General features: G+C 39.1%; 3 protein-coding genes, 3 long non-coding RNA genes and 1 pseudogene across 12 annotated transcripts in view; 5 read left to right on the forward strand and 2 right to left on the reverse strand.

Moving 5' to 3' along the window:
• Positions 1-29,630, reverse strand: part of LOC309658285 — a 126,331-nt gene extending 96,701 nt beyond the window's left edge. Inside the window, exon 1 of the long non-coding RNA XR_014262176.1 lies at positions 19,216-29,630. This is a non-coding gene — a long non-coding RNA (uncharacterized lncRNA). The remainder of the gene's footprint in view (positions 1-19,215) is intronic.
• Positions 29,631-62,948: 33,318 nt separating this feature from the next.
• Positions 62,949-650,954, reverse strand: LOC309658266. Its single transcript, XR_014262158.1, has 2 exons — positions 650,872-650,954; positions 62,949-69,056 (listed from the first exon to the last, which is right to left on the reverse strand). It is a non-coding gene; the product is annotated as an uncharacterized lncRNA (long non-coding RNA).
• On the forward strand, positions 87,671-384,046 carry GABRB2 (gamma-aminobutyric acid type A receptor subunit beta2). Of its 6 annotated transcripts, none has more exons than XM_082456481.1 (11): positions 87,671-87,803; positions 89,817-90,045; positions 90,201-90,292; positions 91,297-91,364; positions 189,772-189,992; positions 231,151-231,233; positions 321,909-322,046; positions 323,649-323,801; positions 327,476-327,720; positions 332,168-332,281; positions 378,089-384,046. In XM_082456481.1, the coding sequence occupies exons 2-11, from the start codon at positions 89,969-89,971 to the stop codon at positions 378,434-378,436; spliced, it is 1,539 nt and encodes a 512-aa protein (XP_082312607.1). In that variant the 5' UTR covers positions 87,671-87,803; positions 89,817-89,968; the 3' UTR covers positions 378,437-384,046. The 6 variants fall into 6 exon arrangements, with proteins under 6 accessions (XP_082312607.1, XP_082312608.1, XP_082312610.1 ...); XM_082456482.1 differs by lacking the exon at positions 87,671-87,803 and adding an exon at positions 87,813-88,688; XM_082456484.1 differs by lacking the exon at positions 87,671-87,803 and adding an exon at positions 88,707-89,028.
• On the forward strand, positions 386,061-397,090 carry LOC309658206 (YEATS domain-containing protein 4 pseudogene; annotated as a pseudogene). Its single transcript has one exon. The product of its transcript is annotated as a YEATS domain-containing protein 4 pseudogene (transcript).
• An 84,241-nt stretch (positions 650,955-735,195) lies between the features above and the next one.
• Positions 735,196-965,464, forward strand: LOC309658165 (phospholipid-transporting ATPase VB-like). Its single transcript, XM_082456473.1, is given in 12 exon segments — positions 735,196-735,536; positions 814,272-814,335; positions 910,530-910,824; positions 911,750-911,944; positions 927,938-928,142; positions 950,304-950,389; positions 954,459-954,565; positions 958,537-958,668; positions 962,097-962,224; positions 964,116-964,431; positions 964,434-964,475; positions 964,478-965,464. Coding segments are annotated over 12 exon segments (1,680 nt in total). The 5' UTR covers positions 735,196-735,518; the 3' UTR covers positions 964,570-965,464.
• LOC309658150 (phospholipid-transporting ATPase VB-like) lies at positions 965,464-1,029,498 on the forward strand. Its single transcript, XM_082456413.1, has 14 exons — positions 965,464-965,719; positions 976,635-976,826; positions 978,308-978,908; positions 981,474-981,583; positions 983,555-983,681; positions 986,762-986,946; positions 993,334-993,655; positions 996,485-996,561; positions 997,909-998,034; positions 1,007,207-1,007,407; positions 1,008,813-1,008,893; positions 1,010,209-1,010,313; positions 1,020,028-1,020,215; positions 1,026,228-1,029,498. The coding sequence occupies exons 3-14, from the start codon at positions 978,428-978,430 to the stop codon at positions 1,026,685-1,026,687; spliced, it is 2,463 nt and encodes an 820-aa protein (XP_082312539.1). The 5' UTR covers positions 965,464-965,719; positions 976,635-976,826; positions 978,308-978,427; the 3' UTR covers positions 1,026,688-1,029,498.
• A 117,707-nt stretch (positions 1,029,499-1,147,205) lies between these two features.
• On the forward strand, positions 1,147,206-1,149,116 carry LOC309658289. Its single transcript, XR_014262179.1, has 2 exons — positions 1,147,206-1,147,471; positions 1,147,565-1,149,116. It is a non-coding gene; the product is annotated as an uncharacterized lncRNA (long non-coding RNA).
• Positions 1,149,117-1,153,433: the final 4,317 nt, after the last annotated feature.

Below are 1,153,433 nucleotides of genomic sequence, written 5' to 3' on the forward strand. Positions count from 1 at the left end.
TTTATTTCCATTTCTCTAGGAGGTGGTTCAAAAAGGATCTTGCTGTGATTTATGTCATAGAGTGTTCTGCCTATGTTTTCCTCTAAGAGTTTAATAGTGTCTGGCCTTACATTTAAGTCTTTAATCCGTTTTGAGTTTATTTTTGCTTATGGTGTTAGGGAGTGTTCTAATTTCATTCTTTTACATGGAGCTGTCCAGTTTTCCCAGCACCACTTATTGAAGAGGCTGTCCTTTCTCCACTGTATATTCTTGCCTCCTTTATCAAAGATAAGGTGACCATATGTGCGTGGGTTTATCTCTGGGCTTTCTGTCTTGTTCCATTGATCTATATTTGTTTTTGTGTCAGTACCATACTGTCTTGATTACTGTAGCTTTGTAGTATAGTCTGAAGTCAGGGAGCCTGATTCCTCCAGCTCCGTTTTTCTTTCTCAAGATTGCTTTGGCTATTCGGGGTCTTTTGTGTTTCCATACAAATTGTGAGAATTTTTGTTCTAGTTCTGTGAAAAATGCCAGTGGTAGTTTGATAGTGATTGCGTTGAGTCTGTAGATTGCTTTGGGTAGTAGAGTCATTTTCACAATGTTGATTCTTCCAATCCAAGAACATGGTCTATCTATCCATATATTTGTATCATCTTTAATTTCTTTCATCAGTGTCTTATAATTTTCTGCCTACAGGCCTTTTGTCTCCTTAGGTAGGTTTATTCCTAGATATTTTATTCTTTTTGTTGCAATGGTAAATGGGAGTGTTTTCTTAATTTCACTTTCAGATTTTTCATCATTAGTGTATTGGAATCCAAATCGGAAAAGAAGAAGTAAAGCTGTCACTGTCTGCAGATGACATGATACTATACATAGAGAATCCTAAAGATGCTACCAGAAAACTACTAGAGCTAATCAATGAATTTGGTAAAGTAGCAGGATACAAAATTATATATGAATGATCTAATCTCAGAGAGGAAAAAATAAGTGATGGTGTGGAGGACTATTCAGAGAAGAAGCTAAGAGGTGTTTGATGCAAAATTTTGAGCTAATGACTCATCAGTGACTGATGATATTGCCCCAGAAAAACAAAAAACCCAACTGGTGAAAGCTCTCTAACAAACTCTGACCATCAAAGGAACAAATGGATTATTTAAAAGTACTTTTAACAGGTTTTGGAGAGAACATGCTAGGAGTACAGTATCTGATATGTCAGAATTAAAAGAGCTGTGTAGCTCTGTGGACTTTGTGTGAATTTACTGTTGTTGTTGCTGTGTGCTTTGTTATTATGGCATTGTATGAGTAAGGAATGCAATAGATGTAAAAACAGAAAACCAAACTTGCAGTGGTATAAAGAAAATGGCTTATTTTTTTTTCTTACAGTAGGAAAAGGATGGAGGTAGGCAGCCCCTGGCTTTGGCAGCTAAGTAATGCCAGTGCTGACACAGCAGAATTTCATGTAGCCTTCCTTCATGGTTGCAATATGGCTACCTGGGTTTGTCATCATACTTCCATGCAACAGAAGAAATAAAGGACCAAATCAAAGGGCCACCTCTGGCTACAGAAGAAGCTGAGAATGTTATAAGAGATTCCTTGCTTTCTGAATTAGGAAATGAATTTATACAGATAAATGTTCAGATGAATCCTATAAAAATCCTTTGATACTTACTGTAGAAATCTAGGAATGAACTAATTCCAATAGCAAGGGATATTCTTGTCTAGTTTTGTTATCCTTTATAAGGTAGGTGGCCAAGGAAGATGAGTGAATGTTAAACTGCCTTCTAAGAGGTCTCTCACAGGCAAGGAACCCCCTGTAGGTAGATTAATTACAACAAGATACCCCTTACTCTGAGCTGAAGGCGTAGGGAGAGGAGTGCTGGCTACGTTTCTGTTGCCACTGGCACACTCAGCTGCTGGGCCAGGCACAGTCTGCACAAATTAAGTGCAGAAGCCTGGTGAGAGGCTTGTGAAAAATTTGAGAAATACTTTCTCAATATGTTTCTTAATATCTTTCTTAATATTTTAAGATATTCTGCCTGAATTCCATTGTCATCTGATATGGTTAATCCAGCCACTCTCCAATGGCTAATAGAAAAAGACCTGATGCTCAGTTAAAGCACTCAGGCCATCAAAGGCCTAAATAGTTGAACCACCCTAGTTTAGCTCCTCCCAGAATTACTCTTCCTGGGTTGCATTTCTAAGTTACAAACTGAGATTTTTTTTTAAGTCTCCTACAGGAAAGAAATCAAAATAAATTATACCCATTACCTCAGTTAGTATCTATTATATTATAAGTCCCACCTGGGAAATATCTTGTAAAACTAAGTGACAGGAAAATATTTGCCTTGATAAGAAATTGACACATTCTTCTTTTCACAGACTGTACAACTGAGCATGTTTCTCCTTTTGACCTTGCTGCCTGGAAGCTCAAAGTCAAAACTGAATTATAGCTGACTTTTGTTTGTGTTCGTCTTCTCTTATTCCTGTCCCTGTTTTTCTATTTCTATTCTATACTTTGCATTTTTCTTTTTCTGTGATGCTCCTCAAAACTTTCAGGGAAGAAGATAGGATATAAATAAATATCAGTCAATGAAATAGTTATTGATGACTTTCACTTAGTCATTTGGATCAACTTTATTCACATTATCTATTGATTACTTCATCTGGAGTAGTATCTGATCTAAAACCCAAGATAAAATGGAGTAATACAGAATGGAGAAGGCATGAATTATGAGAGGAGAGTTGGAAGCAGACGATTCTAGCAAAACCAGGAATCAGACACTAAACTGGAGATAATACATTTTATAGGAAAGAGGCAGTTACCGTGAAGCTCCAGCCAATTTATACTTTGAAACTACATTAGCAAAATGCCACATATCTTCTTATTTTTAAAATTTTATTGCAGTATAGTTGAGTTACAATGTTGTGTTAATTTCTGCTGTACAGCAAAGTGATTCAGTTATACATACATATATTCTTTTTCGTAATCTTGTCCATTATGGTTTATCATAGGATATTGAATATAGTTCCCTGTTCTACACAGTAGGACCTTATTGTTTATCCATGCTATATATAATAGTTTGCATCTGCTAATCCCAAACTCCCAGTCTATCCCTCCTCCATCCCCCCTCCCCCTTGGCAATGACAATTCTATTCTCTGTGACTGTGAGTCTGTTTCTGTTTAGTAGATTGGTTCATTTGTGTCGTATTTTAGATTCCACATATAAGTGATATGGTATTTGTCTTTCTCCTTCTGACTTACTTTACTTCATATGATAATCTCTGGGTCCATTCATGTTGCTGCAAATGGCATTATTTCATTCTTTTTAATGGCTGAGTAGTATTGCATTGCGTGTGTGTGTGTATACACACACACACCACATCTTCTTTATCCATTCATCTGTCTATGGACATTTAGGTTGTTTCCATGTCCTGGCTATTGTGAATAGTGCTGCTATGAACATAGGGATGCGTGCATCTTTTCGAATTGTAGTTTTGTCTGGATATATGCCTAGGAGTGGAGTTGCTGGATAGCTTCTTATATTTAAGGTAAGAAGGAGATAGTGTTTTATTTATGTGGTAAAAATATTACACTTTTTTACTTTATTTTTTAAGAGAAATTTTAAGTTCACAGCAAAATTAAGAGGAATGTGCAGATTTCCCACACATCCCCTACTCATACACGTGCACAGCCTTCTCCATTATCAACTTCTCCCACCAGAGGGGCCCATTTGCTACAATTGGTGAACCTACATGGACGCATCACTGTCACCCAAAGTCCACAGTTTACATCGGGGTTCCCTCTTGGTTTCGTACATTCTCTGGGTTTGGGAAATGTAGAATGACATGTATCCACTACTAGAGTATCATACAGAGTATTTTCATTGCCCTAAAAATCCTCCGTGCTCCACCTATGCAGCCCTCCCCCAGCTGAGCCCCTGGAAATTACTGATCTTTTTACTCTCTGCATAGTTTTGCCTTTTCCAGAATGTCCTATAGTTGGAATCATATAGTATATAGCTTTTCAGATTGGCTTCTTTCACTTAGCAAAATGCATGTAAGTTTTCTCCTCATCTTTTCATGGCATGATAGCTCATTTCCTTTTAACATGGACTAATATTTTATTGTTTGGATGTACCACAATATATTTATGCGTTCAATACTGAAGTACATCTTGGTTGCTTCCAGGTTTTGGCAATTATGAGTAAAGTTGTTATAAATACCCACGCACAGGTTTTTGCATCGATGTAAGTTTTCAGCTCCTTTGGGTAAATACCAAGGAGCACAATAATGGGATCATATGGTAAGAGTAGGTTTAGTTTTCTAAGAAACCACCAAACTGTTTTCCAGAGTGGCTGTACCATTTTGAATTCCCACCAGCAATAAATGAGAGTTTCTCTTGCTACACATTCTCACCAGCATTTGGTGTTGTCAGCGTTCTGGATCTGGGCCATTCTAATAAAATGCAGTGGTAACACATTGCTGTCTTAATTTGATTTTCCTGATGACATATGATATGGAACATATTTTCATATGCTTATTTTTCATCTGTATATCTTCTTTGATGAGTTGTCTGTTAAGGTCTTTTTGGCCCACTTAGGTTGTTTGTTTTCTTATTTTTGAGTTTTTAAAGGTCCTTGTATATTTTGGATAACAGTCTTTTATCAGATATATCTTTTGCAAATATTTTCTCCCAGTCTGTGGCTTATCTTCTCATTCTCTTGACATTGTCTTCGGCAGAGCAGAAGTTTTTAACTCAAATGAAGTCTAGCTTCCCAATTATTTCTTTCATGGATTGTGTCTTTGGTATTGTATCTAAAAAAGGCATCACCATACCCAAGGTCATCCAGGTTATCTTCCAGGATTTTGATAATTTTGTGTTTTACATTTAGGGCTATGATTTATCTTGAGTTAATTTTTATGAAAGATATAAGGTCTGTGTCTAGATTCACTTTTTTGCATGTGACACCCAGCTGTTCCAACACTATTTGTTGAAGAGACTATCTTTGCCCCATTGTATTGCCTTTGCTCTTTCGTTGAACATTAGTTGATTATATTTATGGGGGTCTATTCTGGGCTGTCTGTTCTCTTCCATTGATCTATTTGTCTGTTCTTTCACCAGTACCACACTGTCTTGATTACTGTAGTCTTATGTTGTCTTGAAGTCAGGTAACTTCTGTCCTCCAAGTTTGTTCTTTTACTTCAATAGCATATTGGCTATTCTGGATCTTCTGCTTCTCCATATAAACTTTAGAATCAATTTGTCAATGTTCATAAAATAACTTGGTGGGATTGTTATTGAGATTGCATTGAATCTATAGGTTAAGTTAGGAAGAACTGACAAATTGACAATAGTTATTTTATTTTGAAGAGTTTTTCAAATATAGAAATGTGTAGAGAGTAATTCCCATGCATTCTGCCACGTAGCAGGAGATTATAAACGTAAACATGTATTTTCTCTTTAGCTAAAATGTTTTGGACATAGAAAATTACAAATCAAGCTGTAGTTCTGTTTGTGTCTTTCCAGATTCTTTTCTACTCCCTTGAGAAAGTCAAATAATATCTTAATATGTTATATGCCTTTAAAGTACATGCTTTTGTATTTTTACCACATGTGTGTTTGTGCATTAGATAAGTTTATGTTTTTAGTTTACAAAAATGTTATTATACTATATCAATCTGTCATTTGCTTCTTTCACTAAATATCACTTTCTAGACTTTCTGTATTACAATTCAATTTTATATTCACCACTCTACAAACATTTGAGTTGGGTTGTTTCTAATGTTTTAGATTACAAATAATGTTATAATGCATATCCTTTTACATGTCCCTTATTATACATGTATAAAATACCCTTGAAGGATTTTATGCTCGTGCATTTTCACCTTTATTAGAAATTGCAAAATTGTTTTCCAAAGTTGTTTTACCAATACATCAATTCATCAGCCCTAATACATGAAAATTCTTGTCTCCTTTGCACCAGTCTTGATATTGGCAATATTGTCAGCCTTTTTTTTCTTTTTTCTAATCTGATACATTTGACATATCTCATTGTTGTTTTAATTTGCATATCTTTACTATTAAGATTTTAAAAAATATTTTATGGCCTCTTTGTATTTCTTCCTAGTGGAATCACCTATTTACAGTTCTTATCCATTTTATTACTTAGTTGCTCATCTTTCATATTAATTTATAAATTAATAAAATTATTTAAAAATTTCATATTAATTTATATAAATAAAAAATACTTTGCTGTTACATATTCAACCATTGCATTCTCCTAGTCAATTACTTTGTTTCCAGCATATTTTGTCACACACATTTTTTAATTTTAATGTTGTCAACTTTATTTTGTTTTTTCTTAATAGCATCTGATCTTGGGTTTTATCTAATAAATGATTTCTTCCTATAAATAAAAACATCTAGTATATGTTCTTATAGCTTTAAAGTATTTTTCCATTAAAATCCTTTATTATCTGGAATATATTTTTGTGAATGGGTAGTATTAAGGATCTATTTTTTGTTGTAATTGTAATGCAATTATTCCAGTACCAAGCATAAAATGGTTTCTATTTTCTTCACTGCTTTATAAAATCCCCTCTATTGTATAACAGTTTTCCACTTTTGCTTGGGGATATATCTGAGCTCTCAGTTCTGTTCCATTGACTTATTTGCTTATATGCACACCATTGTTTTTCATCTTCTTCCTTAAATACTATGTGTAATGGATGTTGTGGTATGCCTCTTGCTGCAAATCTCCTTTCAAGACTGAAGCACTTATTTCTCTACCTGCTGCGAGTGCTGTGAATCCTTTTCCAAATTCCATCAGCTGAAGATGCTTGTAGCTAAGCACAAATATCTATTGGAGCAGCCAACATTCAGTAACGTGGATACAAATGTCTAGCCCCCTCCCCAGAACTTGAGACAAATATAGAAGGCCATCTTAGCTTCAGAGCTCCCATGGGGTTGGCTGGGGCCATCGTGAAGACTGCAAATTCTCTAGTCCAGTCCCTCCCATTCCACAGGTGGTAATCCCAATAGCACTTCCTAATAAGATGCCTACATGCTAACCTCTGATTCAGAATCTGCTGTCTAGGGAAGGCAGCCCGTGACTCAGTGCAGATTAATTGGCGGCCTGCCAGTTTGTAAACTCTTGTACAAACTTTTCCATATACATGGACTTTTGTATCCTATATTTCTAAGTGGTAAGCTATCTTTTCTTGAGAAGATCTGTAGGTATAGTATAATAGGGAATTAGGCCATATATGTAATTTCAGAAATACCACAAAAGAGTATTTTGAAAAAATCTATTATGAAAACATATGCACTTCACATTTTTTGGAAAATTTTGACAAACATTTAGATCTAGTATGTACTAGACCTTACATATTGCAGATTCCAGAGATCAAATAAAAAGGCTTGGCAGACTGGATTTGGAGACTGCAGTTGAAGGCTCAATTTTATTTCACTTATCAATGGATTATCTATTTTTGTTTCATTTTAAATCATTTCTTCTAGATCACACATTCATATTTTGAAATCTTTGGGAAATATTTTGAAATCTTTATGTTTTATTTCTTCCTCTTCATTTTACCTCTATATTTTCCCCAGTAAAGCAGGCAGCAAAATTCTATCCTCCCTTGCTACGGGGCAGAAAGCAATGAATACACTTTAGTTTTTAGCTTTTGTTTCCAAAAGGTCTGATAGTGATAGGCTTAAACAAAGTGGTTTGAAGAAACATGAAAAAAGAAAGATTTCACTCAGACTACAAGTAAATTCCCCCAGGCTAGGGGAATAGAAAAACATGGAAATATATGTAGGTTGGGAAAGAGCAAGGGAGCTGTGCCATGCTTCCCAGCTCTACCACCTGGGAGGCAAGACACCAAGATAGAAATGATGTTCTGGTAGATTATGCAAATGGGGCTACAAGCAGATGTCTGTCCCCCAGGAATAGCTCAGAAGCTTTGGAGAACCACTAGATCGCACAGGACCATACAGGCAGGGGCAATGAAATTTCACTGTCAACTCTGTGAACTGATGCTTGAGAACAGATGCCCTGTCCCCAGTCCATGTCTTGGCACTAAATTAGACCCTATTTCTATAGCATCAGGAAGGAAGAATTTTCGTATTTTGCAAGCCAGAATTTGTCAACAGAGATTTATGTCTGCAACAAATGTGTAATATTCTGTTTTCCTGTCTATTATTTGCCTTTTGTTCAAATACTTCTTCTTTCACTATTTCATAATCCTTTTTCAGGACCCTCTTGGGGGTCAAAATGAGAAAAGGATTTATGAAGAAAATAGGACCTGGAACAGAGAAATAGAAGCAATAAACTAGTTTTCTTCTCAAAAACATTTTTTGGCCTCAGTCTTCAGCTGCAAAATGATATTTCATCTGTAACGGTGGTAAGGGGTATTGGTAATTATTCACAGACTTGATGCCCAGCTTTCATTCATTATCTAGTCTTTTCTACTGAGGCATATCCCTCAGAGATTTCTGAATTTATAGTCCAAGGAATAGATCTATTATGATGGATATCACTTGTTAATCCTCTTGACCTTGCATCTCATACTCCAAGTTGCAACTTAAATGTCAATTTCACAGTTAAATTTACCTATTTCCAATTTCCTACTCCAAATAAATAGTTTTGATTCTTCAATTAGATATTCTCACAGAACATAGTAGTCTACTGTGCACTTATCATAATAACAAATATTTTATGTAATTCTTTGTTTAACAGTATCCCTCCTCCCACTTAGAATGTAAGCTGATGTTCAAAGAGTTACTTCCAGAGTACTTAGTACAATGTTTGACACATAAAATGTATTTAATACATATTGCTTGAGTGAGCATGTGAATGAATAAACTTCATTTTATTGTTTCCATTCTTCCCAATAATATATATGTATACACACACACACGCACACACACTCATTTGTGTGCGTATGGATGTATACATGCCTATAGTCCATGAACACATGACATTTTTAATAACTGTCATTTTATAATGGATAGAAAAAATTCAGGTGGTAATTCATATGAGAATAGAGTGAAAAACTGCAAATTGAATAAAGGATTTTTTGCATCCATTTCTTCAGCCTCTGCTGTTGGATCAAGCTTGAAGGGTATTCAAATAATGCATATTCAGGGAGATATATGTGACCAGTTAAGAACCATGGTGTCGTGAGCAATTCAAGGTTGTTATTCAGTTATACTTCTCTCCTGGAGTGCTCTTCATGTATTTGCACATCTGAGGGATATTTATTGGGCTCCATATTGGCTCTTTATGCCAAGAAAATCATTGAGAAAAACGTAATTGTGTACCTTCAACACCCACAATGTGCTGGGTGGCAGAATCTGAATGCCAGAAAGCATCGTCAAATGAAGGAAAATGAATATGGCAAAAAAAAAAAGCAATTCCCAAAGTGTCCCAACCAACCCATTAAAAACTACTTGTATTTCGCAAGATCACATCAGTCAGTTATATTTGAAGGTTTTATAAACACAAGTCCCTTAAGACTTTGTGAAAGATAAAAGATGATCTCACTTTAGCCCACAGTACCTTGTTGCTCAAGGGCGGTGGCTTCATTTTAGTCACTAATAAAAAAATATTATTCTAGATGTGAAACCCGGTAACAGTGCATGTCTATATAGTGTGACCTGGATCAGAAACTCTGTAATCATTCTGAAGATGTTGTTCTAGTAAATGTAAAATAATCATTAAGCTAACTTTTGTCATTTCCGTTTTATTTCTGTTTCTGATGCACAAGACTAAGAAACAACTTTTTTTGTTTTGTTTAATGTTCTGTATATTGTGTTCACTTTTGCCCAACATTTTTTTTAACATTTTTTTTTTAACATCTTTATTGGAGTGTAATTGCTTTACAATGGTGTGTTAGTTTCTGCTGTATAACAAAGTGAATCAGCTATACGTATACATATATCCCCATATCCCCTCCCTCTTGTGTCTCCCTCCCACCCTCCCTATGCCACCCCTCTAGGTGGTCACAAAGCACCGAGATGATCTCCCTGTGCTATGCGGCTGCTTCCCACTAGCTATCTATTTTACATTTGGTAGTGTATATATGTCGATGTTACTATCACTTCGCCCCAGCTTCCCCCTCCCCACCATGTCCTCAAGCCCATTCTCTATGTCTGCGTCTTTATTCCTGTCCTGCCCCTAGCTTCATCAGAACCATTTTTTCTTTTTTCTTTTTAGATTCCATATATATGTGTTAGCATACAGTATTTGTTTTTCTCTTTCTGACTTACTTCACTCTGTATGACAGACTCTAGGTCCATCTACCTCACTACAAATAACTCAATTTCGTTTCTTTTTATGGCTGAGTAATATTCCATTGTATATATGTGCCACCTCTTCTTTATCCATAAGAAACAACTTCTAAAAGGCACTCATCTTGCCCTATGTTTTGATATATTATGTTTAAATCTTTTATTTATTGCTTATACTAGGGAAATAGCATAACAATAGTGTTTAATTTGATTATGTAATTTAAAATATATTTAATGTACTATAAAAATGTTTTTATCATTGCAAATAATGTTATTCAAGCATACTAATAAGTGCCAATGTGTGAACAGAATATAAGTATACATAGATATTATTAAGGATACTAGATATTTTATCCATATTTCATATTTTTTCTATAATAGAGACGTGGATATAAATGTGTACCTATTTCTAATGTTCTTCACTTGGGGTTATTTATAAGGACATCTCAATGGGTGTTACACTATTACATTGCTGGAGAAGTGCTTATTTTATTTAGTGTGAATTCTTCTTTTTAGGTAAGTGTGTAGATGAATCAGGCCCCTGTGTACTCTGAGAAACTTCCCAGAAACCTACAGGCAGTGCTAAATTAAAGCTGGGAAAAAAATCATACTTCAAGCATTCTTATTAAATTACAGTTTTGGTTAATACCCACTGAGAGATAGGTCAGAAATTTAATGAAAGAAATAAGGACGTTCTTAGAACTTTCATGAAGATAGAAAGGGAGGGAGTAGGACAGAGATCTATACTGGGGGCAAAAAGACCTACCCAAATTTTGTTACTTCCATGTGTTAGAGTTGTCTAGAGAAATAGAGCCAATAAAGTATGAAGCTATTTATTATAAGGAATTGGCTCACAGGATTATGGAGGCTGAAAAGTACCAGGATCTACAGTCAGCAAGTTGGAGACGCAGAGAGGAAATCATGTAGAAAAAGTCAAATCTTAGTTGCATAGAGAAATGACAGGAAACCTGAAGTCAGCTACTCTCCTTTGAGTGACTTGGCCTTATTCCTTTAGAAACATGATGTACAGCTTTCACCTCCACCAAAACCTCTACCATAATTATGAGATATTTTACTGTTCATGTAACTCCTCATGGATCTTTTTTATGTCAGCAGTGTTCTCACTGAGTCCACTACAGCCACCTATTCCCAGGGACACATCCTGGGAACTTCAGGGCCTGGAAAAACCCCACCTCAGAAACATCTAACAGTATTTACTCTCTGAACACCAGACCCATCAATCCAAGGTCGTCATCATCTTGTTTGCAGTGCTTCAGCTCTGTGTTCTCATGGAGATTTCCGGTCTTTTGATAATTCCTCAGTCTATATGTCTCTTCTTGGTATCTTTTCCCTAAACCTACTAGAACCACAAGCTTGATTGTCTCAACTGTTTTCTCCCCAGTAGCCCCCATTTTATAGCACACTTATCTTACTAACAACATATTTGCCAGGAAAAAGAAGAAAAAACAAAAACAAACAAAACTCTGTTCTGAACACCAAACATCTTATCAGATTGCTGCCTACGATTGGAGAAAAAAAAATTAAACCATCATGATTATAAGCACACTAAATCCATAGTCTCTAAAATTACCATAATTCTCTGTGCATTTATCAATCATTTGACTTATTCTTGGTCAGCTTGAGCCCCCATGTTTTCTAACGCCTATTCTAAGTCTTCATCTCTGAGCCAGCTAAAAAGAATCATCCTCTCTCTGTACTATGGTTGCACAGGAAGTATTTAGTCAGTAAAGATTCAGGAGATTTTATTGAACACATGATACCTTCAAAGACTGAAAAAACAGACGTGCAAGGAGATTCCATAAATTTCAATCATTTGCCAATTCCTCTCTTCTCTTCTAATGAAACACACTCAGGAACACCCTTAAAGCATTATTGAACTAAGATCATGTTTCTGTATATGGATTTCAAATTACATAACCCCCAAATAAAATAGAGTAAGGAAGTCGAATAAACATTTTATTATTTTTTGATTTATGACAGCTTTTGTGGTTTTTAAAAAAAATCCTGTATGAAATTATTTCAATAATTTTACTACTTTGGTGCTCTTGTTTTGCTGGAATCTGTTCAGATGTTTAATTTACCTGTTGGGTAGTACAGAACTGAACACCAGAAACACCCACATGCAAAAGGGGAAGGAAGTGTAAAGAAAAATATTCCTTAGTATTTTAAATAACTCATGAATAGATTTCTTAGCACATCATGCTACACCTAAAAAAATCCAGATTTCTATGGTTATTATATCAGATGGAGAAATGGAGCAATATAGACTTTTTAAGTCTTTCCCACCTTAACCCATGTTCACAGAAGGATGTAAATGTGTCCAAGAAACAGAACTTGTTTGTTTAATAGAGATACTCTAACTCAGTTGGCTGCAAAGGAATAAAAGAAAGTCATTTTGTAGATGTTTGTCCATTGAAAGCCACCCACATCAAAGGCATTCATTAAAGACTGGGTCAACGGTAAGAGATTTAAATTTTTCTGACCAGTTCATTTTCAATTTTGATTTACTGTTAAATCTCCATTTTTTTTTTCTTTCAGTAATGGGCTTAATGATATATAACTTAATTTACATTCTATAAATTTCACCCTCAACGTTATACAATTCAGGAGTTTTTAGTATATTCACATTGTTGTAAGTGATGGAAGGTGGATAATGGCAGCTCCACACTTGCATTCTTCCAGCTCAGTAGCTTCTCTAGGAAATATGACTACCCCTTCATAATAGTTCAAACAGTTTTCCAAGATTGAGTCTTATTTGGCTATCTGGGGTCTAAATAAAACTGCAGTGGTTTCACATTGCACTGAGAATTAAATGTAAACCTCTTTCTATGACCTATGAAACCATCTCTAAAAGATACGGCCTCTCTCTCCCTTCCTCTCTGATCTTATAGCCTAATACTACGCCCGCCCATCCCTCTCCAGACATGCAGAGTTTCTGTCTGGTCTTAGAATATTCTGGTCTTTTTCCTACTCTGTAGACTTTAGGATTCTATACTTGATCTTTCTCTGTTGAGAGTGTGACATTCTGAAAGATGTTAATAGTTGTTGTAGGAAGTATTTATTATTTAGGTGCTATCCCTTTCTTGTTTTATGCAGTTTTGGTATAGCTGTAAAACAAGATAATTTTTTGTCCTGGCCAAGAGGTAGGAATGTTAGCCTTAGCCAATCAGCTTCTTTCTTCTGGAATTTTGTACTTTGATTGAATTTGTGTAAAGACGAACAGAGTTACACTTATTTAGTACACAGGCTCTGATACTGAGGTAACTATTCACTAGTTTTTACAATTCCTGGAGATCACCTTATTTGCATTCTTTCTGAGACTTGGTTGTTCAGTAACATATTTGTTAGGGCTTCCGTAACAATGTACCACAGATTGGGAAGCTTAAACAATATAAACTTATTTTCTCATAGTTCTGGAGGTTGGAAGTCCAAGATCAAGGGTTGGTTTCTTTTTAGGCTTGTGGATGGCCCTCTGTCTTCACATGGTCTTTCCTTTGTGCATGCCTGTGTCCAATCTCCTCTTATAAAGACGTCAGTCATATTGAATTAGGGTCCACCTATAAGACCTCACTTTAATTACCTCTTTAAGGATAGTATTGAATATCTCCAAATACAGTTCATATTCTGAGGTACTGGGGAATTGGGACTTCAGCTTATGTATTTACGGGGAAATAATTCAGTCCATAATCTCTTCGATTTTATGACTAAACTGTAACTTCCAATACACATATATATTTTGTTTAGCTTAGTCTAAATCAGCCTCTGTTGCTTGCAGTCAAAGAACCCAAATGACTAAACTGGACCACAGTTTCAGAGATGGAACTCATTGAACCATTATGCTATTTTATGTCCTATTTACAGAGAATATAAAAATACATGGCCATTTAGCCGTGTGAAAGGAACTCTGTGAGGCATGAGTGAATATGGACACTTTTGCTACCTTTACTTAGGGGCCAATTTATTTAAAATTTTGTATCCATAGCTTTTTTTCCCCTGGAACTGGGGCTTCTTTGCTTGTCCAAGGGGAAGGGAAAGTCATCTGGGGGACAGAGGAGAACCAGCAGCCATGTTTTATTAAGCTTGTACCAACCTAAAATCAGATTCTAAACTTTATACATGGTTTACATATCAGACCTGTTTTGTTATTGAAAATCTTAGCTCCCTAGTAAAATAAAGAATGATTTTTGTCATTATTTCAATCTTTATTAAAGCATCATTATTTTTTTAATTTATTTAAGCTCAAAGAATAAAAAACACTGTCATACTTGCTCTCTGAAGCAACCAATTATACACTGAAACATCTGTTGTACTCTACACAAGGATTCTGATAGCAGATTTTTTATAAACATAATATTTATATAAAGCTCAAAATAATATATACAATTAAATGTACTATATAAACAGAATTTTTTTCACTTGCTAAGCTTTTTACATAATCTATGAACATGTATTTTCTTCTTAAATGATTCCAAGTAATTATCCCAATGCCACCTGAAAGTAAATTGTTCAAAACTGGGTGTTATCCTATTCTTGCCTTAAACTTGCTACTGTTTCTGTTTTCACATTTAGCCATTGTCACTGTTTTAACATGTACTCAGTTTTCCAAACTAAGGAACTTGAAATCACACTTGATTTTTGTTAATATTTGGGCCTTTTTCAATCAATCACCAAGATCCATTGCCTTGAAATTACCACTTCACTCTCAGCCCATGAGGATTCGGTGGAGATGATGCTATCATTCAGGTCTGGGGCATCCTACTATACTTTACAGAAGTGATAAACGGTGACCCCAGATGGCCTGCTAGGACTCAGTCTTGGGAATGTTTTTGAGTTATTAGGTAGCCATATTTCCCAGAGAAGCTTTTGAGCTGGAAGAATGTAAGTGTGGAGCTGCCATTAGCCACCTTCCAGCATAAGGTGGAAATCTGTTTGAGAATAAATGTAACCAGAGTAAATCACTGATTGATTCTAGAGAGATACAGATATTCAATGACATGTTTGAACTCTAGTCTGTTTCTGAAGTTAGCAGATATCTCTGAACTTTTCAGTTCCCTGAGCAAATAAATTCTCCTTTGCTTTAGTCTGAGTTGGGTTCTGTCAACTACAGTAGAAAGAATCCAGAGTCTTATAACAGTGAATAAATGAGGAGCTATTATTTTAATATTTTGGAAGTTATTTTCCAAATATATCAATACTAACACTTATGGGATTCCTTGATTTCACAATCTCTGCTCAATTCCCCATGGCATATTTAGATTATTGTTACAACTTCTATTCTTTTTTACCCTATGACCCAGTTTACATAACAGTATTCACATTTAGGCTTTGGCTGTTTTTTCATGATGCAAAATAAAGAAGATCTGTGTGTGTGTGTGTGTGTGTGTGTGTGATATATGAGCCCACTGGAGCTGTAACAAAATATGCTGCTTTCACTCTTGTAATTGTGGTCAAACTACTCCTGCTTCTTCTAAGGCTAATCTTAACAGATAGATATAAAATCAACACCATTTCACCTTCTCAAGGTTTTCGCTTCTGAAATCATCTCCGCATCCCTCACTACATTTATCAGTTCTACTCTCTGTACTGAGTCACTTCATCAGCGTAAAATATGCCATGATATCCCCCAATTTAAATATATTATATGACCCTTTCCCTATCTCCCTATTCAGCTCTTCTTTCCATATCACTGCATCTCTTTTGGGAAAACTCTGCACATTTTTCTGTCTTCACATCTTATCCTTCTACCCTAATCAAATTTTTGTTTCTACTGCTACTCAGAAACTACTTTTGTTTGGATCAACAGTGGCTCTCAATATTACTAAATTTACTTTCTGAAACTGTCTTATTTCCTTAGTATTTAACCCAGTTGAAAATTTTTCTTTACTAGAGAAGAGGTATCTCAAATTAAGGTAGTCAGCACTGACCTCTTAATATTTCACCAAGCACCCCTTTGCTCCCAGCTATGCTTTCTTAGATTCCCTCTCACTTAATCATATATAATTCACTTAATTATCCAGGTCAAAGATCTAAGAGTTAGTTAGTCTCTCTTTTTCCTCTCCTTTGATATGCAATTAATCAGCAAGTTCTCTTAGCTTCTCCTTCAAAATACATCCTGAATCTAACCACGTCTCACCAACTCTTCTGCTTCTGCTTTGGTCTGAGTCAGCATCTCCCTCATGCCACAATCCTCCCTGTCACACATCTTGCTTTGTTTCCTGCTACACACCTCCTCTGGTATATTCCCAACATGATAGTTATGTTTATCGTTCCTTGTCTGGCAAATATGGTAATCCTCATTTTACAAATACAGCTACAGTTTATAGGGGTGAAGTGATTTGTCCAAAATCATATCATTTCACACATCGTTTCTGAAAGTTAGGTTTCACTCAGCTCTGCCTGCCTAAAGGTTTGGGCTCTTAATCTTACATCTGTGCATATTGTTTGTCCCTCCGTAAAGGATGTGTATGCCATTCTTTTTTTTTTGGATTAGTAAATTGAGACTCAAAATTAAGAACAGACTTGCCTAAGATCCCACAGTTAACTGTCAACAGTGCTCAGGTTATCATCCAATATCTTAAAATGTAGGAAAGTTTTATTCAGTAGAGGATTCTATTTTTAAAATTGAATAGCTTATTCCTATTGTTGTTTATTTTAAATATACTCTTCATGGTTACAAACTATGCTGCAAGCAAAATTGTACTATTGAGGAGATCAAGAAACTCGGAACAGTGCGGCTTGAAGAACAAATAAGGAAATCTTTTTTTTTTTTTAGTTGGTTCCGATAAACCAATTAGTTATTTTTTTCTTACCATGATGATATACAAAAAGACTATAAAAGTATCTTTATTATTGAAAGCACTGGAAAAAAAATTGCTTTTGTAAGTTTAATACTTTACAGTCCATAAATGCTTTCCTCCATTGAAATGATTTAACTGAAAATTGCAATGCAATGTAACTATTGCAATGCACTGTAATACAGCAGATAGTTTCATGAATTAAGTGAATAAAAATTATGTAGACAAATAACCACACTTTCTCTCTTGTATTATATGAAATTATGCTTGAGAAATAGTTATCATTTTTCTTTTTATTATGTTTTCAAAATGAGAGGTTTGAGTGGGTAATATTCTAATTTTGCAAGATTTTAACTAAAACTTTGTAAAAATGGAAAATAATGTTAATAAAATATGAATTAATCATAGCTTTACTTGTAAAATTAAGAATTTATTTCAGGGCTTCCCTGGTGGCACAGTGGTTGAGAATCTGCCTGCCAATGCGGGGTACACGGGTTCGATCCCTGGTCCGGGAGGATCCCACATGCCGCAGAGCAGATAAGACCATGTGCCACAACTACTGAGCCTGCGCTCTAGAGCCCATGAGCCATAACTACTAAGCCCGCGTGCCACAACTACTGAAGCCCGCGTGCCTAGAACCCGTGCTCTGAAACAAAGAGAAGGCACCCCAATGAGAAGCCCGTGCACTGCAACGAAGATTAGCCCCCGCTTGCCGCAACTAGAGAAAGCCCGCGTGCAGCAACGAAGACCCAACGCAGCCAAAAATAAATAAATTAATTAATTAATTTAAAAAAATTTATTTCAGCAAGAGAGAATACATTCATAATTTAAAATTTCCATAGCAACCAAAAAATGTTCATTTACAGTAGCAGCTTTAAGGGAGAATGAAACATTAAATAAACTTATATGGCCTATTAAGATAAAACTTTAAAAGAACCTCAACAGAGGAAAATATTAAACAATGGTTATATTTTTAATCAGTCTTCTAAATCAAGATTATTCTTTTGTATTGATGCAAAATAAAGATAAGCAAATAATAATTATGTTTATATAAATTAATAAAAAGTAATTAAGCATATTCTCGGCATAAAAATTGATGAAAGAAAAAAATGAAAAAATGATAAAGTTTTGCTACTTGATATAAGCATATTTAAATATAATTATAATTAATTATAAAATTGTTTAAAACAACAAATCTATTCACTGTTTGACAACTGAGTGGTTGGATTTTGGCTATTACTTTCATCTTTTTCTATAAGTTTATTTTGCTCTCAATTTACTTAATGAGAAAATAGCAAAAGGATGACAAGGGGGAAATTAATAAAGTTTTAAAAATTCATGTCAAAAGCTCTTTTAATTAGAAAAATATTAAATGTGAATTCTTCCAGCTTTTCATCAGATAATCATTTTGCACATATGATATCCAGATGTGAAAAAAGGAACTACCTCAAACCATTTAGCTGTCCTATATTCCTTGGAAAGTGCTCATGCTGCTAGAAGTAAGATTCAGTTCTTTGATATAAATACTTCGCACAGCTAAAGTTCAAACTTTATTGTTTCTAACATCTATAGTTAAGCAGTAAAATGGAACAGAAACATATTTCCGTTTTGGGTGTGAATTTGTGTTCTATATGTTATAAAATAATTTAATATAGGCCAGATGAAAATTGTTGCATACTTAGAATGGGAGAAGTTTACCCAGTCTCTGAATTATAGATCTTGTCCCATATCCAATTGTAGTGAATACGGGAGTCCTTACCTGTTCAGATTTTTTTTTTTTTTAACATCTTTATTGGAGTATACTTGCTTCACAATGGTGTGTTAGTTTCTGCTTTATAACAAAGTAAATCAGCTATACATATACACATATCCCCATATCTCCTCCCTCTTGTGTCTCCCTCCCACCCTCCCTATCCCACCGCTCTAGGTGGTCACAAAGCACCAAGCTGATCTCCCTGTGCTATGCAGCTGCTTCCCACTAGCTATCTATTTTACATTTGGTAGTGTATATAAGTCCATGCCACTCTCTCACTTCGTCCCAGCTTACCCTTCCCTCTCCCCGTGTCCTCAAGTCCATTCTCTACATCTGCGTCTTTATTCCTGTCCTGCCTCTAGGTTCTTCAGAACCATTTTTATTTTTTAATTTTTTTTAGATTCCATATATATGTGTTAGCATACAGTATTTGTTTTTCTCTTTCTGACTTACTTCACTCTGTATGACAGACTCTAGGTCCATCCACCTCACTACAAATAACTCAATTTTGTTTCTTTTTATGGCTGAGTAATATTCCATTGTATATATGTGCCACATCTTCTTTATCCATTCATCTGTCGATGGACACTTAGGTTGCTTCCATGTCCTGGCTATTGTAAATAGAGCTGCAATGAACATTGTGGTACATGACTCTTTTTGAATTATGGTTTTCTCAGGGTATATGCCCAGTAGTGGGATTGCTGGGTCGTATGGTAGTTCTATTTTTAGTTTTTTGAGGACTCTCCATAATGTTCTCCATAGTGGCTGTATCAATTTTCATTCCCACCAACAGTGTAGAAGGGTTCCCTTTTCTCCACATCCTCTCCAGCATTTATTGTTTGTAGATTTTTTGAGGATGGCCATTCTGACTGGTGTGAGATGATATCTCATTGTAGTTTTGATTTGCATTTCTCTAATGATTAATGATGTTGAGCATTCTTTCATGTGTTTGTTGGCTATCTGTATATCTTCTTTGGAGAAATGTCTATTTAAGTCTTCTGCCCATTTTTGGATTGGGTTATTTGTCTTTTTGATACTGAGCTGTATGAGCTGCTTGTAAATTTTGGAGATTAATCCTTTGTCAGTTGCTTCATTTGCAAATATTTTCTCCCATTCTGAGGGTTGTCTTTTTTTATTTTTAATGAACATGTTTTCTTTCACTATACTAGAAATCTAGAAATTGTTTTGTTCCCCTTTTTATTAAAGGAGTCTGTTGCACCTCCCTGGCTCACCTTTCCCCCCACCTCCTTCTCTCCCAATTACATTGCTAATGCTCTAGCAATGTTGGTGTTGACAATAGCACTGCAAGGGATTGTCCAGTACAACAGATATTCAGTTACAAAGCGTGATTTTTTTAAAATATATTTTTACAACCCATGGCTCTTAAGGCTTTGAAAGCCTAATGGGAAACGTTGGCAACTCCTAAATTCATTACTTTGTACTCTGTGGTGCTTAACTATCATGGAATTTTGCTCTATTAAATTATACTCCATTATCTAAACAAGTATTAGCTCTCTGTCTGATAAAAATAAATGAATTCCCCAGGCAAAAGGCTAAAAGGCTAACAAGAAATATGAATTCAATCAGGGTGTTTAAAGTTGATGACTTCAGATTCTGAAGGCAGAGATTCAGACTTTCTAGAACTTAATTCCAGACACATCACTGATATTTGGATAGCAGAGAAGTAGAAGTGGTAGCCTGTGAATAATTCTTTCACTTGCCCACAAGCTACATGTTATATGTTCTAGAAAACAGATGGATAAAAGATTATCTTTTGTTTCTATATCTACTAGAGGTACATACTCCCTTACAAATACAGCACTTCAGTTGTGAGAACTCAATGTCAAGCCATTTCCCTCTGGCACGTAGAATATATTTTTTTCTCTGTTTTATTTGCAAAATGTATTATAACATGGTGTTCTTTCAGAGTTTTGTGATAAGCATTGCTAGCATCCATGTACTTTAAATTGCCCTCAAATACAACTATTTCTCAAACACTTGTAACATTTTTTCAGGGTTATTCAGTACTCTTCTCACTGATCCTAACACCAAATACAACATTCTTAATTTGGTAGCAGTTAAACTGTTTGTACCTATAACACTGAAAAGGCTTTTAGGGATTGGTTACAATGAGGCAATTCAGGTATATCAGCCTGAAGTATTTTGGCGTATAGACCTTCATTCTGTCTGGATGGAAATCAAATTGGAAGAAAAGAGGCACTTTGGGTCTAGCAGAGAGGTGAGTGATACTTTTGAAATATCTACAAATACCATTTTTCTTTCAAGTTCACAGTACTTTTGGGGAAGATTCTTGCCAATATCTCAAGGAAGCTGCTTGCCTCAGAAGAGAACCCTAGGAAAGGAAAGTTGTGTGAATGAGAGAGAGTGTAAAAGGATGGAAAGCAGGCATTTCTGCAATCTTTTACTTGATTTAGCCTCAATCTACTTTTGAATGTGTTTTGGCTAGAAAACTTCCTGTTTTTGCACTTCAGAAGAGACATGGATTTTTAAAAGACTAGGTTTTTACATGAGAAGAACTGGATCCTTAAGTTCACCAATATAATTCCATCAAAAGAAGTGTCTTAGTAGAGGGTCTAAAACCACTCACATACGTGCCAGTCTCGCCAGGAAGTGATGACATGGGATATTTCAGCACCTTCTGTGTCCTTTCTGTATTCAGAGTGTGAGAATCTCAGAGCTCTTCCAGTTCCTGAAAATGTCATCTTCACAGATCTGTTCAGCCTCACACATGTCACTTGACTTTGGTTTGATCCAAGGATGTTTCAGGGAGTAGTCTTTGATGCCGGACATATGTTCTAAGGATGTATCGCCAGAGTGTAAGTGGAGGCCACTAACTGACTACTGACTTAACACCTACATAAAATTTTAGGAGGACTTTTCTTCACAGCTATCATTCCATTTTCACACCTCAGATCCCAACTCTGGCTTGTCAATGATTATTGTTTGACAGCAAAATGGCAAATTAAATTTTCAAAAAAGAGTATTTCTTTTCTGTAAGTCCTTTGGGAGGGAAGACAAAGGAGGAATTTATGGCTAAGCAATTTCTTAGGGTGTAGATTTCACCATCCAGTTTTACACAGGTAGTGTTCGTATGATTAATTTCCATATAATCTCTTGTAAAACACCACTTTGCACTCGTTGCTTTATATTGACTTTGTTTGTGCTTTTTGTACCTTTGAAGAGAGGAGCTGAAATGTTCAGTAATCAGTGATTGTATTTTTCCTTTGTGTCTTTGACCGGAATGGCCTTTAGTCTCAGTTGATTATTGCTGAAATAAAGAAAAGATGAATTTCACAAGTGTGTGATTTCTCAGGTAAAATTGTTGATGAAGATAAGCTGAAAACACAAAATGAACTGTTGGTATGTTAAAATATTGATTTCTATATACAAATCAAGACAACAGTGCTCAGGCAGGATACTGTTTATGATATACTTCAATGAAGTTATTGAACCAATATAAAAACCTATATGAAACTTATGAATTTAGTTAAATGTGTAAGTTGCTTTTTCTTTACACTGGAAATATTTGAACAATGCCTTGAATTTTGTAACATGAAAATATATGTTGCTGTATTCATAGAAAAAGATGAGAAAAAGTTTAATATTTTTTTCAATAGTACGTATACAAACTTTAATTCAAGGCTTGGATTATAAGTCTACATTGTTCAATTTATTTACAGAACTGATTTAGAACTTTATGAACAACAATGAAAGTGAAAAATTATAAATCATAGGCTTCATCTCCAGAAAAATGAAAAAGTTTAGGTGTCAAAGCAAAAATGCAAAGAAAAGACTATCATGAGTATAGCACAAAATTATTATTCTGTTCTTGGTCTCAGAACTCAAGTTATTATAGTTGTAGTTTCCATACATGTGAACTAAGAAGTAAAATAAGTTCAATAATCCTTTTATTAGTCTGCTCTATCCAAACAATACTATAACCATTTTTAACATATCCATATAACCAAAAAATTAAAACATAGCAGAAAATGATGAATGTGGAACTTAATACACATACACAGGAATGAAGGAAAAAGGAGACATCTTCTTGAAAGAGGCTCATAGTACCAGTGATAGGAAGGATGACACATGCAGAGAGATTAATTCCACCGACATCTATTCCCAAAGCAACAGACCAAACAGAAGTCTTCCTTTTTGCACGTCCAGATCATGGCCCATGTGTGCACACCACAAAACTGTGTCTATGATATGCATACTATACTCCCGGTTATATTTTGAACATGCTTCCAAGATGGAGCAAAATCTGATGTTCAGAACAATTCTGGATATCCAGTGATTTGAGCCATAGAAACAACCAACCCAGGTTAATCATAGAATCACTTCTGTCAGCTGTGTAACAAGTGGTGGGCACTGTTATTCAGACAGTTAGCTCAGTTATCACAGGCAGAATCTAACTAAATGCATCAAGGAGCCTTATTTCATATGGTCAAGCTGTCCAAAGTTTTCAACTTCTTATATTCCATATGGTCAAATTATCCCACATTTTCCATTTCTTCTGTGCATTAGCAATAGCTGTGACAATAACATTTCTAGATGTAAGGGAACCATGAGAGCTATACTATAAAAGCAATTTTATTTTACATGATAATATGGCTATGCTGATTATTGCAGAGAGTTTTTAACTTATTTTTCTGCTGTCTTTATCAGAAACTTTCATATATTCAGTAATTTTCTTAACAAACAACTCAAACACCCACAGATTTAAAAAGGAATAATGCTGTAATGATTGTCATATATGCATACTTAATGGATGTATTGTTTCCTTTTCCAGTTTTACTGAGAAATAATTAACATATCACTTTACTTTTTTAAGTTTGTGTCACATGTTCAGCCATCTTTTCTCCTTAGGGGTTGACAGAAGAAGATTGTTGTGAAACTAACCTGGGAACATTTAAATGTTGGATAATTAATGAAGCAATGATGTCATCATTATATACTATCAATTGGCATTTAATAAATTAGAAAAAGCCCTCTTGAATGTGTTATCCCATACAACAGATACTGATTTTCTCTAAAAAAAAATTCAAACTTCCAGAGTGAAGATTTGAGTTTTCAGTTAGTTTTAAGATTTTGATTATATACCAACTATGAAGAGATATTATCATTTTGGAGGCAGATTTTTATGGTGAAATCTTTTGTTTTGAGGTAAAAATACAAAAGCATCATTCAAAAAAGTTATCTCCATCCAAAATGAAAATAAATAAAGAAACACAAGCTTTAAATGACACATTACACAAGATGGACTTAATTGATATTTATAGGACAATCCATCCCAAAACAAGATAATACACTTTCTTCTCAGGTGCTCATGGAACATTCTCCAGGATACATCATATCTTGGGTCACAAATCAAGCCTTGGTAAATTTAAGAAAATTGAAATCGTAACAAGTATCTTTTCTGACCAAAACGCTATAAGACTAGATATCAATTACAGGGAAAAAAAACTGTAAAAAATACAAACACATGGAAGCTAAACAATATGCTACTAAATAACCAAGAGATCACTGAAGAAATCAAAGAAGAAATAAAAAAATTCTAGAAACAAATCACAATGAAAACACAACTCAAAACCTATGGGATGCAGCAAGATCAGTTCTAAGAGGGAAGTTAATAGCAATACAATCCTACCTCAAGAAACAAGAAAAATCTCAAACAACCTAACCTTACACCTAAAGCAATTAGAGAAAGAAGAACAAAAAAACCCCAAAGTTAGCAGAAGGAAAGAAATCATAAAGATCAGATCAGAAATAAATGAAAAAGAAATGGAGGAAACGAAAGCAAAGATCAATAAAACTAAAAGCTGGTTCTTTGAGAAGATAAACAAAATTGATAAACCAGTAGCCAGACTCATCAAGAAAAAAAGGGAGAAGACTCAAATCAACAGAATTAGAAACGAAAAAGGAGAGGTAACAACTGACACTGCAGAAATACAAATGATCATGAGAGATTACTACAAGCAATTCTATGCCAATGAAATGGACAACCTGGAAGAAATGGACAAATTCTTAGAAAAGCACAACCTTCTGACACTGAACCAGGAAGAAATAGAAAATATGAACAGACCAATCACAAGCACTGAAATTGAGACTGTGAGTAAAAATCTTCAACAAACAAAAGCCCAGGACCACATGGCTTCACAGGTGAATTCTATCAAACATTTAGAGAAGAGCTAACACCTATCCTTCTCAAACTCTTCCAGAATATAGCAGGGGGAGGAACCCTCCGAAACTCATTCTATGAGCCCACCATCACTCTGATACCAAAACCAGACAAAGATGTCACAAAGAAAGAAAACTACAGGCTAATACCACTGATGAACATAGATGCAAACATCCTCAACAAAATACTAGCATACAGAATCCAACAGCACATTAAAAGGATCATACACCATGATCAAGTGGGATTTTTCCCAGGAATGCAAGGACTCTTCAATATACTCAAATCAATCAATGTGATACACCATATTAACAAATTGAAGGAGAAAAACCATATGATCATCTCAATAGATGCAGAAAAAGCTTTTGACAAAATTCAACACTGACTTATGATAAAAACCCTCCAGAAAGTAGGCATAGGGGGAACTTACCTCAACATAATAAAGGCCATATATGACAAACACACAACCATCATTGTTCTCAGTGGTGAAAACTGAAAGCATTTCTTCTAAGATCAGGAGCAAGAAAAGGTTGCCCACTCTCATTGCTATTATTCAACATAGTTTTGGAAGTTTTAGCCACAGCAGTGAGAGAAGAAAAAGAAATAAAAGTAATCCAAATCAGAAAAGAAGCAGTAAAACTGTCACTGTTTGCAGATGACATGATACTATACATAGATAATCCTAAAGATGCTTTGAGAAAACTACTAGAGCTAAGCAATAAATTTGGTGAAGTAGCAGGATACAAAATGAATGCACAGAAATCTCTTGCATTCCTATACACTAATGATGAAAAATCTGTAAGAGAAATTAAGGAAACACTCCCATTTACCCCTGCAACAAAAAGAATAAAATACCTAGGAATAAACCTACCTAGGGAGACAAAAGACCTGTATGCAGAAAACATAAGACACTAGTGAAAGAAATTAAAGATAATACAAACAGATGGAAAGATATACCATGTTCTTGGATTGGAATAGTAAACACTGTGAAAATGACTGTACTACCCAAAGCAATCTACAGATTCAGTGCAATCCCTATCAAACTACCAATGGCATTTTTCACAGAACTAGAACAAAATATTTCACATTTTGTATGGAAACACAAAAGATCCCGACTAGCCAAAGAAACCTTGAGAAAGAAAAAGGGAGCTGGAGGAATCAGGTTCCCTGACTTCAAACTGTACGACAAAGCTACAGTAATCAAGACAGTATGATACTGGCACAAAAACAGAAATATAGATCAATGGAACAGGATAGAAAGCCCAGAGATAAACCCACACACATATGGTCACCATATCTTTGATAAAGGAGGCAAGAATATACAATGGAGAAAAGACAGCCTCTTCAATAAGTGGTGCTGGGAAAACTGGACAGCTACATGTAAAAGAATGAAATTAGAACACTCCTTAACACCATATACAAAAATAAACTCAAAATGGATTAAAGACCTAAATGTAAGGGCAGATACTATCAAACTCTTAGAGGAAAACATAGGCAGAACACTCTATGACATAAATCACCGCAAGATCCTTTTTCACCCACCTCCTAGAGAAGTGGAAATAAAAGCAAAAATAAACAAATGTGACCTAATCAAACTCAAAAGCTTTTGCACAGTGAAGGAAACCATAAACAAGATGAAAAGATAACCCTCAGAATGGGAGAAAATATTTGCAAACGAAGCAACTGACAAAGGATTAATCTCCAACACATACAAGCAGCTCATGCAGCTCAACATCAAAAAAACAAACAACCCAATCCAAAAATGGGCAGAAGACCTAAATAGACATTTCTCCAAAGAAGATATACAGATGGCCAGCAAACACATAAAAGGATGCTCAACATCACTAATCATTAGAGAAATGCAAATCAAAATTACAATGAGGTATCACCTCACACCAAGCAGAATGGCCATCCTCAAAAAATCTACAAACAATAAATGCTGGAGAGGGTGTGGTGAAAAGGGAACTCTCTTGCACTGTTGGTGTGAATGTAAATTGATACAGCCACTGTGGAGAACAGTTGGAAGTTCCTTAAAACGCTAAAAATAGAACTACCATATGACCCAGCAATCCCACTACTGGGCATATACCCTGAGAAAACCGTAATTCAAAAAGAGTCATGTACCACAATGTTCACTGCAGCACTATTTACAATAGCCAGGACATGGAAGCAACCTAAGTGTCCATCGACAGATGAATGGATAAAGAAGATGTGGCACATATATACAATGGGATATTACTCAGCCATAAAAAGAAACAAAATTGAGTTATTTGTAGTGACGTGGATGGACCTAGAGTCTGTCATACAGAGTGAAGTAAGTCAGAAAGAGAAAAACAAATAGTGTATGCTAACAAATATATGGAATCTAAAAAAAAAAAAAAAAAAAGGGTTCTGAAGAACCTAGGAGCAGGACAGGAATAAAGACGCAGACGTAGAGAATGAACTTGAGGACATAGGGATGGGGAAGGGTAAGCTGGGACGAAGTGAGAGAGTGGCATGGACATATATACACTAACAATTGTTAAAGATAGCTAATGGGAAGCAGCTGCATTGCACAGGGAGATCAGCTCGGTGCTGTGTGACCACCTAGAGGGGTGGGATAGGGAGGGTGGGAGGGAGACACAAGAGGGAGGGTATATGGGGATATATGTATACATATAGCTGATTCACTTTGTTATATAGCAGAAACTAACACAACATTGTAAAGCAATTATACTCCAGTAAAGATGTTAAAAGAAAAAACAAATTATTTCCCTCTGGTTCCTGTTTCTAAAGAAAATAAAATTAATGCTTAAATCTAAGAGTTTAGAATGAAAAAGGAAGAAAAAATTTAACAAAGAAATGGATATATAGTGACAAAATCATAAGAGTTTCATAAATGCTGAAAGCAAAGATGTGGGTTTAGAGAATAAATAGAAAGTGATAAAATGATGTTAAGGTAGTGAGACTCACCATTTCAGCAGATAGAGAATGAAGAATGAACCCATACATTGTATTTTTTTCTTCTCAAAAAGCACTATGATAAAATATAAACTAGATTTAACCCAAACCCAAATATAAACTAGATAACCCAATATATTTTTATGTGCCAAATATTTTTCTGACTGATTCTGCATTTTCAGTGAAGTTAAAAATTATGAAATAAATATTTATGTTTTTCATTTACAGAAAATTTTTAAATGTTTAGCCTGTTGTACATTAGGAGTCTTTATGATGTCATGACAGAAACCTCAGTTCTAATTGGCTTTAACTGTAAAAGAAATTTTGGGCCTTATGAAATCAGGCTGACCCTACTTGAAGCTTTATGCATAGGCTCAAAAGAAACCACCTGTGATGGTTAATTTTATATGTTAACTTGACTGGGCAATGCCCAGATAGCTGGTAAAACATTATTGCTGGCTGTGTCTGTGAAGGTGTTTCTGAAAGAAATTAGAACGTAATCAGTTGACTGAGTAAAGAAGATTACCCTCACCAATGCAGGTGGGCATGATCCAACCCACTGAGGTTCTGAACAGAACAAAGATGGTGGAGAAAGGGCGAATTTGCTCTCTGCTCTCTGCAACCTCTTCCCTCATGACTGCAGGATGTCTGCCAGGTAGTCCTTAAACTACATGCTCTTTTTCAAGCAGGAAAGATAAAGTATCTATCTCCAATAGCTATGAACTTCACATACTCACTTTAATTGGATGTCTAGTTTATGTATCTATTCCTGAGCCAATTATGAGGGCCAAAGGAATGTAATTTTGTGATTCATTTGGGACTGGTGAAACGCACCACTCCTAGAAACAAGGGTGTATTCATTTTCAATCAGAAGTACATGAGTAAAGAGTAGGGAAGGGGTGGTGATCCAGAGGAACATCAGGGTATGGTTACTTGTAGTGGTTTCCTGAAACTGCTGCAACAAATTGCCATGGACTTGGTGACTTCAAACAAAACACGTTTTTTTTAACAGTTCTGGAGGCAAGAAGCCCAAAATCAGGCAGTAGGGCCTCACCCCTTCTTTCCACTCCTCTAAGGAAGAATCTCTTCCAGGCTTCACCTAGCTTTCGGTGGCTCCCAGCATTCCTTGGCTTGTGGTTACTCTGCTGTGTGCCTTTGTGGTCACATTGCCTCCTCTTCCTTGTTTCTCTATAAAAATACCTGTGAGTTTTCTTATGAAAATACCTGTGAGTTTATTTAGGTCCCACCTGGAAATCTAGGATAATTACATTATCTCAAAATCTTTAATTACATCTGCAAAGATCCTCTTCCCAAATATAAAATTTACACGTTCTAGGGATTAGGACTTGATATCTTTGGGTCGCTATGATTGCATTACATTTATCAAATAATATGAAATCAGAGCTGGATGACCCTAAACAATAAATGTCCACCACATTCACCAATGGAGACAGTATGATATGATGGATGAGTAGGATTCCAGCCAAGCTTTGGTCATTGGGTTGGAATCTTTGCTGTCCCAATTACAGTCTTTATGTGCTGTACAATTTACCTGAGCCTCAGTTTCCTATACCTAAACGAGAGATAATAAAAGTATCTACCTCATTCGGTTGAGTGGGGATTAAATAAAATGTATGTAAAAACTTAGCGTATATACACTACCAAATGTAAAATAGATAGCTAGTGGGAAGCAGCTGCATAGCACAGGGAGATCAGCTCAGTGCTCTGTAACCACCTAGAGGGGTGGGATAGGGAGGGTGGGAGGCAGGGAGATGCAAGAGGGAGGAGATATGGGGATATATGTATACGTATAGCTGATTCACTTTGTTATAATGCAGAAACTAGCACACCATTGTAAAGCAATTATACTCCAATAAAGATGTTAAAAAAAAACATTTTACCTAATACATAGTACTTTATAAATATTAGCTATTAGTATTTGTTTAACATTTTAAGACTGACATATCAGAATAAAACACCCCTGATCATTTTAATGCCATTTGTTTCCCTCTTTTTTTGCCACAAATAAAAGTAATATAACAGCATGCAAAGAGTGAACAATTGGGAGGTAGGAGATCTGACCTCCCGCCACTGATCTGAAACCAGAGACAAGTATGTCCTGTCTGAACAGCACTCTCTTTATCTACAAATGGAGATGAATGTAGATCAGAGGTCAGCAAACCACACTCTGTGGCCCAAATCTGGCCACATTCATTCATTTAGGTTTTGTCTGTGGCCACTTCTAATGTCCCACAACAGCAGAGCTGAGCCGTCCCTAGGAAGGAAGACTGTCTAGCCCACAAAGCCAAAAATATTCACTATCTGATCCTTTACAGAAAAAAATTGCAAAGCTCTAGTTTAGATGCTTACTTAGGACTTTCTGCCTTAAGTTTCTATAATTCCAAACACCTCACTTTTCAGATTCTGGACCAAGTAAACCAACAGATGATGGGGTTAATTTATCTAGATCATGCACTGAATTATAGAGCCTCATAGAGATAATACATTTATAGGTATAATACATTTCCAAACAAATCAGTTGGTACTTGATGATTTAATTGGAGGAGGGGGATGGAATCAAAACAAAAAGAAACTAATCCTTCTGAATAAATGACAAAGCCTTCTCAAATGGATAAATAACTCAAACATAGTCTTGTTTTCCATGATGATTTTAGCCTAGTAAGGACTCACTTGAGGAATAGATGTTTTAAAATATTAAGTGTTACTTATTAGAAGTACACAAATAATTGCAACACTCTACCCTTCTCTAATTGCCTAATGATGTCTGTTTTAAGGAATAGATAAGAATAGTTATAATTGTCATATCAAAATACCAGTTAAGTAAGACTGGCCTCTACTGGTATCAGTGTTATAATAGGCTAGATTCTAGATTTCCATGAGTCTTTGAGGCTCGTGCAGTGAGAAAACCTTTTCCTTATGATTACCACTCTTTAGCAACTGTGTTAAAGAAACAAAGAGGACATTAAAATAAAATAAAAGCACCTTGCATCAAGTTTAGTCGGCACTCCGTAAGAGATTGTCTTTGCACCTGAGGGAGAGTAGTCTGAATCTAGGGTAGCTGATGCTTGTGTTGGCTGTTGCCAGGCCGCCTCCTCTGCGGATACAATTTTCTGTACGTGCCATGGTGTGAGGAAGGCTGGGAAGCACTCTAGAATCTGAACTGGGACGGTGGGAGGCTATAAATTAATGGGTGAAATTGTTTCAACTTTTGGAGATGTGGTGCCACTTGATCACCCAACCCCTCCTTTCTAAGATTTCTAACAAATTGATAAATAGATGTAATTAGCCAAATGAAGAAGAGTTCTCAGGGTTGCCGTAAGCAGAACCGGAGAATGTGGCGGCTAGAAGTGCAGTGAATTTTATCATGGATTTGAGAAACCTGTTGCTAAAGTTATATCCTTAGATTGATAGTTATTGGCATGGAATGGAGGAAAGGAGGAGGTGAAGGGAGGAAATGTCCATTCAAATATTTCTTCCCTAAGAACGGGAAGTCTCCTCCTCCCTCTAGAAACACAAATGGAAGAGAACAAGCATATCTTTTAACACATTTACATAGAACAATAACAAAACTTTGACCTAAAACCAGGAAATTGGGATACTAGTTCTTTACTAGTATGTTGCTGATTCTAGCATTTGCCTTAATTCCTCTGAGCCACCAGTGCATCTTCTATTATGTATAAGTCAAAATATCTTGCCTTTTAGAAGTCACTGTAATATATTATCATGTGCAGTCCCTTCCCTTCTAAGATCAGTGATAATGTAAAAAGTGACTAATACTCAGTTCTTGGGAGGATCACAAGCTCTGACTTAATTAGAAGAAATTAACGTATCTTAAACATCTTATTCTAAGAAACTATGCTGGGAAGTGGGATGGTATTGTATCACCATATACTCTATTATTTCATGATTCCCTGTTTATAAATGGCACAATAATTATTGCCTATAGGATTAAGTTGCTTAAAATCTTGTGCAGGAAATCTGACTTTTTCTATTGAAGAGGAAGTTTATTAGTAAAAAGAACAGTATCTTCTCTTTTCTTTTTGAATGAAAATTTTAACTGTTCTTATTTTATATTATTTTATTTTATTTTGTTTTCTCACTGGACAAATGTTTATTGATTTCTGATTTTATGCAGAATATTGTGTTAAGCCCCAGGGGGGTGGGGTGCCAGGATTAATACAAGTTTCTGCCACTGAAGAACTGCCAGTGTGTTCGTATTACATGTATGGCATGTGACAGTGATGTGAGGGACAGGAATGTCAGAGAAGCACATAGATGACTCTGTCTGAGGAGTTGGGGAGGCTGCATAGAGGAAATGACCTTTGACCCAAGTTTTAAATCATGAATAGTAATTTACACTTTACCCAAGAAAAAACCTAGTTGATTTTTTTTGACCTTGCCGCTACTCCTCAATGACTGTGCTGATTGATGACTGTTATCCTTAGCAATGGATGTTAAATTATATAGTGCTGAGGAAGATGAAGAGATCAGAGGTATTTTGCTAGAAACGTCACATGTTATAGAAGAACCTTGCAGAATGGAAAGAGAGAAGAAAAGAAGGAAAATATTTGCTTAATATTGTTTCTTCATATAGAAAGAACACTGTCTTTTAATAGAAAAGACACCCTGGGAGCCAATTAAAAATAAACAAATAATAATCTTGGGGAATGAATTAAAAGATATATTTCTACTCTAGACCTGCTAATAATCTTGAAAAAATATGATAACTGCATTATTATTAAACAGTTTCATCCCAGGATGAAATGACTGTAATAAAAAATAATTTTGATTTTACAGAAACATTTTATTATGGAATAATACAATATATGCAATACATAACAACTTCATAAATATACTTATAACATACTAAAATGAAACAATCATTTTTCCCTAATTATTTTCCATGAATTTTATAGTCATTTAGGTGAGTAAATATAGTTAAATTATGAAAAGATGTGAAAAATGCTTTGTATAATGAATGTTGAAAGCACTGCACTTTTGACACAGACTTATGGATGAAATTATTTGTCCTGGAAGTAAATTATAATATAAATCAGTGTTAATAATTTATTTTAGCTCTATTACCTCCAAATAATTACATTTGTATCACAATACAAACTATCTTGAATATAATGGTGCTAAAAAATCATAGCAGAGAATAGAATAAAATCAATTTGTAGTTTTTCAGAAATGTTCACCAGAAGCATAGATATCATCTGCATTAATACAGCATTTTCTATTTATGCAGTGCTTTTGTTTAACTGACTGTGCAAAATTGTTATTTATAAGTGACACAGCATTCGTCTTCTGATCCACAAATTTTGAGATGTTTTAAAAGAAATTACTTTTGAATGTATATTGTTTTGGCAGGAGTAGTGGATAGAGAGGCATGCATATAATGAAAGAAATTTTGACCCTGTAAGATTGGGATGAGGGATAAAATACATAAAGTGTCTAACAGAATTCTTGGAACAAAACAACTGTTCAAATCCTACAATTTTGCCATTGGTGATTAGAACAAGAAGGCATCAGTGTTGAATTTGTAGCAAAGAGTTCACGGTAGAGATGGGTGTTTTAATTCATCTTATCATGCATTTAATCAGCAAAGTTTTATCGATCACCTACTATATGCCAGACATTTAACTATATACTAGAGATACAATTGTGAAGGCAACACTATCCCTGACTATAGTTTAGAAATGAGGAAGCTAATAATTAATTTTCAAAAAGTTTATTCAAGGACTTCCCTGGTGGTGCAGTGGTTAAAAATCCGCCTGCCAATGCAGGGGACATGGGTTCGATTCCTGGTCCAGGAAGATCCCACATGCCGTGGAGCAACTAAGACCGTGTGCCACAACTACTGAGCCTGCGCTCTAGAACCTGCGTGCCACAACTACTGAAGCCCACGTGCCTAGAGCCCATGCTCCGCAACAAGAGAAGCCACCGCAATGAGAAGCCCATGCACCGCAGCGAAGAGTAGCCCCCACTCGCCGCAACTAGAGAAAGCCCATGCGCAGCAACGAAGACCCAACGTGGCCAAAAATAAATAAATTAAAAACAAAAAAGTTTATTCAAGCTTATATACCATGTTAATGGAAAGATACAAGACAAGAAAATAACTGCGGAGCAACACCCAGAACTGTAATATTCTATAAATCCTTTCTTAAACTAAATAAAATCAAATATGTAAAATCATCTAACCTAGTACTTAGCATAGTGTAGCAATAGAAAAATAAAATTATGTTTGCAACTGTGTTGTGACACAAACATCTGCTTTTGTAACTCAAACTACCAGACATAAGATGTCAGGACCATACATAGGCAGTATGAACTGCTCTGATTTCATTTTGTACATAGTTAAATTTTTTCTGACACCTGAAATATTACTTTGAAAACTTTATAAATTTACTACTAGATATACTAGATATTTCTCCAGCATGGAGAGAGTATTTTTTAAAAAATTAAGAATTTGGGGCAACAAAGTTTAACTACACAATTGGACAAAGTAAGGAATCCTACTCATTCAACACATTTTCATTACTTCTAGCACATTCTATGTCTAGTGATACAATGATAAATGGGATATTGTTCTGACCCTCTAGCAGAAGGGTGCCCCTTGGCATTTTTAAGCAGAAACAGCTCCTAGGATTAGGAGAAACAACAGAATGAAAAGACTATTTGACTTAATAAGAATTGATAGATTTTTCCAAATATCTGAAATAACATGTTGAAAAAAGAATTAAACTTTTATGTAACTCAACAAGGCAGAGTTAGAACCAAAGGGAAGGCAATTTGGCTACCCATGGAATTATCCAATATGGGCACTAGCTGCTTTGAGACTACAGCTATTCAATGCTAAGCTTCTTTGTCCTTTGTCAAGACTATTGGAGAACCTCCTGGAAAATGTGCCCTCTATTCCTCATGCCATGACCAGAGCACACAGCACTAATCAATCTTGGTGCTCTGAGCCCAGACAAATCTCAGAAAATGTCTCAACATAGGATTACAGGCAGCCACAGCTATTAGATTAGTTTTTTTAGCTGAAATGTTGCCATTCCTGAGATGTAACAAACTCCTTGATGTATTAGTGATTAGAGTTTACCAAAGATTTTTTTCTAAATGAATTGTTATATCTCCTATTCATTAAAGCTTTTTTGGTCACACCCTTCCTAACTGCTGTCTGGATGGAGTGAATAAATATGACAGCCTTACCTTGTTTCTGATCTTTAAAAGAAAAGTGTTAAATATTTTTCTAAAAGCATGATATAAGTAGGTTCATTCTGTAGATGATCAATTTTAGATTGAATAATATCTCTTCAATTTCGAGTCTGCTACAAGTTTTCATTAAAAGCAGTTATTGAATTTTATCAAAGGTATTTTTTTACATTGATTAAGACAATCATATGATTTTTCATCTTCATTCTTCTTATGTTATGAATTATATTGATTGAGTTTAAAAGTAATACCAAGTTTGTGTTTCTGGAAGAAGTCCAAGAATTTAGTTCTAGAGTAGTATCATTTTTTAATGTATTGTTGGATTTTGTTAATATTTCATTGAAGTGTTTGTATCTATACTAATAAGGGATGCTATCTAAAATTTTTTCTTCTAATATTTATTGCCAGTTTTGGTATCAGAGTTATTGTAATGGTCTCAAAAAACAAGTTGGGGACTTCCCTGGTGGTGCAGTGGTTAAGAATCCACCTGCCAATGCAGGGGACATGGGTTCGAGCCCTGGTCTGGGAAGATCCCACATGCCACGGAGCAACTAAGCCCATGCGCCACAAGTACTGAGCCTGAGCTTTAGAGCCCATGAGCCACAACTATTGAGCCCATGTGCCACAACTACTGAAGCCCACGCACCTAGAACCCGTGCTCCCCAACAAAGAGAAGCCACCACAATGAGAAGCCTGCACACCGCAACGAAGAGTAGCCCCCGCTCGCCGCAACTAGAGAAAGCCTGTGTGCAGTGACGAAGACCCAATGCAGCCAAAAATAAATAAATAAATAAATTAATTAATTAATTAAATTAATTTTAAAAAACCCAAGTTGGTACATGTTCCCTCCTCCTCTGTTTTTGAAAGAATTATTATAAATTGCTATTATTTGATCCTTAAATGTTTGATAAGATTCACCAGTGAAACCGTCTGGTCCTGGAGTTTTCTTTGTGGGAAAATTTTTAGTAATTAGTTCACAGCTTTAATAGTTACAAGGTATTACATTTTTATTTTTTTGTGTGTTACTCTTAGTGAATTGTAATTTTCAAGGAGACTGTCCATGTAGTCAGCATCTACATTGTTGACTTTATTAGACTAAAGTCTTTCATAATAGCCCCATATTATCCTTTCAGTGTCTGTAAGCTATGTAGTGATACACCCTATCTCCATCCTGATATTGTTAATTTGTGTTTCTTCTTTTTTCTTTGTGTCTTGCTATCGATTATATCAATATTATTAATTTTATTTTTTCAAAGAAATCAACCTTTGGCTTTGTTAATTTTCTGCATTGATTATTCTGTATTTAAATCTCTTATGTTCTTATTTTTATTTGTTTTATTCTCTTCTGTTTGAGTTTGTTTATCCTTTTTTAAAAAATTCCTTGAGATATTTGCTTATTTTAAACCTTTAATATTTTCTAAAATATGAATTTAAAGCTAAAAATTTCCCACTAAACAGGATTTTTAAAGTTTTTATTCATTGTCATTGAGTCAACATATTTTTAAATTTTCCTTATGATTTCTTCTTTGGTACATGGACTATTTAGAAGTGGGTCACTTAGTTTCAAATATTTGGACATTTTCTAATTTTCTTGTTATTTATTTCCAATTTAATTCCACTATGGTATGAGAATACAGGCTGTATGTTTTCAATCTTAAATCAGTTAATGCTTAATTTATAGTACAGCACACGGTCTATTTTGAGTAATGTTTTATATGCACCTGAAAAAATGTATTCTGAAATTGTTTCAGGTAGTGTTCAGCAGCGTCAATTTGGTCACACTTGTTACTAATGTTGTACAGTTTTTCTATGTCCTTTCATGATTTTTGTCTCTGTACTCTATTAATTTTTGAGGAAAATAATTTATCATTATAAAATGTTCTTCTTTTGTATCTTGGTAATACTCATTTTCTTAATGCCTACCTTGTCTGCTATTAATTGGCTCTTCTGTGATTACTGCTTGCTTTGTTTATTTTTTCTCATCCTTTCATTTCAACCAGTCTATGTATTTATATATAATTTTAGTACCACTCATCACTAAAACCAGTCTGACAATCTCTTTCTTTTAATTGGTGTGTTTAGTCCATATATAATAAACGCCATTACTGACATATTGGATTTAAGTCTATATTTTGGCTCTTTATTTTCTATATGTCCTGTCTGGTATTTTGTTCCTTTCTTCCTTCTTTTTTACTAAGTATTTTACATTACCTCATTTTATCTCCCCTTTTAAGCTACTAGTTTCATTTCTTTGTTTAATTTCTCAATGGTTGTTTTGAATCATTAACTTTTCATTGTCTAACTTAAATTAGTATTATACTTTAACATGTATAATTTAATTTACCCACTCTGCTTCTATTATCAGATGTTTTATTTCTATGAATATAATTATTTATTCCTTTAAACAATCAATAGACACTTAAAGGAATTAAGAATAATACAATCCTTATATACTCATATATTTACTACTTCCAGTTGTCTTAATCTTTTCTTGCATCTAGGTTTCCTTGGTGGATTATTTTTCTTCACCCTGAAGAAATTCTATTAGTTTTTTTTATGACAAATTTGTTCAGCTTTTATCTCCTCCCTCTCAAATAAAACTGTCAATCTCTTCTCCAATTATGAAAGATATTTGAGGATAGGATCTAGAATTCTAGGTTCACAGTTTTCTTAACACCCTTACTCCCACCAGCACTTAGGAGGTATCTTTCTTTTTTTAAAAATTTTGTTCTATATTGGAGTAGAGTTGATTAACAATGTTGTGTTAGTTTCAGGTGTACAGCAAAGTGACTCAGTTATACATATACATATACCTATTCTTTTTCAAATTCTTTTCGCATTTAGGTTATTACAGAGTACTGAGCAGAGTTCCCTGTGCTATACAGTAGGTCCTTGTTGGTTATCTAAAATAGCAGTGTGTGCACGTCAGTCCCAAACTCCCAATCTGTCCCTCCCCCTCGCCCTTCCCCACTGGTAACCTAAGTTCATTCTCTAAGACTGTGAGTCTGTTTCTGTTTTGTAAATAAGTTCTTTTTTTTTTTTTTTAAGATTCCACATATAAGCAATACCATATGATATTGGTCTTTCTCTGTCTGACTTACTTCATTTAGTATGATAATCTCCAGTTCCATCCATGTTGCTGCAAATGGCATTATTTCATTCTTTTTAATGGCTGAGTAATATTCCATTCTATATATGTAACACATCTTCTTTATCCATTCATCTGTTGATGGACATTTAGGTTGCTTCCATGTCTTGACTATTGTAAACAGTGCTGCAATGAACGTTGGGGTGCATGTATCCTTTCGAAGCATATTTTTCCCTGGATATATGCTCAGGAGTGGGATTGCTGGGTCATATGGTAGCTCTATTTTTAGTTTCTTAAGGAACCTCCATACTGTTCTCCATAGTGGCTGTACCAATTTGGTTGTTTTTTTTTTGATATTGAGCTGCATGAGCTGTTTGTAAATTTTGGAGATTAATCCCTTGTGAGTTGCATCATTTGCAAATATTTTCTCCCATTCTGTGGGTTGTCTTTTCATTTCGTGTATGGTTTCCTTTGCTGTGCAAAAGCTTTTGAGTTTGATTAGGTCCCATTTGTTTATTTTGGTTTTTACTTCCCTTACTCTAGGAGACAGATTGAAAAAGATATTGCTGTGATTTATGTCAAAGAGTGTTCTGTCTGTATTTTCCTCTAAGAGTTTTATAGTACCTGGTCTTACATTTAGGTCTTTAATACATTTTGAGTTTATTTTTGTGTATAGTGTTAAAGAATGTTCTCATTTCATTTCTAATTATATATTTTTTTACATGTAGCTGTCCAGTTTTCCCAGCACTATTTACTGAAGAGACTGTCTTTTCTCCATTTTATATTCTTGCCTCCTTTGTCATAGATTAATTGACCATAGTTGCGTGGGTTTATTTCTGGGCTTTCTATCTGGTTCCATTGATCTATATTTCTGTTTTTGTGCCAGTGCCATACTGTTTTGATTACTGTAACTTTGTAGTATAGTTTGAAGTCAGAGAGCCTGATTCCTAGCTCCATTTTTCTTTCTCAAGATTGCTTTGGCTATTCGGGGTCTTTTGTGTCTCCATACAAATTTTGATAACTTTCTATTATCATCTGTCTTTGATTTTTTTCCAATAAGAAATGAGTCTTCATTCTTATTATTGTTTAGTGTAATACCATGAATCTTTTTTTTTTGTTTTAGCTGCTTTTAACTTCTTTTTCTTTATCTTTGGTTTTCAACAGTCTGACAATAATGTCCATTGGTGTGTTTTTCTTTGTATTTTTCTTGCTTGGGGTTTCCTGAGATTTTCCATTAATTTTTGAAATGTTTTGACTATTATCTCTTAATATATTTGTTTTCTTTCTTATTCTTTCACCTCCACTTAGGGGACCATGATTACATATTACTATTTTGTATTAGGTAATAAGTCTCAAATGCTCTGTTCTGGCTTTTATTTTCATATTTTAATCTTTGTTTCAGTTTAAATAGTTTCTCTTGATCTGTCTTTGTAGTTATTGATTATTTTCTCTGCTCTGTCTAGCCGATCCAAATATCTTTTATATGTTAGATGTATTTTTCTCTTGTAATAATCCCATTTGGTTCTTTTTTAGGTTTTTCCATTTCTTGGCTGTGATTCTCCATTTCTGGTTCACCCAGTTTCACCATATTTTCCTGAGTCTTCCAATATATCTATAATCCATGTTTTAATATGTTTATTAAACCTGGTTTAAAATTTTTATTGCTAATTCCAGTATCTAAGTTGTATATGTGTGTATTTCTTTTGACTTCATTTTGATTTTTGCATCCAGTTTTTCTCTTTCTTCTCATATCTTGTAAATTTGAAGTGCATACTGGACATTATGGGTAATATATTGTCAAAAATCTGGGTTATGCTATCTTCTTTGAAAGAATGTTGTGTTTCATTCCAGTAGAGAATTAGAAAACTGGCAGGTTCACTTGATGTAATTGTAATTTTCTTTTAATTGGTCCCTTAAGAACCTTGGCTTTGCTCTTAGAACTAGAATGTAGCCTTGACTCCTTCTTAAGGCATGGATCTTCTGGGATTTCAAGGGAAATCCAAAGATGTTTACCAAGTTCCTCTAACTTGTTAGGACTTGAACTCCAAATGTCTCTCTAACAATAGGTTGCCAGAATTTCTGCTCAAGTCTTTATTCTAGCAGCCTTTTTCTCTGGGTTCCTTTTGTATCACCTTGCACATGCAAAGGCATCAGCCAATATTTAAGGAGAATTTGTACACAATTTTGGTGCTTTTTCCTCTGTGGCATCCTTCTTTAAAGAATGTTCCCCTCAATTTCCAGCCATTCTAGCAGCTCCAAATTCCTGCCTCTGTCTCTTCGTCCCAGTAAAAACAGATGATTTCAGCTTCAAGTTCTTTTCCTTCTTTGCTACTGGTACCCTTAGGGAAAAGCTATTTAATTGCAAAACTCACATAGCTTATTTCCCTTCCTTTAAAGATTGTTTCTCTTTTAGTTTCTACCTTCTTTTGCTTTTCTCCAGAACTTTAAAATAATTGTTTTGTAACACTTGTTTTAATATCTGTCCAAAGTTTATACTTGTCATTAGCAGAATGTTTAGTGTGTATCAAGCTACTCTACCTTTATTGAAACCAGAAATTTAGAGTATTAATTTTAAAAATTGCTAACATTAGTTGAGCACATTTAATAAAATCCAGGTACTATGTTTTGCATGCATTTTAAGATTTAATTATCAGAAAAGTCTTGTAAGGTATTTACTATTATTATTCTAATTTTTCAGATGAGAAAACTAACAGAATGAGGGTAACTCCCACTAAGCCAATAACTAGTAGGAGGTAGCATAGGATTTTAAATCTAGGCAATCTATTACATATTGCACCTTTAAACTAGTCCCTTCATCTTAATAACAGAAAGTGATTAAAAATGTATCTAGATTATTATTTCCACATCTCAAACATATACTTTTTCTACAATATTTTCTATGAGCTATTTCCTTTGGCTCTGAAAAATTACTATGCAACTCAGTTTTGTACCATGTGATCTGTGGTGTCACTTTTGTAACTTATTCATATCCAATGACTTATCAGACTGTTGCAATCTCTGAAATATATATTCAAAGCCACTTGGATCATGCGTTCACCCAAGGTACATTGGCCCAAAGTGGCTATTAACTGAGTTTACCCATGAATTGGTATTCTCAAATAACCTCATGCTAAACACACATTTTCAACTGGGGCAAGTAGAAAATATGGTGTATTGAATTGACTTACCTTCATATTGACCATAGTTCTGACATATCTACATTATTTCATAGAGTAGGAGATTTTTAGGCCCGAAGTATGTACGGTCTAAGTCTTTCACCACATATGTAAAAAACATGAGGACCACAGAAGTTAAAGTGGTACCATCTAATGTCACACAGCTATATAGTTTCAGACACAGGACCCAAGTAACAAATTTACCTCTCTTTGTAATAAAAAAAAAAAAAATCATTCTTACATTAAAAAGAGAGTAAGTATATCACAGAGTATTTAGTCTTAAAGTGGTAGAAATCCCTTGTTTGTGTCCATAACCTCTGAAATAGTGTTGATTAATCCACTGGGTTTCCACAAAATAGCTGTCGTGGATCAAATATATATTAAATATCACCAGCTAATTCATTTTTCCCTTGGTACACTGGATCCTTAAAACTTTATAATAGCTTTTATTTATTATGACATTTCATATTATTTCAATTGCCCAAATCAGTCTTTTTTTTTCCAGTTGTTTCAGAGACATGCATAGCCAAATCTAAAAACATATGACTGAATAGTAATAAACTATTAGTGCTATATTGAACAAAACTAAGGGAAAAAAATCACTAAAATTCTTCAGATGCCCCTTTGGGAGGGCTGTAGCTCTTTCAGTGAGCTACACCAACTGGATGCTAACCACACCCAACATGTTCTTTGTCCTGTGTTCATAACTTCTTAAGTGCACTACAGTTTATACTTCATCCTGATAGTATTATAAGCATATATCCTCATTCTCAAAGTTGGCAGTGATAGCATCAAGAAATAATAAGGTCTAATCTTCACCATTAGAATACAAATCCGTGGTTATTTCACTTTTGTACAATGGAAATAATTTGGTCCAGAGAGGTAAAGTGACTTTTTCAGAGTTGAACAGATCGTGAGTAAGGGTGAAAACTGATATCCTGATTGTCATCCAAACACGGCATCATCCTCTTATGAGACATCATATCTCCCTCCATGTGTGTATGTCAGAATGTGACAAGACTTTGTAAGCTACACTGAGACAGTGCTAAATCTGACAGGTTTATTTTCCAGAGGGGAATCTATTGGTAACTGGAACAACTGGATGAGAGAGGACATACATAATTCTCCCAGTCAAAAAAGTGTGGGAGGAGCTGGATTAAACAAAGTCAAGCGTGTTTCTTTGGTGCTTGACTTATCTGAACCTTTAGTATGCTAATATGCATGTACATTTCTAAAAGGGGGATAGAAACATTTACCAAAATTATTTGACCAAAGAATTTTTTAAAAAAATTTTTGCAAAGATTATCCATTACAATAAATATCTGATAGAATACATTTAGAAAAATTCTTCTCTAGAGGTTTAGCTATCTTCAGAACATTGTGGATATTTAATAAAATTATATTGAAAGAAGGAATGGACATTAAAATTGTATGTACATTCATAATAATTTATACCTAAGGTCCATCCATTATCAAATCCTGGTTCAGATAATATCACCAAGGGCCATCTTGTGGGAAAAGAAGGTAGTTTATCTTCATGATGGTGACCTCAGTGGATGGAGATATATTCCAAAGACTTCTAACTTCACTCTGTATCCTGATAGGGTACCATGTCTCTTCATCTCATTTAACTGCCATGTCATTTAAAGTGACTATGTTTTAAAGAGATTAATAGAATCCATTATTGTATGTGAAATTTTAACCAAGTTTAAACAGCTACAGGAACACCAACACCTGGGAAAATTGCCAAACTTGCCATGTTGCTTTCAGAAAGAGAAGTCTGTGAACTGACAGCCCTTTTTAAGTCATGCCCAGCTAGAGAGTGAATTAAAAAAATAAATAGGTTAACCAATTTTAATTTCCCTGGAAGCACTGATTTTACTTTCCAATGGAATAAAATGCTGTATTAAAATATGTTAGACAAGAAAGCACAATTAGTAGCAATTGTTTCTTCAAATTTGTTTATAAGAGGAAAAATTCACTCAGAGTTGATGATGGTTTTTAGTATACATTTATAATATATATAACTACATGTATTTGTAATATTTTATGATTTTATTTCAATTACATCCTTGGAAATGAGAATCAAAACAAGCATTACTTTACCTGTTGGAAATTTCCAATTCAATGAGTATTGAATGAATATATTGCAGAGAATCAAATATAAAGTCCCTACTCTCAAAGAGCTTGAAATCTAAAAAGGGAAAATGACAAGTATACAAAAAAATAACTATAATGACAGGCAGAAAGAGGTAAGTCAATTTTAAACAGGACAGAACCCTATTAAGTTTCCATATAGGGAGAAATCACATTCTACTGTGTGGAAATCAGGGAAGGTAACAAGAGGTGGGTGGATTTGGGCTTTTAATCTAGTGTTAAGACTAGTATTATGAGGGATCAATGCAGGGTTTTATGTAAGCATATTGCAGGGATCCTGACAAATACTACTTCTTCCATGATGTTTTTTCTGGCTGTCCATTACTAAATATGATTTCTGTGCATTTGAGCAGAGTAGAGAGTGCATGAATAGAAATACGGAAGAGAAGGCTTTTGGGCTCAACATGAAGCCCTTTGATTGGTGAGTTTATTAAATGGTGAAATAGTATTGAAGATTTTTTTAAAAATCAGAACTGAAGTAATCAGGACTGATCTGGAAACACTGTTTATGAAGGGGAAATGTAAGGGAAGATGAATTGGAAGCAGAGAAATAAGTGCAATGATTCAGGTAAACAGCCTTCAACTTAGGTACTGGAAGTGAGAACAGAGCGAAGGAGTTGGGGACATGGTATTACAAAGTAGAAATGACAAGTAGAGCAATTATTGAGTAGTGGAGGGAGAGGGACAACTGAAAAAAATCAACTCTAGTTTTCAGGCCTGAGTGAAAAGAAAATCATCATGCCATATACCAAAATAAGCACTAGAGGGAAGAAAGCCAGTTTGTGCAGAGCCTACGGTGAGTTCAGGTTTAGTGATTATGTTTGACAGGTTGGCGAGACTTCCAGGTGCAGTTCTTGAAAAGTCAATAGGAAATGTGGGGCATGAGTTGCCCAAGGCAAAGGTGAGAATTAATAACTAAGTCTGGCATGGACAACAGACAATAAGGCATGAGCATTGGGCAGTTAGAATAGCTGCTGGTTATAAGTAGCTTGTATTAGTGAAGACCATTGGAAGGTCCACCCTGCCTGAATAGAAAAGTAATTGAATCCACCCTGTGAGAAAGTATACAACAAAGCGTGTTGGGAGGAAGCCTTGGGGGAATATTTACATAAGAAGCTGTTAGAAGTATAGCCAAACAAAAGTCCAGGGACGAAATTGTTGGAAGAGGAGGAAATAAAATTCAGTAGACATACTCAATGCCTTTAGTTTCTGTGCATATGTAGTTTAAAAGACACCATCGTTCATTGTCTCTCATCTCTGTTTGATTTATGTATGTGACTTGTTTCCAAACTACACTGGAAGAATTTGAAGAAAAGTAACCTATCTTCTATCTAGGTATTCCTCGTAGTGTTTTAGATACTCATGGATGTGGAAGATTTAAATTTTGAATTAGCCAATTAAGTTTACATATCATTTTAACACATTGTATCATTTGTCTAGCATACCCCACATATCACAATAATGTGGGGTAAGCTAGACAAATGCAACAGATTCCATTTTTCAGATAAAACTCAGAGAGGTTAAGTGATTTGGCTAATGTCTTTGACTTAATTAATGGAGGATTCAGGGCTTCATCCTGGGTCTACTGGTTCATTGTTAAGTGTTCTTTTCTAAATACCCTATTGGTTTATATTCTACTTCTATTCTTCTGCTTACCTCGGGTAATCCAAATTTTCCTAGTACCTACCCTATGGTCATCTTCACAATTCTCCTCCCAGTATGGCAGAAACAGCCCCAACTGCCATGCCATACAGTAGACAGCTATTCCAGGGAATTAAGCTTATGCATTCTTCCCTTTAAAATATACCAAGTTCAGATAATCTTCTTGGAAAATAGGTTTCTTTTATGTTTGTTTTTGTTTTATTGTATTTATTTTTTTATCATAGTGTACACTAGAGGTGTCCAATTCTTTTGCCCACTGTGCATAACAGATGATATATATCAGCATTAAAACCAAGTAAACACATCTGCTAGGATAGTAGTTACTTCAGTTGGAGCAGGCAAAAGGCCACTGAGGATTAATATTGCCCTCAAACAACCTTTTAATGAATTTAAGGCTACAAGACCTTTCTGAATCCCCAGCTCTTACTCTGTTTACTATGCTTGGCTCTTCTTTTCTGAAGACTATCAAAAGCATTTGGATTGATCTTGTATTATAGGAAGCATATCCCTTTCAGCTTAGGTAATACCATCAGAATCATACCTGGAAATGGACCTCACTTTGAGTTCAAGATTCCTGAAATGACGACTACACCAACATTGACTCACTGCATCTTTAGGAGTCTACTGTCTACTAAGACACATTTCAGAGTTTTTAGTTGAGGCCAACATTTTTCTGGTAGGCTCACAGAGCTTGAAAGTGAAATCTTTAGAGCCAGGCTTAGAAAATAAACACTTAAACATATTTTGCTTTCTTTGTACACCCACAGGCTTATTTATAGGATTATAAATGTCACATATACATATATTTACACCTAAATGGGCATGTCCATGCTGTAGTTGATATTTACTGTACATGCCTCCATAAAATGCACCACCATAAAATGGAACTATAACACATTTGCCAAATCACCATTTTCATATTCTGATTTAATGCCTGAATATACTGCTTATAACAATACATTTTTTGATGTAACCCTGGACTGATGAGCAAGACGGTGCTTTGCAGAGAGCTCCCCATGTTATCCAAATTACAGAATTTTTTAGTTGGAAGCCAATAGATGTCATTTATGTCATTTTACAGATAAGGAAACTGAAGTCTTGAGGGTAAGCTTGGGGTTCTGGCCCAACCTCAAGCTAACTGTGGCAGAGCCAAGATTGGGACCCTGTTTTCATCCACTCCTGAGACCAACACTCTATCAGTAAAAACTGGTTTTAAGCAATGGGGTCATATGATTGAAGCAGCTTTAAATTAGATACTGGAGATCACTTTTCTGGACAAAATGGATCTGTGCTAATCCTTCTCAAAAGGAATTTGGTTATTACAACATCAAGTCGCTTTTACTGTCATTTTAACAGTTAAATTTATTGAACATTTATTTTGTGCCAATAATTCTACTAAGCACTTAGCATAGATTGTCCCCTTTAATCATCATAAAAATCCTAAGGGATTATACTATTATGATAGAACAGAGGCTTAGAGAATTCAATTTCCTAGGATCCCACAGCTGGTGATGGGGATCCAGGATCAAACAGAAGATCATCTATTTTAAAGGCACTCCCCTTAACTACTACAGTATAAAAACACTAATAGGCATGCACATTAAAAATTTCAAGTTTCCAGTGAATTCAAGTATTTACAAAGAGACATTCCCATAGAAAAGATGCAGAAAAGATAATATGGAGCCATAAAACAGCATTAGGGTAAAATTACATACTATTTCTATGTTCATGAGATAGCTTTGCAGTAAGGACTAAAGAGATAATTTCCTATCATGTAAACACATTAGGTCTGTTAGACTCCACTTTTGACTACTCACCTACAATGAAACAAAAGAAAGAAAACAGAACCATAAGGTTAAGGATTGGACAGGCACATAAACAACTAGAGAATAAGGTCTAAAGTCTTCATTTCTGTAGGTTAGTGGTTGGTATGCTTGCCTCACAAAAGCTGTATCTCTGTCTATAACTGGTAGAAAATATCTTGTCCCTCTGCCTCCATGCCTCTCTTTCATTTTTTATTTATCTTTCGAGGTATGTTCAAACAGCATCTGTGGAGCCCTTCTAAACATCTCCACCTACACCTAGACCTGCCATGTGGCAGACAGAAAAAAATAATAATAATTTAGAACTTCCTCTCTTTTCATGTAGCACGTCACCTGTGTTTCTATTACACAACACATAGCACACAAAATTTTTATTGGCTTATATACACATTTGCTTCCCCAGGAGACTATAAACTGTTCAAAAGTAGGAACATATCTTACTCAACTCTGATACTCAGTCCCTAGCATAGTACTTCCCACAGAATAGTTGTTCACATTAAACTTTTTTGGATTAGTTAATTAAGTAGAATTATTTTGTATTTACTAGAACAGAATAATTTCCCCATGATTATAATTACAACCTCTGAATTTCTTTGGTACAACATCTGTCCCTGACTTTAATCCATGCTCCATCAGAACTCCAGACACACGTATGTAACCCAAGTCCAAGCCAATCTAAAGAATTTGCAGAGCGATTGACTCATAAGTGAGCACATGACCTAAGCTGGTCCAATCAGAGTGAATGTCAGGACTTTCTAGGGAGCTCCTGTTGTGGGGGGGGGTTCCAATATGGCTCTCTATAGCTTTACATCTCCTACTCAGGAGAGAAGAAAACAGAGCTGAGAAATAGAAAGAAACAGTTCTCTATCAATTTCACTCAAGTTCCTGGACTCAGTCATTTCTGAATCCATCACAACAGTCCTGGACTTTCTCAATTTTAAAATAAAAGTTCATTTTACTTTAAGTTAAAATTTCTACCACCTTTAAAAGCAAAAAAAAAAAAAACCCAAAAACCCCCACAAACCCACATCCAAATAACACAATTAATTTATTCAGAATATCTCAGCATCATGCAGGTTGAAGAAAAGGACAAGAAAAACAGAATACATACAGTCTTAAATAGTTCTTCTATCAATAGCTAATTTTTTCCAAGTCCCCCCAAAAAGTTCAATGCTAAAAAAGGAGTAAAACAGAAAAGTTTTCATTTGATGGAAGAAGCCCCAAATTTCTTACTCCAGGGTCTTAAGTCACCAACAACTGTAATCCAGCATTACTCAGGGTTTCATTGCTCTCTAATCCCTTCATCGCCTTGGGATTCCTCTGCAGCCACCATTTTTAACGTCTAACAACCAAGTTTGGTGGTGACATGTAAAGTGCCAGCTGACAGGGAGACTCAGGAGTCTCAAAAATAAAGGCTACCTACACAGACATGTCCATCTGGCATTTCTCATTGGTGAAATGGTTTGTTAGCAAGATTCAGGGCGGATTCAGCAAAATAACTGATTTTTTAATCAGCTATAACTTCTCTTCTCCTCCTTCCTGGTTACATTGAAAGTGGGCCTATTACTGCTTTATGTATCAGTTTCCTAGTACCACAGACTGGGTGGCTTAAAACAATAGAAATTTATTGTCTCAGGGTTATGAAAGCTAGAAGTCCAAAATCAAGATGTTGGCAGGATTGAGTCTGTCTGGGGGCTATGAGGGAAAATCTGTTCCATACCTCTCTCCTAGCTTCTGGTGGTTTGCTGGCAATATTTAGCCTTCCCTGGCTGATATCTGCCTTCATGTTCACATAGTTTTCTTTTGTGTATGTGTCTATGTCCAAATTGCCCATTTTATAAGAACATCATTTGTACCGGATTAGGAGCCCACTCTACTCTGGAATGACCTCACCCTAATTCATTATATCTGCAACAACCTTATTTCCAAATAAGTTCTCATTCTGAGGTACTAGGGGTTAGAACTTCAACATATCAATTTGTGGGGTGTGGAAACAATACAACCTGTAACACTCTGGCATCAGCAATGTTCTCATCTTCAAGACAGAAACTTACGGACCATTATATCTAATGCAATAATGCTAAAGAATAAGAGTTTTTTAAAACTAGTTTAGGAATCCAGGTCTGTTAACATAATTTTGACAAAATTTTTAAAAAGAAGAAAGGTAAATAAATCCAATGACAAGTGAAGTATTATGAAGGTTACAGCTGAGTCATCCAGATTACAACAAAACACAGACACACACACACACACACAAAGTTTTATATTTAATAGATGAAGAACATGGGAAGAAGATTTATCAGATAGAGTATGGCAACAAATTAGATTCTGCAGTTGGAATTATTGTGTTTTGAATAAAATAAGAAAATTAATATTTGGAGTGAAGGTCTGTAGCTTCTTGGTTTTTTTTACATTTTTGCTTTATTTTTTAAGATGGGAGTTTGATTAAAGCAAGGAAAATTGTGATCCAACCCAAAGAGACCTTTCTTGATGAGGACTTGGGATGACTTATCTTTCTTGGACAACCTCCCAAGGAAGAAGACACTGGTCAGGGGAATTTAAAGTAAGGAGCTGGGTCAGCTGATTTTTCTTTCTGTAAGCCTCTGTTAAAATGATTAGGATTTCTAATAGATGTCTCTACTTCCAATTCACTGCCTTTAAGAAAATTGCCTTAAGAAATAAACAGATTCAAATTCCTTCACAAAACTAGTTGGGTTTATATCCCACTAAACATGGCAATTTGCAGAAGACCAGACTGAAATGGTTTTCATTAACAGGCGGTAATCACATCACTGAAACTCTCCGACACTTACTCAGACCATGCACTTCGCACCACAATTCTTAATCTGAGCAGGCGGAGAGTCAGAAATTGGCCTCACCTTCTTTAAGCTACATATTTTTGACTCTGTGCTACATGAACCACACAAATATTGTGAGAATTAAAACTAACACATACCTATTAAAATTCTTGAAAATGGCATCAGTACCTATTGTTACTATAAAACTATTGTTTACTATAGTTTATAAAAATGTTTAACAGAAAATAGAGAAGATCACAGAAACATATTAATTTAACTAACATCTACCAAGCAGATTATATCTGAGAGCACTCTGCCGGCAGTCATGAAGAATCAAAGACGAATAAAACCTAATCCCTGAACATTATAGCATAAAAGGGAAACAGCCTGATTCTCTCCTTCCCTTCTGTTGTGATGAAGAAGGCATCTTCCTGAAATACACTAATTTTAAGTGAATCATTCAATAAGTTTTAGCAAGTGAATACAACCATGAAATCCAAATCCCAACAAAAATATATAGCATTTCCATCATCTCAGAAAAGTTCCCCATGCTCCTTATTAGTCAGTCCTATCCCTGTCACTCTTAGAGGCAACCCCTGTTCTAATTATTTTTCACCATGATTAATTTTGCCTGCTTTAGAATTTCAGATAAATGAAATCATATAGCATATACTCTTTTGGGTAAGTCTTCTTTTACTCAGCATATTGTTTTTGAGATTCATGGTGTTTGAATGTATCAGTTCCTTTCGTTTTAATGCTGAAATTGAATATACAAATGCCAGTTTTGTTTAAGCGTCAGCACGTGTGTGTGTGTCTGTGTGTGTGTGTGTGTGTTTAAGTCACTCTCCTGTTGATGGATACCCAGATTGTTTTCACTTTGGGGCTATTATGAACAAAGATGCTGTGAATACTCTTGTGCAAGTCTTTTTGTGGAATATATTATCATTTCTCTTGGGTAAATATCTAGAAGCAGAATTGATGGAAATAGTAGATGTTTGTTCAGTCTTATATGACACTAAACTTTTTTTCCAAAGTGGTGGTGGTAACATTTTATTTTCACACTTTTAACATATGAGAGTCCTAGTTACTCTAGATTCTCATCAACATTTGGAGTTGTCCATCTTTTACAACTTTACCCATTCTGGTGGGTGTGTAGCAGTATCTCAGTGGTTTAACTTACATTTCCCTGATAACTAATAATGTTGAACACATCTTTGTGCACCAAATGGCAATTCATATGTTCATACTGTTGCTTACTTTTAATTCAGTTATCTATTTATTACTGAGTTTCAGGGGTTCTTTCTATATTCTGGATATAAGTGTTTTGTCAGGTGTGTATTTTGTCAGTATTTCATCCCAGTCTGTGGCTTGCTTTTTTATTTTCTTAACGGTGTTGCTGTATTTTCAAATATTTGGAAATTTCCTAGATAACTCATTGTCTTTGACTTCTAATTTAATTCCGTGGTTTTTAGATAATACAGTCACTGGGATTTCAGTGAATGTGCCACGTGCACTTGAAAAGAATGTATATCCTGAACTTCTTGAGGGTAATGTTCTAAATATGTTACTTGAATCGAAGTGTTTCATAGTGTTATTCAGACCTTCTCACCTTTACTGATTCTTTTGACTCACTGTTTTTTCAGTTACTGAGAGGGAGTGTGAAATCTCCAAATGTATTTGTCTATTTCTCTCTTTAATTCTGTCAAATTTTGCTTCACATATTTTGATATTCTGCATACATAGTAGGATTGTTATGTCTTGCCAATGAATTGACCCTTTTATCATTTAAAACTGTCTTGCTTTGTGGCTGGTGATGCACTACGGTAATGAGGTTTATTTTATCTGATCGTAATATACCTAGTCTAGCCTTCTTTATGATTAGTGTTTGCAAGGCCTATCTTTTTGCATTCTTTTACTTTCAACTGACCTATGTCTTCATATTCAGTATGCAATTCTTACAGAAAACACAGTCCAGTCTTGCTTTTTTATTCAGCTTGATAATCTATGTCTTTAATGGGCATGTTTAGTCCATCAACATTTAATGGAATTATTGATATGGTTGGATTTAGGCCAACTATTTTGCTATTTGTTTTCTGCTTGTCCCATCCTTTATTTTTCCCCCTCTGTCCCTCCTTTCTTTCCTTCTTTTGGTTTGAATACTTTCTAAAATTCTATCTCAATTTCTCTATTGGCTTTTTAGCTAATTCCTCTTTTCATTATTGTTTTTTAGTGTTTCCTCTAGAGATTGAAATTTACATCTTTAACATTCCACAATCTAACTAGAGTTAATATTGTGCTAGTTTATGTAAAATGAAAGATCCACAAATCATATGACTTTATTTATTCCTCATTTTTATAAGTTGTCCTATACATTATGTCTATGTACATTATACAGCCCACAATACAATGATATACTTTCAGTTTAAATAGTATCTGAATTTTGAGCCATTAGGAGAAATATAAAATATAGTGTTTTTTTAACTTACATATTTACTATTCAGAGTGATCTCCATTCTTTTCTGAACATTCAAGTTTCATCTAGGATTATTTCTCTTCAGCCAGAACTTCCTTCAGTATTTCTTTTCGTGCAGGTCTGCAGCTAACGAATATGTATATTTATATATTTTTACTTATCACAAAATGCTGTTATTTCTCCTTCATTCTGGAGTGATATTTTTCTTAGATATAAATTTCTGAGTGACAGATTTTTCTTCTCTTAGAACTTTAAATACATTGTTCTTCCATCTTCTTAACACCATTGTTTCTGATGAGAATTTAGCAATAATTTTTCATTGTTCTCTTGTATATAATGCATCATTTTTTTCTGTACTTTAAAGATTTTCTCTTCATCTTTGTTTTTCAGTAATTTGACAATAATGTGTCAAATGAAGTTTGCTTTGTATTTGTCCTTCTTGGGGTTTGCTAACAAGCTTTTTGAAGAATTTAATTTCTGCCTTTAATCAAATTTTGGAAATATTTTTTTCTTGCCCCATTCTCTCTACCCTGTACCCCTAAGGCTCTAATTTACACATGTGTTAGACCTCTCCATATTGCTCCATAAATCTCTGAGTCCCTTCTCATCATTTTTCAATCTTTTTTCCCTCTGTTTTTCAACTTTATCATCACCAACTCTTTCTTCTGTCATCTTAAATAGGCTATTAAAGGTATCCAGTAAATTTTTTACTTTAGATATTGTATTTTTTAATCCTCAAATTTCCATTTAATAATTTTTATAGTTCATAGTTTTCTGCTGAGATTTGCTAGCTTTTCAATCTTTATGAGCTTATTTTTCCTTACATCTATAGTTATAATAGCTACTTGAAAATGTTTGCTAATTCCAAATTCTGGGTCATCTTGGGTCAGTCTCCATTGATTGTATTTTCTCTTGAATACGAGCCATGTTTTCCAGTTTTTTTATATACTGTACTTTGGGTTATATCCCAAATATTGTCAACGATTTGTTGTAGAGACTCTGGATTCTACTATGCTCTTATGAAGAGAATTTATTTTGTTTTGTTTTATCAGGCTGCTAATTTACTGAATTCAAACTCCATACACTGTCCCAGACCCTGAAATCTCTATTCCATTATTTTAGCCTAGCTAGTAAGATTGGAGTTTCTCCAATTCATGCGTGGTTCATAGCCAGACGATTGGAGTTTATATGCAGTACAGCACATAGTAAAGCTCAATAAATGTTTTAAAATTAATAAATAAAGGAGACTAAATCACACATGAGGCAGCAGAGTCAGGCAGAACTTAGTTCAAATTCCTCCTCTGCACTTTTTTTGTTACTTGATCTTGGGAAAATCACTCAATCTCTCTGTTTTAGGTTCTCTTCCTTCAAATGAAGAGAATAAAAGCTACTTCTCAAGCTTAAGTTGGAGATTGGATTAATTAGGTAGTGTTTGGCATATCAACATGTGAGGACTCTCATTATTATTCCAAGGTTGATTGAGAAAAGTTTCATGAGAAGGGTGTACTGTCGAGCTTTTCAGAGGAGGCAGCAACAATTTTCGTTGGAGGGGAGAATTTTTGGAGGGGTTTAGTATTTGAGGTAGGCCTTGAGGGATGGAAATTATTTAGTTCAAAATACTTACTTCCAGCTTTTCAAATTTATATATTTTGTCCTTATGCATCTCTATAAGTACATATGTGTATATGTGTACATATTTATATCTATGTTTTCTATAGATGTAACTATAGAGATATATATAGATCTAGATATCTATACATCTCTCTATATATGTATATAGCTCTATAGGTGTAGGTAGTATATACATAGATATATGTATATATGCATATATGTATATAGAGAAATCTATAGATATAGATGCAGTTATGGATTTAGATTAGATATATCTATGGATATATAGAGATAAGATAGAAACACACATATACATTTAATAATATACACAAAGAATCAAAATATCATTTAAATGTAGGTCAAGGACAAAGTCAAAAGCCTGAATATAAGACTTTTGCAAAGCTAAAGATGACGAGGAAAGTCATGAAATGTTTGAGTACTTTCCAGAATTATTATACTCCCTCTGTCAGAGATGAGCTAAAATCAGAATTCACATTGTGTCTGACACTTGAAATCTGGATACAAACTTCCTTGTTTCAAAGAATTACAAAATGTGTTCCTCCGAGCTGAGTTTTTGCTCCCTGGAGCTAATCTGATTGTGGCTTCAGATGATGTTTGAAATTCCACTGGTATGCAAAAGGAACAGTCTATATAAAATATGCAGGCCTTCTTCCTCCGTCGTGTCAGATTACACCTTGACAACGTTCTCGGTGGTCTGGTAAGCCATGGTATACTGATATAAGAGATTACTGACCATTTAAAGGCCGTGAAACCCAATGACAGGGAACTGAACTGATATTTTGGAGTTCTGAGTTCTAGCCCTGGCTCAGCTACTTGCTGTGCAAACTTACCCAAGTGAAACAGTATCCCTTGCTCATTTCCGTCTAGTTAAAACGGGGAGCAGGGAGCGGGGGCACTCTCATTTCCCTTCTAAATAATATTTACAGAAATGAATTTGTGAACAGTCTACAAGAAGAATAGGCACTATCATGCTGAAATTTACTTATGATCATGTGGTGCTTTTGGAATTTTTTTCTAAATTGTATCACATTTAGTAACTGAAGGCTAAAGAATTACTTCTAACCACATCATTTAAAAAAAATAATGTGTAATTATTAAAATAAATACTAAATCAACCATATCCTCCATTAGTGACCAATAAATTCATTAAAATAGTTGTTGTAATCAACAACAAGGAGCAAATTGCTGTTTTTAAGTTGAAAGAAATCTAAACTTGTTCACGTAGTAGCAGTTGTATACTGGCAAAAACACAATTTCTCGGGCTTCCCTGGTGGCGCAGTGGTTAAGAATCCGCCTGCCAATGCAATGGACACGGGTTCGAGCCCTGGTCTGGGAAGGTCCCACATGCCGCGGAGCAACTCAAGCCCGTGTGCCACAACTACCGAGCCTGAGCTCTAGAGCCTTCGAGCCACAGCTACTGAAGCCCACGTGCCTAGAGCCCGTGCTCCGCAACAAGAGAAGCCACCGCAATGAGAAGCCCGCGCACAGCAATGAAGACCCAACACAGCCATTAATTAATTAATTTAAAAAAAATAAAAAGGGAAATCTCTTTAAAAATATACAATTTCTCAAATATAAAATGTGTTTGCTTTTACACATAGATCCAGTAATTTTTCTTGACAATTTTAATTTGTTTCTTTTTGATAATCTCTTTTCGAAAGTGATGCTTAAGGATCAGAAATAACCTCTATTAAAGTATTTTCTTTCGGTTCTAGGACTTGGTTTGAGTTACTTTCTTAATCGTGATTATCTTGCAGTCTAAGCCTGAATTGTTCTACTATTTTTATCGCAACACTAATCAGTTCTATTTTTAGAGTTGATTGCAATGAAGAATGATTTGAAAATGTTATCAATGATCCTGATTGCAAAATAAAATTGCAAATTGTTTGCAGAGCTGAGTTTAAAAACAGGCTTCTCTCTACTGTGCCAGGAATGATCACTACCTCTTCAGACCTCCCTCCTGCTGCTGTCATTGGAGAATAATTCATGACTCTGGGACACTCATCCCCGAATTTGTCATTGCCTAGCCATTTGACCTTGAGCGTGTCAACTATTAACTTCTTCGTGTCGTGATTTTCTTCACCTGTTATAACAAGGTAATACCTGTCTTGTCTAAGTCACAGGTTTATCATGAAGATATAATAACTTACTATTTGTGAAAATGCTTTGTAAATCATAAAGAGCTATAGAAGGTATTTTTATTATCTTGGTTTAGCTTTAAAAAGATATTCTGAAGAAACAGTATCACAAACAAGTCTTTTATAGAACCACTAAGTCTAAGGAAGTTCACATAAAAGTAAATGTATTGCAAGCACTAATTCAAGTCCACGGTATAAGCTTAATGGTAAAGAGTTGGGCTCTAAAGTCAGAAAGAATTGTTCAAGTCACAGTTCTTTCTTTTATTGACTCTTTGACCTTGAACAAATCAGAAATTTACTTGAGTCTTCAACTTATGAGTCAAATGCATATAATACCTACTTGATAACCTATTAATTAGGATAGGCTAAGACAGGTGATGCTATGATAAACAATTTCAAAATTTTAGTGGCCTATACAACAAAGGTTTGTTTGCCCTTTCACTCATGCTGTATGTCTTTTGTGGGTCATTTGAGGAACTCTCCTCCACTTCTTTTCACTCTGGAACCTTTTTGGATAGAATAGCTACCACGTAAAATTTTGTTGATAATTAGGGCAGAGGGAAAGTGAGAGCAGGTAATTGTATACTGACTTGGCTATAACTGCATATATTTCACAAACCAAAGAAAGTCACATGACCCCACCCAACTTCAAGGGGGCAGAGAAGTGTAATCCTATCGTAGACCTTGGAGGAGAACTGGAAATATTTGAAGGACAGCCCTAATCATTGTCACAAACAAGTTGTTATAAAATTATATAAATATGAAATGCTTATCACAATGCTTGGACTCAATAATATTTTAGTAGGGTGTACTTTTATCTCAGTTACCTTGTGTTTACACACAGAAATAATTTTGAGATTTCCATCATCTACACTTAAAATACATTGACCGGTGCAGCAGAAAGCTGGAGAATCTAACAGAAACTTTGAGTGTCTAGGTTATTTTGTAATAATAATTTCTCTCCCCCTTAAATATTTGCTTTTCTCCCTTAAAAAATAATCGTAAAGAGAAATATTGTGAGTGTGAAAATATTATATGATATTGCAAAGCAGTTTGAGCTTTTAAGAAGTCCCGGTGTGATATGAACTGAATCTATTTTTTTATTGAGAGATAGCCCAGAGGTATCATTCCTGATGCTTCAAAGAAGGGATAAAACTTGCAAATAGATCCTGCTTTTAAAATGACTTTGCGGTTCTTTCCGTGGAAGCCCTCTGACTGTTCTTCCATTCTGCATGGAGACTGTGATTCAGGTTGACTTTCTGTGATCCCAAAAATATCCCAGCTTCTAATCCTGATGACAATTACAGATAAGCAAGTCAAAGGGAGAAAAATGAAAAACAAAGACACTCATGGAGTGACTAGCATAGTTCCTGGGCATGTACTACACGCACTGGCAATTTCTTTTTAGTTAGACGGTTGGCATATTACCTCTTTAATTTACATTTAGTCCTTCAGTTGTCCATTTTTCTGAAACCTGGTGCCAATTATTCAGGTTATATAAGAATAAATATAAGAATTATATCAGAATAAATATCTAGGCTCTGTAATTTTTTTATGTCAAATGTAAAAGTATCCTGTACAAAATCACAAATGTATAAATTAGTTATATTATATAAAATAATGAATTTATGGAACCATAATGCCCACAAAAGAAGAAATGAGTCATACTTATTTGGTAGCAGCTACTCCCATCCCTCATCCCCCTGCCCCCCTCTGCACAGCTCCAGCACAGGATCAAAAATGTTCATTAAAAAATGAATGACGATGTTTAATGCCCACTCAGGTAGCTGGGTGGTTATGCATGAAACGCTAGACAAGCTTCTTGAATATGGTGCTCCAGATTGAGGTGGCAGCAAGTAGGTAGTATTCTTAACCGGCTTAGAATCAGGACTTATAAAAGAATGGTTGTGAAAATCAGTTCCAGCGAGCGTCTTCATATTTTCTAGCCTACCAGCCCCATGACCAGATGTGTTTAACTACGGGCCTCTTTAGACACATGCACTGGTTTCGAGGTAGCAACTCTCCGTTGCTTTGGAAAGTACTATTTTGGGGGCGTGGGCACAATTAAATATTCAGTTTTATGCAGGTGTTCCATCTCTGACAGGCTTTTCTTTTCTCATCGCCTCCACCCCCCACCTTGTTTCTGTTCCTTTTATTTTTGTAAGTCTATTTGTTGAAGTAGAATTCTGGCCCGGAGAGGCGCAGCATTTGTCAGTGGGAGAAGCTGTGGGTGGGAACAAATGTATTTTTCGAGTCACTGCCTTACTGTGCATTCAGAGCATGACTCCTACTGTCAGGATGGATACCTGTGAGTATTCTTCCCTCGGGGGCAAGCTTCGATACTTAATTTATGGACGAGCTCAGCCTGATTTTAGAAAATACCTGGCGATGTAAGACTAAGAATCAAGGAAAAAGATCAAGTTCTCACAGTAGCTGCTTGCTAATTAATCCCAGTGATTAACCACCTGAGAGAATCATCTCCGAATAGCTGTACTGGGCAGTATTTTGTTTCTATCTTTTTTCCCTCTATCGTTGGCTATCCACAAGCAGGAGAAGACAGAGGATATTTGGAAGTGAATATTTTGACAGTTTTAAAACAATAATCAAGGCTGTAGTGACTTCACCGATTTTTGCTTGGTGAACTGTATCTTTCCAAGAGAAGCGAGACTGCCTTTCTTTTCATTTGCAGCCTTGTTTTCGCTTTGAAATAGTTCAGCTTGGGATATCTTCAGATGTACGCATAAAGCCATATAAAAGATTTTCATAAAACCCAAACTCTGGAGGCAACATAATCAATTCTAGATAGCATAATTCATTTCTTTATAAAGTATGTACCCCGATAAGGACTTAAAAATTTACAATTAATGCTTTCATCATATCGACAAAATCTGAATTAGTCCATTTTACATTATCTAAAGTATGTAATAATTTATTAAGTAGTCTAAAGGGTTCTACTGTATGTATGTTTGTATATGTGCATATTTACAAATAAAGCATTCAAAAATGTACTGAACACCTACTATATGCCAAGCATTATATTATATTTACACACAAACTCTGATGTCTTTATGTATAACATTGTACATTCATATATTTGCCTTAAAACTAATGATGAATGTGTTGGCTAAAATGGTCATAGAATGAACTTTATTGTTCAATAATTATGAGATGCCCTAAAATTCTAACACTCAGAGATCTCTGATAGTATTTCACTATAGGTCACTCTAGGTATTTCTCTCTATATATACATATATAGAAAATTTTCAAAAATGGGATCTACAGACCATTTGGAAATGTAGTATGATTTTAAAAGCCTAAGTATGAATTTTTTTAATAGCATTACTTTTTTATTATCATTACTCTGCAGATGTTTACTCTTAGTGGTCTTGACCTCTAAACGGTCAAGTATACAGGTATTCCCTTTGAAAGGAACTGCCCTGAGGTTCATCATCCAACAGTTCATTAATTCCTTCTGTGGTACAGTCGGAAGATGGAAGAAGCTCAGAAATTCTCCTACTAACTAGACATATGACCTTCAGCAAACATTACCCTTCCCTGGAATTCATTATGTGTATTCATTCAATGAGGGAATTAGAATAAATGACTCCTGAATCTTAATGACTTCATCTAATCTCTCTAGGGAGGTCAAGGCTTCCTCTCAGATATTCACACCATACCCCGCGGTCTGCTAAGATGGGTCCTGGGACAAAGAGGCTCAAAGGAACCCACTCTCATTCTTTCACTCAACAAAAGTTTACTAAGCTCAGCTTCTGCGCTAGGTACTTAAGATATAGGGGTAAACAAGCAGATATGATTCCCCATCTAACAAACTGTATATTCTGCATACTTAAAACTTCCTCTCGTCTAGATTTGAAGGTAATTCAGAAATTCTGGGGGCTTATATTTTGAATATCAGGACAAGAGATCAAATAGGCAGGATTCAGAGTTAAAGCCTAGTTAATAAAGAAAATCCACTTGTTTGGCTTGTTTTCTGTGTATCACTTAGTTTCTGATCTCTTGTGGTTGCTGATGAGATAGCATTCAAGGGTTTAGAGATCCTGAATCTGGTCACGTGCCAACATAGTTCTTTGCAGCTCTAAAAGTCTGTCATATTTTGCTAGGCCTAATATACCATGAGTTTTTGGTTGTTACGTACTTGTTCAAAATCATGATACCAGTCAGCATTTCCAGCACCTGGCACATTGTGAGGGCTTAATATACGTTTATTAAATGAATTAATTACTCAGGTTCCTCTCTTCTCAAAATGCTAAATCCACACACTGGAACACAAAGGTTAGAGGCAGGGGTTCATTTCATCTACCTAGACCTTAGCTAGAAGATACCAATTGCATCCTAGGTATGCAGAAAGTGAAGGCAAATCAGAAAAGGGAAAATGGCCAAAGACTACTGTTCCTTTGCCTTCTAAATCCGGTGCTTGCTTATCATCCATTGAACTGACTGTGAGTGTTCCTGGAGTTGAGGATAGAACAAGGACATTAGAGAATCAGAAAGTTCAGTGCTGTTTCTTTATTGATGCAATCATTTTTATCGAGAGCTTGTTATGTCTTGAGTATGTTCTACATTCTGCAAATTAAGAAGGAAATATATGTTTTCCAATCCCACCCAATTAGATCTTTATACAAAAATAATCCAAACAAATCTCAGTTTAGAATGAGGATAGAATAAGAATGCTATCCCAAAAATCTTTTCTAGGAAGTTAAACACATTTGTGAAATCACATCACTATTTTCAGTATTATCATCTGCAACAAGGGTGTTCTGGTCCTTTATCTCATTGCTATGCTTGTTCTTAGTGCTCTGTTTTTCCAAACCAGTCCCCCCCACCAAAAATAAAAAAGATTATATATATATATGGAGAAAAAATATCAGTAAGGTGAAATTGCTGCAGTATTTTTCTTCTCAACTGTCTGAATTTCGTTTCTTTACCTGTGTGTCAGTTGCCTAGGAAACCTTAGTAGGGTACCATTTGATTGGCTGTCATCCTGGACTTATCATGAGAGTTCTGAGCATAGAAGTTAGAGTGGCATAGCCCCAGATAAGTTGTTTTGAAGCTATAACAATGCATCTCTGTGCTTATTTGCAAGCAGATGCAAACTATACTGAGTTTGAGGTGTCATCATGTTACAGGAAGAACTGTGCATGGAATTTTAAAGACTCTCATAACAGATACTACACAGCACTATTTTCTCAGTACTGCAACCTTGATCTCTTACCAGGTATCCAAGATTTGTTTTCTAACTTGTAGTCTGGGATTCTTAATTTAAGGTCCAAATTTGAGATTCTTAATTGTACTATCCATCCAGACAAGTAGACCTGTCTACTGAGCTAGGGTATTTTACCTGCTCATGGTTGATGATTAAAGTACCTATGATATATTTTCCAGTACTGTTGCACTCATTACATAATGTATTTGATAATTTTAATATCTGTAATAACACTATAATTTATAAACTGTTTATATATACATTACCTCATTCGATTCTTTCTGGAACCTGGGACTTAGGTAGGACAATTCTAATTAGTTCACTTAAAACATGAGATATTAAAGGCCCAAACACATGAAGCTATTTGTGTGTGATCACACAATTGAAAAGTAGCAGAGCTGAAATTCACGTCTGGCTCTGCTGATTAAGTACAGGGCTCTGTCCATAAGAATTTCTAATTGTTCACATCTAATAAAACAGTATGTCCTTGGTGCCTCCAGCTCCAAAATGTATCCCCAATCCATCTATTTTGCGCATTCTCTGTTATATCACTTTTTGTTCCTTCCAGACTTGCACAGTAGACTCCAAAATGGTTTCCTTGATACTATTCTAACTTCCTAAAATTCATTCTCCCCACAGTAGCCAAGTATTTTTAAAATTGTAATGTAGGTGTGTTTGAAGTAAAATTTACATGCCACGAAAGGCACAGATTGTAAAAATACAATTCAATGAGTTTTGATAAATATATTCTTCACATACCTACTACCAAGATTGGAATATAGAACATTTCAGAACTTGAGAAATTTCTCTCGTGCCCTCTTCCAATCCCCATCCCTCAGAGAAAACCACTATTTTGATTTCTTTCACTTGGAAATTATATAAATGAGATCATGCAGTATGCACTCTTGATTCTGGCTTCTTTCCTCAACACAATAGTTTTAAAATGCATCCATGTTGTTGCATGCATGAGGAGTTTGTTATTTTTAGTGCAGTTTAGTAGTCCATTGTAAGCATAGGCCTAAATTTGTTTATTTACTATACTGCTGATGGACTCAAGTTATTTCCTATTTTTTATTATTACACCACAGTAATTTTTTAGTAAAAATTTTATTTTAGAATAGTCTCACATTTACAGAAAAGTTGTGAAAATAGTAAAATGAGTTCCTATATACCCCACACCCAATTGACCCTATTATTAAAATTTTACATTCGTGTGGTCTCTTTGTCACAATAATAAACCAATATTGACATGTTATTATTACCTAAAGTTCATACTTTATTCAGATATCCTTAGATTTTTTTTTTTTTTAGTATGTTCAGTGTACTCTTTTAAAAGAATGAACAGTACATTTTAGGTGTCTAAGCAAATGACTTTGGCATTCTGGAATAGGCTCTTTTGATAACAGAAACTTTTCGGATGGTCTGTCTTAAACAAATTCCTATTCTTTTTTTTTTTTTTTTCACACACACACACTGTATTTTATTTTTACAAGAGATAAATAGACTGACACCAAGCATTGTACATGGATGACCACAACAAAAGCAACAATGATTGCAATTACCAAACATGAAACACACTCATACTATGTCATAATATTGACATTCAGTCCAGTAATCCTCCACTGTAACAGCTCCTTTACTTTGCAGTGAAAATTGATTTGTATATTCTTTGCCTCTGAGTCCTTGTGGAATTTTTTTTTTTTTTTGATATCCTTAGATTTTACCTGATGTTATTTCTCTATTCAGGACTCCATCCAGAATACCACATTAGATTCATCTGAGGTTTCCTTAGGCTTCTCTAGACTGTGACAGTTTCTCAGACTTGTCCTTGTTTTTGATGACTTTGAGAGTTTTGAAGATTAGTAGAGAGGTATTTTTTAGAATATCTCTGAATTGGGCTTTCTTTTTTTTATTATTAAAATGGAGTTATGGGGTTTTGGGAAAATAGCCATAGAGGTAAGGTGCCATTTCATTGCATCATAGGAAGAGTTCATAGTACCAACATGACATCGCTGTGGATATAAAACGTGATCACTTGGCTGAGGCGGTGTTTGTCAGCTTTCTCCACTGTAAACTTATTCTTTTCCTTCTTTCCGTAAGGTAATCTTTGGAAGGAAGTCACACTGTGCACAGCTCACACTTAAGGGGTGGAGAGTTATGCCCACTTCCCCCACCTTCAGGGGGTGGTTTTCTATATAAATTATTTGGAATTCTTCTGCAGAAGAAACTGCTCTTCTCCATTTATTTATTTATTAAATCACTTATTTATATGTAAGTATGGATTCATGCATATTTATTTTATATTTTATGTTATAATCCAATACTATGTTATTTATTTTGCTCCTCAAATTGTTCCAGCTTTGTCCCTCGGGAGCTCTTTCAGTTGGCTTCTGTGCCTTTGCCATACTCTATAGTTGTGTATGGTATTTTATTTTGTTCTGTTTTGTTCTGAGTTCTTCCTTGTTTTCTGGCACTACAGTCTGCCCCAGGCTTATCTTGTATTTACCAACCCCAGTCCCAGAGTCATGCTTTTCTTCAAAGAGTCTTGGCTCCTTTTATTTGGAGAATAGTATTAAAAACCAAGAGCTCCTTTAAGCTCAACTGTTTCTTTCTCAGATTAAAATATTGTAATTTTAATATAGTTTAATTTACCACCCTTTTTTCTTTCCTGAATGTGTTTTTAGTGTTGCATCTAAAAGGTCATCACCCAACATCACATAGATTTTCTCCTGTGTTTTCTTCTATAATTTTTATAGTTCTTCATTTTACATTTACATATATGATCTACCTTAGGTTAATTTTTGTATAAGGTATAATATCTGTGATTAGGCTCATATTTAGACTTCCAAATATTTTTTTTCAGCAGCACTCTTTGAAAAAACTATCCTTTCCAGCACCATTGGTTGAAAAGAATATCCTTTGTCCATTGAATTGCCTGTGCATTTGTTAAAAATAAATTAAATTTGTGTGAGTCTATTCCTGAGTTTTTTAAATTGTCACATTGATCTGTATGTCTATTCTTTCCCCCAAACAAGGTGCTATGATTACTGTAGCTTTATAGTTAGTCTAGAAGTAAGGTAGTTTATTCATCCAATTTTATTTTGCTTCTTACTATCATGTTAGCTATTCTATGTCCTTTGCATCTGCATATAAATTTTAGAATCAGTTTGTCGATATCTATACAATAGCTTGTTAGAATTTTGATTGGGAGAGGGTTGAATCTATAGATCAAGTTGGAAAGAACTGACAACGACACTGAGTCTTCCAATCTATGAACATATATTTCCACTTATTGAGATTTCTTTCATCAGTGTATTTTTAGTTTTCCTCCTACAGATCTTTTGCATATTTTCTTAGATTTATACCCAACTGCTTTTGAGGAGCTAACGTAAATATTTTTAATTTCAAATTCCAATTTCTTATAGCTGGTACAAATAGTAAGCTTTAAAACATAAAGCAATGTCATGTTTAACCACTGCCCTTAAAAGGCAAATTCCTTACTCTGGCCTACAAGACCCTGCCAATCTCTCTAAACTAATCTCAAGCCAGGTTACCTCTTTGATCCTGAAGTTCAAAATGACTCTTTTTAAATTTCTTGACTTATTCCAAGCTTTTTCATGCCTCAGGGGTTTTGCTCTTCATTTTGCCGGGTTTTCTCTTCTCCTAAGTGGTTTTCTCTTTGGTTCTGGCACCTTTCATCCTTCAGGTCTCAAATCAAATTTCAGCTGTCAGAGTGGCCTTCCCTAATCATTCCATCTAAAGTAGCCTCAACTTTTCTTCCTCTGCCCTTCTTCATTTACCTTTCATAGCCTTCATGGTACTTATCACTCTTGGACATTATCTTGTTTATTTGTTACTCTTCTTGGTTATTATCTGTCTTTACCAAAATAGAATATAAATTAGATGAGAATAGAGACTTTGCCTTTTTCATTCACCACCTTATTCCCAGTCCTTATTACCATATCTAAAGTATAGTAGATGCTCATGTAAATATCTTTGAATGAACATATTTTCTTATAACAAGAAAGATTCACCAAAATCAAATGCCTCAACTTCAATGAAATCTTTCTGGAGTCCCTAAACTGGAAGTGATACTCTCTGCTCTGATTTTCCCTAAAAATGTATTCCTTCTTATGTAATAACTTATAGTTCTGCTCGTTTATAGGCATCTTTTATCTCCTGCTAGGCTATAAAATCACTGAGAACAGGGGCAGGAATTAATCATCTTTGTATTCTCCATGTCTTTTAAAAAAAGTATCTTAATTTGAATTTTAAAAAATTAATAGATAGATAGTGAATTAGCTGGTAACTGGAAGACCTTGGATCTGACCCAGACAAATCTCACCGATTAATTACATAACTGTTGGAAAATCACCTCACCTCAGTAGGTCTTATTTTACATTAAGGGAATTAGACTAGATTGGTAATTCTTAAACTATTTTTTTTCTATTGAAGGAGGTATAACAGAAACTGTCAGTGCTTCACCTATACCCCTGGGAACCCTTTACCACTTTCATGAACATCAGATTCTAGTTTGCTTTTACTCCCAACATCTAGAACTTGCCTCTCTTCACTAGAAGACTGCCCTCAGGCTTCCTGAGAAAGCTTTATCTGTAAACTGAGAAAGTCAGAACTATATCCCGCACCTCTGCTCCAGGAAGCCATGAGCCACTGACTAAGGATGCAGAGTATAAATGTTCCAGCTTCTTAAGTCCTGATAACCACAGCTCTGAGTGAGGGTTACACAATCTCCAGAGCTCCCCTATAAAAGGGACCCAACGCTACCCTCTGTAGGACTTTGTTTGATATCTAACCGTTGCTTGGCCCTGTTGCATTCCCAGCCTCACTTCCTCACATGACAACCTGTTTTTCTTGGAGAAATTTCCTCATGCATCACTTTTCCATGAATACTCATCTCAGAACCGCTTCTGGGGAACTCAACTTGAGACTTGAGACAGTGGGTCAGACTTTGAAATTCTGCTAAAAACCATGGCTTCTCTTCAGGAAAAAAAAAAAGCATTATATTATTCATGCAAGGTTATTTATATAATCTATGGATTTTAATTTAAGAATCCCTTGACTAAAAATCCCTAAGGTAACGAACGTCTTGTTCTTAAATTCATTCATTCCTTCAAAAATGTTTATTAAGAATCTACAATATACCTGTCAGCATTGTAATTCCCGAGGACACTGGAGTGAACAAAACCAACCAGAACCTTGCATCTGAGGAGTTCATCTTCACATGGAGGAAGATGATAATAAACTGGGTAAGAAGAAGATGAGGAAATGTTAAGTGTTAAGATAATTAAAATAGATAGAAAGCTAGTAAGCGACTACCTTATGTATGATGAGGAAAGGAGACCTCTGGGAGGATAAGGCATTTAAGCTGCAATTTTAATGACAAGCAGGAACCAGTCATATAAAGATCAAGGGGTGGCAACACAGGCAGAGGGAACAACCAGTGCAAAATCTCTAAGTTAGGAACAAGCTTGGTTAAGTCTGAGGATCCAAAAGGTTTGAGTGTCTAAACCATAGTATGCAAAGCAGAGAACAGTATGAGATGGAGTTGAAAAAGTGGTCGGGCACTTGTTGATAGATGGTAAATAAGGGTAAGGAGTTTGGATTTTGTTCTAGATAAAGTGGAAATAATGATAATCAGTGCTAGTCTTCTACAGGAACATTCTACTGCTAAGTGCTATAGTATGGGGTTTGGACTCTAACTGTACTTTAATCAGTTCCATTGATACCACCCCTTTACTTTTCTTTCCTTACATACCCCTTCTTTGTTACCTGACTATAAGTTAATGGGTCCCTGGTTCCTCCCTGCTAAGTCTTCCCTTACAGGAGAAAAAAGGAAATGACAGGATGAGTAATTGTATAAACTAAAGCCATCTCTGAATGACTCTAACTCCATGAATAATGAGAATCTCCCTGAAAATTTACACTGATCAGATGAACCATCCTTGACCTCTGACTAGCTCTAGAGCTAGGCTTTTGTTCAGAGGATCGTCACATTAAGGTGATAAAATCTTAGAGCATCCAGGGTATATGTTACTGCTATCTTCACTTTTGTTTATGTTGGGTGGGCAGAGATTTGGATTGATGGCCATGGTTAGCATTGATTTCATATGGATTTAATTTCAAAGAAAAAAGCTACAGATGCTCATTTACTTAAGTCCGTAAAATTCGGTGGAAGGTTGTCTAAAAGCACAGTAGATATGAACAGAATTTCAAATTCAAGCAAAAAAAAAAGTCACAGTATGGCTTCTGAAATATTTTTTATTCCAATTCTTTCACTGGCACCATCGTAGTTATTCTGCAACTCATGCCCCCTAACAGGAAAGGAGTCTTTCTGACAAAGCAAGCTTGATAAGACAGCTGGAGTTTCTTGGAGAATGTTGACCAAAGTAATTACTGTATTTCTGACAGCAGCTGTAAAGATTTGTTGCTAAAAATTTAACCCCTGACTAACTGAATTCAAAGGAATGGTCATATTTTGCTGACACATATGAGGATATTACTTTAAAAATATGAGCTATTTAATTAGATTAAGAGCATAATGATTTCTTCCTTGATACCCTGGGTTCAAAAGCTTTGCAAAAATATTTATATAACAGATGAAGGAAAGTGATTCTCTTTAGTGGCCTGCTTTTCCCTGCTCTGGTTTCCATAGTTGTATGAACCCTAACATTTAGCCTACTTGGCAAGCAACAAAACGTAATCTGCTTTTGGATACAGTTAAGCTTGAAGCAATATGGAGGTAATATAGTGTAGAATGCAGTGCCTTCTCTAATCCTAGGTTGCTAAAATTATCTCTAAAATTTCTGTCTCCTATAATTCTCCTAAATTATCAAAACTCATTGTTTTGCAACAACAAGTTGCCACATATTGGCTGAGTACTATTTACAAGATACTAAAAACTAATGGATTACAAAGAAATATAAAACATGATTTCTGCCTTCATAGTTTATGCTACAGGTATGGCACTGAGCTGTATGGAAAAATAACTATCAAGAGTAGGTAATAAATTTACAGGCATCATCATGATCAAAAGTTTATTATTTAGAGCCTGGTTGCTATGCAGGAGGATTCTGAATAATATTCAAATAAATGATGTGCACAACATCGTTTTAGGAATTTTGCTGATGTCAAACTATGAGAATAAAATGCTGCCTTGATTATAGCACAAGTGTTCATGGTAGTCATAACAGCAGTAGGAGAGTAGGTAGTATAAGAATAGCAAACATTTACTAATCAGACACTACATGTCACATGCTCTACATTGATTATTTCTAGCCCACTCAACCATCCTATGAAGTAAGTGCTGTGAGCCACATTTTTACAAATGAGAACTCTGAGACTCACATCCATCCCAAATTAGGAATTCAATCCGAATTACAAGGTCAGGACTCCTTGTCTCTGCCATGATGCCTTTAAACACATCAATTCAGGCTTCAGGGAAGAGACTGGATCGGAAATAAGTTTAGCACATATGAAACTTGATTCAAACATTCACCCCTAAAGGAAGTATCCATTTATTGTCTATAAATCAACCTAAAACCTTTTTTCAGATCCCCAGCATGTGGAACATCACATCGGTTATTTTTATTCCACCTCCGGCCATTTGTACCGAGGTTGTTGAATTTGTTTAAAAATGGGCAGGAAGCAGCTTCCCTCCTTGAATGCTTAAGATTCCGTAGTTTATGTGCTGAACTTGGGGTGCTTGCACCTCTGGCAAGGCTGGGAGCTCTGTTGCTAGGCTTCCAGTGCCCTATATACAGCACTCAGCCATCCCCCTCAGGCATGTGACCTCAGACCTCCATCCCCTTCCCAGGCAGGGGATTCTCCTGACTGCTGCTGTTTCTCAAAGGGCCACTGCCTCCTCCTTCTCAAGAAAACCAGCACAATTCTTCTCAATGGTTTATGCCTCAAGAAAGCAAAAAACAGACTAGGATGTGTCTTGCAGGTCACCTTTCTTTCAGCCCAGAAACAGAAATCTCTCCTGAGACAAGGAGACACACAGGGTCATACTATCTTTGTGAAATGGATAGAGGTGGGAAAGGACCGTGAGGAAAGAAAGCACATTAGGATCTCACTGAACCACTCTGTCACATAACCATCAAAGACAAGTAGGAATGAGACAGGCAAAGAGGACTAGATAGGGCATAGTTCACCTGAGATTTTACTGGCCTCTGTGTAGAGTCTTGCTACCCAAGTGTGGTTCTAGCATCAGCAAGCACTGTATCACATGGGAATTTGTTAGAAATGTAGAACCTCATTGCAATCCCACCCCAGACTCAACACTAATAAAGGTGCTCTGTAATAAATACTAATAAATATATACTTTAACAAGATTCCCAGATGACTTGTATACGTATTATAGTTTGCCCGCCAGTATAGAGGGCAAAAAGCACAAAGTAAGTTCAGGGTACAGTAAGTAGATCATTTGGCTAAAACACAGGGTTAGTGCAAGAGAAAAAGTTTGACATGTCTAGAAATGATGGCTGGTCCAGACAGTCAAGAGACTTGAAAGCCATGTTTAAGGAATTAGAAGTTTTCCTGTAGTCATAGGGAGCCAGTGGAAGTTTTTGTGCTGAAGAATGACATAATTAAAGGGATGGCTTAGGAGGATTTTTCTATCAACTTTGGAAGAAGGAGGACCATTTGTGGAAGAACATGATGATCTGTAATCTCAAATTGTCTCTGTAAGGTACCCCTTCAAGTCCATTAGACACTTTCAGAAATACATAGGCTTTTTCCGGCTGCTGGGAGACTATTAAATGTACTAACATTTTATGATGCAAAGATGTGCCTATTAATAATTTGAAAGAGTAATTTTAGCTTTTGGCGTCACTGGGTTCTGCAAAGAGGCAGTGGTAGCTACAATCCCAGGGATAAGAGAATGTTCATAGCCAGTTAGAAACTAACACCAAACAGACAGAAAATGTAGGGCAAACAGGGCCCTGGGAACACAGTAGATGAATCTTTCACGTTTCTCAGCGCTGCAGTTTGTACCTCCTTTCACCTGCCCTTTGGCGATTTCCCCACTTATTTGAATTCTTACCTGAGGTAGTTCAAGATGCAGAGTGGAGCTAGATGTTGTCATCCTCTAGGTCAGTGGTTTGCAACCATCACTACACATTAGAATCACCCGGGAAGCTTTAAACACTGCAGCTGCCCAGCCATACCCACAGACCAATCAAATGGTAATTTCTGGTCGTTCTAACAATCAGCCAGGTGTAGCTAGAGCCAAGTAAATGCCCTCAAACTGAAAATTACAATAAAAGAGAAAATGTTCTTCTGGTTCAGTGTGTGGAGTACAATATAAGGGTTACCTTTTATTAAGTCTATGATATATGACAAACACTGAGATCTGTGTTTCACGTGCATTATCTGTTTAGGCCCCCACCCCCACCCCAGATAGCTTGTGTGTCAAGTAAGATTTTTACCATAATCCCCAGTTTACAAAACAGTAAACTGAGGCTCAAAGAAAAGAATGCACTTGCCTACACTCAGGAAGCCGTCGAGCCAGGATTCCACCTAAGTGGGCAAGACTTAGAGCCTGATGCTTGGTCCAAATCACAGATTCTGAGAATTATTTGTGAATTCATTCATCCTTCCCACTCTGAACCAAGGCTACTGAATACAAAGTATTTTTTTCAATATTATGAAAAGAGTGTATTCTGTGATTCAGTCTGCGAATGCTCCAATTTGTTTTGGCATGATGGGTCATTTCTAAAAGCCATCAGTATATAGTGTGGTGCCTTGCCTGCGGCAGGCATTCAATAACTGCTTTGTAAGTGATGAAATACGTGAATTCATGGGACTTTTCAAAAGAATACGGAGACATCTGATTAAATCAATCCTATCACTGAAAAATACACATGAGAATGTCTTTTTAACAGCCATTGCCAGTAGCTCCACCTTAACTTGGTTTACCTACCAAATAAGGCCAAGTCTCTGTACTTTCGGTCTCACTTGCTCACTTTCCTCCAGCTACATTGGAGCTCCTCAGTCAGTCTTTTTCCTGTCTCCAAATGGGGGAGACACCACGCTTGCTGTTCTCTCCACTGGACTCACCTCCTCCTACTCCTCTCCCCATTTCCCACCCAACACTGTCTCTACCACTCTATGCCTGGGTAATACCTTCAGATTCCAGTTTAAATGTGATTGTTTTACACAGCATATAATGACTTCTCACCACCCCTTCTTCCCATCATTTTCCCTCACTATTCCCCTTCTTTTCTTAAAACACATTATCACAATTTGTTATTATGTATCTACTTGTAGGCTTATTTATTCAATAACTGATTCCCCACTAAAATATGCCTTCCTTGAGCAAAGGGATAATGTCTTGCTTTCCACTGTATTTCTGTGCCTAAAAGTACCTGGCACACAGTAGGTGCTCAGTAAAAGCATTGAACATTAAGTGTTTTTAAGTAACTGGTTAAATTTCTAAAAATAACATTGTTTTTTTCTTAATTCCCAGTCTTACTAAGGGATCTAAATTATATATACAGTAGTCCCCACTTATCCACGGTTTTGCGTTCAGCAGTGTCAGTTACCCATGGTCAACTGCAGTCCAAGAAAAGTAGATGGAAAATTCCAGGAGTAAATAATTCACAAAATTTTAAATTGTGCCCCCTTTGACTAGTGTGATGAAATCTCGTGCCATCCCGCTCTGTCCTGTCCTGGATGTGAATCTTCCCTTTGTCCATCACATCCCACCTTTCAGTCACTTAGCTTAATGAGTCATTCTTGGTTATCAGATTGGCTAGTACGCTATTGCAGTGCTTGTGTTCAAGTCACCCTTATTTTACTTAATAATGGCTCCAAAGCACTAGAGTAGTAACGCTGGCAATCCCGATCTGCCAAAGAGGAAGCTGTAAAGTGCTTCCTTCAAGTGAGAAGGTGAAGGTTCTCAACTTAATAAGAAAGTCGTATGTGATGTTGCTGAGGTCTATGGTGAGAATGAATCGTATATCGATGAAATTGTGAAGAAAGAAAAAGAAATACACAGTAATTTTAAACTATCACACCTTGGACTATAAAAGTTATGGCCACTATGTGTGATAAGTACTTAGTTACTCTGGAGAAGGCATTAAATTTGTACAATAAGATATTTTGAGAGAGAGAGAGAGAGACCGCATTTACGTAACTTTTATTACAGTATATTGTTTTATTATTAGTTACTGTTGTTAATTTCTTATTGTGCCTAACTTATAAATTAAACTTTATCATAGGTATGTATGTATAGGAAAAAACGGTATATATAGGGTTTGGTACTATCCATGGCTTCAGGCATTCACTGGGGTCTTGGGATGTATCATCTGTGGATACGGGGGTACTACTAGACTTGTTTTTTCTCACTTCAGTGTTTTCAACTGATGCTTAAAAGTAAATCGCCAACTCAATATGTAGTACTTCCATTCAGTAGCCTACTAGTTTTTTTGAAAACCATTTACCTACAGGAAATCAGTAAGGATCAATGTATATTCAGGAAAATTCCCTGGAGGCAGAAAGTAACCAGAGGATGAGTCCATTTTGAGACAGGGGTTTTGTGATATGATCTGTTAATCTAGGGGACAGAATATTTTACTTCAGCCAATTTCCTGGAATTTTTCAATAAACTTTAAAAGAACTAGTTAATTTTCACATATAGATATACTACTCTCTTGCAGTAATTCACCTTAAGATATATGCAATGATGACTCAGACTCCATATTTGTTTGGACAGTAGATTCCATTCAGTGCTGAAACAGTGTGAACTCTCAAGAAGTTTCTGTGGGATTATTTTCTGATTTTTAATCATCTGTCTATTCATTTAGTCAATTTAGTTCAATAAGCATTGATAACATGTTTACAAGGTGACTTACCCAATGTTCCTTGATATTGGAACGTAGAAGAAACCTATAACAAGGTATTCAAAGAACTCCTAACCATATCAAGGTTACAGGATAAAACCCATGATTTGGAGTAGGGGAGAGATTGCAATGGAAAAGCATAGGAGACAGGATGTAATAAAGGGAGATACGGAGCACACAAGGACCTCAGTTTAATATTGCCACATATGTCAAGCCCACAGCTAACATCACATTCAATGGTGAAAGGTTGAAAGCTTTTCCTTTAAGATCAGAAACAAGTGTGTCCACTCTCACCACTCCTATGCAACATAGTACTATAAGTCCTAGCAAGAGCAGTCAGGCAAGAAAAAGAAATAAAAGGCATCCACATAGCTTAACGACAATCAGCTTTGAAATCACCTGACATCTGTTTAAATTCTGGTTCTGATATTTATTAGCTTTGTCAGTTTCCATGGGCATATTAATAGTTACCTCGATGAATAGTGTTAAGGATTAAAATATGCAAAGCGTCTCACATAATATATCTCAAAAATGTGCAGTTTTCTCTCTGATTTGAGGAAGAAAAAAGCAGTATTAAGTCAAGGAAGAAAGATCCATGGAGAAGGAGAAATTTGAAGTTTAGTCATTTATTCAATATACATTTTACTTTAGACCTATTATGTGTCAGATCCTTTGGATACTCTGTCAGAGAAGATAGACATGATTTCTTGAATTTTATATTTTAGTAGGAGAAAGTAGACAATAAGCAGGTTGAATACAGTTCAGAAGAGAAGGCCATTAAAGGCTATACTGTGATAGAAAGAGACTTGACCAGAGCTGGAGAAGCACAGGGATAGCCACTCTGAGCAGGTCCTATGTGAGATGAGACCTGGACATGCAGCTCATCATGGGAAGATCTCGGGGAAGAGTCTTCCAGGCAGAGGGGCAGCAAGGACAAAGCTCAGAGGCAGGAGCCTGCTTGGTGTACACGGCCACTGTCAACGGAGGGAGTGAAGGAGAGAGAGAGTGATTGACATGAGGTTCCAGGAGTAATTCTGGGCTCTAACACAGAGTGCCTGGAAGGCCGTGGAGCAAAAGGATTTGACTAGTTGCACCTGTTGCACCTCCTCAAGTCATGCAGGAGAACACTGCAAGTTAATTACCATAGAAGAAAAAAAAGCGTTAAAGCATAAGAAGGAAAAATGAGCCTGGCTGAAATATAAATTCATCATCTGTGTAAGTTCATAGAACAGTACTTTAGATTTAAGCAAAGGAAATTTGATGCCATAATTACTAGTTTTTCTTAAAAGGTACCTATGACTGTCAACAGAAGTTCCTCACCAATTCTAATGCCTTCCACGGCTTGTTTCTTCATTTAAGGATTCAGTTTTCTTCTTGGTCAAATCTTAATGAAACAGTGCTGACAAATCAAGTTCTTAAATTCCAAATGCATTATATTCTACATGGAGAACCCTCCTAAAAATAAAGTATTAGGAATGCAGAATTTATATTTTTAAACAGCCTGTCTGCTTTGAACTTTTTATATTACTAAGCAAGAGACCTTACATTTTTTCTCTGTTTTTCCTTATCCTTTTCCAGTCGCAGAGGCAGATTCAATGGTTTATGGAATCCACATGCATAGTATTAAAACGTGGTGAAGAATGATATATACTTCTTTCAAGGCAAGTAGACATTATTTAAACAATAGGTGTTTTCAAAACCATGATACTCTGTCCCTTTGCTTTCTTTAAATTGATTTGCAAAAAAAAAACAAAAAACACCAAAATGTTGGAACCTCCCTAAATTATCAGAGCTTTTTCTTTTATAAGCTTATAATACCACCACTTTAGAATGTATATTTTTCTAAGTTTATAGTAGAGTGCCAACATGCTTCCCACTGCTACCCACAGTGTACTCTACCTTCTTCCTTTGTAGTTGCAGAAAAGATGACTGACCTCCCGCATGTTTGTTTCGTATATGTTTGTGAAGAGAAATAAGCTAACATATATTAGTTTAGGGACAGTGCTCAACACAGAGTAAGTCCTTGATAAATGCGGATTCCTTTTCCATAGTTCAGGAAATTTCTGTTTCAGAATCAGGTTCCCTTACATCTTATATGCTAATGAAAGGTAATGGAGTTAGTAGGTCCTTCTACCCTGTTTCTTAGCCCAGATGCTAAGAACATCAGACACCTATCCCCAAATCCCTGATCTCTATGAAGCTTCTAACCAGGATAAATGTTTATTTCTCTAATTACCTTGATGACTGATATTACCAATCTGTTCTTGACCTTGGTAATAAAATTTCTTTACCTTCACCCTGTTGATCTAGATTCATCATAAGGTCTGATCTCTACTTGGCAACCTACATCTTTCTTGATTCACCTTAATATTTGAGAATTTCTATATCTTAACTGTTTGGGTTCTTCTATAGGGTTAAGACAGAAGCAGACTGACCTAAGTTGGAATCTTGATTATAATATTTACTGGTCAAGTGACCTTGGGCAAGTCCCTCAGCTTTTTACAACCTTAGCTTCCTCATCTGAAAATGGTAGATGACAAACCCACCACCAGAGACTAATATGAAGATTAAATGAAGTAAAGCATATTAAGCACTTATCACAGTGGCTAGCACAATTATGTTCTCAGGCATTTAGTTAACAACAGCAATGTAAAACACAGACACACAGAGAGAGAAAGAGGGACAGAGACAGAGAAATCGGTTTAATCATAATGCAGACCCAAACATTACTACAAATGGTAATGTTAGGAGATCTGGCCTGGGCAGAGTAAGGAATGTTACCATCCACTTTACCTATATGAAGAAAGGAGTTAAATTACAGCTATAATGACCAAAACCAGGTATTTGAACCAAGTTCATATGATAAATTAAAGAAACAGGAATTCATATTAGCCACCCCCTACCCCTCCATGATCGAAATCCTACCTGTCATTTAAGGAAGATAAATTGAGAAACGTCTCTCTATCTTCTCCTCTTTTGCATGTTTCCTTCTTCCTCAGCTTACATCAGTATATGAACTTGTTCCATCCAAATAAGAATCCACCTCAGTGGAAAAGGATATACAAATATATTTTGAGGGAATTTATGTCAGTGGGCTCTAAAACAACAACAACAACAAAAAACCCAAGACAGACTCTGCTGATGCTCTGTAACACTGTGGATTGTTCAAAAGTAAAATTGTCTGCCCCCGGCATTGTCATTCATCACGTTGCCTCAGCGGAATTGCAATCTCAGAGGAAGTGGGAAGGGGATGAGAAGCGAGAAGTGACATAAAATGATTAGTTCTGCTCCACAGATGCAGGATGCTGGCATGTGAGGACCAAGTCAAGCATCTTAGTTGTGAATTTGTTTGTGAACGTGACTGTGATTTGCACCATGAGGAAAAGATGAAAAGAACATGAAACCACATTTTAGGACTGCATGTGATGGTGAAAAAATAAGCAGGCTATATTTTATTCTTTGTGTTATTTCCTAACAACTTTACTGAACCTGCAGACACCCTCCCTCTCCCTCTCCTCCATTCATGCTTCCACATGCGTTCCTGTTAATATTAACCCCTCTACTAAAGACAAAATAAACACAACATAGTTACTGTGAGTCAGAAGGATTCAACATTCATTTTCATTGTGGCCTTCTCAAATCAGGGCAGTTCAGCATGGTGGTTAAAAGTGCTAACTCTGGAAGCAGAATGACTGAATGTGAGTCTCAGCTTTGCCTTTACGTGCCCTGTAAACTTGGGCAAGAAGTTACTTGACTGTACTTTGTCTCAGTTTCCTCATCAGACTTAAAAAAAATGTTGAGGATGAAAATAGACCTACTTCATAGGCTACTCAGTTCTGTAGTTGTAGCCTGAAAGTAAGCATAGACAATATCTAAACTAATGAGCATGGCTGTGTTCCAATAAAACTTTATTTATGAAACAGAAGGCAGGGCTGGATTTGGCCAGAGAGCCATAGTTTGCCAACCCCTGACTTAGGTCTTAGAATTTTAGGTCTGGGAGGAACTTTTGAGAGATCACCTAGTTTGACACCCTCATTTTACATATGAGACAACTAAGAGACAGGATGACACTGTAACTTGTCCACTTTCTCCCCGCTCCCCCAATCACACAGCTAGTGTTTTTAAAAAAAATAAAACTAGTTCTTGTTCTTACACAACTCATGCTATGCTCATCTTTAGAGTTCCAATAATGATGTCTGATTTTCTAGAAGTAAAGATTTCCCCCTGTTATGCATCTCAAAGTTCCAGTGGTCTTAGGTTCATTCTCCAGAAGCAGACCAAGAGAGGATTCATGGGCAAATGATAAGCAGGTAGGGGAAATAAGACAAGGGAGGGAGAGTGAGCCCAAACAAGGGTGAGATTTCAAGCAAAAGCTATTCAGAGGATAAACTTGAGCCTCATTCCACAAGGGAACTCTGGAGTGTAAGTTGTTTAAGAACTGTTTTATTTCCCACCTGATAATCATTGATTAATCGGTGCCCTGGGAGGCTGCAAACTTTCCAGGTATTTCCCAGTGGCCCACGGCTGCCACAGTAGCCCAAAAGTAGCATACTGAAGAGGCTGCATGCAGGTACTGGCCACAGAAATCACTCCCCAAAGTATGTTATATGTGTGTGTTGAGGTGGGGTTGGAATACAAAAATGATCTGAGGGAATTTGGGCTGAGCATTTGCATTGTCTCCTGCACGATCTTAATAACAGAGGAAAATAAATAAATGAACTTGTTTGAAGTTATAGACCAGAGATTCCTGCTGCAAACTAGGTATTTATTTAAACTTTCTTGTTTTATCTGTAAAAATTTATATGAATTTGGTATTTTACCTTAACATCTCAATGATTACTGGAAGGTCTTTCCAAATCTATGAATTTGATTTGCTGTCTTCAAAAGCTGTTATAGCTGATACTTGATTTTTTTAAGTTTTAAACTTTCTTTATCTTTTTAAACACTTTATCATCATTCTCTTTCTCTGTCTCCTGGTAGAATGACATTTTTAGTCAAAATAACATCTTAATGGTTTTCTTTTCTAGTGTCCCATTTATACTTCCCTCTCCATATGGAAGGATGGAAAGGGCCAACCCGCTCCTTGTATACCACATAATCCTAGCTCCCAAGAGGGGAGAAAGAACAGGCAAGCATTCATTTTACTATTCAGGTTTCTTACCATAAATTCTTTCTTTTTAAAATTAATTAATTAATTAATTGATTAATTAATTAATTTATGGCCGTGTTGGGTCTTCGTTTCCGTGCGAGGGCTTTCTCTAGTTGCGGCAAGTGGGGGCCACTCTTCATCGCGGTGCGTGGGCCTCTCACTATCGCGGCCTCTCTTGTTGCGGAGCACAAGCTCCAGACGCGCAGGCTCAGCAGTTGTGGCTCACGGGCTTAGCTGCTCCCAGACCAGGGCTCGAACCCGTGTCCCCTGCATTGGCAGGCAGATTCTCAACTACTGTGCCACCAGGGAAGCCCCATAAATTCTTAAGTCCTTTTCTAGTCTAATTTTAAAAGAATCTAGGATATAAGATTTCTTCCCCAAGTCAGTCCAACTTCACGCTAAGATTAAAATGATCTATGATGCCATGCCATTCCTGCCAAATATTCTCGTGCCCCTTTGAATATACAAGACCCTCTCAAATCACTAGTGCCATTTACATGATATGTGAAGTGTTCTGTTTTTTGGCTTGTTTGTTTTCTTTCCTGGTAAAGATCTCACTATATTTTCCTAGTAGTATTTTTCTTTCCCTTCTCTATTACTCCTTAACCCATGACTCACCTTTATTGTTTATGTTTGTCTACAGTTGCTTTAATACTACTGCAAAATTGAGTTGCCTGCAAAGCCTAAAATATTTACTATCAGAAGAAGTTTGCTGATCTCTGATCAAAATGATGTGGCAGCTATAATATCGCTGATAAATGATTAAAGGGTGACTGGATTCCAGGGAACCCTACCTCTATCTACATAATTTGAAATCCTCATCCTGATATCAAGGTTCTCCACATCGTGGCTGACTTTGCCAGCCGTTTATCTCTCTACTTTAGCCAGACACTGATTTGCTGATGAAGAAACTTACCTCAAACTTCCCCATTGCCTGCTAATAACTACAATTATATTTTACCCATCCTTTATGATTCATATCGGAGAGCATCTTGTCAGCAAAGGCTTTCCCTTTAATTCTAACCATGTGATCTCTTTTTCCTGCAGTCTCCTTGGATTATGCTCTTCTAAGTTTATGCTTTTCTTGTAACATTAATATTCTACTGCTTAATCATTTTTGCTAGGTTCCTCACCCTCACCTGCTACAATTTAGCTCCTAGAGGGGAGGAACGTTGTCTAATTCATCTTTTTGTTCCCTGTGAAACTGAGCACATTTCCACGTGAATAGTTGCTGAGTATATTCACTGAATTGCTAAATTAGATTCTGACATCCTATGTCATAGGACGACCCTGTTGTCTAAAGACGTTCAGGTTCACCTCTCATCTCCTGTATTCAGATCACTCACACTAGTAACTTCTGATGATCATAGATTCCTAAGAGTTAGAAGGCCCTCACATCAGTCTAAACTATGACAATTTCTCTTACAGAATGTTGACAGATTGTTCCTGCCCAAACTGTGTAGTCAAAGATTGCCAAATGTTTGCATACCGCCTACATTATTTTTGTCAAATCCACATACCACCTGCTCTGCTATTTTATCAATATTTCCTTTTATTTACTCACCTTTAACTTAAATAAATGTGCTTAAAAGAAAGGTGATATCACTATCTTTTGTGGAATCTAGTATTGTTGACCAAAAATGAAATATAGTCATAATGATAAAAACCAATGATCTGCATCTGAAGACTTACTCCTGTCAGTTAAAATGGATAAGTAACGAGTCGTAGAAGAATGCTGACGGCATCTTGGCATCAAACTGACTTTCTTGTCTATGTCATATCCAAAATCATCTCTTGAACCATCAAGGATCTGCATGCCAACTTCTAGATAAAGTGTATGGCTGGAGCATACCAAATTTCCGAAGTACTCACTGCTTCTTGTTGATATATCCTTGGCCCCAACAGCTAAATCATTTAATTCTAAACTCCTGTTAAGATAAGTTGTATCTTAAAAAGTAAACATTGGGAGCTATTGATTGTTGGACTTTCTGGCCTGAAAGGGACTTTCTTTAGTTTATAGACATGGCTATGCTCTAGGCCACCACATACCGTAACCCTCAGTAGGAACACTTTCACTCACAGCTCGTAATCGCTTATTTGAACCTAAAACTAAATTATTCTTCTCAGGAACTAGGAACAAAACATGTTTTCATGTAGTTTCTATTACAGGAGGATTATGCTAAAACAAATGGAAGGAAACAGCGGTTATTATCACCTACTCTTTAGGTTTCCAGTTAAAGAAAACCTTCACTCTGATAGACATTGACTAGTTTTTCTCCATTCCTCCTTTTCTGGAGAGAAGCTTTTCTTAATCATAATCATAAAAAATCACTTTCAGAATATTGTGAAATGAGGATAATATTAGAACTTACCTCATAGTATTTTGTGATAATTAAGTGTAGTATTTAAATTTAAAAATTAAGTGAAGTGTAATATTTAACTATGACACATAAGTCATTGCTGATAATAAATGACCTTTCCTGATACTTATATTTAACAGTATAAATATAAGTATCAGGAAAGGTCATTTATTATCAGCAATGACTTATGTGTCATAGTTAAATATTAAACAAGGGTGAATTTTAATTATTAAGGAAAATCATACGTTAAAACTAAGTAGGAAGAAAATATCCTATGATTATAAATATGAGAAATATTTTATTTAAATGCTTAATTAGCAAAAAAGGTTGTTGTAGAATTCATTCTTCCAAAAATTTACTTATTTAGCTAATACAGATAGGTCTTACTGTGAATAAGTGGAACTAATGCAATTATTTGACATTAACATTACAGTATTTTTACTAACAGGTCTCAGTTACCCAAATTTTCAGTTACTGAGTATCTTTATCCTTAGTCATTCTTGTTCATAATTTTATTAAATTTTTCCATTGATTCTTACAAGTATTTATTTATGTCATGACTGTTTTAAAACAATTTTCAGGATGATTGTTTCATGCATGACTATGTGAGTTGCTGAAATCTGAGTAGCAATCATCCACCCATCCACTCTTGAAACGAATCTGAGAGACCAGATGTCCTAGACTGATGCCTCCATTCATTGAGCCTTGTCAGCCAGTTGCAAGGACATTCATGTAAGACAGATACCGTGAGTGTGGATCCCTCTTCCATCACATCCAAGTCGCCATGAAACAATTTATTTATCAACAAGATATGCTTAGTAATAACACCTATCCTACCTTTAGTAGACATCGTGGCTTTTATCTGTTCATCATCCATGCTTCCTCTTCCTGGAGAGAGCACATTAGTGACCTTTCTTTGGGTAATCATTCCTCAACCTTTCCCAGTCCACAAGGTTTGGATGTGGTTTACCCCAGCTTCAGGACCAGGGGTGAACACACACCCATCTATCAGAGCAAGTAATACGTTGAAGGTAGAACTGTGATCCAAGTGCACTGAGAGTGTCCTGTCTTGTAATTTTAGGGGAGTTAGTAAATTGCTAATCCTCTCAGGGATGCTAAACCAGAGCAGCTGATGGTCATCTTTGGAAGAGAGCCTGTCTGAGAATGAAGCCAACTTTCGTAAAACAGAATTAGGAGATGAAGTAGTTTAAGCCTCTGAATCCACGTGTAGCCAAAGCTGAACACCCTTAACTTTTTCGGTTACATGACCTAATAGTCACTTCCTGTAGCTAGTTTGAATTTGGTTCCTGTCACTTTCAACCCCAAGGGCACTGAATAATGCACTACTGAATAATAAATACACTTCAAAGAATTAAATGAGTAATCACTGGTGTTTATCACAAAGTGAGCCAGCTAGTAAGCAAGCACTCAATAAGTATTAGCTATCAGTAAGAACTGTAATTACAATTTATCAATTACTGAGTGCCTTATACATGTTAGGCAAATGTACTGAGCTTGGGGAATAATAAAAACAAGAATAAAAAATTTCCTTGTAGAATTAGCAAATGGAGATGTTTCCAAAGGGGATTTAAAGGAAAAAACAAAACCAAAACAGAAACAAAAAAGCAAGACACTACAATTGACATTAGGTGCCTAGAAGTAGGGAGAGTAAGTTTGCCTGAGGCTGGAGACAGCTGGAGCTTTTTAAGACCTTCATATGCCCAAGTTCTTTAACTTTTGGAGGCCCCTTGACACATAACATAAAGCACATTAAAATGTACCTTTCCCATATGAAATGTGAATTTGTGAATAGTATTAAATTTTTATAGACTTTTAATTAAACATTAATTAATTTCAACATTTGCAGCTTTTTAAAATTTGGACCCAATATGTACATTGGAATTCCAACATTTTTTATAGGCCCTCAAAAGGCTTGTAAACCCTAGGCTTTCTAACTCAGGCATTTAGTAGAAAAACAATCCTGGTAGAGGAGCATCAGGAAAGGCCTCAGATTGTGTGACCCACATTCTGGAAAATTCCATTTTGCATACTGGATTATCTATCTTTGGCCATCTCTTACTGGCCATCCCTAAGAAACCAACCTGAGAGGGATGTTGAGAAATTATTCCTTAGGACCGGCAATGTCACTGCTTATACATCACTTTTGCTCATTTATTTATATTGATAAGCACACCTCTCCTCCCCTGCCGGTCTGGAGAAGCAGTTGGTAAAAAGGACTTCTCTCCCACTCTATCCTTTTCTAGGATAAGGGATACGGTATTGCATTGCTTCTGAGACTGTGCATGAATATAATTAGTATCCCCATGGTGTCAGAGCTCAGGTAATTTCCTCATCTAACAATTTCACCTCCATTTGGAGCATCAGTAATTTCATTTTGTATTTTGAGGTACACTTTTCTGTACTCTTGAAGATGGATTCATTTGAGGTGGTGCTAAAAGGCATTTTCCTTCAAAAGGTGTCCAGTAACTCTAGCTCTCAAAATTTCCTATTGGTCATTTGATTGTTAAATCAAATCTCTGTTAGGTGCAGAGATCCTTTGGGCTATGATTTTATTTCTGTTATATTAACTCAATGGGTGAGACAAGCTGAGAACTGTAGACAAATTTGCAGGAGTTTTATATATAAAGTCACATAGGACTCAGGAAGAGCCTGAGTTCATTAATATTTTCTTATAAACTGTGCAATCTTATAGCTACTTAATCTCTGCTTCTGTTTCCTTATATATAAAATGGGGATATTAATTATTAACATTTTATAGACACATTGTGAGGATTAAATATTTTACTATACATAAAGCATTTGGAACAGTATCTGACACTGATATTATTATTTTATTATTATTACTACATGTTATATTTTAGTTAAGTAATTTAAATTGATTTATATGTCATCAGTCTCACTGTGGTCAAAAATTTTATAGACATTCAGGTTTAATGTTAGTGCTACCTGCTGAAGGAGAAACAGCCAGGACTCAGTGGGCATAGAATTCACGTTTCTAATTCTGCAGATCAAAACCTCATTAACCCATAAGCCCATAATTTGGAATTTATGGTAATATAGGAGAAATTTAATTTTCCGGTGTCTGTGAAGGTAAGGTTTGCCAGACAAATAAATAGAGGGTATTTTTGACTAGCATAAGGGAAAAAATATTTGACAAAATTAAACTACTCTAGGAATATTCTTTAGCACATAAAAATAAAGGTGCATTCATAAATAAGATATTTGGAGAGGTTATTTTAAAATGGTTCTTATTGTATATTACAGTAGGTCCAGGAAGCCATATACTTGACAACACTTTATTAGTAATTAGTAAGTTGGTACTGAAAGTAATAAATGTATATTTTCTTTCAGCATATTCTTTCTGACTTTCTCCCCGCTCTTCAGTATTAACGAAATTTCTACACACTATTTAAAAAGACCCCAATCAATATTCAAAGCTAAGAGACTCATTATTCATTTAAAAAAAAAATAATAAATACAAATGTTTAATCAGTGCAGCAAAACAGGTAACCCACGTTCCATGAGAACTTTGTCCATGTTGCACCAGAAGCAGGAGGTCAGGGAAGATGCCCTGGCACCTGTGGGCATATCCTATACTTGTTCTTCAACAGGATAAAGGCTATGGTATGGAATATCACACTACCTTCCCCCCAGCTGAAATGTGTGAGATTCTAGGGAGGGAATCAGGGTGGCAGAGGGACACAATGGCTCAACTTTAGAATTTTATACCAGCAGCATGTCCTATCTATTCAAAAATTTTAAAACTTTTTAAGGATTTAATACAGTTGACTAGTCCTTTTTTATCAGAATATTATCTTTTCTTGGCTTTGATCATACCACAGTGATTTTCCTCTTACCTTTTGGGCCATTTCTAATTTCACTCTTCTGGATGACTGTAATTGCTCTTCTCTGGAAGATTCTCTTCTTAGTCTGTTCATCCTGCCTGCATAAGTCTCATATACTCCCATGACTTCAGTTGTTTGAATCTGCAGGATCATCAAATACAGACTTATTCATTAAAATGTACGTATTAGGTTTCTACTATGGGCACTAGGCACTAGAATACAGCACTTAGCAAAGCAGGCAAAATTTTCTGTTTTTCTGAACTTGCATTCCAGTCAGGAAGATAGAATTACAATGGGCAAAATAAAATATGTTAGACAGTAGTATGTCTTAAAGAGAAACGTTCAGACAGAAAGGGAAGTAGTGTCAGGATGGGATGCAGAAATTTTGTACTGGCCCCACATCAGCCCTCAGTTCTGAGCTTCAGGTACATATATCAAAATGTCCAGTGCACCCTGGATGACTAGCTGGGACCTTAAACTCAACGTGACCCCAACTGAATGTACTATCCCTATCAACTATCTTCTACCACTACCACTGAGATGCTCAAACCAGAATGTATGAGTCATTCTTGAATCCTTCTTCCCCTCATTCCTCATATCCCGTGGGCGACAAAGTTAGCCAGTTCTCCCACATAACTCTAGCCCCTTCTCTCCATCTTCACTGTCACTATCCTAATTTGGACCAACATCACCTCTCACCTGGATTCTTGCAGTAAGAAATCCCCTATAGCCATTACCACCTTCCTCCAGTGTGATTAAAACTCATCTTGTCACTCCTATACTTCAACAGATCAGTGGAACCAAATTGCTCCTGCCCAGCTCCCCAAGCACATCACTCTTGGAGCCACTCTTACCCTTGTCCCCTAGTCTTTGTTCTTCCTTCATTCTTCATTTATGCCATCCTCTCTTGGCCCAGGATATTTTCACATACTATTTCTTCTTCCTGGAATATTCTTCCCCCAACTCTTCGTTAGGCTAACTCATCTTTCAAATTTCAATTAAAACATCACTCTATCAGGCAAGTTTTACCCAAATCCTCAAACTGAGTTATTTGCATCAATTATGCATTCCATAATATCCTATCTTCCCCACTTCACAATACATGCTACATGTGTTATCACTTCTATACTGCTCTTTCCCACACTGGAACGTAAGCTCCAAGAGGATAAGGACCATGTCTGCCTTTTCAACACATCATCCCTAGTGCTCGTCAAATAATGTTTGACGTAGAGTAGGTGCCCAGTACATATTTACTGAACAAATGAATAAATATTATAGCAAAGACAAATAGCATATGATTAGTGACGGTTATTACTTGGCATTTGTATGCTTCATACTCAGACATGATTTTGAATCATGATCTCTTAAGAGTACTTACATATTGCCTGCTCGTCGTACATCTGGGATCATGCAGGATGCTCTCCAGCAACTGACACATTTCCAGCATCCAGCAGTGCCTTCCCTTGCACATTATTGTTCCAATTTTCACATTCCTAGGCAGCATTACCAGCCAAGTCTTCCAGAGAGATGTCCTACTGTTGATTCTGCTGTAAAATAGAGACCCACTTTAGGCATAAATTGATCTCAGATTTTGTAACCAGTAGGACTATCTCTAATTATATTAGTTACAGTTATTATTAAGAAATAACAATGAGATGGTACCACATAAAGAAAATAAATACGATTTTGTCTTTTGTCCTTTTGATTGCTGCTTGGGTCTTTAGTACATTTTCTTCTTACCCTTATCTTAATTCCCTTGGAATATCTGCTCCTCTCTTCTCAGGCTAATCAGTGCCTTCTCAGGATCATTGCACCAAACTGAAGTCCACTCAGTCTTTATAGGCTAATGCTATTAAACCTTGTCTGCTTTCTTGCCCATTCATTATGCCTTCCTTATTCACTAAAAATTGCTAATATTTATTAATCACATGCCAAATGCTACACATATATTTATATCATTCTACAGCACACAGAGAAGGCACTATATTTTAATTTTTAAAGAAGAGGAAGCTGAGCTTTAGAGAAGTTAAGTGACCTGCCCAAGTCCCAAAAACACTAAGTATCTGAACTGGGATTTGAGCCCAAAGGTCTGCCTCCAGTTCCTTTGGACCTGTTGGCACTGTGCTATTGTCTTACTTGCTGAGACGCAGGTTACTTTAGCTCTTCGGCCTCCTTTCCCTTAATTTTCTGTTTATGTTAGGTCTTCAATAAATACTGTTTAACCTTTCCCTGGGCTGTTATTATTATTATTATTAGTGGATGACGACTGATGGTATTCGTGGTTTCTTTCTGTTCACTGAATTCTGTTCTTTCAACCGAAATTGAACTGAGCCTAAATAAGAGGAGCTGGTAGTGCAGCAAGTGCAACGTGGATAACCCTGTCAGAAGGAAAACCCTGTTTCAAGGCGTTTTCAAGAAGAAGAAGAGCTTTCTAGGGCTTCAGGAGTTGGTGTAGTCAAACTGTTTGGGAATCCTTTGGTATAAGGTTAATACGTAATCTAAACTTTCCCCACCTTCAATAGGGTGAGCCTGTGTAAAAGATTCCCATTGTTTTGTGAGTCAAGAGAAAGAGGGAAATAGGCAGTTTTCCTGAGCCATAGGTCTGTATTTTGATTCCTGTAACTCTCAACCCAAGTAATTACAGAGAGGAGAGTTAGATTTCCAATCTCTCTCTCTCTCTCTCTCTCGTTCGTGTGTTCGTGTGTGTGTATCTTTGGAGCGACTCCTAGGAGCTGGGAGACCGCCACGCTCTGAATCTGTACGTCTGCACTGTTGAATAGGCTGTTTTACCGTCTCAAATCCAGGAACTCCCCTCCCGCTCGCCTTCTGTCCTCGGGGAGCTGTCAGATTCCCGCCTAGCAGCCCTCCCGCCTACACACTTGCCCTGGGGTCAGTACCCGGCGGCCCCAGAATGACCCCTGACCTTGGCGGGGGAGCAGGGAGATTCCCAAGAGGTATATATGGGTCAAGAGTGCCGAAGGGACCAGGACCTTGAGGAGTCCGGGTGCGGCGTCAGGCGCCCCCTCCTCTCCGCAGACGGGGGCAGGGGCCGGCCTGGTGCGATGCGCGCGCCCGCGCCTCTCGAGGCCTCCGGGGGCTCGGCGGGAGCAGGAGCTGCGCTGCGAGAGGAGTCCGCGGCCGGCAAAGTCGGGGCGAGTCAAGACCGTCTGTCTAATGGTTAGGGTCGCTGGCTTTCGCGTCCAATCTCGGTTTCACCTCTAGCCACCTGGGTGACCTTGGGCAATTTCCTTAGCTTTAGCGCGCCCGTTTCTAAATCCGTAATGTGGGGAAAGCGAGGTGCTGGCTAAACCTGGGCTTGTAAGAATGAACTAATGAAGCACTCTTGGCACGTAGTAGGCGCTCGGTTACAGGTTAAACTGAGGAGGAGGAGGAGGAGTTAGAAGTTCCGCTTTGGGGTCCGGAACGTAGGTTCCAGCTCTGACTTCTCCTGTATTCAGGAAGGAGAGAGGGAGGGGGGAGCGGGAGCACCTGGCCTCCCCTCCCCTGCTCCTCTGTTGGCAGATAAACTCGGGAGAACCCGGAGAGTCCGTCCCGGGCCGGGGCACCCTCAGACTGCCCGACTGCCGGAGGCTAGCAACGTCTCCGGGCGCCCGCGGCTCATCCCTTTCCCGCGAGCCGAGGAAAGATTTCTGCCGTGTTTCTCCCTCCCTCTCGAACCCCGGAGCTCGCTCGCTGCTGCCTCTGGGTCCCGGCGGCCGCGGAGAGCCGGGTCGAGCCTCCGGCTGGAGGGAAGAGGCAACCCCGGGGTGTGCGAGTCCCTCCTGGCCCCGAGCTGGGGAGCGAGGAAGAGGTGGCGCGGAGCCCGCGGGAGGACGCGGAGCCCCGCGAGGCCCCGAGCCCCTTCCTCATTTCGCCCGCCTTCCGGGGACCGCTCTGATTTTTTGCGTCCCAAGGCACCGCCAGGTGTCTGTCCTCGCCACCCGCCCTCCCCGGCCGGGGCCGAGGGGCCGAGGGGCCGAGGGGCCGAGGGCCCGAGGGCCAGAGGAGCCGGGGACGGCAGCGCCGCGCGGCGGGAGTGGGCAGCGAGCGCAGGCCGGCGAGGTGAGGAGGGGCGCGCGGCGGGCGGGGAGGGTGTCGCCCGTGTGCGCGCGAGTGCGCGTGCTCTGAGGGGGCGTGGGTGCCCGCCAGGCGAGTCCCACCCGGCCGCCAGCCCTTCCTGCACCCGGTCACCGCCGGAGCCTCTCGCCACCCGGCCTCCCTAGGCCCCCAAGTCCTATTACCCCTTCCTGCACACTCCACCCTCCCTACTAATAATTTCCCAGTGCAGAATCAGACCGAAACCTTGAGAGAGAGAGAGCGCTTTCTACTCCCCTCGCCCCCCCCCGCCGCCCGCCCTTCCTGCTATAAATAATCCGGACCAGCGGGTCAGGCACGTCACACGGTGAGAAACCGGGACCCCGAGGTTTTCTTCTCTGGGGATAGGGGGCAAAAGGTGAGGAGGAGGAGGAGAAAGAAATCGCTCGTGAGTAGTGAAGAAAAGCTTGCTCTTTGACTCCTAGAAAAGACCAGGCATCATTTCATTATTATTCTTTTTTTTTCCTTTTTCTTTTTTATTTTAAATTTCCGTGTCTGTCTTATTCTCCATGCTACGTCCCCCCCTCCACTCCCGGCCCCAAATCCAACGCATTGCTCAACACTCCTCCCATCGGTTTCTTTCCTCCCTCCCCCTTTCACTCCGGCTCCCACCTTCCCCTTCCCTCCTCTTCCCTCCGCCCCCCCCCCCGCCCCCGCCTCCAGCACCCATTTCGCCCCAGGCAGGGGATGCTATTTGCCACGGAAATAAAGTTCAGATGTCTCTCCCCCCGCCGCTTGCTGAGACCAGAAGTGGACTCTCAGGCACCCATCTTCCCCCTAGCACTACACACCTGCTCTCCTTTAAATTCCTAATCTGGTTTTGCATATTTAAGAGGACACACACACACACACACACACACACACACACACACACCCTAAAACCCCACAACCCGCGAGGTGCAAAACTGCCTCCTGCAAGTACCAAAACTTACCAGACTCTCTAGTTGTTTTTGTCTTAACAAAAGGACAACAAAGATTTTACTCCGGGTCCTCCTGTGGGGCGACTTTTCTATATTATTCAAATACGCATATATTATACATATATATGTTTTTCCTTTTTCCCCTTTAATTTTTTTTTTTTTTTTCCTCAACAAGGAAATCTTCTCGGTCCCAGGCAACCGCTGCTGCCCCTTTGATGTTTTGGTACGCCTTGCGCATGCGCCTCACATTAGAATTACTGCACTGGGCAGACTAAGTTGGATCTCCTCTCTCCAGTGAAACCCTCAATCCCGTCCAAAACTAAAGGGATGTGGAGAGTCCGGAAAAAGGGCTACTTTGGGATCTGGCCGTTCCCCTTAATAATCGCCGCTGTCTGTGCGCAGAGGTAAGTGTGTCTAGCGTTTCTCTTTCCTTTTTCACTTTGAAAGGCTCTGTCTGCCTACCTCTGTGAGCAAGGATCTGTAGTGAGGATCAGATAGATGCTGAAGCGCTGTGCCTGCTGTCTTATTGATGCCTGTTTATTGTCTTTTCTTTCTTTAGTGTCAATGACCCTAGTAATATGTCGCTGGTTAAAGAGACGGTGGATAGACTCCTGAAAGGCTATGATATTCGGCTGAGACCAGATTTTGGAGGTAATGGGGTTGCCTTGGAAATAAGAAACAGCCCAGCAGCTATAGCCTAAGCTGTCTTTTGAGCTTTGTGCGCTGTCTTCCCTCTCCCTCATTGTGGGTTGCATGTGGTGTACTGAACATGTCTCTGTGTTACAATATTGAGAAACTGATCCAAACTTAAGCTGGTTTGTTACTCTCCAGCACTTAGATGATCTTTCAGAGAGACCCTCTTAGCCTGTACTGGTGACTGCTGTCCTTCAGCTTCACTGTTTAAATCCTTTGCTTCACTGTCTTTGTTTCCTTGAGATACAAACCTCTTAAGTTTAGTTAATGGTGTGCCCGGTGAACCTGGTTTACTGAAGGCCATCGGCAACATTTTTGAGGACAAGATATGCAGACAATTGGTTGAGAAGTCGCATTAACCCCCTGTGCCCACCTACTTTGGAAGAGTTCTAACCATGGTTTAAATTGGCTGGTGTCTGGATATTATCCAGTCCTGGAAGCCTCACTGCAGGGGACAGTGGGGTGGGGGGAGAGGGGCCTGGGGGGCTCGGAGGATAGGGAGGGTAGTGGGAGAAGGGCTAGAGACCTCTCTTGCTGCAGCCTTAGATACACTGATATGCCCATTTAATTTTACTCCAGACTCTAACAAAGCTCAAAGAGTTAAAACCTGCACAGAAGCGGGGGTGGGAAGAATGAGGAGGGGGTTTCAGTGCAATATATAACATTTCGCTTGGGCTAGCCAGATTCTGGTGCTTTTGTGGTTGTGTGTATTCTCATGCTAAGACATCTACATATGTAGACAGAGGAGGAATCCCTCACCCATCGGACACGTGTGTGCCTGTTCAATAGAGCATTTCCCAGAGGAGTACCTGTCACTCTTTAAAAAGGAGCAGAGAATTGAAGAATTTGAGTGTGAGCAGTGGGAAGGGATTTGGGGCAGAGTGTCCCGTGCCCGGGGACTACTCTTGCTAAGAATGCATGAAGTTCTGAGAAATCACGTGGCTGGTCATTTTGGTTTGCAGGTCCCCCCGTGGCTGTGGGAATGAACATTGACATCGCCAGCATCGATATGGTTTCTGAAGTCAATATGGTGAGTATTGAGGTTTATGGCTGTGTCTCTGCAGACCTTCATTTGGGGACAGGAAGGAGAAAGGATCCAACTGGTGAGGGTGGGGTGTGCATGAGTATGTGTAGGAAGTGGGGTGAGGGCAGGGCATTGTGCTTTGGAACCCACTGTCTTTGAGCCTTCAGAGCTGGCTCTTTCTGGTCCCTAAAGATTTTTCCAACCTGGTTTGAAATCGTGGGACTTGGTGAAGAGGGTGTAAAATGCATCACATATTCACGTGCAAAACTCAGCCACATGCAGGAGAACCCCTGCAGGAGTCACATTTCCTAAGGTTTAGGGGGAAACCCACTTCATCAAGTGATTTTTCTGAGTTTGGGGTGGGGTCAGGGAAGGAAAGAAGAGGAGAGAAAAGGGAAGTGTTTTGATTTGACATTTCACAGAGAATATAACCTGGGAACTAAACTGTAGTGGAGAGGCTGAATAAATGACCCTCGGATACTGATATCCACTTGTTGCTTTTGGAGCCGGCCTCTTTACAGCTGATGGCAAGCCCCGCCCCCTGCCCATGGCTCACCTGTTCCTTTAACCCCCAAAATAAATAAAATAAAAATTGGCCACCCTGCTTTCAAAAGGTAAGCTCAGACCTATGTGTCATCTCTGGTCACTTCTGCAGTGGTATTCACCGCGTGTCCTAAGCCTGTGTGATTTATGGACAGCAGCACTCCTTAGTGGCCCCCTCCTTGGTCTTGGGGCAAGTGCTAAGAGAAAAAGCCTCCGTCTTCCCCTCCAGGGAACACTTGTGGTGGGGGGTGGGGCTGGGGGGAGGGTTGCTTCATGCAGGAGCGCCCCCTGCTGCCCATGTTGGGGCACTGCAGACATACAAGACAATAAATGTCCCAGATACCCATGCTTACTTGGGCCATTTCTTCAATGACTTTTCTACTCTGTGTTTTTGAAGTTTTCACCCTTGGAAAAGTCTCTCTAGAAAGGCCACATTTGAATGTAAGATGCCAGGGTTACTTTCAGTCCTAATAGGATACAGCACATTGCAGAAGATTGTATTGTAGTGTAATTTTGCCTGGAAACGGGATGCACTGTTAAAGAAGAGGGTCTAGTGTGTAAGGTTTTATGCAAAACAGTTCTAAGCCAGCCATCAGGACTTGAAAGTTAGGACACTTATTAATTCACTCAAGAGCCAAATACTAGGTAGTGGATATGCTCTTAACATGATATAAATTTTCATCACCCCAGAATTCAAATATAGAGGAAGCTTAAATAACCAGCCCAACCTTGTACAATGTCCAAAGATAGGTGATAATCCTGAGCTATCACAAGCTTATGAAACATCTATGACTACTCCAGAGAATATTCAACTCTTTCAGTGATGTTTTCAAGGACGTGTATCTTGTTATATTCTAATTATTGGGAAGGCTTTTTATGATATAGGATGTGAACACAGACTGAAGACACTATTGGATGATTCAGAACCATAGATTTCCCACACATTGTGAGAATCTCCTGTGTGGGTAGAGAATATTTCTTTCTTGGGAAACTGAACATTTAACTTCTCAGATATACAAATATTCACTTTTGTGAAATTTTAAAGGTCTTTCATCAGTTTATATTTTGAATTTTACCATAAAAATAGAAAATGTCCTCATGTGGGTACCTGCTAAGTCCTAGGTACTTGAATCTAAATTGTGTGGCTAAAAAGAAAGTGATATCGAAATCAGGTGTGGTTCTGTGTGTCCTGTCTTTTGAATTTTGATTTACTTATGCTCTTTTCCCACGTTTTATTCTGTCACCTTCCTCTTCAGAGCATCAGAAAGGTGAGACTTTATGGAAAAATTACGAAATATTTAGAATCTAAAGAGACAATGATGAGATGATCAGAAGTCGCTGCATTAGAACTTAGATGTATAAGTTAGCTAAGAACTTAGACCTATTATATCCCCAAATGGTTTAAGAGTAGTGGCATTTTTTTCTTCTTCTTAAGTTTTGTTCATTTTTCACCAGCATGCAGCATTTTGGAGAGGTGTCAGAGCTGGACACGATGCCAAGACCTGCTAGTCAAAATATAGACCCAGTTAAGGCGAGGTGTCATCTCTTAAAGCTATTTACTGTTGCAGAAAAATCACGGGATGTTGGAAGTGCAGAAACAAACGTCAGGTTGTAAATAGGCCAGTACTGCAGCGTTAATGATTAGAACCAAGCATTAAAAATTCCATGCTCGATTCCTTTCTTAGCCTACTGCTAACACACGTGGACTTGTCCAGACACAGTTTTACTTGTTGAAAAATTAACACTTTTATGATTAACAATCATAGTGACCTTAATCCTTCAAAGAAAAATTTTGTGATATATGCTATTTTTTAAAGTATGGTTATTTGATTTGAAGCAACAGATGGGAAATTCCATCCCTGATGTCTAAATAAAAGAAGATGTTTATGGCATATTGCCCATTGTATACAGGTCTAAAAGGGTTAGAATCTTTCGATTAGATTCAGCTCTGAAAGAATGGTTGATTGATTATTTAAGTGAAACCTCAAAATTGATTAACGCACATGTTTCTGCCTCATTATCCTTTGTGGCCTGCAACCTCTGGTAATTGTAGCTTTCTTTTATTATAGCAAATCTTCCTTTGAAGAATGGTAGGCACCAGACCATTTAGACTGTCATTGACTCATTTGTACTGAAAGGAAAAAAGGCCCATGTCGATGTGGTGCTCCTGGTAAATGACAAAGATAGAAAGACCTGAATACTAGTTCTGCTTCTGCTGTTCAGTCAACCTGAGGGAATTGACAGCCCCATGGGGCTTGATTTCTCTTTTTTAATATATACATATTTATTTATTTATTTGGCTGCACCTGGTCTTAGTTGCGGCACGCGGGATCTTTAGTTCTGGCATGTGAATTCTTAGTTGAGGCATGTGGGATGTAGTTCCCTGACCAGGGATTGAACCCGGGCCCCCTGCATTGAGAGCATGGAGTTTTAGCCGCTGGACCACCAGGGAAGTCCTGGGGCTTGATCTCTTCACCTGCTAAAAGGGAATAATAGTCCCCGTTTACATATTTTAGGTGACTACCAGAATTAATAAAATGATGCAAGTGAAAGTACTGGTGTCCCATGAACATAGCTTATATAGAAGACTGAATATCAGCCTGTCACTAAGGAGACCCAGTGTTCATTATCCAGCCGTTGCCCTAAGTGTACTTGGGTCAGTGATTTACATTACGTGGTCTCAGTTTCCATATGTTTGAAATGAGAGAGACATGCCAAATTGACTTCTAACTCAAAGTTACATGTGTTTCTGCTTTGGTTTATTATAATAGCTCTGTTGGGTGCAAAGAAGTTCCAGGAAACTTGGAAATCCAGCATAAACGTTAGAAAAATGCAGAATTCCTAAATGGCATGCAGTTCTGAGTTCTTAGGAGGGTGATGATGGTATCTTACTCAGCCATGTGACTCAGGTGACTGTGGACCCAGTGGAAGATCTTTGGGAGAACACGATCTCAATTAGAATGTTCCTGAGCAGAAAGCTTGGCTTTAGAATGAAACATTTTTAGATGTCTTGGTTAAATTGGCAGGACTCTTTTTGTTAAGATTCTTTGATGAAAATGCATTTTAAGATCCAAAATTGGCTCTGAGGATTATGGACTGAAATAGCTTTCTCTTCATTTAAAGCAGATTCTTCTCCATCTTGGAACAACACATTTGCCAACCGAAGAGTGAAGCAATATTTCACTTTTGAGGAAAGCGTTCTAGTAAACATATACACAAATTACCTTTTTATGGAATGGCAAATGGTGAAAAGTGCTGCCTTTTTTTTTTTAGCAGATGTTTTCTTGCATCACCAGCTGCACAGTTTAAAATTCAATCCGACACAAATACTTATTTAGCAGCTACTATGCTCCAGCTATGTGTTAGGCCATAGGGACAGAGCAGCGAACAAGAATGACTTGTCCCCTGACCTCATGAAACTTAATATCTAGGTGTTTACTATCGTTAATTCTACTGCAGGCTCCTATCATACTTATGTTTAACATAAGCATTTTCTCTAAAAATTTTTATGAGCAGCCACTTGAGTACCTAGTTGTCTGTATCTCCCATGCGTTCTTTTGTCACTTGTTGATTTCACCATTCATTTGTTATTTCAAATTGCCTGATGTTACATATTTATTGTCTTCCTAATTGATGTGTATATACATGTAGCCAAGGTTATAGTATCTCTCTCCATGTGGTTTTGCTCTGTAAACAACGGGTTGGTTGGAAGTTTGACTACATAGTATCATATATGTGGAGAGACAGAGCATGGACTTGTAGGCCTCAAATTCAAGACACTTTTTAAATTACTATTTAAATCAATGAATGTGGAAAGAATCACAATGTAGGACCACTGAGTTCTTTGAAAGCAGAAATACACGGGGCATATTGGAAATACAGAATTCTGAGGTATTACATAGAAATTACAAGGTAAAGGTGGGGGTTAGAGGTCTCTGGATAAATGTTTTAAGCAGAAAGAGTGGCATATAGGAGAAAAAACAGGAAAAATAAATGGGATTAGGAATTCGCAAGTAGCTTTAAATGGCTGGATTTGGGAGTGGGAGTGAGGAAGTGATAAGATTTGGTATTGAGATCATAAGTGGTGATCAAATTATATAGACCATTTTTGTAGCTTGCAGAAGAGTTTACATTTTGTTCCAAAGGCTGTAGGGACCCATGAAAAGATGTCAGTAGGAGAATCGCTTGAACAGATTCACACTTGAGGAAGATGCTTTTGAAGTATGAGGGGTGCAGCAAGACCAAAGGTTGGGAGATAAGGTGAAAATCCACTGCAAAAATCCAGAAAGAATTGATGAACGGAGACAGGGATGTAAAGGAGAAGATACAAAATCAGGGCTTTTATGAGGCAGAAGTGACAGGACTTGGTGAATCCTAAGTTTCTGATGGTTTCATTTATTGATATGGGGAACACCAAAAGGGCAGCCAGTTTGGTGGTGGGCTGGGGATTGAGGTGTGTGGGAAGACAGTTCATTTTGGGAAACGCTGACTTTTCTCCACACATGGAATCTCCAAATGGAGATTGGAAAATACAGGTCTAGAGCTTAGTAAGAAGTCATGACTAGAGAGATGAACTTGGACATTGTCAGCATATAAGTGGTACTTATAACGGTGTGAATGGATACAATTAAAAAGGGAAAGTGAAAGGACCGCAAAAAATGGGGATCTGGTGAGCACTGTAATTTAAGTGGTGGAATGCTGAAAAGGAGCCCACACAGATTAGTAAGTAACTAAGCAGCAGTCAGATGGTGGGAGAACCCGCAGATAATAATGTCTTCAAAGCTGAGGCACAAGAGAGTTTAAAAAGGAAGGAAATGGTCAGCTGCATCAGATGCCACAACGATCAATTGAAATAAGTTCTGAGACTTGTCTCCCAGCTATAGTAAGTAACAGGAGCATGTTGGTAAATGTAGCGAGAGGAGTTTTAGTGGTTGAAGGCTACACCTTTGAGAAGTGTGGATCTGAAGCAAAGTCGGGAGAGGGCAACTGCTAAAAGAAGTCATATATCATTTGGAGAAGTACCCCTAGAAGGGAGTAGGTTGCAGATACAAAGCAGGAGCTGGGGTGGGTGATGGGATGTGGAGCAAGGTGAAGGGGTTGTGAAGACTCACCGACCCAGGCTTCATTCTAAATAAATAACGCATGAAGCTCTCCTACCCAATTTTAGCAAGCTGTCGTTTTCTTGCCTTCTTTTCCTTCTCCTCCCCCTCAACTCCCCCTCTGTGCAATGCCCAACATTTTCCACCATCACAGCACTAATATAAGAAAATAATCACAGTTATTGCTAATTGGGCCCTTAACTTGTGCAGGTATCCTCTTGATGTGTATTATCTCATCCAGTCCTCCTATAAAAGCAGTGGTATGGCTAGTGTCCACCTTTTTATAAAAGAGGAACCTGAGGCCCAGAGAGGTTAAGTGACTTATTCAAGGTCACCCAGCTAGCAAATGATTGACTTTACATCCCTCAATCTTAGCCCTCTGGTTATACTGCACTTTTTGATGTAGTAAGGCATCATTGAAAAAAAATTATTCTCATTCCTTATGGACCTGTTTTGTTGTAGTTGTTTGTTTTTATTTATTTTATTTTATTTTATTTTTTTGGAAACAGTGGGTGGATCAGATAAACCAATCCTATATGTTACTGTTACTCCTCAATCTCTCCACCTTGAAAAAAATCTTAATTTCATTAAAATGATTTTTTCAAATAGGTACTTTATTCAGTGTGTATTAAATATAAGACATGGTTTCTGTCCTTGAGAAATTTATACTTTATATTACATCTATTACCAGGTAATAAAGGAAGATTTATATAAGATCTTGAAAAGTCAAGGATGTTGCTTGTGTCATGATTTCTTTCATTATGAATGGGTGCTGTTAACTTGTCTAATAATTTTCCTATTGCTCCAACACTCTGTCATATAACCATTAAGGCCAATAGCTGTCACAAAAGTTGGCTGATAAAGTTCAAGCACTGTGTCAGAGGTTTTAAGCTTTGGGTGGACACTATGTGAAAAGACCCTTTCCCTTTTTTTCTTTTATTATTAATTGAATTTTTTCCCTTGAAAACACATTTTTGTGATTTCTGATAAATTACTACTGCAAATAATCTCTTAAAAGTGGTTGAGTGTTTTTCTTCTCTTCCCGGATCTTTACTCGCTCTGCCCCACACAGTATAAATGAGGTTCATTATAAAGATTACATCTCAAGATGATTTATTCATCAATTTTTAAACAATTATTCCACATGATATAGGAGGTTTATAAATCATTTTCTCTGGGTTAACTCTTAGGGCAGGTCCTTTGCTGTTGCTTTGTAGGACCCTAAACAATGCCCTTGCTTGATTGTGACATGAAATAAAAATCTGCCTGTGAGCTTACCCTGCAAGAGAAGGAAGGGGAGGGAAATATCCCAAGTTTCATATTTTAGAAGCACCTCAAAGCGTGCTTTAGTGTGATCCCTCCCACCTCCTTGTTAAATGGTCTTGGGAATTTCTATAAGAATGTAAATCAGAGAAAGTCCTTTTCTTAACACTGTGACAGGGGTACTGACTAATTTCAGGGTGGGGCACTGGCTTGTTTTGAAATCATTCATTCTGTAGCATTTATTTGTGATCAGTGCTCTTGGCATTGCGGCCAGATAATTCTTTGTTGTGAGGGGGCCGTCATGTGCATTGTAAGATGTTTAACAGCATCCCTGGCCTCTACCTACTAGATGCCAGAGGTACCCTCGCAGTTATGAAAACCAAAAATGTCTCCAGATATTGCCAGATGTGTCCTGGGGGATGAACTTGTCCTCAGCTGAGAACCCCCAGTGTAGAATATGGTGTTGTGCTTTTGTCTCCAAACAAGTTGAGAAAAGAAGAGATTTTCTCATTGAGTAATGGCTTTCATACTTAATCACCATTTTCATTTCTGTTTCGTGGTACATTATGACAAAGCCAATTTTAAAAGATCAACAAACATCAAAGGCAAAAATTATCCACATCCCCATCACTTCATTAAAACTGTTTTAATTTGCCTATAATACCTTCTACTTCTTGTCTATTTGCTTATTCATACTTTACACATTACACTTAGTTATTTGTAGAGAGAATTTTATAGTCTATGTTTTCACTTAACAGACCGTGAGTATTTTTGCAGTTTTATGCTTTCTCTAAAAAAAGAGAAAAATGCATACCTTTACTACTACCAGTGTAAACTGATGTGTATTCTTCTATGACTTTTTGGTGATCTTACAAACATGTACAAACATATGAATATATTGACATTTTCTTTTTTATTGTATATTTTTTCAAAAAAATTTTTAAATACATTTTACAGATTATTAGTCATAATTCTAGCTATAGGTTATTTGAAAATAAATATATAATTTACTTTTACTTACATACTATTAACAACTACATAAAAATCATATATAAAATAGAGAACTGGATTTAAATAACATATAAATGGAAACTTTTAAATTTTATATATCAATTTGATTCTCATTTACACAGCTACTCTTTCCTCTATTTTTAGCCTGATATTACTCAGCTTTTCCAAAATCATTTTACATTTTTGGATGACACAAAAATACTTTGAAACAGACAGTTAAAAGAAGAATGAGAAAGTAGATGGTTATGAGTTTTTAAAAGATACAAACACAAGATTTACATGTTCCTTCCAGATATGCATTTTATTTGCAAAATATTTTATTAAACAAGGAGAAAAATGGGTCTATATTATTCTCTCCCTATTTATATGGAAAAATATGGCCATGTCTTTAACCCATTGTCTCTTGCCTAGTGCTCATTTTGTACACATTCTATTGGCATTTTTATTGCCAAGTCTTATTTCCCTTGCTCTATAATTTGGCACGTACTGCCCACTTACCTGCCAAGAGGTCTTAACTTAGAAGTAATTGCTTGGGCAATTAAAGATGAAATAACTTTTCTCCTAACCCAATAGCCAGAATTAGAGTAATGAAGTTTTTAAGGTGAATCTACATGTATCTTAGAAAAGTGATACATGAATAAGCCATGGCTAAATATTAGAGACATTGAGGTGTGCGAATGTACGGACATCGTCTGCATCCCAGTGCCTAGCACGATGCCTGACAATTAGTAGATACTCAACAAATATGTGGTGAGTGGAGTTGTTGGAGGGGGTAGTTGAAAGACTGCAGTATATCAGGCTAACAGGAAGTATTTATATAATGCTCCTTAACCAGCACCATGCCAGTTAGGCTATTTTGTGGAAGGATATGAAATGGTTCTTACACTAGACCTAAGGCCCACTCTAGAGTCAAGAAAGAGTGATCTTCATTGCCTGAAGAGGGAGGTGAGGGTTGATGGAGAGAAGAGTGTTTCAGATCGGTGGGAGAGGAGAGTAGTGTATCCCTGTGGTAGAGGAATCAAAATAAAGGGTTGAGATCCAGGTTTTTACAGTGGTTCTCGGGCTTTACTGTGCAACAGAATCACCTGAGTCTTGTATTAATATTTGTATTTTCAGGGCACATGCCCAGAGTCTAATTCAGGAGGTCTAGGATGGAGTTCAGGAATTCGCATGTTTAAAATCTTTCTATGTGACTGACATAGGTACTGTCTGAGGGCCACTGTTTTAGGAACATTAGTTTTATAGTGAAGGTGGAAGCAATCACTAATAAAGGAATTTGACAACAGAACTGGTCTCTAGTTATCATATGAATTTTTGCAATGATAAAGATCCAAGTGGTCAGAGTAGGTGGGATTTGTAGAAGACTTGGTGGAAGAGGGAGAGCTGGACTGAGCAAGAAGGATCGGTGCAATACGAATGGATAGAAAATCAGGAGAACCGTCCTATGGGAGTCAGTGGGCATGGAGACAGTATGAAGAAAGGCATTACATGTTAGCAATAATAATATTGCAAAAATAAACACTTAGAGCGCATATAACTATCCCACTTAATGTTCACAAAAACCTCATGAGCTAGATAATAATATTATCATCCTCTTTTATAAGTGTAGAAACAAGGACTAGAGGCATTGTATAATCTCTACAATTACAGAGCTAATATACGTGGTCAGGAACGGTAGGGTGCATATGTAGGGTATACCTATGTATGCTGAAGCTTCATTGCATAAGACCTTGGCACCTGTGCAGAGGAGACACTGAAATTTCTGGGGTGGATGCTAGGAATGATGAGTCTTAAGCACCTTCACAAAGAATAAAAGTAAGGGTCACTTACTAAGGGTAAGAATGAGAGAGTAGAAAAACATTTTCCAGATCTGATTTTTATTTTTTTATTTTTTGTTTATTTATTTTTTTATAAATTTATTTATTTTATTTTTGGCTGTGTTGGGTCTTCGTTGCTGTATGCGGGCTTTTCTCTAGTTGTGGCGAGCGGGAGCTACTCTTCGTTGCGGTGCGCAGGCTTCTCATTGCGGTGGCTTCTCTTGTTGCGGAGCACGGGCTGTAGGCACGAGGGCTTCAGTAGTTGCGGCACGCGGGCTCAGTAGTTGTGGCTCACGGGCTCTAGAGTGCAGGCTCAGTAGTTGTGGCGCACGGGCTTAGTTGCTCCGTGGCATGTGGGATCTTCCCGGACCAGGCCTTGAACCTGTGTCCCCTGCATTGGCAGGCGGATTCTTAACCACTGCGCCACCAGGGAAGCCCCCTGATTTTTATTTTTATAAAATGCCCTTTTGAACCTCCATACTAATTTTTTTGACACAAATGATGAAAAGAATCATAGTTCTATATTTTAAAAGGTCAAAGTTTGTGAAATGGGGGGGAGGGATGAGCACCTAGCACAGGGTTTGATGCTATGAATAAATTAATAATAGCTGCATCAGTTATTTAGTTTTAAGAGGTCTGGATAATATCAGAAATACTGATATTTTAACATACGTTTTAGGATAATATGATTTGACTGTTCCTTCCTGTTTAAAAAGATAGCTATTTGGGCTTCCCTGGTGGCGCAGTGGTTGAGAGTCTGCCTGCCGGTGCGGGAGACGCGGGTTCGAGCCCTGGTCTGGGAGGATCCCACATGCCGCGGAGCAGCTGGGCCCGTGCTCCACAACTACTGAGCCTGAGCGTCTGGAGCCTGTGCTCCGCAACAAGAGAGGCCGCGATAGTGAGAGGCCCGCGCACCGCGATGAAGAGTGGCCCCCCGCTCGCCGCAACTGGAGAAAGCCCTCGCACGGAAACTAAGAGACCCAACACAGCCAAAAATAAACATAATAAATAAATAATAAATAAAAATTAAAAAAAAAAAAAAAAAAGATAGCTATTTGATTGGTGGTTAGTACTAGTAGTATTACACATTGGCATGTAGGGAAAATGCCATTAAAGTAGCTTCCTACAAATTATTTGTGGCTGCTTGATTGCATTTCTTGAAGTATATGCTTAAATTTGAAGGTCTCAGTGATTAAGCATCTTGAGGGTGCTCTTCTGCAGATCAGTAATTTAGTGCCTAATTGGTGCAAGACCATCGAATCAAAAATTTTTTTTTAAAGTTTATCTACTGGCTTTTACATGTCTCTCTTTTAACTAAATAATCTCTAAAAGTCACCTTTTATTCTGCTATTTTTTTAAAAATTTTAGATAGAAATGATGCTGTTATCATGAGAATTGAACCTCAGACTACTTGACTTGCTCAATAAATGAATGTCTATTTATCTACGCACTAATATGTAATGTCCATTATAAAACATACCCAAAATAGAGATTTAAAGAGGATGTGATAAAAATATACAAAGATACAATATTTTTATCTCATACTCACCTTGATACTGGCTTAGAGTTTTTTATTTCCCATGGAAATAAGAATATGGCAAATAATGATGGAAAATTACAGGCTGTTCTGTTCTGCATATTAGTCTGTTAATGGGAACTTTTGGAGAGTAGGGCTTATAATATAGATAATTCAGAGGTGACTGCTATTTTCCATGGATACAGCCCCATTTATTCCTACCTTGCAACTTCTAAAGCATCAACATAGAAAAAATAATGTTTTAGAGTGTGTGCTGTTCATCCCTTCCAGGAGGGAGTATTTGTTTTAAAATAATTGTTGAATCTTCCTGCTTCCTAGGACTACACGTTAACTGGATTGACCAAAAAATTATATAATCAGACAGCTGGCTTTTAAACAAATATACAATGATCATCTTTAAAAATTGTTCATTTTAGTGAGGGTATTGACGTTTCATTGACTGTAAATCTTTCAAGAAACATTTTAAATATTAATCTTAAATGATTTATAGGCCATTTAAAAGACTATCATAAAATAAGAGGCAGAAATGTTAAAGAGTTTTAAATGTGAGTGAGTAGGTGCCAGTTATTAGGTTGTAAAATCAAATCACCATTCTGTGTTTTCACTGTTATTGAAGACAAAGTGCTCCAAAACATGAAACTTAAGTTAACTTTTCTCTTTGTTTTCCTTGACCTACAGACAAAGAAATACTTATTTTGTAAATACATATTTCTGGATTTTTTTGGTTTTTTGTTTTGTTTTGTTTTGTTTTGCCAAATGAGCGTTTGAGTTAATAGACTGAAGATCTCTTGAAATGTTCTCTGATCAGTCAGTTGTGTAAACCATTCCTCTTTCAAGCACTGCTAAGCCAGTACTCTCTTGGACACTGGTGGGGCTGATCTGCTAGGCTGTGTAAATTTGCATCTGGCTTATGTGTTGGAAGAATGCTCATTACTTGAATCCCATTAGTATGCCTGTGTGGCAAACCATTTTTCTAACAGAATTCATTAGAGAATGATACCTTTGTCATTCTAAAAGTCATAATATTTTAAGCACTTGCCAGATTTACAGATGAAAGATCTATGGAATTACAGACCACATGAAAAACAAAGAGCTTACTTCCTTCGGAGTTTTTAGATGATTTATTTTAGACTTTAGGTTTTGGAGGCCAATTTTCTATCTATTTAATGAGCCAGTTTTGAGAACCACATTTTAAAATGGCTTTATCTTTTTATTTTACTAACTGAATGTGATCATCATCACCAGGTAGATCACTTAGGTAGAAATTTGTCGTAATGGAATTTTCTTTACTTAGGATGCTTTAGTCAAAGTGGCAAATGTTATAAATGGGTTCTGGTTGTAAAATTCCCAGATTTGGACATAATACCTCTTAAGGGTTTATGCTCTCATTTTAAAAATTAGCCACTGTTATGGAGCTCTGGTTTTCCTGCTTTGTTGTTGTTTTGGTGCATAGTGCAATCATGGCAAGAATAAAACCTGATTAAATTAAATGCTACTTGTGCTGTTGGGCTTTAAAGAGAGAGAGAACGAGAAAGAGAGACCCAGAGAGGGAGATGGAGGGAGAGATAGACAAATGTGGTTCCTGTCCTTGAGGAATTTGTAATTGTTTTCAATAGTTGAGAAATAACAGAAGGCCTTTTTTAAATAAAGTTATCTGGGTTTTGTTTTTTGTTAGCATAAATGAGTATCATATAAAATATGCAACAAGGATTTGCCATATAAGAATGTGTATATAATCAGGGACTGTCCTTTTGAATTTACATGATATGGAATCAACAGTATCAAAGTGCATGTGGATTCTCTTTGTTCTTTTAAGCATTTGATAGTTTGCAAACAAATACTTTTAAAAAGAGTCAATGAAAAACAGGATTTGAAAAATTGCATTATACCTTTTAACTGGGATATATTTTTTTATGACTAATAACACTACTAAGAATCACCACCATTTATTGAGATAATTTTATGAAATGAAGTTTAATTTTTCAATGACTTCACATTTAATTCTCAAAAACCTCTATGAAATAATAAGTGTTATCACAGTTTACAGATGGCTAAACTGAGGGTTAGAAGATGTGTGTGAGTTAGAACCCAGACAATACAGCTTTCCTTTATTTTACAGCTAGAAAGTGCTGGAAGTGGAGTTAGAGCCCAGTTTGTCTCCTATCCTATTTATTTTGTGTTTTTCTCAAGTTAAAGGAAGGGGAAGTTTAAAAAATTGAATGGACCTGCCTCCATTATAATCTCCCAGAATGATTAATAGTCCACATTCCAGTTCCCCAGATAAATTTTGGGAAACTTATAAAAATCAAACAAATAGAACATGAAGGATAAAATCTGTAATATGCAAAAATAGTCTAAGTCATTTAGAAATAAATTAAAATAATAATTATCACTGTTTAGGTTTCATTAGGGTTGGTGGGTAAATTGAAAATTATGATTTACTTTTTTCTTGGTCGTTTTAAATCATCTTTCATCACTAGGGAATGATTTCAATTCTGGCTCAAAACAAAAATCTGCTCTGAAAAAATGTATCTGGTAATCCTGAGAATTAATAACAAAATTAGATTTGACTAAATTTAAGAGAGACTTTTTTAGAACCAAGAAAATATCAGCCCTTTGTATTTTACTTGTTATTTTAATGAGGTGGAACATATCTCAGAATATTCAGTAAAAAATGACGATTAGTATTTATGTGAAATAATAATTGTGATGCATTTCAAGGTCAATTCAAAAGACTTCAGTTTAAATATATTTGTGTTCCTCAAGGTTGGGAAAAATATGTGGCTTAAACAAAATGTTTCTAATCTCTTTTCTTTTTTTCTACTTTCTCAAATGTCCAACTGGGTTGATAAAAATTATGAATAAAATTAAGCCAGATATATCATGTATATCTAAAAACACTGTGTATATATACATATATGAATATGACTATATGAACATATATAATTTAAAAATAATTACTAAGTTCTATATTTCTTTTGAAAGCAAGCAATCCTTGGACTAAAATATGCTATTGCATTTTTTTAGAGATTATTTCTGTAGTTACTGTGGAAAGGTATTTATATCAAAAGCAGGGACTGGGAAGTTCTGAATTTGTCCTGAATTTGTCACTGATGATAAAACTTTGTAAAAATTTCTTAAATTCTAGTTCAGAGTTACTATATTTGAAAATGAAGAAATTAAATGAAAGAGATAACGTTACTTCCAGCTATTTGTTATGTTTGCTTTGTAAAGCAGGTAAGTTTGTCTGTCACATAATTTTCTTAAGAGTCTGCAATTTTTAAATCTGAATTGCTTTTATTACTTATTTCTCTCCATTATAGAAAAATCAGTAATAAACTATAGTGAAAAGTGAAGATCTCTATTAATATCACTCAGAAATAAATACTGTTAGCAAAATGATCGCTAAACCTCAAGACTTCTTGGGAATTCACATGTGTGTACATGAAATAGAATCAGATAGTATATACATTATGGTTTTTTTTTTTTTTTTAGAGAGACATTTAATCTTTATTTTTAACATAGACATTCTTTACTTCTGGTCAATGTGCCATTTTCTTCAATAATTAAAGCAGTTGTACAATATATGTTTCATAGGCCACAAACAACCTATTTGCATAAAATTCAAGTAAACTCATATATAAGCCAGAGTGACTTTTCTATATCACAACATGTAAAAATTTATTTTATCATTCCCCCCCTCTTTTTTTTAACATCTTTATTGGAGTATAATTGCTTTACAATGGTGTGTTAGTTTCTGCTGTATAACAAAGTGAGTCAGCTATACGTATACATATATCCCCATATCCCTTCCCTCTCGCATCTCCTTCCCGCCCTCCCTATCGCACCTCTCTAGGTGGACACAAAGCACCGAGCTGATCTCCCTGTGCTATGCAGCTGCTTCCCACAAGCTATCTATTTTACATTTGGTAGTGTATATATGTCCATGCCACTCTCTCACTTCGTCCCAGCTTACCCTTCCCCCTCCCCGTGTCCTCAAGTCCATTCTCTACGTCTGTGTCTTTATTCCTGTCCTGCCCCTAGGTTCTTCATTACAATTTTTTTTTTTTTTTTTTTTTTAGATTCCATATATATGTGTTAGGATACGGTATTTGTTTTTCTCTTTCTGACTTACTTCAGTCTGTATGACAGACTCTAGGTCCATCCACCTCACTACAAATAACTCAATTTCATTTCTTTTTATGGCTGAGTAATATTCCATTGTATATATGTGCCACATCTTCTTTATCCATTCATCTGTTGATGGACACTCAGGTTGCTTCCAATACATTATGTTTTATAATATGATTTCTGCACTTAACATTTTGTGAACATCTTTTGATGCTATCTAAAATTTTTCTGTAACACAATATCCAATGGTTGTATAGAATTTCATTGTATGGCTGTACCATATTTATGAAATCAGTCCTCTGTTGGTGGTCATTATGATTATTTTGGATATTTTTACTATTATGAACTAAACTGTATTAAACTGTCCTGTGTATTCATATTTGATGCAATTATAACATTTTTCCCCTAAATTCTTAGAAGTAGGATTACTGGAACCCAAAGCAGGGTTGATACATATTTTAGATATTGATACATTTTACATATTTATATATTTAGATTTTGATACATATTACAGATCTATGCTTCCTTTAAAAAATTGCTAATTAATGTTCACACCACCCAGTGTATGGGAGTTCCATTTGCACGCTCCCAGACCAGTCCTGGGTATCTCCCTCAGGATATTCATCCTTTCCATCTTTGCTAATCTCTAAGGTGAAATTAGTAATTTCCTTTATCAGTTAAAATTTTTATTGCCAGGTTACTATCTCAAATACCTTTTTGTATTCATAGGCCATTTGCATTTTTTCATTCTGAATTGCCTTTTTATGTCATTTATTGATTTTTTTTCTATTAGAAGAATTTTTTTGTTAGCGATTTGTTAGAACTTTCTATACATTGGGTTGGCCAAAATGTTCATTCGGGTTTTTCCATAAGATGTTACGGAAAAACCCGAATGAACATTTTGGCCAACCCAATATTAAGATTATAACCCTTTGTCATATATTGCAAACATACTTCTTTGTATAATAACTTTGTGACTACTGTCTTTTGATGTACTAAAGAATGTTATGGATTTTGATCTTGGCTTTTAGACTTTGAAAAGTCTTGTTTGCCATAAGATTTAAAAAAAGAAATGTTCAAATCATCTGTCATTATTTTACGTATTTTTTACCGTAGAAATTGAATCCATTTGAGATGTATTTTAGAGTAAGTTCTGAAGCAGGAATATACATAGGTAGGATAGATAGATAGATAGATAGATAGATAGATAGATAGATGTCACAATAATCTTTAAGGCAATCTGTCATTTGAAATGTTGTCTTCCTCACATATGAAATCTCATGTCCTTAGGTCTTTGCTTTTATTCTGTAACTTATCTCATTAATATTTTCCTATATTGTTGTGCCAACACTATGTGTTTTTAATTATTCTAGCTTTAAATATCAAGACAAATTTCCCACCATGTAGTATTATCTCACACCTGTTAGAATGGCTGTCACCAAAAAGACAAGAAATAACAAGTGTTGGTGAGGATGTGGAGAAAAGGGAACCCTCTTGCACTGTTGCTGGGAATGTAAATTGGTGCAGCCACTATGGAAAACAGCATGGAGGTTCCTCAAAAAATTAAAAATAGAACTGCCATATGATTCAGCAATTCCACTTCTGGGTATTTAGCCAAAGGAAATGAACCACCAACTCAAAAAGATACTTTATCTCTCTATCTACCTATCTACATAAATATCCCCATGTTCATTGCCGCCTTATTTACAATAGCCAAGATATGGGAAAAAAATCTAAGTATCCATCAATGGATGGATAAAGAAAATGTGATATATAAATATATGAAATATATACATATACAATGGAATATTATTCTGCCATAAAAAGAATAAAGTCTCACTATTTGTGACAATATGGGTGGACCTTGAGGGCATTATGCTAAGAGAAATAAGTCAGAAAGACAAATACTGTATAATCTCAGTTATATGTGGAATCTAAAAGCAAACAAAGAACGAACTCATAGATAAAACAGAGAACAGATTGATGGATGCCAGAGGCAGGGGCTGGGAAGTGGGCAAAGTAAGTGACGGGGGTCAAAAGATACAGACTTTTATAAAAATAAATTCAGTGTAAAGTTTTAAAATAAATGTCATGGGGATGTAATTTACAGCATAGTGGCTATAGTTGATAATACTGTTTTGCATATTGAAAGTTGCCAAGAGAGTAGATCTTAAAAGTTCTCATCACAAGAAAAAATTTGTAGCTGTGTGTGGTGATGGATGCTAAGTAGACTTATTGTGGAGATCATTTTGCAACATATACAGATACTGAATTACCCTGTTATACAATGAAACTGATTTAATGTTTTATGTCAGTTATAACTAAAAAAAGGACAAATCTCCCCTCATTATATTTCTACTTAATTGTACTTAACCATTATGAAATAGTTATGCCTTCATAAATCTTTAAGTTTTGGCAAGTTAAACATAATGCTACTAAGGGTAAGCTGGGACGAAGTGAGAGAGTGGCATGGACATATATACGCTACCAAATGTAAAATAGATAGCTAGTGGGAAGAAGTTGCATAGCACACGGAGATCAACTCGGTGCTGTGTGACCACCTAGAGGGGTGGGATAGGGAGGGTGGGAGGGAGACGCAAGAGGGAGGGGATATGGGGATGTATGTATACGTATAGCTGGTTCACTTTGTTATACAGCAGACACTAACACAACATTGCAAAGCAATTATACTCCAATAAAGATGTTAAAAAAAAAATAATGCTACTTGTATTTTGGTTGTAATTGCGGTATAATTTATGAAGGGATTTGGAAGGAAATTTACTTAACTGTATTGGTTCTTCCTATTGAAGAACATACTGTGTCTCCTCATTTATACATATTCTTTTATGTCCTGTAAAATTTTACAGTTTTCTCTGTGTAAGTCTTGCAGATTTCTTGTTAAATTTATTCCCATAGGGCTTACATAATTCTTGTTAAATTCACTGCTTTTCAGTTTTTATGGTTATTGTGAATGGAATTTTTATATCCAGTGATTATTTTTGATTCCTGGCCAAAAGAACAAATGCCATATAACCACCCTAGAAGGGGTGTCTTTTAACTTTACAACTCAGAGCACCATTTCCATTTCAATTTATGCATACACCTTGGGTATCAGTAACATATTTAAAACGTATGCACAGAAACATTGCGCATTTTTTTTGCAGTTTGTTATATTTCTCATCAGTGTAAGCATTTTAAGAGTGATTGTTTTATTTCCACTTCAGTCTTCTACATAGGATTCATTTACTTGTTTTATTTCCGCTTCAGTCTTCTACATAGGATTCATTTACTTGGCCCTATAGAACCAACACAAATTACCACTGAGGGTATAGTCTTAAAGTTTAGATTTAAAGCAGTAGTCTCTGCTTAATATATCCCATTTTTATTTTGTACATAATAACTTTATGAAAACAAGAAATTTTTTTGGATATAGTAAGCCAAATTATCATCATATGCTACATCTAAACTCTGGTGTCTATTACTTGAAGTATGGATGATTCAATTACATATAGTTCAGGAGGGGCTATTTCATGTTGAGAACAGTTACAACCAGAAAATAAAACAGCATAACTGACACACTGTGTGTGAATATTGCTACAAATACTGTTTAAGAGTTAAGACTTGGCTAGATTTAATACTAAATCTGATCATGACTTTTATCCACAGGCTTGATCACCAAAGATTAAGAACTATAAAAGCTCTTTCATTATGGTAAATTATAAATCATAATTGGTTTGACTGTTTTAAATACATTGTTAATCTGAACAATTCTAATTATCATTCTGAGCCTGTCAGCTAGAATAGTTTAGTTATGCATGAGATTTTTAGAAAATATCTCAATGAATGTGATAAAAGTTTGGAGAAAATATACCATATACGTTTTACTGGATTTAGTGACTCCTTAGTTGACTTGTAACTTTTGTGTTGGTTAAATCAGATGTGCCTTCTGAGCAAAAGCTCAGAAGTTGTAGGAGAAAAGAATTCTATAAACTAGCTCCACATTCTCAATAGTATACAGTGTTTGGCTGTCATGCACATAGACACACACACGCATACACATGCATATGTAATATAAAACCAAGTATGAAATAGTTATATTTTTCCTAAGTAATTACTTATTATTTATCACTAAGTAATCAACTTATCAGGTTGAATTATTTAAGACTAGTGAGCTTAAATTAGATGTAGACTGGAATATAATGTGAAATTAACAATGCTGCATACATTGGCTTGAAAAGACCTTGGGCATCCTTAGGCAGGAAGGTGTGCTTCCTGTGACTCAATATAGGGAAACTAAAACAAAGCTGGAATTCCCTGCTATTTTGCATGAGTTTACTGAATATACATTTTTATATGCAAAATGAAATGTCTGTACTAGAATCTTTTTGTATTAAAGTATGGACATGCTACATTTCAGTAAATTCAGACTTGATTGATGTATCAAGAGAGGCTTAAGTCTTTTGAAAACTGTGTCTTGGTTTTGTATATTTTTATAAAAAATACAAATAAAGTACTATCATAAATGGAACACTTACTACAGCACAATTGAAAGGGAATACAGATTTATTTCTCCTTTTAAAAGATAATTATGAAATTTTATCTTCAAAGATATACTTTAGAATATTTTTTAAACTGGATTTTAATGAGACACGCTTTTGACGATTGTGCTCATCTTTTTTCAGCTAGTGTTGGCCAAAAGATTACTGATATTTTAAATTTTATTTATTTATTTATTTATGGCTGTGTTGGGTCTTCGTTTCTGTGCGAGGGCTTTCTCTAGTTGTGGCAAGTGGGAGCCACTCCTCATCGCGGTGCGCGGGCCTCTTCACTATTGCGGCCTCTCTTGTTGTGGAGCACAGGCTCCAGACGCGCAGGCTTAGCAATTGTGGCTCATGGGCCTAATTGCTCTGCGGCATGTGGGATCTTCCCAGACCAGGGCTCGAACCCGTGTCCCCTGCATTGGCAGGCAGATTCTCAACCACTGCGCCACCAGGGGAGCCCTACTGATATTTTAGAGCAGAAGTAAACAAGATATGGCTGGGTGCCTGTTTTCATTTTTATTTTTATGTTTTATTTATTTATATATATATTTGGCCATGCTGCATGGCTTGTGGGATCTTGCTTCCCCGGCCAGGGATTGAACCCAGGCCCTGGCAATGAAAGCTCTGAGTCCTAACCACTGGACCGCCAGGGACCATATGGTCTGCAAAGTCGAAAATATTTACTATGGGGGCAGTACAGAAAAAAAAAGTTATTGTTTGTTTTGGAACAATAAGTATGGCATGAAATATAACATACTCTGGATATAATCCAGTGGAAGGTACAGCATATGAAATTGCATATCATTACTTGGTTTTTATGCTTGTATATTTGTTAGGACTTCACTTGAAAGAGAAATGATTCAAATTAAATAAGAATGTGTTAAAGGTGTAATTTCATGGAGAAATAAATTTTTATTAATTGAGGTTATTAAAGCACAAAAAGGAAAACACCTTTATTAAGATTGGAATAGTTATGGAAAATAGTGTGAGGCTCTTTGTGTCATATTAATTATCTTAGACTGGCTCTTCAACTATCACAGGTAGTTTTAAAAAAGTGATAGCAATTTATGTTCAGATTTGTTTATAGTAAATTATGAAGTTTTATGAACTAATAACATATGGATGCTTTTGAGAAGGTTGATATATTGTTGGTATAAGAATTAGAATCAAGAAAATCTTTTTTACTCTTGAACTTTACAAGTTTTGCTCTACTAGGTAATAATACCATTGATTTGTGTCATGAGGTCAGGACCATATCTGTTTTCTTGACTATTCCAGTCTCAGCCAGGTCTAGCTCAAAAAGGTTCTGACTCATGGGAGTTACATAAGAAATGAATTAAACACATGTTAGAATAACTTATAATTCCTTTTTAGTTCTTTTTGCTCTTAAGAAGTTGCAGTGCAACAAAATTATAGTTTTGTTCAGAAGTTTTTATCCTTTGCTTACATTGGACTTGCAGTTTTTATTCAAGGGTGTTTTCATTGATTTTCAGAATTTGCTCTTGGAAGTCTTGTACAACATTATCACAGTAGTCCTACAGTTATGTAAGGATCTGCATATCAGTAAAGATGACTGTAGAATACACAAATCTCTTCAAAAATGCTTCCCAACTTGACATCTTAAAGGCAGATAGCATTCACTCCTGAAGTTTGGACACTGGAATCATGGCTAGGACTAAAAACTAAACCAAAGAGCAGAGCTAAGCAGGAGTACCAGATTGTACATAAAGTGAGGTATAATTGTTGTGAATTAATGCTTAATAAATATGCCATAATATTTCAGATGTAAGAAGAGAAGGAAAATTAACAATGAATTAATTTAGCCTATCAGATAAATAAAGCCAAATTGTAACCTCGATCCCTGAACATCTTTATTAATATTGTCTTTGAAGTTGGTTGAAGTATTTAAAGAACTGAATGAAACACAGTCTGTTTTTTATTGCTTGATTAGAACTAAATGCATTTGGTTGTTACTTCTCCAACTGGTAGAAATTTAGTTTTCTTTCTTAAAACTGACAAAAGTAGGGATACTTGTGAAAATTTATGGGGTGCATGTTTTCTCTTTGATGTTTTTATAAACACTGTTAGCATTTCATAGCAGTAGTTGAAAATCTAGGCCCTGAAATCTTGGCTCTTTCTACTTATGAGCTGTGTAATTTGGTCCAGATTACTTAATTCATTAAACTATCCCTTTTCTCACCTGTAGAATAGGATTAATAGTATTAGCCTTAAAATATTATTCTAAAAGTTAAGTGATTTAATATGCATAGAAGGGTTAGTAAAGTTCTTTGCACATAATAAATAATATCTAATGATAATATCACACACACACATAAATTAAATTTTATACGATGCCACAAGACCTCTGACACATTCATGATTTCAGTTTATACAGAATGGACACCAAATCAAGGGGAATGTTATCCTGAAGATAATTCTTTGTGATAATTCAGTGTTCAAAGAAGCTATGGGGTAGATAGATTCCTAGATACTAGGGCACTAGACTAGGATTCAGGAGACCTGTATTCTAAATCTGGTTCACCTACGCACTAGTGTGTGATCTAAACTAAGTAATTTTTTCCTCCTCTCTGGACCACAGTTACATTTCTGTTGGGAGAGTGGGGAAGGATTGGGTTAATATATCCTTCCAGTTATGAAATCCTGAAGACTGAGTCTAAAAAAATTTTTTTAACAGATATTTTTTATTTCTAAATTGTTAACTTTGCAGCCAAAGTTGGAAAGAACTAGGGAAAAAAAAGACAGAATTGCTTATTAGGCCAGAAAAAGAGCTGACAAGTAGTAGTTGTGTTGTTTATCAGAAAATGTGCACTCTTTCCAACTGAATATTTTGCAATTGTTTTGCAGAATAAGCACTTTGCTAATTCTGTAGAGCTTTAGGGGTATAATCATCCCAAGGTGTTCCGGCTGCAGGATGAGGCTGTGAAGTTGTTAGATGCTAATATTTCTATGTGCTAATATCTGTTCATATTTCTGAGAAGAATTTTATTGAGAAGCTAAAATATAAAACAAATCACCAATTCTACTGTCAGCTCTTTAGTTTTCTTTCTGAATCAAATGTGTCTTATCTTAAAAGTGTGATAACACACACACGTGTAGGGGGCTATTAAATGTACATGAGTCTAACAAGAGAGTTATCTTCGAAAGACAAAGATCAAAGGTTCATATACAGAAAATGACACCCTTCTTTTTGGAAATAGCATATGGGATTTCACCTTGGGAAATTCAGATGCCCTACAACATGGCTTTATAGCTCCCCTTTGCCTTCTATGATAGAGGAAAATAAAAGAACTGATTGTACAGCTTAGTAATGCTAGAAAGACCACTCAGTCTTCTCTGGTTCATTTGGAAGTAATTGCCAAGGTCATTCTCAGAGTGTGAAAAATAGTAAAATAAAATACAAATGTTGAGAGTACACAGCCTGTCCTACCTTCACAGTTTGATTTACTTGCTTTGCTGAGACAGAAATCTATGACTTTGACATCACAGAGTTGCTCAGATCTCACCCTCCATAGTTTGGTTTAGATACCATCTTTCAACATTATTTTTTGAAATTTAATATGTGCTACCAAAGCTATTTCCTGGTTAAGTATAAATACTTAGAACAATGATAATACCAATGCTAACATTTTTACCACATCTGAGGATTTTAAAAGCACTTTAATATAACCTACCACATTTGATCCTCTCACCATTTCTGAGAGGGGTGAACATAACAAGTGTTTGTATATCTTTCCTTCTCTCCCTCTCTCTCTTTCTCTTTTTCAAAGAAAAAAAAAATATCCAGGGTTGTTAAGTGACTTATTATTACTTAACTCATATGGTTAACCTAATAGCAGAATTTGAACTAGAATCCTGATTTCACAGACTCAAATCCAGTGTTCTATTTACTAATTCAGAAAGCACATGAGTGGAAGTATAATCAAGGAAAAGGTTTTGTCAAGTATTAAGAAAGAGTGATGGAGGTTTTGGTGACCAGGGTTAAGGTACTTGGAGTAAGCACCAAATACATTCCTTTGAAGAGCCGATAAACCTAATAGTTAATCCAAAAGGAGCAGGTTGGATTTGCTAAGCATCGTTTCATTTTAATGCTTTGGGTAATCTCAAGAAACCACTAAAACCAATGGACCTCCAGCTTTTCTGTCCCCGTGAGATTTGTCTAGGTTTGAAGGATTGGTACACTTAATCAAGCATTGTAAAATCATAGATGTTCCTAGTGACAGCCAACAAAGTAGATCTCTTGCAGACAACCACCCAAATCAGTAAGTATGATTTGTTATATCTGTTTTCTGAGGCAGTGTATTGCGTCAGCAGTTGTTTGTCAAGCTTTATTTTACCGTTGAAGTCTAATGTGGCAAGCTGTGATGAGGAGTTCAGCCATGCTCCTTTTTTGTTGATTTCACAAAGACAAATATGCTTTATCTATGGTCGTAGAGCCCCTACAAAAACAACAGAGCTTCTCCCCTGGGATTAGCCAGGTTCTCAGCTGTCATAGGATGCATGCATTCTTGTGAACTAGTTTCATAGTACATGGTCTGGACACAGATGGACTACATTAACAGCTCAAGCACATGTGAACTTAACCAAGTTACTAATTCCTGAGCCTCAATTTCCTCACCTGTACAATGAAGTAAGTCTCCTCCTGGAGCTATTGCCGATTATATATGACGGTTTCTTTAATTTTTTTAGGATATCTCCTGGCAGAGGAAAGCATTCGGCATTCATTAAAAATCAGGTTTAATACATATGAATGTTGGCTATCACAGTATGTCAAAAAAGAGGGACACTCTTCCCAAAGAAGCTAAGGAAAAAAGATGAAATAGTGGTCAGCTGGTAACTGAATATTGAGAATTTGAACAGACTAAAAAAAGTAAAGGAGTCTTTGCATTTTCTAACTCCATAGTTACATAAGGATTTGTTCTTTGTTAAATTAAAGCATGCAAATACATATTAGCAAAGCAAAAAGGCATCTACAGGTCACTATGTCCCAGTCCCCTAATTTTATGATGAAAGAGCTGAGTATCAGTTAGGTAAGTGTTCGAGATTATAGATGACACAAGACAAGTACTCTGACATCCAGCTTTTACAAGCCTGTTCTCCCTACATACTGTTAGAGGCAGCTGCAGAAATAACTTCCTAATTATACAACTCACAAAACCTCATGTCCAGGTGGGAGGCTTGGTTCTTTTTTTTAAGTTGCTAGGAACTTTTTTCTCTTTCCTTTAATGTCCTTACATTGCACTTGGTGGTAAATTATGTTAAAAGCAGGTCGCTAAGGCCCATTTTCTGCTCCATTTTAATGCAAAATCTAACATCAACACTGCTAAAGAGGCAAAAACAATGCTGGAAAAGAGAACTATAAAAAGAAAATATGATCATGGTGTTCGATGCCATCTAAAACAATCAAATGTATTTTCTATCCCACTTTGACCTTGCTTGGCTTGTTGGAAAGATTTCTTTGACTTAACTATTATATCACACAGTTTGCAGATTTAGAGAGCAAACAAACTGCAGAATGACTTGCAAAATTTCATCTTTCTTCACCTTTGTTCACGTTCAAATCATTTTTTTGTCTTCTTAAATTGTGGTATTATATTTTAATTTTAGTTTCCCATAAAAATGTTCCTGGGATTTTTCAGAATTTAGTCCTGTTCTTTTAATCTGCATTTCCTTTAGTAATTATGAACCATTTATTGATTGCATTTATGCTTTAGTTGGTGCCTCAATCTTTGATGAGACTTACATCTAATAAAATTATGATAATTACTTTTGTTGAATCTCAAAAGTTTCAGTGCAAGGCTTCATTGATTTTCCCTTCATTGGTAGATATTGGGTGGCCACTTTTAGTGGTAGAATGATTCGCAGAAGGGTAGGTACCTAGGGGAGAGATCATAAAGCCTCCTGCATACATTGATGATTGTGTTTCTAAAAAAAAGTGTTCCTCTTCAAAAAAGGGTGGTATCTTAGTGTAGGCCAAATATAATCACTGTACTTCAGGGAAAGCAGTTTGGAATTGCAAGGTAATTGAAATGAGCGTATGGAGAGTGCACTCTGTGAGTGTATATGTGTGCATGGGTCAATTACTAGTCTCTTTTTAAAGTGTTATCAGTTCAGCTGTGGCTCATGGTCTCCAGAAGGAAACCTCTGACCTGCTTATTCATCTCTTTTCTAGTATGTGTTAAAGGGCGTAGCAGCTTTCAAAATAGTGACATCTAAACTTAACCTTTCTTTAGAGACTCTGAAATGGCCATCTGAACATGTTCATTACCACTTCATAAATTCTGCCCTGAAGCTACATACTGTTCTTTGTTAACCTTATAAAGCTCAAAGGTAGTTGTTAGATTGGTGCCTAAGAAACGGCCACTACTGCTTTCCACAGTGATTTGTTTCAAGAGTTAATAAATTCCACTTTGAACTCAAATTTGATATTGGAGCTTGGGTCAGTAGCTTGTGCTATAGGTATGACACAAAGAATTCTGATTTAGTTTATAAATTGTAGTTTAATATGTCTTTTATTACTTTTGAAAATAATGTGTATGCTTGAAGATATCTTCTCAAAATACCCAGTGGTACCCAGACACTCTATCAGTGTCTGTTTTTTACTACCTAGTGTGAATCAGAACATTTCTTTGTCATGTGGGTATATTTATAGCAACCTTTAGAAATCTTTGGCTTCTGTGGGATGCAGTGTTTATGAATGGTGTGCTCTCAGTAATCAAGAATAATTCTATGGTCAAGTAGCATCACCTATAAAAGACTGCTTTATGGTGGGGTCATACATATAAAAGATATATTTCCAACTTTCACAATCAAATGTACTTTTACTATAAACTGTTACAGAAGTCCCAGAGGATTTTAACTGATGATTAAAAACGTTAATCCCGACGACCTGTTTTTCAGTGAAGTTATAGCAACAGGGAATGGTAATGTCCCCAGTTGGAGATGTCTGTATGAGGCCTCCTTTTTAGACACATAAAAACTTGGTCTTTATATCCCTTATAATTTATTTTTTAGATCACTGGGATTTTTTTAGATCAGAAACTCCTATTTTCAAGGGGATTCTTTTTGTTCATACTTTTTATTTTGTATAAAATATTGAGAAAATAATAAGCTTTCCCCATGTGGTACAGAAAGTTCTTTTCTTCAAATTTACCTCTCATGAACAAATCAGAAATTTCCAGTTTTATTTTGTCATCTATGAGTTATTTCAGTCACACTCTCTTCTTTCTCACCAAAATTTAGGTAGGATGTGTTCATTAGACTCAGCCCTTTAAACAGACCCCTATGGCATTAAGGCATGATTCTGTGACTTAATAGGACCCACTTGGCAGCCTGAGTATAGAGAGTGATGCAGTCAGTGGGTCACTATAATTGAAGCAATGCCTAGCCAAATTTTACATTAATTCCCCCTCCAGGTTTTCTTGCAGGCCATAGGAAGATGAGTGGCACAGACATAAAAATGTAATGTGTAGCCTTATATTACCCCAAATTGCTTCAACCAAAGTCATTGGGAAAAACAGTAGTTATCCACCATACTTATAAGTCAAGATCAAGGTTAATTAACCCTTTTAAATCTAACTCACATTTTTTTTTGGTAGTGACCTCACTCTTTGCCTGCTGCATAAATTCATCGTCAGAGAGAAACTCAAATTTCAGTTACTCCCAGCCCTAAGGATACAGTGTTATATATCCCATGAGATCTAGAGTCTTTTATGTTGCCTTTGGCAGGTATGACCTTATTACTTCTTGCAGAATGATGTGAGAAGATTTTCTCTCAGGATCACTAATCTAACTCCATGAAGGACATAAGAGGGAAACTTTTATGCCTCTCAAGGACACCGTAATAATAACCACATATACCTGATAATATTCACCTTGTCCCAATTCTGCCTCCATCACAGCTGTCCTTGTGAAACGTTTGGGCACAAACACATAATGAATGTTTCATATAATATCCCTCATCATGCCAGTTTCTGTCCTGTTAATTTATGTATTGTACCATAGTAACTGCCTGACCCATCAAAATGCAGTCACGGAACAGATTAAGGCCTAGTGAAATATCTGGAAAATTGACGCTGCTTTACAGACATGAAAAAGGTGAGAATGTTTACTAAGTGAGATGAGGTGAGCTGTCCTCATAAGTAGAGATTGTTGCTAGGAACAAAAGTAGAGACATCTCCAGGACTAGGAACTAATAGATGTGAATGACCGTGCTTTTCAGTTCCTTGAGTCAGAGGTTCATTTTTATCTTTGGCACTTGGGCTATTGATAGCAGTCTGTTATGCCTTTCTTTTTGTTTTGATTATTTGAACATGGATTGAGCAAAACAATTTTTGGACAAAGTAAATTTATAATTTCCCAGTAAGCGTATTCGGTGAAATGTGCTAGGCAGTGGCACTTGCAAGAATAAAATCCATTGTGTTGAAATCTTCCTCAAAGACAAGAATTAGGTGTTCTCTTTCTTTTGCACACCTACAGCACATGTATCAGAAGAGTGTGCCATATCAGAAACACCACTGCTCTTAACATCATAAAATAGCTGAGTTCAAGTTTGGTCTCATTAATTACCTGTGTTTGGGGAGGTTTCATTGCCTTTCTTATCTCCACTTTTCTCTTCCATAATTTGGGTGCAGAAGTGATTAACTTTGGTTGCAGTGATGAAATCATGTGTCTTCTGCAGAAACCATGGTATCTATAGGGGTTAAGAAGAGGAGTTTGGAAGTCAGGCAGTCGCTTACCAACTGTGAAACCACAGCTGATTCACATAGTTTCCTCATCTGCAAAGCAGGGATAATGATAATATCTACCTCATGGGGTTGTTGTGACGATTAAATGAAAGAATCTATATAAATCCCTTCATACTCGACACTTAATAACTATGAAATATTCAATAAATATTAGCTAAAGTATTGAGAAATATATATATGGCAAAGCAGTTGAGATTAGTCAACAACAGTAAAAGACCTTCAACTTATTTAAGTACCATTAAATGCAGGTGATGCTAATTGGTATAATTTTGCAGATGAGGAAAGTACGAGTAAGAACGTACAGTGCACATGACCGCCCCACTGGTAAATGCTAGGGTCAAAACTCAAAGTCTTGTAAGCAACACTCAGTGCTCATTTACTAAAACTGCTGCCTCTTGACAAACCTCCACGAAGCAGAAGGCAGACAAGCTACCCAGGAATCAAGCCAACCTTTGCACGCCAGGTTAGTCACACCACTGACTTCCTCACATACCTTTTTAGCACGGCATGCTGCTTGTTCTCTTGTTCTAGCGAAATTACGATACCTGTTGATTATTTCATAAAGATGTTTTCTTACCTATAGAACAGATATGGTAATGGGTTTCTCTTGAAGCTATTTGAGAATTACGTTTTTAATGTATTGAAAATAGTCTTAAGGCGTTCCAGCCACAGAGTAGGAATTCATAAATTATTTTTTGTTATTAACAGGAAAAAGGCAAATTCCTTTATCAGCTCTTCTCCATGTGCTTCTAACCTTTAGCTCCAAGAAGCTTAGTTAATACATTTGCATGGTAATTAAAAATCAGTGACGTTTAAAGGAACTTAAATCCAGTGTGGAATTAATGGGATATGTGAAGCATACCAGAACTTAAATATTTTGTTTAGCCAGTTGCAGTGCTTAGGAAAAATAAGAACAGAAAAAACTCTAGTAGAGTTCCTCACAGCTACACTTGTATGTAATAATATACTTATTCATTTCCCAGATTAAAAAAGTCTGTTTTGCAAATTGTCTCCTAGGTAGAATGGAACATATTTTCCAATAATAGACACATTGCTGAAAACAAAAGTTTTATTTTACTTTTGATTTTTTTTGCACTTTAGCTTTCTTTTAACTCATATTTAGTAGAATGTTAAATATGGTTTTAGAGAAATCTTGAAGATTTTAATGTGGAAGTGATTAGGGGGATATTTTTAATGAGAAAAAAAAACGATGTCACTTAAAGAAGAGGTTGATTTAAAGGCCGAGTTTATATTTCCTAACATGGTCCTTTTTCTTATCTTTCTACGTTGTATTTCAAGTGAACTCAGCAGCAGTTGAAATTAACTGGTCTAAATGGATAGAGTATTATTGCATATGGCAGCATCACCAAACATGGATTAATGATATTGTGATGGTTAATTTTATATGTCAACTTGATCCTAACTAATACAAGTATTATAGCTACTCCTTAATGAGCACTTGCTCTGATAAGGCCTTGGGTTAACATACATTTTCTTTTTCTTTTTTTTTTTTTTAAACATACATTTTCTTGTTTAAAAGTCATTAACAATTCTGAGAGTAAGGTATATTTAATGTGCAGAAAGTAGAGATTAGAAAGCATAAGCAATCTCTTAAACTCACAACATCTCCTAAATGAAGGAAACCAGTTTGGCTCAAAATCTAAGCTAATGTTCGAGATGACTGGCGTATGGAGTGGTGTGTGGACATTAATTTTGACTGAGGAATCTGGGAGACCTCAGAGCACTATAGAGTTGTCTAAAAGGCCCAAATTCTACTGTGACTGTGGATCCTCTGTACATAAGTTTCATAATTAGTGCACAATGTTTCGCATGCACACTGAGGGCCATTTTCAGACAGTCAACTTGTAAGAATGACTCCATTAAAATATACATATATATACAATTTAGTGATAGAAAGAAGGCAAAAAAGTGTACTTTCTCATTCTTGGTTTTATTTATTTATTCAACAAATACTCATTAAGCATTTACTCTAGGGCAGACCCTCTTCTCTGTGTTTTATATTTAGGAGATGAAAAGATGAACACGACAGACCAGATCTTTTATATTATGATGCTTCTTCTAGTACAGGAGATAAACAATAGTCAAGTCAAAATGCAAATAAGAATATGGTACATTATTCTGTGCAGGAAATAAACAGGTGGATGATGAGGGAGTAATTTAAGGTAGAGGGACTGTTTTAGAACAGGGGGTGAGCCCTCCCAAGAGGTTGCATTTAAGCGCGTGGTGAAGGATGAGAGGATGCCACCTTTGGGAATAGTTGAGGGAAGAGTGTCCAAAACTCTGGTCAGATAATTAGCAAACACATTTGTGACTGTTTAAGCAAAAGTGTCAGGTGATGAGCACATCATTGTGTTCTCTAGAGCTGCCATCATTAAGTTCTGGAATGAAATCACACTTGGCTAACATTTTTGGCTGGGAAGAGTATAACTATATGAAAAACATTTCCTTTTTTACTTCAAATGAAATATAGCTCCAAATTCCTGACTTTGAAATGAATTTGTCTTTGAAAACACAAATGGTAAGGAACCCACATTTTAGTACTGTTATAGGTCATCTTGAGCTTCATTGCAGTTGGCATTTCCAGTGTGTGTGATTTTTTTGTTGTAATTTTTTTCTATTGATGGTTGATTTTAGTTGAGATATTTGGCTATCTGTTATAGATGAGAGTACTAGAGATTTATCTAAACCCTAATATTTTGATATAAAATCTTGTTTGAAATTCAATTTGTTTGGTTTGGTAATATTAATCCTTAACTTTTCAAAAAAATATGTAATGAACTTACGCTAAAGATAGTATTTGAGTATATTTCCTATTCTAGAATATTATTATTTTGCATTTGTTGGCTCTGTTTGAATCTACTGCTTTGCTTTTCAACTTAAGTGATGAAGTTTTGTTTTAATTAGTGGCTTAGTAAGAATAGCTTATGTATTATATAACTGGATGGTAGGAATTATAAATGTTTAAACTTTGTATGCTTTATATTTTTAAAGTTTTTTTTCAAAGACTTTATTTTACAGTCTGAAGAAGATGTTTTTTTGAACGTAAAATAAAATAGTCACACAGTTTATATAAGAGCAAGATTTTCTAGGTGTGTTGATCTGTCTTTTTAACCTTTCTATGTCTTCAGTTTTGATATAGAATAAATAGTACAATAACCTCAGCCATCAGACTAAATCTGTTCATGAGAAATACCTCTATAATGATGAAGTTGGTACATATTTGAGGTTGCTACTTTTGCAGTCATTGTAGACAAGCCCTTTTACTTTACCATAAAACTAACTGTGGTGTGGTATGAGTACACACAGTCAAAATGCTGATAGTATCGTGTTTGTTTCCATAACCTGATAATCATTATCTTGTCTGTTGTGGTGTAGAAGGGGTATGGTTCTGAGCCTCTAACAATTATGAATATACACTTAAAGACCAAAGAAATACATTAGAAGATGCAAAAATTTAGGGATATTCAAATCATCAGGATAAATGGATTCTTCTTCCTTCTTGCCTTCTTTCCATAATGATTTTTTTAGCGAAGTATAAATGTCAGATATAATATAAAGTAGTTAGGATACACTGATGGATATGCAAATTTAAAGACCCAACTATTGTCCTGGAGGCTGTAGTGGAAATCCGGGCTTAAATAATTAAAATTCACAAATACTATATAATAAAAGTTTTTAAAGAGTGAGAGAACCTTATCTTTTGGATTTATGTTGAAAAATAATTTTCTGAGAAGGTGAAAGCCAAGCTGAATCTTAGAAGAGTAATCAGAATTAGCTCTATAGAAAGATTATGCTAGTCACAGTGTGAAGAGGGAACTCAAGCGGGTGATTTTAGAGGCAGGGAGGCCTTTAGGAAGTAATGCAAGTGGCTAAGCAGAAATGACGGTGGCCTTCCCTAGGACAGTGACAGTGGGGTATGGTGGAAAGTTTCATATGTATGCGCTCTGTACTGGTTGTAGAAGGCCAGTGTCTGTTCTCATTGGTCAGTCTGTATATCGCTCTGAGTATAATATCTTTAGTGTGATTCATGGGAGGAGGTGGTATGAAGAGAGGGTTGAGAAATATTTAGGAGGAAGAGTCAAAAGGGTAGACATGTAAATAAATAATGACAGTGCTGAGTGCAGTAATCAACCTGGGTGTGTGTAAGATAGAACTGATCCTAAGGAAAGAGTGAGGATGTCAGAGAAGACTTTTCAGAGAACGTGATGCCTGAGCTGGTTTTACTCCAGTAATAAATGAAACAGGCTGTTGAGGGAAAAGAAGCAGCACGTGCCCAATTTGCAAGGTAATAAAACAAGAGTGTGACATTCAGGGATGGACACATGGATTGGCATTGCTAACCTATAGTGTACACAGTCAGAAGGTGTGGTAGGCATATTACCGGGAAGCTATTTTCTCTTGCAAGACATCGGGGTGGATGAAAATCACTGAAGTTCCCGTAGCTAATCATATTTAATGTATTTTGTATCTGATATTTATTAGTTGTTGAGGTACTTTAATCAAAGAGTGAATTGTCCATGGCATGTTTTACATCTACTTTTTTGAGACTTAATGCAAAGTGAATGAAATAAGAGCGATCTAGCACTCCGTTTATGTAGTGTTGCCTCATTTCTTTATATAGCTTCCTGTAATGGAGTTAAGTATTGCTGCTTTAAAAAGGAACCACAAAGCCTCTCCGGAGAGAATAGCTTAGAGAAAATTAGGTTAGTCTGGCAAATTCACTCTACCTTAATTATACAATGGTGGTTTACAGATTTACATGCCTTGTTTTTATTATATTAGCAAAAACTTGATGATTCTAGGGCCATGTACCATAAATATGATGTGTGAAGGTAACCGTAAATATGATGTGTGAAACCAAATAAGAATAACTAAGGAGAATAATTTGGCCTACCCTGTTCTGAATTGGTGCTGGGGCCAGATACTGTGTACTTATCTCTTTATCTACTTACTGTATCCCCAGGTCTCTATGTTATTGCCTCTTCTTCATGGAAATCACAGACTTGGTCCTATTTTCTGTTCAGAAACCTGGACCGTTCATCTTCCTTTTTATAAATTTAGTTAAAAGTTACTTATTTAAGTTTGTTTTAATGTCTGTCTACTTGCTAAAGTGTCAACTTGAGAGGAGCGATGTCATCTTGAGAGACAAGAAATGTAATGTGGTATTCTTTTTGGTACGATAGTGTTGTGGTCAGGGTTCTACATTTTGGGTCAGAGAAATTGGATCCAAATCCCAGCCTCCATCTCTCAAGCCTCATCTGTAGAATGAGGACAACATAGTTACCCATGTCAATGTTGTCTTAATTTATCTATCAGCCCTCTCCCCATCCAGAGTGCAAGCTTTATGAGAACAGGGAAATCGACATGCAGTTTGTTATGTGCGAGAGCATTGCTTGACACACTGTAAGTTCTTAAATATTCGTGGAATAAATGAATTAATAGGCAACCTATGTAGCTATGTAGTGCTTTTGTGAGGGTTAGATAAGTTTTTTATCTCTAAAGCTCTTAGCACAGTGCCTATGACAGAGTAGGCATTTCGTGATAGGAAAAAGAATCTGCTTTTATTTAATAGCTAGTATTAAAACAATTTTTCTCTTAAAACAGTCTTTGAACATTTTTGTTCAAGTCATTTTGTGTAGATATGTTTCCATTTATCTTGGGTAAATAGCCAGTACTAAATGGGATTAGAGAGTTTTTGTGTAGTTATATGTTTAACTTTACAAGAGACTGCCAAACTGTTCTCCAAAGTGGTCATTTCACTTTACACTCCCACCAGCAGTGTATGAAAATTTGGTTTGCTCTACACCCTTGCCAACTGTTGGTGGTGTTCTTTATAAATTTAGCCGTTCTAGTGGGGGTGTAGTGGTATCTCACTGTAGTTTTAATTTGCATTTTCTCTGATGACTAATGCTGTGGAGAAATTTTTCATATGCTTATTGACCAGTTTGCATATCTTCTTTTGTGAAGTGTCTGTTTTAGTCTTTTCTTCATTTTTAATTGGCTTGTTTGTTATTTTATAACTGAGTCTTAGCAGTTATGTACACATTCTGCTTTTTAGTCCCTTACACGATATATATACATCTATATGTGAATGTATATATATATATATATATTTTTTTTTTTTTCTCCTGGTCTGTGACTTGTCTGTTCATTTTCATAGCAACATTTTTTTCCTCTCAGTAGTTTTATTTCAGAATAATTTTAGATTTACAGAGGAGTTTCAAAGATAGTACAGAGAGTTCCCAAATACCCTTCATGTAGCTTCCTCTAATGTTAACATCTTATGTAACATTTTTCAAAACTAAGAAATTAACATTGGTACAGTACTATTAAATAACCTACAGTCTTTATGCAGATTTCCCCAGTTTTTCCACTAATGTCCTTTTTCTGGTCCAGAATCCATTCTAGGATACCACATTACATTTAGTTTTCATGTCTCCTTAGTCTCCAACAATGTGTGATAGTTTCTTGGGCTTTCCTTGTCTTTCAGGACCTCAGAAATTTTTTAGGTTCTGGTCATTTATTTTTTGGAATATGCCTCAGTTTGGGATTAACAACTTTTTATAAGCAGAAGTTTTAATTTTTTTGGAGTTCACTTTAGCACTGTTTTCTTATCTAATTAATGCTTTCTGTGCTCTGTTCAAAAAATCTTTGAATATCTAAAGGTTATAAAATATTCTCCTATGTTTTCTTCAGGGAGCTTTATAGTTGTTGCTTTTATGTTTAGGTCTATGATCCAACTTGAATTAATTTTTCTCTGTGGATTGAGATAGGAAATCGAGGTTCTTTTTTATGGATAACAAGTTTTCCAACATTATTTGTTTAAAAAATTGACCCTTTTTCATTGTATTGCTTTAGTGTCTTTGACAAAAATTAGAATATGTGTGAGTCCCTTGCTGGATTCTAGTCTGTCCCATTGCTCTCTTCATCTCATGCCGGTATCACCATCTTGATTACTGTAGTTTTACATCAGGGGTTGATAAACTTTTTCTAAAAGAGGCAAATAGTAAGTGTTTTGGGTTTGCAGGCCATAAAGTCTCTCTTAAAATGACTTGGCTCTGTCGTACGATGATAGCAGCCACAAATAATATGTAAGTGAACGGCTGTTTCTGTGTTCCACTAAAACTTTATTTACAAAAACAAGCAGCCAGCCTGTGGGCAATAGTTTGCTCATCCCTGCTTTAGAGTAGGACTTGAAATCAGATCATGCAGGTCCTCTAACTTGGTTCTTCTTTTTTGCAATTGTTTTGGTTTTCTAGGTCCTTGGCAAGTTCATATAAATTGTGGAATAAAGTTATCAATTTCTGAAAAAAAAAAAACCTGCTGGAAGATTTATTTTGATTGCATTGAATTTGCATATCAATTTGGGGAGAATTGACAGCTTAACAATATTTTGTCTTCCAATCCATGAGCATGATGTATTCCTTCATTTATTTTGGTTTTCTCTAATTTATCTCATGAATGTTTGTGTAGAGGTATTGCACATGGTTTGTTAAAATGGTCCCCAAGTATTTTGTGTTTTTCATGGTTTTATAAATGGTATGAGTTAATTTATTTTACAGTTGTCCTATTGTTAACCTTGCCTTCTGTGAGCTTCCTAAATTCCCTTATCAAACTTAGTACTTTTGCTTGTGGGTTCTTTAGGATTTCCTAGGTACATAGTCATGTCATCTGTGAACAAAGACAGTTTTATGTCTTCCTTTCTAATCCCTTTTATTTTATTTACTTAACTAAGATATTACAATGGCTTCGATTTCCAGTACAATATTTGATAGACGTAGAAGTGATGATAGCAGAGATCCTAGCTTTATTTCTGATCTTAGGAGGAAATAAGTTTCTGAATATTAAATATGATATTATCTGCAGATTTTTCAGAGATGTCTTTTATTAGAGTAAGAAAGTTCCTGTCTATTTCTAATTGCTGTGGGTTTTTTTAAATCACAAATTGGTATTGAGTTTTACGACATGCTTTTTCTGAACCTATTCATATGATCATGTTATTTTTCTTGTCTACTTGGTTAATGAGTAGAGAAATATATGGATTGATTTTAAAATACTAAAGCATGTTGACATGCCTAGGATAAACTCCATTTGATCATGCTGTATTACACTTTTAACGTATTACTAGGTTTTATTTGCTAACATTTTTTAAAGATTTGTGTGCCTATATTCATGTGGAATATAGGTGTATACTTTTCTTGTAATGTCCTTTGCAGGTCTTGGTATTAGGGTTATACTGGCTTCAAGATAAGACTTGGGAATGTTTACTCTTCACCTATTTTTTGAAGTTGTGTATATAAAATTAAAAACATTTCTTCTTTAAATTTGATAGCGCTCACTAGTGAAGCTACCTGGGATTATAGGGCTTCTTTATGTGCAAAATTTTTCATTAGGAATTATTTTTATTTTATAGCTATTGGGCAGTTTATATTCACTCTTTACTCTTGTGTCATTTTTGTAAGTTGTCTTTGTAAATGAATTTGCTACCCTTCAGCTAAGTTGGAAAATGTATGCACATAAAGGCCATAATATTTCCTTATTTTTCTTTTAATGCCTTGAGGCTTTTTAGTGATATTTCCTTTTGCATTCCAGGTATTGGTAGTTTGTATTCTCTGTCTCTCTCTCATCTTTTCTCTCTCCCTCCCCCTCATCAATGTGACTAAGAGTTTATCAATTTCTTTGACATTTTTGAAGAGTCTGCTTTTGGTCTAACCAATTTTTAACTGTTTTCCACCTTACAGTTTCCTTCTCTTATATTTATTATTTCCATCTTTATACCTTGTGTTTGATTTGTACTTGTTTTGATAATTCCTCAAGGTAAATCTTAGATCATTATATTTAAACCTTTCTTTTTTTCAAATATAACCATATACAAGGCTATGAATTTCTCTATAAACACTGTTTTGGGTGCATCCCAGAAATTTTGAAATGTTCTGTTTTTGGTTATCATTCAATTTAAGATATTTTAATATCCCATGTATTCACTTACACAGTCCATGAGGTATTTAAAAGTATTTTGTTTAATTTCTAAATATTGTGTGTTTTTCCAAGGTTGTGTTGTTGGTGTTGTTATTGGAATCTAATTTTATTCTATTGTTATCAGAGAATACACATAGACACACACACACACACACACACAAACAAAACATTAATTCTTATAAATTTTTGAGACATTAAATGCCCTGACATATAATTTATCTTAGTAAATATTCCATGTGCATTAGAAAATTATGTATATTCTTCTGTCTGGGTGTAGTATTCTATAAATATTAACTAGGTTGTCTTGTTTGTATATTCACATCATCAGTGTCCTTCTTGATTTTTTGGTCTACTTTATCTATCAATTGCTAAGAGAAGGTTGTTAACATTTCCAACCATAGTTATGGATTAGTCTTTTTTCCCTTTAGATCTATCAATTTTTTTTTTTTAAATTTTATTATTATTTATTTATTTATTTATTTTTGACTGTGTTGGGTCTTCATTTCTGTGCGGGGGCTTTCTCTAGTTGCGGTGAGCGGGGGCCACTCTTCATCGCGGTGCGCGGGCCTCTCACTATCGTGGCCTCTCTTGTTGCGGAGCACAGGCTCCAGACGCGCAGGCTCAGTAGTTGTGGCTCATGGGCCCAGCCGCTCCACGGCATGTGGGATCCTCCCAGACCAGGGCTCGAACCCGTGTCCCCTGCATCGGCAGGCAGACTCTCAACCACTGCGCCACCAGGGAAGCCCCCAGATCTATCAATTTTTGCTTCATGTATTTCAAAGCTCTACAGTCAGGTGCATACACATCTCGTGTTGTCTTTTTGATGAATTGATGCTTTTACCAGTGTGACATTCTCTGTTTGTGTTTAGTTACATTTCTTATCTAGAAGTCTAATTTGTCAATTTTTTAACTAGCCATTCTAGTTTTCCTATTTTTAGTTTTAGAATTGTGTGTGTGTATTTTATATATATATATATAATTTTACATCTCTCTGGACCTTTATATTCAAAATATATCTCTTGTGAGATATAATTGAGTCTTTCCTTCTTATTCAATTCAACAATCTCTGTATGAATGGAGTGTCTGGTCTATTTATACCAACATTCAATATAATTATTGAGCTGTTTGGGGACTTAAATCGACCATATTGCTATTTCAGTTCTGTGTGTCCCATTTGCTTTTTTTTTTCTTTTTAAAAAATTCTTCCTGCCATATTTTTAATTTATTGACAATATTTCAGTTACATTTTTTCTTTTCTTTTTTAATTCCAGAACTTCTAATTGATTTAAAAAAAATAGTTTTTATATATGTGCTGAGATTTCCCATCTATTTTTTTTTTATATAAATCTTTTCCTTTGAATCCATGACAATATTTATGAAAGCTGTTTTAAAATCCTTATCTAAGAATACTAGAATACCTCCCCCCCCAAAAAAAAGAACCCTGGGCCTTCTTTCATTGAGTATTTTTTCTCCTGTTTATCATTTTCCTCTCCCCCCTAGTCTAGTAATATTTGAATTCATATTGAACTTTTTTTTTTGAAGGCTACGTTGTCAATAGTTTAGATTTTGTTTTCATTTAAATTTTGTTGAGTGTTCTGATAGGTAATTACTAGTAGGTTAGTTTGCTCTTGTTGAGGCTGATTTTTAGGTTTTTTATTTTTTTTGGTGGGGGGAGGGGGGAAGAGCTAGAGTAGTTGGACTCCTAAGGAATGGCTTCTTTGAATCTCAACTAGAGTTTCCCTCTGAAAGTCTTTGTTCTCTGTCTCATTGAAAGTCCAATGCCTGTAATTACTGTCTTATGGAATTCCCATTTAGCTCACAGATCCCCAGATCCATTTCTTCTGCTTACCAGACACTTCCCATTGCTGTGCTTTGGACAGTGCTTCCAGGCAAGAGGTTATGGAGCTTATGAATCTTACTTCCTATGTTTCCTTTCTTCCAAGGATTACAGCCCTGTGCTGGTCTGATGTCCAGTACTTGAACGGAGTTGCTTCATATTATGTCTGGTTTTATAGTTGTTTACAGCAGGCAGTAAAGGGAGGAAGAACATGAGATATGGCAATTTAAGTGTAAAACCCATTAGTCCTCATAACTAGAACCAGAAGTTAGAAATCGATTTTAATCTCATGTTCATGTTCAAGATAACTTTTGATTTGTAGATCATGCAGTTCATTCATTTGCACATGCATGTATACATTCCATATTTATTCTAATAAACTACTTGTCTCTCTTATGGTGAATATATTAAATAATGAAAGTACTGATATATTACACAATCTATATACTTTTGTTTATCATCATTTACACTGGAATAAGTGTATCTCATTACTCTAGTGGAGCTCATCGTACCAAAAAGACAACTCTATTTTTTCACCTTATTTTATATCTTGATTTAGATACACTTGATATCTGTGTAATATTGGATGTGTAGCAGTAACTTAAGATGAAACACTGTAGCTGATAAGTCGCTAAAATTGTGCCATTAACATTGAAAAATAAAAGCTTAATTAGGTTGCTATCTTTTAAATTGTCAAAAGGAAAAGTTACATAGTTCAACATTTTAGAAAATGAAACACTCAAAAGGCCACTGCAATTTAAAATGGATAATGGAAAATCACAACTGTTTGTTTAAAGATTTGTGGTTGAAATTAATTATTATTAATTAATTAATTCCACCTTGCTAACGGCCAATTATTTTCTCATCCTTTGAATACCACTCACAGCACTTTTTTTTTTTTTTGTAACAACAACTTGACACACAAAGATTTTTTTTTTTTTTTTTTTTTAATGTTTTGTTTGTTTGTTTTCAATTTATTTATTTATTTATTTATTTATGGCTGTGTTGGGTCTTCGTTTCTGTGCGAGGGCTTTCTCTAGTTGCGGCAAGCGGGGGCCACTCTTCATCGCGGTGCGCGGGCCTCTCACTATTGCGGTCTCTCTTTGCGGAGCACAGGCTCCAGACGCGCAGGCTCAGTAGCTGTGGCTCACGGGCCTCGTTGCTCCGCGGCATGTGGGATCTTCCCAGACCAGGGCTCGAACCCGTGTCCCCTGCATTGGCAGGCAGATTCTCAACCACTGCGCCACCAGGGAAGCCCCACAAAGATTTTTAAAAAGAAATTCAGACTTCTTTTAGAAAGCAGATCTCATTTATGTGCATAGCTTTTTGTGTTTTCCTCTTTAAGGTGGTTTTATAATTTGGCCAATGTGTTTTTAATGTATGTTTTCTTTATACGACCACTTATTCCAGACCTTTTAAGGGGTTTCACTAAGTACTGAAAATTTATTTATTATTTAAAACATTCTATGTATTAAATGATATAAGCCCATTTTAAAATAAATATATTGGGAAAAACTTGATTAAAAATAATAATTTGCGATTAAAATATTTGGGGAAATTTTATGAACCTACTAGACATGTTTGGAGACATCTTTTAATGGCATAAAACCTGAAGTAGAAATCACTGATCAATAATCTCCTTTAAATTATATGAATTTTTACTTTTACAGTTGAGAGAATATTGTACATATGAGTCTTTAGTTATCGAAGGCTTCAGGGAGACCCACGCTAGTGGTTTGATATCATTCGAAGAGGAGTTACAAAGTAAGAGAGATGGGAAAGGAAAACAGATCAAAGGCAACAACAGTAGCAATAAAAAACAAGTAAACCAAAAAGTCCATTCACCAACTTCCCGTTAAAGGTTACCCAAAATGATAGCCACTTTATATACATTTAGTAGTTAATCCCCACAACAATTGTATGATATCCACTGTACAAATGGAGCCCCATTTGCCAGATCCCTAAGCCCATGTTCTGTTCATTAGTCCCTATTGACTTTAAGATCTCTCAGTCTAGCCCCTTTTTTTATATATGGGGGAGAAAAGGAAAAGAAAAACAATAACCAAACACACAAAGGCCAGAAACTGGCACAGAAAAATAGAAGTACTTAGTTTATTTAATTAATGACACACAGCAAGTAACTAGTAGCCTGGGTATTTAGTTTCAAACCTCCCCACTGCTTTCCTCTGTATCACTCAAGCAATGTTATCCTTAGAATGATAAAACTCACCTTAGGAAATGAACTCTGAGAGAATTTGCCTATTTAAATTCTAAAAATCTGCATCCACAAGATCTACAGATCTTCCACCCTTGGGGACTTTGTACTACTTGTCTTGTTTTATTTTTGAATGACCTTTTTTTCATTGCTCTCGTAGCCAGTAGGCTTGATATTTGAACCATGAAATCAATTTTCCTCATCATAGCATGTGAAGAGCAACAAAATATACTATTTTCTTAAAAAAATTATTAATAGAGATAAGCAAAACAATTAGTGAGTGAACAATTCATGTTCACCAACGTTTGTCTTTCCCTTACCCCACCCCAGGATGAAGACTAAATACTTGGGCTTTTTATGCTTCTCTTTTATCTAATCTATCTGGTGGTCATTGTAATAAATGGCTTGAAAATATTTGCCAGATGGTTCGCATATTAGTAGAAAAAAATATTGTTGTTATATTTGTTTTTGTTATATCTTTATTTTTGTTTTGTTATATTGTTTATTTTTGTTGTATTTTGTTTAGTCAATTATTTTCAAAATGCTAAGGAGTCATTAAAAGTCATGGTATTGGTAATACCTCGAGAGGGGATGATAATTCCATTATTTAAAGATAGTTACACTGCATATATTTTACACATTTCAACTACACATTGAAATGTTGAGCTCTTGAATGTTTTGGCGGAAGGTCATGAACATTCACACTTTACAAGGGCCCAGAGAAGATTAAATAGTCTAGTTTATTCCTCTTATTTTACAGATGAAGAAATGAGCCCCAATGAGAATAATTTGCTCAAGGTCACTCTGACTGTCAGTCTAAGGCCACACTCTACAGGCTCCTAATGTAATTCAATTTCAGGGAAAAAAAAACAACAAAAATACTTACTAAATTCTTTCACTGTTTTCAAAATGAGATTCTGTTCTCCTCATGTTTGCCACTTATTATGGCTTATAATTTGGGCCTCAGGAAGTGATGTGTGCTTTCTCTCTTAAATAAGATTACTGATTCTTATTCTCCTGTTTTGAATTATTTTTAAAATAGTGATTGATAAGCTAGTATTGGAAAAAGGGATTGATGCACAGACTTTGAAAAAGAGTGCCTGCAAGTAGAATCTAGTGGATTACTGTCTTTGATTGGGTGAGTGAAATTTAATAGTTTTCCAACCAAAATTTAAGGTTCTTACAGCTCCGGAATATGAGAGCCAATAGAGATAAAGGAATATGACATTTTGGTTCTTAGTTTATTTAAAAAATGCATTGGCATTGGTGCTATGCTAAGTGCAGCTAGAAGAAATGAAATAAAACTAATTTTAATCTGTCTTAATTCCTTGTTAAAGAAAGAGCAGTGATTCTTCAAAAGATACCAAGGAAAGTGAACTTAATACATTTATATGGCACACACTCTTTGCTATTTGAATGCTTATAAGGATCAGCTATGATATATTTTAAGGCATCCATTTCAGTCACCTTTCTCTTTCTATATTTTTATCCTTTGTGTCTGATGTATGACAAAAACATGCTCAAAGATCCATGCAGAGCCTTCTAAATTTCGTGGTCAAATCAGTATTTCCCATATGCAAGAAAGTAGTATTTTCATGGCTGTACTACTATTCAGTAGCTTTTCAAAGAAAATAAGCTATGTTTACCCTCTTTATTTCCAAAAGTTGATTATTTCCAAATGTTTCTCTAAAAAACATCCCAATATATCACATTGAAGACAGTCAAGAAATGTTTAAATAATCTTGAATTTGACCAAGAGACCTAAGCAAAGAAAATTTTCACCCAAAGTGATTATAGGCAAGGGGTAGCGTCACTCCAAGAAAAGAGGCAGAATCCTGGAAGGCTTTGCGAGTCAAGATCAGTTTGAGGACAGTCCAGCAGCCCTGCTGGACAGGGAATGACATAAGTGACCTTCCATGAGCCCTCTGTCCCCTCTATCAGGTAGAAAGATTGTAATAAACTCAGCTTGTGCTATGCATAGAACGAGTTCAGCTTTGAGGGGACAAAGGGATTTTGTGAAGACACTACTGCGTTAGTATTATTGTCTTGATTATGCTGTCTCATATTCTAGGCTTCACAGGTCTTCATCAGCATCAAAGACGGGCTGCCTTCTGCACAAGCTCACTGGGAAATTCTAGTCATTGTTTAAAAAGGAAAAAGGCAGTACAGTTAAACTTGAGTTCCTATGGAATCGCGTGATTATGCCCTGCTGAGTTCACATTAGATTCTGCCTCTTAGATAGAGCACCTGAGCAGTCTTAATGCCTTGAGACTCAGTGGTGCTTTCTACCTGGTCAGTGCTAATGACCATCACCTTACCTGGGGCTGTGTCCTTCAGGTTTAGTCCTCTAGCAAGCCTCAACGTTCAGGGCTTGGGAGAGGTTTGCCAGATGCTGAGTGAACTATTGCTAAGATTCCCTGCTGCCATATGCACTTAAAGAAGGGTTATAATCATATGGAAAAATCATCTTTGAGCTTGAAGTAATTTTTTAAAATCTAAAACATAATAGAGTTAGAACTCATCTTGGTAGGTTCAATAACTTTGAACTCAGTTTCTAAATATTTCATACATAAGGTTTAAAACTTCCACCTTGGGGGCATCTCCCCTCAAATGTTGGATATTGTTGGGTTATTCACTTTTGAAATAGAACTTTTAAAATTCACCTCTAAGGGCAGCTGAGGGGGCATGAGTCTTACGGAGAATACAGCTATTATTATGTAATAGTTATATCAAATAATAATAATAGATATAAAGTGCTCCCTAAGGAAATATTTTGCTAAGTGTATAAAAAGGAAATATTTAAGAATGCTCCTTGCAAAGTTATTCATATTTTCTTTGAATGTCAATGTAAACATTTTATTTTATAATGTTGGATACATCTAAAAATGTATTTCAAGGTATATTTGTAGGTTTTTTTTTTCACACACACACACACTGTATTTTATTTTTACAAGAGATAAATAAACTGACACCAAACATTGTAAATGGATGACCACAACAAAAGCAACGATGATTGCAATTACCAAACACGAAAAACACACATACTGTGTCATAATATTGACATTCAGTCCAGTAATCCTCCACTGTAACAGCTCCTTTACTTTGCAGTGAAAATTGATTTGTATATTTTTTGCCTCTGAGTCCTTGTGGGATTTTTTTTTTTTTATTCAAACAGAAAGTCACAAAAATTATACTCATCCTCATCAGTTCACTCAGTCCCATGTAATTAATTTTTTTTTCATCTTGATCTTTTGTTAGCACTTTTATGAATTCATCAGTTTTCCATTAGAGTTCTGAAAATGCTTATTCATTCAGTTCAGCAGTATAGTCAGTTAACAGAAACCTGTACTTGTCAGATTCTTTTCCATGAATTCCTTGAAGATGAAACCCTTTTATAGGAACATTTTTGCAAAAGCATCAGAGTACACCCAGAACTGTCTGTAAATGACAAAAGACTTAAAAATGACCATGGTTAAAGATTTGATGAAAGTTCAAAATAATGCAATTGACAAGGAAATTTAGTTATTTCTTAGATATACATTTTAAAGTAATAACTAGAATTATGACTTATAACATACCAGAACATATAAGGTTTTTAGAAATTTCATGTAATGTCTGAAACATTTATATTAACATATTTCCATACAAATAACCCAAAGAAAGTTTAGTATTACTTGTTTAGTTTGTTTTTCTGTTTTTTTATACTGCAGGTTCTTATTAGTCTTCAGTTTTATACACATCAGTGTATACATGTCAATCCCATTTGCCCAATTCAGCACACCACCATCCCCACCCCACTGCGGTTTTCCCCTCTTGGTGTCCATACGTTTGCTCTCTACATCTGTGTCTCAACTTCTGCCCTGCAAACCAGTTCATCTGTACCAGTTTTCTAGGTTCCACATACATGCGTTAATATATGATATTTGTTTTTCTCTTTCTGACTTATTTCACTCTATATGACAGTCTTTAGATCCATCCACATCTCAACAAATGACTTAATTTTGTTCTTTTTTATGGCTGAGTAATATTCCATTGTATATATGTGCCACATCTTCTTTACCCATTTGTCTGTCGATGGGCATTTAGGTTGCTTCCATGACCTGGCTATTGTAAATAGTGCTGCAATGAACATTGGGGTGCATGTGTCTTTTTGAATTATGGTTTTCTCTGGGTACATGCCCAGTAGTGGGATTGCTGGGTCATATGGTAGTTCTATTTTTAGTTTTTTAAGGAACCTCCATACTGTTCTCCATAGTGGCTGTATCAATTTACATTCCCACCAACAGTGCAAGAGGGTTCCCTTTTCTCCACACCCTCTCCAGCATTTGTTGTTTGTAGACTTTCTGATGATGCCCATTCTGACCAGTGTGAGGTGATACCTCATTGTAATTTTGATTTGCATTTCTCTAATGATTAATGATGTTGAGCGTCCTTTCATGTGCTTCTTGGCCATCTGTATGTCTTCTTTGGAGAAATGTCTATTTAGGTCTTCTCCGCATTTTTGGATTGGGTTGTTTCTTTAATATTGAGCTGAATGAGCTGTTTATATATTTTGGAGATTAATCCTTTGTCCGTTGATTCCTTTGCAAATATTTTCTCCCATTCTGAGTGTTGTCTTTTTGTCTTGTTTATGGTTTCCTTTGCTGTGCAAAAGCTTTGAAGTTTCATTAGGTCCCATTTGTTTATTTTTGTTTTTCTTTCCATTACTCTAGGAGGTGGATCAAAAAAGATCTTGCTGTGATTTATGTCAAAGAGTGTTCTTCCTATGTTTTCCTCTAAGAGTTTTATAGATTCCAGTCTTACATTTAGGTCTCTAATCCATTTTGAGTTTATTTTTGTGTATGGTGTTAGAGAGTGTTCTAATTTCATTCTTTTACATGTAGCTGTCCAGTTTTCCCAGCACCACTTATTGAAGAGACTGTCTTCTCCATTGTATATCCTTGCCTCCTTTGTCATAGATTAGCTGACCATAGGTGCGTGGGTTCATGTCTGGGCTTTCTATCTTGTTCCATTGATCTGTATTTCTGTTTTTGTGCCAGTACCATATTGTCTTGATTACTGTAGCTTTGTAGTATACTCTGAAGTCAGGGAGTCTGATTCCTCCAGCTCTGTTTTTTTTCCTTCAAAACTGCTTTGGCTATTCGGGGTCTTTTGTGTCTCCATACAAATTTAAAGATTTTTTTGTGCTAGTCCTGTAAAAAATGCCATTGGTAATTTGATAGGGATTGCATTGAATCTGTAGATTGCTTTGGATAGTATAGTCATTTTCACAATATTCATTCTTTCAATCCAAGAACATGGTATATCTCTCCATCTGTTGGTATCATCTTTAATTTCTTTCATCAGTGTCTTATAGTTTTCTGCATACAGGCCTTTTGTCTCCCTAAGTAGGTTTATTCCTAGGTATTTTATTCTTTTTGTTGCAATGGTAAATGTGAGTGTTTCCATAATTTCTCTTTCAGATTTTTCATCATTAGTGTATAGGAACGCAAGAGATTTCTGTGCATTAATTTTGTATCCTGCAACTTTACCAAATTCATTGATTAGCTCTAGTAGTTATCTGGTGGCATTTTTAGGATTCTCTATGTATAGTATCATGTCATCCGCAAAGAGTGACAGTTTTACTTCTTCTTTTCCAATTTGTATTCCTTTTATTTCTTTTTCTTCTCTGATTGCCATGGCTAGGACTTCCAAAACTATGTTGAATAATAGTGGTGAGAGTGGACATCCTTGTCTCGTTACTGATCTTAGAGGAAATGCTTTCAGTTTTTCACCCTTGAGAATAATGTTTGCTGTGGGTTTGTCATATATGGCCTTTATTATGTTGAGGTAGGTTCCCTCTATGCCCACTTTCTGAAGAGTTTTTATCATAAATGGGTGTTGAATTTTGTCAAAACCTTTTTCTGCATGTACTGAGATGATCATATGGTTTTTATTCTTCAATTTGTTAATATGGTGTATCACATTGATTGATTTGCGTATATTGAAGAATCCTTGCATCCTTAGGATAAATCCCACTTGATCGTGGTGTATGATCCTTTAAATGTGTTGTTGGATTCTGTTTGCTAGTATTTTGTTGAGGATTTTTGCATCTATATTCATGAGTGATATTGGTCTGTAATTTTCTTTTTTTGTAGTATCTTTGTCTGGTTTTGGTATCAGGGTGATGGTGGCCTCATAGAATGAGTTTGGGAGTGTTCCTTCCTCTGCAATTTTTTGGAAGAGTTTGAGAAGGATGGGTGTTAGCTCTTCTCTAAATGTTTGATAGAATTCACTTGTGAAGCCGTCTGGTCCTGGACTTTTGTTTGTTGGAAGATTTTTAATCACAGTTTCAATTTCATTACTTGTGATTGGTCTGTTCATATTTTCTGTTTCTTCCTGGTTCAGCCTTGGAAGCTTATACCTTTCTAAGAATTTGTCCATTTCTTCCAGGTTGTTCATTTTATTGGCATAGAGTTGCTTGTAGTAGTCTCTTAGGATACTTTGTATTTCTGCAGTGTCAGTTGTTACTTCTCCTTTTTCATTTCTAATTTTATTGATTTGAGTCCTCTGTCTCCTTTTCTTGATGAGTCAGGCTAATGGTTTATCAATTTTGTTTATCTTCTCAAAGAACCAGCTATTAGTTTTATTGATCTTTGCTATTGTTTTCTTTGTTTCTATTTCATTTATTTCTGCTCTGATTTTTATGATTTCTTTCCTTCTGTTAACTTTCGGTTTTGATTGTTCTTCTTTCTCTAGTTTCTTTAGGTGTAAGGTTAGATTGTTTAGTTGAGATTTTTCTTGTTTCTTGAGGTAGGCTTGTATAGCTATAAACTTCTCTCTTAGAACTGCTTTGCTGCATCTCATAGGTTTTGGACCATTGTGTTTTAATTGTCATTTGTCTCTAGGTATTTTTTGATTTCCTCTTTGATTTCTTCAGTGATCTCTTGGTTATTTAGTAACGTATTGTTTAGCCTCCATGTGTTTGTCTTTTTTACGTTTTTTTCCCTGTAATTGATTTCTTTTTTTTTTTTTTTTTTTTCACAAAGCACCGAGCTGATCTCCCTGTGCTATGCGGCTGCTTCCCACTAGTTATCTATTTTACATTTGGTAGTGTATATATGTCCATGACACTCTCTTACCCTGTCACATCTCACCCCACCCCCTCCCCGTATCCTCAAGTCCATTCTCTAGTAGGTCTGTGTCTTTATTCCCGTCTTGCCACTAGGTTCTTCATGGCCTTTTTTTTTTTTTCCCCTTAGATTCCGTATATATGTGTTAGCATACTGTATTTGTTTTTCTCTTTCTGACTTACTTCACTCTGTATGACAGACTCTAACTCCATCCACCTCATTACAAATACCTCCATTTCATTTCTTTTTATGGCTGAGTGATATTCCATTGTATATATGTGCCACATCTTCTTTATCCATTCATCTGTCGATGGACATTTAGATTGCTTCCATGTCCTGGCTATTGTAAATAGAGCTGCAATGAACATTTTGGTACATGACTCTTTTTGACCTATGGTTTTCTCAGGGTATATGCCCAGTAGTGGGATTGCTGGGTCGTATGGTAGTTCTATTTGTAGTTTTTTAAGGAACCTCCATACTGTTCTCCATAGTGGCTGTATCAATTTACATTCCCACCAACAGTGCAAGAGTGTTCCCTTTCCTCCACACCCTCTCCAGCCATTTATTGTTTCTGGATTTTTTGATGATGGCCATTCTGACTGGTGTGAGATGATATCTCATTGTAGTTTTGATTTGCATTTCTCTAATGATTAATGATGTTGAGCATTCTTTCATGTGTCTGTAGGCCATCTGTATATCTTCTTTGGAGAAATGTCTATTTAGGTCTTCGGCCCATTTTTGGATTGGGTTGTTCGTTTTTTTGTTATTGAGCTGCATGAGCTGCTTGTAAATCTTGGAGATTAATCCTTTGTCAGTTGCTTCATTTGCAAATATTTTCTCCCATTCTGATGGTTGTCTTTTGGTCTTGTTTATGGTTTCCTTTGCTGTGCAAAAGCTTTTAAGTTTCATTAGGTCCCATTTGTTTATTTGTGTTCTTATTTCCATTTCTCTGGGAGCTGGGTCAAAAAGAATCTTGCTGTGATGTATGTCATAGAGTGTTCTGCCTATGTTTTCCTCTAAGAGTTTGATAGTGTCTGCCCTTACACTTAGGTCTTTAATCCATTTTGAGTTTATTTTTGTGCATGGTGTCAGGGAGTGTTCTAATTTCATACTTTTACATGTACCTGTCCAATTTTCCCAGCACCACTTATTGAAGAGGCTGTCTTTTCTCCACTGTATATGCTTGCCTCCTTTATCAAAAATAAGGTGCCCATATGTGTGTGGGTTTATCTCTGGGCTTTCTATCCTGTTCCTTTGATCTATATTTCTGTTTTTGTGCCAGTACCAAACTGTCTTGATTACTGAAGCTTTGTAATATAGTCTGAAGTCAGGGAGCCTGATTCCCCCAGCTCCATTTTTCGTTCTCAAGATTGCTTTGGCTATTCGGGGTCTTTTGTGTTTCCATACAAATTGTGAAATTTTTTGTTCTAGTTCTGTGAAAAATGCCAGTGGTAGTTTGATAGGGATTGCATTGAATCTGTAGATTGCTTTGGGTAGTAGAGTCATTTTCACAATGTTGATTCTTCCAATCCAGGAGCATGGTATATCTCCATCTATTTGTATCATCTTTAATTTCTTTCATCAGTGTCTTATAATTTTCTGCATACAGGTCTTTTGTCTCCTTAGGTAGGTTTATTCCTAGATATTTTATTCTTTTTGTTGCAATGGTAAATGGGAGTGTTTTCTTAATTTCACTTTCAGATTTTTCGTCATTAGTGTATAGAAATGTGAGAGATTTCTGTGCATTAATTTGGTATCCTGCTACTTTACCAAATTCATTGATTAGCTCTAGGAGTTTTCTGGTAGCATCTTTAGGATTCTCTATGTATAGTATCATGTCATCTGCAAATAGTGACAGCTTTACTTCTTCTTTTCCGATTTGGATTCCTTTTATTTCTTTGTCTTCTCTAATTGCTGTGGCTAACACTTCCAAAACTATGTTGAATAATAGTGGTGAGAGTGGGCAACCTTGTCTTGTTCCTGATCTTAGTGGAAATGGTTTCAGTTTTTCACCATTGAGGACAATGTTGGCTGTGGGTTTGTCATATATGGCCTTTATTATGTTGAGGAAAGTTCCCTCTATGCCTACTTTCTGCAGGGCTTTTATCATAAATGGGTGTTGAATTTTGTCGAAAGCTTTCTCTGCATCTATTGAGATGATCATATGGTTTTTCTCCTTCAGTTTGTTAATATGATGTATCACATTGATTGATTTGCGTATATTGAAGAATCCTTGCATTCCTGGGATAAACCCCACTTGATCATGGTGTATGATCCTTTTAATGTGCTGTTGGATTCTGTTTGCTAGTATTTTGTTGAGGATTTTTGCATCTATGTTCATCAGTGATATTGGCCTGTAGTTTTCTTTCTTTGTGACATCTTTGTCTGGTTTTGGTATCAGGGTGATGGTGGCCTCGTAGAATGAGTTTGGGAGTGTTCCTCCCTCTGCAATATTTTGGAAGAGTTTGAGAAGGATAGGTGTTAGCTCTTCTCTAAATGTTTGATAGAATTCACCTGTGAAGCCATCTGGTCCTGGGCTTTTGTTTGTTGGAAGGTTTTTAATCACAGTTTCAATTTCAGTGCTTATGATTGGTCTGTTCATATTTTCTATTTCTTCCTGGTTCAGTCTCGGCAGTTTGTGCATTTCTAAGAATCTGTCCATTTCTTCCAGGTTGTCCATTTTATTGGCATAGAGTTGCTTGTAGTAATCTCTCATGATCTTTTGTATTTCTGCAGTGTCAGTGGTTACTTCTCCTTTTTCATTTCTAATTCTATTGATCTGAGTCTTCTCCCTTTTTCTCTTGATGAGTCTGGCTAATGGTTTATCAATTTTGTTTATCTTCTCAAAGAACCAGCTTTTAGTTTCATTGATTTTTGCTATTGTTTCCTTCATTTCTTTTTCATTTATTTCTGACCTGATCTTTATAATTTCTTTCCTTCTGCTGGCTTTGGGGTTTTTTTGTTCTTCTTTCTCTAATTCCTTTAGGTGCAAGGTTAGGTTGTTTATTCGAGATGTTTCCTGTTTCTTGAGGTAGGCTTGTATTGCTATAAACTTCCCTCTTAGCACTGCTTTTGCTGCGTCCCATAGGTTTTGGGTCGTCGTATCTCCATTGTCATTTGTTTCTAGGTATTTTTTGATTTCCCCTTTGATTTCTTCAGTGATCACTTCGTTATTAAGTAATGTATTGTGTAGCCTCCATGTGTTTGTATTTTTTACAGATCTTTTCCTGTAATTGATATCTAGTCTCATAGCGTTGTGGTCGGAAAAGATACTTGATACGATTTCAATTTTCTTAAATTTACCAAGGCTTGATTTGTGACCCAAGATATGATCTATCCTGGAGAATGTTCCATGAGCACTTGAGAAAAATGTGTATTCTGTTGTTTTTGGATGGAATGTCCTATAAATATCAATTAAGTCCATCTTGTTTAATGTATCATTTAAAGCTTGTGTTTCCTTATTTATTTTCATTTTGGATGATCTGTCCATTGGTGAAAGTGGGGTGTTAAAGTCCCCTACTATGATTGTGTTGCTGTCGATTTCCCCTTTTATGGCTGTTAGTATTTGCCTTATGTATTGAGGTGCTCCTATGTTGGGTGCATAAATATTTACAATTGTTATACCTTCCTCTTGGATCGATCCCTTGATCATTATATAGTGTCCTTCTTTGTCTCTTGTAATAGTCTTTATTTTAAAGTCTATTTTGTCTGATATGAGAATTGCTACTCCAGCTTTCTTTTGATTTCCATTTGCATGGAATATCTTTTTCCATCCCCTCACTTTCAGTCTATATGTGTCTCTAGGTCTGAAGTGGGTCTCTTGTAGACAGCATATATATGGGTCTTGTTTTTGTATCCATTCAGCCAGCCTGTGTCTTTTGGTGGGAGCATTTAATCCATTTACATTCAAGGTAATTATCGATATGTATGTTCCTATTCCCATTTTCTTAAATGTTTTGGGTTTGTTATTGTAGGTGTTTTCCTTCTCTTGTGTTTCTTGCCTAGAAAAGTTCCTTTAGCATTTGTTGTAAAGCTGGTTTGGTGGTGCTGAACTCTCTCAGCTTTTGCTTGTCTGTAAAGGTTTTAATTTCTCCATCGAATCTGAATGAGATCCTTGCTGGGTAGTGTAATCTTGGTTGTAGGTTTTTCTCCTTCATCACTTTAAGTATATCCTGCCACTCCCTTCTGGCTTGCAGAGTTTCTGCTGAAAGATCAGATGTTAACCTTATGGGGATTCCCTTGTGTGTTATTTGTTTTTTTTCCCTTGCTGCCTTTAATATGTTTTCCTTATATTTAATTTTTGACAGTTTGATTAATATGTGTCTTGGTGTGTTTCTCCTTGGGTTTATCCTGTATGGGACTCTCTGTGCTTCCAGGACTTGATTAACTATTTCCTTTCCCATATTAGGGAAGTTTTCAACTATAATCTCTTCAAATATCTTCTCAGTCCCTTTCTTTTTCTCTTCTTCTTCTGGGACCCCTATAATTCGAATGTTGGCGCATTTAATGTTGTCCCAGAGGTCTCTGAGACTGTCCTCAGTTCTTTTCATTCTTTTTTCTTTATCCTGCTCTGCAGTAGTTATTTCCACCATTTTATCTTCCAGGTCACTTATCCTTTCTTCTGCCTCAGTTATTCTGCTATTGATCCCATCTAGAGTATTTTTAATTTCATTTATTGTGGTTTTCATCATTGCTTGGTTCCTCTTTAGTTCTTCTACGTCCTTGTTAAATGTTTCTTGCATTTTGTCTATTCTATTTCCAAGATTTTGGATCATCCTTACTATCATTATTCTGAATTCTTTTTCAGGTAGACTACCTATTTCCTCTTCATTTGTTAAGTCTGGTATGTTCTGACCCTGCTCCTTCATCTGCTGTGTGTTTTTCTGTCGTCTCATTTTGCTTATCTTACTGTGTTTGGGGTCTCCTTTTCACAGGCTGCAGGTTCGTAGTTCCTGTTGTTTTTGGTATCTGTCCCCAGTGGCTAAGGTTGGTTCAGTGAGTTGTGTAAGCTTCCTGGTGGAGGGAACTAGTGCCTGAGCTCTGGTGGATGAGGTTGGATCTTGTCTTTCTGGTGGGCACGTCCACGTCTGGTGGTGTATTTTGGGGTGTCTGTGGCCTTATTATGATTTTAGGCAGCCTCTCTGCTAATGGATGGGGCTGTGTTCCTGTCTTGCTAGTTGTTTGGCATAGGACGACCAGCACTGTAGCTTGCTGGTCGTTGAGTGAAGCTGGGTCTTGATGTTGAGATGGAGATCTCTGAGAGATTTTTGCCGTTTGGTATTACGTGGAGCTGGGAGGTCTCTTGTGGACCAGTGTCCTGAAGTTGGCTCTCCCACCTCAGAGGCACGGCCCTGATGCCTGGCTGGAGCACCAAGAGCCTTTTGTCCACACGGCTCCGCGCCACACCCCCCGCAGCGCTCGCTCCGCCGCCGCTCCACCGCTCCGGCCACCCGGCGTCCCCAGGCAGCTCCACGCACCCGCACCGGCTACCGCCGCCGCCGCTGCCGCCAAAGAAGCAGCTCCGCGCACGGTTTGTAATTGATTTCTAATCTCATAGCGTTGTGGTCAGAAAAGATGCTTGATATGATTTCAGTTTTCTTAAATTTAGTGAGGCTTGATTTGTGACCCAAGATGTGATCTATCATGGAGAATGTTACGTGTGCACTTGAGAAGAAAGTGTAATCTGCTGTTTTTGGATGGAGTGTCCTATAAATATCAATTAAATCTATCTGGTCTGTTGTGTCATTTAAAGCTTGTTTACTTATTTATTTTCATTTTGGATGATCTGTCCATTGGTGTAAGTGAGGTGTTAAAGTCCCCCACTATTATTGTGTTACTGTCGATTTCCTCTTTCATAGCTCTTATCAGTTGCCTTATGTATTGAGGTGCTCCTGTGTTGGGTGCATATATATTTATAATTGTTAAATTTTCTTCTTGGATTGATTCCTTGATCATTATGTGGTTTCCTTCCCTGTCTCTTGTAACATTCTTTATTTTAAAATCTATTTTATCTGATATGAGTATAGCTACTCCAGCTTTCCTTTGATTTCCATTTGCATGGAATATCTTTTTCCATCCCGTCACTTTCAGTCTGTATGTGTCCCTAGGTCTGAAGTGGGTCTGTTGTAGACAGCATATATATGGGTCTTGTTTTTGTATTCATTCAGCAAGCCTGTGTCTTTTGGTTGGAGCATTTAATCCATTCACGTTTAAGGTAATTATCGATATGTATGTTCCCGTGACCATTTTCTTAATTGTTTTGGGTTTGTTTTTGTAGGTCCTTTCCTTCTCTTGTGTTTGCCACTTAGAGAAGTTCCTTTAGCATTTGTTGTAGAGCTGGTTTGGTGGTGATGAATTCTCTTAGCTTTTGCTTGTTTGTAAAGCTTTTGATTTCTCCATTGAATCTGAATGAGATCCTTGCCGGGTAGAGTAATCTTGGTTGTAGGTTCTTCCCTTTCATCACTTTAAGTATATCATGCCACTCCCTTCTGGCTTGTAGAGTTTCTGCTGAGAAATCAGCTGTTAACCTTATGGGAGTTCCCTTTTATGTTATTTGTCATTTTTCCCTTGCTGCTTTCAATAATTTTTCTTTGTCTTTAATTTTTGCCAATTTGATTACTATGTGTCTCGGCATGTTTCTCCTTGGGTTTATCCTGTATTGGACTCACTGCGTTCCTGGACTTGGGTGGCTATTTCCTTTCCCATGTTAGGGAATTTTTGACTATAATCTCTTCAAATATTTTCTCTGGTCCTTTTTCTCTCTCTTCTACTTCTGGGACCCCTATAATGCGAATGTTGTTGCGTTTAATGCTGTCCCAGTGGTCTCTTAGGCTGTCCTCATTTCTTTTCATTCTTTTTTCTTTATTCTGTTCCGCAGCAGTGAATTCCACCATTCTGTCTTCCAGGTCACTTATCTGTTCTTCTGCCTCAGTTATTCTGCTATTGATTCCTTCTAGCATAGTTTTCATTTCAGTTATTGTATTGTTCATCTCTGTTTGTTTGTTCTTTAATTCTTCTAGGTCTTTGTTAAAGATTTCTTGTATCTTCTCGATCTTTGCCTCCATTCTTTTTCTGAGGTCCTGGATCATCTTCACTATCATTATTCTGATTTCTTTTTCTGGAAGGTTGCCTATCTCCACTTCATTTAGTTGTTTTTCTGGGGTTTTATCTTGTTCCTTCATCTAGTAGATAGCCCTCTGCCTTTTCATCTTGTCTATGTTTCTGTGAATGTCAAAGTTATTCATAGTAAAAGGAAAAAAAACTTTACAGAAGAAAAACACATTAATCAATAAGAGAATATCAGTGGTTTCCAAAATTGAGGACATTAAATATGTTAATTAAAATAATGACATTAAAATGATGATGTAGAGGCTATCTAAGATAGCTTTTAAATTAAAAAAGTTTAAAAATAGCATGTACAGAATGGTTATATAAATGTTTACATTTATATTTGTTTTCTGGAAGGTTATATGCCAGTTTTTTAACAGTGGCTATTTCTAGGTGGTGTGTTATGGTGTATTACTTTCTCCTTTATTATTTTCTGTGGTCTCTAGTTTTTCTAAAATTACTATGGAGTATTTTTATAAGAAAAACAAATCTGTTTTCATTTTGAGAAAAATAATCTTATCTGGAGACAAAATAAATTGAAAAATTAAATGTACTGAGCAGCTACTAAGTACCTTATACTTGTTGGGCATTTTGAATGGTTCATTTATTTAACCCTCTCATAAATCCTCTAAGGTAGGTAGTATGGTCACTATTTTACTAGTAGGAAAAAAGAATCAGAAGTTGTATTGTCCAAAGTCAAATCACATAACTAGTAAGTAATAGAATCAGGAATAGCTATCAGATTTCTCTGAATATATCAGCTGTGCCCACATTGCCTCCCTGAAGACAGTTCGGTGGCCTGTTGTCAATGGCCTATCATCCTTGGAAATGGGAGAGTGGTAGTGCTTGTCACCATTGATGATAGCCTCTGCTCTCCAGTATGGGTTGTAGCATCATTCTAGATGTTCAGTTAGGGATGGAATTGTGAAGTCTTCCTTGATTACAGAAAGTGTAATGTGAAGGTTTACAGCAGTGGATCAGGGGAAGCATGCACAGCTTGTCTGCCTTCATTTATTTTAGTTTTCCCAACTCATTATAGAAGGAAGGCATAAGGGTATGAAATTATAAAATGCATTTCTTGTGTGCTGCCAACTCATGAGGATGTCTCACTCTGTCTCTATTTTAGAGTGGCATATTTCCTTGTGGAGTGTGTCCCTGAATTATTTCTGGTTCAGCTAATAACATGGTTGAAACCCCACTAATATTAGCAGAGAAATCTTCCATTTGTGGCCACAATTTTAATCATTGAGCCTTGAATACCATTCAGCCTCTGGAGTATAGAAACCACTATTTTCAGATGTTAACATTTAATATCTCAAGGGTACATTGATATAGCAGAAATTCAGGGTGACTCAGGGAAGCCATCTTTAAACTTTTTTATAGAAGAAGAAACTGTAAAAGCAAAATCTTTAAAATGAGTGAAAGAAACATTTTTCTTTTTAAAAGTTCTAATGGCATTAAACCATTCATTAGTTTTCAAATTATTCTACTATATAAATCAGTTTTCCCTTTCTTCTCTAGTATTTTGTTATGCAATAATACTTGATATTTCTTTTTATATTATATTTACTTTTGATCAAACTTGTAGAATTCAAACAACAATGAATACCATAAATAATAGATTCTTCTCATGAGCATGTAAAGCAGGGCTTATTCAAGAAAGTGTCCCTATAATAATTTGTTCAATTAATCTAACATTTAATCAGACAATAACAGACTAATACTTGAAAAGTGTATTTTAAAGTATTCAAAAAATGGAGAATATAACTTTAGGAGTAGCTGGATGTTAATTTCTGACTTATCATGTGAGTTGGGACTTTAACTATACAGTAACAGCAATAACAACAGCAAGCACTTTAAATATGGACTATTTTGTAAGCCAATTAAAGTGTTACATGTCAAACTCTTGGGAAAGAGAGAGTTAGGAAGCTAGAATCTTTGTATAAACTAGTTTTCTAAGTTTTTACTACCCATGTGCATACAGAGTTGCTGAGTAATGGATATATTCTCTCTTCCAGGAGGCATTAGGAGAAATGTTTATGGAATATTTGTTTACTGATTTGAATTTTTCTTTTAGCAGGATTTTAAAAGAAAGATACCAAGTGACATTTAAGGTTTGAAAACATACAATATTCTGGCAACTTTGAACATTGCATACTGCGTGGAGAAATATTAAGTACATTATATGGTGCAAAATTTGGCTTCATAGTTAATGTTTTTCCACATAGAAAAGTAAATTTACTCTTTACACTTCAGGAGATACAGGAAAATATTTTCAGTATTCATTAATCCCATTCACACATACGCTCACGCACACACATATGCACACAAAAACATATGTATCAGTAAATTTATCCCCACTGCTTTTGAATTGTTAAGGATTTGTATATAACCATTGGTTAACTCATTTAAATAATATATTGCAAGGCACCATGATTTGCATTCCATACTGGAACTAGGGCAATAGAGGAGAAATTAAGTCAATTCTTACAGTCTCTTCTCATCTACTACATAATCCAGTGGGCAATTCCCAGATTCTTTTTTTGTTTGTTTGTTATCAAATGTAGACAGTCTTAGAATAGCATGTGACAATCATCTGGTAATTGATACAATTTTTCGTTATATATTTCTGATTCTGTTATAAGCTCCTCTAGGAAATAGAGCATGTTCATTCAATTCCATTACCACCTTAGTAGCTAACATGATATTCTATACACATGATAAATCAGTGCTCAATATGTGATCACTGGATAAATGAAAAACAGAGAACAGATACCTTTTGCGCAAAGAACACATACCAAGACATACTGCTATCACTTATTTATTAATTTATTCTTGGTGTCTTTATTTGAAAGACATATAATGAACATGTGTTTTTAAGTACCAGACATCTATTTTTCAGTTCATAACAGCCCTTACTACTCCCTAAGTCTAACTCTGTACTAGTTTATGTCATTTGCTTGGTTCCCATAGACGTTTGAGTTTGAGATTTTGTTAGAGATCATTCCTTATTGTGACTATAGATGTATAATTAGCAGTGTTTTCAGAGAAGCAGTGTTTTCAGGTATATCATATCAAGGAGGGGTTTTTAGCTGAAAATCCTTCCATGTTAGCAAATATATTAGTGCAGTTCATTATATTAATACATTAAAGGCAAAAATTATTATCATCTCCATAGATGATAAAAAGATAGTTTATTATGGTGGTCAGATACCATATAATTATACAAAAATTGGTAGTTTTCCTTTGGGTCAACAGTCATCTGTGAAAATGTGATAGAAATACACCTTGAAATACACATAGTTGTTTATGAAAAGAAAAACAAAACTGAATCTGAATAATTTTACAAACACATTTTCTTGTTGTTGGAACCAATGTTATAAAGACCTCAGTTCTCCCACATTGATCTGAAAATACAACAGAATTTATGTGAAAATCTCAATGGAATTTATTAAAGAGAAAATGAGGCTTTCAGCCCAAATAGTAAATTTCTGAATTAAGTAGATCAATGAAGCTTAGTCTATGAAAAGGTGACATTTAGGATCAATGCGAAAAGGATGAAATATCTAAAATGATTAACAGCTATATGATCAAGCATGGAATTAATAAAATAGAAGATTTTTCTCCTACTTTTCCAGAATTAGGGGAGGGAAAACCACTTAGGATAAAGTGTTGTTATCTATGATATGTAAGCATCTCATTTGTAACAATAAGGAAAGAGTTGAAAAATGAGAAGAAGAGACATTAATGGCAAATTCATATGTGAAATGTGCCTCAGCCTCAGTGATAATTAAAGGAATGATAAGTTAAAGTAATAAGGAGATACCTCCTTATTTTTTGAAGACATTAAAATATCATTAGCACTCTAAACAATTCAAAACACTGTTCCTGGCTACTTGACAGTATGTATCAAAATTAAAAATGCAGCTTGATGGAGCTGTCTTTTCTTGGATATGTATATATTACTTGATGTAGCTATCTTTGATATAGGAATCTATAATTCAGCAATACTAGCATTGGTACAAAAATATATATTTGCAATGACTTTTTTCGACATTATTTTTAATACAAAAAATTGAAACCAACATAGTAGTATCTCAGTGAGAGAATGAATGTATAAATTTTTGTAAATCAATACAACAAAAAATTAGATAGAAATAAAAAAATTAAAGTAAATTTACATATACTCATTTGAAACATGTCTTAGATGTATCATGAAGTGAAAAAAAATGCCTGTTGAAGGTAAAAATGTCTAGTATGACCCAGTTAGACCCACACCAAGCTGTTTGCAGTGGCTACCTTTGAAGTGTGGGCTACCTTGAAATTATACAATTTCATCTTTTTTTGATAAAAAAGAACTTTCCTTTTTATATTGTATACGTTGTTTGAATTTATCACAAGTTATTTGTTATTTTTCTTAAAAAAACAAATGAACAGATTCTAAAAAAGGAAGGAAAAAAGAAGAAAAAAGCAAGAGAAAAAGAAAAGAAGAAATGCGAAGTCATAGACCCTGGTAACCATGTGGAACATGCATGGATTGCAGGGCAATGGGAAGAGTAGCAGGAAGACCTTTTAGGAGCTCTCTGCATTAATCTAAGGGGCGGATGATCCTTTATGGGGTAGGGACTAGAATGAGGACAAGGGACTAGGTTCTATAGATATTTAAGAGGTAGGATCAACATGATTGGATATAGAGAGGAAGAGACAGAGAAGTGCTAACAATAACATCTAATGATAATACCTTGAGCCTTGAGGCTGATTTTTAAAATTAGTAATTTAAGACCTTATGCTGGGATTATAGGGATGATTAAAGGTATTTGGTCAGTCTAGCTACCTCATATAAAAATTAAGAGAATCAAGTTCTTTTTTTAGAGTTCTGAAATACGAATGATTCTTATTTTTCCGAGATCTTTTAGTGAAGGCATAGGTTCTTACTTAATAGACAAGATAGAAATACGGACATGTAAGCAGATAGAATTCATAAACATACTATACTTGTTTGTATTGGGAACATAAATAATTTACTTATTAATCTATTTTTGCATGTGAGTTATAAGGAGTCCCCTCCCCAGCACACCACTTTCTCTATTGACCGCGTCACATGATACTATTACTTGTGCAAGACTTGATATGCCACTGCCTCTCGATACTCATTCTTGTTCTGTTGGTGATGCCAAACACATGGCAAAAGGTAAAACAGCTGCTCTCACGCAGACAGAATGCACTGTGTGTGTAATCAGAATGCCAGCTTACTTAATTGACTCTAAAATATAAGCTCCAGTAATATGGAGTAGATTTCTGAGGCTGAGAATTTTCTAGGCAAATCTCTCTTACCTTACAATGAAGAACTCCTGGAAGACTAATCACCTTTCCTGGTTTTGAGTTCCAGAAACGGATACTGCTCACTACACCCTTGGGCAATTATCTTCCCAAATGAATAGAACAATCATTGTGGTGTTGATGGACCCCTAGAAAAGATTCCAAATGGCATCTACTGTTCCTATCAGAAGATGACAGAAATAACTGCTTTTATTTAATTACTTTAATAGTTTCATTCACATAGTTCCTGTGAATTGCACTTGCACCCAAGAAGTTTTGCATTGAAAACATGAATTGTAAATAACAGCATTCCTTTCTTAAGGAACACTAATGACAAGTAATGAGTTATTGACTTAAATCTCATAGGAAAGAACTTTAGTCTTCCAACTGTTCATTAAGTTTTCATTTTCATTATGCAGATAGTAACCATTTTCTACTTTAAATAATTTGCTGGGACCCTTGTATTGGGAAACTTGTTTTCTCATCTCCTTCTCCTCTTCCTTCCCCTCCCCCTCTTCTTCTTCTCCTCCTTCTCTTCCTCCCCCTCCCCCTCTTCCTCCTCCTTCCCCCTCCTTCCCCGTCCTTCTCCTTTTCCTGACTTTTTTTCTGTGAATTACAGGGGCAACAGTTATATCTTTTTTAAAAGTCTCTTTTCCTTGTCATGGGTAAATTTGGTAAGTATTATTTTCATTTTGCAATGCTGGCTTTATCTACCCCCAAATAGAATTTCCCTTTTATGAAGAAAGATTTACAGATGGGAGAGGGTCTGATGTTTTGTGATGCCATGAAGAACTGTAATGAAATTTTAGCATAAGGGAAAAAAGTTTTAAATAGGTGTTACTCTGACTGCTATTTGGAGATAGACCTAGAAGAAATAACTTTCTAGAAATAACTTAGGATCAGTAAACATGAGGTACAGTTTGAGAATCTTTTAAAGAAAAAGCAATTCGCCAGAAGGCAGATGTGTGTTTTACATTCTATATTATCTCTTTATCAAAATTTATTGTAAACTTACTATGTGACAAATTCAGCCATGGGCACTCTGTCAGGTTACTCATTAATTTTAGACCCATGTTGCCTCTTCTGTAAAATTGAGGTAATTTTTTTACAGCCTAAAGTTTGGGGGTTGAGCAGACAGTAGTAATTCTGTAAGCTTATTGAACACTTACCCTGTGCTGGATAGTATTCTGAATGTTTAATGAACAAGGGTTCTTCCAGGTAGAATTGATCCTCCCCATTTTATAATTCATTGAAAGGGTTTAGGAGGTACATATGCAACTTACACAAGTTCATGTTGTTGATAAACTGTAAACTATCTTTCTGAACCAAGTTTGTCTGGCTCTAAGAACTTTCTACCAGTCCCTACATTGTTTCCACAGATGATTTCTTCTGATGTTTTATTTTGAAGATCTGTGTTTATTATATCTCCCCAAATGCTTAGCCTAGTGCTGGACATATGTACAGTTTATACTTTTAAAACCTGCTTTTAGGCATGGCATGTAGAATCCAAGACAATCTCAGAAATCTTTGTGAAATTGGTTTAGACTCCTAGCCAGAGAGAGTAAGTCTAGGTAAGTGACTTAAATGTTTACACAACTGAACACATCTGCAGCTGAGATAATAATATCCCACCACCCCCCACCAAAACACTGTGGGACAAATTTCATTTTTTTCTGAAGTCTAGCAATCACCTTCCATGCTTAAAGCACAAACTGAATTTTCTGATCTGCTACAAAAAGCATTTTGCTATCTGCTGCCCCATAATCTGTAATTTGAGACCCATGGTATGCTTTAGGGGAAACATTTGACAGAAGTTAGAATTTAAGTCTATAAAAACACTTCGGTCTCATAAAGAGAAGGAGCTTGTATTCTTATAGTCATCAAATGGAGAGATTTTAATAAGCCTAAGGCTAAGCATTTTTGGGTAGCTTTTTTGTTTCTTTTGCTTCTCAAAAGATCAATCCTTGACTGCATAAATCCTTCAATGAAGTTTGTTTAACTTGGTATGGAGAAAAAACTTATATGAAAACTTCAATATTGCTCAAGCATATGGCCTGATACATTTTTTTCTCATTGTAGCCTATGTCAGTAATTTCCCTAAGATGCTGTACTAGTGAAAACTTCAGCCCTTTAGTCAAACTGCCTGGATTTGAGTTCAGGTTCCTTCATTTCCTACCTGTGTGACCTTGACACATTTATTTACACTGTCTGTCCTTTGGTTTCATTGTATGTAAGAAAGAAAGATGGCGATAATACCCACCTCATAAGGTTGTTGGGAAGATTAAATTAGTTGAGATAACTATGGAAATTGCCTGGTCCAGAAAATGTGCTTCATAAATGTTACCTATTATTATCTTCCTCATTTATGGTGTCTTTTTCATGGGTTATAAAAAAATCTTAATACATAATGTTGAGGATTCTTCTATCTTCTACTGTATTAGTATTATTACAAGAAATACAGTTTTCTAAAAAACTGGGCTGATCATCTCTGCAGGGAAGAAACTGTGATTAGAAAGCCTATTACAGCTTTGTTACTCTGCAGCCATCACCTTCAACACTGATCATCTGTTCTTTTGAAGAGTGTTGGCTGTTTCATTAGAGTACACAGTTCCAACCATCAAATAATGATCAACTTGAATTTCAGTGTGTCTTACTTTTCTTTAGAAGGCATTTCTGGTCTCTAATAATCCGTTAACCCCTTGACACATAATCTAACTATAGGCACTTAACATAATGTAAAAAATAATTATCCTCTGCAACACAGCTGTGAACAGATTTCTGATTCATGAGTTTGCTAAGTGCTTTTTCCTAGCTGGGAATAATATCTATTGCTTACTGTACAGTGATGACATCAGTTTATACCTTTTGTAAATATTGTGTTCTGAAGAGAGACTACACAAAATTAGTTACAAAGCAACAGATAAACATGTTTTGCTTTAGGCTGGAAAAGAGCTTTTTTGGTGCTATGCATATGGAATGGATTAGGTAAGAATTTAGAGGAGTAATTAATTTTATCACTTGAGGATAATAAAAAGATAACCGTAATATGAAAAAGACCAGCCATTTTAACAACTGAGAAATTTCCTTAAAACATTCTGTAATCCAAAGCCAATAATCATAAAATAGTAAGAGGCAATAACTTTTTTCCCACCCCAAGGGTTTTATAATATCTCTTAAGGCATAAAACCATATTTATACAATAATTTCTCACCAAAACTGCATAAAGTGAGATAATGAGCTATAGGTAAAGAAGACTAAAGACCAGAGGGGAGGAATTGTATACCCTTCCTCTGAGAGGCTGGGGAACAAAGCTTCCTGGGCCTGGAATCTTGTCCTAGGACAGAACCTCAGTGTCTGCGCTGGCATGTGGCTTGAAGGGTCTCTTGAAGATGTTGGAGTCTTAAGGTCCTTGGAAGAAAGTGAAAAACTAAAACTGAAAGAAAAATCCAAACTGCTGTGCCAAGCCAGCCTTTTCTGTTCTACTCTCTCTAGGGTTCTCCACTTTTCATCCAATCCATTTTGACCTTTGAAGCATTAGTTCCATAAGTGGGAAAAGCCACAGAGGAGGAACAGTGATTAATTTGTTCATTTTACAAAACTGGTCCATTATTCTTGTGCATGAAGGTAAATGGAAAAATGTACATATGCATTTAAATGGAGATGGGTGTGCTCTGTTCTCTTCTAGTTCTTAAGGATTTTTTATTCTTTGCCACTGAATGATCTAGTTTCAGCCAGTAGTTTTACAGTCAGAGGCCTTGCCAGACTCTCCTTTTGAATTTTGGGTAGTAAAAGTATCAGAGTATAAGAATTTAGGAGGATGGCAGTGGGGGAATTCTCTTTACAGCAGTTCCCCCCTTAACTGTGGGGAATACTTTCCAAGACCCCCGTGCATGCCTAAAACCACACATAGCACCAAACCATGTGTACACTATGCTTTTTCCTGTACACACATACCTATGATAAAGCTTAGTTTATAAATTAGGCACAGTAAGAGGTTAACAACATAACTAATAATAAAATAAAACAGTTCTAATAATATACTATAACAAAAGTTATCTGAATGTGGTCCCTCTCTTTCTCTCTCAAAATACGTTATTGTGAAAATTTAATGCCTTTTCCATCTTAACAAAGCAGTTACCATGAACTGTGGTCTAACTTTGCAGCTTGAGGTGCAACAGTAAAACTAGCACAAATCTCTTTTTTCTCCTTCACAGTATCATGGAAAGAAGATTCATTCTTACCGTAGATCTTAGCCAACCCCACATAGAACTTTCTTCTTTTCTTATAAGGTTGAGAAGTTTCACCTTTTTACTTAAAGGAGGGCCTTCACGGCTTCTCTTTGGCATGTCCAAATTGCCAGCATCACTACTCTTGCACTTTGGGACCACCATTAAATACAATAGGAATTGCTTAAATAGAAGCACTGTGATATCTCGACAGTTGAGATGGCTACTAAGTGACTAAAAGACAGGATACCCTGGACAAAGGGATGATTCACATCCAGGCAGGACAGAGCAGGATGGCTGGAGATTTCATCACACAACTCAGAGTGGTGCACAATTTAAAACTTATGAGTTGTTTATTTCTGGAGTTTTCCATGTAAAATATTTGGACCGTTGTTGACCTTGGGTAACTAAAACCATGGAAAGCAAAATAGAAGATAAGGGGGAACTACTGTACCCATTTATAATTTCCATCATCCCAGCTACCATTTGTTCAGTGCTTACTATATATCAGTCACCAGGATAAATGTTTTTCACGTGTTATTTTGTTTAACTCTGTAAATTGGGCATTAATGTTACTAATTTACGGATAAGAAAACTGACTGAAAGGGTAAGTGAGCAGCCAAATTCACACATCTGAAAAGAAGCAGAGCCAGGCCTGAGTTCCAAATCCATGTATGTGCCGTACCTCTTACGACAGACCTTTCATCAGTGCCCTACAGTCAAGGGATAGGGAGTGTTTTCCTTACATTTAAGATCTTTTCCAAAACCTTTCTGTTTGGCTCCATAAGCCAAAAATTTATTTGAATTTTTTTCTTTTCAAAAATTCAAGTTCGACAGCTTTCAACCCAAATAACAGTATATTTACAATTTAATATGATGGCTTTTTTTTTTTTTTTACTGTGCCTCTCCTCTCAAATATCTCTTATTACCTGCCTAAGTCCAATTTTTGTCATTTTCTACCACTTTGGGAAAAAATATTGGAGAACTCTGTGATACTAGGAAAGCAAGAATTTTTCAGATTAGCTTGTCACTCAGAAGAAGAACATGGGACAAAGGACAAATAGTTTTCACCAGGAAAATTTGTGGAGGAACATTTTCAGAACCTGTGGTGCCACTGAGGCAGGCATACCTAGAAAATATATCAATTCCCTGGCTTTTAGACAGCATGAAAGCAAGCTATGGAATGAAGTACTTGTAATCTTCTGGAATTCTGCTTAGGGCCTACCCAATCTTATTACTGAATCAAAGACCTAATTTTTTCTTTCTTCTTGGTAAATTTGGTAAAGATTCCTTGTCTACTGGAATCCAAAGTATGTAGAAAAGTATTGGCACTTGAGCTGTGTTCAGTGACATCCAAAATTTGTATGAAGTAGTTAATCACAGTGACATGTCTAGCACTTGGAAGACAGTAGATTGCCAGTGTTGAGTTGCTGTCTCTCTGAAATTAATATGTGTATCTCCATCTGCAGAGGAAGAGACTTAGAAAGATAGGACTGCATGGGAGGGAAAAGCATATTAGTCTTTTTCAGGGTGGCATTAAGAAAGCCACTGCGTTAGTATATAAATGTATGCATTACACTGCTGACTTAACATGCACACACTAACACACTTAAAATCAATGCACCTTCCTTCCAGCCTAACCTGTTGTGTTCTCAGGCCAAGCTATTGTGATGTGCTTGCATGAGCCAGGCTGGAGTATATTGTAGATGGATCAGTATCTCTTTTAGTGATTTGTGTCGGAGATTAAAATGTAATCCATCATTGTTAAGTGCCTTCATGTGTTCAGTTTCTAGGAATTTAGATTCACTGCACAATATATTTAGTTCTGGAGACTATGCACTGATCGTGGATGCAATGTATAGACCAAACTCTGAGAACCTTGAGGGCAGAGATGGTGGCTTATTAATTTTATGATGCCTATTTCCAAGCAGGTGGCTTGATATAGATAGGGTGGGCATTTAATGAAAATTTGTGTCACTAGTGAGGAAAACCTTTCTCCTCTTTTCTCTGCAAATCCTACCTATTTTTCAAAGTTCAGTGTGGACCTATTTGATTATCCTAACCGTAAGTAAGTTTCCATATATTAAGCATGGTTCACTTACATGGCCAATGACAGAGACAAAACCCAGACAGGCTTATGCAAAGAGGGAATGTAATGTATTATCTTAGTAATTACAATGACCGGGGTTGTTTTGGTTTTAGGCATGGCTGAGCCTCTAGGTGCTCAAACAGTATTACCAGGAATTGGCCTTTCTCCATCTCTTGGCTGTACTTTCCTTTTTGTTGCCTTTGCTCCCAGGAAAAAACGCTTTCCAAATTGTGACCTCCAAAGTTCCAGGGCACAAAGGAAAATAGCTTCTTTTTCCAAATTACTACAACAGAAGTCATGGGATTGAATCCCAATGATATAGCTGGAGTCACACGACCATCTCTGAACCAGAGGGATGAAATAGTCTAGCCAGGTATATCTCACATGAACATCTCAAGAGTAGCAGGTAAATACCATCTGAACAGCATGGACACAGTGGAAGAGAGGGTTTGTTCCCCAAGGGAGAGGTTTAAGTTGCTATAACCAGAACCTGAAGAAGTAGAATTTGGGCAGGCAGAGGCAACAAATGGCAACTCCTCTCTCTTCTAAACTCTAGTATTGTGCATTCCAGCTCTGGACCTTAGCATTTAGTTATGGTGGCTTTGGAAACAGACAGCCCTGAGTTTAAATCCTGCTCTGTCATTTAACTGTGCTCCTTGAATAAGTAACTAAAGTCTCAACTTCCTAATTTTGAAACAATGAGGATAATTTTACATTTTTATGATGATTATAAGTAATTTATATAAAACATGAAACACTGTGTTTTGCACATATTAAGCCCTTAATATTGGATGGTGGTGGTGGTAGTAGTAGTAGTTGTAATAGTAATAGTAGTTATTTCTCTCTCCAACTATAATAACGATAAGCTATCTATTTTCTATCTTCTCTACATCATTGATATCTACAATGACTCTCTGACAAGGGATTTTTGTTTATCCTATTTCTACACTGAACTCCTGCATGGCAGGGTATTCTTTTTATTTTATAAGAGACATCTACATTTTGATAGCTATACTTTTCAGATAATTATGTCTTCTGTTAAGTTAAATTTTGCTCCTTAAATTTCTCCCTATTAGCCCTGTTTTCTAGCTCCAAAGTTATACATAGATGGTGGTCTCTTCCTTCCAGTTAATGGCTCTGTTAATATATGACAAAGTGAACCTACATGAACATTACTCCTTTTCCCCTAGATGTCTTCAAACGATCTCCTTTAACTGTTCCTCATGTTGCAGCGTTTGGGGTTGTATTGTCCTTTTGTTGTTGTATTCAGAAGTGCTTTATCCATCCTTCCATGTGTTCAACCTATATTTTGGGATTTACTACTTGCGCTAGTCCTCAGTGGTGCTAAGGATATTACAGTGAGTAAAATGACCAGGGCAGGGGCAAATTCACAGTTGTATGTATGCAAGGGTAGAGGATGGCAGTAGAGGTGGAGAATCAGTCATTAGAAAAGGCTTCATTGAGGAAGTGGTATATACTTTAGGACCTAAAGAGTTAATAGGAATTCCCCAAATGAAGAGGAGATGGCTACATAGGAGGGGAAGGGAAGATTAATATAGGCAGAAGAAACAGCTTATGCAAAGGTCTAGCTATTGGGTAGCCTAGCAGGTCAAGGAAATTAAATAAGTTGAATGTTCTGAAAAATAACCTCTGAGCTTGGACATTTCTGGAGAGGTGACTGGAAAAATATGCAGGTGCTGATGTGCACACTAAGAAGTTTCGCTCTGTCCTGAGGACTGTAGATGACTATTGAAAGAATTATAAGCAGGGTAATGACATGATCAGAATTGCATTTTGAGAAGCTGTCTCTGGCAAAATGTGGAAAATAAGTGAGAGAGAACAAGTTCGGGTGCAAAGAGACAGTTTTAATAATACAGGGGAGACATAATGATGACCTAAATACAGTTGGGAGTTGTGGGATGGAGATAAGTGAATACATTGTCTACACTGCATTTACATAAAGTAAACTCCTTACTGTGAAAATTGGATGGCCTTTTAGATATTTAGTTTTATACTTAGGCTAGTGTTTCTATAAAATGAACAGTAAAAACAATGAACCTCTTTTTTTTTTAATATTTATTTATTTATTTATTTATTTATTTATTTATTTATGGCTGTGTTGGGTCTCGTTTCTGTGAGATGGCTTTCTCTAGTTGTGGCAAGCAGGGGCCACTCTTCATCGCGGTGCGCGGGCCTCTCTTGTTGCGGAGCACTGGCTCCAGACGCGCAGGCTCAGTAGTTGTGGCTCACGGGCTCAGCTACTCCGCGGCATGTGGGATCTTCCCAGACCAGGGCTCGAACCCGTGTCCCCTGCATTGGCAGGCAGATTCTCAACCAGTGCGCCACCAGGGAAGCCCTGAACCTCATTTTTGAAAAGTTTCCTTTGGGTAGAAATGGAGTAGAAGAAGGATTTTATGGACCAGGAGCTGATTCCTTTGGAGGTCCTTCTCCCAGGCAGGTACTTTTCTCCTCCATGACTCATCTCTGCTTCTCTATTGTACTTTGAAAGGTGGGCCATTCCTCAGTAGATAAGTATCCAGTTATAGTTAGCCACGTGAAGGAGGATCTAGGGCATGGCAGAGAAGGGAGATTTAGTAAGGGATTTCCTATAGGAGAGGAAATGAACACAAGTTGATGACTTCTTTTTAATTCAAGAATGAATGGTATATAAATGTTGATGTCTTCAGGAGATAAATATATCTCTGTAGACATATTTTGGGCTAATGTTTTTAATCCAGTTAGTAGTTGTAAGGAAACTATCCAGGCAGAAATTCGAGGATTGGATCAAATAAGATGGGCATAGTGATAACCAAGTGGACATGGGGCATGCTTCAATGAAATTAAGTTCTGCTTATTTTTGGTCATTTCCTTTGTCTCTGAGGTGTAGTTTGTGACAAAGTTCTCAAGCCACATATCAGCTACATTTTTAAAGGTAGAATCAGTTTTAGTATATCTGTGGGTGGAAATACTAGGTAAGCATATTTCTTATAATTGTCACCATCCAAAAGTGCAAATCCAGCCTTGCCAGGGAGAGATTTTTGTTACTGGACATATCCAAGCAAAATTTGGGTTACCATCTGTCAGGGATTTGGGAGAAAGGATTCTTCCACTAAAGAAAGATGTTGGAATAAGAAAATAAAATCATAATAATCCTACTGCTTTTAACACCTTACTGTATTTTCATCCAGATTTTTTTAGTCTAACTCATAAATATATGTATTTTATGCTACATTTTAAACTAGCAACTACCTTTCTATTTCAATATGTTTGCTCCTATAACATACCATGTTAAAATTCTTTACCAAGTTTTCCTTAACAGGGGGCTTTTCTAAAGCTGAATTCTGAATCCAGGATTACAGCATGCACCTGAGAGTTATTCATCTTAAATCTATTTTAATCCACTCCAATCCCTTTTTCTTAAAATACTGACTCAATAAAGAGATGAGACAGTAATCTTATAGAATATTTAACCTACTGTTTTGTTTTTTTGTTTTTGTTTTCTTGGCTGTATCATAATTTTTTAATACTGGAATCTGTCAATTTGTTCATTCAGAATTATTTTTGAGACATAACTGTGTTAGGTCATCTGTTCAGCCCTGGGAATACAGCAGTAAGTGAGAGAGAGGGGTCTTGTCTTGGTATAGCTTGCAGGCTAAGGAAATAAAAATCGAGAGGTCTTTTTAAAATAATACAAAAACATTACATGTAAAGGGGGAAGAATTAGGAATGGCGCTTCCTGTAATGCGTGATCATTTCTTAGTGAGTTTGCAGAAGTCTAATTCTATTAATACTAGCTCCTATTCATTACATGGTCAATGAGTTTGAAAGATTCTGGATTAAACAAGGTTAATAAGTTTCTTTACTATAGGACTTCTCAGAGCTATTAATAAACTAATATGCATGGTAAATCTCTAAGGAAAAAAAACATGGAATGTATGTAGAGTTTTCCTAATACATTTTTTTAAACATCTTTATTGGAGTATAATTGCTTTACAATGGTGTGTTAGTTTCTGCTTTATCACAAAGAGAATCAGCTATACATATACATATATCCCCATATCTCCTCCCTCTTGCGTCTCTCTCCCACCTTCCCTATCCTACCCCTCTAGGTGGTCACAAAGCACCAAACTGATCTCCCTGTGCTATGCGGCTGCTTCGCACTAGCTATCTATTTTACATTTGGTAGTGTAAATATGCCCATGCCACTCTCTCACTTCGGCCCAGCTTACCCTTCCCACTCCCCCTGTCCTCAAGTCCACTCTCTACATCTGCATCTTTATTCCTGTCCTGCCCCGAGGTTCTTCAGAACCTTTTTTGCCCCCCTAGATTCCATATATATGTGTTAGCATACAGTATTTGTTTATCTCTTTCTGACTTACTTCACTCTGTATGACAGACTCTAGGTCCATCCACCTCACTACAAATAACTCAGTTTCATTTCTTTTTTTGGCTGAGTAATATTCCATTGTATATATCCATTCACCTGTCGATGGACACTTCTTTATCCATTCACCTGTCGATGGACACTTGGGTTGCTTCCATATCCTGGCTATTGTAAATAGTGTTGTAATGAACACTGTGGTACATGACTTTTTGAATTATGGTTTTCTCAGGATATATGCCCAGTAGTGGGATCACTGGGTCATATGGTAATTCTATTTTTAGTTTTTTAAGGAACCTCCATACTGTTCTCCATAGTGGCTGTATTAATTTATATTCCCACCAACAGTGCAAGAGGGTTCCCTTTTCTCCACACCCTCTCCAGAATTCATTGTTTGTAGACTTTTTGATGATGGCCATTCTGACCGGTGTGGGGTGATACCTCATTGTAGTTTTGATTTGCATTACTCTAATGATGAGTGATGTTGAGCATCCTTTCATGTGTTTGTTGGCAGTCTGTATATCTTCTTTGGAGAAATGTCTATTTAAGTCTTCTGCCCATTTCAGGATTTTGTTCTTTGTTTCTTTGATATTGAGCCTGCATGAGCTGCTTTTATATTTTGGAGATTAATCCCTTGTCAGTTGCTTCGTTTGCAAATATTTTCTCCCATTCTGAGGGTTGTCTTTTCATCTTCTTTATGGTTTCCTTTGCTGTGCAAAAGCTTTTAAGTTTCATTAGGTCCCATTTGTTTACTTTTGTTTTTATTTCCATTTCTCTAGACGGTGGGTCAAAAAGGATCTTGCTGTGATTTATGTCATAGAGTGTTCTGCCTATGTTTTCCTCTAAGAGTTTTATAGTGTCTGGCCTTACATTTAGATCTTTAATCCATTTTGAGTTTTTTTTGTGTATGGTGTTAGGGAGTGTTCTAATTTCATTCTTTTACATGTAGCTGTCCAGTTTTCCCAGCACCACTTATTGAAGAGGCTGTCTTTTCTCCATTGTATATTCTCGCCTCTTTTATCAAAGATAAGGTGACCATATGTGCATGGGTTTATCTCTGGGCTTTCTATCCTGTTCCATTGATCTATATTTCTGTTTTTGTGCCAGTACCATACTGTCGATTACTGTAGCTTTGTAGTGTAGTCTGAAGTCCGGAAGCCTGATTCCTCCAGCTCCGTTTTCCTTTCTCAAGGTTGCTTTGGCTATTAAGGGTCTTTTGTGTTCCCATAAAAATTGTGAAATGTTTTGTTCTAGTTCTGTGAAAAATGCCATTGGTAGTTTGATAGGGACTGCATTGAATCTGTAGATTGCTTTGGGTAGTACAGTCATTTTGACAATGTTGATTATTCCAATCCAAGAACATGGTGTATCTCTCCATCTGTTTGTATCATTTTTAATTTCTTTCATCAGTGTCTTATAGTTTTCTGCATACAGGTCTTTTGTCTCCTTAGGTAGGTTTATTCCTAGGTATTTTATTCTTTTTGTTGCCATGGTAAATGGGAGTGTATCCTTAATTTCACTTTCAGATTTTTCATCATTAGTGTATAGGAATGCAAGAGATTTCCATGCATTAATTTTGTATTCTGCTACTTTACCAAATTCATTGATTAGCTCTAGTAGTTTTCTGGTACCATCCTTAGGATTCTGTATGTATAGTATCATGTCATCTGCAAACAGTGACAGTTTTACTTTTTCTTTTCCAATTTGGATTCCTTTTATTTCTTTCTCTTCTCTGATTGCTGTAGCTAAAACTTCCAAAACTATGTTGAATAATAGTGGTGAGAGTGGACAACCTTTTCTTCTTCCTGATCTTAGTGGAAATGGTTTCTGTTTTTCACCATTGGAAATGATGTTGGCTGTGTGTTTGTCATATATGGTCTTTATTATATTGAGGTAAGTTCCCTCTATGCCTACTTTCTGGAGGGTTTTTATCAAAAATGGGTGTTGAATTTTGTCAGAAGCTTTTACTGCATCTATTGAGGTGATGTATGGTTTTTCTCCTTCAATTTGTTAATATGGTTTATCTAATTGATTGATTTGAATATATTGAAGAATCTTTGCATTCCTGGGATAAACCCCACTTGATCATGGTGTATGATCCTTTTATTGTGCTGTTGTTGGATCCTGTTTGCTAGTATTTTGTTGAGGATTTTTGCATCAATGTTCATCAGTGATTTTGGCCTGTAGTTTTCTTTCTTTGTGACATCTTTGTCTGGTTTTGGTATCAGGGTGATGGTGGTAGAATGAGTTGGGGAGTGTTCCTCCCTCTGCTCTATTTTGGAAGAGTTTGAGAAGGATAGGTGTTAACTCTTCTCTAAATGTTTTTTAGAGATAGAAGATAGAATTCACCTGTGAAGCCATCTGTTCCTGGGCTTTTGTTTGTTGGAAGATTTTTACTCACAGTCTCAATTTCAGTGCTTGTGATTGGTCTGTTTATATTTTCTATTTCTTCCTGGTTCAGTCTCGGAAAGATGTGCTTCTCTAAAAGAATTTGTCCATTTCTTCCAGGTTGTCCATTTTATTGGCATATAGTTGCTTGTAGTAATCTCTCATGATGCTTTGTATTTCTGCAGTTTCAGTTGTTACTTCTCCTTTTTCATTTCTAATGCTATTGATTTGAATCTTCTCCCTTTCTTTCCTGTTGAGTTTGTCCAATGGTTTATCAATTTTGTTTATCTTCTCAAAGAACCAGCTCTTAGTTTTATTGAGCTTTGCTATTGTTCCTGTCATTTCTTTTTCATTTATTTCTGATCTGATCTTTATGATTTCTTTCCTTCTGCTAACTTTGGGGATTTTTTGTTCTTCTTTCTGTAATTGCTTTAGGTGTATGGTTAGGTTGTTTATTTGAGATGTTTCTTGTTTCTTGAGGTAGCATTGTATTGCTATAAAATTCCCTCTTAGAACTGCTTTTGCTGTATCCCATAGGTTTTGGGTCATTGTGTTTTCATTGTCATTTGTTTCTAGGTATGTTTTGATTTCCTCTTTGATTTCTTTAGTGAACTCTTGGTTATTTAGTAGTGTATTGTTTAGCCTCCATGTGTTTGTATTTTTTACAGATTTTTTCCTGTAATTGGTATCTAGTCTCATAGTGTTGTGGCTGGAAAAGATACTTGATACGATTTCAATTTTCTTAAATTTACCAAGGCTTGATTTGTGTCCCAAGATATGATCTATCTGGAGAATGTTCCATGAGCACTTGAGAAGAATGTGTATTCTGTTGTTTTTGGATGGAATGTCCTATAAATATCAATTAAGTCCATCTTGTTCAATGTATCATTTAAAGCTTGTGTTTCCTTATTTATTTTCATTGTGGATTATCTTTCCATTGGTGAAAGTGGGGTGTTAACGTCCCCTACTATGATTGTGTTACTGTTGTTCTCCCCTTTTATGACTGTTAGCGTTTTCCTTATGTATTGAGGTGCTCCTATTTTGGGTGCATAAATATTTATAATTGTTATATCTTCTTCTTGGATGGATCCCTTGATCATTATGTAGTGTCCTTCTTTGTCTCTTGTAATACTCTTTATTCTAATATCTATTTTGTATGATATGAGAATTGCTACTCCTGCTTTCTTTTGATTTCCATTTGCATGGAATATCTTTCTCCATCCTCTCACTTTCAGTCTGTATGTGTCCCTAGGTCTGAAGTGGGTCTCTTGTAGACAGCGTATATATGGGTCTTGTTTTTGTATCCATTCAGCCAGTCTATGTCTTTTGGTGGGAGCATTTAATCCATTTACACTTAAGGTAATTATCGATATGTATGTTCCTATGACCATTTTCTTAATTGTTTTGCATTTGCTTTTGTAGGTCTTTTTCTTCTCCTGTGTTTCCTGCCTAGAGAAATTCCTTTAGCATTTGTTGTAAAGCTGGTTTGGTGGTACTGACTTCTCTTAGCTTTTGGTTGTCTCTAAAGATTTTAATTTCTCCATCGAATCTGAATGAGATCCTTGCTGAGTAGAATAATCTTGGTTGTAGGTTTTTCCCTTTCATCACTTTAAATATGTCCTGCCACTCCCTTCTGGCTTGCAGAGTTTCTGCTGAAAGATCAGCTATTAACCTTATGGGGACTCCTTTGTATGTTATTTGTTGTTTTTCCCTTGCTGCTTTTAATATTTTTTCTTTGTATTTAATTTTTGATAGTTTGATTAATGTGTGTCTTGGCGTGTTTCTCATTGGATTTATCCTGTATGGGACTCTCTGCACTTCGTGGACTTGATTGACTATTTTCTTTCCCACATTAGGGAAATTTCAACTGTAATCTTTTCAAATATTTTCTCAGTCCCTTTCTTTTTCTCTTCTTCTTTTGGGACACCTATCATTCGAATGTTGGTGTGTTTAATGTTGTCCCAGAGGTCTCTGAGACTGTCCTCAATTCTTTTCATTCTTTTTTCTTTTTTCTGCTCTCCAGTAGTTAATTTCCACTATTTTTTCTTCCAGATCACTTCTCTGTTCTTCTGCCTCAATTATTCTGCTATTGATTCCTTCCAGAGAATTTTTAATTTCATTTATTGTGTTGTTCATCATTGTTTGTTTGCTCTTTAGTTCTTCTAGGTCCTTGTTAAACATTTCTTGTATTTTCTGCATTCTATTTCCAAAATTTTTGATCATCTTTATTATGATTACTCTGAATTCTTTTCCAGGTAGACTGCCTATTTCCTCTTCATTTGTTTGGTCTGGTGGGTTTTTGTCTTGCCTCTTCGTCTGCTCTGTGTTTCTCTGTCTTCTCATTTTGCTTAACTTACTGTGTTTTGGGGTTTTCACAGGCTGCAGGTTTGTAGTTCTTGTTGTTTTTGGTGTCTACCTCCAGTGGCTATGGTTGGTTCAGTTGGTTGTGTAGGCTTCCTGGTGGAGGGGACTGTTGCCAGTGTTCTGGTGGGTGAGGCTGGATCTTGTCTTTCTGGTGGGCAGGACTGCATCCGGTGGTGTGTTTTTGGGTGTCTGTGATCTTATTATGATTTTACGTAGCCTGTCTGCTAATGGGTGGGTTTGTGTTCCTGTCTTGCTAGTTGTTTGGCATAGGGTGTCCAGCACTGTCGCTTACTGGTCGTTGAGTGGAGCTGTATCTAAGCGTTGAGATGGAGATCTCTGGGAGAGGTTTCATCGTTTTATATTATGTGGAGCCAGGAGGTCTCTGAGTGACCAGTGTCCTGAAGTCGGCTCTCCCACCTCAAAGGCACAGGCCTGACATCCAGCCGGAGCACCAAGACCCTGTCAGCCACACGACTCAGAAGAAAAGGGAGAAAAAAAGAAGGAAAGAAAGAAAAAAATGAAGAAATGAAGTTACTAAAATAAAGAATAAAAAAAACTATTAAAAACAAAAAGTAATTAGAAAAAAAGAAAGTAAGAAAGAAGAGAGCAACCAAACCAAAAAACAAACCCACCAATTATAACAAGTGCTAAAAACTATACTAAAAAACAAAAACAAAAACAAAAACGGAGAGACAGAACCCTAGGAAAAATAGTAAAAGCGAAACTATACAGACAGAATCACACAAAGAAGCATACACATACACACTCACAAAAAGAGAAAAAGGAAAAAAAACATATCATGGCCTCTGCTGTCCCCTTAGTCCCTCCAGTTCTCTGTACTTCAGCTACACTGGACATCTTTCAGGTCCTCAACCACATTAAATTCTTTTCCAGTTTAGAGACTGTGCACTTGCTGTTCCCTCTTCACTCTGTTCAGTGGCCACCAACTGGATCCTTAGTTTCACTTAACTTCTTGGAAAACGCATGTTGTTCACAAAAAGAGCAGGAGGGCAGTGAGGAAATGTATCACTTCTTCTAACTGGGCTCCCAGCACCGGAATCCCTGCCTCACCCTGTGAGGGAGTGGCGGAGGGGGGTGCAGGCGAGTTTTCCTAATACATTTGACCATGGCACACTTTTCTTGAGAAACATCTTAGTGGAACTATTGTTGTGTAGAATACATTTTGGCTAGGCTGATGGTATATGTGAAAATTCCTAGCACAGTCAAGTAGGAAATATTCTACGAAAGTCTAGAGATTCTAAAGTCAAACAGAATGGTTGCTGTCTACTTTTCAGCCTTTGTAAGTGGCAATTAAATATGGAGCAAAATACCCAACTCAAAATAAAATAATCTTCTCGAACTTCTGTGTTCAATAGGGCATATTTCATCAAAGGGCTTGTATGCCAGAGGAGGTATCTTTGAATGTTTATCACATATAGATCTATAAAGTATGTGCTTTAAAAGAAGTAATATGATCATGCCTATGCCTCTGGGGCACCACCTATTTTTAAGGATAGGATGTTGGCTCAACACTATAGAGGGGGAGGTTACTGTGATCTAGATAGACTTGTCAGGGGCTCGAAGATTGACTTAATTTGCATAGAGAAGGCAGCTTCAGTATTAACATACATTAAAGATTCTGCTTTCTGCCATGAGACAGCCCCTGAGCCACGCTTGAGAAAGAAGAATTAAAGTGAGAAGAAATGGTGTTGGACTTTGAAAACTGTCACAGTAACTATCTTGCTGTAAAGTCACCTAAAATTCTGTCTTTCAATCAGGAACCAACCCTACTATGTGGAACCAAAAGAAGACAGGAACAGTACATGGATAGATGTAGCTGAAGAGTTTTGGCAGGTCTTTTTTTTGTAGAAAGCATATAGTTTCATTTTCTAAATCTCTGAAACCCAGGCACAAATGCACACATTGTGAAGGACGTTTCCTTTGCCACCTTCCTGCTCACATCCTCAGAAGGTATTTTAATGTTGAATGAGAAGGTTTGAAAGCAGCAAAGCTTACTATTCATGATGAAGCTGAGAATGGGGAGAGAGTACAGGATAGCATGGTACGGCACCTTGGGATCTGTCTCCACCCAGCCCTTAAGTGGTTATATGGCCGTGGGAAGAATTACAAGTTTCGGGATTTCATTTTTCTCTTTGTAAATTTAGAAGACTGCACTCCAAAGGGCCTCCCAGTTCCAAGAATTGGACTCCCTGTAATGATGTGGGGATTCAGGACCATTGCTGCCTTTTGGATCATTTACCCTGGAGTCTGGGAAAGATGAATGTCTAAGTCATTCTAGTTTCAGACTATTGATTTTTGGTTCGGAATTAGGCACTGAAAGCACGTGGATAGCTCTGCCATCAAAATGCACGGGGTCAAAATGTACAAATAAGACTAGTACCACATTTTTATTATTAAAGTTCCTTGAATGGATTAAAGCTAACCATGGTCCATACCAGGTTTGGGGATGGAATTAATTGTACATTATTAACGTGCTTCTGCTTTCAGTGAGGTAAGATATATTTCTTTTCACAGAAAAAAAGATGCAGAGAACAGGCCTATTCTGAATGATCTTTGTGCCATGTATAAGAGTGCATCACATATTTTTAATTGCCATTTATATATTCATGTTGGTGAAGTCAGACATTTCTTTTGCTGTAGAGTAACTCAGTTTCCCATAGGACCCTGGTATATCTATGGCAGTTTCTTTTACCTTCAGAAATAAGTCAGTGTAGTTATTAGAAGGAGACTTACTCCTATTCTGTGCCAAAGCCTTTATGTACATTAACTCTTATCCTCACTATGACTCTGCCAGTAGGCTTCTTCACTAGTATGACCATATTTAATATGTGATTCTGTTCCCCTCATTGCCTTTGTCTATGTTTTCAGGGGAAACTAGATTTAGTACATGAAATACTGTACTTGAAAACTGGGCTTGTATATTATACTTGGCCTTAGCACTTAATACATGATAGGTGACCAAGTATTCAGTTAAACGCATTTGTTGCCTAAAGAGGTGTATATTTATGTAATTATGTATGTATATGCTGTTTCATATTTGTTTTTCCTCTGTCATTTATCTCCTGTTAGGCAAGACTGGAAGTATAAATTTATTGTTGATTTAAAAACCCAAATTGATAACCCTTTAGCTTAGTGACAGAATGTTTTCCCATCATTTCAAATATACTAAAATGAGAAGCATTATTACATTCCCCATCACACTGTAAACGTTTATGCATTTCTTAACGAATACCAGTAGCACTTTATAAATTTTAAGAAGGGTACTAATGGTCCAAAGTTGACCATGTTTAACACTTCTATTGTATCTAATTTGCTTCAACACTGTTTCCTGGCAAACGTGTTTTTGACTCGGTCAACTCAAATCCTCTTGAGAAGTAGGTGCAGCATGATATACTAAATAATGAGAAAATGAAAATATCTATTTTTTAGTTTGATACAGGAAAAACAATAGGCATCCTTTTAAGAACAGTTATCATTTGTTTTATCTGCTTGTTTAAATAATAACTGTCAATACGGAACACTGACTTTGTACAGGGCACAGACACACTTAGACGTGCTCTTTCATTCTTAACAATAGCCTTGCAAGATAGGCATCATTCTTTCCAGTTTGCAGAGGAGACTGCAGGCCTCCTCTTGTTGGAGACTGCACAGGAAGTTAGTAATCCAGTCATTGAAACTCCTGTTCTGTCATGACCTATGAATTTAATAGGTAAACATCTGGTGAATTTATTCATCTCTGCAGCATTAGGCTAACACCAGCTTCTATAATCAACCTCCAAGTTTCTGTGACGTAACACAGTAGAGGTTCATTTCTCACTCATTGACCAAACCAGTGAAGTTGTTCCCTTTTTAACAGGCAGCTTTCATTTACGCTGTGACTCAGAGACTTGGTTTCTTTCCATTTTGGGGCTCTTTCATTCCCCAGGGTCAGGAAAGAGAAGAGAGAGGGCCACTGTGGTCTAAAAGTGACATGCTATACAGGCTTGCATTTGATGGCCTCAAAAAGATGAGGAGAGAGGGGGTGGGGAGGGCTGGGAAGAATAGTCTCAGGCTTGGCTTTATAAAATACAAGGATTAAGAAGTGTGCATGACATAGAGAATGGACTTGAGGACACGGGGTGGGGGAAGGGTAAGCTGGGACGAAGTGAGAGAGTGGCATGGACATATATACACTACCGAATGTAAAATAGATAGCTAGGGGGAAGCAGCTGCATAGCACAAGGAGATAAGCTCAGTGCTTTGTGACCACCTAGAGCGGTGGGATAGGGAGGGTGGGAGGGAGACGCAAGAAGGAGGAGATATGGGGATATATGTGTATGTATAGCTGATTCACTTTGTTACACAGCAGAAACAAACATACCATTGTAAAGCAATTATACTCCAATACAGATGGTAAAATAAATAAATAACTAAATAAAATAGTGAAAAAAAAAAAGAAGTGTGTGTGTGTGCGCCCATGTAGGATAAGATCCTAACTTTGTAATACTGAGAGCACCGCATTGAAAAAATTGCCTAAAAGGTCTAATGTGTTCATGGTTACTCTGGATAGTGATATTTTGAGCTATTTAAATTTTCTTCATCCTATCTTTATATAGTGTCCAAATTTTCTATAATGAGTTTTATGATAATAAAAACCAATAAACACCATTTTTCAAGGCTCCTGAGAGGTGTGCCTGTACATCATGCAGGGCCAAGACTAACAGGGGTGTCAGGGCCTACAATTTAAAAAGGCTTGTCAAGTGCTGGCTCTACACTCACCGAAGGCAGCTATGTGGTGGGTGATTATACTCACAAAGGAAGGGGATGCCACCCCAGCCCCAGAAATGCCAGACTGTTGGTGCATTCAGTGGATATTAAGAATATCTGATGCAGACAGAGGCAGTGGTAAAGCTCTGTGCCCAATGTCACTTTCATCTCAAATTTTTTTAAAAATTGGCTTTGCCTCCAAAAGTGATCATATGCATTTCTGTTTCATCTCAACACATCAGGTATTCTCTTGGAAGCCTTGGCTAAGCATATTCTCTTTGCTCCAGCCTGGGTCGGCATATTGGCCTTCTTCTCAGCTTCTACAAGCTTGTCAAAAGTATGAAAGCAGTGATACGTACTTACTTTAAAATGTCCTTTTTTGTTAATACTGTCAGATCTCTTCAGAGGCTGCTGCTTCAGAGAGAATGAGACTATCCCATGCTGAGTAGAAGAAAAATAAGCATATAAAGTATTGAAAAGGGTCTACTTAGCACTTCCTGTCTCTCTGTGTCAGTTTCCTCATACTTTTCACTTTTCCTATAAAAATCACTTCTTAGATTGAAGGAAAAAAAATAGTCAAATAAGATAGGATGAGCTCTACCCCTTTCAAGTATGCATAAGACACATTTGGTTGAAAGAAGGACACATAATGTGATGTAGTATGTGTTACAGTCAACCATAACAAATGCTTATTGAAATCTATGTGAGATATTTGTCTATTCCGTGATCCTTGGTATCTGTTGCAAAGTTGTTCTTCTGTAAATAGCAGATTAATGATCCATTGTTGCAGACTTCATGGGTATCAAAAAACACAAGAAGCATCTTGTAAATAATTTCATTTTGATGTACTTAATAATACTGTGCACCACTGGCCAGAGTGCCATAGACAGAAAATGGATTCTTAAAACTTAATAGCACTGATTTCAAAGATCATTTTCAAGACCACCATCAGATGTACCACATCTGGAAAAAGTCAAAATTTACAGCAGTGATCACTCAACGAATGTCGTTTGAAAATAGAATGGTGACGTGTAAGTAACTTCTGTTATTCAAGGTGAGTTTTTAAAAATAACAATGGTGTCATGTCAGTTAGTCATATATGCAATTTCCCTTGGAGATTTTATACATATATGTGATTTTCCTGATTAACTTGATCAAACCAATCTCTCTGTACCCTGTAGCAGCAGAGACTTTGTGATATTGAGTTCTTTACTTAGTGCATCTGTGCAAAAGGAGAGACAAAGAATAGTTCTAGCTTTTCTTATGTTTTATAACATCTCATGTTAGTGAAGTAAGTCAGAAAGAGAAAAACAAATACGTATGCTAACGCATATATATGGAATCTAGAAAAACGGTACTGATGAACCTAGTGGCAGGGCAGGAATAAAGACGCAGAGGTAGAGACCAGACTTGAGGACGCAGGGCTGGGGGAAAGGGAAGCTGGGATGAAGTGAGAGAGTAACTTTGACATATCTACACTACCAAATGTAAAATGGATGGCTAGTGAGAAGCAGCTGCATAGCACAGGGAGATCTACTCGATGCTTTGTGACCACCTAGAGAGGTGGGACAGGGATGGGGGGAGGGAGGCTCAAGAGGGAGGGGATATGAAGATGTATGTATACATATAGCTGATTCACTTTGTTGTACAGCAGAAACTAACACAACATTGTAAAGCAATTATACTCCAATAAAGATGTGAAAAAAAAATGAGGTTTACTAAATAAATATGTAGAAATCCAAAATTATACAGCAAGTGATCATTTCTTTGCAAAATCATTCTTCATTTTCCACACACAATACCTTAGCTAATTAAGTGTCCCTAATATACTTTTTTAAGTGTACAGTTCAGTAGCAATAAGTATTTTCGTATTGTTATGCCCCTAGTCTCCAGGACACTTTTCATCTTGCAAACTGAAACTCTGTACCCATTAAACAACTCTACCTTTCCTTCTCCTCCCAGCCCCTAGTAAATACCATTCTATTTTCTGTCTCAATGGATTTGACTATTTTAGATATCTCACATGAGCAGAATCTGTTTGGGATTAGGTGACTTTACTTAGCATAATGGCCTCAAGGGTCATCCATGTTGTAGCATGTGCCCGAATTTTTTTCCCTCTTGAAGCTGAAAAATAATCCATTGTTTATGCAACATTTTGTTTAACCACTCCCCTGCTAATGAACATTTGGGTTGCTACCACCTCTTGACTATTGTGAATAATGTTGTTATGAAAATGAGTGTGCAAATATCTCTTAGAGATCCTGCTTTCAATTCTTTTGGATATATACCCAGAAGTGAGATTGCTGGATCATATAGTAATTCTATTTGTAATGTTTTGAAGAACCACCATATTGTTTTTCATAGCAGTTGCTTCATTTTGTGTTCGCACCAACAATGTATGAGAGTTCTAATTTCTCTACATCCTCATCAACGCTTGTTATTTTCTTCCTTTCTTTCTTTTTTCCTCCCTCCCTCCTCCCTTTTCTTTCTTTCTTTCTTTCTTTTTTATTCTTTCTTCCTTCCTTCCTCCCTTCCTCCCTCCCTCCCTCCCCCCTCCTTTCTTTCTCTCTCCTTTTCTTTCTCTTTCTCTCTTTCTTTCTTCCTTCCTTCCTTCCTTCCTTTCTTTGCCATTCTAATGGATATGAGGTGATATATATTGTGGTTTTGATTAGCATTCTCTAATGATTAGTGATGTTTCAAATCTTGTTATATGCTTATTGGCCATTTGTATGTCATGTTTGGAGAAATGTCGATTTAAGTCCTTTGCCCATTTTTCAGTCTGGTTATTTATTTATTTATTGCTGAGTTGTAGGAATTCTTTATATCTTCTGTATATTAACTCCTTGTCAGATATATGATCTGCAAATATTTTCTCCCATTCCATAAGTTGTATTTTCACTCTAGTGACTGTGTCCTTTGATGCACAAAGTATTTTAGGTTTGCTGTAGTCCCATTTGTATATTTTTGCTTCTGTTGCCAATGCTTTTGATGTCATGTCCAAGAAATCATTGGCAAATCCATGTCATGAAGCTTTTCACCTATATTTTCTTCAGTTTTAGGTCTTACATTTAGGTCTTTAATACATTTTGAGTTACTTTAGGTATATGGGTAAGATAAGGGTCCAACTTCATTCTTTTGCATGTGGATCTCCACTTTTTCCAGCATAGCTTGTTGAAGAGACTACTATACCTTTCCCATTGAGTGGTCTTGGCACTCCTGTTAAAGATAATTTTCCATATATACAAGGGTTTATTTCTCGACTTTCCATTCTATTCCGTTGGTCTGTGTATCTGTCTTTATGCCAGTACCACACTGTTCATGTTACTGAAGCTTTGTAACACATTTTTAAATTAGGAGGTGTGAGGCCATCTGCTTGATACTACTTTTTCAAGGTTATTTTGGCTATTCAGGATCTGTTGAGATTCCTTGTGAATTTTAGGATGGGTTTTTCTATTTCTACAAAAGACACTGTTTGGGTTTTGCTCGGGATTGCATTAATACTGTAGGTAACTTAACGGTATTAAGCATTCCAAACCATGAACATAGGGTGTCTTCCCAATTTTTTGTGGCTTCTTTAATTTCTTTCAGCAACATTTTGTAGTTTTCAGAGTACAGGTCTTTTGCCTCCTTTGTTGTGTTTATTCCTAAATAATTTATTCTTTTTGATGCTATTGTAAACAGAGTTTTTGTTTTTTATATTTCCTTTTTGGATTGTGCATTTTTAGTGTATAGAGACACAACTGATTTTTGAGTCTTGATTTTGTATCCTGAAACTTTGCTGAATTCATTTATTCTAACAGTTATTGTGTTTGTGTGTGTTTGGAATCTTTAGGATTTTCTACATATAATATCATGTTTTCTGTGAACAGAGATAATTTTACTTCTTCCTTTCCAATTTGGATGCTTTTTATTTCTTTTTCTTGCCTAATTCTTCTGGCTAGGATTTCCAGTACTGTGTTGAATAGGAGTAGTGAAAGTGGGCATTCTTGTCTTGTCCCTGATCTTAGAGGAAAAGCTATCAGGCTTTGACCATTGAATAGAATGGTAGCTGTGGGCTTGTCATATATGGCCTTTATTATATTGAGGTAGTTTCCTTCTATTCCTAGTTTGTTGTGTGTTTTTATCATGAAAAAGTGTTGAATTTTCTATAATGCTTTTTTATATCAATTGAAATAATCACATGGCTTTTCCCCCTCATTTGGTAATGTGTTATATTGCATTGATTGATTTTCTTATGTTGAACCATTCTTGCATTCCAGGAATAAATCCCCCTGGTTTTAGTATCAGGTATCAGGTTCCTTCCTTTTCAATTATTTGGAAGATTTTGGGGTGGATTAGTGTTAATTCTTCTTTAAATGTTTGATAGAACTCACCAGTGAAGCCATCAGGTCCTGGGCTTTTCCTTCTTGAGAGAGCCCCGATATAATTTTGTACCATTTTGTTTACATATAACAGTTTTCATTCATTCGGTTGTAAACTGGGGGATAATAGTAAATTTTTATCTTTGTGAGCAAAGTTAGCAAATGCAATCATTTTTCCTGTTGGCTTTTTCTTTAACTTTTTCATGAACAATTAATAAAAATCAACACTCTTAAATTAATGCTTTAATGGTATGCACTGCCTACTTATTGAGTGCTATGATCATCAGGGTTTGGATTTATATTATTTCATTTATTTCTGCCAGCAGCCAGTGAGGTAATCATTATTTTACAGTTGAGGAGACCCAAGCTTTGGGATATTGAAATATGTGCCCAGGATTATACACGAAGTAAGTGGTGGAGGTGGAATTTCAACCAACTCTCTGGAATCCAGAAACCTTCTGCTTAAACATTAGGCTATGCTGCTTCCCACATATAGACATTAATGAGAGCTTTCACATATCATGTTTGACGCGTGTCTTGGGGTAAAATTACAAGGTACATGCTTCTCAGGTATAGTATTGGTAATCCCATTTCACAGAAGCAAAAACTGAAATGTAGAGAGGTTAAGCTACTTCTCTGAGACCATTAGATAATAAGTAATGGAGGAAGCCCTCAATCATGTCTCCTACTTTCCAATTTAGTGTTCTTTCCATTGTCCCCTCTGACCCCCTCCACTGGTGCCTTGACACCTTGCCTTCTCTGAATGCATAGCAGAAAACAACATAGCCAACTTTTTTCACTAGCCAACTTTTAGTTAGTCGCACCCAGATGTCAGAGATATTAAGACTAGATACATCCTAAGAAGATCACTCTTATAACGGTGGGCCTAAAGGTATAAAATTAACTCCTAATAAAAAGGATTTTTAGAGGTATAATTGATTGCATCATGTAGTTATTAACAGATTTGAAAACAATTAATTTGAGTGAGTGTAGGAAGGGAAAGAGACAAAAATTTATTAAGGACTCTAGGGTAGTGTCTGCTATACAGTAATGTAATTTTCTTTTAGTATTAAGTTTTCCTATAAATGTAGCTTTTTTTAGGAATCACTAAGATAAGACAAAAAACCGAAAAGGGAATGCTTACACATACTAATTTTGAAAAACAAAAACCTTAGTATTTTTATAATTGCATTTTTTGATGGTTTATATCTGAGTTTTATTCTGAACACAAATTTCAGAACCATTAAAAAACGCAATTATAAAAATCATAAGCTTTTTCTTCAAAATTAGTATGTATGAGTGTATGTTACAAATTATTTAGAACCTAGAATTACTAATTTTAGACAAATAAATTTAATAATTTTACTCTTATACTAGCTACCATATATTTGGGTTGAACCATATAAAACTGTCAAAATTCAAACATTTTTCAACTCACAAAAAATGGAATTTCTTGTGGCTTAATCTAAGAGTTAAGTAATCATTGCCACCATTCTGTTGAACAAACCTCTTGAAGTGGGTATGAAATACTCAGCTTAGGCTGAACATGTTTTAGTTGGCTAGAAATATTTTTCCAATTGAATTACTTCTGAATAAGTGCATTACTACACATTCTACCCTACAGTCCCTCTGGTTACTTTGGACTTCTCAGTAGTAAGGTATACACCCTGCAAAAACCAGAGATGTTTTCATCATTCTGCGAGATCAAAGTGGGTTGATGTAAATACCTTTTGTGTAAAATTGGGTCTCTTTATGTGTATTCCGGAACACGGGCATGTGCCTGTATGCACAACTTCAGTATCAAATCCCAGAGAGTTCTCAAAATCAACATTCACCCCCCACCAACCAAGAAATATTGTAATTTATGTATGCCCAAAATTGTTCTAGTTTTTTTTGTTGCTGTAAATATGGCTGTGTAGATAGAAAGTTAAGTTGAGGTATATATTCTCCCTCGCTTTTTGGAGGGGGTAAAGGAGAATAAATGCAATTGGGAAATGATGAGTCAATCAAAACTGACAGGGAGGTGAGTATTCCAGAGGCAGCTCAATACAGTACTAAGAACATGGGCTCCATCACCAGAGAGCCCCCTGGCCAAATCAACACCTAGAAAATTATTTACTGAATGACCTAGGAAAGTCACTGACCTCTCTGTGTTTCAGATGTGTCACCTGGAAAATGGCAGTAAGGAGAATAATGAGCATCATAATGGCAAATGTTTGTAGAGCACTTATTATGAGCCAGGCATTCTGCTAATTACTTTCCTTGGGTAAATTTACTTATTACTAGGAACTATTATTTCCATTGTTTTACAGAGCAGGATGTCTCAGGGAGGTTAAGCAGCATGAAGGTCTCACAGCGGCTAGTACCTGGAGAACTAGTGCATAACTTACAGAGCTGTTGTGATGATTAATGAGATAATACATGTAAAAAGGTTTAGCCCGGGGCCAAGGTTAGGTAGATATAAGGTATATATAAGGGACAGGCTAATTAGAATGCAAAATACTCTAAAGCAATTTGAGATAAACTTATAGAGTAATTAAAAAGCACAAAATGAGAGGAACAAATCATACATACAAAGGGTATTTTTAATGTTGATTATCTCAGGGTGAACGAGTCCCCTGATGAGGGTATTATGTATTAACATAAGAGACAGTTATAACGAGTTATACTTGCTTGATTTTTTAGCCATCCTTAGATTGAGTCCCATTATAACTGAGAAGGTGAATCTGTAATAAAATGCAAAATGGGCTAAGCAAAAATAGTGGGAAAGCTTATTGCATTGACCATGTGTGTTGTAGTTTCACATACAAGAAAATAATGAATCACTTCCGAACTTGGATTTCCCTTATGGGTGGTCTTCGGTGCAGCTCTCGTGTCCCAAATGTGTCTCTAGCAATTAGTCAGAGCTGCTACCATGTGCTTCTTCCAAAATATTGCAACTGAACATCTGGTGTGATGGCTTCTGTTAAGGGGGAGCTGAGTTTTACTCCATTACATTCTAGTTTATGAGGTTGAGAATGTGGAAATATTACCATGACCTATAATTGGATCAGCAATTTGTGGGCTGAGATGTGGAAGATGAAAAACATTTTAAAGAGCTAGGCTTTGTGGGAATATTCACACTTCTCTCTGAGTTCTTTTTGCTTTGGACAGATAAATTGTGTCCTTCAGAAATCCTCATCCCCAGCCCTGGGGACTTTTCTAGTAGAACTAGGGCAGCTATGAAAAACTGAAAGAACAACAGTAGCTCTGAGGGTGTTTGAAACATGCGGAAAAAGGATAGAATGAAAACTCATTCTCAAATGCCAGTGGGTGGAGAGAACAAATCTCTAGGGGGATTCAGGAATAGTGATTAGTAAAGAGGTTTAAAGAATCAAAATTTGAAACCCATGCAGGAAGAGTGAAGAAGTGAGAAGAAGCTTTATTGTGCCCATGAATAAATATTCATGGAGGATCAATTGTGTTAAAGACAAGATGCTTGGATCACTTGTAAAGAGATGACGGCATGGTTTCTGACTTCAGAGAAAACAGTGCAGTTTAGTTGGGAGATTTCCTGTCTCCTTTAAATAACATTACAAGAGGTAGCAGTTCAATTCAACAATGCTTAGGATGCTACAGACCACCACATTAAAGGGGTCAGAGGATGAACATGGGCTGTGATGGGGAGAAGTGGTAAAGGTCCTCATGAATGCTTAGAGGATGGGTATGATTGGGGCAAGCAGCAAAGGAGGGGCATGGGGAAAAATAATAAGCAGAATGGAAAGTAAAAGATTGTCTGTTGGAATGCAGAAATATTCAGTTCAAGCAAAAGTCTCAGGAAGATGATTAGTTGAAGTTAAATGGAGTGACAGAATCCCAGAACACCTGACGCTCTTAAACAGGGATCCTCACTCTATCTCAGTTCATTCACTGTGGATAAGGAAACAGATACCAGGAGGTGACGTGACTAGAACAGACTGGGAAAAGCCTTATAAGGAGCTGGGACTATACAAACAGTGGCATCTCCTTGAACGGTTTTGTAGAAGAATCTGTGGAATTGAACTTCCAGTGCAGTGTAGAGGATGCTATTAAAGCTAAAGCTAGAGTGAACAGGTGTGTGTGTGTTCATCTCCACTGAGTATTAAATAAGAAACAGATATGAAGGCTTTACATTAGAAATAAAGTGAAATTTCCTAACAGATTGAAGAAGACTGAAGTTAGTGCCAGAGGAAGATTCTGAGATCTCCATCTTCGGTGGTTAGAAAGAAAAATAGGGATGGATTTTTACTTCTCAGTGACGGCTTAAATGTGAACTTTCAAAAGAAATAATGGTGGCCACTTAAAGCTCTTACTTCTTATGTGATTCTAGGCAATATCCTTTGGTCAATACAAAGGAGAAGTGTGCTTTGTTAATAACAAGCTGAAAGGCTTAGGGTTTCTCATTTATTTGTAACTATGAGTATATTTCCTTTTTCTTCATGCTGACCTCTAAAATATGCAGAGTGTGAAGACATATTTGTAATGCTAGGTTCTATATTTATAATTTAATTCAACAAGGAATTGGTTATATAATTTTTGTTGCATAAATAATTTATATTTATAAAACAAAAAATATATAGAACAAAACAAAAACAATTGAAAATCACTTATCTTGCCATAAAGAGATACCACTGTTAATATTTATATTTGCTATTAGACACATTTCCCCAATATATACCTGTATGTTTCCAAAATGGAATCACGTTGTGCTTATTGTTTTGCAGTATTCTTTAAAAATAATAATATATAGTAATATATTAATAGTATGTTGAGAATACCTATTCATGTCAATAAATATTTTTACAATGGTATTTTAATTCCTGCATATATTACACTATATATTAGTACTATGTTTTATTTACTCAGTTTCATGCTGATGAACATTTAGGTCTTTATTAATTTTGATTTTATTGCTAATATAGTAGTACATATTTTAGGGGAATAAATGTGCATTGTCTTACATTTATTCTTTCACATCTTTCAATGTATAGATTTTTATTGCTACTATGTGCTAAGCTCTCTTTTAAGCATGGAGATACAGTGATGAACACGTTTAGGAAAGCTTTATATTTTCATGGAACTTACCTTCTAGTTGAGAGAAATGAAAAATAAAAAAGTAAACCAATAAATGATTATGATTAGTTGAAAAAAAGTGATAAATGCTATAAACATAATAAAAATGGGGGATGTGATAAGGTCCGATGGGGTTGGGAGTAAGATGGTCAGGGAAGGTCCCACTGAATAGATTTGACATTTTAGTTGAGCTCTGAGTCCCAAGAAAGAGCCAACCACACTTGCGGACACAGTTTTTCCAGTTAGTCACTAGTTAGGACAAAGTTAAGGCTGAAAAAGCTTGTAATATTTGTAAAAGAGAAGACAAGCTAGCGTGGTTGGTCTTGGTGAGGTGAGGAAGGAGCAGAGGTAGTAGGTAAGATCAAAGAGGTGTGCAGAGTCCGGGTCATATAGGACCTTAAAGGCCAAAGTCATAAGTTTGTGTTTTACTCTGAATGCAATGAAAAGCCTTTGGGTGATAATTAACCAAGGTAGACATGTGATCTGCTTTTCGTTTCTACCACCATGAGAGGAAAGGGTCAGAAGCAAGGAGACAGTTTACAGTGGCATCATAGTCACTTAACAAGTAATGGTGTCTGAGACTAGGTTATTAGCATTGGAAACAGAAGTAAGAGAGTTGTGGTAATATTTGGAGATAAAGCTGTCAGAATGTACTGCTTAATTATTTTCTACAAATATCCTTTGGAATGTAAATATCAGAGCAAAGGGTGTGCACAGATTAGAGACCTCTGTACATACTCCCAAGTATTTGCAAGGAAATTTGTACCATTTCACAGGTAATGGTAGTTGTTACCATTTACCAGAAAGTATGCACAGTATTGGTCATATACACAGGAGTAAGGGACAATCTTTGTTCTCAACGGGGTAACAGCTTATGGCGTTGAGAATATGCTTACTGTGTAATTACTATGAATGTGCTTACTTTGTCTTACTATGGTGTTTATTTAGGTGATAATTTCTGCATCAGATGTAATGTCTTTTCTCCCATGAGGGAGTAAAAGCAGAAGTTTTAAATTAGGGAAATAATTTGGCATCCTAATCTTTGGAATTCAGTCCTCTTGTGTCACCTTTTTTAAAAGTGGAAAAGCCAAACAACAATAATGAAAGACTTTTCTAAACATGCCCCAAATTAAAAGGCTATGCAAAGAATGATAGTATAAAGCTATAAATGTGCTATTTGAACAAACTATCATGGAGTTTTATTCACACGAAACTTGCATTTTGTTTAAATTAAACTTGCACTCACAGTTTCTATAATATAATCCTATAATTACATGTTTTACTTCCTTAAATACATTAGCCCTATCTTACAAAAGCCAGAAGCTCAGATTCTTAGCTCAGAATCAATCTAGCGTAAGTTAAAGGAAAGTAACACATGATAGTATATTAGATTCAGTTGTTATTTCAGCAAGGGATAATAAGATGAAGCTAAAATTTTTATTTTCTTTCAAAATTATAAATCCTGAGCAGAGAGAGAAGATATTTCTCTGAACATATCTAATTTTGGAGACAAAATTGTTACCTGGAAGACCACGAAACAAGATTAATCACCAAAGCTCGATTCTAGGACAGCAGCAGCAATTTTCAAAGCTTAGAAGATGTAGTTGCAATAAGTAAAGCAAATTAAACAACCCACACATTATCAGTGATGAAAATAAACCGTAAACCCTGATCATTAAAAAAGTAACTGTTAGGCGTCTTTATGTCCTCAGATGCAGACCAAATACCTGTGAACTCAATCCCCTACACCACCATCTTCTCCCCAAACAGAGAAATAGGAAAAAACCACAAAGATAGGGAAAATGACATAATTACATTTATAATTGTTCCCATATACATAAACATGCATTGCAAAAAAACAAAAAAAAAAAAGGGAAAGCTTGGAAATGGTCTCCAGAGAAGAAAAAGCATATGGAAAACCATAGACATAAATGAAGGTAGGAGAAATCTGAAGCAAGTCCAGGTGGGAATATACACCACTCAAGTGCAACTGGCAGGCTTGAGACCAGGGTAAGATGCTGCACCATCCAGAGTGAAAGTCTATACTGGAAGCAGGCACCCGCTGTGGCCAGAATGATGCCACTAATCTGTGAAAGGAGTAGGTGGAGAGAATGAGCCTCAAGAAGATATTTCTCATTATTTGATGGTAAAACACCCTAAATGGCTTATGTTGGTATTTACTTCTTTTGGTTTGTCTTATTAATAGTTAAGCATTGTCAACTGGCTGAATATGTCGATTCAGGTTGAGTTGAAAGAAGAGAAATAGAAATTTGGAAAGTATGCAAAACCCAAAAACACAGTGATTATAGAAGTCAGCCTAATAACCTTATTGCTTTCATAGTTCTAAAGTACCTACCCCAAGATATCTATCAATTACAAAGGAAAATAGTAACTTCACAGTGGAGAAACGGGGCAGATACTACATTAACCAACTGTTCAAGATTAATATCCTCACCAGTAATAACACATATTGATATACCCGTTATATGATGGATACAGTGTTTCTTTGGTGATATTCTGGCCAAAACTATATAAACTCAGTCTCATCATGAACACATCAGACAAGCTCAAATTGAGAGACATTCAACAAGATAACTGACCAGTACTCTTCGAAAGCATTACATCATCAAAGACAAGGAAAGACTGAGAAACTCTCACAGATTGACGGATGCTTAGGAACAGAAAAACTAAAGACATGGTGGGATCTTGGATTGGATCCTGGAACAGAAAAAGAACATTAGTGAATAAACGGGTGATATTCTAATAAGGTCTGTAGTCTAGTAAATGGTATTAATGTTAATATCCTAGTTTGATATTGTTCTATAATTATGCAAAATGTTAATCTTAGAGGAGGCTGTGTGAAGAGTATACGGAAGCCCTCTGAACTATTGATATTTTTTTGTTTGTTTTAAGCTATAAAGTTAAACTAATTATAAGAATAACTTTAAAAGGAAACAGCAAAATAATAAAATGTTTAATGTATATTGATATCCACCTATCAAATATACAGTAACAGAAGGTAAACAGAAAAGTGTTCATAGAGCAAGAATAGGAAGTTCACAAAATAATAAAGTTAAAAAAGATAATAAACACGTACACAAATTATTTCATACCATGTATTTTGTAGAACACTAAACCAAAGAAACAGGAAGAGTTTGAATCTTGGTATTGGCAATGAATTACAAAGACAGCAAGAAACAATTACGAAAGTACTTTAGATGTTTAGAAGATTTTGAAATGGCGAGGTGCATTTGAACACAGGGGTGGCAAAGCATTTCTTAGAATGGAATTATTTTATTCCTAGGGGTGGAGTTGGAAACTACCTAGTCCAATTGCCTCATTGTATACATGGGGAATTGTGAAACTATAACCATTTAGTGGTAATCTTATTAGCACATCCTGTTGGGGCCACGTGTCCCCTGGGATGCATGGAGATGACTTATTTTGTAGCATCGCTGTACTCCAACCCCTCCAGGTGTCAAAGCAGCTCTTGTTTTCCCCAATTCCTAACTTAATTAGCTTCAGTTTCTTCATTTGAGTTGGAAACAGAGACTCATTCACCTCAACCGAGGTTATGACAGATGGACATGAGAGTACTGGGGTAAGAACCTGGGTGTGTCTGACCTTCGAGATCATGGGTTTTTTTGTTTGTTCGTTTTGTTTAAGCAGTTTTAAAATTTATTTTTTAAATTTACATACAGAAAAATGCACTCATTTTGGTGTATAGTCCTATGAGTTAACTAATGCCTAGAGTTGTGTAACCACCACTACAGTTTAGATGCAGAGCAGTTCTACTACCCCAAATCATTCCTCATGCTGTCCCTTTGTAGTCAACTTCTCCACCACCTCAAATACCAGAGAAGCGCTCATCTGTTCTTTGTTCCTATAGTTTTACGTTTTCCAAAATTTCATGTAAATGGAATCATATAATATGTATTCTTTTGAATCTGCCTTCTTTGACCTAACTTTCTTTGAAAATCATTAATGATGTTGCATGTATCAGGAGCTGCCCTGAACATTTGCACACAGGAGTGGGATTGCTAGGTTGTATGTCAAATGTATGTTAACTTTGTAAGAGATTGTCCAGCTGTTTTCCAAGTGGCTGATTATTTGTATTCCCACCTGCAATGTGTAAGAGTTTTAGCTGCTCTGCATCATCATCAGCACTTGAAATGGTCAGTTGTGTTTTTGTTTTGTTTTATTTTGGGGGCCTTGTTCAACATATTTACTTATGCACAATTTTAAAGTATGGAGACCACCTACCTTTGGGATGTGGGAGTGTCACATTTACAAATTTCACATATACAGTAGTGAATATGTGGATCTCACACTAACTTAGACATCTATCTTGCTTACTTGTTTGCTTATTTATTTACATTTGCAAGCTCCAGTTACTTCACACTATTTGCTGAAAATATTATGCTTTCTCAAATCTACTACCTTTCTACCTTTGTCAGAAATCTTTGAGCATACTTGTGTGGGTTTATTTTTAGGTTCTACTATTTTATTGATCTACGTTTCTATCAATACTACACTATCATACTGTCTTAATGTAGTTTCCAAGTGAGTCTTGAAATTAGATAGTGTGAATCCTCCAGTTTTGTTCTTTCCTTTCTAAATTGTTTTGTTTATTCTCATTCCTTTGCTTGCCATATAAACTTTAGGATCAGCTTGTTCATATCTACAAAAATCCTGCTTTTGGATATTGATTGGGATTAAATTTTTAAATTTTATCTACAGATCAATTTGAGGAGAATTGACATCTTAACAATACTCACTTTTCAAATCCAGGAACTTGGTATATCTCTCCATTTATTTTTGCTTTTGGCTGTGTTTGTGTGAGTGTGTGTTACTTTAAGAAGATAAAAGAGGGAGAAAAAATAAATAAGAAGCTCACTACTGTAATGGGTTTTCTTCACATTTTGATTCTCTGCCAATCTGCCTATTAGTTTTCACTTTGCACAGTCCTTAGGTAGTGGCTTTTTTATTCTTTCCAGGATGGTTAGTTGTGATTAGCAGGAGAGAGAGCCTGTAGTAGGCTTACTCCATCTTGCTCAGCATTGAACGTCAATTGGTTTTGGTTTTGATTCTCTAACTGCTTTCTTGCATGGTGATGCCATGGCTTGTGGAGCACCCAGAAGTGGTTTACTTGCTTTTTTTCAGTTTGAATAAACCAACGGTGACGCAGCTTCCTGCAGGCAGGCTTGTTGGATGGGTGTAAAAGATGTTTTCTACATAAAAGTTCAAAGCATTTATCCTGGGGGCATGAGGGTCTGGGAGAGAGGGTAGAACACAGAACCATTGTTTCCTTTTATGTTCAGTAACATTTATTTCGATTCAGGAACCTCTTCCTTTCTTGACAGTGTCATGATATGTCATTTAAAAATAAAAGAAATGAAAATTGATGTGACAGTTAGCAGAATCACCAGGGTCTGTCTGGGAGCATTTCTTAGCAGGCACTGACTTGCTGACAAATAACAGGAGTTAACATATGACTCTGGATCTCACAATATTACCATTTATTTAGCCCAAAAGAAAATACAATTTCCTGTGCCCAAACACATCTCAGCTGACTGATAAACTCCAGCACCTTCCAAACTGTGTTATCTCTTCTAACTCTTAGGAGGGCTTATGTAGCTTCATCTTCTAATGGAGATAATAATCGAATTTTCCATTTTATCTCCAAGAATCGGAAATCACTAAGTGTGTTTTCTCAAGCACAATATAAATTGCCTATTTTATTTATGGCCAAGTTTTTAGGCCGTTTGTAACATAGACACATGTAAAAAATGTATCTGATCCATTTTCTGTTCTCTAGTTATATAATTCATAAGTCTTCAAGTTAGCTTTTATTATAAATCAGGATGTTATGCTAGAGATCCTCAGACTAATTCTTTAAAAAAGCAGAGTGTGCTAGAACATCCCAGAGCACTGACTAAAGTAATCCACTCAAGTAAATTTCACCTACAATTCTTTGATATACCTTTAGGATATTAATATTCTTCTGTTGGAATAGATGTTTGATTCTTTGCTCCTCATTCAGAAGTCAGCTCTACACTGACTTCTGAATGAGATAAAAATTTGTATATTTGTGAAACCAGGGAAAATATTTAGATTTTTTGCCAGAGGATTATACTTTTCCTATGAAGCTGTTTAATGTTTTTAGCAGGTAATATCTTGCAAGTCGTATTTTAAAATTGCATAGCCAAATTAAGATGTATAAATCTCAGCGAGGGTTGGAAAAACTCAGGGACTTCACAGAGACTGAAGTGTGTATTTTATCCACAAAAGTAGGCAGGTATGTGCAGAAATCCAGTAGGCATACCATATTGGATATCCATTCATTTATTATTTGTGCCCTAGGACTGTGCTGGCTCTCAGGTTGCAGAGATGATTAATACATAATTCTAGTTTTGTTTTTTTTTTAAAGCCCTCAAGTAGGGCATTGTGAACTGATACTAAAATAGAATGGTAATTATCCTTTTCAAATGAATATTTGGTCCTTCATTTAGTCATTCAAATGAGGGTGAAAGAGCAATTACATTGTACCCGTAGGCCTCTAATGGAGAAAACATGTCACAATATGTATGTAAATACTTTGTTCATAATTTATAGCTTTTTGTAGTTTACAGATTGCATTTGAGTTATATATTTAATTGTCATAATGATCCTCTGATAGATCAGGGATATGTTAAAAGCCCATTTATAGTTAAGGAACTGAAGTGAAAAGAAGTTATGTAAATTTACTCCTAGAAATAGCTGGAAAATGCTGGAGCCTGGGACTCCAAGGCCAGTGCTCACTTTATAACAACGCACAGTTTCTCAGAATGAAAGAGCCTAGTCTGATGACCCAGAATCCCTAAAATTCTCATGAAATACTAACTGAGCTAATATTTTTTAGATAGGTGGGAAGCTACATTAGTCTCAGTATAAATGTCACCTCCACTAGGAAACTCATTTTGATCAGACAGATTGAGATTCTCATTATAACCTCTTATAATGACTACTGTAATAAATTAACCACTTTTTACAATTGTATTTATGTTCCACCCAAAACAATCCTGGGTACCACACTATAAGACAAATTAATTATTAAATAATTATTTCTTACCATCTTTCTTCCTGAATAATGTGTGATAAATTCACACTTTAAGACAAATTAATTATTAAATAATTATTTCTTACCATCTTTCTTCCTGAATAACGTATGATAAATTTCACAAGGATATGCTCCCTTCACTTCTGTATATACTGTGGTGCCCGACACATAGTACGGGCTCAGTAAGAATGGGTTTAGTAAATTAATATTTGCTTATATGCGAATAGTATATGTTTTTGGTATTTGGTTGTGTATATTTTCTTGTGAATACTGAAGTGTTTGCCTGTCTCCCAAGTCCATTTATGTACAAAATAACCATTTTTTTTTCTTTTATCTTCTCAATTTCACAGGATTATACCTTGACAATGTACTTCCAGCAAGCTTGGAGAGATAAGAGGCTGTCCTATAATGTAATACCTTTAAACTTGACTCTGGACAATAGAGTGGCAGACCAGCTCTGGGTGCCCGATACTTACTTCCTGAACGATAAGAAGTCGTTTGTGCACGGAGTGACTGTCAAGAACCGCATGATCCGCCTGCATCCAGATGGGACGGTCCTTTACGGCCTCAGGTCTGTAGCGTCCAGTTCAAAATTGAACTCTTCCTGAACACAGTAGTTACTGCTTCTTTTTTTTGGAGGGGCATATTGTGCTGTTTTCCTTAGTCCTCCTTTAATTCTGCTGATAAGCAGTTAAACCTCCTAGTCAATAGACATCTGAGAGCTTAGTGTTCCATGTTTACAAAGGGACTTATCCCCAGCTAAGCCTAAGTTTTTCTGAATTATCTTCCAATATCAGCTGCTGATTCTAAAGCTGCTTTCTTTAAGGAGGAGGGATAAACAATATCAAAATAGCTTAGACACAGGGTCTCTTTAAAGTGGAAAAGAATTACAAGTGCCAAATACTTGTTCGAATGTGGCAGATATTCTGTTTCATAAATTGTTCCTGAGCTCTATGAACTGGGTCTGGTCCTCTGAGAACAGGAAGGCTTTTTTTTGCCCTCTTACCTCCAAGGAGCAATCAGACTTGCAAATAAATAAAGCCATCATCTCAGGTTTATTAATAATGAATTTACACTATTAAATGTACCTTTCTATCTAGAGAAGAATTGTGATGCTCTGCTCTTTGGAGGATGAATTGTGAAATAGGACAGTTTCTTCTTTTAAAGTTTATTTTGTATTAGATGGTTCCCTGGAAAAAAGATGAAGAAAAAAGATATCTGTCTTACTCTGAAAACATTGCAATGTAAAGAATTCCTCTGCATTATTGGGGAAGACTCTCTGTTCTGAAGTGTTCAGTTGTCTCTGATATATTCTGTTTTACATAAACATGTGGTGACTTTATCATAATAATGATAATAATATTATTATTCATTTATTGAACACTTTTTAGGGGGTCAGACATTAGTGAGTACGCTCCATGTATTATTACAGTTATAATAACTTATAACAACCTCATAAGTTAAAACTGTTATGATCTTTATTTCAAATGAAGGCTGGTGTAACTTGTCTAAGATCACAGAGAAGGTAAACAGTGAAGATGGGATCTGAGTCCTGTTCTAAGTTCAGAGCCAGAGCTCTTAACCATTACCCTAGGTTGCCTCTCACTCCCACACTTTTCTTATCTGTTATATCTAATTTTCATTATCTGCTGCGTTCATCGTTCCTGACTGGTGCATTGTCTTAGATCCTTATAAGCCAGCTTCTTTGTTTGTTTATCCTGTTTGTAGAGAAAATGGCATTTGTTTGTCAAGGGAGGGAGAGACTGAGGCCGAGAGAGAGCATGTTTGTACGCTGTGTCAGCCATTGGAAGTAAAGAGATGAATTGGATACAGGCACTGCTCACATACAGGCCTTAGGGAAAAAGAGAAATAGCGGAAAGATAAAATAAGTTGACTGGCAGTGTCTGCAAAGACTCCACCAAAGTGGTGGAATTTGAAAGCACTTATGGAAATAATTATCTTAGCAGATACATTGTGCTAAACTTATTGCTTGGAATCCACTACAATTTATTGCTTGTGTCTATGTTCAATAGTGGCTGCAATGAAAATATGGTATCACAAAGACCTTGATGAGATGGTGACCACATGGGCAGTGGAGGAATGCAAAGAGGTTGTAGTTCACAGGTTTTAAGAGTTAAGCACAGAAAGAAGTCAGAATCCTGAAGAAGGCAGAGAGAAGCACAGAAATAATAAGTTACTCATCTGGCAGGGAATGAGCGGGGAGAGGCCTGGGAAGTAGCAAGTTTTGGCTAAGCATCAGACCCAGTACTGGATACATTTTGCCCCTCAAATCTTCACAGCAATCATGTAGACATTACATTGTGTTTTCCTTTTTTTGGTGATACCCACATGTAGAGCAGAGAACCAGTTGTGTTCTCTTTGTTATACCTAGCACTGACAAAGCACCTACACTGTAAATAAACTCAGTAAAGGTGGTCAATGAATTCTGAATGTACATACGCAAAGTTGGATGGGTGGGAAAAAATCAACAATCAGACGTCTTTGAGAGGGACAAGAGAGGGCCGATATAGATGATAAATATGGCTTCTTTAAATCATTAAGCCAATAATCAGACAAGAAAAGGTGGTGGCTGTTCATTCTTGTCATTAAGACCAACTGGACACTATTACTGTAAATCATCACCCTCTCAGCCCCACTTCCAATAAGGGCTAATGGCAAAATATGCAGGTTCCTGAACACATCTGACGTGCGTAAAATTAACACTCCTGGACGAAGAACACTCATGGATTGTGACTGTTCTCTCAGCTGTGTAGTTAATCCTGAGTTTGAAATTGATAAGAGGTTTTTCAGGAAATTTGTAAATATCCCATTCCAGTTTTTACTGATAAATAGAACAGTTTATTTCACGGCTGAAGTTTAGTGCAGGCCAGATATTCCTTTTCAACAGCAGAAGTTTCATTTGCAATAAAAGTAAAAGGAATTCAATTAAAATTGCTGCTGCTGGATTGATTCAGATCTACTTAGTTCCTCCTCCTACTTACCCACTCTCCTACCCCAGTCATTCTCTGTTACTGATAGTCTGCTAAGAAATTTATCTTGTTTCTATGTTCAATAGTGGCTGTATTCAAACAGTATTTAGAATAGTAATAGTATTAATATTAGTAGTTAGTACGCATTAATGGACTTAGCCTGTACGTGTCACTGTGCTAGAGCATTGCTTATATTATCTCATTTAAAATTGACTTTATTCCTACAAACTGGGCGCTATTGGCTGGTTGGTTGGTTTTTCTGTCTTACATGAAGAAATTAAGGAACTTGTGTACCAAGTTAACACACCTACTGCACAGGAAAGTATAATAGTTTGAATACAAAGATGTTGCTCTTCATTATCATTCTGTCCTACTCCTTAGGTACTGGCAAATGGAAATAAAGAATAGTAGAAATCACCTGAGAGCATGCAAGGGATAAAAAGAAGGTAAAGAAAAGTGATATGGAAACAGCTTGCATTAGATCCATAGATACAGACTTTGTTCTTGATTGATAGAATAAAGCCCTAGAGAACAGCAGTCCTGAGTCATCTATGGAAGATGCATCTTTAGGTTCTGAGAGTCACACCATTCCCAGTTTACTAAGGGATGATTTTTGCTGTGTGGAATCCTGGGGCACAGACAAGATCATTGCAAAGAAGTTGGTAAGGGCAAGGTTCATCAGTCGGAATAAGGAGAATTGAAAGCCAATCATGAAGACCTAGACATAGAAAGCTGGTTCTAGGAAGACTTTAAATATAAGGCAGTGACCAATAAATTAGGTAGAACAAGTCCTCTGGGCCGAATGTCATGCATGTTCAAGGCAAACTCTTTTAAGGACTTAAATGCTTCTTCCGTTGAGATGCACAAAGATTGGCAGGAATGAGGGGGCTGGAGGGGAAGTCATTCAGAGGATCTGAGTAAGCCTCTTTTGTAGAGTTTTCTTAGTGAAATTTTTAGGTATTAAAACATATTAAAGATAAAGTAGTATGCAAAATATTAATGCTTGTTGAATTTCATGGTGGGTACATAGGTGTTTGTCATGCTCTTCTTTCAACTTGTCTGTATGTTTGAAAGTTTCCATGATAAAATTTGGAAAAGAAAAAAGGGCCTAGGAATCTCTGGTTCTATTATCTAAGAAATAGCACTCAAGATTTAAAAGTCTGAAGCCAAAGAATGGTATTTCTGATCTCTTAGAGGTAGAGAATTACCTGTATGTGACATGTACTTTTAGTAGCTGTGCCTGAAAACGAGGTCATCTCATCTCAGAGGATGCGTACTTAGTGGGTGGGATCCATAGCCACAGACAACCAGGCTAAGCCATAACCCAGGGAGGAATGGTCATAGCTCTACACTTGAAGCTCGGATAACCTCCTTGTGAAATCATCCTCCTGCAAGGATGTACCCATTGCTTTTGACTGTACAGCAGGAGCTCTGAGTCCACTCATGCTGAAACAGTGTGTTTGGATCGCATGAGTTTTAAGGATAGCGCTCAGCTAATCGACAAACTTGCATTAAGGTGGTTGAGAAAATGAACTTGGGAAGTTCAGAAAATGGAGATTGAGATTTAGAAATATGGGAAATGTTTCAGTTTTTGCCGTTATAGGCTAGGTTTTGAAAGTTTTCATTCTGTTTGGATTTTTGTTTCCCCATTGCCAAAAACACAGATTAGCAGCTTACTCTCAGTTATTCCATTACTTTTCAGGTTGATAATCATTTTAGAAGGATAGAGTTCTGATGCTGTGCAAAGAGATGAATGGACACAATTGGGCAATGCAACCAACTTCCTTAACAAAGTATTATGATAATGGAACTTGTATTTTCGTTTGGACTTTTGTCACTGACCTCTTGTTGAACCTTAAGCATCTTCTTCAGGTTTTAATTTCCTCATATATAAAAAGGGGGGGGGAGATAAATTAGATAATGTCATTTTAACAACCCAATCATCTTCTGAATCAAATGAGATCAGTGAATGTAAAAAATTTTATAAACTTACATCAGACTGGAAAGTGAAATTATGTATTTCAAGTAGCGTAGTAATTGGTAGATAGTAAGTGTGCAGTGTTACTTAATATTTGATAAATAGATGGATGCTGGGGATATTTGATAAATAAACAGAAGGCTGGAACAAAGAAAGGTTTAGATATCAAGGCAGTAGTTTTATATTGTAGAATTTTACCCCAAGTATCTTTTCATGATTCTGTAAAGATACTCCTTTGTCTAGAACAAAAAGAACAAGAGGAGCAGGAGTGAGCAAGTCTGTTGAAGAGAGTGGGAAAGGTCTAGGTCGGGCATGTCTAAAATGAAAAAGGGGACTACTAAAATACTAGGAGGATTGAAACCTGCAGTGGAGCCAGGTATCTCCAGCCATTGCATTGGCAGGCTGAGATGAAGAGGACAGAAACTAGATGCCTGGCTTGAGACCCAAGTGGCCATGACAGCCTTTAGAAGCTGCCCTGTAGCCCCAAACCCAGTACCTCATTTGTAGCATGCACTCAGTAATTTTCATTTAATCAGGTATTATATAGTTTCTTTTAAACCAGGCCTTTCCTCTTATTCTCATCACGTCTTATCATGCATCTATTTTCTCAACCTTGTTTAAAGATCTGCAGGAATAATTAAGAAAAGTGATGAATAATGTTATTTTTCAAGTTTAAGTTTATAGTTTTTGGCTAAAGAGTAATAAAATCCTTAAATATAGATTCTTAACTTCACTCTTGGCTAGTTGATAACTCAGTTATACCAATGTGATCATAAAATAAAGTACTTGCTTTCTTTTATGATACTATTTAGATATTTCTGTTAGGAGATATAGCTGGAGGTAGGGAAGAATATTTTCTTGGGATGAATCCAGCTGTAGAAGTGGTGACAACAGACTTCTCATTGACTAGGCAGAAGAATCCCTAGCAATTTATAAAGCACATATTCCAAACAGATTATCTGTATTTTATTCCAAAATAAAATTGGCCCAATCAAATTATTTTCAGAACACTTCAAGGAAAAATGGCATAGAAAGTACAGGATTTCTGCGGATGAATTCAACTAAAGCACTAGCCAATAAAAATCAGGTTTAATCTGGTGTTGACATGGCATCATAAAGAATGTTACATAGGTATAATTTAGACTGATAATTACTTAAAATAGGAGATATTTATTAGATTTCAGAAAGCTAGTGAATAACTACACTGATCAGAGAATTAGGAGAGCTGCATTCTAACATTTAGTAGTTCTTATAATTATTCATTTAAATTATTTCTAAATTTTATTATCACTCCCCAAATCTCAATACCTGTGATTTTGCTAATCTAGGACTTCCACCTCATCATGCATACAGCGGTATTTAACGTGATATTGCAGCGCTTTAGCAATTGTAGTTATCTTCTTGAAAAATATCTTCTGATTAATTAAGAAGGCAAAAACAAAATCATTGCATTCAGGTATTTAAGAAAACCTGAATTATCAACTGATGGCACCCTTTTGTGAATGCAAAAATGTATATTTTTAATTAACATTTAGAATCTGAATCCCAATTGGACGGCATATGCTAAGTCATTAACATTATATCATAAGCATTTTAGCACATTACTAAGTTGTTCAACAAAAACATGAAAACAAAACCCATTTCCTCTTATGAGATGTTACATAATTATTATTAAACATTTAGAAAATACAGTTAAGTTATGAAAACATAGCTAATCCTATCACCCAGACTTAATCATACCTGCATTTTGCTTTATACTCTTCCAGATATTTTTCTAGTAAAAAAGCATATAGGTAATTTGTCATAAATGTATAATTGTACATTATACGTACAATTTTCTGATCTTATTTTTTTCTTTAATGATGAGTGCACCGTAAACATGTTTGCCATGTCAATAAAACTCTGCTCACTATCATTATTTAACCATTATAAGACATATTTGGGATATATTCCTTTATCCAATATAGGATATGGTTTATAGCTTTGACATAAGGTGAAATATGTAGTTATTGCTATAAAATGCAGGACTACTATTTCAAATTTACTTAATATTTTAGTGACAAACAGGCAAAGCTTTTTGCAACACAATTTGTAATCTTGTATTTGTATTTGTGCTGTTGTAATTTGTGGTGTCATTAGTTAAATAAATGGCTCAGGAGATGTACTGATGCTGATTATTAGGACAGTTCTTATGGAAGGTGTGACTTTCTTACTCTTCTGGTAGTAGTTGACCCATCTAAAAATAGCGGTTTGGGGCTTCCCTGGTGGCGCAGTGGTTGAGAATCTGCCTGCCAGTGCAGGGGACACGGGTTCGAGCCCTGGTCTGGGAAGATCCCACATGCCACGGAGCAACTAGGCCCGTGAGCCACAACTACTGAGCCTGCGCGTCTGGAGCCTGTGCTCCGCAACAAGAAGAGGCCGCGATGGTGAGAGGCCCGCGCACCGCAATGAAGAGTGGCCCCCGCTTGCCGCAACTAGAGAAAGCCCTCGCACAGAAACGAAGACCCAACACAGCCAAAAATAAATAAAGTCAGAAAAAAACATCTTAAAAAAAAAAAAAATAGCTGTTTGTCTTTTGGTGTGAGGGGGCAGCCCTTGATTTCATATGTCTGTACACCTCCCATATGTAACATTGGGTCAGAAACATGTCACTTCTGATTAAAGGTTCACATTCTTAAAGAAGGATTCAGCAGGAAGCAGAAGGCAATTCAACCACCTCCCGCTATGTATGTTCTGTCATTGGGAAAATCGCAAAGGATAACGTTAGCCTGTAATGAATTTAGACAGGCAAGGTTTATTAATTGTATCTTCTTCCTCTACTCCTAAAGCTTTACCACAGGGTATTAGGCAAGTGAATAACTGAGTAGCCATCTCACACTGAAATGTAGTCTATTAAACATTAATATATCAATTTTTTTACTTGGATTTCCTAATTGGTTTAATTCATTTTCATAGCGATATGGAGTGAATGCATTTTGTCAAGCAGAACAACAGAGATTTTATTAAGAATATCAGTTCTTCTGGCCAGAGTGTGAGACCCTGTGCTCTAGATTCTCAGTCTTCTAAACAGGAAAGAACACCTTCATCTACCTCCACCTCCGTGGGAAGAGACACATACATCCTCCTTAAAGAGCTGTAATTAATTTTTTTTTTTTTTTTGGCTGCGTTGGGTCTTCATTGCTGCGCGCGGGTTTTCTCTAGTTGCGGCAAGTGGGGGCTACTCTTCGTTGCGGTGCGCAGGCTTCGCATTGCAGTGGTTTCTCTCTTGTTGTGGAGCACGGGCTCTAGGCGCGCAGGCTTCAGTAGTTGTGGCACGCGGGCTCAGTAGTTGTGGCTCACGGGCTCTAGAGCGCAGGCTTAGTAGTTGTGGTGCACGGGCTTAGTTGCTCCGCGGCATGTGGCATCTTCCCGGACCAGAGCTCGAACCCATGTCCCCTGCATTGGCAGGTGGATTCTTAACCACTGCGCCACCAGGGAAGTCCCTGTAATTAATTTTTAAAAGAAATTTCTTGTCCATTATTTTTCACTATAAAATAAAATTATTTAGATGAAAAGTGAATGTATTTAGAAGTAATTTCTGTCATCTTCAAGTTCACCTTCTTCATTATTATAGAAAAGAAGAGGGAAGCTCAGAGAGGGAAGTGATTGTGCCTAACATCACACAGACAATTGATGGCAAAGCACAGAGCGGAATCCCAACCTCCTGACTCCTAATCCAGGGCTTGTTATTGTTCCTGCTGCTGGAGTCATTTGGTTACTTGCCGTCATCATGGTCTGACTGACCTCAGCGAATAAGTCAAATCCAAACTGGAAATAGCAGAATCAGAATTACACCGTTAGGTGTAATCCAGGGCTCTTTTGATTGCAATATTTTTGCTGGGTTTTTAGATAACAACATTTAAAGAGGAAAAGAAAATCTGCCTGACTTCTTTTTCTCAAATATTACTGACTCATCACATTCTTGTAATCAGTGAGTCTCCTTTGCTACGCTCGTTGTCTTCATGTCCATTGATTTCAGTCAAATGAGAGCTGAATGTGTCAGAACTGAAACCAAAGATATGAAAGATGAATGGTCAGAGACTCCAGGGGTTTCAGAGCAGGAAAGACACCAACCGCGTTCCCAATAAAGATATGGATCTTGTATTGCAGACCCAAAGAATGAGTACAGGGTGTCATCGAAGTGGGCCTTGTCTGCAAAGAGGAGAAGCCCTGAAACCCCTGAGAACACGCCATTCATTGGCTTGCGGATGTATCTGTATACAGCATGGCTATACATAAGCGCATTCAGAAGTAGCACTAGCATAGTCCCGATTTCACTAGGAACGAACCCTCTGGGTCACGAGAGTACTGGCAGCATGGAAAGAAGCCAGATATTTATTTTGTTTTGTCTTGTTTTATTTTATTTTAAGAAAAGAATTTTCTAGTGGATGATTAAAACTGTTGCTGCTGTATATGTGCTTGTGTGTGTATATGTATATGTCCCCATTTATAGGTATAAATATACATATGTATTCATTTATAGATTTGTATTTGTGTGTATATGCATATTATATATATATATACACACACACATATACCTGCAACATTTTTTTCTGTTTGCTTTATATTAAAAATAAAGAAAACAGAAATGACTCCATTAAATCAAACTTGAAACCATGCCAATTATCCTCACCATTAGTTTAAAGATAAAGTTTTCTCTAATCACATTTTGTATATCTTTTGTTCCACCCTGATTTCATGAAATCAGTGAATTTTGTTGGCAGCTTTCGCTGGCAACTTGCTTATTAGCAAATAGGCAAAATATAGGGTTAGACCAGATAGTCTTTGTAATGACTTCACTCATGATAGAGTTTTTTTTTTGTTTTTTTTGAACATCTTTATTGAAGTATAATTGCTTTACAATGGTGTGTTAGTTTCTGCTGTATAACAAAGTGAATCAGTCACACATATACATATGTTCCCATATCTCTTCCCTCTTGCATCTCCCTCCCTCCCACCCTCCCTATCCCACCCCTCTAGGTGGTCACAAAGCACCGAGCTGACATGATAGAGTTTTAATCACACAAAGACCTGTTCAAAGCAAATATATATGAACACTTATTTAGCTGAGATAGTTGAAGTAGTGGTAGTAGTGGTGGTAGTAGTAAAATTTATTGAGTACTTTTTTTTTGTTCATCATACAAATTTACTTACTTTTTAAAATTTATTTTAATGAAGTATATTTGATTTCAATGTTGTGTTAATTTCTGCTGTACAGCAAAGTGATATATACATATACATATATTCTTTTTCATATTCCTTTCCATTATGGTTTATTACAGGGTATTGGATATAGTTCCCCGTGCTATACAGTAGGACCTTGTTGTTTATCCACTCCATATATAATAGTTTGCGTTTGCTAATACCAAACTCCCACTCCATCCCTCCCTGTCCCCGCCCTCGACCCTTGGCAACCACAAGTCTGTTCTCTATGTCTGTGAGTCTGTTTCTGTTTCATACATAAGTTCATGTGTGTCATATTTTAGATTCCATGTATAAGTGATATCATATGGTATTTGTGTTTCTCTTTCTGATTTACTTCACTTAGTATGATAATCTCTAGGTCCATCCATGTTGCTGTAAATGGCATTATTTCATTCTTTTTTATGAATGATTCCATTATTTATATATTCCATTTTATATATATATATATACCACATCTTCTTTATCCATTCATCTGTCGATGGACATTTAGGTTGCTTCCATGACCTGGCTATTGTGAATAGTGCTGCTATGAACATAGGGGTGCATGTATCTTTTTGAATGACAGTTTTGTCTGGATATATATGCCCATGAGTGGTATTGCTGGATCATATAGAAGCTCCAGTTTTAGTTTTTTGAGGAATGTCTATACTGGTTTCCATAGCGGCTGCACCAATTTACATTCCTATCAGTAGTGTAGGAGGGTTCCCTTTTCTATTGACTACCTTCTGTATGTCAAGCCCTGAATTATTTATATTAAACAATCCTGTGAATCAGGCTACCATCAATGCCATTTTATAGCTGAGGAAACTCAGGCTTTGGGAAAGTAACTTTCTAGTGAGTTTCCAGGCTTAGTATTGAACTCAAAGCCTATGATCTCGGTCACCTTCCCAGAGACTGAGAGAACACTGTCTCTGTCCCAGTAGATGGATGCAAAAGACTCTTGGGAAAAGCCGGTACTGAAAACGCTGATGGAAGGAGAAGAATGGACAGCCTAAATTCCCAAGGCTCCTGAAAGGAACTTCTAAGAGTCATTCATCTCTCCTCTAGAGAGATTTTTGTGGGCATCATTCCTAAATAGATGAGAATGACTCTCAGTCTTGAATAGGACTCCACAGTTAGGACCTGTGCATTGTTTTTGGCATTGCTATTCCCATACATACAGGACATAGAGTATGTTCCTCAGGTATAACTTAATATCATCACTCCTCCTTTCATCGTTTATTCTTGAATGGATCTCTACTTTGCAACTGTTTAGATGCAGAGAGTTATTTTTGTTTCACTTTTCTGAATACCCGAGTTCAAGGAAAAGCAGCATGCACTACAGTTTGTAACTTGGTGTATAGGGATTTTGAAAATCTCTTCTATTTCAGAATTGTACATCCATATTGTGGAGTTTCAAGAAGGTTACAGACTAGGGAAAAGCAACCACTGTAAGATTTGATTAAGTCTCAATTTAGTTAGCCAGAGATGTAAAACCCTAGTGCAGTGAGGAGGCACATGGCTGCTGTGGTTTGCAGAGACTCTGAAGGCTGCCTGCAAGTCACCCGGTCTACATGCTTTCCTGCTGGATTGAAGAAGGTCAATTCTTACTTGATAATCCAGGAAAGAATGACCCAAGTAACCTGTACACCTTCATGTCCTGGATTTAAAATACTCTCTCAGTGAGATCCTTGATTCTAACTCTAGCATCAATACTCCCATACTGGAAGGGAAAGCAGAAAGAGTACTGAGCCATTAGACACACCTCTAAATTTCAGGCAAGTGGTATCTTTGTCTACCGGCCTATCACAGAAGACCCCAGAGTACACGGAAGAAAATCTATATTTATTTTCTGGAACAAGTGAAAAATATCTGTTTCACAGATATTCATGTCAGCCTTATTCTCCACGGGCAGAAAAAAAAAGGAAGGAGATAAAACATTACCCAACCTCTGGAAATCACCTCCATATTTTTTTGGTTAAAAGACTTTTGGTAAAAGTTTAATTACTTGATTTACTGAATGGGTGGTAAGGGAGGATTTCTAGCCCATTCCTACCTCTTTATTCTGGAGGTCACAAATAAAGCAAGCAGACCACTGTAATAGGTTAATGACTCAAATCACAGTCACCATATTATGAAATGCTCACGCTGTTTTACTTCTGAGAAGTAGCTCATTATCTGCACTCGTATGGACAGAATAAAAGGTACCAAAATGCTAAATGGTCATAAATCCTTTGAGGAAGATTCTAATTCCATGTTGGATTGTTCTCAGTAGCAATAATAGAGAATATAATTAGGACTTTATATTTTAGCAGCTGTAGTACACTGACAACTAAGGGAAAATACTGAAAAGACCAGGAGAAAGACCAACTTCTTCTGGCATGTTTGGAGCATGGGTTTGGAATCTGACTGCCCTGTTGTAAGGCCTTCCTCTATTTCTAACTAGCTGTGCTCCATATTTCTGAGCTTCAGCTCCCTCATCAGGAATATAGGGCTTTATAGTACCCACCTTATAGAATTACTGGGGTGATTAAGCAGACAAATACTTGTAAAGCTTTTCGTAAAGTGTTTGGCACATATTAAGTTGTTTGTAAAGATTAATTGCTGTTATTAAGATTTCTACATGTATCTCACGTTGGCCTCTTCTGCTGTTTCCCATCCTGATTCGTGTGGGATGATATTTGGCAAGAAGGAATGGTGGTGGTAAATCCTTATTATGTACCAACACTATGCCAGGTTTTGGGGATACACAAAGACAAATGAGACATTCAAAACTTGAGACTCAAAACTTGGAGGTTAGTAGGAGAAGAATATACGTAATAGGGAGATGGAAGAGGTAGGATAGGATGGTAGGTAAGAGCCAAGTTCTGGAGTTTGTTCTTATAGGCTTTGTGGCTTTTTAAAAAGTTACCTAACTTTAAACTGAAAATTATAATATCATTTAACTTGCAGGAATATGGTCAAAATTAAATAATATAACCCATGTAAAGTAGCTGGCACACAGTAGGTACCTAATAAGTAATTGTTGTTGTAGTTTATTACTGTAGTTACCAAGATAATCATAATAGTCAAAATTAATTGGGTACATGCTGTGTATCAAGTACTGTGCATACATTGTATCTTCTAATCCCCAAATAATCCAATCTGGTAGATACTGATATCCTTCTATCTTTTAAGAGGAAACTGAGGCTTAGACAAATTCAGTAACTTGTTCAAAGCAGTACAACTATAAGCATCAAAGCTGGGAATAGAATTCAAGCCTGTTTGACTTCAAAGCCCATGCCCTTAGTGCTTTAACAGGTTTAATGTGGAGAAATGACCCAGTGCCTGGGCTGGGAGGTAGCAGAGTAGACATCACATACTCAGAATTTTCATAAGGCTAATAGCTGAATGCAGTTTTTCATTTTGACTACCTAATATTAGAACATTGGTGTAGTGTTCCAAAAGGAAGCTTGAGAAAATAATAGTAGTTCTAATACATGTTTAATGAAGCAAAGCCATTGTAGTGAAGTGAATTGCTGAGCATTTAATTCATTTACCCCTCTATCTATCCAGTCAACTACTGAGTGAGCATCTCTTTTTGCTCTAGGTGCGGGATGGGTGTTGCAGGAGTGAATAAGCCAGATATAGACTCTACCTCCAGAAGCTTGTACTTAGAGAAGGAAACATATAAGCCACCATCAAAAAAGATATTTAATGATAAATGAGGGCAGCAAATTGTGATGAATTCTATGAAGAAAAACAGAATGAAATATCGGATAAAAAGTAGCTAGAAGAGTAAGGTGGAGTCCTATTTTAGGAGGTGACACCTGAGCTGAGATGTTATTTATGAAGATTGACAGCAGTGATCTGAGGAATGAGAGTTCCAGTTGTAAAGGACAGAAGCAAAATGGTCCTAAGGGCAGAACAAACTCATGTGCTCACAGGAAGAAAGTTTAAGTAACACTGCTTTACTCAGAACTTTGTTTCTTCTCTTTCACATTACTGCATTTTATGTTCTTTATAACTAGATGCATTATTCATTTGTTTACTATTTTTGTTGGCCTCACTCCACTAATATATAAGCTCCATGAGAGCAGGGACCTCAGTTTTATTCCCAACTGTATTTCAGCATCTTGAATAGTGTCTGTCTCAGAAGAGTCAATGAAAAAAATTGTTGAATAAATGTATGTGTAAATGAATTAGGAATTGCAATTTCTTCACAGTATTTCCTATGTTATCAATCCAACTACCTGACTCAGTTTATCAGTTGAATGGGATCTGTGCTCTCTTCAGTGTTTATCTCAAATTGATTTATTATTCTGTCTCTATTCAGGCACTCATGCAAAATCGTATCTAACGTTATTAAACAATGGATTTGCATACTGAGTAGAAAAAGAAGCATAAAATCAAATCAATAGCATTTGATACCCAATTATCAGAGATTATTAGGTTTTGATGAGGAGAAAAAAAAATCTGACTGTCCTACCTGGTAGATACCATGTGCATTTCTCTGTCTTAGTGAGAAGAACTACATTAACAATGAGATGGTGCTTGGGGAGATGCCAGTTGAACAGCTGATAAGAAGGCATTTGGAAAACAAAAACAGGATCAGCAATTGTCATGAATTCAGCTTCCCAAGTTGTGACTTAAATACATCTATGAGTTGATTTTGTAGAAATTTCCATTGGTACCTGGTGTTTTGTTATGTTACCTTGTCATTTGCAATCAGTGTGGTTTTTTGACAGATATACAGAGATGTGAAGGTGGAGAGAATTGTATCCAAGTGGAATTCAGGTGACCCATATTAGCCTTCTACCACAGACTGAATCAATGAGAAAACACTTTCTAATGAGAGCCACCTCTTTTTAGGTACACGCCTCAGAAAATTTGTCACTGTAGAGTTCAAGGGGGGAAGTTCTGTTTATGGTAATCAAATATTTTATGAATAAAAATGTGTATGGATTCTCATTGATGGCAGAGCAGAGACATCATATTCTTTGCTTAGTATAGAGAATATCTCTGTGTTATTTGGACTATCTTGTTTGAACTTCAAAATGTATAAGTGTGTATGTATGCGTGTGTGCATATACACAGTGCACACGTGTGTTTTCTGTGTTTGTGTGACAGGACATAGGGGAGGCAGTGGGGGAATGAAGGTTGATTACTGTGAGGGGAAAAGAAGCACTTACGTTTGCTCAAAACAATATTTTTCCCAAATCATAAGTATTTTAGCCCATTTTCCTGGAATCATGGGTTGATTTTTCTTTAGGGAAGTTAGATATAAGAAACGCAACGGTCAACCTTGTGCCCGTATAAAAAATGCTCATAGTGTGATAATGAGAAACACTGCCTCTACCCCAGTGGGCTCCTTCTTTGTTCTTAGTATTTGAATGAATTGTGTATTTCATTGCTACACGAATGTTAGTCAATAAAGGTTAATTCACGGAGCCTTGTTAAATTACTCCATCTCTACACCTCCTGATAAAGGGATGAGACAAACCATGGATCTGGTCCTTGTTTGATGGTAGGTGGAGTTACTCTCAAGGAGGAAAAAAAATCTGTATTCACTGCATGGGTGGCCAGGGGCTGGGCAGGGATATGCAATGAAAGAACAGAGGGGGAAATCAACACAGAGCGAGAATGAACTTCTGAATCCTCAGTGTAATATAAACAGTGTCCTACTCTGAGACACCAAGTTCCAAATAATATGGATTATCAGACATACCTCTTTGGGGAAACTTGATTCTGAAACCACCTAGGAGGCTAAATTTAGTCTGTGTCAATAGATAGGTTTTAGTCTTAGTGTTTATTTTATTGTAAAAATCTCAGGCATCTTAGATAAGGAAGAGGCTATTTTCCTGTTACTTTTCCTTTCTTTGTGATTTTGTTCTTTTCTATTGATCTTCAGGCTTCTGGGTTTTTTCCCATCATAAGTGGGATGCTTGGCTCAACTGCATCTTGTGCAGTATTTTTAAATTGTGTAAAACCAAATTACTATCATTCAGTGACAACCTTCTTTAATTTCAAAGAGCTATTTTGTTCTTGCAAGTTTTCAGTTTCTATAAGCATGGATAGAAAAGAGTGTGTACATTATACATAGAGCCACGTTTACGATAGATTATTTACTGTAGTTGCTGACCTGGTGGACAATGGGGAGAAGGGCCGGTAGCGTTTGACTCTGTATTAGGTGCAATCAGCTGTTGCAGATACAGTTTTGTTCAGAAGAATGTCAGGGTAAGGGCTTACCTATGTAGACAGCATTCACTTCAAACCAGATACTGAACATGAATGTATTCCTTATATGAGCTGTGACCTTTCTGTGCTTTGAAATGTGGTTTCCAGTTTCTCATTTGTTTTCCCCACTGCTCTGTGATAAAGAGAACTGACTGAATCAAGAGGGATTTGGGGACACCAAACTTTTTGACTTCTCTGGATGGCACCATCTGCATGAACAGATGGTGAAACATGTCACAGGGCTAGAGGGGACTCCAAGATACAAAAAAAAAAAAAAAGAGAGAGAGAGAGAAATAAAAAGGGAATGCAATGGCAGGGTAGAACAGATGAGTGTCAGTGGCCAGGAATTCTTTGCAATCTGACTCAGGTAGTGTCACTGAGTGGCTGCCACCCATGGAATCCAAAGGTCCCCAGGACAGTGGTGCCCTTTGTGTTCTGCAGGCAGATTGCTCAGCACTGGGAATGGGTGTGCACCTTCTTTTCTCTCTCTGTTCTGATGGGAGGAGATGTCTGGTATTGTTGGATAAAATACCCCATGGCAAATAGCAAGGTTTAGTTTCCATTAAGCTTTCCATGTGGCCATTGGCCACCAAAAGGGCTGCCTCAGTGTTCTGGTGGTAGAAGATTCTGCACAAGATTGGATGTGTCATTATAAATGCAAAGCATCTACTTTTGCTCATGGTATTTTATTTACTTTCATGTTTAGTTTTTCTGTTCATTCATTTGCTTACTTAATAGTTCATTTTAACTCACATTTATTAAATAGTTATTTTGTGCCAGGCACACTAATACTAAATGCTTTACATGCTTTAACTCCAGGAGGTAGATTTTTTTGCACAAGAGGAAAGTGGAGCTCAGAGAGGTTAAATAATGTGCCTAAAATCTGTGGTAACTGTGGAGCTGAATATTGATCCAAGTCTATTTGACTCTTGAAATTACTCTGTATTGTGTTTTTCCCTTTCTGTAAAAACATGACATTATAATTGACAAAAAATTAGTCTTCATACTTGAAGCTACATAAGTGTGAATGATTTGTTTTCTTAGCTATAGCTCCTACATTACAGAAAACATCCCATAAATTTCAATTTAAGCCACATATCTTGTAGATAAGAAATTTTGCTCATAGATTATTCTATTTAAAGCATCACTGTTCCATATCTGCCATATCTATAGGCCATATAGGCTGATAGAGTTTACAGCATAATTGTTGGTATTGTTGTGAAGTTATGAGTTTGTAAAATGAGGAGACACTGGAGGCTTAAAACAGTTGAGTCATCTGCCCACCATCTTCTATGGATTTATTCAAAAAGTGTCATTTCTCTCTCTCTCTCTCCCTTCCCTCCCTTCCTTTCTTTTAATAAGAGTAAGGGTTTGTTTTCTGGATACCTAAATAATACATGTTAGTCACAGAAAACTTGGAAAGTAAAGAGTTAAACATCAAATATTAAAAACAAATTTTTCCTTTGAAGATACCCATAGGCTAGGTAGAGTTTCCTTCTGTATTCTTTGAATATTTTTTTTCACAGAAAATTGTGATTATTTTATATGTCCATTTTATAATTTGCTTCATTCACTTAATATTATATGATGAATATTCCTTCATTTTTCTACAGTATGATTTTTAAGACTACATAATCTGTCATATTTGTGGGTAACTCTGTATGTTGCCAACCTTTTACTTTGGAATATTTAGGTGCGTTTCAACGTTTTACTATTTTAATGCTCTCTTTAACATCTTTTATGTTGATTTTCCATTTTTAGATTTGATCATGCAATCCCCTGATTAAAATTCTCTCCTGATTTGTAGATTTTCCAAAATAAGTTTGTGTGCTTTTCATAAGGAAAAGAAAGTGCAGTTTTTAAGAAAAGAGAAAAATTCTTTAAGAATAACTAGACTTGATATAAAGCGTATGAACATTTTGAGGCTCTCAATGCACAGCATCTGTAACTATGCACTTTAATGCTACTAGTAAACTGACCTGTGATTCAGTTAGGGAATGGGACATGTTTGTTGATCAAACCAGAGAGGCAATATGGAGCGAACACTGCCCTGCTCTGAATTTGATGGGCTGATAACTGGATTTCTAATTCCTTCCTGCAAAGTCATCTGATTTCGCTGGGCCACTTTTGCCTTCTTTGTAAAATGGTTATGATATCTTATCTGCTTTCGTGATGTATAGCTACCTGAGGCACTTAGTTCCTATCAGATGAAGAAGTGTAAAAAAAAAAGTTTTCCAAGTAATCAACTTGGGGTGGTGTGTGCGTGTGTGCGTGTGTGTGTGTGTGTGTGTGTGTGTGTGTTGGGGGTGGGAAAGAGAGGGGCAGTAATGTGTAAGATGAGACCTGAGGGAAAACTTACAGTTAACCAGGTAAAGAGTATGGAGAAGAACAGAGGGAAGGAGATGCCAGGTAGAGGGAACAGCATGTTTAGGAAAAAGTAAAGGAAGAAGGGTAAGTAAAAGAATTTCAGAATGGCTAGAGTATGGACCATGAGGGAGCGAGCTATGAAAGTGAGGTATGAGTTGGAGAGGAAAGAAGGGCCTTTTGTTGGTAATATTTGGGGGTTTGGACTTCATCTTTAGAAGAAAGGAAACCATTAAGAATTTTCTTCAGTGAGTGTGTGATCAAATGTACATTTACTCATCCTTTTTATGACTTGGAAAATAATTTAAAATCTTTGAATTTTTAGGACTTGACTACAAAAAGCATTTATCATTGCACTGAAAAATCTTCTGAAATATTTGTTGCAAAGTATCAGTTGATATAATAATATATATAAGCATTTTTACAGTATAATATTAAATTTTTCTCAGTTCAGAAGGAAATCTGGGTATGCTTGCTGCCTAAATCCACAATACTTTTCCCTAATATTTAGTAAATTCTTGCATCAGAGCTCTTTCTTAAGAAATATCATATGCCAATTTAAATATACAGGAAAAGATGGTTGAGACAGTTCAGTAATATTTTCATCAAAATAAATAAATATCAAGCATTAGAACAGAGATTTGACATGTTTCAAAGAAATCTATAACCTTTTCTAGGAAATGTAACCCTTTTTCATAAAGGACTGATATATCAATGATACTTTTATTTAAGCATATAGGAAGATAAATATATTATTGCTTTGTAAATACTTTTTTCAATATTTGAATATTGGCAGAGAAACATCCTACAAGGTTCTTCTGATAGGAAATAATCTATAAATATACCAGTAAAGTATTTTTAGGAATAATTTTAATAAAGTCGAGAAATGTTTATTTAGTAAATAATCAGAAACTGATGTGAAGAGGGCAATTAGGAAAAATAATAGTGAGCATAATTCTTTACTGCTTCTTTTGTGGCCAAAGGTGACATTTGTCAAAGAATTACTGGAAGGTCCATATAAATTAGTAACATTGATTTTTCCTTCAACACTTTGGGTGCTACACCTCTCTCTTTTCTTAATATATATATCCATGGATGGAGAAACATTTGATATTTTTTCCCTAAAGAACTCTTAACGCTTAATACTTGTTATAGCTTATATGTATATATTTCTTATTTTCCAGCTTCTACTGTGCATTTTCCTTTCAAATTACCCCACATATATAGAAAAGCATACAGTGAATCCCTGTGAGCACATCTTGTCAGAGCCCTTGGCACCTAATGTCAGATGATTTTGCTACTCTCATCCCCCTAAAGTATAAGCATAAATCTCAGAAGTAACGTTGAATTCAAAAAGCCAAACACAAAATTAGAGCACACTGTGATTCCTTTTATATGAAGTTCTATTGCAGGAAAACTATCTAAGGTGAGAGAAGTAGGGAAAGTGGATACCTTGGGGAGGGGCGGCTACTGGAAGGGCCTTGAGGAGGGCTTCTGGACGCTGGAAATAACCCATGCCTTCTGGGTGCTGTTACTCAAGTATGGTACCCCCCCCCCAAATTCTTCAAGCTATATACTTATAAATTGAGCACTTTTCTGGACGTATATTTCAATGAAACAGTTTTCAAAGGTTATATTTCAATAAAGAGTTTAAAAGTTTGCACCCTCTTACAGAGATGGTCTGTACACCATCTCTCTGAGATCTCTTGAAGGCACTGCTGTTTACCTTATTTGATGGTTCATGGCCCCAATAACTCATAAATCCATCAATTTGACTTACAGAAGAGTTATTTCCCTCACAGATGGAATAAGTTCTTCAGTATAAATTGTGTTCCTCTAATTCCAATAAACTCTTATGTTCATATGAAAAAGAGCGCTGATTGGACAAATATATTTGAAAGCTTGTAAAGATTCTGCTCTTGGACTACTGGTATCTGCTATGCGGCAGATCAAGTATCTGTGAGCCAGGGTCACAAACTCAGATATCCATTGGGGCTGGGCAGATTACTAAATGAAGAGAATCTGGAAAGGTGTCATAGGGAAGGATGGGCACTTAGAGAAACTGGAAAATACACATCCTCCTTAAAGGCATTCAGACTTACATTTTCAAAGCCATGTGCTGACCAATCTGATAGTTTGGCCCCTACAAAGTATTATTCTAATATAACTTGTTCTATATATAACATGGTCCAATTCTTCAGACAGATAAATCAATCCCCAAATTTTTATTAAATATTTCATAATTAATGAACACCAGTCTTATAAATGGTGCCAGTTCAATAGCTACATATATCAAATATTACACTAATTATGTTTTAAACATAAAATAGCGTTTTCCAGAATTGAGAAAATTGATTGGACATTCACCTTAGGAAATGACTAATCTTAGGTATTTATTTTCAAATGAATCTGAGGATGGACGTGTTACGTGTCTCATTCCTTTGCATCTCTTAAAAACCCCATTATTAGAGAAAGAAGTATAAAGACTGTACAGAGGAAATCTGGAAACTGCTCTACATTGTTAAGTGGTTTGCCTGCATAGTTTTTGTAGGATACTTTACTAATTGTTATGAGAGACACAAAACGTATACTTAATGCGTCCCCTGTTGTCATGGAAGCTACTGTTTGATGGAGCATTCCCAACATTATGTAAAAGGAAGGTGTAAATATGAATTTGCTGTTCTAGACTTGACATAAATTATGTTACTTTTAATATAAAAAGCCATCATACCATCCGTGTGTCCAAAGCATTAATATTTTTTACAATATTATTTTTAATTGCTTCCTTTTTTCCTTTTATCTCATTAAAAATATTTCACCATTTTCCTCTTGACCTCATTCAGAATCTTAAAATAGATTATAATAGTGATGGTAAGAACAGGTACCATATACTGAACACTCAGGATTTGCAAGTGATTGCTCTAAATGCTTCATGGAGATCATTTTGTTTGATTTCCCATCAGCACTGCTATAAAACAGACATTTTTATCCACGTGTTACAGAAAAGGAAACTGAGAGAAGAATTAATAACATCCACAGGGTCGCAGAGATAGAAACGCCAGTTCCAGATGTGAATCCAAGACTGGTTCCAAATATTATCCCACCTCTTTTCCAAAAATGATAATTTTGTGTATTTTGAACTCACAGTTGTAAATCCAGGAGAACTCTCTTGTTCTGTTACAAGTCTTGCTTATTTCTTCAACTCATTAATTTTCTTGAAAATTTTCAGTAACTCACTTCCTCAAACTGAAAACTGACTTTAACTCACAATTCTTCTATCCTGTAGTGCATCAAAAAAGCAATTAATCTTAATAACAATACCATATCTAACTCGTCCTTACTTATTTTTGCTTTACCATGGTCTGAAATTTTCACTGACCTATATTATGTGAATGGTAGAATAGTATATTAATAATTTAATAGGCTATTACTATTGCTGAATTTTAACTTATGCTTCCCAGGGAAGTTGACTGGAAATTCTCATATCAGAACATCTGTTTCTAATTGTTAAATCATTCTTTCCTGACTTTCTTAAATCAGTGTTTAAAACCAAGTTTCAAGACATTATCACTCTTCCTTGTATGTGATAGCATGTCATCAAGTTATACAATTCCATGTTATCCTCCAGAAACTTTATATGCTAGATAATTGTTATTTTCATTTTAAAGGCAAGCAAACTGACCTCCTCAAGCGGCATAACTAGGAAATGGTGAACAGTGGTGTTTGCGCCCAGGTCTGAATGGCTGCGTGACTCCCCAGGACATGTTCTTTCCTCTCTACTACATTGAAACCAAGAAAAGAAAACCCACGCTCACACTTGTTTTTTTTTTAAATTTTATTTTGACTTGTGTTCATCTGATAAACTGTTTCCTTTGAGGTTGTAATGAGAAATAATCTAAAATGTGAAGACATCTATTAGTGAAATGAAGGTGGCACTGAAACCTCACAGCTGTCCTGGCTCTGGGCATGTGCTCACCCTGTTCCACACTAAGCGGAATAAAGCCTTAACCTCCAGTGAGCTCTAGTTTAATCTTGGATAAAGTGTCCATTGGTTCAGATCCCAGCACTGCCTGTAACTTACTCTCTGTGTCAATTACAGTGAATGACTCCATGTCTCAGAGACCTGCTGTCCTCATTTATAAAATCACATAATATCCAGGGCTGCCTACCATCAGCCCTCAGGACATACCCAATTCATACAAGTATTTTATTTGACTAACATGGTGCTTTTAAAAATTAAGCATTTGGGGCTTCCCTGGTGGCACAGTGGTTGAGAATCTGCCTGCCAATGCAGGGGACACTGGTTCGGGCCCTGGTCTGGGAAGATCCCACATGCCGCGGAGCAACTAGGCCCGTGAGCCACAACTACTGAGCCTGCGCGTCTGGAGCCTGTGCTCCGCAACAAGAGAGGCCGCGATAGTGAGAGGCCCGCGCGCCGCGATGAAGAGTGGCCCCCGCTCGCCACAACTAGAGAAAGCCCTCGCACAGAAACGAAGACCCAACACAGCCAGAAATAAATAAATAAATAAATAAAGTTGACAAAGCAGTTAAAAAAAAAATTAAGCACATTTCAATTTAATATTTATATTTCCTAGTTATCATTTAAAAAATCTAAAGGTCGGAAACACTGGGTCTTATTACCCACATGGCAACACGTAGCTGAAGCTGAGACATTGGTACCTTGTTCTGACAGAATATGTTTTTTCCATTTGGCCCTGATTCCCACCATTCCCTGTTGTCTTAGGTAGAGTCTACTTCTCATCGTACAGAGGCCGTAAGCCAGACCCTCTGGGCATCGGAGTTTTTGACTCATCAATCAAATTTAAGTAAATTATAACATTAGCACTTTGTTTCATATTATGTCATACTGTGCTCTGTGGTTTTCAATAGATAAAATATAAACTAGGTGACCTGCACTTAAGGTCAACCACTGTTTGCCTTCATCAGCCTTTCACCAGGTGTAAATCTCAACAAATTTTCTTACCACTCAAGTTTCTGTAGCCATTTTACTCATATGTCCTTGGCTCTGGGCATGCGCTCACACTGTTCGGTGCTGGATGGAAAACCCTCCCTTACACTCTATCTAGCAAAATCTTGCCCATACTTCATCACCTAGCCAGTAGCTCATTTCCTCTGCAATGACTCCTTCAGCTTCCAATTATCTCCCTTATCAGAGATCTTATGACACAAATTATTCATACTTAACACATATGACTAATAATAATAAATATAAATAAAAATAAATATATAATTATTTTTATATTTAGAGCTAAAGTTTGTAAGAATGTTTAAGCCATGATAAACAATTTCTATGCATTAAGTCCTTACATCCATTCTAAGTGGTAGTTGCTCATATTGTTGTTATGCTATTAATAGTGTTGAGGCTTGGGATTTCCCTGGTGGTGCAGTGGTGAAGAATCCTCCTACCAATGCAGGGGACACAGGTTCGAGCCCTGGTCCGGGAAGATCCCACATGCCGTGGAGCAACTAAGCCTGTGCGCCACAACTACTGAGCCTGCGCTCTAGAGCCCGCGAGCCACAACTACTAACACCTGCGTGCCTAGAGCCCGTACTCTGCAACAGGAGAAGCCACTGCAATGAGAAGGCCGCGCACCACAATGAAGAGTAGCCCCTGCTCGCCGCAACTAGAGAAAAGCCCACCTACAACAATGAAGACCCAATGCAGCCAAAAATAAATAAATAAAGAAAGAAAGAAAGAAAGAAATTTATTAAAAAAAAAAATAGTATTCAGGCTTAAAGAGGCTCAAAGAGATTAAGGCCTTTGCTTTAGTTGCGATCCAGGGTGACAAAGCTAATATCTTCCTACATCAGTTTATCTTGTATCTGGGCTTTAATTTTAAGGTTCTTAAGGCCAAACACTATATCTTAATAATTTTATTAAATATCTTCTACAGGGCTTAGTAAACACCATGCAGAATGTAAGCTCTCTGTGGATAAATTAATATTGGTCCACACCTTTATTATCATTCAGGTATATTACAATTCAGAGGCTTAATACCTTTCTCTCACTCATTGACCAAATGATGATAAACTTGTAAATTTTAGGTTTTAAATGTATATATTATCCAACTCAAAATCCTGATACTCTCTTCAGCTCCTTAATGGTAGCTTAAGAATTAGCAGACATTAGCTTATTGCATTGTATTTCTCTCAGGAACAGTATGCATTTGGTAATTATTAGTCTATTCTTTTCCTGTGAGAAAAAGACAGTCTAATATGCTTCAGGGAGGGGGGTGGTAGGGAAGACAAGGAAGCTATTGAGAAAGCAAATATAAAGTCAGTTGAGTCACAGCGATACAATGCGTCTTAATCACTTAAAAAGTAATTGCTCTAGAAATAATTACTCATTAGTGACATTATGGTGTTACACCACCACAAATGCCTTAACTAATGTGAATGCTGAACATGAAAATAACCAGTGTTTAATATTTCATCCCAGTCCTCTGAGTCCTAAACAATTCCGTTAGTAATTACCTGACAGAAATACGTCTTTACCTGGACCTGGTTGTCATTAAGCGTGTGTTGAAATACTTTAATGTTTATAGGTTGTATTACACCTCTTCAGTTATTTAATTACATTTAGCAACTCCTCAAGTTATTGTCTGTTTTATTAAGCTAAAATCCATTACCAGCCAAATTAGCAAAAGGTGTGCCCAGGCTGTAAGGGATTTAGACATTTGCTTTAGTTGCTGGAAATTAAAGATAGAGGCTGCTTTAGTGAACCAGAAAATATAGACTGTCACTGAGACCATCCTGATACCGTGCTTAGGCCCCCCTCCATCATCCTGACAGAGGAGCCTCTTCTTTACACATCATTTCCAGAAATGGAAATCTACCATCCACCCCGGGGAGCCATTTCATGATTTTATAGCCTTCATTATCAGCCAAGTCATCTTTCTATTTAACCTAAATCCTCCATGTCCTTCATGTTAGAATTTATGACCATAGCTTCCTGTTTGGACCATGCGAACAGCAGATCATGTCTCCCTTGAGCCCTCCATAAAAATAGAGGCTCTTATTACATCTATCAGTCTGTTCTCTTCTCCAGCTGGAACAGCAGAGCTCACTCAGCTATTTGTTAAACAATTAATTTTCAGGGTTTAATACTCAGTAACATTTTACTGAATTGTGAAGCCATTTTTCCATACTTTTTTTCTAGAGAGAGAAACTAACAGAGAGACAGAGAGACGAGGCGAGCTGGGGAAAGTACGGACAGAGTAGCCATTCTTTAACTTGGCTGTCCATCTTCTCATTCTTCCAAGCCTGCTCCCATCTCCCAGGTTGGAGGAAATGAAGTTAGTCATATAAAAAGACTGTTACCCACCTTTTCCTTCTGATATCTTCTATTTTCAGTTTTCATTTTTCATCCAGGAATCGGATGTGCTTGTCTTCATTTTTACCTTTTTGGGATGTGCTGTAATATTTTAGTGACCTGTATTGTAAATTGTCTGTCATTTTCAACATAAGTGTTTATGCTCTTTTTTTGTGAGGCTTTTCTGTTTCTTTGAAAGTTTTCTTTAAAATGAGCCCCAGGTTTTTTTAAATGATTCACTTTATTCTGCTTCAATTCTTTATTTAGTCAGTTAAGCTTCTTATTCAGTGCATTATCATTTGCGTACAAGGCAATTTGTTTTTTCTTTTCTTCTTGTTTTTTCAAACTACCCTGTATTACAGATGTGTTTTAGGAGTAACTTTTCAAATATATCGTTTCCATCTTAGCTTCTAAATTTTTTGTTTTAATTAATCTTCAGTTATAAGGGGCTCTGTGATCCACAGGCACCCCCTACCCCCCACTTCAAAACTTCATCCTAAGCAGCTAAAAGCTTCTGAAGAAATGAGATGATTTTTACAAGTCAGAAGAAAGTAATTACTTTTTGGTGAGATGCTTAGGGTCATGCTTCCATAGAATTCTGAAGAAATAATTGTCCAGCGTTCAAAAGGACCTTTTATTATAGCAGCTTCTCTTTATGTGTTGGCTCAAGGTCACACAGCAAGAGGCAGAGTCAAGATGTGGGCCCAGGACCACTCATTGCTAAGGCCTCTGTTCTTGACCTCTGTGCCCCTGTGTATCCCAGTCTTACAGAAGATCACCAAACACTATGCTGGCCATTCTTCTCTATTACGATACCATCCTGAAAGTCTGTTCTGATTTATAATTCTACTGGCAGCGTGTGTGAGAGGGTCTGTTTCCCTGCAGAATCTGTAGCAGTGAATATTATAATGTCTTTAATTTTTTGCTGATTAGATAGGTAATAATCCTCATGGTTTAATTTATATTTTTCTCATTTTTTAAATTTTGTATTATGCTTTTTATTTATTTTTAATTTTTTTCTTCCAGTTCCATTGAGATATAATTGACATAGAGCACTGTATAAGTTTTTAACACAAATGTGTGTTTTCTAATGGTGTGAAACATTTTCCCACATATTTGCTGCCTGTTTTATGTAAAAGACTTAAATAGCAAAAATGCCATTGAGATGGAAATCTTTTGCCATTAGAGATCAGAGTGGCAGATAAGTCTGAGACGGCAGTGTTGGTGGCTTTTATTAGAGTCGGAAGTACAAGCTGAGTTGCCAGTATGTGACAGGAGGCAGCTCTGAGTAATTTATGTTTTGTGTTTAAAAATTAACAGCAGCAGTAATTCAGGTTATCACAGTTGCAACCATGCACTTCAGGGAAAATATGTATGTGTGAGGGCATGTCAAAGCCTGGATCAACCTCAGAACATGTTTCCCGCTGACCTTTTAATTCAGTGTATCTTCTCCTCAGACATCAGATGCCAGCCACTCAAGGAAGTTGTGTGTGTGTAGTGATGGTAGAGGACGGAGGTGGTTTAAAGGTCATTTCAGTCTCATGTGAGTAACTCTGGTGGCAGTACTCCCCCCAGAACTTCCGTGTTGTTGGGCCAGCATCCTGCATCAACATCTTCCTTTGTCCGGTCCTGCTTCTTCTCCCTTCCTTTCACAGGTGGTGATCCCTGGTGAGCATCCTTCAGGGTCTGCTTTGTAGAAACCCAACTTAATGTAGACTCAGTCTACTAGGGAGACAGAGAATGATGAATAAGCCAGTGCATACACAGACTAAATTAAGATAGTGTTAAGTATTATGAAGGAAATAAAATGAGATGAGACAGTGACCAATGCGGTAGGGGAGGACGGGCTGCTTTAGCTAAGGTGGAAGGAGAGCGCTTTTTGGGTGGGCTACAGAGAGCTGAGACTGGAATCATAGGAAGGAGGCAGTTCATTTAAGGTGGAAGGAAACTTCACCCTCTCATCCCTAAAATCCCAAGACAAAAGGCCCAGAAATGGAATATTTCGAATTTTTGGGTGGGCTACAGAGAGCTGAGACTGGAATCATAGGAAGGAGGCAGTTCATTTAGGGTGGAAGGAAACTTCACCCTCTCATCCCTAAAATCCCAAGACAAAAGGCCCAGAAATGGAATACTTCGGATTTTTTTGACAGCCTAGCTAGAGAAACTTCAGATTTTAAATACATTTCTATAATATATTCTATCAGTCAGGGGCCCAACAGGAAACAGATGGCATAGTGAAAATGGGATAATTTGAGATGAATGTAATAAAAGGGCGATTTACAAAGAGAAGGAACAGCGCCCCCTCCCTCTCAGAGATAGGATCAGCAGGTTGCCATCTGTTCCCTAGTATCCCAGACTTGGAGAAGAGGGAATGGTCAGGGGACCTATATACAAGTTCCTCTGTATGGGGCCTGGGGTACTGTTCCCCTGATCTCTCACTCTCCCCCTCTCCCAAACTCCTGGTCTGCTCCCTGTTGGCCAAATCCAACCTGAAGCCAGAGAACCAGGGTGGTAGTTTTGAAGTCGATGCAGTCTAGTCTGGTGATTAAGGGTGGAGGGTGGAGCTGGAGAGACAAAGGAAGACCTCCAGCATGTGTAGTTTACATTTTAAATTAATACTGGACTGGATGTGGAAGAAGTGACAGCAGACCCAGCTGAGGTTGTAAACTCAGTCAGTCACTGACCAGCTATAAATCAGTGTCTGTGAGCCACTTATTTTGTTAAAAAAAAGAAAATTAAAGGACTGGAATAAAGTCAATGAACTTATTCTGAAATGGTATGTCTCTGATGCATCATAAATCAAAATAAAATATTTTAAATATTGAATGCAACAAAAAGTATCTGACATATCTAAACATTGTTTTGAATTGTGAAAACAAACCAAAAAAAAAAAATTCCCTGTTGAAGTAATTAGAGTCCCGGCAATATATCTTTCCAGTTGGTAAGTGGCTCTGGTATAATTAAATCTCTTACAGTGATCTGAAGCCAGATTTCAGTTGTTAGGGCGTGAGTCAAAAAGTAGGAAAAAAAATAGATTGCTTTTTCTCAGGGTCAGGCTCCCTTTAAGATATAACCTAGAAAGAAGAGAGGATATTCTCATTGTGAGATAAGCATAGGATATGTGGATGAGACCACCAGGAATGTAATATGGGGAATCTTGGTAAACAAGGGACTGACTACAGATTGGTATGTCCGTATCTATTAATATTTTGATTGATTAGGATTTATATGCTTACAAAATGAGATTATGTTAGACACTGCTGTTTGGATTCCATAGGCGTGTTACTCAAGGAAATGTCTTTCATTATAATCCCTGAGTTTGTAGTAGAAACCTGTGTCTCCTTTAATGAGCAGGGTGTCTTTACAGAGAAGAAGATTCCAGAAAAGCAAGGAGTCACAGAAAGCCAAACAGCTGCAGAAGAGTACAAATAGCTCTAGTCTGAAAGGCACGATTTATCAAATGGGAGCATGATTGCTAGCAATCTTACTTTTTTTGGTGATTACGAAGTTGAGCATAGTTACTGCCCATGTGACTCTACATGAAGACTTGTAAAGAGTTTTTAAAAACAGTTATGCATGAGTATTGGAGATTTTAATTTAAGCAGAAGGCCTCTGTGGAGGTAAGTCTAGAGCATACGCTGGAAGAAAAATGCTGAGGGAGACCTTCGATCAGGAGAGAATATTAAGTGGGACTCCTAGGGGAAAGGCCTGTATTTACTTGTCTGGGGTGGGCTAATCTACATAATTGACTAAAACAGAATGAACAGCTGTGAAATATAGCATTTGAATGTGTGGGTAAAACAAAATTACAAAATATACAGGGTCACTGAACATGTAATGTATTTTCATACCATTATAGAATTTCCAAGCTCATTTGGGAAATAAGAAATCGGCCAGTCCTCCAGAGAAGCTACATGACTTCATCAAGGTCAACTAGCTAGTTAGTGATAGCCTGGTAGTTAGTTAAGTACCTGGGCTCTGGAGACAGACATCCTCGATTTAAAACTCAAGTCCACCACTCCCTCTGTGACTTTTGGAGAAAATCACTCTGCCAATCTGTGCCTCAGTTTTCTTTTTCAAATTTTTTTCTTGAATTTTATTTTATTTATTTTTTATATGGCAGGATATTACTAGTTATCTATTTTATACATATTAATGTGTACATGTCAATCCCAGTCTCCCAATTCATCCCACCACCACCCCCCACCTCCGCTTTCCCCCCTTGGTGTCCATACGTTTGTTCTCTACATCTGTGTCTCTATTTCTGCCCTGCAAACCGGTTCATCTGTACGATTTTTCTAGATTCCACATATATGCGTTAATATAGGATGTTTTTCTCTTTCTGACTTACTTCACTCTGTATAACAGACACCATGGTCCATCCACCTCACTACAAATAACTCAGTTTCATTTCTTTTTATGGCTGAGTAATATTCCATTGTATATATGTACCACATCTTTATCCATTCGTCTGTCAGTGGACACTTAGGTTGCTTCCATGTCCTGGCTATTGTAAATAGAGCTGCAATGAACATTGTGGTACATGACTCTTTTTGAGTTATGCTTTTCTCAGGGTATATGCCCAGTAGTGGGATTGCTGGGTCGTATGGTAGTTCTATTTTTAGTTTTTTAAGGAACCTCCGTACTGTTCTCCATAGTGGCTGTATCAATTTACATTCCTGTCAACAGAGCAAGAGGGTTCCCTTTTCTCCACACCCTCTCCAGCATTTATTTATTTATTTATTTTAAAATGTTTATTTATTTATTTATTTTCTTATTAGTCATCCATTTAATACACATCAGTGTATACATGTCAATCCCAATCTCCCAATTCGTCACACCACCACCCCCACCCCCTGCCGCTTTCCCCCCTTGGTGTCCATACGTTTGTTCTCTGCATCTGTGTCTCAATTTCTGCTCTGCAAACTGGTTCATCTGTACCAATTTCTAGGTTCCACATATATGCATTAATATACGATATTTGTTTTCCTCTTTCTGACTTACTTCATACTGTATGACAGTCTCTAGATGCATCCACGTCTCTGCAAATGACCCAATTTCATTCCTTTTTATGGCTGAGTAATATTCCATTGTATATATGTACCACTTCTTCTTTATCCATTCATCTGTTGATGGGCATCTACAAATCTTCATGATTCCATGACCTGGCTATTGTAAATAGTGCTGCAATGAACATTGGGGTGCATGTGTCTTTTTGAATTATGGTTTTCTCTGGGTATATGCCCAGTAGTGGGATTGCTGAGTCATATGGTAATTCTATTTTTAGTTCTTTAAGGAACCTCCATACTGTTCTCCATAGTGGCTGTATCAATTTACATTCCCACCAACAGTGCAAGAGGCTTCCCTTTTCTCCACACCTTCTCCAGCATTTGTTGTTTGTAGATTTTCTGATGATACCCATTCTAACGGTGTGAGGTGGTACCTCATTGTAGTTTTGATTTGCATTTCTCTAATAATTAGTGATGTTGAGCAGCTTTTCATGTGCTTCTTGGCCATCTTTATGTCTTCCTTGGAGAAATGTCTATTTAGGTCTTCTGCCCATTTTTGGATTGGGTTGTTTGTTTTTTTAATATTGAGCTGCATGGGCTGTTTATACATTTTGGAGATTAATCCTTTGTCTGATGATTCATTTGCAAGTATTTTCTCCCATTCTGAGGGTTGTCTTTTCATCTTGTTTATGGTTTCCTTGGCTGTGCAAAAGCTTTTAAGTTTCATTAGGTCCCAATTGTTTATTTTTGTTTTTATTTCCATTACTGTAGGAGGTGGATCAAAAAAGCCCTTGCTGTGATTTATGTCAAAGAGTGCTCTTCCTATGTTTTCCTCTAAGAGTTTTATATTGCCTGGTCTTATATTTAGGTCTCTAATCCATTTTTTTTTTTTTTTTTAAAGAGCTATTCTTTCTTTTTTTTTTTTTTTAATTAATTTTTTTTTTTTTTTTGGTTGTGTTGGGTCTTCGTTTCTGTGTGAGGGCTTTCTCTAGTTGTGGCAAGTGGGGGCCACTCTTCATCACGGTGCACGGGCCTCTCACTATCGTGGCCTCTCTTGTTGCAGAGCACAGGCTCCAGACGCGCAGGCTCAGTAGTTGTGGCTCACGGGCCTAGTTGCTCCGTGGCATGTGGGATCTTCCCAGACCAGGGCTCGAACCCATGTCCCCTGCATTAGCAGGCAGATTCTCAACGACTGCACCACCAGGGAAGCCCTCTAATCCATTTTGAGTTTACTTTTGTGCATGGTGTTAGGGAGTGTTCTAATTTCATTCTTTTACATGTAGCTGTCCAGTTTTCCCAGCACCACTTATTGAAGAGACTGTCTTTTCTCCATTGTATATCCTTGCCTCCTTTGTCATAGATTAGTTGACCATAGGTGTGTGAGTTTATCTCTGGGCTTTCTATCCTGTTCCATTGATCCATATTTCTGTTTTTGTGCCAGTACCATATTGTCTTGATTACTGTAGTTTTGTAGTATAGTCTGAAGTCAGGAAATCTGATTCCTCCAGCTCCATTTTTTTCCCTCAAGACTGCTTTGGCTCTTCAGGGTCTTTTGTGTCTCCATACAAATATTAAGATTTTTGTTCTACTTCTGTAAAACATGCCTTTGGTAATTTGAAAGGGATTGCATTGAATCTGTAGATTGCTTTCGGTAGTATAGTCATTTTCACAATATTGATTATTCCAATTCCAGAACATGGTATATCTCTCCATTTGTTGGTATCATCTTTCATTTCTTTCTTCAGTGTCTTATAGTTTTCCGCATAAAGGTCTTTTGTCTCTCTAGGTAGGTTTATTCCTAGGTATTTTATTCTTTTTGTTGCAATGGTAAATGTGAGTGTTTTCTTAATTTCTCTTTCAGATTTTTCATCATTACTCTATAGGAATGCAAGAGATTTCTGTGCATTAATTTTGTATCCAGCAACTTTACCAAATTCATTGATTAGCTATAGTAGTTTTCTGGTGGCATCTTTAGGATTCGCTATGTATGGCATCATGTCATCTGCCAAGAGTGACAGTTTTACTTCTTCTTTTCCAATTCGTATTACTTTTATTTCTTTTTTTTCCTCTGATTGCCATGGCTAGGACTTCCAGAACTATGTTGAATAATAGTGGTGAGATTGGACATCCTTGTCTTGTTCCTGATCTTAGAGGAAATGCTTTCAGTTTTTCATCATTGAGAATGATGTTTGCTGTGGATTTGTCATATATGGCCTTTATTATGTTGAAGTAGGTTCCCTCTGTGCCCACTTTCTGGAGAGTTTTTATCATAAATGGGTGTTGAATTTTGTCAAAAGCTTTTTCTGCAACTATTGAGCTGATCATATGGTTTTTATTCTTCAGTTTGTTAATATGATGTATCACATTGGTTGATTTGCGTATACTGAAGAATCCTTGCATCTCTGGAATAAATCCCACTTGATCATGGTGTATGATCCTTTTAATGTGTTGTTGGATTCTGTTTGCTAGTATTTTGTTGAGGATTCTTGCATCTATATTCATGAGTAATATTGGTATGTAATTTTCTTTTTTGTAGTATCTTTGTCTGGTTTTGGTATCAGGGTGATGGTGGCCTCATAGACTGAGTTTGGGAGTGTTCCTTCCTCTGCAATTTTTTGGAAGAGTTTGAGAAGGATGGGTGTTAGCTCTTCTGTAAGTGTTTGATAGAATTCACTTGTGAAGCCATGTGGTCCTGGACTTTTGTTTGTTGGAAGATTTTTAATCACAGTTTCAATTTCATTACTTGTGATTGGTCTGTTCATATATTCTGTTTCTTCCTGGTTCAGTCTTGGAAGGTTATACCTTTCTAAGAATTTGTCCATTTCTTCCAGGTTGTCCATTTTATTGGCATAGAGTTGCTTGTAGTAGTCTCTTAGGATGCTTTATATTTCTGCAGTGTCTGTTGTAACTTCTCCTTTTTCGTTTCTAATTTTATTGATTTGAGTCCTCTCCCTCTTTTTCTTGATGAGTCTTGCTAATGGTTTATCAATTTTGTTTATCTTCTCAAAGAACCAGCTTTTAGTTTTATTGATCTTTGCTGTTGTTTTCTTTGTTTCTATTTCATTTATTTCCACTCTGATCTTTATGATTTCTTTCCTTCTGCTAACTTTGGCTTTTGTTTGTTCTTCTTTCTCTAGTTCCTTTAGGTGTAAGGTTAGGTTGTTTATTTGAGATTTTTCTTGTTTCTTGAGGTAGGCTTGTATAGCTATAAACTTCCCTCTTAGAACTGCTTTTGCTGCATCCCATAGGTTTTGGATTGTCGTGTTTTCATTGTCATTTGTCTCTAAGTATTTTCTGATTTCCTCTATGATTTCTTCACTGATCTCTTGGTTATTTAGTAACATATTGTTTAGCCTCCGTATGTTTGTGTTTTTTTATGGTTTTTTTCCCTGTAATTGATTTCTAATTTCATAGCGTTGTGGTCAGAAAAGATGCTGGATATGATTTCAATTTTCTTAAATTTAGTGAGGCTTGATTTGTGACCCAAGATGTGATCTATCCTGGAGAATGTTCCATGTGCACTTGAGAAGAAAGTGTAATCTGCTTTTTTTGGATGGAATGTCCTGTAAATATCAATTAAATCTATCTGGTCTATGGTGTCATTTAAAGCTTGTGTTTCCTTAGTAATTTTCTGTTTGGATCATCTGCTCATTGGTGTAAGTGAGGTGTTAAAGTCCCCCACTATTACTGTGTTACTGTCGATTTCCTCTTTTATAGCTCTTAGCAGTTGCCTTATGTATTGAGGTGCTCCTATGTTGGGTGCATATATATTTATAATTGTTATATCTTCTTCTTGGATTGATCCCTTGATCATTACATAGTGTCCTCCCTTGTCTCTTGTAACATTCTTTATTTTAAAGTCTATTTTATCTGATATGAGTATTGCTACTCCAGCTTTCTTTTGATTTCCATTTGCATGGAATATCTTTTTCCATCCCCTCACTTTCAGTCTGTATGTGTCTCTAGGTCTGAAGTGGGTCTCTTGTAGACAGCATATATATGGGTCTTGCTTTTGTATCCATTCAGGAAGCCTGTGTCTTTTGGTTGGAGCATTTAGTCCTTTGACGTTTAAGGTAATTAACGATATGTATGTTTCTATTACCATTTTCTTAATTGTTTTCGGTTTGTTTTTGTAGGTCCTTTTCTTCTCTTGTGTTTCCCACTTAGAGAAGTTCCTTTAGCATTTGTTGTAGAGCTGGTTTGGTGGTGCTGAATTCTCTTAGCTTTTGCTTGTCTGTAAAGCTTTTGATTTCTCCATCGAATCTGAATGAGATCTTTGCTGGGTAGAGTAATCTTGGTTGTAGGTTCTTCCCTTTCATCACTTTAAGTATATCATGCCACACCCTTCTGGCTTATAGAGTTTCTGCTGAGAAATCAGCTGTTAACCTTATGGGAGTTCCCTTGTATGTTATTTGTCATTTTTCCCTTGCTGCTTTCAATAATTTTTCTTTGTTTTAATTGTTGTCAATTTGATTACTATGTGTCTTGGCATGTTTCTCCTTGGGTTTATCCTGCCTGGGACTCTCTGTATTTCCTGGACTTGGGTGGCTATTTCCTTTCCCATGTTAGGGAAGTTTTTCACTATAATCTCTTCAGATATTTTCTCTGGTCCTTTCTCTCTTCTCTTTCTGGGACCCGTATAATGCGAATGTTAGTGTGTTTAATGTTGTCCCAATGCTCTCTTAGGCTGTCTTCATTTCTTTTAATTCTTTTTTCTTTATTCTTTACTCACTGCTCCATGGCAGTGAATTCCACCATTCTGTTTTCCAGGTCACTTATCCTTTCTTCTGCCTCAGTTATTCTTCTATTGATTCCTTCTAGTGTGTTTTTCATTTCAGTTATTGTATTGTTCATCTCTGTTTGTTTGTTCTTTAATTCTTCTAGATGTTTGTTCTTTAATTCTTCTAGGTCTTTCTTAAACATTTCTTTCATCTTCTTGATCTTTGCCTGCATTCTTTTTCCGAGGTCTTGGATCACCTTCACTATCATTATTCTGAGGTTTTTTTTAGAAGATTGCCTATCTCCCCTTCTTTAGGTGTTTTTATGGGGTTTTATCTTGTTCCTTCATGTGGTGCATAGTCCTCTGCCTTTTCCTTTTTTCTATCTTTCTGTGAATGTGGTTTTCATTCCACAGGCTGCAGGATTGTAGTTCTTGCTTCTTCTGTCTGCCCTCTCTCAATTTTCTTATCTGTAGAATGGGAATAGTAATAGGACACTCCTCATGTTAAATGAGATGATACATTTCAGTAACACTAGATCGTGTCTGGAATATAGTAAGTAGTCAATTAATTTGAGGTATGTTTATTATTATCGAGAATGCCAGGGCTGAAGTCACCTAAACCCTACAGGAAATGTTCTATCTACTCTACAAAAAGCAAAAACATATCACAAGAGCGGATATATGTGAGAAATTAGTTTCCCAGCTAAAATAGTTGTAAGATACAAAATAATGTCAAGTCTTCTTGGAGATATTAAAACAAAAAATTTTAAGTACCTTTGTGGGAAATGACTCACATGAGGTCTTTAGAACTTTTCGAAATTTCAGTTCATCCTCTAATGCTTAAATTCAGTAATTGGAATTTTCCCCCAGTGCTGAAGTCTTTAATGTTTGTTTTACAGCTCGCAAAGTGTGTATCAATATATTTTTTGATAACTGACCTTTTTTAACATCCTAATTTTTCTCTATTAATGCTGCATACTAGTACCAGGGGGTTCCTTTATTCCTTGTAATTAGAATAAGTTGTGCTTTTAGGTAAATGTACATTTTGAACAAAGGAAAAGCGTGTGGTGAATTAGAACAATATGTTTTGAATATAGTTGAGGATAAGGCAGCTGACTTTCTTAAAAAATATACAAAGATGCTGAAAACAAATTTTTTTGTGTGGAATAGCTGGATGGTTGTCTAGATAAAGAAATCAAACAAAGTAAAAGGCCAGAGTCACTTTTCGATAATCTCTGGTTGAAATCCTAACAAGTTTTCACATGTTAAGGCACATGTTTAACCATGTATTCTAGCTCCTGAAGTCCCTCTTGAAGAATCTGCTGAAAGACCCCAAGTGTGTCACGTTGATGATTCTGAGTTATTTCCTATTGGCTGAGTGGCAGAGGCATTTATTATTACTTAATAACTGTCTTTGGTCATATTCAAACTTGGAATGATATAGTAGTATCAGTGAATCTCAGGTAATGACACCATAAAATATGTATTATGGCTTTGATATGAAATGCTGGTATAGTTGTTGTATTTCTTGATTTTATGCATGCCTTTAGTGACTCTTATTTTATGTTACACATTTAGTTTTCTTGCACTATGTCGGTATTTTATGACATAAATCATTTTTGGATGGCAGTGCCCAATGGCTGAGGAATACAAATTTATCTAAAAATCTCTTAGCCCAGTCAGAATAATCGGTATTCCCCAAAGGTGGCTCTCTTCATGCCACAGTATTCAGCCCCAAAGAAGACACATTTTCACTTTTAACTATAGAAAATTTGCTACAGGTAAATGAAGTAAATTTTGTAGGTGTCCTTGACTGTTCCCTTTGATTGAAAACAGAACTGTCTTCATATGTTTCACAATGGTCTTGAAACTTAGTCAGGATGCCTGCCTAATGAGTTACTAGCTTCACTTCAAAGACTCCTAGTAGTGATGTTGAGTAATTTAAGGCCCATTAAGGATCTTTATCAGGATTCAGAAAGGCATGTTCATGAAAAACCCTTTAAGTATATTTGTTTTATTGACTTATTCTTAGAGAAACAACCCTGTTATAAATCTGAAAGTCCCCGAGAATAGATTTTGATGTTGATCATTGAGCTTTTCTGAGTAAGATTCACTTCAGGGTAGCTTCTTCTGTAAGGATGATTTTGACTTTTAAATTTGCTTGAGAATTTTTTATACAAATTAAATCAGACACTTAATCTAGAGAATTGCTTCAAAATCCTCAGTTTGGGAATACTTATGACCATGGCTGTCTTTGTTTGTTTGATCTTGTTGTTCTTATTATTTTTTAATTTTAATCTTGGGTTATTGACATATGCCATCACCTGGCAAGGTTTTTGAGATAGAAATAAGGCAAAAATTGTTCCTGATCTCACAAAGCATCTAGAAAATATGCAGATTTGTTACATGTCAGTACTTTGTCTTAAAAGTTGTTAATAAGAATTTCGTATACACATATGGCATGATGACTCTTTTGAATATTTATATATCATATTTTATAGCTCTGCTTTGCTTATAAAATAAGTGTGTGGGTATTCTACATTTCTTCATGTATACAAACATATACATATGCACACTACCAAGTAACCACTGGCTAATTGAGTTATCACTGTACTTACTCATTAGCAGTGAGTAATAACAAAAGATGCAGAATATTTAATGTTACAGATTTTTTCCTACTTTTATCATCTCACAACAAAGCAGGATGGCAGGTTTTTAGTTCAGGGTTTCAGGAGCAACCTAGTATTGGAGTGTGTAAGTGACTTATCTCAGGTCACTCATCCTGGTTTGTATGATCAGTATTCCAAACGGATTATTTTGGCTACAGTTTCTGTTTTAATCCAACAGGAGATACAAATGCTTATAAATATCAAATAGAAAACATTTATATATATTTTTTAGTTTTACAAAGTATACTATAACATTGAAAAAAGTAAAACATCAGTGTGAATATGAATGTTGTTGATGTGAGAAAAACACTTTAATACTTCATTTTTAAAACATGAGTAGAAACTCAATTGCTTCTGCAATAGACTTAGTCAATTTATTTTTCTTGCTCACAGCACTAGTGTTCACAAATGTTAGTTGCCATGAATATGCATCAGCAGAAAGTATAAACTACAACCTGTAGTAGCAATTGCAAATTTCACCTCACTTACACAGTCAGTCATCTATTTATGGCTCTCCTTTTTTATGGTATGTATGCTCTTGTACCTTTCATGTCTTTTGTGTTCATTCTGTCAAATGAAGTTGATTTTCTCTAGTGTCTCAAGATGGAGATTGCGTCTGCTATTTTTCATAAATAGCATGAGAATTTGGTATGCCCACTATGCACCTAATTATATTTCCTTTGAAAATTTCTATTCTACACAATTCAGTTTCCTGTATGTTAGTGGTAATTCAGGTTGGATCTATACTTTGAAAAAAAATCAGTGGACCAGTGAAAAATTTAGCCAAGTATCACATAGCCAAAATAAATTGTCTTTTTTTAACCCTGAGTAAATGTGAATGTTAATTTTTATATAATTTTTAGAATTTATAAAATATAGGTATTTGATCAGTTCCATTGAAAGGAAAAACAATCAGTTCGATACTAAGATAAACTCTGGTACTAATTATGTAATGCTAATTAAGTGGATTAAAATTTAATTACTGTTAAAAATATAAAAAGAATCCCTAAAACCTAAGACACATTGTAAGTTTAAAAAAAGAGAAATGATGCAATAAAATAATCCTCCAAATAAAAGATTTATGCACAGCAAAACCAACTGCTTGACTCTGTATAATTCATTTATTTATCCTTTCAACAGATACTGTTTGATTCCCTTACAGTAAATAGAAAAAAGTCTGTGTCTTTAAACAGCTTAAATTTTACTGGGAAAAATAGTTCTTACAAGAAAAGAAATAAGCAAGATAAATTAAGATTGTAATAATTCCTTGAAGGAAATAAACAGCTAAGATGGAGCATTAGTTAAGGCAGCCACTTTGGGTGGGCTGCTTAGGAAAGCCCTTTCAGAAGAGTTGATTTTTGAGCTAAAGGATCGGAAAAAATGCTCTGTGAGTATCGGGGGGGACACATGTTCTAGGCAGAGAGAACAAATGTGAAGGCTGGAAATAGTGAGTGAGGACTTGGTATGAGAAAATATTGGGAGAGAAGGGTAAGATTACTCAGGGCACAATAGGCCATAGCCAAGACTGGATTTTTTGGAAGAGCCACTGAAAATTTTAAAGAGGAGAGATAAAATCTGATCTATGGTTTTAAAACATCTGACTGTTGTATGAATTATAGTTAGTAGGGAGGCAAATGGAGAGGCTAGGAGACCAAGATACTATAGTAACATGGAAGTGAGGCAGTGGGACCATAGACCCTGAGGAAGGCAGTGGAGGTGGAAAGGAGTTGAGACAGAGTAGCCATCTCCTGATGAAGGAGAGCAAGGAACCCAGGATGAGCATCACCCCTAGGATACTCACTTATCACTAAAGAGGAAAACAAAAATTAACAGAGCACAAACCTTAATGAAGAAGTAATCAAACTAAAGAGGCGTGAACTACTTATATTAAGTCATTTATGTATTTCCATCCTACAACTGAGGAGTAGGACTCTCACACCTAACTAAGGAATTGCAGAGATTCAGTCTACCTGGACTACTTGTCTAAGCTCTGCCCAAGACCTTCTAATGAAAAAGGTCCAGCTATGGATTGTTTCTCCCAAGTTGGATCTGCATCTTATTTCTCTGTTTCCAACACACAGTATAGTACCTCTAGGAGCAGAGTAAGCCAAAGTTGGTCAAATGTAACATCAGTTTCTCCTCTTAGTTTTTTTCAGCAGATGTGAAGGGCCTATTATGTGTAGGGACTCTTTTATATTCTTTACATAAATTATTCTATTAGTTCATACAGAAACTCTGTTAGGCTATAATTATTGTTGTTGTTAAGAATGCCCCCTTTTTACAGACAAAGAAACTAAGGTTGGTTAGGAGATGTTAACCATCTTGATGTGTATCCCAGTTAGTGAGGCAGAATTAGAATCCCAACCTATGTCTGTTGTGTTTTAAAACTTCTGCTTTTTCATAACATTGTGCTGCCTTACTGATCAGAAATCAAATTGATAAATCATTTAGGGCTGTATGTTTTTTGGCTCTTTCTAGCAGGTCTTCAATTAGTGAAAAGTGAGATTAGTGAAAAATGGTGACAGAGAAATATAAAGGCATTAAGGAGACATATTCATTTCTCCCTGATAAATAAATTAATAAAGGTACAGTGTGTCCTAAATAAATAACTCTGCCAACCGATAGGAGGAAGGTCTCCAACAGGCCGTGAGAATATCAGATTATTCAGGACAGAGCAAATCAGGTGACAGATGAAAGGCATATTGTGTGTTATACTAACACACTTGCAAAGCACCACACTATGTATAGAAAGGTCAAAAATGATGGACCAAAGCCAAGATTGTTGGAAGGTTTGATTTTAGGGTCTTGAGAAGGGGAGGAGAAAACAAATGTGAGCGCAAGAGTAATATCCATGTTGGTTTTCTCAATCACCTTTGATGCTTGTAAACTAGAGTCCTGGGATGGCCCCATCCCACCCCCAAGACCTTCTGGAGAATGGGAACTGCCTATTTAACAAACGTTCCCAGGTAATTTGGGTACCAAGTAGGTAATGGACCACATCTTGGGAGAATACTGATTTAGTCCACTCTGTTTAATTTACAAAGCATTATGAGACTCATCAAGGAAAATGGTTATCCAAAGTTGTAGCACTCCTTTTTTTTTGTTAGAGCTTAAGCTAAATCAGTCTCCTAGAGGCCCAGTGCTGTCTTCTTTGAGACTTAGATTTAATTTTTCCAGCTCAGTCATGGACCAGCTAACAGCATGTATCACTGATATTTCTCTTCTAGAATCACAACCACAGCTGCCTGCATGATGGACCTGAGGCGGTACCCACTGGATGAACAAAACTGCACCTTGGAAATTGAAAGCTGTAAGTTTTTCTGACAATCCAGCTAGACTGAACTTGGCTTTAAGGCTCTCCTTGGGCAAAGGTCTCCTACCCTGGTTCACATCCAGACCACAAGTCCTGCAAAGGTTGTGCTAACGTGCCAAATTTAGTGGAGGGACGTGCTCACAGTGTCTTCCCTCAGTCATGCTGCCACCCTCTCAGTGTCATCCCTAAGTCCCTGGGAGGGTTGTGTAGGGAAGCAGTAATCTAGCAATAAAAGGAAGATACTAAGAGTCTGGAAGGAGACCAAGGGCTATTTCAGGAATTTATTATATTGAATTGGTGCACATAGCTGCAACAGGCTTGGAAAAATAGGTGGAGATGGCGGCATGACACGAGATGTCCTTATTGCCTTTGCCTTTCACAAATGTTATCTCTGCAATTAATTGCAGAGTAAAAGTGGCCTCTGGATTAGTTAAAACATTCATAGAGTGTGGATTGGTGGAATGTTTTTTATTTCGAGGGACTGTTTTCATTGTTTCAAATTTATTTTATATTCTTGCTGAAGGCCATATGATGAGCAAGATTGGTGGATGTGTGTTTTTATTCTCCTTCCTGTGCTGACCTGTTTTACAATGTTGGTGCTTTTCTAGGCCGCAGTTTCAGCATCCTTCTTGACGATTCAGTCACCTACCCTGTTGAGTGGGCTAAAGCGTTTATTTCATAACCCATTTCCATTTCAGAGGTCACACAGAGAGGTCGTTTGAGGTGGAGTAGGATTTCAAATCTTTTTTCTCTCTCAATTCTTTGCAATGTTTTCCTATTTAATCCTATCAAACAATTGAAAGCTGATGATTTTATATCCAGCATTCTAGATAATGACTAGCTTGACTGCTTTGTGGATACTCTCAGTCTTTGGGAGGAACTCTAGCCTTGGCGAGCCATGAAACTCTAAATCACTGCTCTGAGCAGAAATACTGCATATATGACACATTGCTGGTATTTTTGCCCATTTCAAAAAATAGCTTCGAGGGATAATTAAATTTACATGCACTTTTTGAAGAACCTGATTGCATACTTGTATTTCCAAATCATCATTATTTTCACATTAGATCTTTGCTATAAAGAACTATTTAATGAAATTGGTCCCAGGGATTTTGATGATTATTTTTATGTAGATACCTCTCGGATAACTTTGCATTTTTGTAACTCACGACACAGTTTAGAGAATAATGTTCTTCAAAGTTCAAATTCTTTGGTTGTTTCAAATCGCTGATGTAAGGATATTTTGAAAAAAGTATGTTGCTGTGTACTACTAATGAATTTTTGTGGTAAGAGCATTTTTTTGTGGTAGAATTTGACTGGAATTTTAAATAATCATAATTTTACATGGTTAAAGCACCTGCACTGATGTTATGTCACTTGCGCCTTTCACAACCCTCATAGTAGTAAACAAGGCCTTTTTATTTTGAAGAACCGATGATGCCTAAGGACACAGGCAGCATCCAAGTGTTCCATGTAATTAAAATATAATTCTGACATGAATATTTTTTTGACATAAATATTTAAAAATTAACATGATAACTCCTGGACTTCCCTGGTGGCGCAGTGGTTAAGAATCTGCCTGCCAATGCAGGAGACACGGGTTGGAGCCCTGGTCCAGAAGATCCCACATGCCGTGGGGCAACTAAGCCCATGTGCCACAACTACTGAAACCCACGTGTCACAACTACTGAAGCCCACGCACCTAGAGCCCATGCTCTGCAACAAGAGAAGCCGTCGCAATGAGAAGCCTGTGCACAGCAACAAAGAGTAGCCCCCGCTTACCACAACTAGAGAAAGCCCTCGCGCAGCAACGAAGACCCAACGTAACCAAAAATAAATAAATTAATTAATTAATTTTAAAAAAAAACATGATAACTCCTTAGACTTTTAGAAAGTTTAAGTTTTACAAAGGGGCTTTTACATATCTCATTTCAGTTCACAATTATCGTGGTAAATGATATAGATTTTTCCAGCTTTTTTGAGATATAATTGACATATGTCATTGTGTGAGTTTAAGATGTACAGTGTGATGATTTGTTATGTATATGTATTGCAAAATGATTACCACAATATGGTTAGTTAACACATTCATCACTTCACATAGTTACCTTGTGTGTGTGTGTGTGTGTGTGTTTGTGTATGTTAAGAACTTCTAAGATTTACTCTATTAGAAACTTTAAGTATATTGTACAGTATTTTTAACTATAGTTACCATTCTGTAGATTAGATACTCAGATCTTATTCACCTTATAACTGAAAGCTTGTACCCTTTAACTGTTTCTATGAGTTCAGTATTTTATATTATATAAATAAGATCATACAGAACTGGTCTTCCTCTCTCTGACTTATTTCACTTAACCTGATGCCCTCATGGTTCATCCATGTTGTCACAAGTGGCAAGATTTCCTTTTTATAGAAGAATAATATTCCATTCTGTGTGTGTGTGTGTGTGTGTGTGTGTATCACATCTTCTTTATCCATTCATCCATCAACAGACACTTAGGTTGCCTCTACGTCTTGCCTATTATAAAGAATGCTGCATCAGTTAATCTATGACAAAAGAGGCAAGACTACACAATGGTGGAAAGACAGTCTCTTCAAATGGTGCTGGGAAAACTGGACAGCTACATGTAAAAAAATGAAATTAGATCACTCTTTTACACAAAAATGAGCTCAAAATAGGTTAAAGACCTAAATGTGAGACTGGACACTATAAAACTCCTAGAGGAAAACATAGGCAGAATACTCTCTGACATAAACCGCAGCAATATCTTTTTCAATCCATCGCCCAGAATAATGGAAATAAAAACAAAAATAAACAAATGAGACCTAATTAAACTCAAAACTTTTTGAACAGCAAAGGCAACCATAAACAAAAAAAAAAGACAACCCACAGATTGGGAGAAAATATTTGCAAATGGTGTAACCGACAAGGGATTAGTCTCCAAAATTTACCAACAGCTCATGAGGCTTAATATTGTCAAAACAAACAACCCAATCAAAAAATGGGCAGAAGACCTAAATAGACATTTCTCAAAGAAGACATACAGATGGGCAAGAGACACATGAAAAGATGTTTAACATCGCTAATTATTAGAGAAATGCAAGTCAAAACTACAATGAGATATCACCTCACACCAGTCAAAACAGCTATCACGAAAAAATCTGTAAACAATAAATGCTGGAGAGGGTGTGGAGAGAAGGGAACCTTCCTACACTGTTGGTGGGAATGTAAATTGGTACAGCCACTATGGAGAACAGTATGGCGGTTCCTCAAAAAACTAAAAATAGAGCTACCATATGATCCAGAAATCCCACTCCTGGGCATATATCCAGAGAAAACCATAATTCGAAAAGATATATGCACCCCAATGTTCATTCCAGCCCTATTTACAATAGCCAGGACATGGAAGCAACCTAAATGTCCATCAACAGAGGAGTGGATAAAGAAGATGTGGTACATATATACAATGGGATATTACGCAGCCATATAAAAGAACAAAATAATGCCATTTGCAGCAACATGGATGGACCTAGAGATTGCCATAGGAGTGAAGTAAGTCAGACACACAAAGACAAATATCATATGATATCACTTATATGTGGAATCTACAAAGAGTGTACAAATGAATTTATCTACCAAACAGAAATAGTGTTACAGATGTAGAAAACAAACTTATGGCTATCATGGGGTAAGGAGGAGGGATAAATTGGGAGATTGGGATTGACATATACACACTACTATATGTAAAATAGATAACTGACATTAGATAACTAATAAGGACCTACTGTAGAGCACAGGGAACTGTACTTAATACTGTGTAATGGCCTATATGGGAAAAGTATCTAGAAAAGAGTGGATATATGTATATGTACAACTGATTATCTTTGCTCTACACTGGAAACTAACATAACATTGTAAATCAACTATACTCCAATAAAAATTCTTTAAAAATTAAAAAAAATAAAAATATTTATACAATTCATTTAAAATAATAATGATCCTATTACATGTTAATATAAATAATATTATTATGAATAATAATGATACTTTACAAAACAGAAAGTATTATTGAGAAGAGTGGCACTGTTTTATATTTTTGTAAATCTCCTTAAAAAACTAAAAATAGAGCTACCATATGACCCTGCAATCCCACTCCTGGGCATGTATCTGGAGAACAACATGGTCCGAAAGGATGCATGCACCACCCCAGTGTTCATTGCAGCACTGTTTACAATAGCCAAGACATGGAAGCCACCTAAATGTCCATCGACAGAGGAATGACTAAAGAAGATGTGGTACATGTATACAATGGAATATAACTCAGCCATTAAAAAGAATGAAATAATGCCATTTGCAGCAACATGGACGGACTTAGAGATTGTCATACTGATTGAAGTAAGTCAGAGAAAGAGAAATATTGTATGATATCCATTATATATGGAATCTAAAAAAAAAAAATGATACAAATGAACTTATTTACAAAACAGAAACAGACTCACAGACTTAGAGAATGAACTTACGATTACCGGGCGGAAGGGTGGGAGGAAGGGATAGTTAGGGAGTTTGGGATGGACATGAACACACTGCTATATTCAAAATGGATAACAAACCAGGGCCTACTGTATAGCACAGGGAACTCTGCTCAATGTCATGTGGCAGCCTGGATGGGAGGGGAGTTTGGGGGAGAATGGATACATGTATATGTATGGCTGAGTCACTTTGCTGTGCACCTGAAACTGTCACAACGTTGTTCATTGGCTGTACTCCAATATAAAATAAAAAGTTAAAAAAAAAAAGAATGTTGCAGTGAACATGGTTGTACAGGAACTTCTTAGTGCTAGTGATTTAATTTCTTTTGGATATGTACCCAGAAGCAGGATTGGTGGATCATATGGTAGTTCTGGGTTTAATTTTTTGAGAAACTTCCATACTGTTTTCCATAGTGACTATACTAATTTACATTCTTATCATCAGTGTACAAGATTCCCTGTTTTTCACATCCTAGCTAGCAAGCACTTATCTCTTGTCTTTTTTATGATAGCCATTCTAACAGGTGTGAGGTGGTTGTTCATTGTGGTTTTGATTTGCATTTCCCTGATGCAAATTCTTTTGCATGTGGTTATCCAGTTTTCCCAACACCATTCATTGAATGAGACTATCGTTTCTCCATTGAGCGTTCTTGACTCCCTTGTCAAATAGTAGTTGGCCATATATGTGAGGCCAAAACCCATACTGTTTTGATTACTGTAGTTTTGTAGTATAGTTTAAAATCAGGAGCGTGATACCTCCAGCTTTATTATTCTTGTTTCAGATTGCTTTAGCTATTCAGGATCTTTTGTTCCATACAAATTTTAGGATTGTTTGTTCCATTTCTGTAAAAGCTGCCATTGGAATTTTGGTAAGTATTGCATTGAATCTATAGATGGCTTTGGGTGGTAGATATTTTAACAATATTAATTCTTCTGATTCATGAACATGGGATATCTTTCCATTTATTTGCATCTTCTTTAGTTTCTTTCATCAATGTCTTATAGATTTCATTGTACAGATCTTTAACCTCCTTGATCAAGCATTCCTTATCTCTAAGTATTGTATTGTTTTTGGTGCTCCTGTGAAGAGGATTGTTTTCTTAATTTCATTTTCAGATAGTTTATTGTTAGTGTATAAAATTACAACTGATTTTTATATGTTAATTTTGTATACTGCAACTTTATTAGTTTGTTCTAGCAGCTTTTTGGCAGTCTTTAGGGTTTTCTATATGCAAGATCATATCACCTGCCAACAGAGACAGTTTTACTTCTTTCTTTCTAATTTGGATATCTTTTATTTCTTTTGTTCTTGCTTGATTGCTATGGCTAGGACTTTTAGTACTGTGTTGAATAGGAGTTGTGAGTGGGCCCCCTTATTTCTGATCTGAGAGGAAAAGCTTTCAGCCTCTCATCATTGAGTATGATATGAGCTGTGGGCTTGTTATATAATGGCCTTTATTATGTTGAGGTACATTCCTTCTAACCTAATTTGTCAAGGATTTTTATCATGAAAAAGTGTTGATTTTTTCAAATGCTTTTCTGCATCTATTGAGTTAATTGTATTATTTTTACCTTTCATTTTGATTTGCATATGCTGAATCATCCTTGCATCCCAGAGCTGAATCCCACTTGCTCATGGTGTATGATTTTTCCAATGTGCTGTTGAATTTGGTTTGCTAGTATTTTGTTGAGCATTTTTGCATCTATATGTATCAAGGATATTAGCATGTAGTTTTCTTTTCTTGCAGTATCCTTATCTGACTTTGGTGTCAGGGTAATCCTGGCCTTGTAAAGTGAGTTTGGGAGCCTTCCTTTCTCTTTAATTTTTTTTGAATAGTTTAAGAATAATTGGCATTAATTCTTCTTTGAATGCTTGGTAAAATTCAGCAGTGAAAACATTTGGTTCTGGTCTTTTCTTTGTTGGGAAGTTTTTCATTACTGATTAAATCTTTTTACCTATCTCTTACTTATAATTGGTTTGTTCATATTTTCTTTTTCTTCATGACTCAGTCTTAGTAAATTGTATGTTTCTAGTAATTTATCCATTTCTTCTAGATTGTTTAATTTATTGGTGTACAACTGTTCCTAGTAGTCTCATGACCCTTTGTATTTCTGTGGTATCAGCTGGAATGGAATGTCTCCTCTTCCATTAATAATTCTATTTATTTTTGCCCTTTTTTTTTCTTGTTTAGTGTAGCTAAAGGTTTGTCAGTTTTATCTTTTCAAATACCCAACTCTTAATCTTCTTAATCTTCTATGATTGTTTTATTTTCATTGGTATCCTGTTTTCTATTTTATTTATTTCTGATCTAATCTTTATAATTTCCTCTTTCTGCCAACTTTGGGCCTAGTTTTTTCTTCTTTTCCTAGTTCCTCAAGGTATAATGTTAGGTTGTTTATTTGAGAACTTTATGTTTTTCTTGATACGTGAGTTTATAGCTATGAACGTTCCTCTTGGAACTGTTTTTGTTGCATCCCATAAGTTTTGTTATGTTGTGTTTCTGTTTCATTTGTCTCAAAAAATTTTTTTTCACTTTTGATTTATTCTTTTATCCATTGATTGTTCGGGATTATGTTGTTTTATTTCACGTATGTGTGTGTTTTCCAGCTTTCCTCCTGTTATTGATTTCCAGTTTCATACCATTGTGGCAGGAAAAGATACTTGATATAATTTCTATCTTCTTGAATTTTTTGAGACTTCTTTTGTGACCTAGCATATAATATATACTAGAAAATGTTCTGTGCATGCTTGAGAAGAATGTATATTCTGTTGCTGTCAGGTGGAATGTTCTGTATGTCTCTTAGGTCCATTTGTTCTACAGTATTGTTCAAATCTACTGTTTCCTTATTGATTCTTAGTCTGGATGCTCTAACCATTGTTAAGAGTGGAGTATTAAAGTCCCCAACTATTATTGTATTCCTGTTTATTTCTCCTTTTAGTTCTATCAGTATTTGCTTTATATATTAAGGTGCTCTAATGTTGCATATATATTTACAATTGTTATATCTTGATAAATTGACCCCTTTATCATTATATAATGACCTTCTTTGTCTCCTGTGGGCATTTTAGTTTAAAATCTATAAGGTAGGTATTAATATTTCTGTCTTTACAGCTAGAGAAACAGACTCAAAGAAGTAAAGTGATTTGCCCCAGATTATGCAGCTACTGATTGGCACAATTTCTGTATACTGATATGGTAATTGTTAGCTGATTTATCTTAGTAAAGCCCCTGATTTTGTAGGGACCAGATTAACAGGAAGATCTGTATTCTAAAAATTGAACAAATAGCCTTTCCTTATGAAAAATTGGAGTTTATTCATGTTTAGTCAGACAGTGAATCATTGTTATAGAGAATAAAACATGGTGTTATATTAGTAACATACGTGATATTATTATAAATACATAGTTAACTAATCATATTGAAATAAGTTTAGGATCCTATCCCTTAAACAACTAGCTTTGAAGTTGATGCCTGACATTTCACCTTATTTATCATTTCTTTCTGTTAAGCAAACTCTAGGCATTCATCCATTCTCCTGCTCCCTCTCCCCTCCCCCCTTCTCCTTACTTCCTTCTTCTCTTCCCTCCTTCCCCTCTTTATTTCCCTTCCTACCTCTCTCAAATGCAAATGAACCTAATAGTTGCATTAGTAAATCACTATCATCTTGTCTCCATATCGACAATTAATATATTGGTTCCATTCCACGATAATATAACTTGATTCTGGGAAGCTTAGAGTAGGAGAATATTAGGATTGAGTTTATTGTTAATTCATTCATGCTTTCATTCATTCAAGAGTTTATTTATTCATTAAATATTAATTGAGCACTAATTATATACTATGTATTGTAATGAACTCTAGAGACATAATGGTGAACAAAAAAAGACAGTATCTCTGCCCTCCTTTATTATAATGAGGAAGGTAGATATTATTTAAATAAACACATATATGAATGTAAAAATTGCATTAGTGAAAAGTGCTACCAAGATGAAATATTTAGTTCTTTAAGATCTTAAAGGAAGATTAGAGCAAGCCTTGAAATAGTGCTGAGGAATCTAGAAGGCCAGTAGGGACTATGCTTACTTTATAACTTTTCTTAAATTTAGAGGGATGGAGAAGCTCTGTAGAATTAATGGGATTTGCTGAACTAAATGGGCCCTGATAATATTTACCACCATGTAGGCAACGAAACCTAATTGCCAAAATAAAAAGGAGAAATCCATCTCCAGGTGTTTCCAATCTTTTCACTTAGAGCTAGTTCTCCTTACTTTACACCTACATGATTCTGTTACCTGTGTGGTCAGCTACATCATACTTTATCCACATAATTTATATGTATATGTCTATATGTTTCTCTGAATCTTTCAGTCAGTTTGGAAAAGGTATACTGGAATACTCACCTATATTTCTAGGGAAATGTCACCCTAAAAGCGCCAAATGATGACAAAGTTACAGGCTAGCCTATATAAATAAATTTCTTTTGAACTTTGCTGTTTAGGAATAAGATGAATTCTAATAAAGAAACAATAAATTGTCCCAGGTGTGCTGGTGCTTTGGAGAGTATGATGCTGCCAAATATAATTTAAGAGTATTAGGACAAGTCAAAGACTTATCTCTTTTTAAAAATGTATACAGTTCAAATTATGTTACAGAGACACAACATTCCATTATACTACAAGGCCACTTAGTATGTTTTGTTCGGGAATGAAAAGTACTGGAAAAAGGGTGAGGGAAGTATTACATATCTTTAAAAGGGGAATAGTTAGGGGGCTCCTGTGTTGTATGCTGAGCCAGTTCAGCTTCTCAATACCAGTATCAGCTACATGGTCCCTCTCCCCTCCTCAGAAGGGTAAGGCTGTCTTATACAGTCTTCATCCCCATATCCAAGTCCTCCAGTTGGGACATGTGAACTGCTTGTCTGAAAGGAAGTATGGAATCTTCTCAACTGGATCCATTGACAGTCTGCTCACATTACCAAAACGCAAAGGTTCCTTTTTTTCTCATTTATTTGTGTGTTTTTATTTCAGCCTGTCTCTGGGTGATTTGGACTGGACAGTGTCAGCATCCCAGAGAATAAGATTAGTGCTCTGTTTCTCAGTGGTGTTGATTTTTTGGTCAGTCTCAGCCTTAGTGCGATACACAGTGAATTAGACAGTGTAGAAATTTCTCAGCAGCTCTTTCATAGACCGCTTCACAGGACTATGCCAAGTGTTTACTGAGACAGCCAGTCAGGCAGATTTACAGTCTAATACCTACTCAGCCATTTAGGATCTTTTTTTAAGATCCTAAAAGATCTCCTTTTAGGATCTTAAAAAAAAATTCTACTACTGCCCTTTGTGACAGCATCAGAAACCAGTTCTTGCTGGCCTCTCCTAGTCACTGACTACCAGAATGACATGGAGAACGTCACCCTACTTAGCTGAGCCTTGGTTTCCTCATAGATAAAATGGGGATAATAATATCTACCACCTGAAGTTATTATGAGGATTAAAAAACTAATATAGATAAAGAATGTAGCACTTTGCTTGGTACATGGTAGACATCTAAATAAACAGTAACTCCAGTAATTAATAATTATTTTTATAACATTAATTTTTGATTATTATATATAAAAAGTCCCACACTGCCACAGATTTGCCCTAATTTTGAGATCTAGTAAATCCAGCCAAGAAGAGACCCAAAGCACAGCATTGCTCTTGTCAACCTTTGTAGATCTTCATCTGACCCTTGATTTTATTTTCCAAGCAAATTTCTTTGTCTGTAGGGCTATCTACTTCCTCATAGATTGTCTCAGCCAGCTGTGCCTACAGTATAAAGTGCAAATTAATTTCTTTTACTTCTTCCAAAAGGAAAAGAATTAGTAACTAGCTTCAAAGTCCAAAGAGGGAGATTTAATAGTTCTTCGACATCTGTACTTAGATGAAGTGAAAGGATAATTCATTTTTAAATATAATCCATTTATGGTTTTGTTAACATTTAAGCAGGTCCAGAGAAGACAGTCATCACCTGCTCACCGTCTAAAGCCTCTGTGGTCAAATATGAAAAGGTCCCTGTGAGGGTGTTGGAACAGGCATCTCTTCTTCCTAGCGATATTCACCATGCTTTAGGAAGCAGAAAATATAAATGTGCTTGTTGTCATCTTATTAAATTCCAATTGAATGTCATATAAAAACATCTTCCTATTAGGATATTGATGGAATAAAAACTCTCTTTTCTTTTCAACTGATTCATTCTAAATAATCCTTATTAAAGAAGTCAATATAGATGGATACATTTAAGCAGCTTGGATAGTGAAGCCAAATTTACTATGGCACAGGGTGAATGTATTATTTTAAGCTGGTTTTGATCCTTTTATTTATTTTTTTAATATTTTAATTTTATTGGAGTATAGTTGATTTACAACACTGTGTTAGTTTCAGGTGTACAGCAAAATGATTCAGTTATACATATACATATATTCATTCTTTTTTAGATTCTTTTCTCATATAGGTTATCACAGAATATTGAGTAGAGTTCCCTGTGCTAGATGGTAGGTCTTTGTTGGTTATCTGTCTTATATATAATAGTGTGTGTATGTTCATCCCAAGCTCCTGATTTATCCCTCACCCCCACGTTTCCCCTCTGGTAACCATAAGTTTGTTTTCGATATCTGTAAGTCTGTTTTGTAAATAAGTTCATTTGTATCTTTTTTAAAAAATTAGATTCCTCATATAAGTGATATCATATGATATTTGTCTTTCTGTCTGACTTAGTTCACTTAGTATGATAGTCTCCAAGTTCATCCATGTTACTGCAAATGATATTATTTCATTCTTTTTTATGGCTGAGTAATATTCCATTGTATATATGTACCACATCTTCTTTATCCATTCCTCTGTCGATGGACATTTAGGTTGCTTCCATATCTTGGCTATTGTAAATAGTGCTGCAGTGAACATTGGGGTGCATGTATCCTTTTGGATTATGGTTTTCTCTGCATATACGGAGGGTGAATATTTTGGATCCAGGTTATGCTATGTGCTGGTCAATATTTCAGTAGATATACATACAGAATTTTAAGAACTTAGAACACAAAAAGAGAGCATTGTGTTTATCCACTCCCAAAGTGAAAATTAGTGACACTTTATAGTATGTCAGTAGGTTAAAAATACCTTTTGCAGAGGAAGTGGTGATCAGATAGGGTTTTGAGCTCGTGGGGGATGGTGGATGAGAAGACATTCACTGAATACAGATGCCGTCTGGTATGGGTTCCTCCAGTTCACAAAACAGGTCACTTAGCTTCTTCAAGCTGTGGTTTCTCATCTGTACAATATTTTGATACCTTGTAGGTAATGAGATAATCAAGACAGAGATCTTTGTGCAATGCTTGGTACTGATATTTCCATCAGTAGCAGCTGTTCTCATTATAGCATGATTATTATCATTATTAAATTATACCTGGAATATTGTGCTCGGTTAGAGGCACAACATTTTTTTTTTAAATTATTTATTTATTTAATTAATTTATTTTTGGCTGCATTGGGTCTGTGTTGTTGCGCGTGGGCTTTCTCTAGTTGCGGCGATTGGGAGCTACTCTACTCATTGCGGTGCGCAGGCTTCTCATTGCGCTGGCTTCTCTTGTTGCGGAGCACGGGCTCTAGGCGTGCAGGCTTCAGTAGTTGTGGCACGCGGGCTCAGTAGTTGTGGCTCACGGGCTCTAGAGCTCAGGCTCAGTAGTTGTGGTGCACGGGCTTAGTTGCTCCGCGGCATGTGGGCTCTTCCCGGACCAGGGCTCGAACCCGTGTCCCCTGCATTGGCAGGCGGATTTTACCCACTGCGCCACCAGGGAAGCCCGAGGCACAACATTTTTAAAAGGGATATTTAGCAATCAGAAAACTAAAATATGAGTGACACATAAACCACAGAGTATGAAGAGCCAGTAGAAGAAAGTAGAGGAGGGGCATATTTCCCTCGAGGAAGGGAAGCTAGGAGAGGGAGGATGGCAGTGTTTAAACAGGATAGCTATTTTCAAATCACTACAGACTTTCCTCTTAAAAGAGCAGACTGTGTCTGCCCTAAGGGCAAAACTAGATTAATGGTAAAAGACACCAAAAGGCAATTTTTTACTGAAATATATTAAAAAAAAAAAAAAGAAGGAAAGAAAGAAAAGTTCGTAGCAGTTGCAGCTGGTAAAAAAAATCCAGTAGGTTGCTGTGTGCTGTAAAACCATTTTCTAGGAAAGAAGAAATTTTTGCATTGGGCAAGTGGTGGGATTATATAATATCTAGGGAGCTCTGGGTTGATGTTTACTCAGCATCAGCAAAAACATGTAGGACTTTAGTTAAAGGACATTTAGGAAATCACTGGTTTACGTGAGGATGCAGCTCCCATATGCATATACCTCTGGGAGCAGTGCTATTTAGGAAAGATGAAAATCAGATCCCTGGTAAGATTTTAAGTAGAATGGTGTGTGCGTTTTGCTGATAGTCTGTTGCCATGTTGTTGGCATTCTTCCTTTTCTTAGGTTTTCCTCACAGGAATACATTTTGCAGTTGCGTCTGTGAGGAATAAATCTAAGACCCCCACATTTTCCCATCTTTCTAAATAACCTTAGAACCCCCTTGAGGTTTTTGATCAGTCTCCTTAATGCTTTAAGAAGTATCAGAACAGACGAAAATGTATGTGTGCATGTGTCTGTGTCTGTGGGGGGGTGGTGGTAAATAATGAAGCTACCAGATATTTCAGGTGATCCTCATACTGTTTCAAATAAGAAAAATATTCTAGTGACATTCAAGTGAGGCTTCGACATAATTATTTATCAAGGGGAAAACAAATGCATTGCAAACGCTCCATGGTGTCATGGTATACAAATTTAATTTGAGCCACTGACCTGTTTTGATATTTTCTTGAAGTTTATCTAGTACTGTGGAAGTAGGAGGTTTGTCTTCCATTCCTTGTAGTGTGGAGATACCTGGTTAGATGTGATCTTCGTTTAACAATTATTAGTCCCATGTGACCATAGACAAGTACTGGGATGTGTGTTTAGAATATCTGGCACCTCATGCAGATATTATTTGTGACCTTCGTGTATATCGGGGACTTTGACTTCTGCCCTTTCAATTCTTCCACCGTTAGAAAGTAGAGTAGTGCCTTTGATATACAGGGTGCACCTTTTTTTCAAATTTATTTTATTGAAGTATAGTTGATTTACAGTGTTGTATTAATTTCTGCTCTGTAGCAAAGTGATTCAGTTATACGTATATATATATTCTTTTTCATATTCTTTTCTATTATGGTTTATTACAGGATATTGAATATAGCTCCCCATACTATACAGTAGGACCTTGTTGTTTATCCATTCTATGTATAATAGTTTGCCTCTGCTAATCCCAAACTCTGAATCCATCCCTCCCCCACCCCTCCCCCCTTGGCAACCACAGGTCTGTTCTCTCTGTCTGTGAATCTGTTTCTGTTTCATACATAAGTTCATTTGTGTTATACTTTAGATTCCATATATAAGTGGTGATATCCTATGGTATTTGTCTTTCTCTGTCTGACTTACTTCATTCAGTATGATAATCTCTAGGTCCACCTATGTTGCTGCAAATGGCATTATTTCATTCTTCTTTATGGCTGAGTGATATTCCATTATATATATGTACCACATCTTCTTTATCCATTCATGTGTCAATACACATTTAGGTTGTATCCATGTCCTAGCTACTGTAAATAGTGCTGCTATGAACATAGGGGTGCGTGTATCCTTTTGAATTATAGTTTTTTCCAGTTATACGACCAGGAGTGGGATAGCTGGATCATATGGCAACTCTATCTTTAGTTTTTTTGGACCCTCCATACTGTTTTCCATAGTGGCTACACCAATTTACGTTCCCACCAACAGTGTAGGAGGGTTCCCTTTTCTCCACACTAAAGGGTGCATCTTGATGTTGAGTAAGAAAAATGAAAATAGTGAACTCTACAGTTTTTTTCCCCCAGAGTAAAAAGAAATTTTTTTTACATTTTTCATTTTCTGGAGTCTCTATTTTTTTCCTCCTGGGATCCCAGTAGGTCGATCTTGGATCCCCCATGGCTCTGAACTAAAATTCTTAGATATTTTTTCTTTCAACTTTGTAATTTTTTTTTATTCTAAAGAAATTATTACTAGTGAATGTTATATTTTGGCAATCATGTTTTCAATTTATAAGACCTCTTCCTTACGCTTTGACTACTAGTTTTCCATAGTCATTTGTTCTCTTTTGGAATGCTCTTTTTAATTTCATTGATATCAGTTTAAGCTGTTTTACAAGTTTGCTTCTGCTTTCTTCATCTACTTCCTTTTGTGATGATGTATGTTTGTTTATCTTGATCTTTCTTTTTCATGCTGATGGTTTCCCTTATACATCTGCTGATCTTGGTAATCTATTTATATTTGTAAATGAACAGCTAGTTTGATCAGCTCAGGTTACTGCGAGGGGTTTTCTGACCTGATGTGAGTTTCCCCAGCACTGTTATATGATTGTGTGCATAGCCAGCTTCTTCGCTGAGACGTGCGGGGCAAGAGGAGAACTGGGCATGCTGATCAGACAACGTCTCTCTCTTTGTTTTCTAACTTTTTATTTTATATTGGAGTATAGTTTATTAACAATGTTGTGTTAGTTTCAGGTGTACAACAAAGTGATTCAGTTATACATATACATGTATCTATTCTTTTTCAAATTCTTTTCCCAGTTAGGTTGTTACAGAATATTGAGCCGAGTTCCCTGTGCTACACGGTAAAGACGACCTCTCTCTTTCGTACGGTATGCTAGGACCTTTCACAGGTAACCAAGACTCATCTGAGACTTAAGCACTTTAGATTATTTCACTCTTTCACTCCTGGAAGGAACTGATGGTACTACCACCTAGCTTTTTTCCCCTCCATTTATAGAGGTGCCTATGGCTATCTGGGGCTCGGTTCTGGTCCTCTCTTCAGCCCCGTATCTAAACTAGGAATCCAGGCAGCCCCCACTTTGTGTAGGGAGCCTTCTTCCAACATTATCTTGAGTGCAGTCACCAGAGCCAGTTGTAGGAGAAAGATGAAGACTGGTCTAGTGGTTCCATGCGGTTCCCACTCTGGGTTTCCTAACTGAGTTTGCAAATTCTCCAGTACATAGTTTCTCACCCTTGCTGCACATGAAATCACCTGAGAAGTTTTTAAAAGTCCAAATGAATGGGCCACACCACAGACCTACTGAATCAGTCATTTTAAAAGCTCCCAGAGTGATGACAGTGAATAGCCGAAGTTGAGAAAGCGTGCTCTAGGGGCCTGGTTCTCAGACTCGAGTGGCATGAGAACCTCCTGGAGGGCTTGTTAAAACACAGAGTGTCGGGTCCCATCCCTGGGGCTTCTAAATTAGTAGGTCTGGGATGAGGCCTGAGAATTTGCATTTCTCACAATGCCTTGGTCACACTAATGCTGCAGGTTTGAGGACCACACTGTGAAGTCATGGCTCTAGTATGCTAGTGAGGAGATAGGCTCCCTCCTTTGCACGCCCCCATGTAAAACTTGTTTCTCCATTTGGTTTTCTTTATTTGTGTAACCTCACCTACATCCAAACTTCTGTACACTTTTCAAAATTACTGGCCCATTGATGGCATACTTTCCTATTTTGTAGGGCTGTTACGGATTTTAACTCTTCCTTCCTTTTATAGTTATTTAGGAGATTCAAGTAAGACAGGAAAGGTATATATGTCATCTTAAACTGGAACTCTCCTTTTTCATACACATATGTAATTTTTAACTGCCTATACAATTTTCAACCTCATTTTTAAGATTTAAAAGCATATCACAAATACCTTATTTTCTGAGATATTCTCTTATAATTTGTAGTGTCTATTATTGCTTATATGGCTGGACCATAATTTATTTAATCCGTTCTCTATTGTAGAACGTAATTCTACTAGTTGCTTTTTTTAATAATGTTGTAATTTGTGTATGATCAAAGCTATATTGTTAAATGCAATTATGATTATATATGCGTGTGTATAGATATATGGCTCTTCTATTCAATATAATATATAATGTTGTGTAAATCAATTAAAATTAAACTAAAACTTCAGTTCCACAGTCGGTCCAGGTGTGTAACATGTGCTCAGTAGCCATATGTTTATGCCACATTAGACAGTGAAAATATACAGAACATTTCCACCATCTCAGAAAAGTCTCATAACACTAATATATAAACAAATCCATAGAAGTTGAATAGCTACAACATAGAAAATATAAAATTTAAAGTTTCTTGATATGGTTTTATAGGAAATGTACCCATTTCAACTTTCAGGATGAGAGTTTTCTTCACACTTGGTTTACATTCATGGTGACATCTTGTGCAGCTTACAGGTTATATGGACTTTTTTCTAATGTAAACTGAAAGGACTAAAAGAAAAAAGAACTTAAAACTTAAGGAACATTAGAATTATTGTATACACTGTAGGTCAGCCTTTGAGCAAGTATGACAGCAATGCAGGGTATCTATTTTATAAGATGTCAATATCTGGCAAATGACTATTTTCTTCTCTTAAATACCATCAGTTGTAAGATTCACCATTACATTAATAAGAATAATAAAATTCTACATTGAATGTACTCATCTCTTGGTAGATATATCCTGATTTCAAAAATGCTGAAATATAAAAGGAACATGAAGCACATTAGAATTGAAGAAGTATAAGAAATTCCTTTTCTTAATTGCAAAGGAATCCATTATTTTATTATTCCTAAGTGGGCAAACCCCAAAGAAGCAAAATTCAGTGTTATCAAATTAGTATCTGCCAATCTCACTGGTGAAAATCTCCCTGCTTGGTTCATTTTCCTGAACACACCATTAGGCTCTTTCTGCCATGGTGTACAAAGTGAAGCAGTTTATTAAGTGTGTACGTTTACATAGTACCTGCTGGCCCAAAGGGTAGAGTGTGGGTAGACTATCTATATTACACTGGCAGTGATCAAGACTTCCACATGAATCAACAGGTACCTTTGGAATTTAGAGTTTTAAATACAGAGAATTTGGGGAGAAATATTTTAGCAGTAGACACAATGCCTTATTGGATTTTTGCTCTGTAACATTGAAAAGACATCAGTATAAATAATATGTGAAACCCCCGTCAATTGAACACTCTGGCTTCCATCCCTCACCTGTATTGAGCTGACTTGGTAATTAAATGAGCCCAGAGCCCAAGAGCTGCTCACCCCTCTGACCACATGGTAAGCACAGCTGTGAAGTTTAGGAATGTGCTGGCCCAAGCTCAGCTTGAAGCTCAACGAACAGCAAGGAGCAATTATAAGAAAACTGATTGTCATTATGGGTTCATAAAGGTGAAGCATTTTCTTAAAAACTAAATGATTCCTAAGTCCCTCAGGACCCTGAGTGTTGGATAATGCTCTGCTCAGAAACTCACACTGTATAATATTTACCTTTCTGAGCGTCATGGCCACCTTCTTTGATGGTTCTAATGCTCATTTATTTCTTGCTTTGAAATTGCCCATTAGAGCCAAAAATGCAGTTTCAGTGCATGCTGTATATTAAAAATTTTTCTATGGCAAATCTCCTGGAGGGAAGGTAGTGGGGGGGGATACAAACTTGTTCACTAGGTTTTCCTTTAGGCTCAAGAGAGGTGCCAACACTGCTGTCACCCTACAAAAACCGTCTCTTCTTGGCTGGGTCTCATTTTATACTTGATCCTGGTTAAATGAAAATGCCACATTTGCGGCTTTCTTAGCATTTTTAGTGAAGGCTAGAGAGCACTTTGTGAAACCTGATGTGAACCTAAGAAGCCAGAGGCGTAAATACACCCAAAGACCTTCCCTGAAGCATTTCCAGAAGACTCATGTTGTATTTGTTTGATAGTTGCAGCCCAGTGAATTGCAACTCAGACTGACTGTTCTCAGATCCTGAACCTGGCTTCCTATGTTAGCACTTGAAGATATGTTCCTTTCAGTAGGCTTTCAATACTGCACACCAAACACCTCTCTCTTTGTGATGGCCTCCAGAGCCTACCGTCTATCCCTGAACCATTTCCACTGTAGCTGCTACCATGATTATTATGTTTATTGTCTTCATGATCACCATCATCTGTAATAGTAACTACCATTTATTAAATGCTTACTTTGTGCCAGATATGGTACTGTGTCTATACAGACATGATGTCACCTAAATCTCGCATGTGGCAGCTACTAATGTTATTTCCTCTTTACAAATGAGGACATGATGTCTTGGGGAAGTTGTGTAACTTACAAAGGCCACACAGGTTAGCAGGTGAATGTCTGCTTGAAGAAAATAGGAGTTTGGGATTGACATGTACACACTGCTATATTTAAAATAGATAACCAACAAGGACCTACTATATAGCACAGGGGACTCTGCTCAGTGTTCTGTAATAACCTAAATGGGAAAAGAATCTTAAAAGGGATGAATATATGTATATGTATGAATACTATGTTTGAAGAATCCTCTACTTTATGAGACAGAACCCACCTCCCATAACAAAAGCTAAAAAAAGCCAGAAACTCATTCTCTAGTTTCCCTTGCAACTAGAAGGTGGGTGCAAGACCAAGACACTACCAGTTATATAACTTTGAATTGGAAACCCATGCAGTAAGAACCAGTGACTGTGGAGAAGTCCACCCTAAATAAAAGGAGGAGCCTTGGCAGTGGATGGGAAGAGGTACTCAAGGACACATGTCAAAGGTGTCCACAATGAGAACTGCACTACCTCTACCCATGGGGGTGGCAATGATAACTTCACTAAACAAGTCCTGCTATATAATTTTTGATATTTTTCTTGACTGCATAGCTTTCACCCTTGGGTCTCTGGTCTTCTATAAGCTGCTCATTATCAGTTTAATAAATGCCTTTCTATTTAATTTAACCCAAGTCAGTTTCTATTGCTTGCATCTAAGAACCTTGATTGCTACGCTTCTTGAAGCAAGGGTTATGTCTGTGTTATCTTTTATCTCCTAGATTGCTTTGCAGATGACCGGAAGTCAGGAGATTCTTCACTAATTTAATTCATTTATTTCACCAAAGTTTACTCTAGGTCCAGATCTTCCCAAAACAAAATAGTGGACTGCAAGATAGAAGAGGTGTGAGGGGGAGTGAGCAGTCTTGGCTCTTCAGCCTAACCATGCTTTACCTAAGCTCCAGAGAAGGCAGTCCGTGTACCTGTACCATTTTTGAATAGCCTCAAGACCTTTTTACTTGCTGTTCTCTTTCCCTAGAATACTTTTCCTCCCTTCCTTGTTTAGCTAACTCCTAGTCATGCTTCAGACCTAAAGTTAGAATTCATTTCTTAGCATATCCTTCTCTAATTTCCCTCTCTCAAAGCACCTGTCCCACTTCTTCATAGCAGTTGTTGCAATTGTGGTATTTATTTGTATTATTTTATAATCAATGTCTGCCTTTCTTTATTGACTGTAAACTCCGTGAGGTGAGCATTGTGTTTACTTATTTTTTTAATCATTCTGTCCAAAGTGCTGAGTACAAAGTATTGCAAGACCCAGAAGTATTTGTTGAATAACGGATGGGTGGGGTGGATGGCTAGATGAATGGTTACATGAATAAGGACAGCCAGTCCAAACCATGTTTGTTTATCACTTGCTACATTCAGGGAAATCTGTTCTGTTTTACCCTCAAACTTCGGCCATCACTACCTCCTCAAATTATGCAATAAATAAGAGGAAGGAAAAATGGGACTAGTGTGTTTCATTAAGCTAGAAACTTTCAGATTTTAAAGGATATCCTTTCATAAGGAAATTGAGTTCCAGCTATCAGGTGCCTCCTTCTCAGTCTTATTAAAAGAGAAGAATAAGTAGCTCTTTAGTGGGTGATCATATGGTTTTTATTTTTCTTCATTATGTTATTTTGTGGATTATATTAATTGATTTGAACAATAAGCTAACCTTGCACTTGTGGGATAAATATTACCTGATCATGATGCATTGTCATTTTTATGTTATTGATTGTGATATTCTAATATTTTGTTAAAGAATTTTGCTCCATAAGGGATACTGAACTATAATTTTGCATTTTTGGAAATGCCTTTGTCAGGATTTGGTATTAGAGTTATGCTGGCTTCAAAAATGACTGAGGCTGATGGCTCCCATTCTCCATTTTCTGAAAATGTTTGTATGCGCTTGGTGTTTTTTTCTTCCTTGAATGTTTGATAGAATTCACAAGTGAAGCTATCTGGGTCTGGAATTTCCCTTTGGGGAAGTTTTTGATAAATTTAATGTCTTAATAGATATAGGGCTAAACAGATTTTCTGTTTCTTCTTGTGTCATTTTTGGTAAGTTGCATTTCTCAATAAATGGTTCTATTTCTTCAAAGGTGTTGAATTTTGGCATAAAGTTGTTCATCATATTCTCTGATTATCCTTTTAATGTCCATACCATCTGTAGTGATAATCCGTTTTCCATTTTCGATATTGGTAATTTGTGTTCTCTCTTTAGTTGATCAGTTTTGCTAGAGGTTTGTCAATTTTGTTAGTATTTCTTTAAAAAAATCTTTTCCTCTGTTAGTTTTCTCTACTGTCTGTCTGTTTTGTATTTCATTGATTTATGGTCTTTATTACTTTCTTCCTATACTTCATTTATATTTACTTTACTCATCTTTTTCTAGATTTTTGTATATGAAACTTAGGCCCACTGATTAAAAACCTTTCTTCTATTCTGATATGAAACTTAAAGATACAAGCTTCTCTCTAAACTCTGCTTTGTTTGCTTTCCTAAAATGTTAATGTATTTTCATGGTCATTCTTTTCAAAATACATAGTTTCTCATGTTTCTTATGATTTCATCTTTATCTTATGAATTCTTTGGAATTGTGCTGTTTTACTTCTGATTAGTTGAAGTTTTCCTAGAGAGTATTATTAGTAATTTCTAATTAAATCCTGCTGTGGTCAGAAAATGTGTTTTTTATAATTTCTATCCTTTTAAAATTTATGGAGGCTTGTCTATCTTGGGTAAATATGCTGTGTGCATTTTAAGAGAATGTGTGTTCTACACCTGAAGGATGTACTGTTCTATATATGACAGTTACAACAAGATGGTTAATAGTATTTGTGACATACATATTGATAATTGTTATGTCTTCCTGATGAATTTTCTCTTTTATTATTAGGAAAGACTGCCTTCTATCTCTGGTAATATTCTTTGTCTCAAAGTGTAGTTTATTTGGTGTTAAAAGCATTATCATGCTTGCTTTTTACATGGTAAGTCTTTCTATCCACTTATTTTCAGTGTACCTTTGCCCTTGTATTTAAAGTCTGTCTCTCGTACATCTCACAGTATAGGACCTTACTTTTCGTATGTTTTGAAAATCTCTGCTTTTTAATTGGATGAAAATATTTAGACCAGAGATTGGCACACAATGACCTCTGGGCCAACTCCAGCCCATGGCTTTTTTGCATGGCATACCTACTGAAAATGCTTTTTACATTTTTAAAGATTTTTGAGAAGGAATGTATTGAGAAACTTTAGACCTGTGCTGTTACTTTTGGCTCCACTATTAGCTGGCACTAAAATTTGACCTCTTTTCATCCTTTCTTTCATTGGATACCCTATCAATGCAACATAAAATTGTACTTAATTTCTGGAAAATCACAGTACCTTGTGATTTCACATGGAGCTTTCGGGCAACTTTCATATTTTCATATTTTTCATATTTTTTTCATATATTTCATATTTTTTTAAATTAAAAAACGTCAGGTCTCGTGAAATTTTATCTTGTTTATTCTTTCCTTCTGTCAGTAATTTCTGCATCCTGATTTTCAAAAATAAAACAAGCAAACAAAAAAAGCTCTCTTCCAGAATTTTCCAGAATTGTTCCATTAACTAATTTTATACCATATTAACCATATCACACACATTTTTATCTAAACTGTTAGTAAAAAGTTTGAATAATGCACCAGGGTAGCCCTGCCATATACACATCAACTCATTAATATAAATTTGTATTAAAAAATTATTCCTCTAGCTGGAGATCCACTTAGCTGTCTAATTTAGCTTTTATTTCATGTACCAATCTGTATGATTAACCATAGAGTTTCCAAAAAAAGGTGTTTTTAGAAGTGAAGTGTGAAATATTAATAGCTAACATTTATTGAACATTCTCTGTATGACAGTGTCTTGAATTTTTATATGAAATAATTAATCCTGGGAAGTACTGTTTGTATGCCCATTTTCAGATAAGAAAACTGAGGCACAGATAAGTTAAGCAATTTGCCCAAAGTTTCACAGAGTAGTGGAGTCAGAATATGGGTTCAGGATATTTGGTTCCATAGCCTGAGCCATTAACAACGACTCTTGCACCACGATGTTACTGAAAGAGTACTGTATTTGGGGTCAGGAGACCTAAGTTGGAGCCATTGACTAGCGCTAGAAATCAATTAAGTTCTTCAGGGAGTGGAAGAGTTAGACCAGATAGTCACTAGATGTTCTCTTAGTTCAAAATATTATGATTATTCTTGTTTACGTGGATGTCTGATCATTTCTGTATGAAGAAGAGGCGAGGAGAATCATAAATACTGTCATGTGGACCTTTTGTCATGGTCCCAGGTGAATATTTCATTTGTCTGAGTAAGTGACAGAACTGGAGATGAGCACATCTCTGGCTGCCTTCCAAGTTAAAATCTCTATCAGGGTCATATCGTGGGCACATGATGTTGTCACTGTCCTGAAATTCTTAATAATTTTTGAGGAAGGGACCCCTCATTTTCATTTTGTACCCCACAAATTATGTCACCAGTCCTACTCCCAATGCCTCTGCAGTAATCTTGAGCTGCTGCCCTGATAGCACAAGTCTTGGCCAGGAGGTGCTTCCTAACATGATTCAGCCCCTTCTTAGAGACAACTAATGAACCGTCAGTGAATGCTGAGTCTCTTGGTTTGGTGATCCATTCTCTATTGTTTCCTGCCTTTTAGACTCTGGAAGAGCAGAATTTTCCATTACATGTTGTTGATATCTGCAGCCAAGTTCTGTGGGTCAGTACCTGTTATCTCTCTAACTGGAGAAATCATTGAAACATGTTTACTTAGATCTTGCATATATAAATGGAGGGGAAGAGACTTTTCCTGATGTGTTGTCCCAATTTTCTCCCTGGGCATGATTCCTAATGCTAATATTGTATATTCTTTGTTGGCTGTGAAGTTAAGTTTTCTATGCCATGTAAAAATTCAGAATTTGCATTTTAAATAGAACAAGGTCTTTTTCTCTCCTGTGAAACTATTTCACATTCGACCTACTCTTATTCCCACTACTCCACCCCGGGAGAATACCTCAGTGATTAAAGAAACTAAATGAAAGTTGTTTTGCAAAAAGTCTACCCTACGAATGCTTCTTTGATATCACAGATTTTTAAAAACCTGTCCTGTTAAATTGACCCACTGTTCTCACCTAAAAAAAAAAAAAAAGAGGGCATGGTTTGCCATTTTATAACATACGCTCCTGCTTAACTAACTTAGTTGAAGCAAACCTGTCAAATGCCAAAGTGTAGAGTATTAAAATTTCAACAAAATGTCAGGAGAAATGGTAAAAGTGGTGAATTTAAGAAAATCTGTCATAAAGATTGCATTGCCTGTTTCTTTCTGCCTAACTTGAGGTGACATATGGAAGTTTAAAAATATAACCTAATGATGGGTCTTTGTGGTAAGAAGTTTATATAACCTAATTGCCACCAAACTGTCATTGCTGATTAATTTATTAGAGTAATAAAAATATGTTGTGTTCTTAGAACTTAGCTGGAATGAATTCTGCCTAACAACACTGATGGTCCCTGAACCATATAATTTTCTATTTTTGACACTTATTTGAAACCTGAGAAGTTACACATGGTTAAATGTGGGTATAATATTCTCAGATGTTTTCCTTGGAGGCCTGGTGTGGATGTAAGAACATAGGTGAGTTCAGGACAGTGCTGAGAGCCTTCTGTTACGGGAGAAGCCTATATGTAAAGGATTGGGGGAAGGAAATAGAGATATGCAAGGGCTTGGTCATTTATGGGAGGTATTAGCCCTCAGTTTCCACCCAAACATTTTTTTTTGCTTTTTGTGTTTGGAAATAACTTTATTTTTTTTCCTGCTTTATAACAAAGTGAATCAGCTATACATATACATATATCCCCATATCTCCTCGCTCTTGCGTCTCCCTCCCACCCTCCCTATCCCACCCCTCTAGATGGTCACAAAGCACCAAGCTGATCTCCCTGTGCTATGCGGCTGCTTCCCACTAGCTATCTATTTTACATTTGGTAGTGTATATATGTCCACGCCACTCTCTCATAACTTTAGATTTACAGAAAAGCTGCAAAGATAACACAGAGAGTTCCCTCAGGTTTTTCACCCAACTTCGCCTAATGTTAACATTTTTCAAAACATGATGCATTTATAAAAATGAAGAAGTTAGGATTGTTAAAATTCGATTGACTAAACTAGTCTTTTTCAAGATTTCACCACTTCTTCCACTAATCACCTTTTTCTGTTTGAGGAACAAATCCAGATGTGGCATTTAGTCATCATGCCTTGATCGTCTCTTTTAATGTGACAGTTTCTCAGTCTTTCTTTTTGTTTCATGACCTTGTCATTTCGGAAGAGTACTGGTCATATATATTTAGAAAATCCCTCAACTAGGGTTTATCTGTATTTTCTCATGATTAGACTGATCCACCCAAATATTTAATTTACTTCCTTAAGAAAGTATACAAAACCCAGCAGAGCTGACTCCAAGGAGGGGAAGAACCAGGCTATGCTGAGATATTTCCATTTAAACAGGTAAAGGCCAATATGATCAAACTGGACTAATTGTTTATTAGTTTACACATGAGTGGTAAGTTTATCATATGAAAATTTATTTCACAGTAAACTTTCTTCAAAGGAGAATAATACCAAGTAATATGTGCCAGGCACTGTGCTTTATATATGTTGCCTAATTTTATTGTCAAAACAACCCCATGAATTAGATGATGACATCATCATCATCACCATCGTCATCATCACCATCATTCTTATCTTGGAGCAGAGGAAATTTAAGCTCATGAAAAGTTTCATGAAGTTCCCAGTAGCACAACTTGTAATGCCTGTGGAATGTATCCTTAAACCTCTATCTTTCTGACTCCAGAGTCCATATTATTTATTCATTAAGCAATAGAAATTTAGATCCTCTGTAATTTGTTCCTCCTTCTCTGAGAGTAGCCCATATAAAATATTGTAATCAAGAGCTATTCCAGAGGTTTTTAATTGAGTTATCCCAGATACTAATATTATATTGATGAAACCATCTCTGAAGATTCCTTTCATCAATATTGGTAAAAACATACTCTAAAACAATTACTTCTTGTCCCAGTCACGGTCTTCTCTTCTTCTTCTTCCTCCACTCCCCCTCCTCGCCCCCTTCTCTTCCTCCTCCATCGTCTCCTTCTTCTGCTTCTCCCTCTCTCTCCCCCTCTCTCATCTCTCTTTCTCTCTCTTTCTCCACCCACACACACACGCACGGATTTTATATATGCGCCTGTGTGTGTGTATCCATGTACCTATAATTTATCTACTATCTATCTACCTACCTACTTACCTACCTATGAATGTAATACAGAATTTGAGATCTATGAAGTATCATGCTTTCAAAACAAATCTCATTAGTTAGTGAATTTCTTTGCTTTAGCGCAAAGAATATATTAAAGTCCAGATTTTTTGCACGGTTTTAACAAGAGTCAGTAGAAGAAAGAATTTTAGGAGTATTATCTTAGAAGTTTATTTATCTACAGTGTTGACATCGTGCATCTTGCTAAATTGGATGATCTGGATTACTACAAATTATTAAACTGTAACTCTAATAGTTTAAGTATTAACTTGGATGCATCAAATTCTGGCACTGTTCCCATTGTTAGAACAAAGTGCACTGAACTGAGAGCTACATATTGTCTAGCTCAACAATTCAATTTTACAGATAAGTAATCAATATTTTCAAGGTCGTTGATCTGGTTAATGTAAGAATCAGAGCTAGAACATCTGGGTTATAAGTCTCTTCCTCCTTGATACTGGGTGATTCTGAAAAAAAATGAGTTAGGGATTGGTGAAAATAAAGCTTTCTATTCATTCTGCACATATGATTTTAAGGGAGAAATTATCTAAGGCCTATAGTACACCACGTGGGTATTATACATAATTTTATTTCCATTTTTACCAAAAATAAGGCAAAAACAGTATATTTTTTGATTAATCAACATGTTGCCATTGAAGACAAACTGGAATTTAAGGATGGCTAAAGATTTGATGATACATTAAAATTTATGCTATTTATTCGGCAGTAAAAATATTTTTTAAAAAATCTAAGATACCATCTGATTTTACGGAGGATACTGCATGGCACAGGAATGATGAAGTGCATAATGACCAATATATTTCATGTTATCTATCTTCGAGAGTTAAAATTAATCAAGATTATTACTTATTTCCATAAGACAACTTTTGTGCAAACAAAAATGAGGTGTGTATAATAAAAACTCAGAATCACAAGCAAATTATACCTCACAGTTTGAAAAATGTAGATAAGCTATAAATAAAATTGTGGAATAATGTGTCTTTAAGTGGTTACTTTTAACATGTTAACAGACTAATTTTTAAAGTCCTTTTCTATTGACATTGTTGATAAATGTTGTTTTGAAAATCTTTTTTGCTGAATTTTTCTGAAATATTTTTTACAAGTTGGAATCAAGGGGAAGGCAACTCATTTATGTGACATCTATAGATATCTTGTGCACGTAATAAGATGACTTAAGAATATGTGTTGAAACACAATTTCCCAGTATCTCAAATCCTCCCATCGTTTCTTAGAATTGTGGCCAGCAAGTTTGCTCCTAGTGGACTAGGACCAATTTTAAATTGAAAAATACATGCTCTACTTTGAGATCCCAAATCATAGTTCTGTTGTCTATGTACTAAGCAACTTATGTTGTGGACCTTGTCTTTCAAAACCTGCTATTGGCTTTATTGCCAGTTATATAAGGTTTTATTGAAATTAAATACTTAAAGCTGTTAGGATTTATATATTAATGTATGCCGATTTAATCATGTCTGGTTCATTTTTTAAAAGCATGACATTTAAAAACCTCTGGATGTGTTAGTCTTTAGTAGTTTAACTTTATTTAAACTAAGAGTTTCTTATATAATATTACATTTGATTTGCAACTTCCTAGGTTTAAGTATCAAGTTTTAGCTATATAGTCCTTTCCTAAAGAAAAATGTTTGATATGAAAGTTGGGGCATCAGGTGGTAGATGGATTCTGTGTGGTATAGATACTCTGCACTCTCCACTTAGCTAATATACACCAATGATTTTAATACACATGCTTTTTGATTCTGTAAAATCCATCACAGGACTGGATTTGACAAAAAATTAAAATTTTGACCCATAAATCTTAGAAAAGTTTTAGGTTACTCTGATAACCTCAAAGAATACATTCTCAGCAGAATGAACTAGGAGATGTCAGGCTGGGGAATGCTTGAGTGAGTACAACCTCCCGGTTCCCCAAGACAGGTTTGGTGGTGTTGCTACTTCGCCTGTCTTGGGTGAAAAACTGCCAGGACACAGAAAGCACCCAGTGGGAATGAACAAACCTCTTATACCAACAACTTCAACATAATTCATGTACATCATTAGGAAGACCAGTCTGCAAATATGCACATTCAGAAATTCACAAGGCCAAAGACTGAGGGAGTGTGGCAGGCCCAGTGACTGCCTGACACTGGATTGGGAAATGGACATTTCGTTTATTTTAATTATAGAACATCACATTTGTATTTGATTATGATATATAAATATAAAAAGTAAAATATAAAATCTCTTCATTCTTTCCTCCTACCTCCAGGGACAACCAGAGTTAACAGATTCTGTACCCGCCTTTAGAACTTTTTCTATGCAGTACTGTTCTGTAACCACACTCCCAGTACTATATATATCATGGACTCCTTCAATGTCAATACTAATAGATATCACTCACCTTTTTCAACACTTACATAGTATTGAATTATATGGATGTGCCATGAATTGTTTAATCATTATCCTGTTGATGAACCTTTAGATTTTCTGCAAGTTTTCACTCTCAGTACAGTGGAGGCAATGAAAAGCACCGTCCACCTATCTTTTCACTCTCTTGTATTCCTTAGGATATTAGGTTAAGAAAACTGAAATTATTGGTTGAATAGTATATCTCCACTGAAAATACAGTATTCCTAGAGACCTCCATATTGCTCTCTAAAGGATTGTATAAATCATAAACTCATTGTATATTTTATCAATATTTTAAAGAATTTTTGCCAGTCTGATTGGTAGAGACTGTTTTCTCTAATTAACCTGCATTTTCCCTGACCACTAGTGAATTTCAGCATCTCTTCACATACTTATCAGACATTGATATTTTTCTTTGGTCAGTTTTTGGCCAATATCATGCTAATGTTTCTTCTTTTTAAAATATTTCATTCTTTTTTATTCTGGGAAGATTAACCCTTTGTCTCATATTTATAATGACTCTCTCAGTTCATCATTTGTCTTTTCACTTGGTTTATGGTAAATTTCATTATAGAGAAGTTGCATTTTGTATGTTGTCTAGTCAGCTGGTTTTTTGCTTTCTTACCTTTAGGTGTTGTGTTTTTCTTATGATATTTTGCTACCCCAAGGTAATAAAAATATTTTCTATTTTCTATATAATCACATATTTTCCAAAATATTGGTATAACCCAATATTTCCATAACAAGCTCAGCTTGTTAAGTCCTTTGGCAGAATTCTAAATGCCAGTCAGCCTTCCAAGATGTATAAAGAATAGGCCTATGTATGCTCAATCAAAGAAATGGAAGGAGTTGGCAGTCTAAATTTAGCAAAAGTGTAGTGTATTGGGGTGTCAAGCTAATTTCATATTTTAGTTTCTGGACTGTCTTTAATGTAGAGATAGTCGAATAATATTAAAATTTATTTAAGCCGTTCCTGTGACACTAAATGACAATAAGGTCCTTTAGGCTGGGCGATTTAAAGGGGGAAATCATTTCACTATTTAAAATGTTAGCAGAGATCGCAGGCTTAAATAAATCAATGAGGGCCACTTAGGTTAAGTGTAGACTTCAGATGGGTGAAAATGATGATTGTGTGAGTGCATTGCATCAAACCACAAATTTGTGGAGGTGGTCTAGTGGTCATTTTAGCAGAATAATTTGGACATGAAAGGAGAACAGAAGAAACAATTTGAGTTGGAAGTGCTCAAGAAATATCCAAGAAATCCAGGGATTCACTCAGCTTCTGAATATGTATTTCTACAAATTACATCCCACCACACACACATATGCACACACACATGCACACACACGTACAGTAGATAACAGTTATTAAAAGTTAATGATATGACAGGTACTGTTCTATATGCTTTAGTTGATTTATCTTACATGATGCTCATAATAAGTGTATCAACTAAGGACTGTTATTTTTCTGATTTTCTGTGTAAAGAGATAGAAGTGTAACAAGGTAAATTACTACCTAAGCTAGCACAGGTACAGTGAAGGGTGGCAGTTTGGACACTGGCACTTTGATTCCGGAGCCCAAGTGCATAGCCACTGCACATATGGCCATGCCCCTCCTAACAACTCCTCTATGAAAAAATGACAGGGAACATTTGTATAGCACTTCATATTTTTCTAAGATAATTTCACAATCTTCATCACATTTAATTATCCCAGCCTTCTCCTAAATTTCCCAAGACTAACTTTTTTTTTTAATCCCGGTTTTATAGTCAGGAGAACTGAGGCATATAATCTTTAAATGAGTTGCCAAAGTTCACACAAAAAAGGTAGTGCCAGACCCTACAACAGAATGCAGATATTTGGATCTTTCTAGGGTGATAATTCCACTCTCTCCCTCCCAATCACAGGAAAGACCACATGGGAATAGCAGGTTGAAAACACACCCACACTTTTAAAACCTACCGGCAGCAGTATCATTGCAGCAATGGACATAAAATTTAACATGGGTTTCCCCCACAGTCTCTTTTGGACTCACCCTCTGTCTTATTAATTCCCTGCCTTTTATCGGAAAATAATATTGAAGAGCTAAGTATACACAAGAGAGAAAACTAATTTTCTTTGGGGAAAAAAAGGTACGTAAGACAGAAGTGTACTCCCAGCTTATCCCATATTTGATAGAAGGGACACTTCAAATTGAAAAAAGCCCCTCTAGTTGCCACATATTCTTCCATTTTCTCTGCTGCTTTGCAAACTAGCCAACTTCTTTCCTCCTTATTGTTTTCACAGATGTCTTTTCCTTTTCCTGGCGGGGGGAATTGTATTTCCATAGCCAATCTCCCAGCTTCTCCTCGCTAAGTCTTATTCACAAAGCTTAACTATCATTTTTTTAAAAAAAAGTTTTTACCAATCAAATTAGCTAAGCCCCCTTATTATTAAGGTTTTTTTGGTACCAGATATATTTTCCTATTCCATAGCTCTTCTTGAAGTGTGTGGTTATGTATTCATTGTTATTCATTTGTTAAATGTCTGTTTCCCATGTAAAGTTTATTCTCCACTAGAACAGGGGCCATGTTTATGTCACTCAATATTCAGTATCCAGCAGTTAGCACAGAGCATGGCACAAATCAGTTAATATTTGTGGACTTAGTAAAAGAATTTTGCTTTCAGATTTTGTATGTGTAGGGATTCTTAAACTACTGAATGCTAACAAGCTAAGATCAATTTCCCTGCCTCCCATTTTGCCACCCAGAACCATTTTTCCCTACCCTAAAAAGAAAAAAAACCTTGAAATACTAAGGAAAATGTAAAGTGACCATTTTAAGCATCAATAACCAAGACTGTTTCTGTTTGTTCCATAAGGAACTTTCCAAATGAGAAGGCCTCTGTGCGTCGCCACTCCTGAGAAATAAATGAGGAGAGAAGTTTGATGGAAAAAGTGTTTACAGAGAAATATTCATGAAAGACTTTGCAGTCGAGACTTCAAAAATGATTGATGTGCTAGAATTCAGTTAGGAGTATGTGCAGTGTGTAGATATACAGATATACTTAGTAGATATTTGGGAATACTCGTCCCAGCTTTTGTGATGGGGTCTCTTAACTTAGGAAAAAACAGGAAATCAGAGTCCTGTAACTTTCTGGAAAAGGTTAGGAATGCTCAACAGACACCAGCTGCAGCTGGGTTTTGCTCATTCTGCAGTTGACTTCACGGGTGTCTGGGCTGTCTACGTGAAGGAGCAACAGGTCTGCTACCATTTTGAGAGTAGAAAGTTAGGAGAACAACTCAGAGGATGAAAGAAGACGAGTCATAGCAAATGTAAGACTATATACTCCCACCTTCCCTTTCTTACCACCCTAAATACTGTACAACAAGGGGCGATTCTCCCCCCAACTCTTAGAATTGGGTTGTTGGGTGGGATGCAAGGGAGGATATAATCTCTGTAGAAAAAGACTGCATCTGTGTGGCTCACCTAGTACAGGCCCTGCCTTATAATGCTAATTGTATGAATATTTGTTGTTGAATTAAGAAAACTCTCTTCTCTCACCTTGTCCCTGGACTTTGCCACAATTATCCTCAGTAATGCAGTCTCAAGAGCCAAAGTTATATTTCAGGAGAGAGTTCATTAAGAGCTGAGATCATCTCTTACCCACATCAACACTGTGAACTTACGTTCCTGGCACATGGCCAGTGCTATTAATAAATAGGTGTTGGATGAATGAATGGATAAATGAATGAAGTGAACACTTACAGTTACCACTAGAGAAGCCGGGGCAAACGCTTCACTTTTCTAAGAAGTCTTAACCTAATTATACCAAAGACAAACTGAAAAGCATGTTCCACTTCACTCCATGACCTCCGCCAATTAAACACATAACAAATGAAAACTCCAGACACCCAGCTACATTCTAACAAGTTAAAGATAATAAGATATGTAAAACAAAGATGTCTTTAGTAATGTATTCTTTATTCCACATTTATAAAGTTAATTTTACTGTTGCCTTTGCAATTAAACTATTCCACCTCTTTAATTATCTACTTGACCACACATCTTTCGAAGGAAATGATTCTTGAATTCAGAGAAATTGACCTTTATCAGAATTTGAGAACCACCATAAATTATCTCCCCAGAAAAATGCATGTGTATCCTTTAACAGATTTTTCGCAGAAAACCTAAGAGCTTTTGCTGAGCCCTTGAAGGCTCCCCATGTACCCCAGCTTAAGAAACTTTATGATAAATGGGGAAGTTTTAACAATTACTGCATATTTGATGTTAGTAAATATTAGTATTATTGTTATATATTATTAAAATGTATGTTATTGTAACACGAGGCTAATTTATTGATGTTATGTTTAGATGACATGATATTTGATAGATTCAGAATATTCTGTGGTGGGGAAGAAGATTGAATGTAGGTTGGCACTGCCCAATAAAAAGTTCTGTGATGATGGAAATATTCAACTGTTTGGTAGAGCTTCACTGTTTCATACAGTATTCACTGGCCACGTGTAGCTGTTGAGCCCTTAAAATGTGTGGCTAGTGCACCTGAGGAACTGAACTTTTTATGTTACTTAACTTTAATTAATTAACAAGTGGCAAGTAGCTACTGTATTGAACAGTATAGGAACAGATAAATACAGCTGGCCATGAAGTGATGGTGCTTAAAGCTGGGTGATGGGAATATGACTGTTATTTAAACTATTTTCTTCATTCTACATTTGGAATAGTCCACAATAAGCCAATAACAGAAGGACAAATACTGTATGATTCTACTTATATGGGTGGGGAAATGGGGAGTTACTATTCAACGGGTAAAATGTTTCTGTTGTACAACATAAATAAGTTCTAACGATCTGCTCTACAACATTGGGCCTACAGTTAACAATACTGCTTTGTGTACTTTAAAAATTTATTAAAAGGGTATATATGCTATTAAATGTTCTTACTACAATAAAAAAGTGAAATTTTCTAAAATTTAAAAATAAAGTAAGACTATTGGAAAAAACCCACTTGAATAGACCGAAGGAGAGGGAAAAAAATTAAGTCTTTAAAACTTTATTCTTTTGATGTCCATCCAGCGCTCCCTTTGAAGGATGAGGAGAGGTTTGTTGCATTCTTGGCAGTCTTTCCTCAGAAGAGGTTGCCAAGAGACTGGCACAAAGGCATGCATGGCAGGACTGGTTGACTCAGGGTCTCCACAGAGTTGCTTGGGTGGAAAAGAGAAGCTTGGTTTGTCAAAGTGAAGAGTAGGCCTATAAGACCAGACTGCAGAGTGAGTGTGGAACTGTGATTTCGAATTGAGCTGTGGGGCTACCACTAGAAATATAACATCCTAGGAACCATGAGTAGAATTAGGTCCTTGCAAGGAAGATCATGTGACAATGAACAAGGCTGGGAAGGAGCAGGATCCGGGGTGAAAGGCGATGGAGGACACATGGAATCAGAGTCGTATTAAATGTTTATTGACCCGGCAAGGAAAGAGAATGGCTTAGAATAAGCAGAGGTATTATTGATATGGAATCATTCACGTATAGGCCTAAAGACTCTGATCCAAATAGAGGATTGTAAAAGCTCAAACTATAATCAGTAGAAGCAATGGAGGATAAATGGGTTTGTGCTGCACTAGGAGATGGGGAGCTTGCACCCCCTCTGATCTGACAAGTCTATGCATAACTTTGGGAAAGTCTTTGATGAAATATTTTCTTATGCCATAACAACATGCTCTCCAAATTTTTCAGGTTGGCTGTAGAGGATAGAGCTCTTCCTGGGAGGGAAGGGAAGCTGAACCATGTGGTCCTGACCTTTGTCCTCATCAGCCACTTGCGGGCTCTTCTCCCTCTTTCTCTTCCTTCTCTCCTTCTTTGTCCCTTTTTTTCAATGTCTTAGATCAAGTATAGACAAAAGAAATATTTTTTTAAATCTGTACAGCAAGGCTGAGATTAGACTGACTGTCTGAATAGCTCTTCAGTGAAGGTGTGACAATATCTAAAAGGAAATGAAAAGGAAACGTAACATGCAGCCAGATAATGTATCTTATTAATGATATCAGTGGATTAATATTCATTGAAAATGCACATACTGTCCTGTGTGTTTATACGTATTGTCTTAGTTGATCTGTATGCCAGATTTATGAAATGAATATTCTCATTTAATGGAAGAGAAAAATGAGGTTATCTTTTGGTCTAAACTACAAAGCTGAAAAATAATGGAGGTTGAGCTTGAATGATAGTTTGACTACTCTAAAGTTCAGGCTCTTAACCACTTCAGTATACTTTTTAATTTCATCTTCAGCTTGGACACTCCTAGCAGTTATCACCCTACCTGCCTCCTGACCTGTCTCCAAGTGTCAGAGGACATTTTTCCTTTGGTAAAGAGCACACTGAATATCCACTAACTGCCTTCTGAATAAAGTCCATCCCCTCCCATAGGGACATGGCCTCATCCTAAGACCTCAACCAGTCAACCATGTCCGAATACATCTCTACATGTAATAAATGGATTATTCATCCAAATCACCTGTAGACTTTCCCTTTCGCCCCTCATCCCTTACCCTGGGTACTGCTCTTGCCTTATCTGCAGAGGAGGACACAAGTTCACTTCACATCCTTGCTTCATCCTAAATCCTTATGATGAGACTATTGTGGTGATGGTACTGCTGGGAGTGATGGCTTCCATTTACTGAATACCTCATATATCCAAAGAGCTATACTCAGTGGTTGGCACATTGATAGTAGTCTCAACAATAGACTTTGTGACCTCCATTTTACAGCTGTGGAAACTGGGGATCTGAAAGTTCGAATGATTTGCCCACGGTCCCTCAGCTTGGTAAATGCTAATGCTGGGATTTGAACCCAGCACTACCTGGTTCCAAAGTTCATGTTTCTTCTACTGAAAAAGATTAAAAAGGAAATAAGAATATGTACAGGGAAGGTTGAAGGTCCCCCTAAATCTGCCACTTGGGTACAAGAATCTGTCTTTCAACATCTTCTCCCGTTCTGAAGTTTTGTGATAGCGCCTATGAAGTCAGGTAAAGATCTGTTTATTTTTGAGCCAATGACATTTTTATATCTTTCCTTTGACCCCCCTCTTACTCACCCTCACATTCAGTAAAGCCCATTTCTTTTTCTCCTTGTACAATCTTGAGAACAATTGATCTCTTGTCACATCGTGTTATACCCATACAGCCATTTTATTTCCACCTCATTCTACCATCTTGCATTCTTGTTTCCGGTGATATGTATTCACCCTCACGCTAATAGCATTGTGTTGTCAAAAGTTTCTGCATTACTTAAAACTTGATTGAACTCACCTCTAGACAATCTTTATTTCCTAATTTTCAAAAGTCAGATTCCTTTCTCACAAGAGCACTTCATATCCTAAACAGAAATGTTAGTGACTCAGCATTGCTCCTGAGATTTTGCACACAAGCTGACTCCCCACAAGAGGTGCAGTGCGGTTCAATTCTCATCTCCCAAAGTTAGAAGTTGTTACTTGTGAACGCAACTGATAAAAAGCTGGTACACTTGGGATCTAAATAGAGGGATATAGAATATTTGAGCATGGCATTGAGAAAATGAAAGAGAAAGGAATGTATAAAGTCCAGAATTTTGATAAGCTATGGCAAAGGTGATCTAGCTTTTCATAAAATAATAAAGTTGCTTTCTATGCCCGGGTGACAATTCATACACTCAAAGGTAAATTAAATTCCTGAAGAGGTAAAATTTTGTGGAAGGAAATTTTTTCATTATAGAGTTGTGGAATAAGGCAGACCTGATTCCAATAATAAAAGACTATTTCAGAGGACGTGTTTGATAATGTGTGGTCCTTGGACCGCTTGCATCAGACTGACCTGCATTATTTGTTTAAAATATAGATTTCTGGACTCAAACTTAATGAATCAGATTCTATAGAGGTAGGTCCCCAAGCAAAAAAAAAAAAAAAAAAAAACATAGGGACAGATAGAAAAGTCATTTATAAGGTAATTAAATGAGATGAACACTATAAAGTTGGCAAGTATTGAGCTCTCAGTATTTATCTATTACTGTAGTTTTGTCCTTTGCCTCTCTTTTTGTATCCTACTGCTTTCCTCCTTCAGGCTTTTTTCAGTATTTTTTCATGTTTGTTCTCTAGAAAAAATGCATTCAGCACTTTCATACTGTGGCAGGAACACAGACAATGGTTTCAAAGGTTACCCCTCCCAGGAGTCACATTTACAATTTAACATATGTTAAACCCTAAGCTTCATTTTAACCAGAAGAATGAAGCACTAATGGTGCAATTTAAGTCCAGGAGAGGAGATAATTGGAAGTAGTGGGCAGTGAAGTCTTATTTTAATGGATACTAGGAATAATGCATGAAAGTCTGCTCTGTGGCCAGAGAGTGTTGACTCATCATCCAGAATACTTTAGCACCTGGAAGGGGAGAACAATTGTCATAGGAATAGAATGAAATGTGAAAATGTGTTATTTAAAATATCTTAATAGGGGGACTTCCCTGGTGGCACAGTGGTTAAGAATCCACCTGCCAATGCAGGGACACAGGTTCGATCCCTGATCCGGGAAGATTCCACATGCCATGGAGCAACTAAGCCCGTGTGCCACAACTACTAAGCCTGTGCTGTAGAACCCGTGAGCCACAACGACTGAGCCCATGTGCCACAACTACGGAAGCCCATGCACCTAGAGCCTGTACTCCGCAACAAGAGAGGCCACCGCATGAGCAGCCCATACATCACAACGAAGAGTAGCCCCCGCTCGCCACAACTAGAGAAAGCCCATGTACAGCAAGAAAGATCCAATGCAGCCAAAAAAATAAATAAATAAACTAAAAAAAAAAAAACAATAGAAATTATCTCGTAGGTATATTCCTTTGTGATTGCCATGTGATTTTTTTTTGCGTAAATATTTGAAATGTTTATAAATACAAGCACATGTCTCAGACAAAATAAAGGCAAACCCTTAAAACTCAGGAAATTCAAACACACATACACAACCCTGCAGTAGTGATTATTTTTGGAATATTAAGGAAGTATGTTTGAAACTTCTTATAAGTTCCACAGTGTGGAAATGAATATCAAAGCCTGTGTTGTTGGTCTTTTAGTTTTGTTGGTGTTTAGCTTCAACATGTGTTTATATTGATTAGACAACTGTACTCACCTTTCTGTTTTAGTCATTCTCTGTATTCCCAACACCTAACTTAGGATAGGTGTGTAGAGAGGTCCAGGTACCTGTTTCATTAAAAACTGTGTCATTCAAAATGATAATTAATGCCATTTCTGAGTACTTTATTTTTATTTTCTTAATTTAATTTAATTTTTTAAATGAAGTACAGTTGATTTACAATATTGTGTTAGTTTCAGGTGTACAGCAAAGTGATTCAGTTTATATATATATATATATATATATATATATATATATATATATATATATATATATATATATATTCTTTTCCAGATTTTTTTCCCTTATAGCTTATTACAAAATATTGAGTACAGTTCCCTGTGCTATACACTAGGTCTTGTTGGTTATCTATTTTATATATAATAGTGTGTATATGTTAATCCCAAACTCCTAATTTATTCCTCCCTCCTTTCCCCTTTGGTAACCATAAGTTTGTTTTCTATGTCTGTGGGTCTATTTCTGTTTTGTATATAAGTTCATTTGTATCATTTTCTTTCAGATTCCACATATAAGTGATATCATATGGTATTTTTCTTTCTCTGTCTGGCTTACTTCACTTAGTATGATAATCTCCATGTTGCTGCAAATGGCATTATTTCATTCTTTTTTATGGCTGAGTAATATTCCTCTGTGTGTGTGTGTGTGTGTGTGTGTGTGTGTGTGTGTGTGTGTGTGTGTGTGTATATCACATCTTCTACCCATTCATCTGTCGATGGACATTTAGGTTGCTTCCATGTCCAGTATCACTGATGAACATATACGCAAAAATCCTCAACAAAATACTAGCAATCTGAATCCAACAATACATTAGAAGGATCACGCACCATGATCAAGTGGGATTTATCCCAGGGATTTAAGGATTTTTCAATATCTGCAAGTCAATTGGTGTGATACAGCACATTAACAAAATGAAGAATAAAAACCATGTGATCATTCCAATAGATACAGAAAAGTTTTCAATAAAATTCAACATCCATTTATGATAAAAACTCTCCAGAAAGTGGGCATAAAGGGAACCTACCTCAACATAATAATGGCCATATATGACAAACCCACAGCTAACATCATACTCAATGGTGAAAAGCTGAAAGCATTTCCTCTAAGATCAGGAACAAGACAAGAATGTCTACTCTCACCACTTTTATTCAACATAGTTTTGGAAGTCCTAGCAACAGCAATCAGAGAAGAAAAAGAAATAAAAGGAATCCAAATTGGAAAAGAAGTAGAACTGTCACTGTTTGCAGATGACATGATACTATACATAGAAAATTTTAAAGATTCTACCAGAAAACTATTAGAGCTCATCAATGAATTCTAAGAACTTTAAACCAGAAAGTAAGAGAGGATGGTTTAATGAAGAGTGGTGATGATGAAGAAATCACATTTCTAGTCTAGTTGGATGACTAGAAAGCCACTTCTCTAGAGTACCTTATCTTTAAAACGAGGCAGTTCAACTAGCTCTCCTGTGACCTGTGTGGGTGGACCCCTCTGCACTTCATGTTCAGAATTCCATCAAGTACTCTGAAATGAATTAATCTATAATTGATTCTGTTGTAATAGCTCCCAATTTTGCTTCAAAATTTAACTACATGTTTTTCAAATGTACTATATATTGTGTTATTAAGACTTACGGTTTTGTGATATTTTACCATTAATGGCTGCACCTTTCAAACCAGAGTAATTGTAATCTACTTATATCAAATTTTATTTTTATCAAAATAGAACTCATTTAGGGAAATGCCTTTTATTCAGTCTCAGCACTTCTCCTAAGTGCTTTTTCACTTGTGCATCACAGTAAAAACATTACCTGATTACTGTTAACTTAAAGCCATAAGTGGTACAGTTGGTGAAAACATATGTTTGCCCTCAGAACTATAAAAAAAAAATCATATGACCTTAATCCAAATATGTCTTGCCATTAACTTGTTTTGAGGACTAGAGTAGGTTCATTGGGAATTGATTTAACTACAGGTATTGTAGGAAATTAAGACTGATGTGGAAATAATGGCTTCTTCCCTCAGGAAGTTCATATTTCAGTATATTTAAGACTGAATATTTTTACTTTCATGATTACTGCTAACAACTTTCATTGAATATTTACTGTGTGCTACTAAGATGCATAATTTAGCTTACTTAAGCTACACAACAACCACCTATTGGCTATGGTTATTCTTTCAATACACAGATGATAAAATACAACTTCCAAAGTGTTAAATAAATTTTGCAAAGGTATAAAGCTAGTAAGCCTGTTCTCTTAAATATTTAGCTTCACAGGCCCCAAAGTTCTCAAAGAAATGGAGAGTAGAAAATTTGAAACTGGAATCCCAAGAGGGAAATTCCAACTGCATATCCAATATAAATAGCATTTGACATGGTGGTTAAAGATTTAACAGTAAGTAAAATACTATATTCAGACAAATTATGAGTTAAAAAGGATTTTGTGAGCTGATCTGCAAATGTAGCCATTCTCTGTGTTTTATATAGGAAAGTAAGTTTTACATACCAAAAAACTGGTTTATGAATTTAATAAGGGCTTTCTGTAATGAGAAAAATGAGTATTGAGTTCTCCGGGCTCCTAGACCACACATAACTTAGCCAGTCCTTTGTATAAATTGCTTTCCAGCTTAAAGTAGCCCTTGACATCAAAGAACTTGTAGCCTAAAACAATTCTTGTTCCTTTCTCTTTAGAGGGCAATAGCAACTTTGTTTAGTGTTTTTTATAAAGACTTCAGACAGCTAAATAGCAGAAGAATTCTTGTCAGGTATAATGATTTAAACTGCATTTGTTGCTGAAAATATACTTTTCTCAGTGATGTGGGTTTAATCGCTCAGTAATGCTATCATATGTTATATTTCTCCCTCAGTAACCATTCTCTGTAAAAATGCAAAGCTTACTTCAGAGACTTATGACTAATTCCTGGAGATGAGCCATGATTAATACCCTTCGAAAGCAAATCTGAGGTGTAGAGGCACTGGTCCTCTCTTGGGGTTTTCCATAATGCTAGTGGGCTACTAAAACTCCATTTGAGTGTCAACCCGCATACATACACACTGACTGTTGAGACACTCCAACTTCAAAAAGTGATGTTTATGCCCATATTCATTTTTTTCTTTTTTTATTGAGTTATAGTTCACTTACAATTATATTAGTTTCAGGTGTACAGCATAGTAATTCAAAAGTTTTATAGATTATACTCCATTGCCCGTATTCATTTTTCTGAGATTATTTACTGATTATTTACTTCAAAGCTTGACAGTTGTGACTTGACAATGAAAAAAATGCTATATTTCAGATATGGAGCAGAATAGTTTAAATGTCCTTTATTTTAGGTAAAGCTTTAAATATTATCACTGGGACAAGTATATTTTAAAAACTTGACTTAGCTGGCCTGTGTTCTACCCCTACTTTTTATTCCTCTTTCTCTGTTTTATCTTCTTTCCCTCTCTCCTCATTTACAGTTTTCTTATATAAAATCTCTTTAATATATAGTACAAGGCTGCCTTTTTTAACATTTTGAAATGTGCAGTAAATATTTTCCCAAATGTCACCCCCCCTACTTTTGTCACATGACTCATTTGCCTTGCACCTGCAATGGGATTGACCATGATTACAGTGGTAATTAAAATGCATTACAGGAAATGGGGTATAGAGCAGTTTATATTGTTTCTCATGAACGTTCAAGATGTTGATAATGTCCTTGATATTGGTTAATGTTAAGGCAGGAAGTATTGTTTTACCACAGATAAATTACATTTAGTTATAAATTTGTTTTCCATTGGTTAATTCTCTGTAAAACCCAACAGTACTATAAATATCCTTACATAAATAGCAGATGAGACCAAGAGTTTAAGGATTTCTGCAACCTCTACGCCTAAGTAACTCTTGAATATCTTCTTTTATTCTGGTTCTCAACTACTTACAACTTAGGAAAGAGGCATTCTTTCTCATCTTTTCACAATTCAAGCTTGATTTCCCACATTTACCTATACTGGACCTTATTAGCCATGTCAGGTACTTATGAAGTTTAAATTCATCTCTCTCCTAGAATTCCCTTGACCCCATGGCTGATTTTAATTCAGTCATTTGCATATAGGGAAAGTTGGCTCCATTACTAGCATTTCTATTATTAGCATAAACTAAGGTTAATTAATGCTCTGTCCATGAAATCATCACTCATATCCCAAAGAGACTTCACCCTCACTTTTATTTTGTATTTCTGCTTTCAAGAAGTTTGAGACTATATCTTTATGATACCTAATAAATGATTTCAGATTTTTAAAATTTATTAAAATTTTAAATGGTAAATACAGAACTAAATGGCTAAATAAATCCTGTGGTTTTGGTGAAGGAAGTAGTAAAAAAAAAAAAAAAGTCAAGACGCACTTTTATCTCTTATCCAACGTGATATTTCATCTTGACTATGTATTAAGTAGAAGCAACAACAGATTAAGGTACCAATGATATGGTCAATGATACAACCTAAAACAATGACTGTATTTTCTTATTGTAAGACAAAAAAATAGTAGGACTTTTTTTTCTGGTTGGTCAAGAATAATCATCCAAAACATTATTATTGGTATTAGAGCTAACACTTACTGAGTATTTTAAAATGCCAGGATATTTAAGGACATTATCTTATTTAAACCTTACAGTGTCGTTGTGTTGCCCCTGTTTTACATATAAGAAAACTGAGATTTAAAGAATTCAGTTAAAAGTTTTCCTAGCCCCACAGATCGAAGTGATGCAGCTGATGCTGGAAACCAAGTCTGTTTGACTCAAAACCCCTCACTTTTATCCTTGCCATTTGTTCGTAGTGGAATGATGGGACTGTTATTTATGCAAATGCAGAATCACAAAGGCAAGTCACAATGGGGATCAGGTAGAAAACATCCATGAGGGAAGCAGGAAATGCAGGGACTCTGTCACATACCCTTTCTAAAGCAAGGAGCTACTCTTTAACTCCAGGTGATGGCTTCCAGAAGGAGACACTAAACCCCTGTTGCTAGGTCTTCTGATTTTTCAAGGGAAACTAGGTACCCAAATTTTTCTATGAAATTATTTTTAAACAACACTTGTCTATTATAATATTTAGTCCCCTGGCCAACAATTTGTAACCTCTCTCCTAAAGATTTAAACTTGATCTCTTCCTGCTTTGTGTTTTGAAGTCATTGTTTGATAAATAGCTATTGAATACTTTCTGTGGGCTATGATTTATGCTCGTGTCTGAGAACTAGCTCAGCTCATGCAGTCAGATGGCTTCCTGAATAATGAAGGATGTAAGAAGCAAATAATCAGTTTCTAAATCTCCTTTTTATGTTTTGACTGAGCTAGATACTGTAAGAGATAGTAAAACATATAAAACAAGCTTTTTTGTCTACCAGGAGTATTCGTTCATTTACCGAGTCAACAAATCTCTAAGTGTTCACTGTGCCAAGTGAACAGCACTGGAGATAAGCTGTTAAAAAAAAAAAAAAAAAAGTTGTTAATCTCTTGCCCTTGAAGAGATTAAGTTCCACTGGAGGAAACATACAATAAACCAATAAATATATAACACGGGTGCTGGTAATATGCACCATGAAGATCATAATGTAAGGTACCAGAATAGATTAGAGAGTGAGAGAGAAAAGATTTCTAGTTTATAATATGATTATCATGGCAGGCCATTCCAATAAGTGATATCTGAATGGAGACCTGAAGGAAGTTAGGGATTGAGCCATGGGTATATTGAGGAAAGATCATTTCTAGGAAGAAAATAAAGTAAGTGCAAAGGTCCTGTGGAAACCATTTGAAGGCTCTTGCTGATAGTTCAGATAAGAGATTTGATAGCTTGGACAGGGTAGCATTTGTTAGAAATGATAGGATCTTAAGTATAGTTAGAAGGAAATACCAGTAGCATATGCTGATGGGTTCAGTGGGTAGCTGCAGAGAAGTGAGGAGTCCAAGGATGACTTGGCAATTGGAAGAATGGAGGTTTCATTTACTGAAGTGGGGACATCTATGTGAGGAACAGGTTTGTTATAGAAATCAAGATTCCCATTTTGAAGAGGTTAGGCTTGAGGTGCCTGTAGACATTGAAGTCTAGGTGAAATGTCAATGAAGCATTTGGATACAGGAGGTTAGAGCTCAGAAGAGAAAACTGAGCTAGAGGTGGCAATGTGAAAAAGAAAAGAAGGAAGTCAAGTCAGTGGCACAGATTTGAAGTACTGTGGGTGTTCAGAGAATGAAGGCGTTGTTAGGATCTGAAAGATTTGGAAACCGCTTAGTAATGAGATGGGCCCAAGTGAAGGGCTGTAGAATAAACACAGTTAGAGGCAGCAAAGCCCTGACAGGCATGGAATCTAGAGGTGATAATAAGTAGGTCAGAAGGAATCAGAAGACTTGAGCGTCCCATCCTTCAGGACAGTCCTGGATATTTCTAACTCATAGGAATCTTTCCCAAAGATGGTTTATTGTCAAGAGAGAGAGAGAGACAGAGAAATGCTGCACCATGAAAGTAGAAAGAGTTAATAAACAATGACTGATAAAATGTATTCTCTCAATGGAACAGTGAGTGAAAGGTGAGTTTTTCAAATGAGGGTCTCCCTGGGCACCAGCCCCAAAGGAGTGCAGCAGTTCCAGAATTAATATAGATACCAGTGCTGTCAGATGTATTATTTGTTGTTTTGGTTTCTTCTTAATTTTATGAGTATACTGAAATGTGTTGTCTATTTGAAGTGCTTCTTTAAGTCACAGACTTGGTGGGAATCTGTGGGGACATTTAGCCCAGAACGGCAGAACTTGTGTGTCTGTGACTGATACCTCTCTTGTGTTTGAGTTGAGAAGGGACCATTACTTAGGTCTTTTTTAAAATGATTATTTACCCATAGTTATTACACTTGGATGCCCAAGGGATGTCTTTATGTATCCACATTTTCATATGGAATTCCAATCTGCTTTGCAATTTCCAAGAAGGAAAAAGAATATAGGCATCCACCTAGAGAACAGCAAGTGTGTGAGTTTGGAATACAGATGCCCCAGCACTTCATGGTTTTGACTTTCCCCATAAGTAAGCGTTATATGTTAGTGCTTTCTTCCTAAAGAGGCCAGAAGCTGCTCATTCCCTGAGTGGAGGAACCCTGTTCCAGTGATTTTAGCGCAGTAGAGCTGAGTGCATGCAGAATAGCAGAACGGAGGACGGGCTCTGGAGCCACACTGCCCGGGTGTGGATCACGACTCCGCCACTGCTTCCATAGCGGGTCCTTTAATTGCCTCATCTGTAAATCGGGGATTACAGTAACCAACTAGAACTGACGTGAATTTTAAATGAATGAACGAATCTTGCAAAAGCTTCAGTATATGGAACAGAGTAAGCATTCAATAAATATTAAGTGTTTTTATTATTATGAATATTATCTAAATGATGTTGTTAGAAGGAAGGCAGGTGCATGAATATTTTTCTTACAATGAAGAGAAACATACGAAAAGAGGGAGCCATGAAGATTACCATACCTTAGTGGACGTTAGGTTATTCTGACTCTTAGGGCACATCTAAATGAGTGTGTTTCCCAATATTAAGGACATATTTTAGAAATGACCCAAAATAGGGACCCTAATCTCAAATGCCTGTGGAAATTAGAGAGGTAAAGAAAATAAACAAAGCAGACCATGCATACAACAAAAGGGTGGAGGGGGTGATGGGGGCTATGGAGAACTAGAAGAGTGCAATCCCCTCCCTCCAAAAGATGGCAGGCAGCATGAGCTTCAGGTGGCTTTGGCATGTGGGACCATCCTCTGCAGGAATATAATCCCAGTGGGGCTACATTCTCTCATTTTTCAAAGAGAACTTGCAAATTCCGTTATGTAAGATTAAGACACAAAATGTTTGGCAAGTAATTTAAACAAATTTTTTTGAACACTGAGGGTGGTTCAAAACAACACGCTGCAGGTCTGACTTGATCTGTTTGTCACCTCTGGGTAAAATGGCGATAACAAAAATTCAACACATGAGAAAGAATCTGATTTGATAGGTAATCATTGAATTCATCTCATTATGAAACATTTTTATGGCTCTCCTTTGGGTCCAGCAATACGACTTTGGGGACCTGTTCCCATCCGTAGACTTTTAGCGTTGATACGTAAAGTTCTTCTCATTTAATGTCCTATTATAAAACTTATCAAAAAACAAAACAAAACAAAACCAAACGAAACCTTCTCATCTTACCCTTGTCCCTAACAATCAGCTCTGGAATAAGGCTCTGATGCTTAGGTTGATTGTGGTTCTATTTTCCATGATCCCATCAATGTTCTCTTTTCAAAGAAATTCAAACCAATGAACTTTTAAAGTTTCTAGTTCACAGGCTGCATTAAAGGCTGTTAAAAGAGATGATACTGTGCCTTGTCTTCTCTTTAGATACATATTTTAGAGACTTAGAAATAGCCCAAAATAGATGAATAGAAGAGATAGATGATAGATAGATATGATAAATGGATGGATGATAAATGGATAGATACAGTTGTATAGATATTATTATTACAAGACAATTGTCTATGTTTAAATATATATCTAAATGAATGGTCATTATTTTTACCTTGTCTTTTAATGTTGAGGTCATTCTGAAAGTGTACTTCCAAGACAGTTGCTGCCTATGCCATGGCTAAGAAGAGAAGAATTGTCTACTAATAACAATATTCACTCTTTTATATTCTGGAAATTGATTTTTGTCCCAGAGAGGGGTGGGGATAAGAATAAGGCTTAGCACACCCTTGGTACCCGGTCTGAGCAGCTGTCAGAGCTAAAAAAAGGGAGAGGTGAGAAAAAGTGTAGGAATACCAACCTCAGAACTCTTAAATAATAGCAACATACTGCTCCATGATTTTTCTGAGAACAGGCTAGGAATATTCTTTCATGCACTCTAGGAAATCCATAGCAAGTATTTCTTAAAAGCTGAAGGTTGGTGTTTCTTGTTCACATTAATGGTTCTTCCACCAACCTAATCATCAAGGGGACATCTTTAATGATCACATGTCAAGTCTTCCAAGTTAGATTTTCCAGGGAGTAATAAGGGTGACTGCTGCCTAATGACTTCAGTTTCAATGCCTCCTCCTTGGAAGGAGGATCCTTAAGAGTAGGGACTACTAAATTGTTACTTTATTTACACGTAACAGAAGATTTAATTCCTTGCCTGGAAGATGCTGAGTGTGTCGTCTTGCCAAAATGCCAAATTGAATGCTGGAGAAGAAAGGAGAGCAGATTTTTTTGGATGATCCACAGCTGATGGGAAGTTATAGAATACACTTTCCTCTAGGCAAAATGACAGATTTACAGAATTTGGCTGCAAAGTCCCTGGCACATTTTGCTAAATGGATATGGTAGATCTGTTCACATTTCTCTTTCTAGATAGGCAACCCCAAAGTCACGTATTCTCCTACAGTTATTTTCAACTCTGCTGCCACACAAGCTAGATCTCTTAAAACTAGAGGTAAGTTCAGACTTATCAGCATTGTGATTGATAGACTGAGCTAAGCCTACCTTTCATGAAAGGATGAGAGACCAAATGACACTTGCTCTAACTTACTGTATTTCTCCTTTACAGTATAAATCTTTCAGTTGTTTTCCTGATTACAATTTGGAATTTTTTGCCTCTTCATTTTTGAAAAAGAAACATCTTCTTGAAATTCGTATATTCCAAAGCCATATACTACTAAACTACGTCTCGCCTTTGTTTTTTCTTTATAACTAGCCTTATGATTTTTAGCCCTGCTGAGGACTTCATTACACTAAGCTTTAGCTGTCACTGAGATGATAGATAAAAACTTACCAGGAGATTCTAGACACAGGTTGGTCTTCAACGGGCTGCAAGAAGGAGACTAGCAAGCAGAAATAGCTTTATTTATTACAAAAGAAAAGATTCGAAGTGACAAGTTAGAGAAACTTCTTCGACACCACTAATTACCTTCTCAAATTAGGTGCATATAAGAAAGCCACCGTTTAATACTAAACTCTGAAGAAATACAAATAAGAAGATAAGCCAATGTACTAAAGAATATTGCTTTAAAGTTTTCAGATCAGTATTAACATGGTTGAATTCTAGTTATTGGAGAAGATAGCCAACTTGTAATGAAAATTCTGTATGTAGCTTGGCAAATCCATTTCCAAGGGCAAGAAGAAACTTTTTCCCCCAAGTATATCACCTCCCTGCTTTCTTTTTCTCCAGTTTTATACAGATACAGTTGACATTAACATTGTATTAGTTTAAGGTATAAAACAATGATTTGGTATATGAATATATTACAAAATGATTACCATAATAAATATAGTTAACATCCATCACCCCTCATGTTTACAAATTTTTTGTGTAGTGAGTACTTTTAAGATCTACTCTCTTCGCAACTTTCAAATATACAATACAGTATTGTTAACTGTAGCCACCATGCTGTACATTGCATCCCCAGGACTTATAATTGGAAGTTCGTACCTTTTGGCCCTCTTAACCCATTTTCCCCCACCATCCACCACTCATTTCTGTCAACCACCAATCTGTTCTCTGTTTCTATGAGTTCATTTGTTTTAGATTCCTCATATAAGTGAGATCATGTAGTGTTTGTCTTTCTCTATCTGACTTATTTCACTTAGCATAGTGCCCTCACGGTCCATCTATGTTGTCACAAATGGCATGATTTCCTTTTTTATGGCTGAATAATATTCCATTATGTGTGTATATACTAGATTTTCTTTATCCATTCAGTCATCATTGGGTACTTAGGCTGCTTTCCTATCTTGGCTATTGTAAATAATGTTGTCATAAACCCAGGGGTATAGCTCTCTCTTCAAAATAGTGATTTCATTTCATATATATAGATACATAGGTATCTCCATCCAGAAGTACAATTACTGGGTCATATGGTAGTTCTATTCTTTAATTTTTTGAGGACCCTGCATACTGTTCTTAATAGTGGTTGCAGTAATTTACATTCCTACAAACAGTGCGCAGGGGTTCCCTTTTCTCCACATCCTCACCAACACTTGTTATCTCTTTTCTTGTTCATGGCAGCCATTGTAACAGGTGTGAGATGGTATTTCATTGTGGTTTTGATTTGTGTTTTCCTCATGATTAGTGATATTGAGCATCTTTTCATGTACCTGTTGGCCATTTGTGTGTGTTCTCTGGAAAAATGTCCATTCAGTTCTTCTGCCAATTTTTAATCAGATTGTTTATTTCTTTGTTATTGGGTGGTATAGGTTCTTTGTGTACTTTGGATATTAACTTCTTATCACATATGATTTGCAAATATTTTCTCCTACTCCATAGGTTCTCTTTTTATTTTGGTGATGGTTTTCTTTGCTACACAAGAGTGTTGTGTTTTTTTTTTTTAGTTTGATATTGTCCTCCCTATTTTTTTTAGCTCTCTAAGGCCATCTTGATAAATTTAACTACTCAATGTCAAAGATTACAGTTTCCATTCCATTCTGTCTTTCTTTCTTCCTTCCTCCCTTCTTCCTTCCTTCCTTCCTTCCTTCCTTCCTTCCTTCCTTCCTTCCTTCCTTCCTTCCTTCCTCTCTCTCTGTCTCTCTCACTCCCTCCCTTCTGTACCTGTCTGTCTCTCTCTCTTAGAGAGAGAGAGACAAAGAGACTCTCATTTTCCCCCTTCATAAATTAGGTTTTCCTTGCATGTTATTTAAATGATCAGACTAAGTCATTTGTTCTTTCTAGTTTAAAGGAAAAGTTAAATTCTGTCTTGTAGACATTTTATATTTACAAAAGAAGGGGATGTATTCACTCACGTGTGAGAAATCTGTAGTATATATGCATATTTTAATGTATATTCTTAGCTACATGATTTAAAAATAGAACTGCTATTTAAGTTTTATTTTTAGGAAAGAATGTTACTTTTAAACTCCTTAATTGAGAACCATCCACTGGTCTCTCAGCAGGAGCTGCCATTTTCTCTTCAAGAAATCTATTTTGCAGCATAGATTTGGGCATGCTAATCTATTCACAGCCACACAAGAGAAACTGGGAACTTTATCAGAATTGCTAAGCAAGTTGTCCTAATAATAAAACCTAAAGAAATAGGAAGGCAAGCATTCCGCAGGGTTAGAAGTTGCCAAAGGTAGACCTTCAGGTCCAGTGGGACCCATAGGCATGACTTAGTTGTCAGCACTTATAATTGGGTTGATTTCTAGCTTCTCTTTTTTAAAAATTAAGATCTGTGGACACTGATTCTTTTATAAATGTAAAAGTTGGTATACATGATACTACACTATACTTTCAAACACATTTCTAAATGTGAAAATTTTACCCTAGGAAGAGATGAAATAAACAGTAGCCTATCAATCTAGAAAATTGGAAAGACATAGTTAACTAAAACATGCCTTACTCTTTCCACTTAATCTCTAACAGGTTCTACAAGTGCTCCATCACAATATCTGTTAGCTTCTTCCCTGTTCAACTCCACAAATACTTCTCTAGTCTAAGCCTTTATCATGTCTTATTTGGACCACAGTAGCTTCTTAGACTAGAACTGAAAAATGTCCCCACCCCAAACTAGGTGGGATGTTTAAATAAGTTAATCGGACCAGGTGGGAAGAGTATGCAACAGGCATTCTACTCAACTCCAGTAGATTATTTCCAGATAGTCTTTTTTTTCCAAGAGAAATTAGAAACCTCCCAATTTTCAAGTGTTAGTAATAAGTAATGTCTGTAAACCAAGCCAGACCTGAGGTCTGTGGTTGGCAGCTTCTGACCCTACAGCTCCCAGTTTTTAGATTTTTCTGCCTTCCATTGTAATCTCTAAAACATTACTAGATAAAACTTTCTAAAACCCTTCCTTATATTATACCTTGTTGCTCAAGAACTTAATACAATTTTCATGGCTTACAATAACAAATCAGAATTTTGATTTTAAAAAAAATTTGTTCAATAAGAGTTTGAAGCCCATCGAAAGCTTTCAGGTAGAAAGGTGATATGGTCATTATTGCATTTAGGTAGTTCACTGATTAGCTGTGTGGGATGCCTTTTGGACACTGGCTATGATATAGTATTGAAAATTAACTTTATAGTTAGTCCTGGGTTAGGAAAGAAAATCTTGAACTGATAGATTGGGAAGTTTGGGATGAGTAGAAAATCCAATATAGTTAGAAAAATATCAGTGAAATTTAAAACAAAAGCAGTTCAGGTAGCAGAAATCTCAGTAATGGAAAAGGGTTTGGGAGATTATGGGGCTGACTACTTTCTCTGCATTCTGGCAGTCTATTCATTTAAAAGACAACTCGTTTTATTTACTGTGTGTAAGACATTGTGACGTTAATGCTTTTCTATTTCACATGCATTTTCTCATTGAATATTTGCAGTAGCCTTGTGAGTTGTGACAAGTATTATGATCTCCACTTTGTTTATCAGGAAGGGGTATCTAAGAGAGACTGTGGCTTGTCTAAAGCCACAGGCTTGATCAGTAGTTGAATCCAAGTAATATACTTGTTTCCCAAATCCTAGTCTAGAAAAATTTCACTTCACTAATTCTGTAAAGGCAGATACTATGGGTACCATAGACATTTGCTGCATTTGTCTCCCATCCCTTGACCTATAATACCCAACACGTGACATAGAGGCCTCTAATTAAATCACTGACCTATAATTGGCCATTTACTGTCACTTTAATAGATTTTTCAGCAGTTAATCCCAGAAGAGCATTAGTACTTTTCAGAAATATTTGTCTTTAGTTGAGAGAGCTCTAATTTTTCCTCCCTTTCCAAATATACTTTTTTTCCTCTGGACTTTATCTTTTCTATAGTTTAGGAGATGGAAATGGTTGGGGAGGGGTGTCCATGTGCGAATTGGATCGTAAATTAAACTGAATATTTGTGTGAAATGAGGTTGTAAAGTTAAAGCACAATCTTGCAGGCAGCTTAGACTTACTCATGCATGTTAGATGATAGATTTGGGATTTCTGCATCAGATATGCTGTGTACAGTGAACTGAATCTTTGCTGAATGGCCTGACTATAGACAGATTATGAAGTTTCATTCCAGATGAAACTTGAAAATTTCTCATTAAAATGCCTCCTTATCTTTGGAGAAGACATTTAGTGCTGTGACATTCTGTTGACTATTTCCTGGTGTTAATGTTTTGAAGCTAAACTCGGTCTTCGGATGTATATGTGATTCCCACTGAACTTTGAAACATGCTGTAACATTTGCTGACACTCAAAGTGACATTTCCTGAGGTGTTTTGAAGATAAGGAAAAATTAAGCTTTATATAATGCATCTGAGAAAGACACAATCTATACTAAATGCATATGTGCATATTAATTGTGCTGTTAGTAGCAAATGTCGGGGGGGGGGGAGAAATGAGGTAAATATGAAAAATAAACCAGAAATTCCAATGTACAAATTGGAGTGGACTAAAAAAAGATGATAATCACAGTCATTGCTTTTGGAGAGAAAAAAATGCTAGTTCATAATATTTTAGCAAACTCAAAATACGTGATTGTTTATCTTTAAAATTTTATTTGAATTTTCAACAACAAAAATAATAATATCTAACATTGACTGAGCTCTTAATATGTGCCAGGCCTCATGCTGAGCATTTTCATATAGATTATCTCATTAAGTCTTCCCAACAAGCCCATGTGTTTGAATTCAGTTATAGCATTTTAATGTGTTTTTAAAATTGTATACAGAAAATTTCTCTCATGGTTACAATTTGAAATAATTTATAAAAATGCTAAATCATGAGGTAAAGAAATTCAAAGAATGGAGAACTGAATATGGAATATTGATATCAAGGGATTCCTAACCAAGAACTTGGAACAATCTTAGAGCAATATCTGAATTTCTAAAAGGGTAATTTCTCTTCAAACAATATTTTGGATATCTTTATCAACAACAGAGTAGATAATGACCAGTTCATCCTGGTAACTGTGCCCTGATTTTTCTATTAAAAATGGAGCACCATTCATTCATTCATGTGCACATGCACGCATACATCCTTTCAGTTCAGAACTAACTGAGCACTTAACATATGCTAAGTGGGACAATGGTGAATTTTATTCTGCTCTCAAGGTACCCAAATGACTGGCATTCGGGTAGAAATTTTTCTTTGGTTAAATTAGATCTCTGCTGATTTTGTTCAGATAATGTCAAATGATTGGTTCTAAATTTATAGTCCTTTGTGCACATTTACTTGAATGAGATTCAAGTATCTAAATGTGGAGAACAATCACTTGCCAATTTCATAGCTAAGAGCAATGGAAACACAGAAACCCTTAGATGATGGAGAGATAATAGATGTTCTTTGGTCATTGCTTCATCAGCAGCATTCTGCCTTGGAGCTAGCTGTGCCAGCCATACTTTTCATTTTAGATGCAGTTTTGAAAGAGATTCCCTTTCTATGATTGTCATTTCCTTTCAGAATGGTTTATTGTATTCTTTAGAATTTAGGTTACTTTTTTATAACATTGAGTCTCTGGGGAATTGGGCAGAACAAAATGCTCCCTGACAAAAGTGCCAACTTAGCTGACTTTACATAACTCATCTTAGATGAGTGAGAACTTTTAATGCCAGCTCGGTGGACACCTGAAGTACCTAATACCTGTTAGGTACAGGCAAAAAGCCCACCTAAGCATAGCTACAGCCCTAAGGAATGTCCCTAGTATCAGATTCCAGAGACAGAAAGAAGAGTCATTCACAAATCCCACTTTGCAACAGGAATAAAAATGAAATAACATCATTAATTCTCAACATCTTCATTACACTGCTGTCTCAGAGGCTCATGTGCATCCTACTTGAACAAAGCAGTTCATAAGAGAAACTCCAAAACATAGTGAATAACAACCACAAACACACACACACACACACACACCCCCCCCTACACACACACACACACACACACACACACCCCTTGGAGATACCTAGGCAAAGGATAGAATACTGGCTCTGCTACTAACTAGTTGATTAGTAGCAATATTAGTAGCAGATACCTTAACCTCTCTGTACTTCTATAAAACTGTGATGATAATATTATTTTTCCAATAGGGTTATTTGATGTACATTAAAAATGCTTGATTGTCAAAAAATTCCTTTAGGTTATTAAAACATGGTGGTAGTGGTGGCATCTTCTAATAAAACCCAGAAAGCCTTTCTTAAAGCATTTTTAAAAGTGTTTATTGAATGGATCTTCTGGGCAAGTCACTTTATCCTATAGTATAATATTAAAATTATTCAATAATTTTAAATGAATTTGTAAGAAATCTGGCTTAGTGTAATATCATAATTATAGTGACTAGAATTGTACTTCTTGCAGATTTGTCACACATTTACTCTCAAACTTGAGAATTGTATTAAAAGAAGAAACACTTAAAAACTAAATTATTAGATTTTTTTTCTTTAGGATAAGAAGATAGTGGCATTATTATCAGTCAGCTAGCAGTATCTAATTTAGATATTTGAGGCAAAGCTGTGTTAAGAATCATTTTTCTACTTCTCACCTTAAGGTATTCTGCAAGTATATCTATATGTGTATTGTAAGGTATAACCAAATGTGAAACAGGTAGATGGAGTAGATAAATTTTAAGATTGCTTTCTATCTAAAATGTTATATTTACATGATCATTCTACTTGTACAGTATCTGGAAAGTCATCATTTTGATGATGCATAAAGAATTCAGTACCATTCATTCTGTTTTTAATCAAGTATCTACTACATGTCAGGCATTGTTCCAGGCAATTGTGATAATATGGTGAACAAACCAGAGAAGAAAATAAACCAAAAGTTTGTGTTACATAGTCTTCCTATTTAGTTATCACAGTGTTCAAATTATTTTACTTTAACACATAAACTTTGAGGAAAATGTTAGAATTTAAAATAAAATGATTACTAACTAATTCAATTATATATATACATGCACATATTTTCCTATGTAGATTTATATATATGCATATAATCATAAAAGAATCATGTCTTTGTGTATTTCCCACTCAGTATACATACATGAAAATTGAAGTAGTATTGGGTGTAGAATAAATAATATAACTAGATAAATGTTATTCCAGTATTGTGCACTTACAAAATAAATGTTTAATTCATTATATATTTTTTTAATGTTATTTTTATCACTTGAGTAATCTCAGTAAAATGTGAAACTGAGAAAAAATGAATTTTACTAAAACACTATAATGTTTCTCCTTCAACTTATTAAATTTGTGAACAAAACTAATCTTTAAATTCTGCTTGTTTTAGAATGTTCTTTGGTTAAAATTACATTATGACTATAGTAGTACTAGCCTCTCTGGTTATTCAGAAAACACAGCAGCTGTCCCTGTGTCTAAGAACCTGACTCTTCCTAATATTCCATCCTGTCTTATTTGTATGGCTTTTCTATATAAAGAAAGAAAGATTGCTTTATAACCTAAATGCTTCATATGCTGCAGAAACATCAAGATGTAGCTTAAAGTCAAACAAAAAAGAACAAGTAAACAAACAAGTCATGGACCGGGGCTTAAATACCTACTCTGTTGTCTACTAGTGTTATGCCCAGGGGAAAGAAAGTCATATTCTGTTTGTCTTTTATTTCTCTCTCTCTTTTTTTATATTAGAAAATTTCAGCCATATACAAAAACAGAGATTATTGTATAATGAAGTCTCATGTACCTACTACATAGCTTCAACAGTTTTTTTAATTTTTTATTTTAATTTATTTATTTATTTATTTATTTTTGGCCGTGTTGGGTCTTCGTTTCTGTCCGAGGGCTTTCTCTAGTTGCGGCAAGCGTGGGCCACTCTTCATCGCGGTGCGCGGGCCTCTCACTATCGCGGCCTCTTTTGTTGGGGAGCACAGGCTCCAGACGCGCAGGCTCAGTAGTTGTGGCTCACGGGCCTAGTTGCTCCGCAGCATGTGGGATCTTCCCAGACCAGGGCTCGAACCCGTGTCCCTTGCATTGGCAGGCAGATTCTCAACCACTGCGCCACCAGGGAAGCCCTCAACAGTTCTATTTAACCTATATGTTTATCATACTCCCACCCTGGATCAAATCATAGACATTGCATAATTGTATCAATAAGTGTTTCAGTTGTAACACCAAAATATAAGGACCATTTTTAAAACATAAATAATACCATTGTTACACTTAACAATTTACAGTAATTTTGGTATCCTCAGAAATTAAGCATTCAAATATACTTAATTATCTTTTTGTTAAAAATTGGTCCAAATCTAGGTCCAAATGAAGTCCATACAATTGTACTCATTTCAGTCTCCTAACTAATTTTTAATCTATAATTCATTGCCTCCTCCTTTTTTTCTTATAATTTTTATGTTAAAAAAAAAAAACTGAGTCACATTTTCCTTTAGAGTTTTCCACAGTCTGAAAGATTTCTGATTTCATTATTGTGATATCTTTTAACATGTTCTTATCTCTTATCTTTTTTCTATTTCCCATAGTTTTTAAAATTAGATCTAAAGACTTAATCAGATTCAGTTTATTGGTTTTATTTGTTTGTTTGTTTTGGCAAAATACTTCATAGTGAGAATTGTCTTTGCATTAGGAAATGTGTAACATTTGGTTGACTCTCTTTTTGTGACAGCAGCCTAGATTCAATATATCACTAAAACTTGCACAGTGGTCATAGTCTTATTCCATTGTTCTATCTTAATTAATTAACTGGTATATTTCTTTAGAAAAGCAGTCCCTTTATATCAACTGTTTGATTACCTTGAGAACAGAAAAAGCAGAATAAATGCCTGCTTCTTCCCCTTTATTTACCAGTTTTCAAAATAATGCCTTGGTTCCCCCCAGTGTTGACCACTAAATGGCCTCTGTGTGAGTGTGTGTGTGTGTGTGTGTGTGTGTGTGTGTGTGTGTAAACAGCTCATGGTATTTCAATCCATTGCAGATAACATCTTTGCTGATGTTCAAATCATCCCATTATTTTTGCCAGTAGGAACCTTTTAGTTGACACCTAAGCCTTTTTGATATATCCTAGTATTCTTCCATTCCTTCCTTCCTTTCTAATATAATATAGGCTCATCTTGTACATTTCCTGCTACAGACTGGGAATCAGCCATTTTTTTAGTAACCTTAGTTCTTTTTAGTGGGAAATGATAATTAGAGACTACAGTCTAGGCAGCAAAGGTTCTCACTGCTACAGGGTGGGTCACTTCTGAGGCCTCTTCAGTGGACAGACCCCGAAAATATATGTTCTTTTAAAACATATCTATCTTCCTACCACCTTTATGCCCTGAGAGAAATCATGTGTCTTCAGAAACTCTGTGTGTGTGTGTATGCATGTGTGTGTGTGTGTGTGTAGGATGTGTCTTAATCCTTTGGGCTGCTGTAACAGAATACCACAGACTGCGTGGTTTATAAACAGCAGACATTTATTTCTCGTGGATCTGGGGACTGGAAGTCCCCCTATCAGATTCAGTGTCTGCTGAGAGCCCACTTCCTGGTTCATAGACAACCGTCTTCTTGCTGTGCCCTCACATGGTGGAAGGGGTGAGGGAGCTCTCTGGGGTTTCTTATAAGGTCACTAATCCATTCATAAGGACTTCACCTTTATGACCTAATCATCTCTCAAAGGCTTGGTCTTCCAATACCATCACATTAGGGATTAAGTGTCAACGTATGAATGGGGGGGGGGGCGGCACAAACATTCAGTCTATAGCAAGATGCAATTTTGTGTTCTTGAAAGGTATTTCATTTCAAAATTAGCTACAATGCTATTTAAAACAAAGAAACAAATTTGAAGTTTATAGAACTTTATCAATGTTGTTATGCAGAGGTCCTAAAACTATATATTGTCAGTGCTGCATAATAGTGAAGGACTGGAGAAATGACATAGGTCAGGCAAAATAGCAAATATTTCAAAAATTGTCTTCTTGAGTTTTGAATGCATATATTTTTTTCCTGTACATCTAACTTGTGAATCCTTAACAATTTGGATTAAGTCTGCTTAGATGGGCTAAGATGAGTTAGGGTTTTTCCCCCTTCCAATGTAAAAAAAGACAGCGACATATAATGGTGTCCTAGATTCTCATTACTAAAACATCAAAATAAAAAGTTGCCACCTACAGATTTCCCAGGAGGCAAAATTGTTTTCCATGTAATTTTATATTCTGGTCAAGGCTTTTTGGATACAAAGAAACAGCTCACTTAAACTAGCTCAGGTAAAAGACACAATGACTGGTCTACATTTAAATTTGTGACCACAAACTTCAAGTAAACCGTTAATGCTACTGGATAATATTATACCTGCCTGGTCCATTCAGTAACCCTTTCTTCTTCTTGCCTTCTTCACTTCTTCTTACATTCCTAACACCTCCTCCCCCATTACCACTCTCAGCTAATGACCTTCCTTCCCACCCTCACTAAGAGAACTGAATCATCATAGGAGAACATAGAATATGCCCACTACACCTACCCACCTCCCAACATTCACACCCACACATCTACTTTACCCCTGCTGTTGTCGTACTTCTATCTAAATATAATTCCTTCATCTTGCCCACTCAAGGGGATGACTCCAGCAATTTGTGTTCTCTTTCCTACCTCATCCATTTTTAGTTCTCTGCTGATTACGCCCATCAATATTACAAGCATGCCATTGTTATTTCTTCCCCCAAAAATCTTTCTTCTACCCAATGAACCCTGATAGCTACCATGCCACTTCTTTTGTCCCTTTTGTAGCAAAATTTCTTTAGTCACTAATTCTCTCAGTTTATCATAAAACCATTCCAGTCTGCCTTTCTCTTCCACCATGCCACCCAAACTGCATTTGTCATGCTTGACAATGACCTTCACATTGCTAACTCAAATGGACACTTTTCGGTTTTCATCTTGTGTGACCTGTTATAGCAGGATCACTTGACACTGTTGATTATTCCCTTCTCCTCTGTACATTTTCCTCCTTTGATTTCATTGACCACACTCTCTCTAGGTTTCTTTCTTGTCTCACTTCTAATTTTTTCTCAGTCTCCTTTGAAGTTTCTTTCTCTTCAAGCTGAATTCTTAATACAGGAGCACACCAGGAGTCTGTTCTTGGATTTCTTCCCAATCTGCATTCACTTCTAGGCTATCTCATAAAGTTTCATGGCTTTAAATATCACCAATATGATGATTGCACCCAAATATTTATCTCCAATCCAGACTGCTCTCCCAAACATCAGACTGTATGTACACAATTGCATGTCCGAAGCTGAACTCCTTCTCTCCAAAATCTATAATGCATGCAGCCTTTCCCAACTCATTTAATGCCAACTTCATCCTTCTATTTGCTCAGGGCAGAAACTTGGGGTATAATTGTCCACTTTCTTTCACATCCTACATGAAATCCTTTTATCTGAGACTTCAAAATATATCTTAAATTCCCTCATTTCTCACCACCTCTTTTGCATCCACTGCACTGTAAGATACCATTGTCTCTTACTTGGACTACTGCAAAAGTCTTCTGACTGGTTTCCCTTCTTTAAACTTTACTGACTCCTATATAGATCATTCTCAACATAAAAGCTAGAATAATTCTCTTAATACACATGTAAGATCTTGTCATTTCTCTGCTCAAAGCCCTCACTCAGAGTAGAAACCAAGTTCCAAACAATAGCCTACATGATTCCATATTATATGCCCCCCCTTCCCCAGTGCCTCTCTGAACTCATCTCCTATTCATTCACCTTGCTTATTCTGTTCCAGGCACACTGGGTTTCTCATTGTTCTTCCAGTACATCAGACATCTTGCAGCTTTTGTCCTTTGCACTGTTTGCTCTCTCTACCAAAAGTGCTCTTCCATAGGGAAGCTGATGGCTAAGTCCTTCATCACTTTTGAGTCTTTGCTCATATGTCAGCTTTCCAATAAAACCTCGCTGACCATCCTATTTAAAATTGCAACCTAAGTGCCCTTCCGAGACTCCACATACTTCTCACCTTACTCTACTTTATTTGTCTATAGCACATATAAATCTCACCTTACTCTATTTGTCTATAGTACATATAAATCATGTTACTTTCTATCATAGTATATAATTCACCTGTTTGTTATGCCTACTATTTATTGTCTGTCCTCCCCACTCCACCCCGGAATGTATTCTCAGTGAGGGCAGGTGTTTTTTTAATCTTTTTATTAACCAATGTGACATTAATCCTGAGAACCATTCCTGCACATAGTAAGCATTCAATACATATGTATTGAATGAGAACACAATAAGCAATCTCAGAGACATCCCCATAAAGGCTGTCTAAGATTATTTCAGAAAATCCAGGATTCCAAGGATGTCCAGGATTCTTTGGGAACTGGGGACCTAAACTAGGCTTTAGGAACCAGAGTACCTCTCTGTCCATGCCTCTCTCTGATTTTCTCTGGAGTCCCATATACCTTTTCCCATCATATCTATGATTCATTGTTCTATCTCTACATATTGACTTCCTATATTTTCTTATAGCCAGTTATGGTCTCTTTGTTTCTATTCTCCACTCCCTTTCTAAATCGTGACCTTTTCATATTCCACTGATAAATATACTGAATTAATCTCTCAATATTTGGATTTCAGATTCTTAGCAAAGGAATATGTTTGATCCAGCCAAAACATCTAACCAAGTATAATCAGCCATGGCTGAGAAGGGGGTACAGTCCAGGTTCAGCAGGGGCTGTAGAGGAAAGCAGTTCCCACTGAGGTTGGCTTTGGGTGGGTAGAGAACCCTAAATTTATCCACTATTGTCATCCTCTTTAATATGCTGTATCCTCTTTAATATGCTGTATCTCTAGCATAAATTGTAAAAATAGATAGAAGACAGATTTAGATCTAGGGTCTCCTAGATCACACTGCTACTTTAAAAAAATTAAATTATTCTGATGGTTCTTTGTTACAACAAATCTTAAAATATGGTGTCCAGTTAGCCTATTCAGTAATCTACTTGCTTAAATTCGAGTAGGTTTGCAAAATTTAAAAATGTAGCAAAACATCAATCTTCCTTTTCCTTCATCTGATCCTATTTATGTTTGGCTCTAAACTCTGGTTTAAAATTTTATTTACCTCATCCTTGCTTTTTTTATTTGTTAAAACCATATATCCACCATGATGCCTTGTTATGTTGGAGAAACTTGAGACTGACAACAAAATAAGGAATGAGAACTAAACTAATATGTCAACAAATGAATAATAGAAGTCTATTTTTAGGTAAAACAGTTTTGTGACATAAATTAGACTCTTTATGAAAGTATTACCATTGTATAAAGCATGAACTGAGAGTATCTCTTCCTTGTAGTATGAATGCTAAATAATCCTCCAGACACTCTTGTACCTATTACAAAATAGCAAAGCTCACATCTAAATAAAGAACCATCAGGATGTCTTCCTGTCTGTGTATTTATGTATGTTTGATGTGGTTTGACTCCAGTACTTTTAAAAAGTCAGTTATTAATCTGATAGATTTGAAACTTCATACTTAGTGAAGATGTTTTTTTTGGGGGGGGTTGGTTTATTTTTCAACATATGCAGGTGATGAGACCAGTGATATCGATTATTTAGATGTTAATCAACAGGGTTTACTTATTCATTCAAAAACATTTATTTAGCACCTACTGTGTACCAAGCAATATCCTAGGTGTTTCATATACCTCAGTGAACAAAATAGACACATTCCCACATTCCTGCCCTATAGGAATGTACATTATAATGTAGAGACAGTTGAATAAACAAATAGAGAACCTCATTTGTGAATGATCATTTATAAAGAAATTAAACAAGGTAAAAATGTAGGAGAAAACCATAGTTCAAAAAGAGACATGTACCACAATGTTCATTGCAGCACTATTTACAATAGCCAGGACATGGAAGCAACCTAAGTGTCCATCGACAGATGAATGGATAAAGAAGATGTGGCACATATATACAATAGAATATTACTCAGCCATAAAAAGAAACAAAACTGAGTTATTTGTAGTGAGGTGGATGGACCTAGAGTCTGTCATACAGAGTGAAGTAAGTCAGAAAGAGGAAAACAAATACCATATGCTAACTCATGTATATGGAATCTAAAAAAAAAAAAAAAATGGTTCTGATGAACCTAGGGACAGGACAGGAACAAAGACACAGATGTAGAGAATGGACTTGAGGACACGGGGATGGAGACGGGTAAGCTGAGACAAAGTGAGAGAGCGGCATGGACATATATGTACTACCAAATGTAAAATAGATAGCTAGTGGGAAGCAGCCGCATAGCACAGGGAGATCAGCTCGGTGCTTTGTGACCACCTAGAGGGGTGGGATAGGGAGGGTGGGAGGGAGACGCAAGAGGGAGGGGATATGGGGATATATGTATACGTATAGCTGATTCACTTCGTTATACAGCAGAAACTAACACAACATTACAAAGCAATTATACTCCAATAAAGATGTTAAAAAAAAATGCAGGGAGCTACTGTTGTGGGGAATCAGGTTGACATCTCAGCATAAAACAGGGAGGCCAGGCTTATGAGGAGGTCAGTGAGGCTGAAACCTGAATGAGGAATAAGAACACCCATGTGAAGATCTGCGTGAAGGTAGTGTGAGGCAAGTGCTAAGACTTCGAGACAGGAATGAGCTTCTGGCGCTCAAAGAGCAAGGAGAAGGCCAGTATAGTTTGGCTAAAAGAACATAGTAAGATTAAAAATGACTTCAGAGAGATAGGCAGGATCAAAGTCCATCACGTAAGGAGGTTTGTGTTTTATTTGTAAGGTAAAATGAGAAGCCATTGGAAGATTTTGAGCAGAGTGACATGGTCAGAGTTATTCTTTTAAAGCTCACTGCCTACTGTAGATTGTAAGGGAATACAAATCGAAGCTGGGAAACCAGTTAGGCAGCTAGGGCAGTTTTTGCAAGCATGAAATGGTATAGACATGGCTTATATTAGTAGTGAGAAATGGAATTAGATGGATATATTTTGAAGGTAGAGCCCAAAGAACATGCTAGAGTTTTATTTGGGACATGGAATGAAGTGACAAATTTGCAGATATAGATGCCTTAAGCCAGAGGAGAGGTCCATCGTCTCAGATATTGATGCCAGAATTATAGAGTCCCATAGTCCCCTGGATACCCCACATCTAAGAACATACAAAGATATATATGTCCTAGGACATTCTTGAATTTTTTAGGGGATTTTTCAAATTCTAGAGCAGAGGTTCTCTCCATGCATGGAAGTGTGGTCCATGTGTCAGAATCAGCTGGTACATTTATGAATGTGCCTGCACAGTTAACCTCTCTGTCGGAAGGACCCAGGAATAGGCATATTTAACAAGTGCTGTATATGATGTGTTGACTTACTAAAATTTGAGGACACTCCTGATGTAAATTACTCCTTAAGACCTAGAGCTATTGTTTTAAATACCAATTTGCTGTGCTGGTAAAATTAGTCCTTTAATTTTCCCTCTCATCACAGAAACCACTTGTACTAAAAAACCACAGTTCTATAAATTTTATATGGTTTGGAGAAAACTACCCCTTGAATTTGAAAATCATTTGAGTTCTCCTGCAGTCAGAAAATTGCCCTATTATCTGCAACTGCACATCCTTGGGGACTAAGTAAGTTTTAGTAATTTCGGTTTTTTTTTGTTTGTTTTGCTTTATTAAATCTTTGTAGAGAGTTTGCTTCAATGTTGGATACTGAAGAATAACCAAATTCTATGTAGAAAAATTATAATTAAAAAGTTGATTTGGACTCGTAGGGTTAGTATAAGCCACCACGTACATCGGACCCTGCTGCCAAATCAAAGGTATTGCCTTAGCTATTTTGTAGACATTCAAACAACTTGTCTTGGACAAGCTAGATTATAAATATTCAAAGTGCAAATGCTAGAGCTGCAATTTAGGAGGCTGGCAACAGCTTGCACAAATCACTTAAATACCCCCACCATCTTGAAAATTATGTTTACTTTTGGTATTTATTGGTTTGAAATCACTGACCCAGTTACCATTAGGTTAGGATAAGCACAAAGCTCTTGTGTCTATTAATAACAAATGGTAGAAAGAAGGGATTTCCGCATTTCTAACCAAAGTGGCTTTACCCAATTTGGAAAGCAACGTAATGGTACCCGTGACCATCAGATCACTCTACAAGTATGGAAATGTGCTTCTGTGATTTTTAAGATGGAAACTCTTGGATTCAGGCGACAAATTTATCCAGAATACACATTTTGTGTGTGTGTTTTGTTTTGGCCAGTACAATGTCACTGTTTCTGGTGATAGTTCTTGACTTTGAATTGTTTCAGATATGGGAGCATGCTCTCCAGTTCAGCATTGTCCTCAGGACTTATGTATTACCCAATTTGCTTGACCCCTAAAGCATTTGAAAATCTTAGCTCTTGTTTGACTACCAAATGTTTTAACTCAGGTACTGGTAATATGAGACAAATAACCATTAAGTCAGTTCCTTCCTTTGCTGCTCTGTTCAGACCCTCCAAGAGAAGAAATATTGCTCTATCATGTATTAAAGATTGTACCTATTATTTACTTAACATAAACAGTACTTGATTTACCCACTTCTGCATCCCTCAGAGTGAGTATTTAGTAGCTTTTGCATAGTCAATGAACAACTGTTTTCTAACTTGAATTGAACCTAAAAGTTACATTTGGAAACTTAATTTTTAAATTTTGTAAAATTAAATAAAAACTTTTTTTTAATTGAAGTATAGTTGATTTATAGTGTTATATTAGTTTCAGGTGTACAACATAGTGATTTGATATTTTTATAGATTTTACTCCATTTAAAGTTATTATAAAATATTGGCTATATTCCCTGTGCTGTATAAAATATTCTTGTATCTTATTTATTTTATACCTAGTAGTTTGTACCTCTTAATTCTTTTCCTTTATCTTGCCCATCCCCCCACCCCTTTCCCCACTGGTAACCACCAGTTTGTTCTCTGTATCTGTGAGTCTGTTTCTGTTTCGCTATACTCATTTGTTTGCTTCTTTTTTAGATTCCACATATAAGTGATAACATGCAGTATTTGTCTTTCTCTATCTTACTTACTTCACTAAGCATAATACCCTGTAGGTCCATCCATGTTGTTACAAAAGGCAAAATTTCATTATTTCTTGTGGCTGAGTAATATTCCATTGTATATATACATGCCACATCTTCTTTATCCAGTCATCTGTTGTTGGACACTTATGTTGCTTCCATATCTTGGCTATTGTAAATAATGCTGCTATAAACATTAGGGAGCATATATCTTTTCAAATTAGAGTAAAATCTTTGCTTTAACTGTTGATATCAGTAATCAGGATAATAACATTATCCTGATTCAGTAACATTAAATCAGTATGCTAATTGCTTTGGCAGCATTTTCTCTAGTTTTCAGAACAACATGGAAAATATAGGTGGCATTATTCACTTTTTTAGAGAAGTTAGGCTTTAGAGACATAGTAGGAAGAAGACAGTATTTGAATGAAAACCCATCTGTTTGTTCTACTGGGCCATGTGCAGTTGCAAGATAGCAGGTTTATTTTATTTATTTCTGGGTAACAAATTACCCTGAAGCTTAGCAGTTTAAAACAATTTATTATCTCATAGTTTCTGAGAGTCAGGAATCACAAGTGGCTTAGCTAGGTGATTCTGGCTCAGGGTTTCTCATGAGGTTGTGGTCAAGTTGATGTTCAAGACTGTGGTCTCATCTGAGGGCCCAGCTGGGCAAGGAGCTGCTTGTAAGCTCACTCACAGAGTTGTGGCAGGTTCCTCCCAATGTTCCTGTTGGACTGAGGGCCTCAGTTCCTCTGACTGTTGGCTGGAGGCCTCCCTCAGTTCCTCACCATGTGGGTCTCTTCACAGGGCAGTTCATGACACGGTGGAGAAAGGAATCTGAAGAAGAGGAAGAGGAAAGAGAGAGAGGGACAGAGAAGAGACAGAGAGAGTACATCCAAGACAGAAGCCTCAGTCTCTTTACAACCTAATCTCAGAAGTGGCACCCCGTCACTTCTGCTGTGTTCTGTATCCTAGAAGTGCATCACTAAGTCTAGCCCACACTCCATGAGAGGGGAATTAAAGCTCCACCATTTGTGGGTAGGAATATCAAAGAATTAGTGGACATAACTTTAAAATCACCACAGCATGCTAATTCTCTATTCATCTTGGAAAAAAAGAACTATATAAACTGAAGGATGCTGAACTCAGCTTGGCTGAATTTGGGTTATATCTTGATAATTATTTAGTTTTCAGTGTCTTCCACATGTCATGTATTTCATCTTTGGTGTCAGCATTAAAAAAAAATTCTATTTAGAGAACAGTTTTTTTTCTCAAGCCAGGAATATAATCAATAGTTTAGAAAAGAGCAGATTTGCATAAATTTTGGTCAAGGCTTTAGGCATTCCTTGAGCTGTTTTTCTATATAACTCTTTTTTTTAAAATGGAAATGTTTTATTCCATGTTAGAAGCCCCAAATGTTAACTCCTTAGCCTGCACTAATGAAGTCACTTTCAGGGTCTTATTTATATGAATTAATCTGCATAGGTATTTAGAGGCCAGTGAGAGTCAGAAGTTCACTTTATTCACATATATATACCTTCCATTGGGTTGGGTGGACAGTAGATTCCATTATATACAAGTGCTTTAGTTTCCTTTTTCTAAATACACAGGTTCCACTTCACCAAAGAAGAAGCAAATGATTTACATTTCATTTTAAGAATTTCACATATGTATATTTTTTAACTTAGTCTAAGGAAGAAAAATGACCTTTCAAGATTCCTAGCTATTCAAAAGAAAATTATTTTTATTTCTAATCTAGAGAAAATTGCTAGTTTTGGGTAATTCTTTTTTTTTTTTTTTAATTTTTATTTATTTACTTATTTATGGCTGTGCCGGGTCCTCGTCTCTGCGCGAGGGCTTTCTCCAGCCGCGGCAAGCGGGGGCCACTCTTCATCGCGGTGCGCGGGCCTCCCACCATCGCGGCCTCTCCCGCTGCGGAGCACAGGCTCCAGACGCGCAGGCTCAGCAACTGCGGCTCACGGGCCCAGCTGCTCCGCGGCACGCGGGATCCTCCCAGACCAGGGCTCGAACCCGTGTCCCCTGCATCAGCAGGCAGATTCTCAACCACTGCGCCACCAGGGAAGCCCCTTGGGTAATTCTTAGTAACTTACATTAAAATGAATTATTTGGAGTTTTCCTTAAATAACATAATTTCAGATTAGAGATCCTCTAAAACAATGATTCACAGTGTGTGGTCAAGAGTGTGGGCGTGGGCTTCCCTGGTGGCGCAGTGATTGAGAATCTGCCTGCCAATGCAGGGGACATGGGTTCGAGCCCTGGTCTGGGAAGATCCCACGTGCCGCGGAGCGACTAGGACCGTGAGCCACAACTACTGAGCCTGCGCGTCTGGAGCCTGTGCTCCGCAACAAGAGAGTCCGCGATAGTGAGAGGCCCGCGCACCGTGATGAAGAGTGGCCCCCGCTTGCCGCAACTAGAGAAAGCCCTCGCACAGAAACGAAGACCCAACACAGCCAAAAATAAATAAATAAATAAATTAAAAAAAAAAAAAAAGAAGAAAGAAGAAAGTCAAAAATTTCCAAAATACCCCTTTAAAAAAAAAGTGTGGGCGTACTGAAACCCCTTTGGAGTGTCCTTGAGGTCAGAGCTCCCTTCATAGTAATACCAAGACTTTATTTGCCTTCTTCACTTTCATTCTTTCAAAACGTACAGTCATGTTTTCCAGAGGCTACATGAAACACATTATCACAACCACTGAATGCAAAAGCAAATATGAGAATCCAGCTATCTTCTGTTAAACCAGTCATTAAAGAGATTTACAAAAATATAAAACAGTGCCACTCTTCTCAGTAATACTTTCTGTTTTGTAAAGTGTCATTATTATTCATAATAATATTATTTATATTAACATGTAATAGGATCATTATTATATTAAATGAATTGATGAATAAATATTTTTATTTTTTTTAATTTTTAAAGAATTTTTATTGGAGTATAGTTGATTTACAATGTTATGTTAGTTTCTGGTGTAGAGCAAAGATAATCAGTTGTACATATACATATATCCACTCTTTTCTAGATTCTTTTCCCATATAGGCCATTACACAGTATTAAGTACAGTTCCCTGTGCTCTACAATAGGTCCTTATTAGTTATCTATTTTATATATAGTAGTGTGTATATGTCAATCCCAATCTCCCAATTTATCTCTCCTCCTTACCCCATGATAGCCATAAGTTTGTTTTCTACATCTGTAACACTATTTCTGTTTGGTAGGTAAATTCAGTTGTACCCTCTTTGTAGATCCCACATATAAGTGATATCATATGATATTTGTCTTTGTGTGTCTGACTTACTTCACTCCTATGACAATCTCTAGGTCCATCCATGTTGCTGCAAATGGAATTATTTTGTTCTTTTATATGGCTGAGTAATATCCCATTGTATATATGTACCACATCTTCTTTATCCATTCCTTTGTAGATGGACATTTAGGTTGCTTCCATGTCCTAGCTATTGTAAATAGGGCTGGAATGAACATCGGGATGCATACATCTTTTCGATTATGGTTTTCTCTGGATATATGCCCAGGAGTGGGATTTCTGGATCATATGGTAGCTCTATTTTTAGTTTTTTGAGGAACCTCCATACTGTTTTCTATAGTGGCTGTACCAATTTACATTCCCACCAACAGTGTAGGAGGGTTCCCTTTTCTCCACACCTTCTCCAGCATTTATTGTTTGTAGATATTTTCATGATGGCCATTATGAATGGTATGAGGTACTTGTACCTCATTGTAGTTCTGATTTGCATTTCTCTAATAATTAGTGATGTTGAATGTCTTTTCATCTGCCTCTTAGCCATCTGAATGTCTACTTTGGAGAAATATCTATTTAGATCTTCTCCCCATTTTTTGATTGTTTTTTTTTTTGTTCTATTGAGCTCCATGAAGCTGTTTGTATATTTTGGAGATTAATTCCTTCTCAGTTGCTTTGTTTGCAAATATTTTCTACCATTCTGAAGATTGTCTTTTCAGTTTTTTATGGTTTGCTTTGCTGTGCAAAAGCTTTTAAGTTTCATTAGGTCCCATTTGTTTGTTTTTGTTTTTATTTCCATTACTCTAGGCAGTGGATCGAAAAAGATCTTGCTGCAATTTATGTCAAAGTGTGTTCTGCGTATGTTTTCCTCTAAGAATTTTATAGTGTCCAGCCTTACATTTAAGTCTTTAATAGATTTTGAGGGTTTTTTTGTGTATGGTGTTAGGGAGTGTTCTAATTTCATTCATTTACATGTAGCTGCCCAGTTTTTCCAGCACCACTTATTGCAGAGACTGTCTTTTCTCCATTGTATAGTCTTGCCTCCTTTCTCATAGATTAGGTGACCATAAGTGAGTGGGTTTATCTCAGGGCTTTCTACCCTGTTCCACCGATGTATATTTCTGTTTTTGTGCCAGTACCAAACTGTTTTGATTATTGTAGCTTTGTAGTATAGTCTTAAGGCAGGAAGCCTGATTCCTCCAGCTCCGTTTTTCTTTCTCAAGATTGCTTAGGCTATTCGTGGTCTTCTGTGTTTCCATACAAATTGTAAAATTTTCTGTTCTAATTCTGTAAAATATGCCATTGGTAGTTTGATAGGGATTGCATTGAATCTGTAGATTACTTTGGGTAGTACAGTAATTTTCACAATGTTGATTCTTCCAATCCAAGAACATGGTATATCTCTCCATCTGTTTGTGTCATCTTTGATTTCTTTCATCAGTATCTTATGGTTTTCTGAGCACAGTTTTTTTGTTTCGTTAGGTAGGTTTATTCCTAGGTATCTTATTCTTTTTGATGTGATGGTAAATGGGATTGTTTCCTTTATTTTCCTTTCTGATCTTTCATAGTTACTGTATAGGAATGCAAGATATTTCTGGGCATTAATTTTGTATCGTGTGGCGTTACCAAATTCATTGATAAGGTGTAGTAGTTTTTTGGTGGTATTTTTAGGATGTTCTATGTATAGTATGTCATCTGAAACAGTGACAGTTTTACTTCTTTTCCAATTTGGATTCCTTTTATTTCATTTTCTTCTCTGACTGCTGTGGCTAAGACTTCCAAAACAATGTGGAATAATAGTGGCAAGAGTGGACATCTTTGTCTTTTTCCTGATCTTAGAGGAAATGCTTTCAGTTTTTCACCATTGAGAATGATGTTTGCTGTGGGTCTATTATGCCTTTATTATGTTGAGATAGGTTCTCTCTTTGCCCACTTTCTGGAGAGTTTTTATCATAAATCGGTGTTGAATTTTGTTAGAAGCTTTCTCTGCATCTGTTGACATGATGGTTTTTATTCTTCAATTTGTTAATGTGGTGTTTCACACTGATTGATTTGCAGATATTGAAAAATCCTTGCATCACTGGGAGAAGTCCCACTTGATCATGGTGTATGATCCTTTTAATGTGTTGTTGGAATCCCTTTGCTACTATTTTGTTGAGGATTTTTGCGTTTGTATTCATCAGTGATATTGGCCTGTAATTTTCTTTTTTTGTGATATCTTTGTGTGGTTTTTGTATCAGGATGATGGTGGCCTTATAGAATGAGCTTGGGAGTGTTCCTTCCTCTGCAATTTTTTGGAAGAGTTTCAGAAATGTAGGTGTTAACTGGTCTCTAAATTTTTGATCAAATTCGCCTGTGAAGCCATCTGGTCCTGGGCTTTTGTTTGTTGGAAGATTTTATTTTTCCTTCTTTATTGGAGTATAATTGCTTTACAATGTTGTGTTAGATTCTGCTGTACAACAAAGTGAATTAGCTTTATATATATATAAATATCCCCATATCCCCTCCCTCTTGAGCCTCCCTCTCACCCTCTGTATCCCACCCCTCTAGGTCGTCACAAACCATTAAGCTGATCTCCCTGTGCTATGCAGCAGCTTCCCACTAGCCAGCCATTTTACATTTGGTAGTGTATATATGTCAGTGCTATTCTCTGACTTCGTCCCAGCTTCCCCTTCCCCGCTGTGTCTTCAAGTCCATTCTCTACGTCTGTGTCTTTATTACTGCCCTGCCACTAGGTTCATCAGTACCGTTTTTTTAGATTCCATATATATGCGTTAGCATACGGTATTTGTTTTTCTCTTTCTGACTTACTTCACTCTGTATGACAGACTCTAGGTCCATCCACCTCTCTACAAATAACTCAATTTCGTTTTTTTATGGCTGAGTAATATTCCATTGTATATATATGTGCCACATCTTTCTTATCCATTCATCTATCAATGGACACTTAGGTTGCTTCCATATCCTGGCTATCGTAAACAGAGCTGCATCGAACACTGTGGTACATGACTCTTTTTGAATTATGGTTTTCTCAGCGTATATGCCCAGTAGTGGGATTGCTGGGTTATATGGTAGTTCTATTTTTAGTTTTCTAAGGAACCTCCATACTGTTCTCCATAGTGGCAGTATCAATCTACATTCCCAGCAACAGTGCAAGAGGGTTCCCTTTTCTCCAGACCCTCTCCAGCATTTATTGTTTGTAGGTTTTTTGATGATGGCCGTTCTGACTGGTGTAAGATGATATCTCATTGTAGTTTTGATCTGAATTTCTCTAATGATTAATGATGTTGAGCATTCTTTCATGTGTTTGTTGGCAATCTTTGTTGCTTTATCTTCTTTGGAGAAATTTCTATTTAGGTCTTCTGCCCATTGTTGGATTGGGTTGTTTGTTATTTTGCTATTGAGCTGCATGAGCTGCTTATAAATTTTGGAGATTAATCCTTTGTCGGTTGCTTTATTTGCAAATATTTTCTCCCATTCTGAGGGTTGTCTTTTCGTCTTGTTTATGGTTTCCTTTGCTGTGCAAAAGCTTTCAAGTTTCATTAGGTCCCATTTGTTTATTTTTGTTTTTATTTCCATTTCTCTAGGAGGTGGGTCAAAAAGGATCTTGCTGTGATTTATGTCATAGTGTGTTCTGCCTATGTTTTCCTCTAAGAGTTTGATAGTGTCTGGCCTTACATTTAGGTCTTTAATCCATTTGGAGTTTATTTTTGTGTATGGTGTTAGGAAGTGTTCTAATTTTGTTCTTTTACATGTAGCTGCCCAGGTTTCCCAGCACCACTTATTGAAGAGGCTGCCTTTTCTCCGTTGTATATTCTTGCCTCCTTTATCAAAGATAAGGTGACCATATGTGCATGGGTTTATCTCTGGGCTTTCTATCCTGTTCCATTGATCTGTATTTCTGTTTTTGTGGTAGTACCATACTGTCTTGATTTCTGTAGCTTTGTAGTGTAGTCTGAAGTCAGGGAGCCTGATTCCTCCAGCTCTGTTTTTCTTTCTCAAGATGTCTTTTGTGTTTCCATACAAATTGTAAAATTTTTTGTTCTAGTTCTGTGAAAAATGCCATTGGTAGTTTGATAGGGATTGCATTGAATCTGTAGATTGCTTTGGGTAGTAGAGTCATTTTCACAATGTTGATTCTTCCAATCCAAGAACGTGGTATATCTCTCCATCTGTTTGTATCGTCTTTGATTTCTTTCATAAGTATCTTATAGTTTTCTGCATACAGGTCTTTTGCCTTCCTAGGTAGGTTTATTTCTAGGTATTTTATTTTTTTGTTGCAGTGGTAAATGGGAGTTTTCCTTAATTTCTCTTTCTGAATTTTCATTGTTGCTGTATAGGAATGCAAGAGATTTCTGTGCATTAATTTTGTATCCTGCTACTTTACCAAATTCATTGATTAGCTCTAGTATTTTCTTGGTGGCATCTTTAGGATTTTCTATGTATAGTATCATGTCATCTGCAAACAGTGACAGTTTTACTTCTTTAATGTTTCGGATTCGTTTTATTTCTTTTTCTTCTCTGATTGCTGTGGCTAAAACTCCAAAACTATGTTGAATAATAGTGGTGAGTGTGGGCACCCTTGTCTTGTACCTGATCTTAGAGGAAATGCTTTCAGTTTTTCATCATTGAGAATGATGTTGGCTGTGAGTCTGTCATATATTGCCTTTATTATTTTGAGGTAGGTTCCCTCTATGCCCACTTTCTGGAAAGTTCTTATCATAAATGAGTGTTGAATTTTGTCAAACACTTTTTCTGCATCTATTGAGATTATCATATGGTTTTTATCCTTCAAGTTGTTAATATGGTGTATCACATTGATTGATTTGCGTATACTGAAGAATCCTTACAATCCTGGGATAAACACCACTTGATAATGGTGTATGATCCTTTTAATGTGCTGTTGGATTCTCTTTGCTAGTATTTTGTTGAGGTTTTTTGCCTCTATGTTCATCAGTGATACTGGCCTGTAATTTTCTTTTTTTGTGTGATATATTTGTCTGTTTTTGGTATCAGGGTGATGGTGGCCTCGTAGAATGAGTTTGGGTGTTTCCCCCCCCTCTGCTATATTTTGGAAGAGTTTGAGAAGGATAGGTGTTAGCTCTTCTCTAAATATTTGTTAGAATTCACCTGTGAAGCCATATGGCCCTGGACTTTTGTTTGTTGCAAGATTTTTAATCACAGTTTCAACTTCAGTGCTTGTGATTGGAAGGTTGTACTTTTCTAACAATTTGTCCATTTCTTCCGGGTTGTCCATTTTATTGGCATATAGTTGCTTGTAGTATTTTCTCATGATCCTTTGTATTTCTGTGGTGTCAGTTGTTACTTCTTCTTTTTCATTTCTATTTCTTTTGATTTGAGTCTTCTCCCTTTTTTTTCTTGATGAGTCTGGCTAATGGTTTATCAATTTTGTTTATCTTCTCAAAGAACCAGCTTTTAGTTTTATTGATCATTGCTATTGGTTTCTTCATTTCTTTTTCATTTATTTCTGATCTGATTTTATGATTTCTTTCCTTCTCCTAACTTTGGGGGGTTTTCTGCTTGTTTGTTCTTCTTTCTCTAATTGCTTTATGTGTAAGTTTAGGTTGTTTATTTGAGATTTTTCTTGTTTCTTGAGTTGGGTTTGTATTGCTATAAACTTCCCTCCTAGAACTGCTTTTGCTGCATCCCATAGGTTTTGGGTCATTGTGTTTTCATCGTCATTTGTTTCTAGGTATCTTTTGATTTCCTCTTTGATTTCCTCAGTGATATCTTGGTTGGAATAACTCTTCTTAAATGACTCAGTTTCCGTTTGTAACATGGTAAGTATAAACAGGTATAACCCACACAGACAAAAGCTTTTGGGAGGTCTCAATCATTTTTCAGAGTATAAAGGAGTTCTGAGATCAGAAATTTGAGGATGGCTATTTTAGAACAATAACTTTATTTTTCAGCTGTAGAAACTGAGCTCTAAACAGTATATGATCTGCCCAAATTGTACAGCTCATATGTTGCAACACTGGAACAGGAATCTAGGTAGATCTCCTGATTTGGGTTATGCCATATAGCTCAGCCTATAATATTCATAAAACCAGTTGGAGATTCTCTGAAGCAGTGCCCAACTGTGAGTATGAATGTTAACCTGGAAATACAGGTATAGATTCCATTCTGTAAAGACAAATGTTTGCTTTTCTGTTTTCTCTGTAACCTAGTGTTCTCCATTAGCTTTTGCTACTTAACAGTCTGCCCCCAAACCTGATCTACTAAAACAAAAACTGTTTATTATTGCTCTGAAGGCTACAGGTCAACTGGGAGGTTCTGCTGCTCTGAGCAGATCCTCATGTGCTGAATGCTGTGATGGGGTGAGAGGGTCACATGTCCATAGTCCTCCATGGGTTCTCCAAGGCCTGTTCCCATGGAGACAGCAGGACTCCAAAAGAGCCAGGGGAAGTTGCCAACCCTCCAGTAGCCCAAGCTCAGAACTGGCTCAACATTGCTTCTTTGATTAAAACAAGTGGCAAGGGCAGCTCAGATTCAAGGTATGGGGAGATATTTTACCTCTTCTTGAAAGGAGCTGCAACATTATATTGCAAAGGAGTGTGGATACAGTGAGAGGAATAATTACAGACATATTTCCATAGTATTTTAGAATAATTTAAAAATAATGACATTAATAATATTGTGAGGTGGTAAATACAGTAATAGGAACTGGACTCCAGTATAAAGAGAATTTAGTTCAAATCTCATTTCTGGCACTTGAGCAAGTCACTTACCCTCTTTAAATTGTAGCTCCTTCATCTGTAAAATGGGGATAATAATAGTTTCTACCTCAAAGGGATTAAATGAGATAATGCTTGTGAAGCACGTGGCTTCACACAGGAAATGCTTTTAAAATGTCATCTAGTAGTGATTTTAAAAATCTTGTACATTAGATAAGCTCAGAGGATTCTTCCTGACTCCCTGTGAACAAAACAGCAATGCCATGTTTATGGGTATATGTCTGCCCGAGGAGCATGTGTGCCATCAACCCCAAAGGCCTCCTTCCTGCTGTTCACATAAGCCCTCTCGCTGAACACAATTCTATTCCATCTCAACAGATGTACTAAATACCTGGTATTTACCACCTTTCCACTCCAAGCCATGGTTACAGGTTTGAAAAATGTATGCTCTCTGTTTAAATAAGAACCTGCAATTGAGTATAGGAGGTAGATTCCTTAACAGATAATTTAAATTAAATAGACTGAGTACTAACAGAAGAGATTATGCAAGCACAGAGGAAAGGGTCCCATATCTGGAGTTTCAGGGCAGTATTAACTTTTTTCTTATTAGTCAAGATACATACTAACAGTTCATATCACAGGTCAGCCACTCTTTTAGACCAAAAATTCCTCTGTAGGCACATCCTGCCTGACATCCTTAAATGTACAAGTCCTCAGCTGACCTTCTATCACAGTGAAGATGCATGGAAGAATAGGTTAAGGTGGAGAGGTTCTGACCACTTCCCCATTCAGTAAAATAGACCTTCACATCCTCTTCCACCCCTTATTAGAAAGCAGACGGGCTGGTGTAACAGTTGATGGCATTTTATTACACAGCTGTGCATGTCTACTAGGCCATTCAATTGGCCTTGTTAACTTAAACATCTTCCATTATCACTCTTGAGTTAACAAACTCTTCCATGTGACCATACCCCCTTTTCACCAGGTCACATTATTCCATTTGAGCAATAGGTACTGGCTGCTTCTGGAGGCTATTTTGGCAAATTGGTTTCCAAAATCTATCAGCCCAGAGAAGGTCATAACCAGAGGGCCATGGCCACTCCAAGGATATTTTTCTTCACTGAAGAATGGCAGTATATACAGCAGACACAAAAGTAAATCAGCAGACACAAAAAGGAGTCCAGGCAGCCTGTAGGAACAGAGAGGAGCTCCTAGTTCCCAGCAGCCAGGAAACAGGACCTCAGAACTGTAGCCACAAGAAACTGTATTTTGCCAACGTGAATGAGATTAGAAGCAGGTTCTTCCCAAGAGCCTCCAGTTCCCCGACCAAGGATCAAACCTGCACCCTCAGGACTGAAAGCTCAGAGTCTTAACCACTGGACCGTCAGGGAATTCCCCAGAATCCCCCACTTCTTACCACCTCTGCCAACCTCATCCAAGCCACCATCATCTCAGGTTTCACCAGTGAGAGGGACTGGGGATGGCAACATCCCAAAGCAAGGAGCCCACTTAGCAACCGGATCTTAGATTCTGAGTGCTAAGATATCTGGCAGAGACCACTTCATCAAATCAATCAAGTAAACAAAGTTAACATCACAAGGAATGCAACACATTGAAATTGTACACCCCTGATATGATGCAGTAGGAAGAACACAGCATCACTTGCATGATATTCCTGCCAAAGTGCATCACTTGAGACCTGTGACTTGTGCGAGTGGCACCTCCAGTGGAATCCTTTCGGACATAACTCATTTTCCATGTGGATAGGAATTATCAAAGCAAAAACTGCACTGGTAGAGTTATAGAGCCACGTGGCTGACAGGGTTTTGGTACTCCGGCTGGGTGTCAGGTCTGAGTCTCTGAGGTGGAAGAGCCGAGTTCAGGACATTGGTGTACCAGAGACCTCCCGGCCCCACATAATATCAATCAGTGAGAACTCTCCCAGAGATCTCCATCTCAATGTTAAGACCTAGTTCCACTCAACGACCAGCAAGCTCCAGAGCTGGACACCCCATGCCAAACAACTAGCAAGACAAGAACACAACCCCACCCATTAGCAGAGAGGCAGCCTAAAATCATAATAAGTTTACAGACACCCCAAAACACACCACCAGACATGGTGCTGCCCACCAGAAAGACAAATCCATCCATATCCACCAGAACACAGGAACAGTCCCCTCCACCAGGAAGCCTATACAACGCACTGAACCAACCTTACCCACTGGGGACAGACACCAAAAACAACAGGAACTACGAACCTGTAGCCTGCGAAAAGGAGATGCAAAACACAATAAGTTAAGCAAAATGAGAAAACAGAGAAATACTCAGCAGATGAAGGAGCAAGGTAAAAACCCACCAGACCAAACAAATGAAGAGGAAATAGGTAGTCTACCTGAAAAAGAATTCAGAGTAATGATAGTAAAGATGGTCCAAAATCTTAGAATGGAGAAAATACAAGAAACGTTAAACAAGGACCTAGAAGAACTAAAGAGCAAACAAACAATGATGAACAACACAATAAATGAAATGAAAAATTCTCTAGAAGGAATCAATACCAGAATAACTGAGGCAGAAGAATGGGTAAGTGACCTGGAAGATAAAATAATGGAAATAACTACCACAGGGCAGAATAAAGAAAAATGAATGAAAAGAATTGAGGACAGTCTCAGATACCTCTGGGACAACATTAAGTGTGCACCATAATATGAATTATAGGGGCCCTAGAAGACGAAGAGAAAAAGAAAGGGACTGAGAAAATATTTGAAGAGATTATCGTTGAAAACTTCCCTAATATGGGAAAGGAAATAGTCAATCAAGTCCAGGAAGCGCAGAGAGTCCCATACAGGATAAATCCAAGAGGAAACATGCCAAGACACATATTATCCAGACTATCAAAAATTAAATACAAAGAAAAAATATTAAAAGCAACAAGGGAAAAGCAACCAATAATATACAAGGAAATCCCCATAAGGTTAACAGCTGATCTTTCAGCAGAAACTCTGCCAGCCAGAAGGGAGTGGCAGGACATAGTTAAAGTAATGAAAGGGGAAAACCTACAAACAACCTTAGTCAACCCAGAAGGATCTCATTCAGATTCAACAGACAACCTTTACAGACAAGCAAAAGCTAAGAGAATTCAGCACCACCAAACCAGCTTTACAACAAATGTTAAAAGAAGTTCTCTAGGCAGGAAACACAAGAGAAGGAAAAGACCTATAATAACAAACCCAAAACAATTAAGAAAATGGTAATAGGAATATACATGTCAATAACTACCTTAAAGGTAAATGGATTAAATGCTCCAACCAAAAGACATAGACTGGCTGAATGGATACAAACACAAGACCTGTATATATGCTGTCTACAAGAGACCCACTTCAGACCTAGGGACACATACAGACTGAAAGTGAGGGGATGGAAAAAGATATTCCATGCAAAGGGAAATCAAAAGAAGGCTGGAGTAGCAATTCTCATATCAGACAAAATAGAGTTTAAAATAAAGACTATTACAAGAGACAAAGAAGGACACTACATAATGATCAAGGGATCATTCCAAGAAGAAAATATAACAATTATAAATATTTATGCACCAAACATAGGAGTACTTCAATACATAAGGCAAATGCTAACAGCCATAAACGGGGAAATTGACAGTAACACAGTCATAGTAGGGGACTTTGAACACCCCACTCTCACCAATGGACAGATCATCCAAAATGAAAATACATAAGGAAAAGCAAGCTTTAAATGACACATTAAACAAGATGGACTTACTTGATATTTATAGGACATTCCATCCCAAAACAACAGAATACAGTTTCTTCTCAAGTGGTCATGGAACATTCTCCAGGATAGATCATAACATGCATCACAAATCAAGCTTTGGTAACGTTAAGAAAATTGAAATTGTAACAAGTATCTTTTCCGAACACAATGCTATAAGACTAGATATCAATTACAGAAAAAAAACTGTAAAAAATACAAACACATGGAAGGTAAATAATACACTACTAAACAACCAAAAGATCACTGAAGAAGTCAAAGAGGAAATCAAAAAATACGTAGAAACAAGTGACAATGAAAACACAACGACCCACAACCTATGGGATGCAGCAAAAGCAGTTCTAAGAGGGAGGTGGATAGCAATACAAGCCTACCTCAAGAAAAAGAAACATCTCAAATAAACAACCTGACCTTACACCTAAAGGAACTACAGAAAGAAGAACAAAAAAAACCCAAAGTTCATAGAAGGAAAGAAATCATAAAGATCAGAGCAGAAATAAATGAAATAGAAACAAAGAAAACAATAGCAAAGATCAATAAAACTAAAAGCTGGTTCTTTGAGAAGATAAAATTGATAAACCATTAGCCAGACTCATTAAGAGAAAGAGGGAGAGGACTCAAATCAATAAAATTAGGAATGAAAAAGAAGTAACAACTGACACTGCAGAAATACAAAGGATCATGAGAGATTACTACAAACAACTCTATGCCAATAAAATGGACAACCTGGAAAAAACGGACAAATTCTTAGAAAAGCACAACCTTCCGAGACTGAAGCAGGAAGAAATAGAAAATATAAACGGACCAATCACAAGCACTGAAATTGAAACTGTGATTAATAATCTTCCAACAAACAAAGGCTCAAGAGCAGATGCTTCACAGGAGAATGCTATCAAACATTTAGAGAAGAGCTAACATCTATCCTTCTCAAACTCTTCCGAAATATAGTAGAGAGAGGAACACTCGCAAACTCATACTACGAGGCCACCATCACCCTGATACCAAAACAAGACAAAGATGTCACAAACAACGAAAACTACAGGCTAATATCACTCATGAACATAGATGCAAAAATCCTCAACAAAATACCAGCAAACAGAATCCAACAGCACATTAAAAGGAGCATACACCATGATCAAGTGGGATTTATCCCAGGAATGCAAGGATTCTTCAATATATGCAAATCAATCAATGTGATACACCATATTAACAAATTGAAGGATAAAAACCATATGATAATCTTAATAGATGCAGAAAAAGCTTTTGAAAAAATGGGTGTTGACCCATTTATGATAAAAACCCTCCAGAAAGTAGGCATAGAGGGAACTTACCTCAACATAATAAAGGCCATATATGACAAACCCACAGCCAACATCGTTCTCAATGGTGAAAAACTGAAACCATTTCCACTAAGATCAGGAACAAGACAAGGTTGCCCACACTCACCACTATTATTCAACATAGTTTTGGAGTTTTAGCCACAGCAATCAGAAAAGAAAAAGAAATAAAAGGAATCCAAATCATAAAAGAAGAAGTAAATCTGTCAGTATTTACCGATAACATGATACTATACATAGAGAATCCTAAGGATGCTACCAGAAAACTACTAGAGCTAATCAATGAATAAGGTGAAGTAGCAGGATACAAAATTAATGCACAGAAATCTCTTGCATTCCTATACACTTACAATGAACAATCAGAAAGAGAAATTAAGGAAACAATCCCATTCTCCATTGCAACAAAAAAAAATAAAATACCTAGGAATAAACCTACCTAAGGAGACAAAAGACCTGTATGCAGAAAACTATAAGACACTGATGAAAGAAATTAAAGATGATACAAACAGATGGAGAGATATACCATCATCTTGGATTGGAAGAATCAATATTGTAAAAATGACTATACTACCCAAAACAATCTACATATTCAACACAATCCCTATGAAACTACCAGTGGCATTTTTCACAGAACTAGAACAAAAAATTTCGCAATTTGTATGGAAACACAAAAGACCCCAAATAGCCAAAGCAATCTTGAGAAAGAAAAACGGAGCTGGAGGAATCAGGCTCCCTGACTTCAGACTATACTACAAAGCTACAGTCATCAAGACAGTATGGTTCTGGCACAAAAACAGAAATATAGATCAATGCAACAGGATAGAAAGCCCAGAGATAAACCCATGCACATATGATCACCTTATCTTTGATAAAGGAGGCAAGAATATACAATGGAGAAAAGGCAGCCTCTTCAATAAGTGGTGCTGGGAAAACTGGACAGCTGCATGTAAAAGAATGAAATTAGAACACTCCCTAACACCATACACAAAAATAAACTCCAAATGGATTAAAGACCTAAATGTAATGGCAGGCACTATAAAACTCTTAGAAGATAACATAGGCAGAACACTCTATGACATAAATCACAGCAAGATCCTTTGCAAATCACCTCCTAGAGAAAGGGAAATAAAAACAAAAATAAACAAATGGGACCTAATGAAACTTAAAAGCTTTTGCACAGCAAAGGAAACCATAAACAAGAGAAAAAGACAACCTTCAGAATGGGAGAAAATATTTGCAAACGAAGCAACTGACAAAGGATTAATCTCCAAATGTACAAGTAGCTCATACAGTTCAATATCAAGAAAACAAACAACCCAATCCAAAAATGGGCAGAAGACCTAAATAGACATTTCTCCAAAGAAGATATACTGATTGCCAACAAACACATCAAAGGATGCTCAACATCACTAATCATCAGAGGAATGCAGATCAAAACTACAATGAGGTATCACCTCACACCAGTTAGAATGGCCATCATCAAAAAATCTACAAACAATAAATGCTGGAGAGGGTGTGGAGAAAAGGGAACACTCTTGCACTGTTGGTGGGAATGTAAATTGATACAGCCACTATGGAGAACAGTATGGAGGTTCCTTAAAAAACTAAAAACAGAACTACCATATGACCCAGCAATCCCACTACTGGGCATATACCCTGAGAAAGCCATAATTCAAAAAGAGTCATGTACCACAATGTTCATTGCAGCTCTATTTACAGTAGCCAGGACATGGAAGCAACCAAAGTGTCCATCAACAGATGAATGGATAAAGAAGATGTGGCACATACATACAATAGAATATTACTCAGCCATAAAAGGAAACAAAATTGAGTTATTTGCAGTGAGGTGGATGGACCTAGAGTCTGTTATACAGAGTGAAGTAAATCAGAAAGAGAAAAACAAATACCATATGCTAACACATATATATATGGAATCTAAAAAGGAATAGGACAGGAATAAAGACACAGACATAGAGAATGGACTTGAGGACACGGGGATGGAGAAGGGTAAGCTGGGACGAAGTGAGAGAGTGGCATGGACATATATGTACTACCAAATGTAAAATAGACAGCTAGCTGGAAACAGCCACATAGCATAGGGAGATCAGCTCGGTGCTTTGTGACCACCTAGAGGGGTGGGACATGGAGGGTGGGAGGGAGATGCAAAAGGGAGGGGATATGGGGATATTTGTATATGTATAGCTGATTCATTTTGTTATACAGCAGAAACTAACACACCATTGTAAAGCAATTATACTCCAATAAAGATGTTAAACAAAAAAATCAGCAATGTCAGGAAGTTTTTTTCAACACAGGGCCTTTGCTTTAACTTGGTAGCTCCCTTTTATGGAGTGGTACCAATAGCACTGCCTTTTTTAATGCGTTTGAGGCTGGTGCATGGGAATAACACATCCAAGACATAAGTAATGTTCAGGTTTGCAATTCTACCACCTTGCAATTCAGGAAATGGCACCTGTTCACTGCACTCAAAGGGAGCAGGGATCTGATGAACCACAGCTAATGGGTAGCATGTTGACCGTTCAGTTCAGCAAGCTTGTACAAGTGCCACCCTTGGTAAGACCTATATTAAGGTCTTACCTATATTAAGGAGGAGAGGGGCTACAGAGAAGTTATCAGACATGGTTCTTCAGCCTCCAGCATATTCTAGTGGCTGAGACCAACACTTCCACAAATCCTCTATTGCAAAACTAGTCGATGAGCAGGGATTCCAGCACAGTGCTGTGGAAACCTCAGGGTAGGAAAGAAAAGGATCCCCACTGAAGGAAGATGAGACGTGTCTTGGGAAAGGTGAAAGCTGAGACGAGGCCTGAAAGTGTACAGAAATGTGATGTGAGAGGTAAAACTATTTCAAGTAACTTAAATAATTTGAACCAAGGCCTGGAGGTCAAAGGGTTACTAAAGACTGTGGGCAGAAGATAGAAGCTTTAAAACAGGAAGAAGTATAACAGAAGATGGGGCTGCAACATAGTTTTGAATGCCTGACCAAAGAATTTGCATTTAATTCTGAATCTACTGGGAAGGCCATTAAAAAGTTCTCCATATTTTTTGTTTTTTGTTTTTTAAGGCATGGAAGTAGCATTATCAACCTGTTTGTAAACAAAGTAATAATAGCAGCATGTTTAGTGTAGATTAGAGGAAGGGGGGAAACCCAAAAGGTTGTTGATTAGTCTATTGAGGAAAATATATAAAAGATACAGAGATCTGATGCTAGAGTGGAATCTTCTTAGTCCGAATATCATTAAATATTCAAATAAAACTTGAATACAAATTTGCAGAAAACTTTTAGAGGTAGCCCCATCTCCCTTTTCTCTTCTATTATTGCTTTATTGGTGAGCATAGGTCATAGATGATTAAAGAAAACCAGACCCCTGGATACTGGCAGCATCAGAAACATCTCCTCTTGTTCCTTATAAGAGAGGCGGAACTGGGAGAAGATATTTTAATTTTGGAGCTATAAAACCTTTATTCAGAAGAAACATTCTTCTTCTCTGGGTCAGGATAGATACCAAACATGCCTTTCCTGACTCCCATGGCAAGGCAAATGACTTTTGCTCTATATAATCTCCTGATCTCTTGCTATCCAAAGGATGGTACATGGACAAACAGCATCCTTCCTACCTGGGAGGTTATTAAAAATACAGAATCTTAGGCTCTACCTACTTAATCAGTGTTTGCATTTTAACAAGATTTCCGGGTGATTTCTGTGCCTATTAAATTTGAGAAGCACCAGCCTATTTTTTTTTTTTTTTTCAGCTAAAAGTTCTCTTACTTTTGTATATCACTTCAGGATTTAGGGCTCATGCATATGGGAAAAGCAGGGTTGGGTGGAGGAGAGGAATCCTGGTAGCCATAACCCAGTCTAGTTCTCCTTTCAAGACAAAACCATATAGAGTTTAAGGCAGTGCCTGACACAGAAGGGCTTTGTAAACCATAGCTACTGTTGTGGTTGTTGTGGCTCTTTTTTGCCTATTATTATTTTTTTCAGTTGGTTTCTCTTGCCTGGACCATTATTTTAATTGCTTCAGCTCTCCAATCACAAGAAATCATAAGAAACACTTCACGGAGCTAAACTGGCAGAAAGGGCTACCAGTTCGCCCTGCTCCCATACAGAGACAATACATACTAAGTTTTGCATTGAAATCCAAATAAAGAAATGATCTTTAAGGTACAATATCTAACATTTGCTTGATTATGATCAATTTCCTGTTCTCTATCATACAATTTGAATTTGAAAACAGTAATAGCACAAAAAGATAGATTATCTTTGATGTGGGACGAATTCTGGGCCATGACTTGATGGTGTCCTCACTAAGATGCCACTAGGTAATCAAGTCTGACCCATCCTAGGCCAATTATTTGGGGCTGCTCGAGGCCTAGAAATGATTTGACAGCAGAACATTTGTGTCTAAAGAGCAGAGTGAAGAATAAGACACAATTCAGGAGTCAGAGCAATCACTCAGAGTGTCTTTGGAACACTTTCATTGCTGAATTTAAAGAGTCGTGGCTGACAAGTGAGTTTCTCTCTCTCCCTCTTGAAAAATCCCTGTAACTTTAATTGGCATTGACTGTACTCAGTCTTGCACCTTTGCACTTACATACAGGCCTCTTCATGGAGTGGAGTCCATTCTGAATGTGGAGGCTTCTAATCGTGGTCACTGAGTTAGTCATGAAAAAAATGTTTTCATTCTTGTTCTTATTGTAAATGGCAGTACAGTTGACCATTGAACAATGTAGCTGTTAGGGGCCCAACCATCAACACAGTCGAAAATCCCCTTCTAATTTATAGTCAGCTCTCCATATCCACGTTCTTCTGCATCCACAGTTCCACATCCATGGATTCAACCAACCGTGGATCGTGTAGTACTGTAGTATTTCCTATTGAAAAAAATCCTTGTATAAGTGGGCCCATGCAGTTCAAACCATGTTGTTTAAAGGTCAGTTATACTATGTTACTATTGCTGTGTTGATACAATGGGAGACAGAAAATGGATAACTACCAGAGAACATTTAACAGTCCAATTGAGGAGCAAAGTGTAAATAAGTAACAGGAGAATAACAAGTCACTTTAATTTTCCACTAGGAAAAAATATGGTAGCATTGATAATTCAGTTAATTCTTCTAAATGTTCTCATTGGCCTCCCCTGTTTAATATCTTGGTACAGGTTCATATTTTTTGCATAGTAATATCCTTCTAAAATGTAACATTTACTTAGTAGATAACAAAACAAACATGTAAACTATCACTAAAGTGAGAAAAAAACTTGTTTAAATGCCATGTTATGTAATAAGATACGTAACAGTTGGGAGAACCTGTTCAGTTATTATGTAAATGTTTTTAAAATGGCATTTTTGCTCCTTAGATCTCATGTAGTACATGTATTTACCAATATTTATCATTTGTGTCTTATACAGATTTATAAATTTACATATTTATCCTTCCTGATCACGGTTTTGTAACATTTCATGCAGTTTTAATTCCTCCAGGTAAATTCCAAAAAATTTGTGTTTTGGTTTATTCATAGGCCAATTGAATTGATGTGGGTTATGGTTTTAATGATAACAATACAATATAATTTAATCACTCAGTTTCTGGAATCCCATGAATAAAATATAAAAGATGAATTTATTTTGCAAGACATTAATGAGGAGCTTCAGTGCATCTCCTCCTTCTGATACCTTTTAAAAGATATCTAATTATTTTTTACTCATTATTATTATGAAAGATGTAAAGTCAGGTCATATGCATTTGCATATGTTTTATTTTTTAATTACATTGAGAGACCGCTAAATATTCCTTGAGAGAAAATTCAAAGAAAAGAAGAAAACTAGGTCTGCTTTCAGCTAATCCTACACAGTATATTGAGCTGGCTTTTGAACTTGACCACCCTGGCACTGTTATGGATTGTTGGTCTTTCATCTACAGAAATCGATGTTGCAAGAGCATATACTTGCTTTCCATTTGCAACATTCTATCCTTGGTTAACCCAAAATGAAGTCAAGAAGACCGAGGTTTTTAAAACCAGCGGTAGCCAAGGAGCATATACAATATCCTGCTCCATTGTGTCAGATTCCACAATCATAGACATCAAAATAACCTTCAAGTGTGTTTTTTTTTTAAATTGGAGTATAATTGCTTTACAATGTTGTGCTAGTTTCTGCTGCACAGCGAAGTGAATCAGCCATATGCATACACATGTCCCCTCCCTCTTGGACCTCCCTCCCTCACCCCCATCCCACCCAACTAGGCCATCACAGAGCACCCAGCTGACCTCCCTGTACAGCAGGTTCCCACTAAGCTATCTATTTAACACACGGTAGTGTATTTATATCAAACCCAATCTCCCAATTCATCCCACCCTCCCCTTCCACCCCCCCACCGTGTCCACACGTCCGTTCTCTACGTCTGCCTTTCTATTCCTGCCCTGCAAATAAGGTTCATCTGCACCATTTTTCTAGATTCCACATATATGTATTAACATACTATATTTGTTTTTCCCTTTCTGACTTTCTTCACTCTGTATGACAGACTCTAGGTCCATCCACATCTCTACAAATGACCCCATTTCATTTTTTTATGGCTGAGTAATATTCCATTACATATATGTACCACATCTTCTTTATCCATTCATCTGTTAATGGACATTTAGGTTGTTTCCATGTCCTGGCTATTGTGAATAGTGCTGCAATGAACATTGGTATACATGTTTCTTTTTGAATTATGGTTTTCTCAGGGTATAGGCCCAGTAGTGGGATTGCTGGGTCATATGCTTGTTCTATTTTTAGTTTTTTAAGGAACCTCCATACTATTCTCCATAGTGGCTGTATCAATTTACATTCCCACCAACAATGCAAGAGGGTTCCCTTTTCTCCACACCGTCTCCAGCATTTATTGTTTGTAGGTTTTTTGATGATGGCCGTTCTGACTGGTGTAAGATGATATCTCATTGTAGTTTTGATCTGCATTTCTCTAATGATTAATGATGTTGAGCATTCTTTCATATGTTTGTTGGCAATCTGTTTATCTTCTTTGGAGAAATGTCTGTTTAGGTCTTCTGCCCATTTTTGGATTGGGTTGTTTGTTTTTTTGCTATTGAGCTGCATGAGCTGCTTGTAAATTTTGGAGATTAATCCTTTGTCAGTTGCTTTATTTGCAAATATTTTCTCCCATTCTGAGGGTTGTCTTTTCATCTTGTTTATGGTTTCCTTTGCTGGGCAAAAGCTTTTAAGTTTCATTAGGTCCCATTTGTTTATTTTTGTTTTTATTTCCATTTCTCTAGGAGGTGGGTCAAAAAGGATCTTGCTGTTATTTATGTCATAGAGCGTTCTGCCTATGTTTTCCTCTAACAGTTTGATAGTGTCTGGCCTTACATTTAGGTCTTTAATCCATTTGGAGTTTATTTTTGTGTATGGTGTTAGGGAGTGTTCTAATTTCATTCTTTTACATGTACCTGTCCAGTTTTCCCAGCACCACTTATTGAAGAGGCTGTCTTTTCTCCATTGTATATCCTTGCCTCCTTTGTCAAAGATAAGGTGACCATTTGTGTGTGGGTTTATCTCTGGGCTTTCTATCCTGTTCCATTGATCTATGTTTCTGTTTTTGTGCCAGTACCATACTGTCTTGATGACTGTAGCTTTGTAGTATAGTCTGAAGTCTGGGCGCCTGATTCCTTCAGCTCCATTTTTATTTCTCAAGACTGCTTTGGCTATTCAGGGTCTTTTGTGTCTCCATACAAATTTTAAGATTTTTTTTTCTAGTTCTGTAAAAAATGCCATTGGTAATTTGATAGGGATTTCACTGAATCTGTAGATTGCTTTGGGTAGTAGAGTCATCTTCACAATGTTGATTCTTCCAGTCCAAGAACATAGTATATCTCTCCATCTATTTTTATCATCTTTAATTTCTTTCATCAGTGTTTTATAGTTTTCTGCATACAGGTCTTTTGTCTCCTTAGGTAGGTTTATTCCTAGGTGTTTAATTCTTTTTGTTGCAATGGTAAAAAATTCTTATTTAAAAAGAAAGTATTAGCTAACCTTTTTGAGCACTATCTACCAGTTAGTTTTCTAAAGTATTTTACAGGGAACAACTTCTTTTTCTGGCATAACTGCTCTGTGAAGTAGCTATTACTATTATTATCCCAATTTTCAGATGAGAAAATGGAGGACAGAGAGGTTAGGTAACTTGCCCAACTAATACATAAGGAAAAATGTATAATGAAGGATTTTTGGATTTTTCTCAAGGGTTATATTATCATTGGGTGAGTTTTTTTGAATTCACTCAGAAGATATTTATTTAATGCCAACTATGTGCCAGGTACTGTGCTAGGAGGAAGAGACAGAGATATTAACATGATGAATACCTTCGCATTGCCAAGCATCTGGATAAACAACCATTGTCCAAATCCACATGTGTATTAAATAATTGTTGTATTAATTCAATAATTTATCCCAAGTACCTATTCTCTGCCAGGTATTGTCTAGCAAGCACTGTGTCAAATATCTGGCTTTTTGACAAAAGTCTGTATTTTATTATAATGTTTCTACCTATTAAATACCCATTAGGCATCTCCTCTACAGCTGTATTGAAATGCCATTGATATTCCCATGCCTCTGCCTACAGAGAGCTTCTGTTACAAGATTTGTAGTGATGAACAAAAGAAGCTAAATACTGAGGAAAGGAAGCTGGAGGACCAGAAACACACTCTTCACTAGTTTATACTTAGTCCTCTATTGGCAGTAGTGAGTTGACTTTTCTCTCATTCTCTTCTTTTGAAGATGGCTGCATTCTAGAAATCTATTGCCTCCTTGTTTCATAAATACCTTTTTTTTGTTTATACACAGATTCAATTTTACAATACATTTCTAAATATCTAGTTGATTCTAGGAGTAAGTTGACCCTCTTTTGTTATTTTAAACTGTTTTATGAAAGGTGGGGTTGTCATTGACTCTAAACAATTTCATAACTGAGAAATGTGTACAGATAACCAATGACAAATGGGACTCAATTTGAGTTGAAGTTCTGGACTATGAGAGTTCCCATGGCCACATTAAAAAAGTTGCCATCTTAGAAAAAGAGCAGTTATCCTTTGGGACAGACACCTGAGTTCTTAGGTTTAGGTAGCGAATATTAATGGAGTAGATTAATAAGGAGTGAGAGCTCTTATCTGAGAATCAGCTTGCTGTGTCATTTACTTAATACCTGGGGTTTCCTTTAAATCCAAGAGTAATTTACTTTTAAATCTAAGTTTTATATGAAGAAAGACATTCTCTAACAAAACAAAGGCTCTAAATGAGATCATGCTAATAAAAATGTTGGTGGTGTATAATCTATTTAAACTCCACCATCTTTATTACAATTTATGATGTTTGCAAGTAAATAACCCTTTTGAAGATCATTAGCTATTATCCAAAAGCCTATCGTTAGGGAACCGCAAGTTCAAGTTCTCAAAAATTCTTCCAAAAAAACTCTATATCTATTATCAGATAAAGATGGCTACTCTTTTGAATAAAGAGGACTTCAGATTTCTAGAAAAGTTAAGACAATGCCTGAGCTATGCTGTGGTTGGTATAGATTCTCAAATTGAGGGTATTGTAGTTCTTTGAAAAATAATTTGCTTCGACTTTTTTGGAGATTTGACTTTCTCTCTTTGGAAGAAATGTGGTTTTTTGGCAATCACAAGAGCTAAGAATCAAAGAATTGACGTTCAAATCCTCAGTGTTACGCTAACTAGTTACATGTCAAAAGACAGAAACTTAAGCAGTTTTCTCATTTGTTTTATTGCTTTTGAAATTGTGGGAGACTCTCTGTGCTGCCTACCTCCTAGACTCGTAAAGATTCAGCTATCTGGATGCAAATGTTCTTTGAAGAGATAAGTGTGGTATACAAATATAACGAATGCTTTTGGGGGGATTTGTGGGGGATGCGTGAATTTGTAAAATATTGGTATTCACTGGATTTCATTGCATGCTTCCCTGTACAGCATTGTTTGCAATATAAAATGTGTTTATTCACTGCAATTATATGTGTGCTTACTAATTAGAATACGTGTGTTTGTCCCACTCTACCCCATGGATTGAAAGGATCATTATAACAGAGGTCATGTTTTTATTGTGCAGAGTCCTATCCCCAGCAACTGCGCTGACAAGCATAGTAGGTGCTCAATAAGTAATTGCTGGATGAATGGAAACAGACCCCGTAAATGCACTGTGCATTTGCGGTGTACACTCTACATTTGTACTTCTTAAAACTGCTGGAAATTATGTTCTTTTGAATTTTTAGGGCATTTTTTGGGGGATTTAGATATGCTGCAAAATCAAATTTGGAGATCATGTCTATGAATGTTAAAAAATTAATGACTCACTTCTTCATAATCACTTCTCTTCCGACTTGAAATCCAAATATTTTGTAATTCAGATATTTTGTATTGGCAGAGGGAGGGTTTGGTACCGTTTAATGCTGTACTGATAACTTAAATGATTTTTCTCTTCTTTTGTCTTCTTTTAGAGTACAATCCAGGGTTATGTGATAATGTGATGCTGTTTGAGAGAATGAGATTCATAATCAGATAAACCTAGGTTCGAGTCCCAATGATACCACTTCCTAGTTACAAGACTTAATATAAGCTGTTAATTTCTCTAAGCCTTTGTTGCCTCATGTGGGCCTAATTATACTTCCCCAATGGGATTATTGTGAGGATTAAAGATAGTAATATACTTAAGGTGCTTGGGGTGATACCTAACACATAATAACCTTTAGCTGTAGCTATTATCGTTTATACAGTTCATTTCCTAAACAGTTATTTTTTTCTATTTTGTTTGTCTTTTGTTTTGTGTATCTGTATATGTGTTTGTGTGTTTCCTTTTACAGATGGATATACAACTGATGACATTGAGTTTTACTGGCGTGGGGATGATAACGCAGTAACAGGAGTAACCAAGATTGAACTTCCACAGTTCTCTATTGTAGATTATAAACTTATCACCAAGAAGGTTGTTTTTTCCACAGGTTTGTATCAGGGGAAATAGTTAAGAGAAAAGGGGCTTTATTATATTTTGCCAAAAGGGTTCACTTATATCAGGATCGGGTCCCAGGGAAGGATGGGGACTCTGGAAGACTTAGATCTGCTGAAAATGCTCAGTTCCCCAACAAGCCCATTTGGAACCCATCCATTTACTTTCAAGAAGGCACCCCCAGCAAAGCAAATATCTCTCATGTACTATCATAATTCTTTGAAATATACTGAGGACAGCCAGGTCATAGTTCACTCAAGTCTGACCACAGTGAAATTCTCTAAACACAGTAGGGTGGGAGGACTTCACATTTTTCTCAAAGGGTAGGACTTTCTTTACGTAGCCTTACCTACTGTTTTGGAGTAAAAGCTTTTCCGGATGTTGAGATTATCCTGATACCTTTACCATTCTTACTCTTCCAGTATTGAGGTCAGACTTGTTTTCATCAGCACAGATTTTTAACAAAAAAGCCCAGGAATGCAGTAATTTGCTGCATGCTCATTAAAAGAAAAATAATAAGTCCACAAGAATATCCCTCTTTATATTTTTCTTATTGAAATGAATTCCCCAAGCACAGAAATAGCTAATACAGTAACTGTAGATTCTGAATTGTCTGCTAAGGACTCAGGCACTTCCTGTCCCTGAAAACTACTTCAAGCAAGAATACAAAATAGCCTCCAGCTTTGCAAAAAAAACAACAGAAACTTTTCCTAGGTTTGAGGTTCTTTGAACCCCTGAGACACTATGGAAATGAGTTTCTACTTAAAATATTTTTACTTTAATATTTATATACTTGCTTCAGCCCAAGAGGGCTAGACAAGGCTTTCAGTTAGTAAGAATATCCGCCCCCCCCGCCACACACACACTATTTATCATTGTGACTCTTTTAGGTTATAAGACTGTATTCTTTTACATATCTCATTTAAAATGTAATTCCCCAGGTCCCCACCATCAAAAGACCCAGCTTCAAGAATCTGATCCTTAGTTATATCTCCCACAAACATTGCTCAGGAAAAGTGACTCTCCACCTTTTGGTGGGTCAGGAATCCTTTTAAAACTTTGATGGAAGCAATGAAATTAGAAAAAATACTGCCTACACATGGAAACCTTCACAAAATTTCAGGGAGTTGCTGCACTAACTGCAGCCTCGCCACTGATCCTCACCTTAAAATGCATCCTGGGGCTTGTGAAGAGATTTCTTTCCCTATAATCAGAGTGTGCAGCCTTATTCTTATATACAAAAATGTACGGAATGGACTTGATGAGAAACAATTAAAGGGGGAACAAAGGGACTGTCTCAAATTGTCTTGTCATCACAGTTGCAGAGAATGAGAACCTTTGATTCAGTGTAGGAGGCTGACCAGGGAAGAGCTGGAATTCTTTTAATTACTGATGAATGTGGAATATATTTAACACTGAGTAAGTCCTGCTAATTAAAAGCCCTGTTTTCTCAGACCACTTTTGCAGAAGAAAGTGCCCTTCAGCAGGAGCTAAAATTGAGTTTAGGAAAGATATACAAACTGTTTATGGGCCTTTAAAGAAAAGTATCCTATAAATATTGATTGATAACGATGATGTTTTAAAATTGTCTTTCTAGGTTCCTATCCCAGGTTGTCCCTCAGCTTTAAGCTTAAGAGAAACATTGGTTACTTTATCCTGCAAACATACATGCCATCTATCTTGATCACTATCCTCTCCTGGGTCTCCTTCTGGATTAATTACGATGCTTCAGCTGCAAGAGTGGCATTAGGTAGGCATCAATCTGACTGCTTGTGGAGTGTGCCTGTGTGTGCGCGTGAGCGCGCGTGCACTTTCCTTACCCTCGAATTTGCGATGCGTGACGAGACCGGACTGCACACATTATAAGAATTTGGCTGTGAGACGTTGGGTGATCTGATTCAGCGTTAAATCAGTTAAACACAAATTAAAACTCTTTCATGTCAAAATTAGTTAACTGTATAGCTGTCGGTAATGAAATTAGTCCCATCAGCTTGATATTTTTATTGAAGCATAGTTCATGTAATATTGCTAGATAATTGTTCAGTTTTTATCTGTGTTTCCTTACCTGGGAAGAGCTCTCTTCCATCTTTTTTTTAAATTTTTTTATTTTATTCTGAACAAGAAACAGAGAAATGAAATGTGCAACTAATCAATGAGCAGAAAGAATTCTGAAGTCTTAACTAAGATTTTGGGATAGCATGGCAGAGGGCAGGAGACAACCAAGTAAGAATATTGGGAAATCATCCATGGCATCACTTATCTTACGCATGATGTTTTTCCATCATAACACCAGAGGAAGAGAATGAATTGTATTTCATGAACATTTTTATGTTGCTAACTCCAGATATAGTAAATTTATGACCTTTTATACAATCTTTATTATTCTGAGTTCTGACTAATCCCTTTAAATTTTGAGTTAAGTGCTTCACCAGTATATCTCAATTAAATCATTAATTCCTTAGCAAAGTCATTATTCATACAACAAAATTTTTTTGAACACCTACTATGTGTCAAACATACTGGGCACTGGAGATAAAGCCAGTGTCCTTCTGGAAGTTATGTTCTATCAATAAAAGGTAAAAAGTAAATTTATTTTGCATTTAACATGCAAATTATATAATATGGTAAACCTGTAGAGTAGAAATAAGCAAGGTAAGGGGGTGGGTATATTAGGGGTACAGTTTAGAATAATCAGGGTAGACTTCATTGATTGCCAATGGACAAAGACTTGAAGAAGATCAAGTCACATAAATGTCTGGATGAGAATATTCCAGCTTGATGAAAAGGCCCTCAGGTAGAAACATGCCAAGCAAGTGAGCAAGGTGGCCTGTAAGGCAGATGCAGAGTGAGTTCAGGAGTAGAGATAATGTCAGGGAGAGGGGACTGAAAGATGATGAAATGGTCCAGGGGCCATAATAAAAGTTTTGCTTTTATTCTGCATGAAATTAGAGCAACACTGAGCAAAGAAGTGACATGATTTCAGATACAAAGGGATAACTTTGGCTGCTGTGTTGAGATTAGATTGTGGTGGTTCAGGGTTGGAAGGAGAATTAATTACCTCCTGGACTGAGTCAAGTCCCCTGTGATATATTCTCTTAAAATACTGTAGACCAACCTTGGAGACCAACCACAGTTATAATTTATATTTATTTGGTTTGTGATGTTCTTTTTCCTCATGGTACTGAAGATACCTTGGAGGAAGGTCCATATCTAATTTTGCTTCCATTATATCTGTAGTGTCTCACACAGTGAATGGTATCCAGTAAATAGCTGCTGAATAAAGTAATGAATGGAATTTGTAAATATCCTGTTATTCCAAAATGAAAATCTGTTCTCAATTTGATGCCTATTACAGGAATAATACATAAGTTATTTACTTTTTGAAAGAAAATTTTCAAATGTCTTTTATGTGAGCAGTTTATTACTAGGTCAGAAACACCTCAACATGAGATTTAGATAAATAGTAAAATCAGTGTTGTCAGTTTTATAATATACATGTAATATTCATGTCATCCAAGATAAGCTCTAGATGAAATAATGAAGAGAAAAGTAAAATTGGAAAATGCGTCAAAATGACTAATATAGAAAAGATGTGAGAACTATAAAATACCTAGATCTAAAGTATAACCATAGTTTTTTGGCCATGCTCAGAATTGGATGCTCAAATTTATTTTTTCTGTATCTGTTTCATGAGCATATAGAAAAACAAGGCAAAAATTATGATCTTATTAGAGAGAAAAAATTAAATCAGAAAACATATGTTCCTAAAAAATAGAATTGAAAATTAACTTTTGGTCTGTGTTATTGGGTAGTGTTTAAGGACACAGGTTTCTGAGTCAGAGAGATCCCAGTTCAAATTTTAACTCTGCAACTTCCCATCTGTGTGATCTTGACCTCGGAGCTCTGTTTTCACATCACTCTTTTCCTACAAAGCTGGACCTTATGAAACTCAGGACTCTGGACTCCCAGTGCTTTTACCCAGCATATCTCTGTCTATCCCTCCAATTACAGCTTTGGGGAAACTACTCCCCACTGTCGGAGATGTTCCCTCAGCTGGACTAATAGTAATAACCTGACATAGTGTGGCATTTCCCATAGAGTCTTGTAATACTTCTATATTATTTATCTGTGCATTATGTGCCTACATTCCCAACCCAGAAACATGAAGGCTAGACAGCTGCTTCTCTGTTACTCTCCACCTCTAGTTTCCATATTTTTTGCAATCGTTGTTCATATCATCTGTTTAATGCATTCATTGATTTCAGTACTTTTACAGTGATTTTAATTTATTTCCCCTTCATCACTTACTTATTCTGAAAAACTCTCAGCTGGTATTCTGCTTCCTGTCTTGAATGCTTACCCTCATGATCGTCCTAAACACAGTTTGTCCCTGATACCTCCCTACTGGAAGCTGGTCAGTGGCCTCACATTGCCTTCAATTTTAAGTTCAAGTTCTGCATTAGGCTCTGTGTATGTAACTTTCCATTATGCAGCCCTTAATCTCCACTTTCCTCATCATTCTTCCCATCATATCCTATAATGTACCCACATTGAGTTTCTTGAGATTCTTTTGATGGGCTGTGTACTTTCACCCCCACAAAGCACCCCTTTAAAAGAACTCTCTCGGGCTTCCCTGGTGGCACAGTGGTTAAGAATCCACCTGCCAATTCAGGGGACACGGGTTCGAGCCCTGGTCCGGGAAGATCCCACAAGCCCGCGGGCCACAATTACTGAGCCTGCGCTCCAGAGCCCGCGAGGCACAACTACTGAAGCCCGTGCGCCTAGAGCCCGTGCTCCGCAACAAGAGAAGCCACCACAATGAGAAGCCCACACACGGCAACAGAGTAGCACCTGCTCGCCACGGCTAGAGAAAGCCCGTGCACAGCAACAAAGACCAAACACAGCAAAAAATAATAAATAAATAAATTTATTAAAAAATAAATAAATAAAAAAACTCTCTCCACCACCAATGCCCTTAGGTCTACTATCACTTTTGACTTCCAGGTTTTGTTTGCCTGCGTAACTCCCATTCATTCTTCAGGACTCAGCTCCGAAGTCCGTATTTCCTGATCTCTTCCCTGCCACATCGTGGGCTAAACTAGGATCTTCTCCATATTCTCAACTTTCACCTTACACACATGTCTATCATAGCATTTAATTCACATCTCTAGCTCCCCCCACTAGATACATAACTATAAATATAAAAATGTAATTAAAAGAAATGCCCCCCAAATGATTAATGTTTACTATAAATTAATGATTTATGCATATCGCCAGGGCCTATCACAGGGCTGCTATATAATAAGTGCCTGGTATATATTTTGCAGTATCTATAAACAAGTAAGAGAATACAGTTAACCTTTCCAGCTATGATGAAAGCAGAAGGGAAATACAAACATTATTACTCTGTCTCATTTTTTACAGGCATTACAACTGTGCTAACAATGACCACTATCAATACCCACCTCCGGGAAACTCTCCCTAAAATCCCTTATGTGAAGGCCATTGACATGTACCTGATGGGGTGCTTTGTCTTTGTTTTCATGGCCCTTCTGGAATATGCTTTGGTCAACTACATCTTTTTTGGGAGGGGACCTCAACGCCAAAAGAAAGCAGCTGAAAAGGCTGCCAGTGCCAACAATGAGAAGATGCGTCTGGATGTCAACAAGGTAAGTTCAAAGGGCAAGCCCTCCTTGCTTCTTAAACTCATAGAAGAATGCCTGCACTGTAGGTTCATGGCCTTGTTAACAAATGATAAAACCAAAGCCCAGGGAAGAGATAATTAGTGATGGAGGCACAATTAGGGCCCCAATTCATGGTACAACATTTAGATGCCCTTTACCTTAACACTAGGGTGGCCCAAACCATAGTCATTTGAGAACCACCTTCGTGACTTTTTCCATATATGAGTATAATATGTACTATTATTTACTTTATGTTTATTTAAATTTACTTACTTTATCTAAATTTATTTTAAAAAAGGAAATTTCATATCACTTAAATTAGTATTACTTGCTGGAAGATAATCTTAAGTATAAATAAAAATGAAACTATGTTATTAAATTCTAGGTTATACTAGATAAAGGCTCTAGGCCTGAGCTCTGCATTCTCATTGATTTAAAAAAGGAAATAAGCATGTACAGACATGTGCTAAAGACCCACCAGCAACAAACTGAGACTTTGTTCTTGAAGTCATCAGATGGATAGAAAAAGAAGTGGAAGGGAAAAAAAGAATAACTTTCTTTTTAAGTGACAGATAATTACTTAATGCCTTGCACAAATACTACTTAAAATCCTTGAAGTATTTGAGTACAGGAGGCTACCATGTTGCTTAAGTCAGGCATAGCCAAAGAAAAATTCCTACACAGTTGTAAATCCAATTTATTATTGAAGGCAGTGGTTCTCAACTTTGGGTGCTCAATTAAATGACTAGGAAAGCATTAAAAAATACTGAAGCCTGGGTTTCATCCCCAGAAATTCTGATTTGATTGTCCTGGGGTATGCCTGGGCATCATAATTTTTTTTAATTCTCCGAAATATTATTCTTATTTGCATTCAAGATTTAGAATCTCAATTTTGAGGCTTTCGACAATAGTTCCAATAGATCTAGCCATCTTTACTCCCAAAATGTGACTTCAGCTGGCTTCCTGTTATATAACTTTCTGCACTGAACAGAATATTTACATATGTTTTTTTCCCATAGTGCAAATTTAGGCACTTCAAAATAAACAAAAAAAAACAAGGACTTATTTTAATATCTGCCATAAATAGTGTTTATAAAGTAGTGCATAATGTTGGATATGGTAAATAGTTCATAGTGATGGAACTAAGAAAATAGTAATACTTTTAAGCTATCTGGGATTGTTAACCATCCAATAATTATTGAATTTACATTTTAATATTTCTAACTTCAATTTAATTCCAAGAGTAGCATACCATAAATAATCTCTGCCATTGAGTTTTATGTGGAGCAAACCCAATGAAAGCTTCTGACTCACTGATATTTTCCATATATCCATAGGTCTGATATTTGATTTTGGACTATTCTCTAATCAAAGGCACTCCTTTCCCAGGAGATGATATTCATAATGATGCAAATTTTAAATATGGCCCTTATAAGCCAGTGAACCACAGGGTCTAGGAAGTTGTCAATCTCTTTTCAGTGCTCCAGGTTTCACTCATTGGAATCTGTTAATAGATTCCAAGGTAGCATTATGACTCTCTCGGGCTGTCAAATAGAGAATGCTTTTTAAACCCATTTTACAATTTTCCTGATAGAGTACCTTTAGTAAAGAAAATGAATAGATAAAACGATCTCCTAGGACAGCAGTTTGAAATGAGTCTCGATAAATTGCCTAAAGCAAAGCTGGCTTAACATCTGATCTCTCTTCACTTTCATCTACCCTATTTTTTCATACCAATTTGCAGTTACATAATAAATTTAAGTACCAGAGAGTGGCAGTTTTGTAGCAGACTGAACCTGGAGAGCTTCAGGTAGTTTTAAACTCAATGTACTGAGATGGAGGTAGGGAATGGTTCACTGGGCAGGTACCCCATAGTGATGCAAAACCCATCCTCTTGGCTGAAGTTGGATCCACAATTCAGAGCATAGAATGAGAGAACAAAAAAGATTCCAGAATTCTTCTAGTACAGTGGTTCTCAAATCACAGGCCATTTTGCCACCACGCACCCCCGCCCCCATCAGAGGATCATTGACAATGTCTGTAGATGTTTTGGATTATCAAAACCAGGAGGAGGGGATTGCCACTGGTATCTAGTGGGTAGAGGCCAGCCGTGCTGGTAAACATCCTACAGTGCATTGGACAGCCTCCCCATAACAATTATCCAGCCCAAAACGTCAGTACTGCTGAGGATAAAAAACTCTACGCTAGTCCAATCCTCTGGTTTCAAACTTGAGAAAAATATAAGATCCGTGTTCTATTCTTAAAACTCTTTAGCACAAGTGGAGTCTCTTCTTTCTTTGATCAGTGTGCCTAACATCATGGTATCAGGAGTTATCATTTAGCACAGTAGTTCGGAAAAGATATTTTAGAGTCAGTCAGGTTTGATATTTACCCTCCATTTAGTAGTTGTGTGATAATAGGGGGAAAAAAAGCCTCTCTGACCCTTTAGTTTCCTCATCTGTAAAATGGAGTTAATTCCTCTCATAAGTTATGAAGTTATGATAAAGTGTAGAGGATAGCATAGTCCCCAGTATATGATAAGCACTAGGTAAGTGATAAATATTAACAAAATATCATAAACAGTAAACATTACTACCTTTCAAAATAAAATTTACTGTCTCCAGACCTATTGGTGATACTTGCTTGTGCGTTTTACATGCTCTAGTATGTAGGATGCAGTCCTATCCCTAAAAAAGTATTACCTACAGAGGAATGTTTCACTTTGGAAGTTTTAAAGTCAAAGCAACGAAATCATTTTTCAACAGGTATTAGCTGTAAAATCGATAGCAAGCCAACTACAAACTTTATCAATTATTTCTTAGGCTAGAATGCTTACAGCCATGTTGATTAGATTTTTTAAAGGTAGCCATCTAACATTCCAGGCTCCCTTTTTTTTTTTTTTTTTTTAACGCAGCATGAAGGGTTAGAGGAGACCCACAGAGGGCTCTGATTGCACAATGCTTTCTTTTGTGTCGGCATCATGAATAATGTCACTCTATTTCTTATCAAGAATGTTCCTTCTTTTTAACGTAATTCTAGTTTTTTTTTTTTTTTAAAGATCAGGCACATATAATCAACTAAGTATTGTTGGATGCTCCGGAACAATCAGTCACTAGGAGAGGGATTGACTTTTTCTGGTTCCATTGATGGTTTCCTAGAGACAGAAGCAGCATGTCATATGGTCTAAAGCGATTTTTAAACTGTTCTCTGTCCTGAGGGCAGGGGGAGGTGAAAATGGGAAGCCTAGCCAGGTGGGAGCCCACTGTCGCTCAAAGGCATGCTTCCACATTTTTCTAATCTCTTCCCTGTATGAAGTTTCCTGTAAGTTCTTATTTTAACAAGAGTTATCTGCAGCTCTTAAAACAATTCTTAGTCTGGCGTTTAACTGATGGAGAAACTAAGGCTCTGAAGGAAAGTGAACTATCCTAGGTTGCAGAGCAAAGTTAACAAGATTTCTGAGATGATCTAGGTTTTCTAGTCGTTATCCAATGTACATTCCTCTGTGCAAGCAAGTGAAAAAAGAATATAAAACTTAAAAGCTGATTCCAGATTAGTCTATATATTCAGTTCACATCACCTAAAAAAACCCATCTGTCTACACACGAGTCCATAGCTGACAAGCCTTGTTACCTTCACAGTTGTCTCCATGCGACAAATTAAATTGTTAACTACTAAGATTTTTAAAAATAAACCTCAAACCAGTAAGAGTTCTACTGAATATTTTTCCTAAGTGTTTTCAGGAGTAGCTAAAAAACTACAGTCTCTTTTTCTAGTGTTAGGAAAGCTCTCCTATTATACCTTGCATTCTTCTATTTTGTGTGTGTGTGTGTGTGTGTGTGTGTGTGTGTGTGTGTGTTTCCTTATAGGATTTTCTCTTGATCAATTTTCCCACTTTTCTTGTTCATGCCTTCAAGTTTTCAGCTCTCCTTTTTTTTCTTTTAAGCTTTATGTTGTTTTCTTGTTTATTTTTCTGCCAATAACTAGGTGTATATATATTTGACACTTTAGTTACTTCTGTCTTTTCACCACCTTGATTCTTGCATATCTGAAATGCCTCCAATATCCTTACTGTATCGAGAGACCCACAAGCACCAGTTTTCCCAATAAAGCTGCACCGAAAAGATCTACTGGGGGGGCATCCTTTATTCTGCATTCATGGGTGTTGGAGTCTCTGTGTTGTCTTTATCCATTGTACCTAAATTTTTGGTTATGCAAAGCACTAAGATCTTTTAAATTTATTTATTTCTAGTGCTTGAAACTAGATTTTGTAAGTGATACATTAAAAAGAACTATTTAGAAGTTCTAGTCTCTGTTCACATCGGTCTTTCTAGAGACCAGTAGCATTTATCTATAGCCAATTTACTTTAACCACCAATTCTAATCTAGTGGCATCAGTCGACTTAATTAGCACATTCTCTACTTTGTCTTCCAGATTTTTTATAAAGATATTAAACAAAATGGGACCCAATATCGATCCTTGTGGGACCCAACTGGAAACCTCTCCCCAACTAGACGGACTACCAATTACGATTTCTCTCTGTATACGGTTAGATAGCCAGTTTTTAATCCATTTATTTGTATTTCTGTTGGAGCCAATTTGTTTAGCTGTTCCCTTTAAATTAATGTATGGCGTTTTTGCAGATAACCTATAGACTTGTATCCTGAGACGTGGGGATACGTTAAATGTTTTCATGAGACCCTAATGGGGTTTTCCTGGGTTTGTTTTTTTTAAATGTAGTTATGATGAACCTAAGCTTCAGTGTTCCACTCATACATTATTGTTGTGCTACAGAAAGAAACTAAGTGGGTCGTATTTTGAGACTTCTTTCCATTTGTATTGAGAGTATAGAGTGTCATTATATACTCTGGCATTTCTTAGTTTTCTTGTTGTGTTTCTTTTGGTTGGTGGAATAGGTGGAGAATTATACAGTCCTTCCATAGGTTGGCTCAGAATTCAGGAACCTATATTTTCTGCCCTAGATCGTTCATTTGTGTCTGAGAATGTTATGTTTGCATCAAGTCCTTGTTCCTTTATTGTTATTTATATTTTAGAAATAAGTATTATCTCAGCAGGCCCAGTGTTGTTGTAGTGATAGATAAGAGGCAATAATTGAGATTGTTTCTTGACAATGCTCTTGACTTAAATGAACTCCAAAGAAAGCCCACTGGGGGCTAAAATTTAGAGTTTAGTTTCTGAATCCTCATGTGTTTACATTTCTTAATTGGCAAATTGTCATTCACATTGCCCGCCAAACTGGAGGAGGAGGAAGAAGAGGATGGTGATCGTCACCATTCCACATTGTCATCTACTGCCTACCTCTCATTTGTTTTCATTCTATTTCGTGGTGAGGCAGTGAATGATACTGAATGCTGTGAATCTTTCCTATGAGGACTTGATGCCAGAGAAGCTGTCATTATTATATCTTGAAGTGTCATGTTCTTCCTTAGTTTTGTGGCTTTGACCACAAATTCCTTGATTCCTCATTGTTATTGCCTTTGGGGTGGGAAACAGTTATGGTTAACCTCTTAAACTGCTAGTTTGTTTTACTATTTTAAGTTTTTCTTTTAACTTCATTACTTGTTGTGTTATACGTAGCATGAGTCTGATAAATAATATTAGGTAGATTCCAGGAGAAGAGATGTTTGAAATTTTGTTACTCACTATTTTAGTCCCAATCCCCTACTATGTCTGTCCTCTCAGGCTATCTCATTTGTGATGTTGCTGCTGTTCTTGTTTTTAACTGAAACCACTGTTGTTGAAATGGAAGTAGACTGATTTGATTGGGCAGTATTCTGGGTAGAATGCTAATCATTTAGAAGAAAACATGTCTGACAGTTGGAGTTTGGGTGTATGATGAAAATGGTTGAAAAATAATGTATTTTCCAAAATCAAAATCAGAGTATACTGCATGATTGGTCTATGACTGGGTAAAAGTTACATGAAAATTCAGGAAAATCCTCAGATAATGAGAATATTTGAAAGAAAATTTGCCTCTGTTGTTCTTGTCAGCTGATGGATTGAAAGAGTTAATGATACTCTCCGATGCCATGATTTGGACCCTCATTTGTCAAGAACTCTTTCTCTCTATTTCATAACACATTATGTTAAAGAGAATGATTTACATTGAAATATGAATCTTAATGTCATCTGCATTTATACTTTTCTTTGTTGGGTGTGTCTTTACTCTGTCTTTTTAATTCTCTTTTAAATTCGTATTTAGAGTATGAAATAAGGGCCAATATTCAGAAGTTTGAATGATGAGCTGTTAAACGTGTAACCTGCAAAAGCATTGAAATGTATTTGACAGTCCTCCGAGGCAATAGAATGCACTGGGATGATGGTAGCTGTTAGAATCAGACTGAACTGGGTTCACCTTCAGGCATGGTCTTTTATGAGCTGTGTAACACTACACATGTTTAACTTTTCCATCCTTCAAGTTCCTCAGCTGAAAACTGAAACACTAAAATTTTGCTTCATGAAGCTACTGAGAGGATTAAATGAGATAATTTGTTAAGGGCCTTATACAGTACCAGACATAGAGCACTCCATAAATTGTTGCTATTATTCTGGAGATGGTAGCAGTGTGTATCTTCCTCAATTTTTCTTTTTTTATCTCTATTACTGTTTTATGATTATAAAACTAATTCATGGTCAGTCTTTTAAAAAAAATGTGCAAAGGCAATGAAAACCACCTGTACTCCACACCTAGACATAATCATTGTTAACATCATCCTTTTTTCACACTTAATGACATACTTTTATACAAATAATTATGCTCTACTATTGTGTGTATGCTATTTTCTGCTTACCTTTTTTGTGTCTTTAAGCATCAGTATAAGTATACATCATTTCTAATAACTACAAAATATTTTATTGAATGTATGTACCATAATCTATATAATAAGCACCTATTGTTAGACACTTGCATTGTTTCTAAGTGGTTTTTGATTATAAACAACTAAAATAAGTATCCCATTGCTGACATGTTTACACACCATTGATTCCTAATATATTTCTTTTTTTTTAATTAATTAATTAATTAATTTTTTTTTTATGGCTGTGTTGGGTCTTCGTTTCTGTGCGAGGGCTCTCTCCAGTTGTGGCAAGTGGGGGCCACTCTTCATCGCGGTGCGTGGGCCTCTCACTATCGTGGCCTCTCTTGTTGCGGAGCATAGGCTCCAGACGCGCAGGCTCAGTAATTGTGGCACACGGGCCCAGCTGCTCCGCGGCATGTGGGATCCTCCCAGACCAGGGCTCGTACCCGTGTCCCCTGCATTGGCAGGCAGATTCTCAACCACTGCGCCACCAGGGAAGCCCCCCTAATATATTTCTTAAAGTGAAATTTCTGAGTCAAAAAGTATATGCTTTAAAATGGTGATACATATTGCCAAATGGTTCCCTAGAAAAGTGCTACTATAGTTTACATACCTACTATGAGAGTGTGGCAGTACACGCACACACACACACACACACACACACACACACACACACACACACACGTCACCCAGCCCTTAAAATGATGAAGAAACAGAAAACTGATGTCTAACTGCTTTCTGTTGTGAAAAGTGTTAGAGAAATGGAGATATAAGAATCCAGAAACCCAGATGTAGTTTTTCTCTTCTCTGCCCAAAAGCTGTAAAGGATAAAATGGCAATGGAAAAGCAAAACAAAAACAACACCCAACTAAAACTGAAGCTCTGCAGAGAGACAGAAATGCATAAGGAGGGCCAATGTTAGTACAAGCAAAATCCAGAAGAATCTACCCAAGCTATATTTGAGCAAATAGGAAAACCCTATAGAAAGGTTTACCTATAAATGAAGCATCTAAACAAAGAATCAGCATGGCAACTGTGCAGGAAAACTACCAAATGACATTCTGTCTCTCCCTTGCTCTCTTTCTCTCTCTCTCGCTCGTTGGTAGGGAGAGAGAGAGGAACTCAGCATGCAAAAGACAGATAATGACCCTTTAATGGAAAAAATATTTCAGGATATATTAAAAACTTTCATTAAAAAAGTGTTTTTCTTGCAAAAATTGAAAGAGAATATGAAACAAAAGATCAAGGATGAACGATTTTCATAGACACTAATAACTGAATCTAAAATAGTAAGAAAGAAAATCAATATGGCAAAAAATCAAGGCAGTAACACAAAGTTCAGGCTGTAGAAAATCATGCCAAATACAGAAAAAAAGAGATGTACAGTTAAAAACCACTTAGAGAAAACACAATATACAGGATAGGTACAGCAGAGCAAACGTGCAGAGCCATGATGTTCGTGAAGTATAGGATGGAACAAAAAGCAAATAGAAAGAATATTTAAATCTGACATCAATAACTAATTATAATAATGATAATAATAAATACTTCTTGAATGCCATGTATATGCTTAAACACTCTACATATGTTATGTCATGACATTAGTCATTATTACCCTGTGTTGTAGTTATAATTTTATAAATGATGAACAGAGACCCAGAACGTGTAATTAATTTTCTTAAGGTTGAACAGCTAAAAAAATGGTTGAACAGAAAATATGACTAGAGGATACACTCTAACTACTATGCTGTACATTGTGTGTTTATACATACCTGTAATGAAATTAATCAGTAGGCCAAAAGGATATACTGGGTTCCAAGATAAAACTTATATAATACCATTGCCACCTTATTATATTCTTCTAAAATTATTAAACTTCCAGTCAGAAAAAGTGACCAACAGGGAAGGAAAAAAAAATCTCAAACTACTCCACAGAAATATTACATTTTATAAGACAGTGGAAAAATATTACCGGGTTCTGAGGGGGAAAAATGTAACCTAAGAATATTATTGATATTATTTTAAGGCAAAAGAAAGACAGTCTATCCTCAATATGCAAAATCTAAGGGAACATAACATCCATACGTCCTTATTCAAAGAAAAATATTATAGCTTAGTAAAAAGAAAAATCTAGCCCCCAACAAAAGATAGTCAAAGTAAGGAACTTTAGAACAGAAAAAGTCAGTATATGCTAACATGTAGAACTAAAGATAACATGTAGAACTAAAACTATACAACTCCAGAAATTAAAGTTGTAGAATAAAAGATAATTGAAATATTTTAAAATATTAGATACTGAAGATATATAAAAATAAATCAGGATGGTATTGTTGATGACGGAGAAGTATTTGTTTTCAAATTCACAGCAAGGACTCAATATTTACCTTTTATTCTTGAGTTTATGAATCAAGAATTTGAAGATTAAGGATATGTTTAAAATTAACATAGATAACTTCTATACAACAGTGTTTCTACTATAGACTTCCATAAGGTCATTTGGGATGCTTGCTTAAAAAGTAGATTCCACCTGAGACATAAATCAAAATCTTTGGTGGGAAAGATCAGCTTTCTCAGATGTTTATGGTATTACACTAAAGCATGAAAATCTGAGTCATTATGGTAGAAGAAGAATCAAGAACTGACAATTCATCTTATAAAAACCTCAGAGAATAAGGTGGAAATAAACTAAAGAGAGATGCAGAGCAGCATTATTTACAATAGCCAAGATATGAAATCAACCTAAATGCTCATCAATAGGCAAATAGATAAAAAAGATGTGGTGTATATATACAGTGGAATGTCACTCCTCCATAAAAAATGAAATATTGCCATTTGTGACAATACAGATGGACCTAGAATGCATTATGCTAAGTAAAATAAGTCAGAGAAAGACAAATACTGTATGAGCTCGCTTGTGGAATCCACAAAACTAAACAAAACAATACGAAAACAGACCCACAGATACAGAGAATAAACAGCTGTTTGTCAGAGGGAGAGGGGTGCCCATACCCCATGGGCAGTACAGATGAACAGTATTAAGAGGTGCAAACTTTCAGTTATATAATAAATAGTTATGGGGGTATAGACAGCATAAGGGATATGGTCAATGATATTGTAATAACCTTGTAGGAGGACAGATGGTTACTTGACTTACTGTGGTGATTATTTCATAATGCATACAAATGTCAAATCATTATGTAGTGCACCTGAAGCTAACAAAATATTGTATGTCAACTATATTTCAGTAAAAATAAAGATGCAGATAATGTAGGTAAAGTTAGACATCAGAATAAGGATAAGGACAACTTAAAAGCAAATTTAGAGCAGGAATTAAGATAATAGACTTAAGACCAAGGTTGTCTTAACTATTATAACTAGAACATATTCCAACTCACATATCAAAAGAATAAGATTCTCAAATTAAATCAAGAACTAAACCCAATTAAATGCTATTTATTAGAAATACTTCTAAAGTAAAAGTATGGGAAAAATATTCTAAGTAAAGTCACAGACAAAAACAAATGAGGTAAATACAAATCCAAAGAAAATAGAAGATTGAATATTATTACTCTATAAGGATGAATTGAAGTTAAAAAATATTAAGACTGAGAAATATAATAATTACAATGTAAAACAAAGATATAATAATTGGTTAATAATTCATACATAATTTATAAAACTAAAATTGAAATAGCATCTAAATGAATTTAAATGATTGGAAATAAAGAGAGAAAATGAAAGAAACATTACCTAAGCAGTATATTTAATAAAGTTTATTAGTTGTATAAACTCATTTTTATACAACCATGTATCAAAGGTACAATAAAAATTAATTTGAAGAACATTTAGAAAATAATGGCAGCTTAAAATACTACATAATTAATCCTAAGGGATGTGGTTAAAATAGTTAACAGTCAGAAAGTTGTAGTTTCAAATACATCTCTAGCAAGTAATATTAAAAGATGAATATAATATTCAATTCAAGAAGTTTAAAAAAAGAGCAAACCAAACACCTAAAACTAGAAGGAAGTAATTAAGACAAATTGTAAATTAACAAATTAGAAAATTAAAACAAAATAATTTACAAGTAAGTCAGTTATTTTTTTAAAAAGTTAAGTAAAATAGGCAAATAATTGACCAAGGAAAAGCTTATTAAAGAAGCAAAGAGGGAGCCAATGTGGTAAACCACAATAGAAATTTTTAAAACATGACAATTAATAGAAATGTGCAAATAAAAGAAAATTATGCAAATATGTTAGAAAATGTGGTAAAATACATGACATCCTTAGAAACTCTAAATTAGCAGAACTGACCCTGGGAGAAAGAGAAAACAAAAACAGATTAATTACCAAAGATAAAACTAAGATAATTGACAGAAAAATTTAACTCCCGCTGCAAAGGGTCAGCTGGCCTAGAAAGTTTCAGCAATAAGTCCTGTCAAATTTTCAAAAGCAAATACTGGGACTTCCCTGGTGGCTCAGTGTTTAAGAATCCACCTGCCAATGCAGGGGACACAGGTTCGATCCCTGGTCTGGGAAGATCCCACATGCCGTGGAGCGATTAAGCCCGTGTGCCACAACTACTGAGCCTGTGCTCTAGAGCCCACGAGCCACAACTACTGAGCTCTCGTGCCACAACTACTGAAGCTTGCACACCTAGAGCCTGTGCTCCACAACAAGAGAAGCCACTACAATGAGAAGCCCGCACACTGCAACGAAGCGTAGCCCCTACTTGCTGCAACTAGAGAAAGCCTGTGCACAGCAACGAAGACCCAACGCAGCCAAAAAAATAAATAAATAAAATGAATAAATTTATTTAAAAAAAAAAGCAAATACCTCCATTGGTATTTAAACTCTAGCAGATCCTAGCAGAAAGAAAGAGGAACTTCCAAATGATTTAGAAAGTAGTATAACATAAATAAGGTGCCAAAACCATATCTAAAAAAACACAAAGGTATGTAAAGGACACTATGGATCCACTTCACTAATGAATATCAGTGGGGGAAAAAATAATCCTTAAATTAACATCACTTTGAATCCACAGAATACTCAAAGCAAACTACAACATAACCACATAGTATCATTTCAAAATAAAAATATAGTATTATTTACCATATTAATAAGTTGAAAAGGTGAAAAGTTTTTCATCCTTTTAATAGATACCAAAAGGTTTTCAAAGGTATCTATTGAATTCAGTATTCATTTTTACTTATAAATTTAAAATCCCTTAGGAAGTTGGGAAGCAATGGCTATTTCCCTGCTGTGGTTTCTCTATTTATCTATGTAACCAGAGGCTTTATCTCTTACCTTTTGTCTAAAGGTGGGACAGTAAAGACAGGAACAAGAAATGGATGCTCACCATCATCACTATTATTTAACTTTTTCAAAATTGTTAGCCAGTGAAATTATATGAGAGAAAAAAAGAAATGTTAGAAAAGGAGGAAATAATAATTGCACCCTTAGCAAAAAAAATTACTTTATTCAAGCAAAATCCAAGAGAATTAACTGGGAGGAAACAAGCTTTAGAAATCATATCAGAAGTATGGGAAGTTTTCGTAGCTTTTCTATGTAAAGAGTATATAAACAATGATGAAAAATATAATAGAAAGGAGGAATAGAGCCCTTTTACTGATAATGTTTTTAATGAAAGCAATCTTTGTTTAAAAAAAAACCTTATTTTAAAAAAAAGATAACATTTTAAAGGAATTGGTTATTTCTAAACTATTCTATGAGTTTAGTGTAATCTCAATGGGCCTCATTTTGGAGTTTCTTTTTTTAGTGGTTTGTTTTAGAAATTTGAAACAGCAATTCTAAAGTTTCTTTGAAAGGAAAAAATTATAGGAAAAATCAGGAAAATGAAAAATAGAAAGAAATGAATAGCTCTACAAGAAGTTTAAATAAATTATAAAACCACAGTGATTAATGTAGTATAGGACTACATCAGCACTCTCTAAATAAAGCGAGTAGAAGCTGACTTAGAAATATAATAAAATTAAGTTCTTAATAAAAGTATCATTTCATATCTTGGGAACATGTGAATTATCTCATAAATAGCAATGACAACTGGATGACCATTTGGGTATATTTAAATATAGTACCATATAACTAACACAACCCTTCCTCCGGATTAAATTCTGTATACATCAAAGATCTAATTTTCTTTTTAAAGAGGAAAAGGCAGAAAATCACACATAAACATTTTAATAAACATATATAAGGTAAAGCAAGGCAGAAAATCCAGACTCCGGAGAAGAATTAATATTTGACCTTGTAAAAATGTTTAATGTTTATACTTTTCTTTCTCTCTTACCATCCGTATCAGGTAAACCTTCTCTTTCCACAATGAAAATTTTTTTAATCTTCTATCTGATTACATTTTTAAAGCACATGATTATTTTCATTTACATAATACATAAAAACAGAAAGTAAAAACCCATATGAATCTCACTTTGTTCCCTGAGGGAACAAAACAACAATATTTTGTAATAATTTTTATAAATCTCTTATGTCTCTTTGTGCTTCTATATGAACATATCCTCTTTCTCACTTTCCCTTCAGCAATATTGATTATTGATTGCTCTTTACAATTTACTATGGGTCTATCTTATTTTAACTTGTATTTCTCACATTTGTTAAACAACTGAGTAACTTTTCATATGTTTATGTGCTGTTTGAATTGGCTTCCCTATGAATTGCCTGTGATTATTCTTATCCATTTTCTTTGTTTTCAGTTTCTAGAGTTCTAAGCATAATAAATAATTAACCATTTATTAGTATGTTACATTGCAGATATTTTTCCCCAGCTCTCATTCATGCCATACCATTTTAAATTTTTGTATTGTCTAATTATTTGTACTTTTATAATTTCTGGGTTTTCTGGAATAGATAAAAATTCCTATTGAAACTCTAGGTTAGACATGTGGTCTTCTAAATTTTTCTGGAATTTTTTCTTTTTATACTTAATTCATTGTTTCATGTTTTACATTTGATCCATGCTGAGTACTATGTTATTAGTAGTACAAGATAATGGTCAACTTTATATTTTTCCAGTCACAAAACCAATAACAAGATTATTGCATTATTTTGTTTTTTACATTTGTTTCCCTAGTGGCTACATTTGGAGGATGGGATAGTAGGAATACTTCTGTTTTTCACTTTATATATTTCTGTAGGGTTTAAACTGTTACAGTGAGTATATATTACTTCTAAATTTTAAGAAAGTGTATGTGTGTGTATGTATACATATTCCCATCTGATTTGCGAGTATGATCCTATGATCCTTTATTACATTCTCTCTCTCTCACACACACACATACTCTTACCATACCTTCCACACCCATACACATACACACCACACACAATCCCTACTTTTCCCAATGCTTCATGTATTTCTTAATCAGAATAACCCAAGGTAATTACATATAAATTGCACATGCTCATTTCTAATTACTATTGCTTATATTATAGTCTAATAATAATTGCTGGCAAAAAGGAAAAGACAGGGAAAAAAAGAAAGAAAGGGACAGAATGGTCTGGACTACACAGTAACTGCTCTGATCTGGGACCAGCCAAGCCCATGCTGTCCAGCTTTCTTCTCGATGTCGTCACCGGACATTCAAGACTCCATTGACTCAGTTAGACAAAGAAACCTCAAATATTTTTTCCAAGCTTGCATGTACCTGTAGCAACAGTACTCACAGCTTCCTGCAGATACAGCTCCCCATCAAAAACCATTGATTTTCTAATAGTGCAGTATACTGAACCTCAGGAGACTCAGGATTCAAGTTTCAACTCTGACACTGAAGCCATATTTGTAATATCAGAGATGTCAAGCTGTCTTATAAAACAAGGATGTGATCTCTAAGATCTTAACAACCTTAAAATAATATAGTTCTAGAATGTTTACCAAACATTCTGGCCTAACGTTCATTAGTCCCATAGCCTACTTTCAACTAAACCTACTATCATTTATTTCCGTTACAAGCAATTGCTTGCTAATTTAAAATTTACACACACTTACAATACATATCATACCTTGTGGTTAAAAACCATTTTCTTTAACAAGTTTCCCTTTGAAAAACAATAAAAAATATTGATAAAGACAAATATGATAAAACAATTTCCTGGATTAGGAAAAACTAAAAGTACTTTAGATCCAACTACTATCCTACAAATAACTCACCTAAAAAGACATACTTCTTTTATTGAATAAATTGGGATATAAATTAAATAGTTAGTAAGATCTAAAGTAAGTAGTGCATAACCAACCAGGCAGGTCCATTAGATGATAATAATATTGTGCCTCAGTGTAGTATTTGTACTTTTTCAATGTGCTTCCTGTGATACCTTATTTAATTATCTCAAAAATCACCAGAAACATAGAGGATAGATATAATCCCCATTTTATAGATGAGAAAATGTAACAGACACCTGGTGAGTCATCATCAGTGAAAAAATTCCCAGGATCAAAGCCCCTTAAGTGTTCCTGCCACATTCTTTGCTACTGCATGATGAGTTTCTCTGTGAGTTCCTTCTCATTCAGTGAACATGGTCATCTCCTGTCCTGCAAGGAGGCAAAAACTTACTATGACTCATTTCCCTTCAATTAGGCATTTTCCTAGGGTGGGAATGACACCCAAAAAAATAAATTTTGGAAATACAACTTATTCTCTCAGAATACCCAAGTCACCACTAAATAAAACTAATAAACAGCATAAAAAGTTCATTATTCACAGAAAGATACATAAGATGAAAAGGCAGAGGGCTATGTACCAGATGAAGGAACAAGATAAAGCCCCAGGAAAACAACTAAATGAAGTGGAGATAGGCAACTGTCCAGAAAAAGAATTCAGAATAATGGTAGTGAAGATGATCCAGGACCTCGGAAAAAGAATGGAGGCAAAGATCGAGAGGATGCAAGAAATGTTTAACAAAAGCCTAGAAGAATTAAAGAACAAACAAACAGAGATGAACAATACAATAACTGAAATGAAAAATACACTAGAAGGAATCAATAGCAGAATAACTGAGGCAAAAGAACGGATAAGTGACCTGGAAGACAGAATGGTGGAATTCATTGCCATGGAACAGAATAAAGAAAAAAGAATGAAAAGAAATGAAGACAGCCTAAGAGACCTCTGGGACAACATTAAACCTAACAACATTCGCATTATAGGGGTCCCAGAAGGAGAAGAGAGAGAAAGGACCTGAGAAAATATTTGAAGAGATTATAGTCGACAACTTCCCTAACATGGGAAAGGAAATAGCCACCCAAGTCCAGGAAGCGCATAGAGTCCCATACAGTAAAAAGCCAAAGAGAAACACGCCGAGACACATAGTAATCAAATTGGCAGAAATTAAGGACAAAGAAAAATTATTGAAAGCAGCAAGGGAAAAATGACAAATAACATACAAGGGAACTCCCATAAGGTTAACAACTGATTTCTCAGCAGAAACTCTACAAGCCAGAAGGGAGTGGCAGGACATATTTAAAGTGATGGAAGGGAAGAACCTACAACCAAGATTACTCTACCTGGCAAGGATCTCATTCCGATTCAATGGAGAAATGAAAAGCTTAACAGACAAGCAAAAGCTAAGAGAATTCAGCACCACCAAACCAGCTCTACAACAAATGCTAAAGGAACTTCTCTAAGTGGGAAAAACAAGAGAAGAAAAGGACCTACAAAACCAAACCAAAAACAATTAAGAAAATGGTAATAGGAACATACATATCAATAATTACCTTAAACGTGAATGGATTAAATGCTCCAACCAAAAGACACAGGCTCGCTGAATGGATACAAAAACAAGACCCATATATATGCTGTCTACAAGAGACCCACTTCAGACCTAGGGACACATACAGACTGAAAGTAAGGGGATGGAAAAAGATATTCCATGCAAATGGAAATCAAAAGAAAGCTAGAGTAGCAATACTCATATCAGACAAAATACACTTTAAAATAAAGAATGTTACAAAAGACAAGGAAGGACACTACATGATGATCAAGGAATCAACCCGAGAAGATATAACAATTATAAGCATATATGCACCCAACATAGGAGCACCTCAATACGTAAGGCAACTGCTAACAGCTATAAAAGAGGAAATCGACAGTAACACAATAATAGTGGGGGACGTCAACCCCTCACTTACACCAGTGGAAGATCATGCAAACAGAAAATTAATAACGACACACAAGCTTTAAATGACACAATAGACTAGATAGATTTAATTGATATTTATAGGACATTCCATCCAAAAACAGCAGATTACACTTTCTGGTCAAGTGTGCACAGAACATTCTCCAGGATTGATCAAATCTTGGCTCACAAATCAAGCCTCAGCAAATTTAAGAAAATTGAAATCATGTCAAGCATCTTTTCTGACCACAATGCTATGAGATTAGAACTCAATTACAGGAGAAAACATGTTAAAAACACAAACACATGGAAGCTAAACAATACGTTACTGAATAACCAAGAGATAACTGAAGAAATCAAAGAGGAAATCAAAAAACACCTAGAGACAAATGACAATGAAAACATGATGATCCAAAACCTATGGGATGCAGCAAAAGCAGTTCTAAGAGGGAAGTTTATAGCAGTGAAAGCCTACCTCAAGAAACAAGAAAAATCTCAAATAAACAATCTAAGCTTACACCTAAAGAAACTAGAGAAAGAAGAACAAACAAAAGCCAAAGTTAGCAGAAGAAAAGATATCATAAAGATCAGAGCAGAAATAAATGAAATAGAAACAAAGAAAACAATAGCAAAGATCAATAAAACTGAAAGCTGGTTCTTTGAGAAGATAAACAAAATTGATAAACCATTAGCCAAACTCATCAAGAAAAGGAGAGAGAGGACTCAAATCAACAAAAGCAGAAACGAAAAAGGAGAAGTTACAACAGACACCACAAAAATATAAAGCATCCTAAGAGACTACTACAAGCAACTCTATGCCAATAAAATGGACAGCCTGGAAGAAATGGACAAATTCTTAGAAAGCTATAACCTTCCAAGACTGAACCAGGAAGAAATAGAAATATGAACAGACCAATCACAAGTAATGAAATTGAAACTGTGATTAAAAATCTTCCAACAAACGAAAGTCTAGGACCAGATGGCTTCACAGGTGAATTCTATCAAACATTTAGTGAAGAGCTAACACCCATCCTTCTCGAACTCTTCCAAAAAATTGCAGAGGAAGGAACACTCCCAAACTCATTCTATGAGGCCACTATCACCCTAATACCAAAACCAGACAAAGATACTACAAAAAAAGAAAATTACAGACCAATATCACTGATGAATATAGATGCAAAAATCCTCAACGAAATACTAGCAAACAGAATCCAACAGCATATTAAAAGGATTCTACACCATGATCAAGTGGGATTTATCCCAGAGATGCAAGGATTCTTCAATATACGCAAATCAATGTGATACACCATATTGACGAATTGAAGAATAAAAACCATATGATCATCTCAATAGATGCAGAAAAAGCTTTTGACAAAATTCAACACTCATTTATGATAAAAACTCTCCAGAAAGTGGGCATAGAGGGAACCTACTTCAACATAATAAAGGCCATATACGACAAACCCACAGCAAACATCATTTTCAATGGTGAAAAACTGAAAGCATTTCCTCTAAGATCAGGAACAAGACAAGGATGTCCACTCTCACCACTATTATTCAACACAGTTTTGGAAGTCCTAGCCATGGCAATCAGAGAAGAAAAAGAAATAAAAGGAATACAAATTGGAAAAGAAGAAGTAAAACTGTCACTGTTTGCAGATGACATGATACTATACATAGAGAATCCTAAAGATGCCACCCGAAAACTACTAGAGCTAATCAATGAATTTGGTAAAGTTGCAGGATACAAAATTAATGCACACAATCTCTTGCATTCCTAAACAGTAATGTTGAAAAATGTGAAAGAGAAATGAAGGAAACACTCCCATTTACCATTGCAACAAAAAGAATAAAATACCTAGGAATAAACCTACCTAGGGAGACAAAAGACCTGTATGCAGAAAAGTATAAGACACTGATGAAAAAACTTAAAGGTGATACCATCAGATGGCAAGATATACCATGTTCTTGGATTTGAAGAATGAATATTGTGAAAAGGACTGTACTAAAGAAAGCAATCTATGGATTCAATGCAATCCCTATCAGACTACCACTGGCATTTTTCACAGAACTAGAAAAAAAAATCTTAAAATTTGTATGGAAATACATAAGACCCCAAATAGCCAAAGCAGTCTTGAGGGAAAAAAATGGAGCTGGAGTAATCGGACTCCCTGACCTCAGACTGTACTACAGAGGTACAGTAATCAAGACAATATAGTACTGGCACAAAAACAGAAATATAGATCAATGGAACAGGATAGAAAGCCCAGAGGTAAACCCACACACCTATGGTCAACTAAACTATGAGAAAGAGGGCAAGGGTATACAATGGAGAAAGGACAGGCTCTTCAATAAGTGGTGCTGGGAAAACTGGACAGCTATATGTAAAACAATGAAATTAGAACACTCCCTAACACCATACACAAAAATAAACTCAAAATGGATTAGAAACCTAGATGTACAACCAGGCACTATAAAACTCTTAGAGGAAAACACAGGAAGAAAACTCTTTGACACAAATCACAGCAAGATCTTTTTTGATCCACCTCCTAGAGTAATGGAAGCAAAAACAAAAATAAACAAATGGAACCTAATGGAACTTAAAAGCTTTTGCACAGCAAAGGAAAACATAAGATGAAAAGACAACCCTCAGAATGGGAAAAAATATTTGCAAGTGAATCAACAGACAAAGGATTAATCTCCAAAATATATAAATAGCTCATGCAGCTCAATATTAAAAAAACAAACAACCCAATCCAAAAATGGGGAGAGGACCTAAATACACATTGCTCCAAAGAAGACATACAGATGGCCAAGACGCACATGAAAAGCTGCTCAACATCACTAATTATTGGAGAAATGCAAATCAAAACTACAATGAGGTATCACCTCACACCAGTTAGAATGGGCATCATCAGAAAATCTACGAACAGCAAATGCTGGAGAGGGTGTGGAGAAAAGGGAACCCTCTTGCACTGTTGGTGTGAATGGAAATTGATACAGCCACTATGGAGAACAGTATGGAGGTTCCTTACGAAACTAAAAATAGAATTACCATATGACCCAGCAATCCCACTACTGTGCCTATACCCAGTGAAAGCCATAATTCAAAAAGACACATGCACCCCAGTGTGCATTGAAGCACTATTTACAATAGCCAGGTCATGGAAGCAACCTAAATGCCCATTGACAGACGAATGGATCAAGAAGATGTGGTACATATATGCAATGGAATATTACTCAGCCATAAAAAGGAATGAAATTGGGTCATTTGTAGAGAAGTGGATGAATCTAGAGACTGTCATATAGAGTGAAGTAACTCAGAAAGAGAAAAACAAATATCATGTATTAATGCATATATTTGGAAATCTAGAAAAATGGTATGGATGAATCAGTTTGCAGGGCAGAAATTGAGACACAGATGTAAAGAACAAACTTATGGACACCAAGTGGGGAGAGCGGCGTAAGGGTGGTGGTGGTGGTGGTGGGATGAATTGGGAGATTGGGATTGACATATGTACACTAATATGTATAAAATGGGTATCTACCAAGAACCTGTGTATAAAAAAATAAATAAAATAACATTCAAAAATTCAAACAAAAAAAAAAGTTCATATGTAATACTTTAGTTTTTCAGAGCACACAGCTATACTTTCTCTCTTTGGGTGCTCAGTCTCATTCTAGAATTTGAAATAGGGCACCCCTAACATATGTTACCATGTTGTTATATCAGGACTGGAAATCAAATCCACTTTGCAGTGAATTATTAATAGCCTTTCAGGAGCAACATGCACTAGTTTTCAGTTTTTTAATTAACATCTTTATTGGAGTATAATTGCTTTACAATGGTGTTTTACTTTCTGCTGTATCACAAAGGGAATCAGCTATACATTTAAATATATCCGCATATCCCCTCCTTCTTGCATCTCCCTCCCACCCTCCCTATCCCACCCCTCTAATTGGTCACAAAGCACTGAGCTGATCTCCCTGTGCTATGCAGCTGCTTCCCACTAGCAATCTATTTTACATTTGGTAGTGTATATATGTCCATGCCCCTCTCTCACTTCGTCCCAGCTTACCCTTCCCCCTACTTGTGTCTTCAAGTCTGTTCTCTACGTCTGCATCTTTATTCCTGTCCTGCCTCTAAGTTCTTCAGACCTTTTTTTTTTTTTTTAGATTCCATATATATGTGTTTGCATACAGTATTTGTTTTTCTCTTTCTGACTTACTTAACTCTGTATGACAGACTCTAGGTCCATCCACCTCACTACAAATAACTCAGTTTCATTTCTTTTTATGGCTGAGTAATATTCCATTGTATATATGTGCCACATCTTCTTTATCCATTCATCTGTCGATGGACACTTAGGTTGCTTCCATGTCCTGGCTATTGTAAATAGAACTGAAATGAACATTGTGGTACATGACTCTTTTTGAATTATGGTTTTCTCAGGGTATATGCCCAGTAGTGGGATTGCTGGGTCATATGGTAGTTCTATTTTTAGTTTTTTAAGGAACCTCCATACTGTTCTCCATAGTGCCTGTATCAATCTACATTCCCAGCAACAGTGCAAGAGGGTTCCCTTTTCTCCACACCCTCTCCAGCATTTATTGTTTGTAGATTTTTTAATGATGGCCATTCTGACCAGTGTGAGGTGATACCTCATTGTAGTTTTGATTTGCATTTCTCCAGTGATTAGTCATGTTGAGCATCCTTTCATGTGTTTGTGGGCAATCTGTATATGATCTTTGGAGAAATGTCTATTTAGGTCTTCTGCCCATTATTGGATTGGGTTGTTTGTTTTTTTGATATTGACTGCATGAGCTGCTTGTATATTTTGGAGATTAATCCTGTCAGTTGCTTTGTTTGCAAATATTTTCTCCCATTCTGAGGATTGTCTTTTCATCTTGTTTATGCTTTCCTTTGATGTGCAAAAGCTTTTAAGTTTCATTAGGTCCCGTTTATTTTTGGTTTTATTTCCATTTCTCTAGGAGGTGGGTCAAAAAGGATCTTGGTGTGATGTATGTCATAGAGTGTTCTGCCTGTTTTCCTCTAAGTTTTATAGTGTCTATCCTTACATTTAGGTCTTTAATCCATTTTGAGTTTATTTTTGTATATGGTGTTAAAGAATGTTCTAAATTTCATTCTTTTACATGTAGCTGTCCAGTTTTCCCAGCACCACTTATTGAAGAGGCTTTCTTTTCTCCATTGTATATTCTTGCCTCCTTTATCAAAGATAAGGCGACCATACGTGCATGGGTTTGTCCCTGGGCTTTCGATCCTGTTCCATTGATGTATATTTCTGTTTTTTGTGGTAGTACCATACTGTCTTGATTACTGTAGCTTTGTAGTATAGTCTGAAGTCAGGGAGCCTGATTCTTCCAGCTCGGTTTTTCTTTCTCAAGATTGCTTTGGCTCTTCAGGGCCTTCTGTGTTTCCATACAAATTGTGAAATTTTTTGTTCTAGTTCTGTGAAAAATACCATTGGTAGTTTCATAGGGATTGCTTTAAATCTGTAGTTTGCTTTGGGTATTATAGTCATTTTCACAGTGTTGGTTCTTGCAATCCAAGAACATGGTATATCTCTCCATCTGTTGATATCATCTTTCATTTCTTTCATCAGTGTCTTATAGTTTTCTACATACAGGTCTTTTGTCTCCTTATATAGGTTTATTCCTAGGTATTATATTCTTTTTGTTGCAATGGTAAATGGGAGTGTTTCCTTAATTTATCTTTCAGATTTTTCATCGTTAGTGTATAGGAATGCAAGAGATTTCTGTGCATTAATTTTGTATACTGCTACTTTACGAAATTCATTGATTAGCTCTAGTAGTTTTCTGGTAGCATATTTAGGATTCTCTATGTATATTATCCTGTCATATGCACACAGTGACAGTTTTACTTCTTCTTTTCCAATTTGTATTCCTTTTATTTCTTTTTCTTCTCTGATTGCCATGGCTAAAACTTCCAAAACTATGTTGAATAATAGTGGTGAGAGTGGGCAACCTTGTCTTACTCCTGATCGTAGTGGAAATGGTTTCAGTTTTTCACCTTTGAGAATGGTGTTGGCTGTGGGTTTGTCATATATGGCCTTTATTATGTTGATGTAAGTTCCCTCTGTGCCTACTTTCTGGAGGGTTTTTATCATAAATGGGTGTTGAATTTTGTCGAAGCTTTTTCTGCATCTACTGAGATTATCATATAGTTTTTATTCTTCATTTTGTTAATATGGTTTATTTCATTGATTGATTTGCATATATTGAAGAATCCTTGCATTCCTGGGATAACCCCCACATGATCATGATGTATGATCCTTTTAATGTGCTGTTGGATTCTGTTTGCTTGTATTTTTTTGAAGATTTTTGCATCTGTGTTGATCCGTGATATTTGCCTGTAGTTTTCTTTTTTGTGTCATCTTTGTCTAGTTTTGGTATCAGGGTGATGGTGGCCTCGTAGAATGAGTTTGCTAGTGTTCCTGTCTCTGCAATATTTTGGAAGGTTTTGAGAACAATGGGTGTTAGCTCTTCTCTAAATGTTTGATAGATTTCTCCTGTGAAGGCTTCTAGTCCTGGGCTTTTGTTTGTTGGAAGATTTTTCATCTCAGTTTCAATTTCAGTGCTTCTGATTGGTCTTTTTATATTTTCTATTTCTTCCTGGTTCAGTCTCAGAAGTTTGTGCTTTTCTAAGAATTTGTCCATTTCTTCCAGGTTGTCCATTTTATTGGAATATAGTTGCTTGTAGTAATCTCTCATGACCCTTTGTATTTCTGCAGTGTCAGTTGTTACTTCTCCTTTTTCATTTCTTACTCTATTGATTTAAGTCTTTTCCCTTTTTTTCTTGATGAGTCTGGCTAATGGTTTATCAATTTTGTTTATTTTCTCAAAGAACCAGCTTTTAGTTTTATTGATCTTTGCTATCATTTCCTACATTCGTTTTCATTTATTTTTGATCCGATCTTTATGATTTATTTCTTTCTGCTAACTTTGGGGGTTTTTTTGTTCTTCTTTCTCTAATTGCTTTAAGTGTGAGGTTAGGTTGTGTTTTTGAGGTGTTTCTTGTTTCTTAAGGTAGGATTTTATTGCTATAAACTTCCCTCTTAGAACTGCTTTTGCTGCATCCCATAGGTTTTGGGTCATCGTGTTTTCATTGTCATTTGTTTCTAGATATTTTTTGATTTCCTCTTTTATTTCTTCAGTGATCTCTTGGTCATTTAGTAGTGTATTGTTTAACCTCCATGTGTTTGTATTTTTTACAGTTTTTTTCCTGTAATTGATATCTAGTCTAATAGCGCTGTGGTCGGAAAAGATACTTGATATGATTTCAATTTTCTTAAATTTACCAAGGTTTCATTTGTGACCCATGATATGATCTATCCTGGACAATGTTCCATGAGCACTTGAGAAGAAAGTGTATTCTTTTGTTTTTGGATGGAATGTCCTATAAATATCAATTAAGTCCATCTTGTTTAAAGTGTCATTTAAAGCTTGTGTTTCCCTATTTATTTTCATTTTGGATTATCTGTCCATTGATGAAAGTTGGGTGTTAAAGTCCCCTACTATGATTGTGTTACTGTCGATTTCCCCTTTTATGGCTGTTAGCATTTGCTTTATGTATTGAGGTGCTCCTATGTTGGGTGCATAAATCCAAATGTTATATCCTCTTCTTGGTTTGATCCCCTGATCATTATGTAGTGTACTTCTTTGTCTTTTGTAGTAGTCTTTATTTTGAAGTCTATTTTGTCTGATATGAAAATTGCTACTCCAGCTTTCTTTTGATTTCCATTTACGTGGAATATCTTTCTCCAGCCCCTCACTTTCAGTCTGTACGTGTCCCTAGGTCTGAAGTGGGTCTTTTGTAGGCAGCATATATACAGGTCTTGTTTTTGTATCAGTTCAGCCAGTCTATGTCTTTTGGTTGCAGCATTTATTCCATTTACATTTAAGGTTTTTATTGATATGTATGTTCCTATTACCATTTTCTTAATTGTTTTTGGTTTGTTATTGTAGGCCTTTTCCTTCTCCTGTGTTTCCTGCCTAGAGAAGTTCCTTTAGCATTTGTTGTAGAGCTAGTTTGTTGGTGCTGAATTCTCTTAGCTGTTGCTTGTCTGTAAAGGTTTTAATTTCTCCGTCAAATCTGAATGAGATCTTTGCCAGGTAGAGTAATCTTGGTTGTAGGTTTTTCCCTTTCATCACTTTAAATATGTCTTGCCAGTCCCTTCTGGCTTGCAGAGTTTCTGCTGAAAGATCAGCTGTTAACCTTATGGGGATTCCCTTGTATGTTATTTGTTGTTTTTCCTTTGCTGCTTTTAATATTTTTTCCTTGTATTTAATTTTTGATTGTTTGATAATATGTGTCTTGGCATGTTTCTCCTTGGATTTATCCTGTATGGGACTCTCTGTGCTTCCTGGACTCTATTGACTGTTTCCTTTCCCATATTAGGGAGGTTTTCAACTATAATCTCTTCAAATATTTTCTCATCCCTTTCTTTTTCTCTTCTTTTTCTGGGACCCCTATAATTCAAATGTTGGTGTGTTTAATGTTGTCCCAGAAGTCTCTGAGACTGTCCTCAATTCTTTTCATTCTTTTTTCTGTATTCTCCTCTGGCATAGTTATTTCCACTATTTTATCTTCCAGGTCACTTATCCAGTCTTCTGCCTCAGTTACTCTGCTATTGATTCCTTCTAGAGAATTTTTAATTTCATATATTGTGTTTTTCATCATTGTTTGTTTGCTCTGTAGTTCTTCTAGGTCCTTGTTAAAAGTTTCTTGTATTTTTTCCATTCTATTTCCAAGATTTTGGATCATCTTTACTATCATTACTCTGAATTCTTTTTCAGGTAGGCTACCTATTTCCTCTTCATTTGTTTGGTCTGGTGGGCTTTTACCTTGCTCCTTCATCTGCTGTGTATTTCTCTGTTTTCTCATTTTGCTTAACTTACTGCGTTTGGGGTCTCCTTTTCTCAGGCTGCCGGTTGTTAGTTCCTGTTGTTTTTGGTGTCTGCCCCCAGTGGGTAAATTTGGTTCAGTGGATTGTGTAGGCTTCCTCATGTAGGGAACTGGTGCCTGTGTTCTGATGGATGAGGCTGGATCCTGTCTTTCTGGTGAGCAGGACTGCCTCCGGTGGTGTGTTTTGGGGTGTCTGTGATCTTATTATGATTTTAGGCAGCCTCTCTGCTAATGGGTGGGGTTGTGTTCTTGTCTTGCTAGTTGTTTGTTTGGCATGGGTTGTCCAACACTGGAGCTTGCTGGTTGTTGTGTAGAGCTGTGTCTTAGCGTTGAGATGGAGATCTCTGGGAGAGCTCTCACTGATTGATACTATGAGGGGCCGGGAGGTCTCTGGTGGACCAATGTCCTGAACCTGGCTCTCTCACCTCAGAGGCTCAGGCCTGACACCTGGCCGGAGCGCCAAGACCTTGAGGCATCCTGGAGAAGAGGGCCTGAAGCCAGGAGAAAGCTAGAGGATGGGAGACCTGTCAGAAGCCTTGTTTGATGAAATCAGGCAAAGGTTGGTGACATTCTGTACCCATTTTCTACTCGCAAAGGGGAAAGGGGTGCCTTGGGAAGCTGAGCCTGCACTTCCACCTAGTTTTCAATTTTTAAAGCAAATATTCACTTATTAAAGTACATGAAGTTAGTATGATATTTAAATATACTATAAGCACTTAATTTATTTTCTCCTTAATATATACCTGTCAATAAACAGTGGTGTATTTTGTAGTTGATAAAAATCTCAGATTCTAGGAAATAAAGTGACAATCCTAGTATCATGAACACAATTATTACTGAAAAAACTTTGGAAAGATTATGAACTGTTGAGAAATGTAAAGAAAGAAAAAAAAAACCAAATGTTCCATGGGCAGCTTGGGGAATCAAGGACTGGCATTAAATTTTTAATAACCATCTCTCTATTAATATTAAATTATTTTGTTAAAAAAAAACAAGTACAGTACCTCCAGCAACCCTCTGTTCCTAAAGAAATTAGGAATTTTTTATGGCCTCTGCTGAAAAGAGGTTTGCAGGATTGCTTGATGCCTGTTTAATTTTGGCAAAGGGCACCTAGCAAACATAACCAAAATGGACGCTGACATAATTTTGAAAACTCCCCCAGCAATAAACCAGCTGTCTCTTTGCCTCTCAACACTTCTGCTAGCTTCTGCTGTAGAAAGTCTCTGGAAGCTGCACTGGCTTCAAGGGCACCATAGCTGGCTTTCTCCACTGAGTCACATGATACTTGCAGTGACTGCTTACAGGGAGGGAAGCACCTCTGAGTTGTGCAGGGCAAGCCTGCTAGCCCATGAGAATGCACTGCAGCAACAAGTCCTCAACAGTGAATACTGCTTTAGAGCATTGCAAATTTCCTCGGCCCAGGACCAGGGGATTTTTTTAGTTCAGCGGTTTCAGATGTTGGCCCCCTGGAAGTCAAAGCCATGGCTTTCAGCTACACTTTGCTCCCCTCATTGTAGGCAGCTGCAAGATAACATTCAGTTTCTCACAAGGAACACACATTTGGAAGGATCATCACAAATGTGCTGATCATTCAGCAAGTACTTAGCAAAGTATTGCTCCTGGAGAGTAGCCTAATGGTTAAGAGCACAGGCACACCTAGCTTAATCACTTATGTTTGATTTTGGATTTGAGACAGTTCTGAGTTCAAGCCCCAGGACTGTCACTTATTAGCTATGTGAACATGGGAAAGCTCTCTGAGCCTCAGTTTCCTCATCTGTAAAATGGGGCTTGCAGTTCTACCCTCAAAAGATGGTTTTAAGGATTGCAGGAGGAAGTATGTGTAAAGTACTTGGCCGGTAGTAAGCGTTAGATGAGCGGTAACTCTGATGTTGATGTCGACCCTGAAAGGGATCACAAGCACATAACTCTGACATTTCCAGGTTCTTAAGATTGTATCTAAATTCAGAAGCCCTGTTCTCTGTTAGTCTGCTGGAAGAGTCCACTGCCCCTGTAATATTCTCCAGAATGAATAGAATATGGCACAGATGATACATGCTACTAAGTTTCAGAGGAAGGAGATGTCACCTTCAGATGCACATTCAGGAAAAGCTTCACAGAGTGAAAGGTGCGTTCCATCTCAAAAAAGGGAGCAAGGAGTTGTTTCTCCCAGACAGGTTGTACACAGCTATGGTAGAACAAGAATAATTGAACCCTTGAAAGAATATTAAAGGATTCTCTCATTTTATGAATGATGAAACTGATAACCCAGAGAGGGGGAGTGACTAATCCACGGACACACAGCAATTTAATAACAAAGACCCCAGTTCTTGAGCATAACCTGCCCATTGTGCAGCAGTGCCTCTCATTCCTTGATTTGACAACGCATGATAGTTTGACCAGCACCCTTCTTCAGTCTCACTAATTGTTCCAACAAAGCATTCTGAGAAGTCTTAGTAAACAGGAAACCATTCTGGTCCATTTGGAAAAAGTTTTTTTCCTGCTCCTACCCACTGTGTAACATGCAGCAAGGCACTCCTAAATCTGAACTACTAATAATGTCTTTTCAAAGCTGACATTTATCAAGAGCTTACAAGTGCTCTACTTGAATTATCCCTTACCATCCACTGTCCCATAGCAGCATTTCATAGGGGGTCATCCACAGACCACAACATTGGAATCACTAATACAGATCCCCATCCCTAGATTTACTAAATCAGAAATTCTGGTGGCCTAAGAATTTAAGCTGTAGCCAGCTCCCCAGATGATTCTGATGCTCATGAAAGTTTGAAGCTTGCTATATACTAGGTACTCTTATAATCCTCTAAAATTCTACTGAAGACGAAAACTGAGGCCCAGAGAGAAGTAACATATTCAGCCACACAGCTCATAAGTAGCAAATCTGGGATTTGAACCCACGTCTCTCTTTTTTTTTTTTTTTTTTTGAGAGTTTTCAATATTTGACTTGGAGTCCAGCTAAGATTTTAGTTTTTAGTGAAGCGTCCAGATTGGCAGCTGGGCTTGATGTTCTTCCCTATTTTCTCAAACTCATAATTTTCTTCATTTCTCGACTCAGCCTGCAGCCTATGTTTTGTGATGTTCAGTCACCTTCATTGTTCACCATCATCTGCAGATCTCAGAGCCGAGGGTCATGTGGTGTTAAAGTGGAATAGAGGGATGTTTGACAAGGTGGCGTCATATTAACAGCAGTTCTCCTAACGAGAGTTGGGCTGTGAGGGTGGATGGTGCATTTGGCAGATTCTCACTGGGGTAATTCACCGTGTAATTAGCTAAATGCACGGAAGCCATCAGACCACAGCGGTACAAGGGATGCCTAGCTGAGGCGGATGTCATGTTCCTCTCCAGCCCGGTCTCCCCCTTGAGGGTTTAGTCAGTACCTTGGTGGTGATTAATTGAACATTCTGAAAGGGAGGTCAAAAAAACATTACCAATTACCTCCTGCACCCCTTTACTGTACGGAGGATGAAGACTTCATTTAACACACTTGGAGAGCTACCCAAGCTTCCTGGAAAAATTATTATTATTATTTTTTTTGGAAAATCCTACAGTCTTTGACATTTAGAACTTTAGGGGATCTAAGACATGATCTAACCCAGTGCTTCTCAATCTTCAATGTGCATAAAAGCTACCTACGCATCTTGTTAGAGGGCAGGTTCTTACTTAGTAAGTCTCGGGTGAGGCTTTGGATTCTACATTTCTAACAAATTTCTGCTGGTGCCAAAGCTGCTGATCTCTGGACCACACTGAATAGCAAGGACCTCACCCAGGGAAGGCAAATGAGTTACACCTTGAATACAGACTTGCACAGCTAATGATTGCTGTCTTGAGAACTAGACTAAGGATTCTGTAGGTGGCTCTGGGACCAGCAGGTCAATTCTCCGAGCCTATCACAGGCTTAAGAGTAGGAAACCTCACCTCAAAAATTTCTCTCTTTTTTTTATTGGCACTTCCTTTTACTTGCAGTTGCATTTTTACAACATTTTTGAATTCCTGAGTTTTTGTTTGTTTGTCTTTTGTTTTTATTGCGGTATACTTGGCATAACATTATATTAGTTTCAGGTGTACAGTGCAATGGTTCGATGCTTGCATATACTGAAAAATGATCACCACCATAAGTCCAGTTAATATCCATCACCCTACACAGCTACATTTTTTTTCTTGTGAAGTCTCATTTTTATATTGCAGAAACTGAAACCCAGAAATGTCAGTGACTTGCTCAGGGTGATATTAGCAGTTAGTGGTAGAGCTGGGACTGACTTCAGCTGGAATGTAAACCTAGGTTTCTCTCTCTGAGCTGCACATTTTCATTGCAGATTGCCTGTGAAGCTGCTTTAAAATGTCGTTCCTCAGTTCCGTAATTGGCAGAATCAGCCACGGAGTCCAATTTGGATTCAAGAAGCCGGGACACTCAGCCTGGCTTAACTTCTGAAAAGTTTTGCAACTTTGGGAAAAGAATTTCTCTGGGCCTTAGTTTTGTTATCCATGATACGAGGAAGTCCTTGCTTCACCTTTCAGGTTTATTCTGATGTTGTGGAAGGCAGTGAGATAAAAGATATGAAAGTCATTTGACAAAACATAAGTGACTTAAATAAATAGAGGGCATTTTTATTTAAATTGCTGTAGGATAACAGTAAACTTTTCTATAGGTTATCGATTTTGGAAAAGTAGAAATATATATATATACGTACATATATGTATAATACATGCACTTACCTTTGTTCTAGGTTGTATTTTATTCCGAATGATTAAAAATTACTATTTTGAATTTTATTAATGAGGCCTTTTTGATTTTCTACCCACTTTAATGTATCCAGCTTGTGCAAAGCATGCATAGAGGCATGGAGGAGGGAGGGAGGGAAGGAGGAAGGCGGGGAAGACGGGGAGAGAGAGAGAGATATCAAGCCATCCAGCCAAAATCTTGTCTAAGATATCGTCTCGTCCTAGGCTGCCAGGAACAACAAGCCTCCTTGTTTCCTCATTCATATCCAGAAGGGGAGATGGGGATTTTCTTTTTTAATCCAAAGCCTCCAACAAACCTTTCCTTTTTTTTCATTAGCTCAGTTGACTTAGGCCTCCCATTCCTGAACCAATCCCTGGCAATGGGAGGGGAAATACCAAGAGTGGCTTAGAGCAATCAGGCCCACACCTGGAACAGAAGAACAGTCTCTACTCTTGTTACAAGGGGTAGGATAGATTCAACCGTTACATCCACTGCAAGGGGCTAATGGGAAAATATAAAGAATTAGCTTTACCTGCCTATGTAATTCCATGAATTTATACCTCCTCTCCGACTTGTGGAAGTTTAAAGTTGTAAGTGTCGTAGCAGTGGTTATCTTTGGTTACACACCTGATTGTGTGCCAGACATGATGGTCAGCTCCTTAAATATCTTGCTGCAATCTTTAAACAAACCTTCATATGATGTAGCTTCATTTTAAAGCTGAGGTGATGTAACTTCATTTTAAAGATGAGGGAACTGAGGCTCAGCTAAGCTACAGAACTTGCCCTAGGGCATCTATAGAGAAGCTGGAATTCGAAGCTGATTCCAAAACTCATGTCTTTAGGACTTAATTAATTAATATAGATATTCTTATCTACACTGGAATTTAAAACACAGTATACAAAGATGATCTCCAAAATGTAATTTCATATTATCATTATCATCATAATGAAACTGTCTTTGTAGATGCATTTAATTGAGAGAAAAAGAGATTTATTTCCCATAAATACATGAAGCTGAAAGTAAATCTGAAAACTTAGTTGTGCTGATGGGTGCAGAGCTCTCCCTTCCCCAACTTTGACTGATCCTATTGGCAAATAACAAAATGGAACATTTGAGTTACCGCTTGCCTCTTCCTACTATAAGAGTGAAGAACGAAACAAGGTCTCCAAATTAAGCGTTAGGAAGAAATATTATTCAAAGTTGTTCTCAGTCTGTGGATAGTGAGGTCTCAGCTCTTAGATACGTCCCTGGGAGACTGAAACTAGAAGATTCACACAGGAAGCTCCCTGCCAGCAGGCCGTAGCAAAGAAAAGCACAACTGTATCGATGCATTCATGTGTCTTTTAAAGAGTGATGGAGCAACTGCCGTGTGTCACCTCTGTCACCACTTCCAAGGCTGTTTAAGTTGGGAACTGGTTTACCATCCCCAGCTCCTCCTGATCATGATCTCGCACAAGTTCAGTTCCTTCCCCTGCTTACTTTCATAATAATTAAAGTTACTATTCCTTGAGTTTTTCAAATAGGGCATTGTTTTAGGTGCTTTATATAAATTATCTCATTTAATCCTCACAGCAACCCAGTAAGACAGATACTGTTTTACCTTTTCTATAGTGGAGAAAACTGAGGCTCAGAAAGGTTAAGTATCTTGTCCAAGATTACAAAGCTTTGTGACCTTGCCTTTAACTTAGTCTGTTTTTATTTATTTATTTATTTTTGGCTGTGTTGGGTCTTAGTTTCTCTGTGAGGGCTTTCTCCAGTTGCGGCAAGCGGGGACCACTCCTCATCGCGGTGCGCGGGCCTCTCACTATCGCGGCCTCTCTTGTTGTGGAGCACAGGCTCCAGACGCGCAGGCTCAGTAATTGTGGCTCACGGGCCTAGTTGCTTCGCGGCATGTGGGATCTTCCCAGACCAGGGCTCGAACCCGTGTCGCCTGCATTGGCAGGCAGATTCTCAACCACTGCGCCACCAGGGAAGCCCCCTTAGTCTGTTTTTAACCCAAGGAGCCTGGCTTTAGAGCCCCCTGTTACCTCAGACCAAATAAAGGTGAATGCTTACAGGTTTACCCTGAGAGTTCCTACTGCTGAGAAGTAGAGAGTTTGAATATTTGTGGTAGTTTACTTTAAAATCTAACCTCTCATTTCACAAAGTGGCTCTTCCTAAAATGCAGTCACACCAAACTTAGAAAGAACAGTCCAGAGGGAAAAGATAAGACCCCTCAAGTTGTTTATCTTGGTACCTACTGAACAGAATGCTGTATAGACCTAGGGGCCTCCTCTCTACTTTCCCACTTCCTTTCCTCGGGGATGAGAGGCGGGTGTCCCCTTTGACCCCACCATTACGAAGTCCCAGGGCTGCCTCCTTCATCCTTCTCCTCTCTGTGCTCAGGCCACGATCTCTGACCTGCTGCTGCCCCTGCCCTTGTTCTTGTCACTGCTCCTTCACTTCCATGGTGCATGTACATATTTCCTAAATGTCTTCTCCTCAAAACAAGAGGGGATTTCACTCTTTCAAGGGGACATATAATGGGCTGTAGTGTACCATCAATCTTAAGTGTGATGACTCTGAAATAAGACTGTGCAGATTCAAGTCTCAATCCCTTATTTACTCATGGTGATACTTTCAGCAAGTGACTGAAAGTAACCTGAGCCTGCACAACTGAGAAGTGAGAGTTAATCAGAGCGCCCACCTCAAAAGATTGTGGCGAAGAAAAGATGCACTTATCCAGGTCGTGTGCTCATAGCTGTGCCTGGACGGTCATATACAGGCCCACTAAATACTGCCTAATGGGATTGTCTACTAATTCAACAGATACTTCTTGAGTCCCTACCAGACATGCTCCTTGCTCTCACAGAGACCACATCTTAAATAGAAGATGCACTTTAAACAACCACCTATAGAAATAATGTATAATTACAAATGTAAATAAGGGCAGTTAGGGAAGTGTCTACATTGCTATGAGAGCATATGTCAGAGGACCTGAGAGACGGAGGTATGATCAAGGAAGACTCCTCAGTGGAAGGGACATTTGAACTGAGGTCTGCAAGATGCATAAGAGCAAGGAATTCCAATTATCTGATGGATATTCCCAATTATCTGATGAAGCAAATGTTCGAAATTCTTTGGTCCTATTTAAACATCTGCATATTATTTAGTATCGGTAACGTTCTATTAGGAAATTGTCTGGTGCTTATACTTTTGTTGTAAGTAGATATTTGCTGTTCCTATTCGTTGTAAAGGCATTTGTTCTATAATCAGACAGCTCTTAGCATCATTTATTTTGCCTTTGTTGTGTACACTGGGTACATGCTTACAGGTATACATTTTAAGTTATCATAATTATATCAATTTTTTAAATTACTGCTGAGTCCCTTTTCACCAGTGCATTTTTTTTAAACATAGCTACTAGATCCAGTGCTGGTTAGAAGTAAACATGTGTCTAAACTTCCACTCACAGGATTCAGTAATCAGTGTGAATCCATGCACCCTCCCCATCAGCCTATCTCTGTTCAAGAGATCCATTTCAGCACCACCCTCATGCCCCCTGCCATTCAAGAGCCAAGCGAAATTGTAAATCCGTAGAAGCAAAGGTCACTGGCTGTGTTCCCGCATCTCTGTAATGTTGAATGTGCTGCTTCTTTCTGTTACCCTTTTGTTGCCTGTTCCTGGGAATCCTGCCCATATGGTCTGCATTAGGTCAGCTTTCTGTTCTTAGCCAAAATTAAATAAAAAACAATAAGAGGCAGTGGGTAAGATTCTGTGGAAGGGGGTATCTCTGATACCTGTGAGTGGAACTGATTATACCCTAGATGGGGTTTTTTGAAGTCTGTAGGATAATTCTCTTTTTGAGTCAATATCTTCTGGGGGGAAGGAACTATCAGACTCTTAGATGCATTAAAACATTAGCACCTTGTCTAAGGAGGACAGAAACCAAACCTTGACTTCTTTGCTTCCTACCTGAAAGCTAGAAGCAGATTGTCATTTCCCTCTGACCCAGAACTGAAGCAGTGGGAGGTTTTGTAGGTCCAAACCCATCCTCATTAGCTCATGGGGCAAGGTTGGGGTCAGTTTCAAAACCCAGGGATAAGAGGAAACCATGAGTCTCCCAATGACCTGGGATGAGTTGGATCACAACCTTTAAGTCACTCATGGCCTGCCATTAAGTCATGAAATTTGACCTGATCAAATACCACATTTATGACTCACTGTCCTGGGTTTTAGAAGATTATGAAGAGGAGGGGTGTGTGAGTGGAAAGGCACCCCTTTTCCTCTTAGTGATGTGCAATGTCATCACCCTTGACGATATGCATAAGCCCCAGGAATATGTAGCTCTACTTCTGCTGACGTTTACCCATAATTCCCCTCCCTCTACCCCTGTGCACTGGAAACACTTGACTGGAATGTTTCCAGCCTTGAGGAAAGACACCAAAACAAATGTCCTCTATGGTATTATTTAAAAATGGATTGGGAAATGAGGAATTATTAGTTACAGGGTATGTATAAAAATCTCTAGCAAGGCATCACACATAATGCTTTGAGTTGTATGAACCAGCTAATGAAAAGATTAGCTCAATCGTCTCTCTCCAACTTGGGACTTAAGTCAATAATTCAGATGAAAATTGAACTAGAACAAGCCTTTACCTCTCAGGATACAAGCTCCCGGGTGTTAAAACTTCTTTATCAGAATTGAGTATACAGATTCTCACATCTCTTTCTGAAAAGTGTCAGAAGAGGACTTTGGGCCTAGGTGAGTTCATTGTAAAACCTGGTTCCATTCCACACTTCCTGAGGATCTGTAATAGTTTCCAGTGAGTCCCTCCTTTGGAAGAAAGAAATGTCCATTAAAATTATAGATTGTTAATATAGTTGCCTTCACTTTTTCCTCCTTCCGGGGATTTCAATATGATCTCAATCTTTTTTTTTCCATACAATTACAGTGACTCCTGGCTTTCAATTTTATTTGAAAGTTTTAGCTTGTACTTGGTTAAATTGAGAAGTGGAACCCAAAAAGAATTCTACCAACCTTCTAAAAGTATTCAATTCATCATATATTTTATTAATTGTGCTTTATTATTATTAAATGTAACATTTCAGATGTTCTCGGGAATTCCCTGGTGGTCCAGTAGTTAAGACTCGGGGCTTTCACTGCCATGGGCCTGGGTTCAATCCCTGGCAGGGAACTAAGATCCCGCAAGCCACGCGGCGCAGCCAAAAATAATAATAAAGTGGCCTCCCCAGCAGATGCTTTAAAAAAAAAGAAGAGAAACAGATGTACTCGCCTTTCCCCCAAATTTAGCATTTATCCTTCTATTCATCCAACTGTTATGTTGAAAATCAGTAATGTACGATTTATGTGTCATTCTCAATGAATTCCACACAAATTAACACATAACTAGAAAGTAATAATTTTTCAAGAGAAATGAATTTGATTTTGTGAGAATAACAGCAATGGAAGAGATTAAGCCACAAAAATGAGGAACACTACGTAAGTTCTAGCACAAAGAAGTACTGCAGAATTTGCCATAGCAAGGCCTCACACGGTTAGGAAAAGCACACTAGCCCTGTATCAAGATCACAGTTTGCAAGGGAAATGCAAGACTGAGGCTTTTTGCTAGGAGAATTTTCCTTATTCATTATTCCTATTTTATGCCATATAGTTTTTTAAAAAGCAGTTAAAGCACTTGGTAATTATAGATTAAATGGAACTGAAAGGCAAACTTTTAATAAATTAAATCTGAAAGGAATTTGATGCAGCAGCCTGCGGTCTGAACCCTTAGTTGTGATTTTGACCATTGCAATGATCTTTAAAAATTTGAATTTAAATGACTTCCAGGCAGGCCTGTATTTTTATAGTCTAGTTAACTACAGGACCAATCTCTTCCTATTCTTCATTACACCTACTTCATGCTTTTATATGATATCCTTGGCCGGATATATTTTTTCCTTTTTTATTTTTCTTTTTCTTTATTGATTTATTTATTTTTGGCTGTGTTGGGTCTTCATTGCTGCTACGCGGGTTTTCTCTAGTCGCGGCGAGCGGGGGTTACTCTTCGTTGCGGTGCGCAGGTTTCTCATTGCGGTGGCTTCTCTTGTTGCAGAGCATGGGCTCTAGGCGCACGGGCTTCAGTAGTTGTGGCTCGCGGGCTCTAGAATGCAGGCTCAGTAGTTGTGGTGCATGGGCTTAGTTGCTCCGCGGCATGTGGGATTCTCCCAGGCCAGGGCTCGAACCCGTGTCCCCTGCATTGGCAGGCGGATTCTTAACCCCTGCGCCACCAGGGAAGCCCGCCTTAGCCGGATTTGAATGTGTGATCCTGGACTTAGTCTAACCCTCTCAGTAATTCAATTTAGCAAGTTTTATTCTGAGTACTTATTTTGTATCAACTGTAGTGGTCAGCATTAGGGACAGGTAAGCAACAGGATACATGTTTGCCATCATGAGGGAAACAAGGATTCAGCAAGATTGTATCAAGAGGACTGACCCTGGCGGAAGGAGTTAGCAAAAACTTCCCTAAATTCACATAGACTTTCTAGAAGAAGAACACCGAGGCCCAGAATCCGCCAGGATTAGAACTGGCTCTCATCTCTAGAGTTGGTGTTTTTTCCACTCTGCTGTGAGTGTTGGAAGGGGCAGGGACCCATATGAGGGGACCAAAAAGCCTTTACCTCTCAGCCTTTACCTCAGCCTTTACCTATCAGACCCACATGAGCAGCCTCAGTCCACTGGACAGGCCAGGCTTGTTGAGTGTCTTTTTACAACTGACCCTGTATTAGTCATAACTTTTATGAAAGCCTTCTCTTCTGGGGTCCTTTGGAGAGAAGAGCCTTCCTCTTTCTGCTCCTGAGGTCTACCTCTTACTTCCTCTAAAAGCTTCACTGTCACTTGAAACAAGAACTTAAAACCTCACCAAACTCACTTGGTTTATCCACTTGTCCAGATGGATTATTTTGGTGTATGACTGAAGCAGAATCTTTCCACCTTATGACAACGATAGAGCCACACAAGTGACTGATCCATAAACAACAAATGCATTAATGTGATTCCTTAACAAGGAATCAGTCCACTAAGATAACCTCAAGATATGTATTCACATGATTTACCCATGAGAATTTAAAAATTGAAAATCAAAACAACAATTGTCTCTCATATCTTAAAGCCACCAGTGTCCACTTCATAAGTATTTTACCCCATAGTGAAAATACTTAGTAGAAAAAGTACAAGGTTTGAATCTGCAAACATAAATTTAAATTATTGTTTTACCACTTAACTACCCAAGAACTTTGGGATTTTGGTGGGAAGGGTTATTTACAAAATGCTGATAATACTAACTCATAATATGGTTGTGAGATTTCAAACATTTACAATAGCCTCACAGAAGCAAAAAAAAAGACAGGGTAAAAATAACCTCAGCCCTTTTATTTTTCTACTAGCTTTTATGAAAAATGGCCATCCTCCTGCAACTACCTGGTATTTCAGCAATATTCTCCTATTATTTATATTCCACTTCTAAGCTCCATATCTGGTTACTATTTCTCCATTTACTTCGGTAGAGGGATTCGAAATTGTCAAAGATGTTGGCCTTCTCTTGGATCTCCATTTCATATTCTAGTTGGGTAAAACTTGTTTTCACCTCTTAGAACGCTGAGTTGAGTGCATGCTAGGTAGTTTCAGAGTGTTTTTTTCTTGGAAAGAGTGTTTTGGATATTCCCAGATGGTTAACAGTTCATTGCCTTAACATTTAAAGTTACTCAGGGCACAATGTCATTTCATGGACAATAAAACAAGGTCTCCTACCCACACACTAGTCACAGTAATTGAAAATTGCAGAGTTAGGATTTCTTGGATTTTTTTGCAATTTCTCACTCTTCTCTGGATGATATGAGTGGTGAACTAGGATTTAAAATAGCCCTGTTGTCCCTTCCCAAATAAGCGTGTGATGCTGCTGGGTCACTGACGGATGCGATTTGTTTCTCTATGTAAGACAATAGGACAAGGACATCTCTCCAGAACATATACCTATCACCGAAAAAGTTTCAGGAAAAGAAGCAGCAAACCTGAAATCAGTCCTGGAATTAGCTATTTATTATATAAAAATAAGGTCCACTCTTCATTGTTTAATGCAGTATCTTTTAAGCAAAGTGGAACTCAGTTAACCAAATGTGTTTCTTTTCTTTTTGGAGAAAGATGTTGGGATGGGAATGGGAAGAAGGAAAAGAAAACCTCTTCATCTAAATGTTTAGCATGGATTTGCCACTGTTAGAACCATCAGTGCATGGGTCAGTCTGGAAAAGAAGTCCATCCCTCTACCTAACAGAACAGCTGAACAATCTATGTGAGAACTGCCCTCGTTCACAGAGGATCATTTGTGGAAGGTCCAGAATACTGGTGCAAATAAATCAGCCTGTTTCCCAAAATTTCAGCATCTCATTCTTGATTGATAAGCACAATAATTCCAGGTAAAGCATAATTTCAACAGCAGATTGTTGAATGGGGAACAGAGGACTTTTTTTTATTGGCATTGGCCTGCTTAGTAGGGCCTCTCCAAAAACCCTTGTCAGGAATGGACACTTGTGAGTTAAAAGTCAACTGTAGAAAGTAGTGTAGACCCTTGGACAAAAGCAAGGCCTGCAGCAAGCTTCTTGCAAAGGCAATTTATCTGCAGAGAATGACAATTTATTCATTAGTCTCTCCCTTTCATCTGTTTCCCTTCATGTATTTTTGGTTTCCTTCTCTCTCATTTTAATTACTGTCAACAATAATCTCATGGGTGTTTAAATAGGTGAAAATTACAAGACAAAAAATATCGATCAGTATTTTGTTATGTTTTCCAGGGCAGTAGAGATTGCTCCATGCTCTTTCTGATAAGTTAAGGAGGAACCATCTCTTGTTAAATGTTCTTACCAAAAAAAGGGACAGTTTAGTGGTTTCTTCTGTGTCTCTACAAGACAAGTGAAGAGAAAGGCAATTAGGAAGGCCACTTGGGGAAGTCTGGAAAAGGTGGGATGGAGGCTTATTTTTAAAAAAGGTTAGCTAAATTCATGTGACAGTTGCTATTCCTTCCATTTTCTGAAATTTCATCACCTAAGTACAGCCTGATACTGAGGAGGCATTCCAAGAAAGAACTTATAATTGAAGAAAGTGTCAAGATATGCAATTGTTTAGTTTCATCCTTAGGAGCAGGAACCTTGGAACAAACAGATAAAGTGCCAGCTGTACTACTTATTAACCACAGCTCTGGGCAAATCACTAACTATCCTTAATTCTCAATCTCCTTATTTTTAAAATGAGACTATTAATAATAATAACTTCCTCATATGTTATTGTCAAAATTAAATATTACAACCCAGCAATTCCACTCCTGGATATATATATATATATATATATATATATATATATATATATATATATATATATATATATATATATATATATCTGGAAAAAAACCCCAAAAAACTCTAATTTGAAAAGATATATGCTACCCCAGTGTTCATAGCAGCATTATTTACAATAGCCAAGATACGGAAACAACCTAAGTGTCCATCAACAGATGAATGGATAAAGAAGATGTGGTATATACACACAATGGAATACTACTCAGCCATAAAAAAGAATGAAATTTTGCCATTTGCAGCAACATGGATGGACTTGGAGGGCATTATGCTAAGTGAAATAAGTCAGACAGAGAAAGACAAATACTGTATGTTATCACTTATATGTGGAATATTAAAAATACAACAAACTGGTGAATATACCAAAAAAGAAGCAGACTCACAGATACAGAGAACAAACTAGTGATTACCAGAGGGGAGGGGGAGGAGGGGCAACATAGGGATGGCGGAGTGGAATGTACGAAGTACTGGGTATAAGATAGGCTCAAGGATGTATACAACACAGGGAATACAAGGATGTATCAACACAGGGAATATAGCTAATATTTTGGAATAACTATAAAGGGAAAGTAACCTTTCAAAATTGTAGAAAAAATTAAAATTAAAAATTTTTTTAAAAGCATTAAATATTACAGCTGTGTAAAGACTTCAACACAATGCCTGTCTCTAGTAAATAATAAATGGAAGTTACATGTGTTCTCTCTCTATGAAAACTGCTTTTCAGCTTGATGGTGTGGACAATGGTTAGAACTTCAGCTTTTTCATTGTTCCTCAAGGCCTCTGCTGCTGCTTTATTTAGTCACGTCCTTCTGCTACTGTACCACAGACCAGTAGTTTTCCAAATGTGAACCCTAGCCCAGCATCACCTGGGAACTTTTTAGAAATTCAGATTACTGAGCCTCCCAGACACACTAACTGAGGAATTCTGGGAGGGGGCCCAGAGATCTGTGTTTTAGCAAGGCTTCCCAGGGAACTCTGATGCACCTTAAAGTCTGGGAGCCACTAAAATAGACTCTCCCCCCACCAAACCACTACCTGAGTCAGGCTTCCTTGGCTAATTTTAGGAGATGCTGAAGGCAGCATGGAATCTTATTGCATTGAAATAATCATCAACAGACAGGAGCTATTACACTGTTTTATTACTTACAAGTAGTAAGATCTTAATTAACTCACTTCATTTTTCTGAACTTCAGTTTCCTGACCTGTAAAATGGAAATACAGCCTATTCTGCAGTGGCGCAGTAGGTATGTACTTCAAAAAAAACCCTCACGCCAGCAACCACCTTCGAAAAACAAATATTTCAAAGGGGAAAAAAGGAAAGATAATAGTTGTTCAATTTCACATGCATAATTTAAAAGTTACTTTTATTTTATTTAAACAATAAAGGTGATTAAAAGTAAATAAACTCTACAGATAATTTACTATTACAAGCTCAACATAATAAATTAAAAAGGCTCTCCCCTTTTACCACTTGAGGTACATATAAAAGAGCCTGTTGAAACACATATACAAAGCTTTTTCCCTTGACCTTTGCTCCCAACACAGTTCACATCCTTTGAAGGGAAAAGAGTAGTAAACAAGACAAGGGGGAAAAAGGAAAATGCAGCCAGTTAACCAGCTAGCCACCAAACCCAGCAGCTGCCAGATGCTTTTGGTCCCAGCCAGAAGGATTGAAACCCAACACTGTTCTGCATACTGAAGATTGTATTACTCTAACAGAGTTCCTTAATTTCAGTTGGAGTTGTGAAAAATTCTTATCATAGGTGGAATATGTCTCTAATGTCTTCCCTGTCCTGCCTACGTTATAGGGTTGTTGAGACCCATAAACAAGACGAATTGTGTCTCAGTTAAGATTCTTCGAGTCTCAAGTAATAGAAAACTGAGCTCACGATGGCTTAAGCCAAAAAAAAAAAAAAAAAAAAAAGAGAGACATGTATTATCTTGCTTAGCATCAGCACGTCAGGCATGTCCAGATACAGACGCAGTGTCATCAGGTCATGGATTCTCCATGTCTCCTTATGTTTGCTCCTTTTCAAGTTAGGATCTCCTCTTGCAGTTGAAGCATCTCAACAGATTCAGTAGATTCAGGGCCACATACTTCTAGGTACAAATCCAGTGGAAAACGTTTGAGAGTGTTTACTCTGGTATGCCTATCTGAAGGCTCATGACATGCCATTGGTTCTGAAATGGGCATGTATCCATCACTGAAACAAGCACTGTGTCAGGATTGCTCTGATTGGCTACAGCCACACCTGAAGCACAGAAACTGAGAGTGGGGAAGTGGTGGTTCCTGAAATAGAATTTTTGCTAGTGGGGCTGATGAACATTCAAACCACAGATGTTTACTTACTTGCAAGTGTTATAGTTAACAGGACTTTACATTAGCTCTCATCTTTAGTGGTGTATTTAAATCAAGACACTCTTATCTACCCCCTCATTAAGGAAATTTTGCAAGCCTCCAAGTGACTGCCCCTACCAGGCACTGAGACCGTCTTCTTTTATGAGTTGTAGAGTGCTGTAGGGGTTCGGAGCTCTGGCTGTGCCTTAGCATGGCACACTGAAAGAGACCTGATTACAGTTCCTGCTCTGCCACCTATTCACTGGGTGAACTTGTGTTAAGTTTCTTAACCTCTCCGTGCCTTATCTTCTGAGCACGAGCTCTGTGCTGATCCCAGAGGACTAATGGGAAACTGAAAAGTCCGTATGTAAAATGCTTAGTCTTAGCTACTAGATACTACTCACTAAATTCCATTCTCGTGCATAAAAATGGGGCGTCTGCCATGTAAGTGGTCCAGGGTATCATTGGAAATGTTGTTTCCAGATCTCGGGTGCCTGAGCCTGCTGCTCTAGCGAGAGACCTGTATGAATAGAGGCAGAAGCCTTAGAGTAGACAAGGAACTCAAGGGGTATTCCCATGCAGTTCCAGTCTTCAGAATGGTGTTGCCAAATTAAATCCATCGTACTGATGAAGCGTGAAGACGTTAAGTGAGATACTAAGTGTCACAAAATTAATTTCATTCAATCAGCATTTATTTCTTGAGCATCTGCTATGTTCCAGGCACTAGGTACAAATTTTTAGTTATGAGATGAATAGTTACTAGGGATATGCTGTACAACATGATGACTATAGTGAACACAGCTGTATGGTATATAGGAAAGTTAAGAGAGTAAATCCTGAGTTCTCATCCCAAATTTTTTTTCCTTTTTTTTTTTTTTCTTTTCTTTTCTTTGTATTGTATCTACATGATGTTAGCTTAACCTATTATGGTAATCATTTCACAATATATGTAAATCAAACCATCACGCTGTGTGCCTTAAAATTATACAGTGATATATGTCAATTATTTCTCAGTAAAACTGGAAACAGAAAAAGTAAAATACACAAAAATTGATTAAAAAAATTTTTTTTAATTATTGGCAATAGATGTATTCTGAGTCTTCACCAAAATAAATATACTATATTATTAATAATAGCTTGTTGCAGTTAAGTTTTATTATCCAGAGCGATGGAGGCCTCTTAAAAATAAGACACAAAAATCTTCCCTGCTTACAGAACAAAAAGCATTACATAATCACTTAATTTGGGGGATTCATGATGTCAGTATTCATCCTTTACTTTAGCTTTGCCGAGAAGAAATAATCCAAGAGAAAAAAGGGTCACCGTATCTACACAGCCACCTTAATTCTACTCCCTGGGCCCAGAGTTCAACTCAGTACAGATAACTCTGGGCTAACTCTTAAGTCCTGCCTGCTTCCCTTCCCTTGCAAGTCAATTTCTCACCCCATTCACCCCTCCACCACCCGCAGTCTGTTCAGCTCTTATTTTCAAGTTCCTTGTTGTTCTGAATTCTATTGCATTTTGGCAAGTCACATGTTGCCTGCATTTTTATTGTTCAGAATTCTTCCTTTACCCTATTTACAATGACACTGCAAATTTAAGGTGACATCTTGTAACTGAGCATTAAGGCACATCAATTAAATCGTTATACAAAAATGTTTCTGGCGTGTATATCAAGTGCTTAATATATGTTACCTGCGGTTTTTCTTTTTTTTGGCAATGAATAAGCAGATTTATTTCTTTTTCTTTCTTTTAACATCTTTATTGGAGTATAATTGCTTTACAATGGTGTGTTAGTTTCTGCTTTATAATAAAGTGAATCAGCCATACCAACACACATATCCCCATATCTCTTCCCTCTTGCGTCTCCCTCCCTATCCCACCCCTCTAGGTGGTCACAAAGCACCGAGCTGATCTCCCTGTGCTATGCTGCTGCTTCCCACTAGCTAACTATTTTACATTTGGTAGTGTACATATGTCTGTGCCACTCTTTCACTTCGTCCCAGTTTACCCTTCCCCCTCCCCATGTCCTCAAGTCCATTCTGTATGTCTGCGTCTTTATTCTGGTTCTGCCCCTAGGTTCTTCACAACCACTTTTTTTTTTTTTCTTTAGATTCATATATATGTGTTAGCATACAGTCTTTGTTTTTCTCTTTCTCACTTACTTCACTCTGTATAACAGACTCTAGGTCCATCCACCACTCTACAAATAACTCAATTTCGTTTCTTATTATGGCTGAGTAATATTCCATTGTATATATGTGCCACATCTTCCTTATTCATTCATCTGTCGATGGACACTTAGGTTGCTTCCATGTCCTGGCTATCGTAAACAGAGCTGCAATGAACATTGTGGTACATGACTCTTTGAATTATGGTTTTCTCAGGGTATATGGCCAGTAGTGGGATTGCTGGGTCATATGGTAGTTCTGTTTTTAGTTATTTAAGGAACCTCCATACTGTTCTCCATAGTGGCTGTATCAATCTACATTCCCAGCAACAGTGCAAGAGGGTTCCCTTTTCTCCACACCCTCTCCAGCATTTATTGTTTGTAGATTTTTTGATGATGGCCATTCTGACTGGTATGAGGTGATACCTAATTGTAGTTTTGATTTGCATTTCTCTAATGATTAGTGATTTTGAGCATCCTTTCATGTGTTTGTTGGCAATCTGTATATCTTCTTTGGAGAAATGTCTATTTAGGTCTTCTGCCCATTTTTGGATTGGGTTATTTGTTTTCTTGGTATTGAGCTGCATGAGCTGCTTGTAAATTTTGGAGATTAATCCTTTGTCAGTTGCTTCGTTAGCAAATATTTTCTCCCATTCTGAGGGTTGTCTTTTCATCTTGTTTACGTTTTCCTTTGCTGTGCAAAAGCTTTTAAGTTTCATTAGGTCCCATTTGTTTATTTTTGTTTTTATTTCCATTTCTCTAGGACGTGGGGTCAAAAAGGATTTTGCTGTGATGTATGTTATAGAGTGTTCTGCCTATGTTTTCCTATAAGAGTTTTATAGTGTCTGCCCTTACATTTAGGTCTTTAATCCATTTTGAGTTTATTTTTCTGTATGGTGTTAAGGAGTGTTCTAATTTCATTCTTTTACTTGTAGCTGTGCAGTTTTCCCAGCACCACTTATTGAAGAGGCTGTCTTTTCTCCATTGTATAGTCTCTCCTCTTTTATCAAGGATAAGGTGACCATATGTGTGTGGGTCTATCTCTGGGCTTTCTATCCGGTTCCATTGATCTATATTTCTGTTTTTGTGCCAGTATCATACTGTCTTGATGACTGTAGCTTTGTAGTATAGTCTGAAGTCCGGGAGCCTGATTCCTCCAGCTCCGTTTTTCTTTCTCAAGATTGTTTTGGCTATTTGGCATCTTTTGTGTTTCCATACAAATTGTGAAATGTTTTGTTCTAGCTCTGTGAAAAATGCCATTGGTAGTTTGATAGGGATTGCATTGAAAATGTAGATTGCTTTGGGTAGTGTAGTCATTTTCACAATGTTGATTCTTCCGATCCAAGAACGTGGTATATCTCTTCATCTGTTTGTATCATCTTTAATTTCTTTCATCAGTGTCTTATATAGTTTTCTGCATACAGAAATATATAGTTTTCTGCATACAGGTCTTTTGTCTCCTTAGGTAGGTTTATTCCTAGGTATTTTATTCTTTTGCTGCAATGGTAAAGGGGAGTGTTTCCTTATTTTCTCTTTCAGATTTTTCATTATTAGTGTATAGGAATGCAAGAGATTTCTGTGCATTAATTTAGTATCCTACTACTTTACCAAATTCATTGATTAGCTCTAGTAGTTTTCGAGTAGCATCTTTAGGATTCTCTATGTATAGTATCATGTCATCTGCAAACAGTGACACCTTTACTTCTTCTTTTCCGATTTGGATTCCTTTTATTTCTTTTTCTTCTCTGATTGCTGTGGCTAAAACTTCCAAAACTATGTTGAATAATAGTGGTAAGAGTGGACAACCTTGTCTTGTTCCTGATCTTACAGGAAATGGTTTCAGTTTTTCACCATTAAGAACGACGTTGGCTGTAGGTTTGTCATATATGGCCTTTATTATGTTGAGGTAAGTTCCTTCTACGCCTACTTTCTGGAGGGTTTTTATCATAAATGGGTGTTGAATTTTGTCAAAAGCTTTTTCTGCATGTATTGAGATGATCATATGGTTTTTATCCTTCAGTTTGTTAATATGGTGTATCATTGCTTGATTTGTGTATATTGAAGAATGCTTGCATTCCTGGGATAAACCCCACTTGGTCATGGTGTATGATCCTTTTAATGTGCTGTTGGATTCTGTTTGCCAGTATTTTGTTGAGGATTTTTGCATCTATGTTCATCAGTGATATTGGCCTCTAGTTTTCTTTCTTTGTGACATCTTTGTCTGGTTTTGGTATCAGGGTGACGGTGGCCTCGTAGAGTGAGTTTGGGAGTGTTCTGCTGTATTTTCAAAGAGTTTTAGAAGGATAGGTGTTAGCTCTTCTCTAAATGTTTGATAGAATTCTCCTGTGAAGCCATCTGGTCCTGGGCTTCCATTTGTTGGAAGATTTTTAATCACAGTCTCAATTTCAGTGCTTGTGATTCGTCTGTTTCTATTTTCTATTTCTTCCTGGTTCAGTGTCGGAAGGTTGTGCATTTCTAAGAATTTGTCCATTTCTTCCAGGTTGTCCATTTTATTGGAATATAGTTGCTTGTAGTAATCTCTCATGATCCTTTGTATTTCTGCAGTGTCAGTTGTTACTTCTCCTTTTTCATTTCTAATTTTATTGATTTGAGTCCTCTGTCTCCTTTTCTTGATGAGTCTGGCTAATGGTTTATCAATTTTGTTTGTCTTCTCAAAGAACCAGCTTTTAGTTTTATTGATCTTTGCTATTGTTTTCTTTGTTTCTATTTCATTTATTTCTGCTCTGATCTTTATGATTTCTTCCCTTTTACTAACTTTAGATTTTGTTTGTTCTTTCCCTAGTTCCTTTAGGTGTCAGGTTAGATTCTTTATTGGCGATTTTTCTTGATTCTTGAGGTAGGCTTGTATTGCTATAAACTTCCCTCTTAGAACTGCTTTTGCTGCATCCCATAGGTTTTGGATCATTGTGTTTTCATTGTCATTTGTCTCTAGGTGATTTTTGATTTCCTCTTTGATTTCTCAGTGATCTCTTGGTTATTTAGTAGTGTACTATTTAGCTTTTACGTGTTTGTATATTTACTGATTTTTTCCTCTAATGGATATCTAGTCTCATAGCGTTGTGGTCGAAAAGATACTTTATACGATTTCAATTTTCTTAAATTTACCAAGGCTTGATTTGTGACCCATGATATGATCTATCCTGGAGAATGTTCCATGAGCACTTGAGAAGAAAGTGTATTCTGTTGTTTTTGGATGGCATGTCCTATAAATATCAATTAAGTCCATCTTGTTTAATGTATCATTTAAATCTTGTGTTTTCTTATTTATTTTCATTTTGGATGATGTGTGCATTGGTGAAAGTGGGGTGTTAAAGTCCCCTTCTATGAATGTGTTACTGTCAATTTCCCCTTTTATGGCTGTTAGCTTTTGCCTTATGTATTGAGGTGTTCCTATGTTGTGTGCATAAATATTTACAATTGTTATATCTTCTTCTTGTATTGATCCCTTGATCATTATGTAGTGTTGTTCTTTGTCTCTTGTAATAGTCTTTTAAAGTCTATTTTGTCTGATATGAGAATTGCTACTCCAGCTTTCTTTTGAATTCCATTTGCCTGGAATATCTTTTTCCATCCCCTCACTTTCAGCCTGTATTTGTCCCTGGGTCTGAAGTGGGTCTTTTGTAGGCAGCATATATACAGGTCTTGTTTTTATATCCATTCAACCAGTCTATGTCTTTTGGTTGGAGCATTTAATCCATTTACATTTAAGGTAGTTATTGATATGTATGTTCCTATTACCATTTTCTTAATTGTTTTGGGTTTGTTACTGTAGATATTTCCTTCTCCTGTGTTTCCTGTCTAGGGAAGTTCCTTTAGCATTTGTTGTAAAGCTGGTTTGGTGGTGCTGAATTCTCTTAGCTTTTGCTTGTCTGTAAAGGTTTTAATTTCTCTGTCAAATCTGAATGAGATCCTTGCTGGGTAGAGTAGTGTTGGTTGTAGGTTTTTCTCCTTCATCACTTTAAATATGTCCTGCCACTCCCTTCTGGCTTGCAGAGTTTCTGCTGAAAGATGCGGCTGTTTACCTCATGGGGATTCCCTTGTATGTTATTTATTGTTTTTCCCTTGCTGCTTTTAATAATTTTTCTTTGTATTTAATTTCTGATAGTTTGATTAATATGTTTCTTGGCATGTTTCTCCATGGATTTTTCCTGAATAGGATTCTCTGCGCTTTCTGGACAGGATTAACTATTTCTTTTCCCATATTAGGGAAGTGTTTAACTATAATCTCTTCAAATATTTTCTCAGTCCCTTTCTTTTTCTCTTCTTCCTCTGGGACCCCTATATTTTGAATATTGGTGCATTTAATGTTGTCCCAGAGGTTTCTGAGACTGTTGTCAATTCTTTTCATTCTTTTTTCTTTATTCTGATCTGTGGTAGTTATTTCCACTATTTTATCTTCCAGATCACTTATCCGTTCTTCTGCCTCAGTTATTCTGTTATTGATTCCTTCTAGAGAATTTTTAATTTCATGTATTGTGTTGTTCATCATTGTTTATTTGCTCTTTAGTTCTTCTAGGTCCTTGTTAAACGTTTCTTGTATTTCCTGCATTCTATTTCCAAGATTTTGGATCATCTTTACTATCATTACTCTGAATTCTTTTTCAGGTAGACTGCCTATTTACTCTTCATTTGTTTGGTCTGGTGGGTTTTTACCTTGTTCCTTCATCTGCTGTGTGTTTCTCTGTCTTCTCATTTTGCTTAACTTACTATGTTTGGGGTCTCCTTCTCACAGGCTGCAGGTTCTTAGTTCCCATTGTTTTTGGTGTCTGCCCCCAGTATCTAAGGTAGGTTCAGTGGGTTGTGTAGGCTTCCTGGTGGAGGGGACTGGTGCCTGTGTTCTGGTGGATGAGGCTGGATCTTGTCTTTCTGGTGGGCAGGACCGCATCCGGTGGTGTGTTTTGGGGTGTCTGTGACCTTATTATGATTTTAGGCAGCCTCTCTGCTAATGGGTGGGGTTGTGTTCCTGTCTTGTTAGTTGTTTGGCATAGGGTGTCCAGCACTATAGCTTGCTGGTCCTTGAGTGGAGCTGGGTCTTAGCATTGAGATGGAGATCTCTGGGAGAGCTTTTGCCATTTGATATTACGTGGAGCCTGGAGGTCTCCGGTGGACCAGTGTCCTGATCTCAGCTCTCCCACCTCAGAGACACAGTCCTGACACCCGGCTGGGGCACAAAGACCCTTTTGGGAAGTCTGCGGTCTTCTGCCAGCATTTAGTAGGTGTTCTGTAGGAGTTGTTCCACACATAGATGTATTTCTGATGTATTTGTGGGGAGGAAGGTGATCTCCATGTCTTTCTCCTCCGCCATCTTGAAGACCTCTCCTTACCTACTGTTTTTAGTTCTAGTTTTATCATGATTTCATCTGTAGTTAGGCTTCTATTTTGAGCACAATTCAGTAATTCATCCTCTAATGCTATTTCATACCTAGTTCAGTTTAATTTTTTAGGTAGTTGTAATTATGACTGTAAATTCTTTAAACGGGGGTCATGCTTTCCATTTCTCTGCATGCTCTAAGTAGAAATGATGAAAATGATACTCGCAACAATCTATTATACCTTTATGTCATTACAGCCATCCTCTAGGGTTGGATTATTATACCATTTAATAAATGAAGAAGCTGAAACTCACATAGGTGATAGTTGCAGAGCCACAATTCAAATTTAGATCATGTCACTGCAAATCCAGTTCTCTTAACCACTATGATAAATTTCTAAACTACATATCATAGTGCCTTGTGTGATAATCACCAGTAAAGGCTTATTATTTTGAAAGTCTTGTTTGGTTCTTCTCCTTTCCAGATGGACCCCCATGAGAACATATTACTGAGCACTCTTGAGATAAAAAATGAAATGGCCACTTCCGAGGCTGTGCTGGGACTTGGAGACCCCAGGAGCACAATGCTGGCCTGCGATGCCTCCAGCATCCAGTATCGGAAAGCCGGGTTACCCAGGCATAGTTTTGGCCGAAATGCCCTGGAACGGCACGTGGCACAGAAGAAAAGCCGCCTGCGGAGACGCGCCTCCCAACTGAAAATCACCATCCCCGACTTGACTGATGTGAATGCCATAGATCGGTGGTCCCGCATATTCTTCCCAGTGGTTTTTTCCTTCTTCAACATCGTCTATTGGCTTTACTATGTGAACTAAAACATAGCCTCCTATGGGAAGCAAGGACTAGATTCCTCCTCAAACCAGTTGTACAGCCTGACGTAGAACTTGGAAAACACATCACTCCAGGACAAAAGTGATGCTAAAATACCTTAGTTGCTGGCCTATCCTGTGGTCCATTTCATACCATTTGGGTTGCTTCTGCTAAGTCATGAATACACTAAGGTCCCTGTGGTTTTCCAGTTAAAATGCAAGTGATTTGTACACATGCTGGCAAGACTGAGTCTGAGTGTCCCACTTTATCTGCTTAGTACACAGCCTATACGGAGGGCAGTCATTTAGAAGATACTCTAGAAGGGTCAATAGCGTCATCAGTCATTTTGCAGAGAAGCGGTCATACCCAGATACTTCCCATCTTCCTTCCTAAGGTTGGCATGTGATCTGCCATGCCACGCAGACATGCTAACTGAAGATGGTCTATGCCTGTCTTGTTAAGGTGATAATGGTGCCATGGGAAGTTAATTCCCACTGGATTGTAGAAGGTTCTCATGTAGTTCAAACAGGATAGGGAGAGTCAAGACAGAGACTCAGGAAACCATTTTGGCCAGGCTCTGTTTGCTTGAGCATAGGAATCAACTCCAACATCTTCCACTTTGACATTTAGAGAAGGGGAGACTTCTGAACGTTTTCATGCATGGGGGCCAAAGAAATTTTTCTAAAAGGCTATTTCCGAGGTCGTTAAACTAAGAGTTAATAACCCAGAGCAGAGTGGAAAATCCAGAAACAGCTGTTGTAACAAAATTAAAGCAAGTGAGCAGCATGACCCTTAGCAGCCCCTTGCAGCACCTGGTCCACACATACTGTGTTCAGTGGCGAAAGGTAGAGCGGGAGACGTTTTTTCCCTGCAACCTCACAAGCTTTTGACAGCATACCTAGAGAGGTTTTTATAGTTTATCTAATAAAACGACAACCCCCAAATAGAAAAGTTAGTGGAATTAGAAGCATCTTAGGTTACACTGGGAGTCATTCCAATATATGAATATAAAGCACAGACAGAGCTAGCAAACAGGATGCTTTTCTCAGACAGTGTCAGCTGTCTCTACAACATTTTCCTACAGTTTATTTCTGAATTTAATAGGTTATTTCAAAGGAAGGATTTGTTCATTTCTTTAGAGGATTAATGGTCTTTTCCAACTTTTCTTGCTTCTGAAATTCTGATTATATTCTTAAGAGACAGACAAAGTAAGGCTTTGGAGAGCTTTTGAGAGAACTATGTTTCCTTATGTGCAGTGAAGTCCACCTTTGTATCTTTCATAGCAAACAGTACTTCAAAGATTATGTGCACAAGTAGGGTTACTTTGTAGGTTTGCTGGGTTTGATTTTTTTAAGGGTGATTTCATTGTGTATGTTGCAATCTGCCTAATCAAAGAAAATAGGAGAAGTCATGCAAAACAGAATAACATTAACATGGTGAATGTTATGAGCCTCAGTTGATACTGCAGAAAAATATATAACATAATCAGGCAGGCACGATGTATTGTTTTTATTCAATTTTTAAATTATGTCATTGTGCTTCTTTCTATACTAATTGGATATATGCATTCATATGTTGGACAGGAAAGAGAATAAGCTAATATATTTTATTCTGTCAGTGTGCGGTTCGTATTTTGCATTTCTCGGAGAAAATAGTGAATTGCGCGGTTTTCTTTAGAGTTTCATTTGATTGAACTTTTTCTTGGAGGATGACTTTGCTATTTCTATTTAAAAAATAAACACTTCTTTTCAGAGTAACATCCCTAATTGTGCATAGTAGCCAAGACCAGTATCTGCCTGTGGATAAAATGTATGTTTTCTTTCCCTGATGATTCAGCAGCTTCAAATATGATGGAGTCCTGCTGCCCTTCTATTTCCACTATTAGAGAAAAAAAAAGGTTTAGCATCCAGCTTTCTGAATTTGCCCCCCCCCCCCAAATGGGATGATATTTTTTTACACCAGCATAGGGAACTCTGGTCCTTATTTTTTTGATTATACACTTGAACACCTCTGAGTATGATCTTTGGGCAGAATCCAACCTACATGCTGCCCCTGGGCTCAGAGCAGAGATTCCTCAAGTTTCTCCGGGGACACAATTTCCCCTGGGCAATCATTTTGGGATATCACGCTAATAAAAGTGCCTGCCCCTTGTCACTAGGGCTTAAAGTTTGAGTAGCATATATCAGGAAGGAGCATATTGACAACTCAGGTGTACAACTCCAAAATGCCATTCTGGAAAGGTTTTTCTAGAGACAACTCAGAGCTCCAATCTAAAAGTGGGCTCTTAATTGCAATTATCATAAAAGCCATAAAAATCCTTCATATTGTCATTATGGTTACAACAAAATTTTGATGTCCAGGGAAGTCAACAGAGAAATCTAGATCAAAGTGGACAGAAGCAGCTTTGCAACATGAGCCTCAAAAGCATATGACCAGGGATTCATTTCCGCCTGCAGTGATAAGAAAAATCTAGGGAAAAGGAGAAGATGGGACCTTGAAACAGAAGCCCTAGAGCGAAATCCATATATTGGCATTCAGTAACCATGTAGGTAGAAAAAACTGCCTCATCCTGCCCAGAGATAACAGTAGATATAGAATTTATTCTTAAACTGTATTTTTATTGTACTTGAATTGGATTTTAGTCACCAAATTGGGGGAGGGCCAGGGAGGGGTGCTAGATCTTTAAGTCTTCAAAAAGACCAGTCAGCTTGATATCCAGTGTTTAAATTTAAGGACCACAAAATTGTGTTTTGGCAATTCTGATATGGTATTACTATCAGTTTATACATATATGTATAGTTTTTCTTTTGGTAATAAAACAGCCAGATAGCCAGCAATTAAGGTGTTTTTCGTCTTTGTGAAATTCATAGGCAAATTCTGACTCTAAAATGCACAGTCTAAATGAAATCTCTGATCTCAATCTGTATATATATTGTACATGACTGCTAGTAAGTATGAAATGCATTTTCAGAACTGAAAACTCATGCAACATAATCATGTGTTTGCATAAGGAATGTTACAATTCTTTGTACTGCAATTCAATAACGGGAAAAGATTTAAGCAGTGCCATCTAGACCTTTTCTCATTTCTTCAAAAGCAGTGCTAAGTGAAAAAATAATAATAATAATAAAAATGGTTTAGGAACCGGAAGACTTTACATTCTAGCATTAGGAACACAAAAAATCTGTCAGCTTACAAAAGCACAATGCATAGAGAAAGTTCAGTGGAATGCATAATGGGGAAATGAGTCAAGTTTCTTTTAATCAAGACCCGCATTAAATTGGCAACTAAGACAATTTCCATTTTCTATAGGTAACTGTTGTCCAATTTTATGATTAAAGTCATACTCAATAACAGAAACAGCCAACAAACAGGTCTACAACATATCTACATATATATATGTGTATATATAGATCCATGTAAACATACATACATATATATGCATTCATATGTTGGAAAACAAAAGGAATAAGCTAATACGTTTTATTTCCTTCATTAAATCAGCGTATGAATATTTTTCATTTGGCAACCGACAAATCAACATATTGAAACAAGTAATACAGGGTACTGAGCATTTCTCTATCAGCGAATCAATGCCTACAGTTCTTATGAACCACTGCACAGTTTGACACTACAATAGTACTGTACCTCAGAACATGGAAATTAACTAGTTCTCACATTGCTTGTCTACTTATTCTCTTTTTCAAGGAAACAAATAACATTGTCCATTGGTGATTTAAAAAGAAAAATGTCTTAAGAAAACACAAAATGATAAAAAAAAAAAAAAAATTCCTCCTAGGAGGAGGAAAAAAAAAATAACTAAACCCCACCATGTTGGTTAGGGCAGATACTCTCAACTGTAGCAATCATGCCATTTTGCTGAGTATACAGAGTCCATGTAATGTGAGCAACCATAACTTTCACTGAACGTGTGTAAATATTAAAACAGATTTCTTAAATATTTTTAACTTCTAATTTGTATTTTATGGTAAGGTAACACGCTAATTCTGTTTATGGCTTAAGTTGATGTGTTATTATGTAAATAATTAAACATGCTGTAAATGAATAGTCGATAGATACAAATAATTGTTTGGGGTTTTTTTCCTTAATTTTTATTTATTTTTTACTAAGTACAGTTGCTGCAGCCCCAGCAGAGAAATTTAAACATCCTTTTGCATAAATGGTTTGGGATCCCAGACAGAAAGGTTTCAATTTGCTATCACACAGACACACACACACACACACACACACACACACACACACACACAACACACATACTCTTTTACTTGCCAGCTCAGTCATTCCCACTCTTGCCCCTTCTATGGGAAATACTATAGTGTTTATGTAGTCTATGAAACAACCAAGAGAAAGCCTTAGAAATGGCAACTGGGAAAAGCAGAAATGATCATTGATTACTTGATAGAATTTTTTATATGTAAGAGTTTAAGAAATCAAAGATCATAACTTAAATCTCAATTTTCAAAGAGTAAAGGTTTATATTGATGGCACTTGAGGAAATAAAAATGCTTACTATTCATACCTGCTCCAGAAATGTGTTACACATAATGCATAGAGAAGACCTTTTTTTTAATAATAGCATTTTGTCCTTAGGTAGTATTGTTCCTTTTAACCAAAGACTCCAGAATTATTAAAAAATAAATAAGGAAAGGAAAAAGAAAAAATGAGGGAAAATGGGAAAAAAAGACACTGCTTCACACCAAAGGTTTAAAAAATATTTTCCACATACACTAGGAACATTGTAAAAAGTAGTAAGGAGCCAACAGAATGCTAATTAAGATACCACACTAAACAAGTCATTTAAGAAAAAAAAAACACTTAAATATCTATTAGTTATTTGCAAATTGAAGTAAAACATTTCTGTAAATCCATAGATGAATGCAAAACGCTGACATCGGGTTTTAATTTGCTTTGAGAATTTGTTTTGTGAAAAAGGTAAATGTGATCCAAAATGAAGAACAAATCTTTGTGTTTTTTTAACTTTAAAACCAAATGTCTCTTTCCTGTCACATGTCATTATTCTGATGCCCATATGTGTGTCCTGGCACCATCTGAAGCAAGTTGACGGTTTCATCAGCTTGTATCTTTCTCTTTTTAGTTCAATAATTTGAGTTCAGTGGTCATTTTAAACATACTAATTCAAAGTTGAAAATAATTTAAATTCCATAACATTTTAAAGTTTTTATTTGCATGGGTGTTTAAATAGTTCTGTTATGAATATTGTCCCTGCACAGTTCTGAATTGTCCTTTTATAAAAAGTGATATTCTAGTTTCTTCACAATGTAGTGATTATCAGCCTTACTAATTACCTTGTAGCCTTTCTTAATATGCACATAATGCACATTTTCCAATGGCTAGAAAATGCAAAACACAAGTGGATATCATTGCATCTATTTTCATGTCTTTCTAAAAAACAGGACTACTACAATCTCTGGGATACATGAGATAGTAACAAATGAGGGTTATAAATGCGTAGCACATAAGAATTATTTTCTTGGATTTAAACATTACAGCCACTTTCAGCATGTAAATATATAATAATGTTGGCTAGTGTGTAATTCTTGAACTAAGAAGTATAAATAAAACTTAAAACGATGTGTGTATAAGTGGTTTCATTGAGTTCAGAATTTTTTTTGATCTATGACTATGAGTTAGATTGTAGAATTATAGCTTTTCTAAAAAGCAATAAAAATTTGGGAACTTGGGATGGGCTCTAGGGCAGACTTGAGTTTGAGCTCTGATTTGTCACATATTAGGTGTATGATTGCGCAGCTATCTAATCCATCCGCCTCTCATTTTTCTTATCTGAAGAAAAAAATATAATTGTACCTCCTTCATAGAGCTGTTGTACAGTTGAAATGAAATAACCCGTAAGAAGTCCTTAGCATAGTACAAACACGTTAAGTGGTGTGTAAACAGTAGATGACAGTAGATAATAGCAACAACAGTAGTGTTGCTATTATTAATTATAATCGTTACTAGAATATTCAGCATGTTTTATCACGAATTCTATCATGATACCTAAAACGTCATAGTAATTATTAAATGTTCTCTTAGGTTATATACTTATGGGTAATTAATTAAGAACTTGGCTTCAATCATGAAAATATATGACAAACGTGATTCATTTAACATTCTACATATATCCTCTGAAGACGTTACACTAAGTACTTTGTGAATTGAATACTTACTTAATCCTTACCATATTCCTAAGAGTAGCAGAAATTCAAGATCAGAAAGAATAAGTACCTTGCCCGTGAGAGTAGAAAAACTTGGATTCCTACCCAGCCTGGACTCACCCGCAATTCCTTGCAAATTCTTTCCACCTCATCATTAAAAGTGGGTGCCCAGGCATGTTCAGTTCTCATTCATTTTGGTCATTTCCCAAGAAACATTTGCTGAGAGCCTGACATCTGCCAGACCTTGTAATGCTAGTGGAAAATTAGCGCTTAGGCTCACAAGGCCCCTACCCTCTTGGATTATATGGAAGCTCTCAAATGCATGGGAACTCTCCTGAGGCCAGCTAATTAGTTGGGGACAAGCCTAGTGTCTTTCACTCTTATTGACTTTCAAATGTCCAAATAGCACCTCATAGACTCTGTCCACCTGAGCAAGGCAGCCTGTCAGGGCAAAATTGTCCAATAAAGTCATGATTAAAAGGAGCTATAGCTACCAAGGGATGACACTACCGAAAAAAACTCACCTATAGTGAAGACCCAGTTCCTGCCAGCTTACATTGCAAATTGCAAATCGTATCATCTAGAAATGTACAATTCTTCCATTTGCATTTGCTATCCTTCATGCTAACTTTCAACATTTCTGTCCAGCAGAGAGAACACATGTACGCTCAAATCCAAAAACACATTCATATAACTGGTGGTGCGTGCGTGCATGTGTGTGCGTGTGTGTTCATGAGCCTGTGTGGGCAGGGTATGCTGAGAGGGCCAATAGGAAATGCTACTGTAGGTGGGGTCATGGTCTATTACTTACCTTGAGAGGAGAACATTCCCAGATATTTCCCCCCGAAAAAGCTAATCAATTGGCAATGAGAAAATTCCCCCACTCATATTCTAACTACTATAATTTCCTAAAGTGAAACTACCCTTGCTCTCTTCTGAAACTTGTTCTAATTATGAAATATCATATGACATTTCCCATACAGAGTATTTTTGTAAACTGTTAGATCCACCTCCCAGAATAATACCAGTTTAGTGAGAAGAATTCTCAGGGATGGCAGGAGACACAATCAGTCCCCAGTCCTTGATTTCCTAAAGCAGACAGCAACAAAATAAACACATTCTTGTCTCTTCAAATCTCTGTATCAGAGCATTAGCCAAATGTGCACATTACCTACTACAGCATCACCCCACCACATGGCCTAGAACCAAGGAATGATCATGGGATGACAAGTTCCAGACAAGCCCCAAACGATTAGGCTTCTTATCAATGTCTTGATTTGTGCATGTTCTGATCTTTCCTTTTGTTTCCGGTAGCCAACTAGGTCATTAGTATTTATATATATATGTATATGTATCTTTTCATTTCAGAGATTTGTATTGGATAGAAGGGAGACACTGCTGGAAGATACTCAGAGATGATGCTTAGCACCCCACAGGTACTGAGGAACATGAGTGTCTTTCAGGGTAAGGAGAGAGGGAGGGATGCTTTCTCTGAGACTGGGAAGGAGAAAAGCAGCAGGTTCCAGGCGAGTGGAGACCTGCATACCATTCGGCGGTAGTGACCTGGGGAAATGGCAGACCTCGGAGCAGATGGCCCAATGAAGCTTAGGAAGCCAGCCCATGGCACTGGCCCAGGTGTGCCGCTAGAGTGGCAGTCTTTGACCCATGAAAGAATCAAACAGGCTGGAACATGGAGTAGAAAAGAAATGTGGTTTTTTTTTCCTCTACAGCTTCATTTAAGATGTTAGATTCATCACTGCACTCCCATCTGCTGGGACCTAGTGGGTCCTTGGTCACTCCACCCTGGAAAGTGCTGAGACTCAACAGCATGAATTTGATATTGGATCAGTAATACAGTATTTCTAGTAATAGATGTCCAAAGGGGGGTGGGGAATAATTGGCTCCAGGTCTGAAAGTCAAAAGGCTAATGAGATACAAAATTTAGTTAAAGGATTGATATATCTTATGTCTTGGAAGCTCAAACGTGTACACAGGGCTTAATGAAATTGTAGACAAATAACATAGGCCTGGTGTAACACAATAGGGAGTGGTGGGGACTGTGGGTAACTGGGGAGAAACAAGCTCTATCTAAAGAGGCAGTCACTACTGAGCACCTCAAGACAGCATCCAGTTGTCATCTTGAGGAATTGCAAGCCCAGTGATGCCAGATTAATCTGAGAATGCAAGAAGCCCCCACGGCACTGAATCTTTTACTTTATGGGCAGGTACAGTAAGGCCAGAGAGACACAGAAACTTTCATCTTTCTTGTGCCAAAAATCCATGCTGAGGTTTTAGAGTCGTAATCCTCAAACCGAGATTGAGGAAGGAGCATATGACAAGCTCCATGAGAGTGTGTGTACAGTGAACAAGCTTCTATGCCATTATAGTGGTGGAATGATCAGTTTTCTTCCCTTTCCTGGAAGCCAACACCTTATAAATGTAAGAAAGTAAAATACTTCCGTGTACTCTCAAAGCAAAAAATAGAGAAACTTTTTTAGTAGAAATAGGTACAGAAAATTGCCAGCAGAAGTTTTCACAAGGTAAACAGTCTGGTTGGCTTTTAGATCCCTCACTCGGAGGGCTTTTGTCTCCTACCGGTAGAGCAGAAGCCCCTTACTCTCCCCCAACACCTCCTGGGCCCACTCAGCAGGTAAATGGCCCTAACTGAGTATAAGACAGAGCCACCAGAGCAGGGATTTGGGAGAGGAGCAAAGAGTCCTGAAGGGGCAAGGAACTGCTGGGAGAGCAATGAAGGGAGAAAAGGGAGGCGAGGGTGGAGGCTCTGGGGCACTTTGTCACTGATGGGGTGGAGGGGGGTCATGGGCCCTAAGATTCTCCTAGACCATGTCAACTCCGGGGATGAAGCATGGGCACAAACTCAGTGGGCAAGGGCAGCTACCCACGTATTTCCACCTCCCCAAAGACCCTGTGTAGACTGGAATTTAGTGAATGAACCTGAAAGTGAAGAACTAATAAAAGGTCCCGCTCTCCACCGCTCTCCTCTCCGCGACACCCCTGCCCGCGGTGTGGCGTTGGTGACCCCTCAGCACCCCGAGCCCTGCTGACCCGTCCTCCTTCGGCCAGAAACCCTCCTCCTGGTACCGCGCGGGAGGCGCGGGGCCTCTGAGCGGAGCGGCGAGTCCGCCGCCCCGGTCTCTTTCCCTGGCGGCGCCGGTTTCTTCCGTAGGACAATATGTTCAAGAGAATGGCCGAATCTGGGCCTGACTCCGGCGGGAGAGTGAAGGGGGTTACTATCGTTAAACCAATCGTTTATGGTAATATTGCTCGATATTTTGGAAAGAAAAGAGAAGAGGATGGGCACACCCATCAGTGGACAGTATATGTAAAACCATATAGAAATGAGGATATGTCAGCATGTGAAGAAAATCCAATTTAAATTACATGAAAGCTATGGCAGTCCTTTAAGAGTTGTTACTAAGCCTCCACATGAAATTACTGAAACAGGTTGGGGTGAATTCGAAAGAGTCATCAAAATATTTTTCATTGATCCTAATGAAAGACCTGTAACCCTGTATCATTTATTAAAGCTATTTCAATCAGACACCAATGCAATGCTGGGAAAAAAGACAGTGGTTTCAGAGCTCTATGACGAAATGATATTTCAAGACACAACAGCGATGATACAACAATTATTAACAACATCTCGTCAGCTTACCTTAGGATCCTATAAGCATGAAACAGAATCTGCAGAACTTGAAGTGAAAACCAGAGAAAAATTAGAAGCTGCGAAAAAAAAAAAACAAGCTTTGAAATTGCAGAGCTTAAGGAGAGATTAAAAGCAAGTCGTGAAACTATAATTTGTTTAAAAAATGAAATCAGGAAACTCGAAGAAGATGATCAGACAAAAGAAATATAAACGGTTCTGAAGAGAACTCGATAGTAAGTGAAACTAAAATAAGGTGGAGTTTAACGGAGAGATGGGCTACAAATGCTGCGATGTTTCTTAGAGGAACTGCACATATAGTTGTCAGCCATAGATTTCTCAGCAATGGGGGCAAAGCATTTGTACTTTACAAGCAATCTTTAATGTGAAATATATGTGTATAATGCTGTATAGGCATTTTATCAACCCATTTCAGGGTAGTTCTGTGATATTAAGCACAATTTTAAAACATTTTGATTGCATTGTATGTATAGCTTATCCTTTTGACAGACATCAAAATTTCATTATAAAGTATAACTTGTACAAATTTTGTACTTCCCTAGTAGTTAGAATTCGTGGTAAAATTAATGTGTATGTTTAATTTCTTAAGTTCTTACCTGCCCCCATCCCAACTCTTTTGTATCTGATGTGCCCAGTGCCCAGTAAGCACAATAAATGTAGTTTACAGATGATTTAAAAAAAAAAAAAAAAGAACTAATAAAAAAAAGTATCCAGAAATTTCTGAGATGAAGCAGCAATGGTTGGAGAGGGGAACTGCAAATGCAAAGAAGAAATTTCATCCTAATCACAATAATAAAATGTATTATTGGGGGCTTCCCTGGTGGCGCAGTGGTTGAGAATCTGCCTGCCAATGCAGGGGACAGGGGTTCGAGCCCTGGTCTGGGAGGATCCCACATGCCGCGGAGCAGCTGGGCCCGTGAGCCACAATTACTGAGCCTGTGCATCTGGAGCCTGTGCTCCGCGACAGTGAGAGGCCCGCGCAACGCGATGAAGAGTGGCCCCCGCTTGCCACAACTAGAGAAAGCCCTCGCACAGAAACGAAGACCCAACACAGCCATAAATAAATAAATAAATAAATAAATAAATAAATAAATAAATAAATAAATAAATAAATAAATAAAATACCTAGCATATATATTAAAAAAAAAAGTATTATTGGTTGATAAACAAAACCGTTTGAAAATCACTAATCCATAGTGATGAGCAGAAGAACCTGCTCCCACCTTGGTGTCCTGGGAAAGGAGAGAAGGAGGAAGAAAGGGAAGAGGACAAGACGAAATAAAGGGAGGCAGGAAAGAAGAACCTGAGAAATATTTCCAGCACCTGACACTCTCCCCTCCCAGAATGTCATATGAATTCAGTTCTCTAAACAACTCTGTGAGCTGTGAACTGTTGCCGTATCTATGTTGCAGAGGACACAAAATGGCAATGATTGGTATTGCATCCCAGCGCTGGCCAACTCCAAATCCCACGCCTTTAACCCCTTTACCTAGCTGCTACCCGATACATTCCACAGCCTCAGTTTAGCTTTTGGGGATACAGCATCTTTGACAGTGAAATTAGAAACACGTCCAAAATCTTTAGGGGATTAAGAAGAGAGAAGTGTTTACTCCTAAGTTTCCATTTTATGTTTATAGGTTTACGTTTTTAAAATGTTATTTTTAAAAGCTGAGAACTGTCAAATTCTAGATATTTTGATGTTCCCCTTAATTTATTTGGGTGAGAGCAGAGAGCTGTTGAAAGAAATCAAGTAACTTAAACACATCTTTCAAAGGATTTTGAAAATCTACTTTCTTTCTCTCTTTCTCTTTAAATATCATTATCCTTTCTCTGTCTTCATTTTTTTAAATTATGAATTACAAAAGCAATACTTTTCAGTGTGGAAGATTATGTTGTTGTTGTTATTTATGTCTCAGCAGTAAAGGTTGGACTTTCTTTATAGCTAAGACAACACAGAGAGAGAAAGCCCGCCTCTCTTGTCAACTGGTCAACTGGACATGAGTAAACCTGGCCAGTAGAAGTTTCCCAGGAGATCAAGAGTGTTTCTGAACGTGCAGGCTAATAAATGCTCCTGAAATTGTGTGAGATTCATGGCAGGGAAATATCAGGGTTCTTGGAACATCAGTACAGGAGTGGCCCAGGGTAGAGTTCACGTTTCTCATTCTCTGAGTGGACCAAGCCTGACAAAAAAATGGAAGGATTCTTTTTACACCTAGTTTTCTCTCCACGCTTCAAAACACCCTTGGATGGATCATAGATCCATTTGAGGTTGGCACGTTTCAGAAGTGGCTTGCCAGCTCTTTATTTATTCATTCTCATTTCTCATTCGACTTGCCAGGAAGTCATTTGAACATTTAAAGAATCTCTCTTGATAAAACAGAACTATGGATGCATACAAAGTACAAGAAGATTAATAAATAAAAACTTCTAAATGTTTAAGAATCTTTATCTAAAATTAAATTACAGGCAGGATCTTGCCAGTTTGAAGGGAGTTTTTCCTGGTCCAGCTTTGGCAGATAGTAAGGACGCTGGCTCCTGGCTCTGGCTCTCATGCCAGGAGCAGTCTTGGAGCACTCAGGACAGCCTCTCTGAGATCCCTGGTGTGGAGTAGGCAGGGAAAAACAAATGCTCAGGGAGCTTCCCAAGCCTACATGGCATATGCAGAGCCTGGGAGTCCTGCTTCCAATCTCCCCTTCTCAGCTATGTTAGTTAGGGTTTTACAGAGAGACAGAGCCGATAGGATGTGTGTATACATAGAGAGAAATTTATTTTAAGGAATTTTCTCGTGCAGTTATGGAGGCTGGCACATCTAAAATTTGAAAGGTAGACTAGCAGGCTGGAGACTCAGGGAAGGGCTAAAGTTGCTATTCAAATGCAAAGGCCCTCAGTCTGGAAGCTGGGAAAGACCTGATGTTGTAGTTCAAGTCCAAAGGCCATCTGCTGGCAGAATTTCTTCTTGCTCAAGGAAGTCAATCTTTTTTTCTATTCAGGCCTTCAACTGATTGGATGAGACCCATCCGCAATATGGAGGGCAATCTGCTTTCCTCAGAGTCACCGGTTTCAATGTTAACCTCATCCAAAAAACACCCCCACAGAAACATCCAGAATAACGCTTGACTATCTGAGCATCATAGCCCAGCGGAGTTGACACATAAAATTAACCATCACAATAGCCTATGTTGTTTTTATGTTTTTTGGTTTTTTTTTTTTTTTTTAGTAAGGAAGAAGATATTTAATAATAAAGAGCAAATAATTACATGCTATAAGAATGAATATAAAAGCATGGGCACTCACTTTACCAGGTATCAAAACATATTAAAGTCTAATTGTCACTTCCCTTCTTATAAACCTTCAAACTTTCTACTTTAACCTAAGGAAAACCTTTAAATTTATCATGGTACTCAAAGTCCTTTGTGATCTGTTTATTGCTCATTTCTAGATCTTGCTTTTTCATCCTGTCCTTGAGTCCCAAGCTCCCACCAGGCTGAATTACTTTCAACTCCACACAGACAGTATTCATTCCCTTGCCTTTCTAGGCCTTTGCTCTTACTGTTTCTTCTTCCTGAAACACTTTTTCTTATCCCTAAAACTCCGTCTTTCATGAATTCCTATTGACATTTTCCAGGTAAAAACTTAAACATCACTTTATCTGGGGAGATTTCTTGGCTCCAAAGACTGATGATGAATTCCCAGCACACAGCATCCTGCTTAACTATTTGTTAAATAACTGAATAAAATCCATGTGTTCTGCAGAACCAAAAGTAACCCCAAGTATGGGTAAGCATAGTATTAGGTGACAGCACAAGCTATTTAATAGTGGACGCTGGCTCATGAAACCAGCCTTCTTAGCGCTCTCTGGGTTTTGCTTCTGCTTCACTGATTGCCCTTCCTCAGAGCCCTTTGCTGGTTTCTCATCTGCTCCCCAACCACTTCATGCTGGAGTGCCTCAAATTGATATCTTCATTCCATACTCCTCCCCTAAACTCCAGGGGCATTTCTAGTTGTCTAGTTTCTTGACATTATATTTTGAATGTCTAATGGACATCTCAAATGTTCAAGACTGATCTTTCTTCCAAAGTTGGTGACAACTTCATTTAGTCTGGCCAAGACACCTGTAGTCATTTTTTATTCCTCTTTTCTGCTCACCTTACTTCTAATTCATCTGAAAATCATGCTGGCTATAACTTCAAAATATATCCAGAATCTGACTACTTCTCATCCTCTTCCCTGTTACCAGCCTTGTCTGAGTCACCACAATCTTTTATCTGGATGATTTCAACAAGGCTTCTAGCTGGTCTTCCTGTAGCTACCCCTTGCTGCCCTACAGACTGTTTTCAACACAACAGCCAGACTGATCTTTTTAAAAGGCAAGACAGATCATAGAATTGTTCTGCTCGAAAGGCTATGATGCCTCTGTATTTCAATCAGAGTAAAAGCCAACTTTCTTAAAATGGCCTGAAAGTCTATACATAGCCCAAATCCCCGCATGCGCCTAGCTGATGCTGGATCTTGTTACTCTCCCCTGGTTCTCTGAGCTCCAGCCACACTGACCTTCCTGCTCTACTTCAGATGAACTAGACATGCTTCTGACCAGGGCTTACACTCTGTTCCTTCTGCCTGGAAGCGTCCTCCCAAGAATCTGCTTGAGTAATTCCCTCATCCCCTTCCGGTCTTTCAATAAGTCCTAGCCTTACTGCCCAATTTGGTACTGCCCTCTACTCCCTAACCACACCCACCCAGGTACACTTGACCCCATACCTGCCCTGCTTTTTATTTCTCCATCCATCATGTCATATAGTTGACTTATTTTTTATGCTCTTCATTTGGCATCTGTCTCTCCTGCTTAAGGGTATACATTCTAGCCTTTTTTTTTTATTGATGTATCCCAATGTAGAAAAATATACATAGTAGGTATTTGATAAATGTTTATTGGATGAACAAAGGAACAACTTTAACAATCAAATACCAATATTGGGGAACTTATTAAAAGAATATTTACCTTGACCACAGCCAAAGATTCTAGATTAGTAAGTTTGGGGGTGGGACCAAGTGAACTGTATTTTTCATAAGCAGCCTAGGTCTTGTCATGACCATCAGAGTTTTTGAATGCTGCTGAAAACCACAGGGTCTTGATTTGGCTTGACGGTGGCAGTTCCTCTTAAAACTTTCTGAGTTTGCACATTAGGGTGTGGCTAAAGATTTTATTTTATCAATAAATGATCAGTTGATCCAAAGAGTATCCTACGTGGGGAAAAAAAAAGATTCTTGACCCATTCTCCTCTTGAATATTAATAATAATAAATATGCTTGGGTATGTGCAGAGCTTAATGGGGAAAATAAGTATGCATTGGCTAGAATAGAGATATTCCTAATCTCTTTCTGCAAATGGAAATTCTTCCATTATGAGGTCTTTTATCCTGATACTTATTGACACCGTGCCTCACCTTTCCACGTATATTATTTATTTCTAACTCATGATTTTCTCTTCTCCCGACCCTGACACCTATTAGAAGAAAAGGGCTAACAATGAAAATGAGACTGTGATGTTTGATCCAGGTTATAAATACAAAAGCCCAACACTTTAAAAAATGGATACAGCGCTTAACTTGCTATATGATCTCAGGAACTACATTTCAACTCTCTCAAGCTCGGTTTCATCATCTATGAATGAAGGAATAATCTGGTATAATCATTTGATGTGTATGGGGAGGCACTCTGTAAAGTGCAAAGTACAGCATGCACTAAGACACTTTTAATATTATTAATAATAGTCCTCCATTTTCTGGATCCACAACAATAATGGACATCTGATATATTTTTCTGTCCATATTTTCCTCGGGACAGTGGCTTACCAAAAACAGGGAGGATTAGACATGAGTAGTTCTCTCTAGGTGTAGGCAATAAGGTGATACATTGTCTGAAAAGAATTTTAAAACAATAATAAAATTGACTGAAATGTGGTCTGTTTTTTATTATCACCTTAAGCCCACAGGCTAAACAAAAGTCAGAGATAAAATGCTACCCCTGACTGGGTCAGACTCCTTCCATTGCCCCCACCTCCACCTTAGGTTCCTCCCTCTTCCACACATAATCCTTGCAATCTCCTAGGACTCACACCCCTGCAGACTCCAGAGTGAACACATGACCCAGACCTGACCAATTATTCTGTTGTATCCCTCCTGGCCACAGTGATCTGTTGGAAGATAAATGTGACCAAGTCAGTCCAGTCAATGCCATGCAACCGTGGGACTTCTCTGTGGGGTGGGTAAGATACCTCTTTATTTCAGCAAGATTTGAGGATGGGTCAGGACGTGAGTGTGGCAGCTTCTGGCAGCCATCCTGCCAGCACAAGAAGAGTCTGCCTGGGAATTGAGCCAACACAAATGAAAGCGGAGACAAGAAATGGGAAGACTGATATCATGGCTAGATGGTGTCCTTACATCACGCAGAGACACCTGTGCCTGCAGTTTCTAGAATCACAGTCCCGTGCTAGTTTGATTTGGGTTTTGACCACTTACATCCTGAAAATCACCAAGATCAAAGACTTTGTTAAAGGAGATTGATTTACACTGGAAGGCACGTGAGTGGAAGGTTAGGTCATGTCGGAAGTAAAGCGTGAGGTGTCACCCAGTCAATGAAAGGACCTCAGTTTTACCACCTACAAAGTGAGAAATGGAAAAGTAGAAGAGATGATTGCTGGATAATTCAAATTCTCCTAATTCCAAACGTTTCTTAGCATAGCTCAGACATACCCTGGTACATGATGGAAATTTTGGAAACTGGTCCACATATGAAAATAGAAGGATTTTGAATCACCTGCCAAAACATAAATTAACCATATAAAACTAAGACACTGGATTGATGACATGGAATACCTAAGGTAATTAACATGCCTTTGGCTTCCACAGCAGCTGATGTCAAAAGCACATGAGGTTTCTGTATTTACAGTTGTTCTGTTAATGCATTATAATTACAGGTGTAATCAAACATAAAAGTTTGATTTTTTTGCCTAAATGACACCTTTAATCACTTCTGAATAAGACACGACTCCAATTAGAGATATCTTCAGAAAATCACACCTAATGGCATCATTTATTAGAATTCTAAATAGGAGCTCTTTATTTCAATGCCATCTCCCTTTAATCTGTTTTCCTAGAGAAGGGCATGGTTTCCTGCACATTAAGGCCGCGGGTAAAATTCTATGACTGGAATTGAGCATAACAGATCCTCCACCAGAGAAATCACTAAACAAATTTTTTTCTCAATTAAAATAAATTCAACAAACTGCTCTGAGTACCCACCAAATGCCAAATAGTATTTTAAAATGTGTCCATGAGCAAGTCTTCAAACCTGTCCACAATAGATTTAGGATGTAATGGAGGTTGCAGATGCATGAGTTAGGCCTTGAAGTAGCATATGACTAGCAGAGAAAGGAGAGCATACTTCATGCACAAGGAATGGCCTGAGTGACCATGAAGTCTGGGAGGTAGAAGAAGAGAGATTACATTTGGAAATGAAATCATGTCAAGATGAGGTCATACTGGGTAACGGATAGGCCCTAATCCAATGAATGCTGTCTTTATGAGAAGACATTTGGACACAGCAACACAGAGGAAGATGGTCATGTTAAGACAGAGATAGAAGCTGAAGTTATAATATTGCAAGGTAAGGAATGCCAGGGATTGCTGGTGACCACTAGAAGACAGGAAGAAAGGAAGGATCCTCTCCTAAAGCCTTCAGATAGAGCATGGCCCGGCTGTCCACCATGAGAAGGGGATGCTCCTGAAGTCACTGAACCCAAAAAAGAAAGGCAAAAGGAGTAGGTCTGATATCAACACCCTTTCCCAGCAGAGTGACCTCAGCAGACAAACAAAGACTCATAAGCAACGAACAAATGGTTGGCACTGAGATTTAGAAGTTGTTTGCAATCTCGCATTATTTCATTAAAAAAAGAAAAAAAAAATTAACCTAGTATTTCCTCTTGCTTTTTAGCTGCTTTTGCCACCCCAGCTTCTTTTTCTCTGACATTCCCAGAAGAAGCAGCTTTATTTGATAGCCAACTTTTTCTCTTTACCTGGTGATTCAACATCCTATTGTAGACACGTAACGGTTCATAATCTAGGACGAAAAGAATTTTTCCTGAAGCTGTAGGTCAACATGTCTCATGAGACCATTTCTTGTAAATTTCATTTTTTTTTTTTTTCATGGAAAGGCATTTCTCCCAAAGACTAAGAACTCTGGCAGGAATAACCATAGCAACAATGGAAAAGCACTGGTTCTCTGTGCATCCTCGGTGCCTAGCATTATGCCCTGCACAAAGCAGGAACTCAGCTAGTATTCAATAGAGAAACATGTGAATGAGAGAACAAGCATGTTTTTGCTTTTATTTTAAGGTGAAAAATACATGAAAATATCCAAAGTGCCCATTTAAAAAAAATTAAAAATAGAAACAGCTTAGAAAGGGTGGCGGCTCAAATGGAATGGGGTGAGCTCTATGAAACTGCTGCAGCTTCAGTGCCTAAGGGAGACAAGGGATATGACATTTTCCATAGAAATAAATGTCACAGTTAAAAAGCCAGGGCTTAACATCACAGGCCCTGGAACTGAAGCCCAGCTCTAGCCCCTGTTATGTGAATTTGGGGGCAAATTTCCTAATCACGCCCTGCTTTCTTTGCCTTTTCTATAAACAGGGAGTGATAAATAACATTATCAATCTCAAAACTTTCTTTGTGAGGATTACATGTTTAATTACTATAAAATATTCAGCACACAAAGTAGGCACTAAGTAAATGCTAGCTACTATTAGCACTGTTGTTATTTATTGCTACATCCCAGCCCAGATCACATTCCTTTTCTCTTTTATTCTCCTCATTAGCACACCCTTTGTGACACTTAATGCGTTCTTTTCACAGCCTGGTTTCTTAATCATTCTTCTTAGAGCTCTTTATAATCTCTCTCTGTTAGGGCCCTTTAAGGTGCAAGTAGCAGAAACCCAACTCAAATTATCTCAAGTCAAAAGGAGGGAGATGCAAGAGGGAAGAGATATGGGAACATATGTATATGTATAACTGATTCACTTTGTTATAAAGCAGAAACTAACACACGATTGTAAAGCAATTATACTCCAATAAAGATGTTAAAAACAACAAAAAAAAGAGAATCCATCTGCTTATACGGATAATAAGGAGAGATTCTTTGGGCCCCTTTAACCTATCTGGTGTACAGCCTGATTTTAGCTCACCTTTCATTTATTCGAGAGAGAGAGAGAGGTGCTAAAATAGTGGCTCAAATTGTGAAACAGTAAAGAGCTATCTTTACCGATGAGCAAGATTATGGGGCAGCAATACTGTCTACGGCTACTGCATATACGGTGAGACCTGTATTCTTATAAGAGTTGTAGGTTGGATTCAGCATGTTAACGAAGCATGTGGAAACAGCGGAAAGGATAAATGAAGACCAGAAGAAAGAGATAAAGCCGTGCGAAAGATGTCATAAATGATAAAATACTGAGATAGTTTGGTTTGGAGAGGTAACATGTTGGCTCAACTTCATAGCTCAACTTCGTAGAAGTAACATGTTGGCTCAAATTCACAGCTAACTTTGTACAGGATGTAATTTATTGGTAAGAGGATGTTAACCAATTATTTGCTAACTCAACAGAGACCAAAATAAATGCCAATAAATTTAAGTGAAAGCAAAAAAGAGCTCAATTAGCAAAGAGTATCCTAATTTTGCCTTTTAAAAAATCTGAGTTTATTGCAAACAGTGAATGTGGAATGTCTGACACAGGTAAACATTAAATATTAAGTAATACCATCATTGTTCTCAACACCAGTATTATTTGCCAGTAGCCTGCTAGGAACCATAAATTGAAAGGTGAACAGCCTCAGACCTTTCCCGTGTCCCTGAGAAACCTATGGTCTAGAGGGAGATCATTACTAGTTATATTTCTATCAAAGATCTTGCTCTATTGAATCTCAGAATTTCATATTTTGCAGCTGTGTAATATAGCAACTAATGTGACAGAATTTGTCACATCAATGTCCATGACTGGGGAAACCCCTCCTCCCTTGTGGTAAAATCAAGGGCTTGGGGTCCAACTTTATGGTCACTCAGGACTGATTTCCAGTGCTGGGTCACAGCTGCTTTCCATGAAGCCTTTCCATAAAGCTTTCCATGGTGACAGACTCCTTAACAAGTGACACCTTAGCCTTTGGAAGATCTTGGACAAGTTAATGCTTACTCTCTCGTGTAATTCTCTAAAGCGAATTGCTAAGTCAAATTACATGGACCTTTTTGAGAATTTTACACATATCATCACATTGTGTTTCTTTTTTTTTTTTTTAATTTTTGTTTCCAGTCCCTTTCATTTTGTTATTCTTTTCTCTTCATGTTTCTTTTTAACCTAGAGACTGTCATACAGAGTGAAGTAAGCCCGAAAGAGAAAAACAAATATCGTATATTAACGCATATATGTGGAATTTAGAAAAATGGTACAGATGAACCTATTTGCAAAGCAGAAATAGAGACAGATGTAGAGGACAAACGTATGGACATGAGGGGGGTGGGTGGGATGGACTGGGAGATTGAGATTGATGGATGTACACATTGTGTTTCTTATCAGAGCTAAATGAGAGTACCTGTTTTCCCAATTCTCTCCACATTGTTATAATTTTTGCTCAACTTAAAATGTTTTCAAGTTTGTTAGTCATGAAAAAACAACCATTTCCTTTTGCGTTCATTCGGTGGTTAGTGAGATCAAATATTTTCATATGTCTATTGGCCATTTTTACTTCTTTTGTGAGCTGATTGGAAATGACAAGTTTGAAAACAGACACATTTCTGGGCTACCAGGTTAAACAGAGTTGAATTCAGTGAAATGACAAGCAGCTTACAATGGAACCAAGACTCACAGATAATCTTTCCTAAAGGATATAAGAAAATTTGTATTATTTCTAATTACCTCTGGATCAGTTTTTTTTGCTTTTCTTCTCTTACTAGTATATGATCAGAATGCAGCTTGCCTATCTTTGTTAGAGAATATCCTTTATTGTTCTTCTACCAGTGATTATTATGTACATATTATAGCTATATAAATTTAGGACCCTGAAATTCCCATCCAGGGTTTCTGAAAAATGGAAGAAGCTGGGGAAATAGACTCAGGTTACTGAAAATTCTTTCAGAAGAAATTCATATATGCCTCAGAACTCTATTGATCCTTGAGGGAAATAAGTTGCAAGGTTCACAAATGTCTCAATGTAGAATGAATGTTATATTCAGAACCCCTTTGTCAGTTATACAGCCTCTAGAAGCTATATCTCTGAAATCCCTCAAGAAAACCTCTGAATTTGTATAGTTTAATTTTTAACTTCTCCAAATGCTCTTACAGAATGTTTATCAATACACAAAACTAAGACCAAGAGGGGATTAGAACCCAGGACTCCTGGCACTTAATCCAGTCTGCTATCATTACAGTGTATCCTTTCCAATATAATCTAACAATTATAGGTTATAATCACCAAACTTTGATCTAGCAATAGGGCAAGAGGGATGGGACCACATCTAACAAGAATCAAGTTAGTTTTTGAGTTACTACACCAAGGTTTTCCAAATTGTTTGCCTGTTAGTGAATCACTTGTATCTAAATCACCCGGGCTGAATTGGGAGATTGGGATTGACATATACACACTGTTATGTATAAAAGAGATAACTAATGAGAACCTAATGTTTAGCACAGGGAACCCTACTGAATGATCTGTGGTGACCTAAATGGGAAGGAAATCTAAAAAAGAGTGAATATATATATATGTATAGCTGATTCACTTTGCTGTACAGCAGAAACTAACATAACATTGTAAAGCAACTAGACTCCAATAAAAATTAAAAAAAAAAAAAAAAATCACCTGGGCTGGTCCCATTCCAGATCTACCAAAGCATGGACTCTGTGATTGAAACTTAAAGCAGCTCCATTTGTTAACAAGCTCCCAGAGCTTCTGTTGCATACTATTCCCTCTGATAATTCATTCTTGCCTCTCTTCCTTTTAGGAGAAGGCGTTAGAATAGACTCAAATTTGATTTCAGCTTCTCATAGATTTTTGTTGTGGTATTTATGCATTGGTCATTTAAACTCACTTATTAATATGAGGACAGCTAGAAAGAAAGGAAACAATGATGTGAGAGACTCGGGATGCAGAAACAAATTAACTCTTAATGATCCAGAAGGTTTGGATGAATTGTGTTCCCCAGTCTCACCAAAAACAGAGCATTCCTTATTTAAGAGGGCCTTCACTTAGCTGTTTTGATAAGGGCTAGTCAACTGAAAGACATCTTTGAACAAATGATAAAGAACATGGTGTCTCATGCATAAACAATATGGTATCCTGAAAGACAGTTGAGCTTGGAGCCAGACAGGTCTGGTTATGAATCCCAGCTCCTCTCCTTATTAGCTCCATGGCCTTGCTTGGACAATTTAAATGTTCTTACCTTCAGTTTCATTATCTATAAATTGAGGTTGATACTTACTCTTCTTTATGAATTTGTAAATATTTTTAAAGTTCCTAGAGTTTAGTAGATACTCAGTAAGCCCCAAGATAAGAAATGATGATTAATCAAAAATGTAGACTATGACCAATGCCAAAGAATGTGTCAGAACATGGAGTTGCTGGGTCTTATAACTGGTAGCTTTTATTTAATATAGGACTATCTGAATAGTCTGTTTATGGTTTTATTGACCTGAAGGATTTAAAAACAAGAATAGACCTCAATTCTTCTCCCTCATCTCAGATAATATAAGAAACAGAAGAAGCAAACTTTTAGCCTCCAGTTGTTTTAATTTTTTGTGTTACTAAAACTTGCTTTCACTGAGAAAGATAAATCGGTTAATCCAATAAAAAGGAATCCACTATTTCTAATGAGCGGGCCCTAGGAGGAGATAAACCAATAAGAAGCTCCCACCTCTGCTGTAACAAGCACAGGAGAGAGCAGAGAAATACCTTGCTTTACATGACAGGAGTAGAAGAAAATATTCTAAGAAGATTGAGCTCTGGTTCTGGATGGAGACCCTGCAGTGCACATCCTATTCTTACGTAGCTGTGAAACCCAACTCAACTCCTTGGCTTTCTGCTTTTGAGGAAGCATCTAAATGGGCCCATCAGGAGCCCTATTCCATGTTCCCAGGTGGGACTACCAAGCAAGTTACCCACATTCCCCACTTCCAGAGTGAGCTTTGTGAAGCAATCAGCCAATTCTCCTAAACTCAGTGATTTGTACTGGGGTAGGCATGTCACCCTCAGGCCATGTGGAGTCTTTTGGAGAGACTGATATGCAATTTGAAGAGAGATTTTATTTTATTTTATTTTTCTCAATCAGAGGAAAGAGAAAGAGAGTGGGGGAGAGAAAAAGATAGAGATTTCTGATGAGACTGCTTACAGAAACCCAAGACTTTTCAGTTACATGACTCAATAAATTCCTCTCTTGTGATTGAGCTGATTTGACTTGATCTATTAAGAGTCTAATTTCATTGGTCTGAAAGTTTGGGTGAGAAAAAACTGGAAACAACTGTGTCCTCTCACACCCCTTGATCCTGCCAGCTAACTCAGTGGTCTTCAGCAATGGTTTTCTGTTTTTAAGCATTTTAAGTAAATGTTCCAAGATGTTGTTATTGCTGCTGCTATTGTTGTCATTCTTGTGTTAATATGAAACAATGAATGTCATAACTCTGCTTTTTATTTCACTAGTTTTGACCTGGCCCTAGAAGATACGTACCTACAGGTGTATATATTCTCCTGATTCTATAGCACGGGTGAGCTTTAGAGCATTCAGTCAGCTGGAAAGGCCACAAACAAGACTGGCTTTCTGAGAAAGAGCCTGCCAGGAATGCTGCTACCAGCATATTGTGTGAGCAGCTGGCCTCAGCAGCAGTGAGAATCTACCCAAAAAAATAAATAAATAAATAAATAAAATGGACACATAGGTTTATAAGCAATATTTTGGGATCAAGGGGGTCCAGAGGGCATAGCTTGTACACGTATCCACTGCCTTTAGGATGGGATCCTCAAGAGAGAAACCTCAACCCATTCATCCAATGGAAGGGGGTCAGGGATTTACTGTAAAGCCCGTCTACAACCTGAGTGGAACTTATCTTATTCTAAACTCAAAAGATGATTCACTCTGTAGTTGGACCTCCTCCACTAAACAGTCTATGCAACCTTTTTGGCTACCCGGCCAAGGGGCGGGCTTCCAGATTGCTTCTTTCCTCCTGCCTCCACCTCCTTTATTCTTGAACCTGTTCCAATCAGAAGTGACCTCCTAGGTCACTGGGATCTAGCCAATAGTCCTCAGAGGGATTTGGATTGCAACACAGGATGACAACAGGGAGAGCAACTTTTGAAATTAGATAGACCTGGGTTTCAATCTCGATTTTCATTCTTTGCTCTCTCTTTTCCTTTCTTCATCATTTAAGGAGTATATATCATATGCCAGACACTGTATCAGATACTAGAGATGCAGGGATGAACTAAAAAAAGTCTCTGCTTTCTTGAAATACAGAGGGACATTTAATGGTAAATACCTTAAATAGCTTCTTGTTGGGGCCAAGTCTTTTCCTCTGCTTGCCCTCAGTTTCCTCATATGTAATATGGATAGGAAAATGCCTACCTTGCATGGCTGTTTTGATTACTATAGCTTTGTAATATAGGTTGAAATCAGAAACTGTGATGCCTTCAGTTTTGTTCTTCTTTCTCAAGATTGCTTGGGCTATTAGGGGTGTTTTCTAGTTCCACACAAATTTTAAAATTGTTCTATCTATTTTTGTGAAAAATGACATTAGGATTACATTAAAACTGTAGATCACTTTGGGTAGTATGGCTATTTTACAATATTAATTCTTCTAATCAATAAGCACAGAATATTTTTCATTTATTTGTTTCCTCTTCAATTTATTTCATCAATGTCTTATAGTTTTCAGTGTACAGATATCTCACCTCCTTGGTTAAATTCATCCCTAAATGTTTTATTCTTTTTGATGTTTTTGTAAACAGGATTGTTTTCTTAATTTCTCTTTCTGATAGTTCATAGTTGTGTGTATAGAACTGCAACTGATTTTTGTATACTGATTTTTTATCCTGCAAAGGTACTGAAATTATTTATTAGTTCTAATGTTTTTTTGTGGAGTCTTTAGTTTTCTATACATAATATTACATCATCTGCAAACAGAGACAATTTTACCTCTTCCTTTCCTATTCAGATACCTTTTATTCTTTCTCCTGAGTAATTGCTCTAGCTACAATTTCCTGTTCTATGTTAATAAAAGTGGTAAGGCTGAGCATCCTTGGCTCAGTGGAAAAGCTGTCAGCCATTTCACCACTGAGTGTGGCGTTAACTATGGGCTTGTCACATATGGTTTTTATTATGTTGAGGTATGTTTCCTCTATGCCCAGTTTGTTGAGAGTCTTTATCATGAAAGAATGTTGAATTTTGTCAAGTTTTTTGCATCTGTCGAGATGATCATATGATTTTTATTCTTTATTTTATTAATATGGTTTGTTACAGTAATTGATTTGAGGTTGTTGAACCATCCTTCTATCCCTGGAATGTATCCCACTAGATCATGGTGTATGATCCTTTTAATGTGTCATTGAATTCAGTTTGCTAATATTTTGTTGAGGATTTTTGCATGTATTTTCATGCAAAAATATGTTCAGGGATATTGGTACAATTTCTTTTCTTGTAGTGTCCTTGTCTGGCTTTGGGATAAGAGTAATACTGATATCATAAAATGAGCTTGGAAGTGTTCCCTCCTCTTCTGTTTTTTGGAAAAGTTTGAGAAGTATTAGTACTAGTTATTCTTTAAATATTTGGTAGAATTCAACAGGGAAGCCATCTGGTTTGGGAGTAATCAAATCCTTTGAGGATTTGATTACTGATTTAATTTCCTTCCTAGTAATTGGTCTGTTCAGAGGTTCTATTTCTTCATGATTCAGTTTTGCTGGATTGTATGTTTCTAGGAATTTATCCATTATTTCTAGGTTATCCAATTTGTTGGTTTATAGTTGTTCATAGTAGTCCCTTATGCGTGTTTGCATTATCAGTTGTAATGTCTCATCTTTCATTTCTAATTTTATGTTTGAGTCCTCTCTCTTTTTCTCTGGTAAGTCTAGCTAGCAGTTTGTCTATTTTGTTTCTTTTCAAACAACCAGCTCTTAGTTTCATTGATCTTTTCTATTATCTTTTTAGTCTCTATTTTATTTATTCCCATTCTGATCATTGTTATTTTCTTCCTACTGCTAACTTTGGGCTTAGTTTGTTCTTGTATTTTTAGTTCCTTGAGGTTAAAGTTAGGTTGTTTACATTTGACAATTTCAAAGGTGTTGTTTGATTGTCATAACTGGTGGAGGAAGAGAGGAAGGTGTTACTAGCATCCAGTTGGTAGAGGCCAGGGATGGTGCCTAAATGTCCTACAATGCACAGGACACCCCCACCCACCCACCCACCCCACACACACACTTCCCCCCGCACGCGCAACAATGAATGATTGGGACCAATACATCATGTCAAGGTTGAGAACACGTGCTGTAAAGTGCTCTGCAAATGCAAATTAATATTATTTCAGGTAGGCCTGGATGTTTGTAGGCCAACATGGTGGGGGGCGAGGTAGACAAAAAGGGGAGAACTGGCAAAGTCTAAGAAGCAACATTGCCCTCAAAGATCTTGAAGTGTCATTGAGGAAAGAAGACTCACACAGGAAAATAATTTATAGAACAAAATAAAGACATCTTATACCTCAATGTAAAATTCTTGAAAGGAACTCAGATGATAATTCTTCCAGATCTGCTGTTGGCTTGTCATATGACCATGGACAAGCCACTTACTCTCCCTTGGCTGCTAAACTTAGCATTAAAAATGGACTAGATAGTTCTGAAGGCAGATCCAACACTAGCATTTCATTTTCAATTATAATCACTAGTATAATAAGCATAGACTTTTGAATCTTGTATCACAGACAAGTTCTGCCTCATATTACATAGGAGGATTTGGATAGGTCTTTGAGCCTCAGTTTTATTACCTGTAACTGGGGGAGATAATAAGTACCTTGCAGTAAAGAGTCTGGCATATAGAAGCTGTAATATTATGGTCCATGGGGAATATTTCCATCTTTTTCATGTGTGTGCATTTGGGTGAACGCATGCCTCCATAGTACTAATCAGGAACAAAAGAAAGGGTCATGTCCTTTTTAGAGTAAGTGTATGCAGTCTCCCAATAAGCCTCTTAGTGTGCACCAAAGACTATTCTGACCATGCATCATGGGTAAGTCATTGCCCTTCTGAAAACTTGGCCACCCCATCTGAGAGGTGGAAAAATTATTGCCCTAAAAGAACAATAGGAAGTTATATGTGTATTTTTAATATTTCCATTTAAATCTGTTTTCTTTATTTCCTAGTACCATGCTCATCCTTCAAGATATTCTCGCCTTCTCCATCTGTATGTCCAAAAGGTAACAACAAATCCTGTCTTCAGAAGTCAGCTATAGGACCCTCCATATTTGTACCCATTCCAGGAAATAGGTGAAAAGAAAATTAAATTTTAAAATCTAGTATTAAAAAAAGAGCTGATTCAGAGATTAAAAATAGAGATGGAGAAAACAGTCTCTGCCACAGTTGAGATGGGTAGAGCAGTTTGGGGAAGAATTGTGTGGAAAGAAAAGGGAGTATTGGGGACAGCTATGGTTTTTATGACATACTGAAATTTTAAAAATTCAGTGGAGAACAAGGAGCTCCAAGAAGTATTACTCTGGACAATGAATGGAAGGTTTTCTCAAAAACTTTTCAGTTTTTAGCAGAACGTAATAAAGCCTTAATTAGAAATTTTAAATCTCAGTGTAAAGGAATTTAGGAGGAATCAAAGAAAAAACTGAGTTTCTCATCCAAATGGATGCAGGACAAAGTAGACATAACATATGTAAGATAGAAGAGTTCCAGGCAGTCAGGACTATGAAGAAGTAAGTATTTGAGGAATTTTTGAAATTATAACAAAGGGTCTATATCCTCACAGGCCAGAAATTGGGGGTTGAATCAAGTTTATTTAGATTTTTAGGAAGGAGACCCACCTGAATAAAAGCCCTAAGTCATTACCATTTAACAAATCACTTAACAACTCTGGGTCTCAGTTTTCTTACCTCTTAAATGATGAGACTGCAACCTGAGATACCTAAACACCTACTTCATAGTGATGACAAATTAAAATTATAATGGTGGAATCACAGTTTAGGCATACAAAAATGGAGTCTGGCAGCTATTAAGTATCTGGTCTCAGACATATCTCTGCACCACTGAGAACTTGAATTTTCTTTGAACTGTACCAGACCCAAAGACATTACCAGCCATATTCAGAACAATACTTGCCAGCTGCAACCTTGTGGTCTCAAGGTCTTCCATTGTAATTATGCAACCATTTCAGACCCCAACTAATCTTTACTTAACAAACATCCTTACTTCTTGCCAGCTCCAATTATAATTTTTGATAAACAACTCATGTAGCAAACTGTAACCCTGTGGCCTTTGCCTTTGCCTTTTGCCTGCCCCATTTTGTAGTCAGGTGGAACACAATTCAACTGCTTTATGAATCTGTGTCTCCAGGGCTGCAATCCTAACATAACTCAAATAAATACCTTTTTATTTCACTCAGGTCTCCATTTCTAAAATTTTAGTTTACAATAGAGACCTTGTGGGAATCAAATAATAAAGTTGTTATGGGTGACTTTTGGAAAGCTAAAAGTATTCAATAGATGGGAAGGAAGCTGGAATAATGGAGAATATTTAAGCAATGACTGTTCAGAAGGGATAGGCAATGGGAATATTAGGAGGGAGACTAATAGTTTCAGACCTCAATATAGTGTTTGGGTATAATATATTACTTTTGAAAATACTGGTACTACAGGAGATAAACTAGATATTGGAGAGATATTTTGTGTAAAGAAAGAAGACTCTTATGACATGGAATTTTCTTTGTTCCCAATTGAACCTTAACATGTAACAATATGTACTAAACAGCAGTGCTGTGAAAAGCCTATGTTTTACTTACATAAATGTAGGAGGAAAAAAATTCTGCTGGTTCCACCATTTATCTAACCCATTAAGTCAAATTTCTTTTTAAAATTCCAGAGTTTCAGAGGGGTATGCTGGTAGAATGCTTACACATTAAATCTATTTCTTCTTGAATTGTGCCCCAAATAATAAAGCTGTAACACTAATTCTTCAGCAATAGAACTTATTTGGTATGTATATGGCTGAAAAAGTTTAAACATTTCCAGAAACTCTGGATGTTAACTTACTTCTGAAGAAAATAAAGAGAGGGAAAACTATTTTTTAAGAAAACCATTCATATATAAAACTCATAATTGTTAAAATTATCTACTAGATCTCCAAAGTTTATTAGCATATGACATCTCTTGAGATTTATTTTCTGGATTTTTTTTTTGTTACATGTACATGCATTCAGCAATAAAAAGTACTGTGTGTTGAATATTGTTACTCATTAATCTACCATCCCCTCTGTGAGATTTTAAGGAGCTAAATAAGACATTCACAAGTTTAGTTTTCCTAGGACATCCTCTGAAATTTACTACAGGTCTCACCTGTCTTGGTTTGCACAGAATGTAGCTCAACTAACACAGAAAAAGTTCTACCTCCACCCAAGGGTTAGGAGAAAGAGGATGTAGATAAAGTTAGGTGTGAGTTCCCTAACAAACAGGGAAATTAATCTTTTTTTTTTTTTTTTTTTCCTTTGAGGTAAAACATATCCCTCTGTAGTTTACAATGGACATAATCACTGGGGAAACTAAACCACAATACCAATGTCTTCTCCCAGTGCCTCAGAAATATTTTTATAGGAAGGCATAGAGGAATCAAATTTCTTTTCCCCATGCTACTTAATCTATGAGGGATTGCTCCTCTGGTCATATATAGTGCCCAATCTACCTCACTGAATGTTGGATATTGACTGCAAGGAGATTGTAGATGTCGTGAAGTTATTTCATGAAGGAATGAGCTGGTCTGTTCTCTCCCTCAGGCCTCTGAAAACTGTCGCAGAAGCCTAGCGAAGTCTGGGACAAATTCCAGGTCAAATTAAGTGTGAGTTGTTATAAAAATTCTTGTCTGTAGCCTGAAAAAGTTGATCTCATTTTAACATTCTAGTCAATTTTTATTGTGTCATTATCAGTGACATTTTCAACTATTGATATTTATGCTATTTTGTGAAATTATTGCATGTTCTTTTAAAAAAAGCTTTATTAAGATATAAATCAATTACCATAAAATTCACCGTTTTGAAGTATACAACTTAGTAGATTTTTGCAAATTCAGAATTGAAAAACCATCGTCACTATCTAATTTTAAAACATTTTCATCAACTTCCCCTTACCAAAAAAACCCAAAAAAACCCAAAAAACCTGGAAACAGTAGCCTTCCCCAGTCACACAATTCCTCCATTTTGGTGTTGAGAAGCTTTTGGCTCTTTATCACTCCCCCCTGAGAATTGTCTGAGTTTGCATGAGAAACCACAACAGCCATTAATGTTCCTTCTATTTATGATTTAGGAACAATGGCTCCATCTAAATGTATCTGCTCCAATGCATACTCTTAAGATTCTGTGTGTTCTCTTAGTAAGTAGTGGATATGCCAGATGACCTCCTTATACTTATTAAAGAAAATAAGCATTAGAGCAAAAGCAAAAGCAGCCACACTATGAGAAATGAGTACCTTCCTGGGGTCATGGTTGCTGGGGTTAAGAGCATAGGCTCTGTTTTGAGATAGTTTCTCACATTCTGACTTGCAGTGGTTGCCAGTGCCAAGGAAGAGATCTGCTCTATTCAAGTATTGATTCTAAAAGAAATTTTTAAGTCAGTTTAAGAATGCTATCCCCCCAAACTAATATCTTGACTAGGATCATATCAGTAAAGGGAATCTCCAAGAGTTATCTCATTCAACTTTCTGTTTTCTAAAAGGGGGATTTTTACGCCTTGTCCTTCAAAACAAATAAATGTAAGTACTAAATCTTGAAACCTGGTAAAAGGTCTTTTCAACCAATTCTCTAATTCTCTTTTTTTTTTTTCTCCATTCTCACTGGCTTATAAACTTGCTGTCAACTGTCTGCAAGTAATAGAAACCCATTTAAACTAACACATGTAAATAGCTTAGGGTTTGCTCTTGTTAAGAGTTCAGGGTTATCTCTCAGAACCCAAAGGCAAGAAATGCTTTATAATGAATTAGAACGGGGAAAGCCATCAGGAAGTAGTACAGCCACTCTCACTCTCTTTCTCTGGATGTTTATAAACTCACTGCTCTGCTTCTCTTTCTATATTTCTGCCTCATTTTTCTCTCTGTCTTCCTCACACTGTCTGCTGTTCTGTGAGCATAATTTAAAAGAACTACCCCATCATAGCTGCCAAGGTCAAATGTCCTCTGAGTTCAAATACTAAAAGAATCTAACTAATATCTTTGAATACTAATTCCAAATTATCAAGAGAGAGAACATGTTGGCCCAGCTTGGTCAGGTTTTCTGTCATGGCCCAGACAGATTTGGTCAGAGGATCGGGACAAGCAATTGTCAGAGAGAATGGGGTTGAGTTGTTGACCCAAAAGGTCACACTCCTTGATGGTTTCTCATTCTTATCTTTCTTCTTCAGAATGGTAGCCCAAACTTTTTTTCTCTAAACAATTTCAAAAAATCAATCCCATCAGTCTCAATCCTTTCAAGTGCTTAAAGAGTCAGGGTTTCTTCCAAAGAAAGCGGTGGGATGGGAGTCTCTAGCAGATTTTTGGGCATTCCAAGAGCCTACAGACTCTGATGGGGCTTATACACAGGGCAATTGAATGAGGTCTGCTAGCCCATGGAGTTACTGATGGACAGAAATCTGGTTCCATCCTTTTCTGTAGCCTGGCAGTTCACAAAAAAAGTCACTGCTATTACTCTCTCTCAGAGCAGTGTCCAAATAATGTAATAACATTACATAAAATGAATGTTAACATTTCACAATTATTAGCCTTTTCTAAGTTATTACACTTTGCTCAGTCCTGGAAAGAAGCCCATGTCCTGGAGCAGAACTCAATTTTTAAACACTGTAGTGATTGTCCTATTTTAAATAATGGATTTGCCAATGAAGACAAAGGAATTTTATGACCCTTAAAAGAATCATTCACTTGTCTATTTTAAATGTTAAGGGTTTAATGCTCTGGGTTGATTAAATCAAAGCCAGGGCAGTGATTTCCCTACAGGTGTCAAAAGAAATAGTGGAACCATATTTTTGCCTTTTGAGCTCACTGGTTTATGAGGTTCCAATAACCCAAAAGGAAAATTTTCAGCGTAATAGAAGATTATTGCTATGGAAGTTACCTGGGGGGGGGGGCGGCAGGGGTGGATATGTTTGTGAGGCATGGAGGAAGCATGTAATGTACAGTAAAAGGATAATATCTGTTATTCTAAATATCTTATTATGTCTTCTAATGATGTTAGGTCTCTACTCAATGGCCTAATTAGATCTAATTATATCTGAGTAATATTGGGAAAAGTCACTAACCCTTCCCTATTCTTTATTCTTGACTCTCAAAGGACATTTGACTATACAGAGGTACCAAATATAAAAAATGTTGAGTTTCTTTCAAGAAATGTTCTGTGGGCACCTAGAGTAGAGATGGCAACCCTTTCTTCCTCACCCTATACTTCCTTCTTATAAAAAATGTCTCATCACGGCCTAGAAAAGCCAGCCTTAGACACCTCTGACTCACAGCCTCTGTCTACAGCTCACTGAACACTGAGGTTCACCCCTGAACTAACCTGAGTCCATCACATGCTTTCTCTTGGGAAAGGGGAATTGCGACACAGAGACAGATGCAGTTCCTCTAGGATAGCCAAAATGGAATGTTACATAGACGGCGGGGGCTTCAGGCACCTTAAGGGACAGCCATGTGCATGTGGATGAGTGGACAGAAAAGTTGTTTTTTTAGAGAAAAGAATTAAGCAGATGCCTAGAAGATACACGTATTGAGGGAAAAGGAAAAAAGGGAGAGAAAATTCCTGGGTTCTTGGCAGTTGTCCTCAGGAGGTATGGCTCTACTTATGAAGTTTTCTGAGATACCCAGGATCTTTACAATATACCTCGCTGGATTAAGTTAGCTGAGTCACTTTCTAGTTCTTGCTACTGTTAGCTTGAGCATTTCCTATTTCTGCATCTTGATTGACACATTATATTAACTGGAGATTCATTAGAACAAAAGGAGAACAGAGATGCATTATCAGCCAAATCAAGCCCCCCATCATTTAAAATAACTACAAACAGACTGGTAATCAGAGTCGAAGGGTTTTCACTGTCACTGCAAAATTTAACCTCCATACGTTCTAAATAAGCAAAACTCATTTTGCAGATAAGAAAAAGGAAGCTCAGAAAGGTTAAATAACTCCTCCAAAACTGCATAAATCATGTGTGACAGAAACACGGCTAGACTGAAGTCTTCTGACTTTCACACTCCTGCATTTTCCATGGCATTTTATCTCCAGGTAAAGACAAATTCGATGACCAAACTCCAGTTGCAGAAAAGGAATTCCTGATATCTTATTAGCTATAATTGTTAACCAAGGCCTCCGACGATGTCCTAATCGTTCCCAGCTGAACCAATCACTAGCCTCTGTGGATTCAGGTGGTTACCTGTTCGCTGCCTCAGTCCTCAGCCGTAAAACGCAGGCAAGATGGTGGTGAAGATGAGAGATGAGTGAAAAGAATCCAGCGCAGTACCTGGCATCCAAAAAATGTTAGCCAGTACACTGCCATTGCAGCAGAGAACTACTTTCTCCTGGTAAACGAAGCAAGGTGGAGGCGTGTCCAGTAGCGTCTGCCTTCCGCTCTTCAACCCTGAAATGCCTTGCGGTAGCAAGACCAGGTAAGTGCTTACGACCTTCAGAAAGAGCTGCCTGCCTATCTGGTGAGTGGGTTTTATGCCTCCCCAAGCTCGGGAATTGTTTGCCTTACTTTGAGATCTTATCTTAGCAATGTTTCTTTTTGAGTCCTGGCTGGTAAATCACAGACGTTCCTAGTTTCTGCTCCGGCTTGTCGTGCATGGCTTGACTTTGGTGTGACCCCCTGTCCTAGCTGAATTTTTTGTCTGGAAAGACCAAGCAGGACTCTATTCCCGACCTGTCCAAATTCTTCTCTGGGTATTTTCACCGACTCTGCTCGTTAAGGGAGTCACTTTCATGCACATATTTCTATTCCTACTCAACTATTACCTTTCTCAAAGCACCTTCTAATCTTCATTTTATTTTGTGAAGTCATATTCTGATCACTTTCAATCCCACCCAAACCACATTGGTATCATGGGTATTTGTCTTGACATTTTTAGACATTTCCCCTTTTATCTCCCCTAAAGTATGAGCAAACTTACACCAGGAAAACATTCCAAACCTGCCAGTTATTTAGTCCTTTTTTCTCTTGCTCTCTACCAATTGCTTTGCCATTTTCTGTTTTTTGCAGCAGTAACTACTCCCAGTTTGTCAGCCACCTTCATTTTATTTCTTATGAGTCTCACTGTAAAACATTTGAAATATTTTGTGTAGGAAACCCTAGATAAGTTGAATGGCAGGACCGTGAAGGGCACAGCAGCATTCAGCTGAGGGGTGTGTATGTGGGAAAGTGCTTAGTCTCTTCAGATCTCTTGTTTTATTTCCCCAAACCCTTATGAAGGAACTAATTGAACGTCAGGAAAGAGTAAATGAGGGCTTCTACTTAACCTGTTCTCTTGATTTCTTACTAGGGCTGCATTATCCCCTCCCAAGAAGAAAAAAGTAGAGTTGTAGTGTCATATTATTTTTTAGAAAGATAAATCTGAGACTTCCAGAGTTTTGTTCTGAAAGGGATAGAAAGATCTCAGTTCTGATATCAATGCCGCCACTCACCAACACAATAGACTTGAAAAAAGCGTCCCACTGTCTGAGTTTGCCCTGGGAAGAAATGCCAGTTATGTGGACCTTGAGCCCAACCTGGGAAATGAATCTCAGATGCCTTAAAAAAAAAAAAAAAAAAAAGAAATTAAATGTCAAATTTTATTAAGTCTTTGTATGACTCCATAGAGTCTTAAACTTGATGTTAAAGGTCATATTTCTCTTGTTTGGGGAGAAAAATATGCCATTGAAAACATCCTGTTTTTTCAAAGACAAGCTTAGAGCCTGTACTGGGATGAAGAGATGGAGGTATGAGGGTTTGAAGGTCCATCTTCACTGATGACAGAATAGAACATAATTTGATTTTCAGGTTTATTTCCTCTGTCTACAGGCCATGGGCAAGGCCAAGAGAAAAAAAGGGAGCAGTATGTACACATCTGCAAAAATGTGGCAGGTCAAGGTAAAAAAGAAAGAGATCTAACTGTGTACCCCTTAGACTAGCTGGTCAATGGACCCCAGGAACAGTGATATTTGACAACCAGCTGGGAAGGTTGAAGTTTCCCATTTCTGCATTTAAATTTCTATATATTATCCCTACGTCTTTAGTAAAGTTCCATTAATCACCATACCCTGGTTTCAGCCCTGCTTATGGGGAAATGATGTTTGGTTCTTGGATGAAATGAAGCAGGCTTAGAGGTGGGGGCCCCACAATGCAGAGAGGCAGTCCTCACGGACGTAGTGCACAGAGGGGTGGGACACAGGAGACAGGATGGATTTTTAACAGTATATATTGTCATTCCCGGAGGATTTGTAGAAATGCTTGCAAGTAATGGGGGAGAGAAACTGACAGATTTTCTGCAGCTGCGTAGGATGGGGGTTCAGACTGTTGTCAAGTCTTGAAAAATGCACTTGATGCTGGAGAACAGAGGACTTTTAGATTGTACTCACTAAGTACTTTTGTTTGTAAGGCAGTGGGTTTCTTTAGCTGATCTTACTCTAAGATCTGATATATGGAGACATATTACTCTTCCTTCTTTACTCTCTTGATAATCCTGCATATCTGCTTTATTTTCATTGCAGTCTCACCTCTAACAGAATTTGTATCTGTTTCTGTGTGTGTTACCATAATACATGTTTGGATTCAAGATCCAGTCAGTTGAATCCCTCAAGGAGAAATTCAAAGGAGAGGAGGAGAAGGGGTGGACAAAAATAAAGGAAAATAAAGGGGGAAAGAGATGGAGGATGGGAAGGTGGAGGGAAGTAGTAGGTTGAACTATTGCTGAGGCTGAACTGTGCAGCACTGATTTTCTTAGCATCTCTGGAGTTGAGACAAGCCATCACCGTCACCTAATTTAATCCACTGTAACCAGTTACCACATGGCAGTGATGTGATCTTAAGAGACAACCTTTATATTGGGCTGCATCACTATTCGGAAACCAGTGGGGACTGATTGAAAATACCACTCCAAAGAGTCATATCACTATTAGACATAGGACACACACACACAGATGGATATAGTGAACTGTGCCTTCACTCTCCATGTCTAAGCACAGTCACAGGTCATGCACAGCCACATGGTCCTAACTCCATCACTACACCATCTAAAAAAAGCTACTATGTACTGAGCACTTGCTTAGCACCCAGCCTTGGGCTCCGTGCTTGACCTGCCTCATCTCATCCCACCTACAACCACTGAGGGAGGTCAATGCTATAATTATCCATATTTTGAATGAGAAAATCAAGGTTTAGAGAGATTCTGAAACTTGTTCAAATAATATGGTAAAGAGTGGGGACCGGCACCCAGCCTGTACTGCTAACCACCGTGCGCCACGCTTTCTGTCTCCTGCCAGGCTTTCTGTTTCCCTATCTGCAGTGATCTCTTACCTTTCTCTTTCTCTTAATTCCCTTGCATGTGCTTTACCCACCTCAGGTGACTCTAATTTTTTAGTATTGCTGCCTACCTTGAGTGGCTGAATTATTATTCACATCTGAACTTTATCCTGCTGATATTTTCCCTCTGAAGGGCTCTGGGTGCCACTCAGCGGGCGTCTGCCCATCTTCCATCTCTCATCAGTGGTGATGTGCTCAGAGAATGAAAAGCCTCGTTAGTAGATCTGAAATCTGGAAATCTAAGGACGTTGTCAGAACTTCTTCTCAATACAATCGTTCTTCAGATGGAGCAATTTATTTAAATCCTTTGGACCTCTATTTCCTCATCTGTAACATGAAGCAGATACAATGCCTACTGCATAAAACTGTTGTGTGGAACAAATGAGATGAAGCAAGAAAAATTGTTTGTAGACTTATGCCTGACCTAAAGTACGTGCTCTAGAAATTTTAGCTGTTTAGCTGTTTAGCGCCAGACACCCTGACGCCTAAGCTGCTACCCATTCCTTTCCACCCAACCTGCCTTCAGCTGAATGTAATTAGCAAAGTATATCTTTAGAAAACTAATACCCATTACACAATGTATTCCAACATCAACTATAAATGATTCCATCAGTGCAGGAAATTGGGTGTTGACAGTGTTTAAGTTAGAAAAAGTTGATTTAAATTCTACTTGAGAATATTGTTTAGACCTCAGTTTAAAAAGTCTTAGACCAAGAGTTTAGAAAACTTGGTTCTAATCCACATTGCTCCTAGTTACCTTGCTTCCTACATTGAATGAGCAGGTTTTTATTTCTGGTACAAATGGGATTATGTGCATGTGGGGAGGGGCTGGCTGGGGAGGTAGGGAATGAAAAGCAAGCCAGGATGTTTACATTGCTGCCTTTCCTGCTGGCACTGTCTTTATACTATATTATTTTTATTTTTATTTTATTCTGAGTTCTTGGAGGAATCACCACTTAATAGAGAGTCTTTATACCCAAAGAATGGAAGAGGACTCACCCATATCCCCTGGGAAGATACTGTTTCTCAGACTTCCTAGATGTTAATGGAACGCAGGGGTTTGGATTCTGAGGAAAGGGGCAGAACAAGTGGCCAGTGCCTCCCCAGCTTCAGGAGTAAATCAGCAGAGAGGAGCTTTTCTCTCTCTTGTCATCACTTCCAGTTCTGGCACCGCAGGTCTTGTCCTGGCCAGTCTTAGAATGAGACGAGAAGCAGAGACAAAGCTGAGGAAGATGACCCTAGATAACAAAGGCTGAAAGAGAAGGGAGGAGGAGAAGTGGAAATGTGACAGAGCATGCTATCTTGGAGGTGAGAGATCCACGGTAATAATAAGAGTGGCTCCCATTTTGAGTGCCCACCCTATGCCAAGCATTGTTTTTAAGTTGTTTCTGATACTTGCAACAAGTGAAGTAGGACATCTGTATTCTAATGATGAGGAAGTGGAGACTCAGAGAGGTTAAATAACTTACCCAAGGCTAAACAGTAAATGTCAGAGCTTCGATTTACACTCATATCTGTCTGTCTCTAAAACCTATTCACTTTATACATGCTCTGCTGGGATATGGCTATGAAAGGATATAGAAAGTTGACAATATTTATATCAGGTACTGCCTGTATTCAAAACTCAAAAAACTCAGTTTCCTCCTCTGTAAAACAACGAGATTTAGGTCCCATCTAGAAACATAGTTTTGGACAAACCAAAGCTTAACACCCTTTGACATCTGCGTTGGCAAAGCACACATTATAATAATTCAAAAGAAACCTCATCTAATTCTCAGTAAATAAAATCTTCCTTGAATAAACAGGATAAACAAGATAAGCACAAGAGCCATGCAAGATTCTGCAAGTGCAGATAAATAACTATAAGTAGAAAAGTAAGTTTCAGTTTCTTGAGATTTATGAAGCCTAAGAACTAAAATAGAGATAGATCTTTGGGTTTAGTGGCCTGATGATAAATCATGGAGAGGAATGGTTGGGAGGGATTTTTTAAGGTCATTTATTCTAGTGCACCTATTTCACCTTCATGCCCCCAAGTAATCTTCCAGGCTCTGCTTAAACATGGTCAGAAATATGGAACACACCATTTCTGGAAAATTCTTGCACTGAGCTCAAGTCTCTGCCATGATAAATCACTGACAATATAGTGCCTAAATAATTCATTTTAGTTGAGCAGTGGTATTCATTTGGCACTGTCTCTGGACTCCTGACAAACAAGCTGAAATAAAGAGGAGAAAAGGCTCAAACAGTTTGGTGGAATGTTTTCAAGATAACGTGTAATCAGAATAATTAATGCAAGTGCAAATGTGATATTAGTTTCTGGTTACATTTACCTTATAAAATGAATAATTACAATGTCAAAGCTTGACATCAAAAGAAAGCGACAAAATGTCTCTTTACAAAATTTTTTTTCTCAGTAGGATTTAGGCAAATTACTTGGGGTTAGCGCTTTCATAAGATTTATAATCGAAGGTATTCTTTTTAGGCTCTAGCTTTTTTATAAGGCCACCTTTTCTTGGATGAATTGGTTTGGTGGAAAAATGGCATTATATGTAATCAAATGGCTAGTCACCTCAGCAAAAAGTACTTGGGAAATGTAGAAGGAATGAGTTTCCTGAATGCCAATAACTGAATTGTGCCCCCTCAAAGTTCACATGTTTAAGTCTTACCCACAGTGTGACTATGTTTGGAAATAGGACCCTTAGGAGATAATTAAAGCAAAATGAGGTCATAAGGGTGGAGCAATGATCTGATGGGATTAGTATGTTTATAAAAAGAGCCATCAGTGAGCTTGCTCCCACCCCTAACACGCACACTGAGGAAAGGCCATGTGAGCATCCCGTGAGAAGAGGGCCCTCATGAAAAACTGAACCCTCCAGACCTTGATCTTGGACTTCCCAGCTTCTAGAACCATGAGAAAATTAATTTCTGTTGTAGAAGCCATGCAGTCTATGATATTTTCTTTTTTTTTTTTTTTTTTTTTTTTTAATAGGGAGCATTTTCTTTTTTCAAATTTTATTTATTTATTTTATTTATGGCTGTGTTGGGTCTTCGTTTCTGTGCCAGGGCTTTCTCTAGTTGTGGCAAGTGGGGGCCACTCTTCATCGCGGTGCACGGGCCTCTCACTATCGCGGCCTCTCTTGTTGCAGAGCACAGGCTCCAGACGTGCAGGCTCAGTAATTGTGGCTCACGGGCCCAGTTGCTCCGTGGCATGTGGGATCTTCCCAGACCAGGACTCGAACCCGTGTCCCCTGCATTGGCAGGCAGATTCTCAACCACTGCGCCACCAGGGAAGCCCTATGATATTTTCTTATGGCAGCCCAAGCAGGGTATCACAGTTCATCATAGATTATATATTTTTCCATATAATTACAGTATAGTCAATGATCTCCTCCTGTTTACCCCTTTGGCCTCACATCTTCCCATTCTCGATGTATAAAATTCTTCTCCCTCCCGCCTTGGTAGATTTTTTTCTTTTTAATTTTATTGTAGTATAGTTGATTTACAATGTCATGTTAGTTTCGGGTGTACAGCAAAGTGATTCAGTGATACGTATACATACATTCATTCTTTTTCAGATTCTTTTCCCATATAGATTATCACAGAATACTGAGTAGAGTTCCCTGTGCTATACAGTAGGTCCTTGTTGATTATCTATTTTACATATAAATAGTAGTGTGTGTATGTTAATCCCAAGCTCCTAATTTATCCCTCCCCTCCATGTTTGCCCTTTGGTAAGCATAAGTTGACTTTTGAAATCTGTGAGTCTGTTTTGTAAATAAGTTCACTTATATCGTTTTTTAAAATTAGATTCCACATATGAGTGATCATATGAAATTTGTCTTTCTCTGTCCGACTTACTTCAGTTCTTGACTTCCAATCAGACCGAATTATTTTTAGTTCCTTAGATCCATACTTTTGTCTTCCTCACTCCCAACCACGGATATGCTCTCCACAGTAGTCAGTGTGATCATTTTAAAAATCAAATGCAAGTATATTCCTGCTCTGCCTGACCCTCACTGGAACTTTACTGCACTTAGGTTCAAGCCAAAATCTTTCAACTGAGCCTCCCGGCCCTGCAAAGTCGGTTTGCTTCCTACCTTTCCCTTTTTCTGCCATCATGACTCCGGAGCTCCCTGCTCCGCTCACACGAACCTCTCCAGTGTCTCTCCTTCCTCACTCTGTCTCTTAGGTCTAGTCCTCCTGTGGCTAAATAAGTAGAAATAAGACATGCTCTTCTTATCTTCTGAAGAGGTGATTTTCCCTTATACTTTTCCTTCCTGGCATTCAACACTGTTTTTTTCTGATATTTTGATTATTCTTGGGCTTCCCATTCGGTTGAAAATTCAGAGGCTGTGTGAATTAGTCTCCACTGTATCCCCAGGGCATCGCCCAAAGCTTGGCATATAATCATTTGTTTAATAAATATATACCCTCGATTAACTGCTTTTACCTCCTTTACTCTCTCCTCTCTACCTTAACCTCCCAAACATCCTTCAGGTCTTATCCCAGAGAACATTCTTCCAAAGCCATCTGTCCTTCTCCCATCCTAAAACTTATTTCCTGCGTCTTAATATTTTCCTGTTTGCTTAACCATCCCTCCCACTAAATTCTGATCTCTCTAAGGATATGAACCATACTTTGTGCATTTCTCTATCATCAGAGCTAAGCGGAGTGTCTGGCACTAGCAGAACCTCAAAAATCATTTAACAAATGTTTGAAGTATAGAGTACAGTGCTGTCTAGTGGTTATTAGCTAGCATGCCAGTTGTTTTTAAAAACAATCTAAGCTCTGCTTCTTAAAAAAAATGCCTTCGTGTATGTGGGTATGTGGGGTGTTTGTGTCTGTGTCAGAAGAAAAAAGCTGATATTGATTGGAATGTGTCCTTGATGTTTTCCGTGGCATCAGCACAACTGTTTAAAGAGGCAAAGGCAGTAGAAGGCTGCTCAGCATGTCTATAAGGTGCTCCTCTGGATGGCTTTGTTTGAACTGAATTGATTTATTCGTTTGACGTAGCTATGTGGGATACCTCCCAGAGATTAGCTATGGTGTCTTCATTAGATTTTTTTTTTTTAAATTTATTTATTTATTTATTTGTGGCTGTGTTGGGTCTTCGTTTCTATGCCAGGGCTTTCTCCAGTTGCGGCGAGCGGGGGCCACTCTTCATTGCGGTGCGCGGGCCTCTCACTATCGCGGCCTCTCTTGTTGCGGAGCACAGGCTCCAGACGCGCAGGCTCAGTAGTTGTGACTCACGGGCCCAGTCGCTCCGCGGCATGTGGAATCTTCCCAGACCAGGGCTCGAACCCGTGTGCCCTGCATTGGCAGGCAGATTCCCAACCACTGCGCCACCAGGGAAGCCCCTTCATTAGCTTTTGAAAGTATGAATAGCTTTGGCATTGCTTGGCAGGAGTTACACTCTTCACATTCTCCCCGAGGTAATAAAGATGGGAAAACCGTTTTAGGGAAGAATGTGGATGGGAAATGATCTTTTCAAAATGGAGAACAGAATAGTAGACACCAGAGAGGGTGTCTTCTTAGTCCATACCACAGCCTGTATGCCCTGTACCCCTGGAGTGTAGAGGGACGTGGAGGTGCTGATGTCCTATTTATGTTGTAAAAATCCCTTCTCCCACATGGAAGTTATTGGACCAAGGATGTGTTTGACCCCTGTGTAGGTTAATTCCAATGCCTCTGCTAGAAGTTTGGAAGTAGCATTTCCAAATGCTGGTCATCTTTCTTCTTCCTTGAGTCGAGGAGACATAAGCTGAAAGACTACAGGGCAGGCATTTTGCATCATGGGCTGGGGAGGAAGAGGAAGCAGGTCTGCCAAGAGGAAAGGTTGAAAGAAACGAAGGAAATCAGCAGTGATGAAAAATGATGTGGCTCCAGAGAGACGGAGACGACTACACAGATGGGGCTGGGGGTTAGCTGCCTTGGTGCAGGACTAAGGTCAGTTACTGGAGAGTTGAACATATGTTGGCATGTTTTCTTGTTGCCATCCTTTTTAAGATTGGACTGCCCATGCTGCCTGTGATATGTGATACACTCTTGCTTCCTTCTAAGTTGCTCTGTTGACTTAATATAGTTTGAGTGGATTTTCTTTACTCGAAACCAAAAGTACTTGACCAAGGCAAGGATTTTATAGCAATATTGAGTCTCAAGTCACTGAAAAGTGACTTTAAAAAAAATGTAAACCAAAAAACCACATAAAACTAAGGAACTGAGACCTACAGGAAAGTGAAGGGAAGCGGAAACTGGACTGAAAGGTGGTGATCTTGGATTCAGCTGAACGGCTATGGGAATTTTCTATCCTCCTCTAGGCAAGAAAGAGAATCAAAGTGCCGAGACTGTCTGGCATGGTATTTGTTTCTCTACACTGTCATAGAGAAGTCAGCAAGTGAGAGAAAGCAATGCTCCAAATTGTGCAGAAAAATCAAATTGTTTGCTAATTACTGAAAGAAGTGCTTGTGTCCCAGACCCAAACGCAGTTTTCCTAGCTAATCCTCACTATTTTTGAGTCACAAAGGATTTTTGTTTTTAGGCTCCAAAGTCAATTGAGGACACAGTGGTTTGCACTAAATGAGATGTGAACACACGTGTACCCTCAGAAATAAACTCCAATATCACGTGGATGTATAAAACATAATTGTGATGTTAAGGCTGCCTCTTTCAACTAGTTTATTAGCTGGTTCTAAAGCTTGACTTCAATGCTGTGTTGTAACATTTTGAGTAATAGCAGAATCATTGGAATAAGTGTAGAACTAAGGTACTATTTTAAAAAGAGTTATCCTTGAAATCTATCCATGCCATAAATTTAAAGAAGATACAATGTAATTGCAATACTTTATAGTTAACCTTGCAATGCAGACATTTTCCTGTGAGGGTCTCTTAGCCCCAACTGTTAGTAGTTAATGCTGGTAATGACACATAGCAACTACCATTTGTGGAGAGTTTACTGTATGCTAGGCACTGTGCAAAGAGCTTCATGAATAGTTCATTTGGGCCACTCAATAACCCTATGATGAACATAATTTTTTATTAAAAAATAGTGCATAAATAAGAGGAGAGGATATATTTAAATAATCTACATATACATGTAGATTTAAACCAGCCTTCATTCTTAAAAAATCATTATAATACATAAAATACATGTAAGACTAAGAAGTAAAGTGGCATCTGGTACATTTGTTTTAATTGAAGTACAGTTGATTTACAATGCTGTGTTAGTTTCAGGTGTATAGCAAAGTGATTAAGTGTCATATATATATATGAAATATATACATATTGTTTTTCAGATTCTCTTCCCTTATAGGTTGTTACAAAATATTGAGTATAGCTCTCTGTGGTATACAGTAGGTCCTTGTTGGTTATCTATTTTATATATAGTAGTGTGTATATGTTAATCCCAAACTCCTAATTAATCCCCCCCACCCCCTTTCCCCTTTGGTAACCATAAGTTTGTTTTCTATGTCTGTGGGTCTATTTCTAGTTTATATATAAGTTCATTTGTATCTTTTTTTTTTTTAGATTCCACATAAAAGTGGTATCATCTGATATTTGTCTTCTCAGTCTGGCTTAATTCACTTAATATGATAATGTCTAAGTTCATTCATGTTGCTGCAAATGGCATTGTTTCATTCCTCTTTATGGCTGAGTAATACTCCCATTGTGTGTGTCTGTGTGTGTGTGTGTGTAGATATATGCATTTATATATATATATCTCACATCTTCTTTATCCATTCATCTGTCGATGGACGTTTAGGTTGTTTCCATGTCTTGGCTATTGTGAATAGTGCTGCTATGAACATTAGTGGCATCTGGTACATATAAACAGGTTTTGGTTACAACCCTGAAGGCAAATCTTAGAACAATTGTAGGAAAAAAAAAGAATTTCAAAGCCTAAAATCCCACATCTATTAAAAACTAATGAATTTTCAGGGTCTCCTAGTACTTCAGTCTTTTTTTCTTGAGAAAATCTACCATTGAGTATTTCATAGAGTCCTTCAAAGCTTACTTTACATTTCAATTTTTTTTGAAAAGGGAAGAAGAATTTTGTTCATGAATACCCCTAAATTACTCTCCTAAGTTTAAAATTTTCTACTTTACTAATAAGCAAAATATATCATTTATATGCAAAGTGCTTAAAATATTTGTCTTCCCAATGCTTGCAAGGGTCCTCTCGTGTGTGTGTGTTTGTGAGTGTGTGAGTATTCTAGATGAGAAAATAACACAAAAACTTAAAGAGGTCTAAAGTAGAGTCCTACCTTTTGACTATAATTCTCTAGGTATCCCTGGACAATCACTTAACTTCCATTTCCCCATTTTTCTCAGTTGTAAAGTTGAAATTTAAATATGCACGGTCTTATTTGGAGAATGGAAATGCAAGGTAATGGTATTATATGCTTAATCCTGTTGATATTTTCTCCCACAGGGAGTGATGATCATTCACAAACCATGGGACACTTTCTATTAAGGGGGGTTTTCCAGTTGTTTTGCTTTCTTTTTTCCTACTTTGCCTTAGACCTTCAGAAAACATTATTTTAAAGGGGAACTGTAATTTCTTTACAGGGTTAATGGGAGTTTTTGTAGCATAAAATCGTACAACTATGATTGAAACAAATGGAGCATTTAAATCAATAACAACAAATCATTAGAGCGGCTGGTAATTAACCTTTCATCTCTGTAAAGGATTATTTAGACAGCAACGCAGGGTAGCATCTTGTATACAAGTGTGGTGTTAGTGGAAAACCTGCTGGTCCAACACTTTTCTAATCATGAGTTAGAATATGAAATGGAGCATAATTTGATTTTAAAACTGATGCTTTTCAGATGCAAAACTTCCAAAGGTAACTGAAGATAATAGTGCAGGTTTTTCCATTTACATAGAAGTTTTCGTCTCTAGATTGCAGAATAATTTTGTAAACATAATTTATTTATGCTCTGCATGACTGGGGTATGAAGGAATAGCTTTTGAGAAATGAGAAATATATAAAGAGACATAAATATTCCTCTAAGCAAGGGACAGGGAAAAGAATAACTCTTTTTTCTCAAGTCAAATAACCACCAAAACCATTGCACAGTTCTTGGTGTTTCAGACTAATTTATCTGTCACCTCTTGGGAGATCTCAAAATAGATCAGGTTTTATTTGAAATAAACTAGACTTCAGCCAAGGCAATGGGTCTGATGCATAGCATAGCCTCAGCAAGGCATAGCAACTGAGATACCCTTCTAAGGCAAACGGAAGAGCAGACTTCATTCTTTATTCATTTATTTACTCAACAAAATTATTAAGACCTATTTAGTATGTACCTAGCAGTTTACGAGACATGGGGAGAACACAGTGGCAAGTTAAGCTCTTTTCTAAACTCCAAGAAGATAAATGTTAACAAAAGCATACAGGCAACTCATACCTACTATGATAACCACTGGATAAAGTGGAAACACATAAAAAGAACATATAATTCACTCTTAGAGAGTCAGGGAAGGCCACTTATAGAAAGCATCAGCTAAACAAAGTTCTGAGGGATGAATAGGAGTTAACCAGGGGAAGAAGGAAGGACTGGGTCTGTGCTTAGAGGAATATCAATGCAATAGTGTAGAAAAAAGAGAAAACTGTGGAGCTGCAAGTATTTCAGTTTAACGGAGTTTAGAGCTCAATGGAAGGAGAGGAAAATGATAAGGTTGAGGGGATAAGTATTAACTATATCCGTGTGACTGGTCTCTCTACTAAGTTTTAAGGGTGCGTTCACAGACGTGATTCTACACATTCAAGTCTCTGCCTCCTAGCCTCCTTGTGGATTATTTGAGCTGAGTATTTAGGTTTCAGATATAATTTTCAAAGCCATCCTTACATCTTGCCCAGAGCCATGCTATCAGACTTCCTTAGCAATAGAAGTTTGTCTTAGCATCTCCATACCACAACCAAGAACTTTTCCTCTCAAGTGTGTCAACATGGTCTTACTTCCAGTGTTTTTCATTTTTGATCCATTGGGGTAACCACATCTTCCCTGGTTGTGTTATACTGACTTTAGTTTGATAAATTATTGCTAACTCATGGATATGACAGTCTCGCTGGAAGATTCTGTCCCAAGAGCCAGTACAAATCATCCATAAAAACAAGCCAAGAATGAACTCTCTTCTGATGTAAGCCAAAAGAAATCATGACTAATGAATACATAACTGATCTCATAACCATCAGGGTGTAGAGTTCTTCCCTAGTGGAGAAAAACTTACAGTTATATCCCTTCATGATTTATAAACCAGTTTCACCAGTAGCCACTGTAGAATTTAGTTAGAAGTATGATATTGTGGGGCTGTTTTTAACCAATCAAACTATGCCAACTGTTTGTGTATGTAGACATAATATGAGGGCTCAATTACCTAGTCTTGACCTAATTGTAATTTTGAAAAAACTGTCTTGCATTTTAGTTTCTCTGAGATCAGCAACTAGGAAAATCAAATTTTTATACCTCATCCAAAGGATACAAAGAAAGTTAGAGGTGGAGAAAGAAATTCTGACAAAAGCATTATGATTTTCTTTAGACAGAATTTTCACAATGCCTATTGTAAGTAGATGATAGAAATGTCCAACAAAATTGTTCAAGCCTTTTTTTCATTCTTAGGATGATAAAAATAGTATGCTACTTTAGTCAATCTTAAAACTTGTTCCCCTTCTTCTGCATTTGATTTGAACATGCATAAGTTCTATGTCCTTTGCCATTGTACCATTTTCAGATTTCTTGCTTTTCTTGAATCTAGCTAGGGTAAGGGTGGAGGAGTCATTCATTCTCATGATACATTTTGCATTGTGAATAAATGTTTGATGTTCAATAGTCAAAAATGAGAATTAATAAAACCTTTCTCAATGTAGAGGAAATGTTGAATGAAGTGTTATTATTAGTCACAATAACCACTACTATTTGCAGAACACTGTGATAAACTTAGAACAATTCAGTGAATACAGGCATTTTTAACTTCATTTGTAGGTGAGGAAAATCATACAGAGAGAGATTATTACATATTACATAGGTCCTGAGTGGAGGAGCCAGGTTACCTCATAACCCAATCTATTTTGCCTTTTTTTCTGAAAACACACTCAGAGTAGATTTTCCAGCTTTCCTTTCCAGTTGACTGTGGCCATGCTATTGAGTTCTAGACAATGCACTTTGAGAGAAGTGAAGAGTACCACTTCCAGGCTGGACTTGTAATTAATATCCTGTACTCAATCCTCCATACATCTTGCTCCTTCTACCATAAATCCTGGAAGCCATCTTTGAGAATGTAAAATCACAAGATGGGTGAGCCTGGGAACTTGAATCACTACTTGGAGGACGGCCACTAACCAATCGGGAGTACTAGTTTTGATCTTTTGATAAGAGAACAATAGACTTGTGTTGTATTAAACCACTAAGATCTGGGGATTTGTTTATTACGGCAGCTAGTGTTATCCTAACCAATACATGCAGCTAGGTCCTGAAAGGAAAAAAAAAAATTGAATAAAGGTGTTCCTTGTTCCAGAGCCTGTGCTCTTAAACACTTCTCTGCTGTCAGATAGTACGTCACCAATATGTTGCCACTGGGATTGTTGTAATGGGGATACTATTTGGAAACTAATTATCTGAACCATTTGTAAAATATTTCCCAAGCCCCAAACTCAGTGCTGGTTCCATCCATAAGTTACATTTTTTCCCTCTCTAGGAATTCAGAATCATAGAAAATATGATATGCCTAATGGATTACAAAATGGGGCAATGACAATGGCTGCTTGTTTATTTATGACAACTTGCTGACTGGTTTAATGGTTTCTTTGATTAAGATCATTTTTAACAACTGCACCCAAGAAACATAAATTATTTGGGCTTCACTGACTAAACACAAGCTATTGTTTGTCATCTGTCACTACAGAACCTAGGAACTTAAACGTGCATTGGAATTTGGCAAGATAAAGGGAAAATAAATTCCTGTTTTGGGTGCATTCATGATAATTGAGAATAATAAAAATCATTATCCAGATGAGAAGACACAACCCTTTTATTCTAGAACTTTGGTCTAAAAGACTTTATGGAAATCTATCTTGTCAGGATCAAAAAAAAAAATGAGTTGTGGTTGGACTTACTGATACATTTCAACATCATAGTTAATCCCTTTCTGCTACTCAGTGCCCCTGAACTCTGAATAAAATAATTTGCCAGAGGGGTCCAAGCGTAAATGCTGTATTTATAAGGCTATAGAAAAATCTGTTCTCGTCATGTTTGATCTACTTGTTATTTCTCAAATAAGGATATAAAATGGGAAGATAATATCTTGTCACTCTGGGGTGATGTATTGTTTTGAGCTGCAATATGAAAATTCTTTGGATATACCAACGGAACTAACTCTGGGTGAAGTAAAAAGTCCCTAAATTTTATTTAAATATCTTGGGTAGTAAGAAGATCCTTCTCTCTAAGAAAAACTTCTCCATCTGCTTTTTGGTGCTGGAATTTAACAAGCTACAAAGCCAAAATCTCAAAAGACGTAAAAATCCCCCCTGAATAGGAAATATAGGGACCAAAACTTACACTACCTGAAAATGTCTTATTTCAGAGCTTTTCCCAGGAGCAAGAAGAAAGACAATAGTGCAATGCCACAGAAAGGGCAAAAAGTTCAAAAAGAAGAGGTTGAGAGCTCACCAAACTTAATTTCCTCTACTTCTCTGCTCTGCCCTGGGCCAGTTTGGTAAAGAAATTTTATCTCCATGAATGTATGCATAAAGTAGAAATAAAATTCAATAGCATCTGTTGGTCATGACTATGTTGCATGAACATATATTTATATCCTTAATATACCTTTTAAAGCCAAAGAAACTGAATAGAAAAGCTTTTAAAAAGCTTCAAATTGATGGTAATAATTCATTTACAAATGTAGTTGGTGGTACTGTCTCATTTAAATCTCATTTCCATGGTATATGTGTAGGCCTCGTTTTTAGTATGCAGAGCACTTTGTTTGAATTGAATTTCTCTGTGCTTATTAATCACATACAATATTGAGAATGGAACCTCAAAATAACATTGCCTCCCAGAGAGTGGCCTGTTCACAGCTGCCCAGAATACATTATTCAGTATTAAAATACAGCATGAGAAACTATTCCTCCATGCTCACCCGTTATGTAAGGTATTTCAAAATTTATGTATAACTGCTTGAGATATTTTGTAATAGCTGTGTTCTTATCAACCTAATTCCTTTTTCACTAGTACGAAAAGTGACTGAAAAACAAGACGATGAGAATAAATTAAGATGGATGTATCTTAGGTCACACATGTGTGTTTCATATTCCTTATTTGGGAAGGACTGTAGGAAGGACAATAGCAGAGGTGAGGAGAGGGGCTGAGAAGAAACACTTTCCTCTTCTTATACCTGAGGGGAATCCTTTCTCACACCCTTCCTTTCTAAATCAAGAAGGGAAGATAATTTGGTCAGATTCTAAACCATTGGTTGGGCATCATTCACCAGGAGGGAGTGGTGTCACCTTGTGCCTTTAGTAGAAGCCAGGTGCTATGGGGAGTTCTCCAGAAATCTCCACTTCTTGAGGTTCAGCACCATCTCTCAAAGGGATACTTGGATTTCATTTTTTGCCATTTTTAGTTCTATTAAGAACCTCATAAAGAGGAATGCAGGCTATAATTCGGGGCAGAATTATGGTATTGTAGGCTCCCTTGACCAAATTGCCATCTAATACACTCCCCTCCCCCACCAACAACTCAAAGAATGCCACATTTACCTTTTATCATTTATATAAATAAGTGAAATTAGTATTTCTTGCACTGGAGAGATGCAAATTTGACAAAACAACAGATAAAGAGGCTGTCATATTTTTAGCAGGTTTGGAAGTTGAAGAAATAAATAATAAATTCTGCATATAGATCGTTGCCTTTGATTTTGACCAGCTGAATTTCTAGAAAGCATTCTTGCAAATTCAGTGTTGCCCCAGAGAAAATCAGTAACTTCTGTGTATTTTATTTAGCTCCATTTCCATATCCAGACAATACTCCCAAAGCTTTTAGTCAGAAGATTGAAGAGGGTAGACATGGTTTAAGTAATTAGAATTTTTTTCCCTTTCCATTGGACAGGTGTGGATTGGCCTAGCTTTGTCATTGTGTTGCTTTGGTGTTTTAGCAGAGCAGCAATAAGGAACATGGTACAGTGTGTCAGGTTATCAGTGTCTATCTTACAGGATGGATTACTTTGAAACCTATGCCATCTCCTGCCAAATCATTAGCACTTAAAACTAAAGAGACCAAAAGGTTAATAAGATGCTACAAGTTCCTCTACTTTTATCCTGAATCTTAAAAAATAAAGTCTATCATATAAAGTGTATAGATAACATATGGGGATATTAAGGAAAACAGCTGTGTTCCACATTTGTTTAATGAAGATTACAGAAAAGAAAATAACCACAAAAAGAGACATACAAAAGACAATGGTAAGTGGAAGCAGAGATTCCGAATGAGAAATAACCAGGAGAAACATGGTCTTTACAAGAAACCAGAGATCATGAGGAAGATTCTGAGTTTCCCACCATACTTGGGATTCAAACCACATTTTAAAAGCCAGTAATAAACAAGTTTTGGCGAGGATGTGGAGAAAAGGGAACCCTCATGCACTGTTGATGTGAATGTAAATTGGTGCAGCCACTATAGAAAACAGTATGGAGGTTCCTCAAAAAACTAAAAATAGAACTACCATACAGTCTAGCAATTCCACTTCTGGGTATTTATCCAAAGAAAATAAAAACAATAATTTGAAAAGATATATGTACCCCTGTGTTTATTGCATCACTATTTACAATAGCCAAGATATGGAAGCAACCTAAGTGTCTGTCAGTTGATGAAAGGGTAAAGATGTACTATGTATATACAGTGCAGTATTATTCAGTGATAAAAAAGAATGAAATCTTGTCATTTGCAGTAACATGAATGGACCTAAAGGGTATTATGCTAAGTGGAATAAGTCAGACCGAGAAAACCAAATACCATATGATTTCACTTTTATGGAATCTACAAAAACCAATCAAAATGAAACAGAACCAGACTCTTAGATACAGAGAACAAGCTGTGGTTGCTAGAGGGGAGAGGGGTGGGAGGACAGATGAAATAGGTGAAAGGGATTAACAGGTACAGACTCCCAGCTATAAAATAAGTGAGAGGGATGTAATGTACATTTAGGGAATATAGTCAGTAATATTGTAACAATTTTGTATGGTGATGGATGGTAACTGAACTTATTATGGTGATCATTTCACAGTGTATAAAAATATAAAATCACTATGTTAGACACCTGAAACTAATATAATATTGTATGTTAATTATAACTAAACAAAAATAAATAAATAAAAGCCAGTGATCATGATAATCTCAGCGGGCTAAAAGGCCTTGGTCCTCCAGGTGCCTGATGTTAGGGTTACAGGCACTCCTGGCAGAGAGCCTTCCTTTGGAGTGTTTAGCTAAAGATCCTGCCTAAAGTCGGGCTGATTTTCACGGCAAACCTTAAAGGCGGTTGTCAGGAACAGAGGAGAGAAGGATCTAGATGCATGCCAGTGATGTTGCCAAGAGGATGAAAAGGTGGTCTGAGGCTAGCTTGAGGGCTTGGCTCCCTACCCCATCATTATGTAGCTGCAGACAAGTCGATGTGCATCGATGTGCCTCAGTTTCCTCTAAAAACGGCATAACAGCATTACCTACAGCATTGGGTTGTGGTGTGAGTCAAATGGGGTGATGCATAGGCAGCATTTACTGAGTTGCTGGCATAGTTAGAGCCACATGGCTGCATCCCCACTCAGCCCTGGGCCCTGTGGTACAGAAGGTATGTGGAGGTTCTCCAATCCAACCGGTTCCCATTGTAGAGATGGGAAAACTGAGGACATTACCAGTGAGCTAGTGCTTAAACAAGGTGTTCTAACCTTATGTCACAAAGAGGTCACATAAGCCACATAATGGAAATATGTGCAGTGGCAATAAGGAACTCAGAAGCCCAGCACTAAGGCAGGGTGTGCTGCTACCTGTGTCTGAAACACCTGACAATTGTTTTCACAAAAACCAAAGGGTAAGAGTGTCTGCTGGAGTTAGCAGGGCATGAGGACAAGGACCTGTTTCAAAGGTGAAGCAGAAGGTGACTTCAAGCTGTTCTGTAAATCCCCAGGCTCTTCCCAGAGTGGGAAGCTGAGGAGGGCTCCTATTTGATGCTCTAATTCTTTACTGGAAAAAAAAAGAAAATGTCTAGGCTTCATCATTGCTCAAGGTGAGCCGAAATAGGGCACACCACGTACTGCTCCCAGGCAGCTGTATTTACTCACCTGTGCTGTTCCCAACTGCACGGGGTCGTGCAGTGTGGTCTCTGCCAGGAGTCCAAAAAATGCTTAGTGAGACTCTCTTTGATTGTTAAAGCTTTTATAGTATGGCAGGGAATAATTATCAGTGCCAGGCATAAGACTGTTTCTTTCTTTTTAATACAACGGAAATAGATGATCTCTCTCTTTCATCCTGATGATCTTCAGACATTGACTCTGAGAATGGGGACTCTGGAGATGGCCAAAGATAGCTTTGTATGTTCGCTCTGTATCTTTGAGAAAGAAATATTAGAGACATAATTAAATGCATCTGAATCTATTAAGCCGTCTGCTGGCAGCAGAACCAGTTTTTTAGAACATAAAGCTCTCTAATGCACACCTGAAATTTAGAATCTTTAGGACTTTGGGGAGCTGTCCCTGAGTCCACTGAAATCAGGTACAAAATTGTTTATATCTGCATGTCTTAGGAGAAAGTCTCCAAAATATCTCAAATTTTAATAAGGATCTATATAACAAAAATGTTAAGACCTGCTCATCTCATTGTGCCTCACGTAATAATCTGAGTTCCTACTCCAGCCCTGTAGTTATAATATAGCTAGCCTTGAGTTTGCAAGTGCTTCAAACCCAGTTCAAGCTGACTTAGGAAGTAAGGAGAGTGCATGGTTTCCTGTTATTAAAAAAGTGCAGGGACATCTTGCTTCAGAAATGACTGGATACAGGCCTTTAAAGAAGATCACCGAGACAAATTTATTTTCGTTTCTCTCTCCATCTCTTGACTCACTCTTTTTCAGTTTCAAGAAAGGCCTTGCCGCATCCTGGCAAGAAGTCCATTGTAGTTTCAGTCTTACAACCTCCCCTGCCTTCCCCTACGCCAGCTGAGCAAAACCAGGGAAACAGTGCATCTCCTACCTGGTAATTCCAATGACTGACTCTGATTGGACCAATTTGAGTTACATATCCTACCCCTGAGCCAATCAGTACTGTCCAGTGGATTTCAATTTTGCACATTTGGGAATGCCTGAAGACAGTTTTGGTTGTCACAGCTCAAGCGTGCTACTGGAATCGAATAGGTGGAGGACAGAGATGTTGCTAAACATACAATGTACAAGTCAGTCCCCCACAGTAAAGAATTATTCAGCTCCACATTCAATAGTGCTGAATTTGGGAAATGCTACTGTAGGAAACACAGTGGAAGACTAATTGATCAGGCCTGGAACTCATGCCTATCCCTGGAATGAGATAAGAGGATCCAACAATAAAAAGTATAGAAAGGGAGGTTTCCAGAGGAAAATCAGGATGCTGCCACTAGAGGAAGGAGAAATGTGTTCCATGCAGGCAAAATCTAAACAGATGTGTGCTAAAGAAGTTATTTTAAGAGTGCTCTGTCATTGAAGGCTTATGATGTGTCAGGTACTGAGCTTATTATTTAACCCTCATAAAACAATGAAGTATTTATTATTATACCCATTTCATAGATAAAGCATTTAAGGCTCACCCAGCTAATGAGGCAGAGAAGCATATCAAACTCATGACTTCTGGCTCCATAGTCTGAGCTCTCTCTCACATTTTTCTGTGTCAAAAAATTCTGTTTGGTGGAGAGAGAAAAATAATTCTATCACTTAAAAAATAAGAAGAAATAAAAGGGTCTTGTCAACTGATTACTCAGAACAGTCTTGACTTGACTCCAGTGAAAAGGAATACTTGCCTTACAAAGACATTACCTGGGTTGCACATATTCGGTACAGGTATGAGTGCACTGGTGTTCACTTGTATATTTTAGGTCATTGAGTAATTCCTTTTTCTTTTTGCATGTATGAATTGTGTTTATTTAGTAAAAAAAAAGAATTCTTTTAGGGCATATATTTTCTGACTTCTTGCCTATTCTTTATCACAAATGTCAAATTTCAAACTTCTTGCCACAGGTCAGTGGCAATTTATTCTCCTCCTTAACTTTGGTGGACTGGTAAAATTAGAAGTGAGAAATACATCTAAAAAAGAACATACATCCCTGGATTTATATGTGTGTATATATGTTTTAGTAGTTGGATATAAGGATTAATGGATTCATTAGCAAAGTGTTGTGGACTGATTTTATATGTCTCAGCTATTTTGGTTGGTTTGTAAATCATATCAGACAGAGTTTGTATTTCAGTCATTTTTTAAACTTTATTATGGAAATTTCTAAACATACGCCAAAATAAAAGATACAAACTACCTCCATGTACCAGTTACCCAACTCTAATAACTATCAATATTTTTGTATTCTTATTTTATCTAATTCTCTGAGTTTTTTCTGGAATATTTTATAGCAAATGTCAGATATACTATCATTTAACACCAAGGTATTTTAATAAACATCTTTAAAATGACATTTTCTTACATACTACAATGCCATTACCAACACAAAACAAAATCAACTCCAATTCTTTGGTCTAATACCAAATCTATATTGAAATCTCTCTAATGGAATTCATTTACATTTGTTTTGTTCAAATTAGTATTTAAGCAGTGTCCACTCATAGTATTAAGTTGTTAATACTTAAGTACTAAGTATTGATACTTAGGTTGTTAACAATGAAGTTGCCATTTAAGTCTTTTTTAAGATAGAAGAGTGCCCTCTCTCTACTCCCATTTTTTATGTCACTGATTTGTTAAAGAACCCAGATAAGGTGTGCTGCTCTACATGCTGGATTTGGCACTTTGTTTCTTCATGATGTAGTTGAACTTGTTTATCATGACTGTATTATCTGTAGACTGGAATGTGGACCTAACACTCTGATCAAGTTCAGGAAGAATTTGCATTTTTGAGAATCCATTGTTGTTATATGAGGGAACATATCTCACTTTTAGTGACAATAAGATTGATCAGTGATTATAGGTAATGACAGTGTGATTCTTTCATTATAAAGCCCTTCATTGAATTTCACTCAGTAGTTTACCATTATTTGATGACCATTTACTTGAATCAGCTCTTTTATTATGGATTGCAAAATGGTGGATTTTCTAATTCTGTCACCTCCTTTGCATTTATTAGCTGGAATTCTTTATAAAAGAAATTTCTCTTGTTTACCAGGGCTATTTAATTCCCCTGAGGTAGGGTTCATTAGGCAAAAGCAATATAAATATTTATTTCCTTTTAATTATCAATGTTCAGAGTAATGGTTACTATCCTAGAGTCTTAGTGCTGCCCAATGATTTGTATTTTGTGTGTGTGTGTGTGTGTGTGTGTGTGTAATCTGCTCATTTTGGGGGTGGAAGGGGTACGTTTTCTTATGAACTCATGGCATTTTAAAATATATTTAATGTCCTCTAACGAATTATAGCCATTATTCTTTTTGTAACTGTTTCACATTGACAACTTCAAATATATACAATTATTGAGAGGATAGTAAATAATAAATTCATGTATCTATCATCCAGCTTCAATAATTAGCAATTTATGGCAAATCTTCTTTTTAATCTATGGGTACACAGTCTATACCCCAAATCCATATATTTAGAAGTAAAATCTTGATATATGTTTCTTCGATAAATATTTATTATGTATCTCTGATGAAAAGAGACTCATTCAAAAATTAAATCGTGTCTATAATAACACTATTAAAACCATTATTACAGTTTCTCAAAATCATCAAATAACCAGTCAGTATTCACATTTCCCCATTCTCTTACAAATGTATGCTATGTGTGTTTACATTTTGTTTGTTTGAGTCAAGATCCAAATAATTCCAATACATTGAATTGCTTGCTGTGTCTCCTAATTCTCTTTTAATTTTGAGGTTCCCCCTTCATCTCTTTCTTTCTTTCTTTGCTATTTTTTTTAATTGCAAAATTTAGCGCTTAATTCCTGTAGATTTCCCCACAGCTTGGAATTTTCTAACTTGATTACTAATAATCAGCTACAGAACAGAATTTCAACCATCATTCTTTCTAGTGCTCAAGTTATCCCATCTTTTCCAGTGGAAGAAAGAAGTGGTTATTAATTAATTTTATCATTTCTTATAATAGAAAAGTATAGAAAGTATTAAAATTAAAGAGAATTTAAGGAAATAGAATAAAAATTCAAACTTTCCAAACTATTAAAATAGAAAGAAGGACCAGAGGGCAGACAGCAGAAGCAAGAAGAACTACAATCCTGCAGCCTGTGGAAAATAAAAACCACATTCACAGAAAGATAGACAAGATGAAAAGACAGAGGGCTAGGTACCAGATGAAGGAACAAGATAAAACCCCAGAAAAACAACTAAATAAAGTGGAGATAGGCAACCTTCCAGAAAAAGAATTCAGGATAATGATAGTGAAGATGATCCAGAACCTCAGAAAAAGAATGGAGGCAAAGATCGAGAATATGCAAGAAATGCTTAACAAAGACCTAGAAGAATTAAAGAAAAAACACCTAGAAGAATTAAAGAACAAACAAACAGAGATGAACAGTACAATAACTGAAATGAAAAACACACTAGAAGGAATCAATAGCAGAATAACTGAGGCAGAAGAACGGATAAGTGACCTGGAAGAAAGAATGGTGGAATTCACTGCTGTGGAACAGAATAAAGAAAAAAGAATGAAAAGAAATGAAGACAGCCTAAGAGACCTCTGGGACAACATTAAATGCAACAACATTCACATTATAGGGGTCCCAGAAGGAAAAGAGAGAGAGAAAGGATCTGAGAAAATATTTGAAGAGATTGAAGTCAAAACTTTCACTAACATGGGAAAGGAAATAGCCACCCAAGTCCAAGAAGCACAGAGAGTGCCAGGCAGGATAAACCCAAGGAGAAACATGCCGAGACACATAGTAATCAAATTGACAAAAATTAAAGACAAAGAAAAATTATTGAAAGCAGCAAGGGAAAAACGACTAATAACATACAAGGGAATTCCCATAAGTTTAACAGCTGATTTCTCAGCAGAAACTCTACAAGCCAGAAGGGAGTGGCATGATATATTTAAAGCGATGAAAGGGAAGAAACTACAACCAAGATTACTCTACCCAGCAAGGATCTCATTCACATTCGACGGAGAAATCAAAAGCTTTACAGACAAGCAAAAGCTAAGAGAATTCAGCACCACCAAACCAGCTCTACAACAAATGCTAAGGAACTTCTCTAAGTGGGCAACACACAAGAGAAGAAAAGGACCTACAGAAACAAACCCGTAAGAGTTAAGAAAATGGTAATAGGAACATACATACCAATAATTACTTTAAACGTGAGTGGATTAAATACTCCATCCAAAAGACACGGACTTGCTGAATGAATACAAAAACAAGACCCATATGTATGCTGTCTACAAGAGACCCACTTCAGACCTAGGGGCACATACAGACTGAAAGTGAGGGGATGGAAAAAGATATTCCATGCAAATGGAAATCAAAAGAAAGCTGGAGTAGCAATCCTCATATCAAATAAAATAGACTTTAAAATACAGAATGTTACAAGAGACAAGGAAGGACACTACATAATGATCAAAGGATCAATCCAAGAAGAAGATATAACAATTATAAATATGTATGCGCCCAACATAAGAGCACCTCAATACAAAAGGCAACTGCTAACAGCTATAAAATAGGAAATTGAGAGTAACACAAAAATAGTGGGGGACTTTGACACCTCACTTACACTGATGGACAGATCATCCAAACAGAAAATTAATAAGGAAACACAAGCTTTAAATGACACAATAGAACAGATAGATTTAATTGATATTTATGGGACATTCCATCCAAAAACAGCAGATTACACTTTCTTCTCAAGTGCGCATGGAACATTCTCCAGGATAGATCACATCTTGGGTGACAAATCAAGCCTCAGTAAACTTAAGAAAATTGAAATCATATCAAGCATCTTTTCTGACCACAACGCTGTGAGATTAGAAATCAATTACACGGAAAAAAACATAAAAAAGACAAAAACATGGAGGCTAAACAATACGTTACTAAATAACCAAGAGATCACTGAAGAAATCAAAAAGGAAAATCAAAAAATACCTAGAGACAAATGACAATGAAAACACGACGATCCAAAACCTATGGGATGCAGCAAAAGCAGTTCTAAGAGGGAAGTTTATAGCTATACAAGCCTACCTCAAGAAACAAGAAAAATCTCAAATAAACAACCTAACCTTACACCTAAAGGAACTACAGAAAGAAGAATAAACAAAACCGAAAGTTAGTAGCAGGAAAGAAATCATAAAGATCACAGCAGAAATAAATGAAATAGAAACAAAGAAAACAGTAGCAAAGATCAATAAAACTAAAAGCTGTTTCTTTGAGAAGATACACAAAATTGATAAACCATTAGCCAGACTCATCAAGAAAAAGAGGGAGAGGACTCAAATCAATAAAATTAGAAAAGAAAAAGGGGAAATTACAACAGACACCACAGAACTACAAAGCATCCTAAGAGACTACTACAAACAACTCTATGCCAATAAAATGGACAACCTGGAAGAAATGGACAAATTCTTAGAAAGGTATAACCTTCCAAGACTGAACCAGGAAGATACAGAAAATATGAACAGACCAATCACAAGTAATGAAATTGAAACTGTGATTAAAAGTCTTCCAACAAACAGAAGTCCGGGACCAGATGGCTTCACAGGCGAATTCTAACAAACGTGGAGACAAGAGCTAACATCTATCCTTCTCAAACTCTTCCAAAAAATTGCAGAGGAAGGAACACTCCCAAACTCATTCTATGAGGCCACCATCACTCTGATACCAAAACCAGACAAAGATGTCACAAAGAAAGAAAACTACAGGCCAATATCACTCATGAATATAGATGCAAAAATCCTTGACAAAATACTAGTAAACAGAATCCAACAGCACATTAAAAGGATCACACATCATGATCAAGTGGAGTTTATCCCAGGAATGCAAAGATTCTTCAATATACACAAATCAATCAATGTGATACACCATATTAAAAAATTGAAAAATAAAAACCATATGATCATCTCAATAGATGCAGAAAAAGCTTTTGACGTAATTCAACACCCATTTATGATAAAAACTCTCCAGAAAGTGGGCATGGAGGAAACCTACCTCAACATAATAAAGGTCATGTACCACAAACCCACAGCAAACATCATTCTCAATGGTGAAAACCTGAAAGCATTTCCTCTAAGATCAAGAACAAGACAAGGATGTCCACTCTCACCACTATTATTCAACATAGTTTTGGAAATTTTAGCCACAGCAATCAGAGAAGAAAAGGAATCCAAATTGGAAACGAGGAAGTAAAACTGTCACTGTTTGCAGATGACACGATTCTATACATAGAGAATGCTAAAGATGTCACCAGAAAACTACTAGAGCTAATCAATGAATTTGGTAAAGTTGCAGGATACAAAATTAATGCACAGAAATCTCTTGCATTCCTATACACTAATGGTGAAAAATGTGAAAGAGAAATTAAGGAAATGCTCCCATTTACCATTGCAACAAAAAGAATAAAATACCTAAGAATAAACCTACCTAGGGAGACAAAAGACCTTTATGCAGAAAACTATAAGACACTGATGAAAGTAATTAAAGATGATACCAACAGATGGAGAGATATACCATGTTCTTGGGTTGGAAGAATCAATATTGTGAAAATGACTATACTACCCAGAGGAATCTACAGATTCAATGCAATCCCTATCAAATTACCAATGGCATTTTTTACAGAAATAGAACAAAAAATCTTAAAATTTGTATGGAGACACAGAAGACCCTGAATAGCCAAAGCAGTCTTGAGGGAAAAAAAATGGAGCTGGAGGAATCAGACTCCCTGACTTCAGACTATACTACAAAGCTACAGTAATCCAAATAATACGGTACTGGCACAAAAACAGAAATATAGATCAATGGAACAGGATAGAATGCCCAGAGATAAACCCACGCACCTATGGTCAACTAATCTATGACAAAGGAGGCCAAGGATATATAATGCAGAAAAGACAGTCTCCTCAGTAGGTGGTGCTGGGAAAATTGGACAACTATAGGTAAAAGAATGAAATTAGAACACTCTCTAACACCATACACAAAAATAAATGGATTAGAGATGTAAGTGTAAGACTGGACACTATAAAACTCTTAGAGTAAAACATAGGAAGAACACTCTTTGACATGAATCACAGCAAGATCTTTTTTGATCCACCTCCTAGAGTAATGGAAATAAAAACAAAAATAAACAAATGGGACCTAATGAAACTTCAAAGCTTTTGCACAGCAAAGGAAACCATAAACAAGATGAAAAGACAACCCTCAGAATGGGAGAAAATATTTGCAAATGAATCAACGGACAAAGGATTAATCTCCAAAATACATAAACAGCTCATACAGCTCAATATTAAAAAAAAAAACAGCCCAATCAAAAAATAGGCTGAAGACCTAAATAGACATTTCCCCAAGGAAGACATACAGATGGCTAAGAAGCACTTGAAAAGCTGCTCAACATCACTAATTATTAGAGAAATGCAAATCAAAACTACAATGAGGTATCACCTCACACCTGTTAGAATGGGCATCATCAGAAAATCTACAAACAACAAATGCTGGAGAGGGTGTGGAGAAAAGGGAACCCTCTTGCACTGTTGACAAGAATGTAAATTGATACAGCCACTATGGAGAACAGTATGGAGGTTTCTTAAAAAACTAAAAATAGAACTACCATACGACCCAGCAATCCCACTACTGGGCATATACTCTGAGAAAACCGTAATTCAAAAAGACACATGCACCCCAATGTTCATTGCAGCACTATTTACAATAGCCAGGTCATGGAAACAACCTAAATGCCCATCAACAGACGAATGGATAAAGAAGTTGTGGTACATATATGCAATGGAATATTACTCAGCCATAAAAAGGAATGAAATTGGGTCATTTGTAGAGATGTGGATGGACCTAGAGACTGTCATGCAGAGTGAAGTAAGTCAGAAAGAGAAAAACAAATATATTAATGCATATATGTGGAACCTAGAAAAATGGTACAGATGAGCCAGTTTGTAGGGCAGAAATAAAGTCACAGATGTAGAGAACAAATGTATGGACACCAAGGGGGGGAATGTGATGGGGGGGAGTAGTGGTGTGATAAATGAGAGATTGGGATTGACATATATACACTAATATGTATAAAATGGATAACTAATAAGAACCTGCTGTGTAAAAAAATAAATAAAAGAAAATTTAAAAATTAAAAAAAAAAAGGAAAGGAAAATAGACCACAGTAAAAGACTATATAAATTCTAAATCATTTAAAAAATTTGGAACTGAAATGAGAAGCCCACGCAAGGAAGAGTAGCCCCCATTTGCTACAACTAGAGAAAGCCCACGTGCAGCATGAACACCCAACGCAGCCAAAAATAAAATAAAAATAAAAAATAAATAAATTCATTAAAAAGAAGAATATTTCTTAGTTTCCAGCATATGAGGTATTTCTAGTTTTAAGTTTGCATTGCAGTATGAACAGAAAACATTAGTATAAATTTTAATCCCTTGAAATTTTTTAAGACTTGCTTTTTGGCTGAGCACTTGGTCAGTTTTTGAAATTATACTTTTGTTTTTGGAATGAATGTGCATATGTTGCTGTGTTCTGTTGGTTGAGTTTACTGATTGTACTGTTCAAATATTCTATGTTCTTATTGATTTTTTGTCTACTTTTTCTCTATATTATTGATACAAGTGATTAAAACTTCCCACAGTGACTGTGGATTTGGCTATTTCTTGTTTTATTTTTGTCAAAATTTGAATACAGTTTTGAATAGCTATATTGTCCTGGTGAATTGAAACTTTTGTCATTAGGAAATATCTCTCTTTGACTATGCTTTCTGCTTTAAAATTTACTTTCTGATATAATACAGCTGTATTAACTTTTAGTTACTTCTGATCTATATCTGACATATATCTGTATATATATATAGAGAGAGAGAGAGAGAAATTTATTGAAAAATATTTTACATATCACAAATACACATAAAATATACAACACCATAATGAGGAGCATGAATGTTTCTACCACTCACAAAAGTCTTCTCATGCCCTTTTGGAAGCTCTACAGCTCTGTCTATAAGCAACCACTGATATGCTGTCTCCACAAATGTTTTAATTTTCTACAGTTTTATATAAATAAAATAAAAATTTTTTAGCCACTTTTTCTGGTTCAAAATATAATATTGGGATTAATTCATGTTATTATGTGTATCTATGGGCCACTCCTTTTTATTGCTCAGTACTATTCCACTGCAAGGATATATCATAATTTGTTTATCCATTCACTTAATTTACAGATTTTTAGGGGGTTTTTTTCTCTTCAGTTTGGAGGTATTACATAGTCCCATGGACGTTTGAGTACAAGTGTTTGTATACACATATTCTTTATTTCTCTTGAGTTAATACCTTGGGTAAAAACTTTTTAAGACTCTTTATCCTGCTCTGTGGCTTAATATCCATCCATTTTCAGCCATTATCTTCACAAATACTGTTTTTGTCTTATTTTCTTCTCTCCAGGGACATTCATAGCATGCAAATGAACTTCTCTTACCTCTTTTGAATTTTATTAATCATTTATTTCTGTGTTTCATTCTGGTTATTTTATTTATTTATTTTTACATATCTTCTGGTATACTGATTTCTTTTTTGGTTCTCTTAATTCTGATTTTAACCTACCCTTTGAATCCTGCATTTCACATAGTTAATTTTTTTAGTTCTTGAATTTTTATGTTTTATGGTTTCTAGTTCTCTGCAAAAACTACCCCTTCCTTCCTTCCTTCTTTCCTTTCTTCCTTTCTCTCTCTCCCTCCCTTCCTCTCTATCTCTCTCCCTCCCTCCCTCCCTCCCTTTCTTTCTTCCTGCCTTTCTTTCTTTCTTTTTTTTTTTCTATAGAGAAAGCATGATTACTTAAATGTCTGTATTTCAAGACTCCTGTAACTGGAGAATGTGTGTCTGTCTTTTTTTCTGTCATGTCATTAATGTTGTATGGTCTATTAGTGTGCTTTGTTGTTTTGTAATGTGTGCTTGGCACTGTATTGAGAAAGTATGTGTACAAATGTGTTGAGTTCTAGAAATATATTATCTTCCTCTAGGAAGGACTTACATTTGACCTATGAGAACTAATACTCCAGGATGCCTGGGGGCATTGGCACCCTGGGCTCACCTCAATCTAATTTCAGGAATTGAGATCATTCTATTTTGAGATGCAATATCTATAAAAGTTATGAAAGTCTGCCGACTTCTGGAGACCCTATTCAAAGTGAAGGGGTTCAGCAGAGCTGTGTACACTTGGGAGACCTTGGACTCCAAATACTGTTCTCCTAGCCTATTAGACTATCAGGAAGCATTTTTTAGGATCTCAGTGGCATCTCTGGAATCAGAAAAACAAACAAAGCAAACCAAATTCAAAAACAACAACTTTTATTTTAAAAAGCCAAACAAAACAAAACAGACGAAGAATGGCCCAAACACCAGTCTGATTAATAGAGGAAACATGTTGGTAGTAAAAGCGTAACACGGTTAAAATAAAACTTCTGAAAAATTTTTTAAATGTTTGTTGTTTGTTTATTTATTTATTTATTGGCCACGCCATGTGGCCTGTGGGATCTTAGTTCCCTGACCAGGGATTGAACCCAGCCCTTGGCAGTGAAAGCATGGAGTCCTAATCACTGGACCACCAGGGAATTCCCCTGAAATTCTTTTAATTACTTGAACCATATATATTTGGAGTATGTAAAGTATGTTTTTTTTTAGGATATGTTCTTGGTAAGTGTGGCTTGAGTTTGTCTTTCTCTTTCTAGACAAGTAAGATATTTGTAGGCTATCGGGAATTTTTTTTCCCTGAGTGACAGACTTTGCTGCTTACTCATTCAGAAACTAAGAGGTCTCCATGGCCACCTCTGAATGGTAATGATGAGTTACCACCCACTGTGTATTGCTCTTCCAAAAACTGGAAATTGAAGGCTATGGAATACTGTAGGCAGCCACGAAAGGAATGTTTATGTGCTCGGATCCAGAGGAGAATTTTGTGGGAAATATAATAATTTACCCAAAATTTCAAAAATTATTGCTTCAGATTACGCTAAAGCAGTATCTTTAACTTCTTAAATATTTGATTTAAAGTCATTTCCTATCGCTATGAGCTATGAAACATAGATGTGCTATTTGGACTGCTGCTCCTGAATTCTGTCAAATGATCCTACTCTTCATAAACTATGATTTATATTGAGGAGCCCCTTCTATGCCATCTGCTGCCACAAGAAAATAGTACGGGGTTCACCCAGTAGTGAAAAGCCTCTCTGCTGAATATTTACAACATGGTCCTGAGGGAAGCAGGGAGCAAAAAGCATCAGCCAGGCAGTGGAACAAACAACAGCAAGCAAGGTTCAAACAAGTGGTTCACTTATGCTCTCATTCAGGGCCATCTCTAAATGCCCTCTTCACTATTTCAAAGCCTCAGCATTTTACTGGTCATTTTCTTTTTTTTCCATAATTGGAAACTCTGTCCTGTGTTACAGGAAATTTTCCATCCTGTGAGCCTTTGTGGGAGAAACAAGGTCTAGGTGAGGACTTTCCCAGGCCCTTTGAAGCTTAGGTATAAAGGTGATGTAGGCTTTGTCTGTCAAAAGCAATAACCTGAAACAGAAACTAGTGGCTCAGAGAAAGAGGGACAAGGGAGCTGTAGCAGTTAACAGGTTTCCATGGGCACCGGTGGCAAAATTACCATTAACTCTGCTTTTTAGCTTCAGTGCAAGGCATGGCATTGTATGTTCACTGCAGTCCCTACCACCTGGTTCTGTATGATGCTTTTGATGCTAGCTACCTGGATTCTGGTGATTCTTGCCTGTTTTCAGAACCTGATTTTCCAGTCTTTTACCTTGTGCCTTTGTGAGCTACCAATATTGTTTCAATAAGTTCCTTTCCAGCTTCAATCAGCCAGAAGTGGTTTCTGTTGTTTACAATTATGGCTCATGGGCAGGGCAATCACCATCATCGTTATCATCTTCATCATCCTTAATAGCTAAAGGTCACTGTTCATTTAAGATGTGCCCGGTACTCTGCTAAACACTTCATGGGCATTATCCCAAACAACACTTTCAGCAAAAATGGCCTTTCAACTGTTCTGAGAGGTAGGTACCATAATTATCCTCATTTTACTTTTGACAAAACTGAAGCTTGAAGCAGTTAAGGAATTTGGCCAAAGTTAATAAGCATGAACGCTAGGATCTCAATTCAAGCACTTTTAATTCTCATACTGTACTGTTTCCATTAATAATAGTAACATCATTGATTTTATTACTCTACTTCCTCACTCCTTAACAAACTGTATTATTTCTAATCATTTTACCTTATGCTATCCTAGTGCTAGATCAGTGTTTCCAGTGCTCGTGAATTAATCATGGAAGGTATCGTTAGCCTCATTTTACAGACGAGAAAACTTAGAAGATACCTGAGTTGCTCAAGGTCACGTGCAGTTAGGAGGTGATGGAGACGGGGATGGAACCCAGATCTTCAGACTCTAATGGGATCCTAATTTTATCACCCTAGTAAAAATCCTAAAATAATTTTGCCCCCATTTCTAGTCAGGGATCACTTTAGTAATGGTTACTACTGTGTAAAACACTGAGGAATCAGGAGCCATCTGTTTTTTGATCATATTTGTAGCTCCAAAAGATCTGTGAGCCTAATAGACTTTCGTTAAATACTTGTTCAGGTGATAAATTGAATCAAGTGATATCCTATCCCTCAGCTTTAAAGATGGTATACTGTTGACATATGTAGATTTTTTTTTTTTTTCTTTTCAATATGTAGAAGCTTGGCTTCCCTGAAAAATACCTCATTTATTTTGTGCCCATTAGAAAGTAATATTTAAGGCTAATATGTGAACTCCTACAAAAGAAAAAAAATGTAATATTAAGCTGTTAACAAGAAAAAGAAAATGTATCCACAGGGCTAGGCTCATGGAAGCCTTAATTTATAATAGTGAAAGATTGCAAATAACTCAAAATTTCTACATGAACCTAAAAATCTCACTTCAATTCATTTTTTAATATTCTGTATTTGCTATTGTTTATTAAAAGTATTACTGTGTTTAAATAGCATTTGGAAGTCTTCCACCAAATCCATGTAGTAACAGGCTCAGACCTTAGAGTCAGCTTAAGTCCTCTCCTCGCGGCCTCTCCTATCTTATTTCCTACAACTCTCCACCGAGTTTACCCCATTCCAACCACACTGGCTTTCTCAGTGTTCCTTGAACATGTCAGCCCAGCTTCTGCCTCAGGGTCTTTGCACTTTCTTTTCCTCTGCTTAAACAATATTCCCCTTGATAGCCATGTGGCTAGTTCCCTTACTTCACTGATGCTTCCATTCAAATGTCAGACATTTTTTTTCCTTTAGGAAAAAAAATTACAGTTTTTATTGAAATGTAGTTGATGTACAATATTATGTTAGTTTTAGGTGTACTACATAATGATTTGATATTTGCATACCTTATGAAATGATCACAATAAGTCTAGTAAACATCTGTCTCCACACAAAGTTATTACAATATTACTGATCATATTTTTTGTGCTGTATAGTATAGTCCCATGACTTATTTATCTTGTTTATTTATATAACTAGAAATGTGTATCTCTTAATCCCCTTCACCTATTTCACCCACCTCCCCCAACTCCTTCCCATCTGGCAACCACTGGTTTGTTCTCTTATATCTATAAATCTGTTTTCATTTGGTTTTGTTTATTTTGTTTTTTAGATTGCACATATAAGTGAGATTTTGTGGAATTTGTCTTTCTGTCTGACTTATTTCATTTAGTATAATATCCTCTAGATCCATCCATGTTGTCACAAATGGCAAGATTTCCTTTTCATGGCTGAGTAATATTCTTTAGTCTTTATCCATTCATCTATCGATGCTTCCATATCTTGACTATTGTAGATAATACTGCAATGAACATTGGAGTGCATGTATCTTTTAGAATCAGTGCTTTTGTTTTCTTTGGGTAAACACCTCAAAGTGAAATTTCTGGATCATATGGCAGTTCTATTTTTAACTTTTTGAGGACCCTCCATACTGTTTTCCGTAGTGGCTGCACCAATCTACAATCCCACCAACAGTGCACAAGGGTTCCCTTTTCTCCACACCCTCACCAACACTTGTTATTTCTTGTCTTTTTGATGATAGCCATCTGACAGGTATCCCACTGTGGTTTTAGTTTGCATCTCCCTGATAATTAGTGATGTTGAGCACCTTTTCATGTGTCTGTTGGCCATCTGTATGTCTTCTTCGGAAAATGTCTATTTAAGTCCTATGCCCATTTTTAGGCTGTTCATTTGTTTTGTTTTGTTTTATGTTGAGTTGTATAAGTTTCTTCTGTATTTTGGATATTAATCTTTTATTGGGTGTATCATTTTCAAATATCTTCTCCCATTCAGTAGACTACTTTTTCGTTTTGTTGGTAGTTTCCTTTGCTGTGAAAAAGCATTCCAGGGTGTATCAGAGAAGCATTCACTGACCTTTGTAAATTAATGTCATTCTACATTCACTCTCTACCCAACACCCTGCTTTCTTCTTCTTTATTGCACTTATATTTGATGCCATATATATGTATATATACACACACATACTCACACACATGTGTGTGTTTAATTGTGTATTGTTTTACTTTTTCACTAAAATACAAGCTTCAAAAACAAACTTTGTTTTGTTTTGGTCACTGCCAAATTCACAATGACTAATTCAATCCTGGACAAAGAGTTATTGGTCGGTAAATATTTGTTGAGTGAAAGAAATTTGTTTGGTCTCATGTAAGCCCACTACTGAATACCTGGCTGAGTGTTTACTCTTGTCTTTTTGAAAAAATCACCCTCTTTTCTCTGAATAGAAGAGTTGAGCCCTGCTGGTCATCTTTAGTTTCTTTGCCATTCCACATTGGGCACTGGTTCTATTCCTTATCTGTATTGTGTTTGAATTCAGTGCTTCTTTTTGATAAACCTTGACTCTAGGCTGGGATTTTTGGTCTTACCCATAAATTACTTTGAATGTTAGCAAGTAGAATGCTGTGTATTTTTAAAATGGTATTTATGGACCATAAATGAAAATAGGTAGAAAGATATTCAAAAAAAATAGAAAGAAAAAAAGAACATCTGTAATACTATTGGGTCATTTAGCCTGAAAGTAAAAGAAAAACAGTTAAATCTATCTACATAGATGTGTGTGTGTGTGTGTGTGTGTGTGTGTGTGTGTGTATATATATACATATATATATACATATATATGTATATATATATATAGACAGTGAGAATTAAAAGTATTGGTGTTCAGATATTCTATATTTATTACTCATTTTTGTGTGATTATTCTAACAGATACCATTCATTCAGTAAATATTTACTGAGTCTTACTATTAGGCACAGTGTTAAGCAGTTTTCATGGGTCATTTGATTCAATACTTAACAATAATTCTATGAAATTATAGAAGGAAAACCAAGACTCTAAGAGGTTAAGTAATTGCCCATAGCCCCACAGCTTGGGGAGTGTGATGGGATGGGGTCAATGATCAAACCACTACTGGAATCCAATTCTATCTTGCTCCAAGTTCATACACTCATGACATTGCTTAAAATCTCTTTAGGTAATATTCTTTATCATGGATATGGCAAATATTTTTGTTTGTTTTTCCCTATCTATCTGTTGTGCAAAACCCTATTTAATTCCTCCTTACCCAGGAATGATTCTGGGTTGATGCTGCAACTTTTTCCTGTAGATATGAAGAAATAGTGACTATGTTGTGATTCTCACAGGGAAGGTTGATTTCCATGATTTATTGAAGAAAAAGATAACATCCAATTGGGAATGTGAACGGAGAAGAGATTCCCATTTATCTGGAAGAGAAGGAAAGAAAGAAAGAATGAAGGAAGAATAGATGGAGAGATAGACAGATAGATATTGAAAATCATACTACTCTATAACCCTCTTAATTGTTCTCCAAGACAGAAATACTTAAGCAGTATTACTCTGGTGACTTCTTGACAGGGACTTTATCTGATTTGTCCATTGGTATGTCTCTAGCACTTAGTACAATGTAGATTCTTTGTAACTATTTGATAAATGAATTAATGAGTACATATCATGAAAATTATATAAGTAAAGAAATTACTGACTTGTTTTTATTTAAATCATATAAAGATACAAAGAGTGGATAAAGCCTTGAACTAGAAGACTGGTACAACTACAAAAGGGACTTTTCTTGCTCTGCTTCAAACTTATCTTCAATCCCTGTTTCAAAGTCTCAGTGAATTAGCTGACTTTATGGTGTGGTAACAAGGCAATCTCACCCACAACTGAAATTTCAAATTGGGAATCTACCTTCAGGTTTTCCTCCATAACTTGCAATCCACAAATCACTTAAGTTATCCACGTATTATGAACTTTAAATGGTCTCCAGAGAAAACTATTTTAATACCTTTATTTTATTTTATTTTTAGTACAACTGAAGGAATTACGATCAATCCCTTATTGAAAAATGTATGAGACAAGATAATAAGTAGTGAAGCTTGTACAATAAATCATTTTGACCAGGTATGGAGGTAATAAACATAGATCAAATAAAAGGCTGGCACGTTGACTAATGGTACCATCACGGTCATTTCTATAGGGAGCAACCTGTTCATCTCTTTGTTGAACATGTGCTATTGTAGAAAACAGAATCATTATGGCTTATTTTGTTGTTTTTGCTTTACTATTATTATTTTTTAAATCACAGAAGTTTGAGGCTGGCTTAGTAATATGAGAAGCCCAAGTCTGAAATATATATAAATACATATCTTGTGCAGTGATGCTGTGATAACTTTTTCCATTATTTTAATGATATTTGTAATGCTCCAATCATTCAAATAATAGCATATGAGAAATTAATAGGTATTGTGCAAATGTTGATATTGAAAGCTTTGGATTTAAATGTAAACTGGGAAAGAACTTCATATAAGCATGACGACTGAAAATGAAGTTGCAGAAATACGTTTAACAACTTTTCAAATCCTTGCCAGGTTTTACTCCTTGTTTCAGGTAAGGGAAATTCATTTAACTGAATAAAAAACCTCTAAGAGAAGCTGCCATATAGCTTCTGTAGAGCATTTATGGGACATCACAAACATTTTGAGCTCCTTTGTTTCCATAGTGTCAGTCCTAGTGCTGATTTAGAAGTTCTGTGACTGACAAATGGCAGAATCATTCAAAATGTGCAGTACCTGGAAAGATGAAGTTGATCCTTAAAAAATAAAAGAAACAGGTTTATTGAGGGATAATTGTGTACAATACACTAAACATATTTAAAGTGTATGATTTCATAAATTTTGACATATCTATATACCCATGAAACCATCACAGCAATCAGATAATGAATATTTTCATCACCCACAAAAGTTGCCTTATGCTCCCTTGAAATGCTTTATTCTTACCCCTCCCTTTACTCCTCCCCCAGGCAATAACTAATCTGTTTTCTGTCACTGTACTTTGACTTGCATTTCCAAATGCAATCATAGAATCATACAGTATGTATTCTTTTTTGCCTGTTTTCTTTCATTCAGCATAATTGGGATTCATTCATGTTGCATATGTTGAGTTCATTCCCTTTTATTGATTAAATGGATATTCTACGGTTGTCAGCTATTAAGGGATATTTAAATGTTTGCAATTTTTGGCTTTTATAAATTAAGCTGCTATGAACAGCATCGTAAAAGTCTTTATAGGCACATACGCTTTTATTTCTGTTGGGTAAACACCCAGGAGTGGAATGGCTAGATCATATGTTATCAGTATGCTTAACTTTCTAAGAAACTGTAAACTGTTTTAGAAAGTGACTGTACCATTTTACTATCTCAGGAGCAGTGTATGAGTTCCAGGTCTTCTACATCCTTGTCAACACTTGGTATGGTCAGTCTTTTTAATTTTAGCCATTCCAAAAAATGTGTAGTGGTTTCCCATTTTGCTTTTAATTTTCATTTCCTGAATGACAGCTGATATTAAGCATCTTTTTATGTATTTGTTGATTCAAATTTTCTGCCCAGTTTAAAAAATTGGATGTTTCCTTTTCTTACTGAGTTTGTAGAGATCTATATATATTATGGATGTTGATTCTTTATCAGATATATAATTCACAAGTATTTTCTCCCAGTGGCTTTTCTTATCATTCTCTTAACATATTATTTTGAAAAGCAAAAGTTTTTTTTTTTAACTTCGATGAAGTTCAGTAAAAATTTAGTTTTTTTATAGATTATGTTTTTGATGTTGTATCTAAAAAATATCTTTGCCTAACTCAGGTTACAAAAACTTTCTCCCATGTTTGCTTCTGAAGTTTTATAATTTTTGGTTTTATATTTAGTTCTATAATCCATTTTGAGATGAATTTCTGTATGTGGTGTGAGGGATGAATCAAAGTTGGCTTTTTTGCATATGGATATCCAGCTGTTAAAGCACAGTTTGTCAAAGAAACTATATTTTCTCCACTGAATTTTCTTTGCAACATTGCCATAAATCAGTTATTCATTTATATGTGAATTTACTTATGTGTCTTTTTTTCGATTGATCCATTTTTGTGCCAAACCACACTGTCTTGATTACTATAGCTTTATAATAAGCCTTGAAATAAGATAGTGTGATTTCTCTAACATTTTTTTTCACAGTTGTTTTGTCTATTCTTGGTCCTCTTTATTTTAATAGTGATATGAGAATCAGTTTGTCAATTTCTAGAAAAAAGTCTACTGCTATTTTGATTGGAATTGAATCTACAGATCAATTTGGAGAGAATTGATATCTGAACAGTATTGTGTCTTCTGACCTGTAAACAAGGTCTTCATTTTTCAAGTCTTTTTAAATTTTTCCTGGAAATGTTTTACAGTTTTCAATATAACAAGGTTTTGACATAATTAGTCAAATTAATCCCAAGTAGTCATATTTTTATGTTATTGTAAATAGTAGTATTTTCTTAATTTCTGTTTGTGATTGTTTGTTGACCTTTTATCCTGCAGACTTAATAAACTCAATTATTAGTTTTAGTAGCTTTTTTGTAACTTCCATCAGATTTTCTACATAGACTCATATTAATTAAAAATAAAGGCACTTCTTTTACTTTTTTTTCAAATCTGGATGCCTTTTATTCCTTTTCTTTTCTTATTTTTAACCTGATGGCACTGCACAGAACCTGCCGTACAGTGTCCAATAGAAGTAGTGAGAGTTAACATCCTGTCTTGTTGCTAATCTTACTGGGACAGCATTATCCTTCACCACTGCATAAAATGTTAGCTAAAAGTATACATTTTATCAGGTTGAGGAAGTTCTCTTATGCTTCTACTTTACTGAGAGTTTCTGTTGAGAATAGATTTTGGATTCTGTTAAGTCCACTGAGATGGTTGTATTTTTTCTTTTATAGTTAATATAGTGAATTTGATTGATTGATTTTTATATGTTAAACCTACCTTGCATTCCTGGAATAAACCCCATTGGTTGCAATGTGTTAAGCTTTAATAATACTGAATTTAATTTGCTAAAATTTTGTTTAGAATGTTTACATTTATGTTTATGAGGCTACTGGTCTATAGGTTACTTTTTTTTCCCCAAAGGTGAGCATAACTTTATTATTTCAAAACATCTTAATTGGAGTATAATTGCTTTACAATGGTGTGTAAGTTTCTGCTCTATAACAAAGTAAATCAGCTATACATATATCCCCATATCTCCTCCCTCCGACACCTCCCTCCCACCCTCCCCATCCCACCCCTCTAGGTGGTCACAAAGTATCAAGCTGATCTCCCTGTGCTATGTGGCTGCTTCCCACTAGCTATCTATTTTACATTTGGTAGTATATATTAGTCCATGCAACTCTCTCACTTCATCCCAGCTTACACTTCCCCCTCCCCATGTCCTCAGGTCCATCTCTACATCTGCGTCATTATTCCTGTCCTGCCTCTAGGTTCTTCATAAACATTTTTTCTTTTTTTTTAAGATTCCATATATATGTGTTAGCATGTAGTATTTGTTTTTCTCTTTCTGACTTACTTCACTCTGTATGACAGACTCTAGGTCCATCCACCTCACTACAAGTAACACAATTTCATTTCTTTTCATGGCTGAGTAATATTCCATTCTATATATGTGCCACATCTTCCTTATCCATTCGTCTGTCGATGGACACTTAGGTTGCTTCCATGTCCTGGCTATTGTAAATAGAGCTGCAATGAACATTGTGGTACATGACTCTTTTTGAATTATGTTTTTCTCAGGGTATATGCCCAGTAGTGGGATTTCTGGGTCATATGGTAGTTCTATTTTTAGTTCTTTAAGGAACCTCCATACTGTTCTCCAGAGTGGCTGTATCAATTTACATTCCCACCAACAGTGCAAGAGGGTTCCCTTTTCTCCACACCCTCTCCAGCATTTAGTGTTTGTAGACTTTTGATGAAGGCCAATCTGACTGGTGTGAGGTGATACCTCATTGTAGTTTTGATTTGCATTTCTCTAATGGTTAGTGATGTTGAGCATTCTTTCATGTGTTTGTTGGCTGTCTCTATATCTTCTTTGGAGTAATGTCTATTTAGGTCTTCTGCCCATTTTTGGATTGGGTTGTTTGCTTTTTTGTTATTGAGCTTCATGAGCTGCTTGTAAATTTTGGAGATTAGTCCTTTGCCAGTTGCTTCATTTGCAAATATTTTCTCCCACTCTGAGGGTTGTCTTTTCATCTTGTTTATGGTTTCCTTTGGTGTGCAAAAGCTTTTAAGTTTCATTAGGTCCCATTTGTTTACTTTTGTTTTTATTTCCATTACTCTAGGAGGTGAGGCAAAAAGGATCTTGCTGTGATTTTTGTCATAGAGTGTTCTGCCTATGTTTTTCTCTAAGAGTTTGATAGTGTCTGGCCTTACATTTAGTTCTTTAATCCATTTTGAGTTTATTTTTGTGTATGGTGTTAGGGAGTGTTCTAATTTCATTCTTTTACATGTAGCTGTCCAGTTTACCCAGCACCATTTATTGAAGAGGCTGTCTTTTCTCCATTGTATATCCTTACCTTCTTTATCATAGATTAGCTGACCACAAGTGCATGGATTTATCTCTGGGCTTTCTATCCTGTTCCAATGATCTATATTTCTGTTTTTGTGCCAATACCATACTGTCTTGATTACTGTAGTTTTGTAGTATAGTCTGAAGTCAGGGAGCCTGATTCCTCCAGCTCCATATTTCTTTCTCAACATTGCTTTGGCTATTCTGGATCTTTTGTGTTTCCATACAAGTTGTGAATTTTTTTGTTCTAGTTCTGTGAAAAATGCCATTGGTAGTTTGATAGGGATTGCATTGAATCTGTAGATTGCTTTGGGTAGTATAGTCATTTTCAAAATGTTGATTCTTCCAATCTAAGAACATGGTATATCTCTCCATCTGTTTGTATCAACTTTAATTTCTTTCATCAGTGTCTTATAGTTATCTGCATACAGGTCTTTTGTCTCCTTAGGTAGGTTTATTCCTAGGTAGTTAATTCTTTTTGTTGCAATGGTAAATGAGAGTGTTTCCTTAATTTCTCTTTCACATTTTTCAGCATTAGTGTATAGGAATGCAAGAGAGTTCTGTGCATTAATGATGTACCCTGCTACTTTACCAAATTCATTGATTAGCTCTAGTAGTTTTCTGGTAGTGTCTTTAGGATTCTCTATGTATAGTATCATGTCATCTGCCAACAGTGACAGCTTTACTTCTTCTTTTCCAATTTGGATTCCTTTTATTTCTTCTTCTTCTCTGAATGCTGTGGCTACAACTTCCAAAACTATGTTGAATAATAGCAGTGAGAGTGGGCAACCTTGTCTTGTTCCTGATCTTAAAGGAAACGGTTTCAGTTTTTCAACTATGAGAACAATGTTGGCTGTGGGTTTGTCATATATGGCCTTTATTATGTTGAGGTAAGTTTCCTGTATGCCTACTTTCTGGAGGGATTTTATCATAAATGGGTGTTGAATTTTGTCAAAAGCTTTTTCTGCATCTATTGAGATGATCATATGGTTTTTATCCTTCATTTTGTTAATATGGTGTATCACATTGATTGATTTGTGTATATTGAAGAATCCTTGCATTCCTGGGATAAACTCCACTTGATCATGGTGTGTGATCCTTTTAATGTGCTGTTGGATTCTGTTTACTAGTATTTTGTTGAGGGTTTTTACATGTAAGTTCATCAGTGATATTGGCCTGTAGTTTTCTTTCTTTGTGACATCTTTGTCTGGTTTTGGTGTCAGGGTGATGGTGGCCTCGTAGAATGAATTTGGGAGTGTTCCCCCCTCTGCTATATTTTGGAAGAGTTTGAGAAGTATAGGTGTTAGCTCTTCTCTAAATGTTTGATAGAATTCGCCTGTGAAACCATCTGGTCCTGGGCTTTTGTTTGTTGGAAGATTTTTACTCACAGTCTCAATTTCAGTGCTTGTGATTGGTCTGTTTATATTTTCTATTTCTTCCTGTTCCATCTCAGAAGGTTGTGCTTTTCTAAGAATGTGTCCATTTCTTCCAAGCTGTCCATTTTATTGGCATATACTTCCTTGTAGTAATCTCTCATGATCCTTTGTATTTCTGCAGTGTCAGTTGTTACTTCTCCGTTTTCATTTCTAATTCTATTGATTTGAGTCTTCTCCCTTTTTTTCTTAATGAGTCTGGCTTATGGTTTATCAATTTTGTTTATCTTCTCAAAGAACCAGCTTTTAGTTTTATTGATCTTTGCTATTGTTTCCTTCATTTCTTTATTTTTGATCTGATCTTTATGATTTCTTTCCTTCTGCTAACTTTGGGGTTTTTTGTTCTTCTTTCTCTAATTGCTGTAGGTGTAAGATTAGGTTGTTTATTTGAGATGTTTCTTGTTTCTTGAGGTAAGGTTGTATTGCTATAAACTTCCCTCTTATAACTGCTTTTGCTGAATCCCATAGGTTTTGGGTCATCGTGTTTTCATTGTCATTTGTTTCTAGGTATTTTTTGATTTCCTCTTTGATTTCTTCAGTGATCTCTTGGTTATTAAGTAGTGTATTGTTTAGCCTCCATGTATTTGTATTTTTTTCCTGTAATTGATACCTAGTCTTATAGCGTTGTGGTCGGAAAAGATACTTGATACAATTTCAATTTTCTTAAATTTACCAAGGCTTGATTTGTGACCAAAGATATGACCCTTCCTGGAGAATGTTCCATGAGCACTTGTGAAGAAAGTGTACTCTGTTGTTTTCGGATGGAATGTCCCAGAAGCATCAGTTAAGTCCAACTTGTTTAATGTATCATTTAAAGCATGTGTTTCCTTATTTATTTTCATTTTGTTTGATCTGTCCATTGGTGAAAGTGGTGTGTTAAAGTTCCCTACTAGGATAGTGTTATTGTCAGTTTCCCCTTTTATGGCTGTTAGTACTTGCCTTATGTATTGAGGTGCTCCTATGTTGGATGCATAAATATTTACAATTGTTACATCTTCTTCTTGGACTGATCCCTTGATCATTATGTAGTGTCCTTCTTTATCTCTTGTAATAGCCTTTATTTTAGTCTATTTTGTCTGATATGAGAATTTCTACTCCAGCTCTCTTTTGATTTCCATTTGCATGGAATATCTTTTTCCATCACCTCACTTTCAGTCTGTATGTGTTCCTGGGTCTGAAGTGGGTCTCTTGTAGACAGCATATATACGGGTCTTGTTTTTGGATCCATTCAGCCAGTCTATGTCTTTTGGCTGGAGCATTTAATCCATTTACATTTAAGGTAGTTATTGATATGTATGTTCCTATTACCATTTTCTTAATTGTTTTGGGTTTGTTATTGTAGATCTTTTCCTTCTCTTGTGTTTCCTGTGTAGAGAAGTTCCTTTAGCATTTGTTGTAAAGCTGAATTCTCTTAGCTTTTGCTTGTCTGTAAAGGTTTTAATTTCTCTGTCAAATCTGAATGAGATCCTTGCTGGGTAGAGTAATCTTGGTTGTAGGTTTTTCCCTTTCATCACTTTCAATATGTCCTGCCACTCCCTTCTGGCTTACAGAGTTTCTGCTGAACGATCAGCTATTAACCTTATGGGGATTCTCTTGTATGTTATTTTTTGGTTTTCACTTGCTGCTTTTAATATTTTTTCTTTGTATTTAATTTTTGATTGGTTGATTAATATGTGTCTTGGCGTGTTTCTCCTTGGATTTATCCTGTATGGGACTCTCTGCACTTCCTGGATGTGATTAACTCTTTCCTTTCCCATATTAGGGAAGTTTTCAACTATAATCTCTTCAAATATTTTCTCAGTCCCTTTCTTTTTCTCTTCTTCTTCTGGGACCCCTCTAATTCAAATGTTGGTGCATTTAATGTTGTCCCAGAAGTCTCTGAAACTGTCCTCAAATCTTTTCCTTCTTTTTCTTTATTCTGCCCTACAGTAGTTATTTCCACTATTTTATCTTCCAGGTCACTTATCCGTTCTCCTGCCTCAGTTATTCTGCTATTGATTCCTTTTAGAGAATTTTTAATTTCATTTATTCTTTTGTTCATCATTGTTTGTTTACTCTTTAGTTCTTCTAGGTCCTTGTTAAACGTTTCCTGTATTTTCTCCATTCTATTTTCAATATTTTGCATCATCTTTACTATCATTACTCTGAATTCTTTTTCAGATAGACTGCCTATTTCCTCTTATTTGTTTGGTCTGGTGGGTTTTTACCTTGCTCCTTTTTCTGCTCTGTGGTTTTCTGTCTTCTCATTTCGCTTAAGTTACTGTATTTGGGGTCTCCTTTTCGCAGGCTGCAGGTTTTTCGTTCCTGTTGTTTTTGGTGTCTGCCCCCAGTGGGTAAGGTTGGTTCAGTGGGTTGTGTAGGCTTCCTGGTGGAGGGGACTGGTGCCTGTGTTCTGGTGGATGAGGCTGGATCTTGTCTTTGTGGTGGGCATGACCACATCCATTGGTGTGTTTTGGGGTGTCTGTGACCTTGTTATGATTTTAGGCAGCCTCATTGCTAATGGGTGGGGTTGCGTTCCTGTCTTGCTAGTTGTTTGGCATTGGGTGTCCAGCACTGTAGCTTGCTGGTCATTGAGTGGAGCTGGGTCTTAGCATTGAGATAGAGATCTCTGGGAGAGCTTTCACCGTTTAATGTAACGTGGAGCCGGGAGGTCTCTGGTGGACCAATATCCTGAATTCAGCTCTCCTACCTCAGAGGCCCAGACCTGACACCCAGCTGGAGCACCAAGACACTGTCAGCCACACAGCTCAGAAAAAAAAGAAAGAAAAAAAGAAAATAAAGTTATTAAAATAAAAAAAAATTTAATTATTAAAAATAAAAAATTTTTTTAAGTAATTAAAAAAAAAACGGACAGACAGAACCCTAGGACAAATGGTAAAAGTAAAGCTATACAGACAAAATCACACAAAGAATCATACACATACACGCTCACCAAAAGAGAAAAAGGAAAAAATATATATATCGTTGCTCCCAAAGTCCACCACCTGAATTTTGGGAAGATTCCTTATCTATTCAGGTATTCCAGAGATGCAGGATACATCAAGTTGATTGTGGATATTTAATCCACTGCTCCTGAGGCTGCTGGGAGAAGTTTCCCTTTCTGTTCTTTGTTCGCACAGCTTCTGGGGTTCAGGTTTGGATTTGGCCCTGCCTCTGTGTGTAGGTCGCCTGAGGGCATCTGTTCTTCTCTCAGACAGGATGGGGTTAAAGTAGCAGCTGATTAGGGGGCTCTGGTCACTCAGGCCGGGGTTAGGGAGGGGTATGGAATGCAGGGATTGACTGCTGCCGCAGAGGCCAGTGGGATGTTGCAACAGCCTGAGGCGCACCATGTGTTCTCCTGGGGAAGTTGTCCCTGGATCACCGGACCCTGGCAGTGGCGGGCTGCACAGGCTCCCAGGAGGGGAGGTGTAGATAGTGACCTGTGCTTGCACACAGGCTTCTTGGTGGCTGCAACATCAGCCTTAGCATTTCATGCCCATCTCTGGGGTCCACGCTGATAGCTGCGGTCACACCCGTCTCTGGAGCTCATTTAGGCAGTGCTCTGAATTCCTCTCCTTGCACAGCCCAAAACAGTGGTCTCTTGCCTCTTAGGCAGGTCCAGACTTTTTCCTGGACTCCCTCCTGGCTAGCTGTGGCACACTTGCCCCCTTCAGTCTGTGTTCACGTAGCCAACCCCAGTCCTCTCCCTGGGGTCTGACCTCCGAAGCCCAAGCCTCAGCTCCCAGCCCCCACCCGCCCCGGCGGGTGAGCAGACAAGCCTCTCGGGCTGGTGAGTGCTGCTTGGCACCGATCCTCTGTGCAGAAATGTCTTCACTTTGCCCTCCGCACCCCTGTTGATGCCCTCTCCCCCGTGACTCCAAAGCTTCCCCCCTGCTCACCCCCCCGTCTCCGCCAGTGAAGGGGCTTCCTAGTGTGTGGAAACTTTTCCTCCTTCACAGCTCCCTCCCAGAGGTGCAGGTTCCATCCCTATTCTTCTGTCTCTGTTTTTTCTTTTTTCTTTTACCCTACCCAGGTACGTGGGGAGTTTCTTTCTTTTTCGAAAGTCTGAGGTCTTCTGCCAGCATTCAGTAGGTGTTCTGTAGTTGTTCCACATGTAGATGTATTTCTGATGTATTTGTGGGGAGGAAGGCAATCTCCACGTCTCACTCCTCCGCCATCTTAAAGGTCTCCAAGGTGAACATAACTTTAAATGCTGGCATAACTCCAGTGGTCTCTCCTCCTATAGCACTGCCCTCTTCTCACCTGGCTCTTGCAAGTTATCGAGAATTCAAGTGGGAAAGACAGGTCGAAGGGGTCACCTGTATGATACCAGTCTTAGCAAAACCAAAGCCTCAGTGCAGCCTGAACTGCCTCAGACTTGACCCAGAGGCAGGACTGCCAGGTTTCTTTTTTAAACAGGTCTTTGTCTGATTTTAGTAACTGGTCTCACAGAGTGATTTGGGAAGTATTCCCTCCTCTTTGATTTCCTAGATAATTTCGTATAAAATCCTGGTTTTAAAAAAATGAAGAAATGGCATGAATACAGTTCACAGAAAAGAAATATAATATTCCTCTAAGTATTGCAAAAAATTTTACCCATATTCGTCATATACGAAATGAAATTCATACTAAAAACTACCATCTTCACTTGTCACACTAACAAAAACCAGAGTTTAATAAATTACTATTAGTGAAGTTATGGATCAACAGTGACATTCTTCTTCGGTGAGATGGTAAACTGGTTCAACCTACATGTAGGAAAACTTCACAATATTTCTAATTTAAACATGCATACACCTTTATCAGCAATTCAATTCCTAGAAATTTATCCAAAAGATTTACTCACACGCATATTATGTATAATAATTTCATCAAGGCATCCTAGTGATAACAGAAGGTTAGAAACAACCGAAATATCCATTAACAAGCACCTGTCAAAAATGTATAATCCACATCAATACAATATAAAACAAGGCAATAGATTAAAAGAACTGAGCAATTTTCATGTATTGATATATGACCTTCATGATAAATAAGAAAAGCAAAGTGAAGAGCAATGTTTATAGTTATATTAATATTCATGTTAAATATTAAAGGGTTATTTTCTTTATACATAGACAAACTTACCAATAACATTGATGATCATTAGGTAGATGTACTAGATACCAGGGACCGGGACTAGGAGGGAGACAATTTTTACTGGGTGCGTTTTTGAAACCTTTGATTTATGCAGTATGTTTATCGATGACTTATTCAAGTAAATGAAGAGTCAAAATGAGCTAATAATTAATATATGTATATATTAGTCATCCATGATCACTCAGGACTTAGAGCAAAATGTCAAGAAATTTATTCATTTTTTTCCTCCTATTTACAAAAATACTGATCCTCAGATTCACTACTCAGTGTGTGTGTGTGTGCATGTCTGTGTAAATTTATTTTTCTGCTTAAATAAAGTAGAAGATACTGTATTTGTTCAGATTTATTCAAAGATTTTTTAATCATTGATTTATCTCAATAAGTAATTCAGACACTTAAAATCAATTATTATCATCAAATCATTCAAAATTTTAGTTTTGAAAAAACATCAAAGTGAACTGTTTATATATTTGTCATTTTATACTGTTTAATTTATATTTGTTTTTTGTTAAAATAAAAAATTATTTATAAAATTTATTATCATTAGTAAATAACTGACCTACAATAAACTACATAAATTTAAAATATGCAGTGTAATAAATTTTGACATATGTATACACACAGGAAACCACCACCACAGTCATGATATTGACCATAACCATCACCCTCAAAAGTTTCCTCATCTCCCCAGTTAATCCTCTTTACCACTATATCTCCTCATTCCCCAAGCAACCCATCACACACTTTCTATCAAAATGGATTAGTTGATATTTTCTAGAGTTCTGTATATTTGGAATTCTACTGTATGGAACTTTTGTCTGGCTTCTTTAACTCAGCATAGTAATTTTGAGAGTAATCTCACGTGTACAACAATAATCTTTTTCCTTTGGACTGTGGAATAGTATTCCATTGTGTGGATAACCACAATTTGTTTATCTCTTCCCCTATTGATGGGCATCTGGTTTGGGTTCAGATTTTGGCTATTGCAAACAAACATGCTGTGAGCACTCATGTACAAATTTTTGCATGAACATATGTATTTTCTTTCCTCTTGGGTTCATATCTGAGAGTGAAATGATTGTACGAGATGGTAAGCGTGTTTCTAACACTTTAAAACACTGACAAAATCTTTTCTAAGGTGTGTGCATGATATAACAATCCCAGCAGCAACGTCTGAGAGTTTAGCTCCTCCACATTTCCCCCTACAATTGGTATAGTCAAGTCTTTTCTAATTTTAGTCATTCTAATAGGTGTGGAGAGATATATCATTACAGTTTTAATTTACAATTCCCTAATGCCTAATATGTTGACATCTTTTCTTGTGCTTTTTTGTCATCAACAAAGTTTGTAACAGGTTAATATTTGTGTGGAACATTAGAGAGTACACATTCATATATTTTCATGTATACATAGAATACTTCACCAGTAATATTGATGGTCATTGGGTAGAGGTATTTGGTGTTAGAATATTTACATCACCTTGAAAAGAATATCCATTCCCATTAATAGTCACTGCCCATTATCCCCTCCCCCCAGTTCCAGGTCCCTACTAATCTACTTCCTACCTCTGTAGATTTGCCTATTCTAGACATTACACGTAAATGAAATTTTATAATATGTGGCATTTTTTTTTGCTTCCTTCACTTGGCGTAATGTTTTCAGGGTCATTCCAAGTAGCATGTAGCAGTATTTAATTCTTTCTTATGGCTGAAGAATCTACCGTTATATGAATATACTATATTTTGTTCATCCATTCATTAGTTGATGGACATTTATTTTTTCTTTCTACTACTAGGTTATTATGAATAACACATAAACATTTGTGTATATATGGTTTCAATTATTTTGGATATATACATAAGAGTAGAATTATGTTCATCGTTATAGGTATCTCTATGTTTAATATTTTGAAAAACTATCAAACTGTTTTTCACAGTGGCTTCACCATTACGTAATCCCACCAGCAGTGTATGAGAGTTCCAATCTCTCCATGTCCTTACTAACACTTGTTTTTGACTTTTTTTTTTAAATAGCCATCCTAGTGAATATAAAGTAGTATCTCATTGTGATTTGGAATTACATTTCCCTACTGGCTAATGATTTTGAGCACTTCTGATGTGCTTATTGATCATTTGTATATATTCTTTAGAATAATGTCTATTCAAATTATTCACTCATTTTTGCATAAGTCAGGAGTTAGGTTAAATTGCCTAATGATCTCATTCCTATAATTAGGTTCTTTTAACATTGGAGGGAAACAGAAATGGGAAAACAGGAAAGGGGCAAAAGAGCTGCTTTCACTCGAACTACTTCTAATTGGGTCTGTTGCACCAAAATGGTGGACTAAGGGACTGAGATCTTAGTCATACAAGATGTGGATCCAAGTCTTGGAATTCGGGAATATTTCAAACTTGGTGTCCATTCCCCAAATTGAGGCAGCACTATCCCCTGTTTCAGCAGGACGTAGCCAGAGTGGGCATCATACCATTCCCTGAAAGATTTGCAGAAGATTGAAACAGGATTGGGGACTGAAACTGAGTCCCCCTAAAACCAAATTCCTCTGCAGGGTTTATGACTAACCTGTCTACCCAAAATGTTATTCCCTTTCTTGTCCAACATTTGTTCTCCTCAAGATTGAGGAATATTGAAGTAAAGTGGGGAATTGGAACCAAGCAGGACCCTGTGGGACCCTCCTGAGTACAAAAGCCTTTCCGCATCCCCCCATTTCTTGTTTTTAAGAAAAAGTCTTCAGCCTCTTAGACCTTCCTTGAGTTCAAAAGGGTAGATTCGGTTTCTAATTTGGGAAAGGAAAGAATGCAGAAACAAAAGAGCAATCAAGAAACAATAGTGCAGTGATAAAGCAGGGTCCTGCCTCCTCCTCAAGGAATATATAAAACAATATATCTTTGCAGGAACCAAGTTCCCCACCAGGTGGAGGACGGTAACTTCATGGTGCACACAAGATTCCTGGAACACGACAACAAACAAACAAACAAACAAAAAAGAATATTGGATGCTAGATCCTTAGATATATAGATATATGGGCTGTCTTTCAATTTATTCAGTTTTTCTTTAGTAGCTCTCAATGATGTTTTGTAGTTTTCAGTGCACAAGTCTTCACAGTACACATCTTCAGTTAAATTTATTCCTAAATATTTTATTCTTTTTTATTTTAAGTGGAATTATTTCATAATTTTATTTTCAGAGCTTATTGCTAATGTATAGATATACAATTGATTTTTGTGTATTGATCTTGTATTCTGTAAACTTGCTGAACTTATTTATTAGATGTAATAGTTTTTTTGTGTTTATTCCTCAGGTCTTTTATATGGAAATCATTTTATTTCTTCCTTTCCAGTCTTGATGCCTTTATTTCTTTTTCTTTCCTAATTACAGTGGCTAGAACCTGCACTGCAATTTTAAGGAGAAGAGGCAAGAGTGGGCATCCTTGCTGTATTCCTGATCTAAGGGAGAACGCTTTCAATCTTTCTCCTTTAAGAATGATGCTATCAGTCTTTGGGTTTTTTTTTTAAATAGGGGCCCTTTATCAGGTTGAGGAAGTTTACTCCTATTCCTAGTTTGTTGAGTGTTTTTTATCAGGAAAGGGAGTTGTATTTTTTCAAATGCTTATTCTTCATCAAATGATATGATCATGTCATTTTTGTCTTTTATTAATATGCTGTATTACATTGATTGATTTACATATATTGATCCAGTCTTGCATTTCTGGGATAAATCTCATTTGGTAGTGGTATATGCTCTTTTTTTTGTATATGTTACCAAATTCTGTTTCTATTATTTTTGAGGGTTTTTGAGTTTGTATTCATGAGAGATATTGGTCTGTAGTTTTCTTGTAATGTCATTATCTACTTTTGGTATCAGGGTAGAAATTTTTTCATAGAAGGAAGAGGGAAGGAGGTCTCCTTCTCTTAAATTTTTTTTGGATGAGTTTGTGATAGACTAGTGTTAATTCATTTTTCAACATTTGGCAGAATTTACCATTGAAATCATCTATTTGTAGGCTTTTCTTTGTGGGAAAATTTTTGATTACTAATTCAGTCTCTTATTATAGGTCTATTCAGATTTTTTTCTTTACTATATTTTAATAGTTTGTGTCTTTCTAAGAATTTGTCCATTTTCTGTAAGTTACTTAATTTGTTGATATGCAATCATCCTTAGTATTCCCTTATAATAGATTTTTTGATGTGGACCATTTTTAAAGTCTTTATTGAATTTGTTACAATATTGCTTCTGTTTTATGTTTTGGTTTTTTGATCCCGAGGCATGTGGGATCTTAGCTCCCTGAACAGGGATCAAACCTGCACCCGCTGCATCGGAAGGCGAAGTCTCAACCACTGGACCACCAGGGAAGTCCCTCACCTTCATTTTTAATAGATAGTTTCATTGGGTATAAATTTATCAGCTGACACTTTTTACTTCCAGTACTTTAAAGATGTTTTCACTTGCACAGTTTTATTGTTTCTGGTGAGAATTCTGCTATTATCTTTAATTTTATTACCTTATACATAAGATTTTTCTCAATTATTAGTTTTGAGCAATTTGATTATAATGTGCCTCAGTATAGTTTTCATGATGTTTCCTGTAATTGAGATCTCTTGTAGTTTCTTAGGTCCATTGGTTTATAGTTTCCATCAAATTTGGAAAGTTGTTAGTCATTGTTTCTTGGTATAATTTTTCTGTGCCTTCTCTCCTTTGGATACTCTAATTACAGGTACATTAGGCTGCTTGACGTATTCCCACTGCTCACTAATACTCTTTTTGTTTCTTGTCTATTTTTTATTCTTACTGTGTTTCATTGTGGATAGGTTCTATTGATACATCTTCAATTTCTGTACCCCATACTGATCTATTTGATCTGACGTGAAATCAGTTCAGCATATTTTTCATCTTAGTTATTATAGTTTTTATTTCTAGAAATTTAATTTGATTGATTTTTGTATCTTATATGTCTACTTAACTTTTTGAAATTTTACATTATAATTATTGTTTTAATGTCCTTGTCTGCTAATATAAAAATCTGTGTCAGTTCTGTGTCAATACTACCCTCCCTGTGTGAGTGCCAGGCACTTTAATCCTTCTGTATGGTTCTTTCTCTCAGGTAATTTTCTCATGTTCATGCTCTGATCAGTCCTCTGCTGTATACTCTATGAAGACCTTATGCAAATCTCTGTGATTATCTCTCTGTAGGTTTTCTCCTCTCCAGTACTCTGTCCTGTGAACTCTAATTGTCTTGGTTTCCTTGGACTCTCAGCTCTGTTCCCTCAACTCGGGGAATCTGTTGTGTTCTGCTTGTGTTTTCCCCCACTGCACCATGACCTAGAAACTCTCTCAAGGCAACAAGCTGAGGCAATCATTGGTTCATCTCATTCGTTTCTTGTTTCCTGAGGATCACTGTTCCTCGTTGACTGTTGTTCAGTGTTTTGAACACTGCTGTTTCATATATTTCTGTGGTTATTTTTAAATGTTTCATGGAGGAGGGTAAATATGATTCCTACTATACCATATTGGCTGGAATCAGTTTACATCTGACAAGAATTCCTTTTGGTTATTATTTCAAACGTCCCATGGGCCCAGGGCCTCCACATTTCAGAAACTTGACACAAGCCAAATATATTTTTATTCCTACATTTTTATTGCCTTTTATTCATCCATGCATTCATTCATTCATTATTGAGTAAATAGGAGGGTCTATTAATTGTGATGTTTTAGGCTGGTCACTATGAATTTAGTGATGGGCAAAACCAAGTACATCTTCTGCTTTAATGAGTCTCATTGACTAATGAAGGAGAAATAAATTTCCAAGTTCTAAGATAAATACTCTGAAAAAAGTAATATGGTCCTATGAGCCTATTTTTAAAAATAAACCGACTGTGATGACTGTGTAGTGTGTCAACTTGACTAGACCGAAGTACATTTTCCAGTACTCACTTTCTGGTACGTTTCTGGTTAGGTTGTACTACAGGGAAGATTCTTGGGAGATTTGGAGGATGAAAGGGAAGCAACATCCATTATTTAGTTCATGTACATATTTGCTGATCTGAGGACACTTTGTTTTCATGAAGCAGGAGCTAGATCTGAAATTGCTCTACCTTTTCATGAATCCTTTTTAGCTTCTCCAACTTCTGGGCGAGGTATGTGTATTTACTTTTGTGATGAAGGACCCTGGCTTCTACAGGGCACTGTTGTCAACAAGCTCAGAGGCACAAACTGACAGGGTTTCGGTGGGGTTCCAGGCTGAGCTTGTGTCTTCCAGGTTGCTCTTGATCCCCCTGCTTTACATCCATCTTCCCTTCCAGCCAAACACAGAAACAACAGTCTTCACAGAGACTGCTTAACCAGCTTCCACAATTGCTTACAGCTAATTCCCTGTTAAAAATCCCTTTATCTGTTTATATCTTGTTAAGCTCTCTTAGCAGCTAATTGAATTTGGGATGTGAAAAAATTAATGCCTTTTATCCTCAACTTTGGGTCTTACTATAATTTCAGAATAACAGGAAAAATTCTTCTCAGGATCCTGTTAAATTTTATCCTGAAGGAAATATGGAGCCATTCAAGGATTTTAGGATGGGTCATGACATACGATTTGCATTTTGGAAAAATAGCTCTGTCTTCTATATGAAAAGCCATAATGGAGATAAAAGGCAAGATGTCTAAGATGTCTAATTAAGGTGCTCCTGGAGCAATCCAGGGGAAAAATGATAAGGGCACAAAAAGAAAGGACATAGAACATTAAGAGCTGTGATAAAGATATCTGGAAGTAGACTCAAGAGAATTTGTTAAACTTTGATGTATTTCAGCTCATAAATTATTTGCATTTTGAAAGAGAAAACAAGAGGGGAAAACACACAGGAGGAAACCAGTCATTATGGGCATTCAAGGCTATAAGACTCCTAAGTAGGAAAATAGATTTAAAACAAAGTTGTCTTACCAGTATCTCTCAGCAGCTCTGTATCACCCTAATTTTAAAATAGATTTTATAGCTCCTTACAAATTTTGGCTCATGGACCAGCACCTCCTGCATCCCCAGGAGCTTGTTAGAAATGCAGGATGTTGGCCCCACCTGTAAGTTCCCAAAGCAAAATCTTCATCTTAACAAGATGCCCAGATGAGTCACATGCACATTAAAGTTGGGAGAGTTCTGCAAAGATTCTAGCAGGCTGACATTTGCGACAACATAGATAGACTTTGAGGGCATTATGCTAAGTTAAATAAGTCAGACATAGAAAGACAAATACTGTCCGATCTCATTTATATGTGCAATCTAAAAAACATAAAAGTGAAACAAAAAACAAAGCCAAAAAAATGAGCTCACAGAGGCAGGGGGTAGGGTGTGAGGGGTGGACAAAATGGGTGAAGGGCATCAAAAGCTACAAATTTCCAGTTATAAAATAAATAAGTTATGGGAATGTAATGTACAACATGTGACTATAGTTAATAATACTGTACTGCATATTTGAAAGTTGCTAAAAAGAGTAAATCTTAAATGTTCTCATCACAAGAAAAATGTGGTAACTATGTATGGTGACAGAAGCTAACTAGAATTATCGTGGTGATCAATTGTCAGTATATACAAATATCAAATCATTACATTGTATACTTGAACCTAATATAGTGTTATATGTCAATTATACCTCAATTAAAAAAAAATAAAATAAGTGACATTTTTAAAAGGTTAAAGATTCTAGCAGTCTAGAAAAATCTAAATCATGTGTTGCTCTCCCAATCCTTTAAAATGTAACATCCCAGACCAAATAGGAAATGGCTGGCTATAGAAATGTTTAGAATTTTCCCTCCCACTCTCAGGGGATCAAAGAAAGGCTGCACGTTCTTCTTCACACTTATCATCCTCTACGTACGATTTTAGCCTCTTCCGACTCGTTGGAGCAGGTGGGACTCCTGACATCACGGCTTGTAATTTCCAACCATCACAACAGCCATGGCTGTCAGTGGGATCTTCCGAAGCATTTGGCATACAGCAGACTTAGCACAACTCTGGCAATGCTAATAATAAAAGGCCTCCATTTGGGATGCCTCAGAAGCAGATGTAAAACATTATCTAGTTGTAACTAGATTAAAGAAATTTCTTCTGATAAAGGCATTTTTCCCTTTTGTAATTTCCCCTTATTAATGATGAGCAGAGAATAGATAAGGCTATTCATATGTCTGAATGCTTATGATGAGACCAAGGGTGAGGACTGGGCTTAGGAGTGAAGACTTTGTATTCTCAGCCAAGCCCTGGGTCTCCTTATCAATAAGTTGCAATAGTCCATTTCAGGGGCACTCCTCTGAGGTCTACCCATTTCAATTTGCCATGAAGCAGTGCCTAGCACTGTGCCTAGTTGGTAATTATTAAGTGATTGAGATCTAAATAAAAAGAAGCTGTGATATACCTAGGTAATTTTCCATCTTACCCAAGTAAACACACTCCCTACAATAACCTGCAAAGCTTTTCCTGATCAGCCTGCATTTCCAAACTCATCTCAGGCTATTCTACTTGCTTTACTCCAGTCACGTGACTTTCTTCCATTTCCTTTAACTAACATGCCAAAGTGATGACGTTTCTAGGGAATCCACACATGTGTTTCCTCCACCTGCATCCTCCCATCCCTTTCTTGACCGTGTCATCCCCTTGCTTTAGATCTAAACTTAAGTGTCATCTCCTTAGACAAGCCTTTCAAAATCCCTTTGCCCCTGCCTCCTGCTGAAAGTAGGTCCCCTAAGATATTTTTCTCATACTACCCTGTTTGTTTTTTATCACAGTATTTATCACAGTTTGTAAGTATTTATTTCTTTACTTCTCAGTCCCCTCTAGTAAATAATAAGCTCCATGAGACCAACTCTGTTTTATCCACCCGGGGACTAGTACATAATTATTGCTTAAAGGCAAATATTAATTTCACAAATACATGTGTTCTACCCTACCACCCAAAGTGAGCACTTGTAACTACAAATGTCCGTAGCTCCTTTAGGTTCTGTTATATGTTGGGTACTTAACCCTGTGTTCTTTTGTAACTGTTTTGTGCTCATCTAGAATACATGATTAGATTATCAGCTCCTGAAGAAAAAACATGTCTTTATTCTTTTTTGTATATCTTATTTGGAATAGTTTTCTGAACATGGTGGCTCTCAAAAAAAGTTAACTTCAACAATGAGTAAATTATCCTCTAAGCTCTAGGTAGTTTATATCCTACAGAAGAGAGTTTACCTATTTTAAAGCTCAAAGTTATTTGATAAAAGAGGCCAAGTGTTTGCAAAATTTAATTGAGATGAATGATTCCTTTTCTTCTCTGGACTTTTTTCCTTGTCCAGAATTGGAGAATTAAGTGATGTTTCCTTTTGTCTATGAAATTTGGAAAGTAAAATGGCACAAGGAGCTACTTGTAGTCATTAGAGACTTGGCTTAAATTATTCTAGAAGATGCTTCTTATACCCTGAGTGTTATCTTTCACTAAGAGAGTGAATAAAAATGGGGAGTATAATTTAGGGGAAGAGGAGGGGAGAAGACCTTCGGAGGAATTTAACTGTTGACATTGTGAATCGAATTCTCCCTATGATATCAGATAGAGTTATCCTAAATGGACAAAGAGTTACTAGTCTGTAGCTTCTGACACTGAAACAAAAATCATATGTCTGTTTTCCTTTTTATAAACTCATTCAATATTTGAGTGTCTGTGTGTGCCAAGTACTATTCTAGGCTCCAAAGACACAGGGACCAAGGAAATCAAGGTCCCTGCTAGTACAGTTATCACCAGAGAGGAAAGATAGATCAATAAAACACAAAAACAAGGACAAGATCATTCCTCATATTAATAAGTGACACAAAGCAGGTAAAACAGGGCTATGTTATACAGAGAGTGGCTGAGGGGTGCATCTTCAGCTTGGGTGGTCAGGAAAGGCCTGAGGGACACATGAGCAGAGACCTGACTGAAGAGAAGAAGCCATCACACTCTCCTTTCCTCCTCCCTCCCTTTCCTTGTCTCCTTCTCTCCTTCTCTTCACTTCACCTCTTGCCAAATTGTGGTGAATGAGCCCCTGGTCCTACTCAAGTGAAGTGTCCACTTCTGATACAGGAATGATGAGGTCACGTTGTGTAACATGGCCATCAGGGAAACCTGCTTAGATGAAGGGCCAGTTAAGGGGATCCCTGGGACTGGGCAGACTGGGCTGTTTCAAAGACTGAGGACTGTGTTGTCCTACCCACAACCAGTTATCTGATAATTTGGAAGGAAGGAAAGAGGAGAAGATGGGAGGGGCGAAAACGGATGTGTGAGAGAGATGTATTCCTGCTTAGAAGTGAGGGAGGGAGTAGAATTCAGGTCCCCACCAGACTCATACCTCAAGCTCCTGGTTTAAAATTCAGTGTGATGAATTTACTATCCTAGTGTATATTATGTAATTTAAACAGTCCAGTTTTAAGGAAACATTTTCCACACTGATGCTAATTGTATCTTTCTAATGATGCACCACTGTACAGAAAGACAAAATTGTTGCTCTTTGTTGATGTATTGGTTTAATATACTTTCTTTTATTGTTTAGACATTTAAATGTATGCTTTTCTGTATAAGTGTCCAGGCAGTGAGGGTAGTTAAATGCTGTTAAACAACTTAACCACTGTGTCTCCACCGCCTGTGTTTTCCATTTTATACTAAACCCTGCAGAGTAGTAATGGTGTTTCATGATCTATCAGTGTAAAACGGGCCTGTATTGTCCTTCCTTATATTATCTCTCCTAAGTATGAAATACCTATCTCCTTTCTTCTTTACTTCAGTGGAATCTTTGATATCATCAAAGACGTATCAACAAGAATTTTTCAATGCTAATAGGAAGAGAAATAATGTCTCTACAATTTCTAGTACTTTCCTCATAAGAACCTGAAAAATTGGTGAAGCTGTCAAGACCTCAGCTAATTAACAAGTTAGGAAGATTCCTGAATGTGGTGTTCTTCTTAACATTCACTCATTTAATAAATTTAATAAATATTTGTGTGTACATAACAGTTTACATGTAAGGTTAGGGAACACCAAACCCTGTGCTGGGTGCTAAGAATAGGCTAGAGGAATTCTCAACGTGTTAATAGTGTATTTTCAGACCTCGTAGCTTCTAAATTATTATTTAACAACAAGAGAATCAATACCATTTTAAGAATGATAGTGGCCTGTAACGTTTAGTGAGCATATGTTAATTGCTGAGTATTGTGCTTAAGTGCTTTATATACATCTTTGCCTTTGAACCTCACAACAAGCCTACAGGTGACTACCCTTGTCCCCACTGTAGATCTTGGACAGTTCTGGAAGGAAAGAGCTGTACTCTTTAACAGCCTACTTGGTCTAGCAAACAACCTTTGATATGGCCTCACTGAGGATCTAAGCCCCCAGGCTGAAAACATTTAAATGATTGATAACAGGAACTCTAGCCTATGCAATATGCCAATTGTTCATTATCAAACACAAGAACACTTAAAGTTGCCCTCAAAGAAAGAGGTTAGCAGTCATCTCTGTTATGCAGCGAACTGGTGAACTCACCAGGTACTTTCTTTTTCCAGAAATCAGATATCAGTCATAGAGCTCTTCCACTGTCAAAAGAAAATTACCACAGACAAATTTGAGGGGAACAAGAGTGTAAACAGGGAGTCCATTTAGGTGGCTATTGCAAGTGCCCACGGGAGAACCATAGCTTGGTCCTGGGTTCTGACCTGGATGAAGAGAGAGGGATGGATTTGAAATTAAAAAAAGAATCCAAAATACTTACCTGCAGACAAGGGAAAGGTGAGGGAAAGTGGGTCCAGTGAATCGCAATCTCACATTTGAAGAGGCACTGAGAAATTGCCCCATTGCCCCTCTGGTATCATCTGGTCCCGTTACTGAGCCACTGAGTGCCAGTGACAGAGAAAGTGATGGGCCTGGATTTTCATTTCCTGATCTGACTGTAAAGTTGGTATATGGTCTATCCTGATTACACATGATTATTGTGAAGAAAAAATAGAATTATCCCTAGGAAGCATTTATTAAAATGTCAAATTTAATGGAAATGCAAGCTTCCAGCTCTAGCATTGCCCTAGTAGTAGAAGTCACCAACATTGATTTCAAAAAGTCTTCAAGGGTAAATGAGTGGATAATATTATACTGAGTTTCACTATGTAAACTATTTTCTTCTCAGTAAGGTTTGATGTCTTGGGGCTGGCTCTGTGATTTATTAGCTTAGTAACCTTGAAAAATGTCAATAACATCAGGTCACGTACAATGTGCCAAACATTATGTTTAGTAAGCACTTTGCACACCCTACCTTGTCGACTCCTCACGACAATCTGGTGTGTAGGACTTGTCCTTATTTAATAGATGAGGAAGCTATTGCCACTGAGATTAGCTTACTTGACCTCACTTATTAACTAGAAAAGGTCTCTGACAGAGCCAGACTTCAAACCTGGTTCTCAACATGAAGCTCAGCTTTCCAGATTTCAATTTCTACATCTTGACACAGATATAATCCTGCCAGCTTTACATGTTAGTTAGGAAGATCAAATTCAATAGCTTGTGTAAAATATATCTGTAAACTGTAGTGCATTTTCGCAAGTATATGTGGTTTAAGACAGGTGTAAGCTCTATGTATTTTATTCTACCAGATGGACATGAATTGGATGCTTAAAAATATGAGTGTTCAGTGTCCTTCTGCTGAGTCCTGAGGATGTACTTTTTCTTTAGTATCTTTGTGTACTTTTGCATTTGTCATTTAGTTTTTAATCTGTGTTTCCTCTACTGGGACCCGGCTGAGGTGATCTGCTTGGGATAACACATTTTGGTCTGCCTTTAAGTCTGTTATTTCAGAGCTGTCACTGATGAGCTGGTAGTGACTTTGGACGTCTTGAGATAATGCAAGTTGAGATTAAGGTCTGCGCTGGCAGCCAATAATTATAACTTTAAAATGTCTAATAGATACAAAGTCCCAGTTAAGGTCATATCCTATAAAATTTGTGGGGGGGGGATATCTTTTTCTCATTTTGACTGTGCTCAAAACAGAAAACAATTTAGAAAAATAGGAAATCACTCAGATAATCCAGGACCAAAGAACTCCATATTCTTATTGAAAATATGCAAGGGAGAATAGATTGATTTATGTGAAGCAGAGAGTTGATATAAAGAGTTAATAGATAATACCTTTCTTTTCAGATTTAGACATACAAGTGACATCCCTGAGTATTTCAGATATGTTATTGATTGATTGAAAAAGTCTATAGAAACACACAGATACTTGAATTTATGTTTAGTCCAGTCAAGGATATAAAAACTCAGCAGTACATGTAGATACAACATATTTCATCCTAGCTTTCACTGGGCATGTGGACCCCTAGTGGAAGGCTTAGATGTTGATGGTAGTTTTTGCAGGATAAGGTCATGTTGGACTTGAGAAAGACCCAATGTGTGGTAAGTTATATCACCATTCAGGAAGAACTTAAATTAGCTGTATTTGTACTTCTATATAAGGGAGTATTGACACATTTTAGGCTCGTCTGACTCTTCAGTTGTGATTAGTTAAGCAAGGCCAAGTCCCCATCCAGGGAAGAAAACAGTCAGTGTCTACATTTCTGTGGACAAAATGTCTGCCTACATATTTTCTCTACTCCAAAAAGCCTAACCACAGTCACTTATGAACTGCTTGGGTACTTTGGAAAGCCTGCCAACAACCGAGCAGCACAAGGGTTCAACGGAAATCAAAATCTCAAGTGAATAAAACCACTTACATGCAAAACTTTCTAATTGGGAATCTTATACTCTAGCTGTGAGTTATGTAGACCTTATGGATCAACACAATGGAGCTTAAGGTAAACACAGCAATGCCAAGGACATTGTGCCCTTTGCCAAGGCCCTGCCCAGTTGTAATCACCATATTGGCCAATCAATCTAATCACCAGCAAAGGGTTAGTGTCTAACAATAGTCTGTGTGCCATATGAAGCAGAAAAGGACACAGACCCTGCCCTCAAGGTTCTTGAGATCTGGCTAAAGAGAGAAAATGTGCAAAAATGAAATTCAAGGTAGTATGCAATGAACAAATGAGTGATAAATAAATTCTCCTCAATTTGAGCTACTCAATTCATATAAATAGTTACTGTTCATTCAGCAGCTTTATTATAACCTTGGCCAAACAATGACTAAGTTCAATTAGAAGAGAGAGCTAATTTCTCACTAAGGCAATCAAGATTGTATGGGCATGATCCTCTTTGAGTAGGATCATTGAGGATGGAAAGGATTTGGGTAGAGAAGGAGTGACCTTTCCAAGTGAGGGATTAGTGGAAGCAATGACAGTTTTTGGGTCCAGGCGAAAAGTAAAGGAACTTAGACTGGAAGGGTGGAGAATATGATTTGGAATTGCTATATCTGTTTTTCTCGAATTAAACTTGAATATTTGATTTTTCAAAAACATTCACTCAATATCAGCTTCTCAATTTTCCTCACAGAATGAGTGTGGCACTGTCCTCACTGGAGCCTGGTTCACACTCCATGCTGAGATTTAGACGTGGGTCCGTCTGGTGAGATGGGTCTGACAGAGGTCTCTGCCTGAGACCAAGGAACCTTCAGGAGGTTCTGAGTGAGGATTTTGGTGTCAGATAAGGTTAATTTCAAATCCTGGTGCTGCCAAATCCTTGAGCAAGTTACTTTACCTTTTGCTAAACCTCAGTTTTCTCATGAATAAAATGAAGTTTCATTCATCTAACAAATATCTATTGGACAATTACTCTGTTCCAGACTCTGTTCTAGGTGTTGAGGATATAGCAGGAAACAAAACAAGCAAATCTCTCTGCCCTCCTAGAGATAATGACAGAAATCTACCTTAAAGGATTTAGCTGAGATTAAGACATAAAGCACTTAGCACAGTGCCAAGCACATGACTAGTCAATGTTAGTGGTTGTTATTGAGTCAGGCAGTTCAGTATGGTTCAGTAAGGAAGACTTAGTCATCAGAGGAGGCATGCAGTTAGTACATAATTGTTACTTGCATATAGATCCTGCTATGTGTTTGGGCAAAAATACTAATAGAGCTGAAGATCAAGAACCTTGGGTGATATCAGAAGCAACTAACTCACCAGGTAACTTAGGAAGACCCTAGCCTCTTCGTTGGAGGCCATGTAACAAAGTGGACTACAGAAAAAAAGGAGGGGGAATCAATCCTTTTCCCTCTTCCTGAAATACGGTGGCTTTGTCATCTTGGGGGCTGTGGTGAGTAGTGAGACTGTTAGGCAGCAAGAGTGACAGTGGAGGAAGCAACAACATGTAGTAATGCTCAGGAGAAGCAGGCAGTAGAACATATAGCAACACCTGTGGTGCCTAGAAGATGTAAAGATGCAGAGAGAGAACTTTCCCTAGAAGGAAGCCAGAACAAGTGGAGAAAACACAGTGCTTTTTTTGGTGACAATTGACCAAACCTGTTCATTAGTCATTTCTGTGGATGTGGAATCCACAAGTAGAATATCTAGAACTGGAAATTCTGCAAAGCAGGTAGAAGAGAGTTGGTGAACTATGCCTGTCTTGATTCTTCCATAACATTACTGAAGACTTGCTAATATATGCCATCTCCATACACAACTGTATGATAAGTAGCACAAATGTTCAAACAGTGCTAATATACTGGCTATCATGTTTATAAATAAATATGCTGAGAAGAGATCTTCATTAGAAGAAATGGTAATTTCTATAAGAAGTTACCAAATATATTCATGTGGGTGTGTTTTGAGCACTAGCATAAAAAAATGAACAATAAAAAGGATCACAATGAATATAGAGGTCAGTGCTTGCCCCTAAATGAATATCTAGCAAATAGTAAATGCCCAGAATGAATGAGATCAATTGTGGAGAAAAATCAATATGGCCAGTCTGTGTGAGAGCATTAACTTCAATAGTTCTCATTTTTATGTATAAATTCTGCTTCGAAAAGAGTGAAAGAGCAATAAAACAACTTAGGCTGGCCCTTTGTTATTTTTCTTACATGACAGCTATATTTCTGTGACTCAACCTAATTCCTGGCCATGCAAAACCAGAGGGACAACAGTTTCACCTCATGATTCCAAATAACTAGTTTGACTTCTTTTTATGGCGAATTGACCATTTTTAAAACATTATTTACAGTCACCTTTGGTTTGTTTGTTATGATTAAATTCATTTGTTGATCAGATATTTATTGAATTCTTTCTAGGCAACCAGCAAGCGCTGTTATAGGCACTGAAGATACAGGAGTGAACAAGGCAGGTATGTTTCTTGCTCCCATGAGATTCTATTTTGATGTGAGAAAAACCATAAAGAAGAAAACAAATAAGATGACTTCATAAAGTAGTAATGCTATAAATAATAAAGTAATGCACTAAACTGTTTATGTTCAATAGGTGGTACTCATGCACATAGGGAGATTTGGGAAAAGTTCTCTGAAAAGGTGACCTTTTGAGATCTGAATGATGAGGAACCAGCTGAAAAGTTGTGGAAAGAACATTCTAAGCAGAGTGAACAGCCAAGTGAAAAAGTTCTGGGTCAGAAATAAGCTTAAAGAGAATAAAGTTTTGAAACAGAAGACCAGTAAGCTGTAGCATAATGAAAAAGTGGGAGAGTAGTAAGAACTAAATTAGAGAGAAAGAAAAGGGCCAGGACATGGTATACTTTCTAAACCTTGGAAACCAAATTACACTTTGTCTTGCATGCTTTGGGAAAGTATTAGATGGTATTAAGTAGTCTGTGAAATGACTTACTTTAATTCTTTAATAGGTTATTTTGGCTTCAGTGTAGAGGGTGGGTTGATCAATAAATCCTGGACTTAATAACTGCTTGGTTAGATAGTATCTTGCAATTCAATTACCAAATCCAAATGCCAAAATTCATTCGCTCAACAAATATTTGAGCACGCCATGCTATGCACTGGGAATACAGAGACAAACAAGATATTGCCTGTGCCATAAAGAACCTCACAGTCTACCAAAAATGCAGACATGTAAACAAATCATTTACAGTTTGACTTTACCCAAGTGAAGGTACAGATGTTTCTTCCTAATTTGAATTTGACATGAACTGGAGGATTGGAATCTATGACTCTCCACTGAAAAAGCTCCATTTTTGCCAGAGGTTCTGCTAATTAGTAAAAGCCTTTATATTAGGCCTTCTTCAGTTGCAACACATGAAAAACCAAATCAAACTAACTTAAGACAAAAAGAAGTGTATGGAGGATTTATTACTTCATGTAACTGAAAACTCCAAATCTGAAGAGGCATGGCTAGGCTCAGTCTTACTAGCTCAAGGAATCAGACAATGAAAATCAGTGCAGTCAGAGTCTGTAAAATAAAGGCAGCAATTTTGGAAAAGAAGGTACCAAAAAAAACCCCAAATCTGAAAATAAACTTGCCCAAATCCTTTGGTGATCCCTGAACTGCTCATGAATCAAGGAAGCACCAAATTTCTCAGTGTAAAGCAACAGATGAAAGACTAAAAATGTTGAACAATTTCAATTGCTGCTCACCACAAGGAAGACAGAGTTTGGATCTTGAGTCCTATTCCAAATACATCCAAAGACTCAAAGGAAAATATGCTTATAATGAGAGAAATTATGTGAAAACCAGAGCAGAAATGGAGACTATAAGAACCAAATGGAAATTTTAGAATTATAAAGTAAAATATCTGCAATGAAAAATTTGCTGTATAGAAATGACAGCAGGTAGGTTGGCTGGCAGATGAAAGAATCAGTAAACAAAAACTTAAATAATTTATCACCATCTGACCTCCACCACAAGAAATACTAAAGAAAGTTCTTCAGGCTAGAATGACACCAGAGAAATACTGTATAAAAACTTGTATCTATAAGAAGGAAGAAAGAACACTGAATATAATAAATATATGATTTTTTCTACTCTTAATTTCTTTAAAACATATATGAATATTTGAAAATATATATAACATGTATTATGTGAGTTATTATCATCTACCTATATAATATATAAAATAACAATAGCACAAAGGCCAGAGAGTAATTGAAACTATTCTGTCACAACATTCTTATATTTTACTATGTGTAGTGCAAATTAATTCTAACAGTGCTGTGATAAGTTAAGGATAGACTTTTTTTTTCTTTTTTTGAGTTTATGTTACAGCAGGTTCTTATTAGTTATCTATTTTATACATATTAGTGTATATATGTCAATCCCAATCTCCCAGTTCATCCCACCACCACCACCACCACCTCACCCTGCTTTCGCCCCCTTGGTGTCCATATATTTGTTCTCTACATCTGTGTCTCTCTTTCTGCCTTGCGAACCAGTACATCTGTACTATTTTTCTAGTTCCACATATATGCATTAATAAACAATATTTGTTTTTCTCTATCTGACTTACTTCACTCTGTATGACAGTCTCTAGGTCCATCCACATCTCTACAAGTGACCCAATTTCGTTCCTTTTTATGGCTGAGTAATATTCCATTGTATATATGTACCACATCTTTATCCGTTAGTCTGTTGATGGACATTTAAGTTGCTTCCATAACCTGGCTATTGTAAATAGAGCTGCAGTGTACACTGGGGTGCATGTGTCTTTTTGAATTATGGTTTTCTCTGGGTATATGCCCAGTAGTGGGATTGCTGGGTCGTATGGTAACTCTATTTTTAGTTTTTAAGGGACCTCCATACTGTTCTCCATAGTGGCTGTATCAATTTACATTCCCACCAACAGTGCAAGAGGGTTCCCTTTTCTCCACACCCTTTCCAGTATTTGTTGTTTGTAGATTTTCTAATGATGCCTATTCTGACTGGTGTGAGGTGATACCTCATTGTAGTTTTGATTTGCATTTCTCTAATAATTAGTGATGTTGAGCAGCTTTTCATGTGTCTCTTGGCCATCTCTATGTCTTCTTTGGAGAAATGTCTATTGAGGCATTCTGCCCATTTTTGGATTGGGTTGTTTTTTTTTTTAATATTGAGCTGCATGAGCTCTTTATATATTTTGGAGATTAATCCTTTGTCCATTGATTTGTTTGCAAATATTTTCTCCCATTATGAGGGTTGTCTTTTTGTCTTGTTTATAGTTTCCTTTGCTGTGCAAAAGCTTCTAAGTTTCATTAGGTCCCATTTGTTTATTTTTGTTTTTATTTCCATTACTCTAGGAGGTGGGTCAAAAAAGATCTTGCTGTGATTTATGTCAGAGAGTGTTCTGCTTATGTTTTCCTCTAAGAGTTTTATAGTGTCCAGTCTTACATTTAGGTCTTTTATCCATTTTGAGTTTATTTTTGTGTATGGTGTTAGGGAGTGTTCTAATTTCATTCTCTTACATGTAGCTGTCCAGTTTTCCCAGCACCACTTATTGAAGAGACTGTCTTTTCTCCACTGTATATCCTTGCCTCCTTTGTCATTGATTAGTTGACCATAGGTGTGTGGGAAGGATAGACATTGTCGCTCTAGAGCAGCCACTAAACTAATGATAATAGGTTTAGCTAAAAAGTCAACAGAGGCATTAAAATGTAACACTAAAAATGTTTACTAATATCCCTAAGAAAGTACTAAAGGAAGAAATGAACAAAAACTGGCAGGAAAGTAGAAAACAAATGACACAATGGCAGTTAAATTCAACCGTATTGATAGTTAAATTTTAATGGACTAAACACCCCAGTTAAAAGTCAATGATTGTTAGATTGGATTTAATCAAAGACCCAAATGTATGTTGTCTACAAAACCCCACTTTAAGTTTAATGACATAGATAGGAAAAACTAAAAGGATAGAAAAAGAAATGCCATTTAAATAGTAGGCATAGAAAAGTAGAGGGCTATATTAACGTTAAAAAAAAATAGACTTAAAGACAAAAAGTATTATTAGAAATAAAGAGGAACATTTCATAATGATAAAAAGGTAAGTTAATTCACCAAAAAAATGTAATAATAATATATACAAGCAGGCCTCATTTTATTGTCCTTCAATTTATTGCTCTTTGCAGATAAGGCATTTTTTACAAATTGAAGGTTTTTGGAACCCTGTGTTGAGCAAGTCTATAAGTGCCATTTTTCTAACAGCACTTGCTCACTTCACATCTCTGTGCCACATTTTGGTAATTCTCACAGTATTTCAAACTTTTTCATTATTTTTATGTATGTTATGGTGATCTGTGATCTGTGATGTTATTATTGTAAAAAGATTATGACTTGCCGAAGGCTCAGATGATGGTTAGCATTTTTAACAATAAAGTATCTTTAAATTCAGGTATGTACATTGTTTCTTTAGAGCTAATGCTATTGCACGCTTAATAGACTACAGTATAGTATATACATAACTTTTATATGCACTGGGAAACCAAAAAATTTGTGACTCACTTTACTGCAATATTCGCTTTATTGTGGTCATCTGAAACCAGACCCACAGTATCTCTGAAGTATTGACCTTTATAGGTCTAATAACAAAGCTTTAAATATATGAAGGAGAACTTACAAAATTAAAGGAAGAAAGAGATAAATCCCCAATCATAGTTGGAGATTTAACACCCTGAGCTAATTGATATCTACAGACTTCACCCGACCTGTAGAATGCACATACTTTATAAACCCATAGCTAAGCTAAAAATAAGTTTCAATTGATTTCAAAATAATTAAAGTCTTACAAAGTATATCCTCTGAGTAAAATGAAATATATTAGAAATCAATAAAAATGAGATGTTCAGAAAGCCCAAAACTTATAAATAAAACAAAGCACACTTTAAATAATCTATGGGTTAAATAAGAAATGACAAAGAATATTAGAGAATATTTCCATCTGAAAGAATAAATGTATAGTATATCATATAAAGTGAGCGAGGTTAAAATAAAATAAGACATAATGATATGAAGCCCATGATATATTTTACAAAAAGTACCAAATATCATTTCTGTTGCACTCTTGTAAAAATAAATGTATAGCCTTATGCTGATTATGTGAAAATATCCGACAAACCCAATTTGAGAAACATTCTAAACCATAATTGACCAGTATTCTTCAAAATGTTAAGGTCACAAAAGATAAGGAAAGACTGAGGAACTGTCAAAGATTGTATAAGAATAAGGAGAAATAACAGAAAAACAACAAAAATATTGAAAAAATTGGTGAAATTCAGATAAAGTCTGTAGTTTAGTTGATAGTGTTGTACCAATATTAATTTATTGGTTTTGATAGCCGTACAATGGTTATGTAAGATGGTGACATTAGGAGAAGCTGGGAGGGGTATACATGAACTCTGTACTCTTTTAAAAAACATTGTCTTAAGTGTAAAATTAGTTCAAAGTAAAAAGTTTCTAAAAAAATTGTAGAATGCATTAAAGCAGTGTTTAAAGTTTGTGGCATATAGCCATTTATAACTTCAAATATTTACATTAGAAAAGAAAAAGGGTTTAAAATCACAATTGACATTTTTACCTGTGAAGGTAGAAGAAACAGATCCAACTCAAAGTAAATAGAAACAAGAAAAACTTAAATATAAAGACAGAAATTAATAAAATAGAAAACAAATAGTATTGAAAATTAACAGAGAGTAAGCCAGCTTTCTAAATTCTACTTTTTATATACATATTAAAATAAGGTAAGTAAAAAAAAATAATAAAAATACGTACATTTACTTACTTTTGCTAGAAACCTAGAAGTATTTAGGGACAATATATTTTTTTTTAATTTACAACAAGAAACTTTTTGTACTACCCAAATAACATTAATTTGTGTTTCAAAGCCTGTTCCAGGAAGGTATATTGTTCAACAGTTCAGGGATTCCTGTACCATGCTTAGCATCAAGGCAAACATTCATTGTGGTCCCTAGGGGTTGGAGGAGCCATTTATTCCTGATTCATAATTCACAGTAAAAGTATTGCCCTTTTGTCTGCCAGATTTATACAGTGAAAATCTCCTATTAGAACCTCCGTTTTTCAGTTTGCCAGCAAGACCCTGAAAACTGAAGCTCAGATTCACCAGTTTTAAAATACCCTTAGGTCAAAAGCAGTCTCAGTATTTTGCCCACTGCTCTGGATTCTAGGCTTCACTTAAAGCAGAGATAAACAAACATTCTTTTGTAAAGGGTTAGATAGTGTACATTTTAGGCATTGTTTGCAGTCATAACATCTCCCTCATGACTACTCACCCCTGACATTTTTTTTTAATTGGTGTATAGTTGTTTTACAATGCTGTGTCAGTTTCCACTGTAAAACGAAGAAAATCAACTATATGTATACATATAATCCCCTCCCTCTTGGATTTCCCTCCCACCCCCCCATCCCACCCATCTAGGTCACCACAGAGCACTGAGCTAAGCTCCCTGTGCTATACAGCAGGTTCCCACTAGCTGTCTACTTTACACCTGGTAGTGTATATTAGTGCAAAAGCAGCAGTGAACAATAGGTAAATGAATGAGGAAGCTGTGGTTCAATAAAACTTCAGTTATGAAGATTGAAATTGGAGTTTCATGTAATTTTCATGTGACACTTCTTTTTGCAATTATTTAAGACTATAGGAAACATTCTTAGCTTAGGGAACATACAAAAACAGGCAGCAGCCCAGACTTGGCTCAGAGCTGTAGTTTGCCAACCTCTGACTTAAATATTTGTCTGACAAATTTTTGCTTCTTTGTTAGTCTTCACTAGTATATGTTTATACGTGTGTGCTTGTGTGTATGCATATGCATGCACATAGCAGAGGGCCGTGATCAGATATCTAGCCAATCATATTATCAAAAATTGAAGTAAATGCAGAAAAACATTTAGAAATACAATATCCTTAATATTCCTACATTTTTCACACTACTTTTAGATTGCAAATTCTAATGCATTTAGAGCCATTTCTTCACTAGAGCTAGAATCAAAAAGAGAATCTGTAGACTTTATTTCATGAAATATCAATTACATGAACACTTATTTGTGTTCAGTATGAGACTTTAAGTTGAAAATTATCCATTTTATCTTAACACAATGAAATTGAGTCAAAATGAGTGTATAAACTGTAATCAAAAGACATCAGTTTTGGGGGGGGGTGGTGTGATGAATTGGGAGATTGTGATTGACATATATACACTAATATGTATAAAAAGGATAACTAATAAGAACCTGCAGTATAAAAAATAAAATTAAAAATTTTTTTAAAAAGACATCAATTTCAGTATAAAATTTAAAAGCTGATAATAAAGAAAATATAAGTCAATATGTTCCATATTAAATGTATTTCCTAGATCCATCTTAATAACTGTTTTATAATAGACTAATATTCATGGTAGATGTTTTAAGTACTTCCTTTAACATTTAATAAAATTTAAGAACCAAAATAAGAAATGTGAAACTAAGCCTGTCAATAACTTTGGTTTCTGTGGGAAAACCACAGTTTTATAATGAGAGTAATAAATGCTGGAACAAAAGAACAGTGTAGTATACTATAGTGCAGAATGTCAATATTTACTCTAATAAGTAAAATGCAGGTTGTACTGATTTTTAGAAACAAAGTATGCAAATTAAAAGAACCATGTCTTGTTTTCATTATCCAAGAGCAAAGAAATGTTTATGAGTGTAAAAACATTGGTGAACAAAAATGCATTAACCTTATATATTTATGGTCAGTTGATTTTTGACAAATGTTCCAAGACCAGTCAATGTTGTAAGAATAGTCTCTTTAACAAATTGTGCTTCAATAAAGGAATATCTAATAGCAAAATGATGAAGCTAGACCCATATCTTACTTCATATACAAATATTAATGCAAAACGGATCAAAACTCAAAATGTATGGGTTAAACCTATTAAACTCTTAGAAGAAAAATTGGGGGTAGATCTTCATGTACTTTATTTTGGCAATGGGTACTTAGATATGACACCAAAAGCACAAGCAACAAAAGAAAAATAGATGAATCGGACTTTATCAAAATTTTGTGCATCAAAAAAGACTTTTGCGCATCAAAAGACACCATCTAGAAAGTGAAAAGACAACATACAGAAAGGGGAAAGATATTTGCATATATATGTATATATATTTAAAGGTCAAATATATAAAGAACTCTTACAACTCAACAACAGAAAAATACACAACCCAGTTTTTTTAAATGAGCAAAGTAATTGAAGAGACATCTTATCAAAGAAGATATACACATGGCTGAGAAGCACATGAAATGTTGCTCAATATCATAGGCCGTTAAGGAAATGCAAGTAAAATCACAATGAAATACCACCTCACACCCACGAGGCTATAATTTTAAAAAATAGATAAAGTGAAAAATAAGTTTTGCTGAAGATGTAGAGATAATGGAGTCTTCATACATCGCTGGTAGGAATGTAAAATGGTGCAACCACTGTAAAAAGCAGTTTGGTGGATCATCATATGATCAGCAATTATCATATGGTCAGCAATTCCACTCCTGGGAATATACCCAAAATAACTGAAAAACTTGTACACAAATGTTCATAATAGTACTATTCACTACAACCCCTAAGTATTCACTACAACCCCTAAACAGACAAATGGATAAACAAGTTGTGGTGTATACATACAATGGAATATTAGTCTGCCATAAAACGAAGTGAAGTACTGATGCATGCCACAGTATGAAAGAATGCTGATACAAAAGGTCATGTATCGTATGATTGATTCCATTTATATGAAATATTCCAAATAGGTAAATTCATAGAGACAGAAAGCCAACTAGGGGTTGGGGGGAGAGGAAGAAATGAATGGAAGTGAGTGACAGCTTAACGAGTATGAGTTTTCCTTTCGTGGTGATGAAAAGTTTTCAGAAATAGATAGAGATGATAGCTGCATAACATTGTGAATGTACTAAATTTCACTGAATTATGTACCTTAAAATGGTTAATTTTGCGTTATGTGAATTTTGGCTGAATTTTTAAATAGTGATATACTGTATAGAGTTTTAAATCCTTATGCTGACGTGATAACAGCACACCTTTCCTTTTTTTCTTTAATTCCTATAAACAAGTACAAACAAAAAAGAATAAGAATGCATTATGCCTAATTTTAATACACTGCCCATTTTCATTTATTAACTACATCTACCAAAAAAAAATCCCAAAATATCAGATTTCTTCAGTCCTCCTAATGAAAATGAAAGCTGGAATCAAAGGCATTTTTAGGGTAGCTACTTGAGTTCTTTGGCTCTCTCTTTTCCCGAACTGTGAAGAAGTGAGATACAAAGTTTTTCAACCAATCCAGTTCTCTCATCTCACCTACATCTTACAGAGGGCTTTATTCTACAGGTTTATGCACCCACATCTCCAATTTTGAAATCCTGAGGTCTTTTCAAACTAAAGTTTTCTGAATCCAAAGATACTTTAACTTCTTTTCAAAAATAAATATATAAAATAAACGTAATTTGGCCCTGCCTCTGAATCACATAAAATCATTCAGAATCATCAAAACTCAAATGATGATCATATTTGAAAGCTACCAAGAGTGAATACAAAAGAACAGGGTCTAAATTTCCAAGAGTACAGCCCTGATAGCCAGTACACTTATTATGTCCTGAGTGCCAAAATAATAAGACTCTCAGAGGGTTACATTATCAATTATGTTATAATTATATATCTAATTATATAACAATTATATTAACAATATCTGCAGCCCCTCTGCTCTTCCTAACCAGGACATTAGAGATGAACAAGAAAGCAGTAGTGATTTGTAGTATTTGAACCAAACTCATTTGAAGGACCTGAATAAACTACCTGAGATTAACAGCTGAAGCTGTAATGGCAGCAGATAGTAACTTTCCTATAAGGAGAAAGGACGTTGAAGGTGGTAGTTCTTTGAAACAAAAGCAAAGAAAGAATAAGAAAAAATGAGCAATACAGCAGGAATGCTGGAACATAACAGATTTCACTTAGAAAGCTGAAAATCACTAGAGTCTGGAAGAACCACATATTCTTTGAAGTCCTCAGGGACTGTCTATCTATCCATTCATTGATCCATCCATCCTTTTGTTCAATACTTAATTTTCTATCTTAACAAACAGCTTCATTACAGAACTTGGATGAAAAAGCCAGAAGCAGTGCCAGTTTACCTTGAGTAGCTCAGGCCTTATAAAATATGGTGATCAGGAGCCCAGAACATCAGGCAGTTACGAGTATATAGTAGGGACTTCCCTGGTGGCACAGTGGTTAAGAATCCACCTGCCAATGCAGGAGAGACGGATTCGAGCCCTGGTCCAGGAAGATCCCACATGCCTCAGAGCAACTAAGCCCGTGCGCCACAACTACTGAGCCTGTGTGCCACAACTACTGAAGCCTGCATGCCTAGAGCCCGTGCTCCGCAACAAGAGAAGCCACCAGAATGAGAAGCCCGTGCTCCGCAATGAAGAGTCGCCCCCGCTCGCCGCAACTAGAGAAAGCCCACACGCAGCAACGAAGACCCAATGCAACCAAAATAAATAAATAAATATAAAATAATAAATAAATTTATTTTAAAAAAAGAATATATAGTACATGCTGGAGTCAGCCAATGTGGGCTCCAGTCCTGGCTCCAGCACCATGACCTTGGTCAAGTTATTTAACCTTTCTGTGCCTTATTTTCCTCATAACAACAGTACCTAATTCAGAGCAGAGAGGATTAAATGAGATATTCTTATGAAGTGCTTAGATCCTAATTCCATAGTTAGCACTAATTTTTATCTGCTATTGTTATTATCTCATTAACTGTTACCCCCATTAGAATGACTACTGCTTTGCCAGAGAAGAAAGATGCCAAGTGCTTAAGAATTGTTACTGAGGGGAAAAACTAACTCATATAGTTTCCCCTCCACCCACAATAACCTTGATCTTGCTACCTTAGTGGTCTTCAGAGGTAAAGTGAAAGAATGCAAGAAAGAAGGCAGAACAAGAAGAAAGAAGGGAAATAATAAATTAACATTTATCAAGAGCACACTTGCTGCCGAGCAGAGTAGGACCTCATGTTACTAGCTTTTTTTAATCCTTGCAATCATATGTGTTCAATGCTATAATATCCACTTTACAGATTAGGAGACAGAGCCTCAGAAAGTCTCAAGAAAACACCCAAGGCCATACAACTGGATATGCAGAGGGGGGATTTGACCACCCAATGGCTTGACACCAAAGCCTAAGGGAAAAAGGGGCAAAAGAGAACACTTCATTGTGTGACACTTTACAGAGGGCTTCCATATTTGATTTTATTCCAACTTCACAGAGGTTGTGAGGTAAATAAATATGGCAGGTTGGATTTTACAAACGAGGGAAATGGAGTCTCAGAAAGGTTATATGACATGCCCAAGGTCACACAACAAAGTAGAGAAGGTGGGAACACAAGGCAGTTATTGGGGCGTCCCATCTCCCCTCTCTTTCCTTTGTTCCATTCTCAAGGGCATAGAGGACAGGGAGAAATCTGGAGAGACGATGTCTGCAACTATCCCAAAGTGGAAGCGTATATTTGTATCTTCTGAAAAGGTACTTGACAATTTCCCTCCCATTATGCATCCTCAACCATCATACGAAATTGTAAGCACCATGAGGGCAAGAAAAAAAAATCTGTCCTTTACATGACTGACTATAGCCCCAGTACTTACCACAGTGCTGGCGTGGAGTGAGCAGTTGATACAGATTTGTTGAATAAATAAAAGAATCAAGTAGATGCAGAGAGAGTACCAAGCCCTCAAATACCTAGTAAGAATGAATTTACAGCTTTGGCAGAGGAAGGCTCACCTATGAGAGTGTTTAACTATCCTCAAGTAAGCCCTGGTTATGCGCATGGATGTTCCTTGAAAAAGTTCCAGTTATATTTCACTTTCTTTGTGGTTCCTATGGATAGCATTTTTCACCACTAGAAATGTAAATCTCTAGATTTGCAGTATCCCCCTAACTCCTCCCATTTCTTTCCAGGAAGAAATAGAACATCTCATGAAGCATGTGACCCTTTGGCCTTCTGAGTAACCCCAGCCCTGAAGCATCTGGCCTGCATCCCAGGTACCACAGTTTGGAAGTCTGGTGGATGTCTTCGACCACCTGCCAGGTAGGATGACTAGCAATGAGGATTTGCTTTTCAGAGTTTAATTACACAAAGAGTTAAGTTATTAGCTTTCTTCAACAGTCAGCTTAAAATCAAGTTAGTGTGACTCCAAAGACTAGAATAACAGCATGGCACAACCAATAATACCAAATAAATAGTGGAAAACGTTCATTTTTCTTATCAGAAAAAGAGCGTGTGAGAGAAAGCAGACCCATGGCAGACTTGTTCTGTTAGCTTGCCAGATGGGGATCCGAGGTCCCGGGGGTAGGAACTGAGCCGTGGGGTGCCCCTCACACTAATGAGGTTTGCCCTAGAATCCGAGGTGACAGATGGGTCTGCAGGTTGGAAACCCTCAGCAATCTCTCTGGGAGTTGGCGCCATTTCATTAGGCCGATTCCCACCTCCTCTTCTACCCCCTTTTCTCTGCCCTCCCTCTGCCTCTTCCACCTCCTCTTCTACGTGTTTTTGTAGCTTGTGCAATACTCTGTACCCCAGTAAACATACTCCCCTGCATCCTTGCTTCTGCTTCTCATTGACTGACTCCTTTTCTGGTCTCACATAATTCTCTCTCTCCCTCCTGCCTTTTTCCCCACCCTCCCATCCCACTATTTTGGTCTATAAGAGTTCCATCTTAATCCTTTCTGACCCCATTAAATTTCTGTTTATTCACAAGTGTTCCAGAAAGAGGTCATGCATGAATTAATGAGAAAGAAAGGAAGATACTGTTCAAAATTCTCATTTCTGTGTCTGATACTCAATTTGAGGATTTTTTTTTTATTGAAGTATAGTTGATTTACAATGTTGTGTTAGTTTCTGCTGTACAGCAAAGTGATTCAGTTTTACATAATATATATACACACTCACACACACACACACACTCTCTCTCTCTCTCTTTTTTATATTGTTTTCCTTTATGGTTTATTACAGGATATCGGATATAGTTCCCTGTGTTACACAGTAGGACCTTGTTGTTTACCCTAAGGATTTTTCTGTTGGGAAAGAAAATGGGAGAAAATGCTTTGGTCATTTGAGGAAGAATAGGGGTCTTCCTGCCCACTGCCAGCCTTTTGAACTCTGCAGATATCAGCTAATATGGATGATCTACTCTCACACAGTGACAAATGAGTAGTTTCCAAGAATCATGGCAGATTCACCAAGAGGCAGATAATTCCCAGGCACCAAGCTTCATGCCCAAAGCATGTGGTACCCTAGCTTGGGAACTCTGGTTAATTGCCTTTGCATGTGGGAATGCCTGGAATACAAGGACCAACTCCACTAGTGCAATTTGGACGTCATAGCCTCCGTCATAGTCCACTCCTGTGGACTATTTCATCTCCCTCCAAACTCCACCAATAGCAGCCAGAGTGCTCTTGCCAAAATAAAGTACACCTTTTAAAAATACTTTAAGTGATATGATATATATATTTTTTTCAATGGAATATTATTCAGTCTTAGAGAAGAAGAAAATTCTGTTGCATGCTATAACACGGATAAACCTTGAAGACACTATGCTAATTGAAATAAACTAGTCATAAAAAGACAAGTACTGTGTGATTCCACTTATACTAGGTAACTAAACAGTCAAAATCATAGAAACAGAAAGTAGAATGGTGGTTGAGAGGGGTAGGGAGAGGGAAAAATGGAAGGTTGATGTCAGATGGATATAATTTCAGTTTTGCAAGATAAAATAATTCTGGATATCTGTTTCACAACAGTGTGAATATTTGTAACCCTACTGAACCATACACTTAACAGTGATTAAGATGGTAATTTTTTTAAAATTAATTAATTTATTTATGACTGTGTTGGGTCTTCGCTTCTGTGCGAGGGCTTTCTCCAGTTGCGGCAAGCGGGGGCCACTCTTCATCGCGGTGCGCGGGTCTCTCACTGTCGCGGCCTCTCTTGTTGCGGAGCACAGGCTCCAGACGCTCAGGCTCAGTAGTTGTGGCTCACGGGCCCAGTTGCTCCGCGGCATGTGGGATCTTCCCAGACCAGGGCTCGAACCCGTGTCCCCTGCATTAGCAGGCAGACTCTCAACCACTGCGCCACCAGGGAAGCCCCCAAGATGGTAAAGTTTATGTTATATATTTTTTACCACAATTCGCAATGTTAAAAAATACATAGGGTTGTAAAACTTCAAACAAAAAAAGAAAACAAGAGAAGGATAAACTCAGAATTTAGGGTAATTGTTACCTTGAACTGGGAAGGGCAGGGCTATGGGACAGGGTGATTGGAGGAAAGAGATAAAGACTTTTGTCAAAGCCTCATAGCTTTCATAATGGGTAGTGTGTCCTAAGGTGTTATTAAATTATTAAAAGTAACTAAATAATCAGTAAAAGCAGACCATACATGGGTCAATGATAGGAATATGGTAATGAGCCAAAAAGTAAGAAGAGACCAATTTCGTACCAAAAAAGAGAAAAAAAGAAAATGGGTAAAATTTAGTTACATCGGTTCCCGCTTTAAAACAATTTATAAATATTTTTCTTAAGTTAAAAACATTTCTTATAACAGCTTTTAAGCTGTTTAAGGCCCCCACGATATCTCACAGCATCTTTCTCCCCCATTATGCTCGTTATGTACCCTTTTCTCCTACACTCTATTCATGCTAAACTTGTTTCAGTTCCCAGTATGCTCTGTGTCACCTTGCCTCCAGGCCTTCCAACATGCTACCCCATCACCCAGAGCACTGTTCCCCTTGCTTATTTTCTGGCTAACTTCCCGCTTCTTGACATCTTGGCTAGAACGTTCGGTCCATTTTCAGGCAGGCCTTCTCTGACCTCCCCTATGAAGTTAGTCCTCTTCCATCCCTATCAGATACTGACTGCAGTGACTGCCATTGCCTGTGGACTAACTCTCCCCTCTTCCCTCCTGGCAGCGAGGGCATGCCTATCTTGCTTACCTTTTTACCTTTAGCCACTTGTACAATATTGGGAACTTTATGAATATTAAAACATGCACAAAATGTCGGTGGGCCTTAGAGTAAAATTCTAATCACCATCCCCACAAAGACACGGACCTCTGCTTTGTTGAATGGCCCCAGGCGTGATGAGTATCTGGAAAAGGAAAATCTACTGGCTTTCTTGCTGTTCCTCTAATAGGCACATTCCCACCCCTGGGTCTGTTCTACCTGTTCCCTTTGCCTTAAATGCTCACCTTCACCACCCCACCAACCCCACCTTCCCCCATCCCCGCCACGATTATGTGTTTAGCTAACTCACTCACTTGCATCATGCTTTTGCTCACATATTACCTTTAATGAGGTTTTATATGCTATTTATTTAACAATGAACTTCCCTCTGCAACTGGCCCTTCATATCCTCCCCTATCTATTTTATCTTTTACTTTTTTCGAGTACTTGTCTTCTAACAGACTATATTCTTTCCTTATTATGTTTAGTGTATACTTTCATTTAGCCCCACTGCACCCCTAGTCTCACTAGAATATAAGCTCCATGAGGCTGGAATATATTTTTAATTGTGGTAAAAACACATATCGTAAATTATCATCTTAATCAATTTTAGGCGTACAGTTCAGTAGTGTTAAGAATATTTACATTGGTTGTGAAACAGATCTCCATAATTTTTACATCTGACCCAACTGGAACTCTATATCCATTAAACAACTCCCCTTATCTCCCTCCTCCCAGCACCTGGTAACCACCATTTGACTTTCTGTTACCATGAATTTGACTATTCTGGATACCTCATATAAGTGGAATCATATAGTGTTTGTCCTTTTGTGACTGGCTTATTTCACTTAGTGTAAGGTCCTCAAGGCTGATCCATATTGTAACAAATGACAGGATTGTCTTTCTTTTTTATTATTTTTTGTAAAGTTTTATTTGATATTGGAGTACGGTGATTTACAATGTTGTGTTAGTTTCAGGTGTACAGCAAAGTGATTTAGTTATACATATATATACATCTATTCTTTTTCAGATTCTTTTCCCAAATAGGATAATCCAGAGTAGAGTTCCCTGTGCTATACATAGATACTTGTTAATTATCTATTTTATATATAGTAGTGTGTATATGTTAATCCCAACCTCCTAATTTATCCCTCCCACCTTTCCCCTTTGGTAACCATAAGTTTGTTTTCTAAGTCTGTGAGTCTGTTTCTGTTTTGTAAATAAGGTCATTTGTACCATTTTTTAGATTCCACATATAAGTGATATCATATGATATTTGTCTTTCTCTGTCTGACTTACTTCACTTAGTGTGATAACCTCTAGGTCCACCCATGTTGCTGCAAATGGCATTATTTCATTCTTTTTTATGGCTGCATAATATTCTATTGTATATATGTACCACATCTTCTTTATCCATTCATCTGTTGATGGACATTTAGGTTGCTTCTGTGTCTTAGCTATTGTAAATAGTGCTGCAGTGAAAATTGTGGTGCATGTATCTTTTCGAAGTATGGTTTTCTGTGGCTATACGCCCAGGAGTGGGATTGCTGGATCATATGGTATTTTTCTTTCTTTTAAGGCCGTACAGTATTTAGTTGTATGTGTATACCACATTTTGTTTATCCTTTTATCCACTGATGAACATTTAGGTTGCTTTCACTTCTTGGCTATTGTGAATGGGAGGCAGAGATTTTTGTCTGTTTAGTTCACTGATGTTTCCCAAGCATCTAGAACAGTGCCTGTTGCATAGTAGATGTTCAGTAAAAGTTTGTTAACTCAATGAAATATAGGGAGCAAAGTGGAGGCTATTTGCTAATCCTAGAACCTTCTGGATGATTTTTCCATTCTTTAGACACAACAGTCTACTACTATCTTGTGTTTGAGGCATATCTGTGGCATTTTCCTTAATAAGTAAATGGAGTCCATGAGTAAATAGAGTAGTTAAGGAACCATGGGGCCTGGATATCCAGACATTTCTTACACACAGATCTGCTCTAGCATCTGGGTCTTTGGGATAGGTCCTGTCCCAATAAAGTCGCTGGTAAAATGTCATTGCCTTAGCTGGGGTGATTATATTACTCTGAGATGTGTAAGCAGATAATTAGATGAATCCTTGGCCCCCAAAAAGGAAAAGACCTAATGCAGGTGTGTTCTAAGAGGAGGAAAAGAGGCTTGGACAGGTACAAAGGGTGCATAATGGGGTGGTACTCTCTCCACTTTAGGAGAGACTATGTGGGTTTTGTTGATTCCTCCGAACAGCTCCAACACCACAGAGTGGCTGGAGACTGGTGTTCTACTATTTCCCTTGAAAAGCCAGAAAAGAATTCTTTTCTACCCAGTGACCTCTAAGTTGAACCTCACCCCAACTTGCCATTCTTCCCTTTGAAAAGAAAATTCCCCAAATATTTTGATGGTTCCAAGATCTTGGTACCAGATTTGAAAGTTTGCATGGCTTAACTTATTTAATTTCATCATGGAGTTTATGGCTATTGAATTCTGGAGTCAAATTTAGGTTTTCATGTGTAAATTATAAAGTGAGGTTGACAGGACAGAACAAAGTCTGGCAGCCTGACTGAAAGGGCCTGGTGATGGATGTTCCTAAACCTTCCTTTATGGATACACTCTAGACCCTTGACATTTGGAAGAGTATATCCACAGATATTCAAAAATTCCCGATTTGCATATATTTCCATGGCATATAAATTCTTTCAAAACAGCAGTAATATTTAAAAAATGTAAGCGTTCTCTTCACATTCTTACATCTATATATCAGAAAAAATTGTTCCTGATTCACAGTTCCCTGGAGAATCATATGTTTCTTATGCTCAACCTCTAGAGAGACATTCCACAAGAGATACTGCATATGGCTGAAGGACCACTCACTCTTTTTTTTTTTTTAATAAATTTATTTATTTATTTATTTGTATTTATTTTTGGCTGCGTTGGGTCTTTGTTGCTGCACATGGGCTTTGTCTAGTTGTGGTAAGCGGAGGCTACTCTTCGATGTGGTGCACGGGCTTCTCATTGCAGTGGCTTCTCTTACTGCAGAGCACGGGCTCTAGGTGCACAGGCTTCAGTAGCTGTAGTGCGTGGGCTTAGTTGCTCCACAGCATGTGGGATCTTCCCGGACCAGGGCTCAAACCCGTGTCCCCTGCATTGGCAGGTGGATTCTTAATCACTGCGCCACCAGGGAAGTCGAGGACCACTCACTCTTTAAGTGCCTCCCTGTTACACACCACCCTTATAGTGCACATAAGTGGGTGCTTCCACAAAATTAAAGTTAATGCATCATGGGACATTGGTTTCTTAAAATTAATCAAAACCTTGATCATTAAGTTTATAAAGGTCAAGGGTTTATGACACAGTATGATGCAATAAATAAAGCATTTAAGCACAGAGGCTTTGGAGTTACTTGGATGTTCAGTCCCAGCTCAGCCACTTAATAATTATGATATTGGGGAAATTCCCAACTGGTTCTTCATTTATAAAATACAAAAATAACCAATGTCTCTCTGGGCTCTAAAGGGATCCAGCAGGAATAGAAGTGGAACACTCAGCACATAAGTGGAGAGGCAGGCACATACTAAGAATGTGGTAGTGAATCTGCTCTATGCTACCATGCTTGTCTGCTGTCCCCCAGTCCAGCCTCCACTTAGCAACAAGAGTGATCTTTTCAAAGCTTAATTCAGTTCCTGTTACATGATGGTGTAAAAGTGTTCCAATGACCATCCACTGCAGTCAGAAGAAAATTCAAAGAAGGGCTGAATCCTGGACCTCTTCGGAAGCCATCCCCTCCCTCACTCATTTTGCTCCAGCTACACTGATATAATTATCTTGCTAATTTGTTTTATTTTTTAAAAATTTTTATTGGAGTATAGTTGATTTACAGTGTTGTGTTAGTTTCAGGTGTACAGCAAAGTGAATCAGTTGTACATTTACATATCTGTTACCCTTCTTTCCCAACTAGTATATAACCAAGCTCTCTTTCTGCTTGGTTCTATGAACCCCCACTTGTGTTTGACATAGAGTAGGCACTCAGTAAAGGCTGGTTGACTACATGCATGGATGGATGGATGGATGGATGGATGGATGGATGGATGGATGGATGAGGATTATGTCACCAGTTGTACTGTATATGGTGATGGTGTGGTAAGAAAATGATATACAAATCTACATGACAAAGAAAATATTTTCAAAGGTTGATGTAGTCTCCTAAGGCTGCTCAGAAACAATGGGATATGAGATGACCATGAAAGGGTAAGTGGAATTCAGAGAGAGGGAGGAACTTTTAGAAAGTTGTTTAACCTCCAAATATCTGAGACTTTCTTCTTGTCCTTTGGGGGTGGAGACGGGCCTGCCCCTCATTTATGGGGATGTTCTGGAGCCAGAGATAATGCCTAAAAGCTGCTGAGTGCTAATTAGCTCTATCTGTCAGGGCACAGGAAGCCAGCAGGTCTGAGTGGCTGATTGCAAGGTCTGTAGCTGAAAATACTTCTTGCCAACTGCCTGGAGGGGCTGATAAGGGAAATGACTACATTCTGTAAATTAACATATTCTAAGCAGGTCAGAAGGGCCAGTTGTAGAAAACAGTGGTAAAGATGGAAAGAAAGGTGAAGCCACCCCTATTTTAAGTTACCATGCCTAAGTAATGAAGCTGTGAATTCCTTGACAAGGATCATTGCCTTGGAGTCAGAAGTGGTGGCAGCTGGGTTTAATTTCTAGGGGTAGTTACTGACAAAATTAGGAAAGAAATATACTTGTCTTCATTGCAGTTACTTCCTAAGAAGAACTAATTCTCTTCTAACTTCTAAGTAACTTCCTAAGAGAACTAATTCTCTTCATTTTGCTCTTTCCTAATTTGAGCCATGAGTTTCACACTTATTCTTCTTCCCTTTAAAAGCAGAGTATTTTCAACCCATGTGATATGCCTTCTCTTGATGATTTCACAAGCACCAGGTTTCCCTGGACGTCATAGTTTAGGAGAAAGAGCACTGGAGTAGACATCAGAAAAGACCAGAATTCTGGTTCTGGTTTCTGTTCTGTAGGTGTATTAGTCATGACTTCTTTGGTTGAAAATTACAGAAACACAGATCAAACTAGCTTAAGAAAGAAATCATTGGCTTACATAATTGATGTTCAAGGGAGGTGAAGGCTTCAGGCTTTGCTGGATCCAAGTGTTTATCAATAACAACATCTTCTCTCAACCCTCCTTCTTTCAACCTAATCCAAACTCTAACCCTTTTTAATTAGACATTTTCTCATATTGACTCTTTCCATGTGACAATAAGTATGACCATTGGTTGCCCCAAGCTTTTTGTATCCAAAAGGAAGAAGGATCTCACCATTTCTCCCTGGTCCATACATTAAAACTCAAGGAACCAGGAGAATGCAATCATCTGAGAAGTCAGGCTGGTAGTATGCTCAGCCTTGTGTGTTGGCAGTATGGTAGAGCAGAGCAGTTGCTCATGAGCCCCATGATTGACATCCCTAAGACCACTGAAAAGGGGAAGGAGATATTTACCAAAGGAAAGGATGCTTACCAGAAAGACAACCAATGTTCCTACTATTTTTTTCATCTAAAAATAACTGCATTTAGTAAGATTATGCATGTGGATATACTTTGAAAACCATAAATCCTAGCACAAATGAAAGGTAATATTGTCATATAAACCTTTTTTCTGTGTCAGGATTCCAGAACCCTTGCTATGCAAGATATCAGTTGGATTGTAAGGCTGTTGGAAAGATTAACTGGGACAATGTATATGAGAGCTTTTCACAGAATACCTGGCAGGAAGTCAATGCCCAGTATTAGTATCTCTCCCTCATGCCAGGTAATGGACAATTTGCCAAAAGTTTTACCTGAAGAGAAGAATATAATGGTTAGAATTTATTTATTCTAACCATCATTTCTGCCAAGTGGCAAAGATATTTGGGAATGGGAGAAGAAAATTGCCAATACTCTTCACATTTTTTCTCTCTGTGTTCTTCCTCTCCTACTTCTCTCTCTCTCCCCCTACACAATTTTTTTTTGCGGGGGGAGAGTAGTGGGGAGAACAGTGCAGAGCTGAATTCATGCATAGTAAGTAAGAATATATGAATATGCCATTACACCATTTGAATTCTTTACCACCTGAAGTGTCTGGCACATGTTAATGTTAGTTGCGTGGACAAGGCTGGTGATTTTAACACTAACAACGATGAGGAGGATAATAGGTGTCAGTTTTATGGCACAAAGCCTTTTGAGTGGAACCTTTCTTGATGTGAGCTGCAGCCCCGGATTCAGAGTGTCTTGCTCTGTGCAGTGCCTCCTCACCATGGAAAATGAAAATTGATTGATGTGCTGGTTACCGAGATCATGGGGCATCTGCTATGGGTCTCTCACCTGCATGTGACATATTCAGTGAAAAATGGTTTCTTTGTCAGTAGCTTCTGGAGAGAGATGAGTGGCCTCTCAGACAGCCATATAAAGTTTCAGTTCATGGAGGTATTGTGATGTGGTCGGCCAAGAGAACACTAGAATAAAAATTGAAAGACCTGTACTGTCACCTTGACTCTTTTGCCAACATCCTTCGTGACCTTGGCTAAACCACTTCCCTCTTTTGGACATGACTACTTGATGATCTTGGAGGTGATACTTGTCAGCTGTGTGTACCTCAGTGCTTCCAGGAACCAGCCCCTATATAGAACCAGGGCAAGTTTATGGGTGTTGTTTCTTCTCATCCAGTTCCTCTGACCTTCATTCTGTGCTGTTTGTCACTTTAGCTTCAGAAAAGAAAGATCAAGTTCATGGACCACTTCATTCCAACACATACATTACCACCAAATACCTCTGCCTCTGAGCGGTCACCCACCACTTTATTGATGTATGAAAACTACCCAGTGGGAGGAATTTTGGATATGATCATGGGCAGTACAAAGGTAATCATTTTAGAGCTAGGAAACAGAGATAGAGTCCTAAAAATTTATCACCTTTACTCTCATGAAAATATAAACCTCTCTTTCCAATATTTTTCCCTGCCCAATCCTTTTTCCATCCCCTATAGATCTACGTAGTGATTCAAGTCTAATTTCCAACTACAGACAAAACTGACTTGCTGGAATATCACTAGTCTAAATTCTCAAGGGCTTGTTTTGTCTATCTGTCCACATGTATAAAATAGCATGGTTCTACTCTCCCACTAGACTATAGGCTCTGTGAGAGAAGGCATCCTAATTCTTTCATTCATTGCCAAAACCCCAGCCCCCAACATATTGTATGAAACATAGAATATCAATCAATCAGTAGATAAGTGAATTAATAAGTGATTGAGTGATTCTGAATGATGTTCTGATGATGACATTTGTAAAGGAAACATTTCTGGAATTTTATTATTCATATTTGGTGTGGATTCCCATTGGTTTTTTGGAATGCCGTCTCCTCTGAAATTCTACATTGGTTGCTACTTCACTGTTTTGTACATCTCTATGGGAGCAACTCCTGTTCTACATTTTTCAAAATTCAACTTCTTGGGCACAACTGGATTGTTAGCTCCTAACATGCAGGTACATGAATAGACAACTCTCCGTATTCAACACAAATTTGAATGTAAAGGAGAGGTTTGAGCTATTTGGGGTAGATAGATGGAGAGGAATTCAATGGAAGGAATATACAGTACACAGGTCTAGCATGGTTAGGGAGTGGGAGATAGCTGAAAACCATCCACAGCATAATTCAGTGATGAGCAAAGCTATAGAAACAAAAGGAATGTAATATCAACATTTGTTTCAAAACACCCTGAGGGTCACATGGTATAATTCTTCTCATTTTGCAGTTAAAGAATCTAAAGATCAGAGAAGTTAGGTGACTTATCTATGATCATACACGTAGTCTGCGATCCTGATTCCAAATTCAAAGACAGTCAGGGATGCAGGCTTCTGAAATGAAAGTTAAATGGTCAGAGGCCAGAAAAGGTCATCAAATATAAATAAATGGACAGCCATGATTGAGAATTCTCAGAGATCTTTGATTTTACCCTCTCTCAATCTCAGCTCTTGCCTCCTTAGAGGTCAGACTAAGGAAAGTCAGCCCCTACAAAGGTCCCTTCAAGGTCTTGAGTATCCTATGCACACTTCTTTATCTCTAGATCATCAGCTCTTTGCATCTAGAAACTAATAAATACCTCTGAATGAATGGCTATAGTTGATTCTGTTCTCTGAACTCTTTTTAGAAGAATTCTTATGAAACAGAGTTGGTCCAGGTTAGTGTTTCTTAAGCTATAATGGATTAAATTTTAAAAAGAATTCAGAATTTCAGAATTTCAAAAAGATCCCTGCCAGTAATTCTAATAAACTAGGGAACGTAGATGGGTTCCTGGAGTACATGTTTTTAATAAGATCCCTAGGATATTCTGTGGCAGATGGTGCACAGACTACACTTAGAAAAAAAATAATGGACTAGGAACAAAAGACGAGAAAGTGCCCAAACAAGATCCACAGCAGCAGATGTGCATTTCTTGACTGACACACACTCATTGTAGGTGTTCAGCGGATACTCATTAGATCAGTAGGTGGCTGGGAAGATAGATGGATGGATTGATGAGTGGATGGATGGATAAATGGATGGGTGGCTGTGTGGGTAGATAGACTAGAATGATGGATAAATGTTTGACTATATAGGTGAAGGAAATCGCTTTCCTTTTCTTTGTAGATGAACTAAATGCTGACCTTGCTAACATCACCACAACAGCTTTCCTCAGATAAGATGAAATTCATTGCCCATGTGAAACCATTAAGCAGTAGGTAGATATTTGCTCTTCCAGACTGATTTGTATTATTGTAGCTACACATTGAGTATAACTAATATTACTTATGTGGTTATTTTTGAGGTGGTAATGGGGTAATACAAAATATCAGGGAGTTAATTTGCTTGACCTGAGTATTTAACGCCCTGGCTTCTAGGCAATGCATTCTGTTTCTATTATTTACAAACCACTGTAATACTATAGCTGTTGCCCTTTCCAGATGGGATTACCTAAAAAATAATTTGTTATGTAAGATTGTTAATTATGAAGCTAAAGCATACCCATTAAAGGCATTTACCTTGTAATTTTGTGATGAGAGACTGAAACAAAGCATGGAATATGATTATTGTGGCTGAGGATATAAGGATATAAAGCCACTCATATATTTTAGAACTGGTTATTAATTTCACATGATATGTTAACTTCAGAAAGACTGCCACAGAGCAAAGCTCTTTCTGCCACCTCATCTGAATCTGAGATCTTTGTCTAGCTTCTTAGCTGTCCTGTCCCACCTCCTTCCCCAACTCCCCTATCTTAGACCTCCAAATTTGAATGCTCTGGACCTCTCTCTTTCACTAGATTCAGCCATTCAAAAAACAGCTTATCGGAGGAGTTCAGTGCATGGTCCCTGGTGAAAGAATGCCTGGCTTTATATCCTGGTTCTGCCATTTACTAGCTTTAAACCTCTCAGGGATTCAGTTTCCTTATCTGTAAAATAACAATGCAAAATGATAGAAATTAACTCACAAGACTGTTATGAGGATTATATGAGCTAACTATGCATTAAGTATTTAGACCTTAATAGTAAGTTTTCAGTAAATGTTGTGGTAAAATTTTTATCACAAAGGCAATTAATAACATTACAGAAATCATGAAAAATTTTTAAAAGCACCCAATCATAATCCTAACACCCTAACCCACATCTGGTATTTTTCATTGTAGTGTACTAACCTTTGAAAGTGGAATTTTGCCTTCTGGATCCTTTTCATGGTTTGGAGTAACCACAAACATGACCAAGAGCTTTTAATACTCTTTTCCTACAGAAGAGTTTTCTTACACATCTAACTATAAAGGCCAAAAACTCACTTCCCAATTTGAAAAGATCTCTATAGCTAAATGGTATTTATTAAGATTTAAGAATATCGCCAGTGAAGAGTACTTTATTAAGTAAATAGCTAATCTTGGATTAGTTTATCAGGTTGGTTCAGTATTTCGTAAAGTTTCATCCACTCCATAGAACACTTTTGATGAATTTATTAGAATCACCGGTTTGAGCTTTGAGGTCAACCAAACCTGGATTCAAATCCTGAATCTGGACCAGTGATCTTGAGGAGATGCCTGCATTTCTCAGATGCCTCAGCTGAAAGAATAAGGTTAATAACCCTATGCAGTGTTGTCAGAATTACAGTAAGGATAATAAACAATCCTTGTTTTAGCCATCACAGGGGACAGCGATGAACTGTCCCCGAGCAAAAGGTAGTACAAGGAAATGGCTTTTCCTGGAGGTGAAAAAGCTGGAGGCAGAGATATTGTTTATGGATTCTGGGCACCTGACTCTACTTTTCTCTCCTCATACCTCCCTGGCCCACCGCAATCAAGTGTTGCAATGATGCTAGAGAAAAAGGAGTACTATGTGTTTGTAAATTTGCCTTAAGTCAGAAGTGCTAATTGATGGAACCCTAAGTATAAAAGAGCAGTGATGTAGCAAGGCTGGAGCTCTCTGCTCCAGCAAGATCCCTTAGGCATGGACAGAGTCTTTGTCAGATGTGGCTCCATCAGAGACTTTCAGGGCTATATTAGTATGCTTGGGCTTCTATAACAAAGTACCACAGACTGGGAGGCTTAAACAACAGAAATGTATGTCTCACAGTTCTGGAAGCTGGTTAGCCCAAGGTCAAGGTGTCAGCCGATTGTTTCTGATGAAAGGCCACTTCCTTCCTGGGCTGACCTTTCATTGGCATGAGGACATGGGGCAGGAGCGGGGGTGGAAAGGAAGAGGGAGGTGAGAGTAAGTTCTCTGATGTTTCCTTCTCTAAAGACACCAATCCCATTGGATCAGGGACCCACCTTTATGACCTCATTTAATATTAATCACCTCCTTATAGGTACTCTCTCCAAATACAGTCACATGGTGGGAGGGGTTAGGGCTTTGACCTATAAATTTGGAGGGGACACAATTCAGTCCAAGGGAAAAGTGATGCTAAGTTATGTTGCATCTGCTCTTCTCCCCTAATGAGAGTTGTGTCAGGGTCAGCTTAATAGGTGTGGTGTGTGTGTGTGTGTGTGTGTGTGTGTGTGTGTGTGTCCTCATCTTACCAAACTGTAAGCCACAAGAGTTGCTGCAGGTACCGATTATTTCCTCTCGCCACATATGTTTGAGTCTAGGAAACCCATATGAGCAGTCTCATCTCTTTGGAGGCAAGGGCTGGGACTGGGAAATCTGAAACAAAATGATGTGAAGAGAGGTGATAGCCCTAGTTTCTCACTTTAACCACCAAGCTGATTCTCAAGTGCCATACTCAGGAGGAGGAAGCCACGCCTCCCACTTGTTTTCTGTTAAACATGCCTCTGGAAAACTATAACCCAGGATGTTAGAGTTTAGTGAGAGGCACATTACACTTGGAGATTTCCGATCATGACTCCTTTCAAGAGTTTACAAAGTAGCTTTCCTGCCTCTGTCTCTTTGACTTTTCTTGAGACTCTCTCCTTGCTAATGTATGACACCAGGCTTGGCTTCCTGGAGAGAATTAATCAAGGAGCACAGGCCCCTTGCTGAGAAACACATTAGCACAATTTCTAAAATGTGCTCTTTAGGCTCATTTGATCTATGATATGTGTTATCATTTAATAAATATTGGGCTAGCTGAGGTTCTGTCTACATGTACTAGAAACATCTGTTGCCATGCTCCTTTAAGCAAGACAAAATAAATACTCTGATAATTGCTTCCAAGGTTTTTGTTTTTTTCAAATTAAAGTTGTGATTCAAGACACTTAAATGACATAATTATAAAGTGTGTGTTGAGATAGAATTTATTCCTCCTTAAAAGTATTAATTAGGCCCTTCTTAATCTCTATTGAGATCTTATGATGGACTTGTTTTTCTTCCAACTGCCTCTTTTGATTATGCACAAATAAGATGTAATTACATATGGGTGGAAGGTTATTATATACAAATATGTTCGGAAATTATGTGAATAAAATGCGCAATAGGCTTTAATAGTCTTCTCATAAAATAATACAAATTCGGGCCAAAATAAGCAATTTGCTCTCTTTTAGTATCCACCTTTATTCCTTTTTCATATTAGCACCGTGGAGCATGTTAGAAAATACAAAGAAAATAATTAGTCATTTTGACCTCTAGCCGGAAGGAAATTTGGACTCTTTGTATATTTCCTTAACAGGTGAGTTCATTGTTAGTGTTGCTATTAATATCTCCATTTCTTTGCTTTGCCATCTTTTCTGTCAATTTCTCAACTCAAAATTTAAGATAGATCTCTAAACCCAAATACTCTTTTTAAGAGAGGAATGAAAAGAAGAATGTGAAAGGGGACAGTTGAAAATATGATCATTTTTAGTAATGCTTGTCCATACCATAAATATTTTCTTTCCCTAGAAGGTGCACAACGAGAAGGCTTTCCAAAAATGTAATTTTTTTTTTTTTTCAAAAATGTAATTTTAAGAACAGTCCGCAAATGGATTTCCTTTCCTTATGCTTACAAGCTGTTGCAGCCTCCAGCTTGAAACTGTGTATGCATGTGTGTGTGTGTAGAATAAACAGCTAATTACCTGTCAGTTACCATAGCAATGTTTACAGGAAGACTAAGATGCTCACATAGCTCTTGTAACCCATCTTGATAGTGGAAAACCCACATAATTTCTTCCTTTCAATCCCCACTGGAGATTCTGGCAGCAATTTTAGGATGCTCTTTGCTTGGTAAATTCTTATGTGACAATTGAGCTTCTTTCCTTTAAGTGGAGACACTGTTGATTTGAGTGAGAAGTGGAAAGAATTAACTTGGAAGAAGCTTTGGGAGGCCAGCACGATTGACTCAAGACTTCTCTCTGCAGAGTTCTGTTAGCAATGGATATAGCATTGGCTCAACATGAATCCATCTTCTAAGAGCTTTGCCTAGCCCCATGAATTCTCAAAAAAAAAATCCTCTATAGATCACCGAGAGAACACACAACTTCATTCTTTCAACAAATATTTTTGAATACCTACAATGGGTCAGCACTGTACAAACCTTAGGGGAAACCATAGTGATTTGGATATAAGTCCCTAGTTTGGGAGAGACATCCATTTATTCAACAAATATTTCTTGACCACTTACCATGTACTGTGTTGGGTTATCTGGAAATGATAAAAGAGTGGCACAGATTTGGAGGAGAGGTCAGCAGTAAGGAAAAACATCTAGGAGGAAGCTAGCCAGGAAGGGTAGGGAGGATGGGAGGATGTGATGGGAAAGTATTTCAGAGAGAGGGGTAGTCTTGTGAACAAGATCAAAAGCAAGTAAATATGGTAGATTTAGGGGAAAGAGGTCAGTATGTCTAGGCAGCAGAGTTCAAGACAGGTGACGGCAATGCTATAGAGATATAAGCAGGGATCAAATCATAAAAGGCCTTAAGTAAATTGTGGTGGATTCTCTTTTCAAAAGATGATTACAACAATATCTCCCACCTCACATACTCTTCTAAAATGTGACCTTCCCACATTTTTTCCATCAAATGGTGGAGTCTATGCTCTCTCCCCTTGAACTGGGTGGACATTTTGACTTCTGAGACTAGATTATATAATGCTGTTACTTCTGTCTTATTCTCTGAGGACATTCGCTTTTGGAACTCAGTCACCAGTGAAGTGAGGAAGCCCTAACTAGTCCATGCAAAAAGAACACAAAGAGAGGCTACATATCAGTATTTGGGGGTAATGGCCAACAGCTAACATTATCCACCAGACATGTGAGTGAATTCTCCTCTAGATGATACCAGCCCTCAGCTGTCAGGTTACTCCCAGTCTGCAAATATTCCCAAATGAGCTCCCAGATCTTGTGGAGCAGAGGCAAGCTGTCCCCACCATGCTCTATTTGAAATTCTAATCTTTGGTGGTTTGTTTTGCAGCAATAGCAGCTAGAACATTTCTTAAGGAGTTTGTCCCTTTTTCTGAGTCAGTGGGGAGCCACTGAAGAGTTTTAAGCAGCTAAGTAACAGAATCAGATTAGCATATTAGAAAGATCATTATCTCTCTGATGTGTGAGGAGTCTTGGTGAGAGTCAACTCTGGAGGCAGGGAGACTGGCTGGGAAGATATTGCCCCAAATGAAGCAGTATGTAAAAGTGATCTAGACTTGGGTGATATTAGGCGAAATGAAGAGAGTAATTCAAGGGTTACATGGAAGCGTGGATCTACAGGGTTTTGTCCTAGATTGAATGTGGTGGGTGGAGGAGAGGAACATTCGAGACAAAGATTATGTTGGGTTTACTGTCTTGATAACAGCATGGCTGATGGCACAGCATAGTATGCCTGGATTCTGTGCTGTGCTGCTGTTTCTGCAGTTTCTTGCCCCTGGGTGAGCCCTCTAGATTACACTCACCAGCTCAGACTTTGTCCCTAATCTTGCCCTAAGCACTAGAACACTAGTCTCAAGGGCCACTTATTCTTTGCCCAAACTAGCTTTCCCACCATGAGTACCTTGTTCCTCACCACATTAAATTTCCCTTTCCTCATGATGAATTCATTTTTGATGCCCTTTGTTTGATAGAAAATCTTTTTTAGAATCATTTTAATTTATCAGTGAATTTCTAATTACTTCTCTGAAAGGAAAATGGTTGTTTTCCATCCTTTTCCTTCCAGAAGTCTCATCTGAAGCCAAAGAAATCAGCCAGTTTCCTTCCCAGTTCAGCTCATGCCACATGGTTCTCTCAAATACTGTGGACCTCTCCATCTAGCTCTCACCTCCAAGGAGCCAGTCAGATTCTTCCCAGGACAGGAAAACTGCTCCAAGAAGATTTGCCGTCTTCAAAGAAAGTAGCCAGAAATTTTTAAATGGCAGCTTTTCTTGTAAACCAAATAAACATTTTATAACAAGACCAGAGAGAAAGTCATGAAGCTCAAAAGCAGTAGGTTTTTTTTAATACAATTTTTAAAGATTACTTTCCATTTACAGTTATTACAAAATGTTGGCTGTATTCTCCATGCTGTACAATACATCCTTGAGCCTATCTTGGACCCAACTGTTTGTACCTTCCGCTCCCAAACCCCTCTCCCCCTCCCCACTGGTAACCATGAGTTTGTTCTCTATATCTGTGAGTCTGAAAAGCAGTAGGTTTTAAACACGTATAGAAACTGGGAATAGAAAGTGAGAATAGAATACAGTATATGCAACAGAATATATGGAATTTTCTTGAAGCTGAGCCTCTAAATAAGTTCAAAACATGTTCTGGAAGATGGACTCCAAATGTGGATCAGCTAGGCTTTGGGGAAATGGCTTCACACTTTGACCGAAACTGAGATGGACAGTGCATATCACCGATAGGCAGAATGTTCGACTAAATGTAATTCAAATTGAGTTAATATTTTTGAGGCCAACCTGGCATAGATCTGTACCAGGCACTATGCCCAGATAAAGACAGCATAAAAGCCATGCTAGAGAGCCTTGTGGAGCCAGAGTTGGACAATTCTAGTAATTAAGTAATTGAAACTGTAGGGACTCTTTTAAAAGAGAGTGTATTGCAGATTGTTATAATATGAGCAAAGTAATTTGAGAAACTTTGAATTCAACAGAAGTAAACAGGTTTCTTTACTGTGAGGCTTTGTGATACATTTTGTATATTTCCAGGACAAGTGTAGCGTATGCAAAGTTTTCTCCCTGTACTAACTGAGAAACTGTTTTATCTTTGGAGCAGCTTTCAATACTAGGGAGTTGTCTGCAGGACCCTCTTTGGGAGTTGCTATAGTCGTCGTTTCTTTTTCCCAATCTATAATATTTTGAAACAGACTGACACTGGTACAGACCCTGAGTTTGCCACTCATGCCAGCAAAGGAGAAAGTACAGCATTATGCTAATATCCATTAACTTCTTTGCTTCATTATGCAGTTACTTCAAGGCTTTGATTAATGGAAGCATTATTGGAGACAACAGTACTTGGTTCTTTTTCAGGCAGGCAGCACCTTATTCCTAAAGGTGGGCACATTAATCTTTCTTATTTTGTTTATTTTCACCCTCCTTCTTTATAAATGGCTACCTACACCATTGCTGGGATGTCTTTCGTTTGGATGAAGTTGACCACAAGAAAGACTCTTCAGTAGACAGGGATCTACAATAAGAAATACATATGGCTCCCTCATACATACACATGTACTGCTAACAGACTTCTCCAGTTGATACCCAACTTGAAAAAAACAAGCTATTTCAAGTCTGTGTTTTAAGGAATTGAACTGAAGCAGCTTGAAAAGGTAAAAACTATTTTTTTAGTCTGTTACCTGGCAAAGCCAGGAAAATGCAAAATTATTTTGTTAAAGTGAGGGGAAAAGAAATAGAAGACCCAGCTCTGACTTTGGCAACAAGGACTTCTCTTCTTGTGGGAAAACAGGCTGTGAGTATCGGGCTGTGGAGAAGCAGGTGTTGCTGTAAATCAGAGAAGGGAAGAGCTGGGAAGAAACTTAGAAACAATCTAGACTAAACCACTCACATAAAGAATGAAAAATCTAAGACTTTGTTGGGCATGTTTAGGAAGAATGTCTGGGATCACTCATATGATCAGCGAGGCACCAAGGGGTAGAAATCTCTTCTTCTAATGCCCAGTGCATCGCTCTTTTGCCTCTACTACAACCATCTTCAAGGATTTGCTACACCATCTGACACTAGAGACCCAGGTCCTTTTCCAGTCACTTTGACCCCTGCTTTCTCATCTTGGTAAATGTCATCAACATATATCTAGTTGCACACATCTTTAACCAAGAACTCATTTTTTATTTCTCTGTTTTCCTCAATACTTTCATTCAACTCATCCTCAAATCCTATTGGCTCCATTTTCAAAATATACCCTTGAAAATATAGCTATCTCTTCTGATGACACCATTCTACGTCTCTTTTCTGGACCATTTCCAATTGGTCGCCCTGTTTCCATGCTTGATCCTGACAATCTACACTCCACCAAGCAATCAGAGAGATTTTTTTGTCAAAAGATTGATTGATTGATTGCTATGTTGGGTCTTCATTTCTGTGCTAGGGCTTTCTCTAGTTGCAGCAAGCGGGGGCCACTCCTCATTGCAGTGTGTGGGCCTCTCACTATCATGGCCTCTCTTGTTGCGGAGCACAGGCTCCAGACGCGCAGGCTCAGTAGTTGTGGCTCACGGGCCTAGTTGCTCCGTGGCATGTGGGATCTTCCCAGACCAGGGCTCGAACCCGTGTCCCCTGCATTAGCAGGCAGATTCTCAACCACTGCGCCACCAGGGAAGCCCCCCAGAGAGATATTTTTAAATATAAACCATATCATGTTACTCTACTACTTAAAACTACCCAGTGGCTTCCCATAGCCCTTAGGATACAATACAATTTTATTATTTTTCACAAAGTTCATGATCTGGCCCCTGACTTCCTCTGTGACATCATTTTGTACCTTAGAGCCACATTGGCCATATAGAGCCTCATTCCTGCCCAGGGCCTTCACCGTCACTGTTTCCTCTGCTCTGTATGCTCTCTCCTTCCAGGACTTTGCATGCCTGTCTCCTTATCATTTCTAAAGCCTCAGTTCAAAAGTCTCCTCTTTAAAGATGTTTTCCATGACCAATCAACCACCTCCCCCTGTGGAGTCATCCCTCCCACCTAATCCTGTTTTATTTTTTATAAACAGCTTATCACTATCCACAGTTCTGTTTATTTTTCTTCTTTATTGTCTGCTTTGTCCTCACTCTTCATTAACATGTGAGCTCCATGAGATCAGAGACTTGTTCATCCTGTTCATCCTTATACCTTCAGAGCCCAGAAGATTATCTGTCTAATAAAATATCCCTAATAAAGATTTGCTGACTGAATGAGCACCTAGAAAATGACAAAATAAAAATCAATGATATTTTTCATTAAATATTCATCTTAATAGGAAAAATGAGAAAAAGTTCATAAGCAATTATTAGTCTTTGGGCTGATAGAGTAATACTATCTAGAGTTGGCAATGGGGCAAATAAGACTCGGAGTAGTTAAAGATGCTAATTAAAATTATTCATCTAGTGCCTGAGTGAGACCTCACAGACAGTAAATACTAATTAACATAAAAGAATAGCCATTTTAAGAAAAACGTAGTATTTCTTAAGAGATGAGTCTAGGAGTTAATGGAAAAAAAAGACTGGGATTTGAGTTGGAAGATCTTAGTTTGCTAACACCAGTGGTCAAGACTTCTAATAACTCAGACTCGGGGTTCCCTGGTGGTGCAGTGGTTGAGAGTCCGCCTGCCAATGCAGGGGACACGGTTTGAGCCCTGGTCCGGGAAGATCCCACATGCCGCGGAGCAACTAAGCCCTCAAGCCACAACTACTGAGCCCATGCCCCTGCACTAGAGAAAAGCCCGTGCACAGCAACGAAGACCCAATGCAGCCAAAAATAAATAAACAAATAAATTAAAAAAAAACAACTAAGACTCAGTTTACTTGTATGTTATGAAAATATTTGACATAACAAACTATGAGAACAAATATCATGAAAGATATCTGCCTTAATCTTTCTGAAATTAAATAAGAAATTTATTTTAACCTGAGTCTGTGTTTATATATAGAAGTTCTGAATATACATCAATACTGACGTTTTAAAAATTTTATAATCAAGATAATTTGTCTTGCAGAATTTTTTATAAATTCACATCAAACATCAGTTGAGTTCCTATCATGTTTGAGTATATATAAAATACTCAGTGTTTCAGTATATATAAAAATAAGTGTTTTCTTTAAAACATGGGGTTGGCCAATAAGAGGGAATAAAAGGGGAGAAGTTTGTGGATATTTAGCCTGGAAATACATGGGGATGAAGATTAAGAGGGGGGTGATGTACAAAGAGTTTTATTCAAATATTGGGGGTTAATAACATGGAAGAGTGATTAGACTAGCTCTGTGTTACTGCAGAAAACAGAATGAGAACTAAAAGGCGAAATGCCTCACAGGCAGATTTCAGAAGCTACACTGTCGCTATGTACTTGCAATGGTGACAGCTGTTTTAGTGAGTAGGGAGAGCCCCATTACTGAAACTTTACAAAGAATAGCTGTAGGCATGTGGTGGTGTGCTGGCAAATGTTAATGAGAACTCTCCAGAGATGGTAAAAATGAAAAAAGAAAAAAATCCCTGACTTGTTGAGTTTGCTGATTTCCATAGTGTAAATACTCCCATAGTGCCTGACTTCAAACTAACACCATTAAAAGTAGAGTTGGGAAGAAATGAGCACGTTCCATTCTCATTAGCTGGTGTAAGACAGCTCTAGCACAGCACTGGGGGAAGACCATATCCTGCATTGCTCGATTCATATGCTCAAAAGTTGTGTTAGGAATTTTGCTGCTCTCATTCATTCATTGATTCATTGATTTCTTCACGTCTATTTATTGAATACCCACTCTGTGTCAGGTGCTATTCTGAGTGCTGAGTATACAGTGGTAGAATAGACACAGTTCTGCCTTCATGAAGTTCTAGGGGTAGAGACAATCAATCAGTCTATAATACCATATGGAGTGATAAGTGCTATGAAGAAAAACAAGCCTACCTAAAGAATAAGGAATGATGGTGGGGTTTGAGGAGAGACTATAACAGACTGGTTGGTCAGGGAGGTGACGACAGTCAGGAGGTGAGCTATGTGAATAACCAGGGGAGAGCATGTCAGTTACAGTGAACAGCAAGTTCACAGGTGCTGAGACTGGAGCATGCTTTCATATTTGAGTTGTGGAGTGTCAGGAAGTTCAGGTTGGTTGGAGCTGAGTGAGTGAGAGGAAGAGGAGTAGGAAAGGAGTTTGGCAGGGGAAAGGACCAGGACGTATATGACCTTGAAACCAGAGTAAGTAGCTAGGCTTTTATTACAAGGCTGATGCAAAACCACTGGAGGTTTTGAGCAGTGAAGTGCCATGATCTGATTTCTATATTAAAAGAACTCATCTACCTGCTGAGTGAAGTGTCATCTAACAGGGGCAAGACACTCCAAGAAGCAGCGAACCAGTTAGGGGACTCGGGTTCTAATCCAAGTGAGAGATAGATGGCGGTGGCTTGGACTAAGGTAAAGCTGCAAAGATGGAAAGAGGTGGTCAGGTTTGTGACCGACAGGACTTAATGGTGGACTAGATGTGTGGTATAAGAGAAAAAGAGAAGTAAAAATTGATATTTTGGGATCTAGACAGAAAAATATTCATGTATATTCTGAGATTCACAGAGATGCATATTAGGCCATCTCAAAGATGAAGTATGGGCTATAGATAAACACATGGGAGGTATCCATGAGTGAAAAGATGATATTTAAACCCATGGACAGCAAATATAAATAGAGGAGAGAGGTGGATCTAGGACTCAGCTCTATTCTAAAAGAGGAAAAGATCCAGCCACAAAAATGAGAAAGGAACAGCAAATGACAAGGGGAAAACAGATGTTCTCAAAGTCAACTGAAGTCAATACATCAAAAAGTAGGAGTGATCAGTAGTACCAAATTCTACTGAGACATTGAATAAAGTGAGAACATGACAAGAGCTATTTCACTGGGAAAATGGGATGGTAATTCCGATTGGTGAGGGTTAAAGAGAGATGGGAGGAGAAAGAGGAGACCAGGAGCATAGATACTTTGAAGAAAGTTCACTGTGAAGGACAGTAGAGAAATAGGGCAGAACCTGAAGAAGGATGTGTGAGTTAAGGGAAGGAATGGTTTAATTTTCTGAGTTAAGGGAAGGAATGGTTTAATTTTCTAAGTTAAGAAAAGTCACAGAAAGTTCATAAACCGGTCACAATAACATAGTAAAGAGAACTTGGATAATGAAGGAGAGCAAGGGGTAAGTAAAGAAGCAAACTCCTTGAGTAGTAGGTGCCAAGATCCAGTACACAGAGGAGAGGGTTGACAGTATATACAGGCAGGGACTGAACCCTATTGTAATATAAGGGGAGCAAAATGTATATGGCTACAGAAGCTGGAAAGTTGATAGATTTGCCAGTGGAAACATAGGGAATTGTCTTCTGATTGCTTCTATTTTCTCACTGAAATAAAAAGCAGGATCATCAGATGCAAGCGGATGGTGATGGGAGCATACTGGAAGCTTGAAGAGAAAGGAGAAGGTTTGAAGTGGACCTCTCAGAGAATGAGAGAGTAGATTGACCAGGAAAATATATTAGAATTGCCAGGTGTTGCCAAGGGCCCACTTGAGGTTTGCAGTCACATTTCTGGATTTTGCCTTCCTTCTCTGGTAGACTTAACACTGTTTGTGCCAATGGATACCTGTCTCTCTTTATTTTCCATCTAATGCCTTAGTAAATCCAATGGAAAGAGCTTCTTTCCCAAGAGTTCCAATAAAAATCTGAGTGAGCTCTCACCTATTGGACTTCAGCCCTTGCTCAGGCTTTATCTCATTTCTGTGTTTGGGAGATGTTGTGCTCCGATGAGCTGAGCTGTGTGTCCTCCCCAGGAGCTTTGGGTTGTGACAGATTCAGCCCCATCAAACACAAGGATATGATGGGGGAGGGTGGCTTCCCAAAGAAAAGCATAGTATAATTTACCATGTGAAGGAGGAATAGAAACTGGGCAAAACAGCCAGTATCTACCACTGTATATTATCGGCATACCAATAACTGGAAAATTTGCAAGGGCAAGGGACTTCCCTGGTGGTCCAGTTGGTTAGGACTTCACCTTCCAATGCAGGGGGTGCGGGTTCAATCCCTGGTTGGGGAGCTAAGGTCCCACATGACTCTCAGCCAAAAACTCAAAACATAAAACAGAAGCAATATTGTAATAAATTCAATAAAGACTTTAAAAATGGTCCACATCAAAAAAAAAATCTTAAAAAAAAAATAAAATTTGTGAGGGTGAGTCAAACATCATAAATTATCCCTAAGAACTTTTCCATTTGAATAATCTTTAATTCCCTAGCTTTGGAACTCTCAAATTGGGCACCTTTGGCTGGAAACAGGAGTGATTCCATAGTCATATTATTGATGATTATCATCAGTCCTCTGAAATATTCACCAGCTGTACCTATTCAATACATTTGCGACCAGTTTCTAACATACAGATTCTTCCTGCAGCCCTCTGTCATGCATTGCTACACAAGCACTACTTTCATCACGATTTTTTTTACAGCTGTCATATTTAAAAAAATAAAATAAGATTCATTTAAACAATTTCTATACCATCACCCCACAAAAACACAATTTGGTTTTTATTTAATTCTAACTGTATATGTGTTTAAAAAAATTCCTTCCTAGCAATTTTGTTGTGGATTTCTATTCTCAGTATCTGTGCAATCACATAAGTTGCTATGGTAATATTATAAAATTATTCCAAATCACGAGGCCTCCCTGAAACCATGCATGCTGGATTTGGAACTGACATTGCTGAACACCCTGCATTTAAGATAAGAAAGTCCCAGATAAGCAGAGATTCTTAACTAGGTTTACTGCCCCAATTTTTTTCTTTAAGTTACCATTAAGTTCTTGGTTTTGAGTGATAACAGGCAGTGTAAAAAAAAAAAAAAAAAAAAAAAATCTCCTGCTCACCAAAAAAATAAATTAAAAGAGCTACATCAATATTTAGAAAGAATCCTGTTAACCAAACATAAAATAGGTTTTATTTTCTCTTCTACCTTATGCAACCACATACAACCCTGGGCAAATCACTTGGATAAAAATATTAAACCATCTTTTAGTCTTATTAGAATGTGTTGGAACTTCCCTGGTGTTGCAGTGGTTAAGAATCCGCCTGCCAATGCAGGGGACACTGGTTCGATCCCTGGTCTGGGAAGATCCCACATGCCGCGGAGCAACTAAGCCCGTGTGCCACAACTGTTGAGCCTGTGCTCTAGAGCCCGCAAGCCACAACTACTGAGCCCGTGCACCACAACTGCTAAAGCCCACGTTCTGCAACTCCTGAAGCCCGCACACTGAGAGCTCATGCTCCGCAAAAGAGAAGCCACCGCAATGAGAAGCCCGCACAACGCAACGAAGAGTAGCCCTCGCTTGCTGCAACTAGAGAAAGCCCACTCGCAGCAACAAAGACCCAACGCAGCCAAAAATAAAATTAATTAATTAATTAAAAAAAGAATGTGTTTATTTTTTATTGTCGTAAGAAAACACTTAATATAAGATCTACACTCTTAACAAAATTTTAAGTGTACAATCCAGTACTGTTAATAAGAGGCACAATGCTGTACAGCAGATCTCTAGAACTTATTCATCTAGCAAAACTGAAATTTTATACCCATTGAACAACTCCCATCCTCTCTCCCCGCTGCCCTTAGCAACCACCATTCTACTTTTCTGTTTCTGTGACTTTTACTATTTTAGATACCTCTTATAAATAGAAATATGCAATGCTTTTCCTACTGTAATTGGCTTATTTCACTCAGCATAATGTCCTCCAGGTTCATCCAACATTACTGCACAATAGCCAAGAAAGGGAGACAACTTACATGTCCATCAGTGGATGAATAAAGAGAATGTGGTATGTTCAGACAATGGAATATTATCAGCCTTAAAAAAGAAGGAAATCCTGTCATATGCAGCAGCATGGATGAACCTGGGGGACATTGTGCTAGGTTTATTAGAATTTAAATAAGGTGAAGTAACATAAGTTTTGAACACAGTGTCTGCAACCGAATGATGATTTGTTCCCTCCCTTACTATGTCCCCAATCTTCACAGCACCGAGACTTCACAGGTCTGCTACACCTAGCTCATTTCTGTGTTCTTGGCAATTAGTTTTCGCATCTGCCAGCTGAAAGCCAAACAAACGGCTGATTCTGGACTACCTCTCTAAGCTAAGCGGCAGGACACAGTGGGGGGAATAGCTCCATAAAATTTTTTGAGAGTAGTTGTTATCTTAGGTTAGATTCCTTGGGAGCAGAGCCTAAGATGGGGGTTCTTACACAAGGGAGGTTTTTTGTTTTTGTTTTTGAAAATGAAAGCTTTTTTATTTATTTATTTCATTTATTTTTGGCTGCGTTGGGTCTTCGTTGCTGTGCGAGGGCTTTCTCTAGTTGCGGCAAGCGGGGGCCACTCTTCATCGCGGTGCGCGGGCCTCTCACTCTCGCGGCCTCTCTTGTTGCGGAGCACAGGCTCCAGACACGCAGGCTCAGTAGCTGTGGCGCACGGGCCTAGTTGCTCCGTGGCATGTGGGATCTTCCCAGACCAGGGCTCGAACCCGTGTTCCCTGCATTGGCAGGCAGACTCTCAACCACAGCGCCACCAGGGAAGCCCCACAAGGGAGTTTTAAGAGACTGCTCTCTCGAGTGAAATCAGTTTGGGAGTGAGGAGACGGATGCGGGAAGACCCTGTGCAAAGACTCAGCCTGATCCCACCGGAAGCCCTATAGCAGGAATGGCAGCATCAAAACGTCCCACCTTGGGGCAAGGGAGCAGGGTTTTATTCCTATCAGTCAGGCGTTAGCTGAGAGCTGCACAGGTGGTGGGAGGGGGCGTGGTGTATCCTCCAGGCATCTCTGAGCCAGGTGGCTTCCAGTGGCCCAGGGCAAATTTTCACAGAAGGGTATGCAGCTGAGCAGCTGAGTATGCAGTATGAGCCATTAGCAGCCATGGGCCCAGCCAAAGGGATGGGCGCTTACCTGTTAACTTTGTACCCCTTGCACATTCTTACTCACTAAATGTTTTGTTGCCTTTCCTAAGAACCACTCTTCACCTCCCCTACCACACACATGTACACAGTTTTCTGTCTTCACAATGGAAAGGAGACTGTCCTTTGGTAGGAATTACTATTAAGCAGAAGGTAATTGAGGGATAAAGGATGGTGATATAATGGTGCCCAAGGACCAGTGTAATGAGTTTTTTTCTAGAAAGAATGCAGTCTAAACTTTGATGGGAATCATCACTAGGACCACCACTTACTTGTGCGCAACTATGCGTCAGAAACTGCGTATTTTATACATTATCATATATAAAGTGTACAATTTTATACATTATCATATATAAAGTGTACAATTTTATACATTATCATAAAGTGTATAATTTTATACATTATCATATATAAAGTGTAAAATTTTATACATTATCATATATAAAATGTACAATTTTATATATAATATTGTATATAAACCAACATGTCATTTGATGTTCACATTAAAACCATGGGGTGAATATTACTGAGTCATTTGCCCAGGGCCACATATCTATTAAGAGACAGAATCAGAGTCCAAACCCTAGTCTAGATGATGACTCTCTAATTGAAACTCCTAATTGCTGTCCTCTATATACCTCCTTGCTCCTTGAGGACAGTAGGGCATTTGCCCCTGCTGACCCTGTAGCAAGCACTCTTATGTTTGTGCATTGGAGAGGACAGGGAGAGAGAGCATAATATTAAAAAACATAAGAACAACAACTACCAAAAGAAAACCAAACAAAGGCTGCCTTGCTAAGACTAGAGACTGCATGTGGCGGTTAAGAGCATTGGCTTAGAGGGTCATAACTAAATGATAATCATCTGGGACTGGAATGCTTTTATTTGATGACCTTCTCATGCTCCCTAGATTTGGGAGGTGCCATTGTCCTTGCTTCTCATTCCTGAACCCTAGCTCTGTGCAGAGAATATATTTGTTAAGTAAAAACTAGGCTGTTCCAGGCTGTCCAACTTTGCCACAGGACATGGGGGAGAAGAGCTGCCTTTACTCGAGCTTCTCTGTCCAGAAATAAAGTTTTGAAGTTGACCTCAAGAGCCAGAGTAGATGAACAGAAGCATTTTCCATCCCAGGGAGGCTCTGCTCAAGTTCTGCATCAAACTCCTCTCTGTTCTGTTTCCTCTTGAACAGTATAAGAGACCTAATCAGTCTCCTTGGACACTCCCCCTCCCAGTCACCTCCCTTCAGTCATATCCAGTCCTTTCACAGGATGTGGAAATTACTTTCAACTCGAGGATTTAAAAGAAAAAAATTGACTTAAAGTTTTCTCCACTGAGGCAGCCAAGGCAATGAGTTCCCCTCCCCCACCCCACTCTTAAACTAAAATTTCTGGCAGATGGCTAGCAAAAACAAGGGAGAAGAAAGCTTCACGGGTGCCTCTGGTTGGGTTTTCAACTTGACAATATTTGAGAAATGAGTTTTAAATATGGGGCATTAGGATGAAAAGATGAGAAAATATTTCTCTGAAAAAAGTCAAGGATATTTATAAACCATTACCAAAAACTCCAATAAACTATACATTTATAAGTAGTTCCCAGTCAACGACTCCCTCTTGCTTTTCAGGAGTACGTAGCTAGGAAAGCTTTCTCTGCTTTATTGTTCCTCTGTTTCCTGGTGATAAATCATTAATGTGACTCTGATATACCAGGGAGGTTTCCAGATATACTTCCTGCCCCTTGCCAGGGCCAGCACTGCTAAGATGAGCTTACCTAATAGAACCTCGTTTGATCATTTATGCATTTATTGAGCACCTACTATCTGTCAGGCTGTAAGGGTATAGAGCCAAAGAAAGTAGTCCCTGCCCTCAAGGCGCAGAAGACAAAGAATCAATTACAACATCATGTGTTAAGTGACAGAGGAAGAAGGCACTCTGTGAGCACAGAGAGCAAGGCCCTGAGCATCTCTTCTAGGCTGGCTAGAGACAGGTAACCATGTCCCCAGTGAATTTAAGGTTCGTGATCGGTAAGAAGTGGATTTATTTAGAGAGAAACACACTCCACATTGTGTGGGCCATCTTGGAAGGCAAGAGACTTCAAACTATGGCGTGGTTAGTTTTTATGGGCTGGGTAATTTCATCGGCTAATGAGTGGGAGGATTTTTCCAATTACTTTGGGAAAGAGGTGGGGATTTCCAGGAATTGGGCCACCGCCCACTTTTTGACCTTTTATGGTTGGCCTCACTGTCATGGCACTGGTGGGTGTGTCATTTAGCATGGTAATGTATTACAATGAGCGTATAATGAGGTTCAAAGTTCACTGGAAGTCAAATCTTCTGCCATCTTGGACCCAGATGGTTCTAACCAGTTTTGGGGTTTTTAAAAATATTTATTTATTTGGTTGCACCGGGTCTTAGTCATGGCAGGCGGGCTTCTTAGTTGCAGCATGTGGGCTCCTTAGTTGTGGCATGCATGTGGGATCTACTTCCCTGACCAGAGATCGAACCCGGGCCCCCTGCATTGGGAGCACGGAATCTTAACCACTGCACCACCAGGGAAGTCCCTCTAACCAGTCTTTGTCATGTCCTATGGCTATATCATTCTTTTAAAAGTTGTACCCTGCCCCCTTCCTTCCTGTTTCAACCAGGGATCTGGGCAAAGGCTTTGGAGGAGAGAAGGAACTTGAGGTGGGCTGTAGAGATTTCTATAGGTCAAGAGGGCTTTAAGAACCTGAGAAAGAGCCTTGGGGATGGGAATAAAGGCAGAAAGTGCTGAAAACCATAGAGAGAAACTTCTGGTTAGAATAATGTTGGATACAAGTTATTGAACACTTGATAAGTACCAGGTATTAAGCATAGCTCTGTGTACACATTGACTCATTTAATTGACATGCAAACTGTATCAGCTAGGAATAGTTAGGTGACAAGTAATAGAAAACCCAGCTCCAACAGACTTCATTACAATAGAGAATTTATGAGCTTATATAATTCAACAGTTTAAAGGTATATCTTGGGTATGAGAAGGCTAACTCACTTTTGCAAGTGAATGGGGAAGCGAGATATACCCTCCATCTAGAATAATAATACTTTGTTTTCTCTGTCATCTTTAAATACCTTTCCTGGTTTCATATCCTGACTCTTCCACTAACTGGCTGTGTGAACTTGAGGAAGTTACTTAGCTTCTCTGTGTCTCAGTTTCTTCACCTGCAAAATGAAAATGATAATAATAGAACCTATACTACAAGGTGGCCATGAGGATTCCATGAGTTAATTCACATAAAGCATTTTGAAAAGTGTCTGGCATAAAAGTAAGTACAAAATAAATATTAGCAGGGATTAAGTCTATTAACTCAGAAACACTGGCTCAAGGCAGGGGCATTTTTTGCTGACTCAGAGAAACAAATCAAGCTCCCTGTCATCTGACATTCTAAAAAACCAGTGATCTCCGTTAACTGGCACATCTCTCCATGAGAATTATTCTGCCCCTCAAAGACCCAGAAAAACTGCAAGAACTAACAGGGCTGGAGAATTACTGAGAAAAGATACTATTATATTTACTGTGATTGTATTGTTAAATACATTCTCTTAAGTTTTGGTGTTTATGAACAGAAAACCAGCACCATAGGCCAAATCAATCACTTCCTGGGTGTGGGAGACAATTGTTCTAAATGCTTAGTTAGTTCTACGCAATTTCGTCCTGTGTAGTGTAGTTAAGGAGTTCAGCTAGAAAATCTCAAGAAATTCTTTCCAGTGGTAAAGTCCTATGGCTCTCTTTTTTTTTTTTTTAATAGCTTTATTGGAGTATAATTGCTTTACAATGGTGTGTTAGCTTCTGCTGTATAACAAAGTGAATCAGCTATATGCATACATATATCCCCATATCCCCTCCCTCTTGTGTCTCCCTCCCACCCTCCCTATCCCACCCCTCTAGGTGGTCACAAAGCACCGAGCTGATCTCCCTGTGCTATGTGGCTGTTTCCCACTAGCTATCTATTTTACATTTGGTAGTGTATATAAGTCCATGCCACTCTCACTTCGTCCCAGCTTACCCTTCCCCCTCCCCGTGTCCTCAAGTCCATTCTCTGCATCTGCATCTTTATTCCTGTCCTGCCCCTAGGTTCATCAGAACATTTTTTTTTTTTTTTAGATTCCATATATATGTGTTAGCATACAGTGTTTGTTTTTCTCTTTTTGACTGACTTCACTCTGTATGACAGACTCTAGGTCCATCCACCTACTACAAATAACTCAATTTTGTTTCTTTTTATGGCTGAGTAATATTCCACTGTATATATGTACCACATCTTCTTTATCCATTCATCTGTCAATGGATACTTAGGATGCTTCCATGTCCTGGCTATTGTAAATAGTGCTGCAATGAACCTATGGCTCTGTTAATTGATCACTTATGTGTACTTGCTATGGAGACTAAAGGCTCTGTACAATCAATTTCAACACTTCAACAAATACTTACTGATTTCTTCCTATATGTCAGTCACTATAATAAGTGCCCGGAATACATTAGTGAACAAGAAAATGCTGGTGCCTGCCTTTGTGGAGCTCACAGGCTAGTGAGGGTTGGTGTAAACAGCCTCCTTTAACACACTGTGCAGGAGAAGTTGGGACAATTGAGAACTTTTACCTCTTTGACTTGCATGGAATGTTAGTAGAATAGAATGTCTGGTTCCACCACAATTTAGAAACAGAGGCCAGGGGAAAGCTTTTGGAGAGCTTAAATAACAAAAAGATAAGTCTCTATTGGAATTGAGGTGCTATAATGTGCTCCCTTTTGAAGTGGTGACAAGTCTACTTCTCTTTGTTCTCCAGGACGAAGGCATTGCTCTAAGTGATGCTTCAGTCCTCTGTCTTGTCTTATCTATTAGGCTTGTCTGGGATACCTAGGGAGAGTCAGCACTCTATTCTTATTTTAGAATGCTTTCAACCGTACCCTTGACTGATATGCGGCATCTATACAATTTAAAGCTGAAAATGAAGAAGGATCCAAACTATGATTTAGGCATCAAGATATCTGGGCAAGCCCAATCCATCAGTGTTTATCAGCAAGTGCTAAAAATCAGGAGATGTCAAGGGCAAACAGGAAAACTAGAAAGAGACACTGAAAGATAAACAACTCTGATTTGGTAGCAAAGCTTTCTGACTCCTCTCCCCGGAATGCTTTGCCAACATTGCTTCACCTCATTCTTATGAGGTACAGGTGGTTACGGTGGTGTGTTGAGACTGGACTGAAGTATGTATATTGAAAAAATGTAGCCATTTCATTCATGTAGGCATTTAACAAACTGCAACAGTGTACCAGCTATAGACCAGTCCATGTACTGTATCAGGGGACATAACATAATACATGAAAGACAAGGTCCCTGCCCTAATGGAGTTTACAATCCAGTGAGAAAATAGACAATAAAAGAGGAAACAAAAAAACCAAAATATTTGCACATTGTGATTTATGATTTACAAGATATTTACAGGCTTTTGTGATTGAGAATAACAAAGAGTATCTGCTTATGTCGCAAGGTCACTTATGAATCAGTTCTGTGTCATGCTTTTCTTGCCTTCTGTAGGCTTCTTTAATGCCATAAAAAAAATAAATGACTGAAATCCAACCTAATCTTTGGCTACAGATTGTTCCTGCTAAAGGAGCATCCTAGATTCAGTAATAAAGTTACTTGCCCAAGCCAGTTTATGGCAGAGGAGAGATGGGAATCCAGGCCTCTGTTCTTACATCTCTTGGTGTAATGGCAGAGGGTTGGCCTTTGCAATTAGAATCCAGAATATGCCTGGCCTTCTCTCATTTCACAGATTCCTTCTAGAAGTGAATTTCTGCGTTGTCTCCCTTTTAATAAGGTTCTGTTCATTTCATGCATTATCCTATAAATATTTGGAAGGATTATCCTTATGAGCAAAAACCCAACATGCTGGGCAGGCTAAGAAGCATGTGTGTGTCTTGGCCTCTGGTTGTGAAGGTCTTACAATCTATTTGCAGGGACATTGACACCTAAAAATGACAGAACAAAATGCCTTTTCAAGGGGCATCCAGCATGACTCTAAGGACTGTGGTGATTTGGAAGAAGGTTTGGTCCCTGAGTGCATAGCAAAAAGGACTTCATGGAGGAGGAACAGAAAGATGAGGGTGATGATGAGGCAGAAGAAGAGGAGAAGGAGAAGCAGAGGAGGAGGGAGAGGAAGAAAACAGAAGGAGGAAGCCTTTGAAGAAAGGGTAGAATTTAGGCACAATTAGTAACTTCTCTGAGCCTTAATTTCCTCACCTGTAAAATAGCAGGGTTGAATACTTGGCCTTACAGATTCCTTTGAGCTCCAACAATCTATGAGTCATAGTCAAAGCTACAATGATATCTTGTCTGGAATATTGCAGGCGATTCTTTCTCGACTCTTATGCATCCTGTCCTGCCAACTTTTATATATTCTCCCAAGTCAGTTGGTATGATTGTTCAAAAAGAGAAATTTGACCATGTCACTTACCCTACTTGGAACCCCAGCATGGTTTCCCATTCCTCTAGAGAAATAGTCAGAAATTTAATGTGACATACAAAGCTGCATAGGGTCTGAGCCCTGCTTTCCTCTTCAATCTTCTCAAGCATTTCTCTACCTTTTGTTCCTCATGTATAAACCATATTGTTTTTCTTTTACTTCCTCAAACAGGCTATTTCCCTTCACATCTCTCCTAAACACACATGCACACACACACATACACACCCTTAATTTAATACAATTTGACTTTTTTATATCCTTTACACTTTAACTAAAGTAGTCTTACATTGGGTAAACCTTTGATGCCCTAATAGAGATCCATTTCCTATTTAATCTCTCTCATAAACCCCTATAATTTCTGTTAACCACACTGATCACAGTTTGTCAATTTTTATTTGTTTGATTATTTGATTAATATTTGCCTCACCACATGAAGGAGAAATTTGTTGTTTTGTGTTTGTGTTTTGTTCATCATTGTGTTCACCGTTGTGTTTACCTGGTGGGTGTGCAATAAGTATTTATTAAGCAAAAAAAAAAAAAAAAAAGAACTAATCTCTGATTTCAAGACTTACTATAAAGCTACAGTAATCAAGTCAGTGTGGTATTGACAAAAGGCTAGACAAATAGATCAATGGAACAGGACAGAGAACCCAGAAATAGACCCACATAAATATAGACAACTGATCTTTGACAAAGAGGCAAAGGCAGTACAATGGAGCAAAGATACTCTTTTCAACAAATAGTTCTGGAACAAATGGATATCCACATGCATAAAAATGAATCAACATAGACATCACACCACTCACGAAGATTAACTCAAAATAGAATGTGTAAACCTAAATGTAAAACACAAAACTATAAAATTCCTAGAAGATAACATAAGAGAAAATCTACATGACCTTGAGTATCGCAAGGCCTTTTTAAATAAAATACCAAAGACACAATCTGTGGAAGAAATAATTGATAAGCTTTACTTCATAAAAATTGAAAACTTCTGCTTTGTAAAAGATAATGTCAAGAGATTGAGAAGACAAGCCACAGACTTGGAGAAGATATTTGCAAAATATACATCTGGTAAAAGACTATTATCCAAAATATGCAAAGAACTTTTAGCACTTAACAATAAGGAAACAAGCAACTTGATTAGAAAATGGGCCAAAGACCTTAACAGACATCTCACTAAAAAGATATACACATGGCATGTAAGTAAGCATATGAAAAGATGTACCACATGATATGTCATCAGGGAAATGCAAAATAAAACAATGATGAGACCCCACTATATGCACCTATTTTAATGGCCAAAAATCTGGAATACTGACGACACCAAATGTTGGTGAGGATGTAAAGCAACAGGAACTCTCATGCATTGCTGCTGATGGGAATGCATAGTGATATGGCCACTTTGAAAGACAGTTTGGTCATTTCTTTCAAAAATAAACATATTCTAACCATATGATCCAGCATTGGCATTTACCCAAATGAATTGAAGACATGTCCACACAAAAACCTGCACCTAGATGTTTATATCAGCTTTATTCATGAGAACCAAAACTTGGAAACAACCAGGATGTCCATCAATAGGTGAGTGGATAAATAAACTCTGGTACATACAGTCAATGAACTATCATGAATATTATCACATAATTACTAGGCCTTTTAACTTCTTTTGGAATTTCTCTGTCTGATGGATAAGTAGTATCTCATGGCAATTGAAAAGTTTGAGATTTTACACCTAAATGGAGAGTAGTCCTAAGTGCCGATAAGTGACTGAACAAAGAGAAAGCAAACAGAAGGGTGAAAAGAAATAAAAATCAAACTTCAGCTACTTCAAAAATGTGCCTAGAGGTGGTCTTAGAAATATGTAAATTTAATTTGAAGAAATACTTCTTAACCTAAAATTCTAAGCAAAATGTCAGGGTCATGCCTGCACATACGTGCATTTTTCTGGAAAGAAGTTCAGGGCTTCCCTGGTGGCGCAGTGGTTGAGAGTCTGCCTGCCAATGCAGGGGACACGGGTTCGAGCCCTGGTCTGGGAAGATCCCACGTGCCGCGGAGCAAATGGGCCTGTGAGCCACAACTACTGAGCCTGCGCGTCTGGAGCCTGTGCTCCGCAACGGGAGAGGCCGCGATAGTGAGAGGCCCGCGCACCGCGATGAAGAGTGGCCCCCACTTGCCGCAACTAGAGAAAGCCCTCGCACAGAAACGAAGACCCAACACAGCCAAAAATAAAAAAATAAATTAATTAATTAAAAAAAAATAAAGTTCAACACTTTTTCTTAGAGTCTCTAAAAGGCAGTTATACTTTATTTTTTAAGGGTTTTGTGGCATCAACACTTTATAATTGAAGAGTCAGCTCTCATGGTTATTTTGGGGGAGGAGGAGACATAGCACATTAGCCTTGGGTAGTCATCTCCAGTTATGCTACTGTGCAGTTTACACAAAGGTAAATTAAGACCTGAAGTGAGGAAGGAACTAGCTGAAGTTTATAGTAGACCCTGAAGCTAAAACTTGGAGTTGTAACTTCCTGTTAAGTACCTTTTTTTTGTTACATCAGACAGATGTGTCTCACCAGGCAAACTCTCCAGCTCCCAGCAGGCTCACATTTCCCACTGTACCACACATAAAGGTGATGATCATTAATAACTTATTTATGAAGATAGAAGAGTCATAGGATGAAGGAAAGTGTGATCTGTGAAAGAAAGAAAGAGAGAGGAATGGAAATGATGAGCACATATATTTTATTCCTTTGATAAATAATTATTGAGCACCCAAAACCTATCAGGCACTGTGCTAGGCATTAACGTAGTAATGGTTCCTAAGACACAGACCCTGACCTCCTGGAAATTACAGTTGAACAAGGATAAAAGATGTTAAACAAGAAGTTATAATTACAATGAATATCATAAGGAAGAAATGTGACATGCGAGTGGCATCATAAAACAGAATTCTAACCTGATTTAGAGGTCAGATGAGGCTTCCTGACAAAGTACTATTTAAAATGAAATTTGAAGGATGAATAGGAATGAGCTAATGAAAGAGGGTGGGGCAGTGGAGTGAAAGACAGTGCTTCAATCAAAGGGAACAATGTGTGTCAACGACATGAGGAAAACCATGTCACTTGCAGTGATCTGAAGAGGTCTGGTGTGGCTCAAGCACAGTATGTGAGGAGAGAGGGGCAGAAATGAGCCTAGAGAGGCAGGTGGGGTCCCGATCAGCCAAGGCCTTTGAAGCCATGTTAGAGACATACCTCATTACTAGTGAGAAGACACTGAAAGATTTGAAACAGGAAAGTAGTGTGGGCACATGTGCACCCTTCAAATGGACAGCTGCAAGCGTGGAAGGAAATATGGGGCCCACCCTGGGCAGTGTTGCAATTTTCCACGTTAGAGGTAGTTTGTGGCTGCGTGAAAAAGAAAGAGCCAGATTCCAGAGATGTTTTAGGATCCTAATCAATGGGATTTTGTTTTAAATTGGATGTGGGGCATAAATAAAAGGGGAAACTTGAGGGTGATGTTTTGGTTACTGTCAAAGGCTAGAGGAGGGGCTGGTTGGCAGGTGGGAGACGTGTAGATAAATGATAAGCAGAGATCTGAAGACACACTGCTGTTGATTGTATAGACTTTGAGTGTGCCTAGAAGACAGTAATCACCAGAACTCCAGGCTCTACCATATAGATATGCCTGGATAAATGAAGGGAAAGTGATCATGATTGGCCCTAGGTATGCTCAGGTTTTCTGCCACAGGCCCCGGGAGGGCTGTTGCCAGGTGATCCTGAGCAAGCTGGTCACATTTCCTGGTGAGCTTTGACAGCTCCCTATAAGTTATCCAATACCCTTCCAACTAAGACAATCTATTCTTAGATCGTACAAACATGAAAAAGTGACACTGAATGAGAACATCATCAGTTCATTTACTCATTCATTCAACAGATGTTTACTGATCTCTGCCGTGTTCCTGGTCCTGTGCTGGATCTAGAAATATAGCTAATCACACAGCTGAGGTGTTTAGGTTTTAATCTATTTGAAGTCAGTAGCTCTTGGAGCTGATTCAATACATCTAGAGTGAAAAAATTGGACAGGAAAGACAATGGTTTTTATCCATGCACCAATTATCAGCTGAATAATCCTGTATGTCAGTTTGCCTGGGAGGTCTTTACATCTCTGCTTTTCTCTTTTTGAAGTGTGGATTTGGTAAACTCAATAAAAACTATCCACAAAGTGGATGACAATACCTCAAAGACTTACTTCCAATTAAAACCAAATTAAGGAAAAGAAGCTTGTATCTCTAGATGGATAGAATAGTCCCTACTGGTTAATTTACTGTGTTCACTTAAATCCTTCTTGCCTGAGAAAAGCCATTCATCAGACCTATTCAAAGGTTATGTCATTTCCCTTTTAGGCATGCAACAGTTGAGTAGCTTGAAAATGTGCATAGTGAATGCCTGTCACATAACAATTGGATTATTACAAGAAACCATCTCAATAAATACTCACTGAGCATCTTCTCTATGCAAACCAATGTTTGTGTGGAAGATATTGAAAAGAATATTTCCCTATATCCTAGGATCTTATTACCTCTTCAATAAAAGTAGAATTAGAAATAATTAACTCTAAAATAAGGCAGAGTGTAATATACTGGGGTGGGTGTAGGAAAGAGTTCTTTCTTTCATGGGTAGAAAGAAATCTGATCCACTCTCTAGACAAAAGCAATATATTAGATTGAACAACTTTAGCTCATATCTCCATTTTATTATGAATTTCTCCCCATAGGAAAAAGAAGAAACTATCCACTAGTGATCACAGGGAAATCTGGTTATATAGTGAGGAAAGGCCACTGCTTTTTAAAGGCAGTATTGGGTCAGTATAATTTCCTGGTTTTGTTGTTGTAATTTTTAAAAACATCAACATTTAAGGAGACAGGCTGAAGGGTTCATGGAACCTTATTCTTCATTTCTTTGCAACTTCTTCTGTCTATAATTACTTCAAAATAAAAATTTATTTTTAAAAGGAAATATAATAGTAGTCTCTGTATTTCTCTAAGGCTTTGCTGTCTAATAGAATAGCTACTAGCTATATGTGGCTACTGAGAACTGGAGATGTCTTTTAAGTATAAAATACATACCAGATTTAGTATGATAAAAGAAAGCAGGCAAAGTATCTCATCAATCATTTTTATATTGATTACATGCTAAAATGATAATGCTTTGAATATGCTGGGTTAAATAAAATATATTATTAAATTAATTTTGCCCATTAAAATTTTATATGTGGCTACTAAAATTTTTTTAAACTGTATATGTGTTTTGCATTATATCTCTATTGCAGAGTATTGCTCTAAGTCATTTTCCTGAATGAGTTTGTGAAGGAAGCTATAATTTTGCAATTAGCTGTCCATATAAGCATTTTCTCAATAAATTTGATTTTTCCCACATGGAATGTAGAGTTGGGAAGGGGTAGAGGAATAGGGAAGCCCTTAGGTCTAAGCCATGTTTAACAATCTGGGAAGATTTGTCATTTATGAGTTTTAAGACTCATTTATTAATTACCCCTTTTGGCTTCTTGCATCCACTTCAATGGCTAGAACAGGAACAAGAGGACAAGGGTGATTAGGGTACTTTGAACCTCCAGCATGAAGGGACAGATGAACTACTAAGAGAATACAGAGGAAGAAGAGATTATTTTTAATCCAGGGTATATAAAAATGACTAATAACAAAACAGCATTTATGTTGAGCTATAGAAATATTCTATGAAAAGGGAACATTAGTGACAAAATCATGGAACCAGGAAATGTGAGAGAGGATTGGCCCATTTGGCTGGATATTATGATATTTGCCATAATGTCATAATTATGACATGGAGGCAGTGCATGGTGTCCCCAAGATTTCTTAGGACAGATTATGGAGCAACTTGAATGAAGTCTATGAGTGTGTTATTACTCCATAGGCAGTGAGGAGACATGAAATAGTTTTTGAGCAGAGGAGTGGGCTGGGGCTCTGGTTTGAAGTAAATGCTAGCAATGTGAAGAAAAGATTGACATAAAGAGAAGTTAAAGGCAGAGAGACCAGAGTATCCAAGAGTTACCCAATAGTCTATAAAACCTGGACATTAAAGATGAAGAAAGCCAAACTGGTATCTATAATTTTTCCGTTTGAACTCTGTTAGTGATCATTGAAAGTATTCTCAAAGCCAGTCCTGTGTGAGGTAAATGGGTTGCCTTGTCCTCATCAAGCATAGAGTCCACTGGAGAAAACAGACATTGAGCAAATATTTAAAAGTGTGTCGCTGAGTATTATGGAGGTCAAGAGCAAAGTAGTTCTGGCACATTTAATCTCAGAGTCCTAACTTAACTATGGGAATCAGGAAGTGACATTTCAGCTGAGCCCAGCAAAATAATTCACCAGCAGGGACTCAGTGAATTAGAGAGGGGGAGAGTGACTATGCCACACTCAAGGAATGGCAAGTGCAAGGAAGCGGAGATGAGACAGAGCATGGTGCTTCTGCAGAACTTAAAGGAGTCCAGTAGGACTAGAATGTGAAAACAAGAAGGGAAGAGGAGAGTGGACAAGCATGACATCATGCCCAGCCTATGTCATAACAGAGACCGCAGTCCACATCCTTATAAGAGGTAGGAAGTCCCTGAAGGATTTCATACAGGGCAGGAAACAATTAGATATAAATTCGATATTGGGATGGGAAGGTAGGTGGAACCCACCTAACCACAGGGCTGAGAGGACAGGAGGGGAGGTGTGCTACAGGGTATAGGAAACACTGTGCCCAGAGGACAGAGAAAGTTGCTAACCAGACTATTAAAGATATCCATTTGCTGAATAAATGAAGGAAAAAATGGATTGGAAAGAGGCATAAAGTGGTAGAAATTTTTTGGGAGGCTGGAATAATGTGGTCAAGAGGAAGATGATGGTTACTTGAATTTTAGTTGTCCCAGTGGGAGTAGAGACACACAAACCAAAGAGTCTAGAATTCTTTTCAAGGAACTGGGTGAGACTTGATGACCCATTGAATCCAGGGAGGTGATGAAGAGAGAAGAGCCAAGGAGAATATTCAAGTTGTTGGCATGACAGATGACACCTTCTATGAAGAAAAAGAACAAGGGAAAATGTACAGAGAAGATTGTAAAACACGATGCAAAACATATAGAGGTTCTTTTTCCCGTTGGCTTAGATTTGGCAGAGATTTTTGAGATGACTAAGTCCAACCCCATCATTTTATAGATGAGGAACATTCAAAACATAAGTGACATTAAAAAGGTCTTGCAACTGATTAATGATAGAACTGAAACTAGACCCAGACTTCTTGATTCCTACACAGCCCAGCTCTTTGCTCTACGTTCTTGCTTCTCAAAGTGTGATCCATGGTCCTTGAAGCACCACTATCACAGGGGATCTTGTGAAAAGCACAGATCTAAGGCCCACCCTAGATCTCCTGAATCTGAATCTGCATTTCAACAAGATTCCAGTGTAATTTGTATGCACTTTAGAGTTAGAGTCTTACTTTTCTACATCACACCCCATTTTGTATGTAGAAGTCCAAAGCTAAATCCACAAGATATCATTCTTTATAGCTGGAAGACAAATGCATTTATTCCCCTTTTTCTTTTACATAACCCAGAACAATAAATTTCCATTCTGCGTTAAGTAAAAATAGACCTTCCTAGTCAAGCCAGAGGGCTGCTTTAACTCTTTTGAAAAGGAAAGGTTAAAAATCTCAGCCAATTTTCCTGTAACAGAGGATATAATTAAATGTAGCTATGAGCTCCAAATACAATCAATCTATTTTTAACAGCTTAAACTGTTCTTGAAGATAACACAGTTGATCTCTTAGATGTTGCTTGCTTTGTAAGTCATTCCTGACACCAATCTGATTAATTCTAGACAGATCTCTTGTTCCCAGTTATTTGTAGGAGGAAAGAATATGCTCTTTTCTCTCAAAGGCTGTGGATCCTCCCCAAAGTTTCTCTGTTCTGCACAGGCTTTTAGGATATTTAAGCGATTTTCATATAAACTGGTTTGTTGGCATTGAGATCAAACTTTGCAGACTTTCAGGTGATCTTTTGGCTCATTCTTCAATCTATGCATAGGAGTAGAACAAGCTTTTGTGGTCTGTTTCTGTATCTTGGCTCCCCTGGTGTAATATTTCTTCCTTTTCCTTCCTTTAATAATTTCCCTTTTAAAATCTCTAATCCAGTCAATTTCTTCTAGTGCTCCAGTGTTGTGCCTGAAAGTAGCCAGGTCTCCATCAACATGTAGCTCAGAGGTTGTATTTCCACGATATAGGAAGTTTCCTGAAAGCAAAAGATAATATTATTTGTCTGCGTTCCGCAGAACCTGACACAGTGTGCTTTTACTCTACAAAGGCTCTTGAAAACAAGTGACAAAAAGAAACCCAAACCAAACAAGCTTAAGCAATAAAGAGAGTTCATTAACTCACAAAACCAAAAAGTCCAGAATATGTTCTGACTTCATGAAAGGCTTGATTCAGTGGTTTAAACCCACTGAATGACCAAGGCCCAAGGCACTTCTCTTGGCAGCGTAAAGGCTTCAGTGGTTCCAGGCTCCACATCTTCATATCACACCAGCAGAGGGAGAAAGAGAGAATCTGTTTTAGTTGCTTCCATGGAAGACAGAGGAAGCCCAATAGCTTCTTCTTGTTTTAAATTGGCTGTGATGTGCCTAACCTTGAAGCAACCTCGGTGTCAAGGGAGGTGGATTGTGCTTATTTAAACTGAACCAGGACACTCTTGATGTCGGGATGGGGATGGTGGTGGGGCCCACCCATGCCACCTGGGAATGTGAACCAAAGAGGATATGGGTGCGGAAGAAAATTTTTAAAGTTATGCCAAGGAGAAGAACAGCAAACTAAAGACTTCTATTTGTTGAACAGAAATGTCTATTTGTTGAATAAATGAATGAACAATTGAGTTCATATTGATTTTAGATGCCTTACCACAGAACCAAGTCTTCAAATATAGTCTAGGGAAGGTAAAGATTATTTCTTGGAAAATTACTAAGAGGGCAGAGCAGTATCAAAATCTTCTTGTCATTCAAAGAAAAATTATCCATATTTCTATATTTCTTCAGACCAATTTATCCTCTCCCGATCTCTGTTCCCTTCTACATGCATATCGTCGTTTTCAAGAAAATATTTAACCCCTATTCTTCTGATCACAGTGTGACTGAATCCTGCCATGCACTAATTTTGCTGTTATTCTGAGATTTGGAGTTTATTCAAACTCTCAGCTCAAATCTAACCTCAAATGCCATTTAATTGTTAGCTCATCTTTCTTCCATTTCAAAATCCAAAGGTTGAATGTCAAAGGAGCATCTGCTTTGCTCTTTATTTGCCTTCAGCTTCTCTATCCCATGGCTGGACTCAGTGTTTTCTAGAATGAACTATGGACTCCCATCCCAGTCGTGTATCTGGTCTGGCAAGACATCAGTTCAACATGGATTGAAAGCACAGTCCAATAGAAATCCAATAACAATGGCTTGTCAGCTTAGATTCATGACCCCTTCTCATTATTGCTATCTTTCTTTTAGTCAGATAATGGTTAAAACCTCTCTTATTTAGTGTTCAAAAATAGCTTTTTGTTATTTATCTGGAAAATATATCATTTATACCATTCTAAGGAACATGTACATCACAATTTGTGCATGAAGCTAAGTCCTCTTGAACTCTGGCTTGTTCTTATTTTTTTTAATTTATTTTCCTTCTAATTAGCTGCTGTTTCAGTGACAGTTATCAACCACTGTAAGTATATTCTTAGTATGGATATAAATGATTTAATTGTCAGTATATGAAGTTTCATGCTCTGCTTCCTTCTTGGACCAATCCCAATAAACTATGAAAATCCAGTTTTAAAAATTACTATAGCATAACTAAGACCATGTTCTACATGACAGCACCGAAAGATTTTAGAAATTTTTAAAGCTGTGCAATTGGTCATTTACTCCAAAAATATTTTGACAAAGAATGGTAGATGCAGCCTCCTTAGACAACCACACAAGTTTCTCTCCACTCCTGGTGTAGACTCCATATATTGAAATATAACTTGCTATGCCATAGAAGAGAATCATTAGCTTTACAAAAATACTACAAAACATTCTGTGGCCCTAAGAGGGCAAATTAAGGAGATGGATTGGGTTTATATCTCACTTCAGTGGTTTACTTGCTGTAAGGGTGAGCATGTGGGCAGGTTGCATAGCCTCTATAACATCAGTTTCTCTCAGAAATAAATGAGCTAAGCAGAAGAGCACTCAGGACGCACCTGGGACAGAGTAGGCACTCAGTGAATGCTGACTATCATTAACCCATGAATCCTTAGACACTCATCTTGAACCCTCCTAGGGTCATCATAGTTCATCTGCAGGGGGGGAAGCAGAAAGGAACATATGGAGAAATAATTGGTTATTATAAAGTAAATGTTTTGAGAAAAATATCTTTAGAGTACAAAATTAGAACTAGTATCTTTTTAACGTACCTGCCTGAAAAATGTCTGAGTTTATATATCACATCTATATTGCAAGTGTAGACCTGCCACACGTAAATAAAGACTTATTGAAACACAGCCACACCCGTTCATTTACCTTATTACCTTTGACTGCTTTCATGATGCAACAGTAGTCAAGTAGTTGCAACAGCGATTACCTGCCCTTCAAAGCCTAAAATATTCATTGTCAGTCCCTTGGCAGAAAAAGTTTGCCAACCCCTGGACCAGAATATCACTTAAGATCCACTAAAGGCAGACTAGAAGCATTCAGTGGATTAGTGTAAATTATCTTCAAGATGTATTTCAGCAATCTTCTTCTAATACCATAAAAATGCCTCAGTATGATTCTTAGGAGACAGAATCTAAAAGACAAAATATATTTACTTCACTTTGGCTTATAGCCACATATTATAACATCCTGAGTCCCCCTGAAAGCAGAACTGGAGACAAGTACTTGTGTGCAGGTAGTTTATTTGGGAAGTAATCCTAGAAAACAGCAGTGGGGGATTGGAAAGATTGAAATAAGGTATGAGAAAAAGGATGTGTTACCCAGCTGATCATTGCTATGGGAAACGGGCTTAATCCTGAAAAACAAACAAAAAAACCCCAAATTGCTGAGTAAATGCAACTGCACTGTCCACCTGAGGGATGGAAGAAGAGAGCATTCATCCACCAGCTTCAGTCTTTCATTGGGAAAGTCCCCCATAGGGTATTAGTTCCCTTAAATTTCCAAATTTGCACATGCACCAGCGCTAAAGAATTTCCTTACATATTCTCCAACTCAGCCACATAGAAAAGCCAGGCTCAGAAACTGAGAGACACAGCGCAGCTGTGGTGAGGTGGGTGAGGTGCTATCAGGCTGCTCAGACATGAAGTGAGTTGCCTAGCAGTGGCAGGTGCAGAAGGCAGACCAAGAGGATCTGAGACAGTGCACAAGAGGTGTCCAATATAGTGCGTGTTACTCATTGAGTGCTTAGGCTGTACACATCACTGAATGAGAAATGCTTTCTCTGCACTATCCCATTAACTTCGATACCAATACAATGAGCTGAACAGACTTCTTTAACCAGTTTTTAATGGTTAAAGAAATTAACGAGGGAACTTAAGTTAGAGACACTAAATAGATAATAATAACCATAATAGTAGTTAATATTTATTTCCTGAATTTTTTGATATGCTAGCCAGTACCACAGTCCCTTTACTTGAATTGATTCATTTAATTCACATAATAGGCATCTGAGGTAGGGGAACTTGTTTGTATTTTATGCATGAGGACACCCAGGTTTAGAGAATTTATGCAACCTGCCTAAAGACACATGGCTAGTAAATGGCACAGCTTAGCTGGGACTCAAACCCAGGTCTCCCTGACCCCAGAGTTTCTGCTCTTAAACATTTCCTTAGTCTGCTCTACAAAGTTTTTATAATTTCCTCTTGGCCAGACACAAATCTATCATTGCATACATTTTCTGTTAGAATTTTAGTGGGCATTTTAATGATTTCTGTACCCTGACTAGACCAAACACTCAATCTAGATCAGTCAATAAAAAGGTTGAAAACCCAAACATGTTTATCATTTAATCAGTTATTTTAATCACTTGATATTGCTTAGCTGACTGGAGAATAGTGTACATCCCAACTAAATTATAATCAATAAGTATGCTGGAGTCTTAACCAAGTGCTTATTGGCTTTTATATTTTCATTACTTAGCTTCTAGGTGGTAGAAAAGTGATCCGGGTCTATAAATAGTATTTAAAAGCACATTAGTATATTTTCAAGTGATTTTAATGGCACAATGTACTATATAGCTTTACACATGATGACAGGCAAAAGGCAGTGTCCCAGGATGAAAAGATAAATTAGGTCTCACAACAACCTGGGGCAATGAGAATAGTCCTGAATCTAGAGTCAGAAGTCATGCGTTCATGATCCAACTCTGCCACACAGGTGGCCCAATGCAAGTCCTTTTGCCCCTCAAAGTCAATTCCCTTATGTTCACAAGGAGGTACAGTATACCTGCCAGACTATCATAAGGTTTGGATTAGATCATATACTTGAGAACACTGAGTAAACCCTAAATATGATAATAAACACAAAGGGTAGCTACCAGGATAGAAGTCTATTTCAGCTGGGGGTTGTAGGAGCAACTGAGCTGATGTCAGATGTGACTTTTGCTCCCTGTGAATACAATCAACTGATTATTTTCTGTCAAAAATGATGCACCTACAGTAATAAATCAAAAAGCCTAAAAGGATAGGAATTTACAAACTGCCAGGGAATCTTTTCAGACCCTGGATGATCATGATTACTACTTATATTTCAGTAAGACATTCTTCAGTAGCCTTGCTGCTTGTGAACATTAGCATTTTGGGCCAAGGAAATAACTAACAATATGTTTTAAATAAGACCCTTTTTTTTTTTCAGTCAAAGCACATAGCTTTGGGACAATTTTTGAAGTTTTCATAAAAATAAGTGTTTCAGTTAAATTAAATTAATGAACAAAATTTACACTAACTATAATTGCAATAGAGGACAAAATGTTTATTGAATTGAATAGTGATAAAAATTGCTGACTTTTATTAGATGTTTACCATGCACCAGACATTTAGCTAAACATTTTTATTCTTTCCCATATTCTTGGGGAGTCTACCTTCTACCAGAAACTCAAAAATCCCACAGAAGGATTGATTTCTCAGTTTTCCTCTGTACTTACAAAGTTATTCAAAGTCATGTGAATAATATTTTTCCTTCTATTTCCAAGTAAAGTGTTCTGCTTAATGATTCTAGAACATGAGTCTGCTACATTTGAATTCAAATTCATCCATGCCTGTGTAAGTGGGGAATTGAGTTGAAACACACCTTGAGATTTGTAATGACATGGATGAATCTGGAGGACATGGTGCTAAGAGAGAGAAGGCAGCCATAGAAGGACAGAACTGCTTGGTTCCACTTAAGGATGGTGGTTACCACGGGCGAGGGGAGGGGGAATGGGGAGTTGTTGTTCAATTGGTATAAAGCCTCACTTATGCAAGATGAATTCGTTCTGGAGGTCTGCTGTACAGCATATTACCCATAGTCAACAATACTGTATGATGAACTTAAAAATTTGTTAAGAGAGTAGGTCTCATGCTAAGTGTTCTTACCACAATAAACAAGCAAGGAACAAATCAACCTTGCTAGAGAAGAGCAGTACCCAGATCCTGCATGACCAGCTGAGTGAGGTGAAACTTCAGCTCCCTTGAAAGAAAGTCCTCTGGGATGCCTAGGCTTTCTTTATTCCCTGCCTCTGAAGCTTCAGAAGAAAAGTTTCTTTCTGCCAAAGCTCCAGGACAAAGAAGAAATGACCTGCCTGTTCTCCAGCTCAGAGCAAGTCAGTGAGCTGCCAAGAGCCTGGAGGGAAGTGACGTTGGTTGAAATAAACTTTATGTGATGTTTTTGCAGGAAGGTACTTGCTGACTCTGACACTGCTCTTGATTCTTTTGTCAGACTCCCCTTGTATCTCCCTCAGTTGGTGATTTAATTCCTCCTTTCCTTTACAAGGATCTTTTGCAAGGCCCCTGGCCTCCTTCATTTTATATTCTACTAGGTTTAGAGTGGAGGCCTCTGGTGATATGATCCTCCAGTGCAATCACTGTGCTAACTGCTGGAATGTTTCTAATTGTCCCACCTCAGCATGCATACACACACACACACACACACACACACACACACACACACACACACACACACACACACACACACACAGGGGAAGATACAACTGATAGCACATGGATATACTCTAACAGATGTGTTGTTTTCTTTTTAATTTCGGTAAGAACACTTACTACGAGATGTACCCTCTTAACAGAATTTTGAGTACAATACGATTTTGTTAGTTACAGAGACAGTGTTGTACAGCAGATCTGTAGAACATCGTCTTCTTGCATAGCGGAAATTTTATGTCTGCTGAATAATAATTCTCATTTCCCCTTCCCCTCAGTCCCTGGCAACCACAATCCTATGCTCTAATTCTATGTGTTTGACTGGTTTAGATATCTCATATAAGTGGAATCATGCATTATTTGTGAAATATTATTCAGCCTTAAAATAGATATTTTTTAATTGGCACAGAGTTTGGGGCTGTATATTTTGTTGTTTTTTACTTTTAATTAATTTTCCAAAATTTACAAAATTGAATATTTTACCAAAAAATGAGATTTCTGCCTTCTCTTGAAATACTGGTAGCTTTACAACAATGGTTCACATTCCAGTCTGGGGACAGCCCATGAGAGCTGAGAGGGGCCTGCCTTTATAGACTGGCTAGGTCGCTTTAATACACCACAGTCAGCTCCTGACCCACTTTCGTTACATTTCCTGGCTGGCCACTATAATATGAAAATTTAATCTTGGTTGACAAACTTCATTTTCACCTCCAGAAACTATATGTCCCTTTGTCTGAGTGATCAGCCTCCAAGAGAAAAGCAAAGTTACATGCCTGCATGTCCCTTGCCAGGGACAAAAACTTTCTTATATCACCCAGACTGACTTAGGTCCCTACTGATAAAATACGAGGAACTAGAATGTAGTAGAATATAAGTTCCACGAGGACAAGGATTTCCGTTTGTTTTCTTCACTACTGACCGTATCTGCAGGGCCTGAAACAGTGCCTACACATAGGAGGTACTCAATAAACACCCGTTGAATGACTAGATGAACCAAATGCATAAGATATCTGCACGTCTTCCAACTTCTTGAGGTAGACAAAGGATATTCTACTCATTTAATGATTGTGATCCTAAATCTTGGCTAAAGGATAAAACTAAACGTCTAGACCATTTTATTTCTATGACAGAGAGTTAGTGGTTAAAGCAATGTGGAGTTAAACAGCTTAAGTTCCAACTCTAGCTTTCTATGAACAGCTGTGTGACCTTGAACAGGTTACTTATCTTTTTTTGTACCTCAATATCTCTATAAAATGGCATTTACCTCATAGCGTTGTGAGGTTAAATAAGATAATTTATACAAAGGATTTAGCAGAATATTTAGCACAAAGCCCATGCTTGTTAAATGCTAGATGTTAATGTTGTAACTGGAAGCTCATTTTAGAATAGAGGCTAATAAATCACTCTGTCTGGAGCAAAGAATTCACATAAGACAGTAGTGGGAGATAATGGCAGAGCTAAGTGGAGGGCCCAGAATTCAGTGCTAAGGAGTCTAGACAGTGAGAGTGATACAGGGTGCATAAGCAGGGAAATGGTTTAATGTTCCCCCAAATATGCACGAGAAAAGTAATCTGATAGCAGCAGGGGATGGGCTGGATTAAAGGCAGGTACTACCCATGATCTCTATATGGAATAACAGATCCCAGGCTTTCTTTTGCTTCTTTTCTTATCACATTTGTAGAAATTATTCTTAGTTCCTTCAATTTGAGAAGTTTGATAGAGTTCTAAAAGATAAATTTGTCCCTGGATTTGTAAATAAGGCAAAGCCAGGACCTCAGGCTCCCTCCGAGGCAGAATAATCTGCATCAGCACTTCCAGAATAATAATCAAGGAAGGAAATGTCACGCACTCCCGTTGCTCTCTCTCCATGGTACTTATGCCTTTCAAAATAGCAGGCCCTTGTGACCGAGAGGTCATATGGAAAGCTATCTTGGGAGCTCTTCAAACCCAGCCCTCTCCACGAGTTTCTTTATGACCCAGTGAGAGGAGGAAGCAAAGAAGGACATGTTGTTTGGAGTTGTTACAAGCACTGTTCCATCTGGACTCTCTCCATCCACGGATGGAAAATTCAGTTAGTCTCCAGTTTAAAGCTATTTCTCTAGGACTAATAAACAGTATTTCCTAAGTTGTTAAAATTACTAAACAGGAGCCATCTTAGAGGTCTTTCCAGCCAAATACCCAGAGAAGGAAACCACTAAGTAGCATCCTAAGAGGGGATCTGGTTTTATGAACAAAAAAGGAGTTGATTCTATTTTCATTCAGATTATTAGCCTTTCACTCATGCATATATTTATTCACCCATTCAACACATATATATTGAGTATCTAATTTATTCTTGGCCCTAGCCACATAGTATTGAACAACACAATGTATTTGTCAACATGGGACATATATATGTATACGTCACAAGTCCCTGTCTAATGCCTTTGGAGTCTGTACAGAATAATAATTAACAGTTTGAATTTCAGAGTCACATAGACCTGAGACAGAATCCCATACTAGTTATATGGTCTTGGGGAAATTACTTAATTTCTCTAAGCAACAGCTACTTTATCAGCAAAATGAAGAAATTCATAGAATCTATCTTATATCTTGTTTTAAAGATTAAGTGAGATAAAGCATGTAAACAGACTATCATCATGCCAGGGACATAGTAAGTGCTCAGTAAGTGTTAGATATTATAATTATGACAAGCATGATGCCTCTTGTAAATACACACTACTCGCTCATCCTCAATTTTTCAGTGAGAGCTCACTCTAATAACAGATTTCATCCTTGCTCCCACGTACCTGTTCCTACACAGCCATTGGTACATCTTTTAAACTTATCTGGTTATGAGCAAAAAATAATGAAAGAAAGAACACCCATCTTTTGGAATCAGTAGAAGAGCAGTAGACCCAATCTATAAACTTGGCTTCATCAATATTATCAAATAGCTATCAAAGTGTGAGCTAAAGTATTAAAATGATTGATTGCTTTAAGAGTTTTCCATTTTTTAATTTTGGATAGATACTGATAATAAACAAATCAAATAAAGCACATAACATTTAATAAGATAGGCACTAGCAATCATTAGAAAGACAAAATAAAATTATCTGTCCCTAAATAATATTTGTAATTCTCAAAATGTTGTCTCAGTGAAAATGATATTACTCTTACTCAAAAACTGAACAGTCTAGAAGCCCTAGAATAAAAGAGTAATTTAAGGTAATCCTTAACTTAGCAATTTCTAAATTATCCTTATAGATTCATTCAGAATTAAAGGTATATACATAAAATTTTTATTACTATATTCATAAATGCTTTACTTTTTTCTGAAGATCTTTTACCCATTTAATACTAAACTATGAATTGGGGAAAGATTAGTTTTAGAAATAACTTAAAAGTAGCCACCTATACTATATAATTTTAGAGGCCACAGAGGTTACACATATCATATTTCTCCCTTGCTTACCTGGAAGTTCAGTTAATTACTTTAATTAGTATTTTAACTCAAATTCTCATGAGGAAGGTAAACATTTAAGCTGTTATCAAGTGTTTATATTTTGACATGAATAAATTTATTAGCATGTTAATATGTAATTATATGTTCATTGACCAAGAGTCAAACAGTACTGAAGATTGGAAAGAGCACTGAAATTCTCATTCTTATTCCATGCAAAAAATAAACAATTGTCAAAGCTTCACATACACGCTTACACCTACACACATATATTTTTTATATAAATGGCGCCATATTCTACATACTGTTTTTATATGTATTTTTTAAGCTAGCTGTGAATTTTGATGACCCTTCTGTGTTTATGTGTGTAGGGTCACTATTTTAATAGCTGCGTGGTACCCATGTTTTATTTAACCATTCTCCTTAATGGTGAATATCCAGGTTATTTCCAATTATTTGCTATTGCAAAAAATGCTGAAATTAATGTTCTTGTATACATATATATGTATATATATATACATATATGTGTTTGTATACATATATATATATGTCTTTGTGTATATGGGTGAATATATTTTTAGGATAAATTCATATCTCCAGACATAAAATTACAATAATAATACTTAGTGCATTTAAAATTTGATAGATATGTCAAATTGCCTTCCAAAAACATTTCATCAATCTAGAACCCCACTGTGTATTTTAGGAATTCTGCAAGCAACAAAAAATCTTAATTAAAAGTAATATAAATAAAAGGAGGTTTATTTTTCTCACAAAATAGTAAGTGTGGAGGCAGACACCTACTGGTATTTGTTCAATAATATTATAGCTGCATATCTGTGACATCCTTGGCCTTTCCCTTATGATGACAAGATGACAGCCATTGCTGCAGGTATCGCATCTACATTCAAAACATAATGAAACCAAGACAAGGAGGTACCTTCTACAATTCTACTTTCTCATCAACAAATACTCACTTTCTCATAAACCTCCACCACAGACTTTTTCATATATTTATTGATAGAGCTCTGTTATATGACCACCATAGCTGCAAAGAAGGCTGGGAAATGACTGTTTACATTTTTGGTCTCTAAAGTTAAGGTAAACAAGGGAGAAAGTGGCAGAAAATGGGTGTGGGTTAGCAAAATATCAGTGTTTACTAAACACACAGAAGTGTTTGAGAATTCCCATTTTATTGCATCCTTGCCAACACTAGAAAACTCAAGCTTCTTACCCATCTGTCGGGTTACTGAAAGATATATCTGATTTTTAAATTTTTCATTTACCTAATAATCTATGAGGTTGAGCGTCTTTTTTATTTTTATAAACTTATTTATTTTAATTTTTATCTATTTTTGGCTGCGTTGGGTCTTTGTTGCTACGTGTGGGTTTTCTCTAGTTGCGGCGAGCAGGGACTATTCTTCATTGCAGTGCGCAGGCTTCTCATTGCAGTGGTTTCTCTTGTTGCGGAGCACGGGCTCTAGGCATGTGGGCTTCAATAATTGTGACACATGGGCTCAGTAGTTGTGGCACATGGGCTCTAGAGTGCACGCTCAGTAGTTGTGACACACGGGCTTAGCTGCTGCACGACATGTGGGATCTTCCCGGACCAGGGCTCGAACCCGTGTCCCCTGAATTGGCAGGCAGATTCTTAACCACTGTGCCACCAGGGAAACCCAAAGTCTTTTTTATTTTTAAAAAAACGTTGGCCATTTGTAATTCTCTTCTAGAATTTTCAATTTATATCAATTGCTCATCTTATTATATTCCAGGAGTAGGTTAACATAGAGGGATATATCATGGGTATAAGTCATGAGAAAATGATAACAAACAGGAAGAACCATGAACTGGAAAGTAGGACACTGAATATAAACCTCAAGAACTTCCTTTGTTTTTAGGTCCATCATTACATTAAAGAATAATTGCTGTCCGTGGCAACCCCACAGCTTCAGAGGGTCGGAAGCGTTGTATAGTTAAAGTATTATTCTAAGATTCTGTGATAAAACTAGGTCAGGTGTTTCATGCTTACCTAATATTCAGAATTACCTATGAATCATGCCCACTTACTCAATGTTCCCCAATTCCAAAGATTATGAATCAGTAGGTTTTTTGTTTTTTTTTCTTTTTCCCTAGCAAGGGCTACAGTAGATTCCAATATTTAGCAAGTTGGTACAGGCAAATCATCAGCCTAGATGGGAGGTAATTTCTCTCCATGGTGCTGAAAGTAAATATCTTTGTAGAGAAGAAAAAAGAAAATTCAGGGAACAAAATTCCAACAAAACTCATACTTCACGATAGAAATAACTACTTGTTCTATAATCAAAAGGACCAACAGATTACAATGTAAATAAACTAAGTGTGTTAATTTTATAGGTTTACCAAGTATTAGTTAGCAAAATAAAAGCATTAGATATTATTCTCTATTTAGAACAAAAATTTAATTAATTTGATCTCTAGCATAACTGAATGTCCAGTGCAATTTTCCTGTTTTAAGTGAAAAAAATTTTGCTTTATTTACTACCTTGAGGGAGAGTCTGAGTGATGTTTTTAAAACTAAAAATTCCTATATTCATCTCTGGGAAAATTCAATGTGGATATTAAGAGATTTACTGACCTAATCTGCCTTACTTTTTATCTCATACCTCATAATAAAAATTAACCTTCCCCAAATTACCTAACGACTTTTGGTGGGAAAATGTCTATGTAGCTACAGCATTTGTCTTAGTTCAACAGTGTGCAGAATTTAAGAGTGTAAACTCTGGAATCAGACTGCTTGAGTAGAAACTCCAACTCCAATACTTACTATCTATGTGATCTTAGGTAAAGCTATTATCCTCTCTGTGTCTCAGGTTCTTTTTATGCAAAGTGGGAGTAGTAATATTATATATCACATAGAGTTATTATGCATGCTTAATGACTGAATACATGTAAATGTCTCTGTGCCTGTTATATAGGAAGCATTAAGCAATTTAACATTAACTACATGTTTCCTACTAAGCACCACAGATAACCATCAGCAAGTTATTAAACACATGCCTCTACATGCCATCCCTCTATGTACATAAAGAAACAACACATAAGATATGTCTCAATTATAATACAATTTTTGTAGTCTTTGAGACTAGAATATAGATCTATTAAGCAAGGTTGTATGCCACTGTTGTATACCACTAATGTTTACCACAATAATTTTATCAGTTATCTATTGCTACAAAACAAACTATATATGGATGAAATGGAAAAGAGGAAGTTGTTTGGTCTGTTCTTTTGATGTATTATGAAAAAATCTTATTTATTTTTGATCTTATGAGTTTTCTGTGAAGAGATATATTAGGGGTGAGTTTTTAGATGAGGAAACTAAGACAGAGAGAGGATAACCTGTTACCTCTCCTGGCCACTTCATAGAAAACTCCCCTTCGTAGAATTCTGTCCCAAACTGTTGGGCATCAGAGTGAAAGATTCTTAGCTGTTTAGAGGAGAAGTGACCAAAAAAAATGTATTGGAGAGATTAGAGAAAGCAGATGGGTCGTTAAGGAAACAGTCTGCCCATTTCATGATTTAACTTGAGCCCACTCTGCCTTTTAGCATAAAGGATTACTGGTTGGGAGGAAACTAGGCATCTCCTTTAACACAAAGCCTAGGCTTTTGCAGACCAATTAATGAGTCAATGTAACCCAGCCAAACTTATAAAGTAACTAGTTCAATACCAGTGATCAACAAACACTTGTCTGCAGGTGTCCTAGCTCTGAAGGGATAGTGAACAAAAACAGCAGATATTGTAAACAAAAGTGCAAACAAATCTGTTTGGATTATTTTCAGATAAGTCAGATGGGTACATTTGGAATTATAAACCTCAGTAGCCCAGGAATTGTAGATGCGAGAAGGATTGCTTTGCTTCACACAATTCATCTTCACTGAATTATGTCCTTTCTCTTCACCCACCATGCATTTCCTCACCCCATCCCACCTCCACTGTAATTTCACTTTCTTACGTGCCTATTTACTCTCAGAGCCTGATATCATCTAACTTATCAAACTAGAAAAGTATATAAGCAAAGAGTCTCTCCTCAGAGGCTCAAAAAAAGACAAAGCAATATATTAGAAATTTGGGGTATCAAACTACTGGTGTCAGCCTCAAAGATGTGAAGACTTAACATTTGTAAGGGATTCGGAAAGATTATATGTTTGTTGATAAAAACTTCATCTTCATGTCCTACGTAAGAATTGGCTTTTCTTAGAATAAGCTGGCTCTCATGAACTCAGATATTGAGACAACTCAGTGTGGGGAAAGGGGTTGCAGAGACCTTAGCAGCTTATAAATGCTAATGACATATTTTTACTAGAGGGTCTTTGCTGTGAGTTGAGTGAATATGCTGTGAGGGGGAAAAAAAAAAAAAGAACACTGGTTTCAATTAAAAATGGTTTGTTGGCAATAACACATACAGTGCTTAAGATATAGCTCTCTATATCGCACAGGCAGGGTAAAATAAAAATTATTTATGTGCTAACCCAAAGAGGGGAATTAGTGATAAAATGCTTGGTACTGTCAGAGAGACCAAATCGGTGTTTCTAAAGGCGGGGTGGGGGGTAGTGAGGGTGGAGTTCATAGAGTCTTCTACTTTGATTTTTTGGGGGGAGTACAATCACAATGAACACGTAGACATCCCAATGCCACAGGGGCCCAACTGGTCTAACTATTATGCAGTGAATTAAATTAATGGAAACCACGTTGGGAAAAAATATATAATTTTTTTTCAGTCCTGGGAAATGTCTAATGTCTCTTGGGAATGAAATTACTCAGGAAAACAAATGAAATAGAATATGGTAGGTCTATGATATGTTTAATTTTTGCCTATAATTTAATTGAGTTGACCAATAGCCAAGCTTATTCAGCCACTTGGGCACACAACAGCTTCAGTGGCAATTGGTCAATTTTTCCACATCACCCTTGTTCAAAATGGGACCCTGTTTGGGATCTGTAAGTCTCCGTTTTACAACTCACCAAACTCATTTTGTGCTACATTTTGTGGATACAGTTAACTAGCATTAGAAAACCCTGATTAAAGCATTACGATTAATTCAAGCATATTCATTTCTACTTCATCAGTTTTGTTCATCTGAATCTGTGCTCAGTGCCTCTTTTTAGCCACTGCTCCTTTACTTAAATAAAAAATTAAAATATATTCTCTGTACCGATAGCAGAGAGGGGGAAAATTGGGGTGCCATGGGGTTGTGCTTTGATCTATTTGCAGGTTCTTCTAGAGCTGGGAGCCTATAAATTTATTTATGCTAAGAACATTTTTAGACTTGAGTTTTAGATCAGATGTAAATTTCAAAGGAACTTTAAGCAGCACGTTTCTCCCTCATTGAAGTGCGAAGTATCAAAATGGTATTTGATGTCCAAGGAACTTGTAAAGTCTTCAGTTTCCTTTGAGCAAAGAAGGGCATAATTTTCTACTATCAAAAAGGAATTAAAGTCCCAATTTCTATATTTTTCTCACAAGTTTTCTTTTCTCCATTTTGACTATTTTCTCCCTTAGCTTCTCCTCTATTTCTTAATGGTTTGTCTATCCCCAGAATCCTTAGATTTCTTTATTAAAGTTACTCTGTACCTGTACATTGCCATCTATGAGGAAGAGAAACTTGTCCACTGGATAAAGCACTGAGGATTTAACTGAAAATGGATCTGGTGAGATGACCTCTTGAGAAAGAGAGAGATTCAGAGAGTGAACTCACCCACTAACAAATGCATGGGGTAGGGAAATTTCAGCCGTGCTCTCATGTATATTAACCCCTTACTGATTTTCCCACTCCACTGTGCATGAAAAGCCACATTTAGGTTGGCACATGTTCCTTTCTTTGAAAATGTGACATTTTGAGAAGCCAGTCATTGACAATGCTGTGAAGATAATGCTCAGGGCATTTTGAACATTAGGGAAACTCTTCACTCAGAATTTATTCCTTCTGATGTTATTATTAACTTCCCCCTTCTACACAGAAGACCTGAAATGATTGAGGGAGGAAATTTCACCAGAAAAGTGGCAAAGTTGAAAACTGCTCCATTCATGACCACAAGCCCTGGCATGTGTTACTAACCATCTAGAACATTTTAGTGAATAAACAACGTGACATTGCGCCATACTTTCACTGTGTAACTTCTGCTAGTCCCAGAACTTGAAACAAACCAGGAAAGGAAAGCAGGTTGACACAATCAAAAACATAAAACTCATTAGGATAAGACTTCTGAAAGTGATTTCAGGACAGGAAGTTTAGAGGTATGCTTCAGCAGAAGGCATGAGCATGAATGCTTGTGTATGTGTGGGCACAGGGGAGGGGGTGCCTCAAAAGACTTTAATAATTTCAAGATCTATTCTTTAAAAATCTTAGTTTCCATAATTCATGAACCCATATTTTTTTTTCATGGAAAAGCAAATATATTTTAATTATTTATTTTAATTTATTATTTAATATTTAATATTTTAATATATTTTAATATATAAATTTATATTTTAAATATAGCAATGTGTACATGTCAATCCCAAACTCCCAATCTATCCCTCCCCCCACCCTTCCCCTCTGGTAACCATAAGTTCATTCTCTAAGTTTGTGAGTCTGTTTCTGTTTTGTAAATAAGTTCATTTGTATGATTTTTTTTTTTTTAGATTCCGCATATAAGCAATATCATATGATATTTGTCTTTCTCTGTCTGACTTACTTCACTTAGTATGATAATCTCCAAGTCCATCCATGTTGCTGCAAATGGCATTATTTCATTCTTTTTAATGGCTGAGTAATATTCCATTGTATATATATACCACATCTTTTTTTATCCATTCATCTGTTGATGGACATTTAGGTTGCTTCCATGTCTTGGCTATTGTAAACAATGCTGCAGTGAACATTGGGGTGCATGTGTCCTTTCAAATCATGTTTTTCTCTGGATAAATGCCCAAGAGTGGGACTGCTGGATCATATGGTAGCTCTATTTTTAGTTTTTAAGGAACCTCCATACTGTTCTCCATAGTGGCTGTACCAATTTACATTCCTACCGACAGCGTAGGAGGGTTCCCTTTTCTCCACACTCTCTCCAGCATTTATTGTTTGTAGACTTTTTGATGATGGCCATTCTGACTGGTGTGAGGTGATATCTCATTGTAGTTTTGATTTGAATTTCTCTAATAATTAGTGAGATTGAGGATCTTTTCATGTGCCTCTTGGCCATCTGTATGTCTTCTTTGGAGAAATGTGTATTTAGGTCTTCTGCCCATTTTTTGATTGGGTTGTTTGTTTTTTTGATATTGAGCTGCATGAGCTGTTTGTAAATTTTGGAGATTAATCCCTTGTCGGTTGCATCATTTGCAAATATTTTCTCCCATTCTGTGGGTTGTCATTTCTTTTTTGTTTATGGTTTCTTTTGCTGTGCAGAAGCTTTTGAGTTTAATTAGGACCGATTTGTTTATTTTTATTTTTATTTCCTTTACTCTGCGAGATGGATTGAAAAAGATATTGCTGCAATCTGTTGCATTTCTATACAATAACAATGAAAAATCAGAAAGAGAAATTAAATAAACAATCCCATTTACCATCACATCAAAAAGAATAAAATACCTAAGAATATACCTACCTAAGGAGACAAAACACCTGTACTACAAAAACTATAAGATGCTGATGAAAAAAATCAAAGATGACATAAGTAGATAGAAAGATATACCTTGTCCTTGGACTGGGAGAATCAATATTGTCAAAATGACTGTACTGCTCAAGACAATCTACAGATTCAATGCAACCCTTATCAAATTACCAATGGCATTTTTCACAGAGCTAGAATAAAAATCTTAAAATTTGTATGGAGACGCAAAAGACCCCAAATAGCCAAAGCAATCTTGAGAGAAAAAAAAAAAAAAAACAAAACGGAGCTGGAGGAATCAGATACCCTGACTTCAGACTATACTACAAAGCTACAGTCATCAAAGCAGTATGGTACTGGCACAAAAGCAGACATATAGATCAATGGAACAGGATAGAAAGCCCAGAGATAAAGCTGCACACCTATGGTCAATTTATTTTTGATAAAGGAGGCAAGAATATACAATGGAGGCAAGACAGTCTCTTCAATAAATGGTGCTGGGAAAACTGGACAGCTACATGTTAAACAATGCAATTAGAACATTCTTTAACACCATACACAAAAATAAACTCAAAATGGATTAAAGACCTAAATATAAGACCAGATACCATAAAACTCTTAGAGGAAAACATCATGTATCCATATTTTTTATGCCAATGAACAATTTCAGTAGGTGAAATGTTTCATATGGTGAGATGTTAAGATGTTCAGATAGCCCTGTCGAATCTCTTAATAAAAGGCTGTACTGTCCCAAATCACCTATGCATAGGATCTTGAAGGAAAACAGACATTTTTATTAGTTAAGACACAGTGTTATCAAAGAGGAAGTATTATTATATAATTGTATTACTATGAGCTAGCTAGAATGTATTCATAAGATTAATCAGTTATAATATATTCCCATGTAGGAGTGAGTTTGTGAAAAAGAGAACACAGGGCTAGAAGGGAGATAACTCAGATATAAGTTCAAACACTGCCACTTAACTCTCCAAGTGTCCTTGAGTAATGTAATTATTCTGCATCTCAACATTCTCATCTGTGAAATGGGCATGCATAAGACAGACTTTGAGTCCCAATCAAAATAACTGTGGAGAGCTAAATGAGACAATAGCTGTGGATGAGTTTTATAAAAAGTGAAACACAGTCTCATCTTACATGATGGTTATTAGAACATGCATAAGAATGTGTGGGAAATGGGCATGCATAAGACAGACTTTGAGTCCCAATCAAAATAACTGTGGAGAGCTAAATGAGACAATAGCTGTGGATGAGTTTTATAAAAAGTGAAGCACAGTCTCATCTTTACATGATGGTTAGGTTCTAAACTAAATACATTAAATGAAATTCAGTTATACTAAAAAAAAAAAAAGTGATTTTTTTGTTAGTCTGCAATTCCAGTTTAATTTGGTGTTCTGTATTTTATCTATCAACCTTAATTCATGGTCATTCTCACATACCATAAGAAAGCCAATGCTGTCATTTCTCAGGCCAATACAGCTGGCTTTCCTTCAGTCTTGGAACAGATCTCTTTTTCTTCACTTGAGAACACATGGAGAAAGTTACTTGAAAGCCAGATTGTAAGAAAAATTTGCACCTTTGAATAGCAGACTCACACTCAGTGAAGAGGGTGTTTACCACACATGGAGGCACATAGGACCTGAGAGAAAGAAGTGCAGAAAGAGACTTCTCTCATCTCCTGCTCCCGTAGGGCCTATGCTTAGTGAATAAAGGGAAGAATAAACTACAGTTTTTCTTTTGCTTTTGTTTTGGCAAATCAGTATAAATAAATAGAACAGTGTACAACATAAGGATTGTATAAAGTGCCATAAGATACCAGAAAACATTATGATAACTACTAATCAAAAACCCCCATATATGTAACCTCCCGAGGAAGAGAAGCTTGGTTTTAAACTTCAGACACATCTTAGTGATCTTTGGTTAGTCTTGAAAGCCTCTCAATAGCACATCTAGTAGTTTTCATTCCAACAAAGTTACAATGATCATTGGGAGCCTTACTAGCTCTGTGCTTCCTGTAGGAGTTTTACAATGCAGAGAATGCTCCAAGATGTGCATGAGAATCTTCACACAACTTCATTATCACAAATTAGAAACTTGGAAAACAACATCGGGCACATGCATTCATCAACTTGACAGCCTGCCATCAAAAATAGCACTTAAATAGAATTTAATGTAGATACCATGGAGATAGGAAATGGCTCCTCTTCTGTACCCAGATAATAGATCATCACATAATATATTACAACCCACAAATAAGGTAGAACAAAATATCTTCATAAGGATGTTCGCTGCTATTGTTGCTTGTTTAAAGAAATAAATCCCGTGTCTTTTGAAACCAAATTACTGCAATCCATGACTCATCCAAGCATGGATAAAATGGTATTAAAAATAATAGTGTAGCTGTAGAAGAAGGTAAGATCCCCAATTTGTTAGAATTTCTAAAATCTGTTGTTTTATTTGAAATTCAAAATATTCATTATACTTTTTTTTAAAAACCTGTTTCATGCAACTTACCAAAATAGTTCATGTTGAGCTATGTCAGTTTTCTTTTTGATTTGATTCTATTTCTCTTAGCACATTCAATCTACAGTCAAAATATCCACAACAGCTGCAGTAGTTTCCATGTGAAGGAATTTCCAACAATTGAGAAGCTGCGGTGATCTGGAGTACCTCATTATCACTTTCATTCTATGGTTTCGTTCTTGTGTTCTCCCTGCCCTGTGAGTAAGGTGGTCAGTACTTACAGCTGTGCCCAGTGTATTGTGAATGAGGTGGTCACTTCCAGTAGCTCCAGAGAACATACAGTTGTGGCTGTATATGTTTCTTGAAATTGAACTGTTCAGTGATGTGCATCCTAGTTATTGGAATTTTTCTGGGAACTAAATATACACAGTGAATTTCCAAACGCTCTTCAAAGGGATCTTCCTTTCTCCTTCTCCTTTTCCTCCTCCATTAAACCAAGAGCACATCTACACTACCTAACGCATAGCAACCATAGGAATGGGTAATGATTTGGTGGAGTCAGACATTAGAGAGAGCTACCTCAGACCATCACTATAAATAAATTTCCCTTGTACAGACATAGGACTGGAAATGTAGGTGGAAGAGGTAAGGAAGCAGGGTGGTGCCCATCTGGTTCTTTCTCCTTACTTGCTCTCATCATTATTCAAATACTCAGCTCTCAGAAAATGCTGAGGTTTTGAGTTGCTTTGCTATCTTACATCTGCTTTATAAAACATTCTCCCTCTCCCTCACTCTCTCCCTCTCCTCCTTCTCCTTCTCCCACTCTCTCAAAGAACATTGTTAAAGTTGGTCTCAAATTATCAGCTCTACTCTCTGAAATGTCTGAGACTAGATGGTCATGGCCAGACTTGAGCAAACATTTTAGCAGATATAAAAACAGACCTGTGGATATAAATCAAAACAGTGCTTTTGCTCTTACAGGAGCCCAGCCAATGAGATCCGAAGGCTACTACTAAAGAATCAGTAAGGTTCGATGAGTTCCCACAAGCACCTTCTTTTCTCACAAGCCAAACATGATGCCATATCTTAGACTGAAACAGTCAATGTAGTTTACTTTCTCAATAGAATAGCCACCAGAGGATTTGTGTATGTGTGTATGTGTGAGAGAGAGAGAGCGAGAGAAAGAGAGAGAGAGACAAGAGAACCAGAGAGAGATAGATAGAGGATAAAAATGACAGATAAGTTTTACTTTTTGCTAATTTATTTATTAAGATGTGAATCTTAATGAAGAGTCTTAAATGATATGCAGTCTCTGTGGCCAGTTTGCTTCTTCCACTTCCCAAACTGATTTTACGTTGCAGCAATCTTTTCATGTCCAGTAAAAACATTTACAGTTTTTGCCTTGCAGTTGTTGATTAAAAGTGTGCAGCTTGAGAAACTATCTCTTTCTTGAGAAACAACTGGTTACATAAACCAATTCTGTAAGTCTCTCTTGCTTGTTAAACTGAACAAATATTTTAGTCTAATTCCTTTCTCTTTGTATTGTGATCCATTTTCTTTCTTCTCATGAAGAAAAGCAAATTCAATTCTCTGAATTTGTTTACATTGATCAGCCCCTTCTGATGGCTAAGGCAGAAAAAGATAGGGTGGAAGGTGAGGCCTTTGATTACAAGTTTTTCTAAAAGGACTTGTATTCAAAATATATTTTTTAACTATTTTAAAGAAGCCCATTGTACATACTGAAAAAATCAAAAGGGAAACTCAAGCAGTGAAGTCCATTGGTGAACTTAGAAAGCCTAGAAGCCATGATCATTTCCCCATTTTCATTGTGTAGCCTGTTCACAGCCCAGCCTCATTTACATGTGTCCAGTCAGCCTTCCCAGCCAATCACATGTGCACTCAAATGCTTATATAGCATACTGGAAATGTCTTCAACAATTATTTCATCAAGAATAACCTTGCAAATTAACATAACTTCAGACTTTATCACTCTAAGAATACTTAAGACACCTTCGTGAAATGACAAAACCATGATGGTATTCATGTTCTTGTTTTAAACAATAGTTAAGGAAAGAATTACGTAACCTTCAATCTCCCAAGAAGCTGATGAAGTATGTTATGTATTGTGTACACTGGAATGTGTCATTTAATCATTTGGTATATATACACACCATCAGTTTAGCAGTCAAAACATTCATAATTGCATATAAGCCCTATTTCATTGTTCTCTTGAACAACCACGTGAGTTAACCGTTGTACTGAATTTCATGTCTACCATTTCCTTGCTTTATGTTTTAAAATTTTGCCCTATTTGTACATCACCAGACAATAGATCATTTAATTTTTCAGGTTTTCGAAATTGAAGTACATAGAATAAAACTGTAAGAATTCTTTGGTAACTTGTTTTTTCTCCCAATATTATATACTTCAGATTCATCCATGTTGATGATACAGCTTTAGTTCACTTATTTCCAATTGTGTCTAGAATTACTTCAATCGACACCATTTTTATTTCTCCATTTTCCTTTCGGTGGATGTTTGGGTGCTTCCACCATTCTTTGCTGTTGCAATGAACGTACTTGGGCATAACTCATGAAACACATATGCAAGATTTCTCAAAAAATTACTGTTTTGTAGGGAATAGGCATTTCAGCTTCATAAAACATTGCCAAATTGTTTCTAAAGTAGTTGTACTAATTTTTATTATTAATAATGTCATCAGAGGATGAGTGGCCCCATTGTTCCACATCCTTGCCAATACTTGTTATTGTTCAACTTTTTGATCTTTTTGTATCTGATGGGTGTAAACCAGAAGCTCATTGTCACTCGCATTTGTATTTTGAAGAGTACTAACAATGTTGGACATGTTCTCATATATTTATTAGCCATTTTTGTCTCTTCTGTAAAGTGTCTGTTCAAGTCCTTTATCCATTTTGATTGGATTGTTTGTATTTTTCTTTTTGATTTGTAGCATTTCATCACATATTCAGGAATAAACTACTTTATATATATGCATCTTTACAATTGCTAATTTGTATTTTGACATTTCATATCATAACTTTGATGAATATACATTTTATTCTTAATGAGGTTAGATTTTTCAATCTTTTATAATTTTCATTTTTGTGTTTTTTTAAAAAGATCCTTACTTAGCCCCAGGTTATAGATATCCTTCTGTGTTTTCTCCTGCAAGCTTTAAAGTATGCTTTTAAAGTTGAACTTTTTTCCTGTATGATGTGATTTGAGGGTTCAAGTTATTCCTTATGGATAACAAATTGTTCCAGCATTGTTTTTTGAACTGTAATCAAATTTTCTTATGTGCAATACTATTTCTGGACTTTTTGTTTTGTTCGATTAGTCCATTTCTCATTCTCTGCTACAGTATCATAGATTAGTGCTTACAGCTTGATTATAAGTCTTCATTTCTGCTAGTGTAGTTGTCCCACCTATTCATCTTCAGAAATAGCTTGGCTATCTTTTGGCCTTTTGTTCTTACACCTATATCTCAGAATCAGCTTGTCAAGTTTCCCAAAACATGCTGTTGGCATTTTGATTAGAATTGTATTGGATCTATAAATCAATTTAAGAAGCATCAATGTCTTTATGACATTTAATTTCCAATTCATAGACATGGTATACCTCTCCATTTACTTATGTTTTCTTTCATGTATTTGAATGAAGTTTTTAAATTTTTCTCCATCATGGACTTACACATATTTTTAGATTTATAACTTAAGTTTGTTATATCCAGGTAAGTGATACATTTTTAGATTATGTTTTCTATTTATTAAAGATGTAAAGAAATTTATTTGGAGTTTGTACATTAATCTTTTTAAATTCAGCAACTTTTGAAATCTTTTGTTAGTTCAAATAATATATCTGCACATTCTTTTGGGTTTTTTCTGTAGACAGTTTTATCATCTGCATATAATGACAGAATGTTTTCTTCCTTTCCAATATTTATACCATATTTTTCCTGCTTTACTTCTACTGCTTACCAATACAATGCCGATACAATAGCTACCAATACAATGTTGATTAGAAAATTTTGCAAAAAAAGCCAAAGGGCTTTTTTCCTGATCTTAGTTTTAGGTATCTCATTATTAGGAATAATATTGCTTACTTTGTAGCTATCCCTAATCAAGTTTAGAAAGTTCTCTTGTATTTTTAGTTGCTGCATTTTTTTCTCATCTATGGAAATTGAATTTATTGAACATAGTTTTTTTAAACTATTTATTTATATTTTATTTTTTATTGCATTGGGTCTTTGTTGCTGTACACAGACTTTATATAGTTGTGGTGAGTGGAGGCTACTCTTTGTTGTGGTGCGTGGGCTTCTCATTGTGGTGGCTTTTCTTGTTGCAGAGCATAGGCTCTAGGCAGCGGGCTTCAGTAGTTGTGGCACAGTAGTTGTGGCTCAGTAGTTGTGGCTTGTGGGCTCTAGAGCACATGCTCAGTAGTTGTGGCACATGGACTTTGTTGCTCCATGGCATGTGGGATCTTCCTGGACCAGGGCTCGAACCCGTGTCCCCTGCATTGAAAGGTGGATTCTTAACCACTGTGCCACCAGGGCAGTCCATTGAACATATTTTCTTTGTCTATAAGATGATAATTTTTTGTCTCTTTAATATGTTAATGTGATTAATTATTATATTGACTGGATTTAAAAGTTTTTTTGTTTTTTCAATTTTATTTTATTTATTTTTTTATACAGCAGGTTCTTATTAGTCATCAGTTTTATACACATCAGTGTATACATGGCAATCCCAATTGCCCAATTCATCACACCACCACCCCCACGCACCCCCGCCGCTTTCCCTCCTTGGTGTCCATACGTTTGTTCTCTACATTTATGTCTCAATTTCTGCCCTGCAAACCGGTTCATCTATACCATTTTTCTAGGTTCCACATATATGCGTTAATATACGATATTTGTTTTCCTCTTTCTGACTTACTTCACTCTGTATGACAGTCTAGATCCATCTACATCTCAACAAATGACCCAATTTCGTTCCTTTTTATGGCTGAGTAATACTCCATTGTATATATGTACCACATCTTCTTTATGCATTCATCTGTCGATGGGCATTTAGGTTGCTTCCATGACCTGGCTATTGTAAATAGTGCTGCAGTGAACATTGGCATGCATGTGTCTTTTTGAATTATGGTTTTCTCTGGGTATATGCCCAGTAGTGGGATTGCTGGGTCGCATGGTAGTTCTATATTTAGTTTTTTAAGGAACCTCCATACTGTTCTCCATAGTGGCTGTATCAATTTACATTCCCACCAACAGTGCAAGAGGGTTCCCTTTTCTCCACACCCTCTCCAGCATTTGTTGTTTGTAGATTTTCTGATGACTCCCATTCTAACTGGTGTGAGGTGGCACCTCATTGTAGTTTTGATTTGCATTTCTCTAATAATTAGTGATGTTGAGCAGCTTTTCATGTGCTTCTTGGCCATCTGTATGTCTTCATTGGAGAAATGTCTATTTAGGTCTTCTGCCCATTTTTGGATTGGGTTGTTTGTTTTTTTAATATTGAGCTGCATGAGCTATTTATATATTTTGGAGATTAATCCTTTGTCCATTGATTCGTTTGCAAATATTTTCTCCCATTCTGAGGGTTGTGTTTTCATCTTGTTTATGGTTTACTTTGCTGTGCAAAAGCTTTGAAGTTTCGTTATGTCCCATTTGTTTATTTTTTGTTTTTATTTCCATTACTCTTGGAGGTGGATCAAAAAGATCTTGCTGTGATTTATGTCAAAGAGTGTTCTGCCTATGTTTTCCTCTAGGAGTTTTGTAGTGTCCGGTCTTACATTTAGGTCTCTAATCCATTTTGAGTTTATTTTTGTGTATGGTTTTAGGGAGTGTCCTAACTTCATTCTTTTACATGTAGCTGTCCAGTTTTCCCAGCACCACTTATTGAAGAGACTGTCTTTTCTCCATTGTATATCCTTGCCTCCTTTGTCATAGATTAGTTGACCATAGGTGCGTGGGTTTATCTCTGGGCTTTCTAGCTTGTTCCATTGATCTATGTTTCTGTTTTTGTGCCAGTACCATATTGTCTTGATTACTGTAGCTTTGTAGTATAGTCTGAAGTCAGGAAGTCTGATTCCTCCAGCTCCGTTTTTTCCCCTCAAGTTTGCTTTGGCTATTTGGGGTCATTTGTGTCTCCATACAAATTTTAAGATTTTTTGTTCTAGTTCCATAGAAAATGCCATTGGTAATTTGATAGGTATTGCATTGAATCTGTAGATTCCTCTGTGTAGTATAGTCATTTTCACAATATTGATTATTCCAATCCAAGAACATGGTGTATCTCTCCATCTGTTTGTATCATCTTTAATTTCTTTCATCAGTGATTTTAAAGTTTTTAAACCATTCTTGCATCTTTGGCTTGAACCTAATTTAAAACAAACAAACAAACAAATAAAAACATAAAAACATTGTATGGTCTTTTTTGTTCTGTGCTGGATTTCATTTACTAATATTTAGTTTAGGACTTTTGCATTGATGCTCATAAGCAAAACCAGACTGTAAGTTTTCTCTCTCTTACTTTTCATCAGCTTTTGGTATCAAAATTATACAAGTCTTATGTAAATGAAACCAGTTATAATCCTTCTGTTTCCATTATCTGAAGTTACTTATGTGAGACTGGGATCATCTGTTTCTTGTATAATTTTTAGAACTTGTCTGCAGAAGTTTGTGAATTTTATTAATTTTTACAAACAACCAAACTTTAGCTTTGTAGGTTATTTCTATTGTGTCTTTCTATTTCACTAGATTCTGCTCTACGTTTGTCACTGATGTCGATATCAAATTTCTTTGTGTTTATTCTTTATTCTTTGTCGAATATTTTTAGTAAGATTTTAACTTATTGATGTTTGGCTTTTCTTCTTTTCAGAAGTTAACATTCAAATGTACAAATTAAACTTTAATTACCTGCATGCTGCAGGTTTTAATAGGTAGTAATTTCACTATAGTCAAATTATGAGTATAGTTTCCTTTAAGATTTCTTAGGTCACACATCCATTGTTGAGAAGTGTGTATTTTGTTTTTAATTTCCAATCCTAAACGATTGTTCCTGTTATTTTTTATTATTGATTTCTTAATAAATTAAATTTTGTTCAAAGAATGTGATCTGAATGATGCATTCAGATTTGAAATTTATTGAGACTTACTTTATGCCCTAGTATACATTTATTTTAAATGTTCAATGTGTGCTCAAAAAAGACTATGTATTTTCAATTTTTTGGCACAATTATCCATTGCACAAACTTATTTTTGCTCTTAAATCCTCACTATCCTTTCTGACTTTTTGTCTGCTCGCTCTATCAGTGATTGAGTGGAGTGTATGGAGTTCTAATTGTAGTTGGGATTGCTATCATCTTTTTCACTATTAAGTTCATTGTGAAATCTTCAACATTGATATTGTTTTTATTAAAAGCATTAGTGACTTGAGATTATTCTGAATTTCCTTCACTGTCTTGCATAATTTCACTTGTTGTTAGCATGTGCTTCAAACACCTTGTCTTCTTCAACAATTTGTGTTTCTTGTTACAAGTGAAATTGTCTTCATTTTAGACAAAGGAAGAAGATAATGAAAATCTCAATACTCAGAAATGTAGGGGTTCTTTTGTTACATGTGAATTGAAATCGAGTATAGCCCCTTGTTTGTGAATTAAACACTTGAATACAGGAAGTTGAATTGGTTTGTGGAAGCCTGTGCTCTTTGTATTTGTAGTTAGTACTAGGGTAAAAAAAAAAAAAAAAAAAGCATATCCGAATTTCTAAGATGACAAAGGAACTTTTCTAAAACAGCAGTCTTTGCTCATCTATTGCAGCCAGCTAGTGTTATTGATATGCAGTTTTATGATTGGAATTATGAGCTCCTTCATTCCCTCACTTTGATTTAACGTAGCACAAACGGCACAATGTTTGTGAAAGCCTGAAAGTTTAAAATCCTCTTTTTCTCATGTATATAAGTGTTGTGTTCCTTGGGCTTGCATGGAACCTAAGGGTAAAGCGTAATATAGGTCAGTGGAGGAAAGAGAAATGTTGGTGATTTACTTATACATATCTGTGGCAAATCCCGTTAAGAGAGAAAAAGAAATTTTGTTCCCTCTAAAAATTCTTCTAGTAAAATTATATTGTAGAAAGACCTTCCATGTTTATTCCTCTGCTTTCTGTGTTATGCAGGCTGCCACCAAGTACCTGGTCTGAGGTGAGTCATTTGGTGCAGAAAAAGAAAATTTTCTTAAACCTCATGTGGGTCAGAACATTTTTGCATAATGTAATTGATAACCTCTCCTAGACAGTAGCTAAAATTCCTGATAAAATACCTGAACAATTATCTGATAGCTTTTAATGAGATTAATAATTCCCTAAGAGAAGTGAAAGCTGTCCACCCCCTCTGTATTGCCTAGCAGCCTCAAACCAGACCTTGACACATACAACAATGTCCTTTATTCAGCTTTGTGACTCTCTCCCAGTCATCTTTAGCTGGACATTCCTTTACATTATTTTCTGCATGTGGCCATTAAGAGAGAAATCTTTGAATTAGCTTTTTCTGAAATCTCTTTCCTTGAGACTAGGTAGACATGTCTTTTTTGCGTGCTTGTAATCAGTTTATCTGAGAAGTTACAGGGTTTCTAAAGAGGGAGACACTACATATATCTGGAAAAATATAATACCTTCAAGGACAGGTAGTTAATAGGCTAGATTTTAAGGATGAGTAGAATTATGACATGTAAATTAGTTTTATAATTTTTGCATCATATTTTCTCACCCAACCCCTCCATTTAAAGTAAAATAGAAAGACACTTTAACAGAATGTCTGAAATTAGTGTTAGGGTAGATACTAATTAGTGTTAGTGTAGAAATTAGTGTTAGTGTAGATACTAATAGAGTGTTTACATTTATGGGCGGAAACACCAATTTTAAATCGTTCGAATAATCCTGACAAGCCAAATAAATATTTAGTTATTTTAAAGCATATAATTTACTTGTTTAAGTGCACGTTAATACACTAATTTGCTGATAGGTTATAATTACTAACAGTCTCAATCAATATATTAATTTCAAAGACAAGTTTCCCCATAATCCTGTATTAAATATTTACTTCTTATATTGAAGCTCCAAGTCTCATTCTTTCAGTAATATACTGAAGTATTACATGTGTTTAAACACTAGTATTTATTAGAAACAGAGTCATTTCAAGGTTAAACTTCAGAAACAAGATAGGTGTTTTTATATATATGCAAAAATTCACAAGCCAGAGGATTAATGGGGACTTTTACAGTGCACTTCATATGAAAAGGACACTAAATCAGATCTCTAAATACACAGCTGGTATGTTTCCTTTCCAGTAAACACGAACTCTGATAATACAGTAAAATATAGGGAAAAGCTGATATACTAGGTGCAAAAATATACAAAACAACTCACTATTCCAAAGTGTTTTTTCCCCTCTCCTCAGTGAAAAATTTAAAGCTTTAAAACATATACAGCTGAGACAGGTACTATACAATATCCCCCCCCCTTTTTTTATACATCTTTATTGGAGTATAATTGCTTCACAATGCTGTGTTAGTTTCTGTTGTACAACAAAGTGAATCAGCCATATGCATACATATATCCCCATATCCCCTCCCTCTTGAGCCTCCCTCCCATCCTCCCTATCCCACCCCTCTAGGTGGTCACAAACCACTGAGCTGATCTCCCTGTGCTATGCTGTGGCTTCCCACTATCTATTTTACATTTGGTAGTGTGTATATGTCGCAGCTACTCGTACTTTGCCTCAGCTTCCCCCACCCCCACTGTGTCCTCAAGCCCATTCTCTATGTCTACATCTTTATTCCTGCCCTGCCACTAGGTTCATCAGTACCATTTTATTTTATTTTTTCGATTCCATATATATACGTTAGCATATAGTATTTGTTTTTCTCTTTCTGACTTACTTCACACTGTATGATACACTCTAGGTCCTTCCACCTCACTACAAATAACTCAATTTCGTTTCTTTTTATGGCCGAGTAATATTCCATCGTATATATGTGCCACATCTTCTTTATTCATCTGTCGATGAACATGTAGGTTGCTTCCATGTCTGGGCTATTGTAAACAGTGCTGCAATGAACATTGTGGTACATGTCTCTTTTTGAATTATTGTTTTCTCAGAGTATATGCCCAGTGGTGGGATTGCTGGCTCATATAGTAGTTCTATTTTTAGTTTTTAAAGGAACTTCCATATTGTTCTCCGTAGTGGTTGTATTAATTTACATTCACACCAACAGTACAGGAGTGTTCCCTTTTCACCACACACTTTCCAGCATTTATTATTTCTAGATTTTTTGATAATGGCCATCCTGACTGGTGTGAGGTGATACCTCATTGTAGTTTTGATTTGCATTTCTCTAATAATTAGTGAGATTGAGCATCTTTTCATGTGCTTCTTGGCCATCTATATGTCTTCTTTGGTGAAATGTCTATTTAGGTCTTCTGCCCATTTTTTAATTGGGTTGTTTGTTTTTATGATATTAAGCTCCATGAGCTTTTTGTATATTTTGGAGATTAATCCTTTGTCCATTGTTTCATTTGCAAATATTTTCTCCCATTATGAAGGTTGTCTTTTCATCTTGTTTATGGTTTCCTTTGCTGTGCAAAAGCTTTTAAGTTTAATTAGGTCCCGTTTCTTTGTTTTTGTTTTTATTTTCATTACTCTAGGAGGTTGGTCAATAAGATCTTGTTGTGGTTTATGCAAAAGAGTGTTTTTCCTATGTTTTCCTCTAAGACTTTTATAGTGTCTGGTCTTACATTTAGGTCTGTAATCCATTTGGAGTATATTTTTGTGTATGGTGTTAGGGAGTATTCTAATTTCATTCTTTTACATGTAGCTGTCCAGTTTTCCCAGCACCACTTATTGAAGAGGCTGTCTTTTCTCCATTTTATGCTCTTGCCTCCTTTGTTGTAAATTAGGTGACTACATGTGCGTGGATTTATCTCTGGGTTTTCTATCCAGAACCATTGATGTATATTTCTGTTTTTATGCCAGTACCATACTGTCTTGATTACTGTAGCTATGCAGTATAGCTTGAAGTTGGGGAGCCAGATTCCTCCAGCCCCGTTTTTCTTTCTCAAGATTGCTTTGGCTATTCAGGGTCTTTTGTGTTTCCATACAAATTGTAAAACTTTTCGTTCTAATTCGGTGAAGAATGCCACTGGTAATTTTATAGGGATTGCATTGAATCTGTAGATTGCTTTGGGTAGTATAGTCATTTTCACAATATTGATTCTTCCAATCCAAGAACATGGTATATTTCTCCATCTGTTTATGCCATCTTTGATTTCTTTCACCAGTGTTTTATAGATTTCTGAGTACAAGTCTTTCACTTCCTTAGGTAGGTTTATTCCTAGGTATTTTATTCTTTTTGTTGTGATGGTAAATGGAATTGCTTCCTTAATTTCTCTTTCTGATTTTTTGTTGTTGGTGTATAGTAATGCCAGAGGTTTCTGTGCATCAGTTTTGCATCCTGCAACTTTGCCAAATTCATTGATTGGTTCTAGTAGTTTTCTGGTATCATTTTTCGGGTTTTCTATGTATAGTATCATGTCATCTGCAAACAGTGACAGTTTTACTTCTTCTTATCCAATTTGTATTCCTTTTATTTCTTTTTCTTCTCTGATTGCCATGGCTAGGACTTCCAAAACAATGTTGAATAAGAGTGGCGAGACTGGACATCCTTGTCTTGTTCCTGATCTTACTGGAAATGCGTTCAGTTTTTCACCATTGAGTTTGATGCTTGCTGTGGGTTTGTCATATATGGCCTTTATTATGTTGAGGTAGGTTCCCTCTATGCCCATTTTCTGGAGAGTTTTTATCATAAATTGGTGTTGAATTTTGTCAAAAGCTTTTTCTGCATCTATTGAGATGATCATATGGTTTTTATTCCTTAATTTGTTAATGCAGTGTATCACAATGATTGATTTGTATATATTGAAGAATCCTTGCATCCCTGGGATAAATCCCACTTGATCATGGTGTATGATTCTTTTAATGTGCTGTTGGATTCTGCTTGCTAGTATTTTGTTCAGGAATTTTGCATCTATGTCCATCGGTGATATTGATCTATAATTTTCGTTTTTTCTGATATCTTTCTCTGGTTTTGGTATCAGGTTGATGGTGGCTTCGTAGAATGAATTTGGGGGTGTTCCTCCCTCCGCAATTATTTGGAAGAGTTTGAGAAAGGTTGGTGTCAGTTCTTCTGTGAATGTTTGATAGAATTCGCCTGTGAAGCTATCTGGTCTTGGACCTTTGTGTGTTGGAAGATTTTTAATTACAGTTTCAATTTCATTACTTATGATAGGTTTCTTTATATGTTCTAATTCTTCCTGGTTCAGTCTTGGAAAATTGTACCTTTGCAAGAATTGTCCATTTCTTCGTGGTTGTCCATTTTATTGGCAAATAGTTACTTGTAGTAGTCTCATATTCCTTTGTATTTCTACAGTGTCAGTTGTGATTTCTCTTTTTTCATTTCTAATTTTGGTTTGCATCCTCTCCCTTTTTCTCTTGATGAGTCTGACTAAAGGTTTATCAATTTTGTTTATCTTCTCAAAGAACCAGCTTTTAGTTTTATTGATCTTTGCTATTGTTTTCTTCATTTCTATTTCATTTATTTCTGCTCTGATCTCTATGATTTCTTTCCTTCTACTGACTTTGGGTTTTGTTTGTTCTTCTTTCTCTAGTTGCTTTAGGTGTAGGGTTAAATTGTTTATTTGAGGTTTTTCTTGTTTCTTGAGATTGAATTGCTATAAACTTCCCTCTTAGTACTGCTTTTGCTGCATCCCTATAGGTTTTGGGTCATCATGTTTTCGTTGTCGTTTGTTTTTATGTATTTTTAAATTTCTTCTTTGATTTCTTCAGTGATCTCTTGGTTATTTAGTAGCAAACTGTTTAACCTCCATGTATTTGTATTTGTGTTTTTTACAGTTTTTTTTCCTGTAATTGATTTCCAATCTCATAGCGTTGTGGTCAGAAAAGATGCTTCATACGGTTTCAGTTTTCTTAAATTTTCCAAGGCTTGATCTGTGACCCAAGATGTGATCTATCCTGGAGAATATTCCATGTGCACTTGAGAAGAAAGGGTATTCTGCCACTTTCAGGTGGAATGTTCTATAAATGTCAGTTAAATCTACCTGGTCTATTGTGTCATTTAAAGCTTGTGTTTCCTTATTTATTTTCTGTTTGGATGATCTGCCCGTTGGTGTAAGTGGGCTGTGAAAGTCCCTTACTATTTTTGTGTTGCTGTCACTTTCCCCTTTCATGGTTGTTAGCATTTGCCTAATGTATTGAGGTGCTCCTATGTGGGGTTCATAAACATTTATAATTGTTATATCTCCTTCTTGGATTGATCCCTTGATCATTATGTAGTGTCTTCCTTATCTCTTGTAACAGTCTTTAAAGTCTATTTTATCTGATACAAGGATTGCTACTCCAGCTTTCTTTTCATTTCCATTTGCATGGAATGTCTTTTTCCATCCCCTCACTTTCAGTCTGTATGTGTCCCTAGGTCTGAAGTGGGTCTCTTGTAAACAGCATACATATGCATCTTGTTTTTGTATGCATTCAGCCAGTCTGTTTCTTTTGGTTGGGGCATTTAATCCGTTTACTTTCAAGGTTATTATCAATATGTTTGTTCCTATTGCCATTTTCTTAATTGTTTTGGCTTTGTTTATGTGGGTCTTTTTCTTCTGTTGTGTTTCCCACCTAGAGAAGTTTCTTTAGCATTTGTTTTAAAGCTGGTTTGGTGGTGCTGAATTCTCTTAGCTTTTGCTTGTCTGAAAAGCTTTTGATTTCTCCATTGAATCTGAATGAGATTCTTGCTGGGTAGAGTAATCTTGTTTGTAGGTTTTTCTCTTTCATCACTTTAACTATATCCTGCCACTCCCTTCTGGCCTTCAGAGTTTCTGCTGAAAAATCAGCTTATAACATTATAGGGATTCCTTTGTATGTTATTTTTTGTTTTTCCCTTACTGCTTTTAATATTTTTTCTTTGAATTTAATTTTTGTTAGTTTGTTTAATATGTGTCTTGGTGTGTTTCTCCTAGGCTTTATCCTGTATGGGACTCTCTGCGCTTCCTGGGCTTGGGTGACTATTTCCTTTCCCATGTTAGAGAATTTTTCCACCATAATCTCTTCAAATATTTTCTCAGACACTTTCTTTTTCTCTTCTTCTTCTGGGACCCCTATAATTCGAATGTTGATGCATTTAGTGTTGTCCCAGCGGTCTCTGAGATTGTCTTCAATGCTTTCCTTTCTTTTATCTTTATTCTGCTCCTCGGCTGTTAGTTCCACCATTCTATCTTCCAGCTCACTTATTCGTTTTTCTGCCTCAGTTATTCTGTTATTGATTCCTTCTAGTGTATTTTTCATTTCAGTTATTGTGTTGTTCATCTCTGTTTGTTTGCTCTTTAATTCTTCTAGGTCTTTGTTAAACATTTCTTGTATTTTCTCAATCTGTGCCTCCATTCTATTTCCGAGATTCTGGATCATCTTTACTATCATTACTCTGAACTCTTTTTCAGGTAGATTGCCTATTTCCTCTTAATTTATTTGGTCTTGTAGGTTTTTACCTTGCTCCTTCATCTGTGACATATTTTTTTGCCATCTCATTTTTTTTTTTTTTTGGATTGGTGGGATTGTGTTCCTGTTTTACTGGTTGTTTGGCCTGAGGCTTCCAACACTGGAGTTTGTAGGCTGTTGGATAGAGTTGGGTCTTGGTGCCGAGATGAGGACCTCCAGGCGACCTCAGTTCGATGAATATTCCCTGGGATCTGAGGTCCTCTGTTAGTCCAGTGGTTTTGACTCAGAGCTCTCACCATAGGAGTTTCAGCCCAACCCCTGGCAGTTCACTTGGGGGTTCCTCCTGTCTCCTTGGGCATCGAAGTCCCTACCAGCGTCCGGCGGGTGCCCTAGTTGTGGGGGGACATGAACTCTGCATCTTCCCATGCTGCCATCTTCCCCCATACCTTTTTTGGTTTTAAAGAAAACAGTCCCTAGTGTTGGCAAGCTCTTGCTGCTGTGATTGGACAAGACAAATAGGAGAGGGGTTTAGTCACCAACTACACGAGCTGGCTCCAGCCATTAAACTGCAAACCACAACGCTGTTTTACCCAGGTTGACATTTTGTTCAGGGGCCATTATTTTGGAAGCATTTTCTTGGCACCAAATGCACATCTGAACATTTAAATCCAAATGTGCCAACAGATGCTTCTAAAGTAAGAGTATTATAAAACCAATTTCACTTCAGTTAGGAATGCTTTCTCCATCATAGTTTAAATAAACTATTAATTTTTCAATACTTTTAGATTTATGGAAGACTTGCAAAGATAGTATATAGAGGGTCCATATACTCCACACCCAGTTGCCCCTGTTATAAACATCTTACATTTATTAGTACAGTATGTCTGTCACAATTGATGAAACAATATTGATACATTATTATTAACTAAAGTCTATACCTTATTCATATTTCCTTAGTTTTTACCTAATTTTCTTTTTCTTTTCCAGAATTCCATCCAGGATATCATGTTACATTTAGTCATCATGTCTCCTTAGGCTCTTATTGGCTGTGATAGCTTCCTTCTTATTGATGACCTTGACGGTTTTGAGGAATAGTGATCAGATATTTTGTAGAACGTCTTTTAATTGGGATTTGTCTGATGTTTTTCTCATGAATAGACAAGGGTTATGGTATTTAGGAAGAGAGATCACAGAGGTTAAGTGCCATTCTTACTACATCATATCAGAGTACATACTATCAACATTATTATCACTGTTGGTACTGATCTTGATCACCTAACTAAGGTAATGTTTGTCAGTTTTCTCCTCTATTAAGTTAATCTTTTTTTCTCCCTTTCTGTACTATATCTTTGGGAGGAAGTCACTATGAGCAGCCATTAGACAGTCACTAATGTATATAGAGTGTTTTCCCATCTCTTTGAGGAAGAGTATCCAAATAAATTCTTTGAAATTCTTTGTCCAGATGATTTGTCTCTTTTCCTCCATTTATTTATTTATTTAAGCATTTATTTATTTATTAGTTATATCATTATTTACTTATATCTGTATTGACTCATGGATATTTATTTTATACTTTGCGTTATAATCTAATGCTAATTTATTTATTTTGTTCAAATTGTTCCAGGTTTGGCTATTAGGGGTTCTTTCAACTGGTTCCTCTGTCCCTTAATATAGTCTCATCATTGTGGGGATTTTTTTTGGTGTGTGTGTGTTGAGGTGGTGAGGGGAGTGCAAATGTCTAACTTTCTGGCACTACAGGATGCTCTAGGCCCAGCTTATACATTTCCTGCCCCAATTCTGAAATCAGCCATTTCTACAAGGAGCTCCATTTCCTTTTTTATTTTTTTTTTTAATATTGGAGTGTGGTTGATGTACAATGTTGTCTTAGTTTCAGGTGTATAGCAAAGTGATTCAGTTATACATATATCTATGCTTTTTCAAATTCTTTTCCCATTTAGGTTATTACAGAATATTGAGTAGAGTTCCCTGTGCTGTACAGTACATCCTTGTTGGTTATCTATTTTAAATACAGCAGTGTATATATGTCAATCCCAAACTCCCAATTTACCCCTCCCCTCCAACTTTCCCCTTTGGTAACCATAAGTTTGTTTTCTAAGTCTGTGATTCTGTTTCTGTTTTGTAAATAAATTCATTTGTGTCTTTTTTTTTTTTTTTTTTTTAGATTTAGCTTATAAGCAATATCATATGATGGGGTTTTTTTAAATTTTTTAATTTATTTTTGGCTGCATTGCTGCACGCAGGCCTTCTCTAGTTGCGGCGAGAGGGGGCTACTCTTCATTGTGGTGTGCGGGCTTCTCATTGTGCTGGCTTCTCTTGCTATGGAGCACAGGATCTAGGCACGCAGGCTTCAGCAGTTGTGGCATGCAGACTCAGTATTTGTGGCGCACGGGCTTAGTTGCTCCACGACATGTGGGATCTTCGTAGACCAGGGATCGAACCCATTTCCCCTGCAATGGCAGGCAGATTCTTAACCACTGCGCTGCTAGGGAAGTCCTCGTATGATGTTTGTCTTTCTCTGTCTGACTTACTTCACTTAGTATGATAATCTCCAGGTCCATCCATGTTGCTGCAAATAGCATTACTTCATTCTTTTTTATGGATGAGTAATATTCCATTGTAAATATATACCACATCTTCTTTATCCATTCATCTGTCAATGGACATTTAGGTTGCTTCCATGTCTTGGCTATTGTAAACAGTGCTGCAATGAACATTCGGGTGCATGTACCCTTTCAAACCATGATTTTCTCCAGATATATGCCCAGGAGTGGGTTTGCAGGATCAATATGGTAGCTCTATTTTTAGTTTTTTAAGGAACCTCCATACTGTTCTCCATAGTGGCTGTATCAATTTACATTCCCACCAACAGTGCAAGAGGGTTCCCTTTTCTCCACACCCTCTCCAGCATTTGTTGTTTGTAGATTTTTTGATGATGGCCATTCTGACTGGTGTGAGGTATCTCATTGTAGTTTTGATTTGCATTTCTCTAATAATTAGTGATGTTGAGCATCTTTTTTATGTGCCTCTTGGGCCACCTGCATGTCTTCTTTGGAGAAATGTCTGTTTAGGTCTTCTGCCCATTTTTTGATTGGGTTGTTTGTTTTTTTGATATTGAGCTGCATGAGCTGTTCATAAATTTTGGAGATTAATCCTTTGTGGGTTTCATCATTTGCAAATATTTTCTCCCATTCTGTGGGTTGTCTTTTTGTTTTGTTTATGGTTTCTTTTGCTGTGCAAAAACTTTTGATTAATTAGATGCCATTTGTTTATTTTTGTTTTTATTTCCATTACTCTAGGAGATGGATTGAAAAAGATATTGCTGCAATTTATGTCAAAGAGTGTTCTGCCTATGTTTTCCTCTAAGAGTTTTATAGTATCCGGTCTTATATTTAGGTCTTTAATCCATTTTGAGTTTATTTTTTGTGTATGGTGTTAAAGAATGTTTTAATTTCATTCTTTTACATGTAGCAGTCCAGTTTTTCCAGCACCATTTATTGACGAGACTGTCTTTTCTCCATTGTGTATTCTTGTCTCCTTTGTCATAGATTAATTGACCATAGGTGCATAGGTTTATTTCTGGGCTTTCCATCCTGTTCCATTGATCTATATGGAGAATAGTGTTAGAAACCAGTGTCTGGGCAGTATTTTTGCTGGTTTCTATGGGTGTGTGCTTGCTTGTATGCCCTCTCAGCTGACTGAACAGGAAAATATGTGTGTATACTAACCCATATATGTATGTACACATATCTACAGGTATTTCTATATGCAACCATTAGTACCTACGTATATTAAGCTAAATATGAGTTTATACTTATGTCTCCAACTCTCATCCAATACCACATGTGTCACTCTAGCCTTCTTATTTTGTTTGTCTGTAACCTCCCACTCCAACAGTGAGAAACCTGGCTCCTACCACTGACCATCCATTTATTTAATTGTTCAATTTCAGTATACATATAAAGTGGTTCCAAAATTGTTAAACCATGCTTCCATGGGAAACAACCTTATCAGCTAGAGTATGGTGCTTCTGTGCTGTTTCTTTTGCATTTAGTCTTGTATACCCTACCCATCTCCAAAGTTAGTTAGGTCAAGACCATTTCCTTCCACCCCCTTAAGGAAGGCTATTTCATTTATTTCTAACACAGTTAAATTATTTTGTCATAGTCTATATTCCATCTTGAGATTCCCCCAACCTTCTAATTTTTTAAAATTTGCATATATTGAGGTTTATTCTTTGTGCTGTAAAGTTTTATGTACTTAAACAAATTCATAGTGTTATGCATCCATGATTACAGTATCATACAGAATATTGCCACCACCTAAAAATATCTCCTGTACTTCACCTCTTGAACATACCCTCCCTGATTTTTCTTTTTTTAATTGTTGTTTTGGCCAACAACCTTCTAGTTAAAAAAACAAATTTATGGTGAAAAGCATTTCTCAAACCAATATAATTTACAGAAGAGCTTGAAACCATGGGTCCACCTCTTTGAAGAGTCAGGATCTGAGTAGGACAAATCCAAGGACATTGGACATTTAGAATAGAAGGAGAGCAAAAGGAAAACATGAGAGCACCCACAATAAATATCACTCATTTTGTAATTTGTCTTTAAAAACTACAGTGTATCATTGCTTCGATGTGTAAAGAGCCAAGTTTATTCATCCACTAAATGTTTATTGAGCACCTACTATGAGCAAGATATCATTAGGCACAGAGGATCTAGTCATATCTAATACATACCCCCTGCTTTAAAAAGTATTTCATCTCATAGCTCTTCATCCCCAGATTTTCATTACCTTTCAGAGGAGTTGAAGGAATGGTAGAAAGAGCTTCATAACAGTAAATATATAAGTTCAGATGCTAACTCTGACATTTACTGACTTATTGACTGTATGATCTTGTTAGGCAAATGACTTACCAAGTTTTTTTGTTTGTTTCCTCATCTATAAAATGAGGTAAGAACATCAACCTCGTACAGTTGTTGGAGGCATTCTAAGAGCTTCTGTCCTGAAGAGTGTCTGGCATGTCAGGACCCTTCTGTATGTGATTTTACAGTGGGATTACACCCATTCACACTTCTTTCAAAAGCAGTACCTACTCTGTTTTCCTTTCTTTTCCTCCATCAGATTTGATCATGGACTTGTCAAAAGGGTGATAAGATAGGCTTTTGTGAGGCAAACCTCTCTCTAAGCATCTATAGGGCACTTTTTAAAAACAAGCTCCTGGTCCCCAATCCAGATCTACTGCACCAGAATTTCTAGTATAAGGATCAGGGTTGGAGGACCTGATGGCCTGTCTTAACAGCATAGAAAGTAATTCTGATCATCACAGAAATTAGGAAAATATTGGCAGCATCTTCCTACATTGCATTCATTGTTAAGAGGAAGTATGCCCAAGACCTCACAAAAGGAAATGATAAGGAAGTATGGTGCAGTGATATTGACAATAAAAATATAATGCTAATGGTGGTGGTGGCAGTAGATATTCATTGAGTACTCCATTGTGTGCCTGGCTCTGAGCTGAGCCCTTTATAAGCATTATGCAAATGTATCCTCACAACATCTCTATGAGGTGGACGCTGATATTTTTCTCTTTTTACAAATGAGAAAATGAGCCTTAGACTAATTAATTAATTCATCCACGGTCATCACTAGAAAGTAGTGAAAACCTGTTTTCTCTGACTTCAGAGCCATTTCTCTCAACCACAACAAAAAAGTAATTATGGACAAAGTGTTGACAAGTGGAGAATTGGGTACCAGGCCAAGATTTAGTCTTGTTCGTACACTCTACATAGACTATAAAATTCAAGTATTTGATAAAAGAGTGATTTTTAGGTCAGTCATTTCACATGGCTCAGTTTCCCTATGGGTGAAATAAATGGGAGTTGTAACATTCTGTGGTTCCCACATTTGCCTGCTCTCCCCCCATTTTTTGTTTAGTTCAGCCATGTTTTTTGTTGTTGTTGTTACTTTTCTATTAGAGAGGAAGAATGAGTCTGTTATTTTCACTTTGATGTCCAAATACAACCTTCCTGATTAAATTGTTTAGATATTCCTGAAACAGGAAAAAGAATTCTGACTCTGAAGATACACAAAGTTCTGAAGTTATGCAAAACTAGACCAAATAGGATTTTAAAACCAAGCCACTTTATCTCCCTTTCTGCCCAAATTCTATAATAAACAGCCAGTAAACAGTCAGTATGACTGTGGAGTATCAGTACATGTATCACAGCATTATCTCTTCAACCAAAGCAAACACTAACTGAGGAGAGACTATTTGTCAAGCAGTGGAGACAAAAAAAGAAAAATAGGCCATGGTCACTATCTTCAAACTGCTTATCCTCTGGGACCAATAAGGCAGCCATTTCAGCTGTGACAGTGAAGACAGATGGTACTCTGGGAGACATGTGACTCTGGGTGTCTAGAAAGATTTCATAGCGGAGCTGCACTGATGTTGGCCTCAAAGTATAGAGAGGAATTTTGATAGATGGGGATATACTTGCATGGGAGGACAGTATACAGACTAGCATGAGCCAAGGTAGGAAAGTGAGGAATTAGAGGACGTACTTCAATAACATAGAGTAGTAAACTCAGCATGTCTGGACACCAGTAAGTGTGGGCACAGAGTGGAAGAGAATGTAGGAAAAACAACTTGGGGCTAATTGAGATTTTGTTCTGAATGTGACACAGGGGAATGACTTTGTTGTAGCTGCTGTTTTAGCAAGGAAGTGACACATTCCAACCTGTGCTTGAGAGAACCTAAGTCTGACAAGCAGTGTATATAGAGGAGAACTTGGACTGGGGGCTGACTGAAGATAAGGACATTAGTTAGGAGGTGGTTACTAAAGTCCGGTAAAAGGAAGTAGAGATTTGAATAGAGGGAATGGCACAGGGGATAGCAAGGGAGGATGCATGGATGAGAGGGTCATGGGTGGGGTACCCAGCTGGCTTCCTCTGCAGAGGACAAAGTGCCAGTTCTGAGAGCTCCTTAAAGAAGACAGGCTGTGAGCCTTCAAGTCTGTACTCAGTCATTTCCTTAAGTCCTGCTTCTTTACTTTACCCAATAACCACTGGATAAACAAACACATCTTTAGCAGAAAGAGAATGAGATTTCAATTCCACAAACTTAGATTTGTATTTCAGTTCACCCATTTATAGCTCTGTGAACTTGGGCAAGTCATATAACCCCTCTGAGACTCAGTTTCCTATTTTAGTGTATTTTGGGAGAAAGAAAAGAGATTTACAGTGTATGGTATATAGTAGGTGTTCAGCAAAGGGCAGTTCTTGTGATTATTGGTATCACAGGTGTTCCCTTGGAATGGAAGGGTAGCAGAGACCTTGGAGGGCCCTATTGAGAAGATCGTCCATGGTACAATTTTATCGTCTCCTTTCACTCTCAACTAAACAGAACTGAAAACCATTTTTTCTCTTCTTGCTTACACATATTTCCACCATATTTGCAAATGTCCTGTTGGTGAGAAATCAATTTTTTATAGCTTACTTGTATTCTTTTCCAACTGAGAGAAGACTTTCATAGACATTGGGATAAGCATCAAAATAAAATGAAACATGTTCTGCTTCTTCCAAGGCTTGATTCACCATAACAACCAATACTCTCTTACATATTCAGCAAACTCCTTCTAACCTCCATTTGCCATTATAATTCTTGAAACAAACAATAAAATAGCACCATATATTTTTAATAATTTTAAACAAAATTCAGCTCCTGAGCCACTGCCTGCCTCCTCCTTCCAGAAGCAAAAACACAGCTCAGAAATAATAACAGTATGTAACATTTATTGAATGCTTGTTTTATGCTCTGAATTTTGCTCGTCTTAACTTGCTTACCTTATTTAATCATCAATAAAATCTGAATAATACACATAGAACAAATGTTACTGGTTAGTAATATTACTGTTGCTACTTTCTGTGGCCTTTTAACTACAGACAATTTGCATGTTTTAGGGTTTTTTGTTTCCCCGAACCTCTGTTTTTCCAAGTATTCTTTTGTTCTTCAACATTACCTTTTCTCTTTGTCCCATCCTTAATGATGTGGAGTGGACGAGCCAGGACCTTTCCATCTGTTATGGACTGAATTATATCTCCCCATTTACCTCGCCAAATACATATGTTGAAGTCCTTACCCCCAATACCTCAGAATGTGACTGTATCTGAAAATAGAGCTTTTAAAGAGGTATTTAAGGTTAATTGAAGTCATATGGTTGGTCCCTGATCCAACATGACTGATGTCCTTCTAAGAAAAGGAAGAGACACAGGGATGTACTTACACAAAGGAAAGACTATGTAAGGACACAGCCAGAAAGGGTTATCTGCAAGGCAAGGAGAGAGGCCTCAGAAGAAACCAAGCCTGCCAGCACCTTAATCTTGGACTTCTAGATTCCAGAATTATGAGGACATAAATTTCTGTTGTTTAATAACTCACCCCATCTGTGATACTTTTTTACCACAGCCCTAGCAAATAAGTATGCCATCTGACCACAGGCTTTTTCAACTTTACTTGTACTTCTGAAAAATCTTTAACTACAAAGACCCTGCTTATAAAGTAATTTTAAATGAATTTATGTTATTTTTCTCTTTATCTTCAGTTTCAAAATATTCTCTAATTTACATTATGACTTCTTCTTTGACCAATGAGCTATTAAGAAGTATGCTGCTTATTTTCTGAACATTTGGTAATAGTTTAGTTATCTCTATTGTTGATTTCTAGTTTAATTCTATTGTGGAAAGAGAACATACACTCTATAATTTCAGTCTTTTGCAATGTATTGCTTTTGGCCCAGACAAGGCTCTATTTTGGTAAATGTTCTAAATCCACTTAAAAAGAATTTGTATTCTGTGCTGGTTGGATATGTTTTACAAACATTGATTCTATATCTTAGTTTCTTGTCTGCTTTTTTTTTTATCACTTACTAATTGAGGTGTGCTAAAATTTCCAACTGAGATTGCATCTTTGCCTATTTCTCCTCTTAGTTCTGTCCACTTTTACTTTATATATTTTAAAGTTATGTTATTAAGTGCATAGAAAGTTTGAGTAGTTGTTTGTTTAATTAACTTCTATTATTATGAAATATCCTTTTCTATGTTTAGTAACACCTTTAGTCTTAAAGCTTTATTTGTCTGAAAGTAATATTGTAACCACACATAGTTTCTTTTGGTTAATTTCCACATGGTATACATTTTCCATGTGTTTAATGCCAAGTTCTTGATGACTTTATATTTAGTATGTAGCTTTTTTTTTAATTAATTAATTTTATTTATTTATTTATTTTTGGCTGCATTGGGTCTTTGTTGCTGCGTGCGGCATTCTTTAGTTGTGGCGAGTTGGGGCTACTCTTCGTTGCGGTGCACGGGCTTCTCATTGTGGTGGCTTCTCTTGTTGCCGAGCACGGGCTCTAGGGGCATGGGTTTCAGTAGTTGTGGCACGTGGGCTCAGTAGTTGTGGCTTGTGGGCTCTAGAGCACAGGCTCAGTAGTTGTGGTGCATGGGCTTAGTTGCTCTACGGCATGAGGGATCCTCCCAGAGCAGGGCTCAAACCCGAGTCCCCAGCATTGGCAGGCAGATTCTTAACCACTGCACCACCAGGGAAGCCCTAGTATGTAGCTCTTGTAAACAGATTAGTTGTTGGTTTTTGTGGAGTTTTTTTTAGCAAGTCTGACAATCTTTGTCTTTTACTTAGAATGCTAAGTTCATTTACATACAATGTAATTATTGCTATAATTTGATTTAAGTCTACCATCTTGGCTTTCATTTTCTTTCTGTTCTATTTGTTCTTTGTTTCTTTATTCCTTCTGTCCTTCATTTTTTACTGATTGTTTTTTATTATTTCATATTATTTTAATCTTTCATATTATTTTATCTCTTCCATAAGCTTTTTTGTTTATTGCTGTTTTGCCTTATTATTTTAATAGTTACCGTAAAGTTTAGACTATGCATCCTGAACTTAAATATACTACTTTAATTATTAGTACTTCTCAAATATTGCAAGAACTTTACAACAGTTTAACATTTTTACCCCTTTCTATCCTCTGAACTATTGTTTTCATGTATTTTACTTCTATGTGTTGTATATAAACTCCACAACACAATTATTATTATTGCTTAAACAGTTGATATTCACATCAATTTATCTTTTCTAATTCTCTTAATTCTTTCATACAGTTTTGTGCTTCCTCTAGGGTAATTTTTCTTCATCCTTAAGAATTTCCTTCATTATTTCTTGTAGTGTCATGGGCTGGTGACAAATTCTCTTAGCTTTTTTTTTTTAAAAATATCTTTAAATTTTACATTTATTTTTGAAATATTTTTTTATCTTCCTCTTTTAAAATTAATTTTTATTGGAGTATAAGTGATTTATAATGTTGTGTTAGTTTCTGCCGTACAGCAAAGTGAATCAGTTATACGTATATATATATCCACTCTTTTTTAGATTCTTTTCCCATATAGGTCATTACAGAGTATTGAGTATTGAGTATTCCCTGTGCTATACAATGGGTTCTTATTAGTTATCTATTTTATATATAGTAGTGTGTATATGTCAATCCCAATCTCCAGTTTATCCCTCCTCCCACCCTTTCCCCCTTGGTAACCGTAAGTTTGTTTTCTACATCTGTAACTATATTTCTGTTTTATAAATAAGTTCATTTGTACCATTTTTTAAAGATTCTACCTATAAGTGATACCATATGATATTTGTCTTTCTCTGACTTACCTCACTCAGGATGACAATCTCTAGGTCCATTCATGTTGCTGCAAATGGCATTATTTTGTTCTTTTTTTATGACTAAGTAATACTCCATTGTATATATGTACCACATCTTCTTTATTCATTCATCATCAATAGACATTTAGGTGGCTTCCATGCCCTGGCTATTGTAAATAGTGCTGCTGAAAGATTTCTTGATGGATAAAGATTTTTTTTCTCTTTATGCAGTGTGAAGTTAATCCATGTTTTATGGCTTCCATATCTCTCATTGTGAAGTTACTATAGTTTTGTTTTGCTTTGTTTTATTTTTGTCTCTTCTTGCTTAAATATTTTCTTTTGTCTTTGATTTTTGGCACTGGAATGATTTGAACCAAATTGCAATTTATTTTATCTTACTTGGGATTTACTTCTTGGATGTGTAGGTTGAAGTCTTTAACTACTTGTGGAAACTTTTAAATTATTTTCTCTTCATATATTGCTTCTACCCCTTTGTCTCTTTCTTCTCATTTTTCTGGGTCTCTGACATGAGTCTTAAAACTTAAACCTCTAAAACGTAGACAGAACACTCTATGACATAAATCACAGCAAGATCTTTTTTGACCCACCTCCTAGAGAAATGGAAATAAAAACAAAAATAAACACATGGGACCTAATGAAACTTAAAAGCTTTTGCACAGCAAAGGAAACCATAAACAAGACGAAAAGACAACCCTCAGAATGGGAGAAAATATTTGCAAATGAAGCAGCTGACAGGATTAATCTCCAAAATTTACAAGCAGTTCATGCAGCTCAATATCAAAAAGACAAACAACCCAATCCAAAAATGGGCAGAAGACCTAAATAGACATTTCTCCAAAGAAGATATACAGATTGCCAACAAACACATGAAAGAATGCTCAACATCATTAATCATTAGAGAAATGCAAATCAAAACTACAATGAGATATCATCTCACACCAGTCAGAATGGCCATCATCAAAAAATCTACAAACAATAAATGCTGGAGAGGGTGTGGAGAAAAGGGAACCCTCTTGCACTGTTGGTGGGAATGTAAATTGATACAGCCACTATGGAGAATAGTATGGAGGTTCCTTAAAAAACTAAAATAGAACTACCATACGACCCAGCAATCTCCCTACTGGGCATATACCCTGAGAAAACCATAATTCAAAAAGAGTCATGTATCAAAATGTTCATTGCAGCTCTATTTACAATAGCCAGGACATGGAAGCAACCTAGGTGTCCATCAACAGATGAATGGATAAAGAAGATGTGGCACATATATACAATAGAATATTACTCAGCCATAAAAAGAAATGAAATTGAGTTATTTGTAGTGAGGTGGGTGGACCTACAGTCTGTCATACAGAGTGAAGTAAGTCAGAAAGAGAAAAACAAATACCGTATGCTAACACATATATATGGAATCTAAGAAAAAAAAATGGTCATGAAGAACCTAGGGGCAAGACGGGAATAAAGACACAGACCTACTAGGGAATGGACTTGAGGATATGGGGAGGGGGAAGGGTAAGCTGGGACAAAGTGAGAGAGTGGCATGGACATATATACACTACCAAATGTAAAACAGATAGCTAGTGGGAAGCAGCTGCATAACACAGGGAGATCAGCTCGGTGCTTTGTGACCACCTAGAAGGGTGGGATAGGGAAGGTGGGAGGGAGGGAAATGCTAGAGGGAAGAGTTATGGGGACATATGTATATGTATAACTGATTCACTTTGTTATAAAGAAGAAACTAACACACTATTGTAAAGCAATTATATTCCAATAAAGATGCTAAAAAAAAAAACCTTAAAGCTCCGTCCCAAATATTTCTTGTGTTCTGTTCATGCTTCTTTCATCTTTTTTACCTCCAAGTTTTAGTTGTATATTTTCTATTGACCTATTTTAAGTTTACTAATAGGAAACTAAAAGGCAGTCTTCTGCTATTTACCACCCAATTGGATGTTGTTTAATCCATCCAATGAATTTTTTGTTTCAAGTGTTTTTTAAAATTCTAGAATATTGACTTTTTATAGATCAAAAATCTCTGTTGAATGTTTTATTTTTCTCTTTTTATCTATATTCTCCATCTTCTATACTCTTTGACTTATTTGTAATACTTAAGTTATTGGTTGGCCTTCTCCAACATCTGGCTTTATCTGTGAGTCTGCTTCTGTTAATAGCTTTTTCTCTTGATTATCTCTCACATGCTCCTGACAGTTCAAGTGTGTAGTAATATTTTATTGTATACTAGATATTATGTTTAAAAGAGTTATAGACACTTAGGTTGATGTTATTTTTCCCCAAAGAGTGTTTTCCTTTTCCTCTTTGAGTAACAGGCTAAAGAGCTGATCACCTCAACCCAGTTAAGAATTGAGCAGGGTCAGGACTGGCTACAGCTTTAGTTACAATCTATCTCTGGTTTTAAGGTCTCATGGGTGAGACTCATTGTGTGCTCATTATAGATACCTACTGTTAGTGGAACTTTATCCTCCTAAGCACTGTAAGACTGTTCAAGATTGTATTATTCCTTTCCTGCTAAGTTCCCTGGTCTTTTGTGTCACTTCAGACTGCTACAAATGTCCTGTCAGATACACAAAATCAAAAGGGAAAGGAATGGAAGCATATAATTATAGAAAGTAATAAAACCACAAAGAGAGATAGTAAGAGTGGAAAAATGATTGACGAAGCTACAAAACAGCCAACAACAATTAACAAAAATAGCAATAATAACTTATATATTGATACTTACTTTAAAAACAAATGGATTAAATTATTTAATCAAAAGACAGAGTGGCTGAATGGCTGAAAAGCAACTATATGTTGCCTACATGAAACTTACTTCAGATTTAACAACACATATAGGTTGAATGAAGGGATAGAAAAGATATTCCATACAAATGGAAACTAAGAGAAGAGAAGTAAGTGTACCTATATAAGAAAAAATAGATTTAAAGTCAAAAACTATACCAAATGTCAAAGAAGACCACTATATAATGATAAAAGGTGTCAGTTCATCAGGAGAATATAACAACTGTAAATATATATGCACTCAACATTGGAGCACCTATTAACACATAAATCACATATTAACATATCTGAAAGGAGAAATAGACTGCAATATAACAATAATAGAGAACTTCAGTATCCCACTTTCAACAATGGATCAATTATCCAGACAGAAAATCAATAATGAATCATTGGATTTGAACTATACTTAAAGCAAAAGAACCTGATAAATGTATATAGAACAGTACATCTATTAGCAACCACATACACATTCTTTTCAAGTGTATGTGAAACATTCTAAAGGATAGATCATATGTTAGGTTACAAGACAAGCATTAACATATTTAGGAAGGTTGAAATCATATCAAGTATCTTTTCCAACTTCAATGGTATAAAACTAGAAATCTATAACAGGAGAAAAACTGGGAAATTCACAAATAGGTGTAAATTAAATAACACACTACTGAACACACAATGAGTCAAAGAAGACATCAAAAGGGAATTTTTTAAAAAAATCTTGAGATAATTGAAAATGGAAACAGAATATAGCAAACTTATGGGATACAGCAAAAACAATTCTAAGAGGGAAGTTTATAATAAATGCCTACATTAAGAAATCCAAATAAGCAACTTATCTCAAATAAACAACTCAAGGAACTAAAAAATGAACAAACTAAGCCTAAAGTTAGCAGAAGTAAGGAAATAATAAAGATCAGAATTGACATAAATGAAATAGATACCAGAAAAAGAATAGAAAATATCAATGAAACTAAGCTGACTTTTTGAAAATATAAACAAAATTGACAAACTTCTAGTTAGACTAACCAAAAAAAAAAAAGAGAGAGAAAACTCAAATAAATAAAATTAGACATGAAAGAGGAGACATCACAACTATGACTGCAGAAACTCAGAGAATCATGAGAGTTTGCTGTGAACAAGTATAGGCCAACAAATTGGATAACCTAGAAGAAATACATTCCTAAAAACATACAACCTACGAAGTAATGAAGAAATAGAAAATCTGAACAAATTATGAGTAAGAAGATTGAATCAGTAATACAAAAACCTCCCAAAAAAGAAAAGCCCAGGACCAGATGGCTTCTCTGGTGAATTCTACCAAATATTTAAAATAGAATTAACACCACTCCTTCTCAAATTCTTCCAAAAAACTGAAGAGAAGGAAACATGTCCAAACCCTTTTTATGAGGCCAGCATTACCCTAAGCAAACCAAGGACACTACAAGAAAAGAAAATTGCAGCTCAATATCACTGATGAACATAGATGTAAAAATTCTTAACAACATACTAGCAAACTGAATTTAACAGGATATTAAAAGAGTCTTATACCATGATCAAATAGGATTTATCCCTGGGATGTAAAGATGGTTCAGTGTACACAAATCAATAAATATGACATATTAATAGAAAGATAAAAATCTCATTATCATTTCAATAGATTGAGAAAAAGCATTTGACATAATTCAACATCCATTCATGATAAAACTCTTAACAAATAGGATATAGACAGAAAGTGCCTCAAAATAATACAGACCATATATGGCAAGTCCACAGATAACATTATACTCAATGATGAAAGATTGAAAGCTTCTCCTCTAAGATAAGGAACAAAAACACTTGTGGAGAGTGGTGCCCACTCTCACCACTCTGTTTAACATAGTACTGGAAGTCCTAGTTAGATCAGTCAGACAAGAAAAAGAAACAAAAGGCATCCAAACAAGAAAAGATGAAGTAAAATTGTCTCTGTTCTCAGATGACACAATCTACATATAGAAAATCCTGATGACTCCACCAAAAAAATGGATAGAACTAGTATACAAATTCAATAAAGTTGCAAGATACAAGATCAGCATACAAAAATCAGTTTCATTTCTGTACACTAACAATTAATCATCAAAAAAGTAATTAATAAAACAATCTCATTTACATTAGTATCAAAAAGAATAAAATATTTAGAAATAAATTTAACCAGAGGTAAAATATCTGTACATTAGAAACGATAAAGTATCTTAAAAGAAATTGAAGAAGACACAAATAAATGGAAAGCTATCCCACATTCATGGATTGGAAGAACTAATATTATTAAAATGTCCATACTACCTAAAGCAATTTACAGATTCAATGCAATTCCTATCAAAATTCCAATGGCATTTTTCACAGAAATAGAGCAAACCATCCTAAAATTTGTATGGAACCACAAAAGACCCTGAGTAGCTAAAGCATTTTTTAGCAAGAAAAATCAAGCTGGAGGCATCACACTCCCTGATTTCAAATTATATTACAAAGCTATGGTACTCAAAACAGTATGGTATTGGCATAAAAACAGACACACCAACCAATGGAACAGAATAGAGAGCCCACAGATAAACCCACATATATATGGTCAACTGTGACAAGGGCACAAAGAATATACGATGGGGAAAGATAGTCTCTTAAATAAATAGTGTTGGGAAAAGAATACCCACATGCAAAAGAATGAAAGTGGTATAGGTGTTTCCTATACCCCTCACAAAATTTAAATCAAAATGGATCTACATCATAAACATAAGACCTGAAAACATAAAACTCCTAGGAGAAAACAGGAAAAAAATCTTCTTGACAATAATTTTTTGAATATGACACAAAGTACAAGCAACAAAAGCAAAACTTAATAAAGGAAACTACATCAAATTAAAAAGCTTCTGCACAAAAGAAACTATTAACAAAATGAAAAGGCAAGCTATGGAGTGGGGGAAAATATTTGCAAATCATACATCTAATAAGGGGATAATATCAAAAATAAAGTACACAACTCAAGAGCCAATAATAGTAATAATAATAATTAATTAATTAATTAAAAAATAGGCAGAAGAACTGAATAGACATTTTTTCAAAAGAAGACATAAAAATGGTTAATAGGTACATAAAAATGTACTCAACATCACTAATCATCAAAGAAATGCAAATCAAAACCAAATGAGGTATCACCTCACACCTGTTAGAATGGCTGTCCTCAAAAAGATGAGCTAACAAGTGCTGGTGAGGATATGAAGAAAAGGGAATCCCATGCACTGTTGGTGGGAATAAAAATTGGTGCAGCCATTATGGAAAACAGAATAGAGGTTCCCAAAAAAATTAAAAGTAGGAGTATTATATGATCCAGCAATCCTACTTCTGGGTATATATCCAAAAACAAAATAGTGTTTTGAAGAGGTATCTGCACTCCCATGTTTATTGCTTCGTTATTCACAATAGCCAAGATCTGGAAACAATGGATAAAGAAAATGTGAGACACACACATGTACACCCAGAACTATCAGTCAGCCTTAAAATAGAAGGAAATCTTGCCATTTGCAACAACTTGGTTGAATCTGGAGGACATTATGCTTAGTGAAATAAGCCAAACACAGGAAGATAGTTACTGCATGATCTCTCTTATGTGTGAAATCTACAAACGTCAAACTCATAGTAACAGAGTAGAATAGTGGTTACCAATGACTTGGAGTGGGGGGGGAATGGGGAGCTGTGATCAAATGGTATAAATTTTCAGTTATAATATGAATAAGCCCTGGAGACCTAATATAAAACTTGGTGACTACAGTTAATAATACTGTATCATGGGGCTTCCCTGGTGGCGCAGTGGTTGAGAATCTGCCTGCTAATGCAGGGGACACGGGTTCGAGCCCTGGTCTGGGAGGATCCCACGTGCCGCAGAGCAGCTGGGCCCGTGAGCCACAATTACTGAGCCTGTGCGTCTGGAGCCTGTGCTCTGCAACAAGAGAGGCTGCGATAGTAAGAGGCCCACGCACTGCGATGAAGAGTGGCCCCCACCTGCCGCAACTAGAGAAAGCCCTCGCACAGAAACGAAGACCCAACACAGCCAAAAATAAATAAATAAAAATAAATTAAAAAAAAAAATCCAGAGTCAAGGGAAAGAAACTAAACGTGTACAAAGTTTAAAAAAATAATAATAATAATACTGTATCATGTACTTGAAATTTTCTAAAAGAATAGATATTGTGTTCTCACTGCAAAAAAAAAAAAGTAATTTCTGAGGTGATGATGGATATGTTAATTAGCTTGATTGTGGTAATCATTTCACAAGGTATACATGTATCAAAACATCACAGTGTACTCTTGAAATACATATAATTTTTACCTGTTAGTTATACCTTAATAAAGCTGGGGGAAAATGTCCGGGTGGCAAAATGAGCCATGGAATAGGAAGTCTTCTAGATTTCATAATGCCACACCAGCAAATACAACCATCAGAAGCTCTGCTGGTTTCTCCTTCTCCTGGAAGTGCCCCTCTGGCAATAGCAAGCTAGTCTGAGAGCCTACTCCCAGACTTGGAAATTCCTCCAGGAAAAAAGAAAAGGACTCTGATCCCAGTTTCCCTAGAAGGGGCTCTTTCCTCTAAGGAATTCTAATTATCCATCTATATTTGCTTCCATACCTCTTCAAAGTCTTTTTAATAATCATACTTCTAAATATTGATTTTGTTATGTGTGGTTGTTGCATAGAAGAAAAATCTTCTTAATACATGTCCTTAATTTATCCTGCCTGGAAACAGAATTTCTACACTGAATTTGAGGTGGGAAATTTCCCCATAACTTCCCTCACCAGGTCTCCATCTTGAAAATCACAAACACCCAGTGCTTATTAAATATGACCAGACACTGTACTAAGAATTTCAAGTGATATAAACATGTACAATGCATATATGGCCCTTGCCATTATAGAGCTTGCAATTGAGTGAGAGAGCTACATTTTATTTTTTTTAATCAGCATGCAATTTAAAAAGTTAAGTGCTATAAAGGAATAGCATGAGGTAAAAGATTCCAAGAGGCTACTGACTTAGATTGCAGGGTCAGGTAAATCCTCCCCTAGGTGACAATTAAATTGAGACCTTGATGCCCAAATCCCACCTCTATGCACTGGCACCAAATTGAATCTCAGAGACAGAGTTTTGGGTGAAGTAGAAAAGAATAGCTTTATTGCTTTGCCAGACAAAGGGGGCCAGAGTGGGCTAATGCCCTCAAAACTCTGTGTCCCCGACCTGGAGGGGGTAGTGAGGAGCTTTATCATAATGGTTCAAAGAGGAGGGCATGGTCAACTCGTTGACATTCTGTTGCCAAAATCTTGGCTCTCTGTGCACTCTGAACAGAAATATGGAGACAGAGTTATGGAGGAGAAAGAAAGAGTGGTTTTATCTCTTTGCCAGGCAAAGAGGGAACACAGTAGGCTAGCACCTCAAGAACTGTGTCCCCCTTCCTAGGGAATAGGGAGAGGTTATACAGTCAGGACTCAGTAAGAGGTATGTAATAAGGATCAAGGCAGTAACAGTCTTGATTTCTTCTTTCTTCTGCAAAGTTTCAAAAGGGTGGGGTTGCTGACAAGATTAAGGCGTGTGCACGGTCTCAGGTGGTCAGGTCTCCTAATCTTGATGAGCTTCTCCGATGGTCCCTTTACTCTTGCCTCAGGTGCTTTCGTGGCTGCTCCCCCCTTGATTAGCAACTGTTTGAATCTGCCCTTTGGAACTCAGGGAAGGTCATGGAAGCTGGAGTCTTGCCTACAAGAAATGGGGAACAAAAAGGCCTCCATGCCCGGGAGCCCCACAGGGCCCTGCTTGGCATCAATTCTTCTGATTGTTTGGTGGTGTTGTAATTGGGAGTCAGCATCATCAATCTTCTGGTTCCAACTGGTCTGGGTTCTACATTCTTGTGGGCAGCATAGAGTTAACTTCTTTCACCTGGTGGGAGTTTTAGTATCTGCAAAAAACTCAAAGAGATTGTTATGTATACCCCTTGAGGGGGAACCAGGACCCTGCCCCAAGGCTGCACTGTTGTTTCTTGACTGCTCCTCCCTTGTCCCAGCACCCCCTGTCTTCCCTGATTAGCAACTGTTTGAACCTGCCCTTTGGAACTCAAGGAAGGTCATGGAGGCTGAATGAAGCCTATTCCCTGCAAAAAAGAAATGGGGGACACAGAAAGGCTTTTGTGCCCAGGAGCCCCACAGGGTCCTGCTCAGTTTCAACCTGAAAAATAAGAAGAAATTATACCAGAAAAGAATGGAAACAAGATCATTTCAGAGAGAATAAACATTATATGCAATAGTGTAAAGTTGGAAAATGTGATATTGTGATTTGTAATAAGAAATATATATTTGGTCTTTGTCCCCATTTCTGACACAGAACTCCAAAAACCCTTGGAACTTCCTGTGATAAGAGCAATAAATGTGTCTTTTGTTATGTTAATGAGGTGACTTTTGTACCACACCTAAGGATGGGGGCTGGATGCTGAGAAAAGTGATTAGAGATTGGAACTTTCAGTCCCACCCCCCTGACCTCCAGGGAAATGAGAGGGGCTGGTGATTGAGTTCAGTCACCAATGGCCAATGAGTTAATCAATTGTGCCTCCATAAAAACCCAAACGGAGTGGGTTTGGAGAGCTTCTGGGTTGGCAAGCACGTGGTATGCTCAGAGAGGGCATGGATTCTCCATGACTTTTCCATATCTTGCCTTATTCGTCTCTTCCATCTGGCTGTTTTTGAGTTATACCCCTTTACAACAAACCAGCAATCTAGTAAGTAAAATGTTTCTCTGAGTTATATGAGCTGCTCTAGCAAATTAGTCAAACCCAAGGAGGGAATCATTGGAACCTCTGATCTATGGCCAGTTGGTCAGAAGCTCCGGTGATAAAGTGGGCTTGTGACTGGCTTCTGAAGGGGCTGGGAGCAGGGGGCAGACTTGTAAGACTGAGCCCTTAACCTGTGGGACCTGATGCTATCTCCAGACAGCCTTGAGTTAAATTGTAGGGCACCCAGCTGGTATCTCAGAGCATTGTTTAGTGTGGAGGAAAAAAACCTCATATTTGGTGACCAAAATGATCAGAAATGGAGCGTTCTGTGTGAGCAGTAAAGGAGACACAGGAGGTGGAAGACTGAGTTTTCCTAATACAGAGGCTGTCTTTATGAAGCATTTGAAACCATGCAAGCTTGAGTGAGAAGGAGCCTGCTAGGAGAGATGCTAGGTCATTTAAAGCCTTATGATCAGTTAAGGTCTTATATTTTGTTCATTGCACAGTTTTAAGGACTGAAGTGCCAATTTGCTCTGTGGAGAATGGGTTGGAAAAGAGTAAAACTGAACACATGTAGATGGGTTAGGAGGCTATTGAAAGTGTTCACATGGAAAATGACTTGGATTAAGATGGTGGCTGTTAAGGTAAATAATTGATTGGATTTGAAATATATTTTATAGGTAGAATCAGTAAGACTTGGCCATGGAATAAACAGGGAAATGAGAGAAAAGGAGTTATGAAAAGTTTGGGCTTTAAAAATATAAAAGCTTATATTTTCTTTATGTAGATTTTCCAAAATACTTCACATGCATTATCTGATTTGATTGCCACAGTAACACAATGGGATCAACATTATTATCCCTTTTACAAAGAAGGTTCAAAGGAATCATGTGGACTGTCTGCTGTTAATCTAGTAATTAACCCACAGCTGAGACCAGAACCAAATTCTATAGTACAGATCTTCCTCCACTTACAATGGGGGTTACATCCTGATAAATCCATTTTAAGTTGAAAATATGGTTATTTGAAGATGCATTTAATACACCTAACCTACAGAACGTCATAGCTTAGATTAGCCTACCTTACACGTGCTCAGAACACTTATACTAGCCTCCAGTTGGGCAAAAGCATGTCACACAAAGCCTATTTTATAATAAAGTGTTGGATATCTCATGCAATTTATTGAAAGGGAAAAAGCATGGTTGTATGGGTACAGAATGGTTGCACGATATCAGTTGTTTCCTCTGATCACATGGCTGCCGGGGAGCTGTGGCTCACTGCTGCTGCCCAGCATCACAAGAGATGATTGTAGCACTTACCACTAGCCCAGGAAAAGATCAGCATTTGGAATTCAAAATACTGTTTCTACTGAATGTGTATTGCTTTCACACCCTCGTAAAGTAAAACAATTGCAAGTCAAACCATCGTAAACTGGAGATCGCCTGTACTGGTCCAGAGCTCTTTTTTTGTAGTAGTATATAGCTTTCCTCCCTCGGTGTGTGTAAGAAATACAAGAGAGGTAATTATCAGATGTTGATGTTGATGTTTCTGACATGTCCTCAGTCACTACAAAAGTCCCAGCCAAACTCATCACCAAGTAAATCAAAGCCAGTATTCTGGAGCCAATAATAATAATATTAGATGCATTTTATTGACACCTTCACAATCTTTCAAACAATTAACATTATCTCATTTGTCTTAATAATCCTTTGGAATACATACCAATATTAATCCTTTTTAGAGCTAAGGAAACTGAGGCACAGAAAGAAAAAATACTTTGCCTGAGCTGACAGAACTAGTAATTGGTCAAGCCAAGATGACACCAGAGCCTACACTATGCTGCCTGTTATGAACTCGAGAAGAAAATTTAATAGTAAAAGCATGATTGCACAAAACTGAATCTGGACTCAAAATATGGGCATTCCAGTGCTGGCTTTGTCACTGACTGTAGCCTTTAGTCCATTTCTTGCCCCTCAACACCTGCCTCACCCATAGCCTCAATTTCTACCTGTAAAATGAAAGGCTTTCATTACACAATTTCTAGGGCTCCTTCTGAGTCCTATTCTTGTTTTTCCTGTCCGTTTGTAGGTAATTATATTTTCAAGAGTTGGTTAATATAGTTTGTGTTACTACCTGCCAATCTCCTCACCGACCACCCCCACCCAATTTTTTCTTCAGGCTTGAAAACCTCCCACTACCCCAGACTTTCTTAGACAGTTCTCAGCTGGCATTTCAGGGTGTTCAAGAAACATCAGCTTGGTTACTAGCTTGGCAATTAACTCATCCTGCTAGCACACTCTCTGTGTGAATGCGCTAAATTGCAGAGGGTGTTTATCATATGCCAGGCTGACAGCCTCCTGCTGTTGGCTTTGATTTGCTAAATACCTGCAAAGATTAGGTGCCTGGAACACCTGGTCTGCAGAGCAGGGTGCAGAGCAGAGCTGCAGGCGGCATCTCAAGAGGATCCGGTGTGCCCTCCCATATCCCCTGCCCGCCCCTCTGCTTCTCAGAGAGAAGTGAAGAGAAAGTGGCAGAACCGTAAATGAACGGAGATCGACCTTAGTCTGGACTGAAACCAACTCAACCAAGGGAGGTGGGAACCCACTGTCATCCCTTTGCCCTGTGATGCTATCATGATAAACTAATGAACAATTATGGTGTGCTTATTACTGTGTACGAGGATCGATGCCAAATACATCACCTGCACAAACTTATTTAATCTTTACAGCACCCCAGGAGTTTGAATAACTTGCCCCCAGTTACCCAGCAGGTGGATAGTATAGCAGAAATGGATTTGACTTGTTCAGATCTCACCTCAGCCTGAGAATTTACCATTAGGTCTCCTAATCCCTTCCCATTGCCTTGTTTTCCACATCCCAAGCATCGCTAGGCATTCTGAAAGGTAGTAATGAGTTAGCAAGCAAAATGCTTTCTGCCGTCTTTTTCCTTCTCAGTTATGTAATCCCACTACTCAAAGTGCAATGGTCCTGACCCAAGCTGTGAAGGTGCGATTTAGACAGTGGTAGAAAGAGATTTGATGAGCAACCAATCAGAGCCTTCTTTGGAGACTACCGGCTCCTCTATCTCATGCTGACTCTGCCTCCGCTCAGTCCCAGTCTTTGAATTTGGAAGTTGAAAGGCAACGGTCAATTGGTTCAGTTGGACATAGTATTTTACTGAAAACACTGAAACGCCAAAGACCAGGTACCACTGCTTATATTTAAAATTTGTTGCGGTCAGACAGACTTGAATGAGAATTTTGCTTTTTACATGTACAAACTCTGCCATCTTAGGCAATTTGCTTAACATCTCTGAGTCTTGGTGTCCTCATCTGTAAAACGGAGGTGGTATAGTGCTTTCCTCAAAGGCTTGCCATGAGGATTACAATGTAAACTTCACCGGGGAGAGGAAGCATGGGATTGTGAGAAGACATGTGCTTTTGAATCTTTTCTCTGAGACTTCAAGACACTGAATAAGTCACCCAGTGTCTGTGAGTCCACGTTCTTCACCTGTCCGTGGGAATAATGACACTGCTTTGAGGGTTGTTGTGAAGAACTAAATGAGATAACGTATTAAAAACGCCTAGGGGCTTCCCTGGTGGCGCAGTGGTTGAGAATCTGCCTGCCAATGCAGGGGACATGGGTTCGAGCCCTGGTCTGGGAAGATCCCACATGCCGCGGAACAACTGGGCCCGTGAGCCACAACTACTGAGCCTGCGCGTCTGGAGCCTGTGCTCCGCAACAAGAGAGGCCGCGATAGTCAGAGGCCCGCGCACTGTCATGAAGAGTGGCCCCCACTTGCCGCAACTAGAGAAAGCCCTCGCACAGAAATGAAGACCCAACACAGCCAAAAATAAAAATATATATATATATATATATATAAATTAATTAATTAATTAACTTAAAAAAAAAAAACGCCTAGAGCAGCAACTGCCACAGACTTCTTGCTCGGTTAGCACAGCTCTGTCTGTTGACAAGTATTCGTATTTTAATTCCTTAATTTTTTTTGCACTCACACGTAAACTAGATGATGTTATCACGTTAGTAGAGAAAAGAATATTAATTAGGTTGATGAACATAAACATCACTCAGGAATTCAGTGAGTTTAATACCTTTGTAGACCTATTAGCTTCTCCCAACTTTCATAGTTATGAGTTGTGGACTTCAGCAACACAAATGTATATGAGTCAGAAGCGGGACCGAGCAAAAAGGTGTAGTTGCATGGTGTCAACCCACAGTCCCAAAACAGCTCACGAACGCTGGTGAGCAGATACTATCACAGCCTGTTGGTTGTGTGTGTGCACAGCAGTGCGATTTTTCTCTTGAATTTGGTAAGCTGGAATAAGGGACACACTGAGGCCAAGTTCCTTCACTGGGGGCAAGTGGTGGCCCGCTGTGTCTGCACTTCCCAAACTAGGAATTTTGTACCAGGACCTCAAGATCCCACAATTGACAAAATACTTCCCACTGTTTGTCAGTTCTTTTATTCTTCTTCAATGTAAAGTTATTTGACTTACTCTTCAATTAGGAATAGGTAATTATAGCTCTTGCGAAGTATAAAAAAAAAGTTTCCATGCTGGGTTTGTATAAAAATGTAGTTGTCATGGCCCTCAGGAGAAGGGGGCTGGAATTTGCAGAACACATGGCAGAATCTTTCTGTAGCCCTCTCTAGGAAGTCTATTCTGAAGAGGCACAGGGACAGCTGTTCCCTCCAAGAGCTGTCAGCACACATGAGGGAAATGGAAATAGGCAGATTTCTTCTCAAAAACTAACTTCTAGGCCAAGAGAGAAATGTGGTAACCTCAGAGCCCTGGCACAAGAAAGCCTAGTAAGTCAGAGGCCAGTACCCAAATTATAAATGCCGTAACATACCTATAATTTGAACCACTGAAACATTGTAACAAAACAAAGGGGTCTATTTAAAAAAAAAAAAAAAAGGCAAGGCCATGAGCAGAAAAATGTCCTGGGTTTAGAATCAGAGAGACCTTGATTGAGCTCCTAGTTGTGTGACCTGGAATAAGTTATCCATCCTCTCTCAATGCGAGCTTATTTTTCTGTAAGCAGGGATACTAATGTCCACCTCAGCAGGGTTTTGTGAGGCTTAAGTGAGATAATATACAGAAAATCCCTAGACTGATTTCTGGCACACAGCACCAACAAATGCATGGTCACTTTTTTCATTCTTGAGTCCTCCTGGGGAAAAGGGCATTCTTCAAAGTGTTGCAGGTTTTAAAGTTTGTCCTCTGTCCTCCTTGTTTAAAAGGAACACTCAAACTTGGGTATTAAGTGATACTAAGGCCCTTTATTGAACATTTACTATAGGCAGGCACGAAGCCAAGTGATTGACATGTATCCAACATTAAGTGGTACATTTCATTATCGCCTCCTTTTTACAGAGTAAGAAACTGAAGCTCTAGCTTTAAGTAACTGTATCAGTGACCTAGTTAGGAAGGAGCAGAATCAGGATGGAATCCAGGTCTACCAGGAGAGCCAGAACACTCGACAACTGTACTTTTCAGCTACCCTGAAGTCTTGGCCGCATGACCTCATTTATCCCTACGCTTTTTTTTTTTTTTCCACTCTTCCTGACCTCTTTTCAGTATCTTTTCTACAGCAAAATCTTAACTCATTTGGGATTTGTAAGCATTCTGATGTTGAGGCTACCACCACTGCACATTGTTCAGGAACCACTTGCTTCATACCCAGCATAAAAGAGTGGTGCTATGGGTATATTTAAGCTATTTAAAGGGGCTCCCCTGCTGGCGCAGTGGTTAAGAATCTACCTGCCAATGCAGGGAATATGGGTTCGAGCCCTGGCCCGGGAAGATCCCACATGCCGTGGAGCAACTAAGCCCATGCGCCACAACTACTGAGCCTGTGCTCTAGAGCCCGCGAGCCACAACTACTGAGCCCACGTGCCAGCTATTGAAGCCTGTGGTCCTAGAGCAGTGCTCCGCAACAAGAGAAGCCACTGCAATAAGAAGCCCAGGCACTGCAACGAAGAGTAGCCCCTGCTCGCGACATCTAGAGAAAGCCTGCGCACAGCCACAAAGACCCAACGCAGCCAAAATAAATAAATTAATTTTAAAAAACCCCACTATTGAAGGAAGTGAAATGTCCTCAAGCATCCTCAAGGGCATCCATAGGCTGAGTATCATTGTTCTTGTTTACTCATTAAATCAAGTCACCTCAGCTGGGCAAACACGTGTCCATCCTAAGTCAGTTCCTGTCTATGACACTGAGCTAGAAGTAGCTTTTGAGTTTACCTTATTTATCTCCTTCACTTTCCATCAAAGACCTTGGGCTCCTAGAGGTTAAAAGTAGCAGTACAGTAGTAGTAGTCAAAGCAGTAGTGACAGACACAGTCAGAGTGGTTGTAGCAGCAGCATTGAATGCTCACTATGAACTGGACAGAACGCTACGCACTTTATTTGCACTATTACATTTAGTTTTCACAAATGGCTATGAAAAACAGACATTATTTCTATCCTCATCTATAGGTAAAGAAACAGAGATTATATAGTTCATTCAAGGTCAATTAGCCAAGTAATGACACTATAGTATTTGCACAGTGTGTTCAACTGATAATATAGAATAGCAACCCCAATTTAAAGGCATTGTCACACTGGATTCCCTCATACCATCCCACATGAGTTTGGTGGGTGTCTATTTTCTGAAATGTGCAAAACCATATAAGCGAGGCAGATGAAATTATAAAGCATAGAAATGCAGAGAATAATTGTCAATGAGGCTATTTGACCTTCTGTGAAGAATTAGAACAGGGACCAGCAAACTATGGCCTGTGGGCCAAATCCACTCCACCACTTGTTTTTGTAAATAGAGTTGTTTTGAGACACAGTCAAGCCCATCCATTTATATATTGTCTGTGGTGGCTTTCAGGCAACAATGGCGTATTTGAATGGTTGCAAGAATGACTTTATAGCCTGCAAAGGCAAAAACATTTACTATTTGTCTTTTGACAGAAAAAGTCTTCTGACCCCTGGCCTGTCTTAGAACATCACCAGTTCTACTGATGTCGTACATTCCTCCCAGATCACATGCCAGCCTCCCACTGCTTCTCAGAGGTAACTGATATTCTAAATTTTGGGTGGACCATTATCTTACTGACTAAGGAAAAAGTTTTGGCACATAGGTATTCATCTGCAATATTTCATGTAGTTTTGCTTGCTTTTTTTAAAGGAAACTTTTTATTGAAGTACACACAGAGAAGTGCACAAACCATAAGTTTGCGGCATACTGAATGTTTACAGAATAAAAGCAGTACTAGTGGTAGTAGTTGGGTGGTGGCAGGGGTATTACCCCCACCAATGTAAAGAACATTACTAGGACCTCAGAACACATGCACCTTCCCAGCCACTATCCCTTCCTTAAAGTAAGAACAATTATGACATCTATTACCATCCATTAGTTTTGCCTCTTTTTTTATGAAGATGAAACTGTTGATTGTGTAAGTTTGTATTTGGCTTCTTTGCTAAATATTGTGTCTGTGAGATTCACCCATGTGATTGCATAAAGCAGTAATTTGTCCATTTTCATTACTCTAGTATACCATTATATGACTATACCACAATATTCTCAGTATTTTAATTATCATTCAGTTGTATTTTAAATTTCTGTTATGATTTTTTTCTGGTCTCAAGACAAAAAATATAAGGTTTTTTGTTTGTTTGTTTCCTTTATTTCTTTAAATCTATCCCTTTAAAAAGGTTATTTCTAAATGTACTGTGATTATATAATTTGTTCAAATAATGAACATATTCTGAAATTTATTGATATTTGCTTTACAGCCTAGTATTAGGTCTGTTTTATGAATGTTCCATAAATGCTTGAAGAAAAATATTAGTCTTTAGTTGTTAGAAGCAGAGTTTTCTGTACATTTATTATATCAATCTTGTTATGTGTGTATTCAAATTTCTGTATCCTACTAATTTTCTATCTGCTTGTCCTAAAATTGATAAAGATATATTGAAAATTTCCATGATGGTGGATCTACCAATGTGCCCATGTAGTTCCATCATAGGTTATATCTATATGCGTGTCTATATATGTATAGATACGTATAGATATAACATTTTATTAGATACATATAATTTCAGAATTATTATGTCTTCCTGGTAATAAAACCTATCATTATGTCACTATTTAATAGTGATTCACTTTATCACTAATCATGCTCTTTATTTATCTTAAAGTACAATTTGCCTTACTACTCAGCTTTCCCTTGGTTATTACTTGCCTGATATGCTTTTTTCCATCATTTTTCTTTCAATCTTCCCACAGTCTAATGTTTTAAATGTGTCTTTTAGATATCATAGAGTTGGATCTTTAAAAACTTAATCTGATAGTCTCTGTCTCCCACTTGACAGGCATAATTCATTGTAATTGTTACTACTAATACCAATATAATTGAACTGTTTTCTATCATCTTATTTTATGCTTTTTTTCTCTTTTTTCTATGATTTTTACTCTATCTCCTTTATGCTCAATCTTTCTTTTTTGATTGACTAAAATAGTTATGTGTTTTCCAAATCTATTTCTCCTCTTTCACTTTTCTGGTAATGATATAGTCTATTTCTATCCTTTTACCCTTAACATTTTCCCATGAATACTTAACCTGGAATTTAATCAACAGAACCAAAAAACCCTTCCCAGCTACCAAAATCTACCCCATTTAAAAAACCATTGAGTTATAAATGATAATTTTTTTTTTGGTCTACAGTAATAATATTTTAGAGTCTAAAACTTCCACAAGGAATTCCTACTGTGTCTATTTTTAGGGCCCAGTAGTAATAAGGACACAGGAATTTATATTCCTTCCTTTTCTTTTCTTTATTTTTTTTTTTAATTTTCAAAAGAGTTACCAGAACTTAAAGGCATACTTTGACTGATAAAGTTTAAAGAAAAAAATCCATCTTGTAAGCAGACTGTGAGATTTCAGAGTAAGGCTCAGGCAAGATCACATTAGGATCACATTTGGAACATGGCAGGGGCAAGGCCACTCTGCAACCACAAATGATTAAACACAGCCTCCTCTGACTGACCTGCATGATTATGATGCTTCTTTACCAATGACAGTTCCAGCCCCTAATATCCTCCCACCCCCTAGATAAAATGCACTAAGATACAGTCACTGCTGCTTGAGAGCTTCCAGTAGAGAACCAGCCCTGGCTTTCTTAATCCCTCCTGAGAATCATCCAGCACAAGCCTAAATCCTACAAGAAGCCCTTCCTAGTCTCCTTTTCCCTTACTAAGATGTTCCCATGGATTCACTGGAAGGTGTTTTCCTTTGCTGCAGCAAGCTAAATAAACCAAACATTTTTTTCTGGACTTTCTTGGTGGCTTTTAGTCAGTGGGCTTCAACAACTTTGATCTCTATTTTTTCCAATAACAAGTAAATTACTTAAGTAATGATGAGATCATGTGGGTATTCCTTTTATTCCAACTTAACAAACTTTCTAGAATAATCTGTATGGCAAAATCAAGTTGTTTTAATAAAAGTGGCTTTTGGTGATAGGTTTGAAAAAGTGTGCTTGTGGTATACAGTCTAAACTTTGAAAATCGTACTTTGTACCTTACTAATGTAAGAGGCAATGTGGCAGTAGAGAAAAAGCATCAGAAAAGCAAGTTATAGGGTAGACCCCATCATATTATTCCTCCTAGGTGACTTACCTGTCCTGAATCTTGTTGTCTCCATTTGTGAAATGGGCATATTAATAACCTACCCACTGATCTCCCAGTTTTACTGAGAATATAGGCATATGACTTAAAGTTTATTTACAGAAATCAGTGTTGTCAATCTAATCCATGCAATAGCAGCAGTTCTCGCTTTGCTGCATAAAAATCACCTGGTGGATTTTTTTTTTAATACCATTACCCATACAACTTAAATCAGAATTTGGAGCATGAGAACTGACCCAGAATAGCCAGAACAATATTGAAGGGGAAGAACAAGCTCCGTTGTTCTTTCTCAAGATTGCTTTGGCTATTCAGGGTCTTTTGTGTTTTCATACAAATTGTGAAATTTTTTGTTGTAGTTCTGTGAAAAATGCCAGTGGTAGTTTGATAGGGATTACATTGAATCTGTAGATTGCTTTGGGTATTATAGTCATTTTCACAATGTTGATTCTTCCAATCCAAGAACATGGTATATCTCTACATCTGTTTGTATCATCTTTAATTTCTTTCATCACTGTCTTATAGTTTTCTGCATATAGGTCTTTTGTCTCCTTAGGTAGGTTTATTCCTAGGTATTTTATTCTTTTTGTTACAATGGTGAATGGGATTGTTTCCTTAAATTCTCTTTCTGATTTTTCGTTGTTAGTGTATAGGAATGCAAGAAATTTCTGTGCATTAATTTTGTATCCTGCTACTTTACCATATTCATTGATTAGTTCTAATAGTTTCTAGTAGCATCTTTAGGATTCTTTGTGTATAGTGTCATGTCATCTGCAAACAGTGACACTTTTACTTCTTTTTTTCTGGTTTGGATTCCTTTTATTTCTTTTCCTTTTCTGATGGCTGTGGCTAAAACTTCGAAAACTATGTTGCGTAATACTGGTGAGAGTGGGCAACCTTGTTTTGTTCCTGATCTTAGTGGAAATGGTTTCTGTTTTTCACCATTGAGGACGATGTTGGCTCTGGGTTTGTCATATATGGCCTTTATTATGTTGAGGAAACTTCCCTCTATGCCTACTTTCTGGAGGGTTTTAATCATAAATGGGTGTTGAATTTTGTCAGAAGCGTTCTCTGCATCTATTGAGATGATCATATGGTTTTTCTCCTTCAATTTGTTAATATGGTGTATCACATTGATTGATTTGTGTATATTGAAGAATCCTTGCAACCCTGGGATGAATCCCACTTGATCATGGTGTATGATCCTTCTAATGTGTTGTTGGATTCTGTTTGCTAGTATTTTGTCAAGGATTTTTGCATCTATATTCATCAGTGATATTGGTCTGTAATTTTCTTTTTTTGTAGTATCTTTGTCTGGTTTTGGTATCAGGGTGATGGTGGCCTCATAGAATGAATTTCAGAGTGTTCCTTCCTCTGCAATTTTTTGGAAGATTTTGAGAAGGATGGGTGTTAGCTCTTCTCTAAAAGTGTGATAGAATTCACCTGTGAAGCCGTCTGGTCCTGGACTTTTGTTTGTTTAAAGATTTTAAATCACAGTTTCAGTTTCAGTGCTTGTGATTGGTCTGTTCATCTTTTCTATTTCTTCCTGGTTTGGTCTCGGAAGGTTGTGCATTTCTAAGAATTTGTACATTTCTTCCAGGTTGTCCATTTTATTGGCATATAGTTGCTTGTAGTAATCTCTCATGATCCTTTGTATTTCCGCAGTGTCAGTTGTAACTTCTCCTTTTTCATTTCTAATTCTATTGATTTGAATCCTCTCCCTTTTTTTCTTGATGAGTCTAGCTAATGGTTTACCAATTTTGTTTATCTTCTCAAAGAACCAACTTTTAGTTTAATGATCTTTGCTATTGTTTCCTTCATTTCTTTTTCATTTATTTCTGATCTGATCTTTATGATTTCTTTCCTTCGCTAACTTTGGGGTTTTTTTTGTTCTTCTTTCTCTAATTGCGTTAGGTGTAAGGTTAGGTTGTTTATTTGAGATGTTTCTTCTTTAAGGTAGGATTGTATTGCTATAAACTTCCCTCTTAGAACTGCTTCTGCTGCATCCCGTAGATTTTGGGTCATTGTGTTTTCATTGTCACTTTTTTCTAGGTATTTTTTGATTTCCTCCTTGATTTCTTCAGTGATCTCTTGGTTATTTAGTAGTGTATTGTTTAGCCTCCATGTGTTTGTATTTTTTACAGGTGTTTTCCTGTAAGTGATATCTATTCTCATAGCGTTTTGCTTGGAAAAGATACTTGATACAATTTCAATTTTCTTAAATTTACCAAGGCTTGATTTGTGACCCAAGATATGATGTATCCTGGTGAATGTTCCATGAGCACTTGAGAAGAATGTGTATTCTGTTGTTTTTGGATGGAATGTCCTATAAATATCAATTAAGTTCATCTTGTTTAATGTGTCATTTAAAGCTTGTGTTTCCTTATTTATTTTCATTTTGGATGATCTGGCCATTGGTGAAAGTGGGGTGTTAAAGTCCCCTACTATGTTTGTGTTGCTGTTGATTTCCCCTTTTATGGCAGTTAGTATTTGCCTTATGTATTGAGGTGCTCCTATGTGGGGTACATAAATATTAACAATTGTTATATCTTCTTCTTGGATTGATCCCTTGATCATTATGTAATGACCTTCTTTGTCTCTTATAATAGTCTTTATTTTAAAGTCTATTTTGTCTGATATGAGAATTGCTACTCCAGCTTTCTTTTGATTTCCATTTGCATGGAATATCTTTTTCCATCCCCTCACTTTCAGTCTGTATGTGTCCCTAGGTCTGAAGTGGGTCTCTTTTAGACAGCATATATACAGGTCTTATTTTTGGATCCATTCAGCCAGTCTGTGTCTTTTGGTTGGAGCATTTAATCCATTTACATTTAAGGTAATTATCGATATGTATGTACCTGTTACCATTTTCTTAATTGTTTTGGGTTTGTTATTGTAGGTCTTTTCCTTCTCTTGTGTTTCCTGCCTAGAGAAGTTCCTTTAGAATTTGTTGTAAAGCTGGGTTGGTGGTGCTAAATTCTCTTAGATTCTGCTCGTCTGTAAAGGTTTTAATTTCCCCCTCAAATCTGAATGAGATCCTTGCTATGTAGAGTAACCTTGGTTGTAGGTTTTTCTCCTTCATCACTTTAAATATGTCCTGCCACTCCCTTCTGACTTGCAGAGTTTCTGCTGAAAGATCAGCTGTTAACCTTATGGGGATTCCCTTATGTGTTATTTGTTGTTTTTCCCTTGCTGCTTTTAATATTTTTTCTTTGTATTTAATTTTTGATAGTTTGATTAATATGTGTTGTGGCCTGTTTCTCCTTGGATTCATCCTGTATGGGACTCTCTGTGCTTCCTGGACTTGATTAACTATTTCCTTTCCCATATTTTCAACTATAATCTCTTCAAATATTTTCTCAGTCCCTTTCTTTTTCTCTTCTTTTTCTGGGACCCCTATAATGTGAATGTTCCTGCTTTTAATGTTGTCCCAGTGGTCTCTGAGGCTGTGCTCAATTCTTTTCATTCTTTTTTCTTTATTCTGCTCTGCAGTAGTTATTTCCACTATTTTATCTTCCAGGTCACTTACCTGTTCTTCTGCCTCAGTGATTCTGCTATTGATCCCTTCTAGAGAATTTTCAATTTCCTTTATTGTGTTGTTCATCACTGTTTGTTTGCTCTTTAGTTCTTCTAGGTCCTTGTTAAACGTTTCTTGTATTTTCTCCATTCTATTTCCAAGATTTTGGATCATATTTACTATCATTATTCTGAATTCTTTTTCAGGTAGACTGCCTATTTCCTCTTCATTTGTTAGGTCTGGTGGGTTTTTGCCTTGCTCCTTCATCTGCTGTGTGTTTCTCTGTCTTCTCATTTTCTTACCTTACTGTGTTTGGGATCTCCTTTTTGCAGGCTGCAGGTTCGTAGTTCCCGTTGTTTTTGGTGTCTGTCCCCAGTGGCTAAAGTTGGTTCAGTGGGTTGTGTAGGCTTCCTGGTGGAGGGAACTAGTGCCTGTGTTCTGGTGGATGAGGTTGGATCATGTCTTTCTGGTGGGCAGGTCCATGTCTGGTGGTGTATTTTGGGGAGTCTGTGGCCTTATTATGATTTTAGGCAGCCTCTCTGCTAATGGATGGGTTTGTGTTCCTGTCTTGCTAGTTGTTTGGCATAGGGTGTTCAGCACTGTAGCTTGCTGGTCATTGAGTGGAGCTGGGTCTTGGCATTTAGGTGGAGATCTCTGGGAGATTTTCGCCGTATGATATTACGTGGAGCTGGGAGGTCTCTTGTGGACCAGTGTTCTGAAATTGGCTCTCCCACCTCAGAATCACAGCCCTGATGCCTGGCTGGAGCACCAAGAGCCTGTCATCCACATGGCTCAGAATAAAAAGGAGAAAAAAAAAAGAAAGAAGAAGATGAAATAAAATAAAGTTATTAAAATAAAAAATAATTATGAAAAAAAAAATTTTTAAGTAATATAAAAAGATAGAAAGAAAGAAGAGAGCAACCAAACCAAAAAACAAATCCACCAATGATAACAAGTGCTAAAAACTATACAAAAACAAAAACAAAAACGACAGAACCCTAGGAGAAATGGTAAAAGCAAAGCTATACAGACAAAATCACACACAGAAGCATACACATACACACTCAGAAAAAGAGAAAAAGGGAAAAAATGTATATATATCATTGCTCCCAAAGTCCACCTCCTCAATTTGGGATTATTCATTGTCTATTCAGGTATTCCACAGATAAAGGGTACATCAATTGATTGTGGAAATTTAATCCGCTGCTCCTGAGGCTGCTGGGAGAAATTTCCCTTTCTCTTCTTTGTTCGCACAGCTCCTGGCATTCAGCTTTGGATATGGCCCTGCCTCTGCATGTAGGTTGCCTGAGGGCATCTGTTCTTTTCTCAGACAGGACGGGGTTAAAAGAGCAGCTGATTCGGGGGCTCTGGGACACTCAGGCTGTGGGCAGGGAGGAGTACGGAGTGCGGGGCAAGCCTGGGATGGCAGAGGCAGGTGTGACGTTGCAGCAGCCTGCGGCACACCGTGTGTTCTCCTGGGGAAGTTGTCCCTGGATCTCGGGACCCTGGCAGTGGCTGGCTGCACAGGCTCCTGGGAGGGGAGGTGTGGAGAGTGACCTGTGCTTGCACACAGGCTTCTTGGTGGCTGCAGCAGCAGCCTTAGCATTTCATGCCCGTCTCTGGGGTCCGTGCTGATAGCCGCAGCTCGCGCCCATCTCTGGAGTGCGTTTAAGCGGTGCTCTTAATCCCCTCTCCTCGCGCACCAGGAAACAAAGAGACAAGAAAAAGTCTCTTGCCTCTAAGGCAGCTCCAGACAGTTTCCCAGACTCCCTCCTGGCTAGCTGTGGCACAACTAGCCTCTTCAGGCTGTGTTCATACAGCCAACCCCAGTCCTCTCCCTGGGATCCGACCTATGAAGCCCAAGCCTCAGCTCCCAGCCCCCACCCTTCCTGACAGGTGAGCAGACAAGTCTCTCGGGATGGTGAGTGCTGGTCAGCACCAATCCTCTGTGCGGGAATCTCTCCGCTTTGCCCTCCGCACCCCTGTTGCTGAGCTCTCCTCGGTGGCTCCAAAGCTCCCCCTCTTCGCCACCCGCAGTCTCCACCTGAGAAGGGGCTTCCTAGTGTGTGGAAACCTTTCCTCCTTCACTGCTCCCTCCCACTGGTGCAGGTTCCGTCTCTATTCCTTTGTCTCTGTTTTTTCTTTTTTCTTTTGCCCTACCCAGGTACGTGGGGAGTTTCTTGCCTTTTGGGAAGTCTGAGGTCTTCTGCCAGTGTTCAGTAGGTGTTCTGTAGGAGTTGTTCCACATGTAGATGTATTTCTGTTGTATTTGTGGGGAGGAAAGTGATCTCCATGTCTTCCTCTTCCACCATCTTGAAGCAGCTCTCTGCTGGAAGATATTTAATCACTGTTTCAATTTCAGTGCGTGTGATTGGTCTGTTTATATTTTATATTTCTTCCTCGTTCAGTCTTGGAAGGTTGTGCTTTTCTAAGAATTTGTTCATTTTATTGGCATATAGTTGCAGGTAGTAATCTCTCATGATCCTTTGTATTTCTGCAGTGTCAGTTGTTACTTCTCCTTTTTCATTTTTAATTCTGTTGATTTGAGTCTTCTCCCTTCTCCCTTTTTTCTTGATGAGTCTGGCTAATGATTTATCAATTTTGTTTATCTTCTCAAAGAACAAGCTTTTAGTTTTATTGATCTTTGCTATTGTTTCCTTCATTTCTTTTTCATTTATTTCTGAATGGATCTTTATGATTCCTTTCTTTTTGCTAACTTTGGTATTTTTTTGTCCTTCTTTCTCTAATTGCTTTAGGTGTTAGGTTAGGTTGTTTATTTGAGATGTTTCTTGTTTCTTGAGGTAGGATTGTATTGCTATAAACGTCCCTCTTAGTACTGCTTTTGCTGCATCCCATAGGTTTTGGGTTGTCGTGTTTTCATTGTCATTTTTTTCTAGGTATTTTTTGATTTCCTCTTTGATTTCTCAGTGATTTCTTGGTTATTTAGTAGTGTAGTGTTTACCCTCCTTTTGTTTCTGTTTTTTACAGTTTTTTTCCTGTAATTGATATCTAGTCTCATGGCATTGTGGTTGGAAAAGATACTTGATACAATTTAAATTTTCTTGAATTTACCAAGGCTTGATTTGTGACCCAAGATATGATGTATCCTGGAGAATGTTCCATATGCACTTGAGAAGAAAGTGTATTCTGTTGTTTTTGGATGGAATGTCCTATAAATATCAATTAAGTCCATCTTGTTTAATGTGTCATTTAAAGCTTGTGTTTCCTTATTTATTTTCATTTTGGATGATCTGGCCGTTGGTGAAAGTGGGGTGTTAAAGTCCCCTACTAAGATTGTGTTACTGTCGATTTCCCCTTTTATGGCTGTTAACATTTGCCTTATGTATTGAAGTGCTCCTATGTTGGGTGCATAAATATTTACAATTGTTATATCTTCTTCTTGGACTGATCCTTTGATCATTGTGTAGTGTCCCTCTTTGTCTCTTATAATAGTCTTTATTTTAAAGTCTATTTTGTCTGATATGAGAATTGCTACTCCAGCTTTCTTTTGATTTCCATTTGCATGGAATATCTTTTTCCATCCCCTCACTTTCAGTCTGTATGTGTCCCTAGGTCTGAAGTGGGTCTCTTTTAGACAGCATACATATGGGTCTTATTTTTGGATCCATTCAGCCAGTCTATGTCTTTTGGTTGGAGCATTTAATCCATTTACATTTAAGGTAATTATCAATATGTATGTTCCTATTACTATTTTCTTCATTGTGTTGGGTTTGTTTTTGTAGGTCTTTTCCTTCTCTTGTGTTTCCTGCCTAATTGAAGTTCCTTTAGCATTTGTTGTAGAGCTGGTTTGGTGGTGCTGAATTCTCTCAACTTTTGGTTGTCTCTAAAGGTTTTCATTTCTCTGTCGAATCTGAATGAGATCTTGCTGCGTAGAGTCATCTTGGTTGTAGGTTTTCCCCTTTCATCACTTTAAATATGTCCTGCCGCTCCCTTCTGGCTTGCAGAGTTTCTGCTGAAAGATCAGCTGTTAACCTTATGGAGATTCCCTTGTATGTTATTTGTTGCTTTTCCCTTGCTGCTTTTAATATTTTTTGTTTGTATTTAATTTTTTTTTCCACACACACACACTGTATTTTATTTTTACAAGAGATAAATAGACTGACACCAAGCATTGTACATGGATGACCACAACAAAAGTAACAATGATTGCAATTACCAAACATGAAACACACTCATACTATGTCATAATATTGACATTCAGTCCAGTAATCCTCCACTGTAATAGCTCCTTTACTTTGCAGTGAAAATTGATTTCTATATTCTTTGCCTCTGAGTCCTTGTGGGATTTTTTTTTTTAATTCAGACAGAAAGTCACAAAAATTATACTCATCCTCATCAGTTCACTTAGTCCCATGTAATTAATTTTTTTTTTATCTTGATCTTTTGTTAGCACTTTTATGAGTTCATCAGTTTTTCATTAGAGTTCTGAAAATGCTTATTCATTCAGTTCAGCAGTACAGTCAGTTACCAGAAACCTGTACTTGTCAGAGTCTTTTCCATGAATTTCTTGAAGACGAAAGCCTTTTATAGGAACATATTTGCAAAAGCATCAGAGTACACCCAGAACTGTCTGTAAATGACAAAAGACTTAAAAATGACCACTGTTAAAGATTTGATGAAAGTTCATAATAATGCAGTTGACAAGAAAATTAGTTATTTTTGAGATATACATTTTAAAGTAATAACTAGGATTATTACTTATAACATTATACCAGAACATATAAGATTTTTAGAAATTTCATGTAATGTCTGAAACATTTATATTAACATACTTCCATACATATTTCCATACAAATACAAATATAAGATTTTTAGAAATTTCATATAATGTCTGAAACATTTATATTAACAGATTTCCATACATATTTCCATACAAGTACAAATATAAGATTTTTAGAAATTTCATGTAATGTCTGAAACATTTATATTAACATTTGTCTTCCTGTCTCCTATTTATCTTATGTGCTGTCTTAGTCTGTTTGGGCTGCTGTAACAAAATACTGTAGCCTGGTTATCTTAAAAACAACAGAAATTTATTGCTCTCAGTTCAGAAGGCTGGGAAGTCCAAGATTAAGGCACTAGCCTGGTGGCTTTCTGGTGAGGACCATCTTCCTGCTTCCTAGCCAGCACCTTCTCTCTGTGTCCTTACATGATAAAAGGGACAAGAGATCTCTCTGGGTCAAAAAGGCGCTAATCTCATTCATAAGGACTCCACCCACACAACCTAAGAAACTCCTACAGGCTCTACCTTCTAATACCATTGTTTTTGGGGGTAGGATTTCAATATATAAATTTTGAACATTATTTGGGACACAAACATTCAGACCATAGCACACACTGTTATCAGATTAGTCTTCTCAGAGAATAGCTGCAGCCATGTCCTTCTCTTGCACGAGTAGGATATTTTATAGATAAATGTTTTTACTCCTTTATAAGTGATTCCCCAGAATCCATTCCCCTTCCTAATGGCCTCCTTATATCCATTTCGAAGCTTCTTCTTCCATTGTATTTATATTGTCTTGGCAGATTTTCCATTACCCACCCCAGCCCCTCCACCTGTAGTAGCATGATATTTATTATATCTGCTCTCTAGTCCAGTTAAAGGTTGTCAGGAGACCCAAGAGTGGCCAATCAAAAGACCTCCTCCTAGACCTTGAAATTGACCTGTCACCACCAGCAGAGATAGCAGTGACCATGGGAGGTCCGTTCTGCCCAGGCTTTTCTGGTGACCAGAGAGACTTGGTTCCCTGCTTCCTTCTTTTTGGTCTTCCAGGGCTTCCCTATTCCTTTTTCCAGTGGAGCCAAGGAGGTGTCCCCACCTGGAGCTCTCCCACCCCATTTTGGATACCCGGGGTCCCCAAATTCCCTGCTCATATGCCCCAGCCTACATCCAGGCTTCCCCCATATTTCTGCTTCTAAGGGTGGACCACACTGCCTTTGGCGCCCACACCCCTAGGATGTGAGGCTGGCCAAGGGATGGCTGATTGCAAGGAGGTGGTAGGGTGTGAATAAAACTTACCCTGGGGTGTTCATATGTACACCGGCAAGGCACTTCCTAGGGCTTGTGAGCAGGTGAAAAGAGAAGAATGGAGGGTGGAGGTTCCTTTGAGAAACCAGAAAGTACAATAAAAGCAGAGGCTGGTGTGGCAGGGGGCACTTTGTGGGCAGAGATTGCCCAGTTTGAACTGTGTAGGGTAAGAAGTCTTATAGCTTATGAAGTGCCTAGAAAAGGGGGAAGGAGGATTTTAGCTGTCAAGCAGCTTGATGAGAATTAAGAGCCCCCTCCACCCCTCCACCCCAGACACCTCAAAGAAAAGAAAACACAAGAGCTTTTCTTATGGATTTCCTGAGCCATCAGAAGAGAAAGCTGAGGGAAGAGGACCAGCAGCCAGGGAAAGTTCTTCTCTGTCCTCTCTCTATTCCTGCCTGGCTTCTGCTGTGTCTGCAAATCCCCAGGGCAAATGTGCAGGCTAGCTGCAGTTATTTGGAAGTAACTGTTGCTTTACACATATTTTTTTGTTGTTGCTCTGAAGATGTATTTGTCAAGAGCAAAGAATAGAACATATTTCATGTAATAGTCTGTTAGTTTGATTTATAACTCATAAATAATTAAACATATAGTATATGGGCTTCCATTTGTACATTTGCTCTGGTGCCACGAACGTCCCGGGTAGCCTACCTGCCTTTCTCCAGCTTTATCTTCAGGCTCTCCCCAGTTCTATAAGCCCCACATATCTTTCCAACCATCCCTTTTTGCTCTTGGGTCAAGGTCAACTTCTGTGTTTGCAACTGTGGGCACCTCCCAGAAGGTTTGCCTGCATTTGGTCTAATAAACCCCTATGCCTTATATTTCCTTCTTTTGTTCCCTAGTAGTTATTGTTTTGGAGGTGTGTGTGTGTGTGTGTGTGTGTGTGTGTGTGTGTGTGTGTGTGTGTTTTAAATACAGAAAACAAAAAGAAGAAAAAAATCACCCAAAATTCAATTAACATTTTTGTACAGTCTTTTTCAATACTTCATTTTTGGCAGAACTGGTATTATAGTCACATGGTTTTATATCTGTCCTTTTCATTTAGCATAATCATTTCCCTATCACTAAAAGCTCTTTAGAAACAGTATTTTTAATGATGGAATCCCACTGTGTGGATATTTTATAACTTACCTAACGAATCCCTGAGTTTTTTCATTGGTATAAATAATGCTGAGATTCAGATCTTCAGATGCAAATCCTTTTCTGCATTTCTTATTATTTGTTTAAAAATAGATTCCTCAAGGAGAGAATGTACATTTTTAAGATGATTGATAAATATTAACAGAACACCCTCAAGCAAAGTTTTACCAATTTGCCTTTCCAGCCAGTGGAGTTTGAGAATGCCTGATTTCCCCACACCTTCCTTCTCCACCTCTTTTTCATCAAATGCCCTCAGGGTCATCATTGGCTGCATGTTCTAACCCCAAGCGAGATCTACCTACTTACACACACACACACACACACACACACACACACACACTCACACACTCCCTATCACACCTCACTTCACCATCAAGGTAAAGGAGGGGCCATGATAAGGTTTAAGAACAAAATGGATGGAATAGAGGGGATAAAGAGACTGTGAATTGAACTAAAGGTGGGATGGAAATCTCTCTTGGCCTTTTCCCCCTTGGGTATTGTTTCATGCTTTTGGTTCTGTGAAGTTAGAGACTCAGCTCCTCCTCCTAGAAGTCTAGAGGACTTCTTCCTCTCAACTTAGAAAGCCAACGGCAAACAGGTGATAACTGAAGGGACTACATAGGCCAGCCACTAATCCAGGTAAAGGATACCTTACTGGGTCACACCTGTTTCAGGCCAGTTTAGCAGATGTATAAAATATGAAGGAGATGGAACGAGACCCTGAAAAGTATTACTAAAGAGTAATTGCTTGAATTAACTTCTGAATATCTCCCTCTATGGATGAGGGAGATAGGATGTCAGTGTTAACAGGGGCTGTGTTTGACAAATCGTCATGCCCTGAGTGATTTAGGATCTCACCATTAAAGACCCAACACTATTTTATTTCACATTCATTTCTGACAGGCATTTGCCATAACGCAAGTCAGTCAGATGGGTTTGAGATCTGGTTATCTGGTTAACTGGGAGAAGATGGAATGAAATAATGCCTCGCACAGAAAGCTCAGAAAGAACAAAGGGATGCCAGCTAAATCTGCTGTTACGGCTGGAAGCATCCCAGAGGCTGGGGTTGGAGTGAACCGGGTGGTTTCCCAGAATGGCCCACTGTGGGAAAAGTCAGAGGTCAAGTGTAGGTTGTATGGAAAAGAGGAGCAACCTGGGAAAAATCAAATCTGCCTAACTTAGGTGGTTGGACGTGGGAGAAAATTTCCACGTGGGACAAGACAAAGTGAGAAGCCAGGGGAATGCACGGAAGTGAAGAGAGAGTTTCCATGACAGTAACCATGGGAGTGCCCATTTTTTTTTGTTTGTTTTGGTTTTTTTTTAAATTAATTAATTAATTTATTTTTGGCTGTGTTGGGTATTCGTTTCTGTGTGAGGGCTTTCTCCAGTTGTGGCAAGTGGGGGCCACTCTTCATCGCGGTGCGCGGCCCTCTCACTATCGCGGCCTCTCTTGTTGCGGAGCACAGGCTCCAGACGCACAGGCTCAGTAGTTGTGGCTCACGGGCCTAGTTGCTCCACAGCATGTGGGATCTTCCCAGACCAGGGCTCGAACCCGTGTCCCCTGCATTGGCAGGCAGATTCTCAACCGCTGCGCCACCAGGGAAGCCCCGGAGTGCCCATTTTTATGAAGCACGGACACACAGCACTCTCTATAATGCTGTGCTCTCCCCACCCCCTCAGGCCCCATTTCCCACTAAGAATTCCATTGTTAAAGGCAGATGGTTCAAAATCCCATCGGTGCATTTTGAGGGCATCCCTGTTCATCTCTCCCACCCTCTTACCTCAAAATTTTCATGGCTCTGATGAAGACCCAGATTTACTTCTCATGTAAAAAACTAGACAACATGGGATTTTTTTTTTTAACATCTTTATTGGAGTATGATTGCTTTACAATGTTGTGTTACTTTCTGCTGTATAACAAAGTGAATCAGCTATACATATACATATATCCCCATATCCCCTCCCTCTTGCGTCTCCCTCCCACCCTCCCTATCCCACCCCTCTAGGTGGTCACAAAGCACCGAGCTGATCTCCCTGTGCTGGACAACATGGGATCTTTAAAAGTGAAATGCCAGTCTTTGTTTCAGAATATCTGGGATAGTTGGAAAAATCCTGAATTGTGGTTTACAGTGAATATGAGAAAGATTGTATATAGACAAAATATCTGTTTGTTTGTTTATTACTTTGGAAAAGAAAAACACTCTGGAAATGACTCTCTGGGTGAAAGGGTTTATGAGATTTATGTAAACCAGAAACAATCTCTACTCTTTTGAGAAGGGTTTAAGCTATCGCCTTGCTTTCTCTAGTTCCAATTCCCTTTTCTTTTCTAAGTTATCTTGGTACTCTCAAAAAGCCAAAACTGCTAGGAGAAAATGCCCCAAATCATGACACAGACCAAGTGGAGAAACATGATTACACTGAATTAAAATTAGTTTGCCACCAGCTCTGAATTAAATGTTAGAAGGCATCAGGATCCAATATTTATTTGGTTTCTATTCTAGAGAAGACAGTTGGTGGTGGCGCTGCCTGGCCTTAGAGAAGGAAACAATTTATTCCTTCCCTAAGGTTCAGTAGATTTGCAGACCCTGAGCTCAGAAAATGTTTGTCCTGTCATAGAAAAACTTGAAAAGTACATGTATGCCTTCAGTGTTTGTGAATGTTCCAGTACCATGTTTCCAAGCTGAGGGGGAAAGGGTCAGTGGAGGTGGTAGAAAAAAGTCAGTTATGCCCCTTCAATGCACATCAGGTTTGGAGACTCATCTTTGAAAGTACATTTGCCTTTATTCTTCTTGACTTAAGTTAATGGGATGAAAATAGCTTCAGAATACATCAATTCTTTTCCAGTTTCACATAGCCGCAAACCCTTTATTAAGGAGAGCTGACCTTCCACACCCTAGTGAATGTGTTTTGTTCTCTTAATTTTGCCAGCAAGCAGATAACCTGTCCAATGTCACTCGCCAAACCTGGCATAGGACAGTGTGCATTTAATTAGCTCTGTGTTAGGTCCAAAATAGAGACAAAAATCACTAGGGAAAATAGTTTTCCAGAAGTGTAGACTCAATAGGATTTGTGATTTCCTATCTTTGATGGACTATTTTAGGTATAAGGAGCAATGCAAAGGATGTGGGTGGTTGAGTTTTTTGCTTGTTTAAGTTACCCTGAAGGATCATCAACAAAGATGATGAAACAAAAAGAATGTGGAATTCGGGTTCCTATAGACCTAGATCAACTAGCTGTCAGTATAATCTTAGCCAAGTTATTGAACACAATGTTTCCCACACCTCACACATCAGAATCATCTGGGCTTCAGCCAAAGAATCAGTTTCTTAAACAAGCTCTTTAGATGGTGCTGATGCACAACAAGGGTTGGGAGCCTCTCACCTAAATTCTCCGTACTCAGTTTCCTCAGCTAGAAGATGTGGTTCAATTATCTACCCCGCATATGAATTCTCAAGAAGACGAAGGATGGGAAACATCTATTTCATTGTCCTGCACTCAATACATATTAGATATTCTCTTTGAATGAATACTTTTGAGATGATTACCTCCAGAAGATTTCACCTTGCTTTTAGGAGGCCAGCTTTTTATCTTAACTACCAACTATTATTTCTTTACCACCCAAGGTAGTTACAGCAGTATTGCTGCTAAAGGAACCCAACACATCACAAACAAAACATCTCCCATCCGAGAGGCATGAGGAAAAAAATCAGTGAAATGTTTTTCTTCTTTTTACCTGAAGATTTAACTTTGTAAAAGCAGTAAAACACAGATTTGAAAGATCAGGATTACTTGTCCTCCCCCCCGTTTCCTTTCTAGCTGAACGCAAATAGAGATGGGATGACCATTTTGCAGCAGGAGATCATGCTAATTTTCTGGGTCATTCCCTCAAGGTGTCTTTAAAAGTAGCAATCATCTCTGTTCAAAGCAATTCCCTCCCATTAGATACATCGGCTCCCCGAATGTTTGATACGTTTTAATAGTTGCTTTCTGTTACCTCAAAAAGCATCGTGGGTAGAGGACTTTTTCCACCAGCCTTGTCCACTGTGAGAACCACAGCATTGGAAAATGACACCAAACTCCTACCAGGGCAATTTTTTCAAGGTGGATGTTCCATGATGATGTCCATATATCTGTAGAGCATTTGTTTTTACTTTCAAATTCCTTCCGTAGCCTGATGGATTCAGCTCTTACAACATTGGAAGGAGGTAAAGCAGGTATCATTGCTGCCTTCTTAAAAAATGAGAAAACTGAGGATCTGAGATATAGTTAGGTCCCAGAGCTGGTTGAGTGACCAAAATGGAACCAGAAACACCAGATTCTTAGTCTATATTCTTTAGGACTCCAAGCCCAATGGGCTGAAGCAGCGTTGGCTCTTAGAACCAGGAAGTCCCATGAAGAGATACAGTTTTAGGCACAGATGGCTGCTGGAATTCAAACGATACCGTCAAGTGTCAGTGGCATCGAGTCCCTCTGGTCCTCTTCGCATGTATCTTTGTATGCATGTGTGTGTGTGTGTGTCTATAAGTGTCTATGTGTGTGTGTGGCTCCCGCTCTGTGTGTCTGTGTATACATGTGCCTAACGCGTAACTCTTCTTTCTCTGTTTTTGTCTCTTTCTGCCTTTTCCTTTCAGTCTTTCTCTGCTCATCTCTCTCTGTCTCTCTTTCTCCAGATGTTTCTCCCCATCTAGCACTCTTCTCTCTTAGTTATCAGCTCTGTTTTCTTCTTTTTAAGCTTCATTCTCATATCGGTTTGTTCCATACGGTAGTTGAGGGTCCCTTGAAGTTTCGAGCCTCCATGCTTACAGAAACTTGGAGTATAATGGAAATCTCTATCTCACAAAAGTCAAAACAAACCTCTAAAACTGACTCCAGTTGACCTCCCTCGGGTCATGTGCCTGCCTGTGGACCACCCTGATAATCTGGCCAATCCGAGTCACGTGTTGCTCTTTGGAGGGGGCCTTTTGGATTCAGTTCCATCGGAATCATTTGGAGGGAGGGATAACAGTTCTCGAAAGGAAAAGCATGAGGCTCTTACCACAAAAGGGAGAAGTCACCTGAATTGACCAAAGCAACATATATCTACACAGCCTTCATTTTAGTGCACCAGACATTATCTCCTGTTTATGGTGTTTTTAAGGATTCTTACTCCTTTAAAGTCTGGTCAAAGAGAGCATTCCATGTTACTTGAACTGATGCCACATGATAACAAGCCCTGAGGGTGAAACCACGTGAACAGACTAAGCTCCTGTTTCTTACAAATAAACATCATCCATCAAAGACTTTAATGAGAAAATGTGTCCTGTGCAAAAAGAATATGATAGAAGGAAGGAATGCTTCCTTCCTTGTAAGCAAGTCACATCCTGTGAGACTCAGTTTCCCCATTTGTCAAACGGGGTGACATAAGTCAGAGGGACTTTTGCAGACCACAGGATCCACTCTGGTTAGTTCAAACAGAAAATGATTTATTATAAGCTGACATGATTTCTGGGAACAACATTGGGCTGCTATTTAGCCCGGATCAAGGGCAGTTAGGAGAAATGTTCAGTCGTCCCACGGGCTGTCGTGTGGAGGCTCCATTGCAGATGTCACCCACAACTTGGACCAAAGGCAAGGGAGAGAGAGCAGAAGTTTCACCCCAGCTGCCCCAGAAGAGCCTCCACCATTGCATTTGCAAGAAGAGCCAATATTAGTGTGCAGAGCTGCCACCGTGTATTATTCATTTCCCACATACAAATACAGAAACCACAACACAGACCCGCTCCTGGATGTGAGAGGAGGTCTGGGATTGTGCTTTATCTCAGGCATGGATTCTCTGAGCACATGAAGGATAGTTGCTTGTTGGGTCCCAAGGCATGGGCTTTGGTTTCCGGCCACTCTGGGCTCAAAATTGTGTGGTTTTACTTTAACCTCTTTAAATTCTCCATCTCTAGCCCTTGTTAAACAGGAGTCCCTCCAAGGAGAGATCAGGTATGCAGGGCACTTGGTACATGGCCAGCACCCCACACAAGGTAGCTCTTAGTGTTTTCTCTATGAAAGTCAGACATTTGTGAAAATATATAATAGACATGTCTTTTCCTTCTCTCCTAAGATCATCTCCTTGGCCCATCTGTTTACACACAACTGCACTGAATACATTTCCCTGCACACGTTTGTTGCAAAAGTCTCCCCAGGTGAAATGTTAGTGATTGGCAGCTGTAATTTCCAATTTGTAATACCTTCCACCTGAGACCTGGCTCTGCCACCCACATGGCAGCACAGCTGCCTCCCACCATCCACAGGCTGGGCTCCCGCAGCAGAGGCAGCTGTGCCCCTGCCCTGGATTGGGAGTCATAAGACACTCTGGGACAGATCGCTGAGATCTTTGCTTCCTGGACACCAGGCCCGTCTCCATGGCATCATTCAGCTGAAAATAGACAAGGGGTTTATTTCAAGATCCATACAGAAGAAACAGATAGATGGGACGATGATTCAAGTGAGAGAAGGGCAAGTCTTCCTGCAAATTCGAGAACTAACCACACTCCCTTACAAGACTTCAGGCCACTGCAGCCGAAAGGTTGGCTCCCATTCCTCCTGGCTCAGAGCAGTCAATTACTAACCTCATACCTTGGACCAGAATTTGAATTCAATTTTTGCTGTTTTCTGTCCATTGCCTTCTGTATCCTTTGTAAGAGTGTAAGATTCTGGAGGGAAGGAGTCAAGATCTATTCTTTTTCTATACTCGGCCCAGTTCCTAGGTCAAAAAGTGTGGCTTTGAAATCAACAGACTTGTCTCAGCTACTTACTAGCTATGTGGTATTAGGTGAGTCACTTAACTTCCCTCTGTTTTAGTATTTTGGGGGGAGCTGTGTAAATAAGATACTTTTTAAGCATCCATCATAATATCTGTCACAATAAGAGAGACAACCCCTGAAAATGTGGACCCTGAACTCAAGACTCTCTGGGGTTTTGTGTTGGCTCCAGCACCTACTGGTAGTTTTCCGTAACTTCACTGTATAACATTTATGTATTTTTAAAATGATTCCGGTGATAGTCTATAATATATAGTGTTGCTGTGAGGGTTGAGTGAGAGAAGCCATAAAAAAGTGCTGAGTAGAATGTCTGTCACACAGAGTAAACTTCAACACAATTCTCCACGGTCTTCTCATCAGAGGCTAAACTCAGACAAGCTGAAAGATTACACACCATCTCAATCTTGTCAGTCTTTCAGAAGCGTTTTTGGCTCTCTTTTTAATTTAGCGAACTAAATATTTCCTTGTTACCACTATTGTTCTTTTATTGCCATACCCCGCCTTCATCCCTAGAATATCACTTGCACTGGATTGTTAAAAAACAAACGGTGGAAGTTCTTTCTGATAAGTTAGTTATTTTGGAGCATCAGGGCTTTTAAATATAGCAAGTAAGTACATTATTCTCCAATGACCCCATACTTTCCCCTCCACACTCCAATGGCCAAAGAGCAGAGATGGTCTCTTCAGGCAACATGGCTCCCCCTGCTGGATGAAGGAGGTTTGGGTCATCTTTTGACTCAGATGAAGGGAAAGGGGCAATGCAAATAATAAGAGCTCTCCCAGCTTCCCACACTACAAATCCAGCTACTGTTTTGTAGGATGTTCCCTTCTAAACATGACTCTGGTAGCTGAATGCCACATGAGGCTCCAACCCACAGTCATCATCTCCTTCTCAGAATTCTTATTATGCTCTGTGTCAAACATGGAATTGATCTTGCTTATATTCTAACTTTGTATCATTCCGTTTGGTTTCCTCAGCCACCCCTATAATCATCATTTTTGTCTGTATTGGATTTTCCACTTACAAATGACTCATATAAACTTCCCCTTCTCTTCCATCCTGTTCCTGTGCCTGCAAAAGAAAAATTAGGGACACTTTTTCAAGAAGAGGGCAATGAAAGCAGAGATGTTCTAAGAGAATGTTTAATACAGGAAAACAGGCACTGAGTGCGTGGTCTGAGCCCTGACGTCCTCACAATGAGGTGAGGAAGACAGACGGACATGAAGAACGCACCCCATGATGACATGAGACAGCACATCCATGTCTGGGCCCATCAATGGCTCAGCAAGGCTCAGAAATCTCTGAATATATCTTCTCATTAGAATCCACTATTTTTGCAACTTTCTTCCCTCCCCGAGCATTCAATGTCTTTCAGTTGGTGATCACACTCAACTCTTTGGAGGACTTCCAAAAAAAAAAAAGGAGGTCGTTTCATTCATCTGAAGCGCCGTCCTCCTTTTTGACACTTTCAACTATGGATACCTTTTATTTTTCCTTTTCACTCTTTAGTGGTTGGGTCCTCTCATCTTAGTCCCTTCCTTGCTCGTGCTTTCCTTGTTCAACTCAAAAGGTGGTAACACGTTGTGGGGTTGTGTTATACTTTGACTGGAACAAGAGTTTTTCACTGCTATTCATGGTTGGTAGGAAGAAAAGACAAGTTCAGCTTCATGGAGTGTTCTTTTCTCCAACTTTGAAGAGATATCCACTCTTCTTGGTCACAGTTTCTTAGAAGAACCAGATAGAGGTGGGCAGGATCTCTCAGGCAGTGAGCCTTTGGTGGCATCGAAATAAGACAGCATTAGTAGCCTGAAGGCCAGAGTCCAGGAGACCACCCTGAGCAGTCAGCAATGCCCAGATTCACTGGAATGAGGCTGCAGTGGGAGGACAGGGAGACACACACTAGGGTTTCTTATGTTTTGAATGTTCAGTATAAAAAGTGAAACTGAATCCAACGAGTGACTGCACCTGCAACAACAAAAGAAAAAAAAATCTTGTAGGAGAAATTAAGACAGCTTCAAACTCCTAATTTGGGAATGAGCCAAATTATAGTCTTAATTCGGTCCTTGCCTTCTGATCTACCAAGTGGCAGGTGGGCAGACAGATTCTAAAGAGCTGTTTTCTCTTCTCCTTGTGCACACAAGAAATGGAAATATATTTAATAGATTGAAACAATATAAAATCTGGAAACAGCTTTTGAGATTATAATTACTACCTGCACATGTTTTAAGTGATGAAATCAAATCTCAGATACTGTGAGTGACATGCCCAGTGCCACCCATCCATCAATGGCAGACTAAGATTCAAACTCAGGACCTTTAACCTCTTATCCACTGCTTTTTGAAGTCCATAGAATTCCTGTCTTTGGGAGAATATTTGTTGTTGGTCCTCATAATTAGAGGAATCTTAAATATTGCCGTTTTTAAAAAATTGCTCATTTTGTATTATGGGTCCCCAGTATTACAGGAATCTTAAATATTGTTCATCATCCAGACATGTATTTTCCTGATAATACACTTTGAGTCAAGGCTACAAAGTCACTAATTGCAATGAAAGTGCACGATGCTTGGCCATGTTAAAGTCAGAGAGGCAAGCAGATAGGACACTGGATGTACAGTGTAGAAATCAGTAGCACAGAAACCTCACATCTCAACAGGGGATTGAGATCGCAAGTCAGCTTCTAAAGCAAACACCACAACTAGTGAAAAATCACCTTGCAATAGCCCTGAGAAGGCACCACACTGGCGATCTAATACGAACTCTCAGCCTATCCAACTCAGACTGCATTTGCTCCAATTTTGGAACATTGCTCTTTCTTCGGTTGAACACCAGATGAAGTGGTGAGTTGACTTGCATCCAGGGGCAGTGTTGTAAGATAAATATCTATCTTTAAACACTAAACACTCAGCAGAGTGAAATGCTCACTCCATGGGAAGCAAGAGAGAACTTACTAGCAAGGGAGGAACGGCGGGTCTGTGGCTCCCATGTCCGGCTGCCTTGGGCCATATGTTTGAGAGGAGTGACTGGCCAGCCACCTGCATTGTTTAAACTCTTCCCCGCTCTTTGCTTCTTCCTTTCTTTGCTGAGTTCCTGGAGTTAAGTTTGCCACAATTAAATGTATGTGTGACATCATAAATCAGTGGCTCAGAATAATGAAGCTACATATATACACACATGTACTTATTTTTGGTGAATTCTCTACCAAGCAGCTTCTGTGCTTCCATCTTAGCTGCATTTTACCACAACTGTATGGTGAAAAATTTTTTAAGGTGGTATAATTGGGAATCAAGAGAACTAGATTCTAATCCTGGTCCTGCAATTAACCAGCTGAGAAATGTTGTTAAGTTCGTCTAACCTCTGAATCTCAAATTCCTCATCTTCCCAGAGAGGGCTCAGAGTAAATACCCAAGGTGACTTTCAATTCTAAATTTATGTTAGAAATTTAAACAGCTGGTTACCGCAAGTGCTGGGACTTCAACCAAAATAGAAGACAGGACTGCGCAACAGTAATCTGACACCTCTCCCTTCCCTTTTCCCTCCTATTCTTCCTTCCTCTCCTTCCTTTCCTAGTCAATTTCTGATTCCTCTCCTCCTCTTGTCACTTTCTCTCGCTCCCTCTCTCCCTCCCTTCCTTGCTTCCTTTCTTCCAAACCATAATTCCATGCCCATGGTGTGCTAGAGATGACATAGGCCCTAGGGATACAAAGATAAATTTGAGATTAGATTCTACTGTCTCTTCTACACTGAAAAATCTTTTCCCTTCGCTTATCTTAAATGCAGCTGAGAAAGTCCAGTCTGATACTATTGTCATAGAATAATTCAGTGTGAAGTTTCTTTGGAAAATCACGTCCTTTATCCAATTTGGATAAGCAAAAGTACTTTTAGGTTCCAGCAGGGAGTCACACAAATCTTTCTAAATTATTGAAATGTTATCTGAAGCTGTCTGTGCTCTATTTGTTGATAAAGAAGGAAAATAGATTAAAAGCAGAGTATTCAGAGTATTCAGAGCCATGTGGAATCTTTCTTCCATCATACTCCATTTGCCCCCAGTAGCAGGACGGGAGAACAGTGTGGCTCACTAGAAAAAGCCCAGGTGTGGAATTAGACTGACCTCATTCATGATGTAGCTCTACCGCTTACGTGTAAGAGGGTGTAGCTGGCTCGCCCTGAGTGCATAACTTCACCTCTCAGAGTTGCTGATTCTGCATCTGTAAAATGTAAGTGATAATATCTATCTGGCAGTACTGTGGTGAGGAATGACATCGTGAAGGCAAAGAGCTCAGGAGAGGGCTGCACGCATCATAGGTGTAAAAGAGAAGGTAACTGAGCGTAATTATAACTCAAGGGAAAGGAACTCACCTTCACATAGCACCTGCCATGTGTCAAGGATTGTTTTATTAGGCTGGATCAGGCTGCAGTGACAAACTGATCTCAAAGTGTACAGTGGCCCAAACAAAATAGAAGTTCATCTGTCACTCATCTAACAGGGCAAGTAGATGTTCCTCGTTGGCAGCTGGCTGTCCTCCACGTGGAGATGCTGAGACCCAGTCTCCTTTCATCTTGTGGTTCAGTCCCCCTCATCATCACATGTATTTAGCTGACAGAAAGAGGAGAAAGAAGGCATCCCTGCTTCCTGAAAGTTTTGGTCCAAAAGTGATATATATCACTTCTGTTCTCAGTCCATTATGGAGAACAACTCACCAGACCACATCTGGCTGTAAGCAGGACCTAGGAAATGTAGTCATTGCTGGGAAGACACTACCTAGCAATGACGATGTCCCAAAGAAGGACGGCAGAAGTTTGGTGGACAGCTGTCTTTGCTACACTGACTGCAGCTGTTAAGCTACCTTAAATCTATGAGGTAGGCATTACCATCCCCCTTTTTACTGACAAGGAAATTTCAAGTCAGTCAGTAAGTTAACCTCCAGGTCATTGGGATCTAACTCCAGGTGTCAGATTCCAAGGCTGGCCTTCCCTATCTCACCTCACTGCAGCCCTCTAAGGAAGGGTTCACAAACCCCTGAGTGGTGGGTTGAATTATACCCACGCAGCATGCCCCAAGGGATATTAATTTACACATTAAATGTGCATACACAGCCTTTCTTTATAAATCAGAACATCTGGCAAATCTGGATCCCTATTCTAGCAAGGCAACAATTGCCTGAAGATTGTTTCCAGCTTTCGATGCTTTAGATGGAGCATATGCTTTCCGGTTCACTCACCACTATCCCTGTCTCCCCAGTTCCAACTTCACCCTGTCCAACTTCACCCATCAACATCATTTACAGAGGCTCTCTAGGCATTTGAATCTATCACCTCTACTACGAAAGCTATCTCTACTATCTTATTTCTTGACAGGGAGAGTCAACATTTTGCTCTACAAACTTGTAATAGTCCTGAGGAAATCAAAGAAATACATCTATGTGTTGAAACTGTCAGAAAGAGATTAATACGCTTTGTGCATCTTCAAATTTTGTGCTTCTCACCTCTATCTTTCACCTGAGTTTTATTATTCAGTCCTGATTCACAAACCCATCTAAATACATTTCTCTGCAGCCTGACCCCCATGGGTACAGAAGAGCTCTCCAACTCCACAAGATTGTCTTGTGCTTCTTTTCCTGCTTCCCTCCCTCCCTGCACTTATGTACCCTCCTCATTCCACTCCCAGCAATCACTTTACTTCTATCAGTTCCATCTATCTAATCAATGCATTAGCTATTTGTCAACAGAGCCCAGGGATTTTCAACTCCATGTTCTCAAGATTAGAGTTCAGTGAAGGAGTTGAAAAGGAAAGGACAAAGGACTGAGACGGGAGATAGACACCGAGTGGAGAGCAGGAGTGTCCAGTGTGATCTGATAATCCACCCCCTCTGTGGGCTTGTCCCCTAACCCTGAAAATCAGCTCCAGCTTCACAGTCTGAAGCATGGCACCCCAGAGGGCAGGAGGTGTCCAGCCAAGCCAATCCCATCATATTTAAATAGATGTAATTTTGACTCAAAGTTTTAGCTCTCTGATTCATCAACCAACCAGGTTCTGCTTTGACGTTATAGTGACTTGCAACATGGAAGGTGTTCATAGAATTCTCAGTTTCTATATTTATTTATTATTTGGCTTTCCCAAGAGCATGTTTTTTTAAAATAGTTGCCTCACTATGTCCACTTTCTATCATCAGAGTCTTCATGCAACTTTCTCATTGGTCATTCTGCCCTTACTGCCTTAATCCTTCATCAACTCCTCAAGCAGCCCTTCTAAGTGAAAGATTAAGAAAATTGTGTTTCCATCATTTCACACAATATGTCCTGAAATGGGTCCCCTACAACACTAATTCAACAAGAAGCTCCTAAAAGGAAAGTTTCATGCTACTGTAAGTTTTGCTAAAACTCCCTACTAAGTCATCCTTTAACATATTCATGACACAAGTTAACAAATCAAAAGTTCTGAAAGTGTCTCAGTTAACGAAACAAAAAATCATTTAAATGTAACTCTGTATTTCCCATACTTTTTCTACCATAGAATCCCACCCCATCCCTCCTTTACAATGAAACACTTAGTCATGTCTGCTGAAATTAGTGTTTCATGATGAATATTTTAGGAAATGTTTTCCCAGCATCAAGATGAATTTTATTAGTTGAAAATGCTTATTTGCTTTTTGTTGCCTTTTTCCAACCCTACTATACATGTGCTAGAATGAATTATTGCTTACAAATTTTCATCACTTCTATATCCATAACTTTTGCCATGTAAATTTCAGTTCTCATAAAAGATGACTTTGCTCTTGACCATGTGGTTTGCTTTGGCTAATGGTATATACAGACTAAACATGAACAATGGTTTAAAATGGGCTTGCGTAGTTGAGCTTGTCCCCTTGCACTTCTACAATGATCATGAGAAGAACATGCTCCAGCTAACCCACCCATCCCAGAAAAAGGATGAGAGACACATAGAGCTGAGCAGCCCCGACCGACCCACACACCTACAGCCTGAAGCAGGGCTTCCCCAGCTGACCAGTAACGCGTGGTTAAGAAATCAATGCCTATTTTGCAGCTTCTGAGATTTTGAGGTTGCTTGTTATGCAGTTATGGCTGACTAATCTAACATGCTAGGTTCTATCCTGGAAAATATCTGGCTACAAGTGAAAAAAAAATTACCCTCTACCTTTAGTGACCTCATAGTAAGAGAGCATAGAAATAAACAACTAGTCATAATTCAAGACAAAGTAAAATGAAGGTGCCAAAAGAAGTACCAATAATATGCTGGGAAAACATAAAAGTAAAAATGATGTTCTCCATAAGTTCTTAAGCAAGAAGGTAGAATTTTGGCTCGTTCTTAAAAGAGTAAAAGGATTACACTACAAGAAGAATCAAGAAGAAAGACATTACAGGTCTTCTTAGTGGTACAGCATGCACAGAGAGAAGAATAAATGTTTTCCTTTTCAGGGAATAATAGTGTTCTTTTGTGTGTATATATTGGTTTGCCTTAATTGTACCTGAGAAAACTAGAAGGCTACCCAAGATCACATAGCTAGTATGTGGCAGAACTGGGTTCTTGAACCTAGGTCTCCTGACTAGTTCTAGACTCCTGTTCTATAGGTGTTTATGTAGCCTGCTATAAGATGGAAAAGCAAAAATAGAAAATTAGCTTTTTGTTGTGCCTGGGAGTAACCACAGGGGTCCACACGTAGGCAAATAAAGTGTGTATATCACACTGGTGATCAGCACCATTGTCGACTTAAAAAAAATGCACAATGTGAAAGTTGCAAGTTAAGTTTTATTTGGGGCAAAATAAGGACTGTAGCCCAGGAGACAGTACCTCAGATAGTTCTGAGAAACTGCTCCAAAGAGGTAGGGGGGGAGGTTAGTATATATGTGGTTTTGGTGAAGGGGGAGTACATACAATCGAGCACATATTTTTTTGCAGAAGGTTTCTGCTAATCATGAGGAGCAGTCGTCACCATGAAGGATTTTAGTGCTTTTCTAGATATGAAGAGATACAAGAATTGGGCTCATAAAATCGGCTCCTGAAAATATCTAACTATCTGAAGACCTGTTCTGCCAGTTTTTCCCAGAGCACAGAGTGCCTCATTTCTGCTCTCCACCCTGAACTCCTTTCAGGGGGTGTTGAAAATCAGCAGCTGCAGCAACACATGATTTAATCCTTGTAGAGGTAGATGGCAAGTGCCTATGGCAAGTGCCAATTTGTAGTCGACACCATCATCATCATAATCATAACAACAATAAGAATCATAACCACCACAATAAAAAGAACAAAAACTTCAGTAGCCATCATAGTTGATATTTATTACTAACCCACCATGTGCTGCATGCTGTTCTAAGTGCTTTTCATAGGCTATCTTAATCTGTTCTTCATAACAATAACCCTGTGAGGAAGGGACTACTATTAGCCCCATTAAACAAGATGAAATAGCTAAGGAACAGAGAAGTTAGGCCACTTTCCCATGGTCACGTAGTAAGTGGGAAGCTACGACATGAAACCATTCTTGTCTCTCCCAGACGCCTGAGCTCTAACCACTGTGTTGAACTTCCACAAAAAATTAGACTCCCCTCTGGGGGCTTTTAAAAAATACTGATGCCTATGTCCTACCCACGCTAATTAAATTAGGACCTCTGCTAACTGAGTCCGTGGCACCAAATCATCTTAAAGGCCCTCCTCGTGATTCTTTAGGACAGCCGGTGTTAAGAGCCATGGAGAGGGCAAAGCAGAGAGCAGAGGCAGGCAGGCCAGCTGGATTCAAGGTGTTCACAAAGAGCAAGAAACAAACCAATCAGACAGCAGCCAAATAGGGTAAAACTGGCCTAAGAGTTTATAAATCTATTGGGAAAACCTTGGCATTAACTTACTGATAAAGGCAGTGTTCTAAATGGACAAAGATTTCTAGAATAGCCCACTGGGGCCTAACTGACCCATATAATGAGCAATCTAAGGTACCAATAGTATAGATTGTATTTGAACTCTTCAGAGTAAGAGGGAGAAAGAACAGATGACAGATTCCACCATCTTTTCTGGTCTGATTCTAACTAAACTTTTACAGTGGTCCCGGTTAGATTTGGGCACATTCTCACCTTACCTTCTGAACTGTCTTTATGTGCCTTTCCCCAGGTGTTTCCCTTAGCTCCCCACTGCAGTGGACACACTCAGGTCCCCAAGGCAACTCAATCTATGATATGTCCACCTCCAAATGACATAGTTCCCTGAGCAACACTTGCTCTCTTATAAAACTCCTCACTGAGGCTGGACACACTCAGATCAGCTTTAGGCAGGCCCTGAGAAGCAACCAGCACTGCCGCTTGAGGGGACAAATCATTTTGCCACCAGCGCAATCACCACATAAGGGTGGTAATGAGGCAGCACAACAGCTCCAATACCCGCCGAGCTTGAGTCAGTGCAGCTGTTGGATGCAAATGGTTCTCCAGTCTCCTCCTCAGATCTTTCTCTGTCAATTTGAAAGGGTGTTCTTTTCAGTTTCATTTGCCAAATCAGACCTCCCATTTGCATGTCTCCTTGTCCATTAAGCTTTTCTGTGAAGACCTCACTGGCTACAGGCCCAGCAGCACATGATAGAAAAGTCCCTCATGTGTGTGCTCTGTTTTATTTAAGTTCAGCCCAAGTGCAATGTCACTTTGTTCCTCATCAAAACCCTAGGGGTGATACAAGGTAACTGATACTTCTCCCCATTTGTCAGGTGATAAATTGAAGCTCAAAATGGAAAGTGTTAGGATCTTAAAATACTAGTTGGGAAGGAAATTGTCTCAGCTCACGGCATAATTTTTATCAGGTTTGGAATCATCGTGTTCAGTCAACAAACATTTTCTGAACATCTACCATGTGCTAAGTATCAGGATAACACCTAGAAAGAGATAAACAAATAATGGTCGGTATTCTGACGTGTCGATAGTCTAGAACAGATATTGACAAACCTTACATTCTGGGCCAAATTTGGCCCAAAGCCTGTTTTGCTAAGTCAAGTGTTATTGAAACATACCCAGGCCCATTCATTTGCAGGTCGCCTGTGACTGCTTTGTGCTACATCAGTGGAGTTAAGCAGTTAATAGAAACCGTGTGGCCCACAAACCTGAAAATATTTACTATCTGAGTCTTTCCAGAAAAATTTTGCTGCCCCCTGATCTAGTAGAAGGAGGCTTAAGTGAAACCAAGTGTTGCAGGTGTTATTATAGAATTCCGTATGGGGTATACAGTGTGGGCTCAAATGAAGCAGGGGGTGACTTCATAAAAAAGATGATGTCTTGAAAGTTATCCAGGGAGAGAGGCAGGATACAGGAATGCAGGCCAAGGTAGCCATATGAGCAAAATAATGAAGATAAAAAAAAGCAAGGCTCATTAGGCATTCATGGTGGGCGTGGGTAGGGTGGAGGAGGAAGAGTCAACAGAAGTGGTGGTCAGAGACCATGACAGAGGGCTTTGTATGCAAACCTAAAGCCACTGACTTTGGGCCAGAGAGCCTTTGAGTTTTTATGCTACAGATGCAGCCTATACTAAAAATGAAATCCTATATTTCTCTTCCAGGCTGAGCAACCACCCTGGAGGATTTAGGGTTCAGTAACCATGATGCCATTATAGAATAAGATGAGGTATAGTTTCAACTGAATAAAGTGAATCTCTTTTAAATGAAATTTCAGGCTGTTTCTTCCCCTTAGAATGGTTCATGGCAATAGCTAAGAAAGAGAGTCACAGGGTACTGTGGGAGTAGATGATCAAGAAACCTGGCTTAATCTGGGGGAGTTGAGAAGGTTGTCCCCAGGAAGTGACACTGAAGGCAAGATCTGATACCTGAGTACACATTAGCCAGGAGCCTCAGGTGAGAACTTTGTCTTAACATTTTAAAATCTGCAAAATCAAGTTACCCCTATTCCTGGGAAGGTCACTGGGTTAAAATATCATTGGGTCCACCTGTAAAATGGAGATGATAATGGTACCCACATCATAGGGTTGCTCTAAGGCCAAAAGGAAGTAATACATAGAAGATGGTTCACGTAAGGTCTAGCACATAGTAAGCATGCCAGAAATGCTAGCTATCAATCTTAGTATATGTTTTCTTCTTATTCTATAAGAATGGTGAGCCTGTCTCGTCGAGACATAAAATAATTTTGGTCCATAAATTGTTGTAAAATATTGATTAATATAGTATTTTTGTGAATCAGTGAAAGAGTCAGAAGCGATGGAGCTCCACCTCCCACTAAATGTAGGAATCCCTGTTTCCAAAGTCTTAACAGATGGTCTTCCAATACCCACTTGGATGAATCCAGTGACTATTTGCTCCCCAACTGGGCAGCTCTGATCACAGGGAAATTCTTCTCCGTATGGAACTCAAATTAACTTTCCTGAAACAGCCACCCATTGCCTTACTTCTGTCCTCTGAGTCACATAGAACAAGGCTTCTGTCCCTTCCACATGATAACCTTTCAAACCTGACAGTAGCCTTCCCACCCAGACTGCAGAATGGGATCCCTCCATTGCACTGCACTGTCTTCTCTCTCTGACCTTTAGTGATTTTAAAAGACAGAGGCCTTTACCACAAAGCTCACATCTCATTCATCTCTGTATCCAAGCATCCAGCATAGTGTCTCACGCATAGTAGGTACCCAGCAAATGTTTGTGATAAATGAAGGAAAGAGTTCCTATTTCCAAGTGTATTACTCTTTTTTTATGGAAGTATAGTTGATTTACAATGTTGCATTCATTTCAGCTCTACAACAAGGTGATTCAGTTATATATAGGCATGTATATATATGTGTATATATACATACATATATAAAACTTTTCAGATTCTTTTCCATTATAGGTTATTACAAGATATTGAGTATATTTCACTGTGCTATACAGTAGGTCCTTGTTGGTTTTCTATTTTACATATAGTGATGTGTATCTTTTAATCCCAAACTCCTAATTTATCCCTCCCACCTCCACTTTCCCCTTTGGTAACTGAAAGTTTGCTTTCTATGTCTGTGAATCTATTTCTGTTTTGTAAATAAGTTCATTTGTATCATTTTTTTAGATTCCACACAAAGTAATATTCCATGATATTTGTCTTTCTCTTTCTGACTTTACTCAGTGTGATAATCTCTCAGTTCATCCATGTTGCTGCAAATGGCATTATTTCATTCTTTTTTATGGCTGAGTAATATTCCATTATATATATATATATATATATATATATATATATATATATATATATACACACCACATCTTCTTTATCTGTTCATCTGTTGATGGACATTTAGGTTGCTTCCATATCTTGGCTATTGTAAATACTGCTGCTATGAACATTGGGGTGCATGTACCTTTTCAAATTAAAGTTTTCATCTTTTCTGGATATATACCCAGGAGTGGGATTGCTGGATCATATAGTAACTCTATTTTTAGTTTTTTAAGGAACCTCCATACTGTTCTCCATAGTGGCTGTACCAATTTACATTCCCACCAACGTTCTAGGAGGGTTCCCTCTTCTCCACACCCTCTCCAGCATTTGTTATTTGTAGACTTTTTGATGATGGCCATTCTGACCACTGTAAGGTGATACCCTATTGTAGTTTTGATTTGCATTTCTCTAATAATTAGCAATGTTGAGCATCTTTTCATATGCCTGTTGGTCACCTCTATGTCTTCTTTGGAGAAATGACTATTTAGGTCCTCTGCCCATTTTCTGATTGGGTTGTTTATATTTTTGATATTGAGCTTTAAAACACAAAATAAAGCTGAATAATCATTCAGCCAATTTCATTCCAAACTCTAGTGTGTGTCAGAAAACATCACAGGGAACTTAGTAAAGATGCATATTTCTGAACCACACCCAGAGATTCTGATTCCATCAATCTGGAGTTTTCCCAGTTATTTGCATTTTTACCAAGCACCTTGGTTGTATCTGAATCAGGTGGTGACCACACTTGGAGAAATGCTGCTTTAAGCACTCCAGGCATCAAACAAGTAACTTTTATTAAACTTGATGTTTGGAAGCAGTAAATACATTTCAGTTATTTCTACCTAGAACAACTTTTCGTTTGCTCTCTTATATATATATTTTTCTTCTTGAAGTATTTTTTTCTGGGTTACCCAGCCATATCTCCCCTCCCATGTTGAGTGGTAAGTACATTCTTTTCAGACCTCCTAGGGAGATAATAAGGCATTGCAATTTATTAATCAGAGCAGGATGTTACAGAGTTTGAGGGTTGGGGATGGTGAGTGCAACAGAGTCCTGAAGTCTAGTATAAATGCAAGACAAGGGCACAGAGTGACAATGGAATAAGACAAAAATACACAGGATGTTTTAAGCTGATTCTCTATTTTACACTGTGGTGTCCTAATCTATAAAAAGTAGATATTAAAACCTGACTGGTCTACCACCACAGCCTGGTGTGAACTTTATTCTATAAATATTTATTGAGTGCCTATGAGGTGACAAGTAGTAAGGTGCTAAGGATACATCAGAGAACAAGACCAAATTCTTGCCTCACAGAGGCACAGATAAAATATATGTGTGTATATATATATATAAAATTACATACATTTATGTTATACTATATTACATGACACAGCAAGTAAGTAGAACTGAATAATGTGATAGAGAGGAATGGAAGGGTGCAGGTGAGGTCTCCTCAAATACAGGAAGGTCAGAGAAAGACTCTCCAAGGAGGTGATATTTAGGCAGAAACCTAAGTGATGTAAAAGAGCATGGCTTGTGAAGAGCTGATGAGAGAAAACTTCAGGAAGAGGTAATGACAATGCAAAAGGCCTAGGAGGGCATCAGAGGGTAAGGAGTGGACTCTGCATGTTGGACGAACAGCAGAAAGGCCTGCATGACTGGAACAGAGTGAGCTAGTTAGGAGAGTGGTAGACGCAAATAAGATCACACAGACAGAAGCACACTGAAAAGTAGTCTGTAATGGAACAGTTTTATTCTCACAGGATAGTAAGCCACCAAGGACCATTATCAATCATCTAATCCAATCCATTCACTCAATAGATATAAAACCACAAACCTAGAGAGGTTAACAGATTTCTCTTAAGTAGGGGCCTAGGAAGACTAGTGCTCAGGTTTTATAATGTGTAATAGAGCTTTTGTTGTCATCTTTCCTGGTTTTCTTCTTCCTCATCTTCCATTTTTCTTTTTCTTCCTTTGTTTCTCTCTTCCTTTCCCTTTCTGCTAAGCCTTCCTCGGAGTTCCTAATTTCCCTTCCTTTTTTTCCTCCTTTTTTCTATCCTCTCCCCCTCTCCATCCTGCTGCCTCTCTCTTCTTCCTCATGACATCAGTCTTTTCTAACCCCATGGCTTGTGGTCAGTGTTACATCAAGGCAACAATATTTATCCTTATGTGAAAACACTTCTAACCAACAGTCTTTGCTACTTAACAACATGAGATGATTTCAAATCCTGAAATCTGCAAACCTCAAAATACCACTCCCCTAGTCATCCCTCCCTCCCTTTAAAAGCTACCTGTTATTTTCACTAAAAAAAAAAAAAATCCCTTTTCCTAGTGTCTGATTTAAAGCCACTTCCATGATTACAGAGCATCTGCACCCCAATGCAAGATATTTGATACAGAAGGTAAAAAGCATGACTCAATTCAAACAGAGCATCTAATATAAAGGGTCAAGCATTAACTACAAGTCACTGCCATTAAGTATAGAGGACATTAGACAACCCACAGGAAACTGCTACCCCTCTTAAAGAGTTCTGTTTGTTCATATCTGGCCCATTTCTGAAAGCAGAAGTCTTATTTCAGTCTAGAATCTTATGAGAGATGATAGGCAATGGTGATACTTTGAGCATTGATACTGGTGACCCACACAGATGTCTGATTCTATACTGTGAGTATAGAAGCAATGCAACGTGAGTTCATCATGTCTTCTCCCCAGCACATATTCCCAAGTGAGCCCTAATACAAATCTCTGACCATTATATTTCAATTTCATATTTCTAACCACATAAGTAGAGAATGCAGAGCTGGCATCTGTAGAAATTGATTTTTCTTTTTCTGTAGAAAGAGTCCTTTGCTGTCACAACAAAGCATATTCCTTTCCTTAGAAAGAAAGTAAAAGGAATTACTGGGAGTAATTTTATCCTGCCAAGTAACCAACATCAGTCTTCCACACAGTTTTTCAACTCTTCTAACTCTGCCACTGCTAAAAAGGAATAGCTACACACACATAACTGAGTCTCTAAAAGGTAACAAGACAAAATTTATTCCCACAGCTAATCTCCCTGGGACTCAGTTTGCTCATCTGTAAAATGAGGGAGGCAAATAAATGAGGTTTAGGTCTGTGACAACCCTACCATCCTATTCCTTCTAGTTCCTCAATTCCTCACATTAGGAATGATTCTACATGGGAAGTAGAATGAGTCTCAGACTTCTACCTCATCTCTCTCCTTACCAATAATCAAAGAAAGATATTCTCTATGTCTTTTGATCTTGATATTATTAAAAATATGTACTTTTCATGACATTTCAGAGAGAGTAAGAAAAAGATTAAAATTTTGTTATGGGTTGCTGTGAGATGCTGAACAGTACCTCATGATGGCTTGGGGATTCAGCCTTTGAGCTTGATTACACTTATAGGTACTGTTTAAATATATAAGAGAATTTTCTTTATAAAGTGTATATGCTTAGATAAGGAACTACAAAATGTCAGAGAAGAGGTTTGGCAAATCCAAATCCCAAAATGCAGTGATGAAACTGGACAGAATTGTTAAAAGCAATCATTGTAGGGCTCTGTAAAACGACCAGAGGCAAACAATAAATTGAGAAGTGTTTATTCAAGAAAAACTACTAAACATCTATAAGGACAGTGAGAGTCTGTGACTTTTTAGGCTGTTTCTATCCCCAGCTACCAGGCATGATAGTTTTACCATGGCTGGGCAGAGTGTGAGAACAAACAGCTCTACAACCATAGAGGGCTGGCTTGATTTGGAGCAGAGTGGAGAAAAGTCACATGCCCAAGAGCTTTGTCAAAAATAACAGTGATCTCAGTGCCAGTCTAGGAAGGCAAACAACACATCTGCCTAAGGCCATGCTACTGACTGAGCCAAGCAACAGGTTAGCCAGAAATGTGGTAGGGAAATGCAAGGAACAAGGCAGGCATGACAGGTTTTGATAATAACTCAGATGTTTCTAGTGGTCTAGAAGGCATGTGTATGCTCAGGAAAGACAAGAGAAGCCCTTAGATATCTACTCATCTCTGACTGAATGTGAGGTCTTGCACAAGCAGAAAGTAAAAGATGGGGCATGTTTGATAACTGTCTGAGCTTTGAAGGCATTCTGCAATTTACACACAAAGCCATCAGCAAAAGGTTAAAATCTCAAGATGTTTAAGCAAAACTTCTGAACAGTCTCCTGACCACTAAGCTGTGCTGACCTGGGGGCAAACCCAAGAAAGCCAGGTCTAAAAATTGTTTTTAAAAAAAGATTAAAAAAAAAAATACCTGAGTGGTAACATCAGTGGTCACACAATGCAGGGTAGACAGATTCTACCAGCCAGCCAAGTCAGTAAACCAATAAACAGCTAAAACAACATCTCCTGGGAGTAGAGAAATCAGAATCCAGAGTGCTGTAATATATTGCTCATTATAATGCTAAAAATTATGAAAAACACAACATAATAGGAAAGTTTGGCCAATGAAGAGAAAAAGAAAAGCATCAATATAAATTATATTTGAGGGGATCTAGATGATTACTTTAGCAGACAAAAGACTTCAAAACAGCTATGTAATAAATTTATTCAAATGAATAAAGGAAATAATGTTTAGAAAATTAAAGGAAAATATAACAGCAATGAATCACCAACTAGAGAATATCAGTAAAGAGACAGAAAATATAAAAAAGAACAAAATTGAAATTCTGAGTTAAATGTACAATAACTGAAATTTAAATAATACATCAGAGGAGCTCAATAGATTCTTTGAACTGGCAGAAAAATCAACAAACTTGAGAATAGAACAATAAATACTATGCAATCTGAAAAACAATGAAACACTGAAAAATAATAATCAGTGAAAAACTGTATTACTGAGTTTATAACATAGGACTATGTAATATATATAAAAATAAATGTTCGAAGTTTAAGAAGAGAATGGAAATATATTGGAGAAATGTTTCTATTGTTCACTGGATTTAAGTTTGTATAAATCTCAAGTCAGTTTTGATAAAGAAAGATGCATATTGTAATCCCTAGAGCAACCACTAAGAAAATAACTTGTAAAATATATAATTAAAATATCAACAAAGAAATTAAAATGATCTATTTAACATAAAAAGGCAGTAAAGAAGGAACATAGGAACAAAAAAGTATAAAACACATAGAAAATAATTTGCATAATTAGAAATAAATTCAACCATATTAAACATTAAATATAAATAGATTAAACATTCCAAACAAAATGCAGAGGCTATCAAACTGAATAAAATAAACAAACAAAAATAAGATCCAACAATATGCTACCTGCAAGAGCTTTAAATACAAAGACACTTAGACACAAACACTTTACATACAAAGACTTAAGTTTAAAGCAAAAGAATGGAGAAAGCTATACCATGCAAAACAGTAACAATGAGAACGCTGGAGGAACTATACTAATATCAGACACTATACTTTAAGTTAGAAAATATTAGTAGAGACAAAGAGGGGTATTTGATAATAATAATAACAAAATTAAAAAGAATTGATTAGGAATATATAACAATGATAAACATATTTGCACATAACAGCAGAGTCTCAAAATACATGAAACTAAAACTGACAGAACTGAAAAGAGAAACAATTGAACAATAACAATTGGAGACTTAAAAACCCTTCTCTCAAAAATTGATATCAAAATTAGACAGAAAATTAGCAACAATATATAAGACTTAAGCAACACTATTAACTATCAACCACAATGACCTGATTGACATCTAGGAAGCAGTTCACCCAACAGAAAAATGCACATTCTTTTCAAGTGCACATGGAACATTCTCTAGTATAGAACATATACTAGGCCATAAAGCAGTATCAATATATTGAAAGGTTTGGACATCACACAAAGTATGTCCTCACAATGGAATTAAATTAGTAGTCAGTGACAAAAGGAAATATGGGAAATCCCTAAATATTTGAAAATGTAACAACACACTTTTAATAACCCATGGGTCAAAGAAGACATCATAAAGAAAATTAGGAAATATTTTGACATGAATGAAAATGAAAGCACAACATATTAAAATTTATGAGATGTCAATAAAGCAGTACTTAGAGGTAAATTTATAGCTTTAAATGCCTATATTGTAAAAGAAGAAATATCTTAAGTCAGTAAACTAAGTTTTGATTTTTAGAAACTAAAAAACGAAGTGTAAACTAAACCCCAAGCCAAAGCAAGAAAACAGAAGGTAATAATAAATGTTAGAGCAGAAATCAATGAAGTAGAAATCAGAAAAAAAATAAAATCATTATAATCAAATGACAAACTTATATCTAGACTGACAAAGAATAAAAAAGAAGACACAGATTACCAAAGTAAAAAATGAAAGAGTGAACATCATAACCAAATTTAGAAAAGTTAAAAGAATTTTCAGAAATACTATGAATAAGTTCATGCCAACAAATTATACAACTAAGATGAAAAGGAAAATTTAATGGAAAGATACAAATTACCCAAATTGACTCAAAAATAAATTAAAAATCTAATAGACCTATAATAAGCAAAAAGATTGAATTAATAATTAAAAGTAAAGCTTAAGGCCAGATGGTTTCACTGGTAAATTCTTTTAAACATTTAAATAAGAGATAATAGCAATCCTCCACAAACTCTTCCAGAAAACAAAGATCAGGGAACACAGCAATTTATTCTACAAGGCATGATACCAAGGACAGATAAAGATATCACTCACAAAAAACAAAAACAAAACAAAACAAAACCAAAAAAAAAAAAAAAACCCACTAGAGACAAATATTCATCTTGCACATAGATGTGAAAATTCCTCAGCAAACATTAGCAAGCCCCATCAACAATATATAAAAAGGATTGTACACAATGACCAAGTGGGATGGATCCCAGGAATGCAAGGGTAAATTAGCATCTAAAAATCAATTAACGTAATACATCATATTAATAAAAGAACAAAATCCACAAGATCATCTTAACAGTTACAGAAAAAGCATTTAAAACATCCAAATCCCATTAATATTTAAAAAAAACAAAAAACCAGTGGTCAGCAAACTTAGAACAGAATTTCCCCAATGTGATAAAAGGCATTTACAGATAACTTACAACTAACATTAAATGTAATAATGAAAATCTGAATTGTTTTCCCCTAACATCAGGAACAAGCTAAAGATATCTACTCTTGCCATTTCTATTCAACACTGTGAGTTTTATCTAGTGAAATCACTCAATAAAACAGACCAAAGAGCATCACGTTTGGAAAGAGAGAAGTAAAACTCGACACATTCACAAACAAATGATCCTGTATGTGGAAAATCTAAGGAATACACATACACACACACGCACACAAACTACTAGAACTAATAAATGAATTAAGCAAGGTCATAGGATAGAAGATCAACATACAAAATCAATTGTATTTCTACATACAAACACTGAACAATCCAGAAATGATTTTTTTGTTCCATTTATGATACCATCAAAAGAATATAGTATTTACAAATAAATTTAGTAAAAGAAGTACAAGATTTACAAAACATCATGGAAATAAAGAAGACCTAAACAAATGGAGAGACAGTCTATTTATGAATTGGAAGCTTCAGTACTGTTAAGTAGGAAATGTTCTCCAAATTGATATGTAGCTTAAATACAATCCTTATCAATAAATCAGGAGAGCTTTTTTTTTTCAGAAATTGACAAGCTGACCTCAGATTTATGTGGAAAATTCAAGGGACTCAGGATAGCAAAAACAATTTTGAAAAGAACAAAATTGGAAGAATCACATTTCCAAATTTCAAAATTACTATGAAGCTACAATAATCAGGATAGTATGGTGTTGGCATAAATATCGATATATAGATAAATGGAATAGAATGAGAATTTGAGAATTTAGGACAACACTTATGGTTAGCCTATTGATTTCAACAAAGTCACCCAGACAATTCAATGGGAGAAAAGATAGGCTTTTTAACAAATGATACTGAAACAATTAGATATCCACATGAAAAAACGTAATTAGAACCTTAACTTCACACCATACACAAAATAAAGTGGATCATAGAGCTAAATGTAGGAGCTAAAATTATAAAACAACATCAAAATCACATCCATAAAAGAAAAAAAGATAAATTGACTGTCATCAAAAACTTTAGTACTTCCAAAAGTACCATTAATGAAAAAATAAGCTATAGATTGGAAGAAAATAATTGCAAATCATACATCTGATAAGGGACTTGTATCTAGAATATATAAAGAACACGTCAATAATAAGACAACCCAATTTTTAAAAAAAGCCAGCCTCAAAAAGTTTCTCAAAATGCTAAACATAGATTTACCATATGATCCAGCAAGTCCACTCTAGGTGTCTACCCAACAGAAATGAAAACATATGTCCCACAGTCTTGTATGTGAATGTTTACAGAAGCTTTACTTGTAGCAGGCAAGAAGTGGAAGCAATCAAAATGACCATCAACTGATGAATGGATAAACTCTGTGTATCTACAATGGGATACTATTCAGAAATAAAAAGGAATGAGCTATTGATAAATGCAACAATATGAGTGGACCTCAAATGAGTGAAGTAGGCCAGGTGGAGAGGACGTGGTCTATCTAAAGCAGCCAATTATTGCCATATGGGAATATCAGCACATGGGCCTATTGTTGCTGGTTCTTCAGATTTTACAGAAGGAGTGAAAAGCAACCCTTGTATGTGAATTCTCCTCAGAGTCCATTTGTAGATTCTATCTGGTTATTTTGTTATCTGTTGTTTTATGCCAGGGACCAGAAATGTTGGCCAGCAGATCAAATCTGGCTTGTTAATGTTTTTAAATTGTCTGCAAGCTAGAATAGTTTTATATTTTTAAATACTTGGGAAAAAAAACTAAAGGGAGAAAAGTAATTTGTGGTACATAAAAGTTATTTGGCATTCAGATTTTCAGTGTTGCTAATTTGTTTATTGCCTATGACTGTTTTCATGCTTGAAACACAGAATTGAGTAGTTAGGACACAGACCTGTATATAGCACTCTTATCTCACTGCTGCTTGGTGCACTACTAATCACAATCATGCAGTTATATCTTGAGGGTATTTCAAATGTCATGCATATCACCATACAATATCTTTTTTAATTAATTAAAAATTAATATTTGTCAAAACAAGAAATGAAAAAAAAAGAGGACCTTGAATGTTGTGCTTTTAATGCAAAGTGGGATGTTAATTATTTATTATGAAATTACACAGCAAAGCATTGTGTTCATTATGCAGTGACACTCTAGCTGTGCTAAGCGATTATAATTCATTTCAACATCACCAGATGAAGAACTCATTACAATATTCCCAACTCACAGGAAAACAACAGTTAGAAAAATTAGATAATTTAAAGGGGTTATCTCATCACAGCAAAATGTCTTCACACCAAGAAGAGAAATGAACCAAACTACAATTAAAGTAAGTGTCAGATGGACCCATTTGTTAGCCAAGCAAGAGAAATTTACCAATGGTGAGTTAATTAAATCATGTTTAAATGTAGCCTCCAAATAAATACATTCAGAAAAAAATTAACTTGTTTAAACTATTAGGCTTTTAGTGAAAACAGTGGCTCAAAGTATTGAGGACATTGGGAACAACATCAATAGTCAATTAAAAACAAGGCAGATGATTTTGAATCATCTGCCTTGCTCTTAAGTTGACAGATTTTACCAATACTTTTCTGTTGTTTATTTGAAGGGTCAATGCCAAATTTGAAGTGACTAGAGAATTAGCCTCTATAAATAATTTGCATGGGATATTTATAGGGGAGAATATTTTCAGTGACTTGAAAACACTATTCAATGAAAACTGATGTGGAATCTGCTAAGATGTATTACAATTGATGGTGGTAAAAATGTATGAGGGAAAGGAAAATATATAAACAGACAAATTTATAAAAGTTATGGAAATGGAAGATACTTAAAGCCTGTGGTTATTCATTGCATTATTCATTGGCAGGTAGTTTGCAGAAAATACTTGACTCTATCATGTTATTGAACTAGCATGCCAGCAGTGACTTCATTCACCTTGTGGACTTAAGCATCATCAGTTTCATGAATTTTAGTCAAAAATATAAGCAGAAGAAGTTCACTACCACCCAGAAGTTCAATAACTTAGCAGTGGTAAAGTTTTATTGTAAATTTTTTGAGTGGAGGACCAAGAGTGAAATTTTTCTGAACAAAAAGAATTGCTCTCAACAAATACTGAGTACTAGATGGCTTTGAAAATTAGCTGTTGCTTCAGACTTCATAATATTTCTGACTAAATTCAACCTAAAATTACAAGACAAAATAGTGTATGATACCATAATGTACCATACATTGTGGTTAAGTAATTTCAACGTCAACTTGTTTTGATCACTAGTAATGGCAAGCCGTATTGTGCACTTCCCATGCCGTAAAAACTAAAACAAGAAGTGAGTTTTTCATTTCCATGTGAATTTGTAGCATTTTTTTTTTCTGAGTTAAAACTGCAGTTCTAGCAACATTTTTCAGACCTCAATGAAAGTGAGAAGAAAATTGCCAAATTTCAAAACTCATGTTACTGCAATTGAGGAGCTTCCACTTAATCCTCAAATGAAAATGATGAATCAGCAATGTAATGACATGGTAAAAAGAAAATATTAAGAGAAGGATCTAATAGAATTCTATAAATGCCTTCTAAGCAATGGATGTTTCCAATTAAAATCATATACTTAATGATACCACTCAATGGGAAAAGAAGAGTCTCTTCAATCCAGTGTTGTGACAACTGGAAATTCGCATGCAAAAAAGTGAGGTTAGAACCCTAACTTATACCACATACAAAAATTAACTTGAAATGAACCAACCTAAATAAAGAGGCTAAAACCATAAAACTCTTCAAAAAAATGCAGAGGTAATCTTTATAACCTTGAATTTCATGATGAATTTTAGATATGACACCAAAAGCATGAAAAACAAAAGAAAAATAGATAAATTAAACTTTATCAAAATCAAAAACTTTTATGCATCAATGGACACTATCAACAAAGTGAAAAGATAATCTACAGAATGGGAGAAAATATTTGTAAATCATATATCTGATAAGGGTCTAGTACCCGGAATCTATGAAGAACTCCTACAACCCAACAACAAAATAACAAACAATCCAATTTTAAAATGGGCAAAGGAATTAGGCAGACATTTCTCCAAAGAAGATTTATAAATGGCCAATAAGTACCTGAAATGATGCTCCTTGTTAGTCATTAGGGAAATGCACATCAAAATCACAATGAAGTACCACTTCACTGCCTCACACCCATAGGATGAGCTATTATCAAAGAAACAAAAACAAAAAAAAACAGAACATGGTAAGTGTTGGCAAGGATGTGGAGAAATTGGAACCTTTGTGCATTGCTGATGGGAATGTAAAGTGGTACAACTGCTGTGGAAAAATTTGTCAGTTTCACAGAAAGATAGACATAGAATTACCATATGACTCAGTGATTCCACTCCTAGGTATATACCACCCCCACTCCCAACTGAAAGCTACTACTCAAACAAATACATGTATAAACATATTTATAGCAACATTATTCACGATAGCCAAAGGTGGAAACCTCTGAAGTGTCTATCATAAACATAATAGATACATATATACCATAAAAGATAAATTATGATATATACATTTACCAAGGCATGAAGTACTGCTACAATGTGGATGAAACTTGAAAACATTAGGCTAAGTAAAATATGCCAAAAAAGGTCAGATATTGTGTGATTCCACTTATATGAAATAATCAGAATAGGGAAGTCTACAGGGTCCAAAAGCAGACTGGTAGTTGCCAGGGACTGAGGTAAGGGGAAAATGGAATGCAACTTCTTAATGAGTGCCAGATTTGCTTTTATAGTGATAAAATGTTTGGAACTAGATAGAGGTGATGGTTGCAAAACATTATGAATGCACTAAATGCCATATTAAATGGGTTAATTTTATGTTATATGAGTTTTACCTCAATTTTAAAAAATTCACATGCTCATGGATTGATATTATTTGTTTGATAGGACCTATCTATGCAAAAATAAATTTTCAAAGATGAAATATATAAACTTTAGTCACAGATCAGATGAGTATTACCAGATGAGTATTTACAATCAATTTTGATTATTGGAAATACTAATTTGACCCCAATTAAAAGAGATGTTAATGGAAAAAGAGATCTAATGGAAAACTGATGAATTCATAAAAGTGCTAACAAAAGATCAAGATGAAAAAAAAATTAATTACATGGGACTGAGTGAACTGATGAGGATGATTATAATTTTTGTGGCTTTCTGTTTGAATTAAAAAAAAAAAAATTCCCACAGGGACTCAGAGGCAAAAAATGTACAAATCAATTTTCACTGCAAAGAAAAGGAGCTGTTACAGTGGAGGATTACTGGACTGAAAGTCAATATTATGACATAGTATGAGTGTGTTTCGTGTTTGGTAATTGCAACCACTGTTGCTTTTGTTGTGGTCATCCAAAAAAAATAAAAGGAATGTTAGATAACCATAAAAAAAAAAAAGAGATGTTACCCCCCCATTCCATTCTTTTCATTAGTAGACCTGTATTACAAAAGAAAAAAATTATCTAATATTATATTTGTATTTTGTCAACAAAAACATTGCAGAAATTTGTTTTCTGTCTTGTTAAACAAGTATGCATATTAGATCTCTATTTCTGCATAGCAAATTACCACAAAATTAGAAGCTTAAAACAGTACCCACTTATTATCTCAAAGTTCTGCAGGTCAGAAGTCTTAGTATGGCATTCCTGAGTTCTCTGCTCAGTCTCACAAGGCTGAAGTCTGTCATCTGGGCTACATTATCAGTTGGAGTTGAGGTCCTATTCCAAGCTCATTCAGATTGTTGGCAGAATTCAGTTCCTTGGTTATAGGACTGAGGTCTTTGTTTTCTTGTTAACTGTCTGGCTAAAGGTCTCTCTCAGATCCTGGAGGCTGCCCTCAGGTCCTAACCACAGCTTGGCAACTTACTTCTTCAAAGCCAGCAAGAGAATCTCGGTCTGCTTTGACAAAGTCTTGTATAACATAACATAATCACAGAAATGACAATCCCATTACCTTTGTTATATAATTAAACCTGATCAAGGGGTGAAATCTCATCATAGTTGTGGCCCTACCCACACTCAAGAAGAGGGCGGTATGTCATTGGTATAAACCAAAAAGCAGAAATCTTCAGGGCTATCTTAGAATTCTGCCTGCTTCCTACATGATATCCTCAATTTTGCCCCTTGGTCTTCAAAATCTAAAATATTTACTATCTGACCCTTTACAGAAAAAACTTGCCTTCTCCTGCTCCAGCTGATTTCCTTCAATGTGTGATTTCAGCTGCACACACCCACCCTGATTCTTGTAGACTGAAAGCATGTGCACAGGAAGAGGTGTATCCCCCAAACAAAAAATTGGAGTATTTCTGTGAACTCAGACAAGAATAAAAACTACCTCAGCTCTGTACCTGCTCATCTGGTGTCTAGCTGTTCTCAGTTTCCTCCAGAATAAACTCTTTGCCAGCATTCTGTATTAGCATTTGAGACTGAAAAGTGAGGGCAGTGCCCAGATGTTTCTGAGCATCTCAGCTTCCTGTTTTCCAACACTGTAAAAATCCATTTCTCCTCAGCTCCTTGTTTTTCTCAACAGAATATATTGACTGTACGATTCTCCCAACAGTTTTAAATGCCTTCTGTTTCAAACACACAATTTCTTTGGGAGCTGAGATTGATTTCTGAACTACGTTCTGTTTCATTGTTTTCCTGCCCAGCCCTGTATTGGTACCATTCTACTTCAACTACAGTAGCTTGTTGTTCCATTTTCCTGATAGGGTTAGTTTTTTTTGATACGCTTCTTTTCATGAATCTTTCTCATGTGACTTATCTGCTTTTTGTTTTTGTTTTTGTTTTTTACCACTTAAACAAATGTATTTATCTCCACATTCTGGATCAGAAAACTGAAGAGCAATGAGATGCAATGTCTTTCCCCAGGTGTGTGTCAAAGCAAAGGTTGGATCTCAGGGGTGTCGGTCTCCTCTTTGGAGTTTTGTATTTTTGTTTGTGTTTAGACTTTTTAATTCCATTTGTTTTTTGCTCTTTCCCAGTACTTTGTAAAACCCTGCTTGAACTGTTTGAACATCAGCTGTGATAATCGCACCCTAGGGTGTTTGCCCGAGGCAGCTCCTAACTCAAAGGATGTACAGCTGGGTTACCACATCTCTGGGGGCCTTGTGTGATGGGGGCCATTGCAGAAGGCAAAAGTTAGAGCATCTCGAAGAGGGGGTAAAACTTAGGGGGCAGGGTCATGGGTCATTTTATAAAACTTTTCACTTGAAAATAATTCCCAGCTTACAGAGGAGCTGCCTGAATAGTAGAGAGCATACTGTTTACCCAGATTTCACCTTGCTTTATCGTTCTGTTCCATTTGCCTTCTCTCTGTCCATACACACGACTACTCTTCTTCCTGAACGTTAGAAAGTAAATTGCATACATTATTGCCATTTATCCCTAACTATTTCAGTGCACATTTCCTAAGAAGGATATTCTTTTCTACAACCACAATACAGTTCTCAGCTTCAGTGAATTGAACATTAATATAGAAATTTTATCTAATCTGCTGATGGCATTTCTTGTCAATTTATCCAATAATGTCTTATATTGCATTGTTTTTCCTCCAATACAGAATCCCATCTAGCATCACATATTCTATTTAGCTATCATGTCTGGAGTGTCCTTTAATTAGTAAAAGTTCCCCAGACTTTCTTCTACTTTTATCACATTACCAGTTTTGAATAATAAAATGTTTGGGCCTTTTAGGGAAAGATGGGCACATTCCCTTTGGGAACTCAGTGAGCAGGCAGAGGGCCCCCCCTCATCAGAGCGGTGATGGGCCACCTTTTCCAGGATGAGGGTTTTCCCACCAAAAAGGATAAGCTGTTTGCTAAGGTGGATCTGTCCAAGGAGAAAAGGGAAAAGACAGCAAGTTGCCTTGAAACCAACTAGGTCAGTGTCAGCCTCCCAGTATCCAGGGCCTCCTCCTTCCATCCCTCCTGGTGAGTCTGTGTCTCCCATAAGGACCCACCAGCAGGTGGCAAGGGTGCCAGGTCCCCCAGGCTGCTGTCACCACTGCCATCTGCTCTGTATTAAGGGGTATGTCTCCTCCACTGAGCCCCAGAGTCTCCTTCCATCCATGCAGAACCTTCTCTGAAGGGGATAATCTGTCTTTCCTACCCATAGAAAATATTCTTTAAAAAATACTTGTTCAAATAGGACAGTGATGTCCTCTGTCTCTGCCACATTTGAGGTTAAGGTTTAGGGCATCTTAGTAGCTCATGCTTGGATAAAGGGGGAGCACCACCTCCTAGGGAGCACCTGATTTGTCCCCCAGAAGAGCCTGTTCATGGAGGGATGTTGACAGTGGTATTGCATATCCATTACCATCCAGCATTTCTTCATTTCCATCTACTCAGAGAGGATTTAAAATAATTTTTAAATATTTTTGCTTGATTTTATCATTTAAAAGTTGCACAAAAACAACAACGAAATTATTACAAAAGTCTCTAAGAGCTGTGAAGGTGAGAAATACGGTCAAGTCCTAAGCCCAGGTACTGGCTCAAGCAGCCCTTTTCCCTAAGCCTTCACTCTCCTGAACTTTACATGGCGGTGGGGTGGATGGGGCCACACGGGCCTGCTAAGGCCAGAAATCCTCCATGAAGAATGAAAGACAAGTGGCCTCATGTATCACCAATGTGAGAATTGCAGTCTGAGGAGGCTGGGCCCTGAGTTTGGAAGAGTGGGGAGAAATCTGTGTTTCTCAGTCTCTTGGTGGGAAAAACTGACGCTTTTACCCAGATGCCTTTCCCTTCCTTAGGAAGACTGGGGAGACGGGCCCTGAGCTTGGCCTTAGTGAGGTAGAGAGCAGTCCATGACTTCCCCTCACCCACCTGGCACATGCTCTAAGAGCTGGACTTCCAGGTGTGTGTGTGTGTGTGTGTGTGTGTGTGTGTTTGTGTGTGTGTGTGTGTGTGTGTGTGTGTAGCTGTAGGGACAGCAGCTGGGGGTTTTGTCTCCCTCTCTGCACAAATGAAAATGTTTATCATTTATGTAACCTCACTTCCTGTCTCAAGGCCAGAGAGGGTGCAAACAGCTCAGTGGGTGCACCATGAGCTATTGGGTGGGTGACCTTAGCTACTGACTGTTGGATGCAGTGTACCTAAGGGGAGCTGGGGATGAGGTGGTGGCATAAAGCAGTTTCCCTTCTGTGTTCTTTTTCCCCCAAATGGGAGAATGGCAGAGGGGACGTGGGGGAAGATTCAGAGGAATTTCCTAGCAAAACTAGAAGAAGCAGTAGGACATGCAGTTCATCAGCTTGGACATCTTTTGACATATTCGGGGACCTCTCAGTTCTGTCTCCAGCCCTGGGACAGGAACTGGATTCAAAAGTAGGAACATAGAAATGGTCCCCAGGCTTAGGTCAGGTTTCCCCACCTTCCCCACTTGACGAGATAGCCCAACTGTTAAGTGATTCAGGGATGGGAACATTTTCCTGAAAGTACCAGAAACAGACTTTGAACTTGACCATGACGTGGATGGGCTCCTTTTGGAAAGGAAGGCCGTCCTCCTGGAATCTTTGCCTGGTTCTCGGCTGCATGTCTTCTTTGCAGGCAAAGGGATCACCCAGCCATCAGTGGTGGGAATGCCCACAGTGCAGCTACATGGGGAAAATGAGACAGGATGAAGAAAAGTGTGGGGACGGTGAGTGAGAAATGAAGAAACTGAATGAAGAAGAGAAAGGATCAACCATCTGGTTGGAAGGGATGGAATGTCCCTATTTTCCTTAATTGAGACTCCTGCCTTGTCATCTTCACGAGCTTGGTGCAGCCCTGACAGGATCCTTCAGGGACACCCTCACCTCATGCTCTACAGGAGGGTCCTGCAGGCTTCTCAGGGGGAAACTCTTGCTCCCACTCAGCCCACCAAAGTCAGTGTGGGCAAAGTGTGGGCAAAGGCACCAAATGCTTCTCATGTTCACCCATGTACACTGGGGCAAAGGCAATGGATAGTTTAAGGTAATGACTGCTGGAAAAGAAGTTTTCAAAGAGGTGGGAGACACCAAACAAAGGGGCAGAAGTTTTGTGGGACATTCTCATGGACGGTGTGGTACAAGAAGTCCCGGGCCCTCCTGAGAGACCACTGTTGGTCTTCATGCCCAGAGAGGTGAACAAGGCAGGGGCACCCTGGGCCACGCCAATGCCTTCACTTTGTCCTACCTAATGAATCACAGGCCTAGAAAGAAATGGTTCTAATATGTAAGTCTTTGCTTATTTCTTATCCCCAAAACCCCTTTGCAGCTTGGTTTAAGTAACCAAGAGGCTGGTCTCCTGAGTTTGAGAACTACCCTTGCTCTGCTGTCTTGTATTCCAGATTGTCCCACCCATCTTGCTCGTGAGACCGTGAGCTCCCTGAGGAAAGGATCTCATCTTTCTTATACTCCGTTCTGTCACCTGCACCAAGAACAGCTTGGAACGGAGTAAGTGTTCAAAGTTTAGAACCTTTGCCTGATGGTCTGCTTCTTTCTACCCACCCAACTGTGGGTCAAATGAGGACATCTGGGTCTGCTATCCATACTGGCAGGCGTGCCTGTCTCAGTGCAAATGAAACGACCAGAGGAGAGCGCTCTGGCTGGGTTTTTGATGTGACACTGTTAGCCAGCTTTCATGTTTCAGTTTCCTTATTGTATAAACATTGCTGTTCCTTGGAGGGCTAGGTACCTGTATCCTGAAGCAACATGCGGATCTCCCTGAATTTAAATTTCATGACTGCTTTGCAGAGACGTCATGGGTAGCAACAGGATCCCTGATATTGAGGGGTGGTGATGTGTAGCTTCTCCAGCTCCCTGAGGCTAAAAATCCCCTGGCTCCCTGCGTCTCCTCCAAGAGCTGTAACCTCATTATGCAGTGAAGACTGTCTTTCGTGGGGAAGGATGAGGGATCAGAGCTGCCTGGTATTACACACACAGAGACTCAGAGGGAGTCTTATTTGTGGCTTTCACTTTTCATTTGGCTTCTTCTGCTCAAATCAAAGAGGTTAAAATTAAGGACCTGAGAGAAGAATCAAAATATTAACAGCTTTTTGTTTGTTTGTTTTACTATTTCCCCTGTCCTCTTCGGATGACAGTTTAAGGTCATAGGGAAATAAGCTCAGGCTATGGGACCTGGTTTGTCATGACAATCAGGTTTGTCATTATTCTCTGTGTGACCTTTGGCAAGGTCATGTCTCATGGTCACTATTTCTTCAGCCATAAGATGGAAATATCAACTCACCTGATGGGTTATTTTAAATGAAAGAGAAATCCAGCTGTCAGTTGTCCTCTTGTCTTGGGGATCCTTTGCTTCTGTGGGCCGTCTCTGTGATCACCCAGCACCCACTCAGATGCAGATCTCAGCCCCTCCTCAAGCTCCTCTAAAGGACCAACTCACACAAGTGTCTTCATGAGCAAGGTCAATTTTGCTGAAGCTTTTGCAAGATTGAAAAGGAAGTTTATATTACATACATGATTTTTTTTCAACTTTCATTACTTGTTTTTTGCTCTCCTAAAGAGCTTCAGCTGAGCTGTCATAAGTATGATAAGGGAATCAGTGCTCTTCTTTTCAACCCTTCATGCACAGAGGGACCAGTCTGCCTGGCCCCTCTCATTCCCTCTTGGGGAACTTGAGTTCCTTACCTTGTCATAGTTATGTAGAATAGTTTTCCACCCTCTTAATCCTTGGGGTCTAGCCCCTGAGGCTCTGAAATCCTAAAGGACTTATGAAAACAAATGCCTTCCTTCCACATGCATTGATCCCTAACGAATATCCTGCAAACCGAACTTCATCACTATGTCTGCTTCTGGAGAACTCAACCTGTGGCATGTTATTACGGGACCTACATCCTTGACCTCTTAAGGAATGCCTGGAACCGTGCTAAATATTATGGGGTTTATAAAGGAAATACACAAGTTCTGGTACTCAAGGAACACCATAGGGAGACAGAATACACATACACCCCCCTTAAAAAGCTAAGTAATAATGCAACATTATTTACGTGAAAATATGTGAACTTGCATGATTACATGGCAAAATGAAAGGTAGAGAGAATATATACAGAAAATTAACAATAAGACCAGGTTAGTTCAGGGATTTTTCAGGCTTGTGTGGGCTCTAAAGTTTGAGGGGAACTGGGATAAGCATTCTAACATGTAATTGAAAAATGTTTTCCCTTTTAGGAGGAAATAGGCAGACTGGCCTTCTCAATTCGTGATAAACAAACAGATCAAATTCAGCTACTCATCCCAAGAGTCCTTGCAGTTCTTTTGGAAATTGCAAAACCAGAGCCTAGAAATCACTGGGACTGCTGCCGCGTGGAGGAGCCACGCTTGTTTTAATACTGCTGACCTGGCAGCTTAAAGGGTCATCTTGATGTATTAGGTGCACAACATGTTGGGCAGACTTAAGGAGATTCTGCAAGGTTGTAGATAAGAAGGTTTGGCAAAGACAAAGTCTGTGCTCAGTTACGGTGCTCCAAACTTGCCTCCCAGACAGCTTCCTATTCAGTTCTAAGTGTCAGATGGCAGGGCCTCTGTCATCTCAAACCCTGGGTCCCTTTAATACAAGCATGACGAGGAAGGTCTACTAGGCATTTGTAGGATGGGCAAATATATGAGCTGAGCACAGGAAGAAAAGAACACTCTTCCGTGCTGCCTTGCTCATTCATTCATTCACTCATTCAACATTGTTTATCGAATGCCTATTATGCAGGGAAGAGCTTCAAGATGGCGGAAGAGTAAGACGCGGAGATCACCTTCCTCCCCACAGATACATCAGAAATACATCTACACGTGGAACTGCTCCTACAGAACACCCACTGAACGCTGGCACAGGACCTCAGACCTCCCAAAAGGCAAGAAACTCCCCACGTACCTGGGTAAGGCAAAAGAAATAAGAAACAACAGAGACAGAAGAATAGGGATGGGACCTGCACCAGTGGGAGGGAGCTGTGAAGGAGGAAAGATTTCCACACACTAGGAAGGCCCTTCGCGGGCGGAGACTGCGGGTGGCAGAGGGGGGAAGCTTCGGAGCCACGGAGGAGAGCGCAGCCACAGGGGTGAGGAGGGCAAAGCAGAGAGGTTCCCGCATGGAGGAGCGGTGCCGAGCAGCACTCACCAGCCCGAGAGGCTTGTCTGCTCAGCCGCCGGGGCAGGCGGGGCTGGGAGCTGAGGCTCGGGCTTCGGTCGGATCGAAGGGAGAGGACTGGGGCTGGCGGCGTGAACACAGCCTGAAGCGGCTAGTGCGCCACGGCTAGCCGGGAGGGAGTCCGGAAAAAGGTCTGCAGCTGCCGAACAGGCAAGAGACTTTTTCTTGCCTCTTTGTTTCCTGGTGCGCGAGGAGAGGGGATTCAGAGCGCAGCCTAAACGAGCTCCAGAGATGGGCGTGAGCCGTGGCGATCAGCGCGGACCCCAGAGACGGGCGTGAGACGCTAAGGCTGCTGCTGCCGCCACCAAGAAGCCTGTGTGCGAGCACAGGTCACTCTCCACACCGCCCCTCCCAGGAGCCTGTGCAGCCCGCCACCGCCAGGGTCCCGTGATCCAGAGACAACTTCCCCGGGAGAACGCACGGCGCGCCTCAGGCTGCTGCAACGTCACGCTGGCCTCTGCCGCCGCAGGGTCGCCCCGCATCCGTACCCCTCCCTCCCCCGGCCTGAGTGAGCCAGAGCCCCCGAAGCAGCTGCTCCTTTAACCCCGTCCTGTCTGAGTGAAGAACAGACGCCCTCAGGTGACCTACACGCAGAGGCAGGGCCAAATCCAAAGCTGAACCCCGGGAGCTGTGCGAACAAAGAAGAGAAAGGGAAATTTCTCCCAGTAGCCTCAGGAGCAGCGGATTAAAGCTCCACAAACAACTTGAGGTACCCTGCATCTGTGGAATACCTGAATAGACAACGAATCATCCCAAATTGAGGAGGTGGAATTTGGGAGCAATGATATATATATATTTTTCCCTTTTTCTCTTTTTGTAAGTGTGTATCTGTATGCTTCTGTGTGTGATTTTGTCTGTATAGCTTTGCTTTTACCATTTGTCCTAGGGTTCTGTCTGTCCGTTTTCTTTTTGTTTTTTTTTTATTACTTAAAAAATTTTTTTTCTTAATAATTATTTTTTATTTTAATAACTTTATTTTATTTTATTTTCTTCTTTCTTTCTTTCATTTTCTCTTCCCTTTTATTCTGAGCCATGTGGAGGACAGGCTCTTGGTGCTCCAGCCAGGCATCAGGGCTGTGCCACTGAGGTGGGAGAGCCAAGTTCAGGACACTGGTCCACAAGAGACCTCCCAGCTCCATGTAATACCAAACGGCGAAAACCTCCCAGAGATCACCATTTGAACGCCAACACCCAGCTCCACTCAACAACCAGCAAGCTACAGTGCTGGACACCCTATGCCAAACAACTAGCAAGACAGGAACAAAACCCCATCCATTAGCACAGAGGCTGCCTAAAATCATAATAAGGTCACAGACACCCCAAAACACACCACCAGACGTGGACCTGCCCAACAGACAGACAAAATCCAGCCTCATCCACCAGAACACAGGCACTAGTCGCCCCCACCAGGAAGCCTACACAACCCACTGAACCAACCTTAGCCACTGAGGACAGACACCAAAAACAACAGGAACTATGAACCTGCAGCCTGTGAAAAGGAGACCCCAAACACAGTAAGATAAGCAAAATGAGAAGACAGAAAAACACACAGCAGATGAAAGAGCAAGGTAAAAACACACCAGACCTAACAAATGAAGAGGAAATAGGCAGTCTACCTGAAAAAGAATTCAGAATAATGATAGTAAAGATGATCCAAAAATCTTGGAAATAGCATGGAGAAAATACAAGAAACATTTAACAAGGACCTAGAAGAACTAAAGAGCAAACAAACAGTGATGAACAACACAATAAATGAAATAAAAAATTCTCTAGAAGGAATCAATAGCAGAATAACTGAGGCAAAAGAACGGATAAATGACCTGGAAGATAAAATGCTAGAAATAACTACTACAGAGCAGAATAAAGAAAAAAGAATGAAAAGAATTGAGGACAGTCTCAGAGACCTCTGGGACAACATTAAAAGCAGGAACATTCGCATTATAGGGGTCCCAGAAGAAGGAGAGAAAAAGAAAGAGACTGAGAAAATATTTGAAGAGATTATAGTTGAAAACTTCCCTAATATGGGAAAGGAAATAGTTAATCAAGTCCAGGAAGCACAGAGAGTCCCATACAGGATAAATCCAAGGAGAAACACGCCAAGACACATATTAATCAAACTATCAAAAATTAAATACAAAGAACAAATATTAAAAGCAGCAAGGGAAAAACAACAAATAACACATAAGGGAATCCCCATAAGGTTAACAGCTGATCTTTCAGCAGAAACTCTGCAAGCCAGAAGGGAGTGGCAGGACATATTTAAAATGATGAATGAGAAAAACCTACAACCACGATTACTCTACCCAGCAAGGATCTCATTCAGATTTGATGGAGAAATTAAAACCTTTACAGACAAGCAAAAGCTAAGAGAATTCAGCACCACCAAACCAGCTTTACAACAAATGCTAAAGGAACTTCTGTAAGCAGGAAACACAAGAGAAGGAAAAGATCTACAATAACAAACCCAAAACAATTAAGAAAATGGTAATAGGAACATACATATCGATAATTACCTTAAATGTAAATAGATTAAATGCTCCAACCAAAAGACCTAGATTGGCTGAATGGATACAAAAACAAGACCCATATATATGCTGTCTAGAAGAGACCCACTTCAGACCTAGGGACACATACAGACTGAAAGTGAGGGGATGGAAAAAGATATTCCATGCAAATGGAAATCAAAAGAAAGCTGGAGTAGCAATTCTCATATCAGACAAAATAGACTTTAAAACAAAGACTATTACAAGAGACAAAGAAGGACACTGCATAATGATCAAGGGATCAATCCAAGAAGATATAACAATTGTAAATATTTATGCACACAGCATAGGAACACCTCAATACATAAGGCAAATACTAGCAGTTATAAAAGGGGAAATCGACAGTAACACAATCATAGTAGGAAACTTTAACACCCCACTTTCACCAATAGACAGATCATCCAAAATGAAAATAAATAAGGAAACACAAGCTTTAAATGATACATTAAACAAGATGGACTTAATTGATATTTATAGGACATTCCATCCAAAAACAACAGAATACATATTCTTCTCAAGTGCTCATGGAACATTCTCCAGATAGATCATATCTTGGGTCACAAATCAAGCCTTGGTAAATTTAAGAAAATTGAAATCATATCAAGTATCTTTTCCGACCACAATGCTATGAGACTAGATATCAGTTACAGGAAAAAATCTGTAAGAAATACAAACACATGGAGGCTAAACAACACACCACTTAATAACCAAGAGATCACTGAAGAAATCGAAGAGGATATCAAAAAATACCTAGAAACAAATGACAATGAAAACACGATGACACAAAACCTATGGGATGCAGCAAAAGCAGTTCTAAGAGGGAAGTTTATAGCAATACAATCCCACCTTAAGAAACAAGAAACATCTCAAATCAATAACCTAACCTTACACCTAAAGCAGTTAGAGAAAGAAGAACAAAAAAACCCCAAAGTTAGCAGAAGGAAAGAAATCATAAAGATCAGATCAGAAATAAATGAAAAAGAAATGAAGGAAACGATAGCAAAGATCAATAAAACTAAAAGCTGGTTCTTTGAGAAGATAAACAAAGTTGATAAACCATTAGCCAGACTCATCGAGAAAAAAGGGAGAAGACTCAAATCAATAGAATTAGAAATGAAAAAGGAGAAGTAACAACTGACACTGCAGAAATACAAAGGATCATGAGAGATTACTACAAGCAACTGTATGCCAATAAAATGGACAACCTGAAAGAAATGGACAAATTATTAGAAATGCACAACCTTCCGGGACTGAACCAGGAAGAAATAGAAAACATGAACAGACCAATCACAAGCACTGAAACTGAAACTGTGAGAAAATCTTCCAACAAACAAAAGCCCGGGACCAGATGGCTTCACAGGCAAATTCTTTCAAACGTTTAGAGAAGAGCTAACATCTACCCTTCTCAAATTCTTCCAAAATATAGCAGAGGGAGGAACACTCCCAAACTCATTCTATGAGGCCACCATCACTCTGGTACCAAAACCAGACAAAGAGGTCACAAAGAAAGAAAACTACAGGCCAATATCACTGATGAACATAGAGGCAAAAATCCTCAACAAAATACCAACAAACAGAATCCAACAGCACATTAAAAGGATCATACAACATGATCAAGTGGGGTTTATCCCAGGGATGCAAGGATTCTTCAATATATGCAAATCAATCAATGTAATACACCATATAAACAAATTGAAGAAGAAAAACCGTATGATCGTCTCAATAGATGCAGAGAAAGCTTTTGACAAAATTCAACACCCATTTATGATAGAAACCCTCCAGAAAGTAGGCATAGAGGGAACTTTCCTCAACATAATAAAGGCCATATAACAAACCCACAGCCAACATCGTCCTCAATGGTGAAAAACTGAAACCATTTCCACTAAGATCAGGAACAAGACAAGGTTGCCCACTCTCACCACTATTATTCAACATAGTTTTGGAAGTAGCCACAGCAATCAGAGAAGAAAAAGAAATAAAAGGAATCCAGATTGGAAAAGAAGAAGTGAAGCTGTCACTGTTTGCAGATGACATAATACTATACATAGAGAATCCTAAAGATGCTACCAGAAAACTACTAGAGCTAATCAATGAATTTGGTAAAGTAGCAGGATACAAAATTAATGCACAGAAATCTCTTGCATTCCTATACACTAATGATGAAAAATCTGAAAGTGAAATTAAGAAAACACTCCCATTTACCATTGCAATAAAAAGAATAAAATATCTAGGAATAAACCTACCTAAGGAGACAAAAGACCTGTATGCAGAAAATTATAAGACACTGATGAAAAAAATTGAAGATGATACCAACAGATGGAGAGATATACCATGTTCTTGGATTGGAAGAATCAACATTGTGAAAATGACTCTACTACCCAAAGCAATCTACAGATTCAATGCAATCCCTATCAAACTACCACTGGCATTTTTCACAGAACTAGAATAAAAAATTTCACGATTTGTATGGAAACACAAAAGACCCCGAATAGGAAAAGCAATCTTGAAAAAGAAAAACGGAGCTGGAGGAATCAGGCTCCCTGACTTCAAGCTATACTACAAAGCTACAGTAATCAAGACAGTATGGTACTGGCACAAAAACAGAAATATAGATCAATGGAACAGGCTAGAAAGCCCAGAGATAAACCCATGCACATATGGTCACCTTACCTTTGATAAAGGAGGCAAGAATATACAATGCAGGAAAGACAGCCTCTTCAATAAGTGGTGCTGGGAAAACTGGACAGCTACATGTAAAAGGATGAAATTAGAACACTCCCTAACACCATACACAAAAATATACTCAAAATGGATTAAAGACCTAGATGTAAGCCCAGAGACTATCAAACTCTTAGAGGAAAACATAGGCAGACACTCTATGACATAAATCACAGCAAGATCCTTTTTCACCCACCTCCTAGAGAAATGGAAATAAAAATAAAAATAAACAAATGAGACCTAATGAAACTTAAAAGCTTGTGCACAGCAAAGGAAACCATAAACAAGAGGAAAAGACAACCCTCAGAATGGGAGAAAATATTTGCAAATGAAGCAACTGACAAAGGGTTAATCTCCAAAATTTACAAGCAGCTAATGCAACTCAACATTAAAAAACAAACAACCCAATCCAAAAATGGGCAGAAGACCTAAACAGACATTTCTCCACAGAAGATATACAGATTGCCAACAGACACATGAAAGAATGCTCAACATCATTAATCATTAGAGAAATGCAAATCAAAACTACAATGAGGTATCACCTCACACCGGTCAGAATGGCCATCATCAAAAAGTCTACAAACAATAGATGCTTGAGAGAATGTGGAGAAAAGGGAACCCTCTTGCACTGTTGGTGGGAATGTAAATTGATACAGCCACCATGGAGAACAGTATGGAGGTTCCTTAAAAAACTAAATATAGAACTACCATACGACCCAGCAATCCCACTACTGGGCATATACCCTGAGAAAACCATAGGTCAAAAAGAGTCATGTACCAAAATGTTCATTGCAGCTCTATTTACAATAGCCAGGACATGGAAGCAATCTAAATGTCCATCGACAGATGAATGGATAAAGAAGATGTGGCACATATATACAATGGAATATTACTCAGCCATAAAAAGAAATGAAATGGAGGTATTTGTAATGAGGTGGATGGAGTTAGAGTCTGTCATACAGAGTGAAGTAAGTCAGAAAGAGAAAAACAAATACAGTATGCTAACACATATATACGGAATCTAAGGGGGAAAAAAAAAAAAAAAAAAAAAAAGGCCATGAAGAACCTAGTGGCAAGACGGGAATAAAGACACAGACCTACTAGAGAATGGACTTGAGGATATGGGGAGGGGGTGGGGTGAGATGTGACAGGGTAAGAGAGTGTCATGGACATATATACACTACCAAATGTAAAATAGATAACTAGTGGGAAGCAGCCGCATAGCACAGGGAGATCAGCTCGGTGCTTTGTGACCACCTAGAGGGATGGGATGGGGAGGGTGGGAGGGAGGGAGATGCAAGAGGGAAGAGAAATGGGAACATATTGTATATGTATAACTGATTCACTTTGTTATAAAGCAGAAGCTAACACACCATGGTAAGGCAATTATACTTCAATAAAGATGTTAAAAAAAAAAAAAAAAAAAAGAGTCATGTGACACAATGTTCATTGCAGCTCTATTTACAGTAGGCAGGACATGGAAGCAACCAAAGTGTCCATCAACAGATGAATGGATAAAGAAGATGTGGCACATATATACAATGGAATATTACTCAGCCATAAAAAGGAACGAAACTGTGTTATTTGTAGTGAGGTGGATGGACCTAGAGACTGTCATACAAGTGAAGTAAGTCAGAAAGAGAAAAACAAATACCGTATGCTAACACATATATATGGAATCTAAAAAAAAAAAAGGAAAAAAAAACGTCATGAAGAACCTAGTGGCAAGATGGGAATAAAAATGCAGACCTACTAGAGAATGGACTTGAGGATATGGGGAGGGGTAAGGGTAAGCTGGGACAAAGTGAGAGAGTGGTATGGACATATATACACTACCAAACGTAAAATAGATAGCTAGTGGAAAGTAGCTGCATAGCACAGGGAGATCAGCTCGGTGCTTTGTGACCACCTAGAGGGGTGGGATAGGGAGGGTGGGAGGGAGGGAGACGCAAGAGGGAAGAGATAGGGGAACATATGTATATGTATAACCGATTCATTTTGTTATAAAGCAGAAACTAACACACCATTGTAAAGAAATTATACTCCAATAAAGATGTTAAAAAAAAAAAAGAAAGCCTATTATGTGCCAGGAACTACACTGAGCACTGACCTCAGAGGTTAATAAGGGCTTGTGGGAGCAAGAGACCATAAAAAATAATGTCAATACATAAGGCAAAATGGGGGCAAGGCTCTTCAGCACAGGCTAGTGGGAAGAGCTTTTCTAAAGAGAAGACAAATAAATGGAAACCATAGAACCAGAAAAAGTTGACAAGGTGGCAGGTGGGATGGGGGGATGTAATTTTAGGCTGGGAGACGAGCATGTGGAGGGAGGCTGGGACAGAAGGTAGCACGGCTTATTTGCAGAACTGCAAAGAGGCCAGTTGTCTGGAGCTGATCAAAGGAGGGAGTAGGTAACTCAGATGAGGATAAAAAAGAGGCAGGGGCAGATCACTCAAGAACATGTTCAGGAGTTTGGATTTTGACCCAAGAGCAAAAGGAAGCTATTTAAACTTGAATCATGATCCAGTTAAATTTAAAAGCACATTCCTCCTGCAGGGTGGAGAAAAGATGCTCCCAGATAACGAGCAAAGCTCATGGAGGACCAGTAATGATGGAAATTTTCTTTGTCTCTTTGTCTTTGTTCCCTTTGTCTAGTCTTTCTCTCTCTTTCTGGTGGCCTCCAGCCCCAGAACTGTACTGCTGAGCTTGCCACCGTGGGTGCATGCTGCTGAAACCGATGGTGCTCGAAATTATGTTTTGGGGGATGCGTACCAGACGTGATGGAGTACATCAAGAAAGATCATGGGTGTTGGTGCCAGGTAGGTGCAAGTTGAATTTTGACAACTTATTTCACCTTCCTGGGCCTCAATTTTTGTTCATCTTTAAAGAAAATTAAGCAGCATCCTCCCTACTCTCCTTATATAAGAGAGGTGAGGAGACATGAGATATGACTTAGAGACATAATGTTTTTTTAAAAAAAATAGAACCATTTTTCTTTGTAAAGTATTAGAATTAAGTAACGAAGGAGGCAGGTTGACTACACTGGTGAGAAGTCAGAAGCACAGAATTTAAAAGAAAAGACACAATTTTGCTATTTTCAAGCACATATGGTTATAACAAGTAGAGAAACATTTATTCTCGGGGGTATGCTACAGAATTTTCTTACAGAGCAAACCATATACCTTGGAAGAATGCCGTGAGAGGCTTGAGAGGCTGTGGGGAATGCACGTCAGCTTACAGGGAGCCTTCAGAGAAGGGCAGAGCTACCTGCTAGTGGCAGGAAGGGAAATTTGTTCCTAAGAGGGAAGGAGAGAAAGGGAGAGGGGAGGGGAGGGAAGAGGAGAAGGGAAGGGAGAGCAGGGGAGGGCAGAGGTGGCAGAAAACTTTGCAGAGCATAATGTTTGCTCTCCCCCCTTGACCCTCCAAATGTTCAGTGAGTGATCTAACTCACAAAATGGGACTGGCTTTATCTCTCCAGAAACAGGAGAATAGGCCAACACCACAATGGCTGCAAATCTAGAGACAGAAGTCATCAGGAGGAAGCAAGCTCCTAGGAACCCCTAGAAATTTTGGTGACACTTCAGTCTTTCCAGAGCCATGGAACCAGCCATTTAAACAAAGGCTATTCTCCAAAAGGCAAGAAAGCCACTACTATCACCTTAGTCATAAGAGAAAGCAAACAAAGGTTGTTACAGAATATATTTAGATGGACCAGCATCTTGAATATGAGCACATTTTGGAAAGCTGCCAACTTACTTTAGACCAGTTTTCTTATGCAGACTACACTTAAGGTCATTTTATCTACATCATTATTTTCTTTGGCAAACTCTTTCTTCCCAGAGCAGGAAAAGTTGCCTTCAGCCCAGTTCCTTCTCCAAATCATGTAATTCCATTACATATGAAACTAGAAGCACTTATGTTCATCCTTTAAGAGGTTCTCCAAATATAAGGCAGCACAGCCTTATCTAGGGAGTGGCTAGTAATGAACTCACTGACATGAATGGATGAAAGAATGGAGATCCATGCTTCCTGCTGGGCAAGAGGGAGTTCAAAGGAGGAAGACATTTCTATATCATATTTTCAGATTTGGTTTTCAATGTGGTATTTTAATATTGTAAACTGTTTAAGGACTCTAGAAACTAACTTCATAGGTTCAAATCCTATTTCTGCCATTTGCTACTGCGTGACCTTTAACGAATCTCTTAACCAATCTCTCTGAGCTTTAGCTTGAACATCCATGAAATGGGCATACCTACCTTGTAGAGCTATTGCAAAGGTTAAGTGAATATGAGTTCTTAGCACAGTACCTGGTACTCCATAAACACTTAGTAAATGTTCTCTATCTGTATTTCTATAACTATTATCTTTAATAATTTGGGCTCTTTGTCACTGCTACCCAGAGCTATAATTAGATTAAAAAAAAAATTTAAGAACACAATTTCTCACTAAACTAGTCCAAGCCAAACTTTAAAGAAGATGGGTTCATGTTTGAAGTTATGCATTTGACATTTTTCATTCTGATCCTTATTTTTATTGGCTCTCTCTTGTCGAAACAGTGTCATCAGATCTTATCTGTCCTATTGTCACCTTCTGCTAAAGCAAAAGGAACAACCCTATTCAACTGAATTTGATAATGACACATGTACAGAATGACTTTGAACTAAGAATGGAGATTATATCTAAGGCATGGGTTAAACTGGACAAATGACATAAGTATGGGCACCATACCTAGACATTAAGCGAATTCACCTCTTATCTCTAGTTCTGCTTGTACTTAGTTGTATGACCTTGAGAAGGTCACTTATCCTCTCTGAGTCTTGCTTTGCTCACTAGTAAAATAACACTAAGCAACATTGTCTAGGTCCATTTTTGTTTTAAATTGTATGTAATTCATATTGCGTTTTCAAAAATTGTAGAGGATATTCTAGATTTGGATCTGCAACTAGAATGTATGGGGGAAAAAGAACAGGGCTGAAAGCCAGAAGATACAGGGTTCTGAGTCCAATGCTTCTCCTACGTTTTTATTGTGACTAAACTCTTGACTTTTTTTTTTTTTAATTTTTATTTTTTAATTGACATATAGTTGATTTACAGTTTCAGATTATAGCAAAGTGATTTAGCTATACACATATATATATATGTTATTTTTCAGATTCTTTTCCATTATAGGTTGTTACAAGATATTGAATATATTTCCCTGTGCTATACAGTAGGTTCTTATTGTTTATGTATTTTATATATAGTAGTCTGTTAATCCTAAATTCCAGTTTATCCCTTTCCCTTTTGGTAACCATAAGTTTGTTTTCTGTATCTGTGAGTCTATTTCTGTTTTGTAAATGATTGCACTTGTATCATTGTTTTAGACTCCTCATATAAGTGATATCATATGAAATTTACCTTTCTCTTTCTGACTTATTTCACTTAGTATGATAATCTCCATGTTGCTGCAAATGGCATTGTTTCATCCTTTTTTATGACTAATATTCCATTGCATATATGTACCACATCTTCTTTATCCATTCATCTGTCGATGGACATTTAGGTTGCTTCCATGTCTTGGCTATTGTAAATGGTGTTGCTATGAACATAGGGGTGCATGTATCTTTTCAAGTTAGAGTTTTTTCCTGGACTTTATTCTTGACAAAACTCTGTTTCTTCATTATTTATAACATAAAATTGTTAAATTAGCTGTGTCTCTCCAAACCATTTCATAGGTTTGCCAAACGATGGTTTCTACAAATAGGTTGCTTTACTGTAGAAAACTCCAGAGAGTTAAAATGCTAATGTACACTGTGACAGTTCTTTGCAAGCTTCCTGAAACTTCTTTGAAGACGGAGCCATTTCTTTTTCCCACGGTGGCTCTTGTTTCATGGAACACCCTTTGAAAAACATCAAGCCAGGCAACCAGCCAAGTCCTTTCTGACATTGATAGCCTTAGGTTCTGTGAATCTGGGGGTAAGGAGAGCAGTGAAAGCAAGGGAGAAGCAGATTTCTAACCACAGAATCAATGTAGCATTCATTATTCGATGTCCACAGGAGAGCAATAATGCTCTCAAAGAGTTAAAACTGCCTTCCCCTGGGCCCAAATCCACAGGTCCGGAGGAGCTTGAGCTCTGAAGGCACTATCCCTTCTGTTTTATTAAGGCTTAGGGATAGAAAGATGGGGAAAAAATTCTACGACATTGTAAAGTATTACAAGCCTCTGTTCAGTGGCATCTGTTATAGTTCAGGTAAAAGCAATCTGGAAAATAGAAACTTTAAAGAGGTTTCTTTGGCAGAACTGGACAAGAGTGTTGAGTGCCCTTCTCCTGTCTAATGCTGATAATTATCTGTGAAGACCTCTCTTGCTCTCCCAGGTGACTTTCTCTAGGTTTCAAAGACGCTCATTCCACAGGGCTTGAAAAAGTAGAGAGGTTGCCGACCGCTGAAATTGTTTGACTTGAAATAAAAGACTCTGAAACTCAATATGAGAAAAAATGCCTCTAACAGGCCTTCTTCAACAATAAAAATTAGAATTGCCTAAAATCACAGTAATGTTTCACAGTAAGTATTTTATCAACAAACCGATGGTCAAATTTTGTCTTCATTACAAATTCGGTGATGAGGGTATTAAAAAACTTGTCATTTAAACACATAAATGAATGAGATCGAATTATAAATAGTAGAAGTAAAAAGACCTTAGAAGGTTGTCTAGTTTGCTCTCCCCACTCAGGTCAAAGAAGAAATCAGCCCAGAGAGGGAAAGTGATTTGCACAAGGTCACGTGAATAAGTTAGTGGTGGAATCCAGGTTAGAAATCTTGTCTTGAGCCCTCATTCTCTCTTTAGGCTAAGCTAGATTTGCCAGGCATAGATCTGGATATTTTATCTTAAAAAATATGACAAGCCTTTGTTTTAGAATCCTCACTCTACCATGGAAATGTGGACGTTTAAATCTTTGAGGAGTTTACTCGTTTAAGAGTTATAGCATGAGCAATTACCTCTAATAAGCACAATAGCAATACTGCTTTAATGAAATGTCACCTAGTGGAGCTTTGCAGACAAGACACACATTCATCCTTCTCCAAGAGAATTACCTTTCTTAAGTTCACATTTTAATCAATATCATTATCTCCCTGAGTGCTACATGATTAAAAATAACACTGAAATTGTCCTACTTCCAGAGCACAGCAGGGAAAATGAGACTGCACAAAGGTAAGTTGGTTCACAAGAATGAAGGTATATGGGGTCAAATTGAAAACCATGTAACTCAGGGGCCTTAAACCTTCACCCCTATTTGACTATAACAGAAAACAAAAGAAGAATCAGAAGGAAGTTTGTTAGGCTACCACCTTTCCATGGCATGAGGCATCCAATTCTGCATGGAAGGTGGAGATTGGAAAGAGGGAACCTTCTATTATGAACAGCCTACCAGAAAAACCTTCCTGGAATCAGAAAACCTTGGGACTAGGAAGCACCTAAAATGTTGTCTGGTCCAGCTCTCTGACTGGTCAGGTTCTCACCTACCCACCCAGATTGTAATGTGGACACAGCCATCACAGAAGAATGAATGCATGGATCTGAAAAGCTCCACATGGAAAACTAAGAACAGTGGATGGGTACCAGGCAGACCGATTTCCACTCAGTAGGAAGAAGAATTGTCAAAATCTAAAGTGTCCAACATGGAACAGAAAGCCTATTGCGGGAAGGCTGGGTAAGCATAAATCAGGACTATTCCACTGGTTGCTGAGTGTCAAGAGGCTTAATCCTACAGAGACCGAATATTTAAAAGGAATTGGAATGAACTGTTTCGAATGGTGGAAGACTTGGGAATCTGTCTTAGGTTGGTTCTCCTGGTAAACAGACTCTGAGAAGGAGATTTGGCAACAGGATGTTGATTGAGAAGTGCCTTCAGGATCAACACCTTCAGGGGAATGAAGGCAGCAGGCCTGGTCCGAGGGAGGTACTGAGCGGTACTGCACAAGCAGGAAAGGCCTCCTCAGATCCCGTGGGGAGGTCTATGATTGGATGGCCTGTCAGAGCTGTCCTGCCTTGGGGTAAGGGCTTGTATACACCTACTAACTAGTCCTGGTTTTGGGCTGCCCCAGGGGAAGAGGTGTGACCTTGGATTAACAGCCCTCTTTTTGAGGATAATTCCCAGAGAGGAACTCACTGAGAGCAGTCAGCAGTCAATACCGGGGTGACTCAGCTCTGAAGGGGCTGTGGACAGCCCACAACAGCATCCTCTACAGCCAGCTCTCCCCATCTCTCTAGAACCTAACCAGGAAGTTACTCCTGTCATCCTCCAAGGTTAAATAACCCTTAACCTGGAGGTTTTTTTGTAGAAGAGTGTTCCTCAAGTCTTTTCGTTTTCTATCTACATGCTTTAGAATACACCCCACAGTAGTTTGCATTAGAAATGTGATTTGTCCTTTTCTGGTATTTGTCATGGAAATTTGGCCTCACTTTGAGTTTTAACCTCTCTTTCTAAACCTGCCTTGTTTCTTAATCTGTAAAATGCGAATAATAATAGTAACGCCTCTCATGAGTTATTATGGGGATTAAATTAAATAATAACTGTGAATTAGCAGAGTATCTAATTCTCAGTAAACACTAATGTGCTATCATTATTACCAAAAGAGAGAGAGATTCATGTATATCACACAGACACACAAACTCTCTCCCTCTCTCTCTCTCTCTCTCTCTCCTTTAACCTCCAGTGTCCTTACCTCTCAAAGGTCCCCAAGACCCATTTTGGAGGTCCATGAGATCAAAATTATTTTTATAATCTGACATTAATTGACTTTTCACTTTTATTCTTTCTTAAATGTAAAATGGAGTTTTCCAGAGGCTACATGATGTGTATTGATGTTACTGTGCTGTTGTTAACAGCTTATTATCGCTATTTTTTTTTTAAAGTCACAAAAATTTAACCTTTTTAAAATTGCTAATGCAATAACTATTGGTAGATATAATCCACATGAACAAAAAAATTATTGAGGGTCCTCAATCATTTTTACAAGTGTGAAGGAATCCTGGGCCTAAAATGTTTGAGAACAACTGACCTGGACAAACTTTGTCTTCTCCTTCTAAATCTGTTTGCCCACCAGCACTCTTACCACGAGCCTGCCTGGTGGCCTTCCTGACTTCTACCTCAAGGCTGCTCTCCCTGTTTTTACTCAGGATACAGTCTTGGAGACGGGGACATGGGATGGGATCAGAGAATAAGTACACAGTATGCTTTGCCCTTAGAGACAGTCCAATGGGAGGTTCTGGAATATCAAATGAGGTGCCAGAGAACTGGACACTATAGTTAGAAACTGAATGCAAGATGCTGAGTGGCACCAAATGGATCACAAATTGCCTGATGTCCTGCTGGTCAGCTGCTGACTGTATTTTAAGAGGACAGCCATGTGCAACACAATGTGGGTGCCATCATTAAATAAATGATCATGTGAGGCTTTCTCTAATGATTGCCATGGAGATGACTCATGCAAGTCAGGTTGACAGTGGAACAGAAAATTGCAGCAGTGCAGTTTCAAACTGTCAGAACCTAGGAAAAGAATAAGTCTGACAACATTTGCACACACCTTAGTTTCTTATCTTCCCTCCAGGCCTTGCTTGTGGCGAGCTCTCAGGATGAGGAGGGGATAGAATAGGAGGAACTGGGACACTGTGTACCTAAAGGGAAAATTTCACATGGAAGGGAAAACAGAAAGCAGTAAGAAAGATCCTCATAATTCTATGTAACTGTCCTGCAGCAGCTCTGGTGATTCTCTCAGTTTCCCTCCCAACAGCCCCATGAGGTAGAGATGGCCACCCACATTCTACAGATAAGAAACCTGAGGATGAAGGCGACTTAAATGATTTGCCTAAGGCCACAGCTCAGAACTGGGTTACTCTCCCACATCTTTCCTCCACAAAACAGAATACTTTGCCTTTTGTATGCCAGATAGATCCATGTTTAAATTGATTTTAATGTATATTTATTGCCTAAATAGGTACTGAGTTAGAATCAGTGGGATCTTCAAAGATATAAAGCGACACCTACCTGGGCCCTGCTCTCAAAGGAGCCACAGGACAGGCTGAGAGCAAAGCATCCTGCAGGAGCCATGAAGTAGTCATAGAGTCCTGCAGAAGCACAGAGCGTGATGAAAAGGAAGAACATTTCTGCAGCACTACTGCGTGCCATTCCCATGGCATTTCACAAGCAACCTCTTGTTTCATCCCAGAACTCTCTAGAGAAAGTATACAGTAAGTCCTCTACATACGAACCTTCAAGTTGCAAACTTTCCACGATGCAAACATGCGTTCATATGTCCAATTACATAAGTTAGTTCACGTATTTGGCGTACATTGTCACGTGCATGCCTCCTCTACGAGTGGTTGTGCTTTTGTGTACTTTACTGTACAGTACTATATAGACTACAGTAGTACAGTATCTTTATTTCAAACCCAGAATGTCCAGAAGCAAGCGTAAAAGCAGCAGTGATGTAGCTAGTACTGCTAAGTGCCAAGCAATAACGATGGAAACAAAAGTGAAAATAATTGAGAGAGTGGAGTGAGGTGAAAAGATGGTAGACGTCCCTCGTTCAGTAACTGAAGGATCGAAGAGATTCACAACACAGGAAATGGCAAGGGGATTTTCTTTATTTGAGGAGGCACTGTTAGTTTTTGAGGCACAGAACCCAAATGTAGAACGGTACACGAAGGTTGCAGCAGCCATTCAGAATGCAGTCCAGTGCTTCCGTGTCATCTATGACAAGAAAAAAAGAGTTACTACCCAGACATCACTGGATCGTTTTTTCAAGAGGGTAGATAGAGTTGAATCCAACAAAGAACCAGAACCTGTGCCATCAAGGTCAGGTGTGAGTGAAATTGCAGCTTGCCCTCTGTCTCCTACTGCTGACAATACTTCAGCTCTACCATCTCCCACCTCCTCTCCCTCCTCCAGTCAGTAACTCTTCTTGCCTGTTCACTTGATGCCAGCCCCTGTATGCCAGCTGTTGTACTGTACTACTGTACTCATCAAGGTACTGTACTGTAGGATTAAAAATGTTTATTTTTTGTGTTTGTTTTTTATGTATTATTTGTGTGAAAAGTATTATAAACCTATTACAGTACAGTATATAGCCAATTATGTTAGTTGGGTACCTAGGCTAACTTTGTTGGACTTAACAAATGGAACTTATGAACGCACTCTTGGAACAGAACTCTTTCGTATGTAGGGGACTTACTGTAATTATTGTCCCTATTTTGTAGATAAGTAAACAGAGGCCGAAAGTGATGAAACCCTTTGTCCAAAGTATGCAACCAGCAAGTTTTAGTGCTTGGATTCAAATCCAAATCTGTGTGAGTCATATAGCCCAAGGCTGCACTCTGTCCCACTGCCTAGAGAAAGACCTAATCATCAGAAATTGGGAAAAACCTTGTATGAGAGGATATACAACAGTCTATGATACCTTTGTCCATCCCTCACTTAGAATTAGCCCTTCCCTCTAGGCAGTGTGGGCTAATGGCCAGGATGTGGGTACTGTGGATCAGACAAGAGACTCCCCAAATTGGTATTAACCATTTGCTTGCAGAGGGGCACTCTGGATGAGGGATTTGGGGTGTGAAAGAGTTTTATCATTTACAAGATAGCACTTCTGTGTTTTTATTAGTATACCAGGTACAAGTGTTACTTCTTCAATTAAAAGAAAAGCTAGTTACAGAGAGAGGGAGTGATAAGTGAAGGAAGAAAAGGAGGAAAGGGTTTTTGAGGTGGAATTAAAGGATGCATAGGATTTTGAAAGATAGAAAAGGGGAGAAGACATTAAACCAAGTTGATGAGATGGTGTGATGGGCTGAATTGTGTCCCAAAATTCATACATTGAAGCTCTAACCCCCTGTACCTCAAAATGTGACTGTATTTAGAGACAGGGCCTTTAGAGAGATGATTAAGTTAAATGAAGCCATTTAACTTAAGGTAGGGGTCCTAATCCAATATGAGTGGTGTCCTTATAAGAAGATGGAGAGACACCAGGGATTCCTGTACATGGAGAAAAGGCCATGTGAGGAGACACTGAGAAAGCAGGCAACCGCAAGCCAAGGAGTCAGGTCTCAGGTGAAACCAAACCTGCCAGCACCTTAATCTTGGACTTTCAGCATCTTAAGCTCCAGAACTGTGAGAAATAAATTTCTGTTGTTTAAGCCACCCAATCTGTGGTATTTTGCTGTGGCAGCCTGAGCAAACTAATACAGATAGCAAAGTACAAAATCTTTGTGAGAGTCCAAAGTGGCCACCGTAATGAAAAATCAGGGAGGATTATAGAGAGATAAAGTAGCAAAGACAGATAGGGCAGATGACGGAGAGCCGTGTGTCATTAAAGAAGGTCAAATTTTCAGACCAGCTATGAATAGTAAGAAAGAAGGGGGAAGAAAAGAGATTTCTCAACTACAGTTCTTCACATCTCAGAAATACTTGTAGCAAAAGAGAATCTGCTAAGAATTTCTAACAATACTTTCTTTCCCTGGCCACTTGTAATGTTACTTTGTCTAAGCAAATTTATGATTTTCCATACTCTAATTGGTGCCTTTCTTGCCCAGTTCTTTTTGTTTCTTTCTTGATGCCATTCCTCTGCCTTATTTCTGTATCCCAATTTTATTCTAAGTTTTAACTTTCTGAAGATTACGCAACAGCAAAAACATACTGACCTGCAAATTTGCTAACCAGCATATCAGGGTGAGGAGAGCTGTCAGAGTATTTGTCTCGTCCTCTTTGTTCACAAATAAACAGAGTGAGGCCCAGAGAGGGAAGGGACCCTCACAAGGTCACACAGGCACCCTTGCAGTCCAGTGTTCTCACTTGTTTCCTGTGTTTGGTCCATCACCTGTTTGCCTGCTCAACTCATTCCAGGGACCATTTTTGCTGAGGTGAGGATAGCTCCCCAAACAGATCATCTTTTCTGTACATACAGAGAGTATCGTGCCCCTGTATGCAAGTGGCAGGAGAGCGTGCACACAGAGGTTGGCAGCCAACCTGAGGTCACACACCCAACCCTGGCCAGAACTGATACCATGTTCCTCATCTCTCCACAGTCCCCTGACACCTCCATTTTCTCCACTCTGCAAGTCATTCAGCAGGAAATTCTAGATGGGAAAACAGAAACAATGTCCCATTACTGTACCCATTTCCAAACCCAAACTGGCCAACTTTCATCCAAGAGGGTATCTGTAAGAACATGTAAAGGGTCCCTTCTGTTCTACCCAGAGAAGCTCTTTCTATTTGGCAGTAGACTAGAGTCATTGTCTGGTGAGAGTTGGAACAGACTTTGGCAAATAACCTATACTTCAGTCTCTAGCAAATTGTCTTTGACGTTCTGCTTAAATTTCATTTATTTATTTATTTATTTAATTTTGGGTGTGTTGGGTCTTCGTTTCTGTCGAGGGCTTTCTCTAGTTGCGGCAAGCGGGGGCCACTCTTCATCGCGGTGCGCGGGCCTCTCACTATCGTGGCCTCTCTTGTTGCGGAGCACAGGCTCCAGACGCGCAGGCTCAGTAGCTGTGGCTCATGGGCTTAGTTGCTCTGCGGCATGTGGGATCTTCCCAGACCAGGGCTCGAACCCGTGTCCCCTGCATTGGCAGGCAGATTCTCAGCCACTGCGCCACCAGGGAAGCCCCCTCTGCTTATATTTCAAATGACAAGCTACTAACTTCTTTATCAAGCAGGTTTTTTTTCTTCCATTTTCAGTCAATTGTTTTAAAGTTGTATTTTTAATGTAACCATTATAATCCAGGGACGCAGGTGGTTCAATATCAGAGGGACTTTATGTTCAAAAAGTATAGTCAAGGGCTTCCCTGGTGGTGCAGTGGTTGAGGGTCTGCCTGCCAATGCAGGGGACAGGGGTTTGAGCCCTGGTCTGGGAAGATTCCACATGCCACGGAGCAACTAAGCCCATGAGCCACAACTACTGAGCCTGCGCGTCTGGAGCCTGTGCTCCGCAACAAGAGAGGCCACAATAGTGAGAGGCCCACGCACCGCGATGAGGAGTGGCCTCCGCTTAACGCGGCTGGGGAAGGCCCTCGCACGGAGGCGGGGACCCAACACAGCCAAAAATAAATAAATGAATAAATAAAATTAAAAAAAAAAAGTATAGTCAATATCCAAAAGTAATGAGAAAGGAAGTCTATTCTCCACTCAACAGCTTTAAAAGGGACCCAAATAAAGGGTCCACAGAAAGACGTAAGAAGTCCTCTTTCCTCTCCCCTCCTTTTCTCTCAATGTGCAGCTGTGTTGCAACACCATCCTCCCCCTCAAAACTTTCTCCTCTGTTCCCACTAAGGCAGCTTTTCTTTCCTTCTCCCTTCCATTACCCTCTTTCCCCCAGACCTGTATTATATAGACTGACATAGCATCTTTCTCAGCGAGAGAGAATCATTCCTTTTACAAGAGGGAGAAACTGATCTGGCAATTTGGGGATTGTCTTTTGTAGTTTGGGTGAGCCTATGTCAAGATCTCCCAGTTCCTATTTACTGGTCCTGTTGAAGTGACTTGACCTCGGAGCCACTTCTCCACATGACAGTGCTTTAAATAATTGACCAAAGGTTTGTAAGCCTGTACCCACTCTCTTTTGTGTCATCCAAACCAACCATGCCTGCTAGGGAGTCATTTCTTCTCTGCGCCTTCCTATGTGACATATGATGTGAAAATACTGTGTAGAAGGGGTTGGTTAAAAGAACAGACGTTGGCATTGCTGTTAACAAGTATTAAACAATCCAATATTAATTAAGCCAGTTATTGACCTAGGTGCTGGGGATAAAGTGCCAAACAAAACCCTACCTTCCAGGAGTATACCTTCCGGTTGGGAGAGACTGAACATTAATTAGTAATCAAATAAATATTTAAGATATTACATAGTAATAAAACTCTGAACAAATTAAAATAAAACATGCCACAGTAAGTTACTAGGACTTGTGGTGGAGTCACTTGCACTGCAGTGCTCAGGGTTGGCCTAAGGAGGATGTGACATTGGAGCTGGGACCTGAGTAAGCTGAAGGTGGCAACCATGTGACCAACTGGAAGTCCAGGGCAAAGACCTTCGGAAGGCGACAGCTTGGCACATTCAAGAGGAAAGAACAGCATCGCCTGGGGTTGGAGTGCGGCAAATGAGGGCGAGAGCCATGGTGTATCACCTTATAGCAAAGGGGTTGAGGACGTAAAGTATGGAGAGGGTGGTTTTTTGTTGTTCTTGATTTTGTTTTTTAAATAGTAAATAGAACACTTATGTTTTGGCTTTCAAAACTATCATTAAATGGATAGTGCATTTTATTTATTTATTTTTACATTTTATTGAAGTATAGTTGATTCGTAACAGTATACACCACAGTGATTCAGTTTTATATATATTATATATAATATATAAAATTTATATATTTTTATATGTTTAAATATATAATTTGTATATATTATTAATATATATTTATATATATATAAATTTATGTATAATTTATATATATTTAAATATATATGTACTATATCTATTATTTTTCAGATTATTTTTCCCTTATAGGTTATTACAAAATATTGAGTAGAGTTCCCTGTGCTATACAGTAGGTCCTTGTTGGTTATCTATTTTATATACAGTCATGCATGTGTATAATCCCAAACTCCTAATTTATCCCTTGCCAAAAAGAGAGTGGTTTTTTTAAATTAATTTTTATTGGAGTATGGTTGCTTTACAATGTTGTGTTAGTTTCTGCTGTACAGCAAAGTGAATCAGCTATACGTATACATATATCCCCCTTTTTTTTGGATTTCCTTCCCATTTAGGTCGCCACAGAGCATTGAGTAGAGTTCCCTGTGCTAACAGTAGCTTCTCATTAGTTACCTATCTTATACGTAGTATCCAAAAAGGAGAGGGTGTTTTATTCTTAGTGAGGTGAAAAGTTATGTGAGCATTTGAGCCAGGGAAAAGAGGACTGGTTTTCAAAAGCTCGCTTGGCTGCTATGGGAAGAACCAACTGATGGGAAGCAAGAGAAGGCCAAGACACTGGGAGGAGTGGCCCAGGCAGCTAATGCGGTGGTCCAGGCAGGAGATGAAGGGAGAGCCAGCTGAATGTGTACGAGTGGAAATGAGGAGCATGGTTCAGTTATGTGACATATTTAGAACCAGCAGGTTCTTGGTTTTCCCCGTGAGCTGCCTTGGCCTGTGGCGAAACCCATGTTCACACAGCCTTCCTGAAGGGCTACGGAGCAAATAAAAATGCACACGTCACCCTAGAACAAGTCAGAGATTTTAGTCACTTATATTTCTAAACCCAGACCTAGAAAGTAAAGTTGTCCCCCAAAGGAATATAGTCTGAAAATACACATCTTCTCCTACAACACGGAAAAGGTTTTCTGTGATTACAGAGCAGTTTAGCTCCTTCGATCCCCCAGTTCCACCTTTCTACCCACTATTTTGGTCCCACTGACATTGTGTAACTAACTGCTACCTTGCCCGTGGCCAGGTTTAGAATCCAGGAAGACCAGGGCTGTTGATCTGACTCCGGAACTCAAGTGAGGTGTACATTGATGGATGACTTCTCTGTCTCGGTTCCACGCGAGGTGTAGTACTAGTCTAAGCCAGGCCGGGTACTTCAACATCCCTTGCTTATGAGTGACTCTGAGATATGCGTGTGACCTATCTGGCCAATAAAGTGCTAGAGGACAGTCTGCTGGGGCTTTCTACTGAAAGATTTATTATCCCTAGGAAAGAAACACAGAAAGAAATAGTTTAGCTTCTTCCTCTGGCTGTTATCATGTCTGATGGTGAGGCCTGTAAATCCTGCAGCCATCTTTGAGCACATAACCATCCGTAAAATGAAGCCCAGGCTGAAGATGACAGAATAAAAAGAAGGGAAGAATTTGGATCCTTGGTGACATGATTGAGGCACTGATCAAAAATGCCTAGAACCTGCCACATTGCTAGACATCCAGTTTCGTGAGATAAATTTTCTTTTTGCTTAAGCCAGTTTGCATTGCAGTGTTTGGTTCCATTCAGGAAAATTCATTCTAGCAGATATGTTGAGGCTCGCTTTGTTTAAGTATTTATTGAGCACCCACTAGATGCCATGCACTGTTCTAGGTGCCGGTGATAGAGAGGCGAAGAAGACACCACTACCTATTCTTATTACACTTAATGGTCTAACTGGGGGGGATGGGAAGCAAGTAGAAATAGATGGGTTAGCTTAGACACAGTAAATGCGAGAAACTAAAGCAGGGTAAAGTACTAAAGAATTACTAGGAGCGTGGAAGAGGAGAGCAGAGTCTGCAAAACTATTAGATGTATGCAGAAGTGGGCCAAGTACAGAATGAGCACACCTCAATGTTTTGTAATAGCAACACTGAGGACAGGTACTAGAAATAACCCAGGTGTTCATCTGTGGGACCTAATGAGATAAATCTTGGTACATTTAAAAAAGACTAGAGTGTAAGATTATATTGCTTATATGACACTATCTCTAAGATAAATTATTAATAAAAATAGAAAGCTGAGTGAGGAATAGTGTACATTGTGTTACCACAACTCTGAGAATTAGAAAAGGGATAGCTGGATATAGATATAGGTATAAATATATTTCTGACTGGCTATGCAAGAATTTTTATCAGTGTCCTTTAGGAGAGGTGAGAGAAAAGAGACTTTATCTTTTATTTTGTGCCTTTCTGTACAGTTTTAGAATTTATTTTGCCATGAGCCTTTTTAATTTATAGGAAAAAATCCATTTAGAAAGAATTTAGTGACATCTAAATTTTCTTTCAATGCAAATCTGAGTCCAGGAATAATTAATACAAGTAAATATCACTGCTTAGGAGGAGTGACTTTTGAAATACATGACATCAGAGGAGAAGAACCTGACTCTAAATAGGAACCAGGCAAAAGATGAGGCCATCTGTTCTACCTGCTGTCACCTGGCACATAATCTTCCCACCATCAGGGATAAAAGCTGCAGGAAAAGATTCTACCACCAAAAGCTCTGAAGCTACTGAGAGCAGCATTGTATGGGACCAGCTGCCAGGATTATCCACAAGACAATTTCAGGGCAGAGAGATGATGGGGAGGATGATAGAAAAATACTTGAGAATGCTATAGGAGGCCAAAACCCCGAAAGATGATGGGAGTACCTGAGGAAGGGCCCCCATAACCAGGAACCTCTGAAGACCTGGAGGTTGATGAGGAAGTGGAAGGTTATTACCAGGTGTATTTACATGACCTTCCAGGGGATTTTACTCCCCACGTTCTTTGATCTGAGCCAGGCCAAGAACCCACATGGATTTTGCTTAAGCTGTGACCTCGCTCTTCACTGAACATGTGTTTTGAAAAATCCTCATCTGCTACGTGTCAAACTCATATTTGTAACACAATCAGCAGGTCTCCAAAGGAGGCTGACCCAAAGCCAACTTCAGGAGCAGAATGGATTGGGCAATCCACTACGGTAATGAAGAAGACTAGTAGCAGCGTGCTTTGCTGGATGCCCGACTTTTTCCTTTCAGTTGTTTTTTGTTTTTTATTTTACTTATTTATTTTTGGTTGCATTGGGTCTTCGTTGCTGCGCACGGGCTTTCTCTAGTTGCAGAGAACCAGGGCTACTCTACGTTGCGGTGTGTGGGCTTCTCATTGCAGTGGCTTCTCTTGTTGTGGAGCACAGGCGGTAGTTGTGGCCCACGGGCTTAGTCGCTCCACAGCATGTGGGATCTTCCCCGACCAGGGCTCGAACCTGTGTCCCCTGCATTGGCAGGCAGATTCTTAACCACTGCATCACCAGGGAAGCCCTTCCTTTCAGTTTTGTCTTCTTGTCTTATCAATAACTATCACCTATTTGGTGGCTAGTGAGCCATTTTCTGATAAATAGCACATGTGGTGAGAAATGATCGATCAGGATGAGGAAAATAAGCTTTTGTTCACCCATGGAAGCTTCCACACACTCACTGTACTGTTCTATAAGTACCTATCCTTCAAGGTGTCACATGTCATTGCTTAAAGATAAGCAGAGTTGCTGAAACCTTGGGACTTTTTGCTGTTTCATACATTAACTGTACAAGTTCAACCAGATCCTTTAACCTCTTTCTAACTTGCTTTCTCCTTCCTAACATAGGATGTTAGGCAGGGTTGGCAATCCATGGATGAGAAAGGGAAAATACCCAGTGGTTCCCATTTGAGCTTGTTTTGCAAATCCTAATCTCTTAAATATATTCTCTCATCTAAAGCAAGAAAGACTGTGACACGTGTGGCTTTCCTATGCCCAGGGCCTGTATCACTCATTCAGCATAACAGCACTCTCTCCTACTGCTTCTAGATGAGGCCTCAGAGCTTCAGGCAACTGCTTTAGAACTGACAGGTGATCTAGACTATCTGCCACCCCTGAAGCTGCTCCAACCAGGCTTCTGCTTTGAATTGTATCCATGGTTTGGGTTCCAGTGGTATCAATTTCCCTTGCATTTGTGCAGTGTGACGTGTGTGTGGTGTAGTATATGGCCCCATTGCTAATGGATGGATGACTGCTGAAGAGCTCTTAATTTGCATAGAACACATCCTTATGCTGAAACGGAAGCTAAACTTTCCTCATGGATCATCGTCTGTCATGGAGAGAAAGTTTGGAAATTGATGGTTTCCTCATTAAATCATTTCTTGAGACTTTCTGAAAAATTTAAAAGTAACCCAATATAAGGGAAAGAAATTTTAACTCTCTTCTCTGTCCACTCTCTTTCCAGGTCTCCTTTCAAGGGAAGGGGGGAAGAATAGCTAATATAATTGGTCAGCGATCAAGAATTAATTGTGCCATGAATATTAATATGTAGGGCCACGGCATTAAAGGACCTTAGCCCATATTCTGCTCCTCTCTCCATGCCTTCCACTACACACAGCTTGGTTAGTAAGTCAAATTAGGACCTGTCCTTGGCAGGACGTGTCACCTGCCTCTCCTCTTCTCAAACTTCATGAAACACTCACTCAGCTGAGTCAGGATTCTCCTTGGAGCCCTACCATCTGCCTGCATGCCAAGCCATGCTGGACATTGCACTGGGTTAACAACTCATTCACTTCACTTCCTTTCAATTAACAAAAATATTTCGGGTACCTACTGTGTGCAAGCATCATGGAAGTAGTAGGCTTATAGCACTGCACAAAGCAAAGAAAAATAGATCTTACATTCTAGGAAATAAATAAGCAAAACTAGAGTTTGCCAGATGGTGATAAGTTCTTTGGAAAACATAAAGCAGGCAACTGGGAGAAGGAATAGAAGGGTGCAAAGGAGATGTGTTCTGATTTCAAGTAGCATGGTCAGGAAAGCCCCCACTGAGAAGGTGACAGCTGAGCAACACCCAAGGAAGTGAGGATCAAATCATGAGACTGTTTTGGGGAAAGAGCAGTCCAGGTATGGAAAGGAGCAAAGGCAAAGAGCAGGGGGACATGTCTGGGTATCTGAAGCACGGAGGCCAAGTGGCTGGAAAGAGTGAGCAAAAGGGAGTATATAGGAGGTGAGGTCAGAGTCACAAGGTGGATGGTGGGGTTCAGATTGTGTGGGGCTTTGTAGGTCATTGTGACGACTTTGGATTTTACTCAGGATGAGAGGGAATAAAGGGAGAGCTGTCTTAATTGCCTGTTGCTGCTGTTACAAATGATCACGAGTTGAACAGCTTGAATCAACACAAATGTATTCTTTACAGTTCTGGAAGTCAGAAGTCTGAAATCAGTTTCACTGGACTGAGGTCAAGGTGTCAGCAGGGATGGTTCCTTCCAGAGGCTGGGAGGAGAGACCTTGTTTCCTGGCCTTTTTCAGGGTCTAGTGGCCGCCTGCATTCCTTTGCTTGCAGCCCCTTCTTCCATTTTCAAAGCATGTTGTTCCAATCTCTGCTTCCATCATCACATCACTCTGACTCTGATTGTTCCATCATTCCCTTATAAAGACCAATATAGTTATTGATACATCAGACCCATGCCCGCCCCTGTCTCAGATAATCTCCTCATCTCAAAATCCTTAATCATACCTGTGACATCTCTTTTGCCATATAACATGCATAGGTTCTGCGGATTAGGACCTGGACATATTTGGGAAGCCATTATTCACTCTACCACAGATACCTTGCTCTGATTTAGGTTTCTAAAGTGTTCTTTGGCTGCTCTATTAAGAACAGTTTTGGAAGTGCAAGGGCAGAAACAAGGAAACCTATTAGGTGGCTCTTGCAATACCTCAGGTAAAAGATGATGATGGTTCAGTTCAGGGTGATGGCAGCAGAGTGGTTGAGAAGTCTTATCTTAGATATGTTTTGAAGACAAAATCAACAGGGTTTGTGGATATGGGTCATGAAAAAATAGAAGAGGAACTGATTTCTCCAAGTTTTCAGCCTGAGCAATTGGAAGGATAGATAGGCTTTTTCCAAAATGGGAAAGGTTATTGAAGGAGCAGATTTAGAGGAAAGATAATGAGTATGGTTATATAGTAAATCTGAAATTAAATATTACATTTGAAATGCCTACTGAAGATTCAAATTGAGATGTCAATATTGGAATTAAATGTCAGATTGAACCTGAACAGGCGAATCAGATTAGCCTTTACCATAATTGTGTGCTGACAGTTGTTACACATTCTATTTTAAATACCATTTGGCAATTATTCCTTGCATATAATTCACATGGGAATATTGTAAGAGCAGGAGAACATGGAAGATGGGCAAGAGCAGGACAGGATTCATGTACTACCAAGACTCTGACTGTCACAGCATCAAAATAGCATCAAAAAGACCTGAAATCCCATTTAATCCTTAACACTGTATATTTACAAATATAGTTGCAATGTCTAAGGCTGACACTGAGATCTACCAAGATCCTCTTGTATCTTGGTTGATGGTCTGTTCCAGTGGTCTTAAACTCTGGTTTGCATTAGAAACAATAGAAGAGTATATTAAAATGCAACTTTCTGACTCCACCTGAGGAGTCTGACTCAGAAGAACTGGATGGTAGCAGCAGTGATCTGCAACCTCGATAACAGTGGGGAAAGAAAGAGGAAGGACAGATGAGTTGTGGTACATGATACATGTGGTGGAGATTTGGTTTGGTTTGGTTTGAGGTTAAGAATTTATTGAGGACTTAGCATGGGCAGTTATGATATCACTTTATTCTCACAACACTCTAAGAGGTGGGAAGAAAGTACTATTAGTAGTCTCATTTCACAGACAAGAAAACAGAAGCCCTAAGGAATTAGATGACTCTCCCAGATCACGTAGCCCATCAAAACAGAGCTGAGATCTTAAGCTGGGTTTGTTTGGCTCTGACTCCCATATTCATGCTGGTACCCAGTATTCTGTGTTGTTGATGGGAACATGGATTGATGAGTGGTTGGATGAGGGAAAGGAGATGATTCTAAGATGTCGTTGATAATGTCTGGATTTATTTTGGGATTTGTAGATTGAGTTTTGGAGCCAGGGCGCCCGTTTTCAAATCTGGATTCTGCCACTTGCCAGTGATGTGACCCTGACCATTCTGCATTACCTCTCTATATCTCACTATTCTCCTCTATAAATGGGGATACAAATAGCTCTTACATCATAGGGTTATTGTGTTGCTTAAAGAAGGTAATGCATTGAAGTCTTATTCACCATAGTCTGCAACATCTCTATGTGATCTGCCATCTGCTTTCCTCTCCAACCTCATGTCTATACTACTCTCTCCCATTGTGCATCTTGCTCCAGAGACGCTGGCTTCTTTTGATTCCACAAACAAGTGTGATTCATTTGGGACATTTACCTTGGAATGCTCATCTGCCTAGAAAACTGCCCCTACAGACTGCTACATGGCAAATTCTTTCTTACTCACTGAAAGAATGTCAGTTCAAATGTCTTTCCCATAGAGAAGTTTTTCCTGTATGCCCAAAGGAAATATCCTTCATCCCCAGTCACTTTTATTACTTTCTTTTATTACTCTCTTTTATTACTCTCTTTTATTAATGTTTCCATAGTATGTATCACTGTCTGAAGTTTTATTGTTTGTTCACTTGATTATTAATAGTATCCCTCCAACTAGAAATTAAGGGGCATGTCACTTGTTCACTAGTATAGATGTAGCTCTTAGAAGAGTAACTGCTGTGTACAGGGAAATGAATGAATTTTTGTGGGAAAAAAGGAAGGAAAGGAAGGAGGAGAGAGAGGAAGTGAGAGAGAGAGAGAAGGAGAGACAAAGGAGAAGGAAAATACTTAGCATATCACCTGATGAATAAAAATAGTAAAAACACTCTACTAGTATTATTATTAAAGAAATGGTTATTAAATACCTACTCTAAGCCAGGCATTTTGCTCAACTAGATTTATCAGCCTTACAGCAGAGTATATCCTATGTTCCTTTAAACCTCTGTTGTATATGGACTGAAAAAGTTGGGGGGTGGGGGCCAGGCACAGTGGGAATCTCTAACTCTTAGAACTCACAACCATATTTTCAATATATTTAGGAAATTCAAATTTATCTGGAACCTGTCCCATGCACACAACTCATTCTCTAAATCCGCACCAGACAGAGTGACCGAACAGATGGACTCTGCATTGCACCTGGGAGTCTAGCCAACTCTGGCTGTGCTGGTCACGTTGGAGAATCTCACAGAGTAGGCTGGAATTTACAAATTTCCAAAGGGGACAGAGATCCTAAGTCCCACTTCCAATTTTGAGTTATGCAGGTTATGAGTTTTAAATGGACCTTTTCATTGTTTATTTTCACTTAGCGTTTGCTCCTTTTCATCTGGGAGGATGAGACATCATCTGGCACCTCTGCCAACCTCATCATCACAATGACCTGCCTGGCAGAGGATGGCTGCTTTGGAGAACAGATACAGCTTCTCTAGAGAGTCAAACATACACGTCCCTCTTCTGCAGGTTTATGGACATTGGTGAGGAAACAACAGGACATGTTCCTTGTACCCAGAGAACTTTTAGAATTTCTCATTCCTTCGCCATCTTGATTTCACAGCTGGGAAGAAATGCCCTTCAACTGAAACTGAAACAGGGGCAATTCCTAAAGCAGAACCATGGTCTATGTTAGAAAGAATTTTCAAGTCCTCTCTTGGTCATCTGCAATGAGATTTTCAAGAGGGCAACACCAGTAACGAGTTCTTCCTTGAAAACACCCATTCTAAACAGACTTGGAGCTTGTCAGGTTAAAAGTCAGGTCTTTACTATCCTCCCTGTAAAATAAGTGTTGGAATTCAGTTCACTTCGCAAAGACTTAGAGAATATTTTACTACCAGGCCCAATGTGTTGTAATTACCATGGTAAACAAGTCACTTTTCTCATGGAGCTCATTGTCCAGTGAAAAATAAAGTCAAGGAAATAATTCATTAGAAGTCAATGTGATGAGAGCTAGGCTGTTATAGGGTATCTTTTTTTTTTTTTTTTTTTTTTTTTTTGAGCCCAGAGATGTTTACTTAATCCAGATTTTGGTAGACAGAAATGTCTGCCAGAGGAAGAAGTGTCTTAATCTGAGTCCCGAATGATAAGATGTACCTGAAAGAATCCTGAACCAGAAGTCAATGGATCTGGGATCCAGGTCCAATTTTTTGAGTTGTTAGTCTTATAAAACATGTGCAAGTCATTTAAAATCAAAGAACATCAGTCTCTTCATCTTTGAGATGGGGATAATAATACATCTCATAGGATCAGGTAACAAAATATATGTGCAAGTGACTGGTAAATTCTAAAGCATTCTACACAGTGCAAGGGAAGGTATTGTATAAGCCACCATTGCTGCCAATTTTCTAGCATCCCAGCCTGTGTGTGCTTGGATTGGGGCCAGAAAGTTTGGCTTTGCCTTTCCCCAGCATCATTCATCTTTGAAAGTGCTTGAGGTTATTTTGCAACCAAGATCCACAAACAGCAACCCAAATTTATTGCCAGCTTAAGTCTGTTGATATTCAATCTTATCTCCCACCACACCCCAAGCTCTGACCCCATAAGGTTTTTTTCTACTCTCCATACTTTCCCAGGAAGCAAAAGAGAATGGTCCATGAATATTTACCAGCATGATTTGTGATTTGTAAACAGATTTGTGGATAAAATGTTAATATTTCAAACATCAAGGTTGAATAGTTTTCAAACTAAAACCAAGCTCTATTGCAAAGCAAATATGAGAAACAAGCTTTTCCATGGCAATACAAGATTTATTTTTATGTCTCATCTTTCAGCACTCTCAACTCATAGGACAGCCCTTTTCACCTATCATCCTTAGAAGAACCAGAGTTAAAGATCTCTTCTCCTCAACTGAAATACATTTTCCCACTAATGAATATAACAGTGACCAATGTGGTCATCTCCAAGTGTAATGTCTGAAATCACCTCTGAGGTAGAAAAACCAAACTCTAGAAACCCTGAGCCCAGTGCCCAGAAAACCAATGTCAATTTCTTACATATTTTTGGACAAAGAAAACATCCAAAATGAAGAGTGAGATGAGAAGGAAAAAGACAACCCGAGAGAGAAAACCAGAGGAGCCCCTAAGTGTTGATCTATGGAGACGATGCTTGTACCCTGTTCCACATCGTCTTCACTCAAGATAAGCAACTACTCTTTCTCAGAGACAGACTTTTCTAGAAAACCTTTGATCTAGATGAGAAGTTTTTATCCTAATATTAGACCCCAGAAAGCTAAGATAAAAGCTACCTCTCAACTCAACACAACCTCAACACTTGCTTGATTTGACTAAAAACTCAAATTGCCCAAATAAAGTTAGAACAGTAACTTGAGGTAAGTGTTAGTGGAGGGTTTTGTTTTATTTATTTTTTTTTCAGAAGAGGTTTTTATTCATTAAAATCCAGCAGAAGACTTTTGGGACCAGATGTTTCCATCTGGGGCTCCTTTGGAAGAGAATAGAGTGAAACAGTTAAAAACCGGAATTCTGTATGACAGACTCTAGGTCCATCCACCTCACTACAAATAACTCAATTTCGTTTCTTTTTATGGCTGAGTAATATTCCATTGTATATATGTGCCACATCTTCTTTATCCATTCATCTGTCGATGGACACTTGGATTGCTTCCATGTCCTGGCTGTTGTAAGTCAGAAAGAGAAAAACAAATACCATATGCTAACACATATATATGGAATCTAAAAAAAAAAAAAAAAGGTCATGAAGAACCTAGGGGCAAGACGGGAATAAAGACGCAGACCTACTTGAGGACATGGGGAGGGGGAAGGGTAAGATGTGACAAAGTGAGAGAGTGGCATGGACATATATACACTACCAAATGTAAAATAGATAGCTAGTGGGAAGCAGTCACATAGCACAGGGAGATCAGCTCGGTGCCTTGTGACCACCTAGAAGGGTGGGATAGGGAGGGTGAGAGGGAGGGAGACGCAGGAGGGAAGAGATATGGGGATATATGTATAACTGATTCACTTTGTTATTAAAGCAGAAACTAACACACCATTGTAAAGCAATTATACTCCAGTAAAAACGTTAAAAAAAAAAACAAAACAGAATTCTGGAATCTGAGTATCTTAACTTTAGTTGTTGATGAGGTATTTGGTGAAAATGCAAATAGGTGAATGCAGTGGAATTTTCAAAGATTCTATTTTTTCTATTGTCTGTTCCTCTGCAAAACAAGGGGGAAGTGTAAGTTTTATTAAAGTATCTCGTAACTGTCCTTATACTCATCACTTTTCCTATGCAGTGTCCCCCACATTGCCTGCTTCCTTCACTGTCAATATGATATATGTTCCAAGCTTACATGTATCAAACTTAGCTGTCTTGCTTCCCATTCATGAAAGGAATAATATTTTCATATTTTTAAGGCGAAAACTAACTGCCTGGTAAACTCACCTATGATTCAATAGCTGATGACTCCTTGTACCCCGAGTGTGCCAGTCCTAACTGTATTTGATAGGAGGTTCCTAGCGACAAATGCCTTCATGACAAGGATTATATGTCTAATTCTAGATTGTTTAATAGGCCAATGGAAATAGAATCTGGAGTGAAGAAGCTTTCTAGTCTTCATATCACTCAGCCTGCAATCTAGATCTAGTTAGGAATAAGCATTCGTACAATGAATATGAAAATTTGAGATCACAGAGAGCATCAATCATTCCATTTTAAAAATCCAACTTTAGATGACTGGTGCCAAAAGCCTCATAAATGAGCAGCTGCCTACTATGAGTATTGTATTTTATGTATTTAAATGCATTAATCTTAGAAAACTGAACAAGAAGTCAGGAAAGCTGAGCGTTTTCTCATTCTTTGAAAGTCCAGATCTTCAGAGTGCTCTCCTCCATTTGGTTTTCCTGCATCTGTTATTTTGCTGTTGCCTGCCAGAATGCCAACAGGTAGATTATCATTACCAGTTAAATAGACCATTTTTGCGAAAAAGAAAACCCAAAGGGAAGATAAGAGGAAAAATTCTGCTGCTATACGCGCCATGTGAAAAGAGGTAGCTGAGAGGGACGTGATTCTAGGTGGAGGAAACTGAAAAAAGTCAGCTTAATGTTTTAGCCCATCTTTGATTTTTAAAGGAAGATGAATACTGAGCTTAACACAGATGGAAAAGAAAGAATAGCAGAGAAGTGGCGATGCATGGTAGAGAAAGCAGGTCTTTGAGTAAAGACACCTGCTCGGCCACTAATAGGGTGCTTTAATGGGAAAAAGACACTTTACTTTTTGGAACCCAAGTTGACCCATATAAAATATGAAAATGTTGGACCAAATGGTCTCTAAAGTCCCTTGAAGGGGTGCTCTGATGCTTGAGGAGTTCAGAAAACTGCTCGGGGTGCTTTGAACCTATCAGCTCTACGATTAAAATCTTCACTTATACCCTCTTTCCTCTTGTGCAATCTCAGGACACTTAGCAGTAGATTAGGCAGAGGGGTCAGTTCCCAGGTCTTTGGATCTGAAAGAAGTTGTGTCACTTTCTGAGCAACGATTTCAATTGTATATTTTGGCTTATGATGCATAAAACAGATTGTGAAAAAGAAACTCTCCAAGCTGTACTGCAGAACTACTAGACATGGCATCTCATCCACTGCTTAAGTTTTTTAAAAGATTTGTCTGTACATACACCATGGAAACCAGACACAGTGATGTGATGTGCTTTGGATATTTTAAATGGGCCACATTTCTAGTCAAAAGGGCGTACAGCCAAGCTCTAATCTTTGGAAAGAGTGGGAATAATACAGAGCCTAGAAAATCCCTGCAGTTGGCCTGAGACTGCTTCTGTCCCAGTCGTTCATTCATTCAACAAATATCTACTGAGTACCTGTTATTTACCAGGCACTGTGCTAGGCATTGGGGAAGCAGTAGTAAGACAAACTTGGTCCTTCCCCCCAATGAAACTTACAATTTAAAGGGTGCCATGACAGTTTCATGGGAGACAGCCTAGAGTTAGATGTTAGGGAAGAGTTCTCCCCCAATAATAGCACTTGAGAATTGAAAGATAGCTCTCTTGCCTCACCTAAGCCTTCTAGTTCTTTAGCTTTTCCTCACATGAGATATTTCCCCTTTCCTACCCTTGAACACACTGCAGTTTATCAGGGTCTTTTTAAGTGGGGCATCAAACATGAACCCCAGATGTATCTAACCTGAGAAGAAGGGAAGAATATTCTCCATTCTCCCTGTTCTGAATACGTAGTTATATTAATATAGTCTGCCATTCTATTAGCTCTAATAATAATATTATAATAATGATGATGGTGATAAATAAGATTAAGAGGATGCCTAGATTTTGAATGACTGGACTAAAGCCTGTCTTCTAGTCTCTATCTTGGTTTAGAGTCCCCCAAGAACAGAGATAAGTTGGGGTATACTTACAAGACCTAGATTACCTGGCTCTGCAGTATACTCTTTACATGTATTTCCTTCTGCTGAGAAACCCCTTCCTTCTCCCTATATTTCTCTCCTTGCACACTCCTCAGCTGGCAGTGCCTATAAAATCTTCCGGTCCTGGGCTCACTACATTCAGGAAGCCTTCCTTAACTCCCATACCTGATTGGTTTGCCCTCTTACATGTTTCCACAGCATCTTGCCTTTGCTTGTCATGGCACTCATCTTGCTATATTTGAAATGGCATTGTTTTTTGTATTCACCCAACCATGAGTTCAAAGTGGGCATAGAGGGTGAATGAATGAATGGATGATGTTACCTACTTTGCTCTGGACCAATCAAGCATGACCTCACTCACTACTCTAATTTTTTAAAAAGCACAGATCTGTCTTCAGCATAAATGTTTATTTATTCCCAATGAATATTCTTCCATTAGGCCTACTCTGATCTCCTCCAGTCTGTAGAAATATGATTTAATTTGGTTTCTGGAACAGAATTTTAAAAATACATAGCTTTTAAGGACTGTTTGGTAGATGTGAGAGGGGACAATTCCACAATAATCAGTCTGCCTCTCCAGCCTAGAAGTCCCAGTGAATCCCTCCAAATCACTTCTGGATGATATGTTCAGGAAACTACTCAGATCTCAAGGTCCCACAAGGCAGCTGTCCTCAAGGTGATGCTATTAGTGATGCAAGAAGAGACCGTATTATTTCTCCCCTTAAAAAACTCTCACAAGAGTCCTCATGCAGCCCAGTGAAACATAAGCCAGAACCTAGGCAATTAGTAGAAGAATAAGGAAGAATGTGGCATACGTTTCTAAGAGACCTTGAATTAAACACCAAGTCTGTCCCTGATCAGCTGTGCAACCTCACACAAGTCACCTCCATTCAATGTGCCTCACCATCCTCTGTTGTCAAATGGAGATAATATTTCCTTTCCTTGAAACTCTGCCTGGGATCATCTAATATATTCTGTCTTAAAAGATATATGGTATCATATAGACCGAAGAATATCCCATTTGAAGTGGGTGGGTGAGTGGGAAAGGCAGTAGGTTCCTACTCTTAAGAAGCAAATAGTTGTTTTGAAAAGATTCTTTTATACCAGGGCTTTTCAAACGGTAGCATGAATCAGGCTCACCTGCAGGACTTGTTAAAATAAAGATGGGCCTGAATCCTGGAGTTTCTGATCCAGTAGGTAAGGAATGGGCCAGGCACCATGCTGGGCCCTGGGAATACGGGAGTGAAGTCACTGGTCCCTGTCTTCACCGGACACACAGTTTAATTTAGAAGGCAGGCATTAAACAATGTTCCAACACACAGAGTTTTACGAAGACCACATCCCATTCAGACTTCTCCCCCAGAAGATCACTAAGCCCTGTACTGGTACTCAAAGTTTGGTGTACAAAGAAATCATCTGGCACGGTGGGTGTTAAAATGCAGATCCAGGCTCCACCCTCAGCGAGTTCAGTAGGTCTGGGGCAGAACCAGGAACCTGAATGTTTCACACGTTCCTCAAATCATCCTAATGTAGGTGGTCTTCATACCACACTCTGGAAACACTGCTTTATTACAAGGCATCATTCTTTGCTGATGCATTTTTTAATGCATTCACCTAAGTTGAAGTAGACCAGGTTGTCTTTCCTTCCATTTTAATAAAGGATTTACTCAAAATTAAGTCTCTGTGCTTTGCTCTCTTCTTCTAGTATTTCAGTGGCCTTCAGCGAGCTGTTTTAGTTAAGTAATTCATGGACAGAACACCTGTTCAGGTGGTGCCTTGGCTTTATTTGGAAAACAATGATTAAAACCCAAAATCTCACTATTTCCGGAAGGAGATGGGCATCTATTTGAAGGCATAGGTAATATTTGTGAGATAGGAGAGAGCAGTGAGACTATATGGTAGACTGTATACTATATTCAAACACCATCTGATAATATTGAAACATGTAGGGAAGGCAAATAGATCTGATGTCATGTAACCATTCTTGTCACTGAAGGGGGCTATGTGGAGCTATGTGAGAGAATAATCCTACAGTTACTTCTGGGTTCAGTGGCACAGAATGAGCATAGAAGGAGTGACATGATGGGACAAAGAATTGACAGGCTTTAGTCCCTGCTCCTTCAAGACAGTGGGTGCAAGTGATGCCAGTGTAGAAATAAATCATCATAAACCCAATCCGCCGAGGCCTCTGAGAGACTTGCAAGCACTTAATCCACCACCCCAGGAAGCAAGACCACGTCAACAAGGTTTGCCCTTTTCTCCACATTCCTTACTGACACAATCCGATGCTCCGTTAATGGCCTTTCCATGTTGTAAGGCTTGGCCCCTCTGTAACATGAGAAGGGGAACGTGAAGGTACAATTTACATTGTCAGACTAGCTTGACAAGACATTAGCACAACCTGTAACAGGAGGGAAAAACCGTCCAATCTCTATTAAAAGTTAACTGGAAATCACACCACATATCAAATGGGTAAAAGTCCTTTGACTCTGGCTAGGAGGAAAGGTATATATTATCAGAGAGAGATATAAGTAATTGGGCATCTATCAAATCAGATGTGCTGTTGCTAACCTCTGTTATGAAAATTGAAAGATTGGTGTTAGATTATAATCTAAAAAGAGTTCCTGAGTGGCATTCACAATGATTTTTGGTCTGTAATCTTTTATTAATATAGCCATGTGCCAGTCTCCACAAGTGAGTCATTCATCAGGTCAAAACTTACCCACCCATTGTGCCATTATGGCTTTTCTTAGCAGTCATTCACAAATGTTTATGGACTATAAGGCATGCAGATGAGTCACTATAGGAGGGCACAAAATTCAATCACGGAAACACCCTCTCCATTTGGGGAGACAAGGTGTATGGAACCATGACCTCCTGTCATATACGTAAAACCAACTTGTCCACGTCTTTCCTGGCAGCTTCCACAGTAAAGAGATGGAGTCAGAGAAGGCTTCTTATAGGAAGCAGAAGAAAATCTTGCAGCGTCGTAAGGGACAAAGTAGTCATAATTTGCTGAAGAGTAACCAGGAGCTCATTCTAAGAAGAAGATGCAAATGGCCCAGCATTTTAATCAGGTAAGTCCTTCCCTGATGAAAGCACTGGGAATTATAGAAAATAAGGTCTGTCCTGAATGATCAAATAAATGCAAAATTAAAGTAAGACAGTATCTTCCACTGATTAAGTTGGCAATATAAAATAATTTTCAACTGAGTTGACAAATCCTGCTCTAGGGTTGTGTGTGATTTGCTCTGACTTTTCTCAAGGGACACTTGGCAATATGTATCAGTGGCCTTAAATTTGTTTTATACCCTTTAAGATAAAAATGCCACATCTACCAAATGATATGGATGTTGCGGAATCGAAACAACTCCATTGCAGAATTCTTTAGGAATTTTTATAAAATGGAAAAATTAGAAAAACTTATATGTCCAGTAGTTGGGGACTGGTTAAACTATGGTGCATCCGTATGATGAGGCAATGGGGAGACTATTTAATAACTCAGAGAGTATTCATAACAACTGATAGAGAATATGATCCAATTTTGGTTGTAAGAATACTTTATATACATTTAAATAGCATCTAAAAGTCTAGAAATACATTCAACAAAATATCAGTCTATGATGGTTCTCTCTGACTTGTAACGTTAAGGGGGACTTTTTAAAAAATTTATCTGCCATGTCCACACTTTCTATAACAAACATGTATAACTTCAGAAACCAGAAAAACATGGAAAGTATTTTTTCACAACTAAGGAAAGAGATTGAACGGGTAAAGGTCAGTGTTTTCATTGCTCACAGTGTAAAGTTCAGATTCTTTCCATGGCATGTCCCCACCTCCCGCTCCTCCCTCATCTCTCCTATGTTCCTACCAACTCTCTCACCACTAGCCACACAGGCCTCTTACCACAGAGCCTTAATGTAGTAAATTATATTATTTTTGCAGGTATTCATTCCCATCCCTTTCCCTGTAGGAGGATCACATTCCTGTCAACTGCCCTGTACCTTGCTATGTCCCCAGTGTTGAGGACCATATATTCTTGTCCCATTGACTTTGGGCTTTGGCCAAAGGAATGTAAACAGAATGTAAACAGAACAAGGCCACGCCCAACAGAAGCCCTCAGAGTCATGGCACATTTCCACCAGTGCTCTTGACCTTTCTGTATGCTACAAGAATACCATGTCTCACATAGGGACTGTTCCTGTAGTTTGAGTCCCTGAATGAGAAGCAGAGTCATAGCCTGGGCAGACCTGCAGTCAACCCATAGCCTACCTGTAAAATAAGCAAGTAATACACCTTTATGGCATAAGCCACTGAGACATGGAGGTCATTTGTTACTGTGGCGAAATTGACTAGTACACCTGGCACATGGCGTTTCTCTGTCCATAACATTCTGACTGGTCACCCCCACTCCACGTAGCCAACTCCATCTCTTCCTTCACAGCCCAGTTCTAATCTAACCCTTTGACCAGGTCAAATCCCTTCTCCCATGCTTTCTCAGCACCAGGCACTGTTCCCTCTTAACACTTGTCACGATCTTAATTTCACAATTTTTGTGTGACTTCAGTCAATATCCGGTACACCAAAGGGCTGTAAACTCCTCAGAGCAGGGATCATGGCTATCTGTTCACCGATTGTATCAGCAGGACCTAGCACAGTTCTTGACGTGTAGTACATCCTCAATAGAAAAAGTTAAGTAAATACATGAAGGAACCATGGAAAAACTAATTAAAGAACCTTGAACATAGAACTGAGAAGCATCAATCAAATGGAGCAAATGTTTGGAAGGCATTATTGGTCTTTAGGTGAGAAAACATTATGAATCTTCTATAGTGCAAATAAATATGTGGTAACAGCGTTCAGGATCTCCTGAATAATAATAATAATATTTAAGCACTTTTGCTGTTAAAAGCACTTTATACTTATTAATTCATATCATCCTGGTAACAGCCCTGTGAAATAAGGACTACTAATATTCCAGAGGGAAGGTCAGTACTTTGCCCAAAACCACACAGCTGGGAGCTGATGGAGAAAGGGTTTGAATCCAAGCCAAAGTCTGTGTTTGTAACCACTGGACTATGCTGCCATTCCTTTGGTCTGAAGGTTATGAGTATTGGGAGAGTCTTGCAGACCTGCATTGACAAGGCAAGAAAACATTTTTTTTTAGTTTCCCTTTTGTATCCCATGCATTACTTCAGCTACCTACAGTCTCACACCCCTTGCTGAGCTGAGCACGGGCCTCTGCCCATATTAGGTGCTTAGTAAATGTGCTTTGTAGTTCTTGCCTTAGGATTAAAATGTTTGGCATAGACAAGCAGTCATATGAGATCTAGTTGCCTGTATAAAAACTCCATTTAGGAGAGCAGGTTGGATGTGAGAATCTTATTCTAAAGCTAAACTTGACTCAAGAAACAAGGAACGTGAACACGGATAGTGTCGGCCGTAGGGCAGGGAGAGGAACTGATTGTGAGGGCCACACACCTGGCTTCTCCTTGGGAGTGGGAGTACTATGAGAGAGAATGCGCCTGGGGAGGGGCCGGCATGGGGGGATTTGCTCCAGGACGGTGATTGTAGTGTGAGGTCTGGGCCTCCAGTGGGGGAAAGGGCAGAACTAGGGCTTAATGTCTTTGGTGTCTGCTGGTGGGATAAAGGCTTCAACGATGTCATTTCTAAGGCCTCTTATAGCTGCAATATTGGCGAGGCTAACACTCTCTCCTCTGACAAAGCTCATTTTTAAAGGGAGGAGGAAGATACTGGAGTCAGCTGGAAAATTCCTGAGGGCAGGGGCAAAAGAGTGAATTGAAAACAATGGAGAACAGCTGGTCCTCGGCTGAGTTTAAAAGCCACCTAGAAATGCCAGGCTGGGATAGGAGAGCTTAGGCCTATTCTAGGGTTGTATTCCTTGAAGTCCAGGCACCAAACCACGCACAACAAAATCACCTAGGGAAAATTTTTAAAATATGGTTTCCTGAGCCTTCCTGGAATCTGAAAGTTTCATGCAGAAATCTGCATTTTTAATACCTGGATAATTGCTATGAATCCTAAAGTCTGCAAACCTCTCATCTGGAGAGACAGAATACTTGTCAGGGTAGGGAAATAAAATCCCAAATGCTTAGATTTGGCACCTGAGTAACGATGCCTGTTTTCATCGAGTACACCTGGCACATGGCGTCTCAGTAGACAGCCTGTGGATCATTTAACTCCTTATATTAAGACCACCTGTGGATTCAGTGCAACAGCAATTAGCTAGGATGACGAAGTGCTTTTTAGTAACAGACATGGGGTGCATTGTTAAAACTTTCCTTGCTGATCTCCCCAGTACTTCACAGAGGAAGAAATAGAATCTCCTTTTGGCCTGGTGGGCAGATTTCAACCTGGATCTCAAGTTCTCTCTCTCACCTTTCTACTGAGAATACAGGTAGTCGCTGCACCGGTCTTGGGAAAAGCTGGGCCCCGTAAGTTAGGATGCGGTATAGCCAAGTCTCGGGCAGAGAGATGTAGCTCCTTGGCCTGGATTGAAGCAGCTGGACAGAGCCCCCATCCCCTGACACTTGACCTTCAACTTCCTACAGTTTTAAAAATTAATCACCAGAAAATGGATACTTCCCATTTTCCCTCAGCTGGATTAAAGTCCTAAATTCTGGCTCTAACCCAGGGGCTCTCTCTCAAAATAAATCGGAGGGGCAGGAGCCGGGCTGGTAAAGACCAGGTCAGCCAGCCCCTAGCTAACAGCACAGGCAGCCTCGGGTTAGCTCTGGGCCCCAGCCGGTCAGGCCAGCCCTCCCAGGGAGCCATGGAGAGGAGGGTGGAGATGCAGGGCTTGGAAAAGGAGCCATGAAGCCGTGGGGAGGGCGGGGCTAAGCAGGTTTCTGCAGCAGGGCCGGGAGAGGAGGATATAAGGTGGAGGAATTGTGTTCAGGTGTGTGACACTGAAGGCTGGGCTTCAGAGGCGGTTGGGTCTGCCTGCTCCAGCCAGGGATGAGAAGGAAGCTCTCTCGTGGCTGTCATGCCCCGTTGATGGGGTAACTGGAGGTGGTTGCAACCCGGTCTCCCCCGCTACAGTTCCCCACCAGAAGAAAAACCCAAGGAGTGCCCAAGGCGTGCTGACTCCCCCGGTCATAGCTGTGGACGCTGCACCAAGGACAGAGGAGGTACGGACCCTGCTTGATGTTAAGACTGTGGGGAAGGGGTGAGCTTTTCTTCTCAGCTCTCCCCACTGCTTGCTGGCCTGGGGCAGGGATGCTGCTTCAAAGGGAACCCCTGAGGCCGCTCCAGGCCTCACCCTCTGTATTCTGGGTGCTGCAGCCGTGTCTACCGCCAGCCACCTGCAGTTCCGGGCTCCCATGGAACCTCAGTGCTCTACTTGGGGAGCTCTTGGTTCACACTGGAAGGCCCCGTGCGTGCAGTTGACTGGGTCATGAGGGTAGCTGCAGGCGGTGATAGTGGTCACTCGATGTGGTCCCCGCTTTTTCCATGCGCTGATGAGCAGACAGCCTCTGCCTTTGCTGTCGATAGGTTGGAATGAATTACCTGTATGGCGAGTCCATGATATACAGGCATTGGTCATTACCTACCTGTACTATTTCAGGGCCTCTTTCCAAAAGCTGACAAAACCATTGTGCAGGATTTTGAAAGATGTACATTGTGTGAGGAAGAGCCAGAGTGAGACAGAGAGTTGGATTTTTGATGGTAATGAATAAATAGTAAGGGTAAGAGCTTATTGAGAGCTTACGACTTGCAAAGCAGGACGGTGAAGCACTTTTCATCTTGTTGCAGCCTGTGTGGCAGGTGTTGGTGTTATCTACAATTAGTGATGAGGAGGCTGAGGGTCAGGCGGGTTAACTGAGGCAAACCAGGGTTTGCTGATCTCAGTACACACTGATTTATATCCATGAGGTCATATTTAGCCAAGCGTCTTTCAGATTCAAAGTGTACGGAGGTGAGAGGCAACCACCTGTGAAGAGGCTTTCTCCAAGCAGAACAAAGCTGATAGCCTCCATCTCCCCCTGCCATGTTCAGGAATTAATTTAGACCTGGGTCTCTGCTTCTCAGGCCTCAATAGCCCCTTCTTGTGGATTCAGAAACTGTTAAGAGCTCACTGTCAGCAAGATGTAATCCCCATGGTCTGTGCCATTAAGAATTCAGAGATTACAGCTGAGCAATGGAGCTGGTCTTTAAAACACCAGAGGAAAGGAATGCCTTTGAGAGCTGGACACTGGGCCAGTGCCCTGTGGCCTCTTAGAATTAAACCCAACACCCCCAAAACAATTTACCAGGCCTCTCATGACTCCAACCCTTGCCCATTCCCCAACCTCACCTAATACAGGGTCCCTCAGCTCATGGTGAGCCAGCTGTTCTTTCCCTCCTTAGGACCTGTGGTTTTCCCTCTGCTTGGAACATATTTCCCTGGGCTCTTCCTGTGTTTGGCTCTCTCCCTTCAATAAGGCTGCAGCTCAGATGTTGCCTGTTTAAGAGGGCTTCCTAGACCCCAGCATCACAAGTAGACCCGCCACTGCCATCCCCATGTATACTCCCTTATAGTGTTGATTATAGTCATTATAGTGATGACAGTCTGAAAGTCTGTCCTCTTGTTTATTGTGTGTCTCCCCAGTAGAACTCCATGAGGGTAGGGACCGTACATGTCCTCTGCCTGCTGGACACTATTGGGTCCCCAGAGCTTATATTTCCCAGTAACAGGGGCTGGGTTAAAGTTTATAGAGTCAGTAAATAATAGAAGGGATCAGGAGATATCATCGCCTCCTTCTTATCCAACACCTCGACTCAGTCTTCCTTGGGAAGGCAAATGTCTCGGTCTAGAAACTGAAGTAAAGATCATCTGGGTTTTCAAGTGCTCAAGGGGCAGCTGATTGCATTCTTGGAGTAACATAGGGAAAAAGGCTGAAATCTATCAGGTGGATTTCATTCCCTGAGAAAGAGCAAGGTATGATAAGGCTGGCTCTGCTGGCCAGTCTTGATAAGCAACACTGCCTATGACTCAGCCCAGCAACGCCCTTCTGGACACAGGGTATTGACCTTGGCCATGCCTGGGGTACTTGGCATGCCAATGCGATTTCAGAAAGCTGAGAGTGCACGCTTCCAGCCCTGCTTCATCAAGCCTCTCATTCAAATTCCCACCAGCCTTTGCCCACATACCTTTTGCTATTTTGGGTGTCATTCATTCGTGGGATGGGAAGAGGCCCATGCTTAGGAACATGGGGTCCCAAGTGTTTCTATGGGCTCTACTGATCTCTGCAATTGTGGGCACGTCCCTTTAGCGCCTCCACTTCTCGTGTTTTTCCTCTGTAAAATGGCCTGAGAATAGCTGCCCTCGATTGCCGGTGAGGTTTCAGAGTATTCGGGGTGACAGCGATGTAGAGACCAGTGCGATATATCTCTTGCTTTATAAGCACCTGGCCCTGCAAGCAGTGAGGAGCAGAGAATACACAGGGAGGTGTGTTTGTTTTGGAGAATTTCAATTGCAGAAAATCCACAATTCCAAAAGAAATCTGTCAGAGGAAGAGACTTCTCTGCAGGACTCCTTCTCCTAGGCAGCTACCTCAAGAATCGACTTACACACTTTAATTAACACCCAGACGATTTGCGTTTCAGTGAGAAGCATTAGAATCCAGCCTAATGACAGGCACGCAGCGCTTGGCAGTATGTCACACGCTGGTGGTTTTTATGGGCCCCTTCTTGCTCTTATGTGTTCTTCATTGTAATGTGTGGTAAGCCTTTCTGGCATCGGCCCTGGCCCTATTTGACTTAAGGGACTTGTGATTTTATATCTGATCCTCAGGTGGTTCTGTGATTCTTTTTAAAAAGAGGGAGATGTCTAGGATGTTCTGACCACAGGTTTTTGATTTGGACCGTTCCTTTTTTTCTTTTTTTTTTTAATTAATTAATTAATTTATTTATTTTTAACTGTTGGGTCTTTGTTTCTGTGCGAGGGCTTTCTCTAGTTGTGGCGAGCGGGGGCCACTCTTCATCGCGGTGCGCGGGCCTCTCACTATCGCGGCCTCTCTTGTCGTGGAGCACAGGCTCCAGATGCGCAGGCTCAGTAATTGTGGCTCACGGGCCTAGTTGCTCCGCGGCATGTGGGATCCTCCCAGACCAGGGCTCGAACCCGTGTCCCCTGCATTAGCAGTCAGATTCTCAACCACTGCGCCACCAGGGAAGCCCCTGTGATTCTTTTTTTAAGGCATTCTTTATCTTGTTCTACTCTCTTGTACTATTCTTGATTTCCAGATTTTAAAATAGGCCTTTTTTGAAAGAAAATATATTTTTGAATTAGGAGCGAAACCAGAGTCCTGAGGATTTTCTGAGGAGGAAAACGTCCGTAAGCAAAGTCGTATCAGGGAAAGAGAGTGACATTAAGTGTCCAGAGACCTGGACTTGAATCCTGGCCACGCTTCTCAGTAATCCTCTCCCGACTCCTTGGGCCATGGTGGGGATAATAGCAATATTGGCAGTGGACTTTTACTGAGAACTTAGTAAATGTTAAAACGATTCCTTGGATAATCTCATTTCATGGTCATGCTGACTATTCCTGTTTTTGGAAATGGGGAATGTGAGACTCAGAGGGTAGGAGGTCATCAGGTAGGGAGTGATGGAACCCAGATTTGAACACGTGCTGGTTGACTTAAGAGCACATGCACTTACATACCGGGTGCCTTGCTGTCTACTGGGCCACACTATGCTAGGATCTTTATATACAATTCGACATCCCTGGGACTGCCATCCCCACAGGATGTCATCCAATGAGAAGATGCCAGTGATGGTTCATTGAAATGATGCAGGTTTATTTCACCATTTTCCATACATCTTGTTTACCAAGATTTAGAAAAATGTTCTACAGATACTCCTTTTCTTGAAGTGACCTTTGAAGAAAATGACACATATTTCAAAAAGAAAGCAAAATGGTGCATCTCACCAAAAGGAAACATGAAAATCATCTACCCTAACCCGGAGCATAAGTTTGATACCAGGCTGAACCCAAAATGTTTTAAATTCTTTAAATCTTCAGGAGAATTTGCAGATACTACATGCCATGCTAGGAGTTAATGATATAATCATGATAGTCAGCATTTATTAACTACTTCTTCCTACTCGGTACTGACGGAAGCATTGTCCTCATGTTAACACATGTACAACAGACAGTCACTCGCAGTGGTAAAGTCGTGGGCTTGTGGTTTAGGGTGCCTGTCTCTGTCAGATGCTAGCTGTGTGACCTTGGGTAAGTTTCTCGACCACTCTGTTTCAGATTTCCCATCTATAAATGGGGATATTGCTGAACTTTTCCCCTAGTGGTGGTGTGAGCATTGTCTAAGTGGATACATGTAAGGGGCTGAAATGGTGCTTGGTATATAACGTCCACTCAAATGTTTGCTGCCACTGCTGCTTTTCCCTCAGCCCTCCTATGAGCGAGGTCTTCTCACTCCCATCCTACACTCCCGAGTATAGACTGATGAAGAGTCAGGTCATAGGGCTAGGATGCAAACCTCCGACTGTGGTCATCCCAAGCCTTCCCTCTTCTATGTCGTTATTTCCTCTATAAGCTCTAAAGGAAATGCACATTATTCCTCTGGGAACTCAGTTTGACAGGAGTTTACATTCCAAGACCCAACCTATGTTCTCTCTGTGCACGTACCTACTTATGTCATTTTTAGGCTGGTAAGTAAAGTATCTTATTGAAATGTCTCAAGCCGTGTCTCTAGGTTATCATCAAACCAGCCAGAACTCTCTCCTCTATTCAGGATTCTGTCTGTGGGCAGGCGTCCACACTGGCCTTGTGGTGATAAGTTTGCTCATTAAAAGCAATCAGTAGCACTCCTCTTCCTCAAGACAGAGTGCTTACCTGAGCAGTTAGGGGCCTTCTTTCAGCTCTGTGATAACATCGTCCTGTGCTGGCTGGCTGAAATCTGTTGATACACCGTCTCTTGAGTTAGCATCTATGTTGGCGTAAGTGATGAGAAGAAACTGTCCGGGGGTCTGTCCTGGGCTGGTCAAAGACAGATGCCAGCACTTGTGTTCTTTCGGTCGTGGTACCCAGTTGGATACTGGAGTTATTGTACGGGTTCATTCTCCCTGGGTGGGGACTTGCTTCTGCAGGATCCCAGCATGCAATGCGAGAGCACCGGGATCCCCAGGAAGCCCCCGTCTTGCTGCTGCCAGCACGAAGTGTGCACGGCTCTGAGATGCCTCCCAAATCATGACAGTCATTAATAATGAACAGCTTCCTTTTATTGAGTATTTGCTATGTGTGAGTTTATTTAACTAGTTCATGGAATCTTAACCCAACAATACTCTCAAGTAGGCTCCAGTATTATCCTGCCTATTTTAGGGAAGAGGAAGATGACATTCAGGGGAACTCACAGACGTGGTCAAGGACACCCAACTGAGCGGTGCCACCAGGACATATACCCAAACCTGTGTGATTGAACACGTGTTCTTCACCTCTGTGCTCATCAACCCCAAACTCCTCCTGCCTGAGTCACCCTCTCTGAGGTGCTGTGATAACACATTCCCAACTAGCCATGGAAAAACCGGTCCCGCTGGGCCAGGCCCACGGGGGATGTAGACAAACCTGCCTCACCTGGTTTCCCTGGTCCTTCCTGCCCTGGACCGTGAGCTGTTTTCCTTTTGCTTCATCTTCTCCAGACACAGCTGAACTCCTTAATGACTCAGCTTGGCTTTCTCCCCGTAACCCTGTAGTCGCAGGAATATCACAGTAGGAAAGAATGAAGGCAGAGTTTCTGTCTCTCCAAGGCACCCTCAGCCTATTTCTTACCCTTTTGAACAGTAACCCTCCTAAGCTGTTCCAGCTTTTCTTTCCTCCTTTGTTCACTTTTCAGTCTGGTTTAAGAGCAAGCTGAATTTGATCGGATTATAAAGCATATTTTCAGTGCTGTGAGGTAACCCAGTAATTGGCATCTTAGCCTGATGACTGGGCTGTGAATTATGTTATTTACAAAAGCAGACAGAATGGTGGGCTGCATCGTGGCTGCCTGTCAAGCAAGGGTCATCCCTCGAAAGCAATGCTCACTCAGCTGGGCTCTTACCGGGTGTAAATGCAGAAAGGAGTCGGGGAACTCTAGTTAAATCTTAGACACCGTGCCCTTTTACTGTCTATGTGATCTTGCACAGATTACTTATTGTCTGCAGTAGCATAACACTGCTTTCATTTTGTTCAACTCTGCATACATCTAGTATTAAGATTTCTTACAGTGTCTCAGGCACTGTACTGACCCCTTTATGGGTACCATTTCCCTTAATTCACCTACCAACCTAATGAGGTAAGCATTGCACTCATCACTTTCAGATGAGGACATTCAAGTCGGTTAAGGTTAAGCACCTATTAAGTAAGTAGTGGAGGTGGGATTTGAACCAGTTCTTTCAAAGTAAAAATCTGTACCCCCGACCAGAATCATGCACTGGCTGATGGTTCGATGTGAAATTCTTCCTTTTCTACCAAGAGATCACACACAAGTCTTTCCCTTGCATGCAGTCTGCTTTTGCAGCTCACGGTAAGGACGTTTTCCAGGTCTCACTGCACTGCTTCTTACCTGCCGATCTCCCAGTCAGTGACCCGAGCAGCTCCAGCCCAAGCCTGGCCATTACTCATTACCCCTGCTTCTGCATTTGCTCTCCTCGTCACAGAAAGATACCTCATCGATAAGTGTAAATCTTTTTAGTTTCCTAACAATTGAGAGAGCTTCCAAACAAAGGCTTGTGCTTACCTCTGAGAATGCAACCATCCGTTTTCCCTCCCTCTGCATGGCAGAAGGACCACCAGATACCGCTGCCTTTCCAGGACACTCAGAGAGAAGCAGGGGTTGTACGCTGGCGAGTTGAATGAGCCACAGAGTCAGGGGCTGGGAGGGGACCCAGTAGGATGTACACCCATGAGTGCAAGGCTCTGCTCCTGTGTGTCACTGTTCCCCGATCCCTACAGCAGTTCCGGGCACATAAGAGAGGCTCAAGCATTTATTCCCTGGATCATTGTGTTAGCTTCAAAAAAAAAAAAAAAAAAGTACATGTTTATTGCAGATTTTTCAGATACTTGTTTGTTTTGCTTAAGAAGAAACAAAGAAGGGAGAGGGTTAAATGTTGGGTATTGGAATCATTACATTTGGGAGCACATTTTCCTCTATCAGCGTCTCAGTATTTCTCTGCTCAGCTACTTTCTGAGTTAGTCTGGACTCTCTTGGCGGGGTGGAGTTCGTCATTTCCATCCCATCTAATAATGCCATTTCTCCTGCCACGGCTACACCGGGAGGTCCGTCGCACACACTCTACCTCTTTCCAACACAGGTGAAAGCCTGGCAGCGACCATGTGAGTGTTCCTGGACCCCACTTCTTCCCCATATCTCCTCCTTTCTTGAATTCCCCTTCAGGAAGAGTCCAGGATGATAAGATTTCCATTCATTGAGCACTAACAATGTGCCAGGCTCAGCGCTAATCGCTTCCCTATACTACCTCATTTCACCATCACAAGACCTCCACCTCACTATTTTGCACTGAACAAAACCCTGCCACTGGTAAGGTGAAATGACCCGCCAGAGGTCACAGAGCTGGTGGGTGGTGAGCCCTGGCCTCGGTGCTGGGACTCTGGGCTCCCAACCTGAGCTCTCACCATCGTGGGCTGCTCAGCAAACCTACCTCTGCCTTCAGCCCAGGTCTGCTAGGTGCCCTCCCATGTGAGAGGGATGCTGGTCCTTCTGACCGCTCTCAAGCCAGATACCCACCCACTGAAGGGTGCCATTTTCTAGAAGGGCAATCTCCCGTTGCTTTAGTGTCAGGAGCCTGGGTTTGGGTTCCCTGTTTCTATCAGGGGACACAAAATCCCGTAAGGGACCTGAACCTTCATTCTTGGTTAGCATTCTGCTAAGGATGACAGAGGAGGGTCTGCTGTGTGGTCTGACTTAGAGAAAATGGCCTAGGAAAAGCTGCCATTGGGTACAAGTCATGAGGCTGAAGGGAAGGCTGTTTGCCCAGCTTAGTGTGTGGAGAAGAAGGTCAGCGGGCAGCTCAGAAAGGGGGAGGAGTGTCCAGTGCTTTGGTTCTTCTTGAACGGCAACTTTCTCACCTGTGGCACAGCCAGGGGCAGCCTTCACTAAAGGTCACCAGACATCATTATTTCGATGGAACTTCAGTTTATTTAAAAGGGAACTACTGTAAGTGGAAAGTCAGTATTGCTCATCACAGAAGGTAACTGCGATTAAATACAGTGAATGCACAGCACCATGAGTAAACTCTAGCCTTACACTGCTGTCCACTGAAAGCTCTGGCTCTGAGACCAGCTCTTGCTTTGTTTCAAAGGAAAGTTGCCTATTACCTGGCACCATTTCATGGGTGTGGAGTTTCAGTTTGGGATACTCTGGAGATGGACGGTGGTGATGGTTACACAACAATGTGAATGCACTTATATATATTTAACCATTAAAAAAAAATGAGGCAGCTCTTTATGTACAGTTAAGAAACAATGTTCAAGATGCATTAAGTGAAAAAAGCAAAGTGCTGAACAGTGTGACCTGAATGCTGCCATTTGTGGGTTTTTTTTTTTTTTTTAAGGAATATGTATATACACATGCATCTAGGCTTGTGTATGCAATGATCCCTCTGGAAGGATGTCAATATTTGATTCTGTAGAGGGAACAGGCTTCTGGCAATTGGAAATAGAGAGGGAGGGAGGGTCATTGCTATTTAATTTGTGTTCCATGTGCATGTATAACTCATTCTAATTGACAGCTTTTTAAACCCTTAAAAAGCTAAGCACCAAAATGAAACCATCTCCTTGAAGCAGTGGTTCTCAACCTTGCCTACACCTAGACACCAGCTGCTCCAAGTCAGGTCCCCTGACCAGTAGCATTGGCATCCCTGGGAGCTTGTAGCTTGTTAGAAATAGAGGATCTCAAGCCTACCCACACCCAGGGAATCCAAGTCTGCATTTACCAAGGTCCCCAAGTGGCTCACAGGACATTAAAGTGTAAGAAGTACTGCACAGGACTAACTAAATCAGAATCTCTGAGGTGGGGTTTGAACCTGGGCGTTGATTAAGGCTCCCAGGTGACCCCACCAGGGCAGTTGATGTACCAACTACAGACTTAAGGTAATTGGTTCTATATCAACCCTTTCATTTTTCCCAGTCTTCTTACTCTATAATTCAGTTTATTCAATGTGGGCGCCATGTGCCCCTTGGAAATCATTGCGTGTCCCACACTTGGGAGCACCGGCCAGGATGACTATCTCAGATCACGTGCATGTCACACAGGAACATACAATATTGACATTCACCTGAGCTTAGGGGGAAAGTGTTTCCCCTTCATATAAAATAGACCACAATTCTACACCAAGACACATAACGGTTACAGGCCTTTTAATCTAGGGATGGAGCATAATGTCAGGTCTTTTAAAATCAGACTTTGGAGTTTAAAAAATAGGGCTTTGAATTTGCCACTCTGAGCCCTATGTCAAATGGGGTTAATACCTGCCCCATAGAGCTGTCATATTTAAATAAGATGGTGCAGATGATGCTTGATCAATATTAGGTGATAATTATGTTTTTGTCCACTCCCCCTCCCCTCCTATCCCCCCTCTCATCCTGGGCTCCTCTCACTGTCACTGTTCCCTTCACATTTGTTTATTCTGCCTTGAGCGTCTGACGTACAGATGACATTTCTCACATTGTAGTTGAAGCTGAGGAGCTCGAGATCCACCTCCCCCCATCTCTTGACAAACAGTAAAAACTCTACTGTCTCTCAGCAAATTATTTGACGCTTTTCTAAAATGCAACTGAAACTTCATTACATGCATGAACACCTTTCCATCAGCTCACTCCTAGCTCTAATATTAATATAATTGTTGCCGAGACATTGCACTTGGCCTCAGAGGCAGTCAGCAAGGCGTCGTGGTTAGTAACCTGAGATGGCTGCAAAAGCAAAGAGTTAGTGGAAGCCGCTAGCATTTCTGTGTGGCCAGATGATGCTGGAGAGTGGCTTCCGAGCTTCCCTTCCGTTGCCAGATAGATGGGAGTTAGGAGAGGGATAGGGTGTCCAAGTCAGAATAGATGCCCTCCCCCTGCCCCCGGCACCCAAAGTCATCTTTTCAAAACATGAATCTGAACGTGCTTAAAACTGATGTTTAAAACCCTATGAGATTTAATTTGAAAATATCTGTGATTTTGTGACAAAGGCACATGTACTGCCAATAGTACTGTGGTTTGTTGACTATGTTTAAAACTCAAAGAATGCTACATTGCAGTTAGTGATGAGTGAAAGTAAAGAAATATTTTTTTCCAAAAAAATAAAACCCTATGGGAGTTTCTCACTACTTTGCAAATAAAGACCAACACTCTTAACAGGGTCTACAGAGTCTGGCTTCTAGATACTCCTCCCGGTCATCTCCCCAACTCCCATTGGTCTAATTATTGGGCTGTCTTTTTCACCTGATTGAGTCCTTGTTTTGTGTGAGTCCCAATTCCCAGGCCATAGACTAAGTCTGATTTTGTGCATATCATAGCCCTAGGGTCTAGCTTGTAGCAGATGCTCAATAAATAGTCATAGAAAAAATAAACACAGGCAAGGATGTCATACAAGGGCTTCCTGCCTAATCTGCCGCACTCTGCTTTGCAATGTTTCTCTGGGTAACACTGAAATGCTGCAAGTTGCCTGTATAGACACCAGGCTGTGTTCTACCTTCTAGCTTTTGGTTAACTGGACTCCCTGCCTAAGATATCATTGTATTCCTCACTCACTTTGTGTAGGAAATCATACTCTTACACAAGAGTTTTTTCCTCCCATTAACTTCCTTTGACTCATCGGCCCTCTAGGCTATTATGGCCCTCCTTTTTGTCCCCATTATGCTACATATATAACCTCTCATTTCACGTAACTCTGTTTCATGTTTGTGTCCACCTCTCTAACACCTTGAGAAAGAAGAAATGAGAAAATGTAAAGTGTGTGGCATAGCAGGTGATGAGTAAATAGGATGTATGTATGTGAATATATGTGTATGTCAATATGTCACTGATATCATGGTGGATAAAGAAGTATGTCTGGTAGCCTCAGTGCTTTTGCACTTGGTGTTCCCTCCATCTGGGTATTCTTCCTGCCTCTGTTCCTAGTCATTTTACCTGCCCTGCAGACCTCAGTCCAGTTATATCACTGCCACAGGGAAGTTTTCCCTGCCCTAACCCCTAGACTCAGTCAGACCCACTGCTATATGTTCTAGCTCCTTACGTTTCCTTTATGAAGCTTACTACCAATTGTAATTATAAACTTTATTATCTGATGTAAGTTTGCCTCCCTCTTTCTACTGGAAGCCTCATGAGGACTGTCTTTATCTTCATTTTCCCGCAGCATCTAGCGTCATGCCCAGTACCCTGTAGATGCTCTCTGGGATGAATAGCTGATCATCTGCAGCCCTTACTAGAACCCTGAGTGTGAAAAGAGAAAGTAGGCAGATGAGGATGCCCTGCTTCCCTTCCTCAGTGTGGTCCTGGGGGGGTGTTCCTCCACTGCTTATGCATAGACACCCCGCCCAGTCATTCAACATCACAGGGACTTGCTGGGAAGTACTGTGGCCACTGGGTCCCACCCTGCCCCATGGTGCTTCCCTCCCTGTTTAAATCAGGCCACAGCTCTCCCGCGAGCTTGTTCCTTGGAACACTCAGCCAGGTCCAGCGGCCAACTGCAGAGGCAACAGAGGGGCATGATGGCAAACCCAGAAGGGAAGGCAGGCGGCAGGGAGGACAGCAAAGTTGTCTTCTAAGTAGGTATGACATCCCAGACATGTTCTGTCTGGGAGAACGAGCCTCACCAGATTTTGGGGGCAGGTGGGGGAAGAGGTGTTCGCTCCCTCCTCTACCGGCTGCCTCACTCAAAATGGACAAATGGTGTGATGTGACTTGAGTATAAGGATCCTTTTAGGTGACCCCCTACCCCGTCCACTTGGAGCTGACCATTTTCCTGTCATTGACTTTCCTATTATTGCCAAACAACTCCAAAGCTTTTCTTCCATTCGTCCTGTCCTAGAAAGCTTTTCGGTGACTGTCCCCAGCCAGCTGGAAGGTTAGAAGCATTCAAACATCCACGCAGCCCAGGGAGAGGCTTGGGAGGTGTGTACGGAGTGCATTTGTCCTTGACTGGTGCTAGCCCTTTGGCCGTGAGTTGGGATCAAACAGAAAGAGAACAGAGCCCTGGGATCAGGAGCCCGGGTCCACACCCAGCTACCCGCTCCCTGTGCCTCATTTTATACCCTGCAAAGCAGAAGGGCAGGACAAGATGAGTGATCTTCACATTCTCTCTTTGGAGCTGTAGAGCTCAGAGGAGATGATGTAGAGCCACCGTGGGGGACAAAGGAGAAGGACTTTGAGACACTTACATTTCCCACACACTTACCCCTACATCTCACACAGAGGCACACACAATCACACACACTCACACGTGCATTCACGTTCTTTCTCTCTTCTCAGAAGCTCTCATCTGTTTCATGCAGCAGCCTACTGTAAAGGACACATGACACCGTAGGTGATAAGAAAATAGGGTCCAGCTAAGTACGAAAAAGTTTGGAAGCCACTGAACCAGATGATCTCTGAACTCTTTCAGCCCTTTGAACCTTCAACTTTAACACTGGGAGGCACAGTCCTGTTCCAGGTGTCTGTTAGAAAGTAACAGAAGTGTAGTGGTTTAAGAGTATGGGCTCTGGAGCCAGACTGCCTGGGTTTGAATCTGGCTTCTGCCTCTTACTGTGTGTCCTTAGGAAAGTTACTTAACTTCTCTCTGCTGTTATTTCCTCATCTCTAAAAGGGGTATAAAGGAGTACCTGCCGCAGAGTTTTTATGAGGATTCAATGAGTTAAATATGCAAAATGTGTGGAATAATACTGAACATAAAAATGTATTCATAAATATTGGCAGTTACAATTTTATAGCTTAACATTACTAAACTAGTGGTTCTTAACATATTGAGGGATGACGGATCCCTCCATAAAGGGTCCATAAAGCTATGGATCCTTTCTTGGAAAACTAGATACCAAAACACCCTGTGCCTTCAACTGAGAGGGCAGTGAGCTCATTGTCCTCAGTTGAGCCCTGAGGCCCAAAACAGGTAAGGGCTTCACCCGAGAGCATGTAATGAAGTAGCAGTGGAGCAAGGCTGGAGCATAGGTTCCCAGGCCCCAGCCTGGTGTCTTCAGGGCGTGCACCCTTCCTCCCCAGTGCAGACATGCGAAGACGGTCATGTAGACTCGGATTCCAACCCTGCTTTTCCACCTGCTGGTTGTATGACTTTGGAAAGTTTCTGAATATCTCTGTGCTTCAGTTTGCTTGTCTGTACAGTAGGGATACACTGTATCTCACAGGTTGTTACAACTTGCTCACCTCTATGGGAGCACAGAGTAGGTGAGCTACCTGCTCCTACCCCGTTTCTATGGTAACAGAAGGGCTGTTCTGGGAAGTGAAGACTCCCCTCCACACAGATTGTGGGCTAAGGGAATGGGAAGGGTCTCATCTTCAGCATCTGTGATGGTTCTAGGAAGTCAGCTGGTGCGCTTCAGGGAGAGTCCCAGGCCAAAATGTGGAGAGAGAAATGTCTCCTTATATCTTTTCCCTTTCCTGAGATATCCAGGAATTTGGTTCCTTCTAAAACACAACCTCCAAAAAACTTTCCCTTCCCACCCTAAGATGTTATTTCATCATACTTGAAAAAGCTTTTAAAGGCATAATTTAATATGTTTTGAAGAAGGTTCAGTGCTTGGTTCAAAAAGGGAGGCTGGCAGGAGAACCCAGGCCTCTTGGTGCTAAATTCAGGACCCTTCCTTTCTTGCAGGCACCGTGTTCTCACAGAACCCACCTCTGGGCCCCTAAACTGGTCTCTAGCTTGTGTTTGGGCACCAGACTCAACAGAATCCCATTCCAGGCTGTATGAAACACCTATGACTACTCCTGCTAGGGATGGTGGTCATCATGCTATTTCTCAGAGACAGGCTCTTTCCCGGGTCTAAACCCTGGAAGGAGTCTTTTTCATGGTGTTTTGAAAAGGAGCATTGGGCAACTTCCATCTCATGTTAGAAACTTCTTTCCCTGACTAGTTGTATAATTTGTACCTGGGCATATAGTCATGGCTGCTCGTAGACTTGCTTTTTTCATCTAGTTCATGTTTATAAGTCTTAACTCCCTAGTTAAATTTGTAAAGTGTCCTTGAGAGTAGGGCTGTATTGTATAACCTCTTTGCCTTTGGGTCCAGGTGAGTTCTGAACCTAGAAGAAAACTTAATTTAACAAAACTGCCTTTTTAAATCTAGCAAAGCAAAATACAAAAGCCTGCTTAATTTTCTTTCATAAATCAACAAATACAGACATATATAAACATTCCTCACATATATACATACATGTATATTTAAGTGGCACATTTTTTGGAGAAGTATTTTGATGATTCAAATTAACCTGTCAAACAATGAACGATCAGGTAATTAACAGGTTCTGATAAATGATTGTTCATTAAATTTTATGATAAATGGAGCAGAGACTATCAATTTTTATATTAGAAAGAACCCAATATGTCTCTCAAATTGCTGCAAATCTCTCCAACAAGGTATACATTTATTTAAGCACTTTCCAGAGGGACCTAGTTTCAGGGATTGCAATTTGCTAAGAGATTGGACTGGGTATTTCCACGGCAAATAATTCCGTTTACATTACACACAGGCCTAGTAACACGGCATGCCCTGAATAACTCATTACTATCACTGTGAGGCTTCCGACCCTGTAAAAGGTGCAACAGCATAAAGGATACATAAAGGAGACAGAACATGCAGGTTCTTTACATTTCTTCAGTTTTGATTTTTGGTTCTTTTTGTTTGTTTGTTTTTTGCCAGCTCTCCCTTCTTAGGGGCCTTTAGATGGGGGAAATTAAAGAAATGAGTTGCATAACCAAATTAGGATGGGAGATTTGGACCTAGAGGATTGAGGTGAAACACTAGGTAATACATGCAGCTTTCATTTTCCCGAAGCTAGTTTTATGCGGCTGCAGACACAGGACAAACGCCTCTGGTGCCAACTCAGCCTCCATGATCCAACAGAGTTCTGAAGGTAGGGAGGAAATAAAAGGAGACAGGAGGGAAGCCCCCTAGTGTCCATTTTTTCCATGAGTCTTGGCTCCTTGGATTTCAGAAGGAGAAGGGCACCAGAGAGCAGCGAGTCCCATTGAGTTTTATAAAGTGGTTAAGAGTCCTGCCAAAATGTACAAAAAAACGTAGAGCTGGGGCTGGAAACATGTATCTCTTAATTCCCATTCCGGTGCTAGTTTCATAGAAAGATGAGGAAGAGATCTCTTACCTGTCTATCTACCTGGAGATCTATTAGGAGGAGTTCTTGTTGCTGTGTGTGTGTGTGTGTGTGTGTGTGTGTGTGTGTGTGTGCGCGCGCGCGCTTTATTAACTTGCGATATAATTGACATATATTAGTTTCAGGTGTACAACATGATTTGATATCTGTATATATTGCAAGATTATCACCACCAGAATAAGCTATGTATCACCATACATAGCTACAAAAATTTTTTTCCTTCTCATAGCAACTTTCAGCACAATAATAGCAGTATTATGAACTATAGTCACCACACTGTACAGTACCTCCCCGTGACTTATTTTAGAGCTGGAAATTTGTACTGTTTTGGTCACCTTCGCCTATTCCCCTCATCCACCATCCACTCCTTCCTCTGGCAACCAGCAATCTGTTCTCTGGATCTATGAGCTTGGTTTTTTGTTTATTTAGATTCTACATATAAGTGAGCTCATACAGCATTTGTCTTTCTCTAGTCTGACTTATTTCAATTAGCGTAATGTCCTCAGGGTCCATCAATCCTTCTTTTTATGGCTAAATAGTATTCCATCTTTATATATGTGTGTGCGCATGTATATGTGTATATGTATGTAGATGGATAGACAGATAACCACATTTTCTTTACCCATTCATCCATAAATGGACAGCTAGATTGCTTCTATGTCTTGGCTTTGTTGCCTTGTTTAAGGGAGCTAAATATTTCAATCAAATTGAATTCTGTCACAATCTGCAGCACCGCTATTATATGAAGGACTAAGATATTGTGTCATCAGCCATCTTGTCGTCTCGCCCCCAGTGAGCCAGTGGCCTCAACAGCCATCCCTTACCTGAAGTACTGCCTTTTTTAAGACCCATTTCCCACAGAAGCAGGGGAATGAACTTTCTGAATTATGCAAACCGTACTCTTGAAGATCACAGAGAGCACAGGGAAGTGTGGCAGGCCAGGTTAGATTGCCCCCCTTGAGCCATCCTGCCTGGTATTCTCAGGGTCTCAAGAGCTAGGGAAAGCATAATTATTTAATATCACCTAGGATCTTAAAAAATAATTACAAAGGACTGTCCTCATCCCACAGAGGTCCCATGTTTCTTTGGGTAACTTATTCTTCACGTGAGAACTCGTGTTCAGTTGCTATGCCGAGCACACAGGCTCTGCCCTACCTGTTCCCATCTCTGTCCAGTGCTCACTTAGTCTCTTTCAACACCAGTGGAAGTAATGTCTTTCCCTACCGGTGTGCAAAGCTCCTTGGCAGTGGCTACTTTTTCTTTGTCTTCCTCTTGGGTCTTTACGCATAGTATAATGTTTATTTAAATATCTGTCCACTAAAATAGATTAATAATCATGATGCTAACCCAAATGCCTTCACTCTCACTATTTGACAGACATAGAGCTGAGGTCTCTACGTGCATCACATTTAGCAAGCAGGTCATTATTATTTCACAGATGAAGTGGGAAAAATATTACCATATTTTTTGTGTCTAAAGAAACCAGGATGGGTCACACGGTCCCTTGAGGTGAATTTCATCCCTGAGAGTATAATTCTGTGAAAACTGCTCTCTCTGACCTCCTAAAGAGAAACATTTTTGAAGACTTAACTGTTCAATCAAATTCACAGGGCTATCCATGCATCAGACTCTCATACAGTTGGGGTAAAGTTTCAATGTATGTGAGCATGTGTACTCCTCTGTCATCCAAAATAATGTGTAAAGATTGGAAATGACCTTGAAAGGCATTTAGTCCAGCCTCCTACTTCCAGCCAGCTCTGTACTTACATACCCTGGCCACATTTGGTGAAGGGAAGCTTCAATCTTTCCTTGTAATTCATTTCAGCTCATCCTTTTCTCTCACTTTTTAGGTCAGTTGAAGCTCACGTTCTTCATTTTTAGTTCTCAGTCACTGTCTTAAAGCTGGGGTGTGAGGAGGTGGGGATGAGGGAGAATGTTTGTAGAATCGTTTAAAGGTTTTTAAGATGCAGCACAAAAGTTAGTTTTGAGTTGTACCTCCTTTGTCCTCCGAGCCTTGAAAAGCTATTAGGACCAGATAATGCTAGTCTTGGGTGTTAAGCCTGAAATGCAGAAGACACCAGAGGAAGCTTAAAAGTCGGCTTCTACCACTTTTGGGAAAGTTACTTTCTCGGTTTTTAAATGTTTATAACGATATTTCCCTGATTCTAAGTTACACTTTTTTTTTGTCATGAATGTTTCTTAAGCAGATTCAGCCTTATAAATTGCAAACACATTCAATACTGTGGTTTTCCCATTCCCCTGTAACAATCCCCCAAATTATTAAATTGATTATCTTAACACACACACACACACACACACACACACACACACACACACACACACACACACACACACACACACACACACACACACACACACACACACACACCCACACACACACACCCACCCCCTTGGTCCTGAAATAGAATAATTCCTTTTTTTTTTTAACATCCTTATTGGAGTATAATTGCTTTACAATGTTGTGTTAGTTTCTGCTGTATAACAAAATGAATCAGCTATATGTATACATATATCCCCATATCCCCTCCCTCTTGAGTCTCCCTCCCACTCTCCCTATGCCACCCTTCTAGGTGGTCACAAAGCACCGAGCTGATCTCCCTGTGCTATGCAGCTGCTTCCCACTAGCTATCTATTTTACATTTGGTAGTGTATATATGTCAATGCCACTCTCTCACTTCATCCCAGCTTACCCTTCTCCCCTCCCCGGTCCTCAAGCCCATTCTCTATGTCTGCATCTTTATTCCTGTCCTGCACCTAGGTTCATCAGAACCATTGAAATAGAATAATTCTTAATTCACAGGATAGTGAAGGCTGAGTGAGACTAAACTTGGTAGCACAGTTTTGAAAACTACAGAGACATATAAAAACATTATTTTTTACAATGAACAATATCAAATTTATGATTTCAAGATATTTATATAGGGTGAAAAATATTGAGCTTCAACTAAATATTCTTATAGAAAAACTTTTTATTCCTGTTTGTTTACTTGCTCTCACAGCTTATTTTTAAAACAATTTTTATTTTATATTGGAGTATATAGTTGATCTACAGTGTTGTGGTAGTTTCAGGTGTACATCAAAGTGATTCAGTTATACATATAGCTATTCTTTTTCAGATTCTTTTCCCATATGTAGGTTATTACAGAATGTTGAGTAGAGTTCCCTGTGCTATACAATAGGTCCTTGTTGATTATCTGTTTTATATATAGTAGTGTGTATATGTTAATCCCAACTCCTAATTTATCCCTTCCCCCCACCTTTCCCCTTTGGTAACCATAAGTTTGTTTTCAAAGTCTGTGAGTCTGTTTCTGTTTTGTTAATAAGTTCATTTGTATAATTTTTTTTAGCTTCCACATATAAGTGACATGATATTGTATTTGTCTTTGTCTTACTTCACTTAGTATGATACTCTCTAGGTCCAACCATGTTGCTGCAAATGGCATTATTTCATTCTTTTTTATGGTTGAGTAGTATTCCATTGTATGTATGTACCACATCTTTTTTATCCATTCCTCTGTCAATGGACATTTAGGTTGCTTCCGTGTCTTGGCTATTGTAAATAGCGTTGCTATGAGCATTGGGGTGCGTGTATCTTTTCAAATTATGGTTTTCTCCAGATATATGATCGAGCAATCCCACTCCTGGGCATATATCTGGATAAACACATTATTATGGTTCAATTGGCTACTTGATATTTACTGAACATATACTACGTACCAGAATTTGTTCTCAGTCTAGGGGTTAGAACACTGAAAAAAAAAATCTGACCAAGTCCCTGCTCTCATGAAGTCTTTCTTTCTCTTAGGAAGAGAATGAGAACATACACACAAACAAGGGAGATAGAAAGTGGTGGATACTATGAAAAAAAACAAGCTAATGGGACAGTACTTTGTGGAGGACCATTTTAACTAAGAGAGTCAGAGAAAGTCTGTCTGAGCTGAATCCCAAATATCAAAAAGATATCTGTTTCATCTTGAAAGGAAGAGGATGGGAAAACATTTCAGACAGAAGAGCAAACACAAAGACCTTCATGCAAACCTGTCAAGGATGAGAGGAGACAGTGGCTGGAGCACAGTGGATGAGGAGGAAGGGGGTGCAGAAAGGAGAGAAATGAGCAAAGGCCAGATCATACATGGCATCTCAGGCTATGAGAACGAGTTTGGATTTTCATTACTCAGCCCCTGCTTTTAACAAACTCAGGAACTAAAGCCCAGAGGTGAAGTGACTTGTTCAAGGTCATTGAAACACTGGATGGTTTTGGAAATGAGATCGCTTCACTTGCTGACAGCTGTTCTGCTTTACTGAGCTGCTTGCAGACAGCGGCAGTTGTTGGTCATCTAAGGCCTTTGAGATGGAACCTGACACTCTTCTGCACTCCTGTGATTTTTCCCAGGTTCTTTCTAATGTATTATTTTCCTCCTAATTAGAGAGGAACAAATTCTTATCACTTAGCTGTTTTATAAACAAAAGCAAAAATAGAAGCGATTCCACACCTTTTAAGTTAACTTCAGGTATTCAAATATTGAAATAGTCAAGATGGAGACAAGAACCTAATGGGTGACTCTGCAGACCAGCTTGTCTGAGTGGTCTCTCTGGCGGTTCCACTGGGAAGGGTACCCTGACACACCGCATTTAACAAGATCCTGCTCTTGGTCCAGGACACTGTCTCAGGATGGTTCTGGTAACGCCATTCGTAACCCTCCGCCAGGTTCCTCTCCTCACTCCTTGTAGAACACTGATCTGGAACTGGGACAGGCATCATCAAAGACCATCCCTTATTCAGCCTGCCTAGTGGGAGAACCAGTGTGTTTCATCATAAGACCAAGGCTCTGGTGTCACCTTTGAAGTTGAATCATTCTCCGGTGCCATGTTAATTTTCTTCATCTATTAGATCAAGTATAGTACTTAACTCAGAAGGTTGCTATCATAATGAACCTGGACAATGTATACAAAAGCATCTGGTGTACTAAAGTACACAAAAGTGCCTGTCAAAGTATCTGGCACCATAGTGTCCCTTCTCTTCCCACAGCATCACTTAGCATCAAGGGCCCTTTGTGTCCCAGATCAATCTGCCTTTTTTTGCTCTATACGTCATAATGTTGGCCCCCAAACTATTTAATGAGCATCTACTGGATGCTTTGAACTGTACCATGTATACCAAGTCAATCAATTAATATTTAGGAAGTGTCTACTAAGTGCCCATCACTGGACCAAACATTATGAAGTCTTTAGAAGATACAATGAGACATAGTTTCTGTCCTAAAGAGCTGAACAATTATAAGGACAATTTCCCGCTAGACTATTTTTTAGGATTTTGTATTTTCCAAATGCCAGAATATATGTTCTTGGAGAAAGAGAGAAGGGAGATAAATGCAAACTAAAACAATCAGGAGGCTTCATGGAAAAGGATGGATGGAGCGGGAGGCTTGAGCTGGGCAGAATGAGGGTAAACGAAGAAGTGAAATGGCAGCCTTCCAGGCCAGGGGGCTAACAGCGGCGTGGGCGTGGCGGGGAGAGGATGGTGAGATGGCAATCCCTGCGCCTACCTGGATTAGATGCCTTGTAGGAAACAGCCTTTTTAGAGAACTGGAGGCAGAGAAGGTTTGGGGGACACTTGGCTACCAGCTCTGTCTTGTCCCCATGATGAGAATGTGGTCTTGTTGCTACTTAGTTAAAGTGCCTGGGAAGACTGAAACCAATACTTATAAGTCTCGTAGTTGTTACCTCTCCCAGAATGCGGAAATAAGGCCCAAACAAAAAAGGGCACAGTTATGTGGCAGAATCTTCTCTCTCCACACTGTGTGGAGGAGACCCCAGCCACTGCACGCCCTGCTGGGGAATTTGGAATGCAGGAAGAATAGCCAGTATTTGCTGCATCTTATTCTGTCACCTCTTCCATTAATGTTTTGAGTTCTTGGCCAAATAAATTGGCTCCTTGGAATGCTGAGGAAGCCTTCCTGCTAGTCTGGGTGCAATGCCTCTTCTAAGGTCTTTAGAGCCTCCTCTGCTTCTCCTATCGGAGCCCTTCACGCTGTTCTCTTCTCTCTAATGTCACAACCCAGTGTGGGTTGGGAGACCATCACCCAACCTGTGTTCAAGCTATCCTCCAAGGCCACGGAGGTGGGGAATAAGAAATATTGATAGAAGAGATTGACCAGCTCTTACCTGCCTTCACCTGGTAGTGCATATGTCATGGCCACTCATGTTCCATTGGCCAGTACTGGTTACCAGGGCCCAACTTAAATGCCAGAAGGCTCAGTAATATAGAGTAGCACGTGAATATTTGGTGAGTACTAACTGTCTCTGCCGCAGCTACTTCCTTGCTGTATGACATTGGAGAAATCACTTAACCTCTTTGAGCCTCAGTTTTCCCAACTCTGAAATGGCCTAATAGTTCCTACTGTATGGAGCTTTGTAAGAATTACATGGGATAATGCAGGCAAAGACTTGAGCACATTACCTTGCGGGTAGAAACTATTCAGTATCAATGTTGTTGTGGAGGTCAGTAAGTATCAAGGACGGCTCTTGGGCTGCAGGCAACAGAAACAGGTTCTAACTAACTTCAGAACATATGGAATTTATTGGAAGGATTTGGGGTAACTTTTGGAATCTAAGTGAAGACTGAAGAACCATGTTGTAAAAGACAGGCACCTGGGCCTTCATGGTAGGAAGCACACGAAACTACTCGACTTGGTGCCATCCCCTTTGGCAAACCCAGGGCTAGGCATTTTGACAGTCCCCTCTGCCCAAGGCTCCATATGGAGAATAAATAGTTCTTTACAAGGAAATCTGGCTGCTGCTGCAGAAGAGAGGGAGTGGAGCCTGAGTAGCCACAAATGACAAATATCCTTTCACTGTATGGGTTAGGAATAAGTCATTTACAAGTAAGATCCAATTACAGTGGCTTAAACAAGAAGTGTAGAGGGAAGCAGTCCACAGCTGATGCCTGGACTCAAAGATGTCCTCACAGGCCCATGTTCTCTGTCCTTCCTCTCGGCCTGCTCAGCACACTGGCTTCTCCTCCCCATCCCTTATAGTCACAATATGAGGAAGGAGAGTGGTACCAGAAGACCTCCATTCCATCTCCCTGGACAAAACTGTGACATAGGGCTAATCCTAGCTGCAAGGGAACCTGGGACATTCAGGTGTTTAAGTACCCTTTGGTAGATTTAAGCAAAGGAGAAGTTGGGCCTGGAAGTACAGATGTGCTAACCTACCACGTCTGTCAAGTGTCCACAGCTTAACATCAATGTTACACGAGGGAGTAGGGAGGAGACAACAACTGGCCTGAACCTGAAGAATTCCTTTCGCTGACCCTTTCTTCCACGGTGCTTGTGCAAGATGTGAAAATTGTTCCATGGGGTCTACAGAGCCCCTTCCTGGCCCAGGAAAACCTGAGTAGCATTGGATATGGAGAGTAAACTGGTTGATGGATGTTTTCCCAGAGGCTGTTTCTGGATAGATCTCTTTGGTTAAAACCTCTTCCTATAATAGGTCAATTGTTTCCCAATTAAACTGGAAAGAAAAAAAAAAAAAAGCGCCTTCTATAGTGAAATGTCTCAGAGATCCCAGGACAATCCTTTTCTGTGGTCACACATTAATAAGAAAGGTAGGAGGAAAAACGTTTTAAAACCTTAACATGCTTTGCATAGCGCCTGACCCATTCTAACTTCTCAGTAAATAGAGGCTATTTTCCAAGTTCCTTCAGAACCTACCTTTCCACGCTTTCAATGTTCAAAAGCTAAAAGCCTAAATCTAAAAGGCAGGTGCTGACACAATTCCAGATAGCAGTTACCTCCTGCGGCAGGATTCCTATAGAATAGCAGTAAAAGAGAGGGGGCAGAGGCAGTGAGGGAAGGGTACATTGTGGAGAGTTGCAAGTCCTCAAGTAAGTACAATTGTCCCACTTCTTTCTTAACCCTTTTCCCACTCCAGCTCTAACCCACAAACATGTTTTTTTTATGCCAGAGAAATGAGGTAGGATTGAGACAGAAGCCTAGGCATAAACGCTTAGACTTTTTAATGTTTTAATGAAACAGCTCAGTTTATCATCCGTTTAACAGCCAAATTTTATTAAATGTCAGCAATGTGTTCCCTGCTCTAGTGGGGTTTCATATACATTGTAATAATAATATTAGCTGACCTTTAGGAAGTGCTCACTGAGCCCCAGTCTCGGTACCAGGGCTTTACATAAATGATCTTCTTGACGCATCACAAAAAACCCACCAGGTGAAAGGTGCTATCTCTTAACTTGTTTTACAGATAAGGAAATTGAAGATCCAGGCAAGTTAGGAAATATGTTAGATATCACACTTTCAAGGGGTAGAGCTGTGGGTCATACTTGCTCTCTTAGTCACTAAGCTCTGCTGCTGTAGAATTTTCTCAGCAGCCCTGTGGGACACAGATTGTCTCACTTTACTCCTGAGGAACCCAGGGCTCAAGGAGGTTGGTGACTTGCCCAAGGTCAACTGCAGAGCTATTAAATGGCAGAGCTGGGATTGAACTGAGACCCATCTGAGTCTTAAATACAAAGCTGGGCTATCAACGCCATAAGGCGTTTTCCTCTTGGCCGAACATACGTAGTGCGTTAACTCCCTACCCGTAACTCCGCCATCAAGATTTACTTACACAGGGCAGTGAACTGGTCAAGAACGTGGACTCTGGAGCCAGACTAGCTCTCTGACATGAGGCAGGTTTCCTCAGCTCTCTAAGCCTCAGCTTACTCCTCTGTAAAATGAGGCTAATAGTAGTAACTAATTTATAGGTTTGTTGGCAGCACTTGGTATCATATTCAATCCAAGGGTTACTGTTCAATATCTGTTAGCTTTTTCTCCCACCTTGTTGGATTTGATCCATTTTCTAACTCATTGTCTCCTCCCTCCAGACTTCAGTTTCCCCATTTGTGAGATAGGAAGAAGTTAATATGCTCCATGTTTCCTTCTGTCTGTCATTCCACACTTTTCACAGTTCAGTCAGGTGCCAAGAGCAGCTACATTGCCTCACACGACGCCTAAGGGAAGCAAGAGGTCTTGGTAAGAATAAGCACAAGGTTACTGTTGGCAACAGGACAGCCAGCAGCTCCCAGTTCTTAGGATTATAATAGCTCTCATTCCAGGAGGGCTTGCTACGTGCCAACCGCTCTTTAGAACATTATAGATGCGCTACTGTATGTAATTGAAAAATCTGTTCATCTTTTTCCTTCTCTCTTGCTGATGTTGGCAAAATAGATATTTTGCCTAAAAGTATATATTACAAGTTGGGCAGACAGGCTTGACCAAGTTATCTAAATATAATATATATTATATATATGCCATATATTATATATGCATATATATATATATGGCAGGTAATGTGAGTACACACACACACACACACACACACACACACACACACACACACACACACACACACACACACACACACACACACACACACACACACACACACACACACAGAGGCTAATGTGATTCCCTTGTCAGGACTGTCTGCCCATCCTGCCTCTGCCTAGATTGTAAAGACCCAGAAGAGGAAGAGCTAACACGTATTAGATAACAACTAAGTTCCAGGCGTTGCTAGAAGCACTTCTCCTGGGCTGCCTCATCCACTCCTGACAGGAACCCTGTTGTGAAAGTACTGTGGATATCTTTATTAACAGATAAACACATGAGGCTCAGAGAGATGAAGTAGCTTGCTCAGCTAGAAAGTGGGGACCCCACCCTACAGTGTAACTCCAGAGCCTTGGTGCTATCAACCACCACTCTCAGAACCTTCTATAGTTTCTGAACTTAAGCCCCTTTAAAAAAAAAAACAGGAAACCATTTCCAGCTTCCTGAATATTAAAGTCCTGGGATCTTTCCTGGTCCTGGGGAAAAGGGCATAGGGGTCATGTCCTCAGCAGGGAGCTGAGGCCCTCAGTCCTAAAACCTTTGGTGATGGAAACTATCAGGTGAGATTCCCCCATGGATATCCTGACCTCCTGTAGGTCACCAGGCAGGCACTAACCGCTGGGCCACTAGTCAGGGATGACCTTCTGGTCCAGAGGGCCTGGTTCCGCCCTCCCTGACCGGGGCTGCGCATAGAGCTGCAGCTTCCAGCCACTCAGCACACTTGCACACCTTTCTGAACAAGGAAAATACGGGGCTGGTGGGCGGGCGGGCAGGCAGGCCAGGCTCTGCTCCTGTTCTACTGTTGCTGGATGTGTGAAACCTGCAGGGAGCAGCCAGGATAAACCTTGTCAAGCATGTGACAGAGACTCCTTAAATGACAACTGGAGCTGTTCTGCAGTCAGCTAAGTGGGATGACAAATAGGATATTAAAATGGTATCAAGGCTTCTGTAATATTTCATTTGCAGTGGACCATCAAACGCTTGGGTACTTAGCATTTAGTGTAATGGGAAAGAGCAGATTCATGTTGTTACAAGTTTTCCATTTACCGAGGAGGTGCTCCACGGCTCTTGTCCCTTGATGGCTCTTTGAAGCCCACTTGCCATGCAGACAGTGCAGTGTGCTTGGGCCTGTGACAGCCTGTCTGCCAAGGCCTGATGGAAGACCCTCTCTCTCCGCGTGCAAGGCACAGTGAGCTGAGGACCCCATGTGAGCGCCTTCAAGCCCCGATGCCTGCCACGACCCCAGCATCACTCCTTAAGAACAGGGACAAGCTTCTCTGAGACCCAGCCTAGCGACTTAGAGTCGCTAGACCAGGTTCTGGTTTTGGGTCTCCATCAACTAGCTACGTAGCCCTGAGCAACTTGGCCTTTCTGAGCCTCAGCCTTCCTGTCTATAAGACAGAAGCTTTAGACTGGATGCTGTAAGACGCCTTCCCCTTTAAAAGGTCACACGGCAAATAAACAACCTCTCAGCCATTCACTGCTGTTGTTAATAGTTACTTGTATTATTAACTTTTGAAGAAAGGTAGTTATCTACTAGGTTCTTAGCTCCAAGAGGGCAGGTATGTTTTGTCCAAGATTCTATCTCCATTGTCCCACAGTGCCTGACACAGAGTGAGTGTTTAATAAATGTCAGACGGGTGACAGTTGAATAGGTCCAATTTCTCTTCTCAACTGGTGCTGGTGACAAATTCCTAAAGCTTACACAGTGGATCCCTTTAGCCATCTGACTTTGCGTCCTTCTTCTTACTTTTTATCGCTTATTAGTCAACATGTCTTTGTAGTAACAGTGTCCTTTCCCAGCTCACAGGGTGTTCCAAATTATTAACCAATCAGTTAACTAACTACCTACTGTGTGCTAGGGCCCTCTAACGGGTTCTATAGGGAAAAAACAAATTAGGAAGAAGTAGGCACTGCCATCAAGAAGTCTATGGCTATTTAGGAAAAGAAAAGACACTCTCATTTTTCTCTCTGTCACCTTCAGTTCTTGCCCTGTTATTCTTTTTTATCTCCATCATGAGCTCTATTCCTTTCTCCCAGAGCAGACATCAAGACTAGGTTCTCCTCTCCCATTCTTTATCTCCTCAAATGCCTAGGGCTTCTCTATTTTCAGGGAACTTTGACCCACTAGTTCTCACCCACGTGTTTGCCACAATTCGTCACGTTGCTGTTTGCTAGCAAGGGTGTCATCAAGGGCTCCGAAATGGAGAGTGGTGGATTTGTTTCCCTAAGATTATGCAACAAATTACTCACAAGGCCAACCCAGGACACAGGCTCACTCAGTCCATGCTGTTCAAGTCTCTTGCCCACAAGAATATTCTTGAAAGTCTTAACATCCATCTGAAATGCTACTGAGACAATGAGACTTCTTTTTTTCTTATAAAAAATGGCCTTTTTTTCCCCTAAAATTTGACCTCACACTTAAAGAGGCAAATGACTTCTGTAAAACTAACATTTGCTTTTAGATTTCCACTATGTAAATAGTAATGTGCTCATTTTTAGTTAGTTCTCTCATTAAACCCTTTTGGACATGATTTCATACCTGTACTCCTTCCAGGATGAGTGGAAGCAGGCGGATTTTGGAGCCGTCCAGTAAATATGGGCTTCGATCTTGGTTCTGTTACTCACCAGCCATTGGGCAAGTTAACTTCAATGAACGTTCTCTTCATCAGTAGAATGGGTCCTTTATTTAAAGGTCTGTCTCATGTGTTTGTGTGGGAAGATTGAGCGAGGTGGAGTCTATAAAACAGAATGCTTAGCCAATCATTGGAGCTCAACAACTTGTCTGAATCAAGTTCCACAGTGTACTGGTCTCCTGCTGTGCACAGGGACCTGTTGGGGGATGCAGAGAAAGGTGACCCAGATAACTCATTCATTCCCAAAGCAAAGGTCTGATATGTACCTATCACGTGCTTCCTATCCAATCCCTGTACTTGCAAGTCTCAGATCAGATATCATCTCTGCCGAGAGGCCTTCCCTTCCGCCATATCTACAATCAGCCCCTAGTTACTCTTCATCATGTCACCTTGTGTATTTCCTTCACAGTATAACAGTGTTTTCTTGCTTTCAGTTTTTATTGGCTGCTCCTTCCCCATAAGCTGGGGGATGCAGAGACTGTGTCTTTTTATTACTAAATCCCCAGCTTTCAGCCCAGTGCTTGGAACCAAGTAGACACTCTAACTATTTTTAATCAGATGAATGAATAAATCCTAACTGAAAACAAAGCAGCTATGGGTCTTTCCTTGATCTGATTCACAACCAAATGAGGAAGTGTAAGGACATTTTAGTTGCATTATTAAAACCCCTCTATTTCTGTTAGGACTATGAATTTTCTACCTCAGGGCAGAAATTGGTGGGTTTTATAAGGTAGATATAGATGGAAGTGCCAAGTCCAGAAGAGGAAGGGAAGAGTTAGTTGGGGTGAGAGACTTGGAAATCTTGGGTAGAAGGTGGCATATGAAAGTCCACAATATTTGCAGAACATTCCCAGGATGGAGCCCCTCTGTTTAGCTGTGGTCACTCTTCAGAGGAAAACTCCCATTCTGAGTGGAGAACTGAGTTTTTCATTAGACATGTTTCTATTTGCACCTTTGATTTTCCTGCAATCTTGGGACAAGCACATTACGTGGCTCTCCTAGGAGAGAAGAGATGCCACTCACTAGTCAGAGCTAAGATTATAAGGGGAAAAAAGGAAAATATAACCCTCCCCTCTAAAGGACTGCTACTTTTTAGAGAACATTCCTGTACTTTTGTCTATGACACAAGTAACATGTTCATCATGAATATTTAAGAAAATGCAGATAAGCTAAGAGAAGAAAGCATATCTAATTCACCATCTCATGAGGCAAATGACCAATGACACATTTTGATGTACATGCTTCTTTATTTTTTCTTTTACTTTTTTTACTTTATTTTTTATTGAAGTAGAGTTGAATTACAATGTTGTGTTAATTACTGCTCTGCAGCAAAGTGACTCAGTTATACATATATATACATTCCTTTTCATATTCTTTTCCATTATGGTTTATCACAGGATATTGAATATTGTTCCCTGTGCTGTACAGTGGGACCTTGTTGTTTATCCCTCCTATATGGAATAGTTCGCATCTACTAACTTCAAACTCCCGATCCAAACCTCTCCCACCCCCCTCCCCCTTGGCAACCACCAGTCTATTCTCGATGTCCCTGATTCTGTTTCTGTTTCATAGATAGTTTCATTTGTGTCATATTTTAGATTCCACATATAAGTGACATCATATGGTATTTGTCTTTCTCTTTCTGACTTACTTCACTTAGTATGATAATCTCTAGTTGCATCCATGTTGCTGCAAATGGCATTATTTTGTTCTTTTTTATGGCTGAGTAGTATTCCATTGTATATATGTACCACATCTTCTTTATCCATTTATCTGTCGATGGACATTTAGGTTGTTTCCATGTCTTGGCTATTGTGAATAGTGATACTATAAACATAGAGGTGCACATATCTTTTTGAATTATAGTTTTCTCTGGATATATGCCCAGGCGTGGGATTCCTGGATCATGTGGTAATTCTATTTTTAGTTTTCTGAGGAACCTCCATACTGTTTTCCACAGTGGCTGCACCAACTTACATTCCCACCAACAGTGTAGGAGAGTTCCCTTTTCTCCACACCCTCTCCATCATTTGTTATTTGTAGACTTTTTAATGATGGCCATTCTGACCAGTGTGAGGTGGTACCTCATTGTAGTTTTGATTTGCATTTCTCTAATAATTAGCAATGTTGAGCATCTTTTCATGTGCCTATTGGCCATCTGTATATCTTCTTTGGAGAAATGTCTCTTTAGGTCTTCTGCCCATTTTTCGATTGGGTTGTTTGTTTTTTTGTTGTTGAGTTGTATGAGCTGTTTGTATATTTTGGAAATTAAGCCCTTGTTGGTCGCATAATTTGCAAATATTTTCTCCCATTCTGTAGGTTGTCTTTTGTTTTGTTTGTCATTTCCTTTGCTGTGCAAAAGCTTGTAAGCTTGATTTGGTCCCATTTGTTTATTTTGGTTTTTATTTCTATTGCCTTGGGAGACAGACCTAAGAAAACACTCGTATGGTTTATGTCAGAGAATGTTTTGCCTATGTTCTCTTCTAGGAGTTTTATGGTATCATGTCTTATGTTTAAGTCTTTAAGCCATTTTGAGTTTATTTTTGTGTATGGTGAGAGGATGTGTTCTAACCTCATTGATTTACATGCAGCTATCTAACTTTCCCAACACCACTTGCTGAAGAAACTGTCTTTTTCCCATTGTATATTGTTGCCTCCCTTGTCAAAGATTAATTGACCATAGGTGTGTGGGTTTATTTCTGGGCTCTCTATTCTGTTCCATTGATCCATATGTCTGTTTTTGTGACAATGTCATGCTGTTTTGATTACTGTAACTTTGTAGTATTGTCTGAAGTCTGAGACGGTTATGCCTGCTGCTTTGTTCTTTTTCTTCAGGATTGCTTTGGCAATTCTGGGTCTTTTATGGTTTCATATGAATTGTAGGATTATTTGTTCTAGTTCTGTGAAAAAGGTCATGGGGAATTTGATAGGTATTGCATTAAATATGTAGATTGCTTTGGGTAGTATGGCCATTTTAACAATACAATATTCAATTTCCTTTGTTAACGTTTTATAGTTCTCAGTGTATAAGTCTTTCACCTCCTTGGTGAGGTTTATTCCTAAATATTTTATCTTGGGGGCTGCAATTTTAAAAGGTATTCTTTTTTTTGCATTCCCTTTCTGATATTTCATTGTAGGTGTAAAGAAGTGCAGCCGATTTCTGTATGTTGATCTTGTATCCTGCTACCTTGCTGAATTTGGTGTATATGCTTCTAATTTACTATATACATATGCACTGACATAAAGTACTTAATTATTAAATGTGTTTCTTATGCTTTAGGGTATGCGAGGATTATTTCCATGCCATTTAATATACACTACCACATTATTTTTTAGAAATATAGAATACTTCACCTAATGGAGTCATCACACATTAATACCTGTGTAAAGGGGAAAGAAAGAGGGAAATCTGGGAGATCAGGAAAGGGGCTGTGTCTGGAAGTTTTAAGAGCTCAGACATTGGAGGTATTCCAGGTTCAAATCCTGGCTCTGCATTTATTGGAGGCAGAACATCTGTGAGCCCGGAACCTGTCACAGTATCGTTTTCCTCTTCTGTGAAATAGGAACGCTGATGGCAACTCTTCCCTGGTCTGGCTTAAAGGACAAAATAGAATAAGTTTAGTGAGAAGTTGGCCACATAGTGTCCAACCAGCGTAAATTTACTTTCATATTTTCAAAAGGAAGAGAACAAGAAGAGAAAGGAAATGTAAGCAGAGGAAAATGGAGGAAAGAAAAAAATGTGGGGGGAAGAGATGTCCTGTCCATAAACTGGAGGGATTCAGTAGTCGAGGGTGGGCTGGGACTTGGAGGACAGCCTCAGGAAAGGAAAGGTCAATGGCTGTAGGGGGGTTTTCTACAGGAGCTGCTGGTCTGGTGTCTGAGCTCCTCACTGCTTTAGGCAAAAACAAAACACGGTAAGAGCACGATCTCCTTCTTGTCCTTGCTGGAAAGCTTCCCTCTGAGTGCTGGTGCACGAGAGGTTCTTGACTTCTACTCCCCCATGAAGGGGCGCCCACTTGAGGATGGGGGTGAGGCCTGGACGGCAACAGCTGCCCCACATGGGCTCTTCTTTCTCTCTCACCTCTGCAAAAGGGACCTCACCAGTGTCCCATCCCAGAATTCCCAGAACAAGTAGGATGCGTTAGCTCCACCTTCAGAAACTTAGATTCTGATCTAATCAGCCCGAGAAAATTCATGACTGCTATTTTGTTGTGGAGGTTACTGTTGTTTCCCCCCCTAATTTTGTTAATGCTTTGAATAGCCTTATTCAAAGGTATCATTGCCATACAATAAACTGCACACATTTGAAACATCAGAATGCAGGTTATGACATATGGATGCACCTGTGAAACCATCACCACAGCTACCCCAGGAAACATATTTATCACCCCCAGTTTTCTTGTGCCCCTTTATAGTCCCTCCCACCACCCCTGCCCCCAAAAGCCTTATACATGACTATTGTATTTTTTCCATCTTCTTATTTCCAATAATTAGACAATTTGATGTTATCGTATCCTTGTGGTTCCTTTTTCTTGGGAGTGGACACTCACAGTATTTTTCTCAATATCCCTGTAAAAACCCTGACACCCACCCCGACCCCATGTCAAAGCTGCTTCTGTAAAGGCAGCTGCATCTCTCTGTATATGTTACTGCAAATGGGAACACTTTTAATATTGACCCTTACTATCACTTTTGATCTCTTTATGGATTGGAAATAAGGCTCACTGGAGATGATTTTGGCACCAAGGTAGAAGAGAAATCGTGGTTTAATTCATTCAACAAAGGGGAAGGCTCCTCTGTCGAGATGTTTTGTGTGTGAAGAGTGAGGGCAAAACAGACCAGGTTCCTTGCCTCACGAAGCTCACAGCTCAGAAGCAGGGACTGACCACCTCTAGGTAGACAAATAAATATTTATCAGAAAGCGTGCAGTGACAAAAAATTGTAGTTCTGTTTTCCTTTTAAACGTCAAGCATAAGGAATGAAAGCAGTTAAGGAAGTTGATAGCAGTTTCTTTCTTACCCAAAAGCTTGGGGAAGCCTGGGAGACAAGGTTGGAGCCTGGGTCATCAGCAGACGCTAAGGACCTGAGGCAGGAAAGAAATTGGGGCCTTGGGGGAACAGCAGACCCTCAAGGCTGGAGCTTGAGAGAAACGGAGAGAGGTGGGAGAATACAGCTAGAGGGGAAGACAGGGGTCAGATCAGAAGAGACCATGAAGGCCTTGGAAGAAGTTTGAGTTTTATTCTAAACACAGTGAGAAGCCATAGGAAGGTCTCAGTCAGAGAAGGAGCACATTTAATTCTTTAAAGATCGCAGCTTCTCACTAAAGAACTCACACATTAAGAAAATGTCAACTTTCTGCTTAAAACAAATAATTAGGAATCATTATAAAAAATATTTTAAATAATTATAATAATGAAATGCTCTCTATACTATGGCATCTTAGCTTGGAGAAAAATAACAAATGAGTATTTTATATGCTATCTGCTAGGTACAGCTCCAAGCTTTTGACCTATATTTCTCATTTACCTCTACAAAACACGTATCATTCCTATTTTACAGATGAGAAAATTGACTCAGAGGTTAAATAATTTCCCCAAGTTGACAAAACTTGGAGACTAGCTCGCTGAAGTAAATGAATAGGGCCAAGGGAAATGTCTTTTTCTGTCGAAACTCATCTGCAACTTTTGGCTGCAAGGGCACGTTTAAACCTGTTTCCTAGGCTCCATGGAGGCTAATGGCTTCTGGAAAGAAAAATAGGTCATGTATTGAAAGGAAGAGGTAATGGAGAAAATCACTGGAGGAGGTGAAGGACACAGGCTGGGGGGATTCTGGCACAAGGGACAGAGCGACCACGACGGTCACCCAGAGCATGCACAAGGCTGCTCGGCCACCTGCCAAGGTCATGGAAACCAGACAGTTCCGGCAAAGAGGAGAAACCTCAGCAACTGCGCAAACATAGTATCCGTTCTTCATACACAAGAGACCTCAAAACATTAACTATAAAATTATTCCAGGACCTAGCAATTCCACCCCCTTAGTATGCTCCAAAAATGGTAAACAAGTAGTAAAAATAAAGGAGGGAAGGGAGGGAGGAAATCTTAAACTTAGGATCATAACATCCCTAGTTGCAAAACTCAGAATGTGAAAACAACCAAAATATCCATCAAATGACGAATGGATAGGTATAAGTGGCATACACACACAATGGAATGTTATTCAGCCATAAAACGAACTGGATTTCTGGAACATGCTACCACACAGTTGAACTGTGAAACATTAAGTGAAAAAAGCCAGACGCAAAAGGTCACGTGTTGTATGAGTTCACTTGTATTAAATACCCAGAATAGGCAAATCTGTAGAAGTAGAAAACAGATTTGTAGCTGCTACGGGCTGTGAGGGAGGCGGGAGGGGAGTGACTTCTTACTAGGTATGGGCTTTCCCTTTGGTGTGAGGGAAATGTTGGAATTATCTAGTTCCAACTGAGTGATGGTTGCCCAGCATTGTGAAGGTACTAACTTACTGTTGGCATGCTCTAAAATGGTCAACTTACAGTACGTAAATTTTACCTCAATAAAAAAACAATTTAGTAGAGTCACGGGGAGCAAGTAAAATCCCCAGCTGAGAAGACCTTAAAAGTCCACAAAGAGAATCTCTAGAGAATCTTTACTCATTCCATATATATCTATTAAACACCTGTTAGGTGTTAGGATGAGCCCAGTAATACATGGACTTTGCCTTCATGGGGTTTACAAACAGACATTAGTCAAATAACCACAAGAATTAAATCACGAATGGGATGAATGCTCTGAAGGAGAATCTCCATGGTGCCAGAGGGCGGCAGCGAAGTCTTCCCTGGTAAAGTGGCAATTGAAGAATCTTCTGAAGGAATTTACTAGGGAAAAGAAGGCGGTTTGAGGTAGAGAGGGAAGAGCACGCGCAAAGGCCCTGTGGCAAATTTCGCAGTAGAGATCAGGATCTGACATCCAGTATAACACGAGCCTAGAGAGGCAGCCTGGGCCAGATCAGGTAGAGCCCTACTGGCCACACTCAGGAGTTTGTTTCTAGTCCTCAGAAGAGTAAAAATTACCCACCAAGCACACACCATGTCTCTCCCCTCCACTTCCTGTCCTCGTAGCTCTTACCACCCCTGACATGTCTTTGTTTGCTACCTGTCTCCCTTCCCACTTCTACGTAAGTTCTGTAAGGGTAAGGGCTGGATGGTCAAAGACTTGTTGAATCAACTCATAGATTTCTGTTTTGAAAATACCACTCACGCTGCTGTTGACTGAAAAAAAAATTGCACAACCTAAAAGTTGAGACATTCTAAGGACATTTGACCGACATTCTAAGGACTAAGCCCGGGAGACAGCACTCTCAGATCACTCCGAGGGACTGCTCTCAAGAGGCAAGCCAGGGGCGGGGGAAGCCGGGATATATAGGAGTTTTTGTAACAAAGACCAGGTAGTCGGAACATCAAAGGATTACTGTTAATTAAAGAAAACCAGATATCTCAAGTTAAGGAATTTAGCGCTTTTCCATATAGGGGAAGATGCAAGAGTCTGGGCTCACAGAAATCATTCCTTTGATATGCACCTCAGCTATCTGGGGCCAGTATCCTGCTTTTCTCCATCCTGAATCTCCTCAGGGTTCACAGGTGGGGGTGACTGCAGTGGCTGAGGGCTTGGCAGTGGGCAGCCCGTTTGTCTCCATTGTGAGTTCCCTCAGGGTTCACTGGCTGGGGAGCTATAAGGTGATGGCTTGATGGCTGCAAGATCCTTTGTTTACTGATATGGCAGGCAATCTTTTTCATTCACACTGCAATGTGGAGAATGGGTTGGTTTGGGGTGGCAGGAGAGGCGAGGCAGCCAGCTGCTTGATCTGTAGTAGAAAGGAGCGTCGGGCTTGGGGTACCTCTCTTGAGAACCCCTGTGTGTGCTGCACTTCCAGTGGGTGAGGAGCAGCTAGTTCTGCAAAAAAGCAGGTCTTACCTTCCAGAGAAAGATCCTCTTATCAGCTGACCACTCTGGCCCCTTGATTCTGACCCACCTAGCAAGAGTTGAAAGGGTCAGAGGTCAAGGGTAGGGGAATGTCCATTCAATGAGGAATGTTGGAAGACTGGAGTCAGCTGGCAGGTTAGAGCCCTTGCTGAGAGCATTGTGCTGGGCGTCCGGGGACCAGGATTCTGCCCCAGCCTTCTGTTATTTCACCATGAGACCTTAACGTCTCCCGCTCTATGGTTCTCCAAACTATTAAGGAAGTAAGCGATGAACTTGACCTAGATGATTTATCCCTACCATATTTTTTCCCACGGAAGATTTTGTCTAATGTTGTGATAATAGCAATTCATGTTTATTTGAGCCGTTGTGACAAAAGGTTACTGTGTTAGGAGTACTATAACAAGCAATTCAATGAATTCAGCCACCCTTTTAACAGCATTTTTATATTTCATTGCTCCCAGGAATACCTACAGCTCAAAAATAGTACATATATGTACACAAAAATCTGATATTTATTCACTCTAACAATAATGTCTAGTTCTCACAAATTTTCAGACCCCTGACACCCATTTCATGGCTTCATGAATTAGGAGCGGCTGGAATGCAAAACATAAAAGATCATAATCGTAGGAACAAAGGAAAACAAAGCTGATTATAGAAGAGAAACTGGAATGGCTCACAGCCTGTGCTGAGACTGGGCTGTGTACTTCTGCCTCCTTCTGTCTGCTCCCTGATTCCAGACAGCTGCTTATGCCTAATCCCCTGGCCCCCCGGGAGAAAGGTCCCCCCAGACTGAAGAAGCAGATTGCCTTAGTCCCTGGTCAGACGAAAGATTCTTTCCCCAGCATGCAGATCCTGGGCTGGTTTCTAGAACGGCTCACAAAATGAGGCAAGTTCAAAGAAGCTGCCTGGGCATTGAGAGAATTCTGTTGGCTTCTTTATCAGAGATGGAACTTCTGGATCTTTGAAGCAGAAAGGCCCAAGTCTAGAAGTTGGTATTGCTCTCTCTTGGCCTCTGCTGTGTTTGTTTTTCTAACAGATTCCTTTGTCAGAGGCACTGATTTTCTGTTCTCCAAGCTCATTAATTTCTCAGCACTAATATATATTTTCCTTATCCTCTAATTAGGCAACACTTCTCACATGTTTATGGTAGTGAACACCCACAGGCAAGGGTTGCCCCTTCATGTACGCAGAGGCCAGTCCCCGCTTGTGATCTGTGCTCCCACTGTACGCATGGGCAGTGCAGGAGCCACTTAGCAAGGGTGACTCACAAAGGACTCCTTTGCCCATAGGCTTTTATTCAATGCATTAAACAAATATTTGAGCAACTACTGCATTCCAGGTGCTATTCTAGATACCTGGGATTTTTGCAGAAAACAAAAGACAAAACTCTCTGTCTCCCCAAGTAAGTAAATAATATCATAGGTTAGCACTTAGTAGATGCCTAGTAGGGAAAAGCAGAGAGTGGAGTGACAGAGACTGGGAGTGTTCGAGGGTGGCAACGGCGCGGGGTGTATTTGTAAACAGGGTGCTGAGAAGTTGACTGTTAAGAGGCACTCGTATCAGAAAAGAGTTCCCCACGCAGACGTCTGGGAGAAGAGGAATCCAGACTTCAAGGACGGTGACCAGAAGACCTTAAGGAGGGTGCGTGACTAAGGAGGTTGGTGTGGCTGAAGTTACAGGAACAAGGGGGTCACAGTAAGGTTGAGTTTAGGAAAGGAATGGAGGCAGATGGTGTGAGATCTTGGGGGCCTCCGTAAGGAATTGGGCTCTTAGAGTGACAGGGGGCCAGTGCCGAGCTTTGATCAGAGGACTGATGAGATCTCACTTGTGTTTTGTTCATTACGTGCTTATATTTCCATTCACCTAATAGTTTAAACACCAATTGAAAATTCATGTCTGAATCAATTACATTAGAGCTGGCAGATGCTTTTTCTAATTCTGTCACTCATTCTGTGCTTACCAGCTGACATCCCTTTGTGAAATACAGCTTTCTCTCAACAATTCTAGGTATTTGATTGCACAGGAATACATTTCCTGCTGAAAAGTAAAAATGAACACTTAGGTCATTCCCTTTAAGGACATATGTTCAAGGGAAGCTTTTTTTTTTAAATAGCCCCTCAAATAGAGACAAATGTGCCTTGTGCTTTAGAAGGACTCTCCCACTGTTTCCTTGTTACACTGTCCTTTCTTTTTGGGATGACATTCCAGCAGGGAACCATTCCTTGAGTTAGCTGTCATCTTTTGGAGTCTTCTTTTAGGTGGTGCACCCTGGATACCAGGAAGGAAAAGAATGACCTTGGAGGAGGGGGCGTCAGTAACTCTTGCCTAGCTTTGTTGGTCAGATGAGCTAATTGTTGCATCCAGATCCTAAAGAGCAGCTGAGATTGTGCCATGTCCCTGCTCCATGACCTTCATTACTTAGTTAAATCCAAATGGCTTCACCCAGTTTTTAAGGCTCTGTGAAATCTGTGCCCAGATGGCCTTAACTCCTTAATTCTTTCTCTCTCTCTTCCTCCTCCTTTCTCCCCCCTTTCCTCCCTCTCTCTCACACACATATACACGCACGCACACACACACACACACATACACATATACATACACACCCCTACACTGTGAACATTATCATAGCCCCTCTAAACTACCCAACACCCCAAAACAAACTCTGTTCTATCCCATCTCAAGATTTTGTCTGGGGTATAATTTGCCCTTGGGACGTCCTCTCCGGAGTTACCTACACCTATTGAAATTCATCCTTCAAAGCCTTCAACAAATGCTCCTTCCCCAATCTCCATGCTAAGCAGTCCCCAAATCTGATTCCTCTTTCTCTGTGCACTCACATCCCTTTGCCATATCCCCCTCTCACTTTATTTCTTATGATCTCAGTTGTATAAATGTTACTAATGTTCATGGCTACATCAGCCTCAGGTCTACAAATGTCTTTAGAAGTGAGGTTGGCGTACTGATTTTTTAAATTTCTCCCAGTGATGAAAAGTTGTCTGGTTCATGGTAAGCACTGAAACATTCATGGAAAAGGATTTAAATAACAGCTGTAGCAATTTTCAAATGTCTAGTTTCATTCATACATTTAACCAATACATACCGAGCACCTATTGAGTCTCAAATAATGGGTACCATGGAGACTACAGAAATGAATCAAGAAATAAATCCTGCCTTTGGGCGGAGTCCAATTTAGGAGAGGGAGGACATATATGTAAAGTGCTGTATTACAAAGGAAGAAGTGCTAAAAGCTAGAGAGTCAAGAACAGCAGGTTAAATTCACTCATGTTTCTCTTTGCTCTGCGACAGATATTTTCTCCAACAGCCTGTGAATCATCCTGTCACCTAGGATGGAAACAACTTCCACAAGGCCACCAGATATTTTCTCTTGACCCCCGGGAGAGCTGGCAGGGTCACACTGATGGCCTTCCTGGGCAGGTTTTCTCTCTCTTACTAATTCAGGCTGGATTCCCTCTCAAAGGCAGTTTTACAACTTTCCTTTACACTAACAACCAGGCCTTTTATTTTCATGATTCCTCTGAATTAGGACCGACACACTTATTCTGAGGTTTAGCCAAGGTGACCGTAAGCTTCAGTTTTCTCTGACTTGCCTGAGAAGTCATTTCTGGGACCATCTGGGGTTATCAGCCAGCCCTCCAATGCATCTGGAGAGAAGACAAACACTCACTGAGGAGTGTTTTCTCTAATTTCCTGCCTATTCAGACTCCACGGTCCCCATCTGGGCCAGGCAGGGTGCTACCTTCCTTGTTAGAATCACAGTGTTTTCCTTGAATCAACCCTCCTTATTAAAACAGGAGAGCTAAGAACCCTCAGAGCTCTGCAGTTCTCCCTCTCAGTTCATCTGTTTTCTCTGCTTACTTATTCATTCACTTACGTATTCATTTATTCAACAAATACTGATTAATCCCCTCCCTTTTTATATACTCTGCCTATTCCCAAAAGGATCAGAGGTGGCTTGTGGGATCAAACATAATGCAAAACAGGGAAGCGGGGGATAAAAACAGAAAGGAAGGAGGAGGCATTGCCACCAGCTCCAAAGGTGGTTGGAATTCAGCCCTTGCTCTATTCTAGCAAAAAAAAGATTTGCTGGATTTCTGTGTTTTTCCTTTCTGCCCAGCCAAAACATGCAAATTTGGGTGCAGAGGATAACTTTTTCCTGCAACTAAATGCATTTACTGAGCATCCAGTGGAGTGCTTTGTTCTTGTATGCAGATGCCTTCAGAATAAATGAAAGAATTAATTCTTTAGTTTCCAAATTTTAGTTATTTGCATGCTACCTTTCAAATGTTTGCCTAACTCCATGACTGTTACTTATTTTGTAGTTTTTTTAAAAAATTGACTTTTCAATTTATTTTAAAAATACTTGTCCCTTTCATAAAGGAAATATTTATATCAAACACCATAACTAGATAGTAATGATAAAATAAACATAATTAAAAATAACATCATATTCTAAATAAATGAAACTAAAACTTGGAGCTCTGGTATCTTCCTTTGTGTTATAAGGGAGATTAGGATGTATTAATGATTAAAATCACACTAGTACCACATTGAGGTAGCTAATTCTTTTGATTATTCAATACAAAATGGAACTAAAAAAAGAAAAATCTCATTATGAATATCAGTGTTACATTATCACTTTTAGGTAGCATCCTGCATTATCTCACATTGCCCAAAACCCTTTTTTAAGTAGCATTCCCCGACCTAGGAAAACATTGGTCAATTAAGTGAAGCTGAAATTTGTGGGATAGAGGTTTTTTGCTACCTGAAAAATAGGAAAGCTCTTTGCTCCTCCGCACATTAAGTTGATTTCAACAAGTAGAACATCAAGCCGCCCACACCTACACCCTTTGTTATCAACAAAGAATTGTTGCAGTATAGTTGGCTCCAGAACAGAGTGTGTGTGTCTCTGTGAGGAGTTAATAATCCTCATGAGGTTTTGTAAGACTTGCTTAGGCCCAACAGCAGTGAATTACACTTATTTAACAATATAAGGTTGCTTATAAACAATATGCTAGATAGAAAAAATGGACTATTAGTAAATTTGAAAGTCTTACAAAGTCAGGAATGTTTCTATTCACCGATTAGGTGTCCTAGTATCAAGGTGCTTGGATTTGGATCTTAATTTCTTCTTCTCATACTCTGATGTAGTCATCTGCCTTTTTTCTTATCATTGATGAATATCATTAAGCAAAATCATCTACTTGGTAGGTAAGAAACTGCAAGAGGTGCCAGTGACATTCAACATGTATACCAGCAATGACACCTGATTTTCATGGGCCTCCAGTTTGGTTTTGTCTACTTTGACAGGTGGAATGGCCTGCTCTACCATTCCAGAACCACCACTTTCTCTTCTGTCTTGCTACAGGTTTAATTGTGGCTCCTCCCACAATTAACTCCTAACTCCCAGTACCTCAGAATGTGACCTCATTTGGAAATAGTCATGCAGATGGTAATGAAGTTACGATGAGGTCATTTTGAAGTAGGTGGGCTCCTAAGCCAATATGACATGTCCTTAGACAAAGGATAGATGTGTGCGTAGAGATGTGCACAGAAGGACAATGCCATGTGAGCATGAGGGTGGGGCTCAAGGTGATGGGTCTATAGGCCAAGGCACATCAAAGATTGCCAGCAAAACACTGAAGCTACGAAACAGGCATGGACCAGATTCTTTTGTCACAGCCCTCAGAAAGAACCAACCCTGCTAACAGCTTGATCTGGGACTTTGAGGCTTCAGAACTGTGAGACCCTAAATTTCTGTTGTTTAAGCCACCCACTTGTGGTACTTTGTTGTAGCAGCCCTAGCAAACTCATACATCTCTCTTTACCAATCCCACTGCAAGAGAGATGGCTTGGAAACTTAGCACCACTCTACTTTCTAAGAACTGCTGTTCCTTGCTGAAATAGCAAACCTCATCACTGTTATTCAATATACCACATGTACAAATGTACACTTGGAAGAGTCTTCTGGCAATTTGAAGAAAACGTGGTCTTTTTATTAAAGAAGTTGCCATTGATTAGGGTATAGTTATTTAGCTGATGGGTTAATGAAAATTTTACATAATTTCAGGCACAAGTAAAAGGTTTATCTGTCTTTTAATATTCTGAGATATTTTCTGAGAGAGTCTCAAGGGAAAAGTAGCACTAACTACTTAAATGAAATTTATTTTACTGATTGTTGGGCCATAAAACACTACTGATCTAACATAGGAAAGTAGCCATACCTACTCTTTTAATATGCTTAATTTAAAGGGAATGGGAGCTGTCGTTAATATTTTTTAAATCCTTTTTACTATATATAGTCTCTGTTTTCATTTTATATGTACTTCTTTTGATAATTTGAAAAGTTTATACTTACGTTTTAGCATTAAGTGTAACATGAGTAGTAACTACTAATTCTCTATTTCTTTAAATAGTATCTATCAACTTTCTTTCGTAAGCAGTGATAAAAACTACTGTATTTTCTCTTTTTCCCTTTATTCTTCCACCCAATTTCAGTTTCCAGTATTATCTTTGCTAGGTTGTTTCCTTTTGTTCTTTTATCCTTCTAGCTCTTAGTTCACTATTCTCAACTATAAGACATGAGACAATCAATGTATTTATATTACATGTCTTCATTTATCCCTCTTTTCCCAACTTTTGTCAAGGTTAATAAGATGTATATTCTGCTCTGAAACAACTGTCCCTGCATGACATTTAGGCTCAGTCCTATAGTTAGATTCAGTCCTCTCCATAAATCTTTTTTGCTGTAATTTTTACAATCATATATGGATGGACTGAAGTTTTTCCTCCAACAAATTTCTCAGTAAAGTCTCTTGGGAACAATATTCCCTAAGTTCTTCCATGTTCAAAATAGTTTGGCTGGGTATAAAGTTCCAAACCATATTTTCTGTCCCTGAGAATATAATAGGCAGTGCTGCCTGTCTTTCAGCATTTGTTGAAGCTATTTCCCCACCTTTTCCAGGACTTGAATTGTTTTTCCTTTGGCTGCCCAATGGATTCCCCCTTTTTCTTTGACATCCAGTAACTTTTTTATGGTATGTCATAATGTTGGCCATTCTGTGCTACTTCTTTCTTGGAATATAGTGTCCTTTCTCTTTTTTTTTTTTTCAGTTTTTTTTTTTTAACATCTTTATTGGAGTATAATTGTTTTACAATGTTGTGTTAGTTTCTGCTGTATAACAAAGTGAATCAGCTATATGCATACATATATCCCCATATCCCCTCCCTCTTGCGTCTCCCTCACCCCCCCCATCCCGCCCCTCTAGATGGTCACAAAGCACCGAGCTGATCTCCCTGTGCTCTGCAGCTGCTTCCCACTAGCTATCTATTTTCCATTTGGTAGTATATATAAGTCCATGCCACTCTCTCACTTCGTCCCAGCTTACCCTTCCCCCTCCCCATATCCTCAAGTCCATTCTCTACGTCTGCGTCTTTATTCCTGTCCTGCCCCTAGGTTCATCAGAACCATTTTATTTTTAGATTCCATATATATGTGTTAGCATACAGTATTTGTTTTTCTCTTTCTGACTTACTTCACTCTGTATGACAGACTCTAGGTCCATCCATCTCACTACAAATAACTCAATTTCATTTCTTTTTATGGCTGAGTAATATTCCATTGTATATACATGCCACATCTTATTTAACATTCATCTGTCGATGGACACTTAGGTTGCTTCCATGTCCTGGCTATTGTAGATAGAGCTGCAGTGAACATTGTGGTACATGACTGTTTTTGAATTATGGCTTTCTCAGGGTATATGCCCAGTAGTGGGACTGCTGGGTCGTATGGTAGTTCTATGTTTAGTTTTTTAAGGAACCTCCATCCTGCTCTCCACGGTGGCTGTATCAATTTACATTCCCATCAACAGTGCAAGAGGGTTCCTTTTTCTCCACACCCTCTCCAGCATTTATTGTTTGTAGATTTTTTGATGATGGCCATTCTAACTGGTGTGAGGTGATACCTCATTGTAGTTTTGATTTGCATTTCTCTAATGATTAGTGATGTTGACAATCCTTTCATGTTGGCATGAAATTAATTCTTAATTCTTTTCATTCTTTTTTCTTTATTCTGCTCTGTGATAGTTATTTCCACCATTTTATCTTCCAGCTCACTTATCCAGTCTTCTGCCTCAGTTATTCTGCTATTGATTTCTTCTAGAGAATTTTTAATTTCATTTATTGTGTTGTTCATCATTGTTTGTTTGCTCTTTAGTTCTTCTAGATCTTTGTTATATGTTCCTTGTGTTTTCTCCATTCTGTTTCTGAGATTTTGGATCATCTTTACTATCATTACTCTGAATTCTTTTTTCAGGTAGGTTGCCTATTTCATCTTCATTTATTTGGTCTTGTAGGTTTTTACCTTGCTCCTTTGTCTGTAACATATTTTTTTGTCCTTTCATCTTTTTTTTTTTTTTTTTGATGGGTGGGGCTCTTTTCCTGTCTTACTCGTTCTTTGGCCTGAGGCGTCAGGCACTGGAGTTTGCAGGCAGTTGGATAGAGCTGGGTCTTGGTGCTGAGATTAGGACCTCTGGGAGGCCGGACTCTGATTAATATTCCTTGGGGTCTGAGGTTCTCTGTTAGTCTGGTGGTTTGGACTTGGAGCTCCACCTGACCTCTGGCCTGGGAACCAAGATCCTGCAAGCCAGTTGCTGGGGGTTTCTCCAGTCCCCTTAGGTGTCTGTGGTCCCCCGCCAGTGCCTGGTAGGTGCCCTAGTTTTCTCGAGTTTCCTTTCAAACTTGATATTCAAGTTTTTTTCTATGTCTGAGAAATTTTCTTTAATTATAATCCTTAACATTTTCTTTAATTGCCTATTTCCATTTCTTCGTCATGGGCTCCAGTTATACACATCTTTTATAACCACATCTGTCTTTGATACCAGTAATTTCTCTCACTAATTCTTTTTAACTTTTCCCATTCTAGTATTCTGTGGTTTGCTGCATTTATAGCAGTTTTTGATCTCCCTTGTGTTGCTTCCCAGTTCAGATTCATTTTTGTGTTGGCTTCAGTTTTATCTTCTGTTTCTTTCCTTAGACCAATCAGCTCTATTCTTCTTTTTTTCCTTTTGTATTCTTACAATAGTTTTCTAGGTCCTAGAGGTCTGACTTGATCTCTGAATTTTAGTGATCATTGTTTCATGAGGTGGTTTGTTGTGCTGTTTTCACAGTGAAGACTCAATCACAACTTGATCTTCTCCATGGCAATATTTTTTTTAATTGTGTTCATTATTTTCAGTTGTTTTTCCTGTTCCATTCCCCTTTTGCTCTTCATAGTATCTATCTATAAAAGTGACAACTTTTATGAAGATTTCTTTGTGATTACCCATATTTGAATAAGATTCCTTGTTTCTGTACCAATTATTTGCAGGAGGTTTTTATGAAGGAGGTGCTAGGAAGAATTTTAAATGGAAGGTTTTGTTAGTAAGTTTGTTCAGACTTTTCTTTTTCCAGCTGGAAAAATAGGCAATTATAGGACTATTTCCTGTCCCACAGGCACTTTTTCCTTGAAATTAGGCATTTCTATGATTTTTATTGTTAGTCCTACTCTCTCAGCTTCTCTTAGCCAGACAGGAAGGGAGGAAGGGAGGGTGAGATGATAAATGGTGCTAGCCTAGAAGATGAATTAGGTTGTCCAATTCTCATATTGGTAGGGGAAAATGAGAGCTATTAGGTAGGGTATTTGAGTTTACAGTTGGGTTGGGTACAGTATAGTGTTAACAACAACTGCCGTTGAGTATTCATTATGCCAGATATGGTATATACACACATATATGAGATAGAGATATACAGAGAGAGGAAATTTATAATCATGTAAAATAGCTATTATTTTGCTTTTTTTTTTTCAGAAGAAGAAACTTAAGGCTAGTATCTTAAGGCTAAGAGATTAAGTAGTTTTACAAAGTCAAATAACCAGGAAAAGGTGGCAGAAGTAAAATTAGAACCAGGACTGTATGAATCAATCTCAATGCCCATTCATAACCTCACTGACTCTGCAGTAGTTGATACATTTTTAACCCTTAAAGAAATCACTTGGCTTCCCTGCTTAATTAATGCAATTGAATAATTATAGATTGGATGGGTATTAATATATCCCTGGCTTCATCTACTACTGAGAACCCCAAATCTTGATTCTCTTAATCTGTATGGGTATAGTGGTATGAATTCCAGGATTCTCCTCACCAAGTATTCCTGGGAATTTAAAGCCATGCCTAATGTTTAATCCCAATAAATGCTAGTCCTTACCAATTTGTAGGACTTAGAAAAAGTCACTTACCTTCCCAAAGCTTAGGGTAGTATCACGTAGTTGATTTGTTGAGGAGAAAAACATTTCTTTATAAACTTATGATAATTCAACATCTGACTTCCAGATCAGAGAGAGATAGTTATACCTTTTTTATATAAGTAAAACAACAAATTTTAGGTGGTGTGTTTTCATATTGGAAATGTGAATTTGTTATCATATGCTTGTATGCCTTACAATGAGGTTGTTGGAGAAGATGCAGGGTTTTAGTGGGGGGTTTTTGGTGTACATGATTTTGTCTAAAGGAAAGCATAGGGGCTTCCCTGGTGGCGCAGTGGTTGAGAGTCTGCCTGCCAATGCAGGGGACACGGGTTCGAGCCCTGGTCTGGGAAGATCCCACATGCCGCGGAGCAACTAGGCCCGTGAGCCACAATTACTGAGCCTGCGCGTCTGGAGCCTGTGCTCCGCAACAAGAGAGGCCGCGATAGTGAGAGGCCCGCGCACCGCGATGAAGAGTGGCCCCCACTCTCCGCAACTAGAGAAAGCCCTAGCACAGAAACGAAGACCCAACACAGCCATAAATAAATAAATAAAAATTAAAAAAAAAAAAGAAAAGCATAAACTTCACAGCAGTAGCTTCAGCAAGTGAAATGTTGAGTGCAGATAGGGAAATTAAGTAAAGCCTCATTGTGAACTCTGTGATGATGTTTACTTGTAAATTTAAGTATGAGAAAAAGAGTAAATGGGATCAAATTAAATGTAGTTTTCCCTGAGAAATATTAACCAGGTAGTCAACGTGTTCAAGTGGATGGGGAAGCCAGAGAATTTGAGCAAAAAGTCAAATAAGTACTGACTTTTTGTGTAAAATTAGCTGCTGTTCCACCCCAGAGGTGGTGATAGTCTGGCAGCTTCTCTTGATGAGGGAAGGTTGTTGTTATTTATGTACAGAAGTTTCAGAAGGCAGACCAGACACATCTGTGCAAACCAGGCTCAGCACTCCTCTAGCCTGTGATGCTCAGGATTTGGCTGGCTTTCACAGTTCTTGGGGATATAACCCTTTAGCTCTGTTAAATTGCATGTATGCAGTGAAATAAGAAGCCAATGTCATAAAGTGTACTTGAGAACCTCTAATATGAGGAGTAATATTAGCATATACCTTGAGTTCTAAGATGCTATCAATTATGCACTGCATTGTAAATTTAATAATAGCATTTGGAGATTAAAAATATCTCATTAAAGGTAAATATCAAGTGTAAGAGACACCACAATTTCAGAAACATTAGAATGTGAAAAAGTAAGAATATATAGTAATATGAGCTTTGATCTTATGAAACTAATCTGAATGGATCCTTTCCAAAGAATTTAAAGAAAATAAAAATACCAAGGATAGTGGAATATTAGTCACTGCTGAGGTTGATGGAAAATCAAACGTGGACCTGTCATCCTATACTCTTTGGCCCAATTCAAAGTTAGTTACAATGGAGAATTGTGGGGAGGGCCATTTATGGACATACAGTTGAGGAGTCTCTATCTGATGTTACTGATGTGATTGCAGAGATGGGATTTGTATCCTACACAGTCACCAAAAGTCAAGGCAGACCCTGGAAACCAGAAACAAGACTCACATCAATAGGATATACAGCTGACAAAGTGAAGGAGACAACAAATGGAAGAGGCAATGAAGTGACAGCAAGAATTCGGGGCTGCTGACTATTAAAGTGGTAGAATGGAGAAAAATTCTGGAGTTTTTCAACAAGGGTTTGGATGTCTTTCCCAAGGTTATTTGCATAAAAACTGTCCCTAGGAAAACATTTGGTGCCTGGACTTTTCTTCCTGTTGAGGCACAATCTGAGATACCCTCACATCTGATACCTTTGCTTCCACTATGCTATTCAGGAAAGGCATCAAGGAAACATCAAATCAAATACTTGAGTCTACTAAAACTGTAGACTGATCTTGGACCAAAGTCCCAGGAGACACTTTATGTACCACTGTTTATAATCATGGTTTGAATGTTCCAGCCTTTGGCCAAACCATGATGACACCAAAGTTATCAGCAAGTCCATCCTCCATTACCTTTTTCCGTCCATATCTTTGATAATAGAAGAATATTAAAAGGTAATAGAAATAAGGCATAGGTTTATTTGGGCTCCTGTTAGTGAGTGAATAATGATTTGCGATTTATGGACCTTAGACAGATCCATACAAAAGGACAGCTTGAGGAGTCTTAGAACATTTTAAGAGGGCCTCTCATCCCAGTCCATATACCTATGGTAACTGTATGTAAGGCTACTGCTAACTTACATAAAACAATCAATTGATTTAAAAGGGCTGGAGGAGAGAATGAAGTTTCTTTCCCTGGTCAGTCCATTGACAAGTATTTACTGACCTTATATTAAGCTCAGGTTGGTGATACAAAGACTGTATAAGAAGCAAGGTGTAATTCCTGCAGAAGAGTTATCTAAATTCCAGTTGGAGAGAATACTATGCAACAGTTTACGTTCCAAGCAGTCTTTAATTAGCAGTTAAATTGTGTTTGTGAAACAAACTTCATTTTTTGCTCATACATCATTTGTCACTCTGTTCCACATCATCCTCACTCTATAACTCTGGCTGACAAAAGCTCTTCCATTTGGAAGGTTGGTGGTCATATCAACAAGGACAGAACATGGAGAACCACACACATCAGCTCAAATGCTTCCACCTGGAAGCATCACGCGTCACTTCCACTCTTACTTTTTTTGGCCACCACAGGTCACATGGCCATGCATTTCTTTAAGGCACGGGAAAGGGCGATCCTCCTAAATGCCCAGAAGTAGAGGAGGGATGACTATTGGTGACCAGGAGCAATGACCACCATAGGATGTGAGCACAGAAGCAGTGAGAACAAGAGGGAGCAGGCAAGAGAAGAGATAGCCTGGACTGAAGCAGTAGAAATGGAAGATTTGTTGTACAGTGGAGGCTAACACAACATTGTAAAGCAACCATACTCCAATAAAAATTAATAAAAAAGTAAAATAAAAATAAAAAATTCACAAAAAAAAAGAAATGGAAGAAATGAATAGATTTGAGAGACATTCAAGAGTCGCACACAATTCTGTATCTGCCCTAATTTCTTATCTTAAAAAACTACCAAAAAACAATCAAAATAATCAGGCAAAATGGAGAGATGTTTGTCAAAGAGTACAAACTTCTAATTATGAGATGAATAAGTTCTGAGGATCTAACAGACAGCATGGTGACTATAGTTAATAACATAGAATTGTTTACTTGAAAGTCGCTAAGAGAGTATCTCTGAAGTGTTCTCACCTCACACAAAACAATGGTAACTACATGAGGCGATGGATGTGGTAATTAGCTTGATTGTGGTAATCATTTCACTATGTATACATGTATTAAACCGTCATTTTGTGCACCTTACATATATACAATTTTTATTTGTCAATTATACCTCAAAGCTCTTGATAAAAAGTTGTGATTATAAAGAATCCAAAAGGAGGTGGACCAATGAGAATAAAGAAATTTGGGAAGGCTTCTTGAACAAAATATAAAAGATGTCTGCCGATAAAATCAACATTCACAAATGTATGTATGTGTTCTCATTTTGTGCTTGCAACTGCAGCAGGTGCTCTTTCTGTTCTTTATTTTATTGCCCACACATAAATTTTTTTATTACGACTGTCATAATAATGGTTAATCTGTATTTAGAGTTCAAAGAGTACCACACACTCTACATGCATTACCTATCAATTAGGTGGTGGTATTGTCCCACATTATAGGTGAGGTCATTAAGTCTTAAAGAGGTAAAGTAACTTGCTTAAGAAGCCACCTAGTAAGAAATCAGGATTTGAACCCAGAACTTTGTAACTTAAAAACCCTAGCTCCTAACCATGATCACACACTACCTCTTTGGTCTCTACTGAGATTAGACAGGTGACAAGTTCTGAACAATTTGTGCTGCATTTAAGTCTTTGACTATCCTCCAGAGTGACATTGTAGAAACCTAATTTTACCAGATGACACAATTCCAGCTATATCATGAAATTCTCAAAGACATAATAACCAAGGTTCATGTGAATTGAAATTAAAAAGAAAATCAGAATAATGCAAGTCCCACTGAAGTGTAAGGAGGATGGGAATATGTGCTATGAAATCACAGAGCAAATGGTAGGCCATTCTGGGAATCATGGCATTCAAAAACTCAAATGTTGGAAACCAAAAATATGGAACAGCTTACAGTCCATTTTGTCTTTTAACTGAGACTTCATAACATGAATGACACTGACAGTCCGTGGTGATAAAAGGCGATGACAGTGACCTTGGCACAAATCAGGCTAACAGTTGTACATGTGCAAAGAATGGGAATGAGCATTCATTAAATGCCAGACACTGTGCAAAGACTATAAAATATTTTATGTTGAGTGTGTATGAAAGCAATTATTATGATGTAAGCCATAGTGCATCAATCTTTCATCTACTGAAATGAGATTTTTCCTTATCTTTGTCATTGCAGATATTGACACAAATTATTTTAAAGAAGAAAAGCAACACCATTTCCATAGATGGTATCCCGTTGTTTGGTAAGTTTCTGTTTTTAGATATTTCCTTCCATGACATTTTATTTTAGAAATATGATTATGATATATGTTGGTTGCTTGTGCCTGTTTAGAATCCCTGACTTCCTTCTAATTAGATAACCCCTTTTTCTTGTGAATAATATATTCAATGTGGTTAAAAGACCTTGGCACAGAGTATGTACATGGGCTGGTGTGGATGGGTACCTCATGCAGAGTGAACCAGTTAGAGGTTTTCCTGGGACTTTGGGGAAATAAAATGTGTCAGGAAAGACCTTCTAATGAGGCTTATAGGCTGAGTCAGTATGTGTGTCTGGAGTTTCCAAAGGCCATCTGGCCCACCACACAGAAAAAGCCAGACTAAAACATGCAATTATTAGAGCCCTTGGATCTCTGAACATTCCAGTTCTGTGAGCCAATAAATTTCCCGTTCTGCTAAAGTAAATGGGTAGAAAACAGTTAGGTAGAAATACAGTGATCATGGTGACCTCACTGAGACAGTGTGAAGTGGCAAAAATATACTGGATTAGAAGTTATAAAATAGTCCTGGTGGTGACCTTGACTCATGACCCTCCTTAACCTTCCTGAGTCTCTGTCTCCTTTATCTGTCATATGCTAATATTGGAAGACTTAAAATCTGAGGCCCTATTTCATCTTAAGCTGTTATTCCAAGTTCATTGCTTGAACTCCATGAGTTCCTAGTTACCTCTCACCTAAAAGTCATAGGAAGTGGTGAGCCACACACACTGCTTATCAGTACATTTAGCTAACGCAAGGCTTTTATTTCTAGATGAAGATCACATCTCTCTCTTCTCAGGTCTCACTCCACCTCTGTCCCAAGCAGCTACCTTGCAAATGCGTATTGTTAGACAACCACAGGGCCTGCACAACATGCATTTTTGGCTCTGAGACAATCCATCCCTTCTACCTGGAAGGTCAACTTGAGTACTAGCATTTGATGGAGAGAAAAATCATGTACAAAGGCCACTGTGAGATGTCTCTTACTTAATGTCTTTTTTTTCCTTTATACTCATGGAATACCTATTCCAATCAATGATTTCTGCACAAATGCACAATGCAAACTTATAATTCTTTTGAAAGGGGGATTCACATCTATTACACTGAAACATAAGCACATGTGTTTCAATCAACTGAGACTAGAAATTCCACTTTAAACTAGTAGCTAAATCATAATTCTGGTGAATGTTCTGTACTATTTGTCATTGCCCTCCCAAACTAAGTCAGAAGTGTTATACGTGGAGATCAGCATGTCTTTGGATTTCAGTGTGTACACATTATTAAAACTGTACAATTTTAGGAAACCCTGAGATTCAGCCTACTGACATTCTGCTATGTGTCAAGTTGCTCAGGAAGAATCCAAGTTCTCTGTGTGTTTGAAAATAAAGATTAAACCTCACAGTAAGACCAAGAATTTACTTGAAAATTAAAAGATGTCATAATTACTGGATACAGACATAACAAGACCAGTGCTATAGATTGGCAAGTGATTTCTCCTAGTCAGCTTCTGTTACACCTACCTGTCATCAACTGACTTTACCGCCAGTGTACCCAGATATTAACAGATGGGTTTCATTCAGTGTGAATAGTCACCATGTGTAAGCTCTGTAGATACTTATGTATCTAGCTATACATAAGTCTTAAAAGATCCTAGACATACACAAAGATGTTTATGTGACTTATAAGCATTTTTTAAAAATTATTAGCCTAGACTGGTGTCTCCTTAGCAATTTGTTTTCTGGGAACCTTTAATTTGCCATGTAAGCAGAGGGAACTTGGAAAGCCTCATAGGTATGTCAGAGAGTTTGACAATCTCTAAATGCTGCAACTTTGATATTCTAAAATTCTCCCCTAAATCTGATCAACAATGTATTGAAATTAAATACACTTGCAAAATTTTACACCGTTTCTCTTTTCCCAATTATACTTAAGAGACCTTTTGCTCCTATTTAGAATAATAAGCTGCAGAGGTCCAATCTGTTGTGTATGGGATGATCCAGTGGAAGGAGCACTGGGCTAGGATGTTCCTTACCTCTGTCACTTCTTTGTGCTTGGACTATAAGGTAACCTCCTGATTGTTCAGGCTCCAGTATTTCCCCTTAATGATTCATTCTAACATCAAATATATTTTCAAAATTGACAGGTGCCTCCATATCACCATCCCAGTTAAAAACCTCCCATGGGCTGCTTGCTGCCCCTAGAATTAATAATGATAGCAGTAGTAACATTAATAATTATGAGAGTCAACACTCACTGGATTTACTCTCTGCTAGGCACTATGTGATGTACTTTACATACACTTTCTCCTTTAATCTTCACAATAACTCTCTAAAAGTTCACGGTTGTGGAAACTGGGGCCCTAAAAGGTTAGGTAATTTATCCAAGATCACATAACAAGTGTGTGATGGAACTAAGACCCAAACTCACATCTGTCTGATTGAAGTTTATACTCTCAGCCATGATACTATTCTGCCTCTTCTTCCTAATGAAACACAGACTCCTTGGCCAGTCTTCCATAAAATGGAAGCCTTTCATTTGTTCTCATAAATCTCTTGTTACTCTTTGATACACACCCTTTTCTCCAGCTCGGTTTCCTCTTTATTCTTTTTTTGAAAGTCATATTCCATCATTCATCTCTTTGGTTTTTCCATTTCTCCCAACTTTTCCACTTCTGCTCTTTGTTTTCACCTTTATGTATTGCACCCATTCTTGGCATCCTCAGTCATTCAATGAACAGGTCGTTATCACTAAGTCACTATCCCTGTCTTCCATAAACTCACTGACTAGTGGGGCCATCAAATACGGGGTGAGGGGGTCCATTCCATAGTAGAAGTAGCTGAAAAAGATGAAAGTGACTCTATTCCAGTGCCTAGTGCTTAAAAAAGTGTTGGTAAAGAATCAAAGTCCTAGTTACTTCATTAAATCTCAGATATTCAGGGGTGAATAATCTTATTTCTCCCAGGTAAATTGTAAACTGCTTGAGCATAAAACAAAGCCCTGTGTTTCTTCTGTATCACTTTCCCTTAAGAAATTCACTTAAAGTAGGTCCTACCTACTTTTTCTAAGGAAATTCTTTGTGGCATGAGTGTATTAAGTAAGATGAATGTCTAGATCTGTGTGTATACTTGCAAATATATTGAAGGTTATTGTACTGAAGGATAGGAGCAATGCAATAGAACCAGGGATTTAAGGATCAAGACTAAGAGCCATTGGGCTTCTCTGGTGGCACAGTGGTTAAGAATCCGCCTGCCAATGCAGGGGACACAGGTTCGATCCCTGGTCCGGGAAGATCCCACATGCCACAGAGCAACTAAGCCCATGTGCCACAACTACTGAGCCTGCGCTCTAGAGCCCGCGAGCCGCAACTACTGAAGCCCACATGTCTAGAGGCCGTGCTCCACAACAAGAGAAACCACCACAATGAGAAGCCCGTGCGCCACAATGAAGAATAGCCCCCACTTGCCACAACTAGAGAAAGCCCATGTGCAGCAACGAAGACCCAACGCAGCCAAAAATATAAATAAATAAATTTATTAAAAAAAGAAAAAAGACTAAGAGCCATTGATGGATGTGTGCCATTTGATAAATATACTCTCTGAGGATAGAAGTGATGATTTCTGCCTTTTTGACTTCATAGAATTATTGTTAAGCCAGTTAGGTAAGTGACATCAAAGGCTTTATAAAATATATCTTCTATCAGTGATTCTTACAGTGTGGTCTGAGGATCCCTAGGGGGTCCCTGTATCAGAGTTCAATCAGATGAACAGAACCAGTAGGTGGTATATATTAAGAGATTTATTGCAAGGAATTGGCTTACATGATAGTTGGGCTGGCTACTCAAGTGTGACCTCCATAGGGTAGGCCATTGGGCAGGCCAGGCTGCAATTCTCAAGCATGAGCTGCAACTGCTATCTACAGATGGAATTTTTTCTTGTTCTTCAGGGAAGACACAACTCTGCTTCCAAGGCCTTTCATCTATTCATATCAGGCCCTATTTAAGGCGGACCGATTATGGACTTTAATCACACCTACAAAATACCTTCACAATACCTAGACTACTGCTTGATTGAATAACCGGGGGCTGTAGCATAGCCAAGTTGACACATAAAACTAATCACAGTTCTCAAAGCTCTTTTGGGGGATCCATGAGTCCTCCCTTTTATAACTATGTATAAGGTTGGATTTTTCTTCAGTATTTCAACACAACAACATGATGCAACAGAACGAATGGATAAACAGATATGAGAATCCAGCTGTCTTCTACTAATCCAAATGCTAATGAGATTTAGAAAAATTCTCACTAATTTTTTGTGTTGGGAAATATAGTTATTTTTTGTTAAAATGTTATATATTAACATGTAATAAATATATTATTTTAAAGAAATGAATAAATAATTTAGATTTTTCTAATTTTAAGTTTCTAATATAGTCCATACATAAACAAAAAATTCTAAATAATTTTTAAGAGTATAAAGGAACACTGATTCCAAAAGTTTTGAGACCCACTATCCTACACAAGTGACTATATTATATAACCTTACTCTTATCAATAAAACAAATACTTTAATAGTTATCCTTCTATTTAGCATAAATTACTGAAAATATCTTCTATTGCACAACATGGAGTAGACAGTATAAAAATTTGCCCTTACTTTGTGAAAATCAAAACTATCTGTTCTTCCTCATGCACTGATTTAAACAAATCATTGTTCAAAGAATCACAAGCTCCTTTTGTGAACTTCTGATGAGTGATCTGATTGCTATAAAACACCTATTTGAATTTTGGCTATTTCTCACTTTCAATATCAGTATGCAGTATTTTATTCTAAAACTTATTTTATATAGATCCCAGTAAATTGTTCCTACAAAGTTCCCTTAAGTGATGGTCAAAATATTTATTTGGAGAATATTTTTTTTCATGCGTTTTATACCAAAAATTATTAAGCTAATAAAATGGGTAGTAAGGGAATTGTGGTGACTTTCCATCCCATTCGGTGAACAATGAGTTATTTTTCACTGTTTAGTCACCGTTTGATTAAAACCAGGAAAATTGAAGGAAAGAAAGTCATGGAAAAGCCAAAATTGTGATTAACACAAAAATGGCCAAAAGATGGTGCAAAATTGACTAAATGAAAATTAATCTAGGCATACATATATTCCAAAACACACTATCATTACATGGGGTCACCCTAAAGAGGAAAGTAAAATAAATTTAAGCATAATCTTTTCTTTTTTTAATAGATCTTTATCGGAGTATAATTGCTTCACAATACCGTGTTAATTTCTGTTGCACAACAAAGAGAATCAGCCACATACAAACACAATACAAACACATGTCCCCATAACCCCTCCCTCTTGAGCCTCCCTCCCATCCTCCTTATCCAACCCCTCTAGGTCATCGCAAAGCACCGAACCAATCTCCCTATGCTATGCTGCTGCTTCCCACCAGCCAACTATTTTACATTTGGTAGTGTATATATGTTGATGCTACTCTCACTTTGCCCTGGCTTCACCCTCGAACCACATGTCATCAAGTCCATTATCTGTGTCTACCTCTTTATTCCTGCCCTGCAACTAGGTTCATCAGTACCATTTTTTTTCTTTTTAGATTCCATATATATGCGTTAGCATACGGTATTTATTTTTCTCTTTCTGACTTACTTCACTCTGTATGACAGACTCTAGGTCCATCCACCTCACTACTCAGTTTTGTTTCTTTTTATGGTTGAATAATATTCCATTGCATATATGTACTACATCTTCTTTATCCATTCATCTGTCGATGGACATTTAGGTTGGTTCCATGTCCTGGCTATTGTAAATAGTGCTGCAGTGAACATTGTGGTGCATGTCTCTTTTTGAATTATGGTTTTCTCAGGGTGTATGTCCAGTAGTGGGATTGCTGGGTCATATGGTAGTTCTATTTTTAGTTTTTTAAGGAACCTCCATACTGTTTTCCATAGTGGTTGTATGAATTTACATTCCCACCAACAGTGTAGGAGGGTTCCCTTTTCACCACACCCTTTCCAGCATTTATTGTTTCTGGATTTTTTGATAATGGCCATTCTGACTGGTGTGAGGTGATAACTCATTGTAGCTTTGATTTGCATTTCTCTAATAATTAGTGATTTTGAGCATCTTTTCATGTGTCTCTTGGCCATCTGTATGTCTTCCTTGGTGAAATGTCTGTTTAGGTCGTCCTCCCATTTTTTAACTGGATTATTTGTTTTTTTTATATTGAGCTCCATGAGCTGTTTGTATATTTTGGAGATTAATCCTTTGTCTGTTGTTTCATCTGCAAATATTTTCTCCCATTCTGAGGGTTGTCTTTTTGTCTTGCTTATGGTTTCCTTTGCTGTGCAAAAGCTTTTAAGTTTAATTAATCCCATTTGTTTATTTTTGTTTTTATTTCTGTTACTCTAGGAGGTGGGTCAAAAAAGATCTTGCTGTGGTTTATATCAAAGGGTGTTTTTCCTGTGTTTTCTTCTAAAAATTTTATAGTGTCTGGTCTTACATTTAAGTCTTTAATCCATTTGGAGTTTACTTTTGTGTATGGTGTTAGGGAGTGTTCTAATTTCATCCTTTTACATGTAGCTGTCCAGTTTTCCCAGAACCACTTATTGAAGAGGCGGTCTTTTCTCCATTGTAAGTTCTTGCCTCCTTTGTCGTAAATTAGGTGCCCATATGTGTGTGGGTATATCTCTGGTCTTTCTATCCTGTACCAGTGATCTATATTTCTGTTTTTTGTGGTAGTACCATACTGTCTTGATCACTGTAGCTTTGTAGTATTGTCTGAAGTCAGGGAGCCTGATTCCTCCAGCTCCTTTTTTCTTTCTCAAGATTGCTTTGGCTATTCGGGGCCTTTTGTGTTTCCATACGAACTGTAAGATTTTTTTTCTAATTTTGTGAAGAATGCCATTGGTAGTTTGATAGGAATTGCATTGGATCTGTAGACTGCTTTGGGTAGTATAGTCATTTTCACAATATTGATTCTTCCAATCCAAGAACATGGTATATTTCTCTGTTTATGTCATCTTTGATTTCTTTCATCAATGTTTTATAGTTTTCTGAGTACAAGTCTTTTGCCGCCTTAGGTAGTTTTATTCCTAGGTATTTTATTCTTATTCTTTTTCTTGAAGTCATTTCCGTAACTTCTTTTTCTCGTTTTTGGTTGGTGGTGTATAGGAATGCCAGAGATTTCTGTGCATCAGTTTTGTATCCTGCAGCCTTACCAAATTCATTGATTAGTTCTAGTAGTTTTCTGGTGGCATCTTTAGGATTTTTTATGTATAGTGTCATGTCATTGGCAAAGAGTGACAGTTTTACTTCTTGTTTTGCAATTTGCATTCCTTTTATTTCTTTTTCTTCCCTGATTGCTGTGGCTAGGACTTGCAAAACTATGTTGAATTAGAGTGGTGACAGTGGACATCCTTATCTTGCTCCTGATCCTAGTGGAAATGCTTTCAGTTTTTCACTGTTGAGTATGATGCTTGCTGTGGGTTTGTCATATATGGCCTTTATTATGTTGAGGTAGGTTCCCTCTATACCCATTTTCTGGAGAGTTTTTATCATAAATGGGTGTTGAATTTTGTCGAAAGCTTTTTCTGCATCTATTGAGATGATCATATGGTTTTTAATCCTTAATTTGTTAATGCAGTGTATCACAATGATTGATTTGCGTATATTGAAGAATCCTTGCATCCCTAGGATAAATCCCAGTTGATCATGGTGTATGATCCTTTTAATGTGCTGTTGGATTCTGATTGCTAGTATTTTGTTCAGGACTTTTGCATCTATGTTCATCAGTGATATTGGTCCACAATTTTCTTTTTTTGTGATATCTTTTTCTGGTTTTAGCATCAGGGTGATGGTGGCTTCGTAGAATGAATTTGGGAGTGTTTCTCCCCCTGCAATTTTCTGGAAGAGTTTGAGAAAGATGGGTGTTAGCTCTTCTCTAAATGTTTGGTAGAATTCTCCTGTGAAGCCATCTGGTTTTGGACTTCTGTTTGTTGGAAGATTTTTAATTATGGTTTCAATTTCATTACTTGTGATAGGTCTGTATATATTTTCTAATTCTTCCTGGTTCAGTCTTGGAAAATTGTATCTTTCCAAGAATTTGTCCATTTCTTCCTGGTTGTCCATAAATTCAAAGAAAAAGTATTAAAAGCAGCGAGGGAAAAAACAAAAAATAACATACAAAGGAATCCCCATAAGGTTAGCAGCTGATTTTTCAGTGGAAACTGCAGGCCAGAAGGGAGTGGAAGGATATACTTAAAGTGATGAAAGAGAAAACCTACAACCAAGATTACTGTACCCAGCAAGGATCTCATTCAGATTCGATGGAGAAGTCAAAAGCTTTTCAGACAAACAAAAGCTAAGAGAATTCAGCACCACCAAACAAGCTTTACAACAAATGCTAAAGAAACTTCTCTAAGCAGGGAAACACAGAGAAGAAAAAGACCCACAAAAAAACCCCAAAACAATTAAGAAAATGGTAATAGGAACATACATATCGATAATAACCTTGAATGTAAATGGATTAAATGCCCCAACCAAAGACACAGACTGGCTGAATGGATACAAAAACAAGATCCATATATATGCTGTCCACAAGAGACCCATTTCAGACCTAGGGACACATACAGACTGAAAATGAAGGGATGGAAAAAGATATTCCATGCAAATGGAAATCAAAAGAAAGCTGGAGTAGCAGTACTTGTATCAGATAAAATAGACTTTAAAATAAAGACTGTTACAAGCAATAAGGAGGGACACTACATAATGATCAAAGGATCAATCCAAGAAGATATAACAATTATAAATGTCTATGCACCCAACATAGGAGCACCTCAATACATAAGGCAAATGCTAACAACCATGAAAGGAGAAATTGACAGTAACACAATAATAGTAGGGGACTTTAACACCTCACTTACACCAATGGACAGATCATCCAAACAAAATAAATAAGGAAACACAAGCTTTAAATGACACAATAGACCAGAGAGATCTAATTCATATTTATAGAACGTTCCACCCAAAAGTGGCAGAATACACCTTCTTCTCAAGTGCACATGGGACATTCTCCAGGATAGATCACATCTTGGGTCACAAATCAAGCCTCAGAAAATTTAAGAAATTTGAAATCATATCAAGCATCTTTTCTAACCACAACATTATGAGATTGGAAATCAATTACAGGAAGAAAACTGTAAAAAACACAAATACATGGAGGCTAAACAGTGCGCTACTAAATAACCAAGAGATCACTGAAGAAATCAAAAAGGAAATAAAGAAAATACATAGAAACAAATGACAATGAAAACACGACAACCCAAAACCTATGGGATGCAGCAAAAGCAGTTCTAAGAGGGAAGTTTATAGCAATTCAATCTCACCTCAAGAAACAAGAAAAATCTCAAATAAACAATCTAACCCTACACTTAAAACAACTAGAGAAAGAAGAACAAAGCAAACCCAAAGTCAGTAGAAGGAAAGAAATCATAAAGATCAGAGCAGAAATAAATGAAATAGAAACAAAGAAAACAGTATCAAAGATCAATAAAACTAAAAACTGGTTCTTTTGAGAAGATAAACAAAATTGATAAACCCTTACCCAGACTTATCAAGAGAAAAAGGGAGAGGATGCAAATCAATAAAATTAGAAATGAAAAAGGAGAAATCACAACTTACACTGCAGAAATACAAAGTATTATAAGGGACTACTACAAGTATAATCTTTTAAGACAGGAGTTGCAAACTAAGATTGCTACAGGGACCAGGCAGGTAATAGAACCTCCTGAATCAGTCCAGTTGAGGAATGGGGATACTCATGCCCTGTCCAGAGCGGCATTATTCAGCAATAGACAACTTTTTTTTTTTTTTTATGGCTGCATTGGGCCTTTGTCGCCGCATGTGGGCTTTCTGTAGTTGTGGCGAGCGGGGGCCACTCTTCGCTGCAGTGCACAGGCTTCTCATTGTGGTGGCTTCTCTTGCTGTGGAGCACAGGCTCCAGGTATGTGGGCTTCAGTAGTTGTGTCTCACAGGCTCAGTAGCTATGGCTCACAGGTTCCAGAGCGCAGGCTCAGTAGTTGTCGTACAAGGGCCCAGTTGCTCTGCAGCATGTGGGATCCTCCCGGACCAGGGCTCAAACCCGTGTCCCCTGCATTGGCAGGTGGACTCTTAACCACTGCACCACCAGGGAAGCCCCAGCAATGGACAACCCTTGACTGGTGGGAAAGTGTACCCATGGTTGTCAGTTGTTTGGCTAGTTGAGTTCCACCAAAAAAGAATCTGCATTATTATGAGGAGCATCCCAGTGTTTAATGCTGCCAGTGAATCTAAAATTTAAGTCTGTGCAGGCCAAACTAAATATTTGTGCAGGTAATTACCACTGTGTCACATTTGATTTAGGAATCCTGAATATCACAGAAATTACTTGATGACAAACGACCAAGAAGTTATCATCCGCTGAGGTTTTCTGTAGTTGCTGGTGCTTTTCAGCTGAGCCTGTCCCTGCTCAATATTCCTTACTATAAAGGCTCTTCATCATCACTTTGTCTTTGCTTTTTAAAATTATTTCACAAATCAAATTAATTGATAGAGGCCCAGCCTGAGACTTCACACTACTTCAAACTGCTCATCTTTAGAACTTTGTTCAACAAGTATCTAGACAAAGAGCAAAGTTTAGGTTGGGGAAAGGTAACCAAGACTCGCCAAACTCATTTACTCAGTGATTCAGTTCTGCAGTTAGCTTAACCCAGCACCTCTGGAGTTCAGGGAACATTTAAGGCAGGATTTCTCAACCTCAGCACTATTGACATTTTGGGCCAGATAATTCTTTGTCATGAGAGGATGTTCTGTGTAGTGTAGGATGTTTATCAGCATCCCTGGGATCTACCCATTACATGTCAGTGGCTTCCCCATCGCAGTGTGACCATCAAAGATGTCTCCAGATATTGCCAAAAGTCCACTGGGGCGCAAAGTCATCCCTTGTTGAGAACCAGTGATTTAGGGGTGTTCATGCATAGCCCTTGAGGGTATCTTACCTCTTCTCCGGCTGCTTATTCTTCCTAAGGGGAGATCTGGTAAATGAACTGTTTTCCATCATGTTACATCTCCAGAGATGTTTGATACTTTGAGCCACTTCACCACTGTCCATCCCCTTGCCTCAGTCCTGGAGGAACTAACTTTATGGCTAATCTCTCATATTACTAACTCTTCCTCATGCTTTTGTTATTGCTCAGTTCTTTTTCCAACCTTTGTTCGTTAATCCTATACCAGTGTTTGCATTTGGCTAACCAGCTAAAAGGCCTCAAGTTATTTTCTATTCCAAGTACTTAAAACATGAATTTGTTTGTTCAGGGAAGATTAGTCTAGACCCTTGCCTTTCTCCTGAGTAAAGTTAAGACAAGCAAGCATTGCCTTATCAAAGTAACCATAAGATTTTTCCCCACAACTACTTCTATTTCAGTTTGTTTGAAGAATTTTACAACTTTTTTTATGGAAATAATTACGTCAATCTGTTAAGGTTGTTGAGGAATTAAACGAGTCGCATTATGTGGAGTACTCACCCCCAGTGCTTGGCACAAAATCACCACTCAGCAAGAGTTATAACAATTAGTACCACTAAAACTTGCACAGCCTCTAGTAAATAACTGGTCTTAAGCTTATGAAGTTTATCCTGGGTATATGGTATGGGTGGGTGGGAGATGAAGGGGCAAAAGTTTCTGTCAAACATTGCTTCTTCATTGGCAATTTTGGGCAGCAAGAATATAAAGGCTAACCGTGAAAAACTCTAAAAATCATACTTGAAGAGCATGATGCAGCCAATGAGAAATGCAAATATGTACAAAATGATTGATTCACTTAAGTGTAGAAAAGCTGATGGCAGGAAAGGGGAACTACATACAGTTCTGTGATGTGTGATCTTTTAACACGATTTATTAGGGAATTCCAGCAGCCAGATGAAAGACACATGGCCTCTCTAGCAAAAACTGAACATAGTGTTTGCTATCTATTACTTGTTTTTAGGGTTCTAATTAGCCAGACAGTGATATTTTTAATTCCAACTTCATCGTGCAAATAACTTGGCAAATGCCTGTTAGTATTTACAGTTTCTAAGTAGCTTGGAAAATGGGCTTATGCTTTGTGGACTCTCTGTCCATTGGTCAGCATGAAAGTCCAAGAGATACTCTAGACACTCTTGTCCCAGAATTGTATGCACCTCTCTCTACTGGGGAAGTGGTGAGGGGAAGAGCCCTGGTTTTAGGAGTGAGGAGATGTGGTTTGCGGTCCCGTCTCTGCCACCAACTTCCTGTGTGGTGGCCTTGAGCAGATTTATTAACTTCTCTAAGCTTTACAGTAGTGTCCTCTCCCACAGCACATGCAAAACATGTGCAAAACAACCTTCAGTTCTGATGCTGACACTCTGTGATGAACCAAATCTGTGATTCTAGGTCACACTAGTGCCAAGAAACCATAGGACTCTGAGAAAAGGGAGAGAAAAACTAGGACTTGCAAAGCACTCTTCTCTTTAGCAGATGGATGTCTGTGAAATGCCAAGTGCCTTTTGAAAAACTTCTAGACTGTCCAAATCGTTAGGCAAACTTTATGTTCTTAAAAATTCCTACCTTGTACCTTACTGCTATTCAAAGTTTAGATGTTATGGATGTTTCATCCCTTCTAAAATGTTTCTTATGTCCATGCTTCTACTTAGTAGTCTGATAGGATCCAACCATACATGTAAGTTCACAGTTAACATAGCAACCAACCAAGGTCATATGGAAAGATTTTCATGAAGTTAGATAGTATGTTCATTTCTTTTCACCGACTTTTATTCCCAAGGTTGTAAATATTTCCCTTTTGCTACCCTCAAAATAGGCTTGTTGCTTGTTTTACTGTCTCTTTTTTTCTTTTTTTTTTTAATGGGCTCACCAGTAACTGTCCATCAATATGGCAACTGGTTCATAACACTTACCCCAATTAGCTGAGTAACAGACAATTCAGTAAAAAAAAAAAAAAAAAAAAAAAAAAATTATACATGAAAATTTCCTTTTAAGGGTGTGACTCAAAGCTCTCAATAAGCCCATAAACAATTCTGATTTTCTGTATGTTTGAAGTATTCACATAATCCATAAATATAATATATTGGTCCCACTTTCCTTATTTTGTATAATTAAACAGTAATCAGTAAGAACTATGATTACTGCAGAATGGGACTTCTGAAGCTCTGAGGGCAAATTCATCACCAGCATGCGTATAAAAGTCAATGCAGAGAGTCTTTTCTTTCTTAAGTGCCCTTGAAACCCAGCAACTAAATTATATTCCAGGCCCCCAAACAAAGGTATAAGGTTATATTTGTCCCACACTTAATTACATACATTGCAAAAGGTAAATGCACAGTCATTTTTGTACCATGTACAGAGAGTACAATCACTTATGAATTTTGATATTGCTGGCTCGCTGATTCACAGAAAGTAGAAATTTATGCAAGAACCATGTCTAACAGCGATGGTGCTATGTAAACGCGCAGCCCAGCCGAGAACACTGCCTTCACTGTTCTGGGGCTGGGCTCCACGCTCACAGTCAGGCTATTCTTCTTTCTCACAGGGCTCTCGTGAGACAGCTTATTTGTCCCTTCTCCTTTATTGGTCAGAGTTGTTTCTTTCCAGGCCTTCTTCTTCTCTGAGTTTCCAAGAGAGTGTTAGCTTAAGGCCTCGCATTGACACCATCAGATATAATCAGAGAGATGAAAAATACCGTAGGAGTGAAAAGTGATATTTTAGCCAAGCGGCACAAGAGAAATATGCCACTTTCAAGCCCTGTTTTCCGTAGTTCCTAATGGAGCCCGCTCAGGAGAGACGTCATCTTTGCTGGGGTGAGTAACAGCAACTTGTCCCTTCCATATAATAGAGGAATCATTGCCTCCTCTGGTCACTTATTCTAACTTTTGAATCAGGCCCAGAACATAACCACTTTTCTTTATACCACATTTGAAATTGTATTTGCCTTGCTGAGTGTGAGATCCACATTTCTTTTGTAACAGAATGTTGTATTTTTCTTCAGTTGATTTCATTAGGATAAGCTTTTGGCAGATGCTACTTCCTCATGCAATAGAGCTTGCAGTTTGAGTGGACCTGGATACGTTTTATGATAAAGAATCTATCCTGCACTCAACCATTGCAGGCATTGCAGGCTGAAGAAGGAGATGTAGTTAGTGTCTGTTTCTCAAAGCAGAGAGAAAATACAGATTTGAGGAAAAGAGACTATTATATGGCTTCCCAATTTCATATCGATATACCCTGAAGCTGGCATGTTGCAGTGGATTTCAACTATAGGTGGGAACTTCTGGATTTCCTTTGAGTTCAAAGGAGAAAATTGATGTTTAAAGAAAATACGTTTACTCCCTGAGTATTAACTCCTCCCCCCAGAAAAAAAAGCCTCATGCATACGAGTCATGATGAGTACCTTTAGTAAAATCCTACTGTGGCATGCCATTAGGGCTGGGGTAACATATCTCTAACCACAAGGTGAAAAGTAAATGTTTAAAAATCACTCTGAGCAGCTAGTTGTTTAGCCTGCAGGAGTTCATATACAAGGTGGAACTCACTTGTCCTCTGAATTTTCTACACACTTCTGGTCGAGGTAGCTGGAGGGGAATTCAAAATTCTGGGGAGGAATTTGACCACCAATCACCAATCTGGCACCCTGTTCCCTTCTTCTCCAGCAGTCCTTTCTTTATTTCCAGATCTTGCAAACAGACAGTCAAGATCGCTAGGAGTGTTACTCCAGTAACAGATGCACTGTTACATTAAGCCATTAATAGGGCAAATCACAGATGTTGTTTTCTTTTCAGATGTTACTATAATTACGCCTAACAACACCTACTGAATTTGCCATTTCATTGCCATTGGTGACTTTTTAAAAATTTATCAGATAATTCTTAAATTATCAGATAATTTCTTAAATTCTGTTTATATGGATTTAAATTGTATTTCTACCTTGGAGGGTTCAAATTCCCTCCTCCAGTTGTTAATATGTATCTTCCAAAGAAGGTAGCAGGGTAACCTCACATATGGGTGGATTAATAGCAAGACTGAAGGTTGAAACCCACTGCTGAGTTTGCAATCAAACCATATTGCCCTTATGCTAAAAGATGGGCATTGTCATTTTGAGGCATATGGTGCTAATAAACCCATTTGAAAGAGTCTGCCATTCTGAAAGGCAGAACTGAGAAGGGAACTTAGGCCAGCTGTCTGGTTTACAGATGGTGAACCTGGGACTCAGGAAAATAAAGTCTGAGTTACTGAGACAAAACAACAACCAAGGCTCATGGCTCTCAATTCAGTGTTGGTTATTCTACCATACTTGTTCTCCAAAATGGCCCTTGACATTCCAAAAGGGAATAAAAATCTCCTTCTTGACTCAAGAGTAAGCTAAGACAGGTTGGATTTCTGAGACTGGTTTTACCCACTTATTCACTCTCCAAAAAGTAAGACTTTGTCAGCAATCCCTCCACCCTTGAACCTAGGGAGCTCTACCTCCATTGCTGATTAAATATCACTGATTTCTCCCTTTCAGTGGCATCGTTTTAGAATTTTCTTTCAAAAGTTTCAAGCATCTGGAGCCTTTTCTCCTTCTTATCTTTTAGTTCTCTATAAAATACAATTATATTAAGATTGAGTAAATGAGTAGTAACAGTAGCAGTGGGGTGGCTTAGTAGAAAAAAAAAATAGTCATCAAAATTAGAATTGAATCACTGTTCTACTTCTCTGTGACCTTAGATAAGTTACTTAGCTCCTCAAACCCTCACATTGAGAGTGTGTATGTGTGTGTGTATAAACACCTAGTACAATGCAATGACTGGCTCACAAAGGCATTTTATAATTATTAGTCATTATTATTAATTGGAACCAGAAGAAGGGGAATAGTAACTGTCATGGCATTTATTAGTGTTACATAATGTCTTAATGTGTGGAAGAAAGGAGGAGAGTCTCATTTTTTGCTTTTGGGATTAATGATCATTGGCAAAGAGCCTTGCAGATAGTAAACCACCTGGAAATGACCTGAATTACTGGGCCTGGAGGAGGAGGCACTTCTATCCCTCAACCAAAGTTACTGCAGGCTGCTCTGATGTGGTGTGGTATCAATTTGAAGTCACTAGATTGAAGAAACAACACAGGAACACAAGAATACATGGTTTCTTTGCTGTATCTGCCTGTTTCACTAAAACTACCAGATCCCTGCAATTACTATCAAACTTGATGGCGAAATTTTCACATACATGCCACCGTATATTCTCCACCTCTTCCCCCCAACCCCAAGTACAACCCAGAGCAGTGATTCTCAAGATGTTGTTCCTGCCCAGATCATTTCAGCATTACTCAGGAGTTTGCTAAAAATGCCATTTCTTAGGCTCTACCCCAGACATGCTGAGTCAGAAACTTGGGAAGACTCAAATCTGAGTTTGTAAAAAGCCTCTAGGTGATTCTGATATTGACCAGAGTTAGAGAACCATGACCTGGAGAACCTGCCCAGGTGCTTTAGGTACATCAGTGTTTCTCAAAGTGAGGAGTAGGTACCAGGACAGTACTCAAAATTATCTGAGATAGGAACAAGATGACTTTAGGTGACTCTCTGATGTGCCATCACACAGCTGAATCACATAGTGAAAGTTTTCCCTGTCTTGATTCCCTGTCAATCCTTAAATCTCAGTTTGATGTTGACAGGCCTTTAATACCTCTCTAACCATTGCTAATCTCTTTTGTCAACAAAGAGTAGGATGCAAATCCAATGTAGGGAGCAGCAGAGTCTAACTAAAATTTAGTGATATTTTGGTTGGTTTGTATTTACTTCTACAAATGTCTTCTACTTATGGCACATTATATTTGTTTTACATTTAGGTGGTGATAAAAAGTTTCCTTTATAAATGTTTAGTGTATTTAAAGAAAAGGTTTAGAAAACAGTAATACGTTTGGTGTGTGGATATGGCAAAAAACCGGGATGTGGGCGTGAGTGCATTTGGAGAAACACTGGTGTACTGAAAAGAACCCAATTACACCAGTGCTTTAATTCCACTTGTGGCAATTATTAGCTATATAGTCTCAGTTTTTTCATGTATCAAATGAGAATGATGATACTGACATCATAGAAATGTTATGAGAACTTATGTATAGAAAATGCTTGCTGCAATCCTCAGAATATGGTAGGTGCTTGCTACATACTTGTTCCCTCAAGCTTTATTTAGAAGCCAGTTTGCTGTGTAGCCTTCAGAATAGCATTTCTTTCTGGGTTTCAGAGTCATTTATAAGACAACAAAGGAGACTTGATGATTTCAAAGGCCCCTTCTAGCTCTTAGCTAATAGGTACATACATGTACATTGTATATGTGTGTATGTGTGTGTATATATATACACAAATATAGTAAATTCTGTATTCTTTACCTTTATATAAACATGGTGTAGGCATAAGTAGCTGTATTCCGCAGACATAAACCTTGAGTGCTTGGGAATAGTATTGAAAGTGGATGAGCCATGTTGGAAAAATAAAATATCACGTCATGAGGAATGTACAAGCTGGTGTACGTTTCAGAACTCAGAGGTGATTTCATTGTATTTTATTATCATCTGTCAACCTTAAAGCAATACTGAGACTAGAAAACAGATCATCCCAGAGGTTTCTGAAGACAGGGGTTTCTATGAGTTGGTGTAAATATATTCAGAGAAACTTGTTCCTACTTAATAACCCATGTTTTTCCTTCTGAATTGCTGATGCATTCGCTTATGTGAAAGGCAGCTTGTCCTTTGCTGTCAGGTGAACTTGATAGAATAAGAGAAAATTCTGAAAAATTCAATCATATCTTGTTGCTTCTCAAGGGAGTTTCTTGACTAGTTATTCTGTTTAAGGAGAAAACGAGATGACAGTGATTCTTTGGTCTTGTACAAAACGCTGACCAAGTTGAACAGCTCGGGTTCCAGGCAGCAGGTGTCACGTGGAGTTTTCCCTTCTCAGCATCCAGGGGATGGTGCTGTTGGGATTTGGGGGCCCACTGGAAGTTGAAAGAAATACCTAAGGGGTTACTACAGGATTGAACTATTAGGAAATCAGAGGTGGTAACCATTAGCTTGTTTATTGCTTACAACATTCCTATCCATCAGGAGACCTAAAAACGAGGAAGAATGCTGAAATTAGCTTCTCTTAATCAGAATATAATAAAGCTTGCACTGTCTTTGATATAACTGACTATTAAAGAGTCCCAGAAGGTTGATCTGCTCAAATGTCGGCAATTCTGATGAAACAGCCCAATGAGGTTATTCAACTTGATTCAGCTGTCACTTAATTGAAAATTAGTATGTAAGACACAGGGCATGTGCTTGAACTCAGATGGACAAAGGTTCAAGTTACTATCTTCTCTTAAAGCTCGCTCTGGTCTCCTCATCTATAAACTGAGGATAATATGTTTCTATTTCACAAGATTGTTCTTAGATTATTTTCAACATCATCTCCTTGATTAATCAGAAGAGCTAACACTCAGTAAGCACTTACCTCCCACCAAGTGCTCTTCCAAGGGCTAGGATCATTTAAGCCTCAATAAATATCCGAAGTGGGTACGATTATTAGCTTCAGGTTAGGGACGTGGGAACGGGCCCCAGAGAGAACTCCACTGACTTGCCAAGCATCACGTACTCTGGCTCCAGGTGCCTCTTCTTTAAGGCTTAAAAACACTTGGCATTGTTCTCAGCGTTTCATATGAGTTGAGCCATGTGAAATTATAGACACTTGACAGTTTTCACATATATAAATAACCATTTCATGTGGTTCTAGCTAATGAACATTGAATATGGGTAAACAGTAGCTACAGTCGCTACTGCCAGTAACAATAGCAATAATAATGTTGATTTTTATCTTTGAATCTTTTTGTTAATATAAGGAATGTGGATGGCATTAGAGTACAAAGACCACTAGCTTGGCAATCAGGAACTGTGAAAGCTCTAGGTCTCAGTTTCCCCACTAGTAAAATAATGGCGTTGGTCTTTTCCAGCTCTGATAGTCAATGGCAGAGTTTTAACAACTATTCATGGAAAAGGACCAGTGGTTTTTTTTTTTTTTTTTTGTCCAATCCATATTCAACCAATAACTAGTTCTACTATGAATGACAAAAACATAATTCATGTCATACGTAAGGCAAGTTTCCCAATCACTTGTTCAAATATCTTAGTAGGGTTAAGTTGATGTACTCGTTTCTAAACATATATACTCAATTTCTGTATTTAACTTGCTGTAAACCAGTAATCAACCGTACATGGACTGTACTGAGTAACATTAGAAGTCTATAATGTATATAAATAAATTCTTAAAAGAGAATGTGGGTATGTCGGCGTGTGTGGCTGTGTGTTTCTGTCCCTTTAAAAATGTATTCTTTGGAGATGAGAAGTGAATATCATAAAAATAGGGAATTTTAAAAAGGAAAGTCACAGATGTGTCGTACACAGAACATCACTCAGGGCATTTGAATAAGATAGAGAAAAGACAGCAGATAGAGAAAAAGACCAGAGTTTGTACGTTTATTTTGAACAACTGTTCTTTATTTCACAATAATTAACCACCTTCTGTGTTGTCATGTTTGAAGCACTAGGAAATTAGAGGTAAATGAGACATGGCCCCTATCCTCCAGGAGCTCACAGTCTAGCCAGAGATACCACAGATAAGCACATAAATGTAGACTAGGAGATAAAGCTCTAAAGGAAAACAAAGGATTTGGCTAGGATATCAGAAGGGGCTTCACCCTTAAGGGGTAATTTCTTATATTTTGTTGTTTAGATTGTTTTTTTCTATTTTAAAAAACCTTTTTATTCATGTATAATTTATAAACACACACACACATACACACAGAGTACACTAACCTTGTGTATACAGCTCAATGAATTATAACAAGAGGAACTCTCCTACTTAGTCACTTGATCAAGAAGCCACCACTAGGTCAAGAAATAGAATGTTTTTACGAGTTTTCCTGAGGTTCTGATACGCCCTTTCCCAATTATGGCCCTCTCCCTCTTCACAAGTGTAACCAAGATCCTGATGTCTAACATCAAGGATTAAATTTGCCTGTCCTTGAAATTTTATATGAATGGAATCACACTCATACATGCCTCTGTGTCTGGCTTTTTTGCTCAATGTGATGTCTACAGTAGCGGTTCCCAAACTGTGTAGCAATGCATCACAGGGCACTGCAGGGTATTTGTAAATTTTACAGAAACATCATAATGCTCAACATCTGTCAGACAGTGAACAAAGTAATACTTCATGACAGTTCAGTTTCCACATTAAGTTGTACTACATTTCTTGGTGTCATATCTTTGCAAACATTCAAAGGTAACATTCAAGCTGTAATTAAAAGCAAGTATGTACAGAAGTCACTGTGGAACAAAAAATGAGGGTGGCAGTATCCAATCTGATTCCAAGATTTGATAAGCTGTGCAATGCCTAGCAGGAATACACATCCCTTTAGTAAGTTACTGTGGTTATTTAAGGATGAAATTAAAATGTTTTTTCTTTCAATTTATGTGTACTTTTTAAAATGACCGCTAAGTTGTTAGGACATAAATATTTATTAAGTTGTGACATAACTACTTAATTGGGACTGTTATATTTTTCTTTTGGTGTAGTGGCACTTTAAATTTTTTTCTGAGACAATAGCGACCTGAGAAAGTTTGGAAAAGTCTGGTCTATGAAATTCATTCGTACTGTTACGTGTAACAGTTATTTATTTATTTTCATTTCTGTTTGGTTTTCTACTGTGTGAGCACACGATTTATTTATATATTCTACTATTGATGGAAATTTGTGCTATTTCCAATTTGGAGCTATTATCAGTAATGCTCCTATGAATAGTTTCGAACATAGCTTTTAGTACACATATGTGTGTTTCTGGTAGGTATATATTTAGGAGTGGAATTACTTAGTCATAGGGTATGGCTATCTCAACTTTAGTAGATACTGCTAAGTAGTATTCTAAGGCAGTCATTCCAAGTTACACTTCCACCAGGGTTGTATGAGAGTATCAGTTGCTCCACATCCTACTAACCTTTACTATTTTTAGTATTTTAAGACAAGCCAGTTCTAGTGGGCACAGGCAGATCCAGATTTTGTGCTGCTTAAAGCTTAATTCAATTTGGGAGGTCTGACCTAAGAAAAAAACAGTAAGTTATAAATACAAAGTTAAGAATGAATAATTATTGACTAGAAGAAAATAAATCCCAGCAGGTTATAAAATTTTAAAGACAAGAAATAACTCTAAATACCATTAAATCAAGAAAAATTGAGAAAAATCATATGAATTCACTGCCCATCACACCCGCTACAATTTTCCATTTCTGCACTTTTTAGCTGTCTATTCTTGGATTACCCCTTCATAGGGTAACAATTTTACAGTAGCACTTTCTTTAGAGAAAATAGAAAGATAATTCAGCTTTTCTTATAGTTTGATAAAAACTTTTTTTAGTACAGGTAGTTTAGAAAAGTGTATCTAAGTTTAAAAATTTGTCAAATTTGGAGAATCGCTATAGATTTTTTTTTTTAATGAACTGCAATTTTTTAGGATATTGCAAGAGGTACAGTAGGTAGTCTTTTTTTTTTTTAATTTATTTTTTGGCTGTGTTGGGTCTTCGTTGCTGCACACAGGCTTTCTCTAGTTGCGGTGAGCGGGGGCCACACTGTTGCCATGCGGGGGCTTCTCATTGCGGTGGCTTCTCGTTGCAGAGCACCGGCTCTAGGTGCACGGGCTCAGTAGTTGTGGCGCACGGGCTTAGTTGCTCTGTGGCATGTGGGATCTTCCCGGGCCAGGGATCGAACCCGTGTCCCCTGCATTGGCAGGTGGATTCTGAACCACTGCACCACCAGGGAAGTCCCTAGGTAGTTTTAAATATTCTTTGAATTGGTGAAACTTAGCTTCTTTGTCATCCATGTCCTGGTTGTGGTGATTTATTATGTATTGAATTAGATCTTCCCCTTTGTTTAGTATTGCTACTGAAATCAGCACAGCAGAAATAGTTTATACCTGCAAGCCATTCCTACCCTAGAATAGCTGGCAATCAATTAACTGTACCTGGGGGTGCCCACAAGCCACATAAAAATATACCACTAAATCCAAACTAGAGGTACCCTCAACTTAACCACATCTCACATACACCCACAGCTACTTCTGTTGAAGTGATCATATGACTCTTCTTCTGCCCCATCCCCCCATTAATATGTTGAAATAGTCCAGTTACTTTTCTAGCTCAAAACGACCCTTGCATTCCTATGCAACCTGGTCATGATGTATTATCCTTCTTATAAATCTCTAGGTTTTGTTTGGGAATATTTGGTTGAAGATTATGATTTCTATGTTCATAAAAGATTGGCCAGTAATATTTACTTTTTTCCAACTTTCTTGAGGTACAATTAACAAATAAAATTGTAAGATACTTAACGTTTACATCATGATGATTTGATGTACAAATACATTGTGAAGGGATTCCTCCTATCTAGTTAATTAACATCTCCATCACTTTACTTACTCATTTTATTTAGATGAGAACATTTAAGTTCTCCTCTCTTAGCAAATTTCAATTATACAATACAGTGTTATCAACTATAGTCACCATTTTTACACTAGATCCTCAGACCTTATTCATCTAATAGCTGAACGTTTATACTATTTTACCAACCTCTCCTTATTTCGCCCACCACTTAGGCCCTAGCAACCACTTTTTTACTGTCCGTTTCTGACTTTGAGGGGCTTTTTTCAAGATTTTTCATGTAAGTGATAACATGCAGTATTTGTATATATTTCTTGGTCTGACTTATTTCATTTAGCCTAATGGCCTCAAGGTCCATCCATGTTGTCACAGATTGGAGGATGTCCTTCTTTCTAATGCTGAATCACATCCTATTGAATATGTATACAACACATTTTCTGTATACATTTATCTTTTTTTTTAACATATTTATTGGAGTATAATTGCTTTACAGAGGACACGGGGAGGGGGAAGGATAAGCTGGGATGAAGTGAGAGAATAGCACTGACATATATACACTACCAAATGTAAAATAGATAGCTAGTGGGAAGCAGCTGCATGGCACAGGGAGATCAGCTCGGTGCTTTGTGACCACCTAGAGGGGTGGGATAGGGAGGGTGGGAGGGAGATGCAAGAGGGAGGGGATATGGGAATATATGTATGTATATAGCTGATTCATTCTCTTATACATTTATCTCTTAAGGGACACATAAGTGGTTTCCATATCTTAGCTTTTGTGAACAATGTTACAGTAACCATGGGAATGCAGATATCTCTCTGAGATTCTGTTTTCATTTCCTTTGGATATATACCCAGAAGTGGGATTGCTGGATCATATAGTAATTCTATTTCAGATTTTTTGAGAAATTGCCATACTGTTTTCCATAGTGACTGCACCAATTTACATTCCCACCAACAGTGCACAAGAGTTCCCTTTTCTCCATATCCTCCTCAAAACTTATCTCTTGTCTTCTTGATTATAGCTATTTTAACAGGTGTGAGGTAATAACCCATTGTGGTTTTAATTTGCATTTCGTTGACAATTAGTGATGTTGAGCACCTTTTCATATACCTGTTGGCCATTTGTATGTCTTCTTTGACAAATGTCTATTCAGTTCCTTTGCCCATTTTTTAATAAAATTGTTTTTATTTTTGCTATTGAGTTATGTATGAGTTCTTTATACATTTTGAATATTAACCCCCTTATCAGATAAATAATTTGCAAATATTTCCTCCCATTCGGTAGGATGTCTTTTGTTTTGTTGATGGTTTCTTTTGCTGTGCAGAAGGTTTTTACTTTGAGGTAGTCCCAATTGTTTTTGCTTTTGTTACCTTTGCTTTTTTGTTGTCTAATCCAAAAATCATTGCCAAGACCAATAACAGGAAGATTTTTTCCTATGTTTTCTTCCAGGAGTTTTATGGTTTCAGGCTTTATGTTAAACTCTTTAAACCATTTTGAGTTTATTTTTGTGTATCGTGGAAGATAGAGGTCCAGTTTCATTCTTTTGCATGTGGCTGTGCAGTTTTCCCAGGACCATTTATTGAAGAGATTATCCTTTACCCATTGTATATTCTTGGCTTCTTTGTCATAAATTAATTGATCATATACACATGGTTGTACTTCTGGGCTCTCTATTCTGTTCCATTGACCTATGTGTCTGTTTTTATGCCAAAATTATACTGTTTTGATTATTATAGCTTTGTAATACAGTGTGAAATCAGGAAGTATGATGCCCCAGCTTTGTCTTATTTCTCAGAATTGCCTTGGTTATTCACATCTTTGTAATTCCATACACATTTTAGAATTTTTAAAAATGCCTGTGATAAATGCCATTGGAATTTTGATAGGATTGCATTGAATCAGTAGATCACTTTGATTAGTATGGACATTTCAACAATATTCTTCCAATCCATGAACATGGAATATCTTTATTTTTATTGAAGTATAGTTGATGTACAATATTATATGTTTCAGTTGTACAACATAGTGATTCACAATTTTTAAAGGTTATATTCTAGTTATGGTTATTATAAAATATTGGCTATATTCCCTGTGTTGTACAATATATCCTTGTAGCTTATTTATTTTATTTATAGCAGTTTGTACCTATTAATACCCTATACCCATCTCTTGTGATTTAATGACTATCTTTAGTGTTATGTTTGGATTCCTTTTTCTTTTTTTGTGTGTATCTATTATAGATTTTTGCTTTGTGGTTACCATGATGTTTATATATAGCAGTGTGTGTGTGTGTGTGTGTGTGTGTGTGTGTGTGTGTGTGTGTGTGTGTGAGAGAGAGAGAGAGAGATTCTTTAAAATTGCTGATCTCTTAATTTCAAATGCATTTTAACAATGTTGCATTTGTACTCTCCTCCCCTCACAATTACTGTTTTGACATATTTTACATTTAATTGCTTTGGGTATCCCTTTGTATATCCTTATTGTGGATATAGATGATTTTACTACTTTTTTAACCTTCCTACTAGCTTTGTGCATGATGATTTCCTACCTTTACTGTATGTTTGCCTTTATCGATGAGATTTTCCTTTTGCAATTTTCATGTTTCTAGTTGTGGCCTTTTCTTTTTCACATAGAGAAGTTCCTTTAACATTTCTTGTAAAGCTGGTTTGGTGGTGCTGAACTCTTAAATTTTGCTTGTCTGTAAAACTTTTAATCTCTCCATCAAATTGGAACGAGAGCCTTGCTGTGTAGAGTATTCTTGGTTGTAGGTTTTGCCCTTTCATCACTTTAAATGTATCATGCCACTCCCTTCTGGACTACAGAGTTTCTGCTGGAAAGTCAGCTGACAGCCTTATGGGAGTTCCCTTGTATGTAACATCTTGCATTTCCCTTGCTGCTTTTAATATTATCTTTTTATCTTTATTTTTTGCCATTTTAATTACAATGTGTCTTGGCATGTTCCTCTCTGGGTTAATCCTGTATGGGACTCTCTTTGCTTCCTGGACTTGGATGTCTATTTCCATTCCCAGGTTATGGAAGTTTTCATCTATTATATCTTCAGTTATGCTCTCAGTCACTTCCTCTCTCTATTCTCCTTCTGGGACCCCTGTAAATATGTGACTATTAATGTGATTGATGTTGCCCCAGAGGTCTCTTAAGCTGTCCTCATTTATTTTCATTCTTTCTTTTTCCTGTTCAGCATTAGTGATTTCTGCTACTCTGTCTTCCAGCTTGCTGATCCATTCCTCTGTATCATGTAGTCTACTGTTGATTCCTTCTAGTGTAATTTTCATTTAATTTATTGTACTCTTCATCTCTGTTTGGGTGTTCTTTATATTTTCTAACTCTTTGTTAAAAACTTCTAACTTCTCTGCATCCAGCCCACGTTCTGGGGCTGGTGCCTGCCCACTGTTGGATGGAACTGTGTCCCAGGGTCTCTGGCTGGAGGGCCTTGAGGGTTCCATGTCTAGTGTCTCTGCACTGGTGTGTGGGGCTGGGTCCTGGGCCCTCTGGTGAGCAGGGCCATGTCCAGGGGCAGCTCTGGGCTCAGGGGTTCTTAAGGCAGCCTGTCTGCAGGTGGGTGGGGCTGTGTCCCCACCTAGTTAGTTGCTTGGCTTGAGACTTTCCAGCACTGGTGACTACAGACTGTTGGGCCAGGGTGGGGCTGGGTCCTGGGGCTAATAAGCTAGAGGAAGAATTCCAAATGGCACTTGCCAGCACTAGGGTCCGTGTGATAGAAGGAGCTCCCAAAACTGGCTGCTGCCAGTATCCATGTCCCCAGGGTGAGCTGCAGTTGCCTCTTGACTCTTCAGGACACTCTCCAAGGTCAACAGGTAGGTCTGACCCAGGCTCCTATCAAATTACTGCTTCCACCCTTGGTCCCAGAGCATATTGTGTGCACCCTTTGAAAGTGAAATGTCTGTTTCCTCCAGCCTTCTGGAACTCCTGAAAGAAAGCACCACTGGTCTTCAAAGCCAAATGCTCTGGGAGCTCATCTTCCTGGTACAGGACCCCTGTGCTGGGGAGCCTGATGTCACGCTGAGACCCCTTACTCCTATTCTCCTGTCTGTGGGTCGTCCACCTGGGGGTGTGGGTCTTGACTATACCACCACTCCACTCCTCCTGCACAGCTCATTGTGGTTCCTTCTGTATATCCTTAGTTGTAGAAGATCTTTTCTGGTAGGTTCTCATCTTTTTCATTGATAGTTGTTCTGAAAATAGTTGTAATTTTGGTGTTCCCATGAGAGGAGGTGAACTGAGGTTCTTTATACTCCACCATCTTGGGAACTCAGTATATCAACCTTTGTCTTTTGATTGGAGATTTTAATCCATTTACACTTAAAGTAATTACTGATAGGTATGGACTTACTATTGCTATTTTCTTGTTTTCTGACATTTTTGTAATTCCTTTTTTCTGTCTACTTTTCTTACTCTTTTTTTGTGCTTTGATAATTTGCTGAAATAGTATGCATAGATTTCTTTCTCTTTATATTTTGTGTATCTACTATAGGTTTTTGCTTTGTGGATACTGTGATGCTTACATGAAACAGCTTGTATTTATAACAATCTTTGTATTCTTCAGCTCTGTGATTTCTGTTTCGTACTTTCTTATATATTCTATTTCTTTGTTGATATTCTCACTTTGTTCATACATTTCTTCTTGACCTCAGTGAGCATTTTTTGACTGTTACTTTGAACTCTTTTTCAGGTAAATCCCTTATCTCCATTTCATTCATTAAGATCTGTTTCCGGAGTTTTATCTTGTTCTTTTATTTGGATCATATTTCTCTGTTTCTTCATTTTCCTTGTCTCTGTTTCAGTTTCTGCACATTAGATAAAATAGCCACCTCTCCTAGTCTTGATACAGTCATCTTGTTTAGGAGATGAATGGTCAATCAGCCCAGCCCAAGCTTTTGGTCATTGCTCAAACCTTTGTAATTGTCCAAGCCTCATTCTTTATTCTTAGTGACTCCCAATAGTTGAGGGTCTGCCAGGACCAGTGCATGTCCCAAAAGGGAGTATCACAGTATCGAATGAAAAAAAAAAAAATCACAACCTAAAATTTAAGAATTAGGTTTTATTACTGAAGTCTATAACCTGGGAGACAGCCTCTCAGCTAGCTCTGAGAAACTGTTCTGAAGAAGTAGGGAGGAGCCAGAATATATGTAAACTTTTCTGCTGGGAAAACATCTTGTCAAGCATAGAAAGATTACTGCTAATCACAAAGAAGAGACATCTCAAGTTAATTGTTCTATTGCTTTTCTATGTATGGCTGGATATAAGAATCTGGGGTCATTTTAAGTTTTTCCTTAGATAGGCATCTTAACGATCTAGGGCCAATATCCTGTTTTTAACCATCCTGAATTCCCCTCAGAGCCTACTTTTGGGGGCAGCTGCAGTGGCTGATAGCTTGATCGGGGCAACATTGTCATTTACTGAAGTGGCAGGTGACATTCTTTGTCCACAACAGGCAACAGCTAGATACAGGCTGATGGATCCTCAGACAGCAGCTGGGAGAGTAGGTAGTTAGGACCCTGCTAGGGAGAAACTTGGAGATGGTCTTTTTGCCTGTTTTTTGTTTTTTTTTTAACATGTCCTGGGTTTGGGTGTATAGCTGTGCATACTACTCCTGAGCCTGTTAATGACTGCTTCTTTGTTTGCTACAGTCCTGTGGGACTTTTGAATGCAAACACCCTTGGCTTTCTGAGCCACGTGATGCGGGACCCAGCCCTTGGGTGCCTTCACAAGAGTTGGGGTGCCAGACGTGTGTGCCAGTACCTCCAGGGAGATACAGGAAAATTGGAGCAAGCTAAAAGGTGTCCACAGTCTTCCCTGTGCCCCAGAATGGGTCACAGTCAGACCCTAGATGTGTGCTAAATTAAAAGTGAGGCCCTCGGGCAGCAGCTTTTAAAGTATGCAAATAGGCCTCTTTCAGGGAAAGACTGGGAAATAGTTGTTTCTGTTTGCTCCCTCTGTACTGAGCCCTGCAAGGATAGCCAGGTAACTATTATGTCTTTGTTTACTATAGTCCAGTTGGACTTGTGAATATAAGCCCCAGGGGCTCTCAGAGCCAGGCAGTCCTACGGGTTTGTCCCTTGGACAACAGCTACAACAGCAGGAGCACCAGAAATGTGCGTAAGCTTCCAGGGAGATACTGGCAGTTTGCAGGAGACTCAAGTGAGAAACTGAAGGTGGTATTGCTGGCTTCCCTGATCCAGCGGGGGAGGGGAAGATTATAGTCAGCGCCTAGAAACCTGACCTTCAGGCAACAGCTTTAAAGTATGCAAAAAGCCCTCTTTCAGGGAAAAAATTCTGTAGGAGATGGGAGTTTTTCTCCAGCTCCCTCTGTGTTGAGCGCTGGGGGATAGTCACCAGCCCCTTAAAAACTGTTTGCTTTGGTCTTATGGTCACAAGTCTCATTGACTTTGAGAGCTAGGTGTTTTGGGGCCCCTCCCTCAGGTGGGAGTCTTAAAAGTTGGGGCACTAGATGTGGGGTTCAAACCCTTCACTTCTCCGGGAGAAGCTGGGAGTTGTCTCCCAATTGTACGGGACTATGCCTGGGGTCAGGTTTATGGCAAAAGTTGTGTCTCAGCCTTTCCTGCCCATTTTGATGTGGGTCATACGGGTATTTCCTCTTGTGCTTAATGTATAGGAGTCACTCAGCTACTTTCTGGATTTCTTCCAGAGGGAATTGCTCCACTGTAAACCTATAGATCTGGTGTGCCCAGGGAAGGAGGTGAGTTCAGGAGGCTCGCATGTTGCCATCTTGGATCAGAACTCCAATAATAATCTTCCATTTGTTTCTTTCATTTTACATAAGGTGTTCATCTGGGCCTGGTATCAAGGCTCTGCCAACCTCATAAAATAAATTGGGAAGTGATCGCTATTTTTTGGAACATTTTTTATGAAATCAGTGTTATGTATTCCTTAGATTTTAGAAGAAATCACCAGGGAAGCCAGGGTCCCTAAATTTTCTTATGGGAATGTTTTAACTGATGAGTTCGATTTCTTTAATAGCCATAGGACTATTCAGATTTCCTGTTTCTTCATATATCAATTGGTAGGTTTATTTTTTTTAAGAATGTATCCATATCATCTAAATTCTTAATTTTATTGATATAAAGTTGGTCATAATATCTTCCAATGATATTTTTTGTCAGTTAAATCTTTAATGATATTCCTTAATTTCCTTTATGTTATTGGGTTATTTTGTGTTTTCTTTTTTTTCTCTTGATTAGACTTCCCAGAGGTATATCAGTTTTGTTAGTTTTTCCCAAGTGCCACCTTTTGGATTTTTAAAATTCTATCTACTGTACACTTTGAAATTTTATTAACTTTCTTCAATTTAGATTCTTTGGGTTTCATTTGCTCTTTTCTTATTTCCTGGAGAAAGCTACTTGGATAATTGATTTTTAGTGTCTCCTCTTTTCTGGTATGTGCACTCAAGGCCACAATTTCTCTCTAAGCATGGCTTTATCTGTATCTCACAAATTTTGATAAGCTATATTTCTTATTCAGTTCAAAATATTTTCTAAACTTCCATAATGATTTCTTCTTGTTCCATGGGTTCTTAAGTAGTGTATTGCTTAGCTTTCAGATTTGGGGAAATCTTTTCTAGTTATCTTTCTGTTATTTATTTCTGGTTTATATTCATTGTGGTCTAAGAATATAGTCTCTAGAAAAATGGTACAGATGAACCTATTTGCAGGGCAGGATAGAGATGCAGATGTAAGAAACAAATGTGTGGACATGGTGGGGGGTGAGGATGAATTGGGAGGTTGGGATTGACACACTGCACGTGCATGTGCACATGGGATTGACACACATGGCATGGACACTGCCATGTGTAAAAGAGATAGCTAGTGGGAACCTGCTGTAGAGCGCAGGGAGCTCAGCTCGGTGCTCTGTGGAGACCTAGATGGATGGGATGGTGGGGGGGGGAGGGAGGTCCAAGAGGGAGGATATATATATATATACATATAGCTGATTCACTTTGTTGTGCAACAGAAACTAACACAACATTGTAAAGCAACTATACACCAATTTAAAAAAATCCTTTGAAATTTGGTGAGACTTGCTTTATGGCCAGCATGGGGTCTATTTTAGTTAAATGTTCCACATGCACTTGAAATTCTGTGCCAGATTAAAAGTATATGATCAAATACTCTTGTTCATAAATTAATTGGATTAGTTCTTTTTCCCCTTCCCTTTAGCATGGTTATATTTTTTATTTTTGAAATGCAGTTGGGTTCATTTGTTTTCAATTTGCTTTCACCTAGAAGTTTTCTTCCTTCCCATCCTTATCAATTTAATATTTTAATATGAAGAACGTTAACATACTTCTAAAAATCAAAGCTATGGCACACAGGTATACTCAGAAAAGTGCCATTTCCTGCTGTATTCCTTCTACCTATCTCCATCTAGGTAACTAACATTATTGTTTGGTAACTTATTCTTCCTGTGTTTTTTTAAAAGATAAGTAGACGTATATGTGTTATCTTATTGCCTCTTCTTTCTTTTATGCAGGGTAGCATGTGAGCTCTTTCACAATTTGCATTTTTCATTTAACAGTGTCTCCCAGAGATGACTCCACATCAGTTTATAGAGATCTTCCTCATTCTTTGTTTACAGATAGATAGTACTCTACTGAATATATGGGCCATATATTCAGTCAATCTCCTGTGCTTAGACATTTAGGTAGTTTCCTAAAAATAATACTGTAATTAGTTGCTTTGTGCATATGTATTTTTGTACTATTGTGGAGTATATCTCCAGGATAAATTCCTAGAAGTGGGATTGCTATATTGAAGGATAGATGCCTAAGTAATTTTATTAGCTGGTGCCAAATTCCCCTCAATAAGGGTTTTGCATTCCTACCATTTTGCATTCCTTCCAACAATGTATGAGAGTGTCTGTCTTTCCACAGCCATGGAAACAAAGTGTATTGTCAAGCTTTTGAGTTTTTTCCAATCTGATGAGTGAGATACAGTATTTCAGTGAGTTTTAACGTGCATTTATCTTCATATGAGTGAAGGTGAATATATTTTCATACGTTCAAGACTCAAATTTATATTTTTTTGTAAATTGCCTCTTCATGTCTTTTATCCATTTTCTATAGAATTATTAGTATTTATTTTTTCTTCAAGTGTTAAAGGTTTGTGTATAATATATTAACAATACTGGCCCTTTTTCTGTGATATCCACTGCAAACACTTTCTCTTAGTCTGTCATTTGTATTTTTACTTTGCTTATGGTGTTTTGTTTTGTTTTGTTGCCATGTGTATTCAATTTATCAATTCTTTATTTATAATCTGGAATTTTTTAGTCACAATTTTAAAAATTTTCCTAAATATAGATTATAGAGTAATTCACCCATATTTTCTTCTAGTACTGGTAAAGTTTTATTTCCTACATTTACTTTTCTGATCAATTTAGAGTTTCTTCTTGTATATGACATGAGGAGTGGATCCTTCTTTTATTTTTCATTAAAAAAAAAAAAGGTCATCCATTTGTTCCAACATTATTCATTAAAAAGATCATCTTTCCCCTAATAAGTCTAGATAACACATTTATAATAGACATCTATTCCATTGCATTTTGTCTCATCATGAACCAGTACTACACTGTTCTAATTATAGAGGCTTAATAATATTAACATCCAGAGGACTAGACCCCGCCCCCCACCCATAGCTCTTCCTATCTACTCTTTTCCTACCTACACTTGTATATTTATTTTTTCTTTCATGGCTTCACTGAGGCATAACTGACAAATAAAACTATAAGATGTTTAAAGCATACAATGTGATGATTTGATATACATTCATGTGAACTTTAGGTTCAATATATCTAACTTGATAATAAAGTGTGTCAATATTTCTCTTGGGTTACATTAAGGTTACAAATTAACATAGTGAAAATGAGATCTTGATTATGTTGAGGCATCCTAAGCAAGAACAGGATTATTTTTCCACTTGCTCATGTGTACTTTTATGTTTTTCACAAGTATTTATATTTTTCTTCATATAAATTTTTGTTATTTCTTGTTATGTTGGATCCTAAATATTTTATCTTTTTCCTTTTTTACTTTTTGAACTTCATTTATTTTTTTATACAGCAGGTTGTTATTGGTCATCAATTTTATACACATCAGTGTATACATGTCAATCCCAATCACCCAATTCATCACACCACCACCGCCATCCCCCCACAGCTTTCCCCCCTTGGTGTCCATATGTTTGTTCTCTACATCTATGTCTCAATTTCTGTCCTGCAAACTGGTTCACCTGTACCATTATTCTAGGTTCCACATATATGCGTCAATATACGATATTTGTTTTCCTCTTTCTGACTTACTTCACTCTGTATGACAGTCTCTAGATCCATCCATGTCTCAACAAATGACCCAGTTTCATTCCTTTTTATGGCTGAGTAATATTCCATTGTATATATGTACCACATCTTCTTATCCATTCATCTGTCGATGGGCATTTAGGTTGCTTCCATGACCTGGCTATTGTAAATAGTGCTGCAATGAACATTGGGGTGCATGTGTCTTTTTGAATTATGGTTTTCTCTGGGTATATGTCCAGTAGTGGGATTGCTGGATCATATGGTAATTCTATTTTTAGTTTTTTAAGGAACCTCCATACTGTTCTCCATAGTGGCTGTATCAATTTACATTCCAACCAACAGTGCAAGAGGGTTCCCTTTTCTCCACACCCTCTCTAGCACTTGTTGTTTGTAGATTTTCTGATGATGCCCATTCTAACTGGTGTGAGGTGATACCTCACTGTAGTTTTGATTTGCATTTCTCTAATAATTACTGATGTTGAGCAGCTTTTTATGAGTTTGTTGGCCATCTGTATGTCTTCTTTGGAGAAATGTCTTTCTAGGTCTTCTGCCCATTTTTGGATTGGGTTGGTTGTTTTTTGTTTGTTTGTTTAAGTAATCTTTTTTTTATAGTAATCTTTTATTTATTTATTTTTATATTTATTTTTGGCTGTGTTGGGTCTTCGTTTCTGTGCGAGGGCTTTCTCTAGTTGCAGCAAGCGGGGGCCACTCTTCATCACGGTGCGCGGGCCTCTTCACTATTGCGGCCTCTCTTGTTGCGGAGCACAGGCTCCAGACGCGCAGGCTCAGTAGTTGTGGCTCACGGGCCTAATTGCTCCGCAGCATGTGGGATCTTCCCAGACATGGCTCAAACCCGTATCCCCTGCATTAGCAGGCAGATTCTCAACCACTGCGCCACCAGGGATTTAATATTGAGCTGCATGAGCTGTTTATATATTTTGGAGATTAATCCTTTGTCTGTTGATTCGTTTACAAATATTTTCTCACATTCTAAGGGTTGTCTTTACATCTTGTTTATGGTTTCCTTTGCTGTGCAAAACCTTTGAAGTTTCATTAGGTCCCATTTGTTTATTTTTGTTTTCATTTTCATTACTCTAGGAGGTGGATCAAAAAAGATCTTGCTGTGATTTATGTTAAAGAGTGTTCTTCCTACATTTTCCTCAAAGAGTTTTACAGTGTCCAGTCTTACATTTACGTCTCTAATCCATTTTGAGTTTATTTTTGTGTATGGTGTTAGGGAGTGTTCTAATTTCATTCCTTTACATGTAGCTGTCCAGTTTTCCCAGCACCACTTATTGAAGAGACTGTCTTTTCTCCACTGTATACCCTTGCCTCCTTTGTCATAGATTAGTTGAACACAGGTGCGTGGGTTTATCTCTGGGCTTTCTATCTTGTTCCATTGATGTGTGTTTCTGTTTTTCTGCCAGTACCATATTGTCTTGATTACTGTAGCTTTGTAGTATAGTCTGAAGTCAGGGAGTCTGATTCCTCCAGCTCCGTTTTTTTCCCTCAAGACTGCTTTGGCTATTTGCTGTCTTTTGTGTCTCCATACAAATTTTAAGATCTTTTTGTTCTAGTTCTGTAAAAAATGCCATTGGTAATTTGATAGGGATTGCATTGAATCTGTAGATTGCTTTGGGTAGTATAGTCATTTTCACAATATTAATCTTCCAATCCAAGAACATGGTATATCTCTCCATCTGTTGGTATCATCTTTCATTTCTTTCATCAGTGTCTTATACTTTTCTGCATACAGGTCTTTTGTCTCCTTAGACAGGTTTATTCCTAGGTATTTTATTCTTTTTTGTTGTAGTGGTAAATGGGAGTGTTTCCTTCATTTCTCTTTCAGATTTTCATCATTAGTCTATAGGAATGCAAGAGATTTCTGTGCATTAATTTTGTATCCTGCAACTTTACCAAATTCATTGATTACCTCTAGTAGTTTTCTGGTAGCATCTTTAGGATTCTCAGTGTATAGTATCATGTCATCTGCAAACAGAGACAGTTTCACTTCTTCTCTTCCAATTTGTATTCCTTTTATTTCTTTTTCTTCTCTGATTGCCGTGGCTAGGACTTCCAAAACAATGTTGAATAATAGTGGTGAGAGTGGACATCCATGTCTTGTCCCTGATCTTAGAGGAAATTCTTTCAGTTTTTCACCATTGAGAATGATGTTTGCTGTCGGTTTGTCGTATATGGTCTTTATTATGTTGAGGTAGTTTCCCTCTCTGCCCACATTCTGGAGAGTTTTTATCATAAATGAGTGTTGGATTTTGTCAAAAGCTTTTTCTGCATCTATTGAGATGGTCATATGGTTTTTATTCTTCAATTTGTTAATATGGTGTATCACAGTGATTGATTTGCATATATTGAAGAATCCTTGCATTCCTGGGATAAATCCCACTTGATCGTGGTGTATGATCCTTTTAATGTGTTGTTGGATTCTGTTTGCTAGTATTTTGTTGAGAACTTTTGCATCTATATTCATCAGTAATATTGGTCTGTAATTTTCTTTTTTTGTAGTATCTTTGTCTGGTTTTGGTATCAGCGTGATGGTGACCTCACAGAATGAGTTTGGGAGTGTTCCTTCCTCTGCAATTTTTTGGAAGAGTTTGAGAAGGATGGGTGTTAGCTCTTCTCTAAATGTTTGATAGAATTCACCTGTGAAGCCATCTGGTCCTGGACTTTTGTTTGTTGGAAGATTTTTTTTTTTTAATAAATTTATTTATTTATTTTTGGCTGTGTTGGGTCTTCGTTTCTGTGCGAGGGCTTTCTCCCGTTGCGGCCAGCAGGGGCCACTCTTCATCGCGGTGCATGGGCCTCTCACCGTCATGGCCTCTCCCGTCGCGGAGCACAGGCTCCAGATGCGCAGGCTCAGCAGTTGTGGCTCACGGGCCCAGCTGCTCCGCGGCATGTGGGATCTTCCCAGACCAGGGCTCGAACCCGTGTCCCCTGCATTGGCAGGCAGATCCTCAACCGCTGCACCACCAGGGAAGCCCTGTTGGAAGATTTTAAATCACAGTTTCAATTTCATTAATTGTGATTGGTCTGTTCATATTTTCTATTTCTTACTGGTTCAATCTTGGAAGGTTATACCTTTTTAAAAATTTGTCCATTTCTTCCAGGTTGTCCATTTTATTGGCATAGAGTTGCTTGTAGTAGTCTCTTAGGATGCTTTGTATTTCTGCGGTGTCTGTTGTAACTTCTCCTTTTTCATATCTAATTTTATTGATTTGAGTCCTCTCCCTCTTTTTCTTGATGAGTCTGGCTACTGGTTTATCAATTTTGTTTATCTTCTCAAACAACCAGCTTTTATTTTTATTGATGTTTGCTATTGTTTTCTTTGTTTCCATTTCATTTTTTTCTGTTCTGAACTTTATGATTTTTTTCCTTCTGCTTTGGGTTTTGTTTGTTCTTCTTTCTCTAGTTCCTTTAGGTGTAAGGTTAGATTGTTTATTTGAGATTTTTCTTGTTTCTTTAGGTAGGCTTGTATAGCTATAAACTTCCCTCTTAGAACTGCTTTTGCTGCATCCCATAGGTGGATGGGATGGTCGTGTTTTCATTGTCATTTATCTCGAGGTATTTTTCGATTTCTTCTTTGATTTCTTCAGTGATCTCTTCGTTATTTAGTAATGTATTGTTTAACCTCCATGTGTTTGTGTTTTTTAAGTTTTTTTCCCTGTAATTTATTTTTAATCTCATAGTGTTCTGTTCAGAAAAGATGCTTGATATTATTTCAATTTTCTCTAAATTTGCTGAGGTTTGATTTGTGACCCAAGATGTGATCTATCCTGGAGAATGTTCGTGTGCACTTGAGAAGAAAGTGTAATCTGCTGTTCTTGGATGCAGTGTCCTATAAATATCAATTAAATCTATCTGGTCTATTGTGTCATTTAAAGCTTCTGTTTCCTTATTTATTTTCATTTTGGATGATCTGTCCATTGGTGTAAGTGAGGTGTTAAATTCCCCCACTGTTATTGTGTTACTGTTGATTTCCTCTTTTATAGCTGTTAGCAGTTGCCTTATGTATTGAGGTGCTCCTATGTTGGGTGCATATATATTTATAATTGTTATATCTTCTTCTTGGATTGATCCCTTGATCATTATGTAGTGTCCTTCTTTGTCTCTTGTAACATTCTTTATTTTAATGTCTATTTTATCTGATATGAGTATTGCTACTCCAGCTTTCTTTTGATTTCCATTTGCATGGAATATCTTTTTCCATCCCCTCACTTTCAGTCTGTATGTGTCCCTAGGTCTGAAGTGGGTGTCTGTAGACAGCATGTATATGGGTCTTGTTTTTGTATCCATTCAGCAAGCCTGTGTCTTTTGGTTGGAGCATTTAATCCATTCATGTTTAAGGTAATTATTGATATGTATGTTCCTATTACCATTTCCTTAATTTTGGGGGGTTTGTTTTTGTAGGTCCTTTTCTTGTGTTCCCCACTTAGAGAAGTTCCTTTAGCATTTGTTGTAGAGCTGCTTTAGTGGTGCTGAATTCTCTTAGCTTTTGCTTGTCTGTAAAGCTTTTGATTTCTCCATTGAATCTGAATGAGATCCTTGCTGGGTAGAGTAATCTTGGTTGTAGGTTCTTCCCTTTCATCACTTTAAGTATATCATGCCACTCCCTTCTGGCTTGTAGAGTTTCTGCTGAGAAATCAGCTGTTAACCTTATGGGAGTTCCCTTGTATGTTATTTGTCATTTTTCCCTTGCTGCTTTCAATAATTTTTCTTTGTCTTTAATTTTTGCCAATTTGATTACCATGTGTCTCGGCGTGTTTCTCCTTCTGTTTATCCTGTATGGGACTCTCTGCACTTCCTGGACTTGGGTGCAATTTCCTTTCCCATGTTGGGGAAGTTTTCGACTATAATCTCTTCAAATATTTTCTCGGGTCCTTTCTCTCTCTCTTCTCCTTCTGGGACCCCTATAATGTGAATGTTGTTGCATTTAATGTTGTTCCAGAGGTCTCTTAGGCTGTCTTCATTTCTTTTCATTCTTTTTTCTTTATTCTGTTCCGCAGCAGTGAATTCCACCATGCTGTCTTCCAGGTCACTTATCCGTTCTTCTGCCTCAGTTATTCTGCTATTGATTCCTTCTAGTGTAGTTTTCATTTCAGTTATTGTATTGGTCATCTCTGTTTGTTTGTTCTTTAATTCTTCTAGGTCTTTGTTAAACGTTTTTTGCATCTTCTCAATCTTTGCCTCCATTCTTTTTCTGAGGTCCTGGATCATCTTCACTGTCATTATTCTGAATTATTTTTCTGGAAGGTTTCCTATCTCTACTTCATTTAGTTGTTTTCCTGGGGTGTTATCTTGTTCCTTCATCTGGTACATAGCCCTCTGCCTTTTCATCTTGTCTGTCTTTCTGTGAATGTGGTTTTTGTTCCACCGGCTGCAGGATTGTAGTTCTTCTTGCTTCTGCTGACTGCCCTCTGGTGGATGAGGCTATCTAAGAGGCTTGTGCAAGTTTCCTAATGGGAGGGACTGGTGGTGGGTAGAGCTGACTGTTGCTCTGGTGGGCAGAGCTCAGTAAACTTTAATCCGCTTGACTGCTCGTGGGTGGGGCTGGGTTCCCTCCCTGTTCGTTTTTTGGCCTGAGGCAACCCAACACTGAAGCCTACCTGGGTTCTTTGGTGGGTCTAATGGCAGACTCTGGGAGGGCTCACACCAAGGAATAGTTCCCAGAACTTCTGCTGACAGTGTCCTTGTCCCCACAGTGAGCCACAGCCACCCCTCGCCTCTGCAGGAGCCCCTCCAAGACTAGCAAGTAGGTCTGGTTCAGTCTCCCCTGGGGTCACTGCTCCTTCTCCTGGGTTCTGATGCACACACTGTCATTTCTGTTGTAATTTCTGTGAGCATCGTATTTACTTTCTTTCTTCATTCACTGCGTCTTCTTTGCTTTTATTTTTTGCCTTTGGCTATTTATGAAGTTTTGTGTTTCTTTTGTAGTGTTTAGCTTGGTATTTATAGTATTCTTGATTCCCTTTTGTCTTATTTAACCCTTTATTATCTCAAAACTTTCATTGGCGCCCGCATCTCAGAATAAAATCCAATATCCTTGCTATGGCCCACAGAGCCTTCCATAACCCGTTTTTTCACTATTCCTCTGAAGTTTTTTCCTATGACTCTCCATTTGTTCACTGAACTCCAGCATCATGACTTTGTTGGTCTTTCTCAAACGTGTTCCCATCTCAAGGCCTTTGCAGATGGGTTACTTCTATCTGAATGTCCTTCCTCCCAATTTTTATACTATTTACTCTCTCACTTCATTCAAGTCTGCAGTCAAATTTTATCTCATCATCAAAAGAGTCCCTGACCCTATATTTATAAATCACTGCTATATCACTGTCTAGACCCTTGTCCTACATGATTTCTCTTCAAAGCACATGTCACAACTTGCCATTGTTAATAAAAGTGACAGATAGATACTGAAGGCCAAAGAAAATATTTGAATGGTCCCTTCAGTTAAAGAGCATATTTTTCATGGCATCTTGGCATTGTTAAAATGCTGTCCAGCCAAAATTCTAAAACTTGAAAACCTGGGTCAAGTATATTGAGGGTCTCAAATAGACAACAGTACTGAAAAGGTATTTGGTAAATGGCTTGATGCTGCCTGACAGCCAGATGACAGCCCTGTCTGTTGAGGTTTTTCTCTAGGCTGTTTCCACATCACAAATTGGAAGTTTCATCCACATCTTGTTTTGATGGTACATATGAGCCTGTTTTCTTACATTCCCAGGGCCATTCTAAAAGGAATCTAGGATAAGGGTCCATTCTGAACCTTAAAACTCTACAGTGTGAGACCCTCCAGAATGGAAGTCTAGCACCAGCTGCCCCACGCAGTTTTCCAACTTCACGCTGCATAATGCAGAGAAGAGAGGCATGGGGAGTTGATGAGGTATAGCATAGTAACCCAGGGCTTCACAATGTGTGCCACATGAGAAGGCAACTGGAGTGGGATTCTAAGTACCAGCATAATCTTATAATTCTGGCAAAAGTTTGTGAGTGAAAGATAGCCCAGTCCCAAATGGTGCCTACAATCTGTGGCTACATTGTAGAACCGGGTATGGAAGAATTTGGTTCTTATAACTTTGCTCAAACTTCTGTGAGGTAATGAATACCTTTATAAACAGGAGTGGTTATTGTATACTGGTGAGCTAATGATAAGTGCAGGAATATCTCCAGGACAAGGATAGGATGGAGAATGGATCATGGGGAAATAATTTTTAAAATGGTTCTCCAGGGCTAAGGGATAAACCAGATGATATTGTATTTGAAAAATGGGGGAGAACAAATTATAACTATTTACATTTCTGCTCTGAAGGCAAAGCTTGTGTTTTCTGTAAGAGGGCTTCTTTGCTAAGGACTATTAACTTGAGGGGAGAAATACCAACAAATGATATTTTAATAGTCAGCATAAAAAAAAGTATGCTACTTTGCTGTGATTTCTCTGAAAAAAATATATCTTGGTAAAGGAACCTTGATCATATTTTAGAAGCTCTGTTAGGGCTTTCTCATGAAATAAGACAGTAACAACACTTTAGGAGGAGAAACACTAACATGGATTTCCCTTTTAGAAAATATTCATTTCAATGAATGTTTAACAAGCTCTTGCTATGTTCATGACACTGTACTAGGTACCAAGGGGATATAAAGAGAAATAAAATATATCCCTTGACCTCAAAGCATTTGTAATTTTGCTAAGAATATTCCAAGAGCTAAATTTTCTGAATTGTATGATAAGAGATAATAACAGTATATAAATGACTCTCCTCACCCACATTTACAGTAGCTGATTTTTTTTACCTGTTTCAAAAAGTCCTTTCTTGTTGAAAAAAAGAAAACCCCACAAAATTATTTCTTATAACAGCCAAACAACTTAGCAGCTTTAGACAAATGTAATCAGCAGTGATGAGAAAACATGATGGGCTGACTGATAGGGCGGAGAGACTTTTGAATGCCTGGATATATAAGATAGTGAATCCATATGCCCAGAAACCAAACAGTGATTTTTCCAAAGGGTTGTCATACTTCAAAACTCGTAAGAAAAAGAAAATTGAGACATTAAAGAAGGCATTTTCAGCTTGAGCAAGGGAATATTTGATAACTCCAGCAGGAGGGTCTGTTGACAGGACCTCATAGTTCAGGGAAGAACTGCAAGAAGTAATAACATTATGTACTATAAGGAGGAGGAGGAAATGCTGGCCAGAGATGGAGTATAATGAAGGATCCCTGAAGGAGGTGGCAGCTAATTTCAGCTTGAAGAATATGGTTGGGTCAAGTCCATGGAAAAGAATGATTGAGTCAGAGGAATGAGAGTGAGCAAACACATGAATATCTGAATTTGCTAGAAATCTTGTGAGGGAAAATAATTTGTCTGTTGGGTTGGTAAGAGCTAAAGAAGCAGTGATAGTTTGCAACTAGTTCACAGAGAGTGTTCATTTGAACTTGATTTAATAAGCAATTAAGAAAATGTAGGATGTAAAAAATAAGGTGATGAGATTAGGGTTTTAGAAAGATAAATATGATGGAGCAAAGTAAAGAACAAGTAGAGTACATGTGACAGTTGTCTAGACCAGAAAGGAGAAGCACAAGGACTCTATCTCAGTTTGTTCTCTACAAATACAAGCATGTTATTGAGTACATGGTAGCCCTTCCACAAATATTTCATTCACTCAGCACTGAATTACAGCATGTCTACCTCATATAAGCATCTCTGGAAGCTAGAGAAATGGAGAACCATTCCACTGTTTCCAAGAAACTTAAAATCTTTATTGATTAGTCATGATTTTACAAGGTTTTGAGGGTTTTCCAAGGTTCAGTTGCCCAACTGTTTTGAAATGGTTTGCATTCCACTCTCCAGGATATCAGTAGTCAGGACCAAACTTCAAGAATTAGTTAAACAAAAGATTATAAATTGCATGAAACAAACAACAAACTTGGCTCTCTGTTATATTTCCATATTGCTCTTACTGGTTTTTTCCCCCTGAGATTGAAATGATATCTAGGTAACCAGAAACAGAAAATATCAGATCTGACTACAGATTCCATCAGGAACCCTATGAAAACCTGTTTGTCCATGTGTGTGTGTTTTGGTGTGGGGCTGTATGATTCCAGTGCATGAAGAAAAATCCCTATCTAGAAGCCAAACACCCTAAGCCAATGTCCAACTTGCTTCTTAGATATTAGCCAAATATGTATAGTATAGACAATAGCTACTTGACGGACAGGACTTTGGAATCAGGAAGAGGAAGAGCTTTTCTGGTTAAAATATAATGGTAGTCTTTATCCTCATAATGCTGAGTATGCTCCAGGCTTGCCTTCATCCTAACCCCTGAGGAGAGAAATAACTGGATTCAAGCCAGTGGGTCAAGATCCAGTGTAGCACATAAGCTTATTCCTGATGCAGGTAGGAGGTCCCAGAAAACAGCATGTTCCCTAAAACCTTGGGCAGCAGAGAGGGGTGACCATATGCTCCTCTTGCCACTTCTACTTGTCATTTTCCACTCCCCTTCCCCCTGCAGATGACTGACAAGCAAAAGTTTCACATTCCTTCTAAAAAAAAAAACCACCACAAGCAATACATCTCGGGTTATTTTTCAGCAAGCACAGCCTGTTTCTGAGCCAGTGTTTGGAGTTAGAAGTGGCAACTCAACCCAGTAATTTTGCTCCCCTCTCCCTCAGTCACAAATTATTTTTTGGCCACATCTTAATCCAGGGTGTAAGAAACAGGACTCTTATGGAATGAAAGAAGCCTTGCTGAGGAATTCTCTGTCTCTCGGCTCTACAACATCTTTTTTGGATATTCTCCCACTGAGCATGTGTTCCAGAGGGACTTCTCACCACATCAGTAATCTGTATCTCAGCTGTCGCTTCTTTTTAAAGAAAACCTTGTTTTTTCAGTTTCTAGAGAACACACAAAATCTTGTGGGGAGTGGGAGTAGGAGACAGCCACAAATTCTTGTCAAGAACGCAGTGAGATACCTACAGACTAAGGTTGTTCTGGCTATTACCTTTACTGAGAAGAATTGAGGATGCTGAGGTCTTTCAGAACCTTAATCCTCAAGGAAAGATTTATCATGATAACTAATCCATGTTTGGACTAGGAAACATATATAAAAACTCCTAAAATGTATACCACAAGGACCATAACCAAAGAGCTTCTCTGCTTGATGAGAATTCACGTGAGTATCCCGATACATGGTGTAAACTGAGAAGATGCACCATCACTAAGCCCCCTGATTAAGATTTCATTTCATTCAATTTTAAATGTGGTTCATCCTATTGACACATCTCTCTGCTTTTTTCAGTTTCATCCATGTTTATCTGCACCAATAACATTTTATAGAGTGTTGCCCTGAAAATGCAACACCCTTTTGTACAGATTAATCAAATCTATCTTTTAGAAATGAACACATATTGCTTTCTGCCACATCCAGCCTAAGACTGAACTTGACCATCCTGGACAGCATGCCCATTACTCTATAACAGCATTATGACCATGACAAGCAAAAGAATCTGCTGTGTTGCTCCTTGAAAAGATGAAAGTGAAAAAGTTCTTCCCAGAGAAAACAGTGCTTCTCCCTCTCCCGTAGGGACAATTATTTATCCTGGAATCATACTGCTGGAATAGAAAAGTCTACCTCCCACACATAGGCTTTTAGAAATACTTTTGATGTGATCACTGTTGTAATGTCTAGATGTCCAACTGGAGACCTTGATTGTTTGATGCCTCCAGGTATGGTAGAACCATTATTGCCAATAAACCTCAGAGTGCATAGATTTACATCAAAGTTTTTTCCATAGAGTTGAGGTTTCCCTCTAAAGTATTTGAATTATACTTTAGCCATTTTACATGGAAAGACTTGGGAAATTGTTTTTAAAGTCACTTTTTAAATTTTTAAAACATCTTATCACTACTCAAATGTAAATGATAAAAATCATACAATGTAAAAATATGGTTCTTTTTTATAGTCTTCATTTTTTGCTTAAAATTGTCCATCTCTTTGTGAATTGTCCACTTTCCTCCACCAGATTCTATAACATATATATCACAGTTATTTTAAAGCCTTTGTCTTCTAATTCCAACATCTGAACTGCTTCTATTGACTACTTTTTCTCTTCATTGTATTGGGTTGGCCAAAATGTTCGTTTGGGTTTTTCTGTAAGCTCTTACGAAAAACCCAAACAAACTTTTTGGCCAACCCAGTAAATCACCTTCTCCTGCTTTTTTGCCCATCTCATAATTCTTGGTTTCATGCTGGACATTGTATGTAAAAAGAACCATAGAATGAAACAAATATTAACTCCTTGAAAAGAGCATAACCCTTTGTCTTCAGACTGCTGATGTGGAAAGTTGAGTCAATCGGATCAACTAATCTATAACTGAGCTGGATCTGGGGTTTGTTGGAGCTTTTGTTAAATTCAGTTCACCACTGACCTCAACGGATTTGAGGGCAGGATCAGAGCTTTGCCTTCATCAGGGCTTAGGGACCTCATTACTAGTGAGAATCTTGAGTTTCCTCTATATTCTACCATCACGCTATCAGCTCTTAAAATTGTGGGAGATCTCTCTTCTTTATGACACAGCCATCAGTCCTTTAGGTTTTTGTGCCTTGTGAAATCTACCCACCATACTACCCTGCCACCAGGTCGCCACCTGGTAGCAGATGCCACCTGCCATTTGGAAGACTGATGCCTTAAAAAAAAAAAAAAGAAGGATGCCTTATACCTGATGAAGGCCCATCCTCCTTAAAGTAAATCTCTATCAGATCTCTTGGCCCACCACAGATTTTGGCATTCTAACCCTGTGCACTTGGTTAAGGTCCTGTGGAAAAGAGTTGGCAGGTGAGAGCATTCTTGCTTGGGTTTGGATTTGCTCAGGATTCTAATCTGTCATGCCATCCCATACCTAACCATGAAAAGATAGTTACAGATTGGGCTGGTTTCTCCTTACCCCCATCTATGGCATGTTTGCTTCTTTTTCTGCCATGCCTTCAGGAGTGAAAGGAGTGGTGGCATTATTCTCTCCTAAGAATTGCTTACCCCATTCTGTTTGTTTTATTTAGATATCTTTGTATCCTCAGCTGTCCAATGGCTTTTTTAGAAGTATGATTTTGTGACCTATCTTGTTTCATCTTATTGTCAGGGTGGGAGCAGCAGTCTCTTACAACACTTTCTATTCTAACTGGAAGCAGAAGTCATACATTAAAAATTGAAAGTCATCTTTCTTGCTCCACAGATGAATCCATGTGTGTGTGCCTGTACACATGAACACACACACACACTTTTATTCATTCATTCATTCATTTCTTTCTCTGTCATATATATATTTAACTTTTAAAATAAATATTTAGTCTGCCATACCTTCTCTCTACAACGTTCTCTTTTTTTCCAACAATGTGTTGGGTGTTTATTTCCCTGCCAATACAGGTGGAATTACCACATTCTTTTGAACACTTGTATAGCATTCCATCATGTTAGCTGAACCATCATTTACCCAGGCAATTTCTTACTGATGGACGTTTAGTCATTAAGTGTTTTAATATGGTAAATAATGTATTCATGAACAATCTTAAAAAGGTATGCAGAGTTTTATGAGCGTTCCTAAGGTTGAATTCCTAAAACTAAAATAACTACTTTGAAGATGTTTCCTTTATCTAAAAGATGACATTAAACACAGTCTAATTTTTCCAAATGGCTCTGTGATATCATTATGACTCTATCACTCTACTGCTGTGATTCCCTGATCACTTGTTGGGCAAGTGTTGGACTATTTGACCAATAGTCCGTACTTGCATAAAAGCCTGAGACCAGAATAACCCAAAGTAGGTTCTATGGAACACTAGTAATATGAATATTCCATAAAAGGGGGTTCTGTGGTCAAGTTAGATTGGGAAGCCCAGTATAAACTAGCCACGCATCCTTCTTTCTTAGAGATTCAGAGTATACTTCAATATACTAAAGAGCTTGTGAAGCCATGAAGAAGAATGGCAATCTATTTAACTTTATTTCACCCAGCGTTTTGCGCACTGATCAAGTAACTCTCATTGCCTATTATATATTGACAACCTATAGAAAAAACACAGTATGGAAATGCTGCTGTAAGTAATTTCGTTCCTTTAAAAATAAACCCAAACGTTCCTGCTTCTTCTATCTCTTCCCTAGTGATTAGACTTTTAGCACGTTTCACAATGAGTTACCCTTTTCTCCTAATCTCTGAATCTCCTAATCTCTGAATCTCCTAGCAGAAAGACTACTCCCCCTTAGAGATGAGGAAGGTTCATACTTGTTAGATTTGTTTATAAACTAGAAATAAGCAGACTTTAAAACCAGAGGTCTGGATGAGCTCTCCCATGAGTCAGTAAGGAGACCTTTAATGCCTGAACTCTACTGAACTCATCTGGCCTTCCCATAACTCTTCTTTTCTTCTTTCAAGTTAGTCATCTGTATTTTCCCATAAGTGAAGGATAATGTACTTTATTGTCCCCTGAATTCCTGATTTAGGGAATTCTCTTGCTTTTTGAAGGCTTAAGCAGGGTGCAAGTATCCAACAGAAGAGGAAAAGTAAGAAAATTCAGTAATCTTACTCATAATAAGGTATCAGAAGAAAGCTGCGCAGTTAAACAAGAGAGACCATATGCTAGGTAGTCACCATTAACTCTGGACTTAATGCTAGCCGTGATGCTAAGAAGTTTACCTGAATCATCTTACTGACTTCACTCAACAACAGACCACAAAAATACTATTTTTATCTCCATTGAACAGATAAAGAATGCTGGACCCATTGAAACTAAAAACAAAAAAGCAACAGCAATTCATTTAAAGTCACAAAGAAAAAGGAAAAATAAGTGTCAAAGCTGAGATGTAAACTAAGTGTGACTAATTTCAAAGTCTGTTTTCAACCACTACACTATTCTGTCTGCTGAGAGTGTGGATGTGTGTGTGAGAAAGAGAGACAGAGGCACAGAGGGAGAAAGAGAGACACAGATGGAGAATGAAAATGAAACTAGCCAAAGTGGCTGTTCTGCTGTGTCAGATTAACTAGAGTGAGAGTCAGAGATTGAAGGACAGGCCAAGCAGGGGTAAAATTTCTACTTGTCAACCATCCCTCTGGATCCCATTCCATATGCTGTCCTCATTTCTCCTCTGGAGCTTCCATTGACGTCAGTTGTAGAGTATGCAGTAGAAATCTGCACTGCAGATAAAGGCACTATAGAGGATCTCTGAGCTAAGAAAAAAACCAGTCCAGAGAGTTTCACATATAGATATTTGGCTCCATTCCTAACAAATTTGGATGATGTGACGTCAGCACTGTTTTCTCTGTGGCTAGCCAATCAAGTACAAAAGAAGGCTTGGCTTAATCTGCAGCTGGAATCACACTTGAGAAAGCAAAGAACGGGTTTTCAAAGCTCAAAAAACCTTAGGCCTATTTGATCTGGTGTCATGATTACACTCTGTCACTTGCAAAAAGCATATTTGCAAACGTGTATCAAGCACTTCACACCCAAGTACCATGTCAACTGTCACAGTGCGTACACACACACACAGTCGTTGGAAAAAATTAAGAAATGAATTGCTTGAGCGCATCTGGTAAGATTATAAAAAATGGAAGATTAAAGAAAATATTAAAATGTATGCTACTAACCATTGCCATAAGAATAAACATTAGCAGGGAATAATTAAATGACATTAGTGAAATAAAATTTTACATTAGAAATCTTATATTCATCCAACAAATGTTTGCTGAGCTACTCTTACGTGCTAGGTATGTGCTGGGTTTTGGGAAGGTGGGGGATACATAGGACAGTTCTTGACCCCAAACAGCTTACAGCTCAGTGGGCAAGAGAGACCAAATAAAGAAAATAACCACACAAGTTTTATTAAGAGGTATAATAGTGGCATAAAAAAAAAAAGGGAAGAAAAGTCCCAAAGAATTAACCTTTATGAAAATGCATAAAGCTAGTTGACATGTCATATTTAGTCTTTGGAAATGTTAGAAAAAACTGGGGAGATCACAGAAAAATGCCCTCTCTTACCAAAGAGGAAACAAGGCACAGAGGGAGAGATGGCTTGCCCAAAGCTAGCAATCGGTAAAATGGGACTAGGAAAACCCTTGACCCCCAGGCTAGTGTGTTGAGCACACTTTGTTAGAGATATTCAAAGAAGACACGTGACCTTTCCTGGCACAGTTCTCACTTGGGAAGCTGCTGTATCTACTGATTTTCTACTGCAGATTTTCTCAGGTTGGGGCAGTCATTTGTGAGCATGCCCAAGTACTCACCCGAAACCAAAGGAAAATGCAGCCAGTTTGAAATAAAAGTTTTCATTACGAAATGTGACAGAGGGTACTTTCTTGCAAACTATTTTACAGTAGAACCACCTGCAAAGTGGGAACTGCTGGTGTTTACTGAAACCCGCCCCCTCTTGGCATAACTGGAATGAAAATAAGCGGCTGCTCTATTTCTGCAATGTCACTGATCAGAGGTTTGTTAAAGTACCTCTTGTTTGTGTTGGATGTATCTCTAGGCCACTAAGAGCTACTATATTTTCCAGGAATTAGTTTAACCCTCTTTATTATTCATAAAATAATGAAAAGTGGAAAACCAATATCCAGTCTGAATCCCCTTTCAGTTTTAGTCATTGTACTACAAGATACAGAGGCAAGAAGGTTTTGTAGAAACTAGACAGGAATCTTATTAAACAGGTTCATTATTTCAACCCCAGAATTCTACTTCTTAGAGTTTATCTGGAAAGTTTACTAAAAGAAGAAAACATTCATTGTATTAAACTAACTTTTAAGAGAACTAGTTATAATAGTACAAATGATGCAGACACCTTAAATATTGAATAGTGGTAAGTTAGATCAATTTTAGAACATTTTAAAGCCACTAAAAATACTAATGAATAGCTATATAGTTTCATGGAAAATTATTTAACATAATGTTTGTTTTCTGTCATGATGGCCAATAAGGTAAAAATCGTATAGACAATTTGACTACATACTCTGAAAGTCACCTAGAAGTGAAAATATAACAAACATCCTTTTAGTGCTAGCTAAGCACCCAAGAAAGTAAAGAAAATGCTAAGGGGTCAAAAACAAAAATTTTTTGTTATTATTAGGGGTATTATTCTGAGTGATTGAAGTGAGTTTGGGGGATGGCAGGTAGGACTGGTAGTCCCTATAACATAAGAACTTGATTTTTAGTGTGCAGGAACCAAACTCTTGAGTCTCAATTATTTGAGGAATTTTGAATTAAGTTGTCTATATAAAACCAAAAATTTCAAAGGACTCTGACTTCAGTGAAAGACTAGAGTTGAAGAAAAGAAATCTGCCCATCAGCAAAGGGACATTAGAATCTTATATACAATGTCCTCAGCTCAAGGAAAGGTATAAAGAAACCTCTGAAAATTCATAATGAATCTGTCTTTACTTGTGTTTGGAGTTTGATTTTTATACCATCTAGTTGGTCCAGGAAATATGAAGCTGTAAAATGTACATACACAAATGATCCTGGGATCTTCTGCTCCTGGCCATGATGGAGTAACTGGACTAAACTTGCTTCTCTCCATGAATGATTAGAAAACTAAGCAAAATATATGAAACAGTTCCTTTCAAATGATGAACACAAGGCAGTGTAGGCCTATGGTCCCTAAGAGAAGGGGGGGAAATTAGGTAAGTTTTTGATTGCCCTAACTTCTGCTTGTAGGCACTTTCTAGACCACACTGCAGGGAGGGACAACCCAAGCAGAGCTCAACAGACTCAATGATTAGAGAAGACTGAAATAAGGGTTCAGGAAGGCTAAGGTGAAAGGAATTTGTGGGCTATGGTACCAGAGAAGAGGAAACTCTACAAAGAAAGAGTTCCAGAAAATTTCATGGGGTCCCTTTGATTGTGTTACTGAATATTAAAGTGCACATGTGCAGGATGAAACTACGTGAGACCAACCAAAGAAAAACTTGGACATTGTAAGCTGGCCCATTCAGAGTTCATACAGGGCTGGGAGATAATTGTGCTCTGAAAAGTTGGTGGAGAGTAAACAGACACTGAGAGCACTTGATAGCAACTCCATAAGACCACACCCTACACATTTTAGCAGGTGGGATAAGTTAGGACTAGAGTAAAAGTTACTTTAACTCTAAAGAATTTTTAAAATATAATTCAAAAGAGCAATGTGACCTACAAATAACTTAGATGACTGCCAGAACAAAGTCCACCACTCTTTAAAGGGAGACAAATGATCCAGATACTCAATGATGTATAATATTCACCATGTCGAGCATTCAAACTACTACTAGACTTAGAATTAAGCAGGAAAATGTGACCCATTTCCAGAAGAAAAATCAGTCAGTAGAAACAGATCCAGAAATGACAGAGATAATGGAATTAATAGACAAGGACCTTAGAATAGCTGCTATAAATATTCTCAGTGATCTAAAGGAAATTTGAACATAGTGAGGAGAGAGAGAAATGATATAAAGAAGAAGCAGGGCTTCCCTGGTGGCACAGTCGTTGAGAATCTACCTGCCAATGCAGGGGTCACGGGTTCGAGCCCTGGTCTGGGAAGATCCCACATGCCGCAGAGCAACTAGGCCCGTGAGCCACAACTACTGAGCCTGCGCGTCTGGAGCCTGTGCTCCGCAACAAGAGAGGCCACGATAGTGAGAGGCCCACACACCGTGATGAAGAGTGGCCTCCGCTTGCCACAACTAGAGAAAGCTCTCGCACAGATACGAAGACCCGACACAGCCAAAAATTAATTAATTAATTAATTAATTAATTAATTAATTTTTAAAAAAGCATAACTTTATAGCTGAAATATACATTATATTTAAATAAAATATTCACTAGGTGGGATTAACAGCCCATTCTACATTGAAGAAAAGATTATGGACCTCAAAGCAAAAGAATAAAATTATCCAAACTAAAGCAAAGAGAGAAACAAAATAGTGGAGGAAAAAAAGAGAGACTCAGTGACCTGTGGAACAATAATAAGTCAAATAACCATGTGTACTTAGAGTTCTAGAAGGGGAAATCGGCAAAAAAGTGTTTTGAATTTTTTTTTAATTGATGAAAACTATAAAACTAAAAATCCAATTAACTCAATGAACTAAAAATCCAATTATCCATGTAGGATATATATGGAAAACAACACTACAGCACATCAAAATTAAATTTCAAAACACCAGTGATTAAAAAAAAGAAAATCTTAAAACATCAAGAAGAAAAGACACATTACCTAGAAAGGAGTAAAGGTAAGAATGATTAATTATTCATAGAAAACATGATCATGTACTGGAAAATCCTCAAAAGAGCTACTAGAACTATAAGTAAATTTAGGAAAGTCACAGGTAAATATACAAAACTCATTTGTATTTTTAAAAACTGAAAATAATGATTAGAAATGAAATTTAAAATACGGTTGACAAGCATCAGAAAAAAATTAAACAGTTACCTAAAATCTCTGCTGAGAGAAATTTTTAAAAATCTAAATAAATAGAAAGACATGTTAAATTCATGGATTAGAAGACTCAGTATTGCTAAGATGTCAATTGTATTGAAATTTGTGTATGTATTCCACACAATCTCAATGAAAATCCAAGCAAGCTTTATTGCAGAAATTTAACAAGTGATCCCCAAATTTTTATGGAAATACAAAGAACTAACATAGCCACAGAAACTCTTAAAATGAATAATAAGTTTGGAGGGCGTGTACTACCTGATTTCGAGAATTACTATAAAATTGTTGTGCTCAAGATGATAGTGTAGTATTGACATACATGTGAACATACAGACCAGTATAACAGAATAGATGATCAATTGTTTTTTGACAAACAGCCAAGGTAATTCAACAAGAAAAAAACTGTCTTTTCAACAAATGGTGCTTGAACAATATGGCTATCCATACAGGAAAATAACAAACTTTGAAAAATGAACTTGAATAAAATGAATTCACATCAGATCTAAACCTATAAAAACGTTGAAGGAAACATTCTTCTGTGTTTGGAATGTTAAAGCTTTAAAAAATGTGAAAACAATTTATCAAGAATAATGGATATTTACACAACAAATATCAGAATTAGACAAGAACTTCAGATAATAGAAATGGCAAAGGTTATAAAATATGATTGAGGAAAAACATAAAAGAAGGAACTGATATATATGTGTGTGTGTGTGTGTGTGTGTGTGTGTGTGTGTGTGTGTGTATAAAACACCAGGCAAATATAAAAAGAACCAAGTAGAACTTCTGGAATTAAAAAACAAAAACAAAAAACAGTCAATGATTTTTTTTTTTTTTTTTTTAGAGATATGCTCCCTGTACATTCACAGTAATTATTCTGGAATCTAGTCTTTGTTTTCAGATTCCTGGGGGATATTTTTCTTTTTTTTTTTTTTTTTTTTTTTAATTTTTATTTATTTATTTATTTATGGCTGCGTTGGGTCTTCGTTTCTGTGCGAGGGCTTTCTCTTGTTGCGGCAAGTGGGGGCCACTCTTCATTGCGGTGCGCGGGCCTCTCACTATTGTGGCCTCTGTTGCGGAGCACAGGCTCCAGACGCGCAGGCTCAGTAATTGTGGCTCACGGGCCTAGTTGCTCCGCGGCATGTGGGATCTTCCCAGACCAGGGCTCGAACCCGTGTCCCCTGCATTGGCAGGCAGATTCTCAACCACTGCACCACCAGGGAAGCCCAGTCAATGATTTTTAAAACTAATTGATGGTTGAACTGGAATGGAGAAGTGATGAACTAGAATACAGTTATGAAGACATTACCCAAAAAACAGTACAGTGAGTTAATGAGATAGAAACTACAGGGTAAAAAAAAAAAAAATAGACATGGAGGAGAGACAGAGAAAGATAAAATGAGAGTGAAACCCCTAAAACTATTGTTTTGATATTTCAGATTAACTAGAATGAGGTTCAGAGATTAAAGTCTGTGCAATACTAGACACAGAGTAAAACAGCAGAATAATAGACAAAAATCTCAGAAAAACATATAAAGTACGTATATTATTTGCAAAGAAATAAACTGACAGACTTCTTATTGTAAAATAGAATATAAAGAAAATGGTGCTACAGAAAAATAACTTTTAACCTCAGAATATATATCCAGCTAGGGTAGTATTTAAGAGTTGGAACAAAACAAAGATGTTTTCAGACAAAGACTAGAAGAACTAGTAAGAGACTCCACTAAAGCAATTAGTAGAGAAATTAATCCAGTAGGAAAAAATGAATTAAAAGAAAAATGCTGAGCAAGAAAAGTTTAAACATTTTAAGAATTTTAAACAAATATCATATTAGAGAACAATAATAATATTTGATTTAGAAGTAATAAAGACAAAGGTAGAATTAAATTCTGGGTAACAACTGGTAAGACAGATAGGATCGAGGCAGGACACAGAAATGAGCAGAGTTAAATCTAAGTTCAACAGGAGAGGTCAAGATATAATTAATTTCAATTTTTTAAGTGTCCATGGTAAATTGTTAAGGATAATCAATTAAAAAAAGATAAAAATACATTGAATAACATCTAAACTGGCAGAAGACAGAGACACAAGAAGAGCAAATGTTCAACTAGAAAGTACTGAATAAAATGGCAAAATGAAAATGTGTCAAATCACAAAAACATCAATAGGTTAAACTTGCCTATAAAGATAGAGATTAGCATATTGGATTAAAATTACACAAACCAATCTGAAGCTCTTAAGTTTTAAATTAAGGACACAAAGTGGCTGAAAGTAGAAGGATATGAAGAGATTCTAACCAAAAGAAAGTTGGCACAGCAGGATCAACATCACATGAAATAGATGAAATAGACATTAAAGCAAAATTATTAGAAATAAAGAGGCTCACAACATTGATAAAGTTACAATTCACCAGGAAATCTCAAATTTTCATACACCTAAGGGGATAGCCTCATAATAGGTATAAACAGATTTACAGAATTATAAAACTATAATCGTTTTGTTGTTGCTATTGTTTTAATTTATTCAAGTACAGTTGATTTACAATGTTGTTAATTTCTGCTCTACAGCAAAGTGATTCAATTACACATATATATACTTTATTTTTCATATTCTTTTCCATTATGGTGTATCACAGGACACTGAATATAGTTCCTCATGCTATACAGTAGGACCTTGTTATTTGTCCATTCTATACATAATAGTTTGCATCTACTAATCCCAAACTCCCAATCCATCCCTCCAGCATTCCCCTTCCTCCTTGGCAACCACAAGTCTGTTCTCTATGTCTATAAGTCTGTTTCGGAGATAAGTTCATTTGTGTCATATTTTAGATTCCACATATAAGTGATATTATATGGTATTTGTGTTTCTCTTTCTGATTTACTTCACTTAGTATGATAATCTCTAAATCCATCCATGTTGCTGCAAATGGCATTGGTTCATTCTTTTTTATGACTGAGTAGTATTCCATTGTATATATGTACCACATCTTCTTTATCCATTCATCTGTCAGTGGACATTTAAGTTGCTCCATGTCTTGGCTGTGGTGAATTGTGCTGCTGTGAACATTGGGGTGCATGTATCTTTTTGAATTAGAGTTTTCTCCAGGAGTGGGATTGCTGGATCATATGATAACTCTATTTTTAGCTTTTGAGGAACCTCCTTACTGTTTTCCATAGTAGCTATAGCATTTTACATTCCCACCAACAGTGTAGGAAGTAAAACCACAATCTTCATGGGAGATCATCATTGCTTTCTGATTAAATTTTCATGTGCTTCAGCTGGAAATTAATAAGAACATATAAATATTTGAAGAACACATTTAGCAAGCTTGATGAAATGAGCACACAGAGAACTCAACTCCCTATTTAGATAATAAATATTCTTTTTAAGGACACATGGTTATTTACAAAATTTTCCATGCGGTAAGCAAAAAACAAATCTCAATAAATGCTAAACAATTGGTATCCTACTAAACAATTTAATTAGAAATATTATTAAGCACTTACAAAAAGATAAGTTTAAAATTTTTGTATTTGGAAACAAACTAATAAGTAGGTCAGAGAAGAAAGAATAATAAAAATTTTTAAATATTTAGAGCTAAAAAGTAATGAAAATGCTACATATCAAATTGTAAACCTTGTAAGAAGAAAAACTAATGCCTGAAATTTTCATATTATGAAAAAAGGAGGCAATTAATCAGCTAACAGAAGAGCTAGTGCAATAGAAGGAAAATAAGAAAAAAATTTTAAACAGCTGATAAACTAAAAAAGAAATGGAAAAAAAAGAACTCAATAGTTGGTTCTTTGAAAAGATTTACCCATAATAAGCCATACATACTCCTGGCAAAGTTAATCAAGAAAAGAAATAGAAGATACTGTAGAGATTAAAAAGAAATACAGAATATTATTTACAACTTTAGGTCAATAGTTGTGAAGGTTTTGGATTACATGATCAACTTCTTTAAAAATATAATTTATCAAACCTAAGTCCAGAAAAAAAGAATAGAAAAGCTGAACGTTCATTACAAATCCTAATACACATCTTAACCACTAAAGAAAGATCTTAACCACTAAAGAAAATGGAATTAATAGTTAAAACTATCTCTTTTCCCCATCCCCATCCCCTTCTACTCATACCAAGTCAGTTTTTCAGGTAAGTTTGTATGTTCAAGGAATAGATAATATCACTGTTAAACAGTTCTAGAACAGGAAAGAACACTTCCAAGTCATATTTAGAGCTAATATAACATTGAAGTCAAAATCAGACAAGCACAAGAAGAAAGAAAAATCATTGACCATCTCACAAATGAACATAGACAGAAAATCTGAAATAAAATAATAAATTAAAACTGTCAGTGGGTTTTTTTTTTAACATCTTTATTAGAGTATAATTGCTTTACAATGGTGTGTGTCAGTGGGTTTTGAAAAGACATCTCAAAGGTTAAAAAGCAAGTCACAGACTTGGAAAAATATTTGAATTTCATCTAACCAACCGAGCATTATTATCTAGAGTCAATTAAGAAAGCTTACAAATCAACAACAGTAAAAGACAAGCCAGTAGAAATGAAGGCCAATTTATGCTATGTGCAAAGCGCTGTGGTGAATACTAAGTTTACAGCAGGGAAGGAAACAGATGTAATCTCTGCCCCCAGGATGCTCACAGCACAGGGAGGGGATAAGAAACAATAAACAGGTAAACAAATAGATAAATCAAGTTGAATACATTTTATTATGGATTGAATTGTGTCACCAAAATTCATGTGTTGAAGTCCTAACACAGTACCTCACAATATGACCTTATTTGGAAATAGTGTCATTGCATATGTAATTAGCTAAGGTAAGGTCATTAGGGTGGGCCCTAATCCAGTGTGATGTCCTAATAAAAAGGGGAAACTTGGATACAGAGGCAGGCACACAGGCAGAATGTTATGTAAAAATAAAAACAGAAATGCGGGTGAAGCTTCTACAAGCCAAAGAACTCCAAAGATTGTCAGCAAACCACCGGAAACCAGGACAGAGGCATGGAACAGATCCTTCCCCTACAGCTCTCAGAAGGACCCAACCCTGCCAACACCTTGATCTTGGACTTCTAGCCTCCAGAACTGTGAGACAATACATTTCTGCTGTTTAAGCCACTCAGGTTGTGGTACTTTGTTACAGCAGCTGTGACAAACTAATACACATTTCTTTAAAGATAATAAATGAGGTAACGTATTGGAGAAGAATGGAGGATCTGCCTAGATAAATGGTCAAGGAAAGTCTTCCTGAGAATTAGTTAAGCTGACATTGGAAGGATAAGAAGGTTGCAAGTCTGCCAAGAGTTTGGGGAAGAACATCCCGGTGAGAGAGAACAATGTGGCCAAGCCAACTAAGGTAGAGAAAAGCTTATTTACAACATATTAAAAGGGAACATGATTGTGGGGGCAGTAGCAGGAATTGATGATAGAATATAGGTTCTTGGGCCTTTTGAAGGATGAATGATGACCCAAAGCAGAACACTCAAAGTCAAGTTTGTCCTCATCTGTTTGGAGGTCTCCAAGGCCATGGTCACCTTACAGGATCCCCTGACCACCCTCAGACAGAGATAACATGCCATCCTCAAGGTATTATCCCCATAGGGAGTATGGTGAAAGCACCATTTCCAGGGATGTGAGTATAATATAATCTCAGATTCATTAGAACCACTCCAAGCACCAATCTGCCCTCCAAAGTATCTTTTTTTTTAATTTTTATTTTATACTGGAATATAGTTGATATCCAATGATGTGTTAGTTACAGGTGTACAGCAAAGTGACTCAGTTATACCCACACAAGTATCCATTCTTTTTCAAATTCTTTTCCCATTTAGGTTATTCCAAAGTATCTTTACACCATCTCTGATATCTGCACAGTCTATTTGAATATTCCCTGTCCATTCACCACCTCAAAGCACAGCCCATGCTGTTTCTTAATTCTTAGAAGTTCATTTTGACTAAGTAATACAAACACATGGCATAAAGTTTAAAAGATAAAAAATGGTTTACAGTGAAAATTAAGTCTCCCTCCTTCCCTGCTCCCTTCCGAAGAGTTTCCCTTACAGAAGCAATCACTATTACCAGAAAAGTCTATGCGTTTATAAACATATATGAATATGTTATTTTAGCAATACAATCAGAGCAATTATACACACCCTCCTGCCTGGTGTTTTTCTCTCGGAGCTTCTGTATATATGGTTTTCTTCTGTGGTTCTAATTTGTTGCTAGAGTCTCTCTTTGACGGAATTGAACTCTGCATCTCTTTATTTTTTTCCTCATCTGTCTGTTTTCTGGAGCCCTTGAAAATGGAGCTAATCCCACTTGTACTCTGCTTGAAGTAAGGAAAGTTTCCCTGTACTACACAGAGGCTGATAGAGTACTCTCCTGCCATAAATAGTTATGGAAGTGATGGTGAATTCTGGAAGGCAGTGTAGATATTGGTTAAGAAGACAGGCTGTGTTCACATCTGGACTTTGCCAACTTATAGTTAAGTGACCATGTACCGGTTCCTCAAACTCTATGTCTCCTCAATTTCTTCAACTGGAAAATGGGAATGATAATAGCACCCAGGCAAATAGAGTTGTTGAGTAGATTAGGTGATGTTTGTCAAACGTCTAGCACACGGTAAAAATTCAATCAATGCTAATTGTTGTTGTTAGCTTCTGTCTTCCTTAGAGGATAAAGATCAACTTCCTAAGACCTCTCAGACAATGCTCAGAGAGGAAGACACACACGGTGAAGGGAAACCTCTGCTCTCAGCTTGCATCTCTGTCTCTTGAACGTTATCTCCTCTGCTCTAAGGAATAATTCTGTGTGGGTGTATGCACACTTATTAAGGAAATATGGCAGTGCCAGGTTGCCCTTTACAAGTCTGCCTGGTAGCTTGTTTTCGGATCTTGTCCTTACCGGCAGCAAAGGCAGTTGACCTTGGTCTGTGTCAGGAGAATGTCATTTGCCTTGCAACTATCTTCCCACAGAATCCCCCCATCTCAAACCTGGGGCATCTGCTCACATACACAGCTACAGACTCCAAGGACCCAGAGAGATCCTCTGAGGCACTGAGGACCATGGCAAGCACTATGCAAATGCTCTTAAGTGCCTTCTACTTCACTGTACCAGGGCCTTCGCAGGCAGCGAGACAGATTTCTGGCTTGGGAAACATGGGTTGGTCCCAGGTGGCCTGTCTAGGTGGGTATGACCCAGTTAGTGTAGTCACCCAGAAATGCTCGTGTGTGCTTGCCAATCCTCAAATCAGCAGCATGGAAGGCAGCTTTGGTTCTACTTCTAAAATGAGCCGACAGCTTAAAACTTCAGTGATGATCTAAATGGTTTCTTCAAGATACACTTAGCAAGACAATGCAATTTAACAAGATGCTATTAAATACCAGTGATTGTTTAAATGAATATGTGGAGGTGCTGCCTTGTAGGAAACACAAATTAGTATTAATTACTGCTAAGTGATTTTAATCAGCAGCATTTAAATTTCAATATTTCTCATCAAATTGGGATACTTATGTGCAGAATCCTAAATATAATATATAAGCAGTGATAAATGGTCCGTAAAGCCCTTCTTCACAGAAGGAGAATAAAAGCTAATATGTGGCCACATATATGCCAAGCTCTATTCTAAGAACCTTACAAATAATACAGTTAACCCTCACAATAACACCATGAGGTACTCCTATTTTTTTATCTCTGTTTTACATATAAATAAACTGAGGCACAGAATGGATACAGGAGCAAAGATCAAACACTTTTATGTGGAAGGTGATGGAGCCCAGATTTGAACCCAAGCAGACTGACTCTGGACCGCACATGCTTAACTGCTGATCATAACTTCTTCTCCCAAATGACTGCAGGTTTCTAAATATCTGGTTTGCAAATTTCTAGTCTAATGCTGAGGGAACATGGGGCTTTAGATCCAGATCAGCCTGCGTTAGCATCCTGACTCCACACTAGCTGTGTGAAGGTGGACTCCTAAGCCTGTTTCTTCATCTGCAAAACGTCAGCACCAATGCATGCTCACATGGTAAGATAATACATGCAGAATGCATGGTAAGATGATGCTACAAGGCCTAGCATGTAGCACAAACTCGAGTTTGCTCCCTTGACTTATTTCTAGAATACTGTTATATACACAACACTGTGGTAGACACGACAAAAATGATGGGCAAAGGCTGTTCAATGTAGTTCACCTTCTTACCACACACATAAATGAGCACGTAATGCAGTCTAGACAGTGCTGAACAGGGAGGTATGTGCTGCTGTGAGACTGTATAAAGGGAACTTTGATCAGGCAAAAAAAAATGGTTTCCCTGAGGAGATGATGGACACCTGTAACTTCATCCTTTAGAGAAGTAGCTCTTTGGCCAAACAGATCTAATTGTCTTTATGCATGGGCATGGGTGTAGGACCTTAGATGGTTTATTTGCTGTGAATCTGAGCATTTGAACTCGGGAGTCCATCAGAGAACAGTAGGCTGGGTCAGGGACTGTGTCAGAAATTTGATCTCTGCCTCCCCGGGAATCCTGCAGGGACGGTGTTGGAGAAACCTCAGTGTGACTTTCTCTGACACAGTCTCTAACACACAAGAGCTGCTCAGTACACATTAGTTGAAAGTATAAAGTACAAATACAGAGCACAAAGGGGAAATTCTGAGATTTATGAAGTACCTCACATTATGCAGAGCTTTTTCTCTACATCACTAATGTAGAGCTTAGTGTAGACCACCAGGTTTAAATTCTTCCACCACCTACAGGCTGCCTGATCTTGAGCAAGTCATCTCTTTCCGTGCCTCAGTTTACTCCTCTTCAAAATGGGTTATGGTGATAATTAAATCCTATAGTGTGTAAAACACTTAGCACAGTTGCTGGCATATGGTAATCTTCATAGCAGTGTTAATGGACATAGTAGTCAATGGCAGGTGATATATGTTTTTTTAATCCACATAACACAACTAAAACGATTGGTCATAGCATTCTCCTCTGATGTAAAAGGAAAAACTGAGGTTCAGGGGTCTAAGGTTACACAGCTAGTCAAACCCAGGTCAGCAGGATCGAAACCCACCAAGCCAGGTGAACCAACAGAAGCCTTTAGAGCAGAACTGTGCCACGGGGAAAGCATCAGAGAGAAACGCTTCTCAGGGAGTGTGCACAGAAACGTGGAGTCAGCTGAAACTAGTTCCTTCCTTCTGAGCGGAAGGCACAGCTTATGTTGAGCCCCAGTTGCTTCCCCTCCTTCCCGTTTCTGGAGTGGGCTGAAAGATGCAGAATTGTGGGACTGGAGACAGGCAGATTCGTCTCCCGTGTGCTCAGCAGGAGAAAGGTGAGAAGCCAGACAAAGGCATCCCCCTCTCTGCCTGGGACTCTGGATCCTGCCACAGTAGTGGCTGCAAGTCTGAACCCAAGCTGCCCCCTAATGTGCACAGGCCACATCCAGGAGGCTGCAGCTGGGGGATCAGTGATGCTGCAGCCGTGAGCAACCAACGGAAGGCAGGAAGAAAGGGCAAGGGCTGCAGTGCCTTAAGCAGTAGACAGCAGGCTCTGTGTGAATTCAGTGTGTCACTAGCCCCGTGTTTTGGCCTTATCTGGGCCAGGGCTTCTCAGCCTCAGCACTAGTGATTTTGTGAGCTGAATAATTCTTTCCTATGGGGGGTTGTTCTTTGCATTCATTGTAGATGTTTAGCATTATCCCCGGGATATTTTTACTGATATCTTTCCATTTAGATATCAGTTAAAGTCTTCAGGTATGACAACCAAAAATGTCTCTGGACATGGTCAGATGTCTTCAAGGACAAAATTGCCCCCAGCTGAGAACTAGGACTTGACATCTGACTGGGGAACGGATCTTGGCTATGGGTTAAGCATGGTCCTGGCCTCATTTAAGGGCAGAGACAAGAGTTTGTGGCCTGACATTACCTGAAGAAAAAGTCCTGCACCACCAGGCTAGATATCTTTATTCTGTCTTTGCAAATTGAGGCAAATCAGGAAGCATTTGGTTTCCTGGAGGAAGCAGTCATGAGGCGCTCATCTTCCTCAGCTTATTTTCAGCTTTCTAAGGCGCACCTATATTTTTAGGAAATAGTTTCTCAGCACTTGATATGAGGTGGTATGAACCATTTCCAGAGATGTTTGCTGAAGGAAAAAGTTGTTACAGAAATCCCTGCCATGTTTCCCCCTCCACCTCCACAGACATGGCTGGAAGACAGCAGCGTATCAGTAACAAGCTAGCAAGCATTCATCTTGAAAATCATGCTTAGCCCTATGCAACAAATATTTCTTGGGCGGATCTCCTGTGCTAGGCGTTGTGCCAAATGAGGTGGAAGGTGCTGAGATGAAGGAGGCATTGTCCCCAACTCCAAAGCTTCCAATCTATTTGGAAGGACCACGTGGGCTATATATCGTCCAAATTCAAGACCTGCAGTTGGAATCCAGATTTGGATTCTATCTGATCAATTGGTGAATTTGGGGTATATATTGCCAGGAGCCAGGATGGGTGTTTGAGCTCTTCCTAGACGTTGATTTGCATTAGAACTTCTGTCTTCCTTGCCTGGATCCCTGGTTTGGAAAAGCATGGGTTCAGGAGAACAAAATAGTCATTGATTCACTCAGTACATATTTACTGAGCACAGTTATGTTGAAGACTGTGCTACTCTGAATGTGTGATGGTGATCAAAGCATATTCAGTTTATTCCCCCATAGCTTACCATCTAATAGGGAAGACAGACATTAGGCAGAAATGTCACAAAATAATGAGTAATCGCCACTAGTAATAAGAGTTCTAAAGGAAAAGATCAGGCGTCCCCCTGTCTCTGAGCCTGGCTGCAGTCTGAGACTGATGGGAAAGGTGCTACAAGCAGAGGCTAAAGGAGCCATTAACATGAAGGGCTTTGTGAGATAAGAGTATAAGCAGAGTGACTGCAGGACCAATGAGGCAGTGAAATAGCAAGTTGCATTTCTGTAGGGGAAGCAGCACCATTTTAGTTCCTGGTGGGGTTTGTGGCCAGAAAGTTCCCTGGGCAGGGAATGTGTTCACAGAGAGGACCCTGGGGGTTGGGGTGGAGGTTGAATATATCGCAGTGGATTCCTGAGCCACAGAAATCAAGGAGGAGGGGCCAGAATTACACAAGTTCCTGTGAAACTCTTCTAAGAATTCCTGGAAGTAACTCTAGGACATTCTGAGGGCTAAGGAAGGTTTTTACAGCATGAAAGTGGAACCAAGAGTCTGCAAACTCTGCATTACAAACTTATTTAATAAAAGGCACAAGAAGGCCTAAGCTGTGAGGGCCCTGTAGGGGAGGGCCCTCCGGATGACAGGGAAGTTTCAGAGCTTCTTGGAAGAGGTAGGCCTTTACTTGAGCCTTGAAGTATGAATGTTTTAAATTTGTTTCCTAAGCTGATGTCATCATTCCCAAATATTATCCAGGAAGTACTTTCTGCTCAGACTGAAGAACTACTGAGAATCAAAGGGCAGTGGCCTATCTCTGCTGAATCCAGTGGAGGAAAAAAAGAAACCAGTTATATTAGGAGCTAATCAAGTAAAAATGGAAACTGTTAAGCAAGATCCAAGAGTCTTCTCTGGCAGGAATGTATTGCCTATAATTTATCAATCTACAAATACTTATCCAGCATGTACTTTGTGCAAACCACTGTAGTGAGAACTCTAGATCACAGTGCTACCGTCAGTGGATCAAATCCTAGCTCTACCACATTTTAGCTGTGTGATAAAGGGCAAGTTTGTTAACCTCTCTACTTTTCAATTTTTTCGTCTATAAAATAGAAATAATCATATCTATGTGTAGAAGCATGCTTGGCATATAGAAAATGCTATACAATTGTTACTGTTGTCTTTGTAATTTTTAATCATCATCATCTTAATAGGCCAGACTATATTGACTATATTACAGGATTCCAGTTAGTCCTTATAAGATACACAGTTTTATTATTTCCATTTGTTTCCAAAATGAGGAAACTGAGGCCTAGAAAGACTAAGCAACTAAGTCACTTAGCTACTGAGTTTCACAGCCAGGATTTAAATCCAGGGTGTTGGACTCCAAGTTCATACTCCCAAACACTACCCTACAATGAGAGGATTATAAGAAATAATGTATATGAAGTACGAACCAAGATTTTTGACACTTAATAAATGACAGTTACTGGCATTTTCATCATTATCAGTGGTGCGCGATTTCCTGCTTAAATGAGATCATGGATATACAACATTTGGTTCAGTAACTGGCACATAGTTAGTGCTCCAACTCTAAGGGCCTTATTCCACCTGGCAAGGTGTAGGGTTCAAATTCGTAATCAGGATACTTGGCATCTTGAATGAGGGAGAATTATGATTGAACCCGTCAGCTGTAAGGAAAAAGGAAAATTCTTTTCTTAGTTTCTCTAAGAAACTGAGAACTCCAAATCCTATCAGTTTGCATAAAGCTGAGGACTCCAGAACTTTCTGCTTTCTGCCCCATTTTCCCATTTGACCCTTCTCACCCCCAAGTTATGTGTTTTTCCACAAGCGTCAGACAGCCAGCACTCATGAATTGCTTAATTCAAGCTGTGATTGGGCACCTGAATCCAGTCATGCGTTGATTTTTAGGCACATACTGAAAGTTGTGTTCAGAATTAGAAGAACCCTTCATCCCTTAAATAAGCACTTTTGACAGCAATGTCAGCAAAGCAAAGATCAGCTTTAATTAACAGTGACTTCGGAATGTGTGATGTTTTCCGTTAGATCTGAAGGGAGGAGGAGAAAGGACAACACATGTCATCACCACGTGACCGGAGAGAAAAGGAGCTAAATTCAGAATGCAGAAGTAGACTCCTGTTTGCTTAAAAATAAAAGGGCAATGTTTAGAGAACTCGAGTGGTTAATGGTGGAGATGGTAAAACCAGATGACTAATCTCTCAGAGTGCCCCATTGTGTATGGTCAGTGGGCAGCTGCATTCTTGGTGCCATGGGCAACTCAGCCTTAAGGAAAGATATAGGAGAGTGTTCTCAGCATGAGGACTTTTTTCACTCGTTTGATGTACCTTTATAAAACACAAATCTGAAAAAAATCAGTTCTTGTTACCACCTAACATTCTCTGTTGAATCTCCATTTCACTAATAAACACAGTCTTTCCCTTGCCCCCTGTATTAATTTCCTAGGGCTACCATAACAAATTACCATATTTGGTGGCCTTCAACAACAGAAATTTATTCTCTCACGGTTCTGGCGACTAGTAGCCCGAAATCAAGGTGTCAAGATCTTGGGGAGGATCCTTCCTTGCTTCTTCCCGAGCTTCCAGGGATGACCGGTGATCCCGGGTGTTCCTTACCCTGTATATGCGTCACTGCAATCTCTGCCTCTGTCTTCACATGACCCTCTTCCCTCTGTGTCTCTCACTCTGTGTCTGTCTTCTCTTCTCAAAGGATACCCGTCACTGGAATAGGGCCCACCCTACTCCATGTGACTTCATCTTAACTAATTACATCTGCAAAGACCCTGTTTCCAAAAAAGGCCACAGTCTGAGGTGCTGGGTAGACATGAATTTTAGGGAGACACTTCAACCCAGCTCACACCCCTTCCACTCTCCACCTTCACCAGCTGAGACTGAGCCTTAGTGGCCTCCCCTCAATTCTCTGAATATGTCAAACTCTTTCCCACCCTTTGAACTTCCAAGTCCTCTCAGCCGAGAATTCTCCCCTGGTTTAAATGTCACCACCTCAAAGAAACCTTCCCTTGCCCACTCTGTCCAAGCTCTTTGAGCCCATCAACTGTTCTCAGTCGCCATACTTGTTTCTTTTCTTGTATTTAGCATGACACCGGTGCTCTGTGTGTGTGTATCAATATTTTCTAGCTTTCTCACTAAAAGTCAGCTTGTCCACAACTAGCTTGTTCTCTCCTAGCTTGTTCTTCCAGCATCAATTAAGTTCCTGTCACCGATCATGTACAAAATGGATAGTTGTTTATTAAAGAAACAACTTGAGTATCTATCTATGCAAGGCCAGGTGCTGGGCACTTGGGGGACATGGAGTATGTGAAACATAATTTGTGCCCTCAAAGAACTTAGGCTGGGGGCGAAATCAGAGGTAGACACAAATAATTCTAAAATAGGATGTGTGAAGTTTAAGCAGAGAGGGCCTGAAAAGTGCTGTAGGAAAAACTAACAACTTAGCAAAGCTGGCGGTCTCGGGAGAACAGAGGGACACAGGTAAGGAGAGACTTAGCAAAAGGGAGCTGGTATTGATGCAGAAAGTGAGAGTAATTCAGGATGCACGTAACCAAGAGTAACCCCCAGGGCATTTGGTACGTCTGTGGGCCTGGCACAGTGGAGCCACGTGGAAAAGGTATGTGAACCCAGCTGCTGCGGCAGGCAAGGCAGTCAGGGGGAAGGTGCGGCGAATGACGCCTTTCCCAGCTATGGGTTTTGGCATCCTGGTTTCTGGGCCTCAAGGGGCCTGGAAGCCATATGTTTTTAATGAGTTCTGATACACACTGGTGACTCAGGGCAAGATTTTGCTGCCCGCGCCTGGGCGCCCCTGGCAGCTGGGGCAAGTTCTACCTGGCAGTTTTCTTTAGGTTCCTGCCCTCCCTCCCTCCCCTCCAGTTCCCAACCTAAGGAGATTGTTTGTTTAAGCTCCTGGTGAAATTAAATCCCAATGCTCCTGGGGTAAATGGCACTCAGTTTTTACTACAAGAGACAGCTAGCTTAGAAAGAGCTGCCTTTCCTGCCTTTTCTCCTACTCCTTCTGGACTCCTTTCTGGTCCTCCAGCTGGAGGGGCTAGTGCCTGGCTGAAGTGTTCACTCTCGCGATTCTCACTTCCCGTAAGAGTCTTCAGTAGACAACATGTCAGAGGACAAGGCAATCCCTTAACGTGCAGAAAATATAAAATGTAGTTTCCTTTGCGATCTGCTGGTTAGAATCAAATGTCTTTCTGGAGGAAGGAGATGATTCCAAAGGGCACATGCAAATGTGAAGCCAGACGACACTACATAGGGGTCCTGAGGATGCAATAGTGGGCCTTGTACCCTGAATATGTTTACTAGGGAATTCATTTAGGAGGTCCTGTTTTTGGAGGCTGAAAGAAATAATACCTTAAAAGTGCTTAGCACCATGGTTACACAGGGTAAACAACCAGTTACTGTTAGCTACTATTACCACTCATTACTGTTAGTATTAATATTAATGTTTTCACCTCGCTTGTGGAAGTGGAAATCTCCATAGAACCTAGGGTGAGACTGGGCCCTCCTTAAACACTTGCTGATGTATTGTCTGAGGGGACTTGGAGAGGCAGGAGGATCAAGAAGAGAGGAGATTCCGTGTGGCTGAAGGTGGCTGGAGGAAACAGGTCACAGCGAAGAGGGAGAAATAGCTGCCGTGGGAAGCAGAAGGGGCACACTGACTATGTAAGGAGACTGTGGTGTGATGTGGATAAGATGATCTTCCGGATCTCTTTTTACTGGACTACACATCAGCTAAGTTTCTAGAGTGGGCCTGGTGGGGTTACCAAATATGGCGAGATTAGAAACTGGGTTCTGGGTTAAGGAGGCCCAGTGACCCTCAGCCACACCTATCATACAGATTAATACTTCGTTAATTTCCTAAGGCTGCCATAACACCATACCACAAACTTGGTAACTTAAAACAACAGAAATGTGTTCCTTCACAGTTCTGGAGGCCAGAAGTCCAAAGTCCCACAGGGCCACACTTCCTCTAGGGGCTTGACGGAAAAATCTATTATTTGCTTCTTGCAGCTTCTGGTGGCTCTTGGCATTCCTTGACTTGTGGCTGCAACCTCTGTCACTGTGGTCACATTGCCTTCTCCTCTGTCTCAAATCTCCCTCTGCCTTTCTCTTATAAGGACACTTGTCATTAGATTTAGGGCCCATCTTCTTAAGCCAGGATGACCTCCTCATCATAAGATCCTGAAGTTAATGACATCTGCAAAGACCTTTTTCCAAACAAGGAAACACTTGTGGGTTCCAGGAATTGTGATAGAGACATATATTTTAGGGACTCACTATTCAGCCCACTACAAGTATCCTGGAGCTGAGAGAGGTTAGGTGACTTGCTGAAGATCTTGGCACTAGCAAACAAAGGAGCCCAATGTGGAAATGTGAGGACCAGAGATGGGAAGTGACTTACCCCAGATAGTATGGTAGATACCAGCGTCAAGTCTTCTTTCTACACCAGTCTTCAATGATTTTACCCAAAGATATGAGTAATAGGGGTATTTTCTGTAATACTTAGAAGACCTTTTTGTCTGGGTAACTGGGAAACTTTAAGGGAGATTTTTTTGCTATTGAGGTATCCAATCTGAGACTCAAATCTTTTTTTTTTATGAGGATAAGAAAAGATGGTTTGTAATAAGATAAAGGAATGGAATGGCCAGTGCAACCATGTCAGTGTTGAAATGCAAAGGGAGATGATTTCTGTATAACATGGCCTCCATCATTACCATCAGTGAGAAACATTTATCTGTTCATGCACTCATTTGTTTATTCATTTAACAAATATTGAGGACCTACCCTTTTGAGGCAGTGTGCTTAGGGCTAGGGAGGCAATAATGAACAAAATGAATGTGCTCCTTGTGTTTATGGAATTCAATACAATATAGGAGAGACAGACAACAACAGTAATAAAACAAAGGAGTGTTATTTTGAAATTTGAAAATTGCCGTGAATGAAATAGAGTACTGTGAGAAAGTCTATTGCTGATGATGCTACTTTAGGTAGAGGAATTAGAGAAGGTCTCTGTGAAATTTAGGTGAGATTCGGAGAAGCCCACTAGGCAAAGAGGCTAGAAAAGGCATTCCATTTCACACAATGCCCTAAGGGGCCAGTGAGCTTGCCACGTTCTTGGAAGTCACTTATGACCAGAACTTAGAGCTGGATGGGGAAGGTGAGTGGTATGAGATTGCAGAGGTGGGCAGGTGCCATTTTTCACTTTGTAGTCCAGAGAAAAGGTGTGAATAAAATTCAAAGTATAATGAAATGGAAGTGATTTCAGTGTGTGTGTGCAGGGGGAGGGATCTAATTTGCATTTTTCAAGATCTCTCTATGGAGGACAGATTGTGGGAGGGTAAGAGTGAAGCAAGAACCTTTTTGGAGTCTATAGTACTATTCTAGGCAGCAGATAGGGAAGATTTGAACTTGGGTAGTGACTGTGCTTATAGAAATGAAAGGATAGGTCTAAGATATCATTTGGAGGTGAACATTACAAGACTTGGTTGATGTACTAGATATTGGGCATCAGGAGAAAAAATAAATCAGGAGCCAATGGGTGTACGATGGTGCCACTTAGAGAGATAATGAAGAATTAAGAAGTAACAGAATGCTGGGGAGGGCAAGCCAAACCAGATTCTGGAGAGCTATTGTTGAGCCACATTAAGTTGGGAATCCTATGAAACATCTAAGTGAAGATATCAAGCCAGACATTGAATACATGAGTCTAGAGCTCAAGAGCATGGTCTAAGCTGGAGATACAATTTAAGAATCAAAAACCTATAGATGGTATCTAAAGTCATGGGAAAGGACAAGGTCACCCAGGGAGAGAAGAACAAGGTACTCTTGCAGGAAATGGATTGATATCTCACTTTGGCCTGATTTAAGCCTGAGTTCTGATCAGTTTTGTACTCTCCTTTTTCTAGTTTATAGATAAATTTCCCTCTGCTGCTCCGAGCCCTCTAGACCCTCAAAGTGCTAATGAATAAAACATAGCAATACGTACAAATGACTTAACATAGACAAATCAGGAAATGTGGACAGGGTGGAAAGTGCTTGGGCATGACTTGTAGTGCAATCCTTCACAAGAATAGAGTTTAACTCGCCACTTGGGGTTTCGATGAGTGTAACCATCACTTCCTCTCCTCCAGAACATTGCATGGGTTCACAAAGATGGGATTTGTCCTTGATGAGGTGTAATTACATGAAATACACTGAATTCTCTCCTGTGGGCAAATTCATGTTTACTATTTAACTGCCTCCTGCTTGCTTCATGAAGAAGGCCTGACACAGAACTATGCCCTACTTCCAACCCAGTTATAGTGGTAAAGACACAGATGCCAGCAGGTATAAGATAGTCAAAAGGTGGCTCTACAAAATTCAGTTCATCTGAAACCTCCCTTAACAATATTTGTTGAGATTAGATAGATTGAGAATTCCTTGAGTGAGCTGTTGCCTTTTCATGCTTGTATCCCTGGTTCCCAACATAGAGCCTGCCCCATAGTACAAGTCAGTCTAAATGGCTGGGAAATTAAGGGCCCCTCTCTGACCTCTCTTCCCACCATGGTCTCCATCATTCTTTATAGCCCACCACACAGCCTCCTTTAAATTTCTTAAATACACTAGGCTCATTCTGACCTCAGAGCCTTTGCACTTGCTGTTCCCTCTGTCTGGATCAATCTTTCCCCTGTCTTCATATGGCTGGCTCCTTTTTGGATGCAGATCTCAGCTCAAATGTCATCTTCCCTTAGAAGTCTTCTCTGACCACCCAGTCTAGAAGAGGCTCTGTTCATCTCTATCCCTACTTTATTATCCATGACCTGTACTACTTCCTCAAATGACTTAATCATTTATTTGTTTTTTATTTTGTTACCACCTCCCTCCACTCAAACAGAATCTCCTTGAGGATAAGGTCCTCATCTGTCTCATCCTCCTGTATCCCCAGGACTAAGACAGTCCTGGCATATAAAGACACTCACTCAATAAAAACTGGTTTAATGAATATAGGTAGCATTAGAGCTTTTGACTATATGTCAGTGGCTTCTTTTTTTTTGGTAAATGATTTTATTTTTATGTTTAATTCCATAATGCATTTAAAATTTATCTTTTGAGTGAACTTAATTAGAAATCTAGTATTCTATTTGTAATTTCTTTTTTAAAATATTACTATAATTTATTTATTCTATCCTTTCTTAAAAACTGTTTATTACAGTATAGTTGATTTACAATTTTGTATTAGTTTCAGGTGTACAGCAAAGTGAATCAGTTATACATATACATATATCTACTCTTTTTTAGATTACTTTCCTATATAGGTCATTACAGAGTATTGAGTAGAGTTCCCTGTGCTTTACAGTAGGTCCTTATTATTATCTATTTTATATATAGTAGTGTGTATATGTCAATCCCAATCTCCCAATTTATCCCTCCTATCAGATGCTCTTATTAAAGCTTTACCCTTACCTCATTATATCCTCATCAAAAACCCCTATGAGGGGGTAGTCATTATTTTTCAACATCACACAGCTGGTTGCTGCTGAAGCCAGAAATCAAAGCCAGGCCTGCCTAATATCTAAGCTCTTTTTCTTTCTAAGTCCTCTGCTTCGCAATACTTTGAGAAAATGGATGAACATTATGATAAAATAAGATGGTGGGAAATTTTTCAATCTTAAATGCCTTTCCTCTTAGCCAAAGTCATAGTCAATATAGTGCCATTCATTTATTTATTCATTCATTCGTTTAAGAAATATGTCCTGTGTATCTTTTCTACTCAACACACTGTACTTGGTGATAGGAATGTCCAGACAAAGGGGCTCAAAAGTAATGTTCAGCTCTCTTTTTCCATTTACCATTTCAAAAATAAGTAATGAGCACCTACTAGTCATTGTTTTAGTATCTATTCCAATGAATCAGTCTCCTTCCCAATTGTTGTGACTGCCTGTCCCTTAATGCCTGCCTCTCCACCTCCCCATCACCTACCGTTCTTGGTTCTACTTCTCTGTTGCAAGAGGTGTCCTCCATGTGGCAAAAAATACTGCCACAGTTGGCTCCAAGATTACATCATCCCAGCCCAGTAATGACAAATCAAAGAAGAGCCTCTCTCTCTTCCTGTTTCCTAAATTGTAAATCCTAGAAAAGACTTCGATTGGCTTAGGTTTGTATCATGTGACTTCTCTTGAACCAATCACTGTGGCCAAAGGAACACAGTAATCAGAAATGCAGGCCTGGATCTCTTGCCTCCCTCTGTGGTCAACAACCCCATCAGAATCACATGGTTCCCCAATAAAAATTAAAAAAAAAAAAAGAATCACATGGTTGGAGCAGCAGGAGAACAGTTGCCCAGAGGAGGGGAATGATGCAATATACATGAGACAATAGATGTTCACCCTCTTGACTCATCAACTGCCCATCAGATTCTCCGGAACAGGGATATTGTCTGTTTTGCTCACCACTATGTTCCCCATGCTGAAGACTGTTCCTAGGACACGTTAACTCCTCAAAACTGTCTATTGTGTTTATATGATGACTTAAAAGAATGACATTTTATTATTTGAAAAAATACCCCATGATTTTCATTATAACAAACTTCGCAACGGATAACTAAATATCACTTTTATACCACACCATTGTTGAGGACTGTTGATGTAGGGGGTGGGAATACTAATACTTAGGCTACGTAACTTACCAGGCTTCCCTGATGATTAAATGCTATTATCATTGCGAAAGCGTTTCAAAAAGTTTTAAACAACATACAAATATAAAGCATTTTGTTAATAGTCAGCTAGAAAATGAAGGCTCAGCGGAATTGTCTAAATAGGCTCTTAAAGGGGTATGGCGAAAAATGGGACTTTGTAAAGAAAGTTTCAAATGGCAAGAAATCCTTAGGCAGCAAAAGACAATTTTCTAAAATGATGGGTTTGAGAAGAATGAATCAGCAGTGAATGTCAGTGCAAAACATTATTTAGGAACTCTGGACAAACTTCTGATTAAAGATATTTTCCAGAGTGACTCCAGCAGAAATAATAAAATGCTAGGCTCGAACCTATTCACTTAGCTCTCCTAGCTAAGCAGAATGAGAGAGCCTGGCTCACACCCCCTATCAAGTACACTTGGCTGCTTTGAAGGCTTGGCATAAGTACGTTCAGTACTTTAGGTCTCATTATTTTATGCTAAGTGTCAGCCTCCTGCTAAAAGACAAGTGGAAAGGAAGGCAGACTGCTGTCCATAGGGACAGAGACCAGTTCTGTTCATCATGAGAACGAGCTAATGCACAGATAAACTGCTGTCATGAAAACCAAATGCAGCAGCTTAGAAGAGCAAGTTTGTGTATCCCTCCCAGCTTAAAAGTAGGCGAGCAGGCTAGGGCAGGTAGGCAGCTCCATGTGGTCACTGTGAGTCACAGGCTGGCCATTTGGTTCTGCCATCCTCCACATGTGGCTTCCATCTCTGGTTCCAAGGAAACTGCTGTACTGTTTTCCAGCCAACACGAAGAGGGTAGGAGGAAGAGTCCTGGCAAGCAGATTTATCCTTATGGAGATGACCCAGAATCTGAAAATAACACTCCAATTCATATTCCATTGGTCCTGACGTAGTCACATGGTCACACATAACCCCAAGGGAGACACAGCACTGAACTATTTAGTTGGATGGCAATGTACACAGACAACACTTAGGGCCAGGGAGGGTGGCTATTTCTAATAGGAAAAGAGGACTACGGATCCTGGGGGACAAGCTAGCAGTCTCTGCTGTGTCATGTGTATATTGAGTTCATGCTGTGTTTGAGACTTTCAACTGTGAATAAGACGATGGCCTGCATTCCGGAAGGCAAGAGACACTGTCACATGTAGCAATAACTCTCACATTACGTGGAGTGTGACAATTATTTCCATCTGAGTGGAACTTAGGAAAAATTCTTAGAGAAGGTAACATTTGAAATGGACCTTTCAGATTGGATAGGATTAGTGCAGACTGGAAATTAAAGTTAGGAAACAGGACTGAGAAGAGGGAAAGAAGGGCCTATAGGCAGTGTGGAGGGAAGAGCTGGCCTCCCAGCCAGAGTCATTTGCATAGCTGGAGCCTTTTGAGAACCATCCACCAATCACCAAAAAAAAAAAAAAAAATGAAGACGGATATTGTTGGGTCTCACTCCAAATCCATTCCCTCCTATCTCCTTAACGACAATTCTAACTTTTAGTTGAGCATATTGTCTGCCTCACACTTCTTTAGAGTTATATGTGATCATGTGACCAAGTTTTGGCCAAGGATATATGAGTGGAGCATTGTATGCCACTACTGAAAAGTGTTCTCAAAGAAATAGCTTTCCTTCACACTCCCTCCAGCCTGCTGCCTGGAATTCAGATGTGACGGCTAGAGCTCGGGTAATCAGGTCGCATCAGAAGAATGAGAACCAACCCTGGTAATAGCAGAACAGAAAGTTGGAATCTGACCACTTTTCTGATGACTCTATAAAAGCACCTTAGTGGGAAGCCCTGGACTGCCTACCCCCAGACTTCTTTAAAGCAAAAAATAAGACCTTAGGTGTTTAAGCCACTGTTATTTGGGGTTGAATGCTACATTCAGTCACACCAAGTCCTAACCAACTTTCAAACCCCACCTGGTGCTATATTAAACTTAACAACGGATGGGCGGTTAAACCAAAAGTCAGCTTATTAGTTTCCTGTTACTACCATAACACATTACCACAAACTTAGAGATGTAAAGCAACAGAACTTTATTTATTTATCTTGCAGTTCTATAAGTCAGAAGTCCAACATGGGTCTCACTAGGATAAATTCAATGTGACAGCAGAGCTGTGTTCCTTTCTGGAGACTGTAAGGGAAAATCCATCTCCTTTCTAATTGAGGTTGTTGGCTGAATTGAGTTCTTGCAGTTGTAGGACTGAGGACCCCCATTTCTTTGCTAGCTTTCAGCTAAGGACTATGCCCAGCTTTTAGAGGCTGCCCACATTCCTTGGCTCGTGGCCCACCATCCATCATCAAACCAGCAACAGTGGATCAAGTCCCCACATTTCAAATCTCATCTACCGCTCCTTGCGTCATTGCATATCTCTGGTCAACCTTTTTGCCTTCCTTTTCCACCTTTACAGATCCATGTGATTACATTGGGCCCACCCAGGTGATCCAGGATAATCTCTCTATCTTAAGGTCTGTAACCTTAATTCCATCTGCAAAGTTCCTTTTGCCATGTAATGTCATATATTCATAGGTTCCAGGGATTAGGGCATGAACACCTTTAGGAGGGTATTATTCTATCTACCACATTCAGAGAATATGAAGTTCCCTCAGCACCCTCCTTCTCCTGTCCATTTGAGATCTTGTTTCAGCTGTTCTCCTCGTTCACTGGTGTAATGACCCAAGGGGCAATTTGTCCTGGATGCTTGGGGTCCTTTATAGCCTTGACACAGTCAGGAGTCCCGGCCTCCTCTAATTCTCAGGAATAATGCAGTGTCTCTGCCTGATCTCAAGAAAAATTTGGGATGATACGTTAACTTGATACAAACATCTATGTTTGTAGGGCCAGGTTACAGGCCAAATTTGGTGAATGCTGGGAGTTTTCTCAGGTAGGTGTGGGGTTGGGACCAGGAGTAAAACTAGGTCTGTCTCTACCTTTCCTCAAAGCCAGAACCTGAAAGAGCCCGAGCGACTCTGGGAAAGGATTTAGGCCTGTTCACTGAGTTGCAAAGAGCAAGTTCTTTACAGACTCTTTCAGGTTAGATTTGAGGATACGGTTGGAAAATGGTTGTAACAAACCTAAGGCGAGAAGAGAATAGAGAGAAGAGAAAAGAAAAGAGGGAACAAATGCCCCTCAAAGAAAATGTGGAGATGGGGTACCATCCAAATTATCTAAGTGGAGCCGGGGAAGGTCACCTGATTGGTACTGTTCTCCTTAAAGAAGCGTTATGGCTTGATCTTTGTGCTTTCTGCCTTGTGCAATTTGGGGAACGTGCAGTTTGTGCAATTTGGAGAACTTCAGTGTGAGGTCACTGGAATGTAAACTCCAGGAGGACAAGGACCTTGTCTGTCATGCTTTCTTTAGTCCCAGCTTTCAGAGTACTCTTCTGCACAGAGTACTAACACACATGTATTTCCATGAATCAGTGAATTAATGCATTACTGATCGATTGAGTGAGTAATTGGTGGGAATCCAAGTCCTTCTTTAGTCATTTTCCCACTGGGCAGTGCAGTTTCGTGCTTAAAACCTTATGCTCTGAAGTCACACATGGCTCCTGGTCCCACCTCTGCCGTTTATCCCACCAGTGTGTTCCCTGGGAATTTACCTGAGTCTGTTTCCTGTCTGTAGCATGTAACCAAAAAATTACTACTTCGTGAGGTCTCATTGAGGTCATAGATAAAAACTGCGTAGCATAGTTCTCAGTAGTCAGTGAGTATTAGTTCTTAATGTTAGTCTGAGCCCTCTGCTTAGACCAAAGTGGTCTCCCCTTGATCGTCAGACTTAATCTCCAGCCTACATGCCTTTGCTTGTATCAATTATCTTGTCTCTCTAGCATGTTGTGCACAATGTCTGGCATATAATATAGAAACCTAAAACACTTGGATGGATGGATGGATGGATGGATGGATGGATGGAAGGAAGGAAGGAAGGAAGGAAGGAAGGAAGGAAGGAAGGAAGGAAGGAAGGAAGGAAGGAAAATTAACTTATAGTCTCTGGCAGCTCCATAGGAATTTATTATCTTCATACTCACCCGGGTCAGCCCAGTGCCTTACCTACAGTAAGGGCTCACTAAATGTTGGTTGGAAGGGGATAAAAGGAAAGAAAAATCAGAGAAAGTGAAAATCAAGACCAATGCCCACCTGGATTCATTCTTCTTTCAGGGTGTCCTGTTGAAAGACATTGTTGAGAAGAGAAGCAGGGAGTCGACAGCAACTCTCTGAACTCTATCCCAGGGCCTTTTTAGAACAGGAAAGTTAATTATGGAACCAGATTAACAGTTTCTTTTTTGATATAGTCAAAGTAAAACCAGCAGGATGCAATTTAGCTCTTCCCCACTTTCCAAATAGCAGCAAATTTTCATACAAAACAAAGAGGCACTTGAATTGCAAATTACTTAGAGAATCAGCCAGCAACCCCAATGGAAGAATATTTCTGCTACTTTCAAAACCCGGCTGTTGCCCTTTCAGGATTAACCATGTAGTGGGACCACAAAGGCTTGGGCGTCTTGCTGTTTCAACTCTGGGCCAAGTGGGAGGAGGTGACCCATTAAGGTTTGCTGGAATGCTGCAGCATGGTGTCTGCTCAGAACATTTTTTCTTTTCTCTGAGTCATCTCTAACTCTTAGATCGCTAATCTCCACTCACAGAATTGGGGCTGATGGGTCCCTAGAGGTCATCTCAATCAAAGGTGGCAAGAGCAAATGCCTATGAGGGCAGACAGGGACATAAACGCACAGATCAGGTGGTGAGGGTGTGTGTGTGTGTGCCCACTGGGAAGTAGGTGAGGACTGGGGTGAACTCAGAGCCCCCATCTACCCATCATGGTCATTCAGGGATGCTGGCCCGTTGTTGATCATTGCTAGATAGTTCTGAGAAGTCTGTCATCTGGATAATCTGGATTCTTACTTGAAATATCCTTCTTTTTAGCTGTTGGCATATAATTAATGAAAGAAGAAAATACCATCTATTGGCTTGATATGGCTTGTGGGCCACCAGCTTAAAACTTCTGATCTAGCTCAACTTCCTTTATTGATAGATGAAGAAACTGAGGTAGAGAGAAGGAAATCATTCATGAACGGTCACAGAATGACAGAATCTTCAGACTTCTCATCAAGTGCCTAGTTGATTACACCACACAGTCTCCCTCAAATCCCTGTCCCCTACAAGACACAGGGCAGCTTCGTTTTACAAGAGTATTTATAAAACTTTTTTTTCTGATTTAAATTTTTGGCAGAGGATTTGGAAGGTCCAAATGCAAGGATACATAGAAATCCAAGGAAACATAAAATAAAATCACACGCTGCTGCCACTGTGCTTTTGTTCCTGGAGAGACTGGAGCCTAGGGTGGGAACCTGGCTAGAAACAGGCTACTTCCAGACACGGCCACTGGAGGGCAAGGTGGCATCTCAGTTGGGTTAGTGCCAATAGGTGTAGGAAAGTCAAGGCAGGGGTTGAAAATGCATGTGTTCATAGCGGCCAGGCAGGTGGCAGGAATGAGTTTAAAAAAAAAGCCAGATGGATAATACGGTGAAGAAAGAAAATATATCTAAAGGACCCAGACACTTGGATTCAGTCCATGTCACTGTGTGGGGATACATGTAGTGTTGACAGTCCTTTTGATTTTTTTCAAGTGAAGCATAAAATCTAAGTTTTGATGTAACATTTTTCAATCTTTAAATGTAGCTCAATTTAAAAAAAAAAAGTGAGTTAGAACACACAAAGGAGCAGGATTTGGGTTGTGGCCTTCCTCTTTGTGCCCTCTGCTTAGTGACTCACTGTAAGTGGACCAGTCACTGGGCAAGTCAGTCAACTGGGTGGAGAGTTTGTTTGTGATCAGTCCGGTCACAGACCAGCAGACACGAGGGCACGGAGATGACAGGGTCAGGACGACGAGACAGGCAGCAGAGAAGATCTGTAGACTTAGGGCAGCTGTCACCTGGGGAAAGAGGGCTTCCACCAGAGCCACCCTGCAGCCTGGGCAGATCCTTGGGGGGAGATGATCTTCTGTGCAAATCTAAGGCACCTCCTGTGGCCTTTTGTAGTGTAGGTGTGGGTGTGTGTGCACACGCGTAACAATCTTTACTTTGCTAATCTCCCTTGGTAATCCAGTGGAAGACTCCTTCATTTTCTCTAAACCAGAAATATTTGAAGTCAGTTAAGATAGCAGTGGGTGTGTCGATTCCTTCCACTTCGCTGCAATGAATCGCTGAATGAGTAAGCAGCAGACTAGCGTGGCAGGAGCCCTTGAGCAGAGGTCTTGGACCTCCCACCCTAACCTTTCTCTGAGCCTCCACTTCATACTTTGTAAGGTGGGATTTATGATACCTGCCCTCCTTCTCTGTTTTAGTGAGGGTTTTCGATTGGAAGAGACAGAAAGCCCAACTGGCTTAAGCAAAAACGGATTATGCACTGGTTCACGCGACTGGAAAGTTCAAGCATTTCGATCATAAGTAGATGCTAGTGCCCAAATAACACCAAGGCTCGGCACCTCTTACTCTAAACTGCAGTTGTGATTTCCCACGTTGCTGCCAGCGGCTTCAGTTGTGCGTCCTCACCATCCTCAGTGCAATAGAAAGAGAGCTTCTCTTCCCCTATATTTTCAACACGAGTGTCAGGACTGACGTGAATTGGCCTCAGTCGGGTCCTATGCCCATCCCTGAACCAGTGAGTGTGACAAAGAAGATGGAATGCACTGAGTGGCTGGACCAATACGCATTTCTCAGAGCAATTAGGCATTTAACTAGAGTTTATGGAAACAGGATGTGCACCCTGGAGGATAACAGTTTATTCCTCTCTGGTGGAATAAACTGTTCCTAGTGAAACAACTTGCTGGGAAAACGTCCAGCCTGATCCATGAAGTTTAAAGCTGGAGCCATCCAGTAGGAGAGAAAAGGGCCAAACACTTGATGACTGGATGATGCCAAAATGAGATTGTATATATTATATTGATTTTCTCTCCTGCATCTTGCAGGCTTGCTTTGACAGGAGGATCAGGACCGGTGACGCTTGTTTCAGCGAAAGCGGGAGTGTGAATAGTGAGTAGTTTTTCCTATTTGTTTGTTATACAACGTGAACTCCTTTCTGGTACCAAGATGAGCTTTATTAAACTACCATTCCTCCCTCCAACCAATTTAAACAAATATCCACTGGCCTCATTAGTAAATCAGATGCCAAGTATATGGCTTAACTTTTCCCTATTATATATATGTTCCCCAGAGCAACATAGGAACTCTCAAGGTGCAGATCACTTAAGATATATTCTTGGCTACAAGTAACAGGAAACACAGACTCAAGATGGCTTAAGTAATAAGAAAACGATTATTAGCTGTCATAACAAGATGTCCTAAAGTAGGATAGGTCCATAGTTGGTTAACTGAGTGGTTCAAAAATGTCACCATGATGTGGGTTCTAACATCTTCAGTGGACTGTCTCTTTCATTTATTTTTTTATCAGCTTTTCCAGCAGTCCCCCAGCAGGTTTTCACTCACATTCATTGGCCAGAACTGTGTCACATACCCTTGCTTAAATCAATCCCTGGCAAAGCAAGCTGTGACCACCATGACTGGCTTAGACCAATCATTAATCTCTTCTTGGGGCTAGGGGTGGGATCCACATCCTCTGAAGCACGTGGTCACATAGAGGCAAGTGAATATCTGAACAAAATTAAAGTCTTGTTTAAAAGGAGAAAGAATGAATGTTTATTGTAAAGGCTATAAGGTGATACTGTGCACATTTCAGATGAAAACTTGTACAGGTACCTAAGTTCCAAGACATCATATACTCCATCACTGAAGAAAAAGCAGGCCCCCAGCCTTGGCTAACCTTCCCCCAAGTCATGGATAAAATTGAAGAAATATTTAGAAATACTTTTGACTCTGGATATAAAACCCAAGGCATTATCATTGTACCATATGCAGACTGTTTCTCCAATTTGCATAATTATAAACTCCCCCTCAAAGAGTAAACATCGCTGCCAACTTAACAAAAAACAAACTACAAAGCAGTATTAAATATGCATTGCTAATTTGACTTTTTAATTTGTCTGAGATCTCACAGAGGCGTGCACAACTCTGTAGATACCGTGTGCTTAATAAAACCTTCCACCTGCCTAAAAGAATTCAACAGGAAAAACAAAGCTAAAACCCAATTTTTTTTAGCTAAAGAATTTGAGTTGACGCCTGAAAATTACCAGTAGGAGTTCATCCTATTAAACTGGCTCTCAAATTCATTATTCTGTGCATTGACTACCATCGTTCATGTCTAGGCAATTGCTCTGTGCAGCCATAGGAAGATAACATTCCCTCAGATGTCTTCATTGGGTTTTGAGTCACCTGTGAGCTGTGTGTGGTCTTAAATTTGAATATTTATAGGAAGTGATTGAAGAGGTGCAGAAAGACTTTCTTGCCCCCGACTCTCTCTCTTATTGATCTGCCTAAAATGTCCACACCAGTCCCTGTCTTGGGCCTTGAAGTTCTCAGCTGCAGTACAAATATGCTACCTGGCCAAGATGGAATATTAAGCTATTCTTATACACCTCAATTTAAGTTTATCCCTTAGCACCAGTGTTGACTGAGACACAGGATACCAATGTGTTTATGCATAGAGAAAAGTCCTCCTGGACCTATAGTAAAAATTATATATATATGTGTATATATATATATATATATACACATATATATATGTGTATTTATATGTAATGGAGATGCATATTACATTTAAACACACAACACACATACACACAATGTTACATAAATGAGTTACTTTTATACAAGCTATTCTATGACCTGCTTTTTAAGCTCAGCAATACATTATAGACATCTTTCCATTGCATCGTGTATGTGTGTATACACATCATTTTTTACCATTGATTAATATTGCATTTCAGGAATAAAAGGTAAGTTATTTACTCAATCCCCTTTTAAAAGATATCTGTCATTACTAGTTAATATTTTTACTGTTTTAAACTATACCAAATATTCACGTGCACAGAGGTTTTTCTCCGCACTTATGGTTATGTCTTTGGTCAAGATTCTAGAAGGGTGATCACTGTGTCAGTGAGAGACCCGCGGCTGTGTAAGGGCAGAGCCATAAAAGACTAGAATCTCGACACAACCCTGTGCCAGCAGAGCATGGGCCCTTGGGGGGCTCTGGATATGCCTGTGCTTTGGGCTCCTGCACGAGGGAGAGGTTAAATGACAGGAAGAAGAAAATGGGGGCAAATTGCACCAAATGTGAACTTTGCTAAACGCCACATTTTTATCTTGTCCTACTACAGAACAGTAAGGGAATTACTGTTATTATAGGCGATTATATTTATTTTTGTGTTTATTTGAGTAATGGCCTGTCTGTCCTTTGTCTAGACTGTAAACTCCCTATGAGTAGGAGCCAGGTCTGGTTTTCTTTTGTTGTCCACGAATACATACCAAATACCCAACATATTTACATTGCTGTGTGGATGTAATTTTGGGGTGAAAGGGTGAACGAATCATATAGAAAATATTTCATGATGGAAAGAAAGAAGTTCCTAAAGAGTGAAGTGTCTAGAGAATCTATGCTCTTCTTAATCATCTCACCCAGCTCTCACTATCACTTGTTTATTATAATCTACATCCCAAAACAATGGAAACACTATACAGCTCCAGGTGGTACTCCAGGATCTTAGGGCAAAAGACAATTCTGCCTCAGGAAGTATTGTATAAGGGACAGCTTGTACTAAATGACCTCAGGGGTCAACCTATTTTTATGACCAGCATTTGATTTATTTTTACCTTTCTTTTTCTAAACAAGATGAGGTTTGGTGAGATTATGAAAACCAAAGAAGTGATGGACTCAAAGATGTGACTTTATATGAAATTCTATCCCATCGCAAAATGAATGAGTTCTGTCATGTTGTACCAGTTTGATTTGCTCCAAAACACACAAAACACGCAAGAAAGATGAGATATTTTTCTCTTTCCATAACTGATATTTATTTGCTTTTTCTATTTTCAAAAATGTTTCATGTCATTCAGGGCTTTATCTAAGTTTCTTGAGTTTTTGTCATCCTTCCCAGAGCAGCAAGGGTGGTTTTCCTGTTGCCTAACTCACTTAATGTCTGTGTGCCCAGCAAAAGAGCTAGCTGAACAGAGACACCCTACACCCATCGCCAACTGACAACTCCATTGGCTCCTGTGCTTACAGTATCAACATCAGTTCTCCAGGAAGCTATCAGTTGCTCAGATGAAACTTATTGGCCAACTCTGATCTGGTCAATACTTCTGATCTCTTCGTTCTTCCTCATGTATAATATTCCTTTAATGGAAAACCAAGTCTAGAAATCCTTCAACTATCTCCAAGGAGGAAGAGAGATTGCTATTTGGCTGTTCACAGTGAAGTTTGGAGACCAACAGAATTAGCCTCACCTGGTCTCTTCTTAGAAATGCAGAATCCCAGGTTCCACCCCAGACCTAGTGAGTAATAATATACATTTTCTCAAGACCCTCATGTACTTTGGTGTGCACATAACAGATCTAAAAGACAATTTTTTGTAGTCATTCTCCCTGATACCTTCTGTTTCCAAAATCTCTCCCACAAAATGAATGTGTGTTTTAACCCACAAAATGGAGCACATGTGAAGTAGAGTATTATTAAAAGTGCATTATTTCCATAGCTCATACTATTATCAAGTTAGGCAGAAAAACAAAAACAAACTTTCATAATCATCTGAAGGACACTTTCTATATTTAAAAACAATTATTTACTCCTTAGAGCATTTCATTATTTTTCAAAACAATTTGCCCTCTATTCTCTCATTTTTTCAAAATGGCAGCCCTACAATAAGACCAAATCATGGCAAAAATGAGAGATAGGATAAGGTGATCTTTGGTGCTCCAAGGTCCTCCTTCTGAGCTTATCTCCTCTGTTCTTTTAAGATTTCAGGTACTATCAGCTTCTCTTCAACCCTTCCCTCAGGAAAAATCTATTCTTGGGACAACATATGATGCCAGCCATTTTATATTTTATGTACGTTTATAGAGTCATTCTGATAATTTTTAGTCATCTCTCTCATGATGAAAGAAAGACTTGGTTTTCCATTAAAGGAATATAACATAAGAGGAAGCGTGAAGAGGTAAGAAGTATTAATCAGATCAGAGTTGGCCAAAAGTTTCATCTGAGCAATTGATAGCTTCCTGGAGATCTGTGTTAAGAAGGATTCTGAGGCTATATCTGGGTTCACCAGGAAAAAATATTTTGTGATGTCTGCTGTGGGTGTGGGATAAAGCCATACATCGGCCATATAATGTTCCCTACCAACATTTACTAAATCTTTGTATGTCATACATTGTCAAGCTACTCACATGCTGTCTTAGTTATCTATTGCTAAATTACAAATTACCCCAAAATGTAATGGCTTAAAAGAATAATGTTTATTATCTCACAGTTTCTGTGCATCAGGAGTCTTTGAGCAGATTTCATGAGTTCTCTGTCTCAGGGTTTCCCACAGGGACACAATAAAGATATCAGCCTGGGCTGCAGTCTTACTCAAAGGCTTGAATGGGAAGGATCCATTGACCAGCTCACGTGGTAGCATTGCGTTCTTTGAGGACTGTTGCACTAGGGTCTCAGTTCCTCACCAGCTATTGTCCAGAGACTGCCCTCAGTGCCTTGACAGATTGCCCACTCCACAGGGCAAGGATGCAAGAAGAGTGAGAGAGGATGTCAGCAAGAGGAAAGTCACAGTCTTTTGCACCTAGTTATAGAAGTGTTGTCCAATCACCTTTGCCTATTGTATTCATTAAATGTAAGTCATTATGTCCACTCAAGGGGAGGGGATTACACAGGGCATGAATACTAGAAGGTGGGAATCATTCAGAGCCACCTTACAAGCAGGCTGCCATACATAGTTTATTGCATTGAATATTCACCATGACCTCTTAAGATAGGTACTATTATTATCCCATTTTTACAAGTGAGGAAGCAAGCATAGAAAGGCAGTCATTTATTCAGAGGACATAGCTAATAACGGACAGAGCTGGGATTTTGACTGAGGTCCATTGGCTTTAAAACTGATGTTCTTGTCACTGTGCCCTTTGCTATCTCTAGAATTACACTATAGAGTGGTCTCAAAATATTTTGACCATGAACCCCTACTAGCAAACACTTTCAGAATACACCTTCACTATATGCATATGTGTTTATAAAGTGCATCTTAATCTGTAATTAAATTTGAGTTAAGCTTACTTCAGAAAGTGATTATGAATAGAAATTCTTTTATCCACACTACAGTGGATTGCCTTGCCTTCCCCTGGGGTCTCTCCCGCATTGGAGACTACCGAGCTAACCCCCTTCCGGCTGCAGGATCCTGCGATCCCTGGCTCCCTGGTGGACATCAAGTGGGCTGACTGGAGATACAGTTGAAAGCTTCTGCTGCTCAAGCACCAAAAACAGGGAGAAACTGGCTGGCAGCCTCCTCCTCCTCCTCCCATGATGAGTGTTAGGGAGAATAGTGAATGAGGAGTTTGGACAACTGCTTCCTCTCACTTGGTGTCATCAAGTCAGTTAAGGAAGGATATTGCAGGATTGGAGCAGCTTTCTCCCAGCCTCGGAGCCCTGGGGCTTCACTGCAGGGGGGAAATAAATGCCTTTAAATCTGCCTCCTAATCAAGTTTGAAGGATAGAGAAAAGTTCAGATGCAGTTTCCAAGTGAGGCTCTAAATTTTATTTATTATTTATTAATTGCATAATATTTATTATTGCATAAAAATTGTGTTTATGTTTATTTTAAATAGGTAATTCATGCACATGGTAAAAACATGTTTAATGCATTTTGGATATTTAGCAAAAATTAAGCTTTCTGCAGAGCCTTCATTCAACTTCTCTGCTCTCCTCTCCTTAAACAACCACTTTGTGTGAGTGTTTCCTTCCAGTAAGAGTCTCTATCTATTCAAATATGGATGCACCTTGTTTTTTTTGTAACCCTATCGGTATACACACTGATCTACACCTTGGTGTTTCTTCAGTTATTGTTTCTTTCTTTTTTTTTTTTTTAATTAATTAATTAATTAAATTTATTTTTGGCTGTGTTGGGTCTTCGTTTCTGTGCGAGGGCTTTCTCTAGTTGTGGCAAGTGGGGGCCACTCTTCATCGCGGTGCACGGGCCTCTCACTATCGCGGCCTCTCTTGTTGCGGAGCACAGGCTCCAGACGCGCAGGCTCAGTACTTGTGGCTCACGGGCCTAGTTGCTCCGCGGCATGTGGGATCTTCCCAGACCAGGGCTCGAACCCGTGTTCCCTGCATTGGCAGGCAGATTCTCAACCACTGCGCCACCAGGGAAGCCCAGTTATTGTTTCTTGGAGATGGTGTTACATTAGTGCACACAATGCTTTCTTATTCTTCTTAATGGGCACATAACATTTTGTAGTATGAATGAATCAAAATTTATGTAATCAGTCTCCTATAGATGGATACTTAGGTTGGTTCCAATCTTTTGCTCTTATAAAAAAAAGCTGTGATAGATACAGTGTTTAGAGAATTGCTTTGGAAAGCGTTTGGCTTTTAATGTTGGTGTCTAATAGCTTTTTCTGACCACTTAAAAACCATGAAGTCATTGTTTGAGCCAGGTTGGATATCAGGGACATATAACCACCTTCCGGATTCTTCCAATGTATTTCTCTGAATTGTAGTGTTCCCCTTGCTCCAGTACTTAGTGCCTTAGTGAATAAGCCCACAATGCTGCTCAGAGAAAAGTCTTATGTGGCTTTCCTGGAAGAGTAGAGAAACTAAGGCTCCACCTTCCATCTCTGGATTTCCCAATGCAGTCCTGGGAAACAAGCATAAGAACTTTGCTCCAGACTAGCTAACAGGATTTATCCAGGGAGATACGAGTGGTCTTGACCAGTGGCAGGACGGTGTGGTAGGAGAGCCCCAGTTCTGAGGTCAGTGCGCTTGGACTGCGTCAGTGGTTGCCCAAGTCAAGCTACTGCTGGGTCACAGCCTTCTTGGGGAAATTCCTGGGTGTAACTGAAACCAACTCCCCCTTCCCTATACGTGGAGGGCAGGGAGAAATTGAAGAAAAAGGCAGCCGACTCCAGATTGGTAGGTGGCTGTCTAAATAAGCAAGGGAATTTACTTACGAGGTTTGTCTTGGGTGGTCACAAAACAAATGGATTTCCTCACCCACCTGCCAAATCTGGAGTTTATATAGAGGCCTTATCTGGGTTCAATTACATGCACAGTCCAAATGATCTCAGCATCACATTATTATCTCAAGGCTGTGTCCTTGGACAGCTTCCTATCAGGAGAAAGGCAAGAACAACACACATTCCAAGGACAGGGGTAGGGGTAACGAGTGTCCGATTGCTCGGGGCCAGTTCACAGGTCAAACTGGTGGTCACGTCTTGTTGATGAACTCCCCCAGGAAATACTGTCACCAAAAAATGGATTGGATAGTAGCCAGGCACAAACCATAGATGCCCACTCTAGGGGTTGTTCAAGCGGACCCCTCATCAGCGACCCTTTGTCACCATCCCTTCTGTAGCTCTAATCCTTTCTGCCTCTCTGGTCCTCTTTCCTTAGCAAGACTAGATGACCTCTGAGGTCATCCATCTCAGGCTTTCCCCAGCTTTGTGATTTGCCATCACATATGGGGGGAGAAGTCAGGCTCAGGCCTCTGCCTTTATTTTGTTTGACCCCCATCTTGTCAGATCACTCAGAATTCACCAGCTGTGGGAATCTTCCCCTTTCTCTTGCCCTCCTCGCCAGCTGCATATGGGAATTATTCACAGTCGCCCAACTGAAATGCCTTCTGAAGACACATGTTTGCATTGATTTTCAAATCAGTATTCTGGCCAGGGTGACAGACACACACACTGAAATCTCAGCCTCTGAGTTCTGACTGAGCAAGATTTTTCACGTGTGGGCAAATTGTTATAAGCATACAGATGACTAGGCTGACTGTATCCTTCCCTTCCACCAAGTGTCACGGAGGGAAAAGCCTTAATAATAACAAGAGCAGCAGCAGCTGCATTTGAGTTCCTATTTTATCCTGGAGTCTATATGAGACACGGAGCATTGTGATGGACGGTACAGGACCTGGCGTCAGCCTAAGTGGTTTGAGCTCCCATCGCCATCACTCAGTCGCTGTGTCACTCAGCACATTTCTTGACCACTCTGAACATCGGTTACACCATCTGTAAAAGCAAATAGACAAACAAATGAAAAACACCAGTAACCACACTTACCTCGAAAGACCTGTTGGAAAGATCAAACGAGGCAGCCCATGGAAAGTACTTAGCCCAGTGCCTGGTGCATAATAAACACACAGTACCAGCTGGCTGTCCCTGCAAGATTGTTTCTCCTCATTTCATAAATGTGCACACCCAGAAGCAGAGAAGGTAAAAATCTTGCCCAAGACTGAAAGTTGCAGAACTGGGATTTAAACTTAGGTCCATCTGCCTCATTAATTCTTCAGCTATTTATTGGGTGCTTTCTATGTTACAAGCACTGGGGATAGAGCAACGAGGGAGCAAGGCACGGTGCTGGTCCTCATGGAGCTGGCGGTCTAATGGGATGCCGTGCAGTTCCTTCACCTACCTCCCACTCCCTGCCTTTGCAGAGGTGCCGCAGGACACTCTTGACAGTAGCTGAACTAGCTCGTATTTATTGGGTGCTCACTTAATCTCCTCAGTAGCCCTGGGAGGCAGATACAATAATTATCAGCATTTTACAGATTAGCAATCTGAGGCTTGCAGAAGGCGCAACACCTTGTCAAGGTCATGTCAAGGTCTTGTCAAGGTCATGTCAAGGTCATGTCAAGGTCATGTCAAGCTGGGATGGAAACCCAGGCAGCATCCTAGCACAGTTCATCGTATCATTTCCAGCGAGGCAAGCTGACTTGTGACTGCGATGGGAGCTAGGGCTGGAAGCGATGTTACTGATGCAGCCCGCATCTAATCACATGTAAGGGGTGTCCCCCCTTTTGTGCCCTGAGATCCTGTAGTTACCGTCTGAGGATAAAAAGTACTAGAAGTTTTTATATTTAGCCATGAAACAAATCAAGTGCAGCCTAATTAAAATCAGGCAGCGGGACTTAAACCGGCTCTGCTCTCCTAATCTCTATTTAGTTGCATTTTCAAGGACCCTGCATCAAGAGAAACTCTCTGTTAGGTCAGCCAGTGGCAGATCCTGGCCCCCTTCAGCCCACGGGAATGGAGCTTGACTTGGCGGGATGCAGACAGCCGTGGCCTGAGGAGACGTGGGCAGGGGCAGAGCCCCGGAGTCTGGATGATAACCACGGCCACAGCCTGCTGATTTCCGCAGAGCTGCTGCAGATCGTGGAGAGGGCTGTGTTCAGAGGAGTCTCACCAACTTCAGTTCTGCCTCCCTGATTCAGAAGATTCGTCCGAGTCTCCACTCGCGCCTGGTGGGTCCAGGGAGCCAGTGATGCCAGTAATAAGTGAAATGCCGCCAGCGTGATTTTCCCCCATTTGCTCACTTTATTCACGGCTCACAGTTACCAGCCAGCGAGGGAGGGTCTGCACACCTCTAAGGCACTGTGAGATTATTGACAAGGAGTGAAAACCAGGCAGGGACGAGAGGCTCCCTGCGGAAAACAAAGAGGCCTTGACCTTCACAGACACAGCCAAACACATCTGGTGCCTGAGCTCAGGACTGCGTTCCTTACAAAAGAGAACACCCAGCCAAAACATACTAGATTTGTATTCTTGTTCCCAGCCTGGAATTAAGAAATCTAAAGCAATTAGTCCTTCATAGATCAACCCCCCTCCTGCCTCCCAAGGTGGATACTCAGCTCAGGAAAACATAAAGAATGGCCCAGGAGTGCCAAGGAAGCCGAGAAGAGTTGATAGAGCCAGATATTGGCCAAGGATTTTATCCCTTCCTGAGGCCTTCCTGGTTAGGGGTCTCATTTGAGCCTTGCGGCTCCAGGAGGGGGACACAGTATTTTCAGTCATTGTATGCCTATGCAAACTCTGAATATCCAGACAGGTTATGAGATCTGCATAAAGCCACACAGCAATCTGATGGAAGAAATGGAGCCAGAACTCTGATCTCTCTCTGCTCCTGATGCCACTAAGACCTAAGCTGTGCCTCCAGGGGAGAGGTGGGGATGCAGACGGGGCGCTGGGCACAGCCAGTGCAACCCTGGAAGCCCTCAGTCCTGATTAGCTGGCCTTAAGTGGCCGGGACCTCGAGTTGCTCTTCCCACGGGGCCAAAATGAAGACCGATGTTGTTTAGTTTGTATGTCCACCTCCCGGGGTTATGCTGGCGAAGCTTCTAATGAACCACAGTGGAAGAACACATCCTCCTCAATTAAAGCCCTTAAGAAAGTCTGCCACGTCCTCCTACCTGCGGAGGAAAACACTGAATCGAGAGTCTGTATATGAATAAACAAGAGAAAAAGTGGTATCTGTGACGATCCACAGGCTAACAGGGGTCTTTACAATGGCAAATGGCCCGAGAGACTTCAGACCCATCATACTGGGTTTTTGTAAGGTAGCTTTCATCATTGCTAATGGCATCTGTTGCTAATGGATTCTGCAATTAACCATCAGACGAGCTGGGAGGTCAGGCCGCATGGGATGAGAACATCTGACTGCCTATCATGTGATTGGTTGCTCAAACAGAGGCAGATGTTTCTGGCACCCTGAAACCCTCCCAGCCAGAACTTGCCACTACACTGATGAACAGTAAACTGTAGCAAGGTGGGCAAGAGTCAGAATGGGACTGGAGGCTGAGATGTGCCACCTTCTAGTGATGTGATACTGGAAAAATATTCACTGCTCTGAGTCTAGAATCTCTCAACTATAAGATGGAACCACTAATGTAACCTAACAAATGGCACATACGGTATTTAGCTGAATAAAGGGTCCATCTCGGAAGCTGTAGAAGTACCATTCTAATAGAGCTGGAAATGACTCCAGAAATTACCTCCCCCAGAGGTTCCCACATCTCCCTGTGCATCAGCATCAAGTGAGGTGTTTTTGAAATAGGTAAAAACGCACATGGCTGGACCACAGACATTTCTATCCCACGCAGCCTGCTTTTACACTCTAACTTCGTAGACCTCCCTGGTCCTTTGATATGTAATTACAGAGCCTGTTTAGGACAAAAATACAGTGTTTCCATGAGCAAAGACTATTTTTCAAAATCTGAGGATAGGGACCAGGCCTCTGTAGTTTTCAAAGCTCCTCAGGTGATTCTTAAGCAGTCAGGTTGACCTAAGCCATAGAGAGGCTAAGAAAACTGAAGGTCACAGAACCGTGGAACTAATTAGCTAATAATAATAACAATAACAAAAACAACAACAAACACCCTCAGTTTTTCTGATTTCTAGTCTAATGACCTTCTCGCCAAATCAGTGCAACAAAATTAAGAACAAGACGGTTTTCATGGTTGACTGTCTCAAGTGCGGTCCATGAGGTCCTGGTTGCTCAAGTGCTAGCAACAGTTTAGAGCCATCAACTGATTTTTCCCTGAGGATTCACCGTGTATTTCAGTCAGAACCACAAACCCAGGGATATTTGAGGATCTGAGTGTTAAAGCATCACTGAGTTGCCCCAGGGAGGGCTGGCTTTTTAGGACACAAGATCACAGCCCAGGCATCTGCGCTCCATCCCACAGACACCACTGCCAGGTGGCTTCCTGGATGATAGACCTTGTGTGAAGCAGGAAATGAGCCAATCAAAAGCAAACCTGGCATGCAAACCTGTAGGGGGCAACATGTATTGCCCACATAGCCTGAGGATAATATTGAGAAGACCTACTTTTCCCAGAGAGCTGACCATGTGCCAAGTATTGAGATAACTTAGCAGTCTTAGGAGTATAATACTCCTGATTGTCCTTTATTCTTTTTTTTTTTAAAGATTTTATTGATTGATTGATTGATTGATTGCTATGTTGGGTCTTCGTTTCTGTGCTAGGGCTTTCTTTAGTTGTGGCAAGCGGGGGCCACTCTTCATCGCGGTGCGCGGGCCTCTCGCTATCGTGGCTTCTCTTGTTGCGGAGCACAGGCTCCAGACGCGCAGGCTCAGTAGTTGTGGCTCACGGGCCCAGTTGCTCCGTGGCATGTGGGATCTTCCCAGACCAGGGCTCGAACCCATGTCCCCTGCATTAACAGGCAGATTCTCAACCACGGCGCCACCAGGGAAACCCTGTCCTTTATTCTTATTTATCCTTGCTTCATGGTTTGTATTTTTTAAAGATAGCTTTATTAAGTTATAATTGCTATAACATAAACTGAACTTATTTAAAATGCACAGTTTGATCAATTTTGACATATTTATATACCAGTGAAACTGTACTACAATCAAAATAACAAACATATCCATAGTCTCCAGAAGTTTTTTCCCACTCCTCCCCAACCCATTGTACTTCTGTTATTTCTTGGTCTGACTTCTTTCACTCAGTATGATCATTTTAATTTTATCCATTTTGTTACCTATATCAATAGTTCTCTTTTTATTGCTGAGAATTTTCCATTGTATGTGTATACATGCATTTATAGCTTATCCCTTCACCATTGATAGATATTTGTATTGTGCCTAGTTTTTGGTTATTACAAATATAGCTGCTTATTTGTATATAAATCTTTGTAAGAGTATATATATTTTTTCTTTCCTTTTTGTAAAGACAAATAACTAGGAATGGAATGTCTGGATCATATTATAGGTGTGAAAGTTTAACTTTTTAAAGAAACTGACAAACTGTTTTCCAAAGGGCTGATATCATTTTAACATTCTTACATTCCCTGGAGAGTTCCAGTTCCTCCATATCTTCACCCAAATTTGGTATGACTGATCTTTAAATTTTAGCCTTCCTAATAGGTGTGTAGTTTTATCTCATAATTCCCAACCCCTCATCTATATGCCTTTTATTTTTTTCCTTGCCTTAATGCAGTGCCCAAGACTTTCAGTAAGATGTTGAATAGCAGTGGTGAGAGAAGACATACATCCTTGCTTTGTTCTTGCTCTTAAAGGAAAAGCATTCAGTCTTTCATCAGCTATGATAAGAGTTGTATGTTTCTTAGACCCTTTAAAGGTTAAGAGATTTCCTTCTATTCCTAGTTTGTTAACAGTGTTTGTTTATTTATTTATTTATTTATTTAATTTTTGGCTGTGTTGGGTCTTCGTTTCTGCGCGAGGGCTTTCTCCAGTTGCGGCAAGCGGGGGCCACTCTTCATCGCGGTGCGAGGGCCTCTTACTATCGTGGCCTCTCTTGTTGCGGAGCACAGGATCCAGACGCGCAGGCTCAGTAGTTGTGGCTCATGGGCCCAGTTGCTCCGCGGCATGTGGGATCTTCCCAGACCAGGGCTCGAACCCGTGTCCCCTGCATTGGCAGGCAGATTCTCAACCACTGCCCCACCGGGGAAGCCCTAGAGTGTTTATTTTTTAATAGATGTTATGCTTCTCTCTTTTTTTCGTATCTATTGAGATGATCATATCACTTTTCATTTTCACTCTGTTAATATAATGAATTATATTGATGTTGAACCAGACTTGTATTCTCCCGATAAACCCCACTTCATCATGATGTATTATTACTCTTATACATTGCTAGATAAGATTTGCTATTATTTTGGTGAGGATTTACTTATCATCATTGTAAGGATGAGGATCATCATTGTGAACATGGGGGGTTGGGTGTCACAGGTCTGTGATGAGCATAAAGGCAAATAAAAAAGAAAGATGGAATATTCCTACCTTTACTAATGCAAGCAAAATTTGTTTTTAAGGCCATAACTGTTAATAATGACTTTTCCTTTAAATAATAGAATTTATGTTGCCCTTGATATTTTTCTTAGCTCCAATCTCCTCAGTTGTAAAATATGGATTCATAATGTGCCTACTTCCTAAGATTGTAAAGATTAAATGATTTAATGCATAAAAAGCACTTAGCGCAATGAACATGTCATAATTGTTCAGTGAATGTTAGATATTGTTGTAATTACTATTAGACCGTGGATTTAGTCTTTATAAGCAGTAAAGTTTACCCAAATCTAAGAGTAGAAAATACAGTGGATGATTCAGTTGAGTGCATTTATATATATAATAATATTATATTTATAGAATACGGCTACCATTTAAGGCTTTAGTTACGGTATTAGTTTTGTTTTGTTTTTTTTTAATTGCTATGTAACATATTCCCAGAAGCTTAACTTAAAGCAGTATGCGTTTATTATGTCACAGTTTCTCTAGGTCACAAGTCCAGGCAAGGGTGACTTGCCTGGATTCACCTGCTGGCTTCTCTCCTCAGGGTCTTCCAAGGCTGAAGTCAAAGCATCAGTTGGGCTCTGTTCCTTTTCAGAGGCTCTGGGAAAGAATCTACATCCAAACTTATTCATATTGTTGGCTAAATTCAGTTCCTTGCAGTTGTAGCATTGTGGTTCCCCATTTCCTTGTAAACTGTCAGAACTCCTAGTGGTCACATACATTCCTTGCCTTGTGTCCCCCTTCTATCCAACTTCAAAGACAGCAGTGAAATATCTCTCCTCATCAAATCCCTCTCACACTTTGAATTTCTCTTGCCAGGAGGAGCCCAGTCCCTTTGAGGGGCTCATCTTATTAGTCAGATGCCCAGGATAATCTGTCTTAAGGTCAACTGCTTTGGGACCTGAATTATAACTGCCGAGCCTTTTCTTCACAGTCCCTAGGATAGTATTTGATTGGATGGGCGAAGGCATGTGTAGACCTGGGACCAGGTCTCTTGGGGGCCATCTTATAATTCTTCCTACCACAGATACATTTTCTCATCAACTTTGGCTTACATCAAAATAAGATGGGACTATAAAATAACGAGAGTGACTTCCTTTTAACGTGCAGCTTGTAAAAATAATTCTTTAAAGATTATTCTCATTGTTTTATAATCACACCCCATATGTGGGACACCCAAGCCCCTTGGCCGGCACTTAGCAAGAATGAGGGTTAAAGATGCTAATGGTAATGTATTATTAGATTCTCTCGAATAATCCCAAATATTCCTCAATACTGGCTGTCACTTAACCTTTTTATGCCTATTTGATCACCTGTAAAAGAAAGAGATGAATACTTACCTCTCAGGGCTGATATGAGAGTTTAAGGATCTGTTTTACATAAACGATTATGCTGATGAACAGCTGTCATTTCTTGCAAGCTGACCAGGTGCAGCCATTGCACATACTTCCAAGGCATTGTGTTGTAACTGAAGGTGTGTGGCTCCAGAACTGAGGCCAGAGCCATGATTCAATCCCAGCACTTATCTGCTTGGGTGAATTTTTAACTGCTCAGAGCCTCAATAACTTTAGATCTAGAATAGTAACAAAAAGGATAGATCATGGATAATAACAAAGGATAGAAAATGGTCCACAACATAAGTGTGGACCTAGCCTATGGCATCCATCCAATATATATGGCAAGCATGTAAATATGGACCCTATGGTAATAACTCTGCTTCTAAAACTGCATTTATTCAAGCACCTCCTTCATATTTTTTGCCCTAAGAGCATGCCATCTATTTGTCCTACATGAATACCCTATATTCTTGTAAATCAACTTTATTTCTTATCCTTGAGGCCATGGTTTTGATGTGCTTATTTCACTTTTTTCCTAAGCTCATGTTAAAATAAGTGCATAACTGTTAAAAGTGCACTGAGCAAAATTGCCATGTGTATCCCTTGAGATGCATGTTGAGCAATGAGGATGTGAAAGGCCCCGTCTCAATGAAAGACAGTGCCCACTGAGGTCCCTGAGGAAGTAAATTGAGAGCTACCCAGATTTTAAACAACTTAGTTTTGTTTTTTGAGACAGTGCCTTGAAATTGAATTCATCTGATGTTTAAAATATGCCTAGGGAATAGAAAAAGTCATATTTAGTTACAACAAAATTAAAATAGGCAAGGGCCAGAACTCATACTCAGATCTTTCTAATTCTAAGGCCCACATTTTTTTTTTTTTTTTTTTTTTTTTTTTGCATCACAACCAAAAATAGAGGCAATGGGAAGGGGGTGGGGAGCGGGGAGAGTAAGAAGAAAGATAAAAATACAGAGGAAGAGTGACTGGCAAATTGGCATCCAGAGAGAGAGAGTAAGAGACAGGGAACTTTAGGAAAGTGGTGGCGGGGGGGAAGGATTTGGTAAATTCTTAAGTGAGGATAAACCTTTCTTGTAACTCCATGTTTGGGCTCCTATGGGTTTTAAAATAGAGTTACCTCTTATCACTTTTCTTTGTATGTGTTTAGGTGATTGACAGCTCTTCAGCTTTCTTTTCTCTTAAGACTTTAGAAACCCTCTCAGAATCCACACGATATGGCTGCCCACTAGAGCAAAATTGTCAACTGTAGAAACGCATTCCTAATCAGGGCACTGTGACTCCAGGATCTGAAAGTCAGGCTGGGATCCTTAACTCTGAGTCTCTCTCCTTGGTCTAAAAAATAACCACGCTAATTATATTATGGTGACCAACTGAAAACGCTGTTGAACATGAGAATGAGATGGTTTCAGTGCTGCTTTTTGACTTTCTCCTCCTTGCTAAGTGGATCTCAGGAGGTGAATTTCTTGCAGCTATTTGCTTCAACAACTGGAATTAAATTTTCTGCCTTTGCCACTTCCTGTCCCAAGAAGCTCTGAGGTACTGACTCCTCAATACCTAGGGAAGAGCACTTTCATTCTATATTTTAATTAGGCCCTGACATCTGGTATGGGCTGCGAGTGCTTATTTGCACACCTGCAGGCTATTGGCTAGAAAAGAGTCCAGCCTATCTGGAGATTACTAGTGCAGATGGAGTCTGCAGTCATTTAATTTAATAGAGCATTTGTGTGAGCCTTGTAGAATGTGCCACCATCGTGAAATGTGGGCCTCTGTCTCAATTCCAGGTACTCTGAGCTGTTCCTTCTGTAATGCACATGTTACCTCTTCTGTCAATCTCCATAACCAATACAGTCAGTTAGAAGAGGAGCTTGGCAACCAAGCAGTCTTGGAAACCTTTTGAGGGAGAGGAAATAGAGGTGGGGCTCAAGGGAAGGAATTTGATTTATAAAGACAATGAAATTTGCCAAGGATTTAAATTATCATCATGCCTCCTCTGTTAAACAAATGTGCCATGTACCACTCCAACCTCATCTAATGAGACTCTGTCTACCAGGTGCTGCAAGAAGTGTACATCTGACACTGAGACAGAGGCAAATGTGACAGGAGATGTTCAGAGTGGGGTCTCGTGAACACGTGTTTCCATGATGTTGGGGATGATTTCTTACTTCCCCATGATGGAGTGCCAACTCAAGCCTCAGGCTTCAGTTTTATGGAATCTCACCTGTAACATCTGTTTTATTTTCCACTGTATCCCCAATACCTGTCCCAGTGTCCAACATAGTGCACGTGCTCACTAAGCAGTGGTGGAAAGAAAGAATGTATAATAAGCCAGCTGAGGTATTATTGCCAGACCACTGAGACCCACTAACTTCCTGAATGCACCCTTCTGGATGTTCTCAAATCTCTGGGCCCACCCTGGGTAACTTGCTGGAAAATTGCACCTGTCAGTAGGTTCACTGGCTATAAAAAACAGGGATGTCCTTGGTTGGCTTACACTGTTTCCTAATAATCTCTTAAGTGCCTTTGGAATCCCAGCTAGCTTAGAGTGCAGCAGAGGAGGCACTTATAACTTAGTGACAAACAATACAAAACAGAGTAATGCCTGATGTATTAGCACCAATTCAGTGTTGGAGGAGTTCAGAGGAGAGAGAATTCCTGGTGACCCAGGAAAATGAGACAGACCTTGCATTAGGACTTGAGTGTGGGTATTCAGAGAAATTGTGGCAAGTCTTCCAGATAAAGAGGAAAGGATGTATAAAGCATCTAACAGCATGGATTATGGACAGACGTGGCTTACATTCCTAGCTTCACCATTCTCCAGTCAAATGAATTTAGGTAAATAGCACAATCTGTCTAAACTTTAGTCTTCTCTTTTTAAAAATGGCAATAGAGTGCGCAGCAAGGGCAAAGCCTGCTTTGTCGGGAACCCCCGCGCCTTGAGCAACACTGGCCCCACGAAGACCATGCCCTTCCCGATTTCAGATACTCAGACTCCAGCTGGATTTTCACCTACGTTGGTGGCCCCAAAAGATGGGCATCTCTAAAATATCTTGAGGAGGACCTTCAAGGTGGCGGAGGAGTAAGACACGGAGATCACCTTCCTCCCCACATATACACCAAAAATACATCTACATGTGGAACAACTCCTACAGAACACCTACTGAATGCTGGCAGAAGACCACAGACTTAAAAAACTGTATGGCTGAACCGGGTCTTGGTGCTCTGGCTGGGTGTCAGGCCTGAGATTCTGAGGTGGGAGAGGCGAGTTCAGAACATTGGTCCTCCAGAGACTTCCCGGCCCCCCGCAACATCAATCAGCAAGAGCTCTCCCAGATCTCTGTCTCAAAGCTGAGACCCAGCTACACTCAACAACCAGCAAGCTCCAGTGCTGGACACCCCATGCCAAACAGCTAGCAAGACAGGAACAAAACCCCACCCATTAACAGAGAGGCTGCCTAAAATCATACTAAGTTCACAGACACCCCAAAACACACCACCGGATGCGGTACGGCACATCAGAAAGAAAAGATCCAATCTCGTCCAACAGGACACAGACACCAGTCCCCTCCACCAGGAAGCCTACACAACCCACTGAACCAACCTCACCCACTGGGGGCAGACACCAAAAACAATGGACACTATGAACCTGCAGCCTATGAAAAGAAGACCCCAAACACAGTAAGTTAAGCAAAATGAGAACAAATATGCAGCAGATGGGGCTTCCCTGGTGGCGCAGTGGTTGAGAATCTGCCTGCCAATGCAGGGGACATGGGTTTGCACCCTGGTCTGGGAAGATCCCACATGCCACGGAGCAGCTAGGCCCGTGAGCCTCAACTACTGAGCCTGCGCGTCTGGAGCCTGTGCCCTGCAACAAGAGAGGCCGTGACAGTGAAAGGCCCATGCACCGCAATGAAGAGTGGCCCCCGCTTGCCACAACTAGAGAAAGCCCTCACACAGAAACGAAGACCCAACACAGCCAAAAATAAATTAAAACAAAAAACAAACAAACAAAAAAAAACAACCCCTTTGCTTTCATTCTCCACACTCTATTAAAAAAAAAAAAAAAAAAGCCGCAGATGAAGTAGCAAAGTAAAAGCCGACCAGACCAAGCAAATGAAGAGGAAATAAGCAGTATACCTGAAAAAGAATTCAGAGTAATGATAGTAAAGATAATCCAAAATCTTGGAAATAGAATGGAGAAAATACAAGAAACGTTTAACAAGGACCTAGAAGAACTAAAGCGCAAACAAACAATGACCAACAACACAATAAATGAAATTAAAAATTCTCTAGAAGGGATCAATAGCAGAATAACTGAGGCAGAAGAACGGATAAGTGACCTGGAAGATAAAAGAGTGGAAATACCTACCGCAGAGCAGAATAAAGAAAAAAGAATAAAAAGAATTGAGGACCTCTGGGACAACACTAAAGGCACCAACATTCGAATGATATGGGTCCCAGAAGAAGAAGAGAAAAAGAAAGGGACTGAGAAAATATTTGAAGAGATTACAGTTTAAAACTTCCCTAATATGGGAAAGGAAATAGTCAGTCAAGTGCAGGAATCACAGAGTCCCATACAGAATAACTCCAAGGAGAAACTCGCCAAGATGCATATTAAGCAAACTATCAAAAATTAAATATAAAGAAAACATATTAAAAGCAGCAAGGGAAAAGCAACAAATAACATACAAGGGAATCCCCATAAGGTTAACAGCTGATCTTTAAGCAGAAACTCTGCAAGCCAGAAGAGAGTGGCAGGACATATGTAAAGTGATGAAAGGGAAAAACCTGCAACCAAGATGACTCTACACAGCAAGGATCTCATTCAGATTTGATGGAGAAAATAAAACCTTTACAGACAAGCAAAAGCTAAGAGAATTCAGCACCACCAAACCAGCTCTACAACAAATGGTAAAGGAACTTCTCTAGGCAGGAAACACAAGAGAAGGAAAAGACCTACAATAACAAACCCAAAACAATTAAGAAAATGGTAATAGGAACATACATATCGATAATTACCTTAAATGTAAATGGATGAAATGCTCCAACCAAAAGACATAGACTGGCTGAATGGATCCAAAAACAAGACCCGTATATATGCTGCCTACAAGAGACCCACTTCAGACCCAGGGACACATACAGACTGAAAGTGAGGGGATGGAAAAAGATATTCTATGCAAATGGAAATCAAAAGAAATCTGGAGTAGCAATTCTCATATCAGACAGGATAGACTGAAATAAAGACTATTACAAGAGACAAAGTAGGACACTACATAATGGTCAAGGGATCAATCCAAGAAGGAGGTATAACAATTGTAAATATTTATGCACCCAACATAGGAGCACCTCAATACATAAGGCAACTGCTAACAGCCATAAAAGGGGAAATCAGTAACACAGTAATACTAGGGGACTTTAACACCCTACTTTCACCAGTGGACAGATCATCCAAAATGAAAATAAATAAGGAAACACAAGCTTTAAATGATACATTAAACAAGACGGACTTAATAGATATTTATAGGAAATTCCATCCAAAAACAACAGAATACACTTTCTTCTCAAGTGCTCACGGACCATTCTCCATGATAGATCATATCTTGGGTCACAAATCAACCCTTGGTAAATTTAAGAAAATTGAAATCGTATCAAGTATCTTTTCCAATCACAACGCTATGAGACTAGATATCAATTACAGGAAAAAAACTGTAAGAAATACAAACACATGGAGGCTAAACAATACGCTACTAAGAAACCAAGAGATCACTGAAGAAATCGAAGAGGAAATCAAAATATACCTAGAAACAAATGACAAGGAAAATACGATGACCCAAAACCTATAGGATACAGCAAAAGCAGTTCTAAGAGGGAAGTTTATAGCAATACAATCCTACCTCAAGAAACAGGAAATATCTCAAATAAACAACCTAACCTGACACCTAAAGCAATTAGAGAAAGAAGAACAAAAAAACCCCAAAGTTAGCAGAAGGAAAGAAATCATAAAAATCAGATCAGAAATTAATGAAAAAGAAATGAAGGAAATGATAGCCAAGATCAATAAAACTACAAGCTGGTTCTTTGAGAAGATAAACAAAATTGATGAACCATTAGCCAGACTCATCAAGAAAAGAAGGGAAAAGACTCAAATCCACAGAACTAGAAATGAAAAAGGAGAAGTTACAACTAACATTGCAGAAATACAAAGGATCATGAGAGATTACTGCAAGCAACTATATGCCAATAAAATGGACAACCTGGAAGAAATGGACAAATTCTTAGAAAAGCAAAACCTTTTGAGACTGAACCAGGATGAAATAGAAAATATAAACAGACCAATCACAAGCACTGAAATTGAAACTGTGATTAAAAATCTTCCAACAAACAAAAGCCCAGGACCAGATGGCTTCACAGGAAAATTCCATCAAACCTTTAGAGAAGAGTTAACACCTATCCTTCTCAAACTCTTCCAAAATATAGCAGAGGGAGGAACACTCCCAAACTCATTCTAAGAGGCCACCATCACCCTGATACCAAAACCAGACAAAGATGTCACAAAGAAAGAAAACTACAAGCCAATATCACTGATCAACATAGATGCAAAAATCCTCAACAAAATACTAGCAAACAGAATCCAACAGCACATTAGAAGGATCATACACCATGATCAAGTGGGGTTTATCCCAGGAATGCAAGGATTCTTCAATATACACAAATCAAACAATGTGATACACCATATTAACAAACTGAAGGAGAAAAACAATATGAAAATCTCGATAGAAGCAGAGAAAGCTTACGACAAAATTCAGCACCCATTTATGATAAAAACCCTCAAGAAAGTAGGCATAGAGGGAACTTACCTCAACATAATAAAGGCCATATATGACAAACCCACAACCAACATCGCCCTCAATGGTGAAAAACTGAAACCATTTCCACTAAGATCAGGAATAAGATAAGGTTGCCCACTCTCACCACTATTATTCAACATAGTTTTGGAAGTTTTAGCCACAGTAATCAGAGAAGAAAAAGTAATAAAAGGAATCCAAATCGGAAAAGAAGAAGTAAAGCTGTCACTGTTTGCTGATGATATGATACAATACGTAGAGAATCCTAAAGATGCTACAAGGAAACTACTAGAGCTAATCAATGAATATGGTAAAGTAGCAGGATACAAAATTAATGCCCAGAAATCTCTTGCATTCCTATACAGTACCAACGAAAGATCAGAAAGAAAAAGAAACACTCCCATTCACCATTGCAACAAAAAGAATAAAATACCTAGGAATAAACCTACCTAAGGAGACAAAAGACCTGTATGCAGAAAACTATAAGACACTGATGAAAGAAATTAAAGATGATACAAACAGATGGAGAGATATACCATGTTCTTGGATTGGAAGAATCAACATTGTGAAAATTACTATACAACCCAAGGCAATCTTCAGATTCAGTGCAATCCCTATCAAACTACCAATGGCATTTTTCGCAGAACTAGAGCAAAAAATTTCACAATTTGTATGGAAACACAAGACTCCGAATAGCCAAAGCAATCTTGAGAAAGAAAAACAGAGCTAGAGGAATCAGGCTTCCTGACTTCATACTATACTACAAAGCTACAGTAATCAAGACAGTATGGTACTGGCACAAAAACAGAATTATAAATCAATGGAACAGGCTAGAAAGCCCAGAGATAAACCCATGCACATGGTCACCTTATTTTTGAGAAAGGAGGCAAGAATATACAATGGAGAAAAGACAGCCTCTTCAGTAAGTGGTGCTGGGAAAACTAGACAGCTACATGTAAAAGAATGAAATTAGAACATTTCCTAACACCATACACAAAAATAAACTGAAAATGAATTAAAGACCTAAATGTAAGGCCAGACACTATAAAACTCTCAGAGGAAAACATAGGCAGAACACTCTATGACATGCATCACAGCAAGATCCTTTTTGACCCACCTCCTAGAGAAATGGAAATAAAAACAAAAATAAACCAATGGGGCCTAATGAAACTTAAAAGCTTTTGCACAGCAAAGGAAACCATAAAGAAGAGAAAAAGACAACCTTCAGAATGGGAGAAAATATTTGCAAACGAAGCAATGACAAAGAATCTCTACAATATACAAGCAGCTCTTGCAGCTCAATATGAAAAAAAAAAAACCCAATCCAAAAATGGGCAGAAGACCTAAATAGACATTTCTCCGGAGAAGATATATGGATTGCCAACAAACACATCAAAGGATGCTCAACATCACTAATCATTAGAGAAATGCAAATCAAAACCACCATGAGGTATCACCTCACACTGGTCAGAATGGCCATCATCAAAAAATCTAGAAACAGTAAATGCTGGAGAGGGTGTGGAGAAAAGGGGACCCTCTTGCACTGTTGGTGGGAATGTAAATTGATACAGCCACTATGGAGAACAGTATGGAGGTTCCTTAAAAACTAAAAATAGAACCACCATACGACCCAGCAATCCCACTACTGGGCATATACACTGAGAAAACCATAATTCAAAAAGAGTCATGTACCAAAATGTTCATTGCAGCTCTATTTACAATAGCCAGGACATGAAAGCAACCTAAATGTCCATCGACAGATGAATGGATAAAGAAGATGTGGCACATATATACAATGGAATATTACTCAGCCATAAAAAGAAATGAAATGGAGGTATTTGTAGTGAGGTGGATGGACCTAGAGTCTGTCATACAGAGTGAAGTAAGTCAGAAAGAGAAAAACAAATACCGTATGCTAACACATATGTTTGGAATGTAAAAAAAAAAAAATGGTTCTGAAGAACCTAGGCACAGGACAGGAATAAAGACACAGATGTAGAGAATGGACTTGAGGACACGGGGAGGGGGAAGGGTAAGTTGGGACGAAGTGAGAGAGTGGCATGGACATATATACACTACCAAATGTAAAATAGATAGCTAGTGGGAAGAAGCCACATAGCACAGGGAGATCAGCTCAGTGCTTTGTGACAACCTAGAGGGTTGGGATAGGGAGGGTGGCAGGGAGACGCAAGAGGGAGGACATATGGGGATATATGTATATGTATAGCTGATTCACTTTGGTATAAAGCAGAAACTAACACACCACTGTAAGGCAATTATACTCCAATAAAGATGTTTAAAAAAATACAGATTGCACAGTTCATTGGAAAAAAAAATTTTAAGACTAATCATAGAAGTATTGTCAAGAATGTGGAGCAACTATAACACTCATACACTGCTGTTGGGAATGCAAAATGGAAAAATCTCCTTGTAAAAACTCCAGCAGTTTCTCAAACAAACAAAAAAAATTAAACATATACCCACGATTTGACCGAGCTACTCCCTCATAAGTACAGTATTTACCCAAGAGAAAAGAGAAACATGTATCCACACATGTAGAGAAATTCAGAGCAACTTTATTTATAATGGCCCCAAACTGGAAACCACCCAAACGTCCATCAACAAGTAAGTAAATAAACAAATTGCGGTATATCCATGCAGCAAAAAGGAACAAATTACTGATACACACTAGATAGATGATTATCAAAATAATTATGTTGAGTAAAAGGAGCCAGACACACATCCCCCACCATCAAAAAACAAAAGAACATCTATACTGTGTGGTTCCATTTATATAAAATTCTAAAAACTAAATCATCTATAAGACAGAAAGCAAATCAGTCGTTTCCTAGAGGACAGGGGTGGGTAAGGGATGGGGACTTATAAAGGGGCAAAGGGAAACTTTGGGGATGATGGATATATTCATCATCTTGTTTGCAGTGATGCTTTCATGAATGTATACTATGTCAAACTCATTAAATTGTATAATTTACATATACATAGTTTATTACACATTAAATCCCAGTAAAACTTTAGAAAAATTAAGTGAATAAGATGTTTCAGTTCTATGTCCTTTAGCTCCCTTTTCCCATGTGAGGGGCTGCCACCCAACAGGGATCATCTGCTTCTAACTCTGTAGTGCTAACTGCAGTGGCCACAGGACTGCCTGCTTCCTTTAGTGACAGCTGAGTGTGGCCTCCTGGCCTCTGTCATCTCTAGGAAGGCTCTGCTGGTACAGTCATTCAGTGGTCAACCCATCCACAAAAAACTGAAAATCAACACTTAGAGTTTGCACATCAGTGACATCAGTGGCGTCATCTTGGGTAATCTTCATCATTAAGTACGGAGTGAGTTACACCAATCACTTTAAAGTCAAGGCATAGCCTGGAGGTCACTTAAGACCCAATCTGCTAAAACATGGTGTCTGAACAAATCTTTCACTTCCACAGGAACTTACAACACATCCTGGAGTTTCATTTCACATCTTTATTTGTAGCCCTGATTACATGTCTTTGAAAGCTTATCTATTTTGACTTTTCATCGCCTCTTTCCTAACCAAGAAACAATAAAATCCTGAGCCACATAAAAACCGTGATTCATCAAAACATTTATTTCCCAGCAACCTTCTTCTCAGGTCTCAGTTTAACAAGCAATCGAGAGTTAGAAATTTATGTGGATGGTGTTCGGGAAGATGTTGATGCTGTTTGACAGATTTTTGTCCTCATACCATCAGTTTTCTCTGTGTCTGTATATATTTAACAGAAAATGGCTGTAACATATACTATATGTGAGAGGCTACCATAGAAATTACCACAAACTTTGGATTCACATCTGAACTCAAAGCCCCTTTGTATAATTTCCTAGTTGTATGACTTATGGCAAGTTTCTTATCTTTTGTGAACTTCAGGTATCTCTTCTGTAAAGTGAGGTGATTGTTTTGCAAGGGTTTAGTAAGATATTTTCTATAAGGAACTTTATAAATTAAGAAACCATAGTATAGTCATTCAGATCACGGGATCTGAAGCCAGGCAGTCTACATTTCCATCCTGACCTTGCCACTTCCTTTGTAATACTCTGTGCCTCAGTTTCTTCATCTGTAAAAATGAGGATCATAAGAGAACCTACCTCCTAAGGCTGGTATGTGGGTTAAATTCGTTAATACATATATATAAAATGTTTACACCAGTACCAACACAAGACGAGGACTCAATAAATATTAGCTGCCATCAGCATTATTCAGTTATTTGTGATGATCTGTGCCACATAATAGGTGTTGGATAAATGGTAGGCTTCATTCATTTAAAATCCTCTGTCTCTTTTGGTTTTCAAAACAACTTCTCTATCCTACAGCCATCCCTGAAGTGCTCCCAAGAAAACCCGAACATTCTTCGGATCACAGTAAGAGTGACACTTTTTTCTGTGTGGGTGCATGTGTTGCTTAGCAAAGCAAATAAAATAATAACTAATGTGAGATTTTAATTATCATGTGTGTCAGTGATGCCGCTTTGTAAATCAGAGTTAATTAATTCTGAGTACTTGCTACTTCTTCAGTCCTCCTACCAACTCAGGAGAAAGTGTGCTATTTTCTATGTCAACAACAAGGGTTCTTCTAGAAAGGGTATTCAGAAAAAGCAGGGTGCCATCTCTACAAGAGCAATTTCAAGACCGGGAATTTAGATTTATACTGAGTTCCACCTAAGGTATGTTTCCCAGAAAAGGACAAGATGTTTCCTCACTGTAATGTTAGGGCACAGCCTCCTCCAGCAACACTTTTTGGCCTTATCCTTCAGAAAATGGTCCAAACTTTTTGAATCAATGATTTTGTCTTAATCCTTTAAAGCAATCTTTCATATAATGGATTCAGTTATTTATCTGGCTGTTATGTGAAATGGTACTTTCTTTTATTTATCTAAATGCATGGTTTTCAAACTTACAATGTTTACCCACAACTAGTCTTGCATGGAAACGTAATTCATAAAGCAGAAAATGAGAGGAGCTGAAGAGTGTAGGTTGAAAAAAGAAACCAGTGGCCACCCAACCAAACCCCACACACACTCCTGTCCCCTACAGCTGCCCCTGCAGTACTTCCAAGAAATCCCATATGTTTTTCAGATCACACTTTGGAGTCTTCTGTCCTAAAGTACATTTCTTCATTAAGTTTTCCAAAAAACTTCTTTATCACTGAATTTGTGTATTTCATGAAAAGCCCACTATTCCTTTGATTCCCCTGGTTGTGCTTCTATCCATTTCAATCATGTTGCCTTTAAGCTGCCTCCTTTCCAAAGTGATAAAGCTTACATTTTTCAACAAATCAAAAAGCGCTTCCTCCTATCCTACCATCATTCTTCTCATCATTGTAATGATTAAGAAGAAGGAGATAGACTGAAGTTTTCAAGATTCTTTCTTCTGGAAAGATACAAGCAAAACTTTGGAATGATTGAAGTCCATGAAATCATCATGGAGCTGGAAAGGAGGAAGATGGGTTTTTCCAGCAAATTCCTCACTAATGGATCTTTTTTTCTGGGGGTGGGGGGTGCGGTCTTGAAGCTTGACCATAGAGATACACACAGAGTAGGAGAATTTATTGCTGAGACAACTACAGCTCAAAAATAGAAATTGCTTTACAAGAGACTGAGTGAATAAACAAAGATGATAAAACTACAAATGTATATTACTCATCAGTCTTGCAATGGCAAAACTATGACGTGTATGCCCCCACTCCCGCCTCTAATGCGCAAGGTCAAGGTCCCTGATGATCATGGCGTAGGTGCAGCCTCAGAATCCTTCACAACACAGCAGTCCAGGCAACCACTACATATTCATTCATCAGCATTGGCATGTGATTGGAAGTCTCTCTGCTGGTCAGTACTGATCTAGCCCAACCACCAGATTTCACTTATAAAAATAGAAGCCCAGAGGGTGGACAATTCGCCCAATATCACACAGCTAATTAGTGGTGGGTAGCCATGCCCTTTCACCAACACAACTCTGGGTCCATTACACAGAACATATTAAAACACTTGTTGAACTCTGAGAATTCCTGTGTTCTTACACCCTGTGTCCATATATAGGGAGCTAAGAGCATCTCCTAGCTTTCTTTCAGTCCTAAAGTTGTTTCACAGTGTTTGTTCCCCTGTAGCCTTTCAGAATTTACATCAGTAATGCCAGATATTGGAGGCAGCATCTTGCAAAAGTTAAGAGCACAGGCTTTGCCTGACCAGTTCAAACTAGGCTGATATTCCTGCCTTGCTATTTACTTGCTGCATGATATCCAGAATGCAGTCTAACCTCTTTGAACCTCAGTTTCCTCCTGCATAGGATAAATACCCACCTCCCAGGGATGCTCTGAGATTAAATCAGATTCTGTATGTGAAAGTGCATAGCACAGGGCCCAGAACTTCGTAGGTACATATTTACCTGGAGGAGTTTTCCTTTCTTCCTTTCCTTCCCTTCCTTCTTCCCCTTTCTCTTTTCTTCATATTTGATTCTACAAGTTTATTAATTCCTTGACCTTGGGCAAGGAGCTTAACCTTTCTGAGTTTCTTTCTTCATTTTTAAAACAAGGATCACATTAGTACTGACCAGACTGGCTTGCTGTGGACAGTAAACGGGATTAGAGCAGCAGCAGCAAACTCGATTCACAGTATGAGTATGGACTCCGTACAGAGAATCTTCTAGAAGTCTTACCAGCTTTCTTGCACTTAAATGTCTAACCTCAGAGGCTTTTTCCATGAATATTTATATTATGGCCATTGGAGGCAGAATGCAAAGGAGGTGGCCAGTGTCAGAATGCCCAGCTGTCTCTTGAGAGGGAGTCCTTTCCTGGTGGGTAGGATAGTCTTGGACTTCAAGTTTGAAAACTTGAATTTTCGTGAGGCCTGTCATGAACTTGCTCTGTGACCTTTGGCAGGTCATTTAGCCTCTCTGGACCTCAGGGTAATCCACCATGTCCACATCATAGCATTGGCAGCCCAAATGAGAAACAACCCCGGGAAATCTAAAGGAAGGAATCATATTTTTTCTTTTTTTCTGGAACAAAAAACGAGGGGGACATGTCCCCCTGGAGTTGGAATTGGCTCTAGTTTATCTTCTCTTTCTCTTACATGCACAAATGACTTTTTATGTGAAGATCTTCCTTTTTAATTTAAGATTGGATATGCGGCTGCCCTACTTAGAGTTTAAGCTGTCTCTGAGCAGCCGTCTTTAACTCCTACACATGTAACCAATTAGAGGATGCACACTGATCCTGGGCCTCCAAGAATCTTCTTCTGATCTTTACAGCAAAGACTTCGTGTGCAGAGGGTCCCTGAATTATTAGATGGAATGACCTAGTTCAACCACGACAAAAATGTGAAACACACCTTTCCTACCACAAACAGACACAGAGGCATGTGTGCACACATGTACACAAACACTTCCTTCTCCAGACCGCTTGTATCAAACAATTCAACATTCCTCCTGCCGAGCCTCTGTAGGGCTCCAGAGTGACAACCAAGAGGATGGCACCAGTGACAGTGTCAGTTCTGATGGATCATTTTGATCAGCAGAGAAGAGTTTCCAGAATGGAATGCAAGCACTGGGTAATTGAGAATGAGTCCTTTGGGCTATTAGGTATCTAGTAGACAGTAAGATAAATCCTCATCTTTTTCTAGTTATAGAAAAAGAGATATATTTTTCCCCTACAAAGAAAGTGAAAGGACTAGACCGTTATCAGTTACCATGGCAACACAGCTCCACTACTGCTCAGTTCATCCTGTCACTATGGAAGACTTGAGGAAAAAAAGAAAATAACACCAAGTTTCTGTTTTTTGTTCAATATTTTGAAGTGACATTTCATGGCATGAGCCTGAAACAACTTTTGCTGAGCGGAAAGGACAGGAGAACCTGAGAGGGAGATAAAGGGGGAATGCAAAGCCTGGAGGACGCCGGGGACGTGTTTGAGAGGAGCTAGCTGTTCACTGATGTGTTCAGTACCAATGAAACTGAGAGGGAAGGAAAAGAAAGTAATAAATATTTATTGAGTGCCCACCACATGCCTGGTGTGGTGCTTAATAATGAACAGTGTGCAACCTCCCAGAACTCTCTGTCTGGAAGAGAAAGACAACTAAACAAGCAATTAAAATATAAGGGGCAGACTATTCCAGGGCATAAGTACGGGGGCAATGGGAGTAGGTGGAAGGTGGCACTGACACAGGTGTTTTTTTAGGGGACAGGAGGAGGGAAGGGGGTAGAATTCCCTTTGTGTAATGGAGCTACCATTCCCAGGCATTTCTTCTCCCACTCACATAAGACAATGAATAAATAAGCACAGTCCCCAAATATGGTTACTTAACTTGTGCCCTCCAGCCAGTGCAATAAATTACTCCTAGAGTAACAGAAAAAACATGGATTGGATTCAGACTACCTCAGTTCAACACTGACACTTACTAGGTATGCAGTCTTGGTTCAGTCATTAAACTTCTGAGAGTGTCTGTTTCCTCATCTGTATTTACCTGGAAGATGATGAGGATCCACGATAGTGGTTTTTTCGTTGTAGTTTTTGGTTATTTATTTATTTGGTTGCATCAGGTCTTAGTTGTGGCAGGCAGGCTCCTTAGTTGCGGCTTGCCAGCTTCTTAGTTGTGGCACCTGGACTCCTTAGTTGCGGCAGGCAGGCTCCTTAGTTGTGGCATATGAACTCTTAGTTACGGCATGCATGTGGGATCTAGTTCCCAGACCAGGGATCAAACCCGAGCCCCCTGCATTGGGAGCGTGGAGTCTTAACCACTGCGCTAACGGGGAAGTCCCTATGATAGTGTTTTAAGCAGGTTTGTAACATAATCAAAGTCGTACCAGCAGCAGAGTACAGGATGGTTCTAGAGCCACACAGTAGTGGTGGAGGGAACGAGGGAGACACTGTAAAGACAAGAGCGTGGGTGATGGATTAGATAAGACGAGTGGCAGTGGAGAGGCGTGGATGGATTCTAGAAATTCTATAAATTAGAACCAACAGAAGTTATTGAACATGAAAAAGAGAGAATTGAAAAACGAAGCCAAGTTGTTGGGCAACTGAGTGAATGGCATAGCCATTTGCTAAATGATGGTTAGTGATGGAGCCATAGGTTTGGCACCATTTTGGTTGGTTACAAAGTAGCCGAGTTGGTTAAGTCATGTTAAGTTTTTAGAAGAGCACTTGTTAAGCTTTTGTGTGAGACTGGTATGTGGGTTTGCCCAGAGTTTGAAATAGGTCTGGAACACTATGAGAAGATTACACATTTAGCTTAGAACATGACGAGGGATTCTAGAATGAGATCTTGTGGTAGACTCCACCGTCAGGTGCATAAGCGCAACCACAGCTGAACAATTCAGAGCATCTTCTTACTCTCCGTCTTTAATTACAAGCTACATTCCTTCTGCAATCTCCATTACTGCTACCTGCACGTGAAAGATTGGAGATCATCTTTAGCCTTGGAGAAAGAAGCACGTTTAATTCCCCTATTGCTCTTTGCACTGATATCCAGGAGCTTAGCTTTTGTGGAGCTCAACAACCTCAGTCAGGTTTGGAGAATGCCAAAGGTGGGACATGTTGAAATGAGATAGAATGTGGCCTAGTTGAGTTGTCTCTGGTGGTAGTGAGCCAATCGGCTGGCTAGAGGATTCCATCTGTGACCCTCACGTGTGCTCACTTGCGCTCTATTCTCTCTTCCAGCAAACCCAACACTGAACTCATTCTCCACAGTCTTGCTCCAAAGGCAGAACTCGTTTCTACATACAGCCATGCAAGATCTTGGCTTCTGCCATTTTCACTGCCAGGAGTGTACACGAAGTCAGAGGATGTGGATTTGAGACCTAGTGCCACAGCTAGCCGAGGTGTTTACCTTGAGCAAGTTTCTTCATTCTCAGAGAGTTTCCTTCTCTGTGTTGCAGGGATAATAGTGACAAGAGAGGGCCACACCCCACCTGGTGGCGGTGAGGAATAGCTGAAACAAGGCTTGGGAAAGAGGTGTGGAACTGAAACAGGAGTTGGGGGTTGACTCTCAGAGCATGGGGAGGGCAGCTGGATTGTAGAAAGAGGAAAAGCGAACCTCCCGCCCCTTCCTTCCTGCTGCCATGCATGTCTAGACCTCTCTGGGAGGCATCCCCTCAGGGTAACCTTGAATCTTCTGTAGGAGGGGCCCGAGGTCTGAGAAGATAGAATTCTATGTAGGTAGTGGGGCTACCACTCCCAGGCATTTCTTCTCCCGCGATAAGACAGTAAGTAAATAAACCCTCCCCTGCACCGTCACCGTATATCAACCCTGTAAGTTTGCCCTGAGCACAGTCCCCCAAATACAGTTACTTAATTTATGCTTCCTGCAGCCAGTAGCAGTAAGTCTCTCCTACAGTAACAGAAAGAACATGGCTCTGGATTCAGACTACCTAGATTCAGTGCTGACATTTACTAGCTGTGCAGCCTTGGTTAAGTCGTTTAACTTCTGTGAGTGTCTATTTCCTCATTTGTAACAAAGAGAGATTATCCTTCTCAAACGGTCTTATAAGAATTAGAGATAATTTATGTAAGGTGCCAATCACAGGGTCTAGCACACAGCAGGCACTCGATAAGCAGTAGCTCCATTCTTTTATTTATAATCACTCATAATAATAAAAAAATAAGAGGATCTACTTCTGCAGACCCTCAGCCCACTGCCTCTCAAACTTTCTATCAATCACTATGGCTGTATAAGGATTTCTCCCCATTCAGAGGGCAGCATCTGGATTCAGTGGTTACGAAACCAGTTGACAACAGAGAGGACTGGGAAAAATCCTGTCTCTGACTCTATCACTATCACTGTGTCTGCTCAGAAATCTCAGCCAGCGCTACTCCCGCTGGCATCTAGAAGTCACTCCTGCATCTCAGAGCAACTTTGCAAGAACCAGCTTCCACGAGAGGGGCGTCGGCATCTCTGCAGGCAGAGAGGGTCAGAGCAGGACAGCTAGAAAGATATATCTGGCTGGGCCCCTGCTCCCCAGCACTCCTTCGTACCCAGTGGCTGCGTAAAGGGTGGATGAAGGATATTTGGTTTTAATTGGGAAATGCTATCAATTGTCCTAGGCTCATTTAAAAATCCATTAGTATCAGGAAGTGGACAGATTAAGTAATGAGGAAGAGAAAAGGGAAAAAGCTGTCAGTGCCCTGCTTTGCAGGAACCGAACGGCCTGTCTAAGCTTCACCAGCGAGGGCTGCATTGAATGCTAAGAAGCTCCTAGAGTCGATTTTGAGATGCTGCGGAGGGAGAAGAGGTGTCTGGGCCAATTCACACAAAGTCCTGGGCAAGCTTGCTGTTCTCGCAGCTCCCAGAGGTGGTACTGCAGTGATCGGCCCTGAGATTTCAGGTTTCCGGCAGCTGTTTCTGGCAGCCTGGCGACTGTGCCACCCAGCGGTAACCATATCAACACGTGCAAATAATCGCTCCCCTGTGTTACCTCCCTATTTGCCAAACTCGGAAGTGGGTTCAGGGTCCTTTTCGTCCTGGGAGACATCAGTTAGGTTCAAAGTCCATAGTGGACCTGAGGCAGACAGGGAGAAGGAGGATAGAGACGTACTGGAGGATGGATGAGAGAGACAGGGAAGCAGAAATGAAGGAGGACAAGGATAAAAGCAGGCTATAAGAACCGGAAATGAAAGGGATGTGTGACAGTGCTGTGTATTAGTTTCGTAGGGCTGCTGTAACAAAGTACCACAAGCTGGGGGACTTAAAGCAACAGAAGTTTACTGTCTCACGGTTCTGGAGGCTAGAAGTCTAAAATCAAGGTGTCTGCAGAGCCATGCTCCCTCCAAAGCTTCTGGGGCAAGGTCTTTCCTTGCTTCTTCCACCTACTGGTAGCCCTAGATGTTCCTAGGCTTGTGTCAGCTGCCTCTGGCTTCACATGGCCATCTTCTCTCTGGGTCTGTATCTGTGTCTCTGCTCCTCTTTGTATAATGACACATCGTACTGAAGTAGTGTCCACCCTAATCAAGTATGACCTCATCTTAACTTGATGACATCTGCAAAGAAGACTGTATTTCCAAGTAAGGTCACATGCACTGGCCCTGGGGGTTAGAACTTTAACATATCTTTGCCGGGGGACACAATTCAACCCCTTAGAGGCTGTTCAGAGGGCTGCTGTCTGATAAATTTAGTCCAGTACTGTAGAAGGCCCTGGGAAAGGCTGGAAAGGCACTGGCAGAGATTTCAGAGTCACAAATTCCAATGTAACATAATAGTTAAGTAACATAATAAAATTTGTTAAGTAACATAACAGGCTGCAGAATAGGAAAATGGTGGTTGTTCCTTAGCCCAAGACCTTGGGATGAGGATGAACTAGAGTTCTCGCCCCAGATAAGGGCAAAGGCTGCTCGGCTTCAGCCAATGTTGCCCTGTAGGACTGGCTCAAGGAGGCCAGACCCTCAGAGGAGGCAAGAATCCAGATTTATACGCAAAATTTCACAATTTTTTTTTTAAACTTTGGCAAATAATTGTTTTTTCAGAATGCAGTGCAGCCCAAACTAAGCCCATCTGCAAACTAAGAACAGTCGTGAGTAGCCAATCTGCCCCCACTGGTAAAGAGCCTTAGGTTCAAGTCCCAGGCTTGCCACTTACCGTGTGACCTTCAGTGATTCCTCTCGCATCTCTGGACCACAGTTTCCTAGTGGGGCAGGAGGCAGCCTCGATCATCCCACAGAGTATGGTGGTGAGTGATGGTGAATATTTCGAGGTATGGGATGCCAGGCGTATGCTGGAGGTACTTACAGAATAGTTTAAGAAACAAGACTTACACATTGGGAAACTTGAGTGACCTCCTGCAGTTGTCCTTAAGATTATATAAGTGGATCAATTTAAAGCCACTAGAAAGTGCCTGCCCCAGCCTCCCGCTGAGTAATTCCTCTCCTCATGCTAACCCCTTTCAGGGCTCCTCTGTGAGTCAGACTTAGCGGCTGTTTTAGTGGTTTTAAATGCATGGGTTCCAAATGCAGAGATGTGAGGCAGATATAACTGAGTTGCTAGGAGAGAGCATCACAGAGTAGAGACAGACAGAAATCTTCCAATCCCAGCTTTAACGCTGCTGATGATAATAGCTCACTGTGCAAATTCTATGCACAAGGCACTGTGCTAAGAGCTGCCGTGGATTATTTGCAGTTCTCATGCCAACCCTGAGAGGGAGATGTTATAATGACTTCTATTTCATTGATGAAACAGAAGCAGGAACTCCAGAGTTTCAGGAGAAATCTCCCAGTTCCTTGTGGCAGCTAAATCAAATATTTTTCAAAACCTTGTGCAGTCTAAACTAAGACCATCTGCAAACTGAACCCAGCCCATGGGCAGCCACTTTGTGATCTTTGGTCAAGAGCCTTGGATTCCATGAGCTTCCCTGGTGGTGCAGTGGTTAAGAATCTGCCTGCTAATTCAGGGAACACGGGTTCGAGCCCTGGTCTGGGAAGATCCCACATGCTGCGGAACAACTAAGCCTGTGTGCCACAACTGCTGAGCCTGCACTCTAGAGCCCATGAGCCACAACTACTGAGCTCGTGTGCCACAGCTACGAAAGCTCGCATGCCTAGAGCCCGCGCTCCGCAACAAGAGAAGCCACCACAATGAGAAGACTGCGCACTGCAACGAAGAGTAGCCCCCGCTCGCCGCAACTAGAGAAAGCCTGAACAACAACAAAGAACCAAAGCAGCCAAAAATAAATAAATTAAATTAAAAAAAAAAAAAGAGCCTTGGATTCCAGTTCTAGCTTTGCCATTCTCTGTGTGACCTTGGGTAAGTCACATACTCTCTCCAGACCATGGTTGAGATGCTCAGTAACTTGCCAAGGTCACAGAGTTTATAAGTGGCAAAGCTCAGGATTTGAACCCAGTCAGTTCAGGGTCACGAAATGTAATCACTGTAAATGTAAACAATCTTTAATATGTGTTTCCATTACTCTTCTAAGACCCTCCACCAACCAAGCTATCAGATCTAGGTGAGACACAGGATGGAGACCTATTTGCATTGGCTGATATCTTTAACAAACTCCAGTGAGGGACAGTAAATAAGAATGAAAAGAATGAAAGAATGAAAGTAAATAAGTGAAGAGTTGCATAGACTTCTTTAAATGTGAAGGGCAAACAAGAGGTAGGAAGGCCCTCTCCTCAGCTACGCATCATTTGGCCTAATATTGCACCCTTGAGGTTTTTTTCCCTCAGTCATGTGACACTTTTGATTCATGCTTCAAAATAAGAGGAGTCTTAAAAGCTTTTGATGTGAAAATGAAGCTGCCCAGTGTTTTTCCAGATTGATTGATTGATTGATTGATTTTTTAGGTCTTTATTGAATTTGTTACAATATCACTTCTATTTTATGTTTTGGTTTTTTGGCCACGAGGCATGTGGGATCTTAGCTCCTTGACCAGGGATTGAACCCACACCCCATGCATTGGAAGGCGAAGTCTTAACCACTGGACCGCCAGGGAAGTCCCTAGAATTATTTTTAGCAGAAAACATTTTTTAAAAAAAAAAAGAAACCTTACATAGAATGCCAGCATATAGAATAGCATCAGCTGGTGTCCATTATGTACTGCTCCGGCATAATAATGATGATGAAGGTAAGAATGCAGCAGCTAATCCTTGCTGAGAACTTCCTGCGTGCCAGGCACAATTTATTCTAAGACCTGACCCACGGTAACTCATGGAAGCCTTACAACAACCCTAGGAGGAGACTGAGGCTCAGGGATGTTAAGTAATTTGCTCAAGGTCACAGAGCTCAGCCTGAGGCTGCCTCCAGGGCCCACAGCCTTTCCCCTTCTACTGCTCTGCTCTCCACCCCAGTCTACTCCAGACATGCCTGGGTAAGGAAGGAGCAGCTTATTGCAGATGAGAGCCACAGTGACACAGAGCCATGCCTTTGCCACTTACAATTCCGAGTCATATTGAAACCCCAGTTTGATTTTACTATCCACATGGACTTCATCTGTGGGAAACATCTCTTCTAACTGACAGTTACTAGGCCTGTCATTGTACCTCAGTCTCAGCTAACGTGTCTTTGAGGTGTTTCAGTGGGTCTTTCAAAGAGATAGTCGTGTCTCCCTCAAAAAATAAATTAGAAGTCAGAATATCCCCAATGTTACTCTCCAAATTTGGTGAAAATCTGTCCAGAGTGGTTAGAAACAGACCCCAATCCACTGGATTTATATAAATAAAAGAGGATCTGCAGTGATCCCAGGAAGAAGGGGGCCCAGCTGCCCACGAGGCCTCTTCAGGGAACCTCAGGCTCTGGGAACCCAGGCAGAAAAGAAAGCCACTAGCCAGGAAGAAGCATACCAGTCTGCTCTCTGTTTTGCCTGGGACAACACAGAAGCTGTTTAATTTGCATGATTAGGCCAGGGCTGATGGTACAATTAGTGATAGGTTAAACCTCTCCGGAGCTTTAGTTTCTTTACACTTTACTGATAAAATGTAACTTTTAAATAGAACATGGATCTTAATTATTAAGCTTCTAGAGAGTTGAACCAGATCAGATTTCTCAACCTTGGCATTATTGATATCTGGGGCTGGATGATTCTTTGCTGTGGGAGCTGTCCTGGGCACTGCAGGATGATTAGAAGTAGTTCTGGCCTCTACGCCTTCCGGGCCACTAGCGTGATCCTCCCCTCCCCCAGTCTGTGACAATCAAAGATACCTCTGCACGTTGCTAAATATCCCCCAGAGGGCAAAATAAATCCCAGTGAGAACACTGAATTAGGTGATTGCAGAGAGGTCATTTAATTATCATCCTATGATCCCTATGATATTTGAGATAAGTTTTAAATGAAAACTTCAGCCTAGGCACTTCCTTGGCGGTCCAGCGGTTAGAACTCCATGCTTTCACTGCCAAGGACGCGAGTTCGATCCGTGGTCAGGGAACTAAGATCTCCCAAGCCGTGGGCCACGGCCAAAAAAAAAAAAAAAGAAAGAAAGAAAAGTTTAGCTCAATATATTTTTCCTACTGCTAAACTTGTCCTTTGTCTGGAGGTCCTGGTTCATAGGTCGAGGCCAGCATCATAGTGGTTTGCCTTCACTCCAGTTGCCCCTGGCTACCGGAAATCAAGTTAGTTCCTAAAAGCATATAGCTTAATAATCCTGCAAAGATCAGCCTCTCTCACCACCTCCTGTTGCTTCCAACTCCCTTCTCTCATCGTATCTCCTCTTCCCACAAATGCGAAACTAGAAGACAAATGAAAATAAATGTCGAGTATCTTGGCTGAGTCAGTGTAACCCACCCAGACAGCCTTTCTCATATCAAGGGGCATTATTTATTTCTTACTTTGTCTTTTTCCATTGTCTTTTTCTAAACAACTTTCTCTAGTAATTACTACTTATTAATTTAAGGGCTTAAGTCCCACCCTGTATGTAAGTGTGGGTGTTAAGAGTTCAAACCCCATAATCAGACCACAGCCCATGTTTGAATACCGGCCCATCCATCCACCCACCAGTTTCAGGATGGTGGGTAATTTCCTGAGACTCGTAGCTGCAGTTTTATTATCTACAAAATGGAGACAGTAGTAGTGCCGGCTCCACATGGTGGCTGTGAGAATTTAATAAAATATGTATGTGAAGTATTCAGCAAAATGCTGTGCATATAAAAAGCATTCAATACACTCTCTTCCCACTATCATCATCACCATTATAATTATTTTTAATGATCACTTCATTCCCTATCCTCCAATTTCCACTAGAACTATCTGGAGGTAATGACTTCGGGCATCCAGGGGATTGCTTCAGGAACTTTTGAAGAAATAAACATTTTTAAAAAGCAGTTAAAACTTATCCCGCCATACCTTTCTATCACTCTGAGACCACCAGCCAAGAAGGCCATAGGATATCCACAATGAACTCAGCCAGAAACCGAAACCAGGAAGTCCCCAAAGACCCCCTCCCCCCCCACGAAGTCCTCCAAATCACTCTTCCCTCTTTCTTTTCATAGGCACCTACATAGGACCTCGCCCTCACTCCTTCCACCTTTCCTTTTCCAAAAGTATCTCCTGCCATTATTTGAAGTGGCTACACTTGAGTTCAGAATGCCAGGAAAGAAAAGATCTTGTTTCCTTGGTGATACTTATTTGCTCAGCAGGTGAAAAGCAAAGACTTGTAAGAAAGAGGTGAATCTCTGGTGCAGCCAAAGTAATTATAGCCCCTTTCTCATCACCCAGCGTTAACTCCTTGCTGCCTGTGTCCAGAATGAAGGAAACAGCCCTTTGGGATTTAAGGGTTCAAAAGACTTACTGACTTTTTTTCTTTTTTTTTTTAATTAATTAATTTATTATTTATTTTTGGCTGTGTTGGGTCTTCGTTGCTGCAGGCGGGCTTTCTCTAGTTGCGGCGAGCAGGGGCTACTCTTCGTTGCGGTGCACGGGCTTCTCATTGCGGTGGTTTCTCTTGTTGCAGAGCACGGGCTCTAGGCATGCGGTCTTCAGTAGTTGTGGCTCGTGGGCTCTAGAGCACAGGCTCAGTAGTTGTGACGCACGGGCTTAGTTGCTCTGCAGCATGTGGAATCTTCCCGGACTAGGGCTCGAACCCGTGTCCCCTGCATTGGCAGGCGGATTCTTAACCACTGCGTCACCAGGGAAGTCCCTGACCTTTTTTCTTAATCAACAAAGATTGAAGTGTTTACCATGGAGTCCTCTTTTTTCTGTGTAGGTGACCAGCAGTGAGTGGTCTGGGTAATGGGTTTTTCTATGTATGCTTAGTATGACATATAGCATCGTGCTTACACCCTCAGTCTGGAAATGTGCACGCCTGGGTTTGAATCCCAGCTTGGCTGTTTACTAGCTGTGAGAAAAGGATCGTCACTTCACATGTTTCAAGACATTCTCCTGTCCATTAGCACAGATGGTCCCCATGCTAGCTAAGCCTTGGGAGACCAGGAGGAGATATCATTAAACCCAATAGACCCAGAGTCAGAGAGGTTGCCAGTTGCTCGAGATTACTTATCGGTTTGTAATGGATTGGAGAATAACTCTGGCAAGTCATTTGATGTGTTTGAGCTTCAGTTTTCATATCTGTATTTCTTCTGCATAGGGTTGCTCTAATGATTCAGTTTGTAAACAGTGTGACATACTTAGCTCAAACCCTGGCATCTAATAGGTATTCAATAAATAGTTCTGAAAATAATGGCTATTTAGATGACAATAATTGGGGTCTATGCAGAGAGTATATGAAAAGAGCCCAGCATTAGCAATTAGGAGACCTAAGTCCCCAGATCTGTCCCTAAATGTTATCTTGAGTGACTATCTCAACCTCTGCAGCATAGTTTCCTATCAGGCTAAAATGGAGTTACTATTATTTGCCTCTAATTGGTTTGAAAAATGGTGAAAGTCTCAACTGAGCTTTAGGGAAGAAAGGAACCTTGAAAAACGTAAAGTGCAGAACAGATTTAACTACTAGCAATGTTCTCATTCTTTGCGTGCTGCTGTTGTTATGGTTGCCTTTGATCCCGGTAGTGGCAGTTGACAGGTTCGCTACACATAGGCTCTTCTAGCACATTCCTAGACAAGGAGAGACTGCCAGAAACCATTGCTGAAGCTAACTCAAGGCTGAGTCAGGATTAGAACCCAAGTCTGTGACCTCAGTCTAGTTTCTTTCTCACTCATGGAGTGGAAGAGGTCCTACAGAGTACTGGACCTTGTAAGGAGGCTGGAAATATTGACTAATGGCATTCAGAAAATGAGAGGCATTCGACGATTCTCTGTAGCCCTTCTGATTGCTAAATTTACAGAAGTGTTTCTTCAGAGCTGTTTGTCTTTCCTTCATTTTCTATCTCTTCAGGGTAAAGAGTGTTCAGCTGCTGACAACCGGTGATGGGCTTACCCCACAAACAGTTTCTAAGCGTGACTGCTCCCAGGAGAGCTGCTTGTGCAAGCCTGGGAGAGGGCTCAGTCCAGCAATGGAGGCAGCCAAGATTGCCTGCAAAATAAACATGCAGCTTCTTAATGGTCATTACTGTACATAGAATAGCTCCCCGACGGAGGCTGGGGCAAGGGAAGTGAGGACGGGGGAGGTCGTTTCCATTCCATGACTTTATAAAGTCCCATTGAGATGGGAACCGAATCAGAGAGCTGGCCAGGGATGGTGACCTCCCAAAGCAGATCAGTGACATGCCTGGGGATGGAGGTCAGGCAAAGGTCCAAAGACTTTCACCACTGCTACTCCTTCCTGCAGAGCTCAGCTGGGAAAATGTATTGAGTGCAGGAACTCTTGATATTCCCAGGCTTCCTGTACTTGGCAATTGCTGAAGTTGTTAAGTCACTTGAGGACAGGCAGTGCCAAGGTACCATCGCCTAATTCAACATCTGTTTTGGGTTGAGGCCACAGGCCATTGCTATACTGATTACAGAAGGGAAAAATCAGTCTAGTACTAGGATTGTGCAGTATTAGAAAAAGAAGACCAGAGGTGAACCCAATACCCATCAGGTATTTGAAGGAACTCTCAAGGAAAAGATGATTTTTCAACATGGCTCCATAGAGCAGAGCCAGGGCCAGTAAGTGGAGATCATGGCAAGATGACCCACGTTTGGAAAATTGACAGTTCAGTGGTCCAAAATGGAGTGGAATGCTTTGTGAGGTGACAAGTTCCTCACCTGAGGTGTCCAGGCACAGAGTGCTTTGCAAACTGTTCTGTGTAGCCTTAGGGTTCTTTTGAAGTTCAAGAAAGTCACAGCCGGTGTAGAAATTAGCATTGAAGTTGGCCCTGAACAAAAATCATACTTGGTCAGAATTACTTTTGAAGGCTTCCCTGGTGGCGCAGTGGTTAAGAATCCGCCTGCCAATGCAGGGGACACGGGTTTGAGCCCTGGTCCGGGAAGATCCCACATGCCACAGAGCAACTAAGCCCGTGAGCCACAACTACTGAGCCTGTGCTCTAGAGCCCGTGAGCCACAACTACAGAAGCTTGCACACCTAGAGCCCATGCTCCGCAACAAGAGAAGCCACTGCAGTGAGAAGCCCGCTCACCACAACTAGAGAAAGCCCACTCGCAGCAACGAAGACCCAACACAGCCAAAAATAAAATTTTAAAAAATACTTTTGAGAATCCTTTAAATTGTCCATAAAAAGCTATATATAAATATGATTTTATTTTTCACCTTGGACAGTTAAGGCTGGGTTGCCTCTGGAAACCATGTTGTTGAAAATGGGTCTTTACACACTGGAATCACTTTCAGTGGGGTGAGGTGCTTGAGGATTGGAGGAATCGCAACTATTCACCTCTCTCATCAGGGCACGTGCTCAGTGAGTGGGTAGAATGCAAGAGGAACCACCTATATTATTTAACTTAATGTACATTACTGTGTACATGAGGTGTGGCACATACGGTTGAGTGTGCCGATTTAAAATTAGATATGCTGCTTATTTATGAATCTCACAGGATGAGGGCAGGGGTGAAATCTGGGCCCACCCATCTTTGCAATAATTTCAAAGGCTCTTCCTATCTCTGTCCTACATATCAGAGTTTTTTTTCCCAGATATATTGGGGTATAATTTGAATATAACAAAATTTATTCATTTTAGATGTATAATCTGATTTTTAATAATTGCATTTTTTTAATTGGGGTAGAGTTGCTTTACAATGTTGTGTTAGTTTCTGCTGTACAGTGAAGTATATCAGCTATATGTATACATACATCACCTCCTTTTTGGATTTCCCTCCCATTCAGGCCACCACAGAGCACTGAGTAGAGCTCCCTGCACTACACAGCAGGTTCTATTTTACACATAGCAGCGTATATATGTCAATCCCAGCCTCTCAACTCATCCCATCCCCCCTTCTCCCCTTGGTGTCCGTACGCTTGTTCTCCACGTCTGCATCTCCACCTCTGCCCTGCAAACCGGTTCATCTGTACCACTTTTCTAGATTCCACGCATATGCATTAATATACAATATTTGTTTTTCTCTTTCTGACTTACTTCACTCTGTATGACAGTCTTTAGATACATCCACATCTCAGCAAATGACCCAATTTCATTCCTTTTTAGGACCGAGTAGTATTCCATTGTATATATATAACACATCTTTATCCATCCATCTGTCGATGGGCATTTAGGTTGCTTCCATGTCCTGGCTATTGTAAACAGTGCTGCAATGAACACTGGGGTGCATGTGTCTTTTTGAATTATGGTTTTCTCAGGGTATATGCCCAGTAGTGGGATTACTGGGTCATATGGTAATTCTATTTTTAGTTTTTTAGGGAACCTCCACACAGTTCTCTATAGTGGCTGTATCAATTTGCATTCCCACCAACAGGGCAAAAGGGTTCCCTTTTCTCCACACCCTCTCCAGCATTTGTTGTTTGTAGACTTTTTGGTGATGGCCATTCTGACAGGTGCGAGGTGATACCTCATTGTAGTTTTGATTTGCACTTCTCTAATAATTAGTGATGTTGAGCATCTTTTCATGTGCCTCTTGGCCGTCTGTATGTCATCTTTGGAGAAATGTCTATTTAGGTCTTCTGCCCATTTTTTGATAATTGCATATTGTTCTGTAACCATCACCACCATCAAGATATAGAACATTTCTATCACCACCAAAAGTTTCCTTGTGGCCAGGCCTATTTACAGTCAATCCTTTCCTCTTAACCTTAGTCATTGGAAACCGCTCATCTGCTTTCTGTCTCTGTAGTTTTCCCTTTTTTGAAATTGCATATAAATGGAATCATATGATGTCTAACAGTCTTTTGTGTTTGACTTCTTTTACTCAGTATGTTTTGAGATGCAGTCACATTGTTGAGTTTATCGATAGTTCCTTTTTATGGCTAACAGTCCACAGTATCAACGTATGACAACTATTTTTTTTAGATTTTTTTTATTGAAGTATAGTTGATTCACAATATCATGTTAGTTTCAGGTGTATAGCACAGCAATTCAGTTATACATATATATATGTATATATGTGTGTATGTGTGTATATATATATATATATATATATATATATATATATATATATATATTCTTCTGCAGATTCTCTTCCCTTATAGATATAGGTATACAAAATATAGAGTACAATTCCCTGTGCTATAGAGTAGGTCCTTGTTGTTTATCTATTTTATATATAGTAGTGGGTATATGTTAATCCCAACCTCCTAACTTATCCCTGCCTCCACCCTGAACAACTTTTTATCTATTCACCTGTTGATGGACATTTCAGTGGTTTCCAGTTTTTGGACTATTATAAATAATGTTCCTATAAATATATACATTCAAGTCTTTGGATGAACATATGTTTTCTTTTTCATTTTTTAAATTAATTTTTATTGGGGTATAGTTGATTTACAATGTTGTGTTAGTTTCTGCTGTACCTCAAAGTGAATCAGTTATACATATACATATATCTATTCTTTTTTAGATTCTATTACCATATAGGTCATTACAGAGTATTGAGTAGAATTCCCTGCGCTATACAATAGGTTCTTATTAGTTATCTATTTTTTTTAATGTCTGAAACATTTATATTAACATATTTCCATACAAATAACCCAAAGAAACTTTAGTCTTCGTTTTTTTGTTTGTTTGTTTGTTTTTTTATACTGCAGCTTCTTCTTAGTCATCAATTATATACACATCAGTGTATACATGTCAATCCCAATAGCCCAATTCAGCACACCACCATCCCCACCCCACCGCGGTTTTCCCCCCTTGGTGTCCATACGTTTGTTCTCTACATCTGTGTCTCAACTTCTGCCCTGCAAACTGGTTCATCTGTACCATTTTTCTAGGTTCCACATACATGCGTTAATATACGATATTTCTTTTCCTCTTTCTGACTTATTTCACTCTGTATGACAGTCTTTAGATCCATCCACGTCTCAACAAATGACTCAATTTCGTTCCTTTTTATGGCTGAGTAATATTCCACTGTATATATGTACCACATCTTCTTTATCCATTCATCTGTCAATGGGCATTTAGGTTGCTTCCATGACCTGGCTATTGTAAATAGTGCTGCAATGAACATTGTGGTGCATGTGTCTTTTTGAATTATGGTTTTCTCTGGGTATATGCCCAGTAGTGGGATTGCTGGATCATATGGTAATTCTATTTTTAGTATTAAAAGGAACCTCCATACTGTTCTCCATAGTGGCTGTATCAATTTACATTCCCACCAACAGTGCAAAAATGTTCCCTATTCTCCACACCCTCTCCAGCAGTTATTGTTTGTAGATTTTCTGATGATGCCCATTCTAACTGGTGTGAGGTGATACCTCATTGTAGTTTTGATCTGCATTTCTCTAATAATTAGTGATGTTGAGCAGCTTTTCATGTGCTTCTTGGCCATCAGTGTGTCTTCTTTGGAGAAATGTCTATTTAGGTCTTCTGCCCGTTTTTGGATTGGGTTGTTTGTTTCTTTAATATTGAGCTGCATGAGCTGTTTATATATTTTGGAGATTAATCCTTTGTCCGTTGATTCATTTGCAAATACTTTCTTCCATTCTGAGGGTTGTATTTTCGTCTTGTTTATGATTTCCTTTGCTGTGCAAAAGCTTTGAAGTTTCCTTAGGTCCCATTGGTTTATTTTTGTTTTTATTTCCATTACTCTAGGAAGTGGATCTAAAAAGATCTTGCCGTGATTTACGTCAAAGAGTGTTCTTCCTATGTTTTCCTCTAAGAGTTTTATAGTGCCTGGTCTTACATTTAGGTCTCAAATCCATTTTGAGTTTATTTTTGTGTATGGTGTTAGGGACTGTTCTAATTTCATTCTTTTACATGTAGCTGTCCAGTTTTCCCAGCACCAGTTATTGAAGAGACTGTCTTTTCTCCATTGTATATCTTTGCCTCCTTTGTCATAAATTAGTTGATCATAGGTGTGTGAGTTTATCTCTGGGCTTTCTATCTTGTTCCATTGATCTATGTTTCTGTTTTTGTGCCAGTACCATATTGTCTTGATTACTGTAGCTTTGTAGTATAGTCTGAAGTCAGGAAGTCTGATTCCTCCGGCTCCATTTTTTTCCCTCAAGACTGCTTTGGCTATTCGTGGTCTTTTGTGTCTCCATACAAATTTTTAAATAGTTTGTTCTAGTTGCGTAAAAAATGCCATTGGTAATTTGATAGGGATTGCATTGAATCTGTAGATTGCTTTGGGTAGTATAGTCATTTTCACAATGTTGATTCTTCCAATCCAAGAACATGGTATATCTCTCCATCTGTTGGTATCATCTTTAATTTCTTTCATCAGTGTCTTATAGTTTTCTGCATACAGGTCTTTTGTATGATCCTTTTAATGTGTTGGATTCTGTTTGCTAGTATTTTGTTGAGGATTTTTGCATCTATGTTCATCAGTGATATTGGCCTGTAGTTTTCTTTTTTTGTAGTATCTTTGTCTGGTTTTGGTATCAGGGTGATAGTGGCCTCATAGAATGAGTTTGGGAGTGTTCCTTCCTCTGCAATTTTTTGGAAGAGTTTGAGAAGGATGGGTGTTAGCTCTTCTCTAAATGTTTGATAGAATTCACCTGTGAAGCCATCTGGTCCTGGACTTTTGTTTGTTGGAAGATTTTTAATCACAGTTTCAATTTCATTACTTGTGATTGGTCTGTTCATATTTTCTATTTCTTCCTGGTTCAGTCTTGGAAGGTAATACCTTTCTAAGAATTTGTCCATTTCTTCCAGGTTGTCCATTTTATTGGCACAGAGTTGCTTGTAGTAGTCTCTCAGGATGCTTTGTATTTCTGTGGTGTCTGTTGTAACTTCTCCTTTTTCATTTCTAATTTTATAGATTTGAGTCCTCTCCCTCTTTTTCTTGATGAGTCTGGCTAATGGTTTATCAATTTTGTTTATCTTCTCAAAGAACTGGCTTTTAGTTTTATTGATCTTTGCTATTGTTTTCTTTGTTTCTATTTCATTTATTTCCACTCTGATCTTTATGATTTCTTTCCTTCTGCTAACTTTGGGTTTTGTTTGTTCTTCTTCCTCTAGTTCCTTTAGGTGTAAGGTTAGATTGTTTGAGATTTTTCTTGTTTCTTTAGGTAGGCTTGTATAGCTATAAACTTCTCTCTTAGAACTGCTTTTGCTGCATCCCATAGGTTTTGGATCGTCGTGTTTTCATTGTCATTTGTCTCTAGGTATTTTTTGATTTCCTCTTTGATTTCTTCAGTGATCTCTTGGTTATTTAGTAACGTATAGTTTAGCCTCCATGTGTTTGTGTTTTTTTTATGTTTTTTTCCCTGTAATGCATTTCTAATCTCATAGCATTGTGGTCAGAAAAGATGCTTGATATGATTTCAATTTTCTTAAATTTACTGAGGCTTGATTTGTGACCCAAGATGTGATCTATCCTGGAGAATGTTCCGTGCGCACTAGAGAAGAAAGTGTAATCTGCTGTTTTTGGATGGAATGTCCTATAAATACCAATTAAATCTATCTCATCTATTGTGTCATTTAAAGCTTCTGTTTCCTTATTTATTTTCCTTTTGGATGATCTGTCCATTGGTGTACGTGAGGTGTTAAAGTCCCCCACTATTATTGTGTTACTGTCGACTTCCTCTTTTATAGCTGTTAGCAGTTGCCTTATGTATTGAGGTGCTCCTATGTTGGGTGCATATATATTTATAATTGTTATATCTTCTTCTTGGATTGATCCCTTGATCATTCTGTAGTATCCTTCCTTGTCTCTTGTAACATTCTTTATTTTGAAGTCTTTTTAATATGATATGAGTATTGCTACTCCAGCTTTCTTTTGATTTCCATTTGCATAGAATATCTTTTTCCATCCCCTCACTTTCAGTTTGTATGTGTCCCTAGGTCTGAAGTGGGTCTCTTGTAGACAGCATATATATGAGTCTTGTTTTTGTATCCACTCAGCAAGCCTGTGTCTTTTGGTTGGAGCATTTAATCCATTCACGTTTAAGGTAATTATCGATATGTATGTTCCTATGACCATTTTCTTAATTGTTTTGGGTTTGTTTTTTTAGGTCCTTTTCTTCTCTTGTGTTTCCCACTTAGAGAAGTTCCTTTAGCATTTGTTGTAGAGCTGGTTTGGTGGTGCTGAATTCTCTTAGCTTTTGCTTGTCTGTGAAGCTTTTGATTTTTCCATTGAATGAGATCCTTGCTGGGTAGAGTAATCTTGGTTGTAGGTTCTTCCCTTTCATCACTTTAAGTATATCATGCCACTCCCTTCCGGCTTGTAGAGTTTCTGCTGAGAAATCAGCTGTTAACCTTATGGGAGTTCCCTTGTATGTTACTTGTCATTTTTCCCTTGCTGCTTTCAATAATTTTTCTTTGTCTTTAATTTTTGCCAATTTGATTACTATGTGTCTCAGCGTGTTTCTCCTTGGGTTTATCCTGTACGGGACTCACTGCGCTTCCTGGACTTGGGTGGCTATTTCCTTTCCCATGTTAGGGAAGTTTTTGACTATAATGTCTTCAAATATTTTCTCAGGTCCTTTCTCTCTCTCTTCTCCTTCTGGGACCCCTATAATGCGAATGTTGTTGCATTTAATGTTGTCCCAGAGGTCTCTTAGGCTGTCTTCATTTCCTTTCATTCTTTTTTCTTATTCTGTTCTGCAGCAGTGAATTCCACCATTCTGTCTTCCAGGTCACTTATCTGTTCTTCTGCCTCAGTTATTCTGCTATTGATTCCTTCTAGTGTAGTATTCATTTCAGTTATTGTATTGTTCATCTCTGTTTGTTTGTTCTTTAATTCTTCTAGGTCTTTGTTAAACATTTCTTGCATCTTCTCGATCTTTGCCTCCATTCTTTTTCTGAGGTCCTGGATCATCTTCACTATCATTATTCTGAATTCTTTTTCTGGAAGGTTGCCTATCTCCACTTCATTTAGTTGTTTTTCTGGGGGTTTATCTTGTTCCTTCATCTGGTACATAGCTCTCTGCCTTTTCATCTTGTCTATCTTTCTGTGAATGTGGTTTTTGTTCCACAGGCTGCAGGATTTTAGTTCTTCTTGCTTGTGCTGTCTGCCGTCTGGTGGATGAGGCTATCTAAGTGGTTTGATGGGAGAGACTGGTGGTGGGTAGAGCTGACTGTTGCTCTGGTGGGCAGAGCTCAGTAAAACTTTAATCCACTTGACTGTTGATGGGTGGGGCTGGGTTCCCTCCCTGTTGGGTGTTTGGCCTGAGGCAACCCAACACTGGAGCCTACCTGGGCTCTTTGGTGAGGCTAATGACAGACTCTGGGAGGGCTCACGCCAAGGAGTACTTCTCAGAAGTTCTGCTACCAGTGTCCTTGTCCCCACGGTAAGCCACAGCCCTCCCCCCCCCCCGCCTCTGCAGGAGACTCTCCAACACTAGCAGGTAGGTCTGGTTCAGTCTCCCCTGGGGTCACTGCTCCTTCCCGTGGGTCCCGATGCGCACACTACTTTGTGTGTGGCCTCCAAGAGTGGAGTCTCTGTTTCCCCCAGTCCTGTCGAAGTCCTGCAATCAATTCCCACTAGGCTTCAAAGTCTGATTCTCTAGGAATTCCTTCTCCCATTGCTGGACCCCCAGGTTTGGAAGCCTGACATGGGGCTCAGAACCTTCACTCCAGTGGGTGGACTTCTGTGGTATAAGTGTTCTCCAGTCTGTGAGTCACCCACCAGCCAGTTATGGGATTTGATTTTACTGTGATTGCACCCCTCCTACCGTCTCATTGTGGCTTCTCCTTTGTCTTTGGATGTGGGGTATCTTTTTTAGTGAGTTCCACTGTCTTCCTGTCGATGATTGTCCAGCAGCTACTTGTGATTCTGGTGTTCTCGCAAGAGGGAGTGAGAGCACATCCTTCTACTCCGCCATCTTGGTTCCTCTCTCAGTTATCTGTTTTATACATAGCAGTGTCTATATGTCAATCCCAATCTCCCAATTTATCCCTCCCTCACCTTCCCCCCTTGGTAAACATAAGTTTCTTTTCTATATCTGTGACTCTATTTCTGTTTTGTAAATAGTTTCATTTGTACCATTTTGTTATATTCCATGTATAAGTGGTATCATATGATATTTGTCTTTCTCTGACTAATTCATTTAGTATGACAATCTCTAGGTCCATCCATGTCACTGCAAACCATCCATGTCACTGCAAAAGGCATTATTTCATTCTTTTTTATGGCTGAGTAATATTCCATTGTATATATGTATCACATCTTCTTTATCCATTCCTCTGTTGATGGATATTTAGGTTGTTTCCATGTCCTGGCTATTGTAAATAATGCTGCTGTGAAGAGTGGGGTACATGTATTTTTTCAAATTATGGTTTTCTCCAGATATATGCCCAGGAGTGGGATTGCTGGATCATATGGTAGCTCTATGTTTTGTTTTTTAAGGAACCTCCATACTGTTCTCCATAGTGGCTGTTTCCAGTTTTTGACTATTATGAACAATGTTACTCTAAATATACATATTCAAGTCTTTGGATGAACATGTTTTCTTTTCTGTTGGGTAAATACTAGTTTTCTGAAGTGGGATTGTATGGTTTTATGGCAAGTATCTGTTTAACTTTACAAGAAACTGCCAAACAGTTTTTAAAGCCAACTGTCTATTTTGCACTCATATTGGCACTGTATGAGAGTCCCACTTATTCCAAATTCTTCCCAACGCTTGATATTGTCACTCTTTTTAATTTTAGCCAACTTAATGTGTATGTGTAAGTGGTTTCAGTTCTCATTCCTCTGATACCTGATGGTATCATGCACATTTACATGTGCTTATTGGCCATTCATTTTATCTTCTTTTGTGAAGTATCTGTTCAAGTATTTTGTAGACTTTCTAAATTAGGTTGCTTCTCTTGTTATAATAATTTTTTGTGTTCTTGATACACCCCTTTGTCAGATATATGTTTTGCAAATATTTCCTGTGATAGGATAGCTTGCCTTTTGGTTTTCTCTATGTCTTTTAAAATACAAAAGATGTTACCCTTGATATCATCTAATTTATGAATTAATTTCTTTTATAGTTGGTGTTTTTGGAGTCCGAAGAAATTTTTACTTAACCCAAGATCATAATATGGTCTCCTACTTTCTGTTGTGGAATTTTGTTGTTGTTGTTTTTTCAGCTCTTACATTTTGGTATACAATTCATTTCAAATTAATTTTCATGTATAGTGTAAAGTAATAGTCAAGGTTTACTTTTTTGCACACAGATATCCAATTATTCCAACATCAGTGGTCAAAGAGACTATCCTTTCCCCATTGAATTACCTTGGTGTCTTTGTCAAAATCAATTGACCATATGAGTCTATATCTAGGTTCTCTTTTCAATTCCATTTATCTAGCTGTCTCTATTTATGCCAGTACTACACTGTCTTCATTACTTTATATTTACAGTAAGTCTTGAATTCAGGCAGCATAAGTCCTTCAAACTTGATATTCTTTTTCAAGATTGTTTTATTTATTCCAGGCCTTTTGCACTTCCACATAAATTTTTAAAATTAACTTGAAGAAATTGATATTCTTTTTCAAGATTGTTTTATTTATTCCAGGCCTTTTGCACTTCCACATAAATTTTTAAAATTAACTTGAAGAAATTAACAGTTTCTTCAAAAATATCTGGTTATGATTTTGATTGTGATCTCATTGAATCTATAGATCAACTTGGGGAAAATTCCATCCTAACAATATTGTCTTCCAATCTATGAACATAGTATAGCTTTTCATTAATTTAGATATTCTTTGATTTGTCTCAGCAGTGTTTTGCTGTTATCAGTGTACAGGCCTTATACATCTTTCATTAGATTTGTTCTTAGTATTTTTATGGCATTATAAATAAGTTTGTTATTTTAATGCTATTTTTCAGTGGTTCATTGATAATGAACAGAAATACAACTGACTTTTGCATACTGACTTTGTATTCTGCAACCTTTTAAGGCACCTATTAATTCTACTGCCTTTCAGGATTTTCTATATGTATACGATCATGTAGTATGCAAATAAAGATACTTTTATGTCTTGCTTTTACATCTGTATGAGTTTTAGTTATTTTTCTTGCCTTATTGACCTACATAGTTCTACTAATACAATATTGAATAAAAGTTGTGAGAGTGGATATCCTTGCCTTGTTTCTGATCTTAGGGGAAAGCATTCAGTCTTTCACCATTGAGTATGACATTAGTTGTAAGGTTTGTGTAGATATCCTTATTGGGTTGAGGAAGATCCTATCTATGCCTAGTTTTCTGAGAGTTTTTATCATAAATGCAAGTTGAATTTCATCAAATAATTTTTTCTGCTTCTACTAAAATTATCACATGTGTTTTCTCCTTTATTCCATTAATATGGGGAGTCAAACTGATTTTGTATGTTAAATCCAACCTTTGCTTCATAGAATAAATCCTAAACGGTTGTAATACATTGCCTTTTTTATATGTTACTGGATTTTATTTACAAACATTTTGTTAAGGATTTTTAACTTATGTTCATGAAGAAAATTGGTATGTAGTTTCCTTTTCTTGTGATGTGTTCACCTAGTAATACTGGACTTATAAAATGGTTTGAAAATAATTTCCTTTTCTTCTGTTTTCTAAAGAAGATTGTATCAGATTGTTCTTATTTTTCCTTAAATGTTAGAATCCACCAGTGCACCCATCTGTGCCTGGTTCTTCTTTGTAAGGAGATTTTTATTTTAATTCAACTTTTTTTTTTTTTTTTTTTTTGGCTGTGCTGGGTCTTCTTTTCTGTGCGAGGGCTTTCTCCAGTTACGGCAAGCGGGGGCCACTCTTCATCGTGGTGCGTGGGTCTCTCACTCTCGTGGCCTCTCCTATTGCGAAGCACAGGCTCCAGATGCGCAGGCTCAGCAGTTGTGGCTCACGGGCCCATTCGCTCCACGGCATGTGGGATCTTCCCAGAGCAGGGCTCGAACCCGTGTCCCCTGCATTGGCAGGCAGATTCTCAACCACTGCGCCACCAGGGAAGCCCCAAATTCAACTTTTTAATTGACCTAAGGTTATTCATTTTTTCCTGTTTCTTCTTGTATCCATTTTAATTATTTATGTCTTTCAAAGGATTGGCTCAATTTTAGTTGTTAAACTTATCATCATAAAGTAGTTCATGACATTCCGTTACTATCCTTTCATGTCTGTAAGATGTGTAGTGCTTAGTGATATTCATATTTTGTGTATTGTATCTTCTTCAGCAATCAAATAGGGTATATTAATTTTATTGACCTTTTGGTTTCATTTTTTCTTGTTTTGTGTCCAATTTTTATTTTATTGATTTCTAAACTTATATTTATTGTCTTCTTCATTCTATTACCTTGGCTTTAATTTGGTCTTTTTCTTAAGGTAGAAACCTAGATTCTTGATTTTTAAAATTTTTTTTCCTTTTTTAATTATCATTTAGTTTGAAATAATTTTGATTTCTTTATTGATTTCTTCTTTAGCCCACTAATTATTTAGAAGTGCATTATTTAATTTCCAAATAGTTGAGACTTTCATGAATACCTTATTCATATTGATTTTTAACTTAATTCCATTTTGGTCAGAGAATATACTCTGTATGATTTCAGACTTTTAAGACTTATTGAGATTTGTTTTACAACCTAACATATTCTGGTGTGCACATACCCTTGAAAAGAATGTGTATGCTAGCAGTTGTTAGGTATATTTCTATAAATGTCAATCAGATAAATGTGATAATAGTGTTCAGATCTTGTATGTCTTTACTAATTTTTTGTCTATCTTTGCCAGTTGCTGAAAGAAAGTTATTAAATCTCTAGCTATAATTGTGGAATTGTCTGTTTTCCTCTTTAACTATGTAAAAACTTTAAAATCGTGTAATTTCATTTATTCTCCTACTTACGTCTTTATGCTGTTGTTATATTTATGACATCTACTTACATAAAAATCCCAGAAGGCAATGCTGTTGTTTTTTCTCTATACAGACACATGTATTATAAACAAATTAAGAAGAAAAAGGCAAAAAAAAATAGTCTTTTTTACATTTACATAGATATTCACCACTTCTGATGCTTTTATTCCTTTCTGGGGATTTGAGTTTCCATCTGGTGTCATTTTGCTTTAGCCTGAAGAAGTTCCTTTAGTGTTTCTTATAGTGCAGATCTGGTAGCAATAAGTTTTCATAGTTTTCTTTTATCTGAAAATGTCTGTTTTGCTTTATTCTTGAAGAATTATTTTTGCTGCTTATATAATTCTGTTGACTTTTTTTAAACTCTTTAAGGATGTTTTAATCTTTTCTGGTCTTTAATCAAATCATCATTCCTTTATATGTAATGTGTCATTTTTCTCTGATTTCTTTCAAGATTTGCTCTTTTCCTTGGCTTTTCATAGTCACTGACACATGTATGTGCCTATGGCCTTTTTCATATTTACTCTGCTTGTGGTTTATTGAGAATCTTGAATATGTAAATTTATGTCTTTTACCAAATTCAGGAAGTTTTAGGTCACTACTTATTTACATATTTTTTATACTCTATTATCTCATTCTTGTCCTCCTGGAGTTTCAATAAAATATATGTTAAACTCTTTTATATTATCTAGCAAGCCTCTGAGGCTCTACTCATCTTCTTTCTGTTCTTCACATTGGATAATTTCTATTCATCTATCTTAAGATTCACTAACTTTTTCCTCTATCATTTCCATTCTTCAGTTAAATCTATCCAGTGAATATTTTATTGCAGATATTTTATTTTTGGTTGTAGAACATTAATTTTGTGCATTTTTACTGTTCCCATACCTGTGCTGAGATGTTTACTCTTTTTACCCATTGCAAGCATATTTTCTTTTATATCATTGAAGGTAGATATAATAACTGTTAAATTTCATGTCTTCTAATTCTAAAATCTGGGTCGTCTTGGGATTCATCTTAGCTGATGGTCTCTTCCTCTGAGAACTGGTCACATTTTCCTGGGTCATATACATTGAATATCCTGGACATTTTGAATATTAAGCATGGAGACTCTGAATCCTATTATTTTTCTACAAGATATAGCTTCTTTTCTTTTAGTAGGCATTTAACTTTGTTGGAATTAGACTACAAACTTTTCTTCTTGGGAAGCAGCTTCTATCTCAATTCAGATATTTTTGTTTGTTTTTAGTTGATCTTCTTCGATCTGTTCCATGTATGCATAGTTCAGGGGTTAGTCAGAGATGTGGAAAGACAGAACTTAAGGATCCCCTCTCTGGCTCTTTGCCTTCTGGAGTTATTCCTCTTTCTTTCTGTAGTGAGTATGATTTCCCCAAGACTTAGTCCTCTGGTTACCAATGCCACAAAAACAGATTTTTTTTTTTTTTCACTAGCACCCCCATCAACTGCTCTTCAACAACTGCACAGGTCTCTCCAACAAAACCTCCTCCACTTCTACATCAGTACTAAAATTATCTCCATTGATAGAGAACCTTGTTAACACATAAATTTTTTACTTGTCTCAGGCTCTCCTAAGGTTATATTTACCAAAACTCCATTCCTTAAGTACTCCTTTATCACTTACACCTTCCTCTTTCTTTATTTTTGATCTACTTCTCACTTTGAGTGCCTTCTCTAGTGTTTCTTTGTTATGCAGATCCTACCGTCTAAATCCTAACTCAGGTCCCACCATGAAACCATCATCCATTCTATTCCAAGTTAACATCGAATCCTTCAGGTAAGGTTTTCCTAGAATTTCAGTGGTTACATCACTTATAGCGTCTTAGATTATTATTTACCTTTTGAAGTAAAGGTGGTTTTTCCCCTCATAATTGGCTTAAACTCCATGGCCACAAGAAATATGTCTTATGTAGTTATTTTTTATCCTCCACAATAATTAAGGGCAGACAGACCAAGATTAAATCTAGATTCTGCTATGTATTTACTATATATTTCTGACAAGTTACTTAACTCTGTGACTTCAGCATCCTAATATTTTAAATATACTTAATAATACCTGACTTATGAGGCTATTTTAGGATAAATAAAATTATTTCCCTAGCACACTCTCCTATTCTTTATGAGTGTTTTATACCTTCTTTTCCCTCAAACTCCCAACACCTTCTGCCACTTCTTCACTTTCAGCCAATGAATTTTTGCTTCTTATTTCACTGAGAAAACTGTGAACTCAGTAGCCATAAGAAGGAAACTTCCACACATTTCCACCAACCAATCTACCTCCCCACCTACATCTGTGCCCATTTTCTCTCTTTTTCTTCTTGTTAAATGTCAATGCTCTAACCTAAGGCAATTCCTTCACTTTTGTATTTGAAGTCTTGTACTTGTGTACTTTTCTATTTAAGGACATTGTTTCTGCAATTGCTCCCTCTCTCCTAGGTCTTCAGTTTTCCACCTCTACTCAATCATTCCCATCAACATGCCAACATGCTATGACAACTCCCCTCCTTAAAACAGAAAAACTTCTCCTGATTTACATACTTTCCATTGGCCTACTCCCTAACACTTGTCTGGGCTTACTCTCTCATTCCCTTGCCACCCATTTTCTGCTAGATCAATATAATCAGGCTCTTGTATCTACCATTCAAAGAGAACATTTCTTGTTAAGAGCTCCATAATGGCAAATCCAATGCCTGTTATCACTCTTTATTCTTTATTTTCTTCACTGTCTTCCAGAACTCTTTTCTCCCTTGGTTCTCCTCCTACTTCATTAGCCACTCTTTTTCAATTTCCCAGTATTCATTTCTTAGGACACTTCTCTGCACCTGCTGTCTAGATGATCTCATATTATCCCCTGGCTTTAAATACTATCTACACATTGATGACTTGAAAATGTATATCTCCAACTTAGATCTCTCCGCCAGATTCCAGATTCAAATACCCAGGTCTCGACAGGTCATCTCCACTTGGATAATTAATGGTAATCTCAAAACTACATATCCAAACCTGAACTCCTGGCCTCATCTCCCAAGCCAGTTCTTTCCATAGTCTTCCCATCTCGATATATAATTACTCCATCTTTTCAGTTGCTTATGACAAATACTACTCTCTGGTCCTTGACTTCTCTTTCTCTTTTACCTCACATTCAGTACATCAGTAAATCCTTTGGGCTCTTCTAAGTATATCTATAATCTGACCATCTGTCATCTCCATCACTAAGTCACTGATCTAAACCACGATAATCTCTCAAGTGGCAATTTTATTTCAGTAACCCCCAAACTGCATTTCCTAGTTCTATTCTTTGCTCCAGCTACACTGATCTCCTTCTTTTTCTCAAAAATGCAAGCATGCTTCTGCTTTGGGGCATTACCCTGGTTTTTCTCTTCCTGGAATTCTCCTCTCTAAGATATCCCAATGGATTTACTCCCTTACTTCCAGTCTCTGTGTAAATGTCACCTTGTCCTAGAGGACTTTCCTGATCTTGCTGCGTAAAATAGCAACCACGCCCCCATCACCTAGTCCCCCTACCCTGCTTTATTTTGCTTCGTAGCACTTACCACTGTCTGAACTATTACATACTTGTTTCACACACACAACACACACGCACACACACACACACACACACACAGGGACAGGGATTTTATTTTGCTTTGTTTTGTTTTTACTGCTATAGTCCCAGCACCTAAAACTCTGCCTGACATACAACAAGCATCCAATAACTGTTATTGGATGGATGGATGAATAATATTGATACAGACTTAAGTCTTATCAGAGTACCTGGAGTATAGTAAGCACTTAATAAATCATAAGTTTTATTATCAGGCACTTGATAAATATGTATTGAATGAATGATTGAGTTTGTTCAAAAGTAGCAAAAAGAACTTTATCTATAATGAGCTAGAATCATCATCTGCCTCTTGATCTTGTGTCTCCCCTCCTGATCACTTCACCAGATTCTCCATCCAGATGCTATGTGCCCAGGGTTCAGAAAGCCATTGCATCCCGCTCATGAAAGACTCTTTTAGTGTATGTAACCTTACCCCTTGCAAAGATATCAGGAGCAGCTACCTGCTCACTTGCCAGAAAGCAACCCCTGTGCAAAGCCAAACTCACCCACAGAGGATCAACCCGGATATGGTCATTATGACAGAAGGCTGGGTCAGGAGCACGTGGCTGTTCTGAACTTAAACATTAGAAGCTTTTTTTTTTAACACATTTCTTGGAGTATAATTGCTTTACAAAGGTGTGTTAGTTTCTGCTTTATACCAACCCTCTTGCGTCTCCTTCCCCTCCTCCCTATCGCACCCCTCTAGGTGGTCACAAAGCACCGAGCTGATCTCCCTGTGTTATGCAGCTGCTTCACACCAGCTATCTGTTTTACATTTGGTAGTGTATATATGTCCATGCCACTCTCTCACTTCGACCCAGCTTACCGTTCCCCTCCCCATGTCCTCAAGTCCATTCTCTACGTCTGCATCTTTATTCCTATCCTGCCCCTAGGTTGTTCAGAACAACTTTTTTTTTTTTAAGATTCCATATATATGTGTTAGCATATGGTATTTGCTTTTCTCTTTCTTACTTACTTCACTCTGTATGACAGACTCTAGGTCCATCCACCTCACTACAAATAACTCAATTTCATTTCTTTTTATGGCTGAGTAATATTCCATTGTGTATATATGCTCCATCTTCTTTATCCGTTCATCTGTCGATGGACACTTAGGTTGTTTCCATTTCCTAGTTATTGTAAATACAGCTGCATTGAACATTGTGGTACATGACTCTTTTTGAATTATGGTTTTCTCAGTGTATATGCCCAGTAGTGGGATTGCTGGGTCGTATGGTGGTTCTATTTTTAGTGTTTTAAGGGACCTCCATACTGTTCTCCATAGTGGCTGTATCAATTTACATTCCCACCAACAGTGCAAGAGGGTTCCCTTTCCTCCATACGCTCTCCAGCATTTATTGTTTGTAGATTTTTTGATGACGGCCATTCTGAACAGTGTGAGGTGATACCTCATTTTGGTTTTGGTTTGCATTTCTCTAATGATTAGTGATGCTGAGCATCCTTCCATGTGTTTGTTGGCAATCTGTATATCTTCTTTGGAGAAATGTCTATTTAGGTCTTCTGCCCATTTTTGGATTGGGTTGTTTGTTTTTTTGATATTGAGCTGCATGAGCTGCTTGTATATTGTAGAGATTAATCCTTTGTCAGTTGCTTCATTGGCAAATATTTTCTCCCATTCTGAGGGTTGTCTTTTCGGCTTGTATATGGTTTCCTTTGCTGTGCAAAAGCTTTTAAGTTTCATTAGGCCCCATTGGTTTATTTGTGTTTTTATTTCCATTTCTCTAGGAGGTGGGTCAAAAGGATCTTGCTGTGATGTATGTCATAGTGTTCTGCCTATGTTTTCCTCTAAGAGTTTTATAGTGTCCAGTCTTACATTTAGGTCTTTAATCCATTTTGAGTTTATTTTTGTGTGTGGTGTTAGGGAGTGTTCTAATTTCATTCTTTTACATGTAGCTGTCTAGTTTTCCCAGCACCACTTATTGAAGAGGCTTTCTTTTCTCCATTGTATATTCTTGCCTCCTTTATCAAAAATAAGGTGACCATAGGTGCATGGGTTTATCTCTCAGCTTTCTCTCCTGTTCCATTGATCTATATTTCTGTTTCTGTGCCAGTACCATACTGTCTTGATTACTGTAGCTTTGTAGTATAGTCTGCAGTCCAGGAGCCTGATTCCTCCAGCTCTGTTTTTCTTTCTCAAGATTGCTTTGGCTATTTGGGGTCTTTTGTGTTTCCATACAAATTGTGAAATTTTTTGTTCTAGTTCTGTAAAAAAAAAATGCCAGTGGTAGTTTGATAGGGATTGCATTGAATCTGTAGATTGCTTTGGGTAGTAGAGTCATTTTCACAATGTTGATTCTTCCAATCCAAGAACATGGTATATCTCTCCATCTGTTCGTGTCATCTTTAATTACTTTCATCAGTGTCTTATAGTTTTCTGCGTACAGGTCTTTTTTCTCCTTAGGTAGGTTTATTCCTAGGTATTTTATTCTTCTTGTTGCAATGGTAAATGGGAGTGTTTCCTTAATTTCTCTTTCAGATTTTTCATCATTAGTGTATAGGAATGCAAGAGATTTCTGTGCATTAATTTTGTATCCTGCTACTTTACCAAATTCATTGATTAGTTCTAGTAGTTTTCTGGTAGTATCTTTAGGATTCTCTGTGTATAGTATCATGTCATCTGCAAACAGTGACAACTTTTCTTCTTATTTTCTCATTTGGATTCCTTTTCTTTCTTTTTCTTCTCTGATTGAGGTGGCTGAAGCTTCCAAAACTATGTTGAATAATAGAGGTGAGAGTGGACAACCTTGTCTTGTTCCTGATCTTAGAGGAAATGCTTTCACTTTTTCACCATTGAGAATGATGTTGGCTGTGGGTTTGTCATATATGGCCTTTATTATATTGAGATAAGTTCCCTCTATGCCTACTTTCTGGAGGGTTTTTATCATAAATCGGTGTTGAATTTTGTCAAAAGGTTTTTCTGCCTCAATTGAGATGATCATATGGTTTTTCTCCTTCAGTTTGTTAATATGGTGTATCACATTGTTTGATTTGCATATATTGAATGAAGAATCCTTGCATTCCTGGGATAAACCCGACTTGATCGTGGTGTATGATCCTTTTAATGTGCTGTTGGATTCTGTTTGCAGTATTTTGTTGAGAATTTTTGCATCTCTGTTCATCAATGATATTGGCCTGTAGTTTTCTTTCTTTGTGACATCTTTGTCTGGTTTTGGTATCAGGTTGATGGTGGCCTAGTAGAACGAGTTTGGGAGTTTTCCTCCCTCTGCTATATTTTGGAAGAGTTTGAGAAAGATAGGTGTTAGCTCTTCTCTAAATGTTTGATAGAATTCGCCTGTGAAGCCATCTGGTCCTGGGCTTTTGTTTGTTGGGAGAATTTTAATCACTGTCTCAATTTCAATGCTTGTGATTGGTCTGTTTATATTTTCTGTTTCTTCCTGGTTCAGTCTTGGATGGTTGTGCTTTTCTAAGAATTTGTCCGTTTCTTCCAGGTTGTCCATTTTATTGGAATATAGTTGCTTGTAGTAATCTCTCATGATCCTTTATATTACTGCAGTGTCAGTTGTTACTTCTCATTTTTCATTTCTAATGCTACTGATTTGAGTCTTCTCCCATTTTTTCTTGATGAGTCTGGCTAATGGTTTATCAATTTTGTCTACCTCCTCAAAGAACAAGCTTTTAGTTTTATTGATCTTTGCTATCATTTCCTTAATTTCTTTTTCATTTATTTGTGATCTGATCTTTATGATTTCTTTCCTTCTGCTAACTTTGGGGTTTTTTGTTCTTCTTTCTCTAATTGCTTTAGGTGTCAGGTTAGGTTGTTTATTTGAGATGTTTCTTGTTTCTTGAGGTAGGATTTTATTACTATAAACTTCCTTCTTAGGACTGCTTTTGCTACATCCCATAGGTTTTGGGTCGTCATGTTTTCAATGTCATTTGTTTCTAAGTATTTTTTGATTTCCTCTTTGATTTCTTCAGTGATCTCTTCGTTATTTAGTAGTGTGTTGTTTAGCCTCCATGTATTTGTATTTTTAACAGATTTTTTCCTGTAATTGATATCTAGTCTCATAGTGTTGTGGTCAGAAAAGATACTTGATAAGATTTCAATTTTCTTAAATTTACCAAGGCTTGATTTGTGACCCAAGATATGATCTATCCTGGAGAATGTTCCATGAGCAGTTGAGAAGAAACTGTATTCTGTCATTTTTGGATGGAATGTCCTATAATTATCAATTAAGTCCCTCTTGTTTAATGTGTCATTTAAAGCTTGTGTTTTCTTATTTATTTTCATTTTGGATGATGTGTCCACTGCTGAAAATGAGGTGTTAAAGTTCCCTAGTATGAATTTGTTACTGTCAGTTTCCCCTTTTATGGCTATTAGTGAGGTGCTCCTGTGTTGGGTGCGTAAATATTTACAATTGTTATATATTCTTCTTGGATTGATCCCTTGGTCATTATGTAGTGTCCGTCTTTGTCTCTTGTAATAGTCTTTATTTTAAGGTCTATTTTGTCTGATATGAGAATTACTACTTCAGCTTTCTTCTGATTTCCCTTTGCATGGAATACCTTTTTCCATCCTCTCACTTTCAGTCTGTATGTGTCCCTGGGTCTGACGTGGGTCTTTTGTAGACAGCATATATACGGGTCTTGTTTTTGGATCCATACAGCCAGTCTATGTCTTTTGGTTGGAGCATTTAATCCATTTACATTTAAGGTAGTTATCAATATGTATGTTCCTATTATCATTTTCCTAATTGTTTTGGGTTTGTTATTGTAGGTGTTTTCCTTCTCTTGTGTTTCTTGCCTAGAGAAGTTCCTTTAGCATTTGTTGTAAAGCTGATTTAGTGGTGCTGAATTCTCTTAGCTTTTTCTTGTCTGTAAAGGTTTTATTTTCTCCGTCAAATCTGAATGAGATCCATGCTGCGTAGAGTCATCTTGGTTGTAGGTTTTTCTCTTTCATCACTTTAAATATGTCCTGCCACTCCCTCCTGGCTTGCAGAGTTTCTGCTTAGAGATCAGCTGTTAACCTTATGGGGAATTCGTTGTATATTATTTGTTGTTATTCCCTTGCTGCTTTTAATATTTTTTCTTTGTATTTAATTTTTGATAGTTTGATTACTATGTGTCTTGGCGTGTTTCTCCTTGGATTTATCCTGTATGGGACTCTCTGTGCTTCCTGCACTTGACTGACTATTTCTTTTCCCATATTAGGGAGGTTTTCAACTATAATCTCTTCAAATATTTTCTCAGTCCCTTTCTTTTTCTCTTCTTCTTTTGGGACCCCTATAATTCGAATGTTGGTGCGTTTACTGTTGTCCCAGAGGTCTCTGAGACTGTCCTCATTTTTTTTCTTTATTTTTCTTTATTTTACTCTGTGGTAGTTATTTCCCCTATTTTATCTTCCAGGTCACTTATCCATTCTTCTGCCTCAGTTATTCTGCTATTGGTTCCTTGTAGAGAATTTTAAATTTCATTTATTGTGTTGTTCATCATTGTTTGTTTGCTTTAGTTCTTCTAGGTCCTTGTTAAACATTTCTTGTATTTTCTCCATTCTATTTCCAAGATTTTGGGTCATCTTTACTATCATTACTCTGAATTCTTTGCCAGGTAAACTGCCCTATTTCCCCTTCATTTGTTTGCTCTGGTGGGTTTTTAACCTTGCTCCTTCATCTGCTGTGTGTTTTTCTGTCTTCTCATTTTGCTTAACTTACTGTGTTTGGGGTCTCCTTTTCACAGGCTGCAGGTTCATAGTTTCCGTTGTTTTTGGTGTCTGCCCCCAGTGGGTAAGGTTGTTTCGGTGGGTTGTGTAGGCTTCCTGGTGGAGCTGCCTATGTTCAGGTGGATGAGGCTGGATCTTGTCTTTCTGGTAGGCAGGACCACGTCTGGTGGCGTATTTTGGTGTATCTGTGACCTTATTATGATTTTAGGCAGCCTCTCTACTAATGGGTGGGTTTGTGTTCTTGTCTTGCAAGTTGTTTGGCATAGTGTGTCCAGCACTGTAGCTTGCTGGTCATTGAGTGGAGCTGGGTCTTAGCGTTGAGATGGAGATCTCTGGGAGAGCTTTTGCCCTTTGATATTATGTGGAGCCAGCACGTCTCTGGTGGACCAGTGTCCTGAACTCAGCTCTCCCACCTCAGAGGCACAGGACTGACACCCGGCCAGAGCACCAAGACCCTGTCAGCCACACGGCTCAGAAGAAAAGTGAGGAAAAAAGAAGGAAAGAAAAGAAGAAAATAAATTTATTAAAATAAAAAGTAAATTATTAAAAATTTAAAAAAATTTAAAAGTAATGAAAAAATAAGAAAAGAAAGAAGGAAAGAAGAGAGCAACCAAACCAAAAAACAAATCCACCAATGATCACAAGTGCTAAAACTATACTAAAAAAACAACAAAAAAAAACGGGCAGACAGAACCCTAGGACAAATGGTACAAGCACAGCTCTACAGACAGAATCACACAAAGAGGCATACACATACACAGTCACAAAAAGAGAAAAAGAAAAAATATATATATATATCTATATATTAAAAAAAAGAAAAAGGAAAAGAGCAAGCAAATCTACCAGTGACAATAAACTCTAAATACTAAACTAAGAGAAACATAAGACCAGAAACAAATTAGATGCAGAAAGCAAACCCCACGTCTACAATTGCTCCCAAAGTCCACCGCCTCAGTTTTGGGATGATTCGTTGTCTTTTCAGGTATTCCAGAGATACAGGGTACATCAAGTTGATTGTGGAGATTTAATCCGCTGCTCCTGAGGCTGCTGGGAGAGATTTCCCTTTCTCTTCTTTGTTCGCACAGCTCCTGGGGTTCAACTTTGGATTTGGCTCCGCCTCTGCGTGTAGGTCCCCTGAGGGCGTCTTTTCTTCGCTCAGGCAGGATGGGGTTAAAGGAGCAGCTGATTAGGGGGCTCGGGCTCACTCAGGCCGGGGGGAGGGAGGGGTACAGAATGCAGGGCGAGCCTGCAGTGGCAGAGGCCGGCATGACGTTGCAACAGCGTGAGGCGCGTCGTGTGTTCTCCCTGGGAAGTTGTCCCTGCATCGCGTGACCCTGGCAGTGGTGGAGTGCACAGGCTGTTGGAGGGGAGGTGTGGATAGTGACCTGTGCTTGCACACAGGCTTCTCGGTGCCTGCAGCAGCAGCCTTAGCATTTCATGCCCATCTCTGGGGTCCACGCTGATAGCCGCGGCTTGCACGCGTGTCTGGAGCTCGTTTAGGTGGTGCTCTGAATCCCCTGTCCTCGTGCATCCCGAAACAGTGGTCTCTTGCCTCTTAGGCAGTTCCAGGCGTTTTCCTGGACTCCTTCCTGGCTAGCTGTGGCACACTAGCCCCCTTCAGGCTGTGTTCACATAGCCAACCCCAGTCCTCTCCCTGGGATCTGACCTCCAAAGCCCGAGCCTCAGCTCTCAGCCCCCACCCATCCCGGCGGGTGAGCAGACAAGCCTCTGGGGCTGGTGAGTGCTGGTCGGCCCTGCTCCTCTGTGCAGGAATCTCTCCGCTTTGCCCTCCGCACCCCTGTGGCTGCGCTCTCCTCCGTGGCTCCGAAGCTTCCCCCCTGCCCACCCCTCGTCTCTGCCAGTGAAGGGGCTTCCTAGTGTGTGGAAACTTTTCCTCCCTCACAGCTCCTTCCCAGAGGTGCAGGTCCCGTCCCTTTTCTTTTGTCTCTGTTTTTTCTTTTTTCTTTTGCCCTACCCAGGTACATGGGGAGTTTCTTGCCTTTTGGGAAGTCTGAGGTCTTCTGCCAGCGTTCAGTAGGTGTCCTGTAGGAGTTGTTCCACACGTAGATGTATATCTGATGTATTTGTGGGGAGGAAGGTGATCTCCACGTCTTATTCCTCTGCCATCTTGAAGGTCTCCCCTAGAAGCATTTTTATTCCCCATGTTTTCCTAAGACCTACAAACTGCAAACAAGGTTGGATCATCTCAGTAGGTGACCTGGGTTTATGACTTCTAATATTTAAAATGAAGAGAAAATAATAATGAAAGAGATTGTTATTGCATAAAAAAGTAGTTTCTATATCTTCCCTACAGATTTTGTAGTCAAAATTAACTTTTTTCTTGATTATATTTCTTTGGTTCACTTACTTCAAACTAGTGAAGATGTCAGAAAGGCCTTTATGAGAAGGTTAATGAAGTCTCACACAGAATCCAAAGCATAGCTGAACCCAGACCTCAGGATGGACATGGCCCAGGGCAGCCCAGTGGCCTCAGCAGTGGAGGTCCAGGACCCTCTCCACCAGTGTTCTGTTATTCAAGTGACTCCCCGTCAACTCCAAGTCTGGAAAGAATTTGATTGACCTGGCTGATTTTGAGAATGCCCTCAGGTCCAACCAACTGGTCCAACCAATTGACCAGGGGATGGGTCATACAGTAGAAACATGGTGCTGGAGGTTAGAGGGGTAAAGTTTTCACAAGAGGAAGGATAATTGGAGAAATACCCTGGGAAGTGTCTAGAACACATAAGGGAGAATAGAATGCACATTCAGAGGAGCCACTATGGGCAACATACACATGCAGAAGAAACATGCCATGTGGGCTCAGTCATCCAATTCAATAATGAAAAAATATTGATTTCTCCCAGCAGCTCATTCAGACTTAAGCATATGCAGCAGCTGTGCACGCTGTATGTAGCATGCATCATTACAGCTCCTGTCAGGCGAGAAGAAAACATATTAGGAAGCCAAAGAAATAATTTTCATTCTTTTTGTGTGGTCTTGGGCTTATGACTTAATCTTTATTCGCCTCAGGTTCCTCATCTATAAAATGGGAACAGTAGTATTTCCCCAGGCAGGGTAAGAATGAAGTGAGATAGTGGGGCAGCACAGGAGTCAGGAGAACAGACTTGAGTCTGAGAGGCAAAGTCAAGGCTAGCCCTGCTGTTCGCCAGCTCTGGGGCCCTGTGCAAACTCACCTTCTCGGACCTGCATGCTCTGTGTCTCTAAAACAGACGGGTATACCCATCATGGGTTTTGTCAGCATGAAATGATTTATAGAAACTCTGTGCATTGGGCCTAGCAGTGTGAGGGCTTAAAATTGTGCTTCTTAAAACTGTGTTTAAGTGATGGTGCTTTGAAAAATGTAAAATATCTACAGGGGTGCACTGTGATTTTTTTTTTATATTATCATTGTCACCACTACTATCATCGCATCACCACTGATTCAGGAAAGCACAGTAGAAACAAGGATAAACATAGTTTCAAAGGATGGTCTTATCCTTCCTTCTTCAGCAGGCTCTTCCTTGCTACCAAGTAAGATAAAAATGCTTTGACTTGACAGACAAGGCCATTCGTTCTCCAATCTCTGTCTTTCCAACCTCATCTCTCCCTCCCTCCCTCCCTCCCTCCCTCTCTCTCTCTCTCTATCTCCCCCCTCCCTCTCCCCTTCCCCCTCCCTCTCCCCCTCCCCCCTCCCTCTCCCCCCCTCCTGTTCTGCTGCTTCCCCTGCTACACTTCATCACCCAGGTTCACGGGCCATGGGCTAGTCCCCAGACACACTCTATACTTAAAACTCTGTGCCTTCATTCTTGCCACTTTCATCTCTTGGAAGGACACTTTGACCAACCTCTATCCATTGAAATTCTTATTTCAAGTTCAGTAATACTTCCTCCTAGGCCGTTACTGCAGCCACTACTATTGTTACCTTTTGAACACTTGTTCACTCCTTCAAATTTTGCATGTCTCTCTACTCCTAGTTAACCGTTATTTTACTTAGATGTTCTATGAAGTTGTTCACGTGACCCAACACCCCACCTTATTAAAGTTCCCTTTAAGGCAGGACTGTGTCATGATGGTCTTTGCAGTCCCTGTTGGCTAGCACAGTGGCTGAAGTGTATGGGTGGAACACTAGAGCTGCTGGAAGGGAGGGAGGGAAGGAGGGCAGGAAGACAGGAGGAATGGTACTCTAACCTGCCCTCTGTGGACATCGATCTGTGATCACAATAAGTATTAGCACTGTGTTCTGAGCACCCCAGCTGCCCAGCCCTGCAGGAATATCTAGAAATGGACAAAACACATCTTCTAAGCCCCCAAGGGATTGTTACTCTTTCCATGCTGTCAGACCATAGAATCCCAGAAAATCTGAAGCCTTAAGGGACCTAATAATAATTATTTCAGTATCTCCATATTACAGATGAAAAATCTGAGGCCCAGAGAGATTTAACCTCCAGCCTCCAGAGGCATTAAACAAACAGGAGGCAGAGCTAGGCTAGGATCAGGGGCCATCTGTGACTGCTGTGTCCAGACCAGCCCTTCATCAGCTCCTACCTGCCATTCCCAGGTTTTGCTTGATTGTCACTTTCCTGGCCTTGACCCCTGACCTCATGTCACCAGTGCCTTGCTGGCCCAACCCAGTGTTACAGTGGCTCATTCCAGGATTTGCTACTCAGACAAGGAGAGAAGAGAGAAACACAGTCCAGAAGAAGAAGGCCGCCAGCGCAAGGGCTGAGTGAGCCCACAGAGTTAGAGGGAGCACAGGCTGTAAGCCCACCCGCACCTTTCACACCACTTGCAAGTTTGCGGTTTCCCAAGACCACCTTCAGTGTTGATCATTCACTAGCGCGACTCAGAACTCACTGAAAGCTGTTATACTCAAGGTCATAGTTTACAGAAGGGAAAGGATATGGATGAAAGTAAGCCAAGAAATCATGGGGCCAATTCCAGGAAGGTTCCAAATGCAGAGTTTCCATTGTCCTCTTCCCATGGAGCTGTGGACAGTGTTACTTTCCCAACATCCATGTGTGACAACATGCACAGAGTATTCTCAACCAGAGAAGCTCCCCCAAGCCTTGGCCTCCAGAGTTTTTACTGGGGCTCCATCCTATAGATACAGCTGTCTGCCCACATGGCTGATCTCAGCCCCTCTGGACATTGAATTGACACTACATGACCCAAAGCATCCACCCTAAGTCATGTTGTTAGTTTATCTGACATGAACCAACATCCCCAGGCAAACAAAAACACTCACACATGACATTCCGAGGCCTTAGAGATTATTTCCCAGAAGCCGAGGACAAACAGCAGACCTCTTTGGGGCAAGGTTAAATTCTTCACTATGCAGAGTCCAGCATAGACACCCTTCCTGACCCTTATTAACCCCACTTCAGCATGCTGGGAAATTCATGAACTTGGAGCCAGACAGGGCTGTGCAGGCTCGACCATTATCCCGGTATAACCTCACCAGTCACTCACGTCTCTAAGCCCCAGTTTTCTCCTTTGGAAAATGGAGATACGAATGCCTAGCCCTTGCAGTGTTTGTAAGGATTAGAGTTGATGTTTTTAATGTACTTAATATAATGCTGATGTGTAGTAGATACCCAGTAAATTGAATAGCCTTTTCCTATTCTTCAATTCTTTTTTCACCTCTCTTTCTCTCTCCCTCTCCCTCTCCCCAGCCCCGCTCTCTTCCTCCCTCCCTCCCTCCCTTCCTCCCTCCCTCCTCACTTATTCTCTCTTGTTTTCCAACCTTGCATCATCTCTCAGGATAGGAGGATGTCACTTCACTGCGCTGTGACTAAGGAAATGCCAAATTCAAGGGACACAGCTTCCTGCAGCAGCCTTGGCATACACTGCCCCCATAGCCAGGCCCTGCCAGTGTCTACTGAACAAAGCTAGCTGTCCAGGGCTGGAATGAACAGGACCTAACACGTTGTAATGACTTAGCTCCACTCCAGATCTGGTGTAAATTGAAGACGAAAATATGTTTTCTAAAAATACCTGGGCTGCTACAGATGTCTGGGCCTGTTTCACCTTCGGTTACACAACAGTCCTGCCTGGGCTTCTCTTCTGGGCTCACAGGGAAGGTTGGGCTCACGTGCCAGGAAACTTCCCTAAGAACAGCCCAGCCCTCCTCACTAGCATTAGCACAGTCTACCCACTGTACAGACAGAGAGTCTAAAGCACCCAAGAGGAACATTGACCATGTTATGAAGCAAGGTCTTATCGAGACCGGAACTTGCGTCATCCTGAGTTAGGCTTGTGCGGCTCTCAGCACCTCTCCTGATGCTGCCTGGAATTGTTCTGTGGTTTGGGAAAAGGCAAACCTTCCCCCAGACCCCTATTCTGTGATTGAGATCCGCCTTCCACGTACACTTTTCCCCCAAATACCATCTCTTACAGAGCTACAATCATGAAGAAGAAAAAGTCCTGCTTTAGGGTGTCAGTTTTCTGACTGTTGAAGATCTGAGTCACAGATTTTGCTGTTTTCTTCCCTGCACCTCTTCCCATGCACGTGGCATTGGGGAAGATCAATGATAAGGCGCCTGCACATTTGCTGCCTGAGAATCCCATGATGAGCCTATGACGTAGCCCCAGCAATTAGGGCTGCGTATGATAAACGCTGCTGCATTGCCCTTATTTTACCTGCTGGGTCTAGACAGAGAAAGTCACTTCTCCAAGTTCCCAGATGTTCTTAGTGAGCACAGAGAGTGACTGAATAATCTAGGGTAATCCGTGAAGACTAAACTGCAGTGCATGAAAGCAAACATTTTGCTTTCTACACATTCAGGCTATCTTTATGCCTGACCTCTCTTATTTAGCATCAAAGTCAACTAATTTTTTGATCTTGGTTTTTTTAAAAATTATCAAGTCAGAGGAATAGGTCCTCTTCCTTAATTCATTAACTCAACAGATATTTACTAAGTGCCTCGTACACACAAAGAACTCCTCTAGGCAATCTAAAAAATGAAATGGACAAAAATTCATGGCCTTCAGTAGTTTATATTTTGGTAGTGGGGAGCAAACAATAAGCAAACAAAAAATAGTAAAAACATGTTCTATCAAATGATGATAAATGGTTTGGAGGAAAAAAATGCAAGGAAAAATGATAAAGAGTATTGGGGCCTAAAGGGCTTGTGGTTTTAAGTATTAAATTGGTCAGGGAAGTCCCCAGTGAAAAGGTGACATTTGAGCAAAAACCACAGGAGGTGATCAAGGGATCCCGGGCAGCATGAAGACAGATTCTTGGCCTTTGAGGTGTCATATGGCAGGAGTGCCCTAAAAACAAGTATGAGGCCATCATAGTTGGAGCAGAGTGAGTCAGGAGGGGAGGGGGCTTAGAAAGGTAGTCAGAGGTGAGAGGAGGGGCCAGAATACACAGGGCCTTCTGTGGTGACTGCAGATAACTAAGGAATACAAACACAAAGGAATTTAGTTATGTTTTTTACTCTGAGCGTATGGGAAGTCATTGGAGAGTTTTGAGAGGGGTTGTGAAATCACTTGATTTCTATTTTTCAGAATGACTATAGCTACTCTGTTAAGAACAGACTCCAAGGAGCCAGGGTAGAAGTGCAACCAGTTAGGAGTTTATTGCAGTAAGCCAGTTGAGAGGTGATGATGGCTCAGACCAGGGTATATCAGAGGAGGTGGAGAGAAGTGGTCAGACTCTGTAAATACAGCTGACCCTTGAATGACTCAGGTTTGAACTGTGCGGGTCCACTTATACGTGGATTTTTTTCAGTAGTAAATACTACAGTACTACACCATCCACAGCTGGTTGGATGTATAGATACAGAAACACAATTACAGAGGAATTATGCACCCCAGGGGCTGGTTATTCGACTGCATGGAGGGACAGTGCCCCTAACTCCCGCTTTGTTTCAAAGGTCAATTGTATATTGAAGTAGAGGTTTCCTGATTGATTATATATGATTGGATAATAGGGTACAATAGAGAAAGACAGAAAGATCGAGAGAAATAAGAATGACACAAAAGTATTTGGCCAACAAATGGAAGGATGGAGTTGTAATTTGGGAACAAATTATGATTAACCTCTCTCTGCCTCTTTTTTCTCATCTGCCAAATGGGTCAATTAATTAAAATGTGAAAGGTAAATGAGTTGTTACAAGCAAATGGCTTAGAATTATTCCTGGTATGTAAAACTCAAGTGTTAGCTACTAATCTCAAGATTATCCTCCTTTCCCTGCTTACTTCCTTGAGAGAACTAAGCACAATCGGCTGTGATCTTGTTTACTTTTCTTTGTCATCTATCCCCTCCACCAAAATGGAAGCCTCATGAGGGGAAAGATCTCATCTGCCAAGTTCATGCCATATCATCAGCTTCTACAACACTGTTTCAACTTTAATATATGCTTGGTAAATACTTAGGAGTAGAAGCATGAAAGGCTATAACACTCAGCCTGCATTTCCCATGATATCTCTGCTTGACATCTGTCTGTTTCAGCACTCACACTTGTTCATTTGCAGCTTAGAAAATGGCACTAAGGAGGGCCTTTTTAAAAGGTGGATCACGCTTAGGCTAAATAGTTCACTCAGAGAAGTCTCTGTACTATGCCTTGATGAAGAGAAAAGTTCTACCTAAGTGCTGCCAAGAACAGGAGCTCCGAGATTCCAGGCACCACAATCTACGCTGCTCCTTCTGAAGCTGAAATCAATGCATCCAGTTCTTTAATTAGCAGAGCTGTTGCCCTGCCTGTACCCCGTTTCTGCTGTCAAGATGTCGCACATCTCTGGGCTGGCTGCCTGTCCCAAGACAGTTTAGCTCTCTGTGCATGGCTGAGGAAGGCAGGAAAAGGGCAAGGAGCCAATTAGATTGAAATGGAATCTGGTCTTTGGAGGCCCCTGTCAGGGTAAAGAGTTTTGGATGTTCCCAAAGATGACAGATGTTTCTTTATTTGAGCTGATCTCAGAGGTTAGAGGTCATTTGTAAATAAGATTTGGTCCATTTGGTATGGCAAGTCCTGTTCTTCTTGCCTTATTTTTTTTTAACCCCTGAGTCTTTTTCTCTGTGTTTTGACGTGTTTGCTGCCCTCAGAAAGGCTGTTTGGTCTGTAATGAATATTTCATATTCTTGGGAGCAGCTGAAATAGCAATCAAATTCAGTGAGGGTGCCAGTGATAAGCTGACACGGTGCTAAGACAACCCCCTGGGAAGGATAAGATAGAACAACTGGGGTGCTGAATGAATGAATGAATGAGTGGGAAAATGAGTGAAGCCTCAAAAATTATTTCCTCTGATTTTAGCTGAGAGGAGAGGAAGTAAGCTAAATTCTATTATTTAGTCTTTCTGTTGTTGGTCTAAAAAATTTAGTCTTTGTATAGATGATATTCCATGGAATATAATCTTCAAGTAAATAACCCATTCTGATTATAAACACAAATTTTAATCCAAATCAGGGAATTTTTCTAACTCAGGTTCATGGACTTGTAAGTATCCACCAACTGTCTTTGTGTATATATATTTACATATGAAATATAAATGTATATATTTATATATATAAGTTAGCAACCACTTAAAAAAAGAAACATTTAGTATGGGGCAGTCATTGCTCTAATGTTTTAGAAATTGCTTCTCATGTAATCCCTACAACCCTAGGAGGTAGATATTATTACTATCTCCACACAAATAAGGTCACTGAGATACTGAAAGGATAAGTAGGACTTAGAGCTAGGGAGTGGCAGAGCTGGGGTTTTAACTCAGGTAGTCTGGATCTAATTGTATACATGACGTCATGATAGGTCAAGGAGAAAGCATGGATGTGGACTTGTTTTTCAGTTTTGTTTTATAAAGGAGGGTATATTGAAAGAAATCAGAGCACCTCATAGACTCCAAGGGCAAGAAAGCAGCTACCCTCACAGATATTAGAACCAGAGGTCAAGTCGTCAGGAAGCTCTGCAGCCATCTATCTGGTCTCTTAGAGTTTCTGTGCGTTTTCTCTGCAAGACTGGCCTATGAACCCATCCATCAGCTTGAACATGGCTCATCATAGCTGATCAAAACACAGCTTGAGCTTCCTAAACTTAATCTCCAGAAGCTTCATTGGAAATCTTGATTTGCACTGTAGCAGCCTGTTCGGAACTCCCCATTCCATGTTCCTTCCTTCACGCCATCATACTCATGGCAATGGACTTGGGCCAAGAGGAGGCAGAAGTGTGAGCTTTAGCCCAGGGATGACAGTGTTGAAGATCTAGCAGAACCCATTTTATATCCTGAAACCTCATTTCAGTATTCAATCAGTATTATGAATTAGGTCAATATCACCTTAATTACCTATGAAAGCTCATTGCTCAGGAAGTGTTAACATTTGGTGGGGAGCAGAACACACCATCTCCAGAACGTGCCACTTTGGCATGTGGATTATTTTGAGCTGAAGACAATTCGGGCCCAGCAAACTCAGAAAGAGCTTTTTACCTCCCCCTTAACCGCCTAAAAGAATTTTAGATAGAGGACCTGTACCAGGAAGAGAACTATTACCAGGGATAACTTTTTATTATCAGAAAGACTCATTTGGATGGCAGGGCAAACATTTGTTTACCAAACATTTGCTCGTCTCATCTTCCCGTGAATTGTCTTCCTCCCTTCTAAAGCCCCAGATCCCTTACCCCTTCTCCTTAGCTCAGGATGGTGTGTAAGTCTCAATCACCTGTCTGCTGGGGAGTCTCATCTTTACAGGCCTCTCATACGTACAAAATTTGTTTTTCTCCTGTTCATCTGTCATGTGTCAATTCAATTATTAGACCAGCCAAAGAACCTAAAAAGGAAGAAGGGGAAAGTTTTCCACCACTACATGTTCCATAAGGAGCAAGCACCATTGTCCGTGGATCTCTAGGTGTTCTGATGCATCCTATCCTGTGATTCAAAGATATCACTGTGTGTGCACTGTCCCCAACTTAGAAGACCCAACTGGCAATCTTCTGCATTCATACTGTTCTTTTCACAAGTCACACACACACACACACACACACACACACACACACACACACACACACACACACACACACACACACACACACACACACACACACTCTTAGTCCTTAGCATCCACAACCTGTGTTAAAACTGGCCCACTTACTACAACCAATGTAGTCACTCATGCCAATTATCAGCTGAGTGAATTGGCACAATAATAATTACAAAAAGCAATGAACCCACACACCTACGGTCAATTAATCTTTGAAGGAGTCAAGAATATACAATGGAGAAAAGACAGTCTCTTCAGCAGGTGGTGTTGAGAAAGCTGGACAGCCACATGTAAATCAATAGAGTTAGAACATTCCCTCATACCATACACAAAAATAAACTTAAAACAGCTTAAAGACTTAAATATGACATGACATCATAAAATTCCTAGAAGAGAACATAGGCAAAACTTTCTCTGTTTTCTTAGGTCAGTCTCCCAAGGCAAAAGAAATAAAAGCAAAAATAAACAAATGGGACCTAATCAAACTTACAAGCTTTCGCACAGCAAAGGAAACCATAAACAAAATGAAAAGACAACCTATGGAATAGGAGAAAATATTTGCAAGTAATACAACCAACAAGGGCTTAATTTCCAAAATATACAAACAGCTCATACAACTCAACAACAACAGCAAGAAAACCCAATCAAAACATGAGCAGAAAACCTAAATAGACATTTCTCCAAAGAAGACATACAGATAGATGCCAATAGGCACATGAAAAGATACTCAACATCACTAATAGAGAAATGCAAATCAAAACTACAATGAGGTATCACTTCACACGGGTCAGAATGACCATCATTAAAAAGTGTACAAATAACAACTTCTGGAGAGGGTGTGGAGAGAAGGGAACTCTCCTACACTATTAGTGGGAATGTAAATTGGTGCAGCCACTATGGAAAACAGTATGGAGGTTCCTTAAAAAACTAAAAACAGATTTGCCATATGATCCGGCAATCCCACTCCTGGGCATATATCCAGAGAAAACTCTAATTCAAAAAGATACATGCACCCCAGTGTTCAGAGCAGCACTATTTACAGTAGCCAAGACATGGGAACAACCTAAGTGTCCATATCAACAGATGAGTGGTTAAAGAAGATATAGTATATATACACAATGGAATACTACTCAGCCATAAAAAAGAATGAATTAATGTCATTTGCAGCAACATGGATGGACCTAGAAATTATCATACTAAGTGAAGTAAGTCAGAAAGAGAAAGACAAATACCCTATGATATCACTTATATGTGAAATCTAAAATATGACACAAATGAACTTATTTACAAAACAGAAACAGACTCGCAGACGTAGAAAACAAACTTACAGTTACCCAAGAAGAAAGGGGGTGGGGGAGGGATAAATTAAGAGTTTGGAATTAGCAGATACAAACTATTATATATAAAATAGATAAATAACAAGGTCATACTGTGTAGCACAAGGAAGTGTATTCAATATCCTGTAGTAAGCCATAATGGAAAAGAATATGGGGGAAAAAAAAGAAAAAGCAATGGGCTAAGTCATGAGGTGGAATAATTTTTGATCACATGGCTTTATGTGCAGACATGCAAATCATATACTTTTCCACCAAAGCAACAATTTTTACCAAGACAATATCTCTCTGAAAAGCTAATAGCTCATGTGGTGAGATATCAAAGATGAGTTTTCTAGCATGAGTTTAAGGATAGTTTGAGATTTCAAGGCTATAAACTCAGGGGGAAAATATAAATGCATAAAAGAAGCAAAAGAAGAATCTTCAAGAGAACTGAGCTGAAACTCTTGAAGAGGGTAGTCATTGCAGAGTATTTTACATCACAAAACAAGGATCAAGGTTTCCTGGTCAAAGCCTGATTGCAGAGGTTTTCAGGCATATTGACTCGTAAGAAAAGTTTGAGTTGATTTTCATTTGAATTCAATTCAAAGGACCCTGGAGCAAAAAACAATGCTTAGGGAGCTTGTTAGAGGGATATTTGCCAGAAAAGGAAGCCAGCACTTGCATTTCAGACTTCATTGCTCTCAGATTTTTATAAAGCCTCTTTAAGAACAGAAAGAAGAAAATACAATGTAGCCTTTACATTCCCTATTTGATTTTTGCTTCTTAATAAATGTTCGCAAAGGCACGCATTTGGGGGTTGCTTTTTCCTTCGTTTATGTTCAAGATTAATGTTGGTATTTTTAGGATATACCAAGTTTCCATAGGGTAATACCAATTCACAGCACCACTCCTATGGGAAATAAGGACTTACATTAAGTCAACTAGATTTGCCAGCAGAAAACAATTAGGTTAGGAGCTGCAGCTTAAGTATATTCAGAGTAGCCATAAGATCACCTGTGCATTGGGAGGAGTTATGGGAACATGCCAGAATCTTTCCTTAAGGAGAAATGTAACTTCTTACTGCCATTTTTTGATGCTGCAACTCAGTCTGTGAAAGGGGAAAAGTCTGGCCACCGCAGTAGTAGAAGTATAGACTTTGGAGCCCAAGAGACCCGCATTTAAATCCTAACTGGGCTCCTTGTGATATGTTTGATCTTCAAGAGGCCACTTAACCTTCTAGGACTGGGCCCCTTCATTGTGAAATGGTAAGGGTAATACCTACCCTGCAAGGTGATGGTAAGTTTTAGAGATTATATGCTTAACAACAACTGGCACATAAGATTGACCAAATAAATTGTGGCCATAGTTATTTTGTTTTTGATGATGATATTCATGATGTTTTTATTAGAGGTTTGGGATCATTTTCAAACAACCTCTTGCCTCTTTACCTGTGGATCTCTGGAATACGCCACACGATTCCAGTGCATTGTTATACATCCCTGTTTTTATTTGATAATTCATCTCAGTTCTGCTCAGCTGTGGGCATGATGCTGGGGCAAAGTGTGCAAACACGAATAATGCCTTGCCCTCAAGGAACGTCAACTAAATTTGTGTTTATTGTGCTGAGTGTTCAGCCCCGACTCAGAGGACACCAGCGAACCTCAGTCCTTTTGAGTTTACTTGTTTATTCATTTGTTTATTCAGCAAACATTTATGTTCCTACCGTATGCCAGCACCATCTCAGATCTTGCACCAGACACGGTCTCCTCAAGGAGCTCTCTAGAGGGGAAGCAGAGGGAACAGGCAGTGAGAGCACAAGTAATGGGTACTGTGCCCTGCTTAAAGCTCAGGGGGAAATGACAGTGGGGACGTCAGTGTAGGTACACTCTTCCTGGCCAGGGTTCCACCCTGAGCGCCTGGCTAAGTCCCACCCTGCAGCAGCAACACTGTGACTAATGAAAGCCCCTTGAGAAGCCCCCCTTATTTCTTTGGCTTCTAGACCAAGTGCCCGCTCTGAGCACTTAGCTTCCTCCTTCATCTCAGCCTGGCCCTCTGTGCCCCTTCCAAACTGAGACCCCTACCAACCATAGGAAAACCCAGCCTGTTTTTCCATCCCGATCCTAGCATCCCACCTTATCCTTGGCATCTTGCTTTGGCTGCATCCCACAGAGCCCTTCTTAGAAGCTCTAGCAGGAGATGGGGCAGGGGAATGATTGGACACCAGAAGAGCTGGTTACAAGCCCAGGTGCAGAGGCCAGACAGGTGTGGCTTCCAATCTGGACTCTGCCCCTGTGGACTGTGGGATCTTCAGAAAGATATGCAAACTCTCTGAGCCCTATTTCCTCTTCTGTCACATGGAAATAACAGTAGTTCTTAGCTGCCAGGGCTCTTGTGGATTAAATAAGTTAATGCTTGCCAAGGCCATAGCTTAGCGCTTGACATTTGATAAGCCCTCAACCAATTTATTCCTGTCGAAGCAGGTGCACTCCAAAAATGCTGCAGTTTGGAACAAACTGCCATAAGTTCGGTGAGGGCGTGAGCTTTCAACCGGGGAGATGGCTCTGGGGGATCTCTCCCCTTCTCTAGAAAAAGAGGAAAATGAGAAGGGGTGAATGAATCACGCAGAAGAAGAAGGAGAGCATTGAAAACACACATACATGCCCAAAAGACACACCCGGCCTTACCCTCCACCCAAATTATTGCAATTTAACCGTCATTTTTGCTTCAGATTTTTTTTTAAAGTTGAGATACAGTTGAAGTTTATTGTGTATCCCCCCACTTCCCTCCTTCTCCAAACATAACTATTGTCCTAAATTTGGTATTAATTATTCCCATGCATGTTTTTATATCATAATAAGTATGTATAAATCTACAAACGGTATATCACATTCTTTTAAACCCTGTATAAATGGCACTTCCGATAGAAACTCTTTGTTACCTACTCAGTATTTATTTATTAGTCGACCTACTTCAATATTTACTTTTCTTCTTTGCAGAACAAGTAGTTTGTTCTGGGCAGCAATGCATCCAGCTAAAGGCCTACATTTCCCACCTTCACTTGCTGCTAGAGAGGCAGCCAGTGAGATGAAGGTGAAGGTCATTGGCCAGTGTTTCTGGAATGACCCTTTGAAGAGGCTCAGCTGCCAGGTGTACCCTTGCTCTTCCTCCCCTTTTCCTCCTCCCTCCCTGGAATATGAGTGAGGTGAATGAAGTTCCAGTAGCTCTTTGGTTTATAGCACACCTGGAGGTTGGACGCCAGTGCTAAACATGGTGGAGCAGAAAGGCCTGCATCCCTCAGTACCTTGGAGCTTCTGTATCAGCCAGCCTTGGAGACCTACCTCTAGATTTGTTTCGTGTCATGATTAAATATCCTGGTTAAGGCACGTTTTGTTACTGTGGTTAAATGCGGTTGAAGCTAAGCCTAATCATACTAACCAGAGAATCAGAGAATCACGCTGTGTGTATCATCTTCCAAATTGAATTTCTGTTCAACATTATATTTTCATTGCTCAGCATTCTATTTATTTTACAAGACAGGTATAGGGTTTAAATCACCCATTCTGGAGTTAGACTGGCTGTGTCACAGCCCAACTCTGGCACTGACAGCTATGAGACCTTGGGTAACTGCTTAAACTTCTCTGTATCTTAGTTTGCTCATCTATAAAATAGTACCCTTATCACAGGATTGGCAAGGGAATTAAATAAGTTAATATTCACATGCAAAGTGCTTACAATTGTACCTACAGCAACATAATATGTAAACCTGTAGAGACTTATTAACTATTATTTTGCAGCTTATTGATGGTGATATAGTTCAATTTTAACTGCCATATAATATTCCACTTTATAAACATGCTATAATTTATTTTTTTATTCTATGTTTGATGGATTTTTAAGTTGTTTCCAGTTTTTAACTTTTCCTAAATGATGGTGCATTGAACATTTCTGAATATGTCTCCTTCTGTCCACATGTGCGAGTTTCTCCAGGGTATCTACCTAGAAGTGGAAATGCTCAGTCCAGGGCCATGTGCACTTTCCACCTGGCTTGATAAAGCTAACTTGCTTTCCCAAGCGGTCATAACAATCTGTCTAAGAAAGTGCCCATTACAGCTCCTCTTCCCCAAATCCCAACATAATTCGACTTCTTCTTTTTTGCCCGTCTGATGTTGTAGCAAGGTATCACATTGTTGTTGTTTAAATTTGTATTTCCCTGATCAGTAGTGAAGCTGGAAATAATTTCATGTGATTTGGAGCCGTTTGGGCGTTCTCTTCTGTGAACAACCTGTTCTTATCATCTCTCATTTTTCTTCAGGGTTGTTTACCTTTTCCTTTTTGAATTTGTATCTATAATAATGTTACAAAAATATCTTCCCAATCTATGACTTGTCTTTCCACATTCTTTAGAGCACAGAAATTTTAATGTAGTCAAATTTATCAAACTTTAATTATTGATGTCTGTGCCTTAAGAGTTCCCTCTCAACCTCAAGGTCATAGGGATTTTCTCCTATATTTTGTTTTAAATTCTTCTCCCCAGGAGGGGAGTCTTGACTGCACCTGCGATTGTTTTTTGTACGCGCAGTGTGAAGTAGGAATTGGTTGCATCTGTATGAGTTAACAATGATCTCAACACTACTGATTGAGCAGTCCGTCCACCCACACTGATTTGTAAGGCTACCTCTGTCACTTATTGAGTCCCCATATGTACACGAGTCTGTTGCCCAGCTCTCTGGTGTGTATCATCTGTCTGTTGCTATCTTAGTGCCAGTGCGCACTGCCTGAATCTCAGTCTCTAAAGGGTCTTTAGTCCATGAGAACCCTGGTTTTTTGGCCTCGTGCAGATAAATCAAATCATAGTTAGGATGGATTTTCCCCTTTTCAGACAGCTCTTCCAGCTTTATGTAGGACAAGTCTCAGTGCCACAGGGACACAGCAGAAGGGAGAAATAGGTTTAACTCAAACTTGCGTCTTCCCTCTCTTCTCAATATATACCCTGTGGTGTTTCAGACTCCAAAACCCATACATGCATCCTGCCACCATCAGAGTTTACTCTACATGATGCTGTACTCAACAGTACCCCCCAACTCTACTTGATAGCAAAGCCATTTTGTCTTTCTAATGGTCCAAAGAAAGGGAAAGGTGCCTAGATGCAATATTTATAGCCTGGATAGTTATGAAGCACTTGGGACAGGAACCATTATATTGGAGATGTAAAACATCACCAAATCCCCACATGCACAACTCTAAAAAGGTTGAGAAAATTAGAAATAAATTATCTGCTTACCAGATGGAGTGTTATCTCCTTGGCTCTTTCATAAAAGGACAGAATGAAGTGATTAGGAGGTGGGAAAGAGAGTGAGTGTAGCCACCTACATGTGTTAATTTGCTTTTATCTCAATTTTCTATATCAGAATAATAGGCCAAACAAAGTGCCCCAGAGAGAATGCTGATTTTGCTTTATTAATCAGGTAACAAAACCCCTGCAACACCCTAAGTAAATGTTTAAATGGTTGCCAACCACCCCCCTGGGTACCAGGAAATGTCAGTGGGTCTGCTTCAGCAGCCTCAATCAGAATTCAATCAGACAAGAACATAAAAAGCAAGGCCCAGTGGTTTTTCTAAACATCCGGGATCTCTCACCAAGGACTGAGGTTTAATGAAGAGGGGAGAATTGGGCCTCGGGGACCAAGTCTTCAGAAGGGGTAAATTTCCTGGAGACGTGCGCAGCCCCCAAGCTCCATCAAGCAGTCCAGCCAGGGAACATCACTCTGTCTGTCATTCTCCTTCAAGCTGATCATGGCTGATGGATTTATCACTGTGCCACCTCTCCCCTATCTCCATGGGCCTTTGCCATTTAAGGCAGAAGAGTATTTAAATGGTGAAACCTGTTTTCCTCCTTTCTTCCCATTTCTTTTTTGTCTATTTTCTCTCTCCTTCTGTCTCTGGGTTTATGATCTCACCATAGGAAACCACAGTCATATTCTCCTTTCCAATCTTGTTGACCTCCATTTACTCACCCGATATTAACAAACTTTTCTTTGCTGTGGGAAAAAAACATTAACAACTGTGGTCTATTATTCTTCACAAAGCTGTATGTGGATCTGTGTGCCCCTATCCTGAAGGTAAATTGTGCATATTACAAAAAAGGAAAAAGAGTATGTGATGTTGTCACATGCCAGTGCAAAGTCTCTGTCTAGAAATTTGCTTGCTTGCAAGTTTACTGAGTCTTAAAATAGCCAGAGAACCTTTCAGAGTCTGAAATGAGGCAAGAAGCTTGTGATTAGCTCTTCTCAAGAGTCCAAAGTTACTGCCCTGAAGAGCTAGCCCTCTGCCCACCCACACCAGCTCAGGGCTCTACCATAGTGGGAGAGATAGAAGGAGTATGGGTCGCATGAGAAAGTCACTTAGTATCGTTTCAGATAGGAATAGAAGGATATGAAAACAAACAATCCACCAACAAATATTTAACCAATTGAGTCTCTTGCTGCCAGTGACCAAGTATTGTGGCACTGGAGTCAAGCTCTGTATTTTTCTCTAATTTGAAATGCTTTGTAACTTGAGAAATTGTAAAATGCCAAGGTAAAACCTAAATAAAGTTTGTAGTTTAATTAATTGTAGTGTACGGACACTAATTTCTCATTTTGACAAATGTATCCTGGTTTTGTAACGTTAGGAGAATCTCGGGTGAAGGAAATCTCTGTACTATCTTCACAACTCTTCTGTAAACCTAAAATTATTCCAAAATCAAAAGTTTATTTTCAAACAAACAATCACAGGGCAATCACAGATGTCTGAAATTATAGGAATAAACATAAATGGCTCACATTGACATAGAAAAACCAAAAGCCAAGTTGTCCAGCCTATACATTAGGAAACTGATGTCAGCTCTACCGCTGATTATTTTTGTGACCTTAAGCACGTCACCTAACCTCTCTTCTTTTTATTTATTATTCCAGAGAAAAAGGGCAATCAGATTGATCTGCGAAATATGGAAAAGTTCAGAATTATCCACAGCCATACCCTCCAAGGCATGATTTCACCAAATATGAAAATTCAGTAGCAGCAGATTTACTTCTGCACATCTAGTTGACCCAGGCAATTTCAGTTCTGGTATATGCAAATATCACGTCATTTCTAACAGAACAAAGAACTAAAGAGGAAAAAGATGGTACATTGGAAGTAGAGATGGGAGTGACATAATACTGAAAGATAAAGAATACTGAAAGCATGTGAATTGTGATCTTAGAACCGCACCCTGGGTCTGTATGGAAAGCCTTTGCTGAGAGGTATGAGAGAATTTTGTTACAAGCACTTTGATCAGAATTCCTTCTGAGCAGAGTGAAGGACATGTAACACTGTGTTATGGGAAGGTAGTTTCAGAAGCACGTCCGCAATAATTTGCCCATCTCAAAAATCCAGTCATTCAGAGTCTCTGAGATCTGAGGAGCCAGGAATCAAAAGCTCTGAGTCATAAATCAACAATTTTGTTTTCATGCTTCATAACAGATGTTAGTGACAAACAAAATTAATTTCAAGTTTCTCGTGTTAGCTGAGGCAAGCATTAAAATGTTCCAGGGAGCAGATTCTGAGTGAAATTGTGCCATACCTATGGTTATTTTAAAAGATAAATGTCATTGATATTGACATGCTACCTTGATTGCTTTCTTCAAAATATTTTTTATTATACTCTCAAACTTGGTCGCAGGAAGAACTTCTACTATGAGTTCTGAAGTTCCTTAACCACAGGTTCTCCTAAATGGGCATATTGAGGAACTTAACACCTACAGCTGGGGAGAACCAGTATAATACAGACCCAGCCTACCTCAAAGGATTATTTGGAGGGTAAAATGGAATACAGTCGTACCTCATTGTATTGCACTTCTCAGATACTGCGTTTTTTACAGATTGAAGGTTTGTGGCACATCTGCTTCGAGCGAGTCTATCGATGCCATTTTTCCAATGGCATTTGCTCACTTCGTGTCTCTGTGTCATATTTTGGTAATTCTCCCAATATCTCAAACCTTTTCATTATTATTATATCTGTTATGGTGATCTGTGATCAGTGATCTTTGATGTTACTATTGTATTTGTTTTGGGGTGCCACGAACCACAACCATATAAGACATTGAACTTGATTGTTATTACATAAACTTAGTTGATAAAGCAGTGGCAGGGTTTGAGAGGACAGACTCCAATTTTGAAAGGCATTCTACTGTGGGTAAAATGCTATCAAGCAGCATTTCATGCTACAGAGAAATCGTGTGCAGCAAACTTCATTGTTTTTTTTAAGAAACTGGTACAGCCACACTAACCTTCAGCAAGCACCACCCTGATCGGTCAGCAGCCATAGACATAATGCTCTTGCATACGTGATAGACTACAATGTAGTGCAAACATAACTTCAAATGCCCTGGGAAACCAAAAAATTCATGTGACTCACTTTATTTTGCAACATTCACTTTATTGTCGTGGTCTGGAACCGAACCTGTAATATCTCTAAGGTATGCTTGTAATAGAGTTGAAGTTCTTTGAAATTTTTAAAAATAATATTGATATACACATTTTTTATTCATCAGAGAAATCAAGCATGTCTTGGTGCCTATCACTGCCCTGGGAAAGGAGGCGTAAAGTGCTGACTGCTCCCAGGAGACACTGGTGGGTAGAGTGGTGACGACCCTGTAGAAACCCTCAATCCCAGCAAGTACATAGGCTTAATATACAGAACTAGGAGCTAAAACGGGATAAGGACAGGGTACTACGAGGCACATGAGTAACCCCTCAATCATATATCAAGACAAAGGAAGGCTTTCTGGGGGAGGTAACATCTAAGTCCTAAAAAAAAATGAATGGAAATTAGCTAGGTTTTGGGAGGATGGGAGCTAGGGAGTGCTGGTGGTGTTGGTTGTGACAGAGACAGACACAAAAGGAAATAAAGTAATTTCCTGTGATGAGAATAGAGCATGAATGAGAGATTAACAAAAGATGAGGCTGGAAAGAGAGGCCATCGCTAGTTCATGGAGGGAAGGAGTTGTCAGTTATGTTAAAGTTTTGTTCCTTATCCTGTCTGAGGGAAACTGAAACCAGAATGGGGTTTTTTTGTTTTGTTTTTTTTAATAAATTTATTTATTTATTTATTGCTGCATTGGGTCTTCGTTGCTGCACGCGGGCTTTCTCTAGTTGCAGCGAGCGGGGGGGCTACTCTTTGTTTTGGTGCGCGGCCTTCTCATTGCGGTGGCTTCTCTTGTGGCAGAGCACAGCCTCTAGGCACACTGGCTTCAGTAGTTGCAGCGCACGGGCTCAGTAGTTGTGGCCAGCAGGCTCTAGTGTGTGGGATCAGTAATTGTGGCGCACGGGCTTAGCTGCTCCGCGGCATGTGGGATCTTCCCGGACCAGGGCTCGAACCCGTGTCCCCTGCATTGGCAGGTGGATTCTTAACCATTGCGCCACCAGGGAAGTCCCCAGAATGGGTTTTGAGCAAGGTTATGACATAAATGGATGGACAATTTGATGACGTCTTTCTGACTTTACTGTGGAAAAAAAGATTGGGCGGGGGGGTCAGGGGTGGCGGTATTGGAAGCAGAAGGACAAACTATGAAACTGTTCAAGTAATCAAGGCAAGAGATGCGAGCGGCCTGGACTGGGGTGGTGGCAATGGGCCCAGAAAAGAGTCAACAGAACAGACAGATATGTAGAGGTTACAATAAACAGGACTTGGTAACTGATGGGATACACTGATGAGAGAAGAATCAAAAGCTTGGGCAACTGAAAGGGTAGCATTGCCATTCCATGGAGATAGGAAAGAAGGGGTAATAGCAGATGTAGGAGTAAAGATAATGAGTTTACTTGGAGGCAAACTGAGCTTGATATTCTTTTTTTTTTTTTTTAAGTGTGCCTTTTTAAAATTTATTTTATTTATTTTTTTGGCTGTGTTGGGTCTTCGTTTCTGTGCGAGGGCTTTCTCTAGTTGTGGCAAGCGGGAGCCACTCTTTTGATATTCTTAAGAGATGTCCAAGTGGTGATGTGCAATAGACAGTTGGATCTTTCCTGAAATTTCTCTCCACTTTGAAAATAGAAGTTTGGAACATATGGAGGCCTTCTGAGAACCTTGTCATTAATATATTAATCTAATAAAAAAGGAGAAATAAAAATGAGAGAGTAAGTTATTTCCTTAGAAATAAGAGAATGTTCAGTCCAAAGTATGTGTGAGAGAGTAACTCAACCAAAATGGATGGATGAAAAAGCTGCATTTCTGAAAAGAGAAAAGATCAGCCACTTAGCAATTAATGTGCTGTGAGATCACTTACCTTTTATGGAAAGGCTGGCATCTGGGGAGGAAATAATCTGCCCTCTGGCAATATCCCTCATCAGGGGCACTCATCCCCTTGATTTCAGAAAAGTCAGAGTGAATTAAAGCTGAAGTGAAAGTGTGAGAGACATACATGGGCCTTCACCATTACCTGGTCCAATTCCTTCATTTTATAGAGAAAGGAACTAAGACCCAGAGAGTGTGACTGACCTGCCCATGGTCACACAGCTGGTCAGTGGGATGTGTAAGCCACATGTCAGCTTGGTGTCTTACTCTGCCCTTTAAAATCCAGGTGAGATCAACCTGAGCCCCCATCCCATATCCTATGGAAAACCCCATGCCACCACTTCCCCTGCCCCCAACTTCTGTGAATTCCTGTGCGACCGATGTTTCTCCCAATCACCTCTGGTTCTCATTCCCAGCATTTGCCAAGTTTCTCACTCTCTACTCTTTCTTGTGGCTCTTCTTTTAGCTTCTCCCACTGGCACTGAGCCAAATATGGGGACACCTCCTTCTTGACTTTTAGACCTCTACCCCCAATCAAACGGTACCAATCAGACAAGGCCACTCTGTGTTGTAAAGTTTTACTAACAATTTTAAAGTAACATGGATGGATATTATATCACATTATAATATCATACATATTTGTAAGTAAATATTGTTTAAAGTACCATTTATACCATGGAATATTATTCAGCCATAAAGAAATAAGGAAATCTTACCATTTGTAACAACATGGATGTATCCTAAGGATGGATTATGCTAAGTGAAATAAGCCAGACAGAGACAAATGCTGTATGATCTCACTTCTATGTGGAATCTAAAACAAACAAAAGACAAGTTCATAGATACAGAGGACAGATTAGTAGTTGCTAGAGGTGGGTGTGGGCGGTGAAATGTGTGAAGAGAGTCAAAAGGTACAAACTTCCAGTTATAAAATTAAGTTGTGTAGTGTACAACATGGCGACTATAGTTAATAATGATTTGAAAGTTACTAAGAGAGTAGATCTTAACAGTTCTCATCACAAGAAAAGAAAATTTTGTTACTGTATATGGTGACAGATATTAACTAGACTTCTTGTGCTAATCATTTGCAAAGTATACAATTATAGAATCATTATGTTATACACCTGAAACTTCTATAATGTTATATGTCCATTATACCTCAATTTTAAAAAATAGCCCCTCTGCCCTTTTTTGACAACACAAGCACCAACCTGCTACCATCTTAATCTCATTTCTCACGCTTTTGGCAACTGATTCGCCCCCCTTCCCTTTCCCGTTTCCTCTTCCCCTTAATTCTTGTCCCCTTGCCTTTCATCCCAAGTACTGATCAGAGGATATTCCCTCCCTAGAGAAACTCTGGAGGTACCTGCTAAAATATCCATTTTTCTCACCCCCTTAACAAGTCTGGTCCTACGCTCTTTGCACTAAGCCAGGTGACTCGTCCATATGACCTTGTAGAAAGCTCCTCCCAAATTTCCCAGGTCCTGTTCCCTGCCTCTCCCCACCTCAAGCTTTCCTGGGCTTGTTAGTCAGCATGAAACTCACATAAGCACGCATATGTTCTGAGTGACGTGAACTGAGCCCTTCAGTGTATACTACTGTCTTTTAATTGCTTTCAGCCCTGCAGGCTTTGAACAACTTTCTTCACCCTTCAGCTCAGCACTGATTTATTCAGCTTCTGTGAGCAATTTATTCACTTTTAATTAGACCCAACTTAATTATTTTGTCGGTAAAACAAACCAAAAGAATCTATAAAACAACTTTTAAGTGAAATCACATTTCTGCCTGGAGGGATATAAAAAATGAAATTACGCATCTCATTTTACCTGCCTCTTTCAAAGACAGGATTGCCCACATTGTCTTTTTATTTCCCAAGACCTTTTGTCTTTCATTAAGGAAAAGACTTGGGAAATCAGGCTTGGAGTAGAGGGGAGAAAATGGGAAAAGGTCATTTTCAATGGAGAGCAGATATGTGAGCGCATAAGGCAGGGCCTCTCCAGGTTGGCTCTTTGGCAACCCCTGCCCTAGAATATCTGGGAACTGGTTAAGAGAGCAGATTCCCCACCCTAGCCCTGGGCTTTCTGACTAGTAGTTTTGAGAGGTGGGGACAACAGATGGGGCTTCTCACTTGCCTATTCTTATACATTCTGGACCCACGCCTGCTTCTGGATACACAAGCCCTCATATTCACTAATTGGCCACTTCTGCTTCCCCAGGAACTTGCCTCATCCTTCCTAGTCATCCAGGGTTTCTTCCATCTCTGACAACCACCACTCCTTGATGTCTGCATTTATTCAATTCCCCATTGATAGCCTATCCGGTTACCTTTCCTGTGTATACATCTCATCTCTGCAATTAGTTTGTTAGGTCAGGAACTGTGCATTACAGATCAGTCTCTTGGCCAAACACCCTGTGTGCAGTCCTGGGCTCCCCCTACTACACCAGCGTTTCCAACCTTTCAGAGCCCAAAGATCTCTTTTGTCATCAAAGAATTTTACAACCTCCACCTGGAATTTGCTATAATTTTAATTGAAAAAATGCATAGCAGCTAAATCCGATTGTGTATTTGGTAATGCCTTTATACAAATTTACAATATATCTATCTTAAAAGTATCTGCCACGCTTTAAAATAGAGGCTCACATATGTATGCAGCATATAATGTGTTCCATCTACAGGCTGTGCCAGGAGCACATGGGAATTCTCTGACCTCTTGCTGTCAGCAGCCTACCTCAAGGGCAATGTTGAAGGGCCAGAGTTCAGGAGCTACTCTCTTGGCCTCAAATTTGAAGTAGGACGCACAAGTAGAAGGTGTCAGAGTGTTTGGAAAATGTAAACTCTTTCTTCAGCTAACGGCAATAATGACGTTCTGACCATGTCCTGTCGCCATGCTGCCACGTTACTCCAGTAGCACTCACTGGATTAATCTGTTATTTAACTCTGAAGAAACGTCTTTTAATCTGCGACCTGGCAGAGACAGCCAATACCCACCAAAGATTCTATGTGCTTCCCACATAGCCCAGCCTCCCTTGCAGTTAGGATGAGGCCATGTGACTGATTCTGGCCATTTGACTATGAGCAAAGTAATGTTATTTACTTCTGGGTCCTTGTCATGGCTATATTTAAAGCCACATGTTGAGATCATGGGGTGGAGGGAGCCTGGATCCCTGAGTCACTGGATGGAGGTGAGTTACTTGACCTGCAAACTCTTTGTAGGTTGTGCTAAACCACTGAGATTTGGAGCCTTATTTGTTCCACAGCCCAGCCTAGCTTAAAAGTGAAAAAAGAGCTTTTAAGGAAAGGAACTACTAAATGCCTAGATCCATGCACCAAGAAAAAGAGAGAGAGAGAGAAGGAGAGCTTGGAGTGTTTGAGAATATTGAGCAACAAGGAAAGAGGTAGGCAGGAGCTGCATCCTATAAAGAAATGTAGGCCAGAGTGAGAAGTCTCGTTTTTGTACAAAGGCAATCATAAAGAACATTAATAAGAGAACTGACATGATCTAACTTACACTTTAGAAAAATAACTCTGGCTGCTATGTGAAGGCTGGATTGGAAAGGGAACAAGCAAGGATGTAGGAACCAGTTAAAAGTTTGTTGCAGTCATCCAAGACAAGAGATGCTAATGCCTTTTTTAAAATGGAAGCAGTAGAAATGTTGAGAAGCTGATGGATTTGAAGAATATTCAGAAGACAAAAATGGATAGAACACAAAGATTGGCTGTATCAAATGAAGGAGGAATCAAAGGGAATGACTAGGTCATTTGGGTAATTGGAGATGCTATTCATAGAAATAAGGACTATTGGAGCCAAAGTGAATTTTGGAGAGAATCCAAGAGTTCTAGAAATGATAAAGTTGAGATACCCAGCAAAGAAGTAGAGATGGCAAGTAGGCAGTGGGATTACCTCTGTCCAATACTCCATGAGTGAGGTTTGAGCTCCAAATACACTGAATGGGAGATCAGCTTGCTGGATAACTGGTGGTGCCCTAAATGCTAATGAACTTGGAGGATAATGACGTTTAACATGGCAGACTACAGAAATATCTTCTCATCTGTTTAAAAAATAGTTGTCCTTGAAAATCTGTTGGAGTAAGTCTTTTATGGACGGAGGAGCTAAGAGAAAATCAATCGGGTAAAAAACATTAACTGGACTCGTGATGGACACTGAGCGTGGCATGCTGATAATACCTAAGTTTTGTAAAAATCTATCTTTTGATCGTTCCTTTCCCACAAAGGTCCTATAGGATTTCATTTGTCAGGTATTTTCATTATCTTCTACAGAACTGCATCCTTTGGTTAATTTTATTTAAGGTGATTGCTGCTTCGTTCTCACTCTCCCCCCACCTTTCACACTACTCCCACTTTCACCAACCTCTGAGAGCAGCCATCCTCACCCCACCCTGTGCAAGGGCCTGCAGACTCGGTTCTTATGCAGTGTTTCTTCCTCTCTAGAGGAAGGCAGCATCTGGCATCCTAATTATAGGACACGTTTTGTGGTCTGTGAATGAGGCACAGTCACAGCTTTTGCCCTTCCCTTTGGGAAGGACAGAGCACTGTCTAGTGCTTACAGGAACTGATGGCACATAGCAGCTCTGTGTAGACTCCTGTACTGAGTTCAAGGCAAATGAAGACTCTGAAGCTGAGGCATCCGCAAGGCTTCTACCCGAGCTGAACTCTGCTGCAGGATAAGGTCTCCCCTGTGACCGTTCCTTTCTCATGAAGCCTTACTGAACTTTCCTGGACGGGTCCCAGAACTAGAAACCTCAGTGAGCGGCTCTCAAACTATGATTTCTGTTTTCTGGCCTGCAACCAAAGACATTTCTTTGAATCTAAAATGCTATCAATTTAATAATGTTGTGAGGAAGCCTGCCGGCTAGCTCAGTTGGTAGAGCATGAGACTCTTAGTAATGTTATGAGGGTAAAAAAAAAAAAAAGAAACATTACCGTATCAATAATGTGACATATCCTAGGTTCAAAACAATTAAATGTGAAAAAAAAAAAAAAAGTTGGACTTCACTGGTGGCACAGTGGTTTAGAATCCGCCTGCCAATGCAGGGGACACAGGTTCGAGCCCTGGTCTGGGAAGATCCCACATGCCATGGAGCAAATAAGCCCATGTGCCACAACTACTGAGCCTGTATTCTAGAGCCCACGAGCCACAGCTACTGAGCCTGCATGCCACAACTACTGAAGCCTGCGTGCCTAGAGCCCATGCTCCACAATAAGAGAAGCCACCGCAATGAGAAGCCCGCGCCCACAACAAAGGTTAGCCCCCGCTCACCTCAACTAGAAAAAGCCCATGCGCAGCAACAAAGACCCAACACAGCCAAATAAATTAAAAAAAAAAAAAAAAGGTATACCTCAGATTCTAGTTAATATAGGTTTTCCTGAAATGGAGTAGGAAGAAATGACAGGTTCTACAGAGAAATTATTCTATTTCCCTTATTTTTGTTTCTTCATCTGTAAAATGGGTATGGGTGAAATAGGTAAAAGACTACATAAACGTGATGGCCATTTCCTTAAGCAAATCCAATCAACATAAATGCAAAAAGCAAAATGAATAAGAAATTGATGATAAGACTGTTTTATTGCACATCTTTCCTTGATCTAGTAAAATGCTTGGGGAATGGATAGGAATGTGGTCACTGGATTTTTGCTTTAATTCAGGGTTGATGAAACACCTTTTGTTTCTGTTGCCTCTGTTGTTCTGAAACTTCTGTGAGAAACAAACAGAAATCTTACAAAACATGTTAGCAGTCTTTCCCGCAGTAGTTGGAAATACCTCAAATAATGAAAATGACTGATACTTTCAGGGTAATTGGTGATGTTTCTGAACCTGGTTTCCAGATAGCAAATAGAGTTATAGATGGTCTAGGACAAATGTTGTAGTAACAGGCCAACAGTTTTTATTTTAATAAAAGTCGGCCCTGTTAGTGCCTATTAGAAAAAATAATGTGTGTCAAACTCCTAATTTCAGATATCAGTGCTTTAGCAGAAAGCCAAAGTTGATTAAGCTTTTAAAAAGTGAGTTGACTTGAAATAAAATATACTGCATTTAATAAAACAAATGTTACTAGGGTATAGCAAGAATTGGAAAGATGACTCAAGAATGCTTGCAATTTGGGGAAAACTGATATAACTGATATATTTGAGGACACGCTAACCCCAGACTATTTCTTCTAAGGTGGTTATTGTTTAACTCAGTGTCTAACAGGAAATTGTTTCTGTAAGATTTACACATTTTGTCCTCAGGGTGGAGTGCTTTAAAAACCCCTGTGGTTAACTGAGGACCAAACTTTCTTAGATTCTAATTAATTCTAATATCAGGATAGTGTACTATTCATCAAGAATCTAAGTGTAGATTAAACTTAATTTTATAGGGTCCCCCCACTCCCACGGTCCTGACCAACTGATATCCTTTTCAGAGAACTGTACATGAAGGGAAAATAATTTTCTAGTAACAACTTTTCCCTGCTTTCTAGCCCCACTTGGGTCTTTCCATTTTTAAAGTCAGCATGTTTGCTCTAGCCACAGGAAGCCTGCAAATGTGGTTTCTTCCTAGGTTGCTCACTTACGTCCAGACACACACACACAATTGTATCCAGTTACTTCTCATCTCTTGATCTCAGCTCAGTGAGCCCCACCTCCTCAGGGACGGGGTCACATCCCTCTGTCCTGCAATCACGTTGCACCCTCTTCTCCTTTGTGGCACTTATCCTGACAAAGGTTCAATAAGTATTTTTTTGATTCAATGAATAACTGGTTAATTGACCCCTAACGATAAAAATGGAATTTGCTAAAGATGGGGTTTAGTTGAGTTCACTAAAATGTAAAAGCAAAGAACTAGGGTTAATTGAAAACGTGAGCCAGGCAGGATAGAGAAAGTTTGGGAATAAGAACAGAATTTCTTAGCAAACTGTAATTAACCCAGTATTTTAGACTAACGGTCCACCGTATGGAAATACTCCCCACACACACCCCATCTAGGGGGCATTCTGCCCAGTGGAAAAGTGATATTGGTTCCAGAGAGGATTACTGTCTCAAGCCAGAGGTGATCTGAGTGTTCATTAGCAAAATAAGATAATCCCCAAGTTTATTGTTAGTGGAAGGTGCCATTTCGGAAAAATTAGAATGAGAGAGATTTTACAATCGGAAGGACCTTGGAGAGTTGCTTCAGATATGCTCCTCCCTTTCTGAAAGCAGTAATAAACCACACCTCAGATAAAAGAATTGCACAATCCCCGTTTGTTTCCTGTTCTACTTTTGGAAAGAAGTGGCTTTTCTGGGGCAAAGGGGAAGCAGTGGGTTACGGAGCTGCCTCCCCGTCTTGGTCCCTCCAGCCCATTCTTGTGCGCTTCACGCGGCCTGGAGCCCACAGCTCTGCTCACCGCTTCCCTGCCCAACACCCTCCAGGACTTCTTACTCTCAGCGTAATAAATAGCTCTAACAGGCCACCTCGCCCTTGCCTGTCTCTCCACCCTCACCTTTTGCTACTCTTTGTCCCCTACTTCATGGCCTCTATAGAACAGTCCTATGAACTTTCTGTTTCTAAAACCAGTTCTTCTACCTGGAACACCCTTCCACAACCTCCTACCTAGCTAACTGTGTATATATACACATACGCATATATGTATACACACACATATACAAACATATTATTTTCTGAACCATTGAAGTGTCTTGCCCCTTAACCCATAACTACTTTAGGATGGATTTCCTGCAAACAAGAGCAATTTCTTTTTTTTCTTTTTTTTTTGTTCTAGTATCTATTGATCATCTGCTTTGTGAAAGGTCGTGTGCAAGCTGCTACAGATAATACAAAAGACATGATATATGGCCCCTTCCTTAAGATTCTTTGTTTCAAATGACTAATGAGAAAGAGGTTATTTACTAAAATCATATATATTATTATTTAATTAAGTACTGACTAAATACAGCCAACTGCCTAAAAGGCTGGATCAGGTAATACATGTCTGCGCGGGACAAGAAGTAATATTTCAGTGCGTGCAGGAGTTAGGAAATGACATAAAGTCATCGTAAGGGAAAGCAGAGCTGAGATGGTTTCCTGATGACATCATCTGAGTACCTACATCTAACCATACTTAAATATAATCTAGCTAAATAAGTCAATCACTTTCCTTCCTCCCCTTATTTTTCTTTAGCTTCTTCTTGCTGACCTCTTTGTTGCTTTTTATTTTTTATTAATTTTTATTGGAGTATAGTTGCTTTACAATGTTGTGTTAGTTTCTGCTATACGGCAAAGTGAATCAGCTATACGTATACATATATCCCCGTTTTTTTGGATTTCCTTCCCATTTAGGTCACCACAGAGCACTGAGTAGAGTTCCCTGTGCTATACAGTAGGTTCTCATTAGTTACCTATTTTATACATAGTAGTGTATATATGTCAATCCCAATCTCCCCATTCATCCCACCCCACCCCCTTCCCCTCTTGGTTTCCATATGTTAAGGGCAATTTCTTATATAACCACCATGTAATTATCATAATCGGAAGATTTAACATTATTAAAATCCTGTTTCTAATCCACATTTCATATTTAAATTTTTCCCATTGTCCAATAATGTCTTTTATACCTATTTTATCTCCCCCTGTCCAGGAGCCAATCCAGGATCACACATTACTCTTAGTTGTCGTACCTTTTTGGTCTTCTTTAATCAGAAGCAGTTCCTCTGCTTTTCTTTGACCTTTGACATTTGAAAAACCTAAGCCAGTAATTCTGTAGACCAGCCCCCAGGTTGAGATTTTTCAATGTTTCCTTGTGACTACCACAGAAGTGACGTTCTTCTCAGTATATCTTATCAGGAGACCCAATATATCCAGTTATCCCAAAATGGGTGATGTTTGCTTTGATCTCTTGGGTAAGGTGGTGTCTGCCACATTTCTCCACTACAAAGTGATTCTTTTCTTTTTTTTCTTTAACCATTGTAATTAATAATTTGAAGGAAAGATACTTTGAAACTATGCAAATATTCAGTTCCTCATCTAACTTCATCCACTTGTTTGGCATCCACTTTATATCTGCTTTGCTTTTAAGGAAGCTCATTTTACACTGTTAATAAAGAAAAGAATATAGTATGATAAGTGGACTTTCTCAATTGCCCCACCTGACATACCTGCTATCTCCCGTGTCAATCCAGTCTTCCTTTGTGAAGACCTTATCACGTAAAATTGAGAGACATCTGATATGTATGGCATTAGCCAAGGCAAGATTTCTTGTTTGCATTTTCCACTCTATTCATGAATGATCTTTTCATTTCCTTTTCTTTTATAATAATAATATTTTTAAAAAAGAATCCGTGAAAGGGGCATTTATTTTAATAATGAGAAAGAAGATATACATTATTATTTCGGGCTTACCACATGTCATAATATTGCTTTTGTCTCATTATGATGGGCGTCAGTAATTGCATTTACTTTTTTTCAATCTTGATGCAAGGGCTCACTTAAGACTCTGAAGAGCTTCTTGCTGCCTTGGGGTCTGTGCATTAGAAATCATTTGGATTGATTAAAGTCATGAGGAGAATTAGGGTAAGGGTCAGATCATAGGAGCATCAGGAAGGTAAAATATTACCATTTAAACGAGAAATGGAACTTCTCCTTTAGTGAATCACATTTTCAATGACAGGTGGGGTTGCTCACTGCGAGATTAATAATGCCTGACATTCACTCATCCACTTATTCAAAACAAAATCATCCTGCAAGCCTACTAGGTGAGAAGCAAACTATCTACAACTTCTAACCTTATAAAGTATGTATTTGAATTAATTCTTCTGGGTCTCTAACCAAGATTTGGCCAAAAGGACCCTTGAGAGCTTGCTTATAGGTTCTATTAAAGGAGCTCAGAAACTGGAATATCCTAGATAGAGCAGCATCCTTCCTCAGTTTCAGAAACCACCAAATGGAATGGCGAGAAAGAAAGGGGTCTCCAACCCTCACCCCCAGACAACCAGCTCAGGAAAAGCCCACGGCGTTCATGGAAACCACGTTCAGTGCAGTCCAGTCACCTCAGGCCCAAATTTCCTAGGAAAGAGACTTTCTCCTGTTTCACCAATCACTCTCACGTGAGGTTCTGACCACAAATGAGCTTCTCTGAAATATCATCAGTATCAGAAAACTTTAGAGCGAGGGAAAACCTAGAGAATAAATAGCTTTCCCTTTAAGACATGTCTCCACTTACTCTTTATACTGTCCAATTTGTTCCTCACAAAAGGCTTGTGAAAATAATTAGCATAAGACTAGGGTTCCTCATACTCTGGTGAGGGCACTGAACACCAGCGAGGTGAAGGGGCAGTTTGGAGTCAGGAAGGAACCAGAGCTAGAATTCTGAGCCCTGGGTTCATAGTCCTCCAGGCCACACTTTTGCCCCAACGAGGTCATCCATACCCTCCCCATACCATCCACCAGCTGAAACGCTTTCATGGCACTTATCAGAGTGTTAGTTGTATTTTATTTATATGATCATTTGCTTAATGTCTCTGACCCTAGAATGTATGGATTATAGGGATTGAACATATTTTTCTCACCTTGTATGCCACAGTCTACCTTGGATGGTTGGGTGGACACGTGGATGAGCCACTATGCCACCCGTGTGTCCTAACCACAGCCACACCTCGCGTTGACACGCCTCATATTTCTCCTGACCATGGTGACTTCATGTCCTTTCTCAGGTCGTAGCTTGCTGCCAGACATGGCCGTCTCGGTGGACTCGTCTTGGTACCGGTGGCAGTGGCGAGTCAGAGATGGCCTCCCACAGTCTCCATCAGAAGCCACAGCACTGCTGTCCCCAGAGGAGGGGCCGCAGAACTACAACCTGGCGCAGCAGCGGGTCGTGTTCCCCAACAACAACGTATTCCACCAGGACTGGGCCAAGGTCTCCAGGAGATACTGTGGCAACAGAATCTGCACCACCAAGTATACCCTCTTCACCTTCCTGCCCCAGAATCTCTTGGAGCAGTTTCACAGGTATACGACCACTTGGCTGAACAGTACACACTTTATAGCCAAGTATTTGCCACTCAGATGAACTCAGAAATGCTACCCTCTGGGCCAAATGCGTGTACCTTGAGAAGCTTTGTCATCCATCCATTCATTCAGTATTTATCAGATTCTACTCTGTGTTAAGTCATGTGTTGTGTATTAGAGATACACGAGGGAAAAAAAAAGGACACATTGTCCTGACTATATTGGCTAGTGAAAGAGACAGATCTTAATTTTAGGAATTATGTAAATTGGTGTAAACTATAATTCAGATAGATACTTCCAAGGAGAAGTATATGGTGCTCTTAGAGTGAGTACAAGAGAAACCGGGCCTAGTTAGGTAAGTCAAGGAAGACTTCTAGGAGGAAGTAACTGTGGAAGTCTAATATGAAAGAAGAGAATGTGTTAACTAGGTGGAAAGAGGCAGAGAGAAGTCAGAGAAAGGAGCCAGAAGAATGTTCTTTCAAACAGACCTTCATGTGCAAAGGCACTGTGGCAAGAGGGAGCAAGATGCACTTGGAAGACGTAAAAGTGCCAGCCACTCTTTTGAGATAATATATGCAAAATTATCTTTTAATTATAAAGCAAAATATGCACCTAGACATTATCCTAAATTTTGTAATTATTAGCGCCTACCATTTATTGAGCAACTACTATACTCTGGAACCCTCCATTGCATACATAACTAAATATTCATCCCATGTAATATTTATAGGAGCCCTTTAAAGTAGATAATACTATCCCCATTTTAAATGGATTTGACTTTAAAGCCCTTACCATGATGTTCGAGGTGACACTGAAAGAGAATGTCATTTTTAGTTGGCAAGGGCTAATAGTAGGGAAGCAGTAATGCGGCAAGTATATTTCTCTTCGCCACGGTTTTCATTCATACCTCCCTTGCCCCTTCCAGATGGGCTAACCTCTATTTCCTGTTCCTGGTGATTCTGAACTGGATGCCCTCCATGGAAGTCTTCCACAGGGAAATCACCATGTTACCGTTGGCCATTGTCCTGTTCATCATCATGGTCAAGGATGGCATAGAGGACTTCAAGAGACACCGCCTTGATAGAGAGATAAACTGCTCCAACATCCAGATATATGAAAGGTAAGGGAAATCATTCCTCTGTTTTCTCTGTGGCAAATAGATTATGCAAACTTATCAGTGTTTTCAAAAAACTGGTCTCTCTTCTCACATTAATTTTCTTCAATTCATTTAATTCAGTGATACTCAACCAGGGCAATTTTGCCCTGCAAGGAACTTTTGACAATGTCTGCAGACGTTTTTGGTTGCCATATCGGGAAGGAGGTTGCTACTGACATTTAGTTAGTAAAAGCCAAGGATGATGCTAAACATCTTACAATATACGGGACAACCTTCCACAACAAAGAATTATGATCCAGCCCAAAATGTCAGTAGTGCTGAGATTTAGAAACCTTAATTTAACTCATGTAAAGGCCATAAGAGCAGGGTTGAAACCTCAAGAATTAAACTCTAAAATTGACTGAATCATCTCAGGAGACCAAGCTCAGGAACAGCTCTTTGGAGAGTGATGGGCACTGTCTCCCAAACAGGAAAATGTATACCATTTTTAAAGCATCTGTGGCTCTTGGCTAAAAAATCCTTGCTTTTAGAACTTAGCCAGGTAGGTTTTAGGACCCAGAGTTGGCACACCTGTTCTTGGTTGCCTGGGGTGGAAAAGGAAGCTACCTGTGGGTGACGTCTGCATTCCAACAGGCGGAGTCTCAGCAAATAGAAGGAAGTGACCTGGTGGGTACACACCTGTTCTCTGCAAGCTCTTTCCTTGTCATACTTCTCCCCTAGTGTTTACACACTGGCTTTTTATTTTTAGTTTTCCTTTTGAAAGAAGAGAGAAATTTTCAGCAGAGAAGGCGAGTAAAAGATGTCAGGAACATCACTCGCTGGCAGCTGAACAATGGAACTGATCAGGGAAGAACCTCTTTTATGGGGAGCTCAACTGTCCTGCTATGAGAATTAAAGAGACGGGATTGAGCAGAGATGAGAAAGGAAGGCAAGAAAAGGCAGAAAAGGAAAGAAGACAAGAAACGAGTGGTGGTCTCCAACCTGCCCTTTGAAGGACGGTCCCACAAAGAGAACCCCAACAGACATTATCATGGGAATCAAATTAAGACCAGCAAGTACACTCTGTTGTCCTTCCTACCCAAGAACATCTTTGAGCAGCTACACCGGTTTGCCAATTTCTATTTTGTGGGCATTGTGGTTCTGAATTTTATCCCCGTGGTCAATGCTTTCCAGCCTGAGGTGAGCATGATACCAATCTGTATCATCCTGACGGTCACTGCCATCAAGGATGCTTGGGAAGACCTCCGGAGGTACAGATCCGATACAGTGATCAATAATCGAGAGTGCCTCGTCTATAGCAGGTAAAACGAAACACCCGGGGAAGTCTCGGCCCCAGCTCTGATCTTTCTGTGGCTGCTGCCACCGCAGGTGCTGTTTATGGAAGGATGGGGTAGGGAGATAGCATTATTTTATCGCAGTGAAGCTGTTCAGTTCTCCACAATGGGGATTATGGTTTAAAACCGAAAAACACAAAACAAAAGAAATTGAGGCTTGAGTCAATCGTTCATTAACATTAGGAGGTCTTTATTATGTGACATTTTCTTTGCTGTTTCAAATGTGTTAGACATTTAAGAGTTTTGCATAAATTCACATCCATTTTAGGTCCAGTGTGGCCATGAGCACATTGGAGCAGGTTTGGAGACCCTTGGAGAAAAGTGGCATCACTGTTTTTCAGGGAAGCAGTAGGCAGTGTATTAGGAGAACCAGCCCTGGAGACACACTGCCTGGATTGAACGCTGTCTCCATCAGTCGTTAACTCTGTGACCTTAGGCAAGTGACCTAACCTCTCTGAGACTCATTTTGTCCTTCGTAAAACTGGAACACTTCCTGAGGTGGTTGTGAGAATTGCATGTGATAATCCTTGGAAAGTACTTAGCACTGCTCCTGATGTATGATAAATACTCAGTATGCAAACTGTAATTGCTTTATTTTTAGAATGTAAAACTCACATTAGCTCGATCAAGACTGTCCTTAAGCTTTCTCTCTGATATCCCAACCCAAACAAAAATGGCTCACCACCTGTCTTGCCATGTTCTTTAACATAATTTTATACCTGTCGTTGTCTTAGACTCCATTGAGTCAAAAACCAAACTGGGTTGTTAGGAAAAGGACACGCTCTCGATCAGTAAGGGACGAAAACAGAGTTACCGTGTGTCTCAACTTTGTGACAATTCATGTAGCCCAGAAAGAAGCAAGGGAATGGAGGCTGGGCTTGCAGTGAGATTACGGTGACAAAGAGTGCTTTCTGGGCTGGCAATGAGAAACTTTGAATGAGTCAGTCACTTAGATGAATACAGCAGGCAGGGGCTTGACTTCCTGCCAAATAAGGGAAAAAGTCCATCTGTCTCAAGAAGCACCATCCCTCTGACTTGTTCCCTCTGACCTTATGGACCCCAAGCCGTTCTGCAGTTGCTCTGGTCCTTCTTAGAGTGAAAGGGGCTTGCTCCGAGGTGTGCCCTACAGCTGTTTAGGGGCTGCTTCTTTCTAAGAAGTTCTCTTCCCCGGGAGAGAACATGGAGCTTACGACTTGGAGCTGGCTGACGATAGGGTTTATGAGCCAGACTCCACTCGGAAAATTGTAGCCTGGGGAAGCTTCTAAGGAGATCATGTAATGCAAGGGACTCAGCTGTCTCCAGGGCACCCCTAAAAGAACTTCCATACCTTCTCCTCAGCAAAAGATGAGCTTCTGTTCTGTTTGCCTACAGGACCAAAATTGCACATCTAAAAATATTAATCTGAAGGTTTAGGTTTTTTTTTTTTTCAGCTGGATCTAATTATCTTGAATATTGTTAGCACACTGAGTACCTAGAGTTGAGATTGAGTCATTCCTCACCTTTGAGTAAGGAAATTATAAAGAGAAAAAAAAAACAAATAACGTTGGAGTGCGCCGCCTTCCCTAAAGAGACTGATTTTTTAAGAAAGCATTGTTTTTCTCTTGCCACCAATCCACCGCATCACTTTTTGTTTTCTGTCTTTCTCCTTTGTTGTTTTTCTCATAGAAGATGCACAGTGAGGCTGGTTCCTTGGGGAGGCATCCAGGTGGACCTCAGTGAGCCTGGTTCTCTTCTCCCTGCTTTGCCAGAAATCCTCTGCCCTGAGCATCCCAGAAAAATAGGCCTGTTCTTGGGGATAATCTCAGTGTCAGTCAGACCACAGACTGGCCTGTGCTGGGTGCTGGCCTGATACAGGCCAGGCTGTTGTCATTCTGTTCTCAAAATAGCTTCCAGGAAAATGGCAGAAAACTGAGGAGATAACAATCCAGAAAAAAGAGACATTTATCCCCAGGCTCACTGGCAGGGAGGGACATACAGGTGTTTTATTTTTAAAAAAATAATATTATTTTATTCATTTCTTAATAATATAATTTCAGAGAAATCTTTCTAAAATTATTATAGATAAAAGTTTAGTGATAATAATGGGTTTGATCATCCTTCACTATTTTGGTGAATCATAGTTTAACAAAGAGAGTATATGAAAACCAGGTTCTAAGTTCAGTTTATTTCAATACTTGATTACCATAGTTGTCAGGACTGAAAAATTACCTTGGAAAAGCACACATCATGCAATATGTACTTGGGAAGACTTTATGGTTATTGATAATGGATATACAAATTCATATTTTTAATTGAAGTATAATTAATTTACAATGTTGTGTTAGTTTCAAGTATACAGCAAGGTGATTCAGTTTTGTATATATTCTGTTGTGTCAGTTGAGGTGCTCTCTACTGCAAGAAGCAGAAACCTCAACTTAAGCAGTTTTAACAGTGAAGAGACTTTGTTTCTTAAGTCACTACAAATATGCTGAGGTGGGCAGGTGATCAGGCATGGTTCATTCAGCCAATCAGCGTTCTAGCTGCAGCAGTTAGCTGTCCTTTTCATTCAGTCCCCCTCTGTGTCATCTTTACCCTCAGGTAGATTTCCCTCATGGCAATGAGATGGCTGCAGCAGCTCCAGCCCTCACATCTACATATAATAACCCACAAAGGGAGAAAGAAAAGCACTTCCAGAAGCATTCTTGGAAGGTCCAGGAAGCTTACTCCCCAGATCCTCCTCATCTCTCAGGGACCCCAGTGGGTCACATGCCCATCCCTGAACCAATCCCTCTGAGCAGGAGATGAGATTACGCTAATTAGGTTATACCTGAGCCATAGAGCCCAGCATGAGGTTCACTTCCCTGAAAGCATATGGGCTATACAGGGAAGGTGAAAAATCCAAATCTAAAAAAGGAGGTATTTCCAAGAGAAGGAGAAACACATGTTGGAGAGGCCACCACTATGTCCTCAACATCATCACCTTAAAACATTTTTGAGCCTCGACTCCTTGTGAATTGCTTTCCACATATTAACAGGAGCAGACACACTTTGGGACATTCTGTAATATATATCCTTAAAGTTCTTCTAACCCTGAAGTGGATTAATTCTATGAAAAAGCCCAGAATAGGAAGATAGAAAATGCTAGATATTATTATTATCTTAAGTAATGATGCTGAGGAGCATTTCCTTTTGCCAAACGTTGAAGATATTGGGTTGGCCAAAAAGTTTGTTCGGGTTTGTCATACCATCTTACTGAAAACCCCGAATGAACTTTTTGGCCAGCACAATACATGATGGGATGTCAGGCAAAGAACACAAGATCTGAGAGGACAATTTGTTTTCTGAGAAGCAGCATAAAAGCTTATATCTCATGCACTAGTTCTATCCATTTTGTCTCAGATTCACACATTTGAGAAACTGATGTCAAATGTCCTCATTTTCATACAGCTGAATCCTAGGACCCTAAGAATTTTGCTCACCTTAATCCCATGTATCGTCCAGCCTAGACTTGTTTATACTGTGAGAGAATCTTTTTGCAAACAGCAGAAGCCTTGTTTACAGAATTACAATCCTGTTAGAGTATTTTCTTTTAATATAGCAACTGTGCTTGTGGTCTAAAGGTGACCCCATTAATCAGATTTATAGAATGACTTCAAGGAGAGATTAGCTTCAGAATTGTATTAGCTTAGGCTCTCCCAGGGCTCAACTGAATGAATCTAGAAACCATACCCAGCAAGAGAATTGTATTTTTCCATCCAGCTTCATACATTTTTATTTGTATTCAGAAAACAGGCAACAGGGAAGCAGGAGTGGGAACCAAGGGAATCCATGAAGGTTTTTGTCCCCATATTGTAATACGGCAAAAGCCTTCCAGTGTGTCAGCAGCCGAGCACACAATCATTCATCTGCTCAGCAAGTCTTACGTCTGGACCGAGTACGTGTATATCAACATGGAAGGCCCCATGTACCCTCGAGGGGCTCTCAGTCCAGAGAGCACGAGGAACTTGTAAACAGCTACAGTGTCCCTTGCCTATGGACAAAGGGTCACAGTCATGCATGGGCTGCAGTGACACATCTGCCTGCCAGAAACATCAGAGCCAGCCGAGGGAAGCCTTCTCTGAAGAGGTGACATTTCAGGAGGGCGCTGAAGGATGAGCAGCATTCAAATAGGTAAAGAAAACAGGTCAGCTCACAGCCTATTCACGTGTCACCTAAAGGTTGTATGTGTGATTTATGCTGGTATCAAAAAGACCAGGATCAAGAGATATCAAGAGCTTAAGAGAGAAATGATTCCGATTAGAAACTTTATTTTATTTTATTGGCCACGCCGCATGGCTTGCAGGATCTTAGTTCCCCGACCAGGGATCGAACTCAGGCCCTGGCAGCAAAAGCTCCGAGTCCTAGACACTGGACCGCCAGGGAATTCCCTAGAAATGTTTAAATTCTGACTTTTTACCAAGACTTGGAGATTCTCTTTTCTGTAAGTCAGGTGGCTGCTCTAACATAAAAAGAATTCCAGATGCTACAGGCTCGCGGCCAGTCTTCTGACAGCATGGCACTGAGGGCCTGGTTTCCCAGCTGTGGAAAGCTCTGTTGGAGAAGGCAGACGCCTGGCCTGCAGCCTGTTTTTATTTGTATGTCAGTTTCCTTCTGTGCCGGTGCCCCCATAGGAAAGCCTGAGAATGAGGAAACCAGAGGTCCTCATCCTGGGTCTGTCACCAATTAACTACCTGACCTAAATGAAGCCACTTAGGCAGTTGTGTCCCCATTTGTCTCATCTTTAAATAGTGGTCATAGTCTCTCTACAGTAAATTTTGTGAAAAGATGTGAGATGACATTTCAGAGGGCTTGAACGTAGCAGAGCTATGGAAACAACTATACGATGCAGTGCCAAGGGAGAGTGCATAAAGCAGTCTCAGCAAGGATGTTTGGCATCACACCTGGGCTTGTCTCAGAACTGCCACTTACTAAATGTGTGGACACTTGTAGTTACTTGATCACTGCAGCCTCCATTTCAGCTTGTATAAAGTGGGGCCAGTATTAGCACCTATCTCCCAGGGGCATGTGGATTGAATGAAATAATCCTTATAAACTGTTAACTCAGTGTCTGCACCATAATTAGCACTACGTAATTTTTTAAATTTCCAGTCACTTCAACTCTAATTTTTTCAATGTCAGGTCCAACCTAAGCCTTCATCTTTCTTGCTACATTTCCCACCCATTACAAGGGAGGAATTGTTTATTTTATTGGCAAAGGTCAAGGACATTCACTGAGCCACATTTACCAGTGGGCAGGGTAACAGTGTTTTAAAAGCAAAAACTTATGCTCTGCTCTCTCATTTCTCTTCTATTCTATGTGGCAGGATTTAAAATCTGAATTAGGGAAACCCTTCTAGAGCCTGGACCTCTTTCCCCTAACTCCGTTTCCACAGCACTCTTGAGCACACCCGGACCAAGATTTAGATTTAGGCGAGGGATTTAGGTAGCTTCATCTGGCCCGGAGCCTAAGCCACTTCTCCCAACCCAGCTTCTAACATAGAATGTACATTCAAATATCATATTTGTGTGGCTCTTAATATAGTAGCTATTTGATCCCCATTCTACTATCATTTTCCCCCATATAACATCCCTCTGGGAAACCCAAAGGAGATGAGATGATTGACAGGGTAGAATTTAGGCTTTGCCAGGGCCATCCTAACATCGAAATACGATATGTATTCTTTACCCTAAAACTATATCCTCAGTTTGCTGCAGCTGTTAAGTGAAGTAATGCATGTAAAATGCTTAGTATAGTTCCTGGCATTCAGTAGCCCTCAGAAAATGTTGGCTAAAATATTACTAAGGAGAGTTCTATAACCTTGATAGCCAAGAGTCACCATGAGCTTGACTCAAGGGGAGTAAGAAAGACAGATCATTGGCTGGGGTTTTGAACCGCATGGGAGAAGACAAACGCTTTACCATAGAACTTGACTCCAAGCTATAATAACATAGCAAAATAGGCCTGGGGGAAGAATCTGAAAATGCACAAAACAGAGGATCATAGTGTCATTTGAAGCATGACTATGAAAAGTGCCACTGGCTGCAGCTGACAGACCAGCAGACCACTGCATCCACTCGGCGGGTCTTTGCTCTGCATCTGGCACCAGCCAAGTAGCGTCCTCTCTAAAGAGTCAGTTTTGCAAGTGCCCACCCGACTCCCATGGCCTCGCCCTGTGCTCACAGAAGGCCATAAACTATGTGGGCCAATTCAGCTTGTCATTTCAGGATAGAATGCATTAGGTTCTCCCCCAAACTCAATGGGTGGAAGAATCATAAAACAAGAATTCAGGTGTCCCTGAAGCTCTGCACTTGTGTCAACAGGCGTGATTTGTGTCTGAGCAGGTGAGCCTTTATAGCCTCTGATTTGCCATTATGGAGCCCACAGTTCCAAACGCTGGGGCTCCTGTTCCCGACCCAGCCTCAGTTATGTTTATGTCACCAGCTTCTGAGGTGTCATCTGCTGAGTACTGCACTTTCGAGCAGGACCAAGAGACCACGCTGAGCCACGAAGTCCCCACAGCTATCACTCCTATGTCCTGGCAGACACACCTATGTGACCTTACACAAGTTACATAACCTTTCTGGGCTTACGTTTCCTCATCTATGAAAACAGTAATAATAAAAGTTGTGTCATTATCAGGCAGCTAAATGGTAACGTTGTTTAAGTGCTGGGCTCATTATAGGCACTTAATACAAATAAGTTTATTGTATTACATTACATTAAATACATTATATTATATCATCTCATCATATCATACATCATATTATATTATTATGATATCATTTTTGGAAGTCTCCGTTAGTGCGTCCATAGCAAAAAGAGATAGATGTCAAAATGACTTAAGATTAGGAAAAGCTTCTCCTCTACTGCCTCATGTTCAAGACAAATCTACAAGGAATCAATTACTGAATATTTACTGAACACTCCCCTGTGTGCTAGACACCATACCAGACTCCATGTAGGTACGGAAATATAAGACCCAGCGTCATCCCAGCTCTCAGCAAGCTTATTACATAGTTGAAAATAGAAGACACATGAAACAATTAGGCCTCTGGGTGTTAATGAATTCACATAAATACAGATGCCACAAGCTGCTGATTTGGGTCTTCATTCTTCCTGCCCTAATACTCAGGCCTCCCCAGATATATCTGGGCATCCTCAGGTATAGTTAATATGTTCATGTCCCCCAATATTTCCATCCAAGCCAGGGGTCCGGGTCTCCTACCCACTCCTCTAGCCTCAGCTGTTTCTTTCTGGAGCTTCCCTGAGTCTAAAGCCCCCGTCATCGTGGTCTGTAGCAAACAGGTGGGTGTGGGGACACAGCTGCACTCACTGCGCTCTGCCTCAGGCCCACGCTGTCTTTAGCGTAACTTTAACTTAACGCTAAACCTTTAACTGCTGTTCCATTTCCATTTTGTGGGACCAGGTCAGGACAGAAGCCATAGGACCCTTCCTCCCTTTTCAGTTCCTTCCCCCTTGCTAGGCTCCTCCTCCAACCACAAAGCCCCACCCCTCATTCACGACAGCTCATGAAAATAGACAACCACACAGATTCTGTTCTCCTGTCACCACAGCAGTGACCCTGTTTGCTCCCAGCTAATAATAACTGTAATGGTAATAATAGCAGCAGTAAATGCCATTTGCTGTAAGGTCATTTCGTGTATTATTGAACTCTCACTTTAACCTGTAGAATAGATTTTATTTGTCCATTTGATAGATGAATAAATTGAGGGTCATCTAGTCAAGTAGTGGGTTCAAGGTCACACTACCTTGTATGTAAGAAGTAGTTCTGGGTTTTAGTCAGGCTCACGTGACTCCAGAGCTTTTAACCACCCCACAATATTGTCTCTACGTGAGCACACCGCTGTCAAGACAAAGACAGTTGGGCATTTCAAGTATTCCTGAACCAGCTACAGGACACTTGACTCTTCTTGGAGCCATGGAAAGAACAGAGGTTCCAACCCAAGCTTCATTGCTATACACCTTGGCCAGGTCAGTTTCCTCACCCAAATTGGAGATTTATCAAATTTCCTCCAGCCTTGATTTTTTTTTTTTATTAAGACTTTATTTTTTTACAGCAGTTTTTGGTTCACAGTAAAACTGAGGGGAAGGTATAGAAATTTCCCGTATACCCTCTGCCCTCACACATGCACAACTTCCCCCATTATTAACATCCCTCGCCAAAGTGGTCCGTTTGTTGAAATTAATGAACCAACATTGAGACATCATAGTCACCCAAAGTCCATAGTTTACAAGATGTCTCACTCTAGGTATTATACATTCTATGGGTTTGGTCAAATGTATAACAACCTGTATCCACCATTACAATATCATACAGAGTAGTTTCGCTTCCCTGAATATCCTCTGGGCTCCATCTGTTCATCCCTACCCACCTCCCAACCCCTGGCAATCACTGATATTTTTACTGTCTCCATAGTTTTGCCTTTTCCAGAATGTCTTACAGTTGAAATCATACAGTGTGTAGCCTTTTCACATTGGCTTCTTTCACTTAGCCATGAGCATGTAAGTTCCCTCCATGTCTTATCATGGCTTGATAGCTCACTTCTTTTTAGCTATGAATAATATTTCATTGTCTGCATATACCATAGTTCATTCATTCACCTACTGAAGGACATCTGGATGCTTCCAAGTTTTGGAAATTATGGATAAAGCTGCCATAAACATACATGTGTGGGTTTTTGCATGGCATAAGTTTTCAACTCGTTTAGGTAAATAGGATACGTGACTGCTGGATCGTATAGTAAGAATACGTTTAGTTTTATAAGAAACCACCAAATTGTCTTTCAAAGTGGCTGTACCATTGTGCATTCCTAGCAACAGTGTGCGAGAGTACCTCTTGCTCTACCTCCTCACCAGCAATTGGTGGTGTTCGCGTTCAAGATTCGGGGCATTCAAATAGGTATTTTGTGGTATCTCATTTTAATTTGCATTTCTCTAATGACATGTGATGTGGAGCTCTTTTCATGCTTATTTGACATCTGTATATCTTCTTTGGTGAGATGTCTACTCAGATCTTTTGTCCATTTTTAATTTGCAAAACACATATTTTCTCCCAGATGGTGGCTTGTCTTCTCATTCTCTTACCATTGTCTTTCACAGAACAGAAGTTTTTAATTGTAATGAAGTCCAGCTTCTCAGTTACTTCTTTCATGAATAGTACCTATGGTGTTTACCTAAAAATTCATCGCCATACCCAAGGTCATCTAGGTTTTCTGCTATGTTGTCTTCTAGGAGTTTTATAGTTCTGCATTTTACATTTAGGTCTGTGATGCATTCTGAGTTAATTTTTATCAAGAGTGTAAGGTCTGTGTCTGGATTCTTCTTTTTTTTTTTTTTTTTGGCATGTGGATGTCCATTTGTTGAAAAGATTATCTTTGCTCGGTTGTATTGCCTTTGTTCCTTTGTCAAAAGTCAGTTGACTCTAATTATGTGAATCTATTTCTGGGCTATCTATTCTGTTCCATTGATCTATTTGTTTATTCTTTTGCCAATACCGCACTGTCTTTGTTACCGTAACTTTATAGTAAGTCTCGAGGATGGGTAGTGTCAATCCTCTCCTTCAATATCGAGTTGGCTAGTGTGGGTCTTTTGCCTCTTTATATAAACTTTAGAACTAGGTTGTCAACATCCACAAAGAACTTGCTGGGCAGCCCTGATTTTAAGGATATATTTTTCTGGGAGTTTGCCCAGTAGCCAGCATCTAGAGCCCTTAGTCTTCAGTAGGCTGAATTTGGGTCCTTCTTTTCTGGACTTGGGGAAAATGTTTGGATTTTTTAAGTTCCTTGTGTTTGCACATTATGTGCCTGAGTGCAATTCATGAAATGTAATCATGGACATAAAGCGGGCATCCCAATAGCATGAAGAAGAAAATGCTGGGGCTGGCGGTGGTGGTTAGCCCTCACCATAACATTAGCAATCATTGTCATCAACATCATAAAAGAAGTTTGTATTCATTAAGTACTTACTAAGTGCAAAACCAAGAACTCAGTCCCTTACATGGGTCATGTCACTAATCCTTCCAATAACCCTCTGAGGCAAATACACATATTACCTTCAAGTGAAGAAATAGAGTCTCTGAAAGACTAAGTAACTTCCCCAAGTCACACAGGTAGTAAGTGGTGAAGCTGAGATTCAAACCCACTCTTTATCCCTAGACTGCAGTCACTCTCCCTGGCTTCCCCTTTCACCCTGGGGTAGCGATACTGACCATCCTGGGCCTGACATTCCCGCTTCCTGAAGGACGGCCCAGGTCAGCTCATCATCCTACACTGAATGGGAAAGCCCACAGACAGCTAAGCTTCCGGATAAATCCCCTCTTCTCTAGTTCCTTGAAACCCTTTTTACAAAACCCACATAGTACTTGCGAAATGGGAGCTTAAGCACCTTCTCCTCCTCCATTCCCCCCCTTTCACCTGCTTCCCCACAGGATCCAGTTGGTTATAAACCTCTCTTGCTGTTTATTTACCTCTTAATAAGCCCGACCTCCTCTCAGAAAGCCATTTAGCACTGCACCACTTAATTTCTCCCCAAGGCAGAATCTGCCAGATGGAGTCTTCCTCCCCAGCCACGTCGATTTGTCTTATTTTTAAGTAGCAGTGAACATGCCACAGAACTAAAATAGCAATCAGTTCCCAGGTGTGGACTCACTGAGCAGGGAAATGACCAGGAGTGTGTGGATGTGTCCCCCCGGGGCAGCTGTTCCGAACGGGCTGGATTAGCCAGGGAATGACTCCCGAAGGTGACTCCCAGCCAGCTGTGGCCACATCTGGGCGTCCCTCAATGCAGAAGCACGCCGCTTTTCTGCCTCAGCTGGATTCAGCCATTCATCACCTCCTCGGGCTGGACGCCTCAACCCTGGAGCTATGCACCCTTGCCTTTTCCACAGCTGAGGAGACAAAGTGGGCCCCCAGAGGACCAGGAAACCAGCACAGAATAACCCAGTGCAAGAAGGAAATGTCCCCGATGTCACTTTTTCTTATCCCAAAATTCCTATAAAATCTGACTCTGATGCTATACTACTACTACATTTGGGTCAATATAAATATATAATTCTTCAAATTTTGTACCAACTAAATTACTAAATTATGTCCCCCCCAAAAAAAATTTTGAACACCCCAAAAATCATGTTGTTCCCATAGCTTCCATGCTCCTGGACACACACGACAAGATGTGTGCCTGGAGGCATATGTGCCTCTGTTTGAGCAGCACGACCCGGAGATGGGCAATCTCTGTTTTGGGGAGGGAAAGCCTACAACAGGGACGAAGAGTGTCCCTTCACCACTGCATGTCATCCTAAGGAAGAGAAGATTACATCTAAAGGAAAGACAGGTGATTATTAACAGGACAGCAGTACTGGACAGGACCTCCCAGGGACCCAAAGAATAATAGAAAGAAAACAGAGACCAGTCTGACTTATAGCTTCTTGTGTGGTTCCATTGACCTTGCGATACCTATCATCATGATGGGAATTGACAAGACAGCACTCCAGCCAAACTCACAGAAGTGACTGCTCATAAATATATATACATACACACACATACACACACACACACACACACACACACACATACACACACATATATTTCATAAGTTCATCTGCATAACATCCATCTTCCATCCCATTAATAACTCACATCCCATAATATGCAGTGGAGCCCTTTATTTGAAGGAAGAAGAATGAATTTCAGTGTTCACGGGTGGAGGTGCATGGCCTTGCCTTCGGTATGTCTATGTATGTAGCGTTCCCAACTAGCTTTTGCAAACCTGGTTTGAACCAGTGTGCTCTGGAAGTGTTGGCAGTCAGGATATTGCTCCGAGTCAAAGATGTTCTCATTAAATCACAATCTCAATACCGGGCAGAATGCTGAGATTACAGCAAGCAACCAATGGTGAGCCATCCCCAATAGGACAGAAGTCAAAGGGGAGAAGAGTAAAGACAAGTTGAGTGACAATCATTTATTCCTGGGAGCAATTTTGCTGTAATATTCAAGGATCCTTTTTTTTTAAGTGCCCTCTCAAAAAGGAAAAAAAAAAAAAAATAGAGAAAGCCTCCCTCCTTCACCATACAAGATTCCTTTTCCAATGGAGAGTATCTGCCATTCCAGTTTCTTTAAGTAGCTTTATATTTGGACATTTAACAGGTGTTCCCCAGGCTGCTCTGAAGAAAAAAAAAAATTATTCCCTGAATCAACAGATAAATGTTTTTCTGAAATGGCAGTGAGAAACAGATCTGGGGGGACTGTCTCTATTTTTCATGGTAAAAAAAATAAGGTAGAGCAGATGATAAGCTGCTCTAAAATAAGACGATGGAATGAAAAAGTGCTTAGAAACCTGTTACATCCTTTTTCCATTAAAAGAATTATTATTATTAAAATGCTACAGATGCACTGCCCACAAAATGCTCAGAAGTGGTCCCCGTTTGGGTGGTACTGCCCACGGTTAACCAGTGGCCGCTGCACTGGGCTCCCTAGAGCATGGGCACTTCCACAGAACTCTGTGGGTCTTTAGAGTTACAAGACTGCTCCCTAATTGTAATCCCTGATTATTTTATAGACTCTGATCAGATCTTCCCTTGGTTGGCCTTCCAAAAGTCTTCCAGATGGATGTGCATCTATTTCAGGAAACCGGGGGAGTCCTTTGCAAGGATCTTTTTTGACAAGGAAAATGGGGTCTTAGGAGGGCTTGCTTGGGGTTCTCTAGAGGGCCCCCAAAGAAAGGAGAAAGGCGGCAAACGCTTATCCTCCCCAAGGACTTTTACGAACTCAGAGGAGAAAAGTGAAATTCCAGTCACGTCTCTTTCTCTGTGGAAGAGTGGTCTTGTCATGCCCAGGGCAGCTCAGATTCCCACAGAAACAGAAGCAGTAACGTGCCCAGAGAGGCTCAGCATCAGTGGAGAAAAATAGCAAAAGAGAGCCTGCTTCTCCAGGCCTGGCTGGGCTCAGAAGCATCCAGCTGCAAGCCAGCTGGACTTAGTTTAAAAGACCACATGTGGAATATTGGTTTGGTCCCAGATCCCACATTTAAAGAGGAACATTTCCAAACACAGCCTTAGTCAGAAGAGCCCTCACCTCTAAGACAGATCTTGAAACTGTGTCACACAGAATAATTGAGGGCACTTGGAAAGTTAAATTTGACTTGGGAAGTCCAAAAGGCTTCGGAAGACACCTGATGAATACTTTAAAGTATTTTTTCAGGGCTTCCCTCTGTGGCGCAGTGATTAAGAATCCGCCTGCCAATGCAGGGGACACGGGTTCGAGCCCTGGTCCGGGAAGATCCCACATGCCTGGAAGCAACTAAGCCCGTGCGCCATGGCTACTGAGCCTGTGCTAGAGCCAACGAGCCACAACTACTGAAGCCCCCATGCCTGGGGCCTGTGCTCCGCAACAAGAGAAGCCACCGCAATGAGAAGCCCGCGCAATGCAACGAAGAATAGCCCTCGTTCGCCGCAACCAGAGAAAAGCCCACGTGCGGCAATGAAGACCCAACGCAGCCAAAAATAAAATAAATAAAATAAATTCATTAAAATATATATATATATTTTTTAATGGTAGAAGATGGAGTAAATTAGATTGCCTGGGAGAGCAGAATTAGTTCAATATTTGGCTAATCAGAAGGAAGAATTTCGTAAAATGAGGGCTCTTGGAAACGGAATGTATTGCCCTGGGGAGTAGCAAGTCCTTCTGCCGGGGTTGTAAAAGCTGTTGCTGCCATTCCATTGGAGAGGAAAGAGGGGAATGATTTCCAGGAGGTAGGATATTCAAGCGGTGAAAACTGGGTTTGATGTCAAGTTGGACCCAGACTCAGGGTCCAGCTCTGTTTTTGTAAGGCCTTGGGAAATTTCTCTTGAACCCTCAAGTTCCTCATTATGAAATGGGTATAACATCTCCTCCAATGAGTTATTATGCAAGTAAATGAAGTATTAATTCACCCTAGTGCTTGGCAGGGTAGACATGCTAAATTCACAATTGTTGCTGCCCCCGTTATTACCTGCGCTTGATAAATTGGATAGGAAGAGAAAGTACATCATTTTCTCAGATTTCTTTAGCCCTCTGATCCTGTGATGACTGTGGGGCCCATCCTATCAAAGTTCCTGGTGCCATCTTCCTAATTCCCTGCTTCCTATTTCAGCACCACTCCAGATCTTCCTAGACAATGGTCTATATTCTCACCTTTCCCACTGCCGCTCTCCACCCATAACCAGAAGCAGTCTTTCCTATACTCCATTCTTTTGTGACCCTGCTTTCTACGGTGATGACTGGGTATTCTAGGAAGTGATGTATATTAAGAATACTATGTTAATATGACTATATAATCACCTTCTCCTTTAAATTTTTTCTCCTGCTAAGAAGCAAGGGCTGAGCACAGCAATCAGTCAGTAGCCGACAGTCCATCAAAAGTCTACATGGTCAGAAGGAGGGACCTTTGCTAGTGGGATTCTATAGATCATGCTTAGCTTTTCTAGAGATGACGATAGTGGTCATTTGGGGCAAGGTAGAATATAGAGCAGTCCTGTGACAAGCTGACTGGAGGATATTAGGTGCAGGCGGGACCTTTTCCATTCACTCATTCATGTTCTGGAGAACTTTAACATTCACTCTGACCCCTGTCTTTCTCCAACCCCAGAAAAGAGCAGAGCTACACACAGAAGTGCTGGAAGGATGTGCGAGTGGGGGACTTCATCCAAGTGCAGTGCAATGACATCATCCCGGCCGACATGCTCCTCCTCTTCTCCTCGGACCCCAGTGGGATCTGTCATCTGGAAACCTCCAACTTGGATGGAGAGACAAACCTCAAACAGAGGCGTGTTGTAAAGGGCTTCACAGAGCAGGTAGGGCTCTTTCTAAGGTCTTCAACTGGAATGGCAAAGGGAAGATGCCAGCCAGCTCTACTGGGAAACTGGATTTAATCTGGTGTGTGGAGGAGAAGGTAGTAGTTGCCTCCTTTTCCCAGGCACTTAGGTACACTTAATCTTCCCACCAACTCTCTGAGATGGATATCATCCCCGTCTCACAGATGGGGAAACTGAGGCTTGGGAAAGGTAAATAACTTGCTGAAGGCCTCAGAGTCCTTACCTGGGGACCCCCTCCATTCAACTGAAGAAACTGTGCTCTCTGCTCTAAACTAGATGAGTCTAGTATCTGCTCAATTACTCTTGAGACCAACCCATTTTTCTGTGCTTATCCAATCCTGGCTCATCCTGCCCAGGTCAGCTTCAGCAATTTCTCCCTCCATGAAATTTTTGTAGTACTCCTTTGACCGCAGCATAAAAGCAGCAAGGTATCATTAACTATTTTTCCATTTGTGTAGGTCTTACCTTCTCAACAGTACTGAAACCTCTTTAAGGACAGGGAGTGATCATCAACATTTTAATTTAATCCCCACTTTATGTGTGTGATACCTTCTATATCATGGAGGAATCATGATTGTTTGGTGGTTAAGAGCCCAGGCTCTAGAGTCTGGCAGAGCTGAACTCAAAGCTCAACTCCACCATTTATCAGCTGTCTCACCTAAGGCAAGTTATTACCCTCTCACACCTTCATTCCCTCATCTGGAAAATGGGCACAAAAAATAGTACCCTCTCCATAGGGTGTTTCTGAAGACTGAATTGTTACTGAGCCAAACTTGGTTCTGCTTGCCCACGTGCAGTAAAGCCAATGTACTGACACTGGGTCGTAGTGAAGGAAAACGCAGCATTTATTGTAAGGCTCCATACAAATAGTCTGGGACAGCTAGTGCTCAAAAAGACTGAACTCCCTGATGGGTTTCAGGAAAACATTTTTAAAGGCCAGCTAAGGGAGGGGGGTCGCAGGGTATGTGGTCTCCTCGTGCACAATTCTCTGATAGGTTGATGGTAAGGGAACAGGATGGTGTCACAGGGGTTATCAATCAACGGACGCCAGTAGGTCTTGGGGCTGTGTGCTCATGGTCATCAAGTAATTAACATCCTCCGTTTGATGGGGGGTTTTCATGTCTGTAAAACAACTCAGGAAATGTGCATCAGATACTATTATCTAGGTACTTCAGAAAGGAACTAAAGCAGGGAATATGGGGGAGAGGTCAGCCCCAAAAAGGCCCCATAAGGTCCTGTTCGATTATAAAATAATATGTACATGAATTACTTAGCATGAAGCTAGGCGCATAGTAAGAGGCCAGTAAATAGTTGGCAGTAAATGTCAATGGCGTTCATAGGCAATATGTGTTGACTGATCAAAACTGGCTGTGATATTCCAGTTTTCAATTAAAATTCCCCTTGAAAGGGTTGATTTCCCATCTGGTACCTTTCTCTGTGCATGGAAAAGCATAACATTCTATCACTCCTCTTCATCCTGACAGCCTGTGGCTGGGGAGAAAACGGATGAATCAGGGGATTTAGAAGAAGGAAGGCAAGTGGTTCATTCCTCAGAGATGCTCATGAGCTAACAACGTTTCGTTATCTAGACAGAAACTTCTCAAGAGAAGGCCACTCATCATACCTCACTTTGCCTCTCTCAAAGCCCCAGATGAACAGTTCTCATAAAATCGCTTTTCTATGATTGAACTCTGTTCTCTCATCCTTACAATGGGAATAATAATAATAGCTCTTCCAAAGTTTTGCTGTGTGATTCAAATGAGATAAGGAAAGTAAAGAACAAAATAGAGGGTTTGCTGCATTGTAGATACACAGTAAATGGTCTATTGCTGCTACCTCAGCTACAGTTCCTACAATGGGAATGGAAACCACCATGACCACCACGCCGTCATCTTGCTTTGTGGTTGTGATAGTGGCTCAGTCCTCCCATTGGTGCCCAGGCTCTATTGAGTCAATCACTGCCCTGGGGCTTGGCGTCTGAGTTTTCTCTCCTTTGCTTGTCCTTGTCACACTCACCCAGTCATCCCAGTGTTTACAAGAATGTAGGCCGGGATCTGGGTAAGCTCCCAAAGTCATTCTAGATACAAAATAACAATCTATTTCTTGGCTCAGGGCCCTGTGGGCTGCCCTCTAGAGCAAAGGTTTTCAAGCTTTTTTAACCATAACTCACAATAAGAAATACATATTGCACACACACACCTATCCACATGCACATGTGGGTATGTGTGTGAGTGTGTAAAACTGCTGCCTCAGTCATACTACGTGCAAAGGACTCTGAAACTTTCTATTCTATTCTACCGGGTTTTGGTTTTTGTTGTTGTTGTTTTAATTTATTTATTTATTTTTGGCTGTGTTGGGTCTTCGTTGCTGCACGCGGGCTTTCTCTAGCTGCGGTGAGTGGAGGCTACCCTTCGTTGTGGTGTGCGGGCTTCTCATTGCGGTGGCTTCTCTTGTTGTGGAGCACGGGCTCTAGGTGCTTGAGCTTCAGTAGTTGTGGCACGCGGGCTCAGTTGTGGCTCGTGGGCTCAGTAGTTGTGGCACGCAGGCTCAGTAGTTGTGGCTCGCGGGCTCAGTAGTTGTGGCTCGCGGGCTCCGTAGTTGCGGCACGCGGGCTTCAGTAGTTGTGGCTTGTGGGCTGTAGAGCGCAGGCTCAGTAGTTGTGGCGCACGGGCTTAGCTGCTTCGCAGCACATGGGATCTTCCTGGACCAGGGCTCGAACCCGTGTCCCCTGCATTGGCAGGCAGATTCTTAACCATTGCGCCACCAGGGAAGCCCCGGTTTTTGGTTTTTTTTGTTTTTTTTTTTTAAGTTCTGGGAGCAGCAAAACGTGTGTGTGTTTGTAAATCTCCCCCTCAGCCCGCCCACCCCAACATCCTCACCACAACTCTGAGTCCTTTACTCTCTTTCTCAGGCAGTTATTTCGGCGCTGTTGAGGTTCACCCAGTCCTTTCTCTTTTTTGCCATTGGCAGCGGCTCCCAAGCTGTTTCTTGTATATTAATTATTCTGATAGTTTGGGATTTGACTAGAATGAAGAGCTGGATGAAAGGGTCATTCACGCTCCACTGCTATAAACCAGCCAATTCAAGTTAATCGCATCTCTCAAACTCTAACCCTGAATTCTCGTAGGGTACTTGGTGTAATGATTTACCCAAAAAAAATAAATAAATAAATTCACTTGTAAAGGAATAAGATTTATTTGATCTTGAAAGTTTCCAGAATTCTCTATTCTATTTCAGTTCTTGATTCTCCCCCTCACTTTACTTAAGTGTGCTTTTCCACTTCTATAAGAACAGGGATAAATAGTACTAATAATAATGCACTTTTTTAAAGCCCTTATACATATAAGGTAAGTGAGGCACAGAAACGTGAAGTAACTTGCCCAAGGTCACTAAGCTAGGAAGTGTTGGAACCAGGATTCAAAGCCAAGTTTGTCCAGTCTCAGCTCTTAAGGTTTGCAGTAGCTCATCTCCCTGGTCCTTTGACTCTCACCCAGAGTTTACCCAGAATTGCTTACTTGAAAGCACACATTTATCATTTTCAATATTCTTTCCACATGTAAGTAACAAGCAGCAGGAAGAATAAAAGCACACCTAGCCAGCTCCCTGGCGGGGAGGAATTTTAGCTGCTCTGTGCTATCTTGCTTCTCCCTTATGTCTTCAGTGCAAAAAGCTTTCTGAATATGGATAGAATTCTCTTCTAACTCTCTATATAATATTTCTCAAATGTGTTGAACAAAGATGTTGATGAGAGTTGCAAGAAAAATACATGTTGCACTGTCAAATAAGATCAGAAGGCAATAGATTACAAGTTTTCCAGTAGTGTGTACTGCAGAACTTCTCAGATACTTTAATAAAGGGGGAGGGAGGGGTAGGTAGGTACTAGTATATAATATTTCTAATTATTTAACCACAGAAACCTTTTATTCCAAGGACCATATCCCAGGACTACTACAGGAGAGGTGGGATCACAATTTAGAAATTTGCCTTAAATGCAGTGAAGGTGTTTTGGATATATCATAACCATCACAGGGAGAAACTTGTTCATATATACATGCATCCTTCCCCATTATTATCACCAAATTATGATTCATGGGGACTGAGTAGTGGTCTGGGCATGCATATTTTTAAAATGTTCTCCCAGATGATCTTAATATGAACCTACCACTAGTTCATCAAAAACCTGTATAATAAAGGGAAAGTGTTACTTCCAGAAAACACTCATCATAATAATGGGAATAAAGCCACCATCTACAGGAGTCTTACATGTTTTGCCCATGTTGTCCTTTGTCCTCATGACCATCCTGTGAGGGGGACATCACTACTCCATTAGACAGATGAAAACCCTAAGGTACAGAAAAGGCAAAATTCACCACTTGTCTCAGAGAAGATTTTGAACACCTGCAAATGTGGTTTGTTTGTAAATTTAATATCTTAATGAGTATTAATGACTTTTTTTAGCTTGTTATTCCTATTGGCTATGAGACTTTTATTTTGCCAAAAGGGGGTTTTTACTAACCTCAGAGATTTCTAGAAACTCCCAACCCCACACCATATACCCACAACCATTTTCACTGCTGTGTTCTGTTCATTCAAAGTCAATAAGACAAACTTTGTCACAGCTCCCCTAGATCAGCACTTCTGAAGGTGGAGTCTGCCAAACCCTTATCTCAAGAGATAGTTCTCAAAAAACAAGGTCTGTGGTCAAATCTGATTAGGAGGCTGGAGTCCTGTGGACCCCTCTTGGAGGTTCCAATGTCCATGAACATTTTAAGGTCTCAGAGAAGACCTAGAGGAAGGAGGCCAATTAAACTTTCTTTAACCCTGAGCTTTCCAAACTTAAACCTCAGAACCATTTGGGGCACAATAATTTTTCACCACATGGAAACTTGAACACATTAATCTACGTTGCGTGGAACACACGTGATCACAACAGGTGAGGAATGACCGAGAGGCTGACCATCCTCATGGCTTAGGCAGCTCGTGCTTGCCTTTCCTGTCTAGGTTCAGGGGAAATTATAAACATGAGAGAGCTTCTCAAAAGGATCTTTCCCCTGTGACACAGCACATCATTCTCAAGGTTGCCAAAGAGTTAGTTTCAAAATCCATTTCCCAGAATGCAACTTGGACCAAGTCAGGTTTCGGGGTTTGTTTTTTTGTTTGTTTTTTTGTTTTCAATTGGAACTTTTATCATGATGGGCCATCTTTGCATTCACAACATGATTGACCTGTTCTTGAAATATTTATTCCTACATCCCATGGCTGGGAAAAGGACAGAAAGGGAAGGAATCCAAAATTAGGATTATGCTGAGGTCTGCCGAGCAGGCAAGAGGACTTCATTAGAGAACTAAGTTGTACAGTTTTCTCTTTGGGGACATTTTTGACACCTGAAATCTCTTCTTTTTTTAAAATTGTTTTAATTGAAGTATCGTTAATTTACAATATTATGTTAATTTATGCTGTACAGCAAAATGAGTGAGTTATACACATATAAACATTCTTTTTTTATATTCTTTTCCATTATGGTTTATCAAAGAATATTGAATATAATTCCCTGTGCTATACAGTAGGACCTTGTTGTTTATCGATTCTATATATAATAGTTTGTATCTGCTAATCCCAAACTCCCAATCCATCCTTCTCCCACCGCCCCCCGCTTAGTAAAATCTCTTCTTTAAAGGGGTTCCAAGATGGGCACTAGAGATTTAACACCTGAAAATAAGTATGTGCCATTTATTTTGGTAGATGGAACATTTACCAAAGCCAAAGAATCAGAAATGAATTCTTCCAATTAGTATTTCAGAGCAATTATCCTAGTTATCTTTTATCCAAACCACTGAAGCCCAAATCCTACTGAAGTGCGTGTCAGATCATTTCCCAGTGACAAGGAACTTGGGACACCAAGTTGACACGGACTAGCCTCTTCAGCATCACCTGAAAGCTTGTCAGAAATGCAAAATTTCAGGCCCTGCCCCAAACTAAACCAGACTCTGCAGTTTAGTTCTGCAGAGATCCCCAGGTGATTCATGTGCAATTGAAGTTGGAAAGCACTGACCTAGAGCATCGTTGATTAATGTAATAATTGTGCCTATCTGTTTTGTTGCCAATGTTAAAGATTCTTAATTGACTCTGCCTTTTAAGTAGCTTGCATTCCACTGATGGTTAGTGCTTTTAAGCCATTTGCTCAACTAAAAAGAGCCATCGTAACCTGGATCGTCCGCAGTGAATGTGTGTGCTGATTTAACGTATTTAGACGGGAGAGCACTTTACCTATGGAGTTGAGGTGGAGTGGGGAATTATCTATCACCATCCCAGTTCAGTGATGACGCATCTTGACGCATCTTGAATGATAGGCAAAAAGTCGTTGCCTATCCATTCAACTTGTCTGCCCTGAGAACCAGAGAAAAATCCTCTTTCCTGGTGGATTTTATAATGGGACTGCCCCTAGTGGACTGTTACACATTTTCTTTAAGAATGATACTTAGTCTTTTTACTTTTTGACCAGTGCTTAAATGTTGAGCAGAGATCACATTTTCTATATCTTTTAATATAAGATCTACGTAACAATATACAATAATAATAATAATAAACAACGCTATCAATAGATAACTTGGTTAAGCACATACTATGTGCCATAAGGAGCTCTTCTAAGTGTTTTATACCTATTATTTCTTTCTACTCCTTCTAAAAAACCCTATGAGACAGGCACATTGATTATCCCCATTTGACAAATGAAGCAAGAACAGTTCAATAACTCTGCTAGCAAAGGACTGAGCTCAGCTTTAAACCCAAGCAGAGTTCTTTTATTTTAACTTTTCATTATGGGAATTTTCAAGTATATACAAAAGTAAGAATAATATGATAAATTTTTATGTACTCATCACCAAATTTCAACAATCAGCTCATAACCAATCTTGTTTTATCTAGATCCCCACCCTCTTCTCTCTGTTAATTATTTTGAAGCATGTCTTTTCAATATCCACATTTCATCTGTAAATATTTCATTATCTATCTGTCAAGAATAGGATTTTTAAAAATATACCCTTCTATCTTTGTCACGCCTAAAATAGTGGCAATAATTCCTTGATCTCAACTTTCAAGTCAGTGTTCAATATTTCCAGTTTGTTTGAATAAGGATCAAAGTAAGGCCAAATACTAAGATTACTTTCTTAAATCTCTTTTACTCTGTAGGTTCCCTATTCAGCTTTTTTTTTCCCTTGCATATTTAGTTTTTGCTGCTGAATAAACCAAGTTGTTTGTCCCGTAAAATTTCCCATAGTCTGGATTTTGCTGATTGTGTTGTTTCCTTGTGGTTCCATTTTATGTTTTCCTACCCACTATATTTCTGTAAATTGGTGGTTGGATCTAGTGCCTAAATCAGACTCAGGTTAGACTTGTGTTTGTGTGCATGTTTATGTCAACATTACATCATAGGAAATAAAGTGTGCTACCATCTTGAGGTACAAAATGTCTGATGGTCTTTTTTCAGTGTAAGCAGTCATTGATGATCATTGTTTAGATCCATTAATTCAATGGAATTTGCAAAATGGTGATACTCTAACTCATGTAGAAAGAAGAATTTCCCCACATCAAGTATTCGGTTACTGTGCACTACCCTCTATAAAGGCAGGATAAGTGTTTGTTCCTTTCCTTTTATTTACCAGTTTTAAAACAATGAGTTGATTCCCTAACATCCTCCAAAGCTGACCAATGAGTTTTTCTTTTTTAGTATCAATATGAACTCCTGGATTTAAACATGTTTGATGTATGTCAAATCATTGCAGTTATTATCTTTAGTGACTATCCCATCTTTAGCCAGTGGGAACTTCTTCAAATTGGCTTCCAAGTTCTTTTGCCATGACCTCAGTAGTCTTTGATAAATCTAGTCCCTTTCGATAGAAAAATGGCATTTAGAAATCATAGTAAGCACATGCTAGAGGTACTTTTTGCTATTGGGTTGATCATTGTTTCTAGGCCATTTAAGTGAACAGAACTAGGACTTTTTTTTTTAAGATTAAATACATCAAGAATTATGCTGATACTTCACTTCACATTCAGGGCTAGAGGGTTTTACTCAACCTCATCAATATTAAATATGTAAATCTTTCTCCCACATCAGGCAAAGTACTTAACCACTGTACTACACAACTCCCTTTTGATATTTGACACTCGATATTGGACACTCACCGTTAGAAGTAGAATTAACAACATTTTCAAGAAGAGAAAACTTAATTTCAGAGAGATTGAATCTTGTCAAGGATTACCTAGCTAATATAGTATGGAGACAGAATTGGAACTCAATTGTGATGTACCTGCTTATTTCTCCCATTGCTAAAGTAAATTTTAGATTCCTTTATATGTATTTTCCATTTCTCAAATAAATACAATCTTCATATGTATGAAAATACTGAAGTTCTATAAGTTTTAGTTATAATTATATACAATAATACTTAGTATGACCATGATGGACACAACCCTACAAAAAGCTGTTGTTTTTATTTTTATAGCCCTCTGACTTCCTTTTGGTGACCCTCTCCTCCAGAGTTCTGCTGGGGCATGGGTACACACACACACACACACACACACACACACACACACACACACACACACAGACATGGCATGCCCCCTTCCCAACGGTTTGCCCACTTCTATTAAACATTCTTTTTCCATTTTTACCCCTTAAGGGCCACATTAGGAAGCTCTGCCAGGTTGTGTGAAAGATATAATCTCATTAAGGTGTTAACAGATGAAATCTTTAACAGCTTAAAGTTTTTCTCCCTCCCACTATCTCCATACCCCACGATAACGTATTTATGTTGCAATAGTGGCCTTCACTGTCTTAAACACTATGGATAATTGTGGATATTTCAGGCCAATGTGGGAAATACTTGGTATCTCAAAGGAGAGATATACCACTCTAGTATATGGATTAGTCGGGACTCTTGGTTGCAGGTGACAGAACTCCAGTTCGAAGTAGCTTGGATAAAAAGGAATCTTATTGGAGGGATACAGGATGAGATGGGCCTCAGAGTGATGTGGACCCAAAATTTCTATCCATCACTACAATCCCCATCTCCTTTGTCTACGTTCCTCTCCATGTTTGGTTTCGATCTCTCAAACCAGTTTCTTTCATGTGGAAGAAAAATTGGCACCAATAAAACTACATTTACACCCCACCCCCAAAAAGGGACTGGGGACCTTCCCTGTTGTCCAGCTTGAAAAGCATCCCAGGGAGAGGGAGTGACTAGCCTGGCTGGTATCATGTGCCCACCCCTAGACCAATTCACTCTGGCCAGTGGGGAAAGATTCTGTCCTTGGCATCCTCTAGTTCAACTTCATGGTTGAAATTGGCCTGTGAAGCAGGAGAGTACTGAGCAGCACAGCAATAAACATCCACTGCATCTATTCCGCATCAGGGCTATATAAGCCCAACTTAGGTACAACCAAGGTCATCTATGCTTAACGAGGGGGGTCCAGTGTCCTCTCTCCTATAGCTCCCAGTGTCATTTCCTCTTCCCCAAAAGCCCTTTCCCATCTGCCCTTTCTCTAGGCACCAGGTACCTGGGATGAATTCCTCCTTTCTTTGTGCTCCCATAGACTTCATTCTTGCCACTCTCAACCACTGCACATACCTCTTTGTAGTTCATTCGATAAATTCATTTACTCAACCAGCACCCGATGAGGTCCTTCTGTTGCCAGACACTGTGTTAGGATTTGTCACTGTTGTTGTTATCACAAGGGTGACACATTATGATCATATCTTCTGGAAATAACTGAATATAGAGTTTCTCAAACTGGAATTCATACTCTCTTCTTTGTCACCTCTTTTGCCCAAAACATGAGGTACAAAACATTGGATCTCATGTCATTTTCTTGCATCTCAGTTATCCACAGCAATAAAAATGTGTACAGAAAAGAATGTCTTTGCAACACTCCCTTAAGGCGCCACTTCCCATCTGGTGGCAGCTGCCCATATTTCCAGCATCATGCATTCATGCATTCATTCACCAAATATTGACTGAATGCCTTCTATACGGCAAGTGCTGTAGCATGCTCTGGGGGTCCAGGTGTAAACAAGAGAGATACAGGCTCTAAGAGGGAATTAAACAGACAATTGTTAACAAACAATTCCGCAAATAATTAATTGATTCCTTTCAGGAATGACAGAAGAAATCATTCTTTTTTCAGTATTAGCTTCACATGCCAAACCCGTGCCTTTTTGTTGGAAAAATGTCATGGGAAGATTTCAAGATTAAATTTAGTCTTAGCCCTGAATAAAAATCAGAATATTTGTCCACTTAAAAAAAAGGGAACACAGACTATAAGGAATCCTTAAATAGACCTTTTCTCCCACAGCCCTCCAGCCCGCTCTGTGTGCTTTTGTGGGAATCACTGGGGCAGGCAGGGAGACCCAGGTACTTGCACACGCAGACCATTTCCTCATCCGGAGTCAGAGAGGAAAGTATCTGCCAGTCACTGTTGCAGGTTATCTTGAAAAGAACTCTGACCAGAAAGCAGGAAGGTTATCGAGTGCTGGTAAATGTCATTAGTTTTCAGATAGAATTCTCAGAAATCACAGGGTTAATTTGCATGTCAGGGAGGAAACCTCAGTCACCTGACTCAGCAGCTGGGGCATGAAGAACATTTAATTCTACCATTTATCCAAACTAGTATGCTAAAAAAAAAATTTTTTTTTAACCACTTTAGGTAGTACTCTTCTAAGGTCGCAGTATATCTCCTGTGTAGCTGCCCCGGTTGGTGTGGTTTGTGTGCCCTGTAACCCCCAGTCCTTGCAGAGTCCACAAATGACTCACTAATGCTGCTTTGTCATCCTCCTCCTGGCGTGGAGTAGAGATGGCTCTCCTAGTCGTCTAACCTGAGGGTTGTGTAAAAACACACTCTGAGAGCTTTGCAGAAGCTTAGCAATCCCTTGTTCAACTCTTCTTTTTCACATACATCACCGGCTTATGATAAAAGCTCAGTATATAAGTGCATTCTCTGTTGGAGGAAAGAGTTTAGCTGATTTCTCTTTCTTCAATTAACAGAATCTTTCTTTTTATTTTTTTAATGCGCTTAGCTCTTTATTTTTTTGTTTTGCTTTTCTTTTCCTTTGAGTTTTATTGAGATATAATTGATGTACAGCACTGTTTCAGTTTAAGGTGTAGAATATAGTGATGTGACTGACAAACATCATGAAATGATTACCACAATGAGTTTAGTGATCATCCATCATCTCATATAGATACAAAGTAAAAGAAAACGAGAAAGTATGTTTGTCCTTGTGATGAGGATTCTTAGGACTTATTCTCTTAACAACTTTCATATATAACATACAGCAGTGTTAATTCATGTCAGCAATGTTAATCATGTTGTACATTCCATACCTAATAGTTATTTATCTTATAACTAGAAGTTCGTACCTTTTACTGCCTTCATCCAATTCCCCCTCCCCCCACCTCCTGCCTCTGGTAACCATAAATCTGATCTCTTTTTCTATGAGTTTGTTTGATTGGTTGGCTGGTATTAAACTATAATTGACCTACAACACCATGTTAGTTCTGGTGCACAACATAGTGATTCGATATTTCTATACATTACAAAATGATCACCACAAATCTAGTTACCATCTGTCACAATACAAAGATACTACATTATTATTGACTATATTCCCCATATTGTACATTTCATCCCCATGGCTCATTTATTTTGTAACTGGAAGTTTGCTTTTGTTTCCTTTGCCTGAGGAACCAGATCCAAAACAATATTACTAAGACTGATGTTAAAGAATGTATTGCCTATGTTTTCTTCTAGGAGTTCTATGGTTTCAGGTCTCACATTTAAGTCTTTAATCCATTTTGAGTTTATTTTTGTATGTAGTATGAGAAAGTAGTACAGTTTATTTCACATGTAGCTGTCCAGTTTTCCCAGCACCATTTATTGAGGAGAGTGTCTTTCCCCATTGTATATTCTTGCCTCCTTTGTCATAGGTTAATTGACCATATAAGCGTGGGTTTATTTCTGGGCTCTCTATTCTGTTCCATTGATCTATATGTCATTTTTTATGCCAGTACCATACTATTTTGATGACTGTAGCTTTGTAGTATAGTTTGAAATCAGGGCGTGTGATACTTCCAGTTCTTCTGTTCTTTCTCAACATTATTTTGGCTATTCTGCATCATTTGTGCTTCTAATCAAATTTTAGAATTATTTGTTCTAGTTCTGTAAAATTTACCATTGGTGTTTTAATAGGGATTACATTGAATCTATAGATTGCACTGGGTAGTACGGTCACTTTAACAATATTATTTCTTCCAATCCATGAGAATGGTATATCTTTCCATTTGTTTGTGTTGTCTTCAATTTCTTTTATCAGTGTCTTACAGTTTCCCAAATACAGGTCTTTAATCTCCTTGGGTAGATTTATTCCTAGGTATTTTATTCTTTTTGATGCAGATGTAAATAGGATTCTTTTCTTAATTTCTCTTTCTGATAGTTCATTGTTAGTGTATAGAAATGCAACAGGTTTCTATGTATTAATTTTGTATCCTGCAGCTTTACCAAATTCATTGATGGGTTCTAGTAGTTTTTTGTTGGCGTCTTTAGCGTTTTCTATGTGTAGTATCATGTCATCTGCAAATAGTGACCTTTTACTTCTTCCTTCCCTATTTCAATGCCTTTTATTTCTTTCTCTTGTCTGATTGCTATAGCTAGGTCTTCCAATACTATGTTGAATAAAAGTGGTAATAGTTGGCATCCTTGTCTAGTTCTTGATGTTAGAGGAAATGCTTTCAGCTTTTCACTGTTGAGTATGATGTCGGTTGCAGGTTTGTCTTACATGGGTTTTATTATGTTGTATTCCCTCTATGCCCACTTTGTTGAGAGTTTATTTTTTTTACATAAATGGATGCTGAATTTTGTCAGAAGCTTTTTCTGCATCTATTGAGGTGGCCATATGATTTTTTATTCTTCAGTTTGTTAATATGGTGCATCACATTGATTTGCAGATATTGAATGATCACTGCATCCCTGGAATAAATCCTACTTTATCATGGTAAATGATCCTTTTAATATGTTGTTAAATTTGGTTTGCTAATATTTTGTTGAGGATTTTTCCATCTATATTTACCATTGATATTGGCCTGTAATTTTTCTTTTTTTGTCTTTGGTTTTGGAATCAAGGTGATGCTGAACTCATAGAATGAGTTTGAAAGCATTCCTCTTCAATTTTTAGGAATAGTTTGAGAAGCGTAGGAAATAACTCTTCTTTAAGTATTTGGTAGAATTTACCTGTGGAGCCATCTTGTCCTGGAGTTTTGCTTATTGGGAGTTTTTTTGGCTACTGATTCAATTTCATTTGTGGTATTAGTGGTCTGTTCATATTTTGTATTTCTTTCTGATTCAGTCTTGGGAGATCATATGTTTCTACCAGTTTATCCATTCTTCTGTCTTTCCATTTTATTGGCATATAACTGTTCATAGTAATCTCTTCTGTTCCTTTGTATTTCTGTGGTGTCAGTTGTAGCATCCTTCATTTCTGACTTTTTCAATTTGAGTTTTCTCTCATTTTCTTGATGAGTCTGGCTAAAGCTTTATCAATTTTGTTTATCTTTTCAAAGAACCAGATCTTAATTTCATTGTTCTTTCTTTTTTCTTTTTTTTAGTCTCTATTTCATTTATTTCCACTCTAATCTTTACTGTTTCTTTTCTTCTACTAACTTACAGTTTTGCTTGTTCTTCTTTTTCTAGTTACTTTAAGTATAAGGTTATGTTGTTCTTTTGAGATTTTTCTTGTTTCCTGAGGTAAGCTTGTATCTCTATAGACCTCCTTCTTAGAACTGCTTTTGCTGTGTTCCATAGATTTTGAATCATTGTGTTTCACAGGCTGGTGGGTGGGGCCAGGCCCCAGCTCTAATAGGCTAGAAAGAGGACTTCAAGATGGCAGTTGGCAACATCAGAGTCCTCGTGGTAGAATGAGCTTCTGAAAATGACTTCCACCAGCATCTCCCAGAGGGAGTCCCAGTTGCCTCTTGCCTCTCTGGGAGGCTCTCCAAGATTAGTAAGTGGGTGTGACGCAGGCTCCTTTCAAATGACAGCCTTTGTTCTGGGTCTCAGAGTGTGTGAGATTTTGCATGTGCATTTTAAGAATGAAGTCTCTGTTTCCTTCAGCTCTCCCATACACAAGCCCCACTGACCTTCAAACAAGGCAGTCTAGGGGCTTGTCTTCCTCATGCAGAACTCCTGGGCTGGGGAGCCTGATGTAGGGCTCAGAACTTACTCCTTGGGGAGAACCTTTGCAGTTGTGAATTATCCTCCCATTTGTGGGTTGCTTACCTGGGGGTATGGGTCTTGACTATTGCCACATCTCTGTACCTCCTACCCATCTCCTTGTGGTTCCTTCATTATAGCTTTAGTTTTGAAAATTCTCTCCTGCTAGTCTTCAGGTCATTCTCATTGATAGTTGCTCTGTAAATAGTTATAATTTGATACACCCATGGGAGGAGTTGAGCTCATGGTTTTCCTACTCTGACATCTGGCTAGCAGAATCTTTCTTGAATATTTCCTAATGGCTGTAGAGGGGTTTCAGAATGGTCTAAGACATACTTCCTGTCCTGTAAGAGCTTAGAACTATGGGTCCCTATTTTTCTTTAACATAAAGACCCTCAGTGACTATCAAAAAATTTTGATAATCCTAACCCCCCCATCCCTCCTCCCTGAAAGTGGTTGTCTTTTCAGTGTCTGTTAGTTAAGAAAATAAGTTAAAGCAAAAAGCTACTATGAATTTGGTGACCCTTTTAAATGGATTTGTATTTATTGATCTCAGGAATTCCTACAGAAATTTGAAAACCATGTATGTGTGAGAGTTATTTTTACTCCGTCTACAGACAGCATTTTGGTGCACATGGGGATGTATAGACAAGTTGCAACGCTTCATCTACCAATTGGCTTATAGAAACAGCTTGGTATTTGACAAATAAAAGTGTAAAACATTTCAAGTTCCAAGTGAGTGGTATGGATATTACAAATTGTCTAGGCTCAAAGGAAGGAGAATTTGCTATGATCTATGGTAGACATATGGGTCCTTAAGAGGTAAACCCTTGAACTTGGCAATGAAGGTTTAAGGGAATTGTCAATGGGGAAAACTTGCAAAGAAATCATGAAAAAGGCCCAGAGGGTTTGCTCTATAAGAAGACAGCATTAAATGCTTACATCCAGCAAAGAACAAGCACAAGCTTTAGAATCAGACAAACGTGGGTGCTCATGAGCTGTGTGACCTTGGGCAAGTTACATAGCATCACCAACACTCAGGTTTCTCTCTTATAAAATGGGACTAGCCTGTCCTGAACACTTCACAGAAGAGTTGGGAAGATCAAATAAGATCACATAAATAAGGGGCAGCATTTTGTGAAGTGTGATTTTACCAAGTAAATAAACATCATTATTTTTTAAAGGCCTAGAGATGTCCAATGGACTGAGTAGACCACTGTGTTGATTAGGATTCTTTGTTTTCAAGGAACAGAAATGATTCTGGCTCACTTAAACAAAACAGAATTATCAAAAAATGTGCTGGGCGGTGAGGTGGAAGGGGTGAAGTACACAATATGACTCACAGATTCTAAGGACATCTGAAGAACCAGGCTCAGAAACAAGAACCAGGAAACTTCAGCTCAGCAGGAGAATATTGGTAGCAGCAATTATTTAACGTTCTCCTTTGTTTTTCCTTCCTTGAGTTATTCTACTCAAGGCAAAGTCCCACAGTGGGCGAATCTAGTGGGCAGGGCATCGTGATTTATAGTCTCATTAAGATTATGAACCAGGGAGAAAAGGTAGTTTTCCAAAAGGAAGTTAAAGGATTGTTAAAGAAAGGAGAACACAATAGAGAGTGAGTCACCAGAAAACAACTATCCACTACAGACAATTTCAAAAGATCATCCATACATTTATGTAATCATATTTATTGATCAACTTTGACTAATAGTGAAAAATAAGTCTAGGAAAGTAAAAGTTGAGGCTAATTCAAGGGAAATGGCCTATTCTAGATACAGGAATATATCTCAACCTCTTTGTTTCACCATGGCCTTCCCGGTTGCCCCAGGAGGATACAGTCTACTGTATCTAGGGCATAGGTCAGTGAGGAGTACCTTAATCCCGGAGAGTCATTACACACTAACACTTGGCTCACTTTCCTTTGCTTTCACTGATACCACCATTGACACACCCGGCTAAACTGGGAACTTTGAGTTGTTTTATGGCTGCAATAATTGATTTGTGTCAAGTACCTCTTCCTTCTCTCTAATTCTCACTTCCATGGCTCATACATTATGGGTATTCAATAAATACTTGAATACATGGATGGATGGTTGGATGGATGGATGGATGGATGGATGGGAGACTAGTCTGGCCCATGTTGGGATCTAGGACTTTGACTACTTTTTTTCTCTTTTTTTTATTAGTTGAGCCAAAGAATTTCCTTGCAAGAAGCAATCTTATTCCCATGAATCAAAGTTAAGATTTGTACCTGGGGCTTTTCCTAGTTGTGTGGGGCAGTCTTTACAGAGAGGTTTTCTTTGTTACCTCCTCATCCATCACCTTTCAGTATTTATATTTATAATATTCATCTCCCCAGCACTAACCTTACCTCTCCAAATCTTTATAGTGTGCCTGTTAACACAAGGTATCACAGGAGATGCTCTAGAGCAAGCTGACAGTTTACTCAAGGAAGCAGAGATCTAGATACATCAGTGTTAAATGGAGGCATGAGAGTTGATGTGGAAACATGTTAAAAGAGCAATTTTTGTTGGCTGGGGTGAAACAGTCTGTGGGGATATGGGTGGGCTTCATAGAGGAGGTGGCAAATAAAAAAGCTCTCAAATGCTAAAAATATATATAAAGTAATAATTCTCAAAAGAATGTTCTCTGTCTAGGCAATTTAGTGTCTTAACCTCTACCCTTTGAAGGTACCCTACTTTAAAATGCAAATTATACTTGGAAGAGGTAACACACCACATTGCTTATTAGTTGTAGTAATTTTTATATATTTTCTACTATATATTAAAAATGAATTCTTTTTTCATAACAAATCCCCTTTATTTATTTATTTATTTTTGGCTGCGTTGGGTCTTCATTGCTGCATGTAGGCTTTCTCTAGTTGTGGTGAGCAGGGGCTACTCTTCATTGCAGTGCATGGGCTTCTCATTGTGTTGGCTTCTCTTGTTGCGGAACATGGGCTCTAGGTGTGTGGGCTTTAGTAGCTGTGGCACACAAGCTCAGTAGTTGTGGTTCGCAGGCTCTAGAGCGCAGGCTCAGTAGTTGTGGTGCACAGGCTTAGTTGCTCTGTGACGTGCGGGATCTTCCCGGACCAGGGCTCGAACCCATGTCCCCTGCATTGGCAGGCGGATTCTTAACCACTGTGCCACCAGGGAAGCCCCCCCCCCTTTTATTTGTAACTGTAGGATAGTACATATATTGCCAGGAACCTCCACCATGCTTATGTGGTAGTTTCTGTGGTATAAGAGTGATATATACAGATTTTTCTTATTACAACTCATTATGACCCCCACTCATAAAACCTAACTTTTTTCCAATTGAAGTGAATAAAATAGAAAAATTTGGATTGTGTCCTTTCCTAATGGACTGATAGGATAGAGGGTATTCTCAGTCTCGGCAACTTCATCTCATGTTAACTTGGAACTTTTTCTAGGGCAATTCTTTGTTCTTCCCCCTTCCCCAAGGGACATTTGGAAATGTCTGTAAACATTTTTGGCTGTCACAGCTGAGGGGGAGAAGGGGAGGGTGCTACTGGCATCAAGTTGGTAAAGGCCAGGGATGCTGCTAAACATCAAAGAATTATCCAGCCCAAAATGTCAAGAGTGGCAAGTTGAGCTACCCTGGTCTAAAAATGCCTTGACCTGCCAATCAACCAGATGTCTATGTAGACACTAGAAAAAATGAATGTGAGCCAGTGCAAAACCTTTCCTGAAACATAAATACAAATCTTTTAGAAACAATCAAAGAAATAAAAAAATTTTAATAGCAGTAAATCAAAGGTCAGCGTGACAATATTATGTAATTTAGTTTTTGATTCTTCCTTATCTGACCCAAGTTAAGAAGGGTGGTAGTGATGGTGATAATGATGATGGTTTCTAGACACTGGGGTTTGCTTACATTTTTTATTGAGATATAACTGGCGTATAACATTATATGAGTTCTAGGTGTATAACATAATGATTTTACATTTGTATATATTGTGAAATGATCACCACAATAAGTCTAAGTTAATATCTGTCACCATACATACTTACTTTTTTTTCTCATGAACAGAACTTTTAAGGTGTACTCTCTTAGCAACGTTCAAATATGCAATACAGTATTATTAAATATTGTTGCCATGCTTATGTTATATGCCTTGACTTATTTATTTTTTAACGGGAAGTTTGTAACTTGTGACCCCCTTCACCCATTTCACCCACCCACAACTCCCTGCCTCTGGCAATAAGCTTTTTTTTTTAAATTTAGATTCCACATACAGTTGACCCTTGAATAACACTGGGGTCAGCGGTGCTAACCACCCACACAGTGGAAAATCCACATATAACTTATAGTCAGTCCTCTGTACTCGCAGTTCCACGTCTACCAATTCAACCGACCACAGATCGGGTAGCACTGTAGTATTTACTATTGAAAAAACCTGCATAAGTGGATCCACACGGTTCAAACCCATGTTGTTCAAGAGTCAACTATATACAGACCTCATTTATCGTACTTCGGTCATAGGAAGTGGAAAAGGAACATAGAAAAGGAAATAGAGCCAAAAAAAAAGGAGATCTTAATCAATAATCTTTCATTGTGCATCAAAATAACACTGTGGTTTAAGAGAGCAGGCTGTGTGGCATCAGACGTCCTGAGGTTAAAGCCTGTCTTCTGCTTTGCTAGCTGTGTGCCACTGGGGAAATTCACTGAATCTCTCTAAGCCTTAGTTCCTTCTTTTGTAAAATAGGGTAATAATAGGACCTACCTGATGGAGTTATTGTGTGAATTCAAGAGAATAGCATGTAAAACATATTTAGCTATACTTGACACACAATAAGCATTCAGTAAGTACTGTAATAATATAATGAGAGGAGAAAGTGGAATAAATGTATTGATGATGATGACGATGATAACAATGGCAATGACAATAATGATGATTGGCTTTGGAGTCCGATGATGTGGATTGCAATGCTGGCTCTGTTACTTACCAACCATAAGACAATTGCTTTACTGAACCTGCATTTGCACTTCTGTCCACACCTCTTAAGGTTACTGTGAGAACTTAATGACAGGTGCCTGGCACATAGTAGATACTCCAGATCAGTAGGTCTGGCCTGAAGAACCACAAAGACACTGTGCTCTCTGGAAAGGGTTTGCCTTTTCCTGTACGCTGATGGCTGTTCCTTTCATAAGGACAGCACCTTAGATAAAAGGCTGGCTCAGAAAGAAAAGGTGGTTAGGTGGGCTTCATTCCCAAGCTAAGAAAAGCTAAGGGGTTGTGAGTCAGAAGTGAATCAGAAATTCCTGAACAAGGTAAAAACTAAGGACCCTGACAGATTTGTAGGGCTTGGCAACGCCCCCGCCGCTGCTGTCCTTGAGTTCTCCTAGCAGCTCCCTGGAGTGAGTTACAGGAAAGCCTAAAAAGCAAGCAATGCTGCTGGGTTGCCTGGAGGCCCGTGTGGCCCTCTCCACAGTCTATCTCGGGCAGGAACAGAAGGAGCCCGGGGACAGAGAGCTAGAAAGGGCGAAATCACCTCTCCGTGTAGAGAGGGAGACAGAGCACCCAAGGCCAGTGCCCAGAAGAATAAAAGGACAAGGGATGCTTCAAGAGGAAGGTCATTGGGAAGCCCCACTGAGGGACAAGAGACTTCACCACTGCCAGGGATCCGCCAGGTATGATTAAACAGATGACAGAGACTCACTGCAGCAGGGTCGTTAGCTCTCAGACCCTGCTGCCACTCACATCTGAGATAAGTTTGGATTTAGAAAGCTAGCAATGAGATGAGTGGTGTGGATCAGGAGGGAAGCACACGGCTTCATCGGGGCCGTGAAAGCAGCTGACAAATTACGGCGTGATTTGTCATCATCTCAGAACTCGGCAAGTGTTTGTCCCTGAAAGAATCAATACGTGGAGGGAAAAGGGCTGTATTTTTAGAAACTCCTGGATGGGTAATTTATTTCAAGTGAATGGAGAGTTTATGTTGGCGCCCCACAGAAGCAATGGACACTATATTTACAAGAAGCCAGAAAATGCTATCATTTCTTCTAATCAATTTACTCCTTTGAACAGCTGTACCTTGAAGCTTGGAGTGATAAATTCACTCCCCATGCTAAAAGCTCTACCCTGGGAACCATTTCCAATCCCACCTTTAGTACTACTTCATTCTATATGCATAGCATGTTATGCCTTTCAAAACTTTCCTACATGAATTCTATCTTCTGGATCACAAGTGAGATGGACAGGGAGGTGGTGTTAGCCCCATTCTACAGAGGAGAAAACTGAGGCTCAAGAGTTGAATGTACTATTAGCCAACATGGGGTAGAATTAGAAAGCAAGATCTCCCCACCCCTAGTTGTGTTTTCCCCCTCATTGAACTTTAAGAGATTGTACAACTAAAATACTGAATGAAAGAGAAAAAGTGAAGAGTCAAGAATGTGTTTTAAATGCTTTGCTGTAAGAATGTTCACCAGGGGGCAGTGTGCTGTGCAAGTAAAGAACAGAGGGTCTGCACTCAGACTTGGATTCAAATCTCAGTCTTGATATGACCACGGGCAGCCACTTAACCCTTGTGAGTCACAGTTTTCCCATCTCTAAAGAGGGACTAATCAAAGTTCTTACTTCATAAAATGATTGAAAGCTTGAAAAAAAATAGCATTTCTTAAGTTCTCATTGCAGCATCTGACAGAAATAAGAGTCTAGTAAATGCTACTTATTTTGTTTTTTTGTTTGTTTGTTTGTTTTTTGAGAATTTTTTAATTTATTTATTTTTGGCTGCGTTGGGTCTTTGTTGCTGCACGTGGGCTTTCTCTAGTTGTGGTGAGCGGGGGCTACTCTTTGTTGTGGTGCGCAGGCTTCCCTTTGCGGTGGTTTCTCTGTGTTGCGGCGCACAGGCCCCAGGCGTGCGGGCTTCAGTAGTTGTGGCACACGGGCTCAGTAGTTGTGGCTAACGGGCTCCAGAGCACAGGCTCAGTAGTTGTGGCTCACGGGCTCAGATGCTCTGCGGCACATGGGATCCTCCCAGACCAGGGCTCGAACCCGTGTCCCCCGCACCGGCAGGCCGACTCCCAACCACTGTGCCACCAGGGAAGTCCCTACTTATTTTGTTTTATTAGCTATTATTTCACAGCATTTTTGCAACAGCCAAACAACTGAAACCATGTCAATGTTCAGTAGTGAAAGGATTAAATGAAATAGGGCGACATTCATGCAATAGGTATCTATCCAGGTAACATGTAAAAATGTTCAAGTTGTATGAACACTAAATCTCATTGTTGAAATGCATAAATGTGTATGTTTGTCCATACATAAATGTGTATGTAGGGTGTATGCATATATTTTTTAAAGCCTGGAAGTTCTATATACACACGAATATTGGCTAGTTGTAGGTCGTGTGATTTATAATCTCTGCTTTTTTGATCATCTATTTCTATGCTGCCCAGTTTGGTAGCCACTAGCCCCCATGTGGCTATTTAACTTTAAATTAGTTAAGTGAAATTAAATAAAATTTAAAAATCAGTTCCTCAGTCATACTACCATATTTCAACAGCCACATGCAATGCGTGGCTTCTACATTATACAGTGCAGACAAAGAACATTTCCATCATTGCGGTAAACTCTATGGGGCAGCTTGAGTCTAGAGATTCAAACCCAGGCTGGGGTAAAGTGGTCAGGACAGGGCCCTCCCTTTGCCGCACATCCAACTTTTCATCTGCATCTATTCTCTCCTCCTTAATGAGGATTTAACTGTTTCTTTTAACACATTACAACTATCACAGTGTGACAAAGAGGGGATTACCTTATTTGCAATGGTTCTAACAGTGATTAGCTCTTCTGATGATCCTATTAAAACGAGATCCCTCTGACTTAATAACCTCACGGCATCCTCTCTCTCACAGGAGGTACCGTTCCAACCAGAACGTTTCCACAACACCATCGTGTGTGAGAAGCCTAACAACCACCTTAACAGGTTTAAGGGTTATATGTAAGTATCTGCCGCCTGTGTGCTGCTTGTAAATATCTCCCCTGCAGCTAGAAAACATTTTTTCTTGAAATAGCCAAACAGATAAGCATCTGGGTCCTAAGGAAGTTTATTTCTTTTTATCATAAAAAAAGAGCTAGAGAAAACTAACTAAATTGGGAAAACTTTTCTAGTCTTTTTTTTTTTTTTGCTGGTGTGGTATTTAATTATCTCACAGGGTTAAATTCACTAATAGTTTTTTCAGAACTCTGGTGTAATAGCATCAAAATCGAGACGACACTCTGATTCAGGGGAGGCAAAGTATGATTGAATTTAGATCAGATTTCTGAAGGGGCCTTTACTGCCCTGTAGGTAAGAACAGGACTTTGGAGTTGGACAGACCTAGGTTCGAAACCAGGCTCTATCACTTACAAGCTGTGTGACCTTGAGTAAATTAATTAACCTCTCTGGGCCTTCATTTCCACATCTGTAAAAATAAAGATTATATCTACATCACAGGATTTTTCTTGTCTAAGAACTGATCATATGCAAAGCCCGTAGGACAGAAACTGGCACAGAGTAGATAGTTAATGCGACTGCTGCTGTTGCAATTATTGTTGTTATTGTTCCTCACCTCTGGTTCAGCCTGAGAGTTTTACTATAATTTTGCTCCCACATTTGACTGCCGGTCTTACTGTAAAGAAAAAAAAAAGACCAAAAAAAAGAGTAGTGGTAACAGATGTGAATAAATGCCCGTATTCTGGCTTTAAGAGTTAGAGGACTTTCACAGAGCCTCGTCTCATTTAATCTGCCAAACAACCCAGGGAAGCGAGAATTATGATTCCCATTTTTCAGATGGGAGATCTGATGATAAGATTTTTCAGGATTCTCCCAGAGGCACACAGCAGCTTCAAGGCCAAGCCAGGACTTACAGTCGGGTCTTTTCACTCCAACCCCGGTGTGTTTTCCATTGTCTGCACACACAGCTCAGACATGTTATAGCAACTTCTCTACCAATGGGCCCTGCAGTGAAGCTTAGGAAGGCTTCTTGGGAGGCAGGTGTCAATGCTTTCCCTCCACCCACATTTTCTCAGGCCCTGTGAGATATCTTGAGGAGCCAGATAAGAGGGGAAAGGGTAAGAACAGTACAAGAGAAATAGCAGCTTTTCAATGCAGATTACTTTTTAAAAGCTCATAGAGAGCGGACGAAGACAGGCGAGAAGGGCACGAGCTCCTGGGGGAGAAGAGGATTCGTTGCAGTCATCTGGCAAGGTAGAGCTTGCCACCTTCCCCGGGCAAGGAGTCTACCCCTTGAGCCCGAGCTTTGTGGATTCGGTTCATCCCAAGTCACCCATGCCTTGAGCCATTCTCCTTCCTCTTAGAGAGCAGCCTCCTTGCTGGGTTTCTCTTTGTAATCCTTTCTCTCCCAGACAGCTCATGCCAGCAGCCAGCCTTTCTAAGCTTCATCCTGGGCTCTGGCCCCTCATCTCAGACAGAACTTTCCCAGTTCCATTCAACCCGCAGCACCTCCTCTTCCTGGCTGCTGCCCCTAGAGTTGTCTTTCCCCACCTGCCCGGGCCTCGTGGGTGAGCCCTGAAAGTCCAGTTGGTCAGTCCAGCAGCCAACCCATGGGATGCTGGGGGATTCACCGTGGTCCTACATCCCTGCCGAGGCCCAGCTCCCACAGATGATAAGCACTCTCTTCCTGAATAAACCCACTGTCTGATGCCTCCAGGTCTCCAGAAGCTTCTTTGGGTCCCCTTAATTTAGGAGTTCTCCTGGGGCTACCCAGGTTGGCTAGAAAATGAGTCGTTTTTAATGCTTTGAAGATTAGGAATGTCAGATTTAAAAATGTAACTTTTAAACAGTAAGATCTCTATAAAGAAGTGGTTCTCAAGCCCCTTTTCCTCCTCTCCATCAGAGGAGCTTTAGCGAGTCTGGACACATTGTTGGTTGTCACAACTGGGGAAAGGGGTGCTGCTGGCCTCTGGGGGGTAGAGACCAGGGATGCTGCTCCGCCTCCTACAGTGCACAGAACAGCCCCCACAGCAAAGAAGGATCCCACAGAAAGTGCCAGTAGTGCTGAGGTGGAGAAATACTGCTCCGAGTCGGTTAAATAAACATCCCTGTAAACAGAGCACTAAACGGAAGAGCTATGAGATGGCTAATCTCTTTCTACCATCCATTGAAAAAGGAACATTACGACCAGGAGAAAAAGATGCTGTCATATGTTATCACCTCAGAGCATCATAAAAAAACGCTCTTTAAACCACTAGCTACTGACACTGAATCATTCAAGTTTCTATCCCAATATTCTATCCATAGCCAACTCCCTCCTTGATAAGGAGAGGTAGGTCATAAACTTCAGCCATTCTTGGACCACCTTTATGATGTGTATCACATTCATAAAACACCTCTACTTTCCAAATTTTTTATTGGCTTTCTTTATTTCAAAAGGAAAATGTATGTTACTGGCACTGTGGGCATCCAGCATCACTGCCATATGTAGATTGCCACAGATTTATGGCAGTATTACTTTCCATGTATAAATTTCATAACAGTAAAATTAATAAAATGAAATAAAAACAGTTATTATTTCATTCTAACTACAGACTTACTTGCCAAAGCCTCCTCTGTGTTGAAAAGTTAGATAAATAAGTGCTAGAAAAAAGTTAATGAGGGTTTCCCTGGTGGCGCAGTGGTTAAGAATCTGCCTGCCAATGCAGGGGACACGGGTTCGAGCCCTGGTCTGGGAAGATCCCACATGCCGCGGAGCAACTAAGCCCGTGAGCCACGGCTACTGAGCCTGCGCGTCTGCAGCCTGTGCTCCGCAACAAGAGAGGCCGCGACAGTGAGAGGCCCGCGCACCGCGATGAAGAGTGGCCCCCGCTTGCCACAACTGGAGAAAGCCCTCGCACAGAAACGAAGACCCAACACAGCCAAAAATAAATTAATTAATTAATTAAAAAAAAAAAAGTTAATGAAATACTAAGACATTTCCTCGTTAGATTTCAAAGAATTGCAAATGGGAATGACTCCGATTCAATGTAAATTAACGGGGTGCTACTTTGGGAACCCTGGTGTAGTGAAAACCTCATGAGGGTTGGTGTCTGGGGCCTGGGTTCCCAAGTCCTAGGATATCCCATGTACTAGGTGAGTGACCTTGGAAAAATCTCTCACCCTCTCTGAGCTTCATCTTTCTTATGAGTAAGGACTATCACCCAGCTAACTTCCCAGAGCTGTGAAGAGACAAATAAAATAATGTAAATAAATGTAGTTTACAAACACAGTAAAGAATTATTATTAAGAGGAGTATTGAGTGGTAGTATAGCACTCTGCAGCCAGACTCCCTGGGTTTGAATCCCCTTTCTGCCACATACTAGCTCTGTGAACTTGCCTCAATTTCCCTATCTATAAAATGGGTATGAAACATGACCTATCTTATAAGATTGTCATGAGCATTAATTAATACATGGAAAACACTTATAACTGGACCTAGAGAAATGAAGTATTAAAGAATTAGAAGGAGAAAAATCCCTAAGGGTTCAGATTATTGCTTTTCTGTTCTCCCCAACGTTGTGGGAAAGTTATATTTAAATTTCCTGAAAAACCCAAATGGAGGGCATCAGGATAGAATAAGGGCCAGACGCTGAGTAATCACTAATGTGGACTAACTCAGAAGTTTCTAGTGTGAGGTGGAAAATTGCCGTGCTTCCGGAGGCTAGAGAAAGAGAAACCCTCCATGTACCTCCCTTTTGAGAAGCTGCCTTGCAGGAGGTTGCACAGGGTCGCTGGTCCACCTCCTGTGAGGTCTGTTTATTGTAAGGCTTCCTCAGCAGAGTTCTGCCTTTTAGGTGAGTAAATGATTACGTCCTTAGGGATGGGTGATTCCCTTCTAATGGTCCAGGACCCACTAGACATCCCAGGAGCAATGAAGAGTTGCACTTAAACATGGGGATTAGATTCTGAGTTAATATCACTCTTCTGAAGAAGAGCGAGAAGAAGGATCTTGTTACTCGCCACTCTAATTCTATGACACCGGTGACAGCATGGAGAGGCCACCAAACAGCTCCCTCTCTTTCCTCATCCCCAGGGAACATCCCGACCAGAGCAGAACCGGCTTTGGCAGTGAGAGTCTTCTGCTTCGAGGCTGCACCATCAGAAACACCAAAGTGGCTGTTGGCATTGTCATCTACGCAGGTAACTGTGCCTGGACAGCTTCCTGTGTCCCTGTCCTTTATCCTCTCTCCTCCAAAACCTCCTCCAAATTTATCTTCAGTCAGTGGGAACTTACATCAGTTCTAAGGGGTAGAGTCATGTGACTTCCCTTTTCTCAGCTAAGCAAACTGAGGCTGGAATCACAGCAGCTCTCTTGGTCCACAGAGACATAATTCAATTCCAAGCTACTGTCACTCATCCAGACAAGACAGGGAGGGGCTCATGCTCATGTATCCCTAACACTTTTGTGACACTAACCATAGGTGGGATGAAGAGTATCTTCTTGAGCCTGAGGAATAACCTCACCAAACTTAGCAACTTCACCTCGTGTGCCTCAGTGTCCTCATCTATACAATGGGAAGAATATTTGTATCTGCCCCATAGGTCCCCCATGAGGGTCCAGTGACCCAGCACATGGAAAGAACCCAGCACTGTGTGTAGCACGTGAGGGCAGGATGGGTTTTAGTTGTTGTTTTTGCAGTTGTTTTTATTATTATCTTTATTCATTTTGTGGCTCCATAGATGGTGGTCTATCTCTCCTTTGCACTTTGATTTTGCTTCCCATTGAGAAAAGGTAACAGCAGCACTTCTCACAATGATACCTGAAGTATTGGAGGGAGGTCTTGGGACTGCTGTATCCCCAGTACCTAGCACCTGGCACTCCGTGGGTACTCAGTACGTGTCTATTGTTACGTGAACAACTGCAACTTCTTCTGTAGAGGAAACACAGTCTCCCTGGAGTGTCTGCCTTCCCTGGAAGTCTCCAGAATACGTTTCCCTGGATCTTCCACTCACTGGGACACCTTGTAGTATTTCATTTGCTTGTTATTTTGTTTGATTTGATTTGTTTTGGTCTGAGTAGACTCCCACTTTGCCACTACGGAGAACAGTATGGAGGTTCCTGAAAAAACTAAAAATAGAATTACCATATGACCCAGAAATCCCACTACTGGACACATACCCTGAGAAAACCATAATTCAAAAAGACACATACACCCCAATGTTCACTGTAGCACTATTTACAATAGCCAGGTCATGGAAACAACCTAAATGTCCATCGACAGATGAATGGATAAAGAAGATGTGGTACATATACACAAGGGAATATTACTCAGCCATAAAAAGGAACGAAATTGGGTCATTTGTGGAGACATGGATGGACCTAGAGACTGTCATACAGAGTGAAGTAAGTCAGAAAGAGAAAAATAAATATTGTATATTAACGCATATATGTGGAATCTAGAAAAATGGTACAGATGAACCGGTTTGCAGGGCAGAAATAGAGACACAGATGTAGAGAACAAACGTATGGACACCAAGGGGGGAAAGTGAGGGGGGGGCAGTGGTGGTGGGATGAATTGGGAGATTGGGATTGACATATATATACTAATATGTATAAAATAGATAACTAATAAGAACCTGCTGTATAACAGATAAATTAATCAAATTTTTAAAAAAAGAAAAATATGTTTTTTAAAAAGTTGTGTCACAATCTAGCTGGCTTCCCCTAATTTGAGGGAGGGATGTTATATTTGTCAGCATAGGTCACTGCTTTCAACGGTCTTTGGCAGTGGAGTTCAATGCCATTTGGTAGACCTACTAGACATGGACGCTTCAACAATCCCTACCGCACCAAAAAACCTGCATAGACATGGATTTGCTTCTCTGCCTAATCAGAAACAAAGGTCGGAGTGGGTGATGGGAGCGGTCTGTGAGGAGGCAGATGGAGGGAGAGTTAATCATGACTCTGAGCACTCAGGCTGCCTGGGGCTGAATCACTCCCTGGCTGCAAGTTCCTGGGAAGCTGGTTCCGTTTTCAGCACAAGGAGCATTGATAACCCCTGCCTCCTAGGGTTATAAAGTTCACAATGCCTGGCACACATTAGGGTCTCAAAAAATGTGAGCAAAAATGGTACAAATTGTGTTTAGTGTTACTGTCTAGACCAGGGGTTCTCAACCTCTGCACCATTGCCATTTGTTCCGGATTGTTCTTTGTGGTGGGGGCCATCCTATAGGGTGTTTAGCAGCACCCCTGGCTTCTGCTCACTAGATGCCATTAGCACCACCTCCTCAAAGGTGACAACCAAAAATTTCTCATGACTTGGCCAAGTGTCCCCTGGGGAGAATGACTGGCCAAGAGCTACGTTCTCTGCCTTGATAATACAGATGGACAAAGTAGGAGCACCTCAGAGTCAAAGGCCAAAAAAAGGACAAGTGAGCTTTCCAGAAGGAAGAGATTCAGTGTAGAGGTATGCGCTCCTCACAGCAAACATTTATTGAGCCCCTACTGTGTACCGGAAACTAATTTAGGTACTTTGTGTATATCAGTTCACTCCCCCACCCCAAAACACACAACGATTATATCTCATTTTGCAGATGAGGAATTGAGATACACAAGGATTAATTCCCCCAAGGTCACATGTCTCCTGAGATTAATTCCCTATAACCCAAGGTCAGGTATCTGCAGAGCCAAGCTCTGTCGGACACTAGAGCCCACATTCTATCCACTACACCATACTGCCTCCCCCTTGAGCCCAAATTTTGCCAAAAGAACAGGCGGATCTTAGGAAGTGAGGAAGCAGGTGGGTGAAGGGGGTGGTCCCAGGACCCCTTGTATGGGGTGAGCCTGGGGCACGCAGGAACCACAGCTGTGTCAGCCCCTGCACAGGTGCAGCAACTTGAGTAATTTAATAAGCCTAGCATGCTCACTCCTACGGTTTTGTTGCCGCTTTAAATCCACAAGGCCACCAGCTAAATAGCATTAAACCACACACTGCTGGAGCTGATATATTGGTTTTCTCTAATTTTGCACAGAAAATATGTGATGGGTCTCTTTTAATTTGACTGCTGAGGGGTACAGCGTGGTAAATAAAATTTGGCAGCCCCAAAGGGGAGGCTCTGTTCTAAAGACAAAGGCTCAGCTTGACTCTCAACTCTTAGCTGGGTGGTTTGGGTTCCACGAGTTGTTGGAAGGAGAAATAGACTGGGAGTCAGAATCCTGGGTTCTCCATGTGGCTCTGGTGTCAATTTATTCTTTCATTTGGAGCGGGTCTCTTCTATGTTTCAGTCCTGAATTTCTCTAATTGGAAAAAAGAAAGGGGGGGGTGCCTGAATGAGCTCAGTAGTTTTTAAATTTTACTGTCTTTTCTTTAAACAAAACTTTATGCAGAACTCCAGGGTAGGAGAGTAGCTGCCCAGAGTTAATGCTGGGGTGGAGACCTTTGGCCACTACCACTCTTGGACAAGCACGATGACACCTTAGGCAAAGAAGCAAGCATGATAATCACTGGCCTCAAGCAAAGTCCTGCCACAGGGCCTTGGCACATACTGTTCCCCCAGCCTAAAAACCTTTTCTCCCAACCCTTCTCTCTCCCTTCAGGTCTCCCTCAAATGTCACCTCCTCTGAGAAGCCTTCCCTGACCACACTCTCTAACACCATCTCTTATTTATTAACCCCTTATTTATTGTTTACTTCATGGAACTTATGGCTAACTGTAATTACCTTATTTACTTGTTTCCCTGTATATTTTCACCAGATGGTGAATCATCTGTCTCACCACTGTATCCCACCACTGAGCCGATAACAGCCCCTCTGCGCAAATTAGAAAAAGATGGCCCTTCCTCAAGACAGCTTACTGTCATTTGCTGCAAATGTGTCCTAGTGGACTTACAGATCTATGACAGCTACAAAATGAGGGCTGCCTCTCGAGTTGTGCAGGGCACAGCCTGTGCACAGTAGCTCTGTCCATGCCCACCAGTGTCTGGCAGGTAGGGGATGTTCAGTAAAAACCTGCTGACCAATTGTGTGAGGTCTCTCCGGCCATTCCCAGAACCTCCCTGCAGCAGGACAGATTCAGGTTAGAGAATGAAGCTTCTCTTGTATCGAAATCTCATGGGAGAAGAGCCAGAGGCAAACAGGGGCCAAGGGCTGACAATCTCATTTTCTCTCAAAGGCCATGAGACAAAAGCCATGCTGAACAACAGCGGCCCGCGGTACAAACGCAGCAAGATCGAGCGGCGCATGAACACAGATGTCTTCTTCTGCATCGGGATCCTCTTCCTCATGTGCCTCACTGGGGCTGTAGGTATGGAATGTTCTGGAAAGGACAACCCCACAGTCATCTTCTGTTTCTTTGGGCGAGTTGCTGCAACTCGGAGCCTCAGTTTCCTCATCTAAAGAAAGAGAAGCCTCAAAGAAAGCCTACTCTGTACTTTAACAGGGTGCCAATTAAGTACAAATGCAGATGACATTCTCCTGAAAGTCGCATGCACTCTAAATCTTAGGAAGAGCATCTGTCATGTATCTGTCCAAGAAATACTTCCTGAACCCAGGCACCCCCTTATCATGAAAGGGTAACGAGATGAATCAATCACAGGACCGGTCCTCAAAGAGCAGGAAGGTCCTCATAGTCTAGTAGGAGGAAGTCCAACCTGAGAACAGAATCAGTAACACCATCTGTTCCCCTCATTGAGGGCGGTACCAGGTACTGTGTTCATTTCCTAATGCCACTGTCAAAAGTCAACACAAATTAAGTGGTTTAAAACAATGCTAGTTGACTCTGTTATAGCTGTGGGGTTCAGAAGTCCAAAGTCAGTTTCACTGGATTAAGACCAAGGTGTCCTCAGGGCTGGAGATTCCAGGGGGAGAATTGGTCCCTTGTGTTTTTCAGTTTCTATTGGCTGCCTGTGTTTCTCCCTTTGAAGCATCTTCTTTCATCTTCAAAGCGCATTACTCCAATTTCCACTCACATTTCCTTCTCCTTGTCTGTGGGAGTGTGGCCCTCTGCCTCCCTTTTATAAGCACACTTGTAATTCCGTCATTGGGCCCACCTGGATAATCCAGGCTCCTCTTCCCCATCTCAAGACCCTTAACTAAATCACTTCTGCAAAGTTCCTTTTGCCATCTAAGGTAGCACATTCACAGGGCCCAGGGATGAGGACGTGGACACCTTAGGGGGCCATTATTCAGCCCACGACCGGGATTATGGGAGCATCAAGGAAGAAAGTCTTGCTGGAGCTGATTCCCAGATGCAGTAGGTGTTCACCAGAGGAGGGAGGTGACAGGAACAGGATGGGGCGGGCAGCTGTGAAAGGAAAGAGAGAGGTCACTTTACCCCAGGGACAGCACAAGCAAAGCACAGCAGCAGGAAGGAGAGTCATGTTATGCAGAGGAGTGTTTGGCCATTCGGTGTGCCAAGAGCAAGGCCAAGGATGGAGACCTGATTAGAACTGGGCCGTGGCCAGGTTCTACAACAGCCAGGTGTAGACAGCTGTGGGAGGTGTAGACACGAGTGATCCGGAGCCATTTCAGTGGATCTTCGGAGGGTAGGGGAAGAGGGGCCCTCACTCTTACCCACTCTCCCCCTCTCTGGCTTAACACTAAGGATGGTTCTCAGGACCCTAAAGGAGACCCCAAAAAGAAGCAGGGAGGATCAGAAGGAAGAACTCGTACGCTGAGTCCAGAACTCCCTGCCAACCCCACGCCAGTGAGCAGCTCTGGCGTTTGCGCTTTACTTGCTTTTGTCAGAAATCGCACCCATCACTGTTTTTAAAAGATAGTGTCCAGGGAGTCCCCTGGTGGCCTAGAGGTTAGGATTCTGTGCTGTAACTGCTGTGACCCGGGTTCAGTCCCTGGCAGGGGAACTGAGATCCTGCAAGACATGAGGTGAGGACAAAATTTAAAAAGATTAAAAAAAGATAGTGTCCAAAGCTTAAGCTCTTCCTAGGCCCACAGAGATTTTCTGTGTCACCACCGTGAAGACAGTGGGATTCAATCTTGTGCATGGCCTGGAGTTTTGAATGAATATGCTTCCCAGATGTGTCTAATGGCAATCCAGGTGAGGGACTCATGGCTGGAAGGGCAGCACCTGCATGGGACGGAAGCAGGCAAACAAGAAAACCAACTGTTTGTTTTGTGGGCCATCCCTGTGTCCCTGGAAATGCTGCAGAACTGTCAGCTCTGCTTCGGGACAGGTTTTTCAGGGGACATCAGATCTGGGAGGGACATTGGATATCATCTCACTGCGTCCCCAGGGAAAGGAAGTGAATGATTAAAAGGTCACAGAGTTAGATAAGGTACAGGCCAACCAGAAGCAGCTTGGTAGATTGCCCAAAATAATAAATACATGGAGAAAGTAATTGGGAGGGTCAGGATTCTATTCTGTCTGAGAATAACACAAGCCTCTGCTGGCACCAAATCAAACACAGCTCCCACGGGAGGTGAAAGCTTTCGAATAAGCACCATTCAGGGTCATTTATCACATGTTTGCTTTAATTGTGTGAAGATGGTGTTTCTTTTTTATTTGCCCAGAATGTCCTCCCCAGGTCTTTCTGATCACCCAGTACCCACCTGGGCTTCAGAACCCCTCCAGGCCTCCTCCTCCATGCAGCCTGCTCTGACTTCTTTCATGGTCTGTAGCTCCTCTGAAGGCCAGTAACCCTTACTCTGTGCCTTACATTTGGCCCTTAACCTCACATCTGTAAGTCTTCTTTCTTCTGCTGTGTCTGATGGTATGTGACCCAACCTCCTGTGCAAAGAAGTATCTTAGGGGCAGGGCAGGAACCCCTATGCCTTTTATTCTCTATAGTCCCTGCCCTGGGGCCAAGAGCATCATACACATTAGGTTATCCTGTTCTCACAACAACCCCATGGAGAGGTATTATTACTAATTGACAGATGAGGATGCTGAGATTCAGAGAGCTCGGTGCGAGGGGCACTTATCAATCCTCACTTGATGGGTGTTGTTATCCCCATTTACAGTTAAGGAAACAGAGGGTTCAGTCTGCATCTGGTGCTGTCACTATGGGCTCTTATAGTGTTCCAGGATCTGGCATAGCACCCCTCATGCTAGGTGGGATTTGTATCTTTACATCGGACTCCCTGACTTGGTAGGGAACTCCTCAAAGACAAGAAGTAGGACTGACTCCTTCTTGAATTAAAAAATTTTGGATAAAAGGAGGGAAGGAAGGAGGCAGGGAGGAGTGAGTGAACAGAGATATGGATGGACGGATGGATGGATAGATGGATGCATGTATGATGCATGGACGGGTGGATGGGTGGATGGGTGGATGGGTAATTGGATGATTGATTGGATGGATGGATGGGTGGATGGATATGTGCATGGGAGAGAAAGACAGACTAGGATACAGGTCTGTCAAGACTTCCCAGCCATGTACTTTCTACCACACAACTGAAAAAAAAACTCTTGCCCCTTTCTCGCTTTCCAACCCCTGAATAACAGGACTTCAACAAAATGTAAGTAATCCCCATGGTAGTCTCCTCTGGGAGGACAGACTTGATGCCTATTAAGAGATAGAAATGTAGTATATATGAAGGACCACTTTAGAGCTAAATGAATACACACACACACACAACCCTATGTTATATAGAATAAGGATGGGCTCCTCCAAAGCCCACTCATTTCTGACAATAGGTCAAGGAAGGGCTGATGTAATTGACCAATTTAGGATTAATTGGAGATTTTGCCTCATGCCTGGCTTTGCCTCCTCTTAGGTCACAGCCTCTGGAATGGAACCTTTGCAGAACACCCTCCCTTTGACGTGCCGGATGCCGAGGGCCACTTCCTTCCCCTTGCCCTTGGAGGCTTCTACATGTTCCTCACCATGATCATTTTGCTCCAGGTAGGGGGCCCTCTGTAACGTGGGACTCAGAAGACCCGTGGCCAGTATCTGCACAACTTGGCAAAATAAAGAAAAATCAGCGCTGGCCCCGTGAAAGAGCTAACTGGACTGAGATGGGGAAATGTTTATCGCTTTCTTATGGGTCTTTGAAAGTATTCACAACTGGGATTATGCCAGGCTCAGCCCTGCCTTGTGGAGGGGACCTTGGCCTCAGATAATAGCAGAGGAAAATATTTATCAGGCTTTTCCATTTAAAAGTAAGATTATAGCAGTGATCCACGTGTGCCTGTCCCTCTGCCAGATCTAAACAGGTAAACCCTTGTGGGAACAACAAAAGATAATGCAGCACAGAGAACTACAGAGAACTTTCAGACCCCAAGCACTGAGAGAAAGAAACCACAGGTTAGTGTTTTCTCATTTGCAAGTTTGAGATGGAAAAAGAGAACCGGCACTATATAGGAGGAAAAATACAAAAACATAGAGCACCTACGAGAGAGGTAAGAAAGGCAACTACTGTAGGTAAACACCTGCAGTGAAGTATAAAGAGACAGATTCAAAAAATCCTCAGGCTCTATAAGTAATCACAGTCTATGAAAAGATAAGGCAAGTTGTAGTTTTGTTTTAACAAAACCCCATCTATGTTTGAGTTCTTACAGTATTTGAGGGTGTTTCACTGTCCTCTTACTGATGAACCTTTTTCATTCATTAGTTCGTTCATTCATTGAGCACAGTAATCCTTTTAAAATGTGAGTCGGGTCATGCTCTCCTCTGCACTAAACCCTCTGGTGGTTTCACATCTACTCAACGTGAAAACTGAAGCTCTGACTGCGACCAACAAGGTCCTAGGTGATCTGGACCCCGACGCCCTCGTGGACCACATCTCCGAGCTGTTTCCTGCACACTCACACACAGGCCTGCTGACTCTCACCCCCGCCCTGTAAGCACCCAGCCACCCACGTGCTGCCCGGAACCCTCCTCCTTCCACAGATAACCTCACGCTCACACCCTCATTTCTTCAGGTCTCGGCGCAAAGGTCATGGCTTATGACCGACTCCCTCCCAGCCTTCACCCTTTTCACTTTTCTTTACTCTTTTTCATGAGACTTACCACTACCCAGTATCTGTTTATTTGCTTGTTTACTAGAATGTGAGGTTTTGTTCTGCTCACTGCCGTTTGCAGGACCTAGAACGGCATGTGACACACAAAGCACCTGATAGGTACTAGGTATTGGATCAGTGGGCAGTGATCAACAATGAGTCTGAATAGGAAACAAACTTATGGTTACCAAAGGGAAAAGGGGGGGAGAGAGATAAATTAGCAGTTTGGGATTAGCCGATACACACTACTATACATAAAATAGATAAACAACAAGAATCTACTGTGTAACATATTCAAAACCTTATAATAAACCATAATGGAAAAGAATATATATATGTATATTATATACATAAAACTAAATCACTTTGCTGCATACCTGAACCCAACACACATTGTAAATTAACTATCCTTCCAAAGAAAATGAGTCTGAATACCCGTCAAAGTGGGCAGCAGTCTTTGGTGGCATAGAGATCAGAGGGGCATCAGGAGACTCTGGACGGAGGCATCTAGAGCTCCTTCCCTCCTTCTGGCTCAGTCATTAAACAAGCAATGGTGAGTGCCTACCCCGTACTAGATACCTCTGGTTGAAGAAGGCGTATCTCTTTTTCAGATGACCCTAAGAATGCCAAGGGAGGCATGAGGTCATTAACTTTTAATTTCTCAGAGAAGGTCCATCATGTGAGCTGACCTGAGCTTTCCATGAAATCGCTTTGCTGCTCCCATCACCCAGCGAAGGTTCTGAGTTGGAGGACCAGCCCGTTTTCTGATACGATGGGAATTGATCTCCCCACAGATACTGATCCCAATCTCCCTGTACGTGTCCATTGAGCTGGTGAAGCTCGGGCAAGTCTTCTTCCTGCACAACGACCTTGACCTATATGATGAAGAGACCCATTTGTCCATTCAGTGTCGAGCCCTCAACATCACCGAGGACTTGGGCCAGATCCAGTACATCTTCTCTGACAAGACGGGGACGCTGACCGAGAACAAGATGGTGTTCAGGCGTTGTACCATCATGGGCCACGAGTATTCTCACCAAGAAAATGGTACGAGGGCTTCCAGGGGCTCCCACCCCTCATCTAAAGGAATTGCCCCTGCTCTCCTGAGAGAATGGTGATAAAAACCATTATCCTGGCTCCCAGCAGAGGCTGGGAGTAGCTTCCTGCATCCCTGTGGCTTCCTTGTCACAGATCAATGCTGTTCTTATCACTTGTAAACTTTCATTTGTTCACAAAGGCTATCAGTGATCTCCTGTGTGGTAGCCCTCCAGTCGGTTGATCTTTGTCCTTGGTTGATCTTTGTCTGGTGCCATTTACACACAGGATTTTTATCTGCCAGGAATGCACTGGGGAAATGTCCAAATTATGTGCCAGTCATGCAGCCAAAGTTTAAGAATTTCTCAGGTCCCCTTACCTGACAGGACAGGCCCAGGTGTAGGCACATGGTGAGATGTGATACATCCAGGAAATGCCCTCCATGCTAACTGATCTCTTAGATTTTCACTGACGCAAAGCTTTGCCTTAGGGGATGTGGCTATAAAATGCCTGGAATGTCATCTTGCATAGACTGAAGGTGGCCGACAGAGCTGACTGATCCCCTCAGCTCCCTCCCCCGACAACACACACACACACACACACACACACACACACACACACACACACACGCACGCACGCACGCGCTTCCTAACTAGAAGAAACTCACAAGAGCAGCATTCATTCTTTTGAGTGGGAGGGATGGAGAAAGAGAAAAGAGGGGATATTATAGGCGGTCCAATTCCCTTTGCCACAGTGGTAACCATTTACATGGAGCTTCTAATCTCTTCTTAATAATAATACAGCTACCACTACCAGTCCTTAGAGTATGCTAATCACTTTTATATCATTATATCATTAAGTCTTCAAAACAACCCTGTGAGTTAGGTACTTTTTTATAACCCCTAATTGAGGAAAGAGAGGCACGGGTTATGCGAAGCTCAAAGTCACATAGCTAGGAGGTAGGAGAGCCAGGATTTGAACCTGTGCAACTTAGTCGCACCCCTCTATCACCAGCCATGGTAGCCAGCTGCCTACTCTTAGCTCCACCCCCAAAGTCTGGCATCTCCCCAACCATGATCTGGCCAAGGTATGACTGGCGCAATAACGGGGTTCCTTTCCTGCAGCTAAGCGACTAGAGACCCCCAAGGAGCTGGACTCAGATGGTGAAGAGTGGACCCAGTACCAGTGCTTGTCCTTCCCAGCCCGAAGGGACCAGGGACCAGCAACAGTAAGGGGCCAAGGAGGGTCCCAGCCTCTGCGGAGGAGCCAGAGTGCCCGGGCACGCATCCAGGGCCACTTGCGACAAAGGCCCACGGGGCGCTGTGAAATCTCACAGCCCCCTGTGGCCTTCAGCAGCTCCATAGTAAGTCCCTGCCTTTTCCTCTTTGAATTGCTAGTGGCCCGTCTCGGGTAGAGAAGGGGGAGGGCTCTGGGGTATGAAAGAGAAAAGGGTGTATAAACCCTGAAGAGCTCTCAGAATGGCAGCTCTTGGTCTTGTATGTAATCTACATGGGTTTTTTGGGGCATGTACGATTCTTGTTAATTTCAAATGTTCAATGTTTAGAAATTGGGAGATTTCTAAATGGAATTGAAAAAAGTGTCCCCACTAAGCCAGCATTTCCTTGTGGCTGTAAGTGGTTTGAATGAAGAAGTCGGTGCTCCTGAGCCTGGGCGTGCCGTCCTCAGTTCATCACGGTCCCTCACCCCCTCTCTCTTTATCCTCATCCCTGAGCTGAGGCCCAGCAGCATGTTCATTATGCATTTGTTCCAAAATACAGTTAAGAGGAAAAAGAAATATCTGACATGTCCATGTTTCTGTAAAGTGGAAAAACAAAAGATGAGCCTGTAAGGCTTAGGTTTCAAGAAAAATGGGAGAATGTATTTATTGTGATAGAGTCTTAAATTGTTATGAAGCAAAGAACATCTCTGTCAAATGTACTCAGTCCACCTCACTCCCTTAGGCTAACTGCCAGGCCCCTGGGATGTTCGACTTTGCAACTTTGGGGCTTTCTGCATCTGGTCCCTCATGTTCGATCCATTGGGATAGTTACCACTAGACGTCCAGGCAGCAGGTGAAGAAACTGAGTTCTTTCCCCAAGATGACACAGCATGCCCAAAAAGTCAGGGCCAGAACCAGGGCCTCTGACTCCTGTCTCATCCCACTTTCCTCTGCACCAGGCTCTTCCTCTGGGGAGCACATCATCCAGAGTCTTCTGCACTTACAGAAAAGGCCTCAGGGAGCCCCAGGTATCTTGAACGAGACGCACATACTGAGGGACTGAAAGTGCTATTATCCCATTATTAGAACATTAGATTTTCAAAATGATCATTTTGGTGAATTTCCTTCCAGTCTTTTATTTCCCCCACTAATACACACACACACACACACGTACACACACACACACACGTGCGCACACACAAACTACATATTTTAACATTTTTGCAGTCATAGTACACATAAATTATAGCTGCTGGTTTTTTTTAACCTGACATGATATCAAGAGCCTTTTCCACATTGCTACCTAGTATTCATTACCCAGGACATTGCTACCTAGTATTCATTACCCAGGACATTGCTACCTAGTATTCATTACCCAGGACATTGCTACCTAGTAATCATTACCCAGGACATTGCTACCTAGTAATCATTACCCAGGACATTGCTACCTAGTATTCATTACCCAGGACATTGCTACCTAGTATTCATTACCCAGGACATTGCTACCTAGTATTCATTACCCAGGACATTGCTACCTAGTATTCATTACCCAGGACTGTTTTCTGACTGTGACAAGAAGTGCTGTGAGTCTGTATGTTCTGGGTTGTTGTTTATCTAACTTTAAGTAAGTACACAGTTAACTCTCTTATGTTATTATCATGCACAGAAATGCAATAGTAGCAAGGAGAAAACAATAACAGTGTGTTAAGACATATGATGCTTATAAACCTACAAGAAGAATGATCCATTGATGCCTTTGGGAAGATTTTGGTTTTTATTTTTCTTTTTGATTTTCCCAAATGAAGTAACAACAAGACATGCATATTGTCAAGTCTTTCCTTCTTTAATTTAATTCTGTCCCTTCTGAATGGTATGCCCTTCCCCTCAGCTCTTTACCTAAATATTTGGACAATGAATTCAGTGAATTCTCACTGGGCACAGGTAGTAAGTCTTGCACTACTGGTGTCTTTTGGCATCTTCCAGTTCTAGATACCACAGGCATCCCGTGTGTCTGAGAATGTCTCCCCCGGGACACGGGGGGAAAAAGGAAGCTTTCCTGTGTAGATCTCATTTGGGATACACAGATTCATTGCCCAGCCTGACAAATCTCAGCAGCCCAGAAAAATTGCAGCCCTGAGTCAGTCAGTAGAACTTTTATTCGGGGCCCTTAGCTAATGCTCAGTGAAAGGGACACGTTAACTTATGAGCTGTCTCCCAGATCCTGGATGTCATCGTTCTGCCCTGGCTGGCACATTCCAAGTCCAGTTCTAACTAAATGCATTGAGGAACAATAAGGAAATTGACACATAGAGTTAAGACCCAACTCTTGTTGCCTGGGCAGGAGAGGATGGTGATGTGTTCTCTTTATGAGCTGCTAAATATGCTGTTCTACAAGTCAGGCTGAAAATCTGGGGTCAGTGGGACAATAGCATCCTGGCTATTTGTTAGGGAGGCACTGTGGCTTTAGGGTGGGGTAATATTCTTAGGAAAGTGGTGAGTTCTGAGCCAGCATTTAATAGTTCTGGCAGAGGGAAAATGAAATGCCTTTTCCCCCCTGGTCTGTAAGCAGCCACTTTTGGAGTAGAGTCTTTGTTTAGACATGCCACTTGGAAAAATGTTTTTGAGTCATCAGACCAAAGACTATTTTCCTAATCATAAAGTTTGCATCAGGGCCGTTTAGGCTCCAAACCCCACCACCTCTCCCTTCTGTGGGCACGACCCCTCCCACCTGTCTGGAAAGAATGCAGTAGAGGGAAGTAAAGGCGGTGTCTTTGGCCCTCTGCCTCCTTTCTTGAAACTTGGTCTTCCTTTCATTCTTGGGAAGATATTTGTGCCATACGTAGAGTCTGCTCTGGGTTGACAGGGACAGGCCACATGCACAAACTCCCACGGCAAGGTTAGGTAAGAGTCCTGATTTAACTAGTCAAGCACGCAAAATCTTTTAGTAAGTGATGTGACCACACGGGGCAAGAAATGGATGAAGCCTTTCTCAGCTTTGCTTCCCTTAGCTCCCAGGGTCCCAAATGGGGGCACACAGCTGTGGTGACCCTTTTCACAGAACTGGGTCTTACAAGATCTGGGATACTTCTTTCTTTTTTTCTTTTTTTATTGAAGTATAGTTGATTTACAATGTTGTATTTGTTTGTGGTGCATAGCAAAGTGATTCAGATAGATAGATGATAGATAGATAGATAGATGATAGATAGATAGATAGATAGATAGATAGAGACATATTCTTTTTCATATACTTTTCCATTATGGCTAGTTACAGGATATTGAATACAGTTCCCTGTGCTATACAGTAGGACCTTGTTGTTTATCTATTTTATGTATAATAGTTTCTATCTGCTAATCTCAAACTCCTAACTTATCCCTACCCACCCCCTTTCCCTTTGGTAACCATAAGTTTGTCTTCTATGTCCATGAGTATGTTTCTGTTTCATAAATAAGTTCATTTGTGTCATATTTTAGATCCACATATAAGTGATATCATGTGATATTTATCTTTCTCTGTCAGACTTACTTCACTTAGTATGATGATCTCAAGGTTCATCCATGTTGCTGCAAATGGCATTATTTCATTCTTTTTAATGGCTGAGTTAGACACACACACACACACACACACACACACACACACACACACCTTCTTTATCCATTCATCTGTTGATGGGCATTTAGGTTACTTCCATGTCTTGGCTATTGTAAATAGTGCTGCTGTGAACATTGGGGTGAATATATCTTTTTGAATTAGAGTTTTCTCCAGATATATGCCCAGGAGTGAGATTGCTGGATCATATGGCAACTCTATTTTTAGTTTTTTAAGGAGCCTCCACACTGTTTTCCATAGTGGTTGCACCAATTTGCATTCCCACCGACAGTGTAAGAGGGTTCCCTTTTCTCCACACCCTCTCCAGCATTTGTTATTTGTAGACTTTTGATGATGGCCATTCTGACCAGTGTGAGGTGATACCTCATTATAGTTGTGATTTGCATTTTTCTAATAAGTAGCAATGTTGAGAATTTTTTCATGTGCCTATTGGCCATCTGTATGTCTTCTTTGGAGAAATGTCTATTTAGGTCTTCTGCCCATTTTTAGATTGGGTTGTTTGTTTTTTTGTTGTTGAGTTGTATGAGCTATTTGTATATTTTGGAAATTAAGCTCCTGTTGGTCACATCATTTGCAAATATTTTTTCCCAGTCCGTAGGTTGTCTTTTCATTTTGTTTATGGTTTCCTTTGCTGTGGGAAAGCTTATAAGTTTGATTAGGTCCCATTTGTTTATTTTTGCTTTTATTTCTTTTGCCTTGGGAGACTGACTTAAGAAAACATTGGTACGATTTATGTCAGTGAATGTTTTGCCTATATTCTCTTCTAGGAGTTTTATGGTGTCGTGTCTTATATTTAAGTCTTTAAGGCATTTTGAGTTTATTTTTTGTGTATGGTTTGAGGGTGTGTTCTAACTTCATTGATTTACATTTACATTTACAGCTTTCCCAACACCACTTGCTGAAGAGACTGTCTTTTCTCCATTGTATATTCTTGCCTCCTTTGTCAAAGATTAATTGGCCATAGGTGTGTGGGTTTATTTCTGGGCTCTCTATACTGTTGCATTGATCCATATATCTGTTATTGTGTCAATATCGTGTTGTTTTGATTACAGTAGCTTTGTAGTATTGTCTGAAGTCTGGGAGGGTTATGCCTCCAGTTTTGCTGTTTTTCCCCAGAATTGCTTTGGCAATTCTGGGTCTTTTGTGGCTCCATACAAATTTTAGGATTCTTTGTTCTAGTCCTGTGAAAAATATCATGGGTAATTTGATAGGGATCACATTAAATCTATAGATTGTTTTGAGTAGTATGGCCATTTTAACAATATTAATTCTTCAAATCCAAGAACATGGAATATCTTTCCATTTCTTTGTATCATCTTCAATTTCCTTTATCATTGTTTAATAGTTCTCAGCAGATAAGTCTTTCAGCTCCTTGGTCAGGTTTATTCCTAAGTTTGGTTTTGGTTTTGGGTTTTTTTGATGCAATTTTAAAAGGAATTGTTTTTTTACTTTCCCTTTCTGATATTTCATTGTTAGTGTAAAGAAATGCAACAGATTTCTATATGTTAAACTTGTATCCTGCTACCTTGCTGAATTCATTTATCAGTTTTAGTAGTTTTTGTGTGGAGTCTTTAGGGTTTTCTATGTATAATATCATGTAATCTGCATATAAGGACAATTTTACCTCTTCCCTTCCAGATTGGATATCTTTTATTTTTCTTGTCTGATTGCTGTGGCTAGGACTCCCAATACTATGTTGAATAGAAGTGGTGAGAGTGGGCCTCCTTGTCTCATTCCAGATTTTAGCAGGAAGGCTTTCTCTGTTGAGTATTATGTTGGCTGTGGGTTTGTCATAAATAGATTTTATTATGCTGAGATATGATCCCGCTCTTCCCACTTTGGTAAGGGTTTTTATCATGAATGGATGTTGTGGTAAACTCTCTTCTTGCTAGGTCACTGGGTTTTTTTCCTTGGGGCTCCTGTCCCATTTGGGAAAAGCTTACCTTAATAATCCACATGCTTCTATTTAAGCAAATATTTACTAATATTGAGCTCTCCCCATTCTTGAACCAAACTCAATATCATCAAGGCCACAACCTCATCAAGGGCAAAAACATGACTGCCCTAAATAATACTTCAGCCTTCAGCTCCCCAGCAACTGGGAAAGTTTGTTTCCACAATAGCAATACAACCACGTGGCTAAGTATTCAAAAGGAACCAAAGGGCAAATGAAGAGAGTAAGCCTCCCTCCCTCCTCTATTCCCCACCACCTCAGAGACAACCATTATTTGTATATTCCTGTGTCTTTGCCAGAGGTGCTGTATCTATATAGAAGCAGGCAAGTGGGGTGTACACATAAACACATCCTTTCCCACAAACAGAAGCATAGAATACACACTGTTTTGGACTTTGGACTTTTTTTTAACCTAATGAATCTTGGGGAATATTTCATATATGTAGACAAACTGACAGATATTCAATGGAGAGCCGTTCATCCCATTTTTAATGGCTGTTAGAATTTGTTGGATGGTCGAGCCATCACATGTTTATACATGTATATAAGTTTTTCTATGGTATTCTTAGAGCATAACTGCTAAATTGAGATTGTGTGCATTTTTAAAATTTGGATTGATACTTCTCAAGTGGTTGTATGAGTTCAGACACTCACCAAAGCAAATAGAAGGGTCTGCTTCCTCCCCTTCTTCCAAGTCTCTGTATTCTCAGTGTCTACATTTCTTTAGAATAGCCTTTCATTTATTGTCGGTCAGTCAACAAATACTAAATAATATGGCAAGTACTCTTCTAGACACTAGGGACATAAAGTCTAACGGGGCATTGTTCTGATTTCAGGTGCTTACAGCCCAGTAAAGGGGCAAGAACCCCAGTGCCTACAGGACACTGCTCTCAGTGCTGGGGTGTGTGGGTGCAGAGGTGCTATAGGAGCCCAGAAGAGGTGCACCTACATCAAACTAGGCATCAGGGGGCTTCCTGGAAGGGTTAGCATCAGAGCTGAATTTGAGACAAAATTTTAAAGGTTAACCAGAGCAAAGAGAAGAGACCATCTAGCGGGGAGAGTGCAGGTTGTTTTAGGGGAGACATTCTGCACAAGCAAATGGAGACTTGGGGTTCCAAGGAATAGCTGGAATAAGAGGCACAGGTCGGAGAGAGGTGAAGGAGGAGATGGAGGCATGGGAGGAACCAAGCCTCAGAGTTTGCTTCCAGGCCTACGCACCAGGGTTCCTGTTCATTTCCACCGCTGGCTCTGTGGGTTCCCATAGCAACAATCTGCTGCACCCAATTAGTGATAGTCACCAATATGACCATGAGTGAGCCATCACTAAAACTGAGAGGAGAGTAATGGAATGGAGCTTGGCCTTCTCCCAGCCTTCAATGCAGAACACTCCTCAGTCAGAGAGGAAGTGGGAGTGATAGGGCAGCCCTATAGCCTAGAGCCTTGCTACTCAAACTCTTGTCCTCTGACCCCCAGCAGGAGCACCACTTGGGAGCCTGTAGAAATGCAGATGCTCAGACCCCACTCCAGACCTGCTGCATCAGCATATGCATTTAAATAAGACACCCAGCTGATTTGTGTATATGTTAGAGTTTGGGAAGTGCTGGCATCGTGTTTAAGGGTTTGGGTTTTGGCATCAGCAGAACTGGATTCAAGACCCAGCTTTTTAATTGATTTTGGGACCTTAGCCAAGTTACTTATCTTCAGTGAGCCTCATTTGCCTCATAAGTAAAATGGGAGAATGATAATAGCTATTTTGATGCTGTTATAATGATTACATGATGTACATGGAAGCACTTACCAAAGGCCCTGACTTTGCTATAAGTTGTCAACAGATATAATCTGATGATAATAAGAGGATCCTTGAGTGTGTGGTGTGAGGTCAGAGATCACCTTCCCCAAAGAGGGTTTATCTGAGCTTCGGGTGTTCTGCAATAGAAAGAAATCCAACCAGTTGGGTGCCCAGCTGCCACAAAGCTCTAATCTGAGCAACTGGTAGCCCCACAAATGTGTATTTCTTTTCCTTCAGAGAAATAGACTAGCCAAAGGGCCCGGAGGGGGTTGGGGGCACTGCTATCTCTATAATCGTCCTACATGCCAAGTTCCTAAATGTTAATGAACCGGACAGCAAACCAATGGGCTGTGGACAAAGGGAACCACGAAGAAGCTTGCCCTGCAGAAACAAGTCTGCGTGCCTGGATAAAGCTTCCCTGACATCTGTCACTGACACCTGCAGGCTGGGCCTGCTGCCGATGCCAGAGAGAAGCAGGCCCTTTGCAGAACTTTTTTTTTTAGTGCCTTGCTATATGATTGGGTGAAAATATACTAAATAAGAGTTTTAGCAAAGAGCCCCCATGGGTTAATCAGTGGTGAGGTAGCATGGCGTCCTAGATAGGAGTCAGGCAACAAAGGTTTGAGTGAGTGCCTACAGGCTGCCAGGCACCGGGGACACATCACAGTCTCTGCCCTCATGGCACTTAGAGACTAGAGAGTAATGGACATGCAATACATAACCGTTAAATCATTTTAACTGTGTCACCGTTTGGAAATACATAATGCATAGCTTGGAGCAAAGCAGTGTGCTGTCAGAGGCCGGAGTCAGGTGGTGTGAAAACTGTCCTAGTTCTGACCCTGATTCAACGTGCAATCTTGGGGAGTTCACTACCCTCCTCCCTGGCACTCAGTTTTAGCATCAGGAAAATAGGGGATTTGGCCTTGACCTCCAAGCTTGTTCCCAAGTCTGGGTATTTTTGGTCAGGGTTGAAAGCATCCCATTCATGTACCCCTGCCAAAAAAAAAAAAAAAAAATGAAATCTACTTTCTGAAAAAGATCCCCATAATCCCCTTTATAATCTCATGGACTCCCTGCTGAGCCCTAAGGATTAGATATAGAAGCCCGTCTGTTGTATTTGGGGTCCCAGACACTAAAGATGCCAACTGTCAGCAAGTATCAAAGGCCACTTCCTTCTCGTGGGAGATCTTGCCTGGCATGGAGGTTAAAGAGCATGAATTCTAGAGTCGGACTGTCTTGAATCAACTTGCTGTGAGACCTTGGGCAAAACACCTAATCTCCCTGGGCAGCAATTTCCTCGTTTGAAGTACAGAGGTAACTGGGAGAATAATAGTACTCAATCGATAGTGTGCCGTGGGGATGCAGTGAGATAGTGGATGTACCCAGAACATAAGAAATGCTCCACGAAATGGAACTGTCATTACTATTATCAGAAATTGGCTCAGAGTTCCGTGAGTGATGTTGGTAAACCGGATGGACCCTGGAATCTGGTTAGAGGAGTTTGCACGGGAGCATTAATGAGGGAACATAGCTACTTTACCACGACCACAGAAAGGAAGACCCTAGGCTCGCAATCAAGGTGTCTGACATCAATTCTGGCTTTACAATGACTCCTTGGGTGACACTGGTCAAGTCAGACATCTCTCTGGGTTTCAGTTAAGTTGGGGCTAGTTTCATCTCAACTTGGGACTCTGAGAACCCAGTGAGATCACATAACTGACATCGTTGGAAAGGTAGGATTAGCTCCATCACTGTGCGTTGCTGCTATGACAACTGCACTCAGAGGCAGAGAGGATGGATGCTTCCTGCTCCTTCCTAAGCTTTCTGAAAATAGGGTCACTGCACGGGACGGATGGCCCACCATTACTTATTACAGGGCAACGAAAGGAAATGCAGACCTGACGCGGTTTTACTCGCACTCTTCCTTTTAATAAAAAGGCTTGTCCTCTTAAGATGGTATAAGCAAGTTGGAAGTGTAGGTGTTGGCTCTGGGAAAGCCCTCCAAATGACGGTCAGAACTCTTTACAGTGTGAGCTCCACCCGCAGTCCACTTCCCCGATCAAGCTGTGCTGTTGCAAAACCCGACTCTCATCCCTCCAGCCATCCAGCACCTCCGCGTCAGTCTGGGTTTCCTCCCCTGTGGCTCTCGCCTGTGCCAGCAGTCCCAGGGAGGTTAGAATCTGACTTCTGGAGTCACTGCAGTTGGTAGTCAGAGAACACAGTCTGAGGACTCTTTCCCCACAGGAGGTTTTTCATCTCAACTTGGGTTCTTGTTTGTAAAACTTGCTAGCTTGTTGGCCCTCAGTCTTCACTCTGCACTAATCAGTCAAGATTCCCTCAGTCCATCGTTTCCAAACATTGACTCTCTTCTAAAACTTTAATTGACCTGAGAACTCTGAACATTGATAGAAATGGCTTTATGTGGAAACTTCTTTGCAGAATGGCTTTTGTCATATCTATGAAGAGCTAGTGTTTATTGAACTTCTGCCTCAAACAAAGCAATCCTTGGAGTTCCAGAAGATACAACTTCATGGAAAAGGCAGTCTCTGTCTTTCAGGCTCTTGGTTTATCTCTAGAGAGATTAAACATGGACATAAGAAAACTGAATTTAAAATATAGGTCAATATGTAGTGAATTCTAGAGGGATGGTGGAAGTGGCACCTTCTACAAAGATGTGGAAAAACTGGAAATCCATGAGTCAGATCCAGCCCACAGGTTTTTTAAAAAAGAAAAGAAAAAAAACCACAAAAAACAGTTCTCACATCATCTCTACTTTATCTTGAAAAATCCAGAGATTTGGCAAAATGTACCAGCCCTGGAGCATGTTAGTAGCAGAGCAGTCGCCCCCTTTTAGATGGGGTGGGACTTGCCAGGTCTCACAGCCCCCCCATCCCATAGTGTCCTCATCTGTACCTTGGCCAGCTCCCCTCATCTGCCTCACCCTGACTCCGGTGCACATTCTGCATTCAGGAGCCTGCTACTGTGGCTCAGGAGACAGAGAACTCACTGTGGGCTGGATCAGATCTCATGGACCTGTGGAGTTTCCATGGTTATTGAAGTCTAGGTAGGATTTGGGTAGACAGGAGAGGACTTCGAACAGGCTGTGATCAGAGGCATAGGAGGGGAGGATACCCCCAGGAGGCAGCAAATAGACCCCCCGGCCTAGCCGAGGGTCCACAGTGCAGAGTGGTGGGAATCAAGAGTGCAAATGCAACTGGGAGAGAATTTAGATGCCAGACTGAATTGATCGTGTTTACAATGAAGACCTCCTGGAAGTTTTTCAAGCTCAAGAATACCTTGAGGGAACTAGTATTTTAGGAGGACGACTGCGTGATGCATATGAAGGGGTTGAGAGAAGAGAGGAGAAAGGCAGCCACCTCACTGTAGAGGCTGAAGCAGAAAGCCAAGCTGGAGGGCTAGAGGGTCTGCGCTTGGCTGGAAACATCAGGAATGAGGGGTAAATGGCGGGGACACCCTGTGGGGAAAGAACTACCAGAGCCTATAACTGATGGACATGTGGGGTTGAGGGAAAGGGAGGAACCAAATCACACTCTACAGTGACCAGGCCCAGGGGAGGGGGAGACGTGCTGGATGCAGGATGCAGGCGGGTACTGTTTCAGCCTTTCCCAGGCATGAAAGAATCTGCCGGAGGGGGCTTTCCTCCCCAGTCCCTTCAGGAAAGACTCTGACCCGGGCCTTTCTCTCCCAGGAAAAAGACGTGACTCCAGATAAAAACCTCCTGACCAAGGTACGAGATGCAGCCCTGTGGCTGGAGACCCTGTCAGACAGCAGACCTGCCAAGCCTTCCCTCTCCACCACCTCCTCCACTGCTGACTTCTTCCTGGCCTTGACCATCTGCAACTCCGTCACGGTCTCCACGACCGCAGAGCCCCGTCAGAGGGTAAGGACCGCTGATGGTAAGGGTGGGATGGATGGGAGGAGGGGGAGGGGAGGGGGTAAGCCCTGCACAGGGGGACAAGATACTTGGGTCCTAGCCACACTGTCACCATTTCATCACTGTGAGACCTTGAACAGAGCTCTTCTCCTCTCTGGGCCTCAATCTCCTCATTTTTTAAATAAAATATTAAAAGTTCCATATGATCCCTCTATATAGGTTCACATTTTTGTGTCTGTCTGTCTGCAGGGTAGATGTTAAAAGTTAATATGTACTGAGCACTTGCTGTGTGCCAGGCTCCATGCCAAACATGTCACCTGCACTATCATTTAATCCGCACAGCCCAACAGTCCTAGGAGGTATGTCTTTGGATTTAACAAGTGAAGAAACAGTGGCGTGGCTCAGAGAGCTTGAGGAACTTAAGGAAGGACGTATGGTGAATACACGGCAGAACAATCTGTACGATTCTGTAATAATATCACGGTATAGTGGTATCTGCTTTTTAATGGAGGGTTAAAAAAATAATTAACACCATATGTGAAGTTCTGCCAGTTTGGAGATAATGCACCTGGATGGCCACTCATAGGATGTTATACTCTGAATTATTTTTCAGTACAGAAGATAGATTTATCTTCGATTATCCACATACTCTCACCCAAGCTCCCTTGTAAGTGAAAAATAAGAATAATTGGGTGTTACAACATGTGGCCACAAAATCAAGAAAAAAAGGGTTCATCCAGGCACCAAACCAGAGCCCCCATTATTACACCCAGATTCTAAACTACCCTGAAAAGTCAGCAAGTAATCAGAAGTCTTCAGGGAGTTTTAGGAACGCAGGAAGCATTATCTGAGAAATTCTCCCTATTTTCAAGAGAGAAAGAAGTACCATTTGGGGAAGGACAGCATCCAATTCTCAATTTTCACGGTAATGGGGAGGCTTTAGCTGGCAGGTAGCTCAAGAGCCCAATCCCTGGAGTCAGACGGACCCAGATTTGAGACCCAGCTCTGCTATCTACACCCTGGGTGATCACAGCCAATTTAACCTCTTTATGCCTCAGTTGCCTCATCCAGAAACTGGGATAACGATAGGATCCCCTAGCGTTGCTGGGAGGATAAAGTGAGATGTTGCGTGCAAAAATAAAGCAAACGAGGCGCTGGTAAGGGTGCAGGGCGTGTGAACCCCTACTGTGAGTCTGGCTTTTGTCTCCTTTGCTTTGCTTTGCTTTGCCCACGATCAGAGTGGGATGGTCATAAGATAGAGGAAAATGAGTATCGCCAATCCCTAGGAAGTCAGGGCTGGAAGGAAACCAATGGCCTAACTCCCTCATGTTATAGGTGGGTAAACCGAGGCTCACAGAGGGGAGAACACTTGCCCACCATCACTGAAGGCCCACCTAACTCACTGATTGCAAAATGAGATTCATAAGACAGCTTGATAGTTTTCCCAACCTGGAGAGTCATGGTCTCCTTCCCTCCTCTACCACAAGGTCACAGTGCCACCCTTGACCAAGGCTCTGGTGACATCCCTGGAGAAGATTCAGCAGCTGTTCCACAGGTTGAAGCTTTCGAGCCTCAGCCAGTCATTCTCGACCACCGCACCCTCCGACATGGGCCTGGGGGAGAGTTTGGGGGCCAACATGCCCACCACGGACTCGGAAGAGAGAGACGACACGTCTGTGAGCAGTGGTGGCTACTCCACCGACGGCGGCTACAGGAGCAGCACGTGGGAGCAGGGTGACGTCCTGGGGGCGGGCCCGGGTGCCTCCCTGGAGGAGGTGCTGCAGGCCCCGGCCCTCAGCCTGGCCGGCCCCGAAGTCTGTTACGAGGCCGAGAGCCCGGATGAGGCTGCCCTGGTGCACGCTGCCCGTGCCTACAGCTTTACACTGGTGTCCCGGACGCCCAAGCAGGTGACCGTGCGCTTGCCCCAGGGCACCTGCCTCACCTTCGATGTCCTCTGCACCCTGGAGTTTGACTCTGTCAGGAAGAGGATGTCCGTGGTCGTGAGGCACCCGCTGACCGGTGAGATCGTCGTCTACACCAAGGGTGCCGACTGCGTTATCATGGACCTGCTGGAAGACCCAGCCTGCGGTGAGGCCACCTCAGCGGGTTCTGAGAAAAGAGGGCTTATTTAACAGGCGGCGTGGATGGTAACCAGGGGCTCAGGTTATAGGTTCGTTCAGTCCGGCAGGTCCCAACTGGAGCACAAACCCTCAAGATGCTCTCCTCAGAGCAGCTTGCTTAACACACACTGCTTTACATGTCTCCACAACCTGGAGAATTACAGAGCTCATTATTAACTTATTAAAGGCTTTGTTTGGGCAGTCTTGTCATAGAGGAACTTCTTTAACTTTATTTATCCCAGTTTCTAGTTTTCCAGACTCATTTAAAGATGGACTCCCCATACACAACTTTTTTCAACCAGGACCTCCATTAACATACCCTAGAACACACTGTGGTTTTAACTCTTAGTTTTGGAGAGAAGCCAACTGAACCCAAAGAGGGAAGTGACTTGAAAGAAGTGGCCCCAGCTAACCAGTGGTAAATCCTATGTGGAGGTGTCCTGAATCCCAGTTCAGAGCTCTTTCCATGCTGCCAGAATTCTGCATCAGGCTCGGTTCACTCTGGGAAGCCTCAGGTGGTCCTCTTTATCATCCCTTTCCCCAGCCTCCCCCAAATAGATTTTCATAAACTTGCTCCAGGCCAGAAAAATGTTCCAAAGTCCCTACATATCAGTGTCCAATTTTGGAACAGCATGAATTAGTGTGCAGCCGCTTCCTGATTGCTAGCAAGGAGAAGACAGTTATGGGGCTGTGATTCTCCCAGGGTAGTAGATTCTAGCCAAGCTTTAGAATTGCCCAGGCAGCCCTGTGCCTCCTGAATTATCAGCTATGGATCAGAGCCAAGAGGTTCATGGAGATTGATGAGTGTTTTGAATGGGAAGGGAGCTAATTAAGTCTCTTCATCCCCAGTCTCTGGCAGACAAGTGAATTCAGTGTTTCCGAGTCAAGGGTGCCACGGCATTCTATCCCTGGGCAACAGCCTTCCACACTGCCCTGGAGATGTTTCTTTCTTTGTTCCTCACCTGATTCCAAAATGGATTACCGATGCCTCCAATAAAAAACACATAGACAGTGTTACTATAAGATTTGCGAAGCAAAGATTTCAAAAGGAGGGGGGAAAAATAACCTCAGGGTTCAATATATTTACAGTGTTTGAACATTCAATTTGACCCTGAGGTTCCTGGTAGCCTGAGCAAAAATGTAAACTCAAAGGCACACAGGTAGAAGGCAAAAGGTGTTTAATCTCAGGAGCTGATGTCTTTGAAAATAAAATATTGTGGATAGTGCTCAAAAAGATAAGGTACAAAGACTGTGGTTAAGGTACCAGGAAACCAGTAGCAACTGAAAAATGAGAAAATAATCTTTGAAGGGATTTTTATACTGCATAACAGCAGCCTTAGAATAGTATCATGGAGAAAGTCAGAGCTTTGTTGGACTTCCTTATACTTATCTTACTGTTAAGAATTGTACTTTTAATTTTGCATTATATGGAGGGATGGACAAAGTGCACAAAATCTGTTTACCGCTTAGGGCTTCTAAAGATCTCAATCCAGCCCTGGTAAAGAAGGATTCAGAAGCTTTTTCCAAGCTCAGATTTACAAAGTGCTACCACTGATTAGTGATGTCTGTAACATCTTAGATAAAGGAAGCGGTGATGGCATCAATCTTGCCCCATAACCACCCAGCCCAGGCTGAAAAATTCTTTTTTATCTGATAGATCAAAGTACTGGAATTTCAAAAGAAAAAGATAAACTTCTTCTAAGAGAATCATATTATGTAGGACTTCAAAAGGGGGACTTTGAGCAACACGATGAAATATTTTTCACACTAGATTTATAGGAATCCAAAAAATATTTTTTCTAAGCCTAACTCAGCAAACCCGGTATGGTGAGGAACTTAGTAATGAGATTCAGGTCTGTAGCCACCTTGGAAGCAACTTGCTATAAGGACTAAAGTAGATGATGGAGAAGGTGATGGATAGTATGTCTGAGACTTAGCAAACTGGTCATCCAGGGCTAAACTGGCCACATGGAAAACTCCTTAGGTAACAAGAAACACTCAGACTTCTGGTCCCCTGATTCAGCAGGCCTTCAACCTGACCTGCGAATCTCTATTATTGGTTTAAGTTCCCTGGTGGTTCTGATGCAAACAGATGTTTGGGTTATCCATGCTTTTTTTTTTTTTTTTTTTTTTTTTTGCCTCACAGCATGCAGGATCTTAGTTCCCTGACCAGGGATCAAACCCATGCCCCCCTGCAGTGGAAGCACTTGTCCTAACCACTGGACCGCCAGGGAATTCCTGCAAACAGGCATTTGGGAACAATACCTGGAACCACCTACCTTCCCTAAATAGCACTTCTCTCAGCCAGACTTTGGATGATCAGATATAGAGAGCAGACAATTTAAGGACCCGTGGAGTTACCAATTTAAGGACCCGTGGAGTTACCGCCTTCCAGGGCAGCCTGGGAGAGCTGGTCCATGTTTACGGGGGGCGGGGGTATGAGGGAATTCCTCCTCTAAGATGCCTGAGCGTTAGGAATGGGATCCCTAAGCGATTGCCCACGACCTCATGGGGGACAATGACTGTTTGACAGCGACTGACACTGATGTGGAAAAGAAGGTGAGGAAGATCCGAGCCCAGACCCAGAGGCATCTAGACTTGTATGCAAGAGACGGCCTTCGAACACTGTGCATCGCCAAGAAGGTGAGAACAAATTCCACGCTTAGTGGCTGAAAGGCCTCGACCCTGCTTCTGTCTTTTCTATTTCTTTTTTAGAAGATCCTCAACGTTGGTTGTTTTAATATTTTCAAAATTAGCTATCCTGACCACAGAGACCCATGACTTTGACAATTTTGCTGGGACAAAAATCTGAGTGGCAAGTGTCCTTATTAGTGTGGCTTTGTGGTTCCTTGCTTTCCATTGTCTATGTAACTGATAACCTATAACTCATAATTTTTCTAATGTTATAATTTTGCCTTCAAATATCCTTTGAACATTTGCATTATTTGCCTAGATTTGGAATTGGGGAGATTTTATGTGATCACATACAAATCTAGATTTCTGGTTTCTCTTGAAAATGCAGAGGATCTGGAAAACTGGATCTCCATTCTTGAATAGCTACAAATGGCTAGAGCCATGTAGCATGTAGCCATGTGACTAGGGCCATGTAGCTGATCCCTTTGATGAAAGATATGTTCTGCTGTGTTCTAGGGCTGGTCATGGTTCCTACCATTCCCGATCGCATTGCCCTTGGCCTAGCTATAGTCAAGTAGATTACCCACCTTATGCCCTTCAGGTCTTTCACTTTGCTGCCCCTACAGGAAAGGAGGCAAAGAGCTTTGAATCCCAGAACTGGGGCATCTAACGAGGCACCTAAAATCAGACAGGGGAGCTAGGATGGGCATGCATTGCGAGATGGCTAGAAGTGGCTTCTTCTCCATAAATCCCCAGAGCTCTTCGTCTCTTTTGTAGGTGCTTAGTGCACCATAAAGTTTAAGAGCACCCACTTTAAAGCCAGACCTACCAGGGGACAAGTCCCAGTCTCACCGCTTATCTGTGGTGCGACCTTGGGCAAGTTTCTCCACCTCTCTGAGTTTGGGGATGTTCTTATCCGTAAAAAGGTGCTAGTGTTCCCTACCTCATATAATTGTCAGGGAGATTAACTAAGATAACACAGGTACAGCGCCTGGGAGAGTGACCAGCATTACTATTCTATAAATTGTAATTATATCCTTACCACCTTCTATTTTTTATTGACATTATCTATTCCTATTTTGCCTCTTCTGATAAGACTGTTCTTCCTTGAGAGCAAAAGGCCTACCTGTGTCCCCTTGGTTTTCCCTACAGTGCTGTGCATGGAGGGAAAATTAAAGAATATTTGATGCTTGAAGAAAAGAGTCATTCATTACTATAAGAGACAGTGAGGATATAATGCCAACAGAGGGATCTAAAAGTGCTATGGACTCCAGATATGCCCTCTAGTTGGATTCTTTCAGCAATTGGGCACCCCCAGTAGCTGGTGGAATGGTCTACCAGGCTATGCAAGATCTGGCTGCTCCTTACCTTTCCAGCTTCATTGCTGGTCCTCTCCACCTGGCTCTCCATCCTTAAGCCAACTGGTATGTTCAAGGGACAGAAAGAAAGCCAAGTCCATTGCTATTTCATGGCCTTTGAACTTACCCCTCCCTGTGACAGAACCCTTCTCGTCATTGGATCTCAGCCTACATGTCACCTTGTCTAAGGGACCTGACGATCCAAATGAAATAACCCCTCTTCCCACAACTATCCCCCTACCCTGTCATACGCCATCATATCACCCTCTTTGTTTTCTGTATGGAACTCCTTGACATGATCCATTCTTTTAAATTATTCACTTGGATAATGTCTCTCACCCTCCACTAGCACATAATCCCAGGCCTATAGGATTCTTGTCTGTCTTGATCACTGCTATATCTCCGGTGACCAGAGCATCGCAGGGGCTCAACAGAAGTTTGATGATAATGGAACACGAAGAACAATCCATCAATTCAAGACTCAAAAAAAAAAAAAAACTATTGAGGGAAAAGCCCCATCTAACTGTACAGTGAAGCTCAAACTGGCCTGTAGGAGGCCCAGCACATGGGCAGGGGGAGGGAGTCACCCAGAGCTGTGAACAAGCCTCTTCCTGTTGCATAGATCTTAAGTGAAGAGGACTTCCAGAGATGGGCCAGTTTCCGGCGTGAGGCTGAGGCGTCCCTCAACAACAGAGATGAGCTTCTCATGGAGACAGCACAGCACCTGGAGAATCAACTCACCTTACTCGGTAGGTAAAAATAAGTTATCATTACATTTTAAAAAAGGAATGCTGCAAGCTGGAAAGGGAGTTCTTGGCCTTGATTCTGACACTGCTACAAATGTGTCTCAGTTAGGAAACTCCCTGGGGTGCCCTTCCAGGCATTTGGCACCAATGGGCTGTGCCAATATCCAACCCAGACTCCACACACAGCTTCCTGAGGATGCCCCAGGAGCATTCCTGCACTCCCTGCTGGATGAAGCCTGGTTGCTTCTTCTCCAGTCGTTCAAATGTTTATTGAGCACCTACTGTGTGCCAAGTAGCATGCTAGGTATTGTGGCTACAACAGGGAACAAGAGCCGCAGACCCTCACCTGAAACTAACACAACATTGTAAATCAACTCTACTCCAATAAAAATTAAAAAAAAAAACAACAACACGGACCCCGCCCTCCTGGAGCTCAGAGTCTAGCAAAGACACTTGGATGATTAAACAAGTAATTTCAACAGAGTGTGATGAGAGCTGGGCTGGAAGATGTACCTGGTGGGATGAAAGCACAAAGGAGAAGGTGGCAACCTACTGTGGAGCCAAGGAGGGTGCAGGACAGCCGGAACTGAGCAGAGAAAAGGAGCTGGTCAAAGGGGGAGGGTGTTCCAGGAGAGGGAAGGGCCCGAATGAAGGCCTGGAGGCAAGAAAGCCCGGGCTGGCTGGAGACTCAGAGGTCTTCTACGGCTGGACCACAGAGTGTGGGGGAGATCAACAGGATGAGGCGAGTTGAAAGAGATCGGCAGGAGGCAGGTTATGAAGGGCCATGTAAGTCATAGGCTAAAGGTTTGGAGAGGGGATGGGGATCAAAGCAGGGACAGATTTGTGTTTTACAAAAATCACTCTGCTGCTGTAAAGACTTCTATAGAAGTTAGATAGATACTCTCAGGGGAAAGATGGAAAACACCAGCTAAGAGACAGCATTGGATTTCTGTTGAAGGAAAAGCATTGCCAAGGGAGAAGGGCGAGGCTTTATTTATCAGACTAATCTCTTCACAGCTCGGGAGTAAGATCCAGGAAAGGCGATGCCTGAACAGCATGCGCATACTGGCCATGTGGCAAAAGGCTTCTTTCATCTTGGGAGGCAGTGCTGGCCTGGGGATGAAGGCCACATCTTGGCCCTGTGGAGACCCTGCTGTGTGCCCAGGGACACATCCCCACACCCCTCTGAGCCTTTGCGTCTCCTCTGGCTAAATCACCAAGCTCAGCCAGGCAGGGTTGAAGGGGGAAGACCCAGGGTCACTGTAAGAAGACGGTAATACCTCTTTGTATATAAAAGGTACCAGCAAGATTTGGTCAGATGGGTGGAAAACAGGGGGAGACAGGTTTGCTCCCCACCTCCTTCGGCTTTTTTGTTTCCTGTGTTTGCACTGCAGGGGCCTCTGTCTGCTGCCTCACAAGACCCCCTTGAAAGCTGGCCTCGAGAACCCATTTTAACAGGAACTAGAGGGTAGCTAGTCCAGACAGCGCCATCCGGCACCCCGGGCCACCCCCAGAATGTCAGCCCATTAGGGCACCTGACCCCCTTTACACCCTCTCCCCTGCGGTCTCTTTTGTTTCAGGGGAGCCTTCTGGCCTCAGCTGGTGAGAAGTGCCCCTGAGCCGGTAGTGCATGAAAGAGAACACGCTTGTCAGGACCCGTAGGCTTCCCTGGCTGAGAAAGGCTCTCACCACCCTCCTGTTTCATTTTCTCTTTCACACAACTAAATGTGTTTTTCCTGCTCTCTCCTTCACTATGCCTCCCGGTAACACACATCATTTTCAGTCTCACCTTCCAGGCGAACGCTCGGCGGAAAAAATGGGGATCGGGCATCACTTTTCATGGGTTGGTTTACCTGTGCCCTCGGGCCTGAAATACACAACAGGCACATTTCAGGATAGAGAGGTTTGTTTTCTTCCCTCAAGATGGCTTGCGATGGCGAGGACTAGGGCTGGGAAGAGATTTCATCCTGCCACGAAGAAACTGCCGTGCCATTAAAAAGCTGCCATGCATTCACACCGAGTCCCACAGTATTAAATCAACTTTTCAACATGCATCTAATGTAACTGCTTTGCCAACCTATTGTCACTCGGGATTATTAAAAGAAATGGCACGCCTGTTCCTGCCCAGAGTGAGATGGGTAGCCATTAGTCTGTGGTCTGAAATGAATCTCAATTTAAATGCAGATTTATTTTTGCTTCATCACTTAGCAGCTATTGGATATTTGGGTATAGAATCATCAGCTTTGGCTCAAAGCTTGAGACCATTCAAAAAATGATGGAATCCGCATCGTTAATGCCCTCCAAGAATGTTATCAAAAACCCAAGTCTCTGTTAATTCTGCGGTGAGCGCTTGCAGAGCAAAGATTCCAGCCTCTCCGTATCTTTCCACTCCTCTTGCCACTAGGCCAGTCCAGCCACACCAGCTCTCCTCTGACTGTTAGCCCTGAATCTCATCCTGCTGCCTCCACCCTCCAATCTGTTCTCTAGAATGATCTCCTTAAAATTCACAACGGATCCCATCACTCTCCAACTTAACTCCCTTTAATAGCTTTCTTTGCTACCAAATAAACGCCAAATCCCTTCATGCCCTGACGGGCTCTGCATGGTCCAGCTCCTCCCCGCCCTGCCTGGCCTCCGTGTCTCAGCCTGCTCTGCCTGCCTTTCTGTGTCATCTTCTGCTCTGACCTCTGGGCCTTCACACATGCTGATACCTCTGCCTGGAATGCCCCTCCTTCCCCACCTTTTGGGTTTATCCCCCAGGTCTGAGCTTAAGTGGCCCTTCCTCAGCAAGGCCTTCCCTGACCTTCCAAATGAAGTTCGGGTCTCCTGATATATGTTTGCCCGGCACCCTGGACTTCTCTCCTCACATAGCTCAGTTATAAATCCTTCTTCAACAGGCCTTTGAGCACCGAGAGGGTGGGGACCAGCTCTGTCTATTTCACTGTTGTATCCTGGGCATTTAGCACAGCCTAGAACATGAGAGAGAAGTTAATAATCACTGCCTGGCTTGATAGGGCTTTGGGGAAATTAAGCAGCTACTTTCTCAACATAAATGTGAGTTCTGGTGTCTTTAATCACTCCAGGAGCCACTGGGATCGAAGACCGGCTGCAGGAAGGAGTTCCAGGCACAGTCGCTGCTCTGCGGGAGGCTGGGATCCGGCTCTGGGTGTTGACTGGAGATAAGCAGGAGACAGCAGTCAATATTGCCTATGCCTGCAGACTGTTAGACCAGACGGACACCGTTTATTCCATTAACACAGAAAGTCAGGTGAGGCCAAAGTAGAGCTCAAATGTCCAAGTGCGGAGCAGCTTCTAGGCCAACAGGAGATGGGATTGTGGGTGGGACTTGGGTACACAGGAGAAGCACCCCTACTCCCAAATCTTGGAGTTCCTAGGGTCCTAGAAGGCATCCAGCCCAATATCCTCGACCCCCATCCCCACATACGGTTGACCAGTCTATTTATATTACATCTAGCAGTACCTAGGAGCAAGTTGTGCCTCTCTCGAATCTCATCCTTGGCCCAGTCTCCCCATTCTACACGTGAGAAACTGAGGACCACTGGAGCTAAGTCACTTGCCCAGGGCCACCCTGGTAGTTTCTGATGGACTAAGTCTAAAATGCTCTTCTCTGGCCAGGCCAGTGCTATTTGCATCATACCAGACTGTTTGCTCACAGATCCTCACTTGTCTGTTTCTTGTACTTTGGATTAACTTATCCATTGAAAAACCCCAATTAAATAGAAATGATTCTGAGTTTAAAATTTCAGCTCCAATTCGTATGCGCCATTTGTTGCCACAGAATAAAACCTGAAGGAAATGACACGTGAGACCAGTATGTTTTGATGGGATGGAGGAGAGAGAGAAAGATAAGCCAAGTTTGAAAACTGCAATTCTCAGCCTGAATAGGTTGTGAGTGGTAGGGAGCAAGGTTTGGAGACAGAGGGCTGTATAAAGTCTAAAGAAGCGTATTTAAAGTCGTAACACAGTTTTATATTTAGGGGGAAAAAATCTATTTTCACGACGCAAACTGCAGAAAGTAAAGTTCCACTGTCTCCTTGGCTGATGAATATGGAAAGTAGGTGTTGAGTTGTGTGCTCCTATCAAAGGGAGCAGGACGGTATTAGACGTGTGGTTGTAACAAGGAAAGCAGTGGTTGCGGTGGGGGCACCCGGAGACCTAGAACATACCATGGGGAGAAGGATGGAGAGAGAGAGGAAGATGGAAGACGGAAAGAACAGCGCAGAAAGAGAGGCAGGAAGGATGATGGAATCTCACTCCTTCACTTTTGCCTGAGGCTCAACTGGACCCAGAATAGACGTTTACAGGTTTCAATTTGGTTTTCATTCCATGAAGAATCCACGTACACATATTTTTTCAAAGAGGTAGTGAATCCTAATAAAAGTGCCAGAGGCCCTTTAGATGAATTGGGAAAATCACTGACTTTCTTGCCAGGTGAACAGATAATGCCATGATTAGATTAAACCCCGATGAATTTTCAAAATGAAACTACTCTCAGGGAAATCTTGGCGTTAATATCATGCCTAGGAAAGAAAGTAATTTGCAGCTTGCTTGAGTGCTTGATCCCTGTAATAGTGTGGATGTCTGCCTGCCCCACTTGCAATGGAAATTCCATTTGCAATGATCATTTCACTCCAGCAGATTCCAGGAGGGTATCAACAAGCCTGTGAGTGCTCCTGAGGGGGACAGAGTGGGCTTCTGTGGGTTCTGTTAAAGGCAATGCATTCCTGTAGGAAGCGGAAGATGTCTCTTGATTAATTAGCCAAAGTTCCCAAGGAACTGTGGGCCACGTTCCAAGTTGAGCTCAGTCACTGTCAACAATTTTAAAGCTGTCCACAACCCTCCAAGATGGTACCTGAATGTTGGGCCCTGCCTACACCCCCAGGCCCACTAAACCTGGAAAATTAGGCTTTCTCATCCCCTTGGAAAAGTAGTAGGTGCAGAGATATGTTAAGACAGAAACTGGGGAAACCCATTCTAAATCTCAGACTTATTTAAACCCCAGTTTAATGTAATTACATATTTGGTGGATATTTCCTCCAAGGGTTTTAATCTGCCTGATTCAATATAAATTGATTTAGGGCTATGGTTTCTTTGTTATGTATCTTACAGCTATAAGCAAGCTATGGGACCTGTCTAGACCTCAGGGTTCTCATCCATAACATGAGAAAATTACTAACCCATCACTGGAAATGTTGATCTGTCAAGGAATTTTAGAAGGGACTATATAGTATTAGATAGGAACTGGTAATAGCAACTATTTTTGTTATTATTAACAACATATATTGAAGGCTTAACATGGTCCAGATACCATAGCTCTCTGAAATTCATTCTTCTCATTTGTAGAATAGGGATTAAAAAGATTTATTTCAGAGGCTATTGGGAGGATATTCTGTTCACAGAAGAACAATACTTACTAGCACTGTATTTATGAGTTAACAAATTACCCCAAAACTTAGCAGCTGAAAACAGTAAACATTTATTATCCCACCGTATGTGTGGGTTATGAGTCCAGGAGCAGCTTAGCTGGGTACCTCTGGTTCAAGGTCTCTCCTGGGGTTGCAGTCAGGCTATCAGTCAGGGATGTGAGCTCATCTAAAGGCTCAACTGGTTGGGTCATTTGGTGATGGAGAGGAGTCCTTCTTGCAAGCTCACGGACATGATTACTGACAGGCTTTGGTTCCTCACCACAGGGGCCCCTCTACCGAGCTTCAAGAGAGAGAGTGAGAAAGATTGCCAAAATTGGTAGCCACAGTCTTTAGATAAACTGACCTGGGAAGCGACATCCCATCACTTTTGCAGAATTCTCTTCATTAGAAAGGAGTCATTAGTCATAACCACACTCAAGGGTTGGAGATTACACAAGGAAGGATATGAATACCAGGAGGTGGAGATCATTGAGAACCATCTTAGAGGCTGCCTGCCTCGGTACCTGACAGATACTGAATGTTAAATGAATGGTAACGATTGTGATTATTACATAGAAAATTTGGAATAAATAAATTCAGAGATTTTATTTTGAAGTTTATATTTCCAATGACTTGCTGCAGTCACATGTTGGAGGAATTGACAGCATACCTCATTTTATTGCACTTCATTGCACTTTGCAGATACTGTTTTTTACAAATTGAAGTTTCGTGGCAAGCCTGCATTGAGCAAGTCTGTTGGCCAAACTTCTTTATTATTACTGTATTTGTTATGGTGATCTGTGACTAGTGTTCTTTGATCTTTTAGGGTACCACGAACTGCACCCATATAAGATAGGGAACCTAACTGATAAATGTTGTCGGTGTTCTGACTGCCCCACGGACAGGTTGTTCCGTCTCCCCCCACTCTCCTCAGGCCTCCCTGTTCCCTGAGACACAACAATATCAAAATTAGGTCAATTAATAACCCTACAATGGCCTCCAAGTGTTTGAGAGGAAGAGTTGCATATCTCTAGCTTTTAACCAAAAGCTAGAAATTCTAGCTTTAAACCAAAAGCTAGAAATGATTAAGCTTAGTAAAGAAGGCATGTTGAAAGCTGGGACAGACCAAAAGCTAGGTGTCTTGTGCCAGTTAGCTAAGTTGTGAATGCAAAGGAAAAATTCTTGAAGGAAATTAAAAGTGCTACTCCAATAAACACGTGAATGATAAGAAAGTGAATCAGCCTTATTGCTGATATAGAGAAAGTTCTAGTGGTCTGGAGAGAAGATCAAGCTAGCCACAACATGCCTTTAAGCCAAAGCCTAATCTAGAGGAAGGCCCTAACTCTCTTCAATTCCATGAAGGCTGAGAGAGGTGAGGAAGCTGCCCAAGAAAAGTTTGAGGCTAGCAGAGGTTGGTTCATGAGGTTTAAGGAAAGAAGCCATCTTCATCACATAAAAGTACAAGGTTAAGCAGCAAGTACTGATGTAGAAGCTGCAAAAAGTTATCCAGAAGATCTAGCTAAGATCATTAATGAAGGTGGCTACACTAAAGAACAGATTTTCAATGTAGAGAAAACAGTGTTATATTGGAAGAAGATGCAGTCTAGGACTTCTATGGCTAGAGAGAAGTCAGTGCCCGGCTTCAAAGCTTCAAATGACAGGCTGACTCTGTTAGAGGCTAATGCAGCTGGTGACTTTAAGTTGAAGCCAATGCTCATTGACCATTATGAAAATCCTAGGACCTTTAAGAATTATGCTAAAATCTACTCTGCCTGTGCTCTATAAATGGAACAACAAAACCTGGATGACAGCGTAACTGTTTACAGCATGGTTTACTGAATATTTTAAGCCCACTGCTGAGACCTACTACTGCTCAGAAAAAAAGATTCCTTTCAAAATATTACTGCTCACTGACAATGCACCTGGTCATCTAAGAGCTCTGATGGAGATGTACAATGAGATTAATGTTGTTTTCATGCCTGCTAACATGACATCCATTCTACAGCCCATGGATCAAGGAGGAACTTCAACTTTCAAGTCATTATTTAAGAAATACATTCCATAGCGTTATAACTGCCATAGGTAGTGATTCCTCTGCTGGTTGTGGGCAAAATAAATTGAAAACCTATGGAAAGGATTCTAGATGCTATTACGAACATTTGTGACTCATGGGAAGAGGACAAAATATCAACACTAACAGGAGTTTAGAAGAAGCTGATTCTAACCCTCATGGATGACTTTGAGGGATTCAAGACTTCAGTACAGGGAGCCACTGCAGATGTGGTGGAAATGGCAAGAGAACTGGAATTAGAAGTGGAGCCTGAAGATCTGACTGAATTGCTGCAATCTCATGATAAAACTTTAATAGTTGAGGCATTGCTTCTTATGGATGAGCAAAGAAAGTGGTTTCTTGAGATGGAATCTACTCCTGGTGAAGATGTTGTGAAGATTGTTGAAATGACAACAAAGGATTTAGCGTATTACATAAATTCAGTTGATAAAGCATTGGCAGGTTTGAGAGGATTGACTCCAATTTAGAAAGTTCTACTGTGGGTAAAATGCTGCCAAACAGCATTGCAGGCTACAGAGAAATCATTCATGAAAGGAAGAGTCCATCGATGTGGCACACTTCATTGTTGTCTTATTTTAAGAAATCGCCTCAGCTACCCCAGCCTTAGCAACCACCACCCTGATCAGTCAGCAGCCATCAACATGGAAGCAAGACCCTCCCCCAGCAAAAGGATTACAACTTGCTGAAGTCTCAGATGGTAGCACTTTTTAGCAATAAGTATTTTAATTAATATATGTACAGTTTTTTTAGACATAATGTTATTGTATACTTACTAAACATAACTTTTATATGCCCTGGGAAACCAAAAATTTCATGTGACTCACTTTATGGCAATATTCACTTTATTGCAGTGGTCTAGAACCAAACCCACAATATGTCCAAGGTATGCCCGTATATACTGTGTGCCAACCCCAAGTTCCAGCAAGGACTACCTTGATCTCTTTCCCAGAAAAGTGCTGCGGGAATAACCACCTGCTCCTGACCCCCTTCCTGTGGCCCCGCTAGGTCCTGTACACGTCCTATTGCTTTCAGTGCTCAGTTTAGCATCCCCTAAAGAAAGCCTCCAGAATAATGAACTGCAGTCCTACTCACTCCAGAAGAAATTATTCCAAATATTCTCAGAAGCTTCTAGATCAGGGGTCTCCACACTTGTCATTTCAGAACAACCTTCACGATTTTTGCCTAAATCCAGATATTCTCTATACTGTTGTTTATTTAATGATTTCATTTTAATAGACTCACTTGGAACTTTTCAAAACTTATTTTTAGAAGAATTTTTTAGCACTACAGTAAATGAAAAATCATCATCCCTTGCCACGGATAAAAGAACACTGCTAAATAAAGACCCCGTGAACAGAACAATGAAATTAAAATTGATAATACAGCTGACTGCCACCACTCTTCTCTATCTTTATTTAAAAGTGATGTTTAAACAAGTGAAAGAGGTAGTAAGGATATCTTTAGATCAAGATCTGTCTTTATCTTTGACACAATCAAAAGTAATGGAGGAGAATTGATAAGAGGAAATAATTTCTTCACCATGTTTCAAGGTAAACATCAGAAAAAAATCAATAAGACTCACATACATGGTCAGTTTTAACCAGTACGACCAATGCATTTATACAAACAGATAAACACGCAGTCAGTGTATTTTTTCAGTTAAGAAGCCACAATTCGAGATGACCTTGGGCAAGTTACTAAGGATTTTACTGTTTCAATTTCCTCATCTCGAAACTGAAGTCAGTAATACTCACCCTACCTACCACACAAGAATGTTCTGAGGAACAAGGGAGAACAGAAATGACGTGTGAGAAGTGGAAAGCAGGACACCAGCATGACACATTGTCATCATTTACCATCATATCAGTATCATTTACTACATTCTATCATCCCTGTAAAAGTCCCCCATCTTGCTGAGCTGTCTCCACTCCCATTCCCAAGCCGTCTCTCCTATTTTGGCCATTAATTTGGTTCCAAATTACTATTGCTTTGATGCTGTTTGAAATATTGCAGAGAAATGTCAAGATCAGAGTGAAATCCCAGGTCATCTCTATGGGGGTAGAGTTTTATAACTCTTTAACTAAAGGATAAAGTGACATTTTTAACCTGTTTCCAATGTTGCTTACTAACAGCAAATTCATTATCCTGCTCTTTATAGGAAACCTGTGAATCCATCCTCAACTTGGTATTGGAAGAGGTAAAGCAATTTCATGGACCACAGAAGCTGGACCACAAGCTCTCTGGGTTCCGCCTACCTTCTGCGACGCCACCCCCCGCCTCAGGAGCTGCAGTTCCAGAGGTTGGATTGGTCATCGATGGGAAGACGTTGAATGCCATTTTCCAGGGCAAACTGGAGGAGAAATTTCTGGAGTTGACCCAGTATTGCCGGTCTGTCCTGTGCTGCCGCTGCACCCCACTGCAGAAGAGTTCGCTCGTCAAGCTGGTGCGAGACAGGCTAAGAGTCATGACCCTTTCCATAGGTACCCGTCATGCGGAGATGCTGGGGGGAGCTGGGCAAGGCCACTCTGGCCCAGAGGTGAGGGGTCAGGTGTCAACGTCAGGATGCTCAGGCTGAGGGTCATCGTCTTAGAGGGAGAGAGTTCAAAGTGACAATCAAGATGTGGCAGTCAGCAGGTGAGCAGAAGCTAAGCAGAGTGGGAGAGCAAGTCCAAGTTCTCAGGGTGAGCAGGTCTGCTAAGGAAAAGTCAGGACTTGGATGGAGGCCAAAGCCAAGAGGGGCCTCAAGTTCAGAATGTCCAGGCAGCTCAGTATACATTCAGGCCCACTCACTTCTGGGATGCCGACCATGTGCCCTTCAACACTTAACACATAGCACAATACCACGCACCTCAGGTGCCTGTGGACTTGATATTCTGTCGAGTGTTGATGGCTGGTGGGGAGATTTTAAAAGTGAAGCTTGTCCCGCATTTAGTGTTGTATATTCATTTCTAAATATAGGACTCCACACAAAGCATACTCTCAATAAACGCTGGCTTCTTGGTTGTTAAAGAATTTCTCATAGGGGATTAAATTTTAGCCATGGTTGAGGGAGAGAAATTAAGTGTCCTTACTTCAAACCTCCCAGGAACAACCAAAGCTGGTTTACAAGAACCTTCACGATCTGGGCTCCATTGTCTCTCCAGCCACCTTCCTCCCCACAACATTCAGCAGTCCATGTCCCAACCACGTGAAGCTGCTTTCCATTCTCCAGGAGCCTCGTCCTCTCTCGCTTCCTGACCTTTGCTCAAGCCGCTTCCTCTGTAAAACCTCCTCCACTCCCGCCTAATGTTCCTTTACTCCGTGGGCTCCCACAGAGTTCCACAGCACTGTTACGCCTTCAGTGCTGGGCTGCTCAGGAGACCAGACGTTTCTTGAGTGGAGGGCCAATGTCAGTCTTACTCAGCTCCATCCCGTGCCCAGCGCACACCGAGCACATGGGAAACGTTGCTTTCGTTTAAGGACATTCTTACAGATGGTTCAGGTTCTCTTCCTCCTACAAAGACATGGAAAGAGATTTTCTTTCCTGGCATTTCAAATAAGGGGCCTACTTTACATTGGTGGGTTTTTTTTTTTTTTTCCTTTTCTCCTGGTCTTCAGGTAAAAGCAGTTCAAAACCAGAAAAAAAAAAAAAAGAGGGAGTGGGCAGAAAGAATAGAGGGAGCAGAGCTTTAGCAACCGCATCCTAATTTTATTCCCTGAATTGTCCTCTTCAAAACTTCAGACACGTTCAAGGCAATAGCCCGGGATTGATTCCCAGAGGTGAGGGACTGGCTTCACTGCCACAGCCGCAGAAACAAAACCAGCAGGGCAAGAAATAGCAGGATTCCACACCTCTGCTTCCACTGCCTTGCTAACAGAAGAGGTTAAAGGGTGGATTTGTTCTGCCAGGGGGAAGATGAAAATCATGCACTGCTGTGCTATCAAGGAAAAAAAAAAACATCGTTAGAAGAATAACAGCAACTTACACTGACAAAATTTTTGAGCTTAATGAATTTTGTTGCCAGATAATTAGGAGAAGAAAATTTTCTTCCCCAAATCCATATTCTCTCTAATATCTCATATAAATTGACTTGCAGATTATTATAAGAACCCACTGGAAAAACAGGTGGCGCCAGGAGAAGGAGAAGGATGAAGGCAGTTCAGTCTACAAATCATGGCCCTCAAGCTGAGACTGGCCCAGTGCATATTTCTGTAGAGATGCTAAGAATGGTTTTTGTGTTTTTAATGGTAAAATGTGTAAAAACTAGTTGCCTCTCAGCAGGAACAGTTGTTCAGTTTTGCTTCTTGGCCCACAAAGCCTAAAATATTTACTATCTGGCCCTTTACAGAAAAAGTTTGCTAAACTCTAGTCTGATGGGTAAGGCATCATAGTCTGGAAAAGCCAGGCTTGTGAGGAAGCCCTCACCGTTTAGAGCTGTGCCGTCCAACATGGTTGCCACCTGTTATATGTGGCTATTTAAAGTTAAATTTAAAATTAAATAGAAATTCACCAGCCACATTTCAGTAGTCATAAGGGGCTAATGGTTTTCAAATTGGACAGTAAAGATATAGGACATTTCTATCACAGAAAAATCTGCTTGACGGTGCTGGTATAAAAGGTGCCATTTGTGTGTATGTATTTCCATGCCCTAACCTCCAGTTTCCTGAAACAACTGATTCATTGACTGGGAACTCAAGGTGACTCAATGTACCTCAACCTAAAAAATGAGTCAATCCCATGTTCCTATATTTAGAAACATCACTGAACATTGTCTCTGTCCTTGGGCACCATTGACAATCTCTGATGATTTAGCTGTCTGGCATTCCAGTTGTCTTGATATGGTCAGTATAAGTTCTACTGAGTGAGGGGAGGTATACTGGCCATGGAAACAGAAAGATCTTAGTTCCAGTGCTTCCGGGTCCCTTCATTACCTGGATTATTACCTTGCCGAGTCCCTGTGTAGCTCAGATTCTCCATTTGCTTCTCAGTGAAGCCCACTGTAACACCTGTGAAGGCCTTTTTGGCAAACTGTAAAGCACTGCCCAAGGCTCACATACCACTGTATTCCCAATACCTAACATTGTACCTAAAAAAAAGATACAATAAATCTTTGGTAAATGATAAAGAAAGAGTAGGGCTTCTTGTCCAAAGAAGAAAAGATCTCTCAGGCTAAATGCCTGTAGCAATGACTCTTCCTATAGGACTATTCAGAGCAATGTTAAAAAGATTCACTTATGCACAAAATAGGGACAATTTAGTGCCACTTGTATAAAACTTCTCATTGTCACATAGCAGTTGGACCAGGATCTCATGACCTCTCTCCTTTCAGGTGATGGAGCAAATGACGTAAGCATGATTCAAGCTGCTGATGTTGGGATTGGCATCTCTGGACAGGAAGGCATGCAGGTATCATTTGCTTCAACTCTACTTGTTACTTTCTTCCTCTCCTTTATCCTTATTGGTGGGTTAAGCAATTCCCCACAGTGTTGGAGGAATTTCTACTGAAGAGCGTTGCAGAATTATCATCTGAAAGGCAGATATCCTTGCCTGTACGTAACCTCCATCACCACATCCCTACTGCCCAGCCCTTCAGAATAAAGAGAGTGATCAAAGATGCTTGGCTTCTTATAGACAGCTGGTGATACCCATAGTCTAAAGCCAAAGAGTACCCAACCATTCAGGGAAAACAAAGACTTACCCTGATTCCATGCTTCCTCCCTGTAACCTCCACCCACATCCAAGTTTGCAACGCCCTCTGTGAGCACTGACAGATGTAAGGACATCGGAAAATATTTTTCAATTGCCATTTTAGTCGTGATGGCTAGATGGACCTATAAGTTGCTTGGTATACCTTAAAAGTGTACCAAAATTACTCAAATTCAGCTTGGAACGAGCATACTAACTTCAGCTGCTAATGTTCCCCATTAAGACAGACCCCACCTTGGGGTTTTGAACCATTACCAATTGTATTCCCACCACCAGTGCAGACATTAGGTGGTGCCTAAATTTGTTGGTGGGGAGGAACGAACACCGTCACCTTGTGAGTGTCTACCGTAGGCCTGCACTCTATTTGCACTTCACGCTTATTGTCCCAATTAATTTCAGCAGCCACCACCCTGTGTGTTAGGGATTGTTATTCCACTTTTTCAGATGAGGAAACTGAGGCTGAGAGAGGTTAAACGCCCTGAGCAAGACTCGGACCAGGATTTATAACCAGGCACGTCCAAACCTCATACTCCAAAAAAGTACTATGAACTGGGCCTTGTTCTGAGTCATCCCAAGGGCAAAAGACACATTTCAGCTCCACGGAAAGGAAGATCTATCCATCCATCAGCTCCACATGAGACTGGAGCAAATGGCCTGCTTTGGTGGGTGGCCAAGGGTGTTGAGAGGTTTGAGGATCACTTGCATGGAAGCCCCTACTCTCTGGTCAACCATCACATCCCTAGATGGTGCCCAACACACACTGGTTCACAAAAAGGCTTATTGGATAAGTGGAAGGAGGTGAAGGGCCAGACCAGACCACTGGTCCCTTCTGACCTGCCCTCCTTGGATTCTAGTGGGGTTTGCATTTCCCAGAGGAGAGGGTGGGGTGTCAGAGTCCATAAAGCCACCCAAGGGTGCTGCACGTGACAAAGGGTCTTTTAGACCCTTCCGGCTGTGGACCCAGAACAGAGCAGCACCCTCGAGGGAGCCTCTTTGGTGCATTGGCAGCTGTGAACGGAAGCTGATGTGTCTGCTGTGCCCTCTCAGGCCGTCATGTCCAGCGACTTTGCCATCTCCCGCTTCAGACACCTCAAGAAGCTGCTGCTTGTGCACGGACACTGGTGTTACTCACGCCTGGCCAGGATGGTGGTGTACTACTTCTACAAGAACGTGGTGAGTAGCCCTGCGGTAACCTCCCGCCCAAGCCTTGGGAGTCCTGGCCAGGGGAGCCAGCTCTCCCCGCTGAAATAGACAAAGCATCTCTATGTAAGGAAATAAGTCGGGCTAACCTGGATTTTCAATCCTGAAACTGTCCCTTACTAGCTCAGTGACCTTGGGCAAGATAATTCAGTTCTCTGGGCCTCAATTTCGTCTTTGATAAAATGGGGCTAGTACTATTTGGTGAGATTATGGTCAAGATTGGCAATACTGTCTGGCACGCACCTGGCACATAGGAAGCAGCGTGAGTACTCTGGAGTCAGATCAGATTTGGTTCAAATTGAGGCTCCTGTATTTGGTAACGGCTTCACACCTTAGTTTCCTCATCTGTAAAATGGGGATGGTAATAGTACCTTTCTCACACACTTGCCATGAGGATGAATTGACAGCTTGTGTAGAAAGTGATTAGCGCTTAGTGATCACCCCATAAAGTTAGCCATTCTTTTTGGTATCATTGTTGCTGCTGTCATAACTCTTAGAGGGCCTCCATAAATGAGGTTTCTTTTCTGACTGCAAGGAAGAAGGATTTGAAGAACAACTCGCCTAACTTGTAGCTTAGGTTTCCTCCCCAGATAGAGTCACCCGGATATGCAAAAGCAGCACCCTGCCCCTCAGAAGAGTGAAGGGGAGTGTTTAGGATCTTGGGCTTCCACCCAAGACCCTGTGTATCACTTCAACATCACCAGCATTCCCAAAAAGGACTTCTAAATAAAATACCTATTCGTAAAAATGTTTAGATCAGGGTGACCATCTGGGTTTTAGTCTTGCCTGACTCTAGTATGCTGTGTGAACTTGAAAGAGTTACTTCAACTCTCTGAGCCTTGGTTTCCTCATCAATAATATGGGGAGACTAGGACTCTCTCTTGTCCCTAGAAGTATTATCGAGAGGATTTAGCATCAGAGCTCTGGATCACACATAGCACTATACAATCATTTGAAGGTATTATTGTTTCTCTGAAAGATATGTGTGTTTGTGTCTTGTTAAGAAGGGCCCAAAGCAGGCACACACCAACTGAGGTATTAAAACCATCAGAGGCTCTTGTTTGCAAAGCCCTTGATTAACAATGGGCATAGGAAGAAGTCAGAGCACTGCTGTACTAAGGGAGAGAACAGGGCCTGCGTTTTTCATTATCTAGCTTGAGGACCTTTGAATAATCCCCAGGAGACTCCAAATAGAATCCAATTCCTTTTTGCATAAGGAAAAAGGGAGGATTAAGACCAGAGTGATGGAAGGGAAACACAGTAGCCAAGTAGCAGCTACAAAATGGCATATATTTTTTCCTCTCACTCCATTCTCCCAGGCCTGCTTTCAGGCACTGTCACAGTTACCCTGACTCAGGAATAAGTATTTCTGTGCAAAGTTCAATGTATATGTAAATAAGCAGCATGACAAAAAATAATGTAAATTCCATACACTGGATGGTACCATTATTTCAGCAAGTCCATGCAAACAAGTCTCTATTTGACCAGAAAGACTGTGTAGTTAGAATTCAAAATGCCCCCGTTTAATGTTTTTTCCTTGCCTCCAAAAGAATCATTCTTTTGAATAAGCACAACCTCTTCTCTGCATCAAATTTGTGAAATAGAAAAGGAAACGTTTCCAGCCAGCCATGCTTTCAGAGCTTAAATGATATTTATTTCCAGCTCAATACCGGGATGGAAATTGCGATACTGATGCTGTATTATCTCCCCTTTGCAATTAGAGGGTGGAGAACTATGACTTCCATATCCGAAACCAATTTCAGAGGGGGTTAAAACCCTGCCTGCTCTGAAATGTGAACAATGAATTAATTACTGCACTGTAGCTTCTTGGGAGGAAAAACAGGCGCCCAGTCTCAGCGATGCCATCACGGGGTTCAATGCGCTCTCCCCGGGGTGCAGAGATTCCAGCCAGGCAGAGCAAGTGGAAACGCACAAGGTCCTAACATGACCTGCGGAAGGAAACACACGTTCATGTTAAAACTCCAGGATGCGTGTGAGGACAATAGAGCCACCAAGATGTACTTAGTTTGTTCAAATAATTATTGAACATCTGCTGTGTCGGGAACATTATCAGGCACTGGGTATAGAGCAGAGATCTAGACACACATGGTCCCCACTCTCATGAGGCTTACGGTCTAAATCGGGGCTCGGCAAACTTCTTCTGCAAAGGGCCTGCTCATAAATATTGTCTGCTTTGTGGGCCGTATAGCCTCTGTCACACCGACTCAGCCCCACTGTGGCAGCTGTAGACGATATGCCAACGCATCGTTGTTGCTGTGTCCCAGTAAAACCTTATTTTTGGCTGGACTTGACATGCAGAATGTAGTTTGTCACCTCCTGGTTTCAATAAATCTCAAAATGTGGTTCCTGGACCCCCAGCATTAGCTCACTTCGATGCTCATTAGAAATGGAGCTCCTCAGGCTGCACGCCAGGCCCACTAACTCAAAATCTTCATTGTGAGTAAGATCCCCAGGCGATTCATATGAACATTAAAGACTGACAAGCACTCCTATGGGGGAAAGGAATTTAAATTTTTAAAACATTTTCTTCGGTGCATCTCCCTAGAGTAAGGCCAGGGTGCTATGGACATATCGCCAGGAGACTCTTATCCTAATCAATCCAGAAGAAAACAGCATTTAAACGATGGTCTGAAAGACAAGGATATTTAACTATGAGTTAATCAGTTTCCTGGCCAAGGAGGAGATGTCTGACAACCTGAGTCCTTACAGGAAATATTTCAGGAAGTTTATGCATCATTTTATAGCATACGTTGAATCTAATTCCAAAACCAACTGTAAGAGATTTACAGTAAAAACACAAAGGCAGTAGGCAAGTTACAAAGGAAACGTAAGAGTGTAGATCAGGACATAGAAAAAGGAGTTTCGTCGCACCAGGAACCTGGGATAAGACACTATTTTTTTTTTAACACGAGTCCAAATTGCTTACTATTACATTCAACAGACATAAACTACTCTGTCAAATTGCTTATACAAGTTTCTAAATGCTTTCTTTCAATTTCTTTACTTGTCTCATCATGGGCCAGTAACAAACATTCCTGGGTCAACACAGGTCCATGAACAACACTTGGAGTCGCACTGGTATACATACGTCTCTAACTGAAAATCCCTGGTAGAGCAGAAGAGGCAGAGCAGTATAATGACGTGGTATTAAAAGCCCAAGACTGGAGGTCAGGAACCTTGTATTCTTTTTTTTTTTAAGGATTAATACAGTTTCAATTTTTTAATTGGATTATTCCTTTATTTTAATTTTTGTTTTATATAAGAGTATACTTGATTTACAATGTTGCGTTAGTTTCAGGGGTACAGCAAAGTGATTCAGTTTTACATCTACATATACCCATTCCTTTTCAGATTCTTTTCCCATATATGTTATTAGTAATAATAACAGTAATAATGTTATTACTGATGATTGAGTAGAGTTCCCTGTGCTATACAGTAGGTTCTTGTTGATTATATATTTTATATTATCTATTTTATATAGTGTGTATATGTTAATCCCAAACTCCTAATTTATCCCTCCCCCAACCTTTCCCCTTTGGTAACCATAAGTTTGTTTACAAAGTCCGTGAGTCTGTTTCTATTTTGTTAAGTTCATTTATATCATTTTTTTAGTTCCACATATAAGTGATATCATATGATCTTTGTCTTTCTCTGACTTATCTCACTCAGTATGACAATCTCTAGGTCCATGTTGCTGCAAATGGCATTATATCATTCGTTTTTATGGCTGAGTAATATTCCATTGTATATATGTACCACATCTTCTTCATCCATTCCTCTGTCAGTGAACATTTGGGTTGCTTCCATGTCTTGGCTATTGTAAATAGTGCTGCAATGAACGCTGGGGTGCATATATCCTTTCAAATTATGGTTTTCTCTGGATATATGCCCAGGAGTGGGATTGCTGGATCACATGGTAGCTGTTTTTAGTTTTGTTTTGCTTTTTTAAATAAGACTCGTGTGAAATAATGTTTTTTGTTTTTAATTTTATTTATGACTGTATTGGGTCTTCATTTCTGTGTGAGGGCTTTCTCTACTTGCGGCGAGCGGGGGCCACTCTTCATCGCGGTGCACGGGCCTCTCACTATCGCGGCCTCTCGTTGCGGAGCACGGGCTCCAGACGCGCAGGCTCAGTAGTTGTGGCTCACGGGCCTAGTTGCTCCGCGGCATGTGGGATCTTCCCAGACCAGGGCTCGAACCCATGTCCCCTGCATTGGCAGGCAGATTCTCAACCACTGCGCCACCAGGGAAGCGCTGTTTTTAGTTTTTTAAGGAACCTCCATAGTGGCTATATCAATTTACATTCCCACCAACAGTGCAAGAGGGTTCCCTTTTATCCACACCCTCTCCAGCATTTGTTGTTTGTAGGTATTTTGATGATGGCCATCCTGACCAGTGTGAGGTGATACCTCACTGTAGTTTTGATTTGTATTTCTCTTACAGTTAGTGATGTTGAGCATCTTTTCATGTGCTTTTTGGCCATCCATATGTCTTCTTTGGAGAAATGTCTATTTAGATCTGCCAATTTTTTGACTGGTTGGTTTGTTTGTTTTATATTGAGCTGCATGAGCTATTTGTATATTTTGGAGATTAATCTCCTGTAGGTCACTCTGTTTGTAAATATTTCCTCCCAGTATGTAGGTTGTCTTTTCATTTTGTTTATGGTTTCCTTTACTGTACAAAAGCTTATAAGTTTGATTAGGTCCCATTTATTTATTTTTGCTTTTATTTCTATTGCCTTGGGAGACTGACCTAAGAAAACATTGGTATGATATATGTCAGAGAATGTTTTGCCTATGTTCTCTTCTAGGAGTTTTACGCTGTCATGTCTTATATTTAAGTCTTTAAACCATTTTGAGTTTATTTTTGTGTATGGCGTTAAAGAATGGTCTATTTTCATTTTTTTACATGTAGCTGTCCAGTTTTCCCAGCACCACTTATTGAAGAGGCTGTCTTTTCTCCACTGTATACTCTTGCCTCTTTTGTCATAGATTAACTGACCATAGGTGTGTGGGTTTATTTCTGGGCTTTCTAGCCTATTCCTTTGATCCATATTTCTATTTTTGTGCCAGTACCATAGTATTTTGACAACTGTACTTTGTAGCATAGTCTGAAGTCAGAGAGCCTGATTCCTCCAGCTCCGTTTTTCTTTTTCAAATAGCTTTGGCTATACGGGGTCTTTTGTGTTTCCATACAAATTGTAAAATTTTGTGGTCTAGTTCTGTGAAAAATGCCATTGGTAATTTGATAGGGATTGCATTGAATCTGTAGATTGCCTTGGGTAGTATAGTCATTTGACAATATTGATTCTTCCAATCCAAGAACATGGTATGTCTCTCCATCTATTTGTGTCATGTTCAAGTTCTTTCATCAGCATCTTATAGTTTTCAGAGTACAGGTCTTTTTCCTCCTTAGGTGGGTTTATTCCTAGGTATTTTATTCTTTTTGATGTGCTGGTAAGTGGGATTGTTTCCTTAATTTCTCTTTCTGATCTCTTGTTGTTAGTGTACAGAAATACAGGTGATTTCTGTGCGTTAATTTTGTATCCTGCAACTTTATCACTGATGAGCTCTAGTAGTTTTCTGGTAGCATCTTTAGGATTGTCTATATATAGTATCATGTCATCTGCAAACAGTGACAGTTTTACATCTTCTTTTCCAATTTGGATTCCTATTATTTCTTTTCTTTCTCTGATTGCCATGGCTAGGACTTCCAAGACTATGTTGGATAAAAGTGGCAAGACTGGACATCCTTGTCTTGTTCCTGACCTTAGAGGAAATGCTTTCAGCTTTTCACCAATGAGAATGATGTTTGCTGTGGGTTTGTCATATATGGCCTTTATTAGGTTGAGGTAGGTTCCCTCTATGCCCACTTTCTGGAGAGTTTTTATCATAAGTGGGTGTTCAATTTTGTCAAAAGCTTTTTCTGCATCTATTGAGATGATCATATGGTTTTTATTCTTCAATTTGTCGATGTAGTGTATCACAATGATTTGTGGATATTGAAAAATCCTTGCATCCCTGGGATAAATCCCACTTGATAAGGGTGCACAATCCTTTTAGTGTATCGTTGGATTTGGTTTGCTAGTGTTTTGTTGAGGATTTTTGCATCTATGTTCATCAGTGATATTGGCCTGTAATTTTTTTCATGTGTGGTAAGTTTGTCTGGTTTTGGTATCAGGGTGCTGGTGGCCTCATAGAATGAGTTTGGGAGTGTTCCTTCCTTGCAATTTTTTGAAACAGTTTTAGAAGGATATGTGTTAATTCCTCTCTAAATGTTTGAAAGAATTCAATTGTGAAGCCATCTGGTCCTGGACTTTGGTTTGTTGGAAATTTTTAATCACAGTTTCGATTTCAGTACTTGTGATTGTTCTGTTCATATTTTCTATTTCTTCCTGGTTGGGTCTTGGAATGTTATACCTTTCTGAGAATTTGTCCATTTTTTCTAGGTTGACCATTTTATTGGTGTATAGTGATCTCTTACAATCCTTTGTATTTCTGTGGTGTCCATTGTAACTTCTCCTTTTCCATTTCTAATTTTATTGATATGAGCCCTCTCCCTTTTTTTCTTGATGAGTCTCACTAAAGGTTTATCAATTTTATCTTTCAAAGAGCCAGCTTTTAGTTTCATTGATCTTTTCTATTGTTTTCTTCATCTCTATTTCATTTGTTTCTGCTCTTATCGTTAAGATTTCTTTCCTTTTACTAACTTTGGGTTTTGTTTGTCATTCTTTCTCTAGTTGTTTTGGGTGTAACGTTAGGTGTTTATTTGTGATTTTTCTTGTTTCCTGAGGTAAGATTGTATTTCTATAGACTTCCCTCTTAGAACTGCTTTTGCTGCATCCCATAGGTTTTGGATGATCATGTTTTCGTTGTCTTTTGTCTCTAGGTATTTTTTTATTTCCTCTTTGATGTCTTCAGTGATCCATTGGTTGTTTAGTAGCATATTGTTTAGCCAGAACATCTAGGTCTGGACTCCAGCTTTGTAACTTACTAGTCTGTAACCCCAGCCCCATGATTTGACCTCTCTGAGGCTCGGTTTTCTCAATTGTAAAATGAGGATAGTAGTGATATCCTCATAAGGCTGGTAGATGGACTGAGTGGGTCGGAACAGAGTTTGGCACATAAGACGCGCTTTCGGAGTCTCTGTTGCTGTTGTGTTTGCTGCCGTTGCTATTCTTGGCCTCGTCTGTAGATGGCGTCACTTCCAGCCCTGGCGTCCAAAGGTTCTACAACCTCAAGTCACAGTTCCAGCCCCAACTGGCAGAGGGACTTTGGTGTAGTCACTTACCCCATCTGAGCCACTCAAGCTGCCTGTGTGTACATGGAGATAAGAGTTATTGTCTTACCCAGCTAGCTGCAGAGGAAGAAGCAAGGCAAGGTACTCAAATGGCCAAAAAAAAAAAAACAAGCAGTCAAAGCCTCATGCAGTTGCTGAACCCTAGTATCAAGGAGACTTTAGCACTTTGGTTCTTCTTAAACCAATCCTGTCAAGAGCACAAGTGGGTGATGTTGATTTGGGGACTCAGTGTCTGCCCATAGTATATTTCAAAACTACCTACAGTACAGGAAACAGACCAAACCCTCTCCTTCCCAAATCTCCTCCTCTGAGAAATAACTTAACCAAAACTCATAGGAGAAAAGCCCTCACAGCATCACGGGACTGGAGTGGGAGCGGGGTGACCTGAAGCCCCAGAGCAGCAATGGAGGGGAGCCCGGCCCTCAGAGAGATGCAAGGTCCATCCAGGGTGTCTCAGAGCACCGGGGTCTCCTTCAGAGCCAGGAAACCTCCCATTAGTCATCTTGGCAGAAAAGCCAAAGGATGGAGTTCCTTGGCTGGAAGAATCTCAGTCAGCATTGTTATTATATAATCCAAAAACAGGACTAAGAGGTCTTGGGGGTGGTTGAGGAGGAAGCTTTGAAAACTCAGGGTCTGGTTGTGCCATTTCCTAGCTGTGAACACAGGCAAGGAGTAACTGAGTATCTCAGAGCCTCAGATTCTTTGTAGATAATGTTAAATAATATTATTATCAAGTTATCATATTTAATAATATATAAACATAGTATTAATGATATTATTAGTAATAACATTAATCTTGCTAGGTTGATGGGACAAATTATGTATATTGTACATCTACTAATGTGGTATATACTAATATAGTATGTCACACACCTGTCACAAATTAACAATCGTGGTGTTAATAAGAATGTTAATATTACTAGTAGTATTACAATACTAAACAGAGAGGCTTTTAAAAATAACACTGGCCCAGCAGTTAGGGAATGAGAATTCTAGCTTGAACACAAACCTGCTGAAAGATTCCTTACAACATCGTTCACCCCTCTGTGCCCCAGCCACGTGGAGCTGAGAAGTTCTAGTTCTAATCTCAGGACCGGCTGCTTCTGTGACCTTGGTCAAGTCACCAAACCACATCACAGTATGTTAGATAGTAACAGTGACCCAGCCCTTCTCAGGTGAGGAGGTCTTGGGTGGAAAGATCTTTCGAAAGCCTAAAGCAACTTAGGCATAAGATTTTCTTCTTCACCTTTTGAGCTGTGTGACCATGAGGCAAGTGTTGTGAGGTCAACCTCCTCATGAAGCCATCCTCCCACCAGCCTTCCTGCCCACAATCAAGTCTTTCTAGCGTCCCTTCCTCTTACCATTACTACTAATCACAACTACTGCCTTTTGGTATCACATGTCATGGTCTAGGTACTACTAATCGTATGCGAAAGATGGCAAGATGATGTTCAGAAAGGCTAAGCAATTTGTCCAAGGTCACATCCAACTGGGGTGTGATTGATTCAAGCTAGTACATGACCCAACTGGGGATTCAAAACCAGTCCTCTCTGCCTCCAAAAACCTATGCTCTTAACAACGTATACTTAACAAGTCGGTGGAATTCCTTTCAGGTCCTAAAGGAGGTTAGTAGTAGTAGTAGAAGTGGTAGTGGCAGAATCTAAGGGATGAAAATTACCTCCAGTCCTTATACAACCTTGCCTGTCACAAACAAGGAAACTGAAGCTCCCAGTCTGAGAAGGGACTTGTCAGAGCTCCTACGCAGCATCTGGTGACCCGGCTGCCCGCGGGTCCTCACTCACAAGGCCGCACTCTCTGCCTGCAGGGCTACGTCAACCTGCTCTTCTGGTACCAGTTCTTCTGCGGTTTCTCTGGCTCCACCATGATCGATTACTGGCAGTTGATCTTCTTCAATCTCTTCTTCACCTCCTTGCCTCCTCTTGTCTTCGGAGTCCTCGATAAAGACATCTCTATGGAAACGCTCCTGGCGTTGCCTGAGCTGTACAAGAGTGGCCAGAACTCTGAGGTAAGGGGCCCGGGCAGGTGGGCGGGGGGGGTGACCTCCAGCTCCTCCCTTGAGGTGTCAGAGGAGTGCTGGGCTGGCCGTCCTGTGTTCCGGTCACCGCTCTGCCACTTACCTCCCATGTGACCTGGAAACGCTGCTCCCTGTTTCTGGCCTGTTTCTCATTTGCTGTTGAAGGTGATGGACCAGACCGGTGGGTATTTTTCTTTTCAGTTATTTCTTAATTACATCACACATTAATACAGGACTGCCCTAGTTAAAAGGGAAGAGGGCTTACAGAAAGATCCCATCACCCTTATCTGGTCTTTGTCTGTAGGCTTTCAACAGAACGCCCAAGGCTCGGTTTGGGAACCCCTGGACTAAACCTATTAGAACAGTCTCTTACAAGGCGCAGAGGCCACACTGATGCCCTAAATGATCTGGAGAAGTCAGACAGCAGGGAGCCCGACTAGCACAGACACGGGCCAGGAGCTTGGAGGCAGAGAGGGGACCTGACTGCCTCGAAGGGGGAGCTCTGGGAAAAGGGATGTCGATATGCACGAGGGTACCTTTGCACCTGGGGAAAAGGAGGGCAAAGCCAGATGTGGTGCTTGAGAGCTGGTGGTATTTTGGGGACAGCCAGTGAAGAACCAAGCCCCATCCTAACCCAGAGACAGGTGGAGAGCAACACAGCGACCCCAGCACTTCAAGCAAGGGAGACGGGGCGATGGCACGCATACATCCTGGGCCCTTCTAACTGTCTCCTTCCCAGAGGCGAGCTAGCTGCGTAATGTCTTCCTGGAGTAACTAACATTAAAAGAAGTTAATGTGGCAAAAACATACAATGTGAACAGTTTCACTTTTCCCAGGGAAGGCAAGAAGAGTGAAGCACACAATGAGAAAGCTTGTCTCTGAAGCCATTGAGCTCTTGGGAACCTGTGACCCTGGACTGTGATTGAGAGTTCTCTTTCAGATGCTATTCAGAAACCTCAGAATCTCTAAACTTACCGAGTTTGTATTAGCACTAACAATGTGCTAATGAATGATAATCATTCATTATCATTTGGTAATAATTTGGTAATATATTTGGTAGCTGAGCCCTTACTAGCTACCAAAGCACAGTTGCATTTAGACCTCTTGAAACCCAAGGGACTAGTTGGTGGTGTTTTTCTCTACTTTCTAAGGAAGAAGAAACAATTCTCAAAGAAAGAAGTTTAGTGACTTTCACTAAGGTCACACAGTGCTGGAACTTGACCTGAGGTCTGTCACCCCCAGGCCCATGCTCTTAATCGTTCCATTCTATTGCCTCTAAGATAAGAAGCATTGTAAGTGCCGTGTTGTCTAGTCCAGCCGTGCACAAGAAAGTTGCTTACAAAGAACAGAGGCTTGCTTTGATGGTGGTTACTGTTGATGTGTTATTTCCTGGCAGTGCTATAACCTGCTGACTTTCTGGATTTCCATGGCGGATGCGTTCTACCAGAGCCTCGTCTGTTTCTTTATCCCCTACCTGGTAAGTTGTATGGTCCCATTCTAACCATACAAATAGCAGGGTAGAACTGGTCCTGTTTATATGAAATCCCAGACTAATAGTTTCCTAATAGCATCTTCAGAGCAGGGGCTCCAAAGAGGAGGCCTGCAGACTCCACCCTACCCTGGGTATTCAAAAAGTCAGAATATTTTACCAAAACGTCTTAATTTCTGCCAGCTTCTGAAACACTGAAAGTTATCAATACACTGGGTCATTTTTCCCTTGTGGCGAGAATCCAGGGTTGACTCACTGCCCTGCTTAGATGGGGGGCATGTGCTCCCGTTTGCCGTAGTCCCCACCATGCCCTTTTGTGTCATGCCTGGCCTTCTTCACTCATTTACCGCTTCTTACTTGAGCACTGAAGGTATTTGAATTTGCAACCCTTGGTTTATATTTAGATTTGTGCTTCCGAGGTCAAGGCAGGAAGTTCTGATAATAAGGAATACTACATTATATGAAATAAAAACAAGAATGCAGATAGTAAGGGATACCAGCCCCATCTCAATTTGGTTCCCCAGTTTAAAGAGTGAGAATTTATATAGCATAGGATATCTGTATTCATCCTAGACAGGGAACTCAGGTGTGGGGTAATTGCTCCCAGGAAACCGGTGGTGTCTAGTTTCTGGCTCATGTTCGTTTGCAAATAGCAACACAATGAGTGTTGAGGTGGGCATTTTGTGCTTTCTTTGAATTTCCTGGTTTAAAATACCCTCCCTGGTCAGGCCTCTGCTTGCCTTTCCTGCTTCATCTTTTGCCCTTACTATGTGCTCAACAGACCTACCATCTAGGACGATTTGGACTTTTCACCCTCAGTTCTGGCCTTTGCCTGGTCTGCCTTTCCTCTCTCTTTTCAAGAGACTAACTCTTATTATAGTCTCAGCTGATTCCTCTCTTGTACTTGCTTCCATTATAGCATTTATACCCTTAAATTGTACCACATTTGCCCTGCCTAGTTGGTCTCTTAACTCCTTGAAAGTGGACACAGCAGTGTCTTTAGCAGTTGGCATTGTGCCTGGTAGGTACTCAGTAAATTCTTTCTTGACTCCTTCTGCAATGTTCTGGAATACTCATCATGGCTTCCTTTGCAAAAGCTTTTTAAAGAGTTTAGTCCTGTCAACTCACTCCTTCTCTTGTCTGTCCCTTGGGTCAGCTCCACCTGATGGCAGCTGGATACCTTCTCCCCAGCCTGCCCCTCCCTTGACACCTGCCTTCACTGATGTTTTACAATCACTTGTCAAAGCCAAGGCCTTCAGTCCATGGGCACATCTGCCAGTGCCTGTTTGTTCCTCCTCTGCAGACCTACAAGGATTCTGATATCGACGTCTTTACCTTTGGGACACCCATCAACACCGTTTCCCTCGCCACAATCCTCCTGCACCAGGCAATGGAAATGAAGACCTGGGTAAGTGCCCCAGAGCCCTTATGGCCTAAAAATCGTGTTCCTGTTCATCAACCACCTTCAGATTTCTGAGCTGCTTTACTCCATATAATTGATCCACTGGATAAATACATACTGAACTCCTACCTGTGTTCCACTTGTACAGGGATAAAGAGGTAGAGAAGATAAAGCTGCTGGCCTCAACTTTGTAACCATCTAGCCAGGATGAAAAAACTAATTCATAAAGAACAATGAGAGAATTTGTTGCCAAAATACATATTTTTGATTTAAAAATTCAGGGGTGTTTGAGAGACGAGGAAAACATTAGACTGATCGTACTTGAGGCTGTGTTAGGGAGGTATGCTCCCCATTTAACTTGGGGGTAAAAGATTAGAAGACTGTCTCCATGTAAGCATATCTCAAGCACGTCCAAATATCACATTTTAGTATCTAAAAAGGTAACACTGTCTTTCTCATTAAATTCGACTAGTCAATGATAATTATAAAAACAAAGAGCTTAAAATTATATGCCAGGTACATATCTACATGATGTAATGTATTATCTCACTTAACCTCCCAGAGCCCTTCGTGTTAGATGGGATTTGGAGCGTTTTGTTCTGTTTCTTTCAGTTTTATTGAGATATGATTGACATACAGCACTGTATAAGTTTAAGTTGTACAACATAATGACTTGACATACATATATAGTTGACACTTGAACAGTTTGGGGGCGCCAACCCTCCACACAGGGGAAAATCCACACATAACTTTACCGTTGGCCCTCTGTACCTGCAGTTCCACATCCATGGCTTCAATCGTGTAGTACTATAGTATGTATTTAGTGAAAAAAATCTGTGTATAAGTGGACCCGTGCAGTTCAAACCTGTGTTGTTCAAGAGTCAACTGTATTGCAAAGTGATGAATGTTAACTTACTGTGGAAATCCTTTTGCAATATACGCATGTGTTTGTTAGGTATTTTTTTTAATTCCCATTTTATAGATATAGAAATGAATATAAAGAGGTTAAGAAACTTTCCCCAAGTAGTTCAAGACAGAAGCAAGTTTGAACCCTGGCCAGCTGACTCTTGACCGTTTAACCTCTGTACTAATAGTGTGAGAAGGTAAGACTGACTGCTGCAGGGAGACCACTTGACAGAAAGATCTGTCTTTAGCCAAGCTGAAATGGCTCTCTCTGAAAGCATTTGTGTTAACCATTTAGAAGACTTCCCCAAGTAGGCTCAGTGTGTTCCCAGCATTCTGCAGTGGGACTTCCTCCCCACGCCCTAGTATCACAGGTTAGGCCAGGCCCTGACATTGGGCAGTGGCTGATACGAGCCACCCAAGGGAGCTTCCAGATCACGGAAGCCACCCAAGGGAACTTCCAGATCACGGAGTTCCCATCTGGAAAACCCCTTTGCTCCAATTCATGCCGATGACGGATAGACCAAAATGATGAAAAGGAAAAGGCCTAGCCAAGCTTAAGTACAGGATAAATTTCTTTCAGAACCACCAGAAAAACCACTTAGTTTTATCAGAAGCTGTGAAGAAGGCAGACAAGAGTCATAACTTTAATACTGGGAACTGAGCCAAACTAAGGAAACATTTAGAACTCTTGAAAATACAAAAATTTTGTCATTGAAATTAGACTGGGCACTGGCTAAAAGTAAACTACCAAATTGGAAGGTAGTATTGGGTACCCATCCAGAATGTAATCAAGAGGAATGGTGGCTAGAATAAATGGTTCCAGCAGCTACATAATAGGAGTCAGAGTCACAGAAGAACAAGCAAAGAATAGTAGAGAAGCAGTATCTGAAGAGATCATCACTGAGACGATTAATCAAAATAAACCTGGGTATATTGCCTGGTATATCATAGTAAACTGTACAGTGTGAAAGACAGAGACAATCTTAAAGTCTGCCAGAGACTATGCACAAATTACTTGAAATTTAACAGCAGTTAAAAAAACAGCAGAAACCAAAAAAACAATGGAGTAATTATGTTCAAAGAAAGACCTGAGGCAAAATAACAAACAGTTACACTATCACTTAAGACTAAGTAATAAATGACATTTTCAGATAAACTCTGTAAGGTCTACCACCCACAGACCCTCACTAAAGGAAGAAAGAAACATGCAAGAACATAAAAGCTAAAACTACAAGAAACACATAATGGCCAGGAAGGGCTGTTCAATAGGTAATTAACGTATGCTGAAGACTTCATTGTGAATAGGAAGAAAATAGAAATACACACTTAAATTGTTCCAGAAAAGTCAACATTTATTATCTCCTAAAATTTAAGATTAAGCATAAAGGAGAGGAAAGAAATTAGAGGAATATAGGAAACTATCAATTCTCCAGGCTGTAGGGAAGAGGAAAAGGTAAGAGCAAAGAAAATGATGGCAAAAATAAAAAATATGTTCAAAATAAAGCCAAATATATCAGTACTCATAATAAATGTAAATGGATTTAATTTGCCTATTAAAAGCAAAAATTATCAGATTGGACTTTTTTCATCCAGTGAATATAAAGAGAAATGGAAAAACTTTTAACAATTCTAGTATGAGGTTTTTATAGAACTCTATCAGAAGCAGACATAGATCAAGCTTTGAATAAATTACCACATTTGACCTAATGTAGTTAGAGCTAATATATAAAATCCTGCTCTACACAAATAGTAAACATGCATCTTTCAAAGACACCTGGACCATATACCAAAAATTTAAAGAAAAAGACCAAATTCTAAATCACAAAGGACTCTGAAAGAATCATTATCATAAAGAACGTATTTTCTGACAACAATGCATTTAGATTAAAAACAAGCAATAAAAATATAGCCAAACAAGCCTAACATGACTGGATACTTCAAAAAGCACATCTAAATATGCAATTCATGAGGTCAAGAGTAAATCATGATGGAAATTATACTTATTGCTGCTGAACAACTATAAAAATATTATATATGCAAACTTGTGGGATGCACCTAAAGCTTTTATTATGAAAAACAAAAAGATGAAAAAGAGGTAAGTTAAAAAATTCAACTCGAGGAACTTAAAAAAGTTACCATGTAAACCTAAAGAAAAAGATGAGAGAAAAATCAAGGAAACAATAGGAAAGATCAGTAAGACCAAAACTGAGCTCTTCAAAACCCTAATGAAAACACATCTCTGACAAAACTGATCCAGGGGAAGACACAGGAAGAGAAGACCACAAAAATACTACTAGGAATGAAAAAGACTGCAATTATGAATATACAGCCATCTCTTAGTACCTGCGGGGGACTGGTTCTAGGACCTCCATGGATACCAAAACCCATGGATGCTCAAGTCCTTTAGATAAAATGACATAGAACATTCAGCCCTCCGTATCTACAGATGCGAAACTTGCATACACAAAGGTCCATGTAATCAATTTTTTAAATATTTTACTGAAAATTTAAAGCAAGTCAATAATTTCTTTAAATGGGGACTTCCCTGGTGGTGCAGTGGTTAAGAATCCGCCTGCCAATGCAGGGGACACAGGTTCAAGTCCAGGAAGATCCCACATGCTGTGGAGCAACTAAGCCTGTGCTCTGCAACAAGAGAAGCCACTGCAGTGAGAAGCCCACCCACAGCAACAAAGACCCAACGCAGCCAAATAAAAATAAAGACTTGGCTTTTTAAAATTAATTAATTTATTTTTGGCTGCATTGAGCCTTCTGCTGTGTGTGGGCTTTCTCTAGTTGCGGCGAGCAGGGGCCACTCCTCACCACGGTGCACGGGCCTCTCATTGCGGCGGCCTCTCCTGTTGCAGAGCACAGGCTCTAGGTGTGCGGGCTTCAGTAGTTGTGGCACTTGGGCTCAGCAGCCGTGGCTCATGGACTTAGTTGCTCTGTGGCATGCGGTATCCTCCCAGACCAGGGCTCGAACCCGTGTCCCCTTCATTGGCAGGCAGATTCTCAACCACTGTGTCACCAGGGAAGTCCCAAGACTTGACATTTTAAAAATAATAATAAAAATAATAATTCCTTTAAATGTAAAATTTACCAAAACAATCAAAATCATTCAGCAAACATGAATAAACCAATCACTATTACAGAAATTGAATCGGTAACCCTGTTCCTAAAGACACCAAGCCAAAGGATTATAAAGGTCAGTTTGACCAAACTTATAAGGGACAGATAATTCCTATCTCATACCCATTGTTTCATGGATTCAAAAAAATAGAAAATATAGGCAATTCAATGTTCATGGCTAAAATAATTGATATGAAAATGAGCATGGATTGTTCAAGAAAACAAAATTACAGACCAATCTGCTCAGTGAATATAAATGTAAAAAATTCTAAATAAAATATTGCCACACTAACTCAGTAGCACGTTAAACATAATAAAGCCCAACCAAGGAACTTTCATATTCTGTTGGTAAACTATAAACTGATACCACCATTCTAGAGAGCAATTTGAAAATAGCTAGAGGAGTTTAAGTACTCATTATATGCTATGACACAATTCCACTTCTAAATATGCACCCTGGGCCATCCTTTTGCACATGTATATACATAGACATGTACAAGAATGCTTGTTTCTTCATTGTTCTTAATAGCAAAAAACAAAAAATCGGAAACAGCTTAAATGTTCATTAACAGGAAAATAAATAGTGGCATATTCATACACTAGAACAGTTAAAATGAATAAATTAGAATGGCATTTATCAACAAAAATAAAGGTCCAAAGCATAATTCAGAGGGATACTTATAAAATTAAAACGCATCCACTGACATGGATACATAAACATGTATATATAAAATACACAGAAGAATGATGGTGAACACTGAGTTTATTTTCAAGATTAACGAGAAGGCATTTGCAAGGGATACATGGGTGCTTGAATTGTATCTGTAAGGCTTAATCTTTTAATAAAATCTGAGGCAAATATGTGTAGAGGAAGAAGAAAAAATTTTCCCTCTACCCTTCTAGGTTCTCAGCTTAGATACTACTGTAATAAAAGACAGATTAATGGGAGAAAAACAAACAAGTTTAATAAATACTTCCTATACACATGGGAGAGGCCAGGAAACTGAGTAACTTTCTGAAATGGCCCTGGCTACCACCTTAAATACCATCTCTAGCTAAAGACAAAAGAAGTTTTGAGGCTAGGGGAGGCCAGATATTGGAGTTGATAAAGATTTCCTAGAAATGTGGAATTGTCCTTTTCTTCCAGGTACAGAGAGGGAGACACCCTTACAAATGGAGATTTCCCTTATAACTGTAAGTGTCTCTTACAAAAAGATAACTTCTTTTCAGTTTCCAGAGCTCCTCCTCTGTCTGCTGTTTCTTAAAAATAACCAGCTCAAGATAATCCTTATGCCAGAGACTTACTTTGGGCTGATATATTCTGCTTCCCTTTATATAGCATAAGGTTAAAAATGATAAAGCTGGATGTCAAGTATACGAGATTTGTTGACTATGTGCTTGAAATATTTCACAATAATTTAATTACTTTTTTTTAAACACCAGCACAAGATATTTCCCAAGAGGATCTCTGCTCTCCATGACCCTCTTAACCATTAGGTATCTTATTAACCTTTCAAAATTGCCCTGTAAATAATCAGGCCTCAATGTGTAATATATTAAATGGGTAATGACTGGTCGTTCGGCCCTCTTTCTCAGACCACTGCATTCATCTGCTTTAAAAGACAGAACCTGTTCCTTTCACTCACCATTCAGCACTATTAATCCACTTAATGCATCTCTAGACCAGGTATCCTGGTAGTTACTGGTGATTTCTGTTGCTCTTGGGAAAGGAGTTAGTTAGCTACTAGAATCATTATGAAAAAAGTGTTTCCCTTTTTAAAGTGCTTGAAGCAGAGGGAGAATGTCTTTCTTCCCTGGGTAGAAATCTAACATGAATTTTAATAGCTGTGTCAGCTTTCACAGTCCCCACCAAAGTGATTTAAAAAGTTAGCTAACTGCTTTCTTTTTCAGGAACAGGGGCTAGGATATTCAAACCACCTCTTCCACTGAAAACAAATTAATGTGTGTGTGTGTGTATATATATATATACACATACATATTTATATATTTTTATTTATTTATTTAATATATGTATACATATATAAACATATATGTATACACACATATAATATATATATACACACACGTATATATGTATACATACGCTAAAGGTATGAAAAAGATGACAGGATAGTTAAAGACTAAAGCCTCTGGGAAAGTGGGTTTGTAGAGAAGCAAGCTGAGCCAAAGCCTCTGTTTTCTTCAAAGCGTTTGCAACCCTGCCCAAAATGAACTTTTTGGCAGACTTCATTGAGCGTAAAGTTCAGAAATTAAAACCCAGGCTGCTAAAGTGGGAGTCTAATAAGAGATCACATTAAATTAGGACCCCAAAGGCTCTACCTTCAGAGTAGAAGGTATACCCAAAAGTGGACCTACCTGCACTCCCCTCCCCAGCAGGGACTGTAGGGATTGTTCCCACTGTGCTGAAGAGAGCAGGGAGAATCAGTAAAAAGGACTTATCCTGGGAAATGGACCATGGGCTGGCCTCACACAGATTTGCAGCCCAGATTCTTTGTACCACCTGGGTGAGCCAAATTTTGACCTATGAATTCAGTTTAAACTAACTGACAGTGCCCAAGGATATTACAAAATACACACACAAACCCTCTCCAGGGAAAGTTTTCCTAAGCCTAAAAGTAAGTATCCCCACTAATTTTCCAAGGCCGAGAAGCATCACATATTCAAAAATAAGGAAGCTCATTATCATACTAAGTGAAGTAAGCCAGACAGAGAAAGACAAATATATGATATCACTTATATCATAATTTTTTTTTAAAGATACAAATGAACTTATTTACAAAACAGAAATAGACCCACAGACATAGAAAACAAACTTATGGTTACCAAAGTGGAAGGGGGTGGGGGAGGGGGAGGGATAAAGTGGGGAATTAACATACACACACAACTATATACAAAATAGATAACCAACAAGGACCTACTGTATAGCACAGGCAACTATACTCAATATTTTGTAATAACCTATAAGGGAAAAGAATCTGAAAAAGAATATATATATATATAACTGAATCACTGCAACTATACTTCAATTCAAATATATATAATAATAAACAGTAGACTTTAAGATTTTTGCACTATATAACAACAGATCGCATTAAGAAATTTCAATAACTCAAATGAGTAAGAAAAATAAAATTTTCAAAAACACACAAAAAAAATAATGAAGCTTAAAATGAAACAAGAACTCATTAATGAGGATCACAAGCACAAACATCAGTAACAAATATCTCAGGTATTGGAATTATCAGATATAAATCATAGAAAAGGTTTGTTTGCTATGTTTAAAGAAGATTAAGCTTTAAAATATCTGCAAGAATTGGAAAACCATGCAAAGAAACCTAGAAGATGTGAAAAAAGACCAAATAAAACATTTAGAAATTAAAAAATACTATAACTGTAATTTAAGTTTCAATGGCTGGATTAACAGCAGATTAGGCACAGCTGAGGGGAGAATTAGTGAACTGGTCAAATTATCCAGGATATAAAACAAAAGTAAAATATTGAAAATTATGGAACAGATATTGAGATATATAGAAGATATGGTGGTATCTTAAAAGATCTAACATACATTTGATTAGAGTCTCAGAAGGAAAGGGGGAGAAAATGAGACAGAGGCAATATTTGAAAAGATAGTGACTTGAGAATTTTGCAAAAGTAATGAAAGACATCAATCCATGAATTCAAGAAGATCAGCAAAACCCAAGCAAGATAAATTTTTTTTAAATCCACACTTATAAGAAAACTATAGAACACTGAAGACGAAGTAAAAATCATAAAAGCAGCCACATTATAAGAGATTTCCTTCTAAGGAATAACAGATAAAGAGTTGCTAACTTCTCAATAGCAACAACAGAAGCCAGAAGATAGTGAAATGCTAGCTTAAATATACTAAAAGAAAAACTTCCCAACAAGATCAAAAATAGCTTTTAAGAATGAGAATGAAATAATGGATCAGAGAATGCATCACCAGCAGACTTTCACGAAAGGAAATTCTAAAGGATGTACAGCCCTCCCTCAGTATCCACAGGGGATTGGTTCCAGGACCCATTGCAAATACCAAAATCTGTGGATGCTCAAGTCTCATAATCAGTCCTCCATATCTATGGATTCAACCAACCACAGATCAGGTAATACTGTAGTATTTGTTGAGAAAAATCCACATGTAAGTGGACCCGCACAGTTCAAACCCATGTTGTCCAAAGGTCAACTCTATTTAAAGTATAAGGAAAGACACCCCAATGTTCATTGCAGCACAGTTTACAATAGCCAAGACATGGAAGCACCCTAAATGTCCATCGACAGAGGAGTGGATAAAGAAGATGTGGTACATATATACAATGGAATATTACTCGGCCATTAAAAAGAATGAAATAATGCCATTTGCAACAACATGGATGGACCTGGAGATTATCATACTAAGTGAAGTAAGTCAGAGAAAGATGAATATCATATGCTATCACTTCTATGCAGAATCTTTAAAAATGATACAAATGAACTTATTTACAAAACAGAAACACTCACAGACTTAGAGAACAAGCTTATGGTTACCAGGGGGAAAGGAGGGTGGGAGGGATAGATTGGGAGATTGAGATTGACATGTACACACTACTATATTTAAAATAGATAACCAACAAGGACCTACTGTATATAGCACAGGGAACTCTGCTCAATATTCTGTAGTAACCTAAATGGGAAAAGAATTTGAAAAAGAAGAGATACTTGTATATGTATAACTGAATCACTTTGCTGTACACCTGAAACTAACACATTGTTAATCAACTACACTCTAATATAAAATTTTTTTAAAAAGTATAAGGAAAGAAAGCTCATATGGAAAGTCCAAAATGCAAGAGGGAATGAAGGCATAGAAAGTGTCAAACATGTAAGTAAATCTTAACGAATATTGACCATATTAAACTGTAATAATGACTTATGTGATTTAAAAAGATGATAGAATTTAAATACACAGTAGCAATGAGATATGAATCAGGAGGGAGGTAAACAAAGTTAATGTATTCTAAAGTGAATGTATTCAGGAGGAGGGAAACATAGAAACTTTATACCACAGTAAGTTAAAACTGCTTATTAGCATTTATTGAGTAATCACTAAGGAATGGAAATGAAATATATAACTTTCAAACTAGTAGATGGGGAAATGAAATTATATGGAATTGTCAGTGAGTTTAAAAGAGGACAAGAATTGGAAGGAAAGCAGCATAAAACAGGCAGGGCAAAATGAGATCAGACTACAGAAGACTGCACCGCTTCGGAAATGAATAACTAACAAACAGCCACATGTGGAAAAAATGAATTCATCACACAAACATAATACTGAGGAAAAAAGACAAAAGTCACATCAAATATGAATAACTTTTAAAAACAGACTATTAAGGGAGAAACACAGGTAGTAAAACTAAAGAATATCATGAAAATTATCACCAAAGTCAAGGTGATTTAGGGGTTTCCGGGGTATGTGTGTTCAAATTCTGGGTGGTAGCAACATAGGTGTTTACTTCAACATAAGCCATTAAATGGCACACTTTTTTAAATTGTTTATAGGTATGTGGCATTTCCAAAAAAAGAAGTTTTAAACAAGTTAAAGTAGCGTGACTGCATTCCCCCCTAATCTAAGCTATCCCTTCAACAGTGTTTACTTCTTTCCTTCCACAGACCATCATCCACGGGCTTGTTCTCGCAGGCAGCTTCCTGATGTACTTTGTGGTATCCCTAGTGTACAACGCCACCTGCGTCATCTGCAACAGTCCCATCAACCCCTACAGGGTGATGGAAGGCCAGCTCTCGGACCCCACTTTCTACCTCGTCTGCTTCCTCACACCGGTCGTGGCTCTTCTCCCAAGGTTTGAACAGGGGGTGCTATTTTCTTCCTAGAACTACCACTCTCCCCTCAATCAGCCATTTTCATAGCCCAAGAGTCAGGAGTTTGACTCCAGCTGGGATGCTTGAGGCTACTGTTTCAAAGACAGGGAGCAAGGACAGAAAGAATAATGAACTTGGAGGCAAATAGCACGGACTCGGGTCCCAGCTCAGCCACAGAGCAGCAAAGTCACCAAATCTGGCAGAACCTCTGTTATAACATCTGTAAAATGAGAATACTAATTCCTACCCTCCTGCCCTACAAACTTTGTTGTGTAAAAAGAATCATTTTGAAAAGCTCTATAGTCCTTTATTCCTTAGCCCAGGAGTCTCACTCTCAAATGCCTACAGGGACAGGTAAGCAACAGCAGCAAACCAGGTGAAGTACAGACATTAGGAGAAGGAACTTCTAAGCTTCAGCCTATCACTGCCACAAGGACAGATCAAGACTAGCGTTTCAGAGCTTTAGATTTTTCCCAGAAATTCAAATTTTGCATGAAATAGCCAACTTTTTAATACTACTCAAATTTGTTAAAACACACACACACCCTGTATTTGCCAAATAAATCATTCATGCAGAGGGACTATTTCTAACATTTCCAGCCTAAATCCTCTACATTTGCCTTTTCCCGAAAAATAGCAACAGCAACAACAACGCTTGGTGTGTCCTTCAAATTTACTCTTGACACATGCTTTTCTATCTAGCTCCTCATTTGCCTTTTACAAAATCACCTAGAAATTAGGCAAAGCTGTGGTTGTAGTCCTATGAGGCACCAGAATGTGCCCTCCAGCCCACCACAAGTCACAGTGGGAGCTGAGTTCTCCCAACTCGGAGGCCAGTATTCTGTTCTCCATCCCACGCTCTCTAGTCAGAGCATTCGGTGAACTTAATGATGCTGTACCCAGAGGCAAGACTCAGCCTCTCTCCATCCTTAGGATCTCGTCTGCTCTGAACATTGAAATTCAGCTACTTTTATCATTATAAGCCACAGTCAAGAAGCCATTGCAACACTGTGTAGAACTTTTTCTAATCCAAAATTAGGCAGAGAGCCATTAGCATGCTTTGCTTCCTTTAATAAGTAAGTTTGGCAGCTTGCTTAACCTAGTTTGGGCTCCATTTCTTCTTCCTAAGCCACCTCAGAACCTTGACATCTGATGCAGGGTTTAGAGGCTGAAGATACCAACATGACAAACACTATTGTGAACTTAGCAAACTGCTGAGTATGCACTGTGGACGCAGCCTCCCTGCTTGGCCCCTACTGGCCTCTACAGCCTTCTCCCCCTGCTCCCAAAGCTCAAACTTTGGGCTTCACATCACCAAGCTTCTTGGACTTCCCTAAAGGCTCCCTGCCCTCTCCCCTTCCTGCCTGTGTTCATGCTGTCCCTTCTATTCAGAATGCCCTTCGTTACCACACCTCCTCACCCTTTGACATCATTTCAGGCATGAGCAATTCAAGAACCCTCGCAGGACTTCACCTACCTCCCTCAGGCTGAAACAGATCCCCCTCGCTCATGTGTTCCCATGACCTGGGTCTATCTGTCACTACTACCTTTAGCCCACATTATCTGTTTTATCTGTTTGTCTTGGTCTGACCATTAAACTCCTGGAACGAAGGTATCTCCTTATCATTATATAACCCACAGCTAGCAGAGTTCTTGTCATGTAGGCTGCCCTCAGAGATAAATGAGAAAAAGATGCTAAAGAAACAGAAAGATGAATAAAACAGAACTCTTGCTCTCAAGAAGTCTACAACCCAGTGGACAATTCAGACAGAAGTTTGATCGTAATACAGGTGAAAGTAACTAGTATTAAAAGAGGGCCCTGGGACTGAAGAGTGGGAAGCAATTAAGCACAAGCCTCAGAGGACATTATTTCCCACCCACCCCCTTTCTCAGCCCAACCCCTTGGGAGGTGGAGCCTGGGAGAGACCATGAAGGTCCTGCCCTCATTGGAAAAGGGCATCAAATATGTGGGTTAAATATTTTTGTCCACACTTTTTGGGGTTAAACACGGTTATGCTCACCTCTGACCAAGGACTGACCTCCTCTGTTCTGTGTCTTATTTGGGGTATGGAAAGAGCAAATCATCAGCGGAGGATTCTTGTCCTGCCCTTGGCTAGAAGACACATGTAGAGCCAGAGGCCACCAGCTTGATGAGGGTTGTTGAAAAGTATGAACGTTCTTGGAAAAGACAAACACTCAACATTACAGCTTGTTAAACAAATGAGGGACAACTTAACTTAGGGAAAAGTCAGCAAATATTTTCTTGCCAGTTAGTTACCATAGTGCGTAAGTTAAATCTCTGCTTATTCTATATTATCATCATAAACTTGAATTCCTGTTTAATTCTGTTGCCTAAGCAAGGCAAAGAGATTTCCTTTGACAGAGAAAGGATTATTTTAATAGCTCCAAGGACTGTTGACTTGTAACCTTAGAACAATTAATTTTTGTTACAGAAGTCTACATGATAGAATGTTTGCTATAGAAAACTCTATTTGTTCACTTAAAGATGTAAGCTGTACTTATAATAAGATTGATTTCACTCACCAAGCTTGTGATAATTAGCCACTAACCGTGACCTCACTTATCTCGGTCTAATTACTTCAACCAGTATAAAGGAACTATATGGATTCTCTTAAAGTAAGAGAAAGTAAGTTTCTTTTGTTTTATCTCTTAAATAACTAACACACAAACTTTAAAACACAATGCAGCATCGTAATTCGCTACAATAGAGCCCTTGGACACTCTTCATTTAGCTTCAGTAACACAGAACTCTCTTGGTTTTTCTCCTACTTCTTCTTTGTTTCCTTTGCTGGTTCATGTCTTTGACATGGTGTATTGTCAACCCTTTGTCCTAGGTTCTCTTGTCTTCTCACTTCAATTCTTTCCATAAACATAGCAACCACTATTGTGAAGTTAAATATCATTTTTCACAAATGAATCTCTAATATAAACTCCCAGCCCAGATCTTTCTAGTTACCTATGCCTCACCAGCACTGGGCCTGCTACGTCTCAGAAAAGTGGGAGACATCTATAATTTAATTCGCTATCTACCTTCTGTCACCACCACCATCCCAGAAACCTGGCTTTCTTCCCGAGTTCCTTTCATCCACTGTGACCCACTTAGGATCAAGGCAGGCCCATGAGACTTATCCTTGATATCACCCACCACCACATGCCCCTCTCTCGCCCATCACCAAGACCTGACAATTTTATCTGCTAACCTATTTCTCAGTAGGTATTTCCATCTGCTATTTCCATTTCTACAGCCACCACCATGGATAGGTTATAAGACTTTCATTCTGAATTACTTCAATAGTCTCCTATTGGGTTTTACTCTAATCCATTATCATTGTGTCAAAGTGTAATCGTGTCATGTTCATAACTTTCCAAGGCCTTCCCAAGGCCTTTACAATAATGCACAAAACCCAAAACCTTCCCCATGGTCCTTGCCTGCTCTGACCCTGCCAACCCCTCTGTGTCCTATTCCCTCACTCTCCACACTGCAGCCACTGAGCCCAGGATTTGGTTCTCACCCCCTCTTTGCCTGGCTTCCTCCTATGCGTCCCTCAGTCCTCACCTTTAATGTCTCCTCCTCAAGGAAGGTTTCTTGCACCAGATCACGTGTTTGACACTCTCACTGCTCCTTCGGCTTCTAACTAACTCTGTTCCTGTGCTTCCTGACAGCAAGATTCCTGTCAGTCTGGTTCCCAGTTTAATAATCCCTTGGGGCTTGGCCCATTGTAGGAACTTGACAGGTATTTGTTCACTAAATGGACAGAGAGGGAAGTTGGTAGCTTGGGGGAATGTTTAAACTGAGAAAATTCCAGTTTCCCGCAAGAAGTTGAGTCTTTCCTGAAACACATATGTATGACCACCTGCACTGCCTCCCTGGGTGAGATGAGAAAGAATGGGGAAAAGTTTCTGATTCCGTAGGATCTACTGTGGTCTTCAGAAACCCCTGCTCACTTTGAGATCATCCTGAACCTTTTAGACATAATAGTAGAAGGGTGGGAGCCTCTCTGCTTATAAGGCTTTAGAAATAAAAAAAAATTTAAGGATTATTTTTGGAAAAGACCTTGGACGTCGTCTGGACCAACTGGATTACGTTTTAGATAAACTGACACCCAGAGAGGGGGTATGAGCTGCCCAGCGTCACAAGATGGTATATGCTTCTCCATAGATCACATAGTTTTAGTTACCTTCTTACCTAAACTTGGAACAGGAAAATATTCTAGGCACATATAGAGACCCCTGATTCCAGAGTCCACTACAGGCTACAAGAAGCTTGGCAGGGGAAAGGAAACTTGAGTTAACCATCAGGGAGATCTATCAACTTCTCGGGAGACCTTAGGAAACCCATCTCATCACTTGGGACCTCAGTATCTTCATCTGGAAAACAGTGATAATACACTGATGCTGTGAAGCTAGCATAGCCTGTGGATTCAAGAAAAGAACGTACTGGGAAACTACTTTAAAATTATTAAGTCCCACAAAGAGTTGACATTCCAAAGCAAGTAAATTTGCCTAAATTAGAACAGCTCAGAAATAGAATGGACTGCCTCATGCATGGTAGATGAGAGAAAAGCCTCAGAATCCAGAGCACTTGGTCTTGACCACAGCTTGACCATTGTGTGGCTCTGGACAAATCATTCAATCTCTCAGTGCCTCAGTTTCCATGTCTGTACATAGCGGGAAACAAAAGTACCAACCGCATGGGATTTGGGGGAGAATAATATGAGTTAATAATATGTAAAGCACTTAGAATAGTCCTGGTACCTAACAAATGTTAGCTGTTATATTTTGTTGTTGAACTCCCCAGTACCAGAGGTGTACAGGCATAGATTTGATCCATCAGTCAAGAGAGTGGCAAAGATGATCTTTCCCGAATAAATGCTGGAGAGGGTGTGGAGAAAAGGGAACCCTCTTGCACTGTTGGTGGGAATGTAAATTGATACAGCCACTATGGAGAACAGTATGGAGGTTCCTTAAAAAACTAAAAATAGAACTACCATACGACCCAGCAATCTCACTATTGGGCATATACCCTGAGAAAACCATAATTCAAAAAGAGTCATGTACCACAATGTTCACTGCAGCTCTATTTACAATAGCCAGGACATGGAAGCAACCTAAGTGTCCATCGACAGATGAATGGATAAAGAAGATGTGGCACATATATACAATGGAATATTACTCAGCCATAAAAAGAAACGAAATTGAGTTATTTGTAGTGAGGTGGATGGACCTAGAGTCTGTCATACAGGGTGAAGTCAGTCAGAAAGAGAAAAACAAATACCGTATGCTAACAAACACATATATATGGAATCTAAAAAAAAAAGGTTCTGAAGAACCTAGGGGCAGGACAGGAATAAAGACGCAGACGTAGAGAATGGACTTGAGGACACGAGGAGGGGGAAGGGAAAGCTGGGACGAAGTAAGAGAGTGGCATGGACATATATACACTACCAAACGTAAAATAAATAGCTAGTGGGACACTGCCACATAGCACAGGGAGATCAGTTCGGTGCTTTGTGTCCACCTAGAGGGGTGGGATAAGGAGGGTGGGAGGGAGACGCAAGAGGGAGGAGATATGGGGATATATGTATATATATAGCTGATTCACTTTGTCATACAGCAGAAACTAACACACCATTGTAAAGCAATTATACTCCAATAAAGATGTTAAAAATAAAGAAATGAAAAATTTAAAAAAAATTCTTTTTAAAGTGCCATCATACGAACTAAGAGGTGGTACAAACATTTATGAGAAGGAAGTTCAATCAAAAAAGTCTTCCCCAAGGAAGTACCCCATGATTCATGCAGTCATTAAAGGCCAATACATGGTAACCTTTTCTTTATAATAACTAACATTAAATTACCATTGTTTGAAAAAAAAAAAGATGATCTTTCCCTGGGCAGGGAGTTGGATTCTAAGGACCCTTTCAATGCTGAAATTCAAGAAGTCAGAAAATATCTTTATTATTTCCCACCAGGTACTTTTTCCTGGCTCTACAAGGGACATACGGGAAGTCTCCGATCTTAAAAGCTCAGAAAATTGACAAACTCCCCATGGACAAAAGAGAGCTGGAAATCCAGAGTTGGAGAAGCCGACAGAGGCCTGCCACTGTCCCTGAAGAGGCCCAGCCCACCCACCGTCCAGGGCCACCTGCCCCAGAACAGAGCTTCAGAGCCAGCACCCCAAAGAGCTCGAGCCCTGTGGAGTGCAAGTCCAAGGAGGACTGGGTGCTGCCCAGAGAGAGATGCAGCGGGGACCACATAAGGGATGACCCGTGCTCACGGGACTCCTGGGCTCAATTCTCATCTGGGGAGCACCTTCTCCTGGAGCCTAGTAGGATGACGGCGTCCGGAGCCTACTCAAGTGGACAGACGAACTCGAACCGGCCCTTCAGCCAGGGCAGCCATCGCCGATCCCAGAGTTCACTGACAATATGAGGGGCCTGCAGAGATCTGCACAAACTCAGAGGAGGCCGCTAATCACTGGCTTAATTAACCACGACTCTTCCTCTTCGTGAAGGGAAGAATGTGGCCGTCTTATCCTCTTCTCCCCACCAGGCTTGACTTCCTTAGAGGAAGTGCTGGCCCCAAGGGGTCTGACAAAAAAGGACTGGAAACCAGTCGACCTCTAGTTTTCTCCTGCTGCCAGGCAGCACTCCTTGCAAAAGGTTTTTTATAAGGAGGCTATATTTCTATTGCATTGAGTTTTTTTCATTTTTTAACCCAGAGACATTCTTTGACCCTCTCAATAAGTACAGCCTACAACCCAATGCAACTGGGCCATCAGTTTCCCAGATGCCAAGAAGTGTAGCAAGCCAGCCAATATCTCAAGATCTGGAAGTTTCTGGGCTTGTCAAACCATCACGTCACCCCTCGGTGTCAAGAGTTCAAGGTTCAGAAGAGTCTCATACACACAAGTGCCTCATCTCAAGTGTACTGCAGGGATGGTCATGTCGGGGTTAACACCCCTTCCCTTCTCAGAGTTGGGTCTGCTCTAAACCAAAGAAAATCACATCTAAAGATTAAAATCAGATTTGAACTCAGAGCCACAGACACTTCTGAGGGTCATAAGGCCGCAGCTAGTGTAAGAGGCAGAAAGAACATAAGCATGTGAAAGCGAACGGACATAAGCCCGTGAAGCAGAAACTCCACGCTTTAGCTAATAGGCTACATGTCCCACAGTCTGGGGAATCTACCAAGAGGGCGTGGGCAGCACTCTTCTTTTAAAGATATTTACTTTATTTATTTTTAAATAAAAGTACAAATATGCCCCACTGTTCAAAAGTTTGCCTTAAGCCATTTCACTTTTACCAAAGACCTACATTTTTGCCTGTTGTTGCTAACCGAAAGAAATCCAAAGAGTTGAATTTCTTTCTGCTTTTACCCCCAAAAAAAGGTGAAAAGTGAAAATAGCACTCAGTGTTTATTTTGCAGCCAGCAGTTATAGAGCACTGAGCACTGAGTGGCACCACCCAACTCCTTCCCCAGGAACTGCACTCAGCATCTCAGAATCAAACCGGCATAGCTTTGAACTGTGTCTAAGCAGCTGTGCTTTACCTGTATTTATCCAGATATTTTGTGCATCCATTAGCAAGATGTGTCCTAAGGTAATTGCTTCTTTGTTTACGCCATTTCAGCTTACGAAAATTTTCATACTAACGCTCTACTTTCAGATAGCAGGGGAAACCTGTACCCATTCCTCATTCAACTCTCAGAAAAGGAAAACTCTTAAGATCAGACCTTTACACAGCTGCACCCAGAATAGACGACCCGCGTGACAGAGCAACTCTGAGCCCAAACAACAACATCTGAAAGAGTAGGACCAGTGTCAAACCCCATTGATTAAGCTTATCCCAGAATATTACAGGCTTCAGCTGAATTAGGGAGAGCCAGAGGAAGTCTCACTTCACAGGGAAAAGAAGGATTACATAGACTTCTTATCCCTAGAGGTCGTAAATGCCAAAAATGCAAAAGAGCTCGAAACAGTGTTGGAATAAAAGAATGGATGATAGGATTCTAATACACTGTCAAGAGAAGTGAGGTCTACCATGGGCAAGGATAGCCTGTTCCTAGTCTTTTAAGGTGAGCCAGGGAGGACTACTGAACCCTCCCGCCTTAAGGTGGTGCCTATATATGTCAGGCAAGAAGTACAAGGGTGGGAACAAGTGGCAAGTTACAGCCACCCCGTGAATTGACTTATCACTTGAGTAACTTCTCAGCAGAAGTGCCCAAAAAGAGCTCAACAATCAAGCTGGCACATGGCAGACTGAGCTGGTCCTCTGACCATCCTGCTGGCAAACCTTAACTGGAAGGGCCATTTGGGACATCATCCTAGAGTCAATGTACTGGATCTCTTTCACTGACTTTGCCACATACTGATGCCAGCACTGACCAGCTGGTGGGTCTTCAGGGGAATCCTTCACGAGGATTGCTAGAGGAGGAGCAGATAAACACATCAGGCAAAGCAGTAATGATATAAATTGTCCCAAATGAGGGGACTGAGCCAAAGCTTGGATCTCAGGGTCCTTCCTTTCCCCCGTATGATTCCTGCTCACTCCTGAAAGCCAGATGAGACAGGTAGGATGTTTCAGAAAAGAACAGAGTCGTGGGAAGAACACTGCCTCAGGAGATGGGGGTGGGAGTCTTTTCTCTGCCCCGTATTCTCTAGGAGCTAGGAGCACTGACCTAGCATGCTTCACCTGCAAACTAGGTTAGAACTGCCCTACCTCCCAGGCTTGGCATAAAGATCAAGTCCAAACTACACGGGGTTGTTAAAACCCTTTGAAAGCCATAACACCCTTGATAATAACACAGGGATTTTTATTCCAGAGCTAAGAGGAAGCGAGGTCATGGGAAGTTGAGAAAATATCGGACCCCTGTACCTGAATGCCAAAGCACGCCCAACATTTTCGTGCTGCTCTCTTTCTTGCATGACCAACCATCCCAGTTTGCCTGGGCTTTTCCGAGTTTTAGCACTGAAAGCCCCACATCCTGGGAAACTCCTTAGTCCTGGGCCAACCAGGCCAACTGGTCACCTACTCTTGCCCTTTTTTGTTAAAGCAAACCAACAGTGACCGTCCAAGTACCATCTTAGGGGAAAGGGTTATAACAACTATTTCTCTGCAATGTATTGCTAATGACTGTACTTAATACATTTTTATACGTTCATGACGTTTTACAGATTGACTGGAAATGTACTGTCCTTTATTAGAAGGAAAAAATAAACATGGTTTTCCATTGTTGCCTGCAGTCTGAGTACTACTGTCCATCCATCCTTCTTTACATTCACTCATTTATTCATCTATTCATCCACCCATCCGTCCATTTATCTATCCAATAAACTTCTGTTAAGCCCCTACTAGATGCCTGACAATGTGCTTGGGGCTGTGAGGGGCTCGATCTCTTTCTAAAGAAGCCCATAGCCTTGTTGGACATAGGATATCAGGAACATCATCGATCCAACAAAGAGTGTGACAAAAACCTAAACGGCTGTAAGAATGAGAAGCAGCGCACATAGTCTCCTCTCTCTGAAACTGCAACCTGGATACTCCCCTCTTCCTGGAAACCAGACACCAACCTCAAACTCATATTGATTAGATGCCTCTTTTCATCCACTCATTCAGCAAATACCAAGTGAGTGCCTGCTGTGCACAGCACCGTGGTGGGCAGCAAGGATAAAAGCCCCGCTCCTGCCCTCAAGGGACTTGAAATCTAGAAGGGGAGACAGACAATATTCAAGGAAATCAATATATGTGATGATCAGACACAGTGAAAGGGAGCAAAAATGGAGAGGAAGGGAGGAGGGAGATTCAGAGAAGACCTCTCCAAGGAGGAGACGTTTCAGCTGAGACCCCAACCATGAAAACAAGACAGCAGGGAAGGACCATTCCAAATGGAGAGAATTAAGTATGAAGGCCCTGAAAAAGGAAGAGTTTGGTATATTTAAAAGAAGAAGAAGAAGGAGGAGAAGGAGGAAGGAGGAAGAAAGAAGGAACAAGGAAGAAAGAAGAATAAGAATAAAGGAGGTCAGTGGGACTAGAATGCAATAAGCAAGAGGAAGTGCCCCATGATGACGTTAGTAGTAACGACTGTATTTGCTTCATGTGTGCTAGGCGCTGATCTAAGTTCCCATTATTATGTAAACCTCAACGCAACCCTTCAAGATAGGTACAGCAGTCCCCCTTATTCTAGGAGATTATGCGCCAAGACCCCCCGTAAATACCTGAAACCACAGATAGTACCAAACCCTATATACACTATGTTTTTTCCTATATATACATACCTATGATAAAATTTATAAATTAGGCACAGTAAGAGAATATCCAAATTGCTGGCATCACTACTGTTGTGTTTGGGGGCCATTATTAAGTGAAGTAAGGGTGACTTGGACAGAAGACAAGACCCTCTGTCACTTGGTCCCTACCTGCCCCAGGACTGCAATACCAGGACCGTCGATCTGATAACTGAGACTAGAGTGCTACTAAGTGAGTAATGGGGGTCGCATATACTGCTCGGATACGCTGGAGAAAGGGATGATTCATGTCCCAGGTGGGAAGGCACAAGATTTCATCAAACTACTCACAAAATCATGCAATTTAAAACTTACAAATTCTTTCTAGAATTTTCCATTTGGTATTTTTGGGCCATGGTTGACCACAGGTTACTGAAACTGTAGAAAGCAAAATCATGGATAAGGAGAGACTACTGTACTATTATTCTCCCCTATTTCAGTCAGCTTCAGCAACATAACAAACCACCCGCAAAATGATTCATGTACTCACAATGCTGTGAGTGGGCAGTTTGGGCTGGATGGCTGGGATCTCCTTCCACGTGGCCTCACATCCTCAATGGCATCAGCCGGGCTTGTCACATGGCAGCAATGTCCTGAAAGAACAGAAGTTGCAAAGCCTCTTGACACCTAGGCTCAGAACTCACACATTATTGCCACCGCATTCCTATGGAAGCAAGTCACAAGGCCAGCTCAGTTTCAGGGGGGTGGGAAAGTATACTCCACCTTTAGTGGGGAAAGTTGCAAAGAAATTTGAGATCCTATGTAATCTACCCCATCCCATTCACAGAGGGAGAAACTGAGGCAGAGAAATGTTCCATAAACATGGTACAGTAACACAATTAACAACTGGGGAGACGCCATTCCAATCCCAGGAGTCTGAAACCAGAGCCCATACTCTTAGCCACAGAGCTCCACAACTGTGAGATGGCACTGGAGGGGCAGGTAGGGACCAAGTGACAGAGGGTCTTGTCTTCTGGACACTCTCTTGAGAGACAAAGTAATGCGGTGCTTAGCAAGCCTGGACTCCATCCCCCCTCTGTCACAGACTGGCAATGTGACCCGGGGAGAGACCACACCATGTTCAGCTGGGTTGTTCACCCAAACAGAAGCTTCAGTAAGTAAGAAAGATACCAGCACCTAAGGGGAATTTGTGCCTGCATGGCCCTAAAATAGCTCCCCTGAGCTGATCACCCAGCCAGAACTCTCCATTCTGCACAGAGAGCCCCCAGAAGAAATCAATCACATAGGAGTGAATTCTTCCAGGTAACCAGCGAACAGGTCCCCAAGGCATCTGGGACCCGGGAAGAGTTCCATGGATGAAGGAAGTGGGACTGTCATCAGGGGCAGGCCCCCGAGCAGACAGGCCTTGTGAGGGCACTAGGAGAAGCCAGCGCCCAGCCCGGACTTCAGGCCGCCAGCAGTGAGGATTCGGGCAGTTTCAGATGGGAGTCATATTGGGAGCCTTTTTGTTCCAAGGTGTGCTGGTGCCACCTAGCATCTAGCATCGGTGGAGGAGCTGCCACACCTGAGGATTCCTCCCGCGGCTGGAGCAGGAATAACAAGGCGCAGGGGAAGCCGAGCCAGGAGTTGGAGGCCAGATTTCAACTCTGGCCCTGCCCACAGTTTCTGCTGTGACTCTGGACAAATCCCTTGCCCGGGTTTCAACCTCAAACTGAGGTTCACTCAGATTCCCCAAACACTCAGGGTGGGAATTGGCCTGGTTCTAACATTCTGTGATTCTAAAAGCTATTTTGGGGAGGCTGGTTACAGTGGGGTAAGGACCTCTGGTAAATCAACGTACTGTTCGCGCAGCTGTTTTGAGTCTTGCGCGTGCGCATGCGAACACCACACACAGAAAGATCCCATAAGGGAGGGAGCCAGTGGTCTTGTTCTCTGATGTGTTCCCAGTGCCCTGCACATGTCAGAGCTCAGCAATATGGTGACTCTTGCTGTTGAAGAAAATCATAGACGGGGGCTGGTTTCAGAGAGAGTAGAGAAGGAAGGAAGGCAGCAACCCTATTTGGGAAGATAATGCACCCGGGGAGGCGCCACGTTGCCTTTCTGAGGTCAGTAGGTATTAAGGAATTGCAAACACCTCAGGAGCGGGCAGGGCAGCCGGCATTTCCAGCTGTCAGGAGGGAGCTGGAGCCAGGACGCTTCTCCCTCACACACTGTCAGCTCGCTCCAGGTGTGAAGGGGTGGACGAATAGGAAATTCACTCTCCTATAATCTCTGTCAATACCTCCACACCCCTCCGTAAACGTAGCTGCTTGCTGTGTAAATAAAACACCAAGACCAGCTCCAGTACCATGCACATCACCGCCCCTAAGCCCCTCCTCTGACCCCAAATTTAAACAGCCACCGTCTCTCCCCTGACTCCCAGGCTATCGGGGGAGCCAGCCCCTCGCAGAGCAGGGCTGGAGGAAGGTAAGCTCAGGCACAACAAAGCCCCAGACCACCTGGGAGGCACAGTATCCTCAGAGCCTGTTCTCAGACCCCAGTGCAGCAAAGGGAGGCTGCCTGACACACACTTGACTGAACTTTGAGGAAAAGTGTCCTTTCTTCCATGTCTTGAGCCCTTCCTACCCCAGCTCACCCATGTTCCCACAGGTTGAGGTGGGAGATATTCCTTAAGATGCTGATGACAAAACTGAGGTGAGAGATAAGTGGCTGTGCGCACGGTCACGCAGTAATTTGGAGTTAGAGCAGAGACTGGAACTGGGGTCTCCTGACACCCCCCAAGGAGGACTCTTCAACCATCTCATCAGCTAGAGATGAACTGGCAGTCCCTTCCAGCTCTGCTTGCACGTTTAAAAATGAGAAGATTAACCCAAAAGGGTAAAATTTTTAAATATCAGGCCACACGGCAGGTGAGCCAGCATAGATCTGTTTGACTATGAAATTCATATCGCCCTGTTTGCAAAAGGGCAGCCTGGGGGGTGAAGGATGGGGCTATACTAGTAAGAAGTCACCTCTCGGGGACTTTCCTGGTGGGGCAGTGGTTAAGAATCCACCTGCCAATGCAGGGGACACGGGTTTGAGCCCTGGTCCGGGAAGATCCCACATGCCGTGGAGCAACTAAGCCCATGCGCCACAGCTACTGAGCCTGCGCTCTAGAGCCCACATGCAACAGCTACTGAGCCCACACGTGTGCTGCAACTACTGAAGCCCGCGTGCCTAGAGCCCATGCTCCACAACAAGAGAAGCCACCACAATGAGAAGCCCACGCACCGCAGGGAAGAGTAGCCCCCGCTCACCGCAACTAGAGAAAGCCCGCACACAGCAACAAAGACCCAACGCAGCCAAAAGTAAATAAATAAAATAAATTTTAAAATATATATTAAAAAAAAAAAAAGAAAATGGAATCTCTGAGGTACCTTCAATAGGTGCTTTTACCAAATGGGCCCATGGGTACCCTTCCAAGCAGGACCTCATGTCACCCTCCTGGCCTCACCATCGGCCCAGGATAAACCAGAGGATGTCATTCAAACCACGGGCTTAATGATCATCATGATCTAATGTGAGATCCCATCTTGGTAATTCATCTATTTTAAGAGGTCTTGGGGTCCTTCATCCCGAAGATAAAGCAGGCAGGGTGGCAGGACAGAGCGAGGATATCGACATCTTTGGCCAAAAGACCCTTTCTTTAGAAGACCCTTGCTTCACCCCTTGGACATGACTGCCTACACATCAGGCAGCTCTTGTACAAATAGGAAATATCAATATACACCCTTTCTTCTGTTCCCTGAAAATGATAATGTATTTTTCACTTGGCTTCCTTGTCCCATTTTATAGATGGGTAAACTGAGGCTTGATACCTTTCCCAAAAGTCAACAGGCAATTATGTGGCTAAGAGCCAAGATTCAACATCGAGGAGCCCAACTCCAGGGCCCAAAATATTAACCTCTAGGTTACACTCCTTCCACAATGCAGTGAAAGGAGACCTGACTGAATTAAGAGTCAGGAGATCTGATTCCCAAATCTGCAAATTTCTTACTGTGGGACTTCTTCCTCTCTCACTCTTCTCTATATGTAAAATGAAGAGGTTGGCCTGGAGACGACTAAGGCCACCACATTTTTCTGAATTCATGATTCTCCTCTGTAAGAACACATACTCAGTTGACTCCTAAATGCCCTTGAAGCTTCCACTCAAGCTATCAATAAGAAATCTTTTTTCAGTAGATGTGCTTGAAACCAGACTAATCAGCTTTTCAAAAGGATAATTAAAGCCACTACTAAGTCAACTGAAAACCTGCTGACTGGCTAAGCACTAGCAAACCACAAACATAGTTGGAAGGTGGGGGGTGGGCAGGGAGAGTAAGCAGGTGGCAGGGAAGGAATCTGCAGGATATTAAGATAACTCCCGGGCTTCCCTGGTGGTGCAGTGGTTGAGAATCTGCCTGCCAATGCAGTGGACACGGGTTTGAGCCCTGGTCCGGGAAGATCCCACATGCCGCGGAGCAACTAAGCCCGTGAGCCACAACTACTTAGCCCACGGGCCACAACTACTGAGCCCACGGGCCACAACTACTGAAGCCTGCACGCCTAGAGCCCATGCTCCACAACGAGAAGCCACCATAATCAGAAGCCCGCGCACCACAATGAAGAGTAGCCCCCGCTCGCAGCAACCAGAGAAAGCCCACACACAGCAGTGAAGACCCAACGCAGCCAAAAATAAATAAATAAATAAATAAATTTATTTTAAAAAATAAAAATAAAAATAACTCCCAAAGGAGATAAGCAAGAGCTGTGTGTTCTATTTATGACCCAACTCCTGAACCAGGTGTTCAATGAGCCCCCATCGCCTGACCCTGACCTACCTTGCCGAGCTCAGAGCCTGCAATTGAGGGAATCAGGCTGCTTGCCATCCTAAACACATTTTACACTTTCTAACCTCTGTTCCTTTGGATGGGCCACTTCCTCTGCCTAGAACGCCTGATCAAAGCCCAAATCTCAAATTCAGACCTCTAACGACCACTTCTTCCATAAAGCTTTCCCTAGTCACTGAACTCTCAAACCTCTCTGCACGCCACTTATGGAACTCAATACAGACTCGTGTCTTTTTTTTTTTAATCACTCCTGATAGAATGTCAGAGCCTGAAATCACAGGTCATTCCAGGGCTAGAACCAAGCCTTGGCCAATGATAGTAGCAGACTGGCTGATAAGAATGTTCTTTCATCTAGTCCTGACTACAAATCTAGGAGACAGAGGTGGGGAGAGACATTTCCTCTGCCTCTCTCATACCATGAGGTCTCTGTCTCAGCCTCCCACTCTTCTCTTCCCTATAGGCAAAGACCAGAGAATGATCCAATGGTCAGAGTGCCAGGAAAATCAGTGATTCTTGACGGCCTGTATCTTAAAAGAGTTCCAGACACATCTGAGCTCTCCTGTGTCTCTCTTTCCTCCTTCCATGAGGTCAGCCAGCACACTAAGCTGAGACTCATCTCATGGAGAAAGCCAACCTCTCTTTCGTTCCCTTTTCTTTCTCCTACTTTGGTTCACTGGGCTCAGTTATAAGTAAATTATTTTTGTTCCCATTCTGCTAATGTTGCTTGTGGTACTAGTCTGGGAAGAACAGAGTAAGGGGAATTGGGAAGTGGAGGCCCACAGAGGGGAGAAATGATTGTCCATGTGGGATGCAGACATTCCTGAGTTCTAAGTCCATGATGCCAAAAATAACATCAAACTTAATTCATATTTTTAATCCCCATTTAACAGGTAAAGCAAACTGAGACTCGGAAAAGTTAAACAGTTTACCTAAAGATGCTCTGTTAACAAGAGACAAAACTAGTGTCCCGAACCCCAGTGGGATTCCCAGCCCACTGTAATTAATAACCAGGGCAGCCTGGTCTTACGGAAGCGTCAGGGCATATGATTTTGCCAGAATAGTCCTGTCTCACCAACTCCCTCAGGCTGTACTTCCAGCTACTTAAACTTTCCAGCCTCCTCCCCTTCCAGCTCCTCCACAGGCGCCCCCTCCAAACACTGACACAGAGCCTGGGAGGACTGGCACCCCGGACACCACGTTGACATTGGCCCAGCTCTAATTACAGCTCCAACAGCCTGCACCAAGCCTGTAGACAAACCACACCTGAGGCACATCAATTTCTGCCCCAGCTGGCTCCCACCATGGGCATGTTCACACTGTTGTGCTCAAAGGCGCCCTGCCTGAACCCCTGATGTGGGAGGAATGCACCCAGCCCCTTTTCACTTCTTATTCTTAATTAGAAGTTCCATTAAAACCACTACAGCAATGAGGCACACCCCAGGCAGCACACTTCAGAACAATTAGCATGCCCCTCAGGTGGCTAAAATGGCCTTGACCCTGGTCCGGGCGACATAATTGCACCAAAACATACAGCCTACCAGGAGGCTCCCATTGTAAGTGGAAAGAAACAATTAGTCACACAATCTATTGGGCAGTTAGAGCTGTAGGAAATTCTTCAGTATACATAATTTAAAAGTTTGCCAGGGGGTGAGATATATGGAAATTATCTCTTACCTATGGCTTCCTATGTTCGTAAGCAAACTTCTATCCCTGCCCACCCTACAGCCCGATGCTGTTAATGCTGTGTGTGTGTGTGTGTTTGTGTGTAGACGCCTGCTGCACAAAGGGACCGGTTATAATTATGTGCCTGATTCACTGTGGACCCGAACAGCCCACTCCTGGAATGTGGTAAATAATCAGTGGGGCAAAGAGGTTATGGAGCCCCCATCTACCTCGCTGCCACTTTTGGAATCCCCAAGCCACTAATTAAAACCTGCCCCTAAGATAGCTCATGGCCACGTCACCCTGGTGATTCTGAGGAATAAATAAAACGAGCAAATGGGAAGACCAGAAAGACCTCTCTGAACACCAGGAGAGTTGCAGAAAACCACCGGAGGCTCCCTGGCCTCTCCGTGAAGCCACACTTGGATTTCACAGGCAGAAGCATCTCATCTGCATTCATCATCCCTCTCCCGTTCTTGTGGCTGAACCATTGCGCCTTCCGCGGGCCGGCACTGCCACTATAATTAATATTCGACTGGCATTTCCTCTGCGTACTCAAAGCCTGTTCTTTCAGCCTTTTCAAATCCAATTCAGACCAAAGTCATCTTTGCCCTTGCAGTTTGGTTCGGGCGGCAGGGATTGTTAGGATTGCAGCTTACGGTTTATTAGCATTTATTGAACAGCCAAGGAGCCCTGCACGATACCAGTTGTCACTAGGTCTCTGACTCCCAAACTAAAATTAACAAGCCAGCGGGACACCAATTCTGGGGCAGAAAGGAGGCTGTTTCAGTGAGAATTATTATTTATGATTTTTTCATACAAAACTATGGATGAGTGGAGCCTTTGAAAAAAGGGGCAGTCAGGCTCATAGGATGCAGCCACTGTTTGATCACTCACTTGAAAGTCTCCACAAACACCCTTCTGGCTTCATCATTTGTGGATCTAGAGGAAATGGTAAAGTATAAGGAGGCCTTGATTCAAATCCTGAACTAGTCCACTACATGACCTTCTGCAAATTACTTCCCAACTCAGGGACTCAGCCTCTCACATTCAAGATGAGAGTTAAATGGGATCAGTGGTGGTTAATCCATCTCCTTGGGGAGATGTGATCAGGATGGGGTAGGTTCCCTTCCCTACATTACCCAGAACAGCTCTCATTCTACCTGCTTCATGTACCAGGCTCTCCCCGAAGACTGGTTAAAACTCTTCTTTTTGATCTGTAGACTGCAAGTTTGAAGCCACTAGGTTATCTCTAAAATCCTTCATAGCTCTGGAGCGTATGAAGTAGTAAGAACTGAAATGGTATAAGGAACCCACCGTGCCAGCTGTATATTTTGAGTGATGAAGGAGACATGAGGGCCAAGGAAGAAGCAGATTAACACGGAATCCCAGCAAAGCAGAGAAAACACCCAGAGATTATACTAATGACTGTAGATAGAAACCCAGAGCACAGCGGAGCTGAGAACTGATTTGAGTGATGTGTAGGCTTTCTTTAATAACTAAGATAGCTCAGCATCATTCTGTGGCAGATTTCCTGGGAAGATGGAAGTCCCCTTTATCCAGGCTGACAGGTCCAGACTAATAAGACTTTCTTCCCCTTCTCTCTTGAATGGATGCATTGCTCACCCATGCAAGCTTTGAAAATAGGGCACATATCAGCTCCTTGGCTGAAAATCTTCTAAAGACAAATTCTGAAACCTAAAAGAAATCTCCATGTGTATTCCAGGATGAAAACAAATGACTCTGGTTAATGAAAGCCTGGCAAACCCACACAACCAGCAACAACAGAAAAAGTTAACTTTTGAAACAGAAAAAGAGAACATCAGCTCAACTTCCAGTTAAATGAGGTGGACTGACATACACATTTACCTCCACTTTCTCCTAAAATCCCGCTAGAATATGAGTTAAGGGAGTAGAAAGGTATAAATCCTCAAGAACAAAGAGAAAGGGAGTGAACTAAAGACAAAGAGGAGTGAAAAAAAAATTAGGAAAATGGAAAAGAAATAAGGGAAGGGTAACTGGATTACACTTCAGCTGTCTTCTCTCTGCAAAGGATCTGCAGGGTGAGAAACCAACATGAATCCCAGCAGTGCCTACCAACAGACCTCAGAGGTTTGGGAATCAGAAGCACCAGGTAACTCTGAAAATGGGGATCCAGGGAGTAGAGAGCTGAAAACAAGGTGTTTCAAAGCCTGAGCCAGCTCCCCTACCCCAACCAGTGCAGACATGGAACCTCCATTCCCCAAACCAGGTGGGAGGTTGAAATGAAGATTCTGCAGGAGGTACCATGAGCAGAGCACAGGCTGAGAGCAAGGTCCTCCCTGATCAAAAGGTTAGGCCCTCAGCTCTTAGAATGCAGGCAGCCCCAAAGCCAAGGCCCCTCCCAAACAGGAGATTGGAGAACTCTTTTTTGGTAAGCTGACTAGCCCAAGAGAAGAGATTTTCAGGTAATATCATCAAAAGAGGGCAGGCAGAAGACATGGAAGCAACCTAAGTGTCCATCAACAGATGAATGGGTAAAGAAGATGTGGTCTATATAAACACACACAGTGGAATACTACTCAGCCATAAAAAAAGAACAAAATTTTGTCATTTGCAGCAATGTGGATGGACTTGGAGGGCATTATGCTAAGTGAAATAAGTCAGACAGAGAAAGACAAATACTGTGCAATATCACTTATATGTGGAATCTAAAAAACACAACAAACTAGTGAATAAAACAAAAAAGAAGCAGGCTCACAGATATAGAGAACAAACTAGTGGTTACCAGTGGGGAGAGGGAAGTGGGGAGGGGCAACAGAGGGGTAGGGGAGTGGAAAGTACAAGCAATTGGGTGTAAGATAGACTCAAAGATGTATTGTACAACATGGGAAATATAGCCAATATTTTGTAATAACTGTTAATGAAAAGTAACCCTTAAAATTGTATAAAAAATAAAAAATAATACTTTAATAAAAAAGAAGGCAGGCGGGTCATCATTTGAAAAGCAAACTGTGTCCAAGACCCACTGTTTCCCTCTGCCCTAGAGAGACACAGCCCAACACTGTTCTGTTTGGAATTCCACCGCCACCACCATTAGCTGAACTCTACCTAGAGTATAGTGAATGGAGGCTTTAATCGAATCTACCCCATTTCATTGGCAGGGAGTGGGGGGGATGAGGGAAATCAGTAACATACCTTATTATGGTAGGTTTTGCTGAGTGGAGGTGTACAAGCACAGGGCAAGGGTGAAATGCCACAGAATGAGAGAGCAGAGTCTTTTTTTTAATATTGGAGATTTGTGATTAAAAAAGAAGGGATACAAAAGATGGCTTGCAAGGAAGAACTACTCTAGGGAGAAGGACAAGATGTATAAAGGTAGGTCCCTCTTCTAATCCCCATGCACAATCTTTAGTTAAATGTCACTTCTCCTGGACACTCCTTGGAGCTGTGTCTACTTGGGAGATGGATCAAACTTCCATGTCCTACCTCAAAGGGGCATCAGGAAAGAACAGAGGCTGCCACAGCCAGACTACCCAGTTATTTGTCTGCATCCCACCAGCATGTCTTGGTCAAGAATCACTCATTTTAAAAACGGTCAAAAAGACTACCCCCTCAAATGAAACCGCCTGCAGATAAGCACCAAGGACACCCCAATATCTTTGCATGCAGTGTAACTTAATTCATTTTGGCATTCTCTGAGGAGAAAATTCTACACTTTTTCTTGCATTTAAATTAAGAATGTGCAGCAAATGTCAGTGAGGATGTGGAGAAAAGGGAAACCTCATACACTCTTGGTGGGAATGTAAATTGGTTCAGCCACTGTGGAAAACAGTATGGAGGTTTCTCAAAAAAACTAAAAATAGAACTACCATATGACCCAGCAATTCCTCTCCTGGGTATATATCCAAAAAAATAAAAACACTAATTTGAAAAGATACATGCACCCCGACGTTCATAGCAGCACTATTTACGATAGCCAAGATATGGAAGCAACCTAAGTGTCCATCAACAGATGAATGGGTAAAGAAGATGTGATATACCTGAAGAAAAAGAACAAAGCAGGAGGCATAACCTTCCCAGACTTCGGACAATACTACAAAGCTACACTAATCAAAATGGCATGGTATGACAAAAACAGACATATGGATCAATGGAACAGAATAGAGAGCCAGAAATAAACCCACACACCTGCAGTCAATTAATCTTCGACAAAGGAGGCAGGAATATACAATGGGGAAAGTCTTCTCAGCAAGTGGTGTTGGGAAAGTTGGACAGCTGCATGTAAATCAATGAAGTTAGAATATATCCTCTCACCATACACAAAAATAAAATCAAAATGGCTTAAAAACTTAAATATAAGACATGACACCAGGACTTCCCTGGTGGTCCAGTGGGTAAGACTCCACACTCCCAATGCAGGGGGCCCGGGTTCAATCCCTGGTCAGGGAACTAGATCCCACATGCATGCCACAACTAAGAAGTCTGCATGCTGCAACTAGCAGATCCCGCATGCCACAACTAAAGATCCCGCATGCCACAACTAAGACCTGGCGCAGCCAAAATAAATTAAAAAAAAAAAAGACATGACACCATAAAACTCCTAGAAGAGATCAATCATAGGCAAAACATTCCCTGACATAAATCATACCAGTGTTTTCTTAGGTCAGTCTCCCAAGGCAATAGAAATAAAAACAAAAATAACAAATGGGAACTAATCAAACTTACAAGGTTTTGCACAGCAAAGGAAACCATAAACAAAACAAAAAGACAACCTATGAACTGGGAGAAAATATCTGCAAATGATGCAACCAACAAGGGCTTAATTTCCAAATATACAACAGTTCATACAACTCAATAACAGAAAAACAAACAACCCAATCGAAAAATGGGCAGGAGACCTAAATAGACATTTCTCCAAAGAAGAATACAGATGGACAACAGGCACATGAAAAGATGCTCAACATTGCTAATTATTAGAGAACTGCAAATCAAAATTACAATGAGGTACCACCTCACACCAGTCAGAATGATCATCATTAATAAGTCTACAAATAACAAATGCTGGAGAGGGTGTGGAGAAAAGGGAACCCTCCTACACTGTTGGTGGGAATATAAGTTGGTGCAGACACTATGGAAAACATTATGGAGGTTCCTCAGAAAACTAAAAATAGAAATACCATATGATCCAGCAATCCCACTCTTGGACATATATCCAGACAACTATAATTTTAAAAGATACATGCACCCCTATCCTCACAGCAGCACTATTCACAATAGCCAAGACATGGAAGGAACCTAAATGTCCATCTACAGATGAAAGGATAAAGAAGATGTGGTACATATTAACTCAACCATTAAAAAGGATGAAATAATGCCATTTGCAGCAACATGGATGGACCCAGAGATCGTCATACTGAGTGAAGTAAGTCAGAGAAAGAGAAATATTGTATGATATCGCTTGTATGTGGAATCTAAAAAAAAAAAATGATGCAAATGAACTTATTAACAAAATGGAAACAGACTCAAAGACTTAGAGAACGAACTTACGGTTACCGGGGGGAAGGGTCAGCGGAAGGGATAGTTATGGAGTTTGGGATTGACATGTACACACTGCTATATTTAAAATGGATAACCAACAAGGACCTACAGTATAGCACAGGGAACTCTGCTCAATATTATGTAACAACCTAAACAGGAAAAGAATTTGAAAAGGAATAGATACATGTATATGTATAACTGAATCACTTTGCTGTATACCTGAAACTAACACAACATTGTTAATCAACTATACAGTACTCCAGTATAAAATAGAAAGTTAAAAAAAAAAAAAAAAACTATACATCCTTCAGGGGAAAAAAAAGATGATATATTGGGTTGGCCAAAAAGTTCGTTTGGGTTTTTCTGTAAGATGTTACATATATACACTTCTCAGCCATAAAAGCGAATGAAATAATGCCATTTGCAGCAACATGGACGCAACCAGAGATTATCACACTAAGTGAAGTAAATCATAAAGAGAACGACACATACCATATGATATCACTTATATGTAAAATCTAAAATATGACACAAATGAACAGGTCTACGAAACAGAAACAGACTCATGGACATAGAGAACACACTTGTGGTTGCCAAAGAGGGGGTTGGGGGGGATGAAGTGGGAGGTTGGGGTTAGCAGATGTGAGCTATTATATACAGAATGGATGGACAACAAGGTCCTACTGTATAACACAGGGAACTATAGTCAATATCCTATGATAAACCATAATGAAAAAGAACATTAAAAAAAGAATGTATATATGTGCATAACTGAATCACTTTTCTGTACAGCAGAAATTAACACAACATTGTAAATCAACTATACTTCAACAAAAACAAGTAAAAAGATGTGATATAGATATAACTATATAGACACACACACACACACACACACACACACACACACACACACAAAATGGAATACTACTCAGCCATAAAAAAGAATGAAATTTTGCCATTTGCAGCAACATGGATGGACTTGGAGGGCATTATACTAAGTGAAATAAGTCAAACAGAGAAAGACAAATACTGTATGATAGCACATATATGGAATCTAATAAAACACAACAAATTAGTGAATATAACAAAAAAGAAGCAAATTCACAGATATAGAGAACAAACTAGTGGTTATCAGTAGGGAGAGGGGACAGGGGAGGGACAAAATAGTAGTACAAGAGTAAGAGGTACAAAAAAAAAAAAGAGTAAGAGGTACAAATTATTAGGTATAAAATAAGCTACAAGGACATATTATACAGCATGGGGAAAATAGCTAATGTTTCGTAGTAACTGTAAGTGGAGTATAACCTTTAAAAATTGTGAATCACCATGGTGTACACCTGTAACATATAATATTGTACATCAACTATACTTCAATAAAATTTTAAAAATTAAGAATGTGCAAGTGATTTCTGTACCGACACCCTTAAATGAGAACCCTTTTGACCCTGTGTCCCTTAGAGATAGCTGTAGGGATAGTAGCTTGCTTGGAGCGTGCACAGCAACTTCTCCAGAAGGCCATCAGAGAAAGGAGAAGCATGTTGGAAGATGACGCTAAGTCACAACGATGACGGATCCTCTAGCTGTCAGAGCCCAGGCCACTGGTCTCCCTTCTAACATTCACAGCTCTTGGGCATGTGGTAAGTTCTTGGGGTTGAGAAGGATAATAAGAGTGACCATACTAATGACACAATTTATTGAACATTTACAGTATTCCAGGCACAGTACTAATGCTCTACATACAACTCTTCACTTAATCTTTATGACATCTATACAAGGTATCACCGTTTCTCTTTTATAGAGGAAACTAAGGTTCAGAAATATTAAATTATTTACTAATGGACACACAGCTAGTATGAAGCAGGCCTGGATTTTAACTTTAGTCCCTCTGATCCCATAGCCTGTCTGCTTAACCACCAAATTCTGGATTGTTCATTCTTAAGCTATCTCCACATCACTTACCTACTTAGAAAGTTTCAATGGCACCTTACTACCTACAACAGTGGTTCTCAACCCAGCATTATATGTTCATCAAATTCAACGACTCATGGTTGCCTAGAGAGTCATACATACTATCCAGCTCTTGGAACGCTTTCTACATTTAGGTGCGTGTTATCCATCTTTAAGAGCCCAGCCAAGGTCACACCTCCTCTGAGGCCTTCTGTGAGGACTTCAGCCCCTAGAAGTTTCTGAAATGATTTTCTGTCCTCTGGGCTCCCCGAACCCTTACTGAGCATCGGTCAGTCTGCCTCGATAGTGTGACACCTTACAAGTTAGCATTTTATATACTGTATATGTCATGGTCCCAGCACAAAGCACATTCACTTTAGAAAAATTTGAGGAGTTTTTAATAAAGGGACTGATTACAAAGGTGTGGGAAGTCTAGAGGGAAACTATGGCAGCTAGTCTGAACCCCAAGTCTGGCAATAGAGGCCCCTATAACCACTCGCAGGCCTAAAAAAGGATGAGAAGAGGAAACAGTTGTCGCTAATGGGACCCAATACAAAGAAGGCTGCCTGGAGAGGGCTGCCTTACAGGAGCTGGGACTATCAGTTGAGGAATTAAAGAACTCCATAGAAAAGACTAAAACTCTAATTCAAAAAGAGGCATGCACCCCAATAGTCACAGCAGCACTATTTATAATAGCCAAGACATGGAAAAAACCCAAGTGCCCATCAACAGACAACCGGCTTAAGAAGATGTGAGATACACACACACACACACACACGACTATTACTCAGCCATTAAAAAAGAATGACATAATGCCATTTGCAGCAACATGGATGGACCTAGAGATTATCATACTAAGTGAAGTAAGTCAGCCAGAGAAAGACAAATATTATATGATATCACTTACATGTGGAATCTGAACAATGATACAAATGAATCTATATACAAAACAGCAACAGTCTCACAGACATAGAAAACAAACTTACAGTTACCAAAGGGGAAAGGGAAGGGATAAATTAGGAGTGTGGAATTAATAGATACAAACTACTATACATAAAACAGATAAGCAACAAGGATTTACTGTATAGCACAGGAAACTATATTCCATACCTTGTAATAACCTATAATGGAAAATAATTTTTTTAAGTTAAATATATATAAAAGTATATATATATAAAACAATCACTTTGCTGTACACCTGACACTAACATAATATTGTAATCAACTATACTTCAATTTAAAAAAATCCCAGATGGGGAAAGACATAAATACATACAGACGTACGTACATAAATCACTCCACAGGGTGAGAGACAGTGAACAAATACCTTGCCTTGCTCTCCTTCCTCCCTCCCTCCATCCATCTTTTGCCGACGCTCCTCACTGGCAGAAATCGACAGGAAGCTGAAGAGCAAGGGAACTCATAGATCAGTGGTTCTCAAATGTTAACATACATCAGGATCACCTGAGGGCTGTTAAAGATTCCTGGGCCCCACCCCCAGATTTTCTGATTCAATTGGTCTGGGGTGAATGGGGCTCAAGAATCTGCCACAAGATCACCATCAATGCTAGCATGATGCTGATTCCAGGACCAGACATTGAGAACAACTGCCAGAAACCCTACCCTAGAGGCCAGCCTCCTAGGGTACAGAACATGGTGGAAGGGGTGAAAAGTTGATCCTGAGGGGCAAAAGGAGAATATCCAGCACACACTCATTTATCCAATCTACACCGTTAGACAAGAGGTCAGCAAACCTTTTCTATAAGAGCCAGAAAGTAAATATTTCAGCCATTGCAGGCCATATGGTCTCTGTTGCTACTGGTTAACTCTGTATTCATAGCACGAAACCTGTCATAGACAACACAAATGAATGAGCATGACTGTGTTCAATGACATTTGACTTTCATTCTTTATTTATAAAATTTTGTTGGGACTTCCCTGGTGGCACGGTGGTTGAGAATCTGCCTGCCAGTGCAGGGGACATGGGTTCAAGCCCTGGTCCGGGAAGATCCCACATGCCGCAGAGCAGCTAAGCCCGTAAGCCACACCTACTGAGCCTGTGCTCTGGAGCCCGCGAGCCACAACTACTGAGCCCACATGCCACAACTACTGAAGCCCACGCGCCTAGAGCCCGTGCTCTGCAACAAGAGAAGCCACTGCAATGAGAAGCCCGCACACTGCAATGAAGAGTGGCCCCCGCTCGCCACAACTGGAGACAGCCCGCATGCAGCAACGAAGACCCAACGCAGGCAAAAATAAATAAATTAATTAATTTTTTAAAAAAAATTTTGTTTACCACATACTCATTTAAGTCTTACCCACCTTTATATCTCCACAGTGTTCAAAAACAACCACTACAATCATTTGCTGAGTGTCCACATACAAATGCCAGGAACCTTACATGCATTATCTCCTCACTTTGAGGACACCTAGATTTACTCTGCCCCAGTTAGGATCAGCACTTGTGTAGCTCTCAATTTATTTAAGCCAATTTTTCATCTCCACTGTATGTCAGGAACTGCATGAGTCACTCGGGATCCAGATGTGAAGGAGACAGCCACAGTCCCTAGCTTTGAGGGTTAACCAGCTAATGAGATGTCAATTAAGGTTTTCTGGTTGCAAGCAACAAATGTGAGCCTGAGTTACTTAAATAAAATGAAATGTGTTGGCAAAATACTGAAATGCCGATAGGCTTGAAAGACAAACAGGTCAGCCATTCTTCAGGAAGGCTGGAAACCAGAATACATCCCACAAGGGTTGCCAAGTGCCAAGCTCACTCCCTGGATTCTTGTAACTCTGTCCTGGATGGGGCTCTGGCTTAGGCAGTTTTTAAAACTTCCCCAGATGATTCTAATTTGTAAGCATGGTTGAGAACTACTGCCCTGGTCTCTTCAGCAGAGTTGTTTTATTTTTCTCCTATGTCATTCTGTTTTTTAGTAGATCACTGGCTCCTGGTAAAGTTAAAATATACTTTTGAAAATATACCCCAACTCCCCACCAAGTTTAATAGGTGGACAACAATATACTCCATGTTTATAGCAGTCACTTTGCCTCAAAGCATTCTCAGGTGTCTCATCTCAAGTGAGCTTCACGGCTGCCCTATGAGGTAGATGGCACAGATGTTATTATTTCTCCTTAAGACAAGAAAACTGAGGCTCAAGTAAGGGATGGGTCCAAGTGAATGGCAAAAGCTGAGACTAGACCCCAGATCTCCATAGGGCAGTGGTTCTCCAACATTAGAGTGACTAAGACACACCTGGATACCTGTTCCAATGCAGTGTACTTGACTTCAAATCCAGAGGTTCTGATCCAGTAAGTCTTGAGTGAGGCACAAGTACCTACAGTATCACCCAAGTGATTCTGATGCACCTGGCCCCAAAATCTCAGTTGGTGAAACACTGCCAGTGAGGAAATCATCCTCAGCCCGTGGCTTTGACTATGATCCTGTCCAGAAGCAAGGGAGTAGATCAGCTGACCAATTCAAGATGCTTTCCAAACCGATAGCATTTCCTTTGCTTTTCCCTTCATCCTTTTATCTGCTAATATTAGCTTTTCAGAGAAATAACAGTCAAAGACAAACTCTAGATCAGCAATAGTGAGTGAGTTTCCGTTCAACTCAGATCAATCAGTAATGGTTTCTTAGAGCCTTGGATGGAGAAGCAATGAGACTGTACTGGGCACAGCAGGAAAATATACTGTGATCAGTTAGTGATGTCTGTCAGGGACACACTGAGGATTCCAGCAGCCCAGGCTATCATTGCTCTAGATAGGATTTATCCTTTGTTGTTGTTTTTGTTGTTTGGTAGAAAGAATATTTCTACAAAGAGAGACCTTGTTTCTAACTACAGATAATGAGAAATGATTTTTTTAAATTGCTTCCATGCTTTCCATAAACTATGGGTTGTACTTGAGACATTCTAGATGCCATGATTCAAATGTAAATATCCCCTGAAATCCATCAATGTCTGGGTAGCTGATTAAGCACCATGGACTGTAACGGCGTTCCCTTTTCTGATCTTCAGGCATTTTTTATTTTTGTGAGCTGATGTATTACCACGATGAGGGTACTTTCTCACACATTCTGCTCACGATAACTGATGAGGCGTGAAACTGATTCTGAACACCTAGGAGGGTTATGATTTTTCATCATCCATTAAGACCCTGTGGAGCTTTACAGGATGAATCCCAACTACACTCACTCAGAATCCAACCACACTTCTGGAAAGAGGGCACTTAATGACTCAAGATACATTAAGTACAGCTATTTCACAGCTGGCACCCAATAAGGGGCTCCATTTCATTCAGTCGGTCAACAAATATTAACTAAGCACCTAACATATGCCCGGTACTGTTTTAGAAGCTGCAGATAACACAATGGGCAAGAAAGACTCACTTATCCCTAGAGCTGGCTTCCCTCCCTGTTAACTCACACTTACTATTGGCCAAACACACCAACAACATGGCACCTGGGGATCAATACTTGAGGTGGCCTGAACTGGATGTCATCCTACAATTTTCTGAAGGTACTTGGAGGAGCCCACTTGTCAATAGACAATGCTGCACCTTCAGTGTTAATACTCCCTGTACAAAGGATGGGCCCATGGAAATCTCTGATGAGTGAGGGTGTACGGCACGTGAGCCCCTCAGGAAGTCGCTCAGTCAAGAAGGGGCTTCAGGCCTTACCTAACAAAGTATGTAGACCTCTGGAAAGAATTCTCTCTCCTGCTAATCAATGCCTAAAACCATATCCTTACCCAGAGCTGGGCAAGGGAAAAGGGAGACAGGACATCAAAAACGCATAAGGGAGTTGTTGTTTTTAATACACACTCCTAAGGTTTTGTTCTGCTGTCCCAGAATCCTGCCTCTGAAGTTCTGGCCTAGGCTCCAGGCAGATATATAAAAGCACTCACGGGTGATTCTGATGAATCTAGAAAACACTGTCTTCAAGTTTCATTTAGATACAGGCCTCACCTCTGTCAAAATACAAGGTAGAAATTATGAAACCCATTTGACTGGGAATCACCCAGCTCAAGTTCTAGTCCTGATTTTGTCTTTAATCAGCTGTGTGACCTCAGACAAGCCACTGCAGCTTTCTGGGCCCCAGTTTCATTATAGACACAATGAGGGGAGAAGGAGGAGATGATTTCTAAAGTGTCTTAAAGAGCTCAGGTTATGGAGTTATTTCTTTCACATTTGCAGGCCAGTTTCAAACACTAATTGATTAAGCCTTGGTATAAATAATCACCGTTAAATAGTTCTTACAGGAAAGTATGCATATTTAAAACACATTCTTGCCAGATCAGTCCATTACGTATTTAAATGTCTTCGGGATCCATAATTAAGCTTCTGCGGCGTTCAGGGTGGAATTTTTGTAAACTCCCCAAAAGCAGAGTCAGCCTTGTACCATTTGTCACCCTGCCTTCTGTCTTCCTGCCCCTTGCCCCATCCTTTGGATGTCCCCTCATCTGTGGTAGTTAGTCATTATCTGACTCTTAAGAGGAAGCTATTGGATTTCTCTAACAATATGTAAATTCCCTCTTCTCATTAGAAGATCCAGAATTGTGACTTTTCACAGACCTTTAACAGACTGATTGGATTAATATTCTTGTACTTTTTCATGCTGATTGCCTGCCTCGCTATACCCCACTCACTCACACCATCATGCAAATCCTCTGTGCTGACGGCTAAAATCATTGGCCAAGCAACTTATCAGATGACAAACATCAAGATTTTTGTGTCTACTGCTTCTCCATACAGATTATCTCCTCTGAGATAATAATGAATGAGACCAAAATCTGACTTTCTTGCCCGTTCAGCATAGTTATCTTATCTACACCCCTATCTCCAGCCTAGTTATAGGTCAAAATCAGCAAAAGTAATTCCCCAGGAATTCTTCACCAAGCCACAGTTGACCCAGCCAGTGTTCATCTTTGGGATGGGGCTTATAGTTCACTACCCACCTAGAATCATAGCATATTAGAGCAATAGATCCCAAAACTCTAATGTGATAAGAATTCCACAGGGGCGTGGCAGTTGTTTTCCAGTCTGCTCGCAGCCCCACACGCCCCAAAGCAAGTCATAAGGCCAGCCCAGACTCAAGAGATGGAGCAACAGACTCCACCTATTAAAAAGGAGCAGTCCCATTAAAATCCTTAGCACATCCCTTGTTCCTTTTACTCCTCCTCCTCCTCACACCATTATTACCATGACAGACTATAGGCAAAATGGTCCCAATTAATCCCTTCTGACTATTTATTCCCCTTGGCAATGTGACTATAAAGCTCCTCCTGGGCTTCCCTGGTGGCACAGTGGCTAAGAATCCGCCTGCCAATGCAGGGGACACAGGTTCGAGCCCTGGTCCAGGAAGATCCCACATGCCACGGATCAACTAAACCCATGCACCACAACTACTGAGCCTGCGCTCTAGAGCCCACGAGCCACAACTACTAAGCCCGCATGCCACAACTACTGAATCCCACATGCCTAGAGCCCGTGCTCCGCAACAAGAGAAGCCATCGCAATGAGAAGCCCTCGCAATGAGAAGCCCACGCACTGCAACGAGGAGTAGCCCCCGCTCGCCACAACTAGAGAAAGCCTGCGCGCAGCAACAAAGACCCAATGCAGCCAAAAATAAATAAATAAATAAATTTATTAAAAGAAAAAAAGCTCCTCCCATCAACAGGTGAAATCTGTTTCTCCATCTCTTGGGTCTGGGCCGGCTTTATGACTTGCTTAAGCCAGTAAATAGTAGCAAAAGCAATATGCCAGTTCTGATTTTAGACCTAAAGACCTTGCATGCTTCCTTCTGGAATCTCACTAAGCTTCTGCGTGAATGAGCCTGAGCTAGCCTGCTGGAGGATGAGAGACCTCACGGAGAAGCAAGTTTCCCAGCCAGCAATCAGTCACACCACAGAACCAGAGCCACCTAGCTGGCCTGACACCCACCACAGATACATGAGGGAGACCAGCCAAGATCAGAAGAGCAATCCAGTTGTCCACTAGACTGGGGAGCAATAACAAACAATTGTTCCTTTAAGCTACTAGTTTTAGGGTATTCTATAACCCCACAACAAATAATTCATGTAATAACTGATTCCTTTCATTAAATCTCTCTTCCATTGCTGTTTCTCTGACTGGATCATGACTGGTAAAGGAAACTTGTTAAAAATGCAAAACCCCAATTGAAGCACCCCAGGCAATTTTGATATATGTGGCCTCAGAACATTCTTTGCCAAACACAGCTTTCAAGGGGCTGTGGAAATTATCTTGTCTAAACTCTCACCTCTCAAGCAGTTTATAGATAAGATCACCTTTAGGCAAAACCTCAGTCTGATCAAATATTTGGTAACCAATTCCAATGTCCAAGAAACATCACAACACTGTCAGGGATCTTTTTTTTCCTAGCTTCATTCCCTCAAGCTGCAGTTTTTGTTTCTTGTATTTCTAACTTAGAAGAAAAAAAAAAAAAAAACTGGCTGGCAGATATTCTCTACAAGTAAAACATTTTTTACCCCCTAGGTTAAATAGCTGCAGCCAAATTCTTTAAATTTTCATTCTGGCTGCTTGGAATTAAAAAAGAAAAATTTAATTAGCTCCTGATGTACAACATAATGATTTGATATTTCTGTATATTACAAAATGATCACCACAGTAAGTCTAGTTACCATCTGTCACCATACAAAGATATTACATTGTTATTGAATATATTCCCCTTGCTGTACTCTTCATCTCTGTGACTCATTTATTTTGTAACTGGAAGTTTGCACTTCTTAATCTCCCTCATTTATTTCACTCATCCCTCCACCCCTCTCCACTCTGGCAACCACATGTTTGTACTATGTATCTATGAGTCTTTTTCTGTTTTGTTTGTTCATTTGTCTTGTTTTATTGGATTCCACGTATATGTGAAATCACATGGTATTTGTCTTTCTCTGGCCGACTTATATCATTTAGCATAATACCCTCTAGGTCCATCCATGTTGTTGCAAATGGCAAGATTTCATTGTATTTTAATGGCTGAATAATATTCCATTGTGTGTGTATATCACATTTTCTTTTTGTCCATTCACCTATTAATGGACACTTAGGTTGCTTCCATATCTTGGCTATTGCAAATAATACTGCAATGAACATAGGAGTGCATATATATCTTTTTGAATTAGTGTTTCTGTTTTCTTTAGAAAAATACTCAGAAGTGGAATTGCTGGATCATATGGCAGTTCTATTTTTAATGTTTTGAGGAAACTCCATAGTGTTTTCTATAGCAGCTGTGCCAATTTACATTCCTACCAACGTGCACAAGGGTTCCCTTTTTTCTACATCCTCTCCAACACTTGTTATTTGTCGTCTTTTTCTCTTTTTAATTGAACTATAGTTGATATACACTGTTGTGTTAGTTTTAGGTATACAGCAAAATGATTCAGTGATACATATATATTCTTTTTCAGAGTCTTCAATTATATGTTATTACAAGATTTTGAATATAGTTCCCTGTGCTATACAGTAAATCCTTGTTGTTTTTTTAATATATAGTGGTGTGTACCTGTTAATCCCATACTCCTAATTTATCCCTCCCCCCTGCCTTCCCCCTTGGTAACTATAAGTTTGTTTTCTATGTCTGTGAGTCTGCTTCTGTTTTGTAAATAAGTTCATTTGTATTATTTTTAGATTCCACATATAAGTGACATCATATAATATCTGTCTTTCTCTGTCTGACTTCACTTAGTATGATAATCTTTAGGTCCATCCATGTTGCTGCAAATTGCATTATTTCAATTCTTTTTTATGGCTGAGTAATATTCCATTGTATGTATATGTATATATTGATGTATATATATACCACATCTTTATCCATTCATGGACACTTAAGTTGCTTGTATGTCTTGGCTACTGTAAATAGTGCTGCTATGAACACGGGGGTGCATGTATGTTTTTAGAGTTTTCATCTTTCTGGACATATGCCCAGGAGTGGGATTGCTGGATCATATGGTAAACTCCATTTTTAGTTTTTAAGCAACCACCTTACTATTTTCTATAGTGGCTGCACCAATTTACATTCCCACCAACAGTGTAGGAGGGCTCCCTTTTCACCACACCCTCTCCAGCATTTATTATTTGTAGACCTTTTGATGAAGGCCATTCTCACTGGTATGAGGTGATAACTTATTGTACTTTTGATTTACATTTTTCTAATAATTAGCAATGTTGAGCATCTTTTCATGTGCTTGTTGGCCATCTGTATGTCTTTGGAGAAATGTCTATTTAGGTCTTCTACCAATTTTTTGATTGGGTTGTTGCAGTTTTTTGGGGGTTTTTTTTGTTTTTTGTTTTTTGATATTGAATCGTATGAGCTGTTTGTATATTTTGAAAATTAAGCCCTTTTTGGTCACATTTGCAAATATTGTCTCCCAGTCCGTAGGATATATTTTCATTTTGCTTATGGTTTTCTTTGCTGTGCAAATCTTTTAAGTTTGATTAGGTCTCATTTGTTTATTTTTGCTTTTATTTCTCTTGCCTTGGGAGATGATTTAAGAAAATATTACTCAATTTATATGCAAGAATGTTTCATCTATGTTCTCTTCTAGGAGTCTTATTATGGTATCACGTCTTATATTTAAGTCTTTAAGCCATTTTGAGTTTCTTTTCATGTATGGTGTGAGGGAGTATTCTAACTTCATTGATTTACATGAGGCTGTCCAGCTTTCCCAACACTACTTGCTGAAGAAACTGACTTTTCTCCATTGTATATTCTTGCCTCCTTTGTTGAAGATTAATTGACTGGAGGTGTGCAGGTTTATTTCTGGGATGTCTATTCTGTTCCACTGATCTATATGTTTTTGTTTTGATTATTTAGCTTTGTAGTATTCTCTGAAGTCTGGAGGGTTATGCCTCCAGCTTTGTTCGTTTTCCTCAGAATTGCTTAGGCAATTCTAGGTCTTTTGTGGTTCCATATAAATTTGAGGATTATTTTTTCTGGTTCTGTGAAACATGTCATGAGTAATTTGATAGGGATTGCATTAAATTGGAAGATTGCTTTGGGTAGTATGGTCATTTTAACAACGTTAATTCTTCTAATCCAAGAGCATGGGATATCTTTCCATTTCTTTGCATCATCTTCTATTTCCTTTATCAGTGTTTTAACAGTTCTCAGCATATAGGTTTTTCACCTCCTTGGTTAGGCTTATTTCTAGGTATTTTTTATTTGACACAGTTTTAAATGGAATTGTTTTTTTACTTTCTCTTTCTGATATTTCATTGTTAATGTAAAGAAATGCAGCAAGTTTCTGTATATTGATCTTGTATCCTGATACTTTGATGAATTCATTTGTTAGTTCTAATAGCTTTTGTGTGGAGTCTTTAGGGTTTTCTATATAGAGTATCACGTCATCTGCATATAATGACAACTTTACCTCTTCTATTTCTGTTTGTTTGATTTTTGTTTTTTTTATTTGCATATTTTATTAGTCTATTGCTATTCTAAGAAACAGTAAAAGTTATGTTTAGTGACCAATGTTCTGTTTCTTTTTTTTAATTTTTATTTTATGCTGGAGTATAGTTGATTAATAATGTTGTGTTAGTTTTAGGTGAACAGCAAAGTGAAAGTGGATTAACGTGTACACACTGCTATATTTAAGATGGTGAGCCAACAAGGAACTATTGTATAGCACAGGGAACTCTGCTCAATATTCTGTAATAACCTAAATGGGTTTGAAAAAGGATAGATACACGTATATGTATAACTGAATCATTTTACCTCCTCTATTTCAATTCGGGTACCTTTTACATATTTCTTTTTCTCATCTGATTGCTGTGTCTAGGACTTACAATACAATGCTGAATAGAAGTAGTGAGAGTGGGCATCCTTGTCTTGTTCCAGAATTTAGCAGGAAGGCTTTCAGCTTTTCAGCGTTAAGTATTATATTGGCTGTGGGTTTGTCATAAATGGCTTTTATTATGTTGAGATTTTGTTATCTTTTTGCTAATAGGCATTCTGTCAAGTGTGAGATTATATCTCACTGTGGTTTCAATTTACATTGCCCTGATTATTAGTGATGTTGAGCATCTTTTGATACATCTGGTGGCCATCTATATGTCTTCTTTGGAAGAATGTCTATTCAGGTCTTCTGCCCATTTTTTAATCAGGTTGTTTGTTTTGTTGATGCTGAGTCATATGTGTTTTTTGTACATTTTGGACATTAACCTCTCATCAGATATATCACTTGCAAATCTTCTCCCATTCAGTCAGTAGGCTGGCTTTTCATTTTTTAGATGGTTTTCTTCACTGTGCAAAAGCTATTCAGTTTGAAGTAGTCCCATTTGTTGATTTTGGCTTTGTTTCCCTTGCCAGAGGAGACAGATCCAAAAAGATATGTCTAAACCCAATGTCAAAGAGCACACTGCTTACATTTGCTTCTGGAAGTTTTATGGTTTTGGGTCTTACATTTAGGTTTTTAATCAATTTTGAATTTATTTTTGTACATAGTGTGAGAAAGTAGTCCAGTATAGTTCTTTTGCACATAGCTATCCAGTTTTTGCAACACCATTTATTGAACAGGCTGTCTTTTCCTCATTGTATATTCTTACCTTCTTTGTCATAGATTAATTGAACATATAAGCATGGGTTTATTTCTGGGCTCTCTATTTTGTTCCAGTGATCTGTGTGTCTGCTTTTGTGCCAGTACCATACTCCTTTGATTATGGTAGCTTTGTAGTATAGTGTGAGATCAAGGAGTGTGATACCTCCCACTTTGTTCTTCTTTCTCAAAGTTGTTTTGGCTATTCGGGGTATTTGTGTTTCCATACGAATTTTAGAATTATTTGTTCTAGTTCTGTAAAACATGCCATTAGTATTTTGATAGGGATTGCCTATCAAACTGGTAGTTTGCCTTGGGTTGTATGGTCATTTTAACAATATTAAGTCTTCCAATCCATGAGCATTGTGTATCTTTCCATCTGTTAGTGTCATCTTCAATTTCTTTCAACAATATCTTATAGTTTTCTGAGTAATGGTCTTTAACCTCCTTGCTTATATTTATTACTAGGCATTTTATTCTCTGATGAAACTGTACATGGGATTGTTTTCTTAATTTCTAACAATTTGGTTTTAGTGTATAGAAATGCAAGAGAATTGTGTATATTAATTTTGTACCCTGCAACTTTACAGAATTAATTTGTTAGTTCTAATAGTTTTTTGGTGGTGTCTTAAGTTTTCTATATATAGTATCATGTCATCTGCCAACAGTGATAGTTTTACTTCTTCCTTCCCAATTTGGATGTCTTTTATATCTTTTTCTGGACTGATTGCTGTGGTTAGGACTTCTAATACTATGTTGAATTAAAGTGGCAAGAGTGGACTGCCCCATCTCATTCCTGATCTTAAAGGAAATGCTTTCAGCTTTTCATCATTGAGTATGATGTTAGATGTGGGCTTGTCATATATGGCCTTAATTATGTTGAAATATGTTCCCTCTATACACACTCTGTTGAGAGTTTTATCATAAATGGATGTTGAATTTTGCCAGAAGTTTTTTCTCTTCTATTGAGATGATCATATGATTTTTATTCTTCAATTTGTTGATGTGGTGTATCACATTAACTGATTTGCAGATCTTGAACCATCCTTGCATCCCTGGGATAAACTTCACTTGATCATGCTATATGATCCTTTTAATGTATTATTGAATTTGGCTTGCTAATATTTGTTGAGAATTTTTGCATCTGTGTTCATCAGTGATATTGGCTTGTAATTTTCTTTGTGGTGCCTTTGTCTGGTTTTGGTACCAGGGTGATTCTATGCTAGGATCATAGAATGAGTTCAGAAACATTCCTTCCTCTCCAATTTTTTGGAATAGTTTGAGAAGGATAGGCATTAACTCTTCTTTAAATGTTTGGTGGGATTCACCTGTGAAGCCATCCTGTCCTGGACTTTTGTTTGTTGGTTCAATTTAATTAGTGGTAATTTGTCTGTTCATATTTTCTATTTCTTCCTGATTCAGTCTTGGGAGATTATATGTTTCTAGGAATTTATCCATTTCTTTTCAGTTGTTCATTTTTTTTTTTTTAAATTTTATTTATTTATTTATTTATTTTTGGCTGTGTTGGGTCTTCGTTTCTGTGCGAGGGCCCTCTCCAGCCGCGGCAAGCGGGGGCCACTCTTCACCGCGGTGCGCGGGCCTCTCACCATCGCGGCCTCTCCTGCCGCGGAGCACAGGCTCCAGACGCGCAGGCTCAGCAATTGTGGCTCACGGGCCCAGCCGCTCCGCGGCACGCGGGATCCTCCCAGACCAGGGCTCGAACCCGCGTCCCCCGCATCGGCAGGCAGACTCTCAACCACTGCGCCACCAGGGAAGCCCCAGTTGTTCATTTTATTGGCATATATTTGTTCATAGTAATATTTTACGATCCTTTGTATTTCTGTGGTGTTGGTTGTAACTTCTACTTTTTCATATCTGATTTTATTGATTTGGGCCATCTCTCTTTTTTGTCTTGACAAGTCTGGCTAAAGTTTTCTCAATTTTGTTTATCTTTTCAAAGAAACAGTCTTAGTTTCATTGATCTTTTCTATTTTATTTTATTTTAGTCTCTATTTCATTTTTTTATTTTAGTCTCTATTTCATTTTTTTTCTGCTCTGATCTTTATGGTTTTTATTCTACTATCCATGGGTTTTGTTTGTTCTTCTTTTTCTAGTTACTTTAGAAAGATTAGAAAGCTTAGGTTTTTTGAGATTTTTCTTGTTTTCTGAGGTAAACTTGTATTGCTATAAACTTCCCTCTTAGAGCTGCTTTTCCTGCACCCCATAGATTTTAGATCATTGTGTTTCCATTTTCATTTGTCTCCAGGTATTTTTTTATTTCCTCTTTGATTTCTTCTGTGACCTATTGGTCATTTCATAGCATATTGTTTAGCCTCCATATATTTGTGTTTTTTTGCAGTTTCTTTCCTTATAGTTGATTTCTAGTTTCATACCATTGTGGTCAGAAAAGATGCTTGATATTACTTCAATCTTCTTAAATTTACTGAGGCTTGTTTTGTGGCCTATCGTGTGATCTATCCTAGAAAATATTTCATGTACTCTTTAAAAGAATGTGTATTCTGCTGCTTTTGGATTAAACGTTCTATATGTATCTATTAAGTCCATTTGATCTAACATGTCATTTAAAGCCAAAGTTTCCTTATTGATTTTCTGTCTGGATGTCTAACATGTCATTGCAGCTGTGTAATGGGAAAGGGTGATGGTAGCAAGGTTGTGCAGCTCCACCTACAACCCTGCAGAGGCCCAGCATTGGTGAAGGCATCAAGGCAGACAGTATAGTCAGCTTGTGGCTCTGTCTCTGCTTTCAGGGTCAAATCCATATGGGAACTATTGGCATCCATGGATGTACCCACCCCATGACTCATGGGAAATGCTCCTGAGCACTCTCCTGCTAGAGCACAGTGCACGGCTCTGGTACCCTAAATACCATACATATATTGGGGAAGTCATTGAAAGGCTTTGATGTAGTGTCTCATGTCAAATCGTGGTTCAGACAGGCATCTTTCAGCCAATGGCAGCTGCACTGAAAGAGCACAACAGAATCTAAAACTTAGAAGAGGAGAGAACACTACCAAACCCGTTTTACGAGGCCAGCATTACCCTGATACCAAAGCCAGACAATAACACTTCAAGAAAAGAAATTACAGGCTCTTATCTCTGATGAACATAAATTCAAGAAAACTCAGCAAAATATTAAACAAACAGAATTCAACAGTACATTAAAAGGATCATATACCATAACTAGATGGAATTTATTCCAGTGATGTAAGAATGGTTCAACATAAGCTAATTGATGTGATACAACATATTAACAAAATAAAGAATAAAAGCTGTATGATCATCTTACTAGATGCAGAAAAAGTATTTGACAAAATTCAACATCCTTTAATGATAAAAACTTAAACTGGGTATGGAGGGGATGTACCTCAACATAATAAAGGCCATATATGGCAAGCCCATAGCTAACACCATAGTCAGGGGTAAAAAGCTGAAAGCCTTTCCTCCAAGATCAAAAACAAGACAAGACTGTCCACTCTTAGCACTCCTATTCAACATATCACTGCAAGTCCTAGACTTGCAGTTAGGCAAGATAAAGAAAAGTTATTCAAATCAGAAAGGAAGAAGTAAAATCTTCTCTATTTGCAGAAGACCTATCATATATAGAAAACCCTAAAGGCTCAAAAAAAAAATCTGTTAGAACGAAAACAAACTCAGTAAAAGTATATAAAAATCAATTGCATTCCTATACAATAATAGTGAACTATCCAGAAAGAGAAATTAAGAAAACAAAGTCATTTAAAATAGCACCCAAAAGAATACTTAGGAATAAATTTAAGCAAGGAGGTGAAAGATCTGTACATTGGAAACTATAGGACATTGGTGAAAGAAATTGAAGACACAAATGGAAAGATATTTTCTGGTCATGGATTTGAAGAATACTGTTAAAATGTCCATACTACCCAATGCAATGCAATCTCTATCAAAATTCCAATGGCATTTTTCACAGATATACAACAAACAATTCTAAAATGTGTATGCAACCACAAAAAATCCTCAACAGCCAAAGCAATATTGAGAAAGAGCAAAGCTGGAGGTATAACACTTCCTGGTTTCAAACAACATTACAAAGCTATAGTAATCAAACAGTATGGTATTGGCATAAAAATAAAGACATAGATCAATAGAACAGAATTTAGAGCCCTGAAACAAATCCACATATATATGGCCAATTAATTTACAACAAAGGAACCATTAATATACAATGGAGAAAGGATAGTATCTTCAATAAATGGTGCTGGGAAACTGGAAAGCCACATGCAAAAAAATGAAACCAGACCCCTATCTTAATCCATTTTGAGTTGATTTTTGTGTATGGTGTGAAGATTTAGACCTGAAATGACAAGACTCCTAGAAAAAAAAAAAACATAGGAGGTAAGCTCCTTGACATCAGTCTTGGCAATGATTTTTTGGATTTGACAGCAAAAGCAAAAACAACAGTAGCAAAAACAAACAAGTGGGACTACATCAGATTAAAAGCTTCTGCACAGCAAAGGAAACCATCAACAAAATGAAAAGGCAACCTACTGAATGAGAGAAAATATTTGCAAACCACCTATGTGATAAGGGTTTAATATCCAAAATATATAAAGAACCCATACAATTCAAAAATAAACAATATAATTTTAAAAGGTGCACAGGAATTGAATTGACATTTTTCCATAGAAGACATACAGATGGCCAACCGGTACATGAAAAGGTGCTCAACATCACTAATCATCAGGAAAATGCAAATCAAAACCATATGAGGTATCACCTCACACCTGTTAGAATGGCTACCATGAAAAAGAAACGAGACAACAAGTTTTGGTGAGGATGTGGAGAAAAGGGAACCCTTGTGCACTGTTGATCAGAATGTAAATTGGTGGTACCACTATGGAAAACAGGATGGAGGTTCCTCAAAAAATTGAAAACAGAACTACCACATAATCCAGCAATCCTTCTTCTGGGTATATATCCAAAGGAAATGAAAATAGGATCTGGAAGAGCTATCTGCACTCCCATATTCATTGCAGCATTATTCACAATAGCCAAGATATCAAAACAACGTGTTAGTCAACAGATAAATGGATAAAGATGTAGCATATATATGTATATACACAATGGAATATTATTCAGTCATGAGAAAGAAGGACATCCTGCCCATTGAGACAACATGCATGAACCTTGAGGTCATTAAGCTAAGTAAAATAAGTCAGACAGAGAAAGACAAATAATACTATGATATCACATATTTGGAATCAAAAAAGCTGAATTCATAGAAACTGACTAGAACTGTGGTTACCAATGTCTGGGGGGAAAAGGGAGATGTTGGTCAAAAAATACAGACTTCCAATCATAAGATGAAAAAGTTCTGGGGATCTAGTGTACAGCATAGTGCTTATAGTTATTAATACTGGGGAGAGCTTCAAGATGGCGGAAGAGTAAGATGCAGAGATCACCTTCCTCCCCACAGATACATCAGAAATACATCTACAGGTGGAACTGCTCCTATAGAACACCTACTGAACACTGGCAGAAGACCTCAGACATCCCAAAAGGCAAGAAACTCCCCCACGTACCCGGGTAAGGCAAAAGAAAAATAAAAAACAGAGGCAAAGAATAGGGACAGCACCTGCACCAGTGGGAGGGAGCTGTGAAGGAGGAAAGGTCTCCACACACTAGGAAGCCCCTTCGTGGGCGGGGACTGTGGGTGGCAGAGGGGGAAGCTTTGGAGCCACGGAGGAGAGCGCAGCCACAGGGGTGCGGAGGGCAAAGCGGAGAGATTCCCGCACAGAGGCTCGGTGCCGAGCAGCATTCACCAGCCTGAGAGGCTTGTCTGCTCACCCGCTGGGGCGGGCGGGGCTAGGAGCTGAGGCTTGGGCTTCGGTCGGATCGCAGGGAGAGGACTGGTGTTGGCCGCATGAACACAGCCTGAAGGGGTTAGTGCACCACAGCTAGCCGGGAGGGAGTCTGGGAAAAGGTCTGGAACTGCCGAAGAGGCAAGAGACTTTTTCTTGCCTCTTTGTTTCCTGGTGCGCAAGGAGAGGGGATTCAGAGCGCCGCCCAAACGAGCTCCAGAGACGTGCGCGAGCCGCGGCTATCAGCGCGGACCCCAGAGACAGGCATGAGACGCTAAGGCTGCTGCAGCCGCCACCAAAAAGCGTGTGTGCGAGCACAGGTCACTCTCCACACCACCCCTCCCGGGAGCCTGTGCAGCCTGCCACTGCCAGGGTCCCATGATCCAGAGACAACTTCCCTGGGAGAACGCACGGTGCGCCTCAGGCTGCTGCAACGTCACACCGGCCTCTGCCGCCGCAGGCTCACCCCACATCCGTACCCCTCCCTCCCCCCGGCCTGAGTGAGCCAGAGCCCCCGCATCAGCTGCTCCTTTAACTCCGTCCTGTCTGAGCGAAGAACAGACGCCCTCAGGCAACCTACACGCAGAGGCGGGTCCAAATCCAAAGCTGAACCCCGGGAGCTGTGCAAACAAAGAAGAGAAAGGGAAAATTCTCCCAGCAGCCTCAGAAGCAGCAGATTAAAGCCCCACAAACAACTTGATGTACCTGCATCTGTTGAATAACTGATCAGACAATGAATCATCCCAAATTCAGGAGGTGGACTTTGGGAGCAGGATATATTATTTTTTGCCCTTTTCCTCTTTTTGTGAATGTATATGTGTATGCTTCTGTGTGTGATTTTGTCTGTATAGCTTTGCTTTCACCATTTGTCCTAGGGGTCTGTCCATCCGTTTTTTTGTTGTTTGTTTGTTTTTATGCTTGTTTGTTTTACTTTAAAAATTTTTTTCTCAATCATTATTTTTCATTTTTTATTTTAATAACTTTATTTTATTTTATTTTATTCTCTTTCTTTCTTTCTATTTTTTCTCCCTTTTATTCTGAGCTGTGTGGATGAAAGGCTCTTGGTGCTCCAGCCAGGCATCAGGGCTGTGCCTCTGAGGTGGGAGAGCCAACTTCAGGACACTGGTCCACAAGAGACCTCCCAGCTCCATGTAATACCAAACGGCGAAAACCTCCCAGAGATCACCATCTCAACGCCAACACCCAGCTCCACTCAACAACCAACAAGCTACAGTGCTGGACACCCTATGCCAAACAACTAGCAAGACAGGAACAAAACCCCATCCATTAGCACAGAGGCTGCCTAAAATCATAATAAGGCCACAGACACCCCAAAACACACCACCAGACGTGGACCTGCCCAACAGACAGACAAAATCCAGCCTCATCCACCAGAACACAGGCACTAGTCGCCTCCACCAGGAAGCCTACACAAGCCACTGAACCAACCTTAGCCACTGAGGACAGACACCAAAAACAACAGGAACTATGAACTTGCAGCCTGTGAAAAGGAGACCCCAAACACAGTAAGTTAAGCAAAATGAGAAGACAGAGAAACACACAGCAGATGAAGGAGCAAGGTAAAAACCCACCACACCTAATAAATGAAGAGGAAATAGGCAGTCTACCTGAAAAAGAATTCAGAATAATGATAGTAAAGATGATCCAAAATCGTGGAAATAGAATAGACAAAATACAAGAAACATTTAACAAGGACCTAGAAGAACTAAAGAGCAAACCAACAATGATGAACAACACAATAAATGAAATTAAAAATTCTCTAGAAGGGATCAATAGCAGAATAACTGAGGCAGAAGAACGGATAAGTGACCTGGAAGATAAAAGAGTGGAAATAAATACTACAGAGCAGAATAAAGAAAAAAGAATGAAAAGAACTGAGGACACTCTCAGAGACCTCTGGGACAACATTAAACGCACCAATATTCGAATTATAGGGGTCCCAGAAGAAGAAGAGAAAAAGAAAGGGACTGAGAAAATATTTGAAGAGATTATAGTTGAAAACCTCCCTAATATGGGAAAGGAAATAGTTAATCAAGTCCAGGAAGCACAGAGAGTCCCATACAGGATAAATCCAAGGAGAAACACGCAAAGACACATACTAATCAAACTATCAAAAATAAAATACAAAGAAAAAATATTAAAAGCAGCAAGGGAAAAACAACAAATAACACACAAGGGAATCTCCATAAGGTTAACAGCTGATCTTTCAGCAGAAACTCTGCAAGCCAGAAGGGAGTGGCAGGACATATTTAAAGTGATGAAGGAGAAAAACCTACAACCGAGATTACTCTACCCAGCAAGGATCTCATTCAGATTTGATGGAGAAATTAAAACCTTTACAGACAAGCAAAAGCTAAGAGAGTTCAGCACCACCAAACCAGTTTTACAACAAATGCTAAAGGAACTTCTCTAGGCAGGAAACTCAACAGAAGGAAAAGACCTACAATAACAAACCCAAACAATTAAGAAAATGGGAATAGGAATATAAATATCAATAATTACCTTAAATGTAAATGGATTAAATGCTCCCACCAAAAGACACAGACTGGCTGAATGGATACAAAAACAAGACCCATATATATGTTGCCTACAAGAGACCCACTTCAGACCTAGGGACACATACAGACTGAAAGTGAGGGGATGGAAAAAGATATTCCATGCAAATGGAAATCAAAAGAAAGCTGGAGTAGCAATTCTCATATAAGACAAAATAGACTTAAAATAAAGACTATTACGAGAGACAAAGAAGGACACTATATAATGATCAAGGGATCGATCCAAGAAGAAGATATAACAATTATAAATATTTATGCACCCAACATAGGAGCACCTCAATACATAAGGCAAATACTAACAGCCATAAAAGGGGAAATCGACAGTAACACAATCATAGTAGAGGACTTTAACACCTCACTTTCACCAATGGACAGATCATCCAAAATGAAAATAAGTAAGGAAACACAAGCTTTAAATGATACATTAAACAAGATGGACTTAATTGATATTTATAGGACATTCCATACAAAAACAAAAGAATACACATTCTTCTTAAGTGCTCACGGAACATTCTCCAGGATAGATCATATCTTAGGTCACAAATCAAGCCTTGGTAAATTTAAGAAAATTGAAATCGTATCAAGTATCTTTTCCGACCACAACGCTATGAGACTAGATATCAATTACAGGAAAAGATCTGTAAAAACTACAAACACATGGAGGCTAAACAATACACTACTTAATAACCAAGTGATCACTGAAGAATTCAAAGAGGAAATCAAAAAATACCTAGAAACAAATGACAATGGAGACACGATGACCCGAAACCTATGGAATGCAGCAAAAGCAGTTCTAAGAGGGAAGTTTATAGCAATACAATCCTACCTTAAGAAACAGGAAACATCTCGAATAAACAACCTAACCTTGCACCTAAAGCAATTAGAGAAAGAAGAACAAAAAAAACCCCAAAGTTAGCAGAAGGAAAGAAATCATAAAGATCAGATCAGAAATAAATGAAAAAGAAATAAAGGAAACAATAGTAAAGATCAATAAAACCAAAAGCTGGTTCTTTGAGAAGATAAACAAAATTGATAAACCATTAGCCAGACTCATCAAGAAAAAAAGGGAGAAGACTCAAATCAATAGAATTAGAAATGAAAAAGGAGAAGTAACCACTGACACTGCAGAAATACAAAGGATCATGAGAGATTACTACAAGCAACTCTATGCCAAGAAAATGGACAACCTGGAAGAAATGGACAAATTCTTAGAAATGCACAACCATCTGAGACTGAACCAGGAAGAAATAGAAAATATGAACAGACCAATCACAAGCACTGAAATTGAAACTGTGATTAAAAATCTTCCAACAAACAAAAGCCCAGGACCAGATGGCTTCACAGGCGAATTCTATCAAACATGTAGAGAAGAGCTAACACCCATCCTTCTCAAACTCTTCCAAAATATAGCAGAGGGAGGAACACTCCCAAACTCATTCTATGAGGCCACCATCACCCCGATACCAAAACCAGACAAAAATGTCAGAAAGAAAGAAAACTACAGGCCAATATCACTGATGAACATAGATGCAAAAATCCCCAACAAAATACTAGCAAACAGAATCCAACAGCACATTAAAAGGATCATACACCATGATCAAGTGGGGTTTATTCCAGGAATGCAAGGATTCTTCAATATATGCAAATCAATCAATGTGATACACCATATTAACAAATTGAAGGAGAAACACCATATGATCATCACAGTCGATGCAGAGAAAGCTTTTGACAAAATTCAACACCCATTTATGATAAAAACCCTGCAGAAAGTAGGCACAGAGGGAACGTTCCTCGACATAATAAAGGCCATATATGACAAACCCACAGCCAACATCGTCCTCAATGGTGAAAAACTGAAACCATTTCCACTAAGATCAGGAACAAGACAAGGTTGCCCACTCTCACCACTACTGTTCAATAGAGTTTTGGAAGTTTTAGCCACAGCAATCAGAGGAGAAAAAGAAATAAAAAGAATACAAATTGGAAAAGAAGAAGTAAAGCTGTCACTGTTTGTGGATGACATGATACTATACATAGAGAATCCTAAAGATGCTACCAGAAAACTACTAGAGCTAATCAATGAATTTGGTAAAGTAGCAGGATACAAAATTAATGCACAGAAATCTCTTGCATTCCTATACACTAATGATGAAAAATCTGAAAGTGAAATTAAGAAAACACTCCCATTTACCACTGCAACAAAAAGAATAAAATATCTAGGAATAAACCTACCTAAGGAGACAAAAGACCTGTATGCAGAAAATTATAAGACACTGAGGAAAGAAATTAAAGATGATACAAACAGATGGAGAGACATACCATATTCTTGGATTGGAGGAATCAACGTTGTGAAAATGACTCTACTACCCAAAGCAATCTACAGATTTAATGCAATCCCTATCAAACTGCCACTGGCATTTTTCACAGAACTAGAACAAAAAATTTCACAATTTGTATGGAAACACAAAAGACCCTGAACAGCCAAAGCAATCTTGAGAACGAAAAATGGAGCTGGAGGAATCAGGCTCCCTGACTTCAGACTATATTACAAAGCTACAGTAATCAAGACAGTTTGGTACTGGCACAAAAACAGAAATATAGATCACTGGAACAGGATAGAAAGCCCAGAGATAAACCCACGCACATATGGTCACCCTATCCTTGATAAAGGAGGCAAGAATATACAGTGGAGAAAAGACAGCCTCTTCAATAAGTGGTGCTGGGAAAACTGGACAGATACATGTAAAAGTATGAAATTAGAACACTCCCTGACACCATACACAAAAATAAACTCAAAATAGATTAAAGACCTAAGTGTAAGGCCAGACACTATCAAACTCTTAGAGGAAAACACAGGCAGAACACTCTATGACATAAATCACAGCAAGATCCTTTTTGACCCACCTCCTAGAGAAATGGAAATAAAAACAAAAATAAACAAATGGGACCTAATGAAACTTAAAAGCTTTTGCACAGGAAAGGAAACCATAAACAAGACCAAAAGACAACCCTCAGAATGGGAGAAAGTATTTGCAAATGAAGCAACTGACAAAGGATTAATCTCCAAGATTTACAAGCAGCTCATGCAGCTCAATATCAAAAAAACAAACAACCCAATCCAAAAATGGGCAGAAGACCTAAATAGACCTTTCTCCAAAGAAGATATACAGATGGCCAACAGACACATGAAAGAATGCTCAACATCATTAATCATTAGAGAAATGCAAATCAAAACTACAATGAGATATCATCTGACACCGGTCAGAATGGCCATCATCAAAAAATCTAGAAACAATAAATGCTGGAGAGGGTGTGGAGAAAAGGGAACACTCTTGCACTGTTGGTGGGAATGTAAATTGATACAGCCACTATGGAGAACAGTATGTAGGTTCCTTAAAATACTAAAAATAGAACTACCATACGACCCAGCAATCCCACTACTGGGCACATACCCTGAGAAAACCATAGGTCAAAAAGAGTCATGTACCAAAATGTTCACTGCAGCTCTATTTACAATAGCCAGGACATGGAAGCAACCTAAGTGTCCATCATTGGATGAATGGATAAAGAAGATGTGGCACATATATACAATGGAATATTACTCAGCCATAAAAAGAAATGAAATGGAGGTATTTGTAGTGAGGTGGATGGAGTTAGAGTCTGTCATACAGAGTGAAGTAAGTCAGAAAGAGAAAAACAAATACAGTATGCTAACTCATATATACGGAATCTAAGGGAAAAAAAAAAAAGGCCATGAAGAACCTAGTGGCAAGACGGGAATAAAGACACAGACCTACTAGAGAATGGACTTGAGGATATGGGGAGGGGGTGGGGTGAGATGTGACAGGGTAAGAGAGTGTCATGGACATATATACACTACCAAATGTAAAATAGATAACTAGTGGGAAGCAGCCGCATAGCACAGGGAGATCAGCTCGTGCTTTGTGACCACCTAGAGGGATGGGATGGGGAAGGTGGGAGGGAGGGAGATGCAAGAGGGAAGAGAAATGGGAACATATTGTATATGTATAACTGATTCACTTTGTTATAAAGCAGAAGCTAACACACCATTGTAAGGCAATTATACTTCAATAAAGATGTTAAAAAAATAAAATAAAATAAAATAAAATAAAATATAGATAGTATATAAACTAAAAGGGCTTTTCAAATTAGTTTAATTTTTTATGTTGATTTTCATTACCAAACAAGTTATTAACTACTTTGAGCGTGACCTCTGCCTGCTACGTGCCAGGACCATTATACTCTGATTTACTCCTGTTAGACTACAACTGGTTCCATGGCCCACCCAGAAGGCAGGAATGCCTTCCCTTCTATCATAAGATCAGCATCCTGGCACATAAGAAGTGTCTGTAAATTCCTGAATCACAAACTCATACAGCTGGAATGGACTTTAAAGATTATGGCCAAATTTCACTTTACACCTGAAAAAAACTGAGATCTGGGCAGGGGAACTGACTTGCACAAGAGCAAACAGCTATGCTAAAACCCAGACCTCCTGACCCTCATCTAGGAGGTACACTGTAGCTTAAAGGTTAGGAACTTATGCCAAGATATGGGTTCAAATGTCAGTTTGGGGGACTTCTCTGGTGGTGCAGTGGTTAAGAATCCACCTGCCAATGCAGGGGACACGAGTCTGAACCCTGGTCCGGGAAAATCCCACATGCCGCAGAGCAACTAAGCCCGTAAGCCACAACTACTGAGTCTGCACTCTAGAGCCTGCGAGCCACAACTACTGAGCCCATGCACCACAACTACTGAAGCCCGTGTGTCTAGAGCCGTGCTCCACAACAAGAGAAGCCACCACAATGAGAAGTCTACACACCGCAACGAAGAGTAGCCCCCACTCGCCGTAACTAGAGGAAGCCCGCACACAGCAACGAAGACCCAGCAGCCAAAAATTAATTAATTAATTAATTTTTTAAAAAATTAAAGATATTTTTTTTAAAAGTCAGTTTTGCCACTTACTTGCTGTGTGACCCTAAGTAAATTGTTTAATTCTCAGCCCTTCAGCCCTTCAGACAGAGAAAGACAAATATCATACGATATCACTTATATGTGGAATCTAATTAAAAATGATACAAATGAACTTATTTACAAAACAGAAACAGACTTAGAAAACAAACTTATGGTTACCAAAGGGGAAAGGTGGGTGGGAGGGGAAAATTAGGAGGTTGGGATTAACATATACACACTACTATATATAAAATAGATAATCAACATGAACCTACTGCATAGCACAGGGAACTAGACTCAATACTCTGTAATAACCTATATGAGAAAAGAATCTGAAAAAGAATAGATACGTGTATATGTATAACTGAATCACTTTGCTGTACACCTGAAACCAGCATGACATTGTAAATCAACTATACTCCAATATAAAATACCATTTTAAAAAATAATAATTTCCCAGCCCCTGCAAAATTTAGACACTCCTACTTCCTAAGGCTGTAAGAGTCAACGCACCTATGCATGTATGTGCTCTCATTATTATCATTATGGTTTTGACACTACCCTAGGGAAGCCTCTTATTTTTTCATCTTAATCCAAATATCCCTCTACTCAGATGCCCTCTCCCACAGTCACAAAAGGAACATGAAAGGACAGGAAGTGGGAAATGAAACACAGCGACAACTGATTCTCATATGAGCAACAAAGCTTGTCTAGAAACACCAAGGAATACAAACGGCATGACTTGAATGCCTGCTGGCTCCAATGTCAGGGTGGCCCTGGGGCAGCATCATAGTTGCTAAATTACTTGCAAAATTGTGCTAGGGAAGCAGGCCAGCGCTCAGATGTGCAGCTCACAGCAGCCTGCGCTGGGCCCTGAGAAAGCCTGCTGTTGCATCAGCAGTATCTTTAACTCTCACTATTGGCCCAGGGAGCACTTTTCAGCGAGAGCCTTGTAGACAGACATCAGAACTCACCACCAGCAAAACCCAACAACAAAATTAGGAAAGAAAAAAAAAAAACCTGTAGGGTTGGTAAACCCCCCACCAACGGAAAAAAAATTCATGGTTGGAAAGGGAAAATGCCTAGAAAATAAGATTAGGAGAAAACTAGCATAACTCAAAGGAAACTAGGTCTTCTAGCTCCTGCTTATCCATGTGGGGTCATATTCAAAATAAACACAAACTGGACCCCAAAAGTCTCAAGAAGCAGCAAAGACTTTAGGGAAGGTATCTTGAAGCACAAACAGGGAATTGCACCCCACACTAGAGAACAAGATTGAACTTCCTAAAAATCCTCCCAGGTGATCCACAAGCACACCTCCTTCTCCTCAAAGGTGCCCTGTGCACCTGTCCTTCTCCTCCTTCACAGCCTCTCAGCAGCATCCCATCCAGGGTCCTTTCTCCCTGGTGGCTTGGGTCCCTTCCTCCTGCAAAGCTGCCCACCTCCTGGCACTTTCTTCTGTCCGCTGCCCCAGCCAGCACTGCAGAAGCAGGCCGCTGAGCAGCAATCTCCTCCGCCTTAGCAGGCAGGAATGGGAGACCAAGTATTTATACTTTACTCCATTCTCTTCTAAGAAACCATTTTGAGTGCCATTAAGTACGTTTTTCAGGACACAGTACAGTTCTAAAGGTCGCCATCCCAAGCACTGAAGAAAAAAAAAAAATCAAACTGTTTTGTGAACCACTTTCTTCTACTACCCAAAACAGATCACTACTGTTTGGGAATCTATTTGGGCAGATTCTCCTATAGGTTTTCTATTCAACAGACTGCTCTGTTCTTTCTAAGGTTTTAAAGCAGCCCCTGTTGGCTTGAAATTTAATCTCCGTTTTGTTTTCAGTCACCCTTGTTTCATCTTCTCAAGCTTTAGCCAAATGCTTGGGAACCATGTGACCATTACACAAACCTCACCATTTTTAAAGCGCTTATTTTCCTAGGCCTAGATTTCTGTGAATAACTGAGAGGGTGAAACCTAAACAAATCTCTGTTAAGTTAAGCCACACACGCGCACATTAGTTCTCCTGGAAGGGCAAGCCATTCTGTCAGGTTCTCATTTTAAAGAGCCTACACTGAATTATACTATGTAAACATATTATGGGTATTTTATACAAAATAAAGAACTATGTTATGTCCAAACCTCAATGTTTCAGGATTATGACATTTTTCAACAGACACAGCAGGTGCCCAGTGCCCTAAAACATCTAAGGGCAGAAAACCTTTGCCTCATCCCTGAGCTGCATTTACTCTTGCAGCAAAGGTGGTCGTGCCGTAGAAGAAACGCCACAAGCCCTGGAGTCACAGAACCCAAGTTCAAGCCATGACCCTGACTCATATGGGCTCTGGGACCCTGGCCAAATGCTAATGAAAGATGAAATCTGCTAATCTCCTAGTAATTAAATACAACCACATATTCTTTACAGTTTCTTTCATCGACAGAGGGAGTTTCTCCAAGCTTAGAATCTGTGCTGGTCTTGAGACTTGCTTTGACAAATAGAATATGGTGGAAGCAACAGCCTTGCAGCTTCTGCCTCCACCATCTTGGAATGCTTCCCTGAGACCACCATGTAAGGAAGCTAATCTAGTCTATGGAAGAGGGGAAGCAACATGGGGAGAAGCAAGGCATCATAGCCCACATCTAACATCAACTGCCAAATATACCACTGAGGCTCTCTTGGACCCTCAACCCAATGGACCCTCCAGCATTTTGAGTCTGGGCAAAACCAGCAGAGGAGCCACGCTGCCAACCTACAGAAGCATGAAGAAGGAGTCACTGTTACAAATGAACTTATCTATGAAACAGAAACAGACTCACAGACATAGAGAACAGATTTGTGGTTGCCAAAGGGGAGGGGGGTGGGGCGGAGGGACGGATTAGGAGTTTGGGATTAGCAGATGCAAACTATTATATGTAAAATGGATAAACAACAAGATCCTACTGTATAGCATAGGGAACTATATTCAATATCTTGTGATAAAACATAAAGTTAAAGAATATGAAAAAGGATACATATATACGTATAAGTGGATCACTTTGCTGTACACCAGTAACTAACACAACATTGTAAATCAACTATACTTCAATAAAATTAAATAAAATTAAATTTAAAAAAGGAGTCATTGAGAGACTGATTCAAGATGGCGGAGTAGAAGGACATGCTCTCACTCCCTCTTTTGAGAACACTGGAATCACAACTAACTGCTGAACAATCATCAACAGGAAGACACTGGAACTCACCAAAAAAGATACCCCAAATGCAAAGACAAAGGAGAGACCACAATGAGATGGCAGGAGGGGTGCTATCACAATAAAATCAAATCCCATAACTGCTGGGTGGGTGAATCACAAACTGGAGAACACTTATACCACAGAAGTCCACCCACTGGAATGAAGGTTCTGAGCCACACGTCAGGCTTCCCAACCTGGTGGTGTGGCAACAGGAGGAGGAATTCCTAGAGAATCAGATTTTGAAGGCTAGCGGAATTTGATTGGAGGACTTTGGCAGGACTGGGGGAAACATAGACTCCACTCTTGGAGGGCACACACAAAGTAGTGTGCACATCGGGACCCAGAGGAAGGAGCAGTGACCCCATAGGAGACAACCAGACCTACCTGCTAGTGTTGGAGGGTCTCCTGCAGAGGTGGGGGGCAGCTGTGGCTCACCAAGGGACAAGGACACTGGCAGCAGAAGTTCTGGGAAGTATTCCTTGGCGTGAGCCCTCCCAGAGTCCCCGTTAGCCCCACCAAAGAGCCTGGGTAGGCTGCAGTGCTGGGTCGCCTCAGGCCAAACAACCAACAGGGAGGGGACCCAGCCCCAACCACCAGCAGGCAAGCAGATTAAAGTTTTACTGAGCTCTGCCCACCAGAGCAACAGTCAGCTCTACCCACCACCAGTCCCTCCCATTGGGAAACTTCCACAAGCCTCTTAGATAGCCTCATCCACCAGAGGGCAGACAGCAGAAGCAAGAAGAACTACAATCATGCAGCCTGTGGAACAAAAACCACATTCACAGAAAGATAGGCAAGATGAAAAGGCAGAGGGCTATGTACCAGATGAAGGAATAAGATAAAACCCCGGAAAAACAACTAAATGAAGTGGAGATAGGCAACCTTCCAGAAAAATAATTCAGAATAATGATAGTGAAGATGATCCAGGATCTCAGAAAAAGAATGGAGGCAAAGATCGAGAAAATGCAAGAAATGTTTAACAAAGACATAGAAGAATTAAAGAACAAACAAACAGAGATGAACAATACAATAACTGAAATGAATACTACACTAGAAGGAATCACTAGCAGAATAACTGAGGCAGAAGAACGGATAAGTGACCTTGAAGACAGAATGGTGGAATTCACTGCCACAGAACAGAATAAAGAAAAAAGAATGAAAAGAAATGAAGACAGCCTAAGAGACCTCTGGGACAACATTAAATGCAACAACATTCGTATTATAGGGGTCCCAGAAGGAGAAGAGAGAGAGAAAGGACCCGAGAAAATATTTGAAGAGATTATAGTTGAAAACTTCCCTAACATGGGAAAGGAAATAGCCACCCAAGGCCAGGAAGCACAGACAGTCCCAGGCAGGATAAACCCAAGGAGAAACATACTGAGACACATAGTAATCAACTTTACAACAATTAAAGACAAAGAAAAATTATTGAAAGCAGCAAAGGAAAAATGACAAATAACATACAAGGGAACTCCCATAAGGTTAACAGCTGATTTCTCAGCCAGAAGGGAGTGGCATGATATACTTAAAGTGAGGAAAGGGAAGAACCTACAACCAAGATTACTCTACCTGGCAAGGATCTCATTTAGAGTTGATGGAGAAATCAAAAGCTTTACAGACAAGCAAAAGCTAAGAGGATTCAGCACCACCAAACCAGCTCTAAACAAATGATAAAGGAACTTCTCTAAGTGGGAAACACAAGACAAGAAAAGGACCTACAAAAACAAACCCCCCAAAATTAAGGAAATGGTAATAGGAACATACATATCAATAATTACCTTAAACGTGAATGGATTAAATGCTCCAACCAAAAGACACAGGCTTGCTGAATGGATACAAAAACAAGACACACATGGAAGCAACCTAAATGCCCATCGACAGACGTATGGATAAAGAAGTTGTGGTACATATATACAATGGAATGTTACTCAGCCATAAAAAGGAACGAAATTGAGTCATTTGTTGAGTTGTGGATGGATCTAAAGAGTGTCATATAGAGTGAAGTAAGTCAGAAAGAGAAAAGCAAATGCCGTATATTAACGCATGTATGTGGAACCTAGAAAAATGGTACAGATGAACTGGTTTGCAGGGCAGAAGTTGAGACAGATGTAGAGAACAAACGTATGGACACCAAGGGGGGATAACCGCGGTGGGGTGGGGATGGTGGTGTGCTGAATTGGGCGATTGGAATTGACATGTATACACTGATGTGTATAAAATTGATGACTAATAAGAAGCTGCAGTGTAAAAAAACAAACAAACAAAAAAACAACTAATACTAAACTTTCTTTGGGTTATTTGTATGGAAATATATTAATATAAATGTTTCAGACATGACATGAAATTTCTAAAAATCTTATATGTTCTGGTATAATGTTATGTCATAATTCTAGTTATTACTTTAAAATGTATATCTCAGAAATAACTAAATTTCCTTGTCAATTGCATTATTATGAACTTTCATCAAATCTTTAACTGTGGTCATTTTTAAGTCTTTTGTCATTTACAGACAGTTCTGGGTGTACTCTGATGCTTTTGCAAAAATGTTCCTATAAAAGGGTTTCATCTTCAAGGAATTCATGGAAAAGACTCTGACAAGTACAGCTTTCTGGTAACTGACTATACTGTTGAACTGAATGAATAAGCATTTTCAGAACTCTAATGGAAAACTGATGAATTCATAAAAGTGCTAACAAAAGATCAAGATGAAAAAAAAATTAATTACATGGGACTGAGTGAACTGATGAGGATGAGTATAATTTTTGTGACTTTGAATTAAAAAAAAAATCCCACAAGGACTCAGAGGCAAAAAATATAAAAATCCATATTCACTGCAAAGTAAAGGAGCTGTTACAGTGGAGGATTACTGGACTAAATGTCAATATAATGACATAGTATGAGTGTGTTTTGTGTTTGGTAGTTGCAATCATTGTTGCTTTGGTTGTGGTCATCCATGTACAATGCTTGGTGTCAGTTTATTTATCTCTTGTAAAAATAAAATACAGTGTGTGGGTGTGAAAAAAAAGATTGAGTGAGAATGTACAGATTAAAGACATGTAAGAGACATACAATAAACTGTAAAAAAAATTTTTTTTTAATAAATAAATAAAAAAGACCCATATATATGCTGTCTACAAGAGACCCACTTCAGACCTAGGGACACATACAGACTGAAAGTGAGGGGATGGAAAAAGATATTCCATGCAAATGGAAATCAAAAGAAAGCTGGAGTAGCTATACTCATATCAGATAAAGTAGACTTTAAAGAATGTTACAAGAGACAAGGAAGGACACTACATAATGATCAAGGGATCAATCCAAGAAGAAGATACAACAATTATAAATATATATGCACCCAACATAGAAGCACCTCAATACATAAGGCAACTGCTAACAGCTCTAAAAGAGGAAATCGACAGTAACACAATAATAGTGGGGGACTTTTAACACCTCACTTACACCAATGGACAGATCATCCAAACAGAAAATTAATAAGGAAACACAAGCTTTAAATGTCACAATAGACCAGATAGATTTAATTGATATTTATAGGACATGCCATCCAAAAACAGCAGATTACACTTTCTTCTCAAGTGCACAAGGAACATTCTCCAGGATACATCACATCTTGGGACACAAATCAAGCCTCAGTAAATTTAAGAAAACTGAGATCGTATCAAGCATCTTTTCTGACCACAACACTATGAGATTAGAAATCAATTACAGGGAAAAAAATGTAAACAACAAACACATGGAGACTAAACAATACGTTACTAAATAACCAAGAGATCACTGAAGAAATCAAAGAGGAAATAAAAAAATACCTACAGACAAATGACAATGAAAACACGACGATCCAAAACCTATGGGATGCAGCAAAAGCACTTCTAAGAGGGAAGTTTATAGCTATACAAGCCTACCTCAAGAAACAAGAAAAATCTCAAGTAAACAATCTAACATTACACCTAAAGGAACTAGGGAAAGAAGAACAAACAAAACTCAAAGTTAGCAAAAGGAAAGAAATCATAAAGATCAGAGCAGAAATAAATAAACTAGAAACAAAGAAAACAATAGCAAAGATCAATAAAACTAAAAGCTGGTTCTCTGAGAGATAAACGAAACTGATAAACCATTAGCCAGACTCATCAAGAAAAAGAGGGCGAGGACTCAAATCAATAAAATGAAAAAGGAGAAGTTACAACAGACACCGCAGAAATACAAAGCATCCTAAGAGACTACTACAAGCAACTCTATGCCAACAAAATGGACAACCTGGAAGAAACGGACAAATTCTTAAAAAGGTATAACCTTCCAAGACTGAACCAGGAAGAAATAGAAAACATGAACAGACCAATCACAAGTAATGAAATTGAAACTGGGATTAAAAATCTTCCAACAAACAAAAGTCCAGGACCAGATGGCTTCACAGGTGAATTCTATGAAACATTTAGAGAAGAACTAACACCCATCCTTCTCAAACGCTTCCAAAAAATTGCAGAGGAAGGAACACTCCCAAACTCATTCTATGAGGCCACCATCACCCTGATACCAAAACCAGACAAAGATAATAGAAAAAAAGAAAATTATAGACCAATATCACTGATGAATATAGATGCAAAAATCCTCAACAAAATACTAGCAAACAGAATCCAACAACACATTAAAAGTATCATACACCATGATCAAGTGGGATTTATCCCAGGGATGCAAGGATTCTTCAATATATGCAAATCAATCAATGTGATACACCACATTAACAAACTGAAGAATAAAAACCATATGATCATCTCAATAGATGCAGAAAAAGCTTTTGACAAAATTCAACACCCATTTATGATAAAAACTCTCCAGAAAGTGGGCACAGAGGGAAACTACCTCAACATAATAAAGGCCATATACGACAAACCCACAGCAAACACCATTCTCAATGGTGAAAACCTGAAAGCATTTCCTCTAAGATCAGGAACAAGACAAGGATGTCCACTCTCGCCACTATTATTCAACATAGTTTTGGAAGTCCTAGCCACGGCAATCAGAGAAGAAAAAGAAAGAAAAGGAATACAAATTGGAAAAGAAGAAGTCAAACTGTCACTGTTTGAAGGTGACATGATACTATACATAGAGAATCCTAAAGATGCTACCAGAAAACTACTAGAGCTAATCAATGAATTTGGTAAAGTTGCAGGATACAAAATTAATGCACAGAAATCTCTTGCATTCCTATACGCTAATGATGAAAAATCTGAAAGAGAAATTAAGGAAACACTCCCATTTACCACTGCAACAAAAAGAATAAAATACCTAGGAATAAACTTACATAAGGAGACAAAAGACCTGTATGCAGAAAACTTTAAGACACTATTGAAAGAAATTAAAGATGATACCAACAGATGGAGAGATATACCATGTTCTTGGACTGGAAGAATCAATATTGTGAAAATGACTATACTACCCAAAGCAATCTACAGATTCAATGCAATCCCTATCAAATTACCAATGGCATATTTTACAGAACTAGAACAAAAAATCTTAAAATTTGTGTGGAGACACAAAAGACCCAAATAGTCAAAGCAGTCTTGAGGGAGAAAAACGGAGCTGGAGGATTCAGACTCCCTGACTTCAGACTATACTACAAAGCTACAGTAATCAAGAAAATATGGTACTGGCACAAAAACAGAAACATAGATCAATGGAACAGGATAGAAAACCCGGAGATAAACCCACGTACCTATGGTCAACTTATCTATGACAAAGGACACAAGGATATACAATGGAGAAAAGACAGTCTCTTCAATAAGTGGTGCTGGGAAAACTGGACAGCTACATGTAAAAGAATGAAATTAGAACACTCCCTAACACCATACACAAAAAATAAACTCAAAATGGATTAGAGACCTAAGTGTAAGACCGGACACTATAAAACTCTTAGAGGAAAACATAGGAAGAACACTCTTTGACATAAATCACAGCAAGATCTTTTTTGATCCACCTCCTAGAGTAATGAAAATTAAAACAAAAATAAACAAATGGGACCTAATGAAACTTCAAAGCTTTTGCACAGCAAAGGAAACCATAAACAAGACGAAAAGACAACCCTCAGAATGGGAGAAAATATTTGCAAATGAATCATCGGACAAAGGATTAATCTCCAAAATATATAAACAGCTCATGCAGCTCAATATCGAAAAAACAAACAACCCCATCCAAAAATGGGCAGAAGACCTAAAGAGACATTTCTCCAAAGAAGATATACAGATTGCCAACAAACACAGGAAAGGATGCTCAACATCACTAATCATTAGAGAAATGCAAATCAAAACTACAATGAGATATCATCTCACACCGGTCAGAATGGCCATCATCAAAAAATCTACAAGCAATAAATGCTGGAGAGGGTGTGGAGAAAAGGGAACCCTCTTGCACTGTTGGTAGGAATGTAAATTGATACAGCCACTATTGAGAACAGTATGGAGGTTCCTTAAAGAACTAAAAATAGAATTACCATATGACCCAGCAATCCCACTACTGGGCATATACCCAGATAAAATCATAATTCAAAAAGACACATGCACCCCAATGTTCATTGCAGCACTATTTACAATAGCCAGGTCATGGAAGCAACCTAAATGCCATCAACAGACGAATGGATAAAGAAGATGTGGTACGTATATACAATGGAATATTACTCAGCCATAAAAAGGAACGAAACTGAGTCATTTGTTGAGACTAGAGACTGTCTAGAGACTGTCATACAGAGACTATGACTGTCATACAGAGACTGTCATACAGAGACTGTCATACAGAGTGAAGTAAGTCAGAAAGAGAAAAACAAATATCATATATTAACGCATGTATGTGGAACCTAGAAAAATGGTACAGATGAACTGGTTTGCAGGGCAGAAATTGAGATACAGATGTAGAGAACAAACGTATGGACACCAAGGGGGGAAAGTGGTGGGGGGTGGGAGTGGTGGTGTGATGAATTGGGAGATTGGGATTGACATGTATACACTGATGTGTATAAAATGGATGACTAAGAAGAAAACATAAATAAATAAATAAATGTACAAAAAAAAGGAGTCGTTGTTGCTTTAAGCTACTAAACTTTGGGGGGGTCTGTTACATAGCAAAGATTGCATCCCTATTTCCTCATTCAAATGGGATAACAATGCCTATCCAACTACTCATTTGTTTATTCAAGAGAGTTGATGGCTTGCTACATAATATCTATAGATTATATATTCATATATAATTGAGAATCAAATGAGATAATGGCTGTTAATGTACTTGGTAACATTAGTTTTACTATTGTCACTAACACCTCCCTTTCGCTGAGCTCCCACATTTTTTAAGCACTTAAAATCCACTTTGTATTTGATCTTCTCAAAGGATCAGACAGCATCATTTTCAGCCCTCTCTGATGGAGATGACCACTTAACACCTGCCCTTCTTCTACATACTCTCATTAGCAGAGAAGCCTGCCCTTGGATTAAGGACCTCTGGGACTTTCCTCCTACAGGAGGAAATAAGGAATTCACTCCTTATGGCGAGCCCACAGCCACTGCCATAAAGTGCTAAAGATGGAGGGCCTGCCCATTACCATCCCAATGAGAGCTTTTAAAAAAAATTATTTAATAACAATAACAGCTAAAATGTACTGAGCACTTACTATGTGCCAGGTACAGTACTAAGCTTTTTAGTGAACTGTTGTCTGACTCAACAGCACTCTGAGGTAGGTACGATTATTATCCCGATTTGGAAGTAAGGAAACTTAAGCCCCAGCAATGTTAAGTCACTTGCCCAAAGGCAGACAGCATGAGGTGGACAAAGATTCAATCCCTGGTAGTCTGAGGCCAAAGCACCCGCCTTAACCACTGCCTTGATCTGCTCATTCGTCTACACCGTGTTTCACTGTGGCTCCCAATACTCGTCCAGAACAAAGATTGTGTCTTCTCCAGCTAAGTTCATCAGAGGTGAAGTTCTGTGACCTTGGCTAAGCCATCTCCTTCTCTAGACCTCTGCCTCACGCCAGGTAAATTATGTGAAGGGTTAGACCAGGTAATGTTGAAAATCCCTTCCAGCCCCGAAAATTAAGATAGTAAATTCTTCCCCAACATCCTGTTTTATTCTGAGTTTTGTTCTCTTTCTTACTAAGGCAACTAAAGAACTTTAGGGGAGGAAAATGAAAAGCAGACGCTATAAAAATGTGTTTATTAACTAATGCAGGGAAATGAAAGGGCACCAGAGGAGATTCTATTTATATCTACCTCGAGGATTATGCCATCATCTACAGTATTTGATTTTTTAATACATTCATTCAGAGCTGAGACCCTGTAGAGGTGCTCTTTAAGCCTGACACTGAATGAAATAATTCAATTAAAATAGGCTCAAGGGGTTTCCCTGATGGCGTAGTGGTTAAGAATCCGCCTGCCAATGCAGGGGACAGAGGTTCAAGCCCTGGTCTGGGAAGATCCCACATGCCGCATAGCAACTAAGCCCATGTGCCACAACTACTGAGCCTGCGCTCTAATGCCCGTGAGCCACAGCTACTGAGCCCGTGTGCTGCAACTGCTGAAACCCGCGCGCCTAGAGCCCATGCTCTGCAACAAGAGAAGCCACCGCAATGAGAAGCCTGTGCACCGCAACAAAGAGTAGCCCCTGTTCGCCGCAACTAGAGAAAGCCCATGCGCAGCAACAAAGACCCAATGCAGCCAAAAATAAATAAATAAATTTATTTAAAAATAAATAAATAAATAATAAAATAAAATAGGCTTCAGGCTTTTGCAAGGTATTAAACTCTCTGCAGAGAAGATTTAGGACTTGCTCCAGGCAGCTTCAGCACCAGCATTGGTGAGACCACAGGAAACTGTATGAAGGGCTCAGTAAGAGGGGTTTCTGGAGACATTGGTGGAGGTGACATTTCTGGGCTGCCTGGAAACGGGGCTGTCAGAGTAGAAATTGTACCTCAGGGAAAACAGACTCTGCCCAAAAGCTTCCCAACAGCTCACTGGAGTCTGACATGCATTTTACCATATTGCCCTGGATGAAACCTATCCTTTCCCAGCAGGAAGTGAAATTTAATAATGATCATTAACATGTACCATTCATTGAGCGCTCTCAGTGAATATCCTCAGTAGAGTATTGACCTAAGCACTTTCCATGCGTTATCTTACATAGTCTTCACACCTGTATGACGTTAACGATCATCAAGCCCATTTTAGATGGGCAAACTGAGGCGCTAAGAAGCTCCATGAGTTACCCAAGTTTACACAGCTAGCAGGCTGCAGACAGACCCTCATCTGTGGTGCCAAAGCCAGTGCTGTTCAGCACTTAAAAATGCAAGTGGCATGTTATTACAGGAATGTGAACTCGAGAAGTGTGCGCATTCAAAGAAATAAAGACACACCCCCTTTCCTCAGGTGCATGCAGTCTGGTAGGCAAACATGGCTTATACTCAGAGTAGCTCAAACTAAATAACAAATGACTGAGGTCAAATCCAAACATGAGAATAGGTTTTCACACAAGCAGGGCAGAGAGAACAAGATCACAGGAAGAGGAGGTTGTGAAACAGGCAAGCTGAGGACCTAAAAATCACCCTTCACCGTGCCCAAGACAGGCCCAGTAGGCTACTTTTTTTTTTTTTTAATGCTCGTAAGTTTCTGACTCCAATTCCAATGTGCGGCGGGTTCTTTCCCACACCAAGCAATTCTCCAGCACCAGCTGGGTGCCCTACAATTCAACTCACTTCTGATACTACCCAGAGGTAGCATCAGATCCCAAGGGTAAGGGCTCAGACCCACAAGGCTGCCCCCTGCACCCCACACCCCTGCTTCAGACGCCAGTCAAAAGCCCAGGTTTTCTGACGGACCAGCAATAATTGGAGATTCCAACAAACCCCTGCTTAGGTTCGATTAATTTGCTAGAGCGGCTCATAGAACTCAAAGAAACATTTTACTTACCAGATTGCCAGTTTATTATGAAAGGCTATAACTCAGGAACGACCCGAAGGAAGAGATTCATAGGACAAGATGTGGGGAAAGAGCACGGACCTTCCGTACCCTCTCTAGGTGCAACACTCTCCCAGCAACTCCATGTTCCCCAACCCGGAAGTTCTCTGAACTCAGTCCTTCTGGGCTTTTACAGCCGCTTCATGACGTAGGCACGATTGATTACATTATTGGCCACTGGCGATTGAACTCATTCGCCATCGCCTCTCCTCTGCCCCGAGGTCAGGGGGTGGAACTGAAACTTATAATCACATGATGGGCTCTCCTGGCAACCAGCCTCCATCCCTAGGTGTGGTCCAGAAGTCACCAGCAACACAACAAAAGACACCTTTAACGCTCTCATCACAGAAAATTCCAAGGGAAATTCCAACTTCGGAGGTCTGTGCCGGAAGTGGGGACAAAGGCCAAGTACACATTTATTATAAATCACAATACAACAACTGGGCGTTCCATGGGATTAGGAGCCGTGTCTTCCTTATTTGGCTCCATACCCCCAGTAGCCAGCACCGACATTTTGTTGGGAGAATGGAAGAGTACCTGAAAGAAGAAAAAGAAAACATACCAAATTAAATAAGCAAAAGAAAAGAAATCTCAGCCCTAAATCTAACCATCCTCTTCTGAAGGGGGTGGGGGGTGGAAGGAGAGCAGGCAGTGGAATGCAGAGGAAGCGGAGGGGGAGGATCTGCGAGACCTGTTGGGTCAGGTGCAAGTGATGTCGACGGCTGAAATGACCACCCTGAACGGCTAGCCCTGGATCAGTACTTGTGAAACTTGAGTGTGCATGGGGAGCTTGTTAAAATACAGATTGCTGATTCACTCCTAGAGTTTCTGATTCAGGAGACCAGGGAAATTTTGCCTTTCTAACTAATTCCCAGGTGATGCTAATGCTGCCGGGTGTAGCCCTCTGAGAACCAACAGCATTCAACCTCATCGCACATTAAAATCACCTTGGGAGCTTATAAAAACACCCTGGCGGTACCCCTGACCAAATCCATCATAATCCCTGGGGGTGGAAACAGTTACACCTGTTTTTAAAAAGTAGGACCAGGTCATTGCAATGTGCAGCCAAACCAGAGAGGAAGTAATGTAGGCACATGTGTGAGCTTGAAATTCATACACCATAAAAATAACAGCTAATATTTAACAGCTAATAACAGCTAATATTCACTTACCATGAGACAGGCACTCTGCTGAGTACATTACTGCATGACCTCATTTAATCCACACAGGAACCTTCAAGTGAGGACTATTATCCCCATTTTACCAATGAGGAGAGTCAGAGAAATTAAGTAATTTGTCTAGGCCACAAAATGGTAAGTGAAAACCTAAGAACCCAGTTCAGGGTTTTGTCTGTGCCAAGACTCCTAACCCCTAGGGGTCTTTAGGCCCGTTCCCAAGCCACTTAGTGCTCTGGCCCCTGCCTTAAATCTTCAGTATTTGCTTGAGTCCAGATGACAACAATCTGGGCTGTAATAACTGGAATCCACTTCCTATTTGGGATTAGATAGATAGATAGAGATCTGTATTCATAGATACATACATGAAAAAAACAAATGCAAATCACAGCATGGTTGTTTTCCTGAATTCAATACTACTTAAAAATCCAGCCACTGTCCTGCTCATACTCCTTCAATGGCTTATAACCACTTGCAAGTAAAGTTCAACCTCCAAATATGGCATTCAAGGCCCTTCGTGATGGAACCCCTGCCTCGGACTCTACAGCCCCTCATCCCTCCTCCTCTATTCTCACCAGGCTATTTTCAGTTCCCCAAATCTAACCATGCCACCATGCCTTTATCCTTGCTCTTCTCTCTCTTTCCTTTCACTTTATCTGCCTGGAGAACTTCTACCCATCCTCTAAAACTCAGGTCAGCTGTCACTTCCTATCCATAATCCTCCCGCATGCCTCTTCTCTGAGCAATCAAAGCAGCATGTGTATCACTTTTTATTCTAGGGTTACTATGTATCATTCTCTACCCCCTTAATCTGGTTGCTGAATTTCCAAAGGGACCTTTTTAAGAGGATCCTGGCTCTGCCCTGAGAATGTGACTTTCCCTGAAGATCCCTCGAGTAAGAGCTATACGCTCTCCCATCCACTAGACTTGGAGATGGAGTATTTGTCCTCTCTTCCAGACCATTGTCCTTCCTTCCTCTGTAAAATCCCTGCAGCCTTGAATCTCCTGTTATCAGATTACACCACCAACCACCCCTCCTTGTTACACTCCTACTCCCAGCATCACCCCCTTTATTCCTTGAATATTTAGCTCCTGGCTCACTGCCCCTCTCTCCAATACAGATCTGTCTTAATTACTGGTGATTCCAATATCTACATTGTTGACCCTTCCAATACCCTGGTCACTCAGTTTCTTGATTTTCTCACCTCTGATGAGCTTGGTCTCTATCCCACTTCACCAATCACCCCCATGGTCTCACCCCAGATCCTAGACCACGTCACTACCAGTCACTAAAACTCCTCCAAGATTTCACTTTCAAGTATCCCACTCTCCAAGTGAGGCCATGGCATGGGGGAGGGGGAGGGACCGTGAACAGAGGCTCAGATTCCCCAACCCACTGCTATCCTTGTTCCCTCTTGCCCAGTCCCCTGGCCTCTTCTTACTTTGTCAGACTCACTTGGCTAAACCACATATTTCTCAGTTAAAACCAAGTCTCTGCCTGCTCTGCCCCTGTACCCTGAGAGCTGAAAGCAGCTAGAGAAAGGGGCTGAGTGGTCACGGTCAAGTCGTGACCTTGAACCTCAAGCGGGTCCTGTTGCTAGTCCATTCACTCTTCCACTCTCCCTGACAATTCATGCTTTTGCCTCTCTTTACAAACCTTGAGTCCCCGTCCCCATTTTCAGCACTTGACTTTGCTTCTCTAAATCATTTGGAAATAAAGGCAATCAGATAGGAACTTCCACAAGCTCCCACCTCACTTCACTCTGCAGCACCTGCACCCACATTCTCTCTGCCCCACTATGGCTATGGGGTAGGACTCCAGAGACCTTCCCCTCTGGCCACGCAGGGATTCCAGACACTGCAGCACCAATGAGCCAATCCTCTACCCTCTTTGTGCCACATTCCCTAGCTCCCCTAGATGGGAAGATCCCACCAGACAGAAAATAAACTGTGGTTGGGGGGTGTGGATCGCTTTTCTTCTGAATTGGAAATTTAAATTATTCTTTTGTGCTCTGTACCCAAGTAGAGGATAAGGCCCTTGATATGCGATTATTTCTACAAACAAAAGGCTAGGCATCTCTGTATTGTTACTCCAGTGGATGCCTATTTATCTGGCTTCTACTTATTTCAAGTACAGTGACCCAGAGAAGACAAATAAAATAGGATTTGAAGTTCTTAATGTGCTGTGTATTTACTTGGATTTACAAAGACCAATTGTTCAATTCAATCAGTAAAAATAAAATCTTATTCAGTCTTTTCCCTGTAAGCATTGGAGGGTCTCAAAAGTGAATAGCATATGGGAGCGAGAAGCATGTGTGTGTGGGGGGATGGGTGGGAATGCCACTTTTTGTCAACTTTTTTGAAAAGTCTTCACTTTTCCCAGACAATTTTTTTAAATATTTATTTATTTTATTTTATTTTTTGGCTGCATCAGGTCTTAGTTGTGGCGCACAGGATCTTCATTGAGGCACGTGGGATCTTTCGTTGCTGCGCGCAGGCTTCTCTCTAGTTGAGGCGTGTGAACTCAGCAGTTGTGGCGTGCGGGCTTAGTCACCCCACGGCATGTGGGATCTTAGTTCCCCAACCAGGGATTGAACCTGTGTCTCCTGCATTAGAAGGCGGATTCTTAACCACTGGACCTCCAGGGAAGTCCCGAAAATTTTTGAAAAAGAGTACTCTAGCGTTTTTCTCTCCTCCCTTTCCAGCCCAAACTATTGACAATTAAAATTCCCACTTTCCATATTACGTTGGTTAAGGCCATAGGAAAGAATCTTCTAAGGGTATTTGTGTTTTAATTTACATTGAGCACTTACCATCTGCCTTGGCATCATGCAAGTGCTTTGTGTCTGTTATTTGAATCTTTATGCTTCATAGGATAGGTAGTATTTTATCATCATCCCCATTTACAGATTTGAAAACTGAGGCTTAGATAAATTCAGAGATCAGCCCAAGGTCTGTAGCTACTAAGTGGGGGAGCCGAGAATCAAACCTAGGCAGTATGACTCCTGAATGTGTATACAGGGATGTCCCAAGGCTTTTTATTTTCCTCTCAGAGATTCACTCCTTTATATGCTATAATCCATTGGATATTTAAAAGGAAAATAGGATGAATGGAGTCAAGTCTCACTGAGAAGATATAAGATGAGTTAGGTAATACAGAGTGGACTGACTTCCTCAGGAAGAGAATTAGCAGAGGCAAAATGCAAATTTTGCTGGTGGAGAGGTTGCGTTTTAAATCCTTATCTGCTAACACACTGGCAAGGACAGGGTGACCCCGGTCTCTAAGTGGCTGAGGGAGGTAGTCTAAGGTGGTGATTTCTGGAGTGAAAACTGCCAAGGTTTAAAGCCAGGCTCTTCTTACTTTGTCATCTTGGGCAAGTTAATTAACCTCTCTGACCCTCAGGTTCTTTCTAGGTAAATGGAGATGACAGTAATAGTAGTTACTTCCCAATCAAGTTGGTTCCAAGTGTTCACCAAAGAAACACCGTTAAATTTTGAATGCAGCATGAGAGACTGAATATACAATGGCCAAACCATATGTAAAAATAGATCTCTAACCTACTATCTGCAACCAGCCCTAGAAACCAACCCATTATCTAGGGAGCTCAGGAAGCCAGCCTACTTATTATTTATAAGTCAGACTTGTACAAAGTCAGACCACCATCTCTAGAAAAACTTCCATAAAGCCAAACTCCTATAACTACCAGCCCAAAACAGGCAGGACTTGATTAATAACTGGCAGCTTCCAACTTAGGACCAACCAGAGAAAGCCAAATATGCAGCCTTCACCAGTCACATAAGATGTCCTACCTCTTATTGGCCCACCTACAACTTCCTCACAATAACAGCCTCCAATAGGGACATACCTGAAGTCTTCCCTTTTCTCCACTATGAAGTTTTCCAATTCCTCTGCCTGCTTTTGAGTCTCGGCCAAAACACAAGTGATGGTGGCTGGCTCCCTTGTTACAGCAAGCTCTGTACAAATAGCCTTTGCCTGTTCTCACTGGGTTGGTCTTTGTTTATTTCCACAAGCGTTAACTGGACTCACTCAGGTTAGAAATGATGGAGACTTAGATCAAGGTGATAACAGTGAAGATAGTAAAAAGTGATTATATTCAGGAAATATTTTAAGGTGAGAACCTTCAGGGACTTCCCTGGTGGTGCAGTGGTTAAGAATCCGCCTACCAATGCGGGGGAGATGGGTTCGAGCCCTGGTCCGGGAAGATCCCACATGCCATGGAGCAACTAAGCCCGTGCGCCACAACTACTGAGCCCACGTGTCACAACTACTGAAGCCCACGCGCCTAGAGCCTGTGCTCTGCAACAAGAGAAACCACTGCAATGAGAAGCCCGCACACCACAACGAAGAGTAGTCCCCGCTTGCCGCAACTAGAGAAAGCCCGCCTGCAGCAACGAAGACCCAACACAGCCAAAAACAATAAATAAATAAATTTATTAAAAAAAAAAAAGAAATAGGCACTCCCAAGAGAACCTTGACTGGGTCAGATCCAGCCCTGACCAGACCTCATAGCCAAGTCCTGGACCTGGAGAATCACCAAGGTGTGTGGACATATATTGTCACTGAGGTGAGAAAAGGAAGTAAAATGATTTCAGGCACCGCTCTCCTCTCCCAAAACACAAGAGGAGAGCTGTCATTGCCCGACCCCTACCCCCAAATTCAACAGGCCTCCTGCTCCAAAAACTTTAAATCTTCACTTATTTCCATTCATTCTTGGCTAAACTGACAACTAAATCTGTTTACTATGGCTTCTAGTAAAGAATAGGCCCCTCCTGGGTCCAGGATTTCAAACCCTCAGCAGTTTGGCTGATTGATACTGGGAGGGTTGATAGAGCGAGACTTTCTCTTTCCTAGGGTCACCTCCTCTTGCAGTATGTACATAGGAGATACATAGATGGATGGACTCTCACAGAATCAAGGACCCAGAACACTCTAGAAGCACATTTTCCTGCTAAACAGTAACAACTGAGGAGTACTTCAGACATTTTTTTCATCACATTCCCATACTAAGCCAAATTTACCCAAAACTTGGAAATAAACTACCGTGATAAACGTTCCTCCTTTCAGTATCATTGTTTAACAGACTCATGAGAGGATTATTCATTAGGACTTGGTTTGATTTTGCCATTCACTACTTGTTTAGAGAACAGACATTGTGAAAATAATGTTACCTTGTAGATTTCTGTCCCAAAGGTTACAATTTCATTGCCCTGTAGAACATTAACCAATTTTGTATCTTTTAGCAAATTCATTTCCACATTCCCTCGACTATCATACTATATAAATGTGTTTCTTAAATTTTTTTGAACCAGCTCTATCTTCTTTGAATAAAATCTTTACATGTTTACTGTCTTTTGTATGAGTCATGTGTCATGGAGAAAAACTTTTTCTCTACCCTCTTATATTCTGTTCTTGGGGGCTTGCAAATTAAACTCAAACAGACAGACTAGCAAGAGAAAAATCAGATTTAATCATGGGAGTTCATAAAAAAGTTGTGACCCAAAGGGGCTTATATACCATCTTAATAGGGGAGAGGAAGGGGGAGAAGGGCACTTCTGGGAAACAAATGACTTTTTAGAAAGAGAGGGAAGAAAGGGCACTTAGAATAAATGGGGGACATGATAGTTTTGTAACAATGTCTGTTTTGGTGTGGTGCCAGCTTTACATCTCCAAGAAGACTAGAGAGTTGCTCCCAGGGAGGGGATTTATGACAATTGAGTTCTTTTGAGATGCTCTGCTTTTAGGCAGATAAGGGATTTCAGGATCTCAAATGCCTTCAGCTCAAAATAATTTTTATGTAACAATGGCATACTCTGGACTTCTTCATCCCTTCACATGTTTTAACTTTTTTGAAATGTATTCCCCATTTCCCAGGACAGCAGAAGAGTCACACCTCATCAGGATCAGAGCCAGACCTTAAAGCCAGTTCTGACACTAAAACTCTTCCCACATTGCCAAACTAAACAACTGTGTGGCCTTGAACAAGTCACATTCCCTCTCTGGGCTCAGCTTCCTTAGATATAAATTGGGGCATGTGGAAGAGATGATCTCTACAGTTCCTTCCAGATCTAGGCATCTCTGCTAAAGTTGATTACTTGGCAAAATGATAAAAACAGGCCGCATTGATCTTCAAGTCCTCTTCCCATTCCACCCCATCCCTAATGATGTCACTACGTGAGTGAGGCCTTTTCTCCCAGGCAGAAGCCCAGAGTCCTGAATTTTCTCTCTCCCCACCAACACTGATCTCTCCTATGTCCAGTCCACCAGGGAACATGTCCAACAGGGAACCTGCTCAGGTTATAAAGTAATCAATAGCAAGGGTAAAAAGCTATTAGGAAATGAAGTTCCCACATATATACACATACTCTCCTCCAAAAGATATCTGTATTTATCTTACAAGAAAGATAAAATTTTTACTCAGGTGAGGGGTGCAATCTCAGGCAGTGTGACAGGCAAGTGGGGTAGGCTTGTGAAAGCAGGGAACTCTTAATACCCCCACGTCAAATGCTTTTGGAGGGCTGGTTTTGGTCAAAACAGACCAGAACTGTGTCCCGACCAGCACCAGGCCCCATGCCATACCAGCTGTTGTATATTTTGAACATCACCTTTGTTTTTTTGGCTTGGTTTATAGAGTCACATCTGTCTCCAACTACGTACAATAGTGACAAAAATCTCTGCATCTGCTGCTAGTCATTCATCTTCTCCAACCCAAAATGTAACATTTGCGCTTGAACACTGCTGTTGATTAAGATGATTAGACTTGATTCTCATTATTCTTCATTAAATAGAAAATAGACACTTATGTATTTTTCTTTTCACTTATTAATCTGTCCTAATGTTTCTACACTGACGGCTTCTTCAATGCTAGAATTTAAATAATGAAAACAACTAAATTCAGAGACTCTTAAGGATAAGGAATGAGCTACCATCCTGATTCCTGCAATGAAGCTTGTCTTTTTAACACTCTTTTTCCCTCCTCCCTGGCAATTAAAAGACAAGCATCTGTGCCAGAAAAGGCTGGGAGCGTGCATGTTTTAGAGCAGAGGAGAACCAGCAGGACAGTTGTTCCCACTGCCAATGCAGCAATAACATAGCATGTCTTGACTTGTGGCACAATCATTTGAACATCTTTTTTACAAAGATAACAATGAATCTTCTTCTGGGTTAGCCTCAGATCTCAAGGGAATGTCCTGGCCCAGACAAGACACAGCACATGTGGTCAAAGGTGCATGTAGGACAATGATACTCGACCCTGGCTACACATTAAAATCACCTGAGGACCTTTTAAAAAATATTCATGCCTGGGCAGCACGAACTCAGACCAATAAAATCAGAACCTCTGGTAGTGAGGTCCAAGGATAGGAATAGAAAACTGATTAGAAAAGGTGATTTTAACAGGCAGCCAGAAATGTGAACCCCTGAGATAGAGAGGTGTTCACTGTAGCTTTGCTTAGAAGGAAAACAATGCAAACAGCTTATAGTTTATTGATTGGGTGTGATTAAATTATGATGCATCTACACAATGGGATAATTACCAGTCTTCTTTTTTTTTTAATAAGGCAAATCTATAAGCCTTGGGAAAAACCATTCTCTCCATCAATGCTTTGGGCACAGTTAAGGCCTATAAGTTTGGGAGAGGCCTATAAAAATGTTAAAGACCTGAAAAGAGACTGTTGATTACAAAATACAAAAATAAAACTGCAAAGTTGCAACGAATGTGTGTGTCTATAAAATATATCATGCCAACTTCAGCAATTGTTAGGTTTAGTATTCATAAAATTATTACATTTGAAAACAGCTGGTAAGTTCTATTTTTACCTCAAGAATTCCTGAGTATGCATTGTCAGTGGTTCTCAAAATGTGGCCCCCAGAACAGCAAAATCAGCCTTGTCTGAAAACTTGCTAGAAATGAAGACTTCTAGGCCTCACCCCAGACCTACTGAATCAGAAACTCTGGGAATGGAGTTCAATTCTCTGTTTATACAAGCCCTTCGAGTGACTCTGATACAAGCTTAAATATGAGGACCACTGTGCTAGATGATTACCAAAATAAAAGGATAATAATCTTATGGAATAAAAATTAAAATAACCAATCATAAACTAAATAAGTAGCCAAGTAATTTACAAAGCACAGTTTGAAAATCCTTTCAAAAATTTCTGAGAAAAATATATATAGCCTAAAAAAGTTAAACATAAAATTACCATATGATTCAGCAATCCACTCCTAGATACATACCCAAAAGAATCAAAAGCAGGGACTCAAACAGATATTTGTATATCAATGTTCATAGCAGCATTATTCACAATAGCCAAAAGGTGGAAATACCCAAGTGTCTGCAGCAGATGAACTGATAAACAAAATGTGGTCTATATATACAATGGAATATTACTCAGCCTTAAAAAGGAATGAAATTCTGATACATGCTACAACATGGATGAACCTCAAAAACATTACACTAACTGAAGTAAGCCAAACACAAAAGGACAAATATTGTAGTATTCTACTTATATGAGGTATCTAGAATAGGCAAATTCATAGAGGCAGAAAGTAGAATAAAGGTTACCAGGAGCTGGGGAGAAGGGAGGGGGGAATAGGGAGTTTCTGTTTGGGGTGATGAAAAAGTTCTGGAAACGGATAGTGGCATGGTTGTACAACATTGTAAATGTACTTAATGTCCTTGAGTTGTGCACTTAAAAATGGTTAAAATGGTGACTTTTATGTTGTGTATATTTTACCACAATAAAAACAGCAAGCTGGAGAACCAGGAAAGCCAGTGGAGTAATTCAGTCTGAGTCCAAAGGCCTGAGGACCAGGGGAGCCAGGGGTTAAGTCCCAGTCCAAGCCTGAAGGCCTGAGAACCAGGAATGCTGATATCTGAGGGCAGGAAAAGATGGATGTCTCAGCCAAGCAAAAAGAACAAACTTGCCCTTCCATCCTCTTTTTGTACTAGTCAGGACCTCAACAGATTGGATGATGCCCACCAGCATTGGGGTGGGGAGGAGGGCGTTTTTATTCAGTCTACCAAGTCAAATGCTAATCTCTTCCAGAAAAACCCTCACAGGCACCAAGAAATAATGTTTTACCAGCTATCTGGGCATCCCTTAACCCCATCAGGTTGACACACAAAATTTACCATCACAGGTGGTTTAGTTACCATCTGTAAGCTTGGACTATAAACTCCTTGAGGGTAGGGACTGTTGTTCATGGGTCTCCAATATCTAACACAGCACCTAGATCACAGCATTAACTAACAATAAATGAATGAACGAGTGAATAAGTGAATGAGCAAGTAAATGAATAAATGAGTGCACAAACAAACAATTGCCACATAAGTCTTTAGGTGGTCGTGTCCACTGAGATTATGTGCAAAATTTTGTGCACACATGAATTTTCCAGAGAATGGGTCTGTACCCTTTATCATAGTATCAATGGGACACATGACCCCAAAGTGCTCAAAACCACTGGTGTAGAGATGGGGACATGATGGGTCAGACTAGATTATTTCCCATGGATGGCCCCAGGCAAGCATTTCAAACAGATCAAAAGTGAGCGGCACACAAGCTGACAAGATGACGTATCACACTGAGGAAAAACAAGAGAGGAAATCAGAGTTTACTGAGTGAAACCTGTCATTAGCCGACCATTCCTCTTCGTGTCCTTGAAGTTCACCAGTTCTCTGATTTTACAGAAACAAATGAATACTCTGGTCATTATCCTGATTGCAGTTCTGGCAGACCCTAGCTAGACACAGATGCTTCCAACTTAAAGAAATTTCAAGAAAAAGCTTGTATTTGGAACACCTGAAGCCTCTGCTGAGGGACGAGCCAGGCACTGATGTAAGTAAGGAGGTCCTACTGGGTAGCAGAGGCCAAGGATACACACGATTATTCCACGGCCTTAGAGGAACTCACAGTTTCATGGAAGAGAAAGATAATCCTCTGCTCAACTCCCCTAGTAATCAGACAAATACAAATTAAAATGACAGTGAGAAACCTCTGTAGACTCATCAGACTTTCGGTGAGGATAAGGGAGAATGGGATCTTCATAGGAGTGAAAAGCTAAGGTCATTCTGGAGGGCACTGTACCAGTGCTCACCGTGTATCCCACCCGACCTTACCCCAGGGTCAGTGTAGCTTACCTACCACTCGCGGGTCTTACTCCTGGTATAAACCCCCAAGAAATTATCACACTGATTCCTCAGAGGACTTATGCAAAGTTGTTTTCCAAGGCTCCTGGAAACCCCAGATGCTCCCTTATTGTCTCCTGCTACTTACAGAGAACATGTTGGAAACATTAGTTAAAGCTGCACCACTGGGGGAAGAACTCAAATGTAATGCCCTAAACCTAGCCTCACCACCTAGCTCCAAAATTGCCATCTTGAACCACTGAGGGTGTGTAATTCTTATCTGGGGGTTGGTAGGGTGGGTGGAGGTGATTAGAGGGCACATATTCCCTGGATGCTGAAGACAGAAATCAATTCAGAAACATGGCCTTCGATGCAACAGCCGTCTTGGCCATCACTGAATGAGAACATAGAATGAGGAACGTGGAAATTAACCTCTCTGGGTCATGTCATCTAGTCCTCTGCCTCCCGTGGGTTGCATGATTAAAGCATCCTCAAGAGCCCAGATCTAGGGAAATGATTTTCCATTTTTTTCCTGAGATTCTTTAAAACTTTGATTCAGGAGGACTATGAACTCTTGAATAAAAGGGACTAGAGAACTCAAGGGAAAACTACAATGGTACACAAAGGTTTTGAGAATGGACCCAAATATAACTACTTCATAAATACTTTTAAAATATCAGTGTAGTTCCACTTACCAGTGATATGCTCTATCCAAGTTGCTTAAAAATATCAGTTTCTCTATAAGGATTAAGCCTCACAGGGCTGTGGTGAGGGATAAATGAAATAATAATTATGAAGCATTTAGCACATTATAGATAGCCCGTCAATGTCAGCCATTCTTCACAAAATGTTTCCTTTTATTTTCTTAGCCAATAAAATGTATTAAGCCCTTTTGTGTTCACTGAACTAGACCTTAGGAGTAAAGACTGGAGATAGAATTTTTGAAAGCTGAACAATAACTTGGATATCATCCAGTCCATTTTTTCCAAATCAAATCTTAACTGTAACACTGAAAAACAGTAATTAAAAAGAGCTGCTGTAGTGGGAGAGACTGGTAGAGAGCTGGCCTCTTGCCCTCCCCAGGGAACCCTAGGGTACCGCAGAGCACAGTTTGTAAACCACAGCTCATCCAACTTCTTCATGTTACAGATGAGGACTGTGGGGTTTACTGGTCTAATTGCTTGTCAAAGATCACAGAAGCTGGATCTCTGATATCAGGGAACCTACCAACTAGCTATGGAAACTGGATGTACGCATGCTAGGATGTGGAAGAAAATTGGGGCTAATTTTTTCAAGTTGTATTAACAAAGCCAGGGCATTAGCCAAGTCCCATGCCCTTTGGGTTTCAGCTTCTCCACTGAACTTTCGGTTCTCAATGACTTCTGCCTTAGTATCTACTACCCTGAAAAGAAGGATCATTTATATGCTCGGTGGCTGGTACAAATTTTTCATTGAATATTTTTATGAACTTGTGTATTTGTTATCAATTTATTCTCTAAGTAAAATAAAAATACAAATGTGTTGCCATTGTAATGAAGGAAAATCATTTTGAATCGTTTTGAATAAAACATCCTTATATAATCTGGAAATACATAGAAAACACTCAGAAAGCAAGCATTTATATGTGATGAACTTTATATCACTTTTATGTAGCATTGAAGATTTATTTTAAAAACTTACTAAGAAATATTTCAGGCGTACAAAATGAGCCCTACTTCTCTGACACCGGATTCTGAGCAGGGCAGAGTGACAGTGAAGATAGTTGCTTTAATAAAATGCAACTCCTCCCTAATGGCAAGACTGAAGATTAAATGATTTTGAATGTTGTATATTGTCATCACTTCCTACTAGGGCGGGAAGAACCAAAGGGAAGTGAAACTTACTTCAGTGCTCCGCCCCACTACCTGGAGTTGGCGGTTCGCTGTGCTGCACCCTCCAGATCCTCCCTTTAATCATCTCTCAATACTGCATTAGCTTTCCGTGGGAAAACCCACCGACATTCCAGTCTATGTTTTGAATCCTATTTCAAAGGCCTCAAATGGAAACAGAGAGGGGCTTAAACCAGAGAGCAGAGCAGATGAAGTGCGGCTCATTTACCCTCCACCAGCATCCCCTCTTTCCACCAGCCCTGGACAGACAAATGGTTCTTACCCAACATATACACTCAACACAATGGAAGATGAGGGCTCAGACCCTGCTGGCAAGGTCTATTGTCTAGTGGCTAAAAAATTCAAACACATAGACATTAGAAGGAAACAAATGTTTCAGGGGAAGATGTTTGATGCCAAGTGAGTAGAATGAATTGTAAATGTCCTGGGACTTTAAACCACAGAGAAAGCATTGCTAGTATTTAGACAAGACTTAGCAAAAAGAGATGGACCATGAGCTAAGCCTTAAATAACAGCAAGAATTGGATGGACAGGAGGGAGGGTGTTCCAAGTGGGGGAAACAGTGAACAGAGGACCCAAAAAAGGAAAAAAACAAGAAGTATGGAAGCAAGTGGGAATGCTTGTCTGAGCAAACCTAGGCTCTTTGATTAGAGATAGAAACTGAGGCCATACCACAAAGGGTCTTAAATACCAGACCGAAGAGTTTACACCTACCCTTATTCCCTCCCTTCCCCCCATTCCCCCATGACACTAATCAGATGGGAAAATTCACAAGCAGATGCCTTGCCTCCTCACTCTCAGAAACCCATGGATGGCAAATACCTTTCCTGCTTTATACAAAATCTCATCTATTGGTAGAAGCTGCAAGGAAAGCTGTGTTGAGAAAGATTCTAAGGTGACTCCTGAACTCGTGAGCGCTGTGATTTATAACTGGTGCCTGTCAAGGATAAAACACGGAGGCATTGCAGTAAGAAAAGCAATACAGATGCTTTGCCTTTGCCAATTGTGCTTTATCCAAAAGGGATGGCTATCCCCAGACCTGGAAGCCACCTAAATGTCCAGCGACAAATGATGGATAAAGAAGATGTGGTATATATATTCCATTTTATATATATATATAAATAGAGAGAGAGAGAGATGTGTGTGGGGTGTGTGTGTGTGTGTGTGTGTGTGTGTGTGTGTGTGTGTATATATATATATATATATATATATATATATATATATATAAAATGAATATTACTCTGCCATAAAAAAGAATGAAATAATGTCATTTGCAGCAACATGAAGTGAAATACTAAGTGAAATAAGCCAGACAAAGACAAATATTACACAATATCGCTTATTTGTGGAATCTAAAAAATAAAATGATACAAACAAACTTATATACAAAACAGAAACAGACCCACAGACATGGAAAACAAACTTACGATTACCAAAGGGGAAAGAGAGGGGAGAGATAAATAAGGAGTTTGGGATTAACATATACACACTACTGTATAAAATAGATAACCAACAAGGACCTACTGTATAGCACAGGGAAATATACTCAGTATTTTGTAATAACCTATAAGGAAAAAGAATCTGAAAAAGAATATATATATATATATATGTATATATATATAACTGAATCACTTGGCTGTACACCTGAAACTAACATAGCATTGTAAATGAACTATACTTCAGTTAAAAAGGGGGGATGGCTATCACGATGAGAAATTTAGGAATGGAGTTGCTTAATGGGGAAAGGTTGGTGGAGTAGGGAAGGCCTTATAATTTCTACTAGTTAGGTCAAACACCAACCCTATCTATGCTTAAGACCAACCCCAAAAGAATGTTCTGCCCAGACTATAAGTAAGATTATTAGGCACTAGTGCTGACATCTGGCCTCAGCAGTAGAGAATACTATAATTGATTAGTAATGTCTGTCATGAGCTCAGAAGTAAGAAGTAGCAGTATGCATGCTACATACTTACTATGCCTACCTTTACCAAAAGAAACCACACTAAAAGTATTTCAGGCATCAGAACCAACTGATACAAGAAGTTAGGTATTCTGGTTTGGTTTGGTTTGGTTTGGTTTGATTTGGTTTGGGGTTGGGGAAGATATGTTTTTCAATTTATATAACCAAGCTGACAGGTACTCCTTCTATGTATCTGTAACTACTAAGATCAGCCCAAAATGGACATTGTTTCGCCGAATGAACTCAAGGTAGGACCACGGAGCCCACTTATAAAAGAGTTCAGAGATTTTAAAGGCTTTAATCATAGCAGTTGTGTTTATCTTAACCTGTTTCTTTAGTGAGACCTACCCAGTACTTAAAAACATGCAGCCCACACCTGTCAATAATTCCCAGAGCAGATGAGCCTTCACTGGCAGCTTCTCACCCTGATCTCTGATCTCCCTGCCTCTAATTTTCTCTCCTGTTGGAACCCCTTCATCTGCTTCTCTACCACGCTCCTGGGACGATGGAGTTTGTTGGCAGAGAGAGCAAATTTTTTTTCTTCTTTATATTCTTCCTGTAAATGCAAACAAGCGACCAGCACTACAAAAACTTTCATATTTGCGAACACCCCAGGGTGTTTCACACAAATCAATCTGACCAAAACCCATAAAATATAAATTCACCTGATACAAGCACAGGATGACTGCAGAGATTTCTCCCCCTACCTCCGCATTACACAGTGTCCATACAAATGACTCTGGAAACAGCACCAATTACTAGAGCCACCAGAGAAATCTCAAGGTCAGGAGAATTTGCAGGAAAAAGAAAGCAAATGAAATGCATCTTTAAAGAGGACTTTTGCATAAGAGAGGCTGCTCCGAAGCAGATTCAAGTAAAAGTAGATGATTTGGGCAAGAAATTTTCCACCTTCCCTTTGTGATATTGCAGGTATCTGAGAATCACAGCCCCACTATCCATTCCCAGAGGCCTTTCCTAATCTGGAATCTATGCAATGTGCTTCTGCTATTGGGGAAGAAATAAGGGGTGTGCTGGATGTGGAGGAAGGCAGACTGGAGGGGCAGATCTGCTGAATATTTATATATATAAAACGTTTACAAAGGTACAAAATTTTTTTTAAAATATTCTTACTTACTGTTAAAACTTTACAAAATACAAGGAAAAAAATCAGTCACTCCTCATCCCTCTCCAACCATCGCCCGGTGGTACCTCCACCAGCACAGTCTCCCAAAGCCTGCAGCAGACTCTCCCCGTGCATACACAAAATCAGACTCCTGGGCATGCCCACACATCTGCAGAATCCAGATTTCTGGGAATGGATGGGTCCCCAGCACCTGCATTTTGTAAAGTCACCCCCAGCGATCCTTAGGATGACTTCCTTTCAGAACTGTAAACCCTGCTAATGCAGATATTTGGGCTTCTTCTGTTCACCATTGTATTCCAGAGCCTGACGTATGGGAGGTACTCAATAAATATGTATTGAATAGATAAATAAATTATTTTTCTTTTTTGCACATATGCTCCTCTTCCTTTTTTTTTTTTGAAACATGTCCTCATAGTTTCACTTAACGATAGATGAGGCACTTACCATGTACTTGTCACTGCCCTAAGTTTTACAAGCATTATCTCACTTATAATAAACCCATAAAGCAACTATCATTTCTGACCCCTATTTCAGATGAAAAATCCTAGACACAGAGAAGTTGTGTAATTTGTCCCATGCCACACCACTAGGAAGTGGTAGAAGCAGGTTTAAACCTCAGAAGTATAATCCAGTCTTCATGTTTCACATCTGCATCCATCTTGAGCCTTTTCTCAGGCTTTCAACAATGTTCTACACTTTTTATGCAACTGACAAGGGCTTAATTTCCAAAATATACAAAAAGCTCCCACAATTCAATAACAAAAAAACAAACAACCCAATCAAAAAGTGGGCAGAAGGGGGCTTCCCTGGTGGCGCAGTGGTTGAGAATCCGCCTGCCAATGCAGGGGACACGGGTTCGAGCCCTGGTCTGGGAAGATCTCACATGCCGCAGAGCAACTGGGCCCGTGAGCCACAATTACTGAGCCTGCGCGTCTGGAGCCTGTGCTCTGCAACAAGAGAGGCCGCGATAGTGAGAGGCCCGCGCACCGCAATGAAGAGTGGCCCCCACTTGCCGCAACTAGAGAAAGCCCTCGCACAGAAACGAAGACCCAACACAGCCATAAACAAATAAATAAATAAATAAAATTTTAAAAAAAAAAGTGGGCAGAAGACCTAAATAAACATTTCTCCAAAGAAGACATACAGATGGCCAAGAGGCACATGAAAAGATGCTCATCGTCGCTAATTATTAGAGAAATGCAAATCAAAACATGAATGAGGTACCACCTCACACCAGTCAGAATGGCCATCATTAAAAAGTCTACAAATAATAAATGCTGGAGAGGGTGTGGAGAAAAGGGAACCCTCTTATACTGTAGGTGGGAATGTAAATTGGTTCAGCTGCTATGGAAAACAGTATGGAGGTTCCTCAAAAAACCAAAATTAGAGATGTCATATGATCCAGCAATCCCACTCCTAGGCATATACCCAGAAGAAACTATAATTCGAAAAGATACATGTACCCCTATGTTCATAACAGCACTATTTACAGTAGCCAAGACATGTAAACAACCTAAATGTCCATTGATCGATGAATGGATAAAGAAGATGTGAAGAATATACAGAATGGAATATTACTCAGCCATTAAAAAGAATGAAATAATGCCATTTGCAGTGACATGGATGCAACTAGAGATTATCATACTAAGCAAAGGAAGTCAGAAAGAGAAAGACAAATACCATATGATATCACTTACACAGGGAATTAAAATACGACACAAATGAACATATCTACAAAACAAAAAAAGACTCACAGACATAGAAAACAGACTTGTTGTTGCCAAGGGGGAGGGGGCTGGGGGAGGGAAGGATTGGGAGTTTGGAATTAACAGATGCAAACTATTATATATAGGATGGATAAACAACAAGGTCCTATTGTATAGCACAAGGAACTATATTCAATATGCTGTGATAAACCATAATGGAAAAGAACATGAAAAAGTATGTGTGTGTGTGTATATATATATATATATATATATATATATATATATATATATATATAACTGAATCACTTTGCTGTATAGCAGAAATTAACACATTTTAAATCAACTATACTTCAATAAAATTTTTTTAAAAGCAATGTTCTATATTTTTTAATGGTAACATGGTATTCCACTTACAAATTCACCAGAATTTAAGAAATTATTGGACAGTTGCTCTCTATTTTTACAACACTGTGCCAAAAGCATATTAACTAAATTTCTCACAACCATAATCTTAGTTCCTTTAATCATTTCCTGAAAGTGGAACTGCCAAGTCAAAGGATGTGATCACTTTTAGGGCTCTTGATTCATATTGACAATTGTCCTACTAAAATATTTTAATAGAATACAAGTCTACCAGCAGCATAAAGGTGCCTATTTCTTCCATTAAAAACACAGAAACTTGAATATCATTAAAAATATTTGTTTATGGATGTCATGTTTGGGGGAGTGTTTTAGTTCTTTTTAACAGGGGGCACCTCTCACAGGGCAGGACCTTGGCAGTACCAGATCTAGGCAGGGAGACAGAGTTCATCTCAACACCTCCTGGTAACGCCCTGGGTACCCCTCCCTCAACGTGTTTTGGGTTTTGTTTTGTTTGACCTCTGTGCCTTTACTGATGTTACACCCCCAGCTACTGGGGATGTTTTCATTTCTATGCATTCCACAAATTCACTCCCTCCCCATTCCAGCCTTTGGTGACCAAGCTCCTCGAAAGATCTATGGAAGGCTTGCTGAGGGCCAGCAGAAGCCTTGTCTCCTGTGCTTATCCACAGAGCACTGGTAAAGAAATCCAGGCTCAGCCAGGCTGAGTAACTTGCCCAAGGTCACACAGCATGTAAAGAGGTAGAGTCTGGATTCTTAGAGCTGGAGCTCTTAACCACCACCCTCCACTGCCTCTCCCTTGGCAAAACTTGTCACCTGTGAGAGAAAATCTGAACTGTGAATCAACCATTGCCGGGACTGACTGACCTAGCAACCCTCCAGCCAAAAAAGAGATTACTTCTCCCACGCAGAGAAGGCGAGAAGGAAAAAGCCTCCACCCGCGGCCCCAGCGCCCCGAATGTAAGCATCTCTCCTCCTCCGGAGTCACTGGCTCCAAACACTTTGCCTCTAGTGGAACTGAAATCATTATCGATCCAAAAGTGTTCTCTAAATGAGCTCGCAATCTACCACAGCCGCCTGCAGACCGGCCAGGCTCCTAGGAGCAGCTGCTTCCTTGGTCAGCTCTTCCTGGCTCATATTTACTCTGAGAAATTAGAAGTTAAAAGTAAAAGCAAATAGAGATGGAATTTAATTATACTGAACGGAGACACAGTGTGCAAGGAATGCTGTTCTTCTCCTTTGATAAGCAGAAGAGAACGGCTGAGCTGGTACCTAGGCATTGCCCCAGCTGACAACTGCACTCTCTTCCCTTCCCGGCATCTCGGTCATCTAGCGATTGCATGTAAGCTCCGTCGGGGCAGGGACTGTGTCCCGTCACTCAACATGCTACTATCTGTTAGGCTAGCTTTCAGCCGGAAATAACTGATAAAGAGGTTAAGAATGTCTTAAACCATTCTGCATTGATTGTTTTTAAGTGTGAAGCCCAGAGGAAGGCACCCTTAGGGTTGGTTTGGCAGCTCAAATCTGCAGTTTTGCTTTCTGTGGTCTCAGCAGTTGCCCCCCACCTACCCCCAGGTCAACCGAGGAGGGGGTGAATGCTGTCAGCCAGGCAGGTGGGGACTTGTGCCAACACAATTTGTATTTTCAGGCTGGTGACATTTGGGTTGCAAGTGGGCAAGACAGAGTTGGCTATGGTTTTCCCATACAGGGAATGTGACTTACCTAGATTCTCAGAGCAGGTGACACTGCTGGTGAGAAGCCCACCCAGGAAGCCAGAGGTCAGCCTCTCCGTTAGGATCTGAGGATTCTGCAAACAGAGTAGGAATCAGGGGAACCGCTGGCAGCCAGGACCACCTCTAGGACGTACATGGAACCAGATTCACTACTCTCTCACTGGGTCAGATGGTCCTGTGGATGAAAAAAGTTGCCTGCCATGTCAGTAAACAAAGGATGTTTCAGCCATCAATCCACCACAGCTGCCCCTGTAGTGAGCCCTGCGGGAACTCAGCATGGTGACAAATGGCTTCCAGGCTGCCAGGTTGCCCACTGCCAAGCCCTCAGCCATGGCCGCCATCCCCAATTGTGCACCCTGAGGGGGACTCAGGATGCGCAAGAACAGGACACTGGCCCCAGAGAGCTGAGGTGCATAGCAAAGGAATGATGTCACTGAGCCCAGACTCTTGCATCTTCCCATACGTAGAAAAGTGCTAAATTCATTAACTTGAGCCATCTGGTTTTCTTTAATTAACGGTAATCTTTTAATGTTCCAACAACCTGGTCTTTGTTGCAAAAACCCTTGTATATCCTACCTCCTTCCTTACTTCTTGGGAGCAGTCCCTCAGAGCTATCTGAGAGGCTGTGTCCTGGGCTTGAGGTCCTCAGAAAGTCCGCTAAATAAAACATAATTCTCAACTTTTAGGTTCTGTATATGTTTTCAGTCGACAGTCCCTTCTCCTCCCAGGGCCTCAATTTTCTCATTTATAAGATGAAGGGGGAAAAAAAAAAAGATGAAGGGATCACATTACATCTCTAAGGTCCTTTAACACTTGTGTTCAATTTTGTTAGTTAAGAATCTGCAAACAAGAAAAATGTTAAAATAAATCAGAGTGATGCAACAGAGGATATGAATAAAGATATGGCCTGACCATCAGGCAGTGATGCAGTGGTTGAGAATTGGGGCTTGAGACTCAGCTGGACTTGGCCTCAGGGCCAAGATCTGTCACTTACTATATGATCTCATGTTTTTAAGCCCGAGATGAGTTTTCCTTGTCTATGAAATGGAGATAATAATAGCGATTTCATGAAGGAGTGTGGAGAATTAAATAATATACTCATGTTGCCTGGTAAAGTACCAGGCATATAGTAGGTGCTTCATAAACTGCACTTTCAACAAAACCAAAAAGATGAATCCGCAAGTGAGAGTCTTCCTTTAAGACTTCAGGAATCTCCATATCGTGGTTTTGGTTTCCAAATCTTTGTTCCAATAGAACTATCCTTTTTCTGACTGCCAACTTTGAGTTCAAGGAAGGCGCCAGGACCATCATACTTCCGGAAGCTTGATGACTACATATTTTATAAAGGGTACTGCCGGGCTTCACCCTAGACTCGGGGAGACATGCAGAGGCCCTCTATTCTGGCAAGGGTCCACCTTTCTTCCTTTCGTGGGCCTTATCTTGTTGGATAGCCAAATAAAAGTTTCTGCCCACTCACATTCAAAAATCTATTCATTAATGGGATGCAATTCACATTATGTACCACTAATTACCCTAGGAAAGCAGTAAAAATTAATAAGGAACTACAGTTTAATTGTTTGATAATGACAGGGAGCTCCAAAGTGTCCTCTTGAGTAACAAAATTAACATTTAAACTAGTTCAGTCGAAGAACCTTCTCTTAAATATAACTCTTCACTATTAGTGTGGCTTATTTATTTCTTTATTATCTCTTTGGGCAGCTCTGAAATATCAGAAATGTGTACTGAACCTTGAGAAGCTGCCCAATGTTCCAGGATAGTGAGTAGCCTGTCTGCAGAGTTTCAGGTGAACTGTGGATGGTCCCCACCATACACACACACACACACACACACACACACAAACACACACACAAACACACACACAAACACACACACACACACACACACACAGAGTATAATCAGACTGTCCTACGTTTATTTAACCAGGGCTAGAGAAGTTTCTCAGAAACTAGGGCCTCTTCCTAAAGGGAGATGGGGGCTGTGGGGAGCTGTCAAAACACTGCCCAGGGTAGGGTCCTACAGAATCTCAGAAATGAAATGTTTGTCATGATGTCATTCTTTTTTTTTTTTTCAGCCGCGTGGCTGCAGGACCAGGGATCAAACCCAAGCCCTCAGCAGTGAGAGCATGGAGTCTTAACCACTGGACCACCAGCGAATTCCCGGACGTCATTATTTTACGCTGGAGCGTATACTGCTATTCCAGGGTACTCTCTGGACTTTTGTTTAAGCGAATGTGGTAGTTTTCAAATATGCCCATAAACAGTGGAGTCTAATTTCCTTCCCCTTGAACATGAGGAGGATTTAGTGATTCTCTTCTAACGAATAAAATGTAGCAGAAGTGACACTGTGTGACTTCAGAATTAGGCTCTAAAACGGATTCAGCTTCCACCTGGCTCTCCCTTGAGATGCTTGCCCTTGGAATCCAGCCACCATGTTGTGAGGAAGCCCAAGCACATGAAGAAGCCACACTTGGGTGTCTCGGCCCACAGACCCAGCGAGGTCCCCAGGCCAGCACCACCATCACCCGCCAGGCTCATAACTGAAAGAGACTTTAGATGATTCCAGCACCCAGCCTTCAACCCCTCCCACTCCCACACCTGAGGCCCCAGCCCTGGAGCACCAGACACAAGTCATGTCCCCTGTATTCTGAATTCCTGACCCACAGAAACCATGAGACATAGTCAATGATATGCATTATTTTAAGCCACGAAATTTGGAGATAAGCTGTTACACGGCAATAGATGACTCACAGAGAAAATTTTACAGACATGGGCCTCTTGGTTCTTGAACCACAACCTTAAGGCCAGCAGGGACTGACTCACACAGGGCAGAGGGGAATGAAGAGGGAGGGCCCAGCTGTGGCTGACCACAGCCCCAGCCCCCAGCCTTCCAATATGCTCATCACCTGCTGAATGACACACCCCAACAGAAGCTCTGTGGTCCTGAGCAACTTTTTTTTTTTAATTATTTATTTATTTATTTATTTATTTATTTATTTACGGCTGTGTTGGGTCTTCGTTTCTGTGCGAGGGCTTTCTCTAGTTGCGGCGAGCGGGGGCCACTCTTCATCGCGGTGCGCGGGCCTCTCACTGTCGCGGCCTCTCCCGTTGCGGAGCACAGGCTCCAGACGCACAGGCTCAGTAGTTGTGGCTCACGGGCCCAGACGCTCCACGGCATGTGGGATCCTCCCAGACCAGGGCTCGAACCCGTGTCCCCTGCATTGGCAGGCAGATTCTCAACCACTGTGCCACCAGGGAAGCCCCCTGAGCAACTTTAAGGTTGAAGGGTTTTCTTATAATTCACAGAGATAGGACTAGGCACGGTTTATCTACCTGGGATACTTGCTTTCCCTGCAGAGCTAAGGATTGGCACTGATAATCCCTCAAAAGTGGCCTTTCAGAGAGTCCCAGCGTGTTGTGGCTCATTTCACACATGCTTGGGAGAGAGGAAAAGCCCAGAGAGAAGGAACAGCTGTGCTCTGGGACCAGTCATGCCCACTCCCCCACCCTCGACCCAAACTCCATGCCCCATGTCCACGCTCTCACGCCAGCACTGCTATCTTCCCAGGCCAGGCAGGCTGTCTTCTTATGCATTCATTCATTCATTCATTCATTCATTCAATATGTATCGGGTGCCTACTGCATCAGGGGAGACAGACATTAAACAACAAATCATACAAATAAAGAATTCTAGTTGTCCTAAGCACTTGGAGGGAGAAGTACAAGGTCCTCTGGCGAACTAGGGATATTTAAGTTGAGATCTGAAAAATTAGAGAATGAGTGAAGCAGACAGGGGTGTGGTGGGGGCCTAGGGAGAGAGCATTCCAAACAAAAGGCCACTCTAGGGCTTCCCTGGCGGCACAGAGGTTAAGAATCCGCCTGCCAATGCGGGAGACACGGGTTCGAGCCCTGGCCCAGGAAGATCCTACGTGCCGTGGAGCAACTAAGCCCGTGTGCCACAACTACTGAGCCTGCGCTCTAGAGCCCACGAGCCACAACTACTGAGCCTGCGTGCCACAACTACTGAAGCCCACGCGCCTAGAGCCCGTGCTCCTCAACAAGAGAAGCCACTGTGATGAGAAGCCCACGCACTGCAATGAAGAGTAGCCCCCGCTTGCTGCACCTAGAGAAAGCCCGCATGCAGCAACAAAGACCCAACATAGCCAAAAAAATCAATTAAATAAATAAATAAAGGCCACTCTATAGGAAGAAAGTATGTGGTTTCTGGGGACTTAAAGAATGATCAGTCAGGATGCCAGTCAGAAGTGGAGGAAGCAAGACAGTGGCCCCAGAAGAGTCTGGGGATGGAGGGAGCAACCAGACCATGTGGGGCAATACAGAAAGATCTCATCTATATTCTAAGAACAACAGGCAACCACCGAAGTGTTTAAAGCAGGAGAATGACAGGGTCAAATTTCACCTGTTAAAGCATCTCGGTCCCCTAACCCCATTATTTCCCATTTGTGTGTACACCTCTGTACAACCCAGATCACATTATATTATAGGTAGTTGTTTAGGTATCTTTCTCCCCCCCAGTGCTGATGGTCTCTTGAGAGCAGAGGCCATGTCTTAACCATATTTGTAATTCCATTAGGCTCCCTACTGTTCTTGGGATCAAGTGCAAACTCCTTTTGCAGCCTGCAAGGCCTTGCACCATCTGTCCTTTTCCCACCTCCCCAGGATCATCTTAGTCACTTCCTTTGCTCTCCAGTCATTCATCATGGTCCAGCCACTCCGGCGGACGTGTCACTTCCTCAGAGGCCTTCCAAGATGCCCTAGCTAGGATAGGGGCCCTGCTGAATATTCTCAGAGAAACCAATGCTTCTCCATCAGACTACCTACCAGGATTTATATCACCACTCATACACATTATTGCTTTAATATCTGTCCCCCTCCTAAACTGTCAGTTTCGTGAAAGCAGAGAACTCGTCTGCCTTGGTCACCATCATATCTCCAGGACCTGGCACTTTGACGCTTATAGTTGGCATTCCACAAAGAGCTGCTGAATGACAGAATGAAGGAGTAAGAATGCATGAATGGGCAAATGAATGGGTGATTTCATGTATGATCCCAGCGGCCACCCAGGCCAATTCAACAGCTGATGTTGGACACCTCTCTCTGACCACCCTCCAGGCCCTTCTGTGACATCACCTCTTTGCTGGCCTCACTGACTCTCCACTGGAAGAAGCCAATGTTCGTGAAGGCTTTATGGAATAAATGGAAAGTAGAAATGGGTAGAGAAGTCCAGGAAGGCATTTCTGGCAATCTCTGAGTAGTTATTACCTTAATCCTTCTGCCAAGCAAGAGGAGGAAAGCTGGCAAACACCCATGCTCAGTCAACAAGTCCATGTAAATGCCGACATTTACATGTATAGGACCTTGGCTGCGTTCATAAGCTTTCCAAGTCCAAAGTCTTTTATAGGAACTAATGGGGTCAAATACAGTCTGTCAGGTCACTGCTTCTCAAACTATCTCTGGTAAAGGGCCAGGTTTTAATTTTGTTTTCAATCTGCCACAGATCAATACTTTATAAAATAACAGGAATTATATACTTGGATGAGGCAGCAATGTCAAATTGCTATAAAAGTTTCTAAATGTTTACTTACCGTTTCTGTACTCATTTCTTCATGGGTAACAAATATTTCTAGACCTACATCCATCTGCAAATCACACTTTGAGTAGCACTGATCCAGGTCAGCACTTGTACTCCCACTGCCTCATTCCTCAACCATGGCAGAAATTGCTAATCAGTCATCACACATTTCCCCATGAAGCCCATGCTTGGTTTTAAAATCTTCCTCATCCCAGTGTTCAAGACAGCCACTACCCTTCATACCTGTTAGAACGTCTATTATCAAAAAGACTAGAAATAACAAGTGTTTGGCGAGGGTATGGGGAAAAGGGAACCCTCATGCCCTGTTGTGGGAATGTGAACTGGTACAGCCAGTATGGAAAACAGTATGGAGGTTCCTTTAAACACCAAAACACAACTACCGTATGATCCAGCAATTCCACTTCTGGGTATTTACCTGAAGAAAACAAAAACACTAACTCCAAAAGATACATGCACCCCCATGTTCAATGCAGCATTATTTACAATAGCCAAGATATTGGAAACTACCCAAGTGTCCATCGATGGATGAATGGATAAAGAAATTATGGTTTATATATCTACAATGGAATATTATTCAGCCATAAAATAGAATGAAACCTTGCCATAGGTAACAACATAAATGGACCTCAAGGGCATTGGGCTAAATGAAGTATGTCAGATTGAGAAAGACAAATTAGAGTATGATCTCCCTTATAGGAAGAGTCTTTTTTATAAAAGTAAAAAGCTTATAGATACAGAGAACAAACTGGTGGTTGCCAGAGATGGGGGGGGGAGAAATGGGTGAAGGGAGTTAAAAGGTATTTAAAAGAAAGTAACCCTGTAACCTTTACCTGTCATCTTCCAATTCTTCCTTCCCTTACAACGCCAGTTCTAAGCAATCACTAATCTGCTTTCTGTCTTCTGTCTTCCCTGTTCTGGACATTTTATACATTTGAAAAAAAGAAAAAAGACAGTCACAAGCATGTACACAATCAGGGATACCACGGGAAATTAAACCTATTTACCATCCTTACTTTACACGGTCCACGGGCTCACCATTTGTCATGTTCACACCCAGGATAAGGAAGTGTCTATATTTTTGTATCCAGCCTAATGAAAAGTTCATGAAGTATGACCATCTCATCAACGGAGTCCCTCCTGATCATTCAGTCCATTAACAATCTTTTTTGCAGCTTGAGAAGCCCTTAATTCACACATAACTACGAGAAGACATAGCAATCTATACCACAAACACAAACTTCTGCTATGTTCTCAGATGTAAACTATGTGGATTGCATTTGGGAACATGAAATCACTAGCCCTTCATTGCTTTGACTCTTTCTTCCCTCAAATGCTCCATCCCTACGGCTCCCCTGCTTCTATTTCAAGTTGTCACAGGGGCTCATTCACAGTGGATTATTTTCACTTCTCATTACCCTCTTTAGCAAAACAGTGAGGTTTTCATTCCTCCCACGTTCAATCTTTTCCCCAAGCAAGATTAAAACGCCTTGACCCTTCTTGGGTCACCATCAGGCTGTAAGCCAGCCTCCAGTCATGGTCACCGAGAGGCCAGAGAAGCAGCAGCCGCGAGGCGGAGAGAATTGATCTGTTGTCTGCAGGCTTCAGATCCGAAACTCACTTGTGGAGAAAGGCAAGTTTCACTTTGAACCTTTTCTCTCAACCTCACCTCTAAAGTTCTCTTTGAAAAGTTTTTGCAACTTCCTCTTGGTCCCTGTAAACCACAGAATCACAGACTGTGAGCCCTAGAATATGCCTTAAAGGGCATCTAGCTCATCCAAAGTCCTCTTTTGAGGAGTGGGAGGAACAGTGAGGTGAGTGTGAGGAGTCAGCAGACGTGAGCCTGCTTGCTCACCAGTGATGACCTTAGAAGAGGTGATCCGCGTCTCTGAGACTGTTTCCAAGGAAGACAGGTAAGATCCCTAAAATGCGGTGATTGTGACCCACTCGCGGGGCTGGTTGAGAATCAAATGAGACGATGTGAACAAAAGTGCTTTGAAATGAAAGCACCATGTGAATGTTGGGAGTTTACCAGTCCTTCTCAGCATTGCAGTAAACTAGAGGCCAGTATCAGTGTAGAAGCACTGGGAGGAGAAAGAGAGGGGGATCCCAGGTGCCTTGTGACAAAGACCTTTTTTGACCACTTGGGAGCTGAAATTAATTTAAGGAAAGGAATTGGGGTGTTTGGGACCATTGGTAGTCTGAGCAAGAAAGGAAAGTATTTAGTAACTTGATCTAGGATGGTGGTCATGATAGAAAAAAGTGGACAAATTCAAAAATATTTATGAGGTAAAATGATCAGGCTAAGTGTCCATCAGCAGATGAATGGATAAAGAAAATGTGAGGGATATATACGTACAGTGGAATATTATTCAGCCATTAAAAAGAAGGCAATTCTGCCATTTGTGACAACATGGATAGACCTTGAGGGTATTATGCTAAGTGAAATAAGTCAGGCAGAGAAAGACAAAAGCTGTATGATCTCATGTATATATAGAGTCTTTAAAAAAAATGAAACCAAACTCATAGAAAAAGAGAACAGATGTGTGTTTACTAGAATCGGGGTGGGGGGGGCAGGGTGCAGAGGAATTAGATGAAGGTGGTCAAAAGGTACAAACTTCCAGTTATGAGATAAATAAGTTCTGGGGATGTCAGGTACAACATGATGACTACAGCTAACACTTCTGTAGGACATATTTGAAAGGTACTAAGGGAGCAAATCCTACAAGTTCTCATCACAAGGTGAAAAAATGTTTTTGTAACTATATGAGATGGATGTTAACTAAACTTATGGTATTTATATGTACGTCAAGTCATTACACTGTACCCCTCATATAGCAAGTCGTTATGCTATATGTCAATGATATCTCAATAAAACTGGGAAAAAAACCCATCAGGGCTAGGTGATGGATTGGATACAGGAAGAGAGAGGGAGGGGGTATGTTCAGGGTGACATTTCTGTCTTATTTAACTGGAGATAAGAAACACCAGAAGAGATCCAAGTGGGCGGGGCACAGAAGGGAGATCACAGACTTGCTTTTGCACATGTTGAGTTTGACTCGCCTTTGGGGCACCCAAGCAGATATGCTAAATAGGCCATTGGAGCTAAGGGATTCTGTGTAGCTCAAGATATAAAAGGTTAAATATATCCATGTAGGTGGGAATTAAAGTAATTGGCTAGGATGAGACCACCTAGGGAGAGAACACAGGGTGGGAAAATAAAGGGACCTACGACAAGTCTATGGACAAGGGACCATAATATTTAATGACAGAGGAGGATGAAACTTAAGAGAAATTAAGGCAAGATCAAAGAGACAGAAGGAAAAGCAGAATAGTGTTTTTAAGCAAGGGAAGAGCATAATTCAACAAGAAAGAAATGGCCAGTAGCCCCAAGCGCTGATAAGGGTCATTTAAGATGAAGACAGATAAATATCCATCAGATTAGCAGTGGAGGTCATCGGTGTCCTCTCAAGATAGCATCCCATTCTGGGTCCTTTCCAAACACAGATTCTTTCCTGTGCCTTGTCCCCATTACAATCCAAGGTTCAAAGTGGACCTCAACTCTCTAGAAAAACCAACCATTCATGAGATCCTGAACACTAGGAATGTTTTCAACATGACAGTTTGAGGCTTCAGCTAAGCCTGTAACTTTCTGGAGCCACGGCTCCACCCTACATACCAAGAAATCCTACCTCCTGAGATTGGTTTCCTCTAGATCACAGATGGCAAGTGTGTGGCACACCTATTCACACCTACCAAACCTGGGTCCAGGTCAGACATCACTAGTTGATCGGAAGGAAGTCCCCCCTGAAAAACGTGTGCCTCTGGGGGTCACTATCCCTACATGCCATGTTCTAGGATGGCGGTACAGTTCTGAACCCTTGATCCCTTCCCACATCATCATCCCCCATTCCCCATCCTCCCCTGAGGGAGGTAAGACGACTTCCACAGCACATCATGTGTCTCTGTCCCTAGCTGCACTCAGCCCTCAGCCAGACTGTTGCATCTGTTCCCAATATTGAGGGGATTCACAGTTATTTGCTTCGGAAATCAGAGCCTGGGGATCGTCGGCTTTATCTGGAAAGCGGGGCCTGCTCCATGGAGAAGGGAACGACTCGGCACACAGCAGAGTGTGTTTGTTTGGCTTGTCCTGTGGGACACCAGCACCCACCGGGTCCTGCGCAGCACGGACGAGGCGCGTGCCTCCCCGCCAGCCTGATTTGGGAGGATAATAAGCTAAACAAAGGAGCAGATGATCATGGAGGCTTATTTGCAGTCTGTACAGTTTATATTTAGCCATCTCGTGACGGGTTGCTAGCTCTGTGTGGCAGTCACCCTTGGGAAATTCAATCTGGGGGATGCAGAGGTGGGACAGATCTGGGAGAGAGGAAGGAGGGGTTTAAAATGCTACTTTTGGGCACAGGAAGGACGGGCAGGACAAATTTGTCCAACAAGCAAGCAGCCAGGGACAGGATTTTGGACACTTACTTGTAGAAACATGGAAGAGAATATAAAAATGTGTAAGAGGGGACACTTTTCTTAACAATCTGTAAACTGCCAGGCATTGGAGGGTGAAGTCCCCTCTTCTTCCCTTCCTGGCCACCTTCAGTAATCCTGAGAGGGGTGGTGATTCAGAAAACCTGAGTTCTAGCCCCGGTCAGCCATCAGCTGGAAGCCACATCCCTGCTCTGGGAAATGAAAGGGCTGGAGAGGATGACCCCTAAGATGCGGTGATTCCCCACCTCCACCCGGTGTCAAGACGAAGAGAGGCAACCTAGGGGATGTGCAATGTGTGGGTTGGGTGGGGAGTCGCCGGTTAAAACCGTGGGGCAGGGGGATGCCCTGGTGGTCCAGCGGTTAGGACTCCACACTTCCACTGCGGCGGGCACGGGTTCATCCCTGGTCGGGGAACTAGGATCCTGTAAGCTGCAAGGCCTGGCCAAAAAAAGCCAAAAACATTCATAACTGGAACATTCTGCGATCATTACAAATTGCGGTACTGATGCCACCCAACCAAAAAAATAAACTTCCATTAAAATGTACGTCAACATTAAAATAACCTTTAGAGAAACACGAATCATGGTGCTGATCTATATTAATTCAGAGCGAAGGTATCTATAATATCCTGCTCGGTGGGAATGGCAGCAGCCGCGCAAGGCAACCGCTTGCTGTCAATCAGGCAGTGGTGGGCGGGGAGAGAGCGCCATCAGCCAAGGCGGGAAGGAGAATCCGAGCGGAGCCTCCCCGAGCCCCTGCTGACCCCTCCCACTCTACATTTGGGGTCTAAGTTGTGAATCCCAGAAACTGGTGCTGCCAGAGAAAGGAGGTTTTTCTATAGGGTTTTTGTTGTTGGTTTTTGATTTGTTTGGGGTTTTTGTCTCCGTTATGGTCCACCGTCTTCCCCCAGCCCAAGGCAGCAGGGGGCGGTGAGGACAGCACAGGTCCTCAGGGGCCAGTCCCAGGGGACCTGTCTTAGAACAAGACTGTGGCCTTAGGCCGAAGCGCCACTTCTTGGTGGAGCCTCCCAGGGATAGTCTTGTCTGGGCATAAATCTTCTCATTCTAGAGTGACAAGGCAGAAAAGGGCCTTAAAGATCATCCCTCAGTCCCAGAGCAGTCCTGTTTCCACGCTGTTCTCAAGCCAGCAGCCTCGTGAGCTAGTTCAATAAGGCTCTGGATTCCAGGATAACGGAGGGTTTAATTTGAGTTTCAGGGAGATACTTGCTTCTCACAGATAGTCACCCTGTCTCCCACATCAGAGCCAAACGGCTCGTCCCTATCAAAGGCAAAGAGGATTCAGTCATGGTGCGATTTGAAAGAGCCGACAGTATCTCTCTCACCACTTGCCAGAACCCCGCCCATAGCTCTTCATTCCTTTGTGGTAAAGTATATTCCTCTGTAAAATGAAATGAGGTATGAGTCAGGAAAACAGAACTCCCTCAGGGGAAAGAACCCCCCAAATTAGAAATTACACAAGGAGTCATCTGAAGGGGCAGGCCTCCACTCTTAACTGTCTTCACCACTTGGATTCTTTGAATCAGAAGAGACTTTTCACATCGTATCATCCTTTTATAAAGGAGCAATTTAGGCCCAGAGAGGTTATGTTCTTAAGCAAGGTCACACAGCACACTGCGAACCAGGACTGGGGCCCTCTGGCCCCTCTGCACATTTTGAAGGACTCTTCAAGCTTAAATTCTAATCCAAGACTCCATTTCTTTGTTTTACAGACAATAAGAACCACCCCCACCAGAAGCTCCTTTTTAAAATTTCTCTGCTGGCACTAGTATCTGTAGCAATGAACAGTGTGCAGAAGGGAATCATCATTGTAAGCACACTTGGTGTATCGGAATCGAGACACGTAAAGCTTGGGCTTCGGAGCTTGACGGGGCCTACACCAGCGCAAACCCTGTCGGACTGTCTGCGTGTTACCTGCGGGCTTCATTTGCTTTCTTCCCGGAACTTAGTCCTTTGCTTTGGCGCTCCTGCCCCCTAGTGGCAGCAAGCTTCACTGCCGCCACATTCTTCTACAGACAAATGAAAGGGAAATTCGGGGGAGAGGAGGCACTTTTGAGGAGGGATAGAAGCAATCCGCACCCTTCTCTAAAAGAGCAGGCTCGGTTATGATGGCGGAATTTTTTTAACCTCACACACAAAAGCGTGACTAACTAGACGTTAGCCCACAGCGTATCTGAACCTGCGGAGACGTGAGGCCAGAGCACCAAGGATCCTAGGTTGAAAGTAGTTTATATAACTGACTCAAGGACTCCTGGGCTCTGAGAATCTGATGGCAGGAATAAAAGGACCTAAAATAGCAAGCAAAAGAGAGGAACACTGACATATGGTACCCGCCCCCAACAAACACTGGCATGAATGAATTCAAAGTCCTGTCCCCCTAACTTTGCCCAGGCTCTGTCCAGTATTCAAAATACTGGTCCCCACGCTGCTTAGCTAATCCCTGTTCCTTCTGCCCATCTCTGCTCAGCGCTTCCCTTGCCTCAGCAGACGAGACGGGTCCTCTTCATATGCTCTCATGGCACTGGGTACTTACTTTTCCTTCATAAGACTTTCCACAGTCCCTAAGTCTGTGTTTCTCTGATTATTTTCATGCCCACCCTGAAGTGTAAGTTCCCTGAGGACAGGCACTGAGGCTACCTTGTTGACTACTGAATCTGTGTCTCTAAACTAGTGATTAGCACATAGGAGGCCCTCAATTAATGCTTTTCCGTGGAATTAATGAAATCACAAGTGTTGGTTTACTGACTGAATTATATCTGTTTACAGAGTTAAAAAGCACTTCCTCAGTGGAGAAAGCAGGTGAGCTACGTCTTAGGGTTTCACGGCTATGCAGCACCGGCCATGTGATTACTGCTTTTCTTGACATGTCTTGGGATCCCTCCTAACCTATAAAAGAAACAAAAATCTTCTGAGGATGGAGACCTTCCTTGAATATCACCGCAAATGCTCACCATCACCCTTGGGGCAGGTAGCTGGGCAGGTGTCTTTACCATAATTACACTTGTTAACGTTCTGCCCCCACCAGCTCAGCTTTCGTTCCTGCCATGGTGGGGAAATCAGCCTGAGAATGGAAGGACAGCAGATTGAGAGGCTACACGGACATCAGGACACCTGACCTTCGGGGCTGTCTCTCTGTAACCTTGGGTGGTGCCTCCCTGCCCCGGCTCTCGGTTGTCTCATTTCTAAACTCTTGGGGTATGTAACGTCAAAGCCACTGTTTTTCAGGTGTCAGAAAACCCAACCTAAACTGCCTTAAGGGGAGTAAAAGGGGGATACGTATTACTCATGAAACCGAAAAGCCATGGATTGAGGACTTAGTCCAGGATGTCAAGCAACTTCCTCTGAGCCTGGTCTCTCTTCTTCATCCTTCAGCTCTGCTTCCCTCTCTGTTGGCCCCCTTGCAGGAAGGGTCCTTGTATATGGGGGTCTCCAGCAGCTCCAGGCTTTCATCCCCACAGCAGAAAAATAGAGGGGCTTTCTCTTAGCCGTAGCAGACAAAAGGCCCTGGACTGCCCTCACAGGTGCCTTTGGGCCACATGCTCACCTCTGAGCCAGTAGCTGTGGTCAGGGGAAGTTCTGGGCTCCACCTGAATCACGTGGATTGACACAGCCAGAGACCAGGCACCCCGGGGGGTGATCAAGGAAGTAATCTCGGAATGTGGGAGAACAGTTGCTAGACGTGCAGAAACAAAAATGGCACTGCAGAGTAAGTGATTTCTAAAGACCCTTCCAGCTTTCAATATCCTGATGTGACTCTGATTGGACGTCAGGGAAATGGAAGGGAGAATAAAGCCATGGAAATGCTCTAGCATTAGCCCAACCCCAAACCCTTTCAAAAAGCCAAAATGCCAAATAAGAACCCTCACCCAGAGACTTCCCTGGTGGTCCAGTGGTAAAGAATCCGCCTTTCTATGCAGGGGACGTCGGTTCGATCCCTGGTCAGGGAACTAAGATCCCACATGCCGTGGGGCAACCAAGCCCACGCGCCACAACTACTGAGCTCACGTGCCTCAACTAGAGAGCCCGCGTGCCACAAACTACAGAGCCCATGTGCTCTGGAACCCACGCCACAACTAGAGAAGAGAAAACCCATATGCCACAACTAGAGAGAAGCCCGTGCACCGCAACGAAAGATCCCACACGCCGCAATGAAGACCTGACACAGCCAAATAAATTAAAAAAAAAAAAAAAAAGACCCCTCACCCATTCTGAAGGGAGCCCTTAGAAAGCAAGCAGTGATGGTGACGCTCCTGAAGCCAAGGGGCAGAAAATGAGTAGCATTTTGATAACGACACGAAAATGGAACATTTCTATTTCCCAAAAAGATAGACACTGTCAGTGAGATTCATAAAATAAAAAAATAAATAAAAAATCTTATTAAACTTTCCCTTTCACTGCTTCTTTGTATCTCTGGTTGAGGTGGTGCAGGATGAAGGTTGCCATGGTGATGGCTGAATTTTTTTTTTTTAAATAACAGGGCTCAGGAGCTCTGGCTGCTGGCCATACCGCCCCAGGCAGGAAAGGGTGGGGGGAAGGAGAGAAGCAAAGTGAGAAAAGGAAGAAAGCTGCTGGGCTCATCCCAGGACTCGGTAACTTCTCCAACTTGCTCTCCTTGCACCGAGGATAAGGCCCCAAAACCGCAGACTCTGGCTCCTTCAGAGAATAAGAGAATGTGGAGCCCAAAGGCATGATGAGGACAGGACCTTAGAAGTCACTTTGCCCATCCCCTACCTGATTCTCTCTTGTGACAGATGGATTTCTCCTACATTTACACTCCTTCCGGTGAACAATGGGCCCACCCAGCCCATTCAAGTTTTAGATGAGCCGCTGGAAACTTGACCCTAAGAGAAATGTTCAAAGACATCCTGAGATTAAGAACCCATAGGACTTTTAAGTGAAAGAGGAATTTGAGGTTAGGAGCCCAGTACCTGTCAAAACAGACAGTCCTGGCCACAAATTCTAGTTCTGCTCTTCTCTCTAGAACCATCTAAGAATGAGATGGGAGATTCCAGAAGTGGTGGACTATACCCCCGTGAGTAGATATACTCAAGCCTGCATAGGCCAGCAAGGAGCTGACTGATAGAGATGTTTTTAAATAGTTCCAGGCGTCAGAGAGCCAGGACCCTGCTGAGAGAGGCTCAGAGAAGCAACACACCAAGGCCTTCACGCAGAACCTTTTAAACTCCAGACGAGGGAAAGGGGAAGCCAGGAACTAGGCCTGGAGAGAACCAGAAACCAGGAAGCACAGAAATCTGCTCTGACACCAGAGTGCCTGTCAGGGGATTTGACAGGGGATGGTCTCGGCACGTGGCCTTTCTCTACTTGCCCAGCTGACCCCGGAAAGGACCTGCATTCTCAGCTGGCCCCATCCCTTGTCTCCTGACCAAAATGGCAGGCAGCTAAGGCCATGCTGTGTTTGTCAGAGCATGGCTTCCAGAAGTTAAATAATAATAGTAATAATAATAATAAATACTAAGATTGTTCCTCTAAGCTGGGAAAGTGGCAGGATTACTAAAGCTGAGTGAGTCTGACATTTCCCCCAGGAGCTGGCTGAGCAGAGAGCCCAGGAGGAAGGGGAGAGCCGAGGAGTGCGGGCCCCTGGGCCACTGACCTGCACCTCCATGACCTGCGTCCCCACCCCTGTCCTGTGCCTCAGGTGTGATGATCCAGCAGCTTGGGGTCTAGGGGTCCCCATCAGCCTTCCCCAGGCAGATTGGGAGGAGCAGGGGGAATGAGAGCACCTTAAGAAAGAGATAAAAGCCAGACTCAGAGCAAGGGAGAAGTGGTCCAGCATTCACACCCCCAGGCCACCCACCTGTGCCTTCTGGAACAGGGTGGAGAACTCAAAGGCCCCCAGCCCTGAGGGAGGCTGAAGGAGGCCACCCAGCACTGGCCCTGGCCTATCTCTGGTGCTGCCCAGACCTACTGGCCTCTCTTTCCAAGGGCAAGGTTAGATCCCAAACCCCACTCTGCCCTCACAAACCCTCCTCACAACACACACGCACACGCACGCACACACACGCACGCACACGCACACGCGTGTGCACGCGCCTGGAACCACATACCAAAACAGCACCAGGCCTTGGAAATAGTGCCCAGGGATGCATACACCCCAGGCCTGTCCAAGCACGAACCAGCTCCTGGAGGCTGCACAGAGTCCGCCAACAGAAAGGCACAAGGAGACCAGCCCGTTAGCGGCATGGTAAGACTTACGTTTCACCACATGCCTTTTTTGTAGAATGTTTCTCACATGCATCTACTGCCTTTTCAAAAAACCTAATTCTGCTCTTCTTTCTAGAACACACATACAGAACCTGTGCTTTGTCCTGGCCACCTGAAGCCAGGAAAACTAAGTCCTAGCTCTAGTCTGCCACTAACACTGCAGCAGTGTGACGTCAGCCTGGTCTTAAGCATCCTGTGCCTCGGCTCCTGGGGCTGTAAAATGGGGGCGGCAAAACCTACCCTGCCCTCCTCATAGGCACTTTAGGAGTTTGAGGAGACACAACAATGACAGCAATGATAAGAGTTAAACATACTGAGCGCTCATCATGGCCTGGGCACACGGCTGCCATCTCAAAACTAAAACAATCCTACGAGATAGCAACTCATATAAGCCTCAATTTAAGAGACAAGAAAAATAAGGCAGAGAGAAGTATGTTCAAGTCATGCAATGACATGTCTGGCCTTCTGACTCCAGAGCCAAAACTTGTACCCACTAAGCGCAATATGACAGTTTGATATTAATATTCATTATCCTACTGCCTGTCCCAAGAGGACTGGGTGAGTGAGTGATCAAATTGCCTCGACCTGTTTGCCCCAATATCAGAGTCTCTGCCTTTGCTTAAGATCGTTTAAGGAAGGGCTAGAATCTAGAGATAGGGTTAATAAGCAAATCCCAAAGTGGGATCCTGGTCCTAGATGTTAGGATTTGTTTCCTGACAGAGACCAGGCTTGTGGATCTGCCTCTAATGGAAAGAAGCCCCACCTGAAACTCCTATACACACAACTGGCTCGTTACTGCCCCACCCCGCCACTGTCACCATGGCAACGAGGGACCCAGGATGCCAGTCCTCAATCCCTGTTCCTGATTTAGAGTCTTCCTAATTCACACTTCCTCCTTCAGTCTTCTCTTCTCCCTCCTGTGGACTTCACAGCCCTCCACAATATCTACCACCTGGAGGTCATGCAGCCCCCTCCTTGAACACCACCAGGGACAGGCAGCTCACTACCCAACAGACCCAAACCATTCTCAAACCACACTAACTGCTTGCAAAGTCCCCCTTCTATTGCCCTGAAATCTGTCTCCACATTTTGTCTAAGCTCTAGTTTTAGTGCTGCCCTCAGGGGTCTCATATCACACCTGCCGTGACAGTCCTTCAAATAACTAGAGATGGTACTAATATTCTGCCTTGGTCTTCTCTAGGCCAGTGGTTCTCAAACTTGAGCATGAATCAGATGTGAAGATCTTGCTAAACCACAGAGTACTGGGCCCCACCCGCAGAGTTTCTGATTCAGTAGGTCTAGGGTGGGCCCAGAAATTCACATCTCTAAGACGTTGCTGCCACTGCTGCCGCCTGGGGAATCACACTTTAAGAGCCACTGCTCTGGATGAACACCCTCATAGCTTTGAAAACTCCTTCTGTGTGAGATTCCCAGGCTTCTTTACCATTCTAGTCTCTCTCTTTGGCACCTGCTCTGGTTTGCCACTATGGCGCCCAGAGCTAGACAAAGAACCTTAAGTAGATGTTTTGGGTTACAAGGAACAAAGATTCCCTCGGTCACCTCAAGTAAGAGGGGGTGTTTATAGTGGACTTAAGAAAAACAGGAACCTCAAGTTTCTGGCCAGCCTGACTGGACCCCAGGCTGATGAGGCCTCTTGGGAAGAGTAGAGATGGCAATGTAGTTGGATCTCCAGCCAGAGGACAAGAGATCTTGCCAGACCCTCAGCAGCAGGGTGACATTTATCCTCAGCGCTCTGCCTCTTCTTCCACCATTTTTGCTGCCAACAGCCAATTCCTTATCCCCTCTCCCCTTATAGATTATCTCTACCTCAGAGCTTCTGCTTCCTCATTCTTGCTTCCCTTTTCTTATGTTCATTATATCCACTCTGAGCCCGCCAGCAACTGCCTGATTTACTCTTTTTTTCCCAGTTCAAATTCACAAAAGAATCAAAGTGAGGGAACTTGTTCCAGTTTGGATAAAGCTCTTTAAGCATCCTATAGGTTGGCGGAACTTGGGTCCATATCCAATCTGTTGTGGTTGGTAAAAAGTTGAACCATGTGATTTAAGCATGAAATGCGTCCTTAGAAGGAGATCATAGGAGAAGCCTGCAGTCTGTTGGCTACCGACAGGTTTCATCTTGCATGCCAACTCCATGGAAAAAATACTGGCTGCCTTAAAGACAGTGCTGAGAAGGATTCAGAGGCTACATCGAAACACAGTGGAATATGATCTGTTAGTGTTACCTGCCATGGCATACAAACATGAAGCCTCAACCTGCATGCCAGTTACTCGCCTTCCTAGCGTTACAGCGTGTGGTCTGACGCGGGCAAACTAAGTGGAGGCATCACTTGCCTCATTCTGAATTTCCTATTTCTCTTTATAAGGCCTAAGATTCCAGCTGCTTGATTAGACAGCTGTATCACACTATGGCTTCACATTGAACCTCAGCCACTTAAAACCTAAGCCTTTTTCATACCTGTTATTAAATCACATTTCTCCCATTCTGTATGGTGCAAAAAAAGAAAGAAAAGGAAACAGTTAAATTTTACATATTCCCCTAATTAAGTTCACCGTGTTTAATTTAGCCTACCACTCCAGCCTACCAAAATCTTCTTACTATGGTGTCTTTTCTTGGCCTATTTGATAAATTGCTCATACTGTATGTGCAGGCCTCTGACCAGGAAATGAAGGTTAAATGTTTAACTCCTTTACAAGATTGACACAAACATGAATTTAGATTGTTTGTTTCCATGGACCTACTTTGCACCATTTGGGGTACAATTGCTCAATAATTTCAAGAAATTATTTTAGGCTAACAAGTCCTTGTGCACCTTTGTCCATTGTGTGCTCGGTGAGGATAACCAAAGACAGTTACACTAGTTCATGGAGGCGGCTCCTTTCCTAGAATAATTGCTGCCATTCATTGAATATCATTCTAGGTTGTGAGTGATTTAATACATTATTTCTAACCCTCACAACTTTAAGAGGTAGATTTTATTATCCCTTTTAGCAGGGTGAGACAATGGAGACATAAAGGGTTTAATCACTTTCCAAGATGGCACAGCTAGTATACATGGTAGGGCTGAATTCCAGCCCCAACCTGCCTGACCCCAAATCCTGTGTCCCTTCACTGTGCCACACACCTTCTTCATGTGCACGCCTCTCTGAACGACAGCAACACCTGCCAGAAATGACTGAAGGCAGAGATTGGGGGCAGAGATGAATATAGTTACCCATGGATCACATTTTTTAAAAGCACCACCCACATCAGGTCTTTAAAAGTATGATCTAGCCATACTTAGGATTATTACACAATTGCTAAAAAGAATGATGTAGATCTACATTATCCATATAAAAGACATCTAAGATGTCCTGTTAAGTATGTCTATTCAAGATCCTATTTTTTTAACATTATATTAACATATGTAGGTAGGAGGTGGAGAATTACAGGAGACTTCCAGTTTCTATTATTTTTTCCTTCTGTTTTATTGGCATACAGCACTGTATAAGTTTAAGATATACAACATAATGATTTTACTTACATACATCATGAAATGATTCCCACAATAAATTTAGTGAGGAACTTTCCTGGTGGCACAGTGGTTAAGAATCGGCCTGCCAATGCAGGGGACACGGGTTTGAGCCCTGGTCCGGGAAGATCCCACATGCCACGGAGCAACTAAGCCCGTGCGCCACAACTACTGAGCCTGTGCTCTAGAGCCTGTGAGCCACAACTACTGAGCCCGCGTGCCACAACTACTGAAGCCTGCGCACCTAGAGCCTGTGCTCTGCAACAAGAGAAGCCACCATGATGAGAGGCCTGCACACCGCAACGAAGAGTACCCCCTGCTCGCCACAACTAGAGAAAGCCCATGCAGCAACGAAGACCCACCTCAGCCAAATAAGTAAATAAATAAATAAAATTTTAAAAATAATAATAATAAAAATAATTTAAAAATTAAAAAATAAATAAATAAATAAATTTAGTGAACATCCATCATCTCATATAGATACAAAACAAAAGAAAAAGAAAAAAGTATTTTTTCCTTGCAATGAGAACTCAGGATTTACTCCGGCTTCTATTCTTAACATTTCCGTTTTGATTGCATTTTTACATCTATGTATTACTTTTGGAATTCAAAAATATTAGGAAAACAAAATGTTAAAATCATCAGTTACCCTTCCCTTAAACTCCTGAATTTCATGCATCTCTACGATGCATAAAGATCTGAGCTTCCTGTGTCTGTGGTGTCAACAATCAGAAACACAGTGTCTCACATAATAAGACCTGAGGTAGGCTAGGACTCAGGATGGTGAATTCCATGGTTACCTGAATTATGACATGCTAGAGCATCTTTGTACTCTGCCACCCTCAGCATGAGACCTGGCTCCGTTCACATCATTACCTGGCTGCCACAGTTCTAGGCATCACAAGCTGCTATGATACTGTCCAGTAAAGAAGAGTCAACTATTTCTTCCTATGTGACTCTTTTTAGCAACAAGAAGAACATATTCTAGAAATATCCACAGCAGACTTCTCACATCCTATTAGGACTGCATTCCATGAGTCTGCTAATCCAATCATTGGTAAAAGGGACAAGGTTATCCAGCCTGGAATGGACAAATGATTTTCTCCCTGGGACTGGAGAGGCCAGCCCCCTTTCAAGGCACATGACTTGCCTGCTCGCTGAACAATATTGGGGTTCTATTAACAAGGAAAAAGAGGGGGAAAGGCTCATAGGTACCCAACCAATGGTGTCACAACTGTTCCCTAAATTAATTATGACACCATGCTCCTCATATGAGTGTTCTCACCCAGCCACATTCTATGTCCCTCCCTGCAGCTATGTATTCTCAGAAGTACATTGTTTCTGAGCCACATATACTAGGTTTAACTACTATTTGCATTGTTACCGTATTAGCTAAGGTGCTCCTGATTTTGTTACTGTTACTATGCTGATAGGGATACTCATATGGGAAATGTAACTGCAAAGATGTCTGAAACATACTGATTAAAATCCACTAAAGATCCAAAGCCATGGTCCAGTTCATTTCAGAAACTGAGAATTCTGAAAACAAGAAAGTAAATGATTTTTAGTGGTGGTAATATATGGCTCAGTTTAGCAAGATATACAGTGTTTGACAAGAAGTATTAAGTTGAATAGATTTTAGAGGAGAAACTTAAAAACAGACAGATCAGTCTTGGATGTTTAAAGATACAGCCTTCTACAATGCTAGGGTTCAATGAACTCTGTCACCCTTCTGAAAACTTGGAAGAAGTTACCTCCCTACATTGTTCAGCATTTTGTCCATTTGGAAAGTCATCACGACAAAAGTTTCAAGCCCTGTGTTACAAACTTGAGGAATCTCTGACATGAAATCAATGATGTTTCTAGTAGACAGGTGGTTAAACATGGCTGACAGGGAGAGAGAGAGAAAGAGAAAGAAATTTCCCAGCCCCATCAAAGCTGGACCTTTCGTCTCCCAAGGCAATAGAAATAAAAACAAAAATAAACAAATGGGACCTAATCAAAGTTACAAGCTTTTACACAGCAAAGGAAACCATAAACAAAACGAAAAGACAACCTACAGAATAGAAGAAAATATTTGCAAATGATGCGACCGACAAGGGCTTAATTTCCAAAATATACAAACAGCTCATACAACTCAATAACAACAACAACAAAAAAAAACAACCCAATCAAAAAATGGGCAGAAGACCTAAATAGACATTTCTCCAAAGAAGACATACAGATGGCCAAGAGGCACATGAAAAGATGCTCATCATCACTAATTATTAGAGAAATGCAAATCAAAACACGAATGAGGTACCACCTCACACCAGTCAGAATGGCCATCACTAAAAAGTCTACAAATAATAAGTGCTGGAGAGGGTGTGGAGAAAAGGGAACCCTCTTACACTATTGGTGGGAATGTAAGTTGGTGCAGCCACTATGGAGAACAGTATGGAGGTTCCTCAGAAAACTAAAAATAGAATTACCGTATGATCCAGCAAATCCTACTCCTGGGCATATATTCAGACAAAACTATAATTACAAAAGATACACATACCCCTATATTCATAGCAGTACTATTCACAATAGCCAAGACACGGAAACAACCTAAATGTCCATTAACAGACGAATGGAAAAAGAAGATGTGGTATATATATATAATGGAATACTACTCGGCCATAAAAAACAACAAAATAATGCCATTTGCAGCAACATGGATGCAACTAGACATTATCATACTAAGCGAAATAAGTCAGAAAGAGAAAGACAAATACCATATGATATCACTTATATGTGGAATCTAAAATATGACACAAATGGTGACTTCCCTGGCAGTCCAGTGGTTAAGACTCTGCACTTCCACTGCAGGGGGCACGGGTTTGATCCCTGGTTGGGGAACTAAGATCCCGCATGCCGCGCAGCATGGCCAGAAAAAAAAAAGTAAAATATCATACAAATGAACATATCTACAAAACAGAAAGAGAATCACGGACATGGAGAACAGACTAGTGGTTGCCAAGTGGGAGGGGTTTAGGGGAGGGATGGAGAGGGAGGTTGGTGTTAGCAGATGTAAGCTATTACGTACAGAATGGATACACAACAAGGTCCTACTGTATAGCATAGAGAACTATATTCAATATCCTATGATAAACCATAATGGAAAAAAATATTTTAAAAAAGAACTTACATATATGTATAACTGAATCACTTTGCTGTACAGCAGAAATTAACACAACATTGTAAACTAACTATACTTCAATTTAAAAATATATTGATGAAAATAAACAAAGCTGGACCCCGTATTCACAATTATCTTAATTTCTTCCCCTACCCATCATCAGTCCCTGCCCCCTAAAATGCCCTTGGCTTTCACCTGCCCCCTGCCTTTGTTTGCCCCTCCTGAGCCACTCTCCACTGCTCTCCACCCTGCTCTGTACCCCCAGAACCTGGAGGGATGCATCAATGGGCTTCTTGTCCTCTGAATTCCAGTTGAGTTTGGCACTGGCGAGAGATCAATGGGAAGGAGTAGAGAGAACTTGGTAAGGTTGGGGTATTTATTCTCCAAGTTCCCTCCCCGTGGGGTGCCAAGGGGCCGGCTGCATCCGAAGTTCTCAGCTCAAGTGTGCAGCCCTCTCTACGGTCCTATCTCCCCGATTCCAGTAGCCCACCCTGTCACCTGCCCCTAGAGGTCTAGGAGTGGCAGTAGAGTCCCACTATTACTAATCTGGGGTTCTGCACTATGCCTTGTGGTTTCCCTACACTCTGCCCACGCCTTTGTAAACAGTTTATGAAACTCTGCTTGAGCTATCCTAATTTGAGGGTGCCATCTGTTTCCTGATGATACCCCTCTCTAATTTGATCTTATATGGCCTGAATGTTTTTGCTTGCTGATACTTCTGTGTTCCTGCCTCCTAAATCACTGCTCTGCACAGTGACAGCAATCTCAACCTCGGAAGTTGCACAGAACTGGGTTCATATCCCACTCTGCCTTCTATAGCTAGAAGACCCCGGGCCAGTCACTTTACCTCTTTGAGTATCAGTTTCTTCATCTGCAACTTGGCAATAATAGTGGTATCCACTCATAGAGATCCCGTGAGGATCAAACAACACAGTAGGGAGTGATGGGGAGTGTGACGAACTCCTGCCTCAACAAAAAGGAAGCGGCAGCTCCCCAGATGTGAGTGATGGCTGTCATAAGGAAAAGCCAGCTCACAGTTATCAGTTCTTCTGATACTTTAAGGAGCCAAAAATCCAAATTTCCCTATGAAATCTCTTCTTTACTAAAATATCAGTACCATGAGGACAATAATGACAATTCTATTCATTACTGTATCCCCAGTGACTACAATAGTGCCAGGCACACAGAAGTGATCAAAAAGCCTTTGTTGAATAATTATTCCAATTTTTAAACATTAGCAACTAGTAAAGACAAAACAAAACCAGGGCCATGCAAGTAATACACGACCATGGGAGTGAACATCCCCTTAAATTTTGCTTAAATATCCTAAGCACCTCACTCACCTCACCCCAGTCCCAGCCCCAAACAAAACACTCCTATTAATTGCTACTTTAGACTTCTGCTCTAGAAATAACCACAATTGAAAGGTTCCAGTAAATGACGGATCTTTTTTGAGCCCCCTCCTAATTAGATAAAGCCATATTTTCAAGAAGTGGGGTACAGCCATCATTTTCAGCATTGCCACTGTGCAGCCCCTAGTTCAGTGCATCTGCAACCAGGCCCTTAATGAACATGCTCAGGGCTGAGAGAAAAGTGATGCAGCAACTTGTTTTAGCCCAGAAAGCTTGTGGATCCTCCTCTCCCTCTGCCACAGACCAAGGATACGAACCCAGTGAGCTGCAGATTTATTACCTAGTTTATAAATGCCAAGGAGACGGCGCTCCAGCAAAAGAATGGCTTGGTGGACACACTGCAGATAAATAATGTATGAAAACCACTTCTATTTTAATGGCACTTTGCGGTGACATTAATATTGATAAAAAATGTTAGCATGCGTTAGATGGTGCTATATTCAGTGAAAGATGAGTTTTGGCAGGCTCCAGGCCACTTCTAGTGGCCACTAGCCACTTCTAGAGGTGTGAGAAACAGCAATTCCCAGCTAATGGGTATTAGCACCTGTATGAAATAGGCTGGGTGGGTCAAATAAGACCAACACTTGACCTTGGCAAGTATCTTGTGGTGGCCACTGTAGGTTAACTGACCCAACAGTCCTAACCAAATCGCTCTCATCTAGTCAACTTCTCCTCTAGAGGTAAGTTTTTTTCCCAGCCTCTTCTGCAGTTGGCAGTGATCATATAAAATAAAATAATTCATGAGTGGAATTCTGCTGAGTGAAAAAGGAAGTTCTGAGAAGAAAATGTGCTTGCCTGATAAAAGGGGCAGAAGTGATCAGTCAGAACCACCTGTTTCACTCTCTTCCTGCCCTGAATTGGGATGTGATGTCTAGATCAGTCGCAGCCATTTTAAAACCAAGAGGCATGGGAGAAGAGGACTGCAGTGACAGCAGTCTTAAAGTGTCTGAGCCTCCAAACCAATATCAATAGCTGCCCATATGCAGAATGAATAAATGCCTATTTGTATAAGGCTCTGTAAGCTGAACGTTTTGCTCAGTACAAGTGAGTGCATTCTGAAACTTATCTCAACCTCTCTGTGCCTCTGTGGTATCATCTGTATGATGAGAATAATAACAGAAATGGTAACTTTAATGAAAATCTGTTCAAAGTCTTAAAATAGAACTTGGTACATAGTAAATCCTTAACACTAGCATCATTACACATTAATGAATAAGAAGCTACTAGGCTTTTATTTTTTTTAACACTCCTAAGGTCATCACAAATAATGCCTGAATCAATGTAAGCAAAAGGCTAAAAGGAAATAAAGACAGATATGTGTGGGTGGGGGAGCAGCAGATTTGGATTCAGGAGATCCAAGTTCTAAATGTCCAACAATAGGAGAAGATCATGCAAACAAATGCACATCCACTCCATGAACTACATATGCAGCCATTTAAAATGCATGAAAAAGATCATATAAGGACATGAGGATATACTTATGACAAAAACAGGAAGACAAATTACAAACACAAACAAATTACATTTAAATGATGATCCCAATTGTGTTTTTAAAAAGTGAAAATGAAAAGGTATAAGCCAAAATAGTCATCTATAATCTTATGGATAGTTTTTCTGCTTTATGATTTTCTGAATTTTCCAAATTCACAGTTAAAAAATACTTTACTGTATAATAAAATTTTTTTGATAGTTTAAATTTTTTTCTCTTTTACACTTTTCTGCATTTTCAGAATTCTTTTGCAGTAAACTCATATTACTCATATAATAAAAATATGTTAGTTGTTTTAAACAAGAAAACACACTTGTTGCCCAGAGGCAGGTGGAATCTGACCAGCCTTAGCCGTATGGCAAGACCCAGGGCAAAAATATATTATGGTTTCTTAAAAGCTACCAACAATGTAATTTTAATATATTTTAAAGTATATCCGTGCCCCAGAGGGCGGAATTGATCATGTATAAGGGCTCACTCCTGCTTACCAAAGACATAGGCAGGGGAATTAGAGTGGACCTCAATGTATACTATTCTGTTTTCAGTCACATTAGAGAAACTGAGGCAGGGGATCTTTTTCTTTCTTACCTTCCTTCTAAGTTTATGTGTATTCCTATGAATTTTTTTAGAATAAGAATTATCTTTTTATTTGAGATTTTGGATTTGTGGCCCAGCTTCCCCAGTTTCTAGCTACATGACACAGGAGATAGACAAGATGTGTAACCTTTGAAAACTCTATTTCCCATCTCTAAAATTATGGCTATAATATCTACTTCACTGGGGAAAGCTACGGTCGGCAAATAAAATAATGTGTGTTAAAGTGCTTTATAAACTGTAAAGCCCAGTACAAACTTTAGTGAAAAGAACATAGGCTCTGATTAGGCAGCCTTGATTAACATCCTGGCTGTGAAGCTCAATAGTGTGTGAAATTTAGGCAAGGTACATAAACTTCCTGAGCTTCAGTTTTCTCATCTAGAAAGTGGAGATGATATCTTTCTTCATATAAGACACCTGGAGCACTGCGAACACCTACTATAGGGAAGTTGTAATCACATTGTTGCCCTTTCCCAGGAAAAATTGAAATTAGCTCTTCTACTTGGAAGGGCCGCCCCAGGAGGTAGGAGCAGGACTTCCTTCAAAAACAGTTCCTCAAAGCACTTTAATGCCAAGAAGAACAAAGAGGAATGGCGCAAGGTGCCTGGCTCCCCACCCCTACCACCCCCCAGAGCATTTTTCAAGACTCTGTGCCAACCAGACATCCAAGCTCTGAAATATTATCAGAAAAGAGGGCAAGAGAATCTAGATGTGAAAAAACATGAAAAAGGAACTGTGAAGGTTAATTTTATGTGTCAATTTGACTGGGTCACAAGGTGCCCAGATACTTCGTCAAACATTGTTCTGGGTGTGTCTGTGAGGGTGTTTTCAGATGAGATTAACATTGGAATTGATGGACTGAGTAAAGCAGATTGCCCTCCCCAGTGTGGGTGGGCCTCATCCAATCCGTTGATGGCCTGCATAGACAAAAAGGCTGACCTCCTAGGGGTAAGACAGAACTCCTCCTGTCTGATTGCTGATCTGGGACATTTTTTCCCCCTGCTTTGGAACTCGAACTGAAACATCAGCTCTTTCTAGGCCTCGAGGCTGCTGGCCTTTGGACTGGAACTACACCTTGGTTCTCCTAGTTCTCAGGCCTTCACACTCAGACTGGAATGACACCATGGGCTCTCCTGGGTCTCCAGCTTGCTGACTCACCCTGCAGATCATGAGATTTGCCAAGTGGTACTCTGTAATCACATGAGCCAATCCCCTATGATAAATCTCTATGTGTATATAATCCTATTGGTTCTGTTTCTCTGCAGAACCCTAGAACAGGAATCTTCACCTTAACTAACACAGGGGTTTGACAGCTGGGAGGACTTAAGAAACCACTGTGTCCCTAAATCACTGAGTCTCAGCAGCCTTGTCACGTGGATAGACAGTGACTATTGTGTGTCCAGCTACCCACCGTGTCCCATCAATGTGAGCTGATAAATCATGACCTTCCCCTGTAATCTGAGGATGGCAAGTCAATACTTCCATTATTATTATTACTACTCCCAAGGCACCTCTCCAAGAGCATCTAACCTGTTCTCTCTGAAGCACAGAGCCGAAAGCATGATGAATCTGCCTCTGAGATCCCACCAATCACAGCAGGAAGGGAGGGGATGAGAAGGAAAGAAGAAATGTAAGGGAGGATACAGGGGGGGGAAAGAGAGTCTGAAAAAGCCTAAAACCGTTGCTTAAAGTGTTGTCCTAGAACTTCCTTGATAGAATCCCTTAGGGGTGATGGTTGAAATGGCAGACCTCCGGAGATGCTGAGTCTGTAGGTCAGGGGCATGACTTAGGAATCTGCCTTAATTAACCACCTCTTCAGGTGATTTTATGCACCTAAAGTTTGCACTTTAAAAACTTAGAGATCTACTATTCACTGCAGGGAATGATCATTGCTAAGGATCTTGAGGTTTGTGGTCCTGCCCTTCATCTCTCAGAGATCAGTTTTACAGAATACCTACCCTTGTACTTGTAGGAGTGGCCAGCATCTTTCATATCAATATCAGCTGTGTTTCAGTTTGGTGGAGCGGGGATGTCCCTTGATTAACACCCACAGTTCAGCCAAAGGGCTTGTAAAAACAGAAATTGCTGGGCCCTATTCCCAGAGTTCCTTATTCAGTAGGATAAGGGTGGAGCCTGAATTTACACTTCTAACAAGTCCCCTGGTGATACTGATGTGGCTCATCCAGGAAACTAACTTGAAAACCACTGGTTTACACAATGGATGGATTCTTGGAAAGTAGCACATCTTTTTCTTCTTATTTGGGCAGAAAAGCATAAGTAAGGGAAAGAGAAAAATCGCCTGCTACCTTACCACCCACTACCCACTGGACTCCATACACAGACATACATACACAGTTCCCTCTTGAAAAAAAAATCACACTGTATATTTCCCTATGCCCACCTCCTTCACTGAACACATCAGGAACCTCCATCCACTCTTCCATGACACACCTGTGCAACATAACTTCTACCAAATGCACAGCACTAGTCTAGATTCATCACAATTGTATGTGAAATCTTCTTCAATAACTTTACTGTTTTACATATATGTGGAATCTAGAAAAATGGTATAGATGACCTTATTTGCAAGGCAGAAATAGAGACACAGATGTAGAGAACAAATGTATGGATATCAAGGGGGAAAGGGGTGGGGTGGGAGAAATTGGGAGATTGGGGTTGACACATATACAGTATTGATACTATGTATAAAATAGACAACTGAGGGGAACATACTGTATAGCACAGGGAACTGTACTCGATGCTCTGTGGTGACCCAAATGGGAGGGAAGTCCAAAAGGGAGGGGATATGTGTATATGCATGGCTGATTCGTTTTGCTGTACAGTAGAAACTAACACAACATTGTAAAGCAACTATACTCCAATAAAAATTGATTAAAAAAATAATAACTTTATTGTTTTAATGAATCATGCTCAGTGTAAGAATCAAAACACTAGAAGAAAATACAAAGAAAGAAAAACACATCTTAATTCCCACCACTAAAGAAATAATCCCTGTTGATAAATTGATGTACATTTTTCAATGCACATATTCCTTTATGCATTTATAATTTTACATAAATTGATTCATATAATCCATGCAGTTTTGTAACCTACTTTTTCCACTTATATAAAATAAGTTTTGATAAAGCAAATACAATCTCAAAAATCCTTGGAAAATGTATTACTTAATGGAATCACCTCTTACTTAATAGAAGTTCTCTTAGGAAATGAAATATTCTCTTTCTCTTATTCTTATTCTCTTATAGTGAATTTTCACCTACTCCTCATAGACCTACTGCGTTATTTTTTTAAGTGTGTGTGTGTGTGTGAGAGAGAGAGAGAGAGAATTCCATATTTCATTTACCAGGTTTGCTTTAGGAAGAGTTCACCTGCATTAAGGATTAGCCTTTTGCAGTAAACCACGAGTCTGTGCTCTAAGCCCCTGTTCACAACACAGACGGTCTGAAATCCAGAGCATTTGGAGCTTCTGGAGTAAATTCTGGAATTTCTCCAGCATCTAGGACTAAAGACATTGATCTCTGGTCTCAGTTGAGTTTCACCAGTGTTCTGGTTCTAGAATGAGTCACTGGCTAAAGGTCTAGTAAGCAAAGGACAGAAGTGGGCAGACTGAGAGGGGGTGGGAGAGGCCCTTAATACCATCAGTACAGCCCAGAGAGCACACACATGTCCAACACCCATGCCGGGGGCCTTCAGAAGAACCAAGCACCCTTTTGCATCGTATAACATCATTACACTTTTTTATTTGACATCCTTTGGTTAATTTGTCCTCGATTTCCGGATAAGGCTTGATGTGAGATTCATTGAGATCATGCACAAGATGCACTGAGCCCAGTGCCCAGCATGTAGCAGGCACTTGATACACATCAGTGTCACTGAGAAGACACAGTGAGAAGGCATGTGCTGTGGGCCTCCCACTTTGTGCCTGGCTCCCCTCCCCGGGCCAGACCACACCTGCATTCTGTAGACATAAGGAGATGGACATTTCAGGACACCAAGACCCTCAAAGATGAGTTTCCCATAGATGGGAACGCCTGGCTCCCCATCAAATCTAAAGCCTAATAAAGCCCAGATATTACTTAGGCAGCCCTCAGCCCTCTGCCTAAAGGTGGAAATCATCATTATTGTAGAAAGCGTGACCCACAGAGCAGACCAAGCTGACAGTGACACAGGAGGACAACAGAGGGCTTGACCCACAGCACACAGCTGACCATACTGGCAAAGGGAGGAGGCCTTCAAAACCCTCGTATCCCTTTTCCCTGGGAGAAACTGGGAACCATAGTAAGGTCTAATCACAACCTCCTTTTGCCTAGTTTGGAATACAAAGACACTATATAGCCCTAATGTACTTACAGAAGGCAAGGAAGTAGAGATTCAAATAAATGGAGAGGGGGACCACAAGAGGGAGGTATCCATGTATCTCATCCTAAAAAGGGACCAGCCAGTTAGCTCAGCAATCCATGCTAAAGAGTACTTGTCACATTCTGTTAATTCTGTCTGATTCCATGTAGAAGGGGAAAAAAATCATTGCATGGCAGCGCCAGGCGTCCCAAGCGTCACTAAAGTGATTTTTCCCAAGAGTCTCCTATAACAGCATGGAAAGCACTTAGTACCGCACCTGGAACGTTGTAAGTAATCAATAACCGTAAACTAGTAAAAGCAGCAGCAGCAGCAGCAGCAGCAAAACTGACTTGCCTAGAGCATCCATTTAGCTAGTTAGAACGCTGCTCGGCTAGAATCCAAGTCTTCTCACAATTAAATGAGCGCTCCTCCTGTGAACCCATCCTCCCTATTGCTTCAGAGCCTGAGACTTGGCCCTTCTGTCTCCAGTCTTCCAAGTTCTTCAGCCGACCTTGGATCTGTTCTCTCCAATGTCCCCCGAGTCCAGGATGATAGAGATATCCCAGCTGAAGAACTAAACTTCACAGGTCTGACACTGACACAACCCATGGAATTCAGTTCTCAGAGCTGGGGATACACATAGGCTTTCCAGAGTCGGCATGAAGCCCCCCTCCTCACAGCCCAGGCCCGTCCCAGCCCTGTAAGATACAAGAGAGAAAAGCCAGGTGAATCCAGAGCCGCTGCTTCCCATGACCAGGTCTAGTTCTGGCACTCCTGAGTCCTAAGTACCTGGAAGATGTGCTTCGCAGACATGCGCATCATTAAACATCATTAAACGTTGTAGCTGGGTTTTCCTGCCTTCTGGCCCTTACACATGCTCTCCCCCTGCCTGGAAAACTCTTCCCTCTCTACCAACTCATCCTCAGGTTCTCACCTTCAATGTCACTTCCTCAGAGAGGCCATCCATGGCAGAAACTGCTAATTGTTCACCCTACATCTGTTTTCCCCTCCTTCTTTAGTAGTAGAATCTCCAAGGTTATAACAGAGCCCCTAAGGGCACATGGACACCTGGCATATGACTTCCTTTCCCGGCCTCATGTGACTGAGCATTGGATGTGAGCAGAAATGATGAGCATTCCAGCGCCCCCTTCCCCATCTCAGTGCCGGACTGTAGACTTGATGGAGAGTCACCGTGGACCATGCAGATGAGGGCAGCGCCCCCAGGGGAAAGACAGAGCAACACGCCAGAAGATCCCTGAAATTGTGGGCTTCCATATGAGCCCCGCACTGCTTACACCTGCACTACTGTATGAGCGAAAATTCAACATCTACCTCGTTTAAGCCACTGCTATTTGAGGATCTCTGTTGGAGCACTGGAATGTTACAGCTTTCCTAGTATGACTATCTATTCCCTAACCCCATTAACTTCCTGCTAGTCTCTGTCATAAGATTTGGCTCTTTCCCTTCATAGCACTTACCATAATTGGTAACCACAAAACTTTTGTATAGTTATTTGATTAAAATTTATCTCCCAAACAAGATTATGTTTTCCACAAGGGCAGAGCTCATGCTAGGGCTTTTTAAAGTATATATAATAGTTTTATTGAGCTATAATTCACATATCATACTATTCTCCTATTTAAAGCGTACAACTTGTTGGTTTTTAGTATATTCACTGAGTTATGTAACCATCAACATAACCGGTTTTAAAACATTTTCTTCAAACAATCCAGATGGATTGTTTTCACTTTTTGCCTATTACAAACAATGCTTCTGTGAACACCTGTGTACAAGCATAGGTGTAGCTATACATTTCCATTTCTCTTGGGTATATCCCTAGGAGTAGAATTGCTGGGTCATATGGTAACTCTATTCCAGACTGTTTTCCAGTGGGGTTGCACCATTTTAAAAGGCTACTAGCAGCGTATAAGGGCTTCAGTTTCTCCACATCCTCTGCCAAGACTTGTTATTATCTTTCTTTTCATTATAGCCATCCTACTGGGTATGAAGTGGTATCTCATTGTGGTTTTGACTTGCATTTTCCTGATGACTAATGATGTGGAGGCTCTTTTCATGTGTTGACTGGCCATCTGCACGTCTTCTTTGGAGAAACGTCTTTTCATATCCTTTGCCAAGCTCTTAATTGAGCTGTTTTTATTATTGAGTTGTAAGAGTGCTTTACATGTTCCGGATACAAGTCCCATGTATATGATTTGTAAATATTTTCTCCCATTCTATGGGCTTTTAACTTGTTTGATGAGTGAGTGTGAGTGTGTGTGTGTGTTTTCCATAACATTATTTCCAACTTCTAGCATCATGTCTGGATCACATAGGCACTGCAGTGATTTGGGAGAAAGGAAAGAAAGGGAGGAAGAAAGGGAGGGAGGAAGGGAGGGAGGGAGGGAGGAACTTTCAGAGACCATGTGGTTTAATTTCCCTATTTTATAGATGGAGAAACTGAAAGCCTCAAGACATTAAGATACTGCATGATGAGATAATAAGAACAAGGAGCTAGAAGTTAGAACTGGGTTCTAGTCTCCAACCAGCTAGTCTCCAACCAGCTGTGAGAACTAGGCAGGTCACATAACCTCTCCGTACATCAGAGAACTCCTCCTTCCACTCAGGTACTGGAAGGAACAAAGTGAACAAACGTATAAGAAAGCACTGCTTGAACATGAGTTATAACTGAGGCCCAAGATCAAATAGCTAAATCAGTCAAGTCAGGAAAAGGTGGCAGGTGGCCCAATTTCTGGTCCAGGGTGCATGCTGGGGCATTATAATGCATTTTTCAGGTTGTTGCTGACTTCCATCATCAATCGGGATACCTTCTGGTTCAACACAGGGAAGTATCCCAAATCACACAAATTCTGAGTCTTCTTCCTACCCACAGGGAGTCTCAGACAAGACGTGATGATTCTACTAAGTGTAGCCCCCGAGCAGGGATTGTGTCTCATTCACTACGGAACCCTCAGCACCTAACACTGTGCCTGGCACATGGCAGATGCACAAAAGTATTGTTTAGTGAATGAATGAACAAATGAGCACATGTAGTATGAACCTCTATCCCACAACCTTAATGAAGCAAATGGGAATAAACTTACAGGGTAGAAGGATTCTGAGGTAGCATCTGGGCGCAGCTAGAGGCCGTAAAGCATGACGATTAGAGAGCAGGCGCTGGAGTGTGATGGCCAGGGCTGTAATACCAGCTCTGCCCCTGGCCAGCCTGGAGACCCTGGGCACATTACTGACCACTCTAAGACTGTTTTCTCATCGGACTAGGAGGATAATAATAGACCCACCTCACTGAGTTGTTGTGGGGAGTAAAGAAGATGATGTGCACAGAACACAGTGTCTGGCATGCAGTAAACACTCAAGAAATGTTAGCTTTGTATCAGAATCAGGAATGAATGATGTGATAGATTAACGAAGTCTGCCACGACTGCAGAGAGGGAAAGAGGCAGCGAGGCATTTTCATCTCTACTTAAAAGTACATCTGTTTATATCACTGTGCTACCCCCATGCCTTCCACTCCTCCTGTTCCATGCCAGGCTTCATGCTCTGTTCATCCATGGCCCTAAGCCAAGGCTCCAGGCATTTTTCATTCTGGTTGGATCCACACAATTTGGTGATTACTATATAAACGTCTTGTATTGCTCAGGCTGCAGCATCAATTCCGCTTACTGAAAATGATTCACTTGGCGCTCACTTCCCCCCGGGTGGCATGGAAAGGCTTCTCCATCATCCTCAACTCAACAGAGCCTGTCACACTTAGGATTCAACATCATGTACAGAGCAAATACCCGCATTTGAGGGGCTCCACTGTTCCATCGCTTCAGTTTCGCTTCCCCTTTTTTTTATGAAGGAAAACCAAGACATGGAAGGGGAAAAGGGATACCCTTACTGCAAAGAGCTCCAGCTTAGATGACCGTGAGATACAAGAGCCAGCAACACAGAAATCTAATGGGAAGGGGAGAGCCACGTGACGTAAAAACCACCAAGCACCGACCGCTTGCCAGACCTACGCAAGGCTTTATATGCAAGTCTCACTTTGCTTTCACAAAGTGGTGGTAGGAAGTAGATACGGTTGCCTTCTTCACTGAACAACAAAAAAGAACACTGAGGAAGAAGAGGAAGGGGGGGGAAGAGGAAGAGAAAGGGAAAGAGGGTAAAAGCTAAGCAGTTAAAACACTTAGCCTAGCACACACAACTAACAATTGTAACCATTCTGCCCCACTGCCTGCCTCTTAGAGAAAGAACAAAAAAAAAAAAAAAAAAGGTTCCTTCCCTAAAGAAATTTAAAGACTAGGTAAGGTAGCGATGTATACAGATGAAAAATAAGTAACTGTAGAAGGCAATATATAATATATGCTAAGATAGGCTCAAAGGGGTACTGTACAACACGGGGAATATAGTCAATATTTTGTAATAACTGTAAATGGAAAGTAACCTTTAAAAATCATATAAAAATAACATTTTTCCAATTAAAATTAAATATATACATATTAAATTAAATATATATACATGCTAAGCCTGGCATCAACAAGAGGGGCCTGCAGCTGGTAGAAGGAAGACCTTGCTCTAGGAATGGTCCCTGGGAAGGCGTGCTCCTCCCACAGTCGACCTCGTCTCCATAAATGGAACCCAGTGCCTGGGCTAAACCTTGGCTTACCTGACTCCTCTTTCTTTCGCACCCTCCCTTCCATCCCTCTGCAAGGCCTGTGAGCTCTTCCTTCACAGTACAATGGAACTTAACCCCTCTCTCTCACCCAAGCCGCCATCACCTCCAACGGAGACCCCAGCAATAGCCTCCTTGCTGGTCCCCTGATTCTACTCCTGGCTCTACTGTCCACCCTCCAAACAAGAGTCAGGCAAATCAGGTCAGTCACTCCCCTGCATAAAGCTTCCCAGCTTACTCAGAGCAACACCCAAACCCCCTAGCACGGCATATAAGGCCCGTGTGATCTGGCCCCTGTCCCGTCTCCAGCCTCATCTCCCACCATCCTTCCCTCACTCATCCACTCCTGCCCAAGTGGCCTCCTTGCCGTTCCAATTCCTCCACACTGCTGCCTCTTCCTGGGATGCTCTTCCCCCTTACTTCTTCCAGAGTCTTCTCAAGTGTCACCTCATCCAAGTTACCTGACCCCCTACCTAAAATAGCCACAGACGTGCCCATACTCAGCCCCATGCACTCTATCTCTATGCCTGCTTTTTTCTTCTTTACAGGATTTCTTACTCTTTGACAGTTATGGCTACTTATTTGTTTACTGCCTGCCCCACAAGAATGAAAGTTCCATGGGGGTAGGCACCTTGACAAGAATAATGCCTGGCATAGAGCAAGTCAGTTCTCTACCTTTTTTTCATTATCATCCCCCAAAAGAGCCTTTTTAGAGATTTTTTCCTAATCACCTCTACTATGAAATTTTAATACCATAGACATACTATACATCTGTTCATGTACTATATGTATATCTGTGCTTTATACATAAAAAGGATGAAATTTTTCACCTCCCACAAGCCAATTTTTGTGCCTTTGGGGGTGATAGTTCCCCTGTTGGGAATGCAGAGAATAGGTGCTTGATAAATATTTGTAGAATGGATAAAGCTCCTGAGGTGGACAGCAGGCTGAAAGACAGACATTATTCAAGGTATTAAGTTCGGGTGGGGAAATTCCCAGCGACCTCGCCACCCAAGCCTCCAATCTACAGTATGAGTACATCCTGTCAAGCTGTGTCTGGTGACTATGCGGTATATTTCTAATTCAGGTTTTCAGCTTTTTTTTTTTTTTTTTTAACCCTAATCTTATTTTGCATCCCAACTCTCACTGCTATTTTGGATGCTTAAATTCACTTTTCCTTCACCCTCATCCCCAGGCATGCTTTAAAACCTAGATAAGCCCCCCACCCCGACCCCATTCATGCATAATACATTGTTCATCCACAAACCTTCATTGGTTTCTATGTGAGCCAGACTCTGGAGGTGAAAAGATGATTATGAGCCAATTCCTGCCCTCTGGAAGCTGTAGACATGTGAGGGTAGACAGGATGTTTAGTACAACATACCAAGTGCCCCAGTAGGAGAAGGGACAAAGTGCTTTTAAAGGACAGTGGAATCTCTCCGTCCACATCCAGCCATCCATTCATCCATCACTCATTTACAGAGCACCTGCTATGTGTCAGGCTCTGGAGCACGATGCTGGGGACAGCAGGGAAGAAGATGAACACGGCCGCTGCCCTGATGCTCCTGGAGATGACCAAGTAGCAGGAAAGACTGAGGTCTCATTGATAATCATACAAAACAAGTGAGCTCAAATGTGAGAAGCACTACCAATGGAAAAGCACATGATCCTATCAAGCACCTGGTAGTTAGGAAAAAGTGACATTTAAGGAGAAATCCTGAAGGAAAAATAGGCTGTGGTCAGGAGTTCAGGCAGAGGGAACAGAATGCTCAAACACTCTGAGATAGGACATGAGCAGGCACACAAGTGGGGACCAAGACGGACCCCTCTCCTGGGGATGGTACTGAGACCAGCCGTGGCACAGAAGTGAAGGAGGCCCAGGCAGCCAAGGGCCAGTTCGCATCACCCTTGCTTAGGAATTAGGGGAAAACAGAAGAAACAGGGAAGTGATGTGATCCTGATTGCATTTTTAAAATATTCTGGCCGGATGTGATGAACAGTTGTGGGGAGGGCACGAAATAGTCCCGCATATCCATCATGCAATTTAACACTTGATCCTGTGGGGTCTTGTATCCATCAGTGCATGCCTTGTGAGACTGAAATTCTCAAAGACAGGTGTCATATTTTCAACCTCTTTGCCCTCCCTCCCCATAACAGTGGTACATTACACATGGTAGACAATTAGAAAACATTTCTCAAGTAATTGTTCTGTGATAACAAATTCTATGTCTTTCTTATAATGAACAACTCGTTCCCTCTGCCCTCTGAAAGATTCCCTCCTGTCCCCAGTTGCTCTCCCACCCTCCACCCAACTGGCATGTTCTGGTTCTGAAGACCACCACACCTTTCAGATAACCTCCTCACAAGCTCTCTCAAGAGTCACTGCATCACCCGGACAGGGGATATCAGGGACCCCACCTGTACGGGGTCACCCAGACCCTCCAACCTCCGGTTCTTTGGAGTCTGCATCACCAGTGAGGCAGGATTTGCTCCTGCACTGCTGAAGCCGCCAGGTCACAGTGAACTTCAACGGCACAGCCAGAACCATTTCTCAGCCGGAATGGAGAACAGGACAGAGCAACTCAGCAAAGTAATTGCCTCCTATTTACCAGGACGTACTCCACACTATGAGACATTTTATCAACTTCATGGGATTTGTAGTCAGAAAACACGGAAACAAAAGAACAATACAAAGGCCTTTTAACCATTGACTGTTCACATTTATCAACACTCCTGTTCTACCCATTATTAGCACTTCCCCAGTACAGAGCCCAGGAAAGCTAAAGTTGTATTTTTTTTTTTTAAATTAATTTATTATTTATTTATTATTTTATTTTTGGCTGTGTTGGGTCTTTGTTTCTGTGCAAGGGCTTTCTCTAGTTGCGGCAAGCGGGGGCCACTCTTCATCGCGATGTGCGGGCCTCTCTTGTTGCGGAGCACAGGCTCCAGACACGCAGGCTCAGTAGTTGTGGCTCATGGGCCTAGTTGCTCCGCGGCATGTGGGATCTTCCCAGACCAGGGCTCGAACCCGTGTCCCCTGCATTGGCAGGCAGATTCTCAACCACTGCGCCACCGGGAAGCCCGCTAAAGTTGTATTAAATCAATAAAAACCAGAATTCTCTTTTAAGACAGAACTCCACTGTGTAACTCTGCTGGGTAAATGTATGTAATTTATCCTACGGAAAGAAACCCATACCTGACTTGGTCTTGGTGTGTTATGATAGACAAATTATTCATTTCTGTTTCCAAGAATTCATGCCCTTCTCCTTCATGCATTTTCCCCACTCTTTGAGGAAAAAATAAAAACTAACCCAAAAGTTGTTATAAATAAGATTTTGCCGCCCCAAAATTACTACTGTGGCACTTTGCTCTTGCTATATACACTTAGAATATAGGAATGAGTTTCTAGTATGTGAGGCTTTTAGGAGAGCTACTCATCTGGTATAACTTTGCAAATCTAAAATCCTTTCAGAGCTAAATGAATCCTGGTCTTCCAGTTCATTTCCCAAAGGTATAAAGAAGATGCTTCCAAATTGCTTTATATGCTCGTTACTAAAAAAACAGTCCCTTACGTAGCACTTTATTATTTTTTTTTAATCTTAAACAGCCTGAGTAATTATCTCATTTAGGTCTCCACAGACAGCCTTAGGAGGAAAGCTGGAGCAGACATGGCCATATTAAAGAAACTGAGTTGACAAATCTTTGCCAGTAAGAAACTGCAGGGTTATCCTGCAGGGTTGAACTTCACTAGCCCTTTGTGTAAAACAAAATCCCCTTATAAACATGAGGTGAGTTCCTATGAAGAGAAAAGAGACTTAAAACACAACTCACCAAACAACTGATTGCAGCCCATACATGGGAAGAGGGTCAGGGAGGCACCTCTAGGCTCTAGGGCCCACTCGGCCAGGAATCAGACAGAGCTTACTACAAAACAGGCTTAAAGTCTGCAGAAACTGATGGCTGGATTCACTTAGCAGAAGTGGGAGATACTTCTCTCTCTGGTCTTCCAGGCTATCCACTTTAAACTTGGTAACTGTTTCCTACTGGGGGGCGGGGAGGAGGGGAGGATTCTAAGTTCCCTGTCCCTGTTTCCATGGCCTTGACTGTCTCTCCCTCTATCCATAGGCTCTGCCACATCCAGGGTCCATGCCCTTGTGGTTACTAAGGTACCAGTCTCTGGGGACTTCTCTGACTCCCTCCCACTTCCCCAGCCTTCGATGCTCACCTGTCAAAACACTAATTTCCAGAGTATTAAACTCTTCGGAGGCACAAACTGTAGAATTTTGACCTGAATGTACTCACAGAGGACACTCAAATAAATGATAATTATACAATTACCATAACAGCTAAGATGTATTAAGTGCTTATTATGCACCAGCCACTGGGCTAAATGAATTATCTCACTTAAAATTCACCAAAAAAAGCTATGAGGAAGGTACAATCATCAACATCATTTTAAAGATGAGAAAAGGTTCAAGGGACTTGCCCAAGGCCACACAGCCAGCGAGTTAAGGAACTGGGATTTCAACCTAATCTTTCCAATTCCCGAACCCAGGTCCCCAACAGCCCAGCTGCACAGGCTAAGTGAATTAACCAAGCTTCACTGAAGCCAGCAAACTAATGAGCCCCACCCAGACTCCAGCCCCTCCAGCTCAAGCCAGGGCAGTCCTCGCCTCTTCAAACCACTCCTGGTTTCACTGGAGGAAGTGAGCCCTTTGGACAAAGGTAGAAAAAGCCCACACCCCCTCCCCCATATCAGCCAGATCTTCTTACACACTGGAAATAATCATCCCCACGAGAGGGGTTCTCGGACAAGCTTATAACAGCAAACATTATGGTTTTACAAAAGCTACTGCTACAAAAGGAAAAAAAAAAACCTCTGGGTGACTCACATGAATTGCTGGAAGACAAGTCTTCCATCCAGCCCTCTCTGAACTGCAAGATGATGGTGTGTTTCAACGGTAAATGAACACAGCATTCCCAAAGCCACCAAGTGAATGAATCGAGCAAATCCTCAGTCTTGTCCTCATTCCAGATTTCTCTCTTCCCACTGGCATTACTGTCTTGCTTAGAAAATCGTTTCTGGGCCCTTCTACTGTTCCACAAAGCTGGATTGTCACTTAAAGGCCTGTTCACTAACTGGAATTGCTCTTCTGTAGCTGCAAATAAAAATCACAGGCAGCTCGGATGAGTTTATCATGGGAGCTGATTAATTAGCAGTTACCGAACCCTGAAAATAGAGTTCCATTTCATTAACATGTAACTTTGGGGCGAATATTGTTATGATTTAAACACGTTTGCTCCGTGGTGGGGAAGCTATGGAGGTAGTAGAAAAATGGGAAGTCTGTGTGTTTATTAGAAGTGTGAGCAAATATAAAGGGCTTTTTAAATAATAGTAATAGCTAACATTGAGCTAGGATCTGTCCCACCAGTGTCTGTTCTGAGTGTTGTATGTGTATTTGCCCAAATGGTCAAATGGTCTCCTAGGACCATCCTAGGAGACAAACACCATTATTGTTTGCATTTTACACAGGAAGAAACAGAGGCACACAGCTGCTGAACGGTGGAGCCAGGGTTAACGCTCAGGCAGCTAGAACCAGACCGGTGGTTCTCAGCTGGGGTGAGGGTGAGGCATGGAGGTTGGCCCCCAGGAGATATTTTCAGCGTCTGCACATAATTTGATGGTCGTGAGGAGTCAGGGCTGTTAACGCCTCTGGTGGGTAGAGACCAGAGACGCTGCTAAGCACCCTGCAATGCATAGGACAGCCCCACAGCAAAGAATGATCAGTCCCAAAATATCCGTGGTGCTAAGGAGGAAAAATCCTACTCCAGAGCCTAGTCTGTGTCACTGTGTCCGAGGCTTGCGCTCAAGGAACAGGGCATTCTCTACGAGACGCAGGTCACCAATGATGACCCCTCCCTGTGTACTAGGGAGGTACATGTGTTCCTTCCTGGCCAGTCACCTCAGCAGCAGTAACACGCATACACAGGGCTAATACTGGCTTCCTTCCCTGAGGTCTGGACATGACCTCTTAAAAGCCTTGTAAGATCTCAGATTCCCTAGCAAAAGCTATGAACTCTCTAGAAATAATATTAATTAAACATATGACATTGAGGCAGAAATAGCAAATGCATCAATAGAATAAAAGTAAGATTCTAGAAAGACATCTGTGTATACGTGGGAATTTAGGACCAGGCAAAAATATCCTTTCAAGTCAAAAAGCAGCCGAGAGGAGTATACAGGAACTCTCTGTACTCTCTATGCAAATTTTCTGTAAATCTAAAGCTATCCTAAAGTTAAAAGCTTATTAAAAAACAAACAAACGAACTGCAGAGGGGGAAACTGGCATCCATAGAGGAAAATATTAACATCAGATCTGTCTCACACCTTATGAAAAATACACTTCAGCTGGATGAAAGAGTTAACTGCAAATAAAATAAATATAAGAATAAATCTTTATAGCCTTCACTTCAGAAAGGCCTTTCTAAACAAGGCACATAAACCATCAAGGGCAACACTGGCAGGTCTGAGACCACCTAGGTGGCCATACAATCACACACTGAAGACACAAGGGGTATCAGTTCAGCAGAGAAGGAATCAGTATTGTTTTCTCAACTTTCCTCTGGGAGAAATTTCACAGCCAAAGCTCTGAATCTCCAATTCCAGAAGTCAAAGGGAAAGGGCCCAGGTGGACCCCCGCTGGCATTCCCCTCTAACTAGCTTTAGATTTAGAAGGGAAATTCTCCTTCCCGGTGTCACGGGGCTGAAGGAAGTCTCTGGCAAGCAGATGGAGTGTTAACTGGTGCATAGAGCCTAAGTCTTGGCTTTGGGAGAACAAGAGGCTCTTTCCTTGTTATTTTAATATCCGACCGGATCTGGATGACATGACAGTTCCTCAAGCAGTGGGAGCAGTGGTCACAACTACTGTAGGCCAGGCAACCTCTGGTCCCCGCACACCAGGCCCCCAGCCAAAAGATGGCATTGCATGCCTCTCCCCATACCTCAGGAGACAAAGCTAGAGACAACTTTTCAGCTATACACGCAAGACCGTGGTATTAGTTTCCTCTGAGATCTGTGTGGTTTTATGCCCACACCTCCAAGAAATACTAAAAATCCAAGACAGTCATTTTTTCAGCATAACCTTGAATGTTTATCCCCGATAAGGAATGTATCCAAATAGTCATGACCTTAAAGATATAAATTTCTGGCAGAGTAAGGAGCCTAAGAAAAATCTGTATAAAAGGGTAGGGAAGCTCTTGGCCACCCTTTGATAGTATAGCCAACTGTTTGCAGTTTCTCAGGATCTTCTTTTGAGAATCAAAGACATTTGCCTAGAGAAAAGACAACAAATATCACGTAAAACACTATATCAGAGCCGATCTGGAGTGGAAAAAAATCAGAAGATCTGAGTTCGAGTCCCTCCTGGGCAGTGGGGCTTTCAGTAGGTCGCTTGACCTCTTTGAGTCTCAATGGGTAAAATGGGTATAATTCATTCATTCAACAAATATTTAAGAAGCTCCCATTATGTGCCAATTCTACTGTCTCTACTAACCTTACAAATTTTATGGGAGAATTACATGAAATGACCCATGAGAATGCTTTGCAAATTGTAAACCATAAAAATACTTCGTTAGTCATCATTAAAATAAAAAGAATGTCTTGTTGTTATTAAGATTGAGGCCAGGACCAAAATAAGGAACTTTTGCCAGATTGTAGAACAACCAGAGGGAGGAATCACCGTTTGAATTTTAAAAAGTACCCAAAGCTGGCTTTTCGGGACCACACCCAAGCCTATAAAATGCTGACAGTCAGAGAAAATAAACATTTGCTATAGATTTAGCCCAAAGGCCCACACTGAGAAGGTAAGACTACACTAAGTTTCTTCAGGGTCCTTGGACAAAGGTGGGGTGATAGGAATTCAGAGATAATAGGATGAGCAAGAATCATCACTGGCCTTCCAGTCAGCACGGCACCCCATCCACGCCTGGGCCTGGCGGGATCCTGAAGAAAAGGCTCCGACCCCAGTCAGTCCACGTGCCACCAATCCAAGCAGCTCCAAACTATCCGAGCAAACCTCCAAGTCAAGTTTCTACCTTCTTCTCCCTCTGTGAACTCCACCATAAAGAGTTTGCTTATCTGTTCTCAAAAGTGCTATGCCTAAGGACAGCAAGGTGATTTTTATTAAACAAATGAAGAGAAATCCACTCTATTCAAATCCATAGTTTACAGCATGGGGGCCAATGTCAGCAGTGTACAGCAATCAGAAGAGTTTGGGGAAAACTCAGGCAGAACTCTGGGTAAGCAAGTGAAATAATGGACACTGAATGTGCAGGTCCCAAAAGACAAGAAAATACAATCATACAGTAATTAAGCCTTCAAGAAAGAAAAGCTACACTATTTGCCCCATTGATATAAAGTCAGGTTCAGCATGTTAAAAAAAAAAAAAAAAAAGATTATTTTCAAAACACAAAAACTCTTATACCCAAAGGCAGGACTGAATGAGATCCAATATTATGTAACAACCTAAATGGGAAAAGAATTTGAAAAAGAATAGATACATGTATATGTATAACTGAATCACTTTGCTGTACACCTGAAACGAACACAACATTGTTAACCAACTATACTCCAATAGAAAATAAAAAGTACCATATGTACTATGTAATATTTTCATGCTACTGTCACTGCAAGGACGTTTATGACTTGTTAAGTAGAGGTGACAGTCTACAACTCCAGGGTTTAAAGCATATTATTTTATCATCCCTATAGGTTCTACACCACTTCCAGACTCCATCCCACCCCACCCTGAAAATAACGAAAGGTTAAAAATATTTTCCTTGTGGAAATGGAGCCACATCTTAACTAAAGTACTGGAAATCTCTCCAAGGCCCTGACATTTTTATATTTATGGACCATGACAAAAGTCTCACCTACTTTTTAACGTCATTCAATATGCCTTAAACATCTTGATTACATCTTTAATGTGCCATTTACTCTGCAATAACCCACTGCACAAAAGCCAGCTACCTTTCAGACAGAGGGTAAGTACATAATAAATCAGCCTGCAATGATGATTGTTCCCAGCTCATACTCACAGCGAGCTCCTAAAATTTCATTTTACTCTATCTTTCCAGCTCAGCGGCCGTTCTTGTCCTCCTCTTTTCGCTACTCTCTCCTGTCCTCCCGGCCCACCCAGGCTTTGCAGCGGCTCGCTGCCCGGGGGTTACCACTTCACGCGGCCCTGCTGCCGCCGTCCAGGCAAGGAAGAGAGCTGTCAAGGGTCTTGGAGCAAGGACATCTTTCTGGAGAAAGGCTCTTGCTCGCAGGGGTAGAGGAAGGCACGCAAGGGCCTATTTGCATATGCTTTTATTCCATTTCCACACCCTGCACGCTAACGCTCTCTGGAAAGTCCCTTCTCGATTCCCTCCTGGGCGCACAGAAGGGGGAAGAGGCTGGGCCGGCATGGAAGGTTCCAGCCTGGCAGGGTCAGCCTCTCCCTGGGGAATAGCCTCCCCCTCCCTCCCGCTGCCCGCTGGGTCTGGACCCACGGGCGGGGGCGCGGGACCCGCTGCACGCGCGCCGGGGGAGCCGACGACGCGCTCGGCCGGCGCGCCCTGGAGAGTACTGCGCAGGATGCTCGTGCTCTGCTCCAGCCTCCCCCGGGGAAGTTCTGGTCAGGCGCTCGGTCCCGGGCTTCCTGTCTGTACTCTCCGCAGCCCCGCGGGGAAATCCCGAGAGCTCTAACCGCTGCCCAACGAGCCCGTCCACTTTACAAGTACGCGCAGCTTGAGTTTCGGTTCAAACCTCAATTTAACGTTCACCATAAATAAGTAAATAAAGAATGAATAAATAAATAACACGTGTGCAGGCATTCATTTAAAAAGAAAGAAAAGAAAAAGAGAAGAAGAAAAGAAAAAAAGAAAAGAGAATCAGGCTTTGGGGTCAAGATCAGTGCTGCAGATACACAAGGCCTGGATCTGTTTGAACAAATGGATGCTTTTAAACTGGCTGCTTGAAGTGAGCGCTGACCTGGCAGGCAAGAGACCCGGAAATGTTTTTCCCAGTACTTTTCTCTGAAATGATATACAAAGCTGCCTCACTCAGCTAATGATAACAATAATAGCTCAACTTTAATGGGCTCTTACTATGCACCAGGCATTCTGCTCAATGTTTCACAGGCAAGGGCTTTCCTAATCCCACAGCAGCATGTCAGGGAGCCAGTATGATGATCCCCATTTTACTGATAAGAGAGTTTTATCTCCGAGGAGGCTAGGGTGACTTGCCCAAGGTCACACAATTAGGAACTGCTGCCAGGGGTACCACCGTTTGCTGCTCCTCTTCCCAAACTGGAAAGGCCCTCCCCTAAACCCTTGGAATATGCAATTGCAAATGAAGATTCCCAGACAAGATAAATATACCCTCCCTACACTGGAAATTTACCCATGGACAGAAAAGAGCCAATTTAAAGGTTTTTGCTTCCAAGCAGAGTTAGTCATTTCCCTGACCTCCCCAGAAGGTGTTCGTTGCTCACCTTGCTGGGCTCCCAAAAGCTTTGTTTGCCCTTCTATTATAGGTAACTTTTTAAAAAGCACATATTTATTGAACACTTATTATATGCCAGACACTGTACATACATACAGGTTCTTATTCAATCCTCCCAACACCACCAAAAAGTATATCCTATTATTATCCCGATTACAAATGAGGCTCAGAGAGATTAAAAACTTGCCCAAGGTCACATAGCCAGAAATTAGCAGAGCCAGGGTTTGAACTGAGGTTCCCTCTCCTGGGATCTCTGAGCCCCACGCGCTGCATTACACTGCTGCTTAAGGGGACCAACATCAAAACTCTGTATTTATGTGAGATTCTCTCTCACGAGAAAGGAGCTCCTTGGGAGTATGGGCCTGGCCCCAGGTATCTGAGTCAGCTCTGGGCTGACTTTTAGGCATTATGTAGCATTTTCTGAAACACTGGATGGATGAGAGGAAGGATAAGGTGACCAGAAGAGTTAAGTGTACTCTTTACCCATTCCACATTGAACTAAGGAGTAAATGACCTACCTATTTGTGAAGCTTTTACAAAGGGTTAAGAGCTACATCATGTCAATTAGTGATGATCTTGTTTAAAGAAATCTGAAGTCATTTGGATCCATTAACTGGGGCTTGACTCAAATGGAATAAACAGAAGGAACCCAGGCCTGGCTGGTTTCTGCTAACAAGTTCATTACCCTGTTCCAGTCAGTTAACCTGACTTCTGCATTCCTAAGGGCTCCTTCACAACACCTGGGGCTCCTTTGGTATGGTTTTCTGGAAGCAAGCAAGTGGATACACAGAGCCAGGATTTAAATAGCTACATGCCACCAGCTGCATGCACCTCCATTGTCTATTACCTGGGTAAGAACAGACTCTAAAATCTTGAGCCAGGTTTTCATGGATGATATAGGAATTTAGCCTCATCCTTTTATAGTCAAAATTTATATCATTTTTGTTTTATTTTGTTGAGGTGGGTGGTGAACTTAAACACCATTTATGGAATTTATATGCCAGGCAAAGTGTTAGGCACTTTAGCTACATTCTCATTTAATGCACATAAAATAGGTGTTAACATCCATCCTACAGGTGATAATGTACAGATGACTGACTGAGGCTCAGAGAAGTTCCATCACTTCCCAGAGTTACAGTTAGAAAGGTGATGCTGGGAGGAGGGGAATTTTTGAATGAGTATGAATCTTCCTGGGTGACAAGAACACCGCCTTTCCTGGTTTGGAGCCCCAATCTAACTAAATGCCATGCTACATTCTTTACAGGTGCTCACAAACACGAAAATTAATAGGATTACTGGGCTGGACCTATTTTCTACCCAGTTACTTGGGAGGCAATGTGTACAACATCAATATGAAAAATTTTAAGCCCTGCATTGTTTTATTTTAAATCCAAGCAGGGCCACCCTTCCTTTTGAATAACTCACTCACCCATCCCCCACCCTCTACCATTGTATTAGACATTTCTAAATGAATCCATATCCCACAGGAAATATTACATAAGGCAGTTCTTGATTTTCCACAAAACTGTGTTAACTGAAACTAATGTTGATATATAAGTTGGCTTAAAGTTCATAAATTGATACAATATTATAATGTTATGTTGGGGAGGCATTTAATTAAACATTTATTAGCTTTGATTTTATAGTTTTCTTTTCGAATTTCGGAGCCAGCCAGTTCTTCCCCAGTGAGCCCTGGAAAAGCACAAATAGGCAACATCCAGAGTCTCTGATATGTTACCTGGTTCCATGTTTAAGAGATGGCCTTGCTTCACGGTTCATGACGCACATACACGAAGCTTGAGAATCTTGCCACTATCTGAAATATCACAGTGTGGGCTCAGGGGTACAAAAAGGTCATACTGGAAAGATGACCTCAAACGTGCCCCTGAGTACTTTAGGGACGTCTCCACCTGAGTTCTTTGGCCCTCAGACGCTTTGATCCAGTACTAGGAAATTGTGACATAGATAGCTACGAAAAATACCTCCAAGTGTCACGATGATGCTTGTGTTTCCAGCCCACTCAGTAGCTGAGATGCTTGGGCTTCTTGAACCCAGGAAATCCCCAATAAGACAGGCTCTGTTGGGGTGAGGGTTAGAGCTGGTGCCTCCAACAGCTTATAGTTCAGCTGGAGCCCAGAATGAGGATTCAACTCACCCTCCTCTCTGCAAGTTCAAGGGAGGGTTAGCTGTCCCTGGTGGACAGCCTCTATCCAAAGGAAAACCCAATGTCACCAAGTGCCCTTCGGCTCAGGTGCCTCATACAGAGCATGTGAGCAGCGGAAGGCCTCCAGGCTGCCACACCCCAGCTTCCCCTCACTCCATCGTATCACAGGACTGTCTGGCATGTGTGCCTTGTCCAACGTTTTTTGTTTTTTTTGTTGTTTTTTTTTTGTCCAACGTTTTTAACTTTTCATTTGTGCACAACTGGTCTCTCCAACTAGCTTAACACCCTTCAAGACAAGAAGAAGTAGTAGAAAGAGCCAGACCATTAGACTCCAGCTGAGAAAAACTAACTTAGCTTTTACTGACTTCTAACACAACTGGGAATAACTCCTATCTGACAAGGGTGTGTTAAAGCTTAAATTTATTTTTAAAAAGCAGTAAAGTGCCAAACATAATACATGGTCCTTGGCACGCCCTGAAAATGACAGAGCAAAAAGATCACCTATTAAATAGCTTTGTATTTCTTGTATGGCCTTTCCCCAAGCTGGACCTCCAGAGAGCTAGTGCCCAGTGCAGAGATGGTACTACACTGTGACAGAAACAGGTAGGAAGATAATAATGATGCCCATTGCATTCCTGCATTCTGAGAGGCTGCTCCTGAACCTGAAAACCAAGCAGCTCTAAGGTGGGAACAACACAGTGGGCCTGAAAGAGCAGTAGAGCACCACCATCCCCAGATGTGGAAGACTGACACAATCGGACCCAGCAAATGAAGGAAGTCATCAATAATGTAGCCAAGATTTGGCCAAACAATGCTCATGAGTAAAGCTGTCTTAACATCAAAACACTGACAAGTCTAACTGTCAAAAATAGGGAGTTGGCAAAATAAATTATGGTGCATCTACCAAAGAAGTGTATTCACTCTACTTAAAGTGATGATGCCGACCTAAATGCTCATCGACAGAGGAATGGATGAATAAGATGTGGTACATATACACAATGGAATACTAGCCATAAAAGGGAACGAAATCGTGCCATTTGCAGAGACGTGGATGGGTCTACAGATTGTCACACAGAGTGAAGTAAGTCAGAAAGAGAAAAACAAATATCATATAATATCGCTTATATGTGGAATCTAGAAAAATGGTACAGATGAACTTACTTGCAAAGCAGAAATAGAGTCACAGATGTAGAGAATAAATTTATGGTTACCAAGAAGGGAAGGCGGGGTGGTATGAATTGGGAGAATGGGACTGACATATACACACTACTACATATAAAATAGATAACTAATGAGAACCTACTGCATAGAACAGGGAACTCTACTGAATGCTCTGCGGTGACCTAAATGGGAAGGAAATCTAAAAAAGAGTAGATATATGTATATGTATAACTGATTCATTTTGCTGTACAGCAGAAACTAACACCACACTGTAAAGCAACTATACTCCAATAAAAATTAATTTTAAAAAATAAATAAAAAATACAGTGATGATGCTAAAGAATGCTTCATCACAGCTTTTAAGATCTTCTAGATATTTTTAAAAAGGAAATAATACTACAAAAAGCTGTTGTCACGTAATTTCTATAAGAAAAAGTGAAAGCAACACACCAAGAAGAGTAGTTACGTACAAAAGGGAGATGGAACTACATGAGATGTTTCTTAAATTTTCTCATCTGTGCTTCTACATTTAAAAAATAATCCAAGTGTATTACTTTTATAAAAAGAGGGAAAGTGTTAGTTTGAGAGAGAGAGAAAGGAAGAACAGGAAGGAGGAGGAGAAGGAAAAAAGGAAAGGAGGTCAGCAAGCAGGGGTTCATAAACATCTTCCCACCAAGCTACTTCCCCTCTGCAAACCTTTCTGCTCTTCTTCCTTCAAAGCTTCTGCTGAGGAAAAACAATACCAGCCATCCTGCTAGTAAAAGATTTTAGATAAAAGCCCAGGAATATATATCCCATGCGTTAACAGAGTGTAAATATTTATAGATCAAAGATAAATGCAATTTAAGGGTAATTTTAAGCAAAAATTACTCTGTCTTTCCCATGTACTCCTAAAAGCATGATGGGACCCTGAAACTGCCCAAAAGCTTTCAACTAAGTGGAATGATCCAGAGCGATATAGGAACATCATCTTCTTCAAAAAGCATCCCGAGGACTCCCCTGGTGGCACAGTGGTTAAGAGTCTGCCTGCCAATGCAGGGGACACGGGTTTGAGCCCTGGTCTGGGAAGATCCCACATGCCGCGGAGCAACTAAGCCCGTGCACCACAACTACTGAGCCTGCACTCTAGAGCCTGC

This window comes from Balaenoptera physalus (assembly GCF_965194825.1).
Source record: "Balaenoptera physalus genome assembly, chromosome: 3".
Taxonomy (NCBI): Eukaryota; Metazoa; Chordata; class Mammalia; order Artiodactyla; family Balaenopteridae; genus Balaenoptera; species Balaenoptera physalus.

What these genes read in the sequence shown, in the direction of transcription:
- GABRB2 (XM_082456481.1), top strand. Translation starts at nt 89,969, where the DNA reads ATGTGGAGAGTCCGGAAAAAGGGCTACTTTGGGATCTGGCCGTTCCCC. An exon ending in GAAGGTTGTTTTTTCCACAG is followed by an intron (nt 322,047 to 323,648) that starts GTTTGTATCAGG and finishes TTGTCTTTCTAG; the next exon opens with GTTCCTATCCCAGGTTGTCC. An exon ending in AGCTGCAAGAGTGGCATTAG is followed by an intron (nt 323,802 to 327,475) that starts GTAGGCATCAAT and finishes CATTTTTTACAG; the next exon opens with GCATTACAACTGTGCTAACA.
- LOC309658150 (XM_082456413.1), top strand. Translation starts at nt 978,428, where the DNA reads ATGGGCCTGGGGGAGAGTTTGGGGGCCAACATGCCCACCACGGACTCG. An exon ending in CACTGTGCATCGCCAAGAAG is followed by an intron (nt 981,584 to 983,554) that starts GTGAGAACAAAT and finishes CCTGTTGCATAG; the next exon opens with ATCTTAAGTGAAGAGGACTT. An exon ending in CAATGGAAATGAAGACCTGG is followed by an intron (nt 1,010,314 to 1,020,027) that starts GTAAGTGCCCCA and finishes TTCCTTCCACAG; the next exon opens with ACCATCATCCACGGGCTTGT.